Raw genomic sequence first — 1,134,403 nt, 5'->3', positions numbered from 1 at the left:
GAAGATACGAAAATGGTGTCTGTTGGTTTTCATCAAGGATGGTTTCACCTCCTTGTTAGAAATCGTTTTTCTGTACCTGCGCTTTACCTGGGCATTATAGTAATGCAATAACATGGGTGTCGTCTCTTTTGAACAAATAAAATCAGAGCGATGGGGAAAAGGTGATTTTTAAACGATGGAGTTTAAGTCACAAGACTGGCGTGCATTGTGTGGCATCTGGGAACTTGTCGGTGACGTGCGGCCCGTGGGTGCCCAGACTGATTGTTCCTGGGGGCTCCTGTTAGGCACCGGGAAGAAGGCATGATCTGCAGGGTTTAAAATCCCTGAAATCTGCTACTTTAGTGACGAGAGGGCTGTCATTCTAAGGGAGTCGTACAAGGCAGGAATTGGCGAGTGTATTTACCCAGAAAAGTTGATTGTAAATAAAGAAGTGAGGAGTTATTTCAAAGTCCTGTAGATGCTGGAACTATTCACCAGAAACCAATTTATAAACTTGGAGGAGAATGCTAGTTTCCAGGGCATCCCACGCTGAAGGCTCAAGGCCCCCCCTGCACTATTTTGGGAGAGTTTGATTCTGGCCCATTAGTGGTCAGCTTGGAAGATGCACATTGGCTCCTGGTGATCTCGTGATGCTGTTACCATCTTCAAGGGTCCAGCAGGATCATAGCTAGTCCCTCTTGAAGCCCCTGAGTCCCAGGGTAAAGATCACTTGGCAAGTTTGCAGGCTACTTGGGCAGGCGGTTCATTCCCTTTTGTGTGTCCAACCCTGAGCTCTACCAGTATTTGACTTATTTGTCATTTCCACTCTTCAGTGCCGCCTGTTGAAAGACAAAGGGGGTCGTTGCTTCTTTAGATCTTGGTGATGCCGTTTCCATTGCCCTACATTTAAGATAGTGCACGTGATGGGTCAGGGTGATCCAGAATTGCCAGGCTGTGTATTTTCTTCATCCACTGATACCATTGTTGTTAGCACATGATTGTGATCTTGGTTGGTATGACCATCAGTGACGTCTGCTGCACATGTCCACGCTGTCCAAAATAAGCAAAACACACAAGAGGCACGGTCCTTGTCCTCACACGGAATGAACACTTTCGGGTGTGCTGAGGAGCGGAGATTGGCACCTCCCGTTAAAATAATCGAAGACAAGGTTTTAATAAAGTTGCCGTCTCTCTCGCAGTGTTTTCACAGGCCATCTACCTTCACCACCCAGCGAGGCCAGAGGATGCCCAGAAGTGGTCACGCCCACAGCGACTTTGCAAGATTAGAGATTCGGTTTATAACTGTGTCCTGCGGGGTGTGCAGAAACAGGTTTTCCCCTGAAAAAGCGAGAGAGCCCAGTTAATTTGCGAGGGCACCGGACGACAAACCCCAGGGAAGCGTCTGTCTTTGCCAAGTTCTTTTATCCTTGCGGATGTGGTCATGCCCCTCTCAGACTCCTTGGGAGGGAGGAAGGGCAGCCCTGGGCTAAGACCCAGCCGGGCCCTCCCTGCAGGACCCCGTGGTGACAGAACCCTCTCGTGAACGAGCTCCTCTCCCGCCAGAAGCACCTGCTGGCAGAGTTCGGGAGATGCCGCCTGGCCATTTCCCTCCATCCTCTTCCCATCAGGGAGCTGAGCCCTGGTGGAGTTTATCCCAAACACCAAAGCCAGCCTGGGCTCTTCCTCTTCCTCTGGACCGTGGCCCTCCCTGGGAAAGGAGGGAGGAGAAGGGACGACCCCCCCCCACCCCCACCCCCACCCAGCAGCCCTCCTGCTGCCCATTCCCAGCCCTAAAGAGGCCCCAGCAGCCGCCAAGCTTTCCAGGATCTGCTGGAGATGTCAGCTCCTCCCTGGCAGGCAGCCACGGTTTTGTTTACTGCTCTCAAAGCAAACCCGCGCTCCTTCCTCCCGTCCCGTCTATTTTTTGAAAACACTCAGCTCTTGGCTCACAGACATCGCTTCCGGCTTTCATCTGCTGGGCCCGGACCAAGGACGTCCGGCCAGTGGCCAGAGCAGCCCTCCAAGGGCAGGACCACGGGTCCTGCAAAACCACAGAGGCCCGGGCACCCTCTTCTTCTCGCTCCCCTCCGAGTTACTTACTAAGCTGACTTTTGAAGACGCACGTGAAGGGGAGTGTATCCAACTTGGGCCACGGGATGTAGAGTTGATAACACATCTGTCTCCAGCTCAGCCATGCCCTCAGCCGCCTTGATTTTGCCAGACGGCAGCCCCCCGGGGTGGTCCTCCAGTGCTTGCCTGAATTCTGGAGTCGTGCTGCTAACGGCCCCTTTCTGGCTTCCTCCAAAGGGTAACTGAACACGGCAGGAAGCTTTTCATCACATACTCTTCCAGTAGGAAGCAAAGCTGTTCCGTTGCAAGGACAGCGAGTAAACCCCTCCCTCCGCTTAACCTTCCTCGGCACACAGATTCCCATCAGCCAAAGGGATGTTGCTTCCCTTCCACTAAACGTTTTCTCCTGACTACCTGGAGGCATACAGGTGTGGCTGAAAATATGCTCAATCCCGGAGTAAATATCTACACCTGAGGGCAGTGAACAGCCGTGCAAGACAGCTGGGCAGGGCACCGGTGCTCACAGTAACCTGAGCTATTTACCTGGTGACTCGGGAGGGATTCAGGGGCCAGGTGGCCAGCTTGTTGCAAAGGATGCCAGTGTGCTGATGGCCTAAGTTCTCTGGAAAGAGGGTTTCACACGTCCTCATTCTTTCTGGACTTCACGGTTTCATTACCCTGCTCGCTAAGCTTGTATCTTGGGGAAGAAAATAAAACTTTTCATTACATTCCTTTGCATTCAAGATCTGGTAGAAAGGTGAGACTTTTAGTGATGGAAAGGCACCAAAATGAACATGTAAGGAAACTGAAAATATAGGTTGAACTGGTTTTTGTGTCATTTTCTAGAAAATAACTTCTCATCTTTATTTGTTGCTATAGACGGAATGTGTGTGTCTCTTCCAGATTCCTTTGTTGAAACCTATGTCCCTGGGTGATGGTGTTGGGAAGCGGGGCCTTTGGGAGGTGAGGGGGTCATGGGTGGGATTAGGGCCCTTATGAAAGAGGCCTGAGGTGGCCCCCTTCCACCACATGGGTACAATGAGGAGTCTGGAACCCAGAAGAGGCCCTCACCAGACCCTGCCCAGGCTGGCACGTGGATCTTGGAATGCCGGCTTCCAGAACCGTGAGCAATAGATTTCTCCTGTGTTTAAGCTGCTCAGTGTACGGTAATTTTGTTATAGTAGCCCAAACGGACTGAGGCTTTTGTAAAGTACCCACCCACCTAGGATGTGAAAATGGCTAAAATGATGATATACAATTCAAAGTCAAAGCCAGGAGACGGCAAAGAATGATGTGCTTGCTTTTCTTAGTCTCTGGCACTTGGACACCACAGGGAGCTGTCTAGGGACCCAGGATAGAGACCAAAGCCTGGGTCCGAGTCTCACTCGGCATTGGACGAATGGCTTGGAGCCCTTCGGCAGCCATGGGTAGAGGGGAGACCTCCCAGCCCTGCTGTGCCCTCAGCATGGTGAACAAGCATGAAGGTTCTCCAGAGAGTGAGTGAAACCTCGTGTCAGGAGGTTTTAAAGCCACATGGGCCACTCCTGTGACACCAGCCATCTGCCCTGCTTTGCTTTGTTTTTGTATTTTTAAAATTTTTCTTTTATACTGGAGTATACTTGATTAACAATGTTGTGTTAGTTTCAGGTGTACAGCAAAGTGATTCAGTTATACATATACATGTATCTATCCTTTTTCAAATTATTTTCCTATTTAGGTTATTACAGAGTGTTGAGCAGAGTTCCCTGTGTTATACAGTAGGTCCTTGTTGGTTATCTATTTTAAATAATCCCACTTTTCTTTGATTTATATAATCAGTGGATAAGGATAGAATCCTCTATAGGAAAACTAGGATCCCATGATTTCCTTCATAATGTGATGCCTATAAATCCACTCCCAGGACGCACAGCTATCCTTTGCTAATCATGTCTTTTTTGCTGCTACAGATGTTTCCCAGACAAACCACGTGTCCACCAGTAACCGCCCGTGGCGCGTGCTTCTTCTGGAACCTCGTCTGTGACTCCTTCCCCTGGGCTTTCTTCCGTAGTATCATTGCTCTGTGGTCCAGGGCTGCTCTTAGCCAAGGGCCCTCCTGCAGTTTGAGGATGGAATCCCCACTTGCTTTTGACAAAGGGAAACACTGACCAGTAGATTGAGCATAAAAAGCCGAGGATCCTCTTGTACTGAAGTCTTTGTTGAGTTATTCAAGAAACGACTTCTCCAGACCTAAAGAGAGGATCTGGAGTGAATATGGAATCAGCAGTCCTGGAAAAATCGGAGGCTAAAATAAGTACCGTTTGATAAAATAATTGAACAACATTCTTGGGTTTGATGTCCCAAGGCGTGGTGTTAGGTAGTCGGCAGAGAAACTGGTTCCTTATATTACAGGATAATCTATTTCATATCGTGTAATACACCACCGTAGCCGCAAAACTTTTGAGCGAAGCTAGGTTAAATAAATTTAAAATGATAAAACATATTATATGACTTAATGTTACAGTGTCTTCGATCATTTTCTCTTTTCTTATCACTTATAAAAAAAAACATAATTAACAGAGAATGAAAAGGAGGTGGGATCAACTAGGATTCGGGGAAAAAGATTCTTCTGTGTGACACTGAGCCAACTCTCCTGCCTCTCTGGGCCTCATTTTCCTTACACGTGAATTATCTCAAAGGGGATTGAATTAGATTCATTCAGCAAATACCTCTACTAATCACCTACCTTGTGTCAGGCACAGGTCTTTCATAAAAGTTCATTAATTTTTTAATAAGTGACAAGCACGAAAATAAATCATATAAGAAACTCTGAAGATCCTTCCCCCAATTCCCTAAACGGCATTCTACATGACAGGCCATCGTATCAACTGGCAACTTATTCGGCCTTATCAGGAGTTGAAAATGACCCATTGCCAAGACTTCACACTCCGAAGTTCCCTGCCTGACGACAGACACCACCGTAGCACCATTTTTCTTTGTCCCCTTCCTCTTCCCCAAGTTTCCTGCATAGATTTACTGCAAAAATGGTCCCACGTGTGTCCCTCTCCGGCCCCACCCTGCATCTCCCCCCTGAGATGTGACCCCCGTCTCATCAGGAAAAGGATTCTGTTTCTCCACTCTTGCGTCAGGCCGGCCGTGACCTGCTGTGTCCAGGAGGATGCCGGCACAAGTGACAGGGACCGAACCTGGTCGTCCCCAAGGCTGGCAACTTCCGCTTGCCCCCCTGGAACCTGGGGCTCGCCGTGGTGTTGGCTGACAGGGGACCACACACAGCAGATACCCATCAGGCCGGTGGTCCCAAAGCCTTCTAAAAGCCCAGGCTAGACGAGAAGTCACCCAGCTGACTCAACGACTCCCAGCCTGCCCTTCGGAGCAAAGGGGAAGGTCTGTCTGCCACTGGGCTTCCCTGCTTGTTCGGTGACAGGAAGTTCTCCTCTTGAACTTGCCCCCCTTCCCCCCGTGCCGTCCATGGTTACGACACTGCCCCTCATTTTTCTCTATGACACTGCCCCTCACTTTTTTCTATGTCCCCAGCCCATCCTCCCTGCCACCCCGTGGTCTCAGGTGCACGTTTATCCTGAAAAGGTGGGCAAGCATAAATAGAGTCAGGAGGTCAGCCCAGAAAGGCCTGACAGATTTCACCTCCCTGGCCCCAGAGGACCCTATGGTCAGGGCCTTCCCGACCTCGGGCCACGAGGACACCCCACGTCAGATCTGCACTTTCCCATCCCAGTTCGGGTCTGTAATTGACAGCTCCCCGCCCCTCCCGCTCTCCAGGATGCTGGCCGCCTGGGTTCCTCCCGCCCCTTCCCCGTCCAGCCACGCCCAGGGGTCCTGGTTCTGCATGGGGCGGGGGACGACGGGGTGTCTACCACGCAAAGCCCCCCTCCCTCCTCCTCCTTCAAATCCTCCCCCCGCGTCACAGCCCCTGCCTCCCCTCCTTCTGCCTCATCCTCCTCAGTCAACTGTACAACCAGCACTTGATCCGATCCTGCAGGACATGGACATGGACATCATTCCTGTTTGAGTCTCTCTCTGTCTAATCGGGATGGGCGGGCTGGTGCCAGACAGGCTTGTGAGAAAGTCAGTGACCCCCCCCCCCTTGGGCCTCATATGAAGAACAAAGACCAGCAGACGCCCGTCGCTGAGCCCCCAGTTCTGCTTTGAAGAGTTGAGGAAGGCGTTCGAGAGAGAAACTGTCAGTTATAGCTTGGAAGGAAGGCACGGAGACAGTCTCCATTTTTTCCAGGTACAGAAGGGACGACGCGCAGTGGCTCCGGCGCCCCCTGCCAGCAGGTGACACGGGTGCTGACAGCCTCCCGGCCACCAGAGCCGTCAGTCAGGGCTCCACCGAGTGGCCTCCCTTGTCCCAGCTGTGTGATGAAGTCACAGCCCCTTTTCTGCGGGGCTGTCGTGGGCCAGACCCTGTGGTCTCATTTCATCCTCAGAGCAACTCCCCTTGGAACACGAGGGGATGCTGGCAGGGGGGGGCTCGCGTACTGTGACCTCAGGAGCCTGGGCCCAGGGCTGACGCGGAGTCTTTCTGGTTCCACGCCTTCGCACGGCGGCGCCCACACTCCCCCCGGGGCTCTGGTCCCCGAGCTGTCCTCCTCCTCCTCCTCCAGCCCTTCCTGCGTCCTCTGCCCTCTGACCCTCATCAACCCCAGCTTGCCTTCCGTAACCTCCCGGCTCTGCGTTTCCTTCCTCCGCGACCTCCTTCGTGGTGTCTGCTCCCATCTCTCAGTCCCAGAAGCCGCGATCTCGCATTGACAGTGGCCTGCAGGGTGCCTTCGTCTGGTTTCCCTGATGGCATCTTCAACCCAGCAGGTCCAAAAATGGATCAGGGTCTTCCCCGAAAACCAGTTCCACGTCCTGGCCATTTTCTCTGAGTCAGTGAGGCTGAAACTTACCTCTGACCGCCCCCTGGGCCCTCCCCACCTCCAGCCAGCTTCTGTTGTCGGGGCCTCACTCAGCTCCACCCCTTTTTCGCCATCCCCGCTGACAGGACGCTGCTTCTTGCGCCCGCTTCTCCGGACTCCCTGTTCCAGCCTGACTCCCGTCCAGCCCACCTCTGCGGCGTCACCGATTCATCGTTCCGATGCTCAGCTCAGATTACATCACTGCTCAGCGCACGAGACCTCGACAGATCCCTCTTGTTACCCAGCAAGGTCTAAACTCTGGTCTTCAGGATTCCGGGCCCTTACGACTCAGCCCCATCTCCAGCGACTCATCCGGGCATTCCCGGTGCCGAGTGGTCCAGGGGCGGCGGGGAGGGATCAGGGGCCCTCCCTGCACATTAACGCCCCCCTGTCTTTGTGGATGCTGCTTCCTTCTGTCCCCTAAGTCGGCCTGGTAAAAGCGTACCCATCCTCGAAGGCCTTTCTCCACTGTTGCCTCCTCCCGGAAGACTTCCCTGATTCCCTCAAACATACGACGGACCCATAGCACGAGGGTGGAGGTGGCGGCTCACGTTTGCCCCTGAATTGGGGTACCTGGTCACCCCTCTACTAAAGCGTACGTTCTTCGAGGGTAGGGATGGACGAATGTCCAGCCCACCCTGAACCTGGACTTTCACGGATGTAAGTGTTTAGAAAACTGACTCAAAATAAGAGTATGGTGGTAACTGTGGTTTTATAACTCAGAGATGGTCCTTTTAGAGATGTGAACATACTCCAGAAGAGTGGATGGGGGAGGTAAGCTCTGCGGGCGCTGAGGAGCGACCAGCTTGATGGGAGATTAACCCTAGCAAGGGGCTGGCCTCTCCCTGGTCAAGGTGTTTGCACCAGCGCTGCTGGATCTCAAAGAATGTCAAAGTTTGGGTCTTCAAAATCATTTGTGGACTTGTGGGTTGGTGTGAAAATGCCGTTCTGTAGGGAGCTACCTTTGGATTTTGATGAATGACTTTTGCGGCCACCTCAGCTCAGCCAGCTACGCTCTGCTCTCTATATTTTGGCAGGTCTGTTCTTGAATGATAGGATTATGTGTAACTCGGACAAACATATCGTTAAGTGTGTATCACTTCTTTTATGTGGACTCTCGGATTAAATAAATCTATTCATAGAAGAATCCTAGCTGTATCTTTAGAAGATCTAACCAATTGGTATTGGCATTTTGAGAAACACTCTCCCTGAATTCTTTCATTCATTGAAAATTATGTTAAACCCCATAATATGCACAGTCATTTTTTTAAGATGTGGAGACATGACGAGGAATAAAATAACAATTTGAGTCGTGGCGGGGTGTGAGGGGGCGGGTGGCGGGGGTGTGAGGGGGCGGGTAGCGGAGTCCAGCTTTCCCTCCCTGAGGCCAAGGTATCTTAATGGAAAAGGACATCATCCCCCAAACCCACATTTCTTGCCCCATCAGCAGCAAATACAAAGATTTCCTTACTCCAGTGAGTTGCATGTTTCACACTCTTATGCTATGTTTAAGGTTTGAAATCCTGACTTGGCGTCAGAAAGGCAAACACACAAACAAGGCGACTGAAGGAGATTTGTTTTAGTTCACACTTCCTCTCCCTCCGACTTCCTTGTACTTTTGCCCCATCTCTCTCTCTCTCCATCTTTCTCTCCATCTCTCTCCTCTCTCTCTCTCTCTCTCCCTCTCTCCTGCTCCAGTTTCCAGCTCTCTCTCCTCCTGTAGACGTTCCAATCATGCAGACTTGACCTAATGCTGCCTGGGACCCCCTGACCCAACTCTTCCCCTGCCGACACCTCTCCACGTGGTCCTCAGAAGAGCCCACTCCCCGACCTGGACCCTAGTTTCCTCCCGGACTGGCCCCCCGCCCGCCCCCGCTTCGCTCTCGCTGCCTTTCAGTTCATTCTTTATTAGGAAGCACTGTGACCCTGTTAAGAAAATAGGTCAGATATGTCCCCACTTGACTCAGGGGAAAAGTCTCACTGTGTCCTGAAAACCTTCCTGGCTCTGTTCCCGGCTCCGCTGCCCTAGGCCGCCCCACACCACATCTCCCCAAGTCACCAGGCAGGGTGTGGTACCCAGCTATTTGCCCCACTGCTCACCTCGAAGGGCAGCTCCCTGGCCTCCAGGACCTCCTGCTCCGGCCCGGTCCTCCGTCTGAGGGACGTGCTGAGCTGTGTCCTTCACGGTCCCTCTGGTCCTCAGCCGCCCTGAGTCCCAGCTGCCCCAGTGCAGCTCACTCTCCAAGCTCCCTGCTCACCTCCTACTTCCCCGCTGGGCTTCCTGGAGTTGCCTCCCAGATAAAGGAATTGAACCCACATCCTTGCGGGGGCTGGTTATTTTCTCAGTCAGTACTTCCCTGGCTACTATTTAAAATGAAAACTCCAGCTTTGCCTCAATACTTCCTATCCGCTGTCCCATCTGTTGCTTTTCCACGCTTGTCCCTCTGTCGTTCCATTTACTGACCTTGTGTGTTGTCCGTCTTTCCTGCCAGAACGTAAGTGACCTGGGCGGTGAGGTCTGCTTGGCCCACTTCTGCTATCCAGACCCTAGAAGAAGAGTACCCTCCACACAGTAGGCATTCAATAAATCCTTTGTGAATCTTCTGTCCTGACAAAGTGGGACATTTCAAACAGGTGTAACGTTACAGGCTCTTGGAGCTGGAAGAAGCCTCAGATGGGCTTGAGCCCTACTTCTCAGTACGGAAATCCTGGGATGAACTTCCCGACTGGTAATCCATCACTTCCGTCCCCTTGAGTTATTCTTCGGATGGGGACTTGCAACTTCGCACCGCTGTTCCTCTGCTAGAGATCCCCTGTTCCATTCCACAGACGTTTCTAAGAGAACGCTGAGGCCCAGACGGACCTTATGCGGGAAGGAGGCTGGTCCCCCTGAAGCTCCAGGGGAGCTGTCTTCTCGTTGCTGGGTGGTTCGGGGTCCCGGATGGCATGTGAGGGAGGCTTAGGGCTCATGGAAGGGTTTCCCCAGCACCGCTGAGAACCTTCTGGAAGCAGCTCACTCAGTGAATGTAGGTAAGTCCTCAGGCAATCAGCCCAGGACTCCAAGAGGTGCCAGCCCGGGACGGAGCTAATGCGGGATGAACAAGCAGAAGAATGGAGACCTGAGGCTGATGGCAGGCGAGGGGGAAACACAGGACTCCTGGCCCCTCCAGGCCTGAAGCAGGCCCTGCCTCTGGACTGATGGTCAGAGGAGCCGCTATATTTCCTTCTTAATTAAACTAGTTTGGTAGAGGACTTCCGCCACCCTAACTGATGCCCTCTCACTATGCAGGGGCGGGGCTGGAGGTGAGCGCGTGGTATACACTGTAGACACACTTCCAAGGAATAAGTCAACGGTGGTGGAATTTCTGCTGCTACAGCTCACGTTTGGTGTGGAGGTCACCTTTCCATGGCACCCCTAAACCCTCATTACAATGAATCCTGACCTTCATTGATCTCTTTTGAATTTTATAAATGAACGCTAAGTAGGGAAATAGAGTAGCTTTATTTTATTTTCAGTAAATCAACTGGATTTCCTTATTTATACTGCTATCTACTTCCACGTGTTACATACATTTTGGAATAATCTTCTCTTTGGTATAGAAACTGAGTTGCCTTTTACAGATGACCAAGTAGCCCTACATTTTGCATTGTTGAGTTTAAATCACCTGACGCTTGATTTTATAGGGAACAAAGTTCTCTAAAATCACAAAGAAATACGTAAACTTAACATAATCCAAGAAGTTCATGGATACAGTCCAAATTATAATTCAGAACTGAAAAGGATGTATTAGGCTGAACTATCCAAAACCTAAGGCAGTACTACGGTGACAGATATATGAACCACATGTATCTAACTAGAAAATCCTGGCATTATTGTATATCTGAAGCAGCATTATGAATCTTCAATTTAAAAAAAAAATGATATTCGAAGATGCACATCGGGACACAGAGCCTGAGATTGGAGCAGGCGGATGGAAGCTGAGCTCTGTGGAACAGTTTTGCAAACTGAGGGCTCAGGTTTCCGTGGTTTTAAACTTTAAGCCACTGTGATTCCCTCAAAATATATGATCTAAAACAAGTCAGCTTATTCTTAAAATGTGAGTTGTTTGCACGTTTTTCCAAACACTGCTGGAATAGGAAACAAGAAAAAGAAAGGAATAGGCTCGTGAATAGGCAGTGTTTTTCCAAACACTGCTGGAATAGGAAACAAGAAAAAGAAAGGAATAGGCTCGTGAAAAGAAAAGAAAGGAATGGCTGGCGGGGAGGAAAGAGATGGAGGCCCTTCCAGCAATTTCTCCTGCAGCCCAGCTCCCTTAAATTGCACTGCACAGTCATCTTTGGGGGAAGTGACGGGTGACTTTTTAAAGGCCACATTGGAGTGTGTGTTCTCTAGCACAGTACCAGCCAGGGAGGACAGGGTCCGGTGCAGACTCGGGAGAGATTCAATCCTGGAACCCTGCACGACGGCGCCTGGGGCCAGGGCGGAGCCGGAGGAATGAAGGGCCTTTGCAGAACCCAGCCAGCCTGCAGGCATTCCAGATCCGGGGAAAACACTTTAATTAATATGTAAAACAGCAGTGGGAAGAAAAGCCAGGTTAATTTCCAAACCACACCACTCTGGGCGGCATTCTGGTTGTGCGACCCGGGGACCCTTACAGGGCCTGCTGTTAAAGGCACAGAGGTGCTTTTGTGAGTCTGTGAGCCGCTTCTGAGGTGCTCAGAGCCCTTTGATCTGCTCCCCACCGTGGCATTCCTCTTCTTATGCTTAACAGCATTGCCTTTGACTGGCAGGCTGTTGTTTTTAATCTGCAATGCACCCTCCCCTTGGTGAGGCCATCAGAGGGCCTCCCAGTGGCTACGGGCAATTGTTTGGGACCAGCCTGAAAGCAGCGTTGATGGGGGGGAGAGCGGCTGCCTTTCTTTCTCTTTCCTGCTGCTTCCTTTTCGCTGCTGCTGGCTACCTTTGGAACGTGTGAAGCAGGTCGTCTTTCTGGGCTCAGGAAACCCTACTTGCCTGGGGTGAGACTGTAGCTTCTTTCCTGGGCTGAGGTCTCCAACCCTGGGCAGAGTGTATCACATCCCACTGTGCTGAGCGTCACGTGGTCCCTCCAAGGTGAGGTGCGTGAAGAAGCAGAGCTGACGAGACTTCCCTGGGTTGAACTGAAACAGCTTCCTTCCGTGCTGGACCGATTAACCCAATTAAAGAACACGGGCAAAGCACGGAGCTGATCTCCCTGTGCTATGCGGCTGCTTCCCACTGGCTACCTGTTTTACGTTTGGTAGTGTATATAAGTCCATGCCACTCTCTCACTTCGTCCCAGCTTACCCTTCCCCCTCCCCGTGTCCTCAAGTCCATTCCCTACATCTGCGTCTTTATTCCTGTCCTGCCCCTAGATTCATCAGAACCATTTTTTTTTCTTTAGATTCCATATATATGTGTTAGCACACGGTATTTGTTTTTCTCTTTCCGACTGACTTCACTCTTTATGACAGTCTCTCGATCCATCCACATCTCTACAGATGACCCAATTTCATTCCTTTTTATGGCTGAGTAATATTCCATTGTATACATGTGCCACATCTAGAGGGGTGGGATAGGGAGGGTGGGGGGAGATGTGGGAGGGAAGGGATATGGGGATATATGTATACGAATAGCAGTAATTAAATGTTTACAGCATTGTAAAGCAATTATACTTCAAAAAAGATGTTTAAAAATAAATAAATAAATAAAGACATCAAAAAACACACAAAAGGACATGTGCAGCTAAGACTTGCCGACCTGTGAACGCATGTGCCCTCTGACTCTGCCCTCTCCCTGGCGTGTCTGCAGGCTGCCCTCCTCCTAGGCTCCCTGGAGAGAAGCCACAAGTGTTAAGAGTGACGTCCTATTCCTACCTCTCATTACCCAGTAAAACACCCAGTCCTGCCCAATGGACAGCATGCATCTCCAAAATTAGACAAGGATGTCTTCTTGGGTCACGGACATCTTTAAGAATGAAAACTCTCCCCAGGAAGAAAGGCAGACTTGCACACGTATGCAAAATCTGCCCACATTTTTACATTTTTTCACATGCCCCCTTCTAACCCAGTTACGCCGTCTCCTGCAGATTCTGCCCCGCTGTCCCATTTCCTCTGTTACTGCTGCCATTGGCACTCCGCCCGCCACCTGCCTCTCGCCTGGATTGCTACTCTCACCCCCCAGAGTTGGCACTGGTTTCTTTTCCATCCGCGATGCTGGCAGGTGTCTTGCCGTGTGCCCCGGGGCTTCCCGATGGCCTTCACGATAAAGCCCAAGCACCAGCTTGGCCTCACGGTCCCAGGAGTTCCTCCCTTGCTCTGGGGATGCCAAATGCCCCGGGTTTTCCTGCACTTGGTCATTCTGCCCTCCTGCTTCTCCTTCTGCTACAGCCTGTTGCCTCTTTGTGAGTTGCCTTCTCCAACTGGGCAGCTCCTATTTGTCTAAGGCGCAGGCCCTTCTCACTCCCTCTGGGAATTCCATGCTCCGATGGACTCGTGAGCCTCCCAAGGGCACCCCCGGTCGACCTCTGTGCTCTACAGGATTCAGCATTGTCACTACCTCCTTACCTTGACCTTGGGCTTCTGCAGTCACAGTTTCTGTCGTCTGTGTCCTCATCTCTAAACCTCCCAGGGCAGGGGCAGCCCCGGATTTCTACAGGGAGGACCTGTGGGAAGGTGGCGATCTGAGGAGGGCACTTGTTGTGAAGCTGAATTTCATGGCAAATGCTATTTTCTAACTTATATCCAGTATCTATTTGAGGGGGCTTGAGGGCTTGGAGATGACACGGGGCAGGAGCTAAGGCCCCATACCCCTACCCTGCAACTGTTACCAGATTGGTTGACCAGACCCATGCTGGGGTCCTAGCCCGGGTGGAGACCCCCTGTCTCGGTTGGGGAGGTTCTTTTTCCGATCAGATTCACGCAGCCAATAACAAAACTAATGCTGAGACTGGAACAGCACCAGGTTTATTCAGTGGCCAGAGAATGGGGAAGTGGGAACCTAGTTTGCAAATCAACTTCTCAACGCAGTTAGGGTGGAGACACCAAATATATAAGAAGGTCGAGGTAAAAGGGAGGGATTTGGAAAAGAGTGGGAGGAATACATGAGTTATCTGGAAACAGGGTTGTGGCTTGGGCCCAGAATTGATGCAACCCTCCTTTTCAGTCCTTGTTTTGGCTTTTCCGGTTGTTGTCATGGCAACTGGCAACTGCGAGGAGCCGGTGGGTGTGTCATTTAGCTAATGCGTCGCAATGAGCCTGTAATGGGGCTCAAGGTCCACTGGAAGTCGAATCTTCCGCCATCTTGGGTCACGGTGGTTTGAACCAGTTCTTGTTTTTTTCTCTTTGTAGCTTCCTCCTGAAACTTGGATAACAGTAATTGTTTTCTATTCAAGGGCGGGGCAGGGGTATGATTCTGGGGCGACAGCCTTGGTCACACGACTCTCGCCTTGGGAGTTGCTATGTCTCTGTGCACGGTCACATTGCCTGGCGTGGAAGGTGCTCGTTGAACATTTGTTGGATGAATAGATGGGTGACTCTGGAGGGACAGAGTGCAGACCTATGGGTGGAAAGCACGGAACCCAGGAGCCAGAAGGCGGGGGTTCCAGCCCAGCTCTGCCCGAGAGCCTCTCTCTCTCTCTCACACCTCTGCAGCCATGAGCCTCCCCACTTTTACAGGAGGGTTGCCTCATAGGGTACCTCACACCTCCTCACTTTTCCATTGCTTCGTACTCACTCCTCCACTCAGTGTATAAGCATGCGGCGACCCATCCTCCTAGAACACGCCCCCCTCCAGGCTCCACGCCAGCCACCTGACATCCACACCCTGTATCCCGGGGTGTACACCCCACCCCCAGGACAACCGCCTGCAGCATCTACTCATTCCTTTTCCAGCTTAGTTTCCCTCCCGTCTCCATCCCCTGCTGAAACAGCTCACCCGTCTTCTCCATGGGCAGATCCAAAGGACGCTCCTAAGCCCACAGCCCTGGACCTCTGGGAGGAGTTTTCAACCACTGGCCACATCCTGCTTCTCTAGGAACACCGTATGCAGTGGGCCACTGCCCATGAGAACTGTCCCCTCATCCACTGTTCTCCTTACTCTGATCTCCTGTGATATCTTTTTCGGCCATTCTTTCTCCATGCATTTAGCAAAGGTAAGGATGCATGTCACGTCCAAGTCTTCAAATTTTTCTTCAAAGAGTTCATCGTCTGTCATTTTTCTCTTCTTTACTAGAGTTTTGCGTTGTTTTCATTGCGGTGTTCTCCAGTGGCCACATCTACGCTTCCAGCCCCCTCCTTTCTCTGTGGCCTGGACTCCTATGGCTAACTGCTTCCTGTGTAAATGACGGCCACTCAGATTCCATATCTCCAGCAGTGCTTTCCACTGTTCAGCACTCACGGCGTCAAATACGACTTCTGTCTGTGGAGCTTCAAATTTCCTCTTTCTTGTAAGCATCAGGGAGATACTAACAAACACAAAACAAAACTAAAACACCCCCCGAGGCACCTCTGTAGTGAAAAGCTTCTCATTAGAAAATAATTGTTTGCTTGCGATGTACGGAAAGACTTTAACTTTTTCATGAAAATAATTCAAAACTATCTTGGTTTTGTTTCTTTCATTTTAATCAAAGTCTAGGCAGAGAAAGGGCATTTATTAGCTCATGAAAGTAAAGACTCCATGGTTGACCTAGAGCCGTGGTTTTCAAGGGGAACTTGCATCAGCCTCACCTGGAGGACCCCACCTCCAGACTTCCCAATTCACTGAGTCTGCGGTGGCTGAAATTTGCACTTCCAACAAGGTCCAAAGGGATGTTACTGCTGCTGCCCTGGGTATCCCACTCTGAGAACCAGTGGCCCAGAGATCCCATCACTGCTGGATCCCAGGGATGAAATTCCTAGGAGTCTATTTCCTCTCCTCACCTCTCCATGTTGTATTCCAACTTCTGGGTTGAAGTCCTGACACAGTAATCTCCCAGCGGTCCCAGGCCTACATTCCCTTCAGAGTTAGCAATTTCAAGAAGAGATTTTCCCAACATCGTACAAAGTTTCCTCCAGATGATTCTGGTTCTGTATGGTTTGCATGCTCAGTCCCACACCAGTCACTGGGGGACCCTGTGGGGTAGCCTGATTCTGCAGAGTCCGCCCTATGTGCCAGCTCTCCTGCCCACCCGCCTTCAGAATCCTAGTGAAAGGAAGGACATTAGGGTGGACGAAATGTTGTATGTATCGATGTGTATTGAGCTGGGCAACGTACTCAGTCTCACAGAGCCTCATTTCACTTATCCAGCTAACTGATTCAATAATACTACATTCCAGGATCATTGCGGGGATTATCACCTGCTTAAAATAGCCAGCACATTGCCTGCCACATAAAGTATGTGGAATAAAAATAGTTAGTTATTAGGGGCGATTGCTTCGTCCTGGACCCCTACCTCTCCCAGTAAAGGTGACTCCTTAGATGCCTGGGAACTGACAGAGTGCAGCCCCATTGAGGATAACCTCCCCCATCATTCGTCCTCACCCATCTCTTGCTCCTTGACCAGTGACCGCAGCCCTCCATCCATTCATGTGAGGGCTGAGGGTCTCCACTGGAAAATGAGGCATATGTTTAAGAAGCACTCACCTAATTAGCACCCGTCAAGGTCTGCTTCCATTTGGTCAGAGATGCTGGGGCCCAAAGGGGCTCCTTCCTGCTGCTAAAGTTCATTTTTGTGTAGCTTTGCTATTTCTTCCTTGTTGAAGTTTTTCTCCAAGACTTTGGATATTCACAGGTCTGGAAGAAGGCTGTGAGGTTGAATTTTCCCTCCTGTTGGAGCTGATGATGTCAGCTCTGTACCTCTTTCTTGCAGGTCCCTCCTCTGAGCTTCCACACGGAGAGCATCTCTGTGAGGCTTATATTAGGGCAATTAGGGTACTCCCTTGTTTGGGAGGCCTTTGCTTCTTGGTGTGGACTTCCTTCTATCACAGCAGCCTGAAGGCTCATAATAATAATAACTTGTTTGCTGAGCACTTCTGTGCCGGCCTTGAAGCCTCACAGAGCCTGTGAGGTTGATATCCCATTTTACAGACGAGGAAGCCAAGGCTTTGTAAGATAAATGTCTCACTGGAGGCACAGCCATCGGGTCCCTCCAGACCTGGGCTGTGTTTCGCCCTTGCGGAACAGGGAATGTTCAGTTGATGTTGTTGTTCTCAATTGGATCACATATAAATTCTCTCTCCCTCCAATATTCAGTGAGGTTCCTGGCAGTCACTGAAGGCTCATGGCCTAATTGTTGCCATGGGTGATTTTCTCAAATCGCTGCTCTGGGCCCAGGGCCATCACACCGATTTACCATGCTGAAGAGATGCCTTTGTTAGTACAGAGGCAACCTCAGGTAATCCACCCTTTGATCCACCTCTGAGGCTAAGCACCAAATTAATTTTAGGAGTTGCATAAGGAAGGGCTGACCTTTCTGTTTTCTCTGGGAGTGGCAGCCAGCAGTGAGCTTGTGGGGCGGGCAGCTCTGCCTTTGTCCCTGCCCTCACCCCAGAGTGGAGCCGTTTTGGGGTGGGTCGAGGGTCCTGCACCAATGTCATGGGCAAGTGCCAAGGACTTAGAATGGCCGGAAGCTTAAAATACTGGGCTTCAAATCCCAAGGAGTCCTACTGTCCTGTCCTATATATCAGAAAATTTAACACCCCACTTCCTTTCTTGGCAGATAGATTTACGTACTTGAGTTACATTTTAATGGTTTAAGAAAGTTAAAAATAATCAATTTGGGGGTGCCTACATGGTTTTATACACTTCCTGCAATTCTGCTTTTGTCTGATGTCAGGCTCGGAACCAAGTGAATGAATGAATGAGTGGATGAATGAAGGCTCTGAACCTAAAGAAATCAAACACTTGAGAATAGAAATGATGATAAATGTGTAATTGAATTTCTATTTAAGGTCAATTAGAGCTTCTTAAAGGTTTGGGGCTAATTGGAAAACATTCACAATTTATGGAGAAAATAAATCACACATTTTGGTGTATCTGACACCACACCTTACCTATCTGAGAAGATTTTAAATTGCTCTTCTGAAAAGGGAACCCTCCTACACTGCTGGTGGGAATGTAAATTGGTGCAGTCACTATGGAGAACAGTATGGAGGTTCCTTAAAACACCTAAAATAGAGCTACCATATGATCCAGCAATCCCCCTCCTGGGCATATATCTGGAGAAAAACATGGTTTGAAAGGTTAGACGCGCCCCAATGTTCATTGCAGTGCTGTTTACAATAGCCAAGACATGGAAGCAACCTAAATGCCCATCGACAGATGAATGGATAAAGAAGATGTGGTACATATATACAATGGAATATTACTCAGCCATAAAAAGGAATGAAATAATGCCATTTGTGGCAACATGGATGGACCTGAAGATTATCGTACTAAGTGAAGTAAGTCAGACAGAGAAAGACAAATATCATATGACACCACTTATATGTAGAATCTAAAAAAATGATACAAGTGAATTTTATTTACAAAACAGAAACAGACTCGCAGACATAGAAAGCAAAACTTACAGTTCCCAAAGGGGAAGAGGCGGAGGGATAAATTAGAAATTTGGGATTAACGGATACACACTACTATATAAAAAATAGATAAACAACAAGGACCTACTGTATAGCACAGGGAACCATATTCAATATCTTGTAATAAACCATAATGGAAAAGAATATATACATATGTATATATACACACATATATGTATTTATATATATATATATATAAATCACTGTGCTGTACACCAGAAACTAACACAACGTTGTAAGTCAACTATACTTCGATTAATAAAATAAATAAAGAAACTTGAGAGTACAAATTTAGAGAATAAAATAAAATGGCTCTACTGTAACCTAGATCTGTCCTCTCTGTGACTGGGAGATTCAGGGCTCTACCTGGACCCACATGAGTTATACTGGCGCTCAAGTTGTTTCGCGGGACTACCTTTCTAACCAGCTTGTCTTTCCTTTTCCCCTGTTTTTTCTTTTTCTTTTTTGGGAAGAATTACCTGAGGAGGGGGGGACTCCCAGCACATCTGACTGAGAGTTGAATTTAAGGGAGCCTAGAGGTGACACCTTCAGATTGAATTTTGCCTATTAATGGAAGTCCATAAACATCAAGGCTCACACAGCTCTTCTATGAATAAAATATTATACCTGGAGGCAGGAGGATGTGCTGTATTTTACTACCTTCATTAATCTGCAAGTTTGCTGTTCAAGGCAGAGGCTGCCCATCATGGTAGAGGGGAGATGCTCTGCCATTTTCACAGATCAAGAAAACGTTTTTTCTTTTGTAAAGGAGCATCTCTTTGCTCTGATAAACACCTCACTGCACTTGTTTGAGGATTTACAAAATTACTTAGTCATATCCAGCTTCAGGTCTTGGCTAAGTCCTTGAACCCTATCTTCAGGTGATGATCACCCAGCACTCAGTATCACCTTTTACTGATTACCTTTTACTCAGATCAGACGCGGTATTATTACAAAGACCCCTGTGTGGTCAACAGAGTAAAGACTGGATCCGCAGACATGGCCCCAGACTGGTCGCTGTGAACGAAGGGATGATGGGAAAATCTAAGCTGAAGTCCAGGTACTTGGGCAAGACAGTTACCGTGAACTCTGGAAAATTCGATACCTTAAATATTTTGGTATGGTCCAGTCAAACAGCGTTTGTGACCTAGTCTGACAGTTATTCAGGATGTGCAGTAGGGTGATTTTTCTTATAAACAATCTTATCAACCAAGCAGATTCTTCCATGGGGCGATCTGCTCTGTTCTGCAGCCCTCAGCAGTTCTTCCTTAGAACTGAAAAAAATAATCCTGCTCTGGAAAAAATTCAATGTACTTCTCTCACAGAGACATAGATTTACTACGTTACAGAACAGATGCTGTAGAAATCTCTAAGTTGATCACACTGATCATATCTCCATTTGACTGAGAGATCTTAGGGTAAATAAAGTGTAGCTCCAAGGAGGAGCCGTCAGATTACTTCGGTTATTGTTTTAATAACAAATTCAGCAATCTGAGAAAGTAGAATAAGAAAAACCCACGGCACACTGAAATAGATTTCAGGAATCTTGCCTGTAGTGATGTCTCGTGGAGACTGTTTTCCTGGTGTTTTTGAAACTGTGGTTCTCTACTGGCAGTTTCGAAAATAAAAGCTTTGAATTTGGCTCCATTTGGGGTTCAGCAAATTAGCGCAGTTTGTTCTGGTTTGTGTTTGAGGTTCTGTTTGGTGCAAGTCCCAGGGTGGATGCCATGGTTGTGAACAGGGCCCACTTCATCTGCGCTTGTAAATAACAGGAGAGGCTTGATGGGCAGCACACAGCTGCAATTACCCCACCGCATCTGCATTCGCGTCCGTGACTCTGCGTTCCCACCTCGAGGGGAGAGCGGGCTTCTCTCTCTAGATATTCAGGCTGAGCCTAAGGAGAGAGAGCGAGGGTGTCAGTTAGGGGGTAAATACAGCTGTCCAGATGCTTGACCTCCGCCCCCAGCCCGGCACACCTGCCAAGGGGTCAGACACACACCTGTCAGTGCTTGTGTTTGCCATTGGGACGATGCGGAGGTTTCTAAAGGGGAGGGCACCGATTAGCATCACCGAATGCCTCTCTCCTGCCAGGCAGCGCGCTCAGCCCTTCTTCCACCCACGTGAACTCTGCAGTTACACCAGCTCTGCTGGAGGTCATATTGCCTGCATTTTCACGTTTGAGGAAAATCAGACTCAGAGGGGACTCAGATCTGAAAGTCCTACGGCAGTCAGTGACGAAGTTCATTCAAATGCTTTTCGGCTCCCAAGTGGTTCTGCTTTCGTTCTCGTGGCCTCCGTAAATACAGGTAGATGGTAGCACGTAAATTGTAAACTTCAGCATTTTTACAGGCCAAACATCTGTGAAAACCACAGTAGTATGATTATAAAAATCTGATGTAAATCAAATATTTTAATATGGTACAACCAAAGCCAGCCACCTGTCTTATCTGAACATAGCCTTTGATTGGCCAAGCAAGGTTTTTGTCAAATAAGATTGTAGCTAGTAAACCTGCTATTTTTTGGAAGTACTTGCCCTCATCCTTGCTGCGAGAATGGCCTTTTCTGAATAAAAAGATAGATGATGGAGCCACAGTCGAGTTTTTTGTTCACCAGAAGTGGGCCGACCCATGTGAGTAGGGAAAGCTATTCATGTAGTAGAGAAGAACCTTTGTATTCTATTGTGAGTTCATCACTAAGGAGATGCTGCTTATAAGCTTAATTCCTACATACTGGCCCATCTCTGGGAACTGTGCCTCCCAGCTTACGAGCGTTAGGCTAAGATACCTTTGTTTAGCTCACAGGAGACATCCTGACCAGGCCCACCTGCGAATGGCTGCAGGAAGGAAGCAATTAACATATCCCCTCCTAAGTCTGACCAGAACCAGGACTTTTACCCCTGACCCTTTTCGTATAAAAGAAGCCTGAATTCTAACTCAGGGAAGATGGGTCTTTGGGACAGTAGTCCACCATCTTCTCAGTCTGCTGGCTTTCTGAATAAAGTCACTCTTCCTTGTCCCAACAGCTGGTCTCTTGACCTACTGGCCTGTCACGCGGCGAGCAGTATAACAGGAGGTGGGTAAGACACATCACTATTCATCCAATCAAGTAAACCCTAAGTTCAGGCAGGGACTCCATTACAATCTATGTACAGATTTATATGAATCTCTATTTTCATTTGCTGTGGGTTAGTTAAATCAAGCAGACAGAATATGCTGCCAAAACAGAATATGAGTTAAAGAAATAAATGAAATATTTACAGCAGCTGTGATTATTACTTTTAGTATAGAGTAAAACTCTTGCAGTGTGGTTTGCGCTAGCGATTTTTTGGTTGTTTTTTTTCATTTTTTTTTTTAAACAAAGGGACAATATTTTTATTTTGTTTTTTGTATTTCGTGGTTTATACTCCTAGGTTTTCCTACTAAGTTTACTCACAATTCTAACTCACCTTCCTTGGCTATGTCTTCCTATATCGTTACAGTCACCCTTCAAATGAACAAAATGGTCCCTTTGAACCGTGGAATAGGTGAACGACCTTTTGGAATAAATACACACTCTTGCAACGCAGCCAGAAAAATCAAACAAATTGCAGCCAAATAAAAAGTGATTGGTTCAATGGAGGTACACCTGTCAAATCGAGGCTGCCAGCTGGGAAATTCTTACGCATTCTCCTAAGCGGCTGTTGTATAAAGTATTGAGGCTGTGTGCATCTGTAAGCAGCCATCACTCTGATATTTAAAGAGCTTTGTTCTTTTCTTTTTCCTTCCTGGAATGGAGACACAAGAGACCAGGGTTTACATATTGAAAACGAGAAACCAAATCAAACAGTGGCTTATTCTTTAAAGTAAGCAGAGCGAAGGCTTTCCACGGTAGATGTAACCAAGAGCTGCCTCTCTGCAGACAGAGGGGGGGTTAGGAAAACAAAAATCTCTTCCACTGAAATAATTATCTTGAATTAACTGAACTGCTTTTAATGTTTTTCGTTTGCACAGAATTTTAAAGGTAAATGATGCTGACAAATGCTGATGAGGAAATGGGAAAGACTGGTTTATAGATTGGGGGTGGGGCTCTGAAAGACCTCCCCTCTCACTTTGCCGTCATGGACCCTACGTCTCCTTCAAAGCCCTGCTGGGACCCCTCCTCTTCAGGGAACCCCCTGAGCCCCCTGATCCTTTGCAACGTCTGACATCCACAAGGTCAGCAATCAGTGTATCCACGTGGTCACTTGGTTTAGCCTTTTCTCTTTAGCTGATGACTTGGGGACAAGGCAGGCTCCATTCAGGGTTCAGAGTTGAAAACTGAAATTTGATTAACTCTCCCTTTATGCGTATCATCCCCGGCACACCGTCTGCGCTGCAGGCAGCAGGACAGCTTCGTGTCTGTCTCTGCCCTCCCAGCCCCCCGTGGATGTGGAAAGGAGGCCACGTGATTGCACTCTGGCTTTAAAAGTTTCTTCAGATATTGGAACAAAATCAGACATTGTCTCCAACAGGTGGTAAAATTCGATCCTTCAGCCAACCAGCTGAGGGTGACTGAGCTGTCTGCAGAATCGCCCCAGAGCCATGCCTGCTGCCAGTTTGCAGAGGACTTGACCTCTGCTCTGGGTTCTGTGTGTCCAGACGCCAGGGCTGGTCAGGGTCTGGGAGCGGATACGTTGCTGTTGTTTGGCTTCTCAGGTCTGACCCTGGTGCAGCCGCTCCGTGTCCTAACAAGGTCCAAGCTCTTCCAAAGACGATCCGTTGTCCACAGTAGGCAGTGTCGCAATGGGAGCCGGATGTTTCCTGATGAGATCACTGGATCTTCAAAACCCCATGACTGGTCCTTTATCAAAGTCCTTGAACAGAATACGATCAAGGAGTTCAAGACCCGTTGTTAGCCCAGGTATTGCCAATTCAGCTATTCATCCTAAAGACAAATTCTTGTTTTGGATTCCATCTACATTTATTATAAATATTGCACAAAGCACTAATTTTCTCCTTCTCCAAAAGCAATGGGATCTCTCTTTTACTAGTCTTTATGAAGTTCTGAGAACTGTTAAATACTCAAATCCCATTGTGTGTGAGAGACCAACTGTGAATTCTAAGTGTAGAACTAAACTCTAACTATAGGCTCAGTGTTTTACCCTGGTGATCAGCTCAGGGGCCGGGCATCTCCATTAAGTGGGGGCTGTGAGGCTGGACCACAGTATTCAGAAATAGATGTGGTATGAAGAATGACTACTAGTGTGTGTATAGATAGATAGTGTGTGAATGTGATACAGGGCATGTATGTGGTGTATATGCATAGTGATGTCTATATTATATAAGTACATATGTGTGTATGTGTACACACACACACACACACACACACACACACACACACACCCCCTAAATACATATTTCAGTCCTTTTGGATATGCTTTCTATTTTTTTGCAAAATGCATATTTTATCATCCCAAGAAAATATTTGTCTCATAAAAGTGTACTGACATATTTAGGTTGGTAATTCAAACATGATTTTCCTTGAAAACAAAGCACGACCTGTGTTCAGTTTCACAGGGTTCTTTGAATCCTTTCCATACCCCTGAGAATTATACTTTAAGGAATTTCATCTTTTTGCCCTTTCTGTAATTCACCATCAACTGTGAATCAAGTTCCAAGAACAAATGAGGCTGTTTTGTCAAATCAGTAGGAGACTGATAATACCTTTCTGGGGGGCTTTTTTACTTTCTCTTCTTCCGAAGTTCTGCCCTTCTAGCACCTTTCATATTAATCAGTCAGACTCCCTCTGTCTGTTTAATCTGTTTATCTGAGTTTGCTGTCACCCGGAAGAAGGCATATTTTGTTGGAAGTAGGAGTAGCCCACAGGCTACTTACAATCATATTTACAATCAGCCTGTTGAATTAGGTATTTAGATTTAGATTTTGTGTGTGTGTCCCATTGATTTTTATTTTTTTAAAATAAATTTATTTATTTATTTATTTTTGGCTGAGTTGGGTCTTCGTTGCTGCGCGTGGGCTTTCTCTAGTTGCAGCGAGCAGGGGCTACTCTTCGTTGCGGTGCGCGGGCTTCTCATTGCGGTGGCGTCTCTTGTTGCGGAGCACGGGCTCTAGGCGCACGGGCTTCAGTAGTTGTGGCACACGGGCTCAGTAGTTGTGGCTCGCGGGCTCTAGAGCGCAGGCTCAGTAGTTGTAGCGCACGGGCTTAGTTTCTCCGCGGCATGTGGGATCTTCCTGGACCAGGGCTCGAACCCGTGTCCCCTGCATCGGCAGGTGGATCCTTAGCCACTGCGCCACCAGGGAAGTCCCCCATTGCTTTTCATAAAGGACATTCTTATTTCTCATTTTTAAGTTATAATTCAACTCCAGTTGGCTAATAGGTATATATTAAATAATATTTTGACTTCTGAGGAAAATGAGTTTGGCCTATGAAATAAAGCAATTTTCTCTTATACTAAAATCAAACAAACAAACCAACCCTCTAAGTATAACCCAAAATCCACTGAGTCTCTTATGCACCGAAGGCTATGTTGCCCCCATGCTCTCAACCTGGTGACAATGTAACCTAAGTCAAACAGGCCCGTGTCCTCTGAGTCACCCCTCAGGGTGGTTTCGTGGAAATTCTGAGGGCATTGTGCTCGGAGGGCTTTCCCGCCCCTGCTGCGGTGAGGACAGCCCGGGCACCTCCCCTGGGATTCCCACTGCTGAGCCCTGGGCTTCCTGGGGCCATCCCGAAGGGTCCAGAATTGTGGAGCTTCACATAATTGCAGGAAGGAAAAAAAAAACCTAACACGTTTGTGTGCGTATGATGGTGTGATGTGTAGGTTCTGAACCAGGTGCTTTTACAGTTACCCATAGATTCAACTTTGTGGACCCTCAGGTACTGAGAGGTGAAGTACAGAGCTGGGAAGTGGGAGAGGGGGAAGGGAGCCCGACTCAGCATCAAGCCTCCTTTTTTCTTCTTTTAATAAGAATTATTTTTTTTAATACATTTTTATTTTTTGGCCGCACCATGGCATGCAGGATCTTAGTTCCCTGATCAGGAATCGAACCCGTGCTCCCTGCAGTGGAAGCGTGCAATCGTAACCACTGGACTGCCAGGGAAGTCCTCAAGCCTGCTTTGCTGCAACTTTCTTTCTGACCTTGGTTCCTCTGAGACAGACGTCTTTGCTTTGTCCTCCTATTGCCATGGCCTTGGAACTGCAGGTTCTTTATGGGGCATTTTATTCGTGTCTGCGACTCATTCCCTCGGATGCTGGGATCTCTGTTAGTCCTGTTGGTTATAAATCCTTAATGGTACTTACATCCTGCCCACAATTCACCCACTTATTCGTTCTTTCATTTACCCAGTCACCTCCTTCTCAGTCAGCTATTACAAGATAGTGGGTAAGAATTCTCAAAGACATCATGTACTTCCCTGGAATGAACGACCTCTGCTCCAAAAATGATCATGATAATTACAGTAAAAATATCAATTATCATTATTGTTATTTATAGCAACAGTGTTATGGATTGAACTGTGTCCCCTCCAAAGTCGTATTTTGAAGTCCTCATCTCAGAAGGCGACTGTATTTGGAGATTGGAACTTTAACAAGAAAATCAAGGTAAAAGGAGGTCCAGGATGGACCCTAATCCAATATGACTGGTGGCCTTAGAAAAATGGGAAATCTGGACACAGAGACAGACATGCACAGAGGGAAGATGATGTGAGAAGACACGAGAAGAAGACGGCTGCCTGCAAGCCGAGGAGAGAGCCCTGGAGCAGACCCTCCCTCATGGCCTCAGAAGGAACCAACCCTGCCGACACCTCGATCTTGGACTTCCAGCCTCCAGACTGTGAGAGAATCCATTTCTGTTGTCTATGGTACTTTGTTATGGCAGCCCTGACAATGGAATAAAAACAGCACTAACTATTAGTTATTATTATGTATATTATATATCTATTATATATATATGCCATGTACTGCATGCCTTTAAGGTGTAGAGCAAAATGCTTTCAGTGCATCGTCACATATAAACCTCCCAGTGATCTTTATGCTTCCATAAAGATGGAAGATTTAGAGATGATGAAACTCGCCCAAGACCACCCAGCTTGGAGGTGGGACACGAGGGTGGAAACCACACCTCGTGCTCCAGGGCCGCTACCCTCAGCCTGGCTGCGTGAAGTCCTTCCGATTGGCTGGATCTGAGCCCGAGGCATCCCCACCGTGCATGGCTCTTCTGTCTGAAATGTCAACATCCTTGTCAAAACAACGACGATTTTTTCAAATCAGTCTAATGTTCAGGGGGCATTAAACTAAGTAGGGTTCTTCATTCCTAGTCTCCAAACAGCAGGAGAATCTGTTAGAACGAAGAAGGCCATCACATCCGTAGGCCATCACCTTGGAGCTGACGAGCAGACAGGGTTGTTGATATCTCTGGCGACAGAGGGTTTGGGTCCTGAACAAAGCCAGTGGCTGCCACGTAGGATATACTTTTAGGACTAGGTCACTGTTTACGACACACAAGTGACTGTTGCCTGGGAAGCAGCCTGGCTTCCCGTCCGTCGTGTGGACCTGGGGCGGCAGGCGGCCTATCTCTGAGGGTTCGTGTGGAGATGGAGGGTTTCAGGCTCCCTTCTGCCCGCGCCCCTCACCCAGGAAGCTGAAGAAGACCTTCTCCTCTTGACAGGCCTAGAAATGGCCGTGGGGGCAGAAGGAGAGTGAGGCTTTGGAAATCAGACGCTGTAGATTGGGCGTCGTCCATTCTGACCAGGCTGTGTTAGCCACGTTCCTTTCAAATACATCCGTTTGGGGTTGAACCGTGGCCTTTGTAACTGGGTTTCTCCGACGTACCTTTTCAGATTGTTCAATATTTATTGCTTTCTCTAAGATTTACTGATCTTACACACACAGGTTCTCATACAAAGATTCAGGGAAATCAGAGTAGATTTATAGTATTTATACGGCTAACTAATAGAACGTTCCCCTAAAATTGTTTAAAGTCCGAAATCTAATAGCAAGAAGCTACCTCATTTTTGGTTGCCTCAATCAAATCAGATCAGTTGAATCACTGTTCCTGTCGGTTCTGTGGAATTCTTGTACTAACCAGGGGCTGTGTTGGTCCTCATTACACATTTCCCCATCTGACGTGATATTTTGAATTTTTTACATAATGAGAAGTTGAGCCCTCCTCCCCTTTTTTCTAAAATATGCTGGTTTTACCAATTGGTCTACATTTAAATAATTATTCTTCCTTAGCAGTTAAGAGCCTAAACTGAGGACCTTCGGCAGAGAGAGGATGTGGACGGGACTGAGGTGCTTTAAGGGATATAACACATGTCACTCACCTAACCGGTGACAGGTGCTCTAACCATGAACCCCAGTTGCTCCCTCACTGGACTTGGCTCACATGGAATCAGACAATTCCGGGTCAGAAAGGAACCATCTCGCCGTGGCCAAATGTCACATTCTACAGGGAGAAACCCATGAGACAGACATTGTCACTTGTCCAAGGTCACACACCTAGTAATTGACAACACTGAGATTATAAGCCAAGTCTCCTGATCATTAGTTGAATGTTTCTCAGCACGATTCCACTGTTACTAGTTATTTCGTAAATCAGACCCAGTTTGCACATGGCCACATGATACTGTCCTGAAAGGCGATGGCAGTATTCCCTCCCCTGTCTTTTCAAACCCACTGTCTGGTGCACAAAAGGAGCTCAGCTACATCTGCCACGTTAAAGCTTAAAGAACAAACCTGTTTTCCCTTCACGCTCACTTTCAAATGATTCTGATGTTCATCTAAGGATACTAATAGTTTTGACCCTTCCGTTGCTCACGAATATGGTCACCTGAGTGTGAAAATAAGGAAAATGAATGAAAACTCACGTCTGTTTTGCTGCTCATTGTTAGTGATGGTGAAAAGTTTCGTGGCAACAGAGACACAAATGGATGTGAAAGTGGAGTTAGGAGGCGACTTTTGGTTTCTTCTCTGTGCTGTACACACTTGCCCATTATCACACCTGGAGAAATGGAGCTAATAGTCACAAAACATGTATTTACAAAGCCCGTGCTCAGCAACTTCTGGTAACACTTAAGGCCATTAGGTTCTACCGATGCAGTTACAGACCCAGTGAGGTCAATTGAACTTTGAAGAGCTCGCTCAGTGCTATTGCTTCTAGAAAGTCTATAGGAAGAAGTGTGAAAAAAACGCAACAGATTATTTTCTCCACGTGGTATGGTTCCAAGGAAGCATTGCGACAAGCTTCTGCTGTAAATTGATCAATACAAGCAGATATTTGAAGGTAATGTATAAGTACTCTAGCCAGGGTTCTAAGAAAAATTAAAAATAGATTATTTTTAGACATGGGATGTAATGTACAGCGTGGTGACTATAGTTAACAATACTGAATTACATATTTGAAAGTTGCTAAAAAAGTAAATATATATTTTTAAAAATTAATTAATTTATTTTATTTACTGATTTTTGGCTGCGTTGGGTCTTCGTTGCTGCATGGGCTTTTTCTAGTTGTGGCGATCAGGGGCTCCTCTTCATTGTGGTGCGTGGGCTTCTCATTGCGGCGGCTTCTCTTGTAGTGGAGCACGGGCTCTAGGTCCACGGGCTCAGTAGTTGTGGCTCGTGGGCTCTAGAGCGCAGGCTCAGTAGTTATGGCACACGGGTTTAGCCGCTCTGCGGCATGTGGGATCTTCCCGGACCAGGGCTCAAACCCATGTCCCCTGCATTGGCAGGAGGATTCTTAACCACTGCGCCACCAGGGAAGCCCAAGAGTAAGTATTTCTAAAAATTTGGTTTATTGAAGTATAGTCGATTTACAATGTTGTGTTAATTTCTGCTATACAGCAAAGTGATTCAGTTATAAATACATATACTTATATATGTATATACATATACATATTCTTTTTCATATTCCTTTCCATTATGGTTTATTACAGGATACTGAGTATAGTTCCCTGTGCTATACAGTAGGACCTTGTTGTTTATCCATCTTATATAATGAGTTTGCATCTGCTAATCCCAAACTCCCAATCCATCCCTCCCCCACTGCCTCCCCCTTGGCATCCACGAGTCTGTTCTCTATGTCTGTGAGTCTGTTTTGTAGATAGGTTCGTTTGTGTCATATTTCAAATTCCACATGTAAGTGACATCACATGGTATTTGTCTTTCTCTGTCTGACTTCATTCGCTCAGTATGACAATCTCTAGGTCCATCCATGTTGCTGCCAATGGCATTATTTCATTCTGCTAAAAGAGTAAATCTTAAAAGTACATCTGAAAAAGGAAAAAAAGAATAGATTCCTGAAGCAGAAATTTATTTTTCTAATCCTTCAGCAACATAGTTTTTGGTAGAGTATCTTAGTTGCATCGCTAGAAGAATCTAATGAGTTTTCAGGTTATAGATTTATCAGTACTTGCTATTCTGTTGACTATGTCTTTACCTTAAAGTGCATTTATAGTTTTTCTAAAGTCTGATCTCAAGTGTACAAACACCCCTCAGGGATCGTCTAAATATGTTTGAAGTAAAAAGTCAATGCTTTTCAATTGTACTAAGGGTTTATTTCTTTTGCCTTCCTGCCTGCCCCACTCAGGGAATTCGAATTGCTTCCAAGATAACCTGGGAGATTGTGCCGAAATAGCTTACATAGCAACACGTGAGCCACCGTTTATCTTTTTGGTCGAAGGACAGCACTCAGAGGTTAGGAGTCTGGTTTGTAGACCAGAACGCTCTTGAGTAGGAGAATTTGTCTGGTTATCAGCTAAGCTTTCTTCCCCCCTTTGTCTCTGGCCTTCCCTCCACTCCCAGGCACTTTGCCTAAATCCCATTCTTTCTCTCTGTGGGCTGTCGCTAATCTCTCCAAAAGTGTCAGCTGATAATTTAAGGTGTGACCACTCCCAGGAGTATTGCATTTCAAAAGAGTCCTCCAAGATAGAAAACACTTCAATTAAAGGAACAGGGAAAAGGGAGGACCCTTGTTATTTTTTAACTTACTTGTAAGTTGAGTTCCAGGCCATTTAACTCCATCTTTGGCTGGAGCCCCCTCTGAGGGCCTTTCTGCACGTAATTCCCTCCATCCCCGAGAGTCCAGGACTCTGAGAGGCACTTCCTGCCTTTCAAGCTTCACCTCACAATAATTTCAGCCTAAAATCCAGTTTGCTCACCTTGTCTCAGCTACAGATTGTGGCTGAGTGTGGTTCATTTCATCCCGAATAGAAACATGAAAACTCTTCCGTTGTTAAAGGATGCCTCAGCGGCCTGTGAAGAAAGAATTGGTATTTCCAGGACCCTGTACCTGCTATAACTATTCACGCTTTATAAACATAGTAATATAGTTTAGGCCTTGCGTTTAAAATGCAATTACAAATTCGATTTCCTACTTTCCCAGATATCTGAACACACTGAAATATGAAGCATCCAGTGTGCCAGGGTTTACTCACTAAGGTTTTTTGCTGCTCAAGTCTGTATGAACAATTCATCTACTGTATATAACTATGTGTGTTAAGATGTATATAGGATGTGCCTATACTTTCAACTTATTCTCATGTAATGAGATTGATAACAATGATTTCTATGCTCAAGAGCAAACGTTTCTTTTTTTAAAAACTTTTTATTGAAGTATAGTTAATTTACAATGTTGTGTTCATTTCTGCTGTACAGCAAAGTGATTCAGTTATACATATATATTCTTTTTCATATTCTTTTCTTTTATAGTTGATCACAGGATACTGAATATAGTTCCTTGTGCTATCCAGTAGGACCTTGTTTATCCATCCTATATATATACTAGTAAGAGCAGACATTTCTGGAGTTCTTTCTATGCCCAGCCAACCCTTGACATTGGTTATACAACCAGGAATGTATACATAGAACTTTAGGTTCTGACGGTTTCTCTTATCACATTTCAATCTTTCTCCATTTTTCTCCTTCAAAAATAGCAAATGATAAAATGAAGACAGACAATCGTGCTCACAATTTAGGGAGCTAAGTTCAGTTTTAGATTCTTTTAGCCCTTAGGGTTACAACTGTCTACTTTTGGTTTGGATTGGTCAAGGATTATAGCCAATAAGATGAGAATATACCTTCTAAAGGGGCTTAGTCCTGTATGTTTAACATTCACACACATAGGTACTACAGACCTTCAGGCACAGATGGTCAACTTTATGGACCGCACTAGTAGTGAAGGGGTTCATGGCAGCTGGCTTTCCCAAGCTGCTCCTGCTTATGGGTTACGGTGAGCTGTGCCCATGTGGAAAGGTCTATTTTGGTATCCAAGCAAAAACAAAATCAGGAGTCTCGATTGATAAAATTTGGTGAGTGCTTCCTAGTCATTGAGTTTTCAAATACTCACGTTGCTAGAAATCCTTTTAATCTCTTCTGAATAATAACGCTGTTTTTAAGTTTGGGGTTAAAAAATGGCTTTGTCCCTGAAACAACGTGGCAGCTCTCTGTTCAGCAGGCAGTTGTACAATAGGATAGAAAGTCCTACAGCTCCGTTTCCTCTTCTAGGGTGATAACTTCCCAAATTACCTACACTCTGTGCACCCAGACCCCTGCAGCCTCCTGCTAGGAAACCATTCTAAAGATACCCTGTTCACCCAGTTTTCAGTTTTCATTGTTTCCTTCAGAATGTTGCTCAATAAGCCAATTTGGCATGAAATATTTATTTGTTAATGGATATTACTTTTTCACCCTTATTTAAAAAACATTTTCTAATGAGAAATTTTTTTTAATGGGCAGAAGTAGAGAGCAAGGTATAAGGAGTGGCCATATATTTATCACCTAGTTTCAGCAGTTATAAACTCACGACCAATCTTGCTTCACGAATTTCCCTCCACCCAGGGTTAGAGTAGAAAAATGAAGTGCTTGAAAGAGGAGAGAATTAATGAATTAATCATCTTAGTGAGCAGTTATTGTGTGTGTGTGTTTCTCTGTGTGTGTGTGTGTGTGAGAGAGAGAGAGAGAAGGAGAGAGCAAGAGATTTGTAGGATTAGGGCTTTCTTAGTTCTTCCTCTTAAATGTATTTTAATATATAATATAGCTTGTGAACCCTTGTAATATTAGTATGGTAAGGTTGACTCCAGAAAATTTTACACCTATATTTTAATGTTAAACTTAATGACTTAATGTGTATATTTGAAAGACATCAGATGCCCATGTGCCAACTGGAAAAATACAGTCAACTTTCTGGAAGTTCATATATCTAGATAGCTGTCTTTGTGTGGATAAAACATCTAGCTTATGTTTAAGACTGAATGAGGCCAAAATGGGTTCTGGTTCTGGATGAACAGAGAACCTAGGGTCTGCTCCCTGCAGGGTGACCTTAGGCCAGTCACTAAATCAATTGCTGTGGGCTACACTTTCCTATTCTTTCATTTTTAAATTAAATTTGTATTGAGTGATTACTTTCTGCCAGGCACCGTGGGGATACAGGGAAAATAAATCAGCCTTCTAGACACAAGGGGCTTCAATCTAGAGGAGCGGGAGTGGCGGCTGGATATTCTCTAAAGCCATTTCCAACTCTGATAGTATGTTTGTAGTGATTTATTTTATGTTAATATTGCTTCCCAAAGCATCCAGTATTCCCTGTTACCTACAGGATCATGCTTTCTGTCTAACATTTGAGAATGACCACATTCTGACCCCAATCTGCCTTTCTAACTTACATTTCCCCTTCTCCCTTACTGAAGTCATTCTCTCCAGTTACAATGATTTCTACTATTATTGTCACCCTGACATTGGATCACCAGGGAGTCCCCTCTGCTTCCTGGGCCCTCGCTGCTTCCCTCTGAGCACCCAATTTCCACCTGTTCTCCAAGAGCAAGCACAATTCTCACCTCCTGTGTAGACCGCCACACCCCAATTCTCGTGCTTTCCCAGGAACTGCAGCCCCTTCCTATTCAGTGCAGATGCCCATCTTCCGGTGTCCTCTCTCCCAGAGACTCCCTGGCCTGGTTCCCGTGGCAACCACTACTTTGATCCTTCTCACCTCCCTTTCCCACCAAGAAGCTGGTGGATAGGAAGTAAGTTTGTGGCCAGGAAGTAGCTTGTGAACAGGAAGTGAGTTTGTGGGCAGGAAGTTTGGCGCACTGGTCTCTGAATCCCAAGCCTAACCAACACAATGCTTGGTCCCAGGTGCACGATCAGTAAATGATTGATGGTGGATAAAAGTCCGTCTCTTTTCCTGTCTTGTAATATTATTTTACCTGAGCGTGCATTTGGGGAAGATTGCGGAAAAGCTTTAATTCCTCCATGGCTCCCCAGGTGTGATTTACAGAGAAGATCTTCAATTAACAGGATTCCATTTTCAGTTTATGAAACAGTTATATTTTCAGGTCTTTTTCAAGAGCTAATAATTTTTAAAAATTACTTAATCAATTGCTAAAGATTTTATGAATCACAGCAAAGGTATTCTTTGATAATTCTTAATTACATACAATTCCAAATGCTTAGATATTTGGAAACACCTGGGTGTCCTTAGTAGGTATATAAAATTTGTTTAATGATGTTTTCACAATCTCAGTGGAGAAACATTTCTCAAAAAATTAAATAAAATTATTTTCTTTTAATTCTGCTTCAACTGAAATAAAATCTTAAAACCCTCCAATGACGGTAATCCCTGGGTTCAGAACCCCTGAAAGGCATTTGAAATTGTTTCATGGATCCTGTTTTGTCTGAGCCTTAGACAGTGAGGTAGGAGGTTTCCAAGCTTAAGTATTCTCTCACAGTTAGCGATGAGGAAATTAGGTTTAACACCCATCTTTGTAGAGCTGCGTAGAGAGCAATAAACAAGCCACGGTCTGGTTCTTGTTGGCCAAGATGTTAACCACGTAAACTGAAAGCTTGAAAGACATCTGGAATATACATAACGAACAAGATGAAGCAAATATGACAACCAGGAAAAGACAAGGATTCTTGAAATTGTGACTTTGCTGCATGCTGCCCATCAGAGTGGTCTAGAGCTGTGACTGGTTCCGACTCCCTGGGGTCGAATCCCGCCTGCCCTTCATTGCTGCTCTGGTCTCGGCGTGTTGCCTGACCTCTGGGGCTTCGGCCTCCTCCTCTGTGAAATGGGGCTGGCGTGAAGATTGATGTGCTTCAAAATCCACGAAGCTGTTACATCAGTCCTGGCACATGTGCTTGTTTTTATTATTGCACAAATGAATTTTATAATAAGATAGGAACGGCACGAAGTATCTTGCTGGTCTGTGTCTTGTTCTTTATTTAGTTCATCCATTTATCCACAGATAAAATAAACCATTTTAATAGCTACTTCTCATTCGTGTGCTCATACGTATCACTTGAGTGCATGTTCTGTGAGAAGCAACGTGCTACGTGCTACATATCTACGTAAGGCCTGGAGAGCAAGTCTCCCTGCCTGGGCCCCGTAGGCTGCAGGAGGCCCACATGCTGTTTTCACAGAGCCATCACGAGGGCCCCAGCAATGCAGGGCACATTTCAGGGAGCTTTCTTTCTCTTCACTGGCCTGGCCAGCACTCACCTGCTGTGACATTCACCAGGCCGGCCTTGCTCCTTGGGAAGCAAGGGAAGTAAGAAGATGCTCCCGGTCCTGCCCCCAAGGCCCCCAGGCTAAGAAGGGGCACCAAGGACCACTAGCACCACTCCTGTTATCTCCGCTCTTAGGGGATCTTGTACTTATGGATGCTCTGCTCCAAGCCCTCGTCCCATGAAGCATTCACACAGCCATTCTGAAATAAGCCTTGACTTTGTATCCGAAGTTTTGTGTCGTGACTCCCGCCTGCAAGGATTCCCACCCTTTTCTTTAATGACTGGATCCTGCTTTCTCTTTGGAACCGCAGCACTGTTTCTGTGAGTTCCCCCAAGAGGCAGTCTGCCCCACCCTCAACGGCTGGCCTCCCAGCCCCCGGGATCCCTGAGACTTTCCACGCTGGCTGCAGAGTTATTTCCTCCTGTGACAAGTTGCGTGTCGCTTTGCATCAGGTTGCATCAGATGATGTCAGAACGTGGGAAAAAAACAAAGTGTCCTCCCCCGGGACCTGGGTACTCAAAACAACAGACTTGGCGGAGATTTTGATGGGAGAATGTCTACCTTGGCTTTAAACCGTCATCCTTTACACCCATCCTCTTTGTTTTTTTCTCATGGGCATTAAAAACATGTTCTTTGTTCTTAAGTGTTTTCTGAGGCTTAAAACTCATTTTGTTTATAGAATAACATTCAAGGTTCAGTACACGACTTGATTTTGTGTTCATGCTTTTCCAAGGACAGATGATTAAAATACCATCTGCAGTACGGGGGGAACCTTGTGGAAAACTTCACCCCAGAACTAATATCCTACTGATGACTGTCCTGATTTGTTTAAGAAAATCACTTATTGTGGAATACATTCTGGGGATCAGATGCTTTGAAATAATAATTTATATACAAAAAATGTCTGTGGTTTTGTTTGTTTTTTTAAACAAAGGCAGCAATAGGACTTGAATTGTACTTATCAATACGTTTTTTTTAATCATGGTTTCTCCTGCTGGTCCTCTTTGGTTACATTTCAGAAAAGAGGCTTTGACTCACATTGATACTTCTTCGCTCGTGAGATCCTGGTCAACATTCCAAGGTAAGATTTTGGAGGGTAAGGAAATCCGGGGGAACAGGCTAAGGTCTTTGCTCAGAGCACGAGGTTCAGCTGTGCGGCCCTTTGGAGGGTCTGGGGACCTGCCCGCTGCAGATGTGGGGTTACGTCTATGGGAGTCTTTAGTGTGACAAACGCCTCTGAGCAGCAGAAACAAACACACAAAAGAGTGGGAAAATAATTCACATGCCATGATCTGTCCCTCTAACTCACAGTTCTGCGGTAAGGGTAAATAAGAATTAGTCCAGTTTCCTTCCCCACTCATAATTTCTTCAGGGATGGCAAAACCAGGCCATCCTGAAACCTTGGGGCTGTGGTCGCCTGTGTGACTCTAGCTCACTCCCACAGGTCCACCTATTTGAGGGGCATCCCCAGTACGGAAGACCAGGAATGAGTGGGATTGGGGATTCAATCAAATGCTCTGTTCTCCCAAGATAATCTAGAGTTTTCCACCATGTTTGGGGACATTTTTTCAACTGCATTTCAGACCCGGGGGTAGCTGGTGCCATTGCTGATGGGAAAGTCATGGAGGGCAAGGAGAATAGTTGTGTGGCTAGTGACCCTCGTTTTGCTTGCTTTGGTTCTGAGCATGTCCGGGAATTTAACTCCCCACTAGGAGTGGTGCCGGGTAGAGAAATAAGGTTTAGGGCAGGGCGTCTAGATCTGCAAACGATTGATTCAGGCTTCACGGTTCTTGACTTCTTCTGTCTGTGCACGATGGGTGAATCCACTTAGGTCATAGAACAAACCCTGCCGAGGGTCAGATGTGTCATTTCCGTGTTCCGGGCCAGAGCTAAGTCATGCTTGCCCCACTCTGTCCACTCCTGGCTTCCCTCTCCGGCCCCATCTGAACGTGGGGACCTGATCCTGCCCTGCCCAAAGCTCTGGCATCTTCCTGCTTGGCTCTTTCCACCCTCGGCATTCACCAGCCACACGGATTTGCTTCACTTCTTGAGCACACCATGCTCCTGCAGCCCCCATTTAAAAAAAAATTTTTCAAAAGTAATCTGTACTCCTTCTTAAAAAAAAAAAAAAAAAAGGAGAGAAAGAAAGTATCAAATGTTGAAGATAAAAAGCCAATGTATTCTCCCAAATCCCACTTGTGTGCTCTGTGTCCTTTTAAATGTTTATCTCTATCTACCTATCTATCATCTATCCATCTATATATCTATCTATCTATCCATCTATCTACCTATCTATCTATCATCTTCATCATCATCATCTCTATCTGTCCAGTCTATATGTGCATGTGTGTGTATTTAGCTTCAATAGGATAAGATTGTCCATTTGTTCTGCAACTTGTTTCTTTCACACAGTACATGTCCCTCCATGGCAGCACATCGTATTATAATTACGCAGCTTTATCCTCTTCATAACAAGGTGGTGGAACCTGTCGCAAAGGCAATGTAATCCATGTCACTCAGTCCAACCACTTGAAGAAGAGTGAGCCGAGGCCAAGGTCTTCTGGATTCCTTTAAACTTCCTTGTGAGTTTTCTTAACTTCCCATAGCTGTCAATGGTTCATTCATACCACATGGCCCTCTCCTATTTTTTGTTGTGGGAGCTTTTAGAATGTTCCTTTTATCTTTGGTGTTCTTATATTTTATCAGAATGTGGATGTATTTCTTCTTCATCCTGTTCTGGCCTTGGTGGACCATTATCTAAGAAACTTCAGCCCTGGAAATGATGCTTCAATTATTTCTCTTACTGTTTCTTTCTTTCTCACGTTTCTGTCTCTAAGTCTCTATTAGTTTGACCCTCCTGGATATATCTTGCAAGACTGTTAAGTTTTCATTTATTCATTTGTCTCTTTATTTTTGCTTCTGGATCTGGGAGATCGCTTTGACTGTATCTGCTGACTGTCTGGTCTGCACAGTGGAGAAGGGCCCTGGTCTAGATAACCAGCTTGGTGTTTCCATCCATTTTTATTTTGCTGATCCTACGATCCTACTTTTAGTTCCAGGGTCTCTTCCTTTTCTGTGGGTGCTGTTCTCTTCTTCTCGTCTTCTTTTGCCCCTCCCCCTTCCTTCTCCTAATTGCAGCCAACTCTAATTTTATGGGTGCAACTTCCTCTCTAACCTTTCAAGATCAAATTGGATTTCTTTCATTATTATTATTATTTCTGTTTTCTCTCCAGTGAGCTGTTTTATTTGTTCATCATTATTGTTATCTTCCGTGCTGTTGTTTTCCTTCTGTCTCGTGGCCCTCGGTTTGCTGAATTTTTGTGAATGGAGGCCTGGGCTGGTTCATGTGGGCGGTGATTGTGGGTTTCCTCTGCAGCCTGAACATCTGTTTCCTGAGCAGGCATTTTCCGTGACTGGCTAATTTCAGGCCCCATATAAGTGGGTGAGGCACCAACAGTAGGAAAAACAAGTGGGCATGCTGGGGCCCTCCCCTTCCCGGGCCAAGTGCCAAACCAGGGCATTGATAACAGAGCATAGAGATTTCCCTGCTTCCTCCGTTCTTGGCCCCTTCGTGTCTCAGTGATTTTTCATAGCAACTCCTAAGCCAAAAGTGGGTCCTAACTGCTCTTTGTATAAGTAGTTAGGTTCAAGCAACTTATTAACTACTTGTGTCCTAACAACTTTGTAGCTGTTTAAAAGATGAAAACAGATGCACACTGCTGTATATAAAATAGATATACAACAAGGACCTACTGTATGGCACAGGGAACTATATTCAGTATCTTGTAAGGACTAATAACAGAAAAAGAATCTGAGAAAGAATAGATATATATATGTATATATATAACTGAATCACTTTGCTGTACACCTGAAACACTGTAAATCAACTATACTTCAATTTAAAAAAAAGAAAACAAAACCCCCCAAATACAAGTAAATTAAAAGAGGAAACAGTATTTCTCTGCCATACCGAAAGAACCCCCATACTTAGCGGTGGGCTGGATGTGCCTGACAGAATGGCACCGCCTCTCAAGCCCTGGGGTCGGATCGGACACCTCACCCTCCATTTTCTGGTCCACCTTGATTTTGTCATTCACTTGCTTTTCGTTATTTCAGCGGCTGTTGAAAAACTTCGCTTTTAAAAGATATGACATCATGGGAAAGAATGCTCATTATTGCCTTTTCTAAGAAAGAATCGAGTGGCTTCATACGACTCCAAATGTCTATAGCTTCAGTTCTAGACTAGTTACCCATTCGCCACGTGTTTGGATGCAATGTTTTTCTTTCTTCCAACCTTGCTAAGCAAAATCCAATTCTTAAGAAATCTATAAATCAGGGAGCAAACTTGGCATGTCGGCAATGTATGGTTGTTTTTTTTTTCACTTACTGAGATTTATCTGGGAAGAACGGAGTGCGCTGAGAATCTGAGGCTCTAATGTGTGACATTTAACCTTTCTGGATAGAATAATTTCAGTTGTATAATAGATTAGTTGTAAGGTTTGAAACACATGTAAGGTTTTTTTTTTAAAGCTATGTGGTAGTGTTCAAGCTATTGGGAGGCCTGGGTAAGTTATTCCAGTTTATAGGAAATCTCATACACTTCAGGGTGTCTCCATACCCTGGTGGGGTAGCAAGTGGAAAGTATTTTGGGAAAGAAAATGGAAAAGTGAAGCCTGCGGCAAAATAGAATTTCCATCATAATTATCTGAGAAATCTATCTAGGAGCCAAATTTGGGGCTTTTATGGGTAGTTCAAAAGTGCTGTTTGTGTTCTACGGAATGGGGAGCGGAAGGCAAATGAAATATCCAGGCAGGTTGGTGATTATTCATATAAAAAAACAGAAAAATGGAATCAATCCACTCATGCCGGCTCTGACTTATTTGCCTTGGGATAGATGAGGTTTTTCTCCCATAAGTGGACATAACAAAAACTGACGGGGAAATGTGTTGACTAAAATATATATTTATAGATGTATTTTATGGAAGACGTTGAAAAATCCAACCATTCATTCCAACCTCCAGGCGTTTTGGTTGCCAGTGATAGCCTTACCGTGAATTAGCCATGACTCTCAAACGAGCCAAGTAGCATATCCCCAGGACTCGGTTTTTTTAGCTGTGAAATGAGGCTGTGGACCGGGGGACACACAGATGACTTCCTGGCTCTGTGAACGGCTGGGTTGCTCATCCATCTATCATGTGATAATAAACCAGACACAACGTGTTGAATCCTCTCTTCTTTCCTCCTTTGCTTCTGGGATGTCATTTTCTCCTGGTTCTTTTCCTGTTCTCGTTGGCCATACATTCTCAGCTTCCTTTCTCTCTCTGCTCTTTTCAGATACTGTGATTCCCCCTAGCTGCATTCCCAAACTGCTTGTTTCCCCCCTGCGACCCTGTATACAATTCATGAAAAACAACTTCATCCGTACGTATGAATTCAACTAGCAAATTGATACTCTTAGCCCAGGCCTCTTTCTGAGCTTCAGACTCATATATTCAACCCCCTATACACATCGTTGCTTCCATGTCCATAAATGTCTCTAACTCAGAATGTCCAGAGCTGAAATCATTATCTCTTGCCCTTAATTGATCTCTCGCAATAGAATACTAATTGATTTTTCCCCCTTCAATGTAACCCTCTCCAATCCGTCTTCCATCCTGTCAACAGAATGACCCTACTAAAACCCAAATCTAATTATGCTTCTCTCGTGATTAAAAATCTTTCGTTTCCCCATTGCATTCAAAATTCATTTACAACCTCTTTGCAGCTCTTCACAGCTCTGTCTTCACCTGCTTCTCAAGCCTTTGTTCTCTACCACTAAGACCTTTCAACCACACATCAGTGGTGATTTTTTTGGGGGTTTGCAGTTCTATCAATTTTGACACATGTATGGATTCCCGTGACCACCACCATTGTCAGGACACAGAATGGCTCCATCATCCCCAAAACCTCCCTCGGGGCTATCCCTTTACAGTCATATCCAACCCCATCGCTCGCCCCTGGCAACCATGAGTCTATTCTTCACCATTATAGGTTTGTCTTTTCAATAACATCGTGCAAATGTAATACGACCTTTTGAGATTGGCTTCATTCACTCTCCACAATGCCTCTAAGATTCATCCAAGTTGTTGTGTGTAACAAGTGTGTTCCTTTTTATTGCTGGGGTGTATTCCATTGCCCCAAGATACCACGTTTTGCTCATTCATTCACCCACTGAGGGACTTCCTGATTGTTTCCAGTTTGGGGCAATTAGAAATAGAGCTGCTGTAAACATTCAAGTACAGGTTTTTGTGTGAACACACATTTTTATTTCTCTAGGGTAAATACCCAGAAGTAGGATCGTTGGGTCATATGATAAGGGTATGTTTAACTTTATAAGAACCTATAAAACTGTTTTCCAGAGTGGATGCCTATAATTTTTTTTAAAGACTCATAGTTAATTCTGGTGTTGTCTTAGTCTGTCCAGGCTGCTGTAACAAAGACCATAGACTAGTTGTTTATAAACAACACACATTTATTTCTCACAGTTCTAGAGGCTGGGGGTCCAAGATCAGTGTGCCAGCAGATCTGGTGTCTGGTGGGGGGTCCCCTTCCTGGTTCATAGACGGCCATCTTCACCATGTGTCCTCACCTGGTGGAAGGGGTGAGGGAGCTCTCTGTAAAGACACTAATCCTATTCATGGGGGCTTCACCCTCATGACCTAATCACCTTCCCCAAGGGTCCCCCATCTCCTTATACCATCACATTGGGGTTAAGTTTCAACATACAAGTTTTGGGGGACACACAAACACTCTACAGTAGGTTTGGAAACCATGGCTGTGTGTAATCACATGCATGTTGGTCTCCCCCCTAAACTACAAGCTGCTTGAAGAAAGAGACTGTGTGTATTTATTCTTGTAATCTTTGTATCCCCCAGACCTAGCTGAGTGCCAGTATATACTTGTTTATTGGTGCAAAAATGGGGGTGACAAAGGGCGCCAACCGGCCTTCCTCCCCACAGTGGGGCAGTGATGACCGTATCATAGTCAGTGATAATGATGCTTTTCTTGATTTGTTTTTTAGTTTTAAAACAAATAGCAGTTGAGATAGTACCTTTCTATTTTAAAAAATGTTTTCCAAATCCAGTAAAATACTTAATGAACTGAGATCTGCATTTACCAAACAGAAATACTCCATCTTGCAGTATGCCCTCTGTCCCACTGTTTTAAATTTTAACCATAAATAAAAGCTCGAAAAGGTCACCATGAAAGACAGAATTAAAATAACTCAAGTATGTTTCTTTGTTGTTATGGTCAGTGTACTATTACTTCTTACTTAGAATCTAAGATTTAACTGCAAGAATATGTCTAAACACAGGGGCTAGAGAAGCAGCTGGAACAAGCTTGACCTGGTTCCTACCCTCAGGCTCCTCCCCACCAAGCGAAGACAGGAGCTGGGTCCTCCTTTGCAGGGGCCACTGTGTAACCTGGGGGTCTCTGGGTGAACTTTCACGTAGAATCAATGTTTATTAAATGATAAAAATACAAGTGCATTCATGGGAGTTTACACATCCGTATTAGTTTCCTGTGGCTGCAGTAACAAATGAGCACAGGCTGGGTGGTTTAAAACAACAGGATTTTATTCTCTCACAGTTCAGGATGCCAGGAGTATGACATCAAGTTGGTGGCCAAGGTTGGTTCCTTCTAAGGTCGTGAGGGAGAATCTGGTCCCGGCCCCTCTCCCGGCCCTGCTGGTGGCCGGCGATATGTGGAGTTGCTTGGCTGCTGGCACGTGGTTCCAATCTCTGCCTTCATCTTCACGTGGCCTTGTGCCTGTGTCTGTTTCCTTTCTGTTCTTATAAGGACATCTGTCATATTGGATTCAGGGCTCAGGGTACTTCAGTAGGACCTCATCTTAACTTGATTACATCTATAGAGATGCTCCTTCAGAATAAAGACTCTTTCACAGGTACCAGGGGTCAAGATGTGAACATAAATCTTGGGGGGACACAGTTCAACACACACACACACACACACACACACACACACACACACACACACACAGCTCGACAGTGATAGCAATTATTAGATCTTAGATCAACGGCTGCTTTTATGTGTGTGGAGGAGGGTTTTATCACTGTGCTCACAATGATTAGCTTATGGCAATAATGAAAGCAGATCATTTTCATCTGGTTTTCTTGTCGTGGCCCTTGGGAGCCACCGACCCAAACCTCCTCAGCTGGCTTATGATGGGGCTTGAAATTCCTGGTAAAGTTTCTTCTGCCTTAAGGCCGTACTTTTCAAACAGAAGCAGAACACCATGAAGAGAAATGGTGGCCTATTGTTCTGGGGTCCTTGAGGCTCTGGAGTAAACACCGCTTTTCTTCCTGGAATATGAATTTTACTTGACAATAAGCAATTTAATATTAACATAAATACAGTAGGAAGCAGGTTGTGAATTTTACATATACTTTAAAAATTAAATAGGAGACCACAAAATAGACCATAATCGCAGGTGCCTGAAATTACTTTCCTGTGTCATGACATTAAACCAATAAACAAATTAAACTAAGACAGGGTGGAAAGGGGGGTCCATCTCAAAGCAGCGAGACATGTCGTGTTTTCCTCTGACTTAGAGGAAAAAAATAATTGGGAGAACAGAGTAAGCGCTGACAGCACGGAGGAAGAGGCACTGAACTTTTCTGTGTATTAATTTTCTGTCTTGATGGAAAATTTGTGAGCATTTATATCTTTGCAAAACAAACTATTACTTAGAGTTCAGGATTTATGTCAATATCCTTGATACTTCCATCCTCTGAGATACTGGACGTCACAGGGAGGTGGGAAAGAGGGCAGGGAGGAGGAGATGGGAGAAGGCCCCCCATACTTCACCCGATGTCAACTCAGAGCCGCAAACCAGTGTTTTTCAAGGCTCTGGTCCTGACTATTTGCAGGTCATTAAACCACTTCAGTGGGTCATGACCTGCATTTAAAAAATAGATCTGTTTCGACTCCATGAGACTAGCATGGAGAATAACAGAGTGTGTGACTTATAGTATATACAGCATCTTGTGACTTTTCGTCACACACGTGAACATACAGGTACACTAGGTTGCCATACTTCATCACAAAGAGCTGTCACAGGAGAAGAAAGTCGTTCCCAGGAAGTTAACGCTTTGGAGAGAACATGGGTGAGCCGCTAACATTTTTTTCTAAGTACGTGTAGGTGTGGCAATTGTGGAAAATAAGGAGGCAACCATATCTAGAAAGATTTTGCATTTAGATGGCCTCCCAAGGGCTTCTTAAGTTTTCAAAAAGCCCCAACTAGGGGCTTCCCTGGTGGCGCAGTGGTTGAGAATCTGCCTGCTAATGCAGGGGACATGGGTTCGAGCCCTGGTCTGGGAAGATCCCACATGCCGCGGAGCAACTAGGCCCGTGAGCCACAACTACTGAGCCTGCGCGTCTGGAGCCTGTGCTCCGCAACAAGAGAGGCCACGATAGTGAGAGGCCCGCGCACAGCAATGAAGAGTGGCCCCCGCTCGCCGCAACTAGAGAAAGCCCTCGCACAGCAACAAAGACACAACACAGCCATAAATAAATAAATAAATAAATAAATAAAAATTAAAAAAAAAAAAAAAAGCCCCAACTAGAATTTAGGAATAGATACTGAGGGTGTTTTATATATATATATATATATATATATATATATATATATATAAAAGTGTTAAATTCCAACCAGCTGGCCCATCTTTAAGAAACGCCTCTCCTCCAAGCAGAATACCAGCGCAGGAGCGTACAGTGTGTGGACAGATGTTTCACGATTGCTGGTTCACGCCCAGCTCTCCTTCGAAGGGACAAACTCGAGGTCCGAGTGCGTCCCACTAAGATGCCCTGGCTGCGGTTGGCAGGTACCCTGAGGTCCCGTCCAGGTGAGAGTGACTTCAGGACAGGTGAAAACCAGCAACTTCCAGCTCGCCCTTCCTTGCCCTCTTAGGATGGTGGGGTTTGGTCTCAACTTCCCTCTGTCCCTGACCCCTGGCCAGGGCGGACGGGTCACTGTGGGTGCAGAGGACTGGCAGGAGGGAGGGTGGGCCGTGCCCCCCGACCCCCTAGGTCTTCCCTCCGTAGCAGAGTGTCCCCTGTCCTTCCTCAGGGGGCGGTGCGCTGTGCCCAGGGCAGGCGGTGACTTCCTCTGAGCGGGATGTGGGCCGGGACTCCTCGAGCATCAGAGACCTCGTTGCACTGGCAGGGCTGCGAGAAGCAGCGGACGATGGTCTGGCCGGTGGTCCAGGCGGTCAGTGCTGACGGCAGAGAAGAATCCAGGTGGAGAAACACCTTCACGGCCCCAAGAACTCAAACTCAGTGTAACGTTGAGGCAGGCGATGGTTGATCAAGAAGTGCCACTCGACAAACGATAGTAAAACCTCCTGCTTTTGCAGTCTGATGAGTTCTCCTTGGGAGGGTCTCTCTGGGGGCAGCTCAAGCGAAAACTAATGGAAACAGGAAACACTGCCGCCCGGGGTCACCGGTCTCCTGCCTCTGTGTCTCAGCCCTGAGCGGGCGTCTGCAGTTGGGCCGGGAAGCTTGTTGGTTGGCGCCAGGCCGCAGAGCTGCCCCTGGCTGCTGGGTCTGGGGACCACAGCCCGCTGGTGGCGGCCGGCTGTTAGGTGTCCACACAGAAGGCGAATCTCAGCCCAGGGGAAGAAATGTCTGGTCCCCAGCGTGGCGGCGGGATGTTGCGGCATCAAGGACGCTTTGGTGGCATTCTCTCATAACATCGTCACCTAAGGACAAATAGATGCCGGCTGTGAGGTGGTACGGGGTCTGCTTTTCTAGAACATCTGGGGAGAAGAGGGAGGCGTCTACACATTAATAGCAAATATTACACATAAATGATACACAGATGTGTTCCACCCTATACATTAGTGAAGCTCAAAGCATCCAGCAGCATTTTCATTAATATATTTTATTATTAAATATTGATGACTTTTTATTATATATTCATTATTAAATATATTTTTTTTCTTGTTAAAATATATCTGTGTGAAAAGCTAGACTAATACAAGGAACACTATGTCCTCACCACCCAGCATTGCTGTGTATTACTAGCATTTTACCATGTTTGCTTGGGATAGTTTTTAAAGAATTAACCTGTTAGATTCTATAGAAGCCCAACCTACTAATTACTAGCCCTTCTGAAATAGTTTATTTTATTTTTAAATTTTTATTGCAGTAGAGTTGATTTACAGTGTTGTGTTAGTTTCAGGTGTACAGCACAGTGAATCGGTTATACATATACATATATCCACTCTTCTTTAGATTCTTTTCCCATATAGGTTGAAATATTTTAAATGGTCCTTTCTTTCTTTTTCTTTTTTTGGTAAAGCAGCAAAGTTAAAGGCCTGACATTTCTGCCCAAGGGGTTTCTCTCTGAGGGTGAAATACAGGAGCTGCAAGGCCTGTTGGATGTGAAATTCACATGCATGTGGATTTCAAACAAATGTCTTTTCTGTTTCAGCCCTATTTTTGGTTTTGTGACGGAGAAGATACATTTGTTAACAGAAGGACAGTTCTTCCCTGGTAGCACCTGCTGTGCGGGGTTGCGGGGACCTGGCCATGACCTAGAACGCAGGGCCCTGTGGTCAGGTGGGAAAGGAAGGCCCTGACAGACCGCACCAGCCACTTGAATGTAAAGGTTATATGACCTCAATCCCATGAGGGTTGTGGTTGTATTTTCTGCATTTCTGTGCAAAGGTAACTTTGTGGCCACCAGGCTCTTTCTGATTGGATGGGTGGATAAAGTCATCCATTCTATGCAGGGGTTTGCGTCCTACTATCTGTGTCATTTTGTTACACAACTAGCGCGCCAGCCCCTGTTCCCACCGCCGTGTTCACAGGCAGACTGAGGCTTGTCATGGGGCAGGGTGGGATTTCCCTCTGCCATCTGCAGCCAGGGAGGAAGTACAGGCGGGGCAAGGTGTTCTGAAGTGAGCAGGTGGGACCAGCATGCCCATGGCACAGGTGAGTCTTTAGAGAAACACCCCCGCCTCAGCATTTGGGTTTCTCCGTGGCTGGTTTTACTGCAAGTTGCACGGGGTTCTGACCCGACACCGTGGAGCCCAGGCCTTTGCGGAGGACCCTGTGGCCCGGGCTCTGAGAACGGCTGCTGTTCCCACACCAAGTCCAAGTGGAGCTGGGACCCTGCCCTGCGCCTTCAGTGGTTTTCCTGTCGATGTCAAAGAAATCTGGGTCAACTGAGGAAGCTCTCTGACAATTTTCAGGAAAATATCAAGATGACCTTGGCGGGAATCAGGAAACGTCTGCAAGCAGATGTGCTCGGTGGTCTCAGTGAATTTGCTGCAGAGCCCAGTCTTCTCCGCCCCCCGTGCAGTGAAAGTACATGAGTGGAAACCATAGAAAGAAGGCTTTGAGGACTTGTGTCCGACGTTGAGGATACAGGGGTGCCCGGTGGAGTTAAGATGGGGAGCCTGAAGACAGAAAAATTCAATCTTAAAGACTTTGACTTTATACTCATCCCATCAAAGAACTCATTTGGAGGCTCCTTCGATGTATAAACCTACAAAGGCTTTATGGACACATCGGTTCTAGGAGGGTTAAAGAGTAAATCCCGCTCAGAGCCGGACACCTGCCAGCCTGCTTCCTGGAATGCTCTTGCCCCAGAGAGCCTCGTGCCTTGCCCTGAAATTTTCTTTCACTTTCCTGTTTAAATGTCACCTTATCTGAGGGACTTTCCCTGAACACCCTAGGTAAAACCTCCTTCCCATCCCCTATGCCCTGCTTGTTTTTAATCATAGCCCTTACTACCACCTGTCATGTTGTATTACTAAAGGTGATTTAATTGTTTGTCTCCTGTTTACCCCTTCCAGAATGTCAGTTTCATGGAGCCGGAACTTGGTGTGTTTTATCTACTGCCATATTCCCAGCCCTCAAATAGTGTCTGGCGTAGGTAGAATAAGCGCCCATTAATTACTTGTTGAATAAACGAAAGAAAAAAATGAGGAAACAGAACTCTGGAAACTCTAAATCCTCTGATTCCAAAGTTTGCTTTTTTTGTTGGGGGTGGTGGTCGTCGAATTTTGTTCTTGCGTCTTGTCTAAATAGTTTTCACCTCTTTTCGACAGGGATGTAGAATGTCTCACAAAATGTACAGGGAATAAGATCAAAACAGATGATGAGGTCAGAGCCAAGTGAAAAAGAAGAGAACTTCGATCTTGTAGGAAGAAAACACCACTTCTAGAAACCACTTTCTAATATATTCTAAGGCAGAACATCGCAAGTCAAAGACCTCTCAGGACAACAGTTTTCCATCTGTATTCTTGAGGAAAGCATGTGTTCTACGGGTTGAACCCAGGTTTCTACTGTTAAAATAAAACAAAGGCCTTTTCTCACGGCACACACAAGGTTGAGAAAATGGATAGAAATTTCTCAATTTAAAAAGTTTCCGCAGCTACTTTTTCTTAAGTCTTTTGCACATTCTATGGCTTATCTGCCAGAAAACACTTAAACTGATACAGAAAAGAGTGAACAAGTACAAACCCTGAGCAGAATCCCTTGGAAATGGCTCAGGCATGTCGTTTGACAGCTGGGTTTTCATAGAGAGCTGTCTTTGTAGTTGTGAATGTGTTACGTATTTTCGATGTTGACATTCTTCTAAGCACTAAGAAGGAAAAAATCCTAGTGTTGAAAATAGAGTTGAACATCAATATTTTCTTAGGCTCCGTAACTTTTTGGTGGTTCACTCCCTCAATAATTTTAAGAACCCCTGTTTAAATAAATGACTCTACTGGATAGTCAAAAACACGAATTGAGGCATTTATTTTTCCAAGACAATTTATGCCCAGAAATGTGTTATTGAAAATAAGGAGGGGTCCATTTTACTTGATATTGTTCTCTTTCTTTTTTCCTGGGTGATAAAGATGAGTTCTTTCCCCAAATTGCCCCAAATTAACTGTTCAACACTTCGGTTGATGTCAGCCATTCTGCTAGAGTTGAAAATGTCAACCAGCACATTACCCTTTCAAGACAAAAGTCCAGATTTGCCCCAGAGCCTTTGGGCCAACATCTTTTATATTTGGCCTTGAAAGGCTCCATTTGCTCCAAGAGATTTGTAAGGAGCTGGTTGCAATCAATCAGCAAGTGGCAACTTTCAGGAGCAGAAACAGATGAATGCTGGAGCCCGAGGAGCCCTGTATCAGAGCCGCTGGGTCTGTGTCTGTCCCCATGGCCTCCCTCCCTGCGCATCCATCCTGAGCGATCCCAGTCTATTTAATCAGCGCTGGGCAATCCAGCTGGCACTGGCGTCTTCTCCCGGTCCATTTTCGTGACCCTTCCCTTCCTTTTCGCCTGTTGCCCCAGCCTCTGTGTCCTGATCTTAATCTTCCCTTTTTTCAGACGGTTGCCTAACTGTCCCCTACGGCCCATCTGTGCAGGGCTGGCTCCGAGGGGCCGCTTGCTGCGGCCCCTCCTCACTTGCTGTCATTTCAGCTCCGGAGCTGCAGAAAATTCACGTTTCCCGAGTCCTGCAGTAAACATCACCTTTTCCCCAGTCGACCTGCTGGTGCGCACAAAACACACCCACCCCTTCCTGCTCAGATTACACACTTGGACTTGACCATGAGCCCAGTTCTTTTCACAACAGAGCAAATCCTCTGCCCCACGCTCAGCTCGACTTTCCAAGCGGGGGTGGGCACCCAGGCCGGCAGAGACAGTACCCAAGGCTTTTTATCCTCTGGACCACAGACAACCATACCACATTTATTTCGATTAAGTGAAATTTAATGTGAGGAAAGGTCATTTCTCATGTGCCCCATTTTCAAAAATTTGTTGGTTCTCCATCTGACCACGCGCCCCCCTTTCCAAGTGGGCTGACTTAGATTTGCCCGGTCCTGCAGATGTTCCAGGGGAGGTCCATGAACCCCGAGGGCTCAGCACTGGGGGCAGTTACAGGTTCGTCCCGGAGGGGTCCTGTTACACAGATGCGTTATCCTGCCTCTTGGAGATGAAAGTCCAGGGCTGGCAGGTTCGCTAGGCTGTGAAACAACGCTAGGAAATATTTCTGACGTACAATAAACACAAATCAGAACTGAAAGCTGCTGGGTTGGGCATCAGTATTCTGGGAACGGAGTCAAATCATGTTACATTTTCACCGGACTTTATATAGTTTAAGGACTCTTCTTTGGTTTAAAAAGCAAAACTTTCAGACGGCATCATTCTTTCGGTGCTGACTTCCCCCACTTCCATCCCCAGACACCAGACCTGGACCACTTTCTGGAGCTGCCAGCCCGGAGGTGGTTTGCTTGCGCTCCTGACTCCCCTGCCCAGGTGACAAGCATCTTCTCGGCCGCGAGCCCCTCTCTCTACCTCTCTGTTTCCCGCTCTGCCCCAGGGCCTTCCCGGAAAAGCACGCAACTGTGTCGAGTGATGTCCAAACAGCTGGACGTCCGTGCTGCGGGGCTGGGGGAGGGTCGTCTTCTGGCCTCTGGAAAAAGCTGCCTTTCCCATGCTCTTCAAGGGTCATTTTACACTTTAATGGTTTCCTTGCAATTCCCCAACCTGTCCCTCCCCTCAACTGAGCAGGTGACCTTGACTTAGACTTTCAAAGAAAACAGAAGTCAGCAGGACAAACCCTGGTCTTGCAGACCCCCTCCCCACCAACGACTCTATCTGTTCACACACCTCTTTGAAGTTCATGGCAGGGGAGGTCGTGCCTCTGTTATGGACTGGATGTTTGCATCGCCCCAAGTGCTAATGTTGAAACCCTACCCACCCCCAGCGTGCTGGTAGTAGGAATCGGGGCCTTAGGAGGGTGATTAGAGTTAGATTAGGTCAAGGGTGGGGTCCCCATGATGGGATTGGGGTCTTTATAAGAAGAGGAAGAGACACCAGAGCTCTGTCTCCACCACAGGAGGACCCTGGGAGGCAGAAGCAGCTCTCTGCAAGCCAGGAAGGGTTTCCCCCCAGAACCCAGCCACGCAGGCACCCTGATCGTGGATTTCCAGCCCACAGAGCTGCAAGGATCCAATTCCTGTCGTTTGAGCCACCCGGGCTACGGTGTTTTGTTACAGCAGCCTGAGCCGACTAAGACATCCTGTAACTCTTCCAGGAAATGCTCACCGCTGCCTTTTTCTTCATCAGCTAATCAGTTGATGAAGTTCTGCTCTTCCCCTTTTCTGTTCTTTGTCCCATGTTCTCTACACATAGTTTTCTATACTGAACACTTCATTATCATCATCAGACTGATACTTAACCATTTCACGCTCATTCAACCAATTTATGGGGCGTGTCCTTTGTGTCAAAACCTAGGTTGGATCTTGGAGGATAGAGAAGAAAAAGCTACAGTCGCAGCATACCCATCATTCTCGGAAATTATGTTGCTGATTTATAGGATTGCTGATTAATAAGCATCGAAGTTCCAGAACTTGTGCCTTCACTGCTGTGTGCCTGGTGAGTGTGCCCAGTGAGTGCCTGGTATGTACTAGGGCTGAATAAATCGCTTTTGAATGAATGACTGAAGTTTCATCCAGGGGCTGCCTTGCAGGAGACAAGAGAAACGGATCATTGCCCAGCTGTGCGTGTGAGGTGGTCTGACGGAGGTCTTCAGTGCGTGCTGTGCCGGGAAGTTCTCCCATCATTGGCTGTTGGGGAAGTTTTCCTTGAGCTGTGTCTTCAAGGATGAGAAGGAATGGGTCAGGTGCAGGGGGAGAGAGGGGGCGGGAACATTCTAGGCAGACAGACAAGACGAAGGCTCAGCGCTGAGGGGCTGAGTTCAAGCTAGGTGTGTCCAGGGAGGTTCTAGCAGGAGAGAATTTCGGAGGGCAAGGTGGTCCAGGTGGGGCCTAGGGGGAGGGGAGGTGACCAAGGGGAGCTCCAGCTTTAGCCTATGACTATGAGGAGACCACGAGAGGGGTGTTCCCGTTGGCATTTATGGAGACCCTGTTGGTTGCAGTGAAGAGTTCATTGGGATGGGGCCGCACCGGAGGAGGGAAACCTTTCTAGGGACCCAGGTGAACACTAGGGGCGCTGAGTATTGGCGTTGATGGTGGGGTTGGGGAGCTGACCGCAGGTCCACGGGGACTTGAGGTTGGAGAGAGAGGAAACCTGCACGGGCTGGGGGGGAGGGGAGACATCTGTCATGTTCTCCTTGGTTTTGCAACAGGTTTACATCACAGACAATCAATTCTATGTTAGTTATCAATCTACCTTCCTCCAAAAATAGCGGCTGTGCTAGAGGAGGATAGACAGCCGGCTTTCCTAGGCGATGAGGAGCTCGTGGGAGGGCAGAAGCGGGAAGGAGCGGCCCTGCGCCACCAACCCCAGACTGCTGGGTTTTGGATCCTGCGCCCCGGCTGGCAGGGCTGAGGGCTGTTTCTCAGCCCGCTTGCATTGTCCTGCTTCTCCGTTGGCGTGTCTCCCAGATTCTGGCGGTGGGTGGACGGGCCGTCCTAGTTCTCTGTGCTGTGTTTTTCTCCTTTTCTGTGTTTTTGTAGGTATTCTAGTAGGAAATGGAAAGTGGCCGAGTCAGGCACTGTTTGAAAGACACCATTTCGGTCCTGAAGTACCTTTTGCTTGAAGTAACTGTTTTGGGGGAGAAAAAGGAACTTTTTGGAAGAAAGAAAGAGTACCTTTGAACTAGTTGGTTTTCAGAACTTTCCAGGCAGTGCGTGTGTGTGGCCAGGTGTAAAGAATGTGGGGTTCTGGAGAAAGCGTGGTTCTCCAGCCCCTGGTCCCCCATCCCCAAGTGAGACATCGAAGGAGCATTTAGGGTCTCCAGGGGCCCCGGGGTGTGGCTCTGGATCCCGCTGGGGGAGGGGAAGAGCTGTGGACACACTTGAAGACGGTTCTCCTTGGAGACAGTAGCCCTGGTCCCCTCCCCTCTCTCCCGATCCTGCCTCCAGACCTGGAGGCACAGGCTCCCCACTGTTTAACCTCTTTCATTATAAATGCACGTTTTCTAGTTAACTGCGTGCCATCCTGGCCCTTTATCTGCGCCCACGATGATGTCTCCGCCTTCTCTTGACACCTTCTCTGCTTCAGACAAAGCTCCTCCTAGGGGCCGCCCAGGGGCAGCTTCATGCCTTTGCTCAGGTGTCCTCCTGCAGAATGTCCCCTCCATCTTCAAGTGCATCCCACGGGAATCCCCCTGGGAGTCAGACCTCTCTGTTGCAGAATCGTGTAACTTTCACCTCCATCTCTCACGGTTTTCTAGTCCTCATTCACGGATGTGTTTCTGCACCCCTTCGGGACTGTAACTGCTGAGGACGTGGCCTTGTCTAGGTCCTATTTCAATACCCTGCTGCGTTCATCACCATATTCTGCCCACGGCAGGTGGCCGGTGTCACCCCGATGGGGATGGAAGGCTGACCCTCTGCTCCCATCTTGGCTTGAATGCTCATGTCACGCTGTCTGCATAGCAGTGGCCCCAGAAGGGACAAGCCACACACAAAGCTTTCCTTATTTTTCTTTTTAGTCTCTACCCAAAAACTTTGAAGTAAAAGTGAGACCATTGAATGCTTAAAATTCATTCATTCAGTAAACAGATATTCATTGTGTGCCAACTCCGTTGTAGGTACACCAATGTATGTCTCCTCCGCCCATCCCAACCCACCCCCAGAAAATCTTTGCCTTCGTAAAGCTGATTTTCTAGAAAGGAAGACAGATGGTAACTGTAGACCTAATAAATGTTAGGATATGATAAGTGCTGTAGAAACAAGACAAAGTAGAGCCAGGTGAGGGGGTAAGGAAGGCCTCAGAAGGTAGGGGGTCTGTACTATTAAACAGGTGGCCAGGGTGAACCTTACTGAGACAACCTGGCAGTTAAGAGAGAGAAAGAGAGAGAACTTAGCCAAGTTGGCATCTAATGTTACAAGTGTTCAGGGTATAACGGGAAATAAATCTATGTGGAACATAATTTATAAATAAGGCTTGTGTGGGTTTTGAGCATAATATAACTGTGCTTTTTTCTTTAGCCCTACATTATAACACTTCTGGAGATAACAAAGAAATTAATTGAATAGTGTAGTGGAGTTTTTATTATAAATGGAAGATTTATAAATACTATAATAAAGGGCTTTGAATCTATCTTAATTTTCAAGCAAGGATTTGAGTATCTCATATTTATCTAATATATGTATCTGGATGGATTCTCCTGTTTTGTCATCTTTCTCATCTGCTGTCTCATCCATCTGGATGTGGTTTTGCTATTCTAATTTCACTGATTTTTCTCTTTGACTTATCCTTCTAACTGCTGTTTGTCTTTGTGGTGACTAATTGTTGTGTTAGCAAACAGCATTTGTATTCATTGTACTGCATGCCACTGCAGTGAAAAGTATAAAAAGTTGATCTTCAAAACAATTAAATTAAAAAATATGTAAAGCCATGACCCAAGATCCCTAGTTTTCATAGAAGTTTTTATTCAGATATTGTAGATTCACATGCAATTGTAAGAAATAATACAGAGACACCCCATATGCCCTTTGCCCAGATTCCTCTAATGGTGGCATTTTGCAAAACTGTAGTAAAATATCACAACCAGGAGGTTGACATCAACAAAATCCACCAATCGTATTTGGATTTCCGCAATTTTGCTCATACCTCTCTGTACAGGATACAAATGTACTATTTTACAAATATCTGTAGATGTTCTCACGACCAACAGACTATAAACCGTATTCAAACATTGCTGAATTAACGGTAGCTTTTTGTTATATGTTTTCTCAAAGATGTTTTTTCAAAGAGAAAGATCCCCCTGCCCCAACTGGGTCTCACACCCACTCACACACACACTTACAGACTCCCACCCCACACATATCGTACACATCATACACCCACTCGGATGCCCTCACACACACACACACACACACACACACACACACACACAGGTTGCCCAACCCTGAGATGCAGACCCAGCAGGTCCGGGGCGGGGCCTCATCGTCCGCGTTTCTATCGGGTGTTGCTGATTCGGCTGGCCTGGGGACCACCCTTGAGCAGGACTGTAGTGTGGGAGCCACAGACCCACGTGCTGCTTTGACCTTTGACATGAACCACTCAAAACATGTGAGCTCACTCTCACCTTCAAATCAGCATCCCTCCCACCCGCTGTCCTTTCGTCTGCATGTCCGCTTTGCACACTGTCTCCTAGAATCCCGGCCGTTTCCACCTCAGCTTGTCTGGCCGTCTGCCTCCCTCTGATCCTGTTGCCTTAGAGACCGGGAACCTCAGCTTCAGAGCAGTCACATCCCTGCTGAGGCCAGCAGACCATCAGCAGCAGCCAGGATTCAAGCCCAGGTCCTCCGGCTCCCAGCTACGGGCTCACCGTCGGGGTGAAAGCTTCTGGATTGGAAATCATAGTTCTTAGCATTTAAGGAGCTCTGGGGCCTACAACTTCATTGTATGTAAGTCTCAAATTTGAGCTACGAAAGGCTGTTCACCTTCATTTGTCAACTCAGCACACACGTGGCAGGCCTTTTCGTCTAGGTCCTGGAATCTAGGGGAGGGGGGGGATGGGCCAGTCAGAGACCGCCGAGATAGAGAGCAACCAACCAACCAAGGAATCTTCCCCCAGTCCTCACCGTGCTCCTCCTTTCCAGTCTTATCAGGTGGGTACTCTCCCTGAGGATGGTCGGCAGGACGTGGAGGGAATTCATTTGCTTGTTTCCTTTGAGGCTGAGAGCTTTGAGGGTAAGCCTCTCCAAGAGGCACTTGAAGAGTCAACAGAACGATGCTTGGGGTGAGCTGCAATCAGAGAATGAGGGGAAGGGGGTCCAAAAGCAAAGAGGAGCCTAATCCTGGATCATAAGGGCAGGAAGGGGCAGACATCTGTGGCTCAGGTCTAACAGAGTTGTGGCCCTTATGGATCTGTGCTTTTGTCTCTTTTTCCTGCCACTGTCGAGTGGGGTCCGCGAGAAAGGGCAGAGCCATCGGGATGCCTGAGGATTGGCGAGAATGAGTCTCCCTTGTCTATTCATACTCTTATTCCTTTAGGTCTACTTCATGTCTTCAAGACCCACGGTGACAGGGACATCGTGCCATTTCCCCTGTATGTCTGTCCTTGGTGTCTAAGCAATTAAGAAACATAATTTCTTACTCAACACTTACTGATGTGGAAATTGGGGATGTGAGCCGGGGACTCTGTTGCCATCAGGCCATGGACATGTGCACAGAGAGTTAGCAAGTATACCTAGGTTGAGAAATCTGCTTGCCTACCAATCCAACCCAAGTTGGCAAGGCTGTGCTCTCCTATAGACAGCAGAAGACAAATCCCCTGACACGAGTTGACTGCAAACACAGTTCACTGCGTTGAGGATTAGTTATGAAACAGATGAACGTGCGTAGTTTCCAGGCCAAAGTTATTCAAGCAACTAAGGTCTTGGCCAAGTTGTAGGTTCTTTCTAGATGCTTCTTAGTTCCACTGTAGGTTCATTCAAACTGAAACTCAAAGAGACACGTGCCTTAGCCAGGAAACTGAGTAAAACCAGGTCCTCTAGAAAGTTTTATTGTAATGTTGGGTCCTCGTCCAAATCCCAGCGACCTTTGCCTCCAAAGAGATGATTGCATGAAAGTGATGCAATGTTGAGGCCTTGCTTGAAGGCATAATGGATAAGGGAAGTCATTTCTGTTCCCATCTGCCGCTGTCCCTCATTTATTTTATTTTATTTCTTTTGAGATATGATTCAGATATCGTAATATCTACCCCTTCAAAGTGTACAAGTCAATTGTCTTTAGTGTGTTCACGAAGTTGAGCAACCGTCAACACTACCTCATTCAAGAACATTTACATCACCCCAAAGGAAGTCCCGCCTCCATCTGCGGTCACTTCCCATTCTTCTCTACCCCCAGCTCCTGGCAACCACCCATCTACTTTCCATCCCTATTAACTTGGGCATTCTGGAAATTTCAAATAAATAGAATCATACACCATGTGGCCTTTCCTGCCTGGCTTCTTTCACTTAGATAATGTTTCAAGGAGTATCCGTGTGTATCAGTACTTCATTCTTTTTATGGTTGGGTAGTATTCCATTGTACAATAGACCACATTTTGTTTCTCTGGTTTTATAATAAGGCGATTATCTTTTAAATTACCGATGCAATATGTAGTTTTTTTCAAATGTATTTATCCCAACACCGTAATGCCTGGATTGTCTCCCTGTCCTTTCCCCAATGCTCCTGTGTTTCTTTGGTGATTTTATACTTACTCAGTGGTGTTACTTTGCTGTGTTCTTGTCCTGCCTGGGTTCTGTCTGGTCTGTAGGCTTAGAAGTGGCTTTGACGGTGCCCTTGGCATAGGTGGCTGTTGGTCTATCCTTGCTATTTTCAGGTTTTCCCTGAGATGCGATCTCTGCACTGGGGAAACACAGGGTCTTCTGAACTCACCGATGGGGAAAGCATTTTCTAGCTCCAGGACATGGCAGCACATACTCTGCACCGAGAGGAGAGCCAGGCATGGCGTGTGGGAGGGTGCATGGGGGGGTGGAAAGAAGCACTCTTTAGTTTCTGATAATCTTTCAAGCCATGGAGCAGAGTCTCCATAGTGGTCCTAAAGATTCTGTTTCCTCCCTTCCATCCCTGGCCTCACAAGTTCACAGTCATACGATGATCTTAGGCTGAGTACCTGGCGGGGTCACGCCCAGAATAACCCTTGTAGGGTCGAGGCGCTCTCACCTTGACATGACTGGGAACTCAACAGGACCGACTGGGTGCAGCATAGTAGCTGGGCAGAGTCCATGGTGGGCCTGGTCGCGTTGGGTAAGAAGAGACAGTCCAGCCGAAGCCACCGCGTGTGCTCAGCTGGCCCCATAGCCACGTCACCCACCAGTTGGAGGAAGTGTCACTGGAGACGGAGGTGAGGACCCTCCGTGGGTTTACAGAGGAGGAAATGCCCTCCCACCCTCCACCCCAGCGATGCTATGCTGTTCTCGCGGATGCAGCCCGGAGCTGGGAAGAGGGCAGCGGTTCCTCCCTCCTAGGCTTGTGTGTTTTCTACTCTTATCCAGCTCAGCCCACCCTATGCCACATGTCCTGCGAGAGTTTGCTGAATCATTTTTGAAGTTTGTCACAAAGATTTCTGGCTCTGTACCGCGGTGTTCTTTGCAGCTCTATTTACAATAGCCAGGACATGGAAGCAACCTAAGTGTCCATCGACAGATGAATGGATAAAGAAGATGTGGCACATATATACAGTGGAATATTACTCGCCATAAAAAGCAATGAAATTGAGTTATTTGTAGTGAGGTGGATGGATCTAGAGACTGTCATGCAGAGTGAAGTCAGTCAGAAAGAGAAGAAAGAAATACCATACGCTAACACATATATATATGGAATCTTAAAAAAAAAAAAAGATTCTGAAGAACCTCGGGGCAGGAGAGGAATAAAGACACAGACGTAGAGAATGGACTTGAGGACATGGGGAGGGGGAAGGGTAAGCTGGGACAAAGTGAGAGAGTGGCATGGACATATAAACACTAACAAATGTAAAATAGATAGCTAGTGAGAAGCAGCTGCATAGCACAGGGAGATCAGCTCGGTGCTTTGTGACCACCTAGAGGGGTGGGATAGGGAGGGTGGGAGGGAGACGCAAGAGGGAGGAGATATGGGGATGTATGTATAGCAATTCATTTTGTTATAAAGCAGAAACTAACACACCATTGTAAAGCAATTATACTCCAATAAAGATGTTAAAAAAAAAAAAAGATTCCTGGCTCTGAGTGGAACATTTCCCCCCCACCCCTTTTTTTTTTTCTTTCTATAAGAACAGAAGTGGGAACTAAGCTTGTCTCTGCAGGTACCTGACAAAGAAATCCAGGAGCTCCAGGGTGGGACTGTCTTCTCTCAGTTGTCGAGAGCCAAGAGCCAAGAGCAGAGTTGGGCCCATGGCTATTATGAGGTCTAAATATTTGTTGGCTTGAGGTTTACAGGATTGGCTAAAACTGACTTCAGAGCAACATGGGAAGGGAGCATCGTCTTTGTTTTGGGGACCGTGGATCTGGGCTGCGTGGGGACACGCCCTGCTGAGCCCGTGAGGACGCTGCCAACCAGGGTCTGGCCCCGGGTGGCCTTGGGAAGGCTCTCGCTGGCACAGTTTAGGATGTGAACTTCCCCCTCAATTTCTGGATTTCTTTTGTGATAATTGGCTCACGGAAGGTCGCAGGAGGTTGAGTCTGGCTTGACCCCAGCTGATGCCAGACACATACGTGGAGGCTTATACTTGCCTCAGAGCCTTGTCTCCTCGGGGGAGGGAAGGAGGATCAAATGTCCAGCCAAGCTGCTATTATCCAAACCTTCAACAAATCGTGGGATGGAGGAGTAGTGCCAGCACCCCTACCCCCGGCAGGGCCGGGCAGGTGGCCACGGAACCAAGGTTGGCTCACGTGCTCCGTGGCTTTTCACCTGGGCTCTGGGGCCGGGTGCCACGGAGCAGACCTAGAACACCTGAGTAAGACCCGACTGTAGGAGACGTTTTCTCAGACGTTTTCCTAAAGGCAGCATGGCCTGGACAAGTGGACACAATTCACCTGAGCCCTGACATTCTTGGAACCATCAGGAAGAGCAGCCCAGGTGCCTGTCTGAACCTCTGAGCTGGACGGAGCTCGGGACCCCTCTCTCTACCCCAAGCCCTGCAGGCTGTCCTGGGCAGACTGTGACGGGCCCCCAAGGCTGCAGGGCACAGCAGGGGCTGCCCCAGGGCACAGCGGGCAGCAAACCCCGGGAACATACGAGGCTCCTTCAGTAAATGTTAACTGCGCCCTTGCCACGTGAAGACAGGTTGATCATCTGGTCTTTTTGCTACAGAAAGTGCTGTGGTTCCCTAAGAAATTGGCGACTCTACAGGGCTGTCATCTGCTGGGAAGGGGTGGAAAGGACTGAGCTGTTTTACCTTCTTCCTCACCCCCTGCCGTCCGCCCTTGTGACACCGGCAGGGGAGCACGGGATGGGGAGTTGGTGGGCCAGGGCCTCAGGGTAACGGAGGTGGAAGGGTCTTCCATAGCTCACTGCAGATCTCCGGTATAATTAAAATGTGATACAGCCTTTCACGCAAAAGCGTTAGAAAACCGGCTCCAAATACTTCATCTCATACCAGCGAGGCCTAATTTTACCTGACAGCTTGAAGGCATTTGGAAAAATATCCAAAGGGAAAAGGGAAGATTACGTCTCCAACCCGGGGAGGCTTGGCTAGCCAAGGATCTCTCAGAACGTACAAGTGTCTTTACGAGGAGCATAACCTACCTTTGCGGCTACCTGCAACTCTGTGTTTTCAAGGAAGTATTCACTTAAAAATAAAAGTGACTTGTTCTTTCTAAAGCAAATATCTGCAGGGACATTTGTCACATGAGCATATCTCTGATTGGAAACAATTATATTTTTGACTTGAATTTTTTTTAACCGTTAGAAGCTGCTTTTTGATTCCCAAATATAAAAATCTAGGGTCAAAGTAAATACCTAGCCAATCAACACCAGCTAAGCCTTCCTCCCCCTGCACCCTTACCAAAAAAAAAACAAAAACAAAACAAACTCAACAAAAACAGAAACAAAAGACCCCCTCTCACAAGGCCATAGATAGTAGGGGCTTTTAATCGGGTTTCAGAAACTCCAGTCCAAACAGGAATTCCTGACATATTCCAGGCAGCTCTACCTCCAGGCACTTAGCAAAGGCGGGCACAGTCTTTTGAATTTGCTTAAAACTATTAAGAAGTAATTAAGTAGTTAAAGGGTCTTTTTCAGCCTGGCTGAGTTTGGGAGGTGGGTTCAAAGAAAGAAAACAGCACCCTCGCCAGCCTCGCCTTCCTTCTAGCTGACCTTGCACGCTAATAAATTCATCCTGTATTTTTCTGCTACTGCCAATTTATGGCCTACAGGAAACTAATCTCGTACAATAACTACCTTCCTGTACTTAGTTCCTAAATAGAGCCAAATGGATTTGGTGGCGGAAACGCTGGTCCGCGGCCCCTGGGAAACGGTGCTGAGCCCGCAGGAGCCCAGAGGCCGGCACTCAGCCATCACCGCAGATCCCACCGCGTCAGGATGTTCTTGTTTTGGTTGCACGCACTTGAGAACAGAAAATCAAAAGCAATCCTCCGTGCAGGGCCTCCCACAAGGATCTCAGCTTCCACCTGAGGGAGAGCTGTGCGTTTGAGACAGGCCAGAGAGACGAGGTCACGTGAATTTAGGGAACGAGACACACACAGGCCGGCAACCTGGCACTGAAGCCCTTAGATGCCCTCGGATGTGAAATAAGATTCACAATGGAGTGAATTGGGTGACGAGCTGGTGAAAGAACTGTGTTCCCCTTTTAAAGTCAAACACGTTATTAAGAGAAGGAATCGAGAGAGAGAGAGAGAGAGAGAGAGAGAGAGAGAGAGAGAGAGAGAGAGAGAGGCTGAATTCAAACGTAGAGACATTTAGTTAGTAGGAGTTTACAGCCAGGTTGAGTTGGGAGGGACGAACACGAGGGAATGCGGCCAAAAGGCAGGAGAGCCCGCGTGAGGCCTCAGAGCCACCAGTAACTGAGCTGTGAAAACTCAAGAGCTTGTCTTTGAAGAAACCCCAAATCTCCCAGTAGTCGGCAAGGACCCCGCCCCTCAGGGTTCCTGCTTCCTGACTTCTATCCACGCAGATCTGACGCCTTCACGTGCACATCGCTTGGTGCCGTGTAGACAGGGCCCACGTCCTGTTAATTGAGAGTGTTGTTCTAGAATTGTAAGGAAGCCACTAATGCAGAGGGAAATGGAGCCTTCTATAAAGGCCAGAAAATATCACCCTGACCAGGTGAGGAAAGGAGGACAGTTATTTAAACTGCTGGGTCAGAGATTTCAACCCAGAGAGGTGGGACCCCACAGAGACGCACTGGGTGGGAACCTCTGAGGCCCAGCCTAGGGTCTCTATCTCCCTCTTCCACTGGGCCCTGACTGGTGAGCCTCAGGGGTTGGGAAGGACGGCCCTTGGCCATGAAACACCTCAGATCTAGTGAGTGACCTGTGGCCTCTGTTGACGACAGTAAGAATCTTGCGACGACTACGGATCGTGAATGAAAAGTCAGGGAAATGCCAGTGTTCTGTATCGGGTGATACCATAAAAGATGAAAACAACCTTTGTTATGGTAATGAACCAGTGCTGTCATCCTCATTATTAAGGTCAGGGACGCCCCGTGAGCCAAACAGTGACTTTGAATTGTGGATGGGAACAGCGGAAGGTCTAGGGCGGGTAGGAATGAACAGCACACGGATTATTGGAAGAGGCTAACAAGGAGATCCGAGAGCTGGCTTTGCTCCTAATTTAATTACTGGTCATCCCACTTAGGCATGTACGCCTTGTGCTTTACAGCACTTTGTACACTATGTGTTCCTTTTATACCCCTCATCTGCTTTAAACATTTGGGCCTAAACACGCAGCAGAGGAGGCATGAGTGTGCAAGGCCACTGTCCACATCCCAGCGTGGCCAGAGTGGCTCCCATCTTTATCAAGGGAGAGAGAAGCACTGAGGTTTGGCCTCTTGCCTCCCGAGGGCCATGGCAGAGGGAAGATCTCTGAGCAGAACTGGGCTGAGGAGCCAAGATGCGTCCACCCAGACTCACGGGGGTTATGGAGGTCGTGCAGTGGGGTCCGCCCCTTCTCACCCTAGCCTTTCGCGTCCTGTCCTAAGACACGTGCGAAGCCCCGTTCTCGGACGGAGGAGAGGGCTGTGTGTGCAGGACGGTCCTTGCAGATCCGGTAGCTCGGCTCCTGGGAACACGGGGTCCCCGTCTCCTTCCCTTTGCAGCATGGTGGGTGCTCTGCATGTGTAGGGGAACAAAGGGGTAGATGAGAGACCCCTGGGACTGTCTCCAGGCGCCGGCCCTCCCCAGGCTTTCCCTCCCTCGGACCCCAGCCGCCCCGCTCAGCTAGAAGTGGAGGGGACAATCTCAGTCACAGGGAGGGAGGGGGACACAGCATCAACCCCACGTTAAAACCAGATGGCCTGGCTGGTGACAGGAACAGGCTGGCCACGGGGCTCTGGCCGCTGCCCGGCCTCCCCCCCATGCCTGGGAGTGTCCCCTGTGCATCCCTTGGTGACAGTCACTGAGATGGTCCTAGAGGATTCGATGGCTCTGTGTTTAGCCTGAATGTCATCACTATTCAACCAGAGCAAGGATGCCCGACGCAGAGCCCACACCGCGGGCCCCTCATCCTGGCGGTGTTGGGTGCGCGGTTCCACTTGCAAGACAAGATGTGACTTTACCCCCTCGAAGGTGACGATTCCAGAGAGTCACGCAAAGCACAGCAGGGACGTCGGCGAGGTGGGAAAAGAGGAGGAGGCTGTCGGCTCCCAGGAGGAGTGGAGAGAATTGTGCAGAAGCCTGGCGGCCGTGGAGCGTGGCCCCTGCAACCCTCCTCCCCTCCGTCAGGCTGCTGGTGTTGAAACGTGCTCACAGGACTTTCTACCAAGTTCTGCCGTGACAAAGCCTGTGTCCGTGAAAGCAGCCCGCAACACAGGTCTTGGGAGTCCGGGGCAGGCAGGCTCAGAGAGCAGCCTGTGAATGAGAAAGCTGGGTGTCCAGCTGCCTAATCAGAGGCTGTGACCCCGCGTGAGGCCCCAGCATTGCTGCCTTGGGGTCCTCATCTGTGAGAGCCAGAGAATACGTGCCCCCTCCTAGGACCACTGTGATGCTTAAATAGCAGAATGACCATAGCCACGCTGTTTGTTTGTTTATATCTTAATTTTCCTTTGAGGTGTAATCGACACACAACACTCTGCGAGTTTCAGATGTGCAGCACAGTGAGGCCATCTTTGCACGTGTCATGAGATGCTGGCCGCTGTCGGTCTAGTTTGCAGGTCACAGGTGCCTTGTCCTTCAACCTTCCGGGCCTCAGGCTGCCTCCTCCCTCGGGGGCACTAATTATACTCACTTCTCAGGATGCTGGCGACGGTCACATGAGATGTTGGAGCCGAGGATTTAGCACCGAACATAACCAGCCGTTCTGGTTATTTTTAGTGTTGCCATTATCCCTGTCCTGAGATCCCCTGATCGCTTCTCATTGGAAGTTCATCTCACTGGTCTCCCGAAGCAGACCTTTCCTGACCCGCTCTGGCCGTCAGTCAGCCTCTCCCTTCCTCCTGGTTGGCAGCCCAGGGATGTCATCTGTGGGTCTCACCGTCCTTTATTTAGGGCGCTGGCACACTGCAGGGGGTTTCGTCACCACCGTGCGCTGCGCTGGCAGCCCGGGGCATGCATGTGTTATCACAGGTCACGCTCATGGGACCTGGGAACGCTCCATGCCAGCTGGGGGAGTGGGGGCAGGGTGACCCTATGCCGTGCACAGGCTGCCAGGGGTCCGGGCACTTATTTTCATCCGAAGCTTTTTTAATCCTCCCTTTATGCATAAAGGAATCCCCTATAGAAAGTCTGAGTTTTTCAAGCAAAAACTACTTACAGAAAAGTTGAAAGTACCACCCAAATAATTTTTTTTCCTGAAGCTTTTGAGAACAAGTTGCCTCTGTGATGTCCTACGATCCCCGAGCATTGTAGCCTGTACCTTTTAAACATGTGAATATTCTCCACGTGACCTCAACAGAGCCGGCAAAATCACACTTAACAGGGTACATCACCAGTCCCCAGACGGCACTCACGTTTGCCCTAAAAAGTGGTTGAAAACAAAAGGATCCGCTTCAGAACCTCGTGTTGCATTTCGTCGTCACGTTTCTTTTGTCTTCGCCACCCTGAAGGAGCTCCTGGACCTTTCTTCGACTCTGGTGACCTTGACTGTGAGGATTACAGGCGCTGTGGAGACTCTGGGGCTGCCTGATGCCTCCTCGTGATGCCGGCAGCGCCTCCAGATGCTGGCAGGGAGGACACGGGAGGGATGGTGACCGTCACTGACAGCCTGATGAGATGGCGTCCGCTGGCATCTTCACTCCTCTTCCCCTTCGTGACTGATACGAGTCGGGTGGGAACCACCTTAAAACTGCAGAACCTGCTCCTTGTCCAACATTTACTTGGTTCATTTCCATATTTGCCTCTGTTGGTATGAACTCATGGTTTCCATTTCACTCCGCGGGGTATCCTCTGTTATTATCATCACTTATCGTGATGCTCCAACGTGTCCAGATTTGGGGGAATCTGAGTACGGAGCCTACGTGTCATCACTCTTGAGACACGTCTTCACCATCAGCATGAAGACAGGTTGTAGACGGACCTTGGCCCTTCCCTGCCCTGGCCTCTGAGGACCGCTGGTTCCCCCGAGGGGGGGATGGGATTTGGAAGCGAGGTCTGGAGTGGGAGCTGGTGTCAGTGGACAAAGCTGACCGGCACGTGCACGCACCACAGCTCCACCCACGTTCGCTTCGAGGCATACTTACTCATACTGAAGACCCCGAGTTCAAGCTGAGCATCACAGGCTTGGCGTTACCTCTCCTCCTGTGTTTGTAACTCCCTGATGGTAAGCCTCCCCGGCCACACTCTCCCGCCGCAGCCGCCCCTCCCCTGCACGGGTACCTCCAGCTTCTTTTTGGCCTCCCGCCAGACTGCACCCCGACACGGGCTTTCTCCCCACCTGTCAGTACCCTGTCTGGATTGTCCCCCACCTGTAAGCTCTCCTGGTGCTGCCCCTCCCTCATGGACAGTCTCCTCCCTACGCAGACTCTGGCACTTGGCTCTGGTGGCCGGCCCCTCCAATTGTCCTCCTCATCCTTCCAGGAGCCGCCCCCTCTTGGATACAGGGCTACCCCCTCTTGGATACACCCTCCATCCTGCTCAGTACCCAGGACCCCAGTACCGGTGTGTGCCCCCCGTCCCGTCCCACTGGGGTCTGATACCAAGGATGCACCAACCCCAAAGGCTGCCCTTGGTCCCAGTTCTCCCCCACCTCTCGCGCCAGTCCCCATCTCGCGGGACTCTGGCACCATGGCTGCATCACAGCCCCGGGGACAGCCCTGCACCCGGCTCAGGCCCCGGTGAGCCTCACCAGATGCCATCACGCCCCCCAGCTCCTCTGGGGCTCCTTCCACCCAGCGTGGACATCCACCTGGCTCCAACCCACCAAGTGGCTTTAGGATTGAACTGATGGAGAAGGGAAGGGTACGGAAGAAAAGAGAGAGACTCCCAAAAATGTTTTGATAGTTTCAGCTCATTTCTAGAACAGTGTTAATAAAAACTCACCCTAAAAATTCACCTTGTTATGCCCTAGGGATTAATAGGCATGACGCTTGGTAAGGATGAGACATCTCGTCACCCAGATCTGCCTGTCGGTCAGAAATGCCTCTGGTGGTGTAACTGGGGTGGGTGGGCGATGCCATGGGTCATGGATAGAAGCGTGGTGGCAGTGACCTCACCAGGAGCCTCCATGTTAAGAGTATATCCATCTGCAATCAGACGTACTCTTGTTGGATGGAGTCCCCTGGCTTCTTTCTAATCACTCCTGTTGACCCATTAGGTGTCTCTGGACATCCATCTGGGCAGGTGAAGGCAGTGTGACCGCTCTTACCCCAGGGTGGTCAGGGCCCAGGGCGATGCTCTCAAGATTCCTCCCGTGGCCTTGAGAAACAACTTGTCTGGAGGCCGGACCCTCTGAGCTGGGTGCGCTGCCTCTGGCTCAGATTTTGCATCTGCTAAACACTTCAATATGCAGTAACTTGTTTAGTGAGTGCAGTGTTTACTCAGGAAATGCCAACCAGCCAGCAAAAAAGGTTCCTGAGCCCAGTACCTATTAGCAAAGGGGCCTCGTGCAGCCAGGGAGGGTAAACAACCGTGGGAAAGGGATGGCTCGCTCACGAGAGATTTGCTGAGGCATGGTTGCCTCTTTCTCTTCTCGAGTCACGTACGTTCTCGACTTTTCCCACCTCATCTGTAGATGCTGACAGTCATTTAAGAGGGTATTTTCAGGGAGAATTGCCCTTAGATAAAACATTTATTTTGCGATAAAGTGAGCATGTTCAAATCAAGTGGAAAATGACATTTTCATTTAATAGATAATGCTAGGACATCAGCTAATATTTGTAAAACACAGCAAAGCAACAAATAAACAGACAAAACTTAGATTATTACCTCAAAGAAACTACAAAAAAAAAATCCAGATGGATTAAAGAGTCAAATATAAAAAAGAAAAATATGAAGATTTAAACTAAAATACAGGTAGAAATATAACTAACCTCGGAAGGATGTTTTTCTAAGCGTGAATCAGTGGAAGAAACTACAGAAGGAATAGTCACAGATTTGACTTTGTAAAACTGAAATACAAAAGTTTAAATGAACAAAACCCAGGAGCAGGAGTGAAACGAAAAGACAAACACAGACAGGGTAAATATTTACAACATTTTGGACAAATGGTTCATGGCCTTCATTTAGGCAGAGCTTTTGCCAGTCAGTAAAAAAAAAGATAATGGTTCCCAAAGAGAAAATTTCCAAGGATAAGAACAACACAAATACAATAGGAAATGGCTTAAATGAACTTTGATCAACTACAGAAGGAGAGAAGGATATTCCAAATTGATATGTCAGTCCCGGTGTAAGGAGAGTCTCAATTTGACATAGTTTGTTGTGACATATTCTGGTGTTACTTACAAATGAGGCTGAGAAAAAGTTGCAAGGAAACGATATGAAAGAAAAACTCTCAGATTTTGTCAGGAGTTTTGCCAACCTCCTAGCAGGCAGGGTGTGGTAACACAAGAACACCACCAACGAATCTGAATTACATTTTGTTTCATGACCATATACAAGCTTTTCTTGGGTAAAACGTATCATAAATTTTTCCAACTAGTTTGCTACCATAAGTGTTCACTCCCTATCAAATAATCCATCTAATAAAAAAAGAATAAAAATGACAGTAGCTAACATTTACTGAGTGCATTCCAGGCTCAGTGTAATATATACAGAATTTTATTCAATCATCACAATAAGTCTATATCTTAGGCTTTACTATTATTATCCTCATTTTATAAATGAGGAAATGAAGCGTTGGTGCCCCAGATTTCATATATCAGTTAGTGTCAACGACAAAATTCAAATCTAGGTTCCAAGTGCCCCCAACTCAGCATCTTAATGTTACTCACCATCATCATCATCACCACCACCACCATCACCTTCTTCATCACCATCACCACCATCATCGCCATCATCTTCACCACCATCATCACCATCACCTTCATCATCATCATCATCATCATCATCACCAACATCATCACCATCATCACCTTCATCATCATCATCATCATCATCACCAACATCATCACCATCATCACCTTCATCATCATCACCAACATCATTACCTTCATCATCGTCACCTTCATCATCATCATCGTCACCCTCATCATCACCGTCATCATCATCACCTTCATCATCATCATCATCACCATCATCACCACCACCATCATCCCCATCATCTTCATCACCATCATCATCCCCACCATCATCATCACCACCTTCATCATCATCATCATCATCATCACCTTCATCATCATCATCACCTGATTTCATCATCATCATCATCACCTGATTTCATCATCATCATCATCATCATCATGACCAACATCACCATCATCATCACCTTCATCATCAACATCAGCATCATCACCAACATCATCATTACCTTCATCATCATCATCATCATCATCTTCACCATCATCATCACCACAATTCTGGACCCGGTTCACACTGCCCCTGTATCCCAAATGCCCCCCACCCCCTGATCTTTGATATCCCCCCACTTTGGCTGTTGAAAGATATTTTTCTCTGAAGGTGCATATCAAATGTTCCATCCCTACAAACCTTTTCTGTGGTTCCACATCCTCGATGCCAAGTGAATGATGTCTCCTTATTGGCCCTTGTATCAGTTCCCTAGGCCTGCTTAACAAAGTACCACAAACCGGGTAGCTTAAAACAACAGAAATGAATTCTCTCATAGTTCTGGAGGCCAGAAGTCCAGAATTAAGGTGTTAGCAGGGTTGGTTTCTTTTGGAGGATTCAGAGTGCGAGTTTGCTCCATGCCTATCTCCTAGCTTCTGCTGGCAATCCTTAGTGTTCCTTGGATCGTAGACACACCGCTTGGTCTCGGCCACCATCACGTGGAATTCTCCCTGTGCCTCTGCTTTTTCTTCTTATAAGGGCCCCAGTCATTGGATCCACCCTAATCCTGTATGACCTCATCTCAATGTTACATCTGCAAAGACCCTTTTCCCAAATAAGGTCACATTCTGAGATTCTGGATAGACATGAATTTTGGGGGGACTCTATTCCACCTAGCACAGGTTCCACTCAAATGTGGGGAATTCCATTATATCAGATCCTGCCCTGGACCCAAATACCCATGAATAGACCCATGACGGTACATCGAGAAATGCTCACTAATCCGATGCAAAATGGAAAAAGATGACCAATCCTAGAGCTTTAGATAGAATGATTGATTGACTGCTGGATCACAGTAGGTTTTCTAACTATGCTCTCCTGGCAAGGACTGTTCTTTATTCTGAGATTACGTCCTTTTTTTCCACATTAAAATTTTTTTTAAAATAAAAAGATTTTAGTATTTATCAGGAAGGGGTAGAGGGAATTGTCCTCATTTTGAAAACTGTCCTTCACTGGCAGCTCTAAATCTCCCTCTTATTCTTCTTTTTCTTTCTGGGCCTGTGAAACCCGAGTCTGGGAGCCACAGCTTTGTAATAATTATTTATTTGTACGTCTTTCTCCCTTCACTTGATGAGAGCTCCTTGAAAGTGGGACTGGGATGTTATTTACTTTTATTTCTTCACTGTTCCACCTTTGTCTAGCTCATCATATTCACCGAAGGAAGGAATAGACGATCAGCAGGTATAGGAAGTGGGGAGGGGACGAGAGGACAGGCCCCCTCTGAGTAGGACCAGCGGATGCCGGGCTGTTGATCGGGGCACAGTGCAACATGTGGATTTGATCCAGTTTCTCCAGAGCCAGCAGCTTGCACCTGGCTGGTCATGGCTGGCTCTCTGGTGGGAACTTTCATCCTCAGTAAAGTGCTCAGGTGACACTGCCTGAGTGCTGCTCTCCACCACGTGGGCCACCACAGCGCATCCAGCAGGAGCAAAATCACGACTACGTGATGGTCATTTGTGCCAAAAAGGATTTTTCCTAAAAAGTTGAGGTTTTTAAGTAGCTTTTTTAAGAACCCTTTGGTTGTACAAATAACTCTCATGTGGCCCTGGTCACCTTTAGGATGAATATTTCTCTCTTTCTTGACATTGAAAAGTAAGAGGGAAAAGAGAACGGGTGGAGGCTGAATTAGCCTACCTGGAGGAGGGGAAATGCTTCTGTGTCGGTGCGTGGTGCACCTTTTCGGAGAAAGGCTTTCAGAAGAGAAAGATTTTCCTGTTTTTTAGCTTCTTTAACTTTTGAAACTTCCTCCTCTTTTTAGAGGCTCACTGGGAAATCTCAAACTCCTGTCCCCAGAGTGAGCCGTCTTCTGCCCTGTCTACCCCGAAGGCACTGGGATAGAGTTTCTAAAACTCAAGATCATTCTTCTCATGAAAAAAACCACTTACATTCAACGTAGATAAAGCGCAAAATGTAGACAACCAAAAAGAAGGAAAAAACGACCCATAATTCCCCTGCCCAGAGATAATCAGTTAAAACTCTGCTGATTTTCATTCCAGAATTCTTGTTCACATTTTGCTTATTTTTCCAAAATGACAATCGTACTTGGCCTGATTTCCTTCTCACCGCTTAACATTGTTTGAGGAGTATCTTTTCTGTCAGCAAATAACTATGTCCACTCTTTCGGTGGCTCAGCAATGTTCAGTTGTCGAATATATCCTTATTTATTTAAGTGCTTCCATATGATTATATCTGACTGTTTTAATTAGCTCTGTAAGATCCCTCTTTTAAATCTTTGGTACACTCTTGACCTTTGTATTTGTGAGATATATATATGTTTATATCTGCTGACTCATTCAGTGACTATAAATGTGTGTGTGTGTGTGTGTGTGTGTGTGTGTGTGTGTGTATATATAATTTCAAAAATTTATAGTTTAGACCTGCCTGGAGGTCCAGCACTTAAAACACTGCATGGTATGGATATGTGGAAGCCATTGAAAGCACACAACCTTGTACACACTTCCTATGTTTGTATCAAATAACTCGGTTACACACTAAAATTGAATGAATTCTGGGATACCTGCTCTTTCCAGACCCACCAAATACTATGCAAACTACAGTCACGACCAGTGAAACTCAAAACTACAGCGTAGACCTACTAGAGAATGGACTTGAGGACATGGGACGTTGGGAGGGGGAAGGGTAAGCTGGGACAAAGTGAGAGAGTGGCATGGACATATATACACTACCAAACGTAAAATAGATAGCCAGTGGGAAGCAGCCGCATAGCACAGGGAGATCAGCTCGGTGCTTTGTGACCACCTAGAGGGGTGGGATAGGGAGGGTGGGAGGGAGACGCAAGAGGGAGGGGATATGGGGATATATGTACACATATAGCTGATTCACTTTGTTATACAGCAGAAACTAACACAACATTGTAAAGCAATTATACTCCAATAAAGATGTTAAAAAAAAAGCCCAGAAAACAAAAATAAACTACAGCGCCCATTTGGGAACAAATAGGGTTGTTATTTGATATCTAAAATGGATTGATCTCTTGAAAAAAAAAGCTATGTATACTTATTGGTTTTCCCATCGTTGTCTCTGGAATTTGACTCTTTTGACTATGCCCTGAAAAGGTTAAATGCTAAGGATGTTTCGGAGCCTGGTCTCCTGAGACAGGTGAGGGATATTCCTGAGCCTTGGCTGTCACTGTTTCAAAGCAGCAAGGAGAAATTATGAGTTAGTCATCGAAACTGGATATGTTTATCTGCACCAGCATTCACCAGGGACAAATACCAGATCCACTCGTAATTTTTTCCTACTGTTGGAAGGCATTACCAAAATCAAAATTGAGCTGGTGTGAGTGAGTTTGGAGATTATACATATATATTTGTTTTAAAATGATGTTCTAAAATTATAGCTGAAGTGGATGGGCACTGGTCCCAGAGGACTGCATTCCCTCCTGTGACAGCAATTCTAGAGAGAAACTGTGTTTGCTCTGCTAAGATTTGCTTTTAGGATTTCCGAATTTGTAGATTGCAAGAGCCCATCCAAAAGATGAACAGTTTTTAATCCAGTCAATTCCAGTAAAGCAAATATATACCATTATGTGTGGAGCATCCTTGATATTGTCAACTTAGACAGATGCACATCAATACAAAAAGAAAAGCTTTTGCTTACACTCTTTGATACAGGGTTTAAGACGAGAGAACAAAGAAAATGTACCAAGTTCTACCCCCATCCCCTGAATCTCCCGAGACTCCTTCCTCTGTCCAATTAAATAATTTCATCTTGACTATAAATGCTTTCATAGGGCTTGATTCTTTTAAAAATACAAACCAAGGCTCTGCATTGCAAATCTGAGACGCAGGACCCCGCAGAAAGGCAGCGTTTGGATTTTGATTGGGTGATGGCCTCCAGCATGGGCCGTGGTTCATAGGCTCGTCCAACCCTTGGATGGTGGACTCCACGGCCACCTGAGGACATATTCGGTGACAAATGCTGTGCTTGTTCATTCATTCTGGTTGTCATGACAGCCAGCCAGACAGCCATTTTTTCATGTAGGCATTTCTTACAAAGATGCGACAGTGGGAAGGAGGGGGCAGAGACAGAAGAAGGAAGATGTCAAGTAGGAAATGAACACTCAGGGGTTCAGTGAAACAGCGACAGGGAAGGGGTGCCACGTAATATAAGAGGCAGCTCATCTCACAGAGACACACTCTACGTTGTGGGTTCTTCTTAACTGTGGTTTTTACGTGGGGCAGGTTTTTCAGATCAAAACTAGCAGAGACAAGACCTAACGGCCAAAGGAATTTTACCACTTTTGGCATCACCAGAGGACCGACGGACTTCTTGTCCTGTCGTCTGGTTTGGCAGAAGTCTCTCCAGATCCCCTTTAGCCCCCATGGTTTAAAAGAAAATGCAGAAGAGAAATTTTGAGTACGTGGGAAGCAGCCATCTCATTTCTCTCCTTTGGGATTTTGGAGAAGTCCGTGTACCCTGGGTGACCGTGGAAACATCCACGGTCACCTCCACTTCCTTCTTTTTGGTTTTGCGCCTTTCCCCGCCCTGTCCCACTGCGATTCTTCTGTCTGATGCCCCGTTGGCTCTCTCCTCTCCCCACAAGGAGCTTGCAAGTTTTCTCGCTGATAAAACTTCCAGGCTGCTGATTCCTCCAGAGAAGTTCAGGTGGATGGCACAGTCTATATAAAGGCACTTGTTATTCATAAGGGCCAGGCCCTGCCCGAAGCATTTCATTCAATTTCTCAACTTTTTTCACAAAAACCACTATATGTATCCCCCTGTTATAAAGAGGAAAGTCCTAGAGAGGTCAAAATTTACCCCATTGACTTTTACGTGGGAGCAACCAAGATGCCAACCAAGACGGTCGACCCCAGACCTTCTGTTTTGTTTTTTTTTTTTTTTTTTTTTATAAATTTATTTATTTATTTTTGGCTGTGTTGGGTCTTCGTTTCTGTGCGAGGGCTTTCTCTAGTTGCTGTGAGCAGGGGCCACTCTTCATCGCGGTGCGCGGGCCTCTCACTGTCACGGCCTCTCTTGCTGCGGAGCACAGGCTCCAGACGTGCAGGCTCAGTAGTTGTGGCTCACGGGCCTAGTTGCTCCGCGGCATGTGGGATCTTCCCAGACCAGGGCTTGAACCCGTGTCCCCTGCATTGGCAGGCAGATTCTCAACCACTGCGCCACCAGGGAAGCCCGACCTTCTGTCTTAACCTGAACATTTCCCATGAGTGAGCAGGTCTTCGACCTTTTGTGAGAAGTTCGTTCCCAGAAACAAGCCTGAAGGCCCCAGGGCGCCTCTCAGGAACCGACCTGGGATCCAAGGGTGTCTAGGCTGCAGCCAGCAAGGGATTCTGCAAGTGGGCCTCGGAGAGGACTGCCTGGAAGGTTCATTATAGGAGGACTTCCGACGCTCCGATAATCCTAATGCAGCTTTGCACACTCGCTTTGGGACGAGTTTGGTTCCCATCCATTTACTGACCATCCATGGTTTTCTCCTGTATCCATCGCTGCTTTGGAAGGATCCATTGCGAAATCCCTCACTTGTCATCCGAAGGCATGTTATTGCTAAATTCAAGAGAAAGAGAAGGAAAAAAGGGAAATGAAGACAACCTTGGTTTAAAATTTAGCTCTTCCCCTGAAACTGGGAACAAGCGTGTTATTTATGTTGAAACTTCAGCCTGGCTTAGCTCACACAACACCATCTATCAAAATTCCTGGCTTGCAGAGTCATTCTGCCAGACTCAATTATGGAGTTAATTCCACCCTAACTGGAAACAGAGGTTTTGGTTCATTTCCTCTCCAACATCTCTGGGGATGCCTTTGATCCGATTCCAGGGCGTCCAAGTTCAAGCCAGTTTAGTCGGAATCAATGGGCATCTTCTGGCTCATCTTCTGTGAATGTAGAAACACACACTCACACTCACACCCACCCCACACCACACACAGGTACACACACTCACACATGTGCATGCATGCCCCCCCAAAGCACACACATGCACACCCAACCACACTCAAACACAGGTGTGCACGTGCACACACACTCTCACACACACACACACACTCAGGCTCCCCTGGAACATCTGGTCACACATCTTTAAGAAGGTACGTTCTTCTTTCTCAACATTTGCAAGCCATATTATTTACCTCTTTGGTTTTTTCTCACAAGCTGTTTCTGTAGATTGCTGCCTTCATTCTCTCCCTGGTTGCAAAAGCTACATTTCGACAAGCAGGAAGCGACAAGAACAGAACACTGTGTCTTAAGTGAACTCACCGCAGACTTATCATCAGATCGCTATCATCAAATCGCTTCCTCAGACTGAAAGAATTCCTGCCAGTTCTGATACGCAACTGAATTGTGGTTGTAACTCCTCGTGCCGAGACCTTCAGGGGCAGTCTGATGGAGTGCGCGTCATTCTGTATCTATACGGTTGCATGTAGAAAATATGTTTGCAGAAATATATACAGTATAACTCCAATATTCTCATTCATTAGCTTCAAGATAACATTTGCAAAGTTTTCTACTTTTTGTTCAACTAGATATGTTTGGTAAAACTGTATGAAAGTATCATTTTTTGTAGGTGACAGTGATTGAATACCATCAATTTTATATGCCTTATTATTAAAGATAAGCTTCCATGCGTTGGAAATGTCAGATGGAAGGAGAGCCTGACTTTTGACATTATTGTAAGACGTGTGACAATTAGCTTGAGACAAAGCATAAAACTTTAAAAAGTATTCAGTGAATTAAGCTGAATTAAAATAAGAATATACGCAAACTTTCTACACAAGGACACTTATGTTTAATGACAAGCCATTTATATGGCACAAGCAAGCATGTACTTTATTTTTCATTTATTTATTTTTTTGGCCGGGTCATGAGGCGGGCGGGATCTTAGTTCCCTCACCAGCGATCGAACCCGTGACCCCTGCAGTGGAAACGCCAAGTCTTAACCACTGGACCATCAGGGAATTCCCAAGCACGTACTTTAGTAGATTATACAAAAGTACAGTATATGTTTTGAGCAGATATTCACATTTAGGGAAAGGGTGGTATATTTAACTTTATCAGGTTCTTGAGATATTAATAAAATATGGCAATGTGGTCACACAAGGCAAAATATACTCCTGAACAGGAAAAGCTCTTTTGTAAGTTTCATATAGTATTTTCATCAGAGACCCAGAAAGACAGGTTAAATAAGAACCACAGAAAAAGCAGATGCATAGTACTATAATTTAACGGAAAGAATGGCAGTTTCATCTTTCTTGTGTGAAGATGAAGCATTTTGATTTTAAGTGTTACTCCATTACCAGATCACATGTGAGTTTTTCTTATAACTGGGAAGGTGTGTAGCCTTTTTAACCCTACTTTTCAGCTAGCGGGTTGCTCCCAAGGTCAAGTTGTCTGAGGAAACACCCAGAGCTCAGAGTTGGTTGTTGAGATGGGTCAGTGGCTAAAGGACACAGGTTACTGATCCCCTGGGACAGAGGGATGCTAGGACTCCGCTTCTAGAACTGTGGTGAACAAACCTTAGATCCACCTTCGTTATTTCATTTCTGAGAAGGAAAGTCAGATTGTCACTTAGCTGGGCATTTTCTGACACTAATTCTGCACATTCACATCCCATGTCTTTGGGCTCCAGGTGGGGTGTTGACGGTCGTAGATTTTGGGTTCTGACCGCTTGAGTTCGAGGTCCTTGTTAGCTGTATGACTTGGGGTGAGTTATTTAGCCTGAAAATTAGTTTCCTCCTGTTGGAGTCCTGACAATCTCTTACCCATAGGGCTGATGTGGGAGTTGAATGAGAAAACTCCTGTGGAGCTTTTAGCAGCGAGCGCATCACCTGTGGAGTACTCAGTCAGTGTTTTCTGGGGAACACTAACTGCCACCGAAGTACTTTCCATGCTGGGACTTTTAACCCCATATCTCAGGCCTTCGGCAATAAGGAAACACTTCGTTTCCGGCTTGGGAGCGAAAACCATGACTCCAACTTTATGACAGGAAATACAATCCAAACAATACGATTTTTTTTCCCCCAGACTCAAGTTTCCTCCTTGAGATCACCGTGGTAGCCTTTGCTGAATCTCAGCTGGCACTTACAACACTGGTTTCCAAAGGCTGGACCCGTGAGAGAACCCTGTGCGTTCCAGTAATGCATATTTTTTGAATATCAGAATTATCTCACCCAAATGATTCAAGCCGGGGCTCCAGCCCTCAACTCTATCACTTTCTCTCCAGCGGACACATCCCTAATGAGGTCAAAGGGAGCATTTGGATGCCGGAACTCATTGGTCTGGCATAAGTGTCATAAATCTCAGAGTTGAAGGGCACATTCGATGTTATTATTCTAATCCCTTCACTTTGCAGGGGGTGAAACCACGACTGAGCAAGCGGAGGGAGGATACGTACGGTTATTTTCCTGCAACTTTGCAGAGTTTTACTACGACGGTCTGAACCTTACAGGAACAGGATGTGGTAACAAGCTTCTCTTAACAGCTGTAATCTCCTTACCCTGATGTGCCCTTACTGTGAGGGTGGACATTCACTGAGGAGAAAAGGGTGGAGGAGGCTTCCTTCTCTGTGCAATTGATCAAATAAAAAAAACCCCAAGACGTGGCAGGGTCCCCGTATGCAGGCGCCGCTTGCCATTTTGTGCATCTTCTTGGCGTTTGTCTGACCGGCTCCAGGGCAGGTTGGAGCACTGCTGCTCTATTAGTTCCCTGTGCATGATTTCATACCGACTTTTGCCTTTTGAAGTGTCTGGCTTCCAGTCACCCAGAACCCCGTCTGCATGTGGCATGATCTTTCTGGCAGGAGTGTAAACAACTTCCCTCTGATGTGCTGTCACAAAGCAGCATATATCCAGCCTGGTCCCCCAGCCTCAGTCATTTGGATTTAGTCTAGGTTAATGCTTTCATGGTGCTGAGATCTGGAAGCCAGCCAACAGAGGAAACATACAACCCATGCAAACAGCAGACACTCAAAGATGGTTTTACCTCCTTCTCTCATCAAGACTTTAAGGAAGCATTCATTTCATACTTCTTTTTCTTTTTTAAACTTCCTCTGGGAAGGTTAAAAAGGAAAGGCCTTATTAGTGCTTAGCCTCTGAATTAGTTGTTACCTGCACATCCAGACCTCCGATTACACGCTCACAATGCACTTGCCATCTGTGTCAGGAAGATTTTTACAGGTTCCAACATTCAGCTTGGATAAAAGGACCAAAATCAGGGAAGCAAGCTGATGTTTATCCATACTTGCGTAAAAGAGGCTTTTTTGGTTTAAATGTTTATTGAATAAATGAATGACTGACCCCCATAGCCACCTCGCTGCTGTGATTGGAGACAGACTTAATTCACACTCTGCATGCTTATTTCAAATATCTATCTGCAGAGAATTTTTCTTTAAATACACATTTTTATCTTGGAATAACTTTAGATTTTCAGAAAAGTGGCATGCATAGTTCAGAGAACTTCCCTAATGTTAATATCCTATGTAACCATGGCGTGTTTGTTAAGACCCTGAAATTAACATTGCTGTAATACTTTTAACTCTAGACTTTATCAGCTTTCACCATTTTTTAAACTAATGTTCCTTTTCTCTTCCAGGATTTAATTCAGGATACCATATTATGTTTAGAAGAAGTTGGGGTTTTGGGGGTTTGTTTTCCTCCCTCATAAAATTAAATGAGCAAAACTTCCCCCCCTAAGAAAATAACAGTTGATGAATTTAATTAGGGGTTGGCCGGATTATTCTACAAAGGGCCAGATAGTAAGGGTTAGGCTTTGTATCCATGGGCCTTTGCCGTTGGAGTGCAAAAGCCATCACAGACTATAGGTGAACGAATGAGCATAGCTGTGTTCCAATAAATCTTTATTTGCAAAACATGAGGTGGCCGTATTTGAGTTTCAGGCAACAGTGAGCTATGATTTAACATCCAGCCTGGTGTAATAGTCACTAAAACCGACCGTATCTCATTGTCACCGAAGTGTTTAGGGTCCTCCTATGCCCTGGAGCGAGTGGGCCCTGTGCTGAAGGAGCTAAATAGACCCCTCTCTCCTGTGGTCCAGACGGAAGGTGGCAGAATTCTCTTTACTGAAGGATTCTCTGTCTACTTTTATCTACACCCAGAAATCCTCTTCCATAATACCAACAGAACAATCATTATACAAATTTAAATGGCCAATTCATGATTGTTGTCATGCCCTAAGGGTGTGAGTTAATACCTGCTTGGGCTGGGGGATGCTTTTGAACAAACTCTCTGGTGAATCTAGCTAATCAATCCCACTTAAGTGAAATGTATTTCTGTAAAATTCATTTACCTTTCATGTAGTTGTGTTTGGAGGTTACTTCTTTGAGAAGTGTGCTATTCATTCTGAGCTGTTAATCTTTCTTTTTTTTTTTGAATATATTCTTTGGAGCACTTTTATTCTTATTCTTTGGAGCACTTTTAGGTTCACAGAAGAATTGAGCAGGAGGTACAGAGCGTCCCCATATGCCCCCTGCTCGCACAAATCCACAGATTCCCCCACTGTGCCCACTGTGATGGCTCATTTTATGTGTCAACGAGGCTGGGCCAGGGGTGCCCAGATCTTTGCTCGAACAGTATTCCGGGTGTGTCTGCGAGGGCATATTGGGTGGGATTACTATTTGAATTGGTAGACTGAGTAAAGCATGTTGCCCTCTCCCATGTGGGTGGGCCTCAGCCAATCAGCTGAAGGCCTGAATAGAACAAAGGCTGACCTTTCCCAAGTAAGAGAGAATGCCTCCTGCCTGACTGGTTTTTAATTGGGACATTGGCTTTTCCTGGGTTTGAACTTGCTGGCCTTTGGAGTGGAACTTACAGCAGCATCTGCTCTTCTGGGTCTCCAGTGTCGACTGCAGATTTTCATAATCATACCTCCATAAACATGGGAGCCAATTCCTTATGATAAATCTCTTTATGCGTCCGCATTCTATGGGTCTTGTTTCTCTGGAGAACGCTGACTAATACATCCACCATCAACAACCCCCACCAGAATGGTACATCTGATGGACCTACGTTGACACATCATCACCCGGAGTCCATACTTCACAGGTGGGTTCACTCCTGGTGTTGTATACTCTATGGGTTTGGACAAATGTATAATGACATAGAACCATTCACTCCCTTAAAAATCCTCTGTGCTTTATGTATTCATCCTTTCCTCTCTGCCTCCTTTCAACCCTGACAACCACTGATCTTTAAGCTTTTGCCTTTCTCCAGAATGTCATAATTGGAATCATGCAGTATATAGCATTTTCAGATTTTGCTTAGTAATACGCATTTAAGTTTCCTTCAAGTCTTTTTGTACCTTAATAATGCACTTCTTTTTAGAGCTGAATAATATTCCATTGTCTGGATCTACCAAGTTTATTTATTCATCCCCCTACTGAAGGACATCTTGGTTGCTTCCAAGTTTTGGCGATTATGAATAAAGCTGTTATAAACATCCATGTGCAGGTTTTTGTGTGGACATAAGTTTTCAACTCCTTTGGATAAATACCAAGGAGTGTGATAGCTGGATCATATGGTAAGAGTATGTTTAGTTTTGTAGGAAACTGACAAACTGTTTTCCAAAGTGTACCATTTTGTGTTTCCACCAGCAATGAATAAAAGTTCCTGTTGCCCCACATCCGCACCGGCATTTTGTTTTGTCTATATTCTGGATTTTGGTCATGCTAATAGGTATGTAGTGACATCTCATTATCGTCTTAATTTGCATTTCCCTAATGACATATGATGTTTATGTATTTTCATATGCTTACTTGCTATCTTCATATATTCTTTGGTGAGGTGTCTGTTCAGATATTTTGCCTGTTTTTAAAGCTGGGTTGTTCATTTTCTTATTGTTGAGTTGTAAGAGTTCTTTGCATATTTTGGATACCATTCCTTGGTCAGAGGTGTCATTTGCAAATATTTCCCAGCAATCTTCTGTGGCTTGCCTCATCCTCTCGACAGTGTCCTTTGCAGAGCAGTGGTTTTTAATTTTAATGAAGTCCAGCTTATCCATTGTTTCTTTCTTGGTACAAGTTTTTAATGATGTCATCACCAAATCCAAACTCATCTAGATTTGCTCCTATGTTCTAGGAGTTTATGGTTTTGCATTTTACACTTATTTCTATCATCTATGTTGAGTTAATTTTTGTGAAGGGTGTAAGGTCTGTGTCTAGATCTATTTTTTTGCATGTGGATGTCCAGTTGTTTCAACACCAGTTGTTGAAGAGACTATCCTTTCTCTATTGATTTGCCTTTGCCTTTGGCTTTATTTGCATGGGTCTATTTCTGGGCTATGCCTTCTGTTCATTGATCTGTTTTGTCTGTCCTTTTGCCAATACCGCACTGTCATAATTGCTGTAGTTCCATAGTAAATCTTGAAGTTGGGTAGTATTAGTCCCCTGACTTTTCTCTTCTTAAATATTGGGATGCTATTCTGGGTTTATTAACCTTTTAAAATTTTGTAAGATTTTGAGATATGGATTCTTCAGACCTATCTCTTTTTTGTGTGTTATAAGTAAAAATACATATGGCTTTTAATTAATACACATAAATTCCTTGGAAATCGTTACTTATTTTCTAGGCCCTAAGCCCTCCCTCTAATTTGAGCTTCCTTGGAATTCACCTAGAGCTTGATTTTGTTTCATTTTTCCTGTCAGGGAACCATGTGCACAACGCTGTTATTTGGTTGTTTTTAAAAAAAGTCTCTGTAAGCTTTTAACTCCACAGTTAGCGTCTGCAGGAGCCACAGTTTGGGGTCTACATAGCTGTGGAAAATGTATTTCTCAGAGTTACAAGGTGTGGTTTTTGGCATGTTCAGTAAAAAAACAAACAATAGTAAAAAGGAATTTCTAAGAACATTCTTTCACCTATGAGTAATCTCCTTTTATTTTGTGCTTGACCTGTCTAAAAGGAATTGATCCTCCTAGGAATACCCCAGGTTTCACGAGACCCCGAGGAAACTGCAGTTTATGACAGAGCTAAAAAAAATTGGTAAGCGTTGATATTACAGAAGAAGGAATTGACAGCTTCGCTTTGTGATTGCAGACTGCTTGATTTCTCCTTCCCCTGCCTTGTCGGTGGAGTTTCTTGGGCCCAGGAATGTGATTGGGAAAATCAAGCAGACTAGAGAATGTCATTGCTAGTGGTTTAACACATCCTTGTCTAGAGTAGAGTTTGACAGAGTGATTGGTACAGTCATTATTGGAAAGAAAACTGGAGATTGTCCATTTGGGGATTAATGTTTCATTTTAAATCAGTGATTTTTAGCCTAGTTTTTTTTGAACACTTTGGGAATCTCCTGGCAGTTATGGATTGGGTCCCTAGAAAAATACACAGTTACACAAAATTTTGGTTACAGTTTTTAAGAGATTCAAAGACCCTCTGCACCTCAGAATGTGAGCCCATCTTTTAAAATCTTACTTTTGAACCTACCTTTTGAAGGGTGTATATCATATATACCACGTAAGTTTTTCTAAGTTGTGTTTCCTGGATGGATACTCTGTTTACTATAACAGTTTTGTTTCAATGCTATAAACCAAGAGTGAGCCAACTGTGGCCCCTGGGTCTGATATGGGCACCCACCTGTTCTTGCAAATAAAGTTTTAGTGGAACATGGCCCCGACCATTTGTGTATGCATTGTCTACTGCTACTTTCATGCTACAAGAGCAAAGTGAATAGTTGGGAGCGAGGCTGCAGGGCCTGAAAAGCAGAAATTATTTACTATTTGGACCTTTTTGGAGAAACCTGGCTGACTCCTGCTACCAAGATTGAAATCTGGGAAAATGGAATTTATAGTTTTTCATTTAATTCACATTGATAATTAGCTACATTTGACACATTCTCCGAATCACAGGAGCTTAATATTCCTGTAGCAGGATGTTTAATGAGACGTTCCCTGTTATCTCAGAATCTGGGCCAAGCTTCCAAGCTGAGGCAATGATCGCTCATCCCCCAGGGTGAGAACAAGACCCCCCCAGCCTCACCCCTGCTCCACCAGAGACCTGCAGTGGCTCCACTCAACCTTCCCTACACTCCCAGCTCTTGAACACACTGTCTAGTAAATAAATGAGTAAAGCGCTAAAGGTCGCCATTGTTTCATATTAATGGGGTATCGTGTGTGTTTACCTTCCTCACTGATCTGCAGAGAGAATCCAATAAGAGTATGTACCGTAGCACCCAACCCTCACTCTTACCCAATGCTGCTGCTTCTACTTCTTGTATAAAAAGTAGAAACTCACTAGGGGAAAACGTAGGGTGGTTTTGAGAGTTGCATTCACTCTTTTCTTCAGCCAGCATTCATTGGATGGCTTCCCTGTGCACTACTCTGAATGTGGCACCAGAAGTAGAAAGACACATCAGACAGTGGGACGGTCGTGCAGCTGGTGGCCGAGCCTGGACCTCAGTTCCTGCCTGTAAGCCATCATCCCAGGACTCCATCTTTTCTGCTGACCAGGCATCAGGATGGGGACAGCCCCGTAGGCTGGGTTTGCTCCAGTCAACAAATGAAGAAAAGTCCAAGCTTACAAGTTTTGTGCATTGAGGTCCGCTCTTCTTTGTCAGAATCAATTCACAAGAGTGTAACACATGTGATGGAGGGTCCACCTTGCACAGCCCCGGGTCTGACCCCGCGGGGAGCAGTGCTGGGGACCCCACGTGCATCAGCGGGCAGGCGTCTGCTGGGAGGAGAGGTCCAGGGACGGGCCGTCACCAGCCTCTCCTTCCAGAGCTTCACTGGAGCCCCAGACCCCCCTCTGAAGGCTGTTTCGCTCTGACCCTTCGTGTAGCTAAGGCTGCACTGGGTACTGGGCGAGATGGCACAGCCTCTCACGCCTCACAGGACAAGGAGCTGCCAGAGCCGCATCTGCAACCTGCAAGAGATGGACGGTTTGGATTAATGCTCAAAGGCAGCGCACATACCTGCTCCGGGACATACGCTGATCATTCCAGCCAGCTGCTGGCTGCGCATCTGGCTCAAACGCTGGTGCCAAACAGCCTTCGGACGCCTCCACCAAAGGTAGACCGTGCACCCCTGGGAAAATACTTTGTGTCTGGCGGGGCTACCTTCTCCACGGAAACAACTAAGTGGAGCTGCTTCTTCTGCCGAAGGCCAGGAAGGTTCCCATACTGAGGGGGTGTTGAGATGCTGTAGGTGTTTTGTTTGTGTTAAAAGTTAATATGTCATTTATTTAGAAGACAGTACTCAGAACACCTGAGACAGGTAAGTATTCCTTTACCAACCTATTAATAGTGAATTTCCTCTCCTGCTTATGATGTAAAATGCCTGATAGTACTTGTCACTTGGCACCCACTTCACATCACATTTCCTTCCTCCCTCCTCCCTCCCTCCATCCCCAACCCATGTCCAAGGGAAGGTGTGGCCACCAGCATCGCATTTGGAACCCTTCAGGTCTCCATGTGAAAAAGTTGACCTTTCCTTTCACAGGGAAACGCACCCTCATCTCAAAGTTTTAAGATCAGGAAGATCATATATTAAGAATTGCTCACTGGAAATAGGAACAAGAATTTCAAAAGCTCTCCACATACTTCTTAAAAATGGGACAGGGAAATCGTGGATTTGGTAGCGGATGCATTCCCAACAGGGCAATGTCGTTCCCAGCAGGTGAAAATTGATCCTTGATGGGCAAAATAACCCTTAGATATTACAACAGCTTGTGGGCCTTCAAATGACCACAGTACACGCAGTGTACAGTGTATCTGTGACATGAACAGGTCATGGGAAGGCGTTAGGAAAAACACGTCTAAAGAGCTCCTTAAGGGGTGGATAATAAAAATTTGAGGGACACCTATGCAGGGAGGTAGCACCCAGGAAATATTGCAACTAGAATGAAGTCAGCAGGCAAAGTTGCAGTATTCCCTCTTTTCTTCCAGGAACGGGCTAACCAGGGAACTGAGATACTTGGTGGCTTACATAACCTTCCTAGGATAGCCTCTCCGGCTGTCTCACTGGCACTGAACCCAGCTGGGGGAAGAGACAGAAAAGAGTCTACCTCTAAAGAGCTTACATTCCAGTTGAGAAAAGGAGAGGAAATAACAAGTCAAATATCAATTTTGAAAAGCAGAAGGACCTACTTGAATAAGTGACTGGGAAATCTTCTATAAAGAAGTACCCTTGAAGTTGAACCTGGGTGTTGAGAAGGAGCCCTGAGATGTGGGAGGGGAGAGGGTCCCAAGCTGAGGGGTTTGCCAGCATATTCGGGGGCGGGGATAGGGGATGCACACAGTGGGACCCAGAGGATGCCCAGGGTACCCGGAGGATGCAAGGAAAGTTTGAGTGTGACCCTGAGGCTGGGGAGTTGGGCTGATTTGAACGGTTCCCCAGAAATTCATGTCCTTCTGGAAGTGCGAACGTGGGCTTATTTGGAAAGAGGGTCTTGCTGATGTGATCAAGTTAAGAGGATGTGGATTAGGATGTGCCCGAATCCAATGATTGCATCCTTATAAGAAGAGGGAAATTGGGACACAGACACATGAAAGGAAGGTGGCCACGTGACAATGAGGACCAAGGATGGCCAGCAACCTCCGGAAGCAGGAAGAAGCTAGGAAGGTTCCTTCTCTACAGGTTTCAAAGGGAGCCTGGCCCTGCCTTCACCTTGACCGTGGACGTCTAGCCTCCAGGACTGTGGAAGAATACACTCTGTCCTCGTGGCCGCCTAGTCTGTGGGACTCTGTGTGGTGGAGAAGGAGCAGCCCCCCAGGGCCCCGTGTGTCATGGGAAAGCTCTCCTAGTGGTGTGGTCGTGTGCTCTGATTTGCGTTTTGTGAAGGTCTCCCGCTGCTGGGCGGTGAGGGGCTGTGAGGACAGTAGGAAGAGGCGAGGAGACCTGGTAGCCGGCCACTGCCACGTCCAGGTGGGAGGGCCAGGGGCTCCGTCCACATGGTGGCAGCGGGACAGATGTGCCATCGAGCCTACAAACGGGAGCGAGTGGGCTTGCTACGGGCTGGCAGATTGTCGGGGGACAGGCGTGAAGCCAGGAAAGGAGGCTGCCAAGGTCATCTGGGGAGGTCTGGGAGAGCTGCGGGTGGGAGCGGGGGGAGTAGAGAGAAGGGGATGGTGATGGCGGTGGAGACAGGTGAGCAGAAGGCAGGGGCTTCCTGGGTTTCTGGCTTTAGACCCTGCGTAGAGGGAGGTGCCGGTTACTGAGCCGAAAGGCTGGGGTGACCCCAGGATGGAGGAGAGAGAGAGAGCGTTTTGCCCTCGACTTGTCAATTTCACATGTCTGGAAAAGTCCGGAAGGAGGTGTTGTCACTCCTACCTCACTCACTTCTCCATTTCCAATCTAATTTTTTTTTTTTTTTTAGTTTACTTTAGTTACTTTAGATTAACATTGTTCTGTGGTCCAACTTGCTTATTTAGTGAGTTATACAGGCTTATTTACTGAGTTATACCCTGTTTTACCATGCTTTGCTTTAGTGCACTTCAAAGATATTGCTTTTGTTTTTTTTCAAATTGAGGCTTTGGGGCAACCTTGCATGGAGCAAACCTATTGGCACCAGTTTTCAAATAGCATTTGCTCACTCGGTGTCTCTGTGTCCCGTTTTGGTAATTCTTGCAATATTTCAAACTTTTTCATTATTATTATTGTACTTGTTATGGCACTCTGTGGTCAGCGACCTTTGATGGTACTACTACGCCTCGGGGAAGGCTCAGATGATGGTTAGCATTTTTTAGCAATAAAGTTTTTTTTTAATTAAAAAGAAACTTACATATTTTTTTTTAGACATAATGTTATTGCACACCTAATAGACTACAGTCTAGTGTAAACATAACTTTAAAATGCCCTGGGAGACCAAAACATTCTTGTTTTATTGTGATGTTCGCTTTATGGCAATGGTCTGGAACCAAACACCCAGTATTTTGAGGTGTGCCTGGTTTCAGGTTTTGGTTTTCATGGCTGGGGAATATCTTTTTCTCATTCTTAGCCCTGTAGAAGACAAGCACATGGTGATATTCATGGAGACATAGCATTGGATGCAGACCTTCTAGCTTTGGGAGAGATGGGACCTTTCCCCTCAGAAGATCCCCCCTAAGGTAAGTCAGCAAATCACTCAGTGAGATGGCCCAGCTGCAGAGGGCAGTGCTGATTAGACCTCCGGGTTCAGGCTGGCCAGGGTCCTGCTGGCGCCTCAGAATAGCGGCTTCCCTCCACCTCTGCCGGGGCCGGGTCTCACCCTCCTCCAGGCCCTGCCCTCCTACTCATGTTCACTGTTGCTGCTGGGGACCACTGGTCACCTGCTACTGGCCTGTCCTGGATGGGTCAGGGCCTGTATCCCACCAGCATCCCAATTCCTGGGTAGCTTTCCAAACAGGAAATGGAAATGGCTTCTTCTTTTCTTCACTGTGCATTTTTAGTGCGACCCATAGTTAATTTAATTTAATTTCTTAGTTTCTTATAGTTCTCTGTCTCTAGGAACTTTGGGAAAATTTACCTGAGTCTTGTTTTGGGGGATATTTGAAGGATCTAACCTGCTGTACCCCAACGCCCGCTGCCCTGAGATGTCGGTCCAGCCCCAGTACAAGCCTCACCTGGGAAACATCCCGTGCTCTGGGCCTTCAAAGGGAGCAAATAAGATGCACTGCTTTCTGTTGCAAAAGTCTTAACTTCAGCTTATAGCCTGACAGCGCATCAAAGATGCTTGCCATTTCATGCTTGTGTATCACTGTATCTCCGGACATCCAACACCTGACCACTCTTCTGGTCAAGACAGGATTTCAGTGAAGGACCTTATCACCAGGAGGACCCTTCCTGAGCTCTCCTGGTGCCTACAAATATGTACCAACTCTCTTGTCACAATCAATAGTCTTCTATGTAGAGACAATAAAGAAAATTTATAGTTCTTAATACATTGATTTTCTCCAGAAATTTACTGATCACATAAAATGAAGTCGAGCAAAACATGCTACATTTGACAATTATTTTTAATGTCTTTGTGCAATCTTCCTTTTTTTTTAAAAAAAAAAAGGGGGGGGCGGAATATTTTAGTGCTAAAGCATTTTGCAAGTTGCCAGGCACCAGTTCGTATTTTGGTGTAACACAACGCAGAGGTTTTGACAGGACAATTGTCCTCCCGAGGCAATCATTTTCCATGTAGAGCAAACAGTCTGGGAATGCCAGAAATTAGGGGGCTTCTCATTTTTTGACCTAGAAGGGCTGATCCAGACTCGTTTATAGACCTGAGCTGGATGAGTTAGTGAGTAGTAAATAGCATTCAGAAGCGTTTAGCCTGCTAGCAATTACATAAGTAAAACCACTGGATCAAAACAAACAGATAAAAATATTGTTTTGGTGTGTGTGGGACCATACTGCACAACTTGAACTCCTTGCACTGACCCTATAATTAGTTGTGACTTCCAATGATGTGGAGGTACCTGGATGGGGTGGGAGGAAATGGTTACACCAACAGAAAAATTCTCATTTTTTCATGACCTGACTTGACCTCATTTCCCAGGAGGAGCTCATTTGGACAAACAAGGTCCACCATGTGCAAAATCTGAATTGGCAAATGCAGTGAAACTAACAAAAATGTAACAATGGATGGAGAAAGAAAGTCCAAATCAATTTCACAATATGAAGAGGTGAGAAGAAGCAAGTGGTTGTCAGTGTGAAAAACAACAAACTGGGGAAAAAAACATGGGACTCCAGGCCTCTCTCCTCAGCCTCGGTCAGACTGCGTGTCCCTTTTGAATGTGCCATGAGCACAGAAATATGAACGTGAAATACGGCGAATTGGTACCCTGTGTTTCTTCTGAACAGCACAGACTTTTTGTTAGGATGAGAATCAGTCTATGAAAAGAAATCAATCTGTCAATATGTTCTTGTTTTTCTCCACCAGCAAGGAACTCAGCTTATTTTTAAAAGCTAAAAGGAACACAGGCTGCCTTTTAGAATTAAATGCCCCCAGGAAGCTTAGCCTTTGGAGGTCACATTTTCTTAAAAGACAAGGAGAGCTCCTTAGCTTGCCTGGCCATGAGGAGGTGGAGAAAGCAAGCCTGCGTTGATGAGATGAGCTTCCCCTGGTACCTTGGAAACCGCACTGCTGCCCTCTGTGGAGGGCGGGTCAGGCAGGAAATCCACAGGGGCCCGCGTGGGTGGGAGAGACATAATTCTGCACCAGAAGAGATACCTTGGGGATGCAGGCCAACGGAGGTCAGAGCATCTCCTTAGCTCTCTTTCAAAGAGCTCTGTGATTGATAAATAGACTACTTGAAAATTACCAAGACCCCCCTCCCCTGCCCCGAGAGTTTGGGGAGTAGAAACAGGACAGAAACTAACTCCCATGCAGTGGTTTATTGAGAAAAAAATGTAGTCTTCATCTGTCTTCTGTCTGTAATTCCCTCTCCCCATGAGCTCCTTTCCACCCTGGCCTTCTCATCTCGAAGGAAGGAAAAAAAGGATTTATATCAAGCTGTAGGGTATTCTTGCCAAACCTAGTAGATTCAATTGTTCAAAGCTCCTGGGTTTGTGTAAAGAAAAAGAAACAAACATGAAAAGCAAAACCCTAAAACCTCCAGCAAATTTGAAATACACAGTCAATGAGTGACAATATTTATCTTTTGGAAAAGACCTTTAAATAAAGACTGAGAGGAAAAACAAAAGAAAAATAATCGTTTGGTATATTTCCCCAACATATTGGCTTTTTAATTGTCAGTGTATGCATTTTTGCTTCCGCCAAGAAATCTGCATCCTTGCTTCTTCCTGAAGATTGAGCATTACCAGGCAAGTCTGTTACTATGGCAAACGCTTTGATCGGAAGAGGAATGTAAATGAGAGGAACTCACAAAATGTACGGCGAAAACAGGAAGGCAGGAAAACGTTCTTCTTTCTTGGGTCCGAGCCTTTGAAAGGAGGCGGTGACAATGAAATATTTAACAATTACTTATTGGGTGAGCAACCTTATTGTAGGAACTGTAGGAGGTACAAGGCAAAAATGGGATCTGTTTCCTGGTCTCAAGGACCTTACATTCCATCCGGGAATGCTGATGTAATCACAACAGACAGATGATCCCCTGAATGTAATACACACGTGATGGACTGAGAAATAAATTATTTAGGCAACGGGTGCTACAAGAACCCAGATAAGGGAGCTACGATGGGCAACGTTTGCTCAAGAAAGGCCTCCTTGGGGAAGGGGTGTGTAGACTTTGTTTTTTAATGGCGGATGGTGTTGGATGGGTCAGAGAGAGTAAGGGTTATGGAAAAGTTCAAATGTATGCTTGAGGGTTTAGGGGGTTGACTAAAATGGGAAAGCTGTGAAGGAAAAAGTTGGGATCCCAGATTTAAAAGCTAAATGAGTCCACATTCTGGGGGTTCCTTTTGAAATGCTAAGGGATTTGGACATTATCCTATAAGAAAGGAGTAGATGCTCAAGATATTTGATGGGTTCTGGTTTCCCACTTCTTTCAAAATAATGACAACTGTTGAATGATGACCCTTGGGCCACCTTCCCCCGCTGGGGTCAGGCAGGGTGAGTCCTAATTCAGCAGTTCATCAGCTCACCATCCAGTTTTGCTCTAGTTTCTATTCTGAGGTTGGCAAACACTTCCCTGAAGTGTATTGTACTCTCTGTTTCCAGGCTACCCCTCACGTAGCTCAGCCTCTCCAGAGTTTAGGCTTTCCGCCAACGAGCCCCAATCTGTCCCTAAATCAACACTCAGTGTCTGCTGCAGTATCTCCCCAAAGCTTGCTGCCCACCTGCTTGAACCTGCTGGTTTCTAGGGTTACAGGCTCATGCCGGGCTCACTGTCGTGGGCAGGGCCGGGCTTCTGGAGGAATGGCTTGCACACGTCACATACTCTTGACCTGTCTTCCAACAATCTTCTGGCTGCTGCCCAACTCTCCAGACTCACATTTCCAAGTGCTAGAAAGGTCCCAGCTCCATCACCCTTCCCTAGCTGGATGCTTAGACCTAGTGGATACACTGTCTCCAGCTGGAATGTTGGCTCAGTTCTTCCCCACCCAACCCATCTCCTAGCTAACTAGACGTGGGCAAGGAACAGGATCTACAAAGCAAATGCACTAAGAGCATTAAAATTGCCATTGTGTAAAATATATCAAAAGAGTTAAAAAAAAGGAAGAAAACTAGTTGAGAGTTTCAGTGTCCCATGAGGTGAAAAGATCTGGGCTAGGGAGGTGATACTAGACTAGAAAGGAAGGGTTAGATATGAGATAGATGGGAAAATAGACCAGGGTCGGTGACTTCTTGACCCTAAGGAACAAACAGAGGGGAGTCCAAGGTGCCTGAAGAGCTTCTGGTGTGGGAGATGGAGAGGATGAGGGTGCCGTTAGCAGAAATAAGGAAACAGAAGGGACATTTACCATCCCTATTTAGGGATGGGTGGGTTGAATTTAAATACTCAAGTAAAAATGGAAATTTTCCTCAGTGTCTTAGAGGGAGAAACGTTGCTAGTGGGTGAATTTGGTAGTGAAGAAAAAAAAAAAGGAACAAACTGGTAAGAGATAAAGGAATTAGCTTAGGGAAATGTTCATATTTAAGAAGAAGTTAGAGAGAGGAAGAGGAAGAAAAGTCAATAAAGAGATAGAGAAGTGAGAGCCAAAGAGGTCACGATTGAACCAAGGTAATTCGGGGTCACAGAAGTCAAATAAATAGCTCAAAGTTTCAAAAGAAATACACTAGTCATGTCACATGATCTTGAGGCGCCGTGGTGAATGGGGAATAAATACATAACTGGGAGAGAGGAATTCACGGCTCCTCATTGGTGCAATTTCTCTCTAGTGGTGGCAACAGAGCCAGACTCAGCTAGCCAGGAAGCCAATAATTATAAATAATTCTAGAAGTTTGCAGCTAGATTTGGGTATGAATAAGCAGTGATCGTTGAGAAATTTGGCAACAACAGGAATGAGGGCTTCTGCACACTGTGGGCGAAGCATTTACAGAGACTGAAAAGATGCAGAATAAAGAGGTAGTTGTTTAGAAAAGGGGAAGGAGATGGGGTGCAGTTCTCACGCCTCTCAGCCTGCTTTGTAAATAAGTTAGAGGCGAAATCACTTACCTGGGAGGGATACGGAGGACTGGGAACTTGAACTGAGGAACAATGATGGGGAGGGTCATTAATAGCTTATGAGTTAAGGAGAAAAGGCAAGTACAAGACATACAGGAAGTCACAGTGCAGTCGTAAGGGCCAATTAAAAGTAGAGAACATACAGTTTTAGTGAGTTCAAACAGCTTTGTGAGAACAAGGCAGTGCAGCCCAACAGCGGGGATGAAGGAAAGCAGTGAACTTGACCCAGAGGTGGACGCTGCCCTGGTAGGCATGGCTGAAGTTCAAGGGCGAAGGAAATCCAGGTTAGTGTAAGTTGAAGTAGTATCATGGAGTTTAGGGCTTCAGTACATGAGTCTGAGAGGGTCATGGTTCTGACCCTCTCAGCTTCTTGTCGTTTCCTGTTTAGTCTGAGCAAAGGGCAAAGTCCAGCTTCACAGAATCCTACCGCAGTTGCTTCAGTGCATTCCTGAGTGAGGCCGGGGCATCCCCCTAGGAAAGGGGATGCTAGGACACAGTGACGTGGAGGGTGGACATGGCAAGAAAAAGCATCCCTCCTCCAGGGGAGAAGCAGCGACAGACTTGGGCGGGAGCAGGAATGAGGATGAAATGTCACCGGTACAACCCTGAACCTGGTTTATAACCTCGGGAATAAATGACGACCGAGGATTTGTTTACACAGCAGAGGGGAGCTTGAGATCCGTGGATATTTACAACTTTCTGAATGTATAATTCCTTCAGGGACAGCAAAATAACCCACTATTTTCCAACGCTATTAAATATTGATAAGTAGGAGATGACCTCTCTTTAAAAGCGGAGATTTTTAAAAGGAGATTTCTGCGTCGTGGGCCACAGATCTGAGTGAATCCCTGACCAGTGAGAATGAGAATATTTAAAATAACACTCTTGCCTGGTCCAGCGCTTTTTTCCTATTTATTCTAAAGGCCTAATCTTCCTATGCTTATGTCTTCATGCAGCTATGTTGAAATCAGTGGCATTTAGCTGTTCAGCACGATGAAGTGATAAATGTGGTTTGTGCCAGATTTCATTGCCACTACAGATGACAGCAAGGCTCTGTCCCTTGGCTTGAACTTGGACTGCAGCTTGGCTGATGCTGTGGTTTGGTCGTTCTTGCTACGGCTGCGGATCACTGCAGGATCGATTTGACTGGTATTGACCGTGAAGAGAGCTCCAGGGAACGGTTGGGCTGGACCAAAGTCTAGTTCAGATGTTCAGTTGAGCTACAACCATTGTCTAAATGTATATTTTAAAATACACATTCCAAACAAAAAAGAACAACGCAGGAGAAAGCATCGTGAAGAAGATCTCTATGGTTTCTTTCTAAGCAAATCAAACGAGGCAGTAGAACATCAGCACTCTTGAGCAAGCGGGTGTTCCTTGAGTGAAGAACACAGTACTAAGACTCCTTCCTTCCTTCCTTCCTTCATTGTTGGAACAGGCATTTATTGACCCATATTGACCATTTCCTCTCTCTTGAGTAAGCCGCCCGAGCTGGTGTGAGGGATGGATGACCTGGTCCGTCTCACATCTCCCCTGTGTCCACCACCGTGGACTTCCTCTCACAGTCTTCACGGCTCTTAACTCAGGCTCCCCCTTGGCCACATCCCTTTAAGCTTTCTCCCATTCACCTTTGCCTTTCCTGGCTCTCATTCACTAACTCAGAATCATACTCCTTCCGCCCTCTTCATTGCCAGGTATCCCACGTACAATGGACCCCGGATTCTTGGAACCGAAGACCTGTGTCTTGTAGTCTATGCCCTCTAGAGACACAAATATGCACTTACGCTGTGCAGACCACTGGCTTTCCAGGTTTCCCCTTCATACCGTCCGGCAAGCGAGTCTCCACAGCCACGCCTACACCATTCTCTGTTCCTTCACTCCGGTGCTGGGAACGTTATCGATCAAGTTACAGAAGCTCTTGGGAAAACCTGTTGGTAGCACATTATAAATGCAAAATGACAGCGTTAGCTTATGTGCTCTCTTTTCCTAACTAAACCAAGTCTTGATTAGCTAAGATCTTCTACTTTAGTAGTTAGATCACTTCCACTTTGGGCAGTGGGGGTAAAATGATAGCAATTCTATAGGGAACTTAGAGGCACGTATTATGGCATCATCAACAACGTTCTCCAGGATGCAAGTTCTGTGGTCTTGGGTATGAAAAATACATAAGGCCTGTGAATCACTCAAGTTCCAAAGCTGTGCAAAATTTCCAGTTTAAATCTACAAGGTCACAAACTTTTTAATCTTTCTAGAGAGTACTGCTTTACATTGCTAGTGTGCCCCTGAATTTGGTTGCTGCCATCAACCAGTCTCATGAGTAAGCATTTGGTGACAACATAATACACATGAATGGGGGCCATCAGAAAGCCCTACGTTGCAGAGAAACTTGGTAAAGCATCAATCAGAGGGTTCTGCACACGAAGACCCTCCTGTCTCTATGCTCTCCACACCACATCCCTGGTTCTCACACAAGGAGTAACCATATCCCTGTGCCAAAATGGAATTCTCAGGCACCAAGGGCAGTGTTATCAAGGAATTCTTGAGGGTCACCACACAGTTTTGGAAATTGGACCCTGAGGTCATCCCGGCACCCAAAACAATCTTCTGCTCCATCAACTCACTTCCATCTGGGAAGAGAGCAGAGAGGAACCCAGACTGGGAACGTCAGAGCTTAGAGCCTAGCAGAGAGGTTGGAGATTAAACATGCCATGAAAATGTGATCAATGTAGCAAAGTGTAAACAATGCAATGGAAGTACCATCACTGAGGTCCCTAAATCAGCTGAAGGCATCAGAGAAAGTCCTGGCTGGGAAGGGGTTTCTAAGTGGAGATCTGAGGGTGAGAAGAGGTCAGCAGGATGAAGTGGTGGGGAGCTGGCGGAGAGAGAGCAGGGGAGTGAAGAGCACATGCAAAGCCTCAGATCTGAAACTGGAGGAGGTTCAGTTTCAAGAAAGTAAAAAACTTCATTATTGCTTAAAGCACATAGAGACAAGGATAGCGAGAGATCACAGGCTAGGACAGTTGGGTGCAAGTCATCTGAGAACTTGTAAGCCAGACCACAGATGTCAGATTTTAATCACACCAGGAAGCCCCTGGAGAGTTTTAAACAAGTCATATTTGTGTTTCAAAGGGGTAACTGCAGTCTGGGAAATTGATTGGAGGACCCAGGAGTGAATGTAGGTGGGGAGCAGCTGCAGAGACTCAGGCCGTAGGTGAAAGTGGCGGTGGCTGGCTCCAGCTGGGACAGTGGTGCCGGCTAAAGAGACCGCAGACTTGTGTTATGGTGCATGTGTCCAGTTGAGGTTGTGACCATGGATTTCCTGTGGTACCAAGGTACCCAGTTGTGGGACATCCTCTAGCATCATTCAGTATCTTCAGTACAGGTGCAGATAAGATGGAAATCTGGATTCACTTCCCCCTGATCATTTTCTAGGCAGATTTGATGGATTGAAACTGGAGCAAGGAGTTTAGCCTATTGGGAAGAGAGCAGCTGAAGTTAACGATAAGAGAATATAAGCTGGAAAGTGGGAACATGAACAAGGAGAGAGATGATGGTGAGGGGAGAAATGGAGCTGTAACTGGACTGGTAGGGTGGAGGAGGGTGAAAGGAAGTTGTTCTCAGGGACTGAAATGTCTCATTTTAGTGGCAGAGCAATTTCAGGGGGTAACAAGTAGAAATGAGTAAAGAAACCAAGTAGTCAAAATCCTGATGGCTTATATGCACAGACACTGAATCTTATGGGGGCTGTGAGATTTGTTGGTGAGGAAGACTCTGACCCAGTTAGCAAGACCCTCAGCAAAACCCTTCAGAAGAGTCATGGAGGCAAGTCTCAGAGCTGGGGGATGTTCCCATGGCAACTACGTTCCAACCACTATCCTGGGGGCTTCAATAGACTCCAAAAAAGACAAATATAGTCCCACCCTCACAGGGCTTCTATTTTTGTGGGAAAAGATGGACAATACTCAACATGCAAATAAAATAAGGAAAACAGGGGAAAGTGGCAGCACTTTCACAGAGAATTTGAATATAGTGATGTGATTGCAAGGGCCTGAAGAGGGACCAGTGAGTCTGAGATCTCGGTGACACAAAGGAGCTGGAGTGGGGTGAGGCTCCCATACAGAGAACTTGCCCACCCCCTGGTGGGCTGGGCTGCCCTCCTTAAACCGTGGAAGGCTTGGATTGCTTCGATTTTCTCTTTGATGTAAGGATGTAAGCACATCCCTGACCAGGACTGCTGGATGCCTCATACTGGCCCAGCGCCCCTTGTTGGCCTGGGTCCCCCACGGGCCGATGATCCCAGCAGCCAGGCTGGATTTCACACTCAGTGGAAGAAGCGGGGCAAGGCCTCTCTCTCTGTACCATCATCCGTTAAAATGGGGTAGACAACATGCTTGGAATAAAACCAGCCATTCCAACCTGCGTGTGTGTACAGACTGACCACTTACAGATATCTAAAAAGACCCTTTCTGGAAGTTAAAAAATGTGAAGGTGTAGATTTCATTTAGCATCCCCTTAAGAGTTACCTTTCTAAAAATGAAATCCAACTTTGTCCCATCCCTACTGATCATGGGATCAAGTCCCCACCCATGGTGTGACATCTAAAACTTCCAGGCTGGTCCCATCAATCGTCCAACCACTTCTCACTGTGCATCTTGAACCCCATATTTCACTTTTTTGTAGACCAAAAATAGTCAAGCGTTACCAATTTCATATTAGCAACCAAATGGTTGTCCCTTCTTGTCTATATTTTTTTCTTTAATAGAAATAATTTTATCTGGGCCAGTGGCTGCCGATTAGAAAGATTACATTTTGCAAGTGTGCTCAAATGACTAAGTTCTGGCCAATGAGATGCAAGCAGATGTATTGACCGACAGCCTTTAAGAATCTTACTTAAAAGATAGCTTGTTCATGTCCTTTGATATTTCTTTATAGTCCCTCTATCCTGCTGCCTGGAATGCATTTAAGATTGCTGGAGCTCTAGCAACTCTTTTGGAACATGAGGATAAGGGATCTACCCTAGACATTATGGAGTGGTAAGCTGGAAGTAGGGTGAGTCTCTAAGGTCTCTGGTGGCTAAGCTACCATATCAGCCCTGGACAGATAGAGAATTTTTGTTTTTTTAAGTTAGTGTTATTTTCAGTGGAACCAACTCCTAACTGATGCATAATGAATTTGAATTATTTCTTTATTTGTTTGCTTTCTCCCTAGACTGAGTTTCTCAAAGGCAAGGGCTTTATTTTTAAATCTTTGTGTCCTCAAGCATCCATGAACAAGCACTGAGCATGGCATATATTTTATGGTCAATAATCTTTGTAGAGTAAAATATTTTGTTGTTGTTTTGAACAGAGTGATTCAGGAATAGCTCATGTGAATGAAAGACAATATTTAAGTATTCAATACTATTTAAGTTAAAGACAAACAGTCTCTCTCAAAGAATACCTGTAAGCAAATAGAAGAATAGATGAAAATGCAAGCTGTAGACGTTCTTCACATGAGACGATGTCAGTACATTTCAAAGCATAACAATATTTGATTTGATTTTGTTAAGCTCACCTAATGCAATTCTCTCACTCTGAGACTCAAAGGATTGGGGCCAATGAATAATAAACAAGGTAAATGGTCAACAGACACTTTTGGTGAAAGATGGAGGAATAGGAATGACAATTGGCGAGACACGTGACTCCCTCCAATAATTGACTTTGATGGGCCTTACACGTAAGTAAAAGCTGCAGACCCAGCCTCAATGGGAATTTATAATGTCTGAGTTTAGGTAATGCCAGCAACCAGTCTTTCCAAAATTGAAAACGTTAGAAACTCTAAATCTTCCTTCTGTGAATTATGGCTTCCTGTAAACTGCCAGGAGCGTTACAAACTCTGCACGTAGCAGACTATAAAATTATTATAAATCAGAAATCAAGCACACAGCTCCTCAACAACCAAATATTATCGGACATTGAAGGCTGCACCCAGTTCAGTTCAGTCTACCCATCATGGGCTTAATAATGAGATTACAGCACCCCTGTTTTCATCCAATATGAAAAGTTTATTAGTTCAACTAAAACTATCAAAATCATCAATTTATAAATCTAAACACACGATTAGAGTGAAGGAGCCCTAGTAGATATTAGGGTCAATGTCTAAATCAACAATATGGTACAACCCCAGTGAAGTTGGATGTACAGTAGGGATCAGTTGTGCACCTGCAAATGAAATCACTAGCAATCAAATATAATTTAGTTCCACAAAAGACAGATGGCAGGCATAAAAGATCTAATTCCCCTCCTCTGATCAAGGAAGAGACAGGTGTTCAATTATTGTTCCATTCACCGGGAAACAACTTGCTAAAGAAAAGCTGTTTCCACTAGTTAAGAGACTGAAATGTAAAGGTGACAGTGTCAGAGTCACATGACAGAAATGGAAATGGATGGAGCGAGAGAACCTGAGATTCTGATTTGCTACGTTCTCCTTCCTGGCTGGCTGGGCTTGGGTTTGGGCGAGCCATTGGGCTTCTCCTGGGCTCAGTGTTTTCCAGTGTTAAATCAGACAATAATGGTAATAAAGCTACCAACTTGCAGCACCCCATTGGTTTCCTAGGGCTGCTGTAGCAAAATATCAATTCTGCAAGTTGGACAGCTCAAAACAACAGAATTTTGTTGTCCCACAGTTCTGGAGGCTACAAGTCCAGCATCAAAGTCTCAGCAGCCCCACGTCTCTCTGAATGCGTGAGGGGAGGGTGGAGTGTCCCCGCCTCACCACGGCGTCCCCCAAAGTCCTTGGTGTTCCTGGTTCATAGAGGCACTGCTCCAGATGGTGCCCCATCTTCACCTTGTCTGCCCTCTGTGTCCCTCTGCATTCTCTCTTCTTCTTATAGAGACACTTGGATTTAGGTCCAGTATGACGTCATCTTAATTTACCTAATTCCATCTGCAAAGACCCTATTTCCAAATAAGGTCACATCCTGAGGTTCTGGATGGATGTGAATTTGGGGAACACATCACATGGGTTGCCCTCGGGAATGCAGGTAGTCACCTGCGCATGAGCTGCAAGGACCTTTGCGATACTGGACATTTGTAGCCACCGATTTCTGCCCATTCTTTCGGCCTTGGCAGAGCTGACAGTTGGCAAAGGTCACCGGGACAAAGCAGTTTGTGGAACGGAGCTTCCCTCAGTGCCCTTCCTTCTTTCTGGAATCTCAGACCCTCCGGTTCTGGCTGCCTTGGTTGCTCTTTGAATGCTTTTACACTGATGTTTGGTTTTTGTTTTGGTGCTTTAGTCAGCGTTTATGGTTGTTCGTGGAAGGGTTGTGCTTTCCACAAGCTCCTCTCCTGGCTGGGGGCAGAATCCTTATCTTTGCAGCCTGTCCTGACTGTCATCTGTCTTACTTGTAGTAGGAGATAAAGAGGTACGTCATTAAGTTTACTTACTACATCTCCTCCAACTACCATAATCTTGGGACTATTTCTACTCTACTAGATCTGGCAAAATAACACTGGTACCTTAAAAAGTTCTTTCATCATATTCCACTGTCTGGATGTGCCCCCTTGTCACAACCAACCCTGTGAAGCCATTAATGTAGATACTACATCCCCATTTCAAATACAGATAAATTACGATGCAGAAAGTTAAATCACTGTGCCAGGGCTTCTATTAATAAATGAAAGAACAAATCTGTACACCCACGCTTCCCAACTTCAAGCACCTTGCTGGGGGAGGGGTTGTTAAATGACATCATCAGATGGACATTTCCACAGATCTTAATACAAGTTTTATGTGAAATTAGATATTCACACATTTTTCTCCTGTAGCATTCTACGACTGTATGTTTCCACTTAGTTTAGGAAGCATATAACAAATTAAATAATATTAGTCTGTTTGGTTAACTTCCGGGAGCTCCGGCTTCCCTTGGGAATGATAATTTATTCCTCTCCATAATTCAGTTGATTTTTGAGCATTTTTCTCTTTTACGGTCTGGGTAACCCAAGTCTTCTGGGCTAATGTTCCTATCTTGAGCCTACCTTTCTTGTGATATTTGTGAATGTAATCACAGCAAATTGCCAGCCAGTCATGTGACCTTTCTGCCTCAGTTATTCAGTTTGCAAAATAGTGATAATTAAGCCTTTTTTAGAAAAGAAGAAAGAGAGGGAGGGAGGAAGGGAATACACCAAATATTCAATTTTATCAGAATATGCGGAAACTGTCGTGTCATGTTAATTGTAAAAAAACCTTATATATACATGATGTTACTATGTGAAAACACTTATAGGAACTAACATTACATTAAAAATGGTATGTACTCATCATATGAGTGCATTTTAAAGACAGGAAAAAAAGGTCTTTGATATTTAATGATACTTTTCCTGTTGTGATCAGAAAAGAATGGTAGTATTCAAAACTGGGTGGATGGACCTTGCGGTTCATGAATGTTGGGTGTGAGTAACATCTCACGTGATCTGTGCCATGGGCAGATTAAGTGGTCCAAACACAGAGGATGAATAGAATCATCAATGCACATAATCAGGTAACGTAGGAGAAAACCCAAACCACACTCCATTTTGGTTATAATATTTTTCTGAAGGATGAACTGGGACATTGATTTACACACGTACTCAAATATTTATTAGTCACCTACTGCATACACAACGTAAGGCCTTTCCTTTCTGGTTTCTTCCTTAGCTTCATGCCTTGATTGATCAAATTCCCTTACCAGCAGACCACTGTTTCTCTGTTGTTACCTGTCTCCCAAGCTCCTTTATAACCCAAATGAAAAGTTGATAATGTTTTATTTACATTTTGACTTTTTAAAATCGTGTCTGTTTAATTTTACTGAAGCCACACATAGTTTTGTGGTGTACTTCTCCTTTAAATTTTATTTTTACTGATTGTCTGTCTGTAATGGAGATCCAAATAATACGCTGGCTTTTTTTTTTTTTTTCTTTTTTTAAGAGGGCCGCTTCCTTACTAATAGCCAATGAGCTAGGTTTACCCCCCATTTTATCAATTTTGTATATTGAATTATGGAATGTGCTAGTAACAAAGACATAAAATGAATGAGAAACATAAAATCCATTGAAGACAACGAGAAAGTTGGACTTTTGGTAGGCACACACTGGTTTTGGATTAACATGCAAATAGTAATCAGGAAAAATTACAGATTCTTATTGAATTCAATACCAAATTGTGTGGTGAGATTTCAGGGCTGTAGAGATTGGGGGAAAAAAATAAAGAACTCTGTGTTTTCTCAGATAAGAATGTCTTACTACTGGGAATAGAATGAAATTGGTATTTAGGTGAAAGCATTTGATTTGATAGATATTGTGAAGGATAGAGATAAGAATGCAGGTGAAGGAATTTGAGCAATAAAATGGCTTTGAGAAAGATAGTGATGTCTGGGTGTGACAGTACTTGTTTTTAAAGGTCCTCTTTTGAAAATTGTTACAGGAAACCTCTTAGCAGAGAGGTGTAGTCATGACGGACCCCTGCCTACCAGAGTGAGGTGTTAGATTTGCCTGGTTAACAACAGAGAGAGTGAAGCTTTATTATTATATCAATATTTTCTGGTAGGTAATACCTGTTTTACTGCAGAGAATTTAGAAAACACATAAAAGCATAATGGAGAAAGCAGGAGTCATTTGTAATCTTACCATTAGAAAGAAGAACTATACACATTTCAGTGTTTATTTATCTTGGCCCTTTTTTTTTTGGCTATATAGAGATACATATTATTTTGTATAAGAATGGAATTATTCTCCATAGAATGTTAATATTCTGATTTTTAAATTAACATTATCCCAAAGTTATTTTCAAGTCATTATTCTGTGAAACGTGTTGAATAGTATTAATATGCTCCATAATGTTAAACTATTCTTGTATTCTTGGAATAAATTTTACTTGATGATGATGTATTATTCATGCAATATACTACTGGATTAAATTTCCTGATTTTTAAACAATGTCTGTACATAAGGAAAATTGACCAGTAGTTCCTCCTTTTTTGTGAATGCAATTTTAAAAAAATACTTCAGACTTGTATAAGTGTCACTGAATTAATTGGGAAGCTTTTCATATTTTGCTATGCTCTGAAAAATGTAGATACAAGTTAGAGAAACATTACTGGTATTGGGACTTCTGGTTTTAGCAATGTGTTTGGCAAAATTAGCATTGAACAATCCTATTACAATTACCAAGCTAGGCTAAGTGAAAATATAAGAACGAGAAATAAATAGATAGCCAAGCTCCCAAGAAAGAAAGAAAACCCTGAAGTTTCCAAAACTAAAGGCAGCAGTGAAAATCTTCAGCAGTAGTAGGTGAGGCTATCCCTTAGATGTAGTTAACGGAGGGGTGATTCCAGACAATATGGGATCCTTGGTCTTCATGTAAATACAGGGATTTGGAATTAGAGGAAATGTCCCTACAGAGTTGGAGTTTGAAATTATTTGCCTCACTTAATGCTGGGGCCTTGGAGTAACAATGCCCTTGTGAAAAGGGCAGTACAAAAATCACATCCCATGGATTTCAGGTTCAAATTATATATCCAAAGGAATGATGGAATTGTTTGTGTGACATCACAGCAATATTTGGAGGAAGACAATGGAGTATCTTCAATGTTCTGGGAGGAAAATACTATCAGCCAATAATTATGATTCAGCAAAATATCTTAAAATAGTACAGACGATACATTTATATTTAGAAAACAAATACTGAAAGATTTGTTTTTACACCGGGACACTTTAATTAAGGGAAATTCTAAAAGATACACTTTAAGCAAAAAAAAGGGATTCCAGATGAAATGTCTGAAAAAAAAGAAAGGATAAAGAGCAGAAACTGGTAAAAGTGTCGGTTAAACTAAATGAATATTAAGTAAAACAATAATTATGATTTCTTATGGGGTTAAACACATAAAAATAAGTTGCATAGTCAAAAATAACATTCCCAGTATGACGGAGAGTAACAAGCTTTACCTGTTTTAGGCTCTGTATAATTTAGGAGAGCAGATATTTTAGTTAACTTGAGATCTGAATAAATTAATGATTCATGGTGTAATATCTAGGGTATTAGTAAAAGAACAGAGAGAGTGCATAATTCCAAATAAATAGAGAAAAAAAAGAATAAAAAGTTACCAATTTTTTAAAAAAAGAAAGAAGAAATATGCAAATTTGGGACAAGTAGAAAACATAAAATTAAATAATCAACATAAATCAAAACATATCAGCAACTCCATGAATTATAAAGGGATTAAGTGCCCTAGTTAAACCATGATGATTTCAGACTGATTGAAAAAAATAAATCTAACATATAATAGATGCACATTCTAAAAGATTTAATGTTAAAGGATGGAAAATGATATTTCATGAAATATAACTGAAGAAAAATGATGTGAAAATATTAACACGAGATGAAATAAATTTTAAAACAAAAAGCATTAATACATGTAGAGGTTGCCATATAGTGATAAAAGGTTCAATAAACCAGCCCCACACTCCCCCAAAAACACCAGAATTTCTTATGTGCCTAGTAATTTGTATGTGCCAAAATCTATAAAGCAAAAATTGACAGAAGAAATAGATAATCACAGTGAGTGATTTTTAACACATGTCTCTCAGTAACTGTGATAGAACAAGCAGATAAATGCAAATAAAAATGATACAGAAGTGTTGGACAACATGAGGAACAAAATAGATTCAGTAGTCATATACAGAACACTGCCTTCCCTAACTGCAGTATACATATGAGACACTGATGAAAAATTGATCATAAGCCAGGACATTAAGCCAATCTTAATACATTTCAGAGGACTGAAATTACAGAGTATGTTCTCTGAACATAATAGAATTAAGCTAGAAACCAGTAAGCAAAAGATAACCAGAAAATTCGGGCAAGTTTGGAAGCTATGAAATACATTACTGAAGAAACCATGGGTAGAAGTAAATGTCATAATGGATAGTAGATACACTACTCAACTTAATGATAATGAAAATACTACATAACAAACCTGTGGGGGGCAAGTAAACAAAACCTGAGCAGTAAATGTATACCTGCAAGCGCACTAAGAAAGAAATGGTGAAAATTAGTGCTTAACATCATCTTGAGGGCTATATAGGCTACCAAATCATTCCAATGAAATGAGATAAAAATTGTAAATATAAGAGAAAAAAAATAATGAAATATGAACATATAAAACAGTGGATCAAAATAGTTATAAAATTGACAAAACACTGGTGAATTAACAAAGGTGTAAAAAAAGCCCAGATACAACTATCAGGAGTGCAGTGGGGAGATATAACCATAGTTGCTGCAAACATTAAAAAGATGATAAAACAAACAAGAATAACTTCATGACAGACAATACATTTGAACATTTATTTTAAAAGGAAAAAAATCTTAAAAATATATAACTTGCCTGAACTGACTAAAGAGAAAATAGAAAACTTGAATAGTCCTATAACATTTAAAGAGATTGAAACAGTAGTACAAAAAAATTTTCCCAAACGGAAAATAGTAGCCTAAATGGTTACATAAGAACAATCTATCAAGCATAATATTTAGAAAATAACAAATATTTCCAATGTTACACAAATATTTCCAATCTTATACAAACTTTTCCAGATAGAACATGAAGATATAGTTCATTATTTATTTTATGAGCATAGCCAGTGGAACAATCCAGGCTTTGTGGAACCTTTTGCATACCAAATTTTGGAGAATTTTCATAAGAAAATAATATAAAATTATAAATATAGAATTATTTAGCAGGCATTTGATGTTCTGTGCAAGTGAGAATCCCCAAAGCTCCAGCTTCATTACCATCTTGGTAAATCTTCCTTTGAGGCTAATGAAGCTTGGATTGGTACCAAAAGCTGACAAGGATAGTGAGATAAAGAAAAACTTAAAGCCAATCTAATACACAAACACAGATTAGGAAATAACAAAATTGTACTCAATCTTATCCAACAATATCTTTAGTGAGATAACACATCATGATAAAATTGGGTTTATTTATCTCATGTGTGCAGAATTGATAAAAATTAGTCAAAATAATTTCCATCAAATAGTAATATAATTTCTATTACCAGATTAGGGAAAAACATACGATTATCTCAATAGATGTAGAAAAAATATATGATTAAAAAGTTAACATCCATTTGTATTAATATCCATTTATATATTTTTTAAAAGCATCTCTTAGCCAACTGAAGATAAAATGGAACTTCCATTACTTCATGAGCCACATCAAAATATAGCCTTCCTATTCTATAATGGAAGATAATGTAAAAAAAGAATATTTGTATGTATATATGTAAAATTGAATCACTTTATTGTACACCTGAAACTAACACATTATAAACTCTATTTCAATAAAAATTAAAAAATAAAAAAGTAAAGACCACAGCTGAAAAAAAACTCAACTCTACTATCTAAAAAAAAAAGCCTTCAGCCAATATAATATTTAATGACATAACTGAAAGCTTTCTCTTAAGATTGAGATCCAGGCAAGGATGTCTGTATTCCCACTTTTATTCACTTGTGTATTGAGGATTTTACATAGTGCAGTAAGGCCAGAAAAACAAGACATAAGAATTGGAAAGGATGAAATGGAAGTGTGATAGTTTCAATTTTCCATTTTATATGATTATGTAAATAAACTATTCAAGGGCTCTATAGATAAATACTTAGAAATAACGAAAAATTTGGTTAAGTTGATGGAGCCTAGGTAGAATTGCATGTCTATATGCCAACAACAATGAATTAGAAAATGCAATAACAACACGTCACAGACTTAGAGAACAAACTTATGGTTACCAGGGGGGAAAGATAGTTAGGGAGTGTGGGATTGACATGTACACATTGCTGTATTTAAAATAGATAACCAACAAGGACCTACTGTATAGCACAGGGAACTCTGCTCAATATTATGTAACAATCTAAATGGGAAAATAATTTGAAAAAGAATAGATACATGTATATGTGTAACTGAATCACTGTGCTGTACACCTGAAACTATCACAACATTGTTCATTAACTATACTCCAATATAAAATAAAAAGTTAAATAAAAAAAGAGCATAAAATATAAAGTATTTTCATACAAAATTTGTGCAAGTATAAACTATGTAGAAAATAGTAAAATTTTACCAAGAAACATCAAAGAAAACCTATATAAAAAGAAGGATCTAAACATTTATCTTGTTAGAGGATTCATTAAAATATCTTAATTCTCTCATAATTGATTGACATATTTAGTATAGTCACAATCAAAATCCCATCACTTTCTCTTTCTCTCGTGGTTTTTTTTTTTTTAGCAGCTTTAGCAGTTTTAGCAGCAAAACATACACAATGTGTTTTGAAGCACAAAGACTTTCAATAAGAAAAAACACACTTGAAGAAAACAAGATGACCTATTCAAAACTACAGTAATTAAGAGAGTATACTGTGAGCTTTGGGATAGGAATAGAAATCAATAAAAGAGCACAGCAAGTTAACAAACAGACTGTGTGGTCTTTTGATACATGACACAAATGGTATTGCAAATATGTGCAGGAAAGTTTTGACTTTTCAACTAATGGTACAATTGAGTACCCATTTGGAAAAAGAAGGAAAGGAATAAAAAGAAACATGTACCCTACCCTACATCATCAAGCATAAACCTCAGGTGCAAGTCACTGAGTACCTAAAGGGGAAAATTATAAAATCGTTTAAAGGTAATATAGAAGAAGTCTTTATGACCTCATAGTGAGAGAGGATCTCTTAAGCATGAAAAGCACTAACTATCAAAGAAAGTAGAAATAGATTTGACAACATTAAAGTTATCAGCACCTGTTCATCAAAAGACACTATTAAGAAAGTGACAGATAAGTCATAACTCTAATAGAAGATATTTACAATATAGCTAAATAACAAAAGACTAGTACCCAGAACATATAAATCAGTAAGAAAGCAAACAAACAGGGACTTCCCTGGCGGTCCAGTGGTTAAGACTCTGCAGGGGGCACAGGTTTGATCCCTGGTTGGGGAACTAAGATCCCACATGCTGCATGATACGTCGAAAAATAATAATAATAATAATAATAATAATAATAAAGAAAACAAACAAACAGATGACCTAGTAGACAAATGGACAAAGACCTGAATAGGAACTTCACACACACACACACACACACACATCCAAATGGCCAACAAACATATTAAAGTAGGATTGATATTAAAATTAATCAGAGAAATGAAAATTAAAGCCAAAATGAGATGCCATTACTCACTAAGCACATTGGCAAAAAAAAAAGTCAGAGAAGATACTGTTATTGAGGGGCTGGGTGGGGAAGGGATCTCAAATGCAACGTTTTTGGAACGCAGGTTGGCATTATCTAGCACATTTGATGATGTTCCTACCTTTTGACCTGATAGTTCTACTCCTAAATATATATGTAGAAAAAGGATTGCATTTGTGCATGCAGATACACATTGGGAAAAACATACAAAGTAGTATTTTTTTATAAAAGCAAAACTTGGAAATAACTTTCATGTTCACCAACTGTAAAGTGGATATAGTAAATTTGTTTAAATATGTACCATGGAATTCTATAAGGCAATGAAAACGAACAAACTACACCTGTTTCCAACAAGATGGATGAACTCCACAAATGCAAGTTTGGGGCGTGGGCATTCACAGAAGAATATGTTATGGACTGAACTGTGTCCCCCAAGTTCATGTGTGAATGCTGTAACCCCCAATGTGACTGTTTGGAGATAAGGCCTTTAAAGAGATAATTAAGGTTGAGTGAGGGCAGAGGAGTGGGTCCTGAGCCAGTAGGATTGGTGTCCTTATAGGAAGAGGAAGGCACACCAGGGAGCCTCGGCACAGAGGAAAAGTCCACGTGAGGACCCGGCCAGAAGGCAGCCATCTCGAACCGCAGGAGAAACCAAACCTGCCAACACCTTGATCTTGAACTTCCAATCTCCAGAACTCTGAGAAAAAAAAAATTCTGTCTTTTGAGCCAGTCTGTGGTATTTGTTATGGCAACCTTACTGACTAATGCAGAATACATACTTTAAATAAATGATTCCATTTATGTAAGTTTCAAGAACAGGCAAAATTAAATTATGTTGCTTAAGAATATACAGGAAGATGTAAAGGAAAGCAAGGAAATGATTTTCCTGAAAGGTCTAGTTAATGGAGGGGGCTGAATATGATGTGGGAAGAGTCCAGAGAGGAGGTCTGGGGGCTGACAGTGAGTGATCCCATTCTGGACCTGGATGGCGGTTATACGTGTTTCTCTGTGTGATTCCTTACACTGTACATGTGTTTTATGTAGTATTCCATATAAGTGATAAATTGCACAATTAAAAGAAAAATGCAAGGGACTGGTAGGTGGATAATTTAAGGTGCTGTTTATTCTGTGTGAGGAGCCAAGCATCAGACTGTGAAGACAGACAGAACGGCAGATGCTTTGGCGGGGGGCTCTTTATTTCAACCTCGTAGGCGGTAGCCACAAGGACGTGCATCCCATCCCTGCTATTCGTGATGTCCATACAGTTTATTCAGTGCCTACTCAATAGTTTAGAAAAGCAATTGTTTTTTAAAAAGGTAAAAAGAATAGTGGTATCCAGCAGTCTCAGATATTCAACTATTATTTCAATTACAAAGGTGCCTAAGTGACAGGATTGCTAGAAAAAATACAGGATACCCAGTTAAATTTGGAATTCAGATAAACAATGAAACAAAGAAAAAATTTTAGTGTTGTTGGTGCCAAACATTGCCTGAGGTCTACTCACACTAAACAATTGTTCACTGTTCATAGAGAAATTCATATTAAGCTAGGTGTCCTCGATATTTTTACTTACAGAATCTGACAACCCTCCTTAATATCTGTGCCTGAACAACCGCCCGGGAATATCCCCTTCCATATCTTTATTTCAGCGCAAAGCATCAGTACCCAGCCTAAGATTTATTTCCCTTTTTCACATCGTCGATTCTTCTCTCTCTTAGCAAAGGGCTGTTGTACACATTTCTTCTTTCCTTGGGCATCCCCACCTAAATGTGTCCAAGAACAAGCTCATTATCTTGTCTCTAAAACAAGACAATGCTTTGCCCCCGAACTTCCTTATTTATGTCAAGGGTGCCGCCTTAGGTTTCTCTGTTGCAAGCGACAGAAACTCAATTGGACCAGATGTAGTCAAGTGACAGTTTATGGCCTCACGTGATGGACCCGTCTGAAGGGCAAAGGCAACAGGGCCCCAGGGACGATGGAGCCGGGGCTTGAGCTGCATCAGTATCTCTTCTCATCCCTGCATCAGCACCCCTTCTCATCCCTGCCCGCCCTGTAGGATGGCCTAATTCTTACTGGGCTTGCAGGGCTCCCACACGGGCAGCCTGGGTTTGACTGTGGCTCTGCCACTTCACAGTGTGGCCCTTGCACAAGTTACTGAGCCTTTCTGGGCCTCCATTTCCTCGTCTATAACCCCCATCCTAAGCCCGGTTCTCTAGAAGCAGAGCCTGGGGTGCGGGTTAGGATGAGTTTTGTTGACTGAGGGGATATTCTCGGGAGAAAAGGAGGCAGGGAAGGAAACCAACCTCGGGCAAGGAAGTGTGTGGTCTCAGCCAGAGTCTGTGTTCCCTCTGATTCCACGGGGAGCTCTGCAGAAGGAGCTGCAGTACAGAGTTGTCTCAGTTCGAGGCAAGGAACTAGCCTGCAATAGTTGGCTGCAGGCCGCCTCTTTGGGAGGTGGAGGTGGGTAGGAATAACCTCCCGGGAACAGTGACTCCCAAAGGGTCAAGGCCACTAGAGGTGGAGGGCGCGTCCCTGACACATAGCGGTGAGGGGCCAGGGAAGGACGCCGAGAGCTTCCCACCGTACGGATGAGAGTAGGACGTGGCTCACGGGTCTGCTGTCAGGAGTGAAGGAACGGATACAGGAGATGTGCTTAGGTCGTTATCTGGCCTACAACAGGAACTCCGTGCATGTTACATTAAGATTGGAACTATTTTTTATTTTTACTAGTATCTCATGAGAGAGATTATTTCTAGAAAAAACATAGAAAAAAAAATACATATGATCCGGCAATTCCAATCCTGGGCATATATCCAGAGAAAACCATACTTAGAAAAGACACATGCACCCCGATGTTCACTGCAGCACTATTTACAATAGCCAAGACATGGAAACAACCTAAATGTCCATCAACAGAGGAATGGATAAAGAAGATGTGGTGTATATATACAATGGAATACGACTCAGCCATAAAAAAGAATGAAATAATGCCAATTGCAGCAACATGGATGGACCTAGAGATTATCATACTGAGTGAAGTAAGTCAGACAGAGAAAGACAAATATCATATGATATCACTTATATGTGGAATCTAAAAAAAAATAAAATGAACTTATTTATAAAACAGAAATAGACTCACCGACATAGAAATAGTCAACAAGGACCTATACTGATAGCACAGGGCACTCTACTCAATATTCTTTAATAACCTATACAGGAAAAGAATCTGAAAAAGAATGGATATATGTATATATATAACTGAATCACTTTGCTGTACACCTGAAACTGACACAACGTTGTAAATCAACTATACTCCAATATAAAATAAAAATTAAATAAAAAAGGACCTTGTAAGTGCAGAAATGTGGAAGTACGATATTTATAATACTATAACCATGTTTATTGTAAAAACAGCAAAAAAAAAAAAAAAAGAAAGAAAGAAAAAAAATACAGATACCAACATTTTCCTAGGGGTCCAGGAGCCAAAGTTTGAAGATAATCATTGGTTCCACCTTCTTTGTCTATCAACCAGTCCTAAGGCTGGATCTGGACTTTTGGATCTGGGCCCCGCTGTGGTGTGTCCAGGCCCACACCACTGAAAATGTCCACCGACAGATTTGCTCTCAACAATGTCCCTTCGTACACACATCCTCAGCTGTGTGATGTTTCCCTTCCCCCACTCTCTTTCTCTCTGTTTTTTTCTTTCATAGGTATGACTTGATACATGTTTTAAACATTTATTTTTACCCAAATAATAATTGCATGTTTAAACAAAGTCGAATAGCAGTAAAGATGTATAACAAACTCCAGCAACCCCCTGCCCCATCCCTTCCTGCGTCCCTCCATCCACTCCGGTCCTTATAGCCGTGTTCCCTGTGTACCTTCTCCATGTGTTCGTAACCTTGATTCTTCCTTTATTAATTTAAGGCATGACCCGTTTTCTTTCTGTTACGATGAATGAGCTCCCCTAAGCTCCTTCAGCTCTCACCTTCTCACACTGACATCGTATCATCACGATGTGTCCAGAGGTCAGGAAGCCCTGTTTACATGGGCACGTGGCACTGTTCTTTGCAGAGCCAGGTAATGTACTATGATTGCATTTCCTTTCTTATATTACCCTTTAAACTGGAGAGGCATGCTTTATTTTTAACCTCATCTGCCTTGAATTCTATCCCCAGGCCCCCAAATGTCTTAAAATGTCACCATTCTTTCCTTGCACTTGCTATTTTGACTGACTTTAGAACCCTAAATTGAAGATTATTTTCTCTCAGAATTTTAAGCGCATCCATCACTCCATTTTCCTTAGTATCCAACGTTGCTGTGGGGAAGCCCTGTGCCTTCCGACTTCTATTTCTGAGCATGTGTCTGTTTCTGTTGAGTTCTGTGCGTAGACTTCACCTGCACAAGCGTGTTATAAAGTGTTGCAGGGGCTGAGTGATCACGGAAGATACCTTCCGCCCTCCTTGCACACACTCACAGCAACGTGAACCTGTTGACAACAGACTCACGCTAAGGTTTCCTTCTACATCCTTCTCTACTCTGAAACTCTCCCTTGTTTTTCCTGTGTCCTCTTTAGCATGCATTGCATTTCACTGGGAGCCACTTTTTAGTGAATGTCTCCAGCTCATTAGTTAGGCTGTCCTCATTCAGAGCTCACGCACTAGGCTTCTATATTTTGCCAGAGTTTACGTAACTTTTCGTTTTTCCTCAAGAATCTGTGGCTGGGGATCCGTGGTCCTACCATTTTTTGGTACCACTTCTGAAATTCCAAATATTCAACAAGGCCAACCTGTATGACCATCTTTTGACTGTTGGTTTTTTGTTTTTTTTTTTTCAGAGTTTAGGACTTTTAATTTGTCCCAAAGTTGCTAAAGCAAAAATCATGATAAAACATTCTGCTTTCCTTTATAACCCACCAACGCAAAAAAAACAAAAACAAAAACAAAAAACCAAAACCAAAAAACTCCGTAGGAAAAAAATGGTTTTGTACATGGGAGGAAACAATATAAATTCAAAACTTACAGATAAGGGTTAGCTCTATCACTCATCTCTTTAAAAAGTTTTTACGAATATCCAGTCAACACCAACAGGGTTATCTCCCTTGATGACTGTTGGTTTTTCAACAGAGTTCTCAACTCCAAATCCAAGGTCACTTTTGCTCTAAGTCAGGATTCAAGGTAGGGACCAAAGAGACAGTTCTATCCGTTCCTACTCGTTCACTGGCCGTCTCTCCTTGGCTTTCTGTTCCAGTGACAGTCCCAACCTACACAGATGGATTTTGCAAGCGGGATTTTGTGCAACACTGTATCAAATGTATTATCGTCGTCATTCTAGACATGCATCAACTACAGTGCTTTCATCTATAAAGCTTGTAATTCTATCACAAAAGCAATCAAATTGTCTATGGAATGATTAGTGCCCTACAAACACCTGGTGATTATGTCTCCTGGTTCTATTATCCATGGATGCTTTCTGATTCCCCCTTCTCCTTCCTCCATTATTTACTGGAGATTCAGGATGTGCACAAATAATTCAAATGTATTATGTCTCACTGATTATTTTATAACGCCATTGAGTAGGAAGATGGTACGGTATTTCATAGATGAAGAAGGTAAAACAAAGAAATGTGTGGATTGAAGTACAATTTTCCAAGCGTAATTTTTATCTTAAAAGTCTTCACGTTCCCTGGAACTGAAAACTCGGTTTGATAGAGTCCACCTCGCCCATCATTTTCTTTGAGGTCCCCCAAGCCCTTCTGACTTAGTGGGGTTGCAAACGACCACCACACTTGATCTGCCTACGGAAAACCAAAGCTTTATCAGTATAGCTCTTCTCAATATACCTACTAAGTTTGCAGACACAATTTTTCACACTTTCTCCATTTTGTAGAATTTGGGAACACGTCCGAATATTGTAATTTACATGATCCCTGAATCAGAATGTATCATTGTGCGTGGAAGACATGTAGCCCTCAGTTCAAACTAAAGAAGATGGAGCCACATTACAAAGAGGATGGTTCCAGGAGGCCAGCTCTGCCCTGGGGTGAGTGTGCTCCAAGCATGTGTATCCGCTCTTTCCCTGACAGAGGAGTAGGCAGTTGTACCCTGGGGATAAGAAAAGAAAATCAGAGGAGGGAAATGGGGGAGAGAAGTGCCCGCAATCTTTTTTGGCTTGAGTGGGAAGTGGTAAGCAGGATGTGTACATGGCAGTTGCTGTCTTCGTGTTATGATCTCGGAGTGCCTTTCATGTAAACGAGCTCTTTCCTGCTGAGGGCAGTAGAAATTGGTATGAACGGTTAGGAGCAGAGGGTTGAGCTGTAGAGTAAATGAGGTTTTGAAATATCAAGTTTAGAGGTTAAAGATCAAATTGCAGTCAGCGCAATTTTAGAAAACTAAGGACACAATTGCTTTATGACATTGTATTTTGTTGAAAAATGAAGGAGAGAGTGGGCTGGCTATTTTGAGACTCTGCAGAGATTCTTAAGATGCTGGGGGGCTGGGGGATGTTACCCAGACCTACTGGCAAAGGCAGCTCCTCAGACAATGGGATCAGAGAAAAGGAAGCATGAGCAGCTTGCCTGCTGGGCTCAGGTCTTACAAAGAGACCGGGTCTTGTCTGCGTCTGGGCAGTGGGTGGAGCAAACTCAGGACCCAGTGTTCCCCAGCAAACAGAAGTTAAAAGGATGTTTAATCACATTGCTTTTACGTTTGGTGACAAACAATTGCAGGAATCACAGAGTAGTTTTATAACTAGAATTTACAGGTATGTTGGTCTCATTTGCTTTTTTCTTATAGAATGATGTCATTCAGTTGATCTCCTCTATGCATCAGCCACCAAACACACATGCACTTCACGTATGGAAGACGGAGAAGAGGTCCCAAAAGCACTGGAGTGGAGAGATACCATGAATAAATACCTCATACATGGATACCAGTATGGTTGTATCCCAAACTCTGCCATTTGTGGGGTTTTATTGGCGCCCTAACGGCAACTGATGGGTTACAGTAACACTTCATGTATTTATAGTACAATACTCTGCACCAAACATGCTACATTTACTGTGGGGTGAAACCTTTCCAGCTGTATGCGCTCCACTGCCTACACTCTGCCCATAACTTAAGCCATGTGCTTCTTAGCGTGGATAAAGTGTAACACACTTACTCTAAAAAACGAGTAAGACTTGCCCCAGTTTACTACAATTCAGCTGCTACAAGTTAAAGATTGTGAAATGGAATGTTCCTGATCGATACTTTCCCATCCATGAAAGCAATAACCTTATGGAGTTAGAAGCCGTCTTCCGGGAGAAGGGCTGAGTACAGACCTCTGTGACTGTCCGGAGGGAAGGTGGGCATAGGGGGCCTTCCAGGGCTTGGAAATGGGGTCTCCTGCTCTTAGGGTGAAACAATGGGTGTCACTGGGGATGGAAGGACTAGTGTCATTGGGGTTGGGTAGTGGTTAGTTTGTTCTATGCCCGTCTTCGGGTGTCACATACTGGACCGGATGGGACATCCATGTGGAGGATGGGAAGGTGGGGTTGTCTCCTATCCACCTCCATGAGGTAGCACAGCAAAGTGAAAACAGTGCGACCTAACTTGAAGTTAAACAGACGTGGAGTGTAATCCCAGCTCCGCCTCCATGTTGCTTGAGGGCTTTGCTCACCTGTGGGGGTCCTGGGTTTCCTCCTGTGGAGCGGGGCGGTCCTGGTCACCTTGCAAGATCGCCAAGTGCATCATCCGCTGTGTATACGGAGCAGCTGGCAGAGAGGCCATTCCAGAGACAGTAGTGATGGTTACTTCCTTTATCACAGCCAGTAAATAAACAAAGAAGCATGTTAGATTTGCTGGGTCTTTTCTGCTTTGCCTTGATCTGTAGCACTAAGTGCAAATTATCTAAACAGCGAAGAAATGAAAATAGCTTTGCAGAGCTGAATAAGTTTGCCTTTCTTGTAAAACCGTCGAATCAAGAGGCTATCGATCAGCTCTGATGACACGTGACCCCTGACTCCTAAATGAACAGGATCTGCATCATCTTTTTCTCAAGATTTCAGTTCTTCGGCCAAGGTCAAGTGTGAAAGGCAGAAGATATTTCTTCAGCGGAAGGAAAGGGGGGGAAATTTAAGTAAATACATCTGCGTTATTAGGTCATGGATCAAGATCTAAAACCTTATCCGCTAAATTTTTCTTCCATTTCATTACTGTTGAGGATGAGAATGGCTGTTATTAGCTGATGGATGTTTACTTTGCATCTAGGACTCAGTTTGGAGATCTTATTATGAGATGTTCCCTGGTGACATCGGGGTAGCTTTAGTCTATAGAAATGTGTATACTAGGAACAGAAGAGCATCCCTGCTTGGCTTGCTTGAGTTCTTGTGGGTTTACAGCCAGATGTAGGGGGATCTCACGGAAACCAGAACAGCTAGAGTCCAGGGAACCAGAAAGGGAGAAGCAAGAAGTTTCTCTCTCCACTCCTGCCCCTCCCCAGGCTCACAGGGTCTCTCCTCTACCCCGTCTACTCAGCTCTCCCTGCCAGCCACACCCTCGCTCCTACCTGGCCTGACCGGAAACAGGACCCTGGTGCCCAGTGAATACTCTAAGTGCTGACGTTCCTTCTATAAAGGTGCCACAAACACTGAACTAGGGAATCCTGAACCTTCGCTCCCAGGGAAATACAGGTCTAGGTAGGTCCCGCGAGCCTCGGGTCGGCACACTTTCATCAACTGATCAATAGAGAGCATTGTTTTGTGTGTGTTTCTGTTTAAAGACACCTTGTTCCATATGTATTGTTGATTCACTAACACTGAACTCAGGACCATCAGCACCGGAACCCACGCCTGAGGCAAGCTCGTGTAACACACTGTTTTCTCTGAGAGGCACATCCCAGCCTTCCTGAAACGCCAGCGTGATGCCTGGGGACAAATCTAACCAGAGCATGGCCTTTGAACTCAGGTGGGCACGTGAAGCTCAGGTGACTCGAGAATGTGCTGCTCTGCGTGTGTCCATGAACCACCGAGAGAGCACTGCTAGTGTTGATCTTGGGGATACAAATAAGTTTTAGCGAGTAGGCAGATCTGCAAATACAGAATCCGTGAATAATGAGGGGCTACTGTCTATGACTTTGCAGCTCCTGAGGACTCAGGCTCTATATGTTGACACCAGATGGTGGGAGAGAATCTGATTTGCTGGGATGGGGCTACGTCCTGCTCTACTCAGCTGGGGGGATGCAGACCCTGACTGGGGCAGTGGACTCGGGGAGAGGGGCTGCTATAGGTGGAGCTAAGCTTCAGCAGGGGGTGTGGCCGAGCAGGAGGAGGGGACCGGAAGGTCGGGCATGTGGGGTCCTGGCAGGGTCCTTCATCTCACTGGCATTGCTACAAAGAGGTACTTAGCACTCCAAACACTGAACGGATGTTACAGGCCGGAGTGCAAGGACTGCATTTTGGAATTGACTACATGTCCTCGCTTCCCCACGCCCCATAAGCTGTCCTGGGAGCCCACGGCAAGTCCTGGGTGGAGGGGCTCCCGTAGCTCACAAGCAGATGGGTACAAATACTTTGCTTAACCCCCCGAAACCCCATGTCCATCAGACGACAATGCCTTGCCTCTCAGGATTCCTGTGACGATCAATGGAGAGACCCATCCCTCCCAGCTGTGCATCAGACACGACAGGGCGGTTTGGAGACTTGGGCACGTGCACGTGACTGTGCCAGGTTTGCCTGTAGCTGTGGCTGAATAAACAAGGTACTGAGATGTTTCTACCCTGAGTCTAGATCAGGGGTACTCTGACAGACAGAGAATGGCCAGGTGATGCTGTGTCTGGTCCTGTCCTCTTTCACTGGCTGTGACTGATGCCCACCAGGATCCACCCCCAAAATCTGAGGGGGGTGATGAATGGGTCACCACTTAACCACTGACCAACCAAACCAACCTCTTAGCCAACGAAAGACGAGACTTCCAGTGGAAGGCGAAGTGCAAGAAATCTCCCCATCTTTCCTGTACGTCTTTTTCTTTCCTACCTAAATAAAGAGACTTCTGAATTTTCAAAATCTTTTTCTTTTTGGCTGTGAAGGTAGCAATGGAAGGAATGGCCTTTCTGGGGATCCTCCCAGCTCTCAACTCTGATTTACACACGTGGACAAGGACACAAACACACACACACAGGTCTGAAGTCAAATGCGTGGCAGCCAGCCGCTGGTGGAGAGGTGGACGGTCTGAGGCGAGAGGCCCTGAGGGGTCCACCTGGTCACTGAGGTCCTGGCGAGGTGGAAGTGTTTCCAGTGCAATTATTGTCCCCGCTGAGAGCCCCATGTGAACTCATAGATGAGAGGAATAACGGGACACATACCCTGGCAGGATCACGTGAGCCTTGTTGGTTTGAGTCAAGCACTGGTGTCACCGAGATCTCAGAGAGGATGACAAAGGGCATCAAAGACCTCAGCTCAGAGCTTCTCAGAGTCGCGTAGGTGACCCCGATGGCTGTGCCACCCTCAGGGACGGGGATGGTCCTCCAGCTCAGGGAGATGATTGTCCACCATTTGTGCTTGACGGTCGCCTGCCCAAGTGTTGAACAATAGACCAACATGTCATGAATGTCAAGAGGACCCGTTTTCTGGGAGCTAAAGCTATGAGAATGTCCTGCTCTCAGACCTCAGCAGACCTTTCCCTCTCCTGGCAGACCAGCCTGGCACCTGTATTTCCAGCTCTTTCCACTTGTCCTTCACCCCTGTTCATCCTGGGAACAAGAGTGGTTTAGCCCCCAAGTTTTAAACTTTCCTTCCAGAATGACTACCCATCTGAAATGAGAGGAAAAATGTTGTTTTTCTCTCAGAAAGCAAAACTCATACTGGGACTCCCACAGTCCTCCCTGGGCACCCCTCTGGGCTGCCAGCCCTCTGCCCACAGCAGGTCGGCATGAGCCAGGGTGGTCAGCACGGCTGGGTATGGAAATGTTCTGTGGCCTGGAAAGCACCATCTCCTTGTTCAGGAGGCTAGTGAGCAAGCAAGTTCCCCGCTCCTGGTGGCTTATCATCTGAGGGGGATGCCCGTGAGGGCCAACCCTGGGCATGCTGAGCTAAGAGGCTGAACAACAGAGACAAGGGATGCTGATGGGGCTGAGAGAACCCACGACAAGACATCCTCCCATTTGAGACCAGGCTCTGCCCCCGGCATCTTGTGACTGACCCTTCACTTCCACTGTCTCCATCTGTCTTCCCTCTTCCTCCCCTGCATCACTGGGGAGTGACCCTCCAGTGAGGACGGGGTTCAGAGGGATTTGACTGAGACCTGCATCCTTCTCGCTGCTGCTCTGCTTCTGTGCTGGACCGGTCAGCTATTTGGAGCATCACCCTGGTCTGCTACACAACATTGCCTTGGGGGGAAGAGGTATTTGTTTCATGCAACACCTCATACAAAGAGTATTGCTCGCAGCCAAATAAAGATAAAGCTGGCCACAGAGAGACAATATTAGAGACATCCGAGGAGATACAGGTGACACCAAGCAGGAACCTCTGGGGTTCCTGGGCACAAAAGCCTTTCTGTGTCCCCCATTTCTTGATTCCAGGAAATGGGCTTCATTCAGCCTCCATGACCTTCCCTGAGTTCCAACGGGCACGTTCAAACAGTTGCTAATTAGGGAAAGGAGGGGATGCAGATTCAAGAGAGGAACAGTTAGGACACAATGGTGCAGCCTTGGGGCAGGGTCCTGGTTCCCCTCAAGGGATGCACAGAACAATATCTTTGAGCTGTTTTGCAGATACTGAAACCCCTACCGGGTGGGAAATGTTAACTGTATGCTGCCCACAAGCACGTAGACCCCAGACCTGTTGGAACCAGAAGGTTGATGATGCCGACTCCCACTTACCTCCCCACCAACCAGTCAGAAGAATGTCCACGAGCTGATCGTATCCTCTCTGAACCATTCCTATAAAACTTTTCACTACCCCCTCCAGGTCGGGACACAGTTTTGAGGGCACTAGCCCACTGTGGCCTCCTTTGCCTGGCAAAGCAATAAAGCTATTCTTTTCCACTTCACCCAAAACTCTGCCTCTGAGGATTAATTCAGTGTCGGGTACAGAGGCCGGATTCAGCTTCAAGAGCATGGCGTTGCCTTAATTGAGATGCCATCTCCACTCGCTCATACCGTCCAGCTTATGGAACTGTCCTCAGGATGATGAGAGCTGAACAGGACTGAGGTACAAGTACCTGGCAAGAAAGGATGTCGCAGGGAGCAGGGAATGATTTATAAATCCTTCTTAGAGCGGAGAGCCATCTTCCCATCAGTTTTATAGCCGACTCCTCAGCTCTTACAGACAGACCTGTGATATCTGCATGATTACAGCTCTCTGCCTTTGTCCCTTGCACTTTTGTAATGTAGGAAAGAGAGAGATTAATTGTATGGTGAAACTCTTCCACAATTTGCTGAACCTTTGCATTCCTGACATTAATCTTTCCCCAAGTGCCCTATCATTAACTGGAAAAATCAACCGGGCAAAACCGTAGAGTAGATTCATGTAAATGGAAACACATAAATAGCGCACAGGATGGAGATGGGGCAGGGCTGTCTGGCTGCCTGAGAATGTGTAGCAAGATGATACGTGGAGCTTTTTTCCAGAATGTTTCATCCGTGGAACGTGTCATTTATCCATCACCCAGTACTAGTGAGTTAGAATCGTTTCTTTGGGGCATGGGCCTGGTAAGAGCATGAAAAACATCTCCATTTTCAAGTTGTTTTCAAATTATGCAAATAAAAAATGACTTCTCTGCCTTAGTCTGCAAAAGAAAATCTCTTCTCCTTCTCCATTTGCGGAATTCAGCAAGCAGCTGCCTTTACCTAGATTTTCTTCTATGTGAAAAGAAAATAAGCAAAGGACATCTCCTGGAGATTTTCCTATACAATAAATGCTCTTATAGCGCCAACTTTGATTAGTCTTATAAAGTTGGCTAGAGCGCTCTATCGATGTATTAATTTAGCAAGTTTTGAATCTGCTTTTTGTGATCAGACTCTTCCACACATGAATTTGTTCTTATGTAAATAGAGCTCTTGGTTTGTGCTCACAAAATTATGATGAGCCAGATAGAAAAATGGAGCCAGTTTCCAGGGAGGAGAAAATGGCCCTCGGGTGAGGGTTCACCCCAGAGGCAGCCCTGGGTGATGTGCAGGCTCTGTGACCCTGAACTAGCCACTTCTTTCAGCTGCAAACTGTGATCTAAGTTTTTTTGCTACAGAATTTGACATTAAATGCTGGCAGTTTGAGAATGAAAACTATGCACCATTGTTTCACCAACTATTCAATGCTTTGAACTCACCCTTGGGCATCTGCCCCAACTGCATCTCCCCAGCACAGTATACTGGTCCACCAGCCACCTGACGAGGCAAAGCGACCAGGACATAATTCAAATAAAACTAGGTCCCATGAACTGACATAAGTAGAGATTCTCGAAAAGGGAAATTGAGGAACATGCTCAGACCGTTTTCGAAGTTCAGTTGGAAGTTAAATACATAAGTCGTATCAAACCTGTAATGTTTGTGCTTGAAACAAAAATTAAAGTGACATTTAGAATGAAAAGTGACTCTCACTGATTAGAGGTTTTTCCTTTGTAAATAGTAAGTGATTATATGGATCAAGAAAGTCAAAACTTAGCAAAGGCTTGGATCCGAGTGAAAAGGCATGTAGGTTTATTTTCAATTATTCTTTCAATTAATGTTTATTGAGAGCCTCTAGGGTGCCTATCTCAGTACTGAATGAGGCAAACAGTCACGAAGCTTATAATTTCGACAGTCCCAGACAAATACTTGGATAACAGAGAACGTAATTACATATAAACAGGTCACATGCAGAGTTTCCCGGGGCCAACCCTCTTCTCTGTCGTTTGCTAATGTCTTTTGCTGGGAAGAACAAAAGAATAATTAGCAATTTCATGATTAGAGATTTGTTTGGACTTTGATTACCAACTAAATTAATAATTTATTTTTATAGGCTAGATGTTCAGCTTAAAGTCACGTGAGTTTGTATGCAAGGTAAATACTTCTGAATTTTCACACTTTTTTTGGGTATAATATCAGGGAGCCAGATTGGACTAAAATTTGGTGGAAACATCATTAACCTACACAAATCATTTCCTTAAACTAAAAGAGATAATTAATACTTACATAGCATTTATTAAATGCCAGGCGTTGTTCTAAGATACACCGACCGCCCCTCACACACACACACATATAATTCATTTATTTCTCTCAAGCAACCCTATGAAGGGCATACAACCTCATGTGCATAAATAAATGAAGGGTAACAGAATGTGTCACCTGAAAATATGCTACTTTGGCATAAGGAGTATTTTGAGCTAAAGGCACTTGAAAAACAGCAGGTGCAAAAGGGTACTCTGTTTCCCCCCCTTCCTTCCTGAAAGGAGGAGGTAAAAATCGCACGTGGAAGATGTCCTCCTTGTACCAGGAGGAGAGAAATAGTCTTCTCACCAGAGTTGGAAGTGGGGGTGGAGAGATCTGTACAAACTGACCTTTTCAGAGTAACTCATCTTCCTTTGGCTCCCCGTGCGTTTTAGTTACTTTTCCACAACGATCTCTCTTTGTTCGCCCTGGTATATGGGCACTGAGGTTTGCCCCTTCTTTGGGTCTTCATTTTTCTGTAGGAGCTCCCATGGACCTGTAAAAGTCTGTATGCTTTTCTCCTGTTAATCTGTCTTCTGTCCATTTAATTCTTGGGCCCAGCTGGAGCCCCTAAGAGGATAAAGTTTCGCCTCTCCTACCCTGACAAATTTGATGCTGCAGCCCAGTGGAAGTGTTAATAAAATTCTTTTCTCTTGCAGGGGACTTAGGGGGTGGTGGTGACCAACAGTCACACATTTATCAAATATCTACCGTAGGGCAGGTAATGGAGATGCAAAGATGGTTAAGACCTGATCCTTGGCCCGCGGCTTCCCTTCTAGAGAGAGGTGGGTTTGAAAGCAGGTGAGTGCAGAGGGCAGTGGGTTGCCAAGGTGGAGACCCCTGAGAGTGGGGTGGGCGTGCAGTCCTGCCTAGATCCCTCACAGAGGACTTGACAATCCGGATTCTTGGGTTGTCTTCTTCTAGAAGGTAATCTGGGTGGGTTGAAGTCATGTCTAAAGATTCCCCCAATTCTAAGCATGTACTTGAGGCAATTCGGTGTTTTCTTCTGTGGTCTTTTACCAAGAAGAACCGTGATCTCTGTTATGAGCAAGTATGACAGGGCATTGCCAGGCTTGTTCCTTCTAATGGAAAGCTCTAGGTTAGCACCAGGAAGCAGAGAATGGGGACAATGTCCTTCAGGTAAAAGTAGAAGAAACTAGAGGTCTCTGGCGATAGATTGAAACCTCCTTCCGCTAGCCCCCTGCTCTGTTCATGAAAACATCCACCAGCAACAGACCCTGACATTGACCCAATATCTAGAGTAATGAGAGTACAAAAGGTAACAACCAAGGGGAAATTAGTACTTTTGAGAATTGTATAATCTAGTGATTTTAGCAGCTGTTTTAAAGTACTTAGCAAATATTTTTGAAGCGCTAAAACATGCTGGGGCCTGCAAAGCACTTCATGACATCAGTGTATTGGAAATTAGACCCTATGCATGGTGTTGTCCACCACTGTGTACTTGCATGTGTGCACACACATGTGTGTGCTTGTGCATGCATGTGTATGTTTGAATGTGTGTGTGTACGTGTATGACTTAACAGCCTCAAATAGCAACATGTGATGTCTACATCCCAACATAATTTACCTAAAACCCTTCACGTAATCTCGTAAGGTCAGGCTCACTTTCACATACACACTGGTATCTACAGTTACGCACTTCCTATGGTTGTTTACTTACGCTGGCGCCATTATGGGTAACTCTTTCCCTAAAGCACGTTATAAATTTTCATGATAACATTTTAATAGATTTTCAAGCATTTGCAGGTCACTTGCAATCTTTCCTAACTTTAAAAAGGGGAGTGAACTGAACATGTTATTCAAATCATGAATTTCTAAAGACTCATGGAGTTGGTTGTTCCTGGCCATAATCTTGAATCATGCTTTGCGTCTTAATTTTGTCTAAGGAATGTGCCTAACGGAAATATTTGGCCATTAACCCCATAGAACCTTTATCAGATACCGGGTCATTTGCCTCATAGAAGAGCAATAGCAATCATAAGAAAAGTCAAATTTTCCAATTAGAATATATAAGTCATCTTTATGAAATGGAGACAAGTCATGAATCCTCCAGCCTCACAGCCCTGAAGAATACATACCACTTGATTGCTGCCCCCCTGCACACTGTATTCTTTGTCTGCATTAGGGGAGATCCACTGATGGTCCTGAAGTGATAATCCTTCCGGCACCAGGGAAGTTTGAGAGAATGACTCTGTCACAGGGAGTGTACACAATGCTATAAGGAATTCCCTTCCTAGAATCCTGGAATCCTGCCCTGCAGGGTGGCCCAGGGATTTGAGAAAATGTCAGCATTGAAAAAAGGATACCATTTCTCACCTCTCCTAAATAAGATTGTTATCATGTGCTTCCGCCACATTTTTTGAAATGAATTCTGAGAAATGAAGACATATTCGTCACATGCCAGTACAAAAGTCTTCCTGAGACAAATGTTGGTGAAGATGTGGAACAATTGGAATTCTTCCACTGCGGGTGGGAACGGAAAATGGTGCAGCCACTTTGGAAAACAATTTGGCGGTTCCTCAAAATGTTACACATCCCCTTTGACCCAGCAATTCTACCCCTAGGTATATACCCAAGAGAACTGGAAACTTTTAGGCAAAAACTGCCTGGGAAAAAACTGTACACAAATGTTCTCATCAGTACTATTCATAATAGCCAAATTGGAAATAACCCAAATGGTCACCAACAGACGGATGGATAAACAAAATGTGGTATATCTGCACAATGGAATAGTCGCTATTTTATAAAAAGAATGAAGTTCTGATACATGCTACTACATAGATGAACCTCGGAAACATTATGCTGAGTGAAAAAAGCAGTAGCAACAGGCCACATATTGTGTGATTCCATTTATACGATACGTTCGGAGAAGGCAAATCTGTGGACACCGAAAGTAGATTAGTGGTTGCCAGGAGATTGGGAGGACTTTGGAGGGAAATGGGTTGAGACTGTAATGTTTTATTTTGGCATGATGACAATTACAGCGTAATAATGATTTCACAGCTCCGCAACGATACTAAAAACCACTGAATTGTATACTTTAAAAGAGTGAAGTTAGAGGTTGTGAATTATATTTCAATAAAGCAGTTAGCACAAATATTTTTGAGCTGCTTTCCAGAGTCCAAGCCTGTGTGTCTATAAATTCCTGTAAATGATCACGATTTAACTAGCTGCTTTGAGATGTATTATAGCCTGAAGATAAAATAAAACATTAAAAAAAATTTTTTAAAGACAACAAAGCAATAAGAAGTGATTTTTTTCCCCCCACATGTGTTGGAATTCCATGTTTTCAAACATCGGAAGGGAATCGTCCATAAAATGAATCAGAATGATAATAGATATGTTTTTGCAGTGCTTTCACAGATGGTCTTATTCAAACACATTCCGGGTGATGATAGATACAGAAACTTACAGAGTTAGACTGTACTTGTGAGACTCTGGGTTGGGGATGAGACCAGAGAGCAAGTTCTCTGAGGAGCATTTCTTATTTGTTTTTACATTTTCCAGGGCAAGGATCACATGTTAGCTGAAGGAAGGATTAAATGGGTTATCACTTTCTGAGGGGGCACCTTCAACCGGCAATAAAATAAATATCCTTTTATCTCTGAGATATTACAGTCTTAAAGAATCGCCCATTTCAGAATGTGGTAGACACTTGGTAAACGTTTCACGAAAGCCTCTAGGAAGTAATAAACCTGTGAACAGGTAAGTGTGGAGTATCAGTGGTTGTCAGAGCAGAGCCCCCGTGCACTTCTACAATTAGCTTCTCCTTTGCCTTCAATGTCACGGAATTGGAATTTTGAAACATTTTTAAGAAATGAAATGATCCACAAATATTTGTGGTCTGGTTTAGGTGCAGAGTATGTATCAGAATGTTCTCTTGTTTCCTAATTGCATCTTCGGTGGTGCTAAGAACTTCAAACTCGGTGGCATGGATGGCATACTGCAGCCCTCCCAACCAAAAGCAAGAACAATGTTTCCTGAAAGTATCCTGAAAAGTCATTATTTTGGAGTGAAACCTAGTTCCCAGTTATATCATGAGATTAGAAAATGCTTTTGTAGGAAGTAAAGTTACATTGAGTCAACATGGGACTTTTCACCAGTCTTTGACTGTTGGTTTTCCCTCACAAGCCCAGGAAAACCAATATTCCCTAAGAATATATGTACTTTAAAATTTCCCCAAAAGGGAAGCATATATTGTGTGCAGGAGGTGAAGGAAACCAAGGGGAATGTGACGTTTCGAGTCGCTTGCCTTTTTGAAAATATTTTTAAGCAAAAATCAGCAGTCTTCCCTCATGGTATTGAATTGGCCAAGTTTATAGTTATTAGAATCTGATCATTTATTGATTTAAAGAACATGAAGGTCATCATTGAACTTTCTCTACAATAACCAACAAATAACGAGTCAGTTCACACTAGCCATTGGCTGCATCAGCATCTATTTATGAGGTCAGAGCTCAAAGCCCAAGAGGGCAGAAATGTCGGTCAGATCAATAGATGTTTAAACATTCTGAGAATTCCTTATGGGTTTATTTACATGGATTTGCACACTCCGAGATCAGGTAAGTATGTCAGACTTCTCATGGGGAAACTCTTGAGTTAAATTTAGGTATGAAAGTATTATACTATTAGTCAATATCATAGAGCGTTTTACAGGTAGAAAACTATACCATGTGCTAATTCTCTTACTTCTAGAGTTTAACCGGTTGTTGTAGTTTTGCCTGATTATGTGGTACCTTCTTCTCATCCTTTCAGAGCTCATCCTAACTCATAGTAGATGCGAGACCCCCATCTCTTCCATTCTCAGTGATGTCTCCACCTGATCTAGTTCATGAGCTCCCGTCCAGCCAAACTCTCTAATTCTCGACCCTCTGATTTCACTGCCTCTACTTGCACATCCTGGCATTTTTCCTCCCATCAAAATCTCATGAGCCATTCCACCACCCCAAATCTATGTCTTTTGTAAAACCGTCTCTGAATAACAGATTACAAGTATATCACCCTCCCCTGAACTCTTAGCCATTATTCTCAGTATCAGACACGTGGCATGCACATTAACAACTTTGTTTTGAAGTTAAACGTGGCATGTTGTACCCAGTACGAGATGATGCATTCCTGGAATTCACAGACCATCCTAGTTGATTTCTGCACGTGATTTCACTTCACACAGGGCAGGCTTTCAGTGACTGTTGTGGACTGCCTGAGTGGAGGAGAGGAGGGGAACACTGAGGCAGTTTCTCATCTACGAGGTGTCTGAGGGTGAATGATTAAACCAACGCAGGACACATTCCATTTATCCTTTCGACCTGTGCTGTTGTTTTGGAAGTTGAGGTCCTCCAGTCACTAGGTGGTCAGATGTATAGATATACTCCCTTGAGATATACCCACAGAGAACTTTGATCGTCACACACAGAGCAAAGATGAGGACAGGTCTGAGACCAGCTCCCTTGTTTTTTGCAAAGAGGCATGCTTTACGTAACACCCCTTGGTCACAAAGTGGTCATCCATTGCTCAAAACAGTGTTTAAAATTTCACTCCAGAATGGTTCCAAAGAACCCAGGATGAATGTATTTATCTTGGGGTGACAGTCAATTTGAATTTGCACGTGAAATTGCAATTTTGGTTTCTCTTACGTAGCAGGATGCGATAGCAACCAAGCCACAGGATTTCCGTAAGTACCATAAACACATTTAACCAGGTAGATTGTTTTCAAAAGGTTCCAACACAGACCACTTGGGTACAAAGGGTCAAACGCAGTGCAAACAAATGCATGACAGTAATAGGTACAAAGGGCTCGTGTCCTTGGTAAATGATTAATCATAAGCTATCATAAACAAAAATGTTCTATACATTTGATAAACAGGTTTGTAAAAGAGCATGGGAAACACAGAAGAAAGGCACATCTTTCAAAATTAAATGTCAGTCATAAGAGAGAGCTGGGTGATATCTTTTATATTTTTTGAGGGGTTTTTGTTTAATACTTGGAGTCGGACTGGGCTGGCTGTGTCTACACCCGCAAGTTAGTAACATACATGCATCCGTAATTGAAATGCACCCTTAGCATTCTTAGGTATTTCTTTCATTCTCTTCTGTTCTCCATTCAGTAGATTATTTTATGCACGCCCACTCCCAGAAGCCATCGAGGGGACATCGCTTTTCTTTCCGTCCATCTTCTCCTTGTGGGAATGAGAGGGCAATTAGCCATGACAACCACTGAGATGGAAAGGCTGTTACACCCAGTTTGCAAAAATAAAAACAAAACCCTTTGTCACATCTTCAGAGTAGCCTAAGAATAAAAGTGACTATTAAAAAAGGAGGCCAACTTTTGTTTTTTTTCACAGATGTGCTGAATGACATAGTCAAATGCATGTGGTCTGTTTGGAAGGTTACACAAATATTTTCCAGTTTTCCAATAATTTTCCTGTAGGTCAGAGCACTTCTGAAGCTTAACTTTAGGAATTATAATTGAGGACCACTTTACACGTCATATAAGAAAACCATTTCTTTCCTTTGCATAAGAGTCAACCAAAGTATAGCTACAGTCAACCTTCTTGGTACGGAAAGGGGGAAGGAAGCCCACCGTGGACACAGAAATGATGGCAATAGAGAAATCCATGGGCCAGCCAGAAGGCAGGCAGGCTTCCATGACTCAAGGAACAGGTCATGAAAATGCAAAGGACGTGGGCCTTGTGATGACAGGGCTTTCAAGTGGTCACGTGTCAGTGGCAATGCTTGAGAAATGGTCCCTTAGCCTCGTCACTGGGGGACAAGACAGAAGGAGCCCCTCTTTCTTTCCTACCACATCCCCCTCCTCTCCAACCATGGTCCTCGAGTCTTGCCTCTGTGAACAGTGAAAACAACCACGAACACACAAAAAAACATTAATTCCAGGAGCTTTTGGTCATGAAGGGTCCAATACCTGGATGAAGCATGGGGAAAAAAGGGAATAAAGAAATGGGAAGGCAGAAAATACTGACCTACGTGTCTGCTAAAGGACATTCTTTCCTTTATGTGAATAATCTTTTTTTAAAAAAATTCTAGAGCCTATTTTCTCTTCTCCTCCTGCCAAGAGTACAGGGTCTGAAGGCTCCATAAATGGAATTGCACCTGGGAAGCGCTTTTCTTCCACGATGTACCACAGCCCTTCGGATGGGTGTGCACCCAGGCCTGGTCTCCTGAGGTCCCGCTCCTGCACTGACCCCCACGTACCCCTGGCCTCTGGGGTCCCTACTAGTGACTGCCCTTGGTTCCCTTCTGCCCTCCTGGACTGGATCATGGCAGCCAAAGCCCAGGGGTTTTGAATGGATATTACAGATTCTCTGATTCTGTTACCATTTTATGCTGCAATTGTCTATACAACATTCTTTTGCGAGGTTCTCCAATCCCCCAGGACTCTTCCCTTTGGAGAGAAATCTCAGCCCCCTAAAGTGATGTAAGTATTAAAGGAGACAATGCACAGAACTCGTGTAGTGTGGGGCTGGGGCATCGCACAAACTCGTCTGATGGCTTATGCCGCCTTCAGAAAGCTCAGACAAGCCTTGCGTGGTCATGGCAGTTCCTGACCTGAAAGTTGACCCTTGTAACTTCATTGCAAACTACAAAACCATGATGATCCCTTGAAGGTCCCTCTTATCAACTTCTTGCCTTTTCAAACATCCTTGTTTTCAACTGTTCTTCGTAAGATATGATTCTTCTCTCCTAGTAGGTTCCAGTCTATTTTTTACCTACCACACTAATATTTTAAAATTACCATTTTGATGGCTATATTAATTTTTATGTACATCAACCATCAAGTTGTACACCTTAAACATACAATTTTTAATTGTCAACTATACTTGAATAAATCCAGGAAAAATATTATATATATATATATCATAGTGCTATAGTTTACTTTTTAAAAAACTTACGCTTCCCTTTTTAAAATGCTCTCAAGTGATGTTTTAAATGATTCTAGTTAATGATGGTGATAGAGAAGGGAACCCTTCTACACTGTTGGTGGGAATGTAAATTGGTGCAGCCACTATGGAGAACAGTATGGAGGTTCCTTAAAAAACTAAAAATAGAGTTGCCATATAATCCAACAATCCCACTCCTGGGCAAATACCCAGAAAAGAGGAAAACCCTAATTTGAAAATATACATGCACCCCAATGTTCATAGCAACACTATTTACAATAGAAAAGACATGGAAGCAACCTAAATGTCCATCGACAGATGAATAGATAAAGAAGATGTGGTGTATATATATATATATATATATATATATATATATATATAAAACCTATAATGGAAAAGAAGAATCTGAAAAAGAATATACATGTATGTATAACTGAATCACTTGCTGTATACCTGAAACATTGTAAATCAACTATACTTCAATAAAAATAAATAAATAAATAAATAAATAAATGACGGTGTTCAGTGTGAACCCTTGTTATAGGCCACAGGCTGTACCAAACCTATTCCATTCACATCCAGCCTCTGCTTGTCATCAGCATTTTATAATTGAAAACCACGACCAAGCCACCCTGTATACAGGCTCAAAACTGACCCAGGTTCACTGGGGACGAGATGGACAAAGCCAAGATTCAAACCCGGGTCTGACCAGTTCCAGAGCCCGGGCTCTTCTCTGCATTCTGATCTACCTTTCCGCTTCTCTGTTTTATTCTGATTATGGCTAAAAGGTTCTTTTATTGCCTGGTAACATTTTGTAAGTCCAGCTCTTCAGAATGTTAACCTCGTGGCCGTGTTCCAGAGGTCCACCTTTCTCTCCTACGCTTATCTTCGGTTATATTCCATTTTGCAAAATCATGTCCATAAACTGCCAGGAATCTGAGCCTGTAGATCATCTATCTGGCTGATACCTGTCAGTCAATTTCATGTTTCAGACACATTCCATGTTTCTTCTTTTGAATCAGGGTTGCCTTTCAAGTCTCGTTTCTTGGGATCTACTTACCTTCCCATCAGAAATTTTGAACTGCCTTACTGATGCTCCAATTACACGTGTGACTTTGGAGGGCCTTTGCTTTTTTTTTTTTGTCTCTGCCCCACCAGGGCACCCAGTTCTTCCTCTTTATCAGCTAGTAGTCACTGTCAATGTCTCTTCTAAAATTGGGGTGATGACTCATCAGTATGAGGAGAGAGGACCAGCTGGCCGCATCCTCTGCGTTCAGCCTGACAGTTCTAAAGAGTTGAATTCTCCAACCATCTCTCTATTTTGCCTCTGTGTAAAACTTAAAAGCTATACCAGGATCACAGCCTTGAGTTTTCTCTTCTCTTTCATCCAGTGAGTGATTTGTGATGTGCTCTCTGACATATTAATATGGCCTTTGATCTTCACCAAGATCTTCTCCTACACGCCCAACCCTTGAGCTTGCAGTGTTTCTCAAAGCACAGCTCCATCTTTTTTATGGGCGTATCCATCTGTTACGGCTGTTGTCACAGAGGACCACAAACTGGGAAGCTTAAAATCACAGAAATTTATTGCTTCATAGTTCTGGAGGCCAGAAGACCCAAATCAAGATGCTGGGAGGGCCATGCTCCCTCTGAAACTTAGGTAGATCCCTTCCTTGCCTCTTTCGGCTTCGGTGGGAGCTGTTCCTAGACATTCCTTGGCTCTCAGATGCATTGATCTCTGTCTCGGTCTTCACATGACGCTTCAGGTGTGCCTCTCTCTTCTATTTATGAGTCATACTGGATTAGGGGCCCACCCTAATGATCTCATCTCAAGATGATCACATCTGCAAAGATTCTATTTCCAAATAAGATCACATTTACAGGTGCTGGGAGTTTGAAGATTTCAACCTAGCCTTTCCGAGGACACCATTCAACCCATAATAGTGTGTAAACCTGCTTCTTTTTAAGAGTCTATACTCTTTGTCCCCAAACTCTAGTCATAAATCCCACTGGGTCCAAAGCTCAATGTCATTTGTAAGATTACATTTATCACCTTAAATGATAGCCTCAAATTCACATTATTTATTATGCATTGGGTATTGGCCAGTAGACATACAAGTCCACACATCTTGTTTTGCTTTTTCTCTTACTCCTACTTAAGTGTTTGAAGACATTAGCACCTCAACACCCACATCCTTCTGCATTACACTGAGTATCCACCGCGCACCAGGCTGTGTACCAGGAGCTGGAGGAGCAATGAGACCAGATCTGTTGCTGCCCCTTCCAGCACGGAGCTTAACCTCAGTAGCAGAGATGACACCGAACACATCTGAAGGGAAAGTGGAGGGAGCCCCGTCCTCTCCTCACCAGACCTGGACCATAGATAAGCCACCTAACTTCTCTGTGCCTCAGTTTCCTCATCTGTTAAAAGGGGATAATATGAGTAAGAATTTCATAGGGTTTTTGGAAGGACTGACTACATGAATCCACACGAGATTCCTAGAACAGGGCCAGTGCATAGTCAGTGGTCTCCAAGTGCTAGTTATTATTAGGTAGAGAGGTCTAACCTCACCCGGGAGCAGGAACCCCTCCCTGCAGAAGTCAGGAGAGCTAGACCTGCGGGCCCTGCCAGGAAAGACAGCAGAGGGGGGACCAGACTTTTCAGGGCAGCTTCTTACAGAGAGGAAGTGAAGCTGAGCATCTCCTCCTCACTCTTGAGTTTTGTTTGAGCATCCTGCTTGCTGCCTCTCCTTAACCAGCATGGCCCCTCGTAGAGGAGCTGACCGTCAGGCAGACACTACCTTCCCACGCATCTCTAGCAAAGAGACCACCCAGCTCAACGTCAAGCCACATTCTGATTCTTTTTTTATAAATTTTTTTAAAATTTATTTATTTTTTGCTGCGTTGGGTCTTCATTGCTGCGCGTGGGTGGGCTTTCTCTAGTTGTGGCGAGCAGGGGCTACTCTTTGATGCAGTGCGCAGGCTTCTCATTGCGGTGGCTTCTCTTGTTGCGGAGCATGGGCTCTAGGCGCACGGGCTCAGTAGTTGTGACTCGTGGGCTCAGTAGTTGTGGCTCGTGGGCTCAGTAGTTGTGGCACGCGGGCTCAGTAGTTGTGGTGCACAGGGTTAGTTGCTCCACGGCATGTGGGATCTTCCCAGACCAGGGCGCGAACCCGCGTCCCCTCCATTGGCTGGTGGATTCCTAAGCACTGCGCCACCAGGGAAGCCCCCAAGAGCTGATCCTTGTCTTAGCAGGCTGCACGACTTTGTCACTGGAACACCTGACAAGAGGCTGCTTCCCATGTGGCCTCCAGCCACAAGTACTCCACGTTCCTGCCTGGAGAGAACCTCTGGGCATCTTACCAACACTGCCCTCTGGAAACAACGTTTCCCAGGACACACGTTGCTAAGCTCTTCTCTGGAACCCCTGTTCTTTTCCCGTCTTGCATGATGGACAATGTCCAGAACATAGTGGCTGGAACTTTTGCACCCTAGGACTTCCACTGTTTTGAGGACCCCAGCCTCTGATGGGATTCTTCCATCTTCATGATGTTCACACAGGTCAGTGTTGGGATCGTCTTCATCTCAGGAGCCCTCAACTGGATGGGATATATCTGAGGACATCCTCCTGAAAAACCACAAGTATTTCCTACCTGATCTTACTCCTATGTGACTTCAGGCCAGGGGTCTGCAATCTTTTTCCTTAAAGGGCCAGGGAGTAAGTTTTAGGCTTTCAGGTCCTGTGGTCTTTGTCACACCTGCTCAACTCTGCTGTTGCAGCTCAGAAACAGCCAGAGGCAACGTGCAAATGAATGGGCAAGCCATGTGCCAATAAAATTTTATTCATACAGAGGTTCAGCAAGCAGGATTTGCCTGTGGGCCGTAGAATGGCCCCTCCCGCCTGAGCTGATAACATTTCCGTTGGGGAGTCAAAGCTGTTATCCAATATGGAACCATCGTGGATTCGTGATTCAGTTCAACACAATGAAAACCAGAATCTCTTTCCTACTAAAATGAGCTCCTTCCCTGGATTTCCCTTTACGTGGCAATGGTAGCGACATTTTCCAACTCATACACATTTAAAAACATGAGGTTAAATATTTGATTCGTCCTTTCTGCTAACTGCCATGTGTCTCGCATCTGCGTGCTTCCATTTTCCTAGCTGTCACAGTGTTCATCGTCTGTATTCAGACTCTTGCCTTCGGGACTGACCCATTTGCCTTCACTTTCTCTGTGCACCTCATCCGTAACGTGGCTTTGGGGTTAATCATTCCTAAAATTTGCTTTCATCCATCCTCTCCTCTCCAATCTTCAAAACCTACCAAACTCTGAACTCAGTCTGCCTTTCCCCTTATCTCATCCTCCACACAACTCCACTAATGCTGTTTTTTATTTTTGAATCACTCTGTTGAGGTATGATTGACATGTAAAAAGCTGTAGATATTTAATGTATGAAACTCAGTGAGTTCGGGGATAAATATATACCAGTGAAACCATCACCACCACCAAAGCCACAGACATCTCCATCACCCCAAAGTTTCCTCTTGTCCCCATTATTATTATTATTGCTAGTGTGTGTGTGTAAATAACACTGAACATAAGATCTACCGTCTTAGCAAATTCTAAGTATACAGTAGAGTACCGTTAGCTGCAGGCGGCATGCTGAGTAGTAAACCTCCTGCATTACTCATCCTGCGTAACCAAAACTTCGTACCCTTTGACCTTCATCTCTCCAATTCCCCCTCTCCACAATCCCTGGCAACCATCATTCTACTATCTGTTCCATGGGAAGCGTTCTCCATCTGAACGCTTATATCACCATTTGGGGTTCTTAACTTGCATATTTAGTTCTTCATTTCTTCCACCCTCATTGCAGGTATTTTTCCAGTCTCGAGGTGAGATGTTTTATCTGTATGTAACATCGTATGTAAACCATAGAATCATTTTAATGGCCTATACTTTGAAGAGCAGTGTTCAAGAAAATAAAATATACTGCCGAAACTCGGTGGCTTGAAAATATTTTTAAATTACTCTTGACTATAAAGAGAAAGCAAGAAAACCTTCTCTCTCTTGAAATGGAATACAGTTTCCAATGTGCCTCTTCAGGATCACACCTGTGTGGGCCTGAAGGAAATGCTGATTCTGATTTAGCTTGTAGGAACATTCAAATGGTTGAATTGAATTCAGTATAATAAAAACAAAATGAACAAATAAATGCCGAACTACATGATCTCAGTTTGTGGGTGACTCTAAAGTGGATAGTACTTGTGTTTATTTCTTGTTCTTTACACACGTGTGGTCTGTTTCTCTGTGGGGCTTGGGATTATGTTTGGTACAAACCCCCGATGGGACTCTGTCCATTAAGAAAGTCAGCTCAAAAGGACAGTGACAGAGGCATTTGGACGTTCAAGCACATCCACAAATTATGCAGTATTCTCTCTGCAGAAGCTGGTCATGGGTGCCAGCCAGTCTCCAGCCCAGGAGAGACCTCCTCAGATGTTGGCTTTCAAGTTCTTTGACTTAAAGAAAAACCAAACAGGAAAAACAACTAAATTCCCTCACGTTTCAAAAGCTAGCCCTCTCCTCCTCTTCCTTCTGTTTCTTTTCTAAACAATTGAATATGGTGCCTGTCAACACTTGTTAAGATTGAGAGACATCACTTGAGTTAATCTCCCAATTTTAATCTACTTCCTTTCTTACAAACGCACCCCAAGTCTAAGCGCATCTGTTGCAATGCCTTCATGATTTTTCATTCTCTCCCCATAATGTGAAAGAAGAAAGAACACAACTCAACTTGTCTCATTGAATATCAGTCTACAATTTGCCATCACTTTCCCATGGGAGTGAGAACACAAAACCAAAATATTCTTTCTGTCCTCTGGAAAAAATGTCCATAACTATGTATTAATAGAAGGACACACTCCCAGTCAGCTCTGAAGATGGACCGGAGAGCCAGACTAGGACATGGCATCTGGCTTCTGGGGCAACTCCTCTGGAGAAGGGGAAACTCTTGTCTGCAATGCTGACGGTCTGGACATTTGCCACCTCCGAAGTGGGCCAGTTGGGAAGGACTAGTCAAGTGTGTATCTATTATTGTTGAAGGGAGTCCACTATTGAATAGAAACGGAGAGACCTTTTCTTTGATCCCAAATAGGTCATTACAGCCATTCAAACTGTGGTGACAGAGAAATGGCAAATTACTGTTTCCAGACGTGACGAGCTAGGAAATGACCTCTGAAAGGAGTCAGAACCATCCCAAATCAGTAAGCCAATGCCAGAAATGCCACCCATTTTTATTTGCTTTTCACATATCCATGATAAAAGTGCTAATCTGGTAAGAGAGATCTGTGGGCACCACACCTTTGGGCTCACACACTGACGTATTCTAGCACTGAAAGATGATACGACAGACGCCGAGTAATTCGTGGGGACCGGAGTGGCTGGACCTGTCAGGTGAGGCACCTGGCAGCCCTAATGTACTACAGGTGCGTAATGAATGTCCTTTGGGCAGCAGTCACGGCTACTATTTGCATTAGGTTGTCGTGGTGACTCTGACGCTCATATTTTTGGCAGCAAATTGACTTTTTTTTTTCCCCAAGTGGGTTTGGTTATAAAGCGAGGCATAGCATATTAATGGCTGATATTCATGTTGGAAGATTAAATTGAAGGCACTGAAATTCAAATTGGCTATTAAGATGTAGACATAGGAACATTAAAAAGAGAGAGAGAAGCCACAGACTGTAAGTTACCCCAATGGCTCATCTCAGCCAGCGCTCCCCCTTCTAAGGTAACAGGTCATTTGATTTGTGATCCTCCATCGACCCTGACCCCACCCCCAGCACTGTCTCCACCTCTGTCTGTCAATCTCTTCTGTTCTTCATTGGTTTATTTTCCTATATGCTTTCCTTGTAGCTTTACTCCATCCTTAAGTGAGAACATGCTTTCGTAAATAAGAGCCTGTTCACATTGAATATAAGCTTTATTCACTCAGAAGATGTCAGAATTCCTTGGATACCCATCAGGTTCCTCGCCAGGGTATCCACCTGGTGCTCATTAGGAAGGATGTCCAGACAAAGCAAGGAGAAGCTGCAGCAACAAGCAACAGCAGCCCCACCCCTTAAAAAAGAGGAATCAGAGAAAAATGACCTTTCTTTGGCCTCTCTCCTGCATTCCTAACCCCGTCGCTTCTAATCATGGTGTCCCAATCGTTCTCATCTCTTCGTGGTGCTGCTACTTGGATGGGGGTTAAGATAGAATTGAGGAAAGGCCATCTGCTTCACTCAGCCTCCTGGTTCAGATGTTAATCTTGTCCAGAAACATCCTTACCGACACACCCAGGAACACGTTTGGCCAAATGTCCGGGCGTCCTGTGATTTAGTCAAGTCGACACATAAAATCAATCATCACACCTCCTGACCCCAATCCCTAGCTCCTTTAAAGATATTTTAATAGTAGAACAAGAGGGTTCCGTCTCCTCCTCAGGCCTCTGTTGGAATCTGTTAGGTATATAAGGAAATGGATGATCCCCATCGACAGAGTGAACTGTGGGTAACGTGTGTGTGAGATTAATGAAATATGTGATCTAAACAAGCAAGTTTAAGTTCACAATAAGCTTTTACAGTGTTTTGCACACCAAGTAACTGCGAGTACATCAAATATAATTTGCCTTTCCAAATAAACTGACACACACAGGTCTTCCTGTGTCCTGAACTCGAAGACTTTCTCTGAAAACAGCCTTGGGCACATTCTAAAACCTCTGTGAGCGAAGCAGTGTTGAAATTATTCTTCATACCATTTCTCCTTCCTGGGAGTAAACATCAGAGGGAAAGGCAATTTACATGCTGCTTATATGTCTGCCCAGTTTCACAAGATAAACCATCCGTGTTCCAAGAGAAGAATGGGTCTGGTGTGTATGGAAATGCACTTCAACTCTCCCGCTGGTGCAGGTCATCGGCCTGCAGTTAAGAAAGATCTTTCGTGGAGAAACATACCCTCATGCACACACATGCACACACACGTGCGTGCACACAGAGCAACTAAGAAACGAGGAGGGAAGGGGAAGATATGAGTTGAAAAGCCACGTACCCCCGGGACTTCTACTTTTCGTAGGCAATTTTCATGTCAATGGGAAAATAGAAAATGTGAATAAGAGTTGTTTTTCAAACCCGAGGGAAGATTCTATCTTTACCCCCTATTCCGGTGTATTCTGTGAGAGCTGTCAGTTTAGGGAGGCTTTTTAAGTGAGGTTCCTGGCTCACTTTTCCTTGGATGGGGGCTGCTCGCTGCCACATACATAATAGAATCTCTGCTCCTCTCCCTATAGCTTGAATGTTACAGAAATCTATAGCTTTACTATTTTAAAGTTAGAACTGTTACCCAAAACTCAAATCTTTTCCTTAGATAAAGTAACTCCTCGGTACCATTTTGACAATTTCCTTTCTCTTCCTGGTAGGTGATTAGGAGGACCCCGGGGGATTGTACTAATTTAAATTAATTCCTTTGTACCGAGCCGATATTGGCTGGGTTCTTCCTTGCCATCATTTCTATAGTTTCTAAATTTTACTTCTCCCTAAGCCTCTCTTGGCCCCCAGCCAGATTTGAGGTCATGACTCTCATCCATTTCCTTGCAGCTTAATAGCCACCTCGAGCTCCCACTTTGCATGTCAAGATCCCCCAGCAAATTGCTTTCATGTAACGGAAGTTTGCTTTTTGTTTTATGATCTGGGATTAGCAGTGCTTTTATGCGGGTCTGCTTCCGTGTGTACCTTTGTTGCTTGCTCCCTCCTGAGGGGTCTGTCTTAGATGAAAGATCCAGGGGTAAATCTTAGCAAGTTATTTTGAATAATGGTTATCAGGGCCCCCTCCAATATTTCAAATAAATACTGTGGATTATAATAAAATGGAATTCTGAAAGAAAGCCTTAGTGTAACAGACACCAGCCAGACTTCAAAACAAGTATTTTAATATCGTACTCAACCGCAAAATCATTTATTACTTGAATTAATTGTTACTTGATTTATTGACATGATTCCCCTTAATATCAGACAGGAGTTCCAATGACATCATAGCTCACATACTGCCTTTTGCTCACCGTAGTAATAGTTTTCTAGGGGTGCACTGTCTCACTGGGGGTCCAAGTGTTTGGAAGTGGGGTACTCTGCAGAAAGGTACTTCTGGGCTACATTCCTTCTTTTTTTTAAATTAAAGTATATGGTAGTTGATTTATGTTGTGCTCATTTCTGGTGTACAACACAGTGACTCACATATATATATATATATATTCTTTTTCATATTCTTTTTCATTATAGGCTATTATAAAATATTGAATATAGTTCCCTGTGCTATACAGTAGGTCCTTGTTGTTTATCTACTTTGTATATAATAGTGTGTATCTGTTAATCCTAAATTCCCAGTTTGATCCCTCCCCGCCTTTCCCCTTTGGTAACCACAAGTTTGTTTTCTATGTCTGTGAGTCTATTTCTGTTTTGTGAATAAGTTCATTTGTGTCATTTTTTTTTAGACTCCACATATGCTATTATATGAGATTTGTCTTTCTCTGTCTGACTTATTTCACTTAGGATGATAATCTCTAGGTCCATCCATGGTTGCCCAGATGGCATTATTTCATTCTTTTTAATGGCTGAGTAATATTCCAGTGTATGTATATACACCACATCTTCTTTATCCATTCCTCTGTCTACTGGCACTTAGGTTACTTCCATGTCTTGGCTACTGCATTCCTTCTTTATAAGGCCCCGGCATCCTTGAGATTTTCCCTACTAGGGCTGTGTAAGCAATTGCCCTACCTGGTTGTGAATTTTTTCCCCACTTTCCTCTGCAACCTTGTACAGACTCTATGACCATTGTGAACTTGCTGGGGGGGGGGCGGGGGGCAGAGGGAGATGCTATGTCATTGCTAAATATTGTAAGAAGAATCTCCATTGTTATTAAATGAACTGCATGACCACTGCGGAGTAACGGAACTAAATTGTTGGTCCAGTCAGAAGAGTCACTTTGGAATGCTACAAACTTCTCCCTGAGATGCTGCTATCACTAAATCACATCTCTATTCAGAGATATTTTCCAGTCATTTCCAAGGCAAATCCCTTTACTTATAACTACATTTCCTTTCACATCATAAACTGTATTATTTGGCTTTACAACTGATCACGTTTAATAAACTGGCATCAATATTTTTATTGTTTCCCAAAATTAAACTTTCCGTCAAAGTCTGATGATTTCAAAGTCTGATGATTTCATTCACTCAGGATATTCAAGAGGCTGCACCCTTTGAAGAGAATTCTCAAAAGATGAGCTCCAAGAATGTTTTGAAGGAAAGAAGTACAATCGAATTAAATCTGGCCTCTCCGGGGATCACAGAGCCATTGACAGACTAGATCGAAAGCTCCTAGGTTTGTGTTCAAAAGGACATTGTCCTCTGTACCATGGCAGCCCAAGGTGTGTAAAGAGAAAGGGGCTGGAACCAGAGCTGGGGCAGAGCCTGGCACGTGCACCCACTCTCCTTTGGATCTTGAAGAGCCCGGTTGTGACCTGACACATGACTTTTTCCAACCTGCCCCACTCATGGGGCATCATAGAAAGATTCAGGATCTGAATCGTGGATTCCCCTCCACTGTCTATAAATAAACAATAAGTTCACTCCTCCGTCCCCTGGGGCACCTGGGAAAATGTCTAGTACCTTCTCGGGTAGCCTACCTCTGGCTCTTCTTATAAAAATCAGCAGTGCTTTCTTAGGATACGAGTGAAGTCTGTTTGGCTTAAGTAGGAACAAATGCAGTGAACCTTGAGAAATCATCTATCTTCTTCCTCTTTTGTTTTTCCTTTTGGCAGCTTTTCACGGGAATCTGTGTTTATTGGTTGAGGGCAGATCTTTGTGTTCATAGTGAATTGAAAAGGAATAGGAGGAAGAGGCAGTTAAATCGGGCACGAACGGTTTCATTGACAAAAGTGGGTGTGTCTAAAACAAATTTTTTTATGGACTTAATGACCTTTCAAAATACACGGAACCTCATAAGGTCTTTAAAAATCGGATAACAGTAACAGGCGATGGTGCCGCTGGTAATCGCAGCTCACAATGTCCGGGTTCGTGAAAGCAGGCTGCTCGTTCGTGCCTTGGCATTTCTTTCCTTGGATTCTCAGACTTTGGCAGAGGCAGGGGACAGGACCTCATTTTAAAGACAAAACAATTCTAAGGGGCTGGTGGGAAGCCCATCAGTATCCCTGAACTGCAGGATGCGATCGAGACGCACAAAATCTCAACCACTTGACTCGGCTCTCAAGGCCGAAAGGGTCGGTCTGGAGCCTGGAACCGGGTCCTCTCGCTCCAAAGCCACGTGGTCTCCGTGCTCTTGAGATAGAAGTTATCTAGTGTGCTTTGTCAAGTGGAATTTTCAAGGTGAGTCTGGTCGGCACACAGATGCACTATGTCAAGTCAGTGACGTCTCTCTCTTTTAAAACAAAACAGCATGCCTCCCGGTTGTCCCCTTGTGCGTAGATGGTGGCAAATGATTGTTTGCCAAGCTTTCTATCTCCTCCCTTTCTGTGTTCCATTGAGATCATGGAAATGCCAAGTAAATAACCATGGAGTAAAATGCCTCGGAGAGTATTTATTTAAGAGTATTATTCCAGGATATGCACTCAGATAAAGACTTTGTGTCATGAATGAGTGGCTCCAGAGGCCAAATACCAAGAAGTCATATTCTGTACCCAGTGTGTCCTGGCCAGGGTGAGGTCACTCAGGGTCACCTCAGGACATGCCTTTAAAATAGGGTCACCTTGCCGAGCTCTGAATCCACAGGGGCCGACAGAAACTCAAGGAAGGAGCTTAGGAAAAATTCTGGGCCGTCGTTAGTTTGTCAAAATGTCAAAGTTGGAAACAGGCAAACTAAAATCGGTGGATGCAGGAGGAGCAGGGGTGGCCTTCTAGAGCCTTCTAGAGGCAGTGTGCCCTGGCAGATGTCTGAAAAAGGCCATCCTGGGAAGGCCGGCCTAGGGCAGCCTGGAAAGCTCTGGAATTGGCAAACGCTGGCAGCTGAGAGCTTGCTTCTCATTTACTTATTCAAGGGCCCAAAGAAGCAATAGGAGCTTTTGCTTTTGGTGTCATGTGGCTTCTATGGGAAAGACAGGAAAACCATTGGTGTTTGGGAATTCAGGGTAATAGGTGCTAACATCCCCCTGTTCTCTACACATGCAGCCAACAAACAAACTAAACGCTGACGGCCTGATTTGGAATAAAACACAAAGCAGGAAGCACACGGAGGTCTCTGCATATTTCATGATTATTGACTTTTTAAATTGGTTTTAAAATAAAAGCTTTCTGGATGAAATACAGGTTCGAGAGGATGGCCAGGAAGTGTGGCTTCAACACCCCACAATTTCTCGTTCCTTCTTGCCTTCAGGCATTCGCTCCACCATCCCCCCAATTTCCCATAAACACGTATCTGTGCTGCAAATTGTTTTACCACCGAAAATGCCATGGATGCGGCTAATGGTGTAATGAACAGATTTTTCATAAACAGACCCGTTTGTTCACCAGCTGCCTGTGAAGTAGGCTGTGAGGTGCTCGTGAAAAAAGCACCATCGGGCCCAGCGCCATCTTCCTCAGGGAGCCGGGCTTACCGTTTTACATAATAAGAACATAAAGAATTGCGTTTTATTGATATGGGAACGCATTTTATTGCTTTCTCTGATTTAGCACCTTTACCAAATGTAGTGGATTAGACTCTCCATTTCATTAAAGCAAGATTACTGGCCCTGTTTCATTATCAGTGTTCTGATTCTTGGGGAAAAATTATCTTCCACAAAGTTTTCGGTTACTTAATGATCACAGTGGGTAGCGATCGTAAAATTCACATGGAACTCTGGTAGAAATGCACACATCGTCTTTATGTCCAAGGTGTGGAGAAAACAAAAGGCTGTCTTTTTCTTTCCTGTATTAGGTCGCCTTAGTGGGAGAAACCCTTCCCGCTCACCTGAGATGTGAGAGATGGTCCATTGGTCATACGCTGGGATGGTTCACAGCTGGTGCACGCTGTTCTCAGGTCAGATGGGTACCAAAGCAATATGCATTTCACAGATGGAAAGACTGAGAAGGGCAGTGTCAGTAACTCTCCTGGGAAGAGAAAATGTGCAAGTTGAAAAGTGGAGAGGAGAATTTGAGATGCTCCGAACTTCTCTTCAACCCCTCAACCCAAGACTTTTAAAAAATGGCAATTGGGTGCAACCAAAGTTTTTGCTGATTGATATCAAATACAGTCTTTTCAGTCTGTCCTTTCTTGTCATAGACCCAAAAAACCCTCTGTTTGTCTCTCCTGAATGTTCTGTTCCACTTGGACGCTTGCCTGCTTCCAAAAGATGATCTGTCACCTGCAGCTGGCGGCCCTGCAACCACCAGCCAATGCGGCTGGTCCAGGCCGCCCACATCCGCGGGCGCTGCTGCCAGGGGACCAAGGGAACACCTGCCATCACATACCTTGTCCATTCTTCTGTCTACACTGGGAAAGGGAAACTTACCCAGCAGCCAGAAACTGTGGGAGATGCTTCACAAAAGCACGGACTCTATCTCCTGGGGGAGCTGGGGATGGAAAAAGGCATCCCATGCAAAAGGCTAGGACAGAGAAGAAACTGAACAGAGTATGGACACTGATACTGTTATTTCACTGAATCTCCAATCCACAGGGTCTTGAACACTGAGCCTGAGTTTGTGGCCACACTTTCCGATTCAGTTGGAGGGACCCAACCTGGTTGAAAACTTTTCAGATGACTGTGATACGCAGGCCAGGTTGAGAGCTCACTGCTCCAGGCCCTGCGGTGGAAATGGTTGTCCCCCAATTCACAGAGAACACAGAGGCCCAGAGAGGTGGAGTCATTTGTCCAAAGTTGCCCAGCTGAGTGTCGGAGTTATGGTTACGACCCTAGATATTCTGAGCCCAAAGTCAATACCCTGGCTGAGTATTAGGATCATCCAGGAAGAAGTTCTAAGGACTGAGGCCTGGACCTCATCCAACATCAAGCATCCTTATTTTCAAAGTTCCCTCAAAGAATCTAACGTGAAAATTGGATTTGAAAACAACTTCACTAACCTGAAAATGGACCACCTGCTTCAAAATTTCCTAGGGGATGTGTTAACAATACAAATTCCAGACACCACCCCAGATCTCATAAATCAGAACAGATGGGTAGAAGCCAAGGATCTGGATTTAAAATCTAGGTAGAGCTTTTCTGGCAATTTTTTTACACACAGAATTTTGAGAACTAGTGTCCTACCTTATGCTTCTAGCTATTTCCATTTAGGTAGTTTTCTTTCTGTTTCTCTCTCTCACTTTTCTCTTCCCCACTACTTCCTCTTTTGGTTCTTATTGTAATAATACTAACAATAATTTCTAAATTATATTTTATTTTTTTCATTGTGGCCTGCAAGTATTTGTTTCAGTCAATTGCAGTATAGAGAAAAAGATTCTCTCTCTCTCTCTCACACACACACACACACACCCCTTTTGTAGTTGGTCTGTTGGTCTGTGTATTAAAAGAAAATGAATCTAGCTTCTTAGGATAAACTTCTTTTTAGCCTGAAGGCTTTTAGCAGATAATTATACACGATACTCATCAACTAGCAAAGTTACAAGAGGTGCTGTCCTGTCATTTCCCTAGCAGGCAGAATTACATATATGTTTTGAAGCTTATTTCATTTTTAATTTAGACTAATCTGGTTCTACCCTTCCTTTTCTTGCCAGTTAGGGTAAAATGGTAAGATATTCTTTTATTCACATTTCCTGGATTCACTGATACGGAGAATGGAGAAAACAGAGAACACAAAATAGGGACAGAAGAGAGAAAAGAAGAAATTGCAGAAGATAAAGAACAAACTGAAGATAATAAAGCAATTACTGGAGGGGACAAAGCAGAGGAGGTCAAAAAAGAAGGGAGATGGAGGAGGATGGGGAGACAGAGGAGGGTGGGGAGATGGAGACAGAGAAGAAACTGAACGGTAAAGGGAGAGGAAGACCCACATGGCATTTTGTCCTTGTTTTAACAAGTTCTTTCCTATTTGATCCTCAATCAATCTGGCCAGGGCAGCAGAACATGAGTCAACAAACACGTACAGATGAGAGCCCTGAGGTCCAGGAAGTCAGGACCTTCCTCTGGCTCCCCAGCCAGGAGCTGCAGCCAGAAGCCAGCATCCTGGTTTTCTGATGGTGCTTTAAGTTTTGCTTTCTGTTCAGCGGGTCCCACAAAAAGCACTTATGGCACAGCATAGGCCTTCCCGGGGGCAGAGGCCCAAGATGATGGGTGGAGGGGTTGAGCGCAGAGTAGAGCCAGGCTGAGGGCCCTGCGTGGGGGTCCCACTGGACCGGCTGCCCCTGAGTTGTCACATCAGGGAAATCCTGCCTCCGACCCCCAGGCAAACGTGGTTTGGGTTTTTCAGTCTCCTTCTCTTGCCTAACTCGGGCCAGAGCTCAAGTTCCAATCAGATGCGAAGGCTTAGTTTCAAGGCGACTGGAATTTCCTTCCCGGGAGGTGAACTGATCCCAGGAGGCCCTTGGGTACCCCGCTGGCCATGGCAGCAACTAGATCTGCACAGATGCTGGCTGAGGCCACCCTGAGCCCATGACCCAGAGGGATGTTGGTGCAGGCTAATCTCTAACTTACCAGCAGTATCTGTTTTTTCTTTTTCATGCTTGAAGGAAGAGGTGTTTTGAGTTCCCTGTCTCTTATCTCTCCTCCGCTGCTTGGAAATACACAGAGGGAGCTTCCTACCTGCGGGTAGTTTGCAGGGCACACACCCTCTGCGGTTGTTTTATTCCCTACAATTAGAAATGTAGGAAGTAGTTCTTTCGTAAATGAACTTGAAGACATAAACACTGAGTCCAGAGCTCAGGGTAGGTGGAGGTCTGGGAGATAAGATGAGGATGAATTGTAAACAAACGGAGCAGAAGAGGCAAAGATTCCAACCCAAGCCGGGAGCAACTGAGTCAGCCTGCACTTTTCCTACCCTGAGGATGGCGCTTCATTGGAAAACACCATCCCAAGGTGATGGTGTTTTTCCCCACTTATCTCTAATGCATGTTTTATGAGCCAAAAGCCATGCCATCCAAGCAACACAGGAGTGAAAACGCGGGCACAAAAAGTCCTGCTGTGTATGCAAGTCTTAGAAATCTGTTTTCCTGAACAAACAAGTCCGTTGAAAGAACAAAGTCTGAAAGTGAATCATAAACTCTTGTTTTGTTGGAGCAGAAACTGTTTTTGAAAACATCTCTGTTGGATTGGGGGCCACAGATGGGCAATGGAGGACCAGAAATTAACTATAAACTTCCAAGAAGGAGATAGACCAGCTGACAAGTCTGTTCTGTCTTTCTTTCTTTTTTTTAATTCAAAGGCAAAGATAACACAAATTTTCCAACACATTGACATTGTACACTGTGTAAAGCTTCAGGTAAACAGCTTTTGTTAACTCTCACATAAATGAATTTAATAAGTGGAAACAACATCCTTAATATAAAAGCTTTGTCAGAAGCCCAAAATGAATTTTGAATCTGGCTTCACAGGAATTAACGTAAGCAACCTGGTGAAGACTTTTTTTTTTTTAAATAAATCCTAAAGCATTATGAATTATTGAAAATTATGTAGCTGAAAGAAATCCTCTGAATTGTATTGCTTTCTCTACTGGAGGTTGGTATTGTTCTTTCTAATGGGAAAGCCAACTCTATTAAATGTAAAAATCCAAATACTTTACTTTGAGGCAATATGTTCAAATATTTTCTTTTCAGAACATGAACATAGCTCCTCGGAAAGCTTTGGACATTTGCATGAAACGTATAAGGCTGCTTAGACTGTAGGCATACTTGTTTGGAATACTTGAAAACTACTTAAAATTTCTCTTTAATAATATGATCTGGGGATTAAATCTAACAAGTGTGGGTTTCCGTATATACACACAGGATACTTGGGGGACATCTGTCCTTTTGTAAAAGCTGGCTGACTTTGAAAATATCCAAGAGAGCCCCTTCAAGCAAAAAATAAAATATCGACTTAAGCTCTAGGCAAATTCCTTCAAACACCAAACTGCGATTTTCCGGAGTTTTAAAATAAGTAGATTTATCATAAAAGTTCCCCACTTTTGGATGATACATTAAGCCACCATAACTTAAATTGTTTTGGAAACCCCTGAATCAAGCTCTATTCATTTCCATTTGCCTCCAGCAGTGAAACTGACCTATATTTGACTAGACGGAATGAACGGGAAATATATAAAAGAATGAATTCTCTTCTTTGAGTATCAGCTATCTTTTAAACTGATTTACAAAAGACTTGATCAGTGTGGCCATAATTAGAGGTCAAGGACATGAAAATATAATCTTAGTTGTGTACACGCTGAGTTTTCAGTTATTTTCCCAGTTTCTCATTTTGTCATAATCTCTCCATGTGAACACAGGCAAATTACTACTTTTGCTTCATCCACCTGAACGCCCACGATGTTCTGGGCGACAGGTGGGCATGGCCAGGGCCCTCGTGACCACTGGCTGCCCGTCCCACCCAGCTTGCACGGGGCTGGCTCTCGGGCACGCAGTCCCTTTGGACAATCTGTTGAGGTGTGGCAGGATGTGATTTTGTTTACAGGGCAATGGCTCTCCTGGTGACACTCTGCCAGGAATCCAGACTCTTTTCCCAGAAAGAATGTTTTTCCAAAGGGTAGAGCAATATCCCCACCTGTTATATGGAGAGTTAGTAAGATGACCCGAGAACTACAGGTACACACCCAAGGGCAGTGTCGGGTGTGCATATGCCTGAGGCACAAACGTGTCACGAGGAAGGCTGAGGGCACCCAGGACACCAACAGGCGGCCGGATAGGGCAGCCCACAGACCTGGGTGCCTGCCAAGAGGGGATGCGACACAGGTGCAGGAGGACCAGGGAGACAGTTGCTGTTCAGGCTCCTGAGTTACAGCTGCGGGAGTGTCAGAAAAGAGAGAAAACTGAGACCGGGGTCTGTGAGGAGGGGCGGAGGGTGAGAAAGCCCTCACACATGCATTTATCAGTTGAGACGTAATGACAGACTAGAGAAAGAGCAGTTAATAAAATATGGTCCGTTTCCTTAGAACACAGCCCAGAGAGAGAGCCAGGTACGCAGACAGTCAACACAGGAAACAGAGGACTGACTGCACCTGCATGCAGGGATGAGTCAGGACTGGGACGGCACCAGGGGGTCCCTCGCTCTGCTCTGGGGCTGTAAGAAATCTCTGCGGAGGAGAGAAATCGGGGTTCTGTCGTAGAGGGTGAGAAATAACTTTCTGGATGTCAATTTAAAAGTTAAGTAAATTCTTGGTAGAGATCAGTGAAAGGAGAATGCACACCTGAGGTGTAACGAGAACATCAGGTGACTGGAGCAAAGGTGCTATCGGGGAGGGGATGAGCTGTGGTGAGACGGGACGGGGTACACGGGAGGGTCTGGGGCAAGACTCTGCAGGGCCAGATGGACTCCTGTGGCCTTGGGATTGGATTTTGTGGAGCAGCGTGTGTGTGTGTGTACATGCATACACATATATGTATGTGACTGTATAGATGCTTATTTCATTCATTGAGGATGCGACTAGAGATGGAAGGACAGACCCTGAGGGAAAGATAGTGACTTTGATTTGGGTCACCTTCCGTTTGAAACGCTGAGAACCTCCACATAGAGATTTCCAGAATGCAGGTGGAATTACGCCTGCAAGATAAAACCCAGAGCCCTCCAGGTTGGGGCAGTCAGGAGCGTATCCTGTGGTTATCCAGGGGCAGCTGGAGCCCAGGACCCGGTCACTTGCCCTCAGAGACGCTTGAGCCCCACTCTCATTTCAACACCGTGATACTCACGCCAGTATTTCTCATTTTCCACACCACTCTGCTGCACAGCTGAAAAGAGCTCGGACTATCTCAACAGCCATAACCCAAGATGAATGAAGGACTTACCAGGGAGTATTCCTGGGATTTTCCCTTAAGAATAATCAGTTTCACAAACACTGTATAATATCTACATGTCATCAATGCTAAGCACACATTGACGCTTTATGTTTTCATATCTCTGAAGTTCGTATGCACCTGCCAGGCACCGATGGCCAGGCAGCCTGTGCCCTAATCGTGTGTGACCTTAGCTGTTATTCCTATGGCATCAGGGGCAGTGAAAACCCCTCTGTATTTCAGCCATCAAAACACTTATGGGGACTTCCCTGGTGGCACAGCGGTTAGGAATCCGCCTGCCAATGCAGGGGACACGGGTTCGAGCCCTGGTCCGGGAAGATCCCACATGCCGCGGAGCAACTAAGCCCATGCGCCACAACTACTGACCCTGCGCTCTAGAGCCCGCGAGCCACAACTACTGAGCCCGCGTGCCACAACTACTGAAGCCTGCGTGCCTAGAGCTTGTGCTCCGCAACAAGAGAAGCCACCGCGATGAGAAGCCACCACAATGAGAAGTCCGCGCACCGCAAGGAAGTGTAGCCCCCGCTCACCGCAACTAGAGAAAGCCCGCGCTCAGCAACGAAGACACAACACAACCAAAGATAAATAAATAAATTTATTTTTTAAAAAAACAAAAACACTTATGGGATAAAACAGCTCATTTGTAATGATAAGGGGGCCGATCATCAAGAGAACATGACAATCCTAAAGGTTCACGCACCTCATGGGGCTTTTAACTACCTGAAGCAAGAGCTGACATAGATGAGAGAGAAAGCTATGGTTCCCTCATGTTGAGCTCGGCCATGTCCATCACTGTCACCCGGAGGCCTCGTGAGGCGAGCAGACTCCCGGCCACTCCTCCAGACATACTGGATAGGGAGGTCAACAGCGGGGTGACTGATAGTTTAACCTGCTCCCCAGTTATTCACGGACAATCTGAAATTTGATAACCATTGACCAAAATAACCATAGCCTGAAAAACGTTGCAGAGCTGGTGTTGCCATTTTGGCAGAGAAAGAAGCACCCCCTCTTTTCCTTTCATCCCTTATTTCTATTTCTTCTTTTCTTCCCTTCCTTTATTTCTTCCTTTCTCTCTTCCTCCTTTGTGCATTTATTGAGCAACTACTACATTCGAGAACCCACATGAGGTGCTTAGGCTACAGAGATGCATGAAAGATCATCCCAGCTCCCTGAGCACATGGTGTCCGCTGTGACAGACGGGAAGAATTCATTACCAAGGAGGTCTCAGCGGACAGGCTGAAATAACCCAGGCTGTGGGCGTGTTCATGCTTATCATGTAAAAGGTGGAGATATCTTTGCTTTGATGTGATGAATGTTCAGCCCGTGTTTATGGAAAACAGAGAGAGACTAGAACCATTTATCTCTTGTAACCATTCCTGCTCCATCATAATAAAACTCTGAGCTGTTTCTGTATCACGTTCTGGTTTGAAAACCCTAATGTAATATAGGCTGTTTCAAAAAATTCACAATCCAGGTGCCCCCCTCTCCCCAAGCTATGTTCTAGAACCAGAGTTTGGGAGACGTGAACCTCACTAAAACTTTGCCTGTTTGGTACAAAGACAGGAGGTGAGGTTACATAACTTAAGCCCCAGGACATGCTGGGTATCAGGAGAGTTGAACGGTGAATTCTCAAAATGTGCAATTCAGAGGCTGCAGAGATTCAGGCAACGGCAGACGTTTCTGCTTGTCTGTTACTTTCCAGGCACAATACGAACCTCTGGGGATTCAGAGATGAATAATATTTAGTCCTTTTCCTTACGGAGCTGAGAACCTGGTGACGGAGGCAGGTAAGCCCGTGACAGACAGGTGTACTCAGGGCTCCTCTGAAATCTCTGTTTGTTATGACCACACATTGGTGTTAATTTTCTATTCTAGATCCATTCTAGTTTCTTGAGCTTCTCTTTCCTTCTGTTCTCTGCCCCACCTCTCACCCCTCCGGAGGAAGGTGGTGGGTGCGGAGGCCTCAGCAGGGCAGCTCCAGGCGGGAGGCTCTGGCTCGGTCTGGCTCCCCATCTTCAGCGGGGTGTGGGAACCCCTGCAGGACAGCCTCTCTTTCTGGCTGTATTCTGGTAGTTTCTTTGGGGATGCAAAGGAAGTATTGACGTTTCAGAAGCAAAGCCTCAAATAGTTAACTGAATGTTTAACAGTTGACAGTGTTGTGACCGGGCAGTACCCGGGTGGCATGAGGAGGCCAGGCCAAGCCCCACCTGCTCACCTAAGTGGCTCCATCTGCAAAGGTCCAGGGAGGAGAGAACACCTGCTTTGGCAGGTTGGATGTCTCTTCCTGTCCGCTTATACCTGATAAACTTCCCCAAATCATCACGCAATTGCTGATGCGCTGTCTGCCTTCATGGCAGATGCAGGGCCCTTTTTTCTCTTCATTTATCCTGCCCTCTTCTGGTCTGTTACTCATCCATTTAATACATTGTTTGAGGGCCTTGAAGGTGCCAGGCAAACGTGGTGTTCATCTGCCACATCATGGTCTGGCCGTCCAGCGATAAAGCAGCCCCTACCTTTGTTTGTCAGGTGCCCAGCTCCTGAAGGTTAGTGTGGTCCCAGTGAGAGCCAGGCCTCTGAATAGCTCATCACGGGCCACGTGTACCCAGGGATCCCTCCTCTGCATCGGCCACTGCATCTTTGACATAAAAGGCGACCGAACGCACAAAGATCTATGGTGGTCCTGCTGTCAAACAGCCCTGCCCCTCAGAGCAGAGGGGATTTGAGGCAGAAAGAAGGAGGTAAAAGAAAAAACAAATTAATTAGCTTGTCAGATCCTTCCTCTCAGACAGCACAGATGCAATAATAGGTGTTTGCATAATGAGGTATGATTTCTCAGTAACGCACGGCTTCCGTTACCTTGCTCTGCTTTATGTGCCGATTTTTGCCCCAGAGGTAATTGTGAATCAGCACCGATTTCACAGAAGTTGTAAAAGACAGATCAGGGGACATTTTGCCACATTGAATAAATCGAGTTACTCTTAAATGTGTATGTGTGTAGGTCTAGGGGTTATGAGGTTGAAATATGATACCAATTTTTTAGCTGGGAACTCAATGGATATTAAACAAAAAACTGTGAATTATTTTTAGTAAAAGTAGTTAATAAGACTTTTATTAAATTTTCAAAAGCACATTTCAGCATGTTTAAATATTTTGATGTAAAATTTCGTTGTTCACTAATTCATGGTTCACACTTTGCAGGACTATTAGGAAGAAGATGCAAAAATCCTCAAAAATCTGTGCAGTGCAAATAATCCTCAAATGAATTTTTAAGGAGACTGCTCTGATCACAAACAACTTACATCTCTTTTTGGTTTAATTTAAAATTTCCCTGCATTGAAACATTTGAAAGGACTACGGAAATATTTTGTGGATCCAGCTACTGATTTAAGTAAACATTGCTATATAAATAATAGTCATTTATATGGGCAAATTAAAATATTTTATATTGTCTGCAATAATAATGATTCATCCCACATAACCATATTACAGTGTTTCAACATGGTATGTAAAACTCATAGTTTATTTTCAAATCTATGAATTGCTTCAAGAATTTTATTTATAATTTCAGTTTCTTTTGTTCCAGCAGTGGGATATTTTTCCAAATTGAAATAACAAAAACTGCCAATGAAAATCTAAAAACTACAACGATCCAAGAAAGATTGCTTAGTGTGCTATTACTGTCAGTAGAACACAAATTATGTGAGAAAAGTCTTCACGATAGCACCAAAATTAGTGAATTTTTAAAAATAAAGGCAAGGAAAATAGTATGCGATGAATACATCATAATTTATTCATTTTGTATGCAACTACTTTAGCACGCGTCCAAACGTCTCCAGTCCATCAGCAGAACGTCTAGAACTGAGCATGTGTAATTTATTTTGTAATTATAAAGACATGTTTGTCGAGGTGAGGATAAGGTGCATTTGATTTAGCTGTTTGTTAGTGTCTTAGCGCATTTGTACCGCTGTAACCAAATACCACAACCAGAGTGGCTTACGAACAGCAGAAATTTATTGCTCTCACCGTTCTGGGGTCTGGACATCTGCAAATCAGGGTGTCAGCATGGTTAGGGCAGGGGGCTCTTCTGGTCACAGACTTCTCACTGTATCCTCACATGGCAGAATGGGCTAGGGAGCTCTTGGAGTCTCTTCTATAAGGGCACTAACCCCATTCGTGAGGGCTCTGCTCCCAGGACCTAACCTCCTCCCAAAGGCTCCCACCTCCTAATAACATACTGGGCGTTAGGATTCCAACCTGTGAATTTTGAAGGGACACAAACATTCAGACCATAGTAGTTAGTCTGATTTGTGTCTCTTAAATACTGAGGCATGGTGTGCCGGCTTTGATTTTTACTCTTACCCTGATCCCTCCGATGTCATGGGTGAGCCTGGATGGATACGTGCACGGGCTTCCGCCAGAACTGAGGCTGATGTCAGGTTCTTTGGTTTGTTTGGAGGAAGCTATCGGGGAGGGTGTTTGAAGAATCCATTGTCTGTTGACCTTTTCAGTGAAGGATTTAATTCTGCTGTTGAAAAAACAGTAGGCATCCCACCACATTCACTGTAGCTTCTTGGTTCCGAGGTCAGGTGAGTTTACAGGGGTTTGAGTATAGGTAAACCAGGATAGCACAAATCTAGGCAATTGTAATCCACACAGAGATGGTGCCAAAGTCCTGAGCACCCCATTTCATCTCCCCATGTTCACAGAGAGAAGCCAGGTTGTCAAAGAGAAGACAGACTCAGGAATCAGGCCTCAGAAACTTGTCACTGAAAAATAGAGTTTGGGGAGCTTAATTAATTAAGTAATTAAACTTTAATTAATTACCCCCAATCTTCAGAGAGGCAGCCTCTCAAGACATTAGTGCTATCACGGGGCATAGGATCTGGCACACAGTAGGCATTCAATGAACAAACGAAGGAACAGGTGAAATGAACTTGTATATCAGCATCACCCCATAGCATAACTAGAATAACTGAATTCTGAAATGAGCTTAAAATTTGCTTGATGTTAAAGGTGAAGTGAGAAACCACGTACCCAGGTCAATTTGGTTTCTCTCCAAGTAAGAATGTGACTAGTGTTTTATTTGGACCTATGTTGAAGAGTCCAGCATTTTCCTCCCAATACTTATGCTACGGGGAGGCCACTAAGCTCCCTAAATAGAGGAAGGAGTAGGTGACTCATCATAAAAAGGTTTTTCATTTTTTCTGCATCTCCTTAGAGCATTTAGCTATCACCACTACAGATGTGGTCACATTGAACACTGCTTCGATTCCCTAAGCAGCATCTTCCGGAATTCAAAGGCAAAAAAGAGAGGGATCCCCGGTTTCCTATTTGATCCTCATAAGTTCAAAGCAGTGAATGCAGAGAAAACTTCACTTAGATTTTTCAGTGACTACCATGTTTCTGGGCCTGAGGAATGTGCTCTAGAAAGCCTCCTTTAATAGGTTTTAGAACATAGTGATTCAACTTAGCACACTGGTTTGGAAGTCTCCTAGTACTTTGCAAATGAACTCGGCTCACTTACAAATCAGCAGTGGGCTGGGAAGAAGGAGAAATCCAATTCTATTTTTTAAAAAGAGAATTGGGCTTCCCTAGATGACCAGCACTCATTAATGTTAAGTGAAGGGTAACCTGTTAAACTTTAAAAAGGTGAAGCTTGATGGAGCATCATGAGACATCACTGTAACCCAGCATCTTTAAAATAAAAAGCAACACTTGAGTGTCACTTAAAATTCCCTGAACCAGCATCTCTCCTGGCTGTACCATGTGCACGTGGGCAGTGATGGCCCAAAGTCTATTTTCCTTAAACTGGTTCCTTTGCCTGGTGCTTTCATTGCCTCCATAGAAAGTTCTAGAAAAATTTGACAAGTCCCTCTTCTTAAGAATGGGAGTCATAGTGTGGCGTTTCCATATTATATGAAAAAAAAAGAAGTGCCAGAGTGAAAAGTTAACCAATAAAATGACGGGAGATTCCAGAAGTCACATGGAAGTACTGGTCACCAGATTCTGAGCTCAAAACAGTCTTGTATCTCATTTCACGGGCGCCTCGTTTGCTACTGAGTCTTTCCTAGTTCTTTAAAACAAAACTATTATACCAGGTCGAAAGCCAAGATGCACATTTGCTAATGAGTCTCTGTCCCAAAAAGTAGATTTAAAATTTAATCTTGACTGACTTTTAAATGTAACCTAAGCCCAATAAGGGTCTCTATTAATATATAGGCATATCGGAATCATTATGTAGATTTCGCACAGGCAGGGAAAGCGCTGATTTTCTATGCAATTACCAGCTCCCATTCTCCCCTCTTTAGGAGAATTAACATATTATGTAAATTATTTGACAAATAAGGTGCAGATGTCATTAATAAAACATGAAAGTGGATCAGTGTCGCCAATTAGCATTTTCATTGTATTTCCAGTCCATTCTCAGCTTACAGCTTCTCTACTTTGTGAAAAACCGTGTTGCCAGCCTCAGAAAGCTTCTCTATATGAGAGTTCCAGCCTGAACAGAGTGTGTGCTGACGGGCTGGCTTATGGGGAGGCTGGCAGCTCTCATGTAGGAGGAGGGAGGGGACAAGGGGGGAAAGTCCAAGTAGATCCACCTCCCCTCCACTCCGGCCCATCCCGGTACCTATGTGCCTCATAAAGCCTCAAGTCCATCCCACCTGTTTCCCCGGGTGATGACATTCTGGGCTTGTTTACGGAAGTTCGCTAAGCAGAAGGTCAAATTTAGATACAGTAAACTTTACCCTCTTCTAATAGGTTGAGATATTTTTTCGTGGCTGGATTCAGAATCATCCCCACAGCGAGATTTGACCTTCAGTGATTTGTTCTGGGGTGTTGGTTTGTGAGCAGTAGATGCAAGTTTCCTGTTCTGGGGTGAGGTTTCTGGGAGACCATCATAGAACAAGCATTCATTTCCGCTGTTGTGGACTTTTACAATCAAAGATGCTTCTTACTTTGAAGCAATCTCAGTCCCTACGTACATACATACCATTTCAAAGGAAAAGAGGGGTTTTTTCTTCTTTTTTTCCACACGGATAGTGTAGTAATTGTCATCATTCTTAACACGGCGTCACAGAGATGAGACCTTGCTGATAAACTGGATAGAAAGCACTGGAGGAAAATTACTTGGGAAGGGATGTCCCAAGCTCTCATTCTAAAATTAATTTCTCTAAAGGAAACAATACTGCTAATAATTAAAAGATGTGTGTTATCAGGGGGCCAAATAAGAGAGGAATTTCTCTCTCTTTGCTTGGAGCAACTCAGATGGCATTATGTATATATATGATTTAGCAAGACAGGGTCCCTGCTGTTGCTGCCATTAACCAGACTGGGGGGGGGAAGTGGTGGCAGCTGAGGGACTGGGGGTGGATGAACAAAAGTCAGGGGGTCTGATAACCCAGCCAGCCTGCCAGGCTGACCGCGGTCAGAGACGGTCAACTCTCCCTTTCTCTCTGACCTGGGTGGGCCGGTGACCTGGGTTCTCCTTTCATGTTTCAAAATTCCCACTTTTGTTGTCAATCACAGAAACCCTTTGTGACGTGGTCAGCAGCTCCTAGATGCGGATAAAGGCATGAACACCTCAGTCGCCCACCAGGTACCATCCAAGCAAAGAAAATACCTGACCCACAACTGCCAATGGTGCCCGATCCCCACGTCTTACAAAACACCGAGAGCAGGCAGCGACCTTGCAGCGTCTCACCCATCTGCCCTCCCTGGGAGACTCCAGCTTCATTTCGCTTTCAAATATTTAACTTTAACCTGTTTAATATTTAGTAAGGCTAAAGGAATAAAAGATGAATTATTGAAGAGATTAATGTTTTTAATCACCCCCCCAAAAGTCACAGCCATGCTGCTTTGTATCAAAAACTCATTTCACAGGCATTAATTTTTTAATAAAATACTGATTGTGTGATGAAGAAGTGTTTCTAATAAGCTCCAGTAGTCCGTGGGAAGGGCATTCTTATTTTCTTGGGCTAAGTGCAATCTGAATTGAGTTCTTTCTTCTGTGGATTCCAGAAACTGTTGGGAAAAAATTCGAAAGGGATACACCCTTAGTTTTTCTCCTAATTTGTAACTTGAGTGAACATTTGAAACCCGATGACATTGGAAACCTCCGCCATGAAGGGGAGGACATGGCATTTCAGACCATAACTCAGCAGACAAAGGGATCACCATTAGGAATTGTGTTTTCTGGGGGCAAAAGGAGTGGGGGGCAGGGTGGTGAATATTCAGGCAGAGTCAATGGGGTGGGGCTTTGTTAATAGAGAAATCCAGTTTGGAGCCAGCACAGATGGTGGGGTGAGGGAGGGGTGGGTATGGGGGGCGGAGGAAGGATGGTGGCTAATTTCTCCCTCCACCTTTGTTTTTTGCTATACATGTAATTTGCAATAGCACCTTGTATTTCTCTTTCACTTCCGCAGTTGAGAAGAGACGCTATCCTCACATCTATTACTGCAACTCACAAAAATTCCTTAGTAATGTTTCCCAGGGAGCAGATATTTTCAATGGTACGTGGAAGTGATAATGGTGGAGAACCCTCCCTTGCATATTATTTCAAAATGAATATGGTAGAGGCAGACAAGGAATGTAGGTGAACAAGCTGCAATTCGGAGAATATTGACAAGATTGAGACTAAAAAACCTTGTCACTGGAAGAAATTTGCAAGCTTATAACATCAAATTGGAAAAGAGGGAGAAGCTTGGGTTCAGACAAAAGGTGAAATTGTTTTAATTGGAGAAGGAGAGAAGAGGCAGTCCTCGTGGCACGCACTAGAGCATTGGCTTTCTGCATAGAGACAGTTTATGGGGATTTATGCCAGCGCCGCTGCAGGGATGCATTCGTAAATGCATATTTGTAAGTCCTCCCGAAGCTGGAAGCAAAGCCGTGTGACATGAGAGGGTCCCTCTCAGGAAGTGACTGATTCCTGCGCCCCTGGGCGGAGAGGGGTTCCCGTGATCACAGAAGCGAGACCCTCTGTTCCCCTGGGGGAGACCAAGTCTACACTGCTCTTAGCAGCTTTTAGAAGCTAGGCAGCAAAGGGGACCGATAGCTCTAAAAGAAATGGGAAGCCACTTTCAAGAGATTGCATTTCAACAAGCTGGATGCATTCCTTTGTGTTCCTTCTTTTGAAGGAATGATAGTTAGCACCCAAGGTGAAGGGCAGCTGTAGTTGCAGACAGAAACACAGGCTCCCGAACTCAGCTTTTCACTGGAGAAAATGCAAGACAGTGAAAACTCCTTTTAAAAACATCAATACCTTCTATTTATAGAGCTCGCAAAAAGGGTTTGAAGTCAAAAGCAATCATAGCCAATGTTTTAAAACTCTACATGTGCAAAATAAACTCACAAAGCTGTTTAAAAACATTAGGTCAAAGGTCCAGAAACATACATCTGGGTCCGCCATCTCGAGTTTGTCTTGTGTACATGGAGGAAGGTATGTAAAATGACCCCAAAATGCAGTTTTTATGACGACTTTTACAATGTGATCCAATTGAACCTACACTCTTTGCTTCAGATAGATTTCTAGAGTTTTGTCTGATGATTTCTTTTGGTAAAGTTATATATCTTATTTTTCCTGAAATGCAACTCATGTATTTCAGAAAAAGAAAAATCTCTCAGTTTAGGGACTACAGTTATGAGTAATCGTTCATTGCGAATGTTTGTGACTGGCTGAGTTTAGATTTGCATAAATGCTTTCAAGCAACAGCATTTTACTTGAAGATTCTCAAGCCTTTCAATCAAATAAAAACTTTTCCCATTTTGGGGGGTGGAGGGGTGGAAAAACTGGGGAGATTTTTCTTACAAAGCCCTGGTTACAACACACACACATACACCCTTGTTTTATAAAAGAATTTACTTAAGAACATCTTTGGGAAGCCTTCAGGTGCATGGTGGGTTTTGTCTTTTTTTTTTTTTTTTTAATTCAAGTATAGTTGATTTACACTGTTGTGTTAGTTTCAGGTGTACAGCACAGCGATTCAGTTACACATACATATATTCTTTTTCAGATTATTTTCCGTTAGAGGTTATTACAAGATACTGAGTACAGTTCCCTGTGCTGTACAGCAGTCCTTGTTGTGGAGTTCGTCGTATCTGGAGGTGCCGTTGTGAATATGCTTCACACAAATCCCTTCATACGGAACCAAGAACAAGAATCGATTCTCATCAGGCAGAGCCTGGGGCACCTGTGACACAGAGACCACACCAAATGTTTCCCGTTTCTCAGGTTTTCCACCTAAATCCTGATAACTCTCAACAGATGGCCTCCTCCCCAAATCCGCTGAGAGAAACCTACCAGGTTACTTGCTATTTTCCATTCTCCTCCACTGATTTTTGTCTTTCTTACTTGCACCCTCTTCCCCGCTTCTTTCCGTCCAGCCGGGAATCCGCCCCTCTCCAGTGGCACTCACCTCCATCCTACTGCCCACGCTGTCCCCAGCCTTCCCTCGAGGCCTGCTGTGTGCAGAGGCGGGTCCCCCACTTCAGGACTGCCTCAGTCCTCAACTTGGAATTTGACTTCTAGCCCCAAGCTTGACTAACGCGGCTTGTGAACATCATGACACTTACAAACCTCCTATGCATCTTCCCTCGCTCTTCCTCCGTTTCTTCTGTCCTTCCTTCTGGCCTTGATCTCACATCTTATACCCCCTACTGTCCAACTGCCACCGCATCACTGCACTGAGACTTCTCAGGGACCCAGATCCAAGGGACCCTTCTGTCCCCGGGGGGGAACCTTCCCCGCTGAGGCTGGGCCATCCCCCCCCTCTACCTCCAAGCCCCACATGCCTTGTCCCCCAACTGTCTCTGGGATCATCATCTCCAACGGTGTTGCTGTTGCTTCGTCTTCTTTTCCTACCTGAACCATAATATGAGTGCTCCCAAGGCAGGTTCTCATTCAGCCCATCTCTTTAGAATCACCGATGGGCACCTCCAGGGCCCTTGGGCTTGGTCCTGGAGTTGTTAATACAGTGTGGCCATGCAATCCTGCCTCAGCAAGACACATCCATAAGAAATGGGCCACTTAGGCTGCAGTGAGATGGAAGTGTCAAAACAGGGGCACAGAGAGCCCCATGGGGACATAAAACAGAGTGGTGATCGGAGGAGGGGAGAGGAGGAATTTCTTGTCTCTTAGGGGACTCTGACGGTCTTCCAGGAGCTCCAGGCAACCCACAAGGCTGGGGCAAGACTGAAAAGCCAAGAGCGGAGGGTACAAGGCAGAAGATGGGGCGTGGACAGGATCGCGATGTGTCATCGTACAGACCTTTTTAAGGAGCCGGTACTTTAGCCTGGGTCACTGAAAGGTTTTTAAGCAAAAAAGCACAATGATCACATTTTGCATTTTAGAAGTTGGACTTTGATAGCTGCATAGAAAACAGACTGGGGGCACCCAAGTGAGCAAGCAGACAAACCAGTCAAGGGGCGATTTGAAAACTTACGGTAAAGTAGGCAGGCGGTGGGGGTCATCCGGATTAGCATCGTGGAGGCCGGGAGGGGCAGATAGATTACTGGCAGGCTGGAGGCTCGCTCATCGTTTTTAACTGATCACTAGCTTAGTGATGCTCCCCAAATTGGACAGTCTTTACTGATATCTTCGGTAGAAAAATCCAAGGGTGGGTTCTGATTTGCCCACACGTGGTCCTGGGGCAGAGACGTGGGCTCTTTGATGGAACAGCCTCTTGCCTGGCTGAGCCCGGGATCAACTCCAGCAGCCAACAAGCAACGCTCGTGGCACGTGGGTGAGTAAGGACGGCTTTGGCGGCCGCCATTGGCTCATTGACCTTCCTCCTGTATTTCTGACGTTGGGACAGGTGTTGGGACATGGAAATGCAGCCGTCATGATTCCTCCCATCAGAGAGTTCACAGCCCAGAGAGAGACCCGTGTGCACACACACACACACACACACACACACGCACATGCTCATGCACACACAGAGCGCCACCATTAAACTCCAATGTGACTTGTTAACAAAAGCCATAATCCAACGTGATCTATATAATGAACAACTGCATAAACATCTGGGCCATGAAGGGAAGGGCACCTGCTCTGCTTACACCCATGGAGAAGCTCGTTCAGAGAGCTCTGACTTCAAGGAACAAGTGAGTGTTTATCAAACATGCTGCCCTTTCAGGGGCAAGTGAAATGCAGTCCCAATACCAGAAAATGCTGTAGCCCACCTCTTAGGGAGACTCAGTAGGTGGGAAATCTTCAGATACCAATGCCTCCAAACACATTACTTTTGTGAATGTGCTATTTTCTAATATTTGTAATTTTAAGACAGATCTTCATTTTAACAATATTTATTAAGTACAAGAATTCCAGGAATTTGGGGGTGGGCTTTGGGCACAGAATTCTTTCTTGCTCCTCTTCCCTTGGGGTATCCCTGTCGAGGTTGCCACCCTCGAAAACGTCTACACCTAAAAGTGAAACAAAACACTCTTTTACCAAGACCTGGGCACTCCCGTGGGTCTCCCTGAGGTCTGGTGAATGCTAACTTCGACAGTTTGGGTTAATGATTAAGCAGAGTTAGGGGAACTGAGCAAGGCTTTTTGCTTCCTACTCCTTCTTCTTTGAAACCAGACTCGGGGCAGCCCCGGCCCCATGGGGTATCGGGGGAGCTGGTGCTGGGAGACCGGCTCCATCTGGTGAAGGCAGGTCTCATCATCCGTAAAGGCCGAGGGATCGGGATCGGGCCACTCCCCCAAGTGACTTTAGGGAAAAGAGGAAGCAGAGGAGCGGCTGGTGGGTGCTGGGTGCTGCCCTTAGGGTGCAGCGACCCTGCTCAGCAGTAGAGCCAGGCCAAGGGTCTCACCCATCAGATACAGCTTCATCCAAGTGTGGCATGTGGTTGGGTGGCTCAGAGGGTGTGTGTGTGTGTGTGTGTGTGTGTGTGTGTGTGTGTGATAAACAGAGCTAGACAGAGAGAAAGAGAGAACTCAGAGCTCAGGTTCCCTCCACTGGTGAGACCCAGAGAAGGAGCCCCAGCTTCAGATCACACTATGGTCAGGATGAGGGGATAAGGAGGTCAACACGAGAGCTGGATGTTCTCTAAACACGTTATTCTGCCCTCAGGGAGCTTACAATCGAGACAGGAGCAGCATTTGTTCCACTAAACTGATCGCTCATAATACAAAGTTGCCTTAGACACGAGTTGGATGGAGTGAGGACCCTGAGCCGGTGTCTGGAGAAGATCCTGTAGTGGAAGCAAGATGTTACTTCAAACATGAAAGCTGATTCTGTCTCCATAAACAGAGAGGAAGGCATTTTAGAGGGGTGAGCCTAAAGCAATATTAAAAGTTCAATTTCTTACCTGGTTCCTCAATCGATTCTTTGTCAAGTTGTGACAACGACCAGGTAGCCTGATAATTTCATGTAGGACACTTGTTCCTGTTTTAGAGACAAAAACATAGATTTTACAGAAGCAACCAGGGAACAGACCTTCACCAAATGCCACTCCTCCTCCATTCAGTGTTCTGTGGTTTAGAACCCGTGCTGATAGATCCTGTTGGCTGTTGCACAAACAATGAATAGTTTTCTTGTCTTTGACCACTTTAGTTTCTGAAGGTAAAGCTGGAATTAGAAACGTTAAAATAAAAATTCCCCAGGCAGAGTGTTGTTAGGAGATTGAAAATCCTAAGAGATCTCATCACAAGGAGACACCATTTCCTTTCCTTTTTATTGTACGTACAGATGAGAAGATAGATATTAGCCGAGTGTATTGTGGTCATCATTACACAGTATATGTAAATCAAACTATCGTGCTGGAGGCTTAATCTTCTACAGTGATGTATGTTGATTATTTCTCAATGAAACTGAAAAAAAATTGCCCAGGCGTTGGAGGAATCAGACTTGGGGTCGGGGGGACATACCTGTCGTATGAAGTTGTATCTCCTTGTCCTTTTTCCCTGTTGATGGGTAGAGCCTGGGTGTGTTGAGTTGTATCATAAAAAACCCAGAGCATTACTACAGACACACCACATGGGGAGCAAGTCTTGTCCGTTGTGAGATTCCACACATGGCCTTGGGTATTGTCCTAACCTCAGAGCAAAGTGTGTGGAATTAAGGAAACTGGTCTTCATCACCGTCCCCCAGCATTCCACCCTCAAGGTCAACATTTCCATTTTACAGACGAGAAGAAGCCCAAGGTTTCTTGGAAATTCACCAAGTAGTAGCTGAGTGTGTTCTTTAAGCTCCATCTTTTCCTATTTCCAGGTCCAGCTCCAGGAGGATGTGGCACCTGGGAGCCGAGTCAATCCCATTTAGCTTTGCCCATTCGTCCCTCTTAAGTGTCCTCTGTTCCCTGACTTAGGTACCCAGGTATTTTATGTTAAGACATTTACATCTTAATGGAGCTATGGAAAGAGCACTTTCCCAGAATCCAGATACTAATTAAACAATGGTCCAGAAGTCATTAGACCTCTTTCAGCCTCTGTGTCTCCATCTGTGTGCATCGGGAATGACAATATTTACCCCAGCATGGAAATATGGTGACGTGCAGGTAATTTCAGGATATGAATTGCTTACATGCATTTGCTTACGCATCAAACCCTATTTACTGAGGGTCTAGGATGGACCAGGAACAATGATGTGAACATAACAGGTTCCCTTCCTCTCTCACGGAGTCTGAAGTTAAAGAAACGAGGGGCAGACCCTGCATTGAAGCAGACTGAAAACAACCACGTGTGAATGGGGCACGAGGAGGAAGGTTAGCACCAACGTCCTGTTTGATTTTCAGTATCAGGCTAGTCTTTGAGAAAGTTACCTTCCAGCTGAGATCCAAAGGAGGGGAGGGGTTTGGATCAATCCAAATCAAGGGAGGGAGATGGCGCATTCCAGAGAAATGGGCAATGTGTGTGGTCCAAGCCAAGTGTGAAGGGCCAGTGTGGGGGTGGGGATACTGTGTGTCCTACAGGCCCACCTGGAGAATATGGGTTTCATTTATTATTTTTTTATTCATGTGCACATCTCCCTTTAGTTATTTATCTATTTATTGAAGCATTATTGACTTACAATATTATATTAGTTTCAGGTGTACAGCCTAGTGATTGTGTTTTTATAGATTGTATTCTATTTAAAGTCGTTACAAAATAATGTCTATATTTCCCTGTGCTATACAATATATCCTTGTGGCTTATTTATTTTATACATAGTAGTTTGTATCTCTTAGTCCCCTACCCCTAATTTGCCCCCTCCCCTCGCCTCTCCCTACTGGTTACCACTAGTATAATACTAGGTAACACTTCCTACTTTTTTAACTTAATTTTTATTTTATATTGGAGTAGAGTTGATTTACAACGTTGTGTTAGTTTCCGCTGTACAGTGATACATATATACATATATCTATTCTTTTTCAGATTCTTTTCTCATATAGGTCATTACAGAATATTGAGTAGAGTTCCCTGTGCTGTACAGTAGGCCCTTGTTGGTTATCTATTTTATATATAGTAGTGTGCATATGTTCATCCCAAACTCCTAATTTATCCCTCCACCCCCTTTCCCCTTTGGTAACCATAAGTTTGTTTTCAGTCTGTGGGTCTGTTTCTGTTTTGTAAATAAGTTCATTTGCATCCTTTTTTTAGATTCTACCTATAAGTGGGTTTCATGTTAAAGGCGAATGGAAACCTCTCAGTGATCCCGTCCAGTATTACCTTGTCTCTCCAGCTAGACTGTAAACTCCGTGAGGCTGCAGACCGAGATGAACATGCCTTCGTCTTTCTAACGGCAACAGATACTGTGATTTGTCAACTAAACATTTGCTAACCAGAGTGTCCTAAGTTACAGAGATGGCAAAAGTGCTTTATGAGGTGTTTTTCTCAAGCTTTGCAACAACTTGAAAGGCCCTTGAGCTGCAGGAAGAAGAGAAAGTTAACTTTGTTCCGTCAAACTAGGTATGTTTTAAAATTAGAGGCAAATACTTCACCCAATATAGTCTGTGTGTATATTTGAGTAACAACGAACAACTCCCCAGAACACATTTCCTTCCTTTTGAAGTGTTTCAGATTTGTTTTTTCTTGTTCCCTTCGGGCTTTTCAGGATATTACAATGATGCTGGTGAATGTTTCCCGTAGCTCTTGGCTGTCATATCACAGAAGGAAAAACAAATAGAAAGACCTCAGGGTAATTGTCTCTGTGTCCTGGACGGGGAGCAGGTCATTCTGGAAACTTTCCCTCCTGGTCCCGCAGACACCAGACCCGGCCCTGAGTGTTTCATCTCGTGGCATGGTAGTTTCTCCATGCTCTCAGCTGAGTCTGTTTTTCTCTATCTTTTTAAAAAAAATTTTATTGAGGTCTAGTTGATTTACAAAGTTGTGTTAATTTTTTCTGTACAGCAAAGTGACAATTATACATGTATATTCTTTTTCGTATTATTTTCCATTATGGTTTATCACAGGATATTGAATATCGTTCCCTGTGTTATACAGTAGGACCTTGTTGTTTATCCCTTCTGTATATAATAGTTTGCATCTGCTAATCTCAAATTCCCAATCTTTCCCTCCCCCATGTTTTTCTCGATTTTGAGTAAAAAAGGATAAGTGTTTTGTTTTACTTTCATGGAAGTCCGCACCCTCATGGAGAAATGCCTTATTCTAAGAATTGTCTTTAGTGTTAGCATTTGGGGCAGTAGAGTGGTACAAGAGAAAGTGAACTTCTTATGGTACTAGAAATTCAGTGGATACCTGGAGCCGTGTGTTGGGGAGAGCATGGGAAATATTCATTTGATAAATATGAATCTTTTGGGGTTAGCAGATGCAAACTATTATATTCAGGATGGATAAACAACAAGGTCCTACTGTAGAGCACAGGGAACTATATTCAGTATCCTGTGATAAACCATAAAGGAAAAGAATATAAAAAAAGAATATATATGTATAACTGAATCACTTTGCTGTGCAGCAGCAATGAACACAACACTGTGAATCAACTATACTTCAGTAAAATAAGAAAATATGAATCGAATGGTAGTGAGAGCGTAGCAGTGGGCAAAACGCTGTCCGTTCCTGGCGGGGGTCCACCTCCGTCTGTGGATGCTGGGATGGATGGGAACAGGTGTGAGCATCTCTGACTGTTCCCACCTGTCAGGTGTGAAGCAGGGAGGACCAGGGGGCTTCTCCCCAGGACGTTACCACCAACGATGTGGCATGAGGGTCACTTACAGGCCACATTCCACCACGTGTCAAATCTTCACTATCAAGTAGCCACAGAAGCCGTGATACACCTTTTCTGTGCTTTGAGTGAAGCCCCCCACGCTGTCTTCTTTGATTCCAATGTGTATTTTTGTGAAGGGAAACATGCAACAGCATTTGGATGAGGGGATAAGCCAGCCTGTGATCTTCAAATGTTTTTCCCTCACCCCTTAAAGTAATTTGGAAAAGCTATGGGTGTACCTCCTCCCACATTTAAGTTGGAAATGAGAATGTTCTCACGTGTTGTTGTCAGGATGAACTTTCCCTTATAATATGTATGGAGGTCTATTTGTTCTAAACGTAGATTTGTTCAAACCTTGGAGTGGAAGATTTTTCTCATCACATTCATGTAAAGTGATTATCACACCATCTAACAGAATAAGCCAGTTCTCAAGGTCAACCTGATTTGCTAAAGTAGACTTAATTTTTGCCAGAAAAAGGCTGACTTGATTTTTTTACTTAGCTAAGAATGTCCCCATGGCAACCATGTCCATTCTGAGTTCCATCCTGGGGGGAGTTGGTAGGTAGATGCAGAGGCATTGGAACTGCCCTGAGGTTGTCACCCACCTACATGGCATAAGGCGCTGATGTACTCGGTATGTCTTTCCTAAGCTTTCTGGGCTTGTTGTCAAAAGACTATGATTGTTCTGTTGTCCCTTTGTTCAGTGCTCAGAGGATTTTTGGTCTTACCTTGACCCCAGTCCAGTTAGAATGGGTATGTATGAGTATCTTTGGTAAAGTGGGAGATGACAAATGTGAAGAGGGGATTGTGGAGGGGCTGATGTTGCAAGCTAAAGGAAAGAGAATCTCTGCAAAGTAAGGATCTGAAAATGATTCCATTATAATCATTCCTCCCTACCTCCTACCTAAAAATCTCATACACCCGGGGAAACACGCCCTCCCAGTCTGAAGACTGCTGGCCAATGATGGCTCTGCTGTAGGTAATAACAAAGCACCTTCATAAATGACCAGATGTGTTGAGTGCACTGGGGGGCAGGGACTAGAAAAACAATAGAGGTGAGTTTGATTTTTGATGTTATTTTGATCTGTGACTTTTGACGTTGGAGTGGAGATGTTCTGTGAGCACTTGGATGTTGAGGTGAGCCCTAGCCCCACGTGCCTGTCTTCCTGCTCGCCTCCATGGGTGACCTGCCGCTCCTCTCTGAGACAGTCCTTCTCCTTGCATATTCCATCTCGTCCTCTCCTTTTACTCAGAGCTGTCTCTCCAGCAGTTTCCACCATCTTCCTCATCAGTCTCTTCCTCTGCATCAATCCCATCACGTAAACGTTAGAGGAAAGGCAGGCTCTCCAAAGACCACCCACTCTGGAAACCAAAAGACTTGAAAATGAATACAACTTGGTTATCAGTTTCTAGAAGGAGTGAATTTGTCCTTCTCTATGTCATTTTCGCAGTTTGTAGAGTAGGATGCTCTTGACTTCTTACTGCTTCCAGAGGATATTAAGCTGAAAGAGCGTGATACTGGGTACTCTTTCCCTCGCTGACTTAAATTGTTTGCCAATTTCTCCTTTTTTATGTGTCTTGAGTTCTCACCCCTATCGAATGACTATGACCAAGCACAGTTTTAATCAGAATATTTTCAAAAAATAAACGTAAAGACTTATGATGTCAGCAGTCCATTTCAACCTTGTTTGCTAGCCATTCAAGAGCCCCTGCAAGTCCATCTCAAACCCCATTACTGCCTTATCGGACAGATGACGTGATTTATATTCCATGTGGGGTAAATAAATGATACTTCGCTAATTACCTGAGGCTACTTCCTCTTTGTCCTTTTCTTCCAACCATTTTGTACACCTGGGTTACCTTTTCTCTTCTCATCTATTTCTGTCACAATTTTCCCACCCTTTCAACTACAACACAAGTGCCAACTTCTTCTGTGGGACCTTTCCGAATCCCTGTCCTTCTGAACCATTATTGATGATATTTCTACTTACATTGTTTTTAAGACACTCAGCACAATCTTATTTGTGTTGGAATTATCTGGGTGTTTCTACAGATCAGATTCTGTATATGAACGAGGCCAAAGCATGAAACCTTACATACAGGAAAACTAAAAAGCGTTTGAAGGGCGGACGGATTAAACGAATGAGAAAATTGCTCCTCCCATGTTCCCTGGCATAGTTGCCCGTACACAGGTTCACCGAGGCCTCTGCTGGGACATGATCACCTAAGGGAAATTCGGGGCTCATTCTGTATGGGCGTAGCATCACGCACTTAGATGTACATTTATTGAAGAGTAGGTTTCAATAATATTACAATGAGCCATAATTTTTCTTCTGAACACTGACTTACAAAATGGAAAGCTTTTATTTTTTGAATGTATATCAAGATAGACAAAAAGCCTTTTAACTGTTTGTTTGTTTTTTTAAAAAAACAAAACAAAAACAAAAAACAAAACCATCTTTTCAAAAACTGTGTCAAGAGTTCAAATGATGGCCTGGAGGAAAGACATCATAAGGACTCATGGTTACCCAAGTTGACACCTGAAGTTTCAGGGCCACTGTTTAAAAGCAGATTGGCCTTGTTCTTACCACTTAAGAGCAAAAAGCACTCATCAAAAACATACTGAAAAGATACGAAATGTTCAGTCACTGGAAATCATCTTTTCCGTGAAAAAATAAAATAAAAGCTTAAGAGTAAATGTATTCCTCATCTCAGAAACTAGAAATCCAGCTTCAAATACACACAGTGGTTTCAAGCTCTACTGAGCCAGAGTCATCCCATTAATTATGGATGACATTAGGTTTTAAACAAATACAAATTGTTTTGCCCTCACCTTAGAACCTCCTGAAGCAAATGTTTTATTCCCAGTGAGAATCGCTTTGCAGAGGTCAGGTCCTTGAATTATTAGAAAAGCTGCAGGGATAGGATGCCATCCAAAAATATAATGTTGTCTTGTTGATACCTGGCTTTTACTGTGCTGTGTTCTGTTATTTATGGGAGGGGGCAGAGGAAGGACACGTTCCTCTGTCCGGTTACTGAAGATGACTCAATAGGCAGGATGAAGGATTATGATGGGAAAATGTCATCTCCAGGCCAAAGATTGCACAATTCTGACATTTTCCCCTAACCTGGGCTCATGGCAGACATCACTGAGGGGTGAAAGCTTCTCCACTCAGCTCGAACACAATTTAAGAATTTGTTAATGCCAATGCTAGGGTTTGTCATAGTTACAGTGACTATGTTGAAAAACAAACAAACAAAAAAAGAGTTTGTTAAGACATAGAACTCCAGTTAGCCACAAGCCACTGATGGGAGAAGCTGATCTGCATCTCAGTTATAGCTAATCAAAGTCAGTAAGTCTTTCTTCTGGGTAATCATGGACTTGAATGAGTTGGTCTGGTCTGGTCTATTCTATTCTCCCTTGAAGAGTCAAATGTTTTGAAGCCTTTTTTAGACCTTCCTTTATGGACTGATGTGTGGTGTGTAGACAGTGAGACTCAGGTCTACACTTTTCTACAACCAAGTGTCCTTTATCTACAGGCTAACTGTTCAGCGTGCTTCTGTAATATCAAAATGAAGGTGGTGCCCCGTGGGAAGGAAGGCACTTTCTCTGCAAGAATGTGTTTTTCAGCCATGGTTCACATGACAAGCCACAAGATCAGAAGCTTTGTCTGTGGATGCAGGTGGGTTCAGCTGAAGTGGCTTCTGGTTTCACACCTTGTCACCCACTTTGGGTCTTCTCCACCTGGCTCACAAATCTCTCTCAATCATCTCTAGACTGAGAACCTGGTTTAATGAAAAGGGATACTGGATCGGAATCCAAATTCCTAGATTCAAATCCAGTGTTTATTTGTCTTTTAAACAAATATCTATAGTTTGGGATTGACATATACACACGCTGTATTTAAAATAGATAACCAACAGGGACCTACTTTATAGCACAGGGAACTCTGTTCGATATTCTGTAATAAGCTGAATGGGAAAAGAATTTGAAAAAGAATCGATATATATATGTATCGCTGAATCACTTTGCAGTACACCTGAAACTAACACAACATTGTAAATCAACTACAGTCCAACTTAAAATAAAAATTATAAAACAACACAGAAGTCTATTGAGAGCTTACGCTGTTTTAGACACTGAACTTTAGCTTTTTACACTCGTTATGTCATCTAACTTCACATCATCCCTAAAGCAGATTCACAAATTATCCATATTTATTACAGTGGAATGAAGGAAAAGAACCTAAGCAGAATGTCACACAGAGAAAATACCGAAGCTATGATTTGAGCCTAGTTCTACCCAAATCTGGAGACAACACTTTCAATCAAGATACTAGATTGCCCCTTTCCAGCCGTGTGACCTCAGACAAATTAAGCAACACCTCAGACCCACGGTCTTCCCATCTGAGTTTCAGTTTTCTCATGTGAAAAAATGAGGGTGAGAATAACAACCTCAGGGCATTATTGTGTTTGTCAAAAGAGATATGATATTTCTTTATGAGCATCAGTGACCTGTGAGAAGTTTATTTGCTACATTTTATAAAGTTTATTTACCTATGAGAAGTTCATTTGCTGTGTTTTATAAAGGAGAGCACAATTCAGAAGTAGGGAAATGGTGGGAAATAACAAAGCCACATAGGTGGGAGGGAGGAGGCCTATTTTTCTCCACGATTTTTAGCGGCCAAGTCAATTGTGAATATGTGGCTTGTAGTAGGATAAGAATAAACAGCAACAAGTAAACATCCAGGCTGGTAGAACACATCTTCTTCTCCTATTTATACACAAGTGGAATTTCTCTTATGGGTCCCCAAAAATGGTAGGTGTGAAATTATGGGGATTTACACCTTAAAGAGCTTAAATAATACATTTTAGGAAGGTGGGTCTTAAAATGTCCATCCATGCAGTTCCGTGAAAAGCCAAAGCAATGTGGTCCAGGGGGAGAGCCCTCTGATGGTGTGGCTTGATTCGAGTAGGAAACTAAAGCTATAGATTTCCCAGCATCTCAGGGGAGTGGGTTAAGGGTCATTGCCCGTTCTTCTTCACCTGGTGGATGAGAACTTGGTGGGCAGAGGTGAACCCTGACAGCTGAACTCAGAGCCAGAACACAAAGAGTTTGGAGACGCTGACAGAGCTCCCAGCCTGACCCACAGCTGCAAAGATGATCTACTGAAATAGTGGGATTGCATTCCCCAGGGGCCAACTTGAGATGGGCATGGAGATTGACCACCAGCTGATTTCAGGCACAAAAGAAAGCTGAGGATAAACAAAGATGAGGCTCCCACAGCAGAGGCTGTCACTCTTTCCTAGGATCTTCCATAATCTGTGGGCTAGTTGGGCTTCCTGACTAATTAACTATTCATTCAACAATTCCACCAATATTCATTGAGTCCACTTTGTCCTGGGAACCATGCTAAGTGCTTGGTTATGAATCATCCCTAACTTTAAGGAGCTTTTCCTCTTGCAAAGAAGCTGGACAGACTGTGTAATCATACAAGACCAGGAAAGACAGTAAGCCAGGGAGTAGAGGGCTAAAGATGCTCTCACAGGGCAAAATCATTTTAAAACGAGACTCAAGGATGAGTAAGCGTTCTCCAAGCGAAGGCAGTGCTGCATGGCCGACAGAAGGCTGGGGGAGTGTTCTACCTTTGTGGAGGGGAAAGAATCCTACTACGCCCTACGCCGGGAAGATGCAGGGGTGGGAAAAGTGATGAACAGCACAGAGAAATTCAGGAAGGGAAAAGAAGAAGAGTATAAGGAAAGAAACAGTAAATAAGGTAATTGATATGTTGGTATTACTCCCTTTTATAAAAAATAATGGAAGTGATTTGAAATACCTTATTAAAAGATAAAAACTCGGATTACGTACACAAAAAAGTAAACGCCAATCATGGGCCACTAAGTCTAAAAATAGGTAAATGCAAAACACATACATGGGCGAATGCAAAGAGGAAGGCAGGATGGCAGGAAGGGAGGAAGAAAGAAAAGAAGCTGCATAAATATTATTCAGTTAAGGTATTTCAACGTACACGTGAAAAGAAAAAAGAATCATAGATTTGAAAAATGCAAATACAACATGGAGCTAAAATGTCATAGACTTTCCAAATACCAGGAATGTTGGCTTCTTTCCTCTAGCCTGCCAGGTGAAGCAACCAACTTCAACTCTGCTTGGAAATCAGATGCGATGCTTTGGATTTTGGTCGTGTTGCTGCTCAGCTGGGTCTGTGGTCTACAGCTTGGAGTGTTTCTGTCCAATGCCTATCAATCTGCAGATCGAGAAGATAATTTAAGACAGAGATGAGTGAAGATGCTTTTAAAGAGTACAATGGAGTCAAAAGTCTTCTATGCTCATTGCAGCCACAGGATTTAGAAATGTTTTGGGGACTCAAGTGGGGAGCCAGGCAAGCTGGTTTGAGGGGCACCATGCCTTCTCCGGAGGCACACTTTGATTACTGTAGGTATATTCAACTAACTGGTAGCCTTGAAACCATGTGGACGCAGGATGGAGTTTGTGTGTGAAAGACGGATGCTTGAATCAAGCTGCTATGATTCATGCTGGGAGCATGACGGTGACTCAGGGTAAAAGGTGAAAGAGCAGGCACGACGTGGGCGGGATCGATTTGTCACCCACTTTCCAGCTCACTCTCTTCTATTCCAACACGCTTGTACACACAACCCCTAAGGCATGACTCCTAGCTTGTTGACAGGGAGCAGAGCTCAGGATGGTCAAGGCTTCATGCTGGATTTCTCTAGGTGAAGAGATTGTCTTCCGAACAGATAGTAAGTAACCAAGCTGAGCAACTGATCAAGGCAGTTGATCAATTTCATTCCACTGGGACATAAACCTGGGATGCACTCTTCTGGGGGGAGGAAAAGCAGCCAGGAGATCCCAACACTTGGCTTCACAGCCAGAATCTGGCACCACGTGGATGGTCTGGCTTTCATCACCTGCTATCCTGCAGTTACAGATGTAGGGCAAGGTGTCCACGCTGGTCCTTTTGTAAGAAAAGCAGAGAATCACGGTGATGCTATCAAGTGTTTGCTTTGTATCCTTTCAGGGTTCCGGTGGGTGTGCATTTACCGAGGGCACTGGAAGGACACAGGTAAAGGTCTCCGAGCCAAGAACAGAGATGTGTACCAACACTTCCACCCAAGACAGGCAGCTTTGAAGGAGTCCAGAAACTTGTCTCTTTTCATGCCCCGTCTTAAAGCTCTTCCATGGCCTCGCAATGATCTTAAAAGTAATGAGGTGAACGAGAAAGGTTTCACAGCATCAGCTCGAGGACCAGTTTGAAACTAAGGGGACCCCGGGCCTGTGTGCTCGGCTGAGGGCCCACGTGGCTCTGAGGAACAGCCCAGCGTGAGGACAGCGGGTCTACAAGACACCATCAGGGTGGGCACAGCTCCCCGCCTTGGTCTCTTCTAACCCCATGGTCCTCTTAGCTGCCCGTGCAGTCCTACTCACTGGTTTTCCATGGCCCTTGCTGCCTCAGGAACTTGGAAAACTCTATTCCTTCCCACCTGGCTGACTTCACCATCTCCTACATCCCCAGCGGCTGTGAACTCTAGTCACCTTTCAAGACAGCTAAACCGTCTCCAACTTGGAGAGGCTTTTCTTGACCTGTGTCCCCCTGGATTGAATGGTAATAAGCACTCAACCAGTTATAACAACACAGTTATATACAAACAAGTGTGATTATGTGTTTGCCTCTCCGGCTAGCCTGAAATCACCGTGAGGGAGACACTGACTTTATTCCTAGCTGAATTCCCCAAAGAGCCTAAACCTGTATGTAATAGACATGTGCATAGGGGTAACATCAATGAGTCAATGCAGTTCACGCACTGCTGTACTTCAAAGGCTTTCTAGCCTCCCTTTACGGGTTGAGTTTCGTTACCCAAAAAGATATGCTGAAATTCTAACCCCCAGTACCTGTGAATGCGAGCTTATTTGGAAATAGGGTCTTTGCAGATGTAATCAGGTTCGGATGGGGTCAACAGGATGGGCCCTATTCCATTATGGCTGTGCCCTTCTAGGAGGAGAGAAGGCCATGTGAAGACAGACCCACAGGGAGAAGGCTTCCGTGATGACAGAGGGAGGGTTTGGAGGGATGCTTGGCTCAGAGCTGGGAGCCAAGAGACACTGAGGCTCCACGGCCACCACCAGCAGCTGGAAGAGGCCAGGATGGATTCCACCCAGAGTCCAGAGGGAGCGCGGCCCTGCAGACACCTTGATCTGGGACTTCTGGACTCCAGAACTGTTAGACAATACATTTCCGTTGCTTTAAGCCACCCAGTTGGTGGCACTTTGTTGCAATCGCCCTAGGACACTAAATACACCTCCCAGTGTGTACAAGGAAAATCTGACCTGGGTCTGATAAAAAGTTCCTCCAAGTCAGAGAGAAACTGCATTGAACAGCGAATGCAAAAGTGACTCTTAATTTTCTTATAATGTTGGAAAAGGCTTTCAGAGACTTAATCTGTAAAGAATTCCAAGAAGTCGATAGTGCAAGTATTTCAGTTTCCTTCAAAATGTTCCTGTTGGTGTGGAGGGAAAAAAAGACATGATCACAGCTTTGAAATTTCCAGGAAATTTCCTTTTCTAAATGCCATTTGTTTTGGAAGTCATGCAAAGACAGAGGGCGTTTAAGTGTTAATGTATGTTCTGAAAACGGTCACTTATTAACAAGAATGCCCTTGGAAAAAGTGATTTAACATCTCTGTGCTTCCATTTCATCTCAGGTAAATGGAAATAATCAACCCTCTTTACAGTTTATTAGCATCAAATGACATAATGCGTGAAGAGTTCTCAGAATAACGCACAATACAGAGTAGATACACGCTATTGTTTTCTCTTTACTCATATCACTAAGCATGTTACTCCGGAATCTAGTTCAAAATTTATTGATTTTTCCTCCTGTTTTGTTTTTGGATGTTTTATCCCGTGATTTGATTTTCTTACTTAAAGCTAACATCCTAGCTGGATTCCTGAAGGGACTATTAACTTTTGTTTTCCGATCGGTACCCCTTTTGCATTCTGTTTAATCCATCACTCTTAGCAGCCATATGCTTCCCCCAAAGAAAGGCAATTTTAATTAAAAAATAGAATTTTTTTCCTGGCTCCTTGCAGAGCAAATGAGGAGGGAGGACAGACTGCAGTACTAAGGAGGCACCTGTGAGGGAGGGCGCCTGAGACAGCTTTGACAAGAAATAGAGACTCAGAGGTCTCTGACCCATCGTAGAGAAGGAGCCTGAAAGGTACCAGCGAGCGGCCGGTTGGCATGCATCCTGCGGCAGGGCTCTGCTTCCCGGGATGGCACACAAACCTTTGAAGGCTGCGCTGATTCCTTCCTGAAGGTGTTCCCTGGGCCAGCATGGACCACCCCTCACATCCTCTTCGGCTCCAGCCCTCTCAGGGGTCCAGCCCAACCCAGACTAGGGCTCTCTGAGATGCGCCTCTGGCTGCTGGGTACCGGGCCTCTGGGGGACAAGGCTGGGTGCCCCTGTCTGCCCGACAAGTTTCCCGCAAGCCGAGACTCAGGCTGAAACCCAACAAAAGAGGAGAAAGCAAAGGACTTTTGAGCTCCACTGGGGCGTGAAGCACTTGGCAATAGGAAACAATGATTTTTTTTCCAGCACGGCTTGTTCAGTTTCTTCTGGAGGATAATAAGTCCCTGAATATTCATCGGTAACCTTTTCTAGGGCTGTGCCGGGTGCTTATTCATGCTCTGGTGTGGGTGCTGGTGACTCACGGTGCCTGTTCCCGGCTATTGATTCTCTTCCGTGAACACCCACCCCTCACTTGTGCTTCCGATGGTTCTCCATGGAAGCCTTTGTTTGCTGTTGTTGTTGTATCATTTCTTTAGGACTTTGAAAGGACACGTGCCCCACTCCCACCCCCGCACCGGCACCTCGGATTCTGCAGCCCTTGGCCAAGGAGAAGCCACCAGTGTTTCCAAGGGGACCTAGTTGTTACAGCTTCCGGCCTCTGCACTCACTGGTGGCCAGCAGAATCTTGCCCTCTCCTCCTCCCCAAACAGTCCAAATCCCAATTCCCCAGACCCTGTGACTCCATCACCTTACACGGCAAAAGGGTGTCTGCCGATGTGCATAGTTCAGGATCTTAAGATGGGGAGATGAGGCTGGGTTATCTGCTTGGGCTCAAGGTGACCACAAGGGTCCTTACAGGGAAGGAGAGAGACAGGAGATTCAGCGTTAAATGATGCAATGTGAAAAGCTGACCATCGCAGGCCTTGAAGAAGGAGGAAGGCGCCAGGAGCCAAGGAACACAGCAGCCTCTGGAAGCTGGAAAAGGCAAGGAAATGGCCTGTCCCCTGGAGCCTCCAGAAGGGACCAGCCCTGCAGACAGTGAGACACATTGCTGACTTCTAACCTTTAAGAGGGTGAGCTTTGCTCAATGTCAAGAAGGCAACATGTACTTGGTAGAGAAGAGGGAAGAATGGAGCTGAGATTGGCTCAGGGAGAAAATTACAACATTTAAGGGGGAAAAGTTTTTCCATGGTTCCAGCTCTGCACGATTTCATCCCTCATCATCTTCTAGCGCCTTCATTCTAGAATTCCTCATGTCATCTTTCCTCTTCTTATTCCTAGCAATCATTTAGCAGGAAATAAAGCATCTGTAGACCCCTTAGAAGAAAAGGATAATCAAGCAAAATTTAGCAACATGGAGAAATCTTGAAACACTGCATTGAGTGGAAAAACAAAACAGGGTTTGTAGCACAACATTATTTGTGTAGTTTAAGATCACATTTATACTGTATGTCTTTCAAGGGTACATTTGCATCCAAGGACATTGAATAGACACATTTAAGTTGGTGCCTGGTATGGAAAGGATTGTGCCCGTGATAAACAATGAAGAGGAAAATGATGAAACAGAATAAAACAGGAGGCTCCGTGGATAGACCAGTAATTACAGTGTGCTGTGACACCCTCACCTCTCTTCACTGGTGGGAAAAAGAGAGAGAGAACTAAAACAAAAAGAAAATTTCACAATTCTCTTAACCCAATGTCTGTTTTATTTTTTTAATGTATTATTATTTATTATTATTATTTAATTTTTGGCCACACCATGCAACACGTGGGATTTTAGTTCCCCAACCAGGGATGGAAACCACGCCCCCTGCAACGGAAGCACGGAGTCTTAACCAGTGGACTGTCAGGGAAGTCCCCTAGTCTCTGATTTAAACACATGCATCCTATCATGTCCAGAACCAGCTGGGTTTCAGCCATTCTATAGGAACTAGGAGCTAAAGGGAATCTGTCAAAACCCCTCCTTTCCAGAAGAGCAGAGGTTTGCAAGGAGATCAGCTGAGAGAAGGGGGAGTGGATCAGGTTTTCTAAAATGTCCTCATGCTGAATAAATCACACACACACACACACACACACACACATCCCACCCCAGAACTCTCTAAGGGTTAGAAAAAATATGAATAAAATGAAACCAGAGCTGGCTGAAGGCAAGTGTAAAAGCTAATACGCCAAAGTCTGGGGACAAATGACAACCCTGGCAACCTCGCTTTGGGGACGGATGTGGCCATTTCCGGATGGGACCTTGGGTATGCTTGCAAAGTCCTGTAGTTGAAGTCAAGCCTTCTACGCAAAACTAGGACAATTGAAGGAACTATAGCTTCAGAGGAATGGTGGGTGAAAAAAACCTGACTGCCTGCAATGGAACTAAGAACATCTCTAACTTTGTCCATTTCCGAAGGGAAAAATCATCTCCTCTGAGAACATGGGATCCTGAGCTTGGCCTCACGTGGATCTGGAGTTCAGCTCTACTGGGCACCACTTGTGCTCGAGGAAGCCCCAGGCTAAGGCACCACAGGGACATTTCCAGTGGCATGCAGTATATTTTAAGGCAAATCCTCTCTGGAGAAAAGAATCCTCAATCCCGGACCCCAGGGATTTCCATATACCACATTTGGCCAAAATATTAACTCACAACAAAATCAAATCACCATACCTTAAGGACACATGAGGAAGAATAAGCAGAAGCCATAAGTGACTCATCTCAATTCACAAAGACTTCACATACCATAAGGATCAGACACACATATAAAATGACCAAGAAACAAGAATCCGAGGGAGGGAAAAAAAGAAGAGCTGATAACTGAGAATTCTTCAGAACTGATTAAAAGAAACGAAACCAAAGGTACACACTAGAAAAAAAAAGTTAAATAACATCTTTAAAGGAGTGAGAAAAACAAACATCAGTCTAGGTTCCTGTATGTGATGAAATGATGTCTCAAGATCAAGAGTGAAATAATAATACTTTTTAGAAAAACAAAAACTGAAGAGCTTATAACCCCAGATCTTTCCTAAAGGGACTATGGCAGGATCGACTTCAGAGAGAATGAGAAGCATCTCAGAGGAGAGTGTGAGGAGGAAGGGCCCTCGGGGCACGTGGGAAAGTCTAACCATCATTGGCTTGTGGGATGATAATTGAAATGTCTAACTTATTGGGGTAACATCAGTACTTTGAGATCAGATGGCCAACAACAGCAGGTAAGCCAGGTGGGGATGGTAAGAGTTTCCTAAGTTCTCTGCCTTGTTCATGAGAAGAGTAGATATATTGAATTAACTTTAGACATATTTTAAGTGAATATCTGTACATACATATACATACATATATATATATATATATATATATATATAAATCTATAAAACAAATGAAAAAAGAAATAAAACAGAAAGCAGAGTGACAAAGAGAAAGTACAAAATGAGATGGTGGAAATAAATCCAAATATATTAGTAATTGGAACGAATAAATTTGCTAGGTAAACGAGATTTCCAGAGGGAATTTTAAAAATCAAATTATGTGTTCTTTGCAAGAGATATGCCTAAAGCATAAGAACATAGAAACGCTCAGGTAATTAATTGAAAAATGTATGCAGGGCAAATAACGACCAAAAGAAATCTAATATAGTGATATTACTATCAGAAAAAAGGCTAAAAGGCAAAAACTGTTATTACAGATGAAGGAGGTCATTATATCTTGATTTAAGTTTAAATTGCCTAGGAGGGTATAAAAATTCTAAATATTTATGGGTGTGATAAAATAGCCACAAAATATAAAAGCAAAAAAATGGACAGAATTACATGGCAGTACGGGCAAATTCATTAAGATATTTGGATATAGCCGCATAACTTGGTTAGAGATTGACAGGTCAGGCAGAAAATATTTAGTACAGATAGAAAGATTTAAACAACACAATTAACAAGCTGGATTTAATTTAATGGGCATATAATAAAAACTCCACTCAACAGTGTAAGAGTACCATTATTTTCATTGCTACAAGGAACATTTACATAAATACCATGCACTGGGCCACAAAATAAGTCTAAATGAATCTCAAAGAATTAAAATAAAAAGCAGGCCACACTCTCTGATTATAATGCAATCAAGTTGTAAATCAATGAGGGGCTGATAACTTTTGAAAACTGCATATATTGAGACATTTTAAAAACTTCTAAATTATGTCAAATATCAATTCAAGAAAAATCAATGCAAATAAAAAGAACACAACTAAACAGTAAAGAAAACACCACCTGTCAAAATATGTGAGACAGGGGCTTCCCTGGTGGCACAGTGGTTGAGAGTCTGCCTGCCAATGCAGGGGACACGGGTTCGAGCCCTGGTCTGGGAAGATCCCACATGCCCGGAGCAACTAGGCCCGTGAGCCACAACTACTGAGCCTGCGCGTCTGGAGCCTGTGCTCCGCAACAAGAGAGGCCGCGATAGTGAGAGGCCCGCGCACCGCGATGAAGAGTGGCCCCCACTTGCCGCAACTATAGAAAGCCCTCACACAGAAATGTAGACCCAACACAGCCAAAAATAAATAAATAAATAAATTTAAATTATTAAAAAAAAAAATTATGTGGGACAGTTCAGATGAGGCTTACAAGGAGATCTAGAGAAATATACTAGGAAAGAAGTTAATGAGATATTAATGTTAAACTTCTCATTTAAAAAGTTACGAAAACCAAAACAATGCAAGCCTGGAATGTAGAAAGAAGTAATAATGGTAAAGGTAAGAATAGAGAGGAATAAAATAGCAAAAGCAACATTGGGAGGGTTGCCCAAGTCAAAAACCAGTTCTTGGGAAAGACAGCAAAATAATCCTCTGGTGACACTGATCAAGAAAAGCTGGAGGTGGGGTGCAAAAATATTCAATAATAGGGCTGCAAAGGGAACGTAGGGGAAGATTTTTAAAGTTCTTAAAAATTATAAAAATTTAAACAAAATGGACAGATTCCTAGAAATATACCAAAACTGGCTTTTAAAATTCTGAGACGATCTGTATTTGAATTAGGAAGCCTGAACAGTCTTATAAGCATTAAACAAATTGAATGAATATTTAAAAATCTTCCCACAAACAAAATACCAGGCTTCTGCAATTTTATGGGCAAATTCTTCTAAGTTTTCGAGGAAGCCTCAGCTTCAAACATTTACAAACTCTTCTTGAAAGTAAAAAATGAAGACTCCCCCAATCGTTCTTGATATCAAAATGAAACAAGCGAAGAATGAAAAAATGTTAAAGATAAATCTCATTCAGGAACAGATGTGAAATTCCCAGACATTACAGTAATGATATTGGTGAATCCAATTCACATCCCGAATTGTTTTTTGGGGGAATCAGCTTTCATAGCTGTGCCTTCCAGCTTCCTGGCCGTTGCCTTTCTCATCCCCTTTTTTTGCAGCATCTCTACAGGCAAGTGTGGGGGACATGCGGAAGGCAGGCGGGTAGGGAAGGATCAGCAGTGATCCTGAGGATGAAGAGATTTCCTCCCTGCCTTGGGTTCCTGACTCTGTCCTCCATCCCGTGCATCTTTGCTGAGAACCAGTTGGCATAGGGTTGGTGTGCCTTGGTCCTAATCAGGAGCAAACAGCCTTGGTCCTTGTCCTCCTGGAGCTTCTAGCCTCCTCAGAAAGACAGGCATCAAGCCCAAAACCACACGAATAAGTACAGATGTGCAAACCTTGACAAGAAGGACGATCTTGCAGGTCCTTGGGGTTCTAGAAAAGTATATAATGGGGATCCTGGCTTTGCTTGGGGGTTAGGGAAGCCCACACTGAAGAAATAAGGTTCGACCTGAGGTTTAAAGACGTATGAAAAGTGAGCCAGTCAAGGAAAGGAAGAGAAGATGGATCAGGCAGAGGGAAGGATGTCCACGTGTCCCTCCCTACTTAGGAGGGGGCAGGGTGTCCTGTGGAGCTGGGGTCTGGTGCAGGGAGTGGGGCGGGGGGGAAGGGCAACGTTTGGTCTACAGGCCCAGCATCCGACAGGGGAGGACTATGCTTGGACTTAGACATTCAAAGGCTTTAAAGGGGGAAGGACACAACCCAATTAGTCTTTTGCTAAAACGCTTTCTGACTGTGGTGTGAAGAATAGAGCAGATCAAGGAACGTGGAGAACAAATTAAGACCATCACATGCATCCAGATGAGAGTGACTGTAGCTCGGACGAGGATGGAGGTGGGGCAGGAGATGTAGGGAGGGATGCTGATGAGATTTAGGAGGAAAAAGGACAGAGCTTAATGATTAGATATGGGGTGTAAGGAAAACAAAGGAATCAAGGATGGACAAATGGAAAGAGGGAGGGGCCATTCACTAATAGGAAACAGTAGAGAAGGACCAAGTTAGGGGAGAGGTGAAGGGAAGGTAAAACTTTATTCAGTTTGCTGTGCTTTTGAGACAGCCAGGAGGAGATAGTAGTGGGAAACACAAGTCTGGGGCTCAGAGGTGAGCTATGTCAGAAATATGAATTTAAAAGTCATCTGTGAATAGATGGAAGTTTGAAGCACATCAATTGTTGATGACGATCAGTAGGGAAAGATGATAGAGAGCAGAGAAAAGGTTTAGGATTAAGGAACTTCAACACTTAGAAGCTGGAGCAACAAAGAAATAGAAGGAAGACCAAAGAATATGGAGTCATGGGGATCAAAGACGGGAGAGCGCTTCAGGAAGGAAGTTGTGAGAACGGGGTTAAATGCTGCTCTCGGATCAAGTAACTGAAGAACGGAAGAACCCGTGCTGGACCTTGTGATCTGCGTGCCGTTGATATTAATGGCCTATGTGGGTTAGGAGAAACTGGAGCACGCCTTTGGCCAATCCTGCCTTTCTAATTCCAAATTAGTGTTGTTGATTTATGATGCGCTTGCTTCCTGCGCTCGTGCCTTTACCTTTCCACGGAAGGGAATGGTTTCTCCAGACAAAGGGGGAGCCATTCATTTTTCTACTCCTTTCACACATAGCTCTTTTTGGTATCCAACTGAGAAGAGAATGTTTGCTTATTAAAGTAGAGTGAATTTTAGAGTAATTTTCACTAAGAATTGAAAAAAGGAGAGAGATCTTGCTGTGGTTCAGTCGACCAGTTAACAAGTGTGTCCCCCCTCTCTCGGAACCATAAAGCCATTGCCTCACCCAGTCATGTCCTTTGGGAAGCAGGGGGTCCTTGTCCCTTTTTTCAGCAGAGGTCCCCGCCCGAGCCTATCATTCTATCTCCTAGGTATCCCTACAAGGACTGCCTTTTGGGAGTAATCATGAGCACTTCGAGAAATGAAGGGGAGCCAGAACTGAGTCTGTGTTCTAAAGAGACAAAGAAAGAAGAGATTAAAACTAAGATACAATCTATTTTGGAATTTAGATTTTTTTCCTTTCCTCAAATCTTTGAAGTTTCAGGCCAAACCATAGCAGAGAAAAATGAAAAGGAAAAAAATGGCCATATATGTTCAAAATTCTATAGTTAAATCGTTCATGATTTGCTTATTCTTGCTGGTTCTATTCACCTTCAGAAGAGTAGCTACATGCAAATGCAAGCATTTTAAGGCATTAAAATTATGCAGAAAAATCTAAGTGAAGTTCCAAGAATGTGTATGTAAAATGCAACATATAAATTATAATTTAAGGGCCTTTCCAAGAACATTGGCTTAATAAACAGGAAGAGAATGGGAATTTTTGCAATGCTAATTATGACACTACTTTCTCTTTCCAAATCTTACAAGATGTCAGGAGATATGTTACAGGTATTTATTTGGAAGAGAAATTAACATCGATTTCATGAGAAGAATGGAAGGTTAAAGAAAGCCAAAGTTCACAGTTCAGAAAGGGTGTTTCAGAATATTGTAAATATCAACGGGTGTTTGTCTAGTGATGGAAAGAAAACGTATTTACTCAAAGGTAACAAAAATCGTCAGAGCTCCAGTCCAGGAAATGGGTTGGAATAAATCCATGCATCGTTTTAAAAATAGAATATGGAGAGGCTTGGTTTTGATCAAGATTGCTTAAGCTACTCTTTCATTAAGGAAGAAGGTATTATAATAGAAGTACAGGCTTACTCAGTGACCTCTGAAATAAGAGACTAATAAACTTCTCAAGTGATACCCTGGCACGAACTCGCCTCAGGTTAGTTTCGCAGAATGTAGAGGTCGGGCAGGAATTCAGGAATGTGAGTGAGGTCATATTTCTGCCACCTCTGGACGTGTTATACCTCCTTCAGATCCTTCAGTAACTGTCCTGAGCCCTTTTCTTTCCCTGGGTAGAGGCAGATTTCAACCAGTTCCACGGTAATCTGTTCAGAAACTCAGAAAACAATCACCAATGGATGGTTCAGCGTACTCAAACACAAGAGTAACAAAACACATCCTATTGAAAATGCTGGACATTGCCAAGGAAAGTCTCTCCTCCATCAGAATATTTATCTCAGATCTTTGCCTGTTTGTGGCTGCAATTCTTTCATGCTGTACTTATATTTTAACAGCGCTGAACACGTAGATGTGCCTGATAAATTCTGTTTGGAACATGAGCCAAGAAATATCAAAACGTGGATGTAATGCTGCTGTTTAGCAAGCATGGGTTCTGCCCCTGAAGTCCTGTGTAGGTAGATGGTGGGAAGCATTCGGTTCTCCACTCTGCACATTGGGAACCAATGTACCCAGCAACTGAATTACTTATGAGAACCCACACTGAGAATCAGTCATTGCTCAGGAAACTGAGCCCCGGGATCCTGGCTGCAGCAGCACAGGGAACCCATTGCACGAAGCTTGTATGAAATTCAACTCCATGGAGCAAGGCATTGTAAACACAAACAAACCATTACTCTAACCTTGTCAGTTTCATTCTCCCTTCAAAGGTAGTAGACTACGCAGAGCTTTATTAAAAATGGGAACTGAAATTAGAAGAGATTATCTAGGCACATAATCCAATCGCCACAGCCAAGCTGAAGAGCCACCATGGAGGGCACAGCTGGAAGTGTCCTTAACTTCTGTGGTCAGTTTCTGAGACGTCTTCATAACTTCACAGGTGTTTTATTGGGGGAATGAGGAAGTGTGGGCTAAGCTTTAGCTCACATACCAGGGATGAGGATAAGAGTGATTCAAGCTCTTAAAGGTGCTACGTTGCTTATTGTTTGAAACCCTGAGATATGGACAGCCTGTAGAATGAACTGTGTGTGCATCCCTTGGTGCCATTAAAGAGGCTGAAACTGACACTGAATTAAAAAGTAGCCAATTTAATTATTAGTTTATTTCTTTCTTATGCATTATTTTCCTTCCCTTCCTTTCTCTCCCTCCTTCCTTCCCTCCTTCTTTTCTTCCTTTCTTCCTCCTCTTTGCTTTTCCCTTTCCCATGTTCCCTGTGTTCTCCCCCCCACCCTCCCCCCACTCCATCCACTCCAGCTGCTGTCATTATCGAATACCAGAGAAGCAGAAAGAGTTCAGAACAGTTGTCACATCAACATGCTCCCAGCCAGGGTCAAAGCATATTCTGGATACCCCACTCCTCTGCCTCCCATCCTTGGGGCGTGAAGGGAGTGTTTACGTCATCCCCATCATGGCATCTCAGGAGACAGGATTGGTTCATTTTACCAGGCAGGTGAGTTTCTTGGGTCCCAGACCATGAGAGAGATTTCTTTGATTTTATATTTGTTCCTCTTTTCTTTTATGTTATCAATTTTTATTTCAAAAGAGAATAATGTACTTGTTTATTCTTGTCCAGTGTATAATAATTCTTTTAGCAAAATAATAGCAGTATTATTACTAATAATATGATTCTGAAAACAGCTTAAGGCTTTTTGTTTCATTTTGTTTTTGTTTTTAGTTCCCTTTGGCCTCTCATTATATGCCACCGAGAAGGCACAGTGAAATCACCGTGTTTTAAATGTCGCTTGAAATAACTCTTCTCTCTGTGATTATTCTTCCATCTCCATGCACAGTTAGGTTCTTATACTGAACTTTGTTTTCATTTTTAGGTACTGCTTTGTAAAATTATGTATTATTACATACAACATTTACATAGTTCCAAAATTAAGTCTACAAAATATAGTATAGACAAAGAAGTTTAGCTCCAATCCTCTTGACTTTATTTCCTTTTCTCTCTCCATTTATAGATAACTTTTTTTTCTTTAATTTTTTTTTTATAGCTACTTTTATTTTTATTTATTTATTTATTTTTGGCTGTGCTGGGTCCTCGGTTCGTGCGAGGGCTTTCTCCAGCCGCGGCAAGCGGGGGCCACTCTTCATCGCGGTGCGGGGACCGCTCTTCATCGCGGTGCGCGGGCCTCCCACTATCGCGGCCCCTCCCGTCGCGGGGCACAGGCTCCAGACGCGCAGGCTCAGTAGCTGTGGCTCACGGGCCCAGCTGCTCCGCGGCATGTGGGATCTTCCCAGACCAGGGCTCGAACCCGTGTCCCCTGCATTAACAGGCAGATTCTCAACCACTGTGCCACCAGGGAAGCCCTATAGATAACTTTTTAAAATAGATATTGGCTTATTTGTTCATTTTTGCATCTATATGTATGTATATAGGTATACATATATATATATATACACACATACATATATACATGCATATATATTTAACATATTTTGTTTTGGTTATTTATCAGTATACAAGAAATTGCCAGAAAACTAAATGACATAAACATAACAACAATCATTTCATATCTCTCTCCGTTTCTGTGGTTCAGAAAGTCTGTGGACCAGCTGAAGGGCTCAGCTGGATAATCTGGGCTCAGGGTCTCTCGTGGGGTTACAGTCAGATGCCGTCTGGAACTGGAGCAGGAAATGGAGTCTCTGGGAGCAGCTGGGATTCTCTTGATGTAAATCTCAGGGCTACCCCACGTAGAGTCACTTAACGGGCCAGGTTGGGCTTGCTCAAGCATGGCAGCTGTCAAAGATGACTGGGGTAAAGTTAGAAAGACACTGGAGTCCATTTGAAGAGGTTTCCCTGGCCAACGAACAACATGAACATCGATAATAATAACAACTGCATGGAAAAACATTACATATGTTTAAATCCACTGGTTCGTAATGATAGAAATATTTTAAAAAAGAACTCATTGGCCTTCTTGCCTGTTTAAAAGATGCTGGAGAAGCAACAAACAATTTGGGAAACTGGTAAATAAAGGGAAAGACTCAAGCCTTTATCCTGCCTTTCCTAAATAAACACAGTGTAATCAGAGAGTGGATGAGGGGAAGTTTCATTTTATGAATGTTTTCTGGCTTATGAAGTAAGACAGTACATCACCAATTTATCACCCACAATGAAACAAGGGAGCAGTTAAAAATCACAGGTAACATCAGTTTCTAGCAAATATGGGTGACAGAAAAACATGGTAAACGATACCATAAGAGTGCAACTGGCAAAACCAACAACATTCTCCAACAAATAAAATGCAAAAAAAAAAAAAGCAAACCCCAAAACTGACAACAAAAAAGGGAAAAATAATCTAAAAGTTAAAAGAGCCTTAAAAGACACTGAGGTTACGTGGGTGCCCTGAAGTCTGGGGCCCGGGAAGGCCTACCCTTCCCTCCTATAGCTTCACACCACCATGCTACTATCCTCCAGCTTGAAAAAACTAAAAATATTTCCATAGAGTAAGTACTTGAACATTTCAGTTTGCTTAATGACTTGAAGTCTGTTAACGGTTTGTGTGTGTGTATCTGTGTGTGTGTATGAGAGAGAGAGAGAGAGAACAGAACAAATGAGATAAACTTTTCTCTTCTCCCTCTCTTTTCACTTCTTATCTGCATTTACTCAAGACAAAAATGTATGGAAATTATCCAGACGTATTTTCCTTAGATTTGGGGTACTGAATAAACCAAGCAGGGCCCGGGGCTGGCGACCCCATCTCCCTTTCAGACTCACTTGCTAACAGTTCATGGATTGCAGGACCCACAGGTTCTTTAATAAATACCCTTGGGTGGATCACACTTGGCTCTTGTTTCCAGCATCCTCCTGCTTCCTTCAAGCTCTTTTCCGCAGTGCTACTGTAGGAGATAAATAGGGAGGATGGGAGGGAGGCTCAAGAGGGAGGGGATATGGGGACATACGGATGCATCTGGCTGATTCACTTTGGTGTACAACAGAAACTAACACGGCATTGTGAAGCAATTATACTCCAGTAAAGATGTATTAAAAAGAAAAACAAAAAGAGGAACGGGGCTCGAGGGCTTTCTCTGCAAGCCTGCAGACGTAACTGAAACTGATTCTGCCCAAGCACCTCGTGTCACTGTTCACAGCGCGTGCCTTACACGATGCGGAGGGATAACACGCTTTGTCTTGTATCTTTCAAGGGGGGGGAGGTGTGACTATTGTACTCACACAATGGGTGCACGTGGGTGGGGCACCTGGTGTTCCTATGTTGGATCTGATGCCGCCGTTCAGAGAGTTCAGATGGCACCAGAGGAAGCCTGCAGACGCGAACACACGTCTCCAAGAAGTCCATCCCGGCAACACCCAGGTGAGGCTCGGTCTCAGACCTCATAGACCGTCCCGAGCTACGTCATCCTTCGCAATGGGGGAATTGTGACGCTGGTGCTACGCTGTTTCGTCTTCTTGGAGCCCTGGCCGCTCTGACTTTACCCCGTATCTTTGCATTTGCTGGTTGGAGTGGGACAATGTCCCCCACGTGGCGAGGGGAGCAGAAGCTCTTTACCACTTTCCCATCTCTGCTTAGGCTGGCACACAGCAGGTAAGAAAGAATGATTATCAGAAACAAACACGTGTAGGAAAGAAAACACCAGAAAGATGCCTGTTTTAGCCCACGGGCTGGGAGAAACGGATAACAGCTTGGCTGTCCACTTGCTGCCCAACTGCCATCAGTGAATGAATTTCATCCCCAGAAGGTCTGGGTGTAAAACAAGCCATTTAATCATTTAGTCTTGTATACCTAAAAGAGAAGTGTGAAAATGTTTAAATGGGTCTGAAAACTTACCAGCAGGAGCCTCTGTTCATTTGTAATGGCTGATGGGAGGAATTCTTGAAAATTGGTGGATAATTTTATACCAACTCCCCGATGATTAATTAGGACCCACATTTAGGTATGACTGGTTTGGAAAAAAGAACAATATCACTTCTTTCTTATCATCACATAATAATCACATGAAGAAATGTGAGGAAAAATCAATTAACTATATATAGTGTCTGTAAGGTGGGGAGATAGAATCACAAACGAAAAGCAGGGATTTTCATAGAAGGAACAACAGTATTGGGTCTATTCTGTTCTTTGTTATTGCCATGATGAGATACCCTTTTAAAATAAATCATATATATTAAATCATTTCTTAAGGGCCTGTCATTAAAATGAGGAGCACTTATTACATTCAAACATAGGTAATTCTCTTCTGCTTTGTCAGGTATCTCACAATATTTTCCTCCTATACCCATATAGCACGAGTAAAGATAAATGGAAGAAGTAAAATAAAATAATGTATCAGATACTGTACTTCATCCCTCACCCCACAGGACAAATCTAATTTCTCACAGTGAGTATTTTCTCCTGAAAAATAACACGGCTTCACTTTTTACAAGGTGAGTAAACATCCCTAAGACACTAACACCACCTTGGCAACACATTCGTTTTATGCTGGTTTTTAATGTTTGTGGCTAAAATCAAGTTGATATTTCTTCACAAACCCAGCACTTTATGTCATCAGCTTTATGAGGTAACTGACATCAATCCACAGCAGATTGATTAATAGCCCATATTAAAAATAAATTGTTTTTGAATGGCAGGCCATGATCATAACTTTGAAAATATCCCCAGACACCGGAAACAGAAGTAGCCAGTGACCTTGTCCGTCTGCGTTTGTGATGAGACATCACTTCATCACCCTTCCCAGGCTGTAAAGCCTTCTAGAAAACACAGTTTCTGTGAAATCTAGGTTGTCAGCATGAAAAGAAAGTTGGCAGAACACAGGGTTCCGTTGCTAAGTGATCGACGGCAAATAAGATACGTGTACCTTATGGCATTTGATGACACCTTCAGGAGAGGAGAGATTCCAGCTTGATGGAAACACACAATTTCAAAGAGATGCGTGAGAGGGTGGGGAGTCTGTCCTGCCCATCTGAGAACCCCAAGCCTGAGGTCACCTCGATCGGGAAGTAAAATTAAGTTCTATTTAATATTTGGAGACTCAGTACTTTCTGCCTGTGTTTAGTCTTGCCTGACCTTTGAAAGGGACAGAGTGTTGGTTCCTTTATCACTGGGTCAGAAGGGAAATTCAGTGATAGCTACACGTCCAGGTGAGCAACGGTTCTGGACTGCAAAAGAAAAGGAGAAACATTTATTGAATATCACTGCATGCACCGGAGGGAAAGCATCTGGTAAAATGCCAGGGGGGTTGGTGGTTTTTAGTACTAAGTTCCACCCAATTAGACTGGTCCAGTCTCCTGTTTTACATATGAGGTGCAGAGGTGTGGGATGAATGGCCCAAGGTCCCATGAATGATGACCTGTTGGGACCTGGATCCAGCCTTTGAACCCCTGCAGGGCTTCCCTCAGTACATGGCCATGTCTCTGTGAATAAAGCATGTAGTGAAATATAGACGCTGATCCTTGAGAATCGTAGAACCTTAATTTATTATCTCTTTAATTGCAGTGAAAGTGACCCTTAATGATCTAGCAAAGACACTTGCCAAATGAAGAGAAACACGGATGGAAGATTTGATTACAGTATTACCAGGTTGCTTGGCAAGGCTTCTTCTATCACTTTCCTGTGCTCGCTTCTCTGAGTTGGTTTGGTTGTGGATATTTTCTCCTGATTTTAACTAAATCCATCATATTTTCTGGGCCAGTTGCTCTCAGTTAGAATCAACACCTTCATCCAGGTATTCTCAACACTGCAAGCTGACAGCTGTGCCCATGATAACTATACACTTCTTTCTGTATTTTGGGGATAACGTGATATTCTTAGTTACATCTGCTGCCATATAACTGCTGCACACACACTGGAAGATGTTTACCAGGATGGTCAGCCATCAGGAAACCTGACAAGAATAATCAGAAGTTTGCAACACTGAGAGGAGAAAACATTTCAGAATAGTGTGTTATTCTGAAATTGAGACATTTCTCTAGCAAACAACATGAGCCTGACAGTTAAAAATTATCCAGCATGGATATTCAACATCCATATCATTTCAGCTGGGACTCCTTTATCAGATGTAAACAAACAGCATCATTGAAAGCCTCCTATATTTCTTAGTCTTCCACAATCAACACTCTCAAAATTGTGTTGTTGGCAAGTAGGAAAGTCCCCAGTGCAAGGATTTTGAAGGCTGGGTCCGTTTAACTCAGGGGCCTTGAGAGTTAGGAGTTCATACTCTGGAGACAGTTAGCCCTAATCGGGTTAGAAGTCTGGCTGCTACCCACCAGCTGTAAAACGGGCCAGGTGGCCGTCTCTTGAAGTTTCAGTTTCTTTATCTATAATATGAAGAAAATAAAACGACCTACTTCTCGGGGTTGTTATAAGAAGTATATTAGTTAATATGTGTGAAGTGCTTAATAAAATAAATAATTATTATCACTTCTTCATCTGTAAAATTAGGATAATAAAAATACCTACCTCATAGGGTTATTGTGAGAATTAAATGAAATTTGTAGGTAAGTGCCTAGAAAATGCTCAGTAACAAACCTATGCACAAAAACGTGAGAATAAACGGATGATTTGGGAACACTAGCAAAACTGACCCCAAATGACAGGAATAAACAAAGCAAATTATGAAAGGAAGAAATGAGCACAGTTGACAGAGAGCTATCTCCCAAAATGCAGCAGGCTCAAAGAGGTTTGTAGACGGATTCTAGCAACTTTCCAATATCCAGATAACCTCAACACCTGTGTGAGAAGCAATGTAATAAAGCTGTAGGGATTGTGGACAGAAGAAGCCCCCAAAGAGCCAACACAGAAAGCGAGGTGTGCTGGTTTGGGAGGAGCAGCTGAACCTCAGAGGTGTTTTTCTGACTCTGAGTGCAAAGGGTCTGTGGAAGGATCTGAAGACATAGGATCTAAACTCTAAGAACCCTTGGAAATGATCTTCCAGGGCATCCTTCCAGATCACATCACATTGGGGAGGAACCAATGAGAAGAATCAGAATTGAGTAGGATAATGACAGCAGAGAAGAAAGGAAGAGAAGGTCCAGGCTCACATGGAGGAGAGGGACAGAGACACCGAATGTCAAAAAGCAAGCTGCCATGTTTTTAAAAGACGATACAAAACAACGTAAGAAAGAGCTCTTCCTAAGTTAAAAAGTCAGTCTGAAGAAAGCCTCCGTCTAAGAATTCAGGAAAACTAAATTCATATAAAAAGTGCAACAGGAAATACGGAGGTTAAATTCTACATGAAGTTACTTTAAGAAAAATAAAAAGAATTCGTAGAATAATGTTCCTATAGACAATGAAAGCATGGCAGAAAGACAGTCCCAGAAAATGCAACGAAACTATAAGGAACAATTTTGAAATCAGATAAATGTTTTAAGAAAAGCATACAAGACATGAAAGAATATAAATCAGAATTATTAAACATCAGAAATGAGGTGAAAGAACCCAAGAAATAATTATAAATATGAAATAAAAATCTTAGAAATATAGACTAAACTTAAAATAACACAGGATTGAAGGTACACACCTTATGCTGCCTGAAGAGGAATAGAAAGTGAAAATGGAATAAAGGGAAAAGAAATGAAGATAATGAAAAGAATGAACGTGACAAACATCCAAGATGGGCAAAGATGGTCTGATATATTGATAATAGGAGTCTCTAAAGTGTGAAATCAAAGCAAGAGACAATACAAATACTAAAAATTGTAACAGATAAAAAGTCTTCTTCTGTTAAAAAATATAGATTCTAACTTATAAATTGAAATGGAAATGAACCTGAGAGTATCAACTGAAACAACTAAACAAAGACACATTCTACTAAGATCTCTAAATTTTACAGAATAAAGAAAAAAATGATTCTTTGGCTTCCTAGGCAAAACAGGGCATGGCTTATACAGGAAAGAAAATTAGGTTATAATCAGATATTTTTTTTCAGACAATGTTTTGTCCTAGACAAAAATGGAATAGTATATTTACAATACTCGAGGAAAGAAAATGTGAGCCAAGGGTATTCTACCTAGCCAAACAGACCTTCAAATATACAAGGCACAAACTGCTATCAACATTGAAAAATCTAGAGAATTTTCTTCCCTGAGATTTTCCTACAGAATCTCCTGGAGAATGAGCTTCTCAAACCAAAATGATTACAGAAAAATTAACATGAGAACTAGTAGAGAGAACTAAGTGTATAATCACTGTTAAAAATAAGACTAGATGGGGGCTTCCCTGGTGGCACAGTGGTTGAGAATCTCCCTGCCAATGTAGGGGACACGGGTTCAAGCCCTGGTCTGGGAAGATCCCACGTGCCGCAGAGCAACTGGGCCCGTGAGCCACAACTACTGAGCCTGCGCGTCTGGAGCCTGTGCTCCACAACAAGAGAGGCCGCGATAGTGAGAGGCCTGCGCACAGCGATGAAGAGTGGTCCCCACTTGCCACAACTAGAGAAAGCCCTCCCACAGAAACGAAGACCCAACACAGCTAAAAATAAAAAATTAAAAAAAATTAAAAAAAAAAGACTAGATGAGGAATAAAGGAGAGAGCACAGTATGAAATGGATATATGACATGACCATGTAATAAAGGACAAAACAAACACTGGAGAGAGAGTTTGGGTACAAATATGAATTCTAAACTATTTTTAATTATCAAAATTGGTAGTGGTAGCTAAGTATTGTTATTCTGAGACTATTACTTCTGTAATGTGGAAAAGCAGTGAGTATTATGGGGTTTTATAAATGTTTTCTCATCATTGTCTTTGAGACCCAGGATTCTTGGTATGAAGGAAAGAAGCCAGAGAGTTCCCATAGAGTAGGTCAAATATAAACTCTTTAGACCTGAATTTAAATTGGAAATGTTGGTATGCGCTCAAGAAGTATTTTATCTTTAAGTAGATAATTAAGTTATCTACTCTCCATCATTTTTCCTAACTCTTTCCAATAGAAAGACCTAAAAACCATGACCAGCCCGGTACAAACGAACATTTCTAATGCCAAGACTGTGGCCTTGCATTACTATTTTTCTTAAAAGAAAGCTGGGTTTCTTGGAGAAATGGCTGATTCCGGGTGTGAAGTAGGCAACCTTCGATGTAGAGCTGGTACATCTTGGCACACAAGACAGCAAGGAAGCTATCAGAGGGTAATACAGTCAGGTCAAAACACTCAGGAACCAAAATTAAAGGCTCCTACTGGACAAAGATGGAACCATCTGAGCTTCAGAAAGATAAAAATTGGGATGAATTAAATCCATCAAATAGGTTTACATTTATGAGTTCATAATGATATTAAAAAATAAGAATTGGTTGCATTTTGGAGCTGACAGGGAAACATATTTTGGCTTGAAAACTGGGTAAGTGTAAGAAAAGAATTAGGCATTTGTCCTGGTTTTTTTTTTTTTTTTTTAAAGGCAGACTGCCACGTGCAGCGCCTCATTTGGATGTGTCTGGAGTCTTGGAAGCTTGACTACCCTACGTTCTCCTACAAATGGACCTTGAGAGCTTGTTTGGAGGTTCTAGCAGGGGAGCACAGCTACTCGTATACCCTTGACCGAAGAACGGTCCTCCTCTATCGGGGAAGGTCGTCCTCTTCGACCGAGCGCGCAGCTTCGGGAGGGACGCACATGGAGCGGTGAGGGAGGAAGGGGACACTCGCCTAGCCAGCTGTCCTGGTTTTTAAAGTACAAAATGTAGTGTTGGATAACCAAGTAAGAAAGGAGAGAATGTTTCTCCCTGTAAAATTATTCCAGGTAATTAAAAAAGGTAGAATTAGGAATCATCATTTTGCAACCCCAGTGAAGGAATGCACCTAGGTTAATAAGGGCTCCCATCAAAAATGAGTGAACTTTCAGATGGTCTGTGCCTTCTGAGGAAACAATATGGCACTACCCACGCTCTTGCCAAAGGGATCAAAGCTAGGTCTGACCAAGACACTAGATTCAGCTGTTGTTGGGCAGCAGATACAAAGGGCAGGGAGCTTGCTGGACGGCACGAAAGAAATGCAATCAGCAAGAACCAGCCTGTGGGGAGCGCTACTAGGCTAATGGTGTTTCCCAGGTTTCCTGGAAAACAGAGGGATGAGCAAGGTAATGTGACTTAAAAGAGACTTAAAAGATGAATTGAATTTTTTAATGGGCAAACCTGAACAATAGCAGGTAGGGTGCACCCTTGGGTGAATAAGGCATAAAAAAAATACAAGGGAGTGATGACCACTAGAGTCTGGGTGGAGAGGGGGTCTTTGTGGGAGACGGGCCCTGTGGAAGGGCTTCAGCAGTGTCTAAAAAGGTCTATTTTCATACCTGAAGGGTGGGTGTGCACCTTGCCGTCATTCACTGAGCTGTGCCTTTGTTCTGAGTGTTTTTCTGTGTATACGTTTTATTTTAAAATAATAAAAATAATCTATACTATAAAAGAAAAGTAACTATGAAATGTAATTTATATTGATCCCTGTATTTATTCAGCAATTATATAAAGAGCGTTTCGGATGTGCCAGGCACTGGCTTAACACTGAATACTGTCCCGGAGAGAAAGCCAAGGGAAGCCAGGGTGTAGGGTGAGATTCGAGCTGGGGAAATTTCAGAAACCTGAGATCTCACCCAGTTAAATGGTTTTCTGAATCTTGCTCAGTATTCAGACCAATTTGAAAATAGAGGTAAAACACTCAAAGACGTTTCTCCCCGAAGCAAAGACCTGAAAATAAGCATAGCCATTTGCAGGCATAATAAAACCCATTCTGCACACTCACCTGTGGGGTCAGGAACAGGAGAGGTGCCCTGTTATTATCTTGTGTCCCACAGGTTTTCGACTGGTCAAATCTCAAATTAAAATGCAGCTGAAGATAAAAAATGGCCAAAAGTTCAGCCAGAATGTTTCCTAACAGCATTGGCAAAAAAGAAAACTATAAATGAGCCTTGAATCAGATCTAGATGCCTTAAGTTTGTATTATGAATTAGAAAGCAAAGTGATTGGGAGTGCTTTTAAGATAAACAACAAAGGTAAAATCTCTGCATGATTCCAGCTTGTATCCATGACATAAGACAAAAGATTGTCTTTGAGAACAGAGATATTAAAGGATCTGCCACCTTTGGCAAAGGATTTGGTCATTGGGAAGATACCTTTTATTCAGAAACACTTGATCCCTTTGTTTGAAGCTATTTTATGTTGCATTTGTGTGTGCGAGAAAGGAAAGTTTCTAAGCAACTGTACTGTACACTGACTCTCTAATCCCAGTAAAATCAGAGTTGTTTTTTTTTTTCTAGAAAAAGGCTATGTATCTACTTCTTATACAGTGAATCCTTCAGGTGTGCGTTGCTTGGTTATCAGAACTGTTTGGAAATTGATAAATTTTTGACATCAAAGTTTCCAGGTGAGAGAAAAGATAAAGCCAGAGGAATAACAGACAGAGACTAGATTGTTTTCCCCTGCCCACAAATAAAATAACTGCAGCTTATTCCCGTATAATCCCTTATCCTTGCTGACCAATAGAAAAATCAAATGAGTTTTCTTTTCCACCCAACAAACCCACTGATGGATCTGATGATAAACTGAAGAATTGGATGCCGTCCAGTGGGAGCAACGGGTTTGGACCTGTGCAATCCTGTTCCACCAGGAGAGATGATGCCTCAGAATAAGGCAGGATGGCCAATTGTTTTATCATTTCACCTGTGTTTGTTAATGAACAAAGCCATTTATCCTAAGCCTTCCAGTGAAGCTGGTTTTATCCCTGGGCTTGGGGAATTAATTTAGACGATGGTCTTCATGTTTCATATGCTCTTTTCCAGATAGACAGCATCTGGTTGTTTTTAATATAGCAGTATTCAATTCATTATATTACGCTTACAGGGCAATATTATAGGACAATAATTATGGGCCAATAATAAACAGTGACTCTTTCTTAGCCCCTTAGAGTTGGGTACAATCCTGAGAGGATGTATTTTTGTTGTTAAGTGTGCAGACTGGCAAGACGAACTGGGTTCACACCTTGGATCCACCACTCACTGCGTGTGTTTCTGGACAAGTTAGTTAACCTCTGTGTCTGGCCATTTCTTCTTTATGAAATCGAGCCAACGGCAGCTCGCTCAGATGTGATGTAAGTGCTCATTAAATGTCATCTGTTATGGGAGATTCTGGGCTTAGCATCACAATTTCTCCACAAAATAAATATTTATATCAAATTAACAGTGCATTGGGGTTTTTTCCTAGAATTCCTTCATGTACATATATGTCAGGAATGGTGTATTCAAGCAAGTCTGACCTCAATTTGGGAATCAGCCTTTAATCATATTAAAGTGTTCTTTAGACCATCTATTCTGAGAAAGATCCCGGGCCCTTCTTTTGACTTAGAGAGGAAAGGATGTGGTCTACTCGATGATGACTTTTGTGGTCAGTGGCCCTGCAGAATTATTTTGTGTTTGGTCTGAACCCAAAATGTCTCTACTTGCATTTGCACATGTGGGAAGGAGATCGGTTCGGTCGTGAAGTGACGTGTCCTCTCCTGTTTGTCAACATCCTTTCCCAGCTGCCCCTGTTTCACTGCACTTCTGTTTCAGTGGAACCTTCTCCACCAGGACGGAATACTAAATAGACAATGGCCAAAGGATTCAAGGCTGGGTTCACTGCCAGGTCAGCTGGAAGCAGGGAGAGGGAAAAAGAGGCTGAGAGAATAATGAATCTGGACAGTGTGGACCTCGGAATGCGGGCAGCCCTAAGTGGACTTGTGCCAGCGGGTGTCTCAGTGTGCGCCGTGCGTGCGTGTGCCCCCAGGAGGGAGGGGGAGAGGGACCTCGTCCCCTGAAGTGCCCGCGGGCTGCAAGGATTTGCAGGGAGCCTCTACCGTATCTCTGTGTCCATCAGTGTTTTGAACTTCATAGAGTAATGCACGCACTCGATGCAGTGTGTACCCTGCACACCTTCTCGGATGCAGCAGCACTTGGGCGGGGCGGGGCGCACAGGAAGCAGGCTTCCTCCTCCCCCGAAGAGCACATGGAGAATCTCCTGGGTCAACACTGGGCCTGTTTCCTCTGCCTTGGTGTCAGGTTCTGGGAGAACCGTGGGCTTCTCCAACTTTTGCCTGTGGCCCCGAGGAAGCGGGCACAGTAACGAAACGGGTGGCGTGTGTTTAAGAGCAGAGTGGAGGTAGGAGGGGCTCGGGAGGGGAGAGGAAGCACATCCTTTCTGCTCCTCCATGTCCACAACCCCAGGGCCCTGCCCTGTCCATCCGTCCATCAGTCCATCCTTGTCTGCTCCGGTGACGCCATCCTCAGGTAACTGCGCCCTGGCTAAGGCTTGGTGCCAGGGCTTCTCCACACGGGTTACAACCCAGTGAGAGGCTGTGCACTCATTGTAGTTGGTCATGATCATTATGTTTTCCATCAGATTGAATAGAATAGAAGCAAAGTCAGCACTTATCACATTCGGTAAAGACAGTCATTACTCGATGAAATTTTTGTTCCAGTGTTTGTGTGTGTGTGTGTGTGTGCAGATGCACACACACACGGTTCTGCAGTATAAAGTGCATTTCTTCTTACAGGTCGCAGTCTAGGAAATCACAGAGTTAGAGCAGAAGCTCCACAAGGCCAGGACTGCTGCGTAGACGTACCCACTGTGCCCGGCACGGTGCACACGTGATGTCAACACGTGGCGGGGGGCTGTCCAGACTCGGCAGTTGAGCCTGGACTACAACCTTCTTCGAATCGCTCTTTTAAAAAGTCCCATACGAGAAACTAAAAATAGAGCTACCATATGATCCAGCAATCCCACTCCTGGGCATACATCCAGAAAAGACAAAAACTCTAATTCGAAAGAATACATGCACCCCTATGTTCATAGCAGCACTATTTACAATAGCAAAGACATGGAAGCAACTTAAGTGTCCATTGACAGAGGAATGGATAAAGAAGATGTGGTATATATATGCACAATGGAATACTGCTCAGCCATAAAAAAGAATGAAATATTGCCATTTGCAGCAACATGGATGGACCTAAAGATTATCATACGGAGTGACGTAAGTCACACAGAGAAAGACAAATATCATAAGATATCACTTATATGTGGAATCTAAAATATGATACAAATGAACTTATTTACAAAACAGAAATAGACTCACAGACAAAGAAAACAAACTAATGGTCACCAAAAAGGGAGGGTTAAGTTAGGAGTTTGGGATTAACATATACACACTACTGTGTATAAAATAGATAAAAAACAAGGACCTATTGTATAGCACAGGGAACTATATTCAATATCTTGTAATAACCTATAATGGAAATGAATCTGAAAAAGAATAGATATATATATATGCATAACTGAATCACTTTGCTGTACACCTGAAACATCATAACTCAACTATACTTCAATAAACAAAGATCTTAAAAACATTAGAGAAGAAGAGTTCCTGATATTCTCTTGTCCGTGTAACAGAATAATATGGTAAACACGCTTTGCACAGCCTACACGCGGTGCCAGTGCACCGTTTGTGATGATGTAAACAACGCAATTACAACAGCATCATAGCGGGCTCTCCCGCGCAAAGCCCCATCCCAATCAGCGAAAGCTTTGCAGGAAGTGGCAGCTTCTGGAATTGATGGCTAGCCAGCGGAGGCTCTGCCCTGAGAATCTGATGCTCTTTGCCAGGGACTTTTAAATACATCAGCATGGTTGTCTGCAATGGCTGTGAAGACAATTAAAACATTTCCACGCTACGTGTTCTGCTTTCAAAGTTGTCCCACAGCGTCCAGAGCTCTCCTCTGAGCCAGGCTTTCTTTGCAGGCTCCACTGTCCAGTCTTCTCTGCGGCTACTTGTTCTTAATTCTGTATCTCAATTGATCTTCAGCCCACATCTGGCAGAGGGAAATGAAGCTTTTAAAACTTGCAGCCGATTCAGAGAACTCCTCCCTTGGGTGTTGTCTCTGGTCTCAGCAATTGTATTTTTTTTTATCTAAGACATTTTTATGTGAATAAAATAATCTCAGTTTCTTAAATGAGACAATTAAACTCTATTTTACCTTGTTTCCCCAGGGCGGTGGGGTCTTAAACTGAGAGAACATCTTTGTTCGAGCCCCTGATAGGAGCACGGCTTTTATTCTCTTTATTGACTGACATCTATGTTCTGAATGTTTCATGCCTGCGTTACAAGGGCAGGATGGGGCAGGAGCTGAGTGTTACCCTGCGGATGCCCGTCTGAATAATTTAGACCCACATGATAATTGCCCATGTGAGGACTGAGGGTCCCGTTCCCCTTCTCAGCAGCCAACATCCTGATGAAAGCAACAGCATAGCCACTCCAGTGCTAATTCTTGAAATTCCATGTATGCGACAGCATTTTGCTTTGTGCCCGGGGCTTTGCAGTTTGCAGCTCTGTCATTGCTGGGGGGGACTGTAAGCGTGAGTATTTAGTCACCTATGAAGCCTGTCTTGATGGAAAAAGCCCTTACTCTTGGGGGATAGATTTTATTATTGTTCAAGATACTCACTTTCCTTCCCTGGGGCGATGACACCTCCTTGCCCGTGGACATCAGGTGTGGCCATGGCATCGTAAGTGTTTCTTCTGAGAGGATACTTGGGAGGATTGTGTAAACCCAACCCCAACCTGGTCGAGTGGCTTGTCATTTGTGTGGACAGTGTAATGAGAGAGGATGTGACATACATCATGTCTGAGCAGAAGCCTTAAAAGCCAACTCACGACTCCCCTTTACTCTCTTTTCCTTCTGTGTCAAGACTGACTAAGTCCCAGAGAGTGGCCCCATCTGGATAGGTCCCAGATTGAGGATAACACTGATAAGACTGACCCCAGATGGACGTGTAACATAATCAAGAAGGTGTGTGTGTGGGAGGGGGGGTATTTGTTAGTAAGCAGCGCACCCTACACTATCCTGACTGATACACTTTCTAATCTGTGAGTGTTACCTGGAGAGTTACCACACCTTTGAACCTGGGGCCACTGTGAATCATTCTCTTTTGTCCCTCAAGTTACAGGATCCTAGTTTTATTTCTCTTCCTCAGTAAATATTCAGATATATGTTTTTTTGTTACAAAGTTGTATGATGACTCTTAAAGAAAGGTTTAAGGGACGTCAACCCTGGTGATGGAAGGAGCGTGACAGGGACAGTGGCTGGGGTGACTCGGAGAAGGGTCCATACCCGTGGTGCAGAAGACACAGGATTGAGAAGGGGCTTCCCAGGTGGAGCTGGGTGACCTCAGGGCTCTACTGCAGGGTGTGTGCGTCTCTCAGACTCCAAATCCATACACCATGTGCCCTTCTACATCCCACCACAAGTTTACATTCCACCTACTACCGCAGCCCGTCCAACTTTATAGCAAAGCATAACAGATGGGGGATGGTAAATGAAATCCACCCACACCATTGTGCGGATATCATATGACTTCAAGAGCATCAGAGACGGGCTGGGTGGGTGGACCTCAATTATTTAAAAAATCATATTCCTAACTGAGCTACTGCATAAACTTTGTGGACATAAGATGTTTATCTGTGCATGCCTTTATATAGTGTAGTACATTGATTTTGACAGGTGCATTGAGAACTAACAGTTCATAAAATAGGCAGAAAAGAGGAAACTTTGCTGTTGTTGTCACTTGAGAAACAAGGATGAAGGTTTCTGCATGGCAGTGTTCAGAGAGATGGAGAAAAGTGTGCCTGCCTGCCTGCCGGGGGTAGGGAGAGCCCAGTAGCATGATTTCATAATGATGCAGAGTCCTGTTTCCCTAGAAGGCAATGGCCTTGAGAAAAAAATAAGGGTGTGACTAATAATCATCATACTGAATATCTAACAAAGCCGACACGAGGCCATGCTCTTCCTTAGGGTCCTAGTTGTTACTATTCAGTTCTAAGTAACTTTTGAAGGTTTTCTGCCCTGTTAGAGTTCAGACTCTAAAGTTCGGTAAGCTGGGTTCAACTCCCAGCTCTTTGGACAATTTACCTAATTTCTGGGTCTTAGTTTTCTCATCTGTAAAATGGGAGTTTTTAAAGCACCTACTTCAAAAGATTGTTTAGAGTAATAAGTGAGACGATTTATATAAGTGCTTAGAATAGACACTGGCACTCTGAAAGACATTAATAAATATTCTGTCTTTCTCTGTGTGATTGTATTTAATTTTGGCATTTTTGAGACAGTTTTTGATGATTCTTTGCTCCATCTATCCCCTCCTTGCACTCACCTAAGGGCCTTTTATAACTTTATAAAAACAGGTCTTGATTATTTCAATTCTTCTTCTGACCCAGAGGAGGTTACAGGGACTCGGTTTCTCTCCTACCTGAAACAACAGAAGAAACTGAAAAATATGAAACAAGGGTTTTCTGACATTGGATATCAGCCAGCACAAGACAGTGATTCTTAGAGATGGGAAGCAAACAGGATAAGCTCTGTAACTGCCACCATTTCCTGCCAGGAGGGTGTCTCTGGCTGCAGGGTAGGAAGGCGATACCCCAGGAGAAGCCCGGCTGTTTCCCCCGGTTGAGGAGATGGACCTGACAATCCGTAGAGTCCAAAGTGGATAACGCCCCCTGAGGGGTGCCAGGATGAAGAGAGCTGAAGAGTGAGGGAGGGGGGGCTCTGAAGATCTGAAGAGTGGTCCCCACATGTCTTCAGCTGAGGGTCATTGCCTACTCACGAGGAAACCCCCCTCAGCTGCAGAAAGAACTATCCAAAAGCATCAGGATAATAGTCAGTAGTCTCTGGAGCTCACACAAGGCTCTCCACCAACCGGAGAGAAAAATGCGTTTAATTCATAGGGCATCAGTAGGGCTCTGAGAGGGGTCTTGCCTGAGAAGTGGGCATTGCTAGCCCTGGACTCAGGGCTGCTTTGGTCCCACTGAAAGAAAGACGTGAAACGATCAAACTGTTCCCAGTGATGTAGCTGTGTCTTAGAATAAAGCCCAAGGATATTCATAGGAATCTAGAAACATCCATCACGGGCTAGATCTATGATGTCTGCCATTCAGTAAAAAATTATCATTATGAAAAGAAGAAGACAAATAGGAACAGACCCCAGACAGACCTGAAAATCACACAGATGATGGAATTAGTATACAAGCACATTAAAACAGTTGTTATAACTGTGTCCCCTATGTTCAAGAAACTACAGTATAGGAAAAATCGAGCATGTTAACAACAGACTCAGAAGATATAAAATGACTCAGATCAAACTTCTAGTGTGTGTATGTTAATCCCAATCTCCCAATTTAATCTCTCCACACCCTTCCCCCTTGGTAACCATAAGTTTGTTTTCTACATCTGTGACTCTATTTCTGTTTTGTAAATAACTTCATTTGTACCCTTTTTTTTAGATCCCACATGTGATATCATATGATATTTGTCTTTCTCTGACTTATGTCACTCAGTATGACAATCTCTAGGTCCATCCATGTCGCTGCAAATGAAAAGACAAACAAACAAAAACACCCCCAAAACTTCTAGTGATGAAAACTATGGTGGCTGAGGAGAAAAACATACTTGATGAGATTAGTAGCAGACTAGACACGGCAGAGGAAAAGATACTTGAAAAAAACAGCAAAAGAACTTGGAGACATAGCAAAAGAAACGATCCAAAATGAAACAGAGAGAAGAAAGATGGACAAAAACACAAGCAGGGCCCAATCAGTGGTCTGTGGGCCGATGTCAAGCAGCCTCGTTTGTGTGTAACTGGAGGCCCCAAAGGAGAGACGAGAAGAGGAACAGAAAAAGTATTTGAAAAAAATAACATGCAAAAATTTCCCAAATTGGACGAAGTCTGTAAGATCACTTACCCAAACAGGCCAGCCAACCCAGCCACAAAAAATTAACATGAAAAAAACAACATCAGGGCACTTGGTACTCAATGATGGGCCTTTAGAGACGGTCCTTTTTTCTCCTTGGACACACGAGGTTTTACTCCATAAGAAGGCCTTCCATTCGCTTTACCTTCACCCGGAAACGTTCCGCTCTGCATTTCACAGGACTGCGGTCTCTTCATTCTTCCCATCTCAGCTTCAAGGCTTCCTTACGTCAGGTGTTTTCCACTGTTATTTTCCATCACAGCACCATTTCTTTCCTTCGAAAGTCTCATCGCATCTTGTAGTAAGGCCAGTTCTGATGGAATGGACTCTTCCTTCCTCTCTGATATGTGAAAGGAAGTAGGAGGGACCAAAAAGTTAGGGGAGGAGATATTTCAGTCATGAACCTAGGATGCTACACGTTGGCGTGTGAATTCACACCACCCAACTCTCTGGTCCTGTTAACCCTCAGAGGGAAAGCCCAGAGAACTGCTTTTCTTGCATCTTCTGAGGCATAAAATGGAAACCCCTCATTGATCACACAGATCGCTGTCACCCCAGGACCCCGTATTTCACCCCAGACGCAAGCAAACCTGGTTAATATTGCATGAGGTACTCGTGCAGCACGTAGAGGTTATGGCTGGGTCAAGGCTGGGGGGTCGCTTGTGCCCTTTTGAGAGTTTTATAAGTAAATAAAGTTGCTTTAAAAATAAAAAGGCAGCGATGAAGCTGACTCTTCCTGGAATTATTCCCAAGACACGCTATATCACAGAATGAATGTGTTTGTGAGTTAAATGGAAGAGCCATGAAATCCTTGGATAAAAATGGAGCATGTTGTGTTTTGGTCTAAAAAAAAGGGAAAATATCCTTTCCATGATGCCATAAAGGGATAAAGCTTTGGCATAACTAATGAAAATATATTGTATAGTCTTACAGAACATAAGGAAAAATAGGCGCTATTAGTAAACTTAGAAAAACGCTGTCAGTGAAAGAAATTTTCATATGCTTATGATTTTAAAATGCAATAAAGAATGCTTTGGTTATGAGGCACAGGAAATTAGTAATAATAGAATGTGCTAGTTGGGTGACTTAGTTTGCAATACTTAGAAATTAGGGATTATAAAAAGATGTTATTATAAACAAACTAGGGACTTCCCTGGCGGTCCAGTGGTTGAGACTTCACCTTCCAATACAGGGGGTGCAGGTTCGATCCCTGGTTGGGGAGCTAAGATCCCACATGCCTCGTGGCCAAAAAACCAAAACATAAAACAGAAGCAATATTGTAACAAATTCAATAAAGACTTAAAAAATAATAATAAACTATACTACTTTTTAAAAAGCTCAGTCATATATAATTCACTACTTAACTACAGTTTACGAACTATTTTCATTGTACTTATGTGCTCCTGGACACACATAGTAGATATGTTTTTGACTTTATGAATTTTATTAGACTATTTGATTCATCAGTTCTGTTTTGTTATCTTCAACATATACAAATACATTGAACAATCTATATATTCAGGCAGTCTGCTATTAGACCTCTCATCTTCTGTAAGGGGCATTTCAATGCTTTATCTTTCCTTCCTTTCTTCCTCATCTCCCTCCCTCCCTCCCTCCCTTCCTCCCTCCCTCCCTCCCTCCCTCCCTCCCTTCCTTCCTTCCTTCCTTCCATCTCTCACTCTCTCTTTTGAACAAATTTGCCCTCCTCTGTAGTGAAATAATGTAAAACCCTTAGATAACTACAAAAACAATATATTTTGGAAGCGGACCTGTGAAGGCACAGCTTTCCTGGTGCTAAGGAATTCTTTGGTGCAGAAAGGAAAATCCCAAGCATGAAAAGGACTCCTCTTACAGCAAATTTAAATCAAGAATAAAGACCAGTAGTGGCGAATGTAACAAAGGACAGGTCACTTATTGCTCATAATTTACAAACTATAACAGATGAAGCATATTAATAAGACTCCTAGTAAAATAATACAGGAAAACCATGAAAGAGATTTTCAAATCCTTTGAAATCCCTAATTGGCTAATCCTTGAGAGTTTAGGGCTATTTTTCCCAGTTATATAGATGAGGAAATTGGGAGAGTCTCTGGTTTAAGCCCGTGAAATGAGCAAAGAAAAGGGCGAAACTTGTAATCAACAGCTCGGCGCTCGGACCACAGAGCGACAACCTTTGCAGTTTACCGAAAGCAAAACGAAACAAATCCGCCACTGTTCCTTGAATGACCAGTTCAGCTGACATATGTATTTGCAGCAGACAGAATCTGTTTCTGCCCCTCCTTTTTCTCCCACACAAAGCCCAGTTCTCGGCACAATAAGCGTTTGTGAAAGGAATGAATGGGAAGAACAAACAGATAAACAAATAGGCTTTTGAGAGAATATCCGTGCGTGTTGTGTAAACGCCGTTACCAAATGTTGGACCACAGTGTTCCCAAAGAGAACTTGATCACGTTGGCAAAAACAGATAAACCAGGAAATGAGTGCTTTGATGGCTTAGCACTGAGGCCCATTCAAATGTTCACTGTTGATACTAAGCCAGGACTCGCTGGTGATGACCTTAGGGAGACGGGAACACAGACCCGAATCTCTGCTTAATAAAAACCATTTTACTCTGTGTTTATGGACAAAGCAATAACTCTCTTTAAGAACAAACATGTCTCATTTGTTTCCTCTTTTCAACTTCTTGAAATGACAGTGGCAGCAGTGGTTTCATCGCCCTTCTTCTCCTGGGTCTACCGGGGTTTGCAGTTGAGGTCGAGACACAAAAACGTATGTAAACAGCAAAGGTTTAATCATATGTAAACAGCAAAGGTTTAATCATTGAACACACAGCTCCCTACTCCCTCTGCCTGACCTTCCCGTCTACTGCTTAACAAGGCCAAGTGCGCTGAACGCCAGTGACCCACACAACATTGTCCTGTCAACCTGGAGATCAGTTCTCAAGAGACCTCGCCCACGTCCCCAAACCTCTCTGTCTCTGAATGTTAAGCTGCTCAAGCCACCTTCGTCTTGCTGCAGCTCAGACAGGGTTTTTTTTTTAATTGAAGTAGAGTTGATTTACAATGTTGTGTTAGTTTCAGGTGTACAGCACGGTGATTCAGTTATATACATTCTTTTTCAAATTCTTTTCCCTTATAAGTTATCACAAAATATTGAGTATAGTTCCCTGTGCTCTACAGTTGGTCCTTATTTATCTACTTTATACATAGTAGTGTGTATTCGTTAATTACAACCTCTCAATTTATCCCTCCCCCAACACCTTTCCCCTTTGATAACCTAAGTTTGTTTTCTATGTCTGTGGGTCTATTTCTGTTTTACAAATAAATTCATTTGTATCATTTTTTTTAGATCCCACGTATAAGTGATACCATGTGATTTTGTCTTTCTCTGTCTGGTTTACTTAATTTAGTATAATAATCTCTAGTTCTATCCATGTTGCTGCAAATGGCATTTTTTGTTCTTTTTTATGGCTGAGTAGTATTCCATTGCATTTATATGTACCACATCTTCTTTATCCATTCATCTGTCAGTGGACACTTAGGTTGTTCCCATGTCTTGGTTATTGTGAATAGTGCTGCTGTGCACATTGGGGTAGAATTAACTGAAGCCAGATGACATGTGACTGAACAGATATGGACCCAGTATGGGTCTGGCACGATGCTTAAGCTTCAGAGTGGGGACACCAAGGAAGTACTTGAAGGGCATCCTTCCTCAACATCTCTGGGTGAAATACTTTGAATAAAACCCATCTGGATGGTTGCAAGTTAGAAATATATATGGGGTCAACAGAAAAGCCAATAGGGGGCCAAAGAATTATGAAACAAGCATCATAAATCTGCCCCAAATAAAAATTCTCGCAAGAAGATCTCTTACTTCCTTTACCGAGTGTGAGAGTTTCTTTGGCTATTAAAACCAGGAAGAGAGTCTTCAGCTTCAGATTTGTTTGTCTTTAGGAAAGATGGACAAAGAGAAAAAAACTTCAATCAAGATAATGTTTTCTTGGGCTGAGAATACACATTACTGAAGGGCGTTTCATTATATTTAATTTTTTTTTTCAAATGCGGGTAGGAAATTTTCAGCCTATCAGCTTAAGTTGTTCTATTTATTTATAGCAGCATTAAATTGGTACATTAGTGATTTCCATCTTGCTTTGCAATAGCACAGTACATTTTAAATTATATTTATTGTAAACATCTCAATCTATTATCACTAAAATGTATTTTAATGCACTTTAATTTTTAAAAAAAATCCACTCAGTCATGCAGGAAGAGATTTATGCAGGGGAAGCAGGGTTGTTGAAAAACGAAAGAGTGAGAGGGTGGTACAATCCCGAAGGCTTGAGAACTTCAGTGCTGAATCCTTCTGGAGTTTTCTACCATCATTTCCCTTCATCCATTGGCCCCTGCCCTCAGAAATACACCACTATCCATGACAAGAATACCCTAACAAAACCTGTCCAAACTTCCAACATCCCTCCCAATCATTTCAGACTTTCTCGCTGCGGCTCCACACAGGAGAACTTGCTCCCATTCCTGGAGCTCCCCTGGGGACCTGGACCAGTGCCGTCCGAGCCCAGGCCTGCCCCCCAGGGCCTGGTCAGAGTCAGCTCACACTCACTTTGGTTGGATGGAAGCTGGGCATTTTAGCCCTGGGTTCATGTGGGGAATCACATTTCACCAGACCTGGGTTTGAATGTGGACAGTCTTTTCCTGGCTTCCGCCAAATTCCACCATCACTGACCACACTTAAGGCTGCTCTCCTCTGGTCCAAAACGAGTGGCTGGATATTTGTTCTTCCTCACAAAAAATGGGGCTGAAAATGTCTTTTGCTCTGGTGCCTGGGGGCTGAAGTGCCCTGAAGAGACCTCCAGCAAGTCCCCCACTTGCTCAGACACAGAATGTCTGAGGGTATGTCTTTCTGGGTCTCTGGAGCCCTGCGGGACTGTCCTAGTGCCCCGGCAAGGCTTGCTGCCCACGCTTACCCCATTCTTGTCAGATCTGCTGCCAGGGATGGAGCCCTATTTCTGATCGTGCCCCTCATGTTAGTGGTGGGCACAGGTGATAGATCTGAGAAGCCCATCACCCTCTTCCTTTCCCTACTGCTGTCCTGTCTTCTTCCCATACCCTGAGCCTGAACTTGGGTTTCAGTTTGACCCTTGCCCTTGGGTACATGGGTCCGGGATGTGCAACCCTCCCTTAGATCTGGGGAGGAAAAGGCTCCCACTCCCACTAGTGACCCCCCAAAAGTCCAGTCCCCTCTTCCCTGCACTTGCTCTCGCAGGATCCATAATGGCCCTAACTATGTGGGTTTTGGGCAAAGTCTCCTCAAGCGTAAAAAAGCCTGTTCTCAGTGGTGGTTGGAATAATTAAATCTGACGACATGTCTGAATGGCCTGGTAAATGCTTCATGATGTTTTTAAAATTTTCTTTCTGTTTACAGGTTGGTTAATCTGTAAAACACTTAAATGCTGGGCATGGCAACATTAGACTCACTGTAGATACTAGATGATAAAGATGATTTTTGAAAAAATGGATGTTTGTCTGACCTAAACTGTGACTTGGAGGCCCCAAAGCAACATCCGTTTTCTCCCTTTTACGGAAATATGGAGGATCCCTTGGTGCCTTGGGCATCGGCCCCGGTGGCACCAGCTTTAGACACTGCACCGTCTTCTGGGAATGGCCTTGGTCTCAAAGATATCTTTTTACCCGTTTCAATTTTATGCGCTATTAAATCCCCGTCAAAAAGGCAGGGAGAAAAGAAAATAAGAGACATGCCAGCATACTCTGGGCTACAGAAACGGAACATCGGATGGGTGTATGTGGAGAATCTCCTCTGCTGATTATCCAAAACCCAGACAAAGGGTCAGGGATGTCTGTCTTTTGTGTTCAGTGCTGTAACGCCAAAGCCTACTATGATGACTGACACAATCAGTAAAGATTTGTTCAATGAATAGTATGCATTTTACAGGGGGGGCAAGCAAGCCTTAGGGGACATTTTCTAAAAGCGCGATTCAATATTGCCTGAGTCTGTCCTTCAGGTTACAATGCATTAATTACTCAAAAAAAGTCTCCTTAAATCGTAAATTAAAAAAAGCAGACAAAACTGCTTTTTTTTCCTTTTTTTTTTTTACAATTTCTATTTCCATGTTCACGTTTGGCATTTTGTAACACCATCTGAATGAAGTCACCATCACATATAAAAGACAAGGTCATTCCCACCAAGAGTGTAAGAGGGTTCCCCTTCACACCCGCTCCAACATTTATTGTTTGTGGACTTTTTGATGATGGCCATTCTGACCGGTGTGAGGTGATACCTCATTGCAGTTTCGATTTGCAGAAACTAACACAACACTGTAAAGCAACTACACTCCAATAAAAAAGATAAAAAATAAAAAATGAATAAAATACAAGGTCAGCTGAACAGAGAAAGTAGTACAACAATCATCACAAAGGAAATAGCAGTATTCATATCCATAAGAGCAAACTTTGTTCCAATAACTGAAAAAGGAGTTAGAAATACAATGGCTATATGGTAGCTAATGAAGAATTCCTATCTCCATGCTGTGCTAAAAAAATGTATGGGTGCCTTTATCATTTTTCCTCTCAAAAATGAAAGCAGTAAAACAAACAAGAGCCCTAATCCATATTTCAAAGAAATGAAAAGAAATGGGCTGAAATCTACTTAGTTCCTTGAGAAAAAGAAAGAATATGAATGAGGTTTATTATGAGGCTTTTGGAAACTAATGATCAAAAGTCAGCTGTAGGAATATGCTCTTGGTCAGCATATGGTTTGTCAATGCCCTGAGCAAAAAACTCAACCTTGTGTTAAAGCTCAACTTGGTCTAAAAAGGTATACTTTTGCTGCAAAGGTTTGAATATACTGCACATTGAGTAAGAGTGTATAGTTACAGCTGTGTGTGGCTTTTCCCTATCCCACACCCATCTGTTTTTGGAAACATCATTGAGCCATATTACACTTTCAGGCTGTCCTACAGGGTACTTCTGATTTAAAGGATTTCATGCAGCCTCACATAAACAGGGAGCACTGTGGTCATGCACACACCATAACCCACAAGATGGGTGTGTGCTTGCCTTCCTGGATTCCCAGCCATCCCTTCCAGGGACTCCTCACTCCTATTTTCTCATCCTCCTCATGACAGTGTTTGCACACACAAGAGCATCTCAGTACTTTGCATGTGCTATAATCGTTATGAGTTAGAAGGAGCTGGACTCAAGTTTATCCTTAACTAACTATTTTTTAAAGTTATTATGTAGCCAAAGAGAATGGAGAGAAAATTATTTAAATCCACATTATGTAGTGTATGTCAAAAGAAACATAGACTAAGAGCTAAAAATCAACAAAGAATTTATTTTAAAAAAGCAGGACAAAAATTTAAAACAAATTTTCCACAATTTTGGAAAACGTATGTCAGACAAGAAATGAAGTTATGGAAGAACTGGTTGACAGATATTTTATTATAAAAATGTTAATCTTCAAAGGTGAAAAGCAACAGAAATGAAAGAAATAAGGAAAAAATAATAGGGAAGATGTTTGCATCAAGTAAACCAGAGAGTTAATACCTGTAATAAATAGAGGTCTTCACAGATATAATATTACAAAGACCACAGTAAATGAAAGAGCCCAGGATGTGAATAAAAATTTCACAATGAAATATAAATAGTAAGAAGAAAATGTCTATCTTCCTAGTTATCACAGAAATGCAAATTAAAGCAAGATCTGCAACCATTTTATCCCTGCGAATTTTTTTTTAAAGAATAGCGTTCCATTCTGTTGGGTATGGAATTCCATGATGGACACAACAGACATGTTATTGCCCTCTTATTTCTTACAGTTATTCTAAGGAAAGAGATATTAAAAAATAAAATAATATGCATTTTCAATTGTTGGTATAATCCTGATGAAATGCGAGTTCAGCATGTATTAAAGTGGATTCTAGATTGAGACCAGGTGCCTTAGATCAGTGAAAGAGGAGGGGCAGACAGCAGACAACTGGTGCACACTTGGATTGTCCAGACAGACCCAGACACTTGGGTACCTCTGTTACAGAGGATTTAACCTCTCTGGAATCTGGAAAAGGTTCCCAAGAAAGCAAAATTCCAGTTGAAGTCCTGAAATTTGAATAGAGCACAGCAGGAAAAGAAGGAAGGAGGAAAGAACATTCCAGAAGGAGGGCAGTGAGAGGAAGATTCTGAGGCAGAAGGGAGAGAGCTACAGTTCAGGAGGTTTCTCCGTGGTGAGTGCCTGCAGAGGCCAGGATGTTCTGGGCCACGTAAGGCCCATAGGCAATGCTGAGAATTTTCAGCTTTCTCCCAGGAACAGTGGGAATCCATTCGGAGGGGATTAGTAGAAAAAAGGCATGACTTCAATTGACAAAATGTCCCTCTGGCTGCAATAAGCATAATATTGGGGGGCAAGAAGGTTGGGAGGAAAGTGCATGCCAGGGTTTCAGGAAGGAACATGTGATACTCCAGCTGAGAGTAGATGGTGACAAGAGGTGGTCTTTAAACTGAAGTATAGATACCCTTGGAGATACACAAAGGTTTTTCATGTGATGTGAGGACATGAGGACTCAACCCACCGCAGCTGGCTTTGAAGATGGAGGAAGGGGACCATCGGCCAAAGAATGCCAGCACCTCTAGAAGCTGCAAGACAAGGAAATGGATTCTCCCCTAGAACCTCCCAAAGGAATGCAGCCCTGCCCAGTGAGACCGTGTCAGACTTCTGACCTACAGAACCGCTAGATAATAAATTTGCATTCTTTTAAACCACTGAGTTGTTAGTAATTTGCTACAGTAGCCACAGAAAACGAATACAGTGTTCAGTAAATATTTATTGAAATTGAACTGAAAGAACTTACAAATATATATGATGCATTAAATACACATGGAAAGAGAAGAATTTTAATGTAAGAGGTTCCAGTTATTAAGTTTCTGAACGTCATTGTTCAGAGAATGAGACAAAAAGATACGGCTCAATTCAAGATGCACAAAGGAGAAAATTCCCCAATTATGAGAACTTGCAACCATGTTGAAGAAACATTATGCACCAACTTTTTTGAAGTATCTCCTGCAATAGTGTTCAGAAAAGACAAAATATCTGAAAGGACATCGAAATTACTACATCTCCACTGCTTTAATATTTTTTTGAACTTGCATTTCTGAAGCACATTAAGAAGTGATGTAAAGCCCTTTTGGTGGCTTTTCTTATGTAATCAATTCCTTAGGAATCCTCTCTCCCCTTTTATGGTTCATGACTCCTCAGACTAGGGAAGCCTTTGTTCTCAAGAGGTCTGCGTGAGAAATAATGGTTATCTTTTAATAAAAATATTTTGAAAAATATTTAGATGTCTGATGAGGTCATCAAGGGACATTATGTGCTTTTTCCAAGATAATTTTTATAAATCTAATTCCAATACACGGTCACAGTAATTTGATTTAACCCTGAAATCTCTCATTGCAAATGCTTTCCTTAACCCCCATGAATAGTGTATTACTAAAAACCCTTGATGTTTTCCCAATAGCCATATAGATTACTGCTCTATAAATACATTTGGAAAAATAGTACAATTCTTTCTTTCTGAAAAAAAAAGGTATTTTCCTTTATTATCCTTTAGTTTCTAAAAATAAGCTGGAATTAAATGTCACGTACCTTTGGAATTCATTTTATAAATACACTTGGTAACTAGGAAACTCACATTGCCATTATTTATAATCTAGGAATTCTTTCCATGGTAACTGTTATAAGGTCACAACTATGGAGTCACAATGGAGGCTAGGAGGCTATTTAAGAATCAACCAAAAAGGCCTATTCATAGGAGGTGGTCTGATGTCTGATGCCCCGATCACACAGATTAATGAGGTGAGGCTTACGGATTTAAATGATTCGCCCCACTTACACTTCAGCTCTGTCTTCTCACCATGGACCTTCTTTGGGCCAAGAAATGTTGCCAGCAGTACCAACCCTTTGATTTCATAGCCCTTGGAGACCTTGGGTGCCATTTATAGTGTTCTCTCCTTCTTGTGACATCGTGAGTAGGTTAATTACGTTGGCATGTCACAGGGCTGCCAAAGCTCAAGATTTAGGGCAGAAGTGGGGGGCAGCCTCTGTCTGACACTTGGTCTACACAAGTTCAAGTATGGTCTTCACCAGGTCCCAGGGCCTTGCTGGGCAGCTCCTGGGGAGCCTGGGAACAGGCCCCAAGGGACACATTCCTGCAGTCAGCTTGTACTCAAATCCCACAAGAGGTGGAAATCGGTTCACTTAGCCACACAAATAGCACTTGCTCCGAGATGCCTTCATGCTTCGTTCGTAGTGATCAGAGATACAAACCTCCTGTCTTTAAGCTGACAATTCTTACTGTGCCAACATCTACCCTAACCTCCATTGAGGTGGAAAGGAAGTTGAATTAGGGTCAGCTGTCCAGAAATGATCTAAGAGCTTTGCTTTTCCTGCAACCTGATTGGTTAAGAAGGACGTAACCCCCATTCTTTATATAACAGTAAGGGAAAAACACTGGTGTGATCAAACACTATAAAGAGAAATGATGTGAATTAAGAATTCAGAAAATAAAATTCATTAAAATAAAGCTTGCATAAATGCCAGAAAAACACGCAGCTTTGGAAATATCTTCTTGGGTAAGTCACGTGATTCATGAGATTGCTCATGTAACTCCGTAAAATTAGCAGCGGTTACCTGGCCCGGCTTGATCCCACCTAAAGTGTATTATTCAAAGGACATGAAGGGGCAGTTTATGTAAATACTAATATGAAGAAAGAGAGATGAGCACCCCCTTACTTATAATTAAATAACAACCAATGGAAATGAGATGCTATTTTTTTTAACCCATCAGACGGGCAAAGACTGAAAAGTCGCCATTTCACAGTATACAGAAGACGTGGACAAACAGACGGTGTCATCGGCTATTGGTGGGGCTGAAAATTGGTGGAATGTCTTTGGAGAGCATTTTGGTAACATCCTGCAAAATGAGGGGCACATTTACCTTGACCTCCCAACATCACCTTGGTAACTTACCTAAGAGGTATACACTCATACCTGCATGAAGGCCTGCACAAGGATTCTCCTCACAGCATTGTTTGAAACACTGAAAGTGGAAACACTAGAAGTCTCCACAGAGACTTGATTAGCTAAATTGTGGTACATCTAGAAAGTAGAGCTATTTTTTTTAATGTGATTGATAAATAAAATCTAGAAATTTAAATAGAGAAATTTATGCAAGATAGGTTGTTAACTTTTAAAAAGATGCATAACGATGCAAAGAATATATTCCCATCTGTATCATAATAAAAGGAAAGGAAAAAAAATACAGGTGTTTATGGACTTAGAAAATTCTGAAAGATACAAAAGAAACTGTTAAGTTTGGTTTCTTCCAAAGATGATGATATAGGTACATGAGGAAGATTTCTGTTTCTTTATTATTCTACTTGACTCTGTGGTGGGGGGGGGAAGTATACAACATACATATGTTTCTTTTAGTTGTAAAACTAATTAACTAAAACTTCCCATCTACTAATGAAACACGCAGGGTGTAACTACTGATAAAAGGAATAACACAATTAGGGGACACATTTCAAAAACTATAAATCTTGACTTAACATTATTGCTTTTAATAAGTAGCCAAAGAAAATTATTTGAGGTATCTGTATACAGAGAATTATACATAGGCCCATGAAGGTTTGTTTGTAATAGCAGAACAATTTCACAAATCAGTACTTTATCAGGACCATGATAAAGTAACTGGGGCCAGAGTAACCCCATTGGCCTAAGTAACTACAAAATGAGGACGCAACCATTTTCAGCTTTCAGACAACAGGAAGGGTAGGCCTGTCCTCAGAGAGAGAAGAGAAGCACACAAGTTATTCCTCGATCGCCCCAGTTTTCTGCTGAGAGGCCCAGTGTGGACCTAAGGCAGGGAAGCAGGGTTGGGGGCTGCTGAGTGACTGGAATTTGTGAGCAGGACCCAAGAAAGGAAACCGTGCAAGGAAAGAGCCCCAGATAAATGCGCCTGGTCCTCCCAAGTCTCTGGATGAATGTGAAGCTGCACTTGTGTATGGTGGGGCCCCTGGAGCTTCAGGAAATTCTGGCAGGACAGCAGCTGGAGACAGAAAGTCCAGCCAGCCAGAGGGAAGATGCCTCACGGAATGTCCAGGGAGTTCAATCACCACCCGAGGAAACCATGTCATGGGAGAGGGTTACTCTAGTCCTGTCCTGACAAACGTTACAACAAACCTTGAAAGGATCAAGATGCCAGGAAACAGCAAAGAGTTGGATGTACCAGTTGTGGCTATTCATACAATGAGCTACTACAGAGCTGTTAAACTGGTGTTGAAGAATATTTAATAATGTGAAAAGATGGTCTTTGTTAGTTTAGCCTCTGAAGCAAAGTGCCCTAGACTGCCGGGTTTAGACAACAAATGTTTATTCTCATGGTTCTGGAAGCTGGAAGTCCAAGATCAGGGTGCCAACATGGTCGGGTTCTTGTGAAGGCCCTTTTCCTGGTGTTGACCTCACACGGCCTTTCCTCAAAGTGTGTCCACAGACAGAGAGATCTCGTGCCTCATCCTCTTTTTTTTTTTAATTGGAGTATAGTTGCTTTACAATATTGTGTTAGTTTATACTGTACGGTAAAGTGAATCAGTTATACGTATACATATATCCCTTCTTTTTTGGATTTCCTTCTCATTTAGGTCAGAATGGCCATCAAAAAATCTACAAACAATAAATGCTGGAGAGGGTGTGGAGAAAATGGAACCCTCTTGCACTGTTGGTGGGAATGTAAATTGATACAGCCACTATGGAGAACAGTATAGAGGTTCCTTAAAAAACTAAAAATAGAATTACCATATAACCCAGCAATCCCACACCTGGACATATACCCTGAGAAAACCATAATTCAAAAAGACACATGCACCCCAATGTTCATAGCAGCACTCATGCTCTTCTTATAAGGGCACTCATCTCATCACTGGGCTCCACCCTCATGACCTCATCTAAACCATATAACCTCCCAAAGGTCCCATCTCCAAATACCATCATATTGGGAGTTAGCGCTTCAACAGGTAAATTTTGAGAGGGCTCATTCGGCCCATGGCAAATATTCATCATGTTAAATGTGTGTGTGCATGTGAGAGCGAAGGATAAAGAGAGAAGTCTGGAAATACCCAACCCGAAATGCTAATACTGTTTATGTCTGTATTTTCTATAAGATCATTTATAAGAAGTTTTCAAAAAGCACCACTTATCTGGTTTAAGGTCTTCACAAATGTTATTTATTCTCCCTGGAATACCGTGTCGTCATCAGTCATTTGAAAATGAGCATTCAGATCACCATGAGACACCACTGCACAACCGTTAAAGTAGCTAATTTAGAACTCTGCCAACCAGTAATTGTTAGGCTGCAGATCCACTGAAACTCTCATTCGTGGTTGGTGGGAGTGTAGGATGGTAGAACCACTGTGTTAAATGATTTGGTCGTTACTGGAAAAGTTGAACACGAATCTACTCTATAACCCAAGAATTCCACTCCCCAAAGAAAGGAAACAAAGGAGCACATGAAAAAAAAATTTTTAACATCTTTTTTGGAGTATAATTGCTTTACAATGGTGTGTTAGTTTCTGCTGTATAACAAAGTGAATCAGCTATACGTATACATATATCCCCATATCTCCTCCCTCTTGCGTCTCCCTCCCACCCTCCCTATCCCACCCCTCTAGGTGGACACAAAGAACCAAGCTGATCTCCCTGTGCTATGCGGCTGCTTCCCACTAGCTATCTATTTTACGTTTGGCGGTGTTTATATGTCCATGCCACGCTCTCACTTCGTCCCAGCTTACCCTTCCCCCTCCCCGTGTCCTCAAGTCCATTCTCTGCATCTGTGTCTTTATTCCTGTCCTGCCCCTAGGTTCTTCAGAACATTATTATTATTATTATTATTTTTAGATTCCATATATATGTGTTAGCATAAGGTATTTGTTATTCTCTTTCTGACTTACTTCACTCTGTATGACAGTCTCTAGGTCCATCCATCTCACTACAAAGAGCACATGAAAATTTATACAAAAATGTTTGTAGAAGATTTATCCATAATAGTCCAAACCTGGAAACAGTGCAAATACCCATCAGCATTTCGGTATTGAATCGACATCCAGGGAGGGAGACTCAGGGACTTGGAGGGCTGGGGCAGGGGGTGGCTGTGAGAGTCGGATGTGTTATCTGACTTTTTGCACTATTAAGATTGTTTGCCACGTACATGTACTGAATTTTAAAATATTCTAAATATATACTGCCCACAGCATGATGGAGCTTGTCAGGGTTCGCGTAAAAAATTTTTTTACAATTTTACGCTATGTTTTGAAGCCAATTTTGGATTCTCTTTGAATCAGCAAATTCATGTCTGGAAACGGATCTGAAGGATAACAGGACTGTCCTTTACAGAGCTATTTATAATAGCAAAAAATTAGAGGCAATTTAAATATCCAAAAATAGGGGTTCAGTTGTAACGATTATAGCACATCTATACATGCTTTGCCATGTAGCCCCTCGACAGCGTTGAAGAAGAATATTCAACACCACAAACAACATATAGTATTAAATAAAAGATGTGCACACCTGTGTAGGGTGTGGAAGGTCATACCGTGAAATGCTAATAACCAATATGTCTTTATCTTCTATAAGAACATGACCAAATTTCCCAAAAGACCTGTCCTTCCTGCCTTAGCATTCTTCCTGGAAAGCTGTGTGCATCCATCTGCGTTGCCCTGTGGGACGTGGGAGCAAAGGAAATCAGTGTAGACAGGCAAATGCTCACGCTGCTTGCCGTGCATGAATAATAATAAAGTCTTTGCCTCTGACCCAGGAGTCTTGTGTCTCTTGCCAACATCCATGAAACTCTGCCCATCTAACTTGATGGCTTGTGAAAAGGGTAACATCTCAGGCCCTTTGTGGCTCTTGGCAGCTCTGATGGCACCTAGAGGCTGGCATTTTTGGATGGAGACACTGAGTCACCTGGTTCGTCACGAACTGAGTCACCTGGTTCGTCAAGTGTGGACACACTCTATTCTTCTCGACTTCCTCTGATCTTGAGCATCACTTCATTATGGCTCTGCTCCACTCTTGAAGGATGGTGGTTATTTTATGGCTTCCGATGCTGGATATTGGTCTCCGTGTTCCTCTCTGAGGTCAGTGGGTCCTCACATTTGTCAGGGCAGGAACTCCGGTCCCAGGGACCACTTCTCCTGTTCATCACAGGCTTAAATTTTATTTAATTAAATAAATAAATTTTAATTTAATTTAATTTAATTTTTATTTATTTATTTTTATTGACGTATAGTTGATTTACAATGTTTCAGCTGTACAGCAAAGTGATTCAGTTCTATATATTCTTTTTCAGATTCTTTTCCATTGTAGGTTATTATAACATATTGAATATAGTTCCCTGTGCTGTACAGCAGGTCCTTGTTGTTGATCTATTTTATATTTGATAGTGTGTATCTGTTAATCCCAAACTCTTCATTTATCCCTCCCCCGACCTTTCCCATTTGGTAAACGTAAGTTTGTTTTCTATATTCACAGGGCTTTTTGAGATGCTCATTTTAAAAATCATTCCTCTCTAAAGGGATACATCTTCTCCGAAACACCTGAACACCACATTGCAACCAACAGAAAATTAAAGTAATCCAACAGGCAAGACACTAGTGACACCCCCACCCCCCAAAAAAGGTCAGCAAACGTCATTTAGTCTGCAGCTCACAGATCAATCCTGAACGCTCATTAAATATGCAGATTTAATTTATAATAAGGAAACCTACTAGAGAAACGAAAGTAGAGGCAGCTCTGCTGTTCAGAGGCACCTGACTGCTTTATTTAATCAGAGTATCCAAGGAAACTATAGAACGGGTGGGCCACAGAGGTAACAGATACCCCGGTGGCCAGGTGACCAGCCAAGGGAGGAGGACTTCCCCTGTGCCCTTGGGTGTGAAGCCAAACCCCTCCCACACAGCACAGCCTGCCTTATTCTCCTTTTCCCCCGAGGCCACCTCTATTCCATGCAATGGGTGAGTTAGGCTGGGAAAGTGTGCTCAAGGCCAGAACAAAAATCAAGGAGGACGGTGTTTCTTTTGTTATCTTTCTGGACTCTCATTGGTAACACCTCCCCCTCTCTCTCGCTCTCACTACCTACACATGCACACAGACATATGTGCAAACCTTAAACATACATACATATGTATATCCATACACACATGTATCACTATCTGCATTATATATCGCTGTACATATAAAACACTTGGCAATTCCAAAATATCTTCACATCCATTACTTATGTCCTATTTTTGCAGACACCTGATTTGAACGATAAGGCAGATATCAGTTTCGTTGTTATTTGTAAGTCACCTGCTAACAAGAGCAAAAAACACTAGGAACATGTTACATGGCATGAAAAACACTTAGCAATAAGACTGAAGAGATGAACACAGAATAAAAGGGAAATTAAAAATCGTATCAGATAAACAGAACTGAGGCTGTCAAAAGGGTTGAGTACAAAACTCGATGGCTGAGAATTTGCAGGTTTTTAAATTCTCACTGCCTAAGAGAGGAAACCAGAGGAAATATTGGTTTTGGTTTCCAGACAGAAGACTGAGACCAGGGTGACTTAGAGATATTTTAAAGTCACACAACTAACAGGCATCTGACTCTCAGTTCAGACCTGGGTCTCCAAGTTGAGAGGTCGGTGCCCTTTCCTCCAGACCCTGTAGTAAGACAGGATTACTCAGTGTTAAGCAACTAGTTACTAGTTTAGGTGAGTAACTAGAAACAGCAACCCGCTGAGGCTTGATAGCTTTAGCACAGTCATGCCGATAATTTAGGATGTCTTCTAGCTCAAAGGCAGTCTTTATACAATTGAGTTGGTCAGGGTAATCAGCACTGCTCATGACAATGGCCAAAATGGTGATGGGGTGGGGAGAGCCACATTCTGACCCCTGGTTGATGAGGGCATCTCCACTGAGGAGAACTGAAGTGTTGTTAATTTTTCTGTGATTCAGGCGTGTGTGTGTATATCTGTATCTATATAATACATCTATATCTATATAGATATATAATTGAAGTATAGCTGATTTACAATGTTGTGTTAGTTTCAAGTGTACAGCAAAGTGACTCAGTTATACATACATATATATATATTCGTTTTCATATTCTTTTCTATAGTTCCCCATGCTATACAGTAGGTCCTTGTTGTTTACCTATTTTATATATAGTAGTGTGTATCTGTTAATCCCAAACTCCTAATTTATCCCTCCCCTCTACCCCTTTGGTAACCATAATTTTGTTTTCTAAGTCTGTGGGTCTATCTCTGTTTTGTATATAAGTTCATTTCTATCATTTTTTAACATTCCACATATAAGCAACATCATAGGATATTTGTCTTTCTCTGTCTTACTTCACTTAGTAAGATAATTTCTAGGTCCATCCATGTTGTTGCAAATGGCATTAGTTCATTCTTTTTTATAGCTGAGTAATATTCCATTGTATACATGTACCACATCTTCTTTATCCATTCATCTGTTGATGGACATTTAGGTTGCTTCCATGTCCTGGCTATTGTAAATAGCGCTGCTGTGAACATTCGGGTGCATGTATTGTTTGAAATTAGAATTTTCTCCAGATATACGCCAAGGAGTGGGATTGCTGGATCATATGGTAGTTCTATTTTTAGTTTTTTAAGAAATCTCCATACTGTTCTCCATAGTGAAGTGTTACAATGGTAAGAACTTCTCATCCTCTCCAGGTGTAGCCAATGACCCAGGCAGCTTCTGGAACATTCGTTGGCAGGAAGTCCACAACCTGCAGCCCCCTGTCTAACAGACAGATGACTGTCTACCTACATGGCCCCCCACACATGTGGAGAACAGTCCCAGGAGCACGTAAGTTCATTGTGCAGAGGCTGGTATCGGTGATCAGAACCTTGGGTGTGCACCACACCAGGAGGCTTGTTTGGACGCGGCCTGACTTGCTTTCTTTTGGAAAACCAAAGAGCAGAAAACTTAACTCATTGCCCAATGGCTGAACGTTTCCAGCCTGGGATGAATCTAGCAACAGAGATGCAGGCTCTAGCTTGCTCTCCTCTGCTCCAATAGCTACTCAAACTGAAATGGAGCAGGACCCTATGGTCCAAGCCCTCATGTCCTCCACCTGCCTTTGGTCTGTGGAAAAACTTTAGTCAAAGAGTAAGTTTAATCAGAGAAGTGAGAAAATGCAGAAACAAAGGAAAGCAGTCAAACAGGACAAAACAATAATAGTTTAGTCATTCAGCAAAGTCAAAGACCTTTAGTTCTTCCTCAAGGGCTATAGGTAATATTCTGAGCCATAACTCTTGAGCTGTTTTATAGGTACTGAAACCACCATCAGGTGGGAGGAGTTAACCACATGATGACCAGACTGCAGCCATGACACAAGCTGCCACAATTCCGAGAACTGGACTTGAAGAAATGGGAACAAACCAACCCTGGAACTGAAGACTAACTGTACTGAAAACAAGCAACATGATGCTGGTCAGACCATCGGGACCAATATCAAGATGACGGTCAGAGCTGACTGTGCTGTTTCTACATGTAGCTCCCTGCCTCAGCCTATACACCCTTGAAACTCCCCTTTAAAAGCTCTTGCCCACTGACTGTCAGTGGAAGATGATGTCTGCCTTTGGACACGAATCCACCCACCCACCCCCAAACCCCAGGTTGCCGACCTCGGAAATAAAGCAAACTTTCCTTTCCTCCAACCTTGCCTCTTCATTGGCTTCTGAGCGGCTAACAGCGGACCCCGCTTTTGGTAACGAGACCACAGTCTCTGGACAGCTGGTGACGGTGTCCATCAGGATGACTCATCACTGACCACACCCCCGCTGTCCCTTTGTCAGAGAACTTCCCGGAGCTGAGAGCAGGCAGTGGCCCTCCTATTCTCCGTCCTCGCTCGAGCATCTTTCTCAGTCTCTCCATACCTTTCCGTGAACTCCAGCCAGATTCCTGCCAGAGCATCTGACTCACGCAGCTGCCTGGCAGGGTCGTCCTTCCCCTGGAAGAACATTCCTATTCCCAGCCCACTAGAGGTCGATTCTTGTTTGGTTTGTTATTGTGTTCAACACGATTAGAAGGATCCTTGCCTGCATGAGACCTGTTTCCACTGGACATGGGGACCATCCTTTAAGAGGCAGCTACCAGTAAGAGTTTCAGCAGCCATCACCACTCTCTGGAAAGGAGTGCAGTTTTGTTTTAAAAAGCCCTCTTCTTGTCTTTTAAGAGTTCCATCATTTTTATCATCCGCAGAAATACTTCAACTCGTATTCATTGTGCATTTCTCTCCTTTATGTCATTTATAGCACAGAAAATCCAATTCTATTCCTTTTTACCTTACAAACATTTGTAATCTATTTTGTAATATGTCTCAAAATCCTTTAAAATGTTTATTTGAATGTCTTAAGAATTTATTTGATATGTTTATATGATTTCAGAATAATCATAGTTTTATGATAACCTGGAGTTCATTTTATAAAGCAAATAAGAAGCTCTATTGTTAAAATATTTATACCAATTTATCCAGTAATTCTTGCTCCTGGGTGATACACTGGTCCATTACAGCAGGATACATGAAAAAGAGAGGAAAATGGGATCACAGCTCTGAAAACGAAATCAGAGAAAAAAATCTAGAGGGAAGTAATCCAAAAATTCACCTTGCTGTGTCAAATGGTGTGAATAGTCACTGACTTGGGGTTTTTTTCATGTCTAATTTTTCAGCGAGAGGCTCTTTTAAGGTGAGAGAAAATTGTCACTAAAAGTATGCTTCGTAACTTATCTATGAAACAGAAACAGACTCACAGACATAGAGATCAGACTTGTGGTTGCCAAGGGGGAGGGAGGGGGAGAAGGGAAGGATTGGGAGTTTGGGGTTAGCAGTTGCAAACTATTATATTAGAATGGATAAACAACAAGGTCCTTCTGTATAGCACAGGGAACCATATTCAATATCCTGTGATCAACCATAATGGAAAAGAATATGAAAAAGAAGGTATATATATATATATATATATATATATATATATATATAAAACTGAATCACTTTGCTGTACAGCAGAAATTAACAACATTGTAACTCAACTCTACTTCAATAAAATAAATTTTAAAATTTATGCTTCATATGTATAATTAACACTGTCGTACATTGTATATGAAAATTGTTAAGAGAGTACATCCTGAGTTCTCAATGCAAGGAAGAAATTTTTTTCTATTTCTTTAATTTTGTATCTATATGAGATGATAAATTTTTACTAAACCTATTGTGGTAATCACTTCATGATGTATATAAATCAAGTCACTATGCTGTACACCTTAAACTTATACACTTCTGTATGTCAATTATATTTCAATAAAACTGGATGAAAATATTAGAAGAAAAATAAAGGCTGCAAAATAGTCCTTTGTATGTAAAAAAAAAAATGCTTCATTTGTTGCCAGTGAGAGTCTGTCACTACATGCAGGACAGTGTAAAACTGACAGTACATTTTTGGAAACTATAGTACATTCCTTCCGGAATGTGTTATAATTATTCATGCTATTTTGCATTACAGGTTATATGTCCAAACGTCTATGCTCTTTGGTGTCTGATGCCAACATGCATGTAGGTCACCCCTGCTCGGGACCCACTGTTCACATCCCCAAGTCCCCGTCCCCTAAGCTTGCTCATCGCAGGGACAGAGGGCACAGCTGACGGAGGCGTCCCTACTGCCCTCACACAGCCTCCCGCCGGAAGTGTATTCACCACCCTGAACTTGAATCTCTCTCCTCTATTTTCATTTTGTGTCTACACAGCCTTAGAAAACAAGCCCAAACCACTTGCACATCAGAGAGTTTCCCTCATCTGAAGGTAACACTCAGAACATTTTTGCACTCAAATTCCCCAATTCCTTTCTCTCTGTATATGGAATGATTCAGAATTTTCCCACTAGACTTGAGCCTCTAATCTGAACATGCATCTATAGAAACTTAAAATGCAGGAAACCGCCTCTTCTACTTCCACTGTAGGCAAAGGCATGGGATTCAGCACCAGCCAGATGTGGCCGCCTGGGATGAGCCTTGGGAACAAATGATGGGAGAGGCAAGAATGGTAAACCAAAGTGTGTGTATGTGTGTGTGTATGTGTGTGTATGTGTGTGTGTGTGTGCGTGTGTGTCTTTCTCAAGATCTCTCTGTCTCTTTGTTTTTATCTGTCTCTCTGTCTCAATCTCTCTCTCTTTCTCTCTTCAGAGGCAGTACTGAGTTTCCAGCAACTGCTCTCCTGACCAGTTCTAGATGATGTAGTTTTAGAAATTGTTCCTGGAAACTTTTAGCCCCAAGCCTGGGCTTAAAGCTATTCCAGTGATTTAGTAAAACCCCACAACTTGGTCTCAATGAATTCATTTATTTTTCTGAAATCGGCAGGAATCAGCTTCTATTATTTACAAATAAGGACTCTAAGCAGCAATTCTCTTTCTCAGGAAGATCTTCCCAAACTTTCTTTATTCATGGTACCCTAAATGCATCAGTATATTTTTCATAGCATGTGTAAGCTAAAAGAAATATCTAACAGTATATATTTATTAAATATTTATTAACACTTAATATCTACTAAGCAGTTAAGTTAAAACATCTTAATAAGTATTTATATCCTGACAACTGTGTCATCATCTGAAAAAAATAATATAGATATATTGAAAGAAAATGTATTGCTTTCACTTTTCAATAAACAAAATCACTTACTAAGGGAAGTGTATGCCTGCTGGGCGCTGTACAACTTGTCTAATTGTGGACTGGGTTGATTACAACCCCCTCCTTTCCTGTTCACCTTGACCTTCATGTAGAATTTGCTTTTTTATCAAAGCAATAGCCAAAAATCCAGCTTTACAGCAATACGATGTCATCAAATGAAGCGTAACATGATCTACCGTTGAAACTGAATTACTTAGAGCTGGTCGTTCATGAGATGGCCAACAGATGTGGAAAACGACCGTGTTTCCCTCAAATGTGCAAGATATCCTGGGTTTGCCTTGTTCACTGGCGTTCCCTGGGGGCCCCTCAGCACATAGTTTGAGAAGCAAACTGGATCCAGGGCAATATAAGTTTTCATCAAAATGCATGATACAAGATAATGTACAAAGGAAGATTCATTCCTGTATCTAACAAGCATTTATTGAGTGCTGCTCTCCACCCAATGCTAGACTCGCAGCAGGATGTAAAAGTACATAGTTCCTCATTCAAGGACCTTAGAGGCCATTGAGAAAATATTTGCCTGTTGGAAAGATGGAATGAGGGCCTTTCAGGCTGGGGAAAAGATGACAAAGGCCAGAGGTCATAGGACACCAGTCTCACATGTTTTGGGATAGCAGCGTGAGTCGGAGGATGGAAAGGCAGAGGCGGAGGCTGAATGCCCGCAGGACTGGTCATTGGAAGGTTTCCAAGGGTCATCTGTGGATTCTGGATGCTGTAAGATGCTATGAGCAGGGCACTGCTATCTCATTTTCATGACTGAATGATGACTAGAGGCTTCTGGCATTTGGGAGTTAGATTGGGGAAAGGGGGAGATGGGGTATCATACCAAAACCAAGGAGGCATAATGTGAATCGATCACCCAAAAAAAGAGATGCAGATGGGGCTGACTTCTTTTAATGGGGAGGAGAAAGATTCTGCACAAATAAGAGAGGTAAAAATATCAGGAGATGATACGTGTTAGGGAGAAAAATAAAGGAGGTAAATGAGCTGGAGTTGCCAGTGAAAATCCAGTATGGGTGCAGGATGTGTGGCATTTCCATGAGATGGCCAGGTGTGACCTCAACAACACGGTGACCTTGAGCAGATACATGGGGGAGGCGAGTGAATAGAATATGTTGGATTTGGGGGAGACCATTGCAGTGATTCATAACTGGGGTTGCTTTTGCCCCCAAGGGGACTTTTGGCTTTGTCTAGAGACATTTGGGCTTGTCACAACTGGGAGGGGTGTGGCTGCTGATAATGAGTAGGTAGACATAGGGATGCTGAGAAACACCCCACAATGCACAGGACATTCCCCTCAACAAAGAGTTATCCAACCCGAATTGTCCACAGTGCCGAGGTCAAGACACCCTAGACAGAGGCAGGAGTGACTGTCCAGTCCTGAGTCCCTGCAGTGTGGGGAGAGGACGAGGTCTGATCTGAAAATATGGTGGTGGAGATGAAAGCAATGTTGTAATCGAAAAATGTTTCAGGGTAGGATCCACAGAACTAGGAATTGATGAGACGTGAGCTACGGGGAGAAGGCTTGGTTCAGGGTGACACTGGAGTTTCTGAGAAGATTGGCTGAACAAAGAATGGTCCCCTCCCCCCATCACAGCAGGGAGCGTGCCAGGGATGGACCCTGATGGGTCTGACCCTCCGGGGCTTCCTCGTACCTGGTCTGAGTTTGATATCTGTTGAATGACTGAAAATTGATTTCGAAGGTGTTTGAAAGCCCCAGGTAGAGGTATCTAGCTGTGCTCTCCATCGTATCACAGCATTTTGTTTTCTTTGCCTCAATGATTAATGGAGATTTTCTTTGTATACATCTGTTTACTTGTGAATCACCTCTCTCTTCCCTCTAGAATGAAGCTCCATGGATGCAGGAATCTTGTCTACCCTCCTGGTTACCATGTCCCCAAGTCCTAGAACTGTGCTTGTCACAGAGTTGCTGCTCATTCACATGATTGTAGAATGAATACATGGATGGATGGATGGGTGGGTGGATGGATGGGTGGATGGATGGATGGATGGATGGGTGGATGGATGGGTGGGTGGATGGATGGATGGGTGGATGGATGGATGGGTGGGTGGATGGATGGATGGGTGGGTGGATGGATGGATGGATGGGTGGATGGGTGGATGAGTGGGTGGATGGATGGATGGGTGGATGGATGGATGGGTGGGTGGATGGATGGATGGGTGGGTGGATGGATGGATGGATGGGTGGATGGGTGGATGGGTGGGTGGATGGATGGATGGATGGATGGGTGGGTGGATGGGTGGGTGGATGGATGGGTGGATGGATGGATGGATGGATGGGTGGATGGATGGGTGGGTGGATGGATGGATGGGTGGGTGGATGGATGGATGGATGGGCGGGTGGATGGATGGGTGGATGGATGAATGGACAGGTGGGTGCATACATGCATGCCTACATAAAAGAAATGTGCCTATGGACCTCAGCAAAGCTCTAGGATGGAAATAGAAATGGTAAAGTAGGTGTTGTACATGCTCTGAGCACAGCGAGGCTTATCTTGGGGAAAAAAAGAGAAGACAACCAAGCATGGAAACTAAACCAAACTTGGGAAACACCCAAGTATAAACATTTGAAGTCAGGGGAAGGAAAAATCTGGAAATTTATTAAAGAAGCAGTCAGAGAGGTGTCAATTCAAACAAACAACGAGAGAGTGAGGAACGCACCCTGGGAACGAAAAGGGGTCATAAGGGGAGTGAACAGACAGTAAGGATGCCGTGAAACATTATAGTGCAGCAAGAAACGGGAGGGGCCGGTTTAACCTGCCAAGAGGAGACCATGAGGGGGGATTATACTAAGCCTGCGACCCTCTTGCATACGCAGCTCCCAACTCTACAAGACCCTGCCTGACTCCGAGCCCCAGAGAACACTCGCCGCCCCCACCCCCACCCCGCCACCCCCCCCATCCCCACCCCCCACCCCGGCTCTCGCCGCTGTCCTGGTCTCCTGCGGCCCCTCCCCTCCCCAGCCCATCCTACCCCATTTGCGCATGTTCCTTCCTCTGTCTGGGCGCTGCCCTTTGCCTGGCGGATTCCTACTCATATCCCGGTGACCCCCTTTCAGAGGGTCCTGATCGCCTACTGCAGCGTCTCATAACCCCACAGTGCCTCGTATGCAGTAGGTACACAATAAATACTTGTTAAACTAAAAATTTAGTGATGCGTAGACCCAGATCACGAGGGATTAAGGAAGTGAAGAGAAGGGAAGGGATTAGAGAAAGCAAAAGCAACCCATTCTTTATGCAGTGTGGTTAGTTAAGGAAATAGAAGTGTGAAGATACTAATTCTCCCAAATATGTCGTCATACAGCCCGTATTCCTTCGTCCTGTCCTCAGAGATAAGCATCGAGAAGTCTCATTAAAACGCCTTACCCAACCCCAGATAATATTGTAAGATCAGCAATTAGGTGGATATCTGCTGGGCACTTTGTACGTGTCAGGCCATCAGCTCTGTAACACGGCTTAATTTAATCCCGGCCACAGCCCTGACACATCTCGGTGTATTTATGGAAGGAGACGCTGTCGGATTTGTGTGCTGTTGTATTCTGAGCACCCCGCAGAGGACCGGACACCTGGTACATACTTAATAAGCATTTGCTGAAAGGAAAAACAAACCACTTTTACAAATGAAGGAACTGGCTTGAGAGAGATTAAGCAATTTGCCAGAAATCTCACAGCTAGTAAGTAAAAGGGCGGGCATCTCCACCCTGACCCCAAAGCCCCACTTGGACGATGGCTCTGATTTCCTGATCCCCTGCTGGCTGCTCGCGGTCTGACCTGAGAATTCTCAGCTTCCAGGGACCATCGCTTTCTGTGTAAGGACTCACCTCCCACCCCTTTCAAAATGTGTGTTGGATCTCAACCGTAGTCACGTCCCCACTTTCCAACTCCGTTTACCATAGAAGATCCCTGTTCTCTCTGTAGATGATTAGAGCACCTGAGCTAGAACCAAAGGGTCCTTTTAAACCTGGTGAGTCACCTGCCGCCGTCTTCAGGAGGAGAAACTAGACCCGCCCCTACCCCAGGCTCCCTCTTTTGTTCTCTCCCAGGAATCCCGGGATCAATAATTCAAGGAAGTCATCTCCAATCCATCACCAGTTTTCCCCTTTTCATAGACAAGAGATGATTTCCTGGGACTACTGATTTCAGGGTTCTTGAGAAAAGAGTGAGTGTCCCCATGCATGTGGAGGGCAGAGGGGAGCAGGGCTTGGGAAATGGGCTTGTGTGTATGGATGTTTCAAGTGTACTTGAAGCCATAAAGCATTCCCATCACCCTGTTTTTCACATACGCCTTGCAAGCATTAACTCCGTATTAAAATTTCAGTGCTCATACCGCTAAGATCAAAGATTCCTTGTTATTTAATCACAGTAAAGCCCCTGTCCATGCAGTTAATGAAAGCACATCATCCTATAAGCCTGTTAAAAATGATATAGACGAAGTATAGAAAACGCTCTGTAGGGAACAGTCTGATGCTGGTCTCTTTGGGGATGATTGAGATGAACTAATAGGTCTCTTTCATGTCTAATTTATATGATTCTAATTATAGAGTCATTTTCATTCCTGTGGTTATTCTCATCTGCCAACATAAATGTGCTATACTTGTGACCCAGCCGTTGTTCCCTCCACTCTGCAACTCTCTCGGGTCTTTTTTCAAACTTTGATATCAGCCCTTTTAGGAAACATTTTGTAAATTGCAAACTTCTCCCAAGCAATACTGTACGTTTAATAGAGAAGGAAGAAACCCAAGAGAGAACTCTTTTTCTGTGACCAGCATAGAAAAAGCTTGTTATGGGTAAATAGAGGGAAATGATAAAGAACATCAAGCCAAAGGAATGTACTGATGTCGCCATGGAATCTGTGATTCTGTTCATTGGTCCTGACTGGATCTGATGTATCACATTCACGTTCAGTATTTAGGCAAACACCTCGTATTATTGCAGAAAGGATGGAGTATGTTCTGGATCCCAGACTGTTGGTAGCTTTTTGTCTCTACTGAAATTCAGAAGATTTCGAAATGGTCCAGAAAGAGCTTGCGCTATCTGGCTCGTGCTTGTGCCAGTTTTGGAAGCTCTTAAAGCAGATGCACTCAGCCCAGAGAGCATACTATTCAGAGGACTTCTGAAGCCTGGATAGTTTGCCCCTTCCTTCTGTCTAATCAAACAGCAGAGGAGACAACCTGGGGAACAGATAAAAGAGCCCAGAGCACTCTCCGGATATATGCCCAGGAGTGGGATTGCAGGATCATATGGTAATCCCAAAAGACACATGCACCCCAATGTTCATTGCAGCACTATTTACAATCGCCAGGGCATGGAAGCAACCTAAATGTGCATCAGCATGTGATTGGATAAAGAAGATGTGGTACCTATATACGATGGAATATTACTCAGCCATAAAAAGAATGAAATAATGCCTTTCGCAGCAATGTGGATGGACCTAGAGATTATTTTACTAAGTGACGTAAGCCAGACAGAGAAAGACAAATATCATATGATATTGCCTATATGTGGAATCTAAAAAAAAAATACAAATGAACTTATTTACAAAACAGCAATAGACCCACAGACATAGAAAACAAACTTAGGGTTACCAAATGGGAAATCTGTGGGGGGACAGGGATAAATTAGGACTTTGGGATTGACATATACACACAACTATATATAAAATAGATAACCAACAAGGACCTACTGTATAGCACAGGGAACTCTACTCAATATCTTGTAATAACCTATAAGGGAAAATAATCTGAAAAAGAATATATATATATATATATGCATCACTTTGCTGTACACCTGAAACCAACACAACATTGTAAATCAACTATACTTCAATAAAAAATTAATTAATTAAAATAAAAAATAATTTTAAAAAGAACGCAGAGCAGGTCACGGACCTTCCAGACATTTCATTCCAGACACCAGATCACTGGGGTGTGCTTTCTGGTGTCCCACAGGGCTTGTGGGAGAGCCGTGTGTGAGGACAGACAGAATTAGGCAGTGGGCATTTCTCCATTGGGTTTATTTTGTCTTTGTCCCATTTTTAACCCAGAGGAGTTTTGAAATCCTTTGCTAAGGTCCTCACATGTATATTTCACTTGCATCATCTTTGTTTTTATTTATCCTTCTGTCGTTGTGCTGTTTCCTTTCATCTCTCTGCAGAGGCCACACCATGTTTCACAGTGTTTGATTTTCTCAAAAGATTGAAGCGCTGGCAGTGGCGGTGGACTGCCAGACATAAATATTCAGCTTTGAAAGCCCACACTAATCAAACAATTTCCCTATGTCGTTTGCATATTTTGGTTACTAACAGATGAAATTAACTCACCAGGCAATCTTCACATACACACTTTCATCACTGGAGAATTTTAAAATAATATTCTGAATGATATGCATTTTTTTTTTGACACAAAGACACTCTCTTCAGATGGGTATTTTTGTCTAAATTTTGACCTATTGAAAAAGGAAAGAAAACAAAACACACTTGCAAAATAGTTTTAAGTGTGTTTAAAGCGTGCCGTGGTTCCTTGGGCCCATTAAAGCCGTCTGTCTCAACAACAAAAGAAGGAATCAACACAGAACAGGCCTGGAATTATGCATGTCACTTATAATGAACCTCATTATACAAGGGCGCCTCATTCTATTATGAAGCGCTGTAGTTTACAATCTTATTGCTATTCAGCTTTGAACAATGACAAAGAAAAAAAAAAATCTCCCTACCCCATGTCAGAGCTAATCTTTTTTAATGCTGGCAATTTTGTATCGCTTGTATGTTTCCCTCAAAGAGAATTTCCCTGTCACGTTCATTCCACTCAGCTGCATGCATACCCACCAGCTTATAGCCACATTTAGTGTCTCACTTTCACGTTTCCTAAGAAGAACTGAAGAATTCCATATATCGTTTTGCTTCTGATAAGTCAGACACGATGGCCACCCACACATTCGAATCTGGCATTATATTTATAAACAATAAGGTCCGTTTACCATTCCGTGTAAGCCTCTAATTCCATCAGGGGTGTTTATGTGCCCTCCTTGACAGAATTATAGCTGGGTGTGCGTTATGTGGCCCAATGCTGTGTCCTGGCTGTTTGCATGGCTCCTGGGTTTAATAAGACTGTTTGCCATCAAACCCTTTTTCTACGCATTTTTATTACCCTACAATAAATACAGAGGGGGAGATTCTGTTTGGTGCACACATATTTTGAGGCATTTTGGGGCTGTTATTTTTAAGCACCAACTCATAAATTTCAGAATATGGTTTTAAATGCTTGAGCGTTTCATCCTGGTGTGGCTCTCGTTTCTCATATAACACCCTGGAGAGGACACATGTCTCCTGTTTACCTGGGGTGTTTGTCAGCATAATTTATTTATCTGCATGGAGAAGAATGTCATGTTAGGGCCTGTGGAGAGATTGAAAAGAAATAGAAAAATTAACCTTTGTTCTGGAAGAGGTGTTATTTGTGTGTTTAAAGAGGCAGAGGATCTACCTGTGAGCAGAACTCAAGAACCCTTAACAGGCCCAAACAATTAACTGAGGATGAATACAGGTACCTGGTACAGAACATGGCTTTTTCCTTCTATTCCTTCTTCTTCCCTTTTCTTCCTTCCCTGCCTCTTCTTCCTCTTCTGTCTTAGGCAAAGATGCTGATTTGTATGTTTGGAGTCCAGCTCCATCATTTCCTAGCTGACTGTGGGTTAGGAATTTAATACCCACTAAGCTTCATTTTCTTCAGCTGAGGAATAAAGATAACAACAGTTCCTCCTCCACGTGTATGTGGTTGAAATTTCATTCATGTGCATAGAAATCACAGTGCTTGGGACATAATAACTGCTCAATAAATTTTAGCTTTTCTTTTCAACTTATACCCATTTTTTAAGAATTTATTTTATTGAAATAGAGTTGACTTACAATGTTGTGCTAATTTCTACTGTACAGCAAAGTGATTCAGTTGTACACATATATATATATATATATATATATATATATACATTATTTTTTATATTCTTTTCCATTATGGTTGATCACAGGACATTGAATACAGTTCCTGTGCTATATAATAGGACCCTGTTGTTTATCCATCTTATATATAATAGTTTGCATCTGCTAATCCTGAATTTCCATTCCATCCCTCCCCCCAACCCCCCTCCCCCTTGGCGACCACAAGTCTGTTCTCTATGCATGTGAGTCTGTTCCTGTTTCATAGATAAATTCATTCGTGTCCTAGTTTAGATTCCACATGTAAGTGATGTCCTATGGAATTTGTCTTTCTCTTTCTGACTTACTTCACTCAGGATGATCGTCCAACTTGTATCCATTTTAACGAAACAAATGAGAGCATTGAATTGAAATTGTATTCTCTGGTGAGCAAGGTAAACTCTGTGTTAAGGGTTCTTGTTGTCTGAATCCCTATCCAGACGTTCATCAGAGACAAATGGGAGACCAAGTTGGGGAGGGGTGGGGAGGGGTCGGCAATAAGCGACCCACCTTTACCTGCACAGCCACCTCCCCATGGAAGCATTTATGGAAAGGCAGGAGGAGAGTGGGTCACAAAAGGCAGAAGGCACCAGTACATGCCCCAACATCTATGAACCTTGAAAACACTACACTCAGTGAAGAAGCCAGCCGCTAAAGACCCCATATTGTATGATCCCACATACATGGAGTGCCCAGAGTTGGCAAATCCATACACGGAAAGTAGATTGGTGGTTGCCAGAAGCTGAAGGGGTGGGAGTGGGGCTCTGAGGAGCGAGGGCTCCTGGGTAGGGGGTTTCTGTGGGTAGGGATGAACATTAGAGAGCTGTGATGTTGACACAGCTCTGTGACTGTACTAGGAACCACAAACGGTACACTTAGAAAGCTTCGACTTTATGGTACATGAATTATTGGGTTGGCCAAAAAATTCATTCAGGTTTTTCCGCAACATCTGGAAAAACCTGAATGAATTTTTTGGCCAACCCAATATATCTCAATAAACCTGTTTCGGAAAATGAATATCAAACAGAGCAGGGCCATAGTCAGAATTCTGAGGTTCTAGGTAGCAATCTTTTCATGGTTTCATAACTAATGAATTATATAATTTTTTTTCTGGAACTTACTCAACAGAAATAAATCCAAATAGCATCCGCCACACGTGTGTGCACACACACACACAACACACACACACACACACACACAGGTGGCAATATTTTCCTTCACTCTTATTTGCTGGCAAAAAGCTCCCAGTAAAGCAACACATCTAAATAAGGATTGATTTAGATAACATCATGACTCGTTTTGATACTATAAAGTATTTGAAAAATCAAAACTCCTGAAAATTTTTATCAAAAGAATGTTAATAAAGCGAATGAAAATAGAGTGAACTACCAGAATTTTTAGCAGTATTTAATAGTTAGAAATGATTGTGTTTTAGACACTAACTATTAAATAGAAATTTAAAAAAGATTACTATCAATAAGAGTGTTTCATTGAAAATCAGAGTGATAGTTCCTGTTGTCACAAACCTTTGATCTTTCTAGACAAGATAGTGAATTTTTGGAAAAACATAAAAATCGAGGCAGTAAAATTTCAGACATTATTGATGCCAAGTTTTCACTTAAAGGTGTTTAAATAATTTCATGTGCAATTCAATATTTTTGAGCTTAGTAACGTTTTCTAGTGATCTTGGGAGATGCAAGAAATGTTATCTGTAAAAAATTAAACCTTGTTCTTAGTACACAGGAAATATATTTTAAAGAGAAAAGTTTACAATAAAATCTTATTGGATTTTGTACAGATGTTATCCAGATAAAGCTATGGAGAAAATCTGAAGTTTCAGCCAAAATTTAGAAACATATACTTTTAAATTTGGCTACATTAAAGCCATGATAAAATCACTACTCTGATTGTGCTACAAAAGATGTAAATTATCAGTCTCTTTACCACTACTCCAGATAACTCTCATATTTGTACAATGTACCAAATAAACCCTGGAGAAAATTAAATAATATATCTGAAAAGAGTGGGATTCAAATAAGGAAAACTGGAAGACAATTAACTGTCAATAGTATATTAGTGCTAAAGTTGCCAAAATAATTTGAAAATTACATCACAATTTTTACATTCACTTTATTAGTAATTGAATGTGGAAACAAACATTAGAAAATAATTCTTTTTGACATTTAACTTTAATAAAACTCTTTCTGAAAAAGATGTTACTCTCTTTTTTTTTAAAGCAATAAAACCATTTATTTCTCTTAATAGCCATCCAAAAGCATTAAAGTTACTCTCTTTGGCTTAACAATAAAGACGTGTTTTCAGTCATCAAGGCTGATCTATTCCTGCAAATCTCTATGGATTGAGAGTGATCTATTAATAAAATTAAGTCAACAAATGGATGGGACATGCCAATAAATGATGTTTGTGACTTTGATAACTGAGATAGTTAATATATGTAAACCTCAGACTATAACTGAGTCTAGAAAATGCTTTGCTTAAAATCGCTGTTTGTGAAAAAAATCTGAGAGCGTAAGGATTGGACAGCAGGACGAATAACTTGGATAGTGATATAAATTCTCCACTTCCTGAGGCTACGAGTAATCTACTGACTATGCAGTGAATGGAGTTGTCTTCGGAAGACTTGATGCAGTCACCTCTGTCACATCATGACAGACTGGGTCACCACTGACCTGATGATAGTAATGTCAAAAGATTACAGAAACTATTCCTCAACTATCAACCAATAATTTGGAAATTAGTATGATGATTTTGGAGAAAGTTATGCTAAAATATCACGTGGTAAATGCTTTAAAAAGTATATGTCGTTTAATTCAAGTAGTTAATGGATAAAGGAAGACATATTTTTACTTTTTGGTTCGTATATCGATTCATATATATATACAATTTATATGATCATAACAGTTGTTAAAATTTGTAATATCATAAAAAGTATCATTTTTCCTAAAGGTACATAAAACAAATAAATAAGAACTGAGAATTTAGAAAACTGAATAAATTTTTTTTTCTTCTCAAAATTAGTTTAGTGCAATTTATTGTAAGTTTAGTGCAATACCAAACAAAATCCCCATGAAAAGTTTGGGGGGGTTATAGGCAAAGTGATTCTGAAGATGATCAGGAAGATCAGCCATATGAAATTGAAGAATAAAGTTTTGAAAATGAAGTAACCAGAAGCATTTTTCTACAGACATTAAGCTTTGACAGACAGCTCACTTTGGTCCTGGTGAACGGATCAATGGATGAAATAGATGAATTAAAAACACAGTGACATCTTGCAGAAACAGTAAATAATATTAACAGCACCATGAAGTTATGAAAAACAGAAGGATTACATATTACATTTTTCTGAAACAATGTATTATCTGCTGAGAAAACAAAAACAAAACCAGATCAAGTCTATCGTTACATATGGAGGAAAATGCAGGGAGAGTATTTCTCTGTTCTCAAGACGGTCAAGAATTTTACAATCAAAGCAACGGAAGAGAGTGTGATGGTTAATCAATACAGCCAACTACATAAAAAGCTCCTCTATTTCACAAATCAGCATAAATAATATTAAAAGGCAACAACAACCTAGGGAAGAACTGCAGCAAACATGGCAAACAATAGATTAATGTCCTTTATGCAGAAAAACAGGGTATAAATCAATAGATGAGATAATAATGCACCTAGGAGAGGAGTCAGCAAAGAACGTGAACAGGCAGTGTATTAAAGGAAAAGCTTATAACCAGTATATATGAAATCATCTTACCTTTGCTTTCAGTGAACAACTTTTTCTATCATGTTAATGAGTATTTTTCCCCTGAGGATGTTTATAAAAATATGTTGTGGTTTGCTATGTTTTCCACTGTAAAGTTACTATTTTTCCCCTTTGTAATTAATGTGTCACATAGAGATATAACTTGAGATTATGGAAATACCTTGATTCTCATCCTATTTTGGGTACTACTTTTAGCATCCAGTGATGATTTTTGCTTGAAACAATGTTTACTGTGGTGTTTGCCAAATGAGGATTTTCTATGTTCATCATTTTTTCTATATTTATTAACTGGAATTCTACTGAAAGGTCAGGTTTCTCCATTGGTGGAGAAACCTGGCAGACACCACCACCTGTGGTGTCTACCAAATGGTGATTTTCTATTTCTGTCTTTCTTTCTACGCATATTAATTGGGATTCTACTGTGAAGACAGATTTTTCCGTCAATGGAGAAGTCAGGCAGAAGCCACATTAACCAAATGATCAAAGTTAACGTCATCAGCAGTGGGGCAAATTGGCGTGTTTCTAGGTGTGAAAAAACAAGAACCTAACATCTCTTCTGTAGAGAATGCAACACTGACATGTAGTCGTGAGGAAATGCCCAGCAAACCAAAACGGAGGAACTTAGATAAAACAGCTGACCACTAGTCCTCCAGAGCGTCAAGGTCTCGAAGGACAGACCCCGAAAATATCCAGATTAAAGGAAATTAACAAAACATGGCAACTAAACGCAACCAACTTTCGGCCTTGAATTCTATCCTGGACCAGAAAATGGACATTAATGCAACGGTAAAATTTGAATGAAATGTGTAAGTTAGATAACAGTAGTGTACCAATGTTATTTTTTTCTAATTTTTTAATCTGCAGTGTGGCTACCGAGGCTGTTATCATAAGGGGAGTTGGGGTGAAGGATATACAGGAATTCTTTATAGTATTTTTTCAAATTTTAAAATTCAACAAACAAAAAAATTAAAAAGGAAATGAATGCATAGGCCTTTCTGAAAATAGTTTATTGATCTACCTACTTCAAGACACTTAACAGTGTTTCAGCATTTCTCCACTTCACTCTTCTGGATAATTTTCCTAAAGAAAGAATCATAGTTGTAGGCAAAAAACACATCATAAACATTTTCATAACAGTGTTTTTATTTTTATATAAATGCAGTAAATTTATATAAAGACTGCCATAGAAGCAACCAAAATTGGGTCTAAATATTGTTTGATGACATGATATTTAGGAGTTTGGTGGGGGTTTTATACGCAGCAAAATCCTAAACCAGACCAAGAGCCTCAAAAGAACACACATCCAAAGACAGAAATAAGTGGAAAGTGTTCAGATCTCTTTCATTATTAAATAGGTCTGCTGTTCAGTTGCCGTGTTCAGATGAATCCTGTGACTTTAAAAAATATCACACACCTGGAAGAGAGAAAAGGCAGCTACTCAGACCTCACGGTGGCTATTTGGGGCTTTCAGAGCTTCTGGGACTCCTTTGGACGTTCTAAAAACTGACGTAAACACACACACACAAAACCTCTGTACAAACAGCCTCTGATCAAAGTAACAGTTACTGATGACCATATTGTCCAAGAAATTAAACCACTTAACCATTAGACATGGAAAAGCTTCATGATACCCATGCAGGTTACAATATACACTATACTTAAATATTTCTTTTGGACGTACAGAGAGAAGAATAGATACATTGAAGGAGAGATGGATAGAAAGATAGAAAGAAAGAAAGATAGATAGATAGATGATAGATAGAAGATAGATAGATATAGATAGATAGATAGATAGATAGAGATAGATAGATGATAGAGTTAGATAAATAGATGATAGATGGATGATAGAGATAAATAGATAGATGATAGATAGATGATAGACATAGTTGATAGATAGATGATAGAGATAGATAGATAAATGATAGATGATAGAGATAGATAGATGATAGATAGATAGAAGATAGATATGGTTAAATAGATAAATGATAGATGATAGAGATAGATAAATAGATGATAGATGATAGAGATAAATAGATGATAGATAGATGATAGATAGATAGAGGATAGATAGATGATAGAGGTAGATAAATAGATAAATGATAGATGATAGAGTTAGATAAATAGATGATAGATAGAAGATAGATATAGATAAATAAATAGATAGATAGATAGATAGGTAGGTAGGTAGATGATAGAGATAGATAGATATAGAGATAGATAGATAGGTAGCTAGATAGGTAGATAGGTAGGTAGGTAGGTAGATGATATAGACAGATAGATAGATATAGAGATAGATAGATATATAGATAGATTGATAGAGAGATGATAGATAGATGATAGAGATAGGTAGATAGATAAATAGATAGATAGATATAGATAGATAGATGATAGAGATAGGTAGATAGATAAATAGATAGATAGATAGATATAGATAGATAGATGATAGAGAGAGATAGATGACAGATAGATATAGAGATAGATAGATATATAGATAGATTGATAGAGAGATGATAGATAGATAGATGATAGAAATAGGTAGATAGATAGATAGATAGATACATGATAGAGAGAGATAGATGACAGATAGATAGATAGATAGATACATGATAGAAAGAGATAGATGACAGATGGATAGATAGATAGATATAGATAGATACATGATAGAGAGAGATAGATGACAGATAGATAGATAGATGATAGATACATGATAGAGAGAGATAGATGACAGATAGATAGATGATAGATACATGATAGAGAGAGATAGATGACAGATGGCTAGATAGATAGATACATGATAGAGAGAGATAGATGACAGATGGATAGATAGATAGATAGATAGATAGATAGATACATAGATACATAGATACATGATAGAGATAGATGACAGATAGATAGATAGATGATAGATACATGATAGAGAGAGATAGATGACAGATGGATAGATAGATACATGATAGAGAGAGATAGATGACAGATGGATAGATAGATAGATGATAGATACATGATAGAGAGAGATAGATGACAGATGGATAGATAGATAGATACATGATAGAGAGAGATAGATGACAGATGGATAGATAGATAGATACATGATAGAGAGAGATAGATGACAGATAGATAGATAGATACATGATAGAGAGAGATAGATGACAGATAGATAGATAGATAGATAGATAGATACATGATAGAGAGAGATAGATGACAGATAGATAGATAGATAGATGATAGATACATGATAGAGAGAGATAGATGACAGATGGATAGATAGATAGATACATGATAGAGATAGATGACAGATGGATAGATAGATACATGATAGAGAGAGATAGATGACAGATGGATAGATAGATAGATGATAGATACATGATAGAGAGAGATAGATGACAGATGGATAGATAGACAGATATCGATAGATAGATGGTAGAGGCAGCACACCACACTGCAGTGGGGATTGTGGATCCAGGAACCCTTGGGAGTGAAAACTAATTCCGATGGTGGTCTGAGTCCAATTCTTTGACTTCTTATCTGGGTCATGTTGACCGTGGGCCCCCACAGGTTTCTGCCAAGAATCTCATTCAGGGAGGTAGAGAGGGTCTGTCTACCTGTGATGTCCCCCATTTTTCTATTACACTGCCCCTCCGAAGGGTTTGCATTTTGTAGGGAAAATTGGAACCCACGTGTCTGCTCTGTACAGGTCAGGATCCTCCCCAGGAAGCAAATGCAAAATTTGAGTGAGTTTAATAGAACAAACCTTATTTTCAAACATGGGGTTTGAAACATATTGGTTTAGGGAAACTACCGAAAAAAGGGAAGTCATTCTGGGACTAGTGTCTGCACAAAGCCCTTACGGTCCCCGGGATGGAGGGGCTCCGAGGAGGGAGTGGTGTCCAGCACTGGGGTACAGGGTAGCTCATGAAGCAGATAGGAGCCATGGTCTGCGGTGGAGGGATGCCTCAACTCTCAGAGGTGGGCAGGTAGGGCCCCTGGGAGCAAAGACCCGCCTCACTCTCCCCAACTTTCTCATTTCTTGCTTCCCTGTGGCTGACTCGGCGGGAGAGGAAGCTTTCTGATGTGTTCCATCCAGGTCAACCTTGGTCAACCTCCAGGCACAGAGTGGGATGAGGAAAGGTGGAGAGGACGTGTCCCTCTCAAGCCTGCACATACTTCTCAACCCTTTGATTTTCTTTCTTTTTTTTTTTTTTAATTTTATTGAAGTATAGTTGATTTTCAATGTTGTGCTAATTTCTGCTGTACAGCAAAGTGACTCAGTTATACATATACATATTCTTTTTCGTATTCTTTTCCATTATGGTTTATCACAGGATACTGAATATAGTTCCCTGTGCTATATGGTAGGACCTTGCTGTTTATCCATCCTATATATAATAGTTTGCATCTGCTAATCCCAAACTCCCAATCCTTCCCTCCCCCATCCCTCCTCTCCCTTGGCAACCAAGTCTTAAACCTTTTGATTTTCCATTCATCCCCCCCGACATGGACCCCACCAGAAAAGTCTGACTCCCACCTTGTCGTTCCTGTTTATCTGGAGCTCAAAGGCTCCAGTGTAAACCTGAACCCCAATCCACCAAGCCTGGCACTTGCTTGACACGTCAAAGGTGGAGATGGAGGAATTTAGAAAATCCTTTCTCAGGGCAGAATGATGACAAAAATGCCCTGAGAACTGTGAAGTGTGAATCACTGACCTTTCTGAGCCTGAGATGAAAACAACCAAAATCCTTGTCTTTCTCAGCAGTGTCTTATGTGCGGGAAAGAGGCCCGTTTTGAATGTCAGAAGCTGCATCTTTCTCTGGGCATCTCTGACATAAAATCTTCATTTCCTCAAGGCAGCTGTGTACTGGGGAGACTACAGTGACTGTCTCACAAATGAAAATGAGAGAAACCCAACACATTCATATTTATGTTTGTCTAACTATTCCTCCTATTTCTCTGGGAACAAATAGAACTGGAAATAAACACGACATTAATATTGGTTCTATTCAAGTGATGGTACTGTGAGAAATTCTTACTTTCTCCTTTTATGCTATTATTGTTTTCCAAAATATTTTTACTTTTATAATCAAGGAAAAAAAACTTTTTTTTTCCCAAAGTGACCAGAGTCATACCTGGTGATAGAACATCAAGTTTGAGAGGTTATATTTCGGGGAAATGAGACAAGTCTACGTAAGAGGCACGTTGCCCATCACTTCTCTAGGTACTCAAAATTCTTTTCTTTGATACATTTTGATCCTTACGTAATTATATTATATTAGCTTTTTGCAGAGTCACATTTTCTGAATTCTGTTATAGCCTTACCTTTTATTCAATGTTGCTACTCTTTGACAATTTACGAGACTTCACGTGCATATGTTAAAAGATATCTTATAAAATAAAATTGCTCTTTTCTTTGGAACATCTGTCTCCCTTATGTGGCAGTTATAGGGCAATTTCCTGGGAAATTTATTATAACAGAAGAAGGAAAAGAAATCTCAGGATAAACTGTGGAAATTATGTTGTGTATGGCATGATTAAAAGATAAGATGCCCTAAAGCAAGAATTCTGGAAAGGCTTTTTGTTTTCCTAATGTTTCCTTGATTTTATGCAAATAATCTGAGTTCACTTTTTGCCTCAGTTTCTCAGGATGTGACTAATTTGAATACATGTTCCAAGACAGCCGAGCATGAGAGAATATTTGGAAATTTTCAAATATGACGATATCCATTTTCTTCCAGAAACTGTCAGTTAAGTTGATATTTTCTTCAAGACAGCATAACAGGTGCCAAATTAAAAGGCAGTTTCTGCAAGAAACTGTTTTGTATCCGTAAGCTTTCATTTTGTTAGTTGGGAATGACTGCAACTACCCAAGAATTTACTACTTGGAAAAAGTGGCCAGCGATTGTGGTTAAATATTCTCCATCCTTTACTCTCCTCCTTTCCTCCCTTCCTCCTTCCTTCCTTTCTCCTTCCTTCCTTCCTTCCTCTCTCTCCCTCTCTCTGTCTCTCTCTCTCTGTCTCTCTCTCTCTCACACACACACACACAATTTAATGCCAGCAGAGTGGAAAGCACTATTCAGGACAAGAATGATACTTTTTAATATGCTTGTTATTAGATTTGATAGAAACAAGGATGTATAAGTTTAGGATCTTCATGAAAATGTTACAATTTTCCCTATTCTCAAACTTGTTGCATAATCCTGAGTCTTAACCATACATCTCTCTGCATTATTATTATTATTATCATTATCATCAGTCAGATGGGAGCCAAAAAAGCAAATGACTTCACTTTAGCATCTTCAAGGATCAAATAGTTAATAAATTGATCAAACCTATGGTGACACAAGTACACATGTGAAAAAGACTAGCTGAGAAGATGGGGCAATCGGAGGGAACAGCGGCAGGTGCCCTCCCTACCACTGGGGAGCAGGTCAGGGCCTTAACATGCATCCACGGGGACCACTATCAAAACCAGTGTGAATCTTTAAAATTAATTTTGCAAATGTAGATAAGGAATTAGATACTCTAGATCAAATTGGGCTACTCTTTTTTATACATTCCTGGTGTAGAGGGATATAGCGGGCTCTTTTTTCTAAATAAAAAAGAAAAGACCTCTCTTTAAAACATATCTTCTGAGAAAAATAAATGAGTCCTATGGAATGGGGCTTTATTTTTTGCTCTCAATGAGCTATAGTAAGACTTCTTATGCCAAATATCTCTTCAAAATGCACCTTTTGGGGAATATTAGTTCTTTGAAATAGGAATTTATGATTAGTTCAAAGTGAACAGGCCATGGTTTCTTTTTCCTGAGAGATCCTTTAAAAAGTCTGAGTTCTGGATTTTTGTCTAAGTACAATGAAAACTAAAATAAAAACTCTTTCACTCTGTACAATCAAAAAAAAGGGCAAGTTATTTGTCCCACGGTGTCTGATCTGAAAAATCTGTTAGCCACGGGGCATTTTAGTTCTTTGAAGATTTCATTATAGCAAGTAGAATAACGCATGACAGAAAGAATGCGCACACAATATGGGGAACGCGCAGCGTATAAACTTTTATGGAGCTAATTCCCTTCATTAAATAGGAGAAGGCACTTTGAACGGCTGGGTTAACACCTGCAGAGTCATAAGCTTCGTGTGGATTATAATATTTCTATTTGGCGTTTCATGTTTTTTGCAATCACGGTGCACAACTAAGGTTTTGAGTCTTAAGGTTAAAACTGGTGCATTTACAGCCAGACCTCATTGGGAACCGGGAACCCCAGAACTGTTTTAAAGCAACAGCGTTTTACCCCCGCCTCTGTCTTTTTTGGACAATCAGGCTCACTCTCCTTCCCAACAAGGAAAATTGTGTTCATCATTTGCAAGCAAACGCTTTCACAGATAAGGGCTGCAGGAGGCTTTGCCTTCAGCCAGCCGCTCGGGGCGGGAGGGACCGAGCGCGCCACGGAATCCAGGGACAGACACAGTGTCAGGAGTCGCAGTGCGACCTTTGCAGCATTGCAGCGACAAGCACTTTGGGAATTTAAACGTTTTTTAAAGGAAGCCTCAGCGAAGGGCTGCAGGAGCCTGCTTCTGGTGTTGGGGAGAACAACCAAAATATGTGGTCTCTCCCTGTCTAGACAGAATGGTACTGTCCCAGACAGAAAGGTCTCCACAGGCCAGACAGGGCAGCACCGCAGCGCTGAGAGTGCCACGATGCCCTGGTGTAAAGCACGACACACAGAACAACGGCTGTGTCCTCGGGATGATTAACAGGACCGGCCCGGCAGACAGCCTGGGCTGTGTGTGTGTGTGTGTGTGTGTGTGTGTGTGTGTGTGTGTGTGTGTGTGTGTGTGTGTGTGTGTAGTTCTCTGCACAGGGCTCATGATTTTGGACACAAATTCAGACACGACCCCAGTGCAACAGCAATCCACATGGATGTTTAAATGCTATAAGTGCACAGAGAAAATGATTTTGAGCTCCGGATTGCTTCTAATGGAAAACGCAATTCGGTTTCATTATTTTATTTGCAAATCAGTTTTCAAGCTCAGAATTCCAACCAACCGTGATGTCAGCAACATCTAAGTTTTACTTGGATTTTGCATTCAGAAGAAAAATGGTTCAGAACCCATGTCATTGGGACAGTGTATATTTTAAAATCTTGACTTGGTCAATTTCACACTTCAAAAAAAAAAAAATTCTCCTCGTTTTCCCACCTGGTGCACAGCCACGAAAGACAATGATTCCTTGGCCTCCCTGTGGCAGTGCCCTGGGTCTCCTGTGACATGGGTACCCCTTTATCATTCCAAGCAGCTCTCGGATGTTAGAAGACCCAAGGCCAAGCCTGTGTGAATTTGGGGTACATTTAATTCTTAAGGTCTTACTTTGTCTTAGACACATCCCTATTGAAGACCACAGAGGGTAGCAACTTAGTCCCTTTTTGGATATTTTTCTGCTCTAAGGGTCACAGTAAAATGTACTTGGCTTTAAACAACTTAAATGTGCTGCTTTGGATGTGGAGAAAACAGTCACTGTTTATCTCAGAGTTTATTCTGATCGGTCCCTATTAAATGATGAAAATTGCTTCCTCTGCTTACAGACTAGTGCAATTCATTGCCTTTGTCTAGAGATGACACAGATTTGAGAAACACGGCATGAAATATGGCTATAGAACTCAGCCAGAGGCCCGAAGATACTCACTGCTTCACTTGAAATACTGGACAATTTCAAAATATAAGAATGTAGATATTTCTGCCACTGGGATTTCCAGGTGAAATTTTGAATCTTAATGGGTAGGTGAATCTGCTGAAAGGTACCTCTCAGGAAATCTTTCAGAATGTATCCTTGTTTAAAAGAGTTATTCTCTTGGCCAAAGAGGGCGTGACCAGGAACGGAGCAGCCATTGTGCCATCTTGCTGCTCTGTGTCCAGGGGCAGGAGAGAGACCAGGGGTGGCTTTTGGTGGGAGTTGGCCTCCTCCCCCCCCAGCAGTCGTGGAGTCAGTGAAGGAGTTGATCTCCAGGCAAGCCCAGATTCTGTGGTACAGAACATGGGGGAACTGGGCACTGACTTTGAGATCAAGTAGAAGTTCCGACTTGGGCCCACCAGGAGGACAGCCTCTCCAGGTCTTGCAGGAGGTGATCTGGGAAAAGGCGAGCAGAGATGCCACTCCACGTGCCCAGGAAACTGCCTCAGCTGCACCTTGGTCTTGAGGAAGATGGCTCTCCTCCACTCCTGCCCCACGTGGCAGTCTGGTTTCCTGACATTATGGCTGGTGGCCTGCCTGCTGGGTCTGTGTGTGTCCTTTGTCACCTCTCCTTACAGTGTCCAGCTAAGGAGAAGCTGAGGATTTGCACAGCTAAACACAGAACGACTCCCCAGGCTACAGATGGCTACCAGAAGCTGAGAGTCTATTTTAGTCTATTCTGTACACTCTGGACATGTGGACCAGCACTTAATTTTATGCCTGATATATAATCTAAAATTGTTCTTGAAAAAATGCCTAGAGATAGGTTACTAGAATGGGGAAAGATATAAAAACAAACAAAGTGATACAAACAATAATAGCTACATTACACAAATCGCAGGAAAAAGCTATTGTACTGAAATTGGTCCTCCAAATATGGGTTTGAGAAGTATAGAAAGGTTATACCCGACTTAGAAAAGGTGAAAAATTGGTTTCTTTGAATCTTGGTCTACAAATTTTAAACTCTATTTTTTGATGTTTATGTGTTTAAGAAGGATTTTTTTAAAGTATTTTAATAAAAAATAGCCATTGTGAAAATAATTTTCTACAGATAAGAAACAATTCATCTACTCTGTAGTTATGTGGAAAGGTTTCTCAATTCTCTCCATTGAACATTAAAATTATAAATGCATTTTCTCGAAAACTAAAAGTATTCATCATTATATGTCAAAGTATAGAAGTCAACTGCAAATAACTAAAATGCAAATTCTTCCTCAACTTGGATCTTTCAGTTTTTTTTCAAGGTCTGTACTAGTTTAAGGGAGGCATCTAATTGAAAGACACATGGAAAAGTGTGCAAAATGGTTATCCTGGAAGGATGGGATTATAAGGAAGTTGTACTTTCTTCTGTGTGAGGTTTTATATTTTCCAAGTTTTAGACAATAGACTGTGTTAAAAGTCAAAAGAATACTTATTTTAAACAAGAGACTACGTATTGCTGGGCTGGAGAGAATACATCCTCCTCCCCGCCCCCATCCCCTTGGTTTCTGGGGCCTGAGTTGCGCCATATTCCCTGGATGCTACTTTCCAAAGTCCTTCTCAGACTCCACTTTCTGGGCAGGCCAGTGTTTACTGGGTCCATCTTTGGGGCTCTTCATTTTATGCCCCCAAACCTAGCACATGGCTGTCACGTTTGATTGACTATTTATACTCTTATTACCTCGACGGCTGAATGGTCAGCCAGCCTCGTACACTGCCCATTCCCCTCTGTGGAATCCCTAAGGCATGTCGCAAAATCCTCTGAAACTCAACTTTCGAAGCTGAATTCACCTGCTTCACCTGACTTCTTTCTGTCGTGTATGCTCCTCTCACTCGCTGAAGTTGCCCTCCAATGGGGGAGACTTCGACACGAAACCTGACTGTCTCCTCTGCATCTGCCCTCAGCAACGCCATCCCTTCCTGCCGGTCCCGCCTACTATAGGGCTTTCACCCCTCAGCATTGCCAGGAGCCTCTGGATTGGTTTTCCTAGACTTCATCCTCGTCTTCGTTTCCGACCAACTTACCTTCTCTCAAGGCTGCCAGAGTGACTTCTTCAAAAAACCAAATCTGATCAGGTCATTCCTCTGTGTCAGATCTTTCAATGGCCCCAGATTGTCCTGAGATGATTTCAGACTTTGTGGTCCAGCCAGCAAATTCCATCATCTGCAACCTCATCTCCTAACACTAGACTTCCTGAAATGTAAGGTTACGAAAATACTTGCTTTTTCTATAAGAAGCCCCACGTTTTCAAGCTTCCCCTGTTCCCCAGAATGGCCTGCTTCCATTATCCACTTAACAAAACAACCACTTCTTATTTCAAAACTCAGATCTATTGCCACATCCTCCACAAAAGAGCCATGTGAGCCCTGCAAACTGCGCTGGGAACCTATCCAGAGTTTATCGCGCCCTATGTAATTCCCTCCAGCCATTGTTTTCTGCCCTCCATCTTGAGCTCTTTAAGGGCAGGCATGTTTTATATTCATTGTGCTGTTCCTAGCTTTCTGCACGGTGCCTGGCCCATGGTAGATGCTCAATAAATATTTATTGGGAGAATGAACGGATAGGGGGCTCTCAATAAATGTTTAAGACTGCTTGTAAATAGGTTTGGGAACCATTAAGGGGCCAAATAGGATTCCTCATTGTGAATTCTGGGATACGCCATATCTTTCCTAACCTTTTGTTTTCCAAGCAGTTGTCCCAGATTTAAAGCATCTCAGGCCTAAGGTAATAATAAATGACATGGAAATGCAAATGAATTTTAGACAGAACTGTTGGATAGGAAGTTGTCCCACTGGAGTTGAAAAGCATAGGTCTTGAGGGTAACGTCATCCGGGGCTCATGCGGCAGACCTGGCTGACAAAGTGACTTCAGTCAGGTCATTCAAAGTCTTTGAGTATCCATTCCTCCATCTAAAAAGCGCATCTGTAAAGTTTATATATAAAATACCTACTCTGTATGGCCATCTCTTTTGGTGGGGTGGGGAGTGCCTTAAAGAAATCAACATCCCTTTGTCGTTGCCACTCTCAGCTTAAGAATTTCTTATTCCCAACAAATAGTTCATCTGATCTCAACTTTTTTCCTCAGTTTCCCAGTTTCATTGAGTATGTTTGTTGGATGTTATTCTTCAAACGGCTACACGTCTTTGTGTCGCTCTTACTTTTTGTCTCAACCTGGCATAGTTTTAGTTTGTTATAGTAAGTATTTTATTTTCCTTAACTTAATATTAGTTATCTGTGATGCCTAGTTACACATTTTGAAACTAAATCAATGTTTAGAAACAGTAACCAATAATCTTGAACCTGTATGTGTTTTTTAAAGATTCACTGAAACAGTCAGCAACATATACGAAATGTCTGTCTAACTATTTAACATTTCTTTTCCTTTGAGGCTGATCTGCTATGCATTTAATTACCAATAATTGCCCACCAGGTATGATATTATAAGAAGTAAATGTCAATAATTAGTAATCGTGTAAGACAGCTTAATTTTTCTTTGGAGAGATTTATTTCTAACCGTTTCTCTTGTGTGTAGCAGTTGAAATATTAGATAATGTATTTTTATTGATTTTTAGCTGAACACGGAAGAGGTACAAAATACATTTCCATAACTTTGATGGTCATGAGACTCAGAGTATATTGATTGGATGGATGTAATACATTCGTTTGTTTGGAATATTAACGTCATGAGAAGAGAAAACCATTCCAGCAGATAGATGCCACGTGCTGTACTGGAGGAGAAGGAGGAGGAGGGTGTGTGGGGAGGGGAAACGTTTGAGTTCTAAGCCAGGCATCAGCCTGATTTACGGTGTGGTTCAAAGAACCACTCATCTTATCTACTGCTGCCTGCTTCTGTCACAAGAGCGCATCATACAAATGCTCTATAGCCTTAGCATTCTCCCTTTTAAATGACAGAGACCATAAAGTAGCAATTGTCTCTTAATGTGTTTGTGGGAAGAGGGCTTAGGAAAACACAAGATTAAGCTCCGATTTTTACAGCAATGAGGCCAGTGATGCTTTCTCATCAGGGTCGCTTTCAGAGAAATGGGTCTTCAATGTGAGTGTGAAAGTGGCTGAGTTATGTGTGGGATCTTCTTTTCTTCCTGAGAAAGGTCTGAGAGTTCATTCAGATGCAGATGGTGCAAGTGACAAATGCAGTGTTAATGTGTTTATCAGAGAGACAATCCGGGCTAGATCATTCAGGCCTAGGGACTGTCTTTATACCCAAAATAACTAGACCAGGGCAGAATCAATCCAGTTACTGTAGCCATTTTAGGAAATAAATCAAACTGAATATAGTCAATCCAATCAGTTGCCCACCTATTGATCTGGAGGGTTGGAAACACAAAAGTGGGGCTGTATATCATTGTCTTGGCGGAAGGAGGTTTTATTGGTGGAAGGAGGTTTGAAACCAACTCCTAGTGAGTAATCACTGCCTGTTTCCCTGACTTTGTGCATTGGGAATAGGGAAAAGGCAAGGGCTTTGGAGTCAGATAGGATGTGAATTCGAATCTTGCCTCTTCCACTTATTAAATATATGACTATGGGCAAGTTGGCTTATTCCTCTTATTATTGTCATCTATCAAGTGGAAATCAGAACTCAGCTCACAGGGTTGCTCTGAGGAACACATGTGCAAAGTGTAGATGGTTGTTTGCATCTGATGGCTTCCACCTCCCTCCTCCCTAACTGGGAGCTCTTCTTTGATTACCAGTGTTTTGTCAGAAAGAACGGTTGTCTTTTGGGAAGGGGGAGGGGTGGGGTGCTATACAGATTTTAAAATTTATTTTTAGGTAATTAATTTGGGGATGTTAAGAAGTGGCCAAACGAATCTTGACCGCTACCTCCCATGACATATAAAAATCAATTCCTGATGGATTACATATCAAAATGTGAATGGTAAGATAATACACCTTTTGAGAATAAAACATAAGAGAAGCTCTTCATGACCTTGACTAGGAAAAGACTTCTTAAATAGGACCCCCAAACCACTCATCATTGAAGAATGATAAATGGTACCACATTAAAATTAATAAATTCATGTCACAAAAGAGACCATTAAGAGAGTAAAAATGGAAGCTGCAGAGGAGAGAAAGATGCTTGCAATTCCCTATATTACACAAAAGACTTGTATCTGGAAAATGTTAACAAGTCCCGCAGATCAGTAAGACAGACAAACAGTCCAAGAGAGAGATGGGTTAAAAAAGCTCCAGGACAACATGGATGGACCTAGAGATGACCATACTAAGAGAAGTAAGTCAGAAAGAGAAAGACAAATACCATATGATACCACGTATATGTGGAATCTAAAAAAGATGATACAAATAAACTTATTTGCAAAACAGAAATAGACTCACAGACATAGAAGACAAACTTATGGTTACCAAAGTAGATAACAGGGTGGGGGGGGGGGGGAGATAAATTAGGACTTTGGAATTAACAAATAAAATAAAATAAATTATGTTTTTAAAAAATCTCTAATAGTCACATCTCAAAAGAGGAAATCCAAATGGCAGTTAAATGTAGGAAAATGTGCCCAACTTCATAATTCATGAGGGAAATGCAAACTGCTTCAGTGCAATAGCATCACACACCCACTGGGACCACCAAGTGTTGGTGAGCATGCAGAGCGAGCAGACCATGCACCCACGATTAGTGAGTGTAAAAGGCATAATCACTTAGGGAGACTCTGGAACTCCTACCAAGGTAGAGTACATGCATTGACTATGGCCCAGCAATTCTGCTCATAGACATGGACCCAAAGATATGCACTTGTAAGTTTACCAAAAAGTGTATACAAGAATGATCATGGCAGCACTTTCCCTAGCTGCTCCTTAGTGGGAACAGTCTCAATGCAGCAAGTTTACGCAATGGACGTGATATAACAAAGAGAATGAAAAGTCATTGCTACCTGTAAAACCAGGAATGGATTCTCTTAAGCATAGTGTTTGTCTAAATAAGCCAGGGGCAAGAGTACATACTGCACTGCACTCCACTTATGTAAAATTCAAAAAACAAGCCAACTATTCTAGTGTTAGAATTTATCTTTGAAGGGAGGTAATGATTGGAGGGGGCACAAGAGAGCCTTCTGGAAATGCTGTAATGAGATCTTTTTTGGTCCAGGTGCTGGTTCCATAGAGTCATCTCCTCAGGGAACTTGTCCAATAGTACAGGTATGATTTGTGCACTTTTATTAGTGCATACTGCAATTAAAAGTTGTTTTTTTGTGTCTGGTGACAACTTTTTGAAGAAAAAAATTTCTTAACGTAAATGTAATGCATGTTCATTATGAAGAATTTGGAAAATATAGAAGAGAGGTTTAAAATCATCTATAAGTCTGCTACTCTGTATACACTGTTTATATTTTGACACACTCCCTTCCAGTGTTTTTCCATTTATACATTGTTGTGTATGTGTGTGTAAAACCTAATATGCAATATACAGCACATCCATTTTTCAGCCTCCTTTTTTCACTTAACAGTGTGTCCAGAGCACTCTCTCCTGCCATTAAATACTCTTTAGGACACTCCCAAAGCCTCCCTCCTCCAGACGTGACCCACTGCCGCATTTAGCCCATGGCCTTGACCATACGTACTTCCATCTCAGCCTTGTTTAAACTACATATCTGCTAGAGCCTGGAGCTAAAACTGAGTCAATAAAAACAGATCAATTTAGACCCAGCAGGATCTTACCCACAGTCTTTGGCAGTGGGGAGCCTTGATCGTCTCTGTTGACCTGGGTGAGGTCATCCTCAGCTAGAAGCAGCACTGACTGCATGCAGCGTCCACCCCACGCCCAGGTCCAGTCCCTTGCTGGGCAAGACTGTGCCACAGGAAGACCCCAGGGTCAGGGAGACAAGGGCCAGGCACCAGCTCTGCAGCTACCAGCAGTGTGACTCTGGCCAAGAGAGACCTGAAAGCCAGGGGCTCCGTTTCCTAACTCCCATCTTGTAGCACAATGTTGCATTTACTGAGCAGTGCAGGCACATAATAAATTATAGGGACATTGAAGGAAGTGATGACCAAGTCACTTCCTTGCTTACAAACCTCAGAGTCAGCGCCTTAGCCTGGCAGGGAGAGCTCCATGCCCTGGGCTCAGCCTCCTCTCTCCATGGCCTATAACCTCATGGTCTGTGTGCCAACCACGCAGGGTGACTTGCAGCAGCTTCCTGAACACAAAATTACTCGCTCATTTTTTCTCATCTGGAAGCCACTTTTGCCTCATTCCCCAACCCCCTGCCACCAAAACATCACCCATTTACCTTCCAATTTACACTCACCAAGTGTTTTCATCCAGATTTGCTCCCTTATCATAGAAATGTTCTTTGATGCTCCCACCCAGCTCTCTAGAGGCCCCTCCCGTGGTTCCCACGGCCCCCAGACTGACAAACACGTCATGGGGTTCAGCACATTGTAGTGAAGTGGCCTGTTCACCCCACGGTGTCTCCTTCAGACAGTCAACTCCCCAAGGGTGAGGTCTATCTTGCTCATCCTTACACCCCCAAGGCTTGACCCAGAGCCTGGCAAAAGCTACTGCACACAAAATCATTGCTCATTGAATGACTCTAAGTTGTAACTTAATTTCTATGAGCAATAACTTCACAAGGTCCAGGGTCCAGTCAGAACTCTCAGGTTTCTCTCCCCTGGGGACCAACAAGGGAAACCAAATCACATCAGAAGGAGGCTGCAAGACCTAGAAAAGTGAGAAGAATTTAGTATTTAGTTCCTCAAACTGAGGGTCCTCAGGCACCCAGCCAACTACAGAGATAAAGTAGTTTTATTTCTTTTCCTAATATTTCATTGTTAGGGTATAGAAATGCAACTGATTTCTACATGTGGCTTTTATATCCTGCAACTTCACTGAATTCATTGATTCGTTTCAACAGTGTTTTGGTTGAGTTTGAGTCTTTAGATTGTCTATATATAAGGTCATATCATCTGCAGATAACAATTTTGTTTCTTCCTTTCCCATTTGGATGCCTTTTATTTCTTCGTCTGCCTAATTTCTCTGGCTAGGATCTCCAGTACTATGTTGAATAAGAATGGTGAGAGAGGGCAAGGTCTTATCACTGATCTTTGAAGGAAAGTTTTCAATCTTTCATATCTTTTCACAGTTGAGTATGATATTTGCTGTGGATTTGTCATATATGGCCTTTATCACGTGAGGTATGTTTCTTCTCTATCCAATTTCATGAGGGTTTTTATAATGAAAAGATGTTCTATTTTGTCAAACGCTTTTTCTGTATCTGAATAGAGTCTGAATGCATGAATTTTAAAAAATTAACAGTAATTTATCATAAATCATCTTAAAGCAAAGAGTTACTAGAAGGGTGTTTGTCACAGTGTTAGTTATTGTAGTAAAAATATAAAAATAACCAATACTCAAATTTTTAAATTATAATGGATTCTTTTGTTGCGACAGAAATTATACTTTCAAAGATACTTAATAATGTTTCTAAGGGTAAATCATTTAGAGAAGAAAAGCAAAGAGCACGAGTTCAAGATACTAGGTCATTATCTGCTATTCCTGTGAAAGAGAAATTATACAGGTATTGGAGAAGAAGGAGGTGAAAGCCAGCAAAGTTGTGTTTAAGAGAGTTAATCACAGGTCTCTTCTAATTTTATTTGCTGACCCTGTCAAGGTTTATCTTATGTCCTTATTACTGATGAGATTTTTCCTAGCTTGTTATAGCTAATTCCAGGTTCTCTGGCAATGTCAAGAATTAGAAATCGATTCAGAGAAGGGCCAGCCTGGTGGGCAGGGGAGCAGGTCTAGATTTCCATTTTCTACAGGTTTTAGACATATAACTATGCATTTGGTCTCTCTGTGTCATGTCTTGGGTTTGGTCTTGTCTCAGTATATGAAGATTCCAGGCTCATGCCTTGTTCATCGGTGAATCTTTTCTAAGAAAAAGGACTTTCAAGGCAACTTCCAGAGGCACTAAGCAATAACGGATTTTAGTTTTGCAAAGTACGTTGGAGATCTAGTACAACCCTACGAATGGGGAAACTGAGGTACAGAGAGTCTAGGAGACTTGCTTGGTACTTGATGGCAGAACTATTTCCCCTACATGTCCTTTTCTGCTTGCCTGTGCCCTATGGCTGCCCTTGCACTTGGCAAATAACCCCGCAGGGCTATTTGGAGTCAGGCCCTGCTGTTTTCTGTCTCCGTGCTAACGCAAGAAGGCCCGGCAGGGCAAGCAGGGTGGCCTCCCCAGAGCGCAGTTCTGTGCAGACATTTAGGAAACAATAGAGAAAACATCATGGCGCATGTATGCTATCCTTAAAGACTTAGCTTTAGCTCTGACTGGCCTGTCTTGATGCCTTATGTTTCTTTTCTCAGAATTATGTATATTCATGTAAAAGCCTTTGGGAAATAATATAATAAGGATGGAAATAATAAGAATATATTTAGAAACATAAAGTGACCCAGTATTATCAGGGTTTCGTCATTTCAGAGGAACTTTTCCAAGAAATTCAGTCCAGAATTAAATTTGGGGAATAATAATTATACCTTAAACATTTTTGGTAGACCAGGGGATAGAATATGATTGTTGAGATGATTCTTCTAAGGAAAAGCTATGTCTGCTTAGGTTTGCATTAGATACTTTGCACTTGATATTTTTCCTTAAGTGTCTCTAAATCACAGTGCACATCATAAAACAGGCATAATACTCTCCCACATTCCCTGTCTTTCTTTGTGACCATTACTTTAAAGCAAAAACAAAAATAAAAACAAAAAAACCCAGCCAATTCTTTGACCTTCAAAGGCAAAAACAGAAACAAACAAACAAACACAAAAACCCAGGCAATTCTTTGACCTTCAAAGGCCATGTGTGGGTATTGGGTAAAAATGAATATCACATGATTCGTGGGAGAAAATTGTCATTTTCTTAAAGCAAACTTGGGAAGGGCTCTACCACGTGCTTACTGGACCCTCCTGATGGCAGCAAAGCTGCAGGAGTTTTGCTGGACTTCCCCTGAAGCTCAGGGCACCCATCACCAGATCCGCTGTTGCACAAGCCCCTTTCTTTCTCCCAAAAACCCACATTTGAGGAATTCTAATGACGGCTATTTCCCGAGACATAAAGGAAGCAATGCAGGTATAACTTTGTGATTGAATGAAAGAGCCACATGCTCGTCTGTACATCAAGTGGAATGGCCCTGATGGATTTAGCTCAAATCAAAGATTGTTTTCTTCTTTTAGAAAAATCTGTTAGAGTCCTTCCCTTTGCCTTCCTTCAGTTTTTGTGTGTAAGGAGTGGAAAAACCAATAGAGCCAAGGGCAGCAGGATGGAATGATAACTCACCCACCCTCCTTTGCTGTACGCAAGCTGTCATCTGACCTCTCTATTTGTTTTGCAATTTCCTATCGTTAATCATCGATTCCTTGTTTATGTGACTTCACTTCTCATCGCACTATGATCCATATCTTTGGAAGCTGTCTGTGGCTTTCTACCTGAGTTGACTTAAGCGAATAATCAGGAAACAAATTGTTGCCTAATATTGGCTCAAGATGAACCGAGGATTAATGTCTGGAAAGAATGTTCTGTGCGTGGTGTGTCTCGGTTGTCATCTGCCCTGCTGTTTGTATAAATGTATGAGTCCTTCACGCTGAGTTGGTGCCCCGGGTTGTGGGAATAAATTACTCTGAACCTGTTATCATTTCTACAATGAAGATGCATGCAACTGTTTGTTTGTTTTTCTGCCCTGTGGTTACAGCGGTGGCCCATTTCCAGAGATGTTTACTGCTCCCAATGCTGGCTTGTTCCTAGGTTTCCTTTATGCTTTTACTCCATCTTTTTACAATGTGTTTTAGCCTGTTTGCTGCATACTAATATGTTTGTCCGCTGGCTGTTTCATGGTAACATTATTTCAAGATGTTTCACCATACCCTTGTCTTTCTTTTCCCTGCTCATATTGTTTCTAATTTCCCTACCAGAACCTTCCATGGTGCCCAGGACAGTCCTGGTTTTCTACCTGTTGCCCTACTGTCATTACCAATGGTTCCCCCTCCCCCCGTTTCCCACTGAAAAGGGAAGGCATTGAAATGAAAATTATAGTGGTCTCCTTACCCAAAATCATGACTTCTCTCAGATCTTATAACCAACCTCTGAGACTCTTTATTCCAGGGAAAGACTGATTGGGTAGGTACTTAATTTAGAGCTGCCCTCCCTGGTCATGTATGAAATCATAAAATGGGACCAAACCCTGAACCAAACACTAAGTAATAAGTAGCTCTTAGTAGATGATTCTAAATGACAGACCAGGGTGAGAAAAACATTTTAAAGTCTTCTAAACTTCTCTGGTCATTGCTATTTACTCAGAAGCTGTGGATAATTCTGGACTTGTCAGCATGACTACCCTATTCTTTATTTTCCTCCTTTCCCCAACACGTTTATTACGTTTGCACAGACTGTGTACCAAACACTGCTCTGAGCATAAAGCTGTACCAGAGTGCATCAGATAAACCCTCTACTGTCACGCTGTTTATTCCAGGGAATGGAGGTAGAGTCACAAAATAACAAGTTAAATAATTAAATCCAAAAAATCAGATAATATTGTCTTATTTTTTGGAAAAAAAAAAAGAGTGATATGATAGAAACTGAAAGTTGTCACGGAGCATAGCTAAGGATGAGAGACCGAGGAAGCATCCTTAGAGGAGGAGCCATTTAAGAAGAGAACCAAATGGTAAGTCGGTGCCGGTCACAGGAGGATGAATGGCAAACTCATTCCAGGGTGAGGAAACCATGAAAGAAAAAGTCCTCAGGGGGAGGGAGCTTGGCACATTTGAGAAACAGAAAAAAGGCCAGTGAGACTGGACTTCATGGGCAAGTGGAAGCATGCAAGGGTGAGGCCAGAGAGAGACAGGTCAGGTTGGGGGTGAGGAGGCAGTAGGGAGGGGGCATGGCAATGAGCTCAGACCAGCCTCCAGACAAGTATGTTTCTTGCGATATTGACATGTCACAATGTGCATGAACTAATATTCTAGCTGTTTTGTGCAGAACAGAGTGACAGAAGCGATGGGAGAAGCAGAGAGGCCAGTTAGAGGTCCCACCATGACCTGCTGAAGAGCTGGATGAAGAAGGAGAGGAAAACGATGGATCAAATATGCATCCTAAGAACTGGCCAGAGGAACTGGACTGACAGTAGGCATCTAGCAGGGCAGATGGTGGGCTGGGGGCAGGTAGAAAACTGAGAGTTTTGTGTTGTCACGTTAACAAATCATGAATCCCATTAGATTTCCAAGTGGAGATGTCAAATGGAAAGCTGGCTGTTGGATCCACAAGCCTGGAGTTCAGGGCAGAAGTCAAAGCCAGAGATACTGGTATATAGTCTGTATTTAAAGTCATTGGGTGGAACTGGATAATCTAGAAGGAAAGCATAGCAAAAAAAAACCCATCCAGGCTCAACAAGGGAGAATGTGATGTAGGAAAAACAAGAGAGTGGGCGTCATGGAAACTGAGAGAAGAGGTGTTTCAAGAGGTAAAATGTGTTCACAGGAGCTGAATGCTGCTGACAGGCTGGGAGACGGGAGAGACCTCCGCATCTCCATCACCAGCAGCTACGTGGGAAAGGATAGCTCCTGGGAAGAGGCCAGAAGCCCTGATGGGAGAGTTTGGGGTAGAATGAGAGGCAAGGAAGTGGCTCCAGATTCTTTCAGGAAACTGATGTCTACAGGAGCAAAGAAATGGAGCTTTTACTAGATGGAAGTAGGAAATTAAAAAGGGTGTTTTGTTTCGTTTTTAAAAGAAGCCAGTTACGGCCATACCACCCTGAACGCGCCCGATCTCATCTGATCTCGGAAACTAAGCAGGGTCGGGCCTGGTTAGTACTTGGATGGGAGACCGCCTGGGAATACCGGGTGCTGTCGTCTTAAAAAAAAAAAAAAAAAAAATGAAGCCAGAACCCATTTGTTTGCAGATAGAAATGGTCCAGTAGAGAGAAAGCAATGATGGAGAAGGAGAGGTGATGGTGTAGGGTGGAAATGAATGGTTGACCTTTGAAAGGAAAAAAAAAAAAAAAGAAAACACTTCATCCTTTGAAACCCGAGAGAAAGCACAGAGATGGGAGGACACTGTGCTTGCTAGGCTGGTAGGGTTGGTGGCAGTAAGATGAGGGATTCCTCTCCATTTCCTTCTATTTTCTTAATGAAGGATCAGGTGAGATCAACAGATACAAGCTTTAGGAGGATGTTGTATGGCAGAGGTTCAATGGGGACCATTTTGATCTGACCGTGACTCATACATCCTAAGGTTACTTCATGCCTGTGATCCTGGACTGACCGGAAAAGATGCCCTGTGCGCTGTGACTACACCATCAAAGTCCCCAGTGGTTACTTGAGCTGAGAGGTGATTCGCCCAGATGTTCGCATGCAGTCTTGGCCCGGTCTACATTTCCAGTATTTTCTCACATTTCTCCATGTCACCATGTCTTTCTGTCTTCTGTTCCTCTCTTGAGACTTACCCTTTCTGGGCCCTTGTTCCCATCATTTTCCTGGCTGGACTATTCATAGCCTACTCCTCCAAGGGAAGTGGGTTAATTCTTTTCATCCCAGTTGAGATCACACCTTCAAAATGACGCCTTCCTGATCACCACCATCTCCCCCTCCAATCTGAAATGAATGAGTTCTGTCTCTGGACCCCATAGAACTTTCACTCATTCATTCATATCCGCCCATTCATTCACCCATCCATTCACTCATTCAATAATATTTCAGGATCATCAGCGGTGTGCTGGAAGCATGCCAGGCAGGCCCCAAGAATATGGGGGGGGGGGGGTGTGCGCAAATTGACCAGGTCCTTGTCTTCATGCTGACAATCTAGAAAAGACCATGACAGAGCAGATGCCGTCAGTAACTTTATACCCTTCATCCCTTTATTTTTAGCTGGGCAGGGATCACTCATCATCCGCTGCATTTTTCAGACTTCCCTGCAGCTAGTTGCGGCATGTGAATACGTTCTAGCCAATGGCTTGTACATTGAAGCATTGTGTATAGTTTATGGAATGTAGTCTTCGAGTAAGAGGGCATACTTCTTTTTTTTTCTTTTCTGTTTCCTTATTTTGTTGCTCAGAATGTAGTTTTGACTTCCAGATTTCGATCAGCCATCATGGACAACACGGTGGAGCCAAATGCTGAATCTGATCCGAGGAAGATCCTAGAAGGACCCTGGGTCCCTGGTTCTTACAGAGCTCTCTTTGGCTCTATTCAGTTCTGCATGCTTTAAATAAGAAATTGATCTATTAAGCCACTGGTATGTCAAGTTTTCTGTCATACACAGTTGTATCTTAATAAAATAAGGGCTAATAACCCAAAATGCAGGATGCTGTCAGAATGTTTCATGTCATGTGGTCTAGCAACTCAGAGGAGCTTTTCCGGGGCTGTAGACCTGTAGCTGAGCTCAGAAGGAGGATTTGGAGTTTACTACAGCCGTGGAAGGAGAGGATTCCTGGTAAGGTAGGGTGGGGGGGACAGTACTATGAAGACACTAGACAGGAGAGAAGGCACACATTCAAATAGCCAAAGACTGTGGCTTGAGCAGAGGAAACCGGTGGTCAGTGGGAGCTGGCAGAAGCAGGCAGGGCCAGATTACCCATGACCTTGGAGGTCATGGTGGAAATGTTGTTCTTTATTCTAAAATGAAATGGGAGTTTTATGCAGATATTTCAATGATCAGATTTGAGCTTTTATAACATGACACTTACCTCTGTAGGGAAAACTTACTGGAATTGAACAAGGGTGGATACAGGAAGACCACCTGGGAGGTTGGTATGGTGCTACTTGGTCCACAGAGGAAGGGGAAGAGGTGCCAGGATGTAGTGTCAGAGGGTCAGGGAGAGGGTGGGGGGTCTGGCTTCACTGGGATTTCCCTTAGATGGGAATTATCTTCTCTGTTCCTTAGACATCTCCATATATACGTCCTCTTCTACATCACAAGCTATATTTTACCCATCTTTGCATTTTCTCTCCCACCCAGCAGAGCTCCTTGCTCACACTAGGTTCTCAATACATATTTATTGATTTATTAAGGGATGGGTGAAGAAACAACGGTTGTATAATTTTTACCAAAGGAACCCAAGGATGCTTGCAGAACATGCTGGAAAGCTCCTCTGAGACTTGTTTCTTTGCTGACTCTTTGTTTTTGTTTGTAGCTATGGCAGCATAATCTGGAAGAGTAGGTCTGATTTTGCAAATTCATTTGCCTATGAAAACAGCCCGTATTGCAGCATTATCAGCACGAGCAGCGAGGATGGTGCAACGCAATCTGTGGGTTTTGGCAAATAGAGTTTCTGAAGGAAAAAAATACAACTTTAACCCACTTGCTCTTTTGCAATCATGTAGCAATATCTGTAGGAGGCCAGTGGCTTTTCCCCCTTGGTAATAATGTAGGTTGAGTAACAAATGATTTCACTCTGTCTGGCTAATTATTACGGGTGGTTTATCCATTGATTGAGAGCTCTTTACAAGTATCAGGAAATGAAAATAGGAACAGAAAACTCCCTGCCATATTCCAAGAATTGCTACCGACTGGAAGAATCAAATGTTCCCTGTTTAGCAATGTCATTCCTAAGCAGTGCTCTCATTTAGGGTGAAACAGTTCATGGACAGACGCTCAGGAGAAGACAATGCCACTTTCAGAAGCGCACACACCGCCGATGTCAGCGAGACTCACTCGACACAGGGAAACAAGGGTGCCTGCAGACCACTGCACAGGGATGCTGCAGACAACAGTCTTTACAAGAACTCATAATTTGTTCCTACTTTTAGAGGCTCATTCAGCATTTTGAATGGTGGTGTTCTCATCACCGCATTTGTGAAAGAGAAGAGTCAGTGAAGCCACTAAAGGTTCACAGTGACCCCGAAAGAGGCAGACGTTGCAGAACTTCAAGAGTTAAGGATCAGGCCAAGTGTAAAGATACATCAGACGGCCTCCTGAGAGGTGTGGAGGGAAGGTGTTCTTTCCCAGCAGGTCACTTTGTTTACTACTTACATATAATTGTTGACCGCTCACAACGAATCGATCTGACTTAAATACTTCCTGGAACAAGGCAAAATACACGAGTTGAAAAGAAAATGCATGAATGTAGGTATGTTCTCCATCTCTCTCTCCCTCTTTCTCTCTCTCTCTCTCTCTCACACACACACACACACACACACACACACACTTATTCCCAATCCATAAATTTTGGAAAGTCACAACTCTCTTAACCATTATGCTCCCAGTTATTAATCAGCCAATTTAAATAACTAAGAATAACGAAGTCATCCAATAAAACTAATAACTACTTCTGAAAGAAAATTTGTCAATTTGGAGGCTATATTATGGGTTTTTTCACTGCATGATTGCTTTCGTTGCCCATCTCATCTTGTGAATGTCAGAATTAACTCTTTGTCATTTAAAAACAATGTGTGACTGTGCAGATGCAATTTCCCTCCTCTTTGTCACAGATTTTATTTTAATGATGAATGCCTTATAAACTCACTGCAGAAAATTTAGACAACACATAAGAATAAAATTACTTGAAATCCTATTTCGAAGACTTTGTTCCACATTCTGGATTTTCTTAAATGTGCAAATGTATTCAATAGATTGGTTGAGATAACAGTGAACTTTGATTGCACACGTGTCAGGCATAGTTGTATATACTCTACCAGCATCAACTAATTTATTCCTCCAATTCTGCATGACTTTCCATTTTTTATTATGACTTTGTAACATTCTTCTGTATATTCTTTTCTCTATCATTAAAAATTCTTAGTAAACATGATTTTTAATGCCTGTGCCTTTTATGGGATAGATATATACCAGAGCAGGTTTATGTCACTCAAACAATTAATGTTTCCAATTTTTCATTAATGTAAATACTGTCACTTACTATAATTGTATTACAAATATTATTCTGATGAAATATTATAGCAGTTATTTTTCATAAATCCTCAAGTGTGTTTCTGATTGTGAAATTAAGACAGATTCCCAGAAACAAAATGCTGACTCAAAGACTTGGAATATTTTCTATACACAGTATTTTTAAAGGGGAATTTTTATAGTAAAAAGAATTTTAGTCTGACCAGATTTGCTTGCTAAAATGCAAGGACCAAAAAATGAGTTAAATATTCAGATTTCTCCCCAAACAGGGGAACTGAGCCCCTAGTCAATTGGATATGTGCTTCTAATCCTATTCTAGTTTTACTCCAATTCCCTATGGAAGTGGGAAAGATCACACACCGTGTTCACTGTTGTGATTATTGTTGATGAGGAACCAGCCTCCCTTTGTAAGCATCTGGATGCTTCCAAGGGCGGCAGGTTTGTCAGAAGGATATCCCTGCTGAGCAGGACCCGTGTGAGCCTGGACAGGACATCTGGGAGCCGAGGCTGGGGTGCCTGGTGCCCAGTGAGGCCCTTCCTTCACCCCTATTCAAGAGGACATTTCCAGCTCCATTTCCCCTCAGAGCAAACTAAGCCAGCAGCTTTGGTCAGGACCCAGAGAGCATCTGAGTCATCGGTGCCTTTGAAATCTCATTAGTGCCTTCCGCATAGAGAGAGCGGATCTGGGGTCCACGTGGAAAGCCTCTGTTTTACTAAATTGCTGACGTCATCTTCCTTCTCTGCTGCTCTTCCTTGAAAGTAAGGACTGTGGTGCTTCAAACAGAAGTGAGTAAACTTAGTATAGATGCAGTAAAACTGAATAAGGCTCCATTTGGGAAACCAAAACACAGGAAATGAGAGAGATCTTCGCAAGGAAAAACCATTTTGTTCGTTTTATCCCACTTCACACGTATGAAAAGCTCATAAGATAGCAGAGTAAAATTGAGAATACATCACTGAAACATGAATCAAGCATCTGTAATGATAATGAAGAAGAAAATGGTTATGTGATTTACAAAGCATGACGGGGTGTCAGGATAAGCACTGGAAATTTTACTCTGATCTGATAATTAAGTGATAGGAGAAATGTTGGCAAGATTTTGGATTTGGTAAACTAGTTTGCATATTTGGTGATATATCCAAACAGTTGTTACATATCAAAACCCAACTCATACTGTGAGAAGAAAAATACAGATGTAATTTTAACAGCTTTATTGAAGTATGATTAACAATCATAAAATGCACATATTTAAAGTGTACAACTTGCTAAGATTTCGCCTGTGTGCACATCCATAACTGCCACCACAGTTAAGGTGATGCATGCATCCATCATCCCCAAAGTTTCCTCATGATCGTTTGTCATTCTCTCCCTCCCACACCCCGCCCCCCCACCCCGCCTCCTCCCTAGGTAGGAAGTTCAACTTTCTGTCAGTGTTGATTAGATTGCTGGAATGTTATAGAAAGGACCAAATGTACCCACTCATCCTCTGCTTTAAGAGTAAACAATGCCATAAACAATGCCTTTAAACACTAAGGAACAGTGATGTTATAGAAAATCTTGGTTGTGAGGGGGAAAAGCTCATAGTTACGTGAATTACACATTTTCCATCTCCTACCCTTTCCTACAGTCTATCTTGCTGGACCAGAGAGAAATGTGTGTAACAGTGCAAATGAGATGTTCACCCATGATCACACCAGCAGGCAATGCAGGTACAAATTCCACTGGCCAAAGTAAATGATGTCAGCTGCAACAGCAGCTTAATAAATGAAACAATGTTTACGGCTAGACTAAGACTTGGCATTTATTAAATACTACGTATCTGCTACTATGCTATATATTTGATGTGCAATAGCTTATTTTTTTCACTTGATTTCCCCCCAAATTCTATATACAATTTTCATTTTCACATCATGGTTCTTTCCTTTAATATTATTCTGTATGCATTTTCAGTGTTATTCACTAACTCAATAAGCATCTAAGAAACTATATCATAACTTTATATCATATCATATCATAACTTCATATCATATCATATCATAAAGACAGTACTTACAGCTAGGAAAAAAAATTGATAACATTTTCATTTGTATAAAATCCCCTGTAACACACCTGTGGCTTCAATTAAGGTAAAAACAAAGAAACAATTTGGGGGGGAAATTCATCCCAGAGAATATGATTTGAGGAGAAGAGAACGGGCCACATAAGTAAGATCAGAATGCAGGCGATAGCTCAGATGAAGGGCAAGAAGGAATCTGTTACGAGGCAGGAGAAAGAAATCAGAATATACACAGGAGTGTAGGGGCAGACCGCTCTGGGCCTGGACCAGTGGGCTGTGTGCTAAACTGCATATTTAACACATTTGTTGGGTCCAGAGAGAGGACAGGAACGGTGGGCCACCTTATTAGCCTGTGTGGTTCCCTGGAACCATGGGAACTCCACCAGCTTGCGGCAGTGAAGCTGGAAACCACTCACCCTGAAAAAGGGTTGTGAAGAATATATCCGGGGTTCTGAGTAGACGAGGCTAGATTTGGGGTCTGTGGCTGGTAGCCTGCATCAGTAAGATAATCCAATCCTCCTATATTACGTCATCAACTATCTCCAGGAGCTGAAACACTTTGAATTTGAATGATCTGCTCCAAGTGGAAGGTTTAAGACTTCCTGTAAGCCCACAAAAGAATTGTTTGAAAAGTTTATTTTGTGAGGAGAGGGACAAGAGTTCCCTTTCATTCTTCCTTGGAGAATGTGCGTGGTGCTGGTGCCCAGAGGTGTCACAGATATATAACCCCGGGGCCTCACTGAAGAAGGTGGATGGGGAAAACGGACCAGTAAGCATGTGTCCGCAAGCCCCAGGTCAGGCATCGATCTTGCTAAGAAGCCAAGCAGAACCTCTCAGGTCTCCTCTAGGCCAGTATCTGCTCCAAGGAAGCAGTATTCTAAGCCACACCCAGTGCTTGGATTCCCTCTACCTTTTCCTGCTAAGGATTCAAGCTGTTTATCTTAACTCCTGTATCATTAATTCACCAATTCTGAGAACAGACATTTTCATGTGTAGAGACGTGGACATGCCCTGAGGTTCTGGTTGTAGCCGTGCTTGTTTGTTTTTGTTTTCTCTCCAGCTGGCGTCTCTCTGCCTGGAGTTTCCGTCCATCTTCCGTTTTCTACTAGCATCCTATCTGATGGTTAAGCTAACCATTCTGTCTCTCTTCTCACTTGACACGGATTGGTTTCCCTTCCCTGTACACATCATTTCCCCTCTATCTCCTCCAGTTTCCAAGGCACTCTTCAGATTGTGATGTTCCCCTACACACGCCCCCCTCCTGCCCCCGCCCCCAGCACGGTCTGAGCAGCTCAGGTGGTCCCCCTCACTCTCAGTCATTGTTCAGTTGGAGGCATGAGCAGCTCAGAGCCTGCAGTGTGGTGCCGTTAGCCTAGACGGCCTCTCATTGCCAAGCCTCACCCCCTATCTGATAGGTGCCCAACCTGGCTCCCAGGCCTTCCTATTCTGGACTTGGACTTCACACTCATTCACGTCAAACTGTGGCTTGTCCAGCTTGTGGCATAGGACCCCCTGCTGCAGTGCACCTGGGGCGTTTTTGGATTCAGACCCTGAAATTCATTGTATTTGCCAACCCTCATGCTGTTGGGACTTGCAGATTTGATGACATGTCTTCCATCTTTGTACCAAGTCACTGATAAAAGCACCAAAGAGAGCACAAGCTGAAGCCTGCCCAAGACCCTGCACAAGACCAACACTAATGGTCATTGAACTTGATACTGGTTCTCCTCTCTTAGCCAAAGCTCCAGCGCCATGGGGTGGGAGCTGCATTTCCCATTTTTGTACCCCTAGTACTAAGCAGAGGGCCAAGTACCAACAGGCATCTTACAAATAGATGTGGATTGGATAAGATGCTTGCCAAAACGTTTTATTTTAAAATTTCATCTAATCTGTAAGGATATTACAAAATACCATGTTATAGTTGATTGAAATCCACTTAATTGCTTCTTAAAACATTTCTGTGAAATCTGAGTTTAGTAATCCTGTCAAGAAAAGAGTCATGACTTATTCTTCTTGACTCTTACTGGATCTTAGTTACCATTGTTTTCTCTTTAGCTGTTCTCAGACCATTATTATAATAAGCTTCTAGATTCTTTCTAGGGATGTACTTTAAATTCACTAACCTGTAGTGTGCCTTAAGTGGATCTTCTTTTCCATTGGGGTTTTGAAATGCCATTTATTCACTTTTGTTTTTGGCAATCTTTCCTTCTGCTCTCTGTTTTTCAAAGATCCCTCAGATGTCTCAGCGATCACATTTACAAAAGTTCTCTGGCCCCTGAGTTTCATTTAGGGAGCTCACAGGCTGTCTACCTGCTTTACCTACATTGGGTTTCTAGTCTTCTGATGCTGCCCTGAGCTGCTGGCCTCCCGTTTGTGTCAGCACATCATCGTTTCCAAGATTATCCTCAGGATAAAAAAAAAAAAATGAGGGAGCCAGAAAGAAAGAAAGAAAGGAAAAAAGGAAGGAGGGAGGGAAGGAGGGGAAGGAAGAAAGGAAAGAAGGAAGGGAGGGAAGGAGGAAGGGAGGGAGGAAAGAAAGGAGGGAGGGAGGGAGGGGGAAGGGGTGCCATGTTGAACACTTTAGAGCACAATCTCATTAAGTCCTCACACTGGCCTGTGAGGCAGGGCCTGTTTTTCTCTTATTTACCAGTGGTCACCCTGAGGCACAGAGAGTGTGGGTCTGGCTTTCCAGACTCTCAAACACATACTTTAAATCTCTATACTTTAAATCTCTTCCAGCTCTTCTCTGTCTTGTTATCCTTTTCCTGTATCTTCTCCTCTCGAATGGGCCCCTTAACCAGCTCTCCACTCTCGGTAGCTTCCACTTAACTGTTTTTTTTTGTTTTTTGTTTTTCCTTTTCTCACAGAAACACTAAAAGATTTCCACTCTTCACAACTCTACCCTGCAGTCCATGGTGATGACCTAGAACATTTAGCAGCATTCCAACCTCATTCAACACACATGCAGGCCCTTTGCCTCTGCATTGTCTTGTCCCTGAAAAATAGAAATGTGGGTTGGGGTTACTTTGACTCAGATGTGGTGGGGGGAAGCCTGCCAGAGGGAGGAGAAGAGTCGGGTATCATAAGCATTTGGGAAAGAAGAGGGGATATCCTGTAGCTGGTCCCAGCTCCCTTCCACGGGGCAAGGGATAGGTTTCAGTTTACAGAGGGAAACCTTTAACCAAGACCGCATTCTTCAGAACCCACATGTATTTCTTATCACATCCACCCAAGCAATCTGGGGTCCCGCACAAACGTGCAGAGACTTCTGAAGAGGAAGTTTTGGTGAATATTTTAGAAATAATAACAACAACAAGAACAAAAACACAACCGGCTGGCACAGTCTGAATCTCAAAGATCTCAAGATTCTTCTTCATTTTGACACCTTCCAAAGCAATACAAACATTCTCCTTGGTAAGTCAATAAGAAAACTCACTGACACAATAATGCTCTGTCTTTCTCAAATCGGGGTGCCGACATAATGGAGAAAGTCCCTGCTCTGAATGTCTCCAACCAGCTGAAGTTTAAAAAGCATGCAGCTGGGAGTCGATGTTGGGTGAACAGCCAGGATTACGGGACAGACGTGAACCTCCACCTGGCTGGACGCTTACAGGTTTCCCTTCATCCCCTGAAGAACTGCTAAAACCAGCAATTAGGAAACATAAACACCAGTACTTTGCCTTGAGGGAAATTGGGACTGCAAGGTAAATATCTAAGAGATTTGAAATCTGTCGTTAAACACAGCCTTGGTCTTAAATGTTCATAATCCTTTCCCTGCCCTTGACTTTCTGCAATAACTTCTTTCTGAATTTCTCTGTCTCCGTTAACCAGTTTACTTTCTTAGGGAATAACCTCCATAAGCTACCAATCGATCAAATCTTTTTCATTCATGTGTTGTTTTTCCAGCCCCCTTAATTGGAATAAATGAACATATGACTTGACTTTTAACCTACTTTTCCTTGTGCTTAAAATAAAAGAGTATAGCATTATTTATGTGTGTCTGCATATATGCATTAATTTATTATCAATCCCAAGGACCTCACCAGTGTGAACTGGAGATTAAGCAAAATGGGAAAAATTATTCTCACCCTTTGCTGTACCTAAAATCAATGGCACAACAAGAATAAAATGGAGTAATGATATGTCAGATAATATTATCTTTACTGAAAGGCTACTTGTAGTTGTATTTTGGACAAAGAGAGTTAACGTAGTATCTTTTGCTGAAAACTTTTCATAGTACAGTTGATTCTTGTTATTCATGGTGGTTAAGCTCTGTAGTCACTGTGAACACAAAATTAGTGAATACTGGGCCATTGCTCCTATAGGAAATATAGGGTTACGTTCCTGCAGGCTTCTGCTTATGACATTCTCGCCAACCAATCAATTCATACCTTTGTTTTATGTATGTTTCGTTTAAAGACACCTTATTTAATAGATACTGTTGATTTAATAATAATAACATTGAAGTCGTGGTCAACAGCCCTGTAACTCAGGCCTGAACAAAGCTGATCTAACACAGGTTTCCTACACAAGGCTCATCACAGCCTTCTCGCCCCTAGAAACACTGGACAGCACTACGGCACCATTGGGAACCATTTTAAACAGCAAAATCACCAAGAAAGGCACAAAAAGGATCCCTGTTTAGTCTGAGAGCTGGGACAAGAAGGCAGGGCATCCTTTGTTAGCTCTTAGCTGGGAACATGCACAACAGGCAACTCAGATTTTTTGCCACTAAGTCTATGTCCATGAATGAGTAAGTACCACAGTATTGATTTGGGGGTTACCAAGAAATGTAATGAGTTGATATATTTGCAAACACAGGATCTGTGACTAATGAGGATCAGCTGTACTTCTGAAAGAACCACTTAAGGCATCTCTATTCTGTACTATTATATATTCTGTACTAAATATGTGGGCAAATATATTTTTTGCCAATACCGATTCTGTCACTTCTGAATATTCCAGCCTTCCTTACTTAACTTTATCTTCTTAAAACAATCTTTTGGAATTACAAAAAAAAAAAAAAATTCCTCTGGTTCTTATTCTCCACACCCACCCTCTAATTCAGAAGGATTGCATTTTGGTTGTTTGTGGTTAACACGTAAACTCAGCAATGGGAAAGGAAGGTCAGAGGATGCTGTTGGTGTGTCCCACACACCCCCCCAGCCCACCCCACATACAGCTTGCAGACATGCCCGAGGACGTTCTCTGTCCAGAGGAATATGCTAGACGCACAGAGGGCAGACCAGAAGTGAGGCAGACAACATCTGCAGAGTGATAAGTCATCCTAGCTCCTCACCCCTCAGTGGGATGACTCTGGGGCATCTTCCCAGCAGGACATTGCCCTATCGGCCACAGCACTCAACTGCACCTGCACCGTCCCTGTCTCAATGCCGCATGTTGTGGATTGCCTCTCACATTAATTACTTTTATTCAAATCCTCAATGCGGGTTCTGCCTTTAGGGTAACTCACACTAAGGGAGAAATATTTTCCCTGGGAATCCTGATGGAATGATCTGCTTTTCTGTAGAATTGCTTGAGCTGAGAGAGGCCCTAGGGCCCAGTGGAAAGGATGCTCATGGGACTCTGGCGTCGGTTCCGCCACTGCCTAATTCCTTGGTGCTCTTGTAAGTTTCCTAGGGCTGTTGTAACAGATCACTGCACACTGGTTCACTTAAGGCAGCAGAAATGTATTCTTTCACCATGTGGAGGCCAGCAGTCTGAAATCTAGGTGTTGGCAGAGCCATGAACGTTCTGAAGGCCTCGGGGTAGAGTCTGTTCCAGGCCTGTCCCTTGGGCTCCTGTGTGGCTGGCAGTCTTGGGTATCCCCTGGCCTGTAGATGCAACACTCCAATCTCTGTCTGTGTCACTACATGTCAGTGTCTGTATCTTTTTCCCTCTTCTTTTTATTTATTTTTACTTTTGGCTGCATTGGGTCTTCGTCGCTGCATGTGGGCTTTCTCTAGTTGTGGCGAGCCGGGGCTACTCTTCGTTGTGGTGCGCAGGCTTCTCATTGCGGTGTCTTCTCTTTGTTGTGGAGCACGGGCTCTAGGCCCACGGGCTCAGTAGTTGTGGCTCGTGGGCTCTAGAGCGCAGGCTCAGTAGTTGTGGCGCACGGGCTTAGTTGCTCCGCGGCACGTGGGATCTTCCCGGACCAGGGCTCGAACCCGTGTCCCCTGCATTGGCAGGTGGATTCTTAACCACTGCGTCATCAGGGAAGCCCTCCCTCTTCTTATAAGGACACCAATCATTGAATTAGGGCCTGCCCTATGACCTCATCTTATCTGCATTCCATCAGCCAAGATTCTATTTCCAAATAAGGTCACATGCACAGGGGGTTGGGACGTGAACACGCCATTCTGGGGACACAATTCAACTCAGAACAGTGCCTGACTCCCTTGTCTATAAAATGCAGGTATTTGATGGAGAAGATGATCTCCGACTTTTAGCTCTGTAGTTCCACAATTTAGACTTCAAAGATGAGTGTTACTTTTATTGCTATTGTTCTTTTTCTCTTTTCTCTTGCTTTGCCATTATCACCAGAGTAGAAATCATATTACAATTCCTCTAAAAAGAAATACACATATCACCTCACATTAAAATATAGAAAAAAATAAAGCATACATCAAACTGATGTCTCTTAAAATAATTACATTCTCATCTCTAAGCATTTAACTTTCTAATTCAACCTAAGATTCTCACTGAACGTTTATAAAATATTTTGAAAGCACTGGGTGAAAGTAACAATTAGTCATGACACGGATTTCCTCCAAGACCATTATGTTTCTTCAGATCCATTGCTCAGGTACAATGTGATAAAAAATTAACGTCACAGTTTTATCTGCCCAGGACGCAACGCGGGCTTGCAAAGTTCAGGGTGCCTTCCACACAGTTTAATTTCCCCTGCCAGGGCATAGGGATGAATAGGGCTGATGGTATTTTATTTTTCTCTAAGCTGTAATGTTTTTGACACGACCATGGACTGGAAATGAAAACAACAGGTATAAATCATATCATTTACCCTGGGGAGCAAAGCTTGAGCAAGTCTGCTCTCCTGGAAGGTTTTTTTTTTTTTTTTTTTTTTCCTGATTGCTTATTTTGTAAGATTTTCGTTTTTTAAAAATGTTCTGTTTATGCTGCAGCAGCCAATGGAAGTAAAAGGAAATTACCTTTGGAAGGAGGTAGCAAGTTGTTGAGAGAGCTGTGCAGCAGAGCCCCAGGCATATCCGGTGAAAGGCAAGAAGATGCCAGGCCCGAGGTACTGATGGGAACCGCGCGGGCCACCGAGCCCAGACCCCGCGATGTCTGCCGGGCTTTGGTGACAGGAAATCACATGTGGTGTCATTTTCAGCTGCTGAGAGAGACAGATGCACCCAGATCAATATCACTGCCCATTTCCAAAGAGGTATTGTGATCTCACTGAGCATTTTTAACCAAGGAGAACAACAAAACTTTTATTCCATCAGACCTCGCAGGAGCCTCCGGGGTCTTTTCCCTTTTCCAAATCAAAGGCGTGAATCAAGGCTTAACAGGTGATTGGGGTTCTTATATTTGGAAACCCCCCTCAGCTAAAAGATAGTACGATCATTTTGATCTAATTATTTTGTTTGTTGGAGTCGGTATAGAGAAGGAGCGAACGGCAGCAGTAACCCTTCTGGCCTTTCCTGACTTGAAAGAAGAGTGAAGTGGTTGATCGGTCTTATGTGCTGTTGAGTAAGCTTGTCACCATCCCGCCTGTGGCATTTGTGTATCATCTCAAATTGTTCATGAGCTCTTTTCTTAAGATGGTCAATTAAATATGAGTACTCTTGATGTGTGATGAATGGGACTCTTGCTTTCGGAAGTTACCCAGGCAAAGTCAGGTAGAGAATTGAGGTGATCTGCTCTGAAAGAAAAAGGGGAAATTGTTTTTACTTTTCTTTTTGCATTCACAGGATAATCAGCCTAATTTTCCACTTCTCACCCATGGGCGCACAGGATGATGGACACTGCCAAAGGGAAGCCTTCCAAGCTTTCATTCGTATTTTTGCCCGGGTGCATCCACCATCAGACCATATCAGTGTTTCGTGAGCACATGCAATAGGAATGGGACATGATAAGAGTCTTCCAAGGTCCCTCCAATGTCATTTTCTACAGGTATTTCCACAGGTGGTAAGATGAGGTCTTAGTGCCACGTGGCTGCAAAGTGAGAAAGTGGCAAAATTTTGTCTGCTATACATTTTAAGAGCTGGCGATTAAATGACATCACCGAGGTCATCCCAGGGCAGAAAGAGTGGAGGACGCTTGGTAAGTCCCCAGGCACTGCTCACTCAATTGCCCACATGGGGAACTCCCAAAACCGTGGTTTTTAACTCAGCTAGATTCAGATACAGGGTGGCTGGCTCCCCGATAGGTGGGCCCCCCCAGAATCAGAGAGAGATGTGCCTTTCTCAGGCAATTGGGAACTTTTCAGTCTCTCACATCATGGTCCTTAAGATGTATCTTTTCATCACCTGGCTACACGGGGGACCTGTTTTGGTGAGAACAAACCCAGAAGGACCACACGGCACGGGAAGCGTCCCGATCGTGAGTCCCCGCGCGCTGTGACCGTGGTTCTCAACTCCTTTCTCCCGGTGTCGTCACCCAGCGCACGTGCTCACTCACGTTCATCATGTTTCCATTTTCTTACAAGAAGGTTTTTGGTAAGAGAAAACAGACCAATGGTTTATTTAACAAGGAATAAAAATACATTCTTCAGGACTGGCTTCGGGTAGTTCAAGGCTTCCAGCTTGGACTGGAAAATGGGCTGACATCCAGCACCTGCTCGTAACGTCCCAGAGCCCGAGGCCGCGTTGAACGGATGCGCCCAGGACGTAAACCCGGTGCCCATTATAATATTTTAAATTCCCCAGATCTGGTGGCTCATCGTTCACACGTTCTCACGTCACGTCGTCTGCCCAGTGAGTTTTTCTTCAAAGAGCCTTTAAATATTAATTAATTAGACAATGTGTTCATGCTGTACTTTTAAGTTCAATTCACAATTGCATGTGGCATATGGTGCCAAAGGAATATGTCCCAAGACACTCCTGAAATGCACAGAGCAGAGAGAGGAGGCCTCTCCACGTGGCCCCAGTCCCCGCAGAGACTTCGCAGAAGAGCACAGAGGGAGCCCCGTCTAGAAAGAAAAAAAGCCAAATGTGGCTTCTAAGCTCAAGAGAGACTTTACAGAAGGAGAAAACATGTTTTCCATCTTTCATAATTAGCCTCTGTAAACAGGGAAGGAGTTGTTCTATTTTGCTTGAAAAAAACTCGGCTGTTCACGGGTCCATGCACTTATTTGTGAAACAAGCATCATTTGGGTGGGAGGAGGCCTGGGGTTCATGATGCTGGTGGCTGAGAGCCCGTGGTGAGGAGGACGTGGCCCTGCCAGCTGCAGTCAGAGGCAGCGAGAATGAAGGCCAAGGGTCATTGGAATAGGTGTGGCTTTATTTGGTTGGAGCCAATACAGTTAGAGGTACAGGTGATGGATGCCTTGGAGAGAGGCCCAAGGGGCTCTGCAGGATGGGGTGCCTGTCCCCCTTTGCTGGGAATCTGCCTCTGGGAATGGCTTCAGCTGGAGGGAGCTGCCTTGGCCAGTTTCAGCCCTTCCCTGCAGCAACCTCTGTCTGGTCCATTTGGGCAGCTCTAACAAAAATGCCCCAGACTGGGAGCATACACAATAAAAGTTTAATTCTCACACTTCTGGAGGTTGGAAGTCTGACGTCAGTGTGACATCATGGTGGGGGCCTGAGGTCAGAGATCGTGGTGACTGCGTGGTAGGGTCCTGAGGTCAGAGGTCAGGGTAACCGCATTGTGGGTTTCTGCTGAGAGCCCTCTTCTGGGTGGCACAATGCCAAATGCCCATTATGTCCACACAAGGCAGAAAGAGCATGGGGGACTCTCTAGGGTCCCTTTTACAAGGGCACTAATTCACTTCATGGGGACACCACCCTCATGACCTATTCATCTCCCCAGTGACCTACTTTCCAATTTCATCACCTTGGAGGTTAGGATTTCAATGTATGAATCTTGAGCGGAAACAAGGTTCAGTCCATTGCACATCTGTCAAATGACTGGTCAAGGCAGGCCTACAACACTCAGCCCCTATTGCCTTAACTCCTGACAGTCACCAAGCACTGTCCCGGCTCCTAGACTCCCTGTAAGATCAGTGCAGCTGCAACACATTTCAACCTCTCCTGCACACAATCCTGCTTTCTGGTTCCCCAGTGATTGCTGTTCCCAACTATTCTCCCCAGCGTTGTTTCTTCATGCAAATATGGGTCTCTGAGTCTGCTTCCAGGGGAACTTGTGGTCAAGGGCAGCCCCCCAAAACAAAGAACCATCAGACCTCAAATGTCAACAGGGCCCAAAATAAGAAACCCTGCATTAAAGAAAGACAGTGAAAGGCTAAGAATGATTAAATTAAGACAAGTGTGAAAGTCAGGGGCATATGTTACTTATTGTTTGTGTCCCCCAAATTCCTGTTGAAGCCCTAACCCCCAATATGGTGGTATTAGGAGGTGAGGCCTTTGAGAGGTGATTAGGTTTAGCTGAGGCCATGAAGGTGGGGCCCCCAATGATGGGATTAGTGCCCTCATAAGAAGAGGAAGAGGCACCAGGGCTCTCTTTCTGCCATATGGGGACACAGACAGAAGACGGCCACATGCAAGCCAAGAAGAGGGCCCTCCCAGGAACTGAATCTGCCAACAGCTGGATCTTGGACTTCCAGCCTCCAGAACTATGAGAAATAAGTGTCTGTGTTTAAGCTGTCCAGTCTACAGTATTTTGTTACAGCAGCCTGAGCTGACCAAGCCTACCCATTATGAGTAGGGGCCTACAGTGAGGCCTTGAAATATATTTCTTGGTGAAGAGAGATAGTTAATGGAGTTGTTTACAAGATGAAAAGGGAAAACAGTGGAGCAACTATTAAAATCATATTCATTTATCCATTCTGTGCTGTCCTTTTAATGATTGTGGAAGTGTTACGATAATATGGAAACATAGGTAGAATAATACTGAAATCATATGGTAAATGGTTTAAATGCAATATCAAATGTAAAAAGTAATACAATGTAGGGAAAAATGATTAAAAGTGTATAAGATGTTTGCTTAAAAATGGGAAACATATCAAAATATTGTTTTTCTGTTACGTTAGAATGTTGAAACAGTTTTGTGTGCAGGATGATACGAAACTGACCCAATAAAACACTGTTTCTGAAATATTGTTCTTAACGTGTGTAAATTAATAAGCGCAGTACCCCGTTGCTGCATATATGTATAATTTACACAGCCATATGCCCCGTACAAAGGCTCCCGGCTTTGGGGGCTGACATCCAGCCCAGGGAGGGTCCCCGATTCTTTCTTCCTCCCTGGGGGGAATTTTCTCCACGGCAGATAGGCACAGCTATGCTGGGAAGGAACCCACAGGAAGTTTCAGGATGCTGTTCACCAGTTTATAAAGCTCTACATTTATTTGTTTTGCAAAGGAATCCCACAGACAAAGTGATTAGACCCCTACCCATAAAGGACTTTGGAATATGACAGATCAGCCTCCCCTGGATACGGGGCTTGAGTAACTTACTTCTCTTCTGTGAAATGGGGGTGAGCAAGTGAATTAGCAAATGGTGAAGGCGCCATCTCTTGTGCGGAACACAGGCGGGGAGAAGCCCCGGGCTGCCCGAGCGCCTCCCTTGAGCCAGCTCCAATTTGGAAAGTCTGAGCCCAGTGACCCACAGGCTTTGAATGGATTTTTCTATTTCTGCCGCTGCCTCTGCTGCTGCCGACAGATTCTAGCGTTTTTGACTCTTTTGACATCTCTTGCTGCCTAGATGGAGATGCAAACGTAATGCGTCAGGGGCAGGTTCCAAATCAGGGCACCAGAGAAATCAAAAGGGGAAAGGAACAACATATTTCTTGGGTGTGTTATCTTTTCTCTGCCAGCCTACGATACTTTATGTCACTGGGGTGGGGATGCAGGGCCTGGTGTGCTATAAAGTAGCGTCCTGGGGACTTATTCTTATTTCAGTGATCTTTGAAAACTTTACCTGCCTCTTGGCCTGAAACATCAGCTGTAGAGGTTTTGTAAACAGGACAAATGTACAAGGAAACACACACACACACACACACACACACACACACACACACACACGGAAACTTTTCTTTCACGACAGGAACTTTGAATATGCACTAAAGTTGATTTAAAGAGGAATATTAACACTTTTCAGCAAAGCTTAAAATAGACTGAGGGGATGGGAGACTGAGACATTATCTGATGGATTTAACCAAGGTGGAGAACGAGGCAAGATAATTTTTCAGTCGGACCGGCGGGTTAGCTGGGATTACCCAAAACATGACATCAGGGCTCCTCTTGCTTCAGCAGGTCAATGCCCAGGTCAGAGCATCCGGGGCCAGAGGGAAAGCTACATCCTTTGGCATCCCAGGGGAGCTGCTGGTTGCCAGAAGCCATCTAGAAATTAAATGATGGAGGAGACAAAACAGATCAGAAGCGCTGGATGCAGCATTTGCCTCTTTTTCCCTGCCCTCGATACTTCACATGATATCCGGCCTGAAATACGCGCTGAAACTATGCTTCTCCAGCTAATAGACACGGAATTGAATACATTTCTTTGTATTTTCTTGTCTTTTTCTTCTTTCTCCATCTTGTTGGTCCATTATGACACAGAGGCAAACCTATATACAGTTTACTCTACTTACTGGATTATCTTGTCACTTAGGGCCTGGCCAGAAAGACAGGCTGTGGTTATAAATCTCCTCCTGTGGGCGTCTCCTGACACTAAATGTGCTTGTTATTGAATATGTTCAGAGGCGAGTAAGAAGTTGAGGACGAAATTACACGAGTGAGCAGGCCATGGAAAGGGCCCATCGGGGACCAGATCCTGGGAGATTTATTCTCCTTAATTCTGGGAATGAAAGGGTACAATGAGGTGGCAGTTTCCGCGGGGTCCTGCAGCAGGGTCTGTGCAGTCTTCAACAGGGAACAGGGAGTCACAGGCTTGATGAGATTTTTCTGAAGTGAGTCTGGCCATCGATTCCAGAGCCTTGGTCGTTGGCTAGTAGTAGGGGGACTGTATTAGTTTTCTGAGGCTGCTGTGACCAAGCGCCACAAACTGGGCAGCTTAAAACAATAGACATTTATTCTCCCAGAGTGCTGAAGGCCAGAATATTGAGATCAAGGCAGGGTTGGTCCCTTCTGAGGCTGCGAGGGAGAATCTGGTCCTCCTGGCTTCTTTCTCCCAGCTTGCGATGGTTTGCTGGTCATCCTTGGTGTCCCTGGGCTTGGATACACATCCCTCCCATTTCCGCCTCCATCTTCACGTGGACTTCTCTGTGCCCAGATTTCCCCTTTTTATAAGGTCACCAGTCATATTGGGTTAGGGCCCCCCCCATGACCTCATCTTAACTTGATTATTTCTGTAAAGACGACCTCCAAAGATGATCACTTTCTGAGGTTTTAAGTGTTAAGATTTCAACATGTCTTTTTTGGGGTGGGAGGGATGGACACTGCTCAACCCATAACAGCCACCAATGAAAATTTTGCTTGGCCAACTCACGACTTGCCCCGGTGACATGTTCTGTGTCCCTTATTTACTGTGAAGGTGTTTCTGAGGGCCCCGGAGAGAGCTGATTGTATAATCGAGGAGAGCTTCAAAACAGCATTAAAATTAAATATTTATCTTGATCTTTTACAACCCTACTTACACAAGGGGCAATTATTGTGATGCTAATTAGTTTTACCAGCATATAGTTCTTGGCAATAAAAGGCTTGGTACATAATTAGTTTGCGTGAAAAAACAACCCTGGCAAATATTAAATATTTAATAACTCAAAATAGCTATGTGTCATGCTTGGCCATAGAATGTACAGTCCTGGCTTCAGAGTGTGGTGATGGTTACAAGGGTTTATAAAGCAAACATGTGTCTGTCACTTTAAATCTCACCTGGGGCAGGCCGGCCTCTGGCCCTGTGCAGCTCAGCCCGAAGCCAACCCCATCTTTCCAAGCAGCTCCCCTTACAGCTGGGTACCGACAGCCAATCCACAAGCAAGACAGAATGAAGAACGAAACCAGTACCATTTCCACCAGATGGCAGGTGTGAGTTCTGTGTGGACAAACCTTATCACGACTTTCAGTTTCACTCGGGGCTCTTGAGATGAAGGCAGTGTGTTCTTCCAAAAGTTCAATTTCTTAGAAATAATCTTTACAAAATTACGGGGTGCACTTAAACTGTGACACAAATGGGACCGTTACGCTATTACTATTGTCATCCACATTTCCATTACTTCTTTTGACACCGCTAGAGTGACCATCTCTTGTTCCTGTGTAGCCGTGTTCCCAGGCCTGGGCTGGCAGACGGCTGGGCATGCAGCATCCTCACACAAGTCCCAATGCCCCCTGCCCCCCAGATGGATGCCCTCTGTGGTCCCCTCTCCTGAGTGTGGCTGGACTTACTTCCACCTCTTAATGAGGCGTTTGTCCAGCAGAAGTGCTGCATGAAGTTAGCTTATAAAGGGTGTGACTTTGCGGGCTTCCTCTCCTCTCTCTTCCTCTGTCTCTTCTCAAGTGTTGACTCTGATGAAGCAAGAAAGACCCACAGGTCAAGGGGCTGAGAGCAGCCTCAGGCCAACAGCCAGAGAGGGACCCTCAGGAGGGAGCTTACCACCTGAGTGTGCTTGGAAGAGACTTCTCTCCTCTCGGTAGAGTTTGCAATGACTGCAGACCTGGGTGACATCTTGGCTGCAGGCTGAGAGACAGCCTGAGCCAGAGGACCCACTAAGCGGTGCCCAGGCTCCTGGTCCATGGGAACTGTGAGTGATACAGGCTGTTTAAGTTCTGTTAGGGACTGAATTCTGTCCCCGCAAAATCTATATGTTGAAGCCTTAACCCCCAGTGTGACTATATTTGGAGAGAGGGCCCTTAAGGAGGTAGTTAAGGTTAAAAATGAGGTCCTAAGGGTGGGACCCTGATCTGATAGGACTGGTGCCCTTATCAGAAGAGGAAGATACGAGGCGAACAACACCCAGAGAAATGCCATGTGAGGACCCAGTGAGAAGGTGGCTGTTGGCAAGCTGAGGAGAGAGCCCTCAGGAGGAAGCAACCCTGCTGACACCCTGATCTCAGACTTCTGGACACCAGAACTTTGAGAGAATAAACTTTTGTTGTTTAAGCCACCCAGCCTGTGGTGCTGTGTTATGGCGACCCCAACAGACTGATAAAAGCTGCTGAGCTTTGGGGTGATTTGTTACTCAGCAATAGATAACTAATACAACAGTCAGCAAACTTTGCATTCACACTCCCTTTGGGCTGGGAACTGGGTAGACCAAGATAAAAGCTCTGGCCCATAAGAATCTCAGTCTACACAGGGAGACAAACAAGTAAGAAAGCAAAAGACCAGGGTGGAGAGAACAGTTTACCAAATAGAAACTGCGTGGTGAAGGCATGGACCCAAGAGAAAACATCCTCTCTGCCTGCTCTGTGCTCTGTAACTACGGACACAGGCTCTGCTTTCTCTGATCCTGGTGGTTCCACTGAAGTTGTTCTGTGATTCTCTCCATGTTGTAATTGTTACGTGGAAGCTGGAAGAGGTTAAGTTGCCTGAGGTCACATAGCTCACTATCGAGTTGCCAAGATTCACACTCAGGTCTGTAAGGTGAGAAGAGAAGAGATCCTTGGAGGATACCAGGCTTCTAAGAGGTCAGACAGAGAAAAGAAGCTAGGAGAGAAGTCAAGACAGGGCAGTAGGAGTGATTAGAGGAAATTTACTATTCTCCCAGAATCGAAGGAAAGAGTTTCTCTAGGTTGGAATAGTGTTCGATGCCAAAGGCAGTAGAGACATCAAGTAAGTTTTGGGCTTTTAGAAAATCCTCAGTGACAAGTGTCAATGGTTTAAGAACAGAAACAAGATTCCTGTTCAGGGAGTGAGAGGCGAAGAGCTTGACTGTAAAGTGAAGGGGAAAGAGGGCAAGGGCTAGAGCATCTCCTGGTAAATTCTCGTGTGCAGACCCTTCCTTACTTGATTCCCCAACGGATGCTAGAAATTTCTTAATTCAGTTGGGCTGTGAATGTCAAGACACCTGCACGCTGCTCTCTTTGAACATTTTCTTCCTTTTTCATTGATCCAGAGCGTCACTGCTAAGCACGCTGTCAGATGTTGACTGTCACACAGCACGTGGTGGGAGAGTGCTAAGGTCATCACGGGGCAACAAGAGATCTGATTACAGTCTAGCTACACACAGAGAAGGTATCTCAGAGCCAAAGCTCTTCCCAGCAAGGTCCTCCAGCCCCACTCAGCCTGTGATTGTGGGGCAGTGGAACTCTTGTACCAAAGAAAGGATTGGATTGGAAACAACAGAGCTCAGAATTTGAGATTCTGATTTTTGTAAGATCCTGCCTGAGAGTTCAGTTGTTCATTTCCTAATCTGCAATAGAACGTGCACGGTAGGACTGGACCGCAGCCTAAATGCAGCATGAGCCGGGTGGGCGTCGCTGGCTGTGGAGAGAGGGGCCATGGAATGGAGCCCACCTCCATGTGATGCCCAAGTAGTAGTGTGGGAATTGTCACTGTCAGGACAAAGGGATGTGAGATGCGCTACTTGCAAGTTGTGACCATGTCAACTAGCAAAGTACCCTGAAGGCTAAAGAGAGCACGTGTGTGTCTTCTGATGGAGGGACCTGCAGTGACCCCAGTTAGCTATGCCCAGGCTGCCTGAGCTAAGGGAGGGTCCAGTCCTGCCCCATCACATACGGCTGTTGTTTCTCTACATAGTGATTATCATCGAGAACCAACCCTTCTCTGTTAATTCGCATTTCTATGTGTTGTCTGATGGACGGGCTGTTTGTTTTGTTGGTCTCCTTCCCCAGGAAAGTATCATCTGCCTGCTGTTGGGTCCATTGTCCCCGCCATTCACTGCTGTCTTTCCTGCTCCCAGAATCCCGCCTGACCTGTTTGGCCTGGGGTGGCTCAATATTGTAAAATATGTGTCTGTGCCCACCAGCCCGCTCCCTCCCTCCTGTTCCCAAATACCTTTTCTGCTCTGCCCGGGGAAAGGGTACAGGGATAATATGGCAAGAGATCAAAGTTCTAAACATAATCATGCCATTAACTGGCTTGATTATTTTAGATAAATGTTCGGGTTAAATTGTCCCCCCCACCCCAAAATAAAAGATAGGTTGAAGTCCTAACCCCCAGCACCTCAGAGTATGACCTTCATTGCCGTGAGGTCATTGCTGATAGAATGAGTTAAGATGAGATCATGCTGGAATAAGGGGGGCCCTGATCCAGTATGAGGCTGGTGTCCCTATAAGGAGACAGCCTGTGAAGACAGACCCAGAGGGAAGCCCTCTGATGACAAAGGCAGAGATTGGAGGGAGGAAGCTGCAAAGCAAGGAATGTCCGGGGCTTCTAGAAGCCAAAAGAAGCAAAGGATTCTCTGACTGGTTTCAGTGGGAGCACAGCCTTCCTGACGCCTTGATTTTGGACTTCTGGCCTCCAGACAGATGAAAGAATAGATCTCTATTGTTTTCGGCCCCCTGGTGTGTGGGACTTTGTTAAGGCAGCCCCAGGACACACATACAGAAAGTCTTATGACAGCCCTGAATCCCTCATCTCAAAAATGAGAATAATAACAATGTTACTTAAGACGGTCAATGAAAATGTAAAAAGAAGACCTTCTTCAGGGACTTTGCTGGTGGCGCAGTGGTTGAGAATCTGCCTGCCAATGCAGGGGACACGGGTTCGAGCCCTGGTCCGGGAAAATCCCACATGCCACAGAGCAACTAAGCCCGTGCGCCACAACTACTGAACCCACGTGCCACAACTACTGAGCTCACGTGCTACAACTACTGAAGCCTGCGTGCCTAGAGCTCATGCTTTGCAACAAGAGAAGCCACTGCAATGAGAAGCCCGCGCACTGCAGCAAAGAGTAGCCCCTGCTCGCCGCAACTAGAGAAAGCCCGCGCGCAGCAGCAAAGACCCAATGCAGCCACAAATAAATAAATAAATTTATTAATAAAATACAAATAAAAAGAAGACCTTCTTCAAATTAATGTATCCACTGCATTATGCTCCATCTTTAAAGTTCAAACAATCTACCTCATAAAACAGGAATAGATTGATTCTTGCAATAATTTTGCCACCAACTTACGCCCAGTTTTCTCATCTTTAAAACCAGCGCTGGGACACTGACTGCCCATCTTCACTCACCCACAGAAAACCCAGCAGCTGTTCCAGATTTTATTTATTTCTGATTGCTATCCCATCTACTCCCAACGTGGCTGTGAGGCTGCTTACGATCAAAACACGGACTCAAGCATTCCAAGCACCTGAACGCTGCAAAGGCGAGACAGTGAAAGACGTGATCATGTATGCTTATGCGGATGTCACACGCTGAAAGGGTGATCCATTTTTGTGACTCGTGTATGAAGATGTATCTTTCTAATACTGTGTGACTCGGGTTCTTTCATTTATTTATTTCATCAATTTTGTTCTTTTGTTTTCCCAGCGATTTCTAGGAATGACAAACTGATCATGGTATAATACACCCTGTCGCCCCCCTGGATGTGACTTAGAGGGGACTGAATGGCGGATGGGGTGTGTGTTGATTCAGTTTTCTCTGACTCCAGGCGGAATTCTGGTTGACTGATGGGCTGCAGATCACACGTCAATTTCTGTTTGGTGAGACGGGCAGCCTGCACCGTTCTGGGTCTACGGGTCTGCTCTCCAGCGCTGATCTGTTAAGCAAGACAGGGGAAGCTGAGAATTGAGAGTTCTGGCCTGAACAGGTAAGGGCATGCCCCGCTTGATTCCCTCTTTTCCTCAAAGCCAAGTTCAAATCAATGGTCACTTATCATTTCACATACCTTTTGCTTCACTGTTCGACTAATTAACCAAGTGATATATTGGTATCATACCTTATAGTTTAGAAATTACTTTCACTTTAAAATAATCATCTTTTGTCTTTTTCTGTGTGTGGCTGATCATTTCAACAACAGCCAGACCACCTGACTTTTCCCAGGTGGCTCTTTCAGGAACCAGAAAAGCTCTGCCTTGAGGGCCCACACTTTGCTTTGTCTGCTCTTCCTGTGACACCCACACCTGCCGGCAGATACCTTTGAATTTTCCTTAGGACCTATCTTAGCCTGCAGCACAGTGGACGCTTGTCTGCCCCACCGATCACTGTTGGGAATGGTTTGGGGGCCAAGATGCAAAGCAGAGATCTCTTTGCTCATTTTCTGCTGGAGACAGCTCTGCTGCATGTTCAGTGAGTGGAAAGTTCACCTCAATGAACTATCTTTTCATCAATCAGATTTTTAGAAACATGTCAGACGCTTTCAGGTGAAGGGGAGAGCACAGAAGGAACCCTGGGAAGCAGTGTTTTGTCTGTTTTGGAGGAAGAATGCTGAGTGAGGGGTGTAGGTGTCAAGGGGGGGTGGCCATAACCTTCCCCTGAGGACAGGTGAAGCAAGACGGGGTAGGGGTGGTGGATGTCCTTTCCTTGGATGAAAGTGGCAAAACACGGAATTTGATTCTTCCCTCCCTTTTCTCCAAAATCAATAGATTTTACAACCTGTTTGTTATCAACTGACTCTACCAAATGGAATGCACAAATTAAAAATAAAATGATCAGGGGGCTGTGACCTGCCTTCAGGCTGAATCATCTTTGATTTCTGCTTTTTATTTTGAACCCGTTTACCTCCCATGTTAATCTTAATGGATAGTTTCAAATATTTCTTTCTTTAGTCTCCTGACGAAAGTGTTAGACATTTTAGGTTGTGAATGGGATTGATTAATCCTGCCACCTCAGGCCTGGTATTCCGCATGTGTGCAGTAAATGTGGATACTAGCCTGGCCGTGTAGCATCAACCCTACCCTTATCACTTTATGTGAAATATTGATTTAATGGGTCCAGGCAGAAATAGCAGGTGGGGACCAGGTGAGCTAAAAATTGAACGGGGACCAGGGGCAAGGCCAAAGGAGAATTAGACTTAATAAGTATTTGACAGAATAAGGGAGCTCTTAGGATCAGTGAGGAACTTCAAGGCCATCTGTCATTATAGGACATCAAAATTGTTTTCTCTTCTGTGAATGTGTCTGTATGTCCTGAATAACTGGAAGAACTGAATGTCAACTCTCATTTACTTTTCATAAGTACATCTAACTAGATCATTTCAACTGGGTAAGCACCAGGGGCCTGGGATATGAAGATATAAATAAATACCCTGGAGTCTGTACCTGAAGTAATATTTTGCCTATGGGCCTGGTTATAGTTATTTCTTAGAGTAGTTCAGGTTAGATCTACAAATAAAGGGGGAAATTCTGATGGGTCTGGGTCATGTTAATTCTGTAGAAAGCAAGATCTACAGCTTCTGCTGAAGGTATATTGGAACCTCGTGGCCAGGTAAGTAGTTTGAGTTGGAGTCTATGACAAGGCAGTCTATAATGAAAAATGAATTAAAGAACCAGTGGCCTCTTCTAATGATGAAGCGCTATGTAAAGGAGAAATGTAAGAAGGATTAGGAAAGTAATTGAATTTCTCTTTTTAGTTTTCTTGACACCTTGGTGTTATATGGTTATGGCACCGTTCCTTCCTCATTTATCTACCTCTGAGTAGACAGAGGGCTCTGGTTCTACCTGAATATGGAAGCAATACAGATATATTAACAACCTATCCATTGCCAGCTAGTGAGTGGGCCATATTTCATAGCTCTAATGTAATCGGAGGCTACAAAATTTAATCAAGGGCTACAATATTTCATGCTTCTGAGGCCATTACTTTGAAATATTGTTGTGTGTTTTTTTTCTTAAGCACAAGAAAAGACCAGTACTTACATTGGATTTTAAACCAATACTATTGAAATATTTAAAAGAACTTAGACGAAGTTTGTAACATCGAGCTCAGATGATTGGAAATCTTAATCTGAAATCTGAAAACATTTTCCAAGTAGGAGATGAAGAGTAAAGTTGTCAATTGTTTATTTTTTTCTACTTCCTCAAATAGAAGATGACTAGCTAGTGGCCAAGGTATTGTGTTAAGTCAGAAAAGAGAGAAATATTTCAATTGTAATTATTGCCTTAGTGTAATTTTTTCTGAATTGTTTTTAAAGCCAAAATACCATGGAACGATACTAGACTGAGTGTAAGATACTGAAGCAGGCTACAATTGCCAACACACCATGTCATGCTCATTCGGCAGCAGAGCTTTCCAGTTTAGGGCTTGCAGACCTCATCTTTATGAGGGAGGATTTATAAAGGTCTTTCAGAAAGTCACTAGATATATTTGCAAGTTAGAGACTGATAATTCCCATAGTAAAGAGAAAACCATAATTCAAAAAGATACATACACCCCAATGTTAATAGCAGCACTCTTGACAATAGCCAAGACATGGAAGCAACCTAAATGTCCATCGACAGATGAATGGATAAAGAAAATGTGGTACATATATATAATGGAATATTACTCAACCATAAAAAAGAATGAAATAATGCCTTTTGCAGCAACATGGATGCACCTAGAGATTATCATACTAAGTGAAGTAAGCCAGACAGAGAAAGACAAACACCATATTATATCTTATATAAGATTATATATAATCTTAAGACTGGAAACTAAAAAAATGATACAAATGAAATTATATACAAAACAGAAATAGGGTCACAGATGTAGAAAACAAACTTGTTACCAAAGGGGAAAGGGCAGGGAGGGATAAGTTAGGAGTTTTGGATTAACAGATACACACTACTATAAGTAAAATAGATAAACAACAAGGACCTACTGTAGAGCACATGGAACTATACTTAATATTTTGTAATAACCTATAAGGGAAAAGAATCTGAAAAAAAAAAATATATATATATATGTATAACTGAATCACTTTGCTGTACACCTAAAACTAACACAACACTGTAAATCAACTATGCTTCAATTAAAAAGAAATGGAATCATTGCGATTAGACAACCATCATACAAAAAGCCAAAGACATCTCTCTATATATTTGTCTTAGACTACATAGATTGTTGAACTGCATTGTGAAAGGAAACAGCATATCTACACTTTTTCAGAAAATGATATCTGTTATCATCTGAAGTAGAACTATTTAGTTTATACATACTGAGGCAACCTCATTACCATATGTTATATGGAAGCCCTAAAACGGCTTTTAAAACAATCTCTTTGGTTTGTAATAAAAATCCAGAATTTCTATATCCAATTCCCATGGTGCATGATTTGGAGCTCTTCAAAACTGGTCATTTTCTCTGTTGTGTTATGACTGCAGATGAAAAAGCAATGGCATTTAACCACAGGACACAGTCATGCCCAGTGGTGGGGTTCTCTTTTCTTATTACTAGTCAAGACCCCAGTGAACACAGGGAGAAAGCAGGTTAGACCTGGTCCTTCAGTTAGGCTGATGTATCATCTACCTCCATGACGCTCTAAAGAAGTGAAGAAGTGTGAGAGAAGATATGAAATACTCATATTTTATGTTCCTTGATTCATGAACAGTAATAGTGCGGTGGGTTCAATTGTGTTCCCCCAAAATGAATGTGCAAATCCTAGCCTCTGGTACCTGGGAATGTGGCTTTATTTGGAAATAGGTCCTTGAAGATGCAATCAAGTCAAGATGAGGTCATCGGGGTAGGCCTTAATCCAATGACTGGTGTCCTGACAGAAGACGAAAGACCACGTGGCGTGAGGCAGCTGCAAGCCAGTCAGCACCAACGATTTCTGGCACAAACAGAAGTTAGGAAGAGGGACACGGCCCTGCAGACACCTTGATCTCAGGCTTCTGGCCTACAGAGCTGTGAGAAAATGAATATTTGTTGTTTATGCTACTCAGTTCGTGGTACTTTGTTATGGCAGCCCCAGGAAACTAACACAAATAGTCAGTAGCTATTTCTCTTTTTTTTTTTTTTTACTATTTTACGCATGGTGCTAGACTGTTTACATACTTTATTCCTTACAACTGCTCTGGCTGTAAGTAGGTCTATTATCTGTACGTACACATAACAGAAAGTTTTGAATGTTCTGGAGCAGCGGCAAGAGTATCACCTGGGAAAATGCCAGAAATCTAAATTGTCAGACCCGCCCCAGACCTAGTGAATCAGGAAGTCAGGGGGGTGGACCCGGCTTCCTGAGCGTCACAAGAACTTCACAGGATGCTGATGCAGGATCCAGAGTGAGCGCAGGTGAGCTAGACATCCTCGGGGGGATGGAGGAGAGACGCAGATTCAAATCCCTCCCTCTAAAGCCCGTGCTCTACCTAACAAACTGGGAACACACACACACACACACACACACACACACACACACACACACACACACACACAACCACACACTTACACACACTCACACACAGCCACGCACTCACACCCAGCCAGACACACATTAACACAGACATTCACACACTCCCACACAATCGCACACATGTAAACACACACTCACACACAACCACACACATTCACACACACACAATCACCCTCTGACATAGCAGCACACACACATTCACACACAGCCACATAACCACACACTCACACATGAAAACTTATTGAACATACACTTCTTTACAAAAAAAAGAAGAAGCAAGAAGGGGAACACTTGACAGCAGAGAAGGGCAGCTCAGCAGAAAGCCCAGGTGGTCCTCCACTAGAATCCATCATCCCCCGGACGGTCAGACACTCTTTTATTGCTTCAAAAGAGTTTGCAATGATAACCATTATTTCTACTCTGATATACGTCAAGACCAAAGGCTAAATGACAAAGGCCAAGAAGCTGCTTCATCTGGGAAGAAAAATAAATGAATTCATTTAAAATAATTTGTTTGCCTTCCTGTTTCTTCAAGGATCTTTATTTATTAACATAGCAACTTTATTTTACCTAATACAAGCGTCCTTTCAAAATATTTTCACTTGCTGCTCTACGAAGTATTTAATGATTCTGACTCTAACCTGTAACGTGTCTGCAAGACAAACAGGGCTTATTTTCTAAAGACTTAGCACCAAGGCAAACAGCCTATTTCAGGTGCTGATCTGGGAAGGGAGCTGTAGGATGGAGCACAGTTTGTGACTCAAATAAGCTCTTTTTTCTTCTGTCCTGGGCATCAGCCAACAGTCTTCAGCTAATACATTAGCCTTTGATGTCACATAATATTGATAATATAACAGTTATATCAGAAAAGCCATTTCTCTCCTTGTGAAAAGAGCTGTGTGTACTGCTCAGGGGTTTTCCTACCGTAAGGCTGTGGGAGCTTTTAGGACCCAGGGCAGACCCAACTTCATCTGATTTACAGGTTGACCTCTGCTTAGATAGATGTATTTGTCTTTCAGAAGTCAGCATTTCATGCTGGAGAGGGTGTGGAAAAAAGGGAACCCTTCCAACAATCCCACTGTTGATGGGATTGTAAGTTGGTGCAGTCACTGTGGAAAACAGTATGGAGTTTCATCAAAAAGCTAAAAACAGAGTTGCCATAAGATCCAGCAATCCCATCCCCGGGCATATATCCAGACAAAACTATAAAAAGACACATGCACCTCTATGCTCAGAGCAGCACTATTCACAATAGCCAAGACATGGAAACAACCTAAATGTCCATCAACAGATGAGGGGATAAAGAAGATGTGGTAAATATATACAATGGAATACTACTCAGCCATAAAAAAGAATGAAATAATGCCATTTGCAGCCACATGGATGGAACTAGAGATTGTCATACTAAGTGAAGTAAGTCAGAAAAAGAAAGACAAATACCATATGATATCACTTATATGTGGAATCTAAAAGACAGCACAAATGAAGAACATATCTACAAAACAGAAACAGACTCAGAGACATAGAGAACAGACTCGTGGATGCCAAGGGGTAGGGGGAGGGGGAAGGGGGGATGGATTGGGAGTTTGGGATTACAGATGCACACTATCAGATATAAGATGGATAAAGAAGAAGGTCCTACTGTATAGCACAGGGAATTCAATATCTTGTGATAAACCATAATGGGAAAGATTATGAAAAAGAATGTATATATATGTATAACTGAGTCACTTTGCTGTACAGCAGAAATTAACACAACATTGTAAATCAACTATACTTCAATAAAAAAGAAGCATTTCAATACCCCTTAACTGGATGATTTCTAAGGTTTCTTCCGGTCTTTAATGCTCTATACTTCTGTTCCCCTCATCGAGGGGCTTTGAAGAACAAGGCATTCTCTTTTTCTAGCTTTTGGCTTTGCCCATCTCTTCCCCAGCCAACCCCCATCTAGGAATCACTTATTGGGAGGGATTTAGGGGACATATTATCAGAAAGACATGTTTTTTGTAGCAAGTGTCTTTCACAGTACACTGACCCAAAGCACAAAAAATGCTTTGGACTCTGAATCAAAACCATGCTTCTCTCTCTCCCAGCTCAGGACCATCTTCAGAGTGTTCAACATGCTTTTCAGTCATGGGTCCCTGAAAGTGCAGCGAATAACTGTCTTTAAATAGTGGCCGATCTTTGTATCGTGAATTTCCTACTCCAAAAACTGAAATGTCTTGTAATTAACCAGCTGTAGGAACACATAAGACGGTACTAAATTTTGCTTAAGTACAGCCTATTTTGAGAACAGAAGCCAAAATACATAATTAGGTTGGCATTCATATTCGCTGGCTGTGTGTCTGGGAGGGGCACGGTGTCTGGGACACTTGTGAAGGGCAGGCTGTCTGGGTGATGTAGCAGAAACCCTTCTCTAAGAGCATTGCCTCCCGTGCCCCTGTCACCGTGCCAGCATATCCGTGCTATTCACAGTCTGCCAATACAGTAGAACTCCACGTGGCAGGCTCTGCCAAAAGAAGCAGCCTTGCCCATCTTTGGAGCAAACGTCTGCCCACGTAAATGAAAGCAAGGACTGATCAGATCACCGTGCTTCTGGAGGAACTGGTGCAAGAAAATCGTCCATCTCGTCCATTTACATAAACAAACATCCCACTCTTCTTCCAAGACGATGTTCACAGGACAAGGGTCATGATTTTCCATAATGAATTCCAAGAGAACTCTTCAGACAAGGCAAGAAAAGTGCTTGCTTTGACTTGCGGTCTGTCTATAATTGTGATTAAAAGTCACTGGTGATGTTGTGACATGTATGTTATGTCCTATTTCCAGTCATGATTTTTAAAACTCTGTGAGATGGCTGTTGTCAGGCCAATGTGAACCATCGGGCAAGAAGGAAATAAACATTTTCTGCTTACAAGTGGCTTACAGCTTACGATGTATTCTTAGAAACAAAATGATATTGTCAGTTGCTAGGGCACTGTACAGCATTTAAGCTCTTCTGACCGATAAAAGGGAGAGTATCAGACTTGGTGGCTTGGAAGAAACAAATCCTAATTACTATTAATGAGATTCATTATAATATGGAGTCTCCCAGCAATGAATTTTAAATGTCCCTTGTCAGTTTTTCGATCAACGCGGCACAGAAGAAAACATCTGCTCCCGGCCGCCCATGGAATTGCATCCTTATTAGCTGATATGGTTAATCTATTTATTTTTGGACTCGTCATGTTGGTAGACAAGGGATCAATCCCTCCCTCAAATCAGTTTTTCCACCCAAAGCTAAAAGCGGGGGTGTTTGTGTGGCATGTTTTTAAAATCATATATTAAAAATAATTGAAAGAAATTAAACTGTAATGGCTTTTTTCTTCTTTTTTCTATTTTTTTTTTCCTGTTTGGACTAACACGCATTACCCTCATCATTTCTTATTATCAGATGAAGGAAAGCCTTATGCTAGTATATTTCAGAAAAATCAAGTCTTTTTGTGAACAATACAATTCCAACTCTTTATTGGAAGATGAATAAAATCTTCCTAGAAGTTACTGTCTTGAAAAGTGATGACCAGTAAAAATGGAATGTGAGCCATATAAGCAGTTTTAAATTGTCAGTAGACACATATTCAAAAATAAGAAGAAATATGTGAAATTAGCTTTAATAATGTTTTGTTTAAGCCAATAGATCTAAAAGAGTTTTGTCAACATATAATTGACATAAACGTTGTAAGATACCTATTTTACTCTCTCTTCTTGTATTCTGCACTTACAGAACTTCACCACCCTCATTTCAAGAACTTGACAGACTGATGGGTCTAGTGACCTCCATCTTGGACAACCCTGGTCCTGAGGAAATGCTTTCTCTGATTCTTATTTGAAAAACTGGAAGACGATGATTTAAAAGAAAACAGACAACATTGTTTTCAATGAAACTTCTTTAGATAAATGTTTGCAAATATATTTCTCTAGAACAGGTTGAATATCTTACAGCTTTTAAGCCTCACTTTTCTAAAATTTGAATGGTGTATCATTGCTAAAATACAAACTTCTTTTTAAAAGGATAAGATAACTGAATGCATTAGGGATGAAGTTCACTAGTCAAAATAGCTTCAGCTCTTTAGAAATACCTACATCTGGCCAAAGGTCTCAGTGGGTGTAAAACAATTTAAAATTTCCATGCGTAGAGACAAATGATTTCTGTCTATTTATATTGCATATGGAAATTAAGCAATTTAACACAGTAAAATAAAGTTTTTTATAGTACTTTTAATTAGTAAAATATACCTGAAAATATGTTCGTAAAAAAGTATAAAAAACTTTATTAATCTTCATTTCCATCTAAATCCAATTATTTTAGTATTATTTGAGTAAACTGCCCAGAAACATTGCCTGCTCTGGTTTTCCTGACAATTTCACTACATTTGTTTCTAACCTGTGACAGCCAACCATGTATGAAACAAAAGGAAACATTTTTGTTTGTTTGTTTGGGTTTTTTTTTAATTTTTATTTTATATTGGAGTATAGCTGATTAACAATGTTGTGTTAGTTTCAGGTGTACAGCAAAGTGATTCAGTTTTACGTATACATGTATCTACTGTATTCTTTTTCAAATTATTTTCCCATTTAGGTTATTACAGGGTGGTGAGCAGAGTTCCCTGTGCTATACAGTAGGTCCTTGTGGTTATCTATTTTATATATAGCAGTGTGTACATGTCAATCCCAGACTCCCAATCTATCCCTCCCCACCACCCTTCCCCCAGGTAACCATAAGTTCATTCTCTTAAGTCTGTGAGTCTGTTTCTGCTTTGTAAATTAGTTCATTTGTATCATTTTTTTTTTTTAGATTTCACATATAAGCGATATCATATATTTGTCTTTCTCTGTCTGACTTACTTCACTTAGCATGATAATCTCCAGGTCTGTCCAAGTTGCTGCAAATGACATTATTTCATTCTTTTTAATGGCTGAGTCATATTCCATTGTATGTATGTACCACGTCTTCTTTATCCATTCATCTGTCGATGGACAATTAGGCTGTGTCCATGTCTTGGCTATTGTAAATAGTGCTGCAATGAGCAGTGGGGTGCATGTATCTTTTCGAACCATGTTTTTCTCCTGATATATATGCCCAGGAGTGGGATTGCTGGATCAAGGAAGCATTTTCAATCAGCATAAATATTTAGGCTACCTTGTATATGCTACATATTGCAGATCTGTGGGCATCAAGAGTGTAATGTATGTAAAGAGATATGACAATCTCCCTGAGGATGTAAGGAATATGAAAGGTTGCCTTTGTCTACAATGTGGAGAATGGCTGGTCCCCAGCTATGTTCACACAGAGCACACGATCAATGCTGGGATTTTCAGAGAGGGGAGCAGTCTCCCTCTGTGAGTGTTATTGAAAAAGACTTGTTGGAGGAACTGTGATTGAATGATGAACAGGACTTGGCAACCTGGAAAGGAACAGAGCATTCCAGGCAAGGGGGAATATTTGAGGAAAAGCAGATGAACAGTGGTTGGCACTTAATTTTAATAAAAAGAAAAATAAGGTAAAACAGTGGTAGTCTTCTTAAGCTATGGATTCATGGGAAATTTCTATATAGTTATTTAAGCGGAAATACAGTAATAATACTGGTTCCAAGATACACCAGGGTGACCCCTCATCAGGAAGAGTGGGTATTGAAAGAGCCATCAAAGAAACAGAGAAAAAAAAGTTGCAAAAGCTGAAAAAAATCTTTCTTATCCTATGTCTTTAAAACAAGAGTCTTCTACTTGGCATTCATTTGTGAACTTAAAAATCTTAAGACAAATATTCAATAACCCCTAGGCATCATTTTTCAACCTCCAACATCTCGATTATTTTGAAAGCAAACACAGAAAGGAAGAGTTTAGTGATGTAGGTTTTTAAAAATTGGAATCAGTGTCTATTTTTACTTTATACAGATCGGTGTGGGCTCTGGAGCTGGCTGGGTGAGTTTGAATCTTATCTCTGCCACTTACTCGGTGTGTGAACACATAGGGAGATGCCAGACATTCCTGTAACTAGTTTTTCTCTTTTCTCTAGTCCTTATTCCCATTAAAATGGGGATAATAATGGTATCTACCTTAGGGACTTTTTTTTAATAGACTTCATTTTTTTAACAGAAGTTTCAGGTTCACAGCAAAATTGAGCAGGAAGGGCAGAGAGTTCCTGTATACCCCTCCTACATGGACAGATCATTACCACCCGAAGCCCATGGTTTACATTAGAGTTCACTCTTGGTGCTGTACATTCTATAGGTTTTGACAAATGCATATAGGGTTGCTTTTAAGATGAAAAAAAATATACAATAATCTTAGAAGACCACATGGTATAGATTAAAAACTCAAAATGTTATGTGTTATTGTTAATTATAGGAATATATTTTAAAATCATTTTCTGAGGCACATTTTTTTCTTTCCAAGTTAAGGTATAGTGGTATGTTTGTAATATATATACTATATGATATGTAAGATGTAATGTATGTGTATGTGATGTGTAATATATATGATATAGCATACATATTATTTAATACTATATAATATATTATACATTTTATATATATATATATATATATCTTTAGAAACTGATGGGCAGACTCTCTGAACCCAGACAGACACAGAACACTTTTTTTTAAATGAGCTTATTTATTTATTTGTTTGTTTGTTTGTTTAGTTTTGGCTGTGTTGGGTCTTCGTTTCTGTGCGAGGGCTTTCTCTAGTTGCGGCAAGTGGGGGCCACTCTTCATCGCGGTGCGCGGGCCTCTCAGTATCGCGGCCTCTCTTGTTGCAGAGCACAGGCTCCAGACGCGCAGGCTCAGTAGTTGTGGCTCGCGGGCTCAGTAGTTGTGGCTCACGGGCCTAGTTGCTCTGCGGCATGTGGGATCCTCCCAGACCAGGGCTCGAACCCGTGTCCCCTGCATTGGCAGGCAGATTCTCAACGGCTGTGCCACCAGGGAAGCCCCAGAACACTTTTTCACATACAGGAGCCTACGTGATTGGGGTTTGGGGCCATGAACTTTGGGAAATAGTACACTTAAGGCAGACTCTAAGGTCTGAAGTTTCTAAATGATATAAGCCCTTTACACACAAAGTCAGTTTCTGGCTGGGGTCTGGATCTGGGGTCAAGGATCTCTATGTTCTTTCAATCACATGGAAGGTGTGATTTGCCCCTTCTGGGCAATCATAGCTTCAGATTGGAAAATAGAATCTTGACACTAAAAGAGATCTGGAAGGGACGGAGTTCACTTCCAGACACACGAACCAGGATCTGTTGGACTAAAGATTCCAAACAGTTAACAGCTTCACTGTACCGGTCTACACTCGTGGGTCAAATCATAAGAACATTAAGCTGGAAAAAAATGTTAGCTCAGATCATAAAAGCAGTGCTTCAGATTGGCTCATGTATCTCCCCCCAGCCCACTCCCCACGTCTCCACACAGACGTCCCATCATTGGACCTCTGTTTGTTATTCTTGAATTAGATACAGATGTCCAGGGTCCTATAGTCCAAGGGTATTACCCACTCTGGAGCTTCTAGGACTGGGTCCATTATGTGTTTTCCTACTGTTTTTCCAAATCAAGTATTTTGTAGAAATTATATTTTCTCATGCCAGCTCTCATAGGCTTTTATTATGGCAGTACTAGGGAAAATCAGGGATCTCTTGGAATTTTTTAGGCCTATTGGACATGATCCAGGGTCCCTGGTTGTACCTGGTAAAGGAGAGCGTCTACTCGGCCCTCTTGACTTGAAGACCTAGAGAACCAGCACCGGTCACTTTACAGTTATTCTCTGGAAGGCAACCAGCAAGATTTGACCCCAGGTCTCCTAACTCTTGGTCGAAATCACCTTCTCCTCCGCCATATTCTCTGACCATGATCCAGCAGTAACTGTGAATGAACAAACCTGTATTGATTTTTAGCTATGTGTAGTATATTTTTAAAATGTGTCATAGCTATTCTTTTGTGGGCCTTTATAAACGTCCTCTGAGTATGACGTTGAACATACCTCACCATTAGAAATGGCACAACTATCCAGGTTTGCCAATATTTGGATGGGTACTCTTGCTTGTAAAGGTCTTTAGAAAACCAGTAATTATGTGCTTAACATTTAAGCAATTTCAACAAGTTTACAATCATCGTTACGTGTTTCTGCAGAGAGCCCTGAGACCGACACAGAATATAAAAATAGTCACTTCTGTCTGTGCCTAGGTATCAGCGGCCAGGTTGGGACAGAATTCAGGTCGTAGCCCATGAGAAAGCTGTTCCCATTCCGGATTCTGTATTTACCCCTTCAGGGCTTCATGTGTATTTGTAAATACTAACATGTATTTGCTGGCTTCAGGTGATTTTCTTCTAACTTCCATGAGGAGCCCTATCAGGTAGTACTCTGGTTACCCTCATTTTAAAAAGGGTGGGATGGAGCGGCCATAGGAGAAATGATTTGCCAAAGGACTAACAGCCAGAGGAGCTTGGTAAGAAAGCTCACAGGAAGTGCTCTCAAGGCCTGCAGGAGCCCTAGGTTTGGGTTCGATGTTAACAGATGATAGAAGACAAAACTCCTTCTACCCTAGTTGGTTTTTCCAACCTTCTCTGTTAGCAAGATGGATCTTTCCAGTGAAGCTTGGGGAGGAAACAGGACCTGCATCCCCGACAGCTGAGGGGAGGGTAAGAGAGGGCTGGCCCTGTGACAGGGATGGAGTCTCCAGGTCCAGAGGACTTTTACCGCAAGGTGTGCAGAACATAAATGTGTGATTACAAAGCCAATTTCAGCTCCCTTTGAAGAATTGCAATGAAGTAAAAGGGCAAAGCCATGGGTACCGGAAGCTTCAAATAGACACACCTGATGACCATTCCTGGTAAAATTGTAGAGTGAATTATCAGACGATAGATTTATTAGCCCTTGGGATAAAGAAGGAATGATTTCAAGGAGTCAGCATGGGCTTGCTTCCGGCAAGTCATACCTCATTTTCTTTCTGATGCTCTTACTAGTCTGGCAGCTAGTGGGATGACATGGACATGGTGTATCTGGGTCTCATCAAAGCATGTGACAGAGCCTTTTTAATGCTCATGGAACAGCAGGATGCCATGATCTGACTGATAGTAAAATTGGATGAAATGTAAAGTAGCGGATAACTGTAAAAAAAAAAAAGGTGGTGATTAATGTACTGATAGCCACCTGAGAGGAAGCTATTAGCAGCAAGTCGAAAGGCTCTGATGTGATTAAGTGCAGTCGAACGCTTTTATCTTCAGTTATTTGAAGGCATAGAAAACATGCTCCTCAAATTAGAGAGTGATCTAATGATCGGGGGGAAGAATCTACTACAGCAGATGACTGCATCGAGATTCAAGTAACCCAGATGTGCCAGGGTGAAGCTAAAGAGAAAATGTCAGAAACTTCTCCCATGGAAATCCTTCCAAGCAAGGTATATGCCCATCAGTTCAAGGTTGGCAAGGATTTCTGCTTTTACCATGGTGAAAGGAAGCTGGCATTCCTCCTGTAAGAAATAATCAAAAAAAGAGGCAAAATAGAGATAAGTAAATTTCACCATTGATGAAAAGGAAGGAAGAAAGGAAGGAAGGAAAGAAAGGAGGGAGAGGAGAGAGAAAGAAAGAAAGATAGAAAGAAAGAAAGAAAGAAAGAAAGATGCAAAGGAGAGAGAGAAAGAAAGGGAGAAAGAAGGAAGGAAGGAAGGAAAGAAGGGAGGAAGGAAGGAAGAAAGAAAGGAAGGAGGGAGAGAAAGAAAGGGAGAGAGAAGGAAGGAAGAAAGGGAGGGAAGGAGGGAGGGAGGGGAAAAATAGGAGATTAGTCTGTCAAAAGCAATGGACGTCAAACGTGGAAGTCATGGAAGGTGACAGCTGTGGTCTCAGATTCCAGAAAAGTTCAACAAAGTCCACGTGTTCACAGTAAATGGCAACCCCGGGGACCAGATCCAACCTCATGCCCACGAGATCTGCAAGTTATTTTCTACACCAATTTAAAGAGAATTTACCCATTTGTCTTGACCCCAGAATGAGTCTGGCTTTGAGGAAAATTGGCTGAGAGAGGAAGCACACAAACGCATGTTGGTAAGTTAGAGCTCATTAAAAAATAGCAAACGCGATAAAATCATGGTGAGATTCTTTTTGGTAAAGTTCAGTACAGATTGTAGCACACAGTGTTAGCAAAGTTGTCATGAAACAGTCATTTTCCTACTTTACTGGGGAGAGCATACATGTGAATAACCTTTCAGGAGGGCAGTTTGATCCTTTATCAAAATTTGAAGTGTACGTAATCTTTGATTCAACAGTTACACTTCTGGAAATTTATTCTACTAATATACTTACATGTTGGCAAGATAATATGAAAAAATATAATATATAAAGTATTATTATTATAAACCAAATATAGAATAGATATCAGTTAGTCCATCCTGGTATAAGTAAATGATAAATGTCTAAATAAATAAACTGGGGAAAATAGACAGCTCTCCCACGCAGAAGAATCCCTAATAATTTATGTAGACTCTTCACCTTCCGGATTGGGAGCATTACTCCCGCTGTGCAGTGGAGAGACCCAGTGTTACCTGAACCAAGTGGTCAAGTTCAACATCACCAGTGATAAGTTCTGTTGATAGTGTGGACCCAACCTACACTGTGATGAAAATGCACTTCATCTCTGGAGTAGTTCTCCTAAAAACCCATAACCCCAGTATAACCATGAGAAAAACATCAGAGACATTCTCTGCAGAGTTATTCTACAAAATACCTGACCAGCAGTTCTCAAAACTATCACAGTCATCAAATCCAAGGGAAGTCTGAGAAACCGTCACAGCCAAGAGCAGCTGAGAGAGACATGGCAGCTAAATGCAATGTGGGATCCTGCATTGGATTCCAGAACAGAAAAAGACATTACGTGAAACTGAGGAAACCTGAATAAACTATGGGTTTAGTTAATTATTGAGACTCATTATCAGTTTATTAATTGTAGCAAGTGCACCATATTATCATAGGTGTTAATAACAAGAGAGGCTGGATGTACCAGTACATGGGAGATACCCATGCAATTAAGATACTTGTACTGTATTTCTAAAGCTGATATAAATACAAAATACATTAAAATTAAGGGGACGAGAAAAAATTGGTAACCACAACATATCAAAATATGTGAGATGCAGCTGAAGCAATGTTTAGAAGGAATTTTTTGGCTTTAAACGGTTACATGAGAAGAAAGGTTCAGAATCAATGCCCTAAATTTCCACCTTAAGAAGATCAAAAGAAGATCAAATCAAAGCCAGAATAGAAATAAGGAAAAAGAAAGAATGGAAATCAATAAAATAAAAAGAATGGAAAGTCAATACAATAGTAGACTTAAGTTAAAAGAAAGAATGGAAATTAATAATACAATCAAGAAAATCATCATTGAAACAAAAGCTGGCTTTTTGAAAAAACAAATATTATTGGTAAACCTCTAGCTAGATTAAAAAAGAGAAGGAAAAAAAGAGAGAGAGAAAGAGTCAGAGAGAGAGGTCTGTTCATGCCTTTTTCACATTTATCATATTTTGCCCATGGTCTTTCAATATTTAACAGATTTTTGTTTATTAGGTATATCATCTCTTTGAGTTATTTGTTTGGAATATTTTCTCCCAGTTTTCAATTGTCTTTTGCTTATGGTGAGTTTTTGACATATAACTTTTTGTGTATTTTGTATAGTCAAATTTATTAATCTTTTCATCTGAATTTTGAGCCATAGTTAGAAAGTTTTTCTCTACACCAAGTTTAAAGAGAGTTTACCCATTCATCTTCTAGTACTCGTGTCTTTTTTTTACATTTAGTTCCCTAATCAATTTGGAGTATATTCTTAAGTATAGTGTGAAATGTAGATCTAATTTTTATCTTTTTCCAAATGGCTACCCTCATTTGTTCTAGGGCTATTTATTAATAAGTCCATCTTTTCTCCAGTGATTTGAGAAGCCATGTTTGTAATATACTAAATTCCCATATGTACTTGGATCTAATTCTATATTTTATATATTTCTTCCACTGGTCTATTTGTCTATTCCACGCCAGTACCACATTGTTTTAGTTATAGGAGACATATAGTATGCTTTAATATCTGATAGAGCAAGACCAACCCTTTTTGTTTCTCAGTGTTTTCATAGGTGTATTTGAATGTTAGTTATTCCGTATGAATTTTATCAAGTCGTCTAATACTATAAAATGACTTGTTGGTATTTTTATTGATACTGCATTGATCTTATAAATCAACCTAGAGAGAATGTACATAATGTTGAGTCTTTCTATCCAAAACATAGAACTGACCTTCCAGTTGGTCAAGTTAACTTTTGCAACTTTCATGAACACTTTCAAATTTTCCTGGTATAAGTTTTGCACACTTCTTGTTACATTTATTTCTAAGTATTACAATTTTTACTATCATAAATGGAACTTTCTCTAACTGCTTATTATTTGTACATATGAAAGCTATTGATGTTTGGTGTGTTGATTTATATCCTACTATATCACTGAATTCTTTTATTATTTGAGTTAGTTTTAGCATGGATTCTTTGGGGTTTTAAAAGAATAGTAACACAACACCTGTAAACAGAGAAAATTGTACTCTTTATTTACCCATTCTCACGCCTCTAATTGATGTATCTTGTATGACTGAATTGGCTAATACTGCTAGTACAATGCTGAGAAGTAGTGGACATAGTGGGGCATCTTGCTTTGTTCCTAATCTAGGGGAAATGTTTCTAGAATCTCTAGAATTTCCTCCATTAAATAACATGGTGGATTTGGGACTATATCTCCATCTATCTACGTATCTATCTATCTGTTTGTGTGTGAATGGTATGTATATCCTTATTAAGAAAACATCTTTCTATTTTCTTGAGTATTTATAATCATGAATAGGTATGGTATTCAATTTTGTTAAAGGCTTTTCAGCAACTAAGAAATGGGAAAAAAATGAGTTAATATTAAACTAATTTTTAACTGAAGATATCTCGGATTTTTTAACAGAAAAGGAATCACTGAAAGTCATTAAGAAAATACAGTAAACAGTATTTCCTAATTTAAGAAACGAGAATCTTTTTTTCATAAGTGATCTTCCAGAACGTGTGTACCAATGAACACACTTTGGAAAAAACAGTGACCCTGCCGATCCCCATCCTTCCCTCCTTCATTTTAGTTGTGGATAAAAGTGATTCTGCAAAGGTTAACACAAACACTAGTAAATATTAGGGTCAGAATGCAAGGCTGCAGCTCAGGACCCTTACTCCCCTGGTGAGCTTCCTCTCAAAGCCACTTTCAGGAATTTCATTATGAGATCTTCTCAAAGATCTCCCACATAACAAGACCAGCCAATTGGTATGACAATCTTCAGAATCCAACTATTTGGAGAAGGCAGCACATCCCTATGGAGATACTGAGCATGGGTAAAAACTCACATGAAAGAAAGACTTTTGGCAGTAAAATTATCGACATCTTGAGAAATGATTTTGCATGTGTTTTCTTTATTCCTTGTGAATTACCGAGGTTTATACAAGTTAAAATACATGAGAGAATGAAGTGTCTGGTTTGTTTCTTGTTTCTTTTTCTTCTTCCTAGGGGCAAAGGAAGCCTATAGAGGATAAAAATTCCATGGACAAGAGTGTGACTTTTTATGTATTGAATTCCAAGAATAGAATCACTGCAACTGGAATTGAAAAAAAAAAAAAGGAGAGACAGAAGAGAAGGAGTGCAATGAAGCAAGTGGCTCACATCAATATCTTTGTCTGGGCTTTTGGCCCATGAGTTGGCTCACCATCAAGGCCAACTTTGCATGGCCCTAAATTCAACAAGTGTGTTAAAGCTTCAAGCACCATGATTTGCTTTTTCCTGGGAGGATTTGATTACACTGTCCTTCACTCTCCAAAGAGGCATAGACATTTTTCCTGTCAAAGCTAAAAACCCAATTTTCCTCATCATCTGGTAACAGCTTTTAACAGTTGTCTTAGGAAATGCCACTCAGAGTGCCACAAGAGGTATGTAGTAATAAGCAACCTCGAATGATGGCAAAACCACCCCAAATGTGCCATTTTTGCTCTTTGCCATGTACTGACCTTACCTTTTCATGCACACAGAAATAAATCAAGTCCAAATTTGATTTTCCTCCTTTTCACAGGAGCTTCCCAGGATTTTTAATAACGACCATAAACCAGGATGCATAAAGGGCATATTTTACAGAGGTATAAAGATAACGTCTTTATCTTGTCATGGCACGGAAATTGCCACTTTATACTGTGGACTGAGTTACTTTTTTATTGCAGCAAAATTAAGCATTTTGCTAGGCGTCCACCTCTGGTCTTCGAGGTCCTCATCACCCTTCTCTGTAGGGAGACCTGCCTGCAGAACAATTTGCTATTGACTCAAGGTCCCAAAGGTTCCGCCGGAAGCCTTGGACCTTGGGCTTCACGGCGGTCGCTGCAGTCCTGCCTGGATTATCTTTCAAATGCCTTTGGGCTAAATTTGTGTCCATCGTTTGCTGGCAGATTTATCCTGAAGCCTTAGGCTTAAATGCATTTTCTCAGAAAAAATCAGCCATAATTTTGCATTAATGAAGCTTATTCATTAGGTTATGCAGGGTTCCTTTCTTCCATCAATGTGCATGTTTAGTTCCCATTAATGGTGAATTATGTGGACATATTGACATAAGAATAGATCCCTTGGGCTCTGTGTGTAGAGAACATTTGTTAATTGGGAAGTACTTAAAAAAACAAACAAACAAATACATCACAAATCAGAAAAAAACCTAACATTACTTTGGAAAGAAAGAGGAAAAATCTTGTGCTGACTTGGGAAGGATCGGGTTTGAAAGGATGCCAAACTTACTTCCAAAGTATTATGGAATGTTTTTCCCGATAAGAGGCATCCAGAAGGAAACGTACCTTCGTTGTCCCAGCCTCCTCGTTTCTCCCCCAGTTCCTACTGACCATAGCCCCCTCGGGTAAAAACCATTCTCTCTGCCTGCGCCCTGCCTGTGATGATAAAAGGGGGTCCCCTGCACTGGCTGTACCGGCCCCTTTGTGTACACAGCACGGGCTCACGGTGAATGTCCCCAGGGGAGCCTCATTCAGAAGATTCCTCTTGTGGCCTTTAATCGACTCCAGTGACTGTTTCAAGGATCTTGGCTAATTGAAGATACCCTTCCTTGGTATTTCCTAAAAGTGTCACTTTTCAGCAAATGGTCAAGCCTCCTTATTTCCTCTGGACAGCTTGTTTGCCTGCCCCATGCTGGCTCATGGTGACAGTGACGCACTTGAACTTCTGAGTGATAATTTTACGTAGTACAGTGCACGTAACTCAGAACCAGCCTCCGACCAGAGTCCATACTGTGTCGTCCTGTTCCCTGTATGGCACCTTATGTTGCAGTGGAGTGGACTTGCATTTCATGGACTCCAGTTCTACCAGACACGTGAATAATCTCCATCACAAAGTGAAGGAGCCCTGCAAAAGAGTGAGGTCTGCTCTGAGAACGGGCTCTGTCCCACCGAGGCTTCCTTGGGGTCTGACAACCTGAGCTGCGGTGACAACCTGCACAGATGGTGTTGTCAGCTGGGGGAACCAGGTGCGGATTTGGACCGGCTTCAGGAGGTCTATCGTATTGTTACGGCAATGTAGACGCTCTCCAGTGAGGGGCGGGAAGAAAAGGGGAGCGGGCAGGGGTGCCAGCTGTCGCTCTCGTCTGCCTGGGTTGGCATCCCCACCCCCCCGTGCTGGTGATGTGACCTTCATTAAAGCCTGGCTCTGTCAGCATCTCTCCCAGCCAGGAAACGTCACAGGAGCTGCACGGGGATGGAGAGAGAAAGTTAAATTCTCATCAGAAGCACAGGAAATAGTAGACAAATGCTCTCCTCTCCTCCTCCCCGCCGCCTGTTTCAATTAGTGATGTAAATATATTCAAGTGTTCTGCCTGTTACACCCTAGGGTGGGGTGGGGGGATCTGCTGCCGTAGGCAAGATGGGGAGAAAAGAGCCACAAGCCCACCTACCCCCTCACAGCTTACAGACCCACCCGTAATAGAGTCACTAAAACATTTTGCTGCCCTAGGCAACCACCTGCTTTTCCTGTAAAATCCATCACTGGCACGACTTAATTCAGCTCAGCCCAGTGGATCCGGATCGCAGGCAAACAATCTCAGGTCAGGGTGAAAAACGATTCAAATGCGTTCTAATATAAAATGGAACATTCGCTAGGCTGCTTTTATGGTCTCCTTGTTAAGCCCCGGATATTTAGTTCTTTGCATTACTGTCGGATTTTCCTTGGGATTAGAAATTCGAGCGAACTGGTTAGGAAGAAAGAAGGGAAGAAGGAGGGTTTTTTGTTTGTTTTTTTTTTTACCAGAAACAAATTTTAGCTCTTTTCCCTCCCTTTTGACCTCTTTTCCAATTTTCTTATTATTGTGTGTATCACATGTCCATTCCAATGCTACCTGGTCCATCACTACACAATTTTTTAAAAATCCCTTTGAAAAAGGACAAAAATAAACAAGGCAAAGTGATGGCTGCATACAGTAGTTTCTCGGTGTCCGTGTAGGTGCTTCGCATCCTTGTGACACGCGTGTTGTGTGTGTGTGCAGCCCGCCGCTGCCATTTGTGGCGGCCAAGTCAACAGTGCAAGTGGAGTCTTCACACTGTTTGTGTAAAACGTTGCGAATCAAGCTGGCAAACAGTGAAATAAGGCATATTCTGTCTGCCTACCTTGGCACGCATGTCTAAGTAATGACCAGAAAGGTCAGGTTTGAATTGGTGGTTCTCAGACTCCTCCAATCTCTGAGCTAGAACCAGGACAGGACTCCATCACCCGGCCCCTCCATCACCTGCCTTGGGTGCCCAGCCCGCAAGTCCAGCTTCCATCCGCTCCCCACAAACAGTGGTAGCTACCTGGGGCCGCGTGTCCCCTCAGGAAGATGGATGAGAAGGTGTTACAGGCCTTGGACGTGACCTCGAGACTGTTTTCTTGGGATTTCTGGCTCTGGGGTGTGCAGGGTGTGAACTAGAAAAGAAAGCATGGCTCCTGGGGCAGCGACCCTTGGCCCATTCGGCATCTTGCCCTCTGGAAGGACAACGCCAGAGGAGGACCAGAGCGGGAACTGTAAAAGTGAAGGGTCAGGACAGGGAGCTCTCTTGCCGAGGCCGAAGAGGGACGGCCACATGGCCTGTCCTCGCCTGTTGGATCTTGTAAGCTCGACTCTCGGAAGAGCTCTGGCCAGAGTCTGCGCTCTGGTCACACATCAAATTCATTATCTCATTTCATCCTTGCAAGCCCTGCAGGGTGGGTGTTGTTCTAAGCAAGGGAAGGGCACATGGAGGAATTAGCTCCCACAGATGTAAGTCCAGAGCAAGTGTGACCCTGAGAGGCGCCACGCCTCCCTTCTCTCCACCATGCCCCAGGATGTGCGGCGCTTAGTAAACATTTCATAAAGATGCAAGAGGCCGCAGTGAAAGCTCGAAGCTGAAGATTCTGCTAACAGTCGAGGGAGGAAGACAAAATATTGGAGAGTCAGGAACAAGAGATAAAGGAAGGGGAGTGGCTTGTAAATGACGCGGAAGAGTCAAAGATGAGCGCCAGCATCCCTTAGAACAGTGAAGCCGCCTGGCGGGGGTGAGGGAGACCCGAGCTTCGTTTTCACCCGAGCAGTCCTGTCAACCACCGAGCTGTCTTCACAGGGGCCCTGGCCGCAGCATGGCCCCATCGGGCCCGACCCGTCCTCTGTTTTCTGTTCCCAAACTCCTCGAGCCCGTGCTTTCAAGCGGAGGTCAGACCCCTGTTTTGCAGATTGTAACTGCTGCAGGAAGTGGTTTTTCTGACCTCTGTAATGAGCTGATTTCTATAGGAGGCCTCTGAGTCCTGTCTGGAAACTTAACACCCGGAGCTCCAGGCCTTTCTGAAACGCCTTGTATTCTGATACGTGGGTTTAGAGTCAGGTTCCAAACCGTGAAAGTCAGGGGTTGAAATGACAACACTTCCCAGTCCAAGAGCCTCCATCCTCAGGGCAGTTTGGGTGGCATTGCTATGGTAACCTCTAGCCAGTTTCAGATAGCTGATGGTTACCCAGTGCGTGACAATGGAGCAAAGATCAGGTTACAGGGCCAGCGTCCGGTATGATGGCCTGAAGAATGAGGAAAGCCCAGTTTCCCAGCACAGAGGGCTTCTGCAGCTTGGAAGGGAGGTGCACCACATCACAATACCGCTTCAGCACAGGTTTGCAAATATTGATCGCAAGCGTCCTCCAACAATCCCGCTCCAATTGTGCTTTTGTCTTCCGGAGGTGTTGAGTCAGCTTCCTACCCTGCACAGCCATTATCCTTAAACTGTAAATGTCGGAAAGAAGAAATACAATCTGTGAACGCTTTCTTTTGTGTTGAGGTGGAAAAGCAGACACAGTGGCTGAGAAACACTGCCTTCCCTTGCCATCTGCCTTGTGCAGATGCCTTGTACACTGCCTTCAGCATCGGTGCAGAGCAACTGAAGGAGCACCAGGGGGTGGAGCTGCCGGCAGACGCTGGGAATTCCAGGCAGGCGGGAGGTGGAGGGGGCAGGAGAAGTGCGGACACCTAGAGGGGCCCAGGGATGCAGTGGCGTCCAAGTCCCACACCCCTGGCCACAGCCGATTATTGGGAGCAAAGGAAACGTTGTCCAGTCCTTCTTGTAAAATCCAATTGTCTCAGAAAACTTGAGAACATGACATTTAGGGTTGAACCATCTGTTTCAGAATCAGGTCCATTCTCTGATTTTAAAAGACCGTAGAATCTCTGTACTTGGAATATAATATTGATGCCGCGATAACTGACTTGCACATGGCACACAGGAAGGAACCCTGATTAAATGTAATGGGAAAATGATGACCTGCATGTCCGTTGCTTGCATCATTATTACGTCAACCATTTGTCATCTTGCTGGATGAACACATTTGTATATTAAAGAAAATCCGGGATCATTGTGAAAGCAAAGTGAATGTGAATTAAGGGTAGAAGCAATAACAGTGACTCATCCGGGTCAAAACCAGATTATGAATCTTGAAACTATGCATTGATGATTTGATATTATATGATCATCCAGCACACAATGTTCGCTAAATGCTCGTGTAGGACCCAACGGGCTGTGGGCTCGGGCTATTCAGCCTCCCAGGCCTCCTCCTCTGTGTCAGGAAAATGAGGGATTGTGTGTAGGTGATTTTCAACCTACACTGTGCGTTGGAATCACCTGGGAAGTATTCTTACGAGCATGATGCAGGAGTCCCATCCCAGACACACTGAATTAAAATCTCTGGGAGTGAGACCCAGGCAGATGTACTTCTTACATGCTCTGCAGATATTTCTAATTGCATCCAGGATTCAGAACTACTGTACCACTAGCTAAACTCTTAAAATCTCTGTTCATTCTAAAATAATGTGTCCTAAGGCAGTGGTTCCCACACTTGAGAACATCACATCAGAATCCCTTGGAGGGCTTGGTACCTGGCAGGTGGCTCGGGCAGCCCCTCTGAGTTCCTGACTCGGTTACCTGTGTTTGGGTCCTGGGAACTCCAATTCTAAGAAGTTCCTAAATAGCCCTGATACTGCTCTTTGGGGACCAGGCTTTGAGAATCTCTGTGCTGGGGTTCATTGACACACAAAAATACGCACTGTGATGTGTAACACAACAATTTTGCAATTTAATAATATACATGATAGTTTGATGTTGTAATTTCACAACCTATTGACTTCCATGACCCAACCTCCCCCAATCAAATGATCGCTTTTCTGTAGTTGGTTCTTGGTGACACAGCCCAGGGCGTAGGAAGGTGTCGTGAAGTGTCCTGAGGGTGTACTCCCTGGAGGTGTCTGGCGGACGGTCCATAAGCATCACTGCTCAGCCTTCACCGAATTACAGTTGCTCAAGTCTTAACCCCAAACTGGCAAAGACATTCAGTTCTCCTGCCACGGTCTCTGCCCGTGCTTCCGCCTCACCCACTGCCTGTGGCACTGGCTCTGGGGCTAGCGTACACGTAATAAAGCAAGCTATGCAGCCTCATCTGTTTTGTTTGCCAATCTTCCTACCCCTCCCACTTCTGGCTACCTGGAAACATCATCCTTTCCGGTTCTCATTGTGGCGCGAGGGCCGCGTGACAGAGGCGGCCAGGGAGTGGTGAGCTGTGTCCTTGTCAGGCTGACCATCCCTCACCCAGAAAAGCACACCTTTCCTTCCGCCACCTTCACAAGCAGCGTCGCTGCTTTCTCGGCCTCAGTTGCAGAATACGGAGTATGCTTTACAAGAGGAGACCCCCTAGATGGCGGGCGTGGGCACGCAGATTGAGAAATAAACTGACGGCTGTTAAGCTTTCGAGACTCCTGGGCTGTTCGTTACTGCGGCAGAACCAAGCATATCCTGACACAGACTCTCCGAGGCCGGGCTGCCTTTGCCTGGATTCACGCCAGCCAAGAACTATTCCAGTCCTAGGAATACCCAGTGCACTGTCAGTGCTTCTGCTCTTACCTCTTCTGTGGGTCTGAACTTCTGCCTTTTCGTCTAGGACTTGGATACTTGCTACTCTAAAAATCCGAATACTAATTGGAGCTGCTTAGCTTTAAAACTATTTAATGTCGACAAGAGAACAGACAGCTCAAGTTCTGGTCTCTTAGCTTTCCCAGTTAACTTTTCTTCAAGTGTCACATGGTAATGGACACAGCAGAGACCTTCAGAAGATAGGTGACCTTGATTTCAAAGGCCTATCAGAGTTTCAGTGGAAGTCAGATTCTGAATCGTCTGGGGCCCCTGACTTGGTACATTTCCTGTTTTCTGGTGTGTGCTGGAAAAATCCTTTCTTGTGGTGGTGACAATCCCCCCCCAGGTGGCCTTCCCCATGCAGGGCCTTTCTCCACGGCTGCTGCTTCACTTATCGCAGCTGGTTCTCTGAAGAATAGCTAGTTTGGAGGAAGATTTATATGTATTTCTTTCAATGCATCAAGGATAAAACCTGTACGTTTTATATGGGGTCCATCCAAATGTCTGATGTCATCATTTCCTGAGAGTCTCTGAGGTACGAAGCACAGAATTAAGAGCTGGACATGAGTCATTGGACCTTCACTACACACTGGGAGACAGGAATAAGTAGTGACCTCATTTCACAGATGAGGAAACTGAGCCTCAGAAAAGACAGACATGTTGTCTAAGGTTATACAACTGGTAAACAGCAGACATAAGTTTGGCATCTAGGCCCATTTGAACACAATCAGTTACGTTTTCTGAGGGCCTCAGTGGTGACCTGATACTTTGCAGATGTGGGACAGAGACCCCCCACCTGGAGACCTGGCCACTGGGAGAGTTTCTGTCCTTAGCCATCCTTAACCACTAGTATTGCCCTTTGCTCTCCATGACCAGAACTTTTAATTCAGAGATAACGGTGAGGGAGGACGTGACTAAGTGAGCCGAAGAAAGGTTTATCCAGCTGCTTTTAGATTAAAAATGGTTTATTATAGACAATGGGAAGAGGAATGTGTCAAACTGACCAACTTCTCTAAAAGGCAGGCAGAGTTGGGTCCTTTCAAACATACAGACCTTGAAATAAAACCTACACTCTATTTCTGAACTTGAAGGTGCCCATAAATAGCTAACATTCACTGCACATTCCTATGTTTTTTTCTTTCACCAGGACTGTTGATTTTTCCCCATAAATTTACAAATAAATGGAGAATTCTTCATAAACTATAGAATCTGATTTCTGCAAGAGGTTTGAAAAGTGCAAAATACAGCCCTGGGCCTGGGAATTTAACCTTCTTTCCAAAGGCCAGAATGACTGAGCCTCACCCCAAGCAGTGCTCAAAATAATAGCCCATATAACTGTTGTGACTAGTGACCATCGGTGGCATATTATTTTCTCTGGAGGTATTCTGTCTAATTCACTTTAGGTATCAGTAATGGGCACTTTCAAACAGTAGTCCAAATGGAAATAACGATCCCTGCAGAGTGAGAGCAGGACAGAGAAGCCTGGCTAAAGCACAATTATCTTAATACACTCCTGATTCAAGGCTAATTTGCCGGGTTATATGTCTATTTTCATTTTCTCCGGAGATAATCCCATAAGACAAAGCTTCTACACAGGGAGAAAATTCTACAGTGGAGGATTAAGGGGCCCAGCTGTGGATGGAGGATTTGCCTGTGGGATGGCAGGCCCCATGTCAGGACTCCTCTCTCCCAAGCCCCCAAATCCCACGAAGGAGAGGAGGAAACCCAAACACTCTTTATCTGGCTCCCAGGCAAAGTAGAAGACAGCTGGCCAATTTTCAGCTTCCAATTGGGTAATTCATTACAGAAACAAAATTAATGCTTGTGAAATTCGCGAGGCAGCTTTATCACAGTCTGAGGATTTGCTCATCCAAACTTAATTTCTACAAAGTGGAAATAAATACAGATTTACTGAAGATAAAAAAAAAAAAAAAAAGATTGGGGTAAGGGTTTGGAGAAAGGAGAAAAAAATCAATTCCTTTGTCCTGAACCAAAGTGGAAAATAAAAATTGTTTTGAATGTTCATCTCTGAAAACTTGAGTTTTACATAACAGTTTGGGTTTATTTGGAGAAGGGAATCACTTTTCAAATATGTATTTTATTTTGTTTACAGTTTTTTCCTTTGTTTCAAACTGTGTACTCGAGTCATTTGCTAAATAAATATTATCAGTCTTGGTTTACCTTTGAGTATCAGGGTCTTCCCATCCTATAATCCCATAGTAATGCCTGTAAAGATAAGGGCTGGGGCAGAAGATGAGGTCTTAGGCTGTATCAAAGTTGGGACTTCCCTGGTGGTCCAGTGGTTAGGACTCCACGCTTCCACTGAAGGTGGCCCTAGTTTGATCCCTGGTCAGGGAACTAAGATCCCGCATGCTGAATGGTGCAGCCAAAAAAAAAAAAAAGAAAGTATAAGGAGAACTTGAAAATTCCAGAGTGCTGGGAAGGCGATAAGGGCCATAGCAGCTGCCACGAAGGGCGACTTACTCCAGTTCTGCAGTCAGAGGGGGCTTCCTGGAGGAGGGTGCACTTGGTCCCTCAGGGTTTCCATATTTGCGGTGCTTGTGAGATGCAAGTAAAATGTAAGACATTTGTAAAGCACTGCCCTGGCACATCCTAAGTCATCAAGTAATGGTTGTAGTTATTAATTAAGTATTTGGTAAAATTCCAGGAATACATGTGATACTAATGTGGGAGAATTTCCCACACTCTATCCTGAAGATGGTCCAGAGCTTTTCTCTAATATATAATCTGGTCTCTTTTTTCCTTGTTTTGTTCTCCACAGGCCGTGTTGCAGGGAAAGGGAGGTTTGCTTAACTAGAGAGATGTGTGCAATTTGGGCTGGTGGTTAAACATGCCCTACTGTGGGGCTCATTCCAAAGTTAACAATTCTCTCAACACAATATTTACCTCATCAAGGGGAGCTGTGCTGTCTGCCTGTTCCTTCAGGGAGATCTCCTACTGAGTCACACTCAAAACCATCGAGGCATATGTTAGCTCTTCAGAGCGCAGGGCTCTGGAGCTGGGAAGTGGTGGGAATCATGGGGGACGCCGTCATGATCCCCATCTTCACGATAACGTCATCTCACCTTGCTTGTCTGATTGCTTCCAGCAGGTGGCCTCAGCACCTACACATTTTTCTTCCAAATTATGTCAGTGTGTGGCATAGTTGATAAAGCCCTGATCATTTTCTTCTGCTAAGAACAAGTGAAATTTTCTGAAAACATTACCAAGAGGTAACTGTATTGACTGTTTTTATTATTTTCATAGTTGATCATTTTATCTTATCCAAGTATTTGCCCATACTCCACTTAACTGAGCGTGACATAAATGCAGTCTTAGGATATGGGTCCCCCAGCAGATCACAATCAAGGTCAGTGTGAAGTTACCAGAGCGTGAGATTGACAAAACCATAGCCACAGCCCCGTCTTTAATATTGACCGGATCTATAAGCAGGGTTTTATACCTGTTATATAAAAGCAACTAAGACCTCTAACTTCACCCAACTTCTGAATTACTTTAAGATGGAGAGTCCCAACCATCACATTGCTGTCTTATTTTTCTATAACGTTGAGTTATATGACAATGATATGCTGAATTAAGATGTGAATGGTGGGTGACCATGGAAGCTTATGTAGTTCTTAGGTAGATCTACAACCTGCCAGCCCCCTCATTGAGCCCTGGAAGAAAGAACCTCTCAGTTGGGGCTCAGCTGTGGAGCCTCAGTTGGGGTTTCCTTGTGGCGGATACAAGGAAGTATGCCAGCATCGTACTTCTCTGGAAGAACTTAAAACCTGGATGAGAAGATTTATGGGCGAGAAGTAATTAGAGAATAATACAGTTTAGTAGATAGTCAAGCACTTAACCGACTATAAATATGACCAGATTTATGAGAAGAGATGTTTAATGAGCACTGAATAAGAGAAGAAGAGCTTTTTTGAAAGAAGGCAAAAATTGAGTTGGATTTGAAATAGTTTTATTCCATATATATTAATTTTTGGCAAATAATTTTCATTAATATACATATTCTTTTTTGGCAAATAATTTTTGGCAAAGCTATATACATGCTTAATGTTTATTATTATATGTCAGCATTGCCAAAAATTATTTGACAAAAATCTATATATGTGTGTGTTTGTGTAGCTTTGCCAAAAATTATTTGTTCACAAAATGCAACAGAATGTAACATATACAACACTGTTACTGAAGGTACTTTGTTACACACACACAAACAGAGCACTGTATGCTCCAGCAACACTGAACTATTTGAGAACTCAAAAAACAATGTGAGTTGCTTGAGAGTTTTATTGTACTAATTCTCAACCTTGACCACACTGATTTATCTGTTAAAGATTACCGTTGTCTGAAATAATCAAACCCCAGGTTTGGGTGGCGGGGTCCAGGCAGGACCTGCATTTTAGGGCTTTGGGTGATTCCGATGTGCAGCCAGGGTTGGAGCTACACTCTTCTGGACAAGTTATTGGCTATGCTTTCTCTCAAATTCCCTCGGTCAAAGTTCTGTCTTCTAGGTGAGCCTCTATGGACCCTTTAAAGCCCATCACAGAGTTAAACTTTGCAATAAAATCCCTGCTCCTTCCGTCTCCCAAACTGCTAGTGAAGAGAGTCACTCTTTCCTCTGTATCTTGAGCTGGAGGATAGTTCACAGACTGCCACCACCAAACACAAGTAGGTGACATCCATAGAGCACTGCTTTTATGGTGTGAAAGCCGGGACAACTTGGAGGGATATTTCAGACTCCAGACTCCACAGTCCCTCGTGGGGTCAGGCTGAAGCAGCCATCTTTCTGCAATCACGTCCCTGCTCACCTTCTTACCCATCCCTGTCTTGCACTCGCTCCCTTCCTGGTGTCCCATGGGAGCACACCCTTAATAAATTACATGCGTCCAATTCCTGGTCGATTCTGCAAGAACCTGACCTAAGACATAAGACCTAAGACATTCACAATAAGTATTCTTTATTCCAGGGGTGGGCTGGAGCTGGCTTTTACCAGCTCACAAAAGCTAATTGTGCACACCTTGTCTCAATTCTTTATTGAGGGAAGTCACATTGGTAGCTTGAAACCATCCATGGTGGGAATGGCACAGAGAGAGTGAGGGTCTAGAGAAATAATATGAGTAGAAGCCGTGAGAGTGGGTGTTGGGTAAAGGGATGTTATGGATAATTTTAAGACAATACTGAATCAGGGAAATGGTGGTTCCATCATGCTTTTGGTTGTGGATGCAGAGTCGACATGCAATTTGAGAACCCAGGAAATGAACCCCAGACCTCCCACTTCAGAGGTTACTTCACAGCAGGTCAAACCAGAGCCAGAAAGATGCTTGTACCATGGGGAAGGGACTTTGGGACTTTTTAAGATGCTTAAGTCCTTAGTCACAGGTGGGAAGTGACCTATTAAGAGCAGAAAATCGGCCTGCTCCCTAGGGTCTTCCTCTGACTAATTAGAAACCCTTTTTCCTACATCATTATTTGTCCTTCTCCCCTGGACCATTCTCACTACCATCCAAGCATGCAATTACTTCCTCTGGCTACTGCTCTGGCTACCTCCCCACTTCTCTTCTTCCTGTGTGTTCTGTACTGTTGTCTCCCATGCTCCTTCCATTCGCTCTACTATGGTCTGGTGGGCAAAGCTCTTCATGATCAGGCCCCTGTATTTCTACCTCCCTGGAGTCCTTCAAACCTCACGAGCTTCCTTGCAGTTCCCTAAACCCAGCAATAGGTTCCTTTTCCCCAATGCTTTTGCGCTTGCTTCTCTCTCTGCTTGGAAATTCTCCCAAATATCACCTTATCATAGAGGTGACTATTTAAAATTGCAATTCCTCCCCCCCGAGACTGTCATTACCACTCTCCCCGTTTCATTTTTCTCGCTGGCAGTTATCACCATCTGACAAATTACAGAAACAGTCCCGTCACTTCAGGGCTATTTGATTCCTAGTTGGGGTGCTGAGTTTGAACAGCAGGAGATAAGGCATTATTGGAATTTATTTGGTGCCTGAATTTCAGATGGCAAGTAACAAGAATTTGGATAACAAGAGATTTATTGAAATATTTACCTGTATACCTGTGCAGTTCCCGAGTTTGGAAAGCCAGGGATCGTTACTAAGTTTACTCGCTTATTTTGTTTATTGCTCTCCTTAAGTCAGAACGTAAATGCATGGGTTTTTCCTGTTTTGCTCGCAGCAGTGTCTTCTAGGACAGCACCTAGAGCAAAGCACGTATTCAGTAGATAAATGCTGGCTGACAGCTGAGGAAGGAAAGAAAAAAATAAGAGACATAAACTAGATGGAAGTGGGGGTGGGTAGAGAGGGCATGCAGTCAGAAGAGGTAATACCTTACCTCTCCTCCAACCTTGAAATATTGGCATTTAATGTTGCTGGCCCTATTACTTCCAAAAACAAATGGCAATTCTGGTCCCAACACCAGGTGTGAAGCATAATTGCCATTTGAGGCTCAAGTCATCTCTGCCTAACTCCACTGGCTTTGGAGGGTTCCAGGTCATGAGCCCCGTCTTCTGAGACTAGATATTTTTCTTCTGCAGCCACCCTTGAAGCAGTGTACCTATGCATCCCCACGGGTCCTCCATAAGAGGTACCTGCCCCAGATATTGATTGTAAAGTTTGCAAACAGAGCGAAAGGCCCCTGCATGGCCCTCTGTCCCCAGAGATGCTGACAGAGGCTGCATCTCTGGCACCAGCTCTGCTGGCTGCAGCAGCAGAAGTGAGAGTCTCTGTCAGACCTGTTCTGCGATATGGTTGCAGCCCTTATGGGAGCTCAGGGTTACCCTCTTAAAGCAGCCTTCATGACAGTTTTTTGAGCTACTTAATTTTCTTTAATAAACTTATTTCTTTTGGGCTTAAAATAAACAGAGTGGGGGTTTTGGTTTTTGCAGGTTGGTACCAGATCTTTGAGGGAGAAGTTTTGGTTTCTAGGATACTTCCTGTTTCCTCTGGTAGAAAAAGACCGGAAACAAAGTTCCTGGTAGGTTGGTCTTTTAATTGCAGTTTGAAAGTTTCAAAGTTGAAATACTTGGATTCTTTTATAAATTATTTGACTGCGAAACAGTTCATCTAGGCCAGGATTCCTCAAGCTCAGGACTACTGATGTCTTGGGCTGGATCATTCTCTGTTGTACGGGGGCGGCAGGGGGGGGCTCCTGTTCACTGGAGGATGTCTCCCAGCGTCCCTAGCTTCTACCCACGTGAGGCCAGGAGCATCCTTCCGCATCCATGACAACCAAAAATGTCTCCAGACATTGTCCAATGTCCCCCCAGGGCAAAATCACCCCCTAGTTGAGAACCTCTAACCGAGGCAGTTAAATTTATCCTACGTGTTATTTCCTTGTCATGTGAGGAATCCACAGTTAAGGGGCAGAAGCACATACAGTGCTCCCTCCTTATCCGCAGGTGATATTTTCCAAGGCCCCCAGTGGATGCCAGAAACCACAGATGGCACCGAACCCTATATATACTGTGTCTTTTCCTCTACATACATACCTATGATAAAGTTTAATTTATAAATGAGACACAAGAAGACATTAACAACAATCACTAATAATAAAATGGAACAATTATAACAACATATTGTAATAAAAGTTACATGAATGTGGTCTCTCTCTCTCTCTTTCCCAAAATAACTTATTGCACAAATTTCACGCCTTTTCCATCTTAGCTAAACACTCATCATGCACTGTGGCCGTAACTACTGCAGTTTGAGGTGTGACAGCAAAGCTAGTATGAATTTCTTCTTCCCAATTTCATGGATAAAAGGTTCATTCTTCCTGTAGATCTTAGCTATCTCAGCATACTGATTTTTTTCCCTTTCCTTATGAAATTGAGAACTTTGACTTTCCACTTAAAGGAAACACTTTATGACTTCTCCTTGGCGTGCCTGAGTTGCCAACATCGCTGTGCTTTGGGGCTATTATTAAGTAAATAAGAGTCACGTGAACTCAAGCACCGTGATACCTCAATAGTAGATCTGATAACCAAGGGGCTTCTGAGTGACGAATGGGAGGGACACGCTGGGCAAAGGGAAGATCCACATCCCAGGTGGGACGGAGCGGGACGGTGCCAGATTTCATCACGCTACTCAGAACCATGTGCAGTTTAAAACGTACAAACTGGGCTTCCCTGGTGGCGCAGTGGTTGAGAATCTGCCTGCCAATGCAGGGGACGCGGGTTCGAGCCCTGGTCTGGGAAGATCCCACATGCCGCGGAGCAACTAGGCCCGTGAGCCACAACTACTGAGCCTGCGCGTCTGGAGCCTGTGCTCCGCAACAAGAGAGGCCGCGATAGTGAGAGGCCCGCGCACCGCGATGAAGAGTGGCCCCCGCTTGCCGCAACTAGAGAAAGCCCTCGCACAGAAACGAAGACCCAACACAGCCAAAAATAAATAAATAAATAAAGGAGTTCTTTAAAAAAAAAACAAAACTTACGAATTATTCATTTCTGGAATTTCCCATTTAATATTTTTCGACTGCGATTGGCTGCAGGTAAATGATGCTGCAGAAAGCAGAACCAAGGCTGGAGGGGGACTACTGCACGATGTACCATTGTTCATCAGATGTGAAATTCAGAAAGAGTGGTCTTAGTCCAATGCACTCCTTATTGCTCTATTAAAAATAAAACAAAAGAGTTGCTTTGAATCATAAATATCTAAATTGTTTTATTGCTGAAATATGTATGATTTAGTCACTTCTCTGTTATTAGAAATGCCACACTTTTATTTTATATCATATATCGTTTCTTGAAATGACTTGGCTGTCTAAAGCTAAAATCAGTAATGATGCATTTGGAAAAGTAGATAACTGTAGATAAGCAGTTATATTTCCTGTTTTTTTTCTTTTCTCCCAAATCAAACTTGGTTTTCTGTCAACCTATTCTTACTTAGGCCCTAATGCTCTGCTATTTTCATGTTCATGTTGTGTTTTGTAATATCTATCACGCCGCATTCTACATTTCCTGGAAGTTTTATTAAAGCCATTTATTTGTAAGAATAAGGTGAACGAGATATTTATAGCAGTCTCATTTTTTTAAATACTATAAACACATATTACAAACCTAACAGACCATAACTAGAATTTTGATTTGTGGAAAATCTGTCATTAACACAACAGAATTACTAATTTTCCAGCACAGCTGCTAAGATAGGTTATGGCCAACAGCAATGTCTAAAGGTTAAAAAAAAATTAAGAAAACTATTGTCAATATTATAAATAACTGATTATCATTTATTACAAAATAACTACCTTTAAGCAATTATCACAGTTAACAAGTGATTGCTTCGGGATTATTGCTGAATTACTATTAAACAGCAAAGTACATATGGTGTATGAAATTCATTGTTTATTATTATTTTTACAAGCACAGATGGCTTAGTACAATCAGGAAGACTAATGGAGAGTAATCTTTTTCTAATGTCATTACCATATGACTATGTCAAATGATTTTTTTTGTTTTGTTAACATTATAATGTTATTTTAGTTAAGATGCTAAGGACAGTAATTTTTCCCACCTAACTGGACCAAAAGGAAAAGAGATATTCAAGATATTTTAAAAACTTGATTATAAAAAATTCATATGAGTTCAAATAAGTATGAATCACATTGGTACATCTAACCTTGCTTTTATCTTAGCTGAAAAGAATTCATTTAAAAAATCTTATAACTCAATGACAGTTCAGTAAATCATAAAACTCTAATGGTCTGTATCAAAATAATAAAGTATCTATTATGGATGTGTGTATAGTTTTGGAAATAATGGCAATGAGAAGGAAAGAGAATAAAAGTGATGATTGCCAGTGCAGAAGATAGTTCAGATTTCTGCAGGTCTTTTTTAGACCAATACGTCTGTTCATAAAGATAACATATGATTCCACATCACTTTTGTAAATTTAGGACTGATAATATGGAAATATGGTTGTAGGATAGAGGGATGACTTTTCTATAGGGGGATTTCTGCACCACCGGTCCCTCCAAGACTCTGAAACCCACCTTGCATTGCCCATAACAAAACCCAACATGAACTTTGTCCAGATTTAAACAAAACCAAAATGTGGGCAGAAAATAAGCTGGTCCAGGAGTGAGTGCCTCTGGCTATCGGGAGGATCAGGGTTTCCCAGGAGAGCTGATTCACAGAAAGTCTCTCCCTGAAGCCTTGAGGATTTAGGGACTGAGTTTCAGGGCAGACCCCTGCTCTTTTGGGGAAAAGCAGCCTTGTGTGAAAAACACAAATAGTCAGCTGACTTCCTGTAGGTTGTTGGAAGATCCATTTTGTCAAACTGAATAGCTGGCTGGAGGTGTGGATCTCGTGTCTGGTCAGAATCACTGCTTTTTGGCCACAGATGGTGGCAAGACGGTGGCACATATGGTTATTTCCAACACTAGCCCCATCAGCATCGTTGTCTCCTAACGTGAGGCTCAGATCTCTCACGGCTCCCCAGGCAGATCCTGAACAGATGCTGAGGGTTCTCCCTGGGGTGCACATGCCATCCATCCCAGCCACAGGGGTCTGGGGCTGTTCAGAATATGCTCTCAAGTCCCAGGACCCGGCTGTGTTGGGATCCAAAGCCTGATTTCCAGGGCACGGTTGTGACCTCGTGTGTATTCTGTAAAGCTTTTCTCTTGCAGGTGGAACCAGCACCTGCCTGTCCTAAGGCCAAGTCCCCCAAAACATGAGTTCTCTGGAGGACACATTCCTTCCTTCTTAGAGGCAAAGCTATATGTTACTTTCATAAACTGGGAGAGCTCAGGGCTGTGTGGCCCTAGTGGCCTGTCCCCAGCGTGTAGCTTTCCTTGTTCAAAGATTTATTTGAAGTTCCCAATAGTTCAGGCCAATGACTAGAGACAAGTCACTAGAATCTACCTGCTTTTGTTCTTTCCTCCGTGTCACCATGAGAATAAACTTTCAAAAGCATGCGTGGAGAAGCATCAGGATCCCACTCACGGCTCTTCAGTGGACCCCTGTCCTACTCTGCAGTGATTCTCTACCCTGGCCGCACATTACAATCATCTGGGGATCTTTTAGAAACTACCTAAAGCCAGGTCATACGCACATTCTCACATACCTAAGGAGAGGATGGCTTTCATTCTGTCTAACATTAAGCCCTATGATTTATTCCCACTAAAGTAATCAAGTAAAACCTTTTTTAAACCTATAATTGTCTATCAGAGAAATGATTCAGAATAACTGGGCAGAATAACCAAACTTCTTCTGATTCAAGGTATTTTTAAAAAGAACGAGGGAATTCCCTGGTGGTCCAGTGATTGGGATTCCATGCTTCCTTTGCCGGGGGCCGGGTTCAATCCCTGGTCGGGGCCACACGCCACATGGCTCGGCTTAAAAAAAAAAACAAAAACCGAAAAGAGAAGAAAGAGAGAGAGAGGGAGAGAGAGAAAGGTACTAACGGCCAGCGGGTCATCTAGTCTGCTCTGTGGGGATTCATCCATCACAATTAAGCAACTTTACTATATTCTAGAAAAAACTATGAATTGTTCATTTCAATATGCAAAAAGACCTTCAAAAAGACTGTCAAGAAGAATAAATAAGTCCCGTGTACCAGACCTCCCCGAGTCTGACTACACAAATAGTGGGTGTCCTGTCTCATAGCTGAGTGTTTGTGGTGTGTGACATAACCCAACCAGTTGGTAGATAACCACTCACTTCAATACCTTTCCCAGCTACTTTTGCAAGATTTTGGAGAACTCAGTGTGGTCCAGAAGCAGCCCGCCATGCTCCTCCCTTCCCAGGTTCTCCTCTTGTCTCCCCTGTAGCTGCCTCTGTGGCTGATGACTGCTGTCTGCTTCGTGTGGCTGGGGACCAGGTGATCCCACAGGACCTCAAAAAGTGTATCTTACTGCTCTTGGTGACCAGTGAGTGTTTTTATTGCCATACTGATTACAAGAATTCATTCGCAACTCAGATGTTTTCAGCAGAGGGCAGAAATCTCCAGCCCTGTTGGTGTGGATACTGGCTGTCTTTGAAGATGCCCGGCTGGCAGAGCTGCTTTCAGAGGTCTGAGCCCGAGCCAAGGGCAGCAACACTGACCTGGACTTAGGTCTCATCCCCCAGTCTGAGCCCCCAAGGTTGGGGCAAAGCACCCCATGGCTGCACCCACTCCAGGCTGTGCCATGTGGTAGAGCCTGAGCCGAAAGCGTAGGTCTCACAGAGAAGATGAACTCTTTTCTCATCCAACCATCTCCCTCATTTCCCACTAAAAAGTTATCAACTGTCTAGAAGCATTGAGCAAGATCCTTTGACCCCAAACGATTATAGAATATGATTAAATTGCAGGTGTTCCAAAGTGTAATCAGCACCATCCAATAGAACTTTCTGCCATAAGGAGTATCCCACGTCTGCACTGTCCAATATGGTAGCCACCAGCCCCAATGTGGGCACTGAGCACTTGAAATGTGGCTCCTGTGACTAGAGAACCATGTTTAGTTTGAGTGAATTTCAATTTATTTACACTGAAATCACCTCAAGAGGCTAGCGGCTACTGTACTAACAGTTCAGGTCTGGTGATTCAGTGGTCACCTTTGTAAAGATGAGTTACACGTCTTATACAATTAGGATGATCAAATCAACCCCATCACCCAAACATGTACTCAAACTAAACCATAGACCTGATTATCATCACACCATCTTAACAGTTTTCCTCAAATTCTGCATCGAGCCCTCATCTATGAAATCCAAACCTCTTAGCATAACTATCCAAGTCTCCATAGGCTGGCCCTAACACCACCTACTTCACTTCCTAAGACCCATCTGTGCAACGCAGTTGGCTAGCATGCAGCCTGACCCTAAATTACATGATCTATTGAATGAGTTGACCTTGAAATAATAAAAGTAATCTTTCATCCATCTATTTATTGAGAGTAAGATCATCATAATAAATAGTTATAGAGCTATTTCTTTGTGCCAGGCACTGTGTTATTTCATAAATTTTCTCTTGTGATCCTCTTAGTAACTCTACAAATGAGGTACTTAGTGTAGGCCACTGCTACTACTAAGGCATCTGACCCTCAGACAAATAATTTCCCCCTAGTTTCTGCTATTGATTGATGGTACACCTAGAATGTAAGGTCCACGAGAGTGGAGCATCCTGCCTTGTTTACACTGTCATACCTGGATTAGGACCTGACACAGAGTGGACATTGCACTGATATTTGTTGGATGAATACACGAATCAGATTTTAAATCAGATCCATCCTCCTCCAATGCACACGCTTGTTCTTGACGACAAGGGTACTGCCCCACAATCAATTATTTCAAATCAGTTGGAATTTTAGTCTTGCAAAATTTTTCTGTAAAGGGCCAGTCTTTGGCAGTTTATGAGGTTTCTGTCACAATGACTCAGCTGTGACATTAGCAAAAGCAGGTACAGGCAGTAGGTGAATGGGGAAGTAGAGCTGCATTTAAAAAAATTTATTTGGAAAAACAGGCTTGGTTGGACGTACAGATGGCAATTTCCTGACCTCTGCTAACTCTTGACAGCGGTAAAGTTGCATTGCTAATTTAACATTGGTCTGATGACACGGTTTGCAAAGTCACATCCAATCGTCTTGTGTGGCAACTTCAGCCCCAAGCTCCTCTTCTCTTTGTCATCAAAATGACAGTGAAGTATTTTGTTTTGTTTTCTTCTTCATTTCTATTGCTAGAATAAGAATCTTTGAAAGTAAGAAGTAGGAAAGAGTTCTCAGAGCTTTCTCAGAGGCTCTTCCCGGGTTATCCTCAAATTTGGCTCAAATAAAATTTTCACTTCTTTCATTAAAGAAAAAAAAGGATCTTTGATTCCCCCGCACTTCAATCGCAGTCGCCTTAGTGATAAGTACCCCAGAGACCAGGCTGAAAGTCACATCCACTAATAAGAGCAATCGCCTCTGACAGAGGCTCTGATTCCTTTCCCAGATGCAAGCAAGCAAACAGAATTTCTGCTTAGGCCGGATCTCAGAAGCCTCCACTCAATAGCTGGGATGGATTTTGCCAGTGAGAGGAATAAATGCTTTTGGGCTTTCGAAATACAGAATCCAAGGATGACTTGAAAGTTAACTGGAAATGAATAAAACCCAAAAGTTCACACAGGTTATAGGAGGAAACCAAGGAGCTTGTTTCTAAGTGTGGTTCGGTGTTGAGATCCTGTCAGCTAGGTCTTGTCATAATACTTCAGTGCAAGCATTTCATTTTTTTTCCAGTTTTTCCTCTGGTATTTTATTCCTGTTGCTGGAATGAACGCTGAACTAGCGGAAACTAAATTCAGGTTTCACAAACAAATTTGGTTGTGAATCCACTTTTGTTTCAGCTTGATGAGCCCTACTGGGATCCGTCCACACTTCGGCAAGTGTGCAGACGTCTGTGTGTGTAAATTGTAAACTCCAGGAATCACAGAATTCCAGCTGGAGGGATCCCAGGCATGGAGACCAGGCCTCTCTACAACCACTGCCCCCCCCCCCAGCTTTTTCCTCCTCTGAGAAAGCCCTCATCTGTGACAACACGCTCCAATGTCCCTGGTCAGAGGCATTGGAGCCTCTGAGAGGGCGGACCTGGCCTTTGGTGAACAGCAAAGGAAGACGGATGAAGGGCAGCTGCTTCCATCTTGGGATGAGGAGCAGTGGAGTCCTTGACTTATGGCTTTTGGTGTCCAGCAGAGGCCGGGGGACCTGGCTGCTGCCAGTCACTGCCTTGGAGAGGGGTTTCAGATCTAATTTTTGAGGACTGGTGTGAAAATTCCCAATTTGTAAATATCAGTACTTACTGATATTTACAAATTTACCCAAAAAAGTACTCCGTAAGTACTTTTCTCTCCGTAAGGAGAGAGCCAAACTTCCTGTACATGCCAGCTGCACCTGGTGGTATGGTCATCTGCTTATGGGCTCTGCTTTAGCTCTTGGAAGGCTGTTTAAATTTCAGGGATCTCCCGCAATAATCTTGGGGGAAGGTAATGAAGTCATTATCAACAACTATCTTAATGGTAAGACCAAATTAAGACATTCTAGCGGCAAAAACTGTACACAGAGGGGTGGGAAAGCCTCCCTGATGAACATCAGGGACCTCAGAGATTGGTTCTGTTGGTCCAGGGCAAAATACCAGCGGGGAACACACGTGCAGTATGTCTCAATATTGTTAAGTTATGCTCCAACATTACATCGAATAAAAAATGCTCTATTCCCCCCGCTTCCCTAGATACATGTATATGTATAACTGAATCACTTTGCTGTATACCTGAAACACACACAACATTGTTAACCAACTATACTCCAATATGAAATAAAAAGTAAAAAAAAAAACTTAATGCATTTCACAGAATGCATAATTGTACTCCACATGTAATTTGCTTTTTGGCTACCATGCAAGTAAATGAAATAATATATATTGAAAGCTCCTATGAATAATTATAATTGAAACTTTATTGATTTTTTGAGTTTTTTTCCCCATATGTGAAAAAAAAAACTACACACCAATGAAATAAACAACTATGCAAATCCATGACGCTAAGGATGAATGTCAGCAAGCTATCAAAGATGAGGTAATTTAATTAGTATTGTGAATGGGTGTTCTCACAACAGTGATATTTGATATTTAAATGAGTAATAAAATACAAGCACATAACACAACAATTGAGTAGTAGTTTGAATTTTTGGTATTGCAAACTACTCCTCTGCAACTATGGTGAGTGCGGACTGGTTTCTAGGACCTTCAGACCCACAAAATGGCTGGGCAGGGCGTGAGGACAGATGGTCAGCCCTCCCGGGAAAGGAACTCGGCCACACAGGGTGAGTGTCTCCTAGCTGATTTGTCTTTCCTCTTACCAAGGGGCCATGTAAATCCCTCTGCCCCTGTAAGCAGAGCCTGTCTGTCTCTCATGACAATGGTTCATCCCAAAATCTTCGCAGTTGGACACAGTAGCTTCTTGCTTTAAGGACAAAGGGAAAGAGATGTGGAGACATGTTGCTTTGGGTCTGATGGGCCTCTGTCATGAGAACGATGCTTAAGGTGTGGTTGTCAACACAGAACATTGGGTTTGAGTGACTGAGATACCCATGGGCTCTTAAATAACTTTGTGTGTAGTGTGTGTGTGTGTGTGTGTGTGTGTGTGTGTGTTTAAAGTGTGGGACTCACGACAGAACTCCACTTGCTTGAATGTAACGGTGGGACTGCAGCTGGGGGGCTCTTAGAGTATTTCCTGACTCAGCACATTTTTCCTGCAGCCCCTGGCCTAACTCACCCCATTCCTGGGCAAAGAAGAGAGTTCAGGAACCCACTATCTTGCCTCTTCACTTGGCTTATGATATTAAGTTTATCCAACATAAATTCCAGGAAATGGAAGATAGGTACTTTACTACAAAAATGACCTTAAGGACGTAGGCAGGGGAGTTTTACAAAGAAATGAGCCTCAAGAAGGCAGCCGGGTGATGGAGGCCTATACACACTTCAAGCCAAATGAAAGAAAGGGGGTTTTGAACTTGCAAGATGGGGAGACAGGTCATGGGAAGGTGAGGGGAGACCACGTCTGGTAAGTGAGGAGTGTCTTGTCATGTAGATAAGAGTCTCTCCAGTGATGAGATGAGTGTCTGGCGTAGCTCCCTTCCTGGTAGGAAGACATCTTTACCAATGGGAATTTCCTTGACAAAAAGGGAATTTTATTCTCTATTTTCAGGCAGTTAGTGGGAGGTGAAGAGCCTTTCCTGCGTCTGCTGGGGCTCAGTTCAGTTGCCTTTAGTTCAACTAATCCGTGAGCCAAACAGGCATATTTTGGGCCGCATATTCTGGTACACTTCATGGCCGATGCCAACCTAGAGGTTGTTTCAGGGCTGGCATGTTGTCTTAACAAGCGCCTTCCAATCATAAAAACCGATTAAAGTTGATTTTACAACGAAATTCTACCTATAGAAGTTGTAGTCTCACGCAACATAGTTTAATCTTTAGTGTGTTGCTTTCTACTTATTACACCCACAAAGGATGAAAAAAATATGAGTGGGAGCTATGGAAGGCGTGGTGTAAGTTTGGGGTGTCCGTAGTGGGGGCAGAGGCATTGAGGCATTTACAGTGAGGCACTTGCCATCCAGACATGGCCACTCAGTTTCCCAGGGGGCCCTGAAAAGCGAATCTGGTAGAACAGGAAGAGGCAAAAAGCTGAAGACCGTTGTTTTTGTGGGCATGAGAACTTGTTGTCTGGGACACAAAGGAGAAATCAAAATGTTTTCCTTTTGGGATTTTGGCACCTTGTGAGTTCATTACCTGTTTTGTAGCTAAGTCATGCAATGACTCAATGAACGAATGAATAAAGACAGGCCCAGGTGTAGCAAGAAGCCAATTTAATATCCTGGCAGAAGAAAGATGGGTGATGTGAGAAACCATATACACTGTCACCACTACCCTGCACGCCTCCTTGGAGTGGTAACTAAATGGAAAACAAGGTGAAATAGGAGAAACTCTCCTATTAGGTAACAGGAGAATAGATTCTCCGCCCCTCTGTTGAACACACCACCTGACACCACGCTGATGATTCTGTGCTAGTGTCTCCTTGCTGGTGTGGGTCCCACGTGTTTAGAGGACTTAGTGTCAAAAATAACCCTCAGAATGCATTCAAAACCTTCCTTTTTATAAAACTAATTCATGTAAAGTACTTATTTATAAGCATGTCGACACTAACTTACTAACGTTCTTTTTTTTTTTTTTTTTTACTGTGACGTCAATTTTAATCTGTTGTGAATCCGACGAGCACCGCCCTCCTCTCTGCCCCGCCCACTGCTGGGCACTGCCTGGAACGGCAGGAGGCACTGGAACAGCAGTCAGGCCGGCGCGAGGGGTGCTGGAAGCATCATCGGTCAAAGGCACAAATTCCTCCCTTCCCCCCATCCCTCCCTCCCTCCCTCCCTTCTTCTTTCCTTTCCTCCTTTCTTCAACTATCTGTTTAGTACCTACTGTGGGGCAAACACCGCGTCTGTACGGGTGAGTCTATTAGACATTCTCTGTTTCGTAGACTTTACAATCTGATGCAGGAGACAAAGTATAAATAAGTGGACCACATTTGAAAGTGCCCTTTGAGGCTCTTGGACACAAGGAGCATATTGAACACCAGCAGAAAGGCGCTGTGTTCTGCCTGGCAGATGCCGAGGGCGTGGGAATGCACAGTCACCTTGGGTCCCCTTCACCCTTGTTCCCGGACCAGCCGCTCACAATAGCTCCTTGGTGCGGCCGAGTTGGCACTTTCTCTTACACCTTCTGTTGCTTCAAACAGAAACACTACTATCTTCCTCACCCCTTTCAGAGGGAAGGTTTTTGGGGTTTTTTCCATCGGATCCTCCAGAGTGTTCTATTCTGTGCAGATGCCGGTGGCAGGATATTAGAGGGTTTCCTGGCAAAAGAACAAGTCTGTCTTTCTAACAAAAATAAACAAACAGCCAAATGTGCAGGAGAGGCAGGGCTGAAAATAGCTCAGAGATAGAGGCTAGCTCACTTTTATTAGAGACCTGGCCTTCGTCTCAGGGTGGCGTCATCGTTATTACATGCTGGAATTTAGCTAGAAAGTGGATTCTCCTCTTTCAACTGTCATAGCTTTGGGGGCAGAATGGCTTTTCTCTGGGACACGGGTGTCCTCGGGGGCCCTCAGTGGCTGATCGGCAGTGTGACACAGAAATAGGCAGAATCTCAGAAAAAAATCCTATGTATTAGAACCTACCGGGCTTTTCTATTTGGATTGATTTTCTCTGAGTGATAACCTCAAAAACCACGCAAACACAGAAACCCATCCAGAATAGATTTTGCAAAAAGTATGAAAAATCTACTAGAAATCCATCGCTGCCTTCCACTTAGATAAGGAAGAGTACCACACAAAGTTGTGTCTTTTTGAAATGGCAATGACCAGTTGTATTTGGAATGACCCAGGTCTCAAGTTGGATGGATTGAGGGAACCATCTGTCTATCACCTCTGGTCACGGGAAAACAACAGCAGTCACTGGCGTTTGTCATCCACAGACTATTCCTCAGGGTTTTCGTATAGACTGTTTCATAATATGCTGCAATGTGAATTTACACACGTGCTGTTGGTGACACAGATCAGCAGTGTGAATTCAAACAATTGGAAAGACAGACTGGGCTGAATCTTACCAGCAGATCGCTTCCTTGCTTGCCCACTTTCTCTTCCCCTTTTTCCTTCACTCTTCATCTTTCTCTCCTCTCCCTTCCTTTAGGACAAATTAACACCAAAGAGTAGGATGACCAGCGTAGCAGAGATGGACCACTGCTTTGGGACCTGAGGCCGCCAGGCTCTCTCCAAGCCGCACAAAACTGGGCTGATAACTTAAAAATAGGGACGGCACAGTGAGGAGAGACCCTAAATTTTCCAAGATTAAAAGAGCTTATTTTATCATATAAGTGATAACATGACCATTGTGAAAAAAAATAACAATACTATAAATTATAAAGAAGGAAAAAAACCACTAGTAATCTCTTAGGGAAAGCCACTGCTAGCTAATATCACTGCTTGATATTTGTTTCCAGAATTTTCTCCATGTTTGCATGTTTGTATGTATAATTTTTAAAAGGTTATGTTATAATTTTTTAAAAATCTGCCTTATAAATGTTGCCATGCCAATAAATATAAATCTGTTTTATCATTCTTAAAGAACACACCTTGTAAGTATCTACAATAATTCAATTAATAATGCCTCTAATGATGGTCAATTCGGTTTCTGATATCTCTTATTTAAAAGCAATGTTGTGAACATTCTCACACACATATCTATGCATTTGTCCTCTTATTTATTTGGATCAATTTCGGCCAGTGCAGTTCCTGGGCCAAAAGTTGGCTGACATTTGAATTTTGATTCCTATGACCAGAGGTTTATAACCAAATAGCCCCACAAGAAGATCACCCCATGGTAATCCCAGGTAGAGGGGGAAGAGGGTATTTAAATTGAAAGATGACAGGACCACGGAGGGCTCTTCTGACTCAGTGGCCCTCCTTCTGCACCTTCAAATACATCTAAACCTAGTCTGTCTTCAAGACCAGCTTCTTCCAGGGTTGTCATCACCGAAAGAAGTCCACTCTGTTCCCCCTAAGTTTCCACAGACATCATAATTATTGAGAAAAGACTACAGAGAAATAAAGAAAAGGTGGGGAGATGTAATGGGTGTGAGCAGGGAGAGGGTCACGGGAGTGATGGGGTTGAAACAGAATGCTATGAGGGGAGAAGTTCCCGTGAGGATTGAGGGAGTGGTAACTGGGCCATTTTGCTCTGGGAGGATTTTTTTTTTTTAATGAGAAAGCCTTGGGAATATTTAAATGATGATGCAAAGGGCCCAGGAGCAAGGAGGGAGACCTGAATACACAGGAGAGAACTGTTTATCCGTCATCACACTCTTTGGTTACTAAGGAGGTGAGATGAAATGGGATCCAAAGCACCAGGGAAAGAGGAGTCTTTCAATTCAGTGGGACAGGTCTTCTGTGTAACAAGAGAGCAGGAGGAGAGTGAGTGCCAGGGTCTCTACTAGCAAATAATAAATTATGGCTGCCCTTGATGGAAGGAATGGCACCAACATCACCTGCGGCATCCTGCGCAAGGAGGAGAGCCGGGAGAGCTGGTGATTGACAGGGAGGCCGTGGAATTACTGCCAGCAGCACGTGAGAAACGCCTGAAACAAGGGGCTCATAGTGCAGCCAGAGGAAGAAGAAAGGAATTTCAAAGAAATTTTAATTTCATGATCTAGTTTCTTAGATCTCTTTCATTCTCACTTAAAAATCAGCCAAAAGACGGTATTCGTTACTCCCAACTTTGACACTGACTTCTGAGCACCAGCCCTGCCCCTGTGTTTTAGGTTCTGAGTCATTTAAGTCTCAGCTCCAGTGATGCCTCACTTCTCTGTCTTGGCCACTTGGAGGTGAGGAAGTCGTCTTCTGAGGCCCCTCATCTGATAGGTAAGGAGCTGTTTCATCTTCCTGTCTTGAGCCCCTGTCATTGCTTATCTTGAATGATAATGATCTATGTTCCAGTTTCACGTCTTCTGTAGGATTATAAAACCATCCCCATCTTTTTCCCCCCATGGTCATGTCCCTTGATCACAGCACAACGTGGTGCAGGATTAGCCTGTTTCACCAACTGGACACACGCGTTTCAAAGGACACACTGGATGTGAGAGGAAGAAGGAGAGAGATTTTTGAAGATGATTCTTAGGTTTTGAAACAGGGAGACCAGAAGACAGATGGCCATCACATCACGACAAGGCGGGGAGAATTGAGAGTGATGGTTTGTGGAGGGAAGATCATGAATTTCTTTTTGGCTTGGTTGAGTCCGGGAAGACTTTGAGGCTCGGCCAGGGACTGGGTTTCTGACACAGCATTGGCTGCGTGCAAGCGGGGGGAACTGGATCCAGGCAGACGGAGTACCTGATACCCAGCCGGACAGTTTATCTGCAAATCCAGGTGAGGCCAGGCTAATCCTGCAACCCCTCCCAGTCTGATATCCTCCCTCTTCCAATGGAGATGATGAGGATGGTAAGAAAAGGGATGCTTTATCTCACAGGCAGTAACAAAGGGGAAATAGGATGCGTTCTGTGAAAATACTTTTCAAGGCTTTATAGAGCTTTTGGTATGTCAGTTGTTATTATTATGAAACGTCCAAAACTTGATTTTCCGTGAGAGACAGAGTGAGCTCTGAAGCCAGATGCCATCTGTAGTGCCTACCTCATAGGGTTGTTGTTAGGATTAAATAAGTGAATATGTGTAAATTCCTTAAAACAGTATCTGGCACATGATGGTTGCTCAATAAATAAGAACAAAACCCTTCCTACAGTGACGCTCGCTGTTATGCTTATCTGGGTCTGTGGCTGGAGTAAGAATGGAGTGAAGAGCATCATGAAACTGTCTCTCGGATTAAATAAGACAAGAAAAGAGATCTGACTGGGGAAAAGTCCTCAAGTGGGTGATTTGGGAATAAGCAGATCTCACCCAGCTCTCATCAGAGTTCAGACTCACCCATTTCCCTCGTGCGGCTCAGGGAAATACGGCCCTTTGTCTCCCTCTGGAATCTAAGGGAAAGTGTTTTCCTCAATCTCCAAAGAAGGCAAATGAAAGAAAACCCGGGGTGGGCAGAAGTTCTCGGAGCTAACTGCTCATATTCCTGGGTCCCTCACGGAAGAGACAATTCAGAAGAAGGGACTTCCTTTTTGGGTGATGATTCTATTCTACAGAATCTGTGTGTTTGGTGATGGGCAGATTCCTAGGAAGCCTTGCAGAGGCTGTGAGCCAAGTGCGTGAAGTTGGAGGATGGGGAGGAGGCCGCAGGGCACTGGGTACCAGGAATTCACGGCCAGGCCGCCCGCCTCAAGGGGACAAGGAAACCGCAGAAAGGTCCTCTGGTTTCTTCGCTGAGAGTCTCCTCAGATTTTGAATCTTTAAACCCCTAGTAATTTGGATGCTTTCCACGTGAAGCCTCTTGCCGTGAATCACCAAGTGGAGATCCACTTGGACTTCGGCTGCCCTTGTGAGCCTTCGTCTTCAGTCTTGGCCAGAGTTGTTCCCCTAAATTTAGCCTTTGAACGGGAGGCCACGCAAGGCCCTATGTGACCAAATGAGTAAGAGTTGGCTGTGAAGACTTGTTTTGTCTGCAGTGATCTCTAGAGACTTCAGATCTGATGGGCTTCAGAGAGCTCCGCCCTTTCAAATTCACGATTCCTCTCACAGCTGTTCTGTTGGGGGCAGGAGAGAAAACAAAGAGTGAGCTTCCCTTTCTTCATCAGAGGATCCGTGTTGTTTTAAGAGAAAAGAGAGAAGGAAAAAGCAAAGCAAAACAAAACATCTCTAGGCAACCAGTTCTTTAAAAAAGAAGACAATTTCCCTGTGAGCGAAGCACACGCCCGGAACTCTGCGGACTGTAGCAGTCAGTGTGTACGTTTGCTGCTTTGCTTTATGACTCAACACATAATTCTGGGATGAGGTTCCCATGCATGTGTAGTGAATTGCTCCAAATCCACCAGATTTTCAAACACAATGCCCCAGTCAGCTACCTTTCCTGAGGTGACAGTTCATTCTGTGTGTCTACCAGAGTGGCCAGATCTTTGGTTCAGTATTAGTCTAGAGGTTTCTGAGAAGGTATTTTTAAGATGAGATTAGCATGTGTATCAAAGTACACTTTGAGTAAAGAAGATTACCCTCCATCATGTTGGTGGGCCTCATCTAATCAGTTGAAGGTCTGGATAGAGAAAAGAGTGACTTCTCCAGAGAAGGAGGGAATTCTGCCAGGAGAGGCCTTTGGACTCAAACTGCACGTCCATAATCCCCTGGGTCTCCGGCCTGCCAGGCCCCCTGCTGATTTTGTCTTTGCTCCAAAAGCTCTTAACGTCTCAGTGTTAATAATAATGTCATGTTCTCCAGAACCATCTATTGGTTCTGTGTCTCTGGAGAAACCTGACTCATGTACCTACCATCCTGTGATCTGCCATTTCTTGTTTCACTTTTAAAGACTTAAGGTAGACATCCTGAAAAGTGTGGCCAAACCAGAGTTAGCAAATTCAAACACAGGAAGCCCCAGTTCAATTCGAATTTCAGATGTACAAGAAATACATTTTTAGTATAAGTATACCACATGCAATACCTGGGACATACTTATACCGAAAAGTTACCTGTTGTGTACCTGAAATTCAGTCGTAACTGGCCGTCGTGTATTTTATATGGTGACCTTCACAGGAAGGGCTGGTTCATGGTTAGGGCGTTATTCCAAGCTGGGATGAAACCACCACCATCCTCATTACGTCCTCAAAGCCTCACGCCATTCCCTCTCATCGCCTCAAATGAATGAAGCCCTGAAAGGTTTCTACCATATGTTCTATCAATTACATCCTTTGCAAGATCAGGGCCACTTTCCTTCTGAAATGGTTGTGGATAAGCTTACTAAATTCAGAGAATCCTTTCCTAATTTGAATAGCCGTTTCCTTTATCACTTTGCCTTTTGTTTCTGGATGTCTGTCTCCCTCAGTTCTGCCCCCATATGACTGGCAGCCCCTTTTCCTCTCTCCTAGGTATGTTAGTGGCGTTTTCCTGGTATCCAAATAACAATAAAAGAGGAATGATGACTAAGACCTATCCCTATAGGTCACCCCTTCTCATCCCAGGCACTCAGTAAATGTTGGTGGAATGAATAAATGAATTGCATTTAACACTGTGGGTAAAAATAATCGTAAAATCTTAGAGTTAAAGAGTCCTGAGACGTTATTTCTTATAACTACTTGTCTAATGTCCTCTCATCTGAGCGACATTGAACCATTCATGATAATTGATGATTCCGATTGTTAATGTCTATTAGTACTTACTGTGTTCAAGGCACAGCGACATTAGAAGGAGGTACCTAATGGTATCAAAAGTTCAGAGAAAGACCTGGTGTGCATGTGACTCCAAGTTTTTTCAGGGCCACTTACCGAGTCCTGGGCACTGGGACCGAGGCCACTTGGCCTCCAAGCCCTGCAGTTGCCATCATGCTTCTCCAAGTCGCGTGCCCTAGAGAAATCCTTATTAATGGGCAACATTTTTGTTTTTCAACTTCTTTCTGAAAGGTGGTTCTCAGATTCTCCTGATGTACAGAATGGAGACTGGAGGGTCACTGAAGAGTTTTCTCAGGTGTGCTTTTGGACAGGTGAGGGCATCCTCGGGGTCCAGGATGGAATCTGTGGAATCAGTCAGCCAAGGGCACGGCATTTAATTGAGGGCCCCCTTACCTGCCTGGGTCTGAGGTGTGTGTGAGAAGAGAGGGGGAGCGAAGCACGCTGCATGCTTCCACGTCACCAGGAGCTTTTACAGGGGACGGAAACAATTCACTGAATCATCCATTCACACGTAATTCTGAAGCCTTTATGATGCAGCGTCTGTCAGTTAAAAGCGTGGGCTCTGGACCCAAGTCTCTGTGTTTGAGCCTAGGCTCAGCTGCACGCGAGCAGTGTGCGTTCAGGCAGGTGTTTTTACCCGCTGTCCATGGGTAATAACTTCACTGACCTCGTCAGATTGCTGCGAGGGCTAAATTCGCTGGCGTAGGCAAAGCCCTTGGACCAGTGCCCTGGGATGCCTGTGATTGTGGTTTTGTTGTTGTGCTTCACGCCCGGTCCTCTATGGTGGGGGCACATCTTGTTTACAAGACAGACGAGGTCCAGGCCATCATGGGATGTATCTATTGCCGGGCAGATGGACAAACCATTCAACACATGACCATGCAATTAATCTGGGCAATAAGAATGCTATGACGACAAATAAAGCAATGGAACAGTAAAGAGGGTGATGGGCAGGGTCTTCTCCGGAAACGATCAGGAAAGACAGTGAGAGGACCATATAAATGGCCCAGAAATCCCAGCCAAGGAACTTCCACGAGTCTTAGGAAGGTCAGCAAAGGCCTTCTGGGAGGATTTAGTGGGTCTGACTCACTCGGGAAAGGCCAACCATAGCTGAGGGACACGTGGACCGTGTCATCATGGGGCTACCACAGGAAAACCAGCAGGCCGCCTGGCCCCAGGGCCCTTTGGAAAATGATGGAAAACACTTCCGAGTAGGCAGGGCGGAGCTGGGTCCTGAAGAATCTCAAAAGCCAAGTGCGCGGTGCACACTGTCTCTGGGGGACGCAGTTAGCCTGTCAAGGACTCTTAGCGGCACATTGACGCTGCCATCTTTCTACAAGGAGCAGGGCGGGTGTTGGGAACAGGCGGCTGGCCCAGCTCCCACCTTCCTGCGGAGTCAGAGGGCCCAGAAAGTCACATTTCATGTGAAGAGTCGGGTATGGGGGACGGCTCTCTTAAGGTCTCTGGCTGGGTCTGAACATGAAACCAACACAGACAGATGAACAGGAGAGAAGCACACACATGCATTGAATATAAGCTTTATGTGACATGGGAGCCTTCGTGAGACAGGGAGGGCGAGAAGGAGCAGAGTTGAGTGTTTCTCCGCTGGGTTCCACAGAGAGCGAGGGTCGTGGAGGAAGATGAAAGGGCAGGAATAGGAGGGACGTGCAGCCTGTTTGTGGGGTTCTTCCCGGAGTCCCTTTGTCTTACGGGCTAAGCATGCTTTTTCCCTTGAGGAACAGGGAGGGCTCCCCTCACAGGAGGGTTTTGACCTGTTTCGGGGAAAGAAGGAGGTCAGAGCAACTCCCTGCTAGTGCCCTGCCCTCAAACTCCTTCAGCCTCCGATATCCTGTATGTCGAGGTGCAGGATTTGGGAGGAAGCGCGTCCTGAACCCCATCACAGGTTTGGTGGTGGGAGAATTTCCATTTTCCTTCATCCACCGTGTGGATCAGGAAGCAGAGTTGTGGGCAGTAGGGGAGCAGAGCAGAGCAGAGAAGGGTGGGAAGAGGCCGGGGGCCGAGGGGAGGAGGCTGGGGGTTGGCGGGGGGGACAGGGCCGCGGCTCCCAGACACACTGAGAGGCCCGACGACCCCTGTGTCCACTCTTGCACCCCTGACCCTCTCCCCCTTCCCCCCCTTCCTTCTTTAGAGACTTCCTTTCTTAAGTATTCACATCTTACTGTCCGCTGTGCCTGAGCTGGAAGGAGGGAGGGGGCCTTTACATGCGGCTTCCAGCCTCCCCGGGTAGGTCCGCGTTCCCGCAGGCATCTCCCCCTACCCACCCCGGGGGGCTCCGGGCCCAGAGACCCAAAGGCTCCCAGAGGTGTTGGCAAGGCCTCCCTCGCCCCCTGCCCGCCCAGACGGGGAGATTCCAGGACCCGAGAGAAAACCAAATAAGCGCCCTCTGTGCTCCCCCGCGGGGGTAGCTCACCCTGAGACGGGGGTCTTTCCTCTGCAGAGAACCCTCTGGGGGAGAGTCAGGGGTTCCCTCTGCGAGGATGGTAGGGCCTGGGGTCCCCGTTCCCAGAGATGTCCCCGTGGGAGACGGTGGGCGTCTCCGGCCCTGAGGATGCCAGGTCACCACGTCCGCCCTGGAAGGCGGCTACGCTCTGCGCCAGAGGTCCCCACGGTGAGAGCTCGTCAAATACTCTGCAAGGAGCTATGAACCTTGTACAGGGGCCCGGGGAGAGGTGAGACAGCGTCTGCTCTACCCTCCCGGCAGGGGCTTCTCCTGCTTCATGGCTTAATCTTGCTGCTTCTGGCCCTTCTCTCTCCCCCTTTTCCTCACATGTGTAAGAATGGGATTCTCGGGGGGGGGGGGGCAGAGGCAGAAGGGCGGCGCCCTTTGGGTGCAAAGGGTCCCGTGAATATCGCTATTCATGCTGATGGTTTATACTGAGCAAATTCAAACAGGCCAGTTGGAACTGGTTAGAGGCGGCTGCGTTTTAAGTGAATCTGGTCAACTTCACACCTTGGGCGCCCCCCCGCCCTCCGTCCCCCATCCTGGGGGGCGAGGTGGGACCCAGCCCAGGCATGCTGTACTTAGGGTCTTGATCAACGCCCCTCCCTCCCTCCTAAAAGCCCTCACAACGTTCAGACGCCCACCTTTGATAACAAGACAAACATTTCATTTCCTTCCATCCCTTTCTGACCGGTTTGCATTCACCGGGGCTTCTCCTGCAAAGCTGAGCCCCGGGGCTTTGAAAATTCCAGATCTGTTTCATTCTGTGCTGTGTGCTTCCCATTTGTTCCTTCCCTGGGAGGCTGAGGACTCCTCTGGGATCCTCCTGGAATGTTATTCTGGTTTCTTGCTAGAATTCTTGTTTGGCTCTGTGTGTGTGTGTGTGTGTGTGTGTGTGTGTGTGCGCGTGTGTGTTCACACAGCACCCACTATGTGAATACTGGATGAAACTCTTCCCCAAAAGCACTGTGAAAGGCGTATTAATTGGTTCTCTTCCTTTAAAAACATTTTTTTAAAGAATTTTTGTTCCTGGCATAGTAAGAATTAGAAGATTTCATTTTTCACTGAAATAAAAAAAATTGTGCCTGCTGCAGACTACCTGCTTTGGGTTTCTGAAAGAGTTTGGAAAGGACCGGAAGTACATGCAACTTAGGTTTGATGCTAAAGGCCCAGTTCAGAACAAAGGAGCCCTGGATTTACAACTCTATAGGCCCATTTTAGCAAGTTCAATCTTTCCATTAACCCGTGCTAACCATAATGACTTCCTAATACCAGTTAATTAACAAATTCTGGTGTGTCACCAAATGGATTCCCAGGACTGTCTTTGGTGTGGCCCCAGGTCTGCTAAAATGAAGCGCCAGCCCCGCCTTTGTTCTCCCCATCACTTTTCCTGTGGGCTCACATCACTTTGAATCTCAAATGAGCTGCCTAATTAATCTCCAGCCTTTCCTGTGGGATGGGAAGGGCCTGTCCATTATCTTCACTTTGCAGATAGTAACAATTTGCAGGGCTGGGCTGAGGTCACAGGAGAATTAGCAGCGGAGCCAGAATAAAATTCCGGGTTCCTAAACCCCGCTCCTCTTATCCTGTTCCCTAGACAACATCGTTTCATGCTCTTGGTATAAAATTAGTAAATGCAGCGCAAGGACCTTACTGAGTGGTAATGAACTACTGTTTGGTACACGTGGCACAGCGGCTACAGGGGGCATTAAAAATGCAGAGACTGAAAAGGCACTAAACCATGTTTATTTGGGGAATATATCTTACAGGATGGTTTTTAGACGCCACGCTGAAACCTGCCTCCATGAAATCAGAGTCATTTACATGAACCACCCAATATCTGCACTCAGGGATTTCTGTACCAGGTCCAAGAGGATGTGTGGTCCCTCAGGTGTTTTCTTGGTAATAAAATGTGGGTGAAATGTTTTGAACTCAGTGTGAGCTGTGATGACTGCAAATGAGATTACCTGGACGTGTGTGTGTGTGTGTGTGTGTGTGTGTGTGTGTTCTTCTGCAGTTTTGCTTGACCTCTGAGACTGGTTAATGGTGATAATTATGGCCAGAGACATCTTTTCCCACATCGCAGCAGGAAACATCTTAATAGCTTTGCGTGGCTGAAGCACAGGTCTCTATTTTTTTAGAACTAGATATCTGACAGGCAAGGGTATAAATCCAAGCTGTATTCATTCAATTCCACAAACATCCATGAAACACCATCTCGGGACAAGTCGGGACCTGTGCATGGAATCCCACACAGGCAAGTTTCCCAGACAGACTTTCTGATGACCTTCCCCGTGTGCTTATTTGCAGAATCAGAAGGGCGACGGTGATCTCTTGATTACCTCTAGCTCAGCTGTCCGGGAACAGTGTGCACAACTTCAGACAAGTTTATCTTATTTTTGAGGTTCAGTTGACTCCGAAGGCTAGATGCCCCACCCTCTCTGTTAACAAGTAAACAAGTTCTTAAGCAGATCGTGGGAACTAACTAATGAGTAATTAGATGCATTCTGTAAAGTCACTAGAATGGAATCCCAGGGTGGACCCCTAGGTAATGGGAGAGATCTTGGACAATGCAAACACATTCTTCGGATTCCAGGTTTCAGCTGGGTTTCTGAGCTGCAGAGAGCAGAGCTTGCTTTGGAGCTGGGATGCTGACTTGTAGGAGGGCATATGTGACCCTATTAGCTGTTATCAATCAGGACTCTCTGGGCAGGGTCGCTGGAAACACTAAGATCATTCTGATTGTGTTTGTGCCTGCTTTGAGAATGAAACCGATCTTAATATAAAAATCATACTATTCTACGCTTTCAGGCTTACTATCAACCTGCAGCCCCCAAAAGCTCTACAATTGTTATTAATATTATTTGAGTTGACCTCCAAGGAAATAGGCATTCTTTCCATTTGGAAAATTGCAACCAATAAGAGGCATTCCATTTATCACGCATTTAACTTCTGAGACTTAACGAGTAGTTCTCCTGATAATTATCAAAGCTGAATGTTTATGGAAGAAACACCCTGTCCATAAATCTTAAAAATTGCATGTCCTTATAAGTGAATCCCATCTCAAAATTTGGAAATCATTACAAACGTTCGTTGACTATTTAAAGCCGACACATGGTAAACAGAAATGTCATTTCTTTCATTAGTACTGAAAAAAGCCCCTTCTCCCCCTCCTCCAAAGTCTGCTGTTCCCTTTTGATGAATTGGTCAATTATTTCAAACAATATCATTGCACAAATAGACATTAACTTGAATGATGGCGACATGTCACTTCCCCGGAATTGCATTTGAGGAGGTCCATGTATGACAGCTCACATTGTCTTGTCTTCAGGCCTGTTTTTATGCAGCAAGAAAATAGCCTTTCTCAATGGATCACTTCATCACAGGTGGCTTACCTACCTGAGAGACGTCCGCCTGTCAAGACTGGCAGACTTTCTCATGCGTAACTAACCCATACTCCAATGGGGACTGAAGGACATGATCAATTAGTTGAAAACAGTTCGTTTGTTTAGTATGTCAAACCCAAGAACAAGCCCCAAGGTTTAAGTTTGACAAGAGACTGTGCTTTTTTGACATGTGAAAGAAAAATAAGAAAAGAAAAGAGAAAGAGAGAAACAAGAAAGTCAATGGTATTTTTGACGGAAAGCCTCATGGAGACTGAAAGTTCTGAGAACATCAAGGCCAACCCAGTGTCTTACAGCTGAGGAAATTGAGGTCCAGAGGTGGCACTAGTTGGCAAATTTACGAAACAAAAGTGACATCTAACAGACCTTTGATACTACCTGTTGGTGCTGGAGGAGGATGTCACCCAGACATCCCAGCTGGCATTAGAGGGTGGCATTTCCCCTGATAAAGTCACCATGGTCAGGGGCTTGCCCTCAGCTTTGAACTCCTGGAAAAGCAAACCTGTCAATCTTCCCGTGTTTATTTGGATTCAATATTTTAATTCCTAAAGGGAAAGGTGAATTCATAAAGGGAAATTTCATGTCCTCTACTCAAGCCCTCCCATCCTTGTATCCCCCTTATGACAGGAAACATCCTAACCATGCCCGAGACACTGGGTGAATCTGGAAGTTGTTAGGTGAGCATAGAAGGGGTTGAGGAAGAGAGTCATGTCCAGGCATGACATCTGGCCGCCCTGATTTGACCACTGAGGTCACTGCTTTATTAATGAGTTAAAGGCTGATCACATCGCTCTTGTCTCTTTTCTCTGAATAATTATGGGAAAATTCTGGCTTTCAGGACTTCCCTCATCAATAATCCAGGCTGGTTTTTGCCTAGTTAGTTTCCAGATAAGGTCGGGTAACACAGATTTGGTTTCACTTGACTAGATTTGATTCACATTTTAATTTTCCACCTCCAACCTTGGTTGGAGTTCTGGAGGTTCTGTTGATAGGGGTTCTTATGGGACAGTGTCCTTTCCGCTTATTGGGCCATTTCTCAGAAAAGGGGGTCTGAGGGCCCACCTTCCTCAAAACCCTGAGACCTCAGACCTGCCACCAGCAGATGCCACTGCTGTTGTACCTGCCGGGAGCAGATGACAGGAGTGTCGCCCCTCTGTCTACATGAAAGGGGACGCAGCCAGGACCCATGGCTGCAGGTAACGCCAACATCTTTCTCTCTTTCTCCCTGGAGGGGCAGACGCTCTCCACCTCTGTACCCCTCTTGGCTAAGGATGCTTTCTTTTCTTCCCCACAAGTTTGCCAGACAACAGGAAGCAGAATTAAAACTTGCTTGTATTTTTATTCAGACTCCAAATATTTTACTCTCTAAAGATACAATCAGTCATCAGACCTAGGAATGTAATCAGTCATCAGAATTCCACAGATAAGTGTTAAGCATTTCAGTCACTTATTAGCAGATCACTTCTTGGTTGATTATCAAATATAGCAAATCGTATTCATCACGTCTGCTTTTGGTTATTTTTTCTTAGCAGGCAGCCTTAGGCCAATTCCTCGAGGGGTGGGAGGGGGTGCCCCCAGATGAGTCCAATGGTCCTGGGAAAGGAAAGGAAGAGAGGGTGGCAGATGATTTGAGTGGAATTCCAAAAGCAGCTAACTGGATAGAAGAGATGAGGGAAAAGATGATGTCAAAATGATTATGGAAACAATGACCAAGAGAAAGAATTTACAGTTAAAGAAACTCTGGAACGTGACACAATTGTTCGTTGTTTACAGCTCTTTCCTGAACTAGATGCAGTTTCTCGGTTAGCAGGGAACCTGTCTTTCAAGCCAAGTCCGGTGGGTAGCCGCCCATGATGGACTTTATAAGGAATGTCAAAACATCCCCTGGAGATAGTGCAATGGAGATATTTTCCTCTCCACCACGTCTCCTTGACAGATTCCTACACTTGATTAGAAATAATATCTGGATAAAGCTCCTTGGGTTGGTTGTGGGAGTGATTCCTTCAAGGGGGATGCTTGAGTAGTAACATATTAGAGTAAAATTCGCTCTTGTAACTTCAGGGCTTTTCTTCTGTTAAGCCCACTTAACAGTTGTGAAGATGTCAAGTGCTTGGGACAGTAAAAGTGGTCCTTTTTTCTTGTTTCTGTTCTTCCCTGTTCTGTACTCAGCTTCTCTTAATACGTGGTTGACGAATCTTTATCGCCCAAGGGGCCACATTGCTAGCCTAACTGAGTGCTCAGATGTTTCCATCTGGACTTGCCTTTCCCTTTCTCTGTCCTACCAGGCCTTTCAAATAAATATCAGTCATCAGTATTGATTGCTAATAAATATCAGTAATCAAATAAATACTCAGTGCAATGTAGCACTTACCACAGGCTGCCTGGCTAGGAATTCTGACCCTGCCACTTGCTATTGACATCAACAGCGTAATGCAGGGCAATTTAATTAACCTTTCATGGCCTCAGTTTTCTCATCTTTAAAAAGGAGATGTTCGTACACCCTCATGGGATTGTTTGGGGATTAAATGAGAATACACATAAAGCCCTGCTGATAAATCCAGCCACATAGTGATTGCTCAATCTCGCCGGTAATCAAATGTGCTCATTAAATACCAACTAGATACTTGTCATCTGCCTTCAGCTGTCTACAATGTTGTGCACATCAATGGTAATTACAAGTTCACAGGATCACATCCTAATGATAATAGTCTTAAGAGATAGGCAAGGGATTATTACCTTCTTTAAACAACAGATCCAACTGATGATCAGGAAGGTTAAGTGATTTGCCCAACGCATATATGGTCTGGTCTTCTATAATCGAGCCAAGCGATATTTTCCCAATTATATTTTTAAAATAGCAGATCGTTAATCTATGTAAATATCTAATCCCTAGAACTTCAGAAAGTACCACAAAATAGGGTGAAAAAATTCAAGGCTAACCACTGGATGGTGATATCCAGGTCTGTGAGATTAAAAAGAAAAAAAACCTCTGGGCTTAAAAATCAAGGAATATGGTAAAAACTGCGAACCTTTTAGAGATTCCGTCACAAGGGAAGCCAGAACATCTTTAGGGGTCTTTACACAAATTAGAGAAAGGAACTTCTCCAAGACATTTTATGATTTTGTAGATGACACTGCTGCCTCATACTGGGAAGTGTGGGGATGCCAGTTCATCCTGTTTAGATGTGAGCTTTGCCCCACGGAATGTGGCCTGGTGGGGCACCACCCAGCATGTGCCACTGTAGGCCGCAGCCCTGACCCTTTGCCATGGAAAAGCTGTACAGGCAGGAGACGCCAAGGGAGGCCGTCCACTTGGGAGACCACAACCCCATGAAAAATGGGCCAGTTTTGGTTGTGTCTGGGCAATGGCAAAAGAGCTTATCAAAAGAAATTCAGGGGGCTAGTCTTCCTTCTACATATGATTTCTCGGTTACGCCTCTTGGGGCATCTTATCAAAGGTATAAGTAAAAATGTTTTAAAACTGACCGCAATTTGTGGTAATTCGGGGTGACTTAAACTTACTATTTTCGTGACTTTTTAAAGCTCTATACAAACTGAAAAGATTGCTGCATTGAGTATGGTTTTCCTTCCATATTTCCTTCCTACTTTCCCTCCCTCCCTCCCGCCCTTCTTTTCCTTCTTTTGTCCCTTCCTTCTTTCTTTCCTTCTGGAATTTAGAGAATGTTAACTCTTGACTATCTTTTTACTACCAAGAAATCTATATATTGCTACAGATCACAAAACTTCTTTTATTTAAACTAATACACTGTTAAGGCAATTTTAAAGACACTACTTAAAGAATTATTATGGAAACTTCAAAGCTAAAAGAAGCAGAAAGAGAGGATACTATAATTACTTCATGTACTAATGACCCAGCTTCAAAACTTAACTGGAGGACAGTCTCACTTCATCTCTAGTCCTAGCTTGCACCCCGTCCCTGATTATTTTGAAACAAATCCTATACATCATATCAATTCTTCCATAAATATTTCAGTTAGCATCTCCAAAAGATAGGACTCTTACAAATGTAACCTCAATACCACTATTACATACAGAAATTAAGAATAGTTCCTTACTATTATTAAAATCCTGTTGGTGTTAAATGTTTCCGATTCTCTGGGTTTTTTTCTCTTACAGTTTGTTTGATTCAGAATTTCCGTAAAGCTCCAAACACTGCAATTGTTTGACTTTTAAGTCTCTTTTCATAAAAATAGAGCCCCCTCCTTTTTTCCTTGCATTTTATTTGCTGAAGGATCTGGGTTGTTTGTCCTGAAGAGATTTTTTTACAGTCCACATTTTGCTGTATACCTGCTGTGTAATTCCCTTGAATACCGTATGTTCTGTAAATTGGTAGTTAGACCTAGAGTTTTGATGAGATTTAGATTACAGTTTTATTTTATCTTACTTTTTATGCATAGCATCTCATAGGCAGTATTATATATTTCTATCAGGAGGCACATGATGCCCAGCTATCTTTCTTTTTGTAAAGATAGCTGCCATTAATAATCTGTCTAGAATAGATTTAAAATAATTTAGGGGTTGCAAAATGGTGATATCTTAATTTGAGCATTCCTTTTTAATTTACTGTCTATAATGTGTCTTTCCCTCATATATTATTCAGTTACCCTCAGGTAGAATTCTTTCAGAAACGGCAAGATAAGTGCTTGGTTATGTCTTCTTACTATTTTTCAAGATAACGAGTCATTTTCCTAGCATTCTCTAAATATGACCAACGAGATTTAAGTATTATTATAAACACATGAATTAATATCTTTGACGTACTTCAATTTATTACATTTGTTAATCTTAAATTTTTATTCAGATTTACCCAGTACTGGGTAGTGAAAGCCTCTTGAAGGTGGCTTCTGAATTTTTTGGTCATGAGTCCAGTGGGCCTTTCTTGCTTCTTGATTTCTGGTAGTGGACTAGCTCTCTAGCTATAAACAGCAACAAAAACTGTACAAATTACATGCCTTTCAGATATCCAACAACATTGTATTCAGGTAGCACAGGAATACAATCCATGGCAGGAGAGATACTTATGAAGTGATCGCTTGATGCTTTGACTTTCTGTCTGGATGATTCTTCTGGATCATGGCCCAGGAAAGGGGAACCCAAGCAGAGTACAGGTCCCCACTGGGATGAGATGATGGAGATCAGAGTTCAGGAAGCTGAGACTGCTGGTTCACAGGTAATTTCACAGGTAATGCACACTTGGAATTTGTGGGGCAGAATGGTGGAGGGCAAGGAGCTATGTAGAGAAAGATTTTGCCTTGAGTCTTTGTCTGAATGTTAGTCTGAACAACTATTAAAGAAAGGTAACTATCAGGAAACTATGAACTGAAAAAAACTACTGAGGTTCCAGAGAGCTGGGAGATATTTGAGTTCCACGCAGCCTGAGTGGAAATACATTGTTGAACCCCCAGAGCATTCAGTAGAGGCTCCAGAAAGGCCATACCTTGGGAGTAAGGCTTCTCCAGCCCTGAAAAAAGCCACTCTAAACCCACTCTAACAAAGCATTAAAAAATACAGAATTATAAGGCTTAAACTCTTGCTCAAATTAATTGCCATCCAGAACACAGCCCAGTGATCTTGAAAGGAAGGCAGGAATCCAGACACTGGATAATATGGACCATGTCAAGCATCTGGTTAAAATTACTAGGCATGTGGAGAAGCAGGACATGTGGCCCGAGACCAGGAGAAAAATTAGTTAATAGAAACAAGAGCTGTGACTTCCTAATCGTCAAACCTAAAGATTTCAATTCAGTTGTGATCTTCCTACTTGCCATCGTGTTGCATGATGCCTAAGGCCACTCCGCTCCAGCACTGGTTTCCATGACACCAGCCACACCTAGTTACCCACCGCTTCCACCATCACTTCTTACTCTCCTTTGCTGGTTCTTGGCTAGGCCTTATTCCTAAGTATTAGTCTTCCTCAGGTTTTTATTTCTTTTCCCTCGTTCTGGCTGACACCAAAAGTTCTCTTGGACAGCCTCATTGACTCTTATGTCTTCAAGTAACACTTTGGTTTTGCAGAAGATTCTGCTTTTATAATAATAAAAATATTATAGTAATTATTCTAATTATTATGCCTATATGCAGTAGACTTCATCAAACATTATTCTATAAATTATCTCCTTTGATTTTCATGAAAGTCCTGTGTGAAGGAAAATTCAGGGACTCCTTAACAAAGAAGGAAATGAAAGCTCAGAGAGATTAAGAAGGTACTTTCTCAAGGTCACCTGTCTGGGAAAGGGTTGGCACATTCTAGAATATAGGATTTCTGTCTCTGCATACCGTGCTTTTTGCAAATCTGTAGTTTCCCCGCAAGGATTGAAAACGAGGGGGATTGTCTCATATTCAGTAGTCATGACACCTGCTGCTAAGAAATTGGTTGAGGAGTTCATTTAATTTTGAAAGAGAAAAGTCTCCTTTTTGGGCAGTGATGTGCAGACAAAGTTTCTTTGAATAATGTCTTTAAATGGACCGACGCAAAGCCTGTCAGGTGATTCCTGCACCACACTGACATTCCAAAGAGTCAGATGGCTCAGTGTGCTTTTGGCTTTCTCTCTCTGAGCAATTTGAACTATTTGTGCTCACATGTCCTATCACGGAGTTATGTGCCAATGTGGATGTTCCATTTCATTATAGACTTGGATTCTTATCTGTGTGGAAACAGGCAGGAAAATCCAGGGTAACTCCAATCTCAGGCCTTGGGTTGCTTACACTTGAATTCACTGGTATTTGCTTTCTTTATAGGGAATCCAACGCCTCATATGACAGGCATTTGTCAACGGTGATGACAGCTTCCTTCTATAGTTCATGGCCCATCATGATAGTTAACAATGTCCCTTGACCCAGGAATCTCTAGTATGCTCTCTGATGTAATCCCGTAGTTTTTGTTTGGTGTCTGACTTGGAAAGTCAAAGGGTTGGACACATTTTAACTTTCCTCAGGTTGCCTTAGCACAGTCAAATATGGGTCAAACTCTGTGGTCCTCGACAAACAAGTATATCGGTCCCACCTTCTACACACACACACACACACACACACACAAACACATGCACACACAATCAAAAACAAAAACCGAAACACACACACAAACAAACAAACAAACAAAAACCACCCTGAGAAAACTAAATTTTTACTGAAGCGCTTTTCTAGCCAGATCTATTCTATCATTCACAGTTTAAAAGTATTAATGCAAAACATAATTTAAGGTACTCTAATAACAAAATATTAAGTTACTGCCTCTGTTATACTTGTGAATCTAACACACATCTTTTCTATTTTTCAGAGTAGCCCCTATGATTGCTTATCTAAGTCCCACATAACCACAAAATTAAACTTTTTGTTTTCAAAGGAGGAACAAATTTCATATTTCTAGGTATTAGCACTTAAAATGCTAAAAAAATTTGTATTAGTGCCCTGTGCATGTAGTATTTATTTTAGTGGGGATAAAATAATATTTGTAACTTTGTATATTTATTTCTATGTAAAAAATATATGCTTGTCAGTAGAAAGCAAAAGTAAGGGTTAAGGGAGTAATGACCAGAGAAAGAATAACTTTGTCGTGTCGTTTCCGACTTCCTTTTGCCCAGGTACCTGTCTCGTACAGATTTCTCACTAGAGTGAAAGTGTTGGTTTCTGTTAGTTTTTGAGTTTTGTGTTAAGTTTGTCACACTTCATCGCACCAGGGATTCACTCAATGCTACACAGTTTTGAGAGTTTTTGTTTTCCTAATGAACAGCCAGTTACCACATCAGCAGAATTCGCCTTGTGAAGGCTGTTATTTCCTTTTGCAAACAGCCCAAACAAATAATGTTCTATATGTTTCTTGCCACCGTGAAGAAATTAGGTTTAACATGGAGTCTTCTTGTGGCAATTCAGTTGCTAAGAAAGCAAGATAGTGTTTGGTCGACTTATGTTTCTAGAAAGTACACAGTGTTGATTTCACTAGAAAATGTATTTATATCAGTGGTTTAGTAAATAGATTACTGTGGGTTTGTTTGCCAGGATGCTCAAAATTTAAAGTTGCAACTGGTGATAAATTAACACTGCGTGAGTCCCCAGATCTTAAATGGAGACCCTCTAAGACCTTTGGCAACACCAGCACTTATGGAAAGCTTTCGTTCTGCCACATGGTAAGGACTGCAGTGGTTGGCAGTGCCTCCTTAGTGCTGAGGACTTGATAGCTGTCACAGTCATTCTGCATGGGGGTAGTATCATTCCCCTTTAATTAAGGAGGAAACTGAGCTTCATATAATCTAAGTAGTTCATTCTCTTACTCTTTTAGTAACCCGTCTCTTATTATTCTACATTTTAAGAAAGATGGCTTCCCATGTCCATTAGTGACAGAAACGCTTATTCTGAGTCCAGTGAATATTTAAATCGGGTTTGTAATGAGTCACTTTATTTAGCCTATGCAAGTTGTGTTGTAATGATGTTCCATCTAAAGTGAGACGAAAGGGGCTCAGAACCAGAAGTCAGACGACTGGGTACAGCAGTCAGTGTCTGTAGCTGCCTGGCTGGGTTCTGTCCTTGTAGAAGCCTCTTAGGTTTTTCTGACATAGTTCCCACATCTGTGTAATAAAGGAATTAGGTGACATAACCTCTAAGTTCTCCCACTGCTAAATTTCTGTGTGTCTGTATTGTGTCATTTGGTTAAAATGCATATTCTCTTTCAATATGTTTGCTTGCCCACTTCACAATCAACAAGACAGAATAGAAACAGATTTTGGTTAAATAACCTAGTATGCTCTATTGGGATTGAACTCCGGTGGATGTAAGAATTGACTTTTAAAGGGTGGCTCCGGGGAGAACCCCACGTGTCCCAGAGAATCCTTTCAGGGATGACAGAGTTCCCTGGGTCACATGGCTATTGCCTGGTTGCCTCTAAAACGCCATCAAAATAGGCTACAGAAGTCCTTCGTTCTGATTTTTGGAAGAACATATGTAATGAAAAGTTGGTTTTCGCTACCTGTTTCAAAGTAATAGATTACTTGGCTGAAAACTCCCCTCCATGCTGAAAACTAATTGCATTAAAATCAAACATTTAGCTAAAACGTTTTCCTCTCTGCTGATCTGATATCAACCAAAGGAGCAGTGGTCCCTATATCCCATACCCATTTTGTTCCCTTTCAATATATTGATGTCAAATAAACATGTAGACTTTAGAGTAAATGGGATGAAAATGCTTGTGTTCTACTGTTTTCTAAATATATGTATATAAATAGATGTATATATATAACTCTATAATTGAGTTTTTATATATAAAATCTGTTTTGATTCATTTACTTAAGTAGAAATGGAGAGTCTTACTCAAATAGGGATTTTGTAATATTCTCAGGCAGACTGTAAATGATGTATGTACCTTTCAGCGTCCCCAGTTCTAGTACCAGTCAGGGTGGATGAGGCCAGACTACACTATGGTAACAAATCTCGAAATCTCACTCGGAGTAACACAAAGTTTTGTGTCTCCCTCTTGACCCCAGTCTGATGGCGGTCAGGCGGCCCCTAATACATAAGTGTCTATTAGGGGCCAGGGATTCTGCCATCTTAAACATGTGGGAAGGTTTTTACAGTCAGGCTATGAAGCAGCTTCTGCCCACATCCCATTGGCCGGGATCTGGTCACTGGCCTCATACATAAGAGAGACTGAATAATGTAGTTTTTGGTGGGCCCAGGGAGGGGAAAATGGGATGGAGTTCAGTGAAAACACAGCATTATGTCTGCAACAAGTCTTTATTCACATTTAGTGCGATGTTCCTTAGGAATATCCCTCAAGAGAAAACAGACAAGTATATTTTCCTTACGGGCCACAAAACCAAAGGAAAACAAAAGAATTGAAATTGTCTATCTAGATAGCAAGAATGCTGTAAAAAATAGTTGTTCAATGACAATGACAATTTCTCTTTAAAAATTTACTATTAGTGAACTCAAAGTAAACAGAACTGGCTCCTGAAGTTCAACAGAGGGCACTGACATGAACCCTTCTCTGAGTGAACCACGTGAAAAAAGGTCAAGCTCCAGACAAGGGAAAATTTTAGAAGGCACGTGACTTGGTTTCTTCCAAATAGAATTTACAAGAAAAAACTAATAGATGGAAGGGGAAACCAATACATTATAAAATATTTCAATAGTACAGCAATGGATTGCAATCATGAACCGTATTTGGATTCTGATTCAGACAAATGATAAAAAATGTGATATTTATGAGAAAATTAGAAGTTTGTACACTAGCTGGATATTTGAAAACATTAAAGAATTATTGATAATTTTTAGATGTGATAATGATATTATGATTGGTTCTTTTAAATAAGTTTTCTTATCTTTTAGAGATACATACTAAAATATTTTAAAATGAAATGATGGGTCTTCGGTTTTCTTCAAGATAATAAGGGAGGGGAGGAGGTGGAGTAGGAGTGAAACTCGCTGACATTGAGTTGGTAATTTTTGAAGTAGGGGGATGGGTTCCTGAGGATTTGTTTTATCATCCTGTCTACTTTGTTTATGTTTGCTATTTCCCACAATAAAATATTTAAAACAAATCCCCTCAAATATAATATTTTATTACTAGAGGATTTTTTTTTTACTTTAGATTCATCACCTCTTTTTTGATATCTATATTTCTCTTCCTGCTTACTTTACTTGTAAAAAATTTATTTTATTGAAGTAAGTTGATTTACAAAGTTGTGTTAGCTTCAGGTGTACAGCGAAGTGATTCAGTTATACATATATATGTATAACTATGCTACACAGTAGGTCCTTGTTGTTTATCTGTTTTATATATAGGAGTGGTATCTGTTAATCCCAAACTCTTAATTTATCCCTCCTCCCTTTTGCTTTTTTAGAAAAGTATTTCACTCGTTTTATATTGACTATGGTTTTATCAGATTCATTTTTAATACTTTTGGTAAAGAATGAGTGTACGCAGTAGAATAAACCATCCTGAAGCTCCCCCAATGTAAGGAATCGTTGCTGTCCCGAGAACCTTAGGGTGTGAAAGTGATGCACTGATTGGTTGCCAGGTAGATTCAGCAGAAGTAACCTATTAAGGAAACAGGCCCTCCTTCATCACTTCCTGAGCATCTCCTTTGAATTTTCAAAATTGCTTGGAAAAGAGTAAGTTTCCTAAAAACAAAGCAAAAACCAAACCAAAAAAAAAAAAAAAAAAACCAAAAAAACAAAAAACCTCTTATTCTTTTCCTAGCAAATTGTGCCAATCCAGCCACAGGGTGAAATATTCTCAAGGTATTTGTGTCTTGCTTCCAGCCCTGAAACGCTTGAGATGTAATGACTGAAGATGACCTAGAACTTTCTCAGGATAGACTCCAGCCATCGCCTTGAGTGTAAGCTCTGCAGTCCCAGTTAGGACCAACTGCTGCCTTTCTACAGAGGGAACATTGTTTTTCTTTTTTTCTTCAGCACTCTTGATCAAAATAATAAAGCTTTATTTTTGGCACTTTGGGTGAAGGAGGAAGAAGATTTATAAAGCTACAGTTCAGAGTTTAAATCAGACTAAATGCTACCTGTTTTCCTTTCCAAGCTGAATTTTTCTCTCTCTCTCAAATCTGATCAGGTTCCTAATAGGTAGTTCCTAATCTTTGTATTGTATTTCAGACCCTTTAATCGAACCACACATTATACTTTTAATATGAGGAAACAATTTTATTGACGTTTCAGTAGAGAATATATCTTTCAATATTCTGTGATCCTTTCCAATTGGATCTCTATCGTATCTTCAATATGATTTTTTAAAAACCTACTGTCAGAGAAGAAAATCCTCTATGATCTCATCATTCTGACTGCCCAGGATTTTTCTGTTACACCGTTTCACTCATTTAAATGACCTCTAACGTGTTACACTTATTCGATGTCTTGTAATGAGCACATAAAATGCCCTTGTGAACTATTGAGGTTGGAGTTTCACTTGGAAAATAATGCCAGTATTAATTCAAAGAACTTGGAAGAAACCAATTAGCTTCCTCAAATCAACAATTCAGACTTGCAGGTGGTGTTCAGGGGATTCTCGATAATGAACACTTAGCCATATTGATCTAGAAAACTCCCAATGTTACTTTGAATAAATCCCACTGCCTCTGTAGATGGGGAAGTCAGACTAAATCTGGCACCTGCTCAAACATCAACAAGAAAGGAGGTTGCCAGACTTCCCAGCGCCTTTAGCCCATCAGTCAGACAAAACGTGTCTACTGAGTTTTCACTTTCTAAATAAAAGACTGGAAACAAAGAGACATGGTTCTGACCCCACAGGACTATAAGCATTAAAATATAGAATATAAAAAATTGCAAAACCATACTACATTGTGCCTGGATCCTTACATGCTCAAGGAGTATTAGAGGTAAACTTTGGAATAGTTGACAGTACAGAGTGATGAGGAAAAGAGTGGAGTAAAAGACCAATGTTGGGTAGTAATGAGAGAGAAATTCTGACAGATGAGAGCATTTGAAAAATTTTTTTGCAAGTGAAACCAAGGTGAATGTGGGATTAAGACCATGGTCATCACCTTTCTTTTCTTCTGTACCACAAAGGGGTCAGTTTCTCCCAAAGGACATCCCTATCAGTAAAGGCGGAGGATCACAGGCAGCGAGAAGCTAAAGATTCCTCTCCATCCTTATGGGTCCACTCACCCTGGCTGGTTCCAGGAAGTCCCGTCTTCCCCACTCCATTCTCTCCTCCTTTCCCAACAGTCTGCTCTGCTGACTTGAAGTCAGCAAGTTCCCAGAACTCGGGAAATGGATCATTGTAAAGAAAAGAACATAAGACCATAAGCAGAGTCATGTATGATCTGGTATCTCTATCAGGTGAAAAATGAAGTGCGGGGGAAACAATTCACTTGAATTCAAAGTGACCTTTCCAATTCTTGAAATTAGAAAGGTCATTTTGAATGAGCGTTTTACAGCCGATGACGACCACGTAACGTCCTCTGACCTCTCCTGAGGACCACTCCTATTTCATTCAGTGCAAGAAGAAGAAGAGAAAAGGAGGGTGGAAGTAGGAGAAAGATGGAGAGGGAAGAGGAAGAGAATAGGTGAAGCTGCAGCCTAACTGAGATCACGTTGACGAAACTATTTCCTAAATATGAGAATTCTCTTCCATAAGAGTCGACTTTCCCACCGACTCTTCTCCGAGTCATGAGAAGTCATTGAGCTCTCCTCCCTCCACCTTCCTGTCTGCAGGTGTGGCCCCAGATGCCACCTGGGATGCTGTCAGGTTACGTACTCTCCCCATCACGCTTCTGCCTCTCAAAGATTCAGCATGTTTCCCCTTAGCTCAGAGTTGCACCCCTTGAAAGAAAACGAGTCCCACTTACTGCCAGCAATTCTACTCCTTACTCACTGTGGTGTAACTGTTCTGTAGTCATAACAGGTTTTATCTCTCCTCTTGACAGGTGAATTCTTCCTGCTTTTCTGATGTTGGTTTATGGGATGGTTGCCCTGCACTTAGCCCTTTTACAGAACCAGGAACAGAAGGGAAAGGGTTGTAGGACAGAAGCCCCCAAGAGTGTATAGTCACCTGACCCATTCCAGGTGGTCCTGTTTTTAATGCCCTGGGCCTCCTGGTACCAAAGGCTTGGAGGAAAATGCAGACACATCATGTTCAGCCTTCCTTACTTCAGAAAAAAAAAATCCCAGGGAATCACAGTGCAATTATAAGTCTTATTATTCCTTAGCATTTAATAAAGCCCCCAGTGAGAGATGCTCAACATGAAATAAGCTGGTGTGGTATCTGCTCTTTGAAAAGCTGAAACTCAAAAGACAGACCAGAGTAGGCAAGTCATACAGATGGACGGAGGATTGAAGCAAATAGGGAGGAAGGGGGACCAAGACAGATGGTTAAGTCCACGGATCTCTGCTTTTTTTTCCTCCAAGATAATTCTTCTGGGTAAGGACCACAGAACATTCTGGAAGGGGCTTTTTTTTCTTTCTTTCTTTCTTTCTTTCATTTGTTTGTATTTAATCAAGGTTTGCTATAAACAGTGGAGCCAAGCTTCTCTTAATCATGCTTGCCATCGGGGGTTTCAATACAAAACTCCCACTTAAAATGACAACTCTACTTTGCTGAAAAACCTTTCCAACCCACTCCGTTTTACATTTTTCCTATTGGTTTTCTAAAATAGGACTGGAAAGTGCTAATGGAGTGTTTTGGAACTCCGAGTTCTTTGTGGTTTTTTAAGTCTCTTAAAAAAAATCGGTCCTTATCACCACTAATCAGGGCTTATGTGTGACTGGAAAATTAGAAGCGTCACACGTGGCTTGCAGGAGACACAGAGGCCTGGTCTCAGAGAGAAAACATCTAGACACTGATGTGATTACTAAGGACAGAATATTCCCCTGTACCCGTGTGGGTCTGGAGGTCTTCCAAGTTATTAATAGCTATGGTGACAGGACTTTACATTATATTGTTTCCTCATCGACGAGAACAGAACGTGAGCTCTGGGGATTGTGACATGGAAACTGTGTGGTTGGCTCAGTTGTGTTTTATTTTCTCCTTTTGAGGGCCTTCTGTCCTTTGTGCTTTTTACCACTGCTTGTGGGCAAACATCTCCATGGATGATGAACAAGAAATGACCTCATGGAAGCAGTCCGGGGGTGACCCTCAACTGATTTTAAATAATATATACAGAGGGAAGGGAGGTGACCTGCTTCCCACAGGGCTGGTTTGATCCACTGAAGAGAATTAATCTGAACCTTTCTACAACGAACCCTTGGGTGGAAATGCCTGTCCCAGGAAATCCTGGCCTCAGATTTCCATCTGGGCAAAAAGAGAGCATTTTTGTTGTTACTGAGGTTGGGATTAACTCAAAAAGGGGAACAGGCTGTGGATGGCCAGACACCCTCAGCCTCTCATACAAAGCCAGCTCCGGGCACAGAGGGCCCTGGGCAAGGTAAAATAAAGGCATGAATGAAACCCCGAAAGGTAACATTTTCAAAAATCCTATGATGGCATAAAATAATTCACTCCCTCACTAGTTGTTTTTTTTCCTCCTTCCAGTTTTTTTTTTTTAAATAGGGCTGTAGTTTTTTCAAAATTTAATTTTTATTTTATATTGGAGTATAGTTGATTTACAATATTGTGTTAGTTTCAGGTGTACAGCAAAGTGATTCAGTTATACATATACATATATTCATTCTTTTTCAGATTCTTTGGGGATAAATCAGGAGTTTGGGATTAACGTATACACACTACTGTAAATAAAATAGATAATCAACAAGGACACAGGGAACTCTACTTAATATTCTGTAATAACCAGTATGGGAAAAGAATCTCCTTCCAGTTTCATTGAGATATAATTGACATACAGCATTGTTTAAGTTTTTTTTTTTTTTTTTTTTTTTGGCTGCACGGCTTGCGGGATCTCAGTTCCCTGAGCAGGGATTTAACCCGGGACCACGGCAGTGAGAACTCAGAATCCTAACCACTAGGTAGCCAAGGAACTGCCCAGCACTGTTTAAGGTGCGTAACACGCTGATTTAACTTACATACATCATGAAATTCACATTCACAGTAAGTTTAGTGAACATCCATTATCTCATATAGGTACAAAATAAAAGAAAAAGAAAAGCAATATTTTTTCCTTGTGATGAGAAGTCTGAGAGTTTACTCTCTTAATAACTTTCATATATAAGGCAAAGCAGGGTTAATTATATTTATCACCTTGTACATTACATCCCTAGTGTTTATTTATCTTGTAACTGGACGCTCATACCTTTTGACCGCCTTCATCCAACTCCCCCACCTCTGTAAACACAAATCTGATCTCTTTTTCTCTGTTGTTTGTTTGCTTTGAAGTATAAATGACCTCCAACACTATGTTAGTTCCTGTTAGACATTAGTTTTAATGCATTTCTTTAATTGTCTATTCAAAGGGCTGTTAACTTTTGCATCTAGCACACAAAATTTTAGAATTTTTCCAGACGTAAAACAAGATTTTCCATTAAGGTAGCTCATCAGTCTGACTTTATTTCTGCTTTTTCTAGGTTTTGGATGGCATATGGTGAGATGGGGAAGCACCTGTCTCTCCTTCCATGTCTTAGAGTTAATTTATTATTATCTCCAAGCCACCTGTTCTCATAATGGCTAGATTTTGAGGCTTTAAGCCTTATTGCTGCTACTCTTTTACTCAATGGTACAGATTGTTACATGTCCAAGACCTGGAGCTCTGGATTTTTCGGTTTTTGTAAACCCTGGGACCACTGTAGACTCACCACGTAATAAATTCTCAAAAATATGAATTGTTTGATTGTATGAAGGACCTAAAGTATTCTCTTTGGAATTGTTATTTAGGAAGCCATTCATTTTGTTGTTGTTGTTGTTGTTACTTTTTTTTCCCCCCAGTTTAATCAGGGGGAAAGATTAGCATATACAAAACAAACACATAATAGTTTTACTTGAAAAAAAAGTTAAGTCGTCTGCCTTGTTTGATTTCTGTTTTAATAACCACCTATGTGTTTAAAATGTGCAATGAGACAGCAGCTTAGGGGTCTTTTCAGTTGCTTTGATTCCAGGAACCTCTTAGGTTTTATTGGAGACTCACACGCAAATTCTTTAAATTCCCGCTTCACCGTTCTTGCCACAATTTTAGATTTCAAAGGATCCACAAGTGTGGCCCCACTAAGAAGTGTGCATTTCAGAACCTCCTAACATCCCCACTTGGTCAGGTTGGATGTTCTTTTCTATGAAATCATCTTTTAAACCTTACTTGCAGTTTTCAAAAAGATACCATCTTGACTTTGATAAACTCTGGCACTCAGAATTCCTTGTGTTTCTTTGTCTTTTTCCTAGGGCTTGCCCGAGGCAAGGTCTAACACTGTCAAATCATTAGGGGGCAGGGCTTTATTTACAATTTCAAATCATTTTTTTTCATCATACAAAAAGAAATGCCACGTCTTGGGAATAAGTGTCAGAGCATCCTTTGAAGACAATGGGCTCATGTTTCCAGCACAGTGAATCCTTGAAGTCACTTTCGTGTTTTGTTTCTTTAACATGTATATATTCTTAAAACTGACTATGTACCTTGGATGAGTTTCATTCTTCTCTCTGACCAGAGACAGGCCATCTCTTCTTTTGTGGTCGACCATAGCTTTTATATTTTCTGGTTGGGACAAAATAATCTTTTGGCTATTCTATCGTGTCTTTTTCAAAACTGTCAATTATCCTATTATGATGAGAATCATAAAATCTTAGAATTATTGTTCAGTAATTTACTATACATCCTCTCACCTCTCTGCCCCCCAAACACACACACACACATACACACACACACACACCCCGACAAAAGGCAAGCTAACTACTAAGCCAGGACTTAGAACCTGGGTCCCTATAGTTTCAGCCTAATACTCCTTAGGAATGAATGGATATCAGACCCCTCCACTCAGCACATCGTAGGGACTGGCCTATTAGTTTTTATATTTCCTGGGGTAAAGTAGAATAACAGATAGGAACCATATTTATTCTTTTTCTTTCTTTGCCTCAAAGCTGTCTAAGATCATTTAGGAAAAGCAAAAGTTAAGTATTCTTTAGCTGCTCCAAGAGCTACAAGAAGTGAGTAACAAAGCAGTTAAGTCCAAAGCAGTAATTCTAGGTAAAATAATGGCAGCTAATGTTTGCATAGTCCACAAACTACATTCACATGTGCCATTCCATGTCATACTCACTTCCACTATGAGTGATAGATTTCCTCATTACCCTTCTTTTATTGTTGAGCAGATTAGGGTCATGACAGTTGAAAGAATTTTTCACAGAAGGCAACATACTCTGACAGCAAGTTCCATTTCAGCTAACTGGATTTCTTTTCTTTTCCCTTTCCTTATTTAATTTCGTCCTTCTTTTTTTGTCAAGTGCATTTTGAATTTCACCGTCCTTTCAATATAATCTGTTCACATTTACTGTGATTTCTGGTATTCTTAATTTATGCTTGTAATGGACCATGCTTTGGGTTTGTTTATTGATGTTTTGGGTCCTGCCTCTTTGTGATTTAGTCACAAAGTGCTTTAGATTAGTTTTCCTTTTTAGGTTTAAAATTTTTCCACTATTTGTTTAAAATGTAAACTATCTGTATCATTCCTTGTAGTGTTTCTTCTATAGTTTGAATAGAAGAGCCTCAAATTTGGTCAGCTCCTGTTTTGTGCTGACGTGAGCACTTCCTTGCGTTCTGATCACAAAAAACCACCCAGGCTCACCTCTTATTCTCTCTGCCCCAGGGGTGACATTTGCCAATTAGAAACCTAGATCTGTGTGCTTTGTGTATTCACTGCTAATAGGGTTTGTTATTTCTAGGTGCCTTCACTGGATAGAGCTGGGCTTTTTTTTTTTAATGTTTTATTCTGAAAGCAAAATCAAATCTGAAACCACGGAATTCTTTCTCACATTTCCCCATTCTATGTTTGTACCCTTCTTTTCTGATGATTCCCACCAACACTAATATGTCAACTCATTTGACTGATCCTACCATGAAAGCAAAGTACTTCAGAATTATTTTCATAATACCAAGTTATCAACAGTTATTAAGTAAAGTTCAAGGTTTCTTTGAAATTCTTTTTGTCTTTGGACTCTATTCTATTAGAGATGTACAGTTAAAATACTCATTCAATTTATTCCTTTAATGTATGATTACATTATTATTTTGATATGCATCTTGGTTCATTTGTATCTGTATTTAATTTCAAGATACACTTTTTATTATTTTGATTAAATTTTACTTTTTAATATGTAAAACACTGAGATGTGTCAAAATTATGTAAAAAAGATACTCGGATTTATTATACCTGATTCTATTTCTTTGAGCTCACTTCTACCAATCCCCTATACAGATCTTCCTCGATATATGATGGGGTTACATCCCAATAAACCCCTCGTAAGTTGAAAATATTGTGAGTTGAAAATTCATTTAATACACCTAACCTACTGAACGTGATAGCTTAGCCCAACCTAGCTTAAAAGTACTCAGAACACTTACATTAGCCTACAGCTGGGAAAAATCATCTCACACAAAGCCTATTTTATAGTAAAGTGTTGAATATCTCATGTAATTTATTGAATACTGTACTGAAAGTGAAAAGAATGGTTGTCTGGGTGCAGAATTGCTGTAAGAGCTTTGGTTGTTTACCCTTGTGACCCTGTGGCCCGCTGCTACTGCCCAACTTCATGAGAAATAAAATTGAAATAAAATTCAAAATTTGTAGTATGGTTTAATTCATATCATTTGCGCTTTACTGTAAAGTTGAAAAATAAGTCGAATCATCCTAAATCAGCGACTGTCTGCAATATTTTACTAGGTTTGAGTTTTTTACTCTGATTTCCCTCTTTTCTGACATAAAATATAGCATACCACATATTTTTTTGTAGTTTGCTTTTGCCATGAGATGGTGGCTCTTTGAAATCACTTCATACCAGTTTGTAGAGATCTTTCTCATTCTTTTTTTAAAAAAGATACATTTTTATAACTTTTTAATAACTTCTGAATGCTTGCAAATCTGATAGGCATCTCTTGCCAGGAGGGGAGAGGGTCATTCAGGAGTTTGGGGGTCTTTGGTTATTTAGAGTAATTTATTTCTCCCATTCATACCTGTTCTAGTACTTTGGGTCTCATATTTTTGTAACCAATGCCTTGACCTTAAGTGAGCCCGCAAACCCCAGACTTATGATCAGATGCTGATTTTTACTACATCTGCCGTATGGCTGCGAAAGATAAGCTATCCTTGAAAACAGAGAAGTTTCCTGGTCTCCTATTCCATAAGCAGAGAATGAACAGCCCTAAGGTTTTCATTATCTACCTTTGTGATCTCTAACAGTTGAAAATGACCACACACAGCCCATAACCATTGTATTTCTCATCCTGCCACGTTTGTGACAGCAGCCGCGTAGCCCACCAAAGCCAAAGCCGTTACTTCAATGGGCACTTCATTTCCCACAACTCTGGGGGACTATTTAAGTGTCTCCTTCATCACTGGATGCCACAGAACACCAGTGTCCCATCCTTTAGTGCTAGAGGAATCTTTGCTGCCTTCAAGTCTAACAGATCAGATCAGACATTTCAGATTCTTTTTTCCCTGAGCGTCTGTCGTCTACTTCTGGTACCAGTTACTCTACTGAAGAAGGTTCAGGTGAAGGAACAGCCAACACCAGCTAGTTTCTCCCAGATTTCTCCTAGGATATTAAATGGGTTAAAGAATCTGAATTTTGGCTGAAGATGACAAAAATCACAAAGATACCTCCAGAATCCGAAAGTAGCTCCAGAGCCATCGCCCCAACTGCCAAGTTGGAAAGCTGGCCCCCAGATTATCTACTCCTTGCTTGTTCAACATAGTTCTGCTTGTCCCAGTGACTGTTCTTTGGGCAAAATTTCTTTATCTTGTTGAAGTTCTTGTCTTTCGTTTCTCCGATACTTTGTGACCCTTGATGGTGCCGTGGCAGTTAGATGTTCTGCTGAATTTGTCTGTGCTGCCACCTGAGGGAAGGGGTGAATTGTGCAGCTGTGATTTCCTCCTGAGATTGTTCTCACGCAGGGGCTGGGAGGGCTGAATGGATGACCAGCCCCTAGGACACTGTCTTCCTCTCTGAGTGAGACGTTACAGGCACTGATCCTATCAATTCTGTGTGGCCGACAGTGGGACAAGCGGCGTCATGGGTTCATGTGTCTGGCTTCTCCCGCTGGAGTATCCCATGAAGCCCCTTCCAGGTGGCCCCAGACCCTACCATGTGTGTCCATGACGTACTGTGGCAGGTGTCCTGTATATCCGCAATCCTTCTGTCCCGCTATTCTAGGCTTCTGGCATTTCTCACATTATCTGGTCCACCAAAAGTCCTACATAATGATTCAGGTATGAAAAAGAATGTTTTTATATTACGTATAGGGATTTGGGATAGCAGAAGGATATCTTGACAGTCTGATGCCTTGAAAACACTTTCACTGGCTTTCATTCATTCATTTATGCATTATTTCGTGTATTCGTCCATTAGCAGTAGGTTGCTGCTTTCTGTGTGCCAAAGATTCCGCTAGAATCTGAGGAATATCAAGGTCGCTCAAGCCCCCACAGTTCAGTAGAAATGTTAGAAATCATGACAGGAGCTCTAATGAAGGTGTGTGCAGAGGACTCAGAGCTTTTGGAAAGGAAGAGGCATTTAGAAGAATACAGTACATCTGAGTTTCTTTCCCATTTCTGGGGCTTTCTATATTCTACATGGCAATTGAGTCATACACTTTTTTAAAAATTTAGTATTATATCTTATTAAATATCTACATACCACAAAAATTATTTCATTGAAAACTACCCAAGAAAGTGTAAAATCACTGAATAACTGGTTTTGTACACCTTGGTTTGGTTGAGAGACTCTTATAAGCAAATAGAAGGTATCTAATAAGTATTTACTACGCTGAACAGTTTTCAGAACTCTTCTCCTCATCCCATACCTGCCCATTTATGTCTCGGTATAAATTCTGCTTTAGAAAATACTTCCATGATTCCTTTAAATAAGTTGTTTTCCTTTAGATTTGTTATACTACCCTGCACTTCACCTTCATAACACTTGACAACATTATTTTCGAAATAGTGGTATGTGGAATCATTTGTCTGACTTCTTTTCTCCCCACTACATTGTAACTTCTTAGCAGGAATTTTATCTGTTTGAACAAGACCACATAGGCAGAGGAGGAGCTTTAAAAATACATGTTTCGGGCTTCCCTGGTGGCGCAGTGGTTGGGAATCTGCCTTCCAATGCAGGGGACGCGGGTTCGAGCCCTGGTCTGGGAAGATCCCACATGCCGTGGAGCAACTAAGCCCGTGAGCCACAACTACTGAGCCTGCGCGTCTGGAGCCTGTGCTCCGCAACAAGAGAGGCCGCGACAGTGAGAGGCCCGCGCACCGCGATGAAGAGTGGCCCCCGCTTGCCGCAACCAGAGAAAGCCCTCGCACAGAAACGAAGACCCAACACAGCCAAAAATAATAAATAAATAAATTAATTAATTAATTATTTAAAAATACATGTTTCATTTTGAGTCCATGAACTTGCTTTAGGTGTTCCATGCAGAAAAGCAAAGCATCCTAACAGAGAAAATGTCAGTGGGCTTCTCTGTGAAATTTGGTACCAAACTATAAGTTCTATTTCCCAGTTGAAACATGCAGGTAGAGCGCATTACCTAACTCAGTCTCCTTCTCACGCTCATGATTAATCCAAGATGAGGGTGCAATTACACCTTCCTTCCACTGCTCGCTCTTCTCTCTCCTCATCTGGCCGGAGAGAGGAACGGAGTCTCAGCCCTTCTCAGCTCTGTGAACTCCAAGTGGATCTGCGGACAGCGCTGCAGCTGGCGGTGGGGAACACTGCCCATTACACCTGCTGTGGTGTCACTTCTCATCAAATCAGTGCTCCCGTTTACAGTTTTAAGTGAGCAAAAGTTTTGGGACATGTCACCTGTACTCTTGTAAAGGCCGTAAAGAGGACAGGATATAAAGAGACCATCAGTAGAGATAAATTTTAAAAACCACAGGAAACAAGAAAGTATTCAGGAAGTAAACATGGGTTGAATATTTAAAAGGGCGATTTTCCGTTTTGGAATATTTGTTACAATGATTGACTTTCAAGTGGGGTCCTTCTTAGGGTAATATATTTCATGGTGTTCTCCTGTGTGGAAATGACACTGAAAGCACAGATCCCGTGGCAATCAAATTTATCAAAAGCGAATTTGTTTTCATTTCATCTGGTATTAATGGCTCTACAGGAGCCAGGGGAAGGTTTGTTCTTGATTAAGAGATGGAAATTCAAAGCAATTTGGTGTTAGGTTTAATATAAAAACCTGCAAACAAATTTTAGATGGAAACTTTGAACCAGGAATAGTTATAAGTGAAAATATCAGTATGACTGGAAACTAACATAAAGCAAATGACTATTTAAATACTAAGAGTTGTGCTGAAAACCAAAAACTAGTGACATATAAGTTATATCTGTAAAAATCATCACCTGTATGAGCGTCACAGCCTCCAAAATCAGAGTAGAAGAAAGCAATGATTAACAGAAATGCTCTTGCAAAAAAACCAACGATTTTGACTGTGGTTTTTTTTCATTATTGACCCTCTCTGAAGCCAGACTCAAGTGTACATATATAGAAATTAAAAGTTTTGGTGGACACTTGTGCCTACAAAGACATTTGGAATTAAGCATGAGGTGCTTCCCATGAGAACAGAGGGCGTAAGAATTACCAGTTTCCTGGTCTAATGCAGATAATAACTCTCAGTTCCCAGTTTTACCCAGAAGAAACTTTTTGGTGGCATCATTCTGCCCAGTGAGTGTCGAGGATAGTTTGTAATGTGTGCGTCATGAGTTCTTTAGCTTCAGAAGAATAAGAACGGGAAAATCCTTCAGGGGGCCATGTACACCGCAGTTAATAGCAAAACATTTCAGCTGTGTCATGGGGGTAAGGCCCTTCCGAATTAGTGGAGACTTTTGGAGCATTTGAGGACATTTCATATTTTACATACTTTTAAGGATGTCTCTGTTACAGGGGATTGAATTGCGACTCTTTCTTCCTCGGTTTCCACTAAACCTCAGGATGACAATTATTGGGACGCCACTGTGACTGTGGGACCCTTGATAACACACACAGACTTTACAAGGGAGAGGAAGGAAAACAGGCTGGCTGTCTCCTGGGCCCTCAGCAAGACTAAAGATATGAAAAGAAATGTGAGAGGGGATCCAGGGAAGACTGACGCTCCTTTGGGCAGAAGGGAAGTCCCCCTCCCCACCTTTAGGGGGGTCTGGGGTGCATGGTAACTCTCAGTGCTGGGCTTCATGAAAGGGGCTTCACTGGGACCCCCGGGGAGCATGGGCAAACAGGAAGACACAAAGAGCTGGTACTCGGCCCAGGCCTAATGGGGCTGCAGCCCCAGGTGTGACACCATAGAGCCACTGACAAGAGCCACCTCCAGGCAAGCCGTGAGTCCTCCATGGACCACTCTCTGGGCTCCGATCCCATCCACTGGCTGACCTCCAAAGACCAGAAGAAGGTTGCAGCCAAGAGATGGAAGGACCCTCGGTCTCTGGATGACGGCTTGAGGTCAATGTGGAGAAGACTGGGGCTTCAGGGAGAAAACGAAAATGGAAATACAGGTTTATTGTGTGAAGCCAGTAGATTCTGTGGTTGTTTTTTAAATCAGTTAGCCTACTTGATTAATAAACATACGTAGGTGGAGACTCAAGACAACTGCTCACTAAGGAAGGCCAAATGCCAACTGTCAGGAGTGAAATTGGGAGACACAGCAACTTGGATCTGTTTTGTTTTTTTTTTTTTTGATTTTTGAATTTTATTTTATTTATTTTTTATACAGCAAGTTCTTATTAGTTATCCATCTTATACATATTAGTGTATACATGTCAATCCCAATCTCCCAATTCATCCACCACCACCCAACCCCCAACACTTTCCCCACTTGGTGTCCATGTTTGTTCTCTACATCTGTGTCTCTATTTCCGCCCTGCAAACCGGTTCATCTGTACCATTTTTCTAGGTTCCACATATATGCGTTAATATACGATATTTGTTTTTCTCTTTCTGACTTACTTCACTCTGTATGACAGTCTCTAGATCCATCCACATCTCTACAGATGACCCAATTTCGTTCCTTTTTATGGCTGAGTAATATTCCATTGTATATATGTACCACATCTTCTTTATCCATTCATCTGTCAACGGGCATTTAGGTTGCTTCCGTGACCTGGCTATTGTAAATAGTGCTGCAATGAACATTGGGGTGCCTGTGTCTTTTTGAATTATAGTTTTCTCTGGGTATATGCCCAGTAGTGGGATTGCTGGGTCATATGGTAATTCTATTTTTAGTTTTCTAAGGAACTGTTGTCCATAGTGGTTGTATCAATTTACATTCCCACCAACAGTGCAAGAGAGTTCCCTTTTCTCCACACCCTCTCCAGCATTTGTTGTTTGTAGATTTTCTGATGATGCCCATTCTAACTGGTGTGAGGTGACACCTCATTGTAGTTTTGATTTGCATTTCTCTAATAATTAGTGATGTTGAGCAGCTTTTCATGTGCTTCTTGCCCATCGGTATGTCTTCTTTGGAGAAATGTCTATTTAGGTCTTCTGCCCATTTTTGGATTGGGTTGTTTGTTTTTTTAATATTGAGCTGCATGAGCTGTTTATATATTTTGGAGATTAATCCTTTGTCCGTTGATTCATTTGCAAATATTTTCTCCCATTCTGAGGGTTGTCTTTTTGTCTGGTTTGTAGTTTCCTTTGCTTTGCAAAAGCTTTGAAGTTTCATTAGGTCCCATTTGTTTAGTTTTGTTTTTATTTCCATTACTCTAGGAGGTGGATCAAAAAAATCTTGCTGTGATTTATGTCAAAGAGTGTTCTTCCTGTGTTTTCTTCTAAGAGTTTTATAGTGTCCCATCTTACATTTAGGTCTCTAATCCATTTTGAGTTTATTTTTGTGTATGGTGTTAGGGAGTGTTCTAATTTCATTCTTATACATGTAGCTGTCAAGTTTTCCCAGCACCACTTATTGAAGAGACTGTCTTTTCTCCATTGTATATCCTTGCCTCCTTTGTCATAGATTAGTTGACCATAGGTGTGTGGCTTTATCTCTGGGCTTTCTATCTTGTTCTGTTGATCTATGTTTCTGTTTTTGTGCCAGTGCCATATTGTCTTGATTACTGTAGCTTTATAGTATAGTCTGAAGTCAGGGAGTCTGATTCCTCCAGCTCCGTTTTTTTCCCTCAAGACTGCTTTGCCTATTCGGGGTCTTTTGTGTCTCCATACAAATTTTAAGATTTTTTTGTTCTAGTTCTGTAAAAAATGCCACTGTTAATTTAATAGGGATTGCACTGAATCTGTAGATTGCTTTGGGTAGTATAGTCATTTTCACAATATCAATTCTTCTAATCCAAAAACATGGTATATCTCTCCATCTGTTTGTGTCATCTTTGATTTCTTTCATCAGTGGCTTATAGTTTTCTGAGTACAGGTCTTTTACTTCCCTAGGTAGGTTTATTCCTAGGTATTTTATTCTTTTTGTTGCAATGGTGAATGGGATTGTTTCCTTAATTTCTCTTTCTGAACTTTTGTTGTTAGTGTATAGGAATGCAAGAGATTTCTGTGCGTTAATTTTGTATCCTGCAACTTTACCAAACTTGGACCTTTAATGAGGTTTTTCTTAGAGTCATTGTGAGCCAACTTTTGGCTTTTGGATGCTCTGGGCACCAAGCATTCCATCTTTGTAGGGTTTGCCTTTCACCGGGGGCTGGAAGGTGGGTGTTCCTGGTGTCCAGTAGTTATGCAATGTCACCTTGAATTCCCTACTTCCCTGCCCTTGACAGCCTTCAGGAGCTGAGGTCATGACTATGTGGATTTCCTGTGGCTTCTCGTCTCTTCTTCTAGGTAACTTTTCTTGCTTTTTAAAATATGGAATATTATCCCCTTATAACAGCTTCAGAGCCCAAGGGAATGACAACAGTTCTCCAAATGCAGAATTTTCTGAAGAACCCTTTCCCCTACAACACACATGTATGTACAGCCTATTTATATAAAAAAAGTATCCAAAATGCTTAATATTTTGCAGTATTAAGATTGATTATTTTATTCAACAATAATGTGGGTGCACCACAACAGGGAATTTGCTGGGTGGACCAGTTCTGATTATCATATAAGACCTGGTTTGATGCAATTCAGCCTAATAGAGCCCTCAAGATAGGTTCAGTAAGAAAACCACTCTTCACAATGTGACAGAATTTATACACTTTCAACCCATTGTTTTAGATCAGGGACCTCCAGCCTCTTTGTTTGCAGAAATCTTAAAAGATCAAAACCTCCAATTGAATTTGGTTTTATTCCATTTTTCTTTAGAGATTTGAACTTCCCCTTTTGGAATTTATCAATAGTTTCATTCGCTTTCATTTTCTTTAGACTTTAGAAACTAAGGGGTGACATCAGGAAAATGTCATCTGGGCCAGCTCTGGAGCCTTCTTTTGAAGCAGCACACGCTCCCTGGGGCTGTAGGAAAAGGCAAGCTAGCAGGTATGCCAGGATGTCTGTCGATGACTAATTCAAAGGAAAGAGAAGACACATCTGATGCATTCTTATTATACAACAAAAATTGAAATAAATGCATAGATTTATTCACCTTTGATATTTTCTTATGAGAAAACATCAAGATTTTCTTCTGCCATTGTAATGATCTGGTAAACGACGTAAAATCCAGGTTATATTGTGCTGTCAGATCATACAAAAATGATATTTTAGACATAGATTTTTTTTTAAAGTCTGAAAAGTGATCTGAGAAATTAGAACAGGTGATAGAGATGTATTATAGGCAATCCAATAAGACTTACCCTTTGAAAAAGTCATCTTTAAAGTTTTACAAAGCATCCTGGATTTTAGAGAAACTTACTGAAACCACAATAATGGAACATCCCAGGGGTCCACGGTACTTAGGTAAAGAGAAAAACTACAAAGGTAATTCTTCCAGGCTGTAACTCAGCATGCTACAACCCCTTGCTAGGTGGGTAACTTTGTAACTCATATGGGTAGAACACTGTAGAATTTGTTTGATAAAGTCATTGCTTAGGAATAAGATGTAAAGGAAGTACAATGGGGATAAAGAATATATTTTTCAGTGTTTTGAAAGCAGTGCTACTGTTTTGGGAAACCATGAACGTTGTGGAGTATATACCATTGCACAATAAATAGAAATATTATGGCTTTCATCTCCGTTACCTGGATTTTTATGTGAAGTTAAAAGCAATTTGAAAAATGTAATGAAATTACATTGAACTTTTACTTGGAACACCGTGTTTGTTTGGGTTTTTTTCCAGCTTTGAATGTTTTTTGTTGAAAATTTCCCAATGAGAATTAAAATAAAAATAAAACTTTTAAACTTCTAACTAAAGACATACATTTAAAAGTTGGGACAAAATTAGCAGTGCAGAGTAATAGCGAGGGGGTAAAATGTGTCCCATTGTAGAATGTTATTATGTAATAACTTCATGTCCTTTACTGTGATAGGAGTTGAGTTTGATGTCTGGCTGAAAATGGACAGGAATAGAATTTTCCCAGAAATGTATCCAACCTTCTAGACTATGGAATTCAGAATATACTTTTTGTCCAAGTTGTGTAATGTTTCTGTGTGAAGTTCATTTACAAATCTAAGATTTTAATTGGCTGTTGCTTTCATTGGGTAGCATAATTCTACTAAATTATATGCCACTATTTAAGAATACTAATGATATATTTTTCCACTGTGGAAAATGCATTTTAAATCATTTTAACCCACTATGAACATTTTGATAGTAGTTTTTAAAGCCCTCTCATAAAGCATTTTTTTAAAGCAATAAGACTGGGCAGTGTCTTAACATAGGGTAATAATTCACACCAATTATATCACTAAATATAAGGTCTCAGGCCTGATAATATATCATAATTCATACCTTATGGTCTGATAGCAATTAAAATACTGTCATTAAATATATTGCAAATATACACAATTGTTGAAATCTTGCTTATGTGGAGTAACATTCCGTGCTTTATTACCCGGAATGGCACCCCTGTTTGTTATCTTGACAATGTTGTAATTGTTAGAGAACCACTCTGAGAGTACCTTTAATATCCCCACAGACTTGGACTTTATGTCATATTATTTTGACTATTATTGTTGTTAATACTCTCCTGGCTATGAAATGCTTTGAGTCTGAGTTGATCTTTCCATCATATAAGTGGAACAGGTACAATCAGCTGCTTGTAAGCCACTGATGAACACACACCGAAATCTCTCCACTGTGGAGAGCAGAAAGCAATGCACAAAATGCTGTACTTACTGAGTCAGGAGACCGTGTGTCAGAAAATCTTCAAGGGGTTTGGCCTTTCGCTCTGGAAGATGCACAACCTTAGATGAGACAAAGGGATTACTAAACAGACTAAATATTTACTATTGCCTGATGCTTGAGTACGTGATGGTCAGGATCAGGTTATAACTACACAAGCCCCACACTGTGACCAGGTTAATAGAACAGAGAGTGTGCCATTTGGATCCATATGTGCCTGGGTGGCTTGCTTCTTGTACACCTTCCCTGTAATAGGCTTCCATCAGAGTTTCACACAGCGGTGTACCCCCCAAAAGATCATTTAGTGAAGTTTTTCAAGATAGACTTCCGTACAATAAGTATAAAATTTCTGTCTATCAAGTTAAAATGGCATGAGCTTTGGAATCATAAAGATGAGTGTTTATATTCTGACAGCCTCCTTAAAGCTCTGAACTTCAACTTCAGGGACGGTACCCAGATGATGAGAATTATCAGGAAGGCATATGTCAGTGTCAGGGTTGGAATACTACGTGCAAAGCAACCAAAACAGTCACGGCAAGTGCTCAACGCACATTTGCAACAAGTTCTCACAAGTCGAATGCCTGGACGGTTCACTTTTCATTCTGGTCTAAATAAAAACACCGTGTGTGTTAGCAGGAGAAATCCAGTTCCCACTTTTAATGCAACCAAGGTCATGAAGTGCCTACAATGCGAAGGCTTGGCCAAGGAAGCAGGTGTCTCAAGGGAATTGGTGTCGCGGTTACTTAGGGACTGGGGTTAGGAGGTTGGATGTCGGGGAGAGTGCGAAGAAAGAGCAGGGAGTGAGGCTCGGTGGCTGTCCAGCTGGCGGCCGGGCGGACACCCCCCTGAACTTGTTGGGTGACATCAGTCCTGTTGCCACTTAACCATGTCTCAACTACATCTTTTAATTTTCTGCATTCTGATGCTTCCACATCTGTCCCTGGCTGAGGCTGAAGGAACTGCCCCACCCAGGGCTGGCCAAGTCCCAGAGATAGAAGAAAACCCTGACCCTTCCAGAGCCCACAGCCCATCCACCGCCTTCAATCCATCTCTCCCACTCCAGGCCACTATCCCCCCACCCGGGGCCAGCAACCAGAGGACGAGGGGCAGCTTCTGTGCCCGAGAGCGGCTGAAACCATCCAAGCCCGTCAGTCCACACATGCACACCCGCCTCGCCCGTTCCTTCCCAGGAAACCACAGGAAAAGCTCCAGCCCACCAGCTCCCCTGCTTCCTCTGCCTCTGGCCGTGCCCAGGTGCTTCTCCGTGTGGCCTCCCTGGCTCGGTGTGGGACCTGTGAGCATCACAAATCATCCTTTCAATGGAAGTCCTCTCCTGATTTACTGGCCGATTAGTATTCCTAAATAATTACCATATTTTTCCTACAACTGACGTAGGCCTACCTGGTAGTTATGTATGAATAACCATAAAAATCTTTCTTTTAAACCAAACCGTGGATCCTAAAGTTTGCAAGATGCTGTGAGAAGAACACACGAACAGAGGTCTCCTTGCCGCTACTGATCTGATCCAGAAACGGAAGCGTTTGTGGAAAACAACAGTGGCACATAAATAACACCACAGAAGAACAGAGTTGTACCCTTTTATTGGCACAGTAACTTTGCAAAGGCTGGTATGAAAACAAAGTTCCAAGGAGCAAGACACCACGGTCTGAGGCCAACAGAAGCGCATGGATAAGCAAGGCGGGCGCATCACAGGAGGGCTGAGGACATGGAGCGGGTGAGACATGCAGTGGAGCTCAGAGAGGACAAGCGTCTTGTGGGGGCAGCACCACGGCTCGGACCGGCAAATCTCAGCATGCTTATCGGTACCGCGTAGACCTTTGCCTGGATATGCCCCCTGCACACCCCCAGCTCCCCATGAATCTGAAGCCATATGCATTTAAGGGGGTGCCGCATCATTTCCTGTAGCCTCTACTGAAGTCAGGGGATGAGATTTCAATAAAGAGCTCACAGCCCGTGTGCCTGGAACCACAGGGCACAGGAAGGAACCGTCTCCTGATCAGTGAATGAAACACAAGACATCGGACTCCAGCTGTACGTTTGCAGAGCTTGCAACGGTGAAGCTAAAACAACAACACAGCCTCTGGATTTTTCGGTACTCTACATTAAAAAAAAAGGTATGTAGGAAAAGAAGAGTTCTGGAAATGATTTTTTAAAGTCTGTATTTTGAAGAAAGGGAGCACCACCCATTGCATAAAATTATAAAATACAATAACAAACATGTAAGTCATTAACAGGATTGTAATTCCAATAAAACGCAAACACCTACAAAGCAATAAAACCTAGGTCCTGGAGAGTGTATGAGAGTAAAATGACTGGAGGGCAAGAAGCAAGTGGTCGGACGCTATAGAAACCACTCTGCGGTGTAGGCGTCCCCCTCCTCCGTCGTCCTCTCCCTGCTCATCCGCGCTTTGTCCGGCCTTTCTCTCGCTACCTCGGGGTAGCACGGCCCTAGGACCACAGAGCCTGAAGATCAGAGTGCATCCCCGCAGAACGGGTGAGACAACACAGACACGCACACAGAGACACGCACACTCACACACCCAGGGAATCTCGTGTATTTAACTGGGCTGTCCTGTGCTTTTCGTGTAGATGCGGACAGAGCCCCTAGCGTGTACCAGGGGCAGCCTCTGTCTGTGAACCTGGCATCCCCAGGCAGCGAGTCTGCAGTCGGGGCCCATCACAGGGTAGTGTCCCAGAACTTGGGGGGTGGCCTGCTGCAGGAGGCCCCCTCGGGCTTCTTCAGGAGCGTGGGCTTCTTGCACGGAGGTGGCGGAGGTGCCCTGGGCTCCGCGTGGTGCAGGATCTGTGGCCAGTCTCCTCTCTCCTCGCAGAGTTTCCGCCTCCAGTCCAGGAGCTCCCGAAGGGCCACGCTCTCATTCTCGGACAGCCTCAGCTGATGGATTACCTGGGGGAGGGAAGCAGGGGGGAAAAAGAGGAGCATCAGATACTGTGAATGGCTGAGAAGTATAAGAGCACCACCTGGATGCCAAAGCTCTGACGGGGTGGAAAGAGACCTTGGACATCCCCTCTAGAACCTCCTGTCTCTGCTGCCCTGGGAAACGGCATCCAATGCAGGTTGGCTGTGAGCTGCCGAATTAGGAGGATGAACGGAACTTGGAAATCAGTTAGGGTAAGTACCCTGGGGAACAGGTGATGTACCTCCAGTGATACAGGAAAGAATCACATGTCTGTTTGCCCTTTGCCCTCTCTTGCTATATACATTCTTACGACATCTTGGACTTTTTCTTCATTGAATGTATCACGATTGTAATTCTGTCTATAACAGATGTTTCTGGATTTCTTCAGCTGCATCCCACTCCAGGATCCACCCCTCTGTCTACGCACAGTTACTAGTCCACACCTTTTAAGGTCATGTGACCCCAACTCTGACCATCACGCATTAGCCCCAGGAATCCACAGACGTGGGAACTTCAGGGGTCTTTGCAGGAGGGCATCACCGCGTGCAAGTGTATCGGCTGCTCGGTCTGGCTTCCTTGGGGTCGCTGAAGAGAGGCAGAGCTTGCCCCCAGGGACAGCTAGGGCATGTGGGGACAGGCAGGCTATTTGCTGTGGGCTCTGCCCTCAGCCAGCGGCCAGTCATCTGGAGCAGCTGCACGCTGCAGAAATCAAATTTTCCGTCACTTCTGTAGTGAGTATGCTGGTTCAACAAAATGAGATTCTGGACATCAGAATGGGACTACTGGGGAGAATTCAGAGGGAACGAGATGGCCTCAAGGCACCTACTACTTTGTTCCCACATCACTTCCATCCTTTCCATCAAGATAAATGAGAATAAAACAAAGCAGGGCATGGTGGTTGGCTTATGTGAGGATAGTCACTTGAAAACAACAAAGCCATCCATGTTCCATATAATTCTAAAGCCAACACCTTCACCTGGACACCCAAGCCTCTTGTTTACCTGAGGAAGAAGATTTTAAAGCCTAGAATCACAGAAATGGGCTGAATGTCAAGAAACGATGTTAAAACACAGAAGCTGGGAGGTCAAACCCATACCTGAAGTACATAACTAGATTTCTGGGCTGGTTATTAGCAAAAGGAATTTCTCCCAATTGAAGCTTAGACAACCAGAGTGCAAAACAGGCCTGTGACCGTCCAATCCCCAAAGCAACCTCCAGGCACTGATAGAAAGTGAGTGGCTAAAGCAGTATACCCCCCTTAAAAGGGGGTTTCTCTCTAGTCTCCAGGACTGCACCAGAATGACCTGGAAGTCAGAATTCTCCTGCTGGGAGACTCTTGTGGAAGCCAGATTGCCTCTACTGTCAGGGAAGTGAGCCAAGAGAGCCGGGTGGAGGGTGTGCATAAAATTAGTTATTTAGTAAACACTTCAGAATGGTAAAGATGCATCAGTACTTTTCTAAGCCCCTTACAAATATTAACTCATGCAATGCTCCCAAGAGCTCTACAAAGCAGTGCTAGCATTTGGCGGATGAGGAAATTGAGGCACAGAGAGGCTAAGTCATTTGCCCAAAGTCACATGGAAAATGGTGGAACCAGGCGGTCTGGTTCCAGAGTCTGTCTTCCTATTGCCCCACTGTGCTTGTCATTTGCCCAATAGCCGGTGTCCAGGACCTGATATACGCCAAAGACCAGCGTCCCTATATCATCTTCCTCTTTACTTCTTTTTCTCATTGGGATTTGAGCGAAATCTGTGTGTTTCTTTCACTAACGTATCTTAGTTCCTCTATTTTCTCCACTAGTGGATGCTGTGTTGATTACATTTAGCTTCAGTCTCGTTTCCTCATTGGATATTGAATATGTGTATACATGTTCCTTGGCACACTCAGCATATAATAGCCATCTCTGAAAAATACAGTCCTTGGACTTATTCTTATGAGAGAATATTTAATTGATCATCTCAGTAGATTATTTTCCCAACACTTCCTTGAGATACCATCTTTCTGAAGTAACACAACTTAATACTGATCTATTTAGAAACAAAACAAGGAACTTCTACTTCTGCCTAGGATGTTTAGGTCATGACAGGTTACTGCTCCCATTGCAAAAGTGCAAAAATGGGATACATTACCAAAAATCATAATTTTGAAACACCAAAAAGCTCTGGCAAAACTTTGAACTAGAGAAACTAAAATTCTGGATGGGAAGACTCTTTCTGAGTGAATAGAAAATCAAATAATTAACAGCTACTATTTTTTTCTCCTGGGGACATTTGCTAATTCTGAATTCTTCTGTAGGTCTAGAGAGCCCTTTCTAAAAGAAAGAAAATCCATACCATATTTTGCAGTTGCATGGGAACAAGAGACACAATTTGAAAACTTGAGGACCCTCAAATGCATGGTCATTTTCCCCAAAGGACATTTGTTGAGTTCTTCAACTATATGAGCGAGTGGTGCCTTGATTCAAGAGCTTATAAAAAAGCAGAGTAAAATCTCCTATAGTGATAGAGGTGCTTTGGAAGCAAAAGTATGACAGGGGAGATGACAGCCTCAAGCGCGTGACTAGTCTCATCTTCAAGACTTGCAGATTTTGAAACTGAGTGGGGTGCACAGCTGAATGGGGCCAGGGGCTCTGAAGGGCAGAGCTGGAGCTACTGTAATGTTTCAGTGCTGATGAACAAACACCTGTCAGGTTCTCAGTGCAGCCTGAGGATGAGGGGAGAACCAGAGGGAGGCTGGTTTTCCATCACTGTGGAATATTTGATTGGATTGAGGTGACCACCTCTTACCTTTGCTTCCTAACACAGGATGGTGGAATCGCCTCAGGTAGAAAACATCGTCAGTAGTGTCTATAGTTTGTTTACACACAATGCTTAGCATGCAATTAGAAATTACTATACATGGGAAGAGACAAGGAAATCTACCCCAAATCAAAAGATAAAACAGATTCACAGATGATCCAGGTTTAGAGTTAGCAGATAAAGACTTTAAAATACCTGTGATTAAATGTTTAAAAGGACAGAGAAAAAGATGGACAAATGAAAGATATAGCAGAGTAGACATAAACAGAAAAGGAGTAGCAGAAGTATTGATAGAAGAGATATAAAGAAAGTGGCAAAGCAATATTCAGAGATAAGTTTCCAAAACTTGTGAATGGCACCCACATACATATTAAGAAGTTTGGTAAACCACGATAAATACACTCCACCATCAACAATAAGAAAAGAAGGCAGATCATATTAAAAATGCCAAAGGTCAATGACAAAGAAAAATGTTTTCAAAATCTACAAGAAAAAACACAATACCTTCAAGGGAGCAACAATGAGAATGAAAGCTGACTTCTAAACAGAAAAACTGGAAGCCAGCAAACAATGAATCACAAGTACTGAAAGAAAGTAATTCAACCTAGGATTCTAGACTCAAAAAAAAATATCCCTCAAAAATGAAAGTGAGGGCTTCCCTGGTGGCGCAGTGGTTGAGAATCTGCCTGCTAATGCAGGGGACACGGGTTCGAGCCCTGGTCTGGGAAGATCCCACATGCCGCGGAGCAGCTAGGCCCGTGAGCCACAACTACTGAGCCTGCGCGTCTGGAGCCTGTGCTCCGCAACAAGAGAGGCCGCGACGGTGGGAGGCCCGAGCACCGCGATGAAGAGTGGCCCCCGCTTGCCGCAACTAGAGAAAGCCCTCGCACAGAAACGAAGACCCAACACAGCCAAAAATAAAAATACATATACAAATAAATAAATAAATAAAAGATTACTATTAAAAAAATAAAAAATGAAAGTGAAATAAAATGTTTTTGGACAAACAAGAACTAGGAAGTTTGCTATCACAGGTCTTGATTATTTTTTTTAAGGTGAAGAAAATGATCCTAGCTGAAAAAAAAAAAAGGAAATTTAAGAGAGGATTAAGGACACTGGAATTAAATCCATGGGTAAATACAAGTTATGCGTTTGGAAAATGTCTTATAGACTTTAAGTCATATGTAGAACAACGCGCCAACAAAAACTGCAAAAGTCAGGAGGGGTTACATGGAGTTCAGAGGTTCTGAGGTTCTAGCAGTATTAGGAAAATGACAGAAGTAATACAATTTAAGATGAAATAAATCAAGGATTCATGCTTTATTCTCTAGGAACGTACAAAAAGAACATACAAAAAGAATAATAATAGAATGTGTAATTAATAAATTATTATGAAATAATAAATTTCAATTAATCTAAATGAAAGATGCAAATATCTATATCTATATCTATGTCTGTATCCATAAATGGAGGCCAATTCCTAACAAAACAGAGTAAAGCATAAAAACAGAATCCAAATCTCCACCCCGCAGTTGGTGCTGTTCTTCTGCAGCCGGCTGGCATGTGCTGTATTTATTTTCATGCTGTTGTGACCACACACTCTGTCCTCTTATCAACCACAAAATGCACCTATTCTATAGTTATTCTCAATCCTAAACTCTTTTCAGCAGCTTTTCATAATGACCAAAAATATACACTAGGTGTGACCCTCTGCTAAGACCTTCGTTAACAGGAAAGATTTAGAGGTGGAGTCACTCCACAGAAGCAGCCCAATCTACTGAGAGTGACTTTCAGCAGCTGCTGATCTGAATTAGGCTTGTGGGGAGGGATTTTGACATAAAATGTCCCAAATCCCCTGAGTCACTGCTTCACTGAAAAAAAAAAAAAAAATGCTCTCTATCCTTTCAAAGCTTCTCAACGTTTACTAAAAATATCTGAATTCCCAAGCACATTCTAAAAGGTGAAACGTATACACACAAAGCATTAGAAAGCACTTTCTTAATGAGGGTATCGATGTCTTGAATAATGTAGTGGGTACAGAAGAACACCATCTTTGAATCAACCACCAAGAGCTCTCCATGCTTCCTTGAGAAGCAAAAATTTGACTGATGTTTGCAATAATCAAACTAATGCTCAGAATACACTCTCCTTTTGAGAGATCCCATGAAACTTTGTATTACAGAGATTAATAGGTATTGAGTAAAATCTAATAGGTATAGAAAGGTAGCTGCTGGAATGGCATAAATGAGATGCTAAAATATTAACAGTATTGATCTCCATTTAAAAAAAACACAAGGAATCTTCACAGGTTATGCCTTAAATGAAGGTTAAAATTCTGGGTAAGGATATTTGATAGGTCACTACTTTCAACACAATGAAGTTCGAAGGGTAGTTTAAAGTAATGATCTGTGAGACAATAAACGGATGAGAAGATGAGGACAGGATGTCCTGACTAATGATGGTTAATCTGCTTTGTTTAGATTTATTAAATGTATCAGGTTATGAGGCACAAGAGTCATATTTGTCACAGGCAGTGAAAGAGCTTTACTATTTCAGAATAGCAACCAAATACAGCTATGAATGTTATTTAAATTGTGGTCGAGAAATAGATGAGGAATAAAAAGTATCTGCAATATTATCTAGCACGGTAAAAACATCTAAATCAGTGTTTTGTCATTCTTTAAATTTCGTGTCCTATCTGTAGTAACAAAAACCATTACAGCTTCCCTTACCATTATTTGTTATTTCACAACAAATTAAATATTATCATTAAAAAGGCAATAATGATCTTGTAACACAAAATAGCTTTGGTATAGAAAGGGAACCATTTCTTTTCATAAAGAGAAGCGACTCTGGTGCTTAAGGTTGCCGCTGGCAGTGTGGGCCTGGAGTCAGCTGGCTTCACCCAGGTCTCATTGATCCTGATTTGTTTGGAGATTAAAGGATGTCATATTGGTGTCTTTTAACTTAAATCCTGCTCCCCATTGCTTTAAAAGCTATATCTACAGCCCATGCCACCACTTCAGATAGTTACTTCCTTACTTATTTTATTTTCTGGCATGTTTATAGACTAGTGTTTGTACATGAAAACATTCTCTTTCAGAACCAGAAGGCAAGAGCTGTAGCTGGGAAAGTAAGAAGTGTTCCACACCTAGGAACCTCTGGGTTCTACGTGGCACCACCTTTGTGTGCCATGAAAATGACTAAAGCCCTGCTTTTAAAGGAATTTTTAGACATGCCAATGACGTCAGTGCCTTAACATGCTGCACGGGGCATGGAGATGGAGTAGGTCAACGAGAGGGAGGTTTTTTAAAAAATTTTTTTTCACTGTTTACCTGGGGAAGGGGGCTCTATGGAGGAAGGTCTGGAGAGACTTCACAGAGGTGGTAACTTTGATCTGAATTTTAAAAAATGAAATGGGCACCGGGTAGAAAGGGGGAAAGAAGGCACTTCCACGGGGCTTGATGTAGACAAGCACCAGTAATGACACTGAACTTCATTCTCTAACAGGGAATCACAAACCCATGGGGACTTTGATTCTGGTGTGAACAGGGGTGGGATGGTTGACAAACCAGGACTCTCCAGCCAGGGTGCCTGGAGTGGAATCCTGAATCTGGCACCTAATGGTTGTGTGACCTTAAGCAAGCCCATCAGCTTCCTCACCTGTAAAGTGGGTGCAAAGTAATCATCTACCGCAAAAGGACAGATCTGGGCTACTTAAGAGTGCCCTAAAAATGTAATGAGTGCTCTATAAATGCGGGCGATTATGATTGTGTCATGGTTAACTCTTTGACTTGAGAAAATCCCTAAACATTCTGAATTATGATTATCCTGATGACTCAATCAGATAATGTTAAAGGAAAGTACTTCTCACAATTTGTGGCCCTATAAAAATATACAATAGTCTTTTCCTTCCTTAGTAACAAGAAGATTTCAAAATACTGAGCAACACGCTAGACTTATAACATAACTAGGATTTATATATGATTTACAACTAAAGAAAGTTATGCAAGAAGAAGGTCTACAAGTTTTTTGAATTTTAGAGTAAGATATAAAGGGCAGTAGTGAGTAGTTTAAACAACAGTTAAATGTTTTGGAAACTGGGATTTGTATATGTATTTTCAGGGGTCCTCAAGTTCTTGGGACAGCCTCAAATGCTTTGCTTTTTTATTTGTATGTGCTTCGGATCACTTGAATACCTACTTTTTAAGCTAGCGCTCAGTGAGATTTAATTTTCTGACTTCGGTTTTTATTTACAAGCAGATTGACACAGGTAACATTGTTTATCTTGTTTCAGGTTAATGAGAAAAAGGTAGATGGATTTGATATTCAAATAAGGCACTTTCCTCCAATAAAAAGCTAAGTGATTTGACATCGTAGGGTAGGTTGCCTAGCCGTTCAAATAGAAGTGATAGACTGGGACCAATCAAAGGCACAAGATGGCAGATCTGTACCAAAGTTCATGGATTTGAGTCAGTACCAGATTCATATTTTCAACAGTAATTTCAGCTAAAGAAAATCATACCTAACATAAATGTTGTGAATTTTAATGTTTTCTTGCTTTTGTAGGTTTTTGTTTCACTCAATTTGTAAATTGGCTTTGATTTTATAGCTGTAGTAAAAGCTAAAAGGATAAAGAGATTTTATGTAACGATGTGTGTATACACTTAATTAACATTATAATGAAATAATTTAAGAAGTGTTAAGAGTCAAGGATGACTTTTTATTATTTAAAAAGGGTCATATATATTATAATATGCAAGTGGGAGGAAAATGCTGATCTAAGTGGGTAGAATTCCCTGTGAGTAAAATTAGTCACTGCTCGACGAGACTATGGGTGTCCTTTAGAGTCTAAAACTGGTAAATTAGTAAATTAATCTCTGCCCAGCACAATGCACTTACGCAGAGGGTCTGGATGGAGTCAGTGTATGAACGCCAAGATGCATGTTTGAGAAAAGGGACAAATGTCATCACAGTGTATTAGACTTGTGGTTTCACTTTTTTGTAAACTTGGGGGGCAATTGAGCACCACACCTCCATCAATTTCTGGGAAGGGAAAGGAAGAGAGTGCCTTTGAGCAATGCCAGACGGACTGTGGATGAATTCTCAGACTTGAGATGTAATTCACATCTCACAGATTCAGATAAGACCCTTTCAAACACTGTAAAGCCCTGGGAACGTACTAAAAATGCTCTGCTGCTCTGAAATCACACAGGGTGTGAGGCGTCCCGGACTCATTAGTTACTCTGAATTCAGACCTGCCTACATGGGTTTGAATGGTTGGTGAGAGGGGTCATTGAAGAGCGTGGGACAGTCACCCTAGACTTCAGGGTGGCCAAACGATGCAAGGCCTTGAGCAATCAAATAGGCTTATCCTATTCTACCGTCTGAATGTGTGTCCCCCAGATTCACATGTTGGGGTCCTACACCCAAAGTGATGGTATTTGTCATAAAGCTTTTGGGAGGTGATTGGGTCATGACGGTGGAGCCCTCATGAATGGGATTAGTGCTCTTATAAAAGAGACCTCACAGAGCTCCCTCACCCCTTCTGCCCTGTAAGGACACAGCCAGAAGTCTGTGACCTGAAAAACAGACTTCACCCAACCACTCTGGCACCCTGATCTTAGACTTCCAGCCTCCAGAACTGTGAGAAATAGAATTCTGTTGTTTATAAGCCACCCAGTCTGTGGCATTTTGTTACAGCAGCCAGAATGGACTAAGACATCTTATGCCCAGAATTATTATTTTTGGATGTCATGGGGAAAAATGGTACTATTCTATAACAGGTGCAAAACTCAGGCTTCTAGAAAAGGGCACACACTATTCTGTCAGCTTAAATGTCTTTGAAAACAAATTGTTTGGTGGAGGATCTAATAATACACTTGGAAATTATTCTGTGATTTTTATTTGAAAATTTGACACCTGGAAGAGATCTGGAAACTTCAGAGCTTAGGGTCCACTTGGATTAAGTATTTACTGGGAGCTGGGATAATGTGACTCCTCCAGCACCACTGGAAAGCAACACCTGAGTCACTGCAGGTAGGCTGCACTTAAGGGGTGGTCAGCATTTTAAATTGACACCCTCCTGTCAGTTTAGACCCCCTAAAATGTGGCCTTGCTTGCATATATAGCTCCACTTTCTCCATTCTGCCCTTATGGAAGGATGGAGCAAGGGAGGAGCTAAGCCATCCATGTTCAGTAAACAGCCATGCCTCTGATCAGCCCATATCAAGCTCCCAGAACATGTGAATAGACACATAGATGATCACAGTCTGAAGTAATTTCCCTATGGGCTAGGATCCTCATCCTGGAACGAAATCCCTTCCTTTCAGCAGATTTTTAACAAGAAGATTCCTTAATTGAAATTAATCCTTAGAAAATAGTGTTACTTAAGACACTGGTGATTACGACCTGGACAACTCAGGATGGGGTTAAAAATAATGTGTGTCTTTTTTCCCTGTTATTGAGAAAAATCTTGTTGATTTGGTATTTAAAAGTCATGAATCTAGACTCCATCCTCTTCACCACCCCCCAACTCCAGATCTGTAAACTGTTTCATGTCTTCTAATGTCTAGGAGACAGCAATTAGACGTGAAGATAGAATTTGACTAAGTGACCTCTTGCAACTTCTACATCCCTAAGTGGGACTTTTATAATCTGTGCACTTACCTTCAGGGGTTAAAAACCACAAAATCTCTCACAACTCAGAAGGAAGCACAACATTATGTAAAGGCTTAATGAGGTTTATTACATATATATCTACTTGCTAATTTTTAATGGTTTTCTATTGTGTCATTAACAGAGTCCTATGACATGAACTAATTAAAAAATGAGATACAAATTTTCCTCACTTCCTGTGGCTATGCATTTCTATGAATAATATTAATAAATATAAATTAATAATTTGCTGCTGATTTTTACCTTAAGTCTTTTCCTTCTAGGATAAAAATAGTCTTTGTTAAATAATTCATATGTAAAATCATGTTGCTGTTCATTTGTCACAGCATTGATTTTTCTATTGACTATTCACCCAAAGGTGAAAAGAGGCATTTACTGACATTTATGGAAATTAAAAGAAGACAGCCTCTTGGCTGACTGAATAGTGAATATCAGTGTTTCAAATGCAAATTCCATTTCCACTCATGCTAACAACATGTTGGAGGAAAAGCATTAAAAAATGAAATTTGAAAATCAGTTTGTAAAACCAAAGTTTACCTAAATAGATCCCAATGACATGGCTTAAAATGAAATTTGATTCAAAAAGTCTCTGATTAGAGGGTTGTGTATCTCCATACTTTAGGGAAAAAAATCAAGAAAATGATCTGAAAGCAAAACAGCATTTCTGGTTTAGGCAGAAGAGAGCTGATCCCTCTTAATTCAGAAATAGTCATTTAGACAGCAATCCAATTACATTCTTTCTTGCTATTTTGTCTCCTTTTTCGCCTACGGGTTAAAAAAGGGAATATATCCCTTAAAAGGAACAGGTTCTATTGGAAACAAGAGTATATCTGGACAACAGACAGTGAGGGAAGGAAGAGAGGATTTTAATTTTTTTACCTTATCTGTGCAAGTTGACTTCTTTAAAAAAAATTAATCACTGTCCTTTATTTTTATAATAAGTAATATTATATTGGAACACATTTAATATAATTTAAGTGGACATTTATTTGCATTTTGCAGCTGATTTTAAGTCCATAGCTAAGAATAAAAATGGACTCTGATGAGTGGATGCATGTTTCTTCCTACTGATGGAAAGTTATAAAATAGAAATTCATGATTGTGCATCACACGACAGTTAATTCGTGACATTTCACGATATGGATTTTTGTATGAGTTCTGGTCTCTTACCTCAATTCACTTAAAAACATGGCAGTACCAGTATTAGTGACTAGAAGATTGTAGCAAAAACTAATAACATATATTTAGAGTACATTTATAGTAATGACATATTACAGTAATGGGTTCAAATATAGAGAATACATGGAAAAACATAAATCTACTATAACGGAAACATGGAAAGTAAGAGTACTACAATTCCTTTAAATATATTTTTCTTGGGATTATATGGCAGGCTCACCACAAATACCAGGAGGTATTATTAAGGACAAATAATCTACTAGATTTTCTCTCTCTAAAGAATAAGTCTGTTTATAAAATTTGCTTCTTCAAAAATCTTCAATGCTGCCGCCTTGCCCTAGCCTAAAGAGTCAAGTCCACACATCTTAGCATGTTACAGAAAACCCTGTATTTTCTGACCACACTAATTATTCCAGCTTCATCATCACTCACCCTCACATAGATTCTATATGTCAATTCAATCAGATGTACCCAGAACACACTCTGTAATTCTATTTATCTTCTCTGTAACAGTCCCAGTTTGTACGCCCAGATACAGAAAGCTTTGAGGTTTCCAGAGCCCATTTCAAGCATCATCTTCATGATCTTGTTTCATATTCTTAAAGCATTTTCACAGGTTATTCTAATAAAATCTTATAACCATGTGAAATAAGCAGGTTAAGGATTATTAGCCTCTTTTCATAGATGCTGAAATTCATCTTTAAAGCCCAAACTCACTTGGCTAGTCAGTGGTAGAGTCTGGATTCAAATCCAAGTACATTGAGTTTAGTCGACCTTCTTAATCACATTGACTTCCAAGAAGTTTTTCTTGTCTGCTAATCAATGAGCACATGTGCTTTCAATGATTATGAGACAGAAAGTGCTGTGATGGGGTCTACGGGACTTAGAATCGTGCAGTATGACCTGCTCCCTCAAAAGGCTTTCATTTGAGTATGAGCAACAGGACATAAAAACATAAAGAGTTAGATGAATAAACATGCTTAAACAGGACATCAGTGCAAAAACTTCATGAGGAAGCACAGCATTAACTGACTAATAAATTACAGACGCAATGACTGTTGTTGGAATACAGAGGAGACATGACTCATTTCAAGGCCAATACAGCCAAGAGATTCCTGTTGGGCTGTGGGATTTGTTTCGGACTAAAAGGATGAGTCGGACACACAAAGAAGAAAGGCAACTTGGGTCGAGTGGGATAAGGAATGGTGTCCACACTTTTGTTCACATCTACATTGACAATGACCGAAAAACACAAGAGGGAGAAAACACTGTGCCATGTGGTGTACAACTTGAGAGTTAGCTTTGAACTAGTAATGCAGATGTGAATAAGTCAGAAAGGAGATAAGATATAGGTGTGAAAGTGAGGAAAGCAAGGGTCACAACCACGGCAGATAAGCACTCCACAGCCTCCAGAGGATGGAGGGTCCAAGTCCAAGGATACAGACCCCCACTGTCCAAATAGCCAGTATCTTCACTTGCATTGCTTTGTAGGGCACAGTTTACCTGTTAACTTATTCATTTCTCAAAATACTTATTTCCGGAAACAATCACAATCTGTGTGTTATGGTATTAAATATAATTAAATAAGAATGAGGAAAACCACTTCGTGAAACTGAATGCTAATAAAACTATTAGCCTAATCCAAATAGACTTTAAAAATCAACTATATTTAAGAAAGGGGCATAGTTTAGCAACTCCATTGACCGTGGAACTCACTGCATGGGGGAAACATCTTCTCTGTCCTCAACCTTGAGTCTCCCTCCAAAGTTTAGTTACCAGTTAGGGTCACCCGCTTGAGAATGAGAGATGAGAGAGGCAATTCCTTCTCATCATTAAATGCACAAATAGGTCCTAAGAGTATTAGACCATTTCTCCAGGATGCCCAGTTTATTATAGGGGTCTGACTTTGTCCCTGAGTAAAATAAAGTCTATTGATTTGGAGGGATTTCTGTTCGACCAGTTGTTAAGAATTACAAGCTTTGGTTTTACATATTTATGACTCGGTGGGAGCACCAGTGATCATTATTTTGTATTAAAATGTCTGATAAGCAACAATAATCCTATCATCAGAAGACATGAACAGGCATGATTTTTACTACCTTAAAGAATAAAGATTGCTAAATAATAATGGAGGCTAAGCTTAGTGAATTAAGGACTATAAATAATGCTCAGTAGCAACACATAAAACATTAGGCCAAATAAATGAGAAAGGGTACCAGTTTACGTTACCCAAGATGCTGTAACAGACAAACCACAAATACAAGTGGATTGACACAAAATCCATCCATTTTAGTCTTGTTCATGTTAAGGCTAAAACGGGTGTTTCTGATCAGTGGATGGATGGCCTCCACGTTGTCACAAATGTACTCTGCATCTTCCAGGGTCTTGGAGGATTGTGTATCCAGCTTTTGGATGGGAAAGGGCATAAAGTACTCACAGTCCAAGGGAGGTTTGCATGGGCCAAGGCTGGAGGGAGCTCACATCAGTACGGCTCCTGCTCCATTGGCTGTATCTCAGTCACATGACCACTCCCAACCACAAGCATGCTGGGAAACGTAGTCTAGCTAGGCGCTTCCAAAGAAATGGATTTGGTGGGCACTGTGTCTGCCAAGGGTGGTGCCTAGGGGCCAATGACTGTGTCTTTAAGACATAGTCATTGCAAATCATGCGGGTACAAATGCTAGAGAAAATAGAGAAAGGAAACGAGATGTCAGGAAGCATTAGAAAGGAAAATAGACAAGATTCTGCCAAAGTAGGCAACATACAAGAGCAGATCTTTTTAATCAAGACTCCTTTCCCAAAATAGATATTAAAAATCACCTGCAAGTGTATACAATTAATTTAAATCCACTTGGGCTTCAAAATCTAGGCTTTTTATGTCATTGACTTCATGACACTTCTTCCCAATATCATAGTTCATCTGTTTTAGAACCTATTTCTGACTCCGTCAGAAATGACAGTTTCAAATAATAGTGTAATCATAGAAATCAGAGAAAAATCAGGTCTTGGAGGTCTACTAAGGTCATAAAATAAATTCCTTCACCAAGGTTGGCTAGATTATGTTTCAGCACCATGGAAAACTTTCTGTTCCTTTAGCCTAAATTTTTCTTTCAAAGTTGTCAGGCCCCATTAATGTACAGAGCAGAACACTTAATAAGTCAGAAACTCTGGGGCCCAGGTTCCCAGGTATCAATCTTCCAGTTCTCTGTATCTGGAGCAGGAACAGAGCTATTTGTCTTATATTTTCCACTTATAGAAAAGGCAAACCTGGTTAACGGTTTTGAAGAAAGACAATGCAATACAGTCATAACTGGGATTTAACATTTAGCCTCTTGCTGTCATTTGTAACTTAAAAGTTCCCTTTTTCTAGAATTAACACTTATAGCTAATGGTAATTTCTACTGCTCTTCAGGGAAACATCTAGTCATACTGCAGATTGGAGTTACTCCATTCCAGCCGCGCTGGCCATCTTGCGATCCAGGCCGGCTCCTGTCCAGGGTCTTTGCTCCTTCCCTACCTGGACTGCTCCCCTGACCTCAGCCTGGCTGACTCCCTGACTTTCTTACTGTGTCTTTGCTCAGCGAGGCTTTTGTTGTCCATTGGATTTAAAACTGCAGCCCTACCCCACCTTCTCCCACACCACTCTTGTCACTCCCAGCCCTACTTATCCTGTTTCTTTCTAAAATGTATTTTAAGAAATATGAAAGGAACGAGAAATCAGAATTGTGACTATGTTTGTATTTTTATTTTTTGGCCATGCCACATGTGGGACCTTAGTTCCCCAACCAGGGATCGAACCCGTGCAGGGGAAGCATGGAGTCTTAACTCCTGGACCTCCAGGGAAGTCCTGAGACTATGTTTTTAAAAAGGAGAAAGGTGACCTGCAGAGATATCACAAGACCTTTCTCCTTTTAAAAAACATAGTCACCAAGTATACTTCAACAAAACAAAGAAACAAAAAACACATAGTCACAATTCTGCTTTCTCGTTCTTTTCATATTTCTTAAAATTGATTTTTCCTCATTGATAATAGTCAATGTCTTCACTGGAAAAACATTCTGCATTGGAATACATTTAGGATACACATACAGTACAATTCTATGAAGGAAAAAATACAAAATACAGGATTTGTTTTTGTTATTTTCCAAGTTTCTATATATCTATACAGGACATGTCCCTTTCCTGTTGAAAACGCTGCCATTTAACTCTTAACCATAAAATTAATTTACTGCCTTCATTGCTTGCCCATAATATGGAAGTCACGAGTGGTGCATACTGATTTCCCGAAACCTCAGCGGTGTGAAGAGCTTTCTATGATAGATCTCCTTCGGTTTGTAGCTTACACGTGAAATACACATAATTCCTTTGGAAATGGTTATCTAATTTCTATTCCCCATCATGTGTTTTAGAATTACCCCCTTAACATTAAGGGAAAAGTGTCTACATTTTGTTATTTTATCTAACACACTGTTTCTTTTCCATGCCACAATATAGTTTAAGCAGTCCATGTGACAAATAAAATGAATATAGAAAGAAGGCATTGGGTTTATTGAGCGCTCTGCAACTCTTCATTTCTTTGATATGTGACATTACAAAAAGGTTCCTTTGATGGTTCAGTAAAACAAACCACATAACAATTTGTTTCTTGATGTGGATCAACTGCGTATTGATTCTGTTAGGGCTTTCATTGGCGGCTGTGTCGGAAGGGAGTAGATATTTATTAAGCTCTCAGGCACGGGATTGCCACTATTTTATCAGAAGCCATCAATGATTTCTTACATTGAATATTTGAATATTACAGATATTAAGAATAAATTTTAGTGCTCTTTTAAAAAGCCAAAGAATATAACAAAAAGTTTGGCAAGAAATACAATAAATGCCCACAATGAAAATAGAAGATCGTAAACCACACAATATTACTGGGCAGAACAGATAGATGAGAGGAATAAAATGGCAGGCAGTGAAATCTGGTAAAGTTAAAATGAGAATGCAAATACAAATTAACTATGCTCAAATAAAAAATAATCTCATTCTTCAATGTCAAGTGTGGACCCCTAAACAGATGTGTAAATAGCAATTTTATGCCGAGGGCAAGCGCTGAGCACTTTATTTCATCCATCCTCTCTGCTGTCCGCTTGCCTTCAGGCCCGCCCTCTTCTGCTCTGCTCAGGCTTTTGCTCTATTTATAATCCGTGGGCTCCGTGTATCAGGTTACCTGGCCCCCTGAGTCAGCATTGCAGTCTCAGCACAAACACGAAGAAGTCCCTCTAGGCTGGTGGGTGTATTCTCAGTATTTCATTCAGTGCTGAGTCTCTCCCCACTGACTTACTTCTAAGGGACTGCATCATGCCAAATGGTATAAACTTAAAAAAAATGATTTCACATGTTACAAAATGTCAAGTAGATAAATGGCATGGTATTTTTATAAACACTGTCTAATTCAAAAACCAACATGAAGTGGCTTCTTCAACCTCTGCGATTCCAGTTTCGAGAACTGGGAAATGCCACAAAGCCCCCCTTCAGGACTAGGATGTGGGATTCCACGATGTTACACCTTCACTGCTGGTTTACTTGTGCCCTGGGGTGCAGAAGGACATGAATAGTTCGCCTTGGTTCACAGCCTGGACCTACCAAGCCTTCTACATAAGGAGCATAAATGATCACGGCCACATACTCGATCCGGCTAGTGTCTCAGCTTTTACTAGTTCCAAATATTTTAAGCAAAATTGATTTTTACTACTTTTACATAAAGTCCTTACATTTTGCAAATTAATTTTAAAAATATGATGGAACAGAACAGAAACTACATTTTCTATATTCTGTACCTTGAGAAAAGAAGCTATTTATGGAGGTGCTACCCCTATTAGAAAATTGTTTACATCTACATTAAGAATAATGCAGGGCTTCCCTGGTGGTGCAGTGGTTGAGAATCTGCCTGCCAATGCAGGGGACATGGGGTCGAGCCCTGGTCTGGGAAGATCCCACATGCCGCGGAGCAACTAGGCCCATGAGCCACAATTACTGAGCCTGCGAGTCTGGAGCCTGTGCTCCGCAACAAGAGAGGCCGCAACAGTGAGAGGCCCGCGCACAGCGATGAAGAGTGGCCCCCACTCGCCGCAACTAGAGAAAGCCCTTGCACAGAAACGTAGACCCAACACAGCCATAAGTAAATAAATAAATAAAAATAAAAATAAATAAAAACATTTCATTACACAATACGTTTAAAAAAAAAAGAATAATGCACACTCTATGTAAAACTTGAAAGATGAATGGATAAAGAAGATGTGGTACATGTATACAATGGAATACTACTCAACCATAAAAAAGAACGAAATAATGCCATTTGCAGCAGCATGGATGCAACTAGAGATGATCATACTAAGTGAAATAAGTCAGAAAGGGAAAGACAATACCATATGATATCACTTATATGTGGAATCTAAACTATGGCACAAATGAACCTATCTACAAAACAGAAACAGACTCACAGACATAGAAAACAGACTTGTCGTGGCCAATGGGGAGGAGAGGAGGGAGAGGGATGGACTGGGAGTTTGGGGTTAGTAGATGCAAACTATTACATTTAGAATGAATAAACAACAAGGTCCTACTGTATAGCACAGGAAACTATATTCAATATCCTGTGATAAACCATAATGGAAAAGAATATAAAAAAGGAATGTATATATATGTATAGCTGAGTCACTTTGCTGTACAGCAGAAATTAGCATAACATTGTAAATCGACTATACTTCAATTAAAAAAAATAGAGAATAAAAAATAAAATTTAAAAAAACCCCTTTGCTATAAAGTAAATTTTATAGATAATAATAAAATCAAATTAGTGTGTCAGTCAAAATTCTTCTTTGCAAGCAACAGAAACTAACTCTAACAGGTAGAAGATTTATTGGAAAGCAAAATAATTGGACGTGAAGTTAAGGACAGGTTTGGCACGTGGGCTGCACCCAAGGTGAACGCGGTGACCGGCGGTCACAGACACAGGCTAACATCTTTGGCCACCGGAGGGAGCCACTGTGGCCAGATGACACCCCCATGGCGACATCTATCCTCGTCCCTTCCATCGTATGTCTCTCAACCCATAACCCATGGTGGATAGACAGAGCCCATCTCACATGCATTTATCCAGCTGTCAAAGGAAGGGAGGAAGGTGAAATCTCTCTCCTTATATTATCATGATGGTAGGCCAGAAACTTAAATATGTGGCCAGCAGCTAAAAACACAAACCACAAATGTCCACTACAGCTACTTAAGATTTTCACCTTGACCAAAACTTCTTTAAATTTTATGTAAAAGTTGGATGACTCCTCCATTGCTTTTAATGTCATGGTAAGCTCACTCTCAGAAACAAGACATAGGATCTTGACATTCATTCAAACTGTGGACACTGCATTTTCCCTATGACCTCTGGCAAATTACTAAATCTATTTCTTGTTTTCTTTATCTACAGTAACACCCAGACATTTTATCTTCCTTAAAGGGATTTCATTAAAATCACTGATGATGCTAATTAAAATATAGACATCCTCAAATAGGAATTCAATTTTTAGTCAACATTTAATTTTATTGCTACATGCCCAATCAGTTCAGGGTTGATTTTATAGAATTCTTATTTAATAGCATTACTAGAAAATCTAGAATGCAATATGCCTGCATGTGTCCATATTTCCTCTATAAATGTCATACAAGAAGCATTTATGCTGAGAGATGTGTGGCCATTCAAGGCATAGTTCCACATAACTGTTATAGGTCCCCAACACTGACACATGTGTCCTGCCAGGAGAATGCCCACACCAGGCATGGAAGAAAATGAGCCTGGTTTTCCATTTCCTTGAAAAAATGCACTGTGAGATAACTGGAGATTTTTTGCATTTGAAAACAAGCCCTCATTGAAAACTGGGAATGGAAAATTACTCCCGGTGATCTTTCCCATCTCTCTTTGCATCTTAGCCAAATCCATGAAAGATCAGAGGGAAAGTTGCAGAGATGCCTATTTTATGCACCTTCTCTCAAAATTAACCCTTTTCTCTATGAACCACATTGTAGTGGGAGCCCTGAGAAGGATGTATCTATCACTGTGCTCTAACGTATAGGAGCCAACCCTATAATAAAAATCAAGCCAATGTTCTTTACAAACAGGTTCCCCTGTGAATTATCATAGATAAAGCAGCTGTAATGCTTACAAGGTAAAGTAAATGCATCTCTAAGGAACAGACGGGAGATTAGGACAATCTATTATTTCAAGCAATCAGCATTTTTTTTCTATTTCAATGCCTATATATCAGCGTAAGTGATTTCAGCATATTGTCTACTGTAAGATTTATTTTTAAGATTAAATTATTGATTTTTCCCACTAGCTCATCAGTGTTATTTAGAAAATCTCAGCTGATAATATAACCATGCCTATATAATGTCAAATGTTCAGATGAAAACAGATCCTTGGCTGGATAGTTGGTTTCATGAAAACATCTGAATACTTGACTGAGTTTTTAAACGATTTTAATGTAGATATTTGACAAAGCAAAAGTTGTGCTGTAATTTCATAAAAAATAATCTTGCTGCTAAAGCAATAATCTTTAATATATTGATAATAAAATCTTTGATACATTGTTGGTTGTGTACCACCTTCAAAGCAAAGTCATATTTTTTGAAGATACTTATTGAAAACAATATTTTAAAGTTCAACATAAAAAGGACACTGAACTATTGATATAAATCCTTTATTCTTTCTACAAACACTAGAGTTTATTTTAAAGTGATAATCCTCTTTATTTTGGCAAAATTTTTGAGGCCAAACACATTATGCATACACGTGAAATTACTGAAGCACATCAAAACAGTTTTGTGAACTGCAATCTCATTTTGATTTTGCAGTGTTCTGATCATATGATAGTTTATACATGAATTTGGATTACATGGAATTTGAGGTGGTAACTGAGAAATAATGGCCATGAAACCACAGGGGCTTCAAGCATTTTATTTCCATGTTGTCCTCACTTACAGCCTTCCTATTTCAGCTGAGGTCAAATGCAGGAAATACTAATACCATTCAGCAGATGCAATATACCCTTCACCTGACAGTGATTTTAAAATGCCACTACATAAATTGTCATAACAGTTCATATGAAACCATCTATTAATTTTTATTTGTTTTGGATGTTCTTCTTTTTTTGAAACCAGCAGAAAATAGAGAGCAGTCAGCTGATACAAAGGGAAAGAGAATGTTGAGGTGAAGAAACTTCCAACACAGTTGAAAATAACTGTGTTCCCTAGTCCAATAAGAACAAATACTCTTGGTCACACCTTCATGAATCTCTTGTAGGCATTTAACTTCAGTTATCATAGCAAAGGTAAGCATTGAGGGATCATTACCTGAGTGGTGTGACTCTCTCTATGTCTCTGAAAGGAGGAGGTCCCACTCCCAGACAACCTGGAGAATCCATCGTCTTCAGGTAAACCTATGGAGGTCAACACAAAATAGCCGTTAAGTTGTGTGTTCTTTCCCCAAATAAAGTAAGTCGTGTACTTATTGAACAAACTAAAATGGTGACATTTCATGGATTGAAATGAAGGTCAGTAAACACTCACTGAAAAATAAATTGCCCAAGGCAACATGGTAATACCAGGTATTGCTGGAGTTCCATCTAATCAAAGAGGAAATGTACTGGCAAAAAAAGATGAAATGATAATGAAGAAATACGCCATAATAGCACAAACGTGGGCAAAGAAGTACTGGAGGGGAGAAGGAAAACGTTTCTAGAGGCTGAAAATAGTCCGATGAAACACTGATGGGGGAAAGAGAAGCCTGTGGGCAACGGAGGGTAAATGGGTCCCTGCGGTTCAGTTTGTTTCCCATTTGTGGGGTAGCAGGGTGGCTGAGATGGAAGACAGATAAGACACCATCAAGTCTACGTGTCAGATGAATTCTATTGACTATCGTCCATTCTACACCCAAAGGGAAGGAGGAGATTGGGTGAAATTCCATGAGGAAAAGGTCGGGGTAGCTGCCCGATCACAACAGACCAATACATAACCAACTCTATAGGCTCAGTGGCGGGTCTGAGGCAACTGATATCTCCCATGATACAGAAGTGCCTTCGAGGCTCCAAAAGGTTATAGTAATTATCTCTCGTGACCCAAGCAGGGTTTTGCATCGTCAGCCTGGCTGACGTTCTGGGCTGTGTAATTCTCTGTTGGGGTCTGTCCTGTGCACTGCACCGTGTTCATCAGCAACACCTCCTTAGCTGTGGCAACCAAAACTGTCCCCAGACATTGCCAAATATCCCCTGGGAGGCAAAATCATCCCTGGCTGAGAAGCACTGTGAGAGAGGGATCAATCGGGTGACTTACTGATAAAAATGAATGGATTAAAAAGTAACTATCCAATGAAAGTTCAACCTAGACAACTTTAGATTCTGAAGTGATTGCTCCTCTCATCTGAAATCATAATTAACCAGTATGGTACAACTGATTAAACATGTACATGATTCCTGATTTAAACATCATTAGAAAATCACTCATATTTTTCCAGTTAGAGAGTTAGTTCTGCAGAGAGGTCCACAACATCCTGTTAACACATAAGAAGTCTTCCCAGTTGATCTTCTTGATATATATACAAATACCTTGGCATGGAAGGGTTAGTTCATTGAGACTGGGCAGGAGAGGGCCAGTATCTGGGAAGTGATAGATATACGGATGGGTGGTCATGGGGGGACTGGGTCTTGGTCAAAAGCAATAGCAATGTCTAAAGTTGCCCAGGGGAATACTGTATCGAGACCCGGGTAGCAGGTGTGGGGAAGGTTCCAATCAAGCAGTGAGTGTTAGAGTGATTGGAATCAATACAGAGGAAGGGTGGGTGGAAATCCAAGATCACACACAGGTTGGCGTTCCAGGCAACTAGATAAGCAGATAGTCACAATAAAATGTATGTCCAGGTAGCAGGGCAAAGATAAGAGTTTGGGATTCATATGAGAGGGGGATGAAGGGCCCATTGACAAGCAAGACAAATATCTGCTGCTAGAGAATCCAGTTCACTGGACGTCTTACAGAGACTAGGAACCTGGGGAAGGAGAAGAGGGCTGTGATCCATTTTTAGAAACTAAATGATCAATTAGAAGATTGCTCGCTGAATCAGAACAGAAACTGAGCTTAGTGAGGATCCAAACTCAGAGCCAAAGCATTAGCATGAACTGCTTTACACAGTGTCAACTAAATAAAGTTAGGAAATATCTAGGTCACCCTCTGAATAAGGCACTGGGAAATGCGCCAAGACTCAAGAAAAGGTCTGCCTCCGAGGAGCTCAAATCTTCACGGTAATGCCTCTTAAGCAGAATACACAACAGAATGACTTAAGGGTTCCACAGGGCACAGGTGGCGTTGAGATGGATCTGGAGAAAGCAGGGATTCACTCTGGTTGAGGGATTAGAGGAAGAGTGATGGTGGAGATGCCAAAGGCTGTGGACCTTCCAGGATGGGGAGGCTTTTGAAAGGTGAGCAAGGTTGAGGAAGGTCAGCCTGGCCAAGGGAATGGAAGAGCTGAAGCATCGTAACATGGAACACGAGATGTCTCCACATCCTGGGGGTGGCCTGTAAGATGGCCGAAGTAGGGGACCTGGAGGGTGTAGTCCAGAAATTAAAGGCGTCACCTAACACTTCACAGAATCTGGCGATATTTGAAGGCAATGGGTAGCACTGTAGATTTCTGAGAAGGGCTGTGGCACCAGGGTACCTAAGTGGTGAGTGCAAAGGCATCTCTTACCTGTCGACTAAAGAAGGGTCAGGACAGATAGAGTCAGTGTCAGGGATGGGGATGGAAGGCTGGGTGGTGACAGAGAGAGAGTGACAGAGAAGAAAGGGGCACTGGAGAAAGTTTGGGAATGTCATTTCCTCCTGGTGATGCAGGAGGTGAGGGGGCTACAGGGGAAGAGGACTCTGGGGTGGCACTGACCCTGAAGGTCATAGCAGGGAGGTGAGAAAGCCCGGTTATGGCAAATATGGCATGGGAGTGTAAATCCAGAGGAGCAAAGGAATAGCTGGAAGCACTGAAGGTGCAAAGGAGATTAGAAAAGGCAGGGTTTCTTTTTTTGGCCAACAAAACCTTTTATTTTGTTGCCATATTAGAAGGGGTACTTTTTAAAGGCAAATGATCTAAAAATGACACCAAAGACACACGCCATGAAGGAAAAGAAAATGTATCAATACTTCTATTCGAACCTTAAAAATAAATATACTTTAAAAATATCAAAAAAGTAAAATGCAAATTAAAAAAGAACAACATAGAACATTTAAATACACCAAATAAAAGGCTCTACTATTCTTAAAACATCCTACAAGTCAAAATAAAGGACCTACTCTCATATTTTAAAATATGGGCAAAGACTCTGTACAGAAAATTAGAGAGACTATAAATGACCACTAAATAATAAACAAGTTTATTTTCATTAAGTATTCAAAGAAGTGCACATAAAACTACAATAATTAACCCATCTTATCTATCAAGACAACAAATATCTCAAGACTCTTTATTACAGAAATTTCATGTACATATAAAAGCAAAGAGAATATAGAGTGAAACTCCATGGACCCATCACCAAGCTTCAGGATTTTCAGTATTTCAATCTTGTTTCATCTACTTCTCATTATCTTTTAAAAAAATTACAGAAATTATATTATTTCACCTGTAAATTCTTGAACATGTGTCCCTCATGTAGCTAAGGGCCATTGTTACACAAAGGCATCAGAAGAATCCCAAAACCTTGGGGTAGAGAATCCCACTGTGCTGTCCCATGGGGTTGAAGACCCCCTGATTGGTGCTGGGGGCACATTCAAGGTTCATCTGAAGCCCCTTATTTGCTGACTTCCATTGGAAGTGGGGTCTCCATCACAGGACGATTGCTCACGCATACTTATAAACCTGCTCTAGTTTTCTCAGGGCACAGCCCTCTCCCAGACCAGACTCTGGGGCAATAATTCCCAGCAAACACAGTTCTACACCCCTCCTTCCATGTACTCTTTCTGCAGCAGCAACAGTGTGCTTCCCTTCCCTTGAACTCTACCCTCATACCACGACTTCCATTCATGCCAGAGGCTCTGAATCGTAATGTCTGAACACCAGTGTAGACCATCAAAATGACCTGCGTGTTTGACTATACACACGTGGGTATTTGGGTCTATGTGTAAACAAGTCATAATGCATTGATTCTAGTATTATAGTCTGTGTGGTCTTGGAGGAGTTAATTCACTGCCTTATACCTCATCTATGTCATGTACATAATTCTTGTTTTTATTGGATAAATCCTCAGGGATCTTCTAGCTCTAAAATATCCAAGTCTTTTATGATATCTGTGCATAGGTAGTATTTATTGAGCACTAATTTTAGCTAGCATCATTGTATTGATACTAAATCCTCATAACAATCCCACAGGGCAGGGGGACCGTCCTTTGATTGTCCCCATTTTTAAGCTGAGAAAACTGAGAATTGGAGAGGTTAAGTCATTTTCTCAGGGTCATGGAGTTAGTATGCATCAGCCCTGGGTCTGAACCCAGGCAGAGAGGAACAATGCAACACTGCTAGGAAATGGCAGAGTCAGCAGTTCCATCCGCCATTTTCAACCCGACTTCTCAACTACAGTGGAGGAAACTGAATTAAATGAAGTCCAAATTAGAAATTATTCAATATGACTTCAAACTATCTTTAATGAAAAGGAGGAGTGGAGCAGGGCTTTCTGAATGCCTGAGGAGCTTGCTTTCTTGACAAACCTACCTTCTGCTGCTCAAAATAGATAATTGCACCATATTCTAGATTGTCAAGTGAAGGCTTGCTTCCTCTGGCAGTTTGGCTCTGAATCAGAAAGCAGTATGAATTCCAAAGAATCTATACAGTTCCTATAAACAAGATGAGGTTGTAAAACCTATATTTGAATACATTTCATGGGTTCTAACCAAAGACTCCTTCGCTAGGGGCCTGGATCTTTCTTGAGTATGAGTGAAAAAAGCCATTCTCCAAAGTTCCCAGAGTCCATGTGGTTTGGTGCTACCATCGCACTAGGTTCAACGTGGCCTTGTAGTCTATGCGAAGAATGCAGAGCTTCTGGTCTTGTAAATGGTCTCACCCAGTACTTTATCACCATAGATTATCCTTACAATGCACCGAGGATAAACACAGCACAAATAAAGAAAGACAATCTTCAGAGAATGGTAAGTGTAAAATCAAATGTAATGACTGTATTCTTTAATTGTCATTTTTTCTGATGCCCAGCGATAAAATGCGTAGTCATCAAGCAGCAAGAAAGAAAATCATACTGAACATAAAATGGCCTAGATAGAATTTGTCATATCTTTATTTCCCCACTTAACATCTTTAGATTCACAATATTTTGTTTGATATAACTACAATGTTCTAGCACTAAAAACTGTTCTCTAATCTAATGATAAATAACCACAATTCCAGGGAATAATTAAATATACAAAAAAAGATCTAAGTCTGTGTTCGCATCAGTAAAAGGATGGCAATTAAAGTAAGTGATAGCTATAATTACCCACACATAACTATATTTCAGCAAATGAACAAACAGATAATTATTTCTGGGAAGCAGAGGTAGCGTGCAGATACTGGCATTCCAGAGAAATCGTTTCCTTGAAAATAACACTATTTCTGATTCAATGAAAACTTCGAGTTATTTTAAACATTTTATTCCCATCTTGTGCCTTTATTCAGTAAGCATATTGACTATACCCTGTGAATTGTGAACCAATACGACTAACCGATTTGAGTTATACTGACCATGTATATATCATGTGCTCTACATATATAACATCTGATCAGTTTTTATCATACCGACCAGGAGAGGTTTTCTGACTCTGGCCCCGGCATAGGACTTACTGGTTCTTATGAAATATGCAACATTGTTCCAATCAGTAAATGCTGTTACTGAGTGCCTGCAGAGAAAACTAAGGAAAGACCCATGTTCTGGGAACCTGGGAACCGGTACGTCTGTCTGTTCTTGGTAACTGCAGTTCCTTTCCCTAGAAATCTTTACCGCAGGTATAAAAATCCTTCTGTATCTTCCCAGTGTCATTTCCTCCCATCTTACCAAAAAGCCTCTGTCTTACGAGCCAAATACTTCCAAACAATCTTACATGGAATCCCTGCTTAATATGGGGGGAGGGGTAGCATTCAGAAACACTTTGGGGCTTTTTCTCTGTGTGTGTGTGATGAAAACAGTCCTTTTCCTGTGTGCCAACAGAACACTCCCGCATTACCCTGGGGTCCTTGATGCTAAGCTTGAACGAGCCCTGCCCTAATCAACGACCCACCCCATGACTCCTTCCAAGTAAAGCGTGACTTGTGATGAGAATCGCCTGGGTAGATTTTCCCCAAGACCCATTCGCCCCCTCCTGCTGGGCAGGTCAGCAATGAACATCCTTGGGTCAGCAATGAACATCCTTGTGCTCAGATGAAAAACTACATCCCCCGACCTTACTTGGACCTGAAGGGAAGCCAGAGATAGGACGGTGAAGCCAGAATCTCTCGACGGCCATGGAGTACCACCATCCTGGCTACCTAACAGCCATTCTGAAATACCTTCCCTCCCTCTTTCTCTCCCATTTTTTTATTTTAAGTGAGGAACTTAACTACCACACAAGTCAAGAAATAGAACATTGTCCATTACCCAGAAGCTCCTAACGTTCTCTCTCAAATCAGTATTGGCTCTTTCTCCTCCGAATGAAATCCCTGCCCTAACACGCCTGGTGATCCTTTCACAAAGCTCCTCATCCTGGTCAGTCAGTTCTGAAATTCTATAGGATCTGCAGTAGGATCACGTGGTGGTTTTTTTTTTTTAAATTAATTAATTTACTTATTTATTTTTGGCTGTGTTGGGTCTTTGTTTCTGTGCGAGGGCTTTCTCTAGTTGCGGCAAGCGGGGGCCACTCTTCATCGCGGTGCGCGGGCCTCTCACTGTCACGGCCTCTCTTGTTGCGGAGCACAGGCTCCAGACGCGCAGGCTCAGTAGTTGTGGCTCACGGGTCCAGTTGCTCCGCGGCATGTGGGATCTTCCCAGACCAGGGCTCGAACCCGTGTGCCCTGCATTAGCAGGCAGATTCCCAACCACTGCGCCACAGGGAAGCCCCTCACGTGGTGGTTTTAATGTTCATTTCTCGAATTACGAATAAATTTGGACTTCATTAAAAATGTTGACATGCCTTTTCATTTGTCCTGTTTTTCTGTTCAGTAGTTTTTGTTTGTTTTTAAGTAAACTCTGAATATGGCCCTTTGTTGGTTAAATGTGTTGAAAATATTTTATCCCATTACATATATATATATATATATATATATATATGTGTGTGTGTATATATATATATATTTTTTTTTTTTCTTTTTCCTTTACAGTTAGCACTTTTTTGTATCCTGTTTAATTTGTTTAAGAAGTCCTCTCTTTTCCCATCTCTGAGGTTAAAAAATTATTATTCTATATTTTCTTCTATAAAGTTTATTTTACATTTGGCGTTTAGATCTAAAATCTACCAGGGATTGTGTGTGTATAGCATAAGGTAGGGGTCAAGTTTCATTTTTGTTCCTCACATGGACAGCAATTGATTATTCTTCCTCCAATGCCAATTCTGTCATAAATTAAGTGGCTATTTATGCAAGCTGGGAGAGGTTTCTGTTTTAATTTTTTTTCTTCTCCTTCTTCATTCTTATTCTCTGGAAGAGTTTGTATAACAGTGGAACTATTTCATCCTTAGAATTTTGAGAGACCTTACCAGAAATATCATTTGGGCCTAGAGTTTTCCTTGTAGGAAAGTATTCATTTACAAACTCAATAATTTAACATTTACATTACTATTTAGCTCTCCTATTTCTTTTCTCTATTTTGGGTTAGTTGTAATTTTTTTGAGAAAAGTATTCATCTAAATTCACAAATTTACTTTGGCATAAAGCTGTTTATAATATAATCATTATCATTTTTTTAAATTTCTGGAAGATCTGTGGTGGGTCCCCTTTTTCATCCCAGAATTGGCTATTTGTGTACACTTTATTTCTCTACCACCCTTGAAAGAGAATTCTCAATTTTATTAATGCTTCAAAGATTTTTTTCAAAGAATTAACATTGACTTTGTTGCTTTTTTTATATTTCAGTAACTTAGGTTCTTATCTTTCTTGAATCTATTGATTACTCAGCAATGTAATTTTTAACTTCCAAACAGAACTGTTGTTGTTTTTAATATGTGCATGCTATATCTTTTCCTTTTCTATCCCTTCACATTTAAATTTTCAGCATCCTCATGTATTACATGTTTTCAGAAACTTTAAGCTTTAAAATATTGTACTAATTGATTTTTAATGTGAACTTACACTAAATAAGAGTCTTTTAAAGTTTAATGGAATTCAATTGAGTTTAATTATTTTCATGTATGCTTTTTTGTCTACCATCTGAGACTTTTCTATTTGTTGTACCTTGCAGATATTCCTATTTTACCCTTTTTGTTATCTTTTAGGTTGACTTTTTATTATTCTATTTTACTCTATTAGTTTGGAAATTATACACCTCTCTACTGTTCTTTCAGTGGTTACCTTTGAAATTATAACCTGTTAATGTGATTTATCGTTGTATAATACTAAATATTATTTTTACCCCCTCCTAACTTTACTTAGTTTTTTATTGTTCATTTTTCCTTCTTTTACCTGAGCATTCTGGGTCTGCCCATGTTTAATTCTTTCAGTTTTTGTTTTGTTTTGTTTTTATAAGATATCCTTAACTCCCCTTCATTCTTACAGAAGTATTTTACTGTTTGTAAAATTCTAGATAGGCAGTTACTTTATTTGAGCATGTTAAATATGTTATTTCATTGTCTTTGGACTTCCACTGCTTCTTTAAAGGTAATTTGTCTTTTTTTTCCTTTTTAACCTCTGGCTGCTTTTAAGATTCATGCTTGGTTACCAGTGTCTCACTATGATATGCCCAGGAGTATTTTTCTTTGCATTTATCCTACTCAGGCTTTTTTTTTAAACAAAAGTGACATTTACAGAAAGAAAGATTCACCTTTATTCTATGTACTTGCCTATAAATTTATAGGAACACACTCATTCCTGTTTGTCAACCACCACATGCCCCTCTGTGGTCTGCTATGGTCTGAATGTTTGTGTCCCCCTAAAACTCATATGTTGAAGCCCTACCCCCCAGTGTGGTGGTGTTAGGAGGTGGAGCCCTTGGGAGGTGATTAGGTCATGTGGGTGGAGCCTCCATGAATGGGATTAGTGCCCTTATAACAGGAACCCCAGAGAGCTAGCTCCTTCCTTCCACCACGTGAGGGCAAGCAGGAAGCTGGCAATCTGCAACCTGCAAGAGGGCTGTCATCGGTGCCGGCACCCTGACCTTGGACTCCAGCCTCCAGAAGTGTGGCCAACACGTCACTGCTCTTTACAGGCCACCCGGCCTGTGACATTTTGTTACACAGCCCAGCCCTGGCCACTGCACCCAGCCTCTGGTAACCACTCATCTCTTACTGTCCCTGTAGTTTGCCTTTTCCCAAATGTCATATAAATGCAATCATACTTAGAGTCTTTTGATTCTTTTTTCACTCAGTGCAATGCATTTGTGTTGCATCCATTTTGTCGTGTGTAATAATGGCTCATCCTTTTTTATTGCAGAGTTGATCCATACACTGGTCAGCCTGTGAAATGCTCCTGACGGGCCCACCTGGAGGCACTCACACCTCATGTAACCCCTTCCCACGATTCGACTGGACATATGGCCTGAATCCAACAAGCCGGATGTGGCCGGAGTGCTGGCTGTCCCCTCCAAGAGCAGCCGTGCAGTGGGCGTGGCTTCCATCCTGGGTGCTCTTCCTCGCTTTCCCATGGACAGCTTGCTCTGGGGGAAGCCAGCCGCCCTGTTGTGAGGCCTCCCTTGTGGAGATGCTCCTGTGAGTGATGTTGAAATCAGACCATGTTTCCAACCAGCCTCAAGATGACTACAGTTTTGACGGATAGCTGATCGCTTCCTCGCGAGGGACCCTGAACCAAAGGCACTCAGCTCAGCCACACCCAGATTCCTGACCCACAGAAACTACAAAACAACAGCCTCTAAGTTCTGGAGGGTAATTTTTACACAGCAATTAATAACAAATACAGTCCAGTCACCAACTGAAGGACAATTCATTTATTTCCAGTTTTAGGTGATTATGAATAAAGGTAGGATACACATTTGCATACAGGTGTTTATATGGATGCTGTTTTCATTTCTCTTCAGTAAACGCCCAGGATGGGGGCTGCTGGGTCATATGGAAAGTGTATGTTTATAAGAAATTGCCAACTTAAACCTGTTTCTTAGTGCTTTCATCAGTGTTGGAGAATTCTCTCCCATTTCTCACCAGATCTTTTCTCTTGCCCACAGACTCTCTCTCCTTTCCCCAGAATTCCAAAAACCCTTCTCAGCATATCCTTCAGGTCTCTAAACTATTTTACTGGAATATAGGTTCTAAACCGTTTTCTGGAATTTCCACTCTTCTCTTCTGCTTCTTTGTGTTTCATTCTTGATATTTTCTGATTTATCTTCCACTTTCCTAGGATTTTTTTTAATGGCTGTGTCTAATTAAATTTAACCTCATCCTCTATTGTACTTAATTTTATGACTGCATTTTTCAATTTCAGAATTTCCATTTGACACGTTTTCATGGCTTCTGATTTCTGCTGAGATTCTCATTCTTTTATCTCCTTAGGCCTAGTAAACATACTTATTTTAAAGTATATGGTTTTGAATTCCAATCTTTTGAGCCCCCATGGATAATACACTGCAATGGATTGCTATTTCTGCTTGTAATTTTCATCTACTTTTGTGTCCTCATGTGCCTGGTCCTTTTTGATTATGTGTTGAACTTTGTATTTGAAAAATGGTTTGTAAGAACATTCTGAAGTCTAGAATACTGTAATTGTCCTTTGGGATAGATTATACTTTTTTTCTCCCAGGTACCTGTGGGCCCTGTCAATCCTGGAGGACCTCAGTCCTGCCCCAGGGATTGAGAAGATTCATAGCTGAGCTGGGGTTCCTGGTTTTCCTTCTGACTCTCAGGATGGACCCTTCAAGGCTTCACCCCAGGGCCTTGGCAGGTGCTGGACTCAGCCTGTCCCCACAATCCTAAAAGGCACAGCCAAGCTTCTCAGCTACCTCCTGTGGACTCAGTGAACGCCCCCAATGTCCTTCAGAGAAAAGCCTAGAATACAGGCCTCTTTGCTTGGCCTTCATTGCATCCCATGCCCACCTCCTCAGTCTCTTCAAGAAAAGATTGGTCTGAATTTTCCCTTCAGACAATACTAGAAGCCCTGAGTTTCTTCTAGTGTGGGAGGAATAAGCTATTTGTTTAAGTCACTATTAGACAGGCTTTGGATACACACAGTCAAGCCAGTTTCTATAGGATACCTTCACTGATACACTCACATCGAACACCTAAAGCCAGTGTGGTGTTTACCATTCCTTCAGTAGTATTTTCCTTCACACTTTTGAGGTATGAAAAGAAAAAGGGGAAGGGGGAGGGATAAATTAGGAGTTTGGGATTAAAATATACACACTGCTATATATAAAATAGATAACCAACAGGGACCTATTGTATAGCACGAGAAACTATACTCAATTGCTTGTAATAATCTATAAGGGAAAAGAACACACACACACACACACATATATATACATACACATATACACACACATATATATATCTGAATCACTTTGCTGTACACCTGAAAATAACCAACATTATAAATCAACTATATTGCAATAAAAAAATTTTTAAAAATAAAAAATAAATTTTTAAAAGAAATGAAAAAGATACATTTTTCATTAAAAATACTGTTAGAGTATTTTTCTGCCTCCTTCCGCTCAGTATGTCTCATTTTATACTGGTTTCCACAGACCAAATACTCCATAAAAATCCCTGAAAAGTCAACTAATACCGAATGCAATTTGAATTCTTTAACTTGAAAATAATAAGTTGACAACACACCCTAGAGTGATATTTCAAACTTTATACCCTTTTCCAGTTTTTAAGCCTACTTCATTTTTGTTTTAATTCCATTCTCCCTAGAAAGTTGATACAACTTAGAACGTATATCTATTTACTTCTGGGTGTAAAGAAGTGCTTACCGTTTGAGACGGAATTTCCATTTTCAGCAGTGATCGCGCTGGAGAGTGAATTAGATAATTGAATCCCATGGTTATTTGCATTTCTATCTTGGGTCTCTGATGCAATTTCTGATGTACCAAGATCATCTCGGCTAGTAAGGTTCATGTTAGTTTCAAAACCTGAAACAAATTGTAAAAAAAAATTCTTCTTTTCTGATAAAGTGTACTGAGCAAGTTGAATCAAATAGTGGAAGGAAATAATAAAACTTACGAAAACAAACATTAATTATGTTTGAAACAGTAAATTAATAATCACCCTTAATCAAACGTATAGCCTACAAAATATTCACCAAATTTTGACATAACACTGTTAAACATAATGGGATGCATTCAGTGGCAATAATGAATTTCATAACTTGTTATTTTCAAACATTATTATGAAATTCTATACAGAATTTTTGACGTCATATGTCTAATTACTTGTCATTACAGAACTGCCTATCTTGAGAAGGTTATTTCCTAAAAGAAGCATGGCAATATATTCATGGTTCAGAAGTTTTCTGAGTTTTTAAATTTAGTTGAGTTGAGGCAACCTTATAGCTTTGAAAAAAATGTAACAAATATATTTTCACTATTGTTACAAAGTTTATTATCCACTTAGGAATACTAAACTTCAAAACCCTACTTCTGCATTCTATACAGTAACAAAATTACCTAAATGTTTAATGCATGTGCTGTATTGAGTTCTCTGAGGTGAAGAACACAGAAGCCACTGTCCAAATTAGGCTGAAGAGCCGGAAGGAGCGCTCCAACCCTCCGGGGAATTTCTGTTCAACATCAGGGATTTGCCATGTTGCTTCTGCCCCTTGTCTGTGGGTGTACAGTAGATTCTGGGTATCTCTTAGTCAGACTGTTCTGCAGTTTTCGGCCAACACATTATTCAAAAAGGATAATAAACGTAATATGCTTTATTATATTTTACAGATGGAGGAACAGTTTACCCACCGTGATGGCAGAAGGAAGCAGGGGGCCAGCCCCCCAGAGCTCATCTCCAAGGCTGGGCTTGACAGGATCCTAGCTCTCCCTCCTGGATGCTGTCTCCCCTTGCCCTTGAGACCTGCACTCAAATAGCACTCAGGCCCTCAGCATTTACCCAGATGCTCACACTGACACGTTTTGGTGCTTGGGATATGCATTCCCTATGCCTGGGATGCCCTCTCCCTGCTCAGCCCTCTTCCCTCCCCACCATCAGGAATCTTGCTCAGAGCATCTTCTGTGCAGGGCAGTGGCCGCTCCTTTACAAGTGAGCAGGTCTGGTGTGCCCAGACAGGAGGCCGTTCCAAGGCTTAGAGAAGGAAGAGCTGGACAGATAGAAAGAGGGCAAAATGAGCAGGGCTTTGACAACCAGGTGGAAGAGTTTCTATTTCCACGACCCAGGGAGTAGCTCCAGACTCCTTGCATTTAAAAAACAAGTGAAAAGGCTTTGGCCAGGCCAAGGTGGGAATAGCAGCCAAGGCGAGGTCGGGTGATCGTCACCATCTTAGCTCTTGACAGCCAGAGATTATTGAACAGGCTGGAACTGAAAGAGTATCTATTCAACTTGGTCAACTCTATTTTGCCTTTTTAAAAATAATCTTCTGAAAATTAGTAAAACAGGTTTGGTTTTAAAGCTGTCTCAAGACACAGACATTCACCTGCTTTTATTTCTCTTTAAGCTTTTTTTTTTTTTTTTTCACTCTTTCAGTTGTTTATTGAATGCTTACTCTGGCCAGACTCTCTCCACTAGCTGGAGGTCCAGTAATGAGTAGACAGGTAGCTTGGAGTGTCGCCCGCAGGACCGTGATTGACAACAAACAAGCAAAGGAACAAGCAAGCAGATGAAGGAAGTTGCTGGGCTCCCAGTTGGGTGGCAGTGGGTCAGGGAACCTTCTCCAGGGGGTCTTGTTTAGGCTCGGAGTGTGAAGCAGGGCATAGCACCTAGGTAACAGGGATGTCCTCTTAGGTCTGGCGGTACAGGACCCCGTCCTCTGAGACACTGTGTGAAGTCCTGGTACAAATATGTGATGCTAGCTTCCCCCAGAATGGATTTCTATCTCATAAACAACTGCTATATGTAAATTATAGTCGAACCCTCCATTTTTGCTATTAAAGTTAAAAAAAATATTTTCATATTTCCAATCAGCAGGTTCACTTGTGGCCAAGAAATGTTTTAAAATGTGTCGCAAAACTTAAGCTGTGACCCTTACGTTATCTACTAAAATTTTCTCTACGTTTTTATCGTAAGAGCGCATGTCTGCCTATCCCAAGGATGGCTCTGGATTGGAATAAGGGAGCGAGTCCTTCTTAAGACGGAAGAATAAGTGGTCAACCTGATGACAATTATTCACACTGTTCTTACGGTAATTACCATCTCCTGCATGTTTATTATGCGCCAATCCCCTGCTAGAGGTGGGACTTGACTTAGTCCTCATTTTCCTAACAATTCTGAAGAGCTGTCACTCCCTCGCCTGTTTTTGAGATGAGGTCACTGGGGCCTGGGGAGGTGAATCTACCCTCAAACATTTCCCAGTGAGCCGGTGTTGCCGCTGGGTTTAGATCGAGTCGTGCATGGCTCTGCCGTCCACCCACACTCATTCTTCAGCTTGGCCCCTTCAGTAAAGGCTTTCTTCCTTATTTCCTTTGCTGATGTAAAGAATAAAGCAGCTTCTTTTCTGTGCCTTTATCAGCCGTGCCTCAGTGGTAATGAACTGGGAACCCCAGCTTGAAAAACCGTCCTCTAGCCACCAAAATAAAGTTGCGACATCAATATCAACATCGCCACTTTGGGGTTATGCTTATTCATGAATATTAACCGAGGGATTCTTGGTTACTACATTCTGTGTCAGTCTCTTCTCATAAACGCCCTGACTCCACGTTGAACCTGTGCACGAGAGTCTGTCCCCCAACTTGTTCATTTCTCGATTCAACCCCAATGAGGTTTTGACTCTCAAAAATTTGATTTTGCTGTAAAGTTGTCAGTTTCATGCAAGAATGGTTGCAACATTCCTCGTCAAAAGTACACCCATTATTTAAACACCGAAGGAATTGCAACGGCATCCCGTCAAGAGGACCCTGGCATGAAGTCTGAAGAAGGCTTGGTTATAAAAGTGCAGGTACAGGACACACATTTTGTGGAAAATTAAAAAAAACAATACAGAGCAAATACAGTCATCAAGTTTGTTCATGCCTCCAAGCCGTGGTCATCAGGGTTTTGAGGGTGAAGAAAAGTCACATCAAAAGAAAATATTTGAGATTCTCAATGAATCTAAGCAAACAAGTAGGGAAGTGAAGGCTGGAAAATTCCACATAGAGATTTAAGGGTGTGTCTGAGTCTTTTTGTATCTCTGCATCTTGTGAAATCAGTGGCCTGTGTAGTTCAGGGGCAGCCTTCTGCTGGGTGCATCGTAACATCAGCTAATTCGAATTCCTGTGGAATTCTCTTGTAGCCTGTGAACAGGGTTTCTCTGTGACCGCCCCCGACTTCCTGGTGCTGTTCTCACAGGTACAGGAAAGATGAATCACATCGGGGGATGTGACTCAAAGATACGGTCTCGGTCTTTACATTAAGATATGATGATTGAACACAAGTATGCAATGAAGGCACATTCAAGTTGAGCATTAATCGAACGAGACAATTCTACCAAATCTCGAAATATGAATGCACAAACAATTCCGTAGTCCAGTGCTAGCTTTTATATAACCAGAGTATCAGGCTGGGTGGGTGTGATGTTTTGAAAACTGTGGTTTTCAATAGGAGATGATACTGCACCCCACGCCTGCCCCCACCCCCACCCCGACCTCTCCAGATGACATTTGACACTGTCGGAGACATTTTTGGTTGTCACAGCGGGGAGGTGGGTGCTACTGGCATCTAGTGGGGAGAGGTAAGGGATACTGCAAAACCCCCTACAACGCACAGGACAGGCCTCCAGGATGAAGACCGGGGGACAAGACATCTGGCCTGGGATGTCAGTAGGCCCGAGGTTGACAAACCCTGCTTTAAAAGCTAAGTCATGGGACTTCCCTGGCGGTCCAGTGGTTAAGACTCCACGCTTCCACTGCAGGGGGCGCTGGTTCGATCCCTGGTCGGGGAACTGAGATCCCACATGTCACGTGGCATAGCCAAAAGAAAAACAATTTTTTTTTAATTTAAAAGAAAAAGCTAAGTCAGTTCATGCCATTTCCCACTCACATCTCTCTACTGGTTTCTTATTTTGCTCAGGTCATGATCCAAAGGCTTCCTGAGGCTGAGAGACCCTCCCGGACCCCGCTCCCTGCTCGCCTTGGACCTCATTTCCAGCTGCCCATCTACCACACCCCTCCCCAGCCCCACCAGATTCTCTGCATCCCTCCACCCATCCTCTCACTCTCCCGGAGTGAGCCCGGGGGCTCTGCGCTTTGTTCAGGGCTCCACGCAAACTATCCTGAGCAGAGAGGCCTTCCCAACCACCTTCTGGAAAACAGCACCCCTCTCCCTTCCCCAGGTCAATTTCTGCCCTCACAACTTGCTTTAGCTTTCTACATGGTCCTTCTCACCACATGACATGTTACGCTTCAAGCGTTTGTTTGTTTTCTGTCTCCACCTTCCAGAAAATCGACACCATGAGTTTAAATGCAATCTTGGTGCCTCCAAGGGTGCCTGCACATAGTAGGTGCTCAATAAGTATTTGTTGAAAGAAAGAGAAAAAAGAATGAATAATAAATGAATGAATACAACAACATTGCTATAAAAAAATCCACTTTCTTAAAGAAACCACACTCTGTGTAACTGCGAAATAGTTGACAAGTTTACTAACTGAAGAATTCATGTGACTTGTTACAGAGAAATCATACAACACAGTAATCATTTCTCCCCATTCACATGAGATTACTGGAAACATATAGAAGGATTTCCACTGTTAATGATATGCCTTGAGTTCTAATCTCCACTTATTTAACATTTTTAGGTAAGGAAATTTCAGTGTGTGTGGTAAACATGTTTTACTCATTCAAAGGGCCAGAGCTGTTTGCTTTCTACCTAAGAGTGTTAAACTGGACAAGACACAATAGCCAAGGTACAGAAGCAACTCGCTGATGGATGAATGGATAAAGAAGATGTGGTACATATATGCAATGGAATACTACTCAGCCATAAAAAAGAAGGAAATCTTGCCATTCGTGACTACATGGATAGACCTTGAAGGTATCATGTTAAGTGAAATAAGTCAGACAGACAAAGACAAATTACTGTATGATTTCACTTTTATGTGGAATTTAAAAAACAAAACAAATGAACAAACATAACAAAACAGACACAGAGTCATAGATACAGAGAGCAAACAGGTAGTTGCCAGAGGGAAGGGTGGCAGGGGATTAGAGAAATAGGTGAGGGAGATTGAGAGGAACCGAAGCTTCCAGTTACAGGATAAATGAGTCACGGGTATGAAATGTACAGGGTGGGGAATAGAGTTAATAATAATGTCATAGCTTTTAAACAACAAACAAAATCAAAGGGCCAGAGCTGTTTGATTTCTACCTAAGAGCGTTAACTTGGAGAAGAAAACACTTGTGAATATTGGAAATCTATTCCTGACCGACGGTAGGAGATTTCATGTTTTCACTATTTTCCCACTAATTACCACTGATAATTACGTCATTATTGTCCTACAAATACACAATGTTCATGCATAGTTGCTTTTTTTTAAAGTCTTACTTTACATGGTTTTACGATGTCGAATGTCAGGAAATTATAATCGATTTGGTCAGTGTTGACTCCTGGAATCTTGGCGGCTGGAGACGGGTGGAAGCTGGTTGACCCCAAGTCTACAGGGGAGGCTCCAGACCGCACGCCACTTTCAAAGACCACTGCTGAGGCCCGTGGGAGTCAAGCAAAGCACCCACAGTTAACATCTGTATGTCTAACAGCTTTTTCTGACAAAATTTCTACAGCAGTCTTGTTGTAGTGATTTTTTTTGTTACTTCTCCTTCTTTCTTTTTCTCTCAACAGAGCTTTATTGAGCATCTAGTGTGCGCAGGCACTGTTCTAAGCACAGAACAATGAGTATTTTGCTTTGCTTTATCTTCTCATTTTAAATAAACGTCCACTTTGCTCCCTAAATTTTGGTCATTTTTTTTCTTTTTCTTAAAGAAGTTTCTCCTTCCCCCAATTGCATAAGTTTCAATTTCTTGAAAACAAAAAAACCCAGAACCTGTCCCAAACATAGAGGGTCCTGGCCTCAATGCATCTGATCCAGTCCTGCCTCCTAGGACTTGACTCTCGCTGGGAGATGTCACTGAATAAGGTGACAAGGGCGCATGACGTCTGGCTCTCACTGATACTCCGTGAAAGCTTGCTGCTGTTTTACACGATCCTCAGGGCAATGTCCGAGCAGAAAAAGCCCAACTCTTCACCGGTCACAGGACTGGAGGGCAAGTTTACCTGGGTGTCAGAGGTGTAAGTTCACGGAAGGGGACATGCCTGGAAGAGGAGAGGAAGCAGGGTTTTGCTGGGAGACAGAGGCTAAGCAGAGGAACTTCTCTCAGGAAAGGGATGCAAAGATATTCAGGGGAGGAGAGAAGCTTCTTACTAGGGAGGAAGATGACTCCTTGAATAAGTTTGGGGCGCTCGAGAAACACGTGTGTGCGGTGAGCGACTCAGAGAACTCCCTCCAAATCTACAGGCAGAGGAAAGTGGCAAAAGGCACAGGGGCTGGTCCATCCCTGGGAAACAGTGAGATGCCCTTGGGTTGGCGGCCACTCTGGGGGCTTTGTGTGAGCTGAATGCAAAGTGATGAGCCGAGGGCCAACCACGTTCCTCCTCTACACCAGGAGGCGTCTCCAGGGATGGAGCGTGTAATTCCGAAGTCCTACACAGTTCAAATGGTATGCGAAGTATTAGCCAAGAGCTTTTAGAAATATATACCTAAAAGAAATGATTCCTTAAATGCTCCCATTCTACAGGGGTGCTAAGACACAATAAATGACAGGAATGTATGGAAACAATTGACGAAGTGCAAGAAGAAAAAGCACAGATGACTGTCCAGCTATCTCGGGGGATTCAGGGATGAATAATCTGTAATAGTCACTGTGGGATACTCATTCTACCCAGCTGAGTTAATGTTGGCTGGGTTTCGTGTCTGTGTGTTAAAGCCTTTGACACTTAAAATGCCAACATGTACAGGAGATCCAGGGTGCATCCTAACAGGTGCCTCTTCTCAGGCTTCTGGATGGTGACTCGACACAAAAGGTGATCAACTCGAAGGTGATCGCATCCAGAGCACCTTCAGCAGCAGACCAGGGGCAGGAAGAAAAGCCGTGCAAATGCCCAGGGATCCACAGGAGGGGCGGGGGCTTCAGTGGCCAGGTGAGCCCCGCAGGGCGGGCATGGGGAGAAAACACTGGATTTGCAAGCAGGGACAGAATGTGGCGAGGAGGAGGGAAAAGGAAGCCACAATGTAGAGCAGCAGCGTGAGCGCCTCGGGGGCTCTGCCCCAGCGCTGCCCTGGGGTGTGGGAGGAGCCTGGCCCTTCCAGGGCATCACCCAGGGAGGTCCAGCAGGCATCTGAGTGAGGGTGTGCCCGGAAGGAGGATGTACCTGTAAAGTGTTATTCATCCAGCAACAAACGTGTACAGCTGACCAGCTTCGAAGAGAGACTGGAAACGGAAACGCAGTGAGAATTTCGACTCGGGCAGCTGCAGGAGGAGTGCGAGTGGGGTTTCACTGAGCTACAGACCCCTGGGAGCCCAGGCACTGGGAGTAAGCCAGGACCAGCGATGAGGGTGCGGGTAGGGCTGCGAACGTGGATTCTGAAGTGACAGCCGCCTACCCAAGGGTTAAACCGAGTGGCGATGATTTGAACAAGAGCATTTGTTAGGACTGAAAAGATAATTTCTAGGGGAGACTGAAAAATCTCTCGGGAGGGAGGATCTCTTCCAGGAAAAGTGACATTCCTACAAGTAAAGAGGCAGACGGCAGCGCACACGTGATAGTGGACGCGAACGGTCAGGTGTACGCATGGAGGGGGGAGCACACGGGATGGGAGGGTGGGTGGTTGGCAGAGGGGAAAGGCTTCTTGAAGCAGGGGCGGGGCTGACGGTGCCAAATGCCACAGAAAGGTCAAGGAGAATGAGGAAGGACTGAGCGATGGAGTGTTTCTTTAAGAAGAATGCTTAAAAACATCACTTCTCTCTTGGTTACCTGGATTTGAGATAGCTTTAGGGTGTATTTTGGAAACGGATGAGATTGAGATCCAGGTTTCTGGAACGCAAGAGAAAAACAAACTATAGCTGTTTGACTGATTTAAGGTTGAGAGTGCTATGCAAGGCATAAAAAATGTGAAAATACATTTTAAACTCATTACTCATGCTGGCTATCATTCATTCCGCAACTCTATAGGAAAATTCCTCTTCAGAAAGGCTACTGCAGGGAGGAATGTGCTTGTTTTTTCCTATTTGGCATTAAGGAAAAGCACAAAGTCTGGGACAGGAGCCTGGCATGGTCCTGCTGCTTCTCAGCCTCTCGTTTCTAAAATTGAGAAGTCGCAGCTCGACTCTGCTGACAGACACACATAGATGGTGTGTCACTACACGTGGGCAGGACCGCTCAGACCCGAAATCGGCATCCAGCTTGTGTTAAACCAAATCTACTTTGAGTTCCAAGGAACAATGCCTTTTAAATCTCCTATTTCTCTGAAATCTTCCATTATTGCACATGAGGAAAACACACACACACACAAAAATAAGGGTCTAGAGATCACTCCCCAGGCCCCCTGCACTCTAATAGGCTTCTAGGACATGAATAAGACTTTTTTCTTATCCGTGAGAGTATAACCCAGACGTTTGGCAGATCGCCTCAAGAGAAAGACAAATGTCAAGGGTAGGGATTCAGGTAGACACAGTGGCTGGCCCTAAACTCAAACAGGAAGAGAGATTTCACGTGTGGCGCTGTGTAAGGAGATAGATGTCAGCAGAGGGCACATTATCAAAGGGGTGTGGTCAGGAGGGCACACGGAAGGGGCGTGTGTTTTGAACGGCAGGATCCTAACTGGCCTGAGCCACGTGAACCAGACTTCATCACCCCTTTGCTAACAGTCCCAGAAATGGATCAAGAGAGGGCTTCCGTGTCTACTGGTGTCAGGGACCACACGAGGTCCCCATGCAATGACTCTTGTGGCAGCCGCATTCCACAACATGGTCATATGGCTGTAAGAACTGATTACTCAAGAAGCAGAAAAATACAAAACTGCGGCGACTGGCGAGGATGGGTGGGTTGAGAACACGTATTAGCTGGACTTGCTTCTTACCCTGAGAGGCTAGAGCCGGCCCCCGGTGTTCCTCCCTACTTTTTATAAACCCCTTATGAATTCATCATTCTCGAATAGATCAAGATGGCTCTTGACCTTGTGTGTTGAGCAGTCTTCTGCGGGGGAAAGTGTCACCAAGACGCACGCTTGGGGTTAAGTCGGGTGGAAGGAAAGGGCTTCCTTGCCCACCCCGCCTTAGCTCCCGCCACCCAATCCCCTGCCAAGTCTTAGGAGATGTTTTGTGCTAAAAACACCAACCGAGGCAGGAAATAGAGTGATATCTTCAACAACATATGTGCTGAGCAGGGCAAGAATGTACTCATAGTAAAGCTAAAAAATGACTGTCAGTATAAATAAGGTTTGCAGAACCCAAAAAGGCACAGAGAATTATGTTGTGTCAACTTTCTTTTCAGTTTGACGAGCTGTGGCTCCTTTTGGGCCCAACTCTCCTGTCCCTGCCATCGCGGGAAGAAGCATGGCCACCCTCTCCTTTCCCTGGAGCTCACCTCCCCTATAATGAGCTGAATATGCAACATCTAAACAACAAGCTGGCCTGGCCCGGAGACCCATTCCTCGTGTCTAATCTCATGGGTCACGCGGGTATTTATATAGCTGGTATTTTTACATTTCCTCAATGCCAGGTGGTAACATAAATCCAGGAGGCCTGGAACGCCACACCTGCACAGCTGCACTAGGTTGACAGGGTATGTCCTGGTTTAGGTGTGTGCTTTTCTCCAGAAAGCACAGGTGGAGTGGACGATATTCCTTTTCTTTTATTGGGAGCTTTTGGTATTTGTTGACACTTGTATGGTGTCACATGGATGGGAGACTGGTAATACCTACCACCTGAAATAAACAAGGAGGGTGCCCCCAAGACACCTCCATCAGGTTCTACATCCTTTCTCAGGGGAACAACCAACACCCAGCAGCAGATCCCTTTAGAATAAGAACTGCGCATTCATTTATGTTTTCATTTCCATGAGAATTGTATTGACTTTATTTTGTCTCTTGGTATTCAACCACCTTTATATTTAGCTCGTCCTGGAGCCCTTCTTGGATTTTTAATAGTTAGCTAAATTGTTTAAGAACAACTACTTCCGTCCTTGAGAAATATATAATCTACGTTTGCTCCATTTCAGGGACACCAGCTTGGGCTCCCGTCGCAACATGCTGTTCTAGTGCCTTCTGTCCGTCCCCTACCTTCACCACGTGAACCTCAGAACAACCAGAGACATGGCTGAATCACTTACATGTCATACGAGACAAACTCTCACACTGGCATTCATTTCACTGATGTAGTTGCAGCCGGGTCAGAGGGAACCAGTAAAATCAGCAAAAGTTAAAAACCAAAAAGCAGCGGTGTATACTGAGTCTTTTCAAAATCCTTGTTCAGAATTAATTATAAACTTTATCCACCCCAGATATTTAAGAGCCCCAAGGTCACAAGCCAGGACCAATGAAAACAGGCAGGAGCCACACACCTCAAGCCTCTGCCTGTGGGCACATTTCACGAGGAGGACACAGGGCAGGCCTGGGGCAAGACCCCCGGGGCTGGGGCTTGGGAACCCCGGAGGGCTCAGGACGGCAGTGATTTCCACTGGTGCAGAGACATGGCCACATTTTAACAGCCTGCCGGTGCCCTGCACGTCTGTAGATCAGCCCCACTGCCCACCTCGGGTCGCTGCTAGGTGGCAGCTCTGAGGCCTTACATAACAGATTAAAAATATCTCTACAGACTTAAAGTTTCGTCAGAATTCTCCTCAAGCCACGTGGCCTGTTTCTTTGATGGCTCCCATGATTGTGTCCTTTCCGGAAGTAGACGGGTGGACACTACTAATTCCTTGTGCCTGTGACTGAATGTCTCCGGAGCCGTCGCAGTGGCAGTGTCACATCACAGAGATGTCGGCCACGCGGGAAGGATGGGACAGTGGGAGGGACACTGAGGGAAAGTCCGAGCTGATCTCAATGGCTTTCATCTCACCCAGAACTACAGGAAGAAAGCCCCTCGGAGCCAGTCAGGAGGTGACGGTCCCATCCTCATGTGCCCACAACTAAGCATTTCTCATCCATCATTTGTAAAGTATATATGTTTACAAGTACATGAATATAGAAAAACCCTTTTCACACACCCTGGTGTAGTTCCTCCAAAACATCACTTGGCGATGCCATCATGTCCTTGCATAAACCCTCCTCCTTTCAGTGCAAGATGCACTGGTCTCAGCCTATTTCTCTCACTGTTTTGGTTTCACCCTCCTCCTTCCCTCCAGATAAATCCTACCTTCCAGATCAGTGTTTCAAAGGATATATTTATGGGTTGGAAAATCAATTTAGTGGGTCACGATAAGCATTTAAAAATGAAAGAGAGTAGAATGAATTGAATAAAAATGCAGCATTTCACAAGCATTAAGGGTAAGCAGTTTGAGAAACCTAAACAGTATCTTCAAGGACAATGTTTCTTGCTGCCTGGGTACCTCGGATTTCTCGTGTTTCCCTGCTATGAGCTGCTTCTGAGAAGATCCCATATTTTACTTTCAAAATCCATACAATTAAGTACAATGCCCTACACAAAACACACCCTCAATGCATATTTTGAATAAATGAATGAAGCCTGCCCTTCTCATTTAATGATTTTTCCAAACCTCTTTGAAAACTTGAGGCAAGTAGCAAACAGCAACACAAAATATTGTTGCTCATTGAATCATTTTGCCTGAAGTTAACCTCCGATTTTTTTAATCCTGAAAAGGACTTTGTGTCTTGGGGGCGATGTCATAGAATGATTTTATTGTCTGAAAAAATGGAACCTTTCCCTTAAAATCATAACAGAGGGTTCCTTAAGATGGATTCGACCCCTGCAGCAATGGAAATGCTCTCTGATTAGCAGCTGGACCACATCGCTGGGTTTTCTAATGATCATCAGATTAAAAAGACATTTTTATAATCCCTCATCACCACACAGAAGCCCAGTGGCTCTGCCCCCGTGTCGCTGTCCCAGCCTCTGGAGATTAGACACGATTTCCAGCCTGGGTAAGTGAACTACATCAGTGAAATGAACGCCAGCCATTAGAGTTTTACTGTCTCGTTTGACACATATGCAATTCAACCAAATCTCTGGTTGTGCTAAGTTTCATGCGGTGGGTAGGGGACGGACAGAAGGCACCAGAAAGCATGTTACGATGGGAGCACAAAAGCTGGTGTCCCTGAAATGGAGCAAATGTAGGTAACATATTTTTCTCAAGGACTGAAGTAGTTATTCTTTCTTTCAGTCTTTTAAAAAAATTTTTATTTTATATTGGAGTATAGTTGATTTACAATGCTGTGTTAGGTTCAGGTGTACAGCAAAGTGATTCAGTTATATATATATATATATATTCTTTTTCAGATTCTTTTCCCTTATAGGTTATTACAAGATACTGCGTAGAATTCCTGTGCTGTACAGTAGGTCCTTGTTGGTTATATATTTTATATATAGTGGTGTGTATCTGTTAATCCCAACCTCCTAATTTATCGCCCCCCCCCTTTCCCCTTTGGTAACCATGAGTCTGTTTTCTATGTCTGCGAGTCTGTTTGTTTTGTAAATAAGTTCATGTGTCATATTTTAGATTCCACGTATAAGTGATATCGCATGATATTTGTTTTTCTCTTTCTGACTTACTTCACCTAGTATGATAATCTCTAGGTCCATGAAGTAGTTATTCTTAACACAAGTTTCTATTAAAAATCCAGGAGGGGCTCCATTACAAGCTATATATAAAGGTGGTTAAATACCAAGAGACAAAATAAAGTCAATATAATTCTCATGAAAATTTAAAAAAAACTATACTCTTCTGCTCTAGAGAATCTGCTGCTGGGCATTGGTTATTTACTTGAAAAAGGACATGTGAACTGGAAAGAGTATTGTGGGCGTTAGGCTACTTTAAATTAGTCATTTGTGCTCTGTATGTGCCCTCCATCCTGCTTCTAAAACCAGCCTGGCCCCGTCCGGCTGGTGATCTCACCTGAGAACAGGAATTAAGCAAACCTAACTCCAACAGATGTGACTTCAGTAAGTAATTTAAGGGCTGCAAGCTTTGGTTCCCTTTTCAGTAACGTGGAAATGTCTGAATAGGGATAGTTTTCACCCACTGCTTTGCTCAAGTCTTCTGTCTCTTACTTACTCCTTCCTGGATCTTTCCACATCAAAGGAGAATAATAAAACTAAGATCGAAAACATGCCTATTTGCTTGGGAATTACCCTGTTGTACGTACAGCGCACATGCCAATTCTTCCATTCTTTAAAATGGACATTTTGGCCAGGGGAGGGGTGGGGGGAAGGGTATGTTTGATCATGAGTCAGAGTTTTGGGTGTGAAGAAGCTCTTTTGTAGGTTTTGCAGGACTTTGGTAATACACAAGTTCTCAGGTATACTACCGTGAGTGTTGCATTGTAAACGTGTGTCATCTAGGCTCCTGTTCATGTCTGCCATGCTTTGGTCCCTGCATATTTTAGGACCAAGTCACCTGTGTGGGGAGGAAAGCGAACTAGATTGTCGTTGATTGGCTTATTACGATTAACATGTATTAGTGAATGTAAAATTGCAATTGCCCAGTATATTGTCAGTGTACAATGTCTAAGTATGAACATTTCTGGTTTCAAGGAGAAACCAGAAAAAGAAAGAAGTGAAAACCAGCATAGAAAAAGGTCTGAGAAGCTTCACACACAGCGGGTGTGAGGCGATAGCTGCTGACTCATGGGGTAGGGCAGTGGGTAGAGTGACATCGCATATAGCTGGCTCTCAGGTGGTGAGGAATTTTCTAGGCTAATCTGAGAATTAATCATAAAAATGATTCAAGTCAGCCTAAAGAACCTAAACACTCTTAGGTAATTAAGAAACAGCTTTTTCTCTTCCAATCCTCTTAAGGAGAGAGAGAACATGGCAGTGGTCCAGCTCCTCTTTAGGAAAACTTTCCATGTACCCTGTCACTTCTAAGAGTTTCTTCACAAAGGGAAGAAAACCCCGGGATATTGTATTCTGTGGCAATAATGAGATGCCGATAGCCAGGAAGGTCTTTATTAACTTGCTTGGGGAGAATTGCTGAGTGGCTTAGAGGATAAAGCACTGGGTTTCTCTTTGGAGCCCCCAGTGGGCATTTAATTCAAAATCTAGTCTAGAGACCCCCAACACACAATGGCTGCTTGCTTTAACGGGTTGATGGTATGAAAAATATTTACTGGTTAGGAAAGATAATCCACTTCTGAAAAGACTGCCCTTTTTTCCAGAATTCCAGGTGCAAAAGAGTCTCCTCCCACTGACTGTGCATTAGAGAACAGCCGAGCTGGGATGGCTTCTCTGCCTCTTCCGGCCCATCTCAAAAATGATGAACAATTTGTGCAAGATACCTATCTCTGGTCTGAAGGCATGCTGGCAGCTGTAGACTCACAGCCAAGACGTTAAGGTAATTTCCCAGGATAATTCACACTAGTCAAAGGGTAACTTGTTGATCAGGTTGATCTAAATATTTAATTGTCACAACTCTCCGGTTGGTTTGGCTCCTGGGTTTCAAAGAAGAATGAAGCAGCTGTGCCTAGTGGAAGTACCAAGCTCAGGAGACTTCTGAGTTTAAGATTCTCCCAACAAACATTTATTGAGGGGCTCTGCGTACGGGCCTGACACTATTTTTTTTTTTTCAGCCATGTTTCTAATTTTGCCATTATCTATATTTTTGTCTCTATAGCCACGTAACTTAGGAAATAAAAAGTTGCCATAGAGACGCAGATGAGGAGGGCTTTTGTGGGTGTGCCTTTCTCCCGCCCCAATCATGCTGGCTGTTGAGAACCACTTCTGATCATCTGTGCAGCCCTTGGCGTGGCCCCGGGACAGGATGAGAGGTCACTACAGCTTTACTTTTTGGCTGGTCCTGAGCAGGCATCTGAGACGCTCCACCCCCAGGACGGACACTCACATCCCGAAGAGTCAAATACTTCCTTAAGGAAAGATGCTGGGTGAGCGCTTTGCAAGTGAAAACAACTGCTGTGAGCGATTGCTCACCTGTAATTAGGAACCGTTCCCAAGCAAAACCTCACAGAGTCTGAGTCAAAGGCAGACAGAAAGCAAGCAAGCAATCCTTTTGAACGTGAGGAATTATTCTGGCCCAACCTGTGTGCTGTGGGTCCCTGACACTAGGGAGGACAGTCTGTGGGACCAGAGAGTAGAAAGGGTTTTATCAAGAAGGTGAGGACAAGGCGAAGGGGCACTCAAGGAACATGCCCTCAGCTCAAAACCGACACTTGTGTGTCCCTTAGGAACATTTACAACAGTTTTATGTGGCCTTTTGCTTTTTTGTTTTTACAAAAAGAAAAGTTTTATGCGTCCTCTTCCCATATCTTTTCCTGGTAAGGAGTTTAACTTCAGAAAGGAATTACTTTCTGAGACAGGGACTGGGTATCATTTTTACACTTTAATTGTTTTTTGGAGACTAAGGATGCCACAGTAGAAAGGACCCAGGGTCTGGGAGAACAGAGACGTGTTTGGTTCCTGACTCTGGGACTGACCAGTTTCTGCGATTATGGGAAAATCACTTCATCCCTCAAAGTCGACGACTGCTCATTGGTGGATGGAGAGGCTGACAGCTGCTGCTCCGGCTTCACAGACAGGACCCGGGGAGAAGAGGGACGTCTGCATGCCTGGCCGACCGGAAAGAGCCACTTACACACATTAGCTATTAATACTATCAACAGAACACCATGACCAATGTTCCAGAGCGTTCCTGATTAGTTCCCATTCTCTGAGGTCACATGCACATACCCAGAATTGCTACTACCGGTTCGGTTCTCTTTCTTCCTTTGGCTCTTACCCTGTAGGGGAGATCCTAAGGGTTGATGCTGAATTCTCGCGGGACAGAAGAGGGACGTTGGCGGTGTTTCCAGGCCTTGCAGTGGAGCTTCCAGGTCGGAAGCTCATCCTGCCCCTGCTTCCATGCGCCCTCTGTTTTCCCTCTCTCTCTCCTTCAAGGCTCATGGCCGGATGCTGAAAGGCCCAGGTACCCTGGACTCACGTTCAGAGGCAGGGCTCACCACACGTGGGCCGCTCTGGCTGCCATACCGGCTTCCCTCTGCACCCGGGAAGCTAGCTCCGCGCCCCACCATTGTACCCGTCACCCTTCCTGCCCACGTGCCAGCGCCGGCGTGAGGCTCTCCTCGACTGCAGCCGTCACGCTCTTCCTCTCTGGGCTGCCAAGCACGCCAGCTGTGCGCATCTGCCGCAGCGGCGCCCGCACCGCGCCCTGCTCACCGACACCTTGTGATGAAGTCTGTGCAACCTGTCCCCAAACAAGGCACAAGCAAACCCCTGGGGTTCACGGGCCGCTTGGGCTTCAGTGGCGGACCCGTTCCTGGTTTATAGCCTCCATGTACAGCCTCTCATTGAAATGGGGTGGACCCACCTGCCCCCCGCACTGTCTGGACGGGGCAGGGCGCACTGATTTCTTTCCCTCTGCTTTGGATTCCCCGTGGCAAGCCCCGTGCTCCCATTAAGCGAATGCTTTTTGGATGACTACAAGGGAATTAGCTCTACAAGTTAATGCAAGTCCTGCTTATGGGTCCCTGGTTGCACAATTTCCCCGTGTGAATTCTTGGGCATTTAGAGAGAGGAGGTGCCGTCAACCAGGAGAAAAATGTCACCACATTCACAACAAATACTAGGCATTTTTTTCAACTGTCCAGTTTAACATAGAAGACGGAGAGCTCTGTGCTCTTAACATAGGTACGTGTGGCTACTGATCAATTCACTCCGCTTGAAAGCTCATTTCCAAGCGGAGATAGACAAAGTATTATTTCTATTGCACACCTGGGGAATTAGAAACACTGCGATGTCCAGTGGCCAGTCCCAAACACAGCTACTCTCCTTTACTGCAGCAGGGCCAGGAACTGGGTGAAAATGTCCTTTTCTCACAGAGAGATCTACTCTCCTTACGTGAAAGCTCAGGTTCACTGATGGGGTAGTGGGAGCCGTTTCCACAGCTCATCCTCGCCTGATAGCCACCTAGTGATAAATGGACAGCTTGCTTCTCTGGGGATGTGAAGCTCGTCTTCCCCGAGGACTTACTCATTTGGAAAATGAGGGAAACTTAGGGTTGATTTAAAATGGTTCCAGAAGGCAGCGGAATTCCTCCCTTTCACAGGAGGGAGACCTTTATGTGAGGCAGGAGTGCACTCAACTACACATCAGTAAACTATGTGCCTGCTCTCCACGCCCTTTATAATTTTCATGAAGCCTCAGGCCACCACCCCTCACAAATAAATCACCATGGAGAGAAAGCAAAGCGGCTGGGGAGTGAGAAAGATTAACAGCTCGGCACGGATAAACTGCTAGTAGAGCCTGCATGGAGGCAGGAAGCCTCCGGGATGTCAAGCCCTGCATCCCACGATGGGATGTAGACATCCGCACGAGGAGGACCGATTTCGTAGGCCGCAATTTCATTAGAATGCATCACAGATTAAATGAAGATGGTGTCAAAACTTCTGTCTCAAACACCAGGAGCAGAGAATGGCAATTTACCAACACTGTCCTTGAGCAGGTCAGAGGTTTCTGCCTGTAATCCTGTGATAGTTCACTGATTTTAAAGCATCTTCTCGTTGCTGAACAACGCATAAGTAATTGTACTTAATTTGGCAGTGAGGCGTCCAAACCTCACACAATGTTGATTTAAGATGCAACCGTATGTCTTTCGGGACCTTGATTTTTCATACTTAGTTCTGTTTGGATGTGATATTTAGAAATCCACACTTGTTGTTGTAGTAGAAAAGTTGTCTGCACAGCTGCCCACCTCCGGAGCTGTACTCAAAGAACCTGTGGAAGATCTCGCAGGCCGGTGTTGTTTTGGTGGAAAGCTAACTCCTGAGAATGATTTTGGTTATATCATGAAAAATGAGTCTCCAGCATCCAGAGGTGGCTTCTGTCCTGAGCAACAATCTCACATTCATGAGGCTCAAAAGGATTGACTGGTCTGTACTAATTAAAGTGACTTAAGAATAAACCTTTTATTTTTTCTAAAGGACTTTTCTAATAAAAGATTTATAAATATTTATTAGTAAATTGATTTGACATTGGGACATACTTCCAAATAATCCATTGATGGTGGAGAAAACTGGAGATGAGCTAAGATTGGCCACAGAGAGAGTTCATTAATCTATTCTCTACTTTTGTTATGTTTGAAATTTTCCATAAAGCCGACTTTAAAAATAATTCTTTTGAAAATAAACGGCCCTATGGAATCAAGTATCATGCTGTAAAAAATTCATTTAAATAATACTTTGATTTAAAAACTCAAAATATTCTTACTTGGAGTGTTTATGCAATGAAATTAAATATTTGAAATTAAGAGTAATTGCCATTTGGTTTCAGTGGTTCTTATGTGTAAAAATGCCACAAGGGCCAGATTTACCAAATATACTTATATGTAAGACTGCTCTTTTTCTTTTTTAGGTAGGTTTTCATCAAATGTATTTAATAAACACCTATTATATGCGAAGAAATATTGTCTCTCTATATTTTTTGTTGTCAATATAATTTTTAACTACCTATTTATAGCATATAAACTAAGGATGCACAGTATCAGAAAGTAACAAAATAATGTTTTTTCACAAAATATTCTGCAAATCAGACTCCTCCAGGTCCTTCTCCAGATTTCTGAGCTGTACTGCATTGCTGTCAATGCCCGATCATCCTGATCTTTTTCAACGGGTACAGAATAACATGCTCATTTTACTTCACGTTCTAGATAAACAACCAGCTGCCGTGGCGCCATCTGGAACAATGGCGCACCCTCGTGGCCCCAAGAAGCCAATGACTCTCCCCCTGCATTTGAATTAGGGCTCATAATTTTTGAAACTAAGTAACTATAAATAATTAGCATAATAATATTAATCATATTATGGCATCAGATGAAAAACATCTTGTGAATGAATGGGATAACCAGAAAGTCACACACAATTAAACATTTGGTCATTCTTCATTTTAAGGGCCCAGTGGGTATTCCACAGTTGTATACATCCATGATCTGTAAAGCACATGTTTGGAATTTTTGACTTTATGAAACAGTTTTCTCCATCCAAACTGTAGGACTCTTACTTCTTGCACCTCAGGTGAGCAAATATGAATTTTTAGAGGCTTATCCTCTGTTTTTTGTTTCTTGTTTTTTTTTTTTTTTTCCCTGCAGTCCTGGGCAGGTAGTCAAGACAAATGCCCCTGGAGCCAGAATCACTGCACTCAAGGCAGGCTGTGTCTCTCAAAGGAGGGAGACTTTGAGCAAGTTTAATCTCTATGCCTTAGTTTTCCCATCTGTAGAATGGGGATGCTAACAGCGGATACATTTTAGTCTTGTGAGAACTAAAGAGGTTATTAAAACAATGCCTGGAGCATAGTAAGCACTGCAGCTCCTTGCTGCTGATACTACCCCTCCCAGGCTGCAGTCACATCTGTCACCTGCACAATCACATTTGGTCTATACCTGCATCCTGGACTCTTAGAATTTCTGTGACTTGTGTACCTCAAATTGAATAGCCAAGAGTCTATAGAAAATGAACTGTTTTGAGGGACATAATATTTATGAAATCCCACATGGATATTAAGTCTATGCAGTAGTGACGTTGTAGAATTAAACACCAAAGGACCTCATTTTCTATACGCAACTCACCATCCTTTATATTTTAACTGGAAATACCTTTAGCGGGGTAATAAGGAGCAGTTTAATCTCTTCAAGGTCACTTTCTAAAGAAGCCAGGGGAATATTCTGAAGCCTTCTGCAAATCTGCAGTGCAGTTTCCCCATATCACAACGGTCCAAGAAATGAGCTGTAATTAATTCAGGTGCATTGAGGCGGAATTAGCCGCCCACTGGATTATTTGGTAAGAAAGATACTTCAGGTGAAGAGAAGAATATCTTGAAATATAAAAAGGGTAAAGAAGAAGATTTAAAATCTTAAAGGGGAGAAGTCCCAGGACTCTAGTAAATCACGAATACCAGCCATGCGATTCATTCAGAAGAAAATGGATTACTGGGCTTCAGGATCATACTGTGTAAACCCTAATAATCATATAAGCAGCTCCAGTGATTAGCTCCAGCATCAAGACTATTTTTTTCTTCCAAGTCTTCTCTTTAAGCCCCTTTGACATTCTAAAAGAATAGCCTGTACGATCCCAGGAGGACACGTCCTGCACGCTGGTCAACGTGTCTCCTACATCATGGCCCATCGGGAATCACACCGGTCTCAGCTGCACAGTTGGACTCCTGTCATCTGGTGCGAGGGGACGAGCCATCTCCTACTGCAGTTTCCTGTTATTACAGCCACTGCGCTGGGGCAGAAGCTGCCAATTCATAGATTTATGAGAAAGTCGCAAGTGGCTCAAGACAATCTTTTCAAAATAAAGAGTGTTTTGTAAAAGCCCACAGTAGAAAAATAGATATTTTATAATTTTAGACTTGCACTAACAATGTTGTACTTGAGGTTTGGATACATGTTCCCAAATACCGGTTAACGTTACCAAGGGTAAATATTAGCACTTCCACACACCCTGCCTGGAGGCCTCACTGGAATCCTACCCTCAAGTCCTAGACTTAGGGATTTCCAAACGGTGACGCCTGTCTACGAATTCATTAATTTCACTTTCTTGAATACAGCCGAAAAGAATTCACCCAGTTCCCATCTATAGTAAAATTTGGTTTTAATAAACTTTTAGTTCCGAAAGCAAATAGTAATTTGTTCATTTAAGGCTGTTCTCTTAGAGTCCATTTTGTTCCTTGGAATGAAACATATGACTTGTGAAATTCAAGCCATCTCCTACTTACAGGGACAATTTCATTTATTAATGGCCTGTAATTAAGAAGAAATTGTTAGCTAAACAAACAATTAGCTTATCTGACTGAAGAATAAATGGGGGGGGTAGGTTATTCACTCATCTGCTAAGTGTTCTTAGTCTTGACCTACTTTTCACTTATTGAGAATGTTTTGTAGATTTTCTAGTGTTTTGGGACCTAATCAAATGACGAAAGCCAATATATTTATGTATTTTCTATAGGAGAAAGAGCAGGTTAACGTGGACATAAAACGTCACAGCATAAGTTTTTATCTCCAATCCTACCACCTGACCTTAAGGAAGGCGTTTAACCTCCTCGCCTTGAAGTTTCCCATCTCCGTAAAGTGGGGATGCTAGTAATTGCCATCTACATTCGGGTTAACGGCATCAGGGTCAAGGGACCTGCTACAATCCCCTTAAAGAGAAGATGCTTTGTATTAACGTAATTCCCCTCCCCAGTACAGAACATTGGAAAATATTTTGGGTCTGTATAAAAGCCTTAAGATGTTTTTTGGAAGATGACCACATTCTCTGTGATTATTAAGAGAATCTGTGCCCAAATGGCACCTCTGGCTCAAAGGCAACCTCGTCTGAATGAATTAGTACATGGTGAGCTACTTACAAGAGATTAGCAACAAATTCTTATTGAGAGCTTTTTTTTTTTTTTTGCTTTGCTAGCTACCTTCTGCTTTTATATGGACACAAAATAAATACTTTTTAATACAGGCAACAGCCTCTGGCTGCCACAGTTTAGCCCTGAGCTCACTGGACTGGCCTGTCAACAGCTAACTAGTTATGAGGCAGAGCTGCTCAATGAGAAGATGCAGATATAACAGAACTGAGTTAAAATTTTCCTTGGGTGGCAAAGGAACAGAACAAAAATCATTCATTCAAAACAACATAGCGCAAGCGGTACTGAGTGAGTGTAAGAGAGTAACCGAGCAGGTAACCACCGTCCCAGATGCCGGGAGTGGAAGTGAGACGGACAGCAGGGCGGAGACACTCGGGTTAGCCGTGAGCTGTAAACCAAAGGGGCATCTCGGCATAATGCGACAAAAGTGCCACTTCATGTTGCAGGTAAATATTATCAGGAAACGGAAATCAGCGGCTCAAGCTGAGCCTTGCTCTAATACTTCTCAAGTCACAAGGGTGTATTAAACCCAGTTTTAGCGCTGTGGGTTGTTATATCGTGAACTTTTACCTACGAGACGGAAAGATCCATTCTTACCTACCTGGCCATATTGGTTGCATAAGATGTTTGGTTTTTTGTGTAAGTTGGTACCTGCTCTGAACGACCCCCGCAATGACCTCAAGCGTTCCTTAAACCGTATCTACGGGCACATGGGCACACATCCGCGTCTGCAGCTACGCCTCTACCTCCGAGTGCGAAATTCACCTTCGGCTTCGCGGATCCTCCGGCCCGCCGCCGACCTCCGGAGCACGCTCCGTCCCGAGCTGAAGAGGCTGGCCAGCTCGTCCAGGGGGCTGCCCACAGGCCTGCAGTTCGGGGGGCTGTAGGCGGCCGGCGAGGGGGCGCCGGGGGCGGCCTTCCTGGGCTCGGCCCGGGCCGCCTTCGCGGGGGAGTGCGGGCTCCTGGGGCCGGGGCTGCAGGGCGCGCCCGCGGGGGCCGAGGTGGGCCTCGGGGGGCCCCGGGGCGGCTCCGCCGGCCTCCTGGCGCCGGGCTCGGGCGCGGACGTGCAGAGCGCGGGCGGCCGGGGGGCGGCGGCGGGCGTGGGGGGACGGGGGGCCCCGTGCGGCCCGGCGAACGCGGGCCGCTCGCCGTCGCCCTCTGGGGCTTTGGGGTGCTGCGGGGACGCGGGCCCGGCGCCCTCGGGCTGCACGGGGTACTTGAGGCTGGTCTCCAGGACCGGCAGCCTCTTCACCTCCAGGGGCGTCAGGGGCGACTCGTCGGACGCCGGGGAGCAGGTGACCGGCGTCGGGGGGAACACGAGGAGCGGGGGCCGGTGCGGCAGCAGGTCGGGGAAGGGCGCGGGGATGTCGCACGCGTCCCTGCAGGGCCCGCCGGCGTCGCCGTCCTCCGCGGGGAGGGGGCTGCGGCCGCCGCCCTCGGGGGGCGCCCAGTACTTCATCTCCTCGTACACGGCCTCGGCCGGCTCGGGGCTGCCGGCGCGGCCCAGCATCTCGATGTACACGGGCTCGGGCTCCGGGGGCGCGGGCGGCACCCTGCGCCGCGCCCCGCCGGCCCCCGCCGCCCCCGGCCGGGCGCCCGAGATCTCCTCCGAGGAGCCGCTGAGCTTGGTGTGCGGGCTCCGCGTGGGCTTCCGCGGCGGCATCTTCTTCACGGTGCTGTAGTCGTCGCTGTGCGGCCGCGGCCGGCTGAGAACTGCGCGGGGGCGGAGAAGGGGCGGCAGGGTTAGCGGGACCCGGGCCGAGCCTCGCGCAGCGCCTGGAGCTGCCCCGGCGCCGCGGCCGGCGAGGACCCGGCCTGTACCCTCCTCCCTCCAGGGTCCCGTCCTCCCCCCCCGCGGGGTCCGGGTTCCTCCACCCTCCAGGGTCCCGTCCTCTCCCCCCGCGGGGTCCGGGTCCCTCCACCCTCCAGGGTCCCGTCGTCCCCCCCCGCGGGGTCCGGGTCCCTCCACCCTCCAGGGTCCCGTCCTCCCCCCCCGCGGGGTCCGGGTCCCTCCACCCTCCAGGGTCCAGTCTTCCCCCCCCCCCCGCGGGGTCCGGGTCCCTCCACCCTCCAGGGTCCCGTCCTCCCCCCCCGCGGGGTCCGGGTCCCTCCACCCTCCAGGGTCCAGTCTTCCCCCCCCCCGCGGGGTCCGGGTCCCTCCACCCTCCAGGGTCCAGTTCGCTCCCCCCTCCGGGGTCTGGGTCCCTCCACCCTCCAGGGTCCAGTTCATCCCCCCCCCCCCCCGCAGGGTCCGGGTCCCTCCACCCTCCAGGGTCCAGTTTGCTCCCTCCTCCGGGGTCCGGGTCCCTCCACCCTCCAGGGTCCAGTTCTTCTCCCCCTGCGGGGTCCGGGTCCCTCCCCCTCCAGGGTCCAGGTCGCTCCCCTCTCCAGGGTCTGGTTCTCTTCAACCTCAGGGTCCCAATCTCCCCACCCTCCAGGGTCCGTGTCTCCCCGCACTTCGCACGACTGCTAAGAGGAAAGCCAGGTTTGATCTCGGAGGGGGAGGACAACTCCCACCAGTCGAGGAGGAGGTAAGGTGGCCAGTAAGGAGGCCCAGGATTGCCAGCCGCCTGCAGCGGGAAGGGCCTGGGATGCGGCGGGGTGGGCACCTTCCTTCTGCGCTGGAACCTCCTTACGCCTGGGCTCTAAGGGCCTGATAAACGTGTGGACTAAGTACTGGCTGAACGGCTCCTCATGGTTTTTAGAGAAGAGAAAATAGGAGACTGGGGAGAACAAGCAAATTAGCGAGGTGGCGCCCTGTGGGTGTTTCCTGTAGGAAATACCTAAGCTGGATTATTTAAATGGTCTAAAACGAACACGACAAAACACCAAGGAAAACAACTACATGCATGGAGAGATTACTTTTCTAAAAAGAACGTTGTTAAAATGATGCCAAAGACTTGTTTTACAGTTAATTAATATATTTGAATCCTAACACACTTAACAGGGAAATCAAAAGTGTTGTATTTCACTAAGAACTTAAGTGGCAACTTCATAAATTGAAAAGAAGGAAGATATTTAGAAAAACAAAAGAGCATAATATTAGCGAGAACTAATTTTGAAAGAGGCAGAAAAACTACTTAAATATGACTCAAAACATTTATTAAAGTTTAAGTCAAAAAATTCTAAAAGACTTCTTTTTCTAATATTTTTTACTATAAATTATAGATTTTATTAAATATAATTTCTCTGGAGCCAAGATGTTAATTTTAGAAAATTACATACAGTTTTACTAAAATATCAAAACTTCTCAAAAATCTTGAACTATCTTACCAATTTGGTGCTTTGCTAATCTGTAGGAATTCTTGATCTGAATAAGCATCTAATTTTGCTGAGCTCCTGAGTTTTAAGGCAGCCAGGATTTTCTCTCATTATGATTGCATATACGACAGTATCCATCTCCACTTTCGGAGTGACAACTCCACTTTTAGGGTTAAAATTAAAGGCTTTGGAGTCAGATGGACTTGGATTCAAACCCCAGCATGACCACCCTTTCATGCTATCATTCATTTAGTCGTGCATTTAACCAGTATTTATTCAGAGACACATTCGTGAATACACAATAATTGTCCCCTTCCTTCCTCTGCCCTCCTGGGCAAAGTCAGACAATAAAAAAAGTAAATAAAACAAACGAGTTAATTCCATAGCATGTTAGAACATGATACATGCTATGAGGTGGGAAACTACAGGCCATAATAAAGAGTCACAGAATTGGGTCTGTGTGTGTGTGTGTGTGTGTGTGTGTGTTTGTGGGGTGGCATTGGTGCAAATTATAAGTTTAAAAGAGGTCTTGGTCACATCTCTCTGTGCTTCAGTATAGTCATGCATAAAATGGTGATATCACTAATCATCTCAGAGGAATAAAATAATGTATGTAAAGTGCTTAGCTCAGATGCTGGCACTTCGTAAACATGAAACAAATGGAGACATCCAGATGAGAATGGAAAAGAACAAAGTTAATTTTCTAACTCAATGGATATCTTTGAAGGCCAGTATTATACAGGGTTCACCAAAGTAGCCAACTTTTAAGAGTAGAAAATACCCAAAATGCACAATTCTGTAATTAATAAGCATTATCCCAAAGGCTTTCAATGTACTAAAACACAGCAACTCATAAGCTTCTCCTAGAAAGTTAATGAACCAAACAAAATTTTAACATTAGTATTATAGAGTTGTTCTGAACATTTGAATAATTTAAAGGACTTGTGGCAGATTGTATTTTACAAAACTGGCTTCAACAATATTTTTAGTCCTTCGTGCTTTCCTAGAACCTTGAAGCTGGAAGGACCTCTGTGACTGCCCCATGAGTAAAATATGGCAAAAGGAATGCCGCCTGCCTGCTGAGGCTGGGTCAGGGGCAGTGCAGCTTCTGCCTGCCTCTTCTTCTCTCGGGACACATCTCTTGGTGGCCCTCATCTCTGAGAAGACTGCTTACTCTGAAGCACCCATGCTGTAGAGAACATGTGGAGAGGCCACACAGAGGTGAGAGAGATGCCAGAGGACCCCATCTGCTCCAGCCCTCAGGTGTCCAGGTTTCCCCAGCCCAGACACCGGAAATGTAATGAACTGAGCTTGTGGACCATCCCAGGCCCAGCCGCTGTCTGACCACAGCTGTGAGAGAGCTTGCATGAGAAGGGCTTAGCTGATACCCAACGAGTAGAATGGGGAGAGAGGGGGAGAGAGAGTGAGAGAGAGAGAGAGAGAGAGAGAGAGAGGGAGAGGATGATAAAACCTTTGTCATTTTAAGCTACTACACTTTGGAGAGGTTTGTTAGATAGCAATAGACAACTAGTACAGATATTGGTACTGGAAGTGGAGTGCTGCTATAAACCAAAAAAACCCAAACTTTAAAAGCCTGGAAGTAGCCTTGGGAAATTGGAGGAGGTTTTTTTTGGTGGTTTTTTTTTTTTTTTTAATATTTATTTATTTATTTATTCATTTACTTATTTTGGCTGTGCCGGGTCTTAGTTGAGGCAGGCGGGATCTTCGTCGTGGCATGTTTAGTTGTAGCATGCGGACTTCTTAGTTGCGGCATGTGGGATCCAGTTCCCCGACCAGGGATTGAACCCGGGCCCCCTGCATTGGGAGCGTGGAGTCTTACCCACTGGACCACCAGGGAAGGAGGAGGAGTCTTGAAGAGACTGTTAGCAGAAGCGTGACGCCCAAGAAAGCTCTTGGTGATGTTTAAAGGAAAGTGAGAAAGATGCTGGACGCTGAAGGAAACATAACCCTTTTTATACCTTTGTGGAAAGTTTAGCAACCCTGTCACCTGCAGTACTGTGGAAACCAGACAACACACTTAAGGAACTGGATGATCTAGGTAGGGAGACCTTTAGACCGAGTGTAAAAGCAGCCTCCTGGATTCTTCTACTTTCCTGCAGGGAAAATGAGGGTAAAGACATAAGCTAAAGAAAGAACAAACTGTTATCTATAAAGGAGCCTGGGCTTTCTGAGTTTGAAAATAAAATAGTTTCTCACTGGGCCATCAGGATAGCAAATAACTCTGAAGTTAAGAAATGACTTGTAAGCAGAGATTGAATCTGGGGCATTTTCAGGAAAACATGATCTAAAGCTGAAGCCAAGGTCATGACTATGAACCCCTTTATTAAGACCTCAGAAAGATTTCAGGGGGTGCTTCACTGGACCTTTTCAAAGAAACAAAACCACAGGACTTCTAAGGATATCAAGAGTATTGCCCCACCGAAATCTTGCAGAAAAGAAAAAGTAGAGAGGAGATTATCTCAAAGAGATTTGTGGATGTGGCTTTTGACTAAAGGAGTAGGTTATAACTTGATTCACAGGAGACTCACAAAGCTTTTAAAGGAATTGTATCAGCTGCGCTGAAAGAGATATGATCAATACAAAATAAAGAGGCTCTGGTGCTTCAAAATTTTATGAGCAGGAATCAGGCTGAGAAAACGACCAGCCCCAAACATGTCACCTCTTGTGGACGAGGAAATAATATCCAAAGGTGAGCCAAGATTCCGTAGCATGGACCTAATGGCCATGGAAAATAATTTCCAGGGCTTCCCTGGTGGCACAGTGGTTGAGAATCTGCCTGCCAATGCAGGGGACGCGGGTTCGAGCCCTGGTCTGGGAAGATCCCACATGCCGCGGAGCAACTAGGCCCGTGAGCCACAATTGCTGAGCCTGCGCGTCTGGAGCCTGTGCTCCACAACAAGAGAGGCCGCGATAGTGAGAGGCCCGTGCACCGCGATGAGGAGTGGCCCCCGCTCGCCGCAACTAGAGAAAGCCCTCGCACAGAAACGAAGACCCAACACAGCCATACATACATACATACATACATACATAAAAAGAATGTAAGCAGACAAGAATCTCATTAAAATATTAAAAATAAGAAAAAAGAAAATAATTTCCGGGCAGCAGGACTAAATCCTAACCAAGGCACAAGCAACATGTTAGTTGTGTGGAGAATAGGCAACTTGCCTTCGATAGTTAGGGACGGTGCTGGAGGAGCTGCCCACCTAAGGAGCCTTACCTGAGCAGCCAGAACACCTGGACCTGATTTAGATGGTGGGATTTGGGGCTTGGACCTGAGCCTGACGTGATGATGGGATAAGGCTCTGGGGAGCATGGGAGAGGGGTGAGTGCATCTTGCACGTGGGAGGGATGTGAATTGTTTTGTCCAGAGGATGGATTGAGGCAGCCTGTATTTTCCAAAAATTGGCCACGATAGTTTTCCCAGTCCTATCAAGAGTTCGAGTCTATTTCACCTTCCTCAACCTGGAGGCGCCTTTGAGACTGTCTGGTGGCAGTGGGGGAAGTGATGCTGTGTGGCTTCCAAGGCTGCTCATCAAAGGTAAGAGAGTGACCGCCCGGCGTTCTCTTTCCTGGAGCAGGCACCGGGGACACACTGATTGCCCACCTAAGAAGTCCAGCTACCCTGAAGCTGCCAGGCTGCACAAACCGGGTGGAGGGACCACCTGGACACAGAGATGGGCAAGCAGTCCCAGTCCTTGGACATCCCTGGGCACCAGGCATGCAAGGGGCCAGCTTTCAGGTGATTCCAGCCGCCACGCGCAGCTTCATGGAGGACCCTGAGGGACAGACACGCAGATGAGCCCAGCTGACACCCAGAACCCGAGACAGTAATAAAATAATCGCATTTTATTTAAATATCCAAGTTTTGGAGGAGCTGGTAGGCAACAATAGATAGCTGATATGATATTCATATAGCACACAAGGTGTGCTATATGCACACCTTATAAATATATAAAGATATAAAGCACACAAGGTGTGCTTTAGATGCAGAGGAAAGCTTTTCTGAATTAAACGATGATCAATAAAAGTAGCCTGGGTTGTCAGGAGGCAGCTGAGAGACTGGCCTCTGGAATCGGACTGCTTGGGTGTGTAGCATGGGACAGGATACACCACGGCCCCCTGACCCCACGCCCTCGTCTACAGGGGGGTCACAGCGACAGTCTCGCGCCATCAGGTAGCTCTGAAGGTTGAAGACACGTAGCATAGTGCTTGTCACGTGACACACACTTGTAAGTGTCAGCTGTTACCATCAACATCATATCATTACCACAGAACCAGAAATCAGCCATGAGTCATAGAACAGGGTTCTGTAGGGCGTGGTCTGCAGTCCATCAATATCAGGTCACCTGGGGTGCTTTACTGAGGATGTAAGGAGCACGGTGCCTGTCCTACTCGGTAGCTACCAAATTAGAATATCTGGGGCATGGGCTTCCCTGGTGGCGCAGTGGTTGGGAATCTGCCTGCCAATGCAGGGGACACGGGTTCGAGCCCCGGTCTGGGAAGATCCCACATGCCGCGGAGCAGCTGGGCCCGTGAGCCACAACTACTGAGCCTGCACGTCTGGAGCCTGTGCTCCGCAACAAGAGAGGCCGCGATAGTGAGAGGCCCGCGCACCGCGATGAAGAGTGGCCCCCACTTGCCGCAACTAGAGAAAGCCCTCGCGCAGCCAAAAATAAATAAATAAATACATTAATTTAAAAAAAAAAAAAATCTGGGGCAGGAACTGGAAAGCTTCATTCTTCATAAACTGAAATTAGAATACCACAGTTAGAGAATTAAGACTCTAATTTGGCTTTATGGTTATTCCTTTGCGTGTGTGTGTGTGTGTGTGTGTGTGTGTGTCCACACAAGTCCTTCCTAATTGTTCATTTGCAAATAAGGATTTAAGGGCTGTTAAGAGTGAATTTATATTAAGAGTTTTCTTAACAATTTTTCTAGTCCTCGGACTTATGGGTAAAAGTGAGATGGGATCAGGGAGACATTTCATGGTGACAGATCACCTCGAGGACAAGTCTTAGTGTCCTAACAGTAACTTAAGGGATAAATCCCACATTCTCAAGCCCTCTCATTTTTTTTTAAACTTGACTCTTATCTGAGTTACTGTGCAATGATCTAGGGACTTGTGTCATTTTTAGATTCTGTTGGGAGGTAAACATTTTCTTGTACAAAATAGTTTGCCTTTGAGTATTTTGCTAAGGCATGTCGGTGACTTTGCCTCAAGACACAAGTTATTTGGCCCCATTCTCACCGAGAATAAGATGCCTACATATTAAATCTATGAGAAAAAAGAAATGACAAGATCGTTCATCAAGAAAATACCTGTATTATCTGTGTGTGTTCTTATCCTCTGTTTTCCAACTCTCCCAGTGTGATTTTGCCCAGTTTCAGAGCAAACTGTGTGCCTTGCTCAGGACCTAAGACATGAAGGATGCCTGGATAAAGCCAGCTCCCTGGCTGGCGGGCCTGTTGCATACTTGAGTGAGGTCAGTATCGATTTACAGCCAGCTTACAAACTGGACAAGAAGGGCTTCTACTGAGCTGTGACAGATTACAACCTTGCTAGGTCATTTTTTTGAGGGATGAATTGGTTACCTTTGCTCTCGCCCCATCTTTCCCCACTGACTGCCCTCCACGTGTGGAAGGCCTCTTAAATGTCCTTCTCGACCCTTCCACAGGTCCCAGTGAGGGTTAGCCCCTCTTGCTCCGTGCTTTTTGGCGCCCTTGCTGTTACTCTGCCTCTCTCATAATTTGTTTGCCCATTTTCCTAGCCCACTGGTCTCCAAGGCCCGGGGGGAGGGGCCAGGCTCGTGGAATACACTGAATTAACATGTGTTGAATGGACAAATGAGCCATAAGTTGTGAAACATAATTATGTTCTCCTGTTATGCCCCGTCACACATTCTCAGGGCAGCGTTCACGGAGAACCTAATTTTCGTCAAATTTCAGGTAATAGAAAAAAATATTATAAAGGGGATTCTGCTAAAAATAATGCTGACAAACCAAGTCTGACAAATCTCAAGGGTACATGTTGAACCTTGCCAAATTGTACTCATTTTGATTTACTGATAAGAAGCTAATTCTGCTTTCATGAAAGCAGCACAAAGAAATATTTTTCTATTATATTGATTTATTTGTTCAATAAGTATTTATTGAGTGCTTACTGGGTGTCAAGTGCTATTCTAGAAAAAATTCATAAACAAGACAATAAAAAAGAGAAAGAAATGTAACGCTATTTCCAAATTAAGCCACACAGCTGAACCATTCTCGTACCTATACATATAAACTGTGTTTTGTTGCAAAGGGAGTTGTACAGCAATTCTAAGAAATACGGATTCCTCAGGTGTTATTTCTAAGGAGCGGGCGGCTGGAGACTGAGGGAGGCTGGGTGTGCATCTCACATCACCGGGCATAAGTGGTGGCGCCTAGAGCTGCCCCCCAGAAACCTGTCTTGTGCTATTTCACCATCCAGGTGTCACTGTGTTGGGGAGAAAGCCGTCACATTGGGTTTAGAAACTCAGCTCTTCAGAAAAGCTCTCAGCTGACAGCTTCCCTGCAAAGAAGAAGTGAAGTCGCGGCCCGGTTCTTCCTTTCCTAGTCTCCGTTTGCAAAAAGCAACCCCAAACTTTTAAAAATCATACTTTCAAATAGTTGGCTCTCGCTTGTTAATAGTTTGCAAACAAGTGTTAAAATTTACTGGCCCATAAAATTGTTTCCAGCTTTTCAGGCGCAAAGGTAGAGAAGAAAAACGAGCCCTCTGGCCGGCCTCTCTTCACTATGACCGTGTATACTGGATGAAAACCTCTAGGAGAGGCACGTGTTAATAAGGACAGGATTGGGCATAAAAGGTGTTGCCTCTTGGCCTTCGTTCTCCAAACAGATCTCTTTTCACTCTGTAACCTTCTGAATTGATTAGCAGCTTTATTTGTAAAAGAAAAGATCTTGAACTTGATTTGTGGTCTTATTCTTATGAACAGTGTTCACAGAGCACTTCATGCAGTGATCAGGTTTCCTTCCCATCTTACGCAGAAGAAGGATAATTGCGTGACATATCACCAGGTGTAAAAAACTCAGTCTTGCCCCCGTGGTGAGAACATGAATTTAAAATCAGTGCTGTCTATAATGCCATTTGCAGCAACATGGATGGACCTAGGGATTGTCATACTGAGTGAATTGTCAGACAGAGAAAGACAAACATCATATGATATCACGTATATGTGGAATCTAAAAAAAGGGTACAAATGAACTTGTCTACAAAACAGAAATAGAGTTACAGATGCAGAAATCAAACTTACGGTTACCAAGGGGTAAGGGGGGGCAGGGATAAGTTGGGAGATTGGAATTGACATATCTACACTACTATATATAAATAGATAACTAATAAGCACCTACTGTATAGCACAGGGAACTCTACTTAATGTTCTGTAATGACCTATATGGGAAAAGAATCTAAAAAAGAGTGGATATATGTATATGTATAACTGATTCACTTTGCTGTACACCTGAAACTAACACAGCATTGTAAATCAACTATACTCCAATTAAAAAAAAATTAGTGCTGTCTGATAGAATTTTCTGTGATGATGGGAAATTCCACACCTGCAGCTATTGAGTCCTTGGCACTAATGACTGAGGAACTGAATTTTAAACTTTATTTAATTGTAATTATTTTAAACTTAAATAGCCACAAGTGGTTAGTGGCGACTTTCTGGACACCTTCAGCTCCTGTCATTATGACATAAAGGTGACCAGAGCCACTGCTGATGGATGGTTTATTAGAAATCCAGGGCACTGCTGATCTGAATGACTAAGCCTCAGTCCTACGGCTACCAAAACCCCCCAGCACACCTCCTCTATCCAATCAGTCAGGTTAATTTTCTTATCCTTAAAGACCCACTTAAAGCACATTCCTGAACACAGGAATTCACCTTTAGCTGCAGGAGATGCGGAGGTGGCTGTCAAGCCATCAGGATTAGGAATCATGCGTTGTAAGAAAGAACCAACAATGTGGATAGTAAAGAAGGAACCGATTTATTGACCGGCCCTGTCACGAGCCTCGAAAACATGAGTTCCCCCGGGGTGGGCCTCAGTGGGGAGACACCCAAAGCATCTTAGAGCCACATGTGAGCTGAAATTAGGTCCCAAGAACCTATAATTTATATAAACGTCTTGCAAGTCTGATGATATCGCATCATGTATTTTAAACAGCCAGCCTTAAGGGCCTTGTGATTCCTCGCAGCAGTGGGAATGTCAGAGTTTTACACCTGGGGTCTTTCTTGCTTCCTCTTCATTAATCTTTTTTTCCTGTCATTTGCTTTTATGTATATTTTTATCTCCTGTGGTTCTTGAGTAATTTTTTAAATTGACCTCTTCTGTTCCTGCCCAGATGAGAGAACTCAATTCTATCCTCAATATTTTACCCCCTTTCTCAACTATGTGATGAGCTGGCACCCGACTCCTCCAAAATCTCAACTCCAGGGCAGGTAGACTTTTCACGTGCGCACGAACAGAAAGCATTTTTAGGCTTCACAGGCTATTTTGAGGCCTGCTTATCCAAATTTATAGAGTTTATCGGTGGTGTTCAAATTTGGATGGGGCTCCACCTTATATACATTGTATCTTATATACATTGCTGTACATCTTATATACAATCTTGCTTCATATTGTTTTTTTTTTTCAATTTCTGATGCTGTCTTGAGTCTTTATTTCACATTTTCCCATCTCATTAGGCTTATCCTTTTAGACGCTACTCTACCTTTCCCAATATGCCCCCCAAATCTTCTTATTTCAACACAGAGATCTGCACCGTAAATCCACTACAGAAATCTACAAGTAATAATGGTGGAAATGGGACCTGGCCTACCTTCTCAGGGAGAGTATTTATGACTTGCATAGACTATAAGCCTCTTCTAGTTTGTGTCATACACTGGGGAGAACAGAAGAACGGCTTCTTTCTTTGGAGGGCCTTTGCTTTCCATCTATGTTCACGTCTGCATCCACCTGAAGACTCTCCTCCAGATGGTTTCTCTAATGTTTTTATTTGTCTTGTTACCATGATGCTAAAAACACACACTTGTCCTCTTCTCCCCAAAGTAATGAATTTCTGCTACATCACCATCTAAGCATTACTATAACATGACTCATACATGACAACAGCGATTTTTAAAAACATTCTCCTGAAGATCTACTGTTTCTAAAGCAACCGGTGAAGAGCATCTTTGAAGATTACTAGGGTCGACTCATTGCTGCGGGCCTCCGGCCCCTGGTCTGCCTGCTGCCTCCTTGGTGTCAGCTGTCTCTTCCCAAAGAGGAGCTTATGGCTTTGCTGTGCTTTTGCATTTTTGCCTCGTTTATTTACCAAAGAAATTGTGCTCCTTTCTCTGTTCACGTAATATTTTCCAGTGAAACCCACGCTGTCTTCTCCTTTAGAATTTCACCCTGCATCACCGCCTCTTACTCTATTTCCCTCTGCAGCCAGGATCGTCTAAAATATTCCGTGTATTTATTTGTTTATTGTGTTTACCATCTGTCTTCCCCACTAGAATGCCAACCCCATGGGGGAAGATAACTTTGTTTGTTTTATTTATTGTGTACCTTCCTGGGCCTAGAATAGGGCCTCATACTCCAAGGGTGATAAGTAAAATCTGTGAAGTTAGTAAATGTTCTGCAAAGAAGGACTTCCTCTGCTTTTCACAATTCTAAAAATTAAAAATTAAGCAATGATATCACATGAACTAATCTATGAGAGAATTAATTGAGAATAAACTGTGGTTTTGCATAAATATGTCTAGACCACCGATGCAGAAACCTTTGTTGTCTAGTCCCCAAAGTTTCACTCACTGAATTTTCCTGAGTCATGATTCTCCTGTGCATGAATCGTTTCACTTTACTGTGTGGTGATAAAGCAGGCTTAATTTTTAATTAAGTTGTGATAATAGGGAAGCCAGATGAATCTTTTTAGTTTTTTAATTTGCAAAAGTTTACATGGATGAGCGACCGACTTTCTGAATTGTTCTGGTTTGAGGCTCCTCATTCAATGTGGAAGTCAGGAGAGGAGTTAAGGAAATGATATATAACTAGCTGTGCCCTAAGAGGCTTAGAGATTTGAATTAATATTATTTATGTTTAATGATTAAAGGGCCCCTGGTGGGCTTCCCTGGTGGGCTTCCCTGGTGGCGCAGTGGTTAAGAATCTGCCTGCCAACGTAGGGGACACAAGTTCGAGCCCTGGTCCGGGAAGATCCCACATGCTGCGGAGCAACTAAGCCTGTGTGCCACAACTACTGAGCCTGCACTCTAGAGCCTTTGAGCCACAACTACTGAGCCCGTGAGCCACAACTACTGAGCCCACGTGCCACAACTACTGAGCCCGCGTGCCTATAGCCCATGCTCTGCAACAAGAGAAGCCACCACAATGAGAAGCCCGCTCGCCGCAACTAGAGAAAGCCCGCGTGCAGCAACGAAGACCCAACGCAGCCAAAAATCAATAAATAAAAATTTTCAAAAAAAGGGGGGCCCCCTGGCAAGCCAACAATGGATTTAATTCTACTAAAAATATATTAGAGCAAAGTACTGCTGCCGCGCACTCAAAGACCGGAAGTCAAGCATCAACAACCCAACGGGGGTCGGGGTCCCCCTTCCCCGAGGCTAACCTTCATTGGAGGAGTCCTTGGTGACAGCCCACAGGCAGGCGCTCACGGCCTCATAGGAGGCGCTCAGCCGCGTGGTGGGGTCCCTCTTTGGCTTGGGCGGAGGCTGTTTCCGTGGTGACGGGAGGCCGCTGCTGTCGTCCAGGCTGAGCACCGAGTGCAGAGGAGACGGGGTGGATGGGCCAGCCTGGGACTGGACCACGCTGTCTACCGCCATGGGGACCGGGACGGAGCTGCAGTGGAGGCGCCTGGGTCCACCCTTGTCTTCAGCTCTGGGTGTGTGTGTGGGAAACAAACACAAACAGCCCCGCCAGAGAGACCCAGATGCATTATTCAGATGGCAACAATGAACCGGCTCAAGCAGACATAATCACGGCTCTTTGGTAAACAGCCTTCCCGCCGAGGCTGGAGGCTGCGTGCAGCGCCCTGGTGTCCGGCGCGTCCAGAGGAAGCCGCTTCATCCCGCCAGCCCCTGCTTCATGATAAATAAGCACGTTCGAGACTCATCATTATTACTTTAGGAAAAAAATCTCACCGGAACCCAAGACGTCTTAAGGAGTGCCACATTTGCTATCAGGCATTCGCTGAGTGAAGTTTTCACACCCTGATTATTAAGCAAATCAAAAAAACCAGAATTTCAATCCGAATGATAATTTCTGGGAAATCCACCTTAATAGAGAGTTACTGATGCATCAAATGCTGGGAGTTATCTCTGTTTGCCCTTGCAAAAGAGTAGATGCTTTACTTAAAACCATCAAAGATTTTCATTTTCCCTGTCTCTCTCTCTCTCTCTTTCCCTTGCCATTTAAATTCCATCAGCAATTATTTAATTATGTGCAGGATTGTTATTTTTCTTCTGTTATTCCATCTGGTTGCCCAATGCCAAGTGAACTGCTGGTATTCAATAAATAAATAGACAAATACTTCTTCACTTAATTTTATATCAGGCAAATGAATACATAATGAAATTGAGAAATTGGGGTGGCTGTTTAGCTCCAGCAGAGAAAATAATAAATATTATTCTGGAAGTCATATAAAATTAATAGTTATTTGGTTAAAAAAAATTCCTTCTGGCTTCACATGTCAATGTAATCATGTGCCAGGGAGATGCCAATGCATTCATTTTACCAGGAGTCTCCGAGCATTTGTTTTTATAATTATATCTTTGTGTGGCAGAGCACCAACAGAGCTGGGATCTACTGCCAGCCAGAGCCAGACGCCCATATAGGAAATGAACTAGCTGAAGATGAAAGCATGGCACTCAGTGGATAATTTGTTTTCCCTGTAATGTTTAATTACAGTTTTCCGTACAAAGGGAATTTTTTCAGTATTTAATCACTGAGATATTTGAGGCTAATTAGTGAGAGACACACTACCACTTCCACTTTAATAAAAAATCATTCGACATCGCAGTCAAGGCGAAGGGGGGTCATTTTCGGTGACAAACAACTAGATATTACTAAGTTCCTATGGAAAAACAAACATCTCCCTGACAGCAAATTAGGATGGAAAGACCCAGGCAGGATGGTAAATCACAGGTGTCCTCGTCTGTCACAGAGAGACAAGAGTGGTAAAGTGGAGAAGGACTTAGTTTTCTTCACATGTCTATTTCAAGCTCAGCATCCAACGTGAACTTTAAAATACAAATCTTTCCCCAGAGCTTTCCTTTTTGGCAAAGAAGATGTGACAGTTTCCTAAGGGAAATATAATACAGGCAACCCATTCATTGATTTCACTGCTTTTGTGTTTTTAGAGTGTCTTCTCCATTTTGGGGGTCAGGTTTTCAGATGTTTCTAGGAGTCAGCCTTATTTATATACGTGACACTTGCATAAAGATGTAGAGAGCCAAGCTATATATCTTTGCTAAGACGGAAAGATTAGATGCCTTAAAACTTTGTGCTTGAGATGGTCAGTGATGCAAGCACGGTAGGTGAAGCAATTATTTCATGGGACCTAAACTAACACGTGGGGCATCTATTTTGTGGAAGGAAAGCCCAGGAAAAGCATCCTTTCAGATGTCAGGAGGTTTCACGTTAACGCACTGCGCATGCATACGTGCTTGTTCCTCTCCCTACAGTCATGAGTGATGGAACTTTGCGTCAAGGACTATTGGCATTTTCTTGACGCCCCAGGATCAATCACGTAGGTCACTGAAGTTGCGCACTATCTGCCTTTACCTTTTGGTTCCTTCCTCTTGCTTGTTCCTGGCCTCCAACTTCTCTTTGTGGTAAGTAGCATTCATTACGTTCCGGAGCCGGTCATTCTCGCGGGCAATGTCCGAGGCGTTCTGAACGACCAGGGCATCATAGGTCTTAAGCCCCAGGTCCTCTGTAATCTGCAGGAAGCTGTTGATGGATGTGACCTCTTGCTGCCTAATGCTCCTTTTCTGATGCAAGTGCTGGCGTGCTAAAAATCCTCTGATAACTTCAGTAAAAGAACACAATGATGGGTCAATGAGAGGAGCAAAAGCAAAAAACCCAGATGTACATCAACAAGTCCAAATACATTATGTTGGAGCAGCTCTAAAATAAAATATATTTAACCCAGTCTAGGACTTTACTAAAACATTCTAATCTTATATTAAAAAAGATATCTACATTCAGTAATGGTAACAGTGGAGGCAAAAATCCTCACCCTGAATGAGATCGTGCAGGTAATATTCTAAGAAAGCTTCCCTCCTTCCGGTGGTAACACAGGCTGAACACTGATGGAAAGAACTAAGTCCGAACCCCAGAGAATTCTGGGTGTGGCTCTCATCAGACCGTTTTGGGGATGCACCAATCACATTATTTTATATCAGATTATAACAGAAACGTCTGAGGCTCACGGATGTAGTCTTTGAAAACCATGCACATATTGTTAACAGGATTGTGACTTAACTCCTAGAAAAACTAACACTGCATTTAAGGCTCTGGGAAGAGATTGTGTAGAAATAAGGGTCATCCTTCCGCTTTCTGGGGAAGCAGGGCTAGAAAAACGTGTAAGAATTGGGGGAAACAGGTGGATGAACACACTTTGGAATCACTTATGTGTCAGTAACAAATGTAAGACTTGAAAATAAAAGTCACGCCCACCGTGTAAAGGCACTGCCATGTGCTAGGCGCTCCAACCCATCTTTCAGTGCCCAAACTCGATGGTCATTCATGTACCAGTATCTCCATTTTGTACCCAAAGAAAGAGAAGCTCAGTGAGGCTGAGAAAATTCCTCCAGGTAAACACAACCAATGAACGGTAGAGCGGGGATTCAGATCTCTGCCCTTATGAGGCCAAACTCTACCTTCCAGCCACGTAGATGCGATCTGTAGCTCTCCAGAGAGCAGATCACAACAGGGAAGGTGCAGGGAAGCATATTTGGGATGAATATGAGGATGACCTTTCTAACAACGAGCACAGGCTGTAAACAGATCTGGCATCTCACGGGAGAGAGTCAGCTCCCGGTACCCAGGCAAGTTCAAGAAACAGGATGGCCCCTGCTCAGGGATGCGCTGACAGATGAGGGGCAGCAATTCTGATTTGATGCTAGGATGCGTCCCTTCTCATTCTAAGTTTCTATGGTTAGAAGGAGTTGTTTGGATTATAGGAAGAGCTATAATTGTAGGGAAAACCAATGTGGGTAACAAAGACACTTTATTCTCCTCTGTAAGGGGGGATCATCCTATACAGTATTAAGTGCTTTAAAATATTCCCTGGCTATAGGAGAATAAATGTGTGGGTATCTATACATGTTTAGGATATTCACTTAGATGCCTTTACTCGATTAGAAGATGGAAAGGCGAACACAACTTTCCACAATTATGGCTTCAGAGGCAAATAATAAGCAGACGTCTAAAATGCTCAAGGCTTTTTCTCAGATGGCAGTACTAAGTGTTTAGTTACTTTGGAATGCAGTGTATTAAGATAACTGTAAAAACAGTCATGCTGAACTAATCTAAAAGAGAAAAAAATTAAACAGCTAAAGGTACAATCAGACTCCCGGGAATCAAAAATGCGGAATAAAATGTAGAAATTTTAGCCATGTGACAGGCACAGCGAGAGAGAGAAGCAGAAGGCCTGTTCTCTGTTCATTCGCTCATTCCTGTTACATTAAAAAAAATCTAGACATTGACAATGGGAGGGTATATTTAAGATGTTTAATCTCTTGGAATAAAGGGAAGATTAATGAGGACAAGCCAGACTTCTGACCTCCAACTACAGCAGGACTATTCATTGGATCCACGTAGACCTGGGAATCCACTGTCCTGTGTCCAGACCCTGTTTTCTCACACTTTGCACTAGCAATCTTTGAAAATTAAAAAAAAAAATTAATACTAGTTGCTAAAACATGGTACCTTTACTAAGAGACAATTAATACAAATAAATTTGGCACAAATAGATAATTAATACTTGTCTCTTTCTGACAATTTCATGCAGGATAAAATGAAGGTATATAGTCAGACGGAAACTTCTGTTGGGAATAATTTGAAATTGAAATGATTAAATTTAAGACTGAGCTGTAACTACAGCTTTCTGCCACCCAATATTTACAAAGAAAAAAATGAGAACTCTTGAAAAACTGGAAATGACTCCAGATGATATAAATTCTGAGTGAATTTCACACTAGCAAAAAAGACTGAAGCAATGATTCTAAGAGATGTAAAAATAAAAATCAATAATTAATGCTTTGCATTTAAGAGCCTGTAATTTTAAAAAAAAATGCTTTTACAGCCATTATTTCATTTATGCAATAGGAAATTGTGGGTTTTATCCACTTTTTAAAAACCATTCTCAATTTTTATCATTAGAGGTGAAGAAAGAACTACAGTTCTGCTAATTTCTTCTGTGTCAGGTCCATAGGGCACAGCGACTTAACATTTGTAACCAACCAGAGGAGACATTACTAGCGGGCACCCCTGATGGAAGACAGGGTACGCAGCCTTCTAATTACATGTAGGAAAATTTCCAGGAGAAAGCGATACCCCGCTCCATGTATGTGTAACGCGGTATTAAATGGAATTCTCGGTTGGCTCCACAGCCCAGGGGGTAGAGCGGTGGTCTTGTAAAGGGGACTCTCCCCATCCCACTTTCAGCCTGCGGCTGCAAATGCAGATTCTGATTCAGGAGTTCTGGGGCAGGGCCTGAGACTCTGCATTTCTAACCAGCTCCCAGGGCATGCCTGGACTGACCACACAGAAAGGAATTGCAAAGGGAACAGTCAAAAGGAGACTTGTGAGCCCAGCCCTTTCCTACACTGATGAGTGACAGAGAAGGCCAGAGTACCCTAACCCAGAGAGAAGTGAGGATTGCATAGATCCTCCCTCACCCGAGGCGCCCCCCACCGCCCCTGAACACCACGCTGGTGAAAGTGGCCTCGGGGGACCAGCCAGAGAACCTGCCACATGGTCTGGAGTTTGGAGGACACGGTGGCCTGGGAGGCCGACGCTGCCAGGGGCTGATGCAGGGCGGATCTGCGGGGAGAGGCTCACTTGTCAGGGTCCCCAGCTGTGCTTCTTGGCCACCAGACCTCGTTTATCAAGACACAGATGCCTGCCAGGAGTCATTTAAAGAGACTTCCTCTTGGAGAGCGCCCAGGCCCACAGGCAGTGTCAATGGGGACTTCCAAGTGACGTTCAAAGGAGAGATTTCGCGGTTCCCAGGTGGGTAGCACAGGTGAGGGCTGAAAGGCGCCCACATATGCAGAGAGCCTGTTAACCCCTGCCTGCCTGCTGGCCAGAGAAACCCCAGGCCAGGTCACATGGGTGTGGGTCGGACTGAGGGGCGACCCTGTCCCCTTACTTATTCCCTCCCCCCGGAGGGCACCTAAGAAGGTCAAAAGTCAGAATCTCATTCCAAGTTAAATCGTCCCTCTCGGCTCCCACCTGGAGTGGGAGCCGAGAGGGACGATTTAACTTGGAATGAGATTCTGACTTTTGACCTTCACGTGGACGGGACTTGCTAAATTCTGAACCGAGTCTGTTTGAGGAACTAGCATATGGCAGGACTTTTTATCGTCAGAAAACGATGGGACCCGTCAGAGATTTCAGCCAGGGGTGTGCCTGAAGGAATCCCCCAGGGGCTCGCATAGACAGAGGCTTGAACAGGATAAGGCAGTTTTCCGCGTTCTCTGAGATGCACTTGTTTTTAATAGTTTCAGATACATTACAGAGCTAAGCTCATCACGGCTGCTTCCACCAAAAGTTAGCCTGTAGATTAATTTCTCCCCTTTTTACCTTTCTTTAGAGATATATAATACAATTAAACTATTAAGCAAATTAAAATTAAAAATCTATTAAGTATGTATGTTTCATGTGAGGCATAGTTATGATTTTTAAAATGTACCTATTTTCGACGGTCACTTGGGTTTTGATAGAAAAAAACAATTCTAAATGGACTCTCAAAGTTAACATGAAATAGATGCTATCTGCTATCAAAGATAACAGTCCAAATATTATTATCCCTTCACAGAGGAAAAATAGTCAAGCATTTATCCAAGGCATACATGGAATTACTTAAAAGGTGGTTTGGCTAATTGGCTGTGGCAGTCCTCCAAACTCTAGCATACCAAGGGCGCTGACTGGCGTGGCCTAGGAATCTGGCTCCAGATCTGCACCCAAGTGTCACATGGGTTGTTTTTTTTTTCCCACTGTGGGTTCAAAGGCACACTCTTCTTGTCCTGTGCTTCTTGGAGGATCAGCGAGCATGAATATTTTCAAGGTGAGGGATGCATAAATTACAAGGTATGTATATCCCCTCTTCCAAATTATGACTTAGGTGAAAATTTGATGCAGAATTATAGATAGAATGATCATGAAATAAAGCATGAGCTGTGTCTGCATACTCTGATCTAGAGACAAGTAAATAGCAAACTTAGCTACAGTGCTTCTGAAACCCCTGAAATCTATTTATTTGCCTGAAGGTAGCGCCATGGGATGGATGGGCATAGAGCCATGGCGGGGTCCACTATAATGTAGGTTCCCTTAACATTTAAACGTGGGGGTTCACTAACTGATTTTGTATTTTCCGACTCATCAAAGTTCAGAAATGTCACTGAACTGTTACTGTGAAGTGTGTAACTGTTACCTTTTTGGCAGGTGATAATTTTTCTCTGCAGCTGTAGGCACAAATCATTTAGCTGGTTGGCATGCCAGTATTTCAGAAATACTTTTCGAACACCAATCTAAAACGCAAACAGCAGGGAAACATTTAACAGCATGAAGATGCCAAAATAACAACGGGAAAATAATCAGGCAAGAGGTTTTTCCAGAAAAGGATTAGAAGAAGCAAAGCGAACAAAAGTAATTCCAGTACATCTTCCATATTCTTGTAACACTTTTACATTTCGTCAGAATCCCCAAGCTTTTGGTCTAATAAGTATGTTTGCTGTGTGTATACATTGTCACTAACGTTTGCAAATACCCATACACCACAGCTGTCGTGGTTGCCCCCTGCAGCGCAAAGGGAAAACACGGGCCTTGACTCTTTATTGGAAGATACAACCGTTCCCATGAATGAATTCCCAAATCCCAGAGCTAAACCCTTATCTTTATTTTATGATCCTTTTCTTTCCGCAACTCAAAGCAGGGAGGTTGCGTCTGTGAAAAAGGAAAAGTGAACAAACAAAAAGACCAAAAACAAAAACAACTTAAACGTGATGCACAAAACTGTTTCATTTCAATGATTTTTTTTCGACTACACCATATGTTATTATAAATCAAATGTTTATACAACTGCAATGATAGAACCGCAGCACAAAAGTAAAAAGTCTTCACATCGTCATCTCTGAGCAGTAATCTGCTAGATGCCTGCCTAAACAGTAGCTATACAATGAACATCCTTGTCTAGAATTTTAAAAAAGGAATTTCAGCATGTTACTGAATCAGTTTCTACTTAAAGCTCTGGTGGTATGCAAGCCAGTCCAAATGTTCCGCTATTGATGAGAAGAGCTGCCAAAGAAAGTTCTGAAAAACACATAACAATAAGCCATAACCATGCGTTTTCAAAATCATTTTCTGGTGTGTTGTGCTTATTTTCTAAGAATTCACAGAACTGTGGTAGGGGTAAGAAATGCCCTTCACAATGGAAATGCTCAGAGTCTCTTAGGGGGAGCAGACGTAAATAATTGCAGAAGAGCCTGGGAAATACTAACAGGAAGAGCCGCGGACACACAGAGGTGATATCCTGTTAGATACGGAAAAAATACAGCTCAGGCAAACCTTGTGATATGTTCATAGTCATCTTCTTAGCACTTGAGACAAACACCATGAAGCTGAGAGACCAACACATGTGCTCCCAAGCATGGGCCGCAGACACTAAAATGCTGACACCACCCCTTACCGCCGCAGCCTGTGTCAGACGTCAAAGGGACACCCGAAGCTGGCACATTTATACACACCATGAGGTACCAAAAAGGCTGACGGGTCAGACTTGCCATTGGAGTGCTTTGGCCAGAGGTAGCTTATGAAGCTTTTCACATGGAAACGGAGTTTACTCCGAACATATTTTGTCACTTCCCATCTTATGTAGCTCTCCCCTTAGCCAAGATTTGTCGTCTTAATGAAGCATGCAGTTTTGCAAGAGACTGAGACTCAAATCTTGCATTATGGCAGTCGGGCTAGCCACTTGGATGGACAGGACAAGCCCTCAACCGCTCTCCTGTTTCACAGGCCCCTGGTTGACTAGATGTCCTTCTTCATTTAGTGTTCTTTAAATTGGTTGAGATTTGAGGCAGGCACTTGAATGGGTGGCCACAGAGAATTGTCACTTTCCCCCCCCCATTGTAGTGCCATTCTCTCTCCCTAGTTATTTTCCATAATTCATAGAGTTTTTTTTTTTTTTTCTTCCCAACTGCTGACTGATTTTGGCAGTCAACAGGAAGAACAGTTGGTACTGTCTGCGAGCACCACAGAGCAAAGCTGTGAGGCAGGCTTTGGGAAGGAGGGAGCACGTCATCTTTCTGTTCATTGTCGACTGTGGTATGCAACTCACTGCAGGAAACTCAATCCCCAAAGCAAAATTCATGCAAACTTGGGTTCCAAAATGAAACTCCCAGAGAGTTATAGGCAGCAATACTACAGAACGGGTAGAATCAGTAATGACCACTCGTGGAGAACGAACATATGGAGGGAACGCACCATGCAGACAAGACCTCCGGGTGGAGGTGGAGGAGCTGGATTCTACTTCTACTCCCTTAATTCAATGGAGACCCCGGGCAGGAAGACAGCTGGAAGGGATGACTAAGACCTCTTCTAGCGACATTTCTTTTTTTTTGGTTTTGGATTGGATTATGATTTATTTTTACTCCTTACCCTGTTCTTTTTTTTTTTTTTTAATCAACTGTTTTATTTTATTTTTAAAATTTTTATTGGAGTATAGTCGCTTTACAATGTTGTATTAGTTTCTACTGTACAGCAAAGTGAATCAGCTATATGTATACATATATCCCCTCTTTTTTGGATTTCCTTCCCATTTAGGTCACCAAAGAGCACTGAGTAGAGCTCCCTGTGCTATACAGTAGGTTCTCATTAGTTATCTATTTTATACATAGTATCAATAGTGTACATGTATCAATCCCAATCTCCCAGTTCATCCCACCAACAACCCTTTTCCCCTTGGTATGCATACATTTGTTCTCTACGTCTGTGTCTCTATTTCTGCTTTGCAAATAAGATCATCTAGTGACATTTCTAACAGCCGTTCCAAAAATCAAAGTAGGTTTATCTTGAGAATTGTGCTAGATTTGGGGATATAAAAATTTTCCAGGGATGATGGGAAAAGATGAATGTGGGACAGAAAAACTAGGCAAGGAACAGAAGACGACAAACCATCCTGAGGTGCAGCCCTGTGGAGAGTGATGAGGGAAGAGGCTAAACATGTAACCGGTGGCCACATTGTGAAGAACAGACATTTTCCTGTGAACACTGGATATACACTAGAAGATTTAAAGAGGATCCCATCTAACTTTTATAAAAATAATTTTGGAAACTGTATTCAAAATTTATAAAGTTCCTGCTTGAAACTGGCCGGAGAATGGATTGTTGGGCTTGGCTGTGAGCGGGACAGTATAATGAAATCAATGATTTGGGTTTGGAAGATTCTACAACTGTTGCTGCTTGTCTGTTGGCCAACCTCTATTTACCTTTTACCCCACCTCCAGGAGTGGATTTTTGATATCCTTTTCTCCACGTCCAGTAGGGCTCGGGTGACCTTCCTTTGTGTTCCCACAGCACCCTATGAATGATTCTTTGTTTCACTTATTCACAATGGCATTAGGTATTTGCCATTGCACATGTATATTTACATCTCCTGAAGAACATGAATTCTTGCACTTCACAAGTGGTGGGGTTGTGGGGAAGGTGGATTCAGATTAGAAACAGAAGACAAAGAATTCTGAGGTCTTAGGATAAGATGAGTCACAGAGACAGATGATAATGTCCTCAAGGATGAAAAGAAGGTATGATGGGCAATGAACACATAAGCCAGGCCTGGAAGTCATTCATCAAAAAGCTGGAAATAAGTCCTGGAACTCAGTAGGTGACAGGATAAACCATGGAGGAAATAAAAGAAAAAAACATAAGACAGAACGCTGGGGGCAATGATTCAGCTGCACCCCTCTCCTCCACCAAGACAAGGAAGATGAGAAAAAGTGAAACCTCGTAGTGGAGTATTTTCAGGAAATAGGCAGTTTTCAGGTCACATAGGAAAGCTAAATTTGAAGGGGAGTAAACATGGATGAAATGGATTTTCTCACAATGATTAGAAATTTCATAAGACTCAAGAGTGGGTAGTTCAGAAGTGGTCTGAGTGTTTCACATGGCAGATCTGCCTGTCAGGCCAGACTCGGAGGCAGCAAAAAAGGAGGTGTTGCTGGGATCCACGGTTTGGGATTACGAGGAGAGGATGGCAATGTGAGTCACAGGACACGTGCGAGGGAAGGTGGGATGCTAGACAGGCAGACACAGGGAAGGTGGGAGCCAGAGGACGGGCCGCTCCCAAGCTCCTTGTGAGATTCTGGTGTGGTTACGCTCATGGAAATTCTCCCTGCACAGGTAAAGCCAAGGGCTTTGTGAGTGAGGAGGGCTTCTGGGTTTCTGATTCAGTGGGAGGAGGGTAGGAAGGGAGTCTGAATCCACACTGCCAGTGTCCTGCTAAGACACAGCTGAAGACTTTGTGGAAATGACTGGGTATTGTACTACCATCGCATTCGGATGATTTAAAAAAAAATTTTATTTAGCTATTTGGGTTTACTTTACAGTTATCCAACAGGTAGAGTCATTCATTCATTCTTTATTTTTATTGCTTACCACATGACTTATCTCACCTATATCTGGAGGTGCTCGCTAGAAATTTTAGCATGTTTGGCTGTGCTGGTCTTTTAGTAAATGTTTCTTTCTCCTTAAAGAATGAAATTAGCTATTTAGTAGTATTTCGGATTCCTTCCTCAGAAACCATTCTGAATAATACATTTTAGTCCTTATGGCCTCTACTCTCACTGATACCATGGATTAGTGAGACATAAATCTAGGAATCTATCTTCATCAGGAAAACCCAGACAAGCTCCCAAAATTTTCAAGGATTTACATTGTCTATTAATGACACTGACTAGGAGAAAAGTGTCGGCCATTTTAATTTTGTCTCTGTGATGAATTCATGTACAGTTTCTCTGTAATCAGTGCCTTAGTATGCTATATCAAATCCAACAAATTAAGATTCATCGGAATGAGACCAAATGTTCAGATCACCTACATTCTTGATTTTGGCTGCATTCTCTTATAAAAAGATGCTCTCACAACCAGAGAAAAGGAGAGGTTGACACGTTCTCCTACTGAGTCCTCTGCTTCTGTGCTCCCTAGACGCAGGGTGCAACTCCTAGATGCATCGTCTCCTATGTGAGATGAAAATGTTAACGTCCTTCTGACGCCTGTAAAAGTAAACCACCTGTGAATTAGAGTCATCGCTATTTTTATTAGAAAACCATTAGGTTTTTTTTGGGTTTTTTTTTCTTCTTTGAAGTGACAGATTTTAAAAGATTACACACAATTGTCATCGAGGACTTGGAAAGTTCCAATCACCGCTACAGTTTCCAGGGATTGTTTTAGAGGCGTAGGCTGTGGGAGCACAGACAAGGGCTGGATGGGCGGTTGCCATGGAGCGCAGGCGGCCTGGACGCTGCAGTAGAGAGGGGTGTGGAGGGCACCTGTGAGGTTCCTCCCCTGCCGCTCCTTTCCTTCATCAGCATCACTGATCACTGCTTTCAATCACAGAGGCGCAGACGCAGAGGAGGGCTGCCCTTCTTGGGAGCGTAAAGGGACCCACACTTCCCGTTCCCATGGCAGGAAGTGCACATCACCGGCCTCACCTTTTTAGGGACATCCCCCATCTGACCACCCCTCGCTGATTGGCAGCCCACGGGCAGAACTATCTTCAGAGTGATCTTTCTAAACATCCACTTCACTATGTTACTTCCATGCTTAAAATTATTTAATAGCAGGTCATGATTTTCAGGATAACGCTCAAACTCTTTTGAAACGTTTGTTAGACTTTCTGTAGTAAGATCCCTTTTCAATGCATTCAAGTTTATCTATTCTCAAACTATATCGTAGTTCTTACTGTTCCAAAATGGGAACTTGTTTTTAATCCTCTGGCTTAACGTATACTGTTTATTTGTCTTCATCTCTCTCTAAATCATCGACTTGATAAGCCCCTGTTCATCCTTCAAAACACAGATGGCTTCATGAACTCTCAGTCTAGTGTATACTTTATAACAATGAATTCATTACAGTAGTGTGTCTATGTCACTAATGTACCTTGTAGATAGCTCTAGAATACCACTGAATTCCCGGTTTTGTCATTATTGGTATACCTGTCTGAATGTTCAACTTGACTGTGAAGTATTTGTGGACTAGAATAATGTTGGAAAAATATAAAGGTCATAGTTTAGACATATTGGGTGAAGGAAAGTAGATGGAATGACAAAATGGAAAAAAGCAGAATTTCAAAGAAAGTGATTTTAATGGACACAAGCTACAACATGAACTCAGATATTTAATTTATTTCAAATAAATGAATCTTTAAAAAATTATATCTGTTTAAACTATATGAATTCATTCATTTTATAAAAATGCATCTCATGCAGTTCAAGAAACAAAGATGTTAAATTTCATATTTCTGGTGCCATCACATTCTGGTATAATTGTAAACCAAAATCTAGGACCTATTTCATCCTCTAATTCTTTACCTACTCTTGGACTCACCTTGCCCACTGCCTCCAATTTATTAATATTCCAGAAACCTTCCATGGTTTTATACTGCCTCTAAGCTAAAATGCATACTTTAGGGCTTAGCATTCAAAGCCCTCCATAATATGATCTCTATTAATCTCTGAAGATCTAACACATTTCACTCCTCTAAAAGAGATGCTATTGACTGTTATTCTAACTTCCCACATACTCCCTGAGAGCAGAAACCAATTCAAGGCTTGCACAGACAGTATCAAGGGCCTACAGCATCTGAGCACAGAGTTCTTACTGAATGGTGTCACCGCTGCTGCCATTGTTATGTTAGATGCTATCTCATATGTCTCGTATGTATTGTATGTCATATTATTGGAAGGTTTTTATTAATAATTACCTCATATAATTACCGGATTATATTTTAATGAGAAATAGTTTATTGTGGATGCTTATATTTTTGCTGCAAAGTGCTTTATCCTTGTTATTACAGACAAAAAATGATTCTTTAAAAATTTTAATCTCCTTTGCTCTAAAAACATTAAGCATTGTTCAAACAAATACTTCCCATTTAAAGACAAGATATATCATAGCTAGATTAAAAATAGTCAACTTCTTTTACTGTAATATTAGAATTTCAAAAAATGCCCTGGTATCTATCTCTTAAAGTGCCCTACCAATGTCAATCTGTTCAGTTTTTAAAATAGCTTTATTGGCAATCATAAGAACAACACACTTTTTTATGTGTTTTGATGTCTGTGTCTCTCTCCCATCAGACTTGTTTTTCTTCCTGCTGATCTGAGAATGTCACTGTGTTCCTTTAAAACACAGATCTTTCTCCTCTTTACCATGCAGAGCACTTTCTGTACCTACCAGGTAATCTCTTTCAAACAGAAGCAGCCTCCCAAACCCCAGCATTTCCACAGGCACGCTATGGACAGTCCTTCACACATCTCTGGTTATTTATCATTTTCACGTAGTACTTAGGTGCATTGTATCTTATATCTTTTCCTGGTTTTCCTGTCTCACATTTATTCACCCACCTATCCTACCATCTGTCTGTCTCATCCATCTATTCACTCACCATTCGTCCATCCACCCATCTGTCCCTCCATCCATCTCCCATCCCTCCATCCTTCTACCCATCCCTCCATTCATCCTTCCATGCCTCCATCCTTCCACCTATCCCTCTATCCATCCCTCCATCCTTCCATCAATCCCTTCATCCATCCTTCCATCCCTCCATCCCTCCATCCTTCCACCCATCCCTCCATCCATCCTTCCATCCCTCCATCCCTCCATCCTTCCACCCATCCCTCCATCCATACTTCCATCCCTCCATCCTTCCATCCATCTACCCATCTGTCCCTACATCCCTCCATCCATCCTTCCATCCCTCCATCCATCCTTCCATCCCTCCATCCCTCCCTTCATTCCTCCATCCTTCCATCCATCCCTCCATCCTTCTATCTATCCACCCCTCCATCCCTCCAGTCATAAATCAAACATGTGCCTAGGGCTTTCCTAATACCAGGCACTGTGCCAGCCTCTAGGACCACAAGGATGGACAGAATCTGCTTTATCCTTTGAGGAAGCTCAGTAAAACAACCATTTAACTAAAAGCCATCTTTTCCAGGCTGAATTCACATATTTCCCCCATTTGCTTCTTGGATTCCTTAAGTTTCTACAGAAGACCACTATTTTGCATATTTATATTTATTAATAATACTTCAAGATTTTACATTTTCATGGTGGCTTTGAAAAACTACTAAATATAAATATTCTAATGTTCAGTCTGGCTCTGAATGTACTTTTAAACATCCTCAAAGGATACATTTGTACTAAAATACAAGTTCTTTTCTCTTTGTTATAAATAGACTATTCTTGAAGTTTAACTTCAACGCAGAAAAGATAATTACAGCTACACACATCTAAAAGAGTACTGTATCTTCTGGTATTTGAAGAAAGTGGTTTGGCTCGAATTACATATAATTACAGGTTAAGAAAAATTAATTACTCTCACCTAGAACAGTATGACCTGTACAGCAAGCAGTGATGAATAAAAACTACTATTTTGTGCTTACGAGTGAATTACGCACTATGTGATCCTATGTATTATTTCATTATGGAAATCGTACCAATATGGTCAAGAGTGCTTAACAGAGGAAACAAATCTCTTCACCCCATAGCGACACATTGTGAAAAGCAAACCAGTGCCAAACCCAGACGAGGCTGATTAGCTCCAAAATCACAGAGGAAAGTGCACTGGATAAGTTAATGGATTCATTGAAGGAGCACATTTAGTCTGTCTTAACAAAATGGGCTCAATAATGTCAATAATATTCACCTGCCCTGTGGAATGTGACGTCATAAATGATTAACAGCAGCATAAACACCATCAGAGCCGTTGTCCTCACCGGGGTGTGTACAGACACCGACTCAGGGAGCATTGCCACCACCAGCAACAGCCACGTTCCTGCCATTTACGTACTTTGAGGTTTGCTTTACTTCTAAAAATAGGAATCCTCATAGACCTTCATCCTGATCATGTGATCTTATATTGTTCTTCTTTAAGAGTACTTTTAGATTTTTAGATTTTTAAAAAATTACCTAGCTTTCCTAATGTTCTGTGGTGTGTTCATGTTTGCTTAGAGACTCATCTATGTTTATTTTTGTGAACTGTCTTCTGCTTTCAACTCCAAGAGGGCCAGGTCCTTTCCATCTTTTTTTTATAATTTTTATTGGAGTAGAGTTGATTTACAATGCTGTGTTAGTTTCAGGTGTACAGCAAAGTGAATCAGTTATACGTATACATGTATCCACTCTTTTTGTAGATTCTTTTCCTGTATAGGCCATTACAGATTATTGAGTAGAGTTCCCTGTGCTATACAGTAGGTCCTTATTAGTTATCTATTTTATATATAGTAGTGTGTATATGTCAATATACACACTACTCCCCCCCTTTCCCCTCTGGGAACCATAAGTTTGTTTTCTACATCTGTGACTCTATCTCTGTTTTGTAAATAAGTTCATTTGTACCTTTTTTTTTTTTTAGATTCCACATATAAGCAATATCATATGGTCTTTTCCATCTTTTGGAGCTCCACACCTATTTTGTGCAGCAAATTCACACCTGCACATAAGAGCTTACAATGGAATATTACTTAGCCATAAAAAGAAATGAAATTGAGTTATTTGTAGTGAGGTGGATGGAGTTAGAGTCTGTCATACAGAGTGAAGTAAGTCAGAAAGAGAAAAACAAATACAGTATGCTAACACATATATATGGAATCTAAGGAAAAAAAAAAAAAGGTCATGAAGAACAGAACCTAGTGGTAAGACGGGAATAAAGACACAGACCTACTAGAGAATGGACTTGAGGATATGGGGAAGGGGAAGGGGAAGCTGTGACAAAGTGAGAGAGTGGCATGGACATATATACACTACCAAACGTAAAATAGATAGCTAGTGGGAAGCAACCAAATAGCACAGGGAGATCAGCTCGGTGCTTTGGGACCACCTAGAGGGGTGGGATAGGGAGGGTGGGAGGGAGGGAGATGCAAGAGGGAGGAGATATGGGGTTATATGTATATGTATAACTGATTCACTTTGTTATAAAGCAGAAACTAACACACCATTGTAAAGCAATTATACTCCAATAAAGATGTTAAAAAAAAAAAAAAAAAAAGAGCTTGAGCATATTCCTGACCTAAACTTATGTGCTGGTTTTAAAAGAGAGTTTACTCTTTGAGTCAGTTAAATGTGATAAGACTGTTGATTGAAGGTCCCTGTGAGGTCCCGTCCCTTCTCCGCCTCAGCTACCCTCTCTGTCCATCTACCCCTGCTCTATCTCATGTAGGTTACCACCTTAAGTTTACTGCCTGGCTTCCCAGCTCTAGTCTTGCTTTCCAATGATATGTTTTTTCATGTTTAAAGCCTAAATCAGATCATGTTGACACCCTCCTTAAAGCTCATCCATGGCTTCACGTTGAACTTGAAGTAGAACACTGTGCTTTGCTCATACAAGTCCCCCTGCGTCCCTCTAAGCATCCATTCTCAGCAAGGTGGATTCTGCCTCAGAGGGTGACATTGGCTCCTGATGGGCAAAACCCCCCTTAGCTATGACAAGATTTGTGGCATACAACAGGTGCTTAATATAAGGGCTTATTGAGTGACGACATCAATCTGGAGTGGGGAAGACTAGACTGACGCAGGAGAGATGGACCTGGATCAGGCATAGGCAGGACTGCCACTCTTTCAGTAGTTGTCAAGAGCCAAGCCTGTCCAGGAAGATTGATCCTTGAGGTGCCACAAACCATTGTAACAGCTAAGATTGTGTCCCCCAGTCCTATTCTCTCATTCATTTTTTTCCATGCAGGGGAGCGACAGTGAAATAACAAAGGCTGAGAAACACTGCCCCACAGTGTGGTCTCTCCCCTTGTCACCGGTGGGTGTTCGGGGCTCCACCATCCTGCTCCCATCAGCTTTCTTCTCTTGGGCTGCCCTCCCCTCAGGACAGCACAGAGGGCTCCCGCCCCACCCTGCTTCCTGCCCCATCACGTGACCGGTTCCTTTCCAGCCCTCAGGTCTCCGCCTGAACGTGGTGGCTGTGGAGATGCCCGTTATGATCCCCGCCCACCTGAGCTAGGGACCCTGGGATTCGCCATCACGGTGTCCACCCTGGTTCCCTCCCAGTGAGGAGTTACAGGACCCTAACCTGTAATTATTTATTCATTTACTGCTCATGGTACACCCTCCCATCCCCCCCAGACTAGACTGTAAGACCCCCGTGAGGGGGACAGGCCATTCCTCCTTAACATTGCATCACAACTGCCTGTGGAATTTCAGGACACAAACGGTGCTCAGTAAGGCTTGTTGACCTGGAGTTAGAAGAAAGTAGATTGATTCCTAAGACCTGAAAATTGCATTAGCCATAGGCATACCCTGTTCTCATTTAGCAATGGTTGAGTGCCAGATATTACACTAAGCCTTTTGCTTAATGAGGCTGAGAGGGAAAACATAAAATGACTTTAAGAAAGAAACTATCACACATATCAGCCAGACTCGATTGTGGATACTTTCCTTTCCAAAAGAAACGTGATAATAGGTAGGAGGTTCGTTTGTTCATTCATTTAACAAACACTGGTTGTCTACTATGACCCAGATCCCAGGAGATGTGATCGTGAAACACACACACACACACACACACACACACACACGTGTGTGTGAAAATATATAAGAAAAAAAGAGATGTGATATTTGTCCTCAATAAAGTTCAGAGTGAAAAGGGAGACACACTGTCCAAGAATCAAACATCTGTAATGTTATTTTTAAATAATGAGTGAATACGCACCAAGAGTTTGGAGTAATTATCTTTAGGTAGTTCAGTTGTGGGTGATCTATATTTTCTTCTCTAATTTTCAAGTTTCTTATAAAGATTGGACACTATAACAAAAGTATATTCATATATATGTGTATACGTACGTGTTTAGTACATGAGAAAAAAGGAAACACGTATACGTGCATATATATAGTACTTCCCAGTCACAATGAACATAGTACCAAGAGATACTCTTAGATCCCTAATTTTTATTATTTTCAACATTAATAATGCCAGAGAAAGAGGAGGAATATGAGAGAAAGAGTAATTTTATAGGCTATTTTCTAGCTTGAACTTATGGTTGATTTATGAAGTGCCCCTCGAGTAATAAAACAAAGGCTATAAACCATTAATTTATTGTGCTAATAAGAGCCAAGGGCCCTTATACGATGGTCTCATCTTCAAAGATGTAAAGAAAGTAGAGCATGTTTAAAACTTTTAACAGTTTCCTGCTCTTACTTTTATTATCTTTTCTCTACAGGACTATTTCGGATTAATGAATTAATCGCTCCTTCATCCAATGATTTTATTTAATGTTATGTTAATCTTGCAATTCTTAGTACTGTCAGAGTGAATCCTTCCAAGGCCGTATATTTTAGAGAGACACGCAGTGGAATGTAGGCCATGCCTTACATGAGAAGATATAAGGAATGAAAATTACATTAGAGGATGATGATGAAGAAAATAATTATTGTTAATTGTTTTTTAATTAATTAATTTATGTTTTTGGCCACGTCACTTGGCATGTGAGATCAGTTCCCTGAACAGGGATCGAACCCGTGCCCCCTGCAGCGGTAGCGCCAGGGAAGGCCTGTAATTGTTTCTGTTAGTGAATAAGCACAAACAGGAAACGTATATTTCATAGACTGTGGCGTCTGCCCTTTGTTACTTCCTTCAGAGCCTCTCTTCCTTTCTCTCTCTCTCTCACGCACACAAGGAGTAGGAATCATATCAGGTGGGTAGTTGAGATCAAGTTAAAGTGCTAACTGCGTTTCTTACTTTCTGTCTGTACCATCTTGAGTGAGTCACCGGCAGCCTTCCCGTGTCTGACCCCCCATTCGTACAGCCTTAGAGGAAACGTCAAGTCCCTCTCAGGTTATCATCGAAATTTCTCCTTCCACGCTGTCCTGCAACAGGTGTCACACAGGACACTCTGCTTGTCCGCAAAGCTCCTCTCACCCCAAAGTTCTAGAAAAGTCTGGAACGACAGTGCAACCTATCCCTGTGGAAGCCTTGCTAAGTGGGGGTCAGCCATCCCCCAGCCCGGCTCCCCCTGGGCCCTACCAGCGCTGGGGGCTGCACGGCACCCCGGCACCCGTGAACGGGCTCTAACAGATTTGTTTCTCTCTTCGTCACCCTCCAGATGGCTCTAAAATGAATATAGCATTCAAATAACTACACAGAAGAAAGCATCCTCTAACCAGTTGATTCATATAAAATGTGTGAAAATCAGATGATACCATTTATTTTTCCACTTAGAATTAGTTTCAAAAGTTTTCCCTTTATATAAATGACATAACATGGCAAAACAAGCATGTCTCACGTGAGCCGAAGTGCCTGCCGGTCGCTGGTCTATGGCTGGGGGAAATCAGGGCAGAAAGTGTTTGATTAAATGTACACAGTCCGGAGGGATTATTTTTAAAGTTACCTTTTAAAGTGGGACTGGGGGCTTCCCTGGTGGCGCAGTGGTTGAGAATCCGCCTGCCAATGCAGGGGACACGGGTTCGAGCCCTGGTCTGGGAAGATCCCACATGCCGTGGAGCCGCTGGGCCCACGAGCCACAATTACTGAGCCTGCGCGTCTGGAGCCTGTGCTCCGCAATGGGAGAGGCCGCGATAGTGAGAGGCCCGCGCACCGCGATGAAGAGTGGCCCCCGCTTGCCGCAACTAGAGAAAGCCCTAGCACAGAAACGAAGACCCAACACAGCCATAAATAAATTAAAAAAAAAAAAAAAAAAGTTAAGGATGTACCTCACATATCTTATAAAAAAAAATAAAATAAAATGGGACTGAATTAAAAATGTATATATTTAAATAAATGAAATACCTGAATAATTTAAAAAACACCAAATAGTAGAAGGTTAATAACTAGCAGCTTAACTTAACTTGTTTTCAAGCTGTTTAGATTTTTTTTTCACCACAAACGAAGTACTCCACAGACTCTCTGTCTCATAAAGAAAAATACCTCTGCTGAGACAGAATACAGTCCTGGAAGGCAGTCATGTAGAGTCAATCAAATCATTTCAAGACAGAATACAGTCCCGGAAGGCAGTCATGTAGAGTCCACTCAAATCATTTCAAGAACCTTCTATTTCTTTTTGAGCAACTTAAATTCTGCCTTGAAATAAGGATAAAGCTCTGATTCGTCCAGCATATTTTTAAAATATGTCATTTCATCAACATGAACAAGAAACCATCACCAAACAGGATGCTTTTCCAGCCATCACTACCTCATGATTTTTCTTCACTTTTCGTCAAATTAAAACCCCCTTCTGTTAAAGCAGTGAGGCTGAGTATGTAAAGGGAGTAATGGCCTGAGTGAGTCTGCCCAAACTTGTGGGGACCAGTTCGAATCCTGTGAAGATGCCTTTGAGAAGAAAGGGCCGGTGGTGTAAATTATGCAACAGGTTAATTATTTTTTGGAAACAAAAATGCTTTAGGGAAAGCACGGTCAGTGAGATTTACCGTTTTTTTCATAAAAGCTTAAAATAATTAAGCTGACCCTACACAATATTCCACTTAAACTGTACTTAGGGAGTGGCTACAAATTTTAAAAGTCATTTGTAATTACAGGAGTAATGCATAGATATATGTACCTTCTAAACATAGATACAAGCTAAAAATTCCATTTGATTCTCATTCTAAAACCATTCCCCAGATATTAGTACTGTTAAGTTTCTGTGAATTGTTCCAGGTTTTAAAAATTCGTGTACGTCTGTGTATACTCGTCTCTAAACTATAGCGTACGTTTGGTGGCTTCTTATGGACACAGACTCATTTGTTGGCCCTGCACATCTGCACAGAGTGTCTGCCTGCATCTTTCCGTCACCGGTGCTGGAGATACAGCAGCAAACCGGGCAGTTGCGGCCTCCTCGGATGGTGGAGGACAGACAGGCAGCAACTTGGTCGAAGGTGGGCAACCTCAGGAGGGAGGACAAGCGGAGGACAGGGAGGGGGGGACTTGGTCGCGAGCAAAGCTGGCAACCTGCATGCTTTAGCAGGGCTGTTCTCCACCTGCCTTTGCCCGAGGGGTGAACACGAGGCGAGCGTCCCCTAGACTCGCATCTGCACTGAGAATCGTCGCCACGCCTGCTGTTTCCTCCGGACGCCCGGAGCATCTAGGTCTCCGCTCTCAGACTAGAGCTGACATTAAACACTGGACAGAGTCAAACGCTTCTTCCCTTGAGTCCAATTCCTTCTTTTCTCCCTTTCTCCTTCTCCTCCTTTTCTTTGCAAAATGCAGTCAGGACCTAGCCTCCAAAAGCCCTGGCTGCTGAAGGGTCAGTGGGCTGACGGTTGCATAAGAAACATTCCGATCAGAATCGCCAGCAACGGGAAGCAGCCGGCTTGTTTTTCCTGCATCTACTGGGCGAATCAGAAACAGAAAAAAGACACTAACTACAGGAAGCAATCTGCTCCGACTCATAAACGAACCTACCAGAGCCTCTGATCGAAGCTCAGGCCGGGATGTATAATCCATGCCTTTCAAGTTCTGTAGTCTGAGGAAAGGGACTTCCGGTGCCTACATGAAAAGATACAGATCGAGGCGAGCGCAGTGGAAAGAACACAGCACAGAAGACCCGGGTCTGGTCCCAGCAAAGGGGCCTCCCCACCGAAACGAAATATTCGCCGCGCCTTGTATTTTGATCCGTATGCCTCGCTCTAAGACGACCTCCTCATGTCTGAAATGAGGTCATTCCTGTTCACTGCCTACCTTCCTTCTTCTGCATGGCACTGTTATAGGGCTTAACTCAAATAAAGCAAACAAAACAGAACAAAAAAACCCTACAAATAGTTGTAACAAATTCCAAGGATGAGAGGAATCGTTACTTCTGAAATATCAGGATTTCCAGTGCCTCACGTACTGACTTCAAACCACGGCTACATAAACAATAAACAGCACACATGGATTGGTAAACGAACGCACAACACCGAAGGGAAGACGTCTCTCCTCGTCTGAAACAGAAGGAAATCCCGGTGTTCAGCACCACTGATGGAATCGCTGTAACGTGCAAAAGAACAGGAACAATGGGGCTAGACTCCTGCTACTGACGATGCAGAGGCTTTCCTGCACAGGCTCTGATCAGTGTCTGGGAGAAAGGAAGCAATCTCACAAGATGCCCAAGACCCATCAGAGCCACAATGAAAGGATCCTATTTTTAGCTAAGAGAACTGAATTTCTAGCTAACACTCTACGCAGATTCACGCAGCAAAGGATGACTCCAAGCCCTTTATGTTCTAGCATCGTTTCTAAACAACTTGGAGAAGAATAGCTATTAATCTCACGCTAACCACTCACAGCCAGAGGATGAACACGGGCGGCTTCCCAGAAACGTACGTTGGACTCAGCAGTTTGAGGTTAAGGCCGCCCATACAAGAACCGTCCGTTAGGACCTGCTGCTGCTGCAAACAGCTCCTATTTAACCCTCGTCCTCATTAACCTCCCAGAAGAGAGTGGTAACAACTCTGCCTGTAACTATCACCGCATTTCGAACAAATGCTTTGTTTCTGAAACTGAGGGGTCTGCCTTTCTAGGTCAGAAATGAATAATTTTTTAAAAAAATTCATTTGCTGTTTGACTAGCACAAGAGTGAAACGTGAATAAGCTTTATTTCTGTGAAGTCAATGATTTGTCTTATAGCATAAAGTATATGAAAGGTTACATCTTAGAGAAGCTGGAGAAAGCTGTCTTTCCTAACTATTCAATAGGGAACGCATAAGCAAACATGATCAGCAAATGAATACATTGCTTTTTTCTCTTTGTCTTGTATTTTTGGCCTCCTTTGGGGAGATAAAGAGTGCGGGAAAATAAACTAGTGTAATGAAATGGGAACTCTTCCACATTTTTTATTTTGATGCACTTTTTCAAAGTCCCAATGTATGTGGGATTCAGTGTCATACCGTCCCCAGCTGCACTGTCAAGTGTCCCAGCACACGTGGACGAGGGATAGCTGCCAGCCTGCGTTGGGTTGCTCCCCACCACCCTGCCGCCTCGGGTCTGACCTCACACTCTACACAGGTGTCTCGGAGGAACGATGGCTGGTCAGGTGTTATGGTCCCTGCCAGTCGCTCTCTCAGTGGAAGAATTCTCCCAGATTCCCTCACTTCGTCTCGACAAGTCAACCTTCTTTCTCAACATTAATAAAGTAAATTATTCTTATCTGTGTTTTTTTAAAGAACAAAATGCAACGAGAAAATCTTCGTGTTCTATATTCAGGAAACACTACTGTTCAGGTACTGGCTTAAAAGTTCTGACAGTGAGTCAGTTGAAATAACTTCGCCGCCTACAGGCTTGTTGAACAATTCTGCATGTGAGCCCACATCTTATGCCACTGACTGCAGCGGGGCTAGCTGACATCACTCTGTGTTAGCAAGTCCTCTTTCCTCCTTTTTTTATCCAGTCTTTTGGCACAAATGTGCGTTCATGCCTACTACCGACTGTGTGAGCGCCCTCCTTCAGACCGCTATTTAAAGCTTAACTCCATTATTAGGTAGAAAAAGGAAAGAACAGGGGAAAGGATCATCAAGAAAGAGGTTGGGTGGCACAGACGACGAAAACGTTACTCACCGATGCTAAAATGCGAGGTTCTTATTTCTTCATCAGAGACAGATAAGGGTGTTCGCGTCAATCCAGGATTCAATACCTGTCTGACCCACACGGGGCCCCTTTCAGACACAGCAGCAATTCTGAACCTTCTCTTCATGTCATTTCTGCACTAAAGTACTCTTTTCTGGCCTCATCAACTATCATACATTTTCACTTGAAGATGCTCTATCTCCCTCTCATTTTTAAAGAATGAGATTTATGAGATTTATGTCTGCTTTCCAGTAATGGTTATGTTTTGAAAAAGCTATTGGCCACCAAGCTCTCTACCACCAATGCACTTTCAGATGTTTTGTACCTAGGAACTTGCGATAATTCGTGGTGTCGCGGACTCTATTCTGTTTCCTGTTATTGCTCTAACATTACCTTCTCAGTTCTTTTACTTTTCAAATTCCTCTTTCTCTTCCTAACCCTAGTCACGGTGGCATTCTGAGTTGCTTCAGGGATTAAACAAAATCCAAACTGTGCCCTTGAGTCTCTGGGGAGCATCTCCCTGCGATTCCGTCTCCTGTTCCTTCCTCCTTCTGGGAGCCTGGTTATCCCTCCAGCAGACCCCTGGGCTCTTCCAATCCCCCCCGTTTTGGCTCCTCTGACTTCTGCTCTCTTTTAGACACTCCAGAAAGTTCTGGTACCAGCACTGGGGTCTGGGATGTGGGCACACTTAGTGGGGTTTCCGGACTTCTCCCCACGCTGTAAACAGAGGCTCCGAGCTTCCTTCATCCTGGGTTTGCTGACGAAACCGGTGAATCAGAAGGGCTGATATGTTTCCAGGGACTACACTTGGCATCTCTCTTTGCCAAACACATCACAGCAGTTTGTTTTTGCCAGTGAGACGGGGGCAGCTCCCCGTGGGGACTCGGCTCACCTACTGGAAACGCTAACTGCTCTGGTAGGAGCTTGTAGGTCACCCACCTGCCAGCCTGGTAACGGGCACTGCTGCAGAGCCAGCCGGCATCTCTCCTCGGCCGGCAGCATCCTCTTGTCGTCCGGGAGGGTCTCGGCCAAGGGCTTATACCTGCAAAGAGCAGTGGAGACGGGAAAGCCATGACTGAATTGGTCATCAAAGGATTATCTTCAACAGGGTTGCCTTTGTTACCCTGTTTCTGAAACTTTTCCCATTCTTACTTTATCCCACGTGCCCCCAAATCTCCATCCATTGTGCATTTCACATTGGACCACTAGGAAACAGCCCTTATCCTTTACAAGGAAAATGATTTTAAAAGGAACCAAATATATCTCTCAATCCTGTAATGTATCTTTAATATTATCAGGAGTGATGCAAACCCTTTATCAAAAGAAACTTCGAAGAGGAAGAATATGAATCTATTAGTTCTCATTTAAATTTTTAGAATACTCTTAAAATACACCTTTTAAGGTATTCCAACATTCTTTGTTAGTGATTGAGAGTGAATCTAGAGGTAGTTAGTATCTGTAATAAAGGGACGCCAAAACACCCAAAAGTTTTATTTAAGTGAGAGGTAGAGAAGCTTCCTCCCCATTGAGTAGATACTGAGTATTTTAAATCTTCTAGAAGGACATTTTATTTTTGGAAAGTTCCTCAGAATAATTAAATTTCACTCTTTGGCTGAAATTCATGACTATATAAAGTTTTCCTATGGGTTTCTAAAAAAAATGCCTTTCAAAATTATATGACCCATTAAAAAAAAAATCTATGTGAAATTTTCATTTGCACTTAACGGCATTTAGCCTGACATGTAAGCCAAACCACATTAGGAGGAGGAGGAGGAGAAGGGGGAAGAGGGGGAGGGGGAGGAAGAGGGGGAAGGAGAGAGAAAGGAGAAATGAGAAAAAAATCTAACTGCATCTGGTGTGTTTATGATCCTCACGTTGGGCTGCCCTGGGAACTCAATGGTGATAATTAAATAACCTAAGTTTTCTGTTATTTTCTGTAAAATAGATTAGCTTTTCATCTAAAGTTGGTTGCAGCAAATTTGGCATCTTCTCAAATGAGTCCTTTGTTTCCTGAGGGCATCTAAGGAAGGCGGTGTGTCGCCTACACACCCGGCTCACCACCCCCATCCAGCCGAGCACTGAGAGGGCTGGACGTCCCACTGGCGGCCACCGCACTTCTTTATTTCTGCAAGTGCAGTAGAGAAGCGAGGTTGGAGGGGGAAGCGCAGCAGGAACTGTGGGTCTGGGGTATAACATAAATACTGAGAAAATACACCTGTATATACACCTGACTTTTTCAGTAGCAGACTTTCATTTCCCCTCTAAAATCCTTTTAGCATTGTCACCGAAAACTTACCGTATTATTTGTCCTGGATTGAGAGTTGTCATGATATCGCTAGCCATGAGTCAGACAAAATAAATACGGCTTCATCAGCAACACCCTCCCTTCTCACACATAGATTTTCGCTCATGTATCAACTCAGGGTACAGGAGGGGGTAAAAATAGCAAGCAACAGAGACTGAACATGAATTGTAGTGCTAGAGGCACGGCTCTGAAAAATCTTGCTCATCATTTTGATCACACCGAATGGTCTGAAATGATCTATGGATGATGGAAGTATTCAGTGATTTTTTTTTTTTTTTTTTGATAAGAGGCAAGAACATGATTTTCTACCCAGCAGTGTGTGGAAGGCCGGGAACCAGGAGGAGAGTGTACGGGGGCAGTGGAGGGACCACCTGAAGGTGACGGGCATCCCCAAGAGATGCTGGTACATGACATCAGAGCATCAGTGGGCAAACAGGGATTATGTGTTATAATGTGTAAGTGGTTCAAAGGTGATAAGTGATGTAACCGTGCAATGTGTCTGAATAGAAGAGAAACTGGATTGGGGATCTAAACCCAGATTCAGGTTCCAGCTTCGCAGCAAATTTGCTGTGAGGCCCTTGGCAAAGCACCGAGCGGGTAATCTTCCCCTCTCTCAGTACCGCACATGTGTGCGACCCAAATTCTATGTTCTGTTATAAACAATAAGTTAATTTTTATCTGTCCTCAGAGTGTGCGAGCTTCCCCAGGGCTCGGGGTCATCTCTGCACATCCCATGGTGTCTGCTCGATTGCCGATGCGTGTAGAAAGTATGCATAAATGAAGAAATTGGGCTGGGGGGGTGGAGGATGGGGAATGACACTTCTCGAGCACCGAATGAGTGCAGGGGACTTTTCAGAAGTCGCCTCGCACACTCCTCCAAGATGCAGGGGGCTTGGATGATAATCTCCTTTTGATGGTGAGAAGTTGGTGGTCACAGAAATTAAGTCACTTGCCCAAGTTCACAGATATGATGTTGAATTGTGTCTCCCCAAAAGAAACGTGAACATAACCTGACTTGGGAATAGGGTTTCCGAAGATGTAATGCTGTTAAGAGGAGGTCAGTAGGGTGGGCCTTAATTCCACAGGACTGGTGTCCTTATAAGAAGAGAAAATGCCATGTAAACACAGAGACACAGGGAGGACACCACGTGATGATGGAGGTGACGCAGCTGTAAGGACTGCGGGGCCACCACCCGAAGACGAGAGAGGCAAGGAAGGAGTCCACCCAGAGTCTCAGAGGGTCAGGGCCCGGGTGATGCCCTGATTTTGGACTTCTGGCCTCCAGAACTGTGAGAAGTACATCTGCGTTGTTCGCAGCCCCCCGGTTTGTGGTGCTTTGTGAGGGCAGCCCTAGGGACCTGACACAGATGGTGAAAGGGTCTGGGATTGAACCTGGGGCAGCCTGACTCTGGAGGCAATGTCTCCACCACCATCGCTCCGGCCGAGGCGGGAAGGAAGCAGCCCTGGCCCCAGATGGTTCCAGAGTGAAAAGGGATGAGGCTGAGCATCAAAGTCCCAAACGGCGAAACACACAGTAACCACCAGCCTACGGGACATGCAGAGCTAAGAGCTCTTGGTTCTCTGACCTTTGGGTGACTGAGCTCTTCTTTAGCAGTAAACTAAACTCATAATGACATACAGACTCATTCAAACACTCAGGAAAATCAGCGCGTTTCCACCACTTACCCAGAGTCACACAATGAAATGAAATCACTCAAATTATCTTCTCATTCTTTTATAATTGTCTCATTCTGGAACTTTGCTAATTATCACCAAGAAGTGAATTGACATAATTCAAGTATCTGAATACAGTATTAACAAGTCAGAACAAAAAATCTTAACACTTGGTGCCTTTTTTTCTCATTTTATATTGTTCTTTTGACACCTAAAATGGTATAATTCTGACATTTCAACCGAAAAGACAAAGACGTCATCTTAGACAGGGTGAGGTACTCTATTTTAGTGTAATTAAAAACATCTTGTCTTTTGGAATGTGAGTGTCATCTCTGGGTGGTGTCACGGGCCCATCACTGCACTGAAGGATGATCTCATAGAAACTTCAATTTCAGACCAAATGGAAATAACCAGCCCGAGCCTGGAGCTGCACGTGGTCCTCAGAGTGCTGGTGTGGCTGGAGAAGGGACTTCTTCGCTCTCATTCCCCACACCCTCCTGGCCTCTGTTGCCCAAGAGGTGGTCACCTCCACCCACTGAAGATTCCCTATCCTCAGGCTGACACCTGCCCTGCGTCCCAGATAAACCAGCCGACTCTAAGAAGTCAACGTTAACTCTCCCAGCTGACTCACTCTTGTCTCATCCTGGTTTGGGATGAGGGGCATGATTGGCATCTAGTTCCACGTCCAGAATCTGGGTCCTGTGGCTCACTCACTTGGGCTCATTCAATCAATCAACCAATATTGACTGAGCACAAATAGATATTGGGAATGCAGCAGGAAACAAAACAGATCCTTATACCCCTTACATCCCATGATGGAGAGAGAGATAATAAAAATGTAAATGAGGACGGATGTCAGATACGACAAGAGAGATGGAGAAAATTAAAGCAGGGAAGGTTTCAGGGTGAGCAGATACCTGCTGGTGAGGAAGGAGGCATGGCTCTCTCTGGGGAACAGGGATCTAAATTGAGGGCATGGGGTCTGGAAGCCTGGGGTGGGATGGTACCTGCTTAGGGAATCAAGGAAGCAGGCATGGCTGGAGCAGAAAAGGGGGAGGAAAGATGGAGGAGATGGACCCACAGAGGTATCCACACAGGGTGAGGACGAAGACCCCACCGATGACTCCAAGGACTTTGGCTTTGACTCTGAGAGTTCTGGCGAGCAAGGCTTTGAGCAGACGAGTCACATCACTTGACATTTAAAGAATCGTCACAGCTTTGAGGCTGAGAGCAGGCAGAGGGAACAAGCGGGGGGCTGGGGAGACCCTCTGGACGCTCTTCCCACAGCCCAGGATGGAAGCAACGGGAATGGTAGGAATTGGTTGAACTCTGTCCACACTTGAGGCAGATCCAATAGGATTTCCCAGTGCACTGATGCGGATGTGAAGGGAAGAGAGCATGACGTCAAGTTTCTTGACCTAGGAGACTGAGGATGAAGTTGACGTTTACTGAGATGGAGTAGTCTGGCAAGAGTGGTTATTTCCCTGGGCCAATGCTGCATAAACAGAAGGAAACAGTCAGTGCAACTCAGGAGAACCAGAAACGGGGAGTGGAGGTGGAACTCCCAAAGGAGCTATAGACCAATGTCACCAACACCCCCGAACCAGACCAAGTGCCTCCCTGGTTGTCAATTCCTCAGCCAGGGTCAGTCTCTTCTCTGTCATGACCTTCTGTCTGACCGAACAGGACAGTACTGACCACGTGGGAAACTGGTTCTCTTTCCATTACGGTTCTGAATACTCAGGGTTCTCTGTTACTCGGGGTAACAGAGTTGAAACCTATAACTGTGTTAGACACTCCATTTGCCTCACTTCTCTTGTGAACATGTCTCTGACGACTTTCATCCTCCCCTTCCTGCCAGTCTACATCCTAAGTTGCCAACATATAAGTGTGGGGTTTCCCAGCAAGTTCCATCATAGTTACTGAAAAATTCTATAACACACACACTCGTCATTAAGTGCTCTTTCTACATCAAGGATTCATGAAACCTCTCCTCAATGCACTCACAGAATCAAGAATATGATGACAATAAAAGAATAACAGACATGACCACACCTTACAAAATTATAAGTGAAAGAACCACATCACTGGTCCTTTTCATTTTGGGGTCTCTGTATTCTAAGATGGGTAGATTGAAGTTGAAGTAGCAGAGAAAAAGCTAACAATTAAGAAATGTAAAGTACAATAGAACCTAAGGGAAGTGATGAATTAAATATTCCTCTTTTCAAAAGTGGTTGTTCCTTCTAGTTTCAAGGAGAACCTTGACATTCTATCCCTCATAGTCCCAGAGACAAAAAAAAGGGCTTATGCAGTGACCGCAGACGTCTGGTTAAACATTGTGGTGACTCTTAGTTGACTATCATGAAATTGTAAAATCATTGCCTTAGAAAGATGCAAGGGATATATATTAAGCCAATGCTTTAAAAAAAAAAACTTAGATGCAACTTCTTTGAAATTGTTTCTGTTTGCTGAATATTGACTTCATCTCTTCATTCTCAAAGAAAATTCTGTTGTGACAGCTTCAATCCCGAAACCACTTAAAATTGAATTCTATTCAGCAAACATTCTTTGAGCACCTATTACAAGCCAGATACTCTGCCAAGAAATGCACTGGTCACCAAGATGGGTTCTGATTTCACTGCACATGCTCAAATACTACATGTGCCTTTTTCTGGCTAAAATGATATCTCCGGAAAGATGTGGTTCTCTTATTTCAAGACCTGATGACATTTCTCTTATTAGGGACATATTTTAATTACTTATTTGAGAACAACAAAAGAATGCTTGAGGATTCCCGTTAACCTCCTTCTACCTGAGAAAGGGCTGGATAATCCACAGAAAGAGGAAAATGGAGCATGGAGGCAGCTCTCCACCGGAGGAAAGATGGAGAGAGACATCAGGTGAAGGCAGGTGCAGGAGGAGGTGGGGAGGGGCAGGTGGGGCTGGGATTGTGTGATTTCAGAGCAGCCCAGGGAAGGCAGAGAGTGAGACGGGGTCCACAGCACTAACCCTTGTGGAGACGTTCAACCATGTCAGCACTGACAAGGGGCTGCTGGATTTGTGACTGAGGACTTGAGACAATGTCCAGAAGAAACCAGAATCCTACAGCATCAAGACATTAGCAGATGGTGGAGAAGCGCAAGAACTGGGATCTCGAGGTTCATAAATAAAGAAAAGGTCAACAGCTTGAGCATGAAATAGAATCAAGCAAAGTTTTGGGGTGTTTTTGCTTTTCAGCGGCAAGGAAGAATGGTCAGACCGTATAGGCAACACTTGTAGAAATCTACGAGCCCTACATTCTATCCATGCTTATTTTTGTGTATTTCTGTTTTCCTCCAGGTTATCTCGCTCATTATGGTTTAGTTCTGATAGGATGAGGACACAGTGTCTTCTCTAACCATCCCCTTGAACTTTTCCCACAGGGCCCTGTGTGGTTTCTCTACCTGGCGTGTAGCACGAACGTAGCCGTCTGGCTATGGTTCGACAGGGATCAATTTCACCCCTTCCACAAACTTGCCTGGACTGTCATTGCACTCTTCATATTCCTGCTCTCACGGTAAACACAGTGCAGGTGCAGAAGGGTGATTTCCTAGCTATTTGGGGCTAATTTCCAGCATTCAGGATGCTGAGTGGTAGGTGGAGCATAACGGCTGCCTAGCAACGGGGCTGACATACGTCATGAAAATAGTGAGAAGTATGAAGCAGGAGGAGCACAAGTGGGCTTGAGAGAGAAACGGAATCTATTTCAACGTGGAGGTTGGGGGGAGGACAGGAAGGAGAAATGAGACACAGAGAGAGAGGATTTGCACAAGTGCTTTTCAACTAAAGAGGATCGCTTTTTTTTTTTTTCCTTTTAAAGAAAAGGATGCGAAAGCAAAGAGAAAGAGTCCAAAATCCTCTAGTTCACACAAAAATCCATTGTGTTAAGTGTTACCCATTCTTTGTCTTCTTCCGTGACTCTTAAGGTTTAGAAATCCCAGCTAGGGTTGTCGGTTGGTCTGGGTGTTAGCCCCCGGAGCTGAAGGTCCTGTGATGGGTGGGCTCTGCTCCACCCCCCATGCCCACCTCTTCCGCGGCAGAGCAAAGCCTGAGCTGCTCAGCGGACCAATGGAGTCTTTATCACAGGCACCTGCCCGTCTTCTATCATCTTCCCACAGGTCCCCTGCATCAAGCCTATCAAGCCACTTCTGCCCCCCCCCCCAACATTTCTCTGCACCTGCTGTGCCCTCGTCAGCCTGATACAGTTTCCAGTGGGTTCACCTACATCCCCTCCTTAGTAGGCACCCCCTTTTCCTGTATATTTACAGGAAGAACCAGAAGGGGAGGTTAGCTGTCTTTTGCCATGGCCTTGGGGTCTCCTGGAGTGTTCAGAACTGGAATTTTGTCTTGAGTTTCCTTTTACATCTGTTGGGACCACCATTAAGCCCCTCAGGATCTACATGTGACTCTAGTAAGGGGAAAAGTCTTTCCATCGTTACCATGACAATTCCAGACCTACTGCTCAAGCCACTGGGCAAGACTCAGTTCTCTTCTCTTTCCAAATGATGGTAAATAGGCTGCTGTCATCTTTAGAAAATGGTTACACCATTCAAAGGCACTGTGGCTCTTCACATTCCCATGGGTTTCCTGGTTCAAGAGCCCCCTAGGAGCAGAGTCCTTGGGAAGAGTTGCTGGGGGGGGGGTGGTGGGCGGTAGTGGTGGAAGAGCTGCTCCACTGATGTCACCCCAGAGCTGCACGCCCACGTGACAGTTCTGTCCGAGGCTGGGTGACTAGCTTGGTGAGGGTCATCCCTAACTTCTACATGCAATTCTCTGGAGTTCAAAATGGGTCAGGGGAGAAGCAAGGTGGGGAGAGAGAGACGGAAGGAAGGGAGAAACACCAAGGAAGAGTTATCCAGTGCCTAAAGATTCCAGGTATGATGATCGGTCAGTCCATGTCATCACTGAATTCTCACAGCAACCGCAGAACGACATTTACAGAGATTACATGATAACTGCAAAAAGTTAGTTTACGGCAAAGCTAGGTTCTTAGTCCAGGCTATAGAATTCTGAGTCTAATACGGCTCCTACTAAATGTGTACGAGAGATGGGACAAAAACAGATACTTGCCCCTTTTGTTTTTGAGCCTGAGAGGATGAAGGTAACCAGCATACAGATTAATGTATAAACGAGGACTATGAATAAAACAGGAAATGTAGAGAGCAAGACTCCCTGCTACTGCCTTAAATTCCAAGCCTCCTGTGTCGAGATGATGTTCCCCTTCTCTCTCTCCTTCTCGTCCTCCCTCATTATGCTGGGGGGGGGGGGGTGCTGCTTTTGTGACTGTTATTTTAATGACATTATTATGCTATTATTTAATGTTATCACAGCCACATTTATTAGGCATTTATCTGTTACGACTCTAAAACCCAGCATCCAAAATTCAAACTCAGCGCCTGGCTTTTACATCACTGCTGGTGGAGATGCAGACGCAAGAGAAAGGAGATAACACAGAAGAGTGAGGGGGATCCTGGGCCCTACTTCCTGGGCCAGCTGAGAGGCCCTGGAGAAGCCCTCTTACCCTTCACCTGAAAACCCCCGGGATGATTTTGTGTGAGTTCTACCGAAGGTGTGCTCTTTCCCTTGGCTCTGACCGCTAATGTGCCAACCGGCTGCAGCCTGTGAGCGGCCGGCACAGTGAAGGCGGTGGGTACCGACGAGGACCACAACCGAAACGAATCCACTCACACCACAGTCACTTCCTAGGAAGCATCTCACTCTGGAGCCCGCGGCCAAGCAGACTGTCCGGAGATGCGGCCTTAATTGTGTGGCATTCATTCAGGCACTTCATGTAATTAAGTCGGAGGCTCTCATCCCAGACAATACGGGAGTTGAATAATAAAAAAGAATGTGAAATTCTACCTTGGCTTCTGGGATTAGCCAGTACCACTCTGCAGATAAAAAATGAATTCAGAGCATCTGCCTAGAATTTACATGACAATGCTCTCCAGTTCTCTTACTTCAAGCCCACCCCACCATTTCATTTTAATTGTACAACGGAAGAACATTCGAATTATTCAGTAAATGGATGGAAGTGAAACACTCAATTAAAAGTGTCCTGGTGTGAAATATACACAGAGTTCCATTTCCTGAGCAGCCTTTGCAGCAGGTAACCTGTTTCTTGGCCAGGGTTGTACTTGCTTCTAATAGGGCCGGAGGATATTTTTACACACAGAAATCCCATCCCTGCTTGCACGGCACTGCAGGGCCACCTACTGTGGGGACATTTAAAGCTGGGCCCTCTCGGGGGACTGAATCTGCGATGGAGTTGAACTAACGGTTGCAGGAGAAGGACCCAATGCTGCTGTTTGCAGATCCCGTTACACACGCCCAAGAAGATGCTTAGCGCAGTCGGTGAGGACGTTGAAGCTGACGTGCTCCATCCTTCCCCCTCCACACTTTGCAGAATTTACTGGCTGAGCCATAGCCTGTATTTATCAGGTACAAGAACAGCTTGTTTCCTTAAACTGAAAAGAACAGCTGTTCATTTGTTGTTTAAGCCTAAATGAGAGCCCTCTCTAAGCTTTGTGGTTTCAGTAAAATTATCCGGTTCCTAAAGCAATTTGCTCCCTAACCAAATATCCACTGGGGTTAGTCTGACCTCCTATCTTTGAGTAGGAACAGGAAACCAAGGCAGGTTGATTTATTTGTTGGAAATATTGGTTGTTCCAGTGTTTCCTCTCCCTACTAAACACAGAAGACACTTCTTCTCCAGGTAAATGGCTAAAACATTTTATGAAGATTGGTGGCTAATGCCAGTTATTTTATGATTTCAATACGTTTATGTCAATTTCATATATTGAATTGAGTTACTTACAACCATAGGAACCTGCTATTCTGAATATCATCGTTATTATAATTGGTTAGCAGATCATGAAGAAGAATGAAATTATTATGATCTCTGAGGGAACAGCCTGGCACTGAAACTAGATCTCCCGATTTGCACAGTGATGAAATTTTCTTCTGAAGGTCTACTTTGGAAAATGTGTGACAAGAGCTGAATGAAGAGTTGGGGTTCAGTATCTGAACCCAATAATGTTTGTTAATTTTGGAAAGTATTCATTATTTTTAAAAATGCTTTATTGAGGTGTGTCCATATTTAATGCATTCAACTGGATGAGTGTGGAAATAACTGTACCTCTGTGAAACCATCACCACTATCAATGCCATAAACATAACTATCACCTCCAAAAGTTTCCTTCTGCCTTCTTTATTTTTATTTATTTACTCATTTATCTGTGATAAGCACACTTACATAAGATTTACCCTCTTAGCAAATTCTTAAGATAACAATACAGTACTGATAACTATAGACACAATGCTGTATGGCGGACCTCTAGGACTTGCTCATCTTGCAGAACTGAAACTTTGTACTCTTTGACCATCACCTCCTTGTTTTCCCCTCCCCCCACCCCCTGGAAACCACCCTTCCACTCCCTGTTGCTATGATTTTGACAATTTTAGAGCCACACATAAGTGAGATCATACAGTATTTGTCTTTTTGTGTCTGGCTTATTTCACTTAACATCATGTCCTCCAGGTTCATCCATGTTCTCACAAATGGCAGAACTTCCTTCATTATTAAGGCTGAATAATATATTCCATTGTATGTAAATACCACACAGAAAGCATTAATTTTAAAATACCGTCATCCAATACTTACATTTTTCCAAAGAGGAAATGCAGATGGACAGCAGGCACATGAAAAGATGCTCAACATTGCTAATCAACAGGGAAACGCATATCAAAACCACAACGAGGTATCACCTCACATCTGTCAGAATTGCTAGCAGCAAAAAGTCTACAAATAACAAATGTTGGTGAGGATGCGGAGGAAAGGGAACCCTTGTGCACTGTTGGTGGGAATGTAAACTGGTGCAGCCACTATGGAAAACAGTATGGAAGTTCCTCAGAAAACTAAAAACAGAACTACCATATGACCCAGCAGTTCCACTCCTGGGTATATATCCAAAGAACACAAAACCATTAATTCGAAAAGATACATGCACCCCAAGGTTCAGAGCAGCACTATTTACAATTGCAAAGACATGGAAACAACCTTAGTGTCCACTGATAGATGCATGGAGAAAGAAGATGTGGTACATATACACAATGGAATATTACTAAGTCACAAGAAAGCATGAAATTTTGCCATTTGCAGTAACATGGATGGATTTGGAAAGCATTGTGCTGAGTAAAATGTTAGACGGAGGAAGACAGATACCATATGATATCACTTACATGTGGAATCTAAAAAACACAACAAACTACTGAATATAACAAAAAAGAAGCAAATTCACAGATATAGAGAACAAACTCTTACCAGTGGGGGGAAGGGGCAATGTAGGCATGGGGAAAGGGGAGGTACCAACTGTTGGGTATAAGATAGGCTCAGGGGTGTATTGTATAGCACTGGGAATACTGCCAATATTTTGTAATAACTGCAAATGGAAAGTAAACTTTAAAAATTATATGAAAATAAAAAAAAGAAAAAGAGAAACTAAAAAAAAAGACAAAATTGGCATTTGTATTATGGTGAGTCATGGAAAATTAGCAGCAGTAAATTCTAATGTCAGTTAACTGAGTTGTCATCTTGAGCCAAGAAATGCAAGGAATGAACATTTTTAAGAACATAGGATCAAAAGGAAAAATGTAACATCTATTTTTTTTCTCTGTTAATGAGACACTTTAAATACAGATAATGTTACTCTTGAATGATATAACAAATAGTGAAGGGTAACTAACATTTTTGAATTAGAACCCAGTACACCCATATTTTGAGGGAAAATAAGATGTGCACATAATTGTCATATTAAATATTGATTACTTATGATTACTATTTGAAAATATTGGCTGGATAAGTCCAAATGATGTAAGATGCATGCTATTTGAGATATCTTGGAAATTTAAGTGTATCACTCACCATTAGGTACTGATGCCTCTAATGAAAGTTTTAATTCAGAGAAGGCATGATTAAAGTTAGTATTGACTAGAACCCTAGAGGAATTAATAATATGCAAAATGCTCTGTCTCTTCATGTCCAGTAACATACTATACACCTTTGGCATTGCACACACTTAAAAGTTCTGGTTCTAATCATCTCTAGCTTTTCTATCACTTCTCTTGATAATTACCATTAAGATTAACGTGTGTACAACACTTTGCTGGATACTGGGGAAAATGGTGAACAAGATATGGTCTTGCCTTTGCATGTCCTCTCAAAAGAATGTTGGGCATTGTCCAGTGGATCCTTGGTGATTACCGAATTCTATAGAGGTATAATCTTTGATTGCTTTTAACTCAGCTATTTTGCAGCTCTGCTGTGATAGAACTTAAACTATAGAAACTGATGACATGAAGACAGTTTTTGTCCAAAGCAATACAAAGGATGTTCGTCATGGCGGGGCAAATAAATTTTGCCCCTAGAGAATATAATCTCTGTAAATAAATTCTTCACTTGTAAATCAGATCTGGTTTTAGCACCTTATTAGTCTCCTCTTTACCTAAGGAACTGAATAAAATCTTTGATAGGTGTTCATAACACATCTGTATGACAGTCATGATTTTCCCCTTTTGAAAGTTGTGTTTTACCACAATGTGATGTGGTAACTGAGAATTCGCAAGGGGTGGGTTAGCATTAGAACAATAATCAAATCCAATTCTCTTCCTCATCCCGATATACTCTCCAACCTCTGCAATCCAGTTTCCATTTTTGTGCCCATCATTTTATCGAAACCTCATATGTCAAGATGGCTAACAAATTCTCTACTGTCAAATCCAATGGCTGCATTTCAGGGCTTTTTTCTCCTGCGACCCTTTCTGTTTTCATATAACTTGACCTTTCTGTGGCATATGAAACCACTGGCTCCTTCCTCCTTGAAATAGTCTCCTTGCCATTCTTCGAGGCTGCCCCTCAGCTGTTCCACAACTTCTCAGCCTCCTTTATACACTTCATCCCCTCCATCCTTCTCATCAATACATGTGCTTTTCAGTACTTGCTTCTTGCCCCTCCTGTAATTTCTCCCCGAGCCGTCTCAAAACCCTCAAGGCTGTAAGGATCCCTTATAAACTGATGTGAAAACTGTGTGTACGTGAGACACAGTAACCACTTTCCTGAACTTCACACCAATACGCCCCCTTGCCTCCTGGACAGCCAGTGTGGATCTCCCACGCACACCTCAAGTTCTACACCCCCTCCTAATACTCCTATGTGGGATCTACTGTCTTTCCACCTCCTCACCTGGAAACCTGGACATCTATCCACCTCCTCACATGGAAACCTCGATGTCTATCTACCTCCTCACCTGGAAACCTGGACGTCTCTAAAGACAGGTCCACCAACGTGTATTGATCATTTCACATCCTAAACAGCTCTAAAGTTTCTGTCCTCTTCCTCTCAATTAAGTTCTCACCATAAAGCCTCAACTACTTATGTCTCAATTCCTGGAATCGATAGTCTCCTAACTGCGCCTGCTTTGCCCGGTCTTTCCAAATCCTCACACCGTTTTTCTCAGCATTTTTTGGGAACTCCCCACCTTCAGCACGCGGTCCTAGTTTCTTACAGGCTTTGCGTTTCCCTAGTTAAACATATCCCGGCCGTCAGGATCACGCACTCCTGTCACGTTGAATTTCACTAAACTCACAATTCATCCTTCTGCACCTGCTTGTGTGGACGACTGTTCTTTGATTTCTTTTCTGGTTAATCCTAAGTGGTCTTCAAGCCTGGGGTCAAGGACATCTACTCCAGGAGACTTTGTGAACCCCCTCCCTGGAAACCTACCTGCCTGGAGTAGACACTGCACGCATCCTCTTCTAACTCATCACTCCCTTTGTCATCCTCGAGTTCCCTAGCTTCCGAGGCAAAGGAGAATATTCTATGCATTCTATATTTTTATCCCTAAAGTACAGCACAGTATTTATTATGTTGAAGACATTCCACAAGCTACTGCTGGCTGAGTGACTAAAGCAAGGATAGGAAGAAAAGAAATGAGAGGAGGTGGGAGAAAATAAAATTTTAATGGTTATTTAAATATTATTTTATATAGTAAGATAATTAAATCTATAATATTTATATGTAAGTATATGCATTTATAAAGTAAATGCACTTAAATAATATTTAATATTATTTTAATAATAACTCAGGGATATTGCTTTGCTGGTGACCATCCCCTTGTGTAAATATATGAAAGCTAATGATTGTACCATCACATCGCATATGAGACATCAAGTGAAAGCACAACAATTTCATAGTCACTTATTTCTTATTTGTATTTGTAACATATGTTAAGGGGAATTGGCCATTTCTGTCTAGCTGGCACCTGGCCACCATCTCCGAGGTGGAATTCACTGCCCACCTTTGCACGGACTCACTTCATAGCAGCAAAGAGGTGCTGGTTACCTCAGCAGCGTCGGTCCCAAGCGGGGGGAGCAGATGTGGCCATTAGGAGAAATCAGCAAAGATCTTGTCTTCTCCAGGCCGCTGTGCCCTGCACGAGTGCTATCTAGCAGTACACGTTTTCTCTTATTCATCGGACTGTTTAAAACACTTTTCAAGTCCCCATTTTTCTTCAGATGTGTCTTCTTCTTCTACACCTTCTGACTGGGTGGTATTAAAAGAAGCCTGTGGCTGATTTATTGAAAACCATTTTTAAACTATCCCAAAACCATCTAAAAGCAGGACTGCTGAGTGGATCAATTTCAGTGAAAATGACAAAATGGATCAACTTTAAACCTGTGTTCACAGGTAATACATAATACACGTGTTGCTCTAGAAAGGTGTGTAGCGCACGCGTGGCCCTAGGTCTATGTTACGAAAGGAGAAAGAGATGCAAGCTTTGACTTCAGTTGCATCCCCAGACACTTCACCTCTTTCACAAACTGTTGCCAATACCTGGTGTGACGCTGGTGCCCTTGAAAACCCTCTCCTGCTGTCACAATTGCCACCTGCCAAGTGCGATGTCTGTACACGCTAGGAGTTTATTTATAAGGAACCTGCCCTTACAAAACATTTAAGCAAAGTGTCTTGCTCACCTACACTAGTCTTGGGAAGGTTTCAGGCCACATTAAGCGGTGCCTCTCCTTACAGTATTCCTTGGAGGCCATGGAGCTCTTGACCTTCCATCTTTTCTTGTCTGGCCTCTTCTCATTCTATCTTTCAAAAGTCCTGGACTCTCAGCTACACCTCAATGTACGCACTCTTTCTTCTGTCCGGCACCCTCTGTGCGTCTCTCTCTCACACAGAGATACAGCAGACAACCTGTGCTCCTTCTCTGATTCTCTCTGCTGCAGAAATTCCTTTGGTCACAGTTCCCACAGGCTTCATATTCTCATGGCTTTTCTGACACTGCACCCTCTGGTTTTCTTCAACTCTGACCACAATCTAGTGACATTCCAATATACCACTTCTGCCAGAATTTTCTCATATTCAACAGCTTATTAGCTTTCTTTACCTTAGCCCATCAAGGTACCTGAACCTACTGTGTCCAAAGCCAAACTCATTTCCTCCCTCTGATACCTGCTTGTCCTCTGTGATTATCTCAGTGAAGGACACCTAACTGTGACCCAAGGCACCAGACTGAACACCCAAGCCAGACCTACAGACCTCATCCCTGATGCTCATCTGCTTGAAGCCTCGTGTTTATAATCACTAAGTGGTGCTATTTCCACATCCAAAATATATATATTTTTTCCCCACATCTGTCTTTTCAGTTCCCTCAAATTCCCACTGTTTCAACTTTAGCTAAGGTCATGTTCACTAAAACCTAGCTACTACAAGCAGTTCTTTTTTTAAAAAAATGTATTGAGGTGTGGTTGATTTACACGGTTGTGTTAATTTCCGCAGTATAGCACAGTGACTCACTTATACACATATATACGTTCTTTTTCATATTCTTTTCATACTCTTATGGTTTATCCCAGGATATTGAATATAGTTCTCTGTGCTCTACAGTAGACCTTGATGCTTACCCATAGAGACAGTTCTTAACCCGAAGTGGTTTTGGCCTCCAGGGCACATGTGGCAATGTCTGGAGACATGTTTTTATGTCATGAGCGGGGAGGGGAGAGCTCCTGGAATCTGGTGTGTAGGGTCCAGGGATGTTGCTAAATATCCTACAATGCACAGGCCAGCCCCCCATGACAAGCAATTATCTTGCCCCAAAACAGTGATCTGGTCCAGTGTCAGGTGAAGAAAGTGTGCTGGAGAGGTCCAGCTCAGGGAGGGACCAGCTAACGTTTTCTGTAAAGAGCCAGACAGGAAATATTTTAGGCTCAATCTTGCCTTTGTAACGTGAAAGGAGCCACAGGTAGCACGTAAACAAATGGGGTGCTGGGTGCCAATAACACTTTAATAAACAGGCTGCCAACTGGATGTGGCCCGTGGGCCATCGTTTGCCGACCCCGATCTAGCTTGAAGGGGAATGAAACCACAGTATCACATGGTTTTAAACATTACTGCCTATTAACTACAGGATAAGTTCCAAGTTTTGTACCTAAAATACACAGTTCTTGCCTTCCTCTCAGCTGTCGTTTTCCCTGATGTACTTAGGCGACTGCAATGAGAATGTCCCCCCCAGACGCCCTCTGATGCTTCTCCCCTCCTTCCCTTTGTTCACATCAGATCCTCAGGTCTCACTCTAAGTCTGGGATTTCCTCCATCACCTTTGGCAGCAAGCTTGTTTCTCATCATCGCTCAAGGGTCCTCTTGGAATTCCTTCTGGTGGGATAACAGGCTTTACTTATAGGCTCCGACAGCACCCCGGTACCATCTAGTGCATCTCTTCCCCCAACTTACCTGGGAGGAACATCAGATCTGGGCAAGACTCACCCATCTTTGTATCCTTAACACTTAGCAGGGTCTCAGGTCATTTGTAGGAACTCAATGTTAACTCTAATGAATAACTGTTTTAGAGATGTCTTTTAGCATTCAAGCTTGTAGGTCTTTAGAGAATTCTTGGGTAAGATTTAAGGCAAGAAATAAAATAATCTTTAGGGGGAAATGAAGTACAGGCATCATGTAACACTGCACTTTGTTAGGTTTCATGTGTGATTGCTACGTTTCTTAATTTTAAATATGTCAGTGAATGATGTATCTGCAGCTTCATATGAAGATTTATTTTTTTAAGTAAATGAATGTATAACATGAAACTCCTGAGGAAAGAATGTACAATACTCATTTATTTATATATATATAAAATAAATACTCCTATATATATATATATATATAAAATAAATACTCATTTATATATATATAAAATAAATACTCATTTATATATATATATAAAATAAATACTCATTTATATATATATATATATATATATATATATATATATATATATATATATATATATACCTTTCAAGGCCAGTCTTGATTAGGTTGTTTGTTTCTTTCTTTGAAACAGAAAAATTATTGCTAGTATTCTATATATTATATTATATATTATACTATATATGCTACATATGTATGTTTATATATTCCCAGACCACTGAAATGGAATGGCAATAGTACACAGTAAAGGTCAGAGGCATTTGCTTAAGTCTTAATTTTTTGAGTCTTACTCTTGATCTGATAAATGTCTGATAAATGCTTATAGCAATATTTTCAGGTAATGGCTGTAAAGAGTTCTGAGATAACATATGAGAAATGTAAGTGTGGTATCTATCCTTGTTACTGATTAATTTTTGAAATACCTTAAGATCTTTTTATGTCTCGGGTTTTCCTAGGTTAAAGCACTGGTAGATCATCAATGAGAGAATGGGAAACTTCCTGCTAACTCTCAAAATTCTACTGTGGGCAAAGCAGGTGGAACTTTTTTCTTGAGTCAAAATAATTTTTTTTTTTGGCACAGGGTGTGGGGTAGAATGTTCATAAGTCTATTCAGGGCCCTGCACATAAATATGCAATTCTAGCCATTTTGGTCATAGAAACTTCCAACCCATGAATTCTCTAAGAATAAGAAAAAAGTCATCAGCTTCCTGGACAGTTTCTAACATGCTTAATTTTAGCTTAATTAGAATCCCATGCACATTCAAGCAAATATAGTATTCACCTCCACTTCCTATCCAAACTCTTGTCTAGAATCATCATTTTATAAAATACCAGCTGCTCTATGTTAATTTTTCTACAGAGATACAAGTCTGTTTAGGAAAAGTTGGTATACATAATTTGAAGATCAAAGGAGAAAAGTCTACTGTTATCCAGGGTATCAAAAACTACCTAAAAAATACAAGCCTTCAAACAATAGCATTCATTTTAGGAAGTTCTCTGTTGTAAGAATAGATTATAGGTGCCCACAACCTAGCCCAGGAACAATTTAATAGGTAAAAGACCCATCCAGTAGGAATCCAATATAAAAAGTAAATTTATAAATTTCTGCTTTCAGTCAAGATGGAGGAGTAGGGACTAGTTTTACTTTCCATCCTCAAACAATTTAAAACTGGACAACATATGTGAGGCAATGATTCTCAGGGCACTGGACGCCAGACAATGAAGGTCAGTGATCCTTGAGAGACAGGAAAACAGATGAGTTAGGCCCTGAGAGTCCCCCAGCTTACTTCATGGGGGGAGGCTCCAGGCTGTGGTTCAAAGAGGAATCCCAGGTGAAGCCTGAGGTTCTCCCTGAGTGGAGGAGATGGTGCTGGGACATGAGGGATGCAAATGCAGCCTGAGTTCACAGAGCAGACAATCTGAGAAGAGAGAGCTGTACCGAGAGAAGAGTCCAGAGATCCTCAGAGCCCCCTTGAGTCTCACGCAGAATACTGATCACCACATGCATGTGAATAAACCACCAATGTCCCGGGAAAGAACCACCCAAGTGGAGGAGAGGGAACCATCCTCACGGCAAAGACAGGAAGAAAGTTGGGCTATTCCCATCAGCCAGAGTGAAAAATTCCACTATTCATGGGGCACTGGAAAGAGAACTCACTTGTTTTGCATCAGTAGTATAAAATAATTAGGCTCAGACTACATACTTGTTTGGTTCTAACTAACGAAGCATGCTAGGAAACACTCAAAACAACAAACTTTTCCAAGTGACTTACTTGTTTCTTAGTCAAAATTCAAGAATATTTATAGAAATACAAAAATACATACCACCTGAAAAATTAAAATTCATAATATCTGGTATGTAACCAAAAATTACGACGATGCAAAGAAGGGGAACAATATGATTGATTATAAGGAGAAAAATTAACCAGTCAACACTGACCTAGAAATGGCAGATAATGGAATTAGTAGACTAATATATACTAAAATGAAGATTAAATATATTAAAAGCATGAAGGAGTTTTAAAAGATCCAGGTTGAACTTCTGAAGATGAAAACTATAGCAACTGAAGCAAAAGATACATTGGATTGGATTAAGTGTAGGTTAGACACTGCAGAAGGAAAGATTAATGAACCTGAAGACACAGCGACAGAAACTATCCAAAATGAAACACAGAGAAAAAAGACTGAACAAAGATGAACATCAGTGATCTGTGGGACAACTTCAAGTACCTAATATACACGTAATTGTAGATTCTAAATGAGAGGCAATTGGAGGTGAGAAAGAAAAAATCCTCCATGAAAATATGGACAAAATTTTTCCAAATTTAATGAAAGCTGCACACTCATAGATACAAGAAACTCATAGATCCAAGGAGCTTGATGAACCCCAAGCACAGGAAATATGAAGAAAACTTCTCCAAGATGCATTATACTCGAATTACTCAATTAACTTGTAAAAACGTCTTTGAAAAATGAAGGTGCGAATGTACAACACCAAGAGTGAACCATGTAGACCATGGACTTTGGGTGACAATGATGTGTCAATGCAGGTTCATCTATTGTGACAAATGTACCACTTTGCTTGGGGATGTTGATAATGGGGGAGGTTGTTCATGTGGTGGGGGGCAGGGGTAATAGGGGAAATCTCTTTATCTCCAGTCAACTTTGCTGTGAACCTAAAAGTGCTCTAAATATAGTCTATAAAAATTAAATTGAACAGAAGAAAAAAAAAGCGAAATACTTCTATGACCCTCACACACATTGCTTGGAAGTGAGCCTTGGGTTCTTAAAAGGCTTTATTGTGTCACCTTCCAGGGCTCCCCCTCCCTCCCAGTCTCACTAGCACTTTCTTGCTCCTTGAGTCTCCTCTTTCCTGTCTTCCAGCCTGAAGTCTGGGGCTTTATTATCCGCTCCATGGTGCATCCCTTTGACTGTGCCTGCATCTGGGGCTGAGCTGCAGGTTGACAGGAAAGAGAGAAGATCAATAGGGGTTCATCCCACCCTCCTGGGAGCTCTTCTGACTGGGGAAGAAAGTTCCCCTCCCTCAGAGAATTAGCTGCCTATGAGCCTTCTGCCACAGGCCTGCTTGGGATGAGGCCTGAGAGACTGGAGGGGATAAAAACAGTGCCTTTCCACATGCTTGGAGCTTTACTAGTTTCATGTCCTGCCCCTTGAGCCTGGAGTAGAGGGCTTCTCCTGGAGCTGTTTCTACTTGCACCAATACCAACTTCTGGGTTTACAGCTGCCTGGATTCCAGGCCAGTGGCTACTGGAAAAATGTGGGAAACTCATCATTAGCTCAATTATGATATTTTGACAAGTAGAGGGAAATTTATATTAAATGCTTATATTCAAAAAGAAGAAAGATTTCACATTGCTAAAGTTCTACTGTAAGACTGGGGAAAAAAAGAACTAAATAAACCTAGAGCAAGCAGAAGGAAAGAAATAATAAACATAAGAGATGAAATCAGTGAAAGTATTTGAACAGAAAATAAAAATCAAAAGCTAGTTCTTTGAATAAATAAACTTGATAAAACTCTAGCAAGACTGGTAAAGAAGAGAAAAAAGACAGAAGATAAAATTATCAGAATAGAGAATATTGTCACAGACCCTGTAGACATTAAAGGTGTAGTAAGGGAACGTTACAAACAACTCTTTATAGATAAATTTGATCAATTCCTTAAAAACTACAAATTACTGAAATCCAACCAAAATGAACTAGGCAGCATGAATACCCTGAGAACTATTAAATAAATTGAGTTCATACTGAAAATCCTCCCAAATAAGAAATCTCCATGCCTAAATGGTGTATCTAGTAAATTCTACCAAATATTTAAAGAATAATTAATACCAAGTCTATGTAATCTTTTTCACAATGTAGAAGACAGGACACAATCTTAAAGAAAATGGTTGCCAATTAAATGTTTAATATATACGTGTCTTCAGAATCTATAAAGAAGTCTAAAAATCAATCAGCCCACTGAAAAATTAGGCAAGACATTTGAACAGAAAATTCACCAAATAAGGTGTATGGATAGCAAACACGCCCATGGGAAGATGGTTGACATCATTAGTCATCAGGGAAATGCAAAGTAAACTCACAATGAGATACCAGCTTATATCCATTAGAATGTAACAAATGACATGACTGATCACACCAAGTGTTGGAGATGTGGGTAACTGGCACCCTCATACCCTGCTGCTGGGAATACACAATGGTACAACCATTTTGGAAAAGAGTTTGGCAGTATTTTAAAAAGTTAAACATATGCTAACCATATGCCTCAGCCATTCCACTCCCATATTTTTACCCCCAACTCCACCGCCAAAATGAAAACATGTCCGTGTAAAGACTGGGACACAAGTGTTCATAGTGGCTGTACTGGTAATAACCAAATACTGGGAACAACCTAAATACCTAACAACAGGTGAGTGAACATTAAAAAGAAATACAGCCCAGCAAACCACTGATAACACACAACTACATGGTTGAATGTCAACATTACTATGCTGAGCAAAAGAAGCTAGATAAAGAGTACACAATTTATGATTCCATTTGTAAAATATTTTAGAAAATGAAACTAATTTTTAGTAAACAAAAGCATCATTGATCGTTTGGGGATGAGGAAGCAGGGATGGGTAAGAAGGTGAGGCTACAAAAGGGGCAGGAGGAATCTTCTGGGGCCGATGGACAGGTTCACCATCTTGATTTGTGAAATGGTTTCTGAGACGTAGGTTTACGTCAAAACTTGTCATTTTTTTTTAAACGGAAAAAACAGGTGCAGCTTATTGTATGTCAATCATAGTTTATTAAAACTGTTAAAATTTCTTTAGAAATAAATAAATTCATATTCATAAAAAGAATTCAGAGAAACTTAACAAAAAATCTGTTCTGGATGCCTACAATAGAAACCAAAGTTCTCGCTTCTACTGATATTTAGTTTGTATGTAAGTAAACACCAGAGGAGTATCTCTTCTTGATGGAAAAAAAGCAAGGAAAATGGATTTGACATTTGTTGTTTATCTGAAATTTAAATTTAACTGGGTATCCTGTGTCGTATCTGGCAACCTTACCTACTGCCCAGGCCCCAACACAGCCATCCATACTTTTTAAAAAATTTAAACCCCAATGAGTCTACTGAGCTGCCATGGTTGAGAGGTACTGACTTAAAGAATTTGGTCTGACAAGTGCTTGGTGTGCGTACGTGTGTTGTGTGTGTGTTTAATGACACAGAATTTATAAACATTAGTGGAGACATAAAGAGGAAGAAAATTCCCTGCAAAATGGTTTGAATGTTTGAATGTTTTATTAATCACTTCAATAGCAACAGCAGTTATTAGCCACCAGCCTTGTACCAGGCCCTGCGTTAGGTGCTGGGGACACAATCTATAAAAGGACACTTGTATGTGTCACTAAGGTTCCATCTAGGTAAGGCTGTAAGGCGATATCATGGTAGAGTGGGAAGACCAAACTCCTTTATTCCAAATCTTTTCTATTCCAATACTTCCTATCCCACTAAGAGTTGGGATGGGAGAAGGTGCCTTTGACACTGCATTTCTAAGGTACTTTACAGCATGGCATGAAGAAATGACCCATTCTCAGTGGGCGTGCACCATGAGTGTATTCACTAAGAGGGTTCAACCCGTACTGTGAAACAAGAAACACAACTAGGACACAGAAGCTGCTGCTAGATGAGGCTGTCAATCAATTGCCATGAATAAGGGTGCTGGGCTAAGCATTGGGGGAAATGCAGGTCCTGTTATCAGCATGTGTACGCTTTATTTGGAGTAAGGATCAAAACACAATAACGAATTAGAAGTCAACATATAAAAGTACCTAATGAAACAATGCTCAACTGTTCAAGTGCAGGAAGATGACTGTGGTGTCAATGTTGGTCTTGACAGTGAGGTGTACTGGGCATAGAAAATAAATTCTCTTGCATCTGTACCTGCTCCAAATACATCTTTCACTGGGACAAGGGCAGCAGAGTTTTAAATAGCCATGGAATGACTCCTCTTAATAAGTCTCTTCCTGATAAATCTGTAAAAGTCAATCTAGAAATGATGTGTAGGTTATCTCTAATGGGAAATGTATAGATATGGCTTTCTTGTTTTATTATTTTGTTAAATAATCATTGCTTTATTAAATCTAATGTATAAATGATTACTTCTATTCCTCAGCTTTGTAGAGATCTAATAGAAGTTTCTTCAAAAAAAGGGGAGGGCGTAATTTTGCTGAATGCCACATTTGGTATTCTAGTTCTTGAGTGGGACTCTGATTTTTAGTGTCATGATGATCAGAGCTGGAAAAAAAGTCACATTGCCCCCATCTCTAACCATCTGCCAGTTGTCGAGAAGGCTTTTCATTCCTATTAAAATCTTTTTCTTCTTGAGTCCCTTACTACGTGCATTGATAATTTTCAGGTCACTTTGCATGATTCATTTTCCTGCAAACTTCATTGTTTTGAATACATTATAAGTTCCTTCCTAATATAAGTTATCCCATTTTTGACAGCTGTGAAGAAAATAGCTGAGAATGATGTACAGAAGTACATTGGGAATTTTTTTTTGGTCATAAGTGGAGAGAGATCCGTAAGAATATTAGTTTAAAAACACATTGTCATCACCATACTTTTAAAACCATGGATTAAAAAATAGTAAGGATTTCCTAATAATAAAACAAATTACTTTTATTTCAAAATTGATTTCTACTAAATGTAGAAATCTTTATTTCACATAATTCAAATATTTATTAACTTGCCACAAAAGTAAATTTTCAAGTTTAAGTAACAGGGTCTCAAAATAAAGTAGTTGTAGTGAATAATTCAAGTGAGTATACTGTGGAAATAGTATTAAGTGGGTCAGCCCGACTTGTAAATTACTCTTAGTTAGTAATAGCTTCTCCCCTAAACATAGATCATCAATCCAGTGTCTATTGTGATGTTTTTATTCCTAAAAATATTTTTACTGCATAAATTGATCCTCTCCTTGCAATAAAACAGAGAGTACTTTCAGTTAACAAAGCATTTCAAAGAACAAAGAAGCATCAAATGAAAGCCATTTTAAAAATCAATATAGAGCACTAATCCATGAATTATTGTACAGTTATGGCTAGGAATTTCAGAGAATGACTCAGTGCTTTTTGAGGAGTGAGAATATTATTAAACTGTGACAAAGGCAAGACTGGGATCATTATCTCACCCTAACGTTCAAATGGCTACCCTAAAATGGAAATGTTTAGGGACTTCCCTCGTGGTCCAAGAGTTAAGACTCCACGCTTCCACTGCAGGGGGCGTGGGTTCGATCCCTGGTCGGGGAACTAAGATCCTGCATGCCACGTGGCATGGCCAAAAAGAAAAGGAAATGTTTAGGCATAATGAAACCATATATTTTAAGGTGGTTTGAAAATGACAGCTGGTTTGAGTTAGGAACGCATCATAGGTTATCAATGAATACTACATCTTGGACACACAATGTAGAGCTCAACTATAAAACTATCCAGAAAACTAAAATGTTATTAGCTTATTGAACAAATGCTTGTTGGCCACCTATTACATGCATATAGTGGAAGGTTTTCCTTAACAGGGCTTATAATCTACTGGGAATGACAGAGATGAAAGATTCCTGGTAATGAAATGCAGTGAAACTCATGAGAAGGTTAAGTGCAGGGTAAAGATAGTTCAGGTGACCAATGTCCTGGTTTGCCAGGGACAGTCCCAGGTTATAACTGTATTTCTGTCAAAATTATTAACAGTGGCCCCATTTCACTCTTAAACATGCCCTGGTTTGCTCAATATACTATATGATCACCCTTGTCTCTGGCAACACAAAATATTAGATTCTAGAATAATTCTTCCTGTAATATTCTGCTCTAGGACTAGGGAAATAGTTCTAAATTTACTGTGTATGACATTGGTATCCAAATAACCTTATGGTTAGTATTTATTCATTGGACTTGATGTGAAATTGATGAGCGATTTGGCAGTGATATACACAACAAATGAGATCTAAATTAGTCACATCATTAAGATGTCTATTACACACTGAATGTTTCTGTCCCCCCGCAAAAAAACTCATATTCTGAAGCCCCCATACCCAATGTGACTGTATTCATCTATAGGGCCTCTCGGAGGTAATTAAGGTTAAATGAGTTCATAAGGATGGGGCCCTAATCCAACAGGACTAGTATCCTTGGAAGTAAAGACACCAGAGAGAGTTTTTCTTTCTCTCTCTGTCTCTCTGTCTCTTTCTGTCTCCATGGCACCTTGATCTTGGATTTCCAGTCTCCAGAACTGTAAGAAAATAAATGCCAATTGTTTAAGCCACCCAGACTATGGCATTTTGTTACGACAGCCCAAACAGACTAATATAATGACTAACTGCTCAGAATGTTACACTGAAGAGTCCCCAGCTCCACCAAGACATATGGAACCTTTTTAGCTAAGTCTGAGCTAAGTTAGAAAAATGGAAAGAATGCTTCTGAAATAGTAATTTCATATGCATATGGAATTTTGGACATTTAATTCAGAAAGTCAAGATAATCAGATTTGGGATTTCAATTCCTTTGGAACTGAGTATCTCCGGACTTGAATTTATAAGACGTATTAATCTTTGAACTTTCTTTTCTCACTGGGAATTTAACAACGGAAGAAGATTCATAGTCAAATTTGGGAATATTTAGGCCACTGGGATTTTATTATTTGAGTTGCTCTTTTGTTTTAATATTTTCATTTATTCTGGTCGCAGAATCCCGACGGGCTCTGTTGGACAATGTGTCAGGACGGGTTTGGGATGGGAAATAAAATTCATTTATAGTCTTGAATACAGAGTGGCCTTGAAATCAATTAAAGTAATGCACTGTTGGCCCACTGCAGAATCCTTGGGTACAAAAATCTATATTGCTTCTCAGTGGTCCCAGAAAGATACATCAGAAAGCAGCGGGTGCTCGTGAAGATGAGGGGAGAATATTCTGAAAGACTCAGACCTCTCCCCAAGAGCAGAACCACCCCCCTTGTTATTTGTAGGCTTCCTGGATGCATTCTCTGGTTCAGAACACAAAACAATGCAGAGGGTTAGCCAAGGGCATTGCCTCTTCTTTTCTGATGTTTCCCTAGACATGGAGGTAGGGTGACACTCTGGGTCACTCTCTAATCCTTCACAATCCATGAGGGAAGGCGAAGTGACTGACTAATCTAACTGGGAATTTTGGAGAGAGAAAAAAACAAAACAAAACAGGGGATTCTCAGCTGTTTGAGAACAAACTGCTTGCAAAGGCATGTTTGTCTTCCTTCTCTTCTCCAAGCCTTGCCTGAACAGCATCCCTCATTGGGGGGTCTACCTGAGCCCAAACTTCCCGTAATTGCGGGGGGGGGTGTAATTCTGCCTAATTCTGGGGCTCTATTAGCAGACACTTTGCCTCTCACACCAAGCAGTGTCCTTCATCCTAGACTCTACACGCAAGATGACATTTTGATGATTTTTGTCTTCTCACTTTGGTCAAGGACTGGGTAAGAAAAATGATATGAATCAGGTCCCCTCAAAAGTCCTAATGATGACCTGAGCTTCTTTGTCGACTCCTGAGTTATGAGCATCATTTAGATACCACGAATGAAAACTATCACATACTAATGATCCCACTACATAACATTGTTGCCCTATAAACAGAATTAAATAATTTATAATAATGAAACAAGCAACTTATAGGTAATTATTTAAAACTGGTTTGGCCCCGTAAGCAAGGTCATCTTGCGATTATGTTTTCCCTGACATAACTTATAATTAAAAAATTAAAGGCATAATGGCATTTTGATTCCGTAAAATGCTAGTATAAAATAAGAGTGAATGAATAACAATGAAGAAGTGAATGGTGAAGGAATGAGTGAATGAATGCTGTCGTGGCAGATCATCCAGCTTATCAGAGTAGAAATTAGGATCAAAGCAGATGATGCATGTACAAAAGCAAACATCGTCACCTTTCATTATCTGTCCCCTTTTCTATGGAAAAATGTCCCCCAAATCTATCAGAAAGAGGAGGGGTGGGACTAGATAAAGGGTTAGGTACCCTTGGGTCAAAACCACCCACCTCTGTTTATGCCAACAAAGTTTATTGGAACCCCTCCTCAACCGTTCGTTGACCTGCTGTCTATGGCTACTTTCTGCCATGAGGCAGAGTTGAGTATACATAGGTCAGCGACCTTGTGGCCTGTAAGCCTACCATAGCTACTATTTGGTCTCTTAAAGAAAAAGTTTTCAGATGTCCAGAGTGGATCACGGGGTAATTTATGATTCCTAATCCATTGAACAGTATAACAAATTCCCAATAAAGATACTTAATTATGTTTAAATTGAAATAGCTTCGAGAATCTATTACACTTCTCTTTCCTATTTTATATTTCATTGAAAAGTAGCAGGTCTTCTTTCCTTCCAAACGTCATTAAACCTTAGACAATCAGCCAACCCTGCAGAGTTGTTTTAGCAGAAAGAATACGTTGAGACTTGGCAAAAATACCCAGAAGAAAATGTATCCTTTGCCAGTTGAATTAGAATATTTAACAGCTCTCGAACATATTAACTCACGTTTCTATTAAAGATGTATTGACAGTAACTGACATCACTTCCAAGGAACAAAGAAAACTTTTCAGTGATTCCAACCCAGATCTGTAGTTGTGATTCTGCTGGGCTGGGCGGCCGCTGCCCATTAGTTTAATCCAATCGGCTGAAGTGTGTCTCTTTTCATCCCTCTCCCCGCACCCAATTTAACATCATGGCTATGTTCTTTCACAGCCTGCCCTTTCAGCAACAACCGTGTCATTTAAACAAGCTAAATGACTCATACTATTTCTGCGAGGGATCTCATCCAGTAACAATCTCAAAACACAGATCATGCACCCTCACCTTGCCAAGCATAATACCAGTCCCTGTGGTGCTTTTATTGGACAAGCCCTTCTGTCTTTTCCAAATAAGGGCACCTCTTTAAAGGGTCAACCTCTCCCCGTGGTGATGCTGTCCTGATCTCCCCTGCCAACCACAAAGAAGTCCACAGATGAATGATGTGACCCTTCCACACTTGCCACCCAAGACCCACAGCTAGATTCCAAAAGACGTCCCTTCTAAATCTGGAAAAAGACGAACATTTAGAAGGTTAGCACCCTGAGAAGAGTAGAGATACAAAGGACTAAAATCTGGCACAGCCTTGGATGACCATTAAAAAGCCATGTTAATTATAATGTCACAAGCATACAGGGTATTGAAGAAAACTTTGAAAACGATGGTACAGTGCCATACAAGGTACCAGGCATGGCACCATAAGTTTAAAGACACCTCACAACTGTTTCATCAGCATTGCCTCATATTATTCTTTCCCTCAGTTCTACAATTTGGAAAAAAAAAAAATGCTGGTATTACAGTATTCAGCACATCAAACGCACATACACTTACTGGTGAAGGATGATATAATAGCAATTCATAGGTATAGGCATGACTATTGACATTTTTTTTGTTGTTCCTGAAACTGAGCAGGACCCTATGGGGCTCCTGGGCACGGGAGCCTCTCTGTTCAGTCTCCATGACCTTCCCTGAGTTCCAAGGGGGAGGTTCAAACAGTTGCTAATCAGGGAAGGGAGGGGCTGCAGAGACAAGTGGGGAGCAGTCAAGAGTCAACAGTGCAGCCTCGGGGCAGGGTCCTGGTTCCGCCTCAAGGGATGCACATAACGATATCTTCGAGTGCTTTACACAACTAAAACCCCCAACAAATGGAAGATGTTAGCATTCTTCATTCTGGATTAAAAGAACCACAGAAGCCCATCAGGAGATCATCTGAGGCCAGATTAAAGGAATGCAGGCCCTGCACACACCCTGCCTCTTACCAGCAACCCCACCCTTGAACTATTGCTATAAAACTCCTCACCAAATCCTCCCAGGTTGGGACACACAGTTTTTGAGGGGCACAAGCCCACTGTGTCCCTCTTTGCCTCGCAAAGCAATAAAGCTCTTCTCTTCTACTTCACCCAAAACTCTGTCTACTGAGATTCAATTCAGTGCCGGTGCACATAGGCAGAGCTTTAGGCATCATTCCCAATTACTTGCATGTTCTCCCTTCAAGAAGATGTGGTAGCTTGTCCCAAAGTTGGCCACTTGCTTGCTTCCCAGTGAAAATATCTCAGCTGGTCTGCAACTGCTTTGACCAATAAAATACAGGGGGAGTGATGCTGTGTTAGTTCCCAGCCCAGCTTGTAAGAGGACTGCAAGTTTCCTTCCTTGCCCCTTGGAACCATGAACCACCAGGTAAGAAGCCCAGATTATTCTGCTGGAGAGAGAGACCACGTGAAGGAAAATACAGGCACCAGACACAGGGATGAAGACGCCATATTGTCCATCCAGCCCAGCTGACACCAACCTCTTCTGCTGTATGGCTGCAATGGATGGAGAAACCCCAAGCAAGAAATGCCCCACTAAGCCCAGTTAACCCACAGAACTGGGAGAAATAACAAATTGCTGTTTTATGCCACTAAGTTTGGGGGCAACTGCTAACCGAGCCAGAAGTGTACATACCCCTACTCTTTGTTACGTGCTCTGGGGTACTTCTCATGAGTAAGGCACTTCTCCACCCCACTGATGTTGGCCTGGGCCATGTGACTGCCTTTAACCCGTGGAATATGAGAGAGTGACAGATGCTGCATCTCAGCACAAGTGGTAGCAGCCACTCAGCCACGTCTCTTCTCCCCCAGCACAGAAAGGGCACGTCCTAGATCTGGGCTATGCCTGAACCCCGGGGTGCATCATGAAAAAGAGGCCCAAATCAGAGCTGATTCGAGCTTAGGTGTGCAAACTTCTAAATACAGTCAAATATAATATAAAAGAGAAAGGAACCTTTGTTGTTTGCAAGCCACTGACTTGGAATTTTATGTTCTACAGATTGTATTGGTGAGAGTTTGTCTTTTACAATGCCATCAGAAAAAGTCTCACAAATTGAAGAATCCAACCAACATTAGAGACAGTTGTTGAAATGGAAGAGGATGTCAGATCTTTTTTGTTCAGTTTCATAGAGTTTGGACCCAGAAGGATGACGGCTGGTTGGCATTATGCTAGCGTCTGCACATGCTAAGGGGCATCTAAGGGGCATATGGTCTAGGACAGGGGTAGCCATTTTTTTTCTGTAGAGGGCCAGAGAGTAAATATTTTAGCTTTGTATGCCAAGAGGCAAACTTGAGGAGATTACGTAGGTATATATATATAACCATTTAAAATTTGACAACTGAAAAATGTAGAAGATATTCTTAGCTCTCAGGTCATACAAAAGTAGGTGGCAGGCTAGATCTGATCTGGTGGTTACAGTTTGCTAACCTCTGCTCTAGTGGTTAAGTGGTTAAATATTCACATAAATGAATATTTCCTGTGAGCAAATAATAAGTAAAATACTTAAGGCCTTTTTAAAGCTTAGAGAAGAGACACAAACCAATTTGGGATTTTATAAATGACTTTTCAACAGAGAGGATGCTTGAGTGAATATTAAATATCAAGTAAATGCCATTGAGTAAATAGAGAAAAAGATAGAAAGAATATGATTCCATGAACAAAGACACAAGTTTTTGAAATCACATGATACGTGCATGTAAACTAGACTTCTTCCCATTAGCACAAGAGTATCACGTAATACGAACAAAGTCCCAAAAACTTCCCAGCATAACTTGTCCAGCTATGCTACCTATTGAGACCATATAAACACACACCTACGAACACAGGTATTCACAGCCAGCTCAGGCTGTCATAACAAAACCCCACAGACCTGGCGGGTTAAACAACAGAAGTTTATTTTCTCACAGTCCTGGAGGTTGGGAAGTCCAGGATCAAGGTGTGGGGCAGTTAGTTTCTACCAAGGTCTCCTCCTGGCTTGCAGACAGCTGCCTTTCCACTGCATCCTCAGATAGCAGAGAAGAAGGACATGCTCTCTGGTGACTTTTCTTATAAGGACACCAATCCTATTGGATCAGGACCCCACCCTTAGGACCTCACTTAACCTTAATTACCTCTTTATAGAACCCATCTCCAAATACAGTCACATTGGGGGGTACAGCTTCAACGTATGAGTTTTTGTGGAGGGAACAATTCAGTCCACAGCAATAAGTGGTCCAATTATGTATCATGATTTGCACATAATAATTTACTTCTATTGCTCCTTTCCTTCTTCCTCATATACCCAAACTTGTGAGGTTTCTTGCCATGGAGATAGGACCTTGCATCTTTACTACCCCATTCAGAAACGATTGATGCTATTAGGGAAAAAATTCAACAAGCATGCTTCTCGTTTAATCGAAACACGATTTCTCGACAAACACAATTCTCTGGTTTTGATTAGGAAGACTCAGAATGATGGACAGTTATTAGAGCCAGGATACCAGGAAGCCAATTTGCAATACCATCACGCCCACCTACAGATTTGCAGAAATGTCCATTATCCACATTTACTGTCATGTTGGGTTTCAGAAGCAATAAATGCTGCTGAGATGAGTAGGTGCTGGTTTCAAAACTGGACATATTTTTCTTCTTTGTCCAGCATTGTTGTGGTAACCATATTCCTCTTTGTAAACTAAACAAAGTAATTTGTTTGATCGAGTTTTATTCTCTAACAGTTAAGACAAGGTGATACAAATAGAAAAGAAATGTTTTACATAGGAACTGTTATCTGATATTTTGGCAACCAAAAACTTCTATTAAATTGCACCTCGAGGCTTTGTTTATACAACCATGCTTGATTGCCTGGGGGAATTTCAAGGTTCTGATGAGCTTTCTGAATAAATACGTTACTTGTTGATGTGACACTGTGTGGATTGTGTTTTTATTCAAGTTCTGTAGAAACTGATACTCTCTCTACAGATCAGTGTTTTTGTGATAATATTCCAGATGGGCGTCCTTTATGTAAGAGAGACGGTGACAAATTCCTACTGAAGTACATTAATAATTCCATTTCTCCTAATGTGCAATTACAAATAAAGATGATAAATTGAAATCACATCTCCTTTTACGTAAGGGGCTGGTTAAAGAAAAGCAGAGATTTACCAAAAGGTATCATTTCCCACCCCCACTATTCTTTTCAACAAACATAGTGCAGCTATCGTCTCTGTTATGGAGAAACATTACTTTACACTGAACAGCTATTAATCTCCAATGCCAGCTTCATTCCTAAAACATTGACTAAAACCCAAAACGCACAGGTATTGTGACTGAATAAGACATGGTCTCTGCCTAGAAGTCAGAGTAAAGCAAGAAATGCATATATATGGAAGACTGTACTTAATTTTAAAAGATAATCATTGCGTATACTATTGTAATAGAGATAAGAAATTCTGGTAGGTATATATGTATATATGTCAAACTAGACAAATACAAATAACAAAGGTGAAATGATTTTCTAATTATTATGATATATAATATGGGGAACATACACACACACGTACACACACACACACACAGCCATGTATGTTCTCCACCTTTTTCTGGGAAAATAGGACAATTCAAGTGACTGCCTGTTGGAGTAGCTGTAAGGAAGAGCCATGCAGCTACTAAAGATTATACCAGAGAAACTCTGAGGGACACTTTAATGCCAAGCTTCTTTGATTCCATGAGTCGAAGACGTTCTAACAAAATAAAATGCATTGAACGCACTTTAAAAAATATTCATAGAGTGAGATTAGTCCTATTTAATATCCAATGCAGGAATCCATTCACAGTGCTTCTGAAACTTCAAGTGCATCCAGATCACTTGGAAATCTCAACCAATTTGCAAATTTTAATTCAGTAAATCAGTAAATGCCTGAGATTTTGCATCCTCAACAAGTTCCCTTTGATGATCAAGGCATTCACCTACTTCCAAGCCTTGTCTGGGGAAAAACAAAACCAAACAAAGATGTAATCCCCAAGTGAGTAGATGTTCTAGGGCAGTAGTTCTCAAAAGGTTGTCCACACACCACAACATCTGCATCACCTGGGAACTCGCTAAAATTGCTAATTCACGGACCTCACCTAGACCTACTGAACCAGGAACTCTGGGGCTGCTGCCCAGGAATCTGTATTTTAACAAGCCTACGATGGACACTAACGTTGCAGAACCATTATTCTCAGCACGGCTTGGGAAGGGAGTCAGTGCTGCTGAGTGAACTACGGTTTATCAAGGCTGGTGACCCTCTGAGACCATATGATGCCAGCAGATAACAGCACCATACCCCTCCCCAGCAGACAAACCAGGGCGTCCTTGGACCCCACTCTCTGTTGATTGTCATTCAGAAGGTCTGGGGTAAATGTGGGAATCTATTATTTTAAACTTGTTTATGGGCAGGTTTTAAACTCATTGATTCGAAGACCACTTGGACTTAAAGGGGTGGGAAGGCTGACTTTTAACACTTAAACTGTAAAGTGTGAGAAATATATACTCATTGACAGACCAAACATTTCTGGAGACTATAAATGGACGTCCACTGAGGGAACAGAAAGAGGCAGATCAGAGCTGTACCCACCAGATACCTCTTAATGTACAATAAGCAGTGATGTGACACCACCATCCCTACCCAACAAAAACACAAATTAATTCTTATATTCAGCACATATTAATTCCTAATGTATGCCTGTGTAATGCCCAACTTTGCAGTTCTTCCCTATAAATAGTAGACAGTGTGTCTATTAGCTCATGAATTAGCATCTTTTACGTTTTTAAACACAATTATCTTGTCTATCTACACTATACACTCTGCAGGTTAAACATATTCATTCTCCAGATACTTTATCCTGAAATGTGGTGGATTTTATCTCCTCCCTTCTGAATAGTCTATCAGCTCTTTGAGAATGAATGGCTCCTATGATGTTTATTTTCTTATTTGTGTCTTTGTGAAATTTACCAAAATACACAATAAACAGATGCTACTTCTATCTTCTGGAAAAACAAATGTGATACAAATTAAACATAGAATTTTAGTCATAGTTTAAACATTATACCCTTTGTTCTGATTATTTCCAACTTGGTGATTTAAGTTTTTTGGTTGATTGCTTTGCTTGAATTTAGCAGCTTCTTCAAACCAGTAGCTCAAATGGAACTTCTGGTCAACAAAACCTTAAAATCTCTTTTTTTTAGGTGAACGGTTTGCCAAACAGATTTCTCCATACTATTTGTGCAGTTAGTTTTTAACCATAAATGCTAGATTTTATACTTGTAATATTGATATTATTTTATGTCAATGTTATTTTTAAATTTCATGTTTTTATATAAGATTACCAAATACTTTCTTGTTTTCTTTTTGCCCATCCTCCCTTTTATTGTTTGATTGCCTGAAAACAGATATCCTCATTATTTTCACTGCCTGTATTACAATAAAATTTTATTTACAAAAAATAGGTAGTGGGCTGGATTTGCCCATGAATGCAGTTTGCCAACACTTGACCTAAAAAAAAATTTGTTCATACATATAAAAGGAGAAAATAATCACATACTTAATTTCTTATATTAAATTATAATTTTTATGTCAATATTATAAGCAACAATTTTATAAATGTTCAAATCCAAGGAAACCTAAATTTAAGGGAACACGAAAATTGTTTCCAAGCTATCGGGTCTGCAGTAAAGTTTAGTAACTTTTTATATAAGCTTTGTCAGTGTATTTCATTGCTTCCCAGAGTATTTTGTCTACTCAGGATAAAAGAATATGAATAATAAAACAAATGCCAGAAAAGAAAACAGAAGACCCACGCTACAATATTATCAACATGTTCCTGGGAACAGTGGACACAAGAGCAAAACCTACCTTGACAGGAAATCCGAGAAGGAAAGGCGGACAGGGTATCCGTGTCGGATGATCTTCACCATCTCCAGGACCCCAATGTATTGCAGCTGAGCAGACACGTAAAAATTATCAAAAGTATCTGGCAGCCTCGAGTTATTGGGCTTGATGCAATGAATAAAGTGTGGAGTGCACTTCTGAAGTTTTCCAGTGATATCCATCAGAGTTTTCTAAGGAGAGAAGTAAAACACAACTGATTCCCCAAAGACGACACCGACTGACAAGGTAAAGCAATTTTTAAATAAAAATCTTTATCTTCAATCCATGATTCTTATTTATTATGCATTCACTTGCTTGTGTGTGTGTGTGTGTGTGTGTGTGTGTGTGTGTGCATGCTTACTTTTTTGAAGGTCCTTAAGTGCTGAAAATGGAGGAAAATTCCATGTAAACCCTCTACAGTTGATATAATCAAAATGGAAGTTTTTGAAATCTGAAAACTTCACTAACCCTGAGTTGCGATGCAATGGTGGCCGGACCTCCCCGTTCTAGTCTTTGAAGAAATGTAGAATTTCCTTTCTTTTTTAATAACTGTAATGAAAACAAAAGGAAAGGGTGAGCGGGTTTATTTTACTAAATTCCAGTTTAGAGGGAAATAATTAACCCTCTGATTCATATAAATTCACTTACAGGCAGATGTAGATTTAAAACAGACTATAAAAATCAGTGCCAAATGATTTTCTGTAATGGTACTATGAGCTAGAAAAATGGGCAGCTACATGTAAAATAACCATTTCTTGCCTTTCAAGTCCATGGCTGTCACAAACCTGCATCTACTTTAATTTGAGAATAGACAGATGTTGACTTGCTTGGTGGTACAATAAACTCACCTTGGTATCCTGATTGTATTACTAATTGTGCATGTTTATCATGAAATGTAGTTTGCTCTGGGGTAAAAGGATACTATTGATATTTTACATTACAAAGATTTGATGTTTTAACAATCACTGGTTTGTTCCATAAGTTTAACTATAATCAGTGTCTTACTCATTTTTTCTTTCCCTTCGTTTTCTTTTTCTTTTTTTTTAATGACTAAAAGGGGTTAGTAAATTACTTGCCTATGAAAAATGACAGTAGACTGTTTTCTTCGATAGTAGTTATATATAGCTCTTAAAAGAAAATAATTCATACGTAGCAAAGATTAAATGATAAGGCAGATAAAAGAAGTCAGTGAAAATGAAGCCAGTGGGTGAAGAAAGAAAGGGCAGAAAGTAATTAATTAAATCCCACCAGGGGTTAAAAGAAACCTCAGCCACTAATGTACTATTACATTTCACAAAATCATACAGACTGAGACCAACAGATCTATCGATCCAAAATCATTTATGTTAAAATAAAAGGTCTCGATAGAACAAAAAATTTGATGAAACATTCTTGTCAATATGGTGCTATTGCTATCATGGCAATAGCTCATTTCCTTCCATTGAGATGAACCGTCAAGCTGAAAAGATCAATTGTAATTGACAAGGGAATGGAAAACGAAGCGATTGGTCTAAGATCAACTTGTTTTCTACAAACACAAAGCCGAACGTGATGCTCAGTTGAAGGGGGGGGTAGATGGCTACCCTGCCGGTCACAGGGATGGGTGTGCAGGGGTGAGGACCCTCGGAGGGAAGAGAGGAATGGAACACTTAAGGAAAAATCATAATAAATAAATCTTCATCCCTTGAAACTGAACACTCAATTTCCCTTTCCGGGTGGAGGAACTGCTTGTGAATTATCTCGCTTTTGCAGTCCTTCAGGGAAAAGACTAATGGCATCTATGCCTGGTAATGTTTAATAATTAAGGTTAAAAATTACAGTTTGGAGGTGTGTGGCGATTTCTTGCTCATGATTTCCAGGATGATTGAGAAAGGAAGGGCCAGTGGTTTCAGCGAAACCACCAGGAATAGAGATTGAGCTTACTAGGGGAACACTTTGTCCTTTTTATGTAAAAGATGCCATTTTATATGCAATGAGATTGAATTCCTGTGATGGTCCAGTTCTGGAACAACTATATCAAAGGATCCTTAAATCTAGGGTCTAATGGCTAAACACATACACACGCACTCAGGAGCACACACACACACACACACACACATTTCTAATACGCTATACACATTTCTGCCACTCTTCTATAATACAGTTGATTTTAATTATGCTTCTATTTTAATTGGTAAGTTAAAATGCATTTCAGCAAGCGACAATGACTGAATCTCTAAGATTGATTGTCCTGGACACCTTCCCAACCATATTTCTCATTTTTTAAGAGTTTTTATAAAGGCAAGCAAAACAAACTGGGCTACAACTGGGCACTGAATTCATAAACTTAAAACATTTCAGTTTTGAAACAACTCTTCACTGAATTTTTTGTTCTATTTTACAAATCGTCAGAATCTTTAGGTCGTAAGTACAACCACGCTGGTGTGGGACAAATACCCATTAAATGGTACAGATGAAACTATTTGCAGGGCAGCAATAGAGACGCAGACGTAGAGAATGGACGTGTGGACACAGTGGGGGAAGAGGAGGGTGGGACGAATTGGGAGATTAGGATTGACATATATACACTACCATGTGTAAAACAGATAGCTAGTGGGGACCTGCCGTATAGCACAGGGAGCTCAGCTCGGTGCTCTGTGGTGACCTAGATGGGTGGGATGGTTGGGGAGGGAGGACCGAGAGGGAGGGGATATATGTAGACATACAGCTGATTCACTTCGTTGTACACCAGAAACTAACACAACATGGTAAAGCAACTATACCCCAATAAAAAATTAGTATAATGCTGAAATAAATTAAAAATCTATAAAACACAGTGAAAACACTCTAGGACCTGAAAAATACACTATGTCTATATGAGAAACAATTTATTGTTTAGAGACCTGAAGCCTCTGAAGTGATTAATATCAACAGAATAAGGCAGCTAAGTTTATTCCCTTTAATCCTACTATCCCTGAAGTTACCTCCCATTCATCAAAAAGACAGTCACAGAGATGAGATGTAAAAATTATGCTGCACAGACAACAAAAAAAATGACCGATACTCTATTTGCTATCAAATTCTCACTCCACTGCACTTTCTTATAACCGTCCTCTCTCAGAGGGTTGTACTTTAGGTAAGCAGTCTTTCCTTTAATTCTTTCAATTAAAATATCAATTTCTTTCCATTAGCATTGAGGATTGTGCTTTTTTTTCTTTAAAAGAAGCAGCAAATATGCTAATAAGCAAACTTCAAAACAACCAGACACGAATCATAAAAACTCCTACCTTACTAAGTTCTAGATAATTCCTGTTTTCTCCAATCATTGAAGAAGCTGTCATTTTCTTACTGAGCCAGGCAGATTTATGTCCTCTGAATTTAAAAGAAGGAGAGGAAGGTACGAGGGCTCCTGTTGGTGACAGTTTCGACTGGAACAAATGATTGATCATGACATTTTCACTAGCTAGGAAATAAATAAATGAATATTGTAAGCGGCATTAAAATCGTAATTCACGCAAGCATTAAGCTTACACGTCATCCGAGCGTTCAAACCACTGAAACATTCTGAGTGGGGAGGGAATTTAGGAGTCTACCTTTCCTTTTGCCTCTTTTTTACTTTCCCCACTACTCATCACGCTGTTGGATGAATTCTGACCTTTTTTGCCCTCGGTCCAGATCCCACGCTCTCCTCTCCCCCACCTGAGCCTCCTAACAGCCAGAACCAGATCGGACCTGCTCAGACCTAAGGGGGCTCAGTGCACTTGACCAAGTCATGAAATGGTTTTGGTCAGCAGCTCTCCATTCCAGGAAAGTAACTGCCAGGGACACACGTCCCCAGGAAGAACCTCTCTCCGAGTGGAAGGCAGATATTGGGGAGCCCCTGTCTCATTCGGCCGTCTCAGCTGTTAGGGGAAAAAGGGCCTCTTTTTCTGATCCAGTTAAGCTGGAAAGGTGAAAGCAAGTTGATACATTAGATGTTAGGTTATAAAAATTCTGGTAATTCTGGGTCCATATGTCTTTCTTGACACCTCAGGGAGAAACGGGCTCATGAATGGATGGACACATTTGAATAGCAAAGTGAAACCATGTCTGTGACAGTTAAGGATCTAGAAGGCATGTTTCTTGTGTTACTTCTATCTGTATGTAGACAGTTTTTAAGCCTTAATTTCCTTTTCTGTGAAATAACCACCCGAGTACCTACTCTGTGGATTCCTGCAAGATTAAAGTGTGATGTAACATGCATAAATCATTCAGGATCAGTCTTAGCCCATCGGACAGTTGGCAACGTTTAGGAGCAAAGTGGTTTAGTTTCCACCATTTCTGCACTCAGATTATTTTGTTTGCCCAGCTAATATATTTATTAGCAGTGCCTTCAGTGAAAAGTCACCACATGAATAAACAAATAGGGAGCTAGGAGGAGGGTCAGAGAAGGGAGATACAATTATGGATTGCAGGAAGGCAAAAAGGAGCTCTGTGGTGTTGGGTTGAAATTACAGGTATCACAATAATATACAGCGATATATCTATCTATATCTGTATCTATATATACATACACACATATATATGTAAAATCTATGCCTATATCTTAAATTTTCTAGTTCTGAAAGGGTCTAAAAGCAATGACACCCCAGTAGCAATGAGCTCACCCTGCCCCCATTTCTCAGTGTTTCTTAACACCATTCACCTCTAAAATAAATCAAGTCTTCTTGGATAAGTGGCCAATTCTGGATCTGAGGCAAGGTAGAAGATCCTAGAACATTTTGGAAAGCCAGAATGTAAGAAAGTGCCACAAAAGACATGAGAACCTGTCAAAAGGACATAGGAACTAGCTTGGAGGGGTTCTCACTGGCCAAGTCTTGGGTAATTTTAGTATCAAAATAATGAAAAAACTGGGCTTCCACTTCTTAAAATATTAATGTCATGAAGAAAAAGGAAAGCTGAGGAAATGTCCCAGATTAAAGAAGACTGACAAGAAATGGCAAGTAAACTCAGCAAATGGTCCTGAATTGGGGGAAAAATCATTATGAAAGACATTAGTGGGATAACTGGCAAAGTGTTACATAAACTCTGAATTAGATATTGGTATCATATCAATGTTTAATAGTCTGATAATTTACTGAGGTTATCTACGACCATGTCCTTGGTCCTTGGACCAAAGTATTTAGGCACAAAGACACTTTTGGCCATTCTCCAGTGGTTCAGAGAGCATGCGTACTCACACACGCACGCACACACGGAGATGGAAGGAAGGAGAGAGGAAGAGAGAAAAGGAGAAAGGAAATGAAAAAAGTCAATCTGGGAAAAGAGCATACGGGAGTTCCTTGTACTAATTTTGTGACTTTAAGTTTGAAATCATTTCAAAGCAAACAGTGAAACAATAAACATATAATACCATGTCCTATTTAACTTAATTAAACATATTACTTATATTTCTAGCTAGTCTGTGGATGGATGGAACCACAGATAGATAGTGCAACTTGGTACTCCCATAACTGGGGAAAAAGGCTTTACTACATCTGTAAACACTAGACATAACTATGAACCAAAACATGTAACTGACCTGTTTCTGTCCTTTCTCTGGATCACACACCCAGGCTGCATGAAGGTAAAGTAGGACTACCATCACCCTATGATGGAGATGCCATCGTGCCTCAACCCTAACAGTAGAGCCCAGCCCGTAAGCTGAGCCAGCGGGAGGCGAGAGCAGGTTCCTCGGCACATTAAAAAGAGAAATTCGGGGCTTCCCTGGTGGCGCAGTGGTTAAGAATCCGCCTGCCAAAGCAGGGGACACGGGTTCGAGCCGGGAAGATCCCACATGCCTTGGAGCAGCTAAGCCCGTGCGCCGCAACTACTGAGCCTGTGCTCTAGAGCCCACGAGCCACAACAACTGAAGCCCGCGCGCAGCAACAAAGACCCAATGTAGCCAAAACTAAATTAATTAAATAAATAAATTAAAAAAAAAAAAAAGAGAAATTCGGCCATCGTGTTGGCACCTAGAGCCTGAGAAGGAAGTCCCTAGAGGAGAGACAGCTTTGGCCTCCCTTCCCTACTTCTAGGAGTCACTTGCTGCAGGCATTTTTCTTCATGTCACCCTGTATACACGTTGCAATGGGAAGCATCCGTCTCTGGGCTCTATACACAATGCACTGGGTGCCTTTCTGCCCGTAAAACGGGCTGAGCTGACTGAGGCGCCCACAGTCTATAGGCAGGTACGCAGAAATGCCAACAGCATCATTGACAATAAATAGTAAATTTTCCTCTACTTATAAGTAGACTTAAGAGTCTGGACTTTAACTCTACCTGCTTCTTTCTGAGTCAAGTGGACTTGATTTCTCATCTTGGGCACCAACGAGGGCACTGTCTGTGTGAGCCGTGCCACCCAGCTCCCTGTCTGCACTGGGCAGAGGTGTCACAGACACAGCTGGATTTGTAGGGATCCTGCCACAGACCCTGCCTCCTTCCTCACCTGGGAGCTTTTGGATAATATGAGAATTGAATCAGATGCTGTAAGCAGAGTACTTAGCAAGGTGCCTGGAAACAGGAATTATTACTATTATCTATAAATTACACTTGCTTTTAATAACTATTTGCAGTGTCAAAACATTCCATAAATTCATAAAATACTATCACAACCAGGCATCTTTGCTTGTGTGATAGAACGGGTGAGCAACTGTGGCCTGTGGGCCAAATCCAGCCCATTGCCTGTTTTTGTAAATAAAGTTTTATTGAAATACAGCCACATCCACCTGTATTGTCTACGGTTGCTTCCTCATTATCATAGCAGAGTTGAGTAGTTGCAACAGTGAACTTACGGCTCGCAAAGCCTGAAATATTTATTCTCTAGCTCTCAGCAGAAAACACTTGGCACCTCTTACATGAACTTATAAGGGCACATTGTAAATTTTGTCCTCCTGTTCAGACGTATGTATAGTCTAAAATATTTAGAATAAAATAAGATTCGCCTGTTTTCTCTTGGCACTTGTTAGCAAGCATACACAAAAGAATGACTTTAAGATATAGGGACTCTGTTAAGATAAGCAGAATTGCAATATCAGAAGCCATCATGTTTTCTTTCTAAATACATATTCCGTCACCATGAAATACAAAAAAAAAGGAGGCCTAGTGCCAACTTTGAAAACATGCTGTATATTAGTTCTTCATAAAATACATGGATTTTATATATGTTATAAAATTTTAAGTATGTTATGAATGAAAGTCCAAATATTTGAAAACTAGAAGGAAGATACTTCCAGTGATAATCAAGAAGATCAATTATCTCACTTCTTTCTTTTTACACAGTATTATTCCAAGTCCATGTTTTTATCATTAGTCTCAGCCTTTAAGAGAACTCAATAACCATACATTCTGAGAGGCAAGCAGAATCATTCCCCATGAAAAGCAATATATTGCAACTCTACTATTTGATTTAAGGTAAATATATTCCTCCAGCTGGAAGTGATATGGATGTCTTATTTCCAGCTCAAAGGCATCCAACTATTTCATGAAAGGCTATGATATGCTTCTTTTCCCAGGAATGATAAATGGCTCCATCTCATTTAGAGCAACTTAAAGCACAAAGATGATACATTTTAATTCGTTGAAGAGGTTATTAAGAAAATGTGAATCACTGCAGAACTGTTATTAAGAAAATAATTACTAGAGGATATAGAACTATACATATACATAAATTTATAGATCTATATGTAAATATAGAGATATATATAATTATACCACATATAAACCCAGTACATCGTTTCACGTATAGTATAGAATTATAGATATATGTATAGAGATATGTATATAAAGTACGAAGGTTCACTAAGTAGATGTCACCTATAAATTTATATGGATATATACATATATGCATGTGTGTATGTATATATCAATTCGTACCCTCATTTTACTTTGTAAGCATTAGTTTTTTATAGCTGAAAGTACACAAGAATAAAATACCACCCTTAGATGTGCTCCAGAGTCATCTTAAGTAATGAAACTCACCCTGCTGTAGCCTAAATAACTGTGGAAGCCATATGCATCTCCATCAGTCTTCACACAAGAGCTTCTTTATATTCACACGCCAAACTGGTAAAGGTGTTTTATATTTCTATCTGCTAAAAGCTTAGTTAAATTATGGTTTCTACTAGACTCCAAATTAAGTTGTAACCAGTGTGTAGCATGGCAAGATCCGTTCCTTATTATTCTGGGCATTAGAACACAAAAGATAGTTCAATTATCCTTAGCTGGTGGCATATTTTATAGGACCATGTTCAGAGACAGAGACATAAAGAATGTGTGGCATTTTAACCGTACGGGGAAAACTTACTTTTCATTACAAATAGAAGATTCTGTGAAAGGGAGTCTTTATTTTTTTCAATTGCTCCAACAATTTCATACGTTACCTATAATAAAAGAAAGTGGCATAATTACTAATGGTTAAACATGACCACGAAAGTAATTTCCTTTAAAGAATAACTTGACTCAGCGGCAGTTTTAAATTATTCATAAGAGCAGTGTCTTCAGGTCTTAGAGTTCTCGCTACAGGCAAGTTCAAAGCTCCCATTCCCAGGCTCTCCTTCTGCACGTGGAGGCAGGGATGCCTCCTCTGATCTGATTGCCGGAGCCCTCCTCCAATCGCGAGTTTAGGAGAAAGGGGTGCTGACTCCCAGCCATCATAGCCTGTTTATTCTGCAAAACCCTCACCTGCTCAGAAAACTCTCTAAACCAAGTAGGAAGACTTCACGACACCTTGGGAGGGAAGGAAATGAGGCGTCAGTTTGAGAAATGGAGTGCTGTCTTTATTTAAAAACTTAAAATAGAGCTACCATATGATCCTGCAATCCCACTCCTGGGCATATATCCAGAGAAAACTCTAATTCCAAAAGATACATGCAATGTTCACAGCAGCACTATTTACAAGAGCCAAGATATGGAAGCAACCTGAATGTCCACTGACAGATGAACGGATAAAAACAATGTGGTATATATATACAATGGAATACTACTCAGCCATAAAAATGAATTAAATAACGCCATTTGCAGCAACATGGATGGACCTAGAGATTCTCATATTGAGTGAAGTAAGTCAGAGAAAGACAAATATTATACGATGTCACTTATATGTGGAATCTAAAAAAATGATAGCAAATGAACTTATTTACAAAAGAAATAGACTCACAGATGTAGAAAACAAACTTATGGTCACCAAAGTGGATAGCAGCGGGGGTGGGGTGGGGGAGAAGAGATAAATCAGCAGTTTGGGATTAACAGATACGCACACTACTATATAGAAAATACTAAACAACAAGGACCTACTGTAGAGCACAGAAAACTATACTCAATATCTTGTAATAACCTATCATGGAAAATAATCTGAAAAAGAATAGATATTGAACAGATATGTACATATATATGTATGTATGTGTAACTGAATCACTTTGCTGTACACCTGAAACTAACACAACATTGTAAATTAACTATACTTCAGTAAAAAAAAAAAAGCGTTCCTTTGGATCATTTAAGCAGTGAATAAAATCTGAAGTCCTTAAAACAAAGAAAACTCAGGAAACAATTAATTCTGGATTATTCAAAGAACAGTTTTTTTTTCTGTCACAGTTTACTTACGAACATATTTAAATGACTTTATTGTCTGGTTTTGCTGGTATTCCCATCTGGCCTGGGAGACGTGATTTTTGAAGAGAGACGTGGTTTTATTGTCTCTCTCAGCCTCAGCCAAGTGTGAGTTCCCAAGTGTGGTCCTGAGGGTCAGATCAGCCACGAGGCTCATCAGGTTCAACAGCTACTGCTGCTTCACCACGGTTGGGTGTCACAGGCTGTCCTTTACCCCAGGTAGACCAGGACTGACCCCAAGGAGGGCATCTGGTCAATGATGTCTCTCCGTTCTGCATCACCATGAGGGAGTGTGGGTGGTTAGACCAGTGAGGGTGATAATCACCTGACTCCTTTGGGAATTTTAACTGGACGGCCCAGAGAAGATTGTCTCATTGGCAGCAAGATGGAACTAGACAGAAAGAATCCATGAGAAAGAGGCTGAGTGGCCAGTGAGAGGAAGCTAGAAAAAGGCCAGATGAGTCTTGGTTCCTACCGGGTTTTCAAGTTCCAATGCCTAACTGTGTCATCCTTACAATAAAGCCTTGCTGAGATTTTATTCTTTGCTGTCACAAGAGCCTAAATGGCACAGAAATCCCAAGATACCCTCCAGATTCCCAGATTTTCCAACATGAATTTGGATCAGAAGACTGCTTGAGCTAAGAGGCAAACAACTAAACAACTTTAAGATACTTCTCAATCATTATCTAATTATCCAGTTTGCCCCTAGGCCAGAACATGGCTTACCAATATTAAAATGTAAGCTGTATGTCATGTTACATATTACACATTGTTGAATCTAAACAATTTTTACATCATCTAGAGCAGTGGTTCTCAACCAGGGATGATGGTGACACTTCAGTGCCTGGAGTCTTTTGCGTTTGTCACAACTGAAGCGTTGGAAGGACACGGGTGCTACAAGCATCCTACAGTGCCCTGGACAGCCCCACAGTGAAGAAGTATCTGGCTCCCAGTGACCATCGGATTGGGGTTGAGAAATCTTAACCTGGAGTTTGGCTTCTGCATGCCTTCCTGTATTAGACACAGCAGTGCCCGGAGACCACAGACACCCAGCTAAGCTGCTCTGCATCTATATGGACTTTGGCAGGTTATTTAATGTCCCAGAGCTGATCCTACAGTGTAGGGTCCTCCTCTGTACCGTTCCAATCTATAATTCTAGCCTCTTCTTTTCACGGGTATCTGATGATTCTGAAGTAAACACACACACACACACACACACACACACACACACATATACACAGTTGGACTACCTGATTTTTTCTAAATACATTCCTTGCCTGTCTTTGCTCCTGTCATGCCTTGCTTTGTGATGGGCCTTCCTCCTGTACCTTGAGGGAGTGACTATGGATTGCTCAGCTCTGTCTCTGCAGCAACAAGCAAAATGCTTTGTCCACTGGGCAGATTCATTTAATATTTGGTGAAATGAACAAAAAGGTTTCGTTATATTGTGACCACATATAGCATAACATCGTGCTGCCCCTTTTTATTTAAGATTATGTTGATGAGTCTTTCATTATCACAAGATCATGTGCTCTGGGAAGTCCTCATGAATGGCATCCTGGTTGTACTTGGATAGTCAGACAAAAAGCTAAAGGTCTCCCATTAAAACTAAAGTTCAAAACTTCCCAGGTGGAAACACCAGCTGGAGAAGTTGCGTGGAAAAGATACTTAACAAAATCCATACAAGTGCAAATACTCAAGAAGGGCAGTTTGATGCTTATAGGAAGCATGGAGTTGGGCAAAAGTTTTTACTTCATATAAAATTAATGAGTCTTGAAGCAGGTGAGCTTAATTATTTTGTGACAATGGGAAAACTGCTTTAGCTCTGAGTCTTTCTTTATGTGTTAAATTAATATTCTGCAAAGGCATTCCAAGTTTAAGAGCTTCTGAGCCTATTCCTAAGACATGGATGATTACAGTATTGATGGGATTTGAGTTGACAGCTCAACAGAAGTATTAGACATTACCCCCCAAGATAGCTTATTTTATCATAATTAATGCAATAATGCTAACGACTACGTGTTACATAAACTTGGCATTACTGGAATGCTAACACATGGTTCCATATCATGTTTTTTTTTTCCTGGTCCCAAATCTGGAATCGAGTATTTCCTCAAGGAGCCCTTTCATATTTTACAGGAAAATTGAAATTAGAGACCTAGAGGTGCACAATAGCATAGTATTATCGAGCTAGTCAGTGTTTCTAGGACTTTTCAGGGGACAAGCTGAGAAATACATGCACACAACACACATACGTGTGCACACACATCTGAGATGGGTTTATTTTTTCATTTTAAGGATAAAATACAATCTGTTTCCAAACTTGGCCTTTTAACCATGATGATTTCCTCAATCCAATAAAGTTTGGTGTTGACCTTGTCAAAGGCAACTAGAAAATCTAAATAAATGATATCCACTCATGCCCGTTTATTATGTCCATAGATAACCTGCTCCCATCACCTTTAACTACGTCTTAAACTTTTAATTTTGAGATAATTGTAGATTCACAGTTCTAAGAAATAACACCGATAGAGCCGGCGGACCCTTTACCCCATTCCCACCAATGATAACATCGGACAAAACCATCACCAGTAGGATATTGACATCAGTGCAGGGAAGACTCAGGACTCTATTTCATATGTGGTGAATTGAGGTCATTTGTGTTTTGTGAGGAACTGGTCCAGTTCATCTAAGTCGTCAAATTTATATGTGACGGTTGTTTGTAGTATTTATTCCCTTTTGATCTTTTTGTTGACTGCAGGATCTGTATTCATATTTCCAGTTTTATTCCTGATATTAGCAATTTGTGTCTTTTCTCTTTTTTCTTTGTCTTTCCTTACTAGAGGTTTGTCATTTTTATGGTTATTTTAAGAGAACCAACTCTTTGTTTCATTGATTTTCTCTATTTTTAAAAAAATTCCATGCATTTTGCTCTCAGTTTGCTCTTGGATTGCCTTTTGTTTGCTTGTTCTGGGTTTATTTTACTTTCCTTCTTCTAGGTTGTTGAGGTGGAAGCTTAGATTACTGACTTGAGACTTTCTTCTTTTCTAATATATGTGTGTAGTGCTATAAATTTTCCTCTTGGCACTGTTTTAGGTCTGTCTCAAAAGTTTGACATGTTGTATTTTCATTTTCATTCAGTTCAACATATTTTTGGATTCCCTTGAAACTTCATTTTTGATTTATGGATTACTTAGAAGGGCATTTTTTAGTTTCCACGTATTTGGAGATTTTCCTGTTATTTTTCTCTTCTTGATTTTTAGTTTGAGTAGTCCATTGTGATAGGAAAGCCCCAGTCTGTATAATTTCAATCCTTCGGAATTTTAGGTTTGGTTTATGGCCCAGAATATAGTCTTTCTTGAAGCATGGACTTGAAAAGAATGAGTATTCTGCTTCTCTTGGTTTACACATCTATAAATGAGCAGATCCCGTTGGTTGATGGTGTTGAGTTCTACATCCTTTCTGATTTCCCACAAAGCTGTTCTATCAATTGAGAAGAGGACGTTGAAGTTTCCCACTTAACCTTCTGGTTAGCTGACCTCCTCTGAGAGCACTCAGCAGGGGAAGAGAGGCACAGCCTCATTACTGTCAAGTGGAGAATTTGGGGTCCCCACTCAACCTCCTCTGACACAAAAGAAGAGGGGATTCTCATTGCCGCTGGGTGGGCAGGAGTTCTGGGTCTCCACTGGGTCTCCAGGAACACTTCCCTGGCTGCAGGGTGAGTAGGTGGAAGGGGTCGACGTGCCTCTCTACTGCTTCCTAAGTGGGCGTGGGGAGAGGGGACCTGCGGCGGGTTACCTCTGGGCAGTGGCGAGAGCCCTGATCTCCCCCCACTCCTCTGACATCACCCCCTCCCCCCAGCAAGGAGGTGGTGGCACAAGACAAATGCAGAAACTTCGCACAACGCTGAAATCTGAACTGTGCCTAAGCATTTCAAAACTGCACATTCTAAAAAGGCGCACTGTCATTTTAATAAAGGTAACTAAAAGGTTTTGGGTTTTATTTTCACTTAAAAAAATTATAGCAAACGAGTTGGCCACAGCTAAAAAAATGTATAATCTGGATGATGATAAGCACGCATTTTCTTTTAGTCCTAAGTTAACACGAGAACTAAAAGTTAATTTTCAGAAGAAGACGTGAATAGAAAACCAAAAATCTAACTCCATGATCGCTCGTGTCGAATCCTTGGTAGATCCTCACTTTCTACAGAAAGATGTCCACCTCACTGAATACAATCCTTTGACATATGGACTATTTCCAGGTGCTCCCCTTTCTTTTTAGAAAAGTCCTTTCCAGCTCCACCAGCTGCCAAAGCCAAGTCTATCTCTCAAGGCCCACGTCTAGGTAGGAGGCATCAAGCTGTATTGGAAAGAGGACCAGCCTTGCACGGCAGCTGCCTTTTGGGCTCCGGCTTCAACCAGGCCTGGTGCCTGGTAGGTAAGGACATCAAGGTACTGAGCCTTCCTGATTTCTCGTCTCCAGAACATGGATGGTCATGTCAACCTCTCTCTCTCTCTGGGTGATTTTGAAGATACATGAAAAAGTATGTTAGTCCTAGTTTTGCATAGTACCTATCGTTTTCTAATCAGCAACCCCCATATCTGCTCTAACGCTCACCTGTACCTTCCCCTCAGCCCTGTTCCAGAATATTTTTACATTATCGCCCCGAGAAGGACTCACGGAGTCATCTCCGCCATCCAACTATGAGGTTGCTACATGAGCTGCCATCCGAAAAGGAGGCTCTCATCCTGTAGCTGTAATGCCATCAGTCAAAATTCATGTATTACTTTACAAAGAAATTGCTTCTGAATAAAGCCCATCTCCCTGGAAGAGTAACAGCACATTACACTCACCAGCCACCTAGCCTCAGCCTCCGGACCTCACTGGGACCACTGGCCTGAAGAGGCACTAAGGTTGCGTAGAAGCCATGGGTGCTGCAACACTGAGTGGGAAAAGGCCACCCCATTGGGCTCCTGGTGATTCAAAGGGCAGTGAGCCTCAGAGCCTAGTTAAACGGACAGAGGAATCTATATGAATGGGAAAACAGCAAGGAGAAAAAACTGTACCCTAGGAATCACCCTAGCTCTGTGAGTCTGTGATGCCAGGGTGACACATAAGGCCTGTCCTGTCTCAGCTGTGCCACTCGGGAGGGACGTAGCGGGCACTGCTGGAACGGCAGGAGCAGGTTTCAGGCACGGGTCTTTCTAGGTCACTCAGGACAGCTTCTCTGCTCTCAGCCCCACCCCTCCTTTTCCTGCTGGTTTACTGTTGGGGGATGAAAGGAGAAAAAAACCTGAAAGTCACAAAAGATAGAGGCCAGGATAAATGCTCTTTTTCCCCCTCTGTCTTAACATAACTGAAACTCAGGCTTGTTTTTTTTTTTTTTTTCCCTCTGAAGGATTCATGCTATAAGTGACAGCATCCCTCATGCATGTAACAGAGAAATTTATATGCATACAGGCCCATACAAATCTTAAAGGAAATTGTCATGTAGTCAAAGATTTCCTTTGGAATGATTCCATTCAATAAAATGGCTCCAAAGGAAATTTAGCATTTTCCTCACGTTTCAGCAGTTAGCACGCTTGTCTACATGCTGTGTGAGGATGCCGAGAGAGAAGAGTGCAGGCTGGCGAGCCGCGGCCACGCGCTCCTCTTCTGGATGTACTCGCTGTAACACTCCGGCACTGCAATACGTACAATTAAAAGGAAAATTATGTTCGCCGTATATAAAAACGGGGGTTATAAAACTTCCGCCATGGCTGTGAATCACAATCCGTCAAGATACTTAGTCTCCTGGGTCCACAAAGAAAAGTCACAAAAGGCCAAACCACATGCACTGTCTTCCCAACTGGAGGCTGTCAAGCTCAGCTTTGGCTCATCTCCAAGGAAACTGGAGTGCAAGGGTGAGCGAGCTCCGGGGAAATGGTTCCATCCACCATCCCTGATTTTACTTCCCTGAATTACAGCGAGAGAAGCTGGCTTACTCCACCTGGATAAGGAAAGCACGGGGTCTGCCAGAGCTGGGGCCTAACATCCCAACGTCTGTGGTCTCAGCCCCGCTCCAGGCGCTGGCACCCAGGAGGAGGGCCACGCGAGGTCAGGGAAGGTGTGCCAGTCTGCCGTCAGCTCCCCTTCCCGTAGGACTGTCTCCTCCCTTCCCATCTCCAGCCGCGGAGGAGGCAGCTGCTTCCCGCGTCTCTGGGTCACCTCATCGTCTCCCATCTGTCTCCACTTTTCCTGTGGAACCTATTGCCTGTACTCCTTTTCTTCTGCTTGAAAATTTGGAGCAGTTTCTTTTTCAGGCTAGACCCCGGCTCACCTCCACCAGCCCCAATTTCTCGCTCTGTCTATTCCTGTCTTGGTGCTGACAGCTCAGCTGCTTCTACCTGCTCTGCAGCTCAAAGGGACAAGGAGAGATACCGTGTTCATCACTGTTCAGGACACCTGATGAGAGATAACGAAGCTCTTGAACGTATGATGGAAAGCCAAGAGAGCAAGGCAGGCCTAATAGGGCGGATGGATGGATGCAGACAGAGCGATAAAAACTACTCGTTCTGAGAAGGCTGAGGGTGCAAGGAGATAGCATCGCAGCCCATGAAATGAACCACATGCGGCGAGCGGAGGGGGTCTCAGCGCACCTGCAGCGAGGCCTCGCAGGTTAGAGAAAAAGAAATGGAAACAAATAGAGCATGGCACTGTAGGCTAGAAACGTAAATGTCACAACCAATTCTCCATTCAGGCCAGAATCAGGAAGCCAACAGGAAACCACCTGAGTGGGAAAACAAGGGTGGAGAATTCTTAGGAGAGCCTTTTGTGGCATCACTTAGGGATTCGCTACCTAGACTTCCTGCGTCTTCCTTGTCCTTCCTTCTCCTACTGGGCTGAGACGTTACCCATTGTAACATATAAAACGCTGCATTAGAATGAGAGCCTTTTCCAGAGTGGACACTCTACCTTGCAAGGCAAAATGTAAAGGACTAACTGAATTGCTAATTATATTACCACCTAATTAATGTAGTTCCGATGTGGAAATCTGTATTTCCATGTGGTTAAGTGCTAAAAGTTCAACTTCCTCTAATGAAGCTACCCTCAGTGATAACTGAGGCATTTCAGGACATCCCAGACTACAGCACGGACGGCTTACGTGTGCTTCTGGCGGCACTGATATTTCCTTTATATATGTGTGTGTGTGTGTGTGTACATATTTCTCTAAGTACGGTATTTGACTTGGGCATCTCTGTCTATCTATGGATCTATGGATCTATTGCTCTCACACCAATTTGAGTGCACAGCAGTGATTGCTTTATACAGCAGGCAAATAGGGCCATAAATACTTTTACACAGTTTCTTCCCCCAGCCCCTAAACCAAGAGGGAGGAGACTTCATGGAACGCCCTCATACACTTGGACGATGTCCCAGCACTTAGGGGGACACTGGGAACGGGTGATCGACCCCCACTAAGTAGCACAAAGTCAGAAACGGGCAGGAGGATGGGGTGCGTGTGAGGGAAGGGACAGCCCTGCTGCAGGAGGAGGGGCCGCTGTGTGTCAGCTCCAGAAAGTGGAGAGCAGGACATATTACGCTTTTTGATGAAGTACAAAGGGTGTGATGAAGTTTCCTCATCTGGTCCACAATCCCAAGTTGGGTTACATTCTGCCCAAGAGGCTATATGTGAGGCTGAGAGGAGTGGGGTCCGGTGGAGAGCGTCTGTGGGTGAACATCAGAAACCAGGGCCCCAGGGGAGCAGCCAGCTGGGGGGGAGGGGAGAAAAGCATCACCAAGGGCACGGGAAGGGCCTCAAAGCCTCCCCCAGAGGAGCGTCTCAGGGACACATGGAAGCACCCAAGCCAGCATCAGCCCTAAACATCGAAAGGAGTCATGTGCGTGAAGCCATATTGGGACGAAATGAGAGGACCCAGCACAAGAATAAACAGAAAACAGGATGCTCCAGGCCACGGTCCCGTGTCTGCTGTGTGGCTGGGGCTTGACGGGACTAAACTGTCAGCTGAAGTTTGTGGTTCTGCTCGCTATACAGGACCAGAAATTCCTCGTCGCTGAGTTGAGTCCGTGAGCACCAATGAAAGTAAATAAAGGACTTTCTATTACTTAGGAGAGACCAGAAATATCGCTGGAGCTGCCTGGGTTTTTTTTCTGGTTAAAAGGAAGGGCTGTCCCAGCTGAATATATTTTAAAAAGTGGTGTGAACCCAAAATAAAAATCGAATCCTGATTAAATCTCCCGAGTTGTGCATATTCAACTACCAGGTACACGAAGAACAAGAGTGTTAAAACGGTCTGGAAGATCTGATTTTTAAAAGAGAAATCAGAGTTTATTCTTCTACCAAAGGAGGTAAACTGGGAGGTAAAAATATGGAAAAGAAAGCAGGCATCACCACCACTGTTTCAGGACTATTATTAACAAGTCGAATCAGAATAATCACATTTAATTCTGGCCAGTGTCACCAGGGAAACAAGAGGATAAATGAAATAAAAGCAGTTCATATGCCTTTAAGTAAAGATATTCATTCATCTCTTTATTCATAATTCGCATTTCTTCCATTAGTTAGTGTTAGGAGACGGTTGAAGGGACCCAAGAGGGGGAGGTGATGTGACCTCGGGCGCTGGAATACAAATGAGGGATATTTGGATTCTAAGGGTAAGTGGGGAGAGAGTAGCTTGTATTTGGTAATTAACTGGGTTTCTGATTTTACCATGAGTTGAAAAGTGGGACAAATACGGCAAATCAGTTTTATTTACTTTTTTGAAGTCAGTTGAGAGAGTGTTGTTGAGGAATTTAGTTTAGTTAGACACTGGATCTGTTAACGTGAAGATGCCACTCAAGCAGAGATACTAAAAGTAGACCTGTAGGTGTGAAGCCCACAGAGAAACAGACTGGAGAGAGATGGGAGCCATGTCATCTACGAAACTGAATCATGAGGGCATATAAACTCCTAGAAAGAGACATAAAATACTCTCCTGGGAATTATCAATATATACAGAATGGAAGTAAATTCACTCATCAGTCAAATTCATAACCCCCTTCTCCACCATGTTATTTACATGATGCAAAATATAATCCCTAGGAAAGAGGTGGGATTAACAGCTGATAAAAATGGGCAACTTTTGAGATAGACTCTTGAGTTCACTATATAGCACATCAGAATGTGTGTAAAGATTGGATTTTAGCAAAAGAAATAAGATCGTTTTCAGTAAATATAAATGGGTCTGATAATTTTTCATGCCTGGTTTCAGCTTTCTATCTGAGGTCTGCTGAAAAATGTCTGGATTTCATGCGTAGTGGTAAATTGATCTCTCTCTTGCATCAATATTTATAAGCAGAGGCTTCTATTTTTTACTTTTCCATTAAGCGATTCCATCTAATAGTTGTGCTTGCTCTCATTCTGATTCACTTTAAGTTGATAAATACTAATCAACAGAGAAAGTTATTAGAAGCACATAGTATTACTGTTAAGGGTCCTTATCTAGATATCTAGATTCTGGATATGGGCATTGAATTAAAATTACCACAACTGAAATTTATGAACACGCTTCATTGGTTCCTTTTAAGGAGAAAAAATACCAATCAACTAACAATAAGATATCAATATTCTAGGAAATCTAAAGTTCCCTATTTATAAATGTCTGTCAGCCCATGAAGATAAAAAGAACCAGTTAAATCTTTGAAAAAAACGGGAAGATTCCCTAAATAAGAGCCTGTATTTTCTCTTCCTAATGAAACTCTGGATAAGGAGACATTTATCAAGTCTACAAAAATGTAAGCCAAAGGTGAAATTGATAGAAGAAATGGAGCACGAGAAGCCTGGGGGAGTTAATTTTTGTTTTTCTAAAAGTTTGCCCAAGAGGTGAACAAATACAGATGGAAATTAAGCTCTCTTTGTGTGGGTCAAAATACCTTTGTCAAATAACCTTTAATAGTATCAGTTTGGCTTGGACCAGACAGGTTTCATTGTTATGTCTGGGGATTCTGCCTGGAGAAACTTCCTTATTGATGAGTTCATCTCCTTTTCCCGTTGATTTAAAGGTTCACTTTCAGAGTCTTCTTGGGAACACTGTGTCCCCACCAATCTCTGGAGGTGAAGGCCAGGAGACAAGCTACAGAAGGTGTTCCTGACACAGGTGACACAGGGAAATTGAAGCGACCAAGGTTTCACCCACATACATGTTATGTAAATACGTCTGAGGGCAAAGAGGTCGGCTTTCATCCCTCTGTCACCTAGAATGTACTGCAGCCTCAATGAGATAGAGATCTCTGCTTCTCAGACGTCTGGGCAACACCATAAATCTCAACCGACATATTTCAAACAATTTATTCCACAATAGGGGTAGATCCTTTTTCAAGGAGAAGGGAAAAAAAGTTCAGGTATTTTATAGACTGGCCACAAATCAGTCTTTTCCCCACATCACTCCTATCAGCAATGTTTTAGTAATTGGGTTCCCGGAAAGGCTTGTGGAAATCAGTGACATGATGATAACGATTAGGGTCTACAGTCTGGGATTAGGACTTTATCCACCTCACCAGGATGTGATTTAGGAGGATGGAAAAGGAACCTTGATGAATACAAGCAAACCCCACCCACATAAGGACGCACCCACGAGCACATTATATAACGCGCTGTACGTTTTCCTTCTGTTGTAAATTACATCTTGGATTATGTATGTAAATTGCAGAGAGCGCTTCAATTTTCTTAAGGAAAATGATATTGAGAGGACCTTTAAAAATCTGCAGTAAAATTTCACACACCTGTATGCTTGATTAAAATATTAGTCATAAAGCTAAATGGTAAAGAATATAATTTTTTACAAAAATTCTCTTTAATCAAGGTAGCGTTACCCATCACAAAAACCACCTGTATAGTCAGTGAAAAACAGAATGTCACATTAACATAAGGTGAAACATTTATCTAAATATTTTTTCTTTTAATATTATAGTTTCCATAGATAGAGACAATCTCAATTTCCTGCACTTACCTTCCACTGAAGTCTTTCAAGTGTGATAGGAAGTACAAGAAAATATCATACTATAACTTTGGTGGTTACATATTCCTTATCATCTGCTAAAGCGATATTAATAACATCATGATAAATAAAAATAAATATTCTAACACATTTATAAAACATTTATTTATGCAACGTGAGCACATTTATAAGATACAAGAATTAACAAATATCTTTCTTAACTAATCAAGGACATTTACCAATGATTCAATTTGAGAAAGTCAGTTGGGCCTCTAATATTCTCAGTACAGCCAGTTGATTAGGTAATTCCCAAAATATTTTCAGGACTTCGATACCTGTGATTGATGAGTTTTAAATTTTGCCAAATATGGTGGTATTCCTGCGTGGAAAGACCTTCAGCAGTTGTTGGGGAAATAGGACTCGCATCTTTGACACAACGTCTCAAAACAGTTGTACCTGCATTGATTGCTTGCCCACCACTTACCCTTCAGAACAAGTTTACGAGGTTCATAAGTATATTCCCCTTAGTTACAAACTCCATGGGTATGTTAGCTGAGGGTCAGTGTACCCCTCAAAGTCACGGCAATGGAGCCCCAAGTGCCCCAGTACGTCTTCTCTGTTACACAACACAGATTTCATGACTGAGATAATAAACACTAAGATTTCAGCACATACCATGGTGGAGAGAGAAAGATATGGGGGTGGGGGGGTGAGGAAGCTGAGACACCATATTGTGACCTACTGGTCTGTAGCGGGTTGACTGGTGTGCCCCCAAAATTCATGCCCACCCAGAACCACAGAATGTGCCCTTTTATGGAAATAAGACCTTTGTGGAGGTAATTAGTTAAGATGAGGTCCTACTGGATGGGAGGGGACCCCAAATCCAATGACTGGTGTCCTTAAAGAAGAGAAAGGGACACAAAGACACACGCAGAGAGAAAACCTCGTGAAGATAGAGGCGGAGACCTGGGTGCTGTGTCTACAAACCAAGGAACACCAACTGCTGGCAAGCCCAGAAGCTGGAAGAGAGGCTTCGAACAGATTTCTCTCGGAGCCTGCAGAGGGACCCAACCTGTGGACACTTGATTTTAGACTCTGGCCGCCAGAACTGTGAGAGGGGATACGTTTCTACGGTTTTAAGCCATGCTGGATGGGGGACTTCGTAATGGTGCCCCCAGGAGACTCACACATAACTGTATAATATTTGGTGAACCACTAAACCCCACCAAGGCTTACTTCACTGGAAAACTGACACAGTAACATTTACAAAGAAGGTTGTGGCGAAAATGTTTCCCAGGCACTCTGCAAATTGAACACTGCTAGGTAAGTATCAGGTGTGCTTATTGATGAGGGAAGAGACAGAGCAGGGAAATTTGGATCAGGCCAAGAACTTGGCCTTGGGAAGATGGGTATGATTTGGAAAGAAAGAGGAAAGGGGCATTACAGGTGAGGAAACCCTGTGAGCAAAAATAGAGATGGAGAAATGCAGGAGTCATTTTCAAATGGATCAAATGTGTTAAAAGAAAACAAAAACTACAACGCTACGAGTTAAAACTCCTCACTGCTTTTCTAATCTGTAAACATTGACCCAATGAACACGTGCGTTAGTTTCCTGGGGCTGCTGTAACCAGCAACCACTCTGGAATCTGGCATCCCTGCCCTCCTTCCGTGCTTCTTCAAGCTTCTGGTGGCTCCCGGCCTTCCTCGGCCTGTGGCAGCATCACTCTGGTCTCCACTTGCTTTTCTCTCTCAAATCTCCCTCGGCCTCCCTCTTACAAGGATACTTGTCACTGGGTTTAGAGCTCAACAGATAATCCAGGAGGACCTTCTTGTCTCAAGATCCTTGACTTAATTACATATGCAAAGAGCCTTTTCCCAAATAAGATCCCAGTCATAGGTTCTAGGCACAAGCACGAGGACCTGTCTTTTGTGTGGGGCAGCACCATTCCATCCACTATGATACTTATGGGTGTGGAAACAGAAGGAGGCTAAAACACAGGCACGTCACCTTAGGTAAGAGCAACACCCCAGCACGATTTGTATAAATCATCAAGGCCAGTCATACAACGGGATGCTTACCTGAGATCCCAAAAGAATCACTTCATGCCAAAAAAGACATGATCATAATAAACAATGTTCAGACAAAGACCTTACGAGCAGACACCAAAGAAGGTCAAATATGTAAGTGTCATATATTTTATAGCTATTAATCTTGACCTCTGTTCTCATGAATTTAACTTTTATTACTTCAGATTGCTTTACTATCTCTTAATTTCCTTTGCTCACGTTAGAATGTAGGAACTTCAAAATACTACTTCCTATTAGAGTTTAGGAATCACCTTCATGGAAGGTGATTAGGAAGTTCAACTTTCCTAAGAGCCAACGTCTTTTGCCAAATCCTAATTCTTCTTTCCTTCAAGATTCTTAATTTTAAAAGCCAATAAAATTAGACACACTTCTGGATTTCATGCTTATCCATCATTTAAATCACTAAAAGAAATTTAAGAGCAATTCCTAAAACAGGTAACCCCATATAAGGTTTAAAATTTGCTAAAACAAATAACAACGATAAAAAAACACACAACTCACAGCTTCCTTAATTCAAATTCATGCTCATTAGTGAGACCCTGTTAATACTTCATGCACAGCCTCATCCCATTTACTTTAAAATATTTCTGTAATGGAGATTGGAAAATACACCACGCTCCTATGAGTAATGAAAAATTCAAATGTGTTTAGGGAAGATCTTCAGCTACAATTTAAATAATGTTGCTTAAACATTTCTAAAAGGACTTCTGAGCCTCTGCTCCAAATGAGATTCAGAAGCATGGCAGGGTCTCGCAGTCAGAGCAGAACAGTCACATGTGTGGGTCTCTGGGGGCAGGAGGCTGGATGTCAATATCATCACCAGCAGTAATGATCGTCCTTCCTATGAGATAGGGCATGTTTTTACTAACAAAACTAGGTAAACCAGGCATGGAGGGGCAAGTGGTGATAAGAACTCTCTAGCACATCCATCTGGCCAAAGAAGAGACTACGAACAAACCCACGAACCCCAAAGCCATTGAGGTCTCCTCTGGGATCAACTTTATCATCAAAGAGCTATTCAGGATTGCTCATCCTACTGTCCAAAATAGACCCTGCCTGCTGATTTTAAGCCAATTAGCTCTTTGCTACATCCCCTGATTTATAAAATGCAGAATGTGCTGCTTTCCTTGAAAACGCAATAGCTCAAAATTTAAGTATACGAAGTTACATCTGATGATTAGAATGGCATATGGCTTGACATATTGCCACAAATTACATAGAATCTATACTTTAACATGTGAATGAGTCCTCAGGGAGTCCTTGGGCTAAGACTCTTTAGTACATCTCAGTGAAATGAAAGACTTTTATAAAACCACAAAATTGACTCCAATTATGGAAAATCCTGCTTTAAAATATACAGGTGCTTTTACAGGAAATTTCATGATTCCACAGGGCTTTAGCTATGTGGCAACTAATCAATTGGCTTTCTCTGCTTTGCTTTATTGCTATCAGAACTCAGTGAAATGATTCCATTCACTCAAACTCTTCATTGTTTTTCCCCAGATTTTCTTAAAACCATTGACATTTTATTAGGTGCTTGTAGAATACTTTTTAAATGCAAACATACAATAATTAGCAAGCAAAATTTTATTCCAAACCTTGGTACCATTCAGTTGAATGCAATTATCACTTATTGAACATCTAGTGTATCTTCAAGATACAATACAAACACACTTACAAGGCGGGTCAGGTATATACCGACTGAAGATAGCTTCCACGAAACTTACAGAAAAATAATTTTCCAAAATCATCAGTTATACCTTATTGTAATTTTTCAACTAAATCCTATGAATTCAACAAATTATTTTTTTTAAGTATCAAATAATTCATTTATTCATCAAATATTTATTGGTGCATTTTATGTGCCAGATACTCTCCCAGGCACTGGGGATTATCAAAGAGTATAGAAACAGAGATACTTGCATAATAAAATGTCCATCAAGAGATGAATGGCTAAAGAAGATATGGTACATATACACAATGGAATATCACTCAGCAATAAGAAAGAATGAAATAATGCCATTTGCAGCAACATGGATGGACCTAGAGATTATCAGACTAAGTGAAGTAAGTCAGACAGAGAAAGACAAATACCATATGACATCACATATGTGGAATCTAAAAAAATGATACAAATGAACTTATTTACAAAACAGAAATAGACTCATGGACATAGAAAACAAACTTATGGTTACCAAAGAGGAAAGCGGGGGGGGGGGGGGGATAAATTAGGAGATTGGGATTAGCAGATTCACACTACTATATATAAAATAAACAACAAGGACCTACTGTACAGCACCAGGAACTATACTCAATATCTTAGAATAACTATACTCAATATCTTAGAATAACCTATAATTCTGAAAAAATATATATATATATATTTATGTGTAACTGAATCACTTTGCTGTACACTTGAAGCTAACACAACATTGTAAATTAACTGTACCTCAATAAAATAAATTCTGACACAAAAGCTTTTGAATTGAAAAGTATTCTAACATTCTAACATTTGAATTGAAAAGTAAAACAACATGTTATTTTATTATGCAAGTATCTTTATTTCTATATTCTTTAGTAAATTCTTAATATAAAGAAAATATAGATTAAAAAATCTGCACATAGGACTAAAAGATTGCTACTGTTATTAAAAAAATGTAAAGGCTAAATCTCTCAACTCTAAAGGATAGTTGATAATTTCTGAGAATATCTATTTATTATATAAAATCATCCACTGACTTCCTCCCCACATCCACTAAGCCATCATATGGCACCGTCCCACCAGAACTTCTCACAAAGCTGTTCCTTGGCCTAAGTGCCCTGTCGAGGCTCACTTCCTGTTGACCCGGACGTCTCTTTTCTCTTCGTTTCTGTGATACTTTTCTTTCCTACTAACATCTTTCTCCCTCTTCTCCATGTGCAATTATACACATTTCCCAAACTATGACTAGATTTCTAGAAACAGCCAGCCTCCCAGTGTCAAGTATTTTCAGCATCTCATGGGAATTTCCATTAAAAACCTCAAATTCCAAACATCTAAAGCGGAATATCTTTCCTTCCAAACAGCCTCCTTCTCCAGGATTTCCCTTCTCGGTTGGCTTAAAACAACCTCCATCAGTCAACAGCGTGAGGCCCTCAGGGTCATCTCCAGCTGTGTCCCCTCCCTGGCTCCACACATTCAGTCACTCACTCTTCCCTGGGAATGCCACCACTCTGTCCTGCCGCTTTGGCTCAAACGCAGTCCTTGTTGGAGTGTTTCCATTGCCCCCCTTCCTTTCTTCCCAACCTACCTACGTCATGTCCTCTGGTTTTCTCACTTCATCCCCCACCCTGTCTAAAACCATCTGATAAGTTAACACTGTCAAGAGGACAAAGTCCTGAGGCGTACATGCATATTTATTCATGATTTCACCACAAACAACCTTCCTAGACTTTTTTCCTACCAACCTCCATAGACTTGACCAAACGTCTGGTACCATTTCCCAACTACGATGTGGGTGGAAATGGCGGAGTGTTAGGTTTATCCTGGTCACTTCCTGCCCTGCAGATGTTGGAAAGTGCGAATATTACTTCTCCCAGACTCCTTTGCAGCTAGGGTCCGCTCGTTCTGCGGCTTCCACCTGTCTGAACTACTGCCCGAGATTTAGAAAGTTGAAGTGGTGGAGGCTGCATTTCTGCTGTGTCTGTGTTTTACCTGGTGAGCATGTCCAGGAGATGTTGGTTTTCTCCAGCACTGAAGGTTCCAGGCTCAGCCACTGACTCTTCCTTGTTGAGTGCCGGGGAATGGGCCTCTTACTGGTTTAGGTGGCAGCAGTTACTGGGAGTCAGTACCTGTAGCAGCAGTTTCTCAATCAGGCTGCAGGCTTCCTGATCAAAGACGTGGCCCTAGCTACAGAGGGAGCCCTGTCCTGTGGGGTGGTTTTAAGGTCATTTCTGGAAGTTCAACTTAGAGTCCCCCCGACAGTGATTTTCCCGCACTGAAGTTATTTTCTGCTTGAACAGCTGCTACACAGGATTCTGTCCTTTGCAACCGAATGCAGACAGACGCACGGTTCATTCATTTTCAGAAGCCCTTGTCTTTACTGGGAGGCTCCTGCCTCGTAATCTCAGGCAGCTCAGCACCCCCTTAAAGGCCAAGGTCACGTTTTACCTCCTCTTGAAAACATTTCTACACTCTTTTTTGGAGCCAAATAAATTCTTTCTTCTTTGTGGTAACGGAGAATTTTGTTAACATGACTAATATTACTATGAGCAAATTATAGCGTAAGTATTTGTTAACTTTCCTTTTCCTTACTTGACTGTGACACGTTTGAGGGCAAGAGATACGGTTTACTCATCTTTGATCCTCTAGTGCCCTGGGTTTGGCATATAGTAGAGTCTCAGTAAACACTGGCAGAAGTGAACTGAAATACACTGAGAGTGAGAGAGTGACTCGGGGTTTCACCCCCTAATAATGTTATTTGTGCTATATCCCAAACAGGGAGGAAAGTCTGGCGGGTACAGATTCAAAAGTGGAAGAATTAACTATAGATGGAAGCTGGATCGGAGATTAAGTGGGACGTGGATGTGAGCATTAAAAGATGGATAAAATTTGACCTTGTGAAGAAGGCAAGGAGGATATTTCCAGCTTGAGTGTGAAGAGGCGTCACGTGTGTGGGGAGGGATCTGCAGGAAAACAGGGAGTGGATTGGAAAAAAGAACCTGAACAGGGGTTTTGCAGAGGAGAGTTGTGGCAGGTAAGCCTTGGAGGAAGTGACAGGGACCAGCTCGGAGAAGCCCGATAGGAGGCTGGCCTCAGGATTGTGACATGTTTTAGACAGATAAGAGTCAGTCCTTGAAGGATTTGAAGAAGGAAGCATGTTTTACAAAGCTGGTTAGGAAATGGAGAGGGATCGGAGAGTTGCTTTCTTCCTTAGGTTTAGGAAAAGTAATTTAATACTAACAACTATATTGAGGGTAAGTAAACTCAGATGTCCAATGTTTGTTTGGATTTTGAAAATATCCCAAATTTCACAGAAGAGCTCTTGTATTAAATCCAGGTCTCTTTTGTTCGTATTATTAAGTTATAAATATGGAAACGTTATGAGAAGAATCATACCGCATGCTTCATCACCCACATTCTGAAGATGTTAAGTCCTTATCAGGCTTAGGAAAGAAACATTTTGTGGGTTGTTCACCCAGTTTCAATTATCAAAACTCTAAAATATCAAAACCTTTAAGGCTTGTTCTTAAGACCTTTGACCCATTAGTGCGTACCATAAATTGCTCAGTTCTCTGAACTCACCCGTCCTGCGTAGTGCATAACGGTGAAAGCTGTGCCTTGGTCTTTGAGGGCGAGGTTCCCGTTCCCATCCTTCATGGGGGAGTAAACTGCATTTGTGTTTGAGGATTCTAGAAGACTGTGTAGCTTTTTGGGAAGACTTGGTTCCATTGACCAAATCATTTGACTTTCTTCATCCAATAAAGAGAGAAATCCAGAAGGCTTCTGCAAGTTAAGAAGAGAGAGTTTTTTCCTTCTATTACTCAATTTGCCATTTTTGTTATTGCTCATGCATACCATTTACAGCCTCACCATGTTCATACAAGCACTGAGAAAATAAGTTAGTCTTTATTATCAATACATGTCTATTTTTGTTCATTGCTGTATCCGCACCACCTAGCAAACCTCTGATGTCGTGTTGGTTCTCAGTAGTATTTATTGATTAGAGGAACTGAAAATAAATAAGTGTATTTTAAAGTCATTAAAATGCTGGCGTTGTTAAAATATATATTCTCACCTTAATAAAAATAAAATTTCCAACTACAGAAAAGTTGTATGTTTTCTTTCTGGTATATAGACCTACCTATTTATAGGTAGAAATTCAAGTTTCACCCTATATTTGGTATGTCTTTTCATTTCATTTTGGGGGATATCAAAGAGGAGTTGCAGCAGAAATATCCACTGACATTTCCAGTTCATACTGATGAGGGTCCCACTATTGAAATAACCATTCCAACGATGAGACCCCAAGGACGATAACCCAAGAGACAGAAATAACTTCATTCTGCTGGCTGCAGTTTAGCAGTCAAGGACATAGCAGAAAGCGAGAAGGAGGGTAGTGGGTACCCAAGGCTTCCCATATTCAGGTAAGTATATATTACTGTCAACCCATCTTATAACCTTAAGGAGGTAAACTGTATACTACGTGTGTCATGATGAGGGAGGGCTTTTTGGAGGAAGATAACTTCTTCTGTACTTAAAACAAGGAACGTTGACAAGTTGGTACCAGAAACAAGAACATTGCACATATTCAGAAAATGAATAAAGTTAATTTGTAAGTATACATTTATAAAAATAAAGGGTAGAAAATTATATACTGTTCTCCTCAATAGCTAAATGGTATCAGTTTTAAACACTGTTCAAGTGTTTTAGAAATATTATTGGTGAATCTATATAAAGCCTTATATTAGTAGATAGAGACTGATGTTTGTGTGATAGATTTTTGCTTTTATGATGGCGATATTGAGGCAAAGATTCTTGCTTTGTAAGGTAGGAACAATAAAGATAAGCATAAACACCTGCAGAAATACTAAGATGATATGTACGTATATATATATTTTTTTCTGCCAAGGTTTTCCATATTCAAACTTAGAAATTTGGAGACAAACAAGATTCTGCTGAATTTGTTTTATGGTCTTGCTAGTCTTAGAGTTACTTTATAAAATATTATATTTGTACAATGGGTATTTATAACTACGCCAAGAGGAGAGTTTTAGCGACATAACTGCAGCTGAATATTTTTTATAACAAAATGATCTGATACTTCTTGTCTTTTTAATCAATTGGTAATCCTTCAAATGCCCTTTCAGAGAAAAGGTCGTGTGCTCCTCAATCAACACTGAAAGATTATAAATAAATTAGAAATTGCTGAGTCTGCCATAAAGATATCCTCAAAATAAGGCCCCATGAAAGAAAGTTCTTTGTCTCCAGTATATTTAAATGCATGCATCCTGTAAAGTATCTAATTATATTATGTGAATACCTGGAAAAAAAAATCCAAAACTCCAGTCTGGTTACCAAGAGAATAAGCCGTTTCCATGGTAACTCCCTCTTGTACACATTCTGTTTGCTCCTGTAGAAAAAGCACTTCATTGATATAGTGGTGCATCTTCTCATTGGTCATGTTGACACAGAGCTATTGTGGGGAAAAAGGAAACAATTCACAAGATGATTCGGCATGCAGATTCATGGTTCCAGGACACATTTCAGACCGGTGAAATGTTGACTCAAGAACGGTCAGCACAGTTAGTGTATCTAGATGCCGCACTACAGTCGTCCCCGAGAAGCCAGAGCAAAGAGCTTCACTTGACGCTGTTGACTTCATATGGTCTGATTACGCCGTTGAAGTTGAGCGTGTTAAAAACAACAAGAAGTATAATTACAGTATTAACTTACAAATTTGGGGTCTAAAATATATTTGAGTATTTAAAAAATATTTCCAAAAGGAATATATATTTGGGCTCTTGTCAACAAATATTATATATATATTTCTTTATCCATTCATCTCTTGATGGACACTTAAGTTGCTTCCATATTTCCATATCTTGGCGATTGTAAATAAGGCTACTAAGAACACTGAGATGCAGGTATCTTTCCGAATTAGTGTTTTTGTTTTTTTTCAGATATATACCCAGGAGTGCAATGGCAGGGTCACATGGTAGCTCTATTTTTAGTTTTTTGAGAAATCTCCATACTGCTTTCCAAGGTAGCTGCACCAATTTACATTCCCACCCACAGTGTGGGAGGGCTCCCTTTTCTCCACACCCCACCAACACTTGTTAACAAATGTGTTATTTCTTACAGTTGTAATTTCTTAACTTAAAAATACCTTAAGATATTAGAAAATAAAATAAAATAAAATAAAATAACACAAATCTAGCCAAGATGAAGTCTTGCTTTCCCTCTGGGCTATTCTCCTATTTTCTGCTTTTTTTTTCTTTTTTTAATGACAAAAATCTCAAAAGAGTTGTCTTTTCTTCTCTCGAATTCCTGTCCTCCCCACTATTCAAACCACACCAGTACATTTTTGCCATCACTGCTCCACCAAAATGGCTTTTCTAGAAGTCACCAGTGATATGTGCATTTCTAAATCCAGCGTTCAACCCTCCATGTTCATTTTCCTTGACCTCCCAGTGATGTCTACAGCCGATTCCTCTGCTTCCCTGGGGCACTGCCTCCACTGTCTTCCAGGACATCCACTCTCTCAGTTCCTACCTCACTGGCCACCCCTTGTCCATCTCCTTCTCTGACTCCATCCTGGAGTGGGCCAGCGCTCCGCCCAGGGCCTCCTGTCACCCATCTCTATACCCACTACCTTTGTGAGCTCAGGAAGTTTCACAGACCATCCCGTTCCCCCATCTGCACTATGTTATACTAAGTAAAATCCAAAGTCACTTAGAAATATTTAGAATTCTGTAACTCACTGAAAATAATTAAATATGAATAATTTATATAAATCAAAGTTACCAATAAAGCGTTTGTAAATGGAAATCAGATCTCATTTGCAAAGGGAACCATATTTAGGATTATGTTTAATGTGAAATGGGATGTATTTATACAAAGTAAATGCCAAAGCTACTGTAAATCGCACGAGACTGGAACAGTCACCCGAAGAAAGAGAGACCGCCCTGGGTTCCCCTTGTCCATGCGCCCAAATTCTTCCCCAGGTCTGGTATCACCACAACACCTGCTAAGTAGGACTCCTCTCAGACATTCCTGTCCCTCTATGGGGAGCTCATGGCTTCTCTCCTGGACACATAAGAGCAGCCCTTACATTCCAGCTTCCAACCAGCAAGCCAAGTCGCCCCCCATAACCAACACCAGAAATACCCTAATTCTCCATACAGGTGGTCTAGGCCTGCCCCTAAGGGTGTGGCAATTAATAAATTAAGAATAACACATGCATAGTTTTCCATTTTCTCACAGACCTAGCTATTTGGGAGGATGGGAATTTATGAGATTCTAGGGACACGACGAAGTCTTAGAGGGAAATTTTTTCAGAGAAGAAAAGAAGCAACATATTGGAGTGCATGGCATGGGTCAGCACACAGAGGGAGTTCGTCCTGAGGCTGGAATGGTTTGCTGAGAAGTTCTATTCTTTAGTCCTTGCCGGGACCAGAATTTTTTAAGTAGAGGCAGCTCAAACATCTTCAGAAACAGGGTGATTGGAGAACAACAGGATTGCAGACACGGGACTACCCTGATGGAAGCAGAAGTTGGAGACCTGAAAATGTAGAGGCTCTTATGACCTAATCTAGTCATGTTATTTGGATGATGAACATACATCAATATTTCACTATTAATATAATAAGTGGAGAGTACAGTAGAAATATACCAAATACAATATTTAAATAATGTATTTAAATGAGATCTAAATACCATATATTGACACACAAAGAAAAACCAAAATAATTCTTAGCTCCAGGTCAAAAATGATGGCCCAGGGCGACTGCCCTTGTTTCCAATATTTTTTCTTGTTTCTCTGTTTCATAGTAAAAAATGGTTTCTGTAAATTTGGTGACCCGTGAATGTCTGTAGACTGAGTAAGCTTCCCTACTGCATTCTATTACAAAATAAGATCTTCTGTTTAAGAAAATTAACAAGAAAGAGGGAAAATTGTTATCTGTATCTCCCTCATTCCCAATTAAATAGCTTGACATAAAACAACCAAAAAAAATGTGTCTGTCCGAATGTCCCCTTGATTGTCCCAGCCCTGGCCAGTGCCTGTCTGCAGCAGGTAGACTGCAGTCTGAGGGCCCAGGGAGCTGGGTGTCCAGGGGCCTGGAGGGACCGGTGGTCACTGGGACCTGGTTCCAGCTGTTTAGCTATTTAGCAGGTAGGGGAAGGGGAGGGCTCCAGGGGACTTGTGCTTTCCGGTGACCCCTTGCCCCCTGCCCTGTCTGGTTTCATTCTTATATATAATTAATTAAACCCTCCTTTTTTAAACCCGAAAAAAAAGTTAAAAATAAAATAACTATGCCACATTGCTGCTGTCTTGGAAGTTATGTTAAAACCTGAAGACCTTGAGTGAATTTGTTCAAACTTGCAAAATCCCCCTTTTCTGGCATCGTCTCTTCCTCTACCACTCCATCCACGATCTCTGAAATTTTTTGAATTTTCTTCCTTCTATCTGATTTGGCCAGTGGTTAACCAGAACTTTTCCCCTCTGCTCCCTGACAACTAGATTTCATGAGATATATGCAAAGCTGAAAGTTCTTTAAATTTAAAACTAAATGTTTCCTAAATAAACTCACACTTTTGTGGATCAATTCCCTGAATATAAAAATATTGAAAATATAGTCACTTCATTTGAGAACATACCACATAGGACATTTATCTTTAAATGCTTGATTGTTGAGGCAAAAAGAGTTTGAATACGGACACAGACCCATAAATTCTGCACATGAGAGCTGGCAAAGGAAGGGCTGGAATTCAGTAATTAAATATCATCTGAAACATATTTCCTTCCTTGTACTTGATACAATCTAGCACATTCATCCCCTTGAATTGTCCCATCAAAACTAACTGATATCACATGAAAGGATGCTCAACATCACTAATCATTAGAAAAATGCAAATCAAAACTACAATGAGGTATCACCTCACACTGGTCAGAATGGCCATCATCAAAAAACATACAAACAATAAGTGCTGGAGAGGGTGTGGAGAAAAGGGAACCCTCTTGCACTGTTGGTGGAAATGTAAATTGATACAGCCACTATGGAGAAAAGTATGGAGGTTCCTGAAAAAACTAAAAATAGAACTACCGTACAACCCAGCAATCCCACTACTGGGCATATACCCTGAGAAAACCATAATTCAAAAAGAGTCATGTACCACAATGTTCATTGCAGCACTATTTACAATAGCCAGGACATGGAAGCAACCTAAGTGTCCATCAACAGATGAATGGATAAAGAAGATGTGGCACATATATACAATGGAATATTACTCAGCCATAAAAAGAAATGAAATTGAGTTATTTGTAGTGGGGTGGATGGACCTAGAGTCTGTCATACAGAGTGAAGTAACTCAGAAAGAGAAAAACAAATATCATATGCTAACACATATACATGGAATCTAAAAAAAAAAAAAAATGGTTCTGAAGAACCTAGGGGCAGGACAGGAATAAAGATGCAGATGTAGAGAATGGACTTGAGGACACGGGGAGGGGGAAGGGTAAGCTGGGACGAAGTGAGAGAGTAGCACTCACATATATACACTACCAAATGTAAAATAGATAGCTAGTGGGAAGCAGCCGCATAGCACAGGGAGATCAGCTCGGTGCTTTGTGACCACCTAGAGGGGTGGGATAGGGAGGGTGGGAGGGAGACGCAAGAGGGAAGGGATATGGGGATATACGTATACATATAGCTGATTCACTTTGTTATACAGCAGAAACTAACACAACATTGTAAAGCAATTATACTCCAATAAAGTTGTTAAAAAAAAAAAACTAAATGATATCAGTAGATCAAGATCTATATTAATCTTACTTATGGTGTATAAATCTCTAGGAATGATTCTGGAAAGACAAGTCATTTTCTATAAAACTGTGTGGCATCTGTCCCTAGTAGTAGGCCACTGTGAAAGAATACATTTTCTTGTTGCTGTCATTTTAATCATAAATGAAAAACAGAAATTTCTGAAAATTGTTGTTAGGGTAAAAATGAAAAATTTTTTAAAATATTCAATTTGCTTAAAAAATAATATTTTGAGGTGTTCCTCCCATCTAATAATGTGATAAACTCCTTTAGTCCTGAGATAATTTCTTTACCAAAGATTAAGAAATGCTGCAAAGAAATTTCTTCAATTTGGAGTGAAATATTTACAGTAAATGTACAGAAAATAAATGACTCCATTATGAAATGAAACCACTGGAAAAGATTCTCTTTGATTAGATGATACACACAACTGTAATTTTTCAAACTTTTTGACATTAAAATATGCATTGAATCATTTAAAACAACACAAATAGATCTTACATCTCAGCAGTTTGATTTAAAAGTAGTTATGGAAAGTGTGACTAAATGTTATATATTTTGGGAAATAGGTTACTCAAGAAATAAACGGAGAAGCCATGAAAATAACATGATGTCTGTTACTGCAGGAAAAAATAAAAACGTCTGATAAAGGATTCTGAAATAAGACCACCAACGGCTGATTCTCTACTGTAGAAGAAATATCCAAATTATATGACACTTAACCTTTCCCCTCATTTTGAGATGCTCTAATTGAAAATACCTAGGTAGATGTGGAGGTCTCAAACACATTAAATATAATAATTATTATAAAATATATAAATTATATCATATATGACACATAAATTGTAAAATATAATTCTCTTATCATTTTGCATTCAGAATAGACCTCAGCTCTGCAGTTACAAAAATTATTTTTGATGACAACTGACTAAATCGTCTTGCTCCTGACTTTATATCTGACCATCTCTGTATATAAACCTGGCTGTAGTGTTTCAACTGACTCAAGCATTTTTATAATAAAAACTAGACATTTTAATTGGTTTTGTTTCCTAATATTTTACTGAACTGAATATTGGCTTCACTGAATTGATCCACTGTTTTAGTAAGAATGGTGATGTCAAGTGTGAATGTGGATAAAGCCGCAGTCATTAGAAAGAGCTGGAAAAGGGCTTCTAGTCTTTTTTTTTTTTTTTTTCTACTTTTTTTTTTTTCCCCAGGAAGGAAAGTCTAAAGCAGAGTACCAAACTTTGGGTAACAAAAAAATGATCTGGCCTGTGCTTCTGAACAGAGCAACTCAGTTGAATGCTTTCCCGGTCAAAATGATTCATAAAACATAGAGCTTCCCTCCTGAGCTTTACTTTTTAAGTAAAGCTTTATTTTTAAGCTGCAGTGTCCGGTGGGACTTGGTGACATGGGGTGATCCTTACAATATATCTGAACCTTTAATTGTACATTGTGTTCTTTGTATTCTGGGGAGAAAAAAGAAGTCATTTATTAAAAATCCCAAGGAAAAATCCAGCTAGATGTGTACAACTGAGCAGCCTGTGGAGTGATTTTTGGCTTGTAGCTTTTTTGACAGGGGTGCTTCCTGAAACTGAAGGTGGACCTGCATTTCTAAGAGAGGCGAGTGAAGCTGGGTATTAAAGGAAATCACGGGGAGCACACGGAGTTTGAAGTAGACTGTTTTTCAAACTCATTTTGAAGTGAGGCATGCATTAAACTTTTTTACTAAATCAGTTTGCCTTTCCCTGCTCTAAACTGTTCAAAGCACTCACTGTTCGAACAAAAGTTAAAATATAAAAGAAGTGCTAATAGCATGAACTTCAGGAACTGCCAGGAAAGGTAGCTAAGGGGACGAATGTGGACATACCCTGTGGCAGGCCCCTTGCTGGCAAGTGGAAAAATACATCCCGCCAACCAAATGGTGGCCAAAATCAGGATAAAAACCTGCGCATTCTTGGTTTATTTTCACTGAGCTGTGTTGTGTGTGCATATGCGGGTGTGTTTAAACACCATCAGAGAAAGATAGAATGAAAGATTTGTAAGGCAAATTAGTTTATGTATCTAGAAGCATAAATCTCCATCAATAATTGAGTATATCACTGACTTCAATGCAAAACAACCATTATTTTTACTTTTTAACTCTATCCATCGGAATTATGTTTGGGTTTCATTAAATTCCCACGTATTCCTCAGAGGAGACTTGAATGTGGGTAAAAGGTAGGTATTCATAACGATAATGAACAGTTATTAAGAGCTGTTTAATTAGCATGCGCCTTCTCTGATTAAAATACATGCTTTGTACATTAGGTGCCATTGCTGAGTGGTTTAATAATAAAAATCATGCACCCCTTGAAAACACTCTTTAGTAACAGACTATCATTGCTTATCCAGATGGCCTATCATTTGTATTAATGACAAAATTAATTTCTTGAGTAAATTTTCACCAACTGTTCTCCCTTTATTTTTATTACTCAGTGAAATTTATCTGAAGCAAAAATATAATAAAGCATGATGTATGCATCACAGAATTAAAGTGGAGATTAATTGAAGCTCACTCCAGTTGAAGACAGAGCTCCAGGCGTTAGACAGGGATTCGAAATCTTACTGAACATTAGAATTAACCGGGAGCTTTTAAAAAAGGCTGATGTCTGGGCCTGACCCCAAACCAATTAAATCAGAGTAGGGCCCAGGCACTGATATATTTTGAAAGCTTTCCAGGCGATTCTAATATGGAGACATGATTGAACACACTGAGATAGACGATGGCATACACAGTCCATTACCTGATTTCCTCATCAGTTTATACACACACACACACACACACACACACACACACACACATGCATATATACACATGATGCATATATCATGCAGTTACACATTAAAGGACATTTGTTCCTGTCCAAAATGTCCTTCAGATATCTGGCCGGTGAGACCTTTGGTCCATGCCAAAAGGTCCTTGATATTTGGTCCTGTCCAAAAACTTTTGGCATAGACTAAATATGCTCAAGGACATTTTGGATAGGACCAAATTTCAAGGACCTTTTCATGTGAACTAAATGTCCTATGGAGGTTTTGGACAAGACCAAATGTCTGCTAACCCATTTTTATCTGATGGGGCAGGAATGAGGTCAGGTTTCAGATATTCGGTATTTCTCAAATATGTTCAGCAGAACATTAACTGCATGAGATGTCAATTACTATTGTCTAAAAAACAACACAACAGAAGCCTGTTAAACACTAAGCCAAGCCAATAGTCTTCTCTGCAGGGGCCCTTTCTGGGGCCTTCATTGTGTCAAGTGTACTCTGCATCTCCAACTTACTTTTTTGAAGAACGCCTCTTTGGGTTTCGAGGCTAATGTATATAGTTTCCCCAACCAATCAGTCATTCCTGATTTCAGCACCTTATCTATAAAATGGCAGGGGTGGGGGTGATGAGGGAAGAGTATGTCTCCAATCTGTTTCAGCTTTAAAATGCTATAGTGTATTTTGCCTTCCTTGAAATTCCTATTATTGTAGAGCCTTTCTTCTCTCCATCCCTGTTTGGGAAAGGACATGTTCCCTTTCTCCCAGCACCATCTATCTTGACTTGACAGTGAGAAAGGCCACCTCTGCCAGCACTCTGATATTATTCCATAAATACAGGCGCCTGATGCTTGGGGACGGCGGTGTGGCAGGACTGCACCCCTTGCTGGAGTCCTGTGTCGGGAGCCTCATTCCCAGATCCCGGGCCCGGGGCACTGAGGGGACCTGCTTCTGCTCTTGTTTGCTTTTTGGTTTTCCAAAACCAAACTACTTTCCACCCCTTTTTGGTAGATTACTGTTTCTTAAAGGAACCAAACACCCTTTCCTCCCCTGGTTTCTCTTTGAGATTTTTCAAATCAAACTCTGTGCAATAGGTTTTAAGCTAATAGAGGTGGCAGTTACTTCACAGGAATAAAGACACTGGTTTTACACAGATTTAAAAAAAACACTTTCTCTCTCTCCAGCATTTCTTTTAGGGATTCTGTTACTCAGTGCAACATAGATGCATAAAATAAATCCAATATTTTAATGCGTGTAACTCATGCCTATAATCTCCTTTAACATAAAAACCACCACTGTTCAGGGATTTGAGGGACTGACTGAAGGGGTCAGCCAACAATAAACCTATTGGCTAATTTTCTTGCCATATTCTACGTGACAATCTGCTAACGTCAGATTGAAAAATACAAATGCTACTGAAATAATTGTCTTTTTCAAAGAGTTGTCATTATCTAGGATTAAATGCAAAGCCTAGAGATACTGAAAAAAATCACAGACTGCAGAGCCGTGGTCCTGAGGTGTCAAAGGAAGAAAGAAAATGGCACAAAGAGCACTGCTTTGGGACCAGATGGATTTGCATCTGAATTCCCACGTGGCCCCGCAAAGGCTTCTGGGACGTCCCTTAGCTTTTTGAGAAGGTTGCTGCAGGAGCTAGTGATCATACAAGAAAAGCATCTGACTCGTAGCAGGGGCTCTAGAAATTGTAGCCACTGGTGATTCTTAGCAGAAAACTAAATGGAACCATATTCGTAGCACATCGGGGGCTTTGCATCTGCACAGACACTGCTGTAAAGCTGAGCTTCTTCCTGGCTAGTTGTCATTAAGAGAGCTCAATTCACTCTTCTCTAAAGTGACCTGATACACATTTTCAAATCCATATCTTCTCCCTATTACATTCTGCAACACTTCCTTTTAACCACCCTGGTGCAGGCAGGCCTCAGAGATAGTTCGGGTTTGGTTCCAGAACATGGCAGTAACAGGAATATGGTAATAAAGCGAGTCACATGCATTTTTTGGTTTTCCAGTGCATATAAACGTTATGTTTACACTATACTATAGTCTATTAAGTGTGCAATAGCATTATGTGTGAAACAATGTATATACCTTAATTAAAAAATACGTTATTGCGAAAAAAAAAGTGCTAACCGTCACCTGAGTCCTCAGTGAGTTGTATTAGTAACATCAAAGATCACTGATCACAGATCATCATAACAAATATAAAGTAATGAAAACATCTGAAATATTATGAGATTACTAAAACGTGACAGTAGACTTGCTCGATGAAAGGTTGCCCCCAAACTGTAATTTGTAAAAAATGCAGTGTCTGTGAAGCCCAATAAAGCAAAGTGCAGTAAAAGGAGGTCTGCCTTCACTTTACAAGGAAGAAGATATACCTGCATTCTCTAACTTATTTATTCGGATTAAATAAATGCATTTGGTGAAAAACTCCACTATGGAAAAAAAACAATATCACATAAAATTTATTAAAAGTTCATTGCTTCTATATTTAATAGAATAAATAATATTGTGTCTTAAGAGAAATAAAAAATATATATTTATGAATGGGAAGCAATTAAAGTTTAGAAAATTTATAATAATAATAAATCTTTAAGTCTAACTTTTAAAGAACCTTTGAAACTGGAAATAGTGCAGATCATTGGTTCTGGAAACAGATCTTGGCTCTACATGTCCTTCCCTGAGTTACTTAAATTATCTGAGCCTTGGTTTCTTTAGCTCTAAAATGGTGATATTGTTTAGGTTAAAAGGTTTCAAGAAAAAAATGTCATTAAATGTACAGTTTACATGGTCAAAATTGCTTTCTTCTACTTCATTTTTTATTTCCTCAAAACAAGTTTTCAGAAATTGTTAGCCTGAGGACCTCTAACCACACTATTTTTAAATACAGAATCCAATATTATTATAAGAAGTACATTAAAATAGCATCTCATTACTTAATTACTCTGTATTTTTCTATAGAAACCTGAGTAGCACTATATTGGGGTTCTGCTATGTAAAAAAAAAAAAAAATTTCCTTATTCAAATTTTTCTTAAACTGTGTTATCAATAGCTTGGTGAGTTCCTGAAAAGATTTCATAAAATTCAAATCAGAGAGCAGAAAAATGTGTTAAGACAGAGTTAGATATTTAATGTATGCATGATTTGAGAATCTGCATATTTAACAATAAAATATTTTTATATTCATAGATCAATTCATTGAGCAGTAAATAGATCATACTGATACCTAATAGCTATCACTATCAGAACATGAGCTATGATTAAATACTAACATGAGGTATCACCTCTCACCGGTCAGAACGGCCATCATTAAAAAGTCTACAAATAATCAATGCTGGAGAGGGTGTGGAGAAAAGGGAACCCTCCTCCACCATTGGTGGGAATGTAAATTGGTGCAGTCACTATGGAGAACAGTATGGAGGGTCCTTAAAGAACTAAAAATAGAGTTGCCACATGCCACTCCTGGGCATATATCTGGAAAAGACAAAAACTCTAATTTGAAAAGATACATGCACTTAATGTTCACTGCAGCACTATTTACAATAGCCAAGACATGGAAACAACCTAAATGTCCACTGACAGATGAATGGATAAAGAAGATGTGATATATATATATATAATGGAATCCCACTCAGCCATAAAAAAGAATGAAATAATGCCATTTGCAGCAACATGGATGGACCTAGAGATTATCATACTAAGTGAAGTAAGTCAGACAGAGAAAGACAAATATTATATGATGTCACTTATATGTGGAATCTAACAAAATAATACAAATGAACTTATTTACAAAACAGAAATAGACTCACAGACATAGAAAACAAACTTACAGTTACCAAAATGGATAGCAGGGTGGAGGGAGGATAAATTAGGAGTTGGGGATTAACAGATACACATTACTATATATAAAATAGGTAAATAACAAGGACCTACTGTAGAGCACAGGGAACTCTACTCAGTATCTTGTATTATAATAACCTAAAATGGAAAATAATCTGAAAAAGAATATATTATATATATATACGTGTGTGTGTGTCTATATATATATATATATATATATATATATATCTGAATCACTTTGCTGTACACCTGAAATCAACACAACATTGTATAAATTAACTATACTTCAATTAAAAAAAAATACATGGGACTTGCCATACTAGGGATGAAAATAGCAGCCTCTTCCTCATTAAGGTTTTCCTACTCCTTCTCCCAAGATATCCAATTAGAATTGGTCCTTCTCATATTTGTACCCTACCTACCTCACCATAATGTCCGTACATTTCTTAGTGCCTAGTACAGGGTCTGGAACTTGCTATATATACAAAAACTACTTATTGAATGAATGAACCACAGAGTACCCTGATGCAAATGAGCCAGAAAAAATGCATCCTTCTAGGTACCGATAAAACACTTTCTTACAGAGAGCAGAGACCATAGCACTCTCAGTTTTCCTATCTGTAAAATGGAATTATCTACATCAACCGTACATGGTATGAGTTCAACCGATGGTCGTTAATATATTCTTTGATTTATCTTTGTATCATATTTAGGATAGTGATTTCACAGCTAAGGATTTTATGGGGGTTTTTTGAGATTGAGGTTGACACACTATATAATCTTATTTCGTAGAACTTTAGAAGTCAAGGAATCTGGCTTTTCCCAAACCATTGAACACTTAGCCCAAGCCTGTCCTGTTCACCAGGAACTTCCAGGAAATCTCACTCTTTAGAAAAGAATTTGTAAGCAAGGAAATGTTTCAAAGCTTTTATTTTGAACAAATGTGTTCTCTTTCCAAATTCTCGGCAGTCTTATAGCAAATTGTTGATATGCAATTTTACTAGATTCCATAGCTTCAGAAGTTTCATTATATGTAGCTGCATGTTATGCGTCTAGTGGGAAACTGGGGGAAATTATTGAATATTAAATCATTAGTTTCCACTACTTTGTTCTTTATGCCTTTTGTGAAGATCTGTAGTCTGCAGAGCTTGGCGTTTACAACTGTTGGGAGAGAACATATTCTAGCATTTATTAAAATAATATTTATATAATCTCAAAGTTTTCTCATTTATTTTAAATAGCACAGGAATGCATTATTTTTCTGTGCTTTGCTTTACTGTGCTTTGCAGCTACTGTGTGTTTTACAAATTGAAGGTTTGGAGTAACCCTGGGTCGAGCAAGCCGACCAGCGCCATTTTCCCAACAGCATTGCTCATCTCCTGTCTCTGTATCACGTTCTGGTAATCCTTGCAGTATTTCCAACTTTTATTATTATTATTATAGCTGTCATGGTGATGTGTGATCAGTGATCTCTGATGTTTCTACTAAGACTTGCTGAAGGCTCAGAGGACGGTTAGCGTTTTTTAGCAATAAAGTCTTTATAATTAGGGTATGTGCATTTTTTTAGACATAATGCTATTGCACACTTAATAGACTACAGTATAGTGTAAACATAATTTTCATATGCACTAGGAGACCAAAAAATGCACGTGACTAGCTTTATTGCCATATTCCCTTTATTGCTGTGGTCTGGAAACGAACCTGCAAATCTCTGAGGTGTACATGTATACTACGGACAATTTTAAACATATTCAACAGTGAAGAGAATAATGTAATAAACCTCATCTGCCATCAACCAACTTCAACAATTATCAACAATTACCACCTCATGGCCAATTCTGCTTTATCCATTTCCATATTACCCTCAAAATTAAATTCATTTGAAGCAATTCTCAGATATTGTGTCATTTAATTGGCAAATATTTTAGTATAATTCTCTAAGCTACAAAGACTTTAAAAAATATATCCATAGTACCTTTATATCACATAATTTCTATCAAGGATAATTTTTTAATTTTGTCAAATATCCAGATTTCACATTACACTAATTAACTCATCATTTTTTACACTTAAGCAAATCAGGATCCACATAATGTCCATACATTTAACTGGTTTCTACGTCTCTTAGATCTCTTTCAATCTACCAGGCACCTTGTTCTTTTACATTTTTATCCTTGCATTTTATATGTTGAAGAAATCAGGTCATTTGTCCTGTACCGTCTCTCACAGTCTGGAGTTTTCAGAGTGAATTCTTGTGGTTTAGTTTATCATGTTTCTCTGTCCTCAGTTTCTGTTAATTAGTAGTTACATCAATACCTTTCATTATATTCAGGTTTCCTCCTTTCCTTCCTCCTTCTTTCCTCCCTCCCTCCCTCCTTCCCTCCCTCCCTCCCTTTCTTCCTTCCTTCTTTTCTTTCTTTCTTGACAAGAACACTTGATATGCATCTGGTATATTGTCACCCTTCTTGTAATGTTAGCTGTGATTGATATTCATTGCATAGATTCATTACTTCTTAGGAGCTGTAGAACTGACTTGCTCTAATTCTGTCACTCATTCTTCATTTATTTGTAGTGAGACCACATCAGGTTATATTTATAAATTAACTTAGGGAGAATCAGGATCTTTGTGCTATCAAGCCTTTCTAGGAATACAGAATATCTTTCCACTTTTAACTGTAATTATGCAACCTTCAGGAGTATTTTAGCCCTCATTTAGGCTATTTACTAATTTTCGACTATGTAAATGTTTTCTTCTTTTCCTCTATGTCTTCTGATAAACTATTTTAAGAACATATAAAAGTCTTCTGCATGCTGATTTACAACTGGCTACTTTTATCAAATTCTCACATTGTGTGTAGTAATGTTTCATTCTTTCTTTTCAGCTTTCTAAATATTAAGTCTCTGGAACTAAAAGTATTTTTGCCTCTCCTTCCCACATTGTGCCTTGAATCGCTTTCACTTTTCTAACATCATTGGCACTGCGATGTGTAAGGGAACTTTTGTCTTGGTTATTTTCTTTCTGATTATCAAGCATCATAAATGGAATTCCCTGGCTGTGTCAAGTTGAAGAGTTGATCAGAGAGGCTTTTCTTTTAGGGGCTTAGGAGGTATGTTTATAGCGCTAGATACATCATAAAGGAAATGAGAATTCATGAGATGTAAGTATCACATGGCAGAGAGGACCTGGTAATGATGTAATTACATAACTAATCAGGGCGATAGATTCAGAGCCTCCCGAATTGTACTTTGGAACTCAGATAATCTAGCGCCCCCTCCATTGAAGCATCAAACTGCTGTTGAGTTATGTATTATATTTTTTACTCTAAAAAGTATCTTTTTATAATATATAAATTAGTTCTGAATAGAAATGACTTATTAAAAGTCAGAGAAAACAGGACTAGCATTTCCTATGAGCTGAAACAAATTCTCATTTAAAGTATCACAAGCTTCCATCTAATGATTTAGAGCTACTTGGGCAAACTGAGGTTGGACATGCTGATGCTTTGGAGTGTTTCTTAGTATCTCCTCAGATTGTCCCTGTTCGTCAAACTTCTTATGGATGAATGATTGTCAAGTAGTATACATTTATTCCTGAGCAAGAAAAGCCCCTAGCAAATCCACTAGAGGTTTCTTCCTTATGAGTTTACTCTTTAAATTTCAGTTGAAACGCATTTGTTAAGCTCGTATTATATACACAATGTGGTACCACACCCAGCTGCAGCCCTGTGGGCGTGGACGTTCTAGTGAATAGCCGATAGGTCAATAAGCTCGAAACAGAAGAGAACAGATACTTATAAATGCACTAATATTCTTCTGGGTTTGATTCTGAATATAATACTGATCTGCTAATCAGTCTGTTGCAAGTTTTCAGTGGAATAAGAAATAAGGAAGTTCACCATTCTATTAGCAACTCAAGAATCTAGAATGTATCATTCAAACCAATGGCCTTTAAAAAGCTCACAGGCAAATTTAGGAATTTGCTAAATACCCTGTAAGATGAGATTTGGACTAACCACAAAGAAAATAATTTTATCCTTCTAAATGGTTCCTGGGTATATTGCGCCCAATAATTAAGCAAACCTGTTAAACGTGCGTGACAAACCTGCCAAGCAAACTAAAGGTACATCTTTAAAAATATTTATTGTTTTTGTAATTAAGGTCTAAAAATTGGTCTTGAGCTTTTACCCATAAGTACCTAAAACTAGCTCTTAGTATTTAACAGAGACTTGTTCTTTAGATTTGAAAAATCGAAAATCTAAAATGCCATTCTTTGTTAATAAAAATCTCAGGCCATGAATATATTCTAAAATACATAATTAAAATATTTAACAGCAAGAAAGAATGATAAGGGGTATACGTAATTATAGTAAATAAGTAAGTTTTAATAAGGAGATAACGTAAATGTTTTGCACATTTCAGCTGCCAGCGCAGACTTGATAGATACTGAGTCTGGGTTTGGAGGAGGAGGCTGGGAGCCCAGCCCTCGCAGACACCCTCCCACTTGTGATTTCTGCGTGTCACTTAACCGGGAGATGCAGAAACCGTGAGTCTCACTACAGACCCGAGCCTGCATGTTTTCTAAGGCAAAAATGTAAGGAATCAATAAGACGGCCAGACAACATTCAAACACTTGTACTGAGAAATCCGTCACCAGAAGCAGCCTGCAGACCTATGTTTCTTGTTGGACATCCTGCTGGTGACTCTTTTAACTGCCCTCTTCCTTATGTTCATCGCTATTTTTCTTAATAATAAGCAATAAGTAAATAGAACCACAAAGTCCTCCCTTTTCCATTAATCCATGGACACAGAATCATGAAGGGAGAAGAAATCTCTGGTCTCATTGTTCTTATTTTAGGCGAGACTTTCTGTAAAGTTTTGTAGAGAAAGGATTCACAATGATTCACCCTAGATTAAGTGAGTCGGCATGATTAAGATCTACTCAGAGGACCCTGAACCACTTTTTTAGGGAAAAAAAGGCCAAATCTGAAAAGGTTTTCAGGTGTTCCCATTGACAGCAGCGAAGGTAGCTACCCACCATTTCTTACATGTGTACAGTGAGATGGAAAATGACACCAGAACCTCTATAACAGTCATCTTGTTCACTCTCACAGCTCCGTAGGTCTATTACCATCTTGATTTTACAGATAAGGAACCAAAGCTCATTATAGATTCTTCATCTTGGCCAGGAGAGCTCTGCTAGTACAAGTCACAGAACTGGGTTTCAACCTCATTCTATTTAATTCCTTACCCAGTGCCAGTAACCAACCTAAACACTGCATACTTGAAATTCTTCATGTAATTTAATGCAGCATGGTTTTCTCTCTTTCCACCTGTACCATCTTACAGGTTTAGTTTTCCTTCTCTGCTAAAGCAACTTTTATTTCTACCCTTAACACTTAATTTTTAGATATACTTAATTCGATTAAACTATTCGTACTATACTATTAAGATACCTAAAGAATTTAGTGCTTTTACAAGTGCCCTAAATTGTAAATAGATTAAAAATAATCAACACCTCTTTAATGTATTTTTATGAGTTGGCCATAGTCATATGTACGCATGTCAGGTAAAGTTGAAACTACAAATAAGAGCATTTATCATGAGAAAGTATTTCCATCCTGATTTTTGGCTGGAGTTTCTAAAGCCCTTCAAACTGATTTCAAACAGAGACACCCTCCGAGTCTCTGACCCTGCTGAAATGGCATTTCCATAAGCACAACTCTGGTTTCATCTAACGCCATCTTTTAAAACAAGTGCTTCTGTTTAAAAAAATAAAAAAGGATTATGCCAGTTTACAAGACCACATAAAAATGATGACTATGTCAACAAACCAGGGACATTAATTTAAAACAGGACTTCAGAGTCCTTATTTCCTTATTTTAATTACATATTCCCAAGAAATAGTGCAAATAGTCTTTATTGAATTAAAAAGAGATACCTTATTAGTTGAAAAAACCATTCAAGTTAACAAAATTTCAAAAGAAACCCACTTACTTGTTCAAATTCATTCTTTTGAAATTCTTCAAAACCAAAGATGTCCAATATTCCAATATCCCATGTCTGCGAGCTGAAATGGAAGAGGACACAGTGAACAGGCATCCTTAACGCTTCTCATTGCTACTTTGGGTTGGAGAAATCCAGCCACGTAGCGTGTCACTGACAACTTGAAGTAAAAACACAAATGATTATCTTAATCTGGTGGAAAACTGAAAATTAGGAAGAAAAAGTGTTCTTTTAATGCTCTGATTCAAACACAGACTCATTAACAAAAATGCATTGATTCCTAAGTATAAAATGTAATGATATATGGGTAGTTTAACATTTACTTCTCTGAAAGTCTCTGTGTCTGTCTCCTTCAAATAGACCTGCTATCTCTGAAGGAATTTGGACCGACCTGTTAAGTGGGTCTCACCAGCAGTAAATCAAGCAACTTCTCCATTACACATAAGTACAATACAAGTCAAGTCACAATTAAGCCATGTGCATGTTTTTTGATAGATCAGTTTGAGCCACTCCAAAACTTATCATTTTCCTAAAGGAGTCCTTATAAATAAAGAACAATGAAGATCATGAAACTTGGGTGCAAGATGGAAAGAAATCTATCTAAGTAACGACTTCTCTCTTCCATGTAAACTATCGCTCTTGGAATTTGCTACAGTCTTGGATGGTCAAATCACAGATGTCGGAACACACACAGTTAAGTGAGGAAAGGAGGAATGAAACCTCATGTGACCCGGGAACCCTGACAACCTGGATTCTGTGGGGATATGGGAGCAGCACGGGGGTGTGTGCACGAGGTGCTTCTTGCAAAGAAAGCCCCAGATGATTCTGAAACGCTGGTCACCCCACCCCTCCCACGTCTCTGGTCTAGCGCGTCACCAGGAGGACTGCTGTCTGCATTTTCTGCCAGTGGAAGTGATGATCCCTCACCACGATGGTGCTCGTTGTTTCATTACCAGGCTCCCTGCTGGTGCAGATGTTCTGCTGTTGTTTCCACTAAATTTGATGTATCCAAACTGCAGACCCCCTTGGCCACCAACTCCCTTTTTGTACCTATATTGTGTTTTCGCAATCAGGATGTAATCACAATACTTTAGGGGCTATAATTTGTCACTTACATGGCCACTTTTTTCTTTAAAAAAAGGCAAACTAATGATTCTGTGATATCCTTTCCCTAAGATTATTTGTTGTAGATGGTACAAAATATGAGCTTCATAAGTAGGAAAGAGAGCATTTTAAAAGCCCTTCATATAAACGTCACATGGCAAAGAGTATAAGTCAGTGAGGGGAGGAAAGAATCATTCATTGGATGTCTCTAGGTAACTGATTCAGTATTTTAGAAGAAAAAAATAAAGTTAGCTTTGTATCTCACCCTGTGTGGCCAAATAAACTCTACATGGATTAGAGAGCCAAATGTTAGAACCAGAAACTGTAAACATGTACAGGAAAACAAATGTGATCATTTTTTTCTTCTTTCAGTTCTGGGAAACGTCAAAAGAAAATATTCAAAAGTATGATTATGCAAAGACTAAATCCTTTTGCAGGATAAACCGTATAAATAAAATTAAGTTCTGTTAGAGGTGTTATTTAAAAATGCATTGTCTCCTTCATTTTCATAGATTTTTCTCAATCTACTAGACTATGTGTCCAGTCATACATCGTCTTCCATCCACCCACGCCTCTTCCCATCCCACCATCTTTATAATGTGCACAAAAAGACATCGGGAATGATGTTCACTCAGTGGGAACCATGGTGCTGAGGTTCAGGCTGATTTGTTGCTTTGTTGTGTGTGTGTGTGTGTGTTTTCCATGTAATGAGCTGCATCGTTTCACTTGTAGGAGCCTAGTGATGAAGGCTGTCAAGTTCTGGAGTTGTTCCGTCTTGGTAGGAATCCTGATTCAAACACTTTTTAGTTGGATAACTTTGGGCAAGTTACTTAAATTTTCTGACCTGCAGTTTCATCATTTATAAAACTAAGATAACAAGTCACATTTATCCACCTAGATATTTGCTACAGTTAGAAGTGATGTAAAGAAAGTTCTAGGATAATAGCTGGTACACAGTGTGTCTCCAATCACTGAAAGTTGCTTTTAAAAATAGTTGTTTAAACTTGCTATAGAAATAAAGAGGGTGGCTAAGAGTAGAAATATAAATGGCTAATAGGCATATTAAAATGTCAATCTCATGAAAATTGCAAAAGAAATAAAATTTTAAAAATTATGATGAGAAAGATATCCCCATACACTTTTGTTGGCAGTTGAAATTGGTAGAGCCTTCTTGAAAAACAATATGCTTATGTGGCACAAAGCTTTGAAATATTCCTATCATTTGCACCAGGACTTCCATAAGCAGGAACCTATACTAAGACAATTATCAGAAATGCAACTAAAGACATGAATAACGATGTTCATTGTTATCTTAATTATAGTAAAACAACAAAAAGAAATAACAAATACCCGACACTAAAGACACAATTAATTAAACAGCATCCATCCTAGGATGGATTAATTTAGAGAAACTGTCAAGTTAATAGAAATCAATATATAAATTCTGTATAAATAACCCCAATTACACATCCAGAAGACCTAGACAGAAGTACAGTCAGCCCGAGAAGAGGACCTGGAAATGTCTCCAATGGTAGACCTAGCGGTGATTTATTAATTTTTAAAATGTTCTATAGTGGGTATTATAGCACTCTCCATCTTTAGCCTTTATTGAAAACATACATGACTAAACACATGTTGGGCATTTTCTGAGTTGGTGGAGGAAGGACAACCATAACCTTCAGGGCAGAAAGAGGCAAGTGGAGCCCAGCTGAGACGGTGGAGACAAGTGGCTCGTTTTCCAGGGGCGGGAGGTGCAGCAGGGACCCCAGGAGTCCGGAGGGGCTTCCTGAAGGCCACGTGCTGGTCCAAAGTATGGATGCTCCTGCCAACTTGTACCAGGACCTCCCTCTCATCCCTCAGACCCAGTTCCCCTGCCTGGTTCCCAGCTGCCTTGGCAGCAGGGGTCCTGTCGTGACAGCCCACAACATTGATAGAGGTCAGGGGTAAGGAGGAGAGCTTTGAGTGGCAGGACCTCGTGACATACGTCCTTCCCTTTCTCATAAGGATTGTGGCTTCGTGTGCACAAGTAGAGGAGGCTGAGGCTACCCAGCTGTACGCGGGTGAGTAAAATGCAGGAGGATTCTGGTTTAGGTTGCGGACAGTAAATTAATTAGTAATTTAGAGTAGCATATATTTGGTTGAAAGAACACTCCTTTTAAATGATTTTTTTCACATTTCATACACACTGGATTCCAAACTATATGTGGTTACAAAATAAAAATTAAAAAGGAAAAGATGGGAAGAAAGGAAAAACCATTGTCAGGAAAAAATTTAATGCAGGTTTAATGCATTTTAACGATTATTTTTGCAACTACTGACAGACATAAGGTGTTCATTTTTTTCAAAAATCTATTTCATCTTTTATGATTGAGTGAAATATTTGACTGTTATTGCAATAGCAGCCTTGGCAGGAGGGTTCTAAGAACCTGTAGCCAGCAAAATGCCCATTCTGTCATTTCTCTTATTGATATCTTGACTCATATTACACAGGCATTTAACTCAACATCCAATTTCTAGCACGGAGGAGCAGACAGAGGTCATCAGACGAACCGGGATTCAATCCATTAGGCAAAATTAACATATTAATAAGATGATCTGTTTTAGTTCAAATTCTGCCCTAGAATTCTCCTGAGGGCTTTCCTGATGGTTAACAAAACTCTAACCCACATTAACTCATTAGTAAAATACACCACCTTCTATATCAGATAAAATGTTAAATGCCAAGGCATCTGTCTCATTTTGATTTGCCTTCCAGGTTTGTGGGTATGAGAAAGGGGAAAGTCTGAATTAAAGAGACTGTCCACTTTGGAACATGGATGAACTAATTTTATTTGGGCAGAGAGGCCCGGGGATTTGTACACATCAGGTTTTGTCCTCGATCATCCCCAGGCAAGGAGATGAACTAAGTAACTAAAAGTCAGTTTACGGAAGAGCTAGCTGAATCCTGTTTGGCACAAAACCCTCAGATGGAGCCAGAGCTGAATCAGCCTCTTTGGCTGATCATTGACGGGTCAGACTCCAGATGGGGTAAGAGCGAAATATAAAAGCATTCCAGACTTGAGCAAGCTGGCTGTCCAGACACACTGCCCTGGGGACCAGATGGCCTTGCACAGAGGTCAGTGGCGCAACGTCCCTGGAGAAGTTGGGTTATGCTGTGGCGTTTGCAAGCTCTACTACCAATACGCTGAAGAATCTGGTTAAAATAAGCTTTGTTTGTAATCGGCAAAGCGCTCTCATCGTGGTGGCTACTTCTGCCCAATCCATAGCTTATCTGACTCCGGAAGGGTCTTCTCTAGTCTCAGAGGAACCTGGGATGGAGACGTGGCTCCAGGATTGCGTATTTTCAGAAGTTCCTGCCTTTTATTCTTTGACGGAAGAAAGTACCTGAGACTTACCATTTTCTGAAAACACCTCAGGAATTAGGGAAGAAATCTGCAGTTGCTGGCAAGTTTCATTAGAAGCTGGGTGGCAGGTGGGGCTAGTGGTTACCATAGCAGCCCTCTGCGTCCATCTATCCTATGGCACCATGCACACCAACGTTGTTCTTAAACCCGTCCTTCTTTGTATTCCCCGCCCCCACCACTGGAAATACAAGTTAGCAAGTTAAAAACTGGAGACCCCTTGAAGTAAAAACTGTAGCTAATCAGCCTGGATGTGCACAGAAATCCTGGCATGAGGGTGAAAACCAGAACTAATGTTTTATTGATGCCGTATCATATAAAGCCACTTCCAATTGCTGGCCTTATAAACAAAGCTAGTTCTGACCTACAGAGAAACCAGGAAGGGAGCCCTTTCGAGGGGTAGTAAGAGCACAAATAATTAAAAAATCACTTAAACCCTTCCTATCAGTGAAAGCTACAACTCACAGCTGAAAAGCACCAGTACTTAGTACTTTTAATAAACGTATGTCCTTATTCACTACCAGCTGCTTTTAAAACAGTGATATATATATATATATACACACATATATGTATTGTTAACAAAAGCATCTTTAGAAACAAGAATAACCTACCACATACTTTACTTCTTTCAAACCACAAATGATATTTAGTTTATATGAACTCTTACCTTCCTAGTCTGAAATCACCCTCATTTGAGAACAATGCAGACCATTTAACTAATTTATGACTTCATTGCTCCTCCTAAGTATTCTACGGTTTTTAAAAGTAATAGTCATGAAGATTAGATAGAAATATGGATAAATAGTTACCACAGTGAAAAAATCCAGATGCAAAACTGTATGTATGGGATGTGGAACAACTGAAACCCTCACATGTCGCTGGTCGCAGCTTAAATCTGAAATTTGGAACACGGTTTGACCTCGTCTACTAAAGCTTAATGCACATCTACTGAACGACCTAGAAATCCCACTCCGGGCGGGTATCCAGGGCAATGAGTGCCTGTCCCCTAGAAGTCATGCATGGGAACATACATGGCTTCTTATCTACAGAGCCCAAAACTGGAGACAACCAAAGTGCCCATCAGTAGTTGAATACGGAACTAACTAGTGGTATGTCCATGCACGTTTTTACAAAGGAACACTACTTGGAAGTAGAATAAGGATGGGTTACTGCTGCACTCAACGTTGTAGACGCATCTCACATAAGTAACATTCAGCAAAGGAAGCCAGATGTAAACCAGTGGGCGGAGGAACAGTCCACTTCTCGCTCTGTCAGGGGGTGACGTGCCAGGTTGCGTATGTAAAATGCACTGAACTCCACAGAATATGTGCACTTCAGCCTTGTTAGCCCTCAATGAAACAGTAAGAAGATGGTACGCTCACTAGGATCCCAACTATGCACAGGGACAGAGAGATCTGGGGTTGAATATTTGTTAAATGAGAAGCACTCAAATGCATGCTTACTTTGGTACTGCCCCGTCCGCCATGATGTTAGAACAGTGACCCTTCCTATGGTTGGCCTTGGCTCCTACCAGAGGCTCAAGCTTCATTTATTAATATAAAGACATGAGTAGGAAAGAAAATTACAAGCAAGATGTTTGAGGGACCCTGAGGTTGAGATGGAAATACATTCTTCTAGCAGGTGAATATGATCACAGCAGTGTTTATGCCGCTATTGTTTGCATTTGTGTCTGAGATTTGTATCTAACCTCCTCCCATGTCTGCTGACTCTTTGAAAGCAGAGTTGTATTTCTTGGGGATGCCTTCAGACTAGTGCCCTTAGTCCCTCCAACAAAAATAAAGAAAAGTAAGTTCTTGTGTTCAACCAATTCTCTGGATAAGTGAGTCAGAGAGAAGCTAGAGGGAGGTTCCGTGTTACTGATGTATGTAGGTGTAAGGAGGGGTGATGGATTTCCTTCGGGGACACATCAACCAAAGAAGCACACCATGCCTGAAAGGTTTTCAAAGAAGAAAAACAAAGCAACCCCGTGAAATCAACTCAGCTGTAGGTTACTTGTGCATTATCCTTGCTGTTTCAAGGTCAGGGACCAACCATATTCTACATGCCAAACAATAACAAGCAGTGTTACATCCATGTGCCTCTAATCTAGGATCCTGTATCATTGCTTTTGAATGACCTTTTGTAAATTGTCAACTGTCAAAAGAAAAACCTATACGAAGATGTGGGAATTCTGTAGCTTATTTGTCTTTTCCAGGAAATGTATATTTCAGTCTCATATCAAGCAGATATGTCTCCTTTCCTTTTGGTCTGTGTCAGTTGGTAGATGATGGCAAGATGAAATACAACAGCAGGGTTCAGAACTCAGATCAGGTTGACCCCGAGTGTTTGGGAGATCCATGCCATCTGATCCAAAGGACCCACGTGCATCAAATAGAGGACACGCTTGAAAGAAGAGTGAACTCTGAAGGTGTATTTGAAGGTCATGTTTTGGCTTTAGACAAGCCCGAGGTTCACAGGGGAGATTGTGAGTCAAGGTATATGGCCAACGTCAGGCAGGGAATGCTCTGGATAGACGCAGGGAAACTCAAAAGGTATAAAACCCAATTGGGTGGGTCTGGTTTGGCAGGCAGAGTAAAGGCAGGATCCCATAGGGGTGGGTAATCCAGGTAGGTTGGGTGGGAGTAGTTTGCAGAATGCCATCAGAGCACTTCATCTGCAGTTTCTGTGATCTTTGCAGAAAAGGGATGAGTACTAATTATGGGGAGGGGAGTGCCCCCTACGTGTGAATGCCCTATGTGAACGGGTGGGCAAGTGCTAGCAGGCACATGCTATTCTGCAGAGAAAGCCAGCCATGCATTGCCACAAATACTTGTGGATGAGGCCTGCAACACAGGCAGAAGTCTTGACCCTCCCTGGAGTTCTTGACCTTCTCTGGAGCTTGGTCTTGTTAGGCTAGAGCCACTGGAAGAGGTGAACTAATCCAGGCATGGTTGTGAGAATTTGCAGGTGTGATCTGATCTGCAGCCTTTAAATTTCACCTATTAATAGTGGTACTATCAGTTCTACTAAGACGCAAGGATCCATTGACTCTGATGCATTTTAGCATAACTTGTGTTGGAGGGGGCTGACTTAGAGTTCACCCCCTGGCATGAAGCAGTGAGCCACCAGGTATTTGGATGGGACTGACATCTTCCAAAATACCCTGACCAGGAATCACAGACTCACAGGTCCTGAAAGCAAAACCAAGCCAGAGGGATAAGCCAAGGCTCCATTTGTAGGTAAATGAAATGTGATTATCACAGTTTCAGAGACTGAGAAAATTAATATTCACAAGACATAAACGTCTTACTAACAATTTCATTAATGTTGTGTCAGGCTCAGAATAGAAATCCAGATCTCTTGATTTCTAGCACTCTTTTAAAAAATTAAAACCCAGCTAAAAGATAAAGTTGCTGTATTCATAAATTAACTACCGTGTACTTGAACATACATACACATACACAAAACATGAGATCTACATAACATTTCAACCCACTAGTTGTAAACTACAACTAAGTGCTGTTTCATTTTTCACTTATCATGCTTTTCTTTTTTTTCGCCAGCTTCACTAAGATTTAATTACATACAATATTCTGTAAGTTTAAGGTATACACCCTGCTGATTTGCTACACAACTGCAAAATTATCATGCTTTTCTTAATAGGGTTCCTTTTCTCCTTTCATAATAATTCTCTTTGAATACACTGCCCTCCTCCCCTTTTTATGGGGTTTCTGCTATTTAAGATTTTAAAGAGCACTTCAGGATACCTTTGCAATTTAATAGTAAGGTTTGAAAATCATAAATTCTTATTACCCAAAGGTTTGTGACTTTACTGCCCCCCAGAAGATGATGGAGAGAGAGTGTGAAAGTACTGGGATGGGAGATCATCTCAGAATCCCTCAAACCACCTATGAAATGGACACCTGTCTTTCCAGCAATCACCTTCAAGTATACGTGCTCACAACTTGTGGCTCAAAGTTAAATGAATTAGACAGTGACTTGTAGCAAGTGGATATTGCTGGGTAAGCAGCCACCCCAAAACTCAGTGCCCAAAAACATGAAGTACTTATTATGGTTCTAAGCCCTTTTGTCAGCGTGGGTGGCCTGGCGGGGGGTTGGCAGGTCCAGGATAACCTCCTCTGCTAAATGCCTTGGGGTTGGCCGGCTCCTGGCTGGCTAACAGTGGCTCTCGCTATCCGCAGGAGAGCCCGGGCTTACGCGCAAGTGGCAAGGACCGGGATCTTAGACTAGTGCAAGGCCTTAGAGCTGGCACGTCATCATTTTTGCTGTATTCTCTTGGCTACAGCAAGTCACAAGGGCAGCTCAAATTCGAAGGAAGTGAAAACAGACCTAAACTCTTGATAAGAGAAGCGTCAAAGCTGTATTGGACAGGGCATTGATGCAGAGAATAAGCAGTTGGGGCCATTTTTGCAATCTACCAACACTTCTTCACTTGAGAGTGGCTTTTAGCTACTTTATTTATTAGCTCACTCACCTTTTGAAGGGATATGTACTGAGCACCTACTTGTGCAAAGCACTCTGCCGGGTGCTAGAGACCCAGATACAAAGAACAGAGGACAGTCTTACCCTCAGGGACACGTCGATATATAGATATGTTAAACTTTAAATAATAATTTTTGGGGGAAATAAAGAAACCATTTACATTTTTTAAAGGTAGCTTTAAAACTATGCTTTTTAAAATCATTTTCTGACCGTTTCAATGTGGGAGACATTTTTGGAAAAACTCAGGTTTCAAGTCTGACATAGTGGGGTTCATACTCCAAATCTACCACTTCTTCCTGGCTGTGTGACTTGGGCCACTTACTCAACCTCTCTGAACTCTGGTCTCCTTATCTGAAGAGGGGAGACAATAATTCCTGCCTCATGCTAATGTCAATATTAAATGTAATAATCTCCAGCTCAAAGCCCGGCTCACTTACAGGTAACATCCAGTAAACCATAACCACAATAAATGCACCTTCCCCACTTCTCCCATCTGCTTGGAAAATGTATTTTTAATAAGACTGTACGTGAAGAGAGAAAAGTTAAAAGCGTGCAGCTGACAAAAACTAAAAATGTCCTTTCGTTGAAAAGCCCATCCTTCTCAATGAGAAAATTATATTAGGAAAAGGCAAACAATATTTAAATTGTGGGACTGACATTTGCTTCCTGGTGTTTTCTTCAGGGAGCGGCAGGGTCACCAAGACCCAGAATGGGACACCCTGCTCTCATCTCTGAGCTGCATGGCGGCGTTATTTATTTTGGCAGAACTGCCACGACGCTCAAATGACAGGCACAGAGGAGCATAATAAATACAGATTTGGTTAACTCTATCCAGCAGGGCAGGGTATCAGGGGGTTGAAAAGAGGCCAAATGCATTTCCCCAGTGAGAAATGAAACAAGAGCGTGGGCACGGCCAGCAATGCGATGAATTTTATCCTTTGTATAAAATATACAAGCTTTAGCCTCTGCACTCTTGGCTCAAGAAAGAGCTAGAGAAGAATGCTCGCGGGTTTGTATTAGCCTTATAAATCACTGAATTTCTTACACAGTACACTGAATCTATTTGACTCTCAAATAATATTTGCAAATAGCATAAGAGCCATTATCAAAAAGGAAAAACACTACTGTTCGATACTAAAAATGCCATATTCTCATAGATCTGAAAGAAATCTCTTTTTTTCCTCCCATCGCCTAAAAACATGCACTGAAGGGAAAAATACGTAGCTCTTATTGGTTCAATAAGCTGCACTAAAAAAAAAAAAAAAAAAAAAAAAAAATAAGCTGCACTACTCTTGAAACAATTTATCACATTATCATGATTAATATTTATACTTAACCATTATTGTGTCCATAGTACGTGGTAATTTTTATAATAAGGGTGGTAAATTTTTAACCATCATTTTGTATTTATTATGTAATATTTAATTTTTGAGTAATATAATATACATGCTACTTTGGTAAACCTCTCATATTTTTTATTTCTCTGGATCCTTCTATTTGAAAAAAAAGTATCTCACAAAAAAATGAAAAGCAAATGTGCAATTACAGAGAAAAGGTTCTTAGCTCTTTAGGAAATCATTACACATATGGGTGTTTTGGTAACGAAATGAAGCAGAAGGAGAATTATTTAGAAAGCAGGTTTTGTCTTAGATATTTTGCTAAATTGTGTAGTTTTGGTTGTCATGACAATAAGCACCATGGTTTAAATGTCTATGCAGAAATAGAAGTCACTCGTATCATATTCATAAGAATCAAAGAAATATCATTTTTTTTGATATTTTTGGCATTTTATTAAAAATGGAAAAAGTTATTTTAGTTATAAGCACTCTGGTGCTTCCTCCCCTCCCCCCCCCCCCGAGGCAGACCCCATAGGTGTCAGGGAAAGGCAAGCCCCCTGGGAAATATCATTATTTAATGCGAAAAAGTTCCCCAATTTGGATGAAGGAGGGAAAAACATGGTGTGCAAAATTTATTTTTCTGACAAACTGCTTGTTATTTCATCTCTGAAACAAAAATAAAGACAAAATATTTAGAACTAAACAAACGAAGGAAGTGCTACATATAAATCACCTGGAATGTACTAAGAGGTACTCAGGAGATATTTTATAGGCTCCGGGTCAACATAATCAACAGAAAGTATGAAACAAACATTCAGTCAGGAAGTCAGAAAAAAAAAAGGAGAAAATTTCAAAGAAAGTCAAAATAGGGTATCCTAAAACTGCAGAGCTTAGTAAAAATAAATAACATAAACATGAGAAATGACAACAAGAAAAATAAATTGATTTTTGAAAATAAATAATTCTTACAGGCAAATTTCAGGCAAGACTTACCAATGATACTGCAGCAAAGGCATAAATAAAGAATGTCAGGAATGTAAAGTTGTCAAACTAAAATTATAAGAGATATTGATTGGAGGATTATAAATAAAACAAAACTGTGATTTAGTTGGTGAATACATTTAAAATCTTAAAGTGGACAACTGTCTAGAATATATATGACTTTAAAAAGAAAGAAAATAATCTGATTAGACCTATAAATTTTAGAATAGTATTCATAGGTGAATTCTCCTTTCACCTCCCCAAAAATTTTTAGGGAGAATTCCACCAGATATTCAAGGCATATATCATCTTCATTTAACACAAACCATTTTAGAAGAGAAGAAGAACAGAATTGCTCTCAGCTTACTCTTTAACATAGATGTAATAGCAAAAGATTATATAACAAATAAATAAAATCTTATCTCACTAATGAAAATAAATGCAAACATCCATAATAATGACTAGAAAATTGAATTTAGTTCATCATGACCAAATAGGGTTTACACCAAAAATGAAGAATTATTCGACATCAAAAAACATACATCAATAAAATTTGTCACATAAGCTAAAAAAAAGGAGAAATAATCTTAATAGATAAAAGAAAAACATTCAATGAAACAGCATCCATCTATGGTTGAAAACATTTAGCAAAGATTATCTACTGGAACTCTACATAAACAGATTACTTACTGACAAATACTTAGAGGTATTACATTAATTGGGAAGCAAGACAAGAATATCTACTATCACCACAAATTTTCAACATTGTATTGGCAGTGCTAGCCAATGCAATAAAATAAGAAGAAATAGACATAAATGACAAGGAAGACAAAAAAGATAATTATGATCACTTACATTATGATATTCCACAGGAAAATTATTAGAACTAATAAGAAAAGTCAGCAGGGTTTCCTGATATAAGATCAACATATGAAACTCAAGATTAAGTATCCCAATAAACAAATTAAAATATAATAGAAAAATAGCACTCAACATAGCAAGAGAAAGTACAAAGTACTTAGAAAATAATCAAATAGAAGTGTGCAAGAAATTGATAGAAAAAACACAAACATATTTAAGAAATAAAAGAATGTATGCAGAAAGAAATATAGATCATATTTATGGAAGCAAAGAATCAACAGTCTAAAAAGGCCAATTCTCCCCAAATTAATCTATAAATGTAGTTCTCATCAAAATCCCAAATGAATTTCTTTTATGGACTAAGTCAAAATGACTATAAAATTCATATGCAAAAATAAAGATCCAGAGATAACCAAAACAAATAAGAAAAGTAAGAACTTATTATGAGAACTTATTAAAACAATACATTATTGGTACAGTTTTAGTCAAATAGATTAAACATCAGGAGGAGATGAAAAAGCATTTCTAATAAATGGGATAGGGATAGTTGAATATCCATCTAAAATATAACATTATATCAATTTCTCATATAAACAAAAATAAATTCCCGATGTATTGAAAATCTAAAGGTTTAGGAAAAAATGTAAGATGACCTTGGAATAGGAAAAGAATGTCTATGGTAAGTCTCTAAAGTCAGGTCATTGTATATAACTGAACAAATATCACCATACACATATGAGCACGTCACCACCGGGCAGTGTAGACTCTACATTGCCATGCACAACCTCACTTGTAATCAGGGAAATGTAAATTAATATTCTCTCCACAATTCTGCTACTAAATATATACCCCAGGGAAAATTCTAAACATATATCGCAGGATGTGACACTGTAATTGAAATGAAAACAGACATAAGTGTCCATCTAAAAGGAAATAGATGAGGATATTGTGGTTTCTCTTCAGGGGAATTAGTGCAGCAGTTACAAAGAATTAATTAGCTCATTACCTATCAATATAGTTAAATCTCAAAAACTATGTGGAGTTAAAAAGGGAAGTACAGCGTAAAATGTACTCTATGATAGCATTTCTTTAATTCTTTAATGACTCACAGTGTCATATACTTGTTATGAAACACCAATATCTAGATTAATTTTTAAAACTGTGGAAAATTTACACAGAATTGATGATATTGTTGTCTCTGGGCAGGAAGGAGAGGAATTGACTTACGTAGATAAACAAAAGTAACTTCAGCTTTTAGCTGCAATTTTCTATTTCTTTTCCGTTAAAAAACATCGGAAGCAAAAGTGACAAACATTAAATGTGTTAGATAATAGGTAAGACTTGCCTATAACCCTTTGTACTCTTCTTGATTATTAAATCTTTCACTCCCCCAAATACAGTTAATGAAGAAAGATATCACACAATAAATGGAAAAAAATTGAATGTCTATTTTCATTTTCTCACAAATGCACAGCAGTTGTTTTAGTATTTCTATAAGGCATTTGGGAATTAATGATATAAATTCATTTATTAAGAATTAAGTACTTTACATTATAATTAATAAGGCAATGTAGAAAATATTTTACCAACTCTTAATTACGTATGGACTGTTGGTATAAATTTTTAGATTATCTTTCTTTTCAACTTGTAATATCCATCAAAGAACTTAAATCTTTATAATCATTTTAGTAAAGTGCTAAGGGGGAAAGTTGAAACTAATAAGTAAATATTTGGGTTTTAATCAGATTTATTTACACATTCAGTCCCTCCTTCAGGTTTCACTTTGTACTTTTGTGTCTGAAATGAGGACAGATAATCTCCATGACCTTTTTCAAACTTTTACTAACAGTTTATAAAATATATATCGAATGAGAGACAGAGAATGAGATTTTACTTAGGATTCTCAAGTGATGTTAAATATATCGTATGCTCAGATGTTTTCTTTGGGAAATTAATTTCCTATTTTCTTATCAAAATAACAGTGAAAAAAACATTTAATTTCTAGACATTTTCTCCACACTTCACTTTCTTATCACCCGGTTTAGCATTTAGATAGTTTCTTAACCTATTGCAGCCCCTAAAATCCTGGGGAGCATTACAAACTCTCCCTCACAGAGACTCCTTGAGCGGACTGGGGGAGCGGTGTGTGGGTTGGCAAAAGTATTTAATTTTGACATCCCTCTGCTTTGCAGCGGTCACAGAACCCCACTGAGCCCCGCCCTGAACTAACGAGAATTCATACAGACCAGCCGGTCAATGATGCGGACAGTCGCAGGGAGTAAAAAATACCTAAATCTGGAGTTAGGTGACAACTACACAAGTTCCATTACAGATCTGGCAGGGCGGGGTTGGGGGTACGGCCATGCAGACATCTGACAAATCGCGTGGCTTCTTTTCAATAAAATCTTTCCTCACCGTCTGACTCAGGAAGGAGGGAAACACTGCTCACCTTAACCCTTCCTGTTGGAGAGAATGACGGTGAGCCCTCAGCTAAGGCGAAGGTGACCATCTATGAGGAAGCAGGGCGGGATTCCGGTTGGGGGGGCTTAAGCGCTTAGGTCGTTTTGAGAATTTCAAGTCCCAATAATGGGCGATTTTCATCACCTGGGATGCGCCCAATGACTGCCACCATTGGAGGAGATTAATCCTCAAATTTTCAACTCAAAGAGTTAACCTGACGGACCTCATTTCCTTGCAAAAGATAAAACAAATTATACTTTTGTAAGAACCATTTATAACTATTTATGGCTACAATCTAGTCCTTTTAAAAAGTCATAGATGGCATGTGACTTTTTTTAAAAAGCCTTTTGGTTAAATAATTTAAGAAGAAAATAATCACACACACACACACACACACACACACACACACATCCTTGATTTGAATTTCAGGCTTTTTCATCCTGGGAAATACGAGATGGTACAGAAATCATGACAAATCCCCTGGCACAAAAAGCAAAAACAACCTATAGATGGAATTCGAAAACTGTCCTAAGATGCTAGGTAAAGTATTTACAGGCGATCTATGCAAACAGTGTAGGTATAAACCATAATCCAGGAGATATTGTTGATGGTTTGCCTGCAGTGCAGAGGACGATGTTCCATCTTCAGGCCCCTAGAGCTCCATAAACTAAGGTACTGACTCCCTGTCTCTGATGGATGAGATCCTTGACACATGCTCGCTTAGAGCTGCAAATCTAATCCGCTGAAAATAATCTTAAAAAGATTAACATTCTTACTGTCATATTAGTGTAGTAAAAATTACGTTACTCGTCTATCAGGTTACGTATCTCAGTGTAGGTTTTTAAAAATCACAGATTTCATCTAAAATTAAAAAGATAATTTTCTATTTAAGAAAAGGTCAACAACAAAATCATTACAAAAAAAAATAATTTGACTTAAAAATCCTCAAGAACTACCAGGGGACTATGAACCACATTGGCGGTATTATTTCAGAATTTATGAACTTGTTTAATCAACAAATTGAGAAGTTAATACAGTCCAGGAACATTTATTTCTTTGAGGGGAGAGCCTATAAGTCCCCCAAATTATATGGAAAACTGTGTGTGAGTTTATGCCATTCATCAGATTCTCAAATTGGACTTCGACCTAAAAAAAGGTCCAAATACATTTTAACATTCCGTAAGTACATTAAGTGCTACCTGACTGCATCAATGAGAAACAAATGGAAATCATAAGAAACTTGGATATCATTTCAATATAATATACAGCAAAACACTCTCTGTTTAAAATCCTTGGAAATTCAACAAACGTGCATACACACCGCTAACTATTCATAACTAATAGTATACAAACTGAATTCTCAGTAGAACAAAACTAAGGAGAATTCCCAAATGAAAACTTAAGCCGTAAATCCCCTTAACCCGGCTAATTCACCTTACATTCATTTCAGAGCATCAAGGTAGAGATCAGCCTTCTCTGCCATTCAGGAAGGCAGTATTTAGACCAGATACAGACTACCCAACAGATTAAACAAGCCTTCAGATTCTTCAAGGCTATCTTACTTTTTCCCTATATGAAACATTTGTTGCCTCTAATTAAGAGCGAATAGCAAGTCTCACCTAAGAAGAAGTGTCATTTTTCTGAATATGAATATGAAATTGATTGTTCCGATCTTATTAGTGCAGATTCGCTCATGCATTTAGATGCACCTGATGCTGTCAGATGCTGGAGAGGACCGTGCTCGCCTGACACCCCGACAGGACCTTAAATTCACATCCTACTGCACATGCACTTTTGTCTCATTTCAGAGAGTGAGTTGTCAGTTGTGAGACATCAGGCCCTACTATTAAGATCTCCATCCTTTACGATGACTCAGCCAGACTGCTGTGGAACACCCGCGCCACGTGGCAATAAGCTGATGGAAATCTTTCTGGACTCCTAGGACATTCCATACTGACTTACAAAATCATTTTCTTATAATTAAACCATGTGAATTTAGAAACAGGATAAGATGCCAAAAATATCCGATTTCAGGAATTAAATCACTGCATTGATATGTGAATTTTAAAACAAAACTACCCAGCAGTGTACATGAGTAGCGGCATTCGTATTCTTAAAGAACAAATTATTTCCTTTATCTGCTACTCTCCAAACAACCGAGATTACCGAAGCAACAGAAAACGAAGAGACTGGACTGTATCTAGGGTTTCTACCATGGCCTCCTTCTGCCTTTTTTCTCAGTCCTCATTTCTCCACAATAAACAGCCATAAACTGGGAAGCCTTCTTTCCAGACACGACCACGAAGATTTTACTGTAGCAAAACCACTCTGGTTGTGTCAGGCACTGTGCAGACAGCCTTGTGTGACCTCTTTTATCCTCAGATAGTCCTGGAAACCAACCAAAGTTCTTGCAATCAGGTGCCGTCCAAAGGAACAGGCTTGGACACAGGAGAACTCAGGATAAAAATGAGTTGAAATTAATCGTAGGGTTTGGTATCTGAAGACAGTTGGAGAACTCTCCCAAAGTTTCTATAATTCATTGAAGCAGAATGTAATTAATCATAAATTACTAACATGTTTATGTTTAGCTCAACTAAAATATCAAAAGAATGTAATATAGTATAAGCATATGTAAGACCCCAAAGGCTCAGTGACAAACAAAAAAAATCTCCATATGTATGCTTGAAACTCAGTTTATTTACTGTATTATATTTGCATGCCAAATTGTGCTCTCCAAAAATGTGGATTTCAGATCATGCAGCCATCAATGAATAAATGAATGAATGAATAAATAAAGTATAAAGTATATCTCCAATACCCCTCTAGTGAGTTACCTCCTATCTATTTATAACCTTCAGTCTACTTATTGTTAGGGTGCTTCTATGATAAAAAGGGGATTGTTCCATAGGTTATATTTCTCAGGTGTCCCCGTATATATAAACCACTGCAGTCAGAACTCATGATGAAAATGAGTTAAAATAAACTGTAGGTTTCCGTGCCTGAAGACATTTGGAGACGTCTCCCGAAGTTTCCACAACCCCTCTGCCTGTCCAAGACTCTCTTAACTTACAGGTGCCTCTGCAATAGGCAAGTTTACACCAAAAATTTACTGAAGATCTCAATTCAGGAAAAATAATAATTTCAAATTTAACACTGATAATTCAATCCTGGGAATGTAAGTGCAGCAATTGTGAAACAGGTCCAATTTTAGGAGATGCAAAAATTATTTATCATTTGAACATTTTTAAGTTATTATTATTCGCTACACCTTAGCAAGAATCTCTATCTCATTTCACAATCACAAGGATGATAAACCTATTTGGAATCTAGGTAGAAGAAGTAGAATTTTTTAAAATGTGTAACATTATTTATATTGTACCTATTTTGCTATAATCCAGAAAATGAACCCAGCATTCTAAGAACAAACATGTCATCTGCTTAAATTTCACTTGTCTTCCCTTTATAACTTGTGAGAGTATATCTTATTTATATTTATTCTCTCTTGCAAATTTTACAAAAATTACATAGTGTGAAAAATATTTCCCATCAACATCAAGGGTGCCTGCCCATGTTAACCACAGGAATATAAATATATTTTAATATAATCTTTTCTAACACAATTATAAAATTTCCAAAAGAAATTGGGGAATTCATAAACAATAAAAGCCTATTCTAAGTTTATACAAATTTTGAGACTTCTCTGTGACTTAGGAAATGGGTCTGTAAATCTGCAAATCTTTAAGCTTTCCGTGAATTTCCGTGAATTAGAAATACTGCAAACATAACCTTTCTTTGCATTATTTTTGGATTTAAATTCAGGTTTGGGTGACCCATGGGAGAAATAGAGAAGAAAACATGGGAGTTATGACTCAAATGAGAAAACTGTCTTTTAGAAGTTAAACTTATGATACATTAATTCATCTCTAATTTTCCAATAATCCTTGTCCTTATTCATTTGCTTAGTAAAGAATCATAAAGATAAGACTCATATCATAAATTTGCACGATGACACAATATTCCCACTGAAAGGGAAGTAATGTGTTTTCCAAGGTTTATGTTTTCATTTTCTCTGTGTGCAGTCAAAAATCTTGACTCTGTATAAGTTTTTTCATTCATATAATTTAAGGCTCTGTAAGATTTAAATGGCAAATGGAAATTTGCTATAAGTTTTTACGTGCAGCTGGATTTATTTGTTAATTTTTTCAATGTCAACTTCAGCAGAGCTGCCAATGATTTTATACAAGATTAATTTGTTAGTCTTAGCCTACTAGTACTGTCCTGTGAATAATCTTCATATTTAAAGGGAAATCACAAAATTGAGAGTAAGAAATAATAAAATCCAGAATCCTCACCACATCCAGTATCAATGTATATCTGCTAAAACATAGGTAACGCTATAGCGACCCTCAAGTCACAGACTATATGTTGAACATGCTGATGAATGTGCAGTGGATTTTTTATGTGCATATTTTCATGAGAATTTAGTACGCCTTTGTCCTTGAAATCTTCTGAGATATCTGGATTTATTTAAGAACTTTCTCATTAATACATATTAGTCCTAATGTTTTCCAAGTAACCTCTAAAAGGAGCCGTTTTCAGGAATTTGGTGAAGTCTGCATGGACAACAAAGAAATCCTCAAGAGGTTTCATTCAAAGACCAAGCATACGTGTAAAGACTTCTGGATGCAATTTTGCTCCCAATGGCCTGCCCTGCCCAAGGTCATTATTGGAGACAAGAATATTAACAAAGTTTTCCACCGACAAGATGCCAAGAAGATCTATCATTTTTAGATGATCAAACAGCCCTGAAACACTACTCCTTAAAGATGACTAAGGCCAGGAGTCAAAATGGTTACCATAGAGATGCTTCATCAAATAATCCACAAAACAAGTGAAGAAAACAGGAGGAATTACCGAGCTGAAACACATGATCAAATTGTTTCTAGAGAGACATGGGCTTCTCAACGGACTGAAGTGCTTCTTCCCAGATTTATACATTTTTTATGCTTCTTGGTGATTAAAAGGCCATAGATGCCTTCAGTCCAGAGAGAATGCATTTGCGTCTCTATGCACGAGAGATGATTTGATTAATTTATCCAGGGGTGTGCGTATGGGCAGAGGGGGCTTAAATCCCTTAAAATTAGTCAATCAAATCCTTGAAGTAAAATCATCGTGCTAAAATGAAATGTTTTAATGATAGTTTAACCTATGAGTGACACTGGATTATGAAGCATCTTTAAGAGCGAGCCTAGTTAAGTCGCTATTATGGGAATCACCGTAATCACCAGCGTCCATCACACCTACCTGCTGGGCTCCTCTTGACTGTGAAGGTAACAATTCACCGTATTCACCAAAAAGCTGAACAGACGACTGTACAGGGACTTGGCCAGGAGGTCCCGGTAAAATTCAGCCATCTCTATGGTGTGTCGCCGTGTGATCATCTCTCCTGGGAGAGCAGGAAGGGGAGGAGGCATAAGCACAAGACTTTCCCTTGTTCAGAAGCCACCAAGCTGTGTCCTCCTATTTATCCCTCCACATCCACGTATATCAGAAGATGTTAAAAAACATATTATGACTCTAATAAACAAAGTCTCTGCCGGTGATTACGAAAACACATTTCTCTAAAGTGAGTGCCATGCACACTTCAATCTTATTTGCTGCAAATGTTGACCACAGCTTTTGACCTCCAGGCAGGCTGCATCATCTCCTTTCAGTGAGGGAACCGACTCTTTGCAGGGCCCTCTTAACAAGCTTTCTGATAACGGCTCACTGCATTGGACACGGAGTCCTCCTCAAAGCATCTGGAAAATTAGTTATATTTTCAATATTTTCAAAGAAGTGATCCTGCTAAACAAAGTGGGGGTCAGGAGGTTGGGAGCAAGATTGGGCCTTAAGGTAGAAATTTCTATGTTATTCTCAAAGAGCTGGTGATTGAAATCTTGAGTGATAACCTTTCGAGTGGAGAATAGACCAGAGAAGATACCAAGAAAAAAATAAGTAAAGATGATTTGGGATTGAGGCTAGGCCAGCACTTATGCTGGAGAGTTGAGAGGGAATGAGAATCTAGTTCACATTCTATGGCTTCGGCCAACCTGCGTACCACTGCAACTCACCCAACCTGGGTACCACTGCAACTCAACCCACAGGGAGTCCGGTAATAGGATGCTGACCATGGGAAATGAGGGCTTAGTGAGCTGTCAATCAACAGAGGTACAGGTAAAGGAGAACCGCCTCTGAGGCAAGCTGAGCTCAAACAAACAAACAAAAAAGCACCAGCAGGTCATAAAGAGTCAAGCGGCCATGAGTTCAATGCCGCTGAGACGGAACCACACGAAGTGGCGGTGAAAGCAGGTGTCACTTGTGATGTTATAGGATGGAGGTCTCTAGAGCCAACATGATGGTGGGGTTCTCACCCACATGGCTGGGGAGTAAGGAGGGAGGCCTGGATATATTAAATTACAGATATTAATGGGGAGTTCAGTGTTTCTTTAAAAAGTCATGAGGTGGGTGGGAGAGGGAGGGTTGGGAGTTTGGGGTTAGCAGATGCAAATTATTACATATAGGATGGATAAACAACAAGGTCCTACTGTAGCGCACAGGAAACTATATTCAATATCCTGGGATAAACCATAATGGAAAAGAATATGAAAAAGAGTATATATATATAGGTATAACTGAATCACTTTGCTGTACAGCAGAAATTAACACAACAGTGTAAACCAACTCTACTTCAATAAAAAAAAGCCGTGAGGAAGAATAATGCCTTTGGAGAACTTCAAGAAAGTGTATTTCTTGATGCAAGGTCACTGGTGGGAAAATGGCTGAGGATGTAGCATAAAAGTGAGGTATGGCCCCAATAACAAAGGGCCTCTCAGGACCTCCAAAAGGGATGACATTTACCCTAAAGGAGTTGGAGTATCCTTTAAAGGCTGTTATCCATGGATGAAAATCATATTTGCATTTCAGAAAGCTTACTCCTGAAGCAGTGCGGAAGGAAGGTAAAGTGAGATAAGGCCAGGTGAAAGACTAATCAGATTCTCTTGCCATCATCTAAGTAAAGAAAGATAGTTTAAGGGAGTGGTGATGAAAATGAAGGGACGAGAGTGAGAATGAGAAGTATTTATGGGGTAGAACTGGCTTGTGGCTGATCTACTCAGGGCAGAAGGAGGAGGGCGAAGTATCAGGAAGGACTTCTGGGCAACTCAGTGGATAATGGGGACATCCATAAAGTTTGGGAACATGGAAAGGGAACTCTAGGGATGAGGCAGAATTTACAAGCCACATACCAAAATATCTGCAAGTAGGGCCAATGGGAACAGAAGGTAAGAATAGCAGTGATTTTGAGAAAAAAAAATATCAGCTGGACGGTGGGTCCTCAAAATTACAGTAAAGAGGCAGCTTCGTAAGGCAATGATTTATAGTGGATTAAGTGAACAGCGTTTAGGAAAGGCACTCTCTTGCCACTGAGTGGAGATCTTACAGCACAGGATCATCTCGGGAGTCAGATGGCATTAGAGTCTAATTCCAAGCATGCCATTTACTGGCGATTTGATGTCCAAAGTTATCTAGCCTCTCTGAATCTTAGTTTTCTCATTCATTAAAATGGAAATAGTTAAGCCCACCCCTTAGCAACTTGTAAGAACTAAAAATTCCAACATTTATAGCACCTGCCACAATTCCCTTCAGTTCATAAGTGCCCAATAAATGGCAGCTCTTATCCTGACCGATGAGGAAGAGGGAAAAGGATGCTCTTCACAGAAGAGGGCAGCCTGGCACCACATACACAAACGCATCCAATGTTCTAATTGAATAAATCCTCTTGGACTGATGACTTTATTAGTCTCAAATGAGTCACTAGCTAAAAAAGGTGACCAGCGCATCAGAATGGCCTCTCAACACTGTAAAGACTTTCACAGAGGTGAAAGGCAAAGTACAGAAAAACTTACCCTTAAAGTATTGGATATCAGTTGTTAAAGCAGATGCCAATTCATCCGTTGATACTTGCAACATTCCAGCCACTAAACGAAAGCATAAAGTTAATACATATTTTTGACAGCGAGAACATGGTATTTTATAATTGAGGAGTTTGTGTAGACCCATTAGAAAATGTGTGTATTAAAGAAACGAAACTACCACTGCAATTGGCAAATTCAGCTAGAGAAACAGCTTAGAGGAATCGAAACGTTAATGAGTTCTCAGGGCTCCTGCATTAAATCACTGCAGAATTCTTTCCCTCCTGCCCTCACAAATGGCCCTGAATGCTTTTTCCCAATTCCTGGTTAAATTACTCTGATATGAGGCGAAGATAATGCTGGTCACGACCACCTGTGGTTTTAAGGCGTTTTGAAAAAATCTGGGAGTGACTGACAAGGCAATTTCAAGGGAGAGAGAGGCTTGTGACAAGGTCTTTAAAGGGAAGTAACTGTGTTCTGTTTAAATGTTCAGCTAATAACATGCCCCCCAAATATACGGGATGGCAGGGGGAGGGGCGGAGAATACTTAGAACGATATAAATAAACCCAATTATGTGCCGAAGCATCACCACTGTTACTGTGACATAAACGTACATCTTATTCATTCACATAACCAGGAAGAAGAAAGAGGATACAGTTCTTTTTTTCCCCTCCGCCACCCTCACTGAATCCCACTCCAGCAAAAAAGGGTTGATTCCACCTGACTTTTCTGTACTGTGTCGCCATCCACTGGCCGGTCTGCAAAGCTGCACATCAGTGAGGTTACTGTTAGGTCTGTCCCACTGACCTTGTTCCAGAAGCTGGAGGTCAGACACAAAGGCGGAGTCGGCCTCGGTCAGAGCAGTGAACCGAATGTCTCCAAGGTGTAACGTGGCCGCTAGAATCACGCACACGTTCTCCACCTCCTACGCGGTTGAGAAATAGAGGAGATGAGCGGTGCTGCCCAGAAGAAAGATTCAGAGACCCATCCTCTGAAAACCCTCCAAGTGGTGTAAAAAATGACGTGCATGCTATGGGGGCTGCGATTGTTCAGACCCAGAACGTCCCGTCAGAGAACTGCCAACCTCTAGCTCAAAATCAAGATCGGGAAACTCAGTGCTCCTTCTCGCAGCCAACTTTTCTGTTCCTTGAACGAGAGAGAGTGAGGAGGTAATGCTCTGATATAAATGAGTGGTTTCAGGATGAAGCATGAATGGCTGTGTAACCTGGTCTGACTGGCTGGACATCACCTATAGGGTCTGACTTCACACGTGTCCCCCCAGGGCTGGCAGAACTGCTACCGGCGGCTAAGCCGACTTCAGGGTCACGCGGCTGCTTCCTCAGGGAGCATCAGAGCCCATCTCTTATGCAAACAGTTCTCTCTGTTTTGAAATAAACTGCTATTATGCGTACAGAATTTTTCATTTCTGCTGGAAAATTAATGGAGGTGTGATGAAAACGTCCATGACTAAATAAACAAAATGCTAATTTTTGAAGGTATTTTAAGGGAAACTCAGAAAAAAAATGGACGTTAGCAGGGAGGATGAGAGTCTCAGCTGAGAGGATACCCGAGAACCTGGAGCGCTGCGTGAAGAAAGAAATGAGACCTCAGATTCGGGTTTGGACAGTCATTTGGGGGTAAGAAGAAAAAGTCAAGGAAAAGCTGTAAGTTAAAAGGTGCTTCCCCGGAGTCACAAATATTTAGTGTTCTGCTATCAACAGTAAAAGTGGTTAAGCCTCATTTAGGGCAAGTGACATAACCTTTTAAATTCCCAGTTTCCCCATTTGTAATTTGGGAAGAAAAAGCTCCTGCCTGTGGAAGTTTTTCTAAGAACAATTCTCATTTGCTTTATAAATACGAAGTTGACACAATATGGTCATTGGGACTTCTATGGATTTCCTCCAGAACTTTTAGTTTTCAGGACAAGGTACAGTTTTATTACCTTAAAATGAGAGCATTGAAAAGGATAATCTGTAATTTTCAGATATAATACTCTATGTTTGCGGCATGACTTAGAAATGTTTTTGGTAACCTCCATATCACAAACTAGTGTCTCTAATTGTATTTACTTGTGCTTGTCTGAATAACATTTTCCGGGCATCTTAAGCTACTTGACACCTCTCGCTCCCCCTTTCTTTTTAATAAATCCAGTAACTCCTCATTAAATGTCCCAGTGCCCTAGGAGAGAGGTACTTCTGGATGCAGACAGCAAGACTTCGCTGTGTCCTCAAGGATCATCCAGTTCAGTGAAGTAGGCAGAGCTATGAAAAGTAGCCCGAACACGGATTACAGTGTGGTGATGCCACGACAGAGGTAGGTAGAGATAAGCTGCTCTGTGAGCAGGGGCAGGGGCTGCTTTTCTGTGTCCGTGATGGAAGACAGGGTGGAGGCAGTTTTATGGTCCGATCTCCCAGGACCACAGTCATAAGCTTTGATTCAAGGGTCTTGCCAGCCCAAAAATACCTTCCTCCCAATCTTATGGGACATGATCTTTTCCTCCTGTGTGGACTAAATTGTCACCGTCCCAGTCACCCCAAAGGATCAAGATGAAGTGATTACCTTCACATCGTTTGCTTAACTGCACATATTTCTTTCACCAAAAAACTTAAATTCCCTACTCGTTGCCTTAGGTGGAAGGTATATTTTGCTTGCCCTGCCTCTGAGGATCAATCATGGATTTTAAAGCCCCGTTTCCAAGCAACTGATATTTTGGTGGAATGGTTCCTTACCCACGTCTCTATCCCAGTTTCCCATAAGGAAGCAGAGATTTCAGACACTTAGGAAGGGAAAAACAATAACAAAAGAGTACAACAGTAGCAAGTGCAAAGACAGAAAAGTACAAACGGGTAGGAGTTAGGGAAAGACAGTAATACAGAGATTGGATGAGCAGAGCCACAAAGAACAAAGTACCGTATGACTGCACGTTCCTAGAATTCCAGTCTCGGAATGGGTGAGGCTGGGGTGAAGGCCCCGAGCTAATTCATTTAGGGTGAGTCCCCACCTCCTTACCCTTTCCTTTTCGCCACCTTCGCACCCCTTCCACCCACTCCCTGCCCCATGAGCCATGTGGACAAGGGAAAAGACAAAGACCCAAATCAATCAACTTACTGGTTTAAGGGAAAAAAAACACATATTCAAATCTGTGACCAAAACTGGGCTCCTGAACTACGGGCATACCAAAGTTACCCCTACGCGATCTTACATTGATCGCTAACGAGGAACTGGCTGTAATTCAAATTGATGATGCCACATTGAATGAGGGGACACAGAGAGGATGTGTAGAGGAAAGAGACTGGTGGGAATTTGAGAGGTCTCAGGCTCAGGTCATTTCCTGTCTCTTATTCTCTAGACCTGCGCCATTCAATGCAGGAACCACGAACCACACAAGACTGTTTCAATTTAAAGTAATCAAAAAAGTAAATAAATAAAAATAAAGTAATCAGAACTAAGAAAAATTAAAACTCCATTTCCCCGGTCCCACGTGGCCAGTGGCTGCCATATTGTACGGCGCAGACCTAGGGCATTTCCAGAATCATAGACATTTCCACCTCACAGCAGTGGGTTTAAACCCGTTAAATAGTACTTCTCAGCTTTGTAATGCTGGCAGGTATTTGGTAATTCTTTAAGAATGAAAAAACTAAATCATGTTGTTGAAGAAGATAGTTTAATAAGGTGATTAGATTACTTGTCAAAGTGATTCTTGGCAGTAAACAGTTCCCTCGATCTGCCAGTCTTCTCTTGAGTCAAAGCAAAGTTCTTTGATGTGTTTTGCTCACATGGTTCCAACGGGCAAAGGTCTCCACCACCTCCTTGAAGACGGCAGCCCATCCTCTGCCTATCTCCAGGGCACCTGTGCCCTGAGTGTACTCTTGTTCATGTCTATCCCCCCCTAGCATGCAAACTCCAGGAGCACAGAAGTGTTCTGAATGAATGACTTTTATAAATTAGTAGAGGGTTGATTTTCTCGGTGGAATATTTATGGCATGACTCACCAAGTTACTGAAGCCAATTACATTCAGGGCTTGTTTCCAAACAGCGAATTTCTCCCTGTTCAGAGAATGCTCTGCTGTTGATACTTCTTCTCGAAGGGTCTTGCTCAAATACCTGTGAGGAGGAAAAGCACATAGCTTTATGGCTGGGTGCGTGGTCAAACCCCAGTGGTTAAAAATCACTTCAGCCACATTTGGTCTCCAGGATAATGGAAATCACCTGGACATTGTGTCCCCATGTGTTTATAAGGCTTTGGTCCATAATAGCACATGATGTTTCCGGAAGGAAGAAAAGTTCTTGCTGTACCAGAACGTATTCACACTGTTTTACTTAGTTCTCACTTGAGCTGCACCCTTTCCCGGAGAAGGTCACAAGTGTTTTGTGTATTTCATAGAGAAATTTGGCAGGTTCTGTTGTATGCTTTGTAATTAATATTTGTAGTAAGGATTTTAAATTTAGAGCAATTTATTATTTATTTTTGTCAATATCTTTTAATCACGAAATGGTTGATTAATGCATTGATTTATTCCTTTCATTCAACAAACGCAAAGGAATCACCTACCAAATACACAATACTAGTAGCTGAGGATAGAAGGATCAAGAACTCATCCGTGGAGGCTCAAGAGCAAAGATAGTGTATCCATGGGCAGAGACAAGAGAAGACACAGCTGTGACGCAGTATGGAAGCAGAATAACAGAGATGAACTTGGCCTGATTTTGAGAGTGTAGGAAGGGTTCAAGGAGGAAAGCTAGGGGCGGGGAGGAGGCTTCGGTTCCAAGAGTTGACACCTGAGTAAGGTTTCCCCAAGCAAATCCAAGACCCAAGGGTGTCCCTGGAATAATTAGCAACACCTACAAAGGCACAGAGGCTGGAGCACGCGTGATGTACGTGGGGAACTTGTGTAGGTCAGCCAAATCCGAGCCTCTAGTGAGAGAAGCCGTGGGTGATGAGGTCGGACAAGTAGCCAGAGTTGTGTGTATCTTGCAGAAGAGTTTCCATGATGTCTTGGAAGGAATGGGCTGTCCCGAAGTTCTTGAAACAAAGAACAGGTATGAGCAGATTGGAGTTTCAGAAAGAATATTCTCGTAGCCCAGTGAGATTCCCTGGAAAGAGATGAGGCAACTAAAGAAGCCAGTGGACCCAGTGAGAGACCAGCAGGGAAGAGAGGCAGAGGAGATGGAGAGGCAGATGGCCGGGAGGAGGGGGCCTGGCTGGTCACAGGGGAGGAGAAAAGAGAGGCGTCAATAACGCTTTGCAAGATTCCATCTGGGGAAGTGGGGTGTATGGGGGCGTCATTCATCCAGAGAGGCGTCCCAAGAGGAGGAGTGAGTTTTTGGGAGAGAAACGTTGTATTTTATCATAGTCGTGTTCACTTCGAACAACTTGCTAAAGTTCAAGTGGTGTTCCAAGAAATAATTGGCTATAAGGATCTGAAATTCAGAAAAGACTAGAAAATAAGGTCTGGAAGTCATCAACATGCAGATGACTAAACCATGGAAGTGGATGCGCTCCGTAGAAAGGAGACGCTAACATTTTAGGGATGAAGAAAGAATTAACAGCAAGGAGACCATAGGAGCGAGGTATAGGATGGTGTGGGCTAGACGCACACCCTGTCGGTGTGGACATGGGGTCTGGGAGGACTTCTTTGTCCTTGACCTTGGCTGGGAGGGGTCTAAATGAAACAGCCCAGTGGAATAGGTGGGGAGTGGGAGAGACTTCAGGAGCTTATAAGCTGAGGCAGAAGCACATAAAGACTGGAAAAAACTTTAAAAGAAAGGGAGAAGGAAGTTGCAGAGGAAGGCAGAGGGTTTGGACCCGGAGCACAGTGGAGGGACACTGCCTTCTCCACATCTGGGTCAGGTGATCAATATGGTCCAATGGCCAGAAGCATCTCAGGGAGTGGAGGAACCACTGCTTGTGGCTTCGGCTTTTTAGGAGAGAAAGTAGTTGAGGTTTAGATGACGAGGCAAAGTGGCCTTGAGGAAGGTCATGAGAATCTAGGACACTGGCTGTGGAGAAGGGACATCACTGCCAAACAAGGGGACACAGGAGGTTTAGCTGATGCAGCCGAGGACGAGGGGGAGCTGAGGACCAGCTCCTGGGGGCTTTCTCTTTCCCCAGAGGATGAGGGAGCTGGGGTTTGGGGCCATGGAACAAAAGGTAAAGGTCAAGGGCAACCACATTAGCAAGGGGCTGGGTTATGATGGTCAGAGCCATCTTGCCTAAAATTCACAAAATTCTAGTGACTAAAAAGTCTTAATGATAAGCAGTTCTAATTACTCTTAATTTTTCTTGTTCTCACAGCAGTTTTCCATCCATCTTCCTGGTACCATCTTTTCTTTCCCACTTGTTGATCACAGCATAGGTTAGAATTCCATTCAGAGTGGCCACTTGACATCTTGCAAAGAATAATTAGCTCCTGGTAACATTACAAAGTCAAATATGCAAAACACCATGGTTCCTTTTCACATTCTTAAAAGTTAATCAATTAACAAGCTTCACCTATGGGGAACTCAAATATTTCTTTAAACCTCAGCATATGGTGGGAATTTACAGCAGCTCTGACCTGCTCCGTGAAGCAGTGTGAGTGTAACAGTAAAATTCTGGGCAGGAGCCATGTGAAGTTAATCTGGGCAATTTAGACAGGGCTATTAAGTCTGTAATGGCTCAGGAGAAACCCAATCAAAATAGGGGATTTTAGAGGACAGTTGGCCTGATGGCAGGAATGATGCTTTAAGATTCATTGTATTTTCCTCTGTAATCAGAAAACTTGTTGGTATGAGGATGATCCAAAAAAATAGACCTCAATGTCTCCTATGCAAATTTTACATTTCTCCCACTATTCAATAATGTGTAGGTTGATTTCATTAGAAATATAGGTCTTACTTATCAGCAAAACTGTATCTTAAAGTGGGAAAATGAGTACCAGAAAAAACTAAAAGTTTCCTTTCTGGAGATGAAAATTGCTTGTTTTCCCTTTGAAATAAATCACCTAATCGTGAAACCACACACAGGACAAAGGAATCCTAGAAAAATATGCCTAGTAAAATATTACAACCAAGAATCTGAGACAGAGTTGAGTTCTATTTGACCCTTTCTGATGACATTTTAAACTTTTATCTTAGTAACTATAAAATGGAGTAAAAACAGATTAAAAGTGAAGTAAAAAAATTCTCCATTTCTAGTTCATGATGATTTTATGATAATTAAATAAGGTACTGTGTGTGATGTGCTTTCTATATTCAGGTTGCAATGTGCGTGCAGAATTAGAGTACTTCCTGGAAAAAATATATCTTGCATATGTGGGGAGCTTTAGTCAATGTGCTCTGTCATTAACGAATCTCTTAATCAGATAAATAACTAAGCCAAATGAAATAAGGAACATTTTGAGAAATTACAACACATGCTATTAACAATGTAGAATTGTTTAAACTATAAAATATGCTTGTCTGTTCTGAGATAAAAGTAGTAAGTAGAAGAAAAAGATCATAGTTCTCACTTTTTGATTATTTTTTCCCATTGTGAATCACACGAAGGTTTACAATCACATTTGCATTTCCACGTTTTTAACACTTGAAAATTGGTAAGAATGACTGTGGGCCATGGTTTATAGACGTCCCTGTAGACTAGCCATGCTCCGCTGATGTTTTCCCCCTAACCTCAACAAAGTGGTCGAAACCCACCGAGGTGAATCTGTACAAGTGTTTCATCTGACAGTTTCCAACTATGTCACCTATTAATTAATGGTTCCACAATTCCCAGTATTCAAATCTTAGAACTCAATATTCAATGTCTTTTATATTATCTTTTATGTCTCAAAATCATATACTTATAGCTCAAACAATCTGTTTTTTTCTTTATCATCTCCTTTTAACTCATACATAACTCAGAACAGTAACATTTGGCCATGTATAGATAATCTCTCAATGTCCAGAGCCAGAAACATCAGAGACTTATCATTTGTGGAACCAAGAATCATTGCTGTTTTGTTTTCAAAAGATTGACACATCAAGGGAATGCTCCAGATGTTGTTTCCACCATGGAGTAGAAGACTGTAACAAACAGGCTGTAGCATGTTAAAAATCATAGATGGATTAATGCTGTTTGACTAATTCTACTCAAAGGGAAAGGTGGTGAGAACTGAGAATGTGTCAAATACTCCACTGGATATTTTAGAAGCATGTCCCAGTTAATCTCACATGTATCCTGAAAAGCACAGGTATCATTGTGCCCATTTAAGCTATAAGGGAACTGAAGCTTGTTTAAGATTTCCAAGCCGGGAATTGGCCAAGGGACACACACTCCATCCTGACCCCTCTGGGTCTCTCAGCTCAGTCACAAGTCTCCTGCAGAGGGATGGGAGGAGGAAGAAAATTGCATAGCATCACAAGGCATCTTCCTCAAGTTAAAATTTTGCTTAAAAATGTGGGGGGAAGGTAAGTAAGAAGTGGAATTATTATTATACATGGATGTGTTTTATATAGAATGCAGTCTCATGAGGTTTTAAGATTTCATAGGGTATTTTACGATTAAGTTATTCTCTTCTGACTCAATTCTATACTTGCACTACAGGCATGAAATGGAGTAGCTTGTAGCCGAGCAGGACCCTATGGGGCCTTCCTGGGACAGACTCCCTTCCACCACCCTGGCATGTCCCCCACCTGCCTCTTGTTCATGGAAAACTTTAGCTTCCTAGGTCTTCCCTGAGTTCCAAAGAATAAACGTAATCAGAGAAGTGAGAAAATGCAGAAGCAAAGGAAAACAGTCAAGTAAGACAAAATAATAATTGATTAACCATTAAACAAAGTCAAGGACCTTTAGCTTCTCCTCAAGGGCTACAGATGCTATTCTGAGCCATGTTCTTTGAGCTGCTTTGCAGATACGGAAACCCCCCACAAATGGAGAAAATTAACTAGATGTCGCCCACAAACACATAGACCCCAGACTGGCTGGAACCAGAGGGTTCATGATGTTGACGCCCAATCACCTCACCACCAGCCAATCAGAAGAGTGTCCATGAGCTGATCACCCTGCAACCCTCTCTCTCACCTTGTCTTCGAAAACTTTCCCTGAAAGCCAACGGGGAGTTTGGGTCTTTTGAGCATGAGCTGCCTGGACTCCTTGTTTTGTGCCTGCAATAAATGCTGCCCTTTCCTTCACCACGACATCGTGGTGCAGACTGGCTTTACTGCGTGTAGGCAAGCGGACGCAACTTTGGTTCGGTAACAAACTCACAACTCAGCAAAGCCTCTGAGAAATGCTTTCGAGCACATGCTGCCTCTCTGGGCAGGGTCTCTGTCACCATGGGGAGGCCTCCAGGAGAAGCAGGTGCATGGTTGAAGCATCTTTGACATTACAATGGAATTTAGCGATGGTTGGTTCAGTCACAGTCCTGCGACTTGAGGAACTTACTTAGTAGCTCTAGAAAAGCTTTTTTTGTTTGTTTGTTTGCTTTTGATAGGTTCCTTGGGTCTCCCCCCAACTTTTTTTTTTTTTTTTACAAAACCTGCAGGTGATTTATTTTGAACAACTAAGTTTATAAATCTCATTTTTAAAGATCACTATGAGAAAAGCACACCTGTACCAAATATACAAATAACTTTGTTTTCACTTACATAAAAAAATAGCAAACCAGATGAATATATAGCACAATTGAACAGTGCAAAATTCTACTTGGGCTTTGAATAAGAAAAGGTTTTCACTACAGTTAAATTTATTTAAAATAAGTCAGTAAGAACAACTGTTGACTTGTGCTATTTCTAGTCAACTGTTCCATTGTTCCAACTTGTTGATTGTCATGACAACAAACAGCGTTCCAGGAATACATCTTCTAAGGTGGGTCAAATTTACAGTCAAAATCATGTGTGTGTCTGTGGTATATATGCCTGTGAGTGTGTGATTGAAGGTGTGTGTGTGTGTGTGTGTGTGTGTGTGTGCGCGTGGGCACGCCTGTGTTGATACTTACGCTTTGTGGCAAAGGAAAACAGATCCTGGAATAAAGTTCTTCTGTGTAGAGGGGCAAATTAAAAATGCTAACTCCCCAGCATAAGGCACCCTTCGGACAAGAGGACTGGGAATTATTCAAGGTGGCAGTGATTTGATCTGAATATCACATACAAACAATGACCTTTTGCAAAAAAACACAATTTCAAGGGCCTGGGTCCCCCTCCAGGCACCCATACCCTCCTCTCTCACAGCCGAGCCGGACACATTAAAACTGCAAATTTGCAATCGGTGGATGAATAAGTCTGGAGACGTAATGCATAGCGATTGCAGTCAACAATAGCGTACTATAAACATCAAAGTCCTAAGACACTAGATCTTAATAGTTGTTCCCACAAAAAAAGAAATGATAATTATGAGAGGCGATGGAGGTGCTAGCGCTAAAGTGACATCACGTTTCGACATATAAAAGTATCAAACCAACACATTGTACACCTTAAACCTACACAATGTTATATGTCAATTGTATCTCAAAAATTAACTGATTACTTGAAAAATAAATGAACAAACGAAAACAGCTGCCCTGCCTGTGCTCACCAGGCACCCTTGTTCAGCCGACAGGAACTGACTCTTGTGGGGCTGCATGTGTGCCTAGGACACATGGGGAATGAAGGCTCAAATAGAAATTAAAAAAAAAAAAGGAAAGAAAAAAAGAAATAAAAAAGCTCACTACCTCAAACCATGTGCCCGGCCCATTCACGGGGTCTGGGCTCACAGACCACAAACACTATGTTTTGCTGGTGTTTGATCTGCCGCATAAACACAAAAGAACAATGTCTTCTCGACCATGGGCAAAGCTGCCTTCTACTCGGGGAAGTTTAACATGTAAACAGAAACCAGATAAGGCAAGACCAAGCAGTTGGCGTCAACAAAGGCAGCCCTGTTTACTAGTTTATGAAGGAAGATGGTAACCTGCTGCTTCCTGCACCCCGACCCCACCTTTCTCCTCAAAGGAAATTCTTTTCTTTATTGTTTTTAAACTATCTGGAAAGTATTAACTAATTTTAAATCCCCCCTCCATGGAATATGAATAAGATTTCTTATTAACCACAGGTCAGATCCATAAATCTCCCCCAATGAAAATGTTAATATATTAGCCGCAAACTGTTTTGTTTGGAGAGAGGAAAGCCTGCCAGTGGTCTTCAGGAAAAGAACAGAATCCATTTAATAAATTACGCATTCAGAACGACTTCGGGTCTTGTGACATTCCCAGAATAGTTTGTCCATATTTTTCTAATCAGTCGGAATATTTCTTCAAAACATCTGGCGGAACAAATTCTAAACTCTTACCATCTTTCCTAGTAAGAGTGCCTTCTGTGCTTCTGATGAACTCACTTAGTTCCTGAAAACAGAGGTGGAGACATCAGAACAGAGCGGCTGCCTCCTGCCCAAAGGGCCCAGGACACGTGCTAGGGGGTCAACCCTAGGCTGCACACTGTCCTCAGCCTTGCGTCCGGCAGGGGCCCCTCCTGCCAAAGGAAGGGGCGTCTTTTCCTTCTTGCAGAGACACAGAGAACCAGCAGTGATTACATGAGTGAATCAGTGAAACGCGCAGAAAGAGAAGTTTTTGCTCAGAGCAGGTGGCTGGGCCTGGCCTTCATGTACCTGTTTACCTGGCCAAGGCCTGGGGGCTGCATCTGCCGGGTGGAGGAGGGGCATTCTGTATTCCTCCCCAAGTCCAGCTCACACCAGGCCAGCTCTGGCTCTGTGTGGGAGGAGGGGCAGCAGGTATGTCCGTATAAATAGGCCTCCGTCAAGGCTGAACAGGCACAGAAATCCTCCTCAGGGGAAATCTCACCAAAGAGCCTTGTGTATAAGATCACATCCATAGCACTGTGATGAAGGATGAACCCAAAGGTAACCCTGTGCCTTAAATACTGAGCGAGGTAGACGCCTGCACCGAAACATCTGTAATCTGTAAATGTTCCAGAAGATGACATTCCCACACGTGACCACTTAGGGACAGTTCCTACGGATGCATGGTTTCTGGCTTCTCCGGGGACCCGCCGTGGACTCGCGTGAGTGTTCGTGCAGCGCTAACTATGGGAAAACTCCACGCTGCGTGTGACCCACCAACATATCAAGTAAGCTTTTTCAACTTGGCAAGTCTAAAGGCAATTTTAATTTCCTCTCAAGGGAATTACTTCTATTACCCACCCGATTTTGCCCTCCTTCCCTCCAGTCTCACTGATCAGGATAACCGCCATGTCCAAATCCTTCTTCCTCCCCTGCTGGGTGGAAATCTGACTACCGGGGTTGATGTTTCATTCACAGTGAACCTGAGAGACGCACCTTCCTCCAGGATCCCCACAGCCTCCAGCATCTAGAGATCAGCTCAGCTCACCTCCCACCCCTCCCAGGGTTGGTGGGAGGCGGCTGCAGAGTCTCCATTCCCACCCATTCTCACCACCCAAGCACTGCGGGAGCCTCTGTCTCCAATCTTACGTCCAATCCACTTTCCTCCATCCGGTCAAGGTGGAAATTTAGTGAACTCTCTTCCCAAATCAAAATGCGTAAATGGCTTCCAGTTGCCTTTGGGATACTAACTCCCCAGCAAGGTTTGCTGGGCGCCACGTCATGGAATCCATGCCCTTCTCCAGCTGCCGGTCTTGACAAAGTCACCCTCGTTCCCTCTGAGCTCTCGCCGCACAGAACTTCCTTCCCTCCTGCGTACAGACCCCACCCTCATCCACCGCTGTGCCCTCACTCACCCTGTGCTCTAAACTCGCAACATAATCCACACACATCCGAAACCCAGGATGAGTCCTGTGTTTCTTCACGTGCCGCTGGCTCTGGGGAGTCTTGGAGGCTGGACGTCCTTCCTGTGAGCTCAGCAAACCTCTGCACTTCCTTCACAACAGTGCTTCATCAGACCCTATTAAAATTGCCCGGATCGGTATTCCCACTAAAAAGGCAAGGCCGGTCTTCACATCCCACCCATAGGGAGCAAGCCAAGTAGTTGTCACTCTGGATTGGAGAGAATGAGTGTACACGTGAGCTCTCCATCAGATCGATCTTCCCAAAGTTTACTTACTGCCATCATGTCGACTCTCTACTTATACATATTTCACCTGCATAATAAATCCTCCTACGCGTTTTCCACAACTCCCCATAACACGGCTCCACCCCACCAGACTATTCTTATTCTGTTGCACTTTCTGTGCTGCACCCTCCTCTCCCACTGCAGCTGGCCACCATATAACTTGACATGGACCCACCGCCTGCGCTTTGGCACTACCCACCAGGATTCTCTTCCTGCCAGACCCCTGTGCCAAGGCCAGACCAGGCCACACACCTGATACAAAACCCTCTCTGTTTTAGCCATACTCTCTGCCTTGTTTATGTGTCAACCTGGCTGGGCCACAGGGTGCCCAGATATTTTATTATTATTTATCATTATTATTCTGGGTGTGTCTGGAAAGGTGTTTCTGGATGAAATTAACACTTGAATTGTTGAACTGAGTAAAGCAGATTGCTATCTCTAATTTGACAGGCCTCATCCAGTCAGAACAAAAAGGCTGACCCTTCCACAAGTAAGAGGGGACTCCTCGCCTGACTGGCTTAAGCCAGGACATTGTCTTTTCCTGTTTACAGACTTGAACTGAAACGTCAGCTCTTCCTGGGTCTTGGGCCTGACTGCTTTTGGACTGGAACTTATACTATCAGTTCTGCTGGGGTTCTAGCTCACCCACTGCAGTTTTTGGGACTTCTCAGCCTCCATAATTGTGTGAAATCAATTATATACACACACACACGTATATATATGTATGTCTATATAAACACACACACACATATATATGCACACACATATATATACACATAGAGATTTGTTCTTCCCTACTTATTCACACATTCAAACACTTAAATATTTAATAGTTCTCATTTAACATATACAACTTAAATGTCAGTAATTTGACTCTTTTTCAATAGAGATCATGTCAACCATGTTCCTGATATAGATTCTTTCTTTTTTTTTTTTAATAAATTTATTTATTTATTTATTTATTTATTTATTTTTGGCTGTGTTGGGTCTTCGTTGCTGCGCGCGGGCTTTCTCTAGTTGCGGTGAGCGGGGGCTACTCTTCGTTGCGGTGCACAGGCTTCTCATTGTGGTGGCTTCTCTTGTTGTGGAGCACCGGCTCTAGGCTCACAGGCTTCAGTAGATGTGGCCCACGGGCTCAGCAGTTGTGGTTCGCGGGCTCTAGAGCACAGGCTCAGTAGTTGCGGCTCACGGGCTTGGTTGCTCGTGGCATGTGGGATCTTCCCAGACCAGAGCTTGAACCTGTGTCCCCTGCATTGGCAGGCGGATTCTTAACCACTGCACCACCAGGGAAGTCCCCTGATACACATTCTTATAAAACCTAAATCAGTACTGATTGTGTGGTCGTTTTCATATAAACCTGAACGTTTCCATACGTGTCTCCACATTTTCAGATACCCCTGGCTGGTTCTGCTTATACCTGGTAGGTTCCCAATATGCCTGGGAGGGGCCATAGGTAGTTGGTTGATAAGTCAGTAGTGAACACAAACTTTACTCTTTTTCCTTGACCAAAGGTTGGCAAAAGTAAGAGAAAAATCGATGCTGTGAAATTCAATAATTCTTTTGCAAAATAAAACCAAAACAAACGAAACCCCAGAAATACTACAGTGAATTTCTTTGGGAAATGTTCTAGCGAAAAAAAGCTTAGTATAAGAAACAAACATGCAAATATGTGACCAGAGGTGATGAACCTGCCTTAAATTCTTTAAGGAGTGGCAGGAGGGAAGTATGAGAAAAAGGATGGGAGGGGAGGAGTGAGGAAATAGTAAAACATTTCTAAAGAGAAAAATAAATTGTTCACTTAATTAGTTTGATGGCCTTTCTGGATAATGTAATTAGACAAATGGCAAACTTAACCTTTCTGGGAAAAACTGCATGTCCACAAGCATGCAGGGAGACACAAATCCCATGTACAAAAGCTCACAGCCCTGGCATCACGATAGCATGCAAAGATTATGCTAGAATGTCTCTGTCATATTAGTAAGAAACACCAGCATCTCCATTTTAGCAAACTGGGATTTTTAAAAAGAAGTTAAAATGAGTAAAATAAAAATATACTACATCCATAATTTTAAAAAGATTTTTAAAATAAAATTCAGGAAAATTTCAACCACAATGCCTTATCAAAATGCAGGTAATATCTAGTAAAGTAATCCTGTCCAAAGCTAAGTATGCAACTAGATGATTTCAGAAATGGAATATTAGAACTGGTTATTTCAGAAGAGATTTATAAATTAAACTAAATATCCCAATTTTTTGGATAAATATCAATTCTTATTGAAAAGCTAAATAAAATTGATTGTTAGCACACACAAAAATACTCCTTTACTCATAATTGACCCTGATGACATCAAGAAAAAAGGGATGGAAAATGTGGCTTCTACTCCAAGACCTACTATTCTATTGTACCTCTTTTTGCTCCTATTTTTGAATATTTTCTAGAAAAATATGTCTGTTGGACCTGTCCTTGTGATTATAAATGTGCTACATATTTTTGATAAAATTATATATTATATAAAAATATAGTTCACATATAATATTACAACACAGAATTTTAAAAATCAGAGCCAAGATAATCTAAAGGAAAAATGACTGGAATTAAGCCATTAGCACTCAAAGTGAACTCTTTACTGATTCTCAGTTCCCGTTCTAAACTTCTTTGAACTACTCCAATATTTCCACCTGTATGCTAAATCTGAACTACTTATTAATAAAAACAAAACACTATTCATGAAATAATTGAGTTCAAATAAGTCCAAATAAGTGATCCCTACGAGCTCACCAGTGTTGCATTGTGTTTTTAGGTCAAAATCCTTCTACATAGAAAAAGAACATTTACAGAAAAGGCCCAGGCACGTTGCCTAACTGTCATTTTATCTTTACATTTACAAATTAACGGAAAGTCAAAACTTCTGAAAACATTATTGTCGAAGGTCAGAATGATGTGCTCCACATGTAACAGTCTAATTGTGAGATGTTAATATGAAAAATCCAAAAAGTTACACAAGAATATTAAAAAGCAACCAGTTACATAGAAAGGTATAGAATCAGTAAAAAATGTTCAAAACTAGTGTTTCCAAAGATGGATTCTGGAATCTTCAAGACCAGTAGTCATGACTATTTTGGCCTTAATATGTTCATCCTCCTAGTGGAATAATTAACATTCTGTTTTAACTTTTCCCTCCAGTACTGAGGAAATGAAATGACACAGTGACCTAGCAGAAATCAGGTCACTCTTTCACTATTACTACTACTATTACTGTTTTGTCATTCTTTATAGAAATAAATTTATAGTTTTCTAAACCAATTCCACTCTTGAAAATGTTAATAAGTAACATTTTAAGGAGAAATATGATGAAGCTCAGATGCATCTTCACTGTCAAATTTATTTTCAATTTTCAAATGTACAAAACCGTACGCTTCCTTAGAAACGAATTTAAATGGATATTTGGTACTGTGGATTATTTAAACATGATAGAAATCCCTCTGATAGCTTCTTTCTGCCCAATCTGCTGCTTCTAATAACTTTAGTATTTATATTTCAGGTATTAAACACTTCAAAGAGTTAACCCGAAATCTCAAATTTTATGAAAATAAAAGCTTCTAAAATTAAGAAGATTAAAATCAGTAGCTGTTCACTTCTTATTTGTTAGAAGACATACAACTTAAAATTGGGGGGGCGGGGCAAGAATTAAATTACACAAATTAACTAATACAAGTAAAAAACCACAGTTGTCATTATTTTTAAAAATGAGAAGGATCATGGCCTATTTCCCCAATGTGATGAATTTCGGAAAGTTTTGTTTGTTAATGAGGTAGGATGGCCTCTTCCTCACTTTCTTTCTTTCTTTTTTCAGCTCCTCTCCCAGAATGATGTCCCTAAGCACTGTGGTAACAGAGGAGAAAGAAGTCCAAAGGAGGCACAGCACAAAGAAGAAAACGTCTAGTAGTATGTTTTATCTCTTCTGTGCTTTGTTTTTATTCCTCTGGCTTCGAACCTTAATCAGCTGATTTTGCCAACAGCTCTAAATTTCCTTCTCACTTCCCACTGATCTCCCTTTTCAGATAAGAAATCTCTTCCTGCTGAAATTGAAAATCTTCCACTAAATGGAATCAATCACACGTATCAGCCAAAGAGAAATCAAGATCCATTTGGAAAGGTCAGATAAAGTAGGACATTTAAAATGTTGATGATACTACATTAAAACAACTGTACTGCATCTATATGATGATCTAGATCAGGAAATTGCTCTAAGGTTTAATGATATGTTACTATTTTGCATTTCAGCAACCACTGTATATTATGATGTGATCCCAGTAAATAATATTCTTGTAGTTAAAGCAGAAATTTAAAGGCAACCTTTTATCAACCATAATTTGATTTGCCCAGCGTCCGATGCGAAAAATACAGTGTTTATGTTTGGACAACGGGTACTCATAAAAATGTTTTTACACTTTTCTTTTTGGGGCCCAAAATATTCGTTTCTTTCATTGGATGAATGTTCTTATCATCACAGCAAATAAGCTGAGTTTCGTTCATGCATCAATTTATTCACTGTATCTTCAGATGTTTAAGTTAATACGAGTCACACTTTCTTACTGGGGCCGCAGGCCTGAATAAAGCAGGTTTCCTACACTCTCGTTCCTCACTAATAGAGAAGGTTTCAAACAAAAATTTAGATGATCAAAATTGCTCTGTTGGAGATAACCGTGTTGCTGTAGGTCTAAGCTCCTTTGGTGACTCAGAGAAGATTTATAAAGACAGACTGGAACAAACTATATGCTCGTGAGAGACACAGCCCGCGTTTTTGTTATTACCCACTGCTAAGTTAAGATAGTAAGGCTTTAGTCAAGTAAATGAAAATACTGAGTGTGTACATGTGTCAAGAATTGGGATGACTGGGGATCAAAGATGGAGGAGACCGAGTATATGTCCAGGGACATTACACAGTCAGCAGGGGAGACAGAAGCACACAGGTGAAACTGTAGTAATGTAGTGATACATTACGTCATACAGAACACTAACATATAGAATAGCAATGATTACTTACTAAGTCTGGAAGGCAAACCGATATTTGAAGAGGTGAACATTTTGGTGTTTTGAATCCTGAAATGCTCCTGCATGTTTCAATCCACCATCGGCGTGATCGGAAACACTCAATGAGCATTTCAATTAGTAACGTAGTCAAATGTTAACAATTGTGTAAAGGCACTTACTCTCTCAGCATATTGTCTAAGAGGCTTTATAATCTTGGGGAGTCTTCAAACATTAAAAAAAATCCCTTCTCTAAGGGAAGTGAACTTAGAAGTAATGCGGATACTTAGAGGAAATGTGCTTGTAATAGTAATTTTATTATGCAAGACAAAGAAAAATAGTCAAAAATAGAGTTACTATTTGAAACAATAAGAGAGGATTTAAAAAACCAATCTCTAATCAAAGAAGAGGTAAAACAAAGCACTATTCATGAAATGCAGACCTGCTGGCCTTGCTGGTATTCTTTGGAAGCTAGGAATTGATTATACTCCAAACTCAAAACACGGTCTATTTATGCCAATTAGGCCACAAAATAGATTATTCTATGTATGCATAATTAAACTGACTTCTAGATATTAAGGCAAGCTCAAAGTTAATTACACAAAATTAATTTGATTTGAGACAAGGAGGAAGATGTGTTTGTAGTACCCAAAGCAGTAAAACAGGATATGCTAATTTCGAATTAATTTGAACTTGCATTGCTACAGTGAGCTTTCCATAGCAATGCCTACAAGAAAGGGCATTTCTCTCAATTGAATCAATGTTTGGGGAACATTCTTTAAGAAAATAAAAGGGCAAATGCGTATGCTTGTCCGTTTTCTGGCTACTTCATGCATCTTTGCAGCTCACTCTTTCCAAGGTGATCCTCTCACATGGACTAGATTCCTTCTCTCCAGATGCTTTCCAAAGAGGGAGGGGGCAGGGGCTCACTGTCTGTCCATCTTCAGGTTCTGTCTCCTGCCATTGACCTCTGAGGACCTCTCCATTCTGGCTGCTTCTTACTTGAATTGGGTTCAGTCCTGCAGATTCCACCAGAACCATTCCTGCATCAGGCACCAGCGGGCAGTCCTCCGGGGAAGCTGTGTGTGTGCCCAGCGTCTCCAGCCGCGGCTTCTACCGAGGACCCAGGACAGTCCCCATCACAGACAACCGGGAGGGGGCTTGAGTTTAGTAGAACATACAACAAGTAATCCTTCTTGTGAAAAATAAGCAAAAATGGGTCTTCTGTGCAACCTAGATCAAAATAGTTGAGTTTTATTTCATTCTTAAAGGATTCACTGTGAAGAACACCTCGATGTGATAGCAGATTTATATCCGATAGACCTCAGTCACTTTAATACTTCAATCACGTGTGTCCTCTGCTGTTTAGAGTGTTCAGGGTCTCTTTTTATTACTAATGCATTTTGCAAAGGTTATCAGCAAGCAGCAAATTCATGGTGACGGTTTACAGATACAACACGTGGGTGATTTTACCAAGCTAATGCATTTGATGTAAGAGATGACTGAGAAATAAGAGGAGTCCTCACTGCATGATGTTCTGTTTACCATGAAATACTTAAACAGGTGAGAGAGTGCAGTATCCCAAGGGCAAGCTGTTCTATACCTGGGCACCACACACACACACGTCATATTATACATGACCCAACCGGTTGTCAACAATAGCATGGCATCACCATGTATCATGCCTTCTGTTGATATTGATGTTTTGAGTACTTTATTTCCTATAAAAGTGTTAGATTAATCTGTCTAAAAGCTAAAGCTCTGGACTAGCTAGCTCTAACAATATTCCCAGAGTAAGTACAGAAGTGTTTAGCATTTGTCAAAATATTTAGCTATAATCAAATTTAGTAATATCCATTTCCTGGGTGGATGTAAAGATGCTTCCAATCACACACACACATATACACACCTCGACATGATCTATTCTACATACATAGATAGCTCACATATCTTAAAATAACCTAAAACCACTGTTCACTCTGGATTTATAGTGAAGAAAAAGAGTCCCTTCATTTCTCCAAAACAGAAACATATCACTAGGGAAGAACACCATGCTTAGTGCACTTCTGGGACCGTGTGGACCAGATAAACTGCACACATGAGAGTAAGGAGCAGTCCCTGGGCTGCGCAGAGGCGACCGTGACCTGAACCTTCGGGTTTTTACGGGAACTCTGGTTTATTCTATTCACCGAGGGGCTAAGGTCCACACAGGAAGGAGAACATGTTTTTGGCCCTAGAAAGTATGTAAAGCCAGACAATCAAAAGGCTTATGGAAGAGATACCATAAGATACCTGCCCCACAGACACAGACAGGCAACTCATTGGGGAAACTCATTGGGGTGGATTCTGGGAGGCAAAAGTTATAACCACAGAGAGCCCTTTCTTGGTTTTAGAGGTTTAAACTCAGACTACATGTGTGTCCTTAGGACATTTTAACTAAAGAATTAGCATAAAAATGGTCCCAGGTGGGTAACACTCCCTGAGCATTTGACCAAAGCGAGAGAAACTCTCTAGAGGATAACCCTTGATTCAGTCCACACAGGACTCTCCCAGCCTGGCCACCAAGGGACAGCAAGTCACACCGCGAAGGACAAACACCAGGAGAAATAACGTTCCCTGAGCAGCTGTCATCAGACGTAATAAACAGCAATAGTAGAAGCCTGAGAGCTCCAGATAATACAATGACTGGTTACAGACAGTATAACAAATATGTTTAAAACAAATTAAAGAACTGAAAATATAATATGAGAAAAGAACAAGAAACCGTATTTAAGAAAAATCAGATTTGATTTGAAAGAACAAAGTAGAACTCTTAGAAATGGGGAAAAAAGTCACTGAAATTAAAATGCAAAGTATGCATTGAACATCAGATTAATAGCTGCTCCAAACAGACAAGTAAACTATGAGAAAGCGCTGCAGAAATTACCCAGAATGAAGCACAGAGAGATACAGAGATAGAAAATATGAAAGAAGTTAGAGGAGGAGGGAGAAAATGAGAAGGAACAGCATGCATCTAACAGGAGTTCCAGAGGGAAAAGGGAACATTCACAGAGATGATGGCCAAGAATTTTTCATACTTCGTGAAATACATGCCTCTGATGATTTGCAAATCGAAGTCTCAAGCAGAAAAAATGAAACAAAATTTACATCTAGAATCACTGCTATAAAATTAGAAATCTATACACATGCACACACACACACACTCATAACAATGTTTATTTATATATCCATTTAATCGCACACCTATTCTGTGCCAATGATGTTGCCTGGATCTAGAGGCATTAAGTTGATTAAGTCATGGTCTCAAGTCTTAGAACATTTGCTTCTTAGGGAAAGACAGTGATGTAAGCACACAATATGTAACCATGATGAGGTCCACAGTAGAGATAAGCACAGAACATGGAGAGACTACCTGTGACCACGAAGGACAAAGGAAGGAGTCAGGAAAGCGCCAAAGGACTGAGGTACTCGAGATGAATTTTTAGAATGAGAGTGTTTTCCAGGTGGAGGAGGAGAACCCAGGCAGAGGGAAGAGTGTCAAGGCTTTCACTCATCACTCATTTACCCACTCATTCATTCATTCATCTACTCATTTATTCATTCACTCATTTACCCACTCATTCATTGATTCATCCACTCATTCATTCATTCATTCATTCACTAATTCATTGATTCATCCACTCATTCATTCACTCATTCATTCACTCATTCACCCACTCATTCATTCACTCGTTCCCTCATTCATCCACTGAACACGTTTGACCAGATTCTTGCTGCGGGAGCACAGAACACTTGATGGGAACTGGGAGGAGATTGGCGTAGACAGGAACAGATGGAGATATGCATAAATAATTCTTAGGCAGACTAGAAAGCTTGAGAGCAATGGTTTTAGAAGTTTTTTCCATCATGAAAACTTTGAATACGAATCTTAAGGGATTCCAATATATAAAACAGGTAAAACAGAGATGCTCAGGTAAAAGAGGAGGTGTGTATTTAAGTGTGCATGGGTGTAAGTGTGTGTGTGTGTTCACAGTTGGAGCCCTATGATTCAGAAGTCCCTGTTCTCATGACTGCATTTTATGAGTGAATGTCTCTATTAGGTCATTCTTATTCACAGAGATTTTATACTTCAGCAGCATTCTTTTAAAAGGACTACTTCTGCTCGTCTATTTTATCTAAGTGGTTATGGCTGGTACATATGCGATCTTTTTATTTTTGCATATGTCTGTTTTGTAGCTCAAAACATTACTGAAATATATTATTAGAGAAAATACTCTGCCATTGATTTACTGGCTTTTCTAGGTGAGCTTTCATTTTACTTATAATGGTAATTTTGTCTTATCCTTGATAATGTTTATTCCTCTTAATTTTCTTCTCTGATCACAATGATTACAACTTTAGGATCAATGCTAAAAAGAATCTGGATTTATTTCACAACTAAATATGATGTCTACCTAGGCCTTGAGATAAATAATTTTTTTCTTGTGAAAGACTCCTTTTATTTCTAATTTAAAAAAAGATTTAGGAGTTGAATGTTTTTGTCTTTTGGCACCTACTGAAATGGTCAATTGATTTTTCTCTTTTTACTTATTGATGTGATGTATAGTACTAATAATTAAATTTCTTAATATTGACCATTGAGTAGCTTTTAATGGATTGCTAGATTCTATTTGCTAATATTTTATTTATGCCTGTATATCTACAAGTCAGATAATTTCTATTTGTTTCTTTAATCGGTAGTTCTTTTGATATGTTGATAGCATAGATATTCTGGATTTAAATTGCTTTTTAAAATTTTGACAGTGATAAAAGTTTTAAAAGAGGAACATACAGATAGCCAATGGATCATTCTTCAACAATGTGAAAATAACAACACTGTGACGTATTTGCTTCAAATCTTTGTTTTTTACCAATAAATTTCACAGATAAAGTTAACATCCCCATCTGTCCATTTCACTCTTCCTTCCTTATCAGAGGAAATAAGTATGATCAATTTTGTGTCTATCTTTTCAGTCTATTTTTAAAAAAAATTAAATTATACATGTATGTATCTATAAAATATGTAATATTATTGTATTTAAAATTATATAAATATTATTTATATGTGTCATTCAGCAAATAGCTTTAACTCAACTTTAGATTTATAAGATCTATTCTTACACACAGTTTAGGTTCAGTTATTTACATTATTTTAAAATACTCTACCATGACCACCGCCTGATTAATTTATTCATTTCCTCAGATACCATCACTTCTTTTCTTTTCTACTTGTGTATCTGCATCTTTGAAAAGTGTGCCAGTGAAGACCCATGTCCATGTTTTCTATGCACACGTGTGGGCTTCCCTATGCAGAGTTTCTCCACCTCGGGGCTGCTGAGCTCTGAGGTCTGATGACTCCCCGCTGTGTGGCCATCCTGGGGAAGGCGGGGCCGTTCTGCAGCTCGCTCTGCCTCTGCTCACGAGGTGCCAGGAGCACCCCCTCCCCAGGCTGTCACAGCCAAAGATGTGTCCAGATACTGCCAAGAGTGGCCTGTGGAATAACACCCACCTGCCTTTGTATGTTATACACGTGTCCAACTTGACCAAACACTGTTCTTCAAAGTGGTTGTACTAACCTAAACTCTCATTGGGAGCGTGTCAGAATGCCTCACCCTTTGTATTATCTGATTTTTCTTACTGTTGCAAATATTTTCATTGTGAAATGGTACCTAATTATTCTTTCAGTTTCCATTTCCTTGATTACTTGTGAGAATGTGCATCTTTTCGTGTGAGCATTGGAACTCTGGGATTCTCTTCTGCATAATATGCCTTCTGAAAAAGGAACAAAGAATTTTCTTCAGTCGTTAAATTTCTGCAATGGTTTAAACAATTTTTTGTTCTCTGAAGGTTTGGAAGAACTCGCTTAGGAACTTCCTGGGCGTGGCTTCTTTCTGGGATGGAAACCGGCTAGATTCCTTCTACGGTTCTCACCTCATTGGATTTTTCATTTCTTTTAGAGTCAACGTCAAAGGATTCTTATTTATTTAGTGTCACTCCCTCCATGGTTATACCCTTTATTTCTATTACCAATGATCAATATTTAGTTTTCTAGTGACCTTTTGTTTGTTTGCTTTTACTTCCGTATTTTGTTTCTAATTTTATTACACTGTAGACAGACAATAAACCCTGTACAATTTTTGAATTTGCTAATTTATTAAACTTTACTCTATGGCCTAAGATGTGCTCAATTTTTTAATAAGTATACTATAAATGCCTGAAATATGGTGTTTCCATGAAAAGCACAGACTTTGGTATAAGCTTTCATTTGCTTACCTGATACATCTCTGCTCGTCATTTTACTTTAGGCCATTTCAGTTCAAAAGTACAGCTTCAGGCTCTATGGATTTTCATTTTACAGAACTGCTATTTGTGTGGTCCCTCACAAAACCTATGTAAGCTGTCCACATACACTCCTTTTACCTAACAAACTATACTCCATTCTCCCTTTCAATTGTTCGTATGTTCAGTTCTTTACATGTAACATGCCATTCTTTTCTTATATGTCAACATCCATGCAACATGATTTTCTAGATGAGTGCCACATTGCTGCTCAAATATAAAGCACGAGAAGTTAGGTATATCCGTAATCATATTATTACATATAATTATATGTAACATTTTGTATAAGATTTATCTAGAACGTGATGATATACAGTGTAATCTCACGTAACTGTTAACAACAACTACCTTAACACATTTACTGACGGGAGGTGTGAGGACATGTCTGGCACTTGGATGGGCCATCCTGCCCTTCATCCCACCCTTCCTTGCCTCCAGGCTGGTCCCCTGCTCTCCTCACTTCTTTTCCTGAAGGCCTCAGGAATCCATCCTAGCTTCCTCTCTTGTTCAAGCTTCTCCCATCCCTCTTTCTTGGGCATCCTCCCTGGAAGGCTGGGGAGAGGAGGAAACTCAAAAGGCGAGCACGGGCAGTGTCGCCTTCAACCTTGGGCTGAGCAGAGATGGGCTGGGGGATTCCTAACACAAGAGAAAGTTTTAGAAATCTCACCGAGGGGCTTCCTGGGCAATGCCTGGCACCTTACTGAAGATGTGCCGGGTGGAAAGGACGGTGGCAGTCAGGGACAGCTCAGCGTGGAGTCCAGTCGGACTCTGGACCTGAAGGTCATCCTGGCTTCGGACTTTCCAGAGTTCAGGTCCCTCTGAGTTTTGTTGATTTCCTTATCGCTGAGAAGGCAGGAAAGGCCGCCATGTGGGGTGTGTGAGAACTCAGGTAGCTTTGAATTTCCGTGATGTGCTCAACCCTTTCCTGCCCTGGCACCAGGGAAATATCAAGTCCATTTGTTTCATTTGATTCCACACAGCAGAATATTTTCCCTGCCCGGTTTGACCTCATCTCCAAGGAAAATTTTTGAAATTTCAAAAGTCTTGTAAAGTATAAATACATTTCCAGATCAGAAGGCCCTATTTGTGAGTCCCTTTCACAAGCTGGACTTTTATTTAGGCGTCATCAGGGACCTCCGGACGGCTGGCATCTGCAGAGCCCTGATTCACCCAAGACTATGGATCTCCTTAGGGGACATTCGAATCCCGGGGCGAGTCTCAATGCCCAGGCCACACCCCAGGCCAATGACATCAGAATCTCCAGGAAGGGTCGAGCACAGGCAGGTTCGACATTCCCCAAGGGATGCGGGAAATCACTCACTGAGGAAGATCAGTCTCGCTGTTGTGCAGAGGAGGGCATAAGAGAAAGAGATGCTCAAGTACAAATATAATGCATCATTTGCTACTTCCTCACGTAGGAAAATCACTGGTATTTGGGCAAGACACTCACTTTCTCTAAGTGTCCTTGGGTTCTGTTATTTCTGCATCTGGGACCTTCTCTGTCTGGGGAACGCCTGCTCCTCCAATCACTAGGGCATCATGCTGTCCAGATGTGTTTCTTGGCTGAGGTCCACAGCTGAATCTCATTTGTCATATCACAGGCTAAAGTCCACCTACAACTAGTTGTGGGTCTTTTTCACAGGAGGACCCTGGAAATCCAGTCACAGGTTATCTTACATCTTGGTATTCTTAGCCTCCAACACAGTGCCTGTAACCTGGACAGAACTACAATCTGAAATAAATTATTTCTCTAATATATTTTTTCTTCCAGTTTTCTCAATAAAACTATAATTGACATACAACACTGTATAAATTTAAGGTGTACAGTACAACGATTTGATTTACATACATCTTAAGTGATTATCACCATAAGTGGGGTGAATCTCCATCACGTCAACTAAAAAATTAAAGAAATAGAAAAAAATGTTTTCTTGTGATGAGAGCTCTTAGGATTTACTCTCTGAACTTTATATATAAAAACAGCAGTGTGAATTATACTCATCCTGATGTACCTTAGATCCCTAGCTCTTATTCATCTTAAGTGGAAGGTTGTACCTTTCGACCACCTTCATCTAATTCCCCTTCCCCTAAACCCTCACCTTTGTAAACATATATCTGACCTCATTTTGAGTTTGTTTGCTTGTTTGTTTTTGAAGTATAACTGACCTTCAACACTATGTTAGTTCCTGTTACACACCATAGTGATTCGATATTTCTATACATTTCAAACTGATCACCATGAGAAGGCTAGCTGTGATCTGTCACCGTACAAAGATGTTACATAGTTATTGACTATAATCCCCACGTTGCACATTTCGTACCGTGACTCATTTATTTTGCAGCTGGAAGATTGTACCTCTTAATCTCCCTCACCCACGTCTAAATGTTTTTGGCACCAGCAATTCAAAAGGTGTCCTGATTATGAACTGGATACAGTCCAGAGCATCTGTCAGTGTGAACGGCATGTCCTTTAGGTGCGGAAAGAGCCTGTCTGGGATAAGCCCACCTGGAAGCCTTCGCTTGTGGTCTTGCTCCTATTTCTCTCCAGAAACCGCATGAGAAAACACCAGTCCTGTTTCTCTTCTCGTGGCCCTTGGTCTCTAGGTGCTTGCTCTGTGCCGCTCTCCCGTCTCCATGGACATTTAGACGCAGCCGGTACCTCTGCTTCTCTTTCTAGTGGCACCGTGTCCACCTCTCCGTCCTCAGCCCCCGCTTCTCACTCTCCCCTCAGCCCGGCCACGAGGCCTCCTCAGCTGCTCCTGGAGATGTGTGTCTCCCGGGGACGAGGCCGCAGAGGCCGGGCTGGAGGCTCCGTGGGTGAAGCCCAGAGACTGCAGTCCATTCTGTCCTCCAGGGAAAAACGCTAGGAGGTCTTAAGGGGTGTGGGCAGGACGGGATCCGACTGCTGCTTCCGAAAGAGAGCGGGGCAGGGATGGTAGCGGGGCCAGTCGGTGTTGGGGAGACTTGAAGAATGCCAGGTGAGAAAGGATGACAGCCAAGCCCAGGGCGGCAGCAGGAACACGGGGAAAGGAGGGACAGCCAACAGGGCCACTGGTGAGACGGAAAGGAGCCACGATGGGGGGTCAATCCCACCCACTCACAGCTCCTTCGATTCAACTTATGTGCTACAAACCCTCAGGACACCTCGCACATCTTAGCAGGGGCGTCCAGCGGGGCAGACGGACGAGCCAGCGTCCCATCCAAATGAACTTTTCTCTCTATAAACGCAGAGACTACTGGGTATATTTAAACACATGTTTTGACTCTATGGCCCTAAACTGACGGTGAAGACAGCAGAAACCCTTTGCTTCCTCCCAGGTTCTCTAAGGAAGTTTCATGCAGCCCAAAGAGTTCAAACTGCAAAAGAGACAGCCGTGTCAGAACAGATACAAAGTCTGAAAATATAAACACCCTCAGGATGAGTGCTGGAAAGCCCCAGGTTACGGTAAATAATAACCCAAATGAGGAAAGCCATGACATCATTTTGAAAACCTTCTTTATCTTGAGCGCCAGCAACAATTTGGGGGATAAGACATTCTCAGCGACTTTAGTTAAACAGATACTTTCATATGTGCCACAGTTCACAAGGATTTACTCAGAGCCTATCCTGTGCCAAGAGCAATTCCAGCCACTTGCAACTGGTCCGTGACTCAGACGATCAGCCACACCGTCATGGAGGGTAACTTGCCGCGGGGGGCAGACGAGGCACGGAGGGTACCCTGAACGAGTAAATCCTGGCGTGTGTTAAGGTGCTGAGCTCTACGGAGGGAAGTGAGCAGAGCGTGAAGAGGGCTTGGGGGTGCAGGGCTCGAGGTTCGGGGGGCTGTCCTGTGAGGAGGCTCGCTGGGAAGGGGAGGTGTGAGCAAAGCCTCGGAGACGGAAGGAGGGAGCCACGGTGGAGTCTGGAGGAAGAGCATTGTGGGGAGAGGGGCCAGCGAGAGCAAAGCTGGGTGGGAAGGTACTCAAAGCAGGATACGGAGGCCACGGCGTGGCCAGGCGGGGAGACCGGGGAGGTCAGTGCCGAGGGACCAGGTCATAGAGCCTCGGCTCCCTACCCTCAGGGGAATGAGGAGAAACTGCAGGGCTGGCGGAGGAGGGCTTCAAAGAATCCTTCCGGCTACTGCCTTGAGGACTGGTCCCTGATGGGGACCAGGGACACCTGTGCCGTCATCCAGAGGAGACACGCGGGTGACACCTGGGGTGGCGGCAGTGGAGAGCGGGAAGTGGGACCAGCTGATGGGTCGTCTGTGGTTGCGAGCAGAAGGGCATCAAGGAGGCTCCAGGGAACTTCGTCTTGGCGGCTGGAAGGCCGGCATTGCCAGCGGAGGATGGCGCAGGTTTGGGGTCGGGGGGGCTGGGCTCATCAGGAGCTCAGACGGGACACGTCCAGTTGGAGATTTCTATGAGACGTCCACGTGCCCCGGGGGGCAAATACGTCTTCATATCAGAATCTGATTTATGTATTAGCGCCAGCATGCAAATGTTTTAATATGCTAATTCCTCTTAAGCCAACCAAGGCCATAAACTGGTGGTGGAGGAGGGGAGAAGGGCTTTGCTTCCTCTGAGATTCTGGGATGAATCTGCACGTAGCTGAGAGAGTTCAGTGATGAGAGAGCCCACGGTCCGAACAGACACGGCGAACAGCTTCTCACCCGGGTTCTGAGATCAGAGTAAACAGTTGCTGGGTGGGGAAGGTCTGGCTCCAGGGTAATTCGTGTAACCATAAAATCTGATTTTAATTAACGATGAGGTTAACACAAAGTCCTGGGGTGGCAGAAACCTTCAAACAAGCAAGAAACAAAGGACCCCAAACTGCTTGGCTTGAAAACTGAGAATTCTGAATCTGCACGAAAGAGCTGGCCCAGAGACGGCAGAAGGTAAGGAAAGGCTGCAGACAGAGGCCCAAGAAGCCTGGGTCTTGGGGGAAGGGAGAGTGGGCGTGGTGCTGGTGGACGGGTGGGCTGGGGCAGGCGGCGCGGGGCCAGACGGGCCAGAGGTCCCGTTTCTCCTTCCCTCTCCATCCTCACTGGGAATGAGACCCCACAGCCCTCAGCAGTCGCCCCGTCAGCAGTCAGCAGCCCCCTTCCTGTGCAGTGATCCCGCCCGGCTTGGACACCCTTAGACACTCACTTAGCTGCCCTGTCTTCACTTTACCACCAGTTCCTGTATCTCTTCATTCTTCTCTGTGTCTCAATTCGCCCGGGTCTGAACCACATTTAACGGCATCCTTTGGTCAGCTAGCATTCTCCCAGCGGGCTACCGGGTACCCAGACGGGAGGAGCAGTTGTGATCTGTGCCCTCGGGGGCCCCAGCCTCCCCTCAGGGGTCAGAGAGCCTTTCTCTGGGTACCGTGATCTTTTGTGGCTCCTTTTCAAATATTTCTGCAAAATCTTTCATCTGTTACCGAGAAATCAGGGTTTGAGAGGCAGAAATGTGAGGTGTTTAAGAGAGACTCCTAGGATGGGACTTTGGGTGATTCACTCAACCTTGTGTCAGGCTGGGCTGTGGATAAAGTGAGATGATAAACATCAAGTTCTTAGCCCGAGCAAATGTTGGTTATTTGATTTTAATTATTCCTCCCACACGCTTTCAGATTCCCCTGTGGAGTTACGAGAATAAACAGCCTTAGCTTCAAAGCGCTCCGTCTTATCACGGCCTGGAATGCAATCTTAGATCTGTGTGCACACACATAAACACACACGTTTTACCGTAGGATTCTACATAAATATCCACATCATGTTATCAGTCTCAGAACCCACCCTGAAATATGCACAACGCACATCTGGTTTGAACTAACAGAATCCACTTGAGGAGACAGATTATTGGTAACAAATCGTGCATTCCAAAATCTTATTGAGGTCATCATCATCTCTGATTAAATAAGTGCAGGGTTTTGGACTTAAAGAAAATCTCTATTTTTTTTTTGGTTTGTTTTTCTACTTCTAGCTGGTACAGAAAGGCAAAGCATCTGAAGCCTCTGAACTGATTTTCTGCCGCAGGGAAAACGTGAACAGGAAGCCCTCCAGGAGTGTCCAGGTCCTGCCCAGGGCTGCACTTTCCCTGGTACCTCAGTAAGAGTAACGAGGTGCTCTCTGTCGGAGAAGCCCGGCCGCAGGGCTGATGGGAGACCCTCTGATTTCTCAGCCCATCAGCACCTGCTGCGGCCGTGCCCCCCCCCCCACCAACCCGTCCTCCTTCCCACACCTGCTCTCAGCTGCCCTCACCTCTTCAAAAGGGCTGTGCTGATCTTCATCAAAAGATCCAATTACGTTTCCATAACTGAAACAAGTAATACATCACAGTGACCGCAGACTCAGAGCCCGACTCACGCAGCAGAAGCTGGGGAAGGTCCCTGGGCCCAGCTGCATGGGGGCAGAGACACAGGCTTGGAAGAAGCCTTCCCCAGACCCAGCGCTTCTACAAGAACTCAAGTTGTGACACTAGCTCGTCATCTTTTTCAAAACAATTATCCCTTCAGCTGTCCCCACGTGACTCTGATGGGAAAGAGCCGCCTATGATAATATCAACAATATTGCTGTTCCTTGTATGCCGCTTTCTAGGCCCTTCTCGAGGCAGCCTGTGCAGTCCTCACTCACAGCAGCGCTCCGAGGTCAGCCCTGTGTCACGGAGGAGCAAAGGGAAGCAGAGAGAGGTTGCCCGATTTTCCCAAATTACCCAGCCAGCAAGAGGCGGGTTTAAACTGTGTCCTTGGGACTTCCCTGGTGGCGCAGTGGCTAAGAATCCACCTGCCAAGGCAGGGGACACGGGTTCGATCCCTGGTCTGGGAAGATCCCACATGCCACGGAGCAACTGAGCCCGTGCGCCACAACTACTGAGCCCACATGCCACAACTACTGAAGCCCGTGGGCCTAGAGCCCGTGCTCCGCAACAAGAGAAGCCACGGCAATGAGAAGTCTGCGCACTGCAACGAAAAGTATCCCCCGCTCGCCGCAACTAGAGAAAGCCTGCGTGCAGCAACGAAGACCCAACGCAGCCAAAAATAAATAAATTGAAACTGTGTCCTTTCAGCTAAGTGCACTGTTCTTAGCAGTTTATACATATTTGTCACAGAATACTGATGACGTCCAAGAGACAGTCACCCCATACAGAGGACGAGTCCCCCTAAACGTCAGCAGGTGCGGGACTTGACTTCACAGGCTGCACAGGTGCCTCTTCGCTAACAGCGGCCAGTGTTTATCGACTCAGTGATGTGGTTGTATGGAAAGGATGACGACAGCATCTCATCTGCCACTGCGCCCTGTCAAGGCCGTCCTTTCTGTGAACCGCAAAGGAAACTGGGGAGATCATGGGGGAGTGTGTGTGTGTGGACAGCGCCGATTTTTGTGGCGTGTCTCAGAAAACTGGGGAATGGTCACTGAGTCAGTAAGGGGACAAGGCTGAAGCAGACGTGGGCTGGGAGGCTGAGTGACCTTCACCTGGGCTCTGAGCTTGAATCACTCAGCAGGCCTGTCGCAAGGAGACGGTCGCCCCACTCCTGACCCCGAGGAAGGCCCAGTGAGCACAGCCACGTGGGGCTGCTAAGTGCAAGGGGCCGGGGAGACCGGCTGGTGGGCTGGGGGAGGAGGACCACCACCGACTGCATCCACCGGGCAGATATGGGCGGACGGAACTGGAGAAGCGTCACAGCCGAGCGCGGGGTGCTGTCTGCTACAGTCACAGGGTTTGGAAAGGAGACAAATTCACACACACAGAACTGGGAACAAGTCCCTCCAAGATGGCAGTGGAGTCACCAAACAAGCACTCGGGGAGACTGTGGTCTCCTCTACAAGCTTCTGCAGCCTGCGAAAGCCACGCACCCATTTACACGTGGATTATTCTCTACACCTTGCCTGTTTAGCATCTCGATACAGTTCCTCATAACTTAGAATACAATGCAGTAATTTCTAAGAGGAAATAATTTTAAAGGGAGAGAGACAGAGACAAAGAGAGACTGAGAAGGAGGGAGGAAGGTCACAGGAGCAGATGTGAAGGTCATTTTCAGTGAGTGCTTGCCTTGCGGTCCTGAGGTGGGATGAGTCTTCCTTTAGGTGAGAAACAATTACTGCCATGTTTTCAGACCTATGCAAGCTACACTACACAAGCCACAACTGCCCTCATCCTAAACTCTGGGGAAAACATATGTTCTTTATTCATATATGTGTGTGTGTGTGTGTGTGTGTGTGTGTGTGTGTATGTATGTATGTATTTATTTGTATACATATGTAAATATATATATACTAAAAATTAGATTTTTGGATTTTTGAAAGTCTATTTTCTTCAATCAGCAAACAACTAAGTTTTCACTTGACTGATACTCACCTCCACTCCTATAGGCTGAGCAACTACAGAGAAAACCTCGAAGAACACGTTAACAACCCCTTCCCCTAAATTCCTTGAGGCCTGGTCAGATCTGTTGCCTTGCAACAAGGCCAGGCGACGTCACGTGATATGACAGAAAAGCAATATTTATTAAAGACTTCGGAGCTAGCAAGTTTATAGTTAAAGTGGAATTTATCAAATGTTGATCTGCCCTGAGTGTAAGGGGTGGGATTGAAGAAGCACACAGATGAGAAGCTGTGCAAACGAGACACAGGCCCGGCCTGTGCTGGGCGCCAAGGTGGCATCTTTGAGAAAGACAGCTTTGCTTTCCGTCCAGGGTTCCTGAGATGTGGAAGGTTAGGGCTGCCTGTGTTGGATTCCCCCCCGTGTTAGAAACACAAGCCAAGTAAAACAGACGTGTGTGTGTGAGAGAGGGAGAGACAGACACAGAGCCAGAGAGACAGAGACAGAGATTGAGACACAGAGAGAGAGACAGAGACAGACAGAGAGACACAGAGAGAGAGAGAGAGAGAGAAAGGGAGAGACAGAGACTGAGACACAGAGAGAGACAGAGACAGAGAGACACAGAGGCAGCACTTGAGTTCCTGGGTCTAGTTATCCCACCCAAGCGTAACTTCTCTTTTCTCCAGTTATGTGACCCTCTGAGTCCTTCTCCTTTTTTCTTTTTTTTTTTGTTCTTAAGTGTGTGAGAGTTGGGCATCTGACACTAGGAATCAAGCAATTCTGATGAACAGAAAACTGGAAGCCAAAAATATACCTGGGTTTGGAACCAGGCTCTTTCACTGACTACATTTACCAGCTAAGTGGCCTTGAGGAAGGCTATGTGCTAAGTAGCACGTATCTGTGCTTCATATTTATGACGAACACAACTTAGGTTACCGCGGCTCTTCTCCCCTCTTCCGTAGGGTTCTGAGGACAAGCTAGAGGCCGAGCGCAGTGCCTGACATCTGCGTGCTCCTTCGTCTCCCCCCTCCGCTGCTGGGTGGACATAATTCACGAATGGAAGGAAGTTAGAAAGCCATGGGCCCTGACTTCTTCCTGCTGGCTTTTCACACGTGAAATTTACCTGCTCATTGGCAGGGGTGATCCAACCCTCTTTATATTTTCAATGTAACCTTCAGCTAGCGTAATGAATGCACTTCAAAATTTTTCTTATGTTACTGGATAAAGAAATGACCCAGAATTGCTTTTTATGGTAGTTAGAGGGAACAGACTCTAGCACGTCCTAAGTTAGTTTTGCTTAACCGATTGTAAATAAAAACACACATACAGACTGACCATGTGCTTTCCCTCTCCTTTTCTTTCAAATCTCCTTGATGCAAAGGTGCAAAGGCAGCTGGTGTTATTTTATAGGCAACGTTGTTGCAGAGACAATACAGGGTTATGGCCAAGAGTCAAACTTGGCTCCTGGTTGACCCCTCCATCCTCATGTCCTGGGCCATCCAATGAGAATGCGGTCCTGCATCTTCTGCTTAATTACCGGCGAGGATTCGCCGAGACAAGGGAGAACTAGGAGAGGGACCGACCTATGGTAAGTGCTCCATAAGTTGCATATATTACGACTGTGATTATCATTTATATAATAATTAATAATAGAATCAGTTAGAAATAGATTATAGATTGACATATATACACTAATATGTATAAAATAGATAAATAATAAGAACCTGCTGTATAAAAAAGTTAAATTAAATTAAAAACAAACAAACAAAAACAAGATCTAGCCACAAGTCTCATAACTACTGTAAATCTAAAGCAGCAAGAGTGTAAATGATACTTGGAGATATCTATAACTACCGTAGTATGAAATGAAAATATCTGTGATTTCTATACTCAATATTATGTAATAACCTGTAAGGGAAAAGAATGTAAAAAAATATATATACGTGTATAACCGAATCGCTGTGCTGTATACCTGAAACCTACATGATATTGTAAATCAACTATATTTCGATAAAAATTTTTTTAAAAAAGAAAAAAAATATAACACCTCCTGTCTCAAATCTTTGTCTTGGGAGCACCTTCAAGTTTGCATGCCTAAAACGTGTACTGAGTAAATCTTTTATTATATCACAAGATCATCCTCAAAGAATACTTAAGTTTACCCTTACCTTTTTACAAATTATGTGTCTTTCTCAACTTAAGTTCAATGCATGTAATAAATCCTTAGCAAAAACTGAACATTCGTTGAGAGTTCATTGCTGCAGCATCTACTGTGACAGGTGTACCCGGGCAGCACTTACAAGTTCACGTACTCAGTGAGTCAGAGTTTCCTTTCACTAACACGCAAGGTTAGAAACAGGTCATGCACTGAGTCAAACATCGCTTGCTCTCAGCTTATAATTCAAAATCTGACCTTTGCTGAGAATGTTCTTATGTAGCACCACAATCATTTCCATCATTAATCAATATGAAGGGAGATTAGGAATAATTTCTTTGTATTTCAGAGCCCAACTGTTCTGGGACTACACCCATAAAAGCTGTTTAAAGTAGGTTGAAGATAAGCAATTAATGACTATTTCTAACTTTCATTAAATCTCAATTCCCAGAAACATAAATGACATTTATTGCCCAGATGTAATGTTAGTATTACTTAAAATTTTTTGAAATAAAACTTGAAAAACAAACAGCCAGGAAAAAGAAAAAGAAAATCATAGGAAGAACCATAAATAAAAAAGAAACCTTTAATGATGGATTCTTTTTTTTTTTTTTTGCTCCCGTCTAACTTTGTGGAGAGTGTGCCATCTAGTGGGAATTCTCGACCAATGCACTCTCACTGCCACCGCTCAAAATGTTGAGACCTATAGACATTTTTCTTGTTAAGACCTATAGACATTTTTCTTGTTGCCGTTGTTTAAACAATCTGTCCAGAAAGATTTTATGCAAAGTGTTATAAATATTGTTTTCGTTCAGTTAAGCTGTAGGAGCTGATGTCTATATCTGTATCATTTCTATTCCATAAGCAAGAGTGCTATCTGCTTGTTCTAGATACTGTTCCAATTTTACAAACAAGGAAGTATTTTTAGGTGCATTTAACACTGAAATAAACCTCCATAAATTTTCATGTGAGACTTTGAAAACTTTTAGTTCCAAAAACAGAGTCAAAGTTAAAAAAAAAACAAAACACTTTTGTAGCTTTAATTACAGTAGCATTAGTTACAACAATACTTTCTTCTCTCTGGAGTTCTAATCATGTAAGGACATGTGATAAACATTGGATATGCCTTCAGCTCACAATTCCTGCTCCATGCCTATTTTATGTTTCATGTGGGTAATGAATTGGTAGTAATAAAGAAAAGATGTATTTGAAGGAGGCAGGCTTGCAAAATTTTGTAACGTTTGCTTTAAGACTCAACATACTTCATCAAAATTTCAAGACAAGTTATATTATGGAATAAGTATTGAATAAGCAAAGGAATATTCAGATGGTAATAAAGGTGCTGATTTGTTCTATTTAATAGACATATCAACATCTTTTAAATAAAATCAGATAAGTAGGTGTGATGATAATAATATTGTTTATATATAAGCAATATTATATATTTATTTATATATTGTTTATGTTTATACAGATTTATTTATATATTGCTCATGTTTATATTTTTATATGCACAGTGATCTACTTTACCTATGAATACTGATTTCAAGGAGGAAACTCAGAAGAATCATCAATTTTGAAAGGTTAGAAGGCTAACAAGTTCAACTTTATACTACTGATTGTAAACCAGCCAAACAACTTCCAAAATTGTGGTACCTAATATGTGTAATTACTAAGCAAAGATGATACCCCAACCCAAATTCAAGTATCACACAAATATGAGCTCCTCAAGCCTGACCAGCACTGTAAAAGTGAGAAAACCCACGAATACTGTAACTGTTAGAAGAGCCATATAACACAAATCACAAAAATATCGGGATGTACAATGCATTCTAACTTGCAAAACAGCTTGTCTTATTATGAAAGAATATTTTGTCTGTGGAGTTCTCATTGTACAAATGTTCCAATGGATATCGTTTATGAATCCGGAGTGGCGGTGTACATTTTTATTGAGGAATGTTGTTTTGTGCCCATTAGATATTTATAATTCATTTTAATAAAATAACTTCTTTGTTCAAGGGACTTGAATTATTCATGATTTTTCTGAGTTCTTTCCTGTCGGAGCTTCTCACAAAGCAACCCCTGACGTTTGACTTTCTAAATAGCCTAAGTGATTCCAAACCCTCTTTTGCAAAGAGAAACGGATGTTGGAATGGAGGTCAATAAAGAAATGCTTGTTTTCTCCTACACGCTCTCACACTTCAAAAGAGGGGTCCAAGCCACAGACCAAGAAGTTGAATTGTCTCTCTGAATGCTGGATTAGATTGTTGCCTTTTGTTCTTCAGTGGCTCCGCGTCTGCAATGCCAAGCACACGCATGTACATGCACGTGGCCACACGCATGTACATGCACGTGGCCACACGCACGGACGCACCGAAGCCAATGGTCTGCTATCAGCTTTGAGCTTTTGCAATAAGAAAGATCAGGAACACAAAACTCCAAGACTTTTCTTCCTCACAGGCTGCCCTGAACACCTACCCCACGGTCCCCAATCTGAGGCTTTTCCTCCCATTAGAGATGTGCGATGTAGAAAAACAAAAAATGAATTCCAAGTAATGGGGTTTCTCAATACTGCTGTTGTATAATATATTCACTTCGGTATAGACCTCTTTATGGTTCTGGGTTTGATTTTCTCCTTCATGAAATGAAGGGATTTGATAAAAAAACATTTCTAATGCTCTGGTAGCTTAGAATCTCTATTTTTAAATCACTTTCGTCTGGGCAATCATGCTTTGATATCGGTGTTTTCTTCTTCGGAATTCCTGTTGTTTTGGGGGGACAGTAAATCTCCAAATAGTCTCTTACTTACAAAACAATTTTGATAAGGCTTTCTTACTTCATGTCTCCTGTTTGACATGATAAAGTGTATCTATACTGCTGGATGTAATACTTTCAGAGAAACTGAGTGAGAGCTGTTAATCACGTAACAGTGACTTCGAATACGGCCAATTCATTCCCCTCCCCCGGTCCCACGCCCCACATCATACACCCCCCGCCAACCCCGACAATGGCGACCACAGATATTGTTCTGTCCCTTCTCCGACAGGTCTAGGGGTTCCACTCCACTAAGACCCCGTCGCCCCTGGAAAATCCCCAGTCTCTCAGCTTGCACTTGACATCTCCACCTACTTGTCCAATCAGCTCTCCACCTTCAACTCTCAAACAACATGATTGGTCCTCAGGCCATGCTCCTCCTCCCCAAGCATCCTTTATTTTCTCTCACAAAAGTTCTCATAAAGTCATGACCACTCACACCATTCTTCTTGAATCCAGTAACAAACAGCCAGTAAACAATAAATCAGGTGTCAATAGATATCTGAAGTACATCCATGTCTCTTTCAGAGTCCAGCTCCTCCCTGCTTTGCCAGGAATTCACTGTTGTGTTTGGACCCTCACACCCAGCTCCCTCTCTCTCCCATCTCTCACCCACTTCTCCTCTGAATGGGGTTTACTCTCCTTATTGGCTCGTTCCCATCCCATCCAAATCTGGACCAGTCCTTGCGGGAAGACACACCGGATCAGGCAGTCGGCGGAAATGCACACATTGCAAAGACACCCCTCAGCTCACGGTCTTAAGACCCCTCCCCTCCGCGGCCCTCCTGTGACCAAGGCATCCTCATTTTAACAAACACTCTCCTCCTGCATTGCAGAAAATCAGCCCCCCAGTTTACGTGTATTGTTCATCTTAAGCCATTATGTAACCTCATCTGTTACTAATGAATCATAATTGCTCAAATATTATGTCCCATTATTTCAAAAGACTACTGAAAATTAGGAATGCATAACTAATGTTATATCCAAAATACAGCAAAGGAATATAAAAGTTTATATGTGTGCTAATTTTGTATTCTGATCTGAAAACTAGGAAAACGGAAACATAATTTAATACACATACACAAAACGTCACCTAAACACTCAATAAACGGTAATAACCCCGTTATACAGATAGTTCTAATCTAATAGTATATCCAATTATTCTCCTAAAAGAAGTCACCATTTCTTCTCTGAAAAATAAGAAGAAAATTTAAGACCGCTAAAATGCAGCCACAATTTGAAGGCAGAACTACCAGACTGAAAATGCATAATCACTTACCGATGGGCACATAAATTGTTAAGGTGGAGTCCATACTTTTCTTCAGCAGATAACCCATCCATCAACAAGGAGAAGATGAGAAAATTGCTCTGGCCAAGAGGTTGTGAAACAAGTCTGGATTTCTCTAGCATATATGTATAAATTCTGGCTGGTTAAGAAAAGAAAAGGGATTCTGTCAAATGGCATTATTACTTTCATTTCCATAAATTTACACATATTAATTAGAAGAAATAATAATGGAGCTTCTTTTCAAGCACAGACCTTTTAATAACAAAATAATAGACTTTATTTTTAGAGAAATTTTTTAAGCCCAGAAAAATTAAGCAGAAAGTACTGAGAGTTCCAACATACCCTCTCTCTCCCCTCCCTAACACGCTGTTTACCCTATTATTAACATCTTGCACTAGAGTGGTACATATGTTAAAATGAATGAACCAATACTGATACACTATTATTAACTAAAGTCCGTAGTTTACATTGGTATTCGCTCTTTGTGTTGTACAGTTCTATGGGATTTGAGAAATGTGCATGTCATGTGTGCACCATTACAGTATCATACAGAATAGTCTGCCCTAAAAATCAGTGATCCACCTACTCACCCCTCCCTCTCTCCCAACCCCTGGTAACCAATGATCTTTTTACTGTCTCTATAGTTCTGCCTTTTCCTGAACTTCATATAGTTGGAATCACACAATATGTGCCCCTTTCAGATTGGCTTCTTTCACTTAATAATATGTATTTAAAGTTGCTTTTTTGTCTTTTCACGGCTTTATAGCCCATACTATTCCATTGCATGAATATACTACAGTTTGTTTATCCATTCAGCTATTAAGAAACATCTTGGTTGCTTCTAGTTTTTGCAATTATGAATAAAGCTGCTATAAACATTTATGTCTACATTAGGTGCAGATGTGGTTTTCAACTCAGTTGAGTAAATGTCAAGGAATGTGATTCCCAGATCATATGGTAAGACTATGATCTTTGTAAGAAACTGCCAAACTATCTTCCAGAGTGGCTGTACCATTTTGTGTTCCCATAAGCAATAAATCAGAGTTCCTGTTGCTCCAGATCCTCGCCAGTACTTGGTGTTGTTGGTGTTTTGGATTTTAGCCATTTTAACAGGTGTGCAGTGGTATTTCATCCTTGTCTGAATTTGCATTTCCTAGATGACGTATAACGTGGAACATCTTCTCATATGCTTATTTCCATTTGCCTGTCTTCTTTGGTGAGATGTCCGTGCAGGTATTTTGCCCATTTTTAAAACTGAGTTGTTTTCTTACTGTTGAATATTAAGAGTTCTCCATATATTTTAGACAACAATTTTTTATCAAATATGTCTTTTGCAAATATTTTCTCCCGGCCTATGGCTCATCATTTCATTCTCTTAACAGTGTCTTTCACAGAACAGAAATTTTGAATTTTAATGAAGTTTAGCTTATCAATTAATCCTTTCACGGATTGTGCTTTTAGTGTTGTATCTGAAAAGTTATTGCCGGGCTTCCCTGGTGGCGCAGTGGTTAAGAATCCGCCTGCCAATGCAGGGGACAGGGGTTCGAGCCCTGGTCCGGAAAGATCCCACATGCCACAGAGCAATGAAGCCCGTGCGCCACAACTACTGAGCCTGTGCTCTAGAGCCCGTGAGCCACAACTACTGAGTCCGTGAGCCACAACTACTGAAGCCCGCGTGCCTAGAGCCCGTGCTCCACAGCAAGAGAGGCCACCGCAGTGAGAAGCCCGCGCACCACAACGAAGAGCAGCCCCCGCTCGCCCCAACTAGAGAAAGCCCACGCGCAGCAACGAAGACCCAATGCAGCCAAGAATAAAATAAGTTTATTAAAAAAAAAAAGTCATTGCCAAACCCACAGTCACGTAAAATTTCTCCTCTATTCTCTTTTAAAAGTTTTATAGTTTTGTTTTTACATTTAGATTTATGATCTATCTGAGCTATTTTTCATGATATCTTTGTGCCTAGATTCGTGGTTTTTTTGCCTGTGGATGTTCTGTTTTTCCAGCATAATTAATTGAAAAGACTATCCTTTCTCTATTGAATTGCCTTTGCTCCTTTGTCAATGATTAGTTGACCATGTTTATGTGGGTCTATTTCTGTGCTCTCTATTGGTGTTCCATTGATCTATTTGTCTATTTTTTCACCAGTGCTACACTGTCTTGATTACTGTAGCTTTACAGTAAGTCTTAAAGTTGGGTAGGGCCAGTCCTCCAATTTTGTTCTTCTTTTTCAGTGTTGTGTTCGCTATTCTGGATCTTTTAACTCTCCATACAAACTTTCTGTCAATATCCACAAAGTAACTCAGGAATTTTTACTGGAATTGTACTGAATCTATAGATCAAATTGGGAAGAACGGACATCTTAACAATACTGAGTCTTCCTAGCCTTCCTATTCATTGAGTGTCTCACCATTCAGATCTTCTTTGCTTTCTTTCATCAACGTTTTGTAGTTTTCCTTATGAAGATCATGTGCATATGTTGCTAAATTTATACTTAAGTATTTTTGTTTTGGTGCTAATGGAAATGGTGTTGTGTTTTTAATTTCAAATTCCAGTTGTTCATTGATGATACACAGGAAAGCGACTGACTTTTGTATATTAACCTTATACCCTGAAACTTTGCTACAATCACTAATTAGTTCCAGGAGTTTTTGTTGTTGTTGTTGTTGATGATGATTCTTTCAGATTTCTAAAATCAAATCAACAAAGACAGCTTGATTTCTTCCTTCCCAATATGTGTACCTTTTTTTTCTTTTTCTTATTACATTAGCTAGGATTTCCAGTATGGTGTTGAAAGAGAGTGGTGAGAGGGGACATTCTTACCTTGTTCCTGACCCAACATATACTTTTCTGTACAAATATAATCTGAAACAAGACATGTCCTTGCCTATAACAAAGCCACCAAAATAAGTATTAGAATTTTCTTGATTAATGTCTCAAAATTTGCAGGTACATATTGCTCGGGTATATATCAGTAGGCATTGATTTTAAATGCTCTGCTGTAGACATTAGCAAGTATTACTGTCAAACAGCTCAGAAGGTTTTTATAGCTGCACTATTAAGGACAAGAGATACAGACAATGGTCTCTCACTGCTGGAAACACTGGAAGAAACTCACTGCAGCAAAGGCATATACTACGTGAATTCATGAAGATACAATTTAATATACAGAATGGTACTAAGGTTTCAAGACCTAATATACTGGAATTATAAGAGGGAGCTAAATCGTGGTTTGTAGTGCAGTGGTAGATAATGATACTGGTCCTTCAACAATAAAGTTTACATTCTAGTCAGGGAGGAAATAAGTAATGTGTCTGTAAGTAAAGCAGGCGCAATGTGAATAATGCCCAGTCATCTTCCTGGTTTATTGTGACCTCACATGTATTAGTAGGACTCATATCAAGGATTCATTATTTGCTCCTCTGCCTTTAAACATTACAAAAGCGAAAGAAAAAATAACCCACATTTCGTTCATAGTACGTGAGAAATGACGAAAGTATGCAATTTGGGAATCACAACCCCAGTTTTGCTTCAAAGATAGGACTGGAAATTCAGAATCTAGTGTTAATCAGAACTTAGGACCATGTATTTGGCATGTTGAAAATCCTACTGTTTCTGGAGTATTCTTTTTATTTGAATTTAGGTTTATTCTTATCATTATGAATGGTCAGTAAACAGTTATGTATTTGAATTTTAAATGCAACTGTGAATTACTATAGTTTTCCACTTTGAAGTAAGAATTCATGGTCGATAATTTTTGGGATCAAAAAAATAGCAGTTTTAGGAAGGAAAATGAATTTAATTTTTCCCTCCATTTGAACTATAAACCAAATTTCGTGTAATGAGTCTGCTGTTAATTATTTCAGAGTCCAGCCTCTAAAAGCAAAAACTGTGAGGTCTCCCAATTTGGGTTTTAGATAGCAAATCTACTTGAACAAATGGAACCACTACTGCAGTGCTTTATTCCTATAAATTTTGTAAGTGGTCAATTTAGTCAGTCAGAATGATGATCAGTGCTTTAAAAAAAATCTCAAAATTAATAAACCTTAGTAAGAAAAGTTGTCTCATTAGACACCTTCTAGAAAAGTTATCAAAAGTGCATAAAGAAAGACTCTTTCAAAATACCCCTTTAATTAGCGGCATTAAAGCCCGAAGGTGATGGTAAAATTAGAATGAGGTGGTGTGGTTTCTTTTCCATTTCTCCATGAGTATTTAATCAGGTGGTAATTTCAAGTTGAGGTCTTAATTATTAAATTTGCTTTCCTACTTTTTCCTTCTTAAGCAAAATGCTGAAAACGTGTTCCATTTGTTATTGATAATATTAACCCTGAAGTAATTAACTGCTCAAGAGAATATTTCTAAAAATCTGTACACATAGGAAATAAACTGTCATAGCTGTCCCCACTGTTATTTTCTGGTCACCAACTAACGGAATATCAGGTGAAAATGGAGGGCTAAGTGGTGACCTTCTGACCATCAAGCTTCTATGCTCAGAGAAAAGACTGACCTTATGCCCACTTGTTCAAGCCAACACACAAGCTCAATTTAAAGCAGCATTCAGCACTCAGCAAATCCCACATCATAGAGTGACCTCAGTACCTTTCATCTTTCAAAACCAGTATCATCCTAGTTAGTGCATCTCCAGCAGTGAATAAAATGCTGTGGATTAGAAGAATTTCTGATCAGTAGGATTTTTTTTAAAAAGTCCATCTTTAAGGAGATTTTAGATGGAAGAAAACCACCAAAAATTCAAAACAACCAAAAATTCAAATTTCTGTGAGACTCTAATATTCTTCTGAATGGGGAAAATGCAGGCCTTTCTGTTGTGTTTAAAATGAAACTGGAATAATGGAAGGAAAATGATAGGTTTTGAAGTTAAAAATGTTTCTGACTCATTCATGCAAGTGTCCATGCACAGAAAGTTTCTACTAATTTCTTGACTTCTGAAGACTTGTATGTTTTAAAAATTATTTTATGTCAGAAATATTCTTGACTGGAAATATACTTGTGATCCTCCATCTTTCCAGAAATCTATGTGGGTAGGTCTTCCAGAAAGTTTCGCTACTGAAAAAATATATATGTTTGCAGATTTTATGTAACATAATATGCAGTGAAAGGATTTTATAGAGCTATACCTATTTTTGTTCAAGATGAAAGGAGGTGGAAGAGATAAACCTCCCTCTCCTTCAAGAAGGTCAAGTGCTCCAGGTGCCCTTCCACTGGCTTCCAGAAACTTCCAGCACCCACTCTCACTCTGCCCACCCAAGTGGTTATTAGTATATGATTAATAAGATCTCTTCCCAGAAATGCCCATCATGCCTTCAATCAGCAATCACCAAAAGCACATTGCTGATTAATTAATACAGCCAAATAGTCTCTCTTTCACCCCCAGGCACTACTTTTGACTTCACTCTCCAGGATCAGTAATGCCGGGGGTGTTATAGGTGAACGGTGCCTCAATCAGGAGTCCAAAGTACGGTCCCCAGTCCTGAATCTGATACTGGCATCTCCACGTCCCTCTTAACTTCACTTTCCCCATCCGTAAGTGGGGACAAAAAGAAACAAAGATCCCAGGCTTCCCGGATCCCAAGAGGAGGAATCACCATTTCAAGTACCTACTGTGTACCAGGCACTGTGCTAGGTGCTTTTCCAACTTTGCCTCATTTAAATCCTGCTGCAGGCCTTTTCACATTTAAACCCAACTGGCTTATCTCCAAAGCCCAGGCTGTTTGCACTAAAAGATGCTGTTCTTCAAAGGAGATGCAATCAATTAAAGCACTCTGAAATATTTTTTTTAATTTTTTTTTTCATTAAAAAAAATTTTTTTTTTAATTTTTTGGCCACACCACATGGCTTGCAGGATCATACTTCCCCAACCAGGGATCAAACCCAGGCCCTCGGCAGTGAAAGCATTGAGTCCTGACCACTGGACTGCCGGGGAATTCCCGGAAACTTTTTTTTAATTGAAGTATAGTTGGTTTACAATGTTGTGTTAGTTTCAGGTGTACAGCAAAGTGATTCAGTTTTGTATATATATATATGTATATATATTCTTTTTCTGATTCTTTTCTATTATAGGTTATTACAAAATATTGAGTATAATTCCATGTGCTATACAGTGGGTCCTTGTTGGTTATCTATTTTATATACAGTAGTGTGTATATGATAATCCCAAACTCCTAATTTATCTACCTCCTTCCCCTTTGATAACCATGTTTGTTTTTTATGTCTGTGGGTCTATTTCTGCTTTGTATGTAAGTTCATTTGTATCATTGTTTTTAGATTCCACATATAAGGGATATCATGACATTTGTCTTTCTCTGTCTGACTTACTTCACTTAGTATGATAATCTCTAGGTCCATCCATGTTGCTGCAAACGGCATTATTTCTTTTTTATGGCTGAGTAATATTCCATTGTATATATACCACATCTTCTTTATCCATTCATCTGTCTATGAACATTTAGGTTGCTTCCATGTCTTGGCTATTGTAAACACTGCTACAATGAACATTGGGGTGCATGTATCCTTTTGAACCATGTTTTTTCTGGATTCATACCCAGGAGTGGGATTGCTTGATCATATGTTAGTTCTATTTTTAGTTTTTTAAGGAACGTCCATACTGTTCTCCATAGTGGCTGTATCAATTTACATTCCCACCAACAGTGCAGGAGGGTTCTCTTTTCTCCACACCCTCTCCAGCATTTATTATTAATAGACTTTTTGATGATGGCCATTCTGAAACTTTTAAAAGAACTGAGAGTATAATACTAAGGGTAGTTGACGATGACATCAATGAAGATGAAAACTATTTATTTGTCTGTCTATTTAAAATCAAGGTTTGAAAAAACGAAATGCAAACATCTTAATATATTTTCCAGCTCTTTGTGTTCACTCTAAGTTTTAACTTTCCCAAGTAGATAACACAGCCTTGGCATGTTTATTGGGAAACATCTCTGACTGTTAGTAAATTTCAATTTCCACTTCAATAAGCCTGGGTGTCTTCAAGGCACAGAAAAGACAAGGAGCCAATTATTCTTCCCTTCCCACACATGGGTTCTGGGTCCTCCTACCTTTGTAGACCCTTCAGCACGTTTCTGTTTTGCCAGTCTCCACACTCAGGAAGCAGATAATGGTTCTACCCTTAGCACACACAAACTCTCATTAAGAAGAGAATCGGCTCTAATTTACAAAAAATAATCCAGAGTTAAATGTTGATAACTCTCCTTGACTATTGTACACTCTCAATAATGGTGTTGTTTGCTGGCATGAATGAGCTCCTGAGGCGTTCACACAGTCCCCTCCCTGAACTGAATGATGACTGCTTCGCTGTGATCACTCCCCAGTGCCATGCCTCAGAGTCTGTAATCCAATAGATACTGAACGCAGGCCTACTGTGCACCCGGAGAGACAAGCGCTCTGCCATCGGCAAACCTGTATCCTAAGAGGAGTCACAGACAACAACCAGACAAATGCGAAAGGACGCTTTCAGATTTTGACAAGTGCTGGGGAAGAAATAAGGAGGGAGACTTGGTCTACAGTCAACAGAGTTGGAATCAAGGGAGCACATTAGAAACCGGGGCTTGGGGAACTTAGAAAGATTATACTGTTAAATAAGTAATCAGATGGGAAAAAACCTGGACTGAAAGCCCAGGTTAGAATGTTCTTTATTTTATTTTATTTTATTTATTTATTTATTTATTTACTTATTTATGGCTGTGTTGGGTCTTCGTTTCTGTGCGAGGGCTTTCTCTTGTTGCGGCCAGCAGGGTCCACTCTTCATCGCGGTGCGCGGGCCTCTCACCATCGCGGCCTCTCTTGTTGCGGAGCACAGGCTCCAGACGCACAGGCTCAGTAGTTGTGGCTCATGGGCCTAGTTGCTCCACGGCATGTGGGATCTTCCCAGACCAGGGCTCGAACCCGTGTCCCCTGCTTTGGCAGGCAGATTCTCAACCACTGCACCACCAGGGAAGCCCTAGAATGTTCTTTATTAATTAAAATTTCCTCAAAATAAGAAACAATCCTGACTTTCTGTAGCTGATGTTTCACAAAACTGAGACTTGTATTTTCTTTGTTACGATGGGTGGTTGCATCCCTGATCAAGGAGTTGGCATTAAATTATAAAAGTATAAGCAATAATGTCAATAAAGGAAATATACAGCATCTATCAGCCTTAAAAGTAGTAATATAATATTCCCTGTACAATAAACTCATTACAACTATTTTACGTGCTGATAATTTAAGAAAATCTAGACTACCATGAAGCATGAAATCAACCTGTAACCTACATATATTTTACCTAATTTGAGGTGTAAAAACCTTAGTCCAATTTGGTTTACTATTTTAGTGAACACTTAAAATTCAGAAGGCTTTTACACAGGACTAATTTGAAGAACTCAGCTGTCTTTAAAAAACATGTAAAGTAATTTAAATTAATACCTTTTAAAAATTTTTCTTTCAGAAAAGGACTCTCAGTGATGAAATTATTCAAAAATATCCCATTGACGTACAGCTTCTTAAAGTGTTTAAACAGTGCCTGTTTTTGGAGGTGATGATGATACGTTTTCTTAGACTGAGAATAATTTTGAAAAGTAAAGACAGACACAATAGATCTCTCCTTATTCTCTGTCGTGGGGTGAGTTGTGTCCCACAAAAAGATATGGCTAAGCCCTAAGCCCCCATACCTGTGCACGTGACCTCGTCTGAAAATGAAGTTACGTGCCAGGCGGACAGTACGATGACGCTCACAGCTCTTTAACAGTTCAGAGGGCGTCTCAGGACCTGGAAGCGCCTCAGGCTCCTCTGTATGAATATTTATTGTCACCGTGTCACAGTGTGCAGCCTGCAGAGGCCGTGTGAGAGGTGTCTGTGGGTCTGATTATGCTGAAGCTCCGTGGGGCTGCCTGATGATTAACAGAAAGCTCCACAAGTAAGCCTTCGCCTTCTTTTTTTATGCAGCATACAATTATTTTCCAAATTAACGTTCCTGAGGAGGACATGTTAAATTCTTTCCAGGAAAGAAAGTAAACAAAATTAGGAACAGATAAGACCGTCAGAAGCCACTTATCGTATCTTCGTCTTGGTATAGGGAATATTGAATCAAGAACAAGCTGTATCAGTTTCAGGTGTACAACAAAGTGATTCAGTTATACATATACATGTATCTAGTCTTTTTCAAATTCTTTTCCCTATTTGGTTGTTACAGAGTTGTTAATCAACTGCACACCAATATAAAATAAAAAGTTAAAAAAAATAAGTATAAACTTTACAACCACAAAAAAATAAATAAATAAAATTCTGTCATTTTTTCCAAAAAAGAACACGCTGTATCTCCTCGGAGCCAATTGTGCATAAGCCCTAGCATCCGGCTTTACTTGGGTTGGGCTAGAACCGTCCCTCTCAAACTTCAGCGTTTGTCTGAATCGCCAGGGAATCGCCAGGAATTGTTCAAGTCCCAATCCTGAGGTCTGCAGTGGGGCATAGGAGGTTGCATTTCTAACAAGCTCCCAGATTACACAGTGTCCTTGTTTATCTTCGGGTCCCCCTGGAGTAGCAAGGGGCTCGGACGTGCAACCTTCGGAACCCCTGAATCTCCCAGCTGCTATGGCTCCAACCCTCGGTGCCGGAAAGCTCAGGGGAAATTATGCTCACAAATGAGGGGGTCAGGCTGTGCCCTCCACTTGGAGGCAGAGTCTCACTGGGGTGTTACAAACAAAGATGTGAAAACCAGAGTTTGAGGCTCAAGACATTTCTCCTCTGAGGTTTTCCTAAAATGGTAGATCTTCAAACAGAGCTCTTAGCCATGGAGTGAGAAACAAAACAAAACAGCCTTCCTACTGCAGAATTTAAGCCTCTAACATCAACATCTAAAATTATCTTTTCTGACTCTTTTTATGCATATTTTTTACCAAATTTCATTTAGTATTAATGGGATTTGGACATACCTTACTGCAAAATACAGGTTATTTGTTTCTAAACTATGGTCAAAAGTGACTTTTGTTTCCTGAAGGGAAGATAGTGTAACTTGAAACACCAAATAAAACTGATCTCTTTCAAAGACAATTACAATTGTTTGTGTGCTAACAGCTGTTACAAAACTTCTGAAAATACTCTATTCCTCCAAGTAGATTCAGGCATTCTAACTACAGTTATATTCATGTTATTAATTTGCATGGATAATCTGTTTTGATTTGAAAGATGTAAAATCCCAAGTGAATTCTAAATTAGTTGAATTTCAAATAGGGGGTTTTCATGGAGTACACATTAAATATTTAAATCAAATAAGAAATAGTTCTGTTTGGGTTTAGTTGGGTGATCATTTTGATTTTTTGATTTGTTTTAATTCAATCATTTTAAAATACAGATTCAGTTTTATTTAAAATAGATTTCAACGTACCTTGCAAGAAGGAATTATGTACTCAAGTTACACATTATTTTGATATTTAAGTTTGTTTCTGTGTTCAGCAAGTGTGATTCATTTCAGCTATTTTGGGTTTGGTTTCATATTATACAGTTTACACAAAAATTGTCTTGAAAGGTTCGCCTTGCATTTCAGAATATTTTTCAATTCACAATAATTTTAGAACTCATAACTTGACACCTTGGGTGTGCACACTGATACACCCACATGCGTGTGTGCACACACATACACACACACACACTCGCACACACACCAGTCACTGTTGCCACGGTGCTTGGTGTTTCTCTGCCCCCTTCTGGTAGCTCCAGAGATCTCCTGTGTTAATTTTACACTTACCTCCAGTTAAGTGTTTTTTCCTCTCACAGAACTGTAGTTCAAAATACTTTATGAAGCAGCTGGACAGGTCATTAAGAGTGGTCTTGGCGTGTCCAAAGGCTTCTAAGATGCTCGTGACCTGTAGCAAAAGGGAAACATTTATTAATTTTTTAAAGGGAAACATTTATTAAGCTACACATCTGTTTAAACAAAATTGGGTAATAATAGCAAAGAGACAGGAATATTCCCTCAGCTAAGAGTTTCTCCATTGTTCATACAATGCAATATTGCAATTTTAAGGTCATTCTTTTCTCAAATGGAAACTGCTACCATCCTCCCTCTCAAATGGTAGCCAACGTAACAAGATAATCATGCATAGAGCACATGACTCCCTTCCTTTCACTAGCCTCTCAGTGTAACACACACACACACACACACACACACACACACACACACACACACATGCACGCACACAACTCAGCACAGGCTATTTGGGCTTTTTAACTTGAATAGAACAGTAGAAGTGCTTCTGTGGCTTTGGAGGGAGGAATTAGAGCTAATATAAGCAATAGTCAGAATTTCCTTTAAAAATAACGAATTCACTTAAACATTTGTTTGTAACCTTCTTCTGAACCCGTATTTACTTTGCCACATACTCTTTTGCACCCCGAGTCCCTAGATAACCCTCCCATACCCTGTTTTTGCTCCATAGTAAGAATTCTAGATGAAGCTGTTGGGTCCAGTGTATCTTATCACGAGGTGCTCTTGTAGGGATGGGTGTTTGCAGCTTTAAAATGCTGTTAATATAGCTCCTCAGATCAACCCTGGCATCTGAAATTCTTCACATATTTCCTTAAAAATTGACTATAGGATGAATGTCATTTTTTTTCTCACAATCGGTTGTGCCTGTGATAATGATGATGGCCAAGCAATTCTCCAAAAAGTTTGAAAATCTGGAAGGTTCAAAGGTACTTTTCTGTATCTTTCAAGATACTGACATCTTAAATGCAGTTCCTGCATCAACCACAAGGTGGGCACTATGATACCTTATTGATATGCTTGGTGGTGGTTTATAATTTCTGATGATAGTATTTTTTGAGACTTTTATTCTAAATTAGAAAAAAAAAAGTTTGCTGCTATTTTTTAACTTTCTGGATGCTGCTCTACTAAGGCATTCAATTCACCTGGGAGTATTTTATATTTTGAAAGATTATAAAACAACACTTTGATTCTAATCACAAGTCACAGTGCTAAACATTGTGGAAACAGTGAAATATATTAAAACGTCTGTTTTTGAAGTTTGAACTTTTGGAGAGAAACACTGAATCTTTACAGAAACCCTATGATTTAGGTCTCTTTACAATAACCTAATTTTAAAGATCATAACAGTGCATTGATAGTAGTAACGGCAGAAATGTTTCTGAAACATAATTTGAAACAGTATTTATGAAGGTCCTATGTTTTGCTTCTTTTCCAACAACTTAATATGAAATAAATATATAGCAAAATTAATAGTGTAATTATATCACATTTTAAACCTTTACAATATTACAATAAACAATTGTTTAAAAATTCATAAAAAGTAATAAAATAAAATTTTAAAATATTTTGGCTTCTAGTTTGTTGGCATTGTATCTGATAACACACTAATTTCTTATTATAATAGAAAATGAATATAAAAGATAATGAATGACCCACGCCCAGACAGGAAGTCCAGGGTAATGAACGGCGCCATGCATGTGCTCTGCCCCACCCCCCCCACTTCCAGCTCTGCTAATGACAAGTTCTATCACCGTGAGCAAGTTTCATAAATTCCCAAACCTCCTTTCCTTTACTTTAAGCAGAATAACCCCTTCAGTGGTTATCAAGAGTCCGGTGTATGAAGCGCTCAGCTTGGTGCCTGGCACATGGTAAGCATTCAACAAATAGCAAAGATTAGTTTTGTTTTTGTTAATAATAGTAGAAAACATTTATACTTTACTTACTATGTGCCAGGAACTATATATATATATAAAGTTATATATATAAAGTTATATATAAATTATATATAACCGCACACACACATTCATATATATGTACGAATGTATATGCATGTATATGTATAAATAACTTCTTTTAATTCTCACAGCTACTGTCTCCATTTTATAGAAAAGGAAATTGATGGATTAAGTAAATTTCCCAAGGTTCAGAGCTTATAAATAGTGGAGCTGGGATTGAAACCGGAGCAATCTCTTGCAGAATCGGTGTGTTTAATCACCGTATCTGAATAACAATAAAGACATATGAGGCAGAAAATTAGCATAAACCTAAAACTACTGAACAAATATAAATACATGGCATTCTTTCATTGTGCACTGCTGGTCCACGATTCAATATTAAACTGAAATGAGGTTTGTTTTTGTTTTTGTTTTTTAATCTTTAATCATCCATTTGCCCAATAGGTGGCACTAAACAAATGTGTTAAGAGAAATACAGAAAAAATGCAAAACCAATACTGTTCTGCTGCTCAACTTTAAAACAAAATAATAAGAATATTGTGCCATAATAAAACTTTAAATAAAAATATAGGCAAAGGGAAGTAAGTATACATTTCCTCAGTATTTACTGTTTCAAATTTTATTGGCATGATTTGTTCCTATTTTACATCGGAATTTTTTTCTATAAAATTTTCATAGTTCTGCCACTAAAAGTTACGCACTATTATCCCGGTAGTAGTTAGTCAGCTGGATTTTCTCAAAGTAAAAACTTGTAGCCTCCTCAATAAAAAATAAGGGCTTAATCAAGGTGACCCCATCACTCTCTGTGAAAGCAGTTGCTCAATAAATATTTATTTAAGTAATTTAAATGGAACTGAATGTCTTCAAGTTGAAACTCATTTGGGCCAGAATTAGTGAAAAGTCCCAGGCAATTGTGTTTTTTCCCAAAACATGACTTTTATGTTCCAATAAACCTACTGCCATGGAAAGTCCCTGCTTCCACAGTTTGAAATTCAAATACAGGGACTAGAAACAACCACCCTCTTAACTCAACTCAGCTGTCTTGAAATTGTCCAGGGAAACAAAAGCAATATCTACAGTGATAGGATTCAAACCCATCTGCCCAGGGGGTAAAGCTCACTCTGAAGCCCATCGCAAAGGCAGAATGTAAACCTATGTAGACTTTCAAGACGGGACAATTGAAGTACAAGATTAAAATCCAGAAATGTTACAGCTGTGCGTCCTTTAAAAATATGTGTATTACCTGCATAAAATGACCAAAAACCACCTCTGGAGCTCACCTTCAGATACCAGTTAAATCTCCTTCTCCCCCTCTCTGTACCCTCTGCAGAGAGCACTGCTCACCGTGACAGCCTGGAACTTAGAAGTGGCCAGCTTCCTCCCAAACCCCTTCCTTTTGTGTTTCCCCCCAACCCAGCTCCAGATAATAACCTTGAATTATAAATCTTTAATTCTGCCATCGATGTAAACCACAAGGAAAGTGTTCTCTACGCCTCAGTTTCTCCACGATTCTGTGCTGAAGACCATCTTCCTGTTATGTTGCTACCGTTCTTCTACTATTTATTCTTTGGAAACTGCTGATCAGCATGACCTTCAATGACTTTTTCTCTCACATTATGCTAAGATGTAGGGCAAAATGATTTGGTCCAGACTCAACCAGTATCTCCCAGTGGAAGATACCATGTGCCTGTTTGCCTTGCACGTGGCCCCTCGGGGCAGCATCTTGCACGTGTCTGCCCTGTGGTACCTCCAAGGGCTGTTCCACCATCTAATCTGCTCACTCGCTCCTCTCCTTTCAGGGCCACCTAACGAACCTTCTCCTCATCTTGCACTGAACATAAAGCCTTCTACTACATTGCTCTGTGTATCAAGGATATTCTTTTCTACTCACCTCCTAAATACAATTTTTCTTTCATGCAGAAAGTACTGGCCCATCTCTTAAACAGACATAATTTCAGTGAACACCTGTGATGTTATAATGATTTACAGTCAGTTCATAACTTTTTCCAATGCTTGCATTTTATTACCGCACAACACACACACTCGGATGCTGGGCAAAAACTATGGCTGGGTAATTTTCAAGAATGTCTTGTACACTGAATAAATGCATGTGGATGATTATTTAAAGGGAGACCAAAAAAAGCATGATGGACATGAAGTTTAAGCCATACTCAAACCTAAGACTGGAAATCACTTATTTATGACACCCTTAATTTCCCATGAGAAAGGAGTAAAGTGAACAAATGAATTAGAAATAGTTTCACTTGAAATTTGCATTGACATTATAATATGGATTCCCAGATGCTAATTGATTTGGAAGAGTTATATCTATCTTATCCAAAAAAATGCAGCTTAGAATGTATTCACTACATAAAGCCAATTTACATAAAGTAATCCCATTTACATAAAGTAATCTAGAATGCATTTTAGAAGTTACACTCTGCTCTTTCTCAAAGCATTGTTTTAATAAATGAGTGCTTTAGTCTGTAATTTACATAGAGACTATGGTTTCTTATCATTACAATTAAGCCAGTAGATCTTGTTATTTTATTAGGTAACCTGAGTCTACTTTAAAACCACATTGCTTTATAGATTCTCTAATTCTTAAGTGTCATTAGTAAGCATATTACAATATCTGAACAAAAAGTTTACACTACTTTTCCCAAGTTGTCCCAAAATGTTAAATTACTTTGAGCTGTGCTGTAGAATTATGCACATGCCCAATATATAGCTCGAGTTTAATAAACGGTTATGAATTAAAGTCATTAATGAACACATACAATACCATAGATGCATTGTAGAGTTGATTTATCATACATTCTTTGTAAAGAGAAAAATTGAAAAGAGAGTTTCTCCTTCTAATCCGCTGTGGCCTGGAAAACACCTGTTAACAAAACTTGCAGGTGTCTCCTTGAGTCAAATGTCTGAGTTTTATCGTGTGAAATTTGACCTTTCCCTTAGCTGCTAATAGGGCTTTGTGGTTCCTCATTCAATCCTGACAGTATTTTAGGTCTATGAAGTAGCAGGATAAGGTGTCTTCATATAAAAGCAAATGTTACCGCATATAATTTAAAATCAGTCTTAATTTGGGTGAAGGGAGTCAAAAGGTACAAACTTCCAGTTATAAGATAAGTAAGTCCTGGAGATGTAATGCACTGCATGGTGACTACAGTTAATAATAGTGTATTGTATATTTGAAAGTTGTTAAGAGACTAGATCTTAAAAGTTATCATCACAAGAAAAAAAAATTTGTAACTATGTGTGGTGATGGATGTTAACTAAATTTATTGTGGGGTGATCATTCTGCAATATATGCAAATATCAAATCATTATGTTGTATACCTAAAACTAATACAATGTTATATGTCAAAATATCAATTTTGGGGTTGAAGGTTTATCACCAGCCTATTAATGTCATCAAAGTTCACTATTACCAGTTCTTTTACATACACTGAAACTTCATTATCATCTCTCAGTAATCCCCCCACAAAAGTTGCTTATCTGGCCAATCCCACCAAAGTGTCACTTTCTATGTAAACAACGATAGACTCTAACTGTATTACCTATTTTCAATCCAACTGTTCAGAGCAAATACAAAAAGAGTATGATGTTCACAATATTTTAAAATATATACAAGAAAATAAACCTTGACGTGAACAATATTCATTTGCACCGGTCTTTTTTTCTTTCTTTCCACAAATTTTGGTCAACTTATGCTTAAACTTATGGCCTATTAAGATGCCCCCTTTATTTGTAAACTGCATTTTTCTTGCTTCTCCATAGTTTCTAACCCAAGCAAGAGACTTACATGTTTAAATTTGGAATCGAATATAGACCTGCTGGAACCCGACCTACAGGCGAGGTGCCTCATTATTTGTTTGCTGGCTTCAGACTTCCCAGATCCTCTTTCTCCACTAAAATAAAATAGAAAAAAGAACACAAGTTTACGGTTTTGGAGAACGTAATAAAAAAATTAAATAACCAGAGATAATTCTTAGGCACAAAGAAGGTAAGGAAATGACCTAGCGACTTTTAATGAGATGATGGTATCAATTAACACTTCCATGTGATTCACTCCTTTGCTGTACTATATGCACAATAAATAAATAAGTGTGTGTGTATGTTTGTGTGCCTCTGTGTGTGTACCTGTGTACATACAATACCATGTTTTCAATGCCGGGACTATAAATGAATAGGATGCCACTTTTGCTCCCAGATATCTTACAGAGTAGAACCACATGATGTGGGTAAATTATAGTAGAAAGGCCTTAGGCTGAAAAGAAAGACACTGCCGCCTGTCCTCAGCTTCGTGAGTGCAGGTGAGTGAGGTGGCCGCCAGGTGTCGGTCCCCTACAGTTGAGATGCGTATCTGGTAGGGCCACACGTCTGGCCTGGTTAAATCTTTGAGTCCTCCAGGAAAGACATTACATCTTCCTTGGAAGAGTCATTCAGTCCTTCTCAGCTTTCCTCCTCTTTCCTTCAAGGTGAACATCAAGCACGCAGCTCCTAAAACTAAGCCGGTGAGATGGGGGAGTGACCGGGTAGGTCAGTGCCTGGTGCTTAGCAGATCCGAAAATGGCCTGTTTCGTCTTGAGGTTGCTGTCAGTTCTGACATTTCATGTTTTCCATTTTCCTTTAATCTAGGAACAAGCACCAGCCAAATATGTCCTGTACAAGGACAATGCTTTTGGTATTTCCCAGGCATACTTCATAAGTGACATAATTCCTATAAATAATGATTGTATTATATTCCTGAGACTAGGCAGTATAGGGTTAACATAAAATTCCAATACAATAATTACTAAACCAACGTGGTCCGATATGAAATAAAGCTTTTACTGCATCTAGATGGAATACTCGTGAAAACGGTGTTTATTCATCGATAGCCAAAAGTTGAAAATACATATAAAGCTCTTTTGCTAGGGCTTTCTCAGGTTTCTCCCTTGAGCATTTGTTCTAATGAATTTGATTAAAGGGTGTTTGCCAGGAAAGAAACTGACGCTTAATTCTCTTATTCACGTCTCAACTTGTTAATAAAACGTCCACTCCCGTCATCTGTGACCATAAACATTTTAACCACTTTTAGAGCGACCAGCTTAGCAGCCTCAGGGGAGCAGGTGACGGTGACCTGCGCAAGATACTAAAGAGCTCATTTTCTGGGTTCAAAGACCTTTCCTTTTAACCTTCTAATTGCAGAGCAGAAACAATCTAAATCTTTCATGATGGAAATTTAATGTCTACAATTATATTCCCTGTTAAAAAATTCTATTACCCAGCAACATAACTTGATGTCTCAGGCGTCTCGTTTTTAGAGAGATTTTGCTTGCATTCACTCAGGGATCAATCTTGAAAATACCATTTTCCTTTTTCAAATATTGCCTGTTCCTTCAAATGAGACTTACTGAGGGCCTACTACCTGCTGGCGTCTGTTAGTCTTCAGGGTAAAAGAGGTGAAAAGATACCGCTTCCTGCGCCACGGGCTGGGGATACTCTCGAGGAAGGAGTAGGTACATAATTAAGGTATAATTATAACAGGTGGGCACAGCTAGCAACGAGCCCATGGGCGAAGGGGCAGGTACATCTCTTGGAAGAAGCCAGGGAAGACTTCTGGGTGAGGTGGTAATTGAGCTCATTCTTGGAGAAGGGGCAGCGTAGAAGGCAGTGCTTATCCAACGTTAAACACTCAACCAAGACTCCCTGAGCATCTACTGAGCAAGTTGAAATAGGGGCGGGTCTAGAGTCCCTGCGGATCTGGAGACACAGAGCCTGGGAGGCCGTGGGGCTGACCCAGTGGTCACGTGAGTCCCTTTTCCTTCTCCCCACCGTTGCCCTCACCCTGTGACCACATGTAGGGAAAATGATCAACTCTCTCGGCTAGCTAGAATCACATGCCTTTTTAGCCATCTCATAAAATCCCAAAACGATCACCACATTTCACTTCGAGTAAAATACAAAGAAATTTTAGAAAAAAGAAAAAATGGATATAATAATCTTGGCTTCATAGCATATCAAGTTGAAACTAAAAATTCTAGTTCAACGTGTTCAAGAAACATTCCTTGATCTGAAAATCCACGTCTATGATTAAACCAGACATTGACCAAAGATTTGGGGCGGCGCTGATTGGTCATGGACCCATACAAAATTTGAAGCTTATTTGAACAGCCTTGTCTGCTAAATCTGTACATGACAGAAGCAGGCCCTATGTTGCTTATTTCACAAGTTAGTCGCACATTCAGCATAAAACATTCATTTAGGTTTGCTCAGCATACTGTTAGGATAATGGATATTTGTCGTACATGCTCAAACAATTAATTAAAACCATCTATCAAGGCCTTCAGAAAATTAAAGGAAAGGCAGATCTTGGTGGGCTCCAAACTCCCAGTTCTAGCCCGGGACAAAGATCTAAAAATTGTTAAAAACTATTCCTTAGGATGAAGCCTAGTGTGCTACTGGAGCCCATAATTATGAAGAAAATGAGAAATAAAATTAAAATTTGAAAATCAAATTAAAAATCCTCTGGCCTGGTACTGTAAATCATCTACTCCAGGAATATTTGAATTTTGATCTCCAAATCTTCAATTATTCTTTGTAAATGCTAATTATGGGACATAATAGACACTCTGTAAATGATCTTTACACAAAGTATTTAGTTGAATTCTAAATTTACTCATTTTAATGTATTAGTATAAATGCAGAAAGCCTATCGTAGTCAAGACAATCAAGGAGGTTGAGAAGCTACATGCAAACACCAATCCTGAAAGAAGACAGACAACAACTAGAGTAATAAGTCCTTGTGATCATGGATTTGCTCTTCCTTTCTTGAAACGTGGATGAAGAAATCTTTTTTTCAGAAAAAGTGGTTGATAACATGGCATTATTAGCCTTTAAAAATGTCCCAAAGGAATATTAGTTCTGCAGAGTATTAACAAATCTTACTGTTGTTAGAAAAACAATTCCATGAGCAAGTACACGTAGAAACAAAGACAAACAGGTTTCTTCACTGAAAGAACATGCTAGGCATTGTGAACTCTGTAATCGGTAGGTTCCCAAAGGATATGGATTCACTGGCCCCTCATAGCTTCGCTAAGGTCCAAAGTCTTTGACAAGGATTAAGTGGATTCAATGAGAATTTCGTTAAGTCCGTGGATTTGTAACCATCATTTTAGGTGAGTTTGGGGGGGACCTCTGCAAGCCTCCTTAGGTTAGCGGCACTGGGCGAGCCACGCTCTAGAGTCTGGCTGTGAGTGTGGATAACCTTCACTCGGGCTCAGAAGCCAGACTATTGTGCTCACATCCCAGCTACGCTACCTATTTACTAGTTGGGAGACCCTGGACTAATTAGCTAACCCTCTAATACTCAGCACCTGATACATAAAATGACAATAATAATAATAACAGTGATGATACCTATCCTACAAGGTTACTAAAGCAATGAATAAGATGATACACGGAAAGCACCTAGAGGAGGGTCTGGCACTTAGTAGGTTCTCAATAAATATGAGTTGTTATTATCGTCAACACTATTACACACTCCCCACCATCTCATGATTTTTAAAAAGTGTTTCTCTTTTTGTCTAAGTGAGACCAGGAAACCCAACAGATAAAGCAGATGAAAGCAGAGGTGCTTGATTCAAGAGTGCCTGGGTCCCCCACCCCACCCCAGGGGACACTTCAGAACAGGTGTAAAAACAACCATTTGCACACTATTTTGAAAACCAGAACACTAAAGTTTGCAACCCATCGATGTGACCCTCCATGGAATTTTTGATTAAATTAACAACGTAAAAGTATATAAAGAAGTGCTTATTTAAATATTTAAATATTATTTGGGTTCTTTCCAGGTTTCCATCGTTACTCTTTTATCTCACTTTGACTCAGGTTGTGCAAAGCTTTATTCACACATTCAGTTTTCAACCAACACTACTGTTGAAAACTATGCAAAGCCAGGGGTATTTATGAAAGTCTCCCTCTTGTGGCAGTGTGGTCTGATATAAAACATAATTCTCAACGCAGATCTTATTTTAATACCTAAATATTTCTTTATTCCTCTATCAATATATAATCACATTTCATCCCTACTTCTTGTGGTACACTTCTTTCTGACGTGAAGAATTTTTGCTCCAATCTAAATGCTCCCTCCTGAGCTTCTTGGTATTTATGAGCTAATATTACCATTGCATTTCATTAAAAAATTACTTTGAGTGTATAATTTTGTTGACATATGAGCAAAGGTATAAATACCTAGAAGCGGGTGGGAAATCCCACATCTGCAAGGTCTTGCATGGTATTTTGCTCAGCACCACATTTTGGAGAAGGGTGGTACTAGTATCGGGTGCCTCTCTTTCCCATGTTTTCTAAGGTTTGAGAGCAAGACACTGGTTCTAAGCTGTAAATCTTCAAAATGAAGAAAAAATTGGATGACTCTCACAAACATAATGTTGAATGGCTGAAATGAGTTTCGGGCTCCGTTTGTTGATATCGATTCAGCTACACTCAGGGCCATTTCTAATAACAAAGGTGTTTCTCCTTCGTAACGAGTCAAGTGTACTCACTGCACACTTAGTGGACCACAAACGGGTGAGGGAGTAAATAAACGTAAACCGGAAGAAATGAGGACGGTCTTACCGCCCAGCCCCCAGGGCAGAGCTGAGCCTGGAGCTGGGGAGAGGGGCAGGCTCACCTGAGGATGAAGCACTGAGGTCTCTGCTCCTGGAAAAGCTGGTGGAAGGCTCTCTCCGCACAGGAGAAAATGTGCGGTGGCAGAGAGGGACAGGGCTGTCCCGCGCTGCCCAGGTACAGCTGGGAGACCTGGAAAACAGGGCGGCACACAGGCAGGAGTCTCCGTGAAGAGGGCTCAGGATCCTTAACCTCACGACGCAGTTGACAGATTTCCCATGCACAGAAGCATATAAACCTCTAATTCTGAGTCTCACTTGTAAACACAAACCATTTGCACCATGCTGCCCTTCTCAGCACATTTTAAGCATCCGTAATGACAAAACGGCGACATACATCTGAGCCTTCATTATTTGGTTTGCAGGCTTTAAATCACTTGGCTGTCTACAAAAAGGTCAACTCCCCAAAATCCAGTTCAATAGCTATCCATGAAGTAAGCTGAAACGGGGGCAATTTATATCAAATGCAATTTCTCTCAGCAACATTTAATTTCAGCACCATAAGATGGTTATGAGGATATTTAATTTGAAAAGAAAGCAGTTGCATCTGAAACATACAAATTTACAAATTTCTAGGAAAAAAGACAAAATGAACTTGACTTCAGTGCAACGGTGATTTTTAATGATTGCCACGGTGATTCAGTGCTAGTATTCTTAGTTCTTTCGAGTTTCGAGTGAATTGCATTATATTAGAATCAAAACTAAATGATAGGAGGACTTCTGAGTCATGAAGAAATATCAGACAAACTTAATTTTTATTCTGCAAAATAACTGGCTTGTATCTTCAAAGATGTCAAGGTTGGAAAGTTCACGGGTAGATTGAGGGACTGTTCCAAATTGAAAGAAATTAAAGCACCCAGTGGTCAGCTCACCCTGTGATGGTGGACTGGATCTTTGGTTGTTTGGGCATCACTGAGACAACGGAAAAGACTTGAATGAAGCCTCCTGATTAAATGGTAACAGCTCTAATTTCCCAATTTTGATGATTGTATGGAGGTTACATAGGAAAATGGCGTTGTTTTTAGTAAATACACAGTACATGTACTCAAGGTTGATGGGACAACATGCCAGCAAATTATTTTAAAATGGTTGAAGGAAATAAGTTGTTTGTACTCATTATTTGCAATTTTTCCATAAGTGTAAAATTATTTCAAATTATAGGGGAAATAATTTTTTAAAGTAGAATCAATGATCTACAGCTACAAGAAAAAAGTGGATGACTCTCACAAATATAATGTTGAATGGAATCTATCAGATACATATGAGAACATACTATGAGATCCCATTTACAGAGAGCAAAAAAAAAAAAACCAGGTGAAACCAATCTATGTATGCTGTTAGAAGTCAGCGTGGCAGTACTTTGGGCAAAGGGTTAGTGATTGGAAAGAGCAAGTGTGGGCTCTGGAGGCTGGGAATGTTCTACCTCTAGTGCTCGTGGACAAGTACACTCAGAGATGAGCACTTTCCTGTATGCATTATATCCCAATAAAAACATCAAAAGCCTAAGTCATTAAACATTGCAGTTCTGGTGCAGAGAGAGAAAAAGGAACCGCTGGAACAGACTACAGAACTCAACTCAGGCCCACACAGTGAGATTTGGGGGCCGCAGGGCTGTGTCACTTATCCTTAAAGGAAGCTGTCAAGAAAATTGATTATTCGTAAAGGAAACAAACATCACTATCTCATGCCACGTGTAAAACTAAATTCCAACTGAATTTAAGTTCCAAATATGAACAGCAAAGATTAACACATTTAGAAAAGTATGTAAAAACAGTACTCTTATGATTTGGGAGTAAGGGAAGAGGGGTCAAAAACACAAATTTTTTTGGGAAAAATCCTACAACATTATAGCTAACAACTCCTGTTCAACCACAAACAGCATACATATAATAATAAAAAAAACTCAGGCGAAGACAGAGAGGAAAGTAAGCTGGGCATACAATCAATAAATTATCAGCATTTTATAAATGACTCTCACAAATCAATAAGAAAAACTGGAAACAAAATAGAAAATTGGGCAAAGAATGTAAGCGGAAAGGAAAGGCCAATACATGCGAGAAAAGATGAAAAAACAACTCTCTTCGTAACCAAGGAAATGCTATTTCAAACAATAAGGTGATATAGTACACATGAACTATTGGTAACTTTATCAATAATAGCTTAATAATGATGACGATGGCCTCACTTGCTATATGCTTGCTGCTTTTCTCAGCATTTTACACTCACTCATCCAATTCTCCTAGAACCCTGAGACTTGGATATGAGGATGATCTTCCTGTTTACAGATGAGGAAACTGATGCAAAGAAAAATTAGTGACATGTCCAAGGTCACATGGCAAGTTAGTGGTGGAGCTTGACTTCAAAATGGAAGTTTTCTCTAGGGCTGAAAAACACATGTATAATACTGAGTGTTGTTCTAAGAAATTCTACGTGTAATTTGGCAGTAACTTCTAAACTTGAGGTAGGTTTGACTAGCGATCTCTCTGTAGAAATTCTCAAACATGAACCAAGAACTACATACAAAACAATCCTCAGCACTCTCTGTAAGAGCAGAAAACAAGAAAGCAATTCTACCATAGGGATTAATGAATAAATATAAATAATTGTGTATTAAAACAATAAAACACTATAGGGTATTTAGAATGAATTAACTAGACCCGAACCTTTTATCATGGAAAATTTTTGAAAGCATAATGATTAATGATGATTTTTTGCTGTAAAAGAATATAGTTAGTATATTCTCTGAGTAAATTAAAACAGAAAATAATGGCATATGCAGTTTTTATTGCATATATTTGTGCATGTATACAGAATGAACAGACAGAAGACTGGATAAAAGGATAACTTCGGTGATGTATATGTATAGTTGATTCACTTTGTTATAAAGCAGAAACTAACACACCATTGTAAAGCAATTACACTCCAATAAAGATGTTAAAAAAATCTATTAATGGATAATAAAGAACAGTACATTAAAAAAAAAAAGGGTAACTTCGGGATAATGATTGTCATCTTTTGTGAAAAGGAACAGGCTGAAGTGGAACTCAGTCTGTGCTGACATCACACAGTGTCACTTAATCTCAGACACCATGTAATTGAAACATGCCTTTATTTTCTGTACCACCCAGAAAATAACATTACAATTAAACTAGCACACAATGTCTTGGTATCACATCTTTAAAGCTGCATCCCAACCTCAGGAGTGCATGTGAAAAAAGATGGCACTTTTTATTTTAAATGTTTTAAGAGATACGAGACATGTATGGGGGGTGGGCACACAATTGTCTATTATACTTGAACTTGTTGCATTTTGAATTATTCCAGAATTTAAAATAAATATAAAAGATATTTGAATGATAGTGACGTCTACATGATAATTCATCAGCCAGGTAGGAAGGTTTAGCCCACCTTTGTTTTCTTGCAGGATAAATTTCTGTTCTGCGTTTGTTTGGTTTTTTTTAAACTTGCACTAACACTATTTCACTTTCTCCCCAAGTCCAACCTGGATCTAATCTAATTTTGACAAAATGCTTTTAAACTCCATTTGTTTTTGTAAAGTCCTAGTAAGGATTTCGTTAGATGTTATCAACAAAGTGAGACCCAAGAGACCCAGGAGCATGCCTGAATGTACGTGTACATGGGGTTCATCTCACATTCATGCTGTGTTTCTTCAAACATATTTGGAGTTAGGTATTCTCCTTAGGCTAAGTTTCACTACACATTAGATGTGGTAAAGACTCGTGAGTGTCCGAAGTTTTTTCATGATAATCAAACCAGTAACTTTTTTCAGTTCCCTTTTTCTGTAAATCTTCTTCCTTTCATGTGATGTTAGAGTTTGTATTGTAGAATACTCCATTGCTACTACCTGGTAATACTTTGCTTGATGCTAATTTACACTTAAGAAGTAATGTAAATATGAAATAATAATTTTAATAGAATAGCATTTTCCACTTATTTATATTGAACCTTGAAGGTTTTCACCAAGCCGTTCTAGTTTTCTGAGTGATTGACAAACCACCGACTTTACATTGGTTACCATGATCATTACTAATATTATTGCATGTTCTCATTTGGTCCAGAAAATATTGTCAGGGTCAGACCCTTCCTTTCCCACAGGCCATCTCTCTCCATTTCACCTTATTCTCTCCATGTCTGTATCATTTGGGAACAAGAGGATTTTGATCTGTGGACATTTTAAGTGCTCTTTCACAACTGAGATGGCATCACATAAGCTTCATTCCGGTTATCTCTACTCTTATCTCTAGTCTCTAGAGTCTAGCTGGACTCTGTGATCCCATATAAATAAGGTCCTTCTTTATGGATCAATTCCCTCCTATTTTCCACTGTGCACAATACCTGTCAATAAACATCCAGGAGATTGCAGGATGCTGCCACGCTCTGATTTCTGAAGCCAACCATGCAGTCTGTAGCTTATGCGAGGGCCATTCACGGGCCCCTGACATCAGGGTCCTGGTAATCTGTGGAACCTGATGCCAAGGGCTTGACGGGGCGTGGCTGCTGCTTTCACACCAGAGTCTGAACATGTCACTCCACTTGCCTGATTGGATTTCCCACTCATTATCTTATACCTATATATATATGACATACTCCGAAAAAAAACCGTTTGTTTTATACGAACAGTCACATATAATGACTAATTATATGTCTCTGGGCTCAGCATTTGGGTCCCTGAGAGTAGTCTGTCCTGCATCTGCTCTGGGGCTACATGACCTGGATTTAAATTGTCTCTGCCACTCATGAGAAAACTTTAGAAAGCCTAGTTAATCTCCTGAAGTCTCAGTTTATCCATCTGCAAAGAGGGAATGGTAACACTTACACTGATTGGGTCCCTTTTGGGATTAAATGTGGTAGCATATGTAAAGCCCTTTGCAGCAGGGCTGCCATGTGCTAAACCCTATACTAAGCCCAGTAGAGTTCTCCTTCCCTGGCTAAGAAGCCCAGCCACCTTAGCTACTTGCCAAATCCCGACATGCCTGGCCATGGGAACATCAGGAGTCCAGCAGCATCTGAAAGTCAATGGAATGTGAAAGCAAAGGAAGCCCTAGGCCTGGCATCCCACACTAGGTGCCGTGTTACACTTTGGAGGAGCTTAATCTCACCTATAATTTGAGGATTCAGGATGACTGATCAGTTTTGTACTGTGTGTAGTCAAAAATACAACCTTGAGAAGTCACCCCCGGGTACTTATCCTGAATGTGTCATCCTTTTGCACACTGAGATTTCAAGGTGATCTATCTTTGCTTTGTGAACTCCATAGTAAAGGTTATGGCGAGAAGCATCCGAGAAAAGTCTGATACTGAGTGTGAGAAGCCGATGCAGATTCACTGCTCAAGCATTTACTCTCAGACGTTCACCTGTGCGTCGGTTTTCTGAATACTGCTTTGCCAATGCCGTAGGCTTGGTTCTTGAACGGCGCCATCTTCCCTGTCATTGTTACCTCCCCTCCCCCTTCTCCTCCTCTTCTTCCTCCCCCTCCTCCTCCTTTCCCTCTTTTTCCTGCACCTTTTCCTATGACAGAACTCCCAAGATGATTATGGGTACCTGTAATTCCTTTTGCCCTCGTCGGTCATGCTTCCACACACACTCAGACAGCCCAGGGATGAGGCTGGGATAGGAATGGGTGGAAGGAGGAGGGTGGGCAAGTTCCAAGGCAGTTTTAAAGCAACGGTGGAATTGACTTTGGGTAAGAAGAGTGGAAGGTGGGGTAGTGAGAGGTCCTCTCGTACCCGGGAAGCATTTCTGTAATAATTCTTAGCAGCTTCCTCGGGAGTTTAGAGAGAGTAATCTCTTTCTCTCTTCCTCTCTCTTTCTCTCCCCTACCCCCATCCCCCCTCCGGCATCTACGAGTGTGTCCCTGCTTCAAGAACACACGTCTCCTCCTTTCATCTCCTGCTCCTTATTAGGGATTCTGTTTCATACTGGAAGCAGCCTTGTGGCTGCACAAAACATAGAGAGCTCCCATGACAGTATGTTTGATCCAAAAATACTAGGCAAAGATCATACTGTGTTTTCAGTTGCCTGGAATGATTTTCCAAAAGCAATTTCTCTTTTAATTTTGAGTGTCATGATTAAAGCTGGAAAGTCTTTTAGAAAAATGTATAAATGCAGTATCATCCTTTCTTATTCCATTGCTTTAACATCATAATACTCTTCTGAAAGCGGTCATGATGTTCAAAGAACTCTAAACCAACTGACCTTGAATTAATCAAAAATACATGGGAAATAGAGTTAATATAACATTTGATTTTAGACGTCTGTCTAGTGACTACAATCATAAGAATTACACATTATAAATGCAAAGAAATCTTTTGACAAAATAACATTCCTTGTCAATATTTTCTCAGAAGAAATTAAAGTCACTATTATCTAACCATTCAGTGTAGGATTTTCTGAGAAGCCTGATTTTACTTACTGTTTTGGTTTTTTCTTCTTAATCATTTGATACAAATAGGCATGTCTAGTGAGTGTTACTCTGCATTATTAAATGATATTTTAAATTTTATACTCACCATGGTGGAATAAATTGGAATCTCCTTGAATGGATTAACAAGCAGGAGGATGTCCCCAATAAAAGTCTGTTAAAAGGAAAGGATATAAATAGTTATTGGACCATATAAATAGCACCTTTAAAGTTAAAAATTATATAATTTTAAAATCACTGAGCAAAATATAGAGAATAAGTAAAAATCACACTTTACCATTTTGTGAATTCTTTTAACAGTTTGTAAATAAATAGAAAATTCAAATAAAATTAAACCAATAGACTTGTTCCATTGAACACATAACAAGTGAAATGACTGAATTCTAAGAATTTCTTATTTTAAAGGGGTTTTATAATCACCAGTTGAATAAAAACATACAAAATTAAAACACATGGCCAAATAGAATGTAGGCAGTGAATGGGGTATGAATTCTATGTTGCTGCATAAGAATAATAATAAAATGTATAACAGAAAAGTTAGTAAAGCACAAAAAGCAAATAAAAATAATTTTAATTTTAAAAAGACAAGTAATGAGATATAAAGGCATAAAGAACAGATGGACCAAATAAAAACCAAATAATAAAATGTTAGATTTAAACCCAAATACATCAGTAATTATGTCAAATGTAAACTACCAGATAATTAAATGACAAAGATTATGAACTGGATTAAAATGCTAACTCAAATATAAAGACTAAGAAAACTTGAATGTTAAAGGATGAAGCAAGATACACATGCAAACAGTAGTAACTGCAAGAAAGGTGGTTTAGCAATATTCAATTCATAGAAAATAGACTTTAAGGTAGGAAGCAGTACCAGTGATAAAAAGGGACATTTCACAATAATAAAATGATAAATCAGGAAGGTATAGCAATTCTAAAATTCTATGAGACTAAAATCTAGCATAAAACTATAAGGAGAGAAACATGAACTCACAGTGATAGTGGGGAATCTTAACAATTTTTTCTTAGTAACTAATGGAACAAACAGACAAAAGTTTGAAATAAATAATTACCAAGCTGACTAACTGACTCATATAGAACACTATTACCAAGAACCGTACAATATACATTCTTTTAAACTGAACACCGACCTGTTTCATTATATTCAAAGAGTTTGAGTCACATAGAGTATGTTCTCTGATCATGGGAGAATTAGGATAGAAATTAATAATGGATACCTAGAAAATCACCAAATGGAACTTATACATCTGCAAATAACCTATGAGCCAGAAAAGAAATCATAATGCAAATGAGAAAATATTTTGATTATGACATATTATAACATGTGAGATGCTACTAAAGGTATACTTGGTATGAAAATTATTGCCTGAAATGTATATGTTAGAAAAGAAGAAAGGCAGATCATGATCTAAGTATCCATTTCAAGGAGCTCATCAAATTACATAAAATTATGCAGAATTAAATAGCCAATATAAGAGCAGAAATTAGGGCTTCCCTGGTGGCGCAGTGGTTGAGAATCTGCCTGCCAATGCAGGGGACACGGGTTCGAGCCCTGGTCTGGGAAGATCCCATGTGCCGTGGAGCAGCTGGGCCCGTGAGCCACAATTACTGAGCCTGCGCGTCTGGAGCCTGTGCTCCGCAACAAGAGAGGTCGCGATAGTGAGAGGCCCGCGCACCGCGATAAGAGTGGCCCCCACTTGCCACAACCAGAGAAAGCCCTCGCACAGAAACGAAGACCCAACACAGCCATAAATAAATAAATAAACAAATACTTAAAGAAAAAAAAAAAGAGCAGAAATTAAAGGAATAGTAAACAAATGCCAAGGAATAGAAAACAAAAGCCAAAAGGCAATCTTGAAAAATCTAATAAAAACATAGTACCCTAACAAGATTGACTGAGGAAACAAGAGGAAATGCACCAACTACCAATATCCCAAATATGACATCACTACAGATACCACTGACATGAAAACAGATGAAGAGGATATTAGGGATCATACTTTAGTCACTAAGTTTGGATATTTAGAAGATGTGGACAACAATCCACCATCTTACCAAAACAAATGTACTAAGTTACAGGAAATCTAACTAGTTTTATTTTCTGTAAAAGAAATTGAATCTATGTCTAAAACCTTTCCACAAAGAAAACCAAGAATTCACCAGTGAATTCTTCTCAATGCTGATGTACAAATAAACAAATGTTATACAAATTATTCCAGAAAACAGCAAAGAGGGAACATGATTCACTTCATTTTAAGAGGCCTCAATAAACTGGATATTAAAAACCTAACTAGTATATTGAAAGAAAAGAAAATTATAGCTGGTCTCTCTCATTAAAATACATGCTAAAATCTTGAGAAAAATGTTGACAAGTTGAATCCAATAAGACACTCAACAGATAATATATTCCAACCAAATATGCTTTATTCTACTAATCCAAGGTTGGCTTCATATTAGAAAATTAACCCTTGTAATTTATAATACTAAGGAGTCAAGAACTAAAGTTATAGGATCATCTCAATAAATGACAAAAAACATTTAATAACATTCAATTCCCACTCTTGATTAAAAATAATAACTTTGAAAACTATTAATATAACGGAACTTTCTTAATCTATAAAAAGTTATTACGGGCTTCCTTGGTGGTGCAGTGGTTGAGAGTCTGCCTGCCAATGCAGGGGACACGGGTTCGAGCCCTGGTCTGGGAAGATCCCACATGCCGCGGAGCAACTAGGCCCGTGAGCCACAACTACTGAGCCTGCGCGTCTGGAGCCTGTGCTCCGCAACAAGAGAGGCCGCGATGGTGAAAGGCCCGCGCACCTCGATGAAGAGTGGCCCCCGCTTGCCGCAACTAGAGAAAGCCCTCGCACAAAACGAAGACCCAACACAGCGGAAAAAAAAAAAAAAATCCTTAAAAAAAAAAAAAAGTTATTACACCTATGGCACAGCTACTGCTAACAACTTGCTTAATGATAAAACACCGATTTTAATGATAAAACACAGATTTTAATAATAAAACAGCTTTACCCTGGGATCAGAAACAGGACAGGAATGTCAATTATTGTCACTGCCAGTCATCTTTTTATTAACAGCCTTATACCATGAAACAATGCAAGAAAGAAAGTACAGAATCTATCAAGATTTAAAAGAGACACATGAAAGTCGTTATTTGGAGACTACATAGCAGTGTGTGGAGAAAAGCCAACAGAATCTCCACCGAAGTTAATACTTACATATGGATATAGCAAGTTTGATGAATAAAATGTGTTTATAAAAAATCAAAATCGTATGTCTATATATTAGCCATAAACAATTAGAAAACACAATTGCTTGTTATTTTCAATAAGAAAATAACATTTATTATAGCATCAAAACTTGAAAAATGCCTAAAATAGATCTAATGCAAACAGGCCTTCTATACCAATTTTTTTTAAATGTTCCAGAAAAATTAAAGATGACCAAAGGACGGATAGTAACATTCCATGAAACAAAAAATCCAATATTGGAAAAATCTCAATTATTCTCATCTAATCTGTACATTCAAAGCAATACCAATGAAACTCCAATGGAAACTGACGAGTGGACTTTAAAATATGTATGAATGTCCAAGAGTCATTCGCCAAGACATTTTGAAGAACAAAGTCAGAGGACTTTCTATATATCAAGATTTATTATATAGCTATAATGATTAAGATATTTTAGTACTGGTTTACAGACAGACTAACGGATCCATATAACAGAAGACCAATTTCAGAGAGACTCACTCCCCATGGCAAGCTTGTTTATAACAAAGGTCTCATTGCAATGCATGGGGGGAATCCACATGGGAAAATATTCATCTTGACCCTCCTCTTTTACCACTGTGAAATCATTTCCACACTGGTAATACACCTGAAACGTTAAAGTTAAAACAGCCAAACTGCAAGAAGGAAACATAAGAAAATATTTTCAGGACCAAGGCCACAATTCCTTAAGCAGGACACAAAAAGTACTAACCCTAAAGAACTTTGTAAGAATTGCAAATTTCTCTTTATCTAAAGACACTTTAGAAGACTAAAATGCAAGCCACAAACTGGGAGAAAATGTTTGCAATAAATATATATCTATATATATATCTATACATATCAGACAAAGAAAGAATATCCTGAATATTTAAGAAACCCCTACACATCAAGGAGAAAATGTAAAACAACCCATTTGTTTTTAAATGGCAGTATAATTGGAGACACTTCACAAGACAATCAAATCAACAACAGACACCTATCGGTCTACGTCATTAGTTATGTGGAATTAATTTTAAAAACCTCAGCTAAAGCTGGACTTGTAACAGGCCTGGAGGGGGTGATTTCACACCCCTACCATGCATCCTTAATTACCCCAAACAGGAAGAGCCCTACATCTATCTATAACAGAAAGATGTCTCTATTTCACTGACCAACAGAAAGAAAAAAACATCTTTCAGCCTGAGGACAGCCTAGCCCATCAGAGACTGGAGCAGCCCAACCAATGAGAAGCCTGCAAGCTCTGGACTCCATGCTTCCTCCAATGGATCATTTAGTTATTACAGCCCCTCCCAAACCCTCTCTTTTCCCTATAAAATCAAGCTCCCCTTCCTTGTTTTCTGGCTTTGCCTGTGGTCTGCCATAGTTTGCACAACCCGAATTTCAATTCCTTTGCTATTCCTGAATAAACTTGCTTTTGCTGGTAAAATAACTGGCTATTATATTATTAAAATTGACAGTTACCAGGGAAATTTAAGTTAAAACCAAAATGAAGTACCACTGCACAACTGCCAGAATGGTTAGATTTTTTTTTTAATTAATAATACAAATAATACTGATAACATCCAGTGTTGGTCATGATGTGGAAACCTAGATGTCTGTATTGGGCATGTAGCCACCTTGAGATACTATTTGGCTGTATCTCCTGAAGCTGAACACACCTGATGATGCTGGCACTCTAGTCCTAGGTGAGTGCCTCACAAAAGACGTGAGGCTGTGTGTTACTCCAAGAGCTACTTAATATGTGTGCCCCCCAAAAGGCATAGCGTGGTTTATAACAGTATTATTTATAGTAACCAAAAAGTGGAAACAACTCATAGATTCCTCAGTTGTAGAGTAAATAAATAAAAGAGGATATATTCATACAGTAGCTTATTGTACAGTAGCTTACTTACAGGAATAAAAACAAATAATTGCTGCTACAAGCAACACTATATATGAGTATCAGAAACATACTGATGATGAAAGATGACAGACACAAACAAGAATATACCGGATGATTCCTTTTATACAAAATTAAAAGAAATACAAAACTAATCCATAAGAGTATATGCCAGAATCTTTTGTAATGATTACAGTAAACTGGGGAAGGAACTTCTTTCACTCCTTTTCTTTATGAAGCTGCTGGTTACATAGGTGTGTTCACCAAATAATAATTCATGAAGCAATACTTTAATGAGCTGTGCATTATTCTCTTTATATGTCATAATGCATTACAGCATTCACTTAAAAGAAGGACTGGCTAGCATTTTATAGCCAAGTAAAGGAGGAAGGAAATAAAAGTGAAATAATTGAACCAAAGGGGAACCTTATTAGTGAAGTATCTGAAAATTAGTCTTAAATTCCAGAGAAGAAAAATGAAGATAGAAAGTAGATCGAGGGAGAATTGAGAAATCTGTTAATTAAGAAAGATGAGGAACATTAAAATAAAATAAAAATACCCTAAAATGCATTTTTTATGGAGATATAATTTTTTTTGGCCTAAATATTGAAGGAATTCGGGACTATCTGAAAATATATTTTGTGATAAAAATAGTTTATAAAACTATTACTTGAATGTTAATAATGTTATTTATTCTGTGCACTTCCTGGTGAGTGAATATCACATTACCTGCAATTCACTTTCTGTTTGATGGTTCGGGAACTTCCTACTCCTACAGACTGTAGGGAAACTTCGCAATCTGATATCCAAATGGGATGCTATACACTCAGTTAAAACAGCAACTTACAGATTGTTCCGAAAGATCGTCTTATATAACAAATCAGACTATAGGACTATAGCAAAAAGAGATGAAAACCCTGGTTAAACAGTTAATTCAGCTGAAATGTTTTCTCTCGGGCTCTGATGGGCCCAGAGAGCAGCAGTAGAGGTGGTATTCTGTCTGCATTTTGAAGGTAGGGCTGATGAGATTGGCAGGGAAATTGCATGTGGGGTATGTAAGAAAAAGAAGCACCAATACTCTTCCAGTCATTTTGGCCTGAAAACTGAAAGAGGTTGTCATTAACGGAGATGGGAGGGGCATGGGAGGGGCATGTTGGGATAGGACAACCAAATTTGAATATTTTAATGTTGAAACATCTACTAAAGTAGTGCTTTTGTATTTGTGGGGAAGGAACACTTTTATTTCCAATTCATTGTGGACTAATACTTCTGCAAAACATAATAAAAAACGAATTCCTGGAAAAATGAAATTGAAAAAGACAAAGACATACAAAAAGCAAGGCTTGATTCTTACGAGATTCAACAGACAGAAATTAAACCATTAAATTGCTACAAGAGTTTCTAAAAGCTTACTCTGAGGGCAGACTGGTAATAAAAAGTTCACATATCCAATGGTCCAGAGAATACACTGCGAGAATCACCTATTACTATTCAATCAATAACGTTTAAATTGCTTGTCTATCCATTAAAGGCAAATTCAAGTACCATAACTTGGAGTACTCATTACAAAATTGATCCTAGGTAGTTCAGCCCTTCAATATTTCAGGTCTACAGAAGAGGAAATCATGTCTCACACAGTGAAAAGTTTATATCCTCAAAAAGAAAACCACAGGTTCAAAACAGAGTCCCGTATGCTAGGCCAGGCTATCCGACAGGGGCGTAATACCTAACCTAACTGAAGCTGCCACTTCCCCCAGAAATGTGGTCTTGACCAGACAGTCAGGAATTTTCTGTTTGGTACCAGTAAGGTAATATGTCACATGGCTCCTCTCCATTCCCCAAAAGATGATGAGGTAATCGCTACATAGGCCCCTCTGTTCCCCACAGGTAGTTACCTAAGCCTGAAGCACTATTTTTTATGACTTCCTTATCTTGCCTTTAAAACCCTTCCCTTTCTGTGGCCCCCTGGAGCTCCCCTCTACTAGCTAGAAGGGGTGTTGCCCAATTCATGAATCATTCAATAAAGCCAATTAGATCACTAAAATTTACTCAGTTGAATTTTGTTTTTTAATAGTATTTTATATGAACTTTAGCAAAGCAGGGAATCCTAATTCTGATTATCCAGGTAGAGAGAGAAACCCAGTAGAGTTAGCAAAGAGAGTCTACGAAGGTGGTCCACTGTGTGGGGTTTGCGACGTGACTCGGATAAACAGGTGGGAAGTAGTTGTCATTTCAGATGAGAACGTGCAAGACCAGCAGGGCTCCTGTTCCCCCTGAGCTCAGAGTCTAGCAGGGCAGCAAGATGCTAATCAAACCACCAACGAGGTTTATAATCACAAGCGGTGAGAAGTGTGCTACAGAAAGATGGTCCACAGTGACTTAATCTGGAAGTTCTGGGAAGGTTTACTTAAAGACTGAAGAAGTATTGAGTGGGAGTTTATAAAACTATGTACTACGTGGAGGCAGAAAGAGAACTTTATGGAAAAAAAGACAGTCTAAGGGGAATCCCTGACGCAGGAAGGAGGGCAGCGACCAGTTACTAGGAATCACCCATGAGAGTGTTTAGGGACCAGGTCGTGAATAAGGCTTGTGGCTGTCCTTCCAAGAAAAATGACAAGCCTCAGAAAAGGACTAAGACTGGGAGTTTCGAGATTACATTTCTTCTTTACGAAAATTACTCTAGTTCATTATGAAGTTTCCTCTAGAAAGTCAGGAGGCTACTGGAGAATAGATGATGAGGATGGTGCCCACTGGGATACAGAGTAGTAGATTAAATGATATTTGGGAGATAAAGCCACTTGAAAAGCATGAAAGAAATAAGAGAAATCAAAACTATTCAAGCAGTGGTCTGCTGATAATGTGATTAGGAAGTTAAAACGAAGAAGAATCAACACGATGCTGGAGAAGGAGAGACAAGAGAACAAAAATAACACAAAAGCAACAGAGTAGTAACAGACCAAACTAATCAGGCTTCACCACGTTCTGCGGATGACTCAATTCCATTAATTTTGATAGAAGTATTTAATTTTAAGTGTATTTACAGTGGCGGGCAATTTATCCCATCATTAAGACACTGCATTGAATGTTCATGGGTTAATCAGCACCTGACAATTTATTGCTTGTAAAGAAATCTCAGATTTCACATTTACATGAAAATTACTTAATCAGTTTCTCAGTAGAGTAGGAAAAAAAAAACAGGTGTTATCAAAAAGGGATAGCAGACATTTGCATAATCAGATTTCTCCATAGACATTCTGACTGAATTGCTCTGAGATGAACTTAACAAAATCAATGAGAGACAGAGAGAGACATTGAGATTGCATAGTGTCAAAACTGATACACGTATTGGAAGAAATAACACATATAAACCAGAAGAGAACCACAGCAAATCAATTCTCCATGTTGTTTGTCATCTGAGTCATATATTTGTATGCTATTATCAGAGATGTGTATATAAATTATTTACTAGACAAAGACATTTCCTGATAATTTAGAAGAACAATAGTTTTTCTTTCATGCAAATAGAGAAGCATCGTCCACGCACACTTAGCTTTTCCTCTTTAGCTTCATTCTCCAGATCTAGGAGGCTGAGTTAAAGCAGATGAAACAAACAGCATTTTTATAAGTGATCTGCAGATCCTGCTGGTTCTAGCAAGATCTTCTTCTCCAGCAAACATGACAACAGGAAAGCTGTCTACCCTCAGGGTTTCAACTTTCTCTTAACAACCCTGAAATGTGAATCTTTGCAGAAATTGCCTTATAACTGAATCAGAAGAATTGACCCAAACTCTGAGAAATCCACCTTAAGCTATCAGCATGACCAGAAATAACAATGAGCCCCTTCCTCGTCATATTTGCAGCACTGAAGGGTGAAAATATGCAGCAAGACAAAAGCAGTGCAAAAGGCAATTTCAAGGGCACTTACATAGATCTGATTGTTCCCAAAGCGCTTCTGAATTTCATAAAGCAGGCTGCTGTCGGTAAGCTGGCTGAGCGTTGCCAGGTCGTCGTTCGGAGCGGGAGGTATCAGCTTGACCTGGGGCAAAAGTAGGTAAGATCAATCCTAACTGCTTTCCAATCAACTGTCTTCACAGTTGTTTGTTCCATTTTCAATTACATGTCAAACGTTTACAGACCACATGAATTCGAAACTGTTATTAAAAGATGAAATGGTTCACTTGTAAGGAACAAAAAATTCAACAGTCACAGAAATGTATTCAGGTGAGAATCTCTGTTCTGTACCCACCAGCCCGGGCACACACTCATACACGCACCTACACACACAACCTGCATGTGACCCCACGTCCCTCCAATCGTGAAGTCTAATTTAGAGAGCTCTGAACTGTGCTGAGTCCTTTTTAGGACCAGCTGTTGAAAAGCTCACGTTTTTCAGTGTTTGCAAAGCTAAAGGAAAACTCCTCTCACGAAACTGGAATGGGAAGGAAGCAGTGTGCCTGGACTTCGGTTTCTGAATACATGGAGGCAGGCACTGAAATTTAAAAGTAGCCTCTAGAATTTTGGCTTGTGAAGTTTATTCTGTTCTGCATTACTCCTAAGTTTAAAGTAGTGTGAGATTAAGATGATTCTGTCAGAAAGAAAAGCACTGCTTTCCTACTCAATTTTATACTGAGTGACAGAGTGGAAAAACTGGACAACATTTCAAAAAAAAAAAAACAGGTAAATTTGAAATATTTAAATTAGATAAAAATCTATTATTTACAAGTCAGAAATGGGCAATGTTTAGTTGTATTTATATAGACAAAGGTCTCTAGCAGGTTAGCATACATATTGAACTCCCAAAGCAATCATAAAAAGGAGAAAAACCAAGAGCAGGATGTTTTTTCCTTCAGAAGTAATGATTTACGCGAAGATAATAAAATTCCTCCTATAACCACAGCTCTCAGGAGCTCAAGGCAAATTTCTGCATGCACATTAAGAAAAAAAAAAAAGCATGAATAGCACTAACAGAAGTTTCACGTTTGTTCCAACAAGGCTGAAAGAGCTATTGCGGCATCTCTTTGGAATTCTTGAGGGTTTTCATCTCCAGTCACAGCTGCTGCAGGGGTTAGAGAAAGTACTACTAGGCTGACAGTAAAAATGTGAAGACTTCCCAGCCTGCTTGTAGTAATGAAACGTGAAAATACAGTGTTAGGGTAGATCAAGGGAAGAATTCCTCGTAGTTAGCATAACAGATTCCAAAATGATCAGGAATGAGGCTTTGATAATCAGTCTTAAGCAAGGGGCACATTCTTTCTAAAGATTCCTAAAGCGCTGTGACAGCTGATAATATGTCTGTGAATATTTTTATGTTATAGTTGTAGACTCAGTGGTGTATGCTACCAGTGTCTCCCAAACAATTATGACAACAGTCAAAACAGAGACGGGATAAATATGTAAAAAAAAAACAAAAAACAAAACTTAACATCTTCGCTAGGATTGATCATTATGGTTCTTATGAAGATATACAAATATCCATGTATATACATACACTTCTCTCTATATATGTATACATTTCCAAAAATGGAAATCTGAAACACAAAACAGACATAATTCAGAATAGAAAGTCAGGAAGAAATTAGAGAAACACTTTGAGAAATGTTTCAAGACCCAAAAGGAATTTGCACCTTGGAAATACTCTGAATTCACTGATCCCTCGTCTCTACTTGCCAACACTGCTTTGAGTGCTGTCAAATTTCCTGTTTTGTTCTATTTTGTTTGATCGTGTTTTCTCTCTCTAGGACATAAGTAGTGTATGTCCAGGAACCAGAAATTCAGTGGGCAAACAGAAGGTCTGACAATTGGGATAAGAGCAAGAAGATTCTGGGGAAAGGCTGTTTGCAGGAAAGAAATAAGTAGGCACGAAAGAAGAGGAAAGAAGAAATTAGAAAAGAATGAGCTGACCGGGATGGTCCTACAGGGAAAGGGGTGATGATCTGACAAAATATTAAGCTTCCCAAAGCTGAAGCCCATCACCGTGCCTGCACAGCACCTTGTTTTCACCTGCTTTGTATTCTATGAGATGTTTCTTAGAGAGTGCAATATATCAGGTCCTTTGCTTGCTGAGAATTTACACTTGTGTGTACCTGGATGCTGGTATGTCCGAGGACTACAGGAAGAGAACCATCACCAATCTTCAAAATCCCTATGTGCACGTGCAGCAATGGAACACACACTTTCTCTCCTGAGGGCAGCAGGGCTCTGGGAAATGAACCCGGAGCTTGCTGTCGTGTCTCCAAAGAGCACTGGACACAGCAGAAAAGAAACACTTGTGACTCTAGGCAATTTATTTAACTTTCTTGAGTTTAAGTTTGGTCGGTTTAAATACTCAATTTGAAACTTGAGAGTCAGTTAAGTAGCAAAAGTGAATTATAACTTGCCCACAGTAGAATTTTGGGGATTAATGGGCAGAAGACATTAATAGACATTTCTCCAAAGAAGACGTACAGATGGCCAAAAAGCACATGAAAAGCTGCACAACATCACTAATTATTAGAGAAATGCAAATCAAAACTACAGTGAGGTATCACCTCACACCAGTTAGAATGGGCATCATCAGAAAATCTACAAACAAAAAATGCTGGAGAGGGTGTGGAGAAAAGGGAACCCTCTTGCACTGTTGGTGGGAATGTAAATTGATACAGCCACTATGGAAAACAGTATGGAGGTTCCTTAAAAAACTAAAAATAGAATTACCATAAGACCCAGCAATCCCACTACTGGGCATATACCCTGAGAAAACCATAATTCAAAAAGAGTCATGTACCACAATGTTCATTGCAGCACTATTTACAACAGCCAGGTCATGGAAGCAACCTCAATGCCCATTGGCAGACGAATGGATAAAGAAATCGTGGTACATATATACAATGGAATATTACTCAGCCATAAAAAGGAACGAAATTGGGTCATTTGTAGAGACATGGATGGATCTAGAGACTGTCATACAGAGCGAAGTAAGTCAGAAAGAGAAAAACCAATATTGTATATTAACGCATATGTTATGCGTTAGAACGCATATATGTTATGCGTTAGGAACCTAGAAAAATGGTACAGATGACCGGTTTGTAGGGCAGAAATAGAGACACAGATGTAGAGAACAAACATGAACACCAAGGGGGGAAAGCGTTGGGGGGCGGGTAGTGGTGGATGAATTGGGAGATTGGGATTGACATGTATACACTAATATGTATAAAATAGACAACTAATAAGAACCTGCTGTATAAAAAATAAATAAAATAAAATTCAAAAAAAGATATTATAGGTGAAAGCGTTTGTAAGCTCTGAAAGTATTATTTTATATTATTATTTTTTAAAATAATCTATACTTACATTGAAAAAAAGAAAACCCAGTGTCGACTGGAATTACATGAATTAAGAGCAGATAAATTAGTGGATAGAGGATTCAACGACTCTGGCAAAACCTTACAGTCAGTCTATATAAATAACTGTAATAAAAACAATAAATATGTCTTGCTGAGTTTTTGTTCTTGGTAATTGTGCTGTCACCTTATAGCCTTAGTCTTTTGTCATCTTCAAAACAACCAAATAAGGTGAGTACTATGTTCCCATTTTACAGATGGGGCTTAGTAAGATTAAGGGGCTTCTAGAGTCAGAGCTCCAGGAGCAGACCTGAGCCACAGCAAATCTGCCTGACTCCATCCTCCTGTCTCTTTACTCCCAGGAAAACATGTCTTCACTAAATGGAATAAAAATTTGACCTGAATTTTAAGCTGGAACCAAATTTAAATAAATATACTGTGAAAGGAAAGAAGAGAGGGAGGAAGGGAAATAAGAAGTTAAGCAGTTAGGAAATTAGAAAAGAATGGAAGAGGGCAGGGGAGACGAGGAATGGGAGCTGAAAACAGAACAAAAAGTGAAGAGAAGGAAGAATGTCGCATATTTTAAGCATCTTAAGAAAAAAATCTACATTCTCAGAGATATTATAAAGCAAATGTGAATTTTGGTGACTATCAGAACCAAAAAAAGTTTAAATCAAGTCTTGAATATTCATGTATGGAGTTACCATTTGATAAGACCTACATTTTCTAAAAATCTGAAAGGAGAGATGCTGTGGGTTTTGTTTCAACTTGAATTCTACACAATGTGTTTCTCTTTAAAATGTGAATCAGAACTTTATTGCTTTGACAAGGCTTTTCTAAAGCCCTCCTGTGAAGTGTGAGTGAGGATAGTCCTGCCAAGAATCCAAGCACCTCATGACCAAGAATGAATGACAGCATGATGCACACAGTGGGAGATGTAAGTGAATATTACACAGATAACATATGCACATGAAACCTGAATACTAGCCTCTCCTTGTTTAATACCAGAACAATAGAACATGATTACAGCTGCTTTTAGTGTCTAGGATACAATTATAAAGAGCTTACATTAAAAACTGAAAAGTCATTCAGCAAGGATTACACTTGACATTATGCTGTGAATGTCCTCTCATTTTTTTTAAAGATATTATTTTTTAGAGCTATTTTAGATTCACAGCAAAATTGAGAGGAAGGTACAGAAATTTCCCATATACCCCTGGTCCCACTCATGCATAGCCTTCCCGGTTATCAACATCCCTCGCCGGGGTGGTACCTCTGTTACCACTGACGAACCTACACTGACACATCATCATCATCCAAAGCCCATGGTTTACGTCAGGGTCACTCTTGGTGTTGTACATTCTATGGATTTGGACAGATGTATAATATCACGTATCTACCCTTACGGTGTCATACAGAGTAGTTTCACTGCCCTAAAAACTCCCTGTGCTCCACCTATTTATTCCCCTGCCCCAACCCCTGGTAACCTCTAATATTTTTACTGTCTCCATAGTTTTGCCTTTTCCAGAATGTCAAATAATAGAATCATATAGTACGTAGCCTTTTCAGATTGGACTCTTTCACTTAATAATATGTATTAAGTTTACAGAAAGTTCATAGGACCTTTAAAAAAGTTAAGAAGAAGCTTTGCCTTAAATTTCACCTAACATTCAATTGCCTACCACTATGGACTGAATTGTGTCCCCCGAATTCATATGTTGAGGCTCCAACCAGCTTGTGACACTGTTTGGAGATGGGGCCTTTAGGAAGTTATAAAGGTTGAATGAGGTTATAAGGGTGGGGCCCTGATCCTATAGGATTAGTGTCCTTATAAAAGACACCAGATAGGTTGTTTTTTCTCTCTGTCTACCATGTGAAGAGAAAGCGGCCATCTGCAAGCCAGGAAGAAGATGTTCACCAGAAACTGAATCAGCCAGAGCCTTGATCTTAGACTTCCAGTCTCCACAACCGTGAGAAAATAATCTCTGTTGTTCAAGCCACCCAGTTTGTGGTATTTTGTTACGGCAGCCTGAGCTGATGAGTATACCTACTAAAACGTAAAGGTATTTCAAAATTACAAAAATAATTTGTTATTTGAAAATAACAAAAAATAATGAAATTTAAATTTTGAAAAGAGAATCTTTAGAAAACCTCAATAAATTGTCCTTAAAACATTCAAAATTAGACACAGTGAAGCAAAACATTTTCAGGGATTACTGTGACATTCAGAAAATTACTCTGCCATTTATAAAACATGAAACATATAAAAATCATTTATTTCTGTGGGTATGATAGCAAAAAGTATATTCATTTCTATAACTCCAAGCTCCTCAAAGTGATCTCTGATCATTTGGACACTGGGGCAAACAGGCACACACACACAAAACACCACCACAGTTGCTTTTAAGGATAAGTGACTCAGTGATTGGCTTGTCCTTCTTCTTGTTATGTAAAATGCTTGTTATTTGTAAGAAACAGAAAACAATCTACATAATAATCAAAATGATGACTAATGACATAACCGAAAGTATTCAGGAATTAACGTATTGGCTGAACTTCCATTCCTGGTAAATCAAGACTATAAATTTCAAATCCTTGTATAAACACATAGCAGTTAAGTTTGTTAATGGTCAGTATAATACCATAACAATTTATATATGGAAATTTCAAACCAAATATTAACATTTGCACTCATTAATTTTTATCTGAATTGAAATTAGTAGGTGTTTGTTTTTGAAAAGTTGGACTTTAAGGCATGATGTAATAGGATGCAACACTAGCAGACATGCAATAAGGGTGTAGTTACCTGATCAGGTTTGGTGGGGCCATTCACGGTGGCATTTTCAGGAGTACTGTCCTGAGATTGTCCCTTGCACAGGCCTTTTGTTGCATCTTTGAACATAATGTCTTTTTCCAACATACTGTCTTGCTTGGCAATTGGCAATGCCAGGGGGCTGCTGGAGGAAAAAATCAATGCTACGATTAGTCCTCTAACATTGCCATATCAATCAAAAATTACCATGACTAGACAGCCGGTTACAGAAAGTTGTTTAATTCAGATAAGAAACAGTGTCAACACTGCAGGTAAAATCAATGAGAAATCCGTAAACTTTTCTATTACCTCCAGATTTCATTCAATTTCACCTTTAAAAGAAAAAATATATTCATTTCAACCTGAGAAGAAAATGTTTATGAATGGATATATGACTTAACAGACAAATCAATGAGCAATTGAAAAGCTAAGGTGGAAATGCATGACTGAACTAAGCAAAACATTTAAATGTGAATGAATGCAAACAAGTGAAGGCAAAATTCTACAATTAAGTAAAATACTGTTCATACAGGATTTTAATATGTTATAGAATCATGGACAATAGTTAAGAGTTTGTGAAGAAATGATAATAGGAATTAAAAACAAACGACATGCTTAAGGACTGCAATGTTACAAACAATAAGTTTTATTACTTCTTTACAGCTCACGCTAGGCAAAAATATAAAATAAAACCTACTTCATTTTTTGTTCTTCCATAGACACTGTTGCCAAAAGAAAGACAAGTTCATAAAAAATAAACACAATCCGAATGTTTAATTTGTATTGTAACACTTTAGTAAAATTTAAAAATGTACTTTCCTAAATGTGACCATAAAGCAGAAATACATACATATTTAATCAAGTGCAATATATAGAAACATAATTATTTCATGTATTTTACAACAGTAGTTGTGATTCTAATTAAAGCTTAATGCATTTTGTTGGGTTTTTAAAATTTCAGTTTTATGGAGGCATTTACAAATAGTAAAATTCACTCTGTAGATGTACAGTTGCATGAGTTTTGTCTACATATACATAATTATATATAGTTGGTTATATATATATATATATATATACATTTGTGTAACCCACATAATCAGCAACACATAGAATTTTCGTCACTCCCAAATGGCTCTTTGTGCCTCCCCTTTGAAGTCAATTATTTCCCCTAACCCCCTGCCCCTTGTAACCATGGTTAATTATTTCTTTCACTATAGTTTTGCTTTTTCTAAAATGTCATGTGAAAGAAATCACAGAGCATGTTGCCTTTTGTGCCTGGCTTCCTTTACTTAACATGTTTTTGAGATTCATTCATGCTGCTGCATGTATCAAGTTTGTCATTGTTCATCACTGGGTAGTGTCTTCCTGTGGGATGCACTGCACTTTGGCTGTCCATTCACCAAACGTTTGGGTTTGTCCAGTTTTTGTCAATTGTGAATGGAGCGTCTATACATATTCACGCACAGGTGTTTGTGGTGACGTACGACATATGCTTTCATTTATCTTGGCTGCGTACCTAGAAGAGACTCCAAACTTTCCTCGGGGGCTGAACCATTCATTGGTGCTTCCCCCACGCGTGGGCTGGAGTCCTACTTGCTTCACATCTTTGACAGAACTTGTCGTTTTTGTTGTTTTTTTAATCCATTCCAGTGGGCGTGTTAGTGGCTTCTCCCTGTGGCTTTTATTTGCATGTCAATGTGGTTATTTGACACAACAATCCCTTCTTTGGTAAAGTGTAAGTTCAAATCTCCTTTTTTTTTTTTAATGGATTCTTTGGTGTCATATTATTGAGTTTATATATTTTGGATTCGAGTCCTTTATCAGATACACATGTGGCAAATATTTTCTCCCAGTATGTATCTTGTCTTTTTATTTTTTTAACAGTAAGTTTCAAGGAACATTTTTTCTCTTACGGTTTGTACCTCTTGTATCTTATCTAAAAATTCTTTCCCAAACCCAAGGTCAATAGGGTTTTCTCCTAGGTTTTATTCCAGAAATGTTATAGTTTTATGCTTCACACTTAGGTCTACAATTCATTATGAGTGGCTTTTTTTATATGGCGCTGTATATGGGTCAAGTTTCATTATTTCTTCGTATTGCTGTCCAAATGTTCCAGCATCAGTTTTGAAAAGAACATCTGTCCCCATTCAATTACCTGGGCACCTTTATTGAAAATCAACTGACCATACATCTGCAGGCCTACTTTGGGACATTCCATTGTATTCCACTGATATAACAGCTTATTCTTACACCAATATTACATTTTCTTGAGTAATATACTTTCAGAGTAAGACTTGAAATCAGGCAATGTGAGTCATCCAACTTTGTTTTCTTTTTCAAAATTATTGAGGCCATTTGAGGTTTAGCATTTTCATATACATTTTAGAATCTGTTTGTCAGTTTTTATAAAAAGTTCTGGAATTTTGATTAGCATTGTGTTCAAAATATAAGTTAATTTGAGGAGAATTTACCTAATAACAATGTCAAATTCTGTCATCCATAAACACAGTATATTTCTCCATTTATTTAGATCTTCATTAACTTTCTCATCAGTATTTTGTAGTTTTCAGCATTAAAATCTTGCAAATAATTTGTTAGATGTATTCTGATATATTGCATGTTTTATGCCACTTCCAATGTATTTTTATTTCAATCTCTAGTTGTTAGTCTATAGGAATACAAATGATGGTTTTAGATTAACCCTGATGGGGAGGAAGGGAATAATTTGAAGGACTTCCTTCAGTAACCACAAGTCTAATTCACTGTTCTGCAGCCCATCTCTGTGTCACCTTCCAGCCGTGCTGGAGTCTAGGAAAATGGGAATAAAGACAGACTAACGAATGAGCTGAACTAGGTCCAGGTCTGAGGCAAAATCAAGAATAGCTGAAGAACACGTGTACAGAAATGTGAGGTCAGTTTACGTCCTCTGAACTCTGGATGATGAAGTTTTGTAGTGTTGTAGTCAGTGACGATATTTTCAAGTAGGCAACAGGGCAGGGGACCATATATTAAAAAGAGGCAGCATGGTATAGTAGAGCTGCAACAAGCATACATTTTTGAGTCAGAAAAGCTACGAAGTTTGATGCCTGGCTCGGCCACCTCAGGCTGGTTACATAACCATTCTGTAAAAGCAACTGAAAAACAGGCCCCGTAGTGACGGATTACCAACATAATGCACATCAAGGGCTCAGCTCAATGACCCTGGTAATAAGCAGGCAACAGTATTAGCCAAAGTTTCTGGGAATCTACTTACAAGCTAACAGGTTAGCCTATTAGTCTTGTATGGACAGATGCAGAAGACGAGAGATTCTGGGATAACAGATGGAGGACGTAGTGCTCACGGCGAACAGAATCCACGCTTCCTGGGTGCACCAGTTCTCCTTGCCCCCTGTCCCACGGGGGGCGGGAGGGGCAACACAGATGGACCTAAGTGGACGGCTACACTTCGTGCATCGTGTCGCGTTGTAGGAGAGAAAACTGGGCAAGAAGCAGGAACTCTTTGAACAAGCGGTACACGGTGCCCGGTAGAGGAGAAGCCAGGGACGCGGCGCTGCGGTCTCCTCCAGCCATCCAGTAGCTGGCATGACTAACTGCATATGCCCAGCAGTCTGACCAACTGAGCAAGAACGTGGAGGCGGCTCACGACCCACGGTGGGCGTCCCTCCCAATGCTATATTATTCATTTAAAAAATTCACTATATATAGGGAATGCTTAAAAATGCTCACCTCCAGATCAGCTTGAATACCATCAAGTAATAAGGTCTTTACAACCTTCAGAGAGGCTGCATTTCTCCCCTGAGCAACACTGGAACAAGGCCTCTCTGCTCTCCCTTCTGTTCATCACACCTGGAGCTCCAGCAACACGACCTGTGCTTCTCTGACTTGAGAGCCCTTCAGCTATTTGAAGACAGTTGCGGTTCCCTGATATTTTCTATCATTTGAGTAAAACACTTGCAAATCATTTTAATAATTATATGGCACTGAATGTATGACCATCTCTGTGCTAAGTACTACACACGCATTAACTCTTTAACAACAATACCATAAGATATACATTATATTTATGCCCATTCTGTAGATGAGTAAACTGGGGGCCAGAGAGGAGACGAACATGCCCTGGACACACAGTGAGCAGTAGCGAAGCTGGGACTTGAGCTTCAGAGTCTGTGTTCTCAACCACCGTGTCCCACTGCCTACGGCTAAAAGTGCACCCTCACACCTACCAGAATATTTCCTTCTTTATCTCCCCTTAGACCGACTGTCTCCCTTTTCTGCATTGCCAAGAAATTAAAAAGCAAACAACAACAATGACAAAAAAGCTAAAGAAAGGTTTTGCAAATACTGATCTTTTGAGTAAAAAGCAATTAATAAAGCAGTAGTTAGATTAGTCAAGGTAAAAACTAGAAAGATAGTTTATAAAATAAGTAAAATCAACTCTAAAGGATTTCTAAAAGGAAGAACTGGTGAGTCTACTAAAACAGTTGAAATACTCCTTTTGTATCCCAAATCTAATCGCAGTGTTAATAGCAGGCCCCTTGAAAGATACACTTGAAAAGAAGATTGGTCCAGAAATACAGTGACCTCATTCTAAGTCAGTTTTTACCTCAATTTGGCTACTACCTGACCTTCTAAGAACTTCAAAATCTCCCCACAGTTCCACCTTTGCCAAGTGCAGGAACTAGAATATCTAAATGTATTTCAAGTCCTACAGTTCTATGATGCGAACACATAATCTCTCTTTACATGCTTTTTCACCTGCATTTTAAAAAACCATGTATACACTCGCTAATATCATAGGTTATACACTCTAGGATCTACTACTAACAAAAACTGCAAGTAGCTGGTTACAAATACTCTAATTCATATGCAACAATTTTTCTTCAGGTTTCTATTCTAATTTTTACATGAAACACGTTTCATCCATAATCATTGTGATTAACAATAGCATTCATATGTTAACTTCTATATATTTAAATTATCACTGATTATCCATTTGTAGAATATAACCATGTATTAAAATGCTATTCTTCTAGAAAAAGGAATAATCTTAAAGGAATCATTGGTATTTTAATAATCATTAAAACTTTATCCATTATGGCAAAATATTTATAAGATTAATTTAAAAAATGAGTTGTAATTATATAGAAAGAAGAAGAATTCAACTTAATAAACAAGAAGAAACATATACAGGATACGAAGAAATATGCCCGATGAATAGACAGTAGCTGCACCAAAAAGGTGGACTAATGCGGAAAAAGGAGGTATCATTCATTCCCCTCATCTTAACTGAACTTTAGACAAGCTTCTCACCACTCTAGAGCCCTGACCTCTCCCTTCTTAGAGAACTTACTTTAAAGAACTTACAATTATAAATTGTTTTCTCCGCCCCTTTGAGACGTAAACCCTTCCCAGGCTTACAACCCGGGGATTCTCTCTCCAGGACCTGAGAGCCACCCTTTTGAGAAGCAATCACCATGAAAGATGGAGCGCTTGTCTCCCAGTCTCCGTGGGAGGCCAGGAGCCTAACTTCCATAAACACCAGTGAGCAAACTCATGCCTCATCACTCTGACCAACCCCTGGATAATTTCCTTCAGCAGTTTTCCTCTAAGCCCAGCACTGACAAGCTTTCTGGCCTTTAGTTTCAGGGAGTTGAGCTCAGTATCTCTTCCCTACTGCTATATTCTTGAATAAAGTCTTTCCTGTATCTTTAACTTTCCTGGTGCAATTTTTCTTCGACACTAATGAGAGATTATTTTCATGCTTCCATATGTTATTCTGTACTTTCCACATTTTCTTCAAGGAAGAAAATATTCTGATTATTAAATAAGTAATTATTAGAGCTAGACATTTATCAGCAAGAAACAAAAAAACAGGATTGAATAGTATATTTTCTAAAAGAAGGCTTTTGGTAAGGCAGACTCGATAAACATAAAGAAAATGAAAGAGCTACCCAAGGGTACTTTACATTAATGCAGGTGAGATAACTTTAACTTGATGAGGAAGAAATTAGATGGACTACACGAGCAGACACCCGATTTCTAAACTCTACTGAATTTATTTGAGACTTACTTATTTCTATAAACATAAAAAGCATTTCATGCAGAGCAAATGTGCCTGTAGGAACTAGGATTTTATTTCTGCAAATCGAAACAGGAACATAATAAAACTAACGAAGGCGACAGTTACTGCCCATTATAACTAAAGCAATTTTAGAAAACTAAAGAAAACAAATAAAATTGACTATACTGAGATATATTAGGCCAATCGGGGAAAAAATTTAATAGAAAGAAATGTGAAGAAATGGCATATGTGACTCAGTTATTTTGGTGGTTAAACTAATGGACCAAATAGATAGTTCTCAATTTTAATCCTAGGAACATAGCTACATAAATTATTTATTAAAGGGAATTGGGGTTTCTCTGCATCAGTAAAATAAAATAATGATCCAAAGATTAATGTTGAATGAAACGGTTCTTGGAGAGTTTTGAATTAATTGCTACCTTTGGCCCCCCCCCCAAAAATGACTTTAGTTTTTGTAAGAGAAAATACTTACAATTTAAAAAACCATTTTGGTAAACTATTAGTTGTCTTTAAAACATAAATAAAAATTTCAACGTGTCACTTGTGGTTGGATTGGAAATTATATTGTTTTTAAGACATCTCATTCACCTTAGTAGTTCTCAACAGATATTTGCAAAGAAATTTTTTAAAATCTCTAAATTAAAATAAGTTGAATCCAGAAGCTCTATGCATTACGAAGGGAGTTTCTAAATATGTCAAAAGTTACATTTGCTAGAAGTGACTCGCTAGCATGTATTTATTTTGCTGAATAGGTATATAATGAATGATATTTATATGAAACAATGTTATCATTTATTTAAATCAAAGAGATGTTTAACGATATACTGCATTTTTAGACATATTTAATAAGTAAATTTGATATAATTTGATAAAACTTACTTAAGTTGACAGCACAAAAGCACCAGAACACACACACACACACACACACACACACACACACACTCACACTCACACTCAGTCTATAATATAAGAGAAGGAAATAGTGAGGGTGTGTGGCAGTGGATGGAACAAGCCACCATAAAAGGTAGTGCGTGCTCATCAATGGAGCTGTTTCCAATGTAGAAAAGAAAGAGAAACGGAATGTCTACCCTTTCCCTCCACCTTCACCCAAAGAGAGTCTACTTCTCCACCAATATTGGAAGGCTGACTAATTGCCCAACAATGTTTGAGGGATAGTGTGAATGGTTTAAACTGAAACTAGATTAAACAATTCTCAACGTCTCATTATGTCCCTATATTCTGACATTTCTCTCTGTCCCCTACTAGACTATAGAATCCCTTTCTAAGCGTAAATTCTTAGGGAATTGACTGACAGCTTTAGCAAGACTTTGTAGCTACATTCTTCAGATCTTTAGCAATGTAGTCATAATATTTGATTAGGAAACAGGTTGGCTATCTTGTAGAATTTATTACTAAAAGAAAGAATTTTGCAATTTATCAAATGAGGTTTTAGATGCAAAAGCCCTTTATACTCTAAAGGGCAATATGAATTAGCAGTGTTGAAATAACTGTCTATTTAATTACTTTCTTTAAAATATTCATCTGAAATGAAACCACACAAGAAATTTTATCCCAGTGTTTCCTGATTCTACGTAAGTAGAGTATACATTGCCAATCAGGACACTTTTAAGCTGAAAGAGAGCTTTATTGATAGTTATGCTAGGTAAATAGGCATTCACTAGTACTGGACCAAACCAGGACATTTGGTCACTCTAGTTATAGGAAACTTCTGATAGTGTTGGAGTAAAAAGTTGTTAAGGTCATAAAAAGCCACAGGGAACATTAAGACACACTGGAGAGTCAGAGTATTATCATTACTACAAGTTTTCTGAGTGGGGCATGGGGCCCCAGGTAAGACATCCCAAGGGTATAATAGCTATGGTATCAGGCAGTATTGCATTAGGCTGCATCAGCCTGAAACTCTAGTATCATAAGGAAATGAAGGGTTATTTTTCTCATAAAACAAGAAAGCCAGAAATATACAGCTCAGGAATGCTGACCACCTCAAGGAGATCTTCCAGGACCTTGATTCCTTGCAGGTTCCTGTTCTGTATTCTTAGCAAGTCACTTTCATCCTTTGGTTTCAGAAACACTTGGCATCTCCAGGTAACACATTTACGTACCAGGCAGGATGGTATTAGAAGGACACAAAACAACAAGGCTGACCAGACAAATCCGTCCCTTTACTCAGGAGAACAACAGCGTTCCTAGAAGCCCTACCCGGTTACACTCACTAGATTTAGTAAACAAAAGGCACTGCTTGGGGCTTATTAGTACACGTAAAGGGAAAATTGGATAATATATGAGTAGCTAGTATGGTAGACACACCAAGAAGTGTGTGAACCTACTTTCTAAGGAAGGTGGATCGAACTGTGCCAAGGGCTTTGTTTTGCTGAATTGGTCCAAGTCACACAGGAACGTGTATGGGGGGGGGGGGTCCCTAATAACTACAGGGCCTATGCTCTGCCGAGAGGCCTTTGCAAGTTTGGTCCAGAACTAAGGACTGGACAACAGGAATCCGAGCAAAGCCCCTGGTGCCCCTCCTACACATTCTCCCAAGTGATGCTCAACGTTGCCACTAAAAAGTACTGAGAGAGCTTAAAATAATATCATTTTGAAAGGTTCCCTCCCAGCCGACGCCCATTTTATAGGATCAGGATAGAGCACCTGCCATCTCAGCTCGGCCCGGAGAAATTAAAAAGGGCTCCTTGGTGGCCAAGTGGCTAGAAGGTGTTCTATTTAACATCAGAGCAGAGCTCTGGGCTAAACTCAAAGTTATCGGCACTGGGTCCAGACATTCCCCAAAGCTTCCTAACAACAGAGGCCAGGAACAAAAATTGGATCTCCCTGAGTCGTGGGACGGGATCCTGCCATGCTTAGCAGGACTGATGTACCTGTGTAGGAAAGGCCAGGACTCAGCATGCACTAAATCCTGGTGTCTTAGTTCCCGGTGTTATAGACAGGCAGTGGCCAGCGTATCACCTGCCTTTCTTCTGGGGCTCAGGTGCGGGGCCACTGCTGCCGCGCCAACAGAAAACCTTTATATTTCCTTAATGTTATCTGTTTCTCATTCTCTGAATACTGACCACTTCAGATCAACACCTATTGATACAGGAGGAACTTTGAGAACGATCTACAATTAGGAATATTCTTTTTTTTTTTTTTTTTTCCTGTGGGTTAACCTAAGACAGAACCGGTTGGGCAAAGATAATCCACCATGGCTCTGTCGGGCATCCCAAGGCCCAGTCACAGAGTGTGATGCTTTGAGCTGAGCGCCAAAGAGGGTGGTATAACTAAAACTGCTTTCTTTAAATGAAGCTTGCATAATGAGATTTCACTCCAAATCTCATCTCTGCTCAAAAGAAGAAAAGTCTCTAACTAAGACAGTTTTCTTTTTCAATGATAAGTTCCCAAGCTTTGAAATGGGCTGACATATGATTTCTTTCACGCACGAAGCTAGTGTAGAAGATGAATGCTTCCGATCACTGAAAACGCTTATTAAACGGCAGTAAGAATAAAGTTCAATATAAACGCAAGGGCCCTGGTGGAAGTGCTTTGTATGTTTGTATCTCAATGCTGACTCTCACGAATCCCTACGGGCGACGCGCTAATAAAATTCAGATTGTTCACCGCCAGCCACAGCTTTCCTGACTTCCAAGGCAACAGCCCAAGGGCTTCCAAATGACTCTGGAGACTTAGGGTTGGGAGTCTGGTTGGACTTTAATGCAGGTGATGCTATTTTACTACAACATGTTCACTGAATCTGTGGCGAATTTGAAAATGCTCAGGTCACTCAGGGTTATGGTTATTTACAAGAATAACTGTCTCACAGGAGTAACCAGAGACGTGGTGTTCAACCAGCAGGGCAAGGGAATTAATGGCTGTAGCACAAGGTACCTAAGGATCTTAGAGTAAAATGGACTTTGCAGTACTGCTTCTCCAAGCGTTCTGGTCTAAATTACAAGGGGATATTTCCATAGGGTTTCGACATATGTTAAAGGCTACCTCCCTCTTACCATTCCAGATCTGCAGTGGTAAGATTGTGCACACCATGCATTCCTCCTGAGCTGTTCCTGCCTTAGGAAGGAGAATATGAACAAAGAATCCAAAGAAATGGGGTCAAATTGCAGCTACCGCTGACCAGCTATACCCTTAAGTCTGTCACATCTCTGCGCTTCTGTTTCTCCATAAATAAAATGTGGATAATTATGTCTATCCATCCTAAGTCATGGAATTTAAAGGTAGATGGAAATTACTATCGAAATTACTTTGATATGCAAATTGTATTTATTTTCAATTGAGCAACAAAGGCTCTAGAAGAAATCCTTGGGGAGCCACAAGTTGGCTTGTTTTTGAATGTATGCGGGTTGAGCCTATTTCATAAAATGTGGCACCTTCAAGGTTTTCCACTAAACGCCTGTTCTAAGCCTATTGAGGGTCTCAGGTTTTACTGAGGTCAAGAAGGACACATTCATAACTCACATTGCGCTGCTCAATCATCCCTGCAGGGTATTTCTCCTCATCAATGGCCACTTGGCTGAAGCCACCCTGGGTCCACATCCCACCATCAGCCCCTTTTCTGTGTTACCCTCAGCCCTGCTCAGTTCTGGGTCCTCCCAGATTTTTCTTGGTCCCAAGCAAAACAGGAACTTTTCTCCACCCCAAGTGCATTACGGCTCAGAAGCCCTGGAGACCCAGCCCCCAAGCAACTTAATCCAAGTATTCACCCAACCAAAGCAGGTCTTCTCCGAGACTGGATTTTCTTCCCAGCTGCTTAGAAAATACAGTTTTCTCCATAAGGTCATAATCAGTTTAAAAGCACCAAATGGGAGGCCTAATTCTACTGTCTCAGCTTATAGTTAAAAGGCCTTCATTCTATAGATGATTTTGCTGACAGCTCACAGATGAATGAATAATACCTTTTTTTCCCTTCTGCCATCTCTCAAGCACTATGTAGTATTACCATGAGTCAGATACTGCGCTTCGAACTTTAGAAACATTAACTCACTTAGTCATCAAGAACAACCCCACGAGACGGTTACCATCCTCATAACCCCGCGCTGAACTGCAGTGCGTTTCTTTTTTTTTTTTTTTTTAACATCTTTATTGGAGTATAATTGCTTTACAATGGTGTGTTAGTTTCTGCTTTATAACAAAGTGAATCAGCTATACATATACATATGTTCCCATATCTCTTCCCTCTTGCGTCTCCCTCCCTCCCACCCTCCCTATCCCACTCCTCTAGGTGGTCACAAAGCACCGAGCTGATCTCCCTGTGCTATGCGGCTGCTTCCCCCTAGCTATCTATTTTACATTTGGTAGTGTATATATGTCCATGACACTCTCTCACCCTGTCACATCTTCCCCTTCCCCCTCCCCATATCCTCAAGTCCATTCTCTAGTAGGTCTGTGTCTTTATTCCTGTCTTGCCACTAGGTTCTTCATGACCTTTTTTTTTTTTTTTCCTTAGATTCCATATATATGTGTTAGCATACTGTATTTGTTTTTCTCTTTCTGACTTACTTCACTCTGTATGACAGACTCTAACTCCATCCACCTCACTACAAATACCTCCATTTCGTTTCTTTTTATGGCTGAGTAATATTCCATTGTATATATGTGCCACATCTTCTTTATCCATTCATCCGATGAAAAACATGGAACGCTTCACGCATTTGCGTGTCATCCTTGCGCAGGGGCCATGCTAATCTTCTCTGTATCGTTCCAATTTTAGCATATGTGCTGCCGAAGCGAGCACTGCAGTGCGTTTCTGACACGGACGGACCACCTAGAGTCCGCACAAACCCCGCAAGTTAAGGGCACCGTCCCCAACACGGCTGCTCCACTTCAGGTGTCAGCCACAAGCCTGGGCGTCCCCAGACCACCTGCACTTCTGACCAATTAGCTGCAAATTCAGGTGCTCCCTCAACCCTCCTCAGGTTTGAGCATTCACTCATATGATTCACAGAACTCAAGAAAGCCCTATACTTACTATTGCAGCTTTATGGTGAAGGATACAAATCAGGACCAGCTAAACAAATAGACACACAGGGCAAGGTCTTAGAGGGTCCTGAACTCAGAGCTTCTGGGCCCTCTTCCCATGGAGTAAGGGCACATTATCCTCCCAGAATACTGATACGTTTACCAGTCAGGAACAGAGGTTAGGCTGCCTCAAAGCCCCAGTCTTAAGTCACGTCATTGGTTTTTAGACACTCAGAGTGAGTAAGGTCAAACGGTTGGATGGATAACTTGGTGGACAGATAGAAAACAGTGGTCCCATCTTTTTACTTTATTTTATTTTATTTTGGCCACACAGCCTGTGAAATCTTAGTTCCCCGACCAGGGATTGAACCCTGGCCCTGAGCAGTGAAAGCCCCGAGTCCCAACCACTGGACCGCCAGGGAACTCCCCCAGTGGCCCCATCTTGTTCCATTCCCGTGCGCAACTCTGACTGGAAAGCAGGTTCACAGCAGACTGTACTGCGAGTAACCTTCTCACTCATCACTTCTGTGGAAGGGACATCTCTTCCTCATTCCACACTGTCTTCTCCAATTGTCATACTACACGCGTATCCTAAATCAACAACGTTCCACACCTCAAGCAGACGAACCGTAACTGAAACTCAGATCAATCATTTCCTCTTTAAAAGACAAGTTAGAAATGTTAGAATTACCAATGAAAATGACCTCCTCACAGAAACAATGTCAGACTGAATACACGGGTGTGACATGAGTCCAGTCACTGAAGCTCTGAGTCTCAGACAGGGATGTATAAAACGGGGAGAGAAATACAAAGTACCTGCAGGTGTTGCTTTGAGGATTAAATGGAATTATCACTCTGCACAAGTAATCCACTCTGCACAAGCGCTGATGCCCGGTGACTGCTCAAAAACTCTCAGTTGTTATCATTGTTTATATTATTAATAAGTGAAAACCTGCAAGTGTTTAGTGAACTATTCTACTCCATGTAGGCACTGTGCAGAATTTTTGAGGATTCCAACTCAAGGACTCCATGGAAGGGAATATAAGAAACAAAAGTGGGCATCTATCAGGATGTCTCAGCGATTAGAAACCCTAGGAGAGCATTTCCAGGTTCAAAGCCCAAAGGGCATGTTCGGCAGCCGCTGTTTCATTAGCAGCATTAACAGTCAATGAGGCACTGAGATAGCTAAGGATGTAAAAGACAGCGCGGAAAGGAGACACCCCGTCAGCAGGAGGGAAAGGACAGAGTGGGAGGCACAGCCACATGTGAGAAGAGCTGTTGAGGGCTTAGGGAAGAGAGAGGAAGCCTAAAAGCTTTACAGACAGTAGAGACCCGATGGAGAATGCCAGAGTTGGCAGGAGCTCTGGAGTTAAATCTAACCTGCTCATTTTAAGACATGAACTCGAAACTCAGGCAACTAACAGACACCTTAATAATGTTCACTGGATAGAAGATGTCTTAGAAACCATGAAATGTGGGATAACCCGATAACAGAGGAATTTCTTATTGATTCAGTGTTGAGCCAAAGATAGGCAGTTGCTACAAACCCTGCAGCACAATTGGGGCTAAATCATGATTTATGGCACAAAATGCTTGCAGAACAATGAATGTAAGTTGACAATGGAAAGGGAATTTGACTTGTATGCTGAGATATTAGAAAGTAAACCACTCAATTATTTTTTAACATTTTAGCAAAATGCGTTCAGGGAAAAGATAAAAGAAACAAGTCAACTTTGTAATGAAAAAAAAAAAAGGAAGCCGGGGTTAAAAATAATGAAGAAAGATGGGCAACTGTAATTCAGATGAGGTTTTACATGTTAAATCTTCAGAATGAGGACTAGAGATAAAAAGTGGGAAAGCTTATCGAAGAGAAACAATAGATTATACAGAGGAGAGTATAAGGTGTTTTAGGTTCTTGCTAATTCTATGCTTCTCCGATCAATAAATATGCCCTGTTCTATCCTGGGCAAAATAAGGAAAGAGGATAGGCAAAAAGAAGAGTCTGCAGAAAATTGCAGCAATGAGGAGGAGAGAAGAAACCCAAACCCTCCCCAAACATCGGATATAACCACTGACTCTCATGTAACTGGTTTGTGAAGAAATGCTGCTTTGTAAGTAATGCCTAAGAGACTTTTTTTAAAACTATATTTCTATTTCCTGTCAATCATGGCAATTCTCTGATTTACTTCATACATGTTCTCTATCAAAAGAAGGGCATTTCTGAAAATGTCCTGATATATCTCAGTAAACTGTTGCCCAGATCAATCAACACTGTGATACTATGATAAAATCAACAAGTGGTTGTTGTTGTTTTTTTCCCAAAAATACACGCATTTATCAGCTTTAAAGAAAGAGTTGTCCTTTGTAATGTCTGTGATTTGTTTATAGAGGAGACCTCAAATATCCCCATTTTTCCTTCTTATACTAAAATGAGGTCTGCAAGTCGATTATAGAAATTAAGCTTTTCTGCATTAAAACATAAGTGTACCTAGTTGTTTCATTACGTCCCTTTGCTCCAGTTCCCATTTGTTAATAATTCTATAAAGATAAAATCATAAGTGATAAAAGAAATTTTACAAAGTTGCTTAGTTGTTAAACTAAACAAGTCTACCTGTCATTTTTTTAGAGTTAAAAAAACCTTAACATTATAATTGAGTTGTTCTTTAATATAATTTTCAATTCTATCCTGAAGAAAGATGACAGCAGACTTCAATGAAGAGGTCAAATTTCAATATAAACTTATTTCAAAGTTTGAAAGCTTTGCTCAGTGTCAACAAGAGAAAAATGTTATTAAAACAATTATACTTAACTGCGTAGAGCAAATAAGCCACTGATTAATCAGTTTAAAACACGTTGTTCAATCAAAAATATAAAAAACAGCAAAAAGTACTTTTTTGGGCAGGTTGCTTGCTTTGATTTCTTTTATTTTTTTAAAGCAGAAGAAACCCAAAACTATAGACACAGAGATAAGTTAATATTCATCCAAAATAACTTATTATGAAAGAATTTGGCTTTCACTCAAAGTTTGACGCTGTTTACATTTTAATGTCTCTTTACATGGAAGCCCAGGACATAATCTTAAAAGTAAAATGGAACATATTGGGTATGGATTTTAATATCAACATCTGGAAAGTAAAATTCTTCCATAGTAAGTATCTGTATTACTCCTCTCGTTCCAGTGATATCAGGAATATAAAAATGTAAAGGGCAAGGTCAACACATTCTAATCATTAGTTCCAGGCCACTTGGAATGTATCTTATCAGGTAACCATTCTTGACTCCAACTTTTGTTTCTACGTATGGCTTTCTCACTTTCTCTCCCACATAAATGTGATACTATTTTTTTCCCACCTGTGAAAGTAGGAGAGGGGTAAGGTGGTGTACGTGTGGATGATCTGGGCTCTGATTGCTGGGCTATAAATCTTTACCTGTCACTTCCCAGCTCTGTAATCTCGGGAAAGTAAGAAAATCTTAATGGGACTTTGAAAATGGACTAAGATAATCCATGAAATTCTTAGCATGGCGTCTGACACACCAATGAAGCTCCTTTTCCACACAGTTAAAAAATCAAACCCAGTAATGAATAAATTTTAGTATTAAGTAGAGGTCAGTGCATTTATGCCTGACTTGAGCCTCTGAATTACCTAGAGAGGTTTTAAATTGAATGTGTTTCTGATGCCAGTGATGGGACAGGCACTGAAATAAGCCTTTTCCCCTCGGCTCACGGCCTTGTGATGCACCTATTGGAAGCATCTCTTCCATCTCCTAGGAAGGGAAGTCGAGTCATGCTGCCTCTGGGCCTGCCGCTACACCTGGGGAGTGGGGCGAATCCTCTGATGGATGAATTGGGGACGAGTCTCCTCGGCCCCTCCCTTCTCGGAGCGAGCCTCCCTGCAGAGACCACAACTTGTCCTCCTCCTGTCTGTCCCGAGCCTTGTCTGGGGGGCCCCTCACTTGGGAGATCTCATCTGACTCATAGGTGCCTTGGACTTATTTGGCCAAGCTGCCTAATAATGGGATAACTTTATAAACCCTTTCAGCCACCACATGCAGGCACGTCCTCTGAGGCAGCCTCCAGCCCTGATCAGGTGTGATTTGGCCTCCGTCTTTACTGTTTGATTACCCGCAGATGGTCCAGAACCCAGACGGTGCTTTTTATTCAGGGAACCCTCAAATGCTCCAATGTTAGACATAATCTCCATCACCAGGCAAGACACAGGGTCAGAGATAGGAAGTACCTTCCTCAAGGTCCCACTGCTTAGATATAGCAGATTTTGGTTTTTGACCTCAAATGTTTTTTTCTTTATGTATTTATTTATCTCATTGAGATATAATCTACATAACACAAAATTCACACTTTCAAGGTGTACAAGTCAGTGCTTTTTAGCACATTCACAGATGTGTGTAACCATCACATCTACTTCCAGAATATTTCCTTCATCCCCCCAAAGAAATCCCATATCCATTCAGAGTCACTTCCCATTTTCCCCTTACCTCATTCATCCAACCACTAATATACCTTCTGTTTCTATGGATTTGCTAATTCCAGACATTTCATATAAATTCAGTCATACACTATGTGGCCTTTTGTGTCTGACTTCCTTCACTTAGCATAATGTTTTCAAGGTTCATCTTCTTTATAGCATGTGTCAGTATTTAGGCCATATTTTAGATAACAAGAAATCATTAGTTTTATACTTAAGAGAGAAGAAATGAATATTTGTATTTCCTACTTGAGGAAATTTAGTCATGATGATAGTTATTGGAAACCTTATATATCCGTTTAGTTTAGAACACGGAATGTGTTTAAAATAGTATCTTTGGTCTCATGATGACAAATTGAAGGAAGAACTGAAATGGTAATATTAAAAAATCAGAGGGTTTTCATGCCTAACTCATTATCGTCCACAAGTATCTTTTGGTAAATGTTGATATGCAGCTTCAATCTTCTAACTTTTGGTTGAGAGACAGACTTAATACTGATTGAAAAATGACTGGTGACTAGAGAGGGTGACAAAGGAGAATAACTAACTCCTCAAGGACCAAGGTCTACGACTTTATCACTAGGGAGAAGGCACTTACAGCTTGCTGGGAAGGGCTGGAAGGTCAGGGATGATCTCTTCATAGGGTTCCTCTTGGGCCAAGGTCTGAACACAGGAAGATTCTTGCATTCTTCCTTCCCAGGCAGACTCGGCTTTCAGCAGCATTTCCTCAATAAACTCAGATGCGGCAACATCTACGAGTAACAATACCAGGCGATCAGAACCAGTGAGTGGGAACATCCCACAAAACTATTTACTGTCAATAATTCTGATATGTAACATGCTAAAATTTATCAACACGTGAAGCAAAACAAAAAACATTAAAAGTTTATGGTAGGAATAAAATGGCAGTGCCACCATTTTTAAAGACTATTTTATGTTACATCAGTGGCATATTTAATTACATGACATAATATAAAATGACATGATATAAAAATGTAAAATGACATAATATAAAAATAATATTCACTGAGTGGTCACAGGTAAAATGTGAAATCACTGAGAAGCGAAGCTTGAGAGAACTCAATGTCGTTTTATTCTCCGTGAATGTCTTCCTTCATCCTGGTGAATGTGGAAAGGAGGAAATGTGAAGAGGAAAGTAGCTATACCTTCCCAATAACTGGGCTCTTATAAAACATGTAGTAGGCATTCTATAAGCATTCTACTAACTGGGTAGCTATACAAATAACTACTCGGTTGTGTTTTTAAATCAGTGGGTCTGGCCTCTCTCTGTGATCTGGTGGGATTTCCTTTTCAATCTGAAATAAAAATAATTATATTTCCTTACAAATTACATGTTAACAGTGACATCCGAACATATCTGAGCAGCAATACAGCTGTGCATTAATCAAAGTTACGCTTACTAACAATTGAAACTGAAAATCAATACATCCTGAAGAAAAATCACATTAATAACAACTAAGAACCTAATGGCTGTGGCTACTCTTTTCCAATCCCCACGACTAAACTGCGTGACCTCTTGTGTCCATGAACTTGAGTTATGCAGCTTTATGGGCTGGGTGAGGTAATTCAGCTACCACAAGAAGATATTTACGCCAGGATTTTATCATCATTTGCTTTAGATTAAATCATATCTGTGTAATGAGTAGAAGACAGCTCAGCGTCCTCTTCTTGGGAGGTTATGTCCATACCAAGTAACAGCTATACCTCAAACTGCTTTTATCCCTCAGATAGTTTTTTGTGTGTCCATTTCAAATGCAAGAAGCGCAAAATAACAAGAACATAATATAGTATTAGTCAGCCATAAAAAGGGTCATTTGTAGAGACGTGGATGGACCTAGAGACTGTCATACAGAGTGAAATAAGTCAGAAAGAGAAAAACAATTATCGTATATTAACTCATATATGTGGAATCTGAAAAAAATTGGTATAGAGGATCTCATTTACAAAGCAGAAATAGAGACACAAACGTAGAGAACAAGTGTATGGATACCAAGGGGGAAGCGGTGGTGGGATGAATTGGGAGATTCGGATTGACATACATACACTATTGATACTATGTATAAAATAGATAACTAATGAGAACCTACTGTATAGCACAGGGAACTCTACTCAGTGCTCTGTGGTGACCTAAGTGGGATGGAAAGCCAAAAAAGAGGGGATATATGTATACGTATAGCTGATTCACTTTGCTGTACAGTAGAAACTAACACAACATAGTAAAGCGACTATATTCCAATAAAAATTTTTTAAGATATATAGCACTGATGATGATTTTCATGTGCTCAGCCCCAATATGGGTGTCTAGTTTACTGTTTCCTGCACTATCATTTTATGTGGTTCCTTCTTCTTGTTGGTATACCCTGCATCTACCTGAAACTAATCAACAAATGTTTACTGAGAGCCTACTATGGTCCCATCCCTGTGTCTCTCATGACCAACATGGCATGGAGAACTGATTATACTGATGCTAGGCTTTGCGTGACCAACGTGGGCAAAATTGTCTAAGAGAGTCATCAGACACTAGGCCTGTGGCGGCCAGGGCGGAATCTAGACCAGCAGCTTAGGCACTCCCAGGGCTCTGGGACTGTCATTGTCAATTGCCTTGAGTGTCTTGTTTTGGGAAAGTTGACACTAGACTTAAAAGGTCAAAGTGTGATAGAGTCCATGCCATCCAGGGTCAATCATATATTCCATTCTCTGGGAAAAGAGCCAGAAATAAGATCTGGAAAAATGTGATCTCCTGTTAGATCTAGAGTTAACAGAGGATGGGGTTTATATGTACAGTAAAAATATTTTTGAAAAAAGATAGGAGAACGCTACAAATTTCTATGTACTCTTCCAATATTTACCATTAGGCAAATTTTTGTAGATAATAGTAAGATCACTACCCTATTATTAATATTAGCATGGTTCTAAAGTTTGAGACTATTAAGCCATCTTATAGTTTGTTAAATCTTCAATTTATTTTTGGCAAATAAGATCAATAAATATTAAGCAATGATACTTAATTCCAATGAAGTAAGAAATAGAGCAATTCTCCCATTCTGTCTTAAACGGGAGGTTTATCGGGTAATTATACTCCTAGAAGTGCATGAAATAAGAAATCTCAGGTGTGAAGTGCTTTCAGGTTAGTAGAGGTACAAAAACAAGAAGAATAAGTATATTTATGTTATTCAGATGAATTAATACCTTCAACATTTTTACATTATTTTGTTACTTATGCAAGACTTTTCTCTTTGTTATTTAGAATTCTTATTTTTAATATACCAAAAGTAACTTACAGGTAGTAACATTGTTGTCAAGTTTTAAAAACCAGAAAATTAATGTAGTACCCACTTTTTAAAAGAGTGGTAACAAGGATTCTAGAAAATTTCAAAAAGATATTTATTAAAAAATAAGTAACATTAAGATTTTCAAAGTTTTAAATTAGGTTGACAATGTTAGTCTCTATTGCTTGCAGTATAAATATCTGCACAGAAAAAAATACTCTTACCATTTAAAAATACCCTAATGAACAAGCATGTATTTAGTATGGTGAGAAACTAGTTAAATAACAGAAAAAATGTATTTTAAAGTAAGTGACACTGCAGGAATCACTGCCCGGGAAATTGAAAGCCCAAAGAGCACATTGCAATGAAGTCCCTATGAACTTAACTGCTCTCTGACAGATGCTGGTAACGCAGCGGTGCCCAGGAGTTTGTGAATCATGCTTGAACTGGGTTGGGTTTCACAGAGCATCTCAGGAGAGGCTGACTCATTCTGTAGCCGTGTCCGTGATGGGTCAGCAACTTCAATACGATGGGAGGAAGACAGCAACTGCTCAGCGATCCAGCATGCTCATAACCTACCTGAAGCCTTCTCCTCGTTGCAGTTCAATAGGTGTGGATTTGCCTGATGCATCAAAAGAAGTCTCACCAGGTTTGCCTGAAACATTAAAGGTAATTGAAATAGGAAAGATTATGCTGGATACTTAAGATTCATCAGTAAATAATCCACAGTTGTTACCTCCAGGGGCACTAGTGGAATGAGAATGCATTAGCATAACCTACTATGCTAAATGTTTCTTACTCTCTCCATTTCCTGTTTTTGTTTTTGTTTTTTTTAAAAAAATGACATTCAAACTGTTTCATCAATTAATACATTCAAATAAAAAATTACTCATCAAATGTGGGTTAAATCGTTGAGGTTTGAAAAGGTTCACTTAACGCCTTTCACGTTTACTTTAGGGCACCTAATGGGAGGAATCACACGTTACAGTGTGTTTTGTTTTAATTTAACAATTCATGAAAGTCACACCTCTTGTTACTGTCCGTCCATTACAGCATCATGGACAATATGAACCTAAGGTCCAATGGACAATTAGAAAAACTTCATCTCAAGTTGTAAGAATAAAGCAGCTTGATGAGAGATTAATATATTTTTTAAAGTTTATTATAAAATACATCCTACATACAAAGCGTATGTATAAGGGATATGTACTGCTGAAAGAGCAAATAATGAAATAAGAGTCCAGTGCACCCAAGTTTTTTAAATGTCATTCATAGTATGTTTGTGTGTTCTTTTCCCAAATTATCCCTGTTCCTACTTCCCAGAGTTGACCACTGTCATGAATTTTATGTTAACCATTACTATGTTTTCTTTGTAAGCTTAGACCTTACTTAAGAAGTATCCCTAATCAACACATCACTTTGGTTTCATCTGTTTGTCTCATTTATAGAAATGAAATCCTGGTGTACGTATTCTTCTGTGCTTTGCTTTCATGAATTAACATTGCATTTTTGAGGTGATGGGTTTAACCAAGCTTCATCTGTTTGTTTGGTTGCACAGAACTGCATTGTACAAATACATCACAATTTATCCACCTGCCTCTCAGTGGACATTCAAGCCATTGCAACCATTTACCTATATTTACAAATAATGTTGCTATAAATATTCTAGTTTATATCTCTTAGTGTACACGTTCAAGAATTTCTTCAGGATAAATGTACTTAGGACAGAAATTGCTGGCATAAAGGTCTGGTCGTGTTCAAGTGATGAGATAGCTCCAATTTTTTTTTCAAAGAGTTCAAGTTTACACTCCCACTGCCAACCAGAGTTCCTGTTGTTCCACATTCTATTTAATAATTTTATGACCAGCTATTTACATATTGCTAGATTCACATCCTCCCTAACACTTGATACTGTCATTTAAAAAAATTGAGCTACTATACTGGGAAAGAAGTAGTAGCTCAGTATAGTTTAACTTGCATTTCCCTGATGACAATGATATTGAACTCCCCCTCGTGTGCTTTATTTCCATTCTTATATTTTCTTTTGTGAAATATCTATTCAAGATTTTTTTGCCCATTTATTACTGAAGTGTTTTTCTTTGAATTAATGATCTATATGCTCTAGATACATTTGTCAGATATATGTATTACCAATAATTCCTCCCATTCTATGGCTTGCCTATTCATCTTTTTAAAAATGTCTTTTGATGGATAGGATTTTTAAAATTTGTTTAACTTCTGTTTATGTATAACTTTCATATATACATATTTTTTTCTTTAGTTGTTAGCGCTTTTTAGGTTCAAATAACTCTTTGCCCACTCAAAGGCCATGACAATATCATAATACATTTCCCTCTAAAAACTTTATAATTTTAACTTTTACGTCTATGGTCCATCTCAAGTGAATTTTTGTAAATGGCACCTAAAGGCTTAAGGTTAATTTGGGTCCAGCATCCTTTGTTTCTCAGCAGTATTTGTTAATAAGACTATTTTTTCCTATTGAACTGCTTTTGAGGCAGTCTTGAAATAAGTAAAAAACTTATACTCTTGAAAAAAGTATCTAATTTTTTTTCAAGATAATTTTGTCTATACAGGTCCTCTGCATTTCCCTATAAACCTTAGAATGAATTTTCAATTTCTGTAAGAAAGGCTATAGTATTTTGACTGGGATTGCTTGAAGTAAATAGATGCTATATTAGCTTTATGTGGCTGCCATAAAAAATTGCCACAAACATAGTGGTTTAAACAATAAATAATAACAATCCTACGCGTCTGCGGGTCAGAAGTCTGACACTGGCCTCCCTGGGTTAAAACCAGGGCGTTGGCAGCGCTGTTTCCTTCTGGCCCCCAGGGAGCATCTGTGTCCTGACTTTTCCAGCCTCCAGAGGCGCCCACATTCCCTGGCTGGGGGCCCCTTCTTCATCTCCAGACCAGCAGCGTCCCACCTCTCTGACCATTCCCACTGTCGCATTTCCCGCCAACCCTCGGCCAGGAACGGGTCTCTGCTCTTAGGGGCTCAGTGATTACAGTGGGCCCACCTGGAGATCCAGGAAACCCTTCCCATGTCGAGATCTTTAACTTATCCACAGCTGCAAAGCTCTTCTGCCTTGTCAGGTAACATATTGACAGGTTCCGGCGATCAGGGTGTGGACAGCTTTGGGGGCCACTATTCTGCCTTCCACGGGTACTATTCTCAGCAAAACCCACTGGGGTCCCGGGGTGGGGGGGGAAATAAGATGGCATCTAGGGGATAAGACAACGTCTAACCTCTTCTTCTGTGCTTCGTCTAGCGTCACGGGCTCACAGGGAGCCACGGGCAGAAGCCTCGCACCCAGCCCTTCAGACCAGAGCTCCTGGCGCCGAAGGGCTGCACTCAGGACACCTCAGCTCGAGGGCCGTGCGCAGAAGCATCGCCCACCACACCTCGTCCACGACGGCGGTGGCGGGCCGTGTGCAGAAATGTGCACCGGGCCCTGGAGCTGCGAGCAGCGAATGCACCTGCGCTACCCGCCCCCGCACAGAACTCCAACCCCTCCCACCGAGAGACCCCTACAACCAGCCACACCCACACCCACACCTCTCCGGTCTCCGATCAAAGAATAAAGCTTCCCCACAGAGGACCAGATTCCATACCCTGTAATAAACCACAACGGAAAAGAATATGAAAAAGAATACATAGATACACAACTGAATCACCTTGCTGTACAGCAGAAATTAACACAACACTGTAAATCAGCTGTACCTCAATAAAATTTTTAAAACAGAATAAAGCTTCCCTTTGCTGCTGAACCCAACTCGGTCCTGTTCTATTGGTGTCAGCAAGCCGGGCAGGAGGACCCTTGCTGGGGCCCAAGTTGAAAGGGTCGGTAACAAGATCTTAATGATAGCCACTCTCTCAACACATGAATATGGCTTTACCACCTCATCTATTTAGGTCTTCTTTACTTTTTCATTATATTGTTTATATTTATATAATATTGTTGTGTAGTTTCCAGTGTAGAAATCTTACATACCTTATGTAAAAAATACCCCTGTATATTTTATGTTTTCAATGCTATTTTTCTTTTTAATTTTGGAGATTCCTTTGGAATTTTTATTCTTTCTCTTTTCCTAAGTTTGTCTTTCCATTTCTTGGTTTATTATATTGATTAGACGGGCTTTTCTGATCTGTGGCTTTGTTGCCTCTGTGACATTTGCCAGTCATTCTCCATCCATGCAAGCACTCTGCTCAGACACTCCAAAGTATCTCCCCGCCCATCAATTATTGCTCTTGTTAGTGTTCTCACTATAAAATTAGATTTTAAATAGTCTGCGCCATTGCTAGCTTTCCCACAAGTCCACTGCAAATCAGTGTTTGGTTTTACAGAACATAAAATATATCAATAACACTTAAATCATGTTACAGCAGACTGCTTATATTTAGGGTTTATTTTTATTTCCAAATATATACAGTTTACTAAAGACATAGATGTTCTCTTGAAATCTGAAAGACAAAATATAAAGAGCAGGGTCCCAGGACATCAAAATGGGTATAGAAAAGAGTTTTGTTTTGTATCAAAAATTCGAGAGATTTGCTTGCTTTTCAACCATAGGAAAGGAAGGGAAGAAGGGAGGAAAGGATGGAGGGAGGGAAGAAGGAAAAGAAAAAAGCAGGAGGGAGGGAGGGAAAAAGCAAGGAAAGGAAGGATGAAGGGAAGAAGAAAAGCAGAAAGAAAAGAAAAAATGCAAAGCCAAGAATTATATAAGATTGCCCTTGTTTTTCACAATTTTGAAAAAAACAGCAGTACCTAAAAGCTTTCATTTTCTGACAAAAATGTCCGACTGTAGGAGAATCTAACAGTTACTTTGCATTTCTAAATTCAATTCACTCTTTACAGAACTCCAAAGAGAAACTTGGGCAAATCTCTCTACCAATCACCTCTCTCCACAGCTTCCCCTGTAACTGCAGGAAGCATTTAAGTGGTCAAAGCAAATGGTTTCCTACATGAAAATCTATGACCACAAAAGTACTTCCATTTTATTTCAGGCCTGTAAAACAAACATTCATGTGTGGAATGAAGAAGAGTCTCTCACTTGGGGAATTCCATTTTTCTTAAAGTCAGTATTTCCCACGTGCTTCCAGATAGAGATCAGTGAGGCATGTCCCAGAACTAAATTAAGCAGGGCAGTACTGATTTCAATTTCAGAGTAGTCTGCAACATTTGTTTTAACCTCAGGTAAGATCTTTAGGTAAATTACTTCAATGTGAGTAGGTAAAGTGTGAACCCAACAAAGATTCATCTCCACTATTACAAGAACTTTAGAATCACCAAAACTATCAGAGGGTAAGGTGACTGACATTCTGTCTCTGTGTGTGTGTGTGTGTGTGTGTGTGTGTGTGTGTGTGTCTGTGTGTGTGTGTGTGTGTGTCATTCGGTGTCTCTGTGTGTGTCAAAGGAGGCCCTGCGTGGCTGATAGAAAATATATTTAAGCTGAAATTTAAACTCACACAAGTTACTGGCTATGGACTTTGCTCATTCTTTGGACAATTGTATTTCGGTTTGGATAAATTCAGCAAAATTAATTCCTTGATGGTCATTTAAATTACTTCTTTAAAAAGTAAAAAAAAGAAAATTTGAGCATTCAGAGATAGTCGAATTCCTAGTTGAGAAGCTAAAAGAGATTGTTTCACTTAATAAAGAGAAATTATGTTAAAGGTCTTTGGGAATTCAGAATTTGCATATCCTACACTCATTGGTTCATACTCTACATCATAATAGGTAAATGCCTCTAACTCAGAGCCATCTGAAAAATTTCAGATCTAAAATATAAAAAGATTCCTCTGATGAACTCTTTAGACTATTAAAGATGGTGCTGCCCATCCTGTTTTGCCCTTCATTGAACTCCCCCTCCACCGTGCGCGATCTCTTTGAGTCATCTATCACAAATCTCTATGTCCAGCCCTCCCCAACGCCCTGCTCATGCCCAGGTACTCCTGGATATCTCCTTGAGGATTTCTCCTGTTGGCCCACCAGTCTCGAGGTGTGTGCTCACCCACCGTCTCTTCACACATGTGTTCAGTGATGCACTGAGACAGACAAGCATCTGCTAAACCAGGACATTCGCTGAGTAGTAACTGAGTGCTCTGTGCCAGCCCCGTGCAGATAAAGAAATAGACATTGTACCTGCACTCAGTTCTCACAAACTAGAGGGTCAATACGAACAAATATAAGAGATAATTCCAGCATGTGATAAGTGATGTGGTTTGGGGGATACAGGTGCTACATAGGGTGCATGACGGGGGCATCACACTGGGATCCAGGAAGGTAGAAAAGACAGCCAGTGAACTGACATCTCAGGGTACTCCTGCAGGGCAGGGAAGATTTAACCACTCAACAATTTCAAGAAAAGCAAAGAACATGAAAAGGATGTACATGGTGGCATATTCCAGAAATCGAAAGAAGTTCAGTATAGCCATATCCTCCAACCTGGTGGAGGGAGTAGGAGAAAAACAGCGGTAGAATTCAGCAGAATTCCTGGCCCATGGGGACTCATGTGTGATGGAGTAGGTATTTTATATCAGCAGCAATGGAAAGGATGGTGGATCGAATAGTTCTATTACATTTGCATTTAGAAAGCTGGCTGTAGCCACATTGTTGAGAATGGAGTGGGGGAGGGGGAGAGGACTCCATTAGGAGGCTGATGGGCTGACCCAGAGGCAGAGGTGCTGAGACACTGGGTGAAGGCAGAGGCAGTGAGGATGTACAGGTTAATCGGTTGTGGTTATAACTCACACAGCTCAAAGCTATTCACTAGGGAGGAGTTTGTGGGCTCAGTGGCTTCTTAGTTATGGGAGAGGCAGGAAAACGATAATGCCCAGGTTTGTGATGAGTAAATGGTGACACACAGAAGGGACAACAGACTGGGGAAAAGAAGAGATAAGATAATTCCCTTTGTACACAAGTTGGGTTTGAGGGCAGACTGATAGAGATTACCCACCAGGCAGTGGTCCTCATGGGCCGGGAACTTGAGAGAAAAACAAGAAAGGGCTCTGGGGGCCGTGATCATGTAGAGCATTTGCAGTTGCAGGTGTGAGATTCCCTAAAGACGTGTAAACATTGAGAAGAGAGGGAACCTAGGATCCAGCACTGAGTTTATCAATATTTGATGCTCAGCGGAGTACCAGGGAGTGTTTTTTTGTTTTTTTCAATGGAAATAGACATATCTAAAGAATAAAAACTCTGAATATATCTCAATTCTTAGGTACTTGGGTAAAATGTATTTAAGAATACAAACGACTCCTTTGAACATCAAGATATGCAGGTTGTGTGATTCAAGATACTTTTGAAGGGAAGGAGATTTAGATTTTAGCATTTGTACAATTATTTTCTTATCTTTTGTTGTAGCATCGCCAATCCTATTATAAACACTAAAAATATGTACAAGGCTAGAATCGAATTTTATTTTATGTACAACTCATAAAAAATTGTAAAATCAAAGGACTTACTGCTCACATAACTTATTCAGTTCCTAGTTTTAAACGAGAACAGGCATCTCTTTTTTTCTCACTGGAGAAGTTAATATATTTATAAAGGCAAGTTTTAAAACATGCATGCATGTCAGTTATAAATCCCAGTATACATGTCAATTATAAATACTGTTATAAATTATGGACTGCCTTCTCCAAAAGGCATTTATACTTGTAAGATATTTATAAGAAACTGAAGTTGCGATGAAGGTCTGTAAAAATGCCATTAGTCTCTCTAAAATGTTAGCATTTCTGAAGTTTTTTTCCCTGAACTGAGGTGTATTTATTTACAGTAAATTTCTTTAGAGAATTATAAATCTCCCATGCCTATAAATTGATATCCAAATAATACCTCTTTCTAAAATATCATTTCCAAAATGAATATGAAACGGTATTTTTATGGGTGAACAATTTTTAAAAACAATTCAAGACATCATATGGTATTTTCTTGACAAAATAATCAAGATACAGTTTACTCAAAATCCTCTATTAACAGAAATCTCTCATTGTTTTTTGAGTCTAAATCGAGGAAGAGTATTCTGGTTTTGGTGTCACGTATTCTAATGGAAAAGCCCCACTCGACCTTTCAGTGTTAAAGCTTTGCTTCTAGTTCTTGGCTGATGGATTTGTCCATTCAAGCCCTTCAGCTGCTCTGCTGGACACCGAGAAAGCATGCTGGGCAAGACAGGTAAAGTCTCTGCTGTGTTGGAGCTTACGTTCTGGTGGAGACCCCATTTGAGTAGGTTTAATGGAGCAAAATAGAAAAGACATATGATCTTCAGACCCTCTCCTTGGCACTAAAATGTTGAAGGATTTAGAAAATACTCAATTAATGGCAAGTCATTTTCTAGAGAAGCAGAGGGTAAAGGTGAGATTGTTTTTTAAATCTGCCTTATCTGTATACTATCAATGGCCGTTTCTGGAAAACTGTGTGTTGGACATCTGTCTCTGTGAATCTAGCAGCTGGATCAATTGACCTGGACACATGGGCACAGATGGTCTGATGCATTTGCCTTCATCATTCTCACCAATCTTCCAAGCTATGTAAAAATCCTCTTTTAACAGAAGTTGATGGTTCTCAGTGATTGAAGACCCTGGGGCCAGGCTCTAGGGAGGAAGAATCAGCAAGGCTGGTTAGTCTCCTACAGCCAGCGAGGGGTGGCTGGTGCTAGAGCCAGTGCCGGGCCATGGAAATCCTCAGAGCAAAGCTGGTTGAATCCCCGAGATGCGCAGAATGACCTATGGTGTGTGTGTGTATGTGGGAGGAGTGTCTGGGAAATAGAAGACAAAATTGGAACCCCCCCAAAATATGTTTTTTAAAAGTTGGGGTCAGATATTGTGCAGCTGGTTTTGAAAAGAATGCAGCAATTGGAAAGTGTTTCTTCATTAATTTACCATTAATCATTAATAAATAGTAAGTGTTGGGAATGTAGCTGGTACCCCGGGAATACGGTAATAAAAACATTCACCTTAATTACTCCGCATTTTGCAAAGTAAGTGCAGCTTTTGAATCATATTTCCCATGTAAGTTCATGACTATGTTTCTCTAGGCTGAAAACATAGTTTCAGAAAACCCAAAGTTTGGGAAATTTTTGGAATGTGACAGGTAATGGGGTGGAATACCGATATCCTCTCAGCCTCTACCTTATCCATCAGTGATTCTTCTATCTTATGACTTTTGTGTGACAAAAAGTTCCAGGAAGCTTTATGAAGGAAGTAGCAGTTGTACTGGGCTTATGTGCCTTACATCAAGTTTTACAGGTCTTTCATAAATAAGTATTTTTTGTAAACAGAAGCAGTTGTTTAAAAACACACCAGCTTTGACTGATTTCTTACTGGTCCTCTCTGCTAATTATAATAAACCCTGGAAATAACAAGCAACCCAAGAAGAACTCTGAAAAGTCCAAGGAGAAAAGTGAGTCAGGACCCACAGAAGGGAGAAATCACGGACGGGCAGGGTAGCCTATGTCCTCACACCCAACAGAAGAAGGCAACCCTGGACCCAGTGTTTCCCAGTCCAACCCAGCGACAGAAGGGGGCCCAGGTAGAGGCACCCCTCCCTCTTTTAAACCATGTCTCCCTGACAATATCAGGTGAATACAGCACCATGACCCTGCTAACACTGTCAGAGCAGACACTCTTTTTCCACTGAGACTGAGATGCCCCTCCCCAAAGAGAGACAAGGGTGGCTGGGGAGGGGATGGCACCTGCAAGTGGGGAGTGGGGCATACTCCAGAGGCCTCCAGCCCTGAAAGTCTTTTGTCCCCGTGGAGATTCTCCTACCCCACCCAGAGACGTGGGGCAGCCTGGCCCGAGGAAACGCCTTCTACCCCTTTTGGGACACCAGAAGAAACCAGTAGGAACTCCAGGGGCACCAGATAAACCAATCATACCAAAATAATACCTAGAAGGGTCTGAAAATTAAACTGTCATTGGATCCACCTCCCACTCAGGTAGACTGGAACCTGAACGCTAAACCTAAGCAGGGTGACTGCCTGCTAAAATAGAAGATATATATAGCACCAAGATTCTCCTAGCAAAATAGCCAAAATGTCCAAGAAGCAATTAAAAATCACTTATCATGGTCATACCAAAATCAGAAAATCATAATTTGACTAAGACAATTAACTTACACCAAAAGCAGGATGAATCATGCTGGAATTATTTGATGATGATTTTAAAGCAGCCATCATAAGAATGCTTTAACAAGCAATTACAAATTCTCTTGAAACAAAGGATAAAATAGAACACCTCATCAAAGACACAGAAGTTATAAGACAGAACCAAATGGAAATCACAGAACTGAAAAATACAACAGCAAATAAAATGCATCAACTCATACCAAATATTTCATTTGACCTGCAGTTAAATAAAACAAAAACCATATACTGGGTCCTGAAAAAAACCATTTAAATGTCTGGTAACAGAAAGCGACATATTTAGTCCAAGGTATGTTTTTTAAAAATTTTTGTTAAATCTAGTCCTATTTCCCCTGAGTTGATTCTCTTATGAAAGTGGTTAAAGGGAAACAATTAGCTCCTCTTTGCAATGATACCTGGTCCAAAATCTAAAAGCCCAATCAGTCAAAGTGAAAAATTGGGTAAAATGATTCATTCAAGTTTGGTAGTGTTCTGCTACATTTTACCACTTTCAGATTTAGCTCCTTCCAGAAGCAATCTCTGACTACAATGGGCACATTTTGATAATTTACTGATTACCACCTCGTCAGCACAGGCCAATAAGTTGTGTTCAAGGAAAGAGTACTACTTGCTTATATGTTCACTTCTTTATTTTTTACGAATGACAAAACTTCTCACCCAGTGTATCCCGGGCTGCTGCTGTGCTAGGATGGATTACTAATGTCCTGATGGTATACTTCTGATGCCCCGATACTCCTGTGATCCTAGTGAGACCTGGGAAACTTGGACTCCTGAGGCCAATGATTTCAGCTACATCCAGCCTTACCTCATTAACCCAACCATTCACTTATGCACACACTCACTTGCTAGAAGCACAGATTTGGAGTTGTTAGTAGCCTGATAAACATATTTACTGAATGAATGAATCTTTTTTCTACAGGAAATGTCATCAAAGCAAACAATGTTCTTATTAGTTTGGAAGACCTTCCCAAGCAATATGTTTTTCCTAAGATGCTTGAGATGCAAATGCTTTCAATTTATTCAACAACTGTATGACTCAAATTGTATGATAGATATTTTGCACACTGGTTAGTATCTAAGGGATTTAACTTACTATAAATTCTGTGAGTGAGATTGTTACCACAAGCTAATGTTTGGACATCAACAAGTTTAGCTTAAATCTCCATATATATGTAACCTGAGTTATATTTCCTACTATTACCACTAAGACTTTCTCTAACATAACATATTATGTATTTTTTGTAAATCAATTGTAATAATAATAAATTATTATGAATACTGCTGGATCACATTCACCCATATAAATTATTTAGAAGTTAAAGTTTGCTTCTTCTTCATGGTTTATTAGTATCTAGTGAGAAATTAGTTTGTGCAATAGTAACTCAAGATATATTAGCTACAGCCAAGCATCAATTCAGAGAAAGAACTCTGCTACCCATCCTTCATTCATTAAAATGAAATATAATTTATAGAGAAAAATAAAATATAAAATGTAATTTTGCTTTACATCTACTAACTGTAGAAAACAAACACAATTACCCTAGACTCATGAAACTGTATGCTGATAAGAACTATATAATATTAAGAAAATAGTATTAAGTCCATTCTATAAAGAATGTTTATAAGTTTTGATTATTTCTCCAATGATTCTGACTGCAACATGCAGAGTTCTTAGGAATGTAGGTTATGAATGTGTCCTTCTAAAAGTAAATGTTTTCTTTCAACCACAAACATATTTGTTTAGTAAGACAATTCCATTAAAAGTCAAGTTACATGTTAGTACATAATCTGAAAACAAAACAAAATATGAAATGATGCATTGATCATAAAATAATTCTTTAAAAATAACCCAGAACATTATTTTACCTGGCCATACTTTGCTGCCAAGTGGAGTGGGGTCCAGTACTGATTATCTCCTACATTGAGGTCCCCGCCATGTTCCAGGAGAAGACATACCACTTCCTTGTAGCCACTCGCACATGCCATATGCAACTGCAACGAAGAGATATTTTGTCATTTAACTTAAAAAAGCAGGGACAGCAATGTAGTTTATTCAGTGGTTGAAAGACACCCATTTAATAAAGTATCGGATCTAAAACACAGAGACCTTTTAAAAAGAACACATATGTAATTTTATTTGGTACGAGTGGATGTCATCATTCTTTGAAAAAAGGGTTATGGGTTAATTATTTATTATTTTCCTTCTGACCCTGACAATGTGCACTTTTCCATGTAATTCCTATTTCCCTCTCCAGTGCTCCTTTCTACTATAATCTGAATACTTGTAAATACAAAATATAATATCTCAGTGATTTACCACTTCTTGCCCCAAAGTCACACATGTACTGACTAGCTCTAAAATTTCAGCCCTGTATTTGGTGTTACAGGAGGGGGACTCAGAGATATAAATGACCACAGGAAATGTGATCATTGCCACGGTTACATACATGTAAAAGGGGCAGGAGAACTAGAAAGGATGAATTAATGCCAACAAGCTCTAAAATGATTACGTAGCCATCATTTTAATATTCTCCCAGTTGAGCTTCTCAATGCAAACCGAAGCTTAGAAATGAAGCCTCAGGAACTACCATGATGAGATCAGGGTTTGGAGGAATTTTTCAAATTTTCCTATGGGGGAATTCCTGTTTCTTGGCAACAGGCTTTACTTCTAAGTAAATTATCATCACCCTCAATTTAAACTAGGTTATTAAGTAACTACATGGTGGAATTTGTAATCATAATAATTAAGAAGAGGAATCTATAAGGAAAGGAAAAAGAAGAACTAATTTAAAAGTAGTAAAAACAACAACTTCTAGGTTTTGTAGCATGGAATTTTGTAGCTCGATTCCTTGCCATTTTTATTACAAAGACAAGATTATAGTAAAGTCAAAAGGGCTTATTCAATATAAATTTTGATAAAATTCAGAAAAAAGTTTGCTTTTCTATCTTTGAACTTAATTATGCTCTTCAATCTACAGTGACATTTATATATTTATGTTTTGTATGTACTTTCAGCTACATTAGAACAACAAATAGATTCAATCTAACTTAAGGTATAAACATTAAGAGATTGACACACTTGGTTACACACAGAATTCACCTCGTTAACATTCCAGCAAACCCTCCCTAGAATGATATATCCACAGATATTTTAGAGAAATATGATTTTATATGCATATTTTCCTAAAGAACTCATCTTTCTCCTGCTTCTAAATTTATTTCATATTATTTGAATAATAAGTCAGTGACTGGCAAGTTACCCAGCTATATGCACTAACATCTGGATTTCAGATGTTCACTTGTAGCATAAGCCTGCATGAAGAATGGGTCCACTAGTTGGTTAGCGCCTGTTACTAATGATGCAAAGTTCGTAGGATCAACCCCTTCGTGAGTAGATTTGTTTTCCATGTGGCAAAACTCCAGTTCCACCATTCACAACTTAGCCCAACTCTCACCCAAGTCATCCCCTGAGCTGCTCACGAGGTAAAGACTAAAAGGAAAACCGTCTTGGCTAACTTAGCAGAAAAGCAATACAAAGCAGGAGCTACCAGTGACATCTAGGGCAGCAGGCACATTTAATCCTCGGTCATCTCAGAATAAAAGCGAAACACCTAACTTTTTTTTAAAGTATGGTTGATTTACAATGTCGTGTTAGTTTCAGGTATACAGAAGTGATTCAGTTTTATTATATATATATATATTCTTTTTCAGATCCTTTTCCCTTATAGGTTATTACGAAATACTGAATATAGTTCCCTGTGCTATACAGTAGGTCCCTGTTGTTTGTCTATTTTATATATAGCGGTGTGTATATGTTAATCCAAAACTCCTAATTTATCCCTCCCCCTCTTTCTCCTTTTGGTAATCATAAGTTTGTTTTCTATGTCTATGGGTCTATTTCTGTTTTGTATATAAGTTCATTTGTATCATTTATCATATGGCATATGTCCGGAATCTAAAAAAAAGGCACCAACTTTGAGTCACTCCACTTCATCGCAAGAGATAACAGAATATTTAAAAATCATCCTAGTAACATATCAGGAGTTTAGAGCCATTACTTTGATTCTACTGGCAGTCAAGTTCTGTATCCTTAAGTCACTAGACCTATGGGTGGGTACCGTTTCTCATCATGGAAGTTCGACTTCAAGTTAAAAATTTTTAACTTAAAAATGTCTATTTTCTGAAATGGAATTTATAGTCCTGCCTTGTCCTGACATGGCTGGAAGGTATCGGTGCCAAAATGTGTAAGTGTTGATCACATGACATCTTAGAATACTCCTCTCCTGCTATGAGAACCACAGAGGCAGTGGTTGTTCCCGTAGAGAATTAGCAACAGCTTTTTGGAATCACAGTCCTCATGGCAAGTTATCACAAGCTGGAAATCACCTACCCAGTTACAACACAGAACAGGACGCTGAAGTGGTTTCACAAACATCCTGCATAAAAGTTCTAAATTACTGGGCTTCCCTGGTGGCGCAGTGGTTGAGAATCTGCCTGCTAATGCGGGGGACACGGGTTCGAGCCCTGGTCTGGGAAGATCCCACATGCCGCAGAGCAGCTGGGCCCGTGAGCCACAACTACTGAGCCTGCGCGTCTGGAGCTTGTGCTCCGCAACAAGAGAGGCCGCGATAGTGAGAGGCCCGCGCATCGCAATGAAGAGTGGGCCCCGCTTGCCGCAACTAGAGAGAGCCCTCGCACAGAAGCGAAGACCCAACGCAGCCATAAATAAATAAACAAATAAATAAAATTTAAAAAAAAAAAGTTCTAAATTACTTCTTCTCTTCAGAACAACCGATGGGACAGTCACCATCCCAATTTTGCAGCTGGAGAAGTTGTGGATTAGATCACTGAGGTAACTGACCCAGGGAAGCAGGGCCACCGGGGGCTGAAGCCACGTTCCTCTGTACGCCCAGAACTCACATTTTGAAATAGCAAAGGCGAGTGGACGTCCAAGTTGGCCGGGCTACAAGGATAACGCTGCAGTGTGAACGCTCCTAGCAAACCTTGCATTCACTCCACAATTTATTTGTGTAAACATGCAAATGCTCTTCCTGCAAACCTCCCCTGCCCCACATACCAATCCGGTATTATAATGTTCGTCTCCAGAACACGTGCACAATTTACACACTTGCTTGTTTCCCCTGGCACACCAGCGAGGTTGGCATGGCTGTGTGTGTGAAGCGTGGCTTATCGCCACCTTGCATACTAATGATGCGAAGTTCATAGGATCGACCCCTTTAGGAATAGATTCGTTTCCATGTAGCAAAACTCCAGTTCCACCATTTAGAATGTAGCCCCACTCTCACCCGGTCATCTCCTCAGCTGCTTAAGAGGCAAAGACTTAAAGGAAAACCGTCTTGGCTTGCTCAGCAGCAAAGCTATCCAGAGCAGGAGCTACCAGTGACGTCTAGGGCGGCCGGCACATTTAATCCCAGGTCATCTCAGAACAAAAGCCAAACGCCTAACTTTGAGTCATTCCACTTCATCACAACAGAAGATTTTAAAATCATCCTAATAAAAAATCAGTGAGGCCTGACTTCATGCAAGTTGGAAGTTTTCATTATTATATATGTCCAGATACTCTAATCTCTAAATCGAGGCTATGCACGGTGACAGAAAGTAACCACAAAAGCTTTATTCCCTAGATGTGACCAGAAAACTGATGACACTGGCTAAGTCTTCTTCCAGAAGTAAGGATGAAGCAGTACTACCGAAATAAAAAAAAGGAAACAAAAATAAAATTGCTTGATATTTTGCACTTCATGGATAATTAATTATTTTCCAACAAACCAAGTAAATATGGCTCAAGGCCAGATGTGATATATCAAATTCTGTGACAAAACAGGAAAGAACCAGCTTCTTGATAACATATATACTATTATCAGTGTTTTCAAAGAGTATTTATGTACCTGAACTCAGGAACTCCTTTTCATATGCTCTGTAATGTGGCTTTTCTGAGGGGAACTGTATCCTTTTCTGAAGCTTTTATTTTCTTTTAAGAAGAATATTAACACAAACTAAGAGATCTTTTTAAAAGAGCTATCTTGGTGTTGGGAGGGATAAATTAGGAGTTTGGGATTAACATATACACACTACTCTATACAAAACAGACAAACAACAAAGTTCTCCCATGTAGCACAGGGAAGTATACTCAATATCTTGCAATAACCTATAGCAGAAAAGAATCTGAAAAATAATATATATATGGATAACTGAATCACTGTTCTGTACACCTGAAACTAATACAACATTGTAAATCAACTATACTCCAAAAAAATTTTTAATAAAAATTTTTAAAAAGAGTTACCTTATATTTGGTTATTTTATTGCATGTTCTAAAAAAGGAAGAAAAAGCAACATAAAAACCATCTTACTAGGAGTTGATCCTCCTTGAGTATTCTGTTGACAGTTTCATCTCTTTTGCACATACAATGTAACAGCGTGGGGCATTATGCCTAATTTTGAACCACAACTGACATTCCAACTCAGGATGTGGAAATCCGCCTGCGGCCAAGACTGTCTTCTTATCATTATCAGCAACAATAGTCAGGAACACACCATCCACATGCCCTTTACAGAAAGACAGCTCCAGGAGCGGCAGCTATTAACGTAATCGACCAAAAGAATCAAAGAATCTGCCATCTGCCAAATGCTGTGATCCTCAGGGAAGGACTTGCTAGCCTCCTGTTCACTGTTACTTTCTTCGTATAAAGCTCAAAGATGATCACAACATCAATAATAAAACAAGATTTAGTTATTACAGAATAATTATATGCCACACTTGTGTTCTCTGTTCAATAAAAAAAGTGACCAGGAATGTCAAAATTGCAGATGGTTGAAAATGATAGCAATTTATTGCTGTGTATTGATTCTTTTAATAGCTTATCTTCTGAGGTATGTAGGTCCTTTTATTGAGCAGGGATTGAAGCCCATGTGCTGTTTTTCTTTAGCTGTGATTTCAAAAAAAACAACATGAAGTTGTCATATCGTCTTCCAAACAGAGAAACACAGACTCCACTGGGTTTTTACTATGCGTTAGATGTGTTAATTAACGTAGCTCCTGCCTTAAATGAGCTGTTAATTAAATAGCCCACTCTCGTCTGGATTTTGACCTCACTGTTCCACCAAAGCTGTCCCGATGAGAAGCCCGAGGACTCCAAGTTCCCAAGTCTGGCAGCTGAGTCTCCGTCTCGTCTACGTGACCTCTCAGCAGTGTTTATTTGACAGTTAATCATCCCTCCTCCTCCTCACGCTTTCTCTACTGGCCTCCCGGGACGTCTCATACTCTCGGTTTTCCTCCCACCTTGGGAGTCCCTCTTCCCATCTCATTTCTGGATCTTCCTCTTTTCCTGTGCTCCGTGGCTCAGTCCCCAATCCTCTTTCCTTCTGTATCAAATCAGTGACTTCATCCAGGGTCAAGGGCCTCAATAGCATGTACATGCCAAAGACCCCCAAACTGTTTCTCCAGTCCGGGCATCGCCCGAATTCCAGACTCCAATATCCAACCACAGACTCGGCATGTCCATGACGTTGGCTAAGAGGCACTTTTAACTTCACATTTCCAGAATCCATCCTGATCTTCCCTGCTCTGAGCCGGGTCCTGAGCCTTCTCTATCTCATTCGGTGTCAACTCCATCATTCCAGTTGTTCAAACTAGAAACATGGAAGTCATTCTGAAGTCTTTTCTTCCTCTCTCATCACATTCCGGCCAGGAAATCCCAATGGACCTTCTTTCAATGTAGACTGAAATGAGCCACTTCTCATCACTCCAGCATCTACCATCTTGGTCTGAGTCGCATCATCGCTCGTTAGATTAAAGCAAAAGCCTCCTAACTGAACTCTCAGCTTCACCCTCATGCTTTGACAGTCCATCCTTATCACAGCAGTCAGAATGAGGGATCCTTTTAGAATAGGAGTAGGATCCTCTCTTCAGAACTCTTCAGTCTATTCCCATCTCACACAGCGTAACTGCCACAGTCCTCGCATAGGCCCACAAGATGCTGTGTGATCTGGTCCTGGTTACCCCTCTGCTTATCCACACTAGCCTCCGTGCTGTTTATCAATCACACCACACCTGGCCCTGCCTCAGGGCCTTTGCACTTACACTGTTTAGCCTGGAATGCTCCTCCTTCACGCCTACAGTGTGCGCAGACTTCTTTCAGGCCATCACTCGGAACTCTTCTTGAGAGTGAGACCTTACCTGTCTACCTATGCAAAATGTCAACTGTTTACCCAGCATGCCCCGTCTTGTTTTACTATTTCTCATTTGCATTTATTATTAGCAATATGCTATATATTTAGCTCATTTATATTGTATATTACCTGTCTTCCCCCAATGAAATGTGAGCCCATGACAAAAGGACTTCTGTGGTTTTGTTCACTATGATTTTGTTCACAGGTCACGGTCAGTAAATAGTTCCTCAATAAACTGGTTGGAATGTTTTTCCATTTGAATGTGTTATTTTTCAATAAACTCTAAACATGCTTTGTTTTCTTTTCCTACAGCTTAGAGTTCCATTTTTGATAGTCTTCTGAAATTTACATCCCAAAGGCCAACATCAGTATCTAGGAAGACAATTCTATCGAGAAGTCTCAAGGCACTTATTTTGCATTTAATAAGTCTATAAAGCTATCAGGTGTCACACAACTCATATCCATTTGGTTACGTTGCTTTCCTCATCTACCGTGCTCAACCTCACACCATATTTTCCCCATGGTAGAAACTGGACCACTTTCTAAAATTGGTTCCAACCACTTCTATGTACCCCATGCTTCAGAGCTCATAATCCCTTCTGCTGCCCTAGTTTACTTTCCTGAAACTTAATACATTTATTTATTTCCACAATCATTAATTTTAACCCCAGCATGCCCAGCCCAGGTAATTTTTATGGGTCAGTAGGACCAAACGTTCTTATTTTGATGATTAGACATTGTGTTTACATTAAAATTAATCCAAATTTAATTGTTGTGTGTTTAATTTTCTGCAGCTGTGCCTGATAGCAAAAAAAAAAGTAATGACAGGAGTTTGCTTGAATTTAGAAATTCATTCATCAGAGTAACTCAGTTTCTTTTGCTTAAAATTAAAATGAAAACATTCTCCTGTAAGTTCCATCTCAAAAATCACATTGACAAAATAATGGATAAAAATTACTCTAAATTTGTAGGAAAAACATGCATAGAAGGAAGGCTTAGAGAGAATATATCAACAGATAAACGTTGGGTGGTGGTATAAGTGATCTGCATTTTCCTCTTTGCATGTTTGTTTTGCAAAATTTCTGCAATAAATATGTATTACTTTTATAATCAGAAAAATAAAAAACATTATTTAGAAGTTAACTGTGTATAATTCTATGTTTTAGAAATCAACGTATGTTCTCAACTTAAGCAGTGTCTCCTAGTGAAGCGTGGTAACTTACCAGTGTTACGCCATCATTATTTTTCTCATTAACGTTTCCTCCACATGACAAGAAGTGTTTGACGTCTGTTAGCATACTCATTGGTCTCTGAAGCTTCATCTGCCGCAGTGATGTCAGATCCACTCCTAGGGGGGGAAAGAGCCTTTTTCAAACAGAATGTACACTGCTTCTCAGCTGCAGGGGGTAAAAATTTAATTTTATCTTATATTTTTCAACGTGTTCCTCTTTGAAGCGCCTCTTCCAATTTGAATTCTCACTCAAAGCATCCATAATTGTTTCTCTTGGCATGCAGTCTTATTTCCATCTAGAGTCTTGAATAATTTTCCTCTTATTATATCCCAAAATGTGATAGGATGCCTTAGCCATGGCAGGCTTTCAGTGGATTTCTGTTTTAGTATAAATCATCAGCAGAGACTGCCCAAAGTATTGTAAAGTACCTGCATTGAATTGAAATGAGTTGTAAAGACATACTTTTTTTTCCCTATGATTTTCCTCATTAAAATAGTTTCTCCTAAAAGCAATGCAGTGTCCTGGAATAGAAAAAGGATTTAGCGGGAAAACTGGAAAATTCTGAATAAAGGCTGTAGTTTACTTAATAGTATTGTACCAATGTTAACTTCTTAGTTTGGATGAATACACCACGGCTGTGTACATTTTTAATGTTAGGGGAATCTGGATGAAGGGTATCTGGGACCTCTCTGTACTATTTTTGCAACTTTCCTTCAAAATATTTTTTAAAGGATGCTCCAAATGATCGTTTCATGACTATTAATGTTAATAAGGAGAAATAAACTAAAATTGAGTGAGGACTGATAGCCTGGCTTCAATGAGGTGGGTGATTTATGCAGAGAAGACTCAGTTCAGCTCACCTGTTTATACCTCTATCCAGTATATATTTTAACCTGAGCTTTCATGGTGGTGTAATCTCCACGGTAGCGTGTATCTCTGCATTTCTGCATCCCCTGTTCCTAACGTTGGTTCCTGGGCATAATAGGTGTTTACTAAGGGGAAATAATCCACCTCATTCCAAGTGAAAGTAATGATAACAGTCATAGTGATATTCATGCTGCTGATGAAGATGATTCTGCTGCTGCTGCTGAGATGACATCTGTACCTCCGCCAGTGTTTGCTATGAGCCAGCCGCACTTCTGAGCAATTTTTATCTCTTGTCTGATTGAGTCCTTGCCACAAACATGGAGAGAGAGCAGTGGGCTTGAGCGAAAAGGCTGGACTGATCCTCCTGGCTGTGCCAGGTCTGTGGCCGACCTCCCCAGGGTGCCTCTGGGAAAGTTACTTAGCCTGACTGTCTGTGTCCTCCGTCACTCAGATGATAATACATATCCCAAAGGGACAAAGCTATGGGTAACGTGTATAAGACCTGTCTGCGTGGCACAGCCCAGCATGGTGCCCATCGGCTGTCATGTCACGCCTGCCTCCCTGCATCCCTTGTTCTCCGAGCCTGGATGAACTCCAGAGCAGAGATGGTCTGGAGTTCTAGTGCTGTGTCTTGCACTTACTATTTGCGCCAGTGGGGGCAGGTAGCTTATCCTCTGCCTCAGTTTCTTCATCTGCAAAAGGGGCTGACAGTTTATTTCACCAGTTGTCAGGAGAATGAGTCAAAACACATACAGCATATAAAACAGTGTTTAGCTTGCAGGAAGCACTCAATGAAAGGGACGTGTCATTTCATCATCAGTCAGCCTTCTGGTACATGGATCACCTGCCACGCATTTAGGAGCGTTTTTCTTTACGATAAGGAGGCAGGGAGAAACCAAACAAAATAAAGCCAAATGCAATATTTGAATAGTGTAGCTTGTTTCAAACACTCAGTTCAAAGCAAACCCATTTTAGGAGAAACATGAATGAGAAACACGAGAAGCCACACCTCAGCTTCCTAATCATCAGAAGCCATTTCAGAAGAACTAACAGATTTCCCTAACAGGCACATTGGAGGTTTCTAAACAACCAGCTAAAACTGTCACTCCATTCCTATGTTTAGGATTATGGAATTTGACATGTGAGTAATATCTGGAAAACACTATTTCTCAGATGTCAGTGTTCAATTTTGCATGCTGAAGTAGCAGAAAAACCTAATGGTTGCCCTACTCTAAGGCTATATTATTTTAACTTTTATAATATTGCATGTTTACTGAAGTGGTATGCATCTTTTAGGGAATTATTTAAACATGTAATTAAAACTGAGTGATTAAAAAAAGAATAGGGCTCAAAGATGAAAGACACAAATTGAAACAGAGATTAGCTGTCACTCATTTCAGACTCATGCACATTACAACATATTATGTGGAAACAATCTATTTCTGGTGACTGTTGTGAAGATATGAGGGGAATATTATGACATCGTACTCCATTATTTTAAAACTTTATTTTGAATCAAATATGATACCAATTAAGATGTGATTTTTAGATTTTTCCGACATGTTCAGGGAAAAAAACCCCACAGATCTATATTTGGTAAGACAATAGAATGGAAATTCCCTCACTTCTTGGTTAAATTTCTTAAGATGCTTCTGGAAAAAAACCAAACAAGATGACTATAGCCCATAAGAAATCTATTATTTTGTAGTGGATAACGGGCCAATCCTCTCTTTTTGAAAAGAAGTTCAGTTTTATTTTCATACTGTTTCTTGAAAAAATTAATACATGCCCTGCTTAGATTTATTATTTTGAAAGGAATTTCGTAATTTTTTGTTTAATTTAGGACATAAGAAACAAATCATTTACCTGAAATGCACAAGTTATTACATGTGATACTAATTACTACTGCCTGATTACATTTGATTATATCAATAAATGCTTGTGAAGAACCGAAACTACATTAACATCTCAAGTCAATTTGAACCTTATCTTAACCTTCCTTATTGTTTTAATTTAATTGTTTAATATTGTTTTGTAACAATTCAGCTTTTCCTTTTCTCCATTATCCATCCTGTATTGGGGGTATTCTGTGCTGCTACCACAGATAATTTTATCATTATGCCATGACATGACCCATCCCATGGTTGTACCCTGGGGTTCCCTAAGCTCCGAGAATTGCATCTAATCTCAATTTCTGTCACTATGGTAAGCCTCCAAAGAGATCCAAGACTTGGCGGAAGCAAAAAAGTTAAGCAGGCACATAATGAAAGTTGTTCTAGCAAAGAGAAATAAACCAGTTTAAGCCAAAACGGTGTTGTAACCTCTACCAAATCCTTTCCCCCAACTCTGACCACAGGCTTAATGTGGGACTGTCCCAGGCAAATCGGGATCACTGTCACCCCAATAATGGGATGATTCTGAAGGGGTTGGTGCAGGAACAGAATTCTGAATGAACTTTGTTAAGCAGGAGAAACATTTGCAGACTGATGAATCTGGGAGTCTCTGAAAAATGCAGAGGGAGGGCTAAGTCCGGAGTTAAGAAGACCAGTTTCCAAGGCTGTTCCAAAATAGAAAGACTGGGGTTTTAACTAAGGCAGTAATAGCGTGGCTGGTGAGATACGTAGACTTATTAGAAAGACGTCAAGGAAAGAGACTCTGTAAGATTTGGTGACAATTCGACGTGAGGGATTCAGGAGAAGAAAAGTGATGTTCAGATACTCAGATTTCTGGGTGTAAAGGTAAAGAGAATACAGAGAGAGTATGAAAGCACAACATGAAGGTCCATACTGGACACGTTATTTCAACTTGTCTGACATACAAGTCAAAGACACAAGACATGTAATGAAATTGCAGGTACAATGCAGAAGGTCTTGAAAGATATCTAAGCTGCAAGAGTAACCCTGGGGTCAGGTAGGTGCTAAGGACACTAGGAAGAGGGGAAGATGACCAGGGACAGTGTGTAGAGAGAAGATGCTCAAAGACAAAGCCTTGGGAACAACCAACATTTTGGCTTCTGGATACATAAGTGGTGCATCCAAAGGAAACTAAAAGAAGGGAGAAAAACTATGGGAAGATCAGAGCCTTTTCATAGGAGAGTGTGATCAAGGTCACTGAATGTCACAGGGAGATGAGGAAAGGCAGGAGAGCAGAAAAGTGACAGCTGGATAGAGAACCGAGGGCAGTGGCAATCACCGTAGGGACGTGTCCAGATCGGTAGGGGAGGAAGCAGAACTTCAGTGGGCTCAGTAGAGGAAATTAGGAACTCAGAAGAATAAATATGAGCTGCTTTTTCTAAAAGGATGGATTTGAAAGAAAGGAGAAAGGGCCATGGGTGATGATATATGAAGGGCAAAGTAAAAAGGTTTTGTTTCACTCTTCAGGGACTTGGAAACATAGACCTATATGTTTTTTTCCATGGTGAGCATCTTTCCTGGGGTACAGTGTATGCCGGTGGTGACCGTACAGTTAGAACCTGTGACCAGCGATTTTCCATGTAATCAACGTGCTCGCTACCTGGCCTGTCTTCTTCCACATGTGTCCTCATGTGACAGCGTGATAAGTACTCCGATTTGAAGCTGGATGATGCGGAGTGAGAACTCAAGGTTTGCCACCGCCTAGGTAGAACGCAGTGCACCAAATAATGAAAATCCCATCTTGGAACATTAGAAATTTCTAACAGTATCAGCCCATGCTGTCACAACCGATAACTCTAAAAGCGCACCAACGGGACGGGGGAGGATGCAGAGAATAAATTGAATTAGACAGTATTTACTGGAACTATGGCAGCTGATCCAGATAAGGAGGAAGGATGTGGGCACAAATGGAACCAGACTGTGAATGGGGTGAAGGATGGGCAGACAGATGAAAGGCAAAGACCAGTGCAACAGCAGGGACAAATGGAAAACAGAATTCAAAATGTAAGAGATATTAAAGCACATTTGTTCCGGCAAACATGGATCTCACAAACGGATTGTGACAGCCATCGTCGTGACAGATTTTCTCCTAACCATTCAGAGTCAGTATCTCCTTCTCATTTTTTTCCTTAATCATTTTTAAATCAGCCTCTTAAAGGAATACACTTATTTTTCTTTATATGGAATAGTAATACTGCCCTTGCAAACACTCAATGTTCTTAGCAAACAAAATCCTCCCATGAGTTGGAAAGGTGAAGAAGTAAAGTTCATTCTTTTGCAAAGAAAGATACTTAATTTTAGTTTCCAAAGGGAAAGATACATGACTGTAGCTATTACAAATTCAGAACAATGAGAACAGGAAACGATCCCACAGAACTGGCACAGATAAATAAGACAGCCATGTTCTAAACTCAGATTCAGAATCGTGCGCTCCAAGTTAACTTTTGCAAAGATCCAAGTGATAAACTTCCCAGCAGTGGAACAAGTCACAGCTGACAAGATGCGAGAAAGCGCAACGTCCCTTCTGCAGGAGGGGGGACCAGGGAGTGACTCTACCCCACGGCCTGTCACCCGGGGCCATGACCTGGTGACCCTCAGAACCACAGCGCAGCTCACAGTTTCTCCAATGAAGATAACTTCGCTTACCTTGCTTTCAGAATTAATGAGACAAGTTTTTTTTAAGAACCCAGGGCTGCTAAGCACTAATTATTATTGTTCTAAGCCCTCCTGAGAATAAACCTTTTGAGACAAGTGATCTGGAGGGGGTCCAGAGCACAGAGAGCGAAGAGGCAGATGTGCAGGCTTTTGTTAGAGGCAAGAACAATAGGGTCTCAGGCATGATGTGCCTATTAAATATGCTGAACTTTTTCTCGGACAAAAGATCATACTTGAAGGGATTGGAATTTCTTTGGTGTTCTTTATACCTAAAGAGCTGAAAGAAAAAAAAAATAAACGACGGGGCATACTCCTTTAGTTTAACACCATGTGGGGCTCAGGGCTCCAAACGCCTCACGCTTCGCCAAGGCTGAACTTACTCATGAAATTATACACTCAGGCGGTGCAATTAAACGTCCTTTGTCAGCGAATACATTTGGGGGCCCAGCCTCATCGTTTCAGCCGGCACCATGACCGTGGGGCTTTCTTCCGACGAGGGATGAGTTTCCATGTGTCCCCAAGAGTGGATGTTGGGATGCTGTGCAAACTGCCCTTGACTTCAGCCCTCACTCACCTGCGTGGGATTCTCCGGAGGCAGGATCCTCCTAGGAGAATACACTTCACGTGACCTCACGCTCATTAACTCAAAATTCAGTTGTGCTGGTTCACTTCCCTTCCCCTCCCAGAGGAGAACAGATAATAATTACAAACCCAGTCCGGCTAATTATGGACTTTGGATGCCTGTTAAAATGTCCCTGCATGGTTGGTCTCCAGATTTCTGCCAGCTTGCAAAACTGCATTGACTAAACCAACTATGAAACGCTGCACGGAACGAGACCTCATTTCACACCATCGAGGGAAACGACGTCCGTCTGAAATCATGTAAGCACGCCTAAAATATATACACTTAAATTCTACCACCCTATCTCTTCTTCTATCTTTCTATGGTTTTTCAAGGCATCTGCCTACCATTTTCATCCAGGTAGGTCAATAGGATGGAGCTCGATTCTGTCCCTTCCGTGGCATAGTCCAGTGGGATATTTCCATTGACGTCCTGGAGAAGGACATTAGCTCCAGCCTGTAAGTGAAAACGAACAAATTTAACATTATATATACTGTTAACATAGAGGGCAGATCCAAACTTTCATTTCTATCTTATTCAGAAAAACAGACCCAGAAAAGTTTACGTTAGATACAGCCGGCAGGATCACATAGCAAATTGGAATTATTTTTTAAGACAAATCATATTAGATACTTTGTGAGAAACTCTCATGGTCCAAAAAGGTTCGACTGACCCTTGACAGGCAAGACCCTAGCCACAAGTACTCCTCCCCACCCCCCTTGCCAAACCCAAAATATCCAATCCCAGGCTGCTAAAGCAGGCACGCCTCTATGCTGGCTGCCCTAGACATGCCTGGCTGTGTCCTAACACAACAGAAGTGGCCCTGCCTTCAGGGTCTGAACGGAGAACTCCTGAATGAACTTTGACTGATCTTCCCCAAACTATCTGTTAAATCTTTAATCTCCTTGCTCTCCACAGAAACTCATTTGAGAGCTGTTCTCACACTAAGGTCTTTTTAATAAAGGCTGAGCTTTAATAAAGGCTTCTGGTTGGTTTTCCTCTTTCCAAAAACTGTTTTCCAACAAAAAGCATAATCTGTAGACATTAATGGATGGAATATATTAAATACGACTCTCACACACCTTTTAGCTTCAAAGGGCTCTCCCTCAAGCACCTCTGAGCCCACCGCTAGACTCTTGGCACGTCCCAGACTGAATACAATGATAGATGCGCTTTCATTCTTAAAAATGTAGTCATATCAGTTGTCACCCTTGCTCTGCATTCTTTAATGAGCTCCGTAAAATTTATCAGGCAAGATTTCCCGTATGCCTCCTCCCAATAACCTGTCACTAAACTCAGGCCAAACAAATGAAAGTTTCACCTGATTCTTCTTCCTGAATAGGAGTCTGTACTGCAATGTGAATACAGTTAATATGGTTCATATAATATCCAAATTCATAACTTTACATAAAAAGGAACATCACATTAATAGCTTTATATATTAAAATGTGGGGTTTTGCCTTGTGTGTGTGTGTATGTGTGTATATGTGTGTGTGTGTGTGTGTGTGTGTGTGTGTGTGAGTGTGTGTGTGTGTGTGTATCTATATACTGCTTTCCTATGCCTTAGCAAGTCTGCACAGGTTTTCCAAAAGACTGCTGTAATATAGTAAAAAGAAAATTAAAAAGTAGGTCAAAGTGGTAGCATATTCCCTCCACGTAAGTTGTACTGCTCACCTTACCATCCAGAGTGAACCACATTATATTTTCTATAACCATATGAAGATACTTCTTTATTTGAACAGGTCAAGTTAGATAGTTCAGATTTTCCCTTACCTAAGGAAAATGTCGTTATAAGGTCCTAAAGATTTCAGATTATCTTCTTAGTGCATTTCATTTTGTTTCAGTTATTCAGAGTTTGAAAAGAAGTTGCTTGAGGCAATAGTCTTAAGTAGACTTTGCTAATGATTCCTTTCCTTTAGTCTCCAACCAGAATAACGTTTTGCATATTTACCCAAGCTTCATTGGTTAAAGAATCAATCAAGACACGGAACTACAGGGCGTCCTTGCTGATTTCAATACTAAGAGGTGGGAGATAATCAAGTTACTCTTTTTTGCCAATGCAGAGACGTTTCAGAGAGGATCTTATCTATGTCAAACATCTGGGCGGCAGATGACAGTGAATATGATTGAGTCACATATTATCAATACCAGCAAAAATAAATAGGTGAGCAACATGATGCCCAGGGAGAGGGGGCACTGGGGGAGAATATTTTCTATTCTTTCAGGAGTAATGAGGCTCTTTCAAAGAGAGTCTGAAACTGAAACTCGGTGCTGAATATTTTAGTTGGGTTCATTCGTTGAAATTTCAACCCCCACTGGTCTGTGCTGCTGAACGACCAGGTGTTATTTCCTGTAGAGACCTTCCTGGGGGTCGGGAACTTCCCTAATCACAGATCACATCTTATTCCCCTTTACGTGCCCAACGGTGCCTGGGACATATTAGGCCCTAAAAACAATTTACTGAAACAAATTGAAAATTAAGCAAACGCTGAACTTAAACTAATTACTAAAAATTGAGGCAAAGGATTATGTTTTTTGTGATAATTATTTTTAACTAAATTTTCTGACATTCATTTTTAAGAGTATATACATGAAATTACAAAATCACTCTATGCATACTTAAGTTTCCTGCCTTCACTCTTTCTAGATGGATGACAATTGTGGGAGACTTTTTCTCCCTTCTCTCCCCTTTCCATCAGTCCCTCCCTCTCTCCCCCTTCCCCCTCTCTCCGCCTCCCCCCTTCCTCCCTCCCCCCTCCCTCCCTCCCTTTCTTTCTTTTTAGTATGTACATCGTGAAAATAAGGATATTCTTTTGCATAAGTGTTATCAAGATCAGAAAGTCTGGCATCGCTAAATTCCATTATATAAAGCCCAGTCCACACCCAAGTTTCATTAATTTTTCCAATGACATCCTTGATCGCTATCACCCCCTGGCTCAAGACAGAATGAGGGGTTACCCGGGGCATTTGCTTTTCCCCCCCTTGATCGCTATCACCCCCTGGCTCAGGACAGAATGAGGGGTTACCCGGGGCATTTGCTTTTCCCCCCCTTGATCGCTATCACCCCCTGGCTCAGGACAGAATGAGGGGTTACCCGGGGCATTTGCTTTTTCCCCCCTTGATCGCTATCACCCCCTGGCTCAGGACAGAATGAGGGGTTACCCGGGGCATTTGCTTTCCCCCTCCTTGATCGCTATCACCCCCTGGCTCAGGACAGAATGAGGGGTTACCCGGGGCATTTGCTTTTCCCCCCCTTGATCGCTATCACCCCCTGGCTCAGGACAGAATGAGGGGTTACCCGGGGCATTTGCTTTTCCTTTCTCTTTAGCCTTCTTCCACTTGAAACAGTTCTTCTGTCTTCTTCTTTAAGACCTTCTCTCATAGGTCCTTCCAATGAGATTTTTGGCAGGCAACCACAGAGGGGATACTGTGTTCTTCCCATGGTGCCGTATCAGAAGACTCCTGATGTGCCTTGATCCTGGTGGTGATGAAGGTAACTTTGATCACTTGGTCGAGTGATGTTTTTAGACTGTCAAGTTGCAGCTGAGAACCCATGGGTTCATACTGATATCAGTAAAGAAATGAATCCCTGACTACAGGGGAGAAGAAAGCTCTTCCTTACGACAGAATACCAACTAGTACATGTAGCAGGAATGATAAGGTTAGAATTTAGCATTCATTAGAGTAATAATTCAGATGAGAGTCACCAGGGGATGCTAAAACTATTGGAAATACTGGAGTATTGGAAAGGTCAAAGTTTGGGAGAATCGTTGATGAGGAATAAAATATTTACATAGTCTGCAAACACCTTGCCACAAAATATTCCATTTAACTATAAAAATGCTGGCATCAAACATGATAGGGAAAATAGAAAAATTATGTGAGTGGGTATTTGGTGCTTTTGAATTGCAGAGAGTTTCTCTTCTTTTTTTAATTGAAGTATAGTTGGTTTACAATGTTGTGTTAATTTCTGCTGTACAGCAAAGTGACTCAGTTATACATTCTTTTTTATATTCTTGTTTATCCCAGGAGTTTCTCTTCTTTGAATAGGAAATTTTGTACTCCTGTGCTAAGGTAAAGGTTATCCCAAACTAATATATAACACACACGCAATTATTTTAGGACAGAGAACATGCTATTGGCATCCTGTAAGCTTTTGTCTTAAGGACACTGGGAATTGTATTGTGAGACCAGAGAGTGTCTCTAATCTCCCTCACATCTTCCAAGTGCCACGTCTTCTGGACCCCATCGTCCCTCCAACCCATTATTTCCACTGGCCTCTGGCTCACTCCCCTCCAGCCACACAGGCCTCCTCACCGTCCCTCACGTAATGCCCAGCTCCCACTGACTTTACCTGCTGGTCCAGCTGCCTGGAACGCTTTCTCCCTTGGGCATCTTGAGATGGCTGTTCCTCTACAGCTTTTTCATCGAATCGCTGTTTAAAAGTCCCCATCCCCCAATACTTCATCACCTTACTCTGTTCTAATTTTCTCACCGTGATGATTATGATCCAATGTCTTAAGCACACACATATTTACTTATTGACCATATCCCACACTAGATTTGAAGCTCCATGAGACAAAATACTTTGATATTTCTATATCTCTGGGATCTAATACAAGCTCTATGTGCTCAGAAAACAATTATTAGTAAATAAATGAATGAATTATTAAAACTGTTAAATTATGTATTTATATATATTTTTTCTATTTATATATTTTTTCATTTTTATTTTATCACTGACAATTTGAAATGTTAGAGCTTTCATTTTGTTTTGTGTTTTGTTTTTTTTTTTTTTTCTGGAGCATCAAGTTTATTCACTAGAATTGGAAGAACCAAGGAGTTCTTGGAACAAGTACTATCCCCCTCCCCCACCAACACGGAAGACAGAAGAGCGGGGGAGGGGAGATGTGCCCCAGGAATGACAGTCCAAGTCTCTCAAGTTTCACCCAGGTGGGGGTTGAGGGGCAGACCTGCAGCCACGGTGGCCTCGCTTTCGGTCGCCCGGGCTGCTCCGGACCATCCTCTGAGCTGGCCAGGGTCTTGGATACGATGCTTCTGAAGGCCGTGCAGAGAACACACTCCTCTTCCCCTGCACCGGGCCCCAGGGAGCACGGCGGCCTGACCTTCCTGCCTCGGTCATCCATGGGGTTCACATGGGCTCACTTTATTATGACGCCTCAGGCTGGGCAGCTTGCAACAAAGATGTTTCAAAATAAAGGTCCAGATTCTCCCAGCCACCCCTTGCTTTTTCTGGCTCTGGCCAGAGACAGTGGATGAGGACACACTCTCAGGCTGCCCAGTGTGGGAGGACCCTCCAGTGTTGGACACACCCAGGGGGCAGCTGCTTCCCTCTGGGGCTCCAATCCTGCTGCTGCTGCTGGAGGTGGATGTCCCAGTGCCACACTGGGGGGCTGGGCTGGGGGTGGCAGTCCTCGCCTCCAGGCTGGGTGGGGGACAGGCAGACTCACCGGTCTTCTGCCCCGCCTGCTGGTCTTCCTGCAGCTGCACATTTTTTCTCTGGTAGAGCCACCTGGTTTGCAGGGAGGACACCACAGGGCTTGGAGGAGGCTCAAGTTCACTGCCACAGAGGTCCCCGCAAGAGAAGGGCTTCAGAGTTATGATGGAGACCTCCACCTTGGGTTTCTTGGAGCTCACACTGCCTGTCCCAGTGTCCTGGATCTGGTCGCAAGTCAAGCCCGGAGTCCTCACCATTGTCACCTCCAGGTCCTCTCCACAGGGTGGCTGGAGTGGCTCCTTCTGGCCCATGTTGACCCATGGATGCCTCATGAGGTCAGGTAAGGTGCCTCTGTCACTGGGGTTGAGGGCAATCATTTTTTGTAACAGATCCCTTATCTCCAAAGACAGATAAGGTGGGATGGGGTATTGCCCTTGTAGGATTTGCTTCCGCAGCTCCTGGGAGTCTTTTCCCACAAAGGGCCGGGACCCAGTTACCATGGTGTAGAGCACTACTCCCAAGCTCCACACGTCCACCGCAGGGCCGCTGGAGCTCTGCCCCAGGAAGAGTTCCGGGGCAGCATAAGGGGGTGTGCCGCAGATCGTGTTCAGTGGGAAAATATCCTCACACTTGTTGCTGAGGCCAAAGTCTGTAAGTTTGATATTCATCTTGGAATCAAAGAGGAGGCTCGGTGGCTTCAGGTCCCGGTGCACGATGCCCCTCCGGTGGCAGTGCTGCAGGGCGGAGACCAGCTGCTGGAACGGGCCTCGGGCCTCCGCCTCTGTCATACGGCCATGGGTCTTCAAATAGCGGTACATGTCCCCGCCACTGAGGTACTCCATCACCACGAAAAATGTCTCCTCTGTGTCAATCACCCCCAGCAGTTTTACAATATTGGGGTGATTCAGAGCCTTCAGGCTGCACACTTCCCGGAAAAGTGCCTGGACACTTGAGAAGCTCTGACGCCTTTTCTTTATGACCTTCACAGCCACCTGTGTCCCGGTCAGAATGTGCCGGGCCAACTTCACTTTACCGAAGGTGCCTTCACCAATGGTGTGGAGGATCTGGAAGTCATCAATATGAGCCTTCTTGCCAGCAGATCTGGCTGTGAGGCCCTGCATCCTGGTGATCTGCTAACTACACTGACTGACAGCACTACCGAGCAACGCTAACTACGCTAACTAACAATGCTAACTGTACTAACAGGGCTAAGTGTGCTGTCTCTACTAACAGCGCTAACTACGCTAACTGTACCAACAGCGCTAACGAGTACTAACTACACTAACTATGCTAATCAAGTATTAACTATACCAACAATACTCACTATGCTAACTGTAGAAAGAACAATGACACAAATAAAAAAGAGTAGAGAAAGGAGAAACGAAAATCAACAAAATGGCAGAAACAAGGAAAACACAAGCTAACTGTAGGTCCAAGGCCGTCAGGTCACCACAAGCAGCTTCCTGGGCTCTAAGGACCAAAAACCTGGGCCCACCTTTCTCTTTCATAGGGCTTTGTGAAGTACATCACAATGGTGCACTCTGAGGTCAGAGCAAGAAATGGACCCATCACCGCTGGGGATACACCACAGTGGTTTTCTCACTTTTTGAGTTCAAGGCCCCTTTACACTTAGGAAAAAGGATCCCAAAGAAATTTTTCTTTACGTGTGTTATTAGATATTGGTATTCACTTTGTTATAAATAAAAATCTGCAGGATACTTCAGTGGCCTTTTTATTTCTAGTTTGAAAATGTGTAATAATTTTAAAGACCTCATAATGTCTACACTTGAAATGTTCAATTCCTTTTCCTTAAATTCTGGTCTCAAAATAACGTTACAACTTAACTGACTTCACGATACTATACAAAATGTTCTGTTGCATAAGACATGATACGGTACATTATGAAAGTCTATGAAGCTGAGAAAAGGTTTGCTGGGAAGGTCATTGAGCAGATTTCTCATCAGGAGCCTCGGAGGCCAGATGGCATGACTCAATGTACTTGAAGTGTTGAAGGAAAGAAACCGTCAACCAAGAATCCTATATCTAGCAAAACTTTCCTTCGAAAATGAGGGAGAAATCAAGACATTCCCAGTTAATCAAGAGTTGAGAGAGTTCTTAACCACCAGACCCGCCTGCCACAGGGAGTTCTTCAGGTTGGAGTCAAGGACCCTGGACAGTAGCTCAAAGCCTTATGAAGAAATAAAGACCTCTGGTAAAAGTAGACAGACGGGCGACGAGAAAAGCTAGTACTGTTGTAACTTTGGTTTGTAGCTCCACTTTTTGTCTTCTATTTGATTTAAGAGACTAATATATAATAAAACACACACATACAAATCAAAAAAAAAAAAAAGATCACCTCTTCACCTAGAAAAGTTACTTCACCCCCACTTTAGCCTAACTTTGGGAATTCCCATCAATAACATTCTTCTTTCCACTGTAGGAAGCAACGCTGCCAGAAGCTATGGCAAGTAGAGCCTCTTCTAAAATGCCTTTGATGACTGCAGCAACATGGATGCAACTAGAGATTATTAAGTGAAGTAAGTCAGAAAGAGAAAGACAAATACCATGTGATACCACTTACATGTGGAATCTAAAGTATGGCACAAATGAACCTATCTATGAAACAGCAACAGACTCACAGACATAGAGAACAGACTTGTGGTTGCCAAGGAGGAGGGGGGTGGGAGAGGGAAGGGCTGGGAGTGTGGCATTAGCAGATGTAAACTATTATATATAGGAGGGATAAACAACAAGGTCCTACTCTACAGCACAGGGAACTAGAGTCAATATCCTGTGATAAACTGTAATGGAAAAGAATATAAAAAAAGAATGTCTATATGTGTATAACTGAGTCACTTTGCCATACAGCAGATTGGCACAAGATTGTAAATCAACTATACGTCAATAAAAACAATAAAATAAAATTAAAAATGCCTCTGATGATGTACACAGCCCCTGCTCCTGCTGACTACCTCTCTGCAGCACCCAACACTGTGAAACCCCGCCCCCAGCTGAGGTCACTCCAGTCCTGTGTCTCCTTCCTTTGTCCTCTGTCTCCCACCAGTGTTTCTCTAACAGAAACACAAAGAACTGCTGTGTTTTCACTCAGTCTCACTGTTCACGTTCCCACGCTTGATTTGGGCATCAGACCTGCAAGAGTTCAAAACTTACTGGGTGGTAGAACTGCCATTTCTCTGCCTGTCTCTCATTATAAAGAACTTCTCTGAAATTCTGAATTCACTGGTCTGGTCATCCATTCACCAGCAAGTATCTAGGTACTGGGGTTAAGAGCTAGGAATGAGATACAGTTGTTAGTAAAGAAACAACAAACCCCAAATGGAGTCACTTGTGCTAAGTCCCACGTCAGCAAACCAAGACTTAATAGCTAACCTAATTGCAGTTTCAGCCTCTCTCAGGAATGGGACCTTTCACCAATAGATCTGGAATTACCTGGTCAGCACTAGAGGGGTGACCCCCCACCTTCCCCCAAAAGGAAGGTGACCCTGCCTGAAACAATCCACTCTTAGCTAGAAACTTCCCTTTTCTGCCCCCTCCTGCCTGTAAAGTTCTTGCATTTTTTACAGCTCCGCAGAGCTCCTTTCTACTTGCTCAATGGGATGCTGCCCGATTCATAAATCACTGAATAAAGCCAATTCGATCTTCAAATTTACTCAGTTAGAATTTTATGTTTTTAATACAGTGATGAGCAAAACAAATAAAAAGAGAGGCATCAAACTCTTCGGAGAGTGTATCCCATTATCCCTCACACTCTTGGAAGCCTGGGTCAGCAGAAATGGAGGAGAGCCAGTGACAAGAAAAAGCCTCTTGAAAACCAAATCAGAGGTCCTGAAATACTACAGACTTACTTGTACAAGTGGGTGGGAACAAGCAGAGAGTAGCAGTTGTTTATTACTGTACACTGTAATCGAGGGGAACATTTGGAGTTCAAGAATAGAGATTTAAAAATGAGATGCTAAAATTCGTAACAACTTGTCCAAAACAGGCCAGAAAACCTTAAGTTTTCACCTTGTTTAAAAGAAGTCCTAAGTGAAGGGAAAACCAAATATTATGAAAAATTTTGGAGACATCTCACACACCAACCTTCCCTTTATTTGAATTACTTCATTCTCATTACTTTAGAGTTATGTACACTCATAAAAGTTCATTTATTCTGAGTTGAGAAGTCCATTTTATCATCATGTGTATTGTGCTTACATTTTAAAATCAGAAACAACTTCCCCAAGATAAAACTGATTCTTCATCTCTTTTGGTTTTACTATTCCAAAATAGATTAGGTGACTTGGGGTATTATTTTTACCCTATGTTGATTTGCCTACCTTGTAGAGGAGCAAGGAACTTTTCCTTCAACCCTTATTTTCCTAGTGATTTGTTTAAAATGAAAGGTAAATATGTGTTTGTGGGCATATAAGTGTGTGTGTGTACAATCATTTTTATATAGAGATTTATTATCTCTCAATTTATTTTGTACAAGAGGTTTGTCTCAGAAAATCAGTGTCTTCTTTTTTTTTTTTTTTTCACGATTCATATCTTTAATACTCTCTGAGAGGCAAGTGAAAAGCAACAATGGATTTTTAAAAGGACCATGTCTGACACATGTCTGACAACACTGAGAGTGGGGGAGGAGGGAAGTTAACCAGCTAGCACAGTGCCTTGCATGTAGTAAGCACTGCAGCATTTGTTAAATTGCAGTGACTTGAAGTTGAAGATCATGATATTTTTTTTTTTTTTTAGATTTTTAGAAATTTCATGTAATGTCTGAAACATTTATATTAACATATTTCCATGCAAATAACCCAATGAAAGTTTAGTATTAGTTGTTTTGTTTGTTTGTTTTTTTATACTGCAGATTCTTATTAGGCATCAATTTTATACACATCAGTGTATACATGTCAATCCCAATCGCCCAATTCAGCACACCACCATCCCCATCCCACCGAAGTTTTCCCCCCTTGGTGTCCATATGTCCATTCTCTACATCTGTGTCTCAACTTCTGCCCTGCAAACTGGCTCATCTGTACCATTTTTCTAGGTTCCACATACATGCATTAATATACGATATTTGTTTTTCTCTTTCTGACTTACTTCACTCTGTATGACAGTCTCTAGATGCATCCACTTCTCAACAAATGACTCAATTTCGTTCCTTTTTATGGCTGAGTAATATTCCATTGTATATATGTACCACATCTTCTTTATCCATTCGTCTGTTGATGGGCATTTAGGTTGCTTCCATGACCTGGCTATTGTAAATAGTGCTGCAATGAACATTCGGGTGCATGTGTCTTTTTGAGTTACGGTTTTCTCTGGGTATATGCCCAGTAGTGGGATTGCAGGGTCATATGGTAATTCTATTTTTAGTTTTTTAAGGAACCTCCATACTGTTCTCCATAGTGGCTGTATCAATTTACATTCCCACCAACAGTGCAAGAGGGTTCCCTTTTCTCCACACCCTCTCCAGCATTTGTTGTTTGTAGATTTTCTGATGATGCCCATTCTAACAGGAGTGAGGTGATACCTCATTGTAGTTTTGATTTGCATTTCTCTAATAATTAGTGATGTTGAGCAGCTTTTCATGTGCTTCATGGCCGTCTGTATGTCTTCTTTGGAGAAATGTCTATTTAGGTCTTCTGCCCATTTTTGGATTGGGGTGTTTGTTTCTTTAATATTGAGTTGAATGAGCTGTTTATATATTTTGGAGATTAATCCTTTGTCCGTTGATTCGTTTGCAAATATTTTCTCCCATTCTGAGGGTTGTCTTTTCGTCTTGTTTATGGTTTCCTTTGCTGTGCAAAAGCTTTGAAGTTTCATTAGGTCCCATTTGTTTATTTTTGTTTTTATTTCCATTACTCTAGGAGGTGGATCAAAAAAGATCTTGCTGTGATTTATGTCAAAGAGTGTTCTTCCTGTGTTTTCCTCTAAGAGTTTTATAGTGTCCAGTCTTATATTTAGGTCTCTAATCCATTTTGAGTTTATTTTTGTGTATGGTGTTAGGGAGTATTCTAATTTCATTCTTTTACATGTAGCTGTCCAGTTTTCCCAGCACCACTTATTGAAGAGACTGTCTTTTCTCCATTGTATATCTTTGCCTCCTTTGTCATAGATTAGTTGACCATAGGTGCGTGGGTTAATCTCTGGGCTTTCTATCTTGTTCCATTGATCTATGTTTCTGTTTTGGTGCCAGTACCATATTGTCTTGATTACTGTAGCTTTGTAGTATAGTCTAAAGTCAGGGAGTCTGATTCCTCCAGCTCCATTTTTTTGCCTCAAGACTGCTTTGCCTATTCGGGGTCTTTTGCGTCTCCATACAAATTTTAAGATGATTTGTTCTGGCTCCGTAAAAAATGTCATTGGTAATTTGATAGGGATTGCATTGAATCTGTAGATTGCTTTGGGTAGTATACTCATTTTCACAATGTTGATCCTTCCAATCCAAGAACATGGTATATCTCTCCATCTGTTGGTATCATCTTTAATTTCTTTCATCAGTGTCTTATAGTTTTCTGCATACAGGTCTTTTGTCTCCCTACGTAGGTTTATTCCTAGGTATTTTATTCTTTTTGTTGCAATGGAAAATGGGAGTGTTTCCATAATTTCTCTTTCAGATTTTTCATCATTAGTGTATAGGAATGCAAGAGATTTCTGTGCATTAATTTTGTATCCTGCAACGTTACCATATTCATTAATTAGCTCTAGCAGTTTTCTGGTGGCAGTTTTAGGATTCTCTATGTATAGTATCATGTCATCCGCAAACAGTGACAGTTTTACTTCTTTTCCAATTTGTATTCCTTTTATTTCTTTTTCTTCTCTGATTGCCGTGGCTAGGACTTCCAGAACTATGTTGAATAATAGTGGTGAGAGTGGACATCCTTGTCTCGTTCCTGATCTTAGAGGAAATGCTTTCAGTTTTTCACCATTGAGAATGATGTTTGCTGTGGGTTTGTCATATATGGCCTTTATTATGTTGAGGTAGGTTCCCTCTATGCCCACTTTCTGGAGAGTTTTTATCAGAAATGGGTGTTGAATTTTGTCAAAAGCTTTTTCTGCATCTATTGAGATGATCATATGGTTTTTATTCTTCAATTTGTTAATATGGTGTGTCACACATTGATTGATTTGCGTATATTGAAGAATCCTTGCATCCCTGGGATAAATCCCACTTGATCGTGGTGTATGATCCTTTTAATGTGTTGTTGGATTCTGTTTGCTAGTATTTTGTTGAGGATTTTTGCATCTATATTCATCAGTGATATTGGTCTGTAATTTTCTTTTTTTGTAGTGTCTTCGTCTGGTTTTCCTATCAGGGTGATGGTGGCCTCATAGAATGAGTTTGGGAGTGTTCCTTCCTCTGCAATTTTTTGGAACACTTTGAGAAGGATAGGTGTTAGCTATTCTCTAAATGTTTGATAGATTTCACCTGTGAAGCCATCTGGTCCTGGACTTTTGTTTGTTGGAAGATTTTTAATCACAGTTTCAATTTCATTACTTGTGATTGGTCTGTTCATATTTTCTGTTTCTTCCTGGTTCAGTCTTGGAAGGTTATACCTTTCTAGAAATTTGTCCATTTCTTCCAGGTTGTCCATTTTATTGGCATAAAGTTGCCAGTAGTAGTCTCTTAGGATGCTTTGTATTTCTGCGGTGTCTGTTGTAACTTCTCCTTTTTCATTTCTGATTTTATTGATTTGAGTCCTCGCCCTCTTTTTCTTGATGAGTCTGGCTAATGGCTTATCAATTTTGTTTATCTTCTCAAAGAACCAACTTTTAGTTTTATTGATCTTTGCTATTGTTTTCTTTGTTTCTATTTCATTTATTTCTGCTCTGATCTTTATGATTTCTTTCTTTCTGCTAACTTTGGGTTTTGTTTGTTGTTCTTTCTCTAGTTTCTTTAGGTGTAAGGTTAGATTGTTTACTTGAGATTTTTGTTGTTTCTTTAGGTAGGCTTGTATAGCTATAAACTTCCCTCTTAGAACTGCTTTTGCTGCATCCCATAGGTTTTGGGTTGTCGTGTTTTCATTGTCATTTGTCTCTAGGTATTTTTTTATTTCCTCTTTGATATCTTCAGTGATCTCTTGGTTATTTAGTAACGTATTGTTTAGCCTCCATGTGTTTGTCTTTTTTACGTTTTTTTCCCTGTAATTCATTTCTAATCTCATAGCGTTGTGGTCAGAAAAGATGCTTGATATGATTTCAATTTTCTTAAATTTACTGAGGCTTGATTTGTGACCCAAGATGTGATCTATGCTGGATAATGTTCCATGCGCACTTGAGAAGAACGTGTAATCTGCTGTTTTTGGATGGAATGTCCTATATATATCAATTAAATCTATCTGGTCTATTGTGTCATTTAAAGCTTCTGTTTCCTTATTTATTTTCATTTTGGATGATCTGTCCATTGGTGTAAGTGAGGTGTTAAAGTCCCCCACTATGATTGTGTTACTGTCAATTTCCTCTTTTATAGCTGTTACCAGTTGCCTTAGTATTGAGGTGCTCCTATGTTGGGTGCATATATATTTATAATTGTTATATCTTCTTCTTGGATTGATCCCTGGATCATTATGTAGTGTCCTTCCTTGTCTCTTGTAACATTCTTTATTTTAAAGTCTATTTTATCTGATATGAGTATAGCTACTCCAGCTTTCTTTTGATTTCCATTTGCATGGAATATCTTTTTCCATCCCCTCACTTTCAGTCTGTATGTGTCCCTAGGTCTAAAGTGGGTCTCTTGTAGACAGCATATATATGGGTCTTGTTTTTGTATCCATTCAGCCAGTCTATATCTTTTGGTTGGGGCATTTAATCCATTCACGTTTAAGGTAATTATCGATATGTATGTTCCTATGACCATTTTCTTAATTGTTTTGGGTTTGTTTTTGTAGGTCCTTTTCTTCTCTTGTGTTTCCCACTTAGAGAAGTTCCTTTAGCATTTGTTGTAGAGCTGGTTTGGTGGTGCTGAATTCTCTTAGCTTTTGCTTGTCTGTAAAGCTTTTGATTTCTCCATCAAATCTAAATGAGATCCTTGCCGGGTAGAGTAATCTTGGTTGTAGGTTCTTCCCTTTCATCACTTTAAATATATCATGCCACTCCCTTCTGGCTTGCAGAGTTTCTGCTGAGAAATCAGCTGTTAACCTTATGGGAGTTCCCTTGTATGTTATTTGTCGTTTTTCCCTTGCTGCTTTCAATAATTTTTCTTTGTCTTTAATTTTTGCCACTTTGATTACTATGTGTCTCGGCGTGTTTCTCCTTGGGTTTATCCTGTATGGGACTCTCTGCGCTTCCTGGACTTGGGTGGCTATTGCCTTTACCATGTTAGGGAAGTTTTCGACTATAATCTCTTCAAATATTTTCTCTGGTCCTTTCGCTCTCTCTTCACCTTCTGGGACCCCTATAATGCGAATGTTGTTGCGTTTAATGTTGTCCCAGAGGTCTCTTAGGCTGTCTTCATTTCTTTTCATCCTTTTTTCTTTAGTCTGTTCCGCAGCAGTGAATTCCACCATTCTGTCTTCCAGGTCACTTATCCGTTCTTCTGCCTCAGTTATTCTGCTATTGATTCCTTCTAGTGTAGTTTTCATTTCAGTTATTGTATTGTTCATCTCTGTTTGTTTGTTCTTTAATTCTTCTAGGTCTTTGTTAATCATTTCTTGCATCTTCTCAATCTTTGCCTCCATTCTTATTCCGAGGTCCTGGATCATCTTCACTATCATTATTCTGAATTCTTTTTCTGAAAGGTTGCCTATCTCCACTTCATTTAGTTGTTTTTCTGGGGTTTTTTCTTGTTCCTTCATCTGGTACATAGCCCTCTGCCTTTTCATCTTGTCTATCTTTCTGTAACTGTGGTTTTTGGTCCACAGGCTGCAGGATTGTAGTTTTTCTTGCTTCTGCTGTCTGCCCTCTGGCGGTTGAGGCTATCTAAGAGGCTTGATGGGAGGCTCTGGTGGTGGGTAGAGCTGACTGTTGCTGTGGCGGTCAGAGCTCAGTAAAACTTTAATCCACTTGACTGTTGATGGGTGGGGCTGGGTTCCCTCCCTGTTGGTTGTTTTGCCTGAGGCAACCCAACACTGGAGCCTACCTGGGCTCTTTGGTGGGGTTAATGGCAGACTCTGGGAGGGCTCACGCCAAGGAGCACTTCCCAGAACCTCTGCTGCCAGAGTCCTTGTCCCCACAGTGAAAGAGAGCCACCCCCCGCCTCTGCAGGAGACCCCCCAACACCAGCAGGTAGGTCTGGTTCAGTCTCCCCCAGGGTCACTGCTCCTTCCCCTGGGTCCCGATGCGCACACTACTTTGTGTGTGCCTTCCAAGAGTGGGGTCTCTGTTTCCCCCAGTCCTGTCGAAGTCCTGCAATCAATTCCCACTAGGCTTCAAAGTCTGATTCTCTAGGAATTCCTCCTCCTGTTGCCGGACCCCCAGTTTGGGAAGCCTGACGTGGGGCTCAGAACCTTCACTCCAGTGGGTGGACTTCTGTGGTATAAGTGTTTGCCAGTCTGTGAGTCACCCACCCAGCAGTTATGGGATTAGATTTTACTCTGATTGCGCCCCTCCTACCGTCTCACTGTGGCTTCTCCTCTGTCCTTGGACGTGGGGTATCCTCCTTGGTGAAGTCCAGGGTCTTCCTGTCAATGATTGCCCAGCAGCCAGTTGTGATTCTGGTGCTCTCGCAAGAGGGAGAGAGAGCACGTCCTCCTACTCCGCCATCTTGGTTAATCCCCGATCAGTGTCTTCTTGCTTTACTATTGTGCTATTGTGATTTCTTGTTTTGTGTTCTTATCAAACTTTCATTTTGGACACTGAAATTTGAATTTCACATAATTTTCACAGGTCACAAAATATTCTTTTTTTTTTTTAATAAACTTTATTTTATTTTATTTTTTGGCCACACTGCATGGCATGTGGGATCTTAGTTCCCCAACCAGGGAGCGAACCAGTGCCCCCTGCAGTGGAAGCGTGGAGTCTTTCCCACTGGACCGATAGGAAAGTCCCTCTTCTTCTTTTGATATCTTCCACCATTTAAAAATGTAAGCACTAGCTTACAGGCCATCAAAACAGAGAGTGGGCCGGATTTGTCGCATGGGGCCTACCTAGTTTGCAGACCCTTGGAATAGAATAAAATATAGAATGTCAAACACAGAAGAATACAAGCTCTCAAAATCTTGTTTAAAATTTGAGCTCCAGGGCTTCCCTGGTGGCGCAGTGGTTGAGAATCTGCCTGCCAATGCAGGGGACACCGGTTCGAGCCCTGGTCTGGGAAGATCCCACATGCCGTGGAGCAGCTGGGCCCGTGAGCCACAATTACTGAGCCTGCGCGTCTGGAGCCTGTGCTCCGCAACAAGAGAGGCCGCGATAGTGAGAGGCCCGCGCACCGCGATGAAGAGTGGCCCCCGCTCGCCGCAACTAGAGAAAGCCCTCGCACAGAAACGAAGACCCAACACAGCCAAAAATAAATAAATTAATTAATTAATTACAAAATGAATAATGCTTTTTAAAAAAATAATTTGAGCTCCATTATTTGAATTTATTTTTTTTCCAGCTTTATTAAGATATAATTGGCATAGAACACTGTGTAATTTTAAGATGTACAACGTGATGATTTGATATAGGTATATATTGTAAAATTGTAACTTTTTAAAATTTTCAGTTTTAATTATAGGAAAAACTATTTCTTAAGATGTTCATGGCTACTGTATCCCTTTTCTAATTAATCTTTTCAAGTGCTTTGGCTATTTAAAAATTGAGACTGTATTTTTGTTAATATTTTAAAGTGTTTATAATATTTTAGCACAAACTCTACGGAGGAAAGAGCAAAAATTGTAAAAACCAATCTATTGGCATAGTTACATATTCAGGCATAATAAACCATAAAGGGCTAATACAACTTAATTTGATTTTCATTATGTTTTTCGCAAATATAATCATCTGACACATTACATAAATTGTTTGATTTAAATTTGACTGCAAACTATATTGTAAAATACTTTGTACTATAATCCATACCCTATAAAATTTGGGGGTACATTTAGCTTATTGCCTCCAAGAAACCAGTTAAAGATTGTCCCCACACTTTTCCAATTCATTTGATCAAAAATACCCTGTGTTTGGGAAATGCAATAATATTCACTGCTGAACTGTTCATGGAGTCTCATATTAAATAAGAAAACTTTCTATCCTACAAGCAATGCACACTCAAAAGAAAAGGAAATATTTAGATAAAAACAAGAAACCTAAATGGGGTTTCTTACACAGAAGAAGTCTGTAAATTTGTACTTCTGTATTGTCCACTATTTTGCATTAATTAAGGTAAGAAGTGTGGTGAAACTATTACAAAATGGAAAATGGAACGTTAGAACACAGGGAGCTGCAACACAGGAACACAAAGGATGGGGAGGTGTGGGTTAGAGGTGGTGGAAAACGGGAGAGATGGGGGGAAGTTGGCTTGGCCTCCGGGAAGGCTGGCTCTGGGCCGGGTTTCTGCTCACTGGTTTTGTGGCCAAGGGCAAATCACCCAGTTCTGCCCTTCAGTTTGCAAAGTGGAGCCAACTCTTAGTCTATAATGTGTAGCAGAGTTATCTTCAGTATAAGCCTATGCAGTACCCGGCCCAGGGCTAGGCACTCAACAAATGGTAGCTATCCTAATAATTAATTGGAAGAGAAAGAATATCTTATTATATATATTATTTGCAAAGACAACCATTAGGTCACCCATCCTTCTCTGCAAACACAGTTTTTAGCTAGGTTTAAGAATTAAAATCCGGGGGCTTCCCTGGTGGCGCAGTGGTTGAGAGTCTGCCTGCCAGTGCAGGGGACACGGGTTCGAGCCCTGGTCTGGGAGGATCCCACATGCCGCGGAGCAACTAGGACCATGAGCCACAACTACTGAGCCTGCGAGTCTGGAGCCTGTGCTCCGCAACAAGAGAGGCCGCGATAGTGAGAGGCCCACGCACTGCGATGAAGAGTGGCCCCCGCTTGCCGCAACTGGAGAAAGGCCTCGCACAGAAACGAAGACCCAACGCAGCCATAAATAAATAAATAAATAAACAAAAAGAATTAAAATCCGGAAAAGAATGGGACAGAATGAAAAAATTGCGAAGACATAGGACCATACAGCCCAGAGCTCTTTGAAATATTAAAGATGGCAGGTTTGGTTTGGTTGGATTTCTCTCCCGCACCCCACTTACTTTTTTTTTTTTTTTAATTTATTTTTGGCTGTGTTGGGTCTTCATTGCTGCACGTGGGCTTTCTCTAGTTGCGGCGAGCGGGGGCTACTCTTTGTTGCAGTCCATTGGCTTCTCATTGTAGTTGCTTCTCTTGTTGCGGAGCACGGGCTCTAGGTGCATGGGCTTCAGTAGTTGTGGCGCGCAGGCTCAGTAGTTGTGGCTCATGGGCTCAGTAGTTGTGACTCACGGGCTCTAGAGCGCAGGCTCAGTAGTTGTGGCGCATGGGTTTAGTTGCTCCGCGGCCTGTGGGATCTTCCTGGACCAGGACTCGAACCCATGTCCCCTGCACTGGCAGGTGGATTCTTAACCACTGCGCCACCAGGGAAGCCCCACCCCGCTTACTTTTATTATAGAACATCTTTGACAAAACCAGCAATGAGGAAATGAAATAATTTTAGTCAAAGGCAAGAAATACTTTAAAAATGTCATTCCCAGAATACAAGGGCTCAACGATGCTCAAAGTTTCAAGGACAGTATTTGCAGCAAACCAAGATAAATAACAGAATGCCCTCTATTATTACTGTTATTGAAAAAAAAAATGCAGCCTGCCCTGAGATATATAAGGGAAGCCTTTATAAATCCGTTTCTTAAAAACACATTTATGAAAGATTAAGTGGAAACTTGCAGGTACTTCTGAAAGAGATCTCCAAAAAATGTGTCCAATTCATTTATTTCCAGGTAATTTACTACTTAGGTTTTTGAAAGTCTGTCTTCCAGCCAGTGACCCAGGAAAGCACTACAGAGTTTTCTCTATTGCTTTCAACCAATTATATGAAAATGGAAAGACGAGTTTCTCATAATTCTGACCTGTGTCTTCAAGGACAAACTCCAAAGAACTGCTAAACCTTCAAACGACTCATAACAAAGACAGAAAATTGTTTTTATAAAAAGACAAGCAAACCCAAAGAGTCCCCCAAAATTGAAACCTAAAATCATGAAGAAAAAGGATGGTAGATAATCACCCAAAAGGGCAAGCGGATGCCGTCAGAAATGACAAATGCTCACGCTTTTGTGTAGCACCTGCCCTCTCTACTCTGCATCATTATATACTCTTTATTATTGTTGAAATAGACAGTTGGCAAGAATGCTATTTTATTCTGAATTATTCAAGCCACCAAAAGGAACTGGTGAAGAAACACTTAAACCTGGCTACCCCAAGCCGTTGAATCGCAACCTCTTTCCCCAAACCTCAGCTGAGACATCAGAGTTGAAATCCCTGCAGCAGTCAGAGGGATGCTGTCAGGTACGGCGTGTACCAGCAGAAACCTGTAACAGAGTGAATTAGCCCTGATGGCCACCAGTGAAAAGGGCTGAGAAGGAAGGACTCATTGTGTGGGCACAGGCCTTCCTGTGCCTCCTGTTTCCTGAATCAGACCAACCAGAGGACTGCTGAGCTGCGACCTGCCTGAGATCATGAAAACTTAGTGAACCGAAGCAGAAAATTCATGCACCTCTGGTCCCAAGCAGAGACTTTCCCACCAGTTTCCATTGTTTAAGCAGAGACAGAAAACTAGGAGCACGTAATTTTCCTTTGGATTCTAGATTTTTGGGCAGATAACATAGGAGGTGATACCACTGGGGAATCCATTTATTCTTTAAGGAAACTATGCATTAAGCGCTAATTATGATGAAAGTGTGCTTTGCGATTTTAATGATTGCAAATTTTTATGGTAATAAAAAATTAAAAACCTGTATTACAAACATTTAAAATTTTATAACAGCTGAAATTATACTGGAACACATTTTTACAGCTCCCTCTGCAAACATCCTGAGGTCAGTAATTATTACTTTGGGAGCACGTAAATATTTATGTGTAGCACAGCTGCCATGCTAAGTAACAAACCACGCCAAGAAAAGAAAACCTGTAAGAAAGAAAAGGTAATTGTAGAATTCCAAGGGACTGGGGTGTGAATGGCATTTACAGTCACGCTAAAGAAACCTCTAATACTCATCGGACAGAAGTTTGCAGTGATGAAAAGGGGAAGACGGGCACATGGGCAGAATGGGTGTATCCAGCGGGGGCTGGGAGTATCAAACAATAGCTAAATCCCTGTCTTCTAGACTGAATATGAAAAATCAAGGTGTAGCAATATTAACATAGCTGTTTAACACGAAATACATATAAAAGTCAGAGGAACCATCTAAAAGAGTTGAAGGTGGTTGTTTCTGGGAAGAAAAATTCAAAGGGTAGAGTTGAAGGGAACGGCTGAGTTTTACAGAGCTTCCAACAAGCCTTGTAAAACTATCTAGCTTTTAAAAACATGGGTACGCATGACAGGTAAAAATCTAAAGTGAAAAAAAAATAGAATGGCCTGCATAAAAATATGTGATGAGATATGCATTACCCTAATCATGAAATGATGTAATAATAGTACCGTAAAAATAGAAAGGTAGTGAAAATTTGTATAAAATGTCAAAAATAGGAGAATACTTAGTTAAGGACATTTATATGATGTAACAGCAAATCATTAAAAACCATGTTGTAGCAGAAAAATTTAAGGCCTGCAGAAGTACAGAAAATGCGTATGAAAAGATAGGCTATCAAGACATATATATGGTATCAGATAAATTCTGTATGAATTGTACACGTGTAGGGAAGAGGGAGAGGGGAGAGAGATTGATTTAAAAATACATCAAAATATATTCTATGTGATGGAATTGTCAGTGATACTAAATTTCTATACATCTGTGGGTGTCTTTCAATTTTCTACAATAAACATGTGATATTTATGTTGAGAAAACTATGTTTCAAACTAAACAATGTACAAAACTATGAAACAAGATGAAAACACATGACCATTCTCTTGGGGCCCTGGCAAGTTTCAAATCTACTAAATTCAAAGGTGAGGAGTAAAACTTGAGACAAACTAACGATTATCCAGTGAGCTGGCTCAAGTAACATCTGAATCAATTAAGGGCCAGAATATAAAGGTCAACCATACAATTAAAAGATACAATTTCGAAAGCAAGCCTGTTGAATATACATTTCTGAGAAAGAAGCTAAGAAAAGAAATCATGGGTTCCAGGGTTAGTAAAGAGCCCGGTATGGTTCGGGTAAGTTCAACATCATCTCAAGGCCTGTGCAAATACCATGTTTCCTACTAAGCCTCTCATTTCTTCCTATAGGATGTTTTTTGGGGACCACACAAAACTTAGTAAATACTTATTGACTAAGACCTTATATGAAAGAGCCAGGACCCTCCCACCTCATTCATCCTTTATAGAATTATTCTCTAATACCAGTCTGATGTTTACTCTGCCTTTTAAAAAGTCTATTTCACTAATCTGAACACTTCATACCTGCTCTGAGAAAATACAGCTTTTTTCAGGTCTGTTTACCAATAAGCTGAAAATATAGGCCTTTCATACTTTCTGTCCCTTAATTTTGTGCTGCTGGTCTTCATGCGTGGTGTTTATCTCCAGTGCCTTATGATGTCAGCACCTCTATCTCTTTTTCTTTCTTTAGTCTAGCATATTCTATTACAGTTTTCATGTTCCACGCATTAATATTTAGGTATGTACACCAGGGAAACCACATAAGGTTTAATATGTTTTTACATTTGATCTAGGGATGCAGTTTGCAAATTTCTTAGGTTTGCTTCTCCATGTTTGAATGACTAGCTTCTCCTGTAATTAGTATAGTCCTCCCAATGCCATAGGGAAGCTCTCAAGGCATTTTTCCCCTTGACTTTCACGACAATGCAAGCTTCCGGTTTGCCGTCTAAATCTGGCTTCCCTTTTTCAGTCTTCTTTGTAGCCTCCTGTTTCTCTCAGAATCTTTTAATTAGTTTTCTTTGGACCCTCTTTCAAATGTTCTTTTTTTCAGACTTCACATTTTCATGGGTTGATCTGATTTACTCAAGGGCTTCTGTTACCCTGTGTATGCAGATAAGACTTTTCTCTCTCTGCTGAGTTCCAGAACCAACTGCCTCCTAGATTTCTCCAGGTGGATGCTTTCCATGGGTCCTGACCTTCACATATTCAAAAAGGCATGCATGGTCCTTATGTAAAAAGATTTTTCCGCTGGTGTTCGCTTTCTTTGTAAATTGCACCCTCCCTCCCAATTTCCCCAAATCAGAAAGCTTGGGTTCATTCTAAAATTCCCTCCCCTTCTTTAATGCCAACATTTGAAAAATCAACATTACTGTTGATTTCAATTCAAAATACATCATCAATATTTCCTTCATCCTCATGGCTCCCACCCTCAACCCGCAATCCCTGACCTGGGATTTATGAAATGTTCTCCCAAAGGCAGGGCCTCCAATTAGATGCCCCTTCTGTCTACCCCACTGCTGCCCAGGCCTCTTAGACCGGATCAGACACTCCATACTTGAGTTTCCAGAGTACCGCCCCACAGGCCTCACTGAAAGCTAAGATTTGATGCATGACATGCATAAAAATACTTACGTAAACATATTAATAATTACACACTAAGTAATGAATTCGTGTTTAACCTCATTTTGTACTTTCCCTACTATCCTCAGGAGCAAGCCCAGCACCTGGTACATAGCAGGCCCTCAGATAAAGAATATGTTAAAGGAAAGAAGGAATGAATGAATTGATTCTCATAGTAAGTTAAGCAGAGATCATTTGAAAATAGTGTTTCCATTATTATCCTGAGTTTGAGAGGAAAATGCATGGCTTACAACTTATTGAGGACCGATTTCTTTTTCTAAAATAGTCATTGGAATTTATATTAATTCAGAGAATAGGATCTATGAAAAGCAGGTAAATTTGACCGTCATGGGAAAACATTAAATCTCTCCGGATTCAGAGACCACTGCAGAGCAGATCTATCGATGGTGTTCTGCCAGGTGAAGAGATGGGTTCCTCTCCAAACCCGGCCCCTGACCACTGCCATACCAGGGATGGTTCAAGTAGCTCTTTATATGAGATCATGGGACAAGATCCCCGCCAAACTCTAAAATCCCGTAATTCTATGTTTTTGAGGTCTCCTTTTGCATTTTAGTGTCTGCAGTTCTCAGATGAGGATGTAGAAGTGAGATAAAAAGTATAAGGCAAAGAAGCTAACTTCAAGGTGTTTACAGGTGACTTGAAGAGTAACTATTCACAATATAATCCCCATCAGCACCAACCAGCACAAGGAAGACGGGAGATCCAGAGAGATGGTAGAGACGAGGACAGACACGGAAACAGACAAACCCCAGGTGAACCCCAGCCCTGAAACTTTACTGGCTCTGTAAACTCAAGGAATAATATCATTATGATCAGGTGTCATCCTCACTTTGGGATGAGACGGAAGTGGATGCCTCCTAAAATGTTTTGTTGAGATTTTCTCATTATTGGTGACTTTCCAATTAATTATCCCTAACCTCAGACTGAAACTCTCAAACATTCTATCCTTATATATTCTCACTACATGTTCATCTCTGGTAACAGAGAAGGTGACATTGGATTGTGGTAGAGTTGACTCCCCACAAAGCAGGGGGTCTTTTCCCTGCCCCCAGCTTCACTGATAAGTTTCATCAGCTTTTATCTGCATTTTATGGCACACTACACATGTAAGAATGTTTTTCTGGGGTGTCCATGGCCAAATGTGTTTGGGGAGCCTTGCATACTCTACTTGGAACTTCAAAATCCATCACAGCACTGGGAAGCCTCTGTATGTTGGGAAGGGTCCTGCTGAGATGGGGACTAACCTGTCCTAATATTTTGGGCACCGCTGAGCCAGACAATCAAGTACCAGGCACAGTCCGGAAAGGTCTCATTGGGATGCACCTGGACTGAAGATGCATGAAACCCTTTTCTATGATACCCCCTTTCATTTACTGTTTTACTTATTTAAGAAGGGGAGCAGGAGATAACTGTGTCGCCATTGAATGGGGGCAGCGGGACAGGTGCGTATCAGAATTAAGGAAGCAATCCTAGAACTGATAGTTGCTGATTCTGAAAACCAGTTGTAGGGAGGGAAAAGAGCCCTTTAGGTTGGACGTATTTCTAGCAGCCCCACAAGAGGAGAACTGTATGTTGGACAATCTCACAGCTGTTACAGCCGTTTTGTCTCGTTTTCCCGGCAAAGTCATCTGATTCCTGCTACCGACCTTATAGTCATATAGATACAACTATCAATGCCTCTCTTGCTTCTGTTGTATTTAGAAATTTAACTTACAGATTTCCACTTCCACTTCTCCTTGGCTGACAGAAAATCCCTAATGGTAACTGGGTTTTCTATGGCACCATTTTGCCTCGGCTTTTTTTAAAATTTACTTTCTCAGGCCAAAAATAAACCATGATCTTACCTTTTACTAGATATGTTGTTTATTCATGTATACATTTCCACCTGACTTATAGTCTTTAAAGTTTTAACCCAAAGTGTTTACTAAAAGTCTTGTATTATTACTGAAAGGGGTATAAGCACTTTTGGCTATCAAATTGTTCCCAAACTAAGTTTCCTTGTGTATTCTAATTCCTAAGGCAGTCAAACTGAATTAAATACAAATATATTTCTTAGTCTTATCACACTTTTCCACATCATTTCTTTCATATGACCTTCTTCATTTTCTCAGTTTCCAGGTAATATATATATAGATTGCTGCATTTCTCTTGGGTCTTAACTTGCCACTGATTTGACAAAGAGTACATAGCAACATGTGCCTACCAAACAAATATCAAAAGTACAGAATAGTAATAAAAACAAGGGCATAATGTGTGCATTTTATGAAACAGTAATTCCTGCTTCATCTACATAAATGCAATTAACTATTCACACTTTAACATAGAATTCTGAAATTCCGTTAGAATATCTGCAAGTTACACAGTTCTCAAAGTAAAAATCTTCAGAAGGCTTAGATGTTACTATTTTTTTTCCACAGACTATAATCATTAAGAGAATATAGCCTACAAAATCTGTCAAAGAGTGGTTTTCATTTGGCAAGTCCTGGCTGAAGATTTCTAAATTAAATTATTTTAAAAATATGGATCTCATAATATCTTCATTGAAAATGATAAAATATCTAAAGTATAAATGACCTAACATCATATTTCTATTAATATTAAAATACCCAAATCTTGCTGTGGTAATAGATAAAATATTGAAAAAGAAATAAGGGTGTCAAGAATCACAAATGGAGACAAAGATATTACACTAAAGCATCACTCAGTAATATATACTGTTCTTGGTCTGATATTTATGAGTTCCCCCCAAATAAGTGAGCAGTTTACACTACAATGGCATAATAAAGTACCTTTCCAATGTGGTTTAAAGATTCAGTGTTTCTTTAAATTTAAATGTGAAAAAATTTCTGATTTTGTGCAGCTTTACCTATTAACAGAGATCACACTCGGCTCCCTGGGACGAGTTCTGAACTGAATAAAGAGCAGTCGCCCACGTCTGACAGTGAGTGAGATGGCGGGGTCTGCTCCCTTAATGGAATCACAGGATGCAAGAGTGAGCTCTGACGATGGAAATGCAAAGACCGGTATTTCTGCATTTGCTCGTGCACGGGGGAATGAGTTGATCCCCTCCTCTTCTCCTTAGCGGGATGGATTGTAAGAAAATCAAACAGCCTCAGAGCTAAGCGGTTCTGATAACAGTGATCTCCCACAGAAGTGGTTCACTACAAGTCATTGGTGGGAAAATATAAACTTACAAACAAGCTCTACCTGGAGGACACACAGCTAGGACAAATGTGCATGGCACACGGGTCAGCAACCTACAGGGAATGAAAATTGAGAAAAATACAATTTGAATGCAAGTCAAGGCATCGAAGCATGGCTATATTAGCAGGACTCAGGGATGTGGCATTTCCCTTGTATTAAATATCTGTGTGTGTTCTGAGGGTGCAGTGCATATGAAAGTAGCACTAAGTTGAATCCTGAAATAATCACACTTTAAAACTAATTGTATCATGAAATCAACCCCAAGTGTGACTTTACCATCTTAGATGACAGATATGTCTGACCTATTTACACCTTCCAACCATCAATAATGTGTTGGAGACTCCTATTATAAATGATTTTCCTGCATTAGGAATGGGATATTCTGTAAACAAAGATCGAAATTTCAAAGCACTGCTGTCATGCTGAATTTATCACAGATATATTGTGGTTGGAAGTGCGTAGGTACTTAATTGATATTGGTTTAATGTTACACATTTCTCTCAGAATCTTCTTGGCACTAATCACATTAAAATCCTTTTATTTAATGGGCCACGTTAAAATACACAATTTTTTCCCAATAGGTAGAACTCACTTTTTAAATTACAAGTTACTAGGAACTTTTGAAGTTAATATTAAAAGTTAATTTTATTCTTATATGTATAGTAATCACTGTTTCAGAAATTTCCAAGAATCTCTAAGGCACCTGTTAGGGCATCCTATTTTAATATTCTCATTGTAATTTAAAGCATAAATAAGCAAAGGGCTATATAAATTTTAGTATACCCTTGCAAGTTGTCATATTATGCCATCACATGTATTTATTGGGTTGCGAAATAATACAGATATGATGATATTGGTTTTATAAAAATACCTACAGTATATCTATATACAGTTATAAGTACAAATATCCATATATATATAAGTGATCATATGAATATATTATTATTTTCTGTAAAACAGGATCATATTATCTGTCTGTTTTATGACCATCTGCCAGACGTGTTCCATTGCTCACGGCCATCGTCACTCCAGCCGAAACTTCCACCTCCCCCGACCTAAGCTACAATAATAACCTCACATCGCTAACAGAATCCGCTAGGGCCCTCCAATTCTTTCTCTCCTGCCCATAAAGGGAGATCATTTCCACATGACAATCTGGCCACGTGCCACGGATTCTCACTTAAAACTCATCAACACATACAGACCTAGGACATCATCAAAATGTTACCACCGATTTTTCTCTGACCAGTGGGCTAATGAGTGACTTCTTTTTTTTCTGTATTTTCCAATGCTTGTAAAACAAACATGAATTATTTATGTAATCAGAAAAAGAAAACATCTTACTAAAAAGACATTCAGAAGTCAAACTAAATGCTTTATAATATTAATGTAAATTATTAGATTTTTTAAATTATCTTAATTAAAATATAGATTAAAAATATTATTTATCATGAAAAACACTTGAAAAGAGGGAGTACAATTTACCAAAAAATGGGAGCATAAATAATCAAACAGAGTAAACCTACAAAAGTTTTCCTTAGACCTTGAGCACAGATGGTGGGCTGTATTTCCCAGACTTAATAAACCCATGTTGCTATTAGATGTACAAAATGTATGTATTTTTCTGTTCTTCAAAGAATTTTATGTAAAGTTATAGAAATGCCATGAGGCACACATTTTTCAGTTTACACTTTTGTATTTAAAGAGTAAGTATTTCTTCTATCGTACACTAGTCAGAAAAGAAAAAAATCTTAATCATCAACAGTGGAAGTTTCTGAAAAGGCTGACTAGTGACAACAGTATGTTACAAAAAGTCAAGTTAACATGTATGATATGTGCAAATGCAGGTCTTTCATATTCTTGTATAAACAATGCATATTGTGTAAAAGATGCAATCAGAGAACGCTGGGAGCAGCAAAAATCATGCTCGAAACCAGACAAACTTCATTTTCAGGGACTGTGAATCTAGTATTAAGTTTTGTGCCATAATCACAGCCATGGTTGATTAAATTCCTGCACGTTTAATCTATCTTTACAGAACAGACCATTTTAAATTTTTATCCAGTATTGATACTGAATACCCTGATGTGTCATTAACCATGGGCTACTTCACTTAGTAACTTAAGGAAATACATGTTGACAGTCATGATAAAAGTGCCAAAAATAAAGTTAAAAGAGAGAATTGAGCAATACTGAATTGAAAAATCCAGGCATTCTTCAAAAATAACTTCTAATTAATTTACGTGATGGTCCACTGCCACTGCAGGAGGAACTGTGGTCCGAACCATGAAAAAAGTTCCCACTTTTTTTGAGTTTATTTGTAATGAAGTACTTAGCGAAGTCACATAACTAGTGAGAGAACTAGTCAGGGCTTATACTTGAGGTTCTGACGCTCAAATCTTTGCCATGATGCTTTACGCCTACGTTAAGACCAAGGAACCATTCTTTGTACTTCTTTCTTCCACTTTAAGCCTTTAAAATTCTTGGTATATTTATACCTATGTTTGTGACCACCATGGTCAAAGCCTTTACTAGTAGTTTTGTCCACACTCAAAAACAGTGTTCAGTGTGTCAGTGCAGCTTTCCATCAGACAGAGCTATTTACATCAACAACCTATCAGGAATTTATTCTTTCTGATTGACTAGGTCCAGCTTGTAAATACTTGTTTCCTTCCCTAAGAAAGTTCTTAGATATTTTCTTTACCTCTTCTTTATGCTACACCAGGGAAGGATGTGACAGCACAGTTCTAACAGGACACATTGACTTTCACAAGAAATCCTTGTTGATATTTTCACTTAAGATTATTTATAATATAAATACAATTACTGTCCAAGAAGGTGATGTGATGTCTGTAACACCAATACACAGACTTCATCAACTACATAAGATCTGCAGCTCTCAAAATACAGCTTCCCTTTTTTGAATATATTTTGTAGTAACCATTCAGGTAGCTAAATTTAAAAGGAGGTGACTCTTATTACCCTTGTGCAAGTTGATGGAGATCCTGATTCTTTCCCAGTGAATTATCACTTTATAGGTTTGTTCTGATGGCCCAAAGAGGACTCATTTTCAGAAATGTAATTTAAGAGTGTAGGCAGGCTACAGTAGCAGACTGATAGGTTCTACATTGTCTTAGAATTTAAGAAGTTAATGAATTTCCAGGATCCTGCTTTTCATTGATATCTACTTCAAAATCCATTTTGCTTCCTTGACCATATATATGAGCTAAAGATATTACAAAGAGTAGATCTCCTGTAGAAGCCTCCTAATATTTTTGGTTAAGGGATGGTTCAATAAAGCCATTCTGGAAAAGAAATAATTCCAAAGTGAAAGACTATTTAACTAATACAAAACATATAACCTTCCAAAAAAGCAGGATTATGTATGATTGTTGCTAAACCTCTTTTATTGTTGATTTATTTGACAGTATTGGTGTACTGTCCCATTTCTTACACCCCTTATATCAACCTTTTTGATGTATTTAACTGCTTGATGTAATTTAGTGTTTTAATGAATTTAATGACTGATGTATTTATTTTAGAACCCAAAATTGAATACTGCTTTACAAAATTATTTTCCTCTACAAATTCAAATATTTTTTTCAAATAAAATGGAACTCTCAACCTCAGATCAAGCTTCAACAGCATACGCTCTCTTAAATGTCACTGAGCAGTGAGCTAATGAAATCTCTTTTACGATTCCTGCTGGTTCAGAATGGCTGTAACATTTGCACTTATAAAGTTCCCACAGGAACTTTAACATCCCTGTCTTTATCACTACTTCATGAAATTAAGTCTACCCTTTGTAAGAATTTGTCCACCCTACTAACAAATAGATATCATCCTATGTGATAAATAGTTTTGTGGGGACCTTTTATAGGAAAACTTGGTGTGGCATTTTTTTCAGGAAAAGAAAAAACAGGGGCTTCCCTGGTGGTGCAGTGGTTGAGAGTCTGCCTGCTAATGCAGGGGTCACGGGTTCGAGCCCTGGTCTGGGAAGATCCCACATGCCACGGAGCAACTGGGCCTGTGAGCCACAATTACTGAGCCTGCGCGTCTGGAGCCTGTGCTCCGCAACAAGAGAGGCCGCGATAGTGAGAGGCCCGCACACCGCGATGAAGAGTGGCCCCCCGCTTGCCGCAACTAGAGAAAGCCCTAGCACAGAAACGAAGACCCAACATAGCAATCAATCAATCAATCAATCAATCAATCTTTAAAAAAAAAAAAAAAAAAGGAAAAGGTGACTTGTCAATCATAGTTTATAAAGGACCTATAGGAATAAAGTTAAAAAAAAAAAAAAAAAAACATTATGCCTCCTGTGACTTCTGACCCAGCACCAAATCTTAGCTCTGACTGGCTGGATTCACCTGTCTCCCGGATTCTGAGGTTGACAGAATTTTCCCTGAAACTTCAGCTCTCTGATGGGTCCAAGAAAAGTTACTGATTTTCAATTGGTTCAACTTTTTTCTTATTGCAAGCACAGCAGTCTGAGCATGTCTGAGCTGAAACCAGAAATCCTCCACATGCGTTTTTCGAATGACACTTTATTGCTTGTTTTCTGAAATCTACTTTTATGGTGTTAATCACTGTGAATAAGGAGTAAGCATTTTCACCATAGATAGGATGAATTTTTACCGTCGATTTTAGTGATGGGAAAGTTTAGGTAGCAATAGGTTTAAAAAAACACGACTTAAGAACAACAACAACAAAAAAAGGTGGACTGATAGAAAGTAGAATGGTGGTTACCAGGGGCTGGAGGGCGGGGAAGATGGGAGATGCTGCTGAAAGGGTACCAACTTTGACTCATAAGATGGGTAAGTTCTAGGGATCTAATGTACAGCATGGTGACTACAGTTCATAATATTGTATTATACACCTGAATTTTGCTAAGACAGTAGATCTTAAGCATTCCCACTACAAAAAAAAATTAGTATTAACTCTGTGAGGTGATGGAGGTGTTAATTTACCTGATTGCTGTAATCATTTAACAAAACATACCAAATCATCACGTTGTAAAATATATACAGTTTTATTTATCAATTACACCTCAATAAAGCTGAAAAAAAGAAAAAAAAAACCCTCTTAATGTTCAATGGTCACTAACAGGGCTTAGGAGCCCGAGTAGCTTCCTTCAAATTCTTACTCCGATTAGCCCCAAAAATATAACTTTGGGTAAAAAATTGGACGTTTACCCCATTTCCTTTCTTGACAAACTTGCCTTTAGACCTAGTGAGATACATTAAGTAGGATAAACCATGAAATGTGTCCACTGACCTCATCACAAAGATGTCAAAGTGTTCTCGGCAAAGGGCCATTTTGAGGGGCCTGAGTGAAGAGAGACCAGACTGTCTGGATGGGGTGACAGGGGCCATAAATTGGGGTCAGAAAAAGCATACTGTCCTTCAGAGAAGTTTGACTATGAACATGAGAGGACAACAGGGTGACAATCCGAGAACAGAAGTTTGATCAGGCTTTTTTCTTCTTATTTTTTAACTAATGGAAACCACTAGAACATAACTATGAATTAATTTAAAGGAAAAGGATACAGGAATGACTATGAAAATGAAAGCTCAATAAATGATGAAGGAGAAATCTCTGGAGAAGGGGCAAGTAGCAGAATCTAAAGAGGATGTAGAAGGAGTTAGCTTATAAAGGAGAACAAACACCTCTTTAAGGATGGAAGAAAGCCAGTGAATATATATAGGGAAAAAATCAATAGTTTTTAGTAGGAAGTTGAAGGCATTCAAGCCCGAAGACCTCAATTTTCTCAGAGAAGTTGAAGGCAAGACCAACATCTGAAAAAAAGATTAAATACGGTGTGCATGTCATCATTTACATAAAAAGTTGAGTGATGCCCAGGTGTTCTGCCACAGTTCCTATTGGAAAATCAGACTTACCTTGAACTATTCAGTTTTAGCTCATTTTCTAGGGAGGCATATAACGTTCTGAAATAGCAGGGTACCCTGTGTTCTAATATTTAACAAATCAAAGTGATTGGAAGGGTAATTTAGAACTAAACAATATAAAAAATTTTATACTAGGATTTAACCCGGAAACAGTCTAAGCAATGACTGAGTGAAGTTTTGGAACAATTTAATTTTGATCTATCAACTTGGCCACCTGACACAAAGTGAGCAATATGTGGTTTTGAAACATCATTTGCTATTTCACTTATGGCAGAATTGCTAAGTTCCAGCAGTCAGTCGCCTGCAGCACCCATTAAAATGATCTAGTCCCACTCTGCCCATTAAACACAGAGCATGACACGCTCCATCCAACAGGCAGAGAAATTACTAACATCAGATGTTCAAACACAAAAGGCCAAGGATGAAGAAAACATTCACTGCAATTTCAAGTAATCATTCCTTTGTTATTGAAGTGAAACAATGATAGTATTAATATTACTGAGCCTCACTTAGTAAATGACTATTGATTTGCTAATATCTCCTCCTACACGTTCTGATTTCAGGGAGTGAAAATATCTTAAAAGGTCTCCTGGTAATATGTAATAGTAATAATTCAGCAAGTCACCATTCCCTGTCACCCCTTTAAAAAAATAAAACAATTAAATAACATTTTAGCCTTCAGTTATTTATTAGTCATTTTTTGACATTATGTATAATAGATACCCTTTATAGTAAGGTTTATTAACTGGTTCTAAGACATGTGAAGTATCAAAGCATTTCCTCCCAAAATTTTCAATAAAAAAGAGAAAAACCTGAGATGATTAGTCAGGAACATAGGTAATCATTTTCCCCCAATAGAAGCATCATTCAGTGTTTTAGTCAAATAAATTATTTTCCTTCTAAAATAATTAACACCAATATAGAAATTAATTTGTTTCTTATGGTTCAAAATGCAATGGGCTGTTAAAATGGGCAGATTTGTCACAGCTTTAGAACTGCTAACAGGACAGAGAAGCTTAGCAACTGTGGCCACAACGGAAAATTAAATGTGAAAATTCAGATCTAGCATGCCACAGATAAATGTAACCCTGTAATCCAAAGTCATATCAGTAAATAAGTAAAAATTGAGCAATGCTATTAAGAAACCATTCTCTGCGAAATCACATGGTACAAAATAGCAAAGAAAAGTCTATTGTTCCTCTCTCCGCAGGCAAGTGATTGAGCAGATTTTGATATTTACAAGTATTGATTTAAGGCATAGATGCACTGACACAACATGCCAGAAATATATATGTATATATACACACACACATATGTATACATTTCATATATTACAACCATGTTGAAATAAATAGGAAGTCAAAATTTTAAAAAGACTGGTTTGAGTTAACCACTTCTCAGCCTTTGTGATTTTCTCTTAGATAACAGAAAAGTTTCTTAAAGTCTGAGAAACAGCAAATTACTATAGAATTATTAAAAAAATACTCTAACAAATTTTAAGCTATAGAGCATTGGTGTTCAAATATAGCACTAGTTAGAAAATATTTTAAAAACTGGATAATTTAGAATGAAAAATTTGAAAACTTACATATGTGAGATACTCAAATATTCGATAAAATAAGGTAAGTGGAAATTCTGTGGTCAAATTTTGTTTAATAGAATGTATATTATATAAAATTATATGAATATGTAATTCTACATTACATATAAAAATAATAATGCAGTAAAATATTTTACTGGGAATGAAAACATTTAGATTTGAGATCTTATTCTACTACATAACCTCTATGATATTAGATTTCTTTATGTAAAAATAGGGATAATATATTAAGTGCACTGCCTTTGTCATAGATGTGCTCCACATACTCAGTGAGCTATCTATAAAACTTCTAGGAGGGCTTCCCTGGTGGCGCAGTGGTTGAGAATCTGCCTGCCAATGCAGGGGACATGGGTTCGAGCCCTGGTCTGGGAAGATCCCACATGCCGCGGAGCAACTGGGCCCATGAGCCACAACTACTGAGCCTGCGCGTCTGGAGCCTGTGCTCAGCAACAAGAGAGGCCGCGATAGTGAGAGGCCCGTGCATCGCGATGAAGAGTGGCCCCCGCTCACCGCAACTGGAGAAAGCCCTCGCACAGAAACGAAGACCCAACACAGCCATAAATAAATAAATAAAATTTTAAAAATTAAAAAAAAAACAAACTTCTAGGAAACTGCAAAACCCTGTTCAACTATGTGATGGAAATTGTGAAAATAATAATGGTACTAAAAAGTCTAAATTTTGAAAATATACTGTAGAAATCCATCATTTTCTGAGCCACCCCAATTCCTAAAATACACTGGGTTTAGATGGTTTCTATTTCACAATTAAAATCCTAAAAACTGTCAGTTGTTTAACTTAGTAATAAATGCAGTCAATCCTCATTGCTCATGGATTTTATATTTGTGAACTTGCCTACTTGCCAGAATTAAGTTGTAATCCCAAATCAACACTGATGGTACTTTGCTGGTCAGCCACACATATGCACAGAGTGGTGGAAAATTCTAGCAACCCAAGGTGCACATTCAAAGCTGAGGTCCCACGAGGCCATGCTCTGCCTTCTTGTTCCAGCTCTCATAGTGTAAAAAAAATGGTCTTACTGCAGTCTACTCAGTGCCATTTTTCGCGTGTTTGAGCTTTTTCTTGGTGATTTCACTGTTTCAAGGGGCCCCCAACCGTAGTGCAGAAGTGCTGTCTAGTGTTTCCATGGGCAAGGAGGCTGTGACGAGCCTTAATAGAAAATATGTGCGTTGCATAAGCTTTCTTCAGGCCCGAGTTATAGTGTTACTGCCGTGAGTTCAATGTTTATGAATTGACAACATATATTAAATTAGGTGTCTTTAAACAGAAACACACAAAAAATAAAGTTTGTGCTAAAAATACAGTTGTAAAAAAATAAAGCTGTACAGATCTGTTGATGAGCATGTTGTGAGCAGAGGCACACAGGAACCTAACACTGTAAGTCCCCTAGGAGCCTGGTCTTGTATTCACTAAGTCAGTGTCTGTGATGATTTTACAGAATAGAACCAGCACGAATAATGTATTACAATGTATCATAATATTTCTTAACTTTCCTCCCATAGTCTAAGTACTCAAGTTAGAAAACTGTTTTAACGGGAAATGTATAATATTGCAATAGAAACAATGATCTTATTTGTCCACTTTGGGGACTTGTAGCTCCGTATGATTCTATCATAAGTAATACGGCAGCACATCAGAGTGGTCAGGGTTCAGGTTCTGAAGCTGGCCTTCATGGGATCAAATTTTGCCTCTACCACTATCAACTGGCTTTCAGCATGTAGATTAGCCTCACTAAGTTGCCTCACCTATAAAAAGTAAAAGTGGAAAAAGCTAGCACACACATACAGAATTCTGTGAGGACTAAGTGAATTAATAATTATAAAGCACGTCGAAAAACACTCATCATATAGGGAGGGCTGTATAAAAGTTAATTATTAATATCTGCTAGAGTTTTGTAGATCTGGCAAAAGTACTGACAACATTCACAGTAGCTATGTCTACTCCAAAACATGAAACCATTTGTGATTCAATTAAAATAGCAACAATCTAATGCCGTTTAGTATATGATGGTGACGCACACATACATCTCCACTTAACAAAAACTCACAATAAACACTTACCTTGCAAATCAATGAAAATTACTACAGATAATGCTTTCCTGAAGAACTTGAAAAAAATGTGATTCAAATACATTTTTCATTCCTTTTTAAACATAACCCCATACCCCTCGCGCTATTCTAAACACCTTCTCCATTTCAGCAAACACAGATTCCAACCCTGCAGTTCTCAGGCCAACAAAGTGGAAGCCCTCCCTGACTCCTGCTCTTTCTCTCAAGCCCCAAATCCAATCCCACACCAAATACTGACAACTCGACCTTCCAGATACTCCCGCATGTCGGCCACTTCTCACCACCTGCACCGTATCTGGCCCGGACAGTGGGACAGTTTCCCCTTAGAGTTCCCCCTACCCCCTTTGTGTATTTTCAACAGAGCAGCCAGAGTGGATCTTTTTAAATGGATGTCATATCATGTCACCTCTCCACTCAAAAGCCTCCACAGGCCCCCTCATCACCTGGGGTAAAAGTAAATTCTAACGTCCAAGCAACGGGCTTGATGAGCTCCTGTCGCCTCTCTGACTTCTCGTCCCGCCCTGCCCGTGTCCACTCCACGAGAGAGCTGCCTGGGTTTCCTTTGCTCTTCTTCTAACACAAGCCACTGCCCCACAGCTTGCCCTCACCCGTTGCCTCTGTCCAGCCCACGAGGCTCACAGCTCAAATGTCACCTCTCCATCAGGACATCCATTAAGACTCTCTACTCCTCTCTCCTTGCCCCTCCAACATTTTGCTTTAGTTGACACGTTGTATACTTCATCCACTTAGGTGTTTTTTCCTGTTTCTCCCCAGTAGAATGTAAGCTCCAAAGAGGCAGGGATTTGTGCTTCTTTTATTCACTGCTGACCCCCTCAGCGCAGAACAGAAGGCACTCAAATATGTAAGTGCACGGTGTCCCTTACTTATCCATTTGGAAAATGGAAAGAAGACTGGACATGCAGTGCTAAACAACGTACAGTGGCATTTAGTTCTGGAAGTAAAATAAATCTTTCTTTTGAGGTTGTTATCAGGAACATATTTCTATAGTAATTACAATTTTTATGATGATGTATTTCACCCACATTTATTTGAAAGCAAATTATTTCTATGGATGGATGGTGGGCTGGTTATTACATGGTGGTAATGAGGCTACTCAGATTTGCTGAATCCATTAGTCAAGTTTCTCAGTGGTTACACATACATTACTTGCTTTGGTTTGTTTTTGTCATTGTTCTATAACGTAAAATAATGTAAAATGCCTTATTATTCACTGCGTAGCACCCAGAACATAGTAGTCACTCAATAAATATTTGCTGAATGAATGAATGAATGAACAAACAGTAACTTCCTTGATGGCAGGAATTATGTTAAAAATAGTTGGTGATCAATAAATATTAGTTAATGATTAAAGATAGTCATCAGTAAATGAATAACAGCAACGGGCAGATATATAACTTTGCATATGAGATTGGGTTATTCTATGGTGTGAGAAATAGGGCATTGCAGACCATGAAAATGTTAATAACCTGACAATTATAGATTTAATTCTATGTTTATACATGAAGTAAATCCAGTTTCTAGCTCTCAATTCTGCCTGGTAAAGAAAAGCAATATCATCTGACATTGAGATCATGTGTGCTGAAGCAAGCACTTCTAAATACAAGTGTAGAATGAGTAGGATGAAGAATTCTAGAATATGTAAGAAGATGAATGTGGCTATAAGACAGGTTTTTTTTAGATATAACATGAGTTAATAATGGCAATATTAAATTCAGGCTGACTTCCAAAAATTGGCCTGCCAGTCTTTCAGTTATTTGTGTATGTATTCAGCAAGTATTGATATATATACATTGAGTCTCTATAAAGTGCTGCCACTGTTTTAACAAATAGCCATGTACGCACCAGCTAGTTACTTCTGTGACTTGCTGGAAGCTAATAATTTAGTTAATGCCTAACTTAGAGCTCCCTAATGAACACCACTGATATAAGCTAGATAAAGAATTAATGAATATAAATCAAATTGTTCTAGGCAGAAGAGATATTTATTATAAAGGCAACTGGCCATTAATAAAATTGAGTTATTGCCAGGGGAACAAATAGGAGTTACAGAAACTGTGTCACACGAGAACAAAGGGGAAAGTAAATCGTATTTAAACAAGCACAACATACACGATAAGGTGAAAGAAAAAGGAGCTCAGGCAATATGCTGACGATCCTAGCAGCAACTGGGGGGAAATGCCAAAGAATAGGGGAATACAATAAAAGTACAAAAAAAGGAGTGTAGAGAACCCACCTCATCAAAATGGAGCTATCATTGAGTCTGACAATGACATGAGGGTGTCCCCATTCAGGACAATGATTTAGTACTTCTTCAAATTGTTATTTTTCTAAGCATCTGTTTTGGGAAATGGGACTGGTGCCAGTGCTTATTGATTTTCCTTGGAAGACACTGTTTAACCTCAACAGGAACAAGGCACTTGTATATTTCCTCAGTTATGCAAAGAGCCACAAGGAAGACCTAAGTAATTTGCCACTGTATGTCTAACTTATTTCTATAATTATAGTGTACCTTATATATTGACACCCCAGGTACCAGTCCTCATGGGCTGCCCTAATCCCAGCTCTGGTTATAAACATGCTTCATTCCTGCCCTCTGGGTGGTCCAAGTTATTTGCTACTTCTAGTCTATCAGTGGTATTTCTGATACCCATGCTACTCCCAGCAACTGTCCCTATATGCTGAAGGGGAGTCATCTGCAAGTAGTTATAGCTTCTGCACCTTGAAATCACAACCCTGCCATGTACTGAGCCCTTCTCTTGGCTGTCCCTGTGATATTAAATTGTAAGAATCCTATGAGATGCCTAGACCAGGGCTCAGGGCAGACTCCACAAAGAAGGTAGATCCTCTTACTCTGTTCCATCAGAAATAAGAAACAGATATTCTATAATGAAGGAAGGAAATCTTGGTTGGCAGTGAAATTAAGGGCTGACAAACTCTCTGAACTCAAGAAGGCGAAGTCTTCATCCAGCAGTGTACATTGAGGAAATGGAAGAAGGATTTTAAGAATTCAAGCTCAGTCACATGAATATTGGTTCCTGAGAATTGCATGAATGAAATGAAAATAGAAAGTCTAATTTGGCAAAGGTTTGGTGTAACTAATCATAATTACTTAGAGAAAATAAATGGAGACAGGCCTTGAAAAAGTGACTCTCAACTAATATTCTGAATCTCTCAACTAATATTCAGAAAAAAAAATTAAAACATAGGAAAACCACAAAAGCTATGAATCTAACTTTTCTATCTCATTCTCATATAATTATAGCCCAACTTCACCCAAGACATCCAGTGGTTGAACTATCCAAAAAAAAGTTTCAAACAACTACTACAGACCAAGCCATTTCTTAAAAAATCTAGCCTGGTGTTCTATGAGTTCTGAGAATTCCAAAGAGTTCACAGTTGATGATTTCATAGTATCACTCAAAAGACCATATAGTTCCCTTCTGAGATATGTTTTAAATTTTCCTTTAATACTAAGCAAATACTAAGTAGATCTCACTGCCTTTGTGCTGACTTGTTAGTTTAATTCCTCTTAGGCTCAGTTTCTATAAAGTGAAGATTTGTTCTTATAAATGAGTTAAGCACTTTTTCACGTGTTTTCCTGTAGAGTACTAGCTCCCCAAATGATTCTATTTCAAGCTAAATCGTCTTTATTTCCTTTATCTTTCTTTATTTATTTATTATAGCTGCCATCTTCCAGGATTTGAAAGGAACCCATTTCCAGTGATATACACTTCTACTATAAAAACAAAGAAAGTTTACAAATTCTTGAGGGGCAAATTAGACTAAACTAGGCCAAATTAAACCTCTTACAAGATTAAGGAAATCTCCATTCATAGTCTTCATCCTAAACGGCTTCTGCTTAGGATTTTAAAAAGGGGGAAGAAAGCAGTGTAGTGGGATTGTGTTTTTAAAAAAAAGATATGTTCAAGTCCTAAGGCTACTATCTGTGAGTGATCTTCTATGGAAATAAGGTCTTTGCAGATCAAGGTAAGATAAGGTGGTATTGAGTTAAGGTGGACCCTGAACCCTATGACTGGTGCATTTATAAAGAAAAGAGATGGGTATTTGGACACAGAGACACAGGGAAGAGGGTCACGTGATGATGGAGGCGAAGACTGGAGTGATGCACCTGTAACCAAGGACCACCAAGGACTGCAAGGGACCCATAGGAGCTAGAAAGAAACAAGGGAGAATTCTTCCCTGGAGCTGACAGAGGGCATACAGCTTTGCCAACACCTTGATTTCAGATTCCTGGCCTCCAAAATGTGAGAGAATAAAGTTCTCTTGTATTTAGCTATCAAGTATGTGGTAATTTGTTAAGACAGGCAGCATGACCCTGGGGAGAAAGGACAGACTTTGGACAATGACCTTAAGTCCAGAGATATAGTTTGTTTTTTGACCTATGGCAAGTTGCTTAATATCTTTGAGCACCAATTTGTTTGTATGTGAAATTTTGAGGGCTCATGTGAAAAGCCAGGCACATAATAGAAAATCATTAAGGAATTATGCAATTTTTATTAATAAAGGGAAAAAAAGCAAATCATTCATTCTTACTCTTATATTCTAGTATGCTTTCTAAAAAATCCTGCATAATTTCTTAAAATCTTTGTTAGAGATAAACTAATCAGAAAGAATCCCAATTCTAAAATAATTATAGTATGTGTGAGGACCCATGTCAGGGTCTAAGTTATAACTCAAGACAATGACAACAAATAACTCCAGTGATTTTTATACTTAGAGCTTTCACTTTCATGTAAACAAAAGTTGTAGACACTTCTTTGCTAGATTTAAACAAGAGAAGAAGATTCAATATAAGCCACATGGCCTTACTATCATATACCTAGTTTGGCTAAAAATTAGGAGAATGAATTGAAAGACAAAACAACAATTATCAAACCATTTTAGTTAGCACTGACTTGAGAGGTATCAAGGCATATAATTTCCAAAAAAAAGGCAAGAGGAATAGAGCTTGGTGTGACATCTACACAATTTGTTTTATGAACTATGTGGTGACCCACAACCTTAGTCTCTAATTATCTTGTAATTCCAGGCAAATAAGTGATGACATATACACACATTTTTTTTCTCACCTGAAGTATTACATATTGTGAAGTATTATTGGTTAAATATGCAGACTTTTATATGCCATCAAATCTTCAAATGGTAATAAACTGAATTGCTTTACTTACTAATACAAGCAGTAGGACAACATCAGGGTTATCACATGCACAGGCAATGTGCATTGGTGTCCAAAAATCTTCGTCCTGGTGGTTGACATTGGCCCCTCTGTCAATCAGGATCTCTGCAATGAAGACATTATCATACCGGGCACACTGAAAAAAGAAAAAAAGAAATAAAAGAAAGTATACTATGATAACAAACTATGATAGGTTTATTTGGAATAAACCTAATCCAAATTTCCTTTCCATAGGTAGACAACTTCAATGCCAATTTTGGAACTTGGGAGGTGGAGCTAAACTGGGGAAGAATGTATTCATGTTCCCTAACTAACCTACAAGGAAAGAAGTATATGTAAGACTGAAAGGAAAATTGAATCCATGGACAGTGGAAAGAAAAATAGACTAGATATTATAGAAGACAAGATTAGTCATTTGAAGGCAGTAATATAAATTATACAAAATGAAACACAAAGAGAAAAATGACGAAATAAATGAACGGAGCCTCTGTGAGTTGTGGGTAAACTTCAAACTGACTGATAACCCCTCAGACTGACAGCACAGGAAATGGGTACTACAGAGATACATGTATGTTTTTGTTATTATTTAATTACCTTTATAATTAGTAATCAGAAAACAGCCCAATTTTTAAAAGTAGGCAAAAGATTTGAACTTTGTCAATATTTTATAATAACTATAAAGGGAGTATAACCTTTAAAAACTATGCATCACTATACTGCACACCTATAACTTATATAATATTGTACATCAACTATACTTCAACTTAAAAAAAGATACATGAGTTGTGGTTCACAATTATAACACAGTCATTGAAGAATCTCCATATCTTTCTTCATTCTCTGGTACTCTCAAGAACGTACAAAAAGGACAATGCAAAATCATGGTGCACATTCCATATGGAAGAAGATCTGAGGGGTGCCATTTTTGGGACACATGGAAGCACTTGGGGCAATGGCAAACACATGAACTTTGAAGGATTAGTTTCAGTTTTGAACTAAGATATTTGTGTATCTGATGTTCCATGTCATGTGTAGCAATAACAAATGGTCCCTACCATCAGGGCCTGATTATGTGAACCATGACCCCATCATCCACACTCACTGCAGGTTTGGGTACAAAGACTGATAAGGTGAGGACCAGAGAATAAAAGCTAATACACCCATTTTAGAATTTGGGGCCTGGACCCAATTTCTTTTAAGAAATTCATATGCAAGTAATTCCTATTCTTCTCTCTTTTTCGTTTTGATAGCTCCCTGCATAATCAAACCGGATGTGACCTCGTCCTTCTGTGCCTGTCAAGATGTCCTCAACCTGCACGTCAGAAATCCACATTGATGACTCAAAGATACCTAAGGTTTAGCTTTCAGTCTTTTACCGAAACATAGTTAATTAGATACCGTGTTTAAAGTGATACCCGCCCTCTCAAGTGATGTAAGTTTTAGATTCACATTTCAGAGGATCGTGAATAATAATTTGACAGCAATAAGTACCTTCTAATCACACTTGTCTGCAAAGATGATGATGGCTGAATCTTCCTGGTACAATGTTCTTACAGTATTATTGCTATATAGTAAACTTCATTCTCCCTAGAAAGAGTTTTCATCAAGCTAGAAAATCTTCCTCCCAATTCAGGTAGTTTTTCACCATGTTTAGCAATTTCTGGGGACACTTTATGGAACCACAAGAATGGCTGAGGCCCCGCTCTGTCACCCTCAACAGAATTCAGACAACATCAGTTATTTCCACCTGGAGACAAGTCCCCAGCTCCTCCTGTCACCGTCATCTCCTTCTTGAAGTGCCAAGCAGGACTAGCTACATAATTTATGCCAAATGAAAACAGAGGGCCCTTTATTCAAATATTCCTAAGAATTTAAAGATGGCGACAGCAGAGCATGAAAGCAAGCTTGGGCCCTTCTAAGTACAAGGCACACGCCTTGAAGCCTGCCCTGAATTCTGAAGCCCCTTGACCAACCTGCCTCCCAGGCACCTCATGTCCACACACTCTTCCTTCCACTGGACCTCTGGAACAGTCCATTTCAAGTAAACGTTCCTCATCTGGAAATGTCCAGAGAACCTAAGTGGAAATCTATCTCTCTGGAAACACCATCTCTCCTGGAGCCTTCCCCTGTGCAGGTAAAGTTATTCTTTCCTAGGACCCTGAAGAAGCTGGGTTATTGTCTCAGCTTATCATTGATTCTTCTAGAATCACTGCATGTTCACCTTCATGTGCTTCTTTCTAAGATTCACTCTGTCCTTACATACAATGCTCTTCCCCCAACCTGGTCCAAGTCTTCATCAAAGGCTTAGGAACCATGACCACGGTCTTTATTCCACTTTTGAGCACCACCAAACAATGAGGCATCAAGTACCTTGGGTCACCCACCCGATACGAGAGTTTAAAATGTCTTCCTTCCAGTACTCAGGAATCTTCACCTACATTGTACTCTAGTTGCCCATTCCTCATCACCAAGATTAGCTCCACGCTGAAATATTAAATTCTGAAGTCCCAATCTGTGACCAGAATATTCCATTCTGCCTCTTAGGGTACACTTAGAAAACAACACGGCCGATAGCTCTTTCCTCTGAGACGTTCATGGAATTAACCAGGGTTAGAAAGTGACCACTTACACTTTCAACACCAGCTCAGTAGTTCACAATTTCTCTGGCAATGCACCCTTTCACTCATTTTTAAGTTTGTAAACAAAGGCGATATTTCTCAACGTACAAAAACCCACTACAATGTGAATTACTGATTCAGCCCCAAAGACTCTGGAAACTATAGAAACCAAATCACAAACAAAGACAATTTTAAACTTCAAATGTGTTGTCTTTTCCCTCCACCTTATCATAAGGGGTATTTTATGTGTTTTAGTTCTGGTTGGCTAAGGTGCAGCATGTCCTGAACGACCCTGAAATCTACCCTCAGAAAATCAAAAATTCGATATACACTGTGTTCACACACCAAATCCTATGGTTCACAAATGTAAGTTATCTTTTGCCAGTTTTTTTTTTTTAAAACTGGAGTCAGATCTACTGTAACATAAGTTTTCTCGATGATTATCTATTTTCAGTATCTATTTTCCCTCCTGTGTGTTGATTACAAAGCCATTGGGACAGAGGAGACCAGCAAAGAGGTACTAGGCCAACAACCAATTTGATGCAGATTCATTTATTGAGCGGATACCATGTGCCAGGCGTCGTTCTAATATTAAAAACTATGTATTTCTGTACTGCCTGGCAGCTCTGGGGGGAGGAAGCAACAGGACTTACACAGTCAATTTGGATTAGCCAAGTTCCATTTTCTTGTCCTGTGTTTATGGGTTCTTAGTGGTTCAAAAACATTTCTACAATCAGAGAGAGGCAGAGACAGAGAGAAAGAAACAGAGACAGAGAGAGGGGAGAAAGAGAGATACAGAGAGGCAGAGAGGTAGAGATTCATATCAGTAGCAAAATGAATTCAAATCTGTTGCAATTTCCAAAATTTTTGACATCACTCTGGAACTTCCATATGGTCCTGTGCATTCAGTGTCAATCCCGTGGGCTGTCCTCTTCAGCCAGTGCTTGGATCTCTGCGAAGTCACTCCCATTTCTCTGCCACTATATGACACTGAAGGATCATATTCATGACAGTGTCATCTTGAATATACTTCTTATCACTTTTGCTTTTCATGTATCTTCTCTCTGGTAAATATTTATACTCCAGATTACCTTGCCATAGATAAACTATCCAGAATACTCTGCGTTGAAGTACAGTTATTATTTCTACCGGCATTCCAAACAGCACAGCTTCCGGCCAATTGAACCAGACTCTAATTATGGAACAGGTCGTTGCTCAAGAGGTTCAGATGTACCCCTGATGCACATCCTGAAATTTTAAACTCCTAATAACACCGCTGTCCTTTTCAGTGAAGGCAAACTCTGCTCCTTCAGCTGCAGCACTGGTTTGCCTCGCTGTGAATCGCCAAGATTTTATCAGGCAATGCTGTGCTCCAGGCGCTGTGCCTGGCAATGTATACGTAAGGACCGTGACATGGGAATCACCCTTGAGAAACAGACGGTACAGTTCAATGAGATTGAGGGTGTACAGAGCATTCTATAGCGTCACAGCAGAGGGTCCCCAGCTGCCTGGTAAGAACTGGACAATTAAGTACGGGAACACGAGGGTTAAGGGGCAGGGTTTGAGACACTCATAATCCACTGATTAAATACATATCCACTGAGGACCTGCCACATCCCCACCATACGCCAAGCCAGAGGGTTGGTATTATGAACTAGATGTCCTCCCTCATCAACAGCTCACATTCAAGGGGGCAGCCAAAAGAGAGATAAGATGCGGAAGTCCAGTGAGCCATGGAGCCGCCTTAGAGGAGCAGCCCAGAGTAGGAAACAGTCTAAAAAACACTGAGGAGGGATGAAAATAGCCATTCGTGGGATTACCTGAAATCTGGCATGTCTAGAGAGTCAATTAAATGACTGGAACTGTTTGCTCAAGGAAGGCCTTTCTGAGTGGGGGAGTTTCAGACTTCCCTAAGGGAGAACCTTTCAGGATGCGACACTCCAATTCTCCTAGAAAGATCCACACCAGTGGTTTCAATGCTGGTTGATTGAAAATCTAGTTGGAGGGGAGCACAGTCCCAGGAAGTCTGTGCCTAATTGCCTTCACCCTGTAAGAAAGGGTTCTGATTCTTTACAAATAGAATTCCATTGTTGCAGAGATAAAAACAAAACAGAACAACACAAAAATCTCACCAGTAACTTCACTTGGGAATTTTTGTTTTTTATAATTGATGTTGAATGAACCAGTTCCGTGTGATCTATTTACTCAAAATGGAAAAGTCACTCCCTTCAGTTTCTGACGGCCTTCCAAAGATCTCCACAGCTTGCTCTTCCGTTGCTTTTTCACCCCCTAGGTCATGCACATGGGCCATCACAATAAAAATGCACCCACGGTTTGCAGAACAAAGGTATGATTTTCATCCAGGATCCAGCTGGATACTGATCTACATCTTGGACTCAGACTTTCCAGTTATGATGCCATGATTCTCATGGACCAAAGAGATGTGGGATTTTAAAAAGCAAAGCGCAGTCGGGAATTTGACTCTTAAATCACATCCTTGAAAAAACGTAAAGGGGCCATTCATTGCTCACAGCCGATGGCAACTCTACTTCCCGTTCCCAGGACTTCGCAGCATCCTGCAGTCTCACCAGACATCAGAACGGCCCAGCTCTCTTTCTCTCAGTGACATCGTCCTTTCGCTTCCATCTTGCCTCTTCGTTTGCCTCTCTGCTTTCTGTTGCACTGTCCTGTATGGATGTTCTCCCCAATTCCACCACCCCCAGGGAACTCCCCAGGAAAATCCCCTGAAGAGGCATGTTGTCCATCTGGTGGGATTCATTTTTTTGCTAGAAGGTACCCCTGCAGACTTTACCCTTTTTTTCCTGGGAAAGCAAAGGAGTTGCATGATCAACGCCCAGATGCTCTGGCAAGCAGGGCAAAGTATGGATAACTTCCACGTAGGGACTCTTTTTGTTCTTTAATACCTAGGTAGTTTCTAAAGTAAGATATTCCTTTAAACATTGTCTCCAGAGTCCTAATATTCTGCTTCTTTTCATAGCATAATATTTTCTGCTTGATTTTACAGATATGAAGCCATTGAACTGCTGTTGCTGTAGTAAACTGCTAATTATCTCTGCTTCTTACAGCTCCTGAGACTTTAGAGAAACTTAGAAGAAAGCCCAAAGAACAGCCCGATTCAGAGACCCAGATATTCTTGTAAGAATAGAATAGTGATTGAAACTTTTAGAATTTAAGCTTCTAATAAAAACATAGTTCTAAGAAGTATTTTGTATTAATTTGCTTTATTTATTTTCATCTTTTTTTGGCCATGCCACATGGCTCGTGGGATCTTAGTTCCCCGACCAGGGATTGAACCCCGGGCCCACGACAGCGTAATTTCTTTCATTATGTGAAACATACATGCTTATTATTTAAAACATTCAAGCAATATGTAAAAGAGTAAAAAACGAGATCTTGTCTCCTCCCCAACCTGAGTCACTGTTAAAAATTCCTTGTCTATTCTTCAAGATTTTCGCAGCTGTTGAGAAGATTCTCCGCCCTCCCCCCGCCACCATGTCTACCTGTCTTGAGTGTAACATATACACTATTCTCTAATCTGCTTTTGACATTTACCAAATGTCTTGGGCATATTTGCACATCCATTGCAGCTTGTTTTCATCAGCGACGTGGAACTCCACTGCTTAAATGCCTGCCTTTATGTTAAAATGAGAATTCACCAGGTAAAAGAAAGAAGATTTTCTTATTTCTAATGTATTTCACTTAAGCTTCACTATGGTCTCCTGCTGTCACAGCACAGAATCAAAAGAACTTGCATTTCATACTCCATGCAAGAGGGTTTCCTTACAACCAGGAGCTCCTTCTTCATAGCTTATGTATGAAAGGTCATAACGTAAAACTCTGGACAGCATTTTAGCAAAGTTCCATGTGATGCTGTTTTCAACTCCATACATAGCATTGTTTCTTCCAAAGAGTTACAGCTGAGTTTTTTCTATATTGCCCTCACAGAGACTAAAATCTTAGGGTGCAGATATTGTTACTTGCCGCCATTATTTCCCCTCTAATGGTACCTGATACTTGCGATACACTTGATTCATAAATTATTGAATGAAGAGTAGATAAACATGCAAATTCAGACTTACTGTTGAAAGTTTATTTAAAAGATGATAAAACTAAAGATTGTATATGATGAAAAAATATTAAAACCTGTGCGTCAATTGTCTACCTTTAATACAGAGGGAATTATTAATCTCCAACCTAAAAGTTACTGTTCCCCAAATCCCCACTTACAGTCAGGTGCTCGGTGAATAATAATTGAGTTAAACAAGCGAAACTCTGGGGAAACTCAACAACTTCCACAGCTTATTCCTGGTGCCCTGCATGAGCAAACGATGCCATTTTCTCACAGACGTTGCTCTAACGTTATATAATTAGAGCTTCGGCGCTGATAAAGCATCAGGCTTCATACTGCAGGATGCCCAAGAGGTGGGCTGAGCACAGAGCTACTCACACTTTACACATTCGAGGGCGAAATTGCCTTTTTCAGTACCTAAGCAAGTTTGAAACCCTGTAATTTTGTCTCTCTGGCAACCTGCAATTTTTCATTTGTTTTTATTTACTCAGTAACCCAAGGAAAAGGAGGCTCAGCGCTGAGCCCACATTCCTGCAGCCGTCAGGAGGTTTACTTACATGTATTCTGGTTTCAAAGCCGCTTTATCTTAGTCTCACAAACAAAGTCTAACAGTATAAAAATGCAGTGTGTTTGCATTGGACCCAGAGCTAATGCAGAGTTTCCCATCCACCTCATCACCTTCACCTTCTCATTTCTTCTTTCTTCTGACTCTACTGCCTTTAGACTCGGTTACCTGGACCTTCTCATTAGCCAAAAAGATCCTTATATACAGTTCATCTATCCATTCATTCATTCATTTATTCATATATGATGTGTTGAGTATCTACCATGCATCACATGCTAAGGATATAAAAGTATCTAAGACATCACAGTTGCTGAAAATTCAGTCTAGCAGCAGAGAAAAAGGGCACATCCTCCATTAATTACAATCCATTGTGACAAGATCAAAAGCAGAAGCAAGGATCATGTGTCATGAGACCTTGGATACATGAGTAATTCAGTCTGATCAGGAGGGTGAGAAAAGGCTTCAGAACTACCTCTGAAGGTGGCCAAGTGGTCTCGTCATTTTCCTCTTTCTCTATCACCTGCTTATCCTGCTTCCAGGTCTGCTGTAATCCATGGTTTATTTTTCTTTCTCCCTCAGAAAACTAAACTCTATTAGACTGTGTTTTGCATCTTTGCACCCCTAATATCTATCACAGCACTATGTATTAATTAATTAAGTAGTTAATGGGTTAATGTGCCTACCAGACAAAACTACTGAGCACCTACTAAGTGCCAGGCACTTCCCCAAGTGCTGCAGATATAACAGTGATGAAAGAGGCCAAGTCCTAGCCCTCCTGGAGCTGACAGTCTGGGAAACAGAACATAATCACTTGAGCCTATAATCTGTTTGGTGGCAACCGTGTTACAAGGAATGAAACAAACAACCGCATAAAAGTTGAGCTGATTGTGGGGTGGTGGGAATGGACTGCTATATCCTTTGGGACAAGCCCCGGAAGGTTGTTCTGTTAGATGATTTTTGAGCAGAGAGGCGAAGCAAGTGGGGGAGTGAGCCATGCGGATTTCGGCAGGGGAATGTTCCAGTGGAAATAATGGTGAAAGCACGTGGGCAGGGGCATGGTGGGCACATTAAAGGACCAGCTAGAGCAGGAGGGGGGTCCCTGGAGATGAGGGCACAAAGGTGTGGGCACATTCCACGTGGCCGTAGCAGGACTCTCGAGTTTTCCCTGAGTGGGAAGGGAAGTTCCTGGGGCAATTTGACGGAGTGATGCGATCTGGTTGCTGTGGGAGAAACAGACTGTAGGGTCCACAGGGACGGGGCCAGGGAGGTGAGGGAAGAAGCTGCTGGCCCAGGGAAGAGGGAGGGTGGTTTATCCAGGTGAAGAGGGACAGCAGCATTCTGGCTGTATTTAAGGTGAAGAAAGCAACCGCTGCTCTGCTGATTGGGAAGACTGAGTTTTAGGTGCTCGCTAAAGTTGGATACATCATATACTGGGTTGGCCAAAAAGTTCGTTTGGGGTTTTCCATAAGATGTTACAGAAAAAGCCCGAACGAACTTTTTGGCCAACCCAATATATGAAGAAGTGGCCATACTTCTCTTCCTCTCTCTCTTTCTGTCAAACACACACACACAGAGTAAGAATACATTACATTCCTGGTTAATACCAACAATGAACTGACATGATTTGTTCAAAGCAAAGGTCTGTCTTCCACTAGCCCAACTGGAATAATTCGCTGTCTGAAAACTTAATCCAGGTATCACTGGGGAATTTACTGTGGAAAGACTACAGTATTTATAGTTAGATGGTCAGCGTTTAAGCTCCAGTACTATCTACTACTGTGTGAGCTTAATTCTTCTATTTCTCAGCTTCTTACCTAATAAAGTACTGGACCTGCTGGTAAGGATTCCAAAGATAGTGAACAGAGGAGAATCCTTATCTATGGAAAGCTGTTCACAGCATGTCCTTAGTCTAAGATTGCTTATCAAAACCGAACCTAGGATCCAGGACTAATGAGCCCTTGAAAATGTCACGTAAGCCATGTAACGATCGGAGGAGAAAACAGAGAGGTTTCATAACCAAAACACTCCAGAGAAGGAAAAGGGAATCCAGAAATCTCTCTTTCCATCTCAATCAATGCTGGAGAGAAATGGCTTGCGTTCTTCTATGGTGTTCCCCATCAATATTCGGAGTTATTTTTCCACTCTTCTGCATGCATAATATGACTGCCTGCACCCCAGATGCCTCCAGTCTTGGGCAGACACAAGGTTCTCTTGTTGGCAGTGGTTCTCAACCTTGGCTGTAAATTAGAATCACCTGGGGGAGCTGTGCCCCACCCCAATGTTCCATCTGCATCCCAGAAAAATTGAGTCAGAATCTCCAGGCTGGGACGGAGCTGGGAGGCAGACGCTGGCATTTTACAGCTCCCAGGTGACTCCAGGGGGCAGACAAGGCTGAGATCCAATAACAGATTAGGGAGCTTCCATCAGATCGATGCGCGACCTCCGTTAACATGGATTGCTCTAATGTGAGGAAATACGGCATTTTTTAAATATTGGTAGACAATTCTCAATTAGGTTTTTATGTTAATTTTGGCATTATTCAAAATCAATTTTTAAGCTTTAAATTAGCCCTAAAGACCACTAAATGGAATAAATATTGACACCTCCTTTTACTTCATTTTTGCCCTTAACTGAATCAGCAAAAATTTCTTGCATGTAAAACTACTGTATTTATTTGTTTATGTGGTTACTTACTTGTTTATTCACTTAATCGTTCCCTGCTTGTTTCCAAAAGAATGTAGTAAAGTTTTATTCACATTTTTATGATCTGGGCCACAAGCAGAGAATAGTAAAAGCTCATTGGATCAATAAAGAAAGTGAAAGAAAAGATGTAAAAGTAAAAGAAAGGATGGCTGCCTAATGCTGTATAATTGATACAACATTGTTTTGCTTATTTGTTGAATACTATTCATGTTCAAAAGCATCTTCTTTAGGGCAGAGACTTGAACTCCATTATTTACAAACTATAATGTAATTAACAATGTTAATTATCAATGTAATTAACAATGTTAATTAATGTATCACTATCCAAGCCTGTTAACTTGAAACACATCATTTTCTGATCATCAGTTACACTTGCATTTTGCTACTGAGTTTGGAGCCCATCATTGGTTCCCCTTCCACTTGGTGTCACCCACGCTCACCCGGTCATCACAGCTCTTACCAGATGGAGCAGGGACCCTCCTGAAGACACGGGCATGTGCGGGTCGGCCCCCTCCTTCAGGAGCCGCAGCGCTGGAAGAATGAGAGAGGAGAGTTACACGGCATCTTTCTTCAACATCCTGAATCAAAAGGTGTAGCATTTCATTAGTATCTAAATCTCAAATAGCCATGAAAGCCAAAAGAGATGCATGAATCGCCATCTGACTTTTTGTGTATTTAAGATCGGCAGTGTTTCTCTTCACATTGAAACTTATGTCTTGGTTTGTCAGCATCATGACCCATTACAGCCATGCAAATTATTCAGAAAGGGGAACACACTTTTACAATTATTTTTTTTGAAGTGCCTGGCTTGTGCATCCTTTATAGAACAAAAATAAATAAATAAAAAGAAAGAAATGACTCCACTAGGCTCATGTATGCTTTAGTTCACTTCATTTTTATTTTTTTTAACTCATTAGGACTCATTGGCTTAAAACAATAAAAGTTTACACTTTGTACATTAAACTTCCCTTCCTGCAATTACCCCTTAGCCCTGTTTCCATCATTCTCCCAAAGCCATGTGTATCTAAATTAGTAACGTCAAACAAATCAAAACAGATGCTACTCATCAGAATAAAGGCACAGCTGGAAAGTGACCTATGTTTCCATTTGAACAGCAAAGGTGGACTGGGTAGGACATGGAAAGCCCTTGGGAGATTGATTATGTCTCATTCTCTGCAAATTGCCATGGGCTCCAAGAGGTCCATCCATTCCCCAAGACACTATCCCAGTTTCCACGATTAATGGCAGTATCGTAGCTTTCATAACAAGCCGTTCATGCTTTTTCCACAAATAACTAAAGCAACAGTTCCTCTCTTAGTCATTACACAGAACGGTACAAAATGGTTCAGATTCAAACTCATACCTCACTGAGCATACTGTCTTTCCTTTAACTTTCTCCATAATCCGGAATGTCGGCAGAACACACTCTTTTCTACGTCACCCCAAATCTTCCCTGTGTTCCAATCTCTAGTTTGTTACTATCTTCCCAGCTCTAACTGTACAGCTCAGAGGGCAGACACAGTTACTCCTGCACAGCTTTCTCTCCAGGAAGGCCACCTCTGTGGTGATGTTTGCAGCGGGTATGAACAGGAGATAGGGCAGCCCCTCCAACACTGGGGGTAACATGTGAGAGCAGAGACAACCCCCACCCAGCCCAGCACATCCTCCAAACAGCCTTTCCCGAAACTGGAGCACCCTTTGTCCAAATCTCTCTCCTCAGGGAAGTCAGATGCATTCCTGTTCTCTGACCAGCAGCAGCACTTGGACTGGTTCCTTGATCTTACAAGCTCCAGCCTCTCCCCAAAAGAAGTGCCTACATAGATGCATGTCTACAACCACTCATTGACCCAATGGCTTTCCCTTGATGATCTTTCCCTTGATGATATTCCTTCTTCAATAATCTAATTCTTTTCGTAACGTAGATTCTCCTAATGTGGGTAGTTTGCTACAAAAAAACTTGTTGAAGGTGTAGATCTTACAGGATCAGTTGTAAGCTGAAATCACATGGCTCATGCATTTGCTGACTCAGGCATCTCCCTTATCAGCACTTAGGAGAAAAGTCCAGGAAGGTGAGGCCTTTGCCTTTCTTTTCTTCACTGTGTTTCTATGAACCAGCCTGTTGCCCAGCCGTATGTAGACACTCTTTGTCACTCCCTTTCTTGGCCTCTCTCTACACATACATATAGTAAATGGATGCACGTCTTGTTCCCTCACATACTTTTACACTTAATTTTAAAAAGTCTGTTCATGACAACAGAAAGTTCATTAACTATGTTTACCAATGGTTTTCTCAGAATCAAAATTGCACTTTTACCCTAATATTCATTTGTTTAGCAAATGAAATCATTCATCTTGAACTAGCTGATATCTATTTGGTGCTTTGTATTCTTTACAGCAAAGAATTTGTACTAGTGTGATCACAAATAGAGAGGAAGATTATATTATATTAGTTAAAACATGAGTAAAATGCTGTCAGATTTCTACATAGAATCCACCATGCACACATGTGGTGAATTACACATAATATAGATCTGTGATACACTGGCCTTGGGGTTAGACAGATTTGAGGCCAAGCCCCACTGGGAAAGCTAACCCACCCTGCTGGCACTGCATGAGGATCACTAAATGATTTATATATATGTGTGTGTGTGTGTGTGTGTGTGTGTGTGTGTGTGTGTGTGTGTGTGTGTGTGTGTGTGTATTTTTTTTTTTTATGGCTGTGTTGGGTCTTCATTTCTGTGCGAGGGCTTTCTCTAGTTGTGGCAAGCGGGGCCACTCTTCATTGCGGTGCGCGGGCCTCTCACTATCGCAGCCTCTCTTGTTGCGGAGCACAGGCTCCAGACGCGCAGGCTCAGTAATTGTGGCTCACGGGCCCAGCTGCTCTGCGGCATGTGGGATCTTCCCAGACCAGGGCTCCAACCCGTGTCCCCTGCATTGGCAGGCAGATTCTCAACCACTGCGCCACCAGGGAAGCCCAATGATTTTTATTAGTATAATTACTATAAGTCATGAAACCCATAATAATATATCGCTGAACACATATCTTAAGGTTTACTCTAAATTTTCTCAAAACCTTTTGATTATTAAATGTTGAATTTAAGTGTAGGATATAAGCAACACAAATTTACCAACATTAATTGAAGGATGAGTGTACAATTTGTAAAGCAGGATAAAGAGGGTGAAGAGGACAATGTAGGGGATGGTGGGAGAATGATGAGGGGCAGTGAACAGTCCCTTAGGAGTGGCAGATTGTGTGTGACTTGGAGGAATTTGTTGTGGAGGATATTTTACATCACACTACAGGAGTTGGAAGTCATTCTGTGGCCAGTGAAGAGGATCACAGGATATTAAGCAAAGGAGGAAAAGATCCCTTAGGTAAGTGCTATGGACTGAATGTATGTGCCCCCCCACCCCCCGCAAATTCATATGTTGAAGCCTAATCCCCAGTGTGATGGTATCAGGAAGAGGGGCATTGGGGAGGTGATTAAGAGGTAATGAGGGTGGAGCCCCCATGATGGGATTAGTGCCCTTATAAGGGGATGAAGAGACTAGAGCTCTCTCTCTGGCAGGTGAGGACACAAGGAGAAGAAGGTTATCTATAAAGTAGGAAGCTGGGTACCACCAAGAGCCAAATCTGCTGGTGCCTTGAGCCTGGACTTCCCAGCCTCCAGCACTGTGAGAAATCAAAGTTTTTTTTAAGCCACCCAGTCTCTGGTATATTTGTATACTTGTCAGTCTGCAGCCTGAGCAGACTAAGACAATAAGAGAGGTCAGCACAAAGGCTAGAGGGGGTCTCTTGCTCCCACTTGCAGTTTAAATCCTGAATAAAGGTTCAGGCTCAGATGAAGGGGGTGATCCAGTGCAGCTTGAGGGTTCATGGCTCTGTTTCAGAGGATGCAAAATGGACTAACCAGCCTGGGACACAACAGGAATCGGAGCCACCACTGCAGAAAGAGGGGTCTATGGCAGCACTGACAGCCAAGGTGGGACTAAGCCATCTGGTTCAGCGAGACCATTTACAAGCACAGAACATGCATGGGTAATCTCCACAGGAGCAGGTGGGCCACAGTGGTGTGCTTGTGAATGCTCAAGGGCAGATGGAGATGGAGATGTTTAGATGATGGATGGATGGATGGATGGATGGATGGATGGATGGATGGATGGATGGATGGATGGATGGAAGGAAGGAAGGAAGGAAGGATGGATGGATGGATGGATGGATGGATGGATGGATGGATGGATGGATGGGTGGATGGATGGATGGAAGGAAGGGTGGATGGATGGATGGATGGATGGATAGACGGATGGATATGCATCTAGGAATTTACTACACATTTTATTGCTATAAAGGCTGTGCAGCCCACAATTTATTGTAATATCCTTAGCCAATTGATTCTTACAGAATGATTTAGATGATTTTTACTAAAAATTCTTGTATCCACAGCCAATCTATGGTTACAATTAATGAATGTGACCTTGAAGTTTTGGTTGATATTTTCATTGACATTACTGAGTATGGGCCAGAGGTCAGGAAACTATGAGTGGCAGGCCAAATGCCGTCAGTGTATAGCCCTTGAACTAAGAACAATTTCTGCGTTTTGAAGGGTGTGTGAGGAAAAAACAATAATTAAAAAAACCCAAAAAAGTCCAGAAGAGTGTATAACACGGACTGTATGTGACCACTAAGCTTAAAATATTTAATATCTGACTCTCACAGAAAAGATTTCCTAACTCCTGAGTTAGATTAAAGTGAAATAATCTTTATAATAATAATTCTCTGCAACTATATTGAAGAAAATATCACTTGTATAATAAGTACACATTGAGCTTTTCTAAGTACGTAGGGTCTGATACTGCTCTCAGTACTTTAGTACAAGAATTACATTGATTCTCCCAACTCTATGATACAAATACTATAATTGTATTAGTATCAATACAATTGATAAGGAAACTAAGGCTTATAAATTATGTGAAGGAAACTGAGGCTTAAAAATTATGAGATGGTAGCGTGGTGGATCTAAAACAGTGTGGCAGTATGACTCCAAGGATTGTGTTCTTAACCATGGAGAGCATCAGGACACCTTACCTCTCATGTCACAAGAGAGTTGAAAGGTCACCTTCAACTCAGGAACCACAACAGGAATCAAGATCTATGTTAATGTCCTCATAATAACTAATTTTGTAAGAAACTGTCCAAATTTAGGTTAAAACACTTTCTCCAAAAAGGTATGGGTTCATAACAACTTTGGAACAACACGGTTGGAATTGACAGTCAAGTGAAATGACACCACGACTTGGGAGTCTTTCCATTACAATAAAATCTGCAAGGAAACAGCCTAAGGAAAAACAGCCATCTGGGGACCTAACAGAATAATGAAGTTTAGGCTCCTTTTATAGGGTTGCTGCTTGGAACTGATTCAGCATTTATTGTATATTTGTGGCTTCATCATCAAGCTGCCACAGAAACTCTGTCGAAATGTCTGCGTGGGGGGCATGATTTGATATTTAAAAAGAAACATTCAGTCTCGAAATCTTCAGCTATTGGGGTAAAAATGGATGAAAATACATCATCTTTAATAGAATCTGCAGCTGTCTTCCCTGATGTCCCCACCATCACCAACCATAACCAAACCCAACGGTCCACCTGATAATTATCGCTTTAAGTGTCTAGATATGACTGTGATGTATCTGTGTTGATGACAACCAGCACATTGATGAGAGTAATTTGATAGCAACTTGATGACAGTAAGCGCTCTGGCGATCACAGGAGCTGGGGTGAACATCTGAAAGCACAGCAAGCTATGACTGCTCTCACACGATTCTCACGATAACAGTGGGTCTGTATTCACAAGGATTTTATGTTTGAAATCAACAGATCCAAGGAAGAGTGAAACAAAACATAACCATGGGCTCTAAATTTTGTCCTCATTAGAAGCCCTGCAAAAAGGCATTTTTTAGACAGAGGGAAGGACAGATCACGTGGCAGAATGTTAGCAAACAGTCCACCTGGTTGAAGGGTACATGGGCTTTCTTTGTATGATTTGTAAGTTTAATTTCATTTCTAAATAAAAAGTTACAATGAATAGCAACAACAAAAAAAGCCAGTGTCATTTTTTCCTTGCAATGATAATAGAAGCATCAGTGTCAGGACTTCTAAAAATGTAGGACAGAGCTTCCATGACAATTGACAGTCTTCCGAGAAATGCCTGAAAAAGTTGATCTGATATTATATGTCAATAAAGAAGGGAAGCAAAAAAGAGGAATAGAGAAGTTATGTTATCAACGCCACAGAAATGCCTATTTGCACAGAACACTGCTTAACATACAGGTTTCCTGCCCTACAGAGAACTCAAATTTTAGGATCTCTAGGAATGACTTGAGGATGGTTTTCTGAATTGCTTTTCATAGCTCAGTGCTTTCCAACCTACTTTTCATTATTCTTCCCCACTAAGTTCCACCATGAAATTGTAAAACCACATATATTCTGGATGTCTGCTGTGTACTGTAGACCCACAAAGGGCGACAGACCCTTGTTAAAGCTAAGATATTTCTCCCTCAAGAACCGACTTTTCCACCGCTGGGGGCTATTTCTCCCCCCTTTAGAATCATACTCTTGTCCACCTCCAGTTACTCTGATTCAGTAGTTTAGGGATGGAATCAAAAACTCTGCATTTTAAAGAAACGCTCCAGGAGATTCTGGTGCCAGTGTCCCCCTAAAGATATTTTGAAGGAAAAAAAAATGGCTAGGATTCTACTATCTCAGCAAATTACCTCTGAATACCTCAACTAGAGCAAAGGGATTAATAAGTAGAAAAGTGAACAATTCATGGCAGTTTCTTTCCCATGAATTGGCCATTGAAAACTTGGTCCCCACTGCTGGGTGAGCCACAGTATTCCTCAGAACACACAAGTTTATTCTCAATAAATTGCTGCAAAGCTTAGTTATCCAAGCCTACTTAACATGAATCTTGGGGGCATTTGGAGAGGAGAAGGTCAGGGTGTTCATGGATGGGGGGCCTCCAGTCAGTACACAGCCTGAGCCTGGGGCAATGATTCTCAACCCTCACTATGCTTTAGGACAGCTAGTAGAACTTAAAAAGATATAAATGCCCAGGTTCTCTCACCAAATTTTTAAGCCCAGTCGGTCAAGGATGTGCCCATCTAATCATACATTTTTAATGTCAGGGCATCTCAGTGATTATAATACTGGGAAGAGAGGCAGCAGTGGAAACCAGTATCCACAAGGCTGTGTAGCTGGTTTCCAGCTGGTTTCCCAGCCTGGCAATAATCGTAAGAGGGCCTAATGGGTTTTGAAGATCATGGTGAGTATCTGCCTCGAATCCATACTCAGGTGAGTCGCTCAGTCACACCTTACGTGGTTGTTTCTGATTTGGGTCAGGTCCACGGGCATCACCAGGACACTCAAGGATTATACCAGCCACTCTCTTGGAAAAGGAGACCACTGAGGTTGGGGGATGGGGTCGGGGCTGCAGTAGGGTTCCAGACTCAGCAGAGAACTACAGACTCATCAGCTTGGTGGGCCTGAGAAGCAAGTGGGTGGAAGCCCACCTAAGCCACACTCACCTACCAGACTTTGGGCAGTTAAGACCAATTCCACATTATTTGCAAGGGGCTTAAGATTTCTGCTTTCCTACCCAACCTGGTTAAAACTGGATTGACTAAAAGGCCAGAGATTGTAAGCATGAGATCCAAGATCCCCATTGCCAGGGTGACCCAAATCTCCAATCCTAACCCAGTCATGCAGCTGTGACCAAAGCAACAAAAATCCAGTGAGTGTCTTTTATGTGCTTTTATGTGCTATCTTAGAAGTTGGGGTGTGGCAGAGGAAAAATGGGAAAAAATCCTGCCTTCATGGAGCTTATCATCTAGTGGACCGGTGGGTGGAGAAGACAGAAGACAAATAAGAAATAATTAGACACTAGAGGGATTTGCAGTCCTTCTAGAATCCGTGGCTGAATATCCTGAATCTGTTTTGGAAAAGTATTTGATAGTTATTTCTTCAAATGTTGTTTGTAACCCATTTCCTCCCTTCCTCCTTCAAGGACCTTGCTGACATGCAGTTGAAAAGCTATTCAGAAAAATGCTATTATCAAACTCACCTGTTCTATAGAATTCTAGCATATATTACAATGTTACAGTATATATGTCTGGTGGGAATCAGGAATGGCTCCTGTACCTAAGCCAATCCTAAATCATTAACTCTCAAAATATTCCAGAACAGACCCAGAGAGACAGCTCATGACAACATGATTTAAGTGCATTCTACTTCTTCAGACCTTGACGTGGAAATAGTAAATCCAGAATGCACACAGGATAAACACACGCTTTACTTTTTATTTTCTTTCTCTATAGCCCACTGTCAATTTATATTACATAACTTTAAGATGCTCTTTTCACATGCCATTGCATTGTACTATACCTTTGTAGGAAATCATATGATTATATATGTGTGGGCCTCATTCTGGACTCTTATTTTATTCTTTCATCTACTTGCTCACTTTTTAACAAATCATAGTTGCATATTTTTGCAAATTTTACTGTGTTTTATTTCAAACTAAAAGATTTTAATGAAAATTTTGCTATATTACTGTATAAATAATGAATACTAAAATTTAGAAATGTTGGTTACTAAGTAGTGACAATTCTTCGCAAAATTGACCCACTAAACTAATATCAATGAGAACAAAAATAAAGTACCTCTTCAAGGGAGAAAAGAAGATATGAGATGGCAAAGTCCTCCTTCATTCTCCAGGACATTTTCTTATCAAAAAAGCCAAGATACATCGCTATCAAAACCCATAGCTTTTTTTTTTTTTTTTTTTTTGGCAGAAAAAAGAAAAGCTGATCCTAAAATTCATAGGAAACTCCAAATAGCCAAAACAATCTTGAAAAAGAAAGAAGTGGAAAAGAAAAACAGAAAGAAAAAGTAAGTTGGATGACTCACGTTCTGACTTCAAAACTTACTGCAAAGCTCTAGTCATCAAAGCAGTGTGGTGCTGGCCTAAGACAGACATATGGACCAATGAAACGGGATTAAGAATTCAGAATCCATAAACCTATACATCTATGTTCAACAGATTTTCAAAGATAGTTCAAGATCACTCAGTGGAGGCAGGAATAGTCTCTTCCACAAATATAGTTGCTAGGATGATTGGATGGCTACAGTAAATTTTAAAAATAAAGAAAAACAACAAGTATTGGCAAAAATGTGGAGATGTTGGAACCCTCATACATTGCAGGTAGGAATGAAAAAATGGTTCAGTGACCGTGGTAGAAGTTTAACTGTTCTCCAAAATGTTAAACATAAATAACTATATGAGCTAGCAAACCCTCTCTTACATATAAGCCTCAAAGAATTGAAGACAGGTACTCAAATAAATACTTGTGCATACATGTTCATAGCAGCACAATTCACAACAGCCAAAAGGTGAAAACAACCCAAATGTCCATCAACTGACTTGATGGGTAAACAAAGAGAGTTATATCTATATAATGGAATATTATTTAACTGTGAGAAAGGAAAGGAGTATGTGCTACAACACAAATGGACATTAAAAAGCTAAATGAGAGAAGCCAGACACAATAAGCTATATAGTGTGTGATTTCACTTAGATGAAATCTCAAGAATAGGGAAATTCATAAAGATGGAAAGTAGACCGGTGGTTGTCAAGGGCTGGGGGGAGAGGAAAATAGAGAGTGACTGTCTAATGGACACAGTATTTCCATTTGGGGTGATGACACGTCCTGAAACTGAATAGTGGTGACGGATGCACAACACGGTCGATGTGCTAAATGGTACCCTTTAAAATAATTAAAATGGGAAGTTTTATTTTCGATGGATTTTTATCACAATAAAAAGTTATAATCCCTCTACTGTGATGCTCTTAAACTTTATAACCTTCTTAAACCATATACACTTTATTATAATTATGTTTTATAAAACTATCTATACAGAAAATCTAATGTCAAATACTTCTATTTGCATAAATCTTATTTGTGTTTTTCAATAATTCTGAGGCAGGAAAGGAACAGTTTCAAGGGATAATTAAGCTTTCTGATCTGTATAATATCTATTTGGAAAATTTTCCGCCAATGTGCTGAAATATATGTTTAGCCCCAAGAATGAACATTGAGAATGCTTTCGAATTCATAGTTTCTGGTCACTCAGAATGACTTAGCAGAGCTGCTCAAGTCCTATCAGCACCCTGGACACCAGTTCTTACAGTTTTCAACTCAGCATCAAATAAACCACATGCTCTTAGTTGTTACTTGACTCTGATATTTCCCAGGTTACTATCTCACCCCTACCTTTCTTTTTGAGTCTTGTTAATCAGTACATTTTTCTTTTTTATACTCTGACACATGCCCCATTAAGCATTTATAACTGTTGTCCCCAGAGAAGCTCATGTAGAAAAATATATACAGGGTGATACATTAAGGAAGAGAGATAAATGTTGCCCCTTAGGAAATGATCAATTCCAATTTCAATACTTGCCAGAGGCTTTAGCATTCTACAAGATTGAGTGAGCCCACCCCTTCCCTGGTGCTCATGACCACAGAAGCTGCCAGAAAAATCTATCTATCAGTGTTAGGTCTTCGCACTAAAGAACTGCCCTACAAATGCAAAATCAACAGTTTTTAATGTCCTTGCATGTTGCACACTTTAACTAACCAATTTCAGTTTGTGTCTTAAACACTCTTCGAAATTCAGTGTTATGTGCACAGGCTAAATTACTCTGATGAATACCAAATATCTCTGTTAGCCCCAGAAGTGCTGAGGACATTTCTGTCTCATGAAAAATCAAGGAAACATAAGGCATGAATGATGGATATCATTCCTTAGGGAGTTGGCACTGAAGAGGAATCGGTTCCTGGTGCCCAAGACTTTGTTTAGCTTAAATCTATACTGAGCATTTACATTTGATTCAGGATGTTCTATGTTTAAAAATCCATTGTTAAATGGGAGGAGAAAATTTTAAAAGGCAGAGGCAAGGGTACAATGAGTCAGGCTTCAGGGATATTTCAAAATGTTGTCATCGAAAGCAGTGCCTTTTAACTTAGAGACACAAATAATAAATCTGCTTTTAAATCTTTCTGAAAGGGGCACTTTCTGGGTTTTCATCTAGTCCCCCTCTAAACAAAGGTCTCTTCCCATGCTTTCCTGAAAGTTCAGAAATGTGACAGTGGTAATAGTATTGGCTCTTTTTCTAGCCCATTCATGTTCATCAACTATATAACTAACTAGTAGTGTGGATGGCAAAAGTCACCTCTCTTCAAACCAAAAATAAAATTGATTTTGGAATGGCTAAGCAAGTGACAAGGGAGTACTGAATAAGTACGTCCTCCATCAATTTGGACTCAAGATGAAATTAATCCTTATAAAACAAACCAACAGTAAGCACAAACCCAAATGATGAAATAGTCTGCGCTAGGACTTCTCTCTCTCTCCCTCTCTCTCTCTCTTCATCCCCACCACCCTCCCCTACTTTTCTACACTACTCAGACAAGACCATGAGGCTTTTCTGCTTTTCTTTCTGTTATTTAAAATATCATCTAATAGGTAAAAAATTGTCAGACCACATATAAAATAGATTATTTCTGTAAGGAATAAATGAAGTAAAGTCAAACACTTTCCTAAGCCTCACCCTTATTTAGATTACATAAGCATCTATTATGGCCCACAGTTATCTGAAAACATGTAGAAAACAGAACTATGCCGATATTTGGCAAGTCTGTGGTAAACATTAAAGGTTGGCTCTAATTTGGACATGTGAGAAACTAAACTGAAAAGCCTGTGTAAATAATTTGTTAATATCTTTCTATGTTAAAACTAATCAAAACCTACAATTACAATAAGAATCATTTTACAAACAGGAGGGAATGGTAACTCAGGAGATATAAAAAATGCTTAGTTACATTAAGTATAGCTGTGATTGGGGCTTTGATAAAATGTGAATGTGAAGAACCAATATAACTGAACTGAAATTCTCCTGGCCACCAGTTTTCATACCTATTCAGAATGTGTCGTTTGGGGCTGTGATACTATTCGTTAAATGGTGTTTTCTTTTAAAAACAAAATAATTCCAATAAAAGTTTTCAATCTTTTCAAAAACATTGTATGTTATGAATATTATTGTGTTGGCCAAAAAGTTCATTCAGATTTTTCTGTAACATCTACGGAGAAACCCGAACGAACTTTTTTGGCCAACCTGATAATTTATTAACATAAAAGTGGAATAAGTTGACATTCTGCAACTTCTTTTTCTAATTTTCATTGGAGTATAGTTGTTTTACAATGTTGTGTTACTCTCTGCTGTACAGCAAAGTGAATCATCTATACGTATACATACATCCCCTCCTTTCTGGATTTCCTTCCCATTTAGGTCACCACAGAGCACTGAGTAGGGTTCCCTGTGCTGTATAGTAGGTTCTCATTAGTTATCTATTTTATACATAGTAGTGACATGACATTTGGCCACATTGATGCTGCGTGTTACCCAAAATAGTCCTGCTATGGACTATTGTTATGCAAATTGTTATATAAATCTGAGCTTCACTGCCAACTTTGAGATGGAAACTTAAAAATATTAAATCGTATTTATTCTATTTTAGGAAGACTCTGCCCTTCCCAAAAGGAAATCAGTTAAACCTAACTATATTGAAGTGTCTTTTTTTTTTTTTTTATAGTTAACTTAATAATTCAGCTGCCTCTTAAGTCCATGGCAGGAAATAAAACTCCCTGTGATTTTCAAGGCTCTTTTGCCCCCTAGCATTCTCATTACTTTGGTGCCTATACAGAGCAGAGGCATGTCGGGTACCACACAACCCAGAGGAACTCACAAAAATCCAAAAGTGGAAGAAAGTTGTGCTTTGAAAAACACCTGTAAGAAAATCTGAAAAAACATGTTCTCCCTTTCTTACCTTAAGTCATCCATAAATGTTGCTACAGAATGATTTTTTTTCAAATTAGCCCATTATCCAGCCCCATGCGTTAAATAATCTTATCTCATTTTTCTTACACTATAGCAGTACATTCAGTTCTAACAAACACCATTTTATAATTATTTAAATAATGTTCAGAATTTTGGCCTGACACATATATTGCTCATCACTGCTTCAAAGTTTTGTCTACTGGATTTAAACTTTAGTTCCCAAGGTTGAAAGAAGTTTCATTAGACTAGACTAGACCCTTGTATTTTCAAATCATCACAAACTATTTTTAGATCATCATAGATCATCAACACAGACCTGAGGTTAGGGAAAAAGGATTTATTTATTTATTTTTTGAAGCATAAAATACATTTATTGGAAGAGTACTAGGTAGCTGACAGATTCAAAGGTGACCCTGTTGAATGAGGCTTGTTGAGGAACCGAAACTGGCAATGCTTGGGCAAAATTCTGCCACTAAAATAGTCAGCTTGGAACAATGCAGCTGGCTCTTCAGGCCCAGGAACTTTTCACTGAGGAAAAAGGGATTTATAATAAAAATTTATAATAAAATATCTATGTGTGTAATAAAAACATTTAAGCTCCAAACTAAGAAAAAGATGATGTTTTCTATTTTTATTGGATCAAAAAGACTTAGTAACTTTGAGACATTTAATACATTGGAAGCTTTAGTCTAGAGTAAAGTAAAGTAAAGCTGCCTATCTTTACTGTTTGACAGTAAAGATAGGCAGCTAGCTAGAAGATTAAAGGATTAAAGAGTGAGTTAAAAGAAAACAGACAAATGACATCCCTACGGAATGAAGGGGCTCAGATGACTCCAGGGAGGCAATAAGACGTAGAGGTGGAGAAAATGCAAGATGGTACAGCTGTTGAGCAAAGTGACGGAGCTCCCAGATTACAGCATGGAGAAGAAGAAATGCACGTTCCATCAGCAACGCTCTAAGATCAAGCCTCCCCACACACACACACAAGGTCAGACACACATGGTATTTTACAGCATGATTATGTGAGTGTGAGAGTGTGTGCATGTGTGTGTGTGTGTGTATGTGTGTGAAAGAGACAGAGAAAGAGATCCAGTATTTTCTGCTAATATCATTATTTTAATTTCACTGATTACAATCAACCCTGATTATCAGAGCAATCAGTTCAAGTAGTTTAATTTAAAAATTGGCTTAATTAGGTAGAACAAAATTTATAGAACACATATAGGAAAAATTTATGTAGAACAACAGGTGATTGTCTTCTGTTATACAGATATACTAACTCGTTCAATGTATTTCATATGTCAAGGTGATCCGTGGAACACATGTATAACATTCTAGTCTTATCTAACTAGCCTATTCTTTAAAATGTTTTTAATTTTTTTCTTTTTCCTCCCAAAGGAGTTTTTGTTTAATCTTCTAACTTGATCTCACAAAGAGTATCTTCTAGGTGCTGTTTTCCAATAGAACTTTTTTCTTTGGTTTTATAATAAAGATTTTAAAAAGTAAAAAGGTGACTTAGAATCAAGACTGAAAGGACAATTAAGTTAAAATATACTTGCAAAATAAGAATATAACCCACAGTATGGATAAAAGTTTGCATGGTAATACAGCATATTTGTAAATTCTTTGTGATGAACTGAGTTAACTGTCTAATTTTAAGTTTTCAAATTACATATCACTACTGAAATAAGACAGAAAAAAATGTATGTAGTGAAGAGCATGATTTTGCACATTGGGGTGACATACATCGCCAGCAGAACTTTCCTTCAAAGTCGACACTGTGAACATTTTGTAAGAGTTTAAATGCTGTGAATTGTAGTTAATCTGCTTAATTCTGAAAGGTCCTTTTAAAACTATTTAGCAGGGCTTCCCTGGTGGTGCAGTGGTTGAGAGTCTGCCTGCCAGTGCAGGGAACACGGGTTCGAGCCCTGGTCTGGGAGGATCCCACATGCCGCGGAGCACCTGGGCCTGTGAGCCACAAGTACTGAGCCTGCGCGTCTGGAGCCTGTGCTCCGCAACAAGAGAGGTCGCGATAGTGAGAGGCCCGCGCACCGCGATGAAGAGTGGCCCCCGCTCGCCACAACCAGAGAAAGCCCTCGCACAGACACTAAGACCCAACACAGCCATAAATAAATAAATAAATTAAATTTAAAAAAAAAACTATTTAGCAGTTAAGGTCATTTAATAGACAATACATTCAAGGAATTTTATATTAAAAAGAAGGTTTAGATTAATGAAATAATTTAAATGAATCTCTTTAGGGATGTGGAATTCAAGTGATCAAGGAAGGTCAGCATGTGTGTGTGTGTGTGTGTGTGTGTGTGTGTGTGTGTGTGTGTGTGAAACAGAAATGGAGAGAGAATAAGAGAGAGAAATACAAACATAAGTCTTCATTACCAGGCTCCAATCATGGAGAAGACTCAGCATCATGGATGGAGACGGCCCCTAGGGTGCCCCCTGTAACCCACCGCCTGGTGTTCATATTGTTATGACGCTCTCCCCTTGAGTGTGGTTGGGCGTGACAACTTCTAACCAAAGCGCTGGGACACTGGTTCGTGACTCAGTCTTGACCACAGACTCACTCTAGAGATTCTGTTTCAATCTGGCCTCTTAACCGACTGAGCTGGAAGCCCACGTGGCAAGAAGCTGAGAGGGGTTCCAGGACCTGAGACATCCCGCAAGAAGCCAGGGCCCTTAGTCCTAACCCACAGGGAACTGGATTCCACCAACCTAGTCAGCTCAGAGGTGGGTTCTTCTCCAGGCAAGTCTCCAAAACGAGAACACAGCCCACCCTCACCTTGAGAGCAGCCACTTGAGACCCTAAGTAGCAGACTCAGTGATGTCACAGCCAGACACCTGATCCACAAAAATTGAGAGATGCCAAGTGTGTGCCCTAAGGTGCTAAGTTTATGCTAATTTGCTAAACAGCAATAGAAAACTCATAAAGCTAGCCTAAAGCAATTCATGAAAACAAGTCTATAAATCAAGGAAAAAATAATTTCACAATTTTTGAATATCTGGGGGACTTTTTGGACTGTGGACGGGAAAAGAGAGAGGGAAAAAAGAGGAAAGTAGTGGGATATTTTGGAAGGTTTTTGGTTACAGAAATTTTATTTAGTGGGGAAACACATCAGAGGTTGAGAGAACAGAAGAAAGCCTTTTGACTGGAACCAGCACCATGAAGAAAGTTGTGAAGCAAGAAAATGCAAGAGACATCCGAAGAACCCTGGAGAAAAGAGTTAGAGCAGGGACTTGTGTTGTAGTGAAATCACAGATGATGAAAAACAAGGCGAGATTACGTTACACAAACCTTGAAGCTACACAACATGGAAGAGGGTCTTCATCCTTCTGGAAAAATGGCAGGAAGTTTTCTGAGAGTGGGAATGACATAATCACTAGGATCTTCTAGGAACAACACTAATACACTGGTGTGTGTGAGGGTTTGGAAGAAAGAAACACTGAAGGTAGAAACGCCAGGTAGAAGATCATTACAATCATTCAAGAATAGTCCAGGTCAGTAATAACTCCGGCCTGGCCAACTCATTCCAGAATAAGTATGACCCAAACATAAAAATGATGGCAATAAGGTGGTGGTTCCTAGATTATTTCAACTTGTCGTTGATGTTCATTAAGTTATGACTGAAAACAAAGAAATTAATAAGAAGAGTCAATGGGATTGTTAGATATTCTGCAAGAGTGATTCTCCAGCAAATAGAGGTAGATGAAAAAGAACGGACTTGGGCTAAAAAATGAGTCCGATATCTACAGGCAGCCCTTCTTCCAGTTCTTGGGTAGGAAGTGAGTTTGGAAGTAGGGGGAAAAAAGATGTAAGTAACTTGTCAAATAAAATAGCAAGGATTTATTTTAATCACTGCTGTGCAAAAGAGCAGGAAGAAGGGAAAGCCGAGAAAAAGAGATACCTAAGTAATTGTTGAAACACTACATCTCCCAAAGCTACCCCAGAGACTGAGCGTTCACAATAGCTCCTAGAAAAGTGCATTTTTGTTCTGTTTTGCATTGTATCCATGTTCTAAGGCACTAAGCTTGACCTTTATATGAACAGAATTGGACTGTATCTTGTGGAAGGCCCTGGACTTGCTAGGCTGAAAAATGTAGGTTTTAAACAGTATTTGGAGAAAACAGCGGAAAATGAGCCGAGAGCTGGCTGATGGACAGACTTGGAAAAATCACTCAGGCACATCCGTAATTCATTATACTCTGAAAATATAGTGACGTTCTCAGTCCCCATTGCAAGTTGTTCAATATTGAATTTCATTTTGAAGATTGTTTCTACATCACGCTAGTCTCATTGTTCCTCAATTAATTGGTTCTTTTCTCCTAGAAATGAGGCACCTAGAACTATGTTAGCTGTGGTGGTTTTTCCAAGTCCAGGTTGGCACTGTGGAGACTTTTCTACTTTAACTTCTTTGCTGCTATTTTTCTTTTTATCTTTCAGATTTCAGAGATTCTTTGTACTTGTGCGTTCATCCACTTTAGAAGAAATGACCGTTAATAAAAAGAGAATAGTCAAGGATATAGGTTATTTGTCTGGGTTTAACAAAGATACACTTTGACAATGTAAGTTTATTGAATCCTTACCAAATAGAATCATGGCAAAGATAATCAAAAATGGCTATTACTCACTAAGAAGTCTTTATGAGGCATTTGAGTGAAATAATTCATTTTTACTACCGTATAATAGTCTCATGATAAAATTTGGGGGTCTATTAAAATTGTTAACTTAATTAGCAAGCATGATGCAAAATGTCTGATTATGACATTTAAAGGCAAATACATACACAATGCAATAACTAAATTTACAATTATCTTCAATGTAGTTTTGTAGGTTCTTTGTGATAAAAATTGTAATATAACATAAAATTTTAAAAATTAAATCACCAACTGTGACATGGTTAGCAGTTTTGAAACCCATTTAAACTATGAAAATAAAATTCAGTTTTTCAAATGGCAAATCAACAATCTATGTTCTTAAGGCTTATAACCTAAAGTTTTAAGATCGCCACAATATTTTATGGCAATCTAAAAAAAAAATGGTTCTGAAGAACCTAGGGGCAGGACAGGAATTAAGACTCAGACGTAGAGAATGGACTTGAGGACACGGGGAGGGGGAAGAGTAAGCTGGGACGAAGTGAGAGAGTGGCATGGACATATATACACTACCAAATGTAAAATAGCTAGTGGGAAGCAGCCGCATAGCACAGGGAGATCAGATCGGTGCTTTGTGTCCACCTAGAGGGGTGGGATAGGGAGGGTGGGAGGGAGACGCAAGAGGGAGGAGATATGGGGATATATGTTTATGTATAGCTGATTCACTTTGTTATACAGCAGAAACTAACACACCATTGTAAAGCAATTATATTCCAATAAAGATGTTAACAAAAAAAATATTTTATGGCATTATTTTAATCACATTTTCCTTGTAATAATTATGAGTTGTAATAAATATGACAGTATACATTTATAGTGATCCCTCGATAGCCGAATAATAAGAAAGCTACCATTTGACCAGTATCTACCTAATGTCCAATCCTCACAAGCTTGTAAAACAGCATTACCTCCATTTAACTGGTAAGAAACTTGAAACTCAAAGACGTTAAGTTGATTTGCATGATGCCATCAAGTTAGATAAACATGCAGCACAAGAAAGATTTGTAACTCACACTCCGCTGATTCCAAAACTTATCATCTTTGCTAAGATATACTTTCATAAAGCACCTTAATAAAGTTATACAATTTTACACCCTCTTCCTATGGCCCTTCAAGTACCAACCTGCAAGGAAAGTTTGGGAAAAAGAAAGGAAGAGACAGGAGACTGTTCTCTGCCTAAATCCATTTCTACTTTTGCACTGAAAATAACTTATATTGGAAGTTAAACTCACGAGAGGTTTGATCCTGAGATTTTCAAGGATCCTAGAGCAATTTGATGGCAGCCTACAGTTCTGATTCAAGAACGCAATTATTTTCGTATGAAAAACTTATAGAATCACACTATAATATCGAAATTTTAAAGACCAAGCAATCCAAGTATGCACAAAATAATAAAAGGCTACTGATGAGCAGTGTAGCCTAAACTAACAAGACTACAGATTGACATTCACACTGTCTACAATGTAGGTACTATTATCACAGATGAGCAAACCTTGGCACTGAAAGCTTTTAGTTAATTACCAACTTGTTCGCCACCTCGCAAGGCAGTTTCTTCCGAAGACTTGAAACCACTTCCTTACATGGAGCTAAATTCTGTTTCGAAGCCCTGGCCTTCTCTACCCATCAGATCCCATAGTGAACAAGTCTAAGTTGCCAGAAGAAACAGAAGCTATAAGAGTAAGTTCTATGATGCAAATCAAAACCACAGTGAGGTACCACCTCGCACCGGTCAGAATGGCCATCATTAAAAAATCCACAAACAATAAATGCTGGAGAGGGTGTGGAGAAAAGGGAACCCTCCTACACCGTTGGTGGGAATGTAAATTGGTGCAGCCACTATGGAGAACAGTATGAAGGGTCCTCAAAAAACTAAAAATAGAACTACCATACGACCCAGCAATCCCACCACTGAGCACAGACCCAGAGAAAACCATAATTCAAAAAGACACATGCACCCCAATGTTCAATGCAGCACTATTTACAATAGCCAGGACATGGAAGCAACCTAAATGTCTGTCAACACAGGAATGGATAAAGAAGATGTGGCACATATATACAATGGAATATTACTCAGCCATAGAAAGAACGAAATTGGGTCATTTGTAGAGACGTGGATGGACCTAGAGACTGTCATACAGAGTGAAGTAAGTCAGAAAGAGAAAAACAAATATTGTATATTAATGCATATATGTAGAATCTGAAAAAATTGGTATAGACGATCTTATTTACAAAGCAGAAATAGAGACACAGACATAGAGACAAACATATGGATACCGAGGGGGAAGCGGGGGGTGGGATGAATTGGGAGATTGGGGTTGACATATAAACACTAATATGTGTAAGATAGATAACTAATGAGAACCTGCTGTACAGCACAGGGAACTCTACTCAGTGCTCTGTGGTGACCTAAATGGGAAGGAAATCCAAAAAAGAGGGGATATGTATACGTATAGCTGGTTCACTTTGCTGTACAGTAGAAACTAACACAACATTGTAAAGCCACCCTACTCCAATAAAAATTAAAAAAGAAAAAAAGAGTAAGTTCTACGTGGCAATACTTCAAACTGAGCTATTCTGTCCTATCTGAGCTTCTCCTCCCTAAGCCAAACACCCTGAGTCCCACTATCTCTTCTTCATGTAAAATGGTTTTAGGTCTCCCCCTGTTCTCATGGTCCTGATGGGCTTCCCTACATGTAAATGCACCAAGGCCCTCAAATTAAATTATATCACTCAGGCCTTCTGCTTCCCTTGTTTTAGAAACCCTGCTTCTATTAATGCAGTCTTCCATTTTATTAATGGACTCGTATCACATTATTACAACAAACCACAGCTCCCAAATTAAGGAACTGATATTTTGGAATTTACATTTGCCCTTATTAATCTTCCTATTGGTGGATTAACTACATCGTTCAAATCCATCAAATTGTTTTTAGATTCTCTTTCTACATTCAAGGTCTTTGCCACTCATGCCAGCTATGAATTTAGGAAAAGTGCAGCTTGAAAATAATTGGTTTAAATGGACAAAAGCTCCTAGGAAGCTGCAGGAATTCTGAAACTTGGAGACTGTGTAACAGCACAGAGACTGTGATTCTAGGTAGAAGTGACCAGCCTGGCATGGTTCCACGTGAAGGAAACATCAGCACGGAACACACAGAAGAGTCTGTGTGATTATTGCAATTATCTAGGACACCCAACACCTGAGGCCAGAGCAGGCCAGGGACTTAACTCACTTCTGCCATAGCTGTTTATCAAAGTAGGACACTGCCATTAGTCTACTAAATTCTCAGAGGAGCTGGATTTATATTCTAATTTTATTTTGCTGTGTATATATTTATGCTTAAGGCAACTCCTTAGTTAACTGCATAGTATTCTTCCAGAGTGTAGAATCAGTCATTATAAATGAACTTGTGTTACCGGACACAGCCTGAAGTCACATAACTCACTTTAAAATTTGAGAATAAGCAACTCAACCAAGGTTGGACCATATCAACTTGGCAACTGTTCTTGGTGAAGGACAGTTGACTATTGGAATTTCATAGGATCACCAATAGAAGTGGCCGGCCGTGAAATCCACAAGTAAGTAACAGGACCAGTGTGGGCAGATGGGATAAATAGTATCTTTCTAAGATGCTACCTGACCTTGGATGTTCCTCCTATCTTATTGCACCACCCACTACATACGACCTCCATTTCCTTCACAGAAAGTTAATTCTATTCCAGGAAGCAATTCCAGCCCACAGTTCTATACCATGCCTTCCCCCACCACCACTGCCATCAGGCACTTGATTATCCAAATCATCTGAGACAAATTGCTGTCCGTTCTCTTCTTGATAATTTCTAACATTGATTTTGTAAAATTTCAGGAAGTTAGGACTTTACCATAAATGAACATTAAAATTTAGGGAATGATTTTGATGCAAACATTTCATTGTATCTTTAACTTGGTTCTCTGTTTGGTTTAGGCTGTAATCAGTTTTTAGTAATAACTGTCATCCCTTCTTTCTGATTCTGATTTATAATATTCAGAATCTGAGGTCTGATTTTACTCATGTCTCCTGGTTTAGACCCTGCCCATTATGGGGACAGTATGTGCTATCTCACTTTGTTTCCCCTTACATGCTGATTGCAGTTCCTACCTTTACATTCTTATCTGAATCACTATTCTTGATGGGAGTCTTTCGGGCTTTTATCTTAAAAATCTCTTGTAGTTCTTTTTAACATGTGACAGAAGGCTTTACTGTGTCCGAGAAAATGTCTACTCAGAACTCCTGGAGAAGGAAGCATGACAGACAGATGGTCCCACCTGCTGTGCCCACATCACACCAAAGCCACTGTACTCCTGATCTGCTCCTAGCAAAGTGACCATGTGCAGCAGGGGTACTGATGCAGGTCTGGTCCTGCAAGATGCACCTCCCACACAAGGACAGATCTGACTGGAGAACTAGCCGTCAGCCTCTTAGAGAACTTTCTTAGAACCATGAGGCAAATTCTCCCACCAATTCATCTGCTTCCTTCTCTTCTTCACTGATGTTATTGCATCTCTCAAAATTCATATGTTGAAGTCTTAACCCCCCCAGTACCCCAGAATGTGACTGGATTTGTTGACAGGTAATTTCCTTAAAGAGGTAATTAAGGTTAAACAAGGTCATGAGGGTGGACCCTAATCCAATACAATTGGTGCCCTTATAAGAAGAGGCAATTAGAATACAGACACACAGGGATGGAGGGATGACCATGTGAGGACACAGTGAGGTGGTCAACTGCAAGCCAGGGAGAGTGTCAGAAGAAACTAAACCTGCTGACCTGTTGATCTTGGATTTCTAGTCTTCAGAACTATGAGAAAATACGTTTCTGTTATTCAGCCACCCAGCCTGTGGTCTTTTGCTACGGCAGCGTGAGCACACTAACACAACTGGGTCACACCAGCATTGTGTTCTGAAGGCTCCTCCAGCTTCCTCTGGGTCCTTCTCCTTTTCCTCTTGCTGGTGTTTTCCCCAAAACCTCTCACACATCTAATTTCATCTTGGTGTCCACTTTCCAGTGGGCCAAGAACAAACACAGCCTCCTTGAAATAAGAATTCAACCAAAATACACCTTTGTGAACAGAATTGTGTCCTCCCAAAATCCGTATGTTGAAGCCCTAATACTCAATGTGTCTGTATTTGGAGGTGGGGTTTTAAGGAGGTGATTAAAGTTAAATGAGGTCATAAGGGTGGGGCCCTGATCTGATAGGATTGGTGTCCTTATAAGAAGAGACACCACAGAGCTCACTTTCTCTGCAGGCATTGAGGGAAGGCCATGTGAGGACACAGGAGAAGTCAGCGACCTACAAGCCAGGAAGTGAGCTCTCACCAGAAACCAAATTTACCCCTGTCTTGATCTGAACTGCAAAAAAATTAATTTCTGGTGTTTAAAGCACCCATTCTGCAGCATTTTGTTATGGCAGCCCCAGCAGACTTATACAACACCTTTCCTCCTTAAGACAATCCCACAAGGTGAAAAAAAGGAAGAAAGTCCTCCACAAGCTGCACCTCGTTGTCCTCCAGTTCATGTACCCTTTCTGTGGTTTTGAAGAACGCAACTCATCTTAACTCCTGCAGAGTTTCCAAAGGCAGAGAGCATACTGCTCCCTACCATTTGCCCACTTGGAAAGGAAATTCAGAGGATGAACATCGAGGGCCGGAATTCTCAGGTTTAACATCAAGCTTTATCTTTCTAAAATTCAACTTGGACATAAAATTGTGTTTGTGATCTTCATTTTATTAGAGCCAGAAGGTAATCTTGTTTTCTTATAGAATCAGTTTCAATTGAGAAGGAAATAGCGGCAATTGAGAAATCTATGTTGCCCCAGGGTATTCACAAATGGCTTCTAGAATTACACAGCTGGTGGGAGGTGGAATTATAGCTTCTTATATCATGCACCAATTCTGCATGAAGCGGCTCATTTATCAGACACAGATTTCTTGCTTGTAGCTGCTTCCCATGAGAGTTTGGTCATGGATTGTAATATGTGGGTTTTTCCTTTTTTTTTTTTTTTCTTTCGTATTTCCAGACATTGCTAAATAAGTCAGTAGCACTCTATTCTTGCGCTCAGGGCCTACTACAAGGAGGAAGGAAGGGAGAAGGTTTCTACTCTAAACCATAATGCCAGACACTGCTTGGAACAGAAAGTCATTGAGGACATAACCTTGTCCTGAGTCGCACAGAATAGGGAAGATAAGGCATTTATAGCAAGAATGATATTAGAAGGCAGATATAAGTAAGCAAATCTAGATCCATGAATAAAATGCAAAGGAGATTGCATTTTGGGGTTGCCAAGGAGAAATATTACTATTTCAGCTTAGGAAATCCGGGAAGATTACTGAATTCAAGCCTTGAAAGATGAATAGAATTAGACATTTTGAGATGGAGTTAAAAATAAGAAACAGAGTGAGGAAATTAAGAGAAGCAGGAAGCCAGCCACTATACTCAAGGCTGGCAACATCTTTGTTAGACCAGATTCATCATGCTCTCCATAGGGATGATCGGGGCGTTTCAAACAGGACAATTATCTGTTTGTCATTGCCCCAAAGATTGTGCAATGTTTAGCATCTCTGTCCCCTGGACAGAGAATTTCAGTAAATCCCAAGACTAAGTGTGACAAACATGCCCAGTTGAGAACCTCCAGAATCAAACGAAAACTTCAGCAGGCATCAGAATCCCCTGGAGGGCCTCTTAAAACACAGCTTCTGGTCCCAGCCCAGAGTTTCTGATTCAGCAGGTCTGGGACGGGGCCTGCCAGCCTACGTGTCTAACAGGCTCCCAGGTGTGGGCGATGCTGCTATCCTGGGACCACTCTTGGGGTAGCATGTCGATGGCGCACAAAATAGAGAAACAGAGAATAATACCGGAAAGACGAAATCACGGAGGGCCATGAATAGTAACAAGGTTATAGGGAGAGAGAGTCTCTGAAATGCCCAACTGCACTCCTGCTACTCCACTCAAAACTTAAAGGGAGGGAAACATACAGCACCTGGATGGCTTTAGAAATCTCTTATGAGAAAACATATATATATATATATATAAATCCTATCGCTGTGGGACAGCATTACATTCACTGGCTGAGTAATAACAGGGAACTCAGGTTCACATTCTCGATGAGAGGAAAGCAGAAAACTGAGTACTATTAGCAAAACAAGACTAAGGGGATGAATTCTGCTTCTGGACTGTAAGCTCCATCAGTCAAGGACCCTGCCTACTTTTGCTCACTCTTACCTGCCCAGCATCTAACACTCTCCTGGGCATCTATGAGCAATGAAAAAAGTTAATAAATGAACGAACGAATGAGAGCTGATACAATATCAGAAGTGAAGAGCAGGCAACAGAGAAAGGGGAAGTGATGTAAAAACTGTAAAAATCCTTTTAGGCAACTGAACAAATATGCAGGTAGGGGGACAGAACCCTTTCCTGAAACTCACTAGTGGGATCTGGAAACTGGATGCTAAAGGCTCATGTTCAGTTTAGACAGGAAACATCAAACGTAACTATGAGGTTTCAAACGGGAGATTCGGGGAAAACCCGTGATACACTGACAAATGGGCATGTAGAGGGCAGGGGAGGACATTTTTGTGTGCAAGGAGAACGGGGATATAGAAAAACAGGGTAGCATTGGGCGTAAGTAGTTTTAGATGCCTGTGTGGTTTTTGATTAAAAATGCAAGAGGAAAAATTAGAATAGTGACCAGACTTTGGAAAATTTAATTTGGAAATGACCCCATGAAAGAGACCAAAGGCCATAAAGACATTTGACACTTTTCATTCAAAAATCCCTTTGTCAAATACCCTTCACATGAGAATTTGCCAGCGAGGACTCCGATTTTAATAAAATCACTGTTATTATGGACGGTTATAAGAAGTCACTATACAAGTGCATAATATAAGCTACAATACCATCATTCATACGTAAAATCTGGGGCCCTGATGAAGGCATGAACTTCCACCACACAATCAAGCAGCTCACCATCTGTAGAGTGAATCCACAAGGGAACGAGGTGCGTTTGGGTTTTTTCCAACATCCTCCTATTATCATGGTAAGAACAATTCCCCATATGTATATAGTAACTAGAAACATAATAGTTGGATTACAAAGTGCTTCAAGGTATTTTTTTTTTAAAAGATATTTTTGATTGTGCTCGTAGTGGTAATTTTGCTTTCGCTCTACTTGGATAATGAAACAACAACAAAAAAATCCCTGCAAACTATGCAAAGCCTGCCTGCATTCCAGAACTCTAGAGCGGTTTATCCACACACCATATATTGACCTTGGCTGTTTCAGCAAGTATTAGACTAGACTAGACAGATGTTAAGTTAATGTTCAATAAGGTGAGAAGAACTGTTGACTTCTTTACATTGTAGAAGCAATTTATAGCTGTGTGGAGATATTTTATGTTAATTTGCAAAATAAACGTGCAAAATATAACAGGTTAATAGCTAAGCAACTGCACCGTGTTAGGTTCTGGGATCCGGCGATGAGAAAGGAGAATCAGGCCCTGCTCTCACGGAACCAACTGTGAGTTCTGGGTGCAGAGAAGCAAGAGCGCAATGTCATTATAGCTCCTTTGACACAGGCTGTGATACAGGGGAGCCACTCTGGGAGCTGCCCTGGGCAGGCAGGGTTGGCTTCTCGGAGGAAGTGCCCTGAGGCTTGGGGTTTAGAAATCAGCTGGGAACTAAAGGATGAATGGAAATTATCAGACAGAAAGGGCTGGGGAGGCGGGTGGCGGCACTAGAGTGTATGAAGTCTAGGTACGAGACAGAACAAGGTGTTGAGGCGCTGAATGAGCCCAATAGACGGAAGATGCTTTTGTGGGACGGGGTGGGGGAGAGGGGGTGGCATTAAGGAATCACTCTGGAAAGATCAATCAGGACCAGTCACCAGAAAAGAGTTTGGAGAGTAATATCATTATCATAAGACTTTTGAGTAGAGGAGAGGAAAATTATATTTGTGGTTTGGAAAGACGATCCTGGTTTGTGTACAATGAGTGGGTTGGAAGGAGGACAAAGCTGAAGGTAAGGTGATCAGTTCAGGGACCAGTGCATGGACCCAGACTAGAGAAGATGGTGGCACAACTCGGAAATGGCATTGGGGACCGGGAGAAGTGGAACCTTAAAAGGTATTAGGAAGAGACTTCACTCATGACTTATTCACTAAACAAATGTCTATTGATTATCTACTTTGTGCAAGGCCGTGTTCTAGATGCTGAGGGAACAGCAGTGAATGAAACAAAGAAAGCTTTTGCTCACGTAGTCCTACATTCCACTGGGAGAAGACAGACACAAACAAACAAGGAATTTGTTGCATGGTGATAAGTGCAATGAAAAAGAAGGAAACCTGGTGAGTGGAGAGGGCGAGAGGGATATGGGGAGAGGCTGGTTCAGGTCGGAGGATCACAGAAAACCTCTCTGATCAGGTGACATTTTAGCAGAGGGCTGAAGGAGGTAAATGAAGGATCCATGCAGAATTAGAACAAGAGGTGGTGCAAAGGCCCTGAGGTAGGAGCATGTGTGGCATTTTGGGGGAAAGATAAGAAGCCCAGAGTGGCTCAGGAGGAGAGTGTAAGAGGAAAAGGGGAGAAGGTGACATCAGAAAATTGACTGGACTGAGGCAGGATGGGGGCTGAGGCTGTAAGGTCTTCTTGCCAGTGGGAAGGGTTTTAGATGTCATTTCTAAGTGAGCCTAGAACCCACTGAAAATGTGTAGGCAGAGAGGGGCACTAAAAGGGTTTAAGTGTTAGAAGGATTATTCTGGCTGCTGGAAAATAGATTGAAACAAGGTGATACTATAGGAGGCTACTGCAATGATCCAGGCAAGAGATGATGATGGCTTAGAGGAGAGTGGCCACAGAAGTGCTGAGAGGTGGTCCAATTATGAAAGCCGTTCAGAGGTAGAGGAGGAGAGAAAAAGAGACATCAAGAAAGATGCCAAGAAGTTGGCCATGAACACCTGGTAGAATGGAGTAATTCACTGAGTTGGAAAGACGGGGAGGAGGCTGTCTTGTGAGGGAAATCCAAGAGTGTAGGATGGGCAGGTTGTACCAGAAGCCACAGGATATGCTGTAGGAAGTCTGACATCCAGGGAAGAGATCTTGGCTGGGGATAAAAATTAGGGTCCACAGAATACACGTGGCATGGAATGTGATTTCCTAGAGATGGGGGGTAGAAAGAGAAAAGCTCTAAAGTCTTGGGGTATCATGGAGTTCAAAGTTTGGAAAGCTGAAGAGTCATCTGCAAAGAAGCCTGAGAAGATGGGACCAGTGAGGTAGAGAGAGAACCGAGGAGAAAGTAGAGGTCTAGAGGCCCAGTGAAGGGAGGGATGATGGAGGATGGCATCTGCTGCTTCTAGGTGACCTTGGTGGGGACTTAGAAATATCCTGTGCACTTGGCAACAAGGAGGCCGTTGATAAGAGCAGGTAGCAGGCTTGGTGGGATTGCTGGGAGTTTGGGTCAGAAAGTGACCAGTGAAATGAAGGGGACATGGCTTAGTTCAGTTTTCTTTTCTCATCACTTTGGAAAATATTACAACGTATTTTTTTCTATGCAAATGATCCTGTGCTGTGGATAATGAAGGGGGACCTGGGAGAATGATGACCTTGAGAAGGCCAGAGGGAGTGGGTCTCCTGGGCGAGTTCGGACTTTGTTGCCAAAGAGCTGCTTTACAAAACAGTATTTATAAGTTTTGATTTCCTAGAAATTGTCTGCATATTGAAAATCCTCAAGAAAAACTCTGATAATATATTCTGTTCTGTCCGTTCCTGCATGCACTAAATGACTTTTCTGATCTTATAAATGGCAAATCTACATTTTCCCTGTAAAACATTTTACTTTGGAGCGTACAACAGTCATACTGTCAAAGGCAAATATGATCTACAGATTGTCTTGCTGCTGCTCTGGTGCCCTCAGCAGCAGACTGGGACTCTGACAGATTGTGCTCTTTTCCTATGAAAATTACCAGTCATTTTTTTTTCTTTTTTCATAGACTTTTCTGAGCACAATGACTCAGAGAACCCTTGGTCTATACCAGCGGCAGCAATACTATCTAAAATGTGATGGACTGAAGACCACAGCCACAGCGTTAATTCAGTGAACTAAAAGGGGTTTTTTTTTTTTCAGTTTCAATTTAATTAAAACTTGAGAGTGTGCAGAGTGAGAAATTACAGATTTCAGGTTCTGCCATTAATTCTCATTAGACATTCACCTTAGTCAGAAGAGAGCGGGTCTAGGAAGTAACCTCATATGGAACAAGACACTGACATAGACTAGTGAGACTGTAAAACTATAAGACACTATTTTACTGCACATACCAGAATTCACTACTGCCTTCTTCTTCGCTAAAATATGAAAACTACTGGGTTAATTTTTTAATGTGCTTTTTAATCCAGTATTTCCCTTCTACATTTTTTCTTATATTCATGAAAGAAAATGATTTAAAAAAAAAAAAAAAGGAATGACACCTAAAAGAGCTCATGCTGCCATGTTGATGCTCTTGCCGCCATGTTGCCATTCTTTCGGATAACCAGGAAAAGCCTTAAGCCACTGTCCAGGGGGAGGAAAGTGGTGGCATTGTGCACACTGGGAATGCGAAGATTCATAAATGGCTAAAGCGCTCATCTGCCATTAAACACATTTGGGTCAGACCAATATCCCCTCTCTCTTCTCTTCCACCTCCCAAGCTCTCTGCATAGCGCTCATGGTCTCTGAAGACCAATGCTAAGCTCCCCAACCCCAATCGTACTCAAGTGCCTGCAGTTCTGAAATTTTACACTCCTCCAGGACTTCAGGTCTTGGACCAATTTTAGTTTTAGCTTATTTTCCTGCCTCAGAAGAACCAAGAGATGCCATTCCCTTTGTCCCCTGCACCTCCCACTCCACCCTGACCCCACTGTCCCACTGCCCAACGACCCTCCCCTACAGACCTTAAGCACCGATGGCCTCTGTCTGCTGCAGCGTCTCTCCTTCCGCCAGGCTGCAGAGACCAGGCTCTATTTCTCTTGGTATCCCCAATACTTAGGCCACTGTTGGACACACTTGAAAGAATAGGCCCTTAATTTTGAATGAATGAGTTAATTAATTAATTAAATACGTTGAACACTGATATACTCAGGTCACCACTCACTAACTGATATTAAAATCTCTTTGTAAAGACTAAGAGAAGTAGAATGATATCTGCTGAAGATGAGGAGGCTGGTTTCAACAGTAAGAAAAAGGTCCTGATTTTTCAAGTATAATATCACACAATATCATCAGGAAAAACAACTAGCTCTTCAGCTAATTATTAATTCCAAACACTTGTGAAGACCTCCAGGGCAGTCTAGATCTAGGAGCTCTGCTCAGCCTCCTCTCCTCTCCCCAGACCCCTGGACTCTGGCTGATTCTGTTTCAGCAACACTAAGGTTATGGACATCTTCTACTAATAGCTCATTCCAGAAACAGTCTGGCCCCCAGAGAGAAAGAGGTCCTGTTAACCCACCCATCATGCTGTCTGCTCACCCCCCTCTGAGCCCTCCCCCCAACAAAAGTTCCTGCTAGCCCTGATGACCCCTCCCTATAAAAGAAATGCCTTTTTCTATTTGATTTTGAGATGTCAAAGGTCCTGAGGTCAGAGTGTTCCACCTATTTCAATAGCATCTATTAATTCCCTTTCAAATCATAATAGCAGCTGATATTTATTATGTATGTAGTAATACATGACAGACGTAAATTCTTTGCATGTAATATTTAACTAATCCTCACAACCACTTATGAGAGATGTTCCCCTCTGCCTCTTAACCTTATTTGCAGAAGAGGAAGGTAAGAATAGGAAAGTGGCCTGTCCCTGACTTGGGACACACAGTTCCTAAGTTTTAGGTTGGGATCCAACCCATCCTCCAAATGCAGAGTTAAAACCCTTGGTGCTAGCTTCCAGCAATGCTTCTACCATGATGCTCTCCTGTAAGAAACCTGCTTTTCTCTGCCTCTGTTCCTGCACTCAAGCTGTTTTTCACAGCCAGAAAGTCCTTTTCTCTCCTCTTACCAGACTCTAAAAATTTCCCAAAGAGCAGAGTTTCAGATTCACCTATTCCTCACCTCACCCCAACAAATGTCCACTGCAATTCCTTTTAAATGGATAGACTTCTGGTTTGGTTTTTAAAGAACAGTGTATCTTTCCACCTAGATTATAAGTGCTTATGAAGCACATTTTTTCTCTACATTTTTTCAATCACTCTCAGTACCCAGTAAAGTTGTGACTTCATAGCAGGCAGTTAAAATAATTAATAATTCTCAGGAGTATGAATTCAGTGTTGGTATAATATTAAGCCACTCATTAAATTCATACAGAATCCCACAGAATTTAAAGGCACTAAATTTCCAGCTATTTATGATTTTATAACCAGTTTTGAAATGGGCACCTTTAATTACCCAGCAGCTGTTACCTTCATTGAAATAATCACAGTCCAATGAACATAGTTCTGTGAAATTCAAAACTGCCTGGAGTTGCTGGATTCAGCATGTACATAAGCTATACACATTCAGCCTTCCATATCTCTGATGCAGACATACACCTGGACCTTAAAAGCTCACCCTTTTCTCTAAAATCTAGACGTGGTCCTTTTGTTCCTGTGTCTGCCCCAGAAAATATCTTATCTGAGTTACATCTTCCCACATACCCCCATTCCCCTTCAAGTGAGAGGAACAGGTTCATTCTCAGCTTAGCTTAGGGGGTGTCTGTTCCCATTTCATTGAGAAGTTAACAAGATAGGGATGGTTCTGATAAATTTGCCATTTCCTTCACTCTGCCCAAGCTTGGTACTGCTTTAGAACATGGAAGATGCAGACAACAATATATTGTTATGTCATTCCACTGGGAATATTCTTTCTCCCTATTTCTTCCTTAAAGACAAAAGGGTGCTTTACATTTTCTTTACAACCCCAAATGTCTAATACCCAAGTCATTCCTATTGGTTGAATCCAACTCTTTTGGGGAACGTCTACCTATATTCCATGTCAAGTATATACTCCTTTGAGTTCTAGACATATTTATCCTTGTAGTGTACTCAACCACATCACACCCAATTATGTTCAGAATGAATGCAAGTAGGGAGCAAGGGTTGGGTACCTACTTACTGGATTTGATCACTATTCTCAAGGTGGCAGAGTCTCAGTATCAATTTCTGTAGGTATCAGCTTAAATTTACTGAGGGATTGTCTCATTTTCTACCTGCCTGTTTGTGCAGCTGGTGATGGAGAGGTTAGGAAAGAGAGTGGGGCTGCATTTGGTAGAAATCCACAGCCTCCACTGGGGAAACAGTGCCAGAGCACATGGGTCATCTTCATAAAGCCAGCATCATTAGATGGTAGCGGTGAAAAATTATAATTAGTTCCTTCTTCATTTATACTCTAGATACTAATAAATATAAATGCTATAAAAAATTTTTAAATTTAAAAGTTAAATAAATTTATGTGGTAGCCAACTACTTCAAAATTTTAACTTCTGTGCCAATCTAGTAAATGCAGGGAAAGGGCTGGGCTAAGTATTCATGAGCTTTAAGTTAACCACAGTCTCATTTAATTTTTCATATATAAAACACTTACGGAATATACGAAATTTATTCTTTGACCCAAGGCTTCACACTTGGTCTTAATGATTTACTTAAAAAATTCTAAGTGGAGCCTCTCAGGAGATCATCCAACATATGGTAAGAATTCATTGCAGTCTAGGCATATTCTTAGAAGGCTCTGGATAATATACAGATATATGATACTTCTCATAAATTATTCAGGGGAGGTACAACCTTCAGCATTTTACAAATGTGCACCTAAATCAATGTGACCTCCAGATTTCTGGGCCATAAGACCAAGGAAATGGTGGTGACATTAACTGAAATAGAAAACAGAAGAGGAAGTTTTGATTAGGGAAATACATGGAGATAAATACTCAATTTTGAACATAATAAGTTAGAAATGTAAGGGCATCAGAATGGTGGCATCTGGAGCTGAGGAGAAAAGTCTAGATATGATTTGGAAATCATTAGAGTAGGTGAAATGTGAGACCTTCCAGGGAGGATGGGTAGGAAGAGAAGAGTTAAGGTCGGAGCTTTGACCATGGACCTTAGACCATAGCCCTCCAAGGAACTGAAGACCAGGGGTTGGAGAGACAGGAGAAGGAAACAGAGTCTCACATTGCTTTAATTTGATAGTTTCCTCTTTTCCTAAGTGAGGACTCAGAATTTTAAGGAAAATGGAGATACAACTGAAGTTTGACATTACAGGTCTATAACTGTGCTTGCAAGTGCCTTGTGTATCTGGAATAAAACAGGCCCTCAGTAGATATTTGGTATCTAAATTAATAAATTATCTTAAACTGTAAAAAGAAAAAAAGGGAGGGGAGCTGATCAGGGAAAGAAGAAGGAAAACACCAGAGCATAAAGAATATCTGTCCGTGCCTTTGGCCGTTCCCTTAACAGTGGACGGAAATCTCCACTAGACAAGAGAAAGCAAGAATTCCAAATGGCAAATGGAAGGAAATCAACTTGTGAAGTGGATGATTTAGCTCATTTTAGCATCAGAAATAAGCTAGAGGGGTGATATATTAAGTGCTCGTACCACAAAAGAAAAACAATCTAATTAAAAAAATGAAGGGGGTGGCAGGAAACTTTTGGAGGTGGTAGATGTTTATGGCTTTGATTCTGGTGATGGTATCTCAGAGGTAGACTTATCTCCAGACTCATCAAGTTGTATATATTAAATGTGTACAAGTTTTTTTCTGTCAAGCATACCTCAATAAAGTGATTTTAAAAAAAGAAATCAACGTGAGAGACAGTGTAGTGTTATGAACAAAAACATGGCTTCTCAACTCATGTAGACCTGAGATGGTAATTAGTTCTTCTAAGGCTAATTATCCTCACCCATATAGCGGGGAGAATATCCTACCTACTGAATATGGCTGCTGGAAGAATTAAGTGACTAAAATCATATAAAGCACAGACAGTGTTGAAAACATCTGTAGAATGCTAAATAGTAAAAGCATAATGAAGTCACTCCATTGCCATTTATATTACTTTTAGTAAAAACATATTGTGGACTAATTAGTAAAACTTGATATTTGGGAGTAGCAATTCTAACAGAGGAATTGCATTCTCATTTAAATATTCTCTGCATATAGGGAAAATTACTCTCTCTCTCTCTCTCTCTCTAATGTGGTATAACTCAAAGACAATTAAATTGAAACCCCTAAAACAATTTAGAACAAATTTTCCTTTCTAGATGGAAAAGAATTATTGAATCTAAAATGTACTCCATTTTAGACTGATGGAGTACATTAAAATGACAGATTACACACTAAAAAATCACCAGCTCTCAGAAGAGAGCAATAAAGTGTCAAAGATACTAAATTTACACTTACAAAAATGCAACATTTAGAAAGTTAAACAAAAATCTGTGAATTGCTTGTTAATGAGATACTATAAACCTTAGCACAAATAGCATGTCATCCTTTGAAAAAGTATATTTGATCCTTTACACTCAGCAAGCCAGTGAAAGAACTTGAAAATAAGAGATAAAATAATTTACACAAATACACACTCTGCAAAGTTTTTAACAATAATTTAAATGGAAAGAGTTTTTCTTATGGCAATATTTTTAACTTTCTCAGTTGTATAAATGTGTACATTGGACTATTTGGGTAGCTTAAGAATAAATGAAAATATGACTACCATGACTAAATGAAAACTTTGTCCTGGATACATTTCCAGAAGAAGTAAAACATGTGCTAGAGAGGTTTTAATGTCTCTGAAGAGATTACTCACCCCTTCAATGCAATTTAATATCTTCCATTTGCAAGGAATTAATATTTTTCCTCTGATAAAGTGAGGTATATTGGTACTCAGGTGGAATTTTCCAAGGTAGATGAGAGACTCAAAGAAGTGATAGATATAGATAGATATTTCATTCTTGGGTCAGCTCCAAGTATAAAATGAATATACCACCTGTTATGGACTAAATTTTTGTGTCTCCCCCCAAATTCATATATTGAAGACCTTCAATGTGACATTAGGATTGGGGGGCCTTTGGGAGGTTTGGGTAAGGCCATGAGGATAGGGTTGCCATGATGGGATTAGTACCCTTATAAGAAAAGAAAAGAGACAGGAGCACTCTCTCTCTCCACCATGTGACGACACAGTAAGAAGGTAGCCACCTACAAGCCAGGAAGAGAGCCCTCACCAGGAACTGAACTGGCCAGCATCCTACTCTTAGACTTTCCAGCCTCCAGAACTGTGAGAAAGAAATGTCCGTTGTTGAAGCCACCAGGTCTAGAGTATTTTGTTATGGCACCCTGAGCTAAGACAACCTCTGTGGACAGAAATTTTTATTTTATATTGCAATAATGTATATACTTAAAATGTTAAACATTTATTACAAATTAAAACTCTTGCAGAATTCTAAGTCATTCAACTATTTCTTCATCATTTGATGCTAATGCTGACCTCAGTTACTGAACATCACCTTTGCTTCCATCAGTAACAGAAAGTCTTTCCTGGGAGAAATAAATTTATGTAAGTTGTATTGGAGGACATTCTTCTCTAAGAATCTTCAGAAAGTGCTTGTGTTTTTCTGCCCTAAAGAATAAACAGGGTGGTGTATAGGAAGGGTTTATTACAGTTCGTCGTGCATAGCAGGAGTGCAAAGAATATTGTGGTGTATGTGTGATTTTTTTTCTGGTTTCCTGTTGTACCCATCACTCTGAATACCTTTCATGGGTCACTACACCAAGCAAAATGTGGAGCTACAGGAAAATTTTAGGGTAGTAAATCAAAGAGTTAAGAATAAAAACAAAGAAATGGAGAGGCCGTGACAACCCATGATCTTTCTTTTTTATTGTTCAGATCTAATTTTACCTATAAGTCCTTTTTTTCATACGGTCTCTCTCTGGTCCATTCATTCCCCCCACTCTTCCATGTTCCCCTCTTTCCTTAAGCTGCAATTCCTCCTCCCCAGCCCCACTCTTAGCTGACAGCCACAGCTCTTCCATCAGCGAGCGTATGACGCAGGAAGAGCCTCCATAAGCACCCGACACCACATCCTTCCTCCCATGACCCCAGACTGGAGCTTCTCAACCCTCTCTGGGCACCACGACACCTGAGACGTTTTTGAAAACTGCCTTTGCCCCACTCCAGACACACTGAATCCGAATCTTTACGGGTAGGGCCTAGATGTTGAAATTAAAAACATAATCTCCCCAGATGACCCTAGCATGCAGCTAGGGCTGAGAACTACTGCTATCGTTGGTCTTAGCTAAAGCAAACCCTCCACCTAGGTCTCAGATCGCATCAGCATCTGCAAACTCAAGGACCTCACTCCAGCAATTTTCCTCCCTATGCCAATGCCACCGGTTCTCCCCTCTCAGATGAATTATTTTTTTCAGCATACACACAAGCTGTTATTTCTCCCATCATTAAAAAGACCCCTGACTTCTCTTCCCTCTGTAGGGGTCCCTTATCATTTATCTCCTCAGGGATATATTAGGAGTTTAGGATGAATATATACACACTACTAGATAAAAAAGACATAACCAACAAGGACCTACTGCATAGCACAGGAAACTCAATAGTTTGTAATAATCTATCAGGGAACATAATTCAAAATATATATATATGTATAACTGGATCACTTTGCTGTACACCTGAAACTAACACAATATTATAAATCAACTATACTTCAACTGAAAAAAAAAAAACTCCTTTAAAGAGCTCTGTATATTCTCCATGTCCATTTCTGTTTTCCCCTCTGTTAGAACTCAGTCCTTTAAGATTTCTGCTTTTTACAATTCACCAAAACTAATCATCTCCATATTTCTAACCATAATGGTCAAGTCTCAGTCTTCCTCCTGTGGGACTGAGCAGGAGTTCTGGAAATAGTTGATCACTCTTTCCTCCTTGAAAATTTCTTATCATTTAGCTCAAAGAAAAGCACCCTCACCTCATTTTTCTCCTTTCCTCTTCTGGTGGTTCTACCTCATTTCACTCAATTCTTAATATTGGAATTCCTTGGGACTCAGTCCTTGTGCTTCCTATAATGTTATCTAAACTCATTCCCTAAGTGATATTATAGAATCGTTGGGCTATATGTTCATGTGTCTCAAGTTTATATCTCCAGCCAACACGACACCCTCTTTCTTATTCTCACTTCCTAGAGGCACCCCTAACACAGTTAAGAGCATTTAGCTTTTCTGATTGTTCAGGGCATAACAAACTTGATATAATCCATGAACCTCTCACTCCCCATGGCAGGTAGGATTTTATTTTTTAATACATCTTTATTGGAGTATAATTGCTTCACAATGCTGTGTTAGTTTCTGTTGTACAACAAAGTGAATCAGCTATATGTATACATATATCCCCATATCCCCTTCCTCTTGAGCCTCCCTCCCACCCTCCCTATCCTACCCCTCTAGGTGGTCACAAAGCACCGAGCTGATCTCCCTGTGCTATGCGGCTGCTTCCCACTAGCTATCTATTTTACATTTGGTAGTGCATATATGTCCATGCCACTCTCTTCGTTCCAACTTACCCTTCCCCCACCATGTCCTCAAGTCCATTCTCTATGTCTACGTCTTTATTCCTGCCCTGCCACTAGGTTCATCAGTACCATTTTTTTTTGGATTCCATATATATGCGTTGGCATACAGTATTTGTTTTTCCCCTTCTGACTTACTTCACTCTGTATGACAGACTCTAGGTCCATCCACCTTACTACAAATAACTCAATTTCATTTCTTTTTATGGCTGAGTGATATTCCATTGTATATATGTGCCACATCTTCTTTATCCATTCACCTGTTGATGGACACTTAGCTTGCTTCCATGTCCTGGCTATTGTAAATAGTGCTGCAATGAACACTGTGGTACATGACTCTTTTTGAATTACAGTTTTCTCAGGGTATATGCCCAGGAGTGGGATTGCTGGGTCACTATGGAGAACAGGATGGAGGTTCCTTAAAAAGGCAGGTAGGATTTTGATTCCATAATTTTGCCCTCTGATGTTATGCATGTGAGTATGTTACATTATCTGGAGAGAGGGAATTAAGAGTGCTAATGAGCTGACCTTAAAATAGGGAGAGCAGGGCTTCCCTGGTGGCGCAGTGGTTGGGAATCTGCCTGCCGGTGCAGGGGACACGGGTTCGAGCCCTGGTCTGGGAGGATCCCGCATGCCGCGGAGCAACTGGGCCCGTGAGCCACAACTACTGAGCCTGCGCGTCTGGAGCCTGTGCTCCGCAACAAGAGAGGCCGCGATAGTGAGAGGCCCGCACACCGCAATGAAGAGTGGCCCTTGCTTGCCGCAACTGGAGAAAGCCCTCGCACAGAAACGAAGACCCAACACAGCCATAAATAAATAAATAAATAAAATTTTTAAAAAAAAAGTCAACTATATTCCAATAAAAATTAAAAAAAAAAAAAAAATAGGGAGAGCACCCTGGATTATCCAGGTGAGCCCAATGCAATCACAGGAGTCCTTAGAAGTGGAAGAGGAAGGCAAAAGATTTGGTCAGGGAGATGCAAGCAAGGACAGAAAAGAAACAACAGTTCGAACCATGAGCGGCAGACTCAATCTACCGTTGCTGACTTTGAAGATGGAGGAGGCTAAGACTTAGGGGATGCAGATGGCCTCCAGAAACTGGAAAAGGCAAGGAAACAGAGTATCCCCTAGAAACTCCAAACAGGGAGCAGCCCTGATGGTACCTTGATTTCAGCCCAGTGGGACCTACACCAGACTTCTGCCCTATGGAACTATATGATAATGCATTTATGTTATTTTCAGCTGCTAAATTTGTAGTAATTTGTTATGGCAGCAATAGAAAATTATTATGCTCCCAATCACCAGTTCATTAGCATTTCCTGTCAGCTCTATTCTAAAAATATACCCCCAAATTGACTATTTCTCACCACATCCTTGGTTCCATTTTGGTCCAAGCCACCATCATCTCTTGCTGAATTTATCAACAGAGCCTCACGACCGGTTTCCCTGCTTTTGCCCTCAAAATCCTTCAATCCGTTCAGAATGTGGCAGCCAGGCTGCTTCTGTTAACTCATAAGTGACACCATGTCCCTCTTCTGCTCAAATCCCCCAGTGGCTTCAGCAGGCACTGGGCACAACAGCCAGAGTCCTTTTGATGACCCTCCCAGCCCCCATGTGATCTGGCTCTTCTCCTTCTGCCCTCCTCATTTATTCATCTGCTCCTACCCCACTGGTTTCTCCATCAGGGCCTTTGACCTCACCTGAAAAGCTCCTTCCCTGATACACTTTCAGGAGGTAACTGTGGACTCCTCAGCATTTATCATTATCTACCAAACTACATGTTTAACTTTATCTTTTTATCTGTGGTCACCCACACAAGACAGTTGAGCATCGTATAGGTAGCGATTTTGTCTATTCCATTCATAGCTGTCTGGACCATAATAAAGACTCAGTAGATATCTGATGAATGAGTGTACTTTTCCCATGGAATAGGACTGTTGGGTCTGTTCTTTTGCCCCAATTCCCACTGCTACTACCCCAACCAAGCCCAACCAAGCTCACTCCATTAACATTTCATCAATGGATTCTTAGTTGGTGTCTTTGCTTCCAGTTCTTATTCTCACCCTTCAGTGCGTCCCTACGGATATTTACCCCTGATTAACCTTTGCTTAAAACCATTTGTAGCATATGCATTTTCTTCTTAGGTCTATACGATCATTCCCATTGCATTCTGCTTTAAGACCAGACCTTGAAGCATCCCCACTAAAGTTATCTACTTAAAACCATCTTTGCAGCTAATATCTTCACTTTCCACTCCTTTCAGACAGACCTCCTTGTGTGGGACTCTCACTTCTTTGAAGCTGTTCACCTACACTGCTGCCCAAGGGTAGGGTTTTCTTCTTTCCTTCCTTCAAAGATCTAAGCTTTAAGCAACCATCAAGATCAGAGTTTCTCAAAAATCACAGTCACCAAAAAACTTTGCCCAACTACTCTGCTTCCACCAGACTTCATTTTTACTCATTTATTGTTTTCTATTTTATTGAGGTTTTTTTCTCTCTTTGTACTTGGATTGGAGTCTTTCTGAAGATAGGATTCACCTCTCTTCTTGCTCTTTGGTCACCCAAGTGACAGCACAGTTCCAAGCCTATAGCAACTCCTTAAAAAGTATTAACTCAGATTTTATGACTTCAGTGTCTTTGCAAAATATTATAATACATAACACAATATAATATATAATAGATTCCTCTTGTTCTCTGGGCTTACTATTTTACTATGCTTAATTTCTTTTTAACACTAACTTAGGTGTTATTCTTTTCCTGTAGTTATTTTACACAGAAGTTTTTATAACTTTGTAAATATTTTCTTGTTGTTTCTTTACTGTTAAATCGATACAGGGCTTAAATCCACCTGCGTTCTAATTTAGGATTTCTCCAACAATTAGAGACAACGGTTAGTTTACCTCTGGGTAAACTTGCTCACTCTTTCCCTTCACACTACTGGAAGGTCCTGGAAGGGGCAAGGGGTGTGGTGAACCTGACAGACAGTCCCCTGCCCCTCGAGGGGCTTATAGCTTCACAGAGCAGATGGCCATTCAACGAAGAGCTATAAGTGAGAAGAGAATAATAAAATAGGAGGTAAAAGTGCTCTGGGACAGCTTTCTAGAGGATGTGGTGCCTTGGCTGCATCTCAGTTCCTTCACGTGTAAGAGGAGAGGTTGTACGACATGATCTCTTAGGTCCTTCCCAGCCAGGAGATTCTCTGCCACTCATTCCATTTTAAGAAAAAAAAAAATCTCAGAGCTTCTCAGAGTCTTCTAGTTTGACTAGCATGCCCACACAGAACCATAAAAAGAACTACTTTCGTCTTCTTATTATTGCTATTATTGTACAGGATGGGCTGTCAGTTTTCTTAGATCCACAATTCCTGTTGAAAGCTTTGGGACCAATGTTACTAAATTTATTATTTTTCCAGACTGGACAGGTTAAAAATATAAATAGCTCTGGGACGACTCTGCCACTGAGTGAGTTACCAAAAAAACCCTTGTTTTTCAGAGATTTTTATTTTGAAATGTAGTTAATGGGTCATGGGTCTGTACTCGTTGCATACCTGCTTTAGGTTAACTCAACCAGTAATTTTAGAGCCAATCAAGATAAATTAACTTATATTTGCTTCTTTGAAGCTTTCTACATTTATACTTACAGCTGGAAAGTCTCTCTCACATTAGAACTTTGGAAAGTAGATTCCAAAAACAAACAAAAAAAATTCATACAAAAGAATACACAAAAATCAAGAAACTTCATAATCTTGTAAAGGCAACTGAAATTTGGATTGAGTATTCTTAATAAAATTTGATACAACAAGTCAACCAACTTTAAGGGATAAGCCGATTGATTCTTCTCTCCCAAGAGTTTTGGGGGGAAGTGACTTTACTACTATATATAAATCCAGGTATGAAATAAAAAATTTCACAACACGATCTCATCATAAAGGAAACAATTTCATTGGGAAAAAGTTTCATTATCGATTTGAATCAACAAATTGCTTTTCAGGCAGGTAATTCTTTAAAAAACATATACAACGATTTTACGAAAATTTTGCCTTTTTTTCACTTTTACGAGGAGACTTGGGACTTTTAACTATGTTCACTGAAAAGAGTAATTTTTTCTTGAATATTTCAGACAGTTAAAAGAAAACCTCTAATATTTAAAAGAAATTCTATCTCCCACTTCCCCACCAAAAAACAACAAACCAAAAATATGAAGCACTACATCAGAAAACGATTTTCTTGTCATTACCTTCTTTGTCATCATGGTGGATAATTGCATCCTGTATCATGTCAGCAAGGTTAAAATGAACTTTTTGATTCTTCCCATGCTTCAGCTTTTTCAGGAGCCCCTCCTGCTTCTGAAAAGCCTTCTCTCTTTCATAGTAGGCTTTGACTTGTTCACAGCGCATGCGTTTTACCAGCCGCTGCCTTTGGCCCAGGGGGAGGGACTCCAGCAAGCACTGGTCAATTTCCATTTCATGGGATCGAAAAATGTTACATAGCTGAAAGCAACCTGAAAGAAACACAATGGAAAAGTCACTAGACCTATTGCTGGAAACCCATTCAGTCCTCTTTGTGCTAGACAACTAATACAAACACTTTAGAGACTGCAGGAAAAGCAAAGAGAGTTGATGTCTTACTCAAGACTGCAGAGTAGTAAAACAGATGACAATTAGATATAGATGGGTAATTTTGCTCAATATAATTACTAACAATCCATCCTTTCCTGTTTCTTTAAATCTCTACCAAAGGCTTAAATGTTTTACCATGGCACTAAGCCCCTTCTAACTGAATAATGCCAACTAAATTTTACATGTTAAATTTTGGCAGAAAGCCATTCCAAGTTTTGGAAAACAGCCTAATGAAATTGGTTTTCCATGTCGTGATGACTCTGCTAACCTAATGTAACAGAATATGTGTATGCCACCAATTGTTTATATGACACAGTGATCATTTTCCACAATTTATTGCTGAGCCTTTTTCCTTGTCATCAGTGACATTCATTCCTAAAAGACCTAACGATGGGTAAATATAAAGACTGTGCAATGGAAGAGAGATTTTTCTCTTGGCACCTCAAAATTGTGTATGGAATTGTTGCTGTCATAGTCTTTGTCTTACTAATATAGTGATTAGCAAAGTGAGTTGTCTGTCCTGGACCTGAAAATCATCCCTTTCTATTTCCTATAAACACCACCCAAAGCATCTGTAATGGAATTGTACAAACTTATATTGAAACTGGACAGAACCCTGTGGGGCCCTACTGGGTACAAAAGCCTTTCTGTGTCCCCTGTTTCTTGTTTGTAGGAAAGAGGTTTCAGCGTCCTAGACCTTCCCTGAGTTCCAAAGGGTGTTTCAAGCAGTTATTAACTAGACGAGTGAGGGAATGCAGAAACAAGGGAAAAGCAGTCCAGAAACAACAGTGCAGGGATGGGGCAGGGTCCTGGTGCCTCCTGAGGGGATATACAGAACAATCTGACACATATCTCTGAGTTCTTCTACAGGAACTAAGCCCCCGCACAGAGATGGAGGAAGGTAACTTGAGGCTGAGCACAGGCATGTGGAACCCACACTGGTTGGAGCCTGAAGGCTGATGACTGAGATTCCCGAACACCACCCTGTTACCTCCCCACCAATCAATCAGAGGAAGGTCACACAACCCAGCAGACCTCCCTGCAAGTTTTGCCTACAAAAACTCTTCCCTGAAACCCACTGGAGAGTTTGGGTCTTTTGAGCACGAGCCACCCATTCTCCTTGCTTGGCCCTGCAATAAACATTTCCCTGCTCCAACTCCGACTTGTCTGGCCTCACTGTGCATCAGGCACACAAACTTGGTCTTGACAACAGTATATTTACCACTACATTAAAATTTTACTATTGGCAGAAAATAAATGTTGAACCACTGAACACTCTAGAATGTGGCTCACAATTACAGGTTCAGATAACCGTGTGTATGTTCTTCTCTTAAGATATATCTGATGTAAGTCTCAGGCAAGTAAAAGTAACTCTGCATGCACAAAAATGTGACTGACCGTAAGCCACATCTGGAAAGATCGTACCATAAGGGTCTACTCCATCTTTGGAAAGATGCTCTATTCCTTTGACAGCACAGCAAATTGTGACAATGCTATTTTCATTTCTATTTCACTTGACACTTTGCAAAACTTTATTCTCGCAAACACCAGGCATAACCATCCCTGCTGTGTAGGCAAAGAAAACTACATTGAAGGAGGCTGTGACTTGTCCAAGACCATGATAAAGTTGTAAATGTCCCATAAAGGCTCAAGATAAAGACAAGATAAAAGACAGTGATTCTTGAAAGCCAGATTTTACATATATATATGTGTATACATATGGAGAGGGGAGAGCAGCAGACTTGGGGAACTGTGTTTTCATTGTTCATTAGCATTAGACAAAAGCTCAACGTTTTAAAATCATATGTTTTCATAAAACTCTTCAGCAGTCTTTGCAAGAATGGTGTTAGAAGCATCAGATAGCTACTCACAAAACGTTCCCTTCCCAGTGACCCGAACACAAAGGGACACCTGGGGTTCTGAAATTATGACAAATTTGCTCTGGAGTATGACTGTCTGTGAGGGCTCATTAATAATGGAAAGGAGATATCCTCCACTTTCAAACCTGTTTAGAAAACATCATTGGGTTTGATTTATTAACTTGGATGCTCAGGAAACTGTGACTTCCCATGACTTTCCAGGTTTGTCAGTGGGCGCCCAGGGAATCAATGAAGCCACTGAAAAGCCTAAAGAAGTAAAACAAATGACATCCCAGAGCATCCTGTGCTTATCAGCATGCATTCCAAGAGGGAAGTTAATCTAATAAAGCCAACAGTCCTCTCATGTTTCGCTCTTAAAGAAAGGTCTCATGGTGAAATTTTCAATTAACTTTTGAGGAATCTGTGGATACAGCTGGTGATTCATTGAGCAATCCCTCTCCTCCCTCAAAAAGAAGCACCGAAGGTTGTTCCTAAATTAACTCCCTTATGATCTGGAAGATCAAAAGCCAGGGCTGTCAAATTTCAAATCCATACATATATAAAGTATTGATTTTTAACACATTTTTTGTTAAATAATTCCACATGCTTTGATTTTAAATGGTCTAAACTTTGATGTATTTTATATTCTGAAAATGTCCTGGGCACTGTGACTTTCTTTTGGCTAATTATGGGTGGATCAGCTATGTCGTGTATATGTGCTATATGGATCTCTAAGATAGCACACTAAAAATAGCAGAGTTATGGGAAATATAGTTTTGAGGCAGTCTACTCAAAGTCTACAGAACTTCATCACCAGGGCACTAAGAACAACAATAACTAATTCCTCAGGTGATAATCTGGATGGCCGAGGCGGAGGACAGGAGTCTGAACTGGGCCAGGCTAGTTTGCTCCTGGGACAGGAGTTCTGGGCAGGCACTGGTTTCCAACTGTGTGACGGGGTTGACGGGGTTCTGCCTGCCCAGCTACTGACCCGGGGGCTCTTCCTGCTGACTATCCTACTTCTTTTCCCACTATTTTGACTCTCTTTGCCTAGGAAAAAAGACACATGAACTAATACAACTTCAACATTATACAAACCTCTTTCTCACAGTAATATGAGTTCATTGGTATGACAAAGACACATGTATTAAGATAGGGCATATTTTCATTGTCGTGCAGACTGACTAGCTGAAACCAGTTTTCTCTTCTCCTTAGATGTGAGTGGACTTCATTTTTGAGCTTCCCAGACCAGGCTCATGAAAAATGCCCACATGCCTTTTACCATGTTCTGTCACTTCTGCCAGCTTGATGCCCAGGAGCTTGGTGACTGAGGGAGCCACCTACCAAGATGGTGACAGTGATGGAGGCTTGGTTCCTCCAAGCGCCTTCCACCCATCAGCCCTTCTCTTAACTTTTTATGAGCAAGAAACTAACTTCTATTGTGTGTAACCACTGACATTTTGGGTTTTAACTCTACGACAATCACAGCATCCTACCTAGAGGATGTTGTTGTTGAGGAATTATTTTCTTCACAGTGCTAAATGGTGATGAAGAAAACATTAAAATTTTCTAGAATTTTGAATGATAAGACTACTCCATTACTATTTACCAAGTGGAGAGCTGGTGAATTTTTAACAATCAGCTCTGGTGGGGTGGGAATGGAATCTTTGAATTATCGTGTGTTTGCCTGTCATCATGGTACAAATACTCTGGGCATGGCCAATTAAAACCGACCACGTGACATCACTAAACTCAGAGATGGGACCCTCCAGAATCAGTGCAGGCCGGCTTCAGAACACCATTGCACCTTCCCCACATGGGAGAATCAAGGGTTGTATGTGCATCAGAAAAAACAAATACTTGGCAAAAGATATTCCAGTATGATTTCCAAGGCGTGATTGAAGCAGACAGCATCAAGAATTACCCACTTCTCAAGAGAAAATAACTACATATATGTAATAACCTTTGCTCGGGATGTTTGACTGATTTAACCAACTTGTAGTTTGAGTTTCCATAGGAAGTAGATGAATACCCATATACTTTAAATGGCTTAATCATCAAAATCAGCTGCTCATAGATGGCAATGTTAAACAGTACAAAAACTAGTGAAATTCAAACTGGATTCCAATCTTAGATACAGCATTTTCTATCTATGTGCTGGAGCAAAGTACTCAAGACTTCTAAGATTTTTCTTTTAGTATATAAAAAGGAATTAATATGTCAGGCTTTCTGAGATATTTTAAAAATAGGAGAAATTTTGCAAAAAAGAAATGTCTGGCACAAAGTAGTCAATGAATGGTAATTATTCTTGTTAGGAATATATTATGAGGATCTATGTGTCCCAATTATTGCATACATGGGATGTGTAAAGAGAATCAGAGAGAGGTAAAGGCACTCCCCACAAAGCGCTTCAATGATACCTCTCCTTTTTATTTTCTGGAATTCTCCAGACACAAGGTCTTTGCATTTCTGTTCCCTCTGCCTGGAATGTTCTCGCTCTGACAGCTGAAGACTGTGTAGTTAGCACCCTCTGTCCCCCAGGTCTGCACTCAAAACCCCCTTCTTCATGAGGCTCCCACGGGCTCCCACTTTACCTCTATTTGCAAATGTCCCCTGATAAAACTTCCAATTCCTATTCGCTGCTTTGTTTTCCCCTTTAGTACTTATCAGCCTGAGTTACACTTCTACAATAGCAATTATTATACTTAGAATACATATTATACTCATACCAATACTAACGCTGTCTACTAAAAAAGGTATATATTTTCTCATTTATCTATAAGCACCACAAAGTCAGGAACTTGGGGTGTTTTATCCACTGCTTATTCTTAGTCTCTGGAATAGCAGATGTTCAATATTTTTGCTGTCGTTAAATGAAACTGTTTAATGGGCCATTAGATAGTTGGCAGGAATATCATGTATATTACTAGGACCAGATCCAGAATTCAAGGTGTAGTAGATAAATGCTTATCACTTCTATTCTTACAGAAGGGCACACTGACACCATACTTCTCATCTAATTGTTTTTCCTCACAAAATTATCTGGCCGGACACAGTATAGCCAAGTTTACCATGTATTGGATTTCCTGCTCTACAATGTGACATTTTTGGGGGTGAGGGTGGGGAAGGAGATGCCTATACATACGACTGCCCTGCAATTCTAGATAAAAATGTACAGACATGTATCACAGCCAGAAGTCCCCGCTCAGCGAATGTGCATCTCCATATGACAAAAATGGAGAGCCAGCAGACAAAATACATAAAGGAAAAAGCCAAGATCTATATTCAGAAATAAACGTGCAATATCTGTTACAAACTTTAGTAGCCCCATGCTTTGGCTTTGGAGGGTCCCACATAATGTGTGACTTCAGGACTTTATATTGTAGCAAACCAAAAATATAAAAAATAAGTTAAGGGAACTAGGAAATGAACTCCTGAAATTATTCTACTGTACAACTACCAGAAATGCTTTCATCTCAATTAGAATCAAAATCTTCATGTGGCCATGGCACACTCAATGTGGGAGATTTTTGTGCATCTCTCTCCATGACTGCTAGATTACATGGGCAGAAAAAAATTAGTAAAGGCATACATAATTTGATCTAAAGGACATCAGTAGAAACATGCATCCAATTTTCAGGGAAAAAAGTTTTTTTCCAAGAATTCATGGATGATTTACAGAATTGACTATGTGTTAGGCGGCAAAGCAAAGCAAATTTCAACAAATAGTGAAGAAGTGAAGTTAGACAGGCATTTTCTTAACCCAGGTGAGAACTTCATCTCAACCACAGAAATGAAGCCACACCTCCCAATATATTCAGAAACTTAAAAGCTGATTCTAAATAAAACATAGTTTAAGTAGAAAAACATGATAGAAATAATACATTTTTAGAACCAACCACTGATGAAAGAAAGTCTATATCAAATTCATGGATGAAACTAAAACAGCTCATAGAAATAAATCTATAGCTTTAAATGTATATATTAGAAAAGAATCCAGTCTTAGAATCAATGAGAAAACTATCTGATTCGTAGTTAGAAAAGAACAATAAAAGAAGCGCAACAAAAAAGAAGAAAATAATTAAATGAGGATATAAATGAATAAAAATGAAATAAGGAAAGAACAAAGATAAGGAAAGACATGAGAAATGGACAATATCTAGAAAAATATAACTTATCAAGAATGACTCAAGAAGAAATACAAACTTGAATAGATTTATAATCATTACATTGAATTGTTACAATCTAATCAGCAAAAGAAAAAAACTAAACAAACAAAACAAAGCAAACAAACAAACGAACAAAAACCACGGCCCAAATGATTTACAGGCCTTTAAGGAATGGGTAGCTTGCATATCTCCTCAACTCTCCTAGAGGAGGAAAAGATGGAAACTGTCTCAACTCATTTTCTGAGACTAACGTAAACTTGATATCAAAACTAAATGAGGGGCTTCCCTGGTGGCGCAGTGGTTGAGAATCTGCCTGCCAATGCAGGGGACACGGGTTCGAGCCCTGGTCGGGGAAGATCCCACATGCCACGGAGCAACTAGGCCCATGAGCCACAATTACTGAGCCTGCGTGTCTGGAGCCTGTGCTCCGCAACAAGAGAGGCCACGATAGTGAGAGGCCCGCACACCGCGATGAAGAGTGGCCCCCACTTGCCGCAACTAGAGAAAGCCCTCGCACAGAAACAAAGACCCAACACAGCTATAAAATATAAATAAATAAATAAATAAATAAATAAATAAATAAATAAATAAATAAAAAGAAATCCACACCAAGAAAAAGGAACCGTCCTACACTGTTGGTGGGAATGTAAACTGGTACAAAAAAAAACCTAAATGAGGACATCACAAAAAAAGGGGTATAGATCAATCTCATTATACATACACATGCAAATAGCCTGTGTGCACATTAGCAAAATGAACCCAGGGGTGTGCAATTTGTTAGTGGAATGAAAGGATGGCTAGTCTTAAAACATCTATGAATGCATGTTGCCACTTTATCTTCTGTTTCAAATTTAGAAAAGGGAGGCCCTCTATCATTGCTTATATTCTACCACAAAATGAAGGTTTTACTCAACATAGAAAAAAAGAAAAAGAAGTAATGGACATAAAATATGGGTAGGAGGAGGAAAAAATCAGTTATCATTGTAAACACTGCTACCTACATAGAAAAAACCCACACATTCTATGACTCAGCTATTAGAACTGATAGTTCAGAATTACGGTCAACACAAGTCAGTACCGGCAAAGAAGAAGAAAGCTACATTGCTCCTGGTGCCTTGTCCAGATCCCCTTCCCTGGCTGGTACACCAATATCCTCAGCTGCTCTCAGTATTGGCTGGTCCTCTTCCCTGGAGAATTCCCTGCTGGGCTCAGTCTCCCAGGGAGTGGAAGACTCTACCCACCTACCATGAGCAATAGTCACTGAATGCCCTACACAGAGGTCCAAGAACATGTCCAGCTGACCCAAGGGGAAACGACCCTATGATGTGATTTACACCCTAGAGAAAAGTGAATTGAGATGAATACAGACTTTACACAAGACTACACTGTTTTTCTGCTCTTTGTCTGTTCCATGCCCTGCTTCCCTCACTCCCTGATGGATTTTCCCTGCTGAGCATTCCCTCAATAGACTGTGATGTGCTCCTAAATCCCCTCCTCAGAATCTGCTTCTAGGGGATACAATCTAACACATATAAGCCTTCCTATATTTACTTTAATTTTCTATTAATTTTTGTGGTTCACTCCGAAAGGAAAAAATTTTTTCATAGATACAAAATCTATACACACTGAACATACTTAATGATGTACATGTTCAAAACTAGAAATAATAACAGCACAAGAAATAATAAAACACACATGCAAGAGAATGAAGTTGGAGCCTTATTTTTCAGTATATACAAAAATTAACAGAAAATGGATTCAAGGCCTAAACATAAGACCTAAAACTACTAAATTCATTGAAGAAAAACATAGAAGCTTCATGACATTGGACTTGGCAATAATTTCTTGGATGTGACACCAAAAGCACAGGCAACAGAATGAAAAGTAGACAAACTGGACTAACAGAAACTTTTACACAACAAAGGACACAATCAACAAAGTGAAAAGGCAACCCACAGAATGGGATGAAATGCCTATAAATCATGTACCCAATAAGGGGCTAATATCCAGAATATAAAAAGAATAAAGAACTCTTACAGCTCAACAGCAACAAAAATCAAATAACCAAATTAAAAAATGGGCAAAGGACTTGAACAGACTTTTCTTCAAAGATGATATACAAATAGCCAAAAAGCAAATAAAAAGGTTCTCCAAATCACTACTCATCAGAGAAATGCAAATCAAAACCACAATGAGATATCACCTCACAGCCATTAGAATGGCTATTACCAAAAGAAAACAAAACAAAGCCAGAAAATAAGAAGTATTGACAAGGATGTGGAAGAAATTAGAAATTGGAACCCTTGAGCACTGTTGGTGGGATTGTAAAATGGTACAAATTCTATGGAAAACAGTATGGAGGTTCCTCAAAAAGTTAAAAATAGAACTACCATATGATCTAGCAATCCCACTTCTGGGTATAAAATCAAAAGAATTGAAAGCAGGATCTCAAACAGATATTTGCTCACCTATATTTCCTGCAGCACAGTTCACAATAGCCAAGAGGTGGAAGCAACCTAAATGTCCACCAGCAAATGAATGGATAAACAAAATGTATATATATGGAATATATATAAGTATATTCCATGTAATGGAATACTATTCAGCCTTTAAAAGAAAGGAAATCCTATCATATGTTATAAAATGGATCAACCTTAAGGACATTATGCTAAATGCAATAAGCCAGTCCCCCAAAGACAAATACTATATGGTTTCATTTATATGAGGCATCTAAAGTAGTCAAATTCTATAGAAACAAGGTGAAACTGAGCAGAACCCTGAGGGGGCTTCCAGGAGACAGACCCCTCCCCCAGTGTCCCTCACCTCTTGTTTATAGAGAAGCTTTAGTGTCCTACGCCTTCCCTGAGTTCCAAAGAATAAATTTAATCAGAGAAGTGAGAAAACGTAGAAACAATGCAAAACAGTTAAGCAAGACAAAATAATAACAGGACCTTTAGTTCCTCCTCAAGGGCTAGAGATAATATATCCTTGAGTTGTTTTGCAGACACTAAAAGCCCCACCAGGTGGAAGAAGTTAACTGCATGCTGACCACAAGCCTGTAGACCCCAGATTGGTTGGAACCAGAAGGTTAATGATGTTAACTCCCAAAATACCACCCGATTATCTCACTACCAACAATCAGAAGACTGTCCACAAGCTGATCACGCACGCTGAGACCCCCCCCCCCCACCTTGCCTTTAAAAACCCTTCCTTGAAAGCCACTGGGGAGTTCGGGTCTTTTGAGCATGAGCTGCCCATTCTCCATGCTTGGTGCCTGCAATAAAGGCTATACTTTCCTTCACCACAACCTGGTGTCAGTAGGTAGACTTTACTGCACATTGGGCGAGGGATCCAAGTTAGGTTCAGGAACAGAAGTAGAATGGTGGTTACCAGGGGCCTAGGGGAAGAGGGAAAGAGGGAGTGTTTTATAATGGGTATAGAGAATCAGATTTTAAAGACAAAAACTTTTTGGAGATCTATGGCACAGGAATGTGAATATGCTTCCACTATTGAACTGGATACTTTAAAATGGTTAAGGTGGTAAATTCTATTTTATAGTTTTTTTTAACTGCAATAAAAGAAGTAGAAAAAAAAAAAGAGCATAAGACGACACAAAGCACTGCATCACAGGAGATTTAAAAACATACACATAGGGCTTCCCTGGTGGCGCAGTGGTTGAGAGTCTGCCTGCCAATGCAGGGGACACGGGTTCAAGCCCTGGTCTGGGAAGATCCCACATGCCGTGGAGCAACTGGGCCCATGAGCCACAATTACTGAGCCTGCGCGTCTGGAGCCTGTGCTCCGCAACAAGAGAGGCCGCGATGGTGAGAGGCCCACGCACCGCGATGAAGAATGGCCCCCGCTTGCCGCAACTGGAGAAAGCCCTCACACAGAAACGAAGACCCAACACAGCCATAAGTAAGTAAATAAATAAATAAATTTTTTAAAAAAAACATACACATAGTTTAAGTATTTTGTGAAAAATTTACATGCAAACTTATTGTTGATTCCACTTTACACAAATGTTTTCTACGAATTCCAGGAAGGTAGTTGTCTGGGAAGGAGATTAACATGCTTACACACAGGTGTTACACACAGACACACACACACACACACACACACACACAACTACATCTATGCACCCAACAACTCTCCTAGCAGAAATTTCATTCTCATAATCAACTGTTACAACATGCTTCCAGAGATATCTTTACTGCATATACAATGACAATGAAACAAAGGAACAGTGAGGATTTTCAAAGACAAGAGTATAATCAATTTCAACATATTCCCCCAGAGCCTTTAAAAAAACACCCTTTTAAAGCTTGGAAGTCTTTTTAAAAGTGCTAGATTTTAACATCTTAGTAATCAAGCTGCAGGTCCATATCGCTCTTTGCAGAGCAAAAAATAGTACAAAGAAATTATATTTGGGGAAGATATAGATGTTATGCCCTAAAATATCTCAGGATTTAGGTCGACAATGCCTGTCTCATATAACCCTGCACTGAAACACTTCTCTAAAAAATGGAGAAATAAACTTAAATAATTTAAATTCTTCTCAAGAAAATCAACAATATTTTTCATCTCACTATTTTACTGATTCTTCAAATGTTTTAATTTATGTATCAAGAGGCCATTTCTTGGGTTTCCATCCAATGATTAGGGCATGCTTTTCTAATGAAAGAATGTGAAAAAATGAAAATGGAAATGAAGCAAATACACAGGACACAAAAATTACTGCACACTCTAAAGTATATTTATTTTTTACACATCAATCTATACTTTTCTACTTTTAATATTTTTGTTACCATATTTCTTTAATAACAAGTGATTTGATTATAATAAATAACTTTTCAGTGGAAATAGGTTTACAGTCATAATTCTTTTCAGGATTTGTTTCAGGGTAATAATAAAACTGAAGATTGTCACCCTAAGGTGATGATGTTCCTGGTTCATTACCCAAGTGGACCTGCATGTTTCATCAAATCTATGGTTCATGGAGGGTACCATGTCATGAATTCTCTGTCCTGTGTGTTCCACAATCATGCCCATGTGCTGATACCCAGCACATTGGTTTACCCTCATACCTAGAGCACTGAATGACCAGGCTTCTTTTCAGAGAGAACTCAGCTACACTCAGGATCTTCAGAGCCAGGTGGCTTACAGCCCCATCTCTGGATGTCAACTCTTATCATATACACTTAATGAGAACTTCTCTGGGGAAGTCTAGCCTCTTTAAGATCAGAAGTGCCTACTGACGGCTGTTCTCAGAAGCTTGGAATGCCCTGCCATACTGCTGAAAACAAACCCTGTCTTTTCCTGAATGCCCCTGCCACTGGATTTCTCCGAGATCTGGAACTGAAATCACTGCCCTATCCCTTCCAAGAGAGGGCAATGCCGTGACATTAAAACAGCCTCAGAGAAGGTTGAATTCCTTTGTAGCTCAAGAGAGAAGCTCTCTTTGGACTCATAATCAACACAGTAGATTTAGACCCTTTACCTCCAATTACACATTTTGGGGCCCTCAAATTTTAAACAATCTTCTGCTCTGAATCCACATCTACACATTTCATCCTTAGTCAACATCTTCAATTCTGGTTGGAAGAGGCTCAGCTCACTCTACTCCTGCCAGATGATATGTTTAATAGACAAATTCCCTGGTGTTCAGACTGTCTTAGAATGGGATTCCTGCCAATTTCAACAAACTAGTTCCCTCCTAAGGAAACAGAAGCTGTGACTGGCTCAGGGACCCCACTGGTCAGTCATGCAGCTTCCTGGATGCCCTCAGTCTGCGTCCTGAAACAGCACTCTAAAATGAACATTGTATATTTCAAGGTCAAGATCAATGAGCACATGTTATGTGTGCTTTAGTAATGTTAATAGCTCCTCTTTAAATTTCTTTTTTTTAATGCAAAAGTTTGTGTATGTGTCCATACAACTCTAATTTCATGGCTGTAAATATTTTTTTTTATTTCATCATTGTCCTGAGTCTTGCAAATTTTTCTATTTAAAATGTTACTTTGATGTAAAATATTTGATATTTGACATTATTTTGGTATAAAATAGTTTCAACCCTGAAATACGAATTTCACATTTAATATTTAATTTTGGCTTTAATAGAGTCTGGCTCCCCCCTTTCTTTGTAAAGGGAAAACTTTAGGGAAAATTCGGATGCTAAAATTTCTATTATCCTTTCTAGGTTAAGTAAGTTTCTAGGTTATATGTTGTGTTTTTAAGTGATTACCGCTGCCCTTCACATTAATTTGTAAGACATATTCAGATGAAAGAGATTCTTCAATGTCAGTTGAAAACCTACGTCAGAACAAAGAGTACAATTCACAAATAAACATCCATATGTCCAAAATAAGCACTGCCCTTGTCCCAAGTCTTAGTTATCACATTAAACAACCTTGGCTTTGGTCACTCACTGCTCCATCCTGTAGGGAAGACTTTTCAAAAATATGTTCATCTCAGAACTAACACAGAATAAGGGTATAGCTATTACAACTAGTCAAAACCTATATACCCATCATCAAAGGGCTCCACCTTGCCCATGGAAGATTACTACAAATTAGTGCCTTGTACAAAAAAAACCCCAGACTTTTACATACCTGCCATCTTCATTTCTGTCTTCTGGCTACTCCATTATATGGAATCTGAAAGTATCATTAACTACTAACTATCATCATTTCTTCTGGGAGCCCTCCTTCTGGGCTTCACCTCTCCTCCTAACTCACTTCATGTGGTCCTAGTGGGGAATTAAAAAGGTTGTCCAATTTAACTGCCCACAGAACTGAAAACATGACCTAGGTTGAGCCCATCACAATGGCCGCTACACTGAGGATCAGTGACTGTTCTAGTGTGGGGATGCGGTCCTAGAGGGACAATTCAGGATCCTTCCATGAGATTTGCTAGATGGACACTGGGAGATTAAAAAAAAAAAATGACCCAGTCATTGTTTTAATATCAATTCACTGGAAAGTAGGTATACGTCTCATATCTTCTGAAACAGAGGAAGACAGGCAAAGACAGAAAGAGGTGAAAAAGAGATAGAGACAGAGACAGTAAATAGTATCAGTTAAATCCCCAGATCCCAGATCCAGCAGTACCTGAAGCCAGTTTAATTTAGACTTTCCAGGTATATGGGCCATTTTCCAGATATGAAAGCCAAAGAATTCCCTTTTGTACTTAAACTATTATGAGTGGATTTTCTGTCGATGGCAACCAAGAGACTCATAAAATATACTAGTCTGTGAGGATTTTTTCTTCCTTCCTAATAAACAATACATTCCTTTTACCCATACACTTCCCTTCTCTTCTGCCATGAATGTGCACCTTATTTCCACAGTAGAGGAAAGGTTCAACTTTATATTATATTGAATATTTATTATAGATTATTTATTTTACAATAATATGTTTCCAAACTTCAGAAAGCTTCATGGTATGTGTTCCAAATGTGCTGTGCTCAAGATGGAGAACAAAAATTCCCTCACATGTGCCACCAAAACCAAGATAAAACAAAGCAAACAAACAGAAAAGGCCCCTCCTCTTTCTAATTTTCTTCTTTCCTTTCATGGAACTAACATTTTCTCCTTGTACAGACTGGGGATTCAGGAAACACGTGGAGCCCTGGACACGGGTCACATACAGTCAGCCTGAGTCTTAGGCAGAGTGGCAGTGAGGCTGGGAGTGAGTACTCGACCTTGGAGACACTCCTAAGAAGGGCTTCCTGCCTCCTCTTGAACCCTCAGATCCCTGCGCCCCGTTCAGTCTGAACTTGGAAGCCTAGAGTCTCTGATTCTGCCTTCTCTGTTCCTCCATCTTCACGTGGTCAGCATGGGTCAAGGTGGAGGCATGCAAGGACTGAGAGGGGTTAAAGGGTGAGATGGGGAGCGTTGGGTTCCCCTGTCATTTGGGGCCAAATCCCGTCCTTTCCGCTGCTCCCAGCCTCCTCAGCTACTGTCCTCCTGTGATCCTGTCCGTGTAGGTCTCTGTCCTTTGTTACTTGGTGTGTCTGCACTGCAGAAAAGCTGGAGGTCTTTTCCCCAGAATTACTGTTGGTAACTCAGACAGTGCTCCATATTCTGTGGGAGGTTTGTTGGTGAAGGTAGTGTAAGGAAATCTCACCAAAGGTGGGCAAGATCGAGATCTCTGAATGTCAAGAAAAGCCCAAATAAGGGGCGTCCATACTAAACCTTACAAGGTTTGGAGGCCATTTCAGCAGAGAAGATTGTTGTGGATACTGGGAAAATAAAGACAAAAATTGTGAAAACATGGCTTTGTTACAGAATATTAATGACAGTCATTCTGTGAACTGATTACTATTGATCACTCATTTTCATTTAACAAATATTACTGTGTCATTAGTATGTGTCCAATATTATTAATGTAAGTTTGGTTTTAACCTAAACCAGGTTTGTTGTAGGATCAGTCTTTTGTTGCCTGAGGGCCTCCAGACCCAGCCTAGACCTGGGGTAGGTAAGCCTTGACCTTGACCGAGGGACGTATGTACCCAGTACCCAGTGTTGACTGCAGAGATGGATGAATGCGTGATGGACAAATGAGTGAGTGCCCTGGGGGAAGGGTGTAAACTCAGTCCCCCAAAGCTAACCTAATAAGTAAAGTTATTCAGATAAATAATAAGGAACTAGAAATTTAGGAAACGATTCAACCTCCAAATGGTTTTCTCCCCTCAATTATGCTCCACAGAATGGACTTTTATAAGCTTAAAATAGGAGGCACCAAGAGGCATACCCTTCATCAATCTCATATTTGTTCTCAGCTCACTTCAGTGAGCTTTTCCTCTTTTTCTACCTGATTGAAGAACAGCCAATTGATTTCCACAAAACCATTCATTAATTTGTATCTGTCTCTCCTGTCACTCCTCATTTCTAGATAATAAATAATTCAAGCTTCTTTCATCTTTCCTTATTCAAAAGACCCTGAAACTTTTTTGCCTCTTATTTATCCTTCCCTCAACCACATTCTATGAGCAAAAGACCTTTCCAAGCTGAACTAAACAGAACTGAGGGCAGTTCTAGAGGGGCCACTGATAATTTCCCTTTTGCATTTTATCATCTTGCTTTAAGATGTAGGGAAGCTCTTGATTACCTTTTTTAACCACAACTATCTGTGGAGATAAAATATTTACTGAACTGTCCATAAGCAGCGGTGGGTAGTTTTCTGAAGATAGAAGTCAATTTAAAACCCAACAGTTTAAGAATCATTTAAATGGACCCTGCAGTTGTACGATGCTTCCTCCTTAGAAAGGAAAACATAATGCAACTGTGGTTTGGAACAGAAGTTTTCAAAGCATGGCACAAAAAGGGTCCCTCTCCTATAACAATCAATGATACTATAGGTACTACTCTAGCATGAATTTATTTATGACAACTGATGAAAAACAAAGTTTCCTTTCTGTCAAAGCTCTTCTAAATCCGCATTGCCATGAACGTTATTATTGTTGTTGTTATCATTATTTTCATTTCTCAAGCGATTAAACTATGCCCGAAGATTTTAAAACACAAAACAGCCCCAACACATAGCCTTAATGACAGCAAGTGTGGAGGCATAGATGGAGTTGAGTTTACCAAGATGAGGAATTAGATACAGTGAACTAAAACCTACTCAAGTATTTCCTATCTTAAAAGCAAACGACTTTTCTGAGACCACATCTCTGTCCACAAACTGCCCTTTCTATCCTTTTCCTTTTAGAGGTGACCATCTCTAACCTCCTAAGTCTTCCTGCATTTTGCTTTCCTGAAAGAAAGTATCCTTGTAACTCTGACTCATGCTGAGCTGAACTAGACAAATATTTTGAGATAAATGGGGAAGAAAAAAGAGAGTTTGACATCTCAATGCAGTAATGGTATGGAAGTTAAAATGCAGTAATTGGGTGGCAAGACATTTGAGAGACAGACACAAAGAACTTTTTTAAGAAGTTTGGAAGTAGAGGTAAGTGGAATTATGGGATATTAACTTGAGTAGATAAGAACACTGAAATAAATAAGAACATTGAAAGTATTTATTTCTAAGTTTGGAAAGTATTAATGAAACTTTAAACAAAAAAGTTGACTTCTGAGAGCCTAGATTCTCTGAACCAACCACATGAACCACGTTCATCCCTGTCTCAGGGCCTTTGCACCTGCTGTTCCCTCTGCTGGGCACACTGTTCCCACACATCTTCACGTCCCACCTCCCCACTTATTCAATCACTCAGAGGTCACTTCTTGAGAGATGCTGTCCCTTAACCACCTATTTAAAATTGTCCCTTAAAATTGTTCTGTTCTCAGGTCACCATGATATCTTTAAACTTTTTAATTTTCTTCACATCAGTTGCTGATACCAAACATTTTTATCTACATCTGTTTACTTATTTACTCTCTGTCTCACCACTGGCATGGGAATTTCAAAATGTGAGGGATGTGAGCTAGCTCTATTCTCCTTGTATCCTTAGCCTTTAGATCAGTGCTTGGAAAAGTCTAGGAGTTCAAAAATATTTCTTGAATTAATTAATATCTGAATTAATGAATGAAAAAGACAGAAGGAAAATGAAACTAAATTAATCCACCCAGCTCAGTTTAGTTGCCATAGCACGCTTATGCCCCTCAAGTGACACTAAGTGTGAGTCAACCATTGGAAGTATAAAGAGTCCCCTTTCATTCACCAAAGAGCCTACAGAAGGGAACGTATCACATTAGCATAACACATGCCAGGTAAGGACATGGGTGTGGAACCCTCCAGATATAATGACAAGCCTTTAATAATGCAAGGTCAACACTGCAGAAATACACAAAGATATATCCTGGATGGACCGGCAGGGCACACAGAGCCTTGACACTCCTAAGAGTCTGTAGAAAAGTGAAATACATGAACAATGCAGTCAAATGTGGAACAACAGACATATACTATAGTAATTTATCATTTTATACATAGGCTTCAACTCTGGTTTTTTACTTTACAACTGATGACACAGGAAGGATAGATATAGATATAAAAGGTAGATGATAGATAGATACATAGGTAGATAGGTAGGTAGATAGATAGATAGCTAGATAGGTAAGTAGAGAGGTATTAGATTTGGATTTGGATACAGACAGAGATAGCTTACACTAAAGATTTATCTTTAGCAGCACATTTAGTGATTTCTATCTTGTTCTTAATTGTGTTGGTTTTATGAGTCCTAGATTTATCACTAGTATGAGAGCTATACTTATTCTATTTAAAAACTGGTTGATAAAATAATAAAATATTCTTACACATATATAAAATGTTCATATAAAGATTATCAATACACTGTTCTAAAGGTAAGTTTGGAGCAGTTGTGTTACATTTTGAAACTAATTGATTTAGTAGAATTATAGATACTATCGATCTACAGATCTTATTCTAATACACTATTACATTTAAACTTCTGAGCAATTTTTTAAACCTGATCAGGGATTTTTTTAAATTTAAGACAGGTTGAATAATTTTAATATTGAAAGGAAAGGTAAATATTTGAGAATATCTAAGAACGGTATGAAAAAAATCAGAAGGGACTTGCCTTATTATATATTAAAGTTACTATCAAGACACAGTTACCAACAGAGTATGGCCAAGAACTAGATAAATGGATCAGTGTAACGAGAAAAAAGTGATCCTCACCTTACATCACACAAACATCTTAAATTTACAAGGATTAGAATTAAAAATGTAAGAATTAAAGTCTAGAATAATATGTAAAAGATCAATCACTTAGCGTCAGGAAAAACAGACAACCCAAAGAAATAAATAAAACCAAACTCTGTAATAGACAAGAGAGCCATCGTTTCTATACAATTACAAGAAAATTAGATGCCAACCAAGACAAAAGAAAAAAATAGGGAGGCTCTCTTCAGCACATGTCCAGAAAAATATGAATATTTCTTAATATAAAATATTATATAAAGTTGATAAGAAAAAGATAAATAATTCAACATAAAAATGAAAACAGATATGAAGAAATAAGCCTAATGGGGAAAACGTTTTCATTATCAGTGGAATAAGAGCAGAGCCTTGTCAGAAACTATATTTCCACCGTGGAGTTGACAACGTTTGAAGATAGAGGCATCTTCAAGCAGCAGCATCTCTGGCTGGCAAAGATGCAGAGATGCACTTTCTCTGCTCGTGGTGGCAATCTGAAGTGCTATAACTACTTGCAAAGAAATCTGGCAGTTTCTACAATACTTAAAGGTCCACATGCCATTTGATTCAGCAGCCCTGCTTTTGTGAATCAATACTCTAGTAATATAAGCCAAAAATACTAAAATAAGTTTTCATGCTTATCGAAAAGGAAAAAGTTTATAAATAAATGGTTTAACAAATGCTAAAGAATGTTACTTAAGTATCAAAAAAAGAATGCTTAGATATATCTTCATTAGCCGGAAAAGATGTCCATGTTGTTAAGGAAGAAGAGGGGGACATCTGAGTTAAAGGTACATATTTGAGAAAATATAGATGGTGTTTAAACCACAGGAATGGATGCGGTCACCAGGGATTTTGCCAAGTGTCAGGGCCAAACTCTAAAGAGAGAAAGCCGGCAATGGGGCGGAGGAAAAGCTGCCAGGGACTTAGGGGAAAAATCCCAAGAATTGTAAAAGAGGAAGTGAAGTCACGTGAGAAATTGACTCACACGAGGAAGGAGTAAGGTCTGCGGGATTTAACCGCATCAAGGTGTTTTAACCAAAGTGGATTCAGTGAAGTAATGAATGGACCAACTGGGAGAGTAAAAACATTGACGAGGGTCAGAGGTCATGTGTGTCAATTTTTCTAAGATGTGACCATGAAAACAAAGAAATGAGGTGGTGGCCAGAAAGGAACAGGAGGTCAAGGGGGACTGTTTAATTGTATTCAAACTGATGGAAATGGTGCAGTGGAGAGAGCTCGGTGATGCAGGAGAGAAAAGGGTAAATGAAGGAGGGAGGAATCAGGTAGAGTCCAGAGCACACTGGCTTTGGGTACAAGGACAAACAATTCAGGACTATAGAACAGAAGTGAGCAAAGAGAAACTCACACGCTGGCACCTTTGTAGACATAATGGTGGGAAGACGCAGGAGTTACATCTGATGGTTTCTATTTTCTCAGGGTGGGCGATCCAGGGAATCTCTAGGTCAGAGCAATCATGCCAACCGGGGAAACATGGTAAGAGTGTGGGAGAGTCTTGTCTGTCTAGAATTAAAATGAGAGTTGTCTGCTTTTGCTCTGACATCAAGGATCGTCCACTGCTGAGGTATAAGGACAGACAAGTTGGAAAGCTGGGTTCGACCTGGGTTAGGCGTTTGTCCCTTGAGTGCAACAAAGGGAGGTGAGGACGAGGGAGTGGAGGGGCTTCAGGGATGGACCCCGGATCTGGGATGGGCAGAGAGCAGGCTGAGGGAGACAAGGCAGCCATAGGAGCAGCACGGTGGTGTTTCAATGAGCTGGCGGAATAGGGCAGCGGAGGTTTTCAAACAAGTGAAGAGCATGGAAAATCAGTGCAAGATCTGGGAAGCCATCTCAGCAGAAGTAGCGTTTATGAGAATGAGCGACAAGAAAAACAAAAATAAGGTGACCTTGATATATTGTAAAACGTGTTTAATATGCAAAATAGCATCCTTTCTGGTATAATTCCTCCTCGGTTGCTGTGAGTGAATTAGCGGTTCTGGAGTCTATTCATTTTAAATAACTTTAACCTTCCTTCTACCACAAAGAGTGCTGTTCCAATCCCATATACTTAGAGAAGAACTGAACCGGGAGAGACAGAAGCCGGGTGGAGTTGTTCCAACACTCTAATTCCCAAGGCACAGAAGGGAATTTCATGGGGCACACCTCAAGCTCCAGCTCCAGTTTGTTAAGAGGAAACCAGAAGTGCAGGCGCAAGGTGTCACAAGGCACTAGAACTCTGGGAGCCCATGACTCCCTAGAGCTCATTTTCTCCTTAGTTTCCCATTTCTGCTTGGACCTCAGCTGAGGTTTCTGGCCAAGTTCACAGGTCACCCGCACCAGGCACAACTCAGAATCTCACTATCTCAGTATCACTGTGGACCCATCTGAACATCCTTCTGGGCCACAGAGACACAGGAAACATCTGCACTTTTTGTTGTGGTGTTCCTAAACTTTCCTGCTACAACGTGCTTCCACAATACATTTTTAGACTCTAGTTTTTAACATTTCTGTATAAGATGTATGGCACATTAGAATTAGGCCAGGTCCCATGGAGTCAAGAAGGAATGTGGGTGGTGATGTGAGTCTAAGCCACTTCTTTCTTTGAATAGTCTCTCTTATACTGTCTTAAAGTTTTGCTTTTCTGATTGTAAAAGTAAAACATGCCCATTGTAGACAGTTTTTAAAATATAGAATAGTTTATTAAAGTAGCTGATATTATAATTATCATATAAAGAATTTTATATTTAATTAGTCATAATTAATATATAAATATTTAAGTATAAATGTTTAACTATGATTATTATTCTGATGGCTGATTATAATTAATTGTAATTATAAAAACCAGATATAATTAATTATACTTATAGTTAATTAAATTGTAATAACTGATAATTCCATAAGTCAGAGTTAGCAGCTACTGTTGAAATCTGCATTTAGACCTTTCGGTATATACCTGCTTTAACATTAAATGATGACTGATGACTACTTCCCCAGATGATTAAAAGTTCCTTGGAAGCACTCTTCACTGGCCTCCCAACATCCCACCCTAAGGCTGCCTTCCTAGGATCCCATGTGGTTCTGTTGTTGAACGTTTTCAGAAGCTCTGGCTCCTTCCCTGGAATTGATCCCCTTCCGGCATTGCTGCCCATCTTGGAAGTGGACACGTGATACGGCGACCAACAAGGGCCAGGATAAAAAAGACAGGCAGGCACGTGGAAGACACAGACCTCATGCGAGGAAGGAATGGAGTGTGAAGAAAGGAGCAGCCAGTTAACCTTGCCAATCCATCACCCCAATATCAAGGTCAAGGGAACAGAGTATGGTAACATCTTCTGCATCAGGAATAATGATTAAACTGTGAATTATGATCCTTATCAATAAACATTTCTGATGCTGTAAATGCCCTCATTATTCCTTCTATATTCTATTCATTCTTCAAGATCGAGGTCAGTACTGCAAAATGTCCCTTGACTAGTGGCACATGATGACATATAATGTCTGAACTCCTTTTAGCATGCTGTACCATTCCACCTGAGGAGAAGTTAGCATTTGACAATATTCATGCTTCTTTTCCATTTTATAGCTATTGCCAAACACAGAGCTTAGGACATAGTGGAATCTTTAGTAGGAAGTTGGTAATTACTCTGATAAATTCATCAGCAACACTTTTTCCAGGTATTTGGATCATTTCACTATTCATTAATTTTAGATTTCATCTGGACTGCAAGAATTATCTCAGATGCTTCCATGGGTCACACGTCATCACTTCTTCTAATTTTCTGAAATTCTAAACTCAAATAACTCAGCTGCAACAAAAGTAATGTAAGGCAGGAAAGCGCAGTCTCGTGTTATATTTGGCAACCAAACTGCTCCCTGAACCTCCAAGTTCATGTCACCCTGTCCCTTTCTGCTTCTCCTCATGCTCCATGGCTGCCTTCCACCAGGTTTGCACACACTGCCTAGGAGGACCCAGGGTCCTTGGAGAAATGGCGCAGAGGGTTCCAGGAGTTTCCTCTGCACAAGCACAGACAGGAGAAATAATGACATTCTGCTGGTGCAGTAAAACATGAGGGGCAACACAAAATCAGCCAAGAGTGCGGTCCTAGGTGCATTTCACCAAGACGAGAACCCCAAGATTTCTGGGGTTAAAACAAAGACCCCTCACAATTCCTAAATATGCTGCACATCGTAACAAATTACTTTTATTAATTAGAGAGCTAATTTTCAAACTTACAAACAAGTGATTTTACAAGGGAATTCTTTTGGGAGTTAAAATTGTCCTACAAGCCAAAAACATGCCTCTCCTGGGTGTGCTGAATAGCAAGGAATTTTAATTTTCATTAATCATAGAGTTTTTATTCCTATATGCATTCCCCACAAAAGACAAGAAAAAGGTGAATCTTGTCCCCTTCTTGATTACCAAGGTTTTTTTTAGGTTCCCTTTTAATGCACAACTCAAGATCCTTTCCAAACATGTGTTCCCTGAATGATGTTACTTAAAGGTAACATTGTTATGTCCTCTGCCAACAAAACCCTCATCTTAGGAGGGAACCATTTTCTACAAATGTCATCTGTCACTGTAAGACAATGACATGTATGTATAGAACTTTTCAGAAGTGCTACAGGAAAAAAAAATGCATCTCTAGCGAGCCATTTTTACCAAAAATGTCTCCCTCTTCATTATTACCATCCAAAAAAGGTTTACATGCAGCTTTTGTCTAGCTCAGAAAATCCTGTAAAAAATTCAGGCATTGAAGAAATCCTTGATGGACCCACGAGAAAAGCCAGTGCCAAACTATTTTTCACCATACTGGCATCAGTGTAGAGTATTTGGTACAGATGTCACCCTAGTCCCTGATCATGGCAAGGTGACTGATGCAAGGATGAAAGTTTACAGTCAAGGATAAACCCAAAGATGAAAGCTTACAAGTTGAGCATTAGGTGTGGACACAAGCAGTAAAACTTGAGAATAAAATAATAACTAAATGGCCTCAGCCATATATTAATGAACTAAGTTTTTATGCAAACATTTTATTAATATGTGCTGATACCTGGAAATATCCTTATCGAATTCTTTTTTATGGGTTGTCCTTAAAGATTGCTATGTGTATGTATCTTTTTCTTAAAAAGCCAGAGTTTTAATGATTTCTATACTATCAGCATTTGGATCACACTGGAATTACTTCAGAACCCGGTATTAAGAGGAAATTCATTTAGCATGTAAAACACCTTTCAAAGTCACTCATGCAGATGTGGCATGCCGGCAGACCTGCCTTAAGGCTGGCATCTGCATAAAATAATATTTTAAGAAGACAAATAACCATCTGAGCAAAATAGCAAGGTTACTTACAGCACTTGATAAAATGATAGTGAGACATCTTTCCATCTCAGACAGAAATCTTGCTACAGGTTCCAGCATTCTCTTCAGCTACAACTGTCGTCCCCAGGAAATGCATTATTGAGAGCTTCTCCTCAGGTAACAGTTTACCTCGGGATGCATTATTGAACCGAGGCTCTGCGCCATGGTTGTGCAAAAGGCTTCAAACTCATTCTCATTCAGCAGCTGGAGTTCAGATCAGCCTCTCCGCGGGTCTGGAGCCACCACTGCTGCACGTGCTATTGTAGCCCCTTGATTGACAGGGCTCCTAGTGCCACAATCCCAGGAATACTGCCCTCTAATTGGCGCTCACATGCACCCACCTTCTGCCGGCTCCGAGGTGTGCTGCAGTACGGCTCTCTCCGAGTCCTGCCTGTTAATGGCTTTTCAATAGCTTTCAGATGGCAGCAAACTAGCTAATGAGGGGGCTGGAGAGAAGCGACTGAAGGAGGGACCCTAAATCGCATTTCTGCACGATGTCCCTGAGCCGAATGTGACCAGATTCTTAGCTGGTCCCCGAGCTGATTATTTTTAGTTGCCACCAGTTGCTGTGTGTGAATAGGAAATTGATAGCAGGATCTCAAAATAACCACCTCTTAGAATCCCAGGTCTTTGGATCTGCCCCTCATAATGAAGAAATTACATTATATTTCACAACACATCTTTTTGGTTTTCCACACAGAATGTAAAACTTAAATGATCCACAAAAAGCTTTTGGTTTGCAAAGCTTTACGAATTTAGATTTCTGCTACCTCTGCAGACTGCAGTGAATTTCACTGTACAAGCGGGCAAAGTAATTCTAACGGAATTGGAATCAGAAAGAAAGAAATGTACGGTCTGCAAGCGTTACTGCAACAAAAATAAGTATACTCAACAATGCAATAGTTACGTTAGCCAAAGAAAAGGTCATAGGTAAGTTGCTTATAAATGCAAGACAATTTTTTTTTACAAATTGGTACTTTTTAATGATGATCTAAAAAACAAGTTGACATAGTCTAGAAGTGGTGTTTCAAATTTTGAGGGCACTGGAAAGATAACTACGAACACTGTTTTAACCACGTACATCCTTCTAAGATAGAAGCCTAGGTCTTAGCTTCCCTTACTAAGCAAAACTCAAAAAGAAACGCCTTTATTAAACCCAAAGATTATAAAATTCAAACCTATGTATTGGGTTGGCCACAACTTAAGTTTTAACCAAGGCATCATTCTATTTTTGCAGTATGACGTAGAACAAGTTCAAGGTTTGGGTCAGAATGGCCTGAGTTCACATCTAGATTCTATCCCTCACCACGGTGTCTAATTGGACAAGTGATTTAGCCTCCGAGAGCCTCAGCTTCCTCACCTACAGATGGCAAGTACAAGTCCTAACCTTTAGTCTGAAGGTTAGAAAAACGCATATACAAATTCTAATTGATATCGTTGGTGTTCCACAAAAAGGTGCCATCAGCAGTAACAAGGAAATGATATTTAGCTATATATCAAACGACTGCAATAGACACCTTAACTTGTTTTCCCAAGAATTAGAATGAGGATTTTCAGCCATTATCAGCAATGCATATTCCTCATTTATTCATTCATTCCACAGTCAATTATTGACAGTCATGGCTATCAAGTTGCCATTTTAAGTGCTTTTCAGGAATAAAAATATGTCTAAAACATACCCCTTAAATACAAGGATTATAGAGTCTATTGTTTAAGATTTTCTTGTGTGTTTTGAAATGTTTCCTAATAAAACCATGAGACAACTACTTATATCTCTGCTTCCAAAAAAAAAAAAACAAGGCTCTCTCTTCCTACCTCAATACAAGTCTTCATAGATGCACACAGTAATGATGACTTTATGTGAATGCTGTCCAGCGTCTCTTGGGGGAAAGTGCTATCCATCTAGGTACACCTGTCCCCTCCTCTTAACACAAAGATAGGTATGTTATCTATATACCTTCCTTAAATACATGTATTTCTTTGTTTTCTGCAAATTGCACACCTCTATATAACTCATACTCAACAAACATCTTAAGACAAGTGAGTTCTATGACACCGTTTACTCATGGAGAGGAAAAAAATAATGTATGAGTGTCAGAGAAGCACGATATGTGCTTGGCAAAGAAAATATGCCATTTAAAGTATGATTGATTTGAGCCTGAAAAATCTACTATTAAGTAACTTAAACCCTTCTCCTGTAAGAACTCTTACCAAAGTCCTTTGTGAGAATTAACATTTCTCCCCATATGTCAAGGGCTCATTACCAAAAGTGTTTATTATTCATTCATTGCATAAACATTTGGTAAGTCTTTGATTCTTGCTACTGGAGGTGCACTGGTAAAGATGACTTCATCCCTGCCCTCAAAGTGCTTATAGTCTGGTGAAATATAGACAACCAAGCTAGCACAGTGTAGTGTGATAAAAATTATAGCGGAAGGACTGTATGTATGTAGGAACAACATCCAATCCACTTTAGGGTTAAAGGAAGCTCTCCCCAGAAAGTTATTCTTAGCTTTATCAAAATACTTAGAATCTGGTTCATATGCATGAACTGTATATACATATAATTCCCCCAGATTAAGAGTTTCTCTCATGTTTTTGTCTCTGAAAAACCACATACTCATGCTCAAAACACTGGTAGAACTACATTTAACCACAAAGAAATACATCTTTATATTTTCCATCATTATCAAACAAAAAGTAGCTTCTATTGCAGGCATTATTACTGAGGGAAAATAATTTTGACTCTATTAACTCCACTCCCTTTATAAAGTAGAAAAACAATGGTGATTTACAATTGATTATAACTTCTTGATCTCTGCCCAACTCTACAAAACTCAACTCAGTGTTATGACATCCCATGGACCAGTTTGGGGTCCTCTGAATCTGATATTTGAAATATAACATCAGAGTTGGTGATGATGGTAGCAATAAAGACCTAGATTGGATTAGATATAATGTTAACAATTAATTTTACAGATTATGGTCACTAAGTACAAAATGAAATCACGCATTTGAAAGTTGTTTTTCATTGTTACAAAACATACACACTAATAAAGCACAAAGATTTGATTATCTTCCAGAATTTACAATGAACAATTGTTCTCACTGAATGTCACACACAATATTTCAAAAGCAATTTGGAATAATAAAGAAATTCTCTTTTCTCTTTTGTACACCAAACAGCTGCTCACTATTCACGCTAATTCTGATTAAAAACACGATTTTTTTTCTTTTAAAGGTTAGCATCGTTATACACCAGATTTTTTCAAATAAGGCTAAATTATTTCCAGAATGGAAAAAAAAATATATGAAACTGGAATGATCCTGGTGACAGACAAGTACTTATTATTAAATATCTTTTAAAATGGAATGTGCGTGATACACAGCTTCAAAATAGTTTTTCTAGTGAAAGCTCACAGATGAAATACTACTCCATTTCGACCCCTATCTGGAGGGATCTGTTACATCAGTCTTTTGATAGATAATTCCCAAACCTCACAGTTCTGCATTTTTTCAGAATTTATTAAATGATGGAATTAAAACTCAACTTTACAAACACCATCAGTTTAGGTAGGGTGCTATAAAAATTCCAAATGAGGCTATAAATCACATGCACAAATCGCTTGTAAAGCAACTTCAAGTCGTGAGACAAAGTAGTCTTTGCTTCTGCTCTGGTTATGGGTTGGGGCCTAAAAATATTAGACTTTGATGAAGAAAATCACATACAGGTTGAGGGACCTTGATCCACAGGTAACCCCCCCCCCAACCCAGAATGGCTGGAAACTAAATTTATAGTATCGCCTATCACAAATAATGAATGCTTCTGAGTAGATGGAATCAAGATCTTCTCTCCTGAGAACAATAATCTAGTTTAATCATTTAGGACTCTATAAGGCTTAAATGGTCCTTTCCTGAAGGCTGCAGAGAAGGACCGATCCTGAGTTGTCAAGAAGAAAAGGTATAAATAAAGTCCGTTCTTGCTAGACTTTCAGCCTCACTAGTCATCCTCTGGTGCCTCAGAACCAGGATCAAGCCTGCCTTGCCTGACTGATCAGGTCCTGGCCTCTCTGATCACATTCCCTTTCCACAGCCTGCTGCCTGTTGGGGCCGATTTGGTTTTCTGCCAGACTATTCAACCTCTGGTTATCAGATTCAGGACTCCTCACCTTCAAACAGCCTCACAAGTCTCCTTCCAGAACAAGTGGACATTTAACTTAGATGTAGACAACTGTGGGGATAACAGAGGAGGGAATTTACAACATTGATCTTCAAGGCTAGAAAGAAAGTAGAGGTTAATAAAAGCCACCCTCTCTGTGTCAGCAGAGCAGTGAGGACAGTCACCCAGCTGAGCGATGCTTTAGTGCCTCAATGTGAATATGTAATATAAGGGTCAGAAAATACTCATCAGCATTTATACTAATATTTTCATAGAACAGCAATGTAAACTAAAAACAATGCAATTTTAAATTTGTTCCACAAAAGTTTGAAAATTACTCTTTATGCAATGCAAGATAGAGTAATATAACATATGCATTTATGTGTATCGATACAGAAATATATACATATATTCAGATAGATAGATAAATAGATTGATAGACAGAGATGTCTCCATACACACAGGCTATATGGGATGCTCTTAATTGCTCCATAAGGGCATCTGGTTACCCACATTCCTTTTGCAATATTTTTTCTCTCTATTCAAAATGAAATGCTTTGAATTCTAATGAGTATCAATTAAATTGGGTATCTACAAAAGGGAATTTGTAAAACCTTTGCAAATTCATTCACTTGAATGGTAACAACCACTTCGAAATCTCTCCAGCATATGTTACAACTATCTAGGCTGACTCACCGATTTTCAGATACTGTTTCACCTCACCAAAGTGTGACCTTGCAAACAAGAGTTTGCATATCTTAACTGTAAGTAAGCAATGGACAGTGCTAGTTGATGTCTGTATGACTGCACCTAAGTTTGTGTGCAAATGTGTAATATGGGTGCTTGTATGAAAACAATGAAGTACTCTCTGCCTTGTTCTTCAATCCATTTGAAGGAGTACGCAGCTTCCTGTAACTGGTGGGATAGACACATGAATGACCTTCCACTGGTGATGAAGGTAAGCACAGCGATCAGTGATGGCCTGACTAAGAGAGATAGAGCTGGGAAACGAGATGGAGCTGGGAAACGAGATGGAGCTGGGAAACGAGACGCTGATGGCTGGGCAGATCTATACACACCTGTCAACTAGAAGACAATTATCTGAAGTATTTCAATGACCTAACACATAATGTCAATTTTCCTGAAGAGGATGAAAGGAATTTTGAGTCAATTAAATTTGGAGGCTCTCCTTCATACTTTCCCATTCCCATACATTCCTTTAAAATAATGTCTCTTAAAAAACATGTCCTTGGGCTTCCCTGGTGGCGCAGTGGTTGAGAATCTGCCTGCCAATGCAGGGGACACGGGTTCGAGCCCTGGTCTGGGAGGATCCCACATGCCGCGGAGCAAATGGGCCCGTGAGCCACAACTACTGAGCCTGCGCGTCTGGAGCCTGTGCTCCGCAACAAGAGAGGCCGCGATAGTGAGAGGCCCACGCACCGCGATGAAGAGTGGCCCCCGCTTGCCGCAACTAGAGAAAGCCCTCGCACAGAAACGAAGACCCAACACAGCCAAAAATAAATTAATTAATAAATTAAATAAAATTTAAAAATTAAAAAAAAAAAAAGCTCTTATCATAGTCCAAGCCAGACATCATAAGGTCCTGAAATAGAGTCGTGGTAGAGGGGACAGAGCAGATTTTCAGGAAGCAACGATGTTGAGATTGCCAGGATGGGAAGGGAGATGCAGCAGGAGAGCAGGGAGGAAAGCCTGGCCACCAGTTTCTCGGTGTTTGGCTGTTCAGGGAGGTCATGAGTGGGATCAGAGAGCAGAGGAGGAAGGCAGAGGAGGGAGGAACGGTTTGGGGGAAAGTCAGTAAGTTATTCTTTGAGGCTGAAAATGTAACCAAGCAGGACCCTAAGGGACCTTCTGCAGACAGACCCGCACCTCCATCCCCACCCCGCCATGTCCTCTGCCTGCCTTCTGTCTGTAGAAAAACTTTAGCTTCCTAGGCCGCCTCCCAGTTCCAAAGAATAAATTTCATCAGAGAAGTGATAAAATGCAAAAAGAAAGGAAAACAGTCAAGCAAGACAAAATCATAGTAGGTTAGCCATTAAACAAAGTCTAGGACCTTCGGTTCCTCCTCAAGGGCTAGAGGTGCTATTCTGAGCCGTGTCCTTTGAGCTGTTTTGCAGATACTGAAGCCCCCACTAGGCAGAAGGAGTTAACTGTACGCTGACAACCAGCATGTTGACCCCAAACCAGTTGGAAACAGAAGGTTGATGATGTTGACTCTCAATCACCTCACCACCAACCAATCAGAAGAGTGTCCAGGAGCTGATCACACACCCCACAACTTCCCTTCATCACCCCCTCACTCTGTCTTTAAAACTCTTTCCCTGAAAGCCCTCAGGGAGCTCTGGTTTTTTAAGCACCAGCTGCCTGGACTCCTTGCTTGGCACCTGCAATAAACGCTACACTTTCCTTCACCACAACCCAGTGTCAGTAGACTGGCTTTACTGCACGTGGGTGGGTGGATCCAAGTTTGGTTCAGTAAGAAAATCTAGGTAATTTTAATTTCCACAATACCGTAAAAAAGTACATATAGGAGATATTCAAAATGTCTTATCATTTGACCCCCATAAAACCATCATTTGTTAATTCAACAAATATTGACAGTGTGTCTGCTGTGCACAGGGCCTGGGCTGGTGCTGGAGAGAGCACAGGATGGAGTGGACATGGATTCTGGCCTCCACTCATGTCTTCCTTTATTTACCCCTTAATAACTACTATTATGGGGTCCATGCTATGAGGCAAGGTGCCAGGCCCTGAGGTACGAGCATGGCATAGATAAAGCTCCCGCTTGTGAATGCCTTTCAGTTTAAATGAGGGTACTTGGATATTTACAATGGTAGATTGCTAAGTACATAGAGAGAATGGGTAAAAGTACAGAGATGCACACTGAAGGCCTCTGCCCAATCCAGCAGTCATTGAAGGGAGTTACCTAAGCTGAATTCTGCAAGATGAAGAGAGGTGAAGCAAGGAAGGAAAGGGTAGGAAAGGCTCATCCAGTCCTGTGGTTGTCACGTGGTCCCCGGACCAGCAGCGTCGGCATGCCCTGGGAACTTGTTAGAAATGCAGATTCTCTAGTCCCATCCCGTGTACAGAATCAGAACCTCTGCGTGAGGGTCCAGCATTCTGGGGGTGTCTAATAGACCCTCCAGATGATTCTGATACATATTAAGTGTGAGAACCTCTGTTCTAGGCAACAAACAAACGAGCAACAAAAGAGAAATAGCACATTCAAAATATTGTAAGAGAAACAGAACAAAGCCAGGTTTCATTCAGTTGCTGAAGAAGCTTAGGCATGGCTGGAGCAGGGATGAGCGGGCTGGTGAGAGATGACCCTGAATCTAGTCAGAGACCAGGTGGCAAAATGGTGTGTAGGGGTTTGGATTTTATTGGGGGGATAATGGGGAACCAGTCGCAGATTTCAAGCATTTGAATACAATGAACAGAATTGTATTTTAGAAGGATCACTTTCTTGTAGTGTGAAGATAGCACTGGGGTGGGAGCACATGGGGGGCAGAGAGATGACCCAAGAGGGGAGGTGTAGCAGTATGTCTACAGAGAGGTGATGTTATCCTGAACTTCTGTTGTGACACTGGGATGAATACTATTAGATGACATTATTTGGGATTATCTATTAAGCTAAGGATATGCAGATCCTACGACCTGCGAAATGTGTGCCTAAGGACACCAGGACAGGGGTTCGAGAATGATCCTAGGGGGATTGTTTGCAGTGGCCTCAAATGGCAAATGCATCAACTGTGCCCCACTGGAATGGACAAATGCTGATATACTCAACAAATGTATACTATTCATCAGAAGAGTTAATGAAATGGAGCTACACAATAACATGGATGAACTTTATATCTTATTAAATAAGATTCAATACACAAAAGAGTACATTGAGTACTGTAATGATATAAATTAATATAACTTTCCAAACAGGGAAAACGAAACTATAAACTTTTCTGGGTTTTTGACATTCACATTCAAAAATATAATTAAAAGGAGAAAATTAGGCAGCCTCAAATCTATTCAGGAGGAAGATTTTCCAGAATTTGATGGATTCCTTGATGGTGGGTTGAGAGATCACAGAAGACAAGATCACCATGCCTGCTTAGGACACTCTGAGGACCAGGTTGAGGGCTACAGACATCAGGATGAGCTCAGTGTCAGAGATGGTCTGTTTTAGGGCTGCCTCTTGAACTTTCAGGGAAGCATTCCAACAGGAAATAAGTTATTTGGATCTACCGAGCAAGGAAGAAAGATAAGGAAGTCCAGATTTCAGGATAGTATAAACAGGTCAGAAAAGAGGGAAATGCATGTTTTAATTTTATAATAGATTGTCCAGTATGGATGCAGACAGTTGCAGATTGGGTTATCTGGAAACTACACCCCGAACAATCTGAATGCCTCTGGTAACCACTAATGTCCTTTCCATCTCTTTGGATTTGCCAATTCTGGATATTTCATAAATGGAATCATACTATATGTGGCCTTCTGTGTCTGGCTTCTAGACTTAGCATAATGTTGTCAACGTTCATACAGTTTGTAGCACGGACCAACACATATCCCTTTTTACGGTGGAGTGATACTCCATTGTATGGACAGACAACATTTTGCTTACCTGTTTCAATTGATGGTTGTTTCCATTCTTTTGCTATTATAAATAGTACTTCTATAAATGTTTCTGTATAGGTTTTTGTGTGGACATATTTTTTAAGTTATCTTGGGTAATATGCCTACTGGTAGAATTTCTGGGTCATATGATAACCCTGTATTTAAAATTTTTCATAGCAACCAAACTTCTTCAGAGTGGGTGCACCATTTAACAATGCTACCAGCAGTGTATTGCAGTTCTAAATTCTTTACAACCTGGTCAAGATTTGATATTGTCTGATTGTCTGACTTTTTGATTTTGATCATTCTAATGGATAAGTGTATCTCATTGTAGTTTTGTAGTTTTGCATTTCCTTAATTATTAGTAATGTTGAGCATCTTTTCATGTGCTTATTAGTCATTTGTATATCTTCTTTTGAGAAATGTCTATTCAAGTTCTTTGCCCATTTTTAAATCGGGCTGTTTGTCTTTTTATTGTTGAGTTATATATAAAAGTACTTTATATATTCTAGAGCAAAGCCCCTCATCAGGTATATAATTTTCAAATATTTTCTCCCAATATGTGGGTTGTATTTTCATTGTCTTGATGGTACCCTTTCTACCACATAGTTACGCATTTTGATGTAGTTAATTTATCATTTTTTAACTTGATTTTGGTATCATATTTAAGAAACCATTGCCTAATGAAGTCACAAAGATTTACCCCTATATTTTATGCTAAAAATTGTATAGTTTTAGCTCTTACATTTAGGTCTATGATTTATTTCAATTTTGTATATGGTGTGAAGTATAAGTCCAACTTCATTCTTTTACATGTGGATACACTCAGTTGTTTCAGCACAATTTGCTGAAAAGCTTACTGATTCCCCATTGGATGGTCTTGACACCCTTGTCAAAAACTGGCCATAAAGGTAAGGGTTTATCTCTGGACTCTTCATTGTATCCCATTGATTTATATATCTAGCCTTATGCTACTACCACACTGTCTGGATTACTGTGGCTTTGTAGTAATTTTGAAATGGAAAGCATCAATCTTATAAGTTTGTTCTCCTTCAAGATTGTTTTGGCTAGTTTGGGCTCCTGGCATTTACATATTAATTTTAAGCTCTGATTGCCAATTTATGAAAAAAAGGCAGCTGTAATTTTAATAGGAATTGCATTTAATCTGTAGACCAGTTTGGGGAGCACTGTCATCTTTTCAACATTAAGTCTTTTGATCTATAAACGCAAAATGCATTTCCATTTGTTTAGGACTTCTTTAATTTCTCTCAGCAATGGTTTGTAGTTTTAAATGTACAAATCTTGCATTTCTTTTGTTAAATTTATTCCTAAGTATTTTATTCTTTTTGATGCTATTTGTAAGTGGAATTGTTTTTTAAATTCATTTTTGGATTGTTCATTGCTAGTTTATAGAAATACAATTGATTTTCATTCACTGACTTTGTATCCTGTAAATTTGCAGCACTCACATATTAGTTATGTGTGTGTGTTTGGGGGGGGATTCCTTAGGATTTTCTATATGCAAGATCATGTTATATGAGAATAGATCATTTTACTTCTTCCTTTGCAATCTCAATCATTTTATTTCATTTTCCTGCCCAATTGCTCTGGCTAGAACCTCTAGTAAATTATTGGATTGAAGTGGCTAGAGCAAACATCCCTGTCTTGTTCCTCATCTTACGGATAAAGCTTTCAGTCTCTCACCTTTATATATAATTTTAGCTGTGGGTTTTTCACAGATGCACTTTATCAGGTTGAGGAAATTTCCTTCTATTGAGTGTTTTTATCATGAAAGGGTGTTGGATTTTGTCAAGTGTCTTTTCTGAGTCTACTGAGATGATCATGTGGTCTTTGTCCTATGTTCCATTAATGCCATATTGATTGATTTTCATGTGTTAAACCAACCTTGCATTCCTGGGATAAATCCTACTTGCTCATGGTGTACAATCCTTTTTATCTGTTTCTGGATTTGGTTTGCTAGTATTTTATTGAATCCTTTTCTTTTTGTATTCATAAGGGGCGTTTGTGTATAGTATTTTGGAATGTCTTTGTCTGGTTTTAGTATTGGGGAAATACTGTCTTCATAGAATGATTAGGGAAGTGTTCCTTTCTCTTCTATCATGATGCTAAGCTTTGAGGGTGCTTTGTTACACATTAAAGCTAACACACATGAACATGATCAAAAGGCATGATAACTAACTGCATGTCAAGAATCAAAGCGAGGGAAGGAGTAAAGATGAATTTTAGAATGTCTCAAGCATATCCATAAGTGAGGACACATTTGGATGCAATCATTCATTTACATATTTCCAATGTTTTTACAGGCAGAATGTCAAATCCAGAAAAATTATGTAGATTTCCCCAGACATCCAAATGTGTCCTACTATATTTAGAAAAAGCTGAAAACAAGTAGTTTTACATTTTCATCAAATTTAATTGAACTTTAGCCATTCTCAGACAATGCGCCCAAATTACTTTCTTGACCTTTAAGTGTGTCCATAATCAATCCCACCTTTCCAAGCTATAAACATTATTTTACAGCTTTAGTCAAGTTCACTTGTGGTCCCTTTCAGCTCCACTCCCTAAATAGCGTATCACCTTCAAATGTGCAGTCCTATTTCTTGCTTCAGAGTCTGTCTTGGCATCATTCCCTCTCCTGATCCTGGCTACTTCTCTACTAGTTTAATCCTACTTTAATTTCAGGACCTAGTTAAAATAAGAACTAACCTTTCTTGGTTTCTTTTCTCATTCAGCAGGAGAGATAGGGTGTACTAACAGAGGAGCAAGAACATGAAACATCACTTCTGATGACCTACATTACATGTCCCACAGACTAAGGAGGAAGGGAGACTGTAACTGGAGAATCCGTTGTCATGGCTCAGTCCCTACCCCGGTTCTCCTCACCCAACCAAACTCGCTGCCTCACGCCTGATAGGACTCCTTTCTCTAAGCTCCCCTGGGTGTGGTGTAGGGATAATCTCAGCATCCATCACTTGATATGCCATTTATCCATTTGCTTGGGAGTCCCATGTGAACTCCACATGGACAAGGACGATGTCTTATTTGACATTTGAACCAAACTACAGTACTTGGTGCGTGTTAAATGTTAAATTAGTAAACAGCTAACTAGAGTTCTTAAAAATTAAGGTATTCCTCTGTCAAGATTGCACAGATAGTAACTAGAACTATCTCAGTATCTACTGCCCAGATATGCCATATCCCGTAGAATCATATATTTTGATATAATGATCAGCTTCAGTAAAACCGTGATTCAAGCATATTAGTACTTCTTTATCTGGCGTCAGCAGCTTATGTCTGTTCCCTTTTTCTTCTCTTAAGATTCCTTCTTTCCTTAGACCATTCACTCATTAAACAAGCAGTGTACAAGACACAGAACTGTAGGATGAATAAGTCACATTCTGTGTCCAGGGGAAGCTTCAGAAGAATTAACTAAATGGCCACTTAAAACATTATAACCTTCAGTCATATCCATAAACTAAAACTTACAATTGATTAAAATCTCTACATACAGATACCTGCGTGTGTCTATGTAAAAAGTAAAGCATATGCTTTATCAGCATATATCACCTGCCTTCTATCTAGCTCACCTGAACATATAACTAGAACATGAAAACTTGGCAGACAGAGATATATTCTGTTCCATGCCGCTTGCCTATTTTGTTTAACAAGTGTTACGCCTAAAACCAGCAGTTTAGAACTGTGGGTTTTGATTCCAGCTCTGAGGCATTTTCAAGTGAGATGGGTGTCACCTAGCTGCTTGCTTTCTCCCAGTCTCTGTTTGCTCATCTGTTACATGGGATGGAAGACCTTTGCTAGACTTCTGTGAGGTGTTGTAGAGGGCAGAAGTTCAAGTGGAATTTTTGAGCCCCTAATTCACAGACATGATTTATCTTTTCACTGATCACCAATTACTAACCTCAGTTCCTGGATAGGCACCAACATTATTTATTCTGGTTTCGTGTTAAATGGCCTTTAAAAAAATTGCCCTCATATGGGAATCTCTAAAGATTGTAGTATTGAAATTTTACAAGGCTCTTGGTGAAGCAGATGGTAAAATAGAAAAGTTGTTCTCATTTTAAATTGAACTGAGTCCAATACTGGCTACATGTCATTTCCCTAGTTGTTCCAAATTAATTCCTTTCTTATTTGTTTCAGTGTGCTTTCCAACTTGGAATTTTTAAATGATTAATTTGATTCATTGAATTGGTGCTTTTTAAAGTGTGTGTGTGTGTGTGTGTGTGTGTGTGTGTGTGTGTGTGTATGTCTCTTTTCTGTGATTGCACGCAGGTGAAAACTAATAGATGAGGTCCACCACCCAGGTCTTTGAAACTAGAAGTCTATAAGATTTTACTATGTTTGCATCTCTTCATATTTTATACTGTTTTATTCTTACTTATGGAGAGCCAAGTTATATGGATTTTTAGATCACTGAAATGATACTTCTTTCAAATTTAGATGGAAGATACAACATTATTTTCAAAATGACATATGTGATACCTAATGGATATCTTTAATTTTTAAAGTTCATGTAAAAATTCATCATTCAAAACATCATGGCTTTTGTGCCACTGCAGAGCTTTCCTACCATCTTTTTTTATTAAAATGAGTCAACTTAATTTTTTTACTGAAGCATCTGGAAATGAACGTCCAGCAGATCTTTATTTACATGGAGGAAAAAAAATACTCTAATATAGTCAAGGTAAAAGAAGAGGCAACCATCTACTCAGCTCTCTCAGCTTTTCTCTTTCCTTCTTTCTCAAGGTCACCTGTGCCTGTGAGGATAGCACAGCCATTTGCGTATCAGAGCTTCTGCCAGATCCAACAAAACGGAAGCCAAGAGTGAAGCAAATATAAAAAAGGAGGATTTGCTATTAGCCGCAATGTGAATGCAGCTGAAACTTACAATTTCAACACAGAACTCTCCCATCAGCATCTTTCCATACACATTTGGAAGCTTCCTTACAGCATCACTGCTCTGCACGATCATTCATAAACCACTGCTGAGGCCTTATCTGTCTGTTTCACAAGGTGAACCAACACGTGGCAGGATTACAAAAGGAACACAAGAGCACTTCCCTACAAAACACTCACAGTCCAAAAAAGCACCATTTTGAGGAACAGTCCAAGGAAACAAAAAAATTCTAGCACAGCACAGTCATTCAAACAGAGTCCAGAGAGAGGAAATGGCCCAATCAGGGAAATGGTAGTAAATGCGGTACATGAACAGAAAGGCCTGTATCTAGTACCACCCAAGAGTTATCATACACACAACATTCTTAAGACATACGTGCCAGTCGCTGGGTTAAGGCCTTCATGTACTTTCTCTCCTTTTATCTTCACTAAATCCCTGCGAAACACATACTCCATTTCACAGATGAGGAAACAGTGCCTAGAAAGGTTATTGTTCAAGGTCAAACAGAGAATAAGCCCTGGATATCTGTTTCAGGCATAGCAGTCTGTCCCAAAGCTTCACATGGGTTTTATTAGGCTTATCCTAAGTCCTTTCCTACTTCTCCCATCTATTTCATGAATTACGTTAATGACTTTATTTGTGAGGACATAAGCGAATCCTTCCATTTAATATACACGACTTTCTGGCACGCTATGTGATTTCCTTTCAAGCCCAGTGTTTTTCTCCCCAGAATTCCTTCATGTCTATCATTTGTCATTCCCGATTACTATTAGTGGTGTTAATTCTAGCCCATCTGTTTAATGATATGGTGTAATTTCACGAGACTTCTTCTCAAATGAGTATTTATCTGAGAATGTCCATCAGCATTCCTACCTTTTTTTCTACAGATGGTAGGGGTCATCGTGGTCTGTGTTAAAAACAGAGAAAGCATTTGTATCAGATTCAGTTCAGATTTCACACCATATATATATATATATATATATTTGAATTTAAGACAAGGAAGGAGAAGTGACATTTCCATCTGAGCAAACACAGCCGAAACTTGACTCCTGCTGTATCTATCTTGTTCAAGTCCTTCTCTGATCTCCCTCTAGTGTCTCAGTTCAGTACTGTAGCCACTCAAGTCCACAGTTTAATGACTTCAAAATTGTTCTTTCATTTATTCATCAACCAACACCACTGGGCACCCCCTGCGGGCAGAGCACCCGCTAGACCCCTGCCCTGTGGAGCCTGCGGTCTCCCACCTGGATGGGAATTAAGGACCTGGTACCCAGGTCCTGAGGGCATCCCCGGACATCTTTTCTTGGTCAGGGGTCCCTCTGTCTGTGCACCCACTTGGGGCACTTTCTCCCCAGTGGAGAGACCCACAGCTCAGCTGTTTATATCATAGAATCAGAAGCCTGGCCAGGCCTGGTGGGGACACAGCCCCTGGAAAGGACACCCAGGAAGGCAAAAGAGGCTCCCGGAACTCCAGGAGGGCAGAGCAGGAAACAAACAAGACCCGGAGGCAGTCGGGAAGTTCAAGGTCTGCGCGATCAGAGACACAGCTCTCGGGCTGGCCCAGGGCAAGATCCGCACTGCCTGGCTGGTCCAGAACTGCTTTCTGGGAAAATCAGGAAAAACAAGGCAGTAAGGAAGAGGGCTGGGGAGGAGTGTGCTGGGGCCACACATGGACCCCTTTCAATGTCCTTCACTACATGAAGATAAAGAATTCCCTACACAGGTTCCATTTCTCATGTTGATTTTGGGTACGAGGGAGTCCTTTTTTTTTTGAATTTTTGAATTTTATTTTATGTATTTTTTATACAGCAGGTTCTTATTAGTCATCCATTTTATACATATTAGTGCATATATGTCAATCCCAGTCTCCCAATTCATCCCACCACCACCACCCCCTACCACTTTCCCCCCTTGGTGTCCATACGGCGAGGGTGTCACTTTTAAAATGCCATTTCCTGCACAGAATAGGCAAATAGGCGCAAAGATTTATTCGGTTTATACACAGGTAAGTAGGTATGTATTGAGATAAAATTTGTGAAAAATACTATAAAGGTCAAGAACAGGAAACAAGAAAGAAAAAACAAACAGAGAAAGTGTAGCTGGACCGGATTGTGTGGGGAGGGGCCTCTGGCCAGGCGGGGTCGAGAAGTGGCTTTGGGATGAGATGGGCTTGATGAGCAGGTGGGAGCGCGGCGGGAATTCCACGGCTGCATAAGGCACGGGCAAGCGGGAGGATAACGGCACATTATTAATAGAGAAGCTGAAAAGCCACCAGGGCAGCTGCAGCGGGAGAGGAAGTAAGATCCCTGTAGGTTACAGGCCAGTCATGCAGGAACTGCAAATGCCTGAAAAGAGGCATCTAATGGATTTCAGTGAATACAAGGTCACGTTTAAACACTGCCTTAGGCTGCCTCACAGGACCCAAGTGTCAAAGGGAGCCTCCAAACCAGCAATGGAAACTAACATCCGAGTTTCCAGAAATCTGCAAAACTGAAAGTGATAATTATCGATCATTACAATTACAAAGTGCTGTGGGAAAGAGATCCTGACTAGCTGAGAAAATCAAGGGAAGCTTAATGCTGTTTACACTGCGTATTCCAAAAATGGGCCGTTTTTAGACATTCTGAGATGGAGCTGAGGAAGAGCGCTTTCAGATCAGGGAACAGTGGGCAAGGCAGAGGAGGGAAGAAAAGGGTCCCACTCACATGAGGACAGCCAGGAGGGAAAGCCTGGCGGAGCAGGAGGCCATGAAGGACAGAGGAGGGATACTCGGGGTCTGATACCATTGCACTGTGGAGCAGAGCAGGAGGACACGCCAGCATGTTGAGTTCACTTCCAGAAAGTTCCATGGGGGACAGTGAGGGCGTGGGGATGCTTTTTCAGGCTAGAATCACACATCTAGGAGTCTGGGGACCAATCCTCCGTCAGATATTAGAGCACTGTGGGACAGTGGGACGTTAGAACATTCATAGGGATTTCTTTTCTTCACATAGAGTACATCAGATGACAAGTATTCCTATTACATAAACAAAAGGAAATATTCTTAGACATATTACAAAGACAGCCTCCTTACAAACATAGGGAATTATGTTCTTGGCACTGATGGCTATATTTAGCTGCAAAGTATAATTCTTTCACAGGAGTCTATACTGTCTCAATGAGTAGGTCCTTTGAGAAATGAGATTAATATGTAACTATGATATAGGACCATGATTAAGGATACAAAAGATTTGATTAAAACCAGAACCCTAGTACTACTACCAGGCATGATTTCTTTCCCACAGAATAGTCCACTGATAACCCGGGAAGAAGTAGAAACGTTTATACGTGGATTGCATGCTTCAAAAATGCATTGTCCCGCTGAGGGCTTCCAAATCCACGCATCCATCTAGATGTCAACCAATCCACCCCTAAATGCTAACTTCATTTCCTCAGCCTTATTGCTGCATTCTTCCTCCATATGTTACAGTTAGCATTTTAACTCCTCCCTGACCTCCCAGAAAAAGTCTCAGAGTTAGCTCCTTGGTACAGGAATCTTTTCCACCAAAATATTTCTAGTATTCCTTAAAAAACTACACATAGTACAGGTAGGTCTTCAATATATTCACTGAAAGTAGCTGTTCTATCAGTCAAAAATCAATAGTGATTAAGGAAAAGAAAAAAACGATTTGGAAAAGAGGAATTTACTAAGGCTTGGGTTAAAAACAAGAAAATAGCATAAAAACAGATGTCAAGTTTAGTTGGAAGATTGAATAACTGCTTTTGTCCCTTTAATCCTGTTCCATCATAGCCACTGAAATGCTAAATATAGCTAATTATAGCCAGTACTGTGAAAAATAAGCCATTCAAATGAACTTAAGGTGAGAGAAAATTAACACATTAATCCAAAGCAGTTAGCCGCATGATTTAAAAGCAAAGAATGATAAGTACTTTCAATTTAAATTTAAAGACATTGACCAATCCAAACATCAATAGAAGTGACTGTCAATAATTCAAATAATGTAAGTAAAAAATTCAACATCTAAAATAAATAAATAAAATAACATACAAAAAAAATTCAACATCTAAAATAAATAAATAAAATAAAATACAAAAAAAAACTTCAGCAACTAACATCACAAAAAGTAAAACACCAAAGTTGTATATTAACTACAGGAATAATATTATAGATTAAGACCATAAAATTTTGCCACACTTGGCACAGTTTAGAAATAAAATATAAGTAATCTCAGAGCCAATAAGCATTCAGAACACATGCAGTATCCCTATTAGGAGGAGCAGTCCATTTAGGGGTTCACAGATTGATCACAACATTTTGGGATGATGTAAATATATCCAGGATTTTCTGTAATTAGGGAAAATAACTCTTTCTCCCACCTTCATCCCCAACACGTGACACAAACCAAAGGTAACTGTCTCAAGGCAAGATGTTTCAGAATATTTCACAATATCCTCTTACAAGATATCCTCTAAAATAGAGATAAATCCTTTGAAAGTGATTTCAGATGCTGAGTCTAAATTCTCATTTACAGATGCTGAAACTGAGCAAGAGCCCGTGGGGCCCTCCCAGGTACAAAAGCCCCTCCACGTCCCCTGCCTCTGTTTGTAGAAAAGCTGGAGTCTCCCAGGCCTCCCTGAGTCACAAAAGAGCTGGCTCAAGCAGTTAACAGTGAGGACAACAGAGTCAAAGAATCTTCAGTTCCTCCCTGAAGGACACAGGTAACAGTGTCTGATGCACATTCCTGAGCTGTGTTACAGATACTATAACCGCCACCAGAGGGAAAAAGCTAACTGCATGATGACCAGACTGCAGCCATGACGTAAGCTGCTCCATCTGGAGCAGTACTGAGTCTATGGCTTCACAATTCCAAGAACTGGGCTCAAGAGAATGGGACCAAACTGACCCTGGAGTTGAGACTCTTTCACTAACTATTGTGGGGTTTTATCTTCTAGTCCAGGGGGTCATAATTGGCATGAGGACTCTTTGCAAAAGAATTACTGAAAAGGTTACTATTGAGATCCCTCTTTTGGAATCTCAACTGGCACGTAAGGGAACCAAAGAATATTTCTTACACCTCCTCAGATCCTTCCACTGTAAGAATCCTTCCTTGCCCATTCTGAGCTTGAAGAAGTTACAGAAGATGCATCTTAGCCCCTTTCCCATGGAAACGGAAGCAAGATCTGACAGTGCGGATTGTAACTGAGGTGGTGAGGCTGTCGCTAGGAACTCTCAGCTCCTCAGCATTGTTCCGACTCTGTTTCTTAGTTAGGATATGGCTGTGATCTTGCGCTTACTATCCTGACTTCTACCCCAGTTCACATTAACTGAGCTTAGCTTGCTGCTGATGGAGAACACTGTTGATGTACACTGAGATTGAAGATTAGTTGTTCTACAGGCTTCACCCTTGTTCCTTATTCTTCAGGACTAGCTAACCAGAGACTTATGACTTAAATAATATTCCAACCATAAGGGAGACCTGACAGCTACTTGGAATCTTGTGATCAAGACAAGCATCTCTGAAAATAGAAGGTTACCCCCTCCCTAGCATGTAGCCCTTTCCTCTTTTCCCCATATAATCTCCACGCAACACCTGGGGAGTTGGGAGTTTGTTCTTTGGACATGAGTCCACCTTCTCCCAGGATTGCAGGCTTCCCCAATAAAGCTGTCGTTCCTTTCACCCAACACTTGTCTCTCAGTATTGGATTCTTTGTTTTTAAATCATTTTTATTGAAGTATACTTGATTTACAATGTGTGGTAGTTTCAGGTGTACGGCAAAGTGATTCAGTTATACATCCATATATATCTATTTTTTTCAGATTCTTTTCCCTTATAGGTTATTATAAAATACTGAGTATAGTTCCCTGTGCTATACAGTTGGTCCTTGTTGGTTACCTATTTTATATACAGTAGTGTGAATCTGTTAATCCCAAACTCCTAATTTATCCCTCCCCCACTTTCCCCTTTGGTAACCGTAAATTGGTTTTCTATGTCTGCGGGTCTGTTTCTGTTTTGTATATAAGTTCACTTGTATCATTTTTTTAGATTCCACATATAAGTGATATCATATGATATTTGTCTTTCTCTGTCTGGCTTACCGCACTTGGTATGATAATCTCTATGTCTATCCATGTTGCTTCAAATGGCATTATTCCATTCTTTTTTATGGCTAAGTAACATTCCGTTGTGTGTGTGTATATATATATATATTTATATATATATATATATGCACACACCACATCTCCTTTATCCATTCCTCTGCTGATGGACATTTAGGTTGCTTTCTTGAGCGATAAGCAGCTGAACCTGAGTTCAGTAACAATGCTCTTTGTAGACCCTTTCTTTCACTTTCAAACCAAGTTCTAGTTAAGCAGGGCTTTCCTTGCTGTTTGAAATACAGAAGGAAATACAGTTTGAACACTGGAGATCTTTCCAGGTTCTCTCTCTTGCAGCGTTCCACTCCCTCAATTGAAGTTATAGTTTTCCCCACCTATGTTACATTCTCTCTAGGTTCACCTACAAATTCAGTGGAAAGTCTTCAGTCAACAAGAGAAGGTTACAAGAGCAGAGATGGAAAATAAGTGGTTTAAAAATGAAAGTTCATCTAAAAATATTGAATTATTTTCTGGAAAATTATTCCTCAGTATTCTCCAGAATATTGCAGGACCAAACTATCCATTTATAATGTGGCCTTCACTTAATATTTCAAAGACAGAATGATTTCTCAAAAGCTTAGACTCTCAGCCTAAGTTACAATAGATAGCACATAATTTTCTTCCACGTTTGGTGACATTTTAACTTAATAGTGATATGTTTCAGTTCATTAGTGATATGTTCTATGACTATTTTGGTGAAAAATACTCTTGATTGGGGGAAATTTAATTGTTGCCAAAACACATCAAAACTCCTACTGAGGGACTTCCCTGCAGCACAGTGGTTAAGAATCTGCCTGCCAAGGCAGGGGACACGGGTTCAAGCCCTGGTGTGGGAAGATCCCACATGCCGCGGAGCAACTAGGCCCGTGCGCCACAACTACTGAGCCTGCGCTCTAGAGCCCGCAAGCCACAACTACTGAAGCCCGTGTGCCACAACTACTGAAGCCCGCGTGCCTAGAGCTCATGCTCTGCAACAAGAGAAGCCACCGCAATGAGAAGCCTGCGCACCACAAGGAAGAGTGGTCCCCACTCACTGCAACTAAAGAAAGCCTGTGCGCAGCAACGAAGACCCAAAGCATGCAAAAATAAATAAAAATTTTTTTAAAAACCTCCTATTTACATCTTAAAATCTAAACATGGTATTTCAAGATTGCAACTATATATAAAATGAGTACCACAAAGTACATCAGAGAGGTGAGAGTTAATGAAAATATAAATAGGCTACAAAGGTCCAAAAGGTGCAACGAAGTAAAAAGTCACTGATAATATGCTGTGCACCTGGGTAGGGAGGAAGGGTACAGACCACCAATGAAAAGGTCACACTTTCTCAAAATGACCTAAAGGCCAAGTAACCGAAAACGCAGCAGTGCTAGCTTAGTTTCTACCTAAATTATTCTAAGCAGTGTGAGAAATAGAGAAATACCAAGGATAAACTCAGTGCAGGGCCAAGGAGTGGGGTCATGGTCTGGGATGCAGGAGAATGCACTCCTGGCCTGTGGGTCCTTGGGACTGTCTCATAATTTCTCTGTACACAATCCCCAAATACACACTATACAGAAGAGCTTGGCATCATCTCAAAACTTGAAAAATTACTCTACTATCATTATTAACAAATAAGACCAGTCCCCAAACTGAGTTTTAGGTGACCATATGATTTACAGTTCTCTAAATATGGAAGAAGTCTTCCATATACATATATATGAGAAAAATTATATATATATATATATATATATATATATATATAGCCCAAAATTATGTCTCTACTAGTTAAAAAAAAAAGACTATGGGGATGGAACCCATCGAAAGCTCAAATGATTTACTCTTACAAAGGTGTGTAACCACAATAAATAGCAAAAAATTTCTCAAACTTTGGTTTTAGGAAGCTTTCTAATTTTCCACTTTTTCACAACACAGTCTAAAGTCCATCAGATACTCATTTCAAAAGCTTATAATTCAGTTGGGCTACACATCTCCAAAGGAAAAATGTGTGTTGAATGGAAGCACACATTCACAATTATCTCTGACCTGCCTCTCAAAAAGTGGCCCTTTTTTTTTTGTAGATTTTTATATGGGTCAAAACACCTACACACTGAGTTCAAAGTCGTCTAAGAAGAATCACTCAAGTAGAAAAAGATCTCTTATTCCTTTTTTTTCTATCCGTATTTCTTTCCATAACGATAAAAGCAAAAAAAAAACCTTATAGTGAAAAATATATCACAGATAGTTTCCCAGTAGTCAAAAAATACCTTTTTTAATAAGACCTGCTGGAAAATATAAAGTTGAAAATGCTGATTTACTTATAAAAACCATCGTGAAATGAGTAAATGGCCAGCATTTAAGGTAAGACCAATTTCACCATCAGAGATCTGTCATGGGCTCCATGTACTAAATGCTCAAAGCAGTTAAATGAAAGAAAAAATGGCACTGCAGTTGATACGGTGGTTGCTAAGTTTCAAAGCATTTCTACTTCAAAGTACTAGAATTTCTAACAGAAAGGCAAGTGGTCCGGTCAGGATGGAAATCTAATGGACCATTTTTTCTCTACCATGCACACGTATATTTCCACTTTCGCTACTTCATTCCCATCTAAGGAACTATTTTTAAAGGTAGTAAATTTTATAGTAGCAAACATTTCTAAAGACAACATAGAACTTCAACAAGTACAAAGTCTTCAAGTGAATCAGGGCTCACAATAGCCTTATGAATAATACGATGTCAACAAAAGAAAGTTATTGGCTGCTTTTGAGGCACTAAACACTGTTCTATGCACCTTCCACGCATTATGTTCACAGCCCTACGAAGTAGGTAAAATGTTATAATTATCCACATTTTATAGGAGGATAAAGCTTAGAGAAGTTCAGCAAATTAACCAATGTCAAAGATCAGTAAATATCAGAGCCAAAATACAAACCCAGTTCTGTCTGACATCATTTCAGACTCTTGAGCAACTTTCGTTCCTCAGTCCCCAGCCCCACACTCCCAGGGCAAGGTTGCCAAAACTTCTGCATTAGAATCAGAGAACTAGAAAATGTAGTCTTAAAAAGTCAAGAATTAGGGTAAGTAGGAATAATTGGAGAAGGCCTAACTTTGTTCACTTGAATAATTTTGTTTGTAAAAACAGGTCCTGGGGGGGCAGGCATCTGGACAGAGGAGACTGCAAATGGATGGCCACATCACTGCACAGAAACACTGAGAAAATGTCCCCAAACTTTGAATAAAGTCTGCTGTAATCACAGATGCATTCTCTTTTGTTGACCTTTCCATCCATGATGTACAAGAGTATGAGAAATCAAAGAAAGAGCCTCATCTCATTTCTGAACCTTCCTCATACAGGAGTGGGAAAACATGGATAGTTTTGTGAGACAATCAGAAAATTTTAGCCATTGGTGTGAGAAGAGGTCTTGAACCAAAAGGAACCATAAACATTTTAGACCCCCCAGGAATTCACAGAAATCTCTAGGCAGGCGTTTGATTTCCTACATCACTGAGGGGGATTTCAGTTCATTTTATTCACGCACTGATGCCGAGTACATTCACTGAGCGCTAACCGCATGCGCGATGCTTCTCACGTGATACATGCCCATCTTAGGCATAAGTGGACAGTGTCCCATCATGGACATGAGGTCACAAATCAGGAACCTAAGCACAGCCCTTGTTGCTTCCCAAGGTCACTATAAGAATGAAACGGCTACATGAGGAGCAAACAAACCACAGGGAACTTGGTTCAATAATCCACTTGACCACCTACACGATTTCCTGCTCTCTTTCTCAAGGCAGAGTGTGAGTCGGGCCAACAATATTGTTTTAGGTTCCAGTGAGTAAAAATAGTGAGTGGAGATCACAAGCGTCTCTTCAAATCACATGAGAACATACTTGTCCATTCCTGCCTATTTTGCCATGAAAACCATTTCTTTAATGAAATAGCAGGTCCAGCAACAAAAATGGATACTGACAAGTCATATAAGATAGGAACAGTTTAAAAAGACAAACAAAATGTAAGAAAAATAACCTTAAACAATCACTTTAATAGCAGCCTTTAAAAAATTTTTTCAACTATAGGAAGACAATTCACTTTGGGTTTGTTATATAAATTTGGAATTTAATTTTAAAATGTATGGAAACATAGAGACCTTCTGAACCAATTCATTGATACAAGAGAGAATTTTACTATCCCTGTGTTACAGACAACACAACTATTATTAGAGTAAAACAACGTTATTTGCACTCTATCAGCATTCGGTAAAAAACTAAAAGTCACAACTCACAGGAGAATCGAAACAAGCTCTAAAATCTCAGTGAATCTGGGTGGCATCCTAGCCTAAGTTTAATACACACACACACACACACACACACACACACACACACACACACAGTCCCTCCGCTGTTTATTTTGTAGAATGCCACAATTTGGCCACACTAGAGTATCATCCCCTTGAAGTCCGGGACCTGTGTCTGATTTATTCTTTGCCTTATTGCGGTGTCTGGTGCATCGTAGGTGCTCCATAAATATCTGCACAGTAAATAAATGAAAGTGACAACGATACTGATCACTGCTCACCTTCCTCACTTATCTCACTGATACAGCTCTCTCCAAAATACTAATGACAAGCCTTGCCTGTACTGAAAGCAGCACTGAATAAAATGTATGGTATTTTCAAAGGTCGAGCAGCTGCATCTCTGGATAAGGAAACAGGGGACCCTTCAAACGAGAAGCCATTCTAAGGTAAAGAACATAAAGGGCTAGTAAAAAGGAAGACTTCATCTTTTACACTGTGCGTTCCTATTTCTAAACACATTTATAACATCATAGACTATGCATAATATTAATTGGTCTCCCATCAGTATGGAAGCCTTAACAATGGTTATGAAATGCAATGTAATTTTATGACCATACAATGAACATGACCATATGGAACTGCCATCTTTATAGGTCAAGGGCCATGGCATGTCAGCAGTTTCATATGCTTCAAGCCGAATAAAATTAACATGTGGCTGGTAGAGACTGGAAAGTGGGGGAAGGGATGACAGCTCGTGAAAGGGTGAGAGAACTAACAACTGTATTTTATAAAATGGGCAGTTAGGAAATATTCTCTATGGCTGATAGACCCATAGATGCAGGTTGAAGTATGGTTTTTTTGAGGTTACAATGGTAACTGACCAGGAAAGAAACCAAAATTAACCATATATATGGTTAATTTTAATGTGCACACACACATATATATGTTCAGTAATAAATAACATATATTCAGTTGAATATATATAATGTATATATTCAGTTAAATATATATATATTATGCATATTTATGTAATATATATATACACTCGGTTGAATATATATTTATATTAAATATACACAATATACACAAATATTATACACAATAAATATACACAAGTATTATACACAATATAAATATATATGTATTTATGAAAGGGAGCTAGAGGAAGGCATAAATGAAGGTACGGGATGAACTAAATCTTTGTCCATCACAGCTGGTATCAACAGACAATGTCTGAATAAAATCACTGCCATATTGGTACATCGTTAGGAATCTGGAAATAACTGCCTCAAGAACTGAAAACAAATACATATGGTCGTCTCTGGGGTGCAAAAATAGATGAACACACGATGGGGCCAGAGATGACAGATTTTTATTATGAGCCCTTTAGTTTCATTTGGTTTACTTTAACCATGGTATGTACGACTTTGATATAAATATATTTTAAGGGAGTAACACAAATATCTAACTCATGAGTTTGCTGTGAGTATGTAACGAGATAATGCATATAAAGGACTAGCGGAGCCTGGCATATAGGAAGCATTAATAAATGGTGGCAATTACTTTTTTTTAAGTCATTTTCAAGGTTGAAAAATTCAGACAATGTAGACGTTAGAATCCTACAAAAAATACACCATGTTTTGTGAAAACAAAGACAAATGGGTGCAATTTTAAGTTGTACTATATACATTACAGTGGCCTTTAAAATGTATGTTTACTTGTCCCCCAAGAAGAAAAATTACTCTTTTCCACTACAAGCTTCAATCTTAGGTTACACATAAGAATTTGCCAAAGCATTTTTAACTGAGAAAATCACCTTTCCTTCTTTGTCTTTCAGACCTTTGCCACTATCTCCTTCTTTATGTATGATTCCCTCAGGAAGACTTTCAGAATTCAGTCGTTATTTTTAGTTTTAGGTAGAGGTAAGATTTTCAAGAAAGCGATTGCATTAAACTATGCTGAACCTAACTATCAAAAAGCAAAAGCAAAAACAGAAACAAAAACCAAAACAAACAAAAAAGTTTGATGGTGAAATACACACATTCTAAAGTTCAAATAAGGGACTTAAAACTAGCTTGTGGAAAATGCAGGGTTAATTCTGCACGGGTTTTCCCTCCTCTCCTAAAAGGAAGCGTGAACTAGAGTTGACCCACTTACCACAGTGTGGATGAGAGGCTCCGACCAGAAGGAAAGCACAACCTTTGCAAATCTCTCCTCTGCATTTCCTTAGTCTCTGCATGCAGATCTGGTCCACATTTGAGGTCTGAGACTGCCCTCCCCCCGCCACCCCACACCCCCTGCTCCCTCCAGGCAGCTGAGGAGGCCCATCCTGTAAGTCAAAGCCTGAATTTTTTTTTAAAGTCATTCTAGAAAACAAAGCAGCTCAGGTTGACCTAAGGCAGCCCCACCTTCAGCCCCAGAGCAGTCGGCCACTGTTCTTTTGTGACTATGGTGCCGATCTTTAAATAACAAGAAGAGAAGACTTAAGTCGGCTCAAGGTAAGAAAAAACATTAAAGCCTTGAATTTGGCAAAGGACTCTGACTTGAGCACTACTTTTTATCTCTAGAAACACTCAAAGGAGCCAGCGTGATGAACATCAAAATCAATACAAGAAATCAAGTTAAAGGTTTACCAGTAAAACCAGTCAAGCAGAATGAACCCGAGGGGAGTTGGAGGAGGGAGGAGGAGGTGTGACAATCAGCAGCTTTATTTGCTGGAGGGATCAGAGACTGCCCAGGGCCAAGTCCTTGTTCTGTGTCAAAACACTCCCCAGCAGGTGGAGAGGGGCTTTGACAGCACAGTGATTAGACAGCCCAAGGCCTGGAGCATCTGTGGGGCAGCAGCGCTTATTAGAGACCAGATGAGTTTCCACTAAAAGAATGTCACCGCCTTAACTGCAATCATCATTTTAATCACTTGGAAGCATAACCTTGTATAATATTCAGAACTGTTTTTGAGGAAACTTTAAAAAAAAACAACAACAACAACTTAAGAGAAAGCTCTGAGTCAGGTCCAGACTTTTTTCTAGTCATGTCAGGCTGGGGAGATTTGACCTGATTCCGTAAATCCATTCCATTTTGTAGAAGGAATTAAACAAGCCTATGAGACGCCTATGAAAAACCAAAGCAAAATTAATAAAGGCAAAATGAATAATAAAATGTGAACCATGGTTTTCCAATCTGACCATCCAAGCTTCTGGTCACTGAAAGAAATAAATATCTACGTGTAAAATAATTAGAGTTGATTAAAAAGGAGAGATGAAATGTACAGGAAGAACAAATTCTCAAGAAAAGTCAAGATTTGACATTTTTATTTCAGAATTATTCACGCAGTCAATCCATGAAATACACAGATTGAATATATTTAAAATAGTTCAAAGTCTAGAAAGGAATAAATTATTTTCTGATATATACGATCTAGAAGTCACCCGGGCTTACCTTTCAGCAAAAGCAGTCCACAACTGATCACAAAGAAGCAAAAAAATATTCCTTTTCCTCAAGGAAAAGGAGTCATAGTATCACAGAAATTTTGATTTAGAAGGCTGCTCACTAAAGACTCGTCCAACACTGGTCCAATTTCCCAGCACAAGGATCCCATCCAGCCTAGGACAATATTTCTAGGGGCTCACGACTGTCATATATTAGACAGGTAATGGTACAGGAATGGTCACTTGCTCAGCAACACAGGGCTGGTGGAGCTACTAAGAGAACTAAGCACGCTGCATGAAGCGAGATGGTTCAAGCACCGCATCCCAAAGCTGTCTGAAAGTGACCAGTACCCAAGTGTCCCATCGGGGGACAGGTAACGGGGAACTCCGGGATAGGTAAATCAGAGCCAATCCCCCAGTGCAGATTCCAACATGTCTGTTGAAAAATGGCGGGGCACTGATCACGTGGCCGGGAAGAGTAGCATAAACCAGCTGGGATTCAAGAAGCAACTTAATTAGCCAGAGGGGGAGGGAAACAAGCATGTGTGCAGGTGGGGAGAGAAAGGTGCTGCCCTCCAGCCGGGAACCCCAGGAATGCCCCTGAAGTTGAGCAAGTTTGGGTGGCACTCACCGCACCGAGGGGGAATGCATGCCCCGTGGGACTGCGGGGCAACTCAGTAAGAAGGACTCATTATACTATTGGGGTCTGCATTAGGGAATTTTGAAGCGGGTTCCAGGAACCGGGGCTTTTCTCTGGATCAGATGATGTCAGGACATTGGGTTCATTGTATGACTGGTCTCAAAAGTCCTGTCCCTTAGGAGGGAGGACTGGGGCAAGACTAAAGATGTAATTGCTCTAGAAGCAGCATCACTGATATTGACCAGTGTGGGGGGGGGGGGTGTCTGTTCATTTCTGTGGCTTGAAGGATGCTCATGTTTTTGTCTGTATTCACACAGGACAACGGAGGGACCTTGTGTTTGTCTTGCCCACCACAGATGCAAAGTGTCTGATGTTGATGCTTGGCAAAGGTGTTTATGTTCAGCAGATCACCACCGGCTAGCGGTGGGTGCGGGCAGCTCCCGGAAGGTGGGGGCTCCTTTATCTTCTCAGAGGCTGGGAGGGGCTGTGGGGTAAGCTACTCCTGCTGGGCAGGAGGCCCGGCTTGCTGTCCAGCGCTTGGTAGCCGACTGGGAGCCCAGCAGACACGCCTGGGCAGTAACACTCTAAGCGTGACTCCATCCCAGGTTTGAGGGGAAGTGATGCCCCCTGACCTTGGGGAAGGGTGGGTTTAGTGGAGTCTTAGGTAGGGTCTGGGGAAGGCAGGGGCTGGGGCTGGAGTTAGCAAATCCTTCACTAGCTGGTCAAGCCCATGCTTGTCCCGTGCTCTGGGTAAATACTTCCCAATATCATGGGTCAAAATTTACCACTAGGTAAACCATAGTCTGACTCCTCACTGTTAAATACACAGGAGAACTATTTATCTGCCAGGCTTCAGCTTGTAAAGAACAGATCATACCATGCTGCCCTTAGTGGTGTCTTTGACGGGTCCAGTTCAAGGATTCTCAGTAGCGCCTCATGTCTGTCCCTAGAGCTCTGCCCTCAGGAAAGAAATTTCCCAGAATCCGCTACCAGGACTCTGCTCTATTGGATTAACCCAACTCCAGCACCCCTTCAGCACCTGTCATATAGCTTAAATCACGCAGTGGTGAATATCGTGCTTTGATATTAACTATTCCTCTAGAACAGTTCCTTGAATAGTTTATTTTAATCTCCCTATGTGTCATGTTTGTACTAAATAACTGCTAACCAATCCCCCCATCGTGAGTTGTCAGTCATTTAAGCATTACAGTCACCCCTACTTAACCACTGTTCATTTCCCCATAGATTCGAGAGAGAAAATATTACCCTATTAGATAACATTGAAATGTTAGCATAGGAATAAGTTCGAGTTTCCATATGTTACAAAGTGAAAGATGTTTTATTCCACCCGTGTTCACAAAACAGAGGTATCACCAAACTAGTTCAGTTTAAGCATAACTCTATGGAGAGACGGGGTGTTTTATTTTGAAGGATTTCTGGCCATTATTTCCTGTAGAAAAGAGTACAATGGCTTACAAATTCAGATAAATAAATAATTACATAAAAGTCTTTTGTTTCAGCAGCAGCACACTGTGTGTCTTTATTAAAAAACAATCTTTCAGGACTTTCCTGGTGGTCCAGTGATTAAGAATCCATCTTCCAATGCAGGGGACATGGGTTCGATCCCTAGTCGGGGAACTGGGAATCCCACATGCCACAGGGCAACTAAGCCCGTGCGATCTAGAGCCTGCGCGCCACAACTAGAGAGCCCGAGTGCCGCGACTGCTGAACCCGCGTGCTCTGGAGCCCAAGCGCTACAAGTAGAGAAAAGCCCGCACGCCGCAACGAAGAGCCTGCGCACCGCAACCTAAGATCCCACGTGCCGCAAGTAAGACCCGACACAGCCCATAAATAAATACTTTAAAAAACAGAAACAAACAAAAAAACACAATCTTTTGCCATCAAACCCTATTGAGAATGATCACACGCTGGTAACAAAGCATGGAAGGTAGAAAGAATCCTATGTAGTGAAGGGTAACACGATAAGCCACCCCAGAACATGACCGCAGGAGTTCAGGATGTGTCACCCCAAAACGTGCCACTGTGCTCTGTCGATTGTTTTACCAAACAGCAGATGCAGGTGGAGGCTTTCTCTAAACTCCCCTGATCTGCCTCAAGACAGATCCTCCAAAGGAAACTCACCTGTCATAATAAATCACCCCTCACCCTCCAGCCCCAGGAGTTTCATCAGCCAGAGAAGGCGGATCCCACACTCAGACAAACTCTGTCCCAAACTATCCCACCTCCCACCTCCTCTTCTAAGGCCCATTCCTCTTTCCTAAGAAAATCACTCTCCCCTGAGGCCTCCACAGGCCACCCCCCTCCCCTTCCCTTGTAAAATGGTATTGAATCCTGAATTCTAAGCCTCCTCTTTGGGTTGCTAATTTCCCTCTGGTGCATAAAAGAGGTATACAGTTAGTAAACTTCTGTTTGTTTTTCTCTTGTTAATCTGTCTTTTATTACAGGGGGTCTCAGTTAAGAACTCAGGAGGGTAGAGGGGAAATTCTTTTTTCTCCGTACAGCAGCTAAGTACACATACACACACACACACACACACACACACACACACACACTCAGGATTTGCTCCCTTAAAGATTTGTTATCCTATGTCTCAAAAAGTGGGTAAATATCTTTTATTTCTTATTTTTTATATTTTAAGTCAAATACTTCTATTCATAGAGTGCAAATATTGGCAAGTTTGCTGCTTTCCCTTGGAGCTAAAAAAGTTCTCGTTTGTGGACCAGTAAAAAAGAAGACAGGAAATGCTCTTTTTCTTCTCCACACTCGGCCATGTTACACTCAACGTCAGGACCTTTTCCAAATTTGCTAGAAAAAGACAGAATCAAGAGCCAAATAAAAGCCTATTTAACTTCTTTTTATTTGAAACTTCAAAGTAGGTCATTTACACAAGTGAGAAGGACAAGGAAGAAGAAAGAGAAAGCGGTTAACATACAAACGAAGGCCCAACAACAGTAAAACCCAAATCCAAATGCTCTTTTTTCCCTACAGCACAGTGTCCGGTATTGTCAGGAAAAATAAGTCACACAATTGGTTTTGTTGTTATGTTTCCTTCCAATCATTATGAAAGGCCACTGACTGTAAAGTAAAAAGGAAAAAGAAAAGAAAATAGCCTAGCACTCAAAACGCAAGGATGGGAACATTAACCATTTATGAACCTGAAGGCCAGACGTTCTTTTACAAAGCAAGTGAATCCATATTTTCTGTTGAGCTCAGCTTTAAACCATGTTTTTCCTTTCTGGTTAGGAAAATATACTGTTCTTATCCACTAAGTCCATTTCCTGGAAGACTGAAGATCTTAACTCATCTCAGAAATGATGTCCTTGGCTGCAGCGACCAAGCTCATGCTTTGGGGCGCCTCCTTTCCTCCTCAAGGCAAGGCCTCTCAAACCACAGTGTAGCGCACAAATCACGCAGGGGTCTTGTCCAAAAGCGGATCAGATTCCGGAGATCTGGATCAGGACCTGCGACAGCTTTTCCGACAAGCCCCAGGTGATGTCAACGCAGCTGGCCACCTAATGCAAGGCCCGGAGAACCAAGTAAAAATTCAGGAACCCGTGACCCACACCCAGGACTCGGTTTAGGTACTCGGATGGTAGGGACTGAGCCTCTTTATATTTAAGAAGTTCAACAAATAGCCACAATGCACTGACTGTGTCAGTTTCCTAGTGCTGCTGTAACTAAGTGCCACAGCTGGGTGGCTGAAAGCAACAGAAATTCATGCCCGCCCTCCTGGAGGCTAGAAATCCAAAATCAACGTGTTGGCAGGGCCATAATGCTGTGATATCACTTATATGTGGAATCTAGAAAAATGATACAAATGAACTTACTTACAAAACAGAAACAGACTCACAGACTTGGAAAACAAACATGGTTACCAAAGGGGAAAGGTGGGGGAGGGATAAATTAGGAGCTTGGAATTAACAGATACACACTACTGTATATAAAAGAGCTAAACAACAGGAACCTGCTGTAGAGCACAGGGAACTATATTCAATATCTTGTAATAACCTATAATAGAAAAGAATCTGAAAAAGGATATATGTATATGTATAATTGAACCACTTTGCTGTACACCTGAAACTAACACAACATTGTAAATCAACTGTACTCCAATATAAAATAAACATTGAATTTAAAAAAAACAAAGTCAAGGTGTTGGCAGGGTCATACTGCCTCTAAAGCCTCCAGGGGAGAACCAGTCCTCTCTTCTTCTAGTTTCTGGTGTGGTTGGCAGAGTCCCTAGTGTTCCTGGGGTGGTCGATGGACCGCTCCAGTCCCCACATCCATCTCTACGTGGCCTTCTTGCTTCGTGTCTCCTCTGACTCTGTGTCCTCACATGGCATTCTCCTCTCTGTGTGTCTCTGTGTCCAAATGTCCCTCTTCTTACAAAGATGCCAATCACTGGATTAGGGCCTACCCGAATCCAGCACGACCTCATCTTAACCACGTACATCTGCAAAAACCCTATTTCCAAATAAGCTCACATTCACAGGTACCAGGGGTTATAACTTCTACATACCTTCTCGGAGACATGATTCAACCCAAAATGTGTGCACATCACACCAAAGTCTGGGATCTGCTAAAACTGTCTCTCCACACTGATGATTCATTAGAATCACCTGGGGAACTTGCACAATTACGGTAATTAAATCTGACCCGCCGGTAAAACCAGGCATTCCTAAGTCTTCAGAAACTCAGGTATTGGGCTTCCCTGGTGGCGCAGTGGTTGAGAATCTGTCTGCCAATGCAGGGGACACGGGTTCGAGCCCTGGTCTGGGAAGATCCCACATGCCGTGGAGCAACTAGGCCCGTGAGCCACAACTACTGAGCCTGCGCGTCTGGAGCCTGTGCTCCGCAACAAGAGAGGCCACGATAGTGAGAGGCCCGCGCACCGCGATGAAGAGTGGCCCCCGCTTGCCGCAACTGGAGAAAGCCCTCACACAGAAACGAAGACCCAACACAGCCATAAATAAATAAATAAATAAATAAACTTGAAAAAAAGCCACAAGCAAAAATTAAAAAAAAAAACTCAGGTATTTCTAGTGCATGGCAAGGGCTGAGAACCACTGCATAAGACTCAGATTGCATAGCTCTGTGAAAATGTGTCATATTTTTAAGTGGAATGTTTACACTTTTTTCTTAGCATGAATTGAGAAAAATATACTGGTAATTTAGTCTATGCTAAAAATATGCTGTTTTAAAAACAGAGGCTTTTTGATAATGCTCTTCCAGAACCCAAAAGTTTCTCATCCATATAATTATAGATATTTGGTCATTTATTTAAAATGGGCATAATACAGGTTATGAAATAGTTACTCCTATATCTAAATGTCATTATAGACATTTAGACATATAGACATTTAGAAATAAAAGTACAGGGTTAAGGAAGAAAATGCATACGAGAGAATTCAAATGAAGAAATTTGAGCTTGGGAAGTTAATCTGACTACATTCATGATATCCTAACACCGTTTTCAAGTCTTGCCCTAATTTTGCTCCAAAGGGACTACAGGACAAAACTGAATTTAGACTATTCCCTCTAAGCTGTTCCCAATTTTCCAGAGTCATTATTTCAGAAAACACTTGGAATGACTTCTAAATTTTTTAAATAGATAGATGCAATTTCTGGGTAAAAGAAAGACAAAAAAAAAAAAGAGAAAAGAAAAGAAAGAATGAGGTATTCAATATATATATATAGCCAGTCTGAAGCTCTAGAAAATACTTTGGAAAAGCTTAACTGAGTAATATTGGGTGTCATTTTCTTTTCTGGATTGAAGATAATCCTGTATTGGTGGTATTTGCTTTGTTGCTACAGTGATGACTGGCTAAACAGTAATAACAATTTTATGAAATAATAAATTTCATGGTTTTCCTTACAAGATGGCGAAAAGTAAGGAGCCAGAGAAATACTGGTATGTAATCATCCAGAGGAAAAGGGCATTAATGAGAACAGCAGGAGCTAGTAACTGAAAGAGACAGAATAAAAATGACATGTGAAGAGTACTAATAGGGACGTGTAGCCAAACAGATCAACCAGGTTGATAGCAATAAACAAGTCACACAACACATGCAACAAGAAAAGGTATGGATGAAGAGGTCAATGTGTGATGTCCGTACAACCAGGACATAACTCATCATCCAAACCAGGATGAAGAGGTCAATGTGTGATGTCCGTAGAACCAGGACATAACTCATCATCCAAACCAGGACCCTGGAGAGGAGACACAGTTACTAATAACAATAACAATCACCCAGGGACAAAAGCTACAATCAGGGACTGTCCCGCACACCTGAGACAGGTGGTGACTGTTTTAACTGCCTCCACCGCAGTGCCCGGCTTCACTTCACCTGCCACTGCCTTAGCTCTGGAACACCTTTCTTAGGTCTCTCCATGACCGAATATGAAAGAGGGCACTTTTAGTCAATATTTAGGCCAAAAGGTCGTACACAAGACCCATAAATACTGAATCATCTTATGAGTAAGAATGGACAAAATCATGCTGTGAAATCCACCCCAAGACACAGGACACTTTCTGTATCATCTCATTTGTCCAAACTCGCCACCTGGGGCCACCCACCCAACCTCGAAAGGCCTAGAAAGTGCAGACCTACTCTGTGTCTGGAAGAGGTGAAATGGAACTCTTTGCAAAAATCATTCATGACTACCATAAAAATACCTTCCTCACTCAGGATCTTCCTGAACCTTGCTCTTGCCATAAAGAGCTTTCTAGTTTGAGGTGTGTGTTGTTTTGGAAGAGAGGCTCTCTGCTCTCTTTCCTTTCTTAGGTATGTTCTTCTCTCTGATTTCTGTCTCACTTTGTATTGTTTTTATAACTTGCTAATAAATGTAGAGAAGTCTCCTCTCGCTCCAAGAACGCTGCAGCTCAAGCCATATTTTACGTACGCCACTTTCTCCACCAGCCCCTCTGTTTAACACTCAGCAAGCAGTGAGGTGTGTCTGCACAGTCTCTGTGATCAGGACGGCCTGGAAAAGAGCCACATTTGTCAAAGTACAAACTGGGAAAACATCCATTTCCCAAACAAGCAACTGGTGACAGTAACACACAGGTGGTGTTCCTTTCAAGACATGGAACTCTGAGTAGCATTTAATCCTCTGAGAAGCAGAGAGCACACACAAAATTCCATATACAGCTGGATCCTTACCATGTAAACGTAATAGGCGTGAAAAATACATAAGCTCTGAAAAAGAATTTTTAAAAGTTGTCATTCCTGAGTGATGGTACCGCAGGCCATTTTTTAAAATATATTCTTCCTTCTTTAGATAGTTTGTTTTCCAGATACTCTGCAGATACACTTGTATTTATTTAAATTGTTAATTTAGAAAAAACAATTTGCATGCTTCAGGTCCTGGCTATATTCACATGTATCTGTCTTTCTCTGAGAAGGCTGACTTAAGAGTTTAGATGTTAATCTTTGCTCACAGGTATGTTATGGCTTTCAGCTGTATTTAGAACAACATTGGGTTATATGGTTACAGTAAGCTGGTGTTTTAGAAATAGATTTACTTGCTATGGGAGGTCCACTTTCAAGAATCTTAACGTGAAAAGTTGGTTATATATGTATGGGGTTTCACAGTGAACAAAAATTACATGTGAATCATTATTCTCAGCGGCACCAAAAATTAGCACACACTAACCTCATTTTATACTCTGTCATGAAGGGCACCTTCTAAACCTTAATTAAAATCCTCTTCCTAAACTATGGAATATGGTATCTAAACACGTTGCTAAAATTTGCCGTTCAGTTCAAAATGTAGAAACTTTTGAAACACATGTAACCCTCCTAACATAACAACGTCTGCTAATTTCAGGTAAAATTATCAAATCCCCTGATAACTGAGAGCCTTAAGCAGGACCTTAATTCATTAGTTATATAATTGCTATTACTTGAAAAAAGAGTAATCGTTCTACTGAAAGAGAATATTTGCAATTTTGTATTTATTTCTAGGGAGAGAGGTGAGAGTCAGACAGCATGAATCCAAAACTCTACTTGCTGTGTTTCTTTTGATAAATTACTTAATCTTTCTGAGCCTCAGCCTGTCAAATGCAGTTTCAATAGTACCCAGCTTACTTTCTTATAATATTTTTTAAAGTTAAAATGCTATAAAGGTGAGAATCTTTTATAAGCAGAAAAAATTTTTTTAAAAAGCTAAATAAGGAGATTTCATAAGAAAGGTTATTTCTTGATTAGGAACCAAGATGGCAGAGTAGAAGGACGTGCTCTCACTCCATCTTGCGAGAACACCAGAACCACAACTACCTGCTGGACAGTCATCAACAGGAAGACACTGGAACTCACCAAAAAAGACACCCCAATCCAAAGACAAAGGAGAAGCCACAATGAGACGGTAGGAGGGGCGCAATCAGAGTAAAATCAAATCCCATAACTGCTGGGTGGGTGACTCACAGACTGGAGAACACTTATACCACATAAGTCCACCCACTGGAGTGAAGGTTCTGAGCCCCACGTCAGGATTCCCAACCTGGGGGTCCGGCAACGGGAGGAGGAATTCCTAGAGAATCAGACTTTGAAGTCTAGTGGGATTTGACTGCAGGACTTCGACAGGACTGGGGGAAACAGAGACTCCACTCTTGGAGGGCACACACAAAGTAGTGTGCGCATCGGGACGCAGGGGAAGGAGCAGTGACCCCATGGGAGACTGAACCAGACCTACCTGCTAGTGTTGGAGGGTCTCCTGCAGAAGTGGGGGTTGGCTGTGGCTCACCGTGGGGACAAGGACACTGGCAGCAGAAGTTCTGGGAAGTACTCCTAGGCGTGAGCCCTCCCAGAGTCCGCCATTAGCCCCACAAAAGAGCCCAGGTAGGCTGCAGTGTTGGGTTGCCTCAGGCCAAACAACCAACAGGGAGAGAACCGAGCCCCACCCATCAGCAGACAAGTGGATTAAAGTTTTACTGAGCTCTGCCCACCAGAGCAACACCCAGCTCTACCCACCACCAGTCCTTCCCATCAGGAAACCTGCGCAAGCCTCTTAGATAGCCTCATCCACCAGAGGGCTGATAGCAGAAGCAAGAAGAACTACAATCCTGCAGCCTGTGGAACAAAAACCACATTCACAGAAAGACAGACAAGATGAAAAGGCAGAGAGTTATGCACCAGATGAAGGAACAAGATAAAACCCCAGAAAAACAACTAAATGAAGTGGAGATAGGCAACCTTTCAGAAAAAGAATTCAGAATAATGATAGTGAAGATGATCCAGGACCTCAGAAAAAGAATGGAGGCAAAGATCGAGAAGATGCAAGAAATGTTTAACAAAGACCTAGAAGAATTAAAGAACAAACAAACAGAGATGAACAATACAATAACTGAAATGAAAACTACACTATTCTGCTATTGAAGGAATCAATAGCAGAATAACTGAGGCAGAAGAACGGATAAGTGACCTGGAAGACAGAATGGTGGAATTCACTGCTGCGGAACAGAATAAAGAAAAAAGGATGAAAAGAAATGAAGACAGCCTAAGAGACCTCTGGGACAACATTAAATGCAACAACATTCGCATTATAGGGGTCCCAGAAGGAGAAGAGAGAGAGAGAAAGGACCCGAGAAAATATTTGAAGAGATTACATTCGAAAACTTCCTTAACATGGGAAAGGCAATAGCCACCCAAGTCCAGGAAGCGCAGAGAGTCCCATACAGGATAAAGCCAAGGAGAAACATGCCGAGACACATAGTAATCAAACTGGCAAAAATTAAAGACAAAGAAAAATTATTGAAAGCAGCAAGGGAAAAACGACAAATAACATACAAGGGAACTCCCATAAGGTTAACAGCTGATTTCTCAGCAGAAACTCTACAAGCCAGAAGGGAGTGGCACGATATATTTAAAGTGATGAAAAGGAAGAACATACAACCAAGATTACTCTACCCGGCAAGGATCTCATTCAGATTCAATGGAGAAATCAAAAGCTTTACAGACAAGCAAAAGCTAAGAGAATTCAGCACCACCAAACAAGCTCTACAACAAATGCTAAAGGAACTTCTCTAAGCGGGAAACACAAGAGAAGAAAAGGACCTACAAAAACACACCCAAAACAATTAAGAAAATGGTCATAGGAACATATATATCGATAATTACTTTAAACGTGAATGGATTAAATGCTCCAACCAAAAGACACTGGCTTGCTGAATGCATACAAAAACAAGACCCATATATATGCTGTCTACAAGAGACCCACTTCAGACCTAGGGACACATACAGACTGAAAGTGAGGGGGTGGAAAAAGATATTCCATGCACATGGAAATCAAAAGAAAGCTCAAGTAGCAATACTCATATCACATAAAATAGACTTTAAACTAAAGAATGTTACAAGAGACAAGGAAGGACACTACATAATGATCAAGGGATCAATCCAAGAAGAAGATATAACAATTATAAATATATATGCACCCAACAAAGGAGCAACTCAATACATAAGGCAACTGCTAACAGCTTTAAAAGAGGAAATCAACAGTAACACAATCATAGTGGGGGACTTTAACACCTCACTTACACCAATGGACAGATCATCCAAAATGAAAATTAATAAGGAAACAGAAGCTTTAAATGACACAATAGACCAGATAGATTTAATTGATATTTATAGGACATTCCACCCCAAAACAGCAGATTACATCTTCTTCTCAAGTGTGAACAGAACATTCTCCAGGATAGATCACATCTTGGGTCACAAATCAAGCCACAGTAAATTTAAGAAAATTGAAATCATATCAAGCATCTTTTCTGACCACAACGCTATGAGATTACAAATAAATTACATGGAAAAAAACGTTAAAAACACAAACACATGGAGGCTAAACAATACGTTATTAAATAACCAAGAGATCACTGAAGAAATCAGAGAGGAAATGAAAAAATATCTGGAGACAAATGACAATGAAAACACGATGATCCAAAACTTATGGGATGCAGCAAAAGCAGTTCTAAGAGGGAAGTTTATAGCTATACAAGCCTACCTCAAGAAACAACAAAAATCTCAAATAAACAATCTAACCTTACACCTAAAGGAACTAGAGAAAGAAGAACAAACAAAACCCAAAGTTAGCAGAAAGAAAGAAATCATAAAGATCAGAGCAGAAATAAATGAAACAGAAACAAAGAAAACAATAGCAAAGATCAATAAAACTAAAAGCTGGTTCTTTGAGACGATAAACAAAATTGATAAACCATTAGTCACACTCATCAAGAAAAAGAGGGAGAGGACTCAAATCAATAAAATTAGAATGAAAAAGGAGAAGTTACAACAGACACCGCAGAAATACAAAGCATCCTAAGAGACTACTACAAGCAACTCTATGCCAATAAAATGGACAACCTCGAAGAAATGGACAAATTTCTAGAAAGGTATAACCTTCCAAGACTGAACCAGAAAGAAATAGAAAATAAGAACAGACCAATCACAAGTAATGAAATTGAAACTGTGATTAAAAATCTTCCAACAAACAAAAGTCCAGGACCAGATGGCTTCACAGGTGAATTCTATCAGACATTTAGAGAAGAGCTAACACCCAGCCTTCTCAAACTCTTCCAAAAAATTGCAGAGGAAGGAACACTCCCAACCTCATTCTATGAGGCCACCATCACCCTGATACCAAAACCAGACAAAGATACTATAAAAAAAGAAAATTACAGACCAATATCACTGATGAATAGAGATGCAAAAATCCTCAACAAAATACTAGCAAACAGAATCCAACAACACATTGAAAGGATCATACACCATGATCAAGTGGGATTTATCCCAGAGATGCAAGGATTCTTCAATATACGCAAATCAATCAATGTGATACACCATATTCACAAGTTGAAGAATAAAAACCATATGATCATCTCAATAGATGCAGAAAAAGCTTTTGACAAAATTCAACACCCATTTATGATAAAAACTCTCCAGAAAGTGGGCATAGACGGAACCTACCTCAACATAATAAAGGCCATATATGACAAACCCACAGCAAACATCATTCTCAGTGGTGAAAAACTGAAAGCATTTCCTCTAAGATCAGGAACAAGACAAGGATGTCCACTTTCACCACTATTATTCAACATAGTTTTGGAAGTCCTAGCCACGGCAATCAGAGAAGAAAAAGAAATAAAAGGAATACAAATCGGAAAAGAAGAAGTAAAACTGTCACTGTTTGCAGATGACATGATACTATACATAGAGAGTCCTAAAGATGCCACCAGAAAACTACTAGATCTAATCAATGAATTTGGTAAAGTTGCAGGATACAAAATTAATGCACAGAAATCTCTTTCATTCCTATACACTAATGATGAAAAATCTGAAAGAGAAATGAAGGAAACACTCCCATTTACCACTGCAGCAAAAAGAATAAAATACCTAGGAATAAACCTACCTAGGGAGACAAAAGACCTGTATGCAGAAAACTATAAGACACTGATGAAAGAAATTAAAGATGATACCAACAGATGGAGAGATATACCATGTTCTTGGATTGGAAGAATCAATATTGTGAAAATGACTATACTACCCAAAGCAATCTACAGATTCAATGCAATCCCTCTTAAATTACCAATGGCATTTTTTACGGAACTAGAACAAAACATCTTAAAATGTGTATGGAGACACAAAAGACCCCGCATAGCCAAAGCAGTCTTGAGGGAAAAAAACGGACCTGGACGAATCAGGCTCCAGGACTTCAGACTATACTACAAAGCAACAGTAATCAAGACAATATGGTACTGGCACAAAAACAGGAACATAGATCAATGGAACAAGATAGAAAGCTCAGAGATAAACCCACACACTTATGGTCAACTAATCTATGACAAAGGAGGCAAGGATATACAATGGAGAAAAGACAGTCTCTTCAATAAGTGGTGCTGGGAAAACTGGACAGCTACATGTAAAGGAATAAAATTAGAACACTCCCTAACACCATACACAGAAATAAACTCAAAATGGATTAGAGATCTAAATGTAAGACTGGACACTATAAAACTCTTAGAGGAAAACATAAGAAGAACACTCTTTGACATAAATCACAGCAAGATCTTTTTTGATCCACCTCCTAGAGTAATGGAAATAAAAACAAAAATAAACAAATGGGACCTAATGAAACTTCAAAGCTTTTGCACAGCAAAGGAAACCATAAACAAGATGAAAAGACAACCCTCAGAATGGGAGAAAATATTTGCAAACGAATCAACAGACAAAGGATTAATCTCCAAAATATATAAACAGCTCATGCAGTTCAATATGAAAAAAACAAAAAACCCAATCCAAAAATGGGCAGAAGACCTAAATAGACATTTCTCCAAAGAAGACATACAGATGGCCAAGAAGCACATGAAAAGCTGCTCAACATCACTAATTATTAGAGAAATGCAAATCAAAACTACAATGAGGTATCGCCTCACACCAGTTAGAATGGGCATCATCAGAAAATCTACAAACAACAAATGCTGGAGTGGGTGTGGAGAAAAGGGAACCCTCTTGCACTATTGGTGGGAATGTAAATTGATACAGCCACTATGGAGAACAGTATGGAGGTTCCTTAAAATACTAAAAATAGAATTACCATATGATCCAGCAATCCTACTACTGGGCATATACCCAGAGAAAACCATAATTCAAAAAGACATATGCACCGCAATGTTCGTTGCAGGACTATTTACAATAGCCAGGTCACGGAAGCAACCTAAATGCCCATCAACAGACGAATGGATAAAGAATATATGGTACGTATATACAATGGAATATTACTCAGCCATAAAAAGGAAGGAAATTGGGTCATTCGTTGAGACGTGAATGGATCTAGAGACTGTCATACAGAGTGAAGTAAGTCAGAAAGAGAAAAAGAAATATCGTATATTAACGCATATATGTGGAACCTAGAAAAATGGTACAGATGAACCAGTTTGCAGGGCAGAAATTGAGACACAGATGTAGAGAACAAACGTATGGACACCAAGGGTGGAAGCGGCGGGGGGGAGGGGGTGGTGGTGGCATGAATTGGGCAATTGGGATTGACATGTATACACTGATGTGTATAAAATTGATGACTAATAAGGACCTGCTGTATAAAAAAATAAATAAAATTAAATTTAAAAATTTTTAAAAAGAAAGGTTATTTCTTCACTTTCAGTGTAAAATGGTTACTTATAAACATTTTTGCTCTTTTTCATTTCGTTCAAATCTACATATTGCTCTTTATTCATTTACTATAAATTAGTATATTTTTAAAATAACCTCTTCTTACTATATCTGGGGTATGTGTGTTTTTTTTATGTGTATATCACATATGCAAGTACATAACTTATTACATTTCTTAACTGTAGTATTATTTAAGATAGTGATAACTGAGTGTTTACTCTGTGCCAGGATCAATTCTAGAAACATTTCTATGTTAACTCTTTGAATCCTCCAACAATTCATCTATCTCAGTTTACAGTCTGAGTCTCAGCGAGTTTAAAATAATAAGTGGAAGATTAAGCATTATTATAAATAGCAACTGAATTATTGCTGCATCCTTTAATTCACAATAATTTGGGGAAAACAATTATTTTGACTTTTATCTAAATATAAATCTAAGCTCAAATAAATCCAATTAATAACATCCCCTAGAATACCTTCCTAATGGTTCACTATTACTCTCAGTTCAAACATAAACCACAAGAGAAAATGAATGTCTCGCTCATAACTAAATAACAATTTATTACAGAGCAAAGGAGGGAAAACCCATTGAATTTGAGACTTCACCTTAAATATACTGATAAATTGTACCTCTACTGGACAAACACTAAGACTGGAAATCAATTTATTATTACTCTTTAAAAATATTAAACTTAAGTCAGGAGTAATGGTAATAATTGTTATAGCTGAGTCGCTAAATTTAGTCTAAAGTTCCTCTAATGAACATATACCAGACTTCAAATAATATTTTATCAGAAATCATAGATAGTGCAAACAACTTTATCCAATTATATGCACTAAAATTGATTCAAAATTGATTTTAATAGAGACTACAACTCAGAGATTCACTCCTTGCTTTGAATTCTAATTTGTCATGTTCCGATAATGCTTTCTCAATAGGAGTTTAAAGTATTTTTAATTAAATCAAACAGTACAATAAATGATGTGAAAAAGCAAGTTACCAAAAAATGATTCAATATTTACATTATCTAATGTATATCTTGTATGTAAAATAATTTTTTTTAAAGACTGGGTGGATAAGTACCAAAAAGCTAGCAGTTACTGTGATATTGACAGTGGTTTTAATTCCTTCATTTTTCTTATTGTTGTTTTCCAAATTTTCTTCACTGTGCCAGAATCAGCTTTGCAATTTAGAAAAATTACAGAGGAATAAAAAATCCAAAAATGAGTAAATTATCATTCATCATCCCAGCACTTTGTCAACAGATCCATTTTCATTCACTAAATCTTCTTCCATATTTACCCAGGTAAATGCAATAATATAGGCCATAATTTCATTTAAAATAATTATGGAATTAGTCTCTGTGAAAAAATAACAAAAAGAAAATATACCACCTTCCTAACTATTCAAATATAATAATATATCACTGGATTATAATATTTCAAGTCCATTTTGCTTACTTGTGATATTCATACTGAAATACAGGCTTCAAATGTACAATGAACTAACATTTAAATTTTAGCAACCCAAAAGAATATTCTAATTATGAACAGGGAAGCTTTCTGTCTGAGTAATCTCTCTTCTAGAACCCTTTGCATCTGAATACAGGAATTCAAGGGAATATGCCATCAACCTTGTCAACTTGACGTATGGGTCCTTTTTCCATCCCCAGGATGATTTACAGATATGCTCCCAAAAGTAGCTCTTGTATTACATCCTAGACCTTCTTTGATCAAAAATATGAAGAAAGTAAATGTGTGCAAAAGAAAAATCCTACCTACATTTTTGTAAAAAGCAAAAATGAAAACAAGACAATCACTATTGCTCCTATCACTTTGTTTAAAATGTAACAGCCAAAACACATACCATACAATCTTCAAAGATTATTTCTCTTTGAATGTTTTCTTTAATATTCCAATATTTACTCTTAAACTTGACCGATAACATTTTCTGAATCTAAAATACCAACATTAAAGCTGAACATTGTAAAATTATTGCAATTTAGTGTTTTTTAAAATGATTTTCGGGACTTCCCTGGTGGCACAGTGGTTAAGAATCCGCCTGCCAGTGCAGGGGACACGGGTTCGATCCCTGGTCCGGGAAGATCCCACATGCCGCGGAGCAACTAAGCCCGTGTGCCACAACTACTGAGCCTGCGCTCTAGAGCCCGTAAGCCACAACTACTGAGCCCCCATGCCACAACTACTAAAGCCCGTGCGCCTAGAGCCCGCACACCGCAACAAAGAGTAGCCCCCGCTCGCCGCAACTAGGGAAAGCCCGCGCACAGCAACGAAGACCCAACGCAGCCAAAAATAAATAAAATTAAAAATAAAATAAATTTATTTCAAAAATAAATAAAATAAAATGATTCTCCATACATGATCCCATTTGGGGTAGATGACCCTATAATTCTAGAGATCAACAAAGAAGGTAATATTTTAATCATTCTTCACCCAAAAAATCCATAAACTTTTAGGCAATGACTCTATTCACCATCATGTTGCTTAATGCAAGCCTGTCTTCTTTTTGGATGAAGGACCTTGGTCTCCACCCTGACCACATCCCCACCGCACACACTCACATCCTTTATTTGGCCCGTCTCTATTCAGTCCTCAAAATTCAGCTCAGCCTTCACATGGCATGGAAGCAATCTCCCAAAACAGCAGACATACAAGAACGCTTGGTAATTGTCCCTGATGTCTGGTCCCACAACACTGTTTCCTAATATTTACACTATGAATTGAAATCTGCTTAAATATCTTCCTGGTTCCCCTGACTGGGTTTGGGGATGGGGCTGGGTGATGAATAAGGGTGTCCCTCTCCTGGTTGGAACAACCTCCTTCTCCTTAAAAATCCTCAAGTTTAGGACATTTGTCTATTTCACTTCATACTCCCAGTATCTGTGCAAATGCCTCGTGGAGAACAGGCTGAATGCGTTAATTGTGGGACGGGACAGGACGGAAAGTCGCTGAGATGCAAGGTCAAGAGTAAGGCACAAACGACGTGGCGGTGTTTTACCACTAAGTTCAATATGGCTTCACCACGTTCTGTCATCTCTTTGAATCTGAAATAGTCACAAACCTTCAAGAGCAAGTCCGGAAAACCAAAATATCATGATGAAAAGTACTGGGGAATCTGAACGAATTTACATTAAAAAATTAGGTAAAAATTTTAGGTCTTCATCTTATCCTGGAATGGCCTTAATGGTACACAGAAAACATACTGAAACTGCAGTTGATTGTATCTAAATGATTTACAGTCTCTCAAACGGAAACAATGAATATGCATTAGTTCAATAAACACACTGGGAATGCGGGAAGCGTTTAAACAGCTTCACTTGATTCTAACAGCACTGACATACTAAGCCTACTTTGGAATGTTGCCCAGGGCTACCCCATGAGAAAGGGCAGAAAAAGAGTAAACCCTAGTGGGAACATGATAATAAGAAATACAGGCATTATATACAAAAATAAGCAAGAAGAAAGGTTGAGGTTTATAGGTAGAAAAAAGACACCTCAATTACTGGAAAACGTCTTCGAACAAGAATTAGATAGTAACAGAGTTTGAATATTTTTGTTCAATTTAGCTTGCATATTATACGTGGTACGTCATCTGTATACAACTTAGGGTCCCAACAGTCCAAAAGAATTTCAACCAACATCTCTAATGATATTCTCGTTAGTAGGATGTGATTCTACTTTTAGAAATGTGTGTTAGGTAACATATATTTCATTTTCGCCACATGACTCTAGTGGATCATAAATAATCTTAATAAGTTCTTGTGTATCTTTCACTCACCTGAAATAGGTACTCGAAAATGATGACCTAAAATGATTACATTTATTGTCTTAATTGTATTTATCAAGAGGCAATTATATATTCAGCCCATGGAAGGTCAATTTGATTAAAATACCACTCACATCTTCTGCCATATAGAAAAGAGAATTTTGAAATGCATTTTAGAAAAAAAAAATGTGTTAAATACGTAAATACGTTTACGTTCATCAATATTCTTAGACTGTCTATACAGCCTACATGTTAAAGACATTTATGTATTATTTTCTGTATGGCTAAATTGTGCCAAACAAGAGGCTACTCTAGGAGAAGTTGTTAACCGGTTTCCCTTCACTGGATGCCCCCCTTCTCTCTGTGAAACATCTTCATCCACGTTTGTGGCACCCTAACCACCGTCAGCCTGGAGAATTCTCTTCCCACCTGCAGAGATGGGAGCTCGCCAAGAGTGCATGACCTAGCCCCAAATATGGATGTGCCTTTTGTACTTGTTATGGTTACATAATTTAACTAAATAAACAGATAAACTGGTACTAATAGGGTTATCATGATGAAAACTAAGCTTAATACTTTGCAAACACAAAGCTGCCCAAGTGAATACTGTCCAGTTAGTTGGAGGTCAAACAACTTTAATGTTTGAGGGGAAATTCATATTACCTAGAAAGACTCTGCATTCAAACTGTTGCATGCGTGTCTTTCAGTTCTAGGTTGACCTGAAGAATTTTAAACCTCGAGATCACAGGGTATGTAATCTGGGTATGATTCAGTGAAGACAGACACCTGGCCTGCCAATCTGTGGACTTGTGCTCAGGAAAGCCCTACGTCAAAATGTCCATGTATACAAATCAGTATACGCAAACCATAGCGTTAATTTGAACACCTTTATTAGTTTTATTTTAAAATGTCCTGATGTGAGTGAATTGTTCCAACTAGAGAGAAGGAACCAGTCCCCCACAGATACAGAGGGACGGCTGTATAGCCTTCTCTTCTTTGGGAGAGAGCCTGAAAACTTGCCTTCAGCATTTATTCAGTTAGCAACATGAATCCTCCTAAGTCTAAGGTGCATAAAGACTGGCTTCTCTTCCAGGCTCCAACTGACTGCCCTTTGGGATTATCCTTGTAGATACTAAATGTCCAGTGGCTGCTAATTTGAGTTCCTGAGTTTGTCCCAGAGGCAATGGTGATTGGTGAAAAGACTCCAGGTGACCCAGGCAAAAGATACAAGCTAGGTCCACATCAATGTGGATACACAGTCTTAACTGCAAATAACGAATGGCATGGAGCATGGGCCACCACTGTGTTCCCAGGTCCCAAGACGCCCAGCAGGTCCCCTTGGACCTCTCTCCCCTTTACGTCTCTAATGGGCTGTGTTATATCACCTGTGCGTTTCCCTAGCCTCCCAGCTCCCACAAGTAACTATTCTGGGCGTCATGACTCTGTACTCCCTGCTTCCCAAAAATAAGTTACTGGGGGAGAATAGCACTTTCCTGAATGTTTCCTAACATCCCAGAAAATCAACCCTCAATCTCTTAGGTGTGGCAACTCTTCACACATGGCAGCACAAGCTGGCTAGACCCATCCCAGCAGACCCTCAACAATACTTGACTCAAGCCTTTGGCTTTGACGACTTTCTTGGACATGATTCTCTTCACTCATGAGCGCATCTCCTCAAATAGTGACCTCCAGCCCCAGTGAAAGATCCTAACCTCTCCCCTCTGCCCCTGCCCCACGGAGTGTAAGAGGGTAAAAGAATCCTCCATCAAGCACCCCTCCAGCCCCATGATGTAAGTGGTAGGGACAAGAGAGGGTGGGTGTGTCAGTCAGCGCCTACCGGGAGACAGAGCCACACCAGCTGCTGTCTCCAGGGAATTAGATGTAAAGAACCCGTCATGAGACATCCAAGGACTGAAAAGATCAAAAGGAAATACTAAAGTATCAAACAGAGGTAGCAACAGCAAGATGCAGTTATAACCCCTAGAATTGGGGTAGAAGGTTGGTAGAGGGCGCTGGTGCTGAAACCAAGGTCGCTAGAGAGAAAATACTGCCTGCGGTTGCCAGCATGTTGGAAGGAGCATGAAAAACTGGAATAACACATTATAATATGCTCCTGGAAAGAACTGCCAAGACCAACATTTCTATGTCAAAATCAACCATGTGATTCTTAAAAGAATATTAACATTTGCATCCTAGGGCACCTACTACATAAAATTTTGTAGCCAATGCCTGGGGAAAGCTCAAGTGTTTGTACCTTGATTTCAAATAAGTCCTTGTAATGTTATTTAGCCTCTAAACAGAAGTATCTATATCACAGCAGAAATGCAGTTTCTTTGCAGCTTAGAAATATAAATTAAATGAAGAGCAATTGGAAAAGTGATTTAAATTGGATCTTAATCAATTGACAGATGATGTTATCATTTTTGATAGAACGTTTTTTCTTGCCACATAGATTAATCACATGACTTCCATATATGCAAAATTCTATACATGCAACTGCAAGAGAACATGTACACCTCTCAATTCTGTTTTCTTAAAAATGTCAATTTTGCTCTTATCCCCTAAAAACAGAACCTTGATTCTTCCTTACATCCCCAATCATAATTACACACAGCCAGTGTCCTCGATCTCTATTATCTATACCGCAAAACTCTCTAACAGTTTCCTTGCTCTAAGACGTTCGCCATAACAGTTCCAAAATAATTTTTTGAAACTCAAATTGCTTATGCCACAGCTTCAAGTGACCAAACTCTAGATCAAGGGCTGGAAAACTTCTTAGGTCAAAAGGCAGACAGTAAGTTTTTTTGGATTTTGTGGTCTACCCAGTTTCTGTTACAAAATCACAAAAGCAGCCCTAGACAATACTTAAATTAATGGGAGTATCAGCTTGCCAGTAAAATGTATTTACCAAAGACAGACGAAGGACAAGTTTCTCCATAGGTTGGTGTAAGCTCTGCCCATGGGCCAAATCCAGCCCAGACCCAGCCCTGTCTATACCCGTCTACATGTGTTGTTTATCTATTTTATATATAGTAGTTTGTATCTGTTAATCCCAAACTCCAAATTTATTCTTCCCCCACCCCCTTTCCCCTTTCGTGGCCGTAAGTCTGTTTTCTATGTCTGTGACTCTATTTCTGTTTTGTAAATAAGTTCATTTGTGTCATATTTTAGATTCCACATATAAGTGATATCATATGGTATTTGTCTTTCTCTGTCTGACTTACTTCACTTAGTATGATAATATCTAGGTCCATCCATGTAGCTGCAAATGGCATTATTTCACTCTTTTTTATGGCTGAGTAGTATTCCATTGTACATATGTACCACATCTTCTTTATCCATTCATCTTTCCATAGACATTTAGGTTGCTTCCATGTCTTAGCTATTGCAAATAGCACTGCTATGAACATTGGGGTGCATGTATCTTTTTGAATTAGAGTTTTCTCCAGATATATGCCCAGGAGTGGGACTGCTGGATCATATGGCAACTCTATTTTTAGTTTTTTAAGGAATCTCCACACTGTTCTCCATAGCGGCTGCACCAATTTACATTCCCACCAAGAGTCCAAACTTCAATTCTCCCTTGATTTCTCTACCTATTTGTGCTGTGCACAGAGACTGTGACCTCTGTCTCCCCTTCCCCCAAGCCCCTCACCAGGGGGCATAAAATCCTATCCAGCATTCGAGATCCAGCACAAACGTCACCTGTCGTGATACGCCCTCCAAGGCTACCCCTCAGTGGAGTTTAAACCTGTAGATCCGAGGCTACAACTAGAACACGTTATATTGTAACTGTGTGGTTACCTACACACTGTGGGCAGTTGGAGGGCAGTATTTTGCCTTATCCTGCTTTACTTGTTTTCTCTACTGACTCACATCACAATAGTTACTACCCAGAACTGGGAGGCAGGGGAAAGAAAGAGGGAGGGAAGTGAGTGGTTGGTCCAGGCGGATGGAATGAGGGAGGAGGAAGGGGGGCGGGAAAGGGGAAAGAGAGAGAGAGAGGGCAAAATGAAAGGAGAAGGAAGGGGATTGGGGTGAGATGGAGACAGGGAGGGTAGAGAAGAGAGGAGGGTGGGATGAAGGAGACAGAAGCAGAGGGTTTAGAGGGAGGAGGATGTGGAACTGGGACCAGGAAGCAGTGCAGCTGAGAAAACCACTCTGAACCAGCAAGTCAGGGAAGCACGACAGAGATGGGCTTGAGCCGCTCACATGATCACTTCCACGATTTACTGATAAATAATACCGTATTCAGTGTTTTACACACGGCCTTGCATTTTAACCTTCCAGTAATTCTGAGAAAGAGGTCTGGTCCCCATCTCACGGTTGAGGACCTCAGGCTAAAAGAGAAAAGTGGCAAAATCGGTATTCCAACCCCTGCTGTTAAGTACAATCACGCTGCCTCTAAGAGAAGAGTGGTGGCAGAGACCACACTCTCTTTTCAGATGGTGACAGCACTTGTGCCCCTGCGCACAGCTGCCCCATCAAAACTACACTTTGCAGCTCGCCTTGCTGGAAGATGTGACTAAGTTACGACCGACGGGACAGAAGCCGTGGCGATTTCCAGGACCTCCCTTACTCAGTATCTGGTTCCCGCTCTTTGCCCGTTTTGTCTTCATCCTTTGTACACCCTGTTGCCGGGACCAGGGCCACATGCTGAAGACAGCGTGGCCGTGAGCTGGAGAGATGTTCCCTGAGGACCGTGGCTCTGAGCCAGCTGACTCTTCTAGACTTGCACGTGGTAGAGTCACAAAGGTCTGCCCTGGTTAAACCGGGCTAGTTTGGCGCTCTCTACCACGTGCTGCTGAACCTAACCCTAAATAATGCAGAGGGAGGGAGGAAAGAAAGACGGATCCATAAAGAAGGTAATTTGATAGTTTCCTCTTCCATCAAGGAACTTCTTCAAAGAAAGCAAAACAGCTCTTTTATACACTTTTGCTCCATTTAGGTTGTATATATCAGCTCCTTCTTTAGTCGTATTTATCGATTTTCATCATAGGCTCTTTTTTTTTAATTTTAGGAATTCGGTTGGGCAGCAAAAGTGGATGGGCTCAGACTGCTTGTTAGAAAGCCATGTAACGACCCGCATTTTTAGGTTCTGGCTTTATTTATTATTATTGCATGCCAGCTCTGGGTCAGTACTTCATACTAAGGCAGACCCCAAGGGAAATGAGACTTTGGTTACAAAGAGTCCTCAGAACTCCAGGAAAAAAAAAATAATATTATTAACCCCTTTTGAATTTACCGTAAATCCTAAGTGCAATAAAACTTTAGAGATATGATTCCTCAGAAACTATGTTTGCAACGTTCTGATGTTGGAATAACAAATATACAATGAGCTGGAAACATAACACCTAACACACACAGTCAGAATGATAATCATGCCAGGGGACCGAGAAGAAAGCAAAGGAGCTGGAAGGTGAGAACATGACATGAAAGCCCACACAGCTCTCAGTGATGAATACCCAGACCAGTAGCACACACATTCTGAAGCTGAATGTGAAAAACTGCATGGACATCAGGATGCCAGAGGTTTGATGCAAGTAGACGTCTCGGCAGGAAACTTGAAGCACTTCTGGATGATTATGAGCCCTGGTAGGAATACTGGCAGCTCTCTTAGAAAACGAATGCTTTACAACGGAACCAATCCCACAAAGAGAGATACGGACATACAGGTCGCGTGCCTCATTGATAACATGTCTTTTCTAAGTGGTCATTCCTAGTCTCAAAGTCTTCAATGGGCAGCTGCCTTGATATTTTACTTTGTGTAATAATTCCCATTTGGGTTTCAACCGTTAAATGGATTGCAGTTGGAAAGTTGTGATAGAAACAAGTTTCTCACTGTCTAGTTTCCACTTTTCAAATGGCAGTTACACGTAGTATTATTAGTATTTTAATTCTTGAATTAAACCTGGCTCTAGTCACAGACATAGCACCTGCTGTGATTACACACTATGTTTAACAAACTGGGGAAGAAGAAACTCTTGAAGGAAAAGAAAGAATCTTTCATTCTCTCTCTTTCTCTTATAATAACATTCAGCAGGGCCCAACTTCAGGAAGGGAGAAGATTTCACTTTAAAGCAGCTTAGAAATACTGATGACTTTCTGGCACTGGACATTTTAAGTTAATGAATTGAAACTTTACTGAGAATTAAAGTGATATGGCTCTTTCTGTTGCTTAAGAGTTACCAGAAAAGTCATCTAGCCCATCAGAATTTTCATCCAGCAACAAAGGACACACTGTCTTCACTAAGTATATTTAACCTTAGTTTAGTGGGAGATAAAATTTATTAATTTCTTTCAAAGTTTATTTCATGATTTCCCATCAAGGAACCTGCATGCTCAGTGGAATATTGATACTACAGGGATGCTTGGTTCTTGCAACTAAAACTTTCTCCAGCTCAGTCAGAAAGGAAACTATAGGGCTTCCCTGGTGGCGCAGTGGTTGAGAATCTGCCTGCTAATGCAGGGGACACGGGTTCGAGCCCTGGTCTGGGAAGATCCCACATGCCGCGGAGCAACTGGGCCCGTGAGCCACAACTACTGAGCCTGCGCGTCTGGAGCCTGTGCTCCGCAACAAGAGAGGCCGCGATAGTGAGAGGCCCGCGCACCGCGATGAAGAGTGGCCCCCGCTTGCCGCGACCAGAGAAAGCCCTCACACAGAAACAAAGACCCAACACAGCCATAAATAAATAAATAAATAAATAAAATTTAAAAAAAAAAGAAAGGAAACTATAGACAGGTGTTTTACAAATATCAACGCAAAAAAATTCTCAACAATTATAAGCAAATGAAATCTGGAAAAATATAAAAAGGATTATATACCATGATCAAGTAGGATTTATCCCAGGAATGCAAAGCTGGTTTAACACATGAAAAGAAAACCACGCAACACACCATAGTTTCATAGTATAAAGGACAAAAACAACAACAACAAAAAAAACATGATCATTGCAACGTACAGAGAGAAGCATTTGATAAAATCCAACAACATTCTGTGTTAAAAACTTTCAACAAACTATGAAGAGAAGGGAACTTTCTGATAAAGAACATTTTCAAAAAACCCAGAGCTAGCACCATACTTAATAGTGAAATCTTTAAAGTTTTCCCTCGAAGAACAAAACAAGACAAGGATGTCTACTCTCACCGTTTCTATTCATTGTAATGGAGATTCCAGCCAGGACAATTAGACACTAAAAGGAAATAACAGGCATCCAGACTGGAGAGGAAAAATAAAACTACCTCTATCAACAAAAGACATCATCTTATATATAGAAAATTATAAGAAATCCGTACCAAAAAATCTTTAAGAGTAATTGAATTCAGCAAGTTTGCCGAGTACAAGATCAACATACTAAAATCAATTATGTTTTTGTGCGCTAATAATAAACAAATCAAAATGAAATTAGGAAGGACATCTATTTACAATAGCAACAAAAATAATGAAAACACTTAGAAATAATTACACAAGAATTTGCAAGTAGCCAATTTTGTTTTCAGAAACAAAAAAGCACTAGATACCTTACTTGGTTTTCTTTTGAAATACACAAACCTCTATGCAGGTGTGAAGCTAAAACCTACCATGCTGCACCTCTTCTATTCTTCCATGTCCTGAATACTTGAAATTTTTTCAAATATGTTTCACTCTCAGCATACGACAAACAAAAACCTTAAATTATAATTCCCCGCAACACTCCTGATTAGTCTTTTATTATTATAGAAATTTCTCAAATCAGTTTCAATATCATGACTTAAACATCCGAAATCCTTCCCAGCTTGGCACTGATTTTATTTTTTCTACTCTCCGCAGTTTACCAACCTTGACAATTTTGTCTCTTTTTCCTCCCAGGGCTAATCCTCAGTTCTGAACCATCCTCTGATGCCCTTGCTTTCATCTTCACTGGATCCTCTTATCCTTAACCGGTGAGCCAACTCCTAGACTTCCACAGCTCACAGAGATTCAGTCATCAAAGAAGTATTTTCTTAGGGCCTGAAGAAAAAAAATAATGGGAAATACAGCACAAACTGCTTGCCTCGTTATATCTTTTTTTTCCCCCTTTTGCCTTAGTAATATTAAAACCTGAAATAATCAGATCTGGACTTACTCATATGTACTTATAGCAAAAACCAAAATTACAATAACCTGTCAGTGTCACCTTAGACTTCCTTAGAATGTTTTTGATAAATGCTTTGTCCTCAAAGACAACTTTAAGCAAGTGACTAATAGACCCAAGAGATGTTTTAATTCAAAATAATGGCCCTCTCAAAGGAAAGCCCTAATCTCGGTACAAAATCACTGAAGAGCTTAGCTGCAAAACAAAATAATAGATACAAGATCAACAAAGAGGCAAAGCTCTTAGCCATAACCATGCCATTTATAATCATAAACAGATGTGATCATTCTCCATGTATTTTTTAAATTTTCATAAAGTCCTGAGTTAAATAAACACTGCCTATATTATTATCTCAGACATATACATGGACTTGGTGGAACTTACAAAGTATTTCAGACTCTTGTACCCAAAGTAGGCAAACAGGTACAAAAATCTAGCCTTAATTGTTAGCTTCCCAGGCCCATCTGGCTTCATTTGGGAATTAGAGCAAACATTTAAGGGAGAAGTAATACCAGTTCTTCACAAAAAAATCCAAAAAATGAAAGAAGAGAAAATGCTTCCCAACTCATTCTATGAGGCCAGTATTACCAAAACAAAGTAGACATCACAAGAAAAGAAAACTACAGACAAGTGTTTTAAGAATATAGATGCAAAAAAAATCCTCAACAAAATATAAGCATATGAACTTTGGAAACATATAAAAACGATTATACACCATGGTCCAGTAGGATTTATACCAAGGATGCAAAGTTGGTTGAACATGTAAAAAGAAATCAATGCAACACACCATATTAATAGTATAAAGGACAAAAGCCATATGATAATTGCAATAGACACAGAGAAGCATTTGACAAAATCCAACAACATGCTTGTTAAAAACACTCAACAAACTAGGAAGAGAAGGGAACTTCCTCAATCCGATAAAGGACATCCACAAAAAACTCAGAGCTAGTATCATATTTAATGATGAAAACCTAAACGTTTTCCTTTGAAGATCAAAACAAGACAAGGACGTCTGCTCTCACCACTTCTATTCAACCCTGTAATGGAGGTTCCAGCCAGGACAATAAGACAATAAAAGGAAATAACAGGCATCCAGATTGGAAAGAAAGAAGTAAATCTGTCTCTAACAACAAAAGGTATCCTCTTGTATAAAGAAAATCTTAAGCAATCCATACCAAAAAAAAAATCTATTAGAACTAATAATTGAATTCAGCAAGTTTTCAGGGTACGAGATCAGCATACAAAAATCGATTATATTTCTGTGCACTAATAATGAACAAATCAAAATAAAATTAGGGAAAAAATCTATAATAGCAACAAAAATAATGAAAATGCTTAGAAATAAATATAATAGAAGTCCAAGATTTGTACAATAAAACCTGCAAAACATTGTTGAAAGAACTTGTAATAAATGGACATTCCATGTTCATGGATGGAAAGCCAAAATATTATTAAGATGGCAATATTCCCCAGAATGATCTACACAATGATTCAACACAAACTCTATCAAAATTCTATCAGACTATTGTGAAGAAATTGGTAAGCTGATCATAAAATTTATATGAAAAGGCAAGGTACCCAGACTAGCCAAAACAATCTTAAAAGAAAGAACAATGTTAGAGAGCTCACATTAGCAATTTCAAAACTTACTGAACAGCGACAGTAATCAAGACGGTGTGGTACTGGCATAAGGACAGACATAAAGGTCAATGAAATATAACTGCGAGTCCATAAATAAACCCTTACATTTATGGTCAGTTAAATTTTGACAAAGGTGCAAATAGGAAAGAATAGGTTTTTAACAAGTGATACTGAAAAACTTAGTATCCACACACAAAAGAATAAAGTCAGACTCCTTCCTTACACCATACACAAAAATTATCTCAAAATGGATCACAGACTCATAGACCTAAACGTAAGAGCTAAAACTATGAAACTCTCAGAAGAAAATGTAGGCATAGATCTTTGTGGCCTTGAATTGGACAATGGTTTTTTTAGATATGACACCAAAAGCACAAGTGGCAAAAAAAGGAGATAATTTGGACTACAGCAAAATTTAAAACTTTTGTCATGTAGTTGATACCATCAATAATGCGAAAAGATGACCAACATAATGGGAGAAAATATTTGCAAAACATATAAGGGACTGGTATCCAGAATGCTGTAAAAAGAACCTTTACAACTTGACAATAAAAAGGCAACCCAAGTAAACAATGGGCAAAGGATATGAATAGACAGTTCTCCAGAGAAGATATACAACTGGCCAACAGGCACATGAAAAGACTCTGTACATGATTAGTGATTAGGGAAACGCAAATTACAACCTCAACGAGGTACCACTTCACACCCAGTAAAGTGGCTACAGTTCACACAATAATAGGTGTTGGTGAGGATATGAATATATTAGAACCCTTACACATTGCTAGTGGGATATTAAAATGCTGCTGTCCCTTTGGAAAACAGTTTGGCAGCTCCTCAAATGTTAAAATCGGAGCTACCATATGACCCAGAAATTACAGTCCTAAGTACATACCCAAAGACACTGACACCGTACATGCACAAAAACTCATACATGACTACATATAGCAACGTTATGCTTAATAGCCAAAGAGGAAGAACAAATGCCCATCAATTGATAATTGGAGAAGTCAATATGGTATATTTGTACAATGGAATATTACTCAGTGTTAAAGAGGAAAGTAGTTCTGATACATGTCACAATGATACAAGGATGAACCTTGAAAACATTGCAACATTATGCTAAGTGAAATAAGCCAGACCCAGAGAGACAAATACTGTATGATCTCACCTATAGGTAGGATCTACAAAAGTCAAACTCATAGAAGCAGAGCGTAGAATGGGGATTGCCAGGGGCTGGGGGAGGGGCAAATGAGAAGGTGAAGGTCAAAGGGTACAAAGTTTCAGTTCCACAAAATTAATTTCTGGAGGTCTACTCCACAGCATAGCGCCTACAGCTAACAACAGTCTATTGTAAGCTTAACATTTCCCGAGAGGGTAGATCTTATTATGCTAAGTATTCTTACCACACATACAAAAAATGGTCACAACAATAATAATAAAGGAAGCAGGAGGAAACTTTGGGAGGAGATGGATATCTCAGTGGCCTTGATTTTGGTGATGGTTTCATGGATGTATACTTATCCCCAAACTCGTAGAGCTGTATACATTAAATATCTACGGCTTTTTCCATGTCAACCATATCTCAATAAAATGGTTTTAAAAAAGTGTGGTCCTACTAACGTATGCAGCTCACACCACCTGCAAGGCATCACACAGGCTCAGCAGTACCCTATGTGGTCCCTACTGATGAGTCCCGACCAGTCCCCTGGATGTCACAGCAGCGCCACACTGTCTGAATATTCCTAGGCACATTCCGTCAATGCCTGTACTTATTACAGACCAATAACAACAACAGCAACAATAAAATCCTTGGATCGGCACTGGTCCATATAAGTGTGCCAAAATACTATCACAGTTGTCTGGAACGTCATTTTTATTTATTCATTTTTTATTGTTTTAAAGTCTTTATCGAATTTGTTACAATACTGCTTCTGTTTCATGTTTTGGTTTTTTGGCCGCGAGGCATGTGGGATCTTAGTTCCCCAACCACGGATCGAGCACGCACACCCCGCATTGGAAGTCGAAGTCTTAACCAATGGACCACCAGGGAAGTCCCTAGAATGTCATTTTTAAATGCAAGTATCGCAAGCAGTATACACAGTAAGTTTCTCAGAAATGGAGCTCATCACTAATAACTTGTCACACCCTTAAAATCTGCAGCAAATGATATGCCAGTGGGTACCGTGACAGTGATTTCAAAATGAATAACCCCTTTTTCTACACTTCCTACCTCTCCTTATGTTCTCTGACAGTCGGGGTACCTTCCATGAAAAAGCATACCTGGGCAATTAAAACTAGAAGGTTGATTACAGAGTCCAGATTCAGAAATGCTATCAAGACACTGATGGAGTGAGGTTGTATTTACAAACATTTTTCTTGTCTCCTGAGATTCCATTTTGAATAGTGCTTACTTACTACCTTCTTACCAGAAAATATACCATTATTCCCAAAGTAGCTTTGTACCAGAGGATTTATTTGATTTACCTGCTTGAATGGCTTGTCTTATTTAGTATTTTGAATATGCATTTTTCCCCTAAGTCTGGGTGCTCAAATGTCTAAATGGGTTTACACACAAGAAATAGGTAACAGCATTTATATGGGAATGGATACGTGTGTGACAGTACAAAGTACAATTTGATGTACCGTATCACATTCATGTGCCAGTGTTTTCAAATAAATATCAGTGTTGATCATGAAGCAAAAGGGAACACATTTTATAATACCTCACCTCCGTTTGAATTAAAAAACACTTGTATCTTTTCATAAGGAAGATCAATGGATCCACATGGAACTGTTAGAAAGTCAAAATATTCTGGCAGCATTGTTTTAGTTTAGAGAGTTTCATTTTATCGCCCAAGGGGAAATGCATCGTCAGCAAGGGTTTTGCCAGAATCTGGCGCACGTTGCCCTTGGAAGACTATGCGAAGAGAATAAAAGAGAGCAAATATTGGTTTCTGTTACGTAAACAAGTCATGCTCTTCTATTCTCCAAGTTGAACTAATGGGAAAGTAGACAGCTCTTAGCATGAACCGGGCCCCTGGGGTTAGACATGTTCTAATTTCAAACTGATCATGCCTGATAAATATATTTTGTTAATATGAACCACATTTAATGGAGGCATTTCAGTAATTACCACATCACAGATAGATCTTTCTCTGTTCTGTACAGTTTCTGCAACCTTACGGGGAGACAAAGCCAAGAATGTATTATAAGTAAGAAATGAAAGGAAGCAAACCACATCTATTTTATCAGATTACCCAAAATAAACCATTTATCATAAGGATTACATTGACCAAGTTCAAGACCTACTTCATACCTAGAATAACACTATATTAATAACTGCATGCTAAAAATGAGTGCTGAACACAATTCAGTAATATGTCATGTGAATAAATTATTTTTATAAAGCCTTACCATGGGCTCCTTAAGTACTAAAATAGCAAACCTTCCGTTTTTCACTGATTTAGACTACTTATATGTTACGCTGTTCAATGTAAAATGGAATTTACACTTTACAGATGTTATCTAAAAATAAAAACATACAGTAACAACTTTCATTTACATTTTCTAAAGTCATTTCTCTAAACATGTTAATCTAAAATGAGCAAATAAAAGCAGTTTAACATCAAGGATACATAACTTAAAAGATTCATCTCAAATATAAAATTCTGCTTTAGCTATCCAAATTTAGATGAATGAAGACAAATTCAGTGTTGTCTGAAACAAGTGCAGAGCATATATAAAGAGCATAAAATTTCCATAGCACACTTAATTTTCAAACACCATTTTACTAGAATATCCGAAGTAAATATTTAACATCATATTCATCATGTCTATATAATTTAAAATGCAGTTTCCTACCAGAAATGCTATCCTGACAAATTTGGCTTGAGCATATTCCTGTGTGCAACGGAATCAATTTCACACGTACTCACCTCCCTGTCTCTGGGAGGTGGTCCATTCATTGGTTTGATGTTGCCATGGCAACTGCAACATGGTAACAGGCCAGCCAAGCTCTGCTGTTCCAACCCCAGTAGAGAGTGAACTGCTTCCTGCAAAAGGCATTGCTGCACCTTTCTAGATGGGTCTTTTACACTCACTCTTAGCCTGATATTTTAAAATTGATATTTTAATACCAAATAGCGGTAATTCAGCACTAGGAAAGCAAATTTAAGGTTAATTCTTTTCGCTAGCGAGTACATTTTGCTGCATGTCTAAAATCTTCTAAAAGCCCTAATGAAAAGAACATGAGCTAACTTGTATTATCATTGTGACAGGTGTGAGAGGGTCTGTAGTTTACCTGAACAATGTTTAAGTCACTAGCATTCAGGTTGAATCACAGGTCACAATATTAAACTTTCAGATAAAAGGCAGTTCTCTAAAATGATGGTGGCACCGCTCCTTGTTTTTCTTACAGAATCTTTCTGGTATATGTGTTTGTATTAGTTTCCCAGGGCTACCAGAGCAAAGTGCCACAAACTGGGTGGTTCGAAACAGAACACAATTCTCTCACAGTTCTGGAGGCCAGAAGTCCAGAATCAAGGCGTCGGCAGGGCGGTATACTAGCGGAGAATCTCTTCCACGCCTTCCTCAGCTCCTGGGGGCTACCACCAATCCTTGCTCATCCTGGGTTTGCAGCTGCCACTACCCCATTCTCTGCCTCTGTCTCCCCAAGGCTGTCTTCCTCTGTGTCTCTTACAAAGACGGGTCACATTAGACATGCTCTAAGTATCCATCTTAACTAATTACTTCTTCCAACACTCTACTTCCAAATGAGGTCACGTTCACAGAGGTACGGGATTGGATTTCAATGTAGCTTGCGGGGGGCACAATTCAACCCCCCACGGTGCTACTGAGGGAACGTTTATGCAAAGTGAAGAAGAATCAAATGTCTCATCAGCTCCCTGCTTCATCCGTCTGTGTAGACAGGCAGCACAGGACTAAACTGTGCTCCCCAAAACAGGAACAAGTGAGAAAACGATTTAGCCCGTGCCAAGGGACGGAGGTGACACCTGCCCTGGACTCTGCTTCGTTCTCTGGCACATTGCTGCACTCCAGGACATCATCCGGAGTCTCTGAAGCAGGTTCCCACCCACGTGGGAGCCCTGGGGGGGCAGACGAGCCAGAGGAAGGAGCCGGCTCTGCCAGCTGGTGCTGGGAAAACTCCCTGAGGGCAGAGCATTTACAATCCAGCCTGGAAGCTGGGTGGGCGGTGGCTCTGGCAGGACAACAAAGAATGCCGCCCCCCTTCACTTCCCTCAGACACACACTTCCTCTGCAAACACCCCATGGAGCAGAGCCCTCCACTCCGCGATTCTCTCCAATTCTCTCCACAGCTGCTAATTTTCTTCGAGAAGACCCTGTTGAGGGACCCTGCCTCAGGATACCGGGCAGCTGTCAGCAGCTGTGCCCTCTGATTCACAGTGGGGCTCCGGAAGCAGGACCAGGGATGCTCACGCTCCCAAAGGCAGAGGGCAGAAGACCAGAGACGGTTCCTAAAGCAAAATCCAGTGGGAGCCTGGAACGCAGCAGGAATTGCCAAAGCCAATTTGACCTCAATATAAAACTGGCGAACTTGGTACAATGAACACCTTGAATAGAAAAGGAGGGAACCCACCGGTTTATGACACCTGGCGTCACTATCTTTGCTAGGAGAATAATTCAAGCCCTCTTTGTGGAAAACTGAAATCACAGTATTATTATTCTTTTTATTTTACTGCAGCAAGGCTCCTAACATTTGGAATCCTTCTTTAAGAAAAATGAAAATAATGAGACTTTAATAAAAGATTGCCTTTATTATTCTCAGGGGATGCCCGATGTTAGCTGCTAGATTCAATCCAATTATAATGTAGCCCTACTGAGTGATAACATGCGTGTATGTGTGTGTATCTCTCATCTGTCTATCTACTTACCTATCTATATATTTATATATGGATATACAATTTTAGACATGCTTTTAATCATTATACAGCAATAAAGTTAAATGAGAGAAAATGCATGTGTAGTACTCAAGTTTTTACTGGCATAATCCCTCTTGCCTTTATAAAGAGATTGCTGAGTGAGTAAGCATTTCAACTCTTTCTCCTGAATAATTTATTTACTTATTTTCACCCATTCTACTTATATAATAGAAAACTTCTCTTCTAAGGTTTTGGAGTAAACATACCATTTCCCACTTTGAGGACAGAAATCAACGGCTATTGTCCCCAACTTCAAGTAAACCACAATAGGGTTGTTCAAACTGTGAAACCAATTTAGTGGGTAGCAACCAGCATCCTTAGTAGACTTGAAAATATCAGAGTCTGTCCCATATAGTGAGACAAGTATTGCTCTGTGAAACTCTCATTTCAGTTGTAAGTTACCCTTATGTTTCTGTTATAAGTGTGTATATATGTATGTGCAGTGTGGTTTGGTGTGTGCGTTGTGGTTTGGTGCAGCATGAAATGTATTACTTAATGTGTATCATGATAAAAAAAAATCTGAAAGCCTCTGTCCCTCAGGGACCTACCCATCCTGCTTATACCTGCAGACATCACCTGAGGTCAGCTTACCTGTGTGCTTGTGATTCTACTCGACTTCTTACTGTTTTAGTTCCCAATGAGCACTTGATAAAAGCTTGTTGGGATGATTGATGAAGAAATGGTTTAAGGAGTACACACAAATCCAAACATTTAAAGATCCTCTTTTAAGAATAGCCAATCGATTAATAACTACTTAAACACTTGCTAGATGTTCAGTGCTAGCAGCTAAAATAGAATACATAAATTAGATATCTGTATGGTCTGAGAAGTTGGCATTTGTTAGATAATATCCAGAGCTCTTCTCAGTTTATAAAAGACCATCACCAAAAGATGAGTGGAGGCACCTCATTTTCAGATAAAAGTTGATAAATGTAGATTGGAGAAGCTAGTGGAATCTGGGAAATATTAAAATCCTCCCCAAAGTAGACAATAATGAGAACATGACTAAACTTGGATAAGATGGCAAAATTAATCAGAGTAGAGAGTCAACACCATAAAGGTAGCAACTCAAGGCAAAAGAATGGAAGAACATTCTGTGACAGGTATTTATAGAAAAGATTGGGAGATAAGCACATACCTCAGATTTTTGCCTTTAGTTAAAGAAAAGCAAAATAGGGCTTCCCTGGTGGCACAGTGGTTGAGAATCTGCCTGCCAATGCAGGGGACACGGGTTCGAGCCCTGGTCTGGGAAGATCCCACATGCCGCGGAGCGGCTGGGCCCGTGAGCCACAACTACTGAGCCTGCGCATCTGGAGCCTGTGCTCCGCAACAAGAGAGGCCGCGATAGTGAGAGGCCCGCGCACCGCGATGAAGAGTGGCCCCCGCTCGCCACAACTAGAGAGAGCCCTCGCACAGAAACTAAGATCCAACACAGCCATAAATAAATAAATAAAAAATAAAAATAAAGGAATTCCTTTAAAAAAAAAAAAAGAAAAGAAAAGCAAAATAAAAAGCCCCAGGGAAAGAAGCAAAGAAAAAAAAAAATCAGAGTAACATGACAGGGCAGTATCACAGAAGTCAGATTACAAACATTTCAGGAAGGAAAAGTATGGCCGTAGCGTACAATTTCTATAATTGTTGGCAAGTCACGACAGCATCGATCTTGATCCACGAACAGAGTATAAAATAAAAGGAGACTATTTGCCACCAAACGAAGAGACCCTCCAAGGAGCTTCACAAGGCACATGAAGGAAACCAAAGCTACAATGAGAGAGCACAGCTGCTTTGGGACACTGGAGAGCAGGTTTCATCTTCCTCCTCGGGCACTAGAGTCGTCAGCCGCAGATGACATGCGGGAGCCAGGGGAGGGCAGAAGTGTGGTGGCACATTCCACAGGGCAGCTGAGAGGACTGTGCCATGAACACACGTGAGACACCTCTTGGGATTTCTTAAACTGTTGGGGGAAATCACAGTCTTGAAGTGGAACCAGAATATTTGCAACTGGGAGTGGGAGCAAAATACAGAAAGACCGTTTGTTATCAACCCCACAACCTCATATTTCCACCCTGGGAATAACCCAGCCTGGGAGAACTCAGAATACCAACAGATACGAGACAAAATTACTGCCGAAGGTTGTTCCAGTGTAACGTGAGAGAACGAAGCGGTAAGCATGAAGTTACAGTAAACCGTGATTAAATACTACAGCAGACGAAGACAAAGGAAGCATTATCTCCCGGACTTCTGGTCCACAATGGAGGCTCACGGAAGCTTCTGAAGGGAGGAGAAGCAAGATCGGGCCTTGAAGGGTGAATGAAAATTAGCCTTGAAAATGGAAGGCAGATAGATATGACAGGAGGGAGAAGCGAGGTCTTGTAGACACATGATCGTGCGAGGCTGGAATGGTGTAGTGTTGAAGACTATGCATTTGAGAATGAATTCAATGCTGCTAGAAGGACAAGACAAACAGGTTGGACAAACTCATAAAAAGTGCTCAATGTAAACTGTAGGTAAGCTGCTATTTTGAGAGATAAAGGCAACATGTAGGGGATATGTTAATTACAGGTAACGTGTAAAGCGGAAAGTGCAACACAGGCAGAACCCAGAAGAGTGTTGGTGAACTGTGAGATATGCCAAAGACAGATGGAATAAATAAAAACAAGTGTCAACAAATAGGAGTACTGCATATAGACAGTAACAATGGCAGAACTACACCGTGATCTTGTCCCTTCTGGGCTGACAGCTCTGGCCCCCCGAAGGTGGCCACCCACCAGTGTCACCGAGTATGCTCCCCTTCCGGCCCCAGGGTGCTCTAGACCCTAGAAAAGCAGAGATAGCCCACATCTGACAGCAGGCTGGTGAGCAAGCCACACCTGTGGCCAGGTGAACCTGTTCTCCAAAACCGGAAGCCCGTGGCATCAGCCCAGGGCACCTTGTATCCATGGGCTCAGCCTTCAGTTCAGGTGCATAACCACATCATCATCATCGTCTGTGTCCCAGGGCTCAAGTAGTGTGTACGGTCCTCTGGCTGCCCACACCCTATCCCATCCACGTCAACACAGTCATCTCTTCCCCCCACTCTTGCTGTGCATTTTAAATTAAGTTAGTGGCATTTTAATTTGGAGTGTCAGCTTTTATGCCCTGCAACCTCTGGGATGGCCTGGCTAGTAGTGCATCTGAAAGCTACCCTTGCATCAGGTTTATTCCCCAAACAACAGTATCCATGAGGAAATCACTGGCAATTCAGTGTGCTTGGAATAGTAGATGTTAGCTGGGAAGTCTAGAGATAAGTTGAGAAAAATAGACAGGGATCAATTCATAAAGCTTAAGGGTGAAGAATTTATCCCCTGGGCTATGAAAAAACATGGAGAGATTTCACAGAGCAAAAATGGGATGCTGTGTAAGATAATTCTGGAATAACTAGAGAGAATGAAATGGAAGGGAAGCAGACTCGAGGTAGAAGGGACAGTTAAGATGGTACCGCACAACTGCAGTGGGAAGTAAAGAAGACTCAGTGACAGTCTTAACTGTAGGACTGATGACAAGGAAACAGACTCAAGAGATGGCAGGTGAGCAAGACCAGGTGATGAGAGAACTGAGAAGGAGGCATCAGAGTTACAGCCGGGCGGGGCTAGAATTAAGAAGCAGGAGTAGATTTTGGGGGGTCAGGGGCTACGTGGTGAGTCCAGTCTCAGACCCCGGGAGCTAGCCACAGGACGGGGTCTACTAGACTCTTGGGTAGATGGGTCTGAAAATCAGGAGAAAGACTTGGGCTGAAGAGGAGATACGCAAGTTACCTGGTATAGTTGCAAGATGAAACCAAGGGAACAGATGCAACTATTCAAGAGGACTGTGTAGTGTGAAAACAGAACAAAGAACAGATGGCTTTTGAGAACCCCAATATTTAAGAAAAGTATGGATAAAAATAAGCGTGCGAAGGGAAAGAAAGCAAGGAGAGCTGCTCTGTCACAGGTGACAATGTGATTTTGGTATTTATACAAAAGGCGAGGAAGAAGTTTCCATAAAAAGGCATAAGGCACAATGCCAAGTGCTAAAGTGTGGACATCCTGACATCGTATTTATCAAATGTGTAAAATATTAGGTTCATTTTTAGCCATGAGTTATGGCCGTGGATACAGTATTTCTCTTTAAGACACATTCTCAAAAAGCTAGTTAACACTGCTGGCAAAGAAGAAAAGAGAAAGATAATGGGATGGTTTTCTCCCAAATGCAATCATTCATTTTCAAAGCATTAGCAGGGGTTCAATAAATGTTTTTTAATTGAAAAAGCAAATTTAGAAGGGAAAGATGGCTCTGGTAAGCAGAATAAAATAAAGACAAATGATGATCATTACTTTCTTCTTTCAATTTAGTTTATTTCTATTACATATCCACTGACATTATAACTTAAGTAAATCTCTAAGTGCTACAAATGATTCAATATTATTTGCCTTAGTTAAAAATCATGACAGAATACAAATGGCAGATCTAACAAAAGCTTGGCTTTGCTATTTTAAATTTTGTTTGTACTCTAGGCAGGTGAGAGGAAAACTCTTTTTATACTTTCTTTAAAGAACCCAAAACTCCACATTCAGGTCCAAGGTGTTAAGTCTAAGTAAAGTGATGTCAGCATCACTTGGAGGATAATATTCTGACATCACTCAAGCGTACGTGCTCCGTGTCTTTGCCCACAGGTTATATTTGAGTTAAAAGCTCAAAGGCACAGTGGAGCTGGACTAACAGGCAACTACAAAGACTTCTGTTCTTTCCAAGACTCTGCGCACAGCTGCCAACAGGCTGACGCCACTGGAAGAGGCATCCCTAGTGTCTCCGTCAAACAGCAGATGGGGGAGGCATGGTGTCGCCAGCGGCTGAACCGTCCCTGAGGTCGGCTGTCTCTCCCCACGGCTCACACTCTCCACTGCTTGCCCATCAGCAATGCAGGCCGGGGCTGCACAAAGACAGTGACATGGTCTGCCAGCCAGCTGGCCCCGTCAGCGAGATGGACACGAAACAGAGCTGGATTCAGTTGCAATCGCGTGGGAGACCGTCAAAGACAGAAATCCAAAGTCTCTTGCCCAGGGAGGGACCAGAGAGTCTGCACCCAAGTTCCTGCAAGCAATGTGGGCTCAGGGTTGTTTCTTCTGCTTTACGTGATTTCCAAAACTCGCTTTTACTTCAAGTCAGATTTGTTAACTTTTTTTTTTTTAAATTAAGACTCTAGATTTTTAGAGCAGCTTTATTGATTGATTGATTGATTTTTGGCTGCACCCTGTGTCTTGTGGGATCCTAGTTCCCCGACCAGGGATCGAACCCAGGGCCTCAGCAGTGAAAACGCGGAGTCCTAACCACTGGACCGCCAGGGAGTTCCCACAGAGCAGCTTTAGGTTCACAGTCAATTTGAGGAGGAGGAACAGAGATCACCCACGTACCCACCGCTCCCACAATGCACAGCACTCCTCATCGTCAGCACTCTCCACCGGAGTGGGGCACTTGTTACAAGGGATGAACACGTGCTCATACATCATAATCACCCAAAGTCCACGGTTTACGTTACAGTTCACTCTTGGTGTTCTACATTCTCTGGGTTTGGACAAATGTGTAATGATGTTTAGCCATGCTTATCCACCACTATGGTATCATACAGAGTATTTTCACTGCCCTAAAAATTCTCCTTGATCTGCCTATTCATATCCACCCCCAACTCATAGCAACCACAGAACTTTTTACGGTCTCCATAGTTTGGCCTTTTCTAGACTGTCATATAATTGAAATCATACAGTGTGTGACCTTTCCAAATTGGCTTCCTTCACTTAATAACATGCATTCAAGGTTCCTCCATGTCTTTTCATGAATTGGTAGCTCATTTCTTTTTAGAGCTAAATAATATTCCATTGTCTGGATGGACCACAGTTTATTTCTCCACTTAGCTACTGAAGGACATGTTGGTTGCTTTCAAGTTTTGGTGATTATAAGGCTACTATAAATATCCGTATGCAGGTTTTTGTGTGGACATAAGTGTTTAACTTCTTTGGGATACCAAGGAGGGCAATTGCTGGATCATATGGCAAGAGGATGTTTAGTTCTGTAATAAATAGCTGAACTGTATCCCAAAGCGGCTGCACCATTTTGCATTCCCACCAGCAATAAAGAAGAGTTCCTGTTGCTCCGCATCCTAAATTTTTTTAAACTTTAATCACTTTGTAATGTCTTCTAGTGTAGTGGAAGGGTTTTTTTTTTGTCATTTTAATATTATTTCCATTATTTCAATATTCTGGAAGTCTTCGGTCTCAGATAGCTACCAGCATCAGTCTTCTTTCTCTGTTCCTCACTCACACCACCCCACTAATGTCTTCTTCTTTCTATCCCCTAAGCAAGGCCTGACCTCCTCTTATGCACTTGATATGAAATCTAATATGCACCATCATATGCTCCATGCCATCATTCACTTACTTCCACATCAAATATTTACAAACTCGCTCCTCTATATATTTTGTATTGGTTTCTCATTGTTACTGTAACAAAATATTACAAATGTAATGATGCAAAACAACACAAACTTATTACTTTATAGTTCTGTAGTTCAGAAGGCCAAAGTGGCTTTCACTGGGAAAAACTCCAAGTGTCAGTAGTACTGTGGTCACTCTGGAGGATACAGAGGAAAGTCTGTTCCCTTGCCTTTTCCAGCTGCTAGAGGCTGCCTGAATTTTTTTATTTCTGGGCTTTCTTCCATCTCCAAAGCCAGCAGGGTAGTATCTTCTAATCTCTCTCTCTCTCTGACACTGCTGCTTTCCTCTTATAAGGACCTTCAGGATTACATTGGGATAATCTAAAATAATCTTCCCAGCTCAAAATTCTTAATTTAATCATTTATGCCAAGTCCCTTTGCCACGTAAGGTAACATATTCACAGGTTCTGGGGATTTGAATGTGGACCTCTTTGGGGGAGCACTGTTCTGCCTACCACATATGGGAATCTAACAGCCAAAACACTCCTCAAATTCCTGGCCTCAGGAATAGTGCCCTCCAGCTTTGTGACCACCTAGAGGGGTGGGAGGGAGACGCAAGAGGGAGGAGATATGGGGACATATGTATACGTATAGCTGATTCACTTTGTTATAAAGCAGAAACTAACACACCATTGTAAAGCAATTATACTCCAATAAAGATGTTAAAAAAGAAAAAAAAGAATAGTGCCCTCCAGTTGGAAGATACTGCTGCGATATATAGATAGATATATCAATATATCATACATGATTGGGTTTTTTCAGAATCATGAAAGTGAAGCATATAATTAAAGTTGAAAAGGGGGGATGCCAGGGTAGTCAGATCTTTCTGGATAATGGGGTGAACAACAGATTTCCAGTGGATGAACAGTAATCAACCGCATAAAGCATAGGTGTAAGGGACAGTGGGTGCACCCCAATGTTCACAACAGCATTATTCACAACAGCCAAGATATGGAAGCAACCTAAATGTCCATGGGCAGGTGAATGGATAAAGAAGATGATATATATGTGTATATATATATATATATATATATATATATATATATATATATATATAAAATGGAATATTACTCAGCCATAAAGAAAATGAAATAATGCCATGTGCAGCAACACGGATGGACCTAGAGATTGTCATACTCAGTGAAATAAGTCAGACAGAGAAGGACAAATATCATATGACATCTTATGGTATCTTATTCCACTTACATGTGGAATCTAAAAAAAATGATACAAATGAACTTATTTACAAAACAGAAACAGATTCACAGACATAGAAAAAAAATGAATGGTTACCAAAGGAGAAAAGGGGGGGGGGAGGGATAAATTAGGAGCTTGGAATTAACAGATACACACTACTGTATATAAAAGAGCTAAACAACAGGAACCTACTGTAGAGCACAGGGAACTATAATCAATATCTTGTAATAACCTATAATAGAAAAGAATCTGAAAAAGAACAGAGATATATATATATTCATATATGTATGAACCACTTTGCTGTATACCTGAAACTAACACAACATTGTCAATCAACTATACTGCAATTTTTTAAAAAAAGAGTAGGGGTAAGGAATGAGCGGAGCGTTGAACAGTTTGTAGAGAGAAACTAGACACAGCCCACCTTTGATGGTGAGGAGGAGAGGAGCCAGAGGGAAGGCTGGGCAGTGCCTAAATGCTGTCTCTTCTCATTGCAGATTAAAAAGGTGGCGATTTAATTTTTAGGAAATGGAGAGAATGATTTGTCTTTAAAGCAGGTGACCGTGAGAGCTAAGCGGTGGGTGGATTTGAAAACTAGAGACTAGGGAACTGCTGTGTCTGGGTACAAGACAGAGTCTTGACATAGAAGCTGGACAGTGGGGATAAACTAAAGAGAAAATATTCATGCATATTTTGCTGTCAAGTTGCCAAGGCTAAGTAAGGGTCTACCAGGGGACAAATGGGCTCTCGGGAGAAGTGGAGGAGTGGAGTATAAATTACTCGTGGAAGCTTCTTTGATGATATCAGACAGAAGTCCACTAGAGTGAGGACAGAGCTGGTAATAAAGAATTACAGACATCGATCATTGATGAAAAAGTTACTTCGTGAAAGTGCCCTGACCCGCTGCCTTCTGTTCCGAAGGGCTAAACACACGAGCCTCCTTGGACCCTCGGCTTCCATTTCCATAGTTTCATTCACAGCAGGTACAACCCATTCCCACTCCGAGTCCTCTTCCAGGATGCCAACCTAAGACTCGAGTTTCATGAAAACTTGCCAGTCTCATTCGTTTGAGGTTAAATTCAAACTTTGCTTAGTCTCTCCGTGCTTTCCCACCTACGCTATAGCTGCACCTTCTCTATGTCCGGGCAACTCTTGCTTCAAAAGTCATATAATGGACAAATTCACCCATGATGTGACCCACATATTTATCATAATTTATTGCCTTTTGAGAATTAAAATGCTTCACACATCTGCCTCTCTTATCACAGAATAAGCCCCAGCAATTCTTCATTGAGTGTGTTTAGTGCAGAGAGAATTAAACTGGGTTCTGAGAATAAAAAGACACACAAGAAATACATGGTTTTGAGTCAATAAATAATATTCAAAAATTAATTTACAAGGTTTTCAGAGGCTGAAAAACCCACTAATTTCATAAGCAATAAAATGACTGCATTCAGTTAAATTATTAAGCTACAGCTACTACAGAGCATAAAAAACTTACGGATCTGGGTTTTGTTTGGTTTTGTTGTTGTTGTAGACAATACAGCCTGCCCTACTGGGTTACTGTGAGAATTAAATGAGGTAATATTACAAGGATTGTCTGACCCCTAGTAAGCTCTTAATATAGGACAGTTTTTCTTTGTCTTGTGCATGCAGAAAATTCACTGGATCCAGACAGAAAAGGCAAATACCTTTTAAGGCCAGAAGGGATGAATGATTAGGAAAAGAATCCTGGTGAAGGGTCAAAGGAGAGTAGAGCCTGTGGCTTTGGGAGCTTGTATGCAGGAAGGCCCGGGCCTGTGAGGAGTCCTGGCGCAGGAAGCCAGGCAAAACCTCAGGGTTCCTGTGGCCACCACCCAACTGAAAAGAGACTTATTAAAACTTGTTCAGAGAAGAACAAAGATGTCTGCTAAATTTGCCATGAGTCCCCAGTCTGCAATTTCTGCTCTAGAACTTATTTGCTCAGGGACAATTGTAATAAACTTAAATATAAATAAAGACCAATCATGAAAACATTTAAGACTTTGTGTGAAAGCAGAGATGTGTTTGGGAGGAGAACAGTTCGGGAAGGGAAGAAGCTTACCTATCTTTTATTTATTCAAGTGTGTTTTGATATAAGCTATAAGGATATATTGTACAATAAGGGGAATATAGCCAATATTTTATAATAACTATAAATGGAGTGTAAACTTTAAAAATTGTGAATCACTATATTGTACACCTGTAACGTATAATATTGTACAGACACTATACTTCAATTAATTAATCAGTTAATTAATTAAGTAATGTATATTTTCAGTGTTTACTATGTGCCCCGTACCATTAATAGCACTGGAGATCCAACAGTGAACAAAACTAACAAATTCTCTCCTCAGAACATAATTTTTTTATGGAAACAGATGATAAACAAATGTACTATGCTCCATTGTTATAGAAAAAAAAAAGGTTTCACAAAGGTGTGAATGAGTATGTGTATATACACATAACAATACATTTCCAAAATCTATGTGAGGAAAGTTGTAACACATTCCTGACAGACATAAAAGTAAACTTGAACTAGTGGGAGTGTACACCATTGTTTCAGGAATTTAGTATTGTAAATCCTCTATAACACTGAAATAGCATTTTAAAAAGCATAAAATTATAGGCTTATTTATATACTATAAATTATATAACATAAGATAAAATACTATTATACTAAAGATTATATTATGTAAAATATAATTGACCATGAGTTATCTTATGCCTCAAAATATAAATAGAGAAACTTTTCATGCTGAGGTCTTCTAGGCCAAGAGAAATGATTTTTTGGCATGCCAAATGTTTTTAAGGTAAGTAGATGAGCTAAAATTCATAATTAAAATAAGTAATATTTAATTTCTTGTTAATATCTATAGAACTCTTGGTTGATATGATCCCAGAAACACATATCAGAATTTACTAATAGGCAATATTAGTTTCTCAAAACAGCTCTGACTTTCCCAGCAAGGCTGGAAATCTGCGTGAGGAGAATATAAAATCTGACCAAACAAAAACCAGCTGATAGCAAATAAATTGGAACCAGTAAGTAATCATCATACCTTATTATTTAATCTTTGCAAGAAAGAAGACAGATATTCTGGGCCATTCCTAGCCAACAAAAGCAACCATTTAAAACCTGATTTCTATTATAGGGTGTACTTGGCATTGGAAGTACTGTTGTGATGTATCAATGATTCTGATCGATTACCTCTTTACATTTCTCCCCCAAATGAAATGAATCATTGTTGATACAGTGCATGTATGTAAGTGTGTGCACACACACACACTCATACACAAAGCTCACACACACAGCGACACCAGGTACACACATCTCCAACAGAACCTGGCATCACTTGTGGAAGTAACAAGGATATAATTTAGTCTTTTAAAAGTTTCTAATGAAAAAAGGTAGATTTTCAAAATTGTAGTTACCTACATTTTTAAATGAGATTGTGCTAGGGAATGAAAATAAAGCATAATCATTGCATAAAAAGTATAAACAAAGTTCTTATTTGGTAAGAAAGACATGTGTAGCTCTTTATAGACATAAACTTACTACAGACATTAAATACCATCCTTCTGCACCTCAGTCTCTCAACCACATTCTGTTTATTTAATATTTCTTGTGTCAGGCATGAAACCATATTAGGAATGGTAGGAACACGTTATATGTAAATATTCGATAACTTTTCTTTCCTACAAAACATATTTTTTGTATAGAATGGAATCTCTTTTCTGATAATTCCCTTTTCTTTCTTTTTCATCTCACAAGAGTATTTTAACACACCAGTGATGGCCAAGGCAAAGAATAGAGAGAAGTACACTAAGTTGGTGAATCTCCAAGTTCTATATGAAACTAAACTGCAGTTGGCCTGATGCCACCAGAGCTTCCTCCCAAAAAATGGAGAACAGGACCTTGGTAACTGAGCACCAGGAGGAATGCATGCATTGGAATTCCTTGCCCATTTTATTTTACTAATCTATACTAGTGCAACTAGTTACAATAATTAATGAATTCACAAGAAACTCTACTTGCTAATTTTGAATCTGAAAGACTGAGGTGGGCAGCCAGAGTTAGCGCGTTTATTAAGATCCCCATCCCCATTATCCCCATCATCACCATCATCCCCATCATCATCTCCATCATCACCACCACCACCATCATCATCATCATCATCCCCATCATCACCTCCATCATCCCCATCATCATCTCCATCATCACCATCATCATCTCCATCATCCCCATCATCATCTCCATCATCACCATCATCATCTCCATCATCCCCGTCATCATCACCATCATCCCCATGATCACCATCATCATCACCATCATCATCCCCATCATCATCCCCATCATCCCCATCATCACCACCACCACCAACATCATCTCCATCATCCCCATCATCACCATCATCATCCCCATCATCCCCATCATCATCTCCATCATCCCAGTCATCATCTCCATCATCCCCATCATCATCCCCATCATCATCCCCATCATCATCCCCATCATCCCCATCATCACCACCACCACCATCATCATCACCATCATCCCCATCATCACCATCATCATCTCCATCATCCCCATCATCATCTCCATCATCATCATCATCACTGCCGCTGCCTTAATTATCAACACCACCATGCCATCACTGACATCATAATCACCATCTTTATCATTACCATCTTCCTATGTCGCAGCAGCAGGGACACTTGTAAACTTATTTTTATCCTTTGAATACATCATTTTCCCTCAAAATAAGCTTGCAAAAAAAAAAACAAACAAGTTTTTTTTAAAAGACTACCTTGTATATTTCAAATATGAAGATAACTTGGGCTCAGATCAGTGAAGACGTTTAGGGACCTGCCCAACACCTTCTATTTGAAGTAATGAATCAGTTTTTAACCTAGACTTTTTGATGACTCAGCGCTCTTTCCTCAAAACTACGCTCTCTCTCAGAAAGTATAAATGAAGTGGTATCTGAAACTAGAAGGGATGGTGACAAGCTCAAAAAAATGATCCACGTTAGAAATAGAGGATAAGAACTGCCCTCGTGACTCAGTCTGCACACTGAAGAGTTCCAATCGTTTAAATTCTATTAGCCAAAGCCCTGCTCATCCAGCCCTGAATGACCTGACCCACCTTGGCATTTGTATGGCAACTCCTGGACAACCAATGCCTAATGGTGTCATGGTGCACCCTTTATGCGTCCGTTTACCAATTTTATTGTAAGTTCTTGGATGACAGATACCGTATGTGTATGTCCTGTGTCTTCATAGCTGCTGTAGTGCATTGTGTTGTTCTTGGGAATAACCTAATAAAGATCCAATAAGTCACTGACTGAATATCCAAAGAGGTGTGAAACTCTTCCCAACTCCGTGTTCAGTGACATCATGTCAGTAGCTTGAAACTAGCCATGGTAGTACTATGCATACCACAGAAGCTAGGAAATGCTACTATCAGTGTCCCCTCTCCCCCCAGAAAGAGCCAATTGTTAAACATTATGGACACTGCTGCTTGTAGACACAGGTGAGTTGACAATGGCCTTCTATTCAACAGTCCTGAATTTTGTTCTGAGCCCTGATATATGCGTACTAAGGGATTCTGAACCAGCTCTTATTTCTGCTCTCTGCCTTTATTCTGGAGGAGGATTACCAACCTCACGTGAATTCTCTTGAGTGATTTGAAAATCAGTTTTGAAATGGGTACCACAAACACAAAACTCTATTATTTTGATTATACTGAAAAATACAAACGAGATGAGAAGTGGAAACACAAGTTCCCGCCTCCATCGAGGGGTCTGTATTGCACTGGTATTATAATGGGAGAAACACAGACTCTGCATCTTGTACCATTAAGCTCTGTGGGTCTCAGATATCAGTCAAATGCTCTGGCAGGGAGGATTATCTCTGCTAAGCATTCAGAAAGCAAATGAGGGAAGTAAACATTTAGCACTGGTAAGTGCCTGCAAGCTTTATAATAAGCTACATTTGCTACATTTGGGACCGTGTGTGTGTGTGTGTGTGTGTGTGTGTGTGTGTGTGTGTGTGTGTGTGTGTGTGTGTGTGTGACAGAGAGAGATCTAAGATAAATCTATTCTCCAGAGATATTACACTACCAATTTATACACTTTGCAAGGTCCTCTTGATGTGGTTTTAATACGCTAAAACTAAATGCCCTATAGAAAAGCCTACTTTGAGAAGAGCCTCCCAAGAGGGCAGTTTCAGTTTTCTTAAAACGAGACACCAGTATAGAAGATGGACAGCTGCCCGCTGGGAACCAGGTGCGCCAGATGCAGCCCAAAGGGCTTCTGGCCAGCAGTGACCTCTGCCTCCCCTAGAACTCTCTGTCATCCAAATGCCACTACTCCAGGCCGCGTCTAGGAGACCCCTGACCTCTTTTGTCTGTACCCCCATTTTCACACACAGGACACACTCAGGCCTGGGTGTCTTGTAATCATGAGGTTCTGGGCTCACGCAGAGCAACGGCGGCACAGCACAGCTGAAAGGAAATCGCACCACGATGGTCAAGGGCCCCAATCTTAACATCATGGCAGCCTTCTCCATCAGTAACTAGGGCACACTGAAAGATTATTATGTGGCAGACACTGTCCACGGATTTTCACATTGGGTCCCCACGGAAACTGTGAGGTAGATACCTCTATTTCACAAAAACTAAGATGGCCAAGCACAGAGAAGGAGGCAAAACTGGAACCCAAACTCAGTCCCGACCCCATGTGTCAAGGTCTTGCTCACTGCCAGGCACTGCCCCCAGGTGGACACCAAACTCCTCTCCTGTTCCACTGCGCCTTTATCTACAATGTGACTCAGCAAGTCCCTTTATTCTCATCTAATATCTAAGGTTTAAGATGACTGGAAAATTTCTGAAGACTTGTGCCCGAAGGAAGATCCACTGAGGGTAAGAACTGACTTCTGCATGCTTCCTGTAATAAATTCGATCACAAATTGGAATTTTAATTTAAACATATTAATACACACAAGTGCCTACAAACCATTGAAACCTAATATTGTATAGCATGGGAGGTTAAAAAAAAAACAAAAACTAAGGAAGGTATCATTCTCTTTTGTGATAAAAAGCATTAACCGACAGCAAACAATTTGCCTGGTACATTTACTTTGGTCAAAGATGAGAATCTGGGATTCTATTTTGCTCAAATGAGATCTCATTTTATAAAGGTATATTAACCTTAGAATATGCTGAAATTGTTTACTGGGTATTTTTATGCATTTTAAAATCACAATAAACATAGATTACGATAATTAAACCTTAAACACTTGAAAATTTCTCTTTCTTCAAACAAACCTTTCTGAGGAATCATTCTTTATTTTATTCTTTTAATAATGACTTTCCTTACCTTTACCAAATATTCATTTGATGTTTCCTGTAAAGAGAAGCTTGTGATATTTGATACTGAAAAATGCTTTGTATTAAAACAAGTAAGCATGATATTTTAGAATGAAATCAAACATCTGATTTCTGGGGTAGAATACAAAACAATGTTTTATCTGTCCACAACCATCTTCTGGTTGATGTTAATGTATCGTAAAGAAAACACCGCATCGGTTACATAAAACCTTAACTGAACAATTAATGGCTTATTTAAAAATTAATAAAGACATAAAATCCAGATGAACTTCATCATAATTTTCCCCAATTCACACATTTACTCCAGTCATAGAAAACTCTTTCTCAAGATATTATTAAAAATTTTGATAGTATTAAAAATAACCTGAAATAATCAATTTTCTCTTTAATACTATGATGGGAAATATTCCAATACCTTGTCAAAATATCAGTAGTAACATTTATATAAATTTCACTCTGTTTACTACTTTCTGGGAATTTGTAGATAAGGTTTTAAAATGAAGACTTATCCCAAGGATAAATCTGTATATTTAACCCATCTCAAGGAATATTACAGGATTTCAGGCACTGAAGAAAGTCACAGAACCCAAAACCCCAATAACTTTCTTATTAAGAAATAAATATTAATTGTTGAATCTAGAGTATCAGAAGATTTATTATACTATTAACTCTATTTTAATGTTTGTTGGAATTTTTTTCATGATAAAAAGTTGAAAAGGAAGATGAAAGAAAATGTTGAACCCATGACCTTTAAAGCATAAAATAAGAAGTATGGAACAAAATAGCCTAGTAGCTAAATCGATTATCTATTGAATATTACAATGCATAGAAAAATGCACTCTTTGTAGAATATTGTGTATATGCCTGTATTCATTTTAATATTTACACAAATATATATGTAAATATGTATAATGAATCAATATACATAGCATAGATCTTTAAAGTCACTTAAAGGACCTGTGTGAATTTTTGCTTCAGTTTCCCAATTTTGATTTGAATTATCCTGTGGAAAATAGCCAGTGGTAAGGAGTCATCTGAGGGTGCTGAGGAACTTCCAGTTACAAGCATTCAATAATGCCAATTCTCCTTTGGAAATCCTGTGGTCTTCTTGGCAAGTAAAGTCCCAGTTCATCTCAAATGAAAAAAACATACCCTCTATCTCCATATGTATCTCACCTAAAATTTCTCCTACTCTTCAAATTTCCACTTACCATGTGTATCTTGAATAATACAAATAAGCTTTATAATTTTTAACTTGTAGAAAATTAACATTTTGCTGTAATTCTGTTATACAGAACTTTCTCCTTCTTGGCTAATTGACTTGGAGGCTACTTTCTTAGAATAGTTCTGCTTCTGGAACAACACAAAGCTTTATATACTTCTGATCCAAATAAGCCATTTCATTTTACTTTCTAAGAGCGGCTCTTTGGAAAGAGACTCTTTACAACTTTCCTGTTAAGATGAATATAGAAATAGGTGAAGAAACGGGAATGGTATACGCCTAACTAAAGAAGTTTTACTGCAACACAAAAATTATTATATGTCTCTTTTATGTGAGTGGCAAAAAAAAAAAAAAGCTCCAATTCCCTAGACTTTAATAGAACTGAGGTTTGAACATACCTGTTTAGACTCATACAAATTATAAATAATTTCTTTCTTGTGGGGAGGAACTGTCAGTTATAATATAGACTACAGTCTGTCAAGGTGTTTCTTGGTCATGCCAAGCTCATTTCTTTTGGATGACATCTTCAAGCACCATTGTTAGTAAAATAAAGGCTTCTTCCAAATGGACCAGAGGAAACTTTTCCAATATCCTCATTTTACAGAAGAGTTACTGTTATTTAATTGTTCTTCAAAATACTGGCTTTGCCACAGAGTAAAATCCACAAAAACAGGCATTCCAAATTTACGTTGCAAATCCCTTGGCATTTCTGCCATTTATGGTGACCATTACATAACTGTGCATACATGAAGACAATATCAAATATTTTCCCACCTGTGTCCTTTATTACAGTCTCGTTTATGTAGAATCTAATTCAAGAGTTCTATCAGAAAAGGGATGAAGCTAGTCCTATAAATACAGAAAACAAGCTGATCATTGTTCCTAAAATTTTGAATCTTTTTCTTAAGAAGGTTCTGTTGATGATATATACCTCCCCTGTCACAGTGTTATTAATCTGAATTTTAGTGATAAACACTGGCTGCATTATCTTGGCATGGACCTATCATCTTGCAATGACACAAATGATCTAATACTCTTTTTCCAGCCCTGCACCTCCTTGAAAATTATTCAAGTGTAAGACAGGAAAAAAAAAAAAAAAAAAGCAAGGAGAATACTTGTGTATTTCCTCCCCCTACCTGACCAGTGACAAAAGACAAAATAAAATATTGATCTACTCTTTGGACTGAGCTTGCTGAGGTCTGCAACCATCTCCTTCTTAGCCGTGGACAGAGCAAAACCCAGAATTGATTATCACTCACTTCTAGATCTGAGCTTCATGGATCTTCAATGGCTGACTAGTTAATTAAATATGGTACCAGAATCACAGATTAGACCTTTCTTTTTAAGCAGGCCATTAATAAACCCATTTTTCAATGTAAGAAACATCTGCACGTAACCACCATAATACTCCTTCTTAACCACAGCATTTCATTCACTATTTGATGGATCATAAGTTATTTGACCCGCGGGGAGACAGATCATCAATTCACAGTTCCTTGTCCTGGTTTCCTGGATAAACCATGATGCTTAATATGCATTTTAGTTCATTCATCATTCATTTGCTCAAAGGATACAACTGCCAGCTCACTAAGAACTGAAAACTGAAAGGAGAAGGATCCAAGTAGATTGCTGTTTGACCAACACCAGGGAAATGTGGGTCTGTTCTCCTTTGCAGTGTGCATCGGTGAGGACTTAGCCTATAAAAACAGCTTGCTCTTCTGCAAAACAGTTAATGAATATTATTTGTCTGTGCATCATTTAAATTATTAATGTCAAGAAGGATATTTTCTTAGAAAGAGAGTCTTTGGCAAACACTGATGAAATCCATTTCTCTTAACTGAAGTACAGAATGTGGAATACTGAAAAGCCATTTTTCTGATAAATGACACCTCAGCATAGTGTATAATACTTTTTAATCTGGTCATGTAGCAGGAAAGCTGTAGGTGATGCATGTAGGCTGGAAAAACACCAGCGTGAAGACAGAGGGGCACGGAGTCTAGGCAATGAGTCAGGACTTGATGGCATGTCCTTTCCAGTTGAAAGAACTGAAAAAATGAACATTTAAAACTAATGTCCATTCTTGTTGGAATTTAGATCAAATATTCTTACAGACACCAGGGACCACATCCAAGTTTGGGACTGGCGCCTGGGATGGCACAAAAACCAGCTTTATATTGAAGTGCCATTGAGACTTTCTTATTCCTTCCACAGATAGATTTTGAGTGTTCTAGCCACTGTGCTCAGCTCTAGGGATAAAAGGATAAATAAGAGGGAGCACCTATCCTTTAAAACCTTTGATGGAGTTGGACAGAGGCACGTGCACCAATAGGAATCAATCCTAACAGGACGTCGCCAATTCTCAGATCCAGAGTGATAGGCTCCCATGGAAAATGTCACCCTTATTGTCCTCTAGCTCCTGACATTTTCCTCCCTTTGAGGCCTTCCTTGAGGACCTATCCGTACGTGCTGTGTCCCCTTGATCACCCCAATGGTCACTTGTCCACCCACTGAATTCCAGCTCTGTCTGCCTCCACCCACCCCACACCTACACCTACTACCAATGACATTTCTCATGCCAAACTCACCAAGAAGGAATTAATTGCCAAAGTAAAGGATTCCGCTCACTTCTCACCAAGGATGATTTGCCAATTTTAACACTGATCTTTCTTCCCACAGCACTATACTTTCCTCGTTTTCTTTCTAAATTTTTGACTAATTCTCCTCTGCTTTATAGATGTTTTTATTCTCTCCACTCTTAAAATATTATTATTTCTTCTGATCCTATCTTGGCCCTTTTCTCTATGACACTATCAATATTCTTCTATCTACCTTCATGGATTAAATTATCTCCCATATACAATGATATTTTGAGCTATTACAAAGAGGAAGGGCATAAGACTTAACATCAAAACTCCCAGGAATGTCAACATGCTATTTGTGATGATGGACTTGGGGTTAAATTTACTTGGGATCCCATTCCACCCAACCACTCTGTATCTTTATCATCAAAATGAAAGGTTTAGATTTTCTAAATTTCTTATTTCCTTAAGTTTTATAAGTATTCACTGAGGCACTGAATTATTGATAAATATAATGGAAAAAGTGAAAATCAGATGTGTGAAAGTTACAAAATCGAGTGCGTATTCCAAGCTTTCAGTTTGCCTTCATTAACTCCTCCTCCAAAATTATTACCAAGTAGTTAACTTAACTGATTTGCATCTCGGATTTTCATTATTAATAAGGCTCTGAATAATACATTCATTGGCCCCATATGTGGATGAGAAAATCAAGACAGAGAGAGATTGTGGGACCAACGTTGCCCAGTTTGTTATTGTTACTATGGAGAGTCAAACCCTAACCTGACTCCAGAATCCATGGGATGAAGCTTCATGAAACAAAAGTATTCCACTCATTTTATATTCTCAGCTGTGTGCTGTCTCTTGAAGGCTGATTTTCGAATTCTTCTCCTCCTCAGCTTCAGTAATTTAATAAACTCCTCCTGCTATGAAAGTCCAGTGTGGTAGCTGCAAAACTGAATCTCTAAGCTATAACAAGGTAGTTGTAATCTTTTGATTACTGATCCCAGAGAGGTTACAGTAAGACAAATTGTTTCTTCTTGGATTGACCCAGTTGAGGCAAAACTGAGGGAAATCACTAGGGAATTAATCAATAACTACTCTCGCTTGGCCTACACCGTATATTCTGATGCCATTGGTTCCTGTGAATTGCTGAGTCTAGCAATGTTCTTGCACTCAACAAAAGTAAGTACACACACACACACACACACACACACACACACACACGTGGTAAACACGCAGAGTTCCACAAACGTGAGGCTTTGCTGTACTTGCTTGACATCTCTAAAAAGGTTCTTACTGCAAATGTTCTACAGAGAGGGTATCAAGGCAAATCAAACCATTAATCCAGCATCAAGTAAAATCCTGAAGTGTGCTCAGTGTTTTGTTGGGAACAACTGGATGTACAGAAAAAAAGAATAAGGCACAGTTCTGGTCTTCAAAAACCGAAACTCTGGTGAAGTAATTCAACTCTGGAATACTGTACTGGCTTGCTACATGGCCGCCTAGAATAAAGACTGTATATCCCACTGTCTTTTGTGGCTAGGTGAAACTACGGACTAAACTCCACCCACTGGGATGTAAGAGAAAATGATGAATGCCACTTTCAGGAGGTGGCCTTCTCCCCTGCTTCCCTGCATCTGGACAGCTGAAATGCAAGGTTGGTCACTGGAGCTGGAGCCCCCATCTTGGACGATGGGGATCCACCAGATGAGGGTCCTGCTGCACGACGATCTTGGGACCACCTCGCCAGGTTTGAAAATTCACTAGAGGGACTCACAGAACTCACTAAAATGTGTTGTACTCATGGTTACATTTATTACAAGGAAAGCATACAAATCAGAACCACCCAAAGGAAGAGATGCACAGAGCAGAGCCTGGGAGGATTCTAATACAAGCTTCCACTGTCCTCGGGGACACCTTACATGGCCAGAATCCATGTGCAACACATAAGAAGTATATGAGGAGGGCTTCCCTGGTGGCGCAGTGGTTGAGAGTCCGCCTGCCAATGCAGGGGACACGGGTTCGAGCCCTGGTCTGGGAGGATCCCACATGCCGCGGAGCAACTAAGCCCGTGCGCCACAACTACTGAGCCTGTGCTCTAGAGCCCACGAGCCACAACTACTGAGCCCGTGAGCCACAACTACTGAGGCTGCGCGTCTGGAGCCTGTGCTCCGCAACAAGAGAGGCCGCGACAGTGAGAGGCCCGCGCACCGCGATGAAGAGTGGCCCCTGCTTGCCGCAACTGGAGAAAGCCCTCGCACAGAAACGAAGACCCAACACAGCCAAAAATAAATAAATAAAAAATTAAAAAAAAAAAAAAAAAGAAGTACATGAGGAGAACCCAGGAAGTTCACCCAAACTTTGGTGTCCAGAGTTTCAATGAGGCTTCGTTGCAAAGGTACTATTGATGCCTTATTGCCCATTTGGTTGAACTCCGTCTCTAGGTGGACTAACCCCCAAAGCCCCTAGCACAAAGCAAACGGTGGTCTCTCTGGCATGGCCAGTCCCCACCCAAGGTCTATGTGGTGTGGCAAGTCCCATCGTGGTCATTCAGTAGCATAAACTTTCAGGTCTGGCTCATGGGGCCCACCAAAGACATTAAAACCAAGACACCCCAATCTTTTGGTAAATTCCAAGGGTTTAATGGTTACATCCCAGGAGTCAGGAAAAAGACCAGACTTTTCTTTGGTCCAGGCCAAATTTCTTACTGTATAAGTTGCTCATACCTATGGAAGCCCCCTCCATTGCACACCTTGAGTCCCCCCCCACCAGCATACCCAATCACTTTCACCGGATAACCATGCTTCATCATTTAAGAGGAAAATGGAAGCATCAGATGGGAATCCCCTCACCTTTCCACCAACAAATCTGTAAACCAACCTGCACTTTCTTTTTCTTCTTCTTTCTCCTTCCATTTATAATGAAGCAAGAATCTCTCCTCCAATCATAGGCCGATGGTCCTGGCCTCTGCTGCTCTGAATCCTATATCTTCCATTTTTCCAGGGACCTCACTTTCTAAATTAGGTCCTCTTTACCTTGCAACTTCAACCTCCTCCTTCCAGTTGGGCCTGTCCTTTTGAGTCCAAACACTCTTTTGAATCTTTTGTTTTGGGGCCTCCCTGGTGGCGCAGTGGTTAAGAATCCGCCTGCCAATGCAGGGGACATGGGTTCGATCCCTGGTCCGGGAAGATCCCACATGCCGCAGAGCAACTAAGCCCGTGCGCCACAACTACTGAGCCTGTGCTCTAGAGCCCACGAGCCACAACTACTGAGCCCGTGAGCCACAACTACTGAGGCTGCGTGCCACAACGACTGAAGCCTGCACACCTAGAGCCCGTGCTTCACAACAAGAGAGGCCACCTCAACGAGAAGCCCGCGCACCGCAGCGAAGAGTAGCGCCCGCTCGCCACAACTAGAGAAAGCCCGTGCGCAGCAACGAAGACCCAACGCAGCCAAAAATAAAATAAATTTTTAAAAAAAATGTAATGGAATCAGTTCCCAAGGAGTAGACTGTCACTGTAGCGAGGTGTTTACTCTAGAGACACATGGAATACGAGGAAATCATAAAACAAGGAGCATATTTTGGAAGTCCATGAATAAGTAGGAAAACCAACACCCTCAGTTTCAAAGAATCTTTTCACTGGCACACTTGTTAACACATAGATTTTAGAAAAACCGACTAAAAAAAAATTGTTTTTAAATAAAGTGGGCAAAGCAAACAGGATTATTACTGAACTGATTCCTATGTTAATAATCCTTACAAATGAAATGAATAAGTAGTGAAACTGCCCTCTCCTGTTCAAAGAATCCTTTTCGTGACATAGACTATTATCACGTAGATGTTACAGCAGCCAGCCTACACAGATTGATGACTCGTATACAGTATAATTCAAGCTGCCAAACAATTTTGAGCTCCTGCAGGAATCTGTACTAAATGATCTCTTTAGCGAGTGTGTACGGAAATGGAAAACTTAAGCCCCATATTCTTTGATTCGGCGTTTACTCAAAACTATAACTGAAGCCAGAGGCTACAGGCCTTAATTAATAGTTTCAGAAGGAAGCATTAAAAGAATTGAGAGAATATTGATGCAGGGAATTTGATGAAACAAAGCACACATTATCTATTACAGCTTACTGAAAAATAAGAAAAATGTTGTCAAAATTTACTTGCTAGTTAAACTCAAGTTGACTCTACACTTAATCTGTCACTTGCTATTGAAAACTTGAATTTCTAAAGAAACTCAGTTTGTTTGTAATGGGAAAACAGTTTTCCTATAGATACTGAAAAATCGGCTTAGATAGTTTTAAAGTTCCAAGGACTGTATTTCTTGTTGCTTGTGATAAGAAGCTATATTTGTTAGACATTTGCCTTTGGAAGCTGTACTTGTTCACTTAAAGTTATGAGCCATTTTGTCATAGAAGGTTGATTTTATTCCCCAACCTCATGATAACTAACTCACCATCTGTGATCTCACAATATTTTGTCACCCCATCCAAATTTAATAACTTGACCTTAATTGTCAGTGAGAGAACAAGATGTCACCTTGTAATGGCTTTTTCCGAGACCAGCCTGTTGCAGAAGGAAGATCTGAATCCAGGCAGTTTGACAGTAAGTTCGTGCTTTTAACCCTGACACTATATTGTTTCCTCATGAAAGCAGTGAAATATTAGAGGGAATGTTAACAGTAGAATTAGCAGCATGATGACTAGGGAAGGAAGGCAGAAGTGAAATAGAATATTCACAGGAATGTCCAATGGACTAGTTAATGAAACACTTTGACCAAAATTCAAAATTCAAATTTGGTGTATTGAGGAGTAAATGGGAAGTGAAAAATTGGAAATGGTAGGTAGATTACATTTTCGAGACTATAGTATCCTTCCTTTCAACTATACAACTTAAATTAAAATAATTTCATTTATAAGATTTATTAATATAGTAATATAAGTTTAGCAATGATCCTGTTTATTTTAACCATCTGCATTTTTTGAAACACTCTACTTCCATGCAATTAAACCATTAAGCAAGCAATCAGCATCTGGAGGGGGGAAATGTCTCCCCCAAAAATGCTGCCATGAACACAACACATGTTAAGGGTCACTTAGATATTATTGAGATCACTCTTTTTCAAATCCAATATAAATGGAAAGATCATACTTCACCTATCTGAAAATTTTCTACTTTTAAGACACAGATGCTTTAATACTAATCTAGTATTTTTTTGAAATATATTTATACATTTGTATTTAGCAGAAATTCAAGCACTCCCAAAATGTTAGGAATTAATAAATTTTATAGTGGGTTTACAAGGCAATTGCATGTAAAGTTTAAAATTTTCATTAGATGTGGCATCTGCAACAAAGCTTCCAGTGTCCAAATCCCCCCAAATTGCAACATACGCTTCGGAGAAAAAGAATAAAGTATCTGTTCAGTTACTGGTAATCTTAAAAGGGCAGGAACAGCTGCCAAAATCATCAGAGGTTGGTAATCCATGTGTGTCTTTTTTTGAGGGAAACAATCTGTAATTAATTCTGCATTCACCAGCTGGTGTCACTCCTGTCCCTCTCCTCCCCCCAGAAAAATCAGTCGTAGGAAGATGAAGACTAGTGTCTGCTGCCAGACTTTAAAAAAGGGGAAAAAATTGGCATCGTTTGCTCAATACACACAGAAAATGTGTAAAGTGAGTAAAAAATAATTAATTCTCCATCATTCGTTACATGCAATCCACTCACTGAAGGAATTATAAATGTATGGATTTTAGTTTCAGGATTCTTGTTAAAGTCCCTCTAATAAGATAAACTTAGGAAGCTCGCTAAAGCAATCGCGAGGTGATGCACTGAGTAGGTGCCCTCCACAAAGTAGCTGGCCACTCAGTGTAATGAAAGTAAGATTATGGAGTTGGTGCTAATATCTAGATCAGTGGTTTTCAACTGAGGGTGATTTTGAACCCTAAATATTTGGCAATGCCTGGGGACGTTTTTAAGATGTTAAAACTTGGAGGAGGGGGTTGCTTCTAGCATCTAGGGTAGAGTCAGGGATACTGCTAAACACCCAACAATGCACAGCACTGCGCCCTAAGCACAGAATAATCTGGTCCAAAATGTCGATCCTGCCAGGTTGAGAAACTCTGATGTAGATATCCTAGATGCTAATGAATTCCCCACGTTATGTTTCTCTAGGGATGCTTCTATAGGATCAGAAAACATTAGTTGGACCGGGATGTGCCTGAAAGTTCCACAGCTGGCCAGCTGGTGGCAAGGCCAGGACTGGAGGCTAGGAGAGCCCCTCTCTCATCCTGTGGCCTCCTTAGATGGAAAGTACAAACCTTAAAAGGCTACTGCGAGACTGGGACAAAACACCATTCAAACTCAGGTGCAAACGAAATCATAAAACGTGATGACTTTCCCACATGGTCCAAGGACTGGGAACAGAGCACAACTTTCACACGATTCCGTCAAAGGTATTATTTCATCCAGTTCATTATTTCCATTATAAACAAAAAATGCCTAACACTGATGACTTCAAAGTTGGCCGATCCAAATAATTTAGCTATCAGGCTGTTTCCTAACATATATGTTAAGTAATGCTATTTTTGAGGCAACAATGCTCCCTGTGAAACGTATCGATGAGATAAGTGAATGAAGTGGGGAAGCTTGCTTTGCACCACCTGAATTCATTCCCTTTCTATCTCCTGGTGTCCTAAGGTGGCTCTGATCGGGGTTCTCGATGGGACCTAGGGGTACCGCCTATGCCTGCTACGTGTGCACCCGTGGTCCTCACGCTGGACCTCCCCTATGATTTCACGTCTGCACTTGGACTAGTCATATTACAGCAGGTTGACTTTTTCATTTAGTTTTAAAATTATAAACTATAGGACGATCATTTTATCTTGAAATCAGAAATAATCAAACACAGGCAAGTTGATTTTAAAAATCACCTTCACACTTTCAAAAATAAATCATACGTAAAATAGTCACCCATCAACAAAAACTCTACATCTAAATTCCACTTATTTTATTCTCCTATATTCTACTACCATCTCAATCTTTACTCCATCATTCCACTTATATTGGTCATTTGTCCCTCCCTGGTCACCACGGCACAGTCCTTGGTTCAGGTGCGATGATCTGACTGCCACAGTCATTTTCCATAGTGGAAGTAGCAGGAGAGCCAGGACTTGAATGATGGGGTAAACACCAGCAAGGGTGAAGGTGTCTTGAAAGAAGACAACGTAACATTGGTATAAACAAAGAAGCAGAAGTGGGAAAGCACAGCCACATGCTTGAAACGGTCCTGAACAGAGGTCAGCTGTGTAACGGCAAAGTTCCCAGAACTAGGGACAGAAATAAGACAGGACCACTCAGTTGGAATGTTGTCGAAAGACGCATGCATGTGGTGGGGAGAGGGTAAATCCCACGACTTCTGAAGTCCACTCCCAGGATGAGCTTCTTTAACCCATCTGAATGTTGAGCTGAGAAGTGTAGGCTGAGGTCAGTCTGTGAAAAGATTTGACTGCTTACTGGGGTAAAGAGCTTGAATAAGATTGGTAGGTAGTGAGAAGATATGGAAGGTTTGGGGCCTGTAGAGTAATGATCTAACTGGTACCAAGTTGCTGAATCAGGTAGTGAGGTACAGGATGGATGAGGAAGGGAAAATGACAAACTCAGGGGTATCACAGGAGACCACCAGCCACACCAGTTCCACCATTCTGGAACTAAGGCCTGACCCGGGGCAGCAGCAGTGGAAATGGAAGGGAGGGAAAAGACACAAGTTGTTTATGAGATTCCTGGTCTAAGTAAGTATAATGCAGGAGCAAGAAGACCCAGATTCCATTGGTCCATGAATGGAATTAGGGAATTCAGGAGCAGCTGCAAGTTTAGTTAGAAAACTGAGCTTCCTTTTAGAAAAGGTACGTTTGAGGTTCATGTTCAACAGACAAATTCCTACACATTCTTCAACTCTCAAATTCTATCTCCTCTGTAAAGACTTCCCGACTTTCCTCAACCAGACACGACAGCTGTGTCATCATTATGACCACTACACCTGAGACTCCCAACATCCCAGTATTAATCTTACTAAGTCTCACGTTCTGCACTTAATCTCATCTTCTGTCTAGGTGATTCCTACATAGAAAGGATGGGGACCTTTTTGGACACACTGTTAAGGGCTGAATACAAGCACTGAACACTCCTGAAATACAGTTTTAAATCCATGGAGAAAAGACGTCACAGTTATTAAACGTCATTTATTTATCTATTCATTTGTTCATTCAGTAAACAAGTAGGAGTACTCTTGCCAGAGGCAAGAGTTATTTGGATTACATAGTTCAGAGAAGTCACTGATTTCTGGATAGAAAAGAATTTGATCATCTTCAAAATGAAGATGAGCAAAAGAAGTTGATCATCTTCAAAATGATGGCCCAGTTCTGGCTACATCAGGGCACACAGATTAAAAAGACCATTCTTTTAGTATATCATCAGTATTAGTATTAGTATTATAGTAGTATTTTTTTAGTACCTCATCACTAACTGTGCAACATAGTCTCTGTACGTGTTTGTTTTCTTCTCCCCTTCATGACTCTGATTTTGCTTATACATTCTAAAAATAATTAATAACCATTTACTTAGCATCTTTTGTATACAATGCTGGGTATATTCTATTGAGAAGAAAGGCTGGAAAAACTACAAAGAAACATTTACATAAATCTGCATCATAGTTATGTTCTTTGAGATTAATAATCATGAAATTGTGTTTAACGTACATCTAGACCAAAGTAGAAAATATACACGATAGGAACATTTTTTGAAATGTGTAATGCTCACATTTCTTTTCTTTATTTTGTCCACATTCAAATTCAGTTGACTACTCACAGAAAGGAAAAACCATTGTGTTTATATAAAACAGATCATTAAATATAATTACATTTATGAGCAAAACTACTTAAGATCCCAAATACCAGGCTCAGAGGCACATTATCAGACATAAAGAGGACAGTTATCAGTTTGAATTGTGCTATTTACCAGGCAGCTGCACTAAAGGTGATGGGAGTAAAGCAGCGTGCAGACACCTACTGCATTCATGTTACAGCCAAATGTGTAAGATGGAAGAAACTGAAAAACAAGGCTCTCCTAGAAAAGACAGTTGTGCTAGAAATAAGCCTTTCAGACAATTAAAATCAGCGGGAATCCTCTGTGAAAGGTTTCATTGTTTGCATTACTTGCATCCTAACACTGAATTGCATAATAGAGTTAGTAAATGACAATACCTTATCATGTAACCCTTACTTTTTTTTTTAACATCTTTATTGGCGTATAATTGCTTTACAGTGTTGTGTTAGTTTCGGCTTTATAACAAAGTGAATCAGCTCTAGATATACATATGTCCCCATATCTCCTCCCTCTTGAGTCTCCCTCCCACCCTCCCTATCCCACCCCTCTAGGTGGTCACAAAGCACCCAGCTGATCTCCCTGTGCTATGCGGCTGCTTCCCACTAGCTATCTATTTTACATTTGGTAGTGTACATATGTCCATGCCACTCTCTTCGTCCCAGCTTACCCTTCCCCCTCCCCGTGTCCTCAAGTCCATTGTCTATGTCTGCATCTCTACTCCTCTCCTGCCCCTAGGTTCATCAGAACCTTTTTTTTTTTTTTAATTCCATATATATGTGTTAGCATATGGTATCTGTTTTTCTCTTTCTGACTTACTTCACTTTTATTATCCATGTAACTTAATTGTATCTGTCCTTCACACATCTCAGGAGACCCACAATACTTCCAAGAAGTCTCCCCGGTCTATTCCAGTCTCACTGATCTGCCCTTTACCTGGGTCTCTCTGGCACTCACTATTCTACCCCACTCTTGTTGGGACACACCCTCCTATGTTGCCTTGCTGTTTCCTCTGCTCATTTCCCGTCCCTCCGTATAGAGTGTGAATTCCAGAAGGTCCGAGAACATGCCTCGTGCTGGTTGGAACTCATAGCTGGCACGATAGGGCTACAGGCACTGGATAAAGGGAGAAAGGGAAGGAAAGAGAGAAAGTGGAGGAAAGGGGGAAGGAGGAGGAGGAGAGGGGGAGGGCAGGGAAGGGGGGGGAGGGACAGCAAGATGAGGGATGAGGGATGACAGATGAGGGCGGGGGAGCATGCATGCAACAGGGGATGCGCCCATTACACAGGAACCTGAGTCCATCGGCTCAGATCCTGATCAACACCAATCCTCTACTGACTGGAAGAGGCGTGTCAGAGCATCTGCTGCCCGTGATCGCTGCAGAGAGAATGCTTACAGCCCCTGAAATAGCTTTACTTCTGAAAAGACACACTTTTATCCGGTTGAAATTTCATTTGTCTTCTTTCTTATTGAAGTATAGTTGATTTACAATGATTCAGGTATACAGCAAACTGATTCACATCCTTTTTCATCGCAGGTTATTACAAGATACTGAGTATAATTCCCTGTGCTGTACAGTAGGTCCTTGTTGTTTATCTCTTTTATATATAGTAGTGTATATCTGTTAATCCCAATTTCCCAATTGATTCCTCCCCCCCCCCCTTTCCCCTTTGGGAACCATAAGTTTGTTTTCTATGTCTCTGGGTCTATTTCTGTTTTGTAAATAAGTTCGTTTGTATCATTTTTTTAGATTCCACATATCAGTGATATCACATGAAATTTGTCTTTCTGTCTGACTTACTTCACTTAGTATGAGAATCTCTGGGTCCATCCATGTTGCTGCAAATGGCATTGTTTCATTCTTTTTTATGGCTGAGTCCGTTGTATGTATGTGCCACATCTTCTTTATCCATTCCTCTGTTGATGGACATTTGCTGCCATGTCTTAGCTATTGTAAATTTGTCTTCTACGCTTATGAAGTGAACATGTTCATACCACAGAGTGTGTTAAAAGTTTATTGACTTAAACATATCTGAGGCTGAGGAAAGTTTCAATGTATATTATAATTTAATAGAATTGTAAAAATGTATCATATTCTCAGTAGATTTTTACTAGCCAAGTTTCCTCCTTGACAAACACTGATTTTGTTCAGTGTGCCATATTTTATCAATTCAAGGTATCGAGATCATTAATTGCCCCACATGAGTGCTTACTGGCAAGGTTCTTAAAAAATATAAGAATCTCAAATTCACAATGCAGATATAAAAAATAATTCGAATATCCAAATAATAGATATAGTCTGCTAATATCTTTATTCACAAACACAAATTATATTTTTTTCAAGTAAAACGATCTAGGGATTCATTATGATTATAATTAAATATTTTTACTTATAGAGATATATAATAGTAATAAATATAGATATCTGCGTACATAGAGTGCACATTATAGTTTTGAAAATGACTTTCACATGCGTCATTTCATTTGATTCTCACTAAAACTGAAGCAGACCAGACAGATCTTATGCTACGCACTTTCTGAAGTAGGACACAGTCACACAATGATATTAAGCGACTCGTCCCAGGTCACATAGAGATAGGGAGAGAGGGAAGAAAGAAGAGAGGGAAGGAAAGAGAAATGGAAAACTAGTGAAAATGAATATGTTAAAGGCTTTATTCTCACTTATCTTATTTCCCCAGTGACAATATTCTCAAAGTTCTAGTAAGGTTCTACCTTGTAAACTGATGGTCCCAGAGTCACAAACTCAAGGACAAAAGGTAGGCTTCCTTTAGATGTGGTTTATTAAATCAAATTCTTTATTAAAAACAGATTTGTACTAAAATGTACAAATGCTCAATTTTTCACAACTTGTATTTTTAGTTTATTTATGTAATGCCAATATTGCCAGTTCCTTCTTTTTAGGGAAAGAGGAGAGAAGAGAGCCTTTCCCTAGCACATTTTCTTTGAATCTCAGAAATGGTCTTCCCATTATTATTTTTACATAATGTCCATTTATGATACAGCTTTTATAAACTATTAAGAAATGATTTGGCCTTTGGGTAACAGTTGTTTTGTTTTGTTTTTTTTCCTGATATATGTGTGTATGAGAGAGAGAAAGAAAGGCCGGGGGGAGGAGAGGGATTTTACATATTGCTTATTTTGGCCAAATAAATCTTATTTTTATTATTTTTTACATTGTTGAAATTTGTATATGATATCCATTTATAAATTCGCTTATATATGGAGTATATTTACCCAAGCAAGAATAAATGAAGTGTAGTTAAATCCAGAGCTTGGAAAGAAGAAGGAAGGAGGGGAGGAAGGAAGGGAGGGAGGGAGGGAGAGAAGGAAGGGAGGAAGGGATGGAGGGAGAGAGGGAGGGAGAGAAGGAAGGGAGGAAGGAGATAGATTTCTTTCCTACAGGACAGTCACCAGCCTGTTTTGTCTTTATAAAGCAGGTTGCATTCTGAGGAGAGGGCCGGCTTCCTCAAAGCACTATTGGTGTGTTACAAATTGTTATTGGCCACTGACCTGGAGCTATCTGCTGTGCAAGATTAAACTATTCTGTGCTCACCAGTGCGAAACCTGGACTTCTTGCCTCTGGTAAGATGATCTTGATGCAGATTTGAGAAACTTATTATGCTACTGATATCTTGAGAATATAAAAATATTTAAGCAATAGGATTTCTTTTTCTTTCTATTTTCTTGACACTTTTGAAGCAGCATCTATTCCAAACTGCTTAGGGGTAGTGTTTCTTGTTTTAAGTACACCAATTTGAGGTCACATCACTAAGTTCATGTCTATCCTTTAACCTGGTAGAAATTTGTAATTCTATTAAATTGTCTTAGAAAAGTAAAATATTCACCGAGTTTCTAAAGCATCTTGGATTCTGACACTCCACTGTAATTCCTACTTCTATCAATCAAGATGATTCTGAGGTAAGTAAGCTAGAGCTCTAAAGAAGGCCCCATAAATGGTTATTCCCTATGGAATATGATTTTGCACAACTTTTTTTAATGTGTCTATCCTTAGGGGTTACTTTTTCCTTTGTTTTGACTTCATCCCTTTTTCAAGCAATAATTATTCACAGGCAAAACAGGTGCAACTGTCTCAGTCACATTACACATAGTAAATGGAAGCTATAATTCAGGAGTAAGAAATACCTCTCTGTTCAACTTGTAGAGAAATGCTTTCAGCAGGATATTTAAGGTTGCCCTGGACTTCCCTGATGGGGGCTGTGAATTTTTCCTGCCTCTTTTGAAAGGGAGATATACTGAGAAGACTCTTGAGAGCCATCATCTAAATTCAGGAGATCGAGACCTCTAGCGAGATGCTCTTCCCATTTCTGTTTGAAACTTTTTTGATAGTGAGCTCCCTATGTTTGAAAATTGTCTTTTCCTTTCCTTGGATCTATTAGAGCTCATATTTACATCAAATTATGAGGCACGTGGAGTATGCCTTAATACAATCTTCTTCCATCCTTTCCATTGGTCCAAGGTTGACTACCAAAAGATAACAAAATAGGTATAATAATAGTTTTTCTACATGAAAGGTACAACATTCTCCCTGCCCTTTTCTAGGGTAAACCTTCCCAGGATAAACTTTTCCATTGCTCTATACAGGTTTAACCAATCTAGCTTACTTCCGCTGTATATGTTCCAGCTTGTCAAATCCTTAATTATATAAGACCCCCTGCAATGAATATACTACTCGGAATGTGAACGCATCTACTTAGGACATTAGATATTAGTTTCAATTTCTATAGCACATCTGCATTTATCCTGGTGACACTGGGCTCATATGTTGAGCATTAGACAACCAACACTCGTATATTTATTCCAAATGTTCTGTTGTCAGGACATGTATTTGACATTCTGAACTTGTGCCATTAATATGTTGAATCCACCAAAAAGGCTTACAATTCTCCCTGATAAATTCTCCCTTGTTAACCTTGGCCCCAAATATCAACCTATCAAGATGTTTAAAATGTTTATCTAAATCATCTGAAATATCCATTTTTATAACTCAGCCCTTCCCTCCTAGGTATACATCATCCATTCATCTAGGAGACATGCCAGGACTAACCAGAATAGCATCATTCATGATATACCCAAAACTGCAAACTAAAACTCCAAAGCCCAGCAACAGTAGAATGGATAAATACATTCTGGTATATTCCTAAGAAGACTTATATCCATCAGTGAAACTGAATAACCTACAACTCATGCAAGAAACATCAATGATTCCATTCACATAAAGTTCACAATCGGTCTGAAGAAAGCCACAGTGTTCAGGTGTGCAGAGATGATGAAACTATACGAAAGAGAGAATGAAATAAATACCATAAAAGTAAGGACAGTGGGTAGTGGAGTTGCTTACAACAGTTTATTTCTAGATACATGAGTTTACCTTATAATAATCTGTTAAGTATGTTAAATTTGTTAATTTGTTATACTCTTGATATATGCATTTTCTCTACAGTGTTATAATTGTCAAAATATATTAAGACTACATTAAAAGAATTAATTAGAATGGTCACTCTTTTATAACCCACAAATATTCTAGGTCAGAGGTAGTATGTGGTGAGGGGTGTGTTTCAGGTCCTGTTTGATCATGGTGTAAGCCCCTTTCTCAGCTCATTCAAATTCTGCTCCGTCTTGTGGTAGCTTTATTCATAGGCTATTTCTGTCATGATAGCAACAATGACCACAGTGGGACAATGTGTGTCCATGGGGGAGAGAGGCTGGGAGAGAGTCTGGGATTGGGGGGGGGGGGGGTTGCTCTCAATAATGGAAGAAAAATCCTGAGCCACACTTGGTTGGATCACATTCTTAACCCTGGAAAATCGCCAGAGCAAGCAGAACACTGTTATTAGTATTATTATGCTAATAAACCAAAGCCAATCATGGTCTACTTCCAGAGTTTGATTTGGGTTAACTACACCCAAACCAAGTGAGTACTGTGCAATGGAAAAAAGAGTGAAATGAATGGTGATTTATATGCAGTCACATTGCACACATACATGTATACATAATCATACACACCCATACATACAGAAAATGTTACGGAGGGGTATACACCAAGGTGTAAGAGTACATTTCCACACAGTACTGTATACAAAATAGATAAACAACAAGGACCTACTGTAGAATACAAGGAACTATATTCAATATCTTGTAATAATCTACAATGGAAAAGAATCTGAAAAAGAATATATAGATATATATATAAAATGGAAAAGAATCTGAAAAAGAATACACGTGTGTGTGTGTGTGTGTGTATATATATATATATATATATACATATATATATACATATATATATACATTATATGCATATGTATAACTGAATTACTTTGCTGTACACCTGAAACTAACACAACATTGTTAATCAACTATACTCCAATAAAAAAAGAGTACATTTCCATAGAGTAGAGGGAATATAAATTATTTCATTTTTTTCTTTTGATTTATACCTACTTTGCAGTGTTTATGTAACAGTCATATACCTGTCTCTGGTTTCTGCATTAGTGTGACTTCTACTCTTTTCAGGTTGTATGTGTATCTTACTACTGATGTTTGTCTGGGATTCCATTTCTGTCTCCTATTCCTTAATGATCTGACCTTGATCAATCCTCTACTTAGAATTTTTCCTATAATTATCAGATCTCTCCAACTATGTCTCATTAAAGTTGATCTCTGATTGCCCAAAGCTGACACTAGTCAATTAACTAATTTGCTCTGCAGGCAACCTGGCTCAGTTCAACCTCCCTTACCTCACCATGTTCCCCTGTTCACAGATATGGGCCACAGTCGATCAGGGCAATGATGCCTTCTGTCAAACCCAAGAAAGTTTTCCAGATGCCTTGCTAAAATCAAACTAAACTCCAGTCTATGGAGTGACATTAGCAAGACGGTGACATTAGCAAGAAGCCTCAGCCCTTACTCGCCCACAGAGACACTGGCTTTGACAGAACAAGAAGCAAACTTGGACAGGATTTAATGAAGAAGAGTGACCCAAAAGTAGCAGGAGATATCAATGCCGGTGTGATGGTTAATTTTACGTGTCAATTAGAGTGGGCCGTGGGGTTCCCAGATTAAACAGTGTTTCTGGGTATGTCTGTGCAGCTCCTTCCCAATAGGATTAGCATTTTACTTGGTAGACTCAGTAAAGTAGACGGCCTCCCCAGTGTGGGTGGGCACCATCCAATCCCTTGAGAACCTGAATAGAACCAAAGGCAGAGGAAGAAGGAACTCATCCCTTATTCCTACATACCTGTTTGAGCTGAAATATCTCATCTTATCTCCTCTTGCCTTTGGACTGAGATTTACACCATCTGCTCACCTAGTTCTCAGGCTTTCAGACTAAGAATGAATTACACCACCAGCTCTCCTGGCCCTTCAATTGCAGATGGTGTACCATGGGACTCTTTGGCCTCTAAATTGCATGAGACAATTCCTAATAAAAAAATCTCCTTTTCTATCCCATTGGTTCAATTTCTTTGGATAACCTTGACTAATATATCCCCAATTTCAATAATGGCTAGAACAACCAGACAGAAGACCAACAAGGAAAGAGAGCACTTGAACATTATAGACCAATACATCCTAACCGGCATATACAGAACACTCCACCCAGCAAGAGCAGCATACACATTTTTCTCAAGTACACACAGAACATTCTCCAGAATAGATCACATATTAGAATACGTTAGACCACAAAACAAGTCTTACAAATGTAAGAAGATGGAAATCATACCAACTGTCTTTTCTGACCAAAACAGAATGAAACTAAAAAATCAATTATCAGAGGAATAACTGGAATATTAACAAATATGTGGAAATTAAACAACATACACTTGAAATACCAGTGGGTCAAAGGAAACATCACAAAGGAAATTAGAAAATACCTTGAGACAAATAAAAGCAAAAACACAACATACCAAAACTATGGGATGCATTAAGTCAGTACCAAGAGAAAAGTTTATAGCAGTAAACACCTACATTCAAAAAGAAGAAAGATCTTAAGTCAACAACATAACTTTACACATCAAGGAACTAAGGTGAAAGAAAAGCACAAACTGAGCCAAAAATTAGCAGAAGGAAGGAAATAATAAAGATTAGAGCAGAAATAAATGAAATAGAGAATGGAAAAAAATAGGATCAATGAAACCAAGAGTTGTTTTCTGGGGACTTCTCTGGTGGCACAGTGGTTAGGAATCCACCTGCCAATTCAGGGGACATGGGTTCAATACCTGGTCCAGGAAGATCCCACATGATGCAGAGCAACTAAGCCCGTGCGCCACAGCTACCCTCTAGAGCCCGCGAGCCTGCCCTCTAGAGCCTGCGAGCCATAACTACTGAGCCCACGTGCCACAACTACTGAAGCCCGCATGCCTAGAGCCTATGCTCCACAACAAGAGAGGCCACCACAGTGAGAAGCCCGCACGCTGCAGCAAAGAGTGGCCCCCGTTCACCGCAACTAGAAAGCAGGCCTGCGCGCAGCAACAAAGACCCAACGCAGTCAAAAATAAATAAATAAATAAAAATTTATGGAAAAAAAGGGTTGTTTTTTGAAACGATCAATAAAATTGACAAACCTTTAGCTAGACTATGAACAAACAGAAAACTCAAATACATAAATGAGAAATGAAAGAGGAGATATTGCAATTAATGTCACAGAAATAAGAAAGAGTATAAGAGACTACTATGAACAGTTACATGCCAATGTTGGATAACCTAGTAGAAATGAATAAATTTCTAAAATATACAACATGCGAATACTGAATCATAAAGAAACAAAACATTTGAGCAGACCTCTACCAAGTAAGGAGACTGAATTAGTAATCAAAAACCTCCAAACAAAGAAAATCCCAGGACCAGATGGCTTCACTGGAGAATTCTACCAAACATTTAAAGAAGAATTAATGCCAATCCTTCTCAAATTCTTCCAAAAAGCTGAAGAGGAAGGAACATTTTATGAAGCCAGTGTTACCCTTATACCAAGCCAAAAATACTACAAAAAAAAACCTGCAGACCAACATCCATGACACATATTGATGTAAAAATCCTCAAAAAAATACCAGCAAACTGAATTCAACAACACATTAAAAGTATAATAAACCATCCCATAAATGGGATTTACTCCTGAGATGCAAAGATGTTTCAATACATGAAAGTGAATTAATATAATAACTACATTAACAAAACAAAGGATAAAATTCACACGATCATCTCAAATGACACAGAAAAAGTGCTTGACAAAAGTCAACACTCATTCATGGTAAAAATGCTCAACGACCTAGGAACAGAAGGAAATTACCTCAACATAAAAAGCCATATAGGGCTTCCCTGGTGGCACAGTGGTTAAGAATCCACCTGCCAATGCAGGCGACACAGGTTCGTGCCCCGGTCCGGGAAGATCCCACATGCCGCGGAGCGGCTAGGCCCGTGAGCCACAACTACTGAGCCTGCGCGTCTGGAGCCTGTGCTCCGCAACAAGAGAGGCCGCGACAGTGAGAGGCCCGCGCACCGCGATGAAGAGTGGCCCCCGCTTGCCACAACTAGAGAAAGCCCTTGCACAGAAACGAAGACCCAACACATCCAAAAATAAATAAATAAATAAATAAACCCCAAAAAAAAACAATTAAAAAAAAAAAAAAGCCATATATGAGAAACCCACAGCTAACATCATACTCAATGGTGAAAAAACTGAAAGTTTTTCCTCTAAGGTCAGGAAGAAGGCAAGAATGTCTGTTCCTATCACTTCTATTCAACATAGTACTGAGGGTCCTAGCCAGAGCAATTAGGCAAGAAAAAGAAATCAAAGACATCCAAATTGAAAAGGAAGAAGTAAAATTATCTCTGTCACCAACAAGTTCTTATCTATTAATCATAATCAAGTCCACCATAGCACTTCCTCTCATTACTTAGATTTTGCAACAATAAGCTTGCTAGAAGGTAACTCAAACTTTTTAAAGTAACCTAGACTTTCACAGAATGAAACTTTCCGCAGAAGTCTTAATATATTAAAGTCTTCTCCACGGCAGGCTAACAGCACCTGCAGTTCACGAAGTCCTGCTTGGTGATAAGCCCTGAGCTAAGGAGATACTGAAAATTTTATCTAATTTAATCCCACGTTTAACCCTACAATGCAGGCATTTTGCTCATCCCATTTCACAGATGAGGCCTAGAAAGGGTTTTCACATGTATACATGGTCCCAGAGAAGTAGAAGTAGAACTGGAATTCCAACATATGCTTGTTCACCTCAAATTCACCCTCTCATTGACCATTTATACTACATTGTGATTTCATGCCTCAATGCCTCTGTTACCCCCTATATTAGAAAAACTCTACTTACCATCTTCATTTGAACTGTCACGTATCTATAGCTTCAGCAAACCCCTTCCTGAGAAATCATGTATCTCAGGTCCACTCTGAAACACTGTTATTCCTTTCTACATGCTATAAAGTGAAAATAGTAACCTAAAACCATATGAAATATTTCACAGTACTCTGTTCAACTAAATTTCTTTCTTCCTTATGTCAAAGTTCTTTTGTCTTGCTTTTGCATTTAGTTTTAAATCACTGAAATAAATGTAAAGTGAATGACTTTCTGTTCCAAATTATAAAGATAAAAGGCATATTAATACACTTTTTAAAAGAAGATTTGGGAGTTCATGAAATGATTTCTACCCAGGGACTCCCAATCACATATTACTGAGCTGCTTATAATCAAGAATCTAAATTAGAAAGAAAATGAGTAAGTCTGAATAAGACTTTATCATTCACAAAGGGATTATTTAATATTTCAAATGTGTTCATTAAAGGCACACAGTGCCACAGGCTAGAGGCTTTAACCTCCCAAGCTTATTTTTAATTCCAGTAATAAAATGAAAAAGAATGCATTCAACACTTTATTTATAGAAAAAGGGATATTCACATGCCTATTTTTTATGTATAATTCAATTCCCCTTATAAGAACTTGAACATCAAACTCACCCTTATCCATACCTACAATCGTATTTTTTAACCAAAAATGCCCACAGTGATTCTTATGAGGACTTACCTGATTTAACAACATTACTTAATACTAGTGATGTCTATCATGGCAATTATTCATGGATAAGTGAGAAGCATCAAAAGCTGAATAAATAAATACACGATCTCAACCATCTGAATAAGGTATGGGTTACGCTTTCATTTTTTCTTCTTAAAATTCAGTAAATCAACTTATCTTAATGTGTCTAGTTTTTCCTGGTATTACAATTATTTACCAAAGTCAGTTTCCACATAAATTTGACTAATTACACTTCAGGTCCCATTGTTCCTCTAGAACAGACACTGCAAAGATTTTCTGCAAAGTGCAAGATGGCAAATATTTTAGGCTACAAGGGCCACAGGGTCTCAGTAGGTCACACATCCTTTGTTTATTGTTTTTTGTTTATTTGTTTTTACTATCCTTTAAAATATAAACAGTGTGTCTAGCTTACAGGCTGTACACAAGCAGGACACAAGTTACATTTGGTCCTTGGGCTACAGTTTGTTGCCCCTGGCTGTGATGGTTTCTTATAAGGCACTTGTTAAAGAGGAAAAAAATTTTTTTTTCTCTTAAGGAGAAAGAACCTGGAGTTTTGCTGACTGATAAGAGCACAAGGTTTAATAACTAAACTTCTATGCAACTTCATCTCCCACAAGCTAGCGGTACAACTCTGAATAAATTACTCAGTCTCTCTGGGTTTTCTTTTCTGATTTATCTGTAAAATGAGCAGATGATTTTCATGGGAGGGTGAAGGAGATAGTCAGAGAGATCCATGGGTCTCTCTGGGTAGGATGTGGGGTGATGGGAGAGAGGAGAGCTGCAGTAAAAAGTGGGACGAAGTTCCACGTGATCAGAGCTTGGGCGCTGTGGGAGCTGGAATCTCCAAAGGGCGTTTTAAGGCAGCTTGCCTTCTGCCACGTGCAATGCTTATACCCATTCACGTAACATCTACAAAATCTAGACACTTACACAGAGATGAATAAGGAAGTCTTAATCACAGCGCAGCCGTAAGTCAGACATTCAACCAGAGTGGGTAGCACTAAGAGTTAGTGTTACCAAGTCCAAGTTCCTACAGCTCGCCACAGGACAGGCCAATAAATCGAGAGATGAGCTGCCGGGGCAAGCAATACCAACTTTATTCGGAAAGCCAGCTGACAGAGAAGATGGTGAACTGGTGTCCCAAAGAACCATTTTGCCTGAGATAGAATTCAGGCCTTTTATACTAAAAGGGGAGGGAGTAGAGTCAAACATTTCCTGATCAGTCTTTGGAGGGGATGTTAATTTCTTCCTGCCTGCAGCCATTCACAGGTGAGCTTGGTCAGGATGTCTCCTGTGAGCTAAACAGAGGTATCTTAGCTTAACGCTCATTACCTGGGAGACAGGGTCCCCAGAGATGGGCCAGTATGTAGAATTTAAGCTTACAGGCAACACCCCTTTAGTAATGAACTTGTAACAGAATACAAAAGGTTCTTCCCTATTACATTAGCACAAGATGTGCCTGCAGTAAGGAGAGGTCAAAAGAGGGACATCTCCGGGGGGAATTTCTGGGGGGAGATGTTCTGGATTTGACTCCAGCTGAGCCAAGAGAGAAGCAGCGCATTCCCAGCATGAAGGAGCATGCATAAAGTCTGTGCGTTAAGAAACGCTAAGTGCCACGTGGAGGGTTACAGGCAGCTCGGTGTGGTCCCGGTAGGGGAGGTGAGTCAGGAGAGCGGAGAGGAGGCTGGCGGGTGGGCAGGACGGAGTCAAGAAGGATGACACAGGTCATGCAGAGGAGCACACGCGCCACAGGGTGGGAGACAGGAAATCACTGAGGTCTGTTCAGCAGGAGGTCTCAGGGCCAAATTCACGCTTATGATAGACCACCCCGGCATCTGTAAGACTGGATGTGAGGGGCCAGGCTAGAGCAGGAAGATGAATCAGAAACTGATCCTTAGCCCTGGCATGGCGTGACGAAGCCCTGGCTAAAAGGTCATAAAAGGGCAGAATAGAGAAGGTTAATCTCAGCAATACTTGTAAGATAGATTGTAAAGACTTGAGGACTGATGTGGGAAGTTGGGGGAGGGAAAGGGAAGAGCGAATAAATGAGGAGACTGTGGATGGTGCTTCCACCACTGGGGCCGGAAAGAAAACCCAGGAATCACAGAGGCGGGCATGGAGACAGTAAGCGAGACTATGGACTCCAGGGGGGACATGTGAAGTCAGACGCGGTGTGGAACACTCAGGAAGGATGGAACATCCGGGTAAGGTGTCCTGCAGGCAGACACGTGCCTAAAAGTACAAAAAGAAGTCGGGATCGGGGCTGCAGGTCTGGAGCTCGGCCACGTGCGTGTAGAGAACGGAGGAGAAACCTCGTGCAACATGGAAAGTAGGAGAAGCAAAGGTCCAAAGGGAGAGCGTGGAAGAACCGTCACGAGGAGATGGACAAGGAAAGCAGAGCCAGGGAAGGAGACACAGAGGAGCCAGGAGCAGCTAAAGGTGAGACCTGGCTGTCCAATGCTGGCCACTGGGCGGGACAGAAGCGCGGGCACAGGTCCGGCAGCATCGCCTGAATCGAAGCTGAACGGCAAAGGGCGGAGGGATGAACTCTAAGGAGGTGGAGTGACGCCGACACTCAGCCCCAGGTTCTTCCACATCCACAGAAATAAACACGTTGCAGAAATTACAAAGACCAAGCTATTGAAAAGAGTTCTTTTTAACACGGTTGTCCATAAAGTATTGTAATCCTGTGTAAAACGTAAAATAAATCAGTTGATAAGATCCTGCCATCCACACTTCATAATCTCTTCAAAAATACCAATATTTTTTTATGCATACTTTTGGCTACAGCTAGATAATGTGAATCTAAACTCCCTTAAACAAACGGCCTGGTTTATTGTCAAGTCTTCCCAGTTACTATGATCAAACATGAAAGAAACCAAGTAAGAAAATCTTTGCAGATTCGTATACAAGATAAGGAAGAGGTGACTCTAGCAGGTCGAGGAGACTCCGTGTGAACTCCTGAATGACCACTGTGCTGTGGTTGGCAAAGGCAGTCGGCATGGAAATGCCTCGGGGCTGGTGGGCAGAGCCCTACGTCCCACCCCAGACTCTGATTCTGCAGGTCTGAGGCTGGCTAAGGAGTCCACTCTTATAGGCACCTCTGGGGGATCCAGAGTTAGCACATTACCCTAGTCCCTAGGGGTCCATGACCTTCCTTCCCAAGTCAAGTTACTGTGTACGCGAAAGGCTGCTCATTCTCAGGAGACATCAGAACAAAACTGTTAATAAGCATTTACCACTTTACTTCGTCTAAAAATCACTGACTTTGAAAAAAGTCCATGCTTCAAGAAGGCAGCTGAGTATAAACGCTCAGTTTAAATAAACTCATCCATTCAGTATATTCTAAAGGCACTGACTGAATTCTTATTGAGGACCACATCCCAGGCCCGCGATTGGGACAGGAAGGTGAAAACAGAGCTGAGGAAGGCAAACTTACAACATCATAATTGCCCACCTGTAGGTGAGCTCCGGAAGAGCACCCAATTTTGCCTGGGGTCACCTCTACAAGGGACAAGGAATGCTATTCAGAGATCCGAAATAGGAAATGTAGAATCAATGACCACGCCCACCGCGCATCCTTCCAGGGGCAGTTGTGAGGATCAAGGGAGACCTTCCGCGGAAAAGCATCCTACAAAATGATCAGATGTTATTACCATGAGCATCTCAGTTTCTAAGGGAGAAGACACTTTACTTCCTATGACTGCTTCCTCACCTCCATGCATTTCAGGAGAAAATTATCCTTTTTTACCGCTTGGAGTTTGTTTTTGTTTTTGTTTTTGTTTCTGGCCCAGATGGGTAAATTGTATGCCTTTTTAATCTAAATAAATAATTTTCATTTAAAGGTTTCCTGTTCTCTTGACATGCTCACTCTTTGCTCTCTGGAATTCCTACAGGACAGTGTGTTATTCCTAGTACAGAGAAAAATATAGAACAAAGGAGTGGCCAGAAGAAGGGTTGGCAGAAGGAGAAACACATGGGAAAGGAGTGAGGAGAGGAGAGGGAGATCACTGATATAAACACTTACCATCTACAAACGCCCTACCTTCCCACCTGACGGACACTCCTGTTCTGTGGAAAGAGCAAAGCCTAGTAACCTTGCCAAGATCGAGTTCTGTGATCTTGAACAAAATGACCCAAGTCCTCTGGGCCTCCTGTTTTTCATTTATAGTACTGGGGCTTGAGCAGGTCATCTTACAAGTTCCTTCTCACCCAGCGTTTTCTCATTCTATAAACATGAGCTGTCAATGGCCAGGATTTGCCCTGATGATAAGACCCCAAAGGGGCAGATACACTTGAGGTGCTCAGCTAACTACAGGCTCAAATTCAAAGAAACATCATATTCAAATATCCCAGTTCTACTGCAATATCTTTTGTCACGTATGCCGATGTTTTAACAAATTTAATGATCTGCAAGTCACGTACATACATATAGGTACGCACATATACGTATGTATAATATACGATCACATATGCATTATATGTGTTATGGTTTTACTCAACAGATTGCATTGTTTGATTTCTTAAGGAGGAGGAAAGGTTTCTATTTTTATTCAGTCTCCCTCAATAACATTCATACTCTGCAGTGGGCTTATATTCAGTGGACACTCTCCTTTATCTGCAGGAGTGCTGACTTACCCATAGATCACATTAATGGCCCAGCCCAGTAGCTACTGGAGCTGTTATCTTCAAGCATTCTCAGACCAGAGGAAACAAATCTTTAAAGTACTAATTGCACATGCAAACTAAACTAGCTATTTCAGATTAACATATACACACTACTATCTATAAAATAGATATCCAACAAGAAGGACCTACTATATAGCACAGGGAACTATACTCAATATTTTGTAATAACCTTCAAGGGAAAAGAATCTGTAAAAGAATATATATATATAAATATATATATATATAAACTGAATCACTGTGCTTTACACCTGAAACTAACACAACATTGTAAACCAACTATATTTCAACTTAAAAAAATACCTTAGCTATTTTAGTGTGTACTAAACAAATCATTTCACTCCTCCAATTTTCACAGGACATAGATAAGCTCAACCATACCATTATGCCCTTTAGATAAAATCGTATTGATTAAACTTATTTTTCCTTTAATAAATAAATATCACACTCCAAAAGATTTTTATAGCAAGTAATATATCCCTGGGGCATATTAGTACTGTCTCTAAAGCAATGGCATACATTCTGGTTTCCCAAAAGTCCGTCAACTATAACCTCATATGCGCACACAGGTTGATCACGTGATTAGGGACCATGGCAGCTAATGTTAAGTACATGTCACATATGTTTGTATAATTTTAATAAAGTAAACAACTTGACACAGACAAACAGACATGTTCTGGAGGACCCTTAACCCAAGGATGACAAATTACCTTCAAAGCCTTTAAACATATCCAGAGCAAAATTTAATTTATTCTAGCAGCTATGCAGTAATCCCATAAAGAGGCAGGTGGGTCTGTGGTTGCTCCCTTCCCAGTCCCATGGCTTTGCTTTCAGGACCTCACAGACAACTTTGGAGTCTCTTGTTCTTCCTCTCGATTCTAAGGCAATCACTAGGAAATTCATGGATGGAGTGTAGCGGCTTCATAAATACCCCCCAAGAACCCAAGGCAAACATGTGCGAGACATTTCCACTTTCACCTGAGCAGAGATTCCAGACATCTCACGAGCTTCTCGAAGAAAGCCACCACTCAGGGAGGATCAGCGGTTCCCGGAGCGCTGGCACTTGGAAGGATAAAGACCGCCCCGCGCGCCTGCCTTTCTGCCCATTGACTGCTCTGGCTAATTCACAGCAGCTAAGTTTTCTTGGCCCTGCTGAGCAAAAGACAACCCCTCCTCCTCCAATGCCTAAACAATTCTTTCGAGTGGCAAACGCTGAACGCCCAATTTAAATGCCCCGGGATCATTCCCCCCACACAGAGGTCTGAGGCACGAGTGAGTAGCTACAGCTTTTCGATAAACGACAGAAATGCTAAGAGAACTTGATGAAAATCATCTCCATCACCTTTCGGGGGTATACCAGGGACCAGTTAAACCCAGCGCTTTCACAGACCGCGTCGGTTTCCCCCAGCCAGGGAAGATGGGGCGCGAGCGGCGGGGGAAGCAGCAGCCACGAACCAAGAGCCCGGGGCGGGTACCGCGCCACCCGCCGACTTGGCCCCCCCTGTCGCCGCCGGGCCTCTGAGACAATGGAGCTGACATTGTCCCGCGGGGGTCGCGGCCAGGGGTCAGTACAACAGTGGAAGAGGCGACAGCCTGGGGGCCCTCCTTCACTCCCACATCTTTGTTCTCTGAAGTAGTCGCTCTTTTTCGTCCCCGAAGAAAAAGAGAAAGAGGGCGAACCCCCGCCGCCCCCCAGGAGTGGCCGTGTAGGGGACCGCGCCGCCCCTCGCAACTCCCGCGGCAACGAGAGGCTTCCGGCCCCTCTCAGCTGCCAGGTTGTCGTCTTCTCCGGGGCTGGGTCCAGAGTTCGGAGGGTTTCTGCCCTCAGCCCGCGGCCACACACCTCCCCGCGTCCCTCTCCGGGAAAGGGCCCGCCAGCCTCCTCTCCACGCCCCCCGCTCCGCCCTGGGACTCCGGCTGGGGACCCGGCGACGCAGGTGCCAGCAGCCCGCGCCCTCCCGGAGTCGCCCCACCGACCTCCGGACCCGGAGGCCAGGCTGCCGAGCCAAGGGCCCCGCGCACGGCGCCCGCCGCCGCCCTTACCTGCTGGAGGAGGGGCCGCCGGAGCCGCGACCCCGAGACTCGGTTCCTGGGGCGCCCCGCGAGGGTGCGCGGTGCGCGGGTCCCCTGCGCCCGGGGCCGCGGCGCGCTCGGGGCGGGCGCGGTGCGCGCAGCCCGGCCGGCGGGGCCGGCGTGGCGCTCAGAGTCCGGCGTCTGCGGCCACGCTCGCCCCTCCCCGCGCGCCCGTCGGCCACGGGCTGCGCTCGGGCTCCCGGGGGCGCCGCTCCGCCCGCCGTCGCTCTGCGCGTCTCTCCCGCCTCCCTCCGCGCCCGCCTGGCGGCCCCTCCGGGGCGGCCGCCTCCTTCCCACGCTCTCGCGCGCTGAGGCCGCGCCTCTCTCCTCTCCCAGCTCCTCCGGTCCTCCCCTTCGGGCTCTCCCGCCTCCCGCTTGGCTGCGAATCTAAGAATGGGGCTCACTCTGCAAACTTTTCCGTCCGGACTTTGCAAGAAGCGAGGCAGCAGGAGGGGAAGGGGGTGGCCCGGACGCGGGTCCCCTGCGCAGTGGCCCAGAGCTGCGACCTGGCGCGGGCATCCCCCTTGGGCAGTCCGATCGGAACAAAGGCCAACTCGGGGGCTGTGGCAGTTGTCACCGGAGGAGATGAGTGACCCTTTTTAAAGATACAGAGACCATAACAGTCCATCCCCCTCTGGTATTTGAGAGCCTCTGAGATTCTCCTGAAATCTGCTCCAGAATACGAACTGCAGCGTGGGACGACGAGCACGGGCAAGGAAAAGCCTTTCTCCAGGCAACTGCGCTCAATGGTAGTTTTCATGACAAAATAGAAAGCTTCCCTCCCCACTCCCCAAAATCTTGTTTTTGGTTGGTTCTGTAAACATGTTTCACTGCCCACATTTTGCCGTGAGGGCTATATTCTATATTAATTCTAGGGTTAATGTGATATATATACACAGATATATATATATATATATGCATACATAGATATACAGATATATATGCATATGTACAGATGTGTATGAAAACATATGTACAGATATAATATATAATAGCAGAGAGTCTTGTATATAACACATACTCAAGAACTGTTTATTCCAATGAGACCATAACCGTGTTAATCATTAGTTATTGGATATATTTGCATAAATCATATACATGGGTATATAAAGAAGACCTAGCGATCTCTGCCTGGAATGTAAGTTTCATTCTTAAATGACATTATACCACTGCATGTTCAGGAAAGGATTAAATAATGATTCTGAGATACCGATTTAATTTTCACTCATATTTCATATTTTTCTGTTATTTGAGATACAGTTTTTGAATTTCAAGATTGGATCAATGAAATGAATTCATTTATCTTGTAACTACATGAGACTTATCTGGAGATGCTTTCCCTGTATAATGTGACGAGATTGGAGGCCCGAGTCAGGTTTAATTCTTATAAAAATAATTTACAAAATCATTGAATTTATCAAAGCAATTTAACAATAGTACTAAGAATAATGTAGACTAGTAAGAATGAGTAGGAATTAAAAGTAAAATATTTCAGCACCTAATAGAAGTGGGCTGTGAGGACTATTCCCTATTTCTATGTTTATTGTGTTGTATAATATGTGAAACCATTCCATTTCTCTCCATATGGTAAAATTTGTATAGTAGAAGAACCTTCCCCAGAGCTAACCTACCAAAAGTTAGCTCTGGTAACTAGCACTTAAACTCTATACACATCAAATAAAAGGGGCCTATTAAAATACTAACGTGGATTCAGCATGAGCGTTTATGCTGTGTATGGTTAACACCCTTACAGTTCTCTTTTTCTGATATAGATATCTGATATCTCTAGCTTTTTTTTAAAAATAGTGTTTGCATGGTGTCTCATTCCATCTTTTGACTTTTAAACTATTTGTGCCTTTATATTTAGAGGCTATATGTTTGTACCTATCATATATCTGTTTCTACATTAGCAGCTTATAGTTATAAGAAACTAAAAGAAAAATATGTACATAAAAACCCATAAATCATAAACAAGATCACATTTGTATTCTAGCCATTCCCATCACATTCTACATCATGTAGTCATAACAGTGGCTTCAAATACACAACTGACTTTGTTAAGGTTTTAAAAAATGATTTTGCTAGCCAAGCATATAGGCAATATATTATTAAGAATGCCAATATTGGTTCAGTTCCCAGAGGTAATTTTTCTCTTTAAAGTGAGATATAAACTCTGGTTTACCATTGGCAAGCACTGTGTTTACAAGGAGACATCCGATTCTAGAAAGAGCAATTCTTTTGCTAGCACAGAAACGGGCATTATCCAGCTTTGCAACCCCAGGAGGTACATGGTAGTAAAAGAGGATTGCCTTAAACAGAAGCCCGGACACAGCTACTTTCACATCCTAATTTAAAGTTTTTGTCACTTTTCAGGACATAAATAATTAGCTTCATCTTATGGAAAAGTGTGTGTGGTGAATTCTTTGTATTTTATTACACTCATATAATCCACTGTGCCTCTTACATACCTTTGTCAAATGAACTGGAAACTTAAAAATGGAAATACAGTAATTTGCCAATTCTTAACATTTTGGGGAAACAGAGACATTCATTTCCTGTAAAATAGCATGTCTAGATTAAAGTTATGTCCCTAAAAGTATGTGACAGCAAAAGGAAAATTTCATATTATTGGCAAACAGCATCATTTTTAAATCAATGCACAGTTATAAGTCCTGCTTTGCCAATTTGTATGAGAGTCCAGTTTCTCTATTTATTTGCTATGAACTGTTTGTGTGCCCCCGAAATTCATCTCTTGACATCCTAACCCCCAAAGTGATGGTATTCGGAGGAGGGGCCTTTGGGAGGTGATGAAGTCATGAGGGTGAAGCCCCCATGAAGGTATTTGTGATGAGGAGAAACAAGAGAGCGTCTTGCTCTCTGCTGTCTGCCACGTGAGGATAAATGAGAAGAGAGCTGTCTGCAACCCAGAAGAGGTCCTTCCCCCAGAGCCCAACCATGCTGGCACCCTGATCTTAGACTTCCAGCCTCCAGAAATGTGAGAAATAAATTTGTGGTGTAGATAAGCCTCCTAGCCTATGCTAATTGGTCACAGCAACCCAAACTAAGACATTTTTCTAACGATTATTGAGGGAGGGGTATTGAAATCTCCAACTATAATTTTGAATTTTTGTAGTTTTCCTCGCAGTTCTGTCAGTTTTTACTTCATGCATTTAGAATTTCCGTTTTCAGTGCATAATGTTTAAAATTGTTATATACTCCTGGTGAATCGATCCCTTTACCATTTTGAAATGATTTTTTTTACCTCTAGTATTCTTTGAGATGAAATCTACTTTTTCTGATATAGATATCTGATATCTCTAGCTTTTTTTTTAAAATTAGTGTTTGCATGGTGTCTCATTCCATCTTTTGACTTTTAAACTATTTGTGCCTTTATATTTAGAGTGTGATTCTGTGGGAAGAGGTCATGGAGAGGATGTGACCGCCAGTTGACTCTCAGCTCCACACGAGGAATCAGGGGCTCCCCACCCCCTCCCCTCCCCTTGGAATGTCCGCTCTGCCCACCGTTCAGGCAGTGGGAGCCGTGTTCAAGGATGCAGCCCTGAGAGCGCTGTGTGGCTGGGACCATCTGGATGGTACGCGTGCCCGAACCCCGTTAAGGTCTTTCTATAAACTTTTATGATTCTGCTGGGTAAGTGCGGAGATCCATTCATCTTGCAGCACCCAGGACAAGCCTTGTAGGTAAGTCTCCTTGCTTATTATACCTGCCGCCTACCAGCCTGGAGTGTCTGCCTCTTTCTCAGTCTCCTTGCCCTCCAGGAGGGTGTCAGTTTCAGCTTTCGCCTGGGGAACCCTTGAAGTTGGGAACCATAATTAAGGTACATTAGTTACCATGGAGACACCGATGTCATTTGTATATGCAGAGCTTATTGACCAAAAGATGAGGCTTAGAAAACTTCAGACCTTGTGTCTTGGTTACTGAGACCACATATGTGGTGTGAAATCTATTTATAAATCTCTGAGTTGTTCGTGAAAGTGTTTGCAATTTTATAAACATACAAATGATCTGGAAACATTTTTAGTTTTAAAATATTCTTACTTTCTGAAGTATCATTGTTTTGATTTAAATATTTTTCTTCAAGTGGTAAGAACAGATTTTAATCAGTAATATACTATTACAGGAGAGAAAAGAGTTCCACTATGATTTATACAGAGGTGTGATTTAAATATATTTAATCTTTAATTTATAATTACCCATGAGTTTTATACCATCACTCCTTTCAGTTTCCAGGAGTCAGAATAAGGCAGTGGTCAGGTGGTCCTGAAAACCCCTGAAGTAAAGAAAATACTGCATTTTTCTGCTAAATTCTCTGATTAGAAAAAAAAGTTAGCATTGCTACAAAGTATAGAGTTTACATTAAAAACTATTTCAGTTACAAAGGGTCAAAGGGTCTAAGATGTAGCTACTTTTCACTTTATCAAACAAAAGGCAGTTTGCTTTCCTAGTGTGAGTACCAAGGATTCTGAATGGTGACACCCTTTGTGTGTTTGTCACATGAGCTCTGCAGTCTGGATATTTCTCATAAAGTGACTCCTTTTCCTCCAAGGGTCCTCGTTCTGTCCTACATACTCATCTCCTGGGTCTTGCTACCTTAGACTCAGTTCCATCCAGGCTTTATGACCACACAGACTCTGATTCCAGGTTCATTACTCCTTCAGTTACCCCAGTCTTTTCATAGAGATAGACTTTTTACCTGCTGACCTAAAATGAAATGCATTTCCCAAACCAAGACTCTGAACCCTGTTTTTATTTCTAGTAAAACTTCCTTCCCAGATCAATGTCCTTGGGTTGAAATTGACTCTGTCTCCATCTTTCTGAAATCCTCTTAAACTATAACTCTGTGGTTCATTTCTGCCCTGACATGGGTATTTTACTTATTATTGTATTGTTAATCCACACCGAACAGCATGGCTCTTTTCCACATCTCATCGGTGAAAACTTCGTATTTTTAAACATATGATTAAATGACCAGGATAAGTGAATATACAACCCTATTACAATTCCAACAATTCTTGTTGATTGATTCAAGTATACTGACTTGATTATTGCAATAAACACTTTAAACCAGCTGAATCTGACAGATCGAGTGATTTACGTAATTATTATTGCGTTTCATGCTCATTAGACAAGAAAGGTAAGATATTCATTTAAACTGTTGTAATTAAAATTATTTTTAGTAACCAAACAGCTTTCAGTTTCTCTCTTGCAGTTTTTTTTTTAAATTACATTTATAAATGAGTTCAATAGGGTATATGGTTTATGATAGATAACCACCTTATATTTAAAATTCTGTCATCTAGAGTTTAAAAGGCAAAAACAGTTTAGATATTTATTCTTCAAGGTCTTGAGTTCTCCTGTTCCTAACCTACCTCTACCATGATCTTAGAGTCTTCAATGATCTTAGAAGCTCATCTATGAGAGTCTATCCGACCAGTTCCTGGTCCCCCAAACACATAACAGACAGGCACTTAAACTACCGCTCCTGCTTTCTCTGGCTATGTCAGGTGTTCTAGAAACTGTCGAAGCTGAGATGGTAGCAAGGGCATGCCAGGAAAAGACAGCATTCTTGCTAAGCAACACGAATGGGAAGCAAAGGCACCAGGCAGGCAAGAGGCATCCTAAGATCTGGTTCTGAAATTAAACATCTCGGGGGCTTGGAGGAATGGGTTGGGAGGGTCATGTTAGGAAAGCAGAAGAAGAAGGAAAAGTAAAGGGAAGCAACAAGACTGTCTCAGCAGTCTGCACACCTTTTTGATTCTGCTTCCTCCTTTCTGTGGAGCCTCGAAAATAAGTAAATAGGGTCAGTGTCAGGCTGGTCTTAAGTATGATATGATCTTAAGTAATACCATCACTCTTCTCCTACTAAAAAATGTTTACTTTCATATTAGTTGAAATTTCTTAGCAAGAAATTAATTTCTTCCAAAAGTAAACAGAAGATATTTAAAAACAAAAATGTTTAAGGGCATTGGAGCTGACAGAGGACAGGAAATTCATTTTTAATCAGTGTAAATGATGATTCAATGTCTTTTCCATGTTGGAAATCATGAGATACCCCTTGGGGCAGGTGGAAGAGAAAAGAGACCACTGAAAAGTGGAAGCAAGCTGAACAAAGACTAGACATCCCCAGAGCCATATAATTCTATATGGTTCTATAATTTTCTATAATTCTATAGAATTTTCTATAATTTTCTATAGAAAATTCTATAATTTTCCTGTTTTTTCTTAGTCAAGAGGCTAGGGCAGAGAGACATTCCTCCAGAAAGCATTTCTCATCTACAGGAGTCTTAGAAAACCACCTCCTGCCTGAGGGCTGATGCACCAGAAGCCAGCGAGACTCTTAACCAAGGTCAGGCATCTCTTAACTGTGCTAAAATCTTACATGTGAAAGCCACTTAGCAGCTGGGGCCCCCGTTTGTTTCAATGTTGAAATCTCTGTAATCAATCATTTTGCTTTGTTTCAAATCAACTGTGTAAATGTCATCACCTCTGGGCACTTTAGAAATTTCTTTTGTGCTAGAAGACATTTGCCAGAGAAAAACTGAGGCATCATTTCAAATACATCCCTAGAGACCAAAGTGGTTTGTTTTAGTATCAGATTTTCATGTGGTTGCTCTTTAATTCCTGTATTATTAGAAAATTGCTAAGAATAAAAGCAAACTATCATGGGTCTCTGAAACCACAAGGTTCAAAACTAGAATTTTTAACAATTGCATCTTGTCTTTTTATCAATACCAAGTACAATTGTGATGTCTGATAATTACTTAACTAAACATTCTCAATTTAGTTCCATCATAAAATACATCTTAAAATCTATGTTTTATATGTATATAAATATATACATATTTATATATTTATAATTACATTTATAAATATATTTTTATTTTATAAACTTATAAATCTAATTTATAAATTATAAATATATATGAAACACAATTATCTCAAACATAACTTATGAACAGTATCCCGAGATATCTATTTATTTATTTTTATTTATTCTCCTCCTTCCAAAAGGACATCCGATAGCTTACAAGGGGAAATATTATAAAGTAGAAAGAGATGAATAGGTTTAAAGTAAAGGCAAAGGCCAAATAGAAGCAAAACCATAAGAGGAGAGAAGTTATTAGTGCACAGCCCTGTGTATTGTAAAGTTTTCCGAATGGCAATTGTAATGCATAACTGATTAATAATATAGTGAGCATGAATGCCCACTAAAACTGGTCGTCACTCTTAAGTCTAAGCAGTAAAGTGAATGTAAATGTAATCTGTGTCAACATTTGCATTTTTCACCAGATACATGTGTACTATTTGCTGTAGAGAAGGCACACTTTCTTTTCCTGTTATTTTGGTCTGGGAAAAATAACTTCCATGGAGACATTTTATTTAGAGACACATGTAACCAGGTTATCTAAGGGGCAGTGTTTAAAAATGTTTGTAGCAGGGACTTCCCTGGTGGTCCTGTACGCATGCCGCAACTAAAGGTCCTGCACGCCACAGCTACACATGCCGCAGTGAAGATCCCGCCCGCCGCAGCCAAGACCCGGCGCAGCCTAAATAAATAAATAAATAAATATTTTTTAAAAAAATGATTGTAGCAAACTTTACCCATAGTAGCACCCAGGTTTAGAAAGTCTCAAGTATTTCAAGATAGAAGCAACAAAAATAACAATTAACATGTTACATCACTAGAAAGCCTACAGATCACTTTTATATATGACTGGTCTTTTAATCTTATCATTCTTGAAAAACCATGGTTATCATTACTCCCATTTTATGTGTGAGGTCCCTGGGCTTCAAGCTTTTGAGCAAGGGATCTAATTGGATGAGGGAAAGATTTAGGACTCGAATTCAGGTCCCATGATTCTAAATTGTATAATCTTTTCATTCACCTCTCCTGAATTTGAGCCATAAAGTTATCCTTATATTCTAAACCTATCATTTATATTTTTAATTTACATTGAAAAGTTTTTCTTCTGAATTTTGATCAGAAGTCAGTATATCTCAAGGTATTGAGAAGAATTTTATTAGCACATAATTTATCCAAGAAGTTCTCTGGAGTGTGAAAAGCAAGCTGAGTGTCTCCTTTCTACCAAGGTGATTTAGAAGACTCTTCCTCAGTCATGAATGTGCATGTGAATCACCTGAGAACCTTGTGAAAATACAGAGTCTGACTCAGTCAGTGCGCGGGAGGGGACCTGCCTCTAATACCGTCACGTTTTCCATCGCGCCCTGTTGATCTCCAGGACTCCCCTCCTCTCAGCTTGTGTAGCTCTTTTCCATTTACAGATTAAAGTGTCTCCTTGGGAAATTTCAACCTTGTTTAAAGTGCGTGCTGTGCAATGCTGTTATTAATCGTAGTTTACCAACGAAACAGAATCGCTGAAGGTCAGTGGGTGCTCACAACCATTCAACTGGCTAGAGAGGCGATGATAAAGTCACACCAAGGGCTGGGTTCCTGACTCCAGAGCTCTTTCCAGAGTGTCACCCTCACCCCGGAGGGAGTGCTGCGACCCCTCGTCATGCACTAGGACACTGGGACACCGCATCAGCAGGTGCAGGAGTTGGCAACCCGGTGGCATCGTGACCCAGCCTGGCTGGGAAGACTCTCCCAGCCTCTGCTCCAGAAATCCCCTCTCATCCCCTTACAAGACAAACTTGAAAAGAACCGCTTGGCAGGTGCAGCTTTCTGGACTGTGCTCTCCGCCGAGACCCCCGGGTGAGATAGACTCCGCCCAACCCCCTGTTCTGAGCCCACTTCCCAGGTCAGCTGCGCTCACTGGGCTGCCCGCGTCCTCTCTCCCGTGCGTCACTTCATTTAGCCTGCGTTCACGTCCATCTCTCCCCCGGCTGCCAGTTAATGACAATCTCCACCCTCACTTATCTCTTCCATAACTTCGATTTCACCTTCTTTCCCTCTTTAAAGCTACATAAGAGGAAAATTTCCAGTACGATCAGCAAAGTGGTCAAAAATACATTCTGAGGTGCTTATTTCTTCTTGTGGGAAAAATGCAATAGGTCAGAAGGGCTTTTTTATGTTTTTGTCCGTTAATCTTCTAAGTTTTCCCACCTATGTGATTTTTGTGGAAGATTGTCTTCATCACAGTCAGAAGAATATATTACATTTGACTGACTGACTCTCAGCAAAGTGCCGCACCCCAGGGTCCCATCCTCACGCGGCACGGCTCATAAATGTTGAACGATAGTAATGATGCTTACGGTACCATTTTACAGTGAGCTCAAAAGGTGCGGCTGGCAACTACGCGTAAGAGAAACACTATACGTTTCCGTGAAAAGAACGGTAATGACAATGATGTACAGTGACAGCAAGGTGGTATTCCAATCCAGGATCCTCTGGTGAGGGCCTAGTGATGTCCATAATAATACAATTAAAGAAATACAGCTTGCAAATGAGGCCCGTCACTGCCAAAGAAGATTTAGAAAGGAATAGTGCATGCTGCAAAACTGTCTTTTCTTCCCCAGTTAAATCAGTTTGCATAACAGGCATGGAGGATACGAAAAAGAAGAACACAATTCTCTGCCCAAAATAAACTTAACGGAATAATTTTAGCAAGAGCAACTATATACATTTTACACGTGTATGTGTGTGTGTGTGATTGTATATACATATACATAAGATGGAGTAGAGCAACTATATATATAGTTACACACATGAATGTTTTAAAATATAGGTGTTATTATTATCCTTCAGGTATGGTGAGGACAATATTTCAGGAGATGACTCGTTGAAAAGATAAATTGTTTTAACCTCAGATCTCGAGAAGAGGGGGCACACCATGCCAGGCAGAGCCACCCAGGGAAGCACCTGGGGTGGTCAGAAGGCATAACCTTGATTGTGGTTTCTGCAGGAAGAAATGGAGGAGGCCAGCAGCAGGTTTAGGATTGGCTACTCTGAATAATTTCAGCATGCTCTGGGGTGTGGGGGCATCCTTACTTGTCTGGCGTCTGGCCTTGGAGTGATTAGGGCAAGGAAGGAGCTGGTTGGGTTGTAGGTTCTGGATTGGCTGATTTGCCTATGACAGGCACAGTGCAGACTGCCGGAAAATCCCCTGACATCTCTAGCAATTGGCTAGCCCTGGGAGGGATGGTCCCTCCAGGGTCCTCAGGGCCCCCAAATCCCAAAGCATCAAAAATACAGAAAATAAAAAGGCACGATCAACACAGTATATAGCAGATTAAAACATTTATGTAAAAGGTTCTATCTTTCCTTGCATATAACCACAATAAAAGATGTTAAAAATTAGGCTTATAAAACACTTTTGCAAATAAGTCCTCACTTGATTGATGCAAAATCCTCCAGTGAAAATACAGAAGTGTTATCCTAACTTTATAGAAAAAAACGTATAATTTCTTTTTCTTTAAAATGTAATCTCTCGGGCTTCCCTGGTGGCGCAGTGGTTGAGAGTCTGCCTGCCAATGCAGGGGACACGGGTTCGAGCCCTGGTCTGGAAGATCCCACATGCCGCGGAGCAACTGGGCCCGTGAGCCGCAATTACTGAGCCTGCGCGTCTGGAGCCTGTGCTCCGCAACAAGAGAGGCCGCGATGGTGAGATGCCTGCGCACCGCGATGAAGAGTGGCCCCCACTTGCCACAACTAGAGAAAGCCCTCGCACAGAAACGAAGACCCAACACAGCCATAAATAAATAAATAAACAAATACTTTAAAAAAAACGTAATCTCTCTAGTGCAAAAATACATTCCAAATGGGTTAAACGTTTCACCGTTAAAATGAAATCATAACAGAAGTAGGATAAATTATAGGTGAGATTTTTACAATGTTGAGTTTAAGGATTTGTTAAGATAACCACTGTTTAGTTATCCACTGATGTGCAACAGATTTCCCCAGAACTGAGCAGCTTGAAACAACAAGCAGGCGTCATCTGCATTTCTGTGGATTAGGAACTGGGCGTGGCTTAGCCTGGTGGTCCTAACACACCTCACCAGAGTCTGCAATCAAGGTGCCGGCCAGGATGCAGTTACCTCAAGGCTCAATTTGGGGACGGGAACTTCCAAATTCACTCACATGGAGCTCCCAGCCTCTCCACAGAGCTTTCTCCTGGTTTTCCCTCAAAGGGTGGAGGAAGCGTGACAAAAACCACAGGCATTTTGTCATATAATCTTGGAAAAGACATCCCACCACTTTTCCCATGTTCTGTTCATCGGAAGTCCGTACGTTCAGCCCGTATTCATGGGAGCGGCTTACGCAGGGGCAGGAGCAGGTTTAGAAAACGTGGGACATTTAACAGGCTGCAAAAATAGAGTAGTTGGCAAAGAGCTTGTTAAAGGTCTAAATATACAAAGAGCTCTTAAATTTAATAAAAATAATTAAATTTTAAAAAGAGTTCCTAGGATATTAAGAGCAGTTCAGAAAACAAGAAATTCACATTCCTACCAAACCTATGGGGAAAAAACTTTCAACCCTACTAGCAATGAAAGAAATACTGATTAAAATGTGAGATTATGCTTTCCCACATCAGATAGTTAAACAGGAAAAAAAATGATAACATCCATAGAAGACATACACGACTAATGGTAGTAGAAATTGGTAAAGCTTTTTGAGAAAGCAAGTTACCTATAAGTATGATAAGCTTTAAAAAATGCTTATACACTTCATATAGAAATCCTCGTTCCAGGCCTCTGGAAGAAGAAAGTTGAAAATGTAGAAGCAGGTTTAGTCATAAAAATATTTATCGTAGAGTGACTTGTATTGGCAAGAAAGTGAAAACATTTTAAATATTCAACATTAGAGGAATCATGTAAATGGAAAAGTGACACACAACCCCCTCATCTAAATGGGAAATAAAAGCAGGAGGATTTCTAAATAAGTGTTTAAATAAGAAGTAAAAGTGGAGGGATTCTCTCCTAAGTCACAGAATGTTCCAAGAAGGAGCCACAGCTCAGCTCAAGGAACGATACTGTCCCAAAGATGAACTGTTTTCCTACAATAAAAGGGAGATACTCGGTGTTGCTCTGGAGAGAAAAGGGACAGAAAAGTAGGTGAACACACAGAAAAGCAAGGAAAGGGGGAAGAAAGAGAGATAAATGCTGAAATGCTGAAATGCTGAAAAATAAAGATTGAAACTTGAACTTAAAAAACTTCCTCAACCAAGACGTTTATTTTGAGCAGTGACTTCTGATGTCAGGCATCAGGTTGTCTGTGTTATCCCAAGGGGGACCCCTCCAGCTCCCCAAATCCTCAGTCAGTCTCACACACAAATGCCTCCTCTGATATTTTTATTAAGGAAAATACCTGAAATTCATATCTGGGTCCAGGTGGTACAGAGCAGATCTTATGTGAGACGGTGAGAAGATTCTCAGGGAGAACTAATTTAATTGAAGAGCCTGATCAGAAAATCTACAAACAACAAATACTGGAGAGAGTGTGGAGAAAAGGGAACCCTCTTGCACTGCTGGTGAGAATGTAAATTGATACAATCACTATGGAGAACAGTATGGAGGTTCCTCAAAGAACTAAAAATAGAGTTACCATATGATCCAGCAATCCCACTACTGGGCATATACCCAGAGAAAACCATAATTCAAAAAGACACATGCACCCCAATGTTCACTGCAGCACTATTTACAAAGCCAGGTCATGGAAGCAACCTAAATGTGCATCGACCGATGAATGGATAAAGAAGATGTCGTATATATACACAATGGAATATTATACAGCCATAAAAAGGAACGAAATTGGGTCATTTGTAGAGATGTGGACGGACCTAACGAATGTCATACAGAGGGAAGTAAGTCAGAAAGAGAAAAACAAATATCATATATTAATGCATATATGTGGAATCTAGAAAAATGGTACAAATGAACCGGTATGCAGGGCAGAAACAGAGACGCAGATGTAGAGAACAAACGTATGGACACCAAGGGGGGAAAGCAGGGCGGGGATGGTGGTGGATGAATTGGGAGATTGGGATTGACACATATACACTAATATGTATAAAATAGATAGCTAATAAGAATCTGCTGTATAAAAAATAAATAAAATAAAATAAAACAAAACAAACAAACAAAAAAAAAAAAGAAAAAGAAAAGCCTGAACATCCAGTTAGGACGGATGGTGAGAAGATAACACCCCTAGTAATTTACAGAAATCCTGGTGAGGGCATTGAACTTCCTCCCATCCGTTATATGGGGATTTTGAGCCAATCTCATAAACAGCTTAGAAAGCGGGGTGACCCTGATTGCTATTTCGATTGCCCAAATCATAGAATTCTACGCAGCCCTTATAAATGAAGCTTTAGAAGAATGTGTAATAGCAGAGAAGGGTGTCTAATGTGTATTGTTCAGTGAATAAGCGAGTGCAGAATAGTATAGTTAGTGTTGTAATCTAATTGTATATACATTTTATACATGGAGAAGACACCAAATATACGAAACATGTCTATAGAGGCTATCTGTGGGCAGTGGGGTTAAAGTGATTTTTATCTTCTCTGTTCATCTGTATTTTATACAGTAAAAAGCAGTGCTTGCTTTCTGAGACAATCAGAAAGATTGAGAAGGCTGTCTGTGTGTTTATGTGTCTTAGGTCAGGCTCCCAAAAAAGCAGAGCCTGAAACAGGGGTCCTTGTTTAAGTTATTTACAGTTTCTTAGCAGGAAGCAGTCTAGGGCAGGCAGAAAAATTAAGCAGGAAGGTTTAGACATCTCTGGCATGCCACAGTATTCCCATTTTCCCTTAAAAAGTAATTCTTACATGGCTGTTAAGCTCCAACATTAGAGGATTTAATTTATGAAATGAATACGTGTCATGTGTAGTTTAAACTGTTTTGAATTTCTTTTCTGTGAATTTTCTGTGAGTGGTAATTTAAAGACCAAATGATAATTTGTGGGGTGGGAATTGTTCAAGACTTAGCCCTTGTTCGATAATGTCTGTTATCCAACACTGAAGGCAGTGTCCAGGCCAGTCAGATATTAGGTTTAATAAAGTAGACATATTTTCCCTCAAGGAATGAAAATACCGTGATCCAAGTCTACCTTTGGTGCTAAAGTGAGTGTCTCAAACCTTCTCCTCAGTAACCCAGTCGTTCAGGCTTGTTTAGTATCATCTCTAGTCTTACCATCAAAGTAAGGCAACTTACTTTGCAGGGCAACTCTGCAAAGGCAAGTCTCTTTTTTCCACTTGCTTGGGGCCAAATGCCTGAGAGTAAACCAGGGGTCTTTTCTTTTACACATGTAACCCAGGGGCAAATTCTGTTGGCTCTCCCTTCAAATCGAAGACAGAATCTCTTAAGCTACTCACATCTCATCACCTAGTTCAAGCCAAACTTGTTTATGCCTTGGGCTGTGGAATTAGCCTCCAGACTGGTCTCCTCATACCATCATTGGGAATTAGGTCTCCACATGTGAATGGAAACAAACATTCAGACCTTAGCAGTCTCTAATGCTTGTTCTTTATTTCAACCTTAGACAGCTGCTTGCTTTTCCTGAAATTCATCTTTAATTATTGCCTCCATTTCTCACATATTCTCTTTCCCTTCCTAGAAAGTCATTGCCCACTTACCAAATGTATAGACATTTACTGAATGACTCAGTGAAGCTGGGAATCACTGTGGTTGTGTGTTACTTATTGTTCTGTACTCTGCCCACAACGTACTTTGGGTCAAGTCTTCATTAACTGGTATATACTGGTGATGGGGTCTGTGCACATTTTCAGTAGGAAGGTAATCCAGCTTCTGTCCCCCCTAAAGTTCCTGTGAAGACTACAATAAACACATCTAACATGGAGACAAATCCAGTGTAAAACTAAATTACGTTGAAACTCATGCAAGAGCATGTTTGAATTTACATTAGTGAACAAAACAAAATGTAATGTAGCTATTCTTTCCTTTTGGTCTTTAATTCCAATGAATATTTCTAACATAAACTTATGTATACACACAGTTACAACATACAGATGCAGGCATATATTCACACTGATACTAATCTGGTGTTCAGGCTCAGATACAACACTATCTTGGTCTTCATTATACATGAACCTGATTTTATCTTCCTGTTTAAATAAAATAATGAAAACCATACATCCACTAGAAATGTGCTGTTTAGGGTTTTGTCTTTTTTTTTTTAGAAAGGTAATTTTAAATTTATTTATTTATTTATTTATTTATTTATTTTTGGCTGTGTTGGGTCTTCGTTTCTGTGCGAGGGCTTTCTCTAGTTGTGGCAAGTGGGGGCCACTCTTCATCGCGGTGTGCAGGCATCTCACTATCGCGGCCTCTCTTGTTGCGGAGCACAGGCTCCAGACGCGCAGGCTCAGTAATTGCGGCTCACGGGCCCAGCTGCTCCGCCGGCATGTGGGATCTTCCCAGACCAGGGCTCGAACCCGTGTCCCCTGCATTGGCAGGCAGATTCTCAACTGCTGCGCCACCAGGGAAGCCCTAGGGTTTTGTCTTTGAATATAAAAGAGGCAGGACAATTGTTAAAGATTGAATTGTGTCCCTCTCCTCTAAATTCATATGTTGAAGCCCTTAACCCCAATGTGACTGTCTTTGGAGATAATTAAGGTTAAATGAAGTCATAAGGGTGGGAATCTAATTCAACAGGACTGATGTCCTTATAAGAAGAGGAACTCTCTCTCTCCACCATACAAGGACACAACCAGAAGGTAACCATCTGCAAGACAGGAGGACAGTTCTCACCAGAAATCAAAATTTCCAACACCTTGATCTTGGATTTCCAGCCTCTAGGACAGTGAGAAAATCCATTTCTGTTTCTAAGCCACTCAGTGTGTGGTATTTTGTGATGGCAGCCTGAGCAGACTGATACCATGACATAAACCTACTGAGAAAAGTAAGCTGTAATTTAACTGCGACCCTTGCTGTATAATCATCCCGAGGGCAGATGGCATTTTCAGCTTTCCTCAGGAATCCCCTCAGGGGGCATATGAGGAAGGGGTGGGGTGAAAGGGTTAAGTAATGTTTAACCAGTGTGTGTACTTGGTTCTTTTCATCTTCCTGAGGCTTATTAGCACTGAGTATCAATTCACTAGGAATGAATAATACCTTGAATGACGTCAGCTTCCGCCAACATGTAGAGGTTACTATGGCAATGGAGAAAGTTTGTCAGAGCACAAAACAAGGACCATGCTTGATCTATTAGTCAGCCCGGGAAAGCAGTCACGTATAAGCTGCAGCATTCATTCGATGAATAGTCATTTATGCAGCATGCGTGTCAGCAATTCCGCTGCGTTTTTCTGAACATCAAAACTTTGGCAGTTGTATTGAGAATCTTGGCAGATTTACAAAAGTGGTGACGCTCATTTTCTGAGCCTAGTTTTTTGGGTTTTGTTTTTTCGTTCTTTATTTCTTGAAACCCATATTTTCTAAAGGTTCACAGGGTTTCGAATCCAAATGCCAAAGTGAACGTTTTCCACTAGGGTTCAACACCGCTGTTCGCTGCAAATCAGCATTGTTTTTCCTTCTAGTCATTTGGAAATACTTTTATTTTATTAATTATATTTGGCCTTTTTTTAGTGCAATGTTTTATTACACTGCTATTGTCTGGTCCTATTAATTATTCTTAAATTCCCCTTAATTGCTCTTTTCAAAAAAGGCTGTAAAAAAAAAAAGAATGAATGACAATTAAAAGTACAATGACATATCTGATCTCATAAGGTAAGATGTAGATTTGATTTCAATATGTAGAGAGGAACCAGTTCCTTCCCCATGAGCAGATTACTTGAAAAAGGAAGTCATCATTAAAACCAGAACCAAAGCAAGTTCTCTAAAAGCAAGGTGTACAAAACTAACATCACTTCCTTTCTTACTAATGTTATTGTACAGAAAGTGAAAGCCAAAATCGTGTCATATATCTTGATTTCAGCAAGGCATTCAATAGTCTCTCATGTGATTATTTGGCATGAAACCCCCGAATCCTAGTTCCGGTAGGAATTTCTACTCTGAGACATTTGCAGCAAGTTGAAGCCAAGGTTTGCAAGATCCAGGCCATATATAGGATCTGCAGTAAGAGGACCGGACAGTCGATAATACCGGCAATATGCGTAAGAGTAGCTGGGAGCACCTGACAGTGGCATCAGACTGGCAGGTGTGTAGAGCAGAGCTGGGTCTGCCCGGTCCCTCCCTGAATACCCCACACCCCCTGCTTTGGACTTGGTGATTATTCAAAACGCGGGGGGATGCAGAATCTTCTGCATCCCCGCTGAGCTGTAGCTAATGGTTTAGGGAAGGAAATGGACCTAGAAAACCAGAGATGAATGTCTCTGAGCAGCCTCAGAAGGACCCCCATTGAGATGGATATTGCTGGATTAGAGAGGGGACCACGCACTGACTTTTTTCCTTTACAAATTTATTTATTTTGCAATTAACCAGTTTCAACATTTTTGTCAGGCATGAGGCAGGGCCACCGCCTTTAGACTGGAGTCACAAAAACAACGGTGAGTTTCAAGAAAGAATTCATATAATTATGTGTTTGGACTCCCCTGAATTTTTTTTTTATCAAAATGTAAGGAATGGTTCTTCTAAAGTAATGATCCACTTGCTGGAGCCATCAGACTCTTTCTTCTTTCCGATTGATGTACCCAAAGTCAACTCAGTTTTGCTTTTACTGATCATTTACTTTTTAATGTGGGACAATTTAAAAGAGCTTTGGTGATGAAATTATTCTGATTTTAATTTCACAATGATAGAGCCCATTATTCTACATTTATAGACAAAAATCATTTGGGGAATGGGCTACTTGTTTTTTTCGAAGATGAAAACAAATGTAGCAGAGTAAAATTTTAAACAGATCATCAGTAATGTATGTTGAAGACTTGTCTTACAGTTTTCAGAACACGTCACTATGTTCAACTCAGAGTAGAAATAAGTAGAAATAGCCAAACCACAAAGTCTGGTTTCAGTTCCAGGGCTGACCACAAGAACAGCTCAAATGTGGCTAAGGTTACTTTCATTCAGCGTTATAATCAAACTGGTTGATGCACAGCATGAAGGCTCCCAGGAGATCCAGAAAACGTGGGCTGTGCGTGAGCTATCTTTGGCTCCTACATTCCTGACAAATTCTTACCTGCTGCAGGGCCTGGGGTCCACAGCGGGTGGGCGATCCCCCAGCTCTTTATTACCTGGAACCTCAGGATAACCTGGAGATCACAGGCATTGCTGCCTTTTAAGTGCTGCAGCTGCAGTTACAGGGAGAGATGGCAGGTGCCCAGCAGTATCTGGTGGGTATTCTTTGCCATATGGGCACACCGGCTTCCTTCTGTATTTCAGTTCTTACTGCATCTTCAGGCCTGCTCTCCTTGTCAGAGAAAAAGTTCTGGATGTGGCCTGCCTTATGCATGACACTCTGAGAAATTCTTCAAACCACTATTCATTCAAAAACTGAGAAATAAACTATTAGTCATGAAGCTGTCAAGCTATATGGAAGGGGCAGACACTATCAATTGTGCGGTGGAGGAAAAGCACGGCCGAGATTTCCAACTCTCAGAAGAAAAATAAAGTAGCACAAGAGTCCAATAAAAAGTCGTGATGCCCCTGGGTTAACCTGTGTAAAAACAGTGCTTGTAAATGCATGCCTTGAGCTGCAGGACACTGGTCATGGCATGCTCTGTGGTTCCACAGTTCTGCTACTTAAAATCAGAGTGTCCTTGTGCAAGTACCTTAAACACTCTGTGCCTCGGTTTGCTCAGCTGTAAAACGGGCATGATAATGGCAATTGCCTTGAAAGTTTGTTAAGAGAGCAAATGAATTAATACCTGTAAAGCCTTCCTAGCATGTCTGGGGCAAATTAAGCATCTAAACTGGTATCAGGATTACTGCAGGATTCCTGGACTCTCCAAAATGACCTTTAACCTCTACAAACTCAGGTTGAATTCCACTGCTGCCGATTTATCCACTACTGAAGAGATTTCATTTCCACTGGGATAGTCTCACTTTTCTTAGCTCTCCCTTTTTGAAATACGATTTGGGTGAAAAAGACCATTTTGTTTCCTACCGAGTCTTGGCTGCCATAGTCTCTACTGGCAGAAGAGGTAAAATCAGTGAACAGGTGCAGATCTGGGAACTTCCTGAGGCGAGAGAATGGAAATCAGAAATGAGATGGGAAATCCTTGATGTAAATGCAGAGGAATGGCCCTGGTCACCTGTTCCTTGACCATCTAGTCAGCTCTCAAGATCAATGGCAGCTTCCTAAAGAATCAAATAATGGTAAAGATACTAATCATAACACAACCACGGAAGCAGCCACATTACCAGGCACTGGTACGGTTCTAACTGTACCAACAAATGTGCCCCATGTTTAATCCTCACATTCGCAGCCACTGTTGCTAATTTTCATTTTATAAGAGAAGTCTGACACAGAAAGAAATAACTTGCCCAAAGTCACACAGCTTCAAACTGGGCTAGTCGGACATCAAGTCCACACTCTTAAATAATACCCCAAACTGATAAACACAGAAGGAGTTTTATTAGAAATCCTAGAGTCATTGATGAAAAAAATCTCAAGATGCAGCGCTTCTGTAGACATGGCTTCACCTTCTAAACAAGATATCATTTGAAAGTGCATTTAGCCCTGTTTAGAAGCAATAATTTCTGTCATGCTTTAGCACTAGTTTCGTAAAAAGAAACAAAGACAACTATTAGAGAAGTTTAGAATAGACCTGCTGTTTCAAAGTAAGATGAATGCAATTGCACACTACTGCTTTCTCCATCAGTATCACTCTTAAAATACATTATAAAAAGTACTGCTACTTTCAGGAGTCTAAGAGAAGCTGTTCATCTCTGAATCATAAACAATCCTCCCCTAGAACTTTATTCATAATTCCATTTCCAGATCAGTACAAGGTCTTTTGCCTCAGACTGACCATTTTCATTGTGGCAAAAATAGAATAAGATTTATACTGCCCAAATCGTTTACTTCAAAACCAGTTTTCTTTTTCTTGTTATTGAAATTGTTTTTCCAGTTAAAAGATTAAAGTAATCCAGTTATACATGCGATTATGAGAATAGATTTTAAATATCATTTCTTCTTTCATTAAATAGCTATGTAATGAGTTTATAAGTACTTATAAGAAGTAGAAGAGTTGCCTTCATAGAATAAGCATTTCAGTGGAGGAGAGAAATGAAAGAAAGAGAGGAAGGAAGGAAGGAAGGAAGGAAGAAAGGTTAAGAATTTTTAGGGCTGGGAAAGAAGGAAGTTATGATTGATTGATCAGCAGAGACCTACTTTGAATAGGTTTGTTAGGGAAGGCCACCTCTGTTTGTGATTTAGATTCTGAAAAAAAATATTACATTTCTCAACAAGAAAGAGGAATTTCATTCATGTGGTCTAGTTTTGATTTACAAAAAAAGTAGTTTTCGAGCATCAATGATTTCCAGACAGTCTCCAAAAATAGGACTCAACCACACTTTAAAATACTTCCCGGCTTTTCTTCTTTTTCTACTCAAAATGGCTACAAGAAGCTAAGAGAAGCCCTGTCCGCCCACTCAGGTCCTAAAGAAGCACTGATTTATTCTTTGGTTTACGTTGTGTGTAGTATTCACGAGAGCAGCTTTGATTCAACATTAAGTACTTTTCCGGTTTCTTTTATTTTAATAAAAATTTAAAACTGAGCTTTGAAAAACCAAGAATGCTCACTAGAAATTGGTTTCATAGTTTTTATCTGACGAAGAGCTTCTCCCTTCTAACTTAGGCCTGTGGTTCTGACCTTATCTATCAATCATTCAGGTCCCTGAATAATATCTATGACTATTTTAGAGACCAGCTAATCATAAGAAGAAATGGTACTTCCTTCTCTTCTGTCTGAAAATGCATCTGCTTTCTTTCTTATAAAACACAAGCCCAGAAATCTTCTATTTACTTGGTTTACTTTCAGTTGCAATCTACTAACATGGTGTAACTTTTCAACTAACAATTAAATGTACATGCTGAGGAATAATTTTGAAAGTTAAATAGTTGATCACTACAGGAGGCCTAGAAGATTTAAAGATTTTATGCTCTGGAAAAAAAGCAGCCGCTTGGCACAGGGAGATCAGCTCGGTGCTTTGTGTCCACCTAGAGGAGTGGGATAGGGAGGGTGGGAGGGAGACGTAAGAGGGAGGAGAAATGGGGATAAATGTTTATGTATAGCTGATTCACTTTGTTATACAGCAGAAACTAACACACCATTGTAAAGCAATTACACTCCAATAAAGATGTTAAAAAAATAAAAAATAAAAGCAGCACCAGGCTGCTTTCCAGATAATTTTATACAGTAAGTTGTATGCCCAGGTTGCTTCCTAAACTGGGCCTATTTATTCCCACATATTATGAAAAATGTTCATTATTTTTCTGTGTTATTATGAATGAATAATGTGGAGAATTGGGAAAAAAGTTAAAATATAATCTACCTATATCTTCAACACCCATAAATAATAATTGTAAATATTCTGACATGTATTTTGCAAATGATTCTCTTACAAAATTGAAGACACATTGCTCTTACAAGATGCAACATCGTTTTTCACTTTAAAATATATCTTAAGAACTTTCTTAGGATATATTTTTATTTTTCAATATTCTCTAAGAAGATAACTTTTAGTGGTTTAGTAAACATTTCTAGAATAAAAATACCTGACTGCAGAATGAATACCCCATCACGTGATTTTACCAAAACTTACATTTAACCATATTGTTCCATTGTTTGACATTTTTGCAGCTTCCAAATTTTGTAGATAGAACTGGGATTGACATCCTTGTTATAGAAAGCCCTTTGTGTATCTCTAATCATCTCCTTGGGATAAATTACAAGTGTGATTAATAAACTAAAAGACATAAAATTTATAGTGCATTTTATACATATGGTCAAATTATAAAAAGAGTGTCTCAACTCACATTCCCACTGCCACAACAAAGAGAATGCTTACCCTCCTCCCTTTTATAGTGACTGGTTTTACTTTGTTGAAATTTGAAGGATAGGTAGCATTTGTAGCAGAGGAAGAGAACTATATTTGGTATGTAACAGAATTTTAAGATGCAAGTAAGCCAGTGCTCAGATGAAATTCATTGACCTAAACATTTATGTCATTAAACAATAATGTATTAAATTAAACTAAGGCATTTCCTGAAAATTTAGGAAAAGTATGTTAGAATAAAACAAAAAGAGAAGGTAAAAGAACTAATGATATAAAAACCAAAGGCAGTAAATTGGAAAGTTAAAATTTAAAAGGAGGTAAAACAGAGAAGGAAAACTAAAAAAGGGTTCTTTGACAACTATGGTGATGATTGTCTCTCATTTCTTCCCCTGAACTACCACCTCCTTCTAAAAATCTTATTTCCACTGCCAAGGAAAATTGGGGAACTGCATTCTCCAGCATATTCTTCCCCACAGGATTTCAGATTTTCAAGCCGAAAAGTCAGAGGGTCTCACTCTAGATATAAAAGTCCAGGGAAAAACAAGGGAGAAAGAGAGACGATTATTTCATCCTGGAAGTTTCTGGCAACACAAGGGCTGAGTGAGGATTGAAGAAGCTTCTACAGCATGAAAAAGAAAGCACAGCTACTGATGAATATCCTGCAAGTAAATAGAATCCAACATACATGAAAAGAACAACGGCCGCCACAAAAAGGGATTTATTCCAGGACTCAATCGTAGTTAAAGATTACGTAAAATACTGCTATCAATCACAATGAAAATACTATCTTTTCATTTCAGTTGATGCAGAAATGACATATGAAAAATTCCAACTCCGTGCCTGATTAAAGAAAAACATTTTTATGAAATAGGAGCAGTTAACTATTTCCTTTCTGGATGAGAAGAACACAGGGGAAATCACACCCTGCATCCTACTTGAAGGAGAGAGGCTAAGAGCAGTTGGTTTAGGCCAGATCAAGACACCATCACTTAATCGTCTTTTCAGGAGTACTAGTCAATTCAGAGAGACATGAAAAGAAAAAAAAATGTAAAACTAGAGAAAAACGTGGCAAAGTTATCTTTTACAGGTTATATGATTCTATACCTTAAATGCAACCAAATGAAATTTTTAAAAAAACTATTAATCACAAATATAATAAATACAATAACAACTATTACATCCAGGTCAGAAAGTGGTTGGTTCTATTAATATACCCAAACAAAAACACTCTTTACTGCTTTAATTGAAAGAAAAATATCAGATTTATAATAATACTCCCCAGAAGGGAGGTTAAAATATCTTAATGAACTTAGCAAGAAATTTGCAGCACATGTGAGGGAGGGTTTTAAAAGTTATACCCACTCTCATAGATAAAAGACAAAAACGACAGAAATGAAGAAATATTTGCCATTCATATAAGAGTAAATGGCAATTTTCTTAGAATTAAAAGAACATTCAAAAATTGACAAAAAAATTTGAATAATCCAATACAAAAGTAACAAGGGATTTGTCCAAATAATACAGAGAAGAAGAAGTTAAAATTCCAATGAATGTATGGAAAGATTCTTCCCTTTATTAGTAGGAAGGAAAATACAATTAAGTAACAATGCGATATGAGTTTTCACTATCAATAAAAGTTTAAAAAGAAATCAAATCCCAGACTGACAAAGCGGAGAAATAGGAACTCACAACCCCATGGTTGCTGGCACTGTTACTGTGAACACAAATATCAGTAAAAACTTCATAGAAAAATTTGAAAAAATAATTACCAAAGTTTTAACTATGTTAATTATAATTTATAATTATAAATTTTGACCCAATCTTGCTCTTACAAATGTCCAACATGCATGATAAACAGGTCACTGACAAAATGTTTGCAACTCACAAACATTTTTACAGTGATTTCCTTGGTTCATTAAACCAACAACCAGCCTTTCCTGCTGTGCAGGCAGGTCTCTTTCTGCCTTTGGAAAAACTGTTGGGAAGAGCAGTGTTGGTCTTCTAGTTGTTCTTCATTAAATTCCGCACTGCCCTGTGCAAAGCCAAACAGGATGGGTACCAGCCTTTAGAAAAGCTGATGACCTATCCTTCCCAGAGCATCTTACTCCGGTGGTCTCAGTCAGCACCCTCTCCCCTCCCCAGAAAGGAGACGGCCTTTCTCTCACCTGAATCAGCCCTTTCACCCTCAGCATCCTATTCTCCTTGGGGTCTTCAAAGTCATCAGTTCATCACTTATCCCATGCGGGCCTGCTTTTCAACACTTTTCTCTCTACAACTCATTTTTTCTATCAATATTTAAAATGACTAAGGTCTTTCCCTTCTTTTACAGAATAAAAGGCAGAAAAGAAAACTGCAAAGTGTTCCCTTTAACTTCCCTGCTTCCCAAGCTACGCAGCAGGTAAACTGGAAAGATTCATCTCACCCCTCTGGCTCTACTCTTTACCTCCCAGTCCCCCATTTACTGAAATCTGGCAACTTCCCCCGACACTGACCGAAGCTGCTCTCCCTCCGGACGCTGATGGACTCTCTCTTGCCAGTGGACTTTTCAGGTTTAGCTTCTTCACTTCTCTGCAGCAATAAATATTAGTAAATTCTGTTGCTCCTTTAATCGTTTAATCCAGGTTTCTGCTTCTGGGACATTGCAGTCTCTGGAGACTCTTGCTTATTCTCTTTCATGGGCTCCTCTTTTCCTATGCTGCCCTTAGACGTTAACCCCAGGGCTCTCTCTTTCGGGGCTCTCCCTTTGTGCCCCCATACATCCTACCTGCTTTCTCCACCAAACATAAGCTGAGGATCCCTAAGTGGGTAACATGATTGCAGAATCCTCTTCTGAGCTTCTAAAGGACTTAATTTTTCACGTCTCCATCTACAGACCTATAATGTCCTAGAGTCATTCAAACTTAGTAAGCTCAAAACTGAACTTTCAGTTGATTCCCCAAACTGGTTCCTCCTCTGTTGTTTCCTATCTCTAAAAAAGGATATGTTGGCACAGACAACGCTGTGTGTAAACTGTTTCTTTTTCCAACTCAAGACAAAGGAAGGCCCTATTCTCCAGTCCTCCCTGCACCGTGGGATCCTGAGACAGTTCTGGCAGAGGCCCGTGGGGAGCAGTTTCATAGGCTCCACACAAGCCTGGTGCTAAGGTTTTCCCCATTACCACACACACTTCTCACATGGCCACAGTGAAGAATTCTAGAAGGGCCTGTTATAGGAGAAAAGACACAGCCTGATGGAGAGTTGCCCCACTTGTGTTAGACTGTATGCTAAATGAGTGCTAAACAAAAGAAAACTGTATCATGTTGAGCCCTGCATTATTAGACTTGTTTGTTACTGAAGCTTTGGTTAGTTTCCCTGACTGATACAAACACCAGGTAAAAACCTGAGAGACACCTTTAACTTCACCCCTCCAGCCAGATCCAATTACTACTGAGTCCTCTACTGCCCTTCATCCTCAGACCAGCAGCCTTCCAGGTCAAGCATCACTTTCCAGGGTCTGAAGTCCCTGCTACCCCCACCTTTAGAGTAGATCCTGCCAATCAGCTTTCATGGTGCAGCCAAAGTGGTCTTTCTAAATGCAAATTTTTTCTGTCTTATCTGAAACCCTTCCTTCATTTCCTGTTCCTTCAGGATAAAATTCTAAGTCCTTAGCATAACATATAAGGGTCTTAATTATCTGTTCCTTGATTATTTTTGAGGCTTAAATCTTACCAACCTCTGTTCTCATTTGACTCAGGCAGTCCACAGATTATTATACCTGCAGTTCGCTATTCGCATGCCTCCAGACTTGTGTACGTTCCACTTGCAGCTATAAATGACCCCTCATTCCTTACTTTTATCTAATTCCTTTTTTTTTCCTGGATGATGGGGCCCATATGTCACCTCGTCGAGAAACTTCTGTCCTTCTCACTACCCCTCCATCATCTGAGCCACCTTGCCCTCCTAGGAGCTCTCCCAGCCCCAGGGTGTGGCATCCTGCGATCACAAGACCATCTCACTGCATCCTGAAGGCCTATTAACTTGTCTCTCCTTTTATCCACTGCTGCTTGAGAACAAACCTTGCATCATGCCTGCTTTGTGTTCTAAGTCCCAACTGCAGTACCTGGTACCTAGTAAGCACAACATAGATGTTAATGGAATTAATAAAGGAATGACATTTGGATTCATTTACTATGGTCAGTATTCACTATTACTGAAGACAATAACCAAGTATAGAAGTGTGTGTTGACTCTGTAAATAATCAAAATCATTGCTTAATTATAATTATATGTGAATTATATATGATTATTCACATATTATGTATGGGAATCATATGATATGAATCATAATAATATCATACAAGTCACTTCTCTGATTTTTAGCGAGGTTACTAAGATATAAATGTACTATGATTTTTTTAAACTTCCCTAAATTTGCTCAAGTTATTCCTCTGCCTGGAATTCTCTCTCCCGGTGTTGCTGTTCAAAATCCCTTCCTTCCCCTTGAGGAACGCCAAAGTTCCACCTTCTCTCAGCTGTTCATCCTCATTCTCTAGTCAGCAGTGATCACATTTCTTTCTGGTTCCATAGGCTTTGTTTCTTTATATTATTTTATTATTTTACATCATTTTCATATATGTAAGGGCAACTTCTATGGGCTTCTAAGTTCTTAAACAGCAGGGCGTATACTACTTTCCTTTTTATATCCCTTCAGAGTCTGGTAGAATTCTTTGCACAAAGTAGGCACTTAATGAATGTTATTTCAATTAAATGTTGGGGATTTCAACCTCAGAATCACCAAATTAATAGAAGATTCTTGATTGCAACGGTGCTTTCCAGTACAATGTTTCAGGAACTGTGCTAAGATTTTTACGTGTCAACGCATTTAATTCTCACAGGAACCTTGTATATAAGTATAATTAATATCACCATTTTGTAGATTAGAAAGATAAAATAATTTGCTAAAGTGTACACAACTGATAAATACATAGCGTTATCTTAACCATTATCCTATACACTTACGGTAGTTATATATTGGCAATGGATTTTTCTCTGACATACTAATCTGTTTAAGAGAGAGAGAGAGAGAACTATGTTTTCCTTTAGTTTAGTTTCTTTCATCCAAATATTTTTAAGAATCATGGTTAATTGGATTGAACTTTCTATATATGAAATATATGTCTGTGTATGTATACATACATATGTGTATATACTACATATGAAATTGATGTGTAAAATATATATATATTATAAAAATATTTAAAATTATATATAAAATATACAATAACTAAGTGCATGTAACTATCATATATATGATCATTTCAAGGATCCAAAATACGTACTGCTGCTTGGATGTGTAATTACACGTACTGAGTAGCTGTAACTCTTTGAAATGCTTATTGCCCTTCACTAATGTGGTTTTGATTCTAAGAGCGATCAGGCAGTTACCTTTCTTTACAGATGGTTAGTCAGCTTAGCTTCCCTAAGTAACAAAGGACCTGTCTGCTATTCTGATAAATCCTTACCAGGGCCCTCTCACTCTCTGTTTCCTTTGAGCTAATTACGGGATCTACAGACAATGAAAGCCCCCTGCATTCTAGTACACCCTCTTACTTTGGTGTTGTCATAGCAGTGCTCTTTTCTTGGTTACAGAGAAATGCCTGTCATTTTGTGCAGTTCTCCCAGGTTGGCTGGGTCTGTTTTTTAGCGCTGTCCCTGCGTGATTGGAAGGTGCTACAAGATGAGTCAGCGATGGCACCCTTGGCAGCTGTGACAGGGCCCTGTCTGTTCACTCTCCTCTCCCCACAGGCGCAGCTGAACTTTTGCTTTTCCTGATCTGATGTACAGTTGAATCCAATGTTGGGGACGGCTGTGAGGCAAAGGGGAAATCAGCACAAAACAGTGGATATCAGAACTTCCCAGGGAGATCCTGCAGCTTAAATGATACATCCTAGGCTGCCACAAATAAAGTATGACCACCCAGCTCCCTAGATCTATATCTGCCTTACAGGGATATTTAAAAATACTGTATTCATTGATAACAGGATTGAATACCTTTCTTCACTCAGGGAGCTGATGAGAAAACCAAGATGGTGGCCAATGTACCCCAGGGTGGATGGTAGACTGACCACCTCCATGGCCTGATTCTCCAGTCCTTTGTAGCATTCTCCCATTCTTGGCTAATGGTGTTTCGCAAAGTGATGCAAGTGGAAGTTTGAAAAGCTCAGTGTATCTTGCTCACATCTTCTGCCACCACTATGAGCATGCGCCCAGCTGGTCCACTGGAGGGCAGGAGACATGTGGGGCAGTAATTAGTGGCTCCGACTGAGACCATCCTGGGTCAGCCAAGGCCATTTGACTCCAGACATGAGCAAGGCAAGCTGAGACCAGCCTAAACCAACCTGCCAAGCCATGAACTAAATGGATGCTAGTGACTTTAAGTCACGGTGTTCCAGAGTCATTTGTTACTCAGCACTGTCATGGCAGAGACCCTTGATATAACCAGGATTGCCTTTAGCGCAAGGATTTCCTTTTATCAACTTCTCTCAAGTTCACCATACAGTAATTTCTTTATAAATTATTTTGCATAGGGACTTCCCTGGTGGCGCAGTGGTGAAGAATCCACCTGCCAGTGCAGGGGACACGGGTTCGATCCCTGGTCTGGGAAGATCCCACATGCCTTGGAGCAACTAAGCCCGTGCACCACAACTACTGAGCCTGTGCTCTAGAGCCCTCGAGCCACAGCTACTGAGCCCGTGAGCCACAACTACTGAAGCCCACGTGCCTAGAGCCTGTGCTCCACAACAAGAGAAGCCACCGTAATGAGAAGCCCACGCACCGCGATGAAGAGTAGCCCCTGCTCGCCACAACTAGAGAAAGCCCGCGCGCAGCAACGAAGACCCAATGCAGCCAAAAATAAATAAAAATTTTAAAAAATTATTTTGCATGGAAATTGTGTATTTCCTTGTGTATCTCACTAGATGGGAAACTCCTTAAAGACACAGATCCTACCCAGTTCACTGTTGTGGCCTCAGCGCCTGGCTGTTGAATATCACCTGTCTCTCCAGATCTGCCCTTTCACTTTGGCAGCCTATTTGGACATTGTCTGACCGATTGACCTCAGTTCCACTTTCCTTTTACCCTGATTTTACTAGTCTTGTCCTCACTATAAGAAATACTCCTATCAGTATTAGTGATGTTAGTAAACTTTCTGCTGAATCCAGAAGGGCCAAAGAAGGCTGTTACCAAAGGCAACATGATAGGAAAGGAGGCGGGCAGCAAAAAGCAACATATGTCCAGGGCAGGAACATGGTTCTAGACAGGAAGAGCATCATGTCCAAAAGGCTGAGACGGGAAAGTGATCTGATCAATAAGCCATGGCGTAAGGTGTCAGCCACAGGTCAGGGTGTGTCAGTCATGGCACTGTCACCCTTTCTACATCCATAGCCTACTTTCCTGTTTAGAGGATGAAGTTGCTCCCTTAATCTCCAGTCTTGGATTCTGTCATCTGTAGATGGATTTCACATCAGCTACCACCCTACCTGGCCATACAGTCACAGCTGAATAGCGTTCCCTTGCTGCGTCGCACCTGCAGGAATGACTGCTCAGGGGTAAGGTCAAGGACGGCTGCCCCTGCCCAGAGCCTGCTGCCCTCTGCCCGGAGCCCTATTCTCTGCCAAGCCAGCCACCCCCAGTCCTTACCTGCTGTTGCCAAGTTATTTTTTTCCTCATTGACCCTGTCTTGATTCCAGTAATCTCGTCACACTTCACAGTCTGAGTCTAAGTAGCTACGAGTTTAATTTTCTGGGAAGGACCTATCCAAGAAAACTACTTTATTGTTGAAGAAAAAGTTCATGAAAGAGTCTAGCAAGTAGGTGAAACCTACTTGGGTGACAGATAATACCCCAAGTTTCCCTTCTTGCTTCAGCAGCAAAGTAGGACCTCTATCATTTCTCTATATGTGTGTTCATCAGGAGATTGGTAATTAAGCTTGCCAAATATTAAAGTCAGCAAGTGTACAGCTGATTTTTGTCTCCAGTTTCCTTTATTTTCCCATTAGAAAAAATATGAAACTTATATAAAATAATACACAAGAGTAAAATGAATGCCTTGTATCCATCATTCCGTTGGAATTATTGTTAATATTTTTCTAGTCTCACTTTATCTGCCTCCCACATGGAAAGCAAAGAGCAGACATCACACTACTTAATCTCTGATAACCTTGCCATTTTCTTAATGTTCCAAATAAATTGCTTTTTATAAATCTGTTTTGGAAAGATGATTAGAATTAAGAAGCAGAGTGGAAGATATTAAGCTTATAAAGTTGCATATAATTTTCCACATAAAAAATTGCGTACAGTTAAATATTTTTCACCTCTACAGTCTTCAAAGATAACTGAAGCCCTACAGAATCTGCTCATTTCAAATCTTATTCATTTCATTATGAACAAAGCAATTAGGAAGGTTTATGCTTGGCCCTAACTGACTTGATCAACTCTATTTCAAAAGATTTGTAAGGTGGACCTGTTAACATAAAGTCAAGACCATAAAATAAAGGCAAAACATAATAAACTTCTGTTTCTAAAGCTCAGAGTGCTTACGTGGCCCAAGGCCTTAACAGGGGCAGCAGTTCTGGACTTGGGTCCAGGCCTACTGTTCAGTAAGAAGGTGTCAACCTTGTTGCAACATCTCTGTGGAAATGTCTGCCTTAGTTTGCAAGGGCTGCCATAATAAAGTGCCACAGACTGGACGGCTTACACAATAGAAATTTTATTTTCTCACAATTCTGGAGGCTGTAAGTCCAAGATCAAGGTGTTCCTTTGAGGCCTCTCTTCTTGGCTTGTAGATGGGCATCTTCTCACTGTGCCCTCACATGCTCTTCCCCTGTGTGTGTCTGTGTCCTGACCTCCTCTTCTTATAAGAACACTGATCATATTGTATTAGGGTTCACCCATACCCTTATTTTATCTTAATTACTTCTTTAAGACCCTATCTCCAAATGCAGTCACATTCTGTGGTACTGGGAGTTAGGCTTCAACATATGATTTTGGCGGGGGGGACACATGGTAATGTCCTTGCTGAGTGAGTTGTTAAGAGAGTTAAGTGAAAGAAAGTTTGTGGAAGTTACTGGTAAACCATAAAGCACTACACAGTATGTGTTTATTGTTTGGTCATAACGCATCTTTTAATCTACCAGAATTTAATTATGTGCATCCAGTATATTCAGTGCTGAGCGAGCTGCTCTCAGAATCCTTACATTTTAAGAATCCATCATCTTAAAGAGAAATCAAAATGAACACATATTAAATGAAAAGCATATGAACTAGTCAGATTTTCAGCAGGTGCAAACTTGAGTAATCCAGTCCAAAGAAGGGAGCTCTGGTCAGGCCAGCAGGGTGGTGTCTGAACAGTGTTTTGGAGGAGAGTTAGGATTTTATACGGTGGGATGAAGATGTGAGAATGACTTATTGTCTTCTGGGTACAGAATAAAGTATAGCCAGACCCTGCACTTTGCTGAGAGGTCGTGGGAGACAAAGTTAAACAGGTTAAGACAGGGCTAGATTAAAAAAGACTTGAAAAGCCTGGCTGATGAGTTTTGGGATAATGAAGAAAATTATATCTAAGCCATGGATATAATTATTTCCATATCAATGTATTCATTCTGGATTTAACTATTTCCTAATAACAAAAACAGACAACCCTAAAAAGAGAAACCAAAAGAAAACTCCTCAGTGAGATAATTATATCTGCTCTGATTTTATTCTTTATTTTCTGTTCACAGTGATATTGGGCCAGTGTATTAGTTATCTATTGCTGTGTAACAAATGTGCCCCTGAATCTTAGCAGCTTAAAGCAACGTTTATTATCTCATGTCATTTCCTAGGCTCATGTAACCGGCAACAGCTTAACTGGGTTAGTCTGGCTCAGAATCTCTCCTGAGGTTGTAGTCAAACTGTCAGCTGAGACAATGGTCATCTCAAGTGTCCACTAATACTGGAGGATCTGCTTCTAATTTCACTCCCGTGGTCACGAGGAGGCCCTCTGTGGTTCTTCACCAGCTTTGGCCAGAAACTTGTTTCCTGCCATGCACTTGCTATGTACTTACAACATGGCAACTGGCTTCTTCTACCACATCGAGTGGTTTGAGAGAGAGAGTGAGAGAGAAAAGAGAGAGAGGCAAAAGAGAGACAGACAGACAGACAGGAGGGCATTCTGCTGACCAAAGAGGGACCAGCCTGGAGGCTGTCTGCTGCAGCCAATAATAAGGACATGCTGTCGCTTTTAAAAATAACAGCTTTTGTCAATCCTGCATTGAAATTTGCTCTTTATATTATCAAGGGGGAATGAGTTCTCACCTGTTTCTTTTCATTCTAAAAAAATAAATCAGGGTTAAAATCCTTCAGGAGTTCTGCTGTTCTTCAAGTACCTTCTTTGGTGGAATTAATTCTAAGTTGAACATTTGCATTATCTTGATGTTTATCAACCAAAATTAACTACTTTTGTAATTCTGTAAGCAAAATTTCAGGTATAGAATAAAGGTGAGGAGTAGATTCACATAGGTTTGGGGGTTAAAGGAAGTCACCTGTAGCAGTCAAACAACAGATGCAGAAACATTGGTAAGATCCTCAAGAGTCTTTTACTTGAACAGACTAAGATAGAAGGCGTTATTTAAAGACTATTTAGCACACAAACTGAGATACCTAAGGAAATTTAAGCACAAAATAACACTCTTGGTAATGCAAGTGATGCTTATTATTTCTGGAGCTCATGAGAGGAGTAATGTAGCTGGGTGAGCAGTGTTTTGACTGTACTGGTAGGAGGTGGCCTGGAAGGTTAGTTCAAGGGGACAGCTGGAGAATTAATGACTCCGTGAAATGAAGTGGAAAGCAAAGAATCTGGAGCACTTGTCACTTTTAACTTTTTGGATGTGAGATCTGAATTGGATATCAGGCATAAACTCTAGCATCCAATCTAAATAAACACTTTTTCATGAAAAAAAAATGATAAATGGCATCTCTCAGAATATACAAGGAAATAAACAAGGAAAAGAATAAATCTGAAGGTTCTTGATTTGTGAAAATTAAGAAATAGAAATATGAATACAAAACCATCAGTTCTCTGTCACTGGTGTTTCTGAGAAAGATAAACTGTCGGAAACTCTGGAATAAATATCATTTGTAGGTTCCCAGCATCGGTGATATACATCTTCCATCAGCCTTAGGAAGGGAAAATCTACATACTTAGGGCGGGAACCATCCGATTCATGTGGATAGGGCAATGTTGCGTGAGAAAAATGTGCTGTCTGTATGTGTGTGTGCATGAGAGCACAGGGAAGGGTCAATTGAGGCAACTTCAGAACTCTGAAGCCAAATTTTATGTAAAAGTATAAAACTGTAAACCACGGAGCGATGTATGCTTATGATGTAACTGTAATTCTGAGGCAAGATTGTTAAGTAAGAAGTAACTACTTTCCAAAACAAAATGCAGGTATGGATTTCGACCTTATATACTATTCATCCAATGTCACTGTCATGAAATTCTTAATCAGATTTGGACAAGGGGCCCCTCAATCCATTTTGCACTGAGCCCTGCAAGCCATGCAGCTATTCCAGGCCCCTGGTTTCATGTTCTTTCCATTGTTGACACAGCACAGCCTTCAGAAAGCCACTGGCTCCCCCTGGTGCCTACGTGCCTTGGGTGAGAGCCTCAAGTCCTCTGTACCTCTGTCTAGTCACCTCGAAAATGGAGCTGGTGACAAGCCCCACTTCATGGGGTGCCCTAAACTAACACGGGCCTAGCGCTCATCACTGCCTGGCATGGGTAAGGGCGTGTGCGTGTTAGCAGCCCTTTTTATTGTGTTTCATTGTTTTGTTGCTTTTACTGCGGAACTGGTAAGGGAAAAAAAATCCAGTCCAGACTGCTAACCACCCTGTCGGACCAACACTCAACCCCTCCTCCCTAGCTGCATGTATAAAAGTGACATAACCAACCCATCAAGGGCTCAAGGTCACTTTGTACACACCTGCAATGAAATAACTAATTTGGCCAGTTGGTGATATAACTTTTAGATAAACCACACACACACGCACACATTACTATTTAAGGCTGTGTGAGAACTTAAGATTAGTCATATCACCGGAATATAGACGGGGTTTGTTGTGCTCAAAATAAATTCTAACCATTAAAAATAGACTCCTTTTCCAATTATAGCCTATCCTGAACATAAGAAGACACAAGCCCTGGGGGTTTTGGAGGAAGGGTGAGGTTGCAGTGGGAGATGACAGGGGAACAGGAGAAATACAATTAATAATGGCATCTGGTGGTGGGGGACAAAATCGCCCTGTGTATCCTTCAGCAGTAATATTTTTGTTCAATGAATCCATGGACCCACGATCCCACCTAATACCCCCATGTGAGTGAATCAGGTTATCCCATTTCCTTCATCTCTCAATTCCAAAGAGAAAGCATTTCACAGAGGTAACCATGTCTTTTGAAACAGTGAAAGAGTAAATTCAAAGTCCTTATAGATTCCCCTGTAAATTAATAAAGAGTTTATGATAAAAATGCCATGCCCAGTATGAATACATAAGAAGACATTACTTTTTGCTTATGTTTGAAGGGCAAAGCCCATTTAGAGTCTACATTCTTCAAATACGTTCATTGTCAAGGTGCTGGTCAGTAAAAATTAACACGGTTATTGGATGCACTCTGAACCAATATGTAGGGGATTGTGAGTCTAATTATTATACAAGATTTTTTTAAAACTTTAACTAATTTGAATCATGATATTAGCTAATTTGCACACCCGTGACATGATCCTTCCCTGGTAGAGAACAACAAAACAGACAACCAGCCTAATGGAAATACTGCACATAATGAAACTGGAGGAGGGTCATGGGTCCCCTGGGTGACAGGTGTTATTAAAATTTGAAAGGACATTATTGTTACAGTTGGGCAGGGAATTTCGAATACTGGCATTGCAGGCCATTAAGGCCATCTGTCTTGTACAATGTGCCTGGTGATGTTAAAGAAAACAGGAATAAGCTGCTATATATTTGAAATAAGGCACAATACTTAAACCACTTATCTTGAAACACAGGCATTCTCAATAAGATGCCATTTCTGGATTTCAAACTCTGATACTGCCAATACACAGAGTCAACCCATTTCCCTCCCTGTTTGCATCTTCCCGACATTTTTAAGTGGAGGCTTCACGACTAGAGATAGGAATGCAAATTGCTCATACTCTGAGTCAGAATCTATCATTTGCATGCAATTAGATGATTCGCATAATATTGTGCTCCTGGGAAAAGATCGCCTGAAAAATATCTTCACTATTTCTTCCACCACACAAAAAGTATGAGGCTAGAGTAGTCATGTAGACACCGTTCCTTTAAAATATCTGCTAAATGAATTCTTTTCTGCCTCTGATGTTCACATTTCTGGATCCTCTCAAATTTTATCACATCTTTATGCCTTCGAGGTACACTGAATGTTGTAGAGTTCATTTCTGTCTACTTAGACCCTTCCAGCTTCTCTGGTATGACAGACAGAAGAATTATAATACCTCAGGGTACGACGATTCCTTGTTTATGGCTGAAGTCACCCTGGATTTGCCTCTCTCTGATTCAAATCCCTATCTGTTTTGCAATCTAACAGGTCTTTGCCAGCACTACTACCCATGACCTTCTAAGCATTTACCCTGCTGATCAATGGTGTCACGAATTGCTGGTCTCCGGATCCATTAACTCAAATTATTCAGGCTAAATGTTACCTTGTTATTTCCCATATGTATGTTTAACTTCCCTTGTTCCATTTTAAATATTAGATTCCTTTCCTTGGTGGTACTTACAACACTTACCAAACTGGGATCAGTTCAGAAGCAACAAAGGCATTGCTGTTTGTCCTTATTTTCCAGCCAAAAATAAAGATGCATAATAAATTCAGTATAGTGTTAATCCCTGTAGGTCTTCAATAATAACATGTCTTGAAGTCAGTACATCATAATTTAGTTGAATTTGTCAGTATTTGGCTCTTCCATAGCACATAATTTTGAACTAATTTCATTCCTTTATCTTCTTACACAGAATGAGATAGCTTTGAAAAGAAGAATTTTGTTTTCAAATTACAAGGTACTTTGTACCACGTTTTTGGGAAAGCTTGAGTTCAAAGTCCTTGCAGATTCCTCTGTATATTAACAAAGAGTTTAGGAGAAAAAAATCTTGTGCCAAAAAGGTACCAGTTTGATCTGCCTTTGTGTTCATTTTTAATGTTTTGTCAAGAAAATAGGTGCTGAGAAGGTATGTAATTAAAAATACTCAATGGTGTCTGTAAAGAGCCCTTCAGTAATCAATGCACAGGGATTTCTGTTCTGAGCTACTCCACACTAAACCCAACAGGCTGGGTTGTGTCCAAAGGAGAGGGTCCAGCTGCAGGGGGATCTGAAAAGGGGTCTTTACGAGGAAAGGCTGAAGGAAAGGAGAGTGCTTAGCTTGAAAGTTAAAGCTGAGAAAAATGTAATAATTGCCTTGTGTATGTTAACGTGTCATGCTTTAGGAAAGGGATGACGCTTAATTGTGTTATTTCACGGGACAGAAGAGGAAACCCAGGTGGTTGTAAAATAAAGTGGGGAGGAGATCTAATAACTAAGATAACAAAACTGGAATGGGCTTCCTGGGAGGGTCTTGAGTTCTCTGCCATGAAAAATCCTGCAAAGGCTGCGTGGTCGCTCCTGAGCTCCTTTTTGCACTGGGTTGTTAAGGGGTGTGTGTGTGTGTGTGTGTGTGTGTGTGTGTGTGTGTGTGTGTGTGTTGGGGGGTAATCTCTGGGTGATTCTCTATTGTTTGTCTTTTATCTGAAATTTAGAAAATTATAACTAGACATGGAATCCATCAAAATAGGAACACTGACAGTGGCAAGAAATCGATCATCAACAGAAGGAAAAGGAATCGGGATGCCTCATTTGAATCTTTCCCATGAATTGTATGTTTCTGCTCTTGGCATCCAAACCTCAAGTACGGAGACCCCAGAAATCATTTCTAGGGATTCGTGTATATTAAAGATGGTTCTGATCACCAAATTCCAATGTGTGTGTGTGTGTGTGTGTGTGTATGTGTGGAGGAGGGATGGGAGGGTATTTTCCCCACCCCATCAAGCAATTTCTAGCAGCATCAGCTCAGTGTCGTGCAATTCAACTCGATTCAACTCCAGGACTCTATCTACCTGGAGACAGCCTCAGGTTCTTCAGGTTAAGGGCTCGGTCTCCACTTCAGATGCCAATCGCAAACCCAGGTTGCCACCTGCTTCTGACCAACCAGCTATAGGTTGGAGGTTCCAACAACCCTTTCCTTGGGTTCGATTAGGTTGCTAGAGCTGCACACAGAACTCAGAGGAACATCTTACTTACTAGATCACCAGTTTATTATAAAAGAATGTAACTCAGGGACAGCCAGATGGATTAGATGCATAGGGCAAGGTATAGGGAAAGGGCATTGAGCTTCCATGCTCTGTTGGAGGGTACTGCTCTTCCCAAATCTCCACCCATTCACCAAACCAGAAGATCCCTGAACCCAGTCCTTTGGGGTTTTTATAAGTCTTCATTACCTAGGCACAATTGATTAAATCAATGGCCACTGGTGATTGATTTAACCGCCAATCCCTCTTCCCTCCCCAGAAATCAGGAAGTTCTAACCCTCCATCGATGGTTGGTTCCCCTGGCACAGGTCGGCCCTTAGGTTAGGTCCAAGGTTAGGTCCAAAAGTCACCTCATTGACCTAACAAAAGACACCTTTATGGCTCTCAAGGCTTAGGAAGTTCCAAGAGTTTTAGGAGCTCGGTGCCAGTAACAAGGATGAAGGCCAAATATATATTTTTCCTTATAAATCACAGTATCACAATGTGTCATAGACCAGGCATATGCTCATCTGCCTAATCACTCCCCTTAAACCAGACCATGGTTTTCGGTGAGTTGGAAAATGCACTTAAAACTAGCTGAATGCATCAGCGTGATGAAGGCTGGACCAGGATTAACAGCACCCGGTCAAACTGTCAACCACGGAGAGATGTGTGCTTAGGATGTATCTGTAACCCTGAGGAAAGATTGATGAGTCAGGAGTAACTACTTTCCAAAACAAAGACGCAAATATGGATTTCGACCTTATATACTATTCATCCAATTTTAAGACAGTGATCTGTTAATAAGAAAAAGGGCTTAAAGACAGTTTCTAATGGTAACGGCCACTATTAACTCCTCTCTCTGTGATGTCGTTCCCTCTGTATCTGGGTCACGTGAGTGGCAGCACCTGGTGCTATTTTCTGAGTTGTCACAACACAAAGGGACCCTGTAACTAATTAGCCACCCAGCTGGCATGGTCTTTAGCTCAGCTCATCATGAAAATGCAAACAGTGGTGATCAGACAGGTCTTTTGGCAAAGCTTGATGGGGACCATCTCAGAGAGTTTGCTCTGGGTCTAGACTGATTCAGTTACTGGTTCTAGCCCCCTGCATTTGTAGACTGAAAGTGAAACGGAGCAGGACCTTATGGTCTATGCCACCCATGTCCTCAGCCTGCCTTTTGTCTGTGGAAAAACTTAAGCCAAAGAATAAGTTTAATCAGAGAAGTGAGAAAATGCAGAAACAAAGGAAAACAGTCCAAGGAGACCAAATAATAATAGTTTAGTTATTAAGCACAGTCAAAGACCTTTAGTTCCTTCTCAAGGGCTGCAGATAATCTTTTGAGCCATGTCCTGTGAGCTGTCTTACAGACACTGAAACCCCCATCAGGTGGAGAAATTAACTACATAATGACCAGACTGTAGCCATGACATAAACTGTCACAACTCTGAGAACTGGCCTCAAGAAATGAGAACAAACCGACCTTGGAACTGAAGACTAACTGTACCTAAAACAATCAAGATGACGCTGGTCAGACCACTGATGACCAATGTCAAGATGACGGTCAGAGCTGCCTGTGCTGTTTCTGCGTGGAGCCCCTCCCTCCGCCTGTCAAAGCTCTTGCCCCCTGATTGTCAGCGCGGGGGAGTCGGCCTTTGGACAGGCATCTGCCCTCTCCGCATCCGTTGCTGGCTTCTGAAATAAAGCAAACCTTCCTTTCCACCAACCTGGCTTCTTTATTGGCTTTTTTTTTTTTTAATGAGGTGCGTTTTAAATTTATTCATTTATTTATTTATGGCTGTGTAGGGTCTTCGTTTCTGTGCGAGGGCTTTCTCCAGTTGTGGCAAGCGGGGCCACTCTTCACCGCGGTGCGTGGGCCTCTTGTTGCAGAGCACAGGTTCCAGACGCACAGGCTCAGTAATTGTGGCTCACGGGCCCAGTTGCTCCGCAGCATGTGGGATCTTCCCAGACCAGGGCTCGAACCCGTGTCCCCTGCATTGGCAGGCAGATTCTCAACCACTGCGCCACCAGGGAAGCCCCTCTTTATTGGCTTTTGAGCGGTGAGCAGCCGGACCCCGCTTTCGGTTACAAAAGCAGCCATAGACAATACACAAGGCTATGAGCATGGCTGTGTGCCAATCAAGCTTTAGTTATGGACATTGAAATTCAAACTTCATATAAATTTCATGTTTCATAAATTCTTCTTTTGATATATGCCAACCATTTAAAACTGTACAAACCATTAATAGCTCATAGGCCATGCAAAAAACAAAATTGGGATTTGGTTTGTAGGCTATAGTTTGCCGACCCCTGCTAGCATGTTATAAAAACTACTGCCTTAGTCCCACTACTGGGCATATACCCTAAGAAAACCATAATTCAAAAAGAGTCATGTACCACAATGTTCATTGCAGCACTATTTACAATAGCCAGGACATGGAAGCAACCTAAATGTCCAGTGACAGATGAATGGATAAAGAAGATGTGGCACATATATACAATGGAATATTACTCAGCCATAAAAAGAAATGAAATTGAGTTATTTGTAGTGAGGTGGATGGACCTAGAGTCTGTCATACAGAATGAAGTAAGTCAGAAAGAGAAAAACAAATACCGTATGCTAACACATATACATAGAATCTAAAAAAGAAAAAAAAAAAAAAAACGGTTCTGATGAACCTAGGGGCAAGACAGGAATAAAGACGCAAACGTAGAGAATGGACTTGAGGACACGGGGAGGGGGCAGGGTAAGATGGGACTAAGTGAGAGAGTGGCATGGACATATATACACTCCCAAATGTAAAACAGATAGCTAGTGGGAAGCAGCCGCATAGCACAGGGGATCAGCTCTGTGCTTTGTGTCCACCTAGAGGGGTGGGATAGGGAGGGTGGGAGGGAGATGCAAGAGGGAGGGGATATGGGGATATATGTATACGTACAGCTGATCCACTTTGTTATACAGCAGAAACTAACACAACATAGTAAAGCAATTATGCTCCAATAAAGATGTTAAAAATAATAAAAATAAATTAAAAAAAAAACTACTGCCTTATTTAAAAATGTTTTGGGGATGTGACATGGCCACTCTCAATATTGAGAGAGAATTGTAGTGATTGTGATCCTTATTGTTTGTGCTGTTTGGAAAGGTGGTCTTTCAAAGCATTTGCACAGAGCTTACAGAAGAGTGCCATTGCTGGTTGCTGTCATGGCTGAGCAATCGTCGGGTCTCTGACCATACTCTAAGCTCTAGCCTCTCTCTTACAGCCTGCTTGTCTGTGGCACAATGGTCCTGGCTCCTGGAGATGGCTGTGCTTAGCACAGGCACCTGTGGGGGGCAGTTAAGGACGGCATAGTTACATATGGGAGAATGGAAATTTCCTATTTGCGAAGTCCAATTTAATTAGAGGAGTGGACCCTACCTATATGACAACAAAGAAGACTCGTTGATTGCTTTTGATCCCACAGAAAATCAAGACTAGCTTATCAATCTTGTTTGAATAGAATCTGCTGAAGGCAACATGAGAATGGCACAATTCAGTGTAGACACTGTGTTTATTTCCCTGACATTGGCATGACCCGTGAAGGACAAGGATGGCTCTCACATATTCATAACTATTTAGAATTGGGTAATGGAAAGTGACAAGTTTATCTAAATACAAATTCAATGTGGGCTTAATCTCATTTGGTTGTAATAGAAATTTCAGCCAGGAGAGGGTCTGCTCTGAAAGATGCCATTTTCTAGCACCATGGCTTCTACTCCAATCTACGATTCAAGTATCAAAGAGACAGAAATTAACAACTAACTACATCTATAATAATACATAGTTACATTTCCAAAAGAAAATGCCCTAGGTGAAAAAAATGCAGAAACTTGGCAAAAATACAGAGCAGCTAGCATTTCTAAGCTGTCTAGAGAAACTTGTGATACACTTGAAAGCCAAATAGAACCAGTGGTTCATGTGCTGACAAACCAGTGGAGTCCATCCCAGCTTCAGGATGGGCATGAGAATTGAATCCTTTCACAGACCGTTTATTCAGGGGCAATTTAGACCCGAGCCAATATAATTCTATCTCAAAAGATGCCGGTCTTCTGTAACCATGGCAGAAGTCCCAGTTGAGCAATATCCCTTTCCAACCACAAAACAGCCTTGTTGAGAGAGATGCTTATTAGTTTTGTCTTGGATGCTTACAGTCTTAGCTTTTCTAACTTCTTACCAGCATCTGCTGGCACTTATTACTAAGTCTCTCCCCCTTATTATAGTCTTAAATTGTATGCTTCTGTCTGACTTTATATTAAAACAAAATAGAAACATACGTGTTTTACTGATGAATCAAATGTGGGCTTTTCTTTGTTTTGAGAAGATATGCAATGCAGTGGCCAAGAAGTGGGTGATGAATAAGGCAAAGATGGGAGCGTGATTACAGGAACAGGCTCTGTCTTCCAAGGAGAGGTGTTGAGCCACTTATACACAGACTGCACCCGTCAGGGTACACAAGATTTATTTATTTATTATTTTAAAATTTATTGTATTGGAGTATAGTTGATTTACAATGTTGTGTTCATTTCTGCTGTATGGCGAAGTGATTCAGTTATACATATATCTACATTCTTTTTCATATTCTTTTCCATTATGATTTATCACAGGATATTGGATGTAGTTCCCTGTGCTATATAGGAGGACCTTGTTGTTTATCCATCCTATATACAATAGTTTGCATCTGCTAATCCCAAACTCCCAATCTATCCCTCCCCCACTTCCGCTCCCCCTCGGCAACCACAAGTCTGTTCTCTATCTCTGTGAGTCTGTTTCTGTTTCGTAGATAAGTTCATTTGTGTCATATTTTAGATTCCACATATAAGTGATATCATATGGTATTTGTCTTTCTCTTTCTGACTTACTTCAGTTAGTATGATAACCTCTAGGTCCATCCATGTTGCTGCAAATGGCATTATTTCATTTTTGTTTATGGCTGAGTAATATTCCATTGTGTATATATACCACATCTTCTTTATCCATTCATCTGTCGATGGACATTTAGGTTGTTTCCATGTCTTGGCTATTGTAAATTGTTCTGCTATGAATGTAGGGGTGCATGTATCTTTTTGAATTATAGTTGTGCCTGGATATATGCCCAGGAGAGGGATTGCTGGATCATATGGTAGCTCTATTTGTAGTTTTTGAGGAACCTCCACACTGTTTTCCATAATGGTTGCACCAATTTACATTCCCACCAACAGAGAGTACACAAGATTTAAATCACAAGCCCTGCTTTCTACTTTTATAAGAAAAATATCATAGCTGTTCAGATTTGACTGAGTCCAGTTTTCAGTTTGAATAATGGCAAAAAATATAAACATACATTTCAGTATCAGGCTATTTACTTGATTCATTTGAGCATCAAATGGTATGATCAGCTTACATCTGGACCAAAGTCCCCATCTTGTGCTGAAGTCATGTTGGTTAAAGAAGTCTGTACTATGTTCTTATATACATAATGTTTGCTTTGCTTTTGTACATAGTTTATAATAAAACGGGTGTATTTTTAGGGCAATAATATACATATATATTTCAAAGACTGAATATTTTTAAAGATATAGATATATATCTTTTAAAATATTCATTCTTTGACCAAGCAATTTATTTCCATTCTAAGAATTTATCCTAGGGAAATTATCAGATTTCTCTTACAAGAATATTTGTTGAAGCACGACTTATCAAAGGAAAATTGGAAATAACTTAAGTAACTAATTCTTTGAGTAAGCCTCTTCAATTTGTACATCCCTTTAAGAAAAACCTAAGTAGTATTTTGTTGTTCCTGAAATGAGCCATTAAACACATTAAGGCATCTGGCTATTTCATGCTTCACTAGATTAAGCCAACTGAGGCCCTTTAGCTTCTACAAGTGTAGAAATGGCAGGTAGCTGTTTGAAGGGCAATCAAATTAGAATTGAAAACCCTGTACAAAATTAAGGGGGTGGAGAAAAGCTATGTGAAAAACTCAGTGAAGAAAAAATCTTCATACCAAAATCAGAGAATTATTTGCAGGATGCCGTGTATACCCAATTGAATATACTCAGTTGAAATCACTAAAAAAAAAAAAAAAAAAAAAAAGGTATTTTTATTCAAGGCAATTTGTAAGAATAAGATTTCATTTCAATGGGAAATAGAATGACACACCAAATGGAAATCTTTGGGTTCTTTTCTGATTAATTGCTATTCAGTAGAACGTGTACTGTTTTGGACAGAGCCATCAACCACGGCAAAGACCTCAAGGTTAGAAGGGTTTGCCTGAATTGTATTCAAGAGGCTCTGTGTCTACATCAGAGAACCCAATTATATGGTTGCTTCTCTTGTCCTGCCATCTGTCACAGAAAGCTTTTCTTTCCCATAAATTCTGTTTACTGAAATTACCTTGTAAACCACTTATTTTCAATGTTATGGGAGAGAGGGATAGATTTCCCTATTCAGGCAAATCATGAAATTCCAGGAAGACTGAAGAAGCCTGAAAAAATGTGACAACTAACTGCCATGCTCACTTCTGATCCTTTGATATAAAAGACATTATTGGTGCAATTGGCAAAATCCTGATGACACCTGAGGACTTTAAAGAAATAATGCATCAGTATTAATATTCTGACTTGATGTTGTGTTCTACTTTTTATTTTTCTTTTTGGAACACTATAGTATTCAGGGCTGTTGGAGCAATGGGTTGGTCCCTAACCCTCATGGTTCTGGGGGAAAAAAAAGATTTTTGTGTTGTAATTGCAACTTTTTTGTAAAGTTGTGATTGCTTCAAAGAAAAAAGGAAATACTTCTTTATACGTTATGTAAGCTTTTTAACCTCTCATAACTTTGATTTCTTTCTTTGTACAAGGTGAAGAAACAAATAGGATAATGGATGCATATGAAAACACCTTGCAAACTATAAGCCATTATTGAACATGTTATCGCTAAACATAATAATAACTATAATAATCATATACTGCGTTAACAAAACCATTTATCGTTATTCCTTCAATCTTCTCTTCAACAATTAGCAAATGTAATTGGTGTCAGGCATTGTTCTGGGTGTGGGAATGGCTTCTCAAACTAGACATACAGGAGCATTAAGTACAGTGAGGGAGAGAGAATAAGTAAATCATTTCTCCTGGAAGCTTATGATAAGGGCTGAAGTCATGTCAACTGCAGATTATGATGGGATGGCCGAGCTGGACCACATCAATCAGAACGTAGTGTCAGGAAAAGGTTTACAAAACTGTCGTGGTTAAACTGAGATTTGTAGGATAAGATATCATTTGAAGGGGGGGAGGGATAAATTAGGACTTTGGGATTAACAGATATACACTACTGTGTATAATAGATAAACAACAAGGGCCTACTGTATAGCACAAGAAACTATATTATTTTGTAATAACCGATAATGGAAAAGAATCTGAAATATATACACATATATCTGAACCACCTTGCTCTACACCTGAAACTAACACATTGTAAATCAGCTACACTTCAATAAAAAAAAAAAAAAAGATATCATTTAAAGAAGGGGCGAGAGACCGTTTTAGGCCGAGCCAGCAGAACGTATGACGCCTGGGTCATGAGCCACGGTGTACTGGGGACCCCAAGAAGGACAGCGGAGCTGCAGTGAGCGGTGTCTGTGGGCAGGGGACGTAAGGGTGGCGGTCACGTGAAATAGGTGTATCGGGTCTGGCATGAAGGGCCCCAGGATCTCAACTGAAAATAGGCGATTTGATAAAAAGAATTGGCATGAACTGATTTTTTAGTAGAACAAGGGCCTTGCAGGGGCGTCCACGACTCATGTGGGTTTCATCAGCCTGGAAGGAGAAAATCGGGTGCTGTTCATCCTTGAGCCTCTGCCTCCGCTTGGGATACCGGTTCTGTTCACTGTCATGGGGACGGTAAGAGGAGGGTAATATCTGGATAAGGAAGAGTTCAGGCCTGAGCATCTTGATATTCACACTTACGTGGGATTGCCAAGTGAAGACACTGAGCATTTGCCCACTATCTTGGATGCGCTGGATTCCCGAGGTGCAGACAGACCACCACCCATTAGATTCACTCAGCAGACCCATTTCTCCCGCCCTGGGAAGACACTCAGGAGAGCCTCAGAACTTTCCCAGGCGCCTTTAGTCACAAGCACAGTCTCATTTAGGCTTTAAAAGTGTCTTCGTTAGAATACAACCAAAACCCCACACTCTCATCTATTTACATTTCGCCCCGTCCAGTCCTGGCCCGCTTCCACTGGGAAGTTGGCAAGGGGCAGAGGCATCTGGCAGCTTCTCCCCTCCTAGCCCCCTCCCCTCAGCTTCCAGTTTCCACCTTCCTCTCCTCCAGGATGGGGAGCACATTGGGGGAATGACAACATTTTACATAGTCCCTAGTTCCAACGTGGCATTGGTTCCCTGCAGGTATGATGGATGCATCCAGAACTCACCTTGTCTTTTTTTGCTGTTGCCTTGTTTCCTGGCTTTCGCATCTTTGCCCAGCTGGGTTCTCCAGCTGCTATTTCTTTGGCACAAGACTTTTTCACTAATGGCTTGAAATGTCCCCTTCAACCCTGGGTATCCTGAGGCCCATCCTTGTGGGGCTGGGGGTCTCTTTCCTCCTCCATGCGCCCTCTTGTGAGTGGGATCCCTTTTTAGCCAAGTCCAAGCCAGCCTGCATCTGCAGGGCTCATATGTTGTCCCCTGGAACTCAGACATTTCCTCTCACTGGGGAAGTATGAGCCAGACCCATGCAACACCTTTGCTTTGCTTTTTTTTTTTTTTTTTTTTTGATAAATGTGCCAACATTTATTACATTCTTGAGTGAACAAAAATACCAAATTTGTTTGCTTTAGGCTGAATTATAACTTCTCCAAAAGGCAACACTAGTTTTCTCATGTTAATTGGAAGCTCTAATTGGCTGCTTTATATGCTACTGATTACTTTTTTTTTTAACATCTTTATTGGAGTATAATTGCTTTACAATGGTGTGTTAGTTTCTGCTGTGTAACAAAGTGAATCATCTATACCTATACACGTATCCCCATATCCCCTCCCTCTTGCGTCTCCCTCCCACCCTCCCTATTTTGAGCCATCGGCTGGCAGCTCCCCTCCCACCCCCTTGCTTTAGACTTCTTGGATGTCAGCCAAGACTCTCACACCCCAGGGGCATGTACCAAGTTCCCCAAAATGCTTTCAGAGCCCCTCTCATCTGACATGAGGTGGGGGAAGCCCACCTACCCTCTCACACTGGTCGGGAGCGAAACGCCTTAGGGCTCCAACAATTGCCTCACTTCTGGTATCTTCCATTTCACCTCCTTTTAATCCAGGAATTGGATGATGGGCTGGCGGAACAACTTGACAATCTCTAAGCATTCCTGTTAGCGTGTGCACGCTCTTGGTAACTGTTATTCTCACACAACGCTCAGATTTTAGGGCCTCTGCAAAACCTGGACACATCCTGTTTCAAGTTCACTGACCTCATGATGCCAAGAAAATGCTTGATTCTGAGAAATCACTGTGACACATCTGCAACCCCTAAAGGGCTGGCATTTGTCCAAGAGTCGTAAAAAGACTAATTCAGTTCTTTTTATTATTCTGTCTGCATCTCTGGTTAGCTGCCACCAGGTAAACACCAGTTGTTGACTAGGTTAAGGTGAAATCTAACCTTAGGTTAGATATACATTTAGCATGGGTAAGTGAAGACATCGAAATAGTATTAAACACACACACTCACACATCCTTTGGCTATTAGGCTCTATACTGGTTTGTTTATTTCACTCCATCTAAAAGCTAAAGGTTTTCTGATCAGTTTCAAGGTTGTGTCTTGTGAGCAGAACAACATCTCTGCTGGCACGTGAAGCGTAAAACGTCTGGACCTCACACCCAGCTTCCCAGCACCTGCCCCAGTGCACAAACTGACATGCTGTGTTGGTGCCACATGCACGTTGAAGCAGCAAACTGTGAGCTCAGCTCCACCAGAGAGGATTCTGTTATTTGCTTTTTGTAACATGGGAAAGGAAGACAAGGATTTTTCTCTCATTTTTATTTTGGTTTTATTTTGAATCAGGTTTATACTTTTAGAAAAACTGGGCAATAATATCCAGAACTCCCAAATAACTTTATCCAGGTCCATCAATTTCTTAACAATAGCTACCACTTATATTTGTTTTTTTTTTTTTTAAGAGCTCCTCGAGGGTATCTAGGATGGATACATCATACTCTTCAATCCTTTAATATTTCAACATGTATTTCCTAAGAATAGGGTATTTTCTTATGTAACCACATATAGTTAATCCAAATCAAAAGCTTTAACCTTGATACAGCACTTTAATCTAATCTACCATATATTGATACATTTCAAACTTGTCAGAGGTCTTAATAATGTTCTTTGCAGAATCTTTTTGTTTTGTTCTGCTTGTCCTTCAGTAAAGAGTCCAATTCTAGATTTGGCCAGTAGAAACCTCTTCATGCCGCCACTTGGGTCCTTCAGACAGGTCTCTACAATTTTTGTTTGTTTTTTGCTTTGAGTACTTCCGTGCTTTGTAGTCAAAGGAGTTTTTAAAATAGCCTTAATTTTTTTAGAGCACTGTTTGATTCACATCAATATTGAGTGAAAGGTGCAGAGATGTCCCGTATAACCCCTGCCGCAGATAGGCATGGCCTCCGCCGTTTAATGACATATATCCACCATTATGTTGTCATGCAGCGTAGTTTCACTGCCCTAAAAATCCTCTGTGCTCTTCCTATTCGTCCCACTCTCCCCCCAGGCCCTGGCAACCACTTATCCTTTTTACTGTCTCCATAGTTTTGCCTTTTCCAAAATGTCCTATAGTTGGAATGATGCAGTGTGTAGCCTTTTCAGATTGGCTTCTTTTACTTGGTAATATGCATTTAAGGTTCTTCCATATCTTTTATGGCTGATAGCTCACTTCTCTTTAGCACAGAATATTATTCCAGTGTCTGGATATAGCCCAGCTTATTCATCCATTCACCTACTGGGGGACATCTTGCTTGCTTCCAAGGTTTGGTGATTATGAATAAAGCTATGTGCAGGGTTTTTGTGTGTGTACGTGTGTGTGGACGTAAGTTTTCAACTTCTTTGGGTGCATACCAAGGAGCTTGGTTGCTAGATCATATGTTAAGAGTATAATTAGTTTTGTAGGAAACCATCAAACTCTCTTCCAAAGTGTCTGCACCATTTTGCATTCCCACCAGCAGTGAATGAGAGTTCCTGTTGCTCCACATCCTCGCTAGCATTTGGTGCTGTCAGTGTTCTGGATTTTGGCCACTCTAATAGGTGTGTAGTGGTATCTCATTGTTGTTTTAACTTGCATTTCCCTGATGACAAAAGATCTGGAGCACCATTTCATATGCTTATTTGTCATCTGTATACCTTCTTTGGTGAGGTGTCTGCTAAGGTCTTTGGCCCATTTTTAAATCAGGTGGTTTGTTTCTTTACTGTTGAGTTCTAAGAGTTCTATGTATACACCGGATAACAGCCTTTCATCAGATATGTCTTTTGTAAACATTTTCTCCTAGCCTGTGGCTTATGTTTTCTTTCTCTTGACAGTGTCTTTCACAGAACAATAATTTTAATAAAGTCCAGTTTATAAATTATTTCTTTCTTGGGTCATGCTTTGGTGTTTCATCTAAAAAGTCATTGCAAAGCCCAAGGTCATCTAGACTTTCTACCATATTATCTTCTAGCAGTTTTATAGTTTTTCATTTTACATATAGGTCTGAGTTCCATTTTGAGTTAATCTTTGTGAGGGGTGTAAGACATACTCTAGATTATTTTTTTGCATGTGGATGTCCAGTTTGTCCAGCACCATTTGTTGAGAAGACTATCTTTTCTCCACTGTATTGCTTTTGCTCCTTTGTCAGCAGTCAGTTGATTATATTTACGTAGCTGTATTTCTGAGACCTCTATTCTATTCCCTTGATCTATTTATCTTTTTTTCTTTTTTGCCAATACCACACTGTCTTGATTACTGTAGTTTTACAGTAAGTTTTGAAATCAGGCAGTGTCAGTCCTACAACTTTGTTCTTCTTCTTCAATATTATGTTGGCCATTCTGGGTGGTTTTTCTCTCCATATAAACTTTAGGATCAGTTTGTTGATATCCATACAATAACTTGCTGGAATCTGAGATTGCATTGGCTATATAGATTGATTTGGGAAGAAATGACATCTTGATAATATCGGGTGTTTCTATCCATGAACATGGAGTATCTCTCCATTATTTAGTTTATTTTTATTTCATTCATGAGAATTTTGTAGGTTTCCTTGTATAGATCTAGTTATAATATGTTAGATTTATACCTAAGTTTTTTTTTCATTACATTTGCTAACGTAGATGGTACTGTGTTTTTAATTTCAAATTCTACTGTTAATTGTTTATAAATGGGAAAGTGATGGAATTTTGTATATTAGCTGAAGTTCCAAGGACGAAATTAACCAAACAAATTAATTCTTCACATAGTCAAGTTGGCATGGAGACATCAGGTACTCTCTGGTGACCCATTTGTCAGACCGAGCTTTATTATCTTTGTAGCACTTACCAGAGGGCACATTTAAAAGTATTCCTGAGGTCAAGAGAGGAGAGACTGGGAGAAATTAAGACATACTGATGGCCATGTACTTGTCAATTCTTAACAGCTGGCTCTCAGGGAGAGGGAAGGAAGCACTGATTTATAGTGTTTGCCAATTTCTGTGGTGTAAAAACTCTCCCCACTGTTGATTTTTAACCACCAATATGACACTCATGAACACAAAGCTGGGAGGAATGCTAACAACCAACCCCAGGGAGCCCACAGGAGATAGCTCCATCACACCGTTGTGTATCTTTCTGAGAAAACCCCTTGACATTAATTCAATCAAGCAAATCTTAGAGTGGTAGGCAGGAGACGTTTCAAAAAAGCATAATTATAGGTGGTAACCATTATCTGAGAAACTCAACCAAACATAGGCGGAGATGACCAGTGAATCTTGGAGAGACCGCAGGAATGAGATTGGCCACAGGTGATCACTGAACCTTGTGACAGGGAGGTAACTGGCCCCAGAGGAGGCTGGTGACAGGGGATGGGCTCCTCTAGCTACGCCAGCTGCTTCCAGTCCTGAGAATCTAGTGATCTATCCGTGGTCTGCTCATCTTGACTAGGTCTTGCTCAGAAACGCAGCCATCCATCCTGAGATCCACAGTCCTTCCGAGAGGACAATGTCACCACTTCTCCATCCAACCAGGACTGCTGGGATTAATCCTTGGGATCCTCTCTGGACGGTTACTGACCATATTAAATCATCCTAAAGCCGTTGACCATCACCCCAAGAAAAAGTCCCTCCATTAACGCTGAGTGTTTTGTCTCCTGGCCTGACTGTGCACTCTTTCTGCCCCTCCCCAAAGCTATCCTACTGCCCTCCTGAACTCTGGTTGCACGGTAAATCCAAGACCCATCACAATGGCCCTCAAGGTCCTTCATGATTGGTCTGCCTGTTGTTTCTCTGACCTGTTTGCCTACTAGTGTCCCTTATTCACTCATGTTGCTCTAGCTCTCACCCTGTTTCTTGTTATCATCTCATGGCCTTTGCTCTTGCAGACCCCTTGGCAGGGCCTCAACCCTCCCTTTCTTCACTTTCTGCTCAGATGATGCTTTGTCAGAGAGTCATTTCCTGGAAAAATACCATCCGTATCTCCATCATTCCCAATCCTTCTTCTCCTACTTTATAGTGTTTATCCCTTTCTGACATGACACACACTTATTTTTTATTCATCCTCTGGCTCCACACAACTAAAATGCATTTCCCTGAGAGGAGGGAGCTTTTTCTATTTTGTTCTCTGTTTTAACAACACCTACAATAGATCCTGCCACATAGAGATCCTCTCAATAATTTTTTTATCGAATAAGTGAATCTATCTTAATCTTTTGCTCTGTTCAGATTAATTTGTTTGTCAATATACTCATTTATTAATTCCCCAAATCTATTGATTTTCTACAATCTTCCAGGTGCAGGAGATAGAGTAATAAATAAGATTCATGATCCCTAGCTTCTGCCTTCATCCCTCCCTGAGTTTCACAGTAACTGCCTTGTTGCTAAATTCAATGAATTCTTTTCCATCCTCTGTGTAGCATCTGGCACTTTACCATCTCCTTCTTTTGAAAATATATTTTCTCTTGACTTTACTCATTCTTTAATTTTCCTTTTACATCTCTGGTCACTTCTCAGCCTACTTTGCTGTTTTCTTACTTCTACCTCATCCCTGTAGCTGATGTTCCTTGGGACTTGGCTCAAAGCCTCCTGTTCTCCTTCTGGATACTTTACCTAGTCAATCATATACGTTCTCATTTTTTAAAATATTATTTATATGTTGATGGCATCAAAATTTCTGGACCCAGGTCAAATCTCTACTTATTCTCTTATCTATCTCCAGTTTCCAGAGAAAGTCCAGCACATGGTAGGCTCTTACAAAGATTTGTGGAACTGTTTGTTAAATGATTCACTCCCCTAAGCTTCAGGAGCAAATATCCTCTGAACATCTCTGCTTGAATAGCTCATAAATACTTTAAAATCCACAAGCTCCATAGAAAAACCTAACCCCTCCTTCATCAAACTCCCATCTTTCTTTTTTGCTTCCTCATTGAGTGGTGCTGCCATCAACATGGTTGTCCACACTAGACTTCCACACCATTCTTGATTTCTCCTTTTCCTCAGCCCTCTATAACCAACTGGTCACCAAGTCCTCTTGTTTTCTCATTTAATTGCCTTTCAATTAACATGAAGCAGAAATGTCAGCTTCATCTTCAATCTTCAATGAAACTAGGAGATCCTTAAACAACCCCCAACCAAAAAAAAAAAAAAAAAAAAGGCAGAGTGTCACCCGAGAGATTTCAGGAGGAGCTTGAAAACTATATGCTCTTTATATACATACTGAAAAGCCCAAAGCTCTTATTTGCAGCTCAGAAGAGTGGGTGCAAAAGCAGATGTGGGAGCTTCGATGGATCAAATGTAGGTTAAAGAAGCAGAGAATTTGGAGGGCCAAGCAGGAAATCTACATGTTCAGTACTTTCTCTTTCTCTCTCTCATATATATATATATATACACACACACACATATATGTCTCTTTTTTTTGGCTTAAAACAATGCACGTTTATTCTTTTATAGTTCTGGAGGTTGGAAGTACAAAATGAGTTTTATAAGTCTAAAATCAAAGTATTGGCAGGGCTGTGTTCCTTCTTTTTTTTATTTTAAATTTTATTGGAGTATAGTTGCTTTACAATATTGTGTTAGTTTATACTGTATAGCAAAGTGAATCAGCTATATATCTTTTTATATATTATATATACATATATATCTTTTTGTATATCATAGTATTACACACACTATTGTATACTCTTTATATATATATTTATTCTCTCTATACACACACACACAGAGACATCCATATCCACACATATGTGTGCATGTGTGTGTATTTGTGTGTGTATATATTCAGATCACTACCACCCAGAGCAAGATACACATCATTTCTGGCACCCAGACGATCCCCTAGTGCTCCTTCCTAGTGAATATCTGCACCCTGAAGGCAATCATTGTTCTCATTTCTATCGCTATAGATTGGTTTTGCCTGATCTTGATCCATACCATAAAATGCAATTGTATAGTATATTCTCTCTTTTTTTAAAAGATAAAAAAATTTTATTAAATTGTTTTAATTAAAAGAGAAACTTGTAAAATATACACACGTTCCAGGGACAAGGACAGTGGTACATAATTCTGTTGCCCTTAGGAGAACACATCTTTACTCCTGGAGAGCACTGTGGCACATTCAGAAATGCATAAAATCAGGACCAGGAGTATATTCTCTTTTATGTCTAGGTTTTTGCTCATCCTTATTTCTGTGAGATTCTTCTGTGTTACATGTAGGAGTCATTATTTCCTTTTCCTTTTCATTGCTGGGTAGAATTCCATTGTATAAACATCCCATACTGTTTTATCCATTCCCCTGTGGATTCATACCTGGGTTGTTTCCAGTTTGGGACTATAAGTAAAGATGCTATGACATTTGTGTACAATCTTTTGATAGCCATGTGAACTCATTTTTCTCACTTAATTGGTATTTACAGGTGGAGTTTGTCTCTGGGGTGGGAGAGAGTACAGACTTTTGTGCTGTAAGCCACCCTAGGACTGCAAATTGCTATTGTCTAAAGTGGTAGCGTAGGGAGGGTTGTTAAAATTACTTTTATGTCCAACCCTGAGTGAAAAGGAAAACTGCCACACTCCTGGTCTTCTAGCTTTAACGTAGCTTTTGGAAATTAAGACTTCTAATCCACTATATTTACAAATGGATATTGCTTGTATTTATGCAATATTTTATATATTAATTTTTCAACCAGTCAGGTTATTAAATTTTCTTATCTTATAAGTTCATCTAATACATTCAGTTCTTTCCCTTGGATTTCCCTTTATTATTTGCAAACAATATTGTGTACTCCTGCTTTATAATTTTATGTACTTTCATTCTCTTGAATAAATTACTTTAGTTACTCCAAACAACTATAAGGAACAATAGTAGTATTGGGGGTTCTTTATTTTTTTCTGACTTTAATAAAAATCTTCTTGTCTTTTACCATTAATCATTATGCTGGGTTTTAAGATACACACTTGTAAATTCTTAATTTATTAGTAACTTTTATCAGCAATGATGTAGAATTTTATTAATTAGATATCAGCCTCAATCAAGATTTGTTTTTTCTGCTTTGATACATTATTATGTTATAATGTATTCATTTATTTCTAAGGGGAAGCTATTTGAGTATTTTCTCCAAAAATTTCTTTTGTAATTTCCTTTTTTTTTTTTTTTTTGTGTGTGTGTGTGTTAGCTTCTGCTTTATAACAAAGTGAATCAGTTATACATATACAATATGTTCCCATTTCTCTTCCCTCTTGCATCTCCCTCCCTCCCACCCTCCCCATCCCACCCCTCTAGGTGGTCACAAAGCACCGAGCTGATCTCCCTGTGCTATCCGGCTGCTTCCCACTAGCTATCTATTTTACATTTGGTAGTGTATATAATGTCCATGACACTCTCTTACCCTGTCACATCTCACCCCACCCCCTCCCCATATCCTCAAGCCCATTCTCTGGTAGGTCTGTGTCTTTAGTCCCGTCTTGCCACTAGGTTCTTCATGGCCTTTTTTTTTTTTTTTTTTCCTTAGATTCCGTATATATGTGTTAGCATACTGTATTTGTTTTTCTCTTTCTGACTTACTTCACTCTGTATGACAGACTCTAACTCCATCCACCTCATTACAAATACCTCCATTTCATTTCTTTTTATGGCTGAGTAATATTCCATTGTATATATGTGCCACATCTTCTTTATCCATTCATCTGTCGATGGACATTTAGGTTGCTTCCATGTCCTGGCTATTGTAAATAGAGCTGCAATGAACATTTTGGTACATGACTCTTTTTGACCTATGGTTTTCTCAGGGTATATGCCCAGTAGTGGGATTGCTGGGTCGTATGGTAGTCCTATTTGTAGTTTTTTAAGGAACCTCCATACTGTTCTCCATAGTGGCTGTATCAATTTACATTCCCACCAACAGTGCAAGAGTGTTCCCTTTCCTCCACACCCTCTCCAGCATTTATTGTTTCTAGATTTTTTGATGATGGCCATTCTGAGCGGTGTGAGATGATATCTCATTGTAGTTTTGATTTGCATTTCTCTAATGATTAATGATGTTGAGCATTCTTTCATGTGTCTGTAGGCCATCTGTATATCTTCTTTGGAGAAATGTCTATTTAGGTCTTCTGCCCATTTTTGGATTGGGTTGTTCGTTTTTTTGTTATTGAGCTGCATGAGCTGCTTGTAAATCTTGGAGATTAATCCTTTGTCGGTTGCTTCATTTGCAAATATTTTCTCCCACTCTGAGGGTTGTCTTTTGGTCTTGTTTATGGTTTCCTTTGCTGTGCAAAAGCTTTTAAGTTTCATTAGGTCCCATTTGTTTATTTGTGTTCTTATTTCCATTTCTCTGGGAGCTGGGTCAAAAAGAATCTTGCTGTGATGTATGTCATAGAGTGTTCTGCCTATGTTTTCCTCTAAGAGTTTGATAGTGTCTGGCCTTACACTTAGGTCTTTAATCCATTTTGAGTTTATTTTTGTGCATGGTGTCAGGGAGTGTTCTAATTTCATACTTTTACATGTAGCTGTCCAATTTTCCCAGCACCACTTATTGAAGAGGCTGTCTTTTCTCCACTGTATATGCTTGCCTCCTTTATCAAAGATAAGGTGACCATATGTGTGTGGGTTTATCTCTGGGCTTTCTATCCTGTTCCATTGATCTATATTTCTGTTTTTGTGCCAGTACCAAACTGTCTTGATTACTGATGTAATTTCCTTTTAAGATTTTAAAAGTTTTCTGAAGTCAACTTTAGACATTTCATTTTTCCTAAATAATCACCATTTCATCCAATTTTCAAGTTATTAGCTTAGAGTTTAGCAGTGTAACCACATATAACTATTTTCATTTATTTTGTATCTCTTTATTGTTATTTTATTTTGTCTCTTTTATCTTGATTAAGCTAATTACTTCCTGGATGCTATGCAAATGTATTAGTTACAAAGTTTCCGGATTGATAATTAAGTGAAGCTTTTATACTTATCTGTTCGTCTTGCTTTCTACAGAATTATTTTAATTGTTTGGGTAAGTTGAGTTTTTCTTCTGTTTTCATTCAAAATTTGTTTAATTCCTCATGTGTTTTCTGATATTTGCCCTTAAGCTCTTATTCCACTTTAATCTGTGAAATCCCTTGGGGTCTGTTTTAGGTTACATTTCTCCAAAGAGGAATGGCATTTGTTTTTCCAGGCTCCTGCAATCACTACCATCCTGAGACTCCTTTAAGTTAATTTATTTGCCTAGGTTTTTTACAGCCTTGTAGGTAGTGTGAATTCATGTTGAAAACTGGCTGAAGAACTGGGTTGTGGTTATACATTCTCAGAGGATTTCCTTTTCCTTCCACTTAGAGTGACTCTACATCCCCAGCCTGTTGTTACAGCATAATTATAAACAGTGTCCCTTCCTCTCAAAAGTGCCCCAGTTTTGGAGACAAATTATGTGATGCCAGGTAAGTTTCCTTCCTGTTCCCTTTGGGGTGGCAGATTTATTTCTTGTTTTCTTTCATAGAAAGAGTGCTAACACTTTGGGGCCAGCTCTATTCAGGGGATTCATGCTAGACTTCTAATCTCGGGTGGCCCGAGTCTACATCTGTCTCCTTTCTCCCTTGCCCTATGCAGCCATCAAAATAAAATCTCTCTTATAAAAAAAATAAATAAATAAATAAAAAATAAAATCTCTCATGTATCAGAGTCCATGGCACAACCCTTGGAAGAGACGTTTGCTTGGAATACAGTCTGCAATATGAACAACAGTGGTGACAGTGGATTCATGCTAGCTCTAGACTTTATCCTCTATCAAGCATCAATCATCGTAAAGTAGCTTTTTCTGTCTTTCAATATTTTTGCCTTGAATTCAAATACAATTTCATGATCCCTGAGTTCTTTTTGTATACGTTTATCAGTGATTCTTCTCCTTTTCTTTATGTCCAACAAGTCTTTGTAAGGATGTTCTAGAATGCATCACTTTGTGTACACAGATGCGGGTTCTATTTTTGATCAAACCAGAAAGATTTTCCTTTAATTAGTTTTTCTTATCCCATTTGCAATTGTTGATTTGACAAGCAAGTTTGATCTCAGTTTTGTCATATTTCTTATATTTTCTTTTCCATTTCCTTTTGAATGACTTTTCTATTTTTTTCTCTTTTACTTCATGGTCTCTGTGTTTTTAATTTGGGGTGTGTGTGTGTGTGTGTGTGTGTGTGTGTGTGTGTGTGTTCCCTCTGAGTGTTTAGAAGGATTAGAGTCTGCATTTTTTTTCATATGGAAAATTCCTTTTTAAGTGTTAATAACATGTTCACAATGCTCTAAAAAAAAACTTAGGCAGGGGATACTGGTGAACAATGATAAGAAAAAAAGCTATTTTTTTATCTGGTTTCCTTTAATTTCCAGATGAGGAAATGAAAACATAAATTATTCTCCTTTCTCTTTTCCCTTCATCTTCCCTACATAACTAATATAATTATGTTGTCATAATTTGTTTTTCCAAAGGCCTTATATATGCTCTTAAACTTCTACTAATTATGTTATCAGCTTTAGGTAATTCTTTTGATTCCCCACCATGAAAGACGTTGGACTCTTAGAACACGACTCCCCTCCTCTCCTTTCCCCTTTCCGTCTCCAGATTGGGTTGATGTGATGTCACATGATTTATGTCATTTACTTCCTGCCCCATACCTTTAGTTCAGGACTGAGACGGATTCAGTGCCCACCATTAATCTTTAACTCCAACATCTTCTTTCATCTCTTAGACGGATTTGTTATCAAATAAAGATTTGTTATCTTCTTTCAAGAAGAATGCATAGTCCCTAAAAGCATGAATGTTTGAAAGTGTCCTTTCTTACTTTGTTGACACTTCAGCCCTCTTGCAGACACTATACATTGACTGAGTAAAGTATTTCCAAGCTCTTCTCCTCCGCCTTCCTCCCTTGCAGCTAGATGTGGCCTGAGAGACCTTTCTGAACCAGAGACGTAAGCGGCACACTCTTGGGAATCTCCCCTGTGGTGTTGGTTCAATGAATAAAAGACAGAGAGAGCTGGACTGGGCCTTGCCCTTTCATCTTGTCTTGGACACAGAGGCAGTGCCCACAGGTAGAGACAGACTCAGTCAACAATCGGCAAATGTGTCTGCTGCCCGGATTGTCTCCCTGGAATACCAGTCCCAGCTTCTTCTATTTATAAAGGTGACAAGGCTAAAACCGTGTTTTCCAGAACCCCTTGCAGCTAATTCTTGCATGTATAATACACGTGCATCCACCAGCTAGATATTTAAGTGATTACACTAACCCTGAATTAGGAAATATTGTAAGTTAGCATTATTAGAACCAACAAACCATATATATCCAAAAATGGCCATTTGAATGCAACTAGTATTAAATCTTAGGAAAATATATACAGCTTTAATATGTTTCAGCAATCAGAATTACCTTTTAAAAGCATTAGCCATCCATTTATTTTTAAACGAATAGAAATTTATTTTATTTAATAGTTCTAAAAGGTGGGACTTCCCTGGTGGTTAAGAATCCGCCTGCCAATGCAGGGGACCCGGGTTTGACCCCTGGTCTGGGAAGATCCCACATTAGTTACTTAGTTGGGAGCAACTAAGCCCGTGAGCCACAACTACTGAGCCCACATGCTGCAACTACTGAAGTCCGTGCACCCGTGCTCTGCAACAAGAGAAGCCACCGCAGTGAGAAGCCCATGCACTGCAAGGAAGAGTAGCCCCCGCTCGATGCATCTAGAGAAAGCCCACGTGCAGTAATGAAGACCCAACACAGCCAAAAAAAAAAAAAAAGTTCTAAAAGGGGAAAAGATACAATGGACAAAAAAGGAGTTTTGATTTCCTATTGATTTTTCATGGATACAAAAAAACTAGATATTATTGTGTGGAAAAAAAAAGAGTTCTTTTTAAAATAATGGGTGGAAAACATCTTAAAACAATACAATTTTCAGTAATACTAGCTCTAAACTCAAGAAAAATGGGGGCAAACATAAATCAGTTGATTTTTCACATAAGCCTTAGCAATATTTAAACCACACAAAGAGCCATTTAGATAAATCAGAAAAAAGAGTTCACAGAGAAAAGTAGAGTGTGGGCCAAAATTTTCAGTAATATGGGGAACGTGCATAGCAGCTCTTTATCAAGTGGCTTTATGATGTATTTAAATAACAGAAAGACAAAAATAATTTTAATTAAAACATTTTAACTTGTCCAAAATAGGTATTATTTTAGATATTATATAGATATTATTAATTCCACAAATATTGGCCGAGCGGCTAATATGTTCCCAACACTTTTCTAGGCACTGACAATACAGTGGTGAACAAGACAAAGTATTTCCTCAAAATCTTACATTGCCTTGGAAGGAGGTCTGAGCCTGTGCACACTGACGGGAAGTGAGGGGTGTTCCCGCCCCTCCCCCAAGCGTCACTTACAGCTCATGCAGCACCTACTACCCCAGAGGCAGACCATTCAGAGTCTCCGCCTCAGTTCCTGCATGACTCTCCTCAGTCTTAACAATAATGAATAAATATTGTGCAAACCAACCAACCAACACATCTCCCCTGCACCCTCTTTTTATCATGCTGTTTTTTGCATGATTTACCCTGGTGGTAAATCATTATTATGTGACTATTATGTTTGCTCACATAAAGAGCAGACGATCCTGATATAAATCAAGCCTTCTTACTGTGGATATATACTAGAAATGATGAGGATTTTTATGCAGTGAAAAGACTCTCAAGCCCCAATGAATTACAGGGCTCATTTGTAGCATTTCTCAAATCAATTAACTTCTGTTGAATTATCACCTTGACATTTTCTTTAAAGTATTTGGTAGCAGGGATTATCTATACTCTATACTTTTTTAATTTTTAAAAATTTTTACATGAAACATCTTTATTTTGCCTGAATTAAAAAATTATTTTTAATTTTTATACAATTTTTAAAGGTTACTTTCCATTTACAGTTACTACAAAATATTGGCTATATTCCCTGTGTTGTACAATACATCCTTGAGCCTATCTTTCACCAGATAGTTTATGCCTTCCCCCCACCCACAAATGGTAACCACTACTTTGTTCTCTATATTTCTTAGTCTGCTTCTTTTTTGTTATATTCACTGGCTTGTTGTATTTTTCAGATTCCACATATAAGTGATACCATACAGTATTTATCTTTCTCTGTCTGACTTACTTCACTTAGCATAATGCCCTCCAAATCCATCCATGTTGCTGCAAATGGCAAAATTTCATTCTTTTTTTATGACTGAGTAGTATTCCATTGTGTGTGTGTGTGTGTGTGTGTGTGTGTGTGTGTGTGTGTATACCACATCTTCTTTATCCACTCATCTGTTGAGGGACACTCAGGCTGCTTCCATATCTTGGTAATTGTAAATAATGCTGCTATGAACTTTGGGGCACATGTATCTTTTTGATTAGTGTTTTTGTTTTTTCAGATCTATACCCAGGAGTGGAATTGCTGGATTGTATGCTAGTTCTAGTTTTAGTTTTTTGAGGAACCTCCGTACTGTTCTCCATAGTGGTTGTATCAATTTACATTCCCACCAACATTGCCCAAGGGTTTCCTGTTTTCCACATCCTTGCCAACATTTGTTATTTTTTTTTCTTTTTGATGATAGCCATCCTGACAGGTGTGAGATGATATCTCATTGTGGTTTTGATTTGCATTTCCCTGATGACTAGTGTTGAATCAGTTTATTGAAAGGTGTGGTGAGTACCAAGAAACATCTGGTCAGCGACTCACAAGTCCAGCAGGTTTGTGTTGGTAAACACAGGTGGGAAAGATCCAGAAGGGCATATTCACCTTGGCTCTACTCAGGGACCCGGAAGGCAAGATAGAAGATTCAATAAACTTGTATGACTGTAAATTATTTAGAACAAATTGTAAAACATTGTTAAATTTCCATCTTACAACCTTTAACAAGACAGGCATTTGAAATATTAACTACAAAATAATTTTTTAAAAGATAAAAAGAAAAAAACAAAAAAAGAAATGCTTTAAACATTAGCATGTACCTATTACTAGATAAGATATTTCTAGTTTCCTGTTCACTTGAATTAGAACAAAGATTTTAAAGTTTATAGAAAACATTCGCACACCAAAGTCCAGCTACTGCAATATAATCAGCTCCTTTTTATACAGAGATTGATAAAGCTTTTGCTAGATTGGCTGTACTTGCTGTCTTATGTGAAACGTTGTAGTTCAGCACGCTGTACAAACTGCAGGGGGAAAAATGGGGATTTTATTGTAATCTGTACTGTCTATAGCTATTAGAATTTTTGTAAACCTAGATCCAGGATTTAGCATATATTTCCTCATCTAAAAATTTAAAAAACAGCAAGCGAAAAGAAATGTAAATTTGATTTATTGTGTCAAAGACAATTATTCTTTTATGTTTATAATGTATTCAAATTCTGCACAGAGAGGAAACTAATTTTAGCTAAATTCTTAAAGGCACAGGCAAAACTTCTGAAATTAGTAAAAATCCTACAATATACCACTTCCCTCTTTTATCAAGTCAACTATACTTATTTGGATATTAATACCAAATATGTTCTTAGTCAATATTTGAACACTCTTCCCATTTTTTATGGTTTTACTCTTTTGTTCTGTTTATAGTTTTCTCTGAATTAAAAGAAAAAAATGTCAATCCTCTTACACTGTTGGTAGGAATATAAATTGGTGCAGCTACTGTGGAAAACAGTATGGAGGTTCCTCAAAAAACTAAAAATAAGACTACCATATGATCCAGCAATCCCACTTCTGGGTACATACCTGAAGGAAACAAAAATCACTATCTCGAAGCTATATCTGCACCTCTATGTTCATTGCAGCATTATTTACAATAGCCAAGACATGGAAACAACCTAAGTATTACTTGCCTGGTTGTTTAAGTGTATGCATAGGTGATCAAAATCAGTAAAAGCAAATTACTAACATATATTAATTAGGCTACAACACTTCTGCTTAAAGAGTAGGTTTATTCTGTCTTTACTGGGCAATTTCTTCTGCCTAGTACAGTGGGAAAATTATATGTGAGAACCTGCAAGTCCCTCAGGGCACAAGGAAGAATTAGGCAATGACTACAACAGGATAGTTACTACAAAATGCTATCCTTACTCAACTTACCCTGAGAACCAAATAGATGTGGTCATAGGAAGTACAATAAGGTTCAATGTGTTATTGATAAAAAGAAATCCCATGTACAGTAATCCCTGCTAACCACAGGGGAAAAAAGTACCACCTTTACAGAACCGTCTCCTTATTTATCAGAAGTATTGTCCACCCTGTCAGGAAAATTCACTCTTCAACCTGGAACGTACTGATGTGAACAGAGAGGATGCAAAAGCAATGCCTCCATCAGAAATATAAAGAAATAAAAATAAACAATAGAAGCAATGAACAAGTCCTTGCCTCTGCTCCAAGACATCCCTTTCTCTTTCCTTCACCTTTCCCATCACCTAAGTAAATGTTACCTATGGGCAAGGCAAACCTAGTAGATTTGAGTTAATGGCTTGAGGTAAGCATGAGATTCTATCAACCACAAAATGTCATTCCACTGGCATGCTACAATGTAATTGTAATCATTAGGGGAATAATAATAATGATGATGATGATGATGTTATTAATGTAGTATCTCTAAGAGGCAAATAAATTACCCAAGACAGAATTATATGGGATGATTTGTGGCTAATTGCCATATGAGGGCCCTGGATATCTAGAAAAAAGGATAGTTCCAAAAGTGGAGATATCAAGAGATGAAGACTAATTTCCTCTGTTTCACACATATCCTTCAAGCTCCAGGGATTGGGCTTTGCTCTGGGCACACAGGGATGATTAAAGTAAAATCGTTGTTTTTAAAGAACTCAATCTAGTGAATGGTGCTAATATCCCCAAAGATAGTATAAAATTTAAAATAGAAGTGTGTACCAAATATGATGAGGACGGGTTTCAGTTCATATGAATGTTGGCACCAGGCCTGAGTCTCGAAGAATGAGTTAAACATTTAGCAAGAAGACAGGAAGTAAAGGACTTTCTCAAGAGAAGAAATCATGTACAATGTGATGGAGAGAAAATAGCAAGGTCAGAGAAACACAAACTCTTCAGCACAGTTGAAGCTTAACAAAACGTACAAAGTTAGGGATAGAGAGACGGGCTAGGGCTAGTTCATTAAGGGTGTGTGTGTGCGTGTGTGTGTGTGTGTGTGTGCGCGCGCGTGCTAGTAGAAGCAGTCGGTAGATTATCTCTGAAAAGCAAAAGAGATCCATTGGATTAATTTATAGAGAGAGGCATTATAACCTGACTTACTATAAAAAGTCATTTTATCAGGAATGATATAAACTTTTATCAGATTTTCAGCCTCAATCAGGATGTTGCTTTTTCTCTTTTGATATATTAATCTGTTATCACGTATTCATTTATTTCTCAGGGGAAGGTATTTGCCTATTTTCTTAAAATTTTTCTTTGGTAATTTCTCTTTCAGATCATAAATATTTTCTGAGGTCAACTTTAAATCTTTCATTTTTCCTAGATAATCATCATTTCATCCAATGTTCAAATGATGAGCTTAGAGCTTAGCAGTAGCCTGAGTGCTTAAGATTTGGAGAATTGTTTCTGTTGCTGTTTGGGCGGGAGGCCGACTTAAACATGTCATTCTATAGACAGCTGTCAATGGGAAGGAAGAGGTTAAAGGTGAAGGGGAAGGAGGCATGTTAAGGGTCAAGGACTCATAAAAATGGGAGGCAGTGGCATCTGCGGAACTGCTGGAAGGTTCCTCTCTCTCTGACTTGTATATGATGCTTTTACTTCTCGTTTCACAAGGAAAAGAGAAACAGATGGCAGAGACCTCCATCCCACATCACCTCTCTCAGCGCCCAGCACCAGTGCGTATGCTTCTGGGTCTTCTCGTTGACAAGGGTGACCTGACTGTAGTCCCGGCTAAGGTCCCCCTCCACTCTGCAAAGACTTCACACCAGCAGCCCTTGCCTCCTCTTCGGCTTCATCCATTTTCCCTTTTTATGACTCCTGCCCATCAGCGCATGTACGTGCTTTTAATTCCCTTAATGGGACAAGAAGACAAAACCAAAATCCCAAACTCGCTTTGTCTCGTTTCCAACCCCAAGTTTTCTGTTTCTCTTCTCAGCAAAACTCCTGGAGACATTTGCCCTCACTCTCTCCAGGAATGTTTTTATAAATTGTATTTGTCTGTTTACTTAGATTTTTTAATTAGGGTGCTGAGATGTGAAAGAAAGTCATCTTATAGATGCCGTTGACATTTTCCAACGTAGAGAAAATGCAGGGATAAACATGATTGCTCTTCCTGAAAACGAACTTGATGGAGAAGGCGGTAATGAGGGACACCTGCTCTCTCTCAATCCAGGACTCAGCGTGGTGGACCTGATCTGTTTAAGCAAGTGGCTCCCGCAGAGAGCTGGGGCATCCCTAGCGGGCTGGGAACAGCTTCCTGCCCGCCTGACTGTGCCAAGGGCAGCCCCAGCTCCTTTGTCGGTGCTGAGTCTCCAGCTGGATTGCAGACCCTCAGGACAGGGGTCAGTGCCGGCCACCTTTGTATCCAGAGAAGTAGCAGGGCTCAACTGCAGCTTTTACAGTGTCTGTTAGTTTGTTTTCTGGTCTTTGAAAGGCTTGTTTGCCTTTCTCTTTTAACTTGATGTTATGGTTTTATTTACAATTTGATTTTTGAATTAGCAAGTCTTTGTTTTCTCTGATGCTTTCTTGCCCTTAGCATTTTCACTGTGGTTCAAATTTGACTTGCTTAAATCGGTTTTCATTCTGTGGCCAAGAGAAGTTATTGGCATAGTACATTGTTCTGGTACTTCCTGTAATTTTCTTTCTTCTTGTTGCAAACAAGTAGCTAGGATTTGTGATTATTTTATAAATCCCTCCTCCTCCCAGGATCTTGGCCGGCACGAAAGCAAAGGCAGTCTGTCTACTGTAAAACGCTGAACCCATTGGGGAGATGACCCCGACTTTTCTGGAGGGTCCCAGGAAGAGGGAAGCCTTGAGAGAGAGGAGATGGGGTGGGGGAGTCCCAGAACACCCGGAAGGGGTGTGAGATCTATGGGTCCTGAGAGCAGGGTCTCCTGGCCAGGGTCTCCGCTGCCTCCGTGCCTCCTGGGTTGCCGTACGGGAGCCCCTGCAGGTGGCAAGACTAACGTGGAAATCATGTCTGTGTTCCTAGGGCTATGGGGTTGTAGGTCCCCAGAGCCCCCTGGCATACCCACTGGGCTCATGGGGGCCAGGGCCATGTGTGTGTTGCCATGACTGTGTAGGCTGTTGAGTAGAAAGGCGTCCCCATCGCCTCGATGCTTAATAAGACTGCATATACACACTGCTTCAGAGCCTGAAAATAAATGAAGTTGAATTTTCTATTTTCTGCTTGGAATGCAATATTTTCATATACAATTGATCCTTGAACAAGGCGGGGGTCGGGTGTGCTGAACCTCCCCACCAGGGAAAATCTAGTATAACTTATGGTCAGCCCTCCTTATTCGAGGTTCCTCCAAGCCCACCAGACCACATCCATTGGGGATTCAACCAGCCCTGGATTGTGTAGGTCTGAAGTATTGACTAAGGAGAAAAAAAATCTGTGTATAAGTGGATCCTCGAAATTCAAACCTGTGTTGTTCAAGGGTCAACTGTATACACACACATATATACAAGTATATGGAGCACAGGTGATTTTCATCATCGGTCTTGATTTGAGTATTTTTTAACTGTTAAAATGATCATTGCAATCACATTACAAAGAGACAGCTACTCTAAGAGGTAACCACTCTTAAAATAGCATGAATCTTCTAAACTTATTTATTTGCATGAGAACACATATACACTTATTAATGAGCTCACTCCACATTTAGTTAATACTCCTTGGCCGTATTTGATGACAGCCCACCAGACTCATTCTAATTGATTAGCTGCCCATTATTATTGTGTAAAATGACTGTTCTTTAATTTATAGTTCCACATCCTTATTGATGGGCATATAGTTGTTTCTTTTCTTTGTGTTTTACTTTTAAAAACATCCTTGAGGATATTTTTGTGTGCACCTCTATGAGTAGATAAATCTAGAGGTGGAATTCCTGGCTCTAAAGATACACACTTTTTAAAAATTTTTGGTTGCTTTTGCCAAACCAACCTCCACAAAGTTAGCACAATTTATACTCCCACAAAAAAAATATTAAAAGCACACAGGTGGTGTGAATTCAGGCCCCATAGAAACAGGAGGGACAGCCTGTGGTTACAGATGCATTTGGGGGGAAATATTTGGTGTGTGCTCTTCCCAAGGCAAGGTGCTGTCTCACGTTTCTGTATACTTGGTTTTGAGAATTTTAAAAATTGTGAACTTTTAGTATTTACTTGGTGCTTAGCCATGCATTAAAAAAAAATGCCTGAAAGTATTATCCAGCATTTTATAAAGGTAATGTTGTATGGCTTTTCTGATTGGCCATATTGCCATATCTGGAAGCCTTGTCTTTTTACATTGTTTCTGATCTTACTATACACAAGTTGTAAATTTTTATGGAGTAAAATTTGTCGATCTTTCATTTGATAGCAAAGGTTACAACTGGTGGCATTTCTATTGACCAATGTGATACTTTTAATAGAATTAAACAGAATTAGACAGGAGTCATGGGACCCTTGTCTTTGTGACTTTGGGTTTTTTGTCACTGTTGCACTTACCTAAAATTATAGAATAATGTGCATTTTTTGACCTCAGAAAACACCTAAACATCTAAATGTGCATGTGTGTATAACTTCCTAGTTGGAGGGAAACATTAGACAGTGTAAAAGTAACTTTATTAAAATGGCATCAATTTATGCTTGGCTCTAATTTCTTCTTGGTTCCAATGCATGGCAGTTTACATCTCCAGATTTTTTTTTTACAAGTAAAACAAATGGCTACCAATTAGACAAATTCCATCCTGGACTTTTGACTACTGGAAACTCAAGTCCTCATCTATTTAAATTTGTATTAAAAAAATCTCTGAAGTATTATTATGCTTCATTTTAGATGTACAGAAATGTAGTGTCAACACATCCGAAATGTAAGACTAAATTGATCTAGAATTTTCTATGTCTGGGAAAACATGACATTAATGTAACAAATTTAAAAGTGGGAAATCAGTAAAGTGACTGGGTTAGCGCTTATCACAATGCCAAGCAATTAACTCTATCATATTTTTAAAGTCAGACCTGCCATTGATCTGTTGAAGTGACCAAGTTGGTGGTAATCAGCATTTTAAATCAAAAGCCTTCGTTACATGACTGAAGCTTTATGAATACCTTAAAACTGGAAGTTAGGTTTTCACATTGCTAAATCAATTAACTGGTTGAGTGAAGAGAAGGGTCATAGGAAAAAATATGGTGATGCCATAAAAATCAAACAAGAATGTGATGGACCAAAGTTTTTACCATCTGGAAAGGTGAGTAATAAAACACTAAAGGTAAACAAGACCTCTAAACTAAAAGACAAATAATTTTCTATAATTATAACCTCTTCACTCAAGATACTTTACCACTGACAAGCTGCAATTCAATCCTCTACCCTTTGGCTGATGGCTTGGACTTGAATTTACTTTAGAAATAAGCTCCATAAGATGAAAGCATTGGAAATGATGTCCTTACATAAAATCCCTCAGTAGTGGAATTACAGATCTGACAATGATTAAGCCAGGAATTTTTACTAATAAATTCATTAATAAAAATGCTACTTTGTAAGATAACTTGAATTTAACAGAAGAAAAAAAAGTGAAACTAAGGACATTTTTGAACTTCAGATAATTGTTCCTTTACCACAAGAGATATGGATTTATAATCAATCCCATTAAGGATAAGCAAAAAAGTATTACAAAAATATTTAAGAATTTGGAGTCCTTCTCTTGGCTTTTTTAAAACTATGCTTCGATATCAGACATTATTGATTTCCTTGTAGAAATTAACATACTTACATTTCTTTCTCTATAAAGTTCCATGAAGCTATAATTACTTTCATAACTTTATTGCTTTATTAAGGTTTGTAACCATTTTTTAAGAAATTCAAAACCACAGTTCTCACAGGTATTCAGTCTTATTCCTATATATAAATAATTGTTATGCTCACCAGTATTCTTTTTCCAAAGCTTCTCTAATTCTGAATTATATCACTATACTCATCTTTATCTATCCATATATCCATCCATCCATCCATCCATCATATACTATCTATCATCTATCTATATATCTATCTATCTATCATCTAGAGATGTAGTTTTCATCTTCATCTGGTGTGTTTGTATTTGTTAGTTTCTCCAGAACTGTCTCTAATTACTACAAAAACTATATACTTCATGATTGGTTACTTTTTCTTCCTCATGTTATCTGCCTTTATTGTTTCATTAGGTGTTACAAATTCTAAAATAGAGTGTCAAAAATCTCACATATTTTTCTCAGCATAGCTTTTTCTTGGAGTCCTCTGTTCTCTGGTCTCCTATTTTGCTCTCCTGTGTCTACCACCTGTCTCTTATTGTTTTATGTTCCTTCATCATTAGTCTAAGAGGGATTACTATTGCTTGGATCCAATTATTGATTCCATTTTGGGGAATGATCCCTTATTTTCAAAGAGCACATTCTAAAGTGAAGGTCGGTAGGAATAAACTGAGTCCTTGTAATCCAAAAATTCCTTTATTTTAAATTTTATTTTACTGGAAGTCTTTCTGCAACAAAATTCTAAGTTAAAATGTTTTATTATGCACAATTCTGAAGGTATTAATCCTTTAACTGGAAGTTTTTGTTGTTATTTTATTTTATTTTACTTTTTTTTAAAATTAATTTATTTATTTATTTTTGGCTGTGTTGGCTCTTTCTTTCTGTGCAAGGGCTTTCTCTAGTTGCGGTGAGCGGGGGCCACTCTTCATCGCGGTGCGCGGGCCTCTCACTGTCGTGGCCTCTCTTGTTGCGGCGCACAGGCTCCAGACACGCAGGCTCAGTAGTTGTGGCTCACGGGCCTAGTTGCTCCGTGGCATGTGGGATCTTCCCAGACCAGGGTTCGAACCCGTGTGCCCTGCATTGGCAGGCAGATTCTCAACCACTGCGCCACCAGGGAAGCCCGTTTTTGTTGTTATTAATGGGAAAAATCTGATCCTTTTCTGATTCTCATCCCTTTGTGGTGATTTTTATTCTGGAAATTTTAGGAACTTGTCTTTAAACTTTCTGTTTTCTATTATTGCACTGATATAATTATTGTATTCTTTTCTCATTCATTCTGTTGGACATTTGTTAGTCTTCTTTTATTTGCAGACTCCTGACCTTTGGCTCTGGGAAACTATTTTGTGTTGTTGTTGTTTTAACCATTTTAACATTCTATTTTCATTCCTATTCTATTTGCCCTTTCTTCCCAGTATTTCCATTTGCTGAAAAAAGTTATGTTTCAATTTCTTGGAATAATCTTCCAGTTTGCTTATCTTTTCACTCATATTTTCCACCTCTTTGAATTTTGTTCCATTTCCTAGGGTATTTCCTTGGTTTTTAAAATCCCACCACTGTTATTTGATATTTTAAATTATTTAAATCATAGCTTTAATTTCCAAGTGTTCTTTTGTTTTCAATTTTTAAGAGTATCTTGTTCTCATTTTATGGATGAACTTTTTTCTCATATCTCTCTCTAGACATTATTTTTCTCTCTCTCTTTGGGTCTCATCTGTTTCCTTGAGTATCAGTTTCTTCCGTGATCAGCTGTCCTAGTTAAACTTGGCGTCTTTCCTACCACAAGGATTTCATTAAGTGATCCAATGGTTCACATATTTGAGATGGAAACAATAAAAGCTGCTTGGAAGCTCTCTTTGTTTGGGCAAGTCTTGTCAACTCACATCCTCATCTTAGGCAATTGTTCAAGAAGCAAGAAAGTAACTTGAAGTGTTCTAATGTGAGCATCTTTGTTCTGGGGCAAATTTCTGTAGTAAAGACCTACGCAGTGTTTCGCTTGGTGGGTAAGCACTTGGGTGCTGGGTAGGGATAGAGGATGCTGTAAACTGACTTAAAACCAGACTTTCCAATATCCAATCCTCTATTTTATACCCTAAGCCTTACTACAGTGATCTTTTGTAGTTGGTATTTTTGAGACCCAGTGCTGTCTTGGGGTCATGCCAATGTCTCTGTCCTTGTCTATAACTTATTCCTTTCCTTTTTTTAACTTGTTGGTCAGTTTGTGATCTGTGGAATGAGGTGTCAGCATCGCTGAGGAGCTTGAGAGAAACACAAATTCTCAGACCCCACCCTGCACCTACCGACTCAGAAGCTCTGGGGTGGCGTCTCGCAAGCTGTGTTTTAATAGGTGTTTTTTTTTTAAGCAGAGACAATTTGAGAATTGCTGCTCTGGACTGAAGCTTCCTCATCTCCACTTCATTGGTTATATCTCCTCCAGCCGTGTTCAGGCTTCCAGAAATTATGGATTTCTCTTGACAAACATGTTTCCTGCTCCTTTCATTGTTGTGTTTTCACGACAGAGGTCACAAATATATATGTCTCAGGGACAAAGCAAATAAAATTAATGAATGAACTGGCTGGGTGACAGGCACAGGGAGTGAAAGGAACTATGGGAGCTTCCCCTAAAGGCTGTGGTTGCCACGTGGTCTACTCTGTCCAGCCAACAGCATCCGAGTAAGAACGTGGGATCATTGTTGTTGTCAGAGTCTCAGGTCTTTCCAATGCGGGGCGGGAGGGGGATTGGAAGTAGGGTGATTTCCTAATCTGAAACATTGTGTGTACCCTCAAAACAGTTTGTGGGCCACCCGGGTAACACTTTATTTATATCATTTCCTTCTTTAATATTGTATTAGTGGAAGCTTGGCAGGAAAAGGAGATGAACCCTTGCTGTTAATCCTCCCCATTTAGGAAACATCTTTCTGTTCCTACTTTATTTTTTATTTTTGGTAAACATCTGAAGGCCTTTTCTTTAACTTGATCCATACTTGCAGCTGAATTGGAAATTTTCCGCAGTCTTTCTGTGAACTAAGAGTAGTGAATGATGGTGAGGTAGAAGTCAGAGTCTTCAGAAGTTGTGTCCTTTTAGTTAAATGGTATCTTTTGTCTCTGCTTTGATTGACCAGCAATTGGACTAGAATAGACCTTGGCTTCTTTCACTTAGCATAATTTTTTTCAACTTTCATGCATGTTGTAGCAGGTATCAGTACTTCATTTCTTTTTATGGCTGAGTAATATTGTTATATGTATATAATACATTTTGTTTATCCATTCATCCACTGATGGACATTTATATTGTTTCTGCTTTTTGACTATCATGAATAATGCTGCTATGAACATTCATGAACATGTTTTTTAATCAATATAATTTTTAAATTTTCTTGGATATATGTGGGAGTGGAATTGCTGGGTCATATGGTAATACTATGTTTAACTTTCTGAGAAATCACCAAACTATTTTCAAAAGTAGTTGCACCATTTTACATTTCCACCAACAATGAATGAGGGATTAAATTTCTCCTCAGACTTGCCAACACTTTTATTATCTGTCATTTTTACTGTATCCACGAGTAGGTGTGAAGCGGTATCTCATTGTGGTTTTGATTTGAATTTCTCTGATGACTAATGATATTGAGTATCTTTTCTTGTGCTTATTTGCCATTCGTATATCTTCTTTGGATGAATGTCTACTTAAAGCCTTTGCTCCTTCTCTTAATTAGGTTGTTTTTCTTTATATTGTTGAGTTGTAAGACTCTTTATATGTTTTAGATACAACTCCTTTATCAAGTATATGATTTGCAGATATTTTCTTCCATTTCATGGATTTTCTTTTCACTTTCATGATGGTGTCCTTAGAAACATCAGGTCCACTTAATTAATATTCTTTTTTAAAATATCAGGAATGGGTATAGAATTTTGCTCCATGTTTTTTTTGCTGTTAAAAGATTTATTTTATATCATGTATGATGCCCTAATGTTGAATTAAACTTGTATATCCAAGATGAACTTAATTGATTACGGCCTAATTTTACATTTGTGTATATGTGTACATACATATGCTTTTGGTTTGTTGGCTTGTTTTTGTTTTGCCTCTTGGTTCTGACAAAGTCTGGGGGTAAGTATTATTTTTATGGTAATTAAGGCTTTGTGTTTCTAATATTTCCAGATATAAATATTTAATGCATCCTGATTTGGTGCATGAATAATGTTATATATTGACTCTCCTGGGCCACATATGGCCCACAGACATGTTTTGTTTGGCACACACAATACTGAAAACATAGGGACAGCTCCCATAAAAAATGTGGAGATTCAGTTTTATTGAAAAACTCTGCATAGGTTTCCCGGAGCTCACATTCTTCCCCAGCAACAATCCTGGTCTAGTTTCTAGTATCCCCTTGGGGCAGGTCATGTGGGCTCCACATTGCTGCCATCTTCTGCACTGTTGATTATCATTCAGTCATTGATGTTACCTTCCTATCGCTGTATAGATAGGAGCATATAATCTCTGGAGTAAGGATCAGAACCTTTACATCTTCATTGTAAATTTATTCTTCCATTGTTTCTGCTCTTATATGTTTTGTAATACTTCTTTATATATATTATTTGCTCTGTGTATGTGTGTTGAATGGGAGATAGAAAAGGTACCAGATCCTTTGATAATTTCAAGTACAATAATAGAAATCTGAAAGACATAGAGGATAGGAGGGAGGGGTTTTCCCTATCTTTGGTGGTCAAGGGGGCTTCCCTGAGAGAGATGCCTGTCTCAGGCATTGAAGTCTGGGTATCCCACTTTAAAGAAGAAGAAATGGACTCAGAGGTGATAAAGAACAAGGTAAAAGTCACAGAGGTATGAAGGGATAGATCTTAGGCTTATTTTACATTTAGCTAAGAGTCATGCCTTATTCATGCAATTTTGGATAGCAATTTTTACTGTTTGTATTATTTTAATATGTGTCTAATCCATTTTAGAATATCAAGCTCCCCAAACCACTCCCAGGATATTTTGAGGTCATTTTGACTAGTTCTTTTTTTTCACTGGCATGCGAGTGAAAACATGTACCTCAGCTAACAGTGATCTATTCTAATTTTTCACTGGCTATTCTAATTATCCAAAACTTAGCACCATCTATTCAATACCCTTCATTGGGTTGGTGGTAACACGGGTGTGTGTGTGTGTGTGTGTGTGTGTGTGTTACATATAGTGTGTACATTTAATAAACAAGTTCTTCCATTAAACAGACTATCATGGAGTCTTGTCAATCAGGCATCTTTCAAAGGAATGTGTATGCCACTATCCTAAAAAGAAGTTGATTTATTTTTGCAAAAACCCTCACAATAATTTTAGTAGTCTATATGAAACTCTTCTTACATAAACATCAAACACAACAAATTGTTTTTCACTCAGACACATGCTGTAAAGAATTATTTATTATGTTTTTTAAAAGTATGTGTTACATTTAAATTCATTTTCAATGACTGACTATAATAATCTGACACATTCATTTTACGATGTATGGCTTTAATATACTAAAATATATAGAAGGATTTCATTAATTTAAAGAAAGCCATTATTCTATATAAGCTAACTTGAATTGAATTGCCTTTTCTAAAAGCCAAAGTATTCAGTTATAAAATTCCTATTTAATGGATGATATAATCCATTATTAATATCCAAGTTTAAAATAGTAAGAAGAAGAAGAAAACAACCACTGCAAGCTAATATCTTCTCCTGGAATGCGGACAAGATGGTAATGAATTACAGCGATGGGGTAATTTTGATTTAATTTTGGTTGCTCAATTTCACTTTCATTCTTTTGATTGCTCAATAAAAACTTTGCAGTCGTTGTCTGCTCATCAGTGTTGTTTCTGCTTAAAAGAAAAGTTTTGTGGGAGAAATCAGGGTTCACTAGTGACAGCTTTTTTGGTCACCCCACCAGGGAGGGGTCCTTAAAGGGGAGCTAACGTAGTATAAACACCCAGTTTCGGGTCTGGTGCTCATTTGTGCATGTTTAGATAGTTGATGGTTAATGCACCCAGAGGCTAACATGTCCCAGCACACAGACATCACTGAAACTCACACTTACATAAAAACACACCTACCAGGTGTCTGGGATACTTGGCTTCCCCAATTATCAGCCTTGCCCCATAGGTGGGATGTCATGGAAACCAAATTACAGCAGGAGGAGTTAGTTTGTGATCTGAATGGTTTAGGTCAGGATGCTGAGATAACGCACTGCATTATCTACTCTCCTGTTACACCTATGCCACTAACCAAATATTTACATTCATCCACAGTGAAAGCTTAAATACTTAAATATCTTAATACTTTAAAATATGTTAAATACTGTTTAAGGTAATTTGTGGTATTATTTATTTTTGTACTTAATTCTCAATATTCTTATCACCAACGCGCGTACAGCTTACAAACATTGGTTTATATCTCATTATTCTATAGGAAAATCTTCAAGTTAAATAAAAAAATGGAAATGCTAAGGAAGATACAGTTTTCACCTTTTCACATAAAATATTCATGAAAAATGGTTTAATCAGCTAGGTATTGATTTATGTAACTTAAGGATTTAGAATACAAGATATGTTGTGAATATATAATATTTTGTGCAGTCTTTTTATCTGCACTTTTTTTATCTTAAGCATAAGATTGTTTATTTTTTATAAACACACATAATTTTCAGAATAGACAAGAGCATCAGAAATATTATAATAAATATTTTAGTAACATTTAGGGATACCAATATATCTTATATTGAATATGTCAATCAAGGCAAGAAAGAGGATTCATTCATTCGTATAACAAATATTTATTGAGCTCTGTTTTGTTTCAGCTACTAGAAATACAGAGATAAGTGGATACAGTTCCTGTTCACAGGAAGCCTACAGACTAGTAGGTAGGGAGATGTGGAAAAAAACATTTATTTTATAGTACAACATTTGCCTAAGTAGAGGTATATACAAATTGCTGTACAGTTCCAAGTATGAAACTTTTTTTAACTTTTTATTTTATTGAAGTATAGCTGATTACCAATGTGTTAGTTTCAAGTATACAGCAAACTGATTCAGTTATACATATATCTATTCTTTTCCAAATTCTTTTCCCATTCAGGTTGTTACATAATACTGAGCAGAGTTCCCTGTGCTATACAGTAGATCCTTGTTGGTCATCCATTTTAAATGTAGCAGTGTGTACGTGTCAATCTCAAACTCCCTTAAGTCCGCTTGAGGCCACCTAGAAAGGTTGCATAGAGAAATCAGCATCTGAAAAAAGATTTGCAACTGACAAGTTGCAAAGGACCCCCAAGCCAAAGGGAGCATTGTCTACCAAGACAAAAATGTGAGTGAATGTAGAAGATTCTGGAATCTGTAAGTAGTTCACTTGGCTGAATGAGAAGTACAGTGACAGAATGTAGCAGGAAGTAATACTGAACAAGAAGGAGAGAAGCCAGTTCAGAAAGAGATTTGCAAACTCTGGAAAATATTTTAAAATCTTATAAGGGAGGAGGAAGTGGTATTCTTTCCTTAGACTTCATGTTCAGATCATTGAAGGTACACATTCAACTGTAAGAAATAACACAGAGAGACCCCATGTGCCCTTCACCCAGTTTCCCCCCATGCCACACCTCGCAAATCTGTTTTTGGATTAGGAACATCACTCTGTTGGTGGTGGGGAGAGGATGATGAGAGACACAGCCTGTGTCAAGGGACCACTGGGGAAGCTCATCCACGACCCAGGAGAGAGAAAACGAGGGCATAGCCCAAGGTCATGCCAGTGCAGGCGGAAAGAGGAAAATGGATTTGGGAGGCATTTATCATGAAAAGTCACAAGATTGGGTGATTGACTGGTTGCTAGAACCACAGAAAGACAGGGATGCAGAAGACTTCCAAGTCCTGTCCTGGAAGATGTGTGAATGGTTTACTAAAACTGAATACATGGAAGGGGAGCAGGTCAATATCAAATGCAGTAGAAAAAGCAAAATGATTGATAATTATGATTAATGTAGCAAACAAAAGCCATCAGTGTCCTGAGAGGAGCATTTGAGATGATTGCTCTCTCTCTCAGCCAAGCTTCCGGAGAGAGGAGTCTTGCCTTCACTTTGGCCAGTCCCTTCACCATTTACCCTTTGCTCCACTGCAATCTGGCTTCTTTTTCAGGCCGGACCCCGTGGGGGATAGTTCCCCGACCAGGGATTGAACCCACACCCTTAGCAGTGAAAGTACCGAGTCCTAACCATTGGACCGCCAGGGAATTCCCGTGAATACCGTGTTTAAAAGTTATTAAATAATAATAGATTTATGGACCAGGAATGTGAGAATCCTTCCTAAGAAACATGTCTTCTTTCTGTATGGCTCCCAGAGACACAGTCGTAAAGAAAAATTGACTTTTAATGCTGTCCAGGTGATTGAATACGCGGGCAGACCGAGAACTGCTAAATTATAGTGCAGATTCTGAACCAGAGTTTCTCAAACCTTAATGTGCATACAGATCATCAAGGGATCATGTGAAAATGCAGATTCTGATTCAGTCAACCTGGGGGCTACTGGGATCACACGTTGGGTAACAAGGTTCTAAATGTTAAGCAAGTTGTTTTCGGCATTGGCTGCTCATTGCATGTACCTGGAGAAGTCGGAATAGTCCCAACGCATTGGTTCACTGCCAGAGATTCTGGTTTTGGTTGGCCTGGTCGGGTGTGCAGACTGTGTATCAGGGCAGCCGAGGTTCAGTCTCCTGCTTGTAAACTAGGACCCCTGTCCTTCTCATTGTGATGCAGAATCGAGGGTAGGCCCTGGGGTCTGCAGACAAGTGTGACAGGTAAGGACTTGGCCCAGAGATCAGACATTATTGGAAACTTCCGGAGTTGTGCCTAGTGGCAGTGGCTTGGTTCTTTTGAAGAAGGGTGTCAGTCGTATAGTGGAAAGATGGGGTAAGGCTATCTTGCAGATCTCCTGATCGGGGAGGGGGGCAGGGAGGCCTCACCTGAGAGAGTAAAGCAAACAGCCAGAGTGCATCTCTGGAGGGGGAATCCCTTCGGCTCCCGGTCATCAGTACCGTGATGTCTGCCAGGGCTGAGAGCTCAGGATCCGCAGGAGAACGGAGGGCAGCTGCATCCGCATCCTTGACCTGCCTCGGGGTGTGCAAATCTCCCATGGCACAGCCTTCCAGACTGATCTGGAGCATGCCGGTGACCGGTTTGTGCCATCGTAATACCCAAGGGACATCAACTCTGAACCTTGCAGATGCTTCATAAGCCAAAAGAAAAAAAAAAAAATGGGTCCACATCTGTGCGCAGCCCTGATAGCGCTGATGCAGGTGCCAAAATTTAATAGGTGGCCTTGGAGAAACACAAAATCATGGAATTATTTTCTATGGCGCTATGGCTGTGGGCCAGGAAGCCTCAGTCCACAGTGGGGGACACCTAACAACCTGGAACAATTTTCTTTGTTAGTAATAATAGTAAACATTTGCTGGACCGTTACTAGTTAACAGCGTCCTAAGAACTGTTCCTATGTTATCCAAATTAGCCACACAAGCACACCATGTAATAGGTGACATCTCCTTTTTGCACACGTGAAAACAAGGCACAAACTGTTCCGCAGCTTCCCAAGGTCACACAAAGTCATACAAGGGCCTGCACCACGATGGCTGTCTCCAGAGGCTGCAGGTTTCAGCACTATGACCTCATGCTTCATAAGCACAGGCTGTGCCTCCCTGCAAAAGTCTAGGCATCACTGAACAGAGTGCTTATTATGTAATCAAATCACTAGCAAAGGTAGTTCTTTCAATACTGCATAACTGGAAAGTGATTGCAACCCTGAATTTCGCATTTTAGTTCCCCTACCTGGGACTCAGGAGGTGAACACAGAACCTCGTGGACTCATTCTTCTGTAACAGCTGCAGCACCATATGTTAAGTGAATTTTGGTCTGATTGCTCTCCTGTGAACACGAAGTGCTAAAAACAGTGTAATTGGAAGCTAGAGTTAATTACTAAGACTTGAAAATTTTCAGAAAGGAATGCTGGAAAAAAAATGTGTCCTTTTATAAAAGGACATTGTTTTCTTGTTAGTTGGCCTTAACTTACTGAATTCCTGATTAGCACCAAGAAATACTTTCTGGGTGATAATCTAGCTTTTCTTTATAAACAGAATTGTTATAAATGTTTCTCAAGAGCTATGATACCCTGGATTAATGTAGTCATCTCACGTGTAGGTCATGGTAGGCAAGTGGAATATTCAAATTCTCACAGGCAATTTAATATTATATGTTTTTCATGATAAAACTGTGAATCCGAAGAAACCTCAATTTTATATATTCCACCTTCTCTCTTCCCATCAAGCTAATGATGATAGAATTGAAAAATGAGCCCTCTTGTGTTTTATAGATGAAAAAGTCAAGGTCAAGGGGCGAGGTTGGCTCAAGGTCAAACCAAATGTTGGCAACAGATAAGAGAATTAGAATAAGGATGATGCAGAGGTTTCAACTCTAGCCCCAGCTTAGTAAATTTGCAATAGATTGACTGCCCTGGGGACTGTTTGATGAAGGGCTCTGAGACCAGCCCTCACTGAGGCTAGTGCGGTGATTGATTGGTAATGTCTGCATGGGCTGGGGGTGGAGGAGGGATGAAGGCATTCACTGACCCTTGGCAAGAGGAGGAGCTGGTGGCCTTTCAACATCCCAGTGGTATCCCATACCTCAGTGACAGGCGGGCTGCCAAACATAAGCAAAATGCAAAGTCTGTTTGCTTACACTGATTACCAGCCTGCATATTTCAGTTAGAAAATCATGGGATGCTGGGTAAGAGTCAGTACAACTGGCTGTGAACTAAGGGGGAGGGGAGTGCCACGCGGACTGTTAAGAAAGATCACCGGGACTTCCCTGGTGGTACAGTGGTTAAGAATCCGCCTGCCAATGCAGGGGACATGGGTTCAATCCCTGGTCGGGGAAGATCCCACATGCTACAGAGCAACTAAGCCTGTGAGCCACAACTACTGAGCCCGCGTGCCTAGAGCCCGTGCTCTGCAACAAGAGAAGCCACCGCAGTGAGAAGCCTGCGTACCGCAACGAAGAGTAGCCCCTGCTCGCCGCAACTAGAGAAAGCCCTAGCACAGCAACAAAGACCCAATGCAACCAAAACTAACTAACTAAATAAATAAAATTAAAAAAAAAAAAAAAAAAAAGAAAGATCACCTATTTCCTGGGACACTTCTGGATTTTGCCCTGGGCGCCTAGGAGAGGGCAACGTGAGGGCAGTAAAACCTCTACCTAAGTGGCCAGCGAGTGCTAGACCGTCTATTTGTAGATGTTTTTACAGGTCTGTCAGGACGTGTAAATGTAAATGTGTCTGTTGTCATCTCTGGGGACTAGTTTAGTTTTGTTCAAGTCTGCTAATCCCTTTGGATATTCCACCTAAAACTGTAGCATTTGAAAGTAGGCCCAAAATATACAAAAACCTTCAAAATCCCTGTCCCGCCTACTTCCTGGAATTAGTGGTTTCCACCCACCCATAGTGCTTCCCCCAAAACACCTCCCTCATAACCTACCTGTGATTTTGTGCCTTCCCTGGTCCATTGGCTTCAAAGTTCAGCAGCCTCTTCAGAAGGTGTCATCATTCCCGGTCACCAACAGGCTCCTTTGGTGAGCTGCGTAACCAAAAAGAAGGAATGAGTTAGTGTTACTCTTTTAAGCTAAAGAGAGATCTAAACGACATTCTTTACTTGGGCGTGTGCTTTTGTTTTTGTTTTGTTTTGAAATCTGGAGCTGTGAAATGGGCAAGTCACTGTGTCTAAATACCGTGCTGAAAGTCACCTTCACCAAAATTGGGGGAAGATGAATTATGATTCTAGTGACAAGAGCCAGCGTGGAGGGAATTCCCTGGCAGTCCAGTGGTTAGGGCTCCACGCTTTCACTGCCAGAGGCTGGGTTCAATCCCTGGTCGGGGAACTAAGATCCCACAAGCTGTGCAGTGCGGCCAAAAAAAAAAAAAGCTAGTGTGGTCTGTCAGCACAGTATTTACAATTCTGTTAACCATGATTCCAAAGGAAGAAGTGCCCATTTTTAGGTGGAGTTTCAATGTAATAATGTTTTATTTTGCTACCAATTCTCCCATACCATTTTAATAAACAATTGTTAAAAGAATTGATTAAAATATTATATTTTTAGTATAATTAAATTTCACTTTAATTGTATTTTTCTGAAGTTAAGAAGACATTTCTTATTAGTACTACTAAATTACCTGAGGTTTATCTAGGAGTGAAAATGTTAAAGTATATAATTTATATGACATTGTGTAAAATGTTTTCTTTGTTAATAATGCTACTGCATTTTTATCATACCTTTGAATCTTAAATAGCTCTAACGTGAATGAAAGATTTTCTGTTACTATCTCAAGCAGATAATTCTAGTCTCCCTATTAAATCTAACAAAAATCAGTCTAACTTCACCCAATCGCACAAGAGAGAGGGAAAGAGATAAAATTACATGACTAGTGACTAGAATCTTATAGGAAGATGAACAAAGTAAAACAGAAAAAGAGTAAACAACAGTTATAAAAGACTTCCTGCTGAGGTACTTAGAAGGATGTAAATGACTTCAAAATAACTGGAAGAATAGATTAATTCCGTAAGTGAGTTGCATAAAATTTCAGCACTGAATATGAAGATGATGTGTGATTCTAAAATAAAATGACTCAAATATTTTTGATATGATCCCACAAATAGCTGCTCTATAACAGTCTGTTGAGTTCAGCATAAAACAGAAATAGCCAGCATCCAGAAAAATAAACTTGTCTTTGCAGAAGAGTAAGTATTTTATGGCAAAAATAAATCGCAGATGTAAATAAATTTGACATTTATGGGCAACACGTGATTTTTATGTCATCCATGCTTATAAGGAGGGATTGGAGCGTTCAGGAAATTATATGGCATTGGGATAGTTCAGTACGTCATTTATTATAGACGTCAATGCATTTTATAGCTCACCTTCATTGTGCTGGTTTTCACACAATTTTTCTGAAACATGATTTTTTATCTTTAACAAACTTCGCTTCCAATCAAAGTCACTAACTCTTTGCAACCATAGGTTACTACTCAGCTGCTATTATCTAACTCGGTCTCAGCTGGGGACAGTTTGGCTCCCACCCCTCAAGGACAGTTAACAATGTCTGGGGACATTTCTGATGGTCAGGACTGATAGGGAAGGCAGGGGGTGAGCCATTGGCATCCAGTGGGTACAGGACACCAATGCCGCTAAACATCCCACAATGCACAGGACTGCCCCCACTACAAAGAATTATCCAGCCCGAAATGCCAATACTGTCATGGTTGAGAAAACCCCATCTAACTGGATTACAAATCTGAATGAAATGATGTAAAATCTTTCAATTTCTTAAAATATAAACTAGTTCTTTAGTCACTTAATAGGCTCCAACTTCAGATATCCTCTAAATACACTTCACAAATTAGCCAGTAAATGTTTCAAGGGACACGTTTTTCAAGGAGGGTGTGATAGTTCGGGAAATAAAACTGTATGCATTCTCCATCCAATTTTCTGACTCATATTATCCAGCCACTGTAGTTCACAAGTGAAATTGTCCTCCCATTAAAGTAATTACTGTGGAAACAATTCAGTGGAGACTATAAAAGGATACTTGTGTTTTCAGCCTTAGCAACTCCACCCAGGAGGGTTCATGCCCCAGACCCTCAATGGGTTTCAAAGGAAATCCATGTGTTTTATAAATGATTCCTGTGCTGACCTCTTTTTCCCAAGCCAATAGGGCAGCGTAGCCAAGCTTGAAAAGTACGAAAACTGTATAATCCATGTGGATGTTCTAGAAGGTGAAGGTTATCAAAGACACGTGGGGCTGGACATCCTATAATACAGCCTTCACTGCATGAACCTATTTAACTGAAAATCGAGGTCAAACTGTCCCCAAGAAAACTTTAGAGTGTGCAACTGTGGTGTATTTACAAACTTTGGTTCTCAAATTGATACTTTTTTCCTTAATGCATATATTGTGACTATGTAGGGGAAGTACTAAAATTGAAACAGGGTGGGACTTAACTCACTGACAACTAATCATAAGCTGCCAATCCCCATAAAAGCATACGTTAAAAAATTGAAACTAAACTTGAAGAACACACACACCACATTTTATTTCTTTAAGGAAGTTTGGATTGGTTGTTGAATAAAATTGGAAGACTCCCATGACTCAATTTTAACTCTCACTGTAAAGCTACTATAATCAAGACGATATGGCCAACCTGCTGGACAGAGCCCCTGAGAGGTCCTCAGTGTGGGAAGAGGCAGAGGGGGAGAAGGTGACCAATAGGCTCTCTCTAGAAACAGCACACAGAGCACATGCGTTTGGGTAACACCCAAAGCATAAACAAGACACAGTAGATAACTGTTGGACCTATTCTCTGAAGACAGTTTGGGGGAAGAGCAAGCAAAAGCGAGACGGTTTTTGTCCCAGCATAAGTACAACCTATTTTTCATATCTGAGGGTCCTGGCTCTTTTCCAACCATCACAGAGTGAAGTCTGTCCATATATAAGCCCACCAACAAACACAGAGTTTCTATTCAGCTTCTCTACCACCTTCTCCTTTAATATGAGGAACCAGTTATTTTAAGAACCCTTATAACATGAAAGGGAAAATCCAAGAAAAAAACCAAATGGCCCAGGAAGATAATTCAAGGAACAGAAAATAACAACAAGAAAGAAAACTTTAATTAGGAGGTGCACACAAAGTCAAGAAATGAAAGAGGAAAAAGAAAACATGAGAGGAAAAGGTAAGTGACATAGACTATCATTACAGGAGGTACAACTTACAATTTATAGCAATTTTTCAAAAGAGGAGAAAATAAATTACCAAAGAGTGACATGTGATCATCTCCAAAGTTGAAGGGCAGATGAATTCAATAGGAAGACCCCACAGGGAGTTTAACAGAGCTTTGAACTACCCATATGACTCCTTTTCTCCTGGGACGTACCACCGAGGCATGCATCCCCCAGCCGTCCACTACTGAACCAGTGCTATGAGGGTGCAAGAAATACAAAGTTATTATGGTAAACTGAGATTTGGGGGGCTTTTTTTCCAGCAGTTCATACACTCTGACTGAAATAGAAACTGATACCTTGACTTAAACCGATGCTGCTATAATAAACATCTAAAGTATGTAGCACTGGCATTGCAATAAAAGAGTCGTGGTGAAGAAACAACTGTGCAGGGTGTATCACAGGAAATCCATGCTATGCAATAGAAAAACATTTGGTAGAAGTACAAGCTGTGATACGAAAGGCTGGAGAACAGAATGTAAAAGTGTATGTTGGTTGCATTGGACTGCATTAGCCGTATATTATAAGACAGAAGTGAGCTCGAGAGAGAGTTGGAGAACAACACATGTGCAGAAATTGTAGGAATAGGGAAATTCCATAAAAACTGGATCCTTGAAGAGTTACAGAAGCCTAGCTTCTAGAATCAGATAGCAGGAAGACCAAAAAAAAGGCAACCCCCCCCACCACCAAGGACCATTCACAGTAGAATGGATAAATAAATACATTGTGGTGTTGTCAAACAGTGGACTGTTAAAAATCAGTAAAGATAACTGACGACTACTACTAGCTAGACGTAGACGCAAGGCAGAGTCAGGGGTCCTGGTAATGTTCTAGATCAGCACTGACCAGAGTAAATACACGAAGTGAGCTACATGTGATTTAAAACACTTAGTAGTCACATTTTTAAAAAGTAAAAGGAAACAGATAAAACTATTTCTGTGAATTTTATTTAATCCAACAGGAAATCAGTATAAAAATTACTGGCATATTTTAAATTTTTGTACCATGTCTTTGCAATCAGTCATTTATGGCTCTCAATTCAGACACTAATTCTTCAACAGAAATTCTTGATTGATACTTAGATTTTGTAAATTTTACAGACAGAAAAGTAGATTCATATACTCAAGCTGTTCCAAATATAGGTGAATATTGTCCAATAACTGAATCAATTATCAGTTCTCCTAAGTATGTACATCCTACGTCGTAAGTGCCCATGGCTACTGCATTGGACCAGGTAGCTCACCAGCTGATCTAGGTGGTGGGCACATGGTGTGCTCACTGTAAAAATTCACCTTGCACTTTGATCATTTGTGCCCTTTCCTGTACATATATGCTATTATTCAAAATTTTAAATTTATTGCTTTGGAAGAAAGCCTGGGAATGAGAAACATGGACTCAGGAGATAATTTCTTTTTATTTTAGGTGCTTCTGCACTATTTGCTTTCCTATACATACGTATAACTTGTTTGACGTACTTATAATCGTATTTTAAAAAAAAAAGCTTTTCAAGTTTTCGCTGCATTCCTGGTAATGAGATGAATTCAACCCAGTGATGGAAGTTTACTCTGAGAGCCATACCTCTGCCCCTGAGCCAGTTCACCCAGTGAAGAGGCTGGGATGGAAAACCTTAATGATTCAGTGCTTTCTTGATGATATATTTTAGTCCACTTGGTTAAAAGGCTTTTGAGAAAACAATAGCTGCTATTATTTTTTGGTTTGGTGTTTTTCTTCAGAATAAATGTAGTTAAATTCACAACAACCCTATGAAGTAGTTATAAACATAATCCTCATTGTCTACGTGATTGAACTCAGCACAGAAAGGTTATGAGATTGTCACATCTGGGAAAGTGGCCGTGTGGGGACTTGAGCCCAAACCTGAATGCAGGGATACTTAGCCACTCAAACATTTGCTGAATCCCCTTGTGGAACTGTAGTATTGTATCAGCACATAGCCTAAAATATTCATTGATGTATACATGCCCATCCATTCTCTGTAAATATTTTAGTATAGTGAAAACAGAGGTAAAATAAGTAAGAATAAAATCTTTCTGACTCCTTGCTGTGCTTGGCACATGGCAATCCAAACGTCAGTTGGCTGGTGTTTGTTCATGTGCCCTCTCTCACCGCCAGCTCTTCTCCACCCAAGATGCTGAGCAACTGGTGTGGTTGCCCCGGGCTGAGTGTGCCAGGTGCAAGATCTGCCAGCCCCCTGACCTGCCATCCAACACCCATCCACTCATGTGTGTCCTCAGCTGGTCCTCCCACCTGCCAACTCCGCACCATCACTGGCTTCACTCCCACTTGGAATCCACTTGTGTCTTTCAGAATCCCTCAGCCTCGTTTTCTGCCTGATCATTTTGTTACTGAATAAAAATTCCGTTGGCTCTGTGTATATTCTAGGAATAGAAATATAGAATACTCAATAGTCTTCCTCCTAATAGAAAATCCCAACACTCTCTACCCCTTCTGTGCTCTCGAGCGATGCATAAAAGCTAGGGTTTCCAATGCCTTTGTTTTCCCATGCTTCCCCAACAGTTACCAGATCCACGGGGTGAAAGCTAGGACCCGTTTACTCAAAGTGACCGGGATAAGTAATAAACAAAACTCAGGACTGAGAGACTTCCTCAATTATGGGAATCTGGATTTTCTCAGTAAGTTTAGAGTCTATACTTGTCTCATTAATTCAGGGCAAAGAGGATTTTCAGGTGTGTGAATGACAAGTAAGTGCACGATATAAGATGAGTTTATTACAGCTCATAAGCCTGCATTGCCCTTCTTACGGGACAGGTATAAACCATGTCTCAGGCACTCAGCATTTGCTACTATGATTACTGAGTTGTTCACCCTTCCCAAAAATAAAATTCAAAGATTAATGATAGACCCTCTCCAACCAGGTCTATATCTGAAACTGACCACTCTCTTTGGTCATATTTATGCTGTATATATGCTTCCCATGAATAGTGTTGCTATAATTGATGAACCCTGACAGGGGGCAAATCAAAGTCCACTTTGAAATTGCTTTGCCTAGTGGTTCAGATTGACTGTGAAATAGTCTTGTTAAAACTCCTGTCTTGTAAAATGGGGCTGCTAAACGTTAATTGTTCCATTGATGAATAGGTAGCTGCTGGCTGACTCCGCAAAAATAAATTGGTCTCTTTCAAGTACATTTTTTAAACCTTCTTAGATTGTGTGGACCCTCAAGGATTGAGTGAATACACAATTTTTCCCACAGGATATAAAATTTCGTAACATCTAATGCCATAAAGACAGCCTGCCGTAGTCAGCCAAAGAATAATTTACTTATCTTAGTAAGAGCGCAATGGTAATAAGTATGTCCACACAATTCAAATTCTACACTTAAGTCATAACTATCTCCACTCCCTAAATTTGTGATTATCTTTTAAAAACACCCTTCGTGTGTGGTGATGTTAACTAGATTTACTGTGATCATCATTTCACAGTACATACAAATGTAGAATCATTACGTTCTACACCTGAAACTAATACAATGATTTCTGTCAAGTATAGTTCAATAAAAACTGTTTAAATAAAATAAAAATTGAAACTTGAGGTGCACATACAAATTGAATAAATGGCTATTTCTACCGTGGATCGGAAATATTTCATTATTCGGATAATTTGTATTTTGTACTGGCTCTTGGGGAAAAAATTGTGCAATGTGTTCGTCTACAAAATGTCATGCTGTAAGTCCTTTGAAGTTCATCTCTTTAGGTCTCAAGTTTTTGGTTAGTCCATTTTTTCCTTTAAATCTGTGCCAATCTGCTAGTGGGAGAGATACAGCATTGGGTGTAGTAATGATACGTCCCAATCGTGGTCATCTGGGGCCAACGGTCCATCACCCATGACTGTGGAGGCATCACAGGCTGAGGAAGAGGCTCTAGTGCATTAGGGGTGCTCTCAACTCCCGCCCAGCCCTGGGGTTCTCAAGGCTACACAGGGGACTCCCCTGGGCTTCTTTCATAAAGTATCAGTGCATGAACGCCTGGGTCCCACTCCCAAAGTTTCTGATTGAATTGGTCTGCAGAGTGGCTGGAGCTTCAGGAATGTTAAAAACCCCACCCCAGGTGACTGGAACCCCTGCTTAACTCACCCCTCTCAGAGATCAGAGTTCTTCCCCTCACGCTTACTCCCTCATTGGATTTTCCAAGTATTCTTGACAAGCAGTCAAGATAAATCGTGTTTTACCTTCTTTTTAGTGGGAAACTTGGCCGTAGAGACTTTGGGTTATGTAGCCGATCAGCACAAAGCAGAGACTAGAGGTCAAGTCTTAGGGCTCAAGGTCACCTTGTCCCACAAAGTCACGTTTGTTCCCATATGTGAGGGATGACAATGAGGGAGGTGTCTGTTCAGCCTTAATTATAGGTCAACCGTCTATTACAGATCAAGAATGAGCTTTGTTTTTTACTTGAAAAGCGATTTTTGTGATTCCTGTTTTTATTTTTCTTCACATTTGTCCTCATGAACACTGATTCCATTAAAGTTAGGGATGATGCAAAGGAAGTAAAGGAAGGAACGCTCGGTGAAAATCCTTGTCGCTGTGTTATTCTGCATCACACCTCTGCCTTAACTGAATTCATTAACATTTCAGCAAAATAGCACTAGCAAGAATTAATTCAGAGCAAATATAGGAACACACTACAAAGAGCGTTATCATTCCTAATGTTTTGCTGTGGTTGAAATGCCTTCTAAGTATATACTTTTACACTTATAAAAACAGGTGCTTAATCATGTGCTACGTAGGGTATCACTGTCACCTCCATTTAGAGGCAAAAATCGTAGTACTTTCAGTCCATCGGTCCCTCTGGTAGGTAGGTGACATCTCTGACCTATCTTTGGGAGGATGTGCCCTTGGAGGCACCTCTATGGTGTGGGAGGATTTGCGGGTCACTCCATGTAAATTTCCTTCACTTCTTTTGTCCTTAGTCTGCACTCCTTATAATTAAACTTTTAAATTGTAACCCTTAATTTTATATTGTGAATCTACAAGAACTAAAGGATAATTCGGGCAAGTACTTTGCCCTGTGTGAGAATATATCCCCACACCTGTAAAATGTGGAAAATAATACACATTCCAAAGATTGTTGCAAGGGTTAAATGAGATCGTGGATGTCACTTGGACCACAGTAGGTGCTCAGCAAATAGTATTATTTGAAAGCACTCAAGGAGGACCCAGTTCAATTCAGTAAGGCTAAATTAGGATGATCAGCATTCGTGTTTGCCACACGTATTTTGCTCCTTGTAAAAAATGCAATTTATAAATCTACTTCACATTTTTGCCTTGTCTTGGTGAGTTTTTATCCATCACTAGTAGCTTGTGCAACTGTGCTACATATATTTGGCTTTCCGCTGTCAATTCTTCTAGCAACACTCCATTCAGACACGTCTTTCATACACTTCATTATATTATAATATCATACTGTGAGGGTTTTTTAAAAGTATTCCATGCTGCTTGAGAGGTCGAATTCTGTGGTTTTCATTTCAGTTTTTTTTTTTTTTTTTTTAAGGGAAAAGAAAACCTTTGCTATGGTAGTAATTAACAACTGGTGCTCGGATGACATCCATCAAAAGTTTACCCCAGAACAGCTGTAGTTTCTGTAATCTACCACCCAGCTGTCCCAGATGGTATTTTTAGCACTACACTCTCCAAATACAGGAGGCAGGAGTCAAAATATAGTTAAAAGATAATATTATTATGGGGATTCTCAGAAGAGAATTGGGTTTCTTTCCTTTTTCTAAAATTTATGCTCTCTGCAAGTAATAGACCCTGACACAGTTGACAAGTGTACCTTGATGGGAGGGTCAATATGTAATCACCAAGATACACTTGTGAAAATTGAAATCATGAATATGGAGTCTCATATTCATTCAGGAGTCTCATCTCTGCTTGAGTCCTATAACAATAGTTTAAAATTAGGACCATTATCATGGTTCTAAAAGAAAAATATGGTTATAAAATTTTTATCTCTAAACAAGTAAGTATTCATTGAGGGCTTACTAGGTGTCTAACATTATTGTGAATTGTGCAAAATAGATCCTTTCTCTGTAAAAAAAAAAACAAAAACAAAACACTTTACTGTCTAGTTGGTAATCTCATTGTAAATGAATAAAACAATTAAGAACAAAATAAAATGCTCAATTGTGGGGGAAATATTTTCATATGTGAATATGTTTATTTATATTTGTGAGGGAATATTTGCATCTGCAGAATTACTAATGACTGAACAGTTCTGCTATTTCAACCCTTCTCCTGTACATGCAACGAAGACTCGGATTCCACAGTTATGTAATAGTCAAAGCCAAGGTCAATTTTTAACCAAGTCAGTGATGCGCTGTGAAGCCTAACGAGAAGCTGCTCCCAAGGCAGGGCCTGGAATTCCTCTGACATTCCAGCCACCAGCACAGGCCTGCTCTGAACATCCCAGGTTGGGCCAGCCTCAGCTCCGATCTCTGCCTCTTTGTCTGTTCTGATGAGGCTTTTGAAACAATCTGACTAATTCTCTAGTTGGTATCATCCAGCTTCATAGCTTTAAATACTACCTGTCTGTTGATGTGTCCCAAGTATATGTCTCCAGTTCAGACTTTTCCCCAAATTCCAGAAACCATATGTCCACCCATCTGCTGGTCCCTCCACTGAGAATCCTACTAGTATTAAAAAGTTACATCTATGAAACAAATGGACTCACAGATAATAGAGAACAAACTAGTGGTTACCACTGAGGAAAGTGAACAGGGCGAGGGACAAGATAGGGGCATGGGATTAAAAGATAAAAACTATTATGTATAAAACAGATAACCAACAAAGACCTACTGTATAGCACAGGGAACTCTGCTCAATATTCCATAACAACCTAAATGGTAAAATAATTTGAAAAAGAATAGATACATGTATATGTATAACTGAATCACTTTGCTGTACACTTGAAACTAACACAACATTGTTAATCAAATATACGCCTCCAATATAAAACAAAAAATAAAAAAGGAAATGAAAAGGAAAAAAGATAAGCCACAAGGATATATTGTACAGCACAGGGAAATACAGCCATTGTTTTGTAACAACCTGACATGGAGTATAATCTATAAAAATATTGAATCATGGGCTTGCCTGGTGGCGCAGTGGTTGAGAATCCGCCTGCCAATGCAGGGGACACGGGTTCGAGCCCTGGTCTGGGAGGATCCCACATGCCGTGGAACAACTAGGCCCGTGAGCCACAACTACTGAGCCTGCGCGTCTGGAGCCTGTGCTCCACAACAAGAGAGGCCGCGATAGTGAGAGGCCCGCGCACCGCGATGAAGAGTGGCCCCCGCTTGCCGCAACTAGAGAAAGCCCTCGCCCAGAAACAAAGACCCAACACAGCCATAAATAAATAAATAAATAAATTTTTAAAAATATATATATTGAATCACTATGTTGTACACCTGAAACTAATATAAACTTGTAAATCAACTGTATTTCAATTAAAAGTAAATAAAGCAAAAATAAGAAGAGTTATATCTAAAAACAAGTTTCTATATTCCCATGAATGTGATCTTATCCCACGAAGTCTTCCCCATCTCAGGCAGTGGGAACTGTATGCTACGAACCTTCATTCTTGACTCTGTTCCTCCTCTCACATCCTACATATCTTCCAGGAATGAATCATGTTGTCTTTTCTCACTGTCCTCAGGACCAACTCCCTGGTCAAGGGCATCATGAACCCTGTGTTTAACTATTGATCTAACTTCTCCCTGATTCTACCACAGCTTCTTACTGTATACTCTCAACACAAGTATCAGTACAAACCTATTAAAGCCTAAGTCACACATTGTCACTCCCCAGGCACAACTCTGCAGGAGAGTCCCATCTCGGAGTAAAAGCAGAACCCTTTCCTCCCCGTACAAGGCCCCCACTGCCTGTCTGACGTCATCTCCTGCTGCTCTGCTCCCCAGGTGCCAAGTTCCCCAACACACCGGGCATTCCCCCCCCCCAGCGCTTTCCACGGACCCCTCCCTTTCTGCTCCCCTCCTGTCAGCCACGTGACCTGCTCCCGCCTTCATTCAGTTTTAATTCACGAGTCTCTCTCTCCGTGAGGCTTTCTGAGTCTACACTCTCTAAAATGTCAATACCCACTCCTTCCCTGGACTCCAGTTCTCCATAGCCCCACCTCCCTCTTTGCTAGTTTCTCTTAAGCACTTATTACTGGTGCATATACTGTCTGCTTTACGTATTCAACTTGCTTATCGCCTGTGTCCTCCGCTGGAATGGAAGCTCCCTGAGCGGAGATTTTTGTCTTCTTCCTTCCAACATCTCCCAAAACTAAAGCAGGGACTGACATGGAACAGGCTGTCAATTAAAATTTGTTTCACATTCGTCTACAGGGCTTTAAGGATGACTCTTCAAGGGTTGTGGTCTAGATAGCAAGACATGGGATTATGGTTTTATACAGGCAACACCAAAAGAGCCCATCAAGAGAGTACATTCAGTTAAATAAATGAGCAAAGAAACAGGTTGACTCATATTTGAATCCACTCATGTGATCAGTTAACTCAATAGCCTAAAGACACATAGACTGTGTGTCCCTTTTCATGTCTGAGTCATGATCTGTTATGTTTCCAGAATATCTGGAGCTTCCATGACTATTTTCAATACCTCTGATAAGCAGAAAGTTGAATGGTGGCATTCAGGGCCTGGGGAAGGGGGGAGATGAGGAATTGTCATTCAAGGGACATAGAGTTTCAGTTATACAAGATGATAAAGAAGCGCTGGAGACCAGAGATAGGACATTGGGCTTGAAGTTAACAACGTTATATCCTCCACTTAAAATTTTGTTAAGAGGGTAGATTCTTGTTATCTGTGCATCTGTTATTACCACAATAGAAACAGAAGAGGCATGTCAGAGAAGCCAAACCACCATCTTCCCTGAGATGGACGCCAAACATATGCACACGTGGCGACAGCCCTATGACTGACATAGCAGCCTTACAAAAGAACGAGGTAAATGCTCCTCACTGCCCAGAGCCTTAGGCTCTACCTGCTCCTCCAAGGGCTGAAGAAAGTGTCTGGTGACCTTCCTATGAGCATCTTACTCTGTTGCTCACGAGGTGAGTGGAATACTAATAACGAGTGTTGATTGCCTGGGCGAGGGCTCATCACCCCCTCCTTGGATGAACATTGCCTTCTCCATGACCCCTTCTCTGGTTTCATCTGTAGCAGAACAGAATTTATTATAAACATGTGTGAGGGTCAAATAGCACAACAGGAATTGCAACCTAGTTGCTGATCACTCACTAGATTAAAATTTAACGAGTGCAGAAGTTCCATTCTGGGGAGTTGGAACCCAGCATCCCCAAAGGATGACTGAGTCTTCCTTGAAAAGAGGGTCCATGTCTTTTCCATCTTGAACTCTGTGAGTCTGACATCTATCTCGCATGTACTCAAAAATGATTGTTGATGGAATGAGACATGTGAAGCTTTTAGAATAAACTATTGCATCTCAACTTTCCATTGAATATTTTAAGTAAAGCTGATGTGTCCCCAAAGATAAACCCATCAGAACAAAGCAAGAGAGCAGACCTCACCAGTGTATCTGTCAGCCTTACTTAACAATTTTTCATTCAAGAGCTATACTGTCAATATCATACTGATGAAGAGAAAAGCTGAATTCATCTTCCTGTCTTTCTTTCTATTCAGGCTTCGACTCAGTGATTCTTCAATTACCGAGACTCAATGACAGAACATTTTTGCTCCCTTATTTCCTGTATGTCAAACAAAGTTCAAAATATGCCAGATCCTTCCAACAGTTTGTCTTCTTTGACATGAGGTAGTTTGGAATACGTGTGTATATCCCTTTGGACACAAGGACTTGCTCAGCTGAGAGAGTTCTTAGTCACCTCTGAGAGGCTCAATGCATCCAGTGCTCTGTTTCAACTCTACATACGAGAGCTCTCAGAGGATTATCTCAGAAAAAGGTGAACTTGACAAAGACTTTGAATTCTATTTCCAATCTGACAAATTGCCAAAACACAATGACATTCTTTTTCCTATGGCAGTCATAGAATTCCAGAGTCTTTGAAACATAGCAGAACGCAGCTTGGGCTCTTGAAATAAAGAATTATATCCCCAAAGGGCCAGAGGAGCAACTGTGATAGTAGGGTCATGCATTATTTTTTGGCAGAGCCATGCCAAAATCTCTAGAGGAAGAATTGCACAATTTCCCTCGGCACATAATTGCAAGGCTCATGAGTCACTTTCAGGAAAAATAGAACCTGAATACTGCATTCTGTGGATCTCTTCTTGTTCTGCTGTCTTTGAACAGTGAAAGCAGCCAGCTCCTGCGCCTTCGTATTGAAGGTCATCCTTTATTCTCACTCCACCCTTTGTTTCTCTGGCTGAGATAATCCATGGTGACTAGTGGATTTATATCAAACCAAATGGATTTAAAATTTTTCATTAACACTATGACCTTAAGAGACTAAAATGACAATATTAAACATTAGCAATATTCAAAGCTTTCTGTCAAAATGGTTCATTTAATGGTTTATTTCTCATTTCTTCACTATTCTTTTACCATTTTTAATTTTTGTATGCTTTGATATGGAAAATATTTGTCTTAACCTGTCTGTGTGCATGTCCTGTTCTTTCCCTTTCAAACGCTCCTTCCTTTTTTACAATGCCTGACTTTGTCAATGGATACTGGCCAAAACTTATATTTTCACAGTACTTTTTAAAGAAACAGACACCAATTTGCTAAGATTTGAGAATGTTCCAAGAAGATCTTACAACTTATCATTTTTCCTGGTTTACTGTAATAATAAAATTCAATTATCGCATATTTATTTCTTTGGTCAAATGCCATGCTTACCACAAGAGCATTATTTACAATATGAAGTATAAACTTTTAGGGGTCTAAGGACACTATAGAGCTGAGAGGAGATGCATGATAGAGAGGAGGGAGATTGTCACTTATTTAGTGAGTATTATTCTCTAGACGTGTTTATATATATTCATATTTAATGTCTGGGACAATCCATTTTATAGATGAGTAAACCAAGGTTTAGCAAATTTAAGAAACTTATCCTAAATAATCATCTAATAACTATCAGATTCTAAACCCAGTCAGTAAGGCTACAAGGAAAAATGCTGAAAAACACCCTCTTCATATTCAGTGCTCACATCAAAGTGGCTGGTTGATTTATTCCATTAAGACTGCAGGCACAAAGGCAATTTGCATGAAAGGCAAAAAGAGTTACCAAAATGATTCTGACTTTTCTCTATTCGAACTAGTTGCTTTTGCCTAATCAAGAGGAAATATAATGTAGAAAGAGCATATTTTTTAGAAATATAATGTAGAAGAGTATATTTAATTCAAGTGTATTTGTGTACACTTGAATTAAAAGACAAGTTTTTCACTTTCTGGTTGTGTGACTATGGAAAAATTAGTTAATCTTGCTGATAAAATTAAATGGTTCTGAGAATAAAACGACTTGAGAATGAAGAATAAATACTCTTATCCGAATACCTCGCACAAAGTATTTACTGAATAAACTAGTGTCAGAATAATATATAGTAATAATAATAATAACAGAAAACAGTAGTGGCAGAAAGCCTAAGAAGAAAGAAAAGACACTGCTTCCGAAATCTTTCAAGGCAATAGTCATGGTATAGATTGTAAAACACAAAGCAGAAATCCTCATGTGACATGAAGACATTTATTTTCACTCTTGTTTTCATCTTTGTTTATGTCCTGTGTTTTCACAGTGACTTTCTGCATTATGCAGTTTGAGGGGACTTCGAACCTAATCTCGGTTTTGTTTTTTAAAAGATCTACACCTTAGCCACCCTAGTCAAACAGCTGCAGGTCCGCTGTGTCCCAGCTGGGCTCCACCTGTCTCTTCAGACAATTGACAGCTGCTACAAGTTGCAGATAGAAACTCAGCCCCGCCAGCTGGTGCCACTGCTTCTTGACATAGAGCAATATTTCGATTGTGTGCCTTCCCTTGTGCTTGGGAACACGCCAGTTGGGTTTTGAACCCCAAGGTTTTCGTTTTCCCTTGAGTGAGCACCTTACTGGAGACCTGAAGGCTGTAACCCAGGTCAGCAAAGAGGATGGGAGGTCAGGGTAATGAAAGTGGGTTCCAGGAACTGACAAAGCAGGGCCATGGTGTTAGAGAAACTATGGGCTAAACACAGATCATACACTCTCTGGATCACTGTAACCATGGAGCCGGAGAGATAGAATACGAGACCAGGAATATATCTGAAATGTACATGGCAAGGGAATTCCATGAGGAAGCAAATGGTAAAGCAGGCCAAGTATGACGAGGTCTGCCAGCCCAGTTTTCAGAGCTCTTTCTTCCCCTGCTTTTTACAAGCCTCTGTCTTTCCACTTCTTGGCTCCCATGCCCTCTTTTCCTAGCCACCTCCAACACTCTCATTTTCTCCCCTCCAACATCCTTCACACTTTTGCCCACTTTGTCCTAGCACATATACATAACTGCCTTCCTTCTGCTTAATAGAAAAATGGATTCCCCATTTTTCCTACAAGGTTGAATTTCCCTCCTTAGGTGACGTGTAAAGACCTGCATGGTCTAAAAGCCTTCTCACTCACCAGCCTTAGCCCCTCACCGTTCCCTTCTGGACACAAACACCGGCACGTGGGGTCACTGGTGGGACTCAGCTCGCATCCCCTCAAATATTCTCTTATGTGGGTGAGCAGTTGTGCCAGCACTGTCACTGTCACTGTCACTGTTAAATAAGCCACACTGTTCTCACTGGACTAAAACACCGCTTATGTCTAATATTTTATCGCATGTGTACTGGACTGTATTTCTAGATTCTCTTTGGTTAAAATGATTTGGTTTACCACTGTGTTAAACTAATCTATTTATCTATCTGTATTCCAACACCGTATTGAGTCGATGCTACTGGCTTTATAGTATTTGTTGACATCTGCCAAATAGGTTTTAAAAAGAGTTTTCTTGGCCCTCTCCAAAGATTTGCACTTCCATATGAATTTTAAGATCATTTTATCCAATTCCAAATTGGATCAATTCCACTGGAATTTAAATTGTAAATTTAATTAAATTTACATATTAATATTTAGAGAATTGACTTGTGCTGTAAACCATGCTCTTTATTATGACTGGCTTTTTGAAAATGTCAGATACATTTTAATTTCTTTATTAAAGGTCCTGTTAATTATTTTACAAAAAGCGTATGACAAACCAAGGTAGCCATTTCAGACATCTCAAAGCTATTCTGCCTTTTTATAGCATTCTTGAGAGTAAGAAAAGAAAAGTAAATGTTAAGAGGAAATATTGGTGGGGAACTTCTAGGTAACCGAGGGACGGTCAGCCACTTAACTCTGAACCACTTTACACATCCTTCAAAACACTATTTAGATCACCAAGAAGAACAAATAGCACCAAATAAATATTATGCCTGCAGCAAAACAATATTAATGGAAAGTACAACAAATTCAATAAAAATGACATGACAGAGCTGAAACTAATCATATCAGTCATATCAATATTTTAAATTTGGTTCACAAAGCAAGAGACACACTCAAAACAAAGTGATTCAGCAAAGCCAAACTAGAGGATAAGCAAAATACACGAGGCCAATGGAAACAATAGAATATCAGGGTGCTGATCCTGATAGCAGACAACAGAATTTGAATTAAAAATGGCAAATGAAATGAATTAAATGCCATTTAGTTATTTTAAATATTTTATACTAAGATATAGGAGGTATGAATAACTAGGCTCTAAATAACACAATTCCTTCATAAGACAGAAACTATGGAAGACACGGGATAGATAGAAACACACTCTTGGTGCAAGAGATAGCTAGTGGGCCAAAGATCAGTAAGAATAGTAAAGATCCCAAGTGCAATTCTAGATAGGTTTCCCCTTAACCAGACACTTTTTATTTTAAAAAAACCCACAATGAACAGAAAGTAAAGAAATCCCACAGTGATGGGGACATGTCAAAGGCCTACAAGAAATCAACTGAAAGAACCTCCAGTAGCCAAAGCTGAAAAAATTTGAGCAATAAAGTAGTATTGGATTATAACCCAAAGTATAGAGGAAACATCCATAAGTCCATATGCTATAAATAAAAAATTGAATAAATTAATAAATATTAGAGAAGAAACAAATCTTCCATGAAGAAGAATTTCAAGTAATTTGTATAGATACTCTACCCTCAGAAGCTGAAGCATAACTTCCATTCCTTAGGTATTGGCTGAACAGTGATCTCCTTCCAAAGTATACCGTATCAAGGGGATTAAAAAAACAGAATAATTTTGCAGTGGAGAAATCTGATAAACACTACCTGAGCCAGGTGATCAAGGCTCACTCTCCCAGGCATTCTAGCAGTTTCCATAATCTCAATTCCCTATATTAAATCCTTTAAACTTGAAACACTGAGAGTGATTTCTGTTTCTCTGACAAAATCCTCCTTGGTTCTCAGACCCTGTCTTAGTTTTCTGGGGCTGGCAGAACAAAGTCGCACAGACTGTAGACTTAAACGGCAGACCTTTACTGTCTCATAGCCTGGAACCTGGAAGTCCAGGATGGAGGTGTCCCCAGAGTCTGTTCCTTCCCAGGGCTGTAAGGGATGCTCTTTTTCATTCCTCTCTCCTTGGTTTGTAAATGGCCATCTTCTTCCCGTGTCTCTTCACATTCCATTCTCCCTGTGAATATAGCTGTTTCCAAATTTCCCCTTTTTTTAAGGACACCAGCCTTACTAGATTAGGGCCAACCCTACTGACCTCATTTTTACTTAATTATCTTAGTAAAGACTGTATCTCCAAATAAGATCACATTCTGAGGTACTAAGGGTTAGAACTTCAACATATGAATTTGAAGGGAAGACAAAATTCAACCCATAAAAGATCCAAACTAGGGGCTTCCCTGGTGGTGCAGTTGTTGAGAGTCTGCCTGCCAATGCGGGGAACACAGGTTCGAGCCCTGGTCTGGGAGGATCCCACATGCCGCGGAGCAACTGGGCTCGTGAGCCACAATTGCTGAGCCTGCGCGTCTGGAGCCTGTGCTCCGAAACGGGAGAGGCCGCGATAGTGAGAGGCCTGCGCACCACGATGAAGAGTGGCCCCCACTTGCCGCAACTGGAGAAAGCCCTCGCACAGAAATGAAGACCCAGCACAGCCATAAATTAAAAAAAAAAAAAAAAAAAAGATCCAAAATAACAGTGATTTATACAAGACAGAAACTGATTATTTCTTGTGTAATCTAAGGATATTATGTAAATAGCTGGTTTACTGCCCAACAACATTCTCAGGTTAGCAAGCTCTTTTTTCTCAGCTTGGCATGGATGTTTTCCCTAAATTCACCTCATGGACCAAAACTATTGCTGCAGCACCAGCCATAAGGACTATATTCCAGCTAGCAGGAAGTAGTACTGGACAAAGGAGAAAGTGGCAAAGAGCATAAGCAAGTTATCTGTTAAGAAAGTTTTCCCAAGTACTTTTGCTTACATTCTTTTGGCCAGAATTAAGTTAAATGGCCCCATCCATCTCTTGTGTGAGATGCTAATTAACATAATGTTTATTCTGAGAAGCAATTAACCTGGTGAAAACTTCTGTTGCTATGAAGGAAGGACAGGATGCATATTGAGGTCAACTGGCAAAATGCTCCACAGTGAAGATATTACAGAATTATAGGCTGTGGTTCCAACTATTTGGTTGGAAAAAGTAGTGAAAAGACTTACATAGGTCAATGGAAATACCGTCTATTCTGTGGATTAGTCAAGATCTCAAAGTTATTTCTAAAAGCTAGATTTCTTCTTTATCAAACATCTTTGGACACAGTGTATGTCTTGTCAAAGGAAGACTCAGAAGCAGAATCACTTTAAAAAGCAGAGAAAGCATTTTTTCACAAAGCCTTCTAGGAAAGTCAGGCTTCAGAAGACTGGCTCACCAAACATAAAATGCAACAGATATTTTTAACAATGGCAAATGACCAAGCTTAGTACATTTATATTAGTCTGCTCATGGTGGAAAAAGAGCAATTCTCAAGCAGTTATCATGTTCACAAAGTTATGTTCAAACACCAAGACATTAAAAAAAAATCAGGGATAAAATTTTTTGTTAAGTCCAGATTTATACAAAATAGTCAAGGTTTTATCTTTTGGGCATTCCAGAACGCATAAGTGTGATCTGTTAGTTTTGGTTTATCCCAAGAGCACGCAGTATCTTTTATGACAGTTCTTAGACATCTTAGCAGCAAAGTGTTCGATTCTGATTCTGCAACGTCAACCAAAAATGTCAGTTCCTTCTTGCACGCCTCCATTTCCATTTTCCCTTTTATCTCCTTGGCAACAAGGACAAGACATCAACATTGAGCTTTGCTTTAGAGATTTTAAGGCTCAGGTCTCCCTTCTTTGGCCTGTAGGTAAAATATTATTACTATAGGCCCTCCTGGTGTTGATTTCCCAAATCACCAGCACTCCCATGCCACCCGCGTCCTGCCATCACTGGTTACCTCTCACTGTGGTCACTTCCAGCTATTTCTCAGGGGAACTAGAAGGCAGCAGCTAGAGGACAGAGCAGGGATTGGGCAAAGGGCTATCCAAACACAGAAGTGGTAAAACAGGAGGCTGGACTCAATGACAATTAAGTGACCGATCTCTCATTTTCAAAAGACAATTTATCAGTTATGTGAGCATTTGAGTGTACAGTTTTTGCAGTTGCTGAGAAGACAAGCTTTCTATTATTAGCCACTGAAGAAAAGGAGAAGCAGGCATTGTTGCTGCACTCCATCTAGTGGTCATCACTGCTGAGGCATAGAGCAGCTTTTTGGATTCAAAATCAAGGACCGGGATGGGATTGAAGCCAAATTTTCTCGTGCCTTCAACTGTTCCCTCTTATAAATTAAGCCACCTGGGAAAGTATTAATTTTTTTTAGCTGTGAGATGATCAGCCAGTGAAATGTAAGGCTGATACTTGAGGAAGAAATGTATTTCTTTGAAGATTTAAATGAAATGAGAGGTAATTATCAAAGATCATCATAGTTCAAGATTAGCCTAAATAAATCATCACTTCCCTTTTATTGTGTCTCTTCCCTCTTCTCAGAAGAAGGTATCTTTAATATAATTTTATAATGCAGGAATTTAAAGTTCTGGCATTAACATTTTACTAATACTAGTGTCTATGTAAATACCCTATTGTTTGTTTAGGTGCTGCTAAAGGCTTACACTTTTCAAGCAAGCAACAAAATACTAAGAGTGTCTTGCAATTTGGAAACTGTTTCTCAATCCTGATTTTTTTTCTTACAAACTCCAAGCAAATGATTCATTTATCCCTAAAGACAATCTCGCTAATGAAAAAGAACCCTTTAAGATCACTCCAATTAATTGGTAGTAGCTACACAAAGCCCTGTGTTAAGAAATCGCATATGATTAGGCTGAAAGCAATTTAGCCAAAGCAATTTGGCTCACTGTGATGGAACCGAAAGTAAGATGTTCTGCTTAAAAGCCTAATTGAAAATGAGTATTCTTCCAATGATGCACTTGTCTTTTAGTATGGTGCTTCGCAAAATGATTTCTTAAATATCTAAGAATTTTGGAGAGAAAGATTTCCATTTTACTCCTTCCTGTCAACTGAAAAACATGCACAGCCTAAAAGTTGAGAATTATGTTTTATTCGGTGGACAAATCTGAGGACTTAAGCCAGGGACACAGCATCTCAGATAACTGTGAGAAACTGTTCCAAAGAGGCAAGGGGGGAGGGGAGGGGACCAGGATATATAGGAGTTTTTGGCAACAAAAGACAAGGAAGTCAGGGACTTTCCTAGCGGTCCATTGGTTGGGACTCTGTACTACCACTGCAGGGAAGAGGGAACTAAGATCCCACATGCCTGGTGGCACGGCCAAAAAAATAAAAAATAAACAGATAAGGAATTCAGAACATCAAAAGATTACTGTTAATACAAGAAAACCAGATATCTCAAGTTAAGGAATTTAGCACTTTGCTATATATGGGAAGATGCAAGAGTTTGGGCTCCTTGAAATCATTCCTTTGATATGCACCTCAGCTCTCTGGGGCCAATATCCTGTGCTCTCTCATCCTGTGGCTGCAGCAGCTGACTGCTAGATGGACTTGCCAGTGGGCAGACCTTTTGTCTCCATCCTGAGTTCCCTCAGGGCTCACCATCGGGCACCTGTAATGTGATGGCGTAATGGCTGCAACATCCTTTGTTTACTGATATGACAGGCAATATTTTAGTTCACACTCCTGATTTGCTTTTTTAAAATTTATATTCTTCTATTACTGCAGTGTACTCTTTGCAATAGCAGAAATATGGAAAAGTCCAGCTACCCACACACGGAGAATTGTGAAGTCTTTCTAGTGATTATCTCTGGGTCTTTAATGTTGTGATAGGTCCTTTGGAGGGGGAACAGTTTTATTTTTCTACTTCAGTGTATTACAAATAGAACTAAATCAATTAGAAAAATTATAAAAAAGAAATTGAAGCTATTGGTAAAGATCTAAAAATTTGATGGAAATACTGAAAGACAGAAAGAGGTGCAAAACTCCAGTGAGGCACCAAAAGTATCACCATTCAAGGAATATTGTATGTTAATCATTACCTCTAACATTATTATTTGACTAAATTATCCTGGGGCCCTGCTGACACTTGGCTAAACAATATTGATCAACCTATGAGCACAGAGGGATGGACAGAAAGACCTCAGGGCTCAGTCAGGGAAAAGAATTAGATTGATTAGAGATAAAGGGGTAACTACATTACAATATGCTCACCTGCTAGAAAATAAATCCTATTCCTATAAACAAAGAGAAAATGTTTGAGGAGAACTCCTTGTCGTCATCGTGCTGCAATAAAAATAGCAAAGAAATCGTGAAGACTTTCCCCAAGCGTTAGCCTTTAGTGGAGAAATATAATTTAAAACAGAATATTCTTCCAACCCGGAAATCCTCTCCATAAAGTCAGTAGAGAAAGAAAATGGTTTTATTGTTGAATAAGCATTAAACCAGAATGTGATGCACATAGCAGGTAGTCTGCTAAGGGGTTGCAAGGACAGAAAGCCCCCTTTTGTCACCAAGCGGATGCGACCCATTAGATACACGTTCTCAGGCTAAACAGTAACTAGTCCTCAAGTAACAGGACTTGACAGAAACATTTGTCCCATGTAATTCATCCTAAATCCACCTGGTAGTTGGGGTGACCATCCGTGTTGGTTAATTGACTTTATACAAAGGAAAAACAAACACCGATCTCTCTACGGCACGAGATGGAGTCCTTACCTTCCTTGATGTTACACCTCAAGGAGATGGCTCCCAGGTCCTTGAGAAAGACTTTCCCGGGCTGGGAAACCTAAGTTTAGCTCGTGGAAAGATTTACGAATACTTCGAAGAGACGGAGAAAGAACTTGCAAGTTTTTTAAAGAAAATGTTCTAAGAAAAGGGAGGGGAAGAAGCTCCTCCCTGATCTCTAACAGGTAGAATGATGCCTCTTCTTTTCACTCTTTATTTGCCCTCCACCTTCCACGTTTGCCCTTCTGGCAGCAGCCTCACTGCCTCTGCCATCCTGCATCTTCAGTGCTTGCTGGTCACCTCTGGGAACCTGCTGTCAATGTGACCCCTTCCCCTCTCAGTGTTGCCTGTGGCCACCTCGCCTCCTCTTCCTCAGTGTGCTCCACAACCAAGCTGCCAGCCTTCTACCAAATCTGAAGTGCTTGAAAACAGCTGTTCTCAGGGAATTTCACCTGATAGTGTTGTTATGTGATCTATCATTTCCTTTATATACTTCAGTATAGACGGAAGGACACACATGTGTGTGTGCAAGTTGCCTTTCGTTCATAAGGGAGGGATGGGGGTCAACAAGGAGGAATCAGGAAACGAACTCCGGGTGGGCAACTCGAAGACCCTCGTTGGTATTCCAGCCTCCAGGGGGCTACGCAGCTCTTCCTGTGATGCCAGCTCCATTCTGCACTGCAGGACTGTGAATCTGCATAAGAGATGTCATAAATAATAGTTCATGGGAGGAATGGGCAGTGTTCACCCTGTATGGCTGCAAAAGTTGTTTGGGGGCATTTCAACTTTTACATGATCATATAGAAAAACCTGGAGAGGAAAGTAGCTTAACTTTCCAAAAAGGTGCCAAAAGTTTAAAATTCTAGTCAATCATGTGACCAAGAGCTTCAAAAAATGTGGTACATCCACCTTCAGAACATTGCTGAATTTGCATCTTAGGAAACCTTTCTCGCAAAGTACTGGGCTATACACCTGACGCTAACACGACATTGTAAATCAACTAAATTTCACTAAAAAATGAAATTAAAAATTTTTTTAAAAAGTACTTACTGAAGTACCGAAAAGGACAGAGAACTGACCATGTGACTATAGGCAAAGCACAATACTCTCTCTCTGGAGTACACCTCCTGGTAGACAGCTTGCCGGGGTGCAGAGAGGTACCTGCCTCTAATTGTTAGAAACCACTGACACCCCCCCAAAAGGATATGGCAATTACGCATCCCCAGACTATGTCCATTTTCAACAGATGTATATCTGTCTCAGAAAAAGTTTAATTCATTAAGTAATGAGATAAATGGTTGGATATGCCAGTACAAGACCCTGAAGGTAATCAAACCAAAATTTAAGAGCGTAAATACAGTTTAAATTTTTTCCAGAAAAAAAAATGTTAACAATAAATAAGTGAAAAAATACATATAGAGAGAAATAAAATTTGTTTCATAAATTATGAATCCACCAAAAAAAAACTGCAATGAAAATCTAAAAAGATAAATTGGTAGGGCATTTTTCTTTTGAAGCTACTTGTTAAAAAAAAAAAAAAAAAAGGATTAAATTAGCTGAAAATAGCCCACAAAAGAGACAAAATTCTCACTTACAGTTAAATCAGGCTTTTCTGACCCTAGTTTACCTTCATTGTTTCTTTTTTACTAAGATAGTGTTTATATATAATGGCATATATAATTTTAGGTATATAGGTAGGTGAATGTCAGTAACTGTAGAAAATCATGTTAGCTGAGTTTGGGCTACAAACTGGATTTCTTCAGCAGTTAGTTTGGGTCTCAGTTCAGATATTTTGTCCTCAGCGTTTGTGCTTTGCATCTGTTGATTAGAGATGAGGAGGAGGGACTTCCCTGGCAGTCCAGTGGTTAGGACTCTTCACTCCCAGTGCAGGGGGCACAGGTTCAGTCCCTGGTGAGGGAACTGAGATCCCACAAGCCAAGCAGTGGGGCAAAAAAAAAAAAAAAAAAAAAAAAGAGAGAGAGATTGATGGGGAGGTAGATTTTGGACATCCATTCTCAGACTCCTTCCTTCCAGGATTCCCCACACTCCTCAACAGTCATGTTTTACCAGCTCATTTCTGATTTCCTAGAAATCCTTCTGGATTTTTCCACATGTGTCCCACAGCCCTCCAGAGAAATCTCCGTGTACAGTTCCACCTCCCGGTTCAAGCAAGCGGGCTCTCCCCCCGGAGTCTGCTGGCTTCTCCTCACCCCCATGGCCTCCAGGTAGTTTTTGTACATATCCAATCTTTATAGTTTTTTCTTCCAGGGCTTTGTCTGGTAGAGACTTGGTCCATTTTTGGAGAAAGATAGACTCCTGCCAACAGAAGCTCTCTGACTCTCACCCTAACAGTTAATTCCCATCATTATCAGAAATCTCCAAAGGAGACGATGCTTGGACTAAAGAGGGAAAAGTAAGCCAGGTGCAAATGCCCTCAGTTTCTCCCTTAAAACATGTAGACAGTTGCATTACTTTTCCAGTTAGCCTTTTTCTATGGAGTTTAAATCCAAGGAATCCAAACAATATCAACTTTACATCAAATCTTTGCTATCTGAATTGCGACTTAGCCGGAGTCATTTTTATTACTAGCTATTGACCACAAGTGCTACTGAACTGCTGTGTGGACACAACAGGCGTTGTGTACACAGGAAACAATACAGCATCCTCAGCAAATTCTCTGTGGGCATTTCCACTTTCTCTATCTACTGGAGATGCAAAAATGTTTTACTTCTCTCAGTAAGACCATAGATGACGCACAATGAAAGGGCCTCCATCTCTTGACAAACTGGCATAATATGTGGAAAGAAATTGATGTAGGGGCAAGAAAGTAGACATGGCACCGATTTCCAGATTTTCTTAAGTTAGAGGTTATGAGGCGCTTCATGCCCTTAATAATTTTTTAAAATTTATTTTATTGAAGTAGATTTGATTTACAATATTGTGTTCATTTCTGCTGTACAGCAAAGTGGCTTAAGTGCACACATATATACATTCTTTTTCACAGTCTTTTCCATTATGGTTATCACAGGATATTGAATAAAGTTCCCTGTGCTCTACAGTAGGACCTTGTTGTTTATCCATTCTATATAGAATACTTTGCATCTGCTAATCCCAATCTCCCAATCTATCCCTCCCCCACTCTCCCTCCCCCTCGGCAACCACAAGTCTGTTCTCTGTGAGTCTGTTTCCGTTTTGTAAGTTCATTTGTGTCATATTTTAGATTCCACATATAAGTGATATCACATGGTATTTGTCTTTCTCTGTCTGACTTATTTCACTTAGACTGATAATCTCCAAATCCAACCATGTTGCTGTAAATGGCATTATTTCATTCTTTTTATGGCTGAGTAGTATTCCATTGTATATATGTACCACATCTTCTTTATCCATTCATCTGTCAATGTACATTTAGGTTATTTCCATGTCTTGGCTATTGTGAATACGTTCCTTTAATAATTTATTTCTCAATTAAGAAACGTAAGCTGATATCTTTTATGAGCAAAACACTGGGCTAAGTGATGGGGGATAGAAAAGTGGGTAAGACAGAGATGTCCTTTGCCCTGATCAGCATCAGCCTGGTAATAAAGGCACACATGAGATGGAGACCATCACCACACCTGCCATGGGCAGGAACTGAGCTACTGAGTGAGCTTATAAGTTTTATAAACTTACCTCTGGTTCCCACATCAATTCTGTACAGATTCCTATCCCTGTTTTACAGATCAAAAAACTGAGACTTGGAAGAGTTAAGGGCTTACTCAAGAACGCATATCTAAAATTAACACAGTTGCAATTCAAACCAGTTCATTGGACTCCAGGACTCCATGATCCTGTCACAACTCTATACTGCTTTTAGGGGTTATTTAATAAGATACACCAAATAGGTAAAAATGAAGTTCTGTGTCATTTCAGCAAAAGGCTTAAGCAGCTCCCAAATGGAGAGAAATGCAAAATCTTCATGGCAAAGAAAGTAAATTCCTAGACAAGTACACACTGGTATTCAACTTTTAATTAATCAAGCAAAATGGAAGTGATTCCACCCCAACTGCCATTTTAGAGACGTGTGTACACTGCTCCGCAATTATTAATTCAAAGCTTGTATGTTCAGAGAAACGTGTGCGGGTAAGATTTACAGAAGGCTTTTCTTAGCTAAAGAGCAAAATATGTATGGTCTTTGAAATATCAATTATGCCCTGTACTTTTACATTGTTTTGGTCTGGTGCATAAATTTAAAAGAAAATTGATGGTCTGAAACTCCAAGATAAAGATGAATAACATAGTCATTAAAACTATAATATTTCTAGGTATTGGTAACACGATCATTAAATTTTTCATACTTTATAGTATGTTATTAATATGATTCCCAACAGAGATAAATCCGTTCACTCCTAGTGATGCATGGCTGGTCCAGTTCAAACAAAAGTAAGTGAAATTCAGTGAGGCTGCCTCTAGACTCAGGGTCTATTAAACTTAATTTTTTATTAAACTCAGAATCTAATTAGAACGGAAGAGAGAGGGATATAGCTGCGCTCTCTACCATGAATGGAAGCAGTTTGGCTCAGAAAGAATGTGAAGGTTTTGATCATTTAAGCGTGAACGGAACTTCACCTCAAGAGCTTCAATGGGACTTGCGAGTATTCAGTTTAAAGAAAACGTTTTGTCAGCATTTAAAGCGAAGGCGAGGGGCTTCCCTGGTGGCGCAGTGGTTGAGAATCTGCCTGCCGATGCAGGGGACACGGGTTCGAGCCCTGGTCTGGGAAGATCCCACATGCCGCGGAGCAACTGGCCTGCGCGTCTGGAGCCTGTGCTCCGCAACAAGAGAGGCCGCGACAGTGAGAGGCCCGCGCACCGCGATGAAGAGTGGACCCCGCTCGCCGCAGCTAGAGAAAGCCCTCGCACAGAAACGAAGACCCAACACAGCCAAAAATAAATAAATAAATAAAAATTTTAAAAAATAAAAAATAAAGCGAAGGCCCTGAGCAGCTGTGCAGCTCACAGAAGGAAGAGTTAGGGGGTTCGCCTGGGGGCGGGGTGGGACTGGCGCGCCATCCCCCCGTTTGTGCATCTCGCGGTGGACAGTGCGGAAACACCTCGTTAAACCACTTATTAAAGCGATCTTATTGTTGCCTTATTAAACCTTTTGAAAATAGAACCACCAAGTCCTTTAACAAAGAAGGCCATGGGGACTTTGGATGTTCACATGAGTGAAAAAAGCAACGGAATCCAAAGCATCGGCCCCACCTGTGCGGCTGGAGGGGGTGGGGGGGAGTGAAGGAGGCGAGGGGCACCAGTGCCGGCAGCGGCGTGGGGCGGGCGGTTCCCCGACAGCCCAGCAGGGATGGGGGCGCAGATGCTGGGGGGAGCGGGCCACAGAGAATCAGAGCCCTCGGCCCGGAATCCGGCACCGTCTGCGCAGTCAGGAAACTCACTCACCTCTTAAGTCACAAAGAAAACAAGGTCTCTCGGGCATAGTGTCCTTTTCCTTCTCTGGACCTGCCTTCTGCATCCTCTACGCGTAGGTACTTCCGGCCTGCCTCAGGTGAAGCGGTACCTAAAGCGACCTCCCTGCTTTCCCACCAGGCCCCACGCCTCTCACCCTCCCCGGATCTCCCAGGGCCTCCCTCTTGTCTACCCTCCAGCCATCTCTTCCCTGGACCCAGGACTGGAGCCCGCATGCCGGCCGGGGTGCCCTTCCAGCTGCTTCCCTCACTGCTCTTTCATCATCCGAGGGCCGAGAGACTATCGTCTCTCGTCATCCAACTCCTTGAAATAAAACGCTTTGCTTCGGTTTTCCCAAGGCCCGCCCATGACTCCTCCGCCCCTCGCACACTGACTTCTAACCGGGACCGAAAGCCTCACCTTCTCCCCAGGCGCGTCTCTCCTCCGCCTCCGTTCCGGGGACCCCTCCCCTCATCTCCTCCAGGCCGCGCGCTGAGGCTGAGAAATTAGATGGTTCCAGCCCTGCAGCCTGGTGAATGCGGGAAAGGCTGATGGCACCAGGCACTTTGATGATAAAGTTGCCGATTCCACGTCGGGGCAGCTGTACTTGCCGGAAAACATTTCCTTGTGTTGAAAGAAAAAACAAACAACTGGCCTCCTTTTGAACCTCGTTGATTGCGCTCTCAGGAGATGCGCAGGACCAAAAGATGTTGCTGCTGCTTAAAGAAAGCGCTTAAAAAGCGCGAAGGTACCACTCGTGCCGCCCTCCACCGCCCTCCCCTATCTCATCTCCCAAGTCCTCTCCCTCTCCCTTTCTCTCTCTTTCTTTTTTAAGACAGATTGGTAGAGGTGACAATATACCCACTGTGTTACTCATCCATCTTTTCTCCTGTGCATCTGTTTGGATGAAGTGAATAGTCTAGCCCTCTGCCGGGAAATTTCCAGGCCAAAGTGATTAAAAGTAAGGATAGTTGACCCCATGGCCTGACTTCTGAAGCTTCATTTTCACTTCTACCAAGGACCAAACGAAAATCCCCTGGGTTAAGTTATAGCAGATTTTTCCCTGCTCTTTCAGGAAACCATTGCATTGTTCCCTGACATTGAAAAACCCCCTGCTGTTGGTCTGAATGCAACTTTTGGGAAGCTGCATTTGATTTTACAGTATTTAAAAGTCTATTCTCAAACACTGACTATTGCTAGCTCACTGCATGTCCAAGTAGGCACCAGTATCTAGGGCAACATATATGGAAAGTGGACCAATATCAGGGTCTCAGCATCACTACTGACCTCAATGGAGCACAAAGGGGTGGAAAGCTAATAAACACCAAATACAAAAGTGAAGAAGCAATTGGCTCTGCAGACCCTGTCCCCATCAGGGGTCACGGTCCGGATGCACATACTCTAGTTTCTGAGACCTTGCATGAGATACGGCCCCAGTTCCTCGTCTATAAAATAGAGGGAATAATAGCACCTGCAATCCCAGGGTTGTGGTGAAAACTAAATTAGATTTAAGGGAACAGAAAGAAAAATGACAGACTAGAAGGAGACCTTCACAGAACACACATCTGACAAAGGACTTCTGCTAAAAACAGACAAAGAACTCTTACAACCCAACAGTAAGAAAACACACACCAATTGAAAAGTGGCCAAAAGGCCTGAGCAGACACCTCAGCAAAGAAGATCTGCGGGCGGCAAAGACACCTGAAAAGGTGCTCAACATCACGTGTCAGGAGGGAACTACAAGTTAAAACAAGGAGGCAACTCTGCTCACCTATTAAACGGCTAAAATCTGAACCACTGACAGTGAGACCCTCGCCACATGCCGGCCAGGACGTGGAGCAACAGGAACGCTCATTCACTGCTGGTAAGGAGGCAAAGTGGTCCAGCCCCTTTGGAAGACACTTGGGCAGTTTCTTACAAAGCTAAGCCGAGTCTTACCATACGTTCCTGCACTTGTGCTCCTGGACTTTTACCCTAGTGATTTGAAAATGTACGTCCACGCAAAATTCTGTGCACAAATGTTTATAGCAGCTTCATTCATAATTATCAAAACTTGGGAGCAACTCAGATGTCCTTTCATAGGTGAATAGATTAACAACTGCCAATCATTCGTACAATGGAGCATTATTCAGCAGTAAAAAGAAACAGGCGTCAAGCTACAAAAAGACATAGAGGAATCTTAAGTCATATTGCAAGTGAAAGAAGCCAGACAACTTATGGATACCAAACGGGAAAGGGGGAGGATAAATTAGGAGTTTGGGATTAACATATACACACTACTATGTATAAAATAGATAACCAACAAGGACCTACTGTAGAGCACAGGGAACTATACTCAATATTTTGTAATAACCTATAAGGGAAAAGAATCTGAAACTGAATCACTGTGCTGTACACCTGAAACAACTAACCCAGTGTTATAAATCAACTATACTTCAATTAAAAAAATAAAATAAAAAAATAAACATGTAAAAAAAAAAAGACTATATATACTGTGTGATTCCAACTCTATGACATTCTGGAAAAGGCAAAACTATGCAGACAGTAAAAGAGCTGAGTGGTTGCCAGAGCCTCAGGGCGGGGCGTGAAGGGAGGGGAGGGATGAATGGGGGAGCACGGGGGACTTTTAGGGCAGTGGAAGTACTCTATATGATCCTGTAATGGTGGACACATGGCTTTAAGCATTTGTCAAAACCCATAGACTGTCCAACACCAAGAACCCTAATGTAAACTGTAGAACTTTAGTTAATAATTGTGTATCAATGTGGGTTCATTGATTATAGCACATTTATCACATAAATACAATATGTTAATAACAGGGGGAGTTGAGGTGGTGATGATTAAGTGGACAGGCTCTCTCTGTTCAATTTTTCTGCCAACACAAAACTGCTCTAAAAAATTGTCTATTAATTCTTTTAATTAAAAATTAGATAGTGTGTACAAATTGGCTTAGTGAGGTTATATAGATAAATGATTTTTTAAATTAAACAGATGTAGACAGTATGCATTATATATAGGTATTAAAACTTACCGCTCACTATTTCCTGGTTAAAAAGTCAGAGATGGGAAGAGATTTCTACGAAAACTTAGGAAGGAGGCTGTCCTCCAAACTTCCTTTCTCCAGGTTCTCCCTGCCATCCTTCTGCCCCTAACTTGTGCGGACTCTACACATTGGCCACATTTTCCAGGTTTGCCAACCAGTTAGAACAACCCCACAGGAATCAATCTGCGTCACACGGGACAGAGGAGAAACTGTGACGTTGCAAAGCTTTCATTAGGAGTTGGATGTGATTGAGAAATCACTAAAACGGTCTGGTTGGTCTTTTAACGCTTGTCCAGTTCCTGGTTTTATCATTTTTAGTATTTCTCTACCCACTTAGTTACATTTAAAAATAAACCATTTGGATTGAGTTATTTGTAGTGAGGTGGATGGACCTAGAGTTTGTCATACAGAGTGAAGTAAGTCAGAAAGAGAAAAACAAATACTGTATGCTAACACATATATATGGAATCTAAAAAAAAAAATGGTTCTGATGAACATAGGGGCAGGACAGGAATAAAGACGCAGACGTAGAGAATGGACTTGAGCACATGGGGTGGGGGAAGGGAAAGCTGGGACGGAGTGAGAGAGTGGCATGGACATATATACACTACCAAATGTAAAATAGATCGCTAGTGGGAAGCAGCCGCATAGCACAGGGAGATCAGCTCAGTGCTTTGTGACCACCTAGAGGGGTGGGATAGGGAGGGTGGGAGGGAGATGCAAGAGGGAGGGGATATGGGGATATATGTATACATATAGCTGATTCACTTTGTTACACAGCAGCAACTAACACAACAATGTAAAGCAATTATACTCCAATAAAGATGTTAAAAAAAAAAAAAAGACCATTTGGGACTTCCCTGGCTGTCCAGTGGTTAAGACTTCGCCTTCCAATGCAGGGAGTTCGGGTTGGATCCCTGGTTGGGGAACTAAGATCCCACATGACTTGCGGCTAAAAAACCAAAACAAAAAACAGAAGCAATATTGTAAAAAATTCAATAAAGACTTTAAAAAAAAAAGACAATTTACTTTAGTTGTTCTCGGTTTCCCTCTGGTGGTTGTACATGGGTACAACATCTCAACAAGGCAGAGGTAAGACACTGCTGTGTTTCCAAAGTAGTGAGAAACATGAATTTCCAAGTGATCTCTTGGGAATTTGGCAAACACTACCTAGCCAGGTGATTCTGTCTGATTTGATGTGATGAGAAGGGCACTTCTTTGGTGTTCTTCCCCAGGAGGCATAATAACTCCATCCTAACCATGAGAAAAATATCAGGCTAACCCAAACTGAGGGTCATCCTACAAAACACCCTCAAAGCTGCCAGGGCCATGAAAACAAGGACAGTCTGAGAAACAGTTGCAGATCAGAGGAGGCGAAGGGGGTGTGACAACTAAATGCAATGAAGTGCCCTGGGTTGGATCCAGGAAAGCAAGAGGACAGCAGTAGAAAAGCCAATAAAATCCTAATAAAGTATGGAGTTCAGTTAACAGTAACGTACTAGTGTTTGTTTCTTGGTTGTGACAATGTCATGTATGTATGACACTAACTATATGGGAAGCTGGGTGAGGAGTGTACAAAACACTGTACTATCTTTGTAACCTTTTGTAAATCTAAATCAATTTTAGTATAGAAGGATGCGCAAAATCTTTTCTCAGAAAATTCTTTTTCTTCTTCATTTTAGATCTTTCCCTAAGCCTCTCCCTTTCCTTCCTGAGACTATAATTTCAAGTTCCTAAGGTTTTTAATTAAATTTGGTCACTTTCTGCACAACTCTTCAAATGTATTTTAAACAGGTAAATTTTATAGTATGTCATTCGTATCTTAAAAAAGTTGTTTAAAAAAGAAAAAATTCCGGGAGGGATAACATATACACACTATTATATATAAAATAGATAATCAACAAGGACCTACTGTATAGCACAGGGAACTCTACTCAATATCTTGTAATACTCTGTAAGGGAAAAGAATCTGAAAAATAATGTGTATATATATATACATATATATATATATGTATAACTGAATCACTTTGCTGTACACCTGAAACTAACACAACATTGTGAATCAACTGTACTCTAATATAAAATAAAAATTAAATTAAAAAAAGAAAAAGTTCTGTAAGTTCTATCCATTGATTCTAGTTTTACCCTCTGGCATGTTATGCCTCTTTAAATATTGAAAAAGTTTCTTCCTTCCTTCCCTCCTCTCTCCCTCCTTTTCTCCTCCCTCCCTCCCTTTCTCCCTTTCTTCCTTCTTTCCTTCCTCCCTTCCTTCCTTGCTCTTCCTCTCTGTCTTTTTTGACTTCTTTGGGGGGCAGGGGTTTTCTTTTTCATTTTTTTCTCTTGTACAGAAATTTCTAATTTCTTGACACTTCCTTCCTTGACCCCTTTTGCACGTTTCTCACTATCAGGTGACAGTGGGAAATCCGGGGGCTCTTTCACCGCATGTGCAGAAGCAGGCTTCCCCCTACATGAGGCCCAAGTGGACCACCCATTCCCTGAGATAAGACTCAAGCAACCGCTACAACTCCAATTAGTTTTAATTTTCACAAATGAAAATTCTTGCAGCTTTCCAAACTCTTCCAAATGGCTGGACGTATCCACTCAGATAATGGGGGTTAAAAGGAACTTCTGCTAAGTGCTGAATTTCCTCTCCTGGGATGTGGGGAGAGGGATCTCTGAAAGCACAGACCGCATCCTAGTTTCCCGGAGGAGATGCGGATTTCAGCACTAAAGCAGGCTGTCTTCTCTGGAGGTGTTTCCTCCGAGGCTGGATGACAACCTTCCAAGGTGGCAGAGGGGAATCCTCCGTGGGCGGGAAGCTGTTTAGAAACGTCTTGTTCACTTTTACTGTGATTTTCAGACTCTAATCGGGCAGCCCTGTCAACTCTGAGGTTAACACTTCAAAAAAAAAATAATCAAATTTTCTTCACTTCCAAGGGAGTCAAATTGTTATGTATTATGCAATAGGCTTCTCTGAAATGCAAAAGGAGAAAGTGGGCTGTTTTCATTTCCAAGTGATTCTCTACCCACACAGTCCTGCTCATATTGAGTGTGGCTCCTATTCCCGTGGGGGACCAGGGACCCCAAACCTATGCTCCTCCCTGACAAGACCCCTTAAGAGGATCAATCCTTTCTCAGCATTTAGAGAGAGGCTAGGTAGGGGCGGTCCTGAGGGATGTGAGCAGACCACACCGCCATCTCCCTACTTGCCCCAGCTCACACCTGTAGGCTGCTCCCATACGGACAGCCCCCGGCCCCGGAAAGACTCTTTCCCATGGACGTTTTCTTTCTCATAAACTCCCCCTTATTCTGCTTTCTTGCCACTCTCCCCAGATCTCCGGAATCCTGGTTCCTTTCACTCCTTCCATCAAGTTAAATTTAGGGCAACCTTCTGCTTCCACACTGAAGCTCTCGCCCCACCTGCCTCTTAAATCCTGGAAACATGTAGCCTCCGGGCAGGATGTGGTCAGGGCTGTGTGTTTCCTTTTCCATTCGCACTACTGGGCACAACGAGGCTCCCATGGGGCTGAAGAAGGGCAGGAGGGGTGTTCCCAGTCCCTGGGGGCTGCTTTCTCTCTGTTTTGGTTTCTTTTTTTCTGGTCTATTCAAGAGATGTTAAAACAAAATAATAAAACTAGATTTCTCAATTTCCTTCCAATTTAACTTTCACATTTTTTCTAAAATAAAACCGAATAGTGCATGTCTCTTTCCTTCTTTTGAATTCCGGTTCAAATCCCTCCTCTTATGTGTGTGTTTGAGGATGGGGGTGTCTTTTAAGCAAAAGCCCTTAGTACCTATACGCCAATTGCTATGAATGGAAAACATGGAATAACAGATGTAATAATTACGTAATATTCTGAAGCTGTGCAAATGCATAGGCCTAAAAAGAATACTGTTACAGGCAGTGATCACATACGAAAATCCGCTAAGAAATTTCCCTTGGTATTTAAAGGTGGAACTATAATGTTAAAAACTGCAATTCCTTTATAACCACGAGACTTTCCTAACACATTTTTATGTTAATGTGATGGTCTGGATAGGAGCAGAACATTTTGGCCACTTCGTGGTTCTTTTATTGACCTGGAAAACAACTGCAGCGATATCTATGCCGCAGGGAAATGTGACTCATTACTGCAGTTACTATGGCAGACCCTCTGCCACAGAACATATGGAAAAGCATCGTAACAGGCAGAATAGCTGCGAATAAGGACAGCTTGAAAGAAAGGAGCAACAGAACATCCAAAGCAGCCAAAGTCTGAAAAGCACAAGGTCTAGAGTCACTATCGAAGTTTTATATACCTATACACACAATAAAATGTTTTATCCAAAAAGTTCTCATAGAATATATTCCACCACTATAAATACATGCCTAAAGGTAATGATATAACCAGTGTTTCCCTCGAAGTGGTCTAAAACGGATTTTGTGAGTTTTCCCATTCATTTGTGAAAAAAATCGTTGCTAAACAAACGGAAAAAATAAGACCCAGAAAAATTAATCAACTTGTACTCCGGAATACGAGATATATCATAGTTTTGTGCTGTTGATCTTGTTTGTTTAGTCCTTTAAAGTGACAAATTAACTAGCCATTGGGAGATCTAAATTGACAGCTCCATATCATAACACCATAGCTAATAGCCCCTCACACAGAGCTACCCACTCCATCCCAGCGCATTAGTTCCCACCTTTGCGGTTAGTTTTAAATACAGTGTGTGATCGCAGCGGGGTCTAGAAACACAAGATAAAACAAAAACTAAACAACTGCCTAAAATCTTTTCACGTGCACAGAATTAAGTATGCAGGAAAAGTATCGCATACTCTAAATACGTGATCTTAAGTATTGGTGAGGATCACGCTAGCATAAGATTGTAAAATAAATCTAAATAAACAACAAATTGATACTCATTAACTGTTATTAACATCCTTCTACAATTTTATTATCTTGATTTGTTCAATGATCTCAAACATTATTTCCTTTTTTTTTTAAGTAACAAAAGACTTAGTCAACTTAGCAGTGGGGAAGGTGAGGAGGAAATCAAAGACAACCTCAAACGGAGCTTAAAAGAAAATTGCATTCACTGCTTGATGGCCCGGGCATGGCTGAGCGGGGACATCCCCAGTGTTTGGAGTTGCTGAGGGCCCCATGCCAGCCCTTGGGGCCCTCCCCTCCTCCACAGGAGAAGGGAAACCAGAAAGGAGAAGCTGATTTGATGGACGCCTAGAGATCTTGGACCCCCTTTAACCATGATGAATCTGTGAAAGTTAATCAGATTTATGCACATTTACAAAATTAATTTAGAAAAGTGAATGAGCCCACAGATATCCGGAGTAAACTCTCTTTATAATCCCCAGGATCCTAGCACAGGCCAGACAGACAACAGGGGGGCAAAGAGACTCCCAGGGGTCTGCAGCAAAGCAGAGAGCACTGGTCTGGCTGCCGTGGGTAGAGAAAAATTAGCCCTGTCACCTGTGGCCTTGAACAGCCCGGGTCTGTGTGATTTCCTGAAATTATCATTCAGAAATCGTTTTGGCAGCATTAACTGAAGCCGGACGTATGCATAGTCTATGTCATAACAATTCCACTCCTAGGTATAGATCCAGCGGAAATAGGTACGTAGGGTCCCCAAAATATTTTCAGAGAATATTCACAGAAACACAACTCGTAATAACCCCAAACTGAAAATAGCCCACAGGTCTTTCAATAGTAAAATGGACAAATATATTGACATTCTATTCAGCAGAGAAAGAAAATGAACCCTTCCTACAGGAAACAGTGTGGAAAGATTTCACAACGTGGTGAGCAGATGTTGAGAAGATGACATCCCGTGAGGTGCCATTTGTATAAAGTTCAAATGGCAAAACTCTTTTGAAGACAGAAGTCAGAATGGTGATTACTTAAAGTCGGGGAGGAGGTGACAGGCTTCGGGGTGCTGGCGATGTCCTGTGCTGAGATTGGGGAGGTGGCCTCAGGAGGGGTCCACTTTGTAAAAACGCATCACCAAACCGTGCCCTAAAGATTCTGAGTATTATTGTACGTATATTATATATCACCCTCCAAGGTTGTAAAATAAAATGTCTGTATTTCTGAAAGAAATTTGAGTGTCCTGTTTCATGTAATGAATCTAGATTTTTATCTTAGAAATCAACTCGAAAATTGCGAAGCAACATGGGAGCCAAACCAAACACGTCAGGGGTCTCCTAGGGCAGGGACATCTTCAGAGTAATATTTTCTGGTTCAGACTTCGAATGACAATAGGATTTATTAAGCCCTTCTATCAGTAGGTCACTGCACCCATAACAGAGTACACTGGGAGGAGCTTCTCTGCTCGGTGACCAGCCAGCGGAGGGGTTACTCCAGGCGCCAGCAAGGCCAGCACATTACTTCCTCAGCATGTTCTGCTAATGCACTGAGGGCCCTCACTGGGTGATTAGGTAGCACCACCAATCTTGACTTTGGATTTAAGACAGAAGAGTATCTGGCCTGGGCCCATATACTTAAACCTTAGAAATTTTCTTTCGTAGGAAATCCCAGGATAACATCCTTTTCTGCTAAAATAAATTGGAGGAAAGATAGCAAAGGCTGAACTTGGGCAATCTCACTCACTGTTGCGGTCACATCCCCACACACCTCTATATTTACCTAATCTTTTTTTAAATTTATTTTTTATTGAAGTATAGTTGAATTACAACACCGTGTTAATTACTGCTGTACAGCAAAGTGACTCAGTTATACATATATCTACATTCTTTTTCATAGTCTTTTCCATTATGGTTTATCCCAGGTTATTGAATATAGTTCCCTGTGCTCTACAGTAGGACCTTTGTTGTTTATCCATTTTATATATATACCAGTTTGCACCTGCTATTCCCAAACTCCCAATCCAACCCTCTCCCACCCCCCTCCTCCTTGGCAACCACCAGTCTATTTTTTATGTCCCTGATTCTGCTTCTGTTTCATAGATAGGTTCATTTGTGTCATATTTTAGATTCCACATATAAGTAATATCATATGGTATTTGTCTTTCTCTTTCTGACTTAATTCAACTTCCTGATAACTGCATAAACTTTGACTCAACCAAAGTCTGATTTTCCTCACAATTTCACTGACGAGGAAGATAAGATTCACATTTTAAGGCTGGTTTGAACAGAAAGCAAAATAAGATTTAAGACCATTTTATGTGGCTGAATTCTACATCTGCTGACAAAATATGCTAAGCCATTTAGAAAGAAAAATGTTGCAAGCTGTAGATTTACAAGAGATTAGGGTACAAGCCTATTACGATGTAGTTTTATCTTTTTTTAACCTAGGCTCTAAGAAATATTTAATCCATAACTTTATATATATAGTATTGAGGTGACCAAATCCTTTTTGAAACATGTAAAATATTTATGACTTCAAATACTTTATATCATACCCTAACACATACTACTTTATAATGTTCTACAATTTATGCACCTAATTTTTTTTATCATTTTACTTAGTCTTTTTTTAAATTGAAGTATAGTTGATTTACAATATTGTGTTCATTTCTGTACAGCAAAGTGATTCAGTTATACATATATATACGTTCTTTTCCATATTCTTTTCCATTATGGTTTAATCACAGGATATTGACTATAGTTCCCTGCACGCACCTAATTTTTAAGACAACATTCAGTGTTATGGAGAGAAAGCAAAAGATGAGTAGTGTTAGACAAACAATCCAAAAATGAGGCAAAAGGCACTGACATTTTTTATTTGGCAATCTACTTAGCAGCAACACTAAGAAAATCTCTGACTTCCTTCTAGTATTGAAACGCCTACCTCACCTATCACTTCTTTTCTTATTACAATATTGTAAAACAGAATAAACTGCAAAGTGTATTTTATTTTAACCAAAAAGCCAAAACTATAGAAATCAGTTTTAAACAAAGTTTAATTTTAGGCACAAAATAAAAATAATTTTGTTTTGAAAAAAATACCTTTAAAAATATTTTAATGTAAACTGGGGAAAACTAGTGTAGACCAGGGTCTATTTTTCCATCTGTTTAAACAATGAAGTAAACTGTTTAAACTGATGACATTTAAAAATATAAGCAAAACACATGACGTTATAAAAGATAAGTATTACAGCATTCTCAAAAATGAGTCTTTATAAAATGAAAATTAGGACAATGTCTTCTGGCATGTGATAATCTTTGGAACAAGCACATGGCATATAACATACTCAGGATGCCAAGAACTTTAATTAAACCTCAACTTCTGTAAAGCTAATAACATGAGTATTTTTTAAAGGCTGGGATATGTGAACTACAATACCAGCAGTTTAAAACAGAAGGATAGGAAATAAAGGGAAATGATATTACATTATTACAAATGTACTTATTAACTTCTATGGCAGATTTTATTTTTAGGTAGAAACACCTATAGTTATTTCTTTCAATTAATGCTTATATGCATGAATTGGAATTACCCTACATTAAAAGTTTCTGAAGTAACTGAAATTAGCTATAAAAAATACACCTCAGTGTAAACACATGAGAGAATTATTTCCCTCCTGTGAAAGATGTCCAGGAGTGTTCCGGCGGGTAATATATGATATTAGAGCTAAAAACTGCAAACTTGAAATAAACCTAAAAGACTTAAATAGTACCTATATCCTCTTTTGAGTCCGATTGTTTAATATGATATTTAAATTTAAACTTTTAGTTACTTTTTCATGTATGGAATGCAAGATTTCTATACTTTTTTTCTTTTTTTTAGTTTCCTCAATATTAACTGAAAAAGGAGAAAGGGTATTTAACATAAAAATAGAGGATAAATCCTGAGATTTCCCCCAAATGTCTTAATGTCCTACAGGCACGGGCGCTCTTCCATAGCAAACAGTGGGATACCATTTTTGAAGAAATGATTTACTGCCCCTTTGAATCTTGTGCTTCTTCCAAGGTAAGAAACTATTGACTAAGGTGTTCAACATGGCATTATAGCGAAAAGTCTTTCTAGATCTATTTTTCCTTAAACGGGCTCTAGTTCTTGTAATTCACATGACACCCTTTGGCTGTGGTTGTCTGTTAAATTTCCTGTTTTGGTCTAGTTTCAGCAAACCAGGCTATGGTAACTACCTTTTTTTTTTTTTTTTGGTATTTCCAGTTAAGTGTTTTCTCTTTAGAGGTACAAAGAAAGGGAGGAAAACAGCCATGCCAAGGTGTGTAAGTAGGTCACAGAAGTTTCAGTGCACCAAAAAACGTGCCGTCTCCATCCCGGGATATTTTAGCATCTTCGCGTGGTATTGCCAGTTGGAGTTCATCCCCTTCCTCCAGCTTTGCGATGCCTGGAAAAGAATGATTTGCAAGAACTTTAAGCAGGAAAGGAGGGGGAGGGGAGAACATTAAAGACAACTACCTTGTTTTGGAAAAAAATAGTAACATAGGCATTCACCCTTCAAATTACACCAGCGGACTTCTAAACCAGTTATTATTTGCCTAAACCCCCCCCCACAAAAAAGTAAAAGAAACAAGCAGAAGGAGTTATAACAGACATAAATGGATGTGTCACCTACTGTTTGTAAAATGGAGAATCTAAACAGGAACCAAACATCTAACTATAAGAAAAAAAAGTTTAGGAATTCATAGCACGTCCCTTGATGGACGGTTATATAGTTAAAAGTGGTTTTGCTTCATTTTATTGACATGGGAATCTTTAAAAAATAATGTTAAATAAAAATACAAAAAAATGAGCACACCCACGTATATATACTGCATAGTCCTAAATATACTTTCAAATGTGCATACAAAATACATAAATTATTTAAAAGTGAAAAACAAAACACTACTTATTCACAAAGCACATCTGCTAACATAGTCTTTCTCTAGAGTACAAACTATGGGATGAGGAGTCATTTGGATTACTTTTATAGCCCTCTATAATTTGTGTTTCCATACTTGTTTTTACAATCAAAAGCAACAAGGCAATTAGCTTCTCAAAACTGATCAACTAATCTGCATGCATGCGCCTAATTTACAATAATGCAGCCTGTGATTCAGGAATACAAAACACAACTCCGGAACTACACTCAGTATATCAGGTCATTCTTGACTCCATTTTAAAAGAAAAAGATAAAGAAAAAGAAAGAGGAGGAGGGGCAGAGAATAAAACCAAGGAAATAACAAAGGAAATAGCATCTAAATTGTCAGTACTTTCAACTAACAATTTTAAAAGTAGTTGCATTGTTTCATTAACACGCCATGAAAATGTATTTACAGGAACACATCTACGTTAACCTCTATTCCACTGTCAAGCCAAAGCACCTGGGTGTCCTGCAGCAATAGCCAGTGGGTGTTTATTTACTGAGCACCTCAGATATACCAGACACCTTCGTAGGCCCTCATAGGGCGGTGATCAGAATAACCAGAGTCTGTCTCCAAGGATCTTGTTTTTTGTTAATAGACGAAGACAGACAACAAACAAAAGAACACAGTTTTAGGTATTGTTAAGGGTAAAGTGTACACTTTTAGAATTGGCAAGGCATTTGATGATTACATTAAGTAGTAGAAAAAAAAAAGATTGAAGTTATCTGTTGAATGGATTAGTCATTATCATAGAGATTGAAGATAATCTAATAATTTGACAAAGGCTATAGATCACAGATCATTAAGTAATACTAACTCTCAAAAAAAGTCTGTGTGAACCAACTACGTTTCAAAGTAGGTTCTATTTAAAATTTCAACCCTGAGTTATGGGCTATTTCAATTCTTCCAGATTATAGCAATCAGCTCTAACTTTTTCTACAATAAACACATTCAACTTGTTAATGAAATAATAAGATTCAGCTTCGTTGGGCTCCTCAAATGGACCATTTTAATTTTTTCCAGATTATTATGGAAGCACTTTATACACGTATACACCAATGTGTAGCTATTAATGGTTTCAAACAAATTCGTTCTAGAACAGATAAAGACTGAAAACCTGAAATTTCCTAGAAAACACTTTTCGTAAAGAATACTAAGCTACTAGCACTGAGAAATATCTTTAAGGTCAAGTTAATTACTCTTAAAAAGTAAGGCACCTAGGAAATCTGGCTGAGAAAGTAACCATGAGGGGCTGATGATAGAAAATTTGAAAAAGAGTGTGTTGTAAAGCTCTAAGTACTAATTAATGTAAATAAATATAACAGACTGAAGTGACCTCACCATTTATAAATATTTTGCAACACCAAAATACTGGTTACCACTGGCCGCAGGGAAACATTTCTCTTTGAAAATTAGGGAATTCCAATTCGGTAAACTTCCTCATCACCCTGTCAAAGCTATTTATGGCTGTGGATCCAGGATGACAATCGTCTCCATTATTGGGAACTATTTTGCTTTCTCACTTGTTTCATCGTGCCTTTGTCAGTAAACGCCTTCGGAATACAGTGCTTCAAATCGCACAGCCCCGTTGCACCCCATGTTCCACGCTGTCATTTGCGCTAACTGTCTGGAAGGGAAGACATTCCTCGGGGTCCTGAATGGATGTGTCAAAATCACCAGAGAGAAATAAATGTGTCGAAGGCAGTTGTTTTTTTTTTCAGATACTGGCCTCGATTAATTTGAAATTACCCCAAGACAAAATGAAGGCTCCGATGGCAATTACAGCCTAAACAGACCTGAAATGAAGTGAGCCTGCCCTTTCCCTTTTCTGAGTTGAAATGCAGCCTCACTCCTACACTTTCACATCCCAAACGCATCCACCTGGTGTCCATTGACACCAGCAAAGCCACTGTGCCACTGACCCTCAAACCGGCCAAAGGCACTTCTTCCGCAGGAGGTAAAGAAGAGATTCTGTGAGTCCCACTGGGGTCAGACCGGCTGGTTTAAACTAAGTTCTGTGCAGTCTAAGACAACGTGTGCTTCCTCTCCGTGCCTCAGACCCCACCTCCCTTCCACAGGGAGGGTTAAAGGAAGGGGCACAGGTAAAGTGTCTGGCATGTGGTTACCATTCTCTTATTATTCCAGCATTGTTATTACAGGTTGAAGAAAACCCAGCTTACGATTGTTCTAGTGTGGATTGCTGTGAAGTTACTGCCCTTTCTAAATGTATATAAAAATGATAAACCTATTAATAATGATTTTGTCTCTATTAAAACAGACTAGTTTATCATTCAAGATAATAAAAACCACACAGTATATTGAGGAATGTCTTTCTGGCTATGTATATAGAACTATTATTTACCAGCTGAATAACAGGAATTATTGGGTAGTGTTTCAGGCATATTTTGAATACATCGGAACAAAGTCACCAGACTCAATTCGTCCCCAAAGACATGGACTTTTTTCCTCTGTATTAGGTGTCCCATGGCAAAGGTGTTATCGGTGTATAAAACCTGAGAAACAAACCAAAGAACTTTGTCAGAAGTCAGCACAAAATGGGAGGCATTGGACAGAGACAGCGGCATTAGGGCTGAACCTACCTGACCGTATATAAAGAAGTAACCCGTTTCTTTGACCAATATTTTATTCTCTCTTTCTTCTAGGGCTCTTCCTCTTTTAAAGCTGAGAAGCCACGGAACAAATGTGTAAGCTCCTACAATGAAGAGAATGATTTATAAGAAAAAAAAACTGAGAAAAGCAGTTTTTCACCTCCACTTAGCTGCTAAACTAAGTCTGAAACTTAGAGGAGAATTTCATCTTTTAAAAAAAGGGGAAAAGAAGAGAAATCACAGTCCTCCACTGGTTTCTCAGCCATCATTTATATACTCACCCAGGCAATTATCAGATACAGGAACTTGAAAGCAAACACTTCATATGTAATGTCTGGGGTTTTGATTTCTTCTGTATTTCAGCAATTTTCAAAATATAGTCTGGTCTGGATGGGACAGTTTGAGGCCAAAAAAATGGACAAACTGTCTCTGAATAACACACCAAGAGAAATTTTTGGTTCTCCTTTGATTCTGTTGGGGAGGAAGAGATTTTCCTCTACCCTTCTTGGTTCTTCTGGCTGGTCTAAGAATTAAACTGACATGAGACAGATCCACAGGAGAAAATCACACAAAAGTTTAATAATATGCATACATGGGAGAGTCCCAGGAAGACTGAGTAACTCCCCAAAGTGGGCAAAGCCCTCACTTTGAATACCATCTTCAGCTAAAGACAAAGGAGGATGTTGGGGGTACGGGTTCACAAAGAGATGGAAAAACAAATGTCTGCTGGGCCACCAGAGACAGTGGGACACAGAGTGGGCTCTGGTCGCTAAGCCCTACCAGAGTCTCCCCCACTACCCTCAGCCCATATTCTTTGCAGACGTCTCTCATGATGGCTCTGTTCTAGGAACAAGTCCTCTATCCAAATTCTTTTAGGCAGTTAAGGGGAGAGGTAACAAGAAAAACTTCCTGAGTCTTCTTAAAAATAATCGCTAAAAATAATCAGCCTAAATTAATCCTCATGTCAAAGAGACACATTTTGGGGCAGCAAATTTTGCTCCCCTCTAGTTCCCAGAGAGGAGGGAGTTTGTACGTGGAGAGTTTAGCAAAGAATATGGGGAGGAAGCCACCGTCTCCCCAACATGGCAATAAGACAGAGCTTAAGGAGAGGGAGAGAAATTACTGAGACGCAACCTCTCCTAGGAAATGGTCCAGGAATGTTGTGATAATCATCCGTAATGTTCAAGTTGAAGTGGTTTCTGTTCAATACACCAATTCTCCTCCACTATCCCTCAAACATCACTTGGGGAGTGGCAGGAGAGCCACGGTTCTCAAGAGTCGGATAAAGAGGCAGAGAGAAGACAGAGGCCAAAGAAATGCGTCGGCAAAAGGGGTGCAGATGGCTGAGCCGGAATGCCCACTGAAAGAGTAAACACTACTTTCCGGTGAATTCACACGCTAAGGTCACTGGATTTCCCACCATCATGTTATGCGTATATTGGAGTAAGCAGCGGACCCTGAGGCTAGGGGCTGGGAAATTTGGGGTATAAATAAAATGGCATAAAGTAAGGAAAAAGAAGATTAGGGAAATGGCAGTACAAGAAAAAAATAGTAAAATGAAACTGTGGTAGTCTAAAATCGTATAAAAAATGTTCCCATATAATTGGCAATGTTGGACCACATGTGTCCCCAAGCTTCACCTTGGTCATAACAAAAAGAGAAACAAAATCAATAATAAAATTCAGAAGTCTACAAGACGGTATGACAGAAGCTCAAGAAAAGAACAACTTGTCCTAGATTGAACATAAAGGAAATTTTCCCCTGTGGATTTTCCTAAGGGGGAGCCCTAGGATGCAATAGTTGACAATGCTTTCATGTTCATAAATACAATTGCTAAGTGGACATGCCCACTTCAATGGTGTCCCCAAGGCAAAATCATCCTACTTGAACTTTTCCCAAATAGGATTCTCGAGGGAAGAATACAAAAGAAGAACCACATAGTTTCTGAATATTTCTGAGGAATTAAGAGCCTGAGTGGTCCAACAAAGCCACTACACTGTGAATTCAAGTTACAATGAAACAATTCCTTAAGGCAGCCCTCCAAGATCACATTCCACAGACAGAGGGAGGGAGATGAGAGGGAGGGGTGGGTGGAGAGAGGAGAGAGGAAGCAGCAGGAGGGGACCCCACAGATCTCCACTCCTCTCCTGTGCTCCCCTGAATGGCTCCATCTCTCAGGAGGAGTGAATGCTTCCCCTGACACATGAGGCAGGTCTGATCCCCCCAATCTGCTGTCCACAAGGACGGTCTCTGAGAATCCATTTCCTTAAACGAAAATTCTCCAGTGCCACACACTGGGTAATGACGGTCCACGAATAAAGATCTCCTCATTTACAAATAACAGAGGTAATCTCATCACCACCTGTTTTTAATAAAATATTATTTCAGTGAAAAGATTATAATGACATAGTTTTAAATTCTGTTTAAATAAAGATCACGTGCCCAAAGCATTCTTTAAGATAGAGTTCTGAAAACATGAGGAAAAATTAATATCATGGTTGTTATTATTGTAAAATGTAAGCTGATGACTGAACGTGATTGTTTTCATGGAAGTGATACTTATTTGTTACTCTGACCACAAAGGGCTTTCCTTCCCCTTCAAAACTATACACATCATAGACTCTAATTTCTCTGAGTTTGGGGACTGTTTCTGTTTGGTTCCCTGCTGTTTCCCCAGGGCCTAAAATGATACCTGGCCCACAGCAGATGCAGCAAATATTTATTGAGTTAACTAATTCAACTTTAAACATAAAATAATTCAAAATGGTGGGGTACTAGGCAATTAGTCACTAGCATTCGATTGTTTTTTAAAAGCATTTTATTACCTGCTTACTGAAACTCTTGGAAATGAAACACCCTCCCTCCACTATAGAGGTAATATGAACTCTTGAAATAAAACACATATTTCTAAAACTGCTTGTTTATATTCTGACTAGAGATATTTATTGACTAAAAAAACTTTTTTGCCATACTTGAAACTGATCCCCTATTTCTTTATACAATACTTATATCTATAAAATTAGGCAGTTCTTACCAAATTCCACTGCTGTATTGTCATAATAGAAAAAAAAACAAGTAGTTATTAGGTTTGTATTCTTATTTACTCTTTTGCTTTTGGCATTTCATCATACCTCGCTGGAAATATTCTTATTAAAGAGAGAGAGAGTATACATTTACTTGTCTTTATATACTGTCTATGTGTCTCCTCCCAACCCCACCCTCACACATACGCGTGTGTGCACACACACACACACACACGGATTATACTCCATTGGGCCAAGGCAATTACTATGCTGTAGTCACAGCTGGAAACCCAGACGCCAAGAATGGCGCCTAGCACACAGTATGCACTCAATCAACATGTGCTGCTCAATGAATTTTTAATTTAAGAAAACAGACTGAACAATTAATTAAAAGCTAAAGTAATTATAAACTTAAGCATAAATGTTATAATATGTTTCTACACCTTTTTTTTAAAAATAAATTTATGTATTTATTTATTTTTGGCTGTGTTGGGTCTTCGTTTCTGTGCGAGGGCTTTCTCTAGTTGCGGCAAGTGGGGGCCACTCTTCATCGCGGTGCGCGGGCCTCTCACTGTCGTGGCCTCTCTTGTTGCGGAGCACAGGCTCCAGACGCGCAGGCTCAGTAGTTGTGGCTCACGGACCTAGTTGCTCTGCGGCATGTGGGATCTTCCCAGACCAGGGCTCGAACCCGTGTCCCCTGCACCAGCAGGCAGATTCTCAACCACTGCATCACCAGGGAAGCCCGTTTCTACAGCTTAAAACTCACTTAGATTTTTTTGCCTGCTAGTTAGACCACAGATAGATGCTAACGAGAAAATATGCACTAAATGACTATTCCATAGGATGCTTATCTAAACTAGTATGAATCACTCCTTATAGTATTTAGGAATTTGGAAAGGAAAAATCTCAACGACCACAGATTCTTACATCTTCTCCTCATACACAGAAAAGCACTAAAGTCATTAAACTGAGAGTCTATGCTTTGCGATTAGCAGTCGTCTTTTGATGTTCGACTAAACTTTTCCAGAAAAAAAAAAAAAATTAGATATATCCAGGTTCCTCCCTTGCCTTTTTGGAACTGTTTCTCAGAGCTATCTGAGAGGCTGTCTCCCGGGCTATAGTCCTCAATAAGACACAGAATGAACTCCAACTCATAGATCTTATATTGTGCGTTTTTATTTCAGTCAGGGGAAGTAAATTCTAGGAGTATTAATGCTTAATTTTGCTAGTCAACAGCTAAAATACTGATATATCTTGGTATATAAAGTGTGAACTTCCCAGCTCCACTCAGCTTTAAATACTTGATATATTTAAATGTTTTGGAAAACTTAATAAATTACTGTGTACATTAATATGTGAAATTAAATAAAAATAATGCCAGTATTTAAATGTAAAAATAATTTACATGTATTTCTGAAAATGCCTGCTTTTGAAAGAGTAGATCTTTCCTGTACTGACATATATGCAAGACCTATAGATAAATTTTAGGACGACAAATTTGTATAGGAAAATCAGATCTATTTCATTAATATTTGTTTTCTATTCTATTTTATGAATAGGAAATTTCCTCCCAAATATTTATACTTCCAGTGTTATTTCCCTCAATAATTGAATATAAATGCTCCAGAGAGCAGCTGTCAATCACCTATCACATTTGGTTACTTCTCCTGATTTTCTATTTTATTATCTTAAAACTCCTGGAAATAGTTTTAAGGGAGAAGATACTAATAATATTTTTTGAAGATAGATTAAGTAAACCAATTTAAGAAATAGGGATTTTTAAAAAAGAAATAGGGATTTTTTTTTTTTATTGAACAAATATAGTTTAGCAGTGAAATCCACGTAATCATATGCCTGATTCTGTAGATGAGGCAGGACTAGGACAATCAACAGAAACAGAAGCCAGACAGGAAGAGCCACGCAGGCTGAGCTACCAGAAGGGCAATGAGAAGCCCTGTAGGGGCTGTGAGCAGTGGGGGGAAAATGACTATATCTGTGTTTTAGAAACATCTCTATGTAGTTACCAGGTAAGAAATGTGCAAAACTGGAGGCAAGGAAACCAGCCAAGGTGAGAGATGATGGTGGTTTATACTAGGATGGTGAAATGAAAATGAAGAAAAACAGATTAGTTCAAATTATATATATGAGGAATCACTGATAAAGTTTTGAGATTAACGTACTGACTTCGAGGAAGCAGTCAAGAATGACACCCAGAATTCTGGATTGAACAGCTGAAGACATGGTCAGCACTTACTGAAATAGGAGACACTGGAAAAAGACCAGACTTGGGGAAAAGTTCTAAAGAGTTCACGCTGATATGCCACCAAGATACTCAGGAAAAGATGTTAAGTAGACAGAAGTACATATAGGCTTGGATCTCGGAAAAGTCATCTGGGCTAAAGATCTACATTTAAGCCATCACACATGCATGTTAAGTGACAACATAGGAGGATTTAGGAATGCCAAAGAAATAAGAATGAAGAGAATGGGACTGTGTCAGAGGTCTGAAAAACATCAATACTAAGAAATTTAAGAATAATCTGCAAAGAAGTTGAAAAAGCAGTGGCCAAAAAAGCTAGGAACATGGTTGGAGAAACAAACCAAGAAAAGCACGTGTTTCAAAAAGAAGGGAATCAATAAGTGTCAAATTCTACTGTGAGATTAAATCTCCTCATTGCCTCTATGAAATAATTATGTTGAAAAACAGAATAAACAAGAGACTTCCACTATCAATATGATTGTGGAAATCACATCTCTCCTTTTTTACCTCCTGTAAATCCTATGAAACATAGATGTGTGTTCTCCAAAATAACTGCAAGGGATGCCAAAAGCAACTGAGATCACACTGAAGCTGAGCATAAAAGTGAAGAGAAGAAGCAAAGGAAATAGTCAATGGCCTGGAAGCAGCAAAGTTCACATAGAGTCAGCAAAATCAACTCACTAAAGGTGATGAGTCCCTCACACACACACAGAAATCTACAAACAAACAATACAGGAAATGTCAATATCAGCTAAAAGAATTTGGGAAATTAGGGAGGGAAAGTGCTCACTTAAATGAAAGTAAAAGTAAAAGTTTCAGAAGGGAAAATAGGTTTCATACAAAACAAAATGAGATGGAAATTTAAAAAAAAGAGTTAAGAATTTGAGAAAAATTGTAAAACTATAGAATATAAAAGATAGGTAAAGAATTACCAGCATGTACATAATTGGAACCCAGAGAGACAAAACAAAAACAACAAAAAGTCAAGCAGAACAACCACTTAGAGCTACTGCAGAATTAAAAGTCCCATTATGTGTTAGGGAAAGTTGATTCAGAGTTTTATTAGTTTCTTATTGCAGCTGTAACAAATTACCACAAACTTAGTGGCTTAAAACAATACACATTTATTATCTCCCATTTGAAACAGCAGAAGTCTCACTGGGCAAAAATCAAGGCGTTGGCAAGTTGTGTTCTTTCTGGACACTGGAATGTCCATCCCTTGCCTTTTCCAGCTTCTACAGTCTGCCTGCTTTTCTGGGCTTGTGGCCCTTCCTCTTCCCAGACAGCAATCACATCATTCTGAACTCTGTTTTCATTGCCACATCACCTTCTCTGACTCTGACCCTGTTAACTCCCTCATACAAGGATCTTTGTGATTATACTGGGACCACCCAGATAATCCAGGATAATATGCCCACATTCCTTATCTTAATCACATCTTCAAAGTCCCTTTTGCCAGGTGAGGTAATAAACTCACAGGTTTCAGGGATTACAGTGTGGACATGTCTGAGGAAATATATTTCTACCCACCACAATAGTCTACCTTCAGATATATAATAAAATAAGTACTGAAATTTTAAGGTAAATATATAATTCTTTGTGTAACTAGGCAAGATAGTCAAGCCACTTATGAGAAGAAAATTTACTCTTACTTCAGTTTTCTTCAAAGTGCATATAATGCCAAAGGCAAAAGACAGTGGAGAAATTCCTACAAGTTACCCAGGTAAAGAAAGGGTAAACTGAGGATTTCATACCCAGGCATCTGTCCTTAAAGTATAAAAACTACAAGGAAACAGCTTTATTAATGTAAACACTAAAAGAGCATTGTTCTCCTGTGGCGATTTTGAATAAACTAGTAGAAAACGAAATTCAGGAAACTAAGATATGAATGCGGAAACCATAGCAAAAGGACTTGCAATGGGTATTGAATATATTTACTGTAAAAACACATAAAGAGGATGGTTTGATGATAAAGAATAAAACAGTTTTATGCCATGACAATGTAGAGATTATATAACTAGCAAATACTGGGAAGTAGTGGAGAAAAAAATGTTGACAGTAAATTCATCAATTGCCTCATTTGTAACAGCTGGGGTTCAAAGGATATAAATTAAAGTTGAGAGATCAAGTAATAGAAATATAAACATTGTAACAGTATGTAGATGAGCATTAAGAAATATAATGTCACTATCCAAAAAATGGATGGTGGAGGACAGGAATGATAGAGAAAATAAAGAAAAATCATATTTAATTTTATTACAGACCAGAGTAGACAATCAATATATATTATCTAAAGATTTAATTATAGATGTCAGAGTAACATCATGAAAAATGACAGAGTAGAAAGCTCAAAAATAAGTCCCTTTGCGGAGGCAAGGGTATACAATGGAGAAAAGACAGTCTCTTCAATAAGTGGTGCTGGGAAAACTGGACAGCTACATGTAAAAGAATGAAATTAGAACACTCCCTGACACCATGCACAAAAATAAACTCAAAATGGATTAGAGACCTAAATGTAAGACCGGACACTATAAAACTCTTAGAGGAAAACATAGGAAGAACACTCTTTGACATAAATCACAGCAAGATCTTTTTTGATCCACCTCCTAGAGTAATGGAAATAAAAACAAAAATAAACAAATGGGACCTAATGAAACTTCAAAGCTTTTGCAAAGCAAAGGAAACTACAAACAAGACGAAAAGACAACCCTCAGAATGGGAGAAAATATTTGCAAATGAGGCAACTGACAAAGGATTAATCTCCAAAATTTACAAGCAGCTCATGCAGCTCCATATCAAAAAAACAAACAACTCAATCCAAAAATGGGCAGAAGACCTAAATAGACATTTTTCCAAAGAAGACATACAGATGGCCACGAAGCACATGAAAAGCTGCTCAACATCACTAATTATTAGAGAAGTGCAAATCAAAACTACAATGAGGTACCACCTCACACCAGTTAGAATGGGAATCATCAGAAAATCTACAAACAACAAATGCTGGAGAGGGTGTGGAGAAAAGGGAACCCTCTTGCACTGTTGGTGGGAATGTAAATTGCTACAGCCACTATGGAGAACAGTATGGAGGTTTCTTAAAAAACTAAAAATAGAATTACCATGTGACCCAGCAATCCCACTACTGGGCATATATCCAGAGAAAACCATAATTCAAAAAGACACATGCACCCCAATGTTCATTGCAGCACTATTTACAATAGCCAGGCCATGGAAGCAACCTAAGTGCCCATCGACAGACGAATGGATAAAGAAGATGTGGTACATATATACAATGGAATATTACTCAGCCATAAAAAGGAACGAAATTGGGTCATTTGCAGAGACGTGGATGGACCTAGAGACTGTCATACAGAGTGAAGTAAGTCAGAAAGAGAAAAACAAATATCGTATATTGACACATATATGTGGAACCTAGAAAAATGGTACAGATGAACCAGTTTGCAGGGCAGAAATTGAGACACAGGTGTAGAGAACAAACGTATGGACATCAAGGGGGGATAGTGGCATGGGGGGTGGTAGTGGTGTGATGAATTGGGAGATTGGGATTGACATATATACACTAATATGTATAAAATGGATAACTAATAAGAACCTGTTGTATAAAAAAATAAATAAAATAAAATTCAAAAATCAAAAAAAGAAAAAGAAAAGTCCCTTTGCTAAGGCAGCAATTAAGCTTGCAAGAACTTATAGAATCCATGTTTTTGGATATATGAAATCTAGTAAAAAACTTATAGAAACCAAGGGAGTGTTTAATGAAACAAGGTGTAAATTTCAGTAAGAAAGTATTGTGGTATTTTTGCTTACTCATGTACCACCCCTCATTCTCCAGCTTAGTGGCAGCCATGGAGATGGTGGCCTGAGTTCCAGTTGGTGTCTTGCTGATGCCAGGAAGTGCAATACTCACTTTGTTCTCAAAACACTGTGACTCTGGATTTTGACCTGCCTGGACTTTCCCTCTAGATGGGAGCAGCTCCTCAGACTGATGTCAGTCAAAAGCTTTACAGAAATACACTACCTGTCACCACCTGTAACAAGGAACAGTGGATAGGGCAGGCAGCAGACTGACAAAAAGCCTGAGAAGGATGAGGCTAAGGAGGAAGATACTTCAAGGAATAAGGGCTTTGAAGTGTTACCACATACACCAAGGAATCTGCAGTGGATTGTGCACGACCAGAGCAGAATGCATGTTCAGAAAACACCTGAAAGAACCCTAAGCTAACATCTCTAGTTGATCTTTGCTTTTTGCTCAAGCAGGATGGGAAGTCTAAGGCACAGTTGCTGGTAGCCTAGCTAAATGTTGAAGGAGTGCCCCAGACCAGAGAGTATCTGCTCAGAAAAAGGGAGTTTGGTTTTTGTTGTTGGTGGTGGTTTTGGTTTTGGTTCCTGGCATTAAAGTAAATCTCTATCAGGATTAGGATTGGAGATAAAAGAATCTCCAACAGGATTACTGCAGAGATAACAGAAAAAAGACTTCAGTGACCACACAGAACAGGGAGTACAGTTTACTTTTTAAAAAAATATTTTGGAAAATTCAATAAACAAATGGACAACTGCAGCCCACACAATCAACAACAGCAAACCCTGGGGATGGGATTTCCAGAGTTACCACACTGTAATATTCAAATTGTCCAATTTACAAAGAAAAATATAAAGCATACAAACAAACAGAAAATTATGGACCATTCACAGGGAAAAACATTGGCAGAAACCATTTCTGAGGAAGCCCAGATATTGGACTTACTAGACAAAGATATTACATATTTTAAATGTTTAAAGAGCTAAAGGATACCATGGACAGAGAACTTAAGAAAACTGGGAGAAAAGTGTATGAACAAATAGACACTATCAGTTAAGAGATAAAAATTATTGTAAAAGGAACCAAACTCTTTCTTTAAAAAGAACTTGTGGAGCTAAAAATTAAAATAGCTGAAATAAAATTTTTACTGGAGAGGTTACACAGCAGACTTCACCAGGCAGAAGATGGAATCAGCAAACTTGAATATAGGACAGTTGAGATTATCCAGTCTGAGTAGCAGAAATAAAAAGGAATAAAAGGAAGTGAAAAGAGCATAAAGGACCCATAGGACACTCTCAATCAGACTAATATATGCATTATAGGAGTCCCGGAAGAAGAAGAGAAAATGCAGAAAGAATATTTGAAAAAATAATGGCCAAACTCTTCCCAACTTTGTAGAAAGAATGAATCTACATATCCACAAAGCTGAATGAATTTCAAGGAGAATAAACTTAAAGAGATCCATACCAAGATGCATTATAACTAGCAGCTGAAAGACAAAGGCAAGCACAGAATTTTGAAAGTAGCAAGAGAAAAGCAATTCCTCAAGTACAAGGGATGTTCCATAAGATTAACAGCTGATTTCTTACTTGAAACTATGTAATCAAAAGGCAGTGGGATGACATATTTAAGGTTCTGAATGAGGAATTATGCCAGTAACATGGTAGAGTAGGGAGACTTACCCCTCATCCCTCCACAGAAACGCTGATTTAACAATAATATTGTTATCAAAATACCGTGAAGAGACATTCAGGATCCAGCTAAGAAGTAGAAGCAGCCTAGAGGAGCACAAACTGAGAAGCAGTCATATTTATACAGGTAAGAAAAGCAATTTCAATTTACTCACATCAGTCCCTCCTCCAAATAGGCTTAGCTCCACCCCAAGAAGACTGCCTCAGCCCATGATTCTCGCATGGAGGGATGGTGAGGTTGGACTGTGTACAAGGCTTCATGGCCTCCCAGGGTGCCTTCTGAGGAACTGGTTTCTATCTTGCCTCATACTGAGCACTGAACAATCAAAAGATCTCGGTCCCTTGAGACAGTTAGAAACAAAAAAGGGGAGTGCATCCCCTTATAGTCAGCAATTTTTTTGTCATGATTGTGGAAAAGCAGAGAACTGATACTTTTCCTCAGGAGGGAAGGAAGGAGGCAAAGGGGCTTTGCTCCCAGCCTTAGAGTGACTAACACTGAGCACTGCTGACAGTGAAAGTGTATCCCAGTCAAAATCAGTCCAAGAAGATGGGGAGAAGTAGCTGCTTCTTCAAATGCACAGACAACAAAGCAAATCTACAAGGAATATGAGGAATCGAGAAAACACAACACAAAGGAAGAAAAAAAATCTCCAGTAAACAACCTGAGAGAAATGGCTATAATGAGTTGTAAATCACTTTCAACTCTAGTAAATATAAAAGCTAAAAGACAAAAGTATTTTTTAAAAAAAGAATTATGACTACAATAATGTGTTAATACATACACAAGATAAGCAGATGTAAGTTGTCACATTAACAAGCTAAAGTGTAGGGGAGGGAGAAGTAACAGTGCAGTTCTGGCATAAGATCAAAGTTAAGTTGTTATTAGCTTAAAGTAGACTATTATCACTAGGTTGTTTTATGTAAACCCCATGGTTAGCAGAAATAAAAACCTGTAGTAGATACACAAAATGTAAAGAGAATCAAAGCATACCACTACAAAAAATAATCAAAGAACACAGAGAAAGACATTAAGAGAGGAAGAAAGGAAAAAATGAACTGTGAAACAGCCAGAAAACAATTAACAAAAGGGAAATAATAAGTCTTCACTATCAATAATTACTTTAAATGTAAATGGATTAAATTCCCCAGTCAAAACGCATAGAGTGGTTGAATGGATTGGAAAGAACAAAATCCAACCATATGTTGCCTACAATAGACTCACTGTAGCTTTAAGGACACACATAGACTGAAAGTGAAGGGTTGGAAAACAATATGCCATTCAAATGGTAAACAAGAAAGAAGAAGTGGCTTTTCTTAAATCAGACAAAATAGACTTTAAGTCAAAACCTGTCACATGAGACAAAGAGGGTCATTATGTAATGATAAATGGATCAATTCATCAAGGGGATATAACAAATATAAATATATATGCACTCAACAGTGGAGCTCCTAAATTTGTAAAACAAATATTAACAGATCTGAAGGAAGAAATAGACAGCAATACAACAACAATAGGATAATTCAGTACCCCATTTTCAACAATGGATAGATCACCCAAAAGAAAATCAGTAAGGATATAGCATACTTGAACAACCCTACAGACCAAACGAACTTAACAGATATATCGAGAACATTCTATCCTACTGTAGCAAAATATACATTCTTAAGTGCACAAGGAAAATTCTCTAAGATGGATGAAATGTTAGGACACAAAATAAGTCTTAACAAATTAAAGAAGACTGAAATCATATCAAGCATCTTTTCCGACTAAAATGGTATGAAACCAGAAATCAGTAACAGGAGAAAATTTGAAAAACTCACAAATATGTGGAAATTAAACAATACACTCCCGAACAACCAGGGAGTCAAAAAAGAAATCAAAAGGTAAATCAAAAAATATCTTAAGACAAATAAAAATGAAAACACAACATACCAAAACTTACAGGATGCAGTACTGCTGAAATGTCCACACACACTAACATTTACACGTTCAAGGTTTACTGGCATCATAACGCATCAGCCCAAATGGCAAAGCACCCAGATAAGTACCCAGATCTTCCAAGGAGGATCAATGTAGAGCAGCCACCACACCAGGAAGATCACCACACTCTGTGAAATTCAAGCTCACAATGGAGTAGCAGCTGCATTTTTTGGCATGATTTACAGCATTTTTGGTTTTGGCCAAATGTGTAACACAAACCTTTTCCAAGTTATATTTTTTAATCGGTCCTTAGGGTCTTCTTCTGGCTCTATCTTAATTCTTAGGGAACAATTTGCTACCTAATAAAAGTTGCAAACATATGACTTTGGAAAATGCAGAACAATAAATAATAAGAGCATTTCAAGTATTTTAGTATTTGGGTTACATTTAGGATAATTAAGTCACATAGAAGAATACAGATGAAAGATAGCATTCCCAGGAATCATTGCAAAGGCCAATCCAAATTCATTATCTTTCTTGTGTCTCCACTCCTGGCCCCCAGCTTAACTTCCTGACACTTCTGAACTCCCCCTTGTGGTTCACAACTCAAATATTCCCTTGCCCCCCGCCTGCTTTATTTTTCTCCATACCATTTAATTTTATCATTCTACATTTTACTCATTCATTTGTTTGCTTTTCTGTTTTCCCTTCATGAGAAGGTAAATTCCATAAAAATGAGGACCTATATATATGTTTCACTGCTGAGCCCCAATACCCACACAGTAACTGGAACATTGTATGTTTTTAACCAGTATATGTAAAATATAAAGCAATAATTTCACACTGGAGATTTATCACAAAAATGTTATACTTATTTGTACATATACTTATTGATAAATTAATATAAAATGTATGTTCAGTTTTATCTTCATCCTATTGTAATATTCTACAACCTAATATAACAGAGAATGAATATTTGTGAAGAGGATCTTGAGGCACCATAGAAGCCAAAATCATTTCTAAATAATAAAATACTGAATTTGATTTAGTACTGATTTTGTTTTATCATGTGCTACTTATTTAAAATTTGTACGTATTAGTATCCTTAAGGTAATTCTCTTTGTTAGGTTATTACATTAGCCTAAATATTTACTCCCCAATCATTTTAAATAAATGTATTATTTTAAATCTGATTGTAAGAAATTTTGAGGCAGATAGGTGATTTGAGATGGAGTTTGAATACAATCTTTAGACTTGAAATGAACAGGTAATTGGACTGAATTGAATTCTAAGTGGAAACGTTCCTGGGAATATTTTATTACCTTTTCGTATGGTAGGCGTGTCACTGTCTGCAATCAATTGCAAGCAGTCTTGAGTGACTGAAAAGCAAAAATACATCATTTTAGTTACTTGAATAGAAATAGTAAGGGAATAAAGATGACCAAGAATACAAAGCTGTAAACCCACTCTTCCAGTGACACCAAATCAGTTATACTTTCTATATTGCCTGTATGCTGTTCTTAAAATTACTTTAGGAAATGTGCCCACAGGTTCTTAATATAACTTGTATTTGAAATACAATATGTACTTGAAATTCAAGCTTTAGAAAAACTCTATATGCTGTTGAAATACAGTAAGTATATCATCTGAACAGTTTAGCTTAATTTATTCTAAAATGTTATGCCTGTATAGAAAGCAAGTTTAGCCACTGTCATTTGTTTTTCAATTCTCTCAAATACACAAGCCAAATCATCAGATTACTCTAAAATGATTTTTTGTTTTAAAAAATCTAACATTAATAACTCACTAGTACTGAAAATACCACTATTAACATTACTGAAAATAAAAATAATTGCTAAAATGCATTGAGCTAATATAAATCCAGGCAACTTCACAAAAATCCCAAGATTTACATACTGGAAACTACGTCATGGGAAGTGTAAACAACTTGTCCAGTCCCCAGGGATAGAAAGTGACAGGGCCAGAATTTAATCACGCCTGTTTCACTCTGGAGCTGAAGTCAGGCTTTTGGTAAAATGTTTTGGACTAGAAAGAGAAAGAGAGCTACAATGTCATTTTAAGATAAAATGGAAGATTTCCCTGAGACTGCATCACCAGTAAAGCTTCTGGGAAGCATTAATTCACATCACACATCACATATAGAATATTACACAGAGTATTCCAAAGAATACATAACTACTCTATTAAATAAAGACAATGCCTTCAGGTAAAGGCAAAATAGGTACACTGCCTGTAGGAAAAGAAAACAAAGCAGTAAATATCTATGAAAAATATGGAACATGAACCTAAGTGTGCCTATTTTAAATTAAGAAAATATTAGTTTAGATCATTTATTATATAGCAAGTAGTATATTCTGCGTTGAAGTAATGCTTTAAAAACATGCTTCGCAATGTATACATTTTAGGAGCTTATTAACAGAGTGGAGAGTTCCTGCTGCAAGTCACTAATGGAAAACATGGAATAACAGATGTAATAATTATGTAATATTCTGAAGCTGTGCAAATGCATAGGCCTAAAAAGAATACTGTTACAGGCAGTGATCACATATGAAAATCCGTTAAGAAATTTCCCTTGGTATTTAAAGGTGGAACTATAATGTTAAAAACTGCAATTCCTTTATAACCACGAGACTTTTCTAACACATTTTTATGTTAATGTGATGGTTTGGATAGGAGCAGAACATTTTGGCCACTTTGTGGTTCTTTTATTGACCTGGAAAACAATGGCAGCGATATCTATGCCACAGGGAAATGTGACTCATTACTGCAGTTACTGTGGCAGACCCTCTGCCACAGAAAATATGGAAAAGCGTCGTAACAGGCAGAATAGCTGTGAATAAGGACAGCTTGAAAGAAAGGAACAACAGAACATCCAAAGCAGCCAAAGTCTGAAAAGCACAAGGTCCAGAGTCACCATATTAAACCTATTTTTCTAACAAACACTTCTTGAGGAATTACTACGTACAAGGCACCACGATAAGTTTTGTGAGGGATGCAAGGGCCAATCAGAGCATGAAAAGCTCTAATCTTTCCTCCACAATGAAAAAGAAGAGGATCTTGATGAAAGTCAAAGTTCAATTTCCAAATTTTCCATCTTTCCTTTGTCGTGTGCATGCATATTGTAAAGATTAAGTGAGATAATACATCTGAAACATTTAGTACTGTACTTGGGACATAATAATTGTAAAGTCAATCTTGGCTATTATTAGTGGTATTGTTCTTAGTAGCATCGAACCAAATAAACTGGGAACACGAGGGAAGGACATTAGGAGAGCAAGAAGACCAAGTGAAGCTGATAAAGGGCCCAAGGAAATACTAGAAATACTATTTCTTTCTTTCTTTTGGCCACGCGAGGCACCTGGGATCTTAGTTCCCCAACCAGGTATCCAACACTTGCCTCCTGCACCCCTGCAGTGGAAACGTGGAGTCTTAACCTCTGGACCTCCAGGGAAGTCCCTAGAAATACTATTCCAAGTAGCCCTCTCCTTGACTGTTTCCACAGACTCCTGTAGGAGACATACCTTTTCTATTTAGACAGAAAGGGGTTTACCTAATGAGTGCTGCCTGGAAACTACCAAACTGATATGAAAATATCTGAATTTTAATCTCCAAAGCCCAACTAAAACTTGGCCACAACCTACATATTGAAAAACTATGGTCTATTCTATCACACAGTAGCAGAAATCTAACTTTTAGAAGAAAATACACTATGGAGAGAAATTTTTTTTTCATGAAATACTCTTCAGAAAAGAAAATGAGATATTAAAATGACAGTTCAAGAGTAGTGTTTGAATTATACTCACTAAAGCTAGTGCTATTCATTAGTTTTCCTTCCAGAGAAAGTCACTGGGCTTTTCAAGAAGAGAAGTTCTTGGAAATAAGAACAGGACTTTCCATCCTGCCCTCATTAGATGCTGTTCAGGTCCCATCAACCCTATCAGTGCTACTTACCTCTTCAGCTTTCAACTCTTCCTTTTAAGGAAATTTGATATCTATTATCAACTTATCTCCAGTTCAGTCTTTTAGGACTCTCTTTCCAATTCAACATAGATCTGATTTTAGACTATAGATTATTGCTCACAAAAAGTTGGCCAAAAGAGAGCAGTACTGTTTTTGTATCTCCCGATAGCATACATATCTAACCACAAGAGTTTTGAGAATGCGTAGTCTAATATAAGAAACATAATATTGATAACAATTGTAGTATTAATTGACTGTGTTTGGTTTTCAAATGTCTTTCACACATCTTTCCTGCTGCTACAATTGAGGGGAATTATACAAGAGTTTGAGAATGGTTTATCTTTTTAACTACGCAAGGCAGTAGCATACATTAAAACATTTCTGTGTCAATGGGGAGACACATATTTATAAATATATATATATATTTCATATTATAATGATGTGAGAACCACAGATAATTAATCTTAAGTAGTTTTTTACAGCATAAGAAAATTTACTCATAATATTAAGCCATGTGAAAAATATTTCTAAAAACAAAACATTATATTGATGACAAAACTAGTTTACAAAAGAGAATTCCTAAAATAAGAACTTTTAGACAAAAGTCATTTGCTATTACTCAATATTTGATATAATAAAATCCAACCAACTTCACAATTAGAATAGTGGTTGGACCAATTGAGATTGAAAGCCACATTTTAAAGTGGCTTTTAATCAGGAAAAGAGATTTATAGGTTTATAGAATTGCTAATATCTGTTGTATTGCTTTCTGTGTTGGAACCAAACCTTTTCAAACTGGAATCCAGTTTATTATACATTATTTCAACAAAGCTAAATCTAATAGAAACTACCGTAAATAATGCAATTATTGCAGATTATGCGTGGTTCCCATGAAAAGCATCCCACAATGAGCTTTTCCCATTACTCGTGTCCTGTCCATATGACCTACACCCACTAACTCCCATAGTTCTCACTCATCTCATTCAAGAAGCTTCCTCTAAGCTCTTCAGTCTGAATGAGATGCCCTTCCTTCATCTTCTTTCATCTTTCTTCTTTTTTCTGTTGTCTTACTTATTACATTGTACATTTTTCAAGAATGAGGACTCTGAAGATGATGTCTGTCTTCATTTCTGTAGAGCTTTCATTCAGTATACGGAAGTCATGACAAATGTAGGAGTTGGAATTTTCTTGAGCTAGTTTTGAATAAATCATCAGTGGCTGGAAAAGTTTAGTTAAGAGAAATCCCTTAAAGATCTAAATATTGACCTAATGCTGGACATAGATTTATGAAGAAATCAAAGAAATCATGGTTTTAGGATAAACATTTCTACTGGAATGGGAAGACAAAATTTTAGGGGTGGAAACTGGATTATAAAGTTTTATTTGATCAGGGATAAGCAGTTTGTGTAACTGGCAACATTTATTAAGTTACTTATTGGTAACTTACAAAAACAATGAATTGAGAGAGTCTTGAAAGAATTTCTAGGGAGCTAGGTTGAGAAGTCTGTATTTGACTTACTAGAAAATAGAAAAAATATTAGGAATTCTTAATTTTGAGAGGGGCTTGCTGATACATGTTGTGCTTGAGAAAGATCATACATGTGTCTATGTGTAGAACGAATTGCTGTACAGGAAGAATGAAAGCCAAGGTTCAGCTCTTGACTGGTAATAAATATAATATGTGGGTGATTTGGTCTAAAATGCAATTATAGAAGTGGAGCACCCAAGACAAACTGTGAAAACAATTTTAAAGTTTCTGACTAATGAGTATATGTGTTTGAAGGAGAATGAAAAACTAATAATAAAAGCAGGTTTTCAATTCTGGGGAATTCACGAAGACGGCAGCACTATAATGGCCTTGGGGAAGTAAGAAAGGGGTGCTGCATTTTTGGAGGGCTTGGAATGCAGTTGATAAAGTAGAAATAAATATAACTGATAGAAGTAAAGAAATATATTTGAATTGAAGATTTTCTATGTGTATATGTGCACAGAAAGAGTCTTGACATGAACTGCAAGTTGCCATGTGCCACTCATAATATAGTCATGTTCTATGGCTAAAGTAAGGCAGGATATGTAAGATGGCAGCCCTCTGGTAGCCTCATAAGAGCTAAGCAACAAAGACCAAAAAAAACCCCAAAATACCATCTTCATCTAATGTTGTTTAATTTTGCAAATGATCAAATATTGTAACTTAAAATTACCAATTTTATCGTTGTCATCATCTCCACAGGATATGTTTTTTCTTCGGTCATGACTTTTTTGCATTATTTTAGGATATTTTACTTTATTAATGATGCATATTCAGAAGGCACTGGGTATCGCTAACTTACCAGTGAAGGACATTAGCTTCATAACACAACGTGCAAACAGGTCTGAAGTCAAGGAAGGTCAAACCAAAAATAGAAATACACCTGAATATCTGGAGAAAGGTAGCAATAAATTGCACAGTTGGCTGTTACATTTTCAACTCCCGCTTGGACAGTCCCACCTGAACGCCATAGTGATACCTCAAGTTTCATCTGCCTCAAATCTATTTCTTGATCTTCTCCACACACACTCACCTCTCACTCCTTCTCTGTTTTCTCTCTTAGTGGATATATAACTGTCCTCTGAGTTGCCCAAACTAGAAACTTTATAAACATGCCTTATTCCTTCCTCCTCAATCTTGAAATTCAACTAATAACCAAGTTCTAATGGTTTGAACTTTTAACTTTCGTTCAATTAAGATTTCATCTCTCATTCATCCATTCAACAATTTTACTGAGCACTAAATTTGTGTCACATGTTGCACTCAGGGATACCAAAAAAAAGGAGATATAATTCCTACCCCCATGGAGCTTACAATCTAGTGGGAAGAACAGGCATGAATCAGTAGCACCAAAGCAGAATTAAAATTGCAACTGTAAGAGAGATACAGTGCCCAGACATCTGATCCAATGAGGAAGGCTTCTTTGAACGGTGGCAAGTTTGGCTGAAGGAGAGCTAGAGAGAGAGAGAGAGAGAGAGGGAAAGAGAGAGAGAGAGGGAGAGAGGGAGAGAGAGAGAGAGAGGGAGAGAGGGAAAGAGAGAGAGAGAGGAAGAGAAAGAGGGAGAAATGGTAAGATGGGGAGCATCGTAGCCTAAATTCAGATCTTACCCTCACCATTCTTCACAATTACCTTAGCCTGCCTAGTTGTGCCTCTTCCATTTTCTACAATTCCTAGTCCATCACTTGTATTTCCTCCAGAATTATCTTCCTAAACCCAAATTCTATCTTGTCCTTTTCATGTTTATAATTCCTTCAAAGGGTTTCTTTGCACACAAAATCCAAGTCTACCTGCACAGCCTCATGACCCTCTTCTCCCACCCCCACTGTACTTAAACACGCCTTCTCAGAACAGGAGGTCGGCTTCATGTTTCCAGGACCTTGTATCCGCCATTCCCTACGGCTAAATATTCCTCACCTTTCCAATTGGTGAAACTTCATTCATGCTTCAGGGCTCAGGCCACATATCAAATCTTTCCCTGATCCTTCTAGCTAAATATTTGATGCCATTACACTTTGTACGTACATCTATTGAAATACATTTCACTATATGTACTAATTGTTTCTATAACTGCTTCCATCCCTAGACTGTGAGTCACTTCATATTAAGGGCCATCATTTACAAATTTGCAGTGTCTGATTTACAGCACATTAAAAAAAAAATCTGTGGAACAATTTAGAAAAGAAAGTAGATATCATACCAACATCTAACCTTTCCAAATAATTCTTAAAAACCTCATTCTTACATCCAAATTTATAATACATGTTAAATCAAATTAAATTAATGTTTTAGGGAAAATAGGTTCCATTAAAAAAAAAAAACCTATGTCCATGATGTCTGAACTCTGTAACTATAAATCTTTGGGTCCATGGTTTTATGGAAAACATTCTTCATAACGAATAATCTCAATAAGTTTTTGAAACGTCATCCACAGAACTGTAGCACGCTATAATATTTTTAAAAGTAAATGGTTGTGTGCTATTTCTCTAGAATTTCTTACTCTCTAGTTGCCAGAAGAAGCTCTAGGGTAGTAGATAGAAGAGAAAAAAGATGAGCTGAAGTGTAACTTCACAACTTGTGTCAGCAGATACCAGGAAGCAGTTATTTTCCATTTCTTTGTCTACCTGACACAGGACAGTCAGAGGAGAGGGATGGAGAGGAGAAGAGGAAAGCCTGAACTTCAATCAATCAACATTTGCAAAAATCCCCAAGGAGATGGCCGCTTACTATAATAAGGTCTCTTGTATTTTTTCTATTTCCTGTTTTATTACTGTTCCCATACCTTGGATATACTCTCCTCTTACCCACATCTATCAACCTTTAAAACCCAGCTCAGCTCTTCTCGACCATGGTCTAGATAATCTTTCAGTCTGTGATCTCCACTACTGACATTCTATGATTCCATAACTAGCCATCCTTCTCACTGGTAATAATATTAATAATAATTTAGGCTTCTCCAGGATCCAATAATTTTTCTCAAATCTGGTGCTTTATTTGAATGTTAAGCACATATAGCTCACATGATCAAAAAAACTCAGAATTTATAGTCGAGATAATAAATTCAACCTTAGTTCTTAAACCGATTAGCTATTTAATCATGAGATTGACACTTAATTTTGAAATACTTTTTCTTATCTGTAAAATGAAAAAAACAATATCTATTTCATAGTGTTGACAATTAGTTGAAGTCATAATTTGCATGTGTTTTGTAAAGGCAAAAGACATTGTTATTTTTTAATTGATTTACATTAGTTTTTAAAAATTTCTCCAACTCAATACTGGGTTTCTGAAAAGAGGGGTTGGCTGTGCCTGGGCTTCAATTCTCTCACCTAAAATGCAGACAATAATGCCAGCACTGCAGGGTTATGAAGAGGGCAAATGATAATCATAGGTCCACAGGGCCTAACCCAGAGCTTTTACATGGACCATACTCGGCTAATTTCATTTCTCTCCCCTTTTCTGTATATTCTGGAGAGCCTACCTCAGAGCTTTGCACAGTAGGTGTCTCCTCTATTTTGAGAAAAGTCTGTTTCTTCTCTAACTCCTCAGAAATGGGGATACTTTTTTTTTTTTAATATGTCCTTTGAGGAATTTTTATTTTTTTAACATCTTTATTGGAGTATAATTGCTTTACAATGGTGTGTTAGTTTCTGCTGTATAACAAAGTGAATCAGCTATATGCATACATATATCCCCATACCTCCTCCCTCTTGCGTCTCCCTCCCACCCTCCCTATCCCACTCCTCTCAGTGGTCACAAAGCACTGAGCTGATCTCCCTGTGCTATGCGGCTGCTTCCCACTAGCTATCTATTTTACGTTTGGTAGTGTATGTATGTCCATGTCACTCTCTCACTTCGTCCCAGCTTACCCTTCCCCCTCCCCATGTCCTCAAGTCCATTCTCTATGTCTGCGTCTTTATTCCTGTCCTGCCCCTCCGTTCATCAGAACCATTTTTTTTTTTTTAGATTCCATATATATGTGTTACCATACAGTATTTGTTTTTCTCTGACTGACTTCACTCTGTATGACAGACTCTAGGTCCATCCACCTCACTACAAATAACTCAATTTCGTTTCTTTTTATGGCTGAGTAATATTCCATTGTATAAATGTGCCACATCTTCTTTATCCATTCATCTGTCAATGGACACTTAGGTTGCTTCCATGTCCTGGCTATTGTAAATAGTGCTGCAATGAACATTGTGGTACACGACTCTTTTTGAATTATGGTTTTCTCAGGGCATATGCCCAGTAGTGGGATTGCTGGGTCATATGGTAGTTCTAGTTTTAGTTTTTTCAGGAACCTCCATACTGTTCTCCATAGTGGCTGTATCAATTTACATTCCCACCAACAGTGCAAGAGGGTTCCCTTTTCTCCACACCCTCTCCAGCATTTATTGTTTCTAGATTTTTTGATGATGGCCATTCTGACTGGTGTGAGGTGATACCTCACTGTAGTTTTGATTTGCATTTCTCTAATAATTAGTGATGTTGAGCATCTTTTCATGTGTTTGTTGGCAATCTGTGTATCTTCTTTGGAGAAATGTCTATTTAGGTCAAAGAAAATCCCACCACAACAAAAGAGCAGCTGCCCAATGCAGATCCTGTAAGTAGGACTTGACCTATAAAAAGCATAATTAACCATTAAAACTAATATCACCCATTTCTACGAACTATTAATGAGAATGCATCCCTCGACATTATGAATTTATTTTTAAAATACCTACGCATGTCTGCAATTTTTTTAAATGTTGAAAGTATAAAGAATTATTGAGCTTTCAGGGATTAGATAGAAAGACTTACCCTGGCCTCCCTATTTAAAATACAGACATGTCCTCTCACCCTTCTTCACCCTTAACTCTGCTGGTTCTCTTAACCCTGCCCTAAATTTTTCACTTTTGCAATGTATTTGACATTTTCTAGTATTATAATTTCATTAATTATGTTTATTGATTATTTTCTATGGCTTTCCACCTCACTGCAGTGTAATCTCCAATGCACGGGAAACTTTTATCTGTTTGTTTTCTAATCAATACTGTTCAACAACTAGAACAGTGCTTGCACCTCCTAGGTCAGGGAAGATTGGAAGAGATACAGTATCGCTTCTGGCTGCACTGGTTGATTGGCTTCCTGGCTCTTCTGTTTCCCAAAACTTTAAACTTGATAAGAACAGGGTTCAAAGGTTTGGTTACCAGGTCACTATTTCCATTTTAAATACTTTTGTGGAAATTGAACAGAATCCAGCTCTTGCAACACTGAAAAGAAGGCTCTCGTTATTTGAAGCAGGGGAAAAGAAAAATAACACTCAGGGAAGATTCTGGTCAAAGATCACCATGACAGCAGCCAGCTGTTTCTGTTCTAGGAAGGAACACACCCTTGCTGGGTAAGAGGCTGCCGTTAGCCTCATCTGGGGCCAAATAGGATGGTTGAGTTATACACTGCATGCTTTTAACACTCACTTTACAGCCTTGTAAGTTACAGCTGAGCCCAAAATGCCAATGAAGCAAAGACTGGATGTTACAGACCCCTCAGACACCCCATCTTTTCTTGCAAAGGAAATGGACTATGGATTTCAAGAAAGAAATACTAATATTTCAAAAATATTAATAGTACTGATATCTTTATGTTTAACAACAAAAATGTTTACCCCAGAGAAATACTTTAGTTATACTATTAGGTGTTAATTTATGTGCATTATATTCAAAACTCTGATTTTTAAAAACTATTAAATGCATTCTGGTGTCCTGGATGGCTCCTGGAACATGAAAAGACCTTAGCGGAAAAGCTGGTGAAATTCAGATAAAGTCGGGAGTTCAGTTAAATCTCAGTGTTGGTCTCTAAGTTGCGACAAAGGTACCATGGTAACATAAGATGTTAACATTAGGGGAAACGGCATGAGGGGTATATGGCAGCTCACTGCACTGTTATTGCAAATTTTCTGTAATTCTAAAATAATTTCAAACTAAAAAGTTTATTTAAAAATGGAGAAAAATAAAGTAGATTGGTCAGAATTTTACAAGAAATATTTGAAAGATAAAATATGGGCAAATTTTTCTGCTCTTGTTTTTATATTTCTTTGAAATGCTCATGCTTTCACCACTTCATTACTTTTTTTTTGTTTTTTGGGTTTTTTTTAACTTTTTGCCTGTGCCATGCAGCAGGGGGATCTTAGTTCCCTGACCAGGGATAGAACCCACACCCCCTTCATCGAGAGCACAGAGTCTTAAGCCTGGACTGCCAGGGAAGTCCCTTTCACCACTATTTTTAATATTACAGTTGAGATGAATATAATAAACATTATTAATAAAAAACAATTTTTGTCTTTCTATAATCTAAAATACATGGGTTTCTGATAACTTTTAAATTCCCTACTGAATAACAAGGGAAAAAATGAAAGGTCACCTAATTTTATTAATAAACTGTTTTAGCTCAGTAGGAACCCATTTGGAAGAATTCACTTTCTGGATGGACTCTGAAGATGCTTATCTTTAGATTCTTAAGATAAATAGAATTATAGTTAAGTGCAGGTTCAAAACATGGGTCATCATGATTTCATCTGTGAAGAAATTTTCATGCGTAATATTTTCAAAGCCATGTGACTTTAGTGTTTTTGTTTTTGTTTTTTTTAATTGGGACTATCTCCAAATACACTTATGGGCTTAAAAGTGAATTTTTGGCTGTTGTAAGCCATTTGGCAATTTTAATCCTGGATTTCCCCACATTTCTGTTTGTTATATTATAATCAGAAATTATCTTATGAAACACATGAAACTTACTGAGACTTCCATTAGAAACACAACATAATTAAGAAAAACAAAACTGGAGCCACAGCACCGAATTCTAGAATGAAGTAAAAGCAGCGCGTTTACTCCGGGGGTGGTCTGCAAGAAATACTAAATGGGTGTGTAGGCTGATGGTGATGTCTGCCCTTCACCTACTGCTGTTCAGCTTGTGAATTTCACTGACTTGTGTCCTGAACATACACGCCCTTTTCTGGATGTAAATAATATGTCGATTAAAATTTTACAACTTAAGCTAAAAACCCATGAAACTATAGTTAAAGAAGTTGCTGAATATGGGAGCTTCTCTATGACTTTTCAATGAGCCCAAATAGTGCCTCTACCTGGTGCACCAAGAGAGTCTGAAGCAAGGGGTTTCCAGACTGCCCCTGCGACTTTAGCTTTATGATCATGCTGATTCTTTGGTTAATTAGTTATTTTAAAGGTCAAGTTAAAAAAATTTCATAAGATGGCCTTTGATCAAAACCTGACAAATGAAGAAATATGGGAAAATCCCCTCCCCCCCCCAAAAATGATGCCAAATCATTCTATCTTATTTGATATTGAGCCCAAAATTGATGAACACATATTCATGGAATACCTACAGGGTGCAAGTGTCATGATGAATATACAAAAGGAGAAACAGGACCAGACCACAGAAGTCTCTACTCTTTAGTTGAACAGACGGGGTACACACAAATGAAAAGAAAACAACCTTCCTAGGTAATATGTGATGAGTATCAAATGCCAACGCAATAACTAGGCTTGCTGTGTGCTGGGGAGGTTCGACTTTCTAGCCCACCACATACTGAAATTTACTTACAAACTGAATATCCACACAATAAAATTGAGATGCCTGGTGAAATTTGGGTTGGATTTATAGAAAAATAAGAATGAGTCACATTCTGGTATGTTACTTAGCAATATTCAGCAGTGAACCTTTTTGACACAGTTATAAAATAATGGCAAACTGATGTTGAGGAGTATATACAGAAAGCAGAGTATTTTAGAAAAAATCTAGAATGATATTATAATTCTGTTAAGTATAAATCCACTGAGTGTACTACTGACGTGGCTTAAAAAAAAAGCTTGAGATCAAATACTATATCATTTACTGAAAATTCTATGTTTTTTAGCAGTTTAACAAGCTATTTGAAAATGCTAAGACTTCTAATAGCAGTAAACCCTTTTTCATTTAACTGTGAAAGAATAGTGAAACCTATGTAAGGAAAACTGTCTTATTGTGAAATTTAAAATTCTGTATTTAACAGAAAACAAAAATCATGGAGTTTCAGACAACCTTCTTGGTATATATATATATATATGCATTAATTTTGGAGTAAGGCTAAACAAAATAAATTTTCCCTGCACAAAAGGATAGTGTCTAAAACAACATTCATGCCAATTTCATTGACCAGGAATAATTGATATTACCTATCACTAAGGTTCTGGTCTTCACACCTTTCATCTGGGATCTATGAATGTTATAAATATATGTAGAGAGAGATTTAGAGATATATATGTACTAAGTATATTTATACAGTATATATATACAATACATATATATACATATATATATACATATATATGTATATATATATACACAAACACCATATATATGCTACATGAGGGTTTATAAAAATCTGAGGCAAACCATGATAATGACCATAGTGACTACATCTGGGCTATGGAAACCGGGTGCATTCTGATTCATTGGTTAGAACTTTCTGCTATTCTCCAAACTTTCTAAAAATTGCAAATTATTTGGGGAAAATTTTTGTCAGTATACAATTTTTGGATGCCCTAGTAACACAAATATGAAAAAATATTCACATGGGAGGAAATTTTAAAATATTAATAGAACATATTTTGGTCAAGTGGGACTCAGGGAGTTATTGATTTCTTACTCAATTCTTTCCTTCTTAAATCTGCTGTAATGAGTCTATATCCTCTTTGGAATGGAAAACTTAGGGTTTATTTTTAATATTAATATTTAGAGGCAGGGGAATACTAGCAGACAAGGTTGAAGAAGACTGAGGCGTCCTCACCTTACTAGACATTGAAGCTCACTTTATTATAAAATTACTTAAAATATTTAATACAGATAAATAGGAAATAAATCAATAAAAAAAAAACAGTCTCAAAATAGATTCAACTATAAATGAGGAACTTAATATAATATAGTAAGCGTTCCAATGCAAATGAGTTAAAAAGAATCATCTAATGAATTTGGCCGAGATATTTAGCAACAGTTTGGAAGGAAAAAGTAAAAGAAGAAAGGGGAAGTTAAGGAAGGAAGGAAGGAAGTTCCTAAGAAAGGAAGTTAGTATGACATGACCTACCAAAATAAACTCCAGGACTAATGGATTAAATACCAAACTACAACACTAAATTAAAAAAATTCAAAATGGCAGAGAAAAGAATAAACTACTTAAGAGATTATGAACAAATATATTTTTAGCTTTGATGTATTACAGAAAATTTAAAAAGTGTATCACATTAAAATATACAGATGCAAAATCTCCATACAAGTTTAAAAAACTGCAAGATATTGTGAAAATATTTATATCAAAATTTTGATAAACAATATGCCTAATGTAGAGTTTATTCAAAATTATTTTAAAATTAGAACAAATGAGGGAAGTCATAAATAAAAATTAGCAGAAGATAAAATTAGAAGTTATCAAAATATGCAGAAAGAAGATAATTCTTATTTGTAAGCAAGCAAAAAATTAAATTTGAGGCACTGCTTTACAACTACTAAACTAGCCAAAATATATTTTTAAAGATAAAATGCTGTAAGAATGTGGAGAACTTGTACACTGCATTTGTGATTGCATACATTTGTAATTCATTTTGAAAACAGTATGGCAACAGGTAGCAAGGGTGCTAAAGATGTTCATCCTCTTTGGCTCAGACATTCCATGTATGGAATTTATATTGAATATATGCATACAATTCCTCAGAAACAAAGAGATCTGCACAAAAATTTTGGCATGTTCCATTCTATCAAAAAAATTGGAAATGATCATGATAAATAATTGTATGATAACATATAAATATGGATGTGTGAGAATTACTTAGAAACAAGGAAAACGTTTATTGTGTAATAAGTGAATACAAAAATATACCCCAGTATATATATACTGTATTTTTTCAGTTATGTAAAAAATATAGATGATAAAACGCAAAATATGAAAATAATCGATGTGTTAAAGTATAGTAAAAATGTGAGTGTTTTCCAGTTTTAAAATGTTTAAACCCAATTGTTTCTGATAATTGGCACAAAGATATGATAACCAGATACAAAATTTACGGTTGTATAAAACGAGGAAGAATTTTTTCCACGAATAAGGCATTTAGTGACAAATAAGTTTACAGAAGGAGCATCCTGTGTGTGTGTGTGTGTGTGTGTGTGCGTGTGCGTGATAGGACACCTATTCTGTCTCTCGTGCACTTCTGTTCAGAAGTACAAATACATGTAAGTAATTACACCTGTTGGGTCTGCCTCACACTCACCGTGAAGATTAAAGGACACACCTCTCCTAGTACAAGCCTGCCTGGCACATTCTAGGCGCTTAAGAAAAGGTTCCTTCAATATAAAAGGGAAACAGCACCAAGGATTTGTTAACTTGCCATATTAGTAAATGCAATGCAAATGCTTCTTTCTCAGCCCTGAAATGAAGGAACTGGAGCCGGCTCACGTCTTGGGAGGCCCCACCAAACCTGAGGTGTCAGGAATGCATACAATTCTGTGGAACACGTGCAGCTGGAAGAAAGGTAGCAATCACCAAGGAACTATTACAAGAAGATTATGAACGTGTGGAGCTCCAGGAAAAGCACACATTAAAGAAAAGCATTAAAATCTGTGTGTGTGTGTGTGTGTGTGTGTGTGTGTGTGTGTGTGTGTGTACACAATAAGCTTTTTTTAAAAAAGCAAGACACCAAATAAAGCACAAACATGCACCTGCTTCCGGGCTGATCTACACGTGGTTTCACAGCGGCTACGCCCCCCAGGAGATGCTGTCTGGCTGCCCTCCTCTGACAAAAGCTCATTCTGCACTGGCACGTGGTGCTTTGCTCCTGCACTGCCAGACGATGCTCCTGACACAGGAGCGAACTACCTATCTGAGGGGAAATGTGGGCCCCTTGCCCCTTTCCTAAAGTGCCGCACAGATAAATACCTCTCCCCGCAAAATCTGCTCACTGTAGGACAAAACGTGCTGTCGGCCTATGACATCGGCCAGGGCTTGGCTTTGCCCTGAAGCCACACCTGGCTGGCATGGTAAGTTTCCAAGTTCCTAGGTCCTGTTTGGCTCCCCTCTCCTCCTCACCTGTGAACTGGGATCCCTGACTCCTAGCCGCTTCTGTGCCCCAAACATACCTGTTTCTTCTGCATCCGGCAGGCCACGCTTACTCCTGCTGCTCTGGCTGGAGTTGCTCTCTCCCGGAGCTGGTAGCGCCAAGCTCCCCTGCCAAGAGAAGAGCCCCCCGTTACTGCCAGGGCGTCTGGGCGCGGGAGCATGGGGCTGGGGCTGCCGCAGCCTCACCTGCAGCGCGGAGGTGGCGGCCGCAGCCTCCCGCAGGGCGGCCCTGGGGGCTGCGGCTCCCGCCTGGGGGGCGCCGGGCAGCTCCCGCAGCTCCGCCCGGAGCCTCCCCAGCTCTGCTTGCAGAGCGGCCACGCGGCACAAGGACAGCACCGTGAGGCAGCAGGACAGCAGGGCCAGCAGCAGCGTCACGGCCAGCAGCTTTCCATCTCTGGAGAAGCGCACAGAGGGGCTTTCCTCCTGGGGGAGGATGGAGACTGTCTCCTTCAGTTTCATTTCGTCTCTGGTCTTAGGGCGAGAAAGGCGTGACCGCTCCCCTGTGGACTCATCCATTTCCCTCCTCGAACTTTGAAGGTTCGGGCCCTCAGAATAAGTGACCACAGAGAGTGGATCATTTCCTGTTATCTGTGTTTGTTGATGTCCTACATTGACTACATGGCCCAGCCCGGCGCTCGCCCTCCGGAGAGTTCTCCTGAATTTTCTTCTCTCTGCCCGGCTGCATCTCTGCCCCTACGGTACGATAGGTCTTCCTGGCATTCGCCCTTCTATGTGATTGCTCAATCAGTCTTCCTCATTTCACTTTCAGTTTTTGTAAGAATTTTAATGGCATCTCAGAACACTCATGCACAAACGGGCCCCTTAAATCTACTGACGGGAAGGACTTGGGGGTTTGGACCAGCACCCTCCGGACAACTTTTAAGATAGAAAGGGGTCTAAGGAGCTCCCCCTCAGGCATTAGGAGAGAACTGGGTCCACTTGGGGCCACGTGGCTTTGTAGGGAAGGGGGAAAAGAACATTAATAAGTTCCTGCTGGTGTGATAAAATTAACGAATGCCAAGGTCAGATAAGCTAAGTACACTAGCATTGAACTGTAGTCAGCTGGAGAGTGATTTATTAACAGTCTCTAAGTGGGAAATAAAATGAAATGTCCTCAGACGAGGCATAAAAGTCCGCTGGGGAGTACTCTCCCCACTATCACCTTAGCAATGTAATAAGAAGAATGTGCCTAAATTTGGGGGACCTATTTAGATCAGGTACGCAGGGGATTCTTTATATGCAGGTGTATGCATTTGGAAAGGGACCCTAAGCCATCCTCTTCCTCCTGGGACTCACTGCTAGAGAGGCAGTCACCCACAGGATGGCCAGTCCCCCGGAGCTGTCCCACCTCTGCTGTCCCCACCTCTGGAGCTGCAAGCCCCTGCTCCGTCTGACACCACTTGGGGGAGAATCGGTCTTAGCTCAGCTCCAGATGCCTGGGTCCCGTCATTAACTGCTCTTTCCCTAAAGCAGCTTATCTGCTCGTCCACATTAGGCCGACTCTGCCCCAATCTAACCTGTATACAAGACGACCCGACTCGACGCAGACAGACTTTAGTTTCAAATCTCTATTGTTGGACATGGCGTGGCTGGTAAGGACACCAATCCCGCCTGTGATTCAGTGTCCTCGTCTGTTGGATGGGGTGATAACTGTCCCTGAGAGCTGTAAGGAGACTTACAGGAATGTAGAACAAGCTACCTTTAAGATGTTCCCATTTTTCATTCATTTCCATTCATTACATTCATTCATCATGTGGAATCTATTTCATTCATTCATTTTATGAACGGAATGTTTCATTTATTCAGTCCATGGAATACTTTTCATTCTTACAAACAGTGCTGCAATAGACGTCTTTGTACCTGTCCCCTGGTCACAGCTGCACACACCTGCTGGAGAAGAGCACCTTGACCAGGTGTCTCTGAGCTCCCTCCCAGGACCGCCTGTTTCATCCTTGTCTCACTAAGTGCGATGTCATCTGCCTTATTCATTTTTACCTCTGGGGATTGTTGTTTTCCCCTTTGCATCTGCAAGTTCCAAGACCTTTCAAAACGACTTAAAAATTTTTTTCTGTTTAAAAAAAGGTTTTAGTGATTCCCGTGGTCTCCCCAGTTAGCTGTTCTCAGGTGGAAGTTGTCTTCTACGAGTGAGAGTGCAGACTCTTTCGTGTAATACAACTCCTTTGTGACAGTCCTTGTTTCCAGATCAATCACGGTAAAACATACTAGATAACATTTCAATTTTTTCAAAAAGGACTAGTTTGGGGATTACTTTCTGACTGAAAGTAATTGAAACTCTCTCAGATCATATGTGTATGCATTCATAGTACCTAAATACAGAGAGAAATAAAAGAGTTCAAGGCGGTGCTAGAAACCAGTTACTCTCTTTTCCACCCTGGACACCTGCAGCCACTGCTTCTTTCTGTGAATGGACATTCTTCCCCTTCTGGCAGGCCACTCCGCTCCGTGTTCTGCTGTAAAAGTTCTGAAGAGAGAGGGAATAACTTGCTTTAGGGAATCACCTTTGCCCTCAGCTGCTCTCCTGGGAGAGCCACTGAGCAGTCTGCCAGCAGCCAGCGTGGAACCAGGAGCTGGTCTTGGACCACCAGCGGGCAGCCCTGGCAGAGGAGGGCTAGTGCCCCCTCGACCAAAGACAGCAGGGCAGCTGGCCCAGACTGGACATGGCCAGGAGATGTCCTCCACAGCCATCACACAACGCGGTTTCTCAGAAGACAGGTAGAAAGCGAAGTGGCATTTATGTGCTCTCGAATTTCTTATTAGAGGAACAAAAGGAAGTTATTACTCCATCAATCAAGGATCTGTTTCCTGCAAAGGAAAGGGTGTGACAATAATTTAACTGAAATTCTGTTCAACAGATAGCAAGCAGTCCATAGTCATTGACTAGCTCACCACATTCACGTTAATTTAGGGCTGGACCTGAGAAACAGTTCTCTTCCGTGGTTCAGCTCCTTGTCACCCACTTCTTTTTCTCAACTGGAGTGTAAACCATTCTCCTGCAACAGAGCTGAAACAAACTGAATAAACAAAGTGAGTCCCATGTTTCCCGTCCCATCTATTCAGGAGAGAGTAGATAGGAACATGGGAGAGTATATTTGAAAAGAACTGAAGTCAGGAGTTTGTCTGATGGATGAAACACAGCATAAAACAAACATCTACTCTGACTGCTTGCTTCTTGTAGTGACAACCTCAAAAAGATTCAGAAAGCTTAATTTTAAACTTCTGGCTTAACAATCCTATGAAGAATTAGCTGGTTTGAGAAATCTGTCCTTTACCCATTTCTTTGAGGAAAAAAGTGTCTTTCATGAGGATTTGGACAACTCAAGCATGGAGACAGCAGCTCTTCTAGAAATGCGTATGAACCTAAAAATAGATCTAGGTGAAGCTGGCTTCCTCAGGTGCTCAGAATATGGAAAATGGCTTGATGCAAATAACTATTAATTTCAGAAAAAATATTAATATTATTAATTATTAATTTCAGAAAAAATCATGTTGTTTTCTTGTAGAAATATATACATGCAGTCAGTTGCTATTATAATTATAGTGAAACTTGAGTTGGAAGGCCAAGTGCTAATCGCTCTGTGAAACTGAACCAGGAAGTAAGGGTGTGATTTTAAACATAGACAACACTGGTCATTTCTTATACAAAAAATAATGTCAGCGCCTGCGATGTTGCTTTCTATTTCTTAATAGTTATATTCAAATGAGGTGTATGTATTTACTGGAGCTTAATTTTTGTCCGTTTTGGAAAAAAATCCGCTAAGAATTCAGTTTCATTTGTGCATTGTCCTCAATGTGTAGTGTAACTGCTTTCAGATTTAATTCTCTTGAGTGTTTATTTAAGTGTGTGTTTTTAAGACATTTCTGTTTAATACTATTTTCAATTAAAGTGCAATTTAGTTTGTTATTCTTTACCTTTATAATACGAGAATATTTTCATTAGTATTAAGATGAATATGTGGCAGTCCATGTGACCATCTATCTATTTCATATACGTCAACTAATTTTTCTATTTTACATGCATGACACAGACAGTACACATTGACACAGAGGGGCACTCAAATAATACCTGGTCAGATTTGACCATCTCAGAAATGTTGGGAGAAAGGATTAATTCTATCCACGCAGGGAACATTACTTATGAAATTCTGTCTTTAAAAACGAATAAAGCAGAGTTTGCAAACATTTTTCAATTTCAATTTTATATTTTAATTTTAATCCTATTTGAAATTTTGCTTATTAAATGTGAGAAGTAGAATGATGGGGGTGAGATGTACGGCCTCTGAAGTCAGACACATCTGTATGCCCGATTTTGTTTTACCCTCCTAACAGACTCTTTCCTGCCCCAAATCCAGAAACTGATCTTGTTTAGATAGCCATTTTGCTGGGATGCTGACCCACTGCAAGCTTCCATTCTAATCACTGCAACGCAGTCCTGGTGATTTCATCCGCATCAGCATTGATTGCTAAGAGTGGACGGATAAGAGAGGTTTCTAACAATCAGATGGGAGAGGCGGTCTCTTTGGGGGCTCATGAGAAAGCGTTCATCTTCTTTAAAGAGAAACCCAAGAAAAAGACATCCCTCCTGCACTGCCAGATGTTCACATATGACAACACAGAACTGTGCTGGCCACCCACCAACTGCTGTGCTGTCCAGGCCGACAGGTGGAGGGTAGGAAGAAAACCTGGGTCTCTAACTGCACTACTGTGCTGCTGAATTAATCAGCTCCTCGTGTTCCCTATTTGGGGATGTTTTACACTGAGTAATACTTGTGCCTTATGCTTTAAGCCAATTCGAGACAAGATTAGATGTTAATGGATCCCAAAACATCCTAACTAATTCTGCTAGCTTGAGGATATTTATATTCCTACAACCAAAAAACTTTGTGTTTCGAATGTTCTTCCAGAATTTTTCCAAATGTCTTCATGTTAAAAATTACAATGTAAAGAGAAATTTTTGTTTTATATTCCATCTAGCATTTATTGCTGGAAAAACTAGCTCATTCATTAAGAAGAATCTTATTTCCATTTCTACTATAAAGTTACTTTTTGATAACTTCAATTATTTAGTAGAATTAGGAAACTTAAGAAAACAACATCTTTAAAAGTGTTATTCTGTGGAGATGTATTGAAGGGATCTGTCTTTTCTATGTGGACCCAGAATAAATTCAGTCACCTCTTCAGAAAGGGAAATAGGAAATCAGAATTGTGGGTCACCATGTAAGGAGGGAATCACCTCGAATTAAAGAAAAACCAAAGGAAGCCCAGCGTATTCTGAGAAAAATGCAGCCTGAATCCATTTTTCTTCTCCTTCATACAGGCTCTGAGTTATCCATCTTTCTTGAGCCAAACTACAGAGGAACCCAGAGGCAGCTGGATGTTGGGCTCTGACAGGTCTTAGACAAAGAAAAATGATGTGAGGCTTCTTCCCCCAAAGCAAGGTTAGGTACAGTATTGAATCTGGGACTGGAGTCTCAGTGGGTCTTTGAATAAATGGCAGAGCAGAAATCTGTGGGCCCAGGCAGTGGGGGCCATCAGCCCCCCATGAGTGTGCCAGCTGTCCTTGACCTGGAGAGGGCATGGAGGAACCAGATGAGTGGAGGTATTCCTCCCGTCCCTGGAGCTGGGACAATGTAAGGGGTGAGAGGAAACGAAAGCCTCCCCAACGCCCATGTCTCATCTGTAGACGGCAAGCTTCTCTGCCGGCACCAGGCTGGCTTATCCGGATGGAGAGGACTTGGTTTCCCAGCAGCTAAGCGAGTAAAGAAAACTGATGATAGGATGCTTAGGAGAGGTGAACAGGCACAGAAGGAAAGAGAAACAGGAATCCTCTCGCGAACATGCAAAACAGAGGCGACAATTTGAGTTCTAAAAATGAATAGAAAATTCAACTGCAGGAAGTTTTCTTAGAAACTAAAAAAGATCCTCATCATTTTCCAATGAAACAGTTTAATAGACGAATTAGAAAGGAAAGGATGGTCACTTTTGAGCTCTGAATTACTGGCCTGCTGGCTTAAGTGGAAGTAAAACCTCAAAACACAGAGTAGAGACCTAACATGTACAACACAGGAGATGTTAGGGGCAGGGGGGTGGGCGATAGATTAAAAGACAATGATTTAAAAGCTTGTAGAAAGAAAATACCTTTCTTAATCTATGAAGGACCTCAAACTGCAGTTTGAAAGTTCTCACCAAGTGGAAACTCAGAAAAGTAGACCCAAGCAAGACCTGATGAAATTCCTGAAAGTAGCAAAATGTGTGGGATATTCAGTTTGTGAGATGCATTTAAATCTATTTTTATGATGAAAATGACAGTTTCAATTGCATATTTTAGAAAAGAAGAATTAAAAAAGTGAATATAGTTCACACGGTCCTAAAAAAAATTAAAGTAAAAGCAAATTAAGCTTAAAGATAAAGAAATATAAAAAGAAGAGAAGAAGTTAATGAAATAGATAGCAAGCGACCACGCAATAGAGAGGATAAAGAAAATTGGTTATTTGGAATGGCAAAATGAATAATTTGGGGGAAGACAGATCGAAGAAAAAAAGGAAAGCACAAAGTTGCACTAACAAATGAAAAAGGGGACATTTCTAGAGCTATTACAGATGCTAAAAAGAAAGTAACAAATGAACAAATTTTTGCAGTAATAATAAGGGGGAATGGGAGTTTACATACATTTCTATATTGTGTACAAGGAAAATGAAATAATAAAGCAGGGAAGGTGGTTGCCAGATGAAGGGCAGTCAACATTTAGTTCTTCTTTAATGTTCTAGGTGCTAGAAAGAAAGAAAAATTGAAAACTCCTGCTTCATGGAGCTTAAATTCTATTGTATGAGATCATCCATTTTGAACAATTTCAAATTTCATTTGATAGATTTATGCAAAATAGTTTCTTCTCTGGTTTTCCATTTCAATTTTAATCTGTGGCTCTCTCTCTTTTTCAAAAATTGTCTACTTGTGATTTCTCCCTTTATTTCATGGGAGGATAGCCAAAACTTGTTTGTTTTGTTATTGTTGTTTAAGTAATCAACAGATGGTTTTACTTACTATCTTTGTGATTTGCCTCATTCTACTTGTCTTAAGTTTATTTTGTTGTTCTTTGTTCTAACTTCTTCAGTGGAATGCTTTAAGCATTCATTTCCTTTCTTACTTGATCTCAATATATAGTCTATTAAATTTCCTATGAGCATTGCTGAGTGAAATTAAATCCTATTTGATAAGCAACGTTTTTATCATTAATATTTTAAAGAAAATCTGACAATTTGGTTTGGATTCCTACTTTGACTCAAAAAGTCATTTTAAGAGGTATTTATTAATTTGTTTTAATTTTTCAAGCATTTTTTCCATTGTCTTACTAATTTCTACTCATTGCATTATAATTTTCTTTTACTATTTCTATTTACAAAATTTAGTTAGAGTTTCTTTGTAGATTAATAATACTGTCATTTGTGTGACTATAACACAGGCACTTGAAAATAAGGTACAACCTTATTAATTTTATTATTTAAATCTTCAATATCTTTTTTTGTTTTAATATGGTCTGTCACAGACTAATGGAGATCAACTAAAGTCTCCTACAACTAGTGTTTTTTCTATGTATTTCCCGTTGTTTCTCCTTCGGTTTTAACTTTACAATTACTGATGTTATATTATTTATTATATTATTTAGCATAAGGATATTCAAAAGAGAGGGTGATGCTTACTCATGTCTATTAAAAAGAGATTTTTTTCCCCAAATGTACAAGGAACACTTACAAAATTTAACTAATGACTCAAAAAAAGTAGAGTTTTTTACAGGCTGCTGTGATGGATAGTTTGCAAAGACTGTGAGAACAAACCCTCTGGAGGAAACCCATTTGCAAAGTGACTCTGTATTCTGTCAAAAGGTTCTCTAGTTTCTTGCCCCTGAATCTGAGCTGAGCTTGTGAGTTGCTTTGACCAGTAGGATATGGCAGATATGACTGAGTTCCAGCTTCCACTCTCTTGGACTGCTTCCCTGAGACCACCGTGTAAGAAAGTCAATCTCACCTCTACTGGGGAATGAGAAGACACATGAAGAGGCACCAAACTGCCCAGCCAAGAGCCAGCATCTGCTGCCACATGTGTGAGTGAGGTCATCTCGAACATTCCAGCCCAGCCAGGCTGCCAGGGACCTGCAGCCACAAGAGAGAACTGAGGTGGGAAGCCCACAGAATCACCAAAGTAACAAATCATCACTTTTATAAGCCACTAAGTTAGGGTGGTTTGTTACTTAGCAACAGATAACTGAAATATCACATTCATTGGTTGTAGTTAATAAAAGTAGAAATCATTACGAAAGGTCAAAGAGTTGTCTACTTGAAAATGTAACAATACATTCACAAACTGTGAAGCAAAAAGGTATGGAAAACTGAAGTTAGAAACTACCCAGAAAGCAAGGCGAAGGAAAGCAATTTATATACTAAAACAGCAAAGGCAATACTCATTAATAAAATTATGGCATTGAAAACAAAGCTATGATCAAAACATATGATATTCAAAGGAATCAAATGCTTATCTGAAGAAATCAGAAAAGGAATAAAATAAGGCAAAATAATCCAGGAAATGAAAACTAGTAAAGATAATGAACATTGATGATTAATTGTTAATTACGATTGCTAGTTAGAATGTGAGTAAAGGGTACTCTTTCAAAAATATAAAATAATAAAGTTGTTTTGGAAACGAATCTGGCAATACCTAGTAACAACGAAAACACATAGACACTTCAGCTCAACAATCTTACTGGTGAAAATCTATCCGTGAGAGGAAAAAACAGTAGAAAATTGCAAACATATAAAGTCTCAGGTAAAATTAAATTCCATTATGTTTAGTCCTCTATTGGAAATCTGCAACTTCTCTTCTTGTGTTTTCCTGCTACTCAAAATATAAACATAAAGACTCTCTTAATCTCAGATTGTTTTATTACCAAGTCTGATTGCTCAACAGAAATATAATTTTATAGGAAAATTTGCAAAAGCTGTATTAGATAATCGTGAAGTATCATAAAACATGTCTAATATGTCAGAGTTCATAAATTGCATTTATTGTTAATTACATCTGAATGCACTGCATTTAAAATGAATTTGCTGATTTTTGTCTATTCCTTTTAAATATAAGCCTCTTTGTTCTACCACTGGTATAAAAATAAGAGGGTGATTTCCAGAATTTTAACCAAAAGCATAATCTGTTATCTCACAGCTACAGCTGTTTACATATTTTAAACTAAATAATGAGTTTCTATTAGTTTCAAAAATTAAACACGATCCAGACCCATGTTCGTATTTCCACACTCAAGAGAAGTGATCACGATGCAATACAAAATTCACGTGAAATTTTCACTATCACTTATCAGCCAGCAGTATTAGTAATAATTAACCAAGGATAACAAGTCAAATAAAATAAAGTATAAACTGGGCTCTGCTGGTGACTATTAAACTCCTTCAGTATTTTAGAACACTAATCTTAAATCATTAACTGTAGACATTTTTTGAGGTTTTTTAACTGAGGTAAAATTGGCATATGACATTATGTTATTTCAGGTGTATAGCATAATTCAATCTTTGTGTGCGCTACAAAGTGATCACCACAGTAAGTCTAGTTAACATCTGTTACTATACAACTGATCCCCTTCACCCACCCTCCCCAAGCCCCTTCCCCTCTGATAACCACCAATCTGCTCTCTGTATCTGAGTTTTGTTTTGTTTTGTTTGTCTGTTTGTTTTTTATATTCCACATGTAAGTGAAATCAAACAGTATTTGTCTTTATTGGTCTGACTTATCACACTTAGCATAATACCCTCAAGGTCCATCCATGTTGTCACAAATGGCAAGATTTCCCCCTTTCTCATGGGTGAGTAGTATTCTACTGTATATGTACCACATCTTTTCGATTTAAAAAAAATTGTGTTAAAATACACGTAACATAAAATTTACCACCTTACCTTTTTTTAAGTTGAAGTGTAGTTGATTTACAATGCTGTGTTAGTTTCCAGTGTACAGCAAAGTGATTCAGTTATATCTATATACATATTCTTTTTCAGATTCTTTTCCATTATGGTTTATTACAGAATACTGAATATAGTTCCCTGAGCTATACAGTAGGTCCTTGTTGTTTATCTATTTTATATATAGTCGTTTGTATCCACCTTACCCTTTTGAAGTCACTTTTCAACTTCTCTTTAATATGGTTGACTTTTTTTTTAATAAATTTATTTATTTTTTAATTTATTTTTGGCTGCGTTGGGTCTTTGTTGCTGCACGTGGGCTTTTCTCTAGTTGCGGCGAGTGGGGGCTACACTTCGTTGAGGTGCGTGGGCTTCTCATTGCAGTGGCTTCTCTCTTTGCAGAGCACGGGCTCTAGGCACATGGGCTTCAGTAGTTGTGGCATGCGGGCTCAGTAGTTGTGGCACACAGGCTTAATTGCTCCGCGGCATGTGGGATCTTCCTGGACCAGGGATCAAACCTGTGTCCCCTGCATTGGCAGGCAGATTCTTAACCACTGTGCCACCAGGGAAGTCCCAATATTGTTAAGTTTTGAATTTATAATCCTCACCCCATCCCAGATAAGGAAAGGTATCTCATTTGGGGAAACTTCCGTATGTCATGGATTTGCAACACGAAGAGGACTGTAGGAGGCACTGTACACATCATCTTAGGCTCCAGAAGGTGGCAGTGCGTGGCGGACAAAGCCCCAGTCAGCACTCAGAAAATCTGCGTCCTGATTACAGTTGTGTGACTAGGTCTGGTCCCTTCACCCTTGGGTTTCATCTCATTCCTCTGTGGAAGGATATTCACTTCTCTTTCAGGTCTCTTCCACTCTCATCAGTACAGAGAAAGGCATTTTGATTCCCAGGACTGTCCTTTACCTACAGTGCCTCCTGTGGCCCTAGATTTTTTTTTTTTTTCAAATTGTGGTTTAAAAACACATATCATAAAATTTACCATCTTAACAACTTTTAGGGTACAATTCAGTAGTGTTAAGTGCATTTACCCTGTTGTGCAACCATCACCACCATCTTTCTCCAGAACTCTTTCATCTTGCAAAAATGAACGTCCATACTCGTTGAACTAAGAACTCCCTTTCCCCTCCCCCAGGCCCTGGTCACCACCATTCCACTTTCTATCTCAATAATTTTGACTACTCCAGATACTCATATAGGTGGAATCATACAATATTTGTCTTTCTGTGACTGGCTTATTTCACTTAGCATTATGTCCTCAAGGTTCATCCATGGGATGGCATGTGTCAGAATTCCCTTCCTTTTCAGTGCTGAATAATATTCCAATGTACATATGTTTGCCTGTGTTAGTAATGTAGGTAGCCCTCATCCAATCCATCGAAGGTCTGAAGAAAACAAAGAGGCTGACTTTCCCTTGAGTAAGAATGAACTCCTCCTGCCTGTTAAGGGGGACATGTGTCTTTTCCTGCCTCAAGACTTGAACTGAAACACTGGCTCTTCCGGGGTATTGAGCCTGCTAACTTTCATAGTGGAACCTACAATATCAGATCCCCTGGTTCTCAGGACTTCAGACCTGTACTGGAATATGTATGTATGTATGTGTGTGTGTGTGTGTGTGTGTGTATACACACACACACATACTGGAATACATGTATATTTACACATCCTGTTGGTTCTGGAAAACACTGATTAATATAATACCACATTTTGTTTATCCATTCATCCATCCGATGACGGATGATAATCAACTTGGGTTTCTCAGTGATCAGTTTGGGTTGCTTCCACATCTTAGCTACTGTGAATAATGCTGCTATGAATATGAGTGTGCAAAATCTCTTTGAGATCCTGCTTTCAATACCTTTGGACAAATACACAGAAGTGGAGTTGCTGAATCATATGTTAATTCTATTTTTAATTTTTTGCGGAACCTCCATACTGTTTTCTGTAGCGGCTGCACCCATTTTATTGATACATGTCCATCAAAGTGCTCAAGGGTTCCAGTTTCTCCACATCCCTGCCAATACTTCTTATTGTCTGTTTTTTGATAGTAGCCATCCAACAGAAGTGAAGTGATATGTCATTGTGGATTTGATTTCCATTTCCCTGATTAGTGATGAACAATGGACATTTTTTAAAGGTCTTTAAAGTTTACTTTAAAAAATAACACAAATGCTAACTTATTTACAATGTGAAATAAAATTATAGACAGTTCTTGTGCGTTGACTGGCACATCTTCTCAAATAGGCTTGTAAAGAAAACCTCCATCTTCCTCCTATGTATCTTTTTTTCCTTTTTTTTAATTTAGTTTTCTGTTTGTTTTATCTTTCTATGCATCTTTTTACCGTCACACCACTACCAATCTCTCAACTCTTCTGACACCAAATGTGTGGGCGCTTCTCTGTGAGGCCGGCTGGCTGTCCTACAGTTTAATTCAATTCTGACACATCTATCTGGAGTTCGTCTCAGGTTCCACAGGCTGAGGGCTCAGTCCCACAAGACTAACTCCAGCCCACTTCAGATGGCAACCACAAGTCCAGGCTGTCACTGTGCTTCTGATAGACTGGTTATAAATCAGAGGAACCCACAACCCGATCCTTGGGTTCGATTAATTTGCCCACAGAACTCAAGAAAATGGTTTAATTAGTGTTTACCAATTTGTTATAAAAGGATACGATAAAGGGTACATATGAACACCCAGACAGAAGAGGTATGGGGGAAGCGGTGCCTTGCTTCCACACCCCCTCCAGGATGCCATGCTCCCAGCACCTCCAGGCGGTCACCAACCCCACACTTCTGGAACTTTTCTGAAAGCTTCACTAGGCATGATTGCCCATTAACTCCAGCTCCAGCCCCATCTCTGGAGAATGAAAAGTGGGGCCGAAAATTCCAAACTTCTAATCATGGCTTGGTCTTTTTGGTGACCACCCCTCATTCGGTGACCAAGAGTCTCCTCATCAGAACAAAAGACACTACTATCACCTAGGATATTCCAAAGGATTTAGGAACTCTGCATCAGGAACCGATCAAAGACCAATATAAATATTATCTAAATCATTTTTAAAAATCGTTTAGAAGCTAACTTATTAACAATGTGAAAAAAACTATAGCTACAGCTCTTGTTTATTGATCAGCAAGTTTTCTCAAATATGCTCAGATATTCATGTGTAAATACACTAGTGAAGCAACATTAGAAGCACAGGTTTTGGAATTGAGCAGGGGATTTCTTGGATTAATTTCACAGTTACTGTTATCAACCCATGTTAGCAAAATAAACCTACATCTTCTATAAGGACACACCTGCCCTTACACCCCACTCTCTAGGTCACAGTCTCCTCGGTCATGTGGGAGACTAACTGCTAATCTGACTTCCATTTTTCATGCCCCATTCCTGACCACTCCTCTCTAATTGAGACACTGTTTTCCTGAAACATTCTACTTTTTAAGGAGACTTTGCATATGTTTAATCTATTATTGTTTGTTCTATAATATAAAACATAAAATCCAAATGCAATATATAACCAGATGAAGATCCTGGATCAAAAAAAAAAAAAAAGCTCAAAGAAATTTGGGGAGAGATTGAGGAGAGATGAATACAGATTGGCTACTTTGTTGTTAAGTATCTTAGGTGTAATAGTGGTATTGTGCTTCCGTAGGAGAACACCCTTATTCTTAGGTGATGCATCCTGTAGTATTTATGGGTAAAGTGTCATCATACCTGCAACTTACTTTGAAATAGTTCAACATAAAATAATAGATATATGATGGATATAACAGATTGACAGGTGAAGCAAATATGGAGAAAAACATGAGCAAATTCTGAATCTAAGTGCCAAGTGAATGGTTATCCATTTTACCACTGTCTCAATAGCTCCGTATGCATGAAAACTTTGTAACCCCACAAATGGAACAAAAGGTCAATCACCTTTTTCTTACAAGTTCTGTGAAAAGAAAACATTGGAGGCGGCCCCTCCGTCTATCGTCCACGTACATAACAATCCTTTTTCTAAAAAGTAAGATGTGTGAGCTTTAATGATACTTTCTCTTGCTTCTGCCCTTTCTTCCAGAAGGCAGGTCAGCTTCTTTGTACTCTTATCCTTCAGAATCTATGCCCATCACATGCTCTGTTGATTCTGGATTTTTAAATCATGCAGCATCTTCGTCAGTTTCCAACAGACCGGCACTCAGGAGAGACTGAAAAGACAAGGGGATGGTTTCCGCCAAGTAGGGAAACCCGCATCCGCCACCTGCAGGGCCTCTGATGGGGGGTCTGTGTGGAGGCCAGAGACACACAGTGTCCCTAGAAGCCGTGGAAAATAGACTCATGGCTGAGCCTGGTGCGGAAGGAACGATGCCGCCTTAGAACCAACTCTGGAGTAGAAAGACCCAACAAGATTTAAATAGCAAGCATCCCAGAAGTTATCATATTATATTGAAAACCTGAGGCACTGCTCCAACTGTCTTAGATCCCATAAGTCAAATGGCTCTAGAACCGTCTCAAGAAAGAGATTAGGGGACCCTGACAGCAGAACCATTTGATCACCAAGATTAACAATCCAGCCAGGAAGATCAATGAAGGCTGAGTCAGATTTAATTTGATGTAGAAAAACAAGGAAACAGGATCTTTCCTGCTCCCAAGTACAAGGGAGTCATTCTCTTTCAGAGAAATCTATTCTTTCTAATTATAACATGTACTATTTGTACTGCATGTGTATATATTTATTTATTTACCTGTTCATTGTTCATCTCCCAAATTCCATGAAGGCAGAAGCTGTGTCTGTTTTGCTTGCCTTTATGGAACCAAAATACAGTACAGTGACAGAACACACTATAAATGCTCCATTCATTTAAACAATTAATGAAACAAATAATATCCATTATATTATTATATAATATTATGTACATTATATACTATATATAGTATAATTATATATCATCAATAATTATAATTTAGGCTATAAATCAATCAATAATTGAGGCTAGTTTATCTAAATGTGCAGTTGTTTATTAATGGAATATATATATATATATAAAAATTTCAGCTATTTTGTCCTATTTCACATTATTTCAACATTCTTCCATATCAAAATCTCATCAGCATGTCTTCAGTTGACAATATATTTGGATTTCTGGTAATTTGTTTACACTTCAGTATGGCAAATGTGCTACATGTGAATTAATTAGAATTAGTTAATAGACGTTGAGTAATTATTGTAAAGAGTTAGCTTGTCCGTATTACATCTTAGGTTTTGTAAGAAATGTAAAGATTGTCAGAGATTATCTTTCATTGGCAAAATCAGTGGACTACAAGATACGTGTTAGTGAGTACTGGTACGGCAGGGCCCACGGCCTTTGCACGCACACGGATGAGAAGCTGGCGAGCCCAGCCATCCACGGTGCCCCGCAAGCATGGGTCCTGCTAACCTTGCATCTATTTCAAGGGAAATCCTGCTACGCTGCTGACCCACAAAGCATGCGGCTCCTGTCTCAGAAACGTTATCAAATAACGTTGGAGTGACCCATTGATACAAGGTGTTAGAAGGACCAGAGGACAGAGCAAAGAACCTCTTCCCCTCTATCCGATGTGTCACGCTGGTTGAGAATTAGAGTCTGTGCACGTAGAGGAACTCAGTCTGAGACCTGCTCTCGTAGTAACATCTGTCTGGGTGCTAGGTGCCTCTAACATGTAGAGAATCTAGAGACTCACAAGTATAAGCATATTTGCTACAGCTGACGATCTAGGAAATAAACTTCATCAGTTAAAGGGACTTGAAATCTGAAGATCAATATAAGCTTTTGTGCTTTCTAATTAAGTTTAGATCCTTCAGATTTCAACAATATGAAAATACTTCTCTTACATTTTAAAAATACTCCTAAACATATTAGGTGGAAAATGAATGGTGGAGAAAATTGTGTATCTAATGCTACTACACCCCTAGGATGAAGTCAGTGGAGACAGATGGATAGACTGAGATGATAGACAGATAGAGAGAGAGAGAGAGAGAGAGAGAGAGAGAGAGAGAGAGAGAGAGAGAGAGAGAGAGATGGATGGGGGATATATGGAATACTTTATAGATATATATGTATGTATATATATATATATATATATATATATATATATAAGTGTATATATAATGACTGTTGTTCGGCAATTTACAACCAAAATATTTTAAATAACGTTTCTATATTTCAGGCAAATTTACAAGCTGATCCACAACACTGTGACTTCCCTTTTAGCCATTTTATTATTATTATTATTATTATTATTTTATTTTTGGCTGCTCCCCATGGCTTGCAGGATTTTAGTTCCCAGACCAGGGATTGAACTCGCACCTCCAGCAGTGAAAATGTTGAGTCTTAACCACTGGACAACCAGGGAATTCCCACAGTGCTCTGACTTTTAAAACCAGACATATCACTAGAAAAGATTTCTTCTATGAACTAGGGGAGGGGGAAATTATTAAAGCTATCACATACAAACTCTCCTTTATCTTTTCAGTGTTAAGTACACGAAAACCCACATTTTTGTCCAAGGTGCTTTTTTTGTTTTGTTTTTGTTTTTTGGCTGCGTTGGGTCTCCATTGCTGTGCGCGGGCTTTCTCTAGTAGCAATGAGCGGGGGCTACTCTTCGTTGCGGTACGCAGGCTTCTCATTGCGGTGGCTTCTCTTGTTGCGGAGCACGGGCTCTAGGCGCACGGGCTTCAGTAGCTGTGGCACTCGGGATCAGTAGTTGTGGCTTGCGGACTCCAGATCACAGGCTCAGTAGTTGTGGCTTTGAACCCGTGTCCCCTGCACGGGCAGGCGGATTCTTAACCACTGCGCCACCACGGAAGTCCCCAAAGGTTCCTTTTTATTAAGAATTATTTCACTTATACTTTGTCGATATAATGCATGCTATGTATAAGTCAAACAATTTTGAGTTCTATACCAACTAATGATCTCTTCCTGCCTTCTCCCCTCTGTAGCAATCTTTCCCTGATATGTAATTAATATCAACAGTTTAGGGGACTTCCCTGGTGGCGCAGTGGTTGGGAGTCCACCTGCTAGTGCAGGGGACACGGGTTCGAGCCCTGGTCTGGGAGGATCCCGCATGCCGCGGAGCAGCTGAGCCCGTGTGCCACGGCTGCTGAGCCTGCACTCTAGAGCCTGTGAGCCACAGCTGCTGAGCCCACGTGCCACAACTACTGGGGCCCACGTGCCTGGAGCCCGTGCTCCGCAGCATGAGAGGCCACTGCAATGAGGGGCTCGCGCACTGCAGCGAAGAGTGGCCCCCGTTCGCCGCAACTGGAGAAGGCCCATGCACAGCAACGAGGACCCAACACAGCCATAAATAAATAAATAAATAAATATGTGAAAAGTAATATATGCTTTAAAAAAAAAAAGAGAAAAAAATTGATAAATTGTACTTCATCAAAAAAAAAAAACCAGTTTAATGCATGTACTGTATATAATACCTAAACAGTCAGATAGCATATACAAAAAAATTTTAAACCAACACCACTCTCTTTATATGTATACATATATACACAAACACGTACATATTATTATATGTATATATATGCTTTCTAATGGACTAATACTGTTCACATTACACTGCAACAGATTTTCTTCAATAAAATATATCAAGGGTATTTTTCCAGATCAAAAATATAGATTTTAATTCCTTTTATAACTTATCTTATTATTTCTCACTGATGGAGTTTCAAGCTATTTTGCAGGGTTTTTGTTTGTTTGCTTCTTTGTTTTGGCTACTACCAAATATATGCTCCATTAAGATATAATTTTACACATGCTCTCATCTAATTATATTTTTAGGATAGATTTCCCAAAGTGAAAACTGGATTAAAAGTGATAAAACAGGGGCTTCCCTGGTGGCGCAGTGGTTAAGAATCTGCCTGCCAATGCAGGAGACACGGGTTCGAGCCCTGGTCCGGGAAGATCCCACATGCCGTGGACCAACTAAGCCCTGTGCGCCACAACTACTGAGCCTGCACTCCAGAGCCTGCAAGCCGCAACTCCTGAAGCCTGGGCATCTAGAGCCCGTGCTCTGCAACAAGAGAAGCCACCACAATGAGAAGCCCGCGCACCACAACGAACGGTAGCCCCCGCTCACCGCAACTAGAGAAAGCCGGCGCACAGCAACAAAGACCCAACGCACCCATAAGTAAATTAATTAATTAATTAAATTGAAAAAAAAAAAGTGATAAAACAAAACTTAATGTTTCACAGATGTACTCAATCTGGTCTCCAAAATGTAGCAATTCACAATCCTGCCAGCAACACTTCCTTGTACTCTTGCCAGCATGAGATTTTATCAATTATTTAAATTTTGTTCCTGTTAAACTTGAAAAACAAAACAGTGTATTGTTTATACACTGACACCAAATTAAACTGTTATTCCAGCTATCTCTGGAGTAGAAAGTCCTAATTCTATACTAATTTTACTAAAAATTAAATTCTTGTGATTTTAAAATATAATAACCAACAAATCCTCCCAGAACTCATACATTCCAAAGAAATAAACTAGTACTAAAGATGCTAATTGACCCTCCTCCCTTTTTCACATCCCCTTCTTGGACCATCTGCCCCATGCATAGCCCAATAACTGGGCTGGGAGCTGCAGGCACCTTTGGTGACACCAATTGTGGGCTAAGTCCAAGCAGAGCAGAAGTCGATCTGCTAAGAGAAGGCAGAGATATGAGACCATGTGACTCCAGACCAGCCAGAGAGAAGCTTCATTCATTGATTCTTTGATCAAATGGTCATGGCAGGGTCTGCTTCTGTTGGCATTTTACAAAATTCAACACTCTTTCATGATTAAAAACATTCAACAAACTAGAAATAGAAGGAAATTACCTCAACATAATGAAAGCCATATATGAAAAGCCCACAGCTAATCTTTAGAGAAATGCAAATCAAAACTATAATGAGGTACCACCTCACACCAGTCAGAATGGCCATCATTAAAAAGTCTACAAACAGGGAATTCCCGGGCAGTCCAGTGGTTAGGACTCTGTGCTCTCACTGCTGAGGACCCGGGTTCGATCCCTGGTTGGGGAACTAAAATCCCACAAGCCACATGGCACAGCCAAAAACAAAATGTCTATAAATAATAAATGCTGGTGAGGGTGTGGAGAAAAGGGAACCCTCCTACACTGTTGGTGGGAATGTAAACTGGTGCAGCCACTATGGAGAAGAGTATGGAGTTTCCTCAAAAAAATAAAAATAGAGTTGCCGTATGATCCAGCAATCCCTCTCCTGGGCATATATCCAGAGAAAACTCTAATTCAAAAAGACACATGCACCCCAATGTTCACAGCGGCACTATTTACAATAGCCAAGACATGGAAACAAATGTCCATCAACAGGTGAATGGATAAAGATGTTGTATATATATACAATGGAATATTACTCTGCCATAAAAAAGAATGAAATAATGCCATTTGCAGCAACATGGATGGACCTAGAGATTTTTTTTAACTTTTTATTTTATACTGGATTATAGTTAACAGTGTTGTGACAGTTTCAGGTGTACAGCAAAGTGATTCAGTTATACATATCCATGTATCTATTCTTTTTCAAATTCTTTTCCCATTTAAGTTGTTACATAAGGACCTAGAGATTGTCATACTAAGTGAAGTAAGTCACTTAGAGAAAGACAAATATCATATATCACTTATATGTGGACTCTAAAAAAAAATGATACAAATTAACTTATATACAAAACAGAAATAGACCCATAGACAGAGAACAGACTTGTGGTTGCCGAGGGGGATGGGGGTAGGGGAGAGAAGGATTGGGAGTTTGGGATTAGCAGGTGTAAACTATTATATATAGGATGGATAAACAACAAGGTCCTACCATACAGCACAGGGAACTATATTCAGTATCCTGTGATAAATCCTAATGGAAAATAATATGAAAAAGAATATACATATATGTATTGGTATAACTGAATCACTTTGCTGTACAGCAGAACTTAACACAACATTGTAAATCAGCTATGATTCAATAATTTTTTTTAAAAAGCCCACAGCTAACATCATACTCAATGGTGAAAAACTGAAAACTTTCCCTCTTAGTAACAAGGCCAGAATGCCCATTTTTGACGCTTCTACTCAAAACAGTACTGGGAGCCCTAACTAGAGCAATTAGGCAAATAGAAGAAATAAAAGGCTTCCAAATTGGAAGGGAAGAAGTAAAATTGTCTGTTTACAGATGACATGATCTTATATGGACAAAACCCTAAGATTCCACAAAAATATTGTTAAAGTAAATTCAGTAAAGTTGCAGAATATAAAATCAACACACAAAAATCAGTTGTGTTTTTGTACACTAACAATGAACCGTCTGAAAAGGAAATTAAGAATATACTCCCATCTACAATAGCATTAAAAAGAATAAAATAATTAGGAATAAACTTAACCAAGTAGGTAAATGGCATGCACACTGAAAACTATAAAACATTGCTGAAAGTAATTAAACAAGACACAAATAAGTAGAAAAACATTCCACGTTCATGGGTTAAAGGAGTTAATATTGTTAAAATACTTGTAATACTCAAAGCGATCTACAGATTCAATGCAGTCCATGCCGAACCATCAATGGCATTGTTCACAGAAATAGGAATAATCATCTTAAAATTCATATGGAATCTCAAAGGGCTCCAAGTAGCTAAAACAATCTTAAGAAAGACAAAAAACAAAACTAGAGTCTTCACAGGAAAACGAACAAAAAAACTATAGAGTCTTTACAATTGCTGATTTTAAAACATAGCACAAATTTACAGTATTGTACTGGCATGAAAACAGACACATGGACCAATGGAACAGCATTTAAGAGAGAGCACAGAAATAAACGCTCACATCTATGGTCAAATGATCTTTGACAAAGTTTTTGGGGCTACACAATGGGGAAGAGATAGTCTCTTCAACAAACGGTGCTAGGAAAACTGAATATCCACATGCAAAACAATAAAATGGGGCCCTTATATTATACCATATATAAAAATCAACTCAAAATTGATTAGATACCTAAATGTAAGACCTGAAACTATAAACTCCTAGAAGAAATCATACAGGAAAAACTTCACGACGTTGGATTTGGCAATGATTTCTTAGATACGGTACCCAAAGAACAGGCATAAAAAGCAAAAGCAGACAAATGGAACTACATCAAACTTAAAAACTTCTGCATAGCAAAGGAAACAATGAACAAAACGAAAAAGCAATCTACAGAATGGAAGAAAATATTGCAAACCACAGATCTGATAAGGAATTAGTATCCAGGATACATAAAAAACTACAACCCAACAACAACAAAAATCCCCCCATAACCTGCTTTATAATCAACAGAGGACTTGAATAGACCTGTCTCCAAAGAAGATAATTTGTAAATGGCCAACAAGCACATGAAAAGATGCTCAACATCACTAATCATCAGGGAAATGCAAATCAAAACCACAATGGGATACCACCTCACATCCATTACAATGGTCACTATTAAGAAAAAAGAAAGAAAGTAAAGTGTTGGCAAGGATATGGAGAAATTGGTACCCTTGTGCTCTGTTGGTGGGAATGTAAAATGGCGCAGATAGTATGGAAAACAGTATGAAAGTTCCTCGAAAAATTAAAAATAGAATTGCTGGGCTTCCCTGGTGGCGCAGCGGTTGAGACTCTGCCTGCCAATGCAGGGGACACGGGGTCGAGCCCTGGTCTGGGAGGATCCCACATGCCGCGGAGCAACTAGGCCCGTGAGCCACAACTACTGAGCCTGCGCGTCTGGAGCCTGTGCTCCGCAACAAGAGAGGCCGCGATAGTGAGAGGCCCGCGCACCGCGATGAAGAGTGGCCCCCGCTTGCCGCAACTGGAGAAAGCCCTCGCAAAGAAACGAAGACCCAACACAGCCAAAAATTAATTAATTAATTAATTTAAAAATATATATATATACGCACCAAAAAAAAAAAAAAAAAAAAAGAATTGCTATGTGATCCAGCAAATCTTACTTCCTAGTATATATCCCAAAGGATTGAAAACAAGATTTCAAAGAGGTATTTGCACACCTATTTTCATTGCAGCATTATTCACAATAGCCAAGAGGTGGAAGCAACCTAAATGTCTACTGGCTGATGACTGGATAAAGAAAATGTGATGTATACATACAATGGAATACTTAAAATAGAAGGAAAGCCTGTTTTATGCTATAACATGGATGAACCTTGAGGACATTATGCTAAGTGAAGTAGTCACAAGGAGACAAATGCTGCATGATTCCATTTACATGGAGTATGTAAAGTATTCAAATTCAAAGAAACAGAAAGTAGAATTATAGTTGCCAGGGGCTTGGGGAGGGGGAAAATGGAAGTTGTTCAAAGGGTAGAGAGTTTCAGTTTTGTAAGATGAAAAAAAATCTAGAGATCCGTTGCACAGTGCATATAGTTAACACTAAGGTACCATATACTCAATAATGATTAAGATGGTAAATTTTATGTTTGTGACTTTTAGCACAAGAAAAAAAGATAACTGACTAATGACAAAATAATTACAGTTGTGAAATTTATAACATATACAGAAGCAAAATATATGACCAAAATAGCACAAAGGCAAGAGGGGGAAGAACATAAGTATACCATTTATAGGTTCTCAAATTTCATGTGAAGAGGTCTAAAATTATTTGAAGATAAACTGTAAATTTAAAAAGAATGCTGAGAGAACTTAAAGAAAGCCTCAAGATGAATATTTTTAAGATATTAATTTGACCCAAACAAATAGTTCATCAATTTGAAGGGTTTTTTTTTTTTAAAGAAAATAACATTTCAATATTTGTATGGAAATGAAAATGATTCAGAATAGTGAAAAAATCTTGAAAAAGAATAAATGTTGAGGATTTACACTAAACGATTTCAAAACGTTCTAGAAAGCTTTAATAAGTAAGCGAGTGGTACTGAAATAAAGGTAGAGAAGTCAATGGGACAGAATAAAAAGGCTAGAAACTCTGTGTCGGTCTGTCTGTCTCTGTCTCTCAGCTGCTACAAAAGCAGCAGAGTCAATACTATCAAAAACTGCCTTGATCATCTGCTCTTGGCCAATGAGTGGTTATAATTCCAAATCTTAAAATTTCACAGTAACAGAAAGTCTAAACCTAAATGCCATCATCTCTCTTTCTTGCTCTTTATCCTAATCATATATATGTTCACTTCTGCCACCTCTAAGTATCCAGCTAAGGAAAAAAAGAAAATATAAGACTTAACTTTGCCATTATTTTTATTGCCACCTTAGCGGAGTGGACGTTACTAAGTAAAGAAAGGTGTGGAAATCGATCGTAGTGAAGGTTGTTGATAATAGCTACAGAACGTGGCCCAAATTCATGAAGAAATCTCACTTGTCAGAGAAACAATAAACTGAATTAGATTGTATGTCGGGAATATGATTGTAAGTGAAGACTGAATAAAAGTGTTTTTAGGCAACGGCGCCTTGTTTCTGACTACGTGCAGAGTAAACAGTACTGTGTCTCTCAGTCCCCGTCCTGGACCCTGGAGTCCTGTGGACTCTGCACTATAATAAAAGGAGCTGTTCTATGCCATGACCCCAACTGCTAATCTTGTTCACCATGATGCTATACACCAAATTTTATAACCCATGTGTAATTACAGATGCAATTAACACTCAACAAGCTCAGGAGCTCCCCAGCTGAGGAGTAAACTCATTCATTCATTCAGATTTGGAACAAGGCTACAAACCTTGTTCCAAGACTACCCAGTGCCAGCTACTCCGCAGAGCTGAATAAAACACCTCATTCTCTTTCTCCTTTAGGGACATATCTCTTTCTCCTATCCTTTAAAGGTTCAAATGCCTCAGCCTAGGTCCTACGTTCTCCTTTCCTTTTAGACTCTTGCCCTAAACATTCTCATCCATTCCTTCTTGTTTTTCTTTTTTTTTTTATTGTGGACAAATATACATAACACAAAATTTACCATTTCATCCATTTTTTGATAAACAGTTCAGTGTATTAGGTACAATCACACTGCTGTGCACCACCAATTCTTGTATCAACAGTATCACTGATGGCTATTCACACTCGTATCTTCAGCGCCGATCTCTTTCCCCAAACCTAACGGCCTTTTCAGCATCTTCTTTTGGATGTTACACCACTCAGGTTTCTCTTAGGTGCAAGCAACATAAACCATCTCTAGCTAATCAGATAGAAAGGATTCTATTGAAAGGATTTAGGGTAACTTGCAGAATCTATGGAAAGAATTAGAGAATCATGCTTAATCATGTTTGGAGGATTGAATATATACACCTCTCGCAATCACAATACAGAAGTGAGCCCATAAAAATACCACTGCTGTTACAACTGGGCACAGACCACCACTTGCAGTCATAGCTCTGGGTACCTGCTGCTAGAAGCATAGGTGCTGGAGGCTCTGAAATCTGCATCTGGCTGCTGCTGGGGCTCACTGCTACTGCCACATTAGCATGGATGTTATAATGGCCTTCCTTTCCCACATCACCAGCCTCTACCTGGTTGACACCAAGTGTACCTGGTTGACAAAGTCTGGGTCATCACAGCTGCAAGAGGAGCATCCAGCTCTGACCCATCAGATGGAACATTTGCCAAAGCAAAGGGCAGGTGCTAGGCAGCTGAAAAGGATGAAGAATGCTCATACCTTCTTTAGTAGACACTTCAAACTCATCATGAATTTAACTTGAACTCCTGATATTTCTCCCAAAACATTCTTGGGTTCTTTTAATCAACCAGGTATGAAAGGCAGAGATATAGATGTATTCATTCTAGTCTTCTGGACCTCCCACAATCGCTTACACCCCGAGTATATCTTGAATCCATCCACTTCTCTTGAGATCCACTACCATCATTTAAATCCAAGAGTTTTTACTTAGAATATTCCTAGTCTCACCCATTATAACAGCTTCATTGAATATAATTTACATGCAACACTATTCATGCATTTAAACTCTGTATTCACAGAGTTGTGATACAGATTGATCACAACAATCTGTTTTAGAACATTATCATCTTCCCCAAAAGAAACTCTATATCCATTAACAGTCACTCCCCATTCCCCCCCACCCAATACCCCTACACTCAGACAACCACTAATCTACCTTCTATATCAATGGAGTTGCCTATTTTGGACTTTGCAAATGAATAGTCCTTTGTGACTGGCTTCTTTCACTTTGCATGTTTTCAAGGTTTGTCTATGTGTAGCATCTATCAGAATTTCATTTCTTTTCATTGCTGAATAACATTACATTGTAGGATTCATCACATGTTATTTATTCAATCATTAGCTATTGGATTGTTTCCACTCTTTTGCTGTTATGAAGAATGCTGCTATGAACATTCATGTACTAGTTTTTGTATGAACATATATTTTCAATTCTCTTAGATACATACCTAGTAGTGCAGATCCTGGTCATATGCTAACTCCATTTTCAACATTTTAAGAACTGCTAGATGTTTTCCAAAGTGGCTACTCCATTTTTCATTCCCACCAGCAATGTGAGTGTTCAAAATTTCTCCACATCCTCACAGACACTCGCTGACACATTGTTTTCTGTCTCTTTGATTATACCTGTCTTACTGGATATGAACAAGTGTCTCATTGTAGTTTTGATTTGCACTTCCCTTATTATTAATGAGAGTGAACATCTCTTTACGTGCTTATTGGCCACCTGTATGTCTTCCTTGGAGAACGTCTATTCAAAGCCTTTGCCCATTTTTAAATTGGGTTGTTTGTCTTTATATCATTGAGTTGTAAGTGCTCTTCACGTTCTGGAAACAAGTTCCTTATCAGATATAAGATTTGCAAACATTTTCTCCCATTTTATAAGTTGTCTTTCACTCTCTTGATAATATATAATGTCCTTTGAGGAATATTTTTTTTAATCAAGCCCAATTAATCTATTTTTTTTCTTTTGTCCTTTGTGCTTTTTGTGTCATACCAAGAAACCATTGTCTAATCTAAGTTGCAAAGATGTGACTACATTTTCTACCAAGAGTTTTACAGCTGTAGCTCTTACACATGGGTCTTTACTCCCTTTTTAATTAATTTTTTATATGGTAAGATGTAGGAGTCCAAGTTCATTCGTATGAATGTGAATATCCAGTTGACACAACACCATTTGCTAAAAGACTGTTCTTTCAACAATGAATTATCTTGGCACTTTTGTCAAAAATCAGTTAACTGTAAATATATATTTATTTATGGACTTTCAATTGTAGGCCATTGATTTATATGTCTATCCTTATGCCTGTATGTCTTGACTATTATACCTTTCCAGCAAGTTTTAAAATCAGGATATATGAGACCTCTGACCTTGTTCTTCTTTTAAAGATCGTTCTAGCTATTCTAGATCCCTTGCATTTATGCATGAATTTTAAGATCATCTTGTTAACTTCTGCAAAAAAAAAAGAGACAGATTTGATAGGGAGTGTTTTGATCCATTGATCAAACTGGGGAGTACTGCCATCTTTTTTTTTTTTTTTAACATCTTTCTTGGAGTATAATTGCTTTACAATGGTGTGTTAGTTTCTGCTTTATAACAAAGTGAATCAGCTATACATATACATCTTTATGATTTCTTTCCTTCTGATAACTTTGGGTTCTTTTTGTTCTTCTTTCTGTAATTGCTTTAGGTGTAAGTTTGTTTATTTGAGATGTTTCTTGTTTCTTGAGGTAGGATTGTATCGCTGTAAACTTTCCTCTTAGAACTGCTTTTGCTGCATGCCATAGGTTTTGGGTCATCGTGTTTTCATTGTCATTTGGTTCTAGGTATTTTTTGATTTCCTCTTTGATTTCTTCAGTGATCTCTTGGTTATTTAGTAGCGTGTTGTTTAGCCTCCATGTGTTTGTATCTTTTACAGTTTTTTTTCCTGTAGTTGATATCTAGTCTCATAGCGTTGTGGTTGGAAAAGATACTTGATACGATTTCAATTTTCTTAAATTTACCAAGGCTTGATTTGTGACCCAAGGTATGATCTATCCTGGAGAATGTTCCATGAGCACTTGAGAAGAAAGTGTATTCTGTTGTTTTTGGATGGAATGTCCTATAAGTATCAATTAAGTCCATCTTGTTTAATGTATCATTTAAAGCTTGTGTTTCCTTACTCATTTTCATTCTGGATGATCTATCCATTGGTGAAAGTGGGGTGTTAAAGTCCCCTACTATGATTGTGCTACTGTCGATTTACTCTTTTATGGCTGTTAGCATTTGCCTTATGTATTGAGGTGCTCCTATGTTGGGTGCATAAATATTTACAATTGTTACATCTTCTTCTTGGATTGATCCTTTGATTGCCATCTTAACAATAATAAATTTTTCAATCTACAAATATGTGATTAGTTTCCATTTATTTGTCTTCTTTTATTTCTTTAAAAAGTGTTATGTAGTTTGCAGAGAAGACATTTTGCTTTTATTGCTAAGTACATTCCTAAGTATTTCATTATTTTTGGTGCTATTGTAAATGGAATTTTTAAAAATATATTAGGGCCGCCATAACAAAGAACCACAAACTAAGTGACTTAAACAACAAAAATTCATTCTCTCACAGTTCTGAATGAGAGAAATCTGAAATCAAAGTGTCAGCAGGACCATACTCTCTCTCCTAGCTTCTAATGGCTGATAGAAATCCTTGCCATTCCTTGGTGCTGCTGCATAAATCCAATCTGTCTTCATTGCCACACGACCATCTTTCCTCCGTCTGTGTCTTCACATGTTATTCTCCTCTCCATGTATGTCTGTTTCTATGTCTTTTCTCTTTTTATGATAAGGACACCAGTCATATTATATTAATGGTACACCCTACTCCTGAAGGATCTCATTTGAATTACATCTTCATGACATTTGCAAAAACCCTATTTCCAGTAACGTCACATTCATAGGTACCAGGTGTTAGGACTTCAACATATCTTTTTGGGGTACATAGTCCAAGCTACAAAACTCTCATTTGGGGGTTGTTTATTGACGGTGTATACAAATGAAATTGTTTTTTGTATATGGATCTTGAATCCTGCAACTTTGCTGAGTTTATTAGTTCTCATATTTTTAGTGGATTCCTTAGGATTTCCTATACACAAGCTCACATCATCTGTAAATATAATATTACTTCTCCCTTTCTTATCTAGATGCTTTCTATTTCCTGCCTAACTGTCCTGCATGGAACCTCCAGTACAATGTTGAATTCGGGTGATGAGCTGGGGAGCCTAGCAAGGTGAGAGGACATTCCACCTAGCAGTTAAAGCACCGGACATAGGTAAACGCATAGAGGAGGAATGAGTTTGGCTTATGAACAGAAAGAGAAAACTTCTTTCACAACGAGATTGTTTAGTTGGTGAAGGACCTTATAGACCAAGAAGTCTTGACTTTAATGAGAAATGAAGTCACTAAATGCTCTTAGGGAAAGGCATGCAGATTTTTTCTGACAAATTAGAACAGGACAAACATGGAGGAGTGGGGTCAGTGGATTTGGACACCAGATCACAGACCATTCAGTTATCAAGAATAAATGACAGGGAATTCCCTGGCGGTCCAGTGGTTGGGACTCCGCTCTCACTGCCGTGGACCATGGTTCAATCCCTGGTCGGGGAACTAGAATCCCACAAGCCATATAGGGCAGCCAAAAAATAAAAAAAAAAAGAATGACAAAAAGGAGTCAGAACAATACTGGGTACATAACAAGCATTCAATTAAAACTTCAGCTATTATAAAATAATTCCAGGGACTGGTATGGTGGTATGGTAATAGTGGAAAGGCTGGGAAAATAAATCTTATTGGAAAAAGAAACAGCAAGATCAAATATATCAGTTTCACTTCACGAGGAAGATGACTCCTAAATTTTTCTATAAAAGGCTGAGGGAAGAGGATGAGAAGTCTTATGAGGTTAATTAACGTCTACATTTTCCTGCAGGGACATACATTTAACTACTCTGAAAAAAGTGTAGTTTCTTGTATATTCCTAGTTTTCTATACATAGTCACTTTTAATTTCATTTCAATGTCTTAAATCAACTCCAACATGGATAAAAACAAATTGTTTCATTGAGTAAATGAGGCAATGTGCAGTTGTCCTAGATTGAGAACTGGAGACACATTCAGATGCCAGCTCCATTCTGGGTAATCTTGAGCATATTACTGAACCACTCTGAGCCTGTTTATTATAAAATGGGACTTTTATGTGCAAATTACTAGGCAGTTTGCTGTGAGGGTTCAATGACATTAACACATTCTACACTTGTAGGTATTCAAAGGGTATCTTTTCCCTCCCTTCCCCTTCGTAAGACAGGAGTTACAGTCTAACCAGATCCAACTGCTCATCATCTTTAGGATGTAAAGCAGGAGCTGAAGAGTGAAATAGGAATGTGAAAAAATTATCGCTTGAAAATAAGAACTAGTTATCTAAAGGATTCAGGTTGGTGATCTCTCAGGGAAGCACATGAGGGATGCTTCTTCCCACCAGATCTACCCATGAAAAAATGGTCTCCACTAGGTGAATTCTTCATCTGCACTTACAGGGGGCCAGTTAAGGTTTGTCATACATTTCCTATCATCCAGCTGGTTGTGACACTATTCAAGCATGCAAATTTCTGGTTAGGGAAAGCAAGCTACAGCCCCCTCAAGGTCGAATGAATATTAGGCCATTTTTGTAATCATCCCAAATCATTAACACAGTACTAATAAGAGAAAAAAAAGCAAATTTCATGAAAAGGCACTTTATGAAATCTCAAGACAACATGACTATGAACAGTTAAAATCTATTCATTCCTAGATTAATGTAACTAATCAAATGCTTTGGATCTATTCATTCACCAGCAGGTCGCATATAGAAAATATTTAATATTAGCCTAAATGAAATGTATGTGGGATAAAAATACGAGGAGAGGGAAAATAAATCTAACTTCTACTTTTTATTCACACCATTAGTACAATAAAAATTAATTTCAGTACAAATTCAGGAGTTTATTTGATCATTAAGGAAGCTTTAATGTCCTACCATATAATCTAGGTTAATAGAAAAGACTGAATACAAACTATCTTAAGACATTAATCAAACTTTTAATGTATCAATTTATTGCATATGTCAGTACAGAAAAATAGAAAGTGTATTTTAAAAGAAATTTATTGTAAAAACACAAATGTAAATGTTTGCTTTTGCCATGATTAGCACATAATATACTGTAACATTCAGATTTGAATTATAAAATTTTATCACTGCTTCAAATAAAATATGGCAAATAACAAAAATATGATTTACATTATGAAGTTGGATTAACTTATTTTATCCTGAACGTATCTGAATAGGTTGAAAACAACTTGAATTTTCAGTATACGGAGTACTGACAGAAATTCTGTTATAAATGATGTTAAACAACACACTCATCCCTGTTACATATGTATATATGACACTTTCCGTAAAAGAAGTGTTTCTTACACACAGTCCTATTGTTAAACTACATTTTTAAGATACAAAATATAAATGGAGGTATATTTGCACCATCTGGCAAAATGTGTTGACTACTATTAGGATGAATGCATTTATTTTGTCATACAAATGAATATACTATTTCTGATTAGCTGAGATGATGTGCACATATGGCAATATAAGTCAACAGAAGTGCTTTTTATTTTCTACTCTGATTTAAAAAATATGTCTGTGCTCTGTCATTTCCCAACTTTACCTGAGTGATATGAAAATACATAAATTTAAGGATAATCCAAAAGCATTATGACTAATTCTTTTCACATTTTTCTCCATAATTGCTGTCAAACATAATGAGAAAAACAGAGAGGGGAGAGGTCAGTGGAGGTTTTCAGTGTATCTCAATCATGATCTAATTTAAAAAGTGACTTCTGCGACACCCTCTTTTAAGGTTTACCTTATTTATTCCTAACCTCAAGGACAGGACTCAGTCAAAAACTACACTTTGGCTGGGCTTGCATGATAGTTTATATAAAACTGAATATGGCCTTCATTCTTTAATTCCACCAAACAAGCCCATACCCACCTCAAACCAAATCTTATAAACATAAGAAATGAGTATGAAAGCATCAGGTGGTATGAATTCTCAATAAATATTACGGTATCATTAATCTGGTGACACATTACCAAAGGTAGAATTTGGGTTATTATCAACTGTCTACAGTCATGAAAAAATAAATTTAACCTGCCCCATAACAAATTTCAGAACACCATTTTAATGAAAACACCAATTTTACAAAGTGTTTGCAAAAACATAGGGTAGATGCAGTATCAGGTGCTCCAGTTGCCTTCTCTGTTAGAAGCACCTTAAGTTCAAATGATGTTTTACATGTTATGCTTCCTTTTCACCAACCTCACCAGCTAATTATTTCCTAGATCTACATTTAAGAATGATGTCACATTTCCCTTTCCAGTTGTTTCTATCCTATTAATATTCTTTTATCTGTTACAAATGATTTCTTCCTGTATTTTGCAATATCTTTTTTTAGGATCTTTTTTGCCGTTTTACCCCCAATAATCCCTTTTAAAATAATGGATTTTGATCTCAGTGGATTTTATCTTGCCATACTTAAAATCACTCTAGGGTTTCCAAATTCCAGTAGCTTAATAACTTAAAAACTCATTCAGAAACTCCTACAGCTGCTCTTACATCAATGAGCCAGAAATTAATAAACAAGATAGACACACACCTATTCCACTAAGAGATGAGCCCAAAATGAAGGTGTGACTCATGAAAAATTCACGTTTTATTAAAAATGATGCCACAGGCTTCATGGACCCCTGATAATAGGAGTTTGTCTTCTACCCCCTTCCCATCTAAGGAACCAGTCTCAAATACAGAAGGAAGCTAGGAAGGAAAGATGTGCTACAACCCTAGACACCTTTTCCTTTTGCTGCAGAAAGAAAGGCTCCTCAACCCAAAGAGGAGAATGAAGGTAGGGATGGGACACATGTACTCCACAACTTCTTAAGTCCTGGGTCAAAAAGAAGAGGGGGGAAGTGTTAATAAACCTGGAATACTAAAAAAAAAAAAAAAAAAGAGCAGCATAAAACAAAACACTGATGAAGAAAAAGCTTTTTATACTTCATCAGCATAATATTTGTAACTAAAGTTGATAAATTCCTCCATAGTGTACCAGACTAAATCATCACATGAAAACATAAGGTACTTTGTAAACTTTAAAGAATGATACAAGTCTAAGGTGTGCCATTTAAGCTCATGTCTAAATACACTACATTTTGTTGTATTAACGTTCTTGTTAATACATTACTATTTAGGATAGTCATTCTATATAGCAATGATTGACAAGATGAAAAGTAGCCTTTAATTGTAGTGAATTTATAAATACAAAATACACCTTCCATAATACGCATTTCCAACTTTTAAAAACGCATGACTTTTTTACAATTTATAGAAAACATTATCCTTTAGAAATCACACTTGCTATATTTTTTTCTAAATACTGACATAAAGTGAATGATAAGAATGTTATTTGGCAAAAGTATTTCTAGCCCTATCTCCATGGAAAGAGTTTCAATTAAGGTCAAGATTATTGACCCATTATTTCTCTGCCCTAGCTGCTTGCACAAAGCCAATAAATATAGCTAAAATACTCACAATATCATATGTTAAAGCTGACATAACGTACAGAGCTCAATTACATCTAATTTTTGAGGACTGCTTGAAACAACTTAGCTTATATATCTTAAGGTAAATCCTGTAAGTTTTAAGGGGCTCTTTTTTTAGATAAGATTTTTCTTACCTTCTATATGTCTAAATACTACTTCCCACTTACAGCCATTTAATTGTTGAATGTGGTCACACGTTCTGTGATCAAAAGCTCTAGAGTTCCTTTATCCACACATTCTCACATGTAGAAAATAAATAAGACTTCCTAAAGCTGTCTTTTGATGCAGTTCTTCTATTTCATAACTGAAACATCAGACCAAAGAATATAGTTTTCATTTACTTTTGTTTTTGTAACTTTTATTTTCAGAAAGTCCAATAAATGATATCCTGGCTTTAGTGGGATAGATATACCTAGATACTTGGACTTAAAAATGAAATGTGGGAATTCTTGTAAAACAGTATGTACAATAATGTAATGATAAGACTTCCTAATTCTTAAACAGATTCTAATCTTCATTATGACTGCTATTAGTGGTTCAGCTGTAGACTTACAAAATCGACAGAAGCTAAAATTCTCTTTGCCACCAAAATTACAAATGTTAAAAAGTTCAAATATGCACATCAAAGCTGCAGTAAAATTCTCAATTTCTATTTTTACATGCCATGATCCAGACTGTACCTAACAAAACATGGTACGTTTATATTGGAAAATGGGGTCCCATTTATTTGTAAGAAAAAGCTGGATCTCAGCATTCACCAGAGCAAAATTCAACGGCAACCTGCACATAGGCCTCAATTTCATTTCTTGCTAAAAACAAAATAGAGTTTACATAAAAATAGATATAACCCAGGTTACCATATACATTGGTATATGATCAGTATTTACATTAAAAACATTGCATTGCATAAGTCAAGGAATAAAATACCATCATGCATTTCATTTTAACTTTTAAGGTGAAAAATGCAATTACAGAACTAAGTTTGCTTACCATGATTGTCCCAATATTTACTAAAGGAATAATACCCAAAGGTTTCTTGTTTACATGTCTCCTTCCACACTTAGTCATTAATCTAAGTGTCACATAGATTACACAACTTTAGCAACAAGAAACTTTTGAATATAATATGCTATTATGATAGCATATTAAACTAAAGGTATGGATACATAACCACATTGAAAGGTTCGATGAAAATGTATGAAATCCCAATAATTATAGTTCTTCAAATGTAAAAAACTATTTGGATCATTTTAAAGGAGCACTGAAGTCCTTTCAAAGTTTAATGTCACTCTTCAGACAAGTACAGATATAACACACTTCTAGAAAGGAACATTCTTTATCATTCTGCACAAATTAAAATACAGTGCATTAATCAAAAAGAAAAACATTATATAATTGTTACATTAGATGAAGTTTTTGCCATTTCTTCAGGAGAATGACTCTTTATTACTTCTTTGATGAACTGTTCAAGGGCAGTGAAGTAACCCTGGCATTGCCATGTATCATTATGAGTTCCATCAGGAAAAATGGCTAATCTCTTAGTCCGAGATGGGGAGAGTTCATAAAGTTGCTTCATCATTACTGGTGGGATTAATTGGTCAGAGAGTCCAGAGATGAAAAGAGAAGGCATTCTGCACTGAGAGATTTTTCTGTAGGACAAAAATTTATTTTTGTAGCACCATAAAGGAAGGTAACGCATTGGAAAGAATGAAAATAAAGTGCTGGCCATATGCGGTATGCTTAAAAATGTGTTCTCCACCATAATGGCTGAAATCCTATGTGAATTTTCAGAGGCCAAATGAATAGCTACTGCCCCTCCCAAGGAACGGCCAAAAAGAAAAATTTTTGTTTTGTCAAGGTCAGGTCTGGTCATCACGTAGTCCAGCACAGCCTCAGAATCTAGGTAGAGTCCTTCTTCACTTGCTTCTCCTTCACTTTTTCCATATCCTCGATAATCAACAAGTAAAAGATTAACTTTGAGGTTAACCAACATAAGCAATGCATTCGGTAACCTGTGACCTATGTTGCCTGCATTCCCATGAAAATAAATTATAGTTGGGGAATAGGGCGAATTGTCTCCAGTGTATCTTATCAAAATAAGATTTAGACGCACCCCATCTTTGGTTCTGATGAAAATGTTTTCATGTGGAATACCAGTCGGCATGGGAACATAAAGGCGTGAAGAAGACGGCTGCTCTGGGAAATAAAGCAATACATCCTGGAATTTATAGAGAATACCTGCTATTGATATGAATATTAACAGAAGTAAGATAATGCCTCCATACAGATGGAAAGTCACTATTAAAGGTAAAAGAGAAATACGGCAGAGAGCCCAAGACCATGAAGCCAAAGCTATTAGCCATCTTTCAACAAAGTTCCACAGCATCCAGGACTTTTCCATTGTGGCTCTCCGTAAGCGTCCTGAAGAGAGACAGAGATAGGGAGAATCAGTAATTCAACATATATCTATTATTTTAAAAGTTAGATCCATGATGTAATAAATCATGGTACTAGGTGAATTCCTGGAAACCTACATCAATCCATCCACAAAATCGATTGTTCTACTTTTCCTCATCCCTTCAGTTCTCAAGGTCTCCTTTCTCCCTCCACTGCTGTATATATGAAACACAAATATTCATCAAACTATATTTATTTTCTAAAAAAATGCAGGTACTTTCATTCATGTAGTCTCCTTGATTTGACAGAAAAATAAGTTGATGCCATGTTCCCAATTTTTTATATGAGGGAACAAAGGCTCTGGAGCATAAGTGGAGTGGCCGTGTCCCAGCTTTGCAGGCAGAAGAGCCTGGAGACCAAGGAGCATGCTTCTAAGGCTCCTGGTGCACCCACTGGTCAGCTAGGTAAGGTGAGGGCAATTTTTTAATTTGAGGTAAAACTGACATATACCATATTAATTTCAGGTGTACAACATAATGATTCAATATCTGTATATACTGCAAAATGATCACAATAAATCTAGTTAACATCCATCACTATACATAGTTACAAAATTTTTTTCTTGTGATGAGAACTTTTGAGATCTACGCTTAGCAACTTTCAAACATGCAATATAGTATTATTAACTTGTCACCATGCCGTACATAACATCCCCATGACTTATTTTACAACTGTTAAGTTTATACCTTTTGACCCACTTCTCTTATTTTGCTCACTACCCCCAGCTTCTGGCAACAACCAATATGTTCTCTCTATCTATGAGTATGGGGTTGTTTTGTTTGTTTTCAGAATCTACACATAAGTGAGATCATACAGTATTTGTCCTTCTCTGACTTACTTAGTATAATGTCCTCAAGATCTATCCATGTTGTTGTAAATGGCAAAATGTCCTCCTTTTTAATGGATGAATAATACTCCACTGTGTGTGTGCGCACACACACATCCCACATTTTCTTTATTCATTCATCCATCGATGAACACCTAGGTTGTCTCCGTATCCTGGCTATTGTAAATAACGTTACAGTGAACATGGTGGTGCATGTATCTTTTTGAGTTAGTGCTAAATTTCAAGTCTTTAATCCATTTTGAGTTAATTTTTCTGTATGGTGTAAAACAGTAGTCCAGTTTCATTCTTCTTCATGTGGTTACCCAGTTTACCCAACATCATTTACTGAAGAAACTGTCCATTCCCCATTGTATATTCTTGGCTCCTTTGTCGTAAATTAATTAACATACATGTGTGGGTTTATTTCTGGGCTCTCTATTCTGTTCCACTGATCTATGTGTTTGTTTTTATGCCAATACCATACTGTTCTGATTACTATAGCTTTGTAATATAGTTTGAAATCAGGAAGCATGATGTCTCCACCTTTGTTTTCCTTTCTCAAGAATGCTTTGACTATTCAGAGTCTTTTGTAGTTCCATACAAATTTTAGGACTATTTGTTTTTTTCTGAGATAAATGCCCCTGGAATTTTGATAGGGATTGTACTGAATCTGTAGACTGCTTTGGGCAGTATGAACAATATTAATTCTTCCAATCCATGAGTCCCAAATACCTTTCCACTTTTTTGTGTATCCTTCAATTTCTTTCATTAATGTCTTATAGTCTTCAGTGTTCAATTCTTTTACCTCCTTGGTTAAATTTATTCCTGGGTATTTTATTCTTTTTTTAAATTGAAGTATAGTTGACTTACAATGTTTTAGGTGTACAGCAAAGTGATCCAGTTTTATATATATATATATACATATATATAACTTTTTCAGATTCTTTTGCATTATGTTATTACAAGATATTGAATGCATCTTAGGTTACATAGTAGGTCCTTGTTTATCTATTTTATATGTAGTAGTGTATACCTGTTAATCCCAAATTCCCAGTTTATCTCCCCCTCTTTCCCCTTTGGTAACCATAACTTTGCTTTCTATATCTGTGAGTCTATTTCTGTTTTGTAAATAAATTCATTTGCATAATTTTTTTATATTCCACATATAAGTGACACCATATGATATTTATCTTTCTCTGTCTGACTTAGTTCAATTAAGACAATCTCTAGGTCCATCCATGTTGTTGCAAATGGCATTATTTCATTCTTTTTTAGGGCTGAGTAATATTCCACTGTGTGTGTATGTGTGTGTGTGTGTGTGTGTGTGTGTGTGCGCGCGCGCGCGCGTGCGCCACATCTTCTTTATCCATTCATCTGTTGATGGATATTTAGGTTGCTTCCACATCTTGGCTATTGTAAATAGTGCTGCTATGAACACTGGGGTGCATCCATCTTTTCGAATTACAGTTTTCGTCTTTTCTGGATATATGCCCAGGAATGAGACTGCTCGATCATAGAGTAATTCTATATTTAGTTTTTAAGGAACCTCTATCCTGTTCTCCATAATGGCTGCGCCAATTTACATTCTCACCAACAGTTTAGGAGAGCTTCCTTTTCTCCACAACCTCTTCAGTATTTATTATTTGTAGACTTTTTGATGATGGCCATTTTGATTGATCAGTGTGAGGTGGTATGTCATTGTAATTTTGATTTGCATTTCTCTAATAATTAGTGATGCTGAGCATCTTTTCATGTGCCACTGGCCATCTGTATGTCTTCTTTGGAGAAATGTCTATTTAGGTCTTCTGCCCATTTTTTGATTGGGTTGCGGGTTTGTTTGGTTTTTTTTGATATTGAGCTGTATAAACTGTTTGTATACTTTGGAAATTAAGCTCTTGTTGGTCTCATGGTTTGCAAATATTTTCTCCCAGTCCATAGGCTGTCTTTTCATTTTGTTTATGATTTACTTTGTTGTGAAAAAGCTTTTAAGTTTAATTAAGTCCCATTTGTCTATTTTTGCTTTTGTTTCCATTTCTCTAGGAGATGGACCCAAAAAAATATTGTTGAAATTTATGTCAAAGAGTGTTCTGCCTAGCTATTTTATTCTTCTTGATGGAACTGTAAATGTGATCATTTTAATTTCTCTGACAGTTCATTATTAGCATATAGAAACATGACAGACTTTTATATATTGATTTTGTATCCTACAACTTCACTGAGCTAGGTAGGTTGAGGGCAAATTTTATTAAAGAGGTAGTTAACAGATTCTAACTTATCAAGACCAATCCAATAGAATTTATTGTCAATTTTCTTTTTCACATTATAGAAAAAAATTATAATTAAACTAAAATAAAAAATATAAAATATTTTCCCTTCTATTTGGAGGTTCTCACAGCTAAATTTAAAAAATAATTTAAATGGAACACTAGTTTCTAATATTGTATTATTTTTAAGAAAAAGTCTAATAATTTGTCTTTCATATCTGATTAAAAAGAAACTTTAGATTGTTAATACTGTGAAATATGCTCAATCTTTTATAGCGCCCTTACTGCAATTTCATACCAGTGGGTAAACAAAGATTGCTACAGTATACTGATAAGGCCATAAACACTTGGGGGATAAGTGAAACAAAGACAAAGAAATTCTATTTCAGAACCAGAGATAAATGAAGAAAACGACTTACTGGAGAAAAATCTTTTTAAAGTTTGCTAAAAACTATAACTGATGTAAAGAAACTACAAAAGAAAAGCTTTCAGAAGTCATTGTTTTTGTTATCAAATAAAGTTTATGTGTGTCATCTTAAAAAGGCACAAGAGGTGAGACGTTACAATTTTTCTTATGTAGTACTCATTTACTTATATATTTACCATTTTAAAAAATTACATTCTCTTTTACTCACTAACAAAGCTACCATAAAGAAGTTATTCTTAAATTTAATAAATAATTGTTAATGACTTATCTTTAAAATTTTACTGTATGCCATAAGCTAATAAGTGAGGCATTTTAGTTCATCAAATTAGATTTAAACACTGAAAACCAAGTTAAATTATACTGGCTACAAAGATGAGTTAGACGATTTAATAGATTCGATTTTTCACTATTATCTCACCAAAAATATTTTACTATTCCGCTAAACATGGACTTTCAAATCTGAATTTGTGTTCAAATAACTCTCTATGAACATAAACCAACAGTGTAGCATTTTTCTGAAGTTTCTCTAAAATCAACACTGCCCCCCAGTTGCAGCAAGTTTTATTACAATAAGCACTATGTTAAGCCAGAGAAAAGCAGGTATGTGAGGTAAAACAAAAATCCAAGCTTAACAACTACAGAAGCAATACCTGAGCATTAGGTGTCAGACCTGGATAAGAACCAGATTGAAAGAGACTACACTACAGCAGCCAAATAAGCCAATTACACTGAATACTGAATAACTGTTCCAGGTCAATAATCAATGCTGTTTACAATCTCTGACCACTATTCATCAACAGCTTAAATTATACAGGGCTACTCTATAATCCTTCACTGTAGTGGATAAGTCTGAATAACACATCTGAGCACTTAAATTTTTCATCTAATGCTTACTTAACTTTATTTCTTTAAGAGAATGATTTTCATTTGTACCCAGAAGTTGTATTAGGAAAATTTGAAAACAGACTGGCATTTACTTTATACATCAAAATAAAATAATTTTTGTATAATGATTAGGATTAACAAGGTTTGGGATATAACATACAAATATACTAAGGCACTGTATCATTTGGAAAATAAGATACCATTTAAGATATTTCTTTAGGGAAAAAATGTACTTTTTTTCATAGTCAAGCCAATCGTTTATGACAGAAGTATCAGAGAGATGAGTAACTCAAATATCACTTATTTGGTGATATAGTAGAAAAAAACACACTAAAATTCCATCACGCTTAAAGTCTGCTCTACCATATATTTGTTAAATAATCGTATCAGTTATTTCCAGTTTGAATTTCCTTTTCAGTAGAATGAGAATTCTAAAAATGCCTGTTTATACAGCTGGTCAGCATTATCAAATAAAATTAATTAAAAAGCACTTACAAATGCTACAGATATATTAACTTCACTTGCTTTTGAGACTAGTATTTCTGGCTGTACTACTACATTCTTAACCATGTTCTGCTTGAATTAACATCAAAATTAGAACTTACCAAGCACCTATAAGAAAAAAAAAATCTAGGAATTTGATAAGGGCATGGCAAAGCACTCCTACAACCTGTATAATCAGGAGTGAATTGACTCAAGTTTTCAAATCAAAGTTCTTATAAAAAACTAATACAACACTAAATAAAACATAAAGCTCCTAATACATGGACAGGGCATATTTTGAAATTCAAACCACCTACATAGATTAAACTATATAGTTAAAGTTTTCGATTTTCAAACTTTGAAAAAATATCTTTTTTAAAAAAGAAGCCTCTTTTATTTCTTTTCTTTTTTTTTTTTTTTTTTTGCTGCCTCCAAAACAAGACTTCACTCACAGAAAAGGCTCGGTAAACAGCTACCATCATCATTACCATCATCTCTGTTTTTACATCACCCTATTTCTTTCTGTCCTTCTTGGGAACTGCAACTAGATGTTTAAAGATAAATTTGCTTTTTTAAACACACAGTTGCTTGCATATATTTATGATCATTCATAGGAAATTATGGCAAAACATCTATTTTTTAAAGGTCTTTCTATAATATATACAGTAAATCTAACCTGATATAATGAGAAATGCCTGAAAACATGAGAAATGCCAGCATCACATGACAGTCAAATCTTTTGTTGAGAAATTTCCTGAAAACAAGTTTCTGAGCTCTTCCCCAGAAATCACAAGCTCTGTACAGGGATCAACCTTTTGGTCTCTTGCACTGGGCTCTCCCTTCTCCTCTTTCTTCCAGAGGATGGGAACAGGACAGGATCCATGACCAGTGAGAGCTTCTGAAATAAGTTGTGCTCAAGCATCTCACTGTTGATCCAACCAGCTCTCCCATTTGTAACTACAGAAATATTTAAGGGCATTTTAACCCCGGAATAGGGAATTGCTGATGCGCTAGCTCTCAATATCCGGAGCCCTGCTCACTGGCTGAGATGACATATTTCGAAGTGAAGTGAGGCTGGGACAGACGTGTGGTCTCCCTGTGATCACGGTTAGGGAATAACAGCAGCCGTCTTCCTGGGCTCCTCCGTCAGGAACCACAGTCCCCAGCATACCTCACCCTCTGGTGGCATCTCTGAGGGCTGTAACAATGTCTGAGCAATTTTCATTAATTTTCAGCTGACTCATTTTTCCAATTTAAGTCATTTAATCCTCACAACTTAAGGAAGCATGTAATGTTATTTCCCTTTTACAGATGAAAAAAAAAAAAAAACAGGTAGAGAGGTGAAGCAACTTGCTAACATTTACAAGGCTGATTAATGCTAGACACAAGACAAGAAATCAAGCCTTTTTGACCCAAAGCTCTTAATCTCTGATTTCAAAGCATCTATTTCTGAGTCTCTTAGAATCTCATTATGTTCATGGTATGGATGCTTCTTAAATCACTGGTAATTTCCTATAACAGCTGCTTTGTCTTCAGAATCTTTTCAACATACAATATTGAATTTAAATCTGTAAGCCCAAGAACTGTGTTTTTCTTTTTCACTACTGTATCCCTATGGCTAGTACACCACTTTACATATATTCAAAACTAAAATGTTTTTTAAATGAACAATCCAGTAATGTATCTGAATTATTAGATTTCTAAGAAAACACAACTGCATTCTGAGTGTCAGACATATATATTTAAGACTGGACATCAGAAAAATGGCATATTTGAGTCCATTATTGTTTAGGAACAATAGGGATTAACCTTGCAGTTTTCCACAAAGCATTCCTGAAAAGCTGCCTTAATTAAATGACTTTGCAATAAACAAAGGTAATCTTGCAATGGATTGTTAAACTGTGGAAGTCAATAAAAGTCAATTCATTTTGAGGAATATCAAATGGAAGTCAATTTTAAGGACAGGTTAATAAAAACTGTTCTAGAGTGTGTGTCTCTTCTCTTTAATACATTACGGCATATTGGTGGTGTACAAAGAGACCTCCACTCACGAACTGCCTTATTTTTCCTAACCCAATTAGCCAATAATTTCTGCTCCTCCTTCTATATCATACCTCCATGCTCTTAATGGAACTGGACCTATCAAACAATATAGGGAGGATTTTTTATTTGATAAATTTGCTGAAACTATCAACAAAGTACAATTACTAGAGCCATCTGCTGAGATGTAAAGACAACTTCACATAAACCCAGATGCTATGATGATCAATAAAAAAGAACACTGCCTCGGGTACAGTCCACTGCACAGATACTAGAGCTAACAGTAAGTTTTCCACTTATTTTGCCAAAAAATTAGTTTGAATAAAGGGTTAACAAAACCTTTTCTCGGACTTCCCTGGTGGTGCAGTGGTTAAGAATCTGCCTGCCAATGCAGGGGACACGGGTTCGAGCCCTGGTCTGGGAAGATCCCACATGCCGTGGAACAACTAGGCCCGTGAGCCACAATTACTGAGCCTGCGCGTCTGGAGCCTGTGCTCCGCAACAAGAGAGGCCGCAATAGTCAGAGGCCCGCGCACCGCGATGAAGAGTGGCCCCCGCTTGCCACAACTAGAGAAAGCCCTCGCACAGAAACGAAGACCCAACACAGCCAAAAATAAAATAAAATAAAATAAAAAAAAAAAAAGAGAATTAATTTTAAATTCACATCCATAATTAGTTCCATAGCATGATTCCACACGTCTCCTTAATCCCCACCTTGGACACAGTATCTTTGGCTCTAAGTTTAAAAAAAAGAATCTGCCTGCCAATGCAGGGGACATGGGTTCGAGCCCTGGTCCAGGAAGATTCCACATGCCGCGGAGCAACTAAGCCCGTGAGCCACAACTACTGAGCCTGCGCTCTAGAGCCCGCGAGCCACAACTACTGAGCCCATGTGCCACAACTACTGAAGCCCACGCACCTAGAGCCCGTGCTCTGCAACAAGAGAAGCCACCGCAATGAGAAGCTCGCGCACCACAACGAAGAGTAGCCCCCGCTCGCCGCAACTAGAGAAAGCCCGCGCACGGCAACAAAGACCCAACGCAGCCAAAAATCAATAAATAAAATTTAAAAAATAGAAAAACAAAAACCTTTTCTCCTCCATGAAAAAAAAGTGACCTCTGGTTAACCTTCTAGCACTGCTTCCCTGGAAACCTCATAAAGGTGGGATTCCGCTATGTTTCTCAGCAGCATTTTGTGCGGTAAACCTGACCCCTGCTAGTGAGCTAAGCCTGGACTGAGAGGACAGTGAGCAGCGCTGCAATGCCCAGCGGGAACGCAAAGAGGGGACACTCTGTGTCCTCTTTTGAGTCCTGCTCGCTATGCCCTTGCGCTGCAACAAAAAATACCGTTTCCTGTGGAGCACGAAGCAGCTAACTCATGGTGGCACCTGCTCCCACCCAAGTGCCATCTTTCCACTAACCTGAGCTATTACTTGGAACAATATACCTGATGCTGCCAGGCCAGGTTTCCTATCCACGTCTTTCCACACAGCAGAGGGAGGCTGGTGCCAGGTATGGTCTTCTGAGAATGAGAATGTCCAGCTGAATCCAAGACCATTGCTGCTGGTCATGCAGAATAAGCAAGGCAATTAGTTACCCCTTAAAAAGTACATCCTATGAGGAAAATTTATGAAATGTGTTGCCAGAAGAGATGGTTATTTGCCAGGTTCTTTTGCATGCTGCAATGCACTTGCTGATAACATCTTAGCATCATAAACGATCAAGAGAAATGTGAGTTTAATATACTCCAAGTGAAATCAATGTTTATACTAATTAAAAAGGCTGCTTAGAGGGAAAGAACATTAGACCTGTAGAGCATAGAAGCTCGGTCAACCAATATCCTTCATCTGCCATTCTTCTTCTACATTATTACTCTGTTTTTAATCTTATGCCTACATCTTAAATAAATACCTCACTTATTCCCATTTCTCAATTCTGCCTTTGCCAAATTATCACACCAGCTCTCACATATCAAATGTCTCTAAAGCCCATCTATGGCTTCAACCACCCCAGTAACTGCTAACTACTCACTAGCAGAGAATCTGATGCGTGAGCTCTTGTGATGATCTCTCATAAAAAGCAAACCTCACTTACTAATAAAGCCAATGGACTTTTCTCAATCCACACTGCAACACCGTACCCCTAAGTAGCACCAAACCTGGAATCTTCCTCAGCTTCCAGTATAATCAAATCCCTGTGTTTCTCCCTCTGACCCACACCTAAATGTAGGCATTTTCCAAGGCTCCGTATATTTACCTTTCTTTCCCTCAGGGATTTCATTCTTTCTCATGGCTCCAACCATCATACTTGTTTATGAATTATTCCCATTCTCCATGTCTACTCCATCTATAATCTCAATTTATCTGTTCCTTGAGTACCTGATGCTTCGTTAACAACAGACTTATCCAAAAGTAAACAAATCCTCCTCATCTAATGTTTTACATGCTTTATGTTAATTATGAACAAAAAAAACATGATGTGTAAACAAATACATTTTTTTAAAAACAACTGATTCTAGAGCTACATATAAAATAACATGCAAAGTAAATTTAACTATGTTACAATATCAGTAATAGGTACATTATTATAACATGCACAGGTCTTATATCTGAATGAAAAAAAATCAACCTTAAAAACAATTTTTGTGCATTTTATTTAGATGAAGTGGTTAGAGGTGTCATACTGATATTAGTGAGCACTTCTCAAGAAATAATCTATTAAAAACATGACTAATTTTTATTATAATGTATAGACAAAGTAAATCTAATTATGATTTTCTTTTTAAAAGAATGGTTTTGAAATATTAGTCATATCTTTTTATACTCTATAAGCACTTTGATCAGATGAATGAAAAGTAGAAATCTGATGATGATCATCTTGAGAATTTTATAGTCATTAACTTGTTTTGTTCACCTTTATTGCTCCATATGCTCCCTATCTTTAAATATCAGCCCATGTGAGTACACAATAACCCATTTAAGGCTAAAAATATAAACAATTTATAGCTGTGAAGCTGTCAGAACCACCATGTTGGTTACAGTGTGAGCTGAGTGACAAGTCAACTGAGTGAGTGATGAACATGTGCATCTGACCTCCTGTAATCACCTTATGTGCTCCCTCATATATGTACTTGGAAGATCGCAAATGGTTCCATTTCTAAGGGAAAATATTTAAATAACTGTTCAATAAGCTGAGGCTTAAAAAAATAGAGAGATCAATACCAAACATATGCCCACCCTCAATCATATGAGTTCTCAGAACACAACTACACGTCCCCCAAGGGAGTTTTCAAACCCAGCCCAGACCACAAAATGGTCCCAGGGTTGGTTTCCCAGCCTCATCAGATTCCAATGCATCCTATCATACTATTTAAAGATTAAAGACAATGCCACCAATACTTGCAGACATCTGCTATCTGAATCATAGTGTTCAGACATTGTAGACTATTTAAAATTTATAAATACGCAGTCTTATTCTTAAGTAGCTCATGATCTACTCAGTAACCCTCGATCTACTCAGGAATCATGGACATATATATAACTGTATATGTCTAACATAAATTTAATTATAGAGGAGCCGAGGAAAATTAGAGAAAGATCACACTGTCCTTAAACAGAGTAAAAGAAAAAGAAAACCTTAACTATGTGTCCTTCACAACATAATTTTAGTAATCTCTGGATTTCATTATGCTTGAATACTTAAAGAAACCATGGGGAAATTTTTGCCAATTTTTTAAAAACAGGACAAAGTACAACTCTAGGGTTAAGAATTTCTCTTACTTTCCATCAAACAGCTGTCTATGCCACTTATTTTTGTTCATTTAGCAATATTTTATCCAAAAATTTAAAATAAATAAAGATTAACAACTTAGATATATCAAGAACTAAAACTCAAACTATGGGAATGGATACATTTAATTATGACTGCCCCAATAATACTAGCAGAGTAAACTGAACAAATACATTACTCTTTCAATGGAAGATAAAATTATACTTTAAGGAAGGCTGGAACTGTCTCACACACAAAAAAAGTAAATGCTAATTATTCTCATTACTTTTTAAATGCAGAAGTTTACATTGTATTGCACAGTATATATTCATTTACTGATTCTGCCAACAGTAAAAGGTCTTTGAAAACTATAAAAGATGTTTTACCTATACATGAATTAAATATGACTTCCCCAAAAACAATCTGACTAAAGAGTAACCAATTATAAATATAATTTTAAAAAGTCATAAATGTACTATTATTTTAAAGGCCTTTATATCCATCTCGATTGATAATTTTAGGAACATCCTGTTTAAAAATAAAAATTGCTCGTACATTAAAGAAACATACTGACAAGTGAGAAAACCATGTGTAGGTTCAAGGGAAGACTAAAAAGTGGAAAGCAAATTCATGTGTCACGCCTAATGTCTACATCACAGGCGGAGAATGGTATCCTCTAGGGGAATTCACTGCTTCCAATCACATTTCAAGTAATAGAGAAAGCAGATTCAGCCCTGCTGCATCAATGGATCTCCTTTTCTGCTAAGCACTGGAAAGTTAAGAAACCATGCCAGCTGCACAGCTGAAATGAAAACACAAACAGCCACTATCAGTGTGCTGGAGACACCACAGGATGAATTATCTATTTCCCTAATGGTTACCCACGTGTCATCAATAATGAAAAAGTGTGTATTAATAGTCCTATGGGGCAAATCAACAGTAACTGCCTATAGAGATGCTGGATTTAAACTGGGATTTCAATCGGCTTGAGCAGACATCTGGAACATTATACCAGGCAGCAACTTAGCAGCATTTTTGTGCTTTCCCTTTCGCTTGAAGCACAGAAGACTTCGCAAATATAGTCAACTCTGAGAGAACAAAGATAACAGTTTCTTGTCACTGTGGAAGCCAATCACAATTTATTCTGAGATTATAAATATCAAAGAAAGAAAAGGGTTAAAAAAATAGATCCACAAGGCTAAAAATGCAAACAGTGATGTTAGAATTAAAACTGATAATGAAATTCAGGAAGTTTCCAACTCACGACGGGATAGTGTTCTAAATACTATTAACTAAATGGGTGAAACTTAGAATTTATTTTCTTATAAAATCCGTGTTACAGAAGAAGTAAGATTCTCAGGCGAGCTCATAAATGCACACAGTTCACACCCTGGGAATACTACAGCTTTGCAATTCCAGTACAATATACTGCTGTAGGAGCTGAGACTTATACGAAACAGCAACATAAAATGTAATAACTTATTACGCAGTCTATCATTTGAGGGGGAAAAAATCTTAATTAGAAAAACTAGAACCCTTTTTTTTTTTTTTTAGGTTTATTCTAAAAAGAGTACATAAGGGCCTCAAACATTCCTGAGGTGACTAAACAATAATTAGAAAGATTTTAGAATCTCTGAGTAACAACCGAGTTCTAAATTAAAGAAAAACAGAGAAACAGAAGTAGATTTTCCCAAGATAAGTGACCAGAGAGGAGAGATCACAGAAAAAGGTTAGGTTGGATTGTTTCCTGTTCCCACTTCTAAAGTCACAATGTTGACCCAGGACAACTTGGTTAGTAAATGCTCTCGTTCAGGCCCGAGGTGAGGCTGAGAAGCCAGGAGGCTTGCCAAGGTCCGTATGCACAGATATTCATAAGCTGGCTCACTTTCATCATTCCAAAGGACCTATCAGTGGCAGGCAGCGTCGTGCTGTGGGAAGGAGGGTGTTTTCAGGCTCTGTATGTTGACAGCTGGGCGGCTTCTGACAACTCACTTAAGCTTTCTAAATATATGTCTCCTGGTGTGTAAAAAGGGGGTCAAACACGTAATTGAAACATGGCTGAGATCAACTGTAACACAGTGTGTTAATACATGCAGCTACTTGCACGAGACAAAAGTTAAAACATTTTATTATCTATTAGAGCAGAGTAAGTACAACCAGAAGGTCTGCTAGACCTGGATGAAATAATGGTAGGACTCACTGGAGATCACCTGAGTAGGTGCACACAGGAAGGAATGAGGGCGCTACCTTATTTTTTCCTGTCAAAACCCAGCTCAGGTAGCAGCTCCTTCAGAAAGCCTTCCCTGGTCCTCTACTCCCTACTGCCAACCATTCCACATCCTGTAGTTTGTACAAATTCATGTGGCGGCACTCACTACCGTAGTGTAATTCATCTGCTTTACAGAGACTGTGAGTTCCTTGATGACAGTGACATCATCTTATGCAAATCCGTATTTTCAGTCGACAGAGCAGTGCCTGACACACAGTAAGTCTCTATTAACAACTACTGAATTGAGCCGTCTAGGGCGTAAGCAGGACAACTATGACATACCACTAGATGGTCAACCACGAGCTCTTAGCTCGTGGAATAAAACTTAACCTCTCAGCAAGATACGTGATTAACCCACGCTTGCACACAAGTTCTTAACGCGTGCCGAAAGATACCAGGAGAGGATCCATGAAAAACCAAGCACCAAAACTTAAAGCCCACATCTCCTTGTGCCTTTCTATGCAGTTACTGTAACATGGTGAACCTAAGTCAAAGAGCTATCGAATAAAAGACTTTGTTTGGGGTTCTGATACCTTGGGCAATAACTCTCGTAATGCATTTTGCAGAAAACACATGTTGACAAGACTCTACAGCAAAACTGACTTCAATTCTATGGGGGGCTCCCGCCCTGTTTCATAAACACCCCAAAGTTCCTGCCACGGAATTCGCAGGGCTAAACCTGTTCTTGATGTGAGAGGATCAGGAGCACTCCATGCCTCACACCTGGCAGCTGGGATTTTCGCTGCACTTTTCCTGTGTGCGGGGGAGGGCTGGGCTGGGGACGGATGGTGTCCACGCGCCGGTTCGTACACGTTACTGGAAACACCACTGACAGCGCATTCTAAGACACCTTCTAGGACAGCGTCCCGGCGCCGCACCGGAGGGCGGTCGGGAATCGGCGCGCCTCGGTTCCCACACCGGCGTCCGTTTGGGGTTCTCCCTCCCTCGGCCGGCGAGGCTGCGGAGCGGGCTCCGTCCGGTCCCGCACGGCCCTGGGCGCGCAGCCCCGCGCTCCCGGGAGGCCCCCGCCGGCCGCCCCCCGCGGCCCCGGGACACGGCGGCCCCGCGGCTCGGCGGCCCGCACCGCACTTACTTAGACCTGCTCGCAGGCTGCGCAGTCGGCCGCGGACTCGGAACCCGGCGCCGCGCAGTAGCGTCCCCCCGCGCCGCTTCCGTCGCTCCTCATCGTCCTCCTCCAGCCGAGGGGCCGCCGCCGTCGCCACGGTGTAGCCCGGAGCTTCTGCGGCGCCGCTCTCGGCTCCTCCACTTCCGGCCCACGCTCGGTGTAGCCGGCAAATACCCCCGCCGGCTCCCACATCACCTGCTCTCGCCTTCCTCCCGGGAGTGGGAAACCGGCCCGCCCTCCTGGGCATGCGCAGAGCCCGCGGCCGGAGGAGTTTCCCCACCCCCCGCGACGGCGGCCCGGACGGACAAGATACCGCGGGAACGGGCCGCCCGCACGCGCATGCTCGCGATGGGCCGGGTACCCAGCGGCGGCTTGACCCGCAGCCTCTCTTCTCTCCGATCACCGGGAGGCCTCTCGCCCCGCCTCCGAGGCCTCCGGGGTGAGAGCTCGGAGCCTGCCGGATCCGCCTGCAGGACGCATGTCTTCCCGAAGAAACGGTGTCTGCCCCAGTCGGTTGTTAGGGGTATAGGAGTGAGTTCTGGCACTTAAATCGCTTCCTTAACTTTGTTTCTCTTTTTGTCTTCTCCCAAACCCAGGCCGCTCCTACCTTTGTCAGAGTGGACCGTCACGGGCGGATGCATGTTTTATGAGGCCCGAAACTTGTGCCATTTAGACGGACCTTGTAAAGAAAAAGAATGGAACATTACCTTACTTTTGCAAATTTTACAGAAGCACAAGACCGTGAAAACATTGCTAGGGCCCCTCCCAAGGCCTTGGAAGTGACCATACAAATGGGCCCCTGAAGCTGGAGCGTCATTACCTTCACTGACAACCGCCTTGCGCACCAAATTGTACTCAATTGTTTGTTTATAGATGTCTGACCCCACCCCCGTCATTCCCTATTCTCTGTACCCTGTGTTATATATACAGAGGATATGTAACAGTGTTTTTTAAAGTTTGGAATCTGCTACCAAATTGAGAGGTTCAGGTCAGAGAGGCTCTTGATAATAATTTCTGTTATTATCAGGAATTGTTATCAGGTGGTGCATCATCTGATAAGCACCACCCACCATGGTAGACCGACCACTTACAAAAATAAGCTAATAATCAAAGCAACTCTAGACGATACTCAATGAAAAACTCTTGATTCTCTTTGAACCAAGCATCAGAAGGCTAAAATAACATGGTAACTTGGAGACGGGGATTTGAAACAACTTTGTCTGGTTGTCTGGAGTTTGTCTGGTTTCCTTGTTCCCCTCTTATATCACTAATACAAAGTGCAATCTCCGACATTATACAAGCTCAGTAGATGTTGAACAGGGTACAAAAATGTACACAAATGCCTTCGCAAAAGATGGGCACGTGGAGGGTCCTCTAACTTAACAGTATTGGGTGCTCCTCCAAAGTAAATTGATAATTAAGTTGACTAGTAGGTGGAAAAATTACCCACAAAACAGTACCATGTGACTTTATGACTCAAGTGATTTTAGAAAAGTAGATAACATAGCTGATGTGACATATAATTGTTGTTGAGCTAGAAGGAGCCTTAAGTCTAGCTTTACTACAAATTAGTACTGTGGATTAAATGTGTGTCAGTTTGTAAAAAGAGGCTTTTGTACATTAGACAACTCCTAAGGGAACTTAAAACTCCAAAATGTATTCTCAGAGCTTGTTGTAGCAAAATTTCACTTTCATATTAAAGCAATAATATTTTATGCTAAAATGAAGTAATTCTAAAAGTTGTTTCCTCCTACAGTTTATGAATAATTTCTCAATTCTCCATGGTGGAAGAGGACAAACCATAGCAAGATACTGGTAGAAAGCCACAGCTCCTGGAAAGACACACACAAGGATTCGGGTTGTTTTCATTTCTCAATCCTCTGTATGTAGCACAATTTACAATATCATAGTAGGTGCTCAGTAGAGATTTGTGGAACAGTTTTATTTTGAATCCTTGAATAGAAACTAGGAGTCCATTGTTGATTTCTGAGTATGCAACTGTTTGTATCTGTATTATGAATTATATATTATGTATTATTGTGAATTATGTATTATTTCTGTGTTAGGAGACAAGAGCTCACATCACAGTTGCACCATCATGAAAAACAAATAGGAAAGAACTGCCTTAGACAATTTTGCAAAAGCATATTTTTCCACCTAAATGAAACAGCAGACGATTTGGGAGGGAAGATGCCCTCTTCTCCCTGGGTGCTTTCACAACCGCGGAAATGAGTGATGGTACCACTCTTTACACATAGGGAGCAGAACTTTGACAGGCTGTCACTTGCTAAGAGTAGCCTAAGCAGAGAGGCTCAGGCTCAAAGTCCCAGTAAGGAGCCAGTGGACAAAATATTTGGGGGTCTCCCTCAGCGACGAAATCCACTCTCGTGGGCCAACCGTTTGCAAAGAGCACCTGCTGCTGAGGCCAAGGGGAGATGTGTTGGCAACCACCCTGTAACCCCGGTTCCCTCGGGGCCTCTGCAGCCCAGCAAGGTGGGCGGTCCTCCCAGTGCCTCCGGAAAGGTACCGCGCCTGCGCACATCATCTTCCTTACGTCACAGCCTCTGGGCCCGCAGGTGGCGACGGCGCTCGCGTACATCAGCCGCGTGAAGTCACGGCCGCTCCGTCCGCAGGAAGCGATTGCGCCTGCGCAGGGAGCAGCTGGCGGAACCGGCCTTCGGTGCTCCCGCTTCCGGTTTGGTGGCGGCGGCGGCAGCAGCGGCTTCAGGTCAGGTTGGCGGTTTGTGTGGCGGCCCGGGAGGGGCCTCGGATTCCACGGAGGATCCAGAAGTGGAGTCTGGGCAGGCGGAGGCTGGGCAGGTGTGGCCGAACAGGAGGGGGCCGTGTCGCGTCTTCTTAGTCCAGGAAATGCTACAGTCTTAAGAGTTCAGGTTTCTTCTTCGTCCTTCGGTTCATCCTCCTCGGGTCCCCGGGTGAGGGGCACCGACACCCTGGCGACCCGCCGCGTTAGAAGCCCGGTCTCCGGTTCGGGGCTCTTGCTCTGGACCGCACCCCCTGGGACGTGGGGCGAGGGGACTGTAGTGTCCCCCGCCTTTGACTCTCAGGAGTCGTGTTGGCTGCTTGAATGACCTGATTCCGGCGCCCGCCCCGCCAGCTGGGGACCCCTGGACTCAGAGGTAACGGTTTGCCCAGGGCCAGGGCTCCCCCGGCATCCGTTGATGAGGGTAGGGTGGACCGTCCAGTGATTTTGCAGGGAGGGAATACGCTTGTTTCTCTTCTTATACCTTGTCTTTCACTAACTTCTCGCCTCCCACAGCTTTCTGGCTTTTCCTCACCCCTAATTTCTTTCTGCTGAGGTTCTCCCAGAATATCACAAAGTGCTGTGGAAGGTGGGCTCCTGTCAACCCTTCTGTCTTGTCGAGGGTTGCACGAAGGAAACTTCACCTGTGCCATCCCTTTCTCTCCAGTAGAAGAGCGTTGAGTCATCTCCCATATTCACCGAATAAAACCTTGCTAGTGTGTCTTGTTGTATATAGGCAGCAGCTGAATGGATGAGTCATTATTGTACTAATTATTTGTATATATTCTCTTGAAAGCTTTGCTTATCCTTGTCAAAATGAATCGTCCCCCTCTCTTCTTATCCGCTTAGTATTTTGTAATATTCATGTGTTGAGTGTCCTTTGGGTCAACAAGCATTATAGTACTAAAATCGATCAGGGGCTTATTAAATGCCAGGTACTGTGTTAAGCATCTTATGTGAATTCTCAGGCATCATCCTAATTTCTACATAGTTATCAACCCCACTTAACACTTAAGGAAACTGAAACTTAGAGAAATTAAATAGTTGCCCCATATCACACAGCTATGGAGTGTTAGACTCCACATTTAAACTCAGATTTATTGGACTCCAGAGCCTGAGCCCTAACCACAAACTTCTTTGTATTGCTTTTTCACAATTCAAAAACATCAGCTAAAATCCCCAGAATCCAGAAAATAAAATTAAAAGAGTATTTAAAAAGCAGTGGAAATCCTAATATTCGACTTTTTTGTACAATTTTAATATGTAAAAATATTTGAAGTCTATTCATTTTGTACTAATTTTGGAATCCTTGTTATCTATGTAGCAGTTTTACGATGCATATATATTTACATCATTATGTGGATTTCAACATTAGTATAAAGTAATTTGAGTCTTTGCCTGAGACTTGTTCAGGGAAACTTTGACTCTGAGACTGTAATAGAATCTACAGATAAATCAGAAACTCTATACCAATCTTGAACATTCAAAGAAGTACTTCTTAACATACTTCGTTTGGTATATATTATATATGAATTGTAAACAGGGCATTATATACTGTAATGCGCTGGGTTGAGGGAGCATGTTTTGAGAGATGAGACAGTGAACAGACCTAACCAGGTGGGGCAGTCAGTTATTCAAATGAGACACAGCAAGGGGAAGCAGTTCCTGTATTCAGAGATAAAAGACCCAGGATTGTGGTCTCTCCTGGGTTTATCTCAGCCTAATGGACTCCGTAGAATTTGGATTTCCTCTGTCAGGAATTAGACTGAGAAGTGAGGGGTTTTTTTCCCCATAGGCCCCCAAATGGATTTTGTTAACCTTCCCCAGAGCAGTCATAGCTGCTGGGTGTTTTTAACCAAACTACCCCACCACTTGTGTGTGTGTGTGTGTGAGAGATCAGCTCCTGGCCTTCCCTAGTGTGCTTTTCCAGGAACTCAACTGTAGGTTTCAGTAATTCATTCAATAAACCAATCTACTATGTGCCAGGAGCTAGTGGCACAGATTACAACATGATTTCTAACCTCCAGAGACTGACAGTTTAGTAAACGTGGTATTGTAGTTAACCATGTGATTTCTCCTGCTAGGTAGTGTAGCCTCGTGCTAATAATACTGTGTGATTCTCTTTTGTTTGCTGGGGCCGGGAGTTTCATGGACTCTGCGCCACAAGAGACCTCCCCACTCCCTGGAAGCTGCTCTGACTCCCTGCCCTCTGGGCTACATGGGGATATGCCAGGAGTTATCTGGAAACCACAAGCTAAAACATGGCTTAAATTCCTAGAGTGCACATTTTACTTGAATCTTTTTTTGGAAAAGTTAGTATATTTTAGTGTTACAGAGTTTAAACCATATTCTGATATCTTATAGATTCCAATAGAATTTGCATGATTATTTAAAACTTCAAAGAAATTTTATGCTTGTGGTGACCACCTTAGCAAATATTCTAGACCCTAGTCCAGGGTCTAGGGTCTAGAATGAGGCCCCTGTTATTTCCTCTCTGACTTTTAGGAGATATTTCAGTGAAAAGCTCTGTCTCATGACATTTTACTTTTGCTATATTTTTGTTAAAGCACTTAGCATTTTATAGTTGTTCCCATTACATCTCTTTTTCATTGCAAGATGTACTCCTAAGGCAGAAACATACTGTATTTGCCCATAGCACAATGCGTGGCCCATATATAGTCAGCAAGTGGTTTGGGGATTACTGGCATGGGATTATCAGCCAGAAAAGTGCACTAATGAATTTAAATTTATAAAACTGTAAGTAACTATGATAATAGAGTTAAGAGATAGGTAAAGTGAGAATTTCATGGGGAGGATATTTTGATTTGGGTTTTGAATGCTAGAGTGATTTGTCATAGCAGTGAAGAAGTGACAGTAAACATAGTCATAGGCTTTGTCTGGAAGAAGAGGGTACTTATTTGGGGGAAAGGACCCTATCTATGTAGAAGTTCAGTTCAGCCGAATTTCAATTCAGTGAGCTAGCGATTTGTTAAAAACATGATTTTAGGAAGTTTTTTTTTTTTACATATAATGGATAAACAACAAGGTCCTACTGTATAGCACAGGGAACTATATTCAATATCCTGTGATAAACCATAATGGGAAAGAATATAAAAAAGAATATACATATGTATAACTGAATCACTTTGCAGCAGAAATTAACACAATATTGTAAATCAACTATACTTTAATAAAAAATAAAACAATAAAATGGGAAAAATTGTTTGTAAATTAAAAAAAAAAAGTTTGTTTCTGGTGCTGTGTGGTGGTGGTCTGAAAGAAAAAGAGGAGAAATATAAGAAAAGACCGCAGGAGCCCAGAAGTGAAATGGGTTTGAAACAAAATAGTTGATTATCATTCAATGTAGAGGTTGAAAAGAGACATCATTTGTAACATTGGTCTGTTTTCATTTAACAAACATTATTAAACATTTGTTATGAACCGGGCACTTTCTGTAAGGTCTTTACATTAAAATTTAGTTGAATTTTATCTTTTACAGTTATTCTCTTTTTGCTTTATCAGATAAACCACCCGAAGAGTCACCATCTCTTCCATGGCTGCCTCACAAACTTCACAGACTGTTGCATCTCACGTTCCTTTTGCAGATTTATGTTCAACTTTAGAACGAATACAGAAAAGTAAAGGACGTGCAGAAAAAATCAGACACTTCAAAGAATTTTTAGATTCTTGGAGAAACTTTCATGATGCCCTTCATAAGAACCAAAAAGATGTCACAGATTCTTTTTATCCAGCCATGAGACTTATTCTTCCTCAGCTGGAAAGAGAGAGAATGGCCTATGGCATCAAAGAAACTATGCTTGCTAAGCTTTATATTGAATTGCTTAACTTACCTCGAGAAGGAAAAGATGCCCTCAAACTTCTAAACTACAGAACACCTACCGGAACTCGTGGAGATGCTGGAGACTTTGCGATGATTGCGTACTTTGTGTTGAAACCCAGATGTTTACAGAAGGGAAGTTTAACCATACAGCAGGTAAATGACATTTTAGACTCCATTGCCAACAATAATGCTGCCCAAAGGAAGGACCTAGTAAAGAAGAGTGTTCTTCAGCTTATAACTCAGAGTTCAGCACTTGAACAAAAGTGGCTGATACGGATGATTGTAAAGGACTTGAAGCTTGGTTTTAGTCAGCAAACTGTATTTTCTGTTTTTCATAATGATGCTGCTGAGTTGCATAATGTCACCACAGATCTGGAAAAGGTCTGTAGGCAACTGCATGATCCTTCAGTTGGGCTCAGTGACATTTCTATCACTTTATTCTCTGCCTTTAAACCCATGCTGGCCACTATAGCAGATATCGAGCGAATTGAGAAGGACATGAAACACCAGAGTTTCTACATCGAAACCAAGCTAGACGGTGAGCGTATGCAAATGCACAAGGATGGGGACGTGTATCGGTACTTCTCCCGCAATGGATATAACTATGAGGATCAGTTTGGTTCTTCCCCACAGGAAGGTTCCCTTACACCGTTCATCCATAATACATTCAAAACAGATGTTCAAAACTGCATCCTCGATGGTGAGATGATGGCCTACAACCCTAATACACAAACTTTTATGCAAAAGGGGAATAAGTTTGATATTAAAAGAATGGTAGAAGATTCTGATCTGCAAACTTGTTACTGTGTTTTTGATGTATTGATGGTTAATGATAAAAAGCTAGGGCAGGAGACACTGAGAAAGAGGTATGAAATTCTTAATAGTGTTTTTACACCAATACCAGGTAGAATAGAAATAGTGCAAAAAACACAAGCTCATACTAAGAAAGAAGTAATTGATGCTTTGAATGAAGCAATAGATAAAAGAGAAGAGGGGATCATGATAAAACATCCTCTGTCCATTTACAAGCCAGATAAAAGAGGTGAAGGATGGTTAAAAATTAAACCAGAGTATGTAAATGGGCTGATGGATGAACTGGACATCTTAATTGTGGGGGGCTACTGGGGGAAAGGTTCCCGGGGTGGAATGATGTCTCATTTTTTGTGTGCGGTGTCAGAGAAACCCCCTTCTGGTGAAAAACCATCAGTGTTTCATACTCTCTGTCGTGTTGGCTCAGGTTACACCATGAAAGAACTGTATGACCTGGGTTTGAAGTTGGCCAAACACTGGAAGCCTTTTCATAGGAAAGCTCCACCAAGTTGCATTTTATGTGGAACAGAGAAGCCAGAGGTCTACATCGAACCTTGGAATTCGGTCATTGTTCAGGTTAAGGCCACAGAGATCGTCCCCAGTGATATGTATAAAACTGGCTGCACGTTGCGTTTTCCACGAATTGAGAAGATAAGAGAAGACAAAGAATGGCATGAATGTACATCTCTGGAGGACTTAGAACAACTTCGAGGGAAAGCCTCTGGAAAGCTTGCGTCTAAACACCTTTATGTGGGTGATGATGATGAACCACAAGAAAAAAAGCGGAAAGCTGCCCCAAAGATGAAGAAAGTTATTGGAATTATTGAGCACCTAAAAGCACCCAACCTTTCTAACGTAAACAAAGTTTCTAATATATTTGAAGATGTGGAGTTTTGTGTCATGAGTGGAACAAACAGCCATCCAAAGCCTGATCTGGAGAACAGAATCGCAGAATTTGGTGGTTACATAGTCCAAAATCCAGGCCCAGACACATACTGTGTGATTGCAGGGTCTGAGAACATTCGAGTGAAAAACATCATCTCTTCTGATAAACACGATGTTGTCAAGCCGGAGTGGCTGTTAGAGTGTTTAGAGACCAAAAGCTGTGTGCCGTGGCAGCCTCGCTTCATGATCCACATGTGCCCATCAACAAAACAGCACTTTGCCCGGGAATACGACTGCTACGGGGATAGTTACTTTGTCGATACAGATTTGAACCAACTGAAGGAAGTGTTCTCGGGAATTAAAAATGCTGGTGAACAGACTCCTAGGGAAGTGGGCCCTGTGATTGCCGATTTGGAACACCGGTATTCCTGGGACAACACTCCTCTTAGCATGTTTCGACACCACACCGTTTATTTGGACTTGTATACTGTTATTAATGACTTAAATACTAAATTCGAGGGGGCAAGATTAGCTATCACAGCCCTGGAGCTTCAATTTCATGGAGCAAAAGTAGTTTCCTGCTTAGCTGAGGGAGTGTCTCATGTCATCATTGGGGAGGATCAGAGTCGGGTTGCAGACTTTAAAGCTTTTCGAAGAACTCTTAAGAGAAAGTTTAAAATCCTACAAGAACGTTGGGTAACTGAATCAATAGACAAGAGTGAACTACAGGAGGAAAATCAATATTTGGTTTGAAGCTAGCTTTCCTAGTGAGGGAAGCCTCTGATCTGGCTGACGCATTAAACTACATTTTATTTTAATCTCTTAAAATCTATGCTTAAGCAGTATTATTAGATATAGAAACACAGTAATCATAACTTTTGATATAGAAAAGACACCCAATGGCCCAATGTCAAGAAAAAATTTTTTAACAGTGTAGTATTTGATTATTTTTATAACCAAGATGAAATAAAATGTTTAACGTTACAGCCTCCTTATAGAAATCTAGAATTTTGACTCAGATATTAATAAAATAGATTTAGAAGCTTTTAGAGTCATTAAAAACAGTGACCTAAAGAGGATTTTCTGAAGTCAAATAAAAATTTTAATAGTAGTTTTTGTCTAATAAAAGCATTGCAAGAAAAAAATCAGAATTGTTACAATTGGACTTGTAAATATATGTCTTTTTAAGTTGAAGGCTAAAATTCCTCTTTTAAATGAGAACAAATTTATTTTTTAAGGTTAAGTCAAGCTCATGAATACATACCTTGTTAATGATGTCATTAGCTAAATCAGGGGAAGTTGAATGAGATTTAACAGTCTAAAAACTTAAAGTTAGATCAGTTTGATTTTTAAAATCTCTTGCAATTTTAAAAGTACTTGGCCCGCACTTAATGTTTTTTCTAAAATAGAGCATGTTTTAAAGAAAATACTTTTATGTGAATTTGTACTTCAGTATAAATAGTATTCACAAAGAGTGATTTTCTTTAGTATAACCCATTGAATGTGTCAGAATGGCATGTGTGTTATAGCTTTCTTTACAGAGAAGTACATTGCTTTGACTTTTTAAAGTGACTTATTTACCCTTAGGTTATGTAAAGTTTGTATAGTATGTGTAAGTATTTATATATATATTATGTCTGGATTTATGTACCAACTATATAAATACCAAAATATACCAAATTTTGGAATGCAGCCTGTACATTTTGAAAAATATGTTTTTATGACATCAATTAAATACTTGGAATTTGGTACCTGAGAAACTGTGTGTAGATTATTTGTAAGTAGTTAAAAATTTTATCGAACCCATGGAACAAATGTATGTTATTTTGTTATATTTCTTAATTTAAATAAAATATTTAATGTGCTATTAAAATAATTTCTTATCTTTATTTTCAAACAATTCATAATAGTTATTTCAGTCAAATAGACATTACGGTATTAATATAATTTTTGACTGATTCAAGTCAGTTCCTATTTCAGGTCCTTTGAATTTCATATTACTGATTGAGCTTCATTAAAATTTTTAAACTTGTATATTTTTATATAATGTCTATTGAGAAAAATTACAAAATACAAGTATGTGTAGTGAGAAGAAAAGTACATAATTTTACCACCAAAGATAATAACATCTATTTTAGGTTACTGATGGTAAGGAAAGCACAAAATGCATATTTACAGTGTAACAAATAAGTATAAAATAAGCTATAATGCTTTCTATGAGTAGCTTTTCTCACCTAATAAATTGTGAGAATATTTACAGGTCACTAAACTATATCTACATCATTTTTAATTGCCACACAATATTCCATTGACTGGTTTGTAATGTATCCAACTGGCCCTTATTGCCTGGCTTTTAGTGTATGTCACTAAGTCACCTTCACTTCTTTACTGAGCTTTGTAATCAATTGTTTACATTTGTAGAAATGGAATTGCTGATTCATAGTTACGTATTTTCCAGTGACTTGAGACACATTGCAAAATTCTGGCAAGAATGCCTTTCTGGATTTTCTTGGAGAGTTCAGTTTCTTAGTACTAGACCTGTTCTCTCTCCTTTCAATCCACAGGTGTTCTCATCCTGCCCCGTGGCTTTAAATATGCTAATAACACCCACTTTTTTTAGCCCTGATTTCTTTGCTTAACTCTAGTTCACATATCTCACCGTTTACATAACATCTCCACATGAAGTCGCATGGGCCTCTCAAACATAATGTGTCCAACCATAACTTATTTTTTTAATCATAGAAAAAAATTTAAATGCAACCAGGAGGATAGCATAATGAACCTGCATGCACATCGCCCATTCTCAACAATTATCAATGATCAATCTTTTTGTCATATTTATAGACCTCTGAATTATTTTGAAGTCATCTTAGATCACATGATTTCATCTAAAGATATTTTATAGTAGAATTCCTGACTTCTCAAACAAACATCTTTTTTTTTTAATTTTTATTTTCTATTGGAGTACTGTGGGTTAACAATGTTGTGTTAGTTTCAGGTGTACAGCAAAGTGATTCAGTTAAACATATGCATGTATCTATTCTTTTTCAAATTCTTTTCCCATTTAGGAAAATGTGTCTGAGTTTCCTCTTGCATAAAATAGGGTAATAGTGGTAACTGGTTTATCCAGTGATTGTAAGGACCCTGTGTGTGTGTGTGCGCACACACACGTGTGCATACGTATTATGACTATGTTTAGAACACTATCTTATCAGTTATTATTTTTGTCCATAATGTGAGAAGGAAAAATAATAGGTGCAGAGGTTCTGTGATACATGGTAATAATAGAATGTGAATTGGAGAAAAGAACTGTGTTTGTAAGGGAAAACCCTGTAATGGGCATTACCAAACTTTTCTGGCCCTTTCTCCTACGAAGTGGTTCACAGCTGGGGAAGATTTTTGCCCTTCTGGGGTTTGGTAACATCTGGAGACTTTTTGATTGTCAAGACGGGGGGGTGAGGTGTGACTGGCATCTAGTGGGCAGAGGCCAAGTATGCCGTTAAATATCCTACTGCGAACAGAAAAGCTCCCCACAAGTAACAATCCAGACCAAAATGTCAATAATGGTGAGGTGGACAAAGATTCACCTGAAATGTAACAAAAGAAGACCTTATATTACTTATGAGTAACTCCAAAAGACCGTGCATAATCACAGCTTTATTGCGAGCCAGTTTTTCATTAATAAAACGAAAGCTAATCCCCGCTTCTTCCTTTAAAAGGGTTAGTAAGTGGGTTAATTAGTGTTTGCAAAGTCCTTTGAAGATGTAAAATCGTATGTAAATGCTACGTATTATTAATTACCATTCTGGAAGACCGTGCTGTGCTCCTCCTTGTTCATGACCACAGCCAAGCCTCAAAGGCCTAAGAGGCACTGCGTGATTTTTGATAAGCTGGAACGTTTATACTGAGAAAGATGGGCATCAGGACCTAAGCCAGTTTTCAATGGCTGGGATATGACTGTGTATAACTTGGCTCATTAAGACTAAGAAAACTATAGGTTTTGCTTTGGGATATGTCTGCTAAACAGGAGTCAGTTTCTTCCAATTTCACAGCACTGTATGTGGGGGGGGGGGGGGGCGGGGAGTAGCAAGAATCCATAATACAATTTTAATTATTATAAAGAAACAATTTATAGAAAAATTCTACTATTTATATTTATAAACTGGTTTTCTCTGGCCTGGGAGTCACTGTAATTCAGACTGGGTCTGATAAAATGAAGACAATAAAATGAACTGCAAAAATCTAAAGAAACCAAGAAACTGAGTATAATACAGTATGGTTTTTTCTCTAGGTATGAAGTGTAAATCATGTCCCATAAATATAATTTTATCCTTTGACAGTATAAATGTCTTTAAATTTCAATATGGCTCTTGATTTTACCTAGTGTGACCATTTTCCTTTTCGGAGGTAGAATCTAACCTCTAGATTTAAATAACAATGTTATCTTTAACTCAGCTTCAATCTGGATAAAGTATCTGTAGTGACATACTGGGGTAAATAATTCTGAGCTGTGAGATTTGGCTTTGCCAAATTCTGATGGACGCATATGTGAACTTCAGTGTTTAATAAAGGTGACGTTTCATGTCAATGAGGGAAAACATGGATTATTTAATAAATAGTTTGGAGGCAACTGTGTAATCATCTAGAAAACAAACCTTCTCTTATTGCTTAAATAGATCTCAGATAAAGCAGATATTTAAAGTAAGAAAACAAAGCCACACAAATAATACAAATTTAGGAGAAGGGTATTTTAAGTATTGAAAACAAAAATGAAAATAGAAGCCAGAGAAGAAAAGATTGCTAAATTTAATTTATATGATTGATAAAAATACTCTACAGTGAATGCCATAAGTCAAAGGAGGTGACACAGGAAAAATATTTGTACCAAAATAGCAGGAAAATGACTTTTTTCTCTATTATATGAAGAGCTCCCATAAGAAAGGCTATCAACTATTTAATAAAAAAAAAATACAACTACATGTAAAACTGTTCAAAAATATAAAAAGATACAAAGATATGTCAAAGAAAACACTTGGCTATTAAACTTATAAAAAGATATCCTCCTCATCCATAACAAAGACAAACTAAAGTTGTATTTTTCTTTTTGCTATCAAATTTATAAACCAAAACTTTGATAATAATTTGTGTTGATAAGAATGTGAGAAAAAAAAGATATCCTCATGCTTTTTTGATGCAAATATTTACATCATGTATATACTGATTATTTGTAGGGGGAAATGGCAACATCTATCAAAATTTTAAATGTATTTATACTCTAGCCAACTTAATGAATTTTCAGTGATTTATCTTTCAGAAGTTGTTACACACATACAAAAACATACATTTACAAGCATAGCATAGTTACAGCAAAATTACACTCTAATGAAGGAGAGGAATTAAATTAAATGTAACAGACGTTTGGTTAAATAAATGATGGTATATCAGCCCATGATAACATAAAACTATTTTTAAAAAAACAAAGATACTTCCCTACTGTATTTACCAGTAGGGAAGTATCTTTGAGATATATTAAGCAGAGTAAAAAAAGAAATCTGCAGGACACAGTGGAGATTCTTTTACCATTCTTTTTTTTTTTTAACATCTTTCTTGGAGTATAATTGCTTTACAATGGTGTGTTAGTTTCTGCTTCATAACAAAGTGAATCAGCTATACATATACATATATCCCCATACCTCCTCCCTCTTGTGTCTCCCTCCCACCCTCCCTATCCCACCCCTCTAGGTGGTCACAAAGCACTGAGCTGATCTCCTGTGCTATGTGGCTGCTTCCCACTAGCTATCTATTTTACATTTGGGAGTGTATATATGTCCATACCACTCTCTCACTTAGTCCCAGTTTACCCTTCCCCCTCCCCCATGTCCTCAAGTCCATTCTCTATGTCTGCATCTTTATTCCTGTCCTGCCCTTACGTTCTTCAGAACCATTTATTTATTTATTTATTTTTAGATTCCATATATATGTGTTAGATACAATATTTGTTTTTTCTCTTTCTGACTTCCTTCACTCTGTATGACAGACTCTAGGTCCATCCACCTCACTAGATATAACTCAATTTCATTTCTTTTTATGGCTGAGCAATATTCCATTGTATATATGTGCCACATCTTCTTTATCCATTCATCTGTCAATGGACACTTAGGTTGCTTCCATGTCCTGGCTATTGTACATAGTGCTGCAATGAACATTGTGGTACATGACTCTTTTTGAATTATGGTTTTCTCAGGGTATGTGCCCAGTAGTGGGATTGCTGGGTCATATGGTAGTTCTATTTTTAGTTTTTTAAGGAACCTCCATACTGTTCTCCATAGTGGCTGTATCAATTTACATTCCCACCAACACTGCAAGAGGGTTCCCTTTTCTCCACACCCTCTCCAGCATTTGTTGTTTGTAGATTTTCTGATGATGCCCATTCTAACTGGTGTGAGGTGATACCTCGTTGTAGTTTTGATTTGCATTTCTCTAATGATTAGTGATGTTGAGCATCCTTTCATGTGTTTGTTGGCAATCTATATATCTTCTTTGGAGAAATGTCTGTTTAGGTCTTCTGCCCATTTTTGGATTAGGTATTTTGTTTTTTCATATTGAGCTGCATGAGCTGCTTGTAAATTTTGGAGATTAATCCTTTGTCAGTTGCCTCATTTGCAAGTATTTTCTCCCATTCTGAGGGTTGTCTTTTCGTCTTGTTTATGGTTTCCTTTGCTGTGCAAAAGCTTTGAAGTTTCATTAGGTCCCATTTGTTTATT

The 1,134,403-nt window shown here is 41.0% G+C and overlaps 5 protein-coding genes and 4 long non-coding RNA genes across 41 annotated transcripts; 4 read left to right on the top strand and 5 right to left on the bottom strand.

Moving 5' to 3' along the window:
* Positions 1-67,123: 67,123 nt before the first annotated feature.
* LOC309616070 (uncharacterized protein) lies at positions 67,124-82,212 on the bottom strand. The gene is made up of 3 exons (XM_082366268.1): positions 73,761-82,212; positions 68,508-73,441; positions 67,124-68,469 (listed from the first exon to the last, which is right to left on the bottom strand). The coding sequence occupies exons 2-3, from the start codon at positions 68,877-68,879 to the stop codon at positions 68,023-68,025; spliced, it is 819 nt and encodes a 272-aa protein (XP_082222394.1). The 5' UTR covers positions 68,880-73,441; positions 73,761-82,212; the 3' UTR covers positions 67,124-68,022.
* A 63,099-nt stretch (positions 82,213-145,311) lies between these two features.
* Positions 145,312-177,721, bottom strand: LOC309616074. Its single transcript, XR_014237258.1, has 2 exons — positions 158,780-177,721; positions 145,312-158,108 (listed from the first exon to the last, which is right to left on the bottom strand). It is a non-coding gene; the product is annotated as an uncharacterized lncRNA (long non-coding RNA).
* Positions 177,722-250,684: 72,963 nt separating this feature from the next.
* Positions 250,685-275,051, top strand: LOC309616073. The gene is made up of 3 exons (XR_014237257.1): positions 250,685-260,554; positions 263,001-263,082; positions 266,297-275,051. It is a non-coding gene; the product is annotated as an uncharacterized lncRNA (long non-coding RNA).
* A 92,853-nt stretch (positions 275,052-367,904) lies between these two features.
* On the bottom strand, positions 367,905-873,360 carry MYO16 (myosin XVI). The gene is made up of 35 exons (XM_082366214.1): positions 864,293-873,360; positions 786,851-787,114; positions 745,869-745,939; positions 735,425-735,568; positions 694,667-694,775; positions 688,254-688,378; positions 680,704-680,829; positions 669,250-669,325; positions 665,979-666,132; positions 648,827-648,977; positions 642,627-642,737; positions 633,603-633,668; positions 627,078-627,205; positions 622,206-622,311; positions 616,422-616,539; positions 605,660-605,807; positions 570,674-570,785; positions 567,489-567,606; positions 566,675-566,746; positions 564,033-564,174; positions 544,073-544,145; positions 526,915-527,067; positions 525,177-525,377; positions 505,525-505,600; positions 500,489-500,664; positions 497,691-497,771; positions 497,208-497,413; positions 462,078-462,180; positions 443,817-443,913; positions 438,938-439,184; positions 436,764-437,032; positions 423,599-424,546; positions 401,075-401,233; positions 389,307-389,392; positions 367,905-369,248 (listed from the first exon to the last, which is right to left on the bottom strand). The coding sequence occupies exons 1-35, from the start codon at positions 864,366-864,368 to the stop codon at positions 369,021-369,023; spliced, it is 5,520 nt and encodes a 1,839-aa protein (XP_082222340.1). The 5' UTR covers positions 864,369-873,360; the 3' UTR covers positions 367,905-369,020.
* Positions 404,943-419,505, top strand: LOC309616078. The gene is made up of 2 exons (XR_014237262.1): positions 404,943-415,805; positions 417,362-419,505. It is a non-coding gene; the product is annotated as an uncharacterized lncRNA (long non-coding RNA).
* Positions 873,361-930,512: 57,152 nt separating the features above from the next.
* On the top strand, positions 930,513-940,840 carry LOC309616084. Its single transcript, XR_014237268.1, has 2 exons — positions 930,513-932,908; positions 933,245-940,840. It is a non-coding gene; the product is annotated as an uncharacterized lncRNA (long non-coding RNA).
* Positions 940,841-992,850: 52,010 nt separating this feature from the next.
* Positions 992,851-1,081,496, bottom strand: TNFSF13B (TNF superfamily member 13b). 7 transcript variants are annotated; one of them, XM_082366257.1, is made up of 8 exons: positions 1,078,225-1,081,496; positions 1,070,371-1,072,666; positions 1,070,205-1,070,292; positions 1,054,857-1,054,913; positions 1,040,576-1,040,926; positions 1,025,765-1,037,696; positions 997,318-997,406; positions 992,851-995,729 (listed from the first exon to the last, which is right to left on the bottom strand). In XM_082366257.1, the coding sequence occupies exons 2-6, from the start codon at positions 1,070,698-1,070,700 to the stop codon at positions 1,037,584-1,037,586; spliced, it is 939 nt and encodes a 312-aa protein (XP_082222383.1). In that variant the 5' UTR covers positions 1,070,701-1,072,666; positions 1,078,225-1,081,496; the 3' UTR covers positions 992,851-995,729; positions 997,318-997,406; positions 1,025,765-1,037,583. The 7 variants fall into 7 exon arrangements, with proteins under 7 accessions (XP_082222383.1, XP_082222381.1, XP_082222382.1 ...); XM_082366255.1 differs by lacking the exon at positions 1,078,225-1,081,496 and having other exon boundaries at positions 992,851-994,571; positions 994,756-995,729; positions 1,070,371-1,074,401; XM_082366256.1 differs by lacking the exon at positions 1,078,225-1,081,496 and having other exon boundaries at positions 992,851-995,018; positions 995,618-995,729; positions 1,070,371-1,074,401.
* An 18,581-nt stretch (positions 1,081,497-1,100,077) lies between these two features.
* On the bottom strand, positions 1,100,078-1,119,590 carry ABHD13 (abhydrolase domain containing 13). Of its 23 annotated transcripts, none has more exons than XM_082366238.1 (7): positions 1,119,310-1,119,447; positions 1,116,518-1,116,749; positions 1,114,436-1,115,335; positions 1,113,601-1,113,701; positions 1,105,333-1,105,410; positions 1,104,201-1,105,219; positions 1,100,078-1,102,143 (listed from the first exon to the last, which is right to left on the bottom strand). In XM_082366238.1, the coding sequence occupies exons 6-7, from the start codon at positions 1,105,197-1,105,199 to the stop codon at positions 1,102,000-1,102,002; spliced, it is 1,143 nt and encodes a 380-aa protein (XP_082222364.1). In that variant the 5' UTR covers positions 1,105,200-1,105,219; positions 1,105,333-1,105,410; positions 1,113,601-1,113,701; positions 1,114,436-1,115,335; positions 1,116,518-1,116,749; positions 1,119,310-1,119,447; the 3' UTR covers positions 1,100,078-1,101,999. The 23 variants fall into 23 exon arrangements, 18 of the variants coding, with proteins under 18 accessions (XP_082222364.1, XP_082222365.1, XP_082222362.1 ...); XM_082366239.1 differs by lacking the exon at positions 1,114,436-1,115,335 and adding an exon at positions 1,117,833-1,117,963 and having other exon boundaries at positions 1,113,601-1,113,739; positions 1,119,310-1,119,431; XM_082366236.1 differs by lacking the exon at positions 1,114,436-1,115,335 and having other exon boundaries at positions 1,113,601-1,113,739.
* Positions 1,119,591-1,119,663: 73 nt separating this feature from the next.
* Positions 1,119,664-1,133,605, top strand: LIG4 (DNA ligase 4). Of its 5 annotated transcripts, XM_082366222.1 has the most exons (5): positions 1,119,664-1,119,781; positions 1,119,939-1,120,193; positions 1,121,099-1,121,224; positions 1,121,409-1,124,415; positions 1,125,626-1,133,605. In XM_082366222.1, the coding sequence occupies exon 5, from the start codon at positions 1,125,657-1,125,659 to the stop codon at positions 1,128,390-1,128,392; it is 2,736 nt and encodes a 911-aa protein (XP_082222348.1). In that variant the 5' UTR covers positions 1,119,664-1,119,781; positions 1,119,939-1,120,193; positions 1,121,099-1,121,224; positions 1,121,409-1,124,415; positions 1,125,626-1,125,656; the 3' UTR covers positions 1,128,393-1,133,605. The 5 variants fall into 5 exon arrangements, with proteins under 5 accessions (XP_082222348.1, XP_082222346.1, XP_082222345.1 ...); XM_082366220.1 differs by having other exon boundaries at positions 1,119,939-1,121,224; positions 1,121,409-1,122,070; XM_082366219.1 differs by having other exon boundaries at positions 1,119,939-1,121,224.
* The last annotated feature ends 798 nt before the right edge of the window (positions 1,133,606-1,134,403 follow it).

This window comes from Balaenoptera borealis (assembly GCF_965194805.1).
Source record: "Balaenoptera borealis genome assembly, chromosome: 18".
In the NCBI taxonomy this organism is placed as follows: Eukaryota; Metazoa; Chordata; class Mammalia; order Artiodactyla; family Balaenopteridae; genus Balaenoptera; species Balaenoptera borealis.
This window is presented reverse-complemented; position numbering and strand designations above follow the sequence as displayed.

What these genes read in the sequence shown, in the direction of transcription:
- LIG4 (XM_082366222.1), top strand. Translation starts at nt 1,125,657, where the DNA reads ATGGCTGCCTCACAAACTTCACAGACTGTTGCATCTCACGTTCCTTTT.
- MYO16 (XM_082366214.1), bottom strand. Translation starts at nt 864,368, where the DNA reads ATGAAAGCAAGGGCATCAGAGGATGGTTCAGAACTGAGGATTAGCCCT. An exon ending in ATAATGATGGCGTAACACTG is followed by an intron (nt 680,830 to 688,253) that starts GTAAGTTACCAC and finishes TCTTCGTTGCAG; the next exon opens with TTGCATATGGCATGTGCGAG. An exon ending in GCCCCACCAAACCTGATCAG is followed by an intron (nt 642,738 to 648,826) that starts GTAACTACACCC and finishes CTTTTGCCCCAG; the next exon opens with GTCAAGCTGATACCTCCCGC.
- ABHD13 (XM_082366225.1), bottom strand. Translation starts at nt 1,119,589, where the DNA reads ATGCCCAGGAGGGCGGGCCGGTTTCCCACTCCCGGGAGGAAGGCGAGA. An exon ending in CAGCCTGCGAGCAGGTCTAA is followed by an intron (nt 1,105,220 to 1,119,309) that starts GTAAGTGCGGTG and finishes GTCTCTCTTCAG; the next exon opens with GACGCTTACGGAGAGCCACA. An exon ending in TGGCAAAAACTTCATCTAAT is followed by an intron (nt 1,102,144 to 1,104,200) that starts GTAACAATTATA and finishes TTTTTGACCCAG; the next exon opens with GACTTAAGAAGTTGTGGAGT.
- TNFSF13B (XM_082366257.1), bottom strand. Translation starts at nt 1,070,700, where the DNA reads ATGGATGAGTCCACAGGGGAGCGGTCACGCCTTTCTCGCCCTAAGACC. An exon ending in CACGCCTACCATACGAAAAG is followed by an intron (nt 1,040,927 to 1,054,856) that starts GTAATAAAATAT and finishes TCTTCATTGTAG; the next exon opens with GAGCTTACACATTTGTTCCG. An exon ending in TAATTCCTGTTATTCAGCTG is followed by an intron (nt 1,037,697 to 1,040,575) that starts GTAAATAATAGT and finishes ATTCTTTTCCAG; the next exon opens with GCATCGCAAAGCTGGAGGAA.
- LOC309616070 (XM_082366268.1), bottom strand. Translation starts at nt 68,879, where the DNA reads ATGAGAGAATTCATTTCTGTTGTTTTAAGCTACCCGGTTTGTGGTACT. An exon ending in AAGGTGATGATGATGGTGAT is followed by an intron (nt 68,470 to 68,507) that starts GTTGGTCATGAT and finishes TGATGAAATCAG; the next exon opens with GTGATGATGATGATGATGAA.